The sequence below is a fragment of the Ambystoma mexicanum genome, chromosome 12 (genome assembly GCF_040938575.1).
Source record: "Ambystoma mexicanum isolate Mex_15411 chromosome 12, UKY_AmexF1_1, whole genome shotgun sequence".
NCBI classification, from domain to species: Eukaryota; Metazoa; Chordata; class Amphibia; order Caudata; family Ambystomatidae; genus Ambystoma; species Ambystoma mexicanum.
Window position 1 is genome coordinate 52,592,562 of NC_090936.1, and position 1,153,433 is coordinate 53,745,994.

The 1,153,433-nt window shown below is 46.5% G+C and overlaps 1 protein-coding gene across 1 annotated transcript; it reads right to left on the reverse strand.

The window, feature by feature from the left end:
• Positions 1-144,734: 144,734 nt before the first annotated feature.
• On the reverse strand, positions 144,735-737,576 carry CTTNBP2 (cortactin binding protein 2). Its single transcript, XM_069627945.1, has 23 exons — positions 737,311-737,576; positions 642,498-642,605; positions 496,759-496,983; positions 428,718-430,356; positions 415,043-415,246; positions 387,335-387,434; positions 355,102-355,252; positions 350,694-350,948; positions 337,661-337,778; positions 317,126-317,401; positions 314,573-314,668; positions 313,999-314,078; positions 304,225-304,311; positions 304,028-304,127; positions 282,859-283,014; positions 280,383-280,570; positions 252,719-252,897; positions 245,486-245,691; positions 237,171-237,356; positions 190,412-190,472; positions 186,304-186,436; positions 177,797-177,895; positions 144,735-145,966 (listed from the first exon to the last, which is right to left on the reverse strand). The coding sequence occupies exons 1-23, from the start codon at positions 737,380-737,382 to the stop codon at positions 145,718-145,720; spliced, it is 4,968 nt and encodes a 1,655-aa protein (XP_069484046.1). The 5' UTR covers positions 737,383-737,576; the 3' UTR covers positions 144,735-145,717.
• Positions 737,577-1,153,433: the final 415,857 nt, after the last annotated feature.

The window sequence follows — 1,153,433 nt, forward strand, 5'->3', positions numbered from 1 at the left end:
TCTGGGATTTAATAGAGCTGATGGCACCGCTCGTATCATCCAGCTTGGTATGAATAGCAGAGAACCCCTCACCCATGCATTCCATCATTCGGTTCAGTTCACTGGGTACCTCCAACTCCAATTCGCTACCAGCATGGCTTCCTGCGATTTTTGTACTTTTGGGGTTAGCCTTGGCAAACGTGTTTTTGGAGCTCTGTTTTTTGCACGTGCCCTTCTTCATATTATAGTGCTCCGTCGGGGCCTGCAGTTGTTTTGTAGTATGTGTTCCCATATTGTCTTCACACATGAGTGGCTAGGCGTGTAGGGGGCCTCCACAAGTATCCTCTTACGGGATTGCATCCTGGGTATGCTACCAGTGACAATATTTTCAGGACCTCACACCAGGTTTTCAGACACGCTATGGGCGTTTAAGAAATGTCACAGCGGGATGGGGTGCTGTTGCGCGGCTAAAAGATGGCCGCTGCCTGAGAAGGCTCTGTCCCAGCAACCGAAAACATCAATATTGCAGCCACAGTGAGGTGCACACACCCTCTCCAGTTCGGTGCCATGACGGCGCTTTAGAATTACCCCCTTTGAAACCCTCTCAGGCGACTACCCACTCTCTTGGAGCCCTGTGACACTCTCATCGAGGCCGCCCTGTCTCCCAGTGCTGGGGTGCCGGACCTGGCGGCGATGCCGGAGGGGCAGCCCCAGCAGCAGCTCTCGCCGCAGCATCCTCAGCTTGGGTGCCCATTGGAGCATCACACCCCCAGACTCCTGGGAGCAGGAAGTGCCTCTCCCTGTCTAGCCTTGGAGTCCTGTAGGCGCCCCGTGGCTCTTCCGTTCTCTCAGCGCCCCGCCTGCTGCCAGCCCCCTTGCCATCTTGCTGGCGGGACCCCAGCGGCGCTCTTGCCACTCGGCCGCAGAGGGCCCGGCGGCACTGTACTCCTTTGCGGTCCTGGTTCGTGTCTGAGCCACTTACAAGCCCCTGCCTCTACCATCTGTCTCCCACTGTGGACCTCCCGACCTGGGGGTGTGATGACAGCCTGTGGCGTGGGGCCCTGGGGTGTCGTTTCCTCGCCATCGGGCAGGGGGGTGACCCTGGGCTGACACAGCAGGGGACCATGGGGTTGGCACACCGCTCCCGAGTGTAGTGGCTGCTCTTGAGGGCCCACATTCTTGGCCTGCCGCACTACCGACTGCCTGTGGGTGCCGACTGTGCCTGCACCACATTCCTTCCTCTTTCCTTAGACAGGGGGGCCCGCTCCTCAAGGTTGTAACCCTCCTACACCAGTAGCCGTCCCTCTCCTGGATTGGCTTCTACATGGGGGGGCGGCACAGCACCTGGATAGTGCCGCTCACCCTCTCCTGGCCACTTACAACAAGAGCCCAACAGAGATAACCTCTCATCCGACGACCTTTCGCCTGTGGGGTGATCCTGGCAATACAATGGGGAATAACAAAAGGCAGGCAAAAATTGATCGATTTGCACGTCATGATCGTGCCTCTTCCCCCACTGCCACTGCCTCTGCCTCCTCACCCAATACCATAGACGTCTCCACCCTGAATCAGAGTCTTCTTGCCCTGAAGAGCAGCACAGATAGTTTAGGCTCTAAAATAGACACACTCACATGCAAGGTGGAGACCCGCGCTATCCAAATTTAAAAATGTGGTGGCCCCATGACCGAAGCTGAACAACGCATCGGCAACAAGGACAGACTGTGATCTTTGCAGAGGGAAGTGACTGCTCTGCAGCAGTCAGTGAGATGCATGGAGGCCAAACACGATGACCTAGAGGGGAGGTCACTTGGGAACAACGTCTGCATTGTAGGGATTCCCTGAGTCTACCCAGATCGACAACATGGAGAAATATGTTGAAAGGCTCCTCACAGACATACTTGACCAACCCCCGATGTCCAACATGTTCTTGATTGAGAGGGCCCATCATTCCCTAGCTCCCAGACCGTCCCCTGCGCTCCGGACCAGCCCATCATCGCCAGGATGCTTAATTACAGGGACAGAGATCTCCTCCTTAGGACGGCCAGGGACAAAGGCGAACTACGATTTGGCTCACCAATCATCAGACTATTTCCTGACTCCAGCCCACAAGTGCAAAAACAGCGGAAATCGCTTCAGGCTATCAAAAACAAACTCAGACAGAAGAACTTGCGATGTGCTATGATGTTACCCGCTAAGCTTTGCATTGTTCACAATGGCAAATCCTGGTTCTTACAAACCCCTCAGCAGCGGAAAGATTCTTCTCTGATTTCCCTGACTCACCTGAGGTCCAGGCGTTCCATAACGGCTGAACCAGGTTTCCTCTCGGCCAGTTAACTTATCATTATATTGGTTTACTGCACTCACCTGTTCATCTCCTTGCTGGGTGGCCGATTGTCATTCCTTTAAATTACACACAAATGCTTGATATATAGTAGCTCCTCTCAATCTGAATAGCAATTTGCTTTGCTCCGTAGTAGTATGCAATTGTGCTATGGTTGCTGGTCACTCGAGATACGTGGCCCCGGTCAGTACCCCGTTGACGCAGCCACTGCGTTCATAGTTCTATGAGGTTTGGGTTAGTTGGGGTGGGAAATGTGCCGGTATGTTAGTGTTTCCAGTGTGGGTGGGGGGTGGCGGGGAGTTTTGTGTTCAGTACAAGATGCTCATGGAAACATGGTTTACTGTTGCAATCCTATTCATCGGTTGGAAGCAAAAGATTCATGGGTAGATTCAGGAATTGCGCACTGCGCTGTACATCTCAATGCGCTTCAATGTTGTCAACACAAATACTATATAATAGGCAGTGAATCCTTAAACATAATGTCCTGGAATATTAGGGGCGTCACTAATGCTAAGAGATTTCGGTTGGTGGCTAATCATGCCAAATTGCAAGGGGTCAATGTTCTGTGCCTGCAAGAGACACACCTGTCACCGGACGCCTCACTCACTTGGCTAAGGGTTGGGGGGTCCATCGATATGGGTCTTTCTACTCGTCCCAATCAAGGGGTGTTGCAGTATTCAGTTCAGTTCTGCTTACATGAGAAGATCTGCGATGTGGAGGGGAGATACATTCTGCTTGCTGGTGATTGTTTTGGGCTTAAACTATTGCTTATTAATGTCTATGCTCCCAATATTTTTTTCAGAAATTTGCTGCATTGGTCCATAGATTTCCAACGAACGAAGTGGTGTGGGACTTCATCGTGGCACTATCACTGGATCTAGACCGGTCAACAACGACACAGTCAATACTTTCCAATGCAGCCACTATTTGGGGTGACATAGCTGAAACGCTCGGGCTAGTGGACATATGGAGACATTTGCATCCCAACACAAAAGAGCTTTCATTCTTTTTGGGGGCTCATGGGACATCCTCTAGGATAGACTACGGGCCTCATTACGACCCTGGCGGTAAGTTACCGCCAGGGCCGTGACTTTACCGCCATGGCGCAAACTACGTTTACGCCATGGCGATAAGGGGATTTACCGCCCCATTCCGACCTTGGCGGGGCGGTAAATCCCCAATCCCCATTTACCCTTCCCCATTCCCATTTTTGCCCCATAGGGCATAATGGGAGTGGGGAAGGCGTTAATTACGCCACCGTAAATTACGGTGGCGTAATTAACACCAAGTTCCCTTACCGCCATGGTTTTTTACACCTGCTAAAAGCAGGTGTAAAAACCGCCATGGCGGAAAGGGAACTCGTAATTGGCGGAAAGGGGTTGGCGCAGCTAACGCTGCCGCAAACCCCTTTCCGCCAGGGTCGTAATGAGGCCCTACATCATGCTTTCCGCCCCCCTGGCTGGCGTAACACAGACCACTGAGCTGTTAACGAGAACACTATCTGATAATTCCCCCGTTTTGGCAGTGATCCCTGTCCCCGACACAGTGCCCCGCCCTCCTCGCTGGCCTGGAAGACACTCTGTTCCGAGACAGCATCCGAGACAATATCCTAGAACATTTATGTAATAACGCTGACTCCGTCCCCGTCTATAGAACATTCTTGGAGGCCATCAAGGTGTGTATAAGGGGTTGCTGCATCTCCAGGGAGGGAAGCGTTCTTAAATCCCTGTGGACGACTCTCCGTCGTCTAAAGGGTGAGATCGGAAATCTAGAACAGACAGGTTGAGTGTAGTGACACTGAGCTCGAGAAATTGCTCTCCGAGAAGTGGCTTGTACACTCTGAGACCGTGCTCAGGGATGACAAATACATGAGGGACCCTATTCCTGCAACTAAATATGTAGAAGGAGGTAGGCCTAGCCGCAACCTAACCTGGCCGATCCGTAAAGATAGGGAACACGGTGGGATTATGGAGGTCACAGACCCGGACGGGAACCTGGTCCGTGAACCTGGCGAGATCAATAAGAGGTTTCATGACTATTATACTAGACTATATTCATCCCAATTGAACGCCTCTGCTGAAGACATCAGATCCTATCCAGACCGGGTCGCCATGGGGTGGCTGGACCCCTTGCTGGTGGTTCTGATGAACGCTCCCCCCGCCACAGAGGAGATCAGTAGGGACACACGTGAACTTCCTAGTGGTAAGACCCCAAGACAAGATGGAATCTCAGCAGAATTTTACAAAGAGTATGCAGATATCCTTGCGTCGCCTCTCTCCAGCATGTATGTATTCTCCTTGTCAGCTGGCCTTCTCCCAGAGACCACCAGGATGGCAGTAGTCACACTTCTGCTAAAACTTTGTAAAGACCCCCAAAACTGTGCATCATATAGACCCCTATCCCTCATTAATACCGACAACTAAATCCTGGCTAAACTATTGGTCAGATTGTCTCCTCCCCCAAATGAATGCCCTGGTCCTCCCCGACCAGGCTGGATTTATCCCTGGCAGAGCCACCCAAAATAACCTAAGGCAACTCTTTACCATGATGCATAACGTTAAGGAAGAGGGCCCCATTATAGTCGCTCCCCTCAATGCCAAGAAGGCCTTTGGCTCAGTCAAATGGCCCTTCCTGTTTTAAATATTACGCAGATCCGGACTAGTTCTCCACTACATTCAATGGGTCTGACTGCTGTACACTGCCCCTCAGACCACGGTTCTGTCCAACCAGTTGACTTCCGACATAATATCCACTACTAGGGGAACGAAACTAGGGTGCCCTTTCTCCCCTATCCTTTCCGCCATGGTGGTTGAGCCCCTGGCATGAGCAATAAGGGTATTTCATGCACATAGTGCGGTGACTATTTATTCCCATACTTCTATTATTTCTCTCAACGCAGATGACTTATTGTTGTACGTTAAAAATCCTAAACAAAATCTTTGGCCACTAATACAAAAAAATTCAGTATACAGTGTTTACATCGAATCCTTTATATTGAATGCCCATATACCGAATATTTTATATTGAAAACCTTTATAATAAATGTATTTAGGGTTTGGTAAAGGGTTAAATAGTTTTGGGAAACGGTCAGGATGGGTTTTTAGCGGTGCATTCACTATAAAAGTTTTCAAGATAAAAGATTTGATATATGGCCATCCGTTATAAATTACTTCTATAGAAAGACATGTAACCAAAATTTCCGCTTTCGGTGGATTCTCGGGGCTAAGTATTAACTGGTCCAAATCAGAGATTTTACCAATTACCCCCCGCAGCCCTTCCTACCGAGGGGTATGACGAATTTCGCTGGTGTCCCGGGGGGATGGGATATCTGGGTGTAATGGTCTCCACCCCTCCACCCCCAAGATTTGAGGATAATTACTTAGCAGCCCTAGAACAACTAGAGCGGAAGGTTGGGGTTTGGATCCGTCTCCCTCTATCCAAGGCGGAACGCATCACATTGGCCAAGATGGTGGTGATCTACATCTTTAATAATGTCCCTCTGGTCCCACCCTTGTGGTTCTGGAAACGTGTCCGGTCGCTGATGTCCAGGCTGGTCTGAGAGGGTGGTATGGCGCGGGTTGCTCTTGACACTTTATCACTGCTGTACACCTCTGGTGGCCTGGATTGTTCAGATGTATACATATACTTCCTCGGTGCCCAGATCCAGTATACTATATGGAGGCAGAACTCCTACACATCAAACTCAGAAGGGCCATTTCTCACCCTTATGGCATGGAAGGCTTACTTTGGGGCACACTGAGTTTGCATTATACTCTGTGCATGGGGTTCCTATCACAGCAGAACAGACGTTCAAAATTCAGTTCGAGAAATTGGGGGTATTCTCCCTGGGCGACCTGGTCCGTGAAGGCAAATTTATGCAGTGGGATGCCTTGAAAGGCTGTGGCCCCTGGAATGCTGTCTCCCTGCTACTCTATTATAGATTGCGAGAGGTGCTCTGGGAACTGTGGAATGATTACCCTGCATCACCTACCCCTCCCCCCAGCCCAATTTGTTACCAAACCTCCAAACCACGCTGGGGTAGTTATCACCCTATAAAAGCTCATCAAATCTCTCCACCCGGCCCCCAAAGATCTCGCTGAACTACAGGTTTCGCCTCATACAGTTTAAGTTTCTTCACCAGTCATACCTTACTCCCGCACAGCTGCATAAGTATTACCCCGAGAAGGAAACCACCTGCCCTAGTTGTAATGCTGCTCCTGCTGACTTTATTCACATGTCTGGAATTGTTGTCACATACAGTCCTTTTGCAAGGGTGTCTCCGGTACCATGGACGAAATGGTCCCAGGTTGCCCATGTGATTTTCTGGCTTCTAGCTTGATTTGATCTCACTAAAACCCATAGGAAACTACTGCCCATGGCCTCTGTGGTTTCCATGGCCTTAATCGCTAAACATGGATGAGAACGTCACCTCCTACCGTGAGGGAATGGGTTAATATGTTGAAGATTTGTGTAAAACGTGAATCATCCTACTCCTCCACTCCCCCCTCTGGTATGAGAACCACTGACTATTGGGGCCCCTTTCGATCATACCTCCTTGGGCTGGAGCCCCCCGTACCATGAATGGTAAGAAATTGTAGATAAAATTTTGGTTTGAGAGAAAATGTATCAGAGCCCCCAATGGATGTCATACTAATACCTCATCGTAGAGATCTTAATCATCTCATGTAACAGCTGATGTCCTGCTACTATATTGCTGCAACTGCTCCTGTCTCGCTATTATACAACGCTCTGCTTCTGCCATATTTGTAACTGTACAATGCACCAGCTCATATATGTATCTTGGCACACGGTTTGGGGTGGGTGGGAAAGTGCGATAAGGGTATGGGTTGTAACCAGAAAGTATAAGTGGTAGTTTCTTTGTTGTTGTAAAACTTCAATAAAAAACAGATTTGAGAAGAAGTGTCACAGCAGGTAGACATGTATGTGCCACCAGTCCATCTCCCTATAGCAATATAGTTTGGTATCACACGTTTTCCTCCAGCTCAGTGTTGTGCCTGCCCCATGCGTTTTCTTTATATGGACAGTAACGGCTTCATAAACATGGCCAGGCATGCCGGAGTATGCACAGACAGGGCCATGTGATTTATTACGGTCACTCCGCACCAGAGGTGTCGGTGCAGCAGCTCGAACCGGCGTGCACTTGCGCTGTCACGTGGTGAGTGGCTATCGTTTCAGGCACACATCAGGGGCGCACCATGTTCTACAGGGCGGTTCCACTGTCTGCAAAGGCACAGGTCTCCGCTGTATAACAGCTGCCTCCCCAGTTCGCTGCTGGCGACGGCTCATGCCGGTCTCCCTCTATCCGGCAGTCAAGCAGTCATGGGTGTCACACCCTCCTAGTGCAGCTCGAGCAGCCAAATCTTAAAGGTATCATGGTGCCCCGGGCTGTCTCCATCAATTGCGCTCCTTTCCACCTCTCTGATGCGCCCTGTCACAGTGCCCCAGTGACTTTCCTGCAGCCAGGCTCACTGCTTGCTGTAGTGGCGCTGCACCACCAAGGCCTCCAGGACAGTGTGGCCCACCTTAACTTTGCATCCTTTGTTGGTGACGGAGAGTCCGGTGCCAGGCCCGACCAAAGTTTGCAGTGCTATGTCTCTGGATCTTAGTAAGGAGCTTCAGATAGAGGGGATGTTAACACAGAAGGGGGTAGCCAAACCAAGTGGGTCTTATTTCTCTATAATAGCTAAATCGAATAAACAACAAGATATTATGCAACAACCATCCTCCTCTAAGCCTGCTACTATTGTAATGGTAAACCGTCCCTCAGCAACTTCAAACAAACGTATCGACCAACAAGGCGTCATTAAGGGGAGAAACTATTACTTATGACATTGGTGATGAAGATGAGGATTTTTTCTTGAACCCCCCCTCCAATATTTTCAGAAGCGCCAGAGTCGGGCTCAGACTCTTCAATTTCCTCTTATGCATCCACTCCAGCGCGGGCACAGCAGAGACGGTTGGTCAACTTGTTTAACAGCACTCAACAATTGGCGACTCGACCATCTGATTTAATTTTGAGAGAACTAAATCATGTTTTGAGTATCAGCCCAAAAAAATCAAAGAACGCAAATCAAGACAAAACCAACAATACCACCAATAAGGCTTTTTTCAAATCTTTTGAGTTTACCGTCTCATAAAGATGACTTGTTATCAATACAAGGGCTTAAAAACTCTAGAGTAATTGAAGGGGTAGAAGAACTTACAATTGTAATCCTCTCTCCCCAAAAGCATGATGTGCAGACAGGGAAGCCTAATATAGTTGAGGAGTTTTCGTGTAGAGACTCCTTGACAAAGACTTTTGGGGATATTGGTCATTCTATGCAACATGGAAAGAGTTTTCTATGCAATGTCAAGATACATGGGTAAGAGAATCTAAAAAGGCCATCTTACACTACTTATTGGTGGATGGATTGAGATTTAATTTGTGTTCTAGATTTGTTGTATATCACACTGAAACAAGTGATCATTCTATGGTAATTGCGGATGTTAATATGCCTTTGCCACTTGGGTCGGGAAAAACTATGAGCTTAGTTAGAGTAAATCAGGTGCATTCAAAAATAATTCTAAGAATGACCCCTTCCTCCATGTTAAGAAACATTAGGAGGGCAAGGTTATGCTACCGTAATTGGTGTAGGGGACGCAAATATCTTCTTCTGCAGAATGATGCTGGATTCACTTTGTAACACCGATACTGCTTCCCTTTGACATCTGATTAATAACCTTGTCAGAAGCCAGGTCGATTAACAATTGAATCATGCAAATAAAAATAAATGAATCTCCTTTTTGAGGCTAAATACGGCCATACACATCTCGGGGGCAAACGATAGTACAGGTGACTTTGACTCTGCTGCGTGATAGTACAGGTGACTTTGGTAACTTCCCCATTGACTTGAAGGAAGAATATGAAAATATTAGAAACTGCATTAAATCTAGAGCCCCAGGCGCTAACAGATTGGCAAACATCAAGACAATCCTGACACTTTAGCCTCTATTTTAACCATTTACTTTCAGAGAATAATTAAGAATAATGCGCTACCTATTAGTTGGCAAACAGCTTTTGTAATTCCAATTTTTAAGAGGGCAGATCGTTGTGATACAACCAATTACAGACCGATTTCTTTATTAGGTGCAGACAGCAAGATTTTTGCATCATTGTTGCTACATCACTTGACCGTATTCAAAAATGGCAGACTGAGTTTCGCAAGAATTGTTCCACCAACTTGAATGGTCTACTCTTAAAAAATATCCAACGACTGGTATAATCAGGGATCATCGATGCAGTTTATGTTGCCAGTATCGATCTGACATCTGCATTCAGAACAGTCAACAGGAATTGCTTATGGAGAAAATAGCTGAAGTGGAATATGACGAATGGGCTCATAACTCTTCTGATTGCTGTGCATGAGAAATCAAACATTAGGGTAAAGTTGAATAATAAGGGTGACTTATCCACTGCAATAGAAACTTTTTCCAGAGTTAGACAATTCTGTACATTAGCCCCATTTATTTTTAATGCATATGCTTCAGGTATTAGTGAGATGTTGGACGATAATTCTTTTGCTCTGCCTAAATTGAACAAGCAAAGACTAACTTGGGTTTTGTATGCAGATGATTTCCTTTTATTCGATCAAACTCTGAGAGGTCTTCAAAAACCTTTAGATGCATTTGAGGCATACGCTAAATTGAATAATTTTATTGTTAACGCCACTAAATCCAAGGTACTTATTTTTACCTGGAAAAGAGTGAAAAGCTTACGGAGTTGGAGGTTGGACAAAAAAGAAACCAGAGGTGGTTGATTCCCTGGTCTATCTGGGTTTTCACTTTTCTGCTAAAAATGTCAAAACCGAGATTTAGAGTTATTTAACCCAGAAAGCTAATGGATTAACTAATCAAGTAAAGAAAGTACATGGTACATTTGGAAAGTCCTCGATTTTGTCTGCTTTGAAGTTCTTCCAGGGCAAGATCATACCTAAATTGCTCTATGGTATTGAGATATATGATTTTAAATTGCTGGATGTTCTCCCATGTTTGGAAGCAACTATTTGGAAGAAAATCCTTAATATAGCAAAATCTTTACCAGGATAGTGCCTCGCCAAGGTGGATTTATGAATCGCCCCTGCTATCCAAGACCAATCCATCAGCACTGTTCCGTGGGACTGATTATTCACGGAAAAGTTTGCCCGCTGAAGGTGTCCATTGTTTTCCTCTCTCTCTCTCTCATCTAACTGGTGATAAGAGTGAAGTTTGGCCCCCATGCTTAGTAAATGTATCATATTTTTACAAAGTCAATGATCAAACAAAGGCAGCTTCCGGTTATAAAAAATCTCCAAAATAATGGCAGCACAATGAAATTGCCCAAAAAAACCCAGTCCTTTCCAACAATTTTACGCACATTTCGTTTTTTCTTTTTTTTCTATTTTTCAGGTTTAATAATTCCCCTGTAGGTGCAGTAATGCACAGAACGTGCACCTACCTAATGGAATGGTCAGCAGCCAGGCACAAACTTCACATGTGCAGGAAAACAACAGATGGCCAGGAGCGTGGAAACAGGACCTCACGCTCAGTGAAAAGCAGATGAAAGAAACCAGTTCCAGGCAGTGGACCTTGCTCAGAGGGCCAGCTAAAGCCTGTCAGTCACTAGTTGGATGGAAGAAAACGGTGTCCAGCCAAAGGATCGAAAATAAAGGATCGAATGCCCTTTTGTTCGAATACAAAAAGGACCGAAAAAAAGGGTCAAATGTTTTTTATATATTTTTTAAGTGTAGTATGCATAAAAAGTTTTTTATAAAAAGAAAACGGGGGGTTGAGGTGGAACCCCCCCCATAAAAATAAAAGAAATAAAGAAAAAAATATCGACCCTTTTTTCGGTCCTTTTGGAGTCGAAAAAAAGGCATTCAAGCCTTTTGTTTTCGATCCTTTGACCTACAACCGAAGAAAACACTCATCAACCAATGGGAGTGCTGCACACAGAGAGGTGGTTCAGCACAGCCTGCCTGCACAACAAAGAAAACCATGGTGGCCATCTTGGAAGGGCAATAAGCAGGCAATAGTGGGAAAACTTGTGCTTTCAAAATAGCAAGGTATTAAAAAGCGAAAAGAAATGGCAGCACAATGAAAATGCCCCAAAAAACCCAGTCCTTTCCAACAGTTTTAATCCAAAACCTTCCCTGGTATGTGTGGGAGCCCATCTATTAAGCCTTATTAATTGGGGAAAAGAGTTATACAGTGTATGGAGGAGCATGTTACGTCTGAAGATAGATAAATCAGAGACCTTAACACTCTGTCTTATCATGAGAAGTTTTAAAAAAGAATTCTAGTTTTGAACACATTTAAAAAGATTTTTTCAAAATATACGCTCAAATGTTTTCCTTCCTTTTCAACATATTGAAATGTAATTTTTCTGGATGGTCTGTTAACTCTATCTATACAAATGTCCTAAATGCTTTTATACCTACTATATGATGGTTTATTTAAAAGTTATTCTTCTGCAGAGTAGATTAAATCCTAAAACAGATTTGTTGTCGGCTCTCAAGAAAAATCATGCATCCCAAATCTAGTAGTCCCAAAGAAAAGAGGTTAAACCCCTACTTTTAAACAGAACAGCATGCTTGTGCAGTGGTGGAGAAAATTATAATTGAATTAGATTGATTAATCTCAGTTGAGGCATAGCATCAAGTATTTTATCGCAATGAAAGCGTACTTCACCCACAGCATATTTAACGCTTTTAATTCTCAAAGACATTTTAAAAGTGGCAAGTGAAACAACTAAACATTCAATATTTGTTTCAAATCACTTATTTGTCATTTTAACAAGCTTTCAGATTTCTTCTCCAATAATACAGCTGAAATTCAAGATGTGATTTTTAATCCAGCAGCTAGAGTTAGTTGCTTCATGACACTGCTGTTCAAGGCCACCATCCCCAGCCCTTCAAGGCTTCATTTTGGCCCACTGTCAAAATTCCAGCTCTCCAACAAAGTCTTTAATGCCAATGGCTGCTATTTGATTACATAATAGCCTTCTTGCCTCTCGTCTATCAGGGGTAGTATCCAAGGAGTACAAGGAGATTTTGCACAAGTCTCCAATAGGGAAAAAACCCTTAGCAATTATTACTTATCTGCCAAATAATTGCCAGGAATAAGATATGACATATGTTTATTAAAGAAAATGGGATCAAAGGATATAACAAGTAAAGGTAATTTCATTATAGGGACCTGAAAATTAAAGTTCTCAGGCTTAATATCAAAGGTGAAAAAATGTTCAGGACTGTGGCCAATGGAAAAGATGTGTGTCTGGGTAGATCCAATGTAGATCCAATTCTTTCTTCAGAGGGAGCCAGGTGATGAGTCCAGTGGAGTCATCAAGGATTCCCCGGCAGTGATTTCCCATGTGGCCAGGAGATGGTAGCCGCTACCTGATCCTGACGGTGGTTATATATGAGGATCGACCACACGGGAGGAGACAACTATCGGGGGGAGGTGATGGCTTCATTGGAGAAGACGCGGTATCCCCAGTTTACCCATGAGGAAGACCCCCTGATGCCCAAGACCCTGATGCCCTATTGCCATGTTAGCTCCAACAAAACCCTCTTTGCTACTGGTTCACCTTTATCCAAGACTGTTCTTAAATGTAAAACAATTAAGAAATACTATCCAAATACTGTATGTCCAATGACAGCCATGGACTCCAACTCCCACAATCCCTCAGTATTGAGGCGAGGAGGATGAAGGAATTGGTAGAGTGTAACAAGAGTCTCAAGCTTAACGTGCATGCTAGTTGTTCAAAGGAACTACCTGTGCGCAGGATTTTTTAAATAATTATAATTTAAAGATGGCCACCGCACTAGGATGTTTGGCATTAGAGGAGAAGACATTGGTTCCTCCGCAGAGGCTTGCGAACGCTGTAGACACATAACTGGTGTGGCGGAGCAGTGGAGTTTGCCCAGCAAAGAAAGTGAGCCAAAGTATGTGAGCAGGACGTGCCGTGGAGACATCGGGAGCCTCAGGGGAGTTCCTAGGCGCTCGGCAGCTCAAAAAGGCAGCTTCCTCCTTATCAGGACCTAATGGGAAGCAGATGTGTGATAGCGGAGCTGCGAAGGAAGCCGGAAGGGTGTCTGAACAACCCTGAGTGGAAAGCGAGCAGCAGAGCCATACTGCGGAAGAACTAACAAAAACGGCGACGCTGCAGAGAGCCAGCGAGTCCGCCCAAAGCAAGTGGGGACCCTGTGCCGCTTCGGCAACCGCGCCACCAGCACGTTGAATATTAGGAGATTGCTAATACAGAAACAACAAGAGTGCTTGAAAGCAGAAAAGGCAAAGTGCAGATCCAAGCACCAGTAACATATGAATGTATGAAATAAGGGTGTCAAGAATGGTAACTGCAGTTTTGGTGATAAAGAGGAACTGTGAACACACATAATAAGTCCTGACAAGCAAAGGATACCAAGATATACGTAAGAAGTCCTGGCGGGGAGTATACCGGGCAGTTGGAACATAAGCAAAGTCCTGGCAGTTGAGTACACCAGGAAGTTTGAAGTGCTTAAAGAGTCCTGGCAGGGGAGTATACAAGGAAGTTTGAAGTGCTTAAAGAGTCCTGGCAGGGGAGTATAGCAGGAAATTTGAAGTGCTTAAAGGGTCCTGGCAGCAGAGTATACCAGGCAAGAAGGGCAGTGTTTGTTAAACAAAGAAGACGCATGTTAAAGAAAGACTGCTACAGAACGTGTTCCCTAACAGCAGTAGTGTGAATCAAGAAGAGACACAAAGGAACTGTTAGTAAAGAGGCATTGCCATCCCATTTAAGAAGCCAAGGGAAGGGAACCACCCTCTGGATCCAAGGTCTTTTCACCTTGGAGAACATTTTCATTGGAGCCATTCTACTTTTCAATTATCAACACTGTTTGGAAATATCAGATTGAAAATATTTCCTGTCTCACTTTAACATTTTGTTTGTAGTGTGAGGGTCAGGATAGGGTGTTTTGGACACAAGGACGGCTTTTTAGTGTCTGACATCCTGACACAGACAGATTTTTAGTTTTTGGTTTTTAGGTGGTGAAACTCCTCTTTAGAATAAAGTCAGAGAGGCATTTTCCCAACCCATTTTCCGTTGAATAAAAGTCTTTAACCAAAAACATAACAAATTGCGTCCAGCTTTCATTTCTGACCCCTCGCATATGGTGTCAGAGTGGGATTGGGCTCAGTTGATTAACTGGGGAACCCTTAAATTCGAGGAACTCAGTAACCGAGCTTCCGATCCATCAATTGCCACAGAACACTCTCAGATTTGACTTGTGCAGAATTGATGCAACCTGGGGACTGATAATTTTTTTGGGCCATTTCAAGTTTATTGAATTATAACATATACAATGATGTGCCTGACAGCATCTAATTAATGTCATTACATGTCATAGCGTGGTGTCATAGTTCGCCCTTCTTTTGACGAATCAGCTCTGACCTTCGCCTTCCATTAATGTAGCACAGGTATCTGCCAAACCTTTTTTTTATTTTTTTTTACATTTCAAACTAGGTACATTCAAAGGTTAAGAATATAAAAAAATGAAGCAAAACAAAAGTATAAATCACATCCATAAACATTATACAAGGATAAATTGGGAGGTGGAGTTTATAAATCAAAGTATATACAGGTATCTAAGTTGAGCTGCTTCCCTTCACTGTTCTATTGGTGAAAAGGAGGACATTTCATGGGGCCTATGATGGATGTTGAAGTTATCATAGCCGTCCGATAGCACAGCGAGTAGAGCGGTCGCTTTCACATCCATGCAGAGCCTGCTGACGTTGGTTCGAATCCAGGCACGGCCAAACTCTGCCTTTTATCCTTCTAAGTTTGATAAATGAGCACCACACACCGTGGGTAATAATAAGAAGCGCTCAGATGCCTGAGGGTTCGTAGCGCTATAAAATGCTAAATTATTACTATTATTTACAAACGGAATCAACAGGGCCCAATCTGTTAGGTACTGTGACATTTCCCCTTTCATTGTTCCTCCAATTTTGGCCATGGCGGCTACATACCACATTTTAGACCATCATTCCTTTATACCGGAACAACCTGTGATTTGCAGTGCTGCTTAATTACTAAGTGTGCCGTTACCAGAAAAAAGGTAACTAGTCTGGATCTTCTGGTATTCAACTTGTAATGCCCTTCAGTATCTTGATTCCCTAGTAGTAAAATCAGGGGATCTTCTTCCGGTTCAAACCTGCATATCTATCTAATTTGAGTTATCACTGCCTGCCAAAATGTGTGTACTAGCAGACATTGACACCACATAAGCAAGAAGAAATCAGAGGGTGCCCCGCACCTCCAACAGTTGGAAGAAAGAGTCAGGGAGATTCTATGCAGCCGTTCAGGTGTAAGGTGTAAGGTACCAGTGGAAACAGGAGCTTGAAGCGGTTTTCTCTAAGGTGTACAGCTTGTGAGGTCTTGTTGGCTCTCATCCAGATGTTGTACTATGTGGGATTGTCAATAGGCCTCCCTATATCCTCCTCCCACCTGGTCATGTAGGTGTGTGTGGGTTTAAACCTGAATCCATTTAACCCATTATAGAGTGCTGCTATCTTGGCTTTCAGGGGGGTTACCTGTAAACAGGTCTTCAAACAGAGTAGTTGCACGTTTCCCCTGGGCCGCTATTAGTGGTTGGGTCATCCAGTGATGACGTTGCAAGTACTCAAACCCATCCGTTTCCTCTACCTTATAAGCCTGTCTGCACTCTTCGAATGTGAGGGGATGATCGGCTTTGTATAGTTGGCCTAGTGTGTGTAAACCTCCTTCCTTCCAGCGGGCAAAACGGCCTTTGTCCATCCCTAGGAGGCATTCGATATTGTCCCATAGCCCTGTCTTTGGTGAGGGGAACGTGCAGTTTTGTCCCAATATTTTAATGCGGCTTTAGAGGTTGGGAACACTTGTACACTTCTCTTAAGAGTCTTCTGGGAAATCCAGCACGTTTCGTGTAGGGGGGTTCCCATCATACTTTGTTCATTATTCACCCAATGTTTAACTTCTTGTGCCCGAGATGTTTTTTGATCTCCAGTACCCGGGCTAGGTGTGCCGCATATAAGCAGCTTTCTATATCTGGGAGCGCCAGACCTCCTGTCCCTTAGGATGTCATCAGTGTCCGTCTGGCTACTCTTGGCCTCTTTCGGGACCATATGAACCTGAATAGCTGCGATTGCAGGTCTTTCAGGGCCGTTTTTGGAATCCAGATTGGTAACGCCTGGAATACATATAATAAACGTGGTAATAATGTCATTTTAACGGCTATTATCCCCCACTCCAAGAGATTTCGACCTCCACTCATTGTATTAGATCTTGCTTGGGCTTCGTGAAAAGCAGAATGATATTAGCCTAATAGAGAGCACCATATTTTGCTGTTATAGATACCCATAGTTATTTGAAGGTCCGGTGAACCCAAGAAAAAGGGAAGGCGCCCTTCAATTGCGCAACCAACTCGGGTGGCTCTGAGACGTTAAGTATTGTTGATTTTGTCAAGTTAATTTTAAATCCCGAAACCTTGCGGAATCGTTCCAACAATGAGATACGGCAGCTTGGTTTTTTGAGTCTTGCATATAGAAGAGCAGGTCATCAGCATATAACTCTAATTTATGGTTGTGGCCCACTATATACAACCCTCTAATATTCCCAGATAAGCGTACCATGCAAGCTAAAGGTTCCATGGCTAGGGCGAACAATAATGGGGATAGCTGATATCCCTATCGAGTACCCTTTTGCAGGCTTACCGGATTAGAGAGAATCCCATTCACTTTAATCCTCGTAGATCGCAACACAAAGTTGGCTAGGAACAACCTATGAAAGCGTGGACTCCTCCCAAACCCTTCCAAGACCTTAGACAGATAGGACCAGTCAACGCAATCAAACGCTTTCTCAGCGTCTATTGAGAGCAAAACCATGGCTTGCTTAGATTTCTGTGGCCAAGCCGAGATGTCAATTGTGTCCCGGATGTTATTGTATGTTTGGCGTCCTGGTATAAAGCCTGTTTGGTCCGCTGTTACCAGCTCTGATAGGATGGGCGTGAGTCTCATGGTCAGCACCTTTGCATAAATGTGGGAATCATAATTGAGGATTGCGATTGGCCGAAAAGGATGAGCATAGGGTGGGGCCTTTATCTGGTTTAGCTAGCAGAGTTAATGTTGATTCCCCCATAGAAGGAGAAATCAAACCTGTCTCTGCAAAATAATTAAACCTGTCTTTCATGTAAGGAGAGAGGATTGCTGAGAATTGTTTATAGAAGACAGCCGTGAAGCCATCTGGGCCTGGTCCTTTGTTGCGCGGGAGGGCTTGAATGGCTATTGCTACGTCCTCTGTTGTAATTGGCTTTTCCAGGGATTGGCTCTGCTCTGCTGTAATTTAGGGAAGGAGGGATTCTTGTATGACTGCTTCTTGCAATGGGCTATCAGGACGCTGCGCTGCAAACAGATCAGCATAGTATTGGGCCAGGATGCATGTTTTCTCGGCTTCATTAGTTGGTAATTGCCCCCTGCTATCTTCTAGAGCCCCAATCGTAGTGCTATTCCGCTGTGCCTGAAGTTTATAGGCTAATATCCGGGAGGTTTTATTAGATGTACTAAATTAAAAGTGCTTTGTCCGTAGCAATTTGTGTGAAATATATCCCACCCATAGCGCCTTCAACTCCGTCCTGGTGTAACGCTCACCTGGTCTCTGCGGAGGTGTTGGGGACAGTTGTAGCCCTCCCGGGGATTAGGTCGCCCTCGTCTGGCTTCTCCCTCTGCACTTATGCGGTGAACTGCGGCAATAGGTAGCGCTGCTCAGGACTGCTCCTGTGAGGACATAAGGGGATATGAGTATGCCAGTCTTTGACTCGGGCCCCTTTCCAGACTTTTCCCCCCAAGATGTGATTCCGTAGGTTGTGCTGCTCCTAGAAGGCTCACCTGATTCATTTTATTGATGAGCTCTCCGTCCTGCTACTTCTGGCAGGGGCGCTTGTCTGACTAGGACCGAGTTCCTTCACTGGTCCCTGCATGTGGTAGTCCAGTCCAGCTGTGAATAATCCACTTCTCTCCAGGTGAGTGTTTGTTTGTCTTTGTCTTTCCTCGCCTGTTTGCTTTCAGCATGCTTGTACTGTATTTGTATGGTTCGTTCCTGTATTGTTGTCCGCTCCTTCTTTAATGTCGTTCTTTTACTCTCTCCCCGTGTATGTGCTATTGCAGGCGCAACAGCAGTTGTAGAGCTAGAGGTGGCAGCCAGAGTGAACGAGGAATGAACCCATGATGGTCCGGTAACAGGTAAGTGGTCTTCTAGAGATGCGCGCGTGGTTTGAATGCGGCACGAGCCTAGACTGATGGATGATAGCTGTTTAACCTTGTCTTTCGTCTTCTTCACAAGGATAGACTCCATGGATGAAGAGCGCGGCGTCGGGATCAAGATTGCTGGGTTCCAGAGGATGAGTATGCAGATGAAACGATGAACGCCGGATTCCAGGAGGTGAGTATGCAGGATAAACGCTGGGTTCCAAATGGTAAGTAAACTGGTCCAAGCGGTGGTGAGCGTCACGTTGCATGTGACTGCAAAGTAACGTGAAGCGCTGGCCTTGGGATGGAACAGCTTATATAGCTGAGCTCCTGGGGCCACGCCAACTAGTCCTGACCATCCTGCCACACCCTACAACTCCCAGAGTCTGCACGTGCAGCCTGAACCTGGGGAGCCACACCCCAACAGTATGCACGTGGAACTGTTCCCGAAATAAAAGCACATGGAAAAGTTCTTGTAAATAAAGCACTCTTGCCTAAAATAAAGTGTTCCTGCTTACATCCTTACATGAGTCTGGCACCAAAGGTGCCAGGACTGAGTCCAGCCGGGCCCCCTGTGTGTATGTATCCTGTGACCCATTACCCCATCACTTGATGGTGTGGTTTCTGTGTTCTTGTGCCAGTGATCATGACAGCTGGCTACCTGGAGCTGCCTATATGTTTTCCTAGCCCCATCCCTCTTGTATTGAGATTCCCATTTAGCCACTCTTTAGCTTGATCTCTCTGGGCAGACAACAGTTTTTTCCGGGCCGCAGGTCTGCTAATCAGTTCCCCACTTAATGTGGGTTTGCAACCTCCCATACCCCAGTAATGGACACTTCCCCAGTGAGATTCTCCTGGAAATATTGCGTAATCCTTTACCCAATTTTAGAGCATATAGTCGGGTCCATTAGCAAACCATAACCTTCTAAGTGTATTGTAATGGGGGAGTGGTCCAACACCAATGCTACCTCAATAGTGGCTCCTGTGATGCCCTACAGTAAGGATTGAGATATTAGAAAGTAGTTAATTCTGGAATAAGTGCAATGAACATATGAGAAATGGGTATAGTCCCGGTGTTGGGGGTGAAGGCTCACCACATGTCAGCTAAACTGAGGTCAACTATGGCCCGCTTAAGCGGGGCTGCCTTTGTCAACTCAGTTGTAGTCACTGAAATAGATCTTTCCCAGCCGCTATCTAGCACTAGATTAAAGTCCCCGCCAATTAACAGTACCCCTTGTCGAAATTGTGCGAGCCGTGGAAACCATTGGGCATAAGACTAATCCTGTTGTTGGATGGGGCCATACACTGATACCACTGTGAGAACGCTCGCTGCTATATGTAAAATAACCCTAAGTATCTTCCATTGGCATCTCTCATCACCCTAATTTGCTCAAAGTGTAGAGATTTAACTATCAAGATGGCTAATCCCGCTTTTCTGGTGGACAAGGAAGCAAAATATTGGTGGGAAACCATTGTAACCATTTGTAACTATGTCGAGTCCATGTAACAGCGCCACAATGCCTCTGGGCTGTTTTGTGCACTTTATAAATACAAATAAATGAACAAATTGTGACTTCATCCTCCTCTCGCCTTGCTGCAAGAGGTGGGTTTCCTGCAGCAAGGCTATATTTGCTTTAAGGTCTATTAGTTTGGTGAGGACACTTTTTTTTCTCCTCAGGAAATTTAGACCCTGAACGTTTATGTAGACAAATTTTATAACAGCCATCTTGGTAGTTTAGATAGGCGTATAGTTAAAGTAATGCCCGCCCCCCGCCTTCCTCCCGTTAAGTAGGAATCGTCTAGGCTTGCGGATCTACAGAGTCTCATATCTTCTGGAGAACATTGTGTAATATTTCATTCACTATCGGATCCCACCTCCCATAGTTGCATTGGATGTATGACAAAAAAAGACAAAGAAAAAAGGAAAAACCAATCCAAAACAACCGTGTGTGACTGTTCGAGTTTGTAATGTGGCTTCCGTGAGAGCCTGGATTGATTGAAACTTCCCATCAAGTTTGTCAAATTTGGTTGTGTTTTTTAAAGTAAAATTTGGGTGTGTTTTTGGTAAGTCAAATTTGGGTGTGTTTTTGAATGTCAAATTTGGGTGTGTTTTTGGGAAGTCAATTTTAGGATGTGTTTTCATTTAACTTTGGCCCTAAATTGTAACCTGCTAGCCCAGTGACTGTTCCATACCGCTGTACTTGCATATTTCTCCTACTGCCTCCTCCCTCTTCCTGCCCATGTAGTTATCTGTTTCTCCTATCTACTCCAACTGATTCTCTATCAACTATACTTCTCTTCTCACTAAGTGTGTAAGAAGAAATGTGAAAAGGATATCCTGGCCTCCAGCCCAGGTCTCCCCATTGCTGATACCTATTCCAGCGCCTCTGCCAGACAAACCCTCACTGATATCCTCTTTGTCGTTCCTTCGCCAGATCTGTGGACCCCTCATATGATCTCTGTGCCCTATCCTGTCTCCTCCTCTCCCATTAATGGTGGAACCCGCTGGGTGGTCCTCATGGATTCCTTTGACAGAGTCATCATTAATGTCTATTTAAATGGCACTGTCATGGTGCAAGGCCTTCAGGCCAATCTTCTCCTCTTTGATAGGCGGTTCCCTCACCTCATCAACTTTCGCTCATCTCCAGCTGTACCCTACTCTCCTCCCTTGGCTACCTTGCCCTCTATTCTTTCCTCCTCTGCCCTACCTCAAGCTCCCTTCACACCTCCACAGGGCGTACCCCTGATTTGTACCCCTCCCCGGAACGTCTTTAAGGCTGGCAACGTTCTTCACCTTGCCACTCTCAACTCTTGCTCTGCTGTCAAACACTTGTCTGACATCTGCCACTTCCTAGAAGTATTTGACCTTGATGTCCTTGGTCTTACCGAGACATGGTTCACGGCCAGCTCTGTCACGAGCTTGGACACTTTCCTCCCTGTTGGCTACAAGATCCACTCCGGCCCCAGATCCACCCGGCCCAGAGGGGGTGTAGCCCTGATCTTCCCTGAGTGGATTCCTGCCTATATCATCCCCACTCGACTTACTCCTCTTTCGAATGCCTTGTCTGAAGGCTCTCTCCCTCTCTCCTAGCCACTCTTTTACTGTTGTTACTCTCTACCGGCCTCCTGGTCAAATCACCTCTTTCTCTCTGAGTGGGCTGATCTCTCCTCCTCCCTCCTGGTCTCAACCACTGAACTCCTCCTCCTTGGTGACCTTAACATCCATCTTGATTATCGCTGTTCCTCATCTGCTCTCTTTCGCGACCTCTGCGATTCACTTGCCCTCTCTATCCTCCCCTCTGGCCCGACACACTCTGCTGGTCACACACTTGATGTCTTGATCTCCTCTGATCTTCCTCTATTCCCCTCACCACTCCTCTCTCCTGGAGTGATCATTATCTCCTCTCCTCTCATCTTCCCATCTCCTCCCCTCAAGCCAAGCCCACCCCATGACTGCCACTCACCTTCTCGGACATCCGGCCCATGAAGCATGTGTCAGTCAAAGCTTTCGCCGCCACATTCTCCCCCACCCTCCACACTGGGCTGATTCACACCCTCACACAGCCCTGTCCCTGCTCTACTCCCCTATCTCTGTTACTCTTGATGCTCTTGCCCCTGAGGATCCGCTTGAAGTGCAGAGCCAAGTGCAATTCTTAGTATGACTCTGACCTAGCTACACTACTACAATGTGTAGGGCGGCTGAGAGGAAATGGAGGGCTTCTTGTTCATCCTCTGACAAACTGGCCTGCCGCCTGCTCCAAAGGCAATACTGACTCTCTGTCCGCACCAAGAAGAGAGGTCCACATTCAAGCCCGTGTCCCTGCGGAATCTGATAACCCGGACGAACTCTTTAAAATCTGCAAGGAGCTGGCCATCCCTGCTGCAGTCTCCACCCGTCCTCTCGCCTCCCAGGTGCTTTGCAATGCCTCTAACTTTATCTCTAAAACTCAGGACATCTTGTCCACCCTCTCCTCCACTCCCCCTCCTCTCCCCCTCCTTCTCTCCCTGCTGACCCTCTTTCAGCTATCCCCACCCTCTTTTTCCTCCTTTCCTCTTTTCTCCCCTGATGAGGTTGCTAGACAGGTCCGATCTATGAAATCCTCATCAAAACAGGTCAATCCCTAATCCTCTAAAACCATTAAGGACCACATTGATACCCTCGCTCCGGGCCTTGCCGATTTCTGCAACCTCTCCTTTGCCTCTGGATCTTTCCCCTGCCCTCTGAAGCACTCCCTGGTTAATCCTCTCCTCAAGAAACCCACAGCTGATCCTTCTTGTCCGGCTAACTATCACCCAATCTCCATTACTCCCTTTTTGGGTAAACTCCGGGAAAAGCTGGCTATCTCTCAGTTTAACCTTCATTCCGATTCTGTTGGTTCTCTCCATGATCACCAATCTGGCTTCAGGGCTGCCAGAAGCACGGAAACTGCTCTCCTGAACATCTGTGAAGATCTGCTCTCCAACATTCCCTCTGTCCTCATCCTACTTGACCTCTCCTCTGCTTTTGACACGGTCAACCATACCACCCTGCTCAACCGTCTCTGTGACAACCTGGGTATCACCGATCAGGCTCTGGCCTGGCTGACCTCGTTCCTCTCTGATCGACCCTCCCAGGTACAACTTGGGTCCTTCCTATCTTCTATCTCCCTTTCTACCTGTGGTGTTCCCCGGGGATCTAACCTCTCACCCTGGCTTTTCAACCAATACCTGGCAACTATCGCCTACTGCATTTCCATGTTCTGATCTAATTTCCAGTGCTATGCTGATGACACCCAACTCATTTTCAGGCTTCTTTCAGCCAGCTCATCTCCTTCCCTCATCTCTGATTGCCTAATCGCCATTCAAAATTGGTGTGCTGCCAACAATCTTTGTCTAAATGCCAACAAGACTGAGATCCTCCTCATCGGTACACCTGCACCATCCCTTCCTCTCATTCTCTGGCCGGCCTCCCTTGGCGCTGCTCCTACCCCTAGCTGCGAGGCCTAGAAACGTGGGGTCATCTTCCACACTTTCCTTCTCTGCACACATCTCTGAAGTCTCTAAAAAGTCAAACTTCTTACTGCACCTCCTCAGAGGTACTCTGCCTTTCCTCTCCTTCCCTCAGAAGCTTACTGTCTCCCAAGCTCTGGTTCTCTCTAGGTTGGACTACTGAAACAGCCTCTTTCTAAATCTACCTGCCTCCACTCTCCCCCCCTTTACAACTAATCCAGAACAGGACTGTGAGACTTGTCCTTGGCCTCAAGCCCTGGGATTGTATCTCTCCAGCTCTGAAATCTCTTCATTGGCGCCCAGTGGATGCAAGGATTAAATGTAAAACCCTATGCATTGTCCACAACATTTTCTGGGGCCTGGGTCCACAAATACCTTCAACTATCCCTCCGTAAATACCTCCACTCTCGAGCCCTTAGCTCCTCTACTTCTAACTCCCTCAGGGTCAGTTGTTTTTCAAAGAAACGAGCCACGGGTAGATCTCTGTCTTCGGCTGGGGCCTCCCTTTGGAACAACCTCACTGCCTCCTTGAAACTTGAGAACCATCTCTGGTTCCGGAAGCAGCTCAAGACCTTCCTCTTCGCTTCTGGCTTTGCCCCTCTTCTCCCCTGCTGATCTGTTTTCTCTCTCTGCACCGTGCACCTGGCCACCCTCTGTCCTTCGGGCCCAGGTACCTGCTCACCCTTCCACCCTTCTGCACTGCCTCCGGGCAACCCCTTGCACTGGGATCTGTATCTGTACCCATAGAGTCCCCCACCCACTTCTCTTCTGCACTTATCAGATATACCCTATCAGCTTAACCTAGCACTGGCTGCACTACCACCATTATTTATTTTACTTACATATTTATTCTGTTCTCTCCTCTGTTCCGCACTTTCCACCTCCCCCCTCCCTTTGCCTGGTCGCGCTCTGAAACACTTGTGTACGAGCGCAATATAAATAAAATATCATTTCATTTTATCTCACCGTTCAGTCTGGGGCGCCTGTGTCTTTGCGCCTTTCCCTTTTGTCCATAGAAGGCCTCCTGTGTTCTCAGCACCTGTTCTTCCTTGACTGTGGCTGTGACCATTGGGCTGTCGAGATCCCGGGCCCGTGTCCTCCAGCAAATGTATTTCAACTACTGGGATCTTCAGAGTTCCACCGCCGCTCGTAGATAAGTAAACTGGTGTTGTGTCCCGTCCAGTTGGAACATGATTCAGAACATGTAGCCCCATTTGTAGCGGGTTCCCTTTTCTGTGAGCCAACTGGTCAAGGGTCTCATCAGTATGCACCTTTGGTTTGTTCCCTGGGAGAGGTCCTGGAATAGATGTAGGGTTGATCCCTGGAACTGTACATTCCCTTTTGCTCTAGCCTTCTGGAAAAGGAGGCCCTTTGTCTTAAAGAAAATATCGCGAACCAGGGCATCTGGGCAGAGGTTTTGCCTCATCTTGAAGTTGGAGAACACCCTATGTGTAGGGGCCAGTGTTAGATCTGCTGCTCCATCTCCCAGTATTTCTTGAAACAAAGCCCGGACATACTTCTGCAGGTCCTGATCTTGGACATCACGGGAGACTCCTCTGATTCGTACATTATTCCGGCGGGAAAGGTTTTCGCCATCCTTCTGCTTTTATTCTATCGAGCATCTGTATGATTATAATGCCGTCACTCTCCGTTACAGCTGGTCTTGTGAATGGGTTTGTTCACAGAAAGCAGATTCCAGGTCTTTCAGTTTGGACTCATTCTGCTGCACTGTCCAAGACAGTTCCTGGCAATAATTCTTCAGTTCTTTTGCCTTCGTTGCCATTTCCTTTTGTAGGGATTGAAACAGGCGTAGGATGTCCCTTTAGTGGCAGTTTGGGCTTCATCTTCCATTGCCGGTGGCTGCTCTGGTGGTGGCTTTGGGTGCTGAAGCATGTCTCTGATGTAGGCCCCCGACTTTTCTTTAGCTTTCCCTGACTTTATCCTGCCCATAGATACGTCCCTTCAGCTAGGAACCTAGACAGCACTGCTTGGATGGGGGAAAGTGGACGTTCTATCTCCCTTGCAGATCTTTCACCTCTAGGAAATCTTCCTGGACCTTCGTATGCGTCACAGATACCCCTTGGATGGCATTCACCACAGTTCCTCTGATCTAGGTGGAACGTAGCACAAATAGATCTGCTTGTGCTTCCACATGTGCTTCTCTAAATTGACCATTTTTAGTAGGCAGAAGTCTATGTGTTTTAGCTGCTCCCTCGTGGATATGCGGTCCAGTGTGGGGCCAATACTACTACTATCCGGGGTAGATCAGCCTGTTTATGGGCTGTTGGAGTGTTGTCGGATTTCCAGGTTTACTCAGAGGCTGATTGTAGGGACAGCTTGTTCCCCTGTTGCCTGTGTTTCAGGCTGCTGTGTACCCCCTGTTGCTGGCATCTGCAGTATTTGAATAGCTTTGCTGAAGCTCCCGTTGCTATGACAGCACGTGCATCAGCGTTGAGTGATCAGGAATGTGGGACCGCTAGTAAAGAGGAGGGACAGGTGCAACGGGGCGCTTATGCCTTGCATCGCTTTGTAGCATTAGCTAGGTAGTGCGCATCCCGGGAACCTCTGTGGCTTGTAGAGTTAAGTGGACCTGGAGCTGTCTTGGTTGCAGCGCTCTCCTGCCCACCAAGGTGTCGGAGCCTCCACTATTCTCATGCAAATGCTGCTCGCAGCTCAGTCGTCCCTCATTCTGGCTCCGTCCCTCACTTCAGGCTCCGCTGGGATTTGCTTCTGACTCCGCACTGGATGGCGGCCAGCATCTAGCTTCTTACAGTCGGACTGGGTTGCCGGGCAGATCAGGAACGAAAACAGGGATGTATGTCGTTTCTATGGGACAAATTAAAACATCGGCTCCCGGCTGCCATCTTCCAGTGCTGGAATCTGCTTAGTGCCATCACTGAAGGAGGTGTTAGGCGCTGATGTAGGTCTGTCATGCGTTGCAGGGCTGCGCAGCTACATAGTTAAACCTGCATTAGTCTTCAGCCAGGCCATACCCCGCTGGGGACCGAGTTTTAATACCCACGCTTAGTCCTCCTTCCTCCACCTGGAACATACATTAGAGTTCCCTCTAAGTCAGGTTTAGCCAGGCGGCATGGCCTGGACGTCTCAGCAGGCATCATAGAGCATGGCAATAGAGGGGACATAAAAATCTTGATGCAAAATAACGGCCAAGAGGCGTATCAAGTCTAAGCAGTGGATCTAACAGCCCATGGAATTCTGGAAAAGGCTCAGTTTCCCAATCCCAAGGAAGTTAAAAGCGCTTATGAGACCGAAAGAGGAACCAAGAGGTTTGGGGAGGCAGGCATAGAGTCTCACATTACACCAGAGGCAGTCCCACCTCAAATATCTTGGCAAGAAACTGAAGTTATTCCTGATCTAGCCTTTGCCCAAAGAAATGATCCCGTACTTGCTGAAACATTTCTTCAGGTCTTACCCAAAAATGAGGGTAGAAAAGAAAAGTGGGCCATCTCTTTTTTAAAAGCTGCACGGTTATAAAGGGGAGATAGTGGGCCAGATGTTACCCTTAGATACCAAATTATGGTGCCTATAAGCCACAAGAAAATAGTACTAGAAATTGCCCATTCCCACCTAACAGACGGACATCTAGGGACAACCAAAACTCAAGCACAGACCCTGAACCGATTCTATTGGCCCGGGATCTATGCAGATGTAAAGAACGTTGTACTCACTAGCTCCCTATATCAGAAAACTAGTTTACAAACCCACCTCCAGCTCCATTACAATCTTTGCCTATTATTGATATACCTTTGTCACACATTGGCATGGATATTGTTGGACCACTTGAGCCATCGCACTTGGGAAACCAATACATACTGGTGACATTAGATTATGCAACCCGTTATCCTGAAGCCTTTCCTTTACGGAATAACATGACATAACAAATTCTCAAGCATTTAATTCAATTTATTCTGAGAGTTGGGTTTCTGAAGGAGATCTTAACAGACCAAGGATCTACCTTTATGAGTATGAGCAAAAGAACAAAAGAACTCCTGTGAGAACTGCGCCAGTAGTTTAAAGTTTCAAGATGTATTGGTTATCTCGTAGTAAATAGTGCTCCTCCTGATGACATGTGTTTCGGCTAGAGATATCAGTAATTAATCCACTTTAATTACCTTTATGAGTACACTCATGTCAGAAGTAAAGGAAATTCTCCAGATAACACTTTGCTACTTCTAAATATCACCCTCAAACGGATGGCTTAGTGGAACAGTTCAACAAGACTATAAAACTAATTTTAAAGAAGCTGGTTGAAGCCGATGGCAAAAATTGGGATGTTAGGACACCATGAGCCCTTTTTGCCATTAGAAAGACTCCACAATCCTCAACGGGATTATCCCCATTTGAACTCATATATGGGAGAGAACTGCGGGATGTCCTTGATATGTTGCATAAGACCTAGGAGGAACGGGAGAAAGCTATTCAACACTATCCCAAACAGCCCAGAGTCTATAAGAACATGTGGATGTCGTTAGAACCAAAGTACAAGCCAACATGATTAAGACCCAAAAACACCAGAACGGCTATCATGATAGAAAAGCTTTATTAAGATCCTTTTCTATTGGGCAAGAGGTGCTAGTTCTCCATCCTTCCTCTGAGAACAAAATATTCTCTAAGTGGCATGGAACCTGAAAACTAATAGAACAGACAGGGCCTTATGATTACCAGGTTCAGCAACCAGACAGAAATAGCAAGACTCACATCTAGCATCGAGTAGAGAGAGAATCGCTTCGAAGATACTACAGTGGTTAAAAACAATCTATTGTCAGATGAATCTAGTAAGAATACCCCGATTCCTGCCGACCTAGCACAAAACCAAAAGGTGGATTTGATGGACCTCCTAGAACAGTTACCCGATGTCTTCAGAGCTGAACCTGCACGGGTAAAAGGAATGTACCATTATATCCGTACACCCCCAGGCAAGGTAGTCATTTAAAACCGAAACAGATTCCTGAAGCCAGAAAGGAGATAATTGTAGAAGAAATAGAAAATATGTTGGGGCCGACATCATCGAACCCTCTCAAAGCCACTGATCCAAATCACAAATTATAAGAAATCCCACTTGGCAAGATCAGCAGTGAAGGATCTTGGATTTTTCGTAGTTAACGGGTTGGTCCAGCCCCAAACTGAAAAGGTCAAGGCAGTCAAAGAAACCCCAAGTCCCAAGTAAGGCACTTTATAAATCAATAAAATACAAATACAAATACAAGACAAAGGGCCTCATCACGAGTTGGGCGGTAGCCCTTAAATGTGGCAGTAACAGAATGAGTGCTGCCAATACCGCTCCCCCGGATCCCGAGTCGGCACAAATACCGCTGGCCACAAAATGAACCAGCGCTATTACAGTCGGCGTTAATAACGCTGTCAACACAAAGCGCAATTATACCCATATCACAAGTCCATGTACAGCGGTATAAGCCACGGGTGCACCTAATGCACTCCAGAGAGCTACATAAGGCACACCCCTACCCAAAACACAGTTCCCAACACGATGCTGTCATTATTTGCTGCGAGCTGGGACAGGCAGCTGCTCATGATGCGCACCTGGAAAGTAGAGATGCAGGACAACCATGCCAGGGCACAGGAAGTAGAGGTGGTGGGGAGAAGGAGGAGGAGGGTGAGAAGAGCCCAAACAAAGGCGTGCACCCAGGGTCAGGCCCTCACCCTGGACCCTCACTGACACCCAGTTGGTGACTCTGTACCGCCTCAACAGGCAGAGCATAACTGAGCTCCTCAGTACAATACTGGATGACCTCGGGACAAGGACAAACATCCGGACAGCTGTGCCCACACTGCTGAAGCTAGTGTCCCTACTACAATTATTAGGTGCTGGCCCCTTCCAACACTCTGTGGCCATGATGCATGGTAGAGCACAGACCACATTCTGTGCAGTGTTGGCCCAGGTGCTGGATGCCCTCCTGCAGCATGTGCATTAGCACATTGCACTGCCCACTACCCCAGCCCAGGTAAATAAATGCCATGAAAGCAAAGTTCTATGCCACAGTCCAACTGCAAAAGGTAATAGCAGCACTGGACTGCACCCATGTTTTGTTGGTGCCCCGAGAGCCCGACAAACCAGTCTACAGGAATTGGAAGCACTACCACTCCCTCAATGTGCAGGTGACCTGCAACCCCAACCTCATCATGCACTGCTGTGCCCGCTACACAGGTTCCACCATCGACTCCATGGTCCTACAGAACAGCACACTGCCAGGATACATGGAGAGGCACATTGGACAACGGATGTGGATAGTGGGTGAGTTAATCTGCCTGCATGCATGTACTGTGAAGCACCTGACCAAATTTGGCGTCGGGGGCTTGATGCCACGAATGACACAAAACATGTCCTGACAAGTAAATGCAAATATAGTACCTGGGCAGCCCCTGCACCAACGTCAGATATGGCCCAGGGTGCATTCACATGCTGGACACACCTGGACGGACATGCTGACGAACACATACAGCATCAATGAAAACCACACACATGACTGCAGGTACAAGGCATAAAATAAGCAGTGTCCCATAGCAATTTGATATGCAATTCTATAGGTTTGCTAATTAAATTGGTACTTATATAGCAAAGCTAGCTATTTAAGTTACCCTGTTCAATGAAAGCACATCAAGTCCTGCATTTCTCTTTCCTTCAGGGATCTCTCCACAATCTTTTCACTGTTCACTGCAACTTCAAATGGGCTGATGGAGAGAGAATGCAGCAGTAATCCTCTCCTGTGTGTGAGTGATAGGCAAGAATCTTTTTCCGTTTTCAAATATTGCAAACCAGAAGTAATTGGGATGATATTTTTATTAAGCTAACTATATCCTGTCTGGCAAAGGCAAGTATGTGTAAACTTTATTAATTTTTTTAAGTCAGTCATGCAATTCCATTCCTAAAAATATAAGTTGTTTCATAATGCCAGCATTGCTACTGTAAATACTGCATTGCCTCCATGCTTTACAGTAAAGTTTAAGTTAGTGTCATGCACCTCGCTCCGTGGCGCCTGTGGCATAGGTTCAGACTGGGCAGCCATTGAACGCTCCACCACGTAGCATTCGGCCGGAGGCTGCAGTCTAGCCTTCCACGGCTTCCAACGTTATGGCTCATAAGCTACGCCCCTTCCGGACTCAGATGCATTGCAATCTCCACCGTCAGTTCGCTTGCCGTTGCTTTTGGTTCTAGCGCTAGTTTTCTACTTTTCGGAGTCTCTCTCTCTCTCTCTCTCTCTCTCTCTCTCTCCCGCTCCCTCCCTCTCCCCCTCTCCCCCTCTCATTCTCTCTCCGACTCACCAATGCGCGGCTTCTCTTTATCTTTCTTGGTCTTTCGCTGCCCTTTTCACAGCTCTTGCATATTCGCTCCAATTTTTCTGCCTAGTTTGCGGTTCCCGCTCTGCTACACTGCTGGTCTGTCCTGAAGCCATCCTTCTTCCTTCCGCTTCAGGGTACTCACTTCTGAGTCCTTTTGCTCTGTTCTCCTGCTACTCTTGCTAGATGGTATCCTGTCCAGTTCTCAGCGTATCTCTGTTCTTACCTTTACCTGCCGGTCAGAATCATTGGACATACTCTCCTTCATTACCATCGGAGCCCACCTTCCATCGGTCCTTGTGGCGGAGTCATTCCACAGCACCTTTACCTTTGTTGGGGGTTTTTGCGCCTACATCAGGCTTTTTTCCCACTCTGTCTTTCCCAGGAAAAGGGCCCCAGTGGGTCCTGCTCCATCACATCTAACTGTGGCTTCATCTCGGGTTCGCCAAGTACTTCATAAAAAAAAGAAGGCGGGTTACAGAGCTCGCAGAACTCAGAACCATCCAGCTCCGGATCCAGTCTCTCAGGTGAGGAAAAGGAGGAGGAGAGTCAGGATACAGGGGTTGGGCAGCCCAAGGGGGGTGACAGTTAGTGTATCTAAATCTCAGTGTCAACAATATTTAATTTTGTTGGGGAAGATGCATCATATTGGTATCATACCAAAATACTGAATGCGACTACTGCGAATACGATTTCCCCAGCCTGATTTTTCCATATTTCACCACAAAATAGAGTGGGGTGGGGTTTGGGTATTAAATAATGCAAGGAGATGCGGGGGCAGGCACCCCCACATTAATATGCAGTGAAAAAGCTATAAAAAAGACAGTTGTCGAAATCAGATTTGCAGTAAAGATTCGACATTTTCACACAGGTCCCATCATATGGGCTAGTGAACATTTTTGAAAATGTACATGATCACACAGCCAAATGCTTTGATGGCAAACCTAGTTCTGTAACCTGTTGGTCGCATACATCTGTGAAACTGGTGCTCATCCCATGAGCTGATCCCAAACTCCTTCACCCTTTTGCTTTATACCAACTACCCTGAAAGTGAAATGGCCGCAAACTAAAATATTCCACCTAGTTTGCCCAGTTCTCTGTCTGCTACACCATCCTTTCTGCTTAGGCTCTAACTTTTGTTCCTCTTACATAATGAATGAAAAGCTAACTAGATGTTTTTGCAAAGTACTAACCAATAGTTTACCCAGTCTGTATATCTACAAATCTACTGCACTACCATAACACTGTAGTTAGCCTCCAGAGTTCGCTTTGCTCTTGGATCATGATTGTATTACATATTCGCACGTGGGGAAGGAGTTGGCCAAACTGTCTTCAGAGCCTTTTTATCATATCTATTTATTTGTGTCCATTCATGCAGTGAACCTTTTACATTTTACAGACACCCATCCAGGGCTCGAAAAGTATTTTTTCGCCCGCTTGCATAGTCAAGTAGATTTTACAAAGGGCAAGTACAATTTATAGAGGATTTTTGAAACTTTTATTAAACATTTACTTTGTTTGCAGTAAAAGTCAAATACGTTTCACTGTGCATGGCTGGGCTCTGGATGGCAGTGGTGTGTCAAACAAACTCTGTCTGTGGTGACATGCACCATTTTATAGAAAGTGCATTTGAATTTGTCGTCATCTGTTTCCATGGGTTGAATGCATTTCTCTTAGGTCGAGTAGGTAAACTAAGTTAATTGACCTGCAGGTCTAGTGGAATTTTAAAGAGATGGCAAGGGCTGACTCATCTGAAGAATGTCTTACTTCAGCAGCCCACACAACTTCTGTATTGTTGCTCCTTTTTATGTCTTGGGCACAAATAACTTTTTGCGGCAATATAAATATTAGTATAACATTGCTAATCAAATGGGTTTGTTTGCTAATCAAGAAAATGTTAATTAGAAAACCCTGCTAATCAATTTTTGAAAACTAATGTATGCCTTGAGGTACCACAATGCATCATGCATGATCCAAAGCAATACCAAACAAATGGCAACACTGCATTGCACAACTGCAGGCCTTCTAGTGCCACAGCCATGTACCCCTGTGCACCCACCCTGGAATGTTGCCCAACTGCACCCAGAAGAGAAGAGAAGAGAAGTCTGATGGGAAACCCTGTTTGCCACACGCAAGAGATCAATACACAGCCACAAGGCCGCCTACAGGAACACATGTCACCAACAGACACATAACCAAACATTTTCTGCAATGTACCAGGGTGCATGTGAAGGTCAAAGAACACATACCAGTGACATAGCATGCACAGAAATTGTAGCGGCTCATGCCATTTGATGAAGCCCCATTTGCATGCACACAATGTCCATTTCCACCGATACAAAATGTTAGTCCACCAACACACATTTAACAGTGACTGATGTGTGTGCCTCTCCCCATGCAGGTGACTCCAGATAACCACAGCTGGCCTGGCTGATGACCCCTGAGCGTGATCCACAAACACTGAATGACATGGCATACAACCACGCACACAGCAGGACCCGTGTGTGCAATGAGCAGACTTTTGGACTCCTGAAAGCACGTTTTCGCTGCCTAGATCGCACAGGCGGAGCCCTTATGTACGCACCTGAAAAAGTAGGGAAGATAGTGCTTGTGTGTGCTATGTTGCACAACATTTGGATAAAGTGCGATGTACCTGTTCCCCCTGAAGTGGACATGCCATCCCCAGAGGCTGATGACGCAGTGCCTGAGGCAGGCGCCAGACCAGGCAACTTCAGAGATGACGTGAGGGATGGGATAATGGCACGCCAGGGACTGATAGACCTTTTTTCTTTACACTTTCGCATGGCACAGGTAATGCACCACTGTGTGACACCACCCAATCAATAAACACGACTAAGACACAATCATAAATGTCGTCGCATTGATGAATTGTTATGGTTTTAATGGAGTTTAGTGCCCAAACAATCCCCCCTAATCTCTCCCACCACAACTCCCCAGCACACTATCCTCCTCCCTCCGCCCACCACCATCTCCCCAGCACACTATCCCCCTCCCCACACCAACTCCACGGCATGGCCACTCAGGGCAAGTGATGTCATGTCATTGGCTATGTCTGTGGCACCTTCCCCCTCTCCCAGCACCCAGTGATCTGGAGTACAGATGGCGCAGGAACTGACGCTTCTGTGTGCTCTGCTGGAAGTCCCCTGTTGGTGTGGTGGAACTTGAAGGAATGGAGCCAGGCTCCAGAAGCTGTTGGCGTACCAACTAATTTCTTTGCCGGATGGCCTCTGCAAGTGCTGTGATGCCTTCCGTCATCTCCCTGGCCCTCTTGCCAAATGCCGTCAGTGCAGCCATACTGGCAGTAGTCACTCTCTGTGTCCTTGCGTTATCCCGCGCAATCCCGCGTGTGGCCCCTTGTATACTGTCGTGTATGGCCTGCATGTGTCCTGATGGGTGTGCCCAATGGCCTCTATCTCCCTCTGTCTCTGCTCCATGTCCCCCAGCCTCTGCAGCAGCATGTTGAGTGTGGGTGAAGGCTGCGTTGGAGAGGGTCTGTGCTGTCAGCGTGGGCTGTTGACAGGGGAGCCATATGATGGTGTGTCGGTGTCCGAGTCAGGTGCATACATGCACCAGCGGCGGGGTGGGCTATCAGAGGTCTGTCCACGCTGTTGCTGGTGGGGGTGTGGTGTGGTATCAGAGGTCTGTCCACGCTGTTGCCGGAGAGTGGACTCTCAGGTGTAGTGAAGGGCTGCCGGCAGAGACTGCGACCAGAAGTTTGTCTTCTCCGGATAAGCCAGCTGATGCAGATGTTGTTGATGAAGTCAGCCCTGCAGAAGGCTATATAAAGATGCAGTGGCTACCACAGATGAATGCCGTTGGAGATGAGAAGCCAACAGCACCCACTCGCCTTCCAGTTGCCTGAACCTGGCGCCAAGACGTTTGTTTGTGGATGGAGTAGAGTGGGGACCCGCTAGCCACATTTTGAATAGTGTCAATTAGCTTGGTAGGCAAGGATGGAACCACTTGTGTTGGTGGAACATTCACCTGTAGTGAAGGTGGAGAAGGTGGTGGTATTGTTGGAGGTGGTGGAGGAGAAGGAGGTAGAGGTAGGAGGTAGAGGAGTAGGCTGAGGCATTGGAGCAGATAACTGCAGCTCTGGTGGAGGCCTAAGTGGTTAGCAACATAAAACTGTCGGAAAAGCGTTCTTCACATGCTACTTGAGATGAGGGTTGTCTCTGTGACCCAATAGCAGCCACTGCAGCCGTTGGCGTATAAGTGGCAGAAGGCCCCTGTGAGTTGTGTGAGAAATCAAAGGGTTTCTCATTTGCTAGTCCCCGGGGATCTCTCTCTCAGGTGGCCAGGGCACGGCCATCGCCTTTGGATCCAGACCCTGGGGTGGACCAGTGTGGGAGGATCACATGGGTGGGCGATAGGGGTTGAGGCAACCGATGGTGAGAGGCGGTATCCCCCCTTTCTTGTGCCCATACCCCATCCTATTTTTTAGGATTCTCCAACATCCCAACTCCCCCCTCCTTTCTACACAAACACTAGGATGAGGAGAGGGCGACTGAAAGTAAAGAGGCTAACACATATCTCATTGGATATGTCCTGTTAATCAGGTCTGGCAAAGTCAGGCACTTTACCGACCGTAATCCCATTCATCCGACACCCATTAGCTCCCCCACAGACGGATAAAAGGTGGAACATAGAGACCGACTCTGAGCAAGGTGAGATACGAGAAGGAGCAGATCTTCTGGGGCAAAAGTGAACTCACTGGAGCAGGATGACAGATCGAGGGACCAGTGCGAAGGCTAAAGGAACCTTGAAGTTCCCTGCAGGAGGTTGTTGCCTCCGGGAAACAGTGAAGGAGACGTGGAGAAAACCAAATCGCATTCAAGAAGAAACGTGCATTGTCCATCAAGGATGCGAGCGACCCTACCGGGTGAATGACAAAGTTGGGAAGGCGAGGCCAAGCCTGTGGTATCAACCTTGACTCGTGAATCAAAACCGCAGAAACACAAAAGGAATGCACACAACCGGTGAGTTAGTGAAAGTCATAAAAGGCCGGTTTGTGTGAAGGTAAGATTGAAGCTGCAACAGTGTATCGCACGATTGAAGGTTGCCCACGTAATGATGAGACGCGAAAGAAAGCAAGCGAGTAATAAAATGATAAGTTGCTGATAACTGTGAAGCCAGTGATACAGAGTAGCGGAGTGGTCCGGCGAAAGGAAGTAGCCCACTTGAAAGTCTGCGCAGAATGTTTTTTGTCCTGTTATAAAGCGGAAAAGTGAACGAACTCTGAAATGCGCAATGGTCTAGATTAACCCTGACGAAAGGGGAAGTTAAAAGGTGATTGCTTGAAGAGGAAGATTTCTTTAACTTTTCCGATTGTGGTATAGAACTACCAATAGCAAGAGACATTGCGGCAAATAACATTGAGGAAGAGTTCAAGTGAAAGTTGAAGTGGTCCTGCATAGGTCTATGGTAAAAGCCTTACACATTCACAAAGTCTTTGACATTAGTGAAAGGTCTGAGCCTGACTGAGGGAGACCGGAAGCATGAAATAAGTTAGGGGAAGGGAACCCCTAAACAATATGAATGAAGTTTGAGGAACGGAACCCCTGCAAGTGCTGTGATTACGAGGTGCGAGCCTGGCTAAGGGAGATCTATGTTGAATCAGGTACTTTTTGGTTGAAAGGTCTGAGCCCAACTAAGGAAGGCCTATGTGAACTATTGATGATTTGAGAGGTCTGAGCCCAACAAAGGGAGTGTCTCGGATCGCAGACATGGCTGGCCATAGTGGCACCGTTGGCGGCGTTTGGCTGTGGTACATACTCCCTCATCCAAGATGGACTACCCAGCGTGATGCGCCATTTCAGACGTTCGGCTGAGCCTAATTGTGGCGACTCCTCCCCATGGGCCGGAATCAGTATTTCAGGCAGCTTCTCCAGATCCACTTTGCATTGCTACTCTTACGGTAGCCACGTATTGTAAGTATGCTACCCTTAGGTTGTTTGTGTGTTGTGTATTTACTCATACTGCTTTTCATTTAACCGTGTTCCCTCTGTTCTCAGGAACCGCTCCTTGGCTTTCTGATTTGTATCTCTCCTCCCATTGCAATCTCGTCATACCCGGAAGCAGTCACTTGCCGGGTACGCTACGGCTCCATTCATCGCCAAACACTTTCCAACCCTTTTCCCTTGGCTACCGCTTACCTGTTCTTTCTTCTGCTTCCTCGGTTTAGCTATCAAAGCGTTCCACCTTCTAAACCTCCAGACTCCAGAAATCAACCACTGCAGCGCTCCTCCCGATACGCGGCGGAGAAGCTTACAAGCCCCGCCTTCTACAGAACCCATTAAAAGTGAAAGAAAAAATTTAATTGGGTCATTGGATAGACACGATTGATGATATGCGAAAAACCAAATATCAGCCTCTCTGACAGTACTGGATAAACGCTTATGTGTGCCGGCATATTTAAAGAAGTCCCCTAACCCTCGGTTTGGATCAACTTTTTTGAGATTTCGTTTAAACTTACTCCCTACTCTAGAATTAATAGCCACTAGAGATAAGGAAGGGAGGACTTTATCTATCTGTGATAGGTGCCCTAGTAACGAAGTCCAGACTATTAAGCATTTATTATCTAATTGTTCTGGGACCTGGAGCATCAGGGCCAGACATTTTAGTAGATTTGTCAATGACAAGTCTTATCTCAATGATGCAGCTTTTTGGGCAAGATTATCTTCTGGTAATGAGATGGCTTTATCTATCGAGGTGGGAAGATGTTTAAGGGGATTGAAGTTAGTAATAGATTGAATTGTTAGCAGTGATCTGAATTCTTGTTCTTTTTTTGTATAATTTTCGTTTTAATTTTCATTTTTATGATGTTTGCTGTTTTTTTTTTTATTCAGACCATGTAAAATGCTGATGGATTTTATTTATTTTATCTTGGTGTATTGTATGTTGAAATGTGTTAAAAGTCAAATTTTAGCTACTGCACAATAAATAAATTTAAAAAAAACAAGCCCCGTCTTCTGGAACTTCTCCAGCGGTAGGGACGTTTCATTCCCCTTGCCCTTAACTCAGCGCGCCTTTGCTCATATTGTTCTGTCTTCTCAGATTCTCACAAGCCCCCTGATACGGGCCGTTCCTGCCTACTGCCGAAACCAGGAACATTGTTGAACGAAGACTCCTTACGGCCCTAAAGGGTAATAGTTGTTCTACAAGACTTTTCCCCGGTTACATTTCTCTCTCTAATCGTACCATTCTAATTTCAGGGTAATCATCCACCATCACATCCTAAGACCATAGGGCGCTCGATTAGAAGAAGGACAGCGTGCGGACCATTACGGCATCCGGACTCCTTATCAGGGTTTTATTCCCCAGAGGGTTTCCCTGGAAGCCTTTCTCCTCCAGTCAGGATTCACTGGGAGGTGAAGGTAACTAGGTGGATTCTCAAGTCTTTGTATTGCTGAATCTGCTCCAGGTTGGTGTTTAAGATATATTACTTGTGCATGCAAAGTGGTTCCCCATTACAGGGAGACCTACGAGAACTTCGTTGAACTGTGAAAGAGCTTTTGGAAAGCTGAAATAAGGGACTTTAACGTGGAAGGTCATGAGGACCTCGACCCACGTTTTGGACTGCCTTTTCTTTATAACCTGAGCCAGAGTGTGTCATCCTGTTAGCAAGGACCGCCTTACTCTGTGCTCTCCAACGTGGGAAGGAGAGCTGACTCAGCCAACTTGATCCTTTATGTCATAACACTGACTTTCCTTTTCATACACATTCCCCTTTACACAATTTTTGTATAAGAGATAGGGCAGGCATTAGGTTTTGTTAGTATAGGCCATTTTGATTTGACGTAGACTGACTAGGACTGTGTTTTGTTTATTATTTAATGGTAGAGACTACTCCCATCTGAGCTATAGGGCAAAGTACAAGTTTTTCCAAGCCCCAAGAATTGAATAAAAGTTTTGAAACTTGAAGGCAAGCGTCCCCAACCAGCACGATCCTCCCCGCAATGAGAGACAATGAAGGACTCTCCCAAGTCGGGAATAAAGCCAAGACAGAGTGCGGATGAGCTTAAATGGGAGTTTATCAATCAGAATAGGGCATGCAAAGAACTCTGCAAACTCCGAGAGCGCTCTGTCTGACAATAGCAAAGACAGGCGTATATATTTACAAAAAACGTCATAAGAACCTACATACTATAGGGGGCACAAGTTTGATGGGATTGGGTGGCGATGACTAGCTATAGGTGCTGCTGTGATGTGGTTGGCTTTGGCTGGAGGACGTCACTGGTCAGCCTCGTGGGTTGGGCCGGGCCTGGCAGGTCAGCTGGGTTCATCCGGGCGGTGTGGTTGCGCCATGGTGGCCAGTGTCAGAGATGAATGTCTTTTCCTGACTTGTTTGCCCTGTGCCATGCACACCACAGTCATTCAGTCATTGCAATATTATCTTCGTTAGTAAATCTTCCAATAGGTTATTCTACAGGTTAATGCAACACAGGAGGAATGCACCTTGTGAGGGGTCTGATGGTCATTCGTCAGGGCCTGGTTACCAGTGTCCTGTTGACCAGAGCCATAGGTCGAGGGGCTAAGCTTCAGGGCATGGGACGGACGGTACAGGCCTCCCTGTCTTGTTGGATGTGGTTATAAATATGCCGCTGTGTGTTGCCACAGTATTGAGTGTCCTGATTGCACAGGGCCATAAGTCTAAGATGATCTGGTGGGTTGTGGGGTTTACGAGGGGGCGCCTTTGGAAGTATATACTCAGCAGAGGTTTACTGCTGTGCTGTAAATTACGCAGGTGGCGGGCCGTGGCCTTGGGTGCTGCGGATGGGGCTACACATCTTTGAAGCGGCTCCAGTCTGGTTGGGGGAGGTGGGGCAGCGTGGCGCAGGCCTCTGCTTTCATGTTTGGCAGTCTTCGCAGGGTGGGAGGGGGAATGGCCTTGCACATATTCACAAAGGTATCTTCCTCGTGTGTTGCCGGCTTTTAGAGGTGAAAACATCACGATCATTTGAACACTTTATAATATTTGTTTAAATCACTTTTAGAAACATACATTTCACTTTGCTGGATGTGTCTTGATTATATCCAGTTTGAGCACATTATTTGTACACTATTTTTTAACAACTACAGTATTTGGTTATATGCATATACAGTTTCAGTAAGTGAGGTAGTAACGAGGTTGGTGGAGAACATAGAGAATGACCCGCCACTGTACGTGGCGGCGATAGCACACAAAGGGCTTAGACATACACGCATGACAAGTGGATTCTCGCACATCCTTCACATGAGCCCTCTGTATGGTTACATTCGTCTTCTTGTGTACTCTAGCAGCATTAGTTTGGTTATGGCGCGGAACCATGGAGTGTAAGTCTTCCAGTAATACATATAACAAGAAGACCCCTGGAACGCTCTTTAATTGTTAGTACCCAGCTGCAGTGGTGTGGGCTCTTTATTGCTAATATCATGGAAGCATGCTTTCTATCATGGTTATACATTTTATAAGGTTTTTATAATAAAAGAGATTTTGTGGAGAGATGCACACTTTGCACGTGGTCTTGGCATTAATATGTGGGGACTCTCTGCCATTTGATGACCATTTTCTCGTTCTTTCCATCGCCCAGGCCCGCTGACCGGGTCATGCTGGGAGCGACGGTACGCTGCGGAAGGTGAAATGTTACAATGTTAGTATCTTATGCTAGCTCATGTCCGTCTTGTTCGTGGGAACGGGCTCGCAGCAGATCTGCCAGGGTGCTGCGGCAACAGGGATAACTGAAGCTCTCCGAGGGTGGGGGCCACGCTACAGTGTGTTGAGCTCACACCATCTTTATTAGACAAAATGGTTTCTGAGGCCTAGCTAAATTCAGTGCGTGTGGGCAATGTCTTCAACAGGTGAGCCATCCACCACCTGGGCCCTGGTGGTAGGGAGGGGACACCCGACGAGCCATGGCCCTCACTTGGGGTGGGGATGTAGGCAAGGGGGGTCTCTTGGACCACTCCTCCCCTACAAACTCTTGTGTCAGTGTCATACTTGAGATACCATGCCTCCCTTACAGCTGTGCCTGACATGGTAACCAATGGGCTCAGTTATATTACCCGAGGGTAAGGCATATCAAGTATACAACAGTGATTGCCGTTCACCTCTCGTTCCAGAATCCTAATAGCCTGGCGGTGTAGTCAGTGATGAGCGTCTGCCTGGCTGTGAGGCCCACTCTGAGGGGAAAGAACCCACTGAATGTTGTGAATGTTCTCCTGACGTATGCCCTGGTGTATCAACTTGTTTGGCCACCATATCTGGGCAAGGTCTAATTAGCAAACCCTGAGAATATTTGCTTGTTGCAGAGCCCATACCAATCGGCTCCTTATTGCCCTCGGGATGTGTCCCGGTAATCTGAACGACCTCGGACATGGTTCCTGGAGGCTTATTTCCCTCAGGCCTTGGCTGGGGAATGTCTTATTGCGTACAGGCACCCCGTCAGACATAATCCCGGATAATAGAGCTTTGAAGCACCTCAAACTGGTGTCCAGTAGAAGGAGCTTTAGGCCCCTTGCTGACTGTCAGTCTTGGTAGAGTCAGACGACGACGTGCGTGCACCTGTCGTCCTAGGGGCCTCAGGCGAAACACCAGGGTGAGAGCCTCTAGGACCCCCCTCAGTCGAAGAACATCCTGGGAATGAGTCGCAAAGGCTGAGGTGGTAAAGAGAAAATATAACTTACCTGTTTCTACGATTTCTGTCGAGTGAAGGGCCTTGAGGTGCTCCGGCGGGGACCGCAAGATTTCCCTCCACCTTGTAAGTTCTTGACTGACTTCGGTGTCAGTGCAACACACGCCTCGTTAGAATCCCACATGTGTTCAGACCCTAGACAGTCTAAGCAGAGCAAATGGGGATCCAAAGCTGGAAAGGATCTGTTCCAGGATGCGGACCTGGAAACCCTGCTCAGAGCCGAAATACACCAGGGAGCAATGGGCCAGAGGCCAGAGAAGGATGCAACAAAAAACACCTATTGACTGGCCATGGCAATGCTAATCCTTATAGCCACTCGCACAAACTTCCTGCCCTCACCTAAATCACATACTCCGGAGATCTCTTTGAGCTAGCTTTATCAAGCATTCCCATCAAACATTGTGTTCCAAGTGCCTATCAGTGTTTTCTCTAAGCAGTCTTCTCAGATTTAATGACTTAATTGGATCCGTAAATACACTGGTAGTGTAATAAAATCTCTTAACCAGGTCTGCCTTCAGCCACTCGATTTATAAGCACTATGCGTGTCCTTCACTGAAGTACTGTTAAAAATAAGCATTCACAAAGCCAACAGTTTTGGCTTGTGTATAAGTATTAGGCATTTGCCAGGTACTGCTATTATAGGCCCTGGTAGTCGCAACATTTTGCAGCTGGTACCAGCACAGGAAAGGGGCAGGATCAAGATGGAGTGGCGCTCGGGCAAGACACGTCTTGCCGGAGCAATACCCTGTCCCCAGCCCCAGGGGCTTGCCCACGACAGTCCAGATCTGCTCTAAAGCCACGTTATCGCACAGACATGCAATCCGCACTGCAGGCGGTTTTCAGAAGACTGCAGCACTGCTGAGTATTCTGCGTGTGGTAACACAGTTTCAGAACGTGATATTCCCCATGAGATCTGTCCTGAAGCCGAGTTATCACATGCACAAGCAAACCACATTTCAACAAGCAGATATTTTCAGCAGACAGGGCACAGGAAACTGAATACCGAAATAGCCAAAGTCTCACATATTTGTTGCAGCTGTCCAAACTGGCATATATGTCCTCCAATGTAGACTTTTTTTTTTTAGGATGAATAGTGTGACCAAACAAAACTGCAGAGCCCAACTTCGATTATTCGCTCATAGGGGTGTCTTACTGAATCACTATAAGACAGGTTTTACATTTAAAATTATGGACATTCTTATGATCCCATAATGCTTGGATTGGGTTCTATGAAGTGAACAATGATACTGTATTGAGTGACCTTGCCTTGGGCCCCTCCAAGGATGAGAGGGTTCCACCCGCAATTTTTTTCCAATTTCCAGCACTGGCTGCTACAAACGATGCCCAGTCAATACCACTACGGCAGTACTTGGCAAATGCCTTGCCTGTGCCTACACAAAAGCCAAAACTGTTGGCATTGCCATTGCTTGTGTTAAGAGGTCAGTGGGAATGGCGTGTACATTGCTAGCGTTCACTTTGCTGCAGGCTCTTGTGTGCCCCACTTAAGCCCCTCCTCATTCCCCTGTCATGTACTTGGGCCCCGCCCACCACTCCCTGTCAGGTACTTAGGCCCTGCCCACCCCTCCCTGTCATACCTGGGCCCCGCCCAGCGTCTCATTCCACTTAAAGTACTTCGTAAAAATAATGAATTAAACAATGAACGTCTCACACATTCGGTAAAATTAGGGTTAGCATACCCGTCTGTCAGAAATACAGACATCTTTCTGCATACGTTTTTTTAGGCTGACCTTAGGCCTTGTGAATGTTCTGAGATGAAAAGTGTAAATAAGGTGCCCAAAAAAAAAAACGCACACACAAGCCAAATAAGACAGAGAGTAACAGTACATGCCTCGAATGTCAGCACGCAGTTCCGGGTCACGGAGCTAACGCGGCCATGTTCTTTCGTGGACAATGGCACGAGCGCAGGCTCTGTCCCGCGCGCGAGACTCTGGGCGCCACGTACGCACCTCGGAGACGCCGCCGACGCCGCGCCTCGCGCCGCCGCCTGCACGTCCCCAATGCTTTCTTTCCTGGGCGCGTGAGCCAGTCGTTAACGGTCTCAGGGCCGAGCTGCATTGATTGCGCAGGTGAAGGAAGGCGTTGCTGCCATCTGCAGATCTTTACCAACCAGCCTTACCGCGGCTGCCTGACAGGCATCCTGCGTTCAAATCCGTTATAAGGAGAAGAGCATTTACAGCAGGACTTATAGCCCTCCTTGTAAATGTTAATGCTGCAGGTCAACTGTCTGCATCCTGAAAGAACATCCTCCTTCTGAAGCCGATAACATGACATTCAGTTGGCGGCCGCCCTCAGAGGTTCGGCCTTGCGGCCTATCTCCAAAATGGGAGCAGCAGGTGCCAATGCTCAGGGCCATGAGAGGGGAGCACACTGAACGAAATCAAGGCAGCAGATCCCTGTCAAAACGAAGGTTGTTTACTTCTCCATCACCATAACGTGGATGAATGAATACATAAACATAGCTCTCAACCATTTGTGCTGCAAAGGCGGGTGAAATCACCCGATTTTGTTTTTGGCGGGTGAGACGCCCATTGGAATGAATGGGCGTACAGGAGGCTTGGTGGGTGATACAGCCCTTTGCAAGGCGTGTGACACCCGCCAAAAGTGTGTGAGTTGAGAGCTATGAATAAATCCCTCTCCTTAGGGGAAGGGCAACGAAAATCCAGGCCCTATTTGTGTGTGTAGTTCTGATGACAAAGGCTGATGAAGGAAGATAATGCAGTGCCCTGTGTTTGCTTCAGCTGAACCCCAACGGGAAAAGCAGACCGCAGCGTACTAGCCTGCCTACAATTAACGTGTAGTAGCTGCTAGCCAGTGGCCGTCAAGGTTGCCCAGGAGGTCTGCACCTCAACACTGCAATGCTCGGCAGGAGATCCCTGTTATGGCTAAGGATGTAGGACTTCTACATCACAGTAACTTAGGTGAATGTATAAATAAGTCCCTCTCCTTAGGCCCTATTTGTGTGTGTAGTTCTGATGTCAAAGGCTGATGAAGGAAGATAATGTGGTGCCCTGTGTTTGCTTCAGTCGAAGCCCAACGGGGAAAGCAGACCGCAGCGTTCTAGCCTACAATGGCTAATCCCCCACACAAACGTGAGATGGGGGTTTGGATTCTATTAAAGACAAGGAGGCAATTATTATGCATACAATCTTTACTCTGAAACCACAGCAGCAAAGAAAACATTTTGTACAAACAAAAAAGTTTGAAAACAGAACTAAATAGAGTTCAATGTCAATGCAAGGGGGGGACTCCCCAATCCATCATGGAGGACAGGTCCTGCCCTGCAGGAGACCAATGAGCAGGGATCCTTCCTTATATAAGTCCATTACTCTAAACCCAACTCCTCTTTCTGTAGCTGTCTTGAACCAGACGTCCACTGCACAGATCAGATGATAAACGATGAAGGCAAATCCAGCGAAGCTCTCGTAGCTCTAAGAACAACAAGCAAGAAGGGTAGGTGGATGGGAAGACAACAAACCAAAGAATGTTCTCTCTTGAAATCCATGTGCACATGCATGTCATAACTGTCATATCATATCAAGGGTGGGTGGGTGGGATAATAATCGCCTCCTTGTCTTTAATAGAATCCAAACCCCCATCTCACGTTAGTGTGGGGGATTAGCCATTCTATGACAAGACAGGAGGCTCATATTATGCAAGTTCGAAGCCCTTGCATCTCATTAGTACAACATGATCAATACAATAGAGACAATATAATAAAATAATAGGAGAAGAAAATGTTTTAAATACTTTCATTAGATCAATCAGCTGACCACAAGAGAATTGCCCAAGCCTAGGCTGCCCGAATAACTGTCTTATAAGGCATAGCCAAATCCACTGCAAGAAAAAACAACTGGAAGATGTGCCAATTCCAGCGTTCCTTACAGGCCACTAAAACCAACTGGTTAAAAAGAGGGGGGAAAACACTGAACAAAGTTTTCCTATACTAATAGCTTAGGAAAAAACCCATTGGAATAATAAACTCCTCTGTTGTCCAATCAAACCTTTAAACACTTAAATTCATACCATCTTTGGGAACCTAGATAACAAACCAAAAAATATAAGCCCTTAGCTCTCCTGGAGATAAAGAAAAATACCCCTTAGGGTTGAAAGCTTTGTAGGTTCCATCCCATGCGTTAAAGGAAGATATCGCATTAGAAACAGGGCATGTCACATAACTACACCCGGGAACAAGTGGGAAAGACAAATCTTCATAAAAGGTAAAACGGGAGTAAAAAAGTTGTTTTATTAATCTGTAATAGGACGACGTATCCTGAGCGGATCTGAAAAGCAATAGACTTAACACACAATTGTCTTCAGACATACTTGTATACTAAAGAAGGTATGTCTTCTGGAGGCAGAATCAGAATGGAAGAGAGGGGCCCCACCTGAAAAGCTAAACATGCCAAACCGCCAAAACGGAGAACTGCAGAGCTCTTGAAGAGGACCCTGCTACCATGACAAAGGCAGATATTTACAAAACCTGACCCTTAAGAGACCAAACCTGGCAAGGAGAAAAAATGTATCTTACATCTAAACGCTACCATTATAGTGATATCTGAACCCCCTTGTAGATGTGCCCGGTGCTTGATCCTTGTTCCCTCCTCCATGGTTGAAAAATCCCCTAGAGGATCATAAACTAACCGAAGGAGGACACCTAAATTCCAAAGCCTTAGCAAAACTCTAAACTGCAAAGAACCGATCACTAAATAGTTAACATGAAGTTGCTCACCAGAAGAGGACCAGCCTTTATCTTAGGCAATTTGAAGAACCCTGAGCTGGCACCTTATTGCAAAAAAAACAATCTCCTGTGAAAACCCAAAAGGTCTACCTGCCATGCAGGTGACTAGGAGAATCCAGTAATTAACTAAATATATATATATGTATCCCAGCCCTCTGGGAAACGCACTGACAGACACCTATTGATAGTTAATGTAGAGACGCTGGAACGCATTGCGAGAAGAGGGTCGTAATAACTTGGATGGGAGATTAGTAGCGCTCCCAGACCCCTCTATGCCACAAGGGATATTGAGCCTTCCCAAAGGAGGAGAACCCGCCCCCACTTATCTAAGGAAAACCTTGCAACCCAGAAGAAGGCTACTTATTTTATTTATTTATTCAGATTTATTTAAAGCGCACGTCAGCCCAGGGGCATTGTGGCGCTGTTACATGAAGACATACATAATCTGGTTACAGTGGAAAGAAGATGGTTACAAAGCAATTTTCATTACAAGACACATTTTATATCAGACGTATGCGAGCTAGTGTGGGTGAAGGAAGGATGAAGTTAGTTGAATAGAGTGGTTTTGAGAGATTTGCGAAAGGAATACAGAGATGGTTCTGCTCTGAGTGAGTTGGGGAGGGCATTCCAAAGCTTAGGTGCTATGTGTGGGAAGCCAATGCCGCCGGCTTTGGCTCTTTTTACAGTTGGTACTCGGAGTTGGTTGGCGTGATGGCTTCCTCTGGGACGGATGGAAGAGGTCTTTGTTATAGTTTCAGATAGGTAGGGAAGTGCTGTGTGATTGATGCACTTGTGTGTGAGAGTGAGGATTTTAAAGTTGATTCTTTCCTTGACTGGGAGCCAGTGGACGAGTCTTCTGGCCCATGAAACATGGTCAGTTTTGGGGATGTGTAGTGCAGCGCGGAGGGCATTGTTTTGCACTATTTTGAGCCTGCTTAGGTTTTTTGACGATGTGCCTGCCAGGAGGGCGTTGCAGTAGTCCAATCTGGCTCCTATAGTAGCTCTGGCTATGGAGAGGCAGTTGGGCGTGGTGTGGTAGGGTTTTATGACGTAAATGAGTTTGGTGGTCAGAGCAGAAGCTGAGGCGATGGCGCTGGTGTGTCTGGTCATTGAGAGTGTGGCGTCAATGTAGACCCCTAAGGTCTTGACGGCAGAGGAGACGGGTATGCTAATACTGTCGATGATCATGTGAGAATAATCGGGGCTGAGTTTGGTTAGTGTTTCGTTGGGGGCTAGGATGATGATTTCGGTTTTGTCTCCGTTTAGGCAGAGACCATTGAGGACCACGCTAAAGCCCCGCTTTACACCTTTAAAATAAATAAATAAATACACTCTTGCACTTCTAACCAACCCCCTGGCCGTGGAAGGAGCTCCGATTAACTTATTGAAATACCAGGAATTAGCGCAAAGGAAAGTAAACTGACGGGAGGGAAATGCTCAGTGCGAGTCTGCACTAGTCACGAGTCAGAACTCCTGTAAAAGGAAAAACAAAAACCATCGGGTGTTACTCCAAGAGGTGTAAAATCATGATGCAATCTCCCCCAAGGATGGCGGGAAGGGGAATGAGGGAGGAAAGGACTCTGGGGAATTATCATGTCCCGTGAATGAAAGGTTGTGAAAGAATACTGGGACCACTGTCCCCTCAAATCCTGAGGTCTGAGTCTCTGTATGCGTGTGAGGCTGAACTGACCACTAAGGGAATCAGGGGAAGGAAAATATTAAGCACATTGCCCATAGCAAAACTAGCACTTAGCTAGTGCAATGAACCCTCAGGTATACTAGTGTTGCTCATCACTACTACCAACAGTGTGTGGTGTGAGGTGTTTACTTATCGATTGCAGCAGGATGAAAGACTGATTTGCCAAGTTAGGAACCTGCATCAGTAGGATCAGCACGGCTGTGAAAGCCAGCACTCTATTCGCTGCACTGTAGAAAAAATGATATACATATATAACGAAAAGAGGCTAAACAACTCTCTTGAGGGTACAGAAACCTGCTTGTACTCCTCGAGCAGAGGAGAAATTGCAACACCCTGCTAGATGGTTAGCTGAACAATAGGCCAAGCTTTGGGAGGAAAAACCATGGGCAGGTGCCAGAAAGTTATTATTTGGTAACTCGGCCATCTGATACCAGCAAGTGTTTCCAAACACTCCATCCAAGCAGAACATGGATGCCCAACTTGCATTGCAACAAAACTGAACAGTTACCCTCGAGCTGACTTTATCTCCACCAATAGATCAATAGTAAAATGAATGTCAAAATGGGACAAATAGAAAGGGAAACACCTCCCCACTAAAGAGAGCCTCAAGCCCTGCAGACCTCAATAGGGGCATAAAGTATAATTTTTTCTTCCTCATGTTGAGAGAAAAATTTCTGCAGCTTAATCCGCACGTGTATTGGGTGGAGCAATTGTTATTGGGGAAAGCAAAACCTAAGGAAAGGACTGAGTTGGCCCAAAACTAACTAAGTTAAAGGGCGCCAGAATTTTAACTAAAAGACGAAGGTTAACACCAGAGAGATGGCTAGAGGGGAGTTAACAACCCCCACATGAGTCTGTTTATAACTACCTCCTCACACTCTTTTCTTTAAAGTACTGAATAAATAAATAATATAAAATATATAAAGAATATAAAATATCCAAGGAAGAGGGGGTTACGCCCTCCCAGGGGTCCGAACCCCCGGCCCATATGGAAGCTGATACCTACTGAGCTATCCGGGCTACTGACAATTCTGAAAAACGCAAATGTGTTCCAGTCAACACTTAAACATATTGCTTAGCAAAAGAGTACACTGAGCAAGTACACACGCATCTGCTCACCCAAGCAGGGTGTGGCAACCAGCAGTACATGAGGGAGCACCTCGCAGTAGAATCCAGGCAAAGCCTGAAACCGAGCAGGTTATGGCATGCTTACAGAAAAAATAATGACATCCGTCATTTGCAGCCCTTAAACAAAGCTGCCGAATTTAAGGGAGGAATACACTGAGCAAGTGTGCCTTCATCTGCTCGCCCGAGCAGGGCGTGATAACCAGCAGTACACGAGGGGGTAACCTCGCAGTAGAACTCAGGCAGAACCTGAAACCGAGCAGGTTATGGCACAAAACAGTTAAGGTAATCACCAACGCCGTATGCAGCACACAAAGTTGCCTGCCATTAAGCGAGGAATACACTGAGCAAGTGTACCTCAAACTGCTCACCCGAGCAGGGTGTGGAACCAGCAGTACACAAGGGGTTTACCTCATAGAAGAACACAGGCAAGCCTGCAACCAAGCAGGTTTATGGCTCCCATACAGTGGAAGAAATCACCCATGCCATATGCAGCACCTAAACAAAGCTGCTGACCTTAAGGGAGGAATACATTGAGCAAGTGCACCTCAAACCACTCACCCTAGCAGGGTGTGGCAACCAGCAGTACACGAGGGAGAACCTCTCAGCAGAACCCAGGCAAAACCTAATACCGAGCAGGTTAAGGCACACCTATAGTGAAGGCAAATCACTCATGTTTTGAGCAGCGCTTAACATAAAGTTGCATACTGGCCGCGCCACTTTAGACTCTCAAATAGGCGGGTCCTTGCCAAACAAACATAAAATATCAATTAAAATGGCTAAATAAAATGTAACATTTTAAAATATATATATACCTGCAGCAGAGGCTTTAAATATGTTTCAAACAAGCAGGACCCACAGAGATGAGCTACAGCCCAAACATATATATATAAATGTATATATACATATACATACCAACTACCCATACACACAATATATAAATAAATACAATAGTAAAAACATGGAGAAAATTGAAATGGATTTTAACAACATTCCAAAATTTAGAAGCTGGAGGATTGCTCGAATACCCAATCTCCCAGGTACAGGGCAGAACACTTAAAAACTGTGCCACAGCAACAGTCTTCTTCATTATTAATCATAAAACCCTTTACGCGCCTGGTGTGAAGCCAAAGCTTCCATCAGACCAGCGTGAAACGGGCCATAGAGGGCGCAATGCCCATACTGGAAAACAACAAAGAAAAAGAAAGAAAAAATGAAAGGAAACACAGTGCTCCCGTGCGTCGGGCGCCTAAACGTGAAAGTATAAAGTTTACTGCTCTCACGCGCGGGCCCTAAAGGGTGGCAACGCCCAGCGTGACACTTATTGCATCTATCGCACGCGCCGGGTCTGAACCTAAACCTCTGACAGACCGGCGCGTGTCACAAACCAGTGTGAGCGGGAGAGCGTGCTGGCTCTGGGAAGGCCGCCACTTAACTATAAACAAACAAACCCTCTCTTGAGGGAAAACCATTTCACGCGTCGCCGCCTGGATTAAATGAGGCAGGCGACGCAACCAAATGAAATCAAACTCGGCGCGAACGCCGCTTTAGGCAGAAAAGAAAAAATAAAGAAAAAAGAAACAATTAACGAGCGGAACGCTCCATACGGAGCACCGCTACAATGTAACACCTTGACCTGGAGGTCAGCGTTCGAGCGAACGCAGCTTTCAGTAAAGTAATGCAAACACATGAAATGACAATTTCACTCTTACAGTGTTAGAAATCAGCAAAGCTCTTTAAATATGACCTAAGAAACACTCTAAATCCACATGACCAACAGTACGGCAAGAACTAGGAGGAGTGACTTAGCTGTGGTGTCAGCAGCAATGAAAGAGGAGTTGGGTTTAGAGTAATGGACTTATATAAGGAAGGGTCCCTGCTCATTGGTCTCCTGCAGGGCATGACCTGTCCTCCATGATGGATTGGGTGTCCCCCCCCTTGCATTGACATTGAACTCTATTTAGTTCTGTTTTCAAACTTTTTTGTTTGTAAAAAAAAAATTCTTTGCTGCTGTAGTTTCAGAATAAAGATTGTATGCATAATATGAGCCTCCTGTCTTGTCATAGAATTAATGTGTAGACGCCGATAGCCAGTGGCTGTCAAAAGGTTGCCCAGGCGGCTTGCCACTCAACACTGCAATGCCCGGTCTTCCCCCTCGACTGCTGGTGCAGAAAGAAAAAAGCAAAGATGTAGACATATCCAGCCAAACGACACCCAGCCTCCCGAACAACCAGGTAGCACACAGATCAGGCATTTGGACACATGACAATGCAAGTTTGCCTAGTCCTACAAATACGGCGGCCCAAAAGAGCCATACCTCTCAACTCACGTGCCACTTAGGCAGCTCTCTCACCCGCCAAGCTCACTACATGGCCAAAGCAATCAATGGGCTTTCACCCGCCAAATACGAAATCAGGTGTTTTCACCTGCAGAGGGGCCATGAAAGGTTGAGAGCTAGGAAGATGAGCCTCAGGGCTCGCTCCCAGAATAAAAAGTAAAGTAACACAAACGAAAGATGGAGAGCGATGAACATGATGCCATTGCCTCATCCTCACCCCACTCCTCCTATCAGGAGCACCAATACGGAGGTGCAGTACAGACTGCCCCCTGTTTTTCATAGATGTCCAGGCTCTGAATTTGTTGTCAGCAGTTCACCAGTCACTCTGGGTCCATAGTAGGATCTGTGGACAGAGAGGCTGGAAATGTTCTTCACTGTGTCCAGAAAGACAAACGACACAGCCATGAAGCCGATGCTCCAGTTCTATCAGGTGGGGAAGTGCATAAGATATTTATGAAGTTCTCCATAGGCGATGGCTCATACATGGAAACCAAAGATGTAATGCACATGTATTTCAACTCCATTCTCAACAAAGACTTTTAAGGGATTCAGACGCACCCTGGCTGGCCTGCCTGAGTCCGAACCTTTCACTCATTTGACGCCCGGCTGAAACAGGTGGCCATTCGTGTGGTATAGGTGATGAGGAAGATGAAATCTGCACACAAATCATACAACACTGCTTACCTTCACAATTCTGAAGGCAAATCTGAGGGAGCCAGGCATTTCCTTACAACGCCTATTGGTGCTTAGCAAATCTCACAAGCTTGCTACCAACAGAGCATCCCACATGGAAGAAGCTATCTAGGACCTCCATGTAGAGGAGGTAACTTGCAGTAGGAGTCCGACAGATGATTCGTGTGGATCTATCTTGTATCCAGACCCAGAGAAATGCAGAATAGTCAAAGGGACAATGTACCCACCTGCGTGCACAGGGATGTCCCACAGCAGAGCTACTTGTGGTAGGTGTGCAAGGTGCTACTTTAGGCTTGGACAATAAAGCTGATATTGAAGAAGTGTTCTTCATTTTGGCTGTCTACCAAATAAAAAAAGGAAGTGCTGCAAAGTGATGGCAATGTCTTAGCAAGTACCGTCCTTATGGACACTGGCGCTTCAGTGAATGTCATGCCAACGGCCCAGTTCCAACTCCTAACCGCGACACCACAGTTGGCAAGAATAAAGATGTACATCTTTACGTACGGAGAAATTCACCCGCTCCCACTGGGCCACGGATTTCATACCTGAATAATGCATGACTACCTATAAGTGCCAGCTACCTTGTACGTCATGCCCGGACGCCAAAGACACTGTTCTGGGTTGTGATACTGCTGAAGAACTTGGGCGGATCCACTTTGCCCTCAGTGTGCATCAGGAGGACGTTTAGGCGCTGTTACTTACCTACTGAAATCTATTCAAGCGTATTGGCTGCCTCAAAGATTAAGTATGTCTTTACGTAGATTATATAGCCAGTAACGTTGCAGCACCATAGGATTCCGTTCCATATGAGAAGAAAAGTGGTGGTAGAACTCGAGCAGTTCCAAAAAGCAGACATAATCAAAAGGGTGGATAGCCCCACGCTGTGTGTCATCCCAATAGTCTTGGCCCAAAAGCCAAAACAACCAGACAAGGTAAGAATTTGCATTGACATGAGACTGCCAAACTAGGTCATATGACGAGAGGCACACCACAGACACATTGTATGACATTCTGGCCAACTTACAAGGATCCATGATTTTTTCTACGATAGACCTAAAATCAGGTACCTCTTTATGCAGACCCATGACCTCCTCATGACAAGTCGGCTTCTTCAGGTACAAGAGGTTGAGTTTTAGTGTCTTGTCTGCAGCCAAGATATTCCAACACACCTTAGGGGGTGTGCTGGTGGGACTCCGAGGGTTAATCAAGGTCAGTGACAATGTGCTAATCTACATTTCTTCAGAGCAACGGCTGTCTGCTATGTTCCAAAGTCTCCAACAACATAGACATTGAATACAAGAAAGGCAAGTTCATGCAGAGGAAAGTTAACTTCTTTGGTTTTGTATTTCAGGGACAAGTCCTCTCGACTGATCGCCCAAAACGAGAGTACCTCAAAGCAGCAACACCAACATTATCATCCTGTGAGCTATGCAGCTTCCTCCGAATGGTGAACTTTTGCAGCTGATTTATCCCTAATTGAGCCACGCTAACCGACCCACTGCAAGCCCTCACCAAGAAAGACCAGGTATTGCCATGTGTCCCACTTGAACAAGCTGCCTTCAAGAACACCAAGAGTGCTCTGGTGGCAGAGACGACTATGATGTTCTTTGATCCCAACAGAGAATTGGAAATCATCTTGTACACCAGCGCGCTGGTCATGGGCACAGACCTAGTTCAGTTTTCCTGGGGTAGAGCAAGATGACCAGTAGCCAGCAAAGCCCTCTAATGGATTTTCAGTAATATTAGAGTTTTCAATGTTCTCCCCATTAAATTATATCCTTTTTCTTAGAGCAGTAATATGATTTTTTTACTATGTTATTTTATGTAAGCTGGTGATTCCCTTATTGCAAGACATATCTGGACTATGTATTTTGCTCATCCATTAATCTCATGGGTTACATTGTTTATCTTTGACACACCCTGTAAATATGTGTCACGTTTTTTTCTGCTTGAATAATGTGTGAGAAACCTGAAGGTGTCTCACTCATTAGTCCCTGGGGATCTGTCATCCAGTTGGCCAGGACACACTTATCGGTATTGGATCCAGTTCCTGGGGAGGGACCAGTGTGGGAGGATCACTTGGATGACACGTCCTCGAGGAGTGGAAGTGGGACACCGAAGGGTGATACGCGGTATTCCCTTCCTTATGACACCTTTTCCCCATCCTATCCAGTAGGATATTTAGAAACTCTACCCCCCCCCCCAGCTTCCAACATAAACACTTTCTCACGCAGTGAGCGATAACAGACTAAAACCAGAGCCATTTACCCGACATGTCCCAACACAAGGGTCAGTGTAACGCTTACCTTGACTCTGCGGGAACACATACACAGAAACACTTCACAATGGACTCTTCTTAGCTTGCGATGTTTTTACACTCAGCAACACTAGCTTTTACCTTGTATTCTTTTTTGGAAAGCTCTCCACCCTGCATCTGTGCAGGGGCTCTTGGTTCTGAAGAAATGCGACACTGGAGACTTCCACTGGCGTGGAGAGAAGGGACACTGCACTAGTTTATTTACTGAAATGAATTTGCTAGTCAGGATGTGAACCTGGGGCCACTAGGACAGATTATGTATCAGAACTATGAGGGGGAGAGTGTGCACCAGTTATTATATTAAAAGAACTTGGAATGTTATTCCTAATATCATTACGCAAGGCTGACTAAATAAACATTGATGACTTAATGGAGTTTGATGAGAGACTGCTGTATACCCTATCTGTTACATATGCACGCGTGACAGAAATTAGATGGAGTTGGCACAGTTCTGCTATTATATGAATATATAAGCAAGCTACTACTCTCTAGTTGCCCGCAGGGATCTGCTGTGTAAAATACAGGAAACAAAAACGGAGTGAATTGGGAAAAGGTGCACCCTTGAAATAACAGCAGTGAATATAACAAGAGTAATTAAACAAGTTCACCGCATAGCGATAACGTTAGGAAAACCTTAAACGAAGGCTTGTAACAACAATTTGAATATTTTTAACTTTTATGGCATAAGAACTGAGAAAGCAATACTTGCTGTGTGGCGGCTTAGTGAGGACATCTGCTTTCAGTGGAAGGCGTCAGAAGGCTGTAATACTTGTTGTCATGTGCCGCCTGACAGGAACGAAGCGTTCTTACGGTACGCAAGTAGCCGTTACTGACAGGAGTGAATTCGCATAAAATGCTTCTGACACAGGACTTAAGACCTACAGTGTGCAGGAATTCTAAAGGTTACTACGGTCTAAAAACCTTGAACGATTCAGAAAAATATTTAAAGGTTTAACTAAACTACAGGGCTACGGTAAGCGTTAACTGTAAACAGATAAGACGCGAAGCACGGAGCACACACTGGGAGGGGCTTAAATACTAACTGAGTGCAAACAACTAGACTTGCACTGAAACAATCAGGAGAACTACTAAGGCAGCCATATTGAGTTATCAGGAAGTGGCTATCTATACCTACCCACTACACTGTGTTGTTGTCCCACTCTCCAGTAATGATAAGCAGATGTCCAGGTCTTTTTGGGGGTTACTCTAGGAGTCTTCTCAGTGATCATGACAGTCAGGCAGAGTCAGGCAATTGTCGATAACTACACAAACCTGACTGACCTTTCCCATAGGGATAAAAGGCAGAGCATGAGAGCACACTCTGAGCAAGGCCGAAAATGTGAGGAAGCAGCTATTCCAGGACGGCAGTTCAAACATAAAATAAATGCCCACGGGTTCAGGACAGCCGGTGAGTCGGAAGAACCTGATAGTGGACCAGACTGTGTTAGGCTCAAGGTTGCAGTGGCAACACCATAAAAGATTAATAGACAGAGGTCTTTTTGTGAAGGTACTTGGTACCAGAGATAAAGTGCTCTGGCGCCACGTGGGAGCTCAACCGAAGGTCTCTAGCTGGTACCCCTCTCCGGAACAAAGACAATGGGCAATTACAAAAGTATTGAAACAACAAGTACCAAGAGACCATAGGGAAGGTTGGCATGAGGTGTCAAGGTGATCATACAAGGGTCAAGCCAAACCCCTTGTACAATCGAATGTCCTTGACACTTTGCAGAAGTTTTGACGGTTGTGAAATTGTGAAACCAACGGAGGGAACTGTGAAACAGGGATTTGCGCCCGACTGAGGGGACTGCCGTGCAAACTGTGATTTTGTGAAGCCTGCACTTGCCATAGATGCTAAGAGTGACGCAGCGAGACGTGATCGCCATTCGGAAGTCTCAGTTTAAAATTGGCCAGTGCTTTGGAAGGTCTGAGCCCGGATGAGGGGGATCTAACTAAAACTAACAGGTTGTTTAAAAAGACATTGGGCCTCATCATAAGGTTGGCGCTAGAAATCAGCCCGTACCGGCATGGCGGTAATAACTTGTCTGGCTTGGCACCAACCCGCAAATAGCGGGAGATCAAGAGTGCGCGAGCACGCGCACCCCTGCATGCCGGTAACGGCCGTACTGGCATGGTGTTAATGACCCTCAAACCCCCAGATAGAGGCATCGACCAATACGCACAGAACGCCTCCGGCCTCGGCAACTCCTAAATAGCGCTACCGTTATGAATATAGTGCTAAAAACTGGTCCATTAATACCGGACCCGGAAGTAACATCATCGCGCCAGAACAGGAAATGCCATGGCGGCCATCTTCAAAAACACAATACATTGCCATCCTCCACCTACAGGACCTTCTACACCACAACTCCTAGGCCACCACGGACAACATGTCGGAGGCCACCCGGAAAGGCACGGGCCGCCTGCGCAAACCACATTTCACGGACAATGAGCTCAACATGTTAGCCGACACCCTAGTGTCAAATGCTGAAATGGTGTTCTGCAATGACCTCAGGTGTCCAGTCCAGCTAAAGAAGAAGGCCATCTGGGAAGAAGTTGCCCAGAAAGTAAGTGCAGTCGGCACCACTGCACGCACAGTGCGCGATTGTAAAAAACGGTGGGACGACCTCAGGCTGAGAGTCCGGCACATATTGTCGGCCAATCGGAGCCAGGGGCTGGCAACAGGAGGATGACCACACTCACCACAGAAATTGGCCAGGTGGGAGGAGACCTGCAGCTCCGTCATAGACATGGAGTCAATCGAAGGAGTTGGTGGAGCAGAGTTTGGCGTGCCAACATCGGCAGATGAAGGTAAGTGTCCCTACAAAAACACGATAACTAATCAAAATCATTGTCCCCCAAATGTGGCAGCAACGCCAGCCGATACATGGCCCATCATGCACACCTCCACATATCCATATACACATGCCGGGTCCACCACTATCTCATCCCAATGCATGTTGCGCCCATACACGAATACACACCCGGCACACATATTACGGGCATGTGTCACCCAGGACGACACTCCCAACACACATCAAGGCCCAACAGCAGCCAACATGGTGTACATGTGAACACGGCTACGTTTTCAAAATGCACACTCCAGCATTGCATGTACACAGTCCCCTACAAAGCCAGGAATGCAACTGATCAGATGGCGCCACATGCCCAAAGACCAATGCATGCATAATGCAAGCGCCACAATCACTGATGCCCTGCCACTCTCTGTCCCCCACAGGTATGGATGCAGACAGTGATGAAGCACATGGGAGTGCACAATGCACAACAGCAGACAAAAGGCCTAGGAGGCAAGCTGATGGCACGGGACCATCAACCTCAAGTGGACCAAGGATGGGCCAAGCGGGAAGCGGGTCAACAACCGGTGCCAATACAGCCACACAGACAACCACACAGGACGAGCAGACACCTGCCCCTGCACCCCTGGTCACACCATCCACACTGGCTGAGGACACAGCAGGCATGGAGGAAGGCACACAGTCTGCTGCTGCCAGCACAATTGGGGAGATGGCTGCATCGGCAGATCATAGTGTTGATGAGGGAGCTGAGCCGGACAATGAGGGCGATGCAGGACTTGTCCACTCAGAGCCTGTAGTACACACACCAAGCCCGCAGGCCACCCCACAGGACACACCTCGGCGGGACTCATCCGACCAGGGCAGCCATGGAGAGTAGTCTCCGGCTATGCACAGCCCCATGATTCATGCTGTGCCACCACTTCACCCACCGACCACAACCCACACTGCCATACGAGACATTGAGGGACGTCTCTCCAGGATGGGGGCCCGGCAGGAGTTGATGCAAGGCTATGTGCCGCAGTACCTTGCTGAAGGGGAGACAACACGCCGTATCATCCAGGATAGCACTGCGGCCGTAATCCAGGCCATTAACTCAAGTGCACAGCAAGTGCGTGATGGCTTCAATGCCTTCGGTCAGATCCTGACCAGGATTGCTGACAGCATGGACCAACCGCAAACCCTGACCCTGGGATCACAACCATCTGGGTCATCCACATCATCCACACCAGCGAGCTCGAGGCAGACCAGCCCCGTGCGCATGTCCCTGCGGAGTTCCCGCCGCTCAGAGATCCAACCCCCACCTCTGAAGGGGACTCAACAGTAGCAGGGCCACCCTGCAGAATCTCTTTGGGTATACATCCAGACACATGTCGTGCCATAGTTGACTTTGGGTGTTAGGGGGTGGGTGGAGTGTTGTGGTGGGTGTAGTGTGTAGTACTGGGGTGTTTCGGGGGATGGGAGTAGGGTGGGGGGAGGTGGAGGGGTGGTGGGTGTAGTGTGTAGTACTCGGGTGTTTGGGGGCATGGGAGTAGGGTGGGGGAGGTGGAGGGGTGGTGGGGGCGTGGATTGTTGAATCATGTTGTACTAAATTCCTCACGAATACACCAGTTGTGTAGCAAATATCACATGAGTGGACATTGCTGATTTTTTGTATGTCAATTTATTGCTTCATGGTGATTCGTGCACATGTGCCCACACACCCAGTGCCCACAGTTCACAACACATGGCACCCTCTGCATCAAAGTACATCAGAATGATTGGTCTATGACCATTTGGCGCACTGCGCGACCCTCACGTGTTTCGCATCCTGGCCTATGTCCTACTTCTACTCCTTCCTCTCCTTCTACTTCACCAGGTGGTGGCAGCTCCATGTCAGGTGGCAGGGGTATGTTCCGCCGGATGCACATGTTACGCAGCATTGCACATGCCGTGATGATCTTGCCCACCTTCTCAGGCCCGTATGTGAGTGCCCCTCCCGACCTGCTGATGGAGCGAAACCGTGCCTTCAAAAGGCCAAACGTCTGCTCAATGACCACACGTGTACGTGTATGTGCACGATTGAAGTCCTCCTCGTGCCTGTTCTGCGGGTTCCTGACATGGGTGAGTAGCCACGGCTTCAGAGGATATCCAGCATCACCTACATGGGAGCAGAAGGAGGTATGTGTGAGGATGAGGCTCCGTTGACAGGTGTGCTCAGCCTGTACATCATTCAAGTTCATATGCACAATCTCGTCATTGGCAGCCACATCCACATGACTGTCAGCCCTGTACAGTGCATGCCAATTCATAGAGAGAGCCTTGTGTGACATACACGACCTAGGGTCCTAGGCTTTTAAACCACCAGGCCACCCAATGTATGTCTTGGCTAGGGGCATTTTGCATGCAAATGTGAGTGCTGTGTGTCGGCGGATGACTTAAGAAACTTCCATTCCCCCCAATTCCATCTACCCCCATGGCCCAGAGGGCATTCCCCTTGCATATGCATGTACCCCCCCAATCCATCTGCCCCCATGGCCCAGAGGGCAGACTCACCCAACAGCCAGCCACTTCGTACAACGTCTCCTTCCATGTAGCTGGGTAGTGAGGAGTTCCGCAGCACCATGGCATCATGCGTGGATCCTGCGTATCTGGCACAGCAATGTGTTATTATCTAGTTGGCATCCCACACCATCTGCACATTGATGGAATGGTAGAGCTTCCGATTGCGGTACACCGCCTCCACGGCATGTGTGACTACCAACTCTACATGGGTACAGTCGAGGGCACCAATTACATTGGGCATGCCTGCCAGTACATGGAATGCTATTTTGCTGGCATTTGCCTCCTGCGTTGTCCTTTGTAAGGATATATGGGCACTTGTGTGCTTCAGTAGTGCATCCAGCACCTGGTTTAACACAACAGAGAAGCATGATTGGGACATGCCATGCATTTGGCCCACTGTATGTTGGTAAGTGCCTGTGGCCAGGAAGTGGAGCACAGATGCAACCTTCAGCAAAGGGGGGATGGCTGTGCGGATGTTGATGAGGCTGACCAAGTCATCCTGTATTAATTCCACTATGTTGGTGATGGTGTCTCTGTCCAGGCGGTACAGGGTGTGGATCTGTGCTGGGGTTAAGTCAAATGGATTGGCCCTTATACGTGGGATTGTTGGCTGTCTGCGGGGAGCGACTGCCTGCACTGGTGGAATTTGCTGGGCATGTCTCACCCTCCTTCTCCTCCTACATCTCCTCTGTGTTTCCTGTTGTACCGCCTGCTCAAGGAGTAGCAGTGCAGGCATGTCCTCAAGGCCCAGTATGGCAAGTACAAGTGGTAGCATTTTGGCTTGGAAGGTGGTGTGGTGTGTGGGTGTGCTCCTTTTGTGCTGACCCTGACTTCATTGCCTCCACCTGTGCTGATTGTGTGCACCTGTGGCACTTGGTTACACAACAGTTTGCAGTTTACGGGTGGTCCGCGATGCCGGTATTGCCGGCATCATGGTGGCCCTTCTTACTAGCATCTCGATGCAGGTATGTACTTGTACGTGCGACTCGTGGTGTCCCCTTCTTTGCGGCATGCCGGTATTAAGGCCTCCCCATCTGTGCGCGTGCCCGCATGTCGGTACGGTGGTGCACGGCCACAGCAGGTCCTTGACGGTGCCGTTAGTAACGGCATCTAGGGTCATGATACTCCGGCCCGGTAATGGATGCCGGTATTGCCTTACCGGTGCCGTTCGTACGGGAGCGCCAACCTTGTGATGAGGGCCATTGAGACTTTTGAATATTACAAGTGAGTTGATTGTATTGAAAGGCGGTAGTGAACCCGAATGAGGCACGTTAAGAGAAAGCTAAGGGAAGTGAACCCCACATTGTGAAGAAGCTAAGTGAACTACATTGTAAAGACAAGTATGAAACCGACTGAGGGATGTCCACAGTGAGTGGTTGGCCTGAGCCCGACCAAGGGAGGCTGACGACTGATATAAGGATCAGAGCCCGGCTGAGGGGGATCCAAGGGTGAAGGCTAATCACCCAACATGAAAATTAGCAGAACGAAGTTTTGTTGTTTTTGGCATATCAGGCCCTCTAAAGCAAGAGCCTTTGCATGAAAAGAGACTTGGCCACAGAAGGTCCTAATATAGGAAAAAGGAATGGTAAGCTCGTGCCAGAGAAGCCCAGGAGTATGCTGTGCTCAAGAGTACCGCCTTGACCCATGCTAAAAACATGGGGAAGGGAGACCCCGGTCATAACATCCTGACTTATCATTTTTTGAACACTTCTTTCTTTTCTTGTGAACATTATCCCACACTATTTTGTAGCATAGCGGTAAGGATTGGCAACCGTTTTTTTAGTACAGGCCCTTTTTATTTGACTAGACTCTACTAGGACTGTATTATTATCCTTTGATGGTCGTAGTTTGCTCCCATCTTGGATTAAGGTTTAGATTATGCGTTTTTCTCATTCCTTTTACAGTTTATCAAACACCCCTGAACTGTGATCACTTGTGTCTGTCTTACTTTGATACCATGCCTTCCTTATATATTGTGTCAGTAGTGGGATTTAATCAACTGATAAAGTTGAACTCCTTGACTCTGACCTTGCATATACATTAAAATAGGTGTTGTTCCCCCAACTTTGGGTCCTGACTGATCAACAGGATCTGTTCTTTAAGACTCAAATGTTATTGGACACTCTTCCACTCTCACATTATAATATACAACAGTGGGATCGAATAATACTGAAAGTTCAACCCGTCTTTTCTTTTATTACACCTAGCGCTCTGAACCCCCCCTTTAAGACCCTTTTTTTTGGTACCCAATTGTCCTCCATCGCAGGGCCATCAGGGGTAGAGTGTCACAGATTTCCCTACTTCTCACCTGTTTGTGTTCTTTCTTTGATGGAGTCTTCCTGCGTACGGTACGGGTCTTGTATAAGCCCACGCGAATGTCCTCGGTTTCCAGCGTGCGTTCCGCGATCCGAGTCCTGGATCGTTCAGAATGTCCGTGGATTCCTGGAAACAGCGAATCTTACACTCGGCAGAGTGTACGCAGAGATCCAGGATGAAAATGAGGGCAAGGGAAAGGAGGTAGGTGGAGGGTTCAATGGAGCCAGGAACCAGGAACAAGAAGTTAACGAGAGCGAACTTCGGCAGTACACGTCAACCACAGTAAACAGTAGCATTGAGACGCGCAGAGCCGCGGTGGCGTGGCCGCTTTATAGAACGTGATGTGTGCGACACGGAAACTGGTGCGCAGCGTTCCGTGGTCGGTGGCCATGTTGGATGTACTGCTGAGTGTAAGCCTCTATGGGTCAGGGACCAGGAAGTCCAGAAAGGACGAGTCCGATGGTTCATGACAGAATGCCTCCTCTGAAGGCCTGTTCCTCCGGGTTTGCCAGGGTGTATAAGGTGGTACCTTTTGAGTAATCTGGGGGCATTAAGGTTTGTGAATGGTTCCCAGGTGCGTTCACTGGGAGGGTACCCTTTCCATTCAACCAGATATTGCAGCTGACCACGTCTGTACCTCGAGTCACATATACTGGACACTTCGTATTCCAGTTGGTCATTGACAATCACTGGTGTAGACCTTGGAGCATTCCGGGAGAACTGGACGTATGGTTTCAGTAGAGATGTATGAAACACTGGGTGGACTCTCTTCTAGGAGTCTGGTAGTTTGAGTCGGAAGGCCACTGGGTTAATAATCTCCTTTATGGAGAAGGGACCATAGTACGGGGGGGGCAACTTATTTGGTCATAAATGTCGGGGCAGTAGTTTTGAGGATAGCCAGACCTTATCACCTACTGCATAGGAGGGCCCTGGTCTTCTTTTGGAGTCTGCATAGAGCTTGGTAGTAGCTCAGGCCTTTTCAAGGTGTTCCTTGGCTTGTTTGTGCACGTTTATGAGGTTTTCAATCCAGGAGTCGAGTGTAGGGACTGGTGTAGGATGTGGAAGCAAGGATGGGAGAACCAAAGGATGGAACCCTTGGTTACAGAAAAAAGGGCTGGTTTTGACAGCCGAGTGATCCGAATTGTTATAGGCAATTCGGCCACAGGTATCAAAAGTGACCAATCGTCCTGGACCTTGGTGGTGAAACAACGAAGATTTTGCTCCAGGGTTTGGTTCACACATTCAGTAGCTCCATTGGTCTGGGGATGATAACCTGAGGAGAGGGCCCGTTGGATTCCTAGTATACAGCATAGGTGTTTACAAAATTGAGATATGTATTGGGGTCCCCTGTCTGATATGATTTTGGAAGGGAGTCCGTGAAGTCGGAATATGTCTTCCAGGAAGATTCCAGCAAGTTCTGAGGAAGATGGTAATTTGTATATGGGCGTAAAATGAGCCATGTGAGTGAACAAGTCAATGGTAACCATGATAGTTGTGTATCGCCTGGAAGGTGGCAACTCCACAATAAAATCCATAGCAATGAATTCCCAGGGCCTTGTTGGTAGTGTTGGTTGGAGTAGGAGCCCCGCCGGTCTCTTGTTGTCATGCTTGTTTTGATTGCAGATTGCACAGGTTTGGATATAGCGTTGGACATCGACTCTCATTTTAGGCCACCAAAACTGTCTTTGTATCAAACGGAGAGTATTGAAGATACCACGATGTCCTGAATGGAGGGTATCATGGCAGAGGTTCATGATCCTTTGTCGCAGTCTTTGTGTGGGAATAACCAAGCCATTGCCTTTAAACAGATACCCATCCTTTGTTCTGAGATTCCATCGATTCTTTCCAGTAAATTCCTTGCAGACCTCGGAGGACTGGGTTTGAATTTGGATGTCTTCCAGGAGGCTGATTGCTTGGGCTACAAAAACTGAGTGAGGAAACATCTTGGGAAAGGATCGATCTTCAAGAGTTTCATAGTTGGGACGTCGGGATAAGGCATCAGCAATTATGTTGTGAGTTCCAGCAACATGTTGTATTTGGAACTGATACTGTGTGAAGAAGAAGGCCCAGCAGGCTTGACGACTATTCCTACATTCCATGGATTGTAGCACTTGAAGATTCCGATGGTCCGTACGGACCGGAACAGGATGTTTTGCCCCCAAAAGTAGATGACGCCACTCTGTAAAGGCTTGACGGATGGCTAACAGTTCCTTTTCTAGGACAGAATAATGAGTCTCGCTGGGAGTTAGGTTTCACGAAAGATAAGCGATTGGGTGTTCTAATTTGTCCTCGAGTTCCTGCTTGATAACTGCTCCGATGGCGTAGTTAGAGGCATCCGTCTCCACTATGAAAGGTCGATTGATGTCTGGTTGAGCCAAGATGGGGGCTTGTGTAAACTCCGATTTTAGTCATTGGAAGGCTTTATCTTGGGCCGCTGACCAGAGAAAGGGAGTATCCTTCTTCAACAGTGTAATGATTGGTTGAACTATCTCCGAGAAGGACGGTATGTATTTCCGGTAAAAGTTGGCAAGCCCCAGGAAGGATTGAATCTGTTTCACGGTGGTTGGGACTGGCCAGGATAGTATGGCTTTTACCTTTGAATGGTCCATTCCGATTCCTTCAGGACTGAGGACGAATCCTAGATAATGAACAGTAGAGACATGGAAAAGGCATTTCTCGGGTTTAGCCAGGAGTTTATGTTCACGTAACCGCTGTAGGACTGCCTTAACATGCTCTTCATTTTGAGAGGGCCCTTGGAGTATATTAGAATATCATCCAGGTAAACTATGACGAAGAGAAACAGCATATCGGAGAACACTTGGTCCATGAAACGTTGGAAGACCGCTAGGGCATTGGTGATTCTGAAGGGCATAACCAGATATTCAAAGTGTCCAAACGGTGTTCTAAAGGCTGTTTTCCACTCGTCACCCTCCTTTATCCGGATTAGATGATAGGCACCTCTGTGATCCAATTTCGTGAAGACTACCGCTCCTCTCACTGCTTCCAGGATATCCGAGATTAAGGATAACGGATAATGGTCCTTGAGGGTACATTGGTTTAGACCACGATAATCAAGACATGGCCTAAGCTCCTTGGTATCTTTTTTGGGAACAAAAAACAACGAAGCTCCTGCTGGAGATTTGGAGGGTCAAATGGTGCCATTTTCTAGGTTGGTATCCAAATATTCTCGTAGGGCCTTTTTCTCTGGCTCGGATAGTATGAACATCCTTCCAAAGGGGATTACTGCCGAAGACTCAGTATCTATAGCACAGTCTTCAGGTCTGTGAGGGGGTAGAGACTGAACAATAGCAGTTGAAAATACATCCGTGTAATCCTGATAGGCCTGAGGAACCTGGATAATATTTGAGACTGTGAATGGGCCTTGCTGTTTTGTGGGCGTATCTTCTGGGGAGGATGGCGAGGAATCCATGGCTAGACAATGAGATATACAATGGTCGGAACCAAGAAACAAGGATCCTGCTGCCCAATTGATGTGTGGGTTGTGCTTCTGCAACCAGGGCATACCCAGCACTATTGGATAATGGGCAGACTTTATGATGTCAAATCTGATATTCTCTCGATGATGGTTTATGGAGAGCTGGATCTCTTTGGTTTGTAAGGTGATGGGTCCTGAAGCGATTGGTCTTCCATCGATAGTTTCTACAGGCTGCATGATGCCCCGAGTTTCATATGGAATGCGGTGGGTAGTGACCCAGTCTTGATCTATAAATATCCCCATGGCCCCACAATCCACCAATGCCAGGATAGGGTAGGTTTCTTTCTTGGATGGCGATAGAAAGGCCTGTAAGATCACTAGATTGCTTTGTCCAGGAGAGTTCAAGGATGGAATAGATGTGGAGCAAACATCTCTCTCCTGAAACTGTTCTCCATCTAGGTTCGGGAGCTGGCGTTTCCCGAACGCTGTGGGGGAGCCAAGGGACATTCTCTCACAAGATGCTTGTCTGAGGCACAATACATACACAACCCAGTGTGGATCCGTCGCATTCTTTCTTGCGGGGATATGGGTCCACGGAAGGCCCCCAATTGCATAGTTTCTGGGTCTGTAGAGGGGGCAGAAAATGGCTCAGGTTCTATGGAGCCTTTTTGGCAAGTCATCTTAGTCTTCTTCTTTTCTGCCATCCTTTCCTGGATACAGAAGTCTATTTGTAAGGAGAGATCCATAAGAGCCTGGAAGGATCCTGGGCGAGCTACCCTTGCTAGTTCATCTTTGATTTCCTCATTTAATCCTATTCGAAAAAGGGTAAAGCAGGCCTCCGGGGACCAATCTGCGTCCTTGGCCAGTTGCTTAAAGCGTGTCACATACGTCAGCATATCCTGGGAACCTTGTTGGAAGTCCAGTAGCCGCTCCTGGGCACTGTACCTGTTCTGGGTGGTCAAACATGGCCTTTAAAGCTTCTATAAAACCATCATAGTCATCCAGGAAGGCATCTGCAGAGTTAACCAGGGGTGTAGCGCAAGTTAGTGCATTCCCTGAAAGATGCGAAATCATAAAGCCCACTTTTGCTCTGGGGTAGAGAAGTAATAGACCTTAAAAGAAAAGTGGACTAAACACGAATCAAGGAATCCGCGAAGGTTTCTTGATGATCCATCATATTTATCCACTATTCTGCCCAGCAATACACTTTCTTTGGTCGCGGAATCCCGTGATAGGACTAACTGTTTTAATGCGGCATTCTCGCCCTTGAGATTCTGAACTTCTGTTGTTAACTCCTGCATGGCGCGCATGAGGTCTTGGACAGCCGCCTCCATGTCCGTATCACTGTCAGTTTGTTGGCGTCTCAATCTATCACAGGTTTCCACCCCTTCTCACCTGTTTGTGTTCTTTCTTCGATGGAGTCTTCCTGTGTACGGTACGGGTCTTATATAAGCCCGCGCGATTGTCCTCGGCTTCCAGCGTCTGTCTGCGATCCGAGTCCTGGATCGTTCAGAATGTCCAGGGATTCATGGAAATGGCGAAGCTTACACTCGACAGAGTGTACGCGGAGATCCAGGATGAAAAGGAGGGCAAGAGAAAGGAGGTAGGTGGAGGGTTCAATGGAGCCAGGAACCAGGAACAAGAAGTTAATGAGAGCGAACTTCGGCAGCACACGTCAACCACAGTAAACAGTAGCACTGAGACACGCGGAGCTGCGGGGGCGTGGCTGCTTTATAGAACATGATGCGTGTGACACGGAAACTGGTGCGCAGTGTTCCGCGGTCGTGGCCCATGTTGGATGTACTGCTGAGTGTAAGCCTCTATGGGTCAGGGACCAGGAAGTCCAGAAAGGACGAGTCCGATGGTTCATGATATAAAGATTAACGTAACCACGCCCTTTCTTTGAGGCAAACTCACAACCAGAAGACTTTGAAACCCTATCCGAGGAAGTCGAAAGTTGTTTCTTTTCTGATTCGGAACCATCCACTGAAGGAACCCATACACCCCAGAAGAAATGGGCGACCACCAATGTCATCGCCCAGTTAGCGGCCCATCAGATGCAGGTCGAAGCTAGACTCCAAGAAAATGTAACTAAATTGATTGAATTGCAAGCGAGACTTTTAATACCACAGGGGGTACTTCAACCATATCTTGAAGGTGAAGATTTAGGAAATTCTTTCTTGAACTTTGAACGCCTAGCTGAACAACTAGGATGGGAAGAGAACCTCAAAAGCTGTTATTGGCCCCATTGGGGAAAGGTGAACTGCAAACCTTGAATCAACTACTTAATCTTGCATAGGGTGCCACCTTTCTATTCATCAAAGAGGGGCTGTTAAAAAGAGTGGGACAAGGCTGTCATTTTTATCGGCAGAAGTTGAGGGCCATTAGATTAAACCCAGGAGAAACCCCTGTAGAAATGAGTGAACATGACAAAAACACTGTGGCCCTGTGGATCAATAACAAATCCTTAGAAGAACTGGCAGAGATGTTAACCCTAGAACAGTTCACTCATTCCTTCGCCCCTTTTTTACAGAAAGCCGTTCTACAGTTAAATTGGCCTTTCTTAGCCACAGCCATAGAGACTGCACAAAACCACTGAGATGCAGCTAAACAATACCACTCAGCCCATCGCTGGGAAGAACTGAAGGATCATAAGCCTATCCACCAACCTCAACCTCAGAGAATAGATAAACAAGGGGGGGTCATATAGAATTAAAGAAGGGATGCCACGAGACAAAGTAGAAATCAGAACTGATCCTAAAACCAAAGATGAAAGCAGAAGGGAGGAAATAAAAGGAAGCAGACCACCTCCTCCTGTCTGTTTTTCATGTTTGGTAACAGGACATCTAGCTAGACACTGTCCAAAGAATCTAAGGGACCGGCCTATGGAAATAGGCTGTTTAAAGGTGAAGAATGGAAGAACCTGAAGAGGAGCTAGAGACCTTTAGTATCCGTTTATGCAAGTCTTCTACTGACTTTACATATGAAAAGGCCTGGGTAAATGAGAGGCAAGTAAGGGCCTTAATTGACTCAGGTAGTAAGCAAACTGCTATATTGGCCGATTTAGTTACAACAACGGACCTGGAACATGCAGCCCTAGTTAGGGACAATGAAGTGTACCCCAAAATACCTGTAGACATTAATATCTGGGGAGAATCCAGTGAAATAACATCAGCCATCATTCGTGGACTCCTCGAAGAAGTTATCCTGTGGTGGGATTTCCCTACCTTCTCTACTCTCTTACAGGAATCTCTACCTCCATTTGGAGATTTCCTACCCTAGAGTTGTTGGCAAGCAGACAACTACTCCCCAAACTCTCCAATATGGGACTGGGAAAACTCTGAAACAGCCCTTAAAAACCAATTAATAGGCTACTGTAGAGAGACCAGTAAAATCACTACACCTCTGCCGACACCGTCAACAACAAATCAATGGAATATGCGAGAGTTCTTGAACATCTCTCGTGCCTGTTCTCTCCCAAGTATTAACAACATTGAACCTGGACAAAGAACAGGCATATCCACCTTGCATAGGGGAAGGGTATTTGAGAAACCTGAAGGTGCCTGACTCACTAGTCCCCAGGGATCTGTCATCCAGGTGGCCAGAACACGGCCATCGCTATTGGAGCCAGTTCCTGGGGTTGGACCAGTGTGGGAGGATCACCTGTATGAGGGGTCTTCGGGAGTGGAAGTGGGACACTGAAGGGTGAGACACAGTATCCCCTTCCTTATGACACCTTTTCCCCATCCTGTCCAGTAGGATATGAAAGTAAGCCCTGGAACGCTTACACCAGAGAAAATACAACCCGCTAGGGAAGTCGACCTTGTAAGGATAAAAAGTTTTAATCTCATGCTCAGATGAGAGCAGCAGCAAATAACTCTGCTGCCAAGAACATTTTGCCAAAAAGAGGTACAAGCAGAAATGTTTGAGGTAAAAACATTGTCATAATGACACAATGCATGTGGTGACAACCCACGCAGCTGGTTGGATGGACCCTACACAGGTGCTGCCTTTATCTATATGGGATAGCAATTTATTGGTCCCAGCCCAGTCCGTCCGTCTTCCATCACATGGGCGCTGCAGGACTCAGCTTCTTCTCACGTCGAAGGTCAGACAACAAAATAATTATACTCCTACTATACAGTTTCTTTATCACTCATACCATGCACTTGGCAGGCTTCAAAACAGATGCAGTGGAGATTCGAGGGCACTCTGGTGTTCACCCGCACATTTCACTCCCTCCCTCCACACCATCCGACTCCAAGGTCCCTGCCCTCATTTTCAACTATAATTTATCCCTCGCAGCACCTCGCAATACAAATCACACGATTGTTGATGCACCGATGTATGCTGTCCAATCTTCTTTGAACATTTCAGGACTTGTTACTTTGGGGTTGATGGTCAAAGGGCACCTGTTGTCATGGAATTCGGGGATTTTAGGGTTTAGTCAGTTATATGGGCTATAACTCGTAGTCACTCGGGAATGGGCCAGGTCATGCTTTGGCCAAAGTGAGATAACACGCACACCATGCTCCGGCCTCTGATCGCAGCCTTGTAGGGCACATTCCTCTTGGGTGAAAGACACATCTTCGCAACACTTTTGAGAACAATGAACAAATGTTCATTTTTCCCTAGTGGATGCAATGCCACCTTAACCGTGCTTACCATGCAATCCTTCTCATATACCTAGGAATGTTAGTATCTACGCAAAATAGAGATGCCACCCGCACCTTGGGCCACAGCATATGAATACACTATAAATGATGTTAGCATGGGGTCCCGCTGGGCGGGAAAGCACCCCTTTCACTGACCTCCCTCCCCACTGGTTCATTACAGTGCCTCAAATGCATCTGGCCTCACTTTAAAGCACCTAGGGGGGAAGGGGCTGCCCCTTTCCCATCATTCCCCCCTTTTGTTACTTCTACAGTAATGAATTCTGGAATTGCTCTGCACTCACACTTCCCAGTTTCTACCTCCACATATGGCGTATTCCTTTTTACTGGTACCCACGCCATACACACTGATAACCAACATTCCCCCGTACGCGCATACTCTTCACGTGAACAAGTCATGTAAATACAACCCCTTCCCCTGCCAGACGCACCCAAACCTCTGTAATTTTCTGGATCCAGGGGTTGGGAAAGGACAGTGTGATATAAAGGATCAACTTCATCTCCATACGGGATGGGACACATTTCATACTTCGGGGCACCTAGTGGAACATCGGTTTGTACTTCAATGTTTTTTTTCTTGCGAGGTGCTTTTGGACCCCCAATTGATACCATCATTCTTGCACTATCAGGTACCACAGTGGCACAGCATCGAAGAACCAGCAAACCCGTGTAGGAAATGACCAGGATGAATACAATGATGGGCATTAACATCTTCACAATTGCTCCTAGCCATGATGGGGCCCAGTTGAAAGTCATGCTTAGCCAATCATTGTCCTGAATTCCTCCCTCCTTCATGCAAACACCTAGGCCATGGACAGCTGCAATGATGTGGGATAGTGATGCATTTTCCACGCCTTCTGGAGGTACGAACGTGCAACAGGAATCGTCAAATGTTTTGCAAACCCCAACCTCCATTGCTGTCAACATATTGAGCACATATCTATTTTGCATTGTAATAAGTTTTAGCGCTCGTAACTCAACCTTGATCACGTTAAACCCATTCTCTGTATCATTTGCAAGCTGGACTAGTTCCCACTGCACTGGTTGCTGCCTGTACCCCTGGCAAGAGTAGTGAAGCGAAGAAAGACTCTGCTGAGCTGAACAGCCGATAGTCTTCTGGTATTTCAGCAAGCAAAGTGAAAGAGTATTTGGAAATATAGTTTAACCTTCTCATTCTCTGTGGCTGCTGGAATTGTCCTTTTCCTAGCCGGCTGTGAGGCTTGTGCGTGGGCACCAGACTCTTATCTTCAGGTTGTACTGTAGGGAAACTTGTTGGCCGCTCAGCAGGCATCAGTGCCCCCTTCAGGTGCTCTTCTGGGATTACCAATATCGCTGAATGCAATGTGGCCACCGAACAACATTCCCTCCATGACGCTTAGAGGTGCAAGTAAGCTTGACGATCACAGATCCAGTAGTAATCCATCAATGCCGCTGTTCCTTTCTTCATGTCTGCGATCAATAGTGTCTTATTGCAGTTTTTGTGCCAACAGAGACTGTACCCGTGCTGTGGAAACAGAGCTTGTATTCTTCTTCTTTGTGCACTTCCACCGGCTTCTCCATCATTGCAATCTACATTAGTTTTGTGATATGCTCTGTCCAGATTTGTGCACAGATGTTGACTACTCGTGCTATTCTGTCCTTGCTGTATGTTACCAGTCCTTCTGCCAAGCAAGGCAGTGTGCTGTCCTGCCAGTTATTATTGAAATATGTCCGCCCCTTCACCATCAGATAAGGTAACTCCACACACTTGATGTTTCTTTGGTTGTCGGGACACTTTACGAAGTCTGGGACCACCATTTGCAATTCCACACTGTGTACCTGGAATGTTCCTTTTATTCTGCATAGCGCAAGATGAGCCAGGCATTGTGCCTCTATAATTGGGACTGCTTGTGGTACTAACACCTTGGGAGCATCTGACAAGTGCAGAATGAGTGAACACACATAACAGCTCCCATTTACAGCATTTCTCCCCACACTGCTCATATCAGAATACCAGGAATTAGATCGGGCGTGGCTTGGCAGCCATGGAGAAGGCTGCGTTTCCTGGTAGCTCCCGTACACCTGACATTGATCCGGATGCACACAGTGGGCTGAATCGGTAAGCTAGGACTATAAAGCACTGACGGACGTCTGAACACGTGGAGCATGAGCAGGGAGCTGGAGAGAGTGTAACCGAAAGGAGTCGCGGGAGCTACGAGCGAATGAAGGATGGCCCGATCCGCATAAACTGGATATAAAATGACGGGCGCCCTGATCCAAAAAGAAGATACTGTAACAAGGAGGTGATTGCGACTGGCGCTTGCGGCACGCCTGAGAACTACTGGGACACCGGCAGCACCACAGGGCACGGGTCCCCGTGAACTTTTTTCAACGTGTCACCGACGTCGCAGACATGGGGGACAGACAGCTGGAGGACCCCACTCCTCGGAGGACAATGGTGGGCGTGACGCGTCCCGAGATCCTGAAAGAGCTGGCATCCCTGTAATCGAACACTTGGAGCCCAGCAGCCCGGGGGAGATCCGACTTGACGAAAACACATGCCTGGAGGCATGGACAGCCCCCACGGAAGGAGCCCAGTGGCGAGAGCTGACGGCTATAATAGCCATAAAGAACAAGAGCAGAGGCAGACTGAGCACCGACAGTGCCGCCCGACTGCATGAAGGTAAAGGACCCTACATAACATCAGAGGAACAACACGGCGCGGGTAGCAGACGCCCTGCAGGCAGAAAGCAGACTAGCAGGAGCCAGCAAATGGAAACCGCTGGATAGTGGATGGGAACCCCAGAAATCAGGAAGTTCGGCCATCTGCCACGGTATTGTCCACACGGCACCGAGACACAGGAAGGTGGCTGGGCGGACAGAGAGCTTTGCACGACACAGGGCAGAGCGGCAGCTGGAGAACAATTGCACATGGTGAGGGAAGTGGGAAGAAGGCCCATTGCCATAATCTCATATCAAGAAGGGGTGCCCTCGCCACCCCCACTCCGGTGCCCTCACCAGCACGTTGAGAGCCAAGGCCACGGACAGATACTGGGGCACGGTGAGCCCTCACTGCTAGACTGGTGTGCCCCTCCTAGCGCAATGTATTACACAGGCTGCTTAGGCCCAGCGTCACCTGGGGCAGAACACTGTGGGGAGCCTGGCCGAGATTGCAAGTGATCACACCATATTGGTACAGGTGTGCTGGGTGAGGAGCGGAAGGGGCGTGAGCACATAAATAAAGGCTACTGAGCGTGACACACAGCCTGTAGCCTTTGGGCACTGGTGGATGCAAAAGAGGTGCCCCGCCGGCGGCCCCCTCAGGCCTAGTCTGCTGACATTATTGAACTAGTGCTGACGAGGGGAGGCGCCCTGTTACATAGCTGGCGGACAAGGGGCAACGAGTAATACGCACAACTCTGAGACAGGGGCGGACCCCGGACGGTGGATAGAGTTGAAGAAGGTAGAGCCCGCAGAGACATCGTGCAGTGCAGTGCTGCACCGTGCGGCCAATATTGGAGCGTATAAGTGGCACCACTGGACTCTGGGAAGCAAGCACGCCTGACGGATGAGAGACTGATGAAATGGCGCTCAAGGGGGGCAAAGCAAAAGGGAAACAACCCACAATGGACATTTTTGCCAAGATGTCACCATACACGGTCACGCCAGCACAGGCGAAAGATGATGCACCTGGGTCTGTGGCCTCTCAACGCAGCGACCACCGGATTCTGGATGCCATATCAGAACTGAAGACCACACTGGATACAGCCATGGCAGAGATGCAGGTGGCGCTGGAGACTAAGATTGATACGGTTCGAGTAGACATTGGCCTATTGCGTCAAGATGTGAGCACAATGGCAGACAGAACAAACGGCTTGGAAAGTGCAGTGAAAACTAACACGGAGATTAGCACCACTAATGCCAGGGAGGTCCACATACTGCAAAAACAAGTGCGCCACTTAGAGGACCGAGCAGAGGAGGCGGAAGGAAGGGCGAGACGCAACAACATTCGTATGGTGGGGTTGCCGGAAGGGGAAGAAGGCTCCTACCTGACAAACTACGTGGAGAACATGCTGATCCAGGAAATAGGTATGAGTGAGTTTTCCCAGGGATTTGCATTGGAAAGGGCACATAGAGCGCAGGTCAGGAGACGACGCCTGGGCGCCCCTCCGCGAGCTATCATATTTTTTCGTAAAGGCGGAACTATAGGCAGAGCCTCCGCAACAGTGACTGCATACCCGGACTACACCATGTTGGTACAGTGGCAACACTTTAATTATGTGGCAGTTAAACGATGCCTGAGAGCAGCTGGCTTCAAATACATGCTCTTATACCTGGTGAAACTAAAGGTCCTACATAAGGTCAGAGCTATCTTTTTCGAGACACATGAGGAGGCGGTGCATTGGCTAAATGATCAGGGCAGCCCAGCAGAAGCAGAAGGTCTGGAACGAAGCAGGCAGGATAAGTGAACCAGCGTTATAATGTTGATAAGTTAGTCTATAGTTTAAGGCGGCTGGGATAGTCTAGTAATCAACGTGCAGACTTTTGTGGACTGGAATATAGTCATGAATGCAGCCAGAGTTAAGTTGCTGTGTGCGGCATATTGAAGCGTAATATGGGGAGTTGTAAGGATAACGCGACCCCTCCCCCAATAGATAGATTAGTAGAGTCACCAGTAGGGTCCACAAAGTAGATAGCATATTCCCTCAATTTTCTTTCACCCACTATTCTGAAAAGGAAGTCTCTAAAGTTATACAAGATCTTAAGGCCACCTCTTGTCCTGCCGATGGCTGTCCTACAAGCATCTTCAAGGGGTCCACTGACATCCTGTCCCGTGGATTACCAAGTTGATAAATCTATCCTTTGATGAAGGTCTGGTACCGGACCTGTTAAAATCTGCATGGATAATACCTCTACTAAAAAAAGAAAACTTGGATCCCACCAACAATGATAACTATAGGCCCATAACAAATGTGCCTTTTATCCTCAAGATATTAGACAAACTTGCATACCTGCAATTACAGGCTCATGTCGAGGAATATAAAATCCTCTGCACCCGACAGTCGGGTTATAGAGCTCGTCATAGGACCGAGACGGCCAATTGTTATATGACAGCATCCAGATGGATAGCCTCCTTTTTAGGCCCTAGAATGGTATGGGTATGTGTAGCCAACAATCAATTCTCCCCCATCTCTCAGACTTGTGGAGTTCCACAGGGCTCCTGTCTGTCGCCTCTGCTTTTTAATCTGTATATTCGCCCCCTTCTCGACCTCTTGAGTAAACTTGGAGTTCAATATACAAACTACGCAGACGACACTCAGGTAGTGATACAACTGAGTGGCTCATACACCAATGATGTTGGAACTATCAATAACATAGACAAAGCCATACAGGACTGGATGGCCTGTAATTCACTGGCTTTGAATGATAAAAAGAACGAGCTCTTAATAGTGTCCTCCAAAAGCACCCGGACTAAACTTGATCCTAACTATGCCAGATTCCCTATTGCGGATAATATCATCACTGTCCAAAAGAAAGTTAAGACCCTAGGAGTTGTCCTTGATGAAGAGCTATCCATGAAGTCCCATGTCTCTAGCATTAGGTCTAGCTGCGGACTGATTAACAAGCGAATAGGATATATTTGCCCATTTATCACTGAAAAAAACTGTGCTATCCTGTCTTCAGCACTGATAAATTCTAGATTAGACTACTGTAATAGTCTTCTATCTGGTACCACAGCTACTAACGTTCATTCTTTGCAGGTGGCCCAGAATAATGCTGTACGCACTATTTTTAACCAATCTCGTTGCACCCATATCACCACCTTTAGGAAGAAACTTCACTGGCTCCCGGTAAAACATTGTATAACACACCAGGTGTTAACTACGACGCATAAATGCCTGAGCCTCAGCAATCTCACACATCTTTCTGCATGCATTAGCATTAATTCTAATGAGAGGAACTTTCGCTCATCTACAGCGGTCGTCCTCAAACACCCCAGATTTAGGACAGCTAGATTTGGGGGTACCACCCTTGATGTACAGGGTCCCCTTCTTTGGAATGCACTACCATCTTGGATACGGCAGATCCAAAGCTACACTGTGTTTAAACGGGCCATAAAAACTAATTTCTCTAACCTGGAATAACTTGCTCATGGTTCCTCGTTTTGTTCTGTCTTGTCCGTCTGTTCCTGTTTTTTTGTTCTCTATGTGCGCCCTGAGGCCCATGGGCATGTGGCGCGTTACAAAAATGAAAATAAATAAATAAATAAATCCCCTGCTGTGTCCCTGGTACTGGCAACACCAGGAAAGGGCTAGATGCGGGTTAGCCTGAGATCCAGGGATGGAGCTGGGCACCAGTTGGGGTTGGGAAGGGTTAAGGGTAGAGGGGGAGTTGAGGGATTGGGGCAGTTGGGGCGGGGCTGGTTGGAGGGTGGGAGGGGAGTTGGGAGGTTTGCTGTGGTAGTGATAGTCAAGGTACAAACTTCCACCTATGCGCTACGGTGTGTGATGAGGTGTGAAAGGAGAGCGAAGGACGAGGCGGAATATGAAAGAGACGGGGAATCTGAAGATAGTCATCTGGAATGTCAGAGGACTCAATAGTTATATGAAAAGGAACAAAATTATGCAGTACCTTAAACGGCAGAGGATTGATATCGCTCTGTTACAGGAAACCCACTTAACGAAGGAGAAGCAGAAGGTTGTAGGTAGGAAATGGAAGGGCACCACATGGGGAGCGACCTACTCAGCATATGCCAGGGGGGTTATTACGTGGATCACGCCACATGTCCCGTTCAAACTAATACAATCCACTATAGAAGCAGATGGAAGAGAGGTACTGATAAGGGGTTTTGTGGAGAACAGAGAAGTGAGTATTATAAACATATATGCCCCGAACCAGGACACAGTGGGCTATTTTAGGAACTGCTATAGTAAGCTCAGTCCATACATAGGAGGTGCGGTTATATGGGGAGGAGACTTCAATTGCACGTTGGACCCCACCATAGATAGATCTGATGATAACAGCTTGAAGCCGACCCCGGTGGCTAAGGCCTTACAAACCCTATTGGGGGAATTTCATTTGAAGCATGTATGGAGAAAGCATCACCCACGAGACAGGCAGTACTCCCATTATGCGGCCCCACACTATCTATATACTCGATTGGACTATGTGTTTACCATGTCGGAATTGATGGGGGAGCTAGTGCGCTTAGAATATAAAGCAAGAGTCCTCTTGAACCACTCACCACTAATAGTGGAATGGCAGTACTTGCCACCTAGAGCTCGGATTCCAATGTGGAAACTCAGAAGAGGCATTGAAAGATGCAATGTTCAGAGAAGACCTGAAGAAGGAGATAGTGGAATATTTTGAAACAAATACTGGGAGTGTGAAATCAGCGGGTACATTATAGGTGGCGTTTAAAGTGGTAGTGCGGTGAGCGGCAATAGCTTAATCCAGAGGGCTGCAGGGTGAGATCACTAGAGGGCTGGGTGGGCATAGCAGAAAAGAAGTTGGAAGAACGTATGCGGCAGGTCGAGGACACCCCTGGAGTGTCAGAGTCTGTTAGGCTTCTGCAACGGGAGTGTGAGGATTACTGGGAGAGGTTATGCAAATTGAACTATACAAAATATATTGAAAGACAGCATGCGGGGTGGGATAAGCCAGGTATGTTGTTAGCCTGGTTGTACAAAAATGAGCATCCTAGGCAGCCGATTAGGGCCATATGGGGCGCAGATGGACAGACTCTTGACATGCAGCATGAAGTGAATAAGGGTTTTGTAGAGTTTTATCAAAGATTATATGAGGACAGGGGAGGTGAGACGGTGCCAGACATAGTTGAAACATTGTAATACATAGGCCTTCCCAAACTAGGAGTGTCAGATATAGAGAGGACGGAGGCCCCAATCTCTTTGGAGGAGCTGGAGGAGGTAATAAAACTCTTGCCTACTGGTAAGGCCCCTGGAGCGGACGGACTCCCCAGTGAGTTCTATAAAACATACAAAGCGGAATTGCTCCCCCTGATGCTGGAAATGCTCAATGAAGCTTTAGAGGCGGGAGTACTGACGGAGTCACTTAGGGAAGCTATTATTATCCCACTTCTCAAACCCAACAAGCCAGGCATGGATTGCGGGTCGTATAGACCGCTGTACATACTTAATCAGGATAGCAAAATTCTTACTGTGGTGCTTGCGAATAGGCTGCACCCGGCCATCGGGGGACTCATACATCCCGACCAGACAGGATATGTCCCGCACAGGAATATATCGGATAACCTAAGGAGACTCCATCACATAATGGAACAGACAGTAGAGGACCCACAGGAGGATGCAATAATATCACTTGATGCAGTGAAGGCCTTCGACTCAGTCAAATGGCCCTGGCTGAAGGCAGACTTGAGAGTATATGGGATGGGGCCGGTGTACTTGCGGTGGGTACAGCTGTTGTACAGCGCACCATTGGCACCAGTCAAGACAGGTGCCATTATCTCAGATCGGTGGCAACTCGGCAGAGGTACCAGACAGGGGTGCCCATGGTGCCCAATGTTATTCATTTTAGCGCTGGAGCCGCTGGTGATATATCTGAGGCAACAGCATGGGGAGGTAGGTATCCCCACGAAAGGTGGGCAACACTTGATATCCATGTACGTCGATGATATGCTATTGTACCTGAAATACCCAGAGGAGAATCTACAGTTTATTCTGGAAGTGATGGATAGGTTCGCGGCATTCTCTGTTATTACAGTGAACCCTAAGAAGTCGTGTATATTCCCCCTGGGTAGGTACAAAGGGGTACCATGGGATGAGCTGCCGGTCCTCCGGATACAGTGGGAGACTGTGACCTTTAGATACCTGGGGATTGAAGTATATCACACGACCGAGGCTGAACATATAAATAACCCAGAGAGGGCGGTAACTAACATTGAATGCTGCATGAGGTTTTGGGCCAGGCTCCCCCTGACTATGATGGGGAGAGTGGCTTTGTTGAAAATGGTGTGTTGCCGAGGTTATTGCACTTCTTTGGGAATATACCCTACGTCATACCCAGGCGGTTCTTTGTCAAACTCCAGAGCGTGTGCAGGGGGGTTATATGGCATGATACTAGAAACAGGATAGCATTATGGAAACTGCAAAACACATATGATAGGGGGGGCATTAGGTTGCCGAACTTCGAGCAATACTTTTTAGCTAGTCAACTACAATATGTGGCCAGGTGGTTGTCAGATGACCTGACGCCCGAATCTAGGCTGTTACAGGCGGAATGCTCCCCTTTTTATCAGACAGAATGAATTTGGTTGCCAAAATCTCAGAAGAAAAGGAGCAAGGGGATGCTGGAGGTGGGAGTTCATAGATGGCAAAGAGCGTGCCCGGCCATGGGATGCCCTGCACCATGTTCCCCACAAATAACGCTGGTGGCCCTGAGTGGAGTAGATGCGCAATTACGTGCGGTGATACGTAAGCTCTGGGAACCAAATGGCATAGCAACACTGGGGGATGTCTAGCAAGATGGGGAGGTGCTGGAATTTGACACGTTGGTGGAAGATACAGGGTTGCATAGGGGTCAACACATCACTTACACCAGGCTAGTGCATATAGTGAAAGGTACGTGGCCAGGTGAAGTGTTGGGAGGGCAACCCGACACGACCATAGAAACGATGTGTGATGTGTCAGATGGGGGACACAAGGTTTCCAGGATTTACGAACTACTCATCTCCAAGGTCGGTAGGTAGGTGCTCCAATTGAGGCGAGAATGGGAAGAGGAGGCAGGGGAGCCTATGGAAGACGGGTTGTGGGTAAGAGCCCAGCAATATCACAAAAAAGTGTCGAGGAATGCGTGGTTACAGCAAATCCAGCTGTATATTACCCACAGGCCGTACATGACTCCTCAAAGGATTGCAATATTCAAGAATGCCGGGATACAATCATGTCCTAAATGTGGGGAGGTGAATGCGGGATTGATACACATGTTTTGGGCATGCCCAGAAATAGGGAGGTTTTGGGAGGCGGTAGCCCACCGTTTGAATGAAAGAGGGATCAAACTGGATGTGGGATCTATGTGGGCGTGCATGATTGGAAGGTTTCCCAGACCACGTAAAATGAAACATGTAAGCAAATTGAAGGACTTGGTCTACATACTAGCCAAGCATAGAATTGCCATGGGCTGGAAAGCGACCCACAGACCGAGGATGGAAGTATGGTGGTACGATTTCCAGAAATGGGTGGAGGCGGAGACAGTGGTGTGGAGCAAGGCGGTGGGCAGGGAGGGGGATGATCTGGGAGCGGCGTTGATGGCTTGGAGGCAGTTAGTGGCCACCCTGTTTGAGCGGACCCAGTCTGGATTGGGGCATGAGGACTCCTCTATAGGGGAAGGTGACAATACAACCACAGTGGATGTAATGAGGGAAAGGGTATTGGTATATGCTACGGTGGAGGAGGGATGGGTGGGATTAGGAGTATAGAACAAGAACTGAGAGTACCTTGACGGCTGTTTATTGTGTGGTTTTTTGTATTGGTTTTCTGTTGTTTATGTTGTTTAACATCAATAAAAAGTTTTCAACAAAAAAAGAAGAAATATCAGGAATTAGAGATTTCAGGGTGATGAATATCCTCAATCACATCAAAACCCAGCTCTTGATATGTGTCATACTTTCGTCGTACTTCTCTTTTCATTCTTCCATACACATTCTTGAGGATAGTCGCTTTAGTAATACTGTCAGAAATACAATTGTATCCTTCGATACTGGTAGACAATCCCATGTTTATTGTAACCAACTTGTTCTCTACTTCCTTCACAGACGGAACTTGCATATTGGAGTCATTGACCCTGTTATCATTATTATCATTTGTATTCACATTAGTACTAATATATGTAACTCCACTTGCGTTATTGACATTTATATTAGCTGGTCCGATAGCACAGCCAGTAGAGCGCTCGCTTTGATATCTGTGCAGAGCCTGTTGATGCAGGTTCTAATCCCGGCAGGGCCAAACTCAGCCCTTCATCCTTCTGAGGTCGATAAATGAGCACCACGCACCGTGGGTAATAATAAGCAGCACTCAGATGCCTGAGGGTTTGTAGCGCTATATAAATGCTAAATTATTATTATTATTATGTATCATTCCATTTGGATAATATACAATCCTATTTCCCCCACTACCCCCTTTATAGTACCTCCCCCTATAATACACTCCTAGTATTATTAGCAATATGACACACAATCCTCCAGCAAGTGCTAACCAACAATAATAGATATATTTCCATAGTCTTTCATTTGCATTTATATGTCTCAAATCCCTACTTAATAACCTATGTACATGAGCTGCGTCAATCTTCTTTTCACCTGCAATGGAAGCACAGACGCACAGGATAACAAAAAAGGGAGGGACATGCAAGACGTACACTATACAAGACAGAAAAGACACAAAGAGATAGAGAGAGAGAGAGAGAGAGAGAGAGAGCTGATAGAAAAGAAAAAGTATGGAGCTAGCAGCTCAATTTTGGCCTGCCACTCAAGCGAACCCCCACACCTGTGTCTCCTTCGGGCAGGCCATTAAGGTGCTCAGGGTACAGGTATGGTCACCCCTGTTTTAAGACAACTGATGCACCACTGTACTTTCTGGAAGTGCCCTACGAACATCAGAGAGCTGGACCCAGTAGCGCATCTCCTTCACTTAATCCACGAGGGGAGTGCAAAACACCACCTCATATGGTCCCTGGAACCAGGGATTGTTCCAGCGGCACACAAAGTTGCGGACGTAGACGTAATGCCCTGGCAGCTGTGGTCTAGCCGTTATATGCTCAGGATCTGTTGCTGTTGTCTGTGCAGCATTGGGTGTTTCCATAGTCACAGTTCTGGGATGTGCAATCTGTTGGGAGACATATTTAATGGCCAGAGTTAGTGTTTTGAGAAACCTGAGGCATTTCTCCCAGGTTATTCCCGGAGATCCTTTGTTCAGGTGGCCAGGGGAGGGCCATCGCTCTTGGTTCCCAACCCTGGGGGCGGACGAGCGAGGGAGGATCACCTGGGCAGGGGGTCCTTGTAGACTGCGGGAGGAGCGCCCTTGGGTGAGATGCGGTATCCCATTTTTTCCAATGCACCCTTACCCAATATCCCAACAGACTTTATGGGATGTTGTCACCAAAATCCATCCCCCAATCAGCACTTTCCCTTACGGAAAAGACAGAGAAAACAACATGGGGACTCCAAATTACAGCTAAAACCTAAAACAAATTTTACCTCTCCACAACACTACAACTCTCATAATCCCACTCCCCCTTGTAAATCCACGAGGACTGGGATGGGGAAGAGGCAGACGGGAGTCATGAGGATTACCCATAGGAATCAATGGGCAATGAATTCCTATGGGCAGTCTCCATTCTGTCCCGATAACGAGCTCAGGCAGAGTCAGGCTGGGAGGGACAACTATTCACACCTGACTCCAATTAACTCTAGCTGGGAGTATAAAAGCAGCAGTCAGGAACAGCATTGTGAGCGAGATAGGGATGCTGGAGAGCAGGAGAACGCCCATGTGAGCCGGAGAGACCCTGGGAGGGCTGGATGAGAAGAAAACAGCCCAAACACTGGCCCTGCTATCAGAGAGGAGTTTGCAGTGTGGAGGAGGAAACTCCCTCCAAAAGGCAAGATCAGGGGCAGCTGGGGTTGACTGGCGGTACCGACAGTTAAACTCCTCCCCTGGGCCAGGCTGGTGAACCCAGGTCTCTGAGGGGCAGAGGGAGAGATGCTGACCTCCTACAGATATCCCCGTTTGGCTCATGCAGCTCCCAAAGACAGAAAGTGCCATTTCGGGGAGCAACGAAGTGGGAGCAAAATCGACCCAAATGCATTCTGGGACTAGAAGTCTTAAAACCTAGTTTGTGTTAAAAATGGTGACTTTTTGAAAAGGGTCCGAGCACGCAGAGGGAGAACATTGAAGAACTACAAGAAGGTTCCGAGCCCAACAGAGGGAGGCCCAGTGGTGAAACTACAAGACGCGAGCAGACCTTCAAGATCAGCTGCAGAGTGCTCCGGCGCCATGTGGGGGCTCGTGTGAAAGATTCTGGCTGATCCCTCTTTGTTTTGCGTAGAAACTACAAGGACCAGAAGGTTTTGCGAGAGCTAAAGGAGAGACCAGATGCAGAGGGATCCGGCACCACATGAGTGCTTACTCGAGAGACTGTGGTCAAACTCGTGTTTGTTGAAAACTTCTAAGGCCTTGGGGATGGCAGCGAAGGAACGGTCAAAGGTGTTATAAAGGGGTCTTTCAAAATCCTCTGTACCGTCGAAAGTCTTTGACCGACAGGTGATTGAGAAAGGCATGACTGATAAAGTTGGCAACAGTGAACCCGGTGCAGGTATGCTAACGAGAAGGGGCAGAGTCTAAATCCCCCTAGTGAACTGTTTCATAAAGGTTGAAAGGACAGAACCCAGCATGCTGACGGAAAGGGGCAAAGCCTGAAGGCCGTCTGAACAGTGGGTAGGAGAAGGGAACCCTACTGAGGGGGTCCACAGTGAAGTGTTTTGAAAAGGTGGCTAGAGTGAACCCAGCAGCGGGATGCCGAAATACGGGGCTGAAGCCTGTGATACTGTTTAAAAGGATATTAAGATTTGTGAAACAGGAAGGATTGCAAGACAAGGGGAAGGGAAGTGTCCCCCTTCTCAATGAGGATCCGAGACCGGCCGAGGGAGATCAAGGGCTCAAAAGTCATCACCCGAAGTTCATTGGAAAGGACCTTTGTACTTGTTTTGTTGAATTCGATTTGTAAGGGGTTAACGCCCAGAAGAGGGGGACCCAAGGTGAAGCCATCACCCAACGTATATGTGTTTGTTTGTGGAATACAACAGGTCCTCGAAGGTCCTGATACTGATAGAAACATGTTGTGGGGTTGCGCCCGGAAGAGGGGGACCCAGGGGTGAAGGCATCACCCACCGAACATTTGAGAGGAACTTTTGTTTTGTTATTTCTGAAACCCATCAGGTGCCTGGGTGCAGGAGACTTTTTTAGAAAGAGACCAACCCAAGGAAGAACCTGATGCTTGCCCAGGAACTGTCCGCTCTTGCTGGGAAAGCTACCTTACCCCATGCTCAAAACATGGGGAAGGGAGAACCCTGTCAAAGCCCCTCCTAACAAATTATTTTAGAACACTTCTGAGTTTAGGGCCCTTTAGTAACATCCATGCAATGGATGGGTTCACAGAATAAGTCCAAATAACCGAACCAGCTCAGGAAGATGGCAAAGTACTGTTTTATTAACAACTAGCTCTGCCCGGCCACACGTTGTTGTGGCTCAGTCTGGTTAAATGGAAAAGAAAGAAAAGAGAAAGCGCACATTTCTAATATGTTTAATTTCACAATGCTTGTGGGTAGTTTGTAATGGATCTGGCGGTTCTCCAAGTTGAGGCAGTTTAATGTTCCCGGCGGCGCAACACATTCCTTTAGTTTCGCCATTAAATTTCAGAGCTTTGCAATAAGGACACACTTCAGTAATGTGCCGATGAGATCATGCCGGCTCAAACTATAATCATCAGCTGGGTTGTACCGGAATGCAAGGCGATTGTTATCGCGTGATTGCTGAGTACGGAGTCGTGCTTGACACTGATCTGCTGTTTCTTGTTGACGTCTTTCAGCCACTCTCAGCCTGTCGCGTTCATTCTGTTGAGAACAAAGCAGATCTGAAGCTGCAGAACGCGATCGCCTTGCTCGCAACCGTGCATCGTGAAGTCTGGCTGCACGTCGCTCTGGTGCTTCCTCGGCACGTATTTGAGCCATTCTAAATCGGAAACATTGAAATGGAATCGTAAAATATTTAGTTTAGCTTGTGTTGCTTTTACGTCCAACAGATGGTGCTGTTTTTCAGTAAAATATTTAGTATAGCGTGTGTTGCTTTTACGTCCAACAGATGGCGATGTTTTTCAGAATAAGCATGGTTTTACCTGTCACAGGTGTGACATCTATGTATAGTAGGCATATAAAAACACGCGCCTATTTGAATGCAACATTGTGTCAAAATTTCAAAGCAAATTTCAGAGATTTAAGATTTTGAACAAACGAACATTTACATTGTTATTTATATAGACAATCTAAAACAGGGAGTTGCAACGGACATCAACGGATGTTTGCTCAATTTCTCTCTGTAATCTTTTCACAAAACATAGACTTTATACAAAAAAACGTCAGAGGTGGCGTCATACTACGTGGCAAATTATGAAAAGCCTACCAGGGATTGTGATAGGCTTAAGGGGAACATCTAAGTACACATTATATAGGACCTAGGATTGTGATTGGATGACCACTGTCAGGGGGACAATATATGTCCTCCTCTAAAACATGTCATCTTCAAAACCATTAAGTACACAGTTTTCAATTGGTTTTCAAACTATAAGGTCCTTCATTATACGGACCTCTACAATAGGTTGGCACGCTTGTACCATGTCTGAAACATTCATTTCACTTAGAGTCAGGCCCACCTCCTTGCACTTGGGTCTGGACTTACATGCTGCTATCTCCCCACCCAATTAGCCCAACATCTCTCATCGCCCAAGCCTTCTGCCAAGAAGATCGTTTTTGAACTTGGCCTTGCAAAGTATCCTTGTCTCTGGGAGTGCAGCCACTTACTATGACTGTTCTAGGACTCCAAGTTAGACTCTATTTTCATACTTGGCTCACGTGGCAGGAGACCACAATTTGGTCAATTTTGCAAGGTCTAACTGTCTTAAATAAATAAAACGTGGCACTCTTGCTGTTCTTTCTTGAACCTTAACAAGAGATGATTCATCCTTCGCATTTACACTCATTTAAAGAATAGCTAGCCGACCTTGGCTGCTTCAGTTTTGATACCAGGCCAGACGACCTCGCCATGTAGCGCCACAATTTCAGCTTATCCTTGCTGTGACACAATTCTCCCTCTCTTCTTCATGGGTCTTGCCTTACTAACATTTATGATAACAATGTCCAGCTTTTATACAATGGCGGCTCCCCCTACATTCTATTCACTACATGTAGCCAGCTTCTATGATGACTTAGTCTACTTGTGTTTCAGCATCTGTACAATTATTTAACGGTTGATTCTCTGCAGCGCTTTTTGCACATGTAATATTTTCGTATTTGAAAGTTCAATTGATTCTTTACTTCATCATTAGTTTCTGTAAAATCCATACACCCTCTTCAGCCAATCTTCTGAGACGTCGTTCATATTCTCTTATGACATCACAGACTTCGTTCTTTGCTTTTTTCAAATTCCTTCAGGAAGCTCCCCCCTCAGATTGTAATCTCTTTGGGGATACATTCGATAGGGTTGTCTCAATGGGTATTTTCTTTTGAATACACGCTGCTGTATTGGCACAACTGCTGGTGTCAAACATGTCACAATATCAACATATAGGCGGTAAGGGGGCGGGATTTTCTGCAGATGCATGTAACTGCTGTTCTACACTTTTTTCTTTATTGAAAATCCTATCCCTCACTCTTTCTGTATTTAGTTGTAAGGAATTGGCAATGTGTTTTTCTTGGTATAGGCCTTTTATTTTGACAAGACGCCACAAGTACTGCCTAATTTTTCATTTGATGGCCGTCGCTTGATCCCATCTTAAATTTTGGTTTAGCTTAGGCGATTTTGCAACCTGTATATTGTCTTAATAAACACCCTAGAACTGTGATCATTTGTCTCTGTTGTCCTACTGTTGCCAGCATGAGTTCCTAACAGTGTCGTCAAATAATCCCTGAATTGCTCCCCTAACATTGCTGCAGTCCTAAGCACATCAGAAACCCTTCTCACAGGGGGAACAGCGGTATGCATGCGCTGACCAGTAACCACCTCACGAGGCAAGAGGTGATGGTCTTTGCTTGGCTGCGTGTGTAAGCTAAAAAGGGCCAGGGGCAGACAGTATACCCGGTTTTTCTTCAATCAGGTGCACAATTTAGATAACTTACTCTTGAGGAGGCCATTTATTCTCTCCACAGCGCCATTGGCATGTGGGTGATAAATAAAACACATCCGATGCTTGATACCAAGTAGTGCCGTAACATGCTGGAATAACGCATTAAAGAAATGTGTGCCATTGTCTGATCTCAAGACCTTGCACACACCCCAGCGCAGGAACATTTCACGCACCAGAAACCTTGCAGCACTCTCAGCATCTGGGTGCGCACATGGCCCTGCTTCCAACGACCTCAAGAAGGGACAGACCACCACAATGAGGTACCTCGATCCATTAGCACGTTGCCCCATATCGGCGTAGTCTATGTGTAACTCACAAAATGACCCAATGTCTGTAGTGTCTTCCCGTAGACGCTCGTCTGTTGGTGTGGCAGTCATAACATACTCAGTGGAAGTTTCACGTGACTGATATGCCGCCATTTTGACTTCTGCATTGGCGGATGTGTTCTCCTTTGAGATTTTTGCAAAATCCCGTGAGCATGGGCGGCACACTTGATGACCGCCACAACAGATGGCTGTGATAACTCTTTCATCAGCTTCTCAAACAGCACAGCATGCTGTACTGGAGATCCATCTGCCCTCCTGAACCCCCTCCTCTTCCAATGGGAAAGACCTGCATGTTGTTGTAACGCACGCTCAGTTGGAATATATTGTAACATGACATGCTTGCGACGCTCTCAGTGCTTCGATGAGCGACACACGTTCTGCCACTTGTGCAGAATAGTGTGTAGGCAACCTCTTCATAACCATTGTCTTGTACTCCCCACCCCCTCAAGTCATACCACTGCTGCCCCGTCCATCCTCCTGATCAATTGTGGATGACCCATCAACGAAAAGTACCATACCCTCTGTCAATGCACGATCCCTTGCTTTGGGAGTGTTCTCTTCCCCCTCGTATGTGGCACAGTCATGTACTGTCAAGTCCTGTGCCATCGGCATACCTGTTAAAAAGGTGGCAGGATTCACTGTCTTAAACCTAACCACGTGAATGTGAGGTTTAGAGATGATTTCATATGCCGATGACCTTTGCATAATCAAGGTAGACTTCGACCTCTCCAAAATAGCAAACAAAGAATGTTCCACATACAACGTTACTGAACACCCATTCACAATTGTGGAACTTTTCTCTATAGCAAAGGCAGCAGCTGCTAATGCTTGTTTGCACGCAAAGTGTCCTTGTATCACTGCATCCAGAGTACCACTATAATAGGCCAATGGATTATGGCCCATAGTGCTCTTCTGTGTCAACACTGCTGCCATGAGCTGACTACCTCTTCCTGTGGGTGGTTCAGGTCTTGAATAGGCTCGCCCGAGCCTCGTCAGGTTGCAGAGCGCGTTCAGAGTTCCGGGAAGTTCGTGGTTCCAGGGTGTCCAGGATTAGCGATAAACAAGCAATGTAGGGGGAAGTCCAGGAACAGGAAAAAAGGCAAGGAAGGAAGTAAGAGGATCAAGGAAGCAAATGTAGAGAGCAAACACACGTCGGGTCACTATCAAAGATAGCGTTGAGACGCGCGGACCCGCAGGGGCATGACCAATTTATAGTACGTGCTATGACGTGAAAGCTAGTGCGTAGCACGGAGCTTGGTACGGCCATGTTGGGAGGAACAAGGAGTACAAGCCCTTCGTGACAATGACCATGAGGTCCAGAAGGGGCAATTTCGCCGGGTCATGACAGCATGCCCCCTCTGAAAACTGGTTCCTCCAGGCTTACCTGGGTGAATAAGATGGAATCTTCTGAGCAAACGAGGGGTCTTTAAATTAGAAACTGGTTCCCATGTTCTCTCGCTAGGGGGGTAGCCTTTCCACTCGACCAGATATTGTAATCGACCCCTTCTATACCTGGAATCACATATCCTGGACACCTCATATTCCAACTGGTCGTCCACAACAACAGGTGTGGGTTTGAAGGGTTTTCGAGTAGAACTAACGTAGGGTTTCAACAGGGAAGTATGGAAGACTGGATGTATCTTCTTCCAGGAATCCGGGAGCTTAAGTCGGAAGGAGACAGGATTGATGATCTCCTTTATAGAAAATGGACCATAATAGCGAGGAGCCAATTTGTTTGGTCGTAGATGTTGAGGTAACAGTTTCGAGGCTAGCCAGACTTGATCGCCAACTGAATAGGAAGGTGATGGTCTTCTCTTAGAGTCCGCATATCTTTTGGTTCGAGTCTGGGCCTGTTCTAACTGATCCTTGGCCTCTCTTTGTAAGTCGATCAGCGTCTGAATCCAAGAGTCAAGGGTAGGTACCGGAGTAGATTCTGGAAGAACTGATGGTAAAACAGACGGATGATAACCTTGACTGCAATAGAAAGGGCTGATCTTGAGAGCTGAATGATCTGAGTTATTGTAGGAGAATTCGGCTAAAGGTATAAGTAGAGACCAATCGTCTTGAACCTTGGTGGCAAAACAACGAAGATATTATTCCAGGGTTTGATTTACTCGTTCCGTTGCCCCATTGGTTTGTGGATGATAGCCTGAAGAAAGGGCACGTTGGATTCCTAGACCAAGACAGAGATGTTTCCAGAATTGTGAAATATATTGAGGTCCCCGATCCGAAATAATCTTGGAAGGGAGGCCATGAAGACGAAAAATATGTTCCAGGAAAATTCCAGCAAGTTCTGAGGAAGATGGTAGTTACAATGGTGTAAAATGAGCTAGATGAGTGAACAAGTCAATGGTTACTATGATGGTTGTATATCCTCGGGAAGGTGGTAATTCAACAATGAAGTCAGTGGCAATAACTTCCCAGGGTCTGGTTGGCAACGTAGGTTGTAATAGCAGACCCGCCGGCCTCTGATTATCGTATTTGTTCTGACTACAAATTGCACAGGTCTTGATGTATTGAACTACACTGGACTTCATCCCTGGCCACCAGAACTGTCTTTGTATAAGACGGAAGGTGTTGGTTACCCCTCGATGGCTGGAATGAAGAGTATCATGGCATAGATTCATTACCTTCTGTTGAAGTTCTTTTGTCGGAATGACCACTAAATTGTTCTTGAATAAATATCCTTCCTTGATTGTCAAACGCCAGGGATTTGTCTCGGATATGTCCTTCCAGAGTTCAGATGATTGAGTCTGTACTCTGATTTCTTCCAGGAGATTGATTGCTTGAGCTACAAAGATTGTAGGTGGAAACATTTTAGGATAGATCTTATCCTCCAAGGGAACGTAGTCGGGACGCCGAGAAAGGGCATCGGCAATCATGTTTTGCGGTCCAGGAACATGTGAGATTTGAAATTGATATTGAGCAAAGAAGTAGGCCCATCGAGCTTGTCTACTGTTCCTGCACTCCATGGATTGTAGGACCTGAAGATTTCGATGATCAGTACGAACTTGAACTGGATATTTAGCACCCAGGAGTAGATGTCTCCATTCAGTGAAGGCATGACGAATGGCCAATAACTCCTTCTCCAGAACTGAGTAGTGAGTCTCACTGGTAGTCAGGGTCCGTGAAAGGTAAGCAATGGGATGTTCCAAATTATCATCGGATTCTTGTTTTAAAACTGCTCCTATGGCGTAATTGGAGGCATCTGTTTCCACTAGAAAAGGACGATTTATGTCAGGTTGGGCCAGGATGGGGGCCTGAGTGAATTCTTTTTTCAAGCGTTGGAATGCCTGGTCTTGTGGTATAGACCAGTTGAATGGAACGTCTTTCTTCAGGAGATTAACAATGGGTTGAACAATCTCGGAAAAGGTGGGAATTAATTTCCGGTAGAAGTTGGCAAGCCCCAGGAAGGACTGTATTTGCTTTACAGATGTTGGGGCAGGCCAAGCCAGTATGGCCTTCACCTTTGAAGGATCCATACTAATTTCTTCTGAACTAAGGACAAACCCCAGATAGTGAACTGATGTAGCATGAAACAAACATTTTTCTGGTTTGGCTAAGAGTTGATTTTCACAGAGACGTTGAAGTACTGCCTTTACATGTTCTTCATGTTTCAAGGAATCCTTTGAGAAGATCAATATGTCATCCAGGTAGACGATAACATTGAGAAATAACATGTCAGAGAACACCCTATCCATAAAACGCTGGAAGGCTGCGGGAGCATTAGTCAGACCAAAGGTCATGACTAGGTATTCAAAGTGACCAAAGGGTGTTCTAAAGGCTGTTTTCCATTCGTCTCCTTCCCGGATACGGATCAAATGATAAGCACCTCGGAGATCCAGTTTTGTGAATATCACTGCACCTCTCACAGCTTCAAGGATATCCGAGATCAGGGGTAGTGGGTATCTGTCTTTCAGGGTGTGTTGATTTAGGCCCCAATAGTCCAGGCAAGGTCTGAGCTCTTTGGTATCCTTTTTAGGAACGAAGAACAATGAAGCACCAGCTGGTGATTTTGAAGGTCTTTGTTGAACCGTCGTATTTATCAACCACTCCTCCCAATAATACGCTGTCCTTGTTCGCGGAGTCGCGTGACAAGACGAGCTGTCTTAGGGCTGCATTCTCGGCTTTTATATTCTGCATCTCTGTGGAAAGTTCTTGCATTCCGCGCATCAGGTCCTGAATAGCATTCTCCATGGTAGAATCCGTATTGATCGTTTGGCGTCTCAAACTGTCGTAAATCTCCCCCGTCTGACCTGTGATCGGGATCTCCCTTGTTCGGCCGCAGGACTCTTCCTGTGGGTGGTTCGGGTCTTGAATAGGCTCGCCCGAGCCTCGTCAGGTTGCAGATCGCGTTCAGAGTTCCGGGAAGTTCGTGGTTCCAGGGTGTCCAGGATTAGCGATAAACAAGCAATGTAGGGGGGAAGTCCAGGAACAGGAAAAAAGGCAAGGAAGGAAGTAAGAGGATCAAGGAAGCAAATGTAGAGAGCAAACACACGTCGGGTCACTATCGAAGATAGCGTTGAGATTCGCGGACCCGCAGGGGCGTGACCAATTTCTAGTACATGCTACGACGTGAAAGCTAGTGCGTAGCACAGAGCTTGGTACGGCCATGTTGGGAGGAACAAGGAGTACAAGCCCTTCGTGGCAATGACCATGAGGTCCAGAAGGGGCAATTTCGCCGGGTCATGACAGCAAGTAGGGAAGGCTAATACAGAACTACCCCCCTCCTCAATCCCTACGGGGAAGTATGATGGTTCTCTCCATAAATTAAAGAAGTTCTTAGACTGTTGCACTGTTCAGTTCACCTTTAAAGCTAGATACTTTCCAACTGATAAATACAAGGTGGGATTTCTGATTTCCCACCTCACCGGAGCCGCTTTAGCATGGGCTACGCCACTAGTTACCTCAGGAAATGCTATTCTGGACTCTTATCCTGCATTTGTCAATGCTCTTAAGTCCATGTTTAGTAGGCAAGAGATTTCAATTTCCTCTCAAGAACAATTACTCGATTTACGTCAGGGCTCCCAAGACTTACTACAATATGTGACTAAGTTTAAGCAACTCTCCGCCGAAGCCGACTGGTCAGATACTGCATTGGTGACTTTGTTCCGTAGAGGACTTACAGAGGAATTGAAGGATGAGTTGTCAAACGTACCTAGACCACGTAATTTAGCCGATATGATCACGGTGGCATTACAGATAGACTACCGAATTCAGAAAAGGCAGTCTGAACGTAGGAGGAGTCGGAATACCAGAAATCCTAAATCAAGAACGGAAGGAACCAGTGTTTGTTCTAAAGGGGAATCCTGCGAAGATGAACCCATGCAACTAGGGGTCACTAGAGGACCTCTATCACCTGAGGAACGAGAACAGAGACGTTCTGGAGGTCTGTGCATGTACTGCGGATCGTCCAGTCATGTAGTCAAGGACTGCCCAAAAACTCCACCCCGAAGATGGGTGAACAAGAAGTCGGGAAACTCCCGCACCCAGTCATAAGGGGAACCTCGGCTCGGGTGGTACGGGATGGTTCCCAGAACTTACCTCCACTTCAAAATACCTGTCCTTCTAATACCTCTATGGTCATCGTTCTGGTAAAACTCTATCGGGAAGATCAAGGGGTTTGTGAGGCACCCGCCTTGGTGGGTAGGGGGGCAGCGGGATGTTTCCTTGATGATCAATGGGCCAAATACATGGGGTTTAGACGATTCGCCAAGACCTTAGCTGTTCCCATCCAAGGGGTTGATGGCAATCCTCTCAGCTCCGGACCTATAAGGGAGCAAACATATCCACTACTATGCCAGATCTCCACTCATCAAGAAAGACTGAGCTTTGACTTAATCAAGGTGGCTCATTTCCCTATTATCTTAGGATTGCCGTGGTTATGGACTCATAACCCATACATAAATTGGACGGCTGGAACCCTTTTCATGGGCTCGGAATATTGCGTCTCTCACTGTTTTCCACAGAGTTCAAACCCAGTTCCAGTCAATTCCCAGGAGTCTGAAACCGAGCCGCTCACTACAGTTGGCAGTCTATGCCACATCCCAGAATGCCACATGATGTTTCTTCCCGTTTTTGACCACCCACAGTTCTCATCTCTTCCACCCCATCGTAGAGATGATTGCCATATTGAACTTACACCGGACCATCCGATTCCATTTGGTCGAATGTATATGCTTTCCCAAAAAAAAAGAAGGTTCTGAAAGAATATCTACAAACCAATTTAGAGAACGGTCTTATAACCGAATCCAAATCACCGGCAGGGGCATGATTATTTTTCATCCCCAAAAAAGACTCGGACGAGTTGCGCCCGTGTATTGACTACCGAGCATTGAACAAGATCACTATTCCGGATAAATATCCGATGCCACTTATACCAGATATTTTAGAAGCAGTAAGAGGAGCTAAAATATACACTAAGTTGGATCTTCGAGGGGCCTACCATCTCATTCGAATTGCCCCGGGAGACGAGTGGAAGACTGCATTCCGAACACCCTTCGGACATTACGAGTATCACGTCATGTCCTTCAGCCTTTCAAATGCCCCTGCAGTCTTCCAGCGGTTTATGGACCATCTGTTTGCTGACCTACTATTATATTCCGTAGTTATCTATTTGGACGACATTTTGATTTTTTCATCCGATAAGGATCAACATATAAGTCATGTCAATCTTGTTTTGGAGAGATTACAAGCTAACCAGTTGTTTTGTAAGGCAGACACATGTATTTTCCATCAGCCTCAAGTGACATATTTAGGGTTTGTTCTCTCCGCCAATGGAATCTCTATGGATCCTCAGAAAGTGACCGCAGTGATAAATTGGCCTACTCCGAGTAATGTTAAGGAAATCCAGAGGTTTTTGGGTTTTGCAAACTTTTACAGAAAGTTCATCCCCTGCTTTTCTGAGATCGTTCTTCCCTTTACCAGACTTCTATGAAGGAACATTCCCTTCATCTGGAACTCACAGGCCCAAGAAGCCTTCGAATTATTAAAAAAGATTTTTACCACTGCACCCATACTGCTAATCAATCAAAGAGATTCATTTTGGAAACCGATGCCTCACATCATGCAATGGGATCCGTTCTCCTTCAGGAGGACCCGGAGGGCACCGAAAGACCTGTTGCATTCCTCTCCAAGACCTTTGGGCCCTCAGAACTTAATTACTTAGTACTAGAGAAGGAACTTTTGGCCATCAAGCGCTCCTTTGAAGAGTTGAGACATCTGTTACTGGGTTCCTCCCATCCTATTGAGGTGCGCACAGACCATCACAGCCCAAACAGTTAATAGCCGCCAAGCACGGTGGGCTTACTTCTTTTCTCCTTACCGAATCCTTTTTACATTTGTACCCAGAAACCAAAATCTCCGGGCAGATGCCTTATCTCGAAGAGATTCCCCTAAGGTTCGATTCCAGGCAGACCAGATATTTCCGAAGGCAGTTTTTGTGCAAGTGGTGACCGACTTCCTACAAGAGATCCGTCAATCTACTATTGAAAACTAAGAGTTTTGTCAAAGCTTGAAACATGCACATTATCTAACTCTGGATCAGGGTCTGTACTTCAAGGAGGAAAGAGTCCTGGTTCCTTCAGTAGATCTTCAAAAGAAGGTACTTTTTATGTGTCATGATTCGAAGGCAGCTGGGCATCGAGGAATCAGAAAAACACTGGACCTCGTCCAAAGGCAATTCTGGTGGCCTTCGGTGTCCATAGATGTGCGGGACTACGTAACCGCTTGCACTACTTGTTTGCAATCTAAACCATCTCATCAAGTTCCTATGGGCCTTCTTTCACGTATGACTGTACCTACCAAACCTTGGCAAATCATATCAACCGATTTCATAGTGGAACTACCTGCTTCTGAAAATAATACAGCTATCATGGTAACTATTGATTACTTCACTAAGCTAGCCCATTTTTCAGCTCTTCCTGGGATCCCTTCGGCTTCTCAGATGGCCCGTATTTTCATTTCTGAAATCTTCTCTCGTCACAGACTCCCGGAAAGAATTGTTTTCGGACAGGGGAACACAATATGTTTCACAATTTTGGAAGAAGATGTGCTCCATTCTTCAGATCCAAAGATCCTTAAGCTCCGGATATCATCCCCAAACAAATGGGCAGGCTGAGTGCCTAAACCAAACCCTGGAAGGTTATTTGCGATGTTTCGTGACTGCTGCGCAAGATGACTGGGTGGAGTTATTACCCTTAGCAGAATTTGCGTATAATAATTTCATTCATACGGCCCTGAACTCAAGCCCTTTCTACTGTTCCTATGGGTTTCATTCGTCATTTCTGCCTATTGCTTCCCCTTCATCATCACGATTTCCAGGGGTGGATGCTTTGATTGAAGGCATACATCAAAGTCAGAGACTGGCACGGACAGCCTTATTGGAGGCCCAGGAAAGAGTCAAAGGCTATGCAGACCGTAGACGAAGACCTGCACCTCTACTGACAATAGGTGATCGTGTATGGTTATCATCTAAATTTCTACCCCGGCACCTGGTGCCTTCTAAACTATCCCCAAAGTATTTTGGCCCTTTCCTGGTCACCCATCTGGTGGGTGAGGCTGCTGTGCGCCTTCACTTACCTCCCTCGTGGTCCCGTATCCATCCAGTCTTTCATATTTCCCAGATTAAGCAACATGTCTCAGACCAGTTCTCAAGGTCTGCTATTCCACGTCCTCCACCGGTGGACACGTCTACAGGACCTGAATTTGAAGTTTCTGGGATCTGTGATTCACGTTACTACAGAGGGAAATTGCAATTCTTGGTGGACTGGAAAGGTTACTCCCCGGCTGACAGGTCTTGGGAACCGGCCTCTGGGGTCCATGCCCCCCGATTGATCCACCGCTTTTATCGGCTCCACCCGGGCAAACCGGGTTGTCCGCCGTTGAAGGGGGGGCATACTGTCATGACTCCGCTATCCAGGTGGTCGTGGTGGCGGAGGAATCGGCGGCGATATGTGAGTGTCCGTTGCATCCATTCAGGGGCTTATGTTGCACAAGATCCTCCCAAGATGGCGGAACCTTACGGACCTGCACCGAACCAGCCTCCTACAGTGTCTACTGCAGAGGAGCCTCCGCCCCCGAACGGTCAGGGGACCGTATTTCAGGCAGGAACGCAATCCCAGCATTGCATCGCTACTTCGTATACAGATGCTCCGTAAGTTTCGCAACTAAGAACCTCTTCGTGCAGCCTCCTAGCTCTAGGTGCTTTCTTTTCTGCCTACTACCTATAACTTGTATCGTTTCAGAAATCTTACCTGCAAACCCTTCTACCATCCCCGCTCTTCATGTGAATCCGTTACCGCGTTCAGCGGTCAGCCGCTGTTTCTTCCTCTCGGCGAATCAACGCGATCCAAGACAGTACTATGCCCCGCAACAGTAGGAAACACTCCGGGGGCTTTGCGGCTATAACCTGCTTCCTACTCAACCCTCTTTCATTCTGCCCTTAGACTTCACCTCCTTCCTCCCATGGTTTCCATCCTCCAGTTCCACCCTCAGAGCTACGGAACGAAATTGTGATCTCCTCTGGGTTCCTATTCAGGTACACTACATTCTCTCTAGAAATCTCCAACCTGCTGCTTACTCCATCTTTTCCCATTTCTAACCTGTTTCTTTTACATACATTAGACTCCAGCCTTCGCGCCTGTCGTCCGCATTACCAGACTCAAGCCAGTAAACCTTCAGGACTCCACGTTTCGAGGAAGACGCTCCACCAGTCTCCTGAAGAGCAGCAACAGGGTTTTCTACCCCAGAGGGTTTCCCTGGGATTCCTGTAGTGCCCAGTTCCTCCTCTTTGGTAGGCTGGGAACGGTAGGGACCTTGAGGGGATTCTCACAATCTTCTTGTATGCCTCTGCTGACCAGGTTAGTGATTCTGTGACAAAGTTCCTCATTGTGGTATTGGAAGACTCTCAGAGATTTGACAGAGAGCGAGAGTAAACAAGGACAACGAGAGACAGGAGCGAAGGAACCCAGAAGAACGAGAGCTTCTGTGGTAGTTGCAACGCAGGGACCGCTGGGTAAGGAGGAAAGATATACTCCCAGCGGCCCCGCGATACCAGGGAGGATCACGGCATAGGCACAAAGGAGGGACTCGAACCTCCTACCTCTATATCCCAAACTCCAACGCGGAAAAATCTGCGAGTCGGGACGCCTGCGGATGACAGTATGCCCCCTTCCTGTCCGCACCACCCCAGGCTTCCCCGTGTGCAGGCGGTGGAATCTGGTGAGCAAGCGAGGGGCATGAACGTGGGAGGCCGGTTCCCAAGAGTCCTCCGACTCCGGATAACCCTTCCAGGACAATAGGTATTCCAATCTTCCTCGGTAAAACCTAGAGTCTCGAATGTTGGAGACCTCATACTCCACTTGATCAGGTACCTGTGAGGGAGTGTGTCTGGGCACCGGTCTGTAATGGGGATCGGAATAGAATGGTTTGAGGAGAGAGGAATGAAATACAGGGTGAATGCGATTCAGAGAGGGAGGCAGTCTGAGACAGTATGCCACAGGATTAATTTTGAGAAGAATGGGAAAAGGTCCCAAAAAGTGAGGGGAGAGTTTAGAAGGCTGTGTCCATCTGGGCAAAAACCGGGTGGACAACCACGCCTTGTCGCCTGGCTTCCATTCTGGGCATTCTTTGCGATGTTTGTCTGCTCCAATCCTCGTCCGTCTCCTGCTATTCTCCAGGCTCCGCAATGCAGTGGTATGGGCATCCTTGATACAACCCAAGACCTCTTCAGCCGCTGGGGAGTTGGTGAAACTGGGTACCTCAGGTAGAATGGACTTAGGGTGAACACCATAGGTACAAAAGAACAGTGAAAGACCAATGGCAGAGTGTCTGGTATTGTTATAGGAGAATTCCGTCGTAGGGAGTAGGGAAACCCAATTGTCCTGATGCTGAGTGATGTAACATCTCAGATATAATTCGAGAGTGGGTTTAGGCGTTCAGTCATACCATTGGATTGGGGATGGATCCCGAGGAGAGTGCTCTCACAATTCCCAATTGGTTACATAGGGCTGTCCAGAATCTTGAGGTATACTGGCTCCCTCGATCCGAGATTATTTTGTCTGGTAGACCGTGAAGTCTGAAGATGTCTCGTGCAAAAACTTCAGCCATTTTAGTAGCTGTAGGAACCCCCGAGAATGCATCTACGGTGACCATGATGCAAGAACAGGATTCGGACTCAGGAAGGTCTACGATAAAATCCGTAGAAACAAGCCCCCAGGGGCGGGTAGGCATCTCAACTTCAGTCAGCAGCCCCAAGGGTTTTCCTGTCGAATATTTGGACCGGGCACATATCGGACAGGTTTTCACAAAGTCCAGGGTATCTCTTCTCATGGTGGGCCAGTAGAAAGTTCTCGAAATTAGCTCCAGAGTGTTGATTCCCCTGCGGTGACCCGCAAGGCGAGAAGTGTGGCACCAATCAAGGATCTTCTTCCGCAATGGGCCTTCCGGAATATACAGCCGCTTTTTGTAGAACAGCCAGCCATCTTTCTCCTGATAGGGAGAGTTGGTGTGTAATGACAATTGGGGAAGTTCCTGAACCACTGCCGTTCTTACCTTTTGGAGGAAAGAACCCACTAGCGCCAAAATCCGATTGCGATGAAACATGGGTTCGGCAGATATCGAAGCCTTTTCCTTGCTGGAGTCCTTGCATGATAGCGCATCCGCCAGACGGTTGAGAGACCCAGGAATGTAAGAGATCTGAAAATTGTATTGCGAGAAAAGATAGGCCCATCGGGCTTGCCTGGAATTAGAACACTCCATTTCCTGTAGGGCTTTCAGGTTTTTGTGGTCTGTTCTGATAAGAAAGGGATGACGGGCGCCCATAAGCAAATGACGCCATTCATTGCAAGCCAATTTCATTGCTAACAGTTCCTTTTCTAGGACGGAATAGTTCAATTGACTGGGTGAGAGTGTCTTGGACAAGTAGGCTACCGGATGTTCCACACCATTGACAGCCTGGAGCAGTACCGCTCCATTGGCAATGGCCGAGGCGTCGGTCTCCAGAATGAAAGGTAGAGTCTGGTCAGGGTGTTGGAGAATTGGAGCTGAGCAGAAGAGGTTTTTGAGCAGCTTGAAACTGTTCTCGGTATCGGGCGACCAACAGTACGGGGAGGCCTCCTTCTTAAGTAAGCGAGTAATAGGGTACACTACTTCAGAGAAGTTAGGAATGAACCTTCGGTAATAGTTAGAGAGCCCCAGGAATCTCTGCACCTCTCGGACAGAAGTGGGAGCGGGCCATTCGAGAATGGCCTTAACCTTCCTCTGATCCATGTCTATCCCTTCTTCTGATAACTGGTAGCCAAGGTATTGCACAGAAGGTACCGCAAAACTGCATTTTTCAGCTTTGACTAATAGTTCGTTCTCTTGTAGGCGCTCTAGTACTTGAGTGACGTGAATGATGTGTTCCTTCAGGTTGGAAGAGAAGATGAGAATATCATCCAAATAGATGATAACGGACGTGGAAAGCATGCCAGAGAACATTCTGTCCATAAATCTTTGAAATACTGCAGGGGCGTTTACCAGTCCAAATGGTATTACCTTAAACTCATATAGGCCGAATGGGGTGCGAAATGCCGTTTTCCACTCGTCACCCTTGGTTATTCGGAGCAGATGGTATGCATTCCTGAGGTCGAGTTTAGTAAATATCCTGGCTCCTTGTACAGCCTCAATGATATCGGAGATCAATGGCATGGGATAGCGATCTCGGATAGTCACCTTATTTAGGCCCCTGTAATCTACACAGGGTCTAAGATCAGTAGAGTCCCTTTTCTTGATGAAGAATAAGGGGGCTCCTGCAGGAGATTTCGAATGCTGAATAAGCCCATTCTTCAGGTTTGTGTCCAAATATTTCCGCAACACCCGCTTCTCCATGTGTGTCAGGGAGAACATTCTTTCGAAAGGAACTAGGGCGTTGGGTACCAAATTTATGGTACAGTCTTCTGGCCGATGAGGCGGCAGTTTGGAGTGAAGGCTTTCTTGAAAAACTTCAGAGTACTTCGAACAATAGTTAGGTAGCGCGTAAACCCCCACATAGTCAGAGGTGAGAGTAGTAACTGGTTGAAGGTCCTTCTGACTCTTCTGCAGAAGACAGTGTTCAGTGCAATATGAAGAACAGAAACTCAGCTGGTTTTTTGTCCAATCAATTTGGGGATTGTGTCTGCGAAGCCATGTGATACCTAATATTATGGCAAAATGTGCAGCCCTGATGATGTCAAATCTTAGTTCTTCAGAGTGTTGGAAAATTGCTAAGGATAGGTCCTTGGTGGTATGAGTAATGAGTCCGGACGATAATGGAGAGCCGTCAACTCCTATCTTCTGACCTTCCTTCCGGGGTATCCTGCGTATACCGACCTGGTCGGCCCATGGGGTATCCACAATCCAACAATGCTAGAGTCTCCACTTGCTTGTTGTCTACCTTGAGGATCGCTGAAACAACCATGAGTCTGGAGTCTTCCTTGGAGTTGGAGGACGAAACGGTAAGAGAAACATAGGGACGAGTACACAGAACTGGAAACCCCCGGACACTAGTCCCTATTGATGCCGAGGGTGTTCGTTTCCCTGCGTCTTGCTCGGCAGTTCAGTGCAGTCTTTTAGAAGGTGTAGATCCGACCCACAATAAGCGCAGAGCCCCTTTTCTCTTCTTCACCGTCTTTCGGCGGCAGTCAGAGGTGCTCTAGTGGAGCCGATCTGCATCGGTTCTTCTGAAGCGGCAGCAGGAGAGCGACCAGGGGGAGAATATGATCGAGAATCTGAGAGGAATCCTGAGCCTCGTTGCTTGCGTCTTTCCGTCTTCCTTTCTTGGAGGCGATATTCGATGTGTAGCGTCGCACTGAGTAAATCCGAGAAAGTAGGAGAGCGGGGTGATCTGGCTAACTCATCCTTGATTTCCTATTTCAAACTCCTCCTAAAAATGGCATATTGTGCAGGTTCTGGCCAGCATGCGCCAGAAGCTACTGTTTTGAAAGACGAGATATATGACAGGACGTCCAAAGAACCTTGCCTTACATCCAACAACTCTTCAGATGCAGTAAACGACAACTCTGGACGTTCAAAAGTCTGCCTCAGCGAATTTTGGAACGCTGCGTAATCTTGAAGAATAGCGTTGTTGTTGGTGACCAGCGGAGTGGCCCAGGTCAGCGCATTTCCGGTCATGTTAGAGATTAAGAAGCCGACCTTTGCTTGGTCTGTAAAGAAGGTGCGAGGTCGGAAAGTGAAGTAGACCGTACACGCCTCTAGAAATTCCTTCACCTTCTTGGGGGCACCATCAAACTTTCCCGAGGATAGTGCCGTAGGCGGTAGTTCTGGAGGAGGGGGCTCCCTGGCTGATACCATTTGTCTAAGGAGGGCGTTCTCAGCCTTGACCCCCTGGAGTTCCTGGGACATTGCTTGAATAGCCTTCCAAAGTTCCTGCACTTGCCCTTTGGCCGACATCGTGACTTTCTTTGGCGTTGCAAACTGTGACAGGTTAAGTGCCTGGCTTCCCTTCTCTCCCCCCTCTGTCGAGCTCTCCTCACCTGAACTGCCGGAATTGCTGTCGGGGTCCTGCAGATGCCTTCGAGTCAGGTAATCTCTCTCCTTTTTTCAATGAGCTTGCTTGTCACGGAGGGAGGCCACCGTGACCGCTGAGGCAAACAGCTGTCCGAGGGCCCCTCTTCCGGAATCAAGCCGGAATGAGGGAAAAAAACCCAAATGGGGAAAAACCCTTGTGTCTCCTATGGTCCGCAGGAAGGTGTGTCCCAACTGAGAAATGGGATTCCAGGTGAGACGGAGGAAGATCTTGCACAGGATCTGTCTGGTAGCTCTGTAAACAATACTGCCGGGAAGCAGGAGAGTTCTGCAGCGTAGGAGTGGAGAGCCAAAGGGCCGGAAAACACCCTGGAAAACACCCACCAGCCAAGGCAACCAGAGGATGGAAGGCCAGCGGTAAGATAAGCAGCAGAAAGAGGTTCCCGCAAAGAAACAGGGAGAGAAGAGGGAAACAAAGAAAAAAGGGGTGGCGCCTATCCGCGAGGACGGGGCCGCAACAGCAGAGACCAGGAACCGCCGAAAGGCAGCGAGCATAGAAAACTGGAGGAGAGAGCAAGGTAAGTGACAGGGAATTCCGCTAAGAGCGAGAGCGAGAGTAAACAAGGACAACGAGAGACAGGAGCGAAGGAACCCGGAAGAACGAGAGCTTCCGTGGTAGTTGCAACGCAGGGACCACTGGGTAAGGAGGAACGATTTACTCCCAGCGGCCCCGCGTTACCAGGGAGGATCACGGCATAGACACAAAGGAGGGACTAGAACCTCCTACCTCTATGTCCCAAACTCCAACACGGAAGAATCCGCCAGTCGGGACGCCTGCGGATGACACGATCGTACAAAACCGATCCAGGCCATGCAGTAATTGCAAAGGCACAGGAACCTTGCTATCTCCTTTACCAAAGCGGGTCTGGGGGTGCCACGTATCAATGCTGCCCTATCAGGTAGTATCCTCTTCCCATTCACTGATATAAACTGCCCCAAATAAATTACTTCCTGCTGGCAATATTGGAATTTGGCCTTGCCAACATTGTACCCTTTACAAGCTAGTAATTGAAGCAGTGCAACTGGGTCTCTTCGGCAAAGCTGTTCATTATCAACACACACTAGCAGGCTGTCTACATACTGGATAATCGTGTTGGTACCTGAATATTCCCTAAATCAGCATGCAGCTATCTGTTAAATATACTCAGGCACTCCTAGTACCCTTGAGGTAATCTAGTATGCTTGAACCTCCTCTGTCCCAGCGTAAATGCCCTAAGGTAGCTCGACTCTGGATGAAGTGGAATTGAGAAAAATGCATTTTTCAAATCTACCACAGTTAAATATGTAGCCTCCTTGGGGATGCTGCATAAAATCATTGCAGGATTTGGAACCACTGGAAACTCTTTCTATACCGCATCATTTAACGGGCGCAAGTGTTGGGTCATTCTCCAACTGCCCCGGTTGATTTTTTGACCGGATATATCGCTGTATTACACTGGGACGTAGATGGCCAGATAATCCCCTGGTCCAGGAGAGCCGGTATGGTCTTTCTGCCTTACTCCCCCTCTCTTGACAGTGGATATTGTTTTATACCTTCAACGTCCATTTTGAGCAATATTTCCCCTTATTTCCACTCACCCACCCCTGTTCCTAGAGCACTTACTGCCCTTCCTGTTTCTGTGGATGTATGTAACCTCTGTAGCCTCACCTTCTCTTTCTCCCTTATCGCACTTATCAGTTCTCTGTCTCTGTGCCTCCACTTCATTACCTTGATCCTGAAAAATGTGGACATGTGTTCCAAAACACTCTTATTTTGCGAGCCCTGCCCTGGCCATGGGCAGGGCATCCGTGCTCCTCCTGTCTCCACGATTCCCTGCTTATGATATTTTAGCACCCTGTATACTACAGTGGCAGGACCATATACATGTGCTTATACATGTGTTCTATTGGTGATCCTCCCCCCCATGCTAATGATATCTATCCCTTACCAGCCCTCTAAAGCCCCTTTAATGTGCTGCGCATTCTGCCGCTTACTTATGACAATAAAAACAAAAGAACGAACCCCCACCCTTCCATACGCACACATGCCGGTCCAAGAGATCAGGAAAACACCACACAACATGCCGACTCACAAGATTAACGCCCCTTCAAGGGCCTGCTTCTTCACCCACAAAACACTACTACCACAAACTGAACGAACGCGCTACTATTACAACTGCTTCTTGTTCTAGGCCTACTACTTATATGAGACCACGACTTTGTATTTTCAAGAACCTCCTTTAAATATTATTCTGCCTCGTGGTAGCACCTTCCCTCCCCTTCCAAGGAGGGATCCCTTGCCTTACCTTGTAATGCCTTACCTTTACCTTACCAAACCAATCAACTAATAGTACAAACTTTCACTAGCAATAACCCTATCCTCATCCATGTCACATCAATGACCTTGTTGTCCACGTCCTCACACCATTCACACTTCACCATGCATCTATCTCCTACTTGTTATCTCTTACAAAAGAGTCTACTCACATGTACGTGTTTTCCCAAACTCTTCCGTCACAGGGTTCCAACACCGGCCTGCACTCTTCTCAGAGCCGTGCCCCGCTTCAAAGAGCAGAGAGGACTTTTCTTAAAATGGCGCCTACTATACCACTCGGAAAACACATGTTATTTTGGGGCTGGTCGCTGTAGGTGGGCGGGGCTCCTCTGCAGCAGTGGCTTGGAAGCTTCCACAGGTATTGGGGCACTGGGATCACGTCAGGGTCACCAATTGAAAGTAAGCCCCTGAACGCTGACACCAGAAAAAATACAACCCGCTATGGAAGAAAGGCCCACGTCAATCTTGTAAGGATAACAAGTTTTAATCTCATGCGCAGATGAGAGAGCAACAGCAAAGCACTCTGCTGCCAAGAACGTTCTGCAACAAGATGTCCAAGCAGAAACATTTAAGGTAAAAACATTGTCATAATGACGCAATACATGTGGTGACAACCCGCGTGGCTGATTGGATGGTCCCTATACAGGTGCTGCCTTTATCCATATGGGATGGCAGTTTCTTGGTCCCAGCTCAGGCTGTCCGTCTTCCATCACGTGGGCGGCTCGGCTTCTTCTCACGTCGAAGGTCAGACAACAAATTAATTATACTCCTAATGTATATCACTCATGCACTCATACCTTGCACTTGTCAGGCTTCAAAACAGACGCACAGGAGGTTTTGAACTATAATGTATCCCTCCCAGCACCTCTCAATACAACTCACACGATTGTTGCTGCAATGATACATCCTGTCCAGCTTCTTTGAACATTTCAGGACTTGTTACTTTGGGGTTGATGGTCAAAGGGCACAAGGTGTCATGGAATTCGGGGATCTTAGGGATTAGTGAGGTATATGGGCTATAACTTGTGGTCACTCAGGAATGGGCCAGGTCATGCTTTGGCCAAAGTGAGATAACATTTACACCAGACACCGGCCTCTGATCGCAGACTTGCAGGGCACATTCCTCTTGGGTGAAAGACACAGCTTCGCAACACTTTCGAGAACAATGAACAAACAGTGTAGCGAGTGGGGGTGTGAACTGTCCTCATGGGAGCTCGGGCATGACTCGAGATTTCCATTGCCTCGTGGATTTGGGTCTAGTGCATGCAATGCCACCTTTAACGTGCTTACCCCGCAAGCCTTCTCTTCTACCTAGGAATGTTAATATCTACGCAAAATAGTGATGCCGCCCGCACATTGGGAGTTGCCTTTGCCCTTTTCAACCCAGACCCGCGAAGCCTCCGATAAAGGAAACATAAGACTGGGAATCGCAGCTGGAGAATGGTGTGACGGATGTCAGTGGTACATGGAACCCTCCCGCACTATTAGCCGTGGCGGAGGGACGCAGTTGCCCTTGTGGTACCATCCTTGACTCCAGCGGCAAAAGAAACTCCAATGAGTTCAGCACAGCCGGCGAGTCATAAGAACCTGATACTGGACCGTACTTTGTTAGGCTCAAGGTTGCAGTGGCAACACCATAAGATTAATAGAAAGAGGTATTTTTGTGAACGAACCTGGTACCAGGGACAAAGTGGTCTGGCGCCACATGGGTTCTCATCTGAAGGTCTCTAGCTAGTACCCCTCTCCTGAACAAAGAGAATGGGATATTACAAATGTATTGAAACTACATGTAGCAAGAGGCCAGCGTGAGGTGTCAAGATGGTCATACAAGGGCAAGCCGTACCTTGTATAATCGAAAGTCCTTGATATGTTGCAGAAGTTTTGATGCTTGTGAAATTGTGAATCCGACTGAGGGAATTGTGAAACAGGCTTTTGCACCCGGCTGAGGGGGAACACTGTGCGAACTCTGATTTTGTGAAGCCCGCACATGCCATAGACACTAAGAGTGAGCCGGCGAGAGATGATCGCCCTTCGGAAGTCTCTGTTTAAAATTGGCCAGTGCTTTGGAAGGTCTGAGCCCAGATGAGGGGGACCTAACTAAAACTAGCTGGTTGTTTAAAAAGACATTGAGATTTTTGAATATTACAAGTGAGGTGATTGCATTGAACGGCGGTAGTGAACCCGACTGAGGAACGTCAAGAGAAAAGCTAAGGGAAGTGAATCCCACAATGTGAAGAAGCTAAGTGAACTACATTGTGACAACAAGTATGTACCCGACTGAGGGATGTCCACAGTGAGTGGTTGGTTTGTGCCCGACTGAGGGAGGCTGGCGACTGATAGAAGGATCGGAGCCTGGCTGAGGGGGATCCAAGGGTGAAGGGTAATCACTCGACGTGAAGATTAGCAGAAGGACCTTTTGTTTTGTTGTTTTTGGCATATCAGGCCCTCTGAAGCAAGAGACTTTGCATGAAAAGAGACTTGGCCACAGAAGCCCCTGATATAGGAAAAAGGAATGGGAAGCTCGTACTAGAGAAGCCCAGGAGTGTGCTGTGCTTGAGAGTCCCGTCTTGTCCCGTGCTAAAACATGGGGAAGGAAGACCTTGGCCATAACATCCTGACTTATCATTTTGTGAACACTTTTTTCTTTTCTTGTGAACATTATCTTACACTATTTTGTAGCACAGCGGTATGGATTGGCAATAGCTTTTTTTTAATGTATAGGCCCTTTTTTTTTGACTGGGCTCTGCTAGGACTGTATTATTATTATTTGATGGTCGTAGCTTGCTCCCATCGTAGATTTAGGCTAGGCGTTTATCTCACCCCTTTTACAGTTTAATAAACACCCTTGCACTGTGATCACTTTTGTCGGTCTTACTTTGATACCATGCCTTCCTTACAAATGTTACAATCCAGAGCGTTACATTTACTTCGAGTCATTGGGCCTCATTACAGGTCCGGCGGTAACCGTGACAGTGCTACGGGCAGGTTGCTGCTGGACCTGTAAATTGTTTACCGGTACCTGACTTCCTGGTGCCACCGCAAGATTACAACCCTGGCGGCCTGGAAAGTCTATACGGGAATGGGGACCACAGAAGCACCGGCACCGTTCTTAACATTGCAGGTGCTTCCATGACGGGTCTGACCTACGGGTCCGGAAACAACAGTGCGGGTAAGCTTACCGGCACCGTTGTTTCTGGACCAGCAAACTTAGAATGAGCCCACTGTCATCCATTCCATAGTTGTGCATCGTAATTGCGCAATGACGTCATCATGTCTACTACATGTTAGTGCTAACAGTGTGCCTGGTGGTCTCTCAGGAGCAAGAAGAGGTACACTGCCAACCAGTGAGAATACGATCCACTGGTGGAAATAACCACTCAGTGAAAGGTATACCCCCTGGTGGAAGTGCTACTTGAGACACCTCCTAACAGCTAGCGTGGATCATAGGATGCAGCAACTGTAGGGGATGACAAAGGAGGAACATAAAACGCTTGATAGAATTGAGGATAGTAATATAATAGAGAAGAATTAGCATAGTACCTGGGGTTAAAGGATGATAGCAATGAAGAGCACAGAAACAAGTAATCCTTTCCAGCAGAGATCATCTACGAAATACCCCTGTAGTCCAGAAATCAAACCTAACTAAATACCTAAGTAACTTTCCAAAGAAAAACAAGATATGTTACATATCCGGGATCTGGAGTGTTTCGGTCACAGCAACCATTGTGAGAACGCTGCCAATGCGTCTAGCCGCGGCAGATATGGTGTTCTGGTCATGATGCAGATCACGTGAGCGCAACACCGTAGAGGAAAGGACACTGGTGTGTCCTAGCCAGCTGTATGTCTTCCGTATAAACACAGAGGGAAGAGTCTCCTTGAAGTGACTTGCCGTGTTCCCTGTAATCTCCAGGGGAGTCCATGCGCAGCTGCGTAATATGCTGGGAAGCGGACGGGACGCTTTTCTCTAATAGGTACGCTCCTAACAGTATTCCCCCCTCGAAAAAGGAAGTCCCAACAGGTCTGGGTTTGTCAGTATATTTGGCATGGAATCTTTGGAGGAATGCAGGGGCATTCATATCCCTTAATATAAACCATGATCTATCTTCCTTAGCATAACCTTTCCAGTTTACAAGGTATTGTACATCATTTCTGTGTTTTCGTGAATCCAATATGGACTGGATCTCGTATTCCTCCTGAGGTCCTACAGTAGGGGGGACCCTTTCCTACATCATGAGGATACCACATGGATCTGGAAGTAGGCTTCAATAGGGAAACATGGAAAACTGGATGCAATTTGTACTGTGAAGGTAGATCTAATTCCATAGCCACAGCGTTGATAATGCGTTTAATAGAAAAGGCAACCATGAACCTTGGTTTAAACGTTTTATAACATGCAGGAATTTGGATATGTTCTGTGGAAAGCCATACCTCGTCCCCAATATTAAATTCAGGCGAAGGCCTTTGTCTTTTCTTAGCATATAATTTAGCATTATTCTTGGCCGCAGTCAAGTCGGTCTTGGCAATAGTGAATGCTGAAGAATTCTGGTCCACGTGGTCCCGGGCAGCTGGGACTGGACTATTTCTGGGAATTCACAAAGGGGAAGAAGTGGGATATTGCCCCGAGAATAAATGAAATGGGGTGGTTTGTATAGCAGTATGAAAAGAGTAATTATAGGCAAATTCCGCTAGAGGTAAAAGATCGATTCATCTTGTTTCTATCTCGGTTAAGTAGCATCTCAAGTATTGGCCAATAGGCTAATTGGCTCTCTCGCTTTGGCCATCATTTTGGGGGTGGTAAGCTGAGGAATAGTCCATTTGAATACCTAGTAATTTACTGATTTCCCTCCAAAACGTTGAAATTAATTGGGACTCTTGATCAGTGATGATGTTTCGTGAAAGGCCATGTAGCCGATAAATATTGTGGAGGAAGCATAGCGCCAGGACTGGGGCTGTAGGCACTCCTTACATAGCTATAAAATGTCGCAATTTGGAAAAGCTGTCTATAACTGTGAGCATTAAGGTTTTGCCTTGATCACGGGGAAGGTCACTGGTAAAGTCCATAGAACACGATTGCTAAGGATGATTGGGAACCAGTATAGCATGTAAGAGTCCCATAGGTTTTTGTTGGGGTGTTTTGGGTCTGGCGCAAATGGCACATGTAGAGACATAGGGCCTCATTACGAGGTGGGTGGTAAGGGCTTAACGGCGCCGGTAAAGGTACCGGAGCTTTTAACCCCTTACCGCCCCATTACGAGGTCGGCTCGCGGGACCCGCTAAAGACGCCTGGTTTTACCAGGCGTCCTTAGCGGGTCCTGCGAGCAGCCCAGGATGCTAACAACGGGCCCGTCATTAAAGGGCCCGTTGTTAGCATCATCCCCATTCCCATTGAGCCCTATGGGGCTGAAATGGCAATTGGGATGTACCGGGTCTGGGTTCCCTGAATGGGGAAATACCGGGCCCTGCAAGGTTGGAATAGCCCGGTACTTTCCCATTCAGGGGAACCCGGACCCAGCCCATAGGGTCTCATTACAAGTTTGCTGGTCCGGGAACTACGGTACCGGTAATCTTGCCGGTACCGTAGTTTCTGGACCGCCAAACTACGAATTGTGCTTGCGGGTGCCTTTCTGCCCGCTAGGACGGACCTGGCGGGCAGACCGGCACCCGCGAGCACAGCATGCCGCATGCACCGGCACCATTCACGAATGGTGCCGGTGCATACAGCTTCCCCATTCCCATTGAGCCCTATGGGGCTCAAATGTGAATGGGGGAAAAGAAATTCTGGCGCCCTGGAATGGACAATTACCGGGTCTGCCAGGGTTGTAATACCCTGGTAATTGCCCATTCCAGGGCGCCGGAAAAAAATTGACTCCGGCGCCAACCGTACCTGTATTACAGGCACGGCTGTCCTCCAGGGTCATAATGAGGCTCATAGTCATTGATATCCTTTCGCGTGGTATTCCACCATGCTTATATGAAGACGTTTTGGAGTGTTTTTTGTATTCCAAAATGTCTGGTACATGGTTTGTTGATTTGATAACGAGGGAACCCAACATCTTTTTTCTTGTAAGCCTTGATGTTCCTGTTCTTTTTTTAAAAACAGGTTTTATTGGTTTTATGTTTTTTTTTAACAATTTTTATTATGTTTATTAACAACACTCCAAACACTACAAACATTGAGGACATTGGCATGTGAGCTTCACATCTTTATGTTCACATGTTGTGCATCACAGTCCTCTCCCCTCCCGCCCCCTGAACTCGAGCCCCTGCTTCGATGCCATCAGCTTGCATATCTCCGGGCTTGTCTTCCTCGTTAGTCACCCTCTTATCGTCTTCACTAAGATCGGCCTGGGAGGGTCCCACCATCGTGGCCACCAGTTGTCTCCATGCTATCAGGGGTCCTGCTTCCCCCTCCCCGCCCTTACTGATTGCTTCATACCAGGCTACTGTTTCTGCGTCTGCCCACTTTAGGAGGTCATCCTACCACCTCTCTATTCTGGGTCGTTGGACTGCCTTCCAGCCCATTGCGATTCTCCGTTTGGCCAGGATGTAGGCCAGGTCTTTCATCTTACTGATGTGCTTCAGGTTGCGTGGTCTGGCAAAGCCCCCCAGCATGCATGCCCAAACTGACTCCACCTCCAGTGCAATCCCTTTATCAGCCAGGCATAGCTTAACCTCTGTCCAGAACCTACCCACCTCAGGGCAAGCCCAAAACATGTGTGTCATCCCAGCTTCCACCTCCCCACACCTTGGGCATTTCTGTGTCACTGAACTTCCAAACCTGGCTATTTTGTTAGGGGTCATATATGCCCTATGAGTAACATATAACTGGATCTGCTGTAGCCTCGTGTTTCGGGACACCTTCCTGTGGTACCTCTGAGCCCCCTCCCATTGTCCATCCTGCATAGGTTCTCCCATTTCCTCCTCCCAGTCCCGCCTCAGTTGGAGTGGCTCCTTGCCGACCCTAGACATCAGTAGTTTGTATATGCGGGATATTTCGTTCCCACCCTCCAAGATATCATACATCGCCTCCATGACCTCATCGGGTTGCTCGGCTAGCACTGCTTCAGGCCACCTTTCACGCACCCGTTTGGTAATTCTAGTATAGGTGATATATTGGCCTTTGTGCACCCCAGTATCCTCCATTAATCTCTGGAAGTCTAGTGCCTCCCCCTCCTGCCATACATCTCTGAGGGTCGCAAGGCCCATCGGTTCCCGGTATCTACGGATCGCTCTTATCATTTGCAAGTCCTCCCCACATAGCGCCACAAGCGGCACCTGCAGGAAGCATGGGGTCGGGTTTCCCACTATCTGCCATGCTTTGCTCCACATTTCCCAGCCCAGTGACAATAATCTTGCACTTCCTTGCAGCTTGGATTTAGGCAACCACACCACCTCTCTTAGGAAAAAGGGGGCGGTGTCTTTGTACAGTAACCTGGCTTCGGCCGTCTCTTCTTCGGACAGCCACCTAGCCACATACTGGAGCTTTCCCGCCAGGTAGTATACCTCAAAATTTGGTAAGTTTATGCCCCCCCTGTCACATGAGTTTTGTAACTTCCAAAGGGCCACCCTATTCCTGGAGTTATGCCATAAAAAGCCCCTGCATAAGCTGTGTAGTTTTGCAAAAAAACATTTGGGGGTTATATACGGGATGTTCGTGAAAAAGTGTAGCAATCTCGGCAGGACCACCATCTTGATCAAAGCCGCCCTACCCACCATGGCAAGGGGTAGCCTGGACCAAAACCCCATGCTATTCTTTATGCCTTTCACTGCCCTTTCTGTGTTGTATCTGTGTTCTTCCTCGGCCGTGTGATATATGTCAATTCCCAAGTATCGGAATGTCCTGGTATGCCAGGGTATCGGCAAGACTGGTAGGTTCCTATGCAGGGCCCACCTGTATCTCCCCAAAGGGAACATGCTTGATTTCTTGGGGTCTACTGCTATGCCCAAGAGAGTGGCGTAGCGTTCCATCACCTCCAGGACGTATTGTAGGTTTTCTTCTGGGAAGCGCAAGCATAGCAGTGTCATCAGCATACAATGATATGAGGTGTGATCCCCCCTTTGTGGGGTTCCCTATCTCCCCATATTGTTGTCTGAAGCAGATTGCCAGTGGTTTTAGGGCGAGGATGTACAGCATGGGCGACCAGGGGCAGCCCTGTTTAGTGCCCCTACTAAGTTGCCATTTGTCTGAGATTATTGCGCTAGTTTTAACCCTGGCGATTGGGGAGCTATATACCATTTTGGCCCACCTTAGGTACCCCAGCCCCATCCATATTCTTTCAGGGCCACTAGCAACCACGGCCACCTCACAGAGTCGAAGGCCTTAATATTTATTTATTTACTTATTTATTACCTTTGTTATACGCCCAGACACGGGGGTATCAGGGCGTAGTTACAGACAGTGGAAGAATGCAATCTTAGAAAGTACACAGAGGTACACAGGAATAGCAGTCAATAATATACAATAATATGCAAGGCAGTCAATAATATACAACAAAATGCAAAGCAGTCAGATATGTACAGTTAATTGGAGCGGATTAGTGCTCTAGTTCAGTTAGAACTTATTGAAGAGCCAAGTCTTCAGGAAGCTTTTGAATTTAGGGAAGGAGGTTTCGTTCATAATGTGGGTAGGTAGCGCATTCCAGTGTCTAGGTGCCAGTGTTTTGAAGCTACTACCCCCTGCTTTCTCTCTTTTGTATCTGGGGGTTTCAAGGTATGCATCCAACGAGACTATTACCATTTCGCCGGGGTCCTTCTCTGTCTGTTCAATGATATGATGGAGTCTCCTATGATTGTCGGTTATATTCCTGCCTGGGACGTAGCCTGTTTGATCGGGGTGTATCAGTTTGCCTATAACCTGTTTGAGCCTGTTTGCCAACACGGCTGTGAGGATATTGCTGTCTTGGTTGAGCATTGATAGGGGCCTATATGCCCCACAATCCATGCTTGGCTTGCCCGGTTTTAAGAGCGGAATGACCACCGCCGTTCCTCAGGGACTCTGGTAGACCCCCTCGTTCAAACGCCTCATTTAGCATGGCAAGCAGCAGGGGGAGCACATCCGACCTGTATGTCTTGTAAAATTCGCTTGGGAGCCCATCCGACCCCGGAGCCTTGCACGTGGGTAGGTGCTGGATCACTGTCTCTAATTCGTCTAATGTGATTGGGGCATCCAGGTCCTCCTGTTCCTGATCGTTTAATTTGGGCAATCCTATGTCTTCCAGTGTTTCCTGAATCTCTTGACCCATCTCCTCCCCCGTGTCCTCATACAGGCATTTATAAAATCTGAGGAGCCCCTCATTGACTCCCTCTTGGGTATCCCAGGTCTGGCCTTCTTCCCCCTTTATCTCCCTGACCAATGGACGTGGTGTTTCATTTTTGTATAACCATGCCAGCAGCCTTCCCAGTTTATCACCCTCGCATGTTGCCTTTCGATATATTTTTTGTCTATTTTGTTTGTTGTTTGTTTATTCACTTATTACGCGCTCCAGACCCGGAGGTAATAGGGCTCGGCAGTATGAAGGTGCAAAGTTTACTTGGTTACACAATATACCCAATAAACAGGTATAGTAGGAGTTACTGTAGATACAAAGCACAGTTCAGTGTATGTATAAAGCAGCAGCAATATAGATGCAATGATATATAATATACACATATTACGAATATGTACAACGTAACAACTATTCACCCTATGGAACCCCGGGCTCGAAGGTAGGATAGGTACATATGAGTTTCAACAATATACAAAGTTCAAATATGCAGGTTACCACATGTTTGACCTCGGGTCACAGTTCGACTCACATAGTAGATTCTCATGTGTTTCGGTAGGGAGGGTCAGAAACTATGGGTCAGATAAGGTAATGTGTTTTATGGCATTCTTCCTGAAGGATGAGAAAAGTTGGTCCCTTGATAGTTCTTGTGGGATAGAGTTCCATAATGTCACTGCCTTTACAGGGAAGCTATTACCACCAATAGTGGTGAGCCTATATCTAGGTATAGTCAGGCAATTAGTATTCCCAATTCTAGTTGGTCTGGGAGAGAATCTTCTCTGGAATATATCTGAAAGGTAGCTAGGGGTGGCATTGTTAAGAGCTTTATGGGTCAGCGACAGTGTTTTAAGATGAATTTTGTTGCCTGTAGATAGCCATTTATGTTGACGTCTGAGGGATGAAATGTGAGTCCTTTTAGTAGTACCTAGGGCTGCTCTTAAGGCATTATTTTGTAATATCTGGAGCTTCCGAATGGTTGTTTTGTTGACCCCACTATATAGGGCATTACAATAGTCGATTCTAGAGAGTATTAAGGCTCTGGCTAGGATCAGGCAACTAGCGTAAGAGAGGAAGGGTTTACCTGCTCTTAGCAACTTGCACGTGTAAGCTGTGGATGAATTTAGGGCTTTTATCTGTTTATCAAAAGACAAGGTAGAATCCAGATAGAAACCAAAGGTTTTTACCTCCTTGGAGACTTTGATGGTGTTCCCGTCGATATTGAATGAGGAGAACTCCTGACCTAGTTTTTTGATGTTGGCCTGTGATCCCAAAATTAACAGCTCAGTCTTATCATCGTTCAAGCATAGGCCATGAGTGGCCATCCACGCTTGGATGATAAGATATACCTTGTTCACCAACTCTGTGTCTTTACTGTGATCCCCAGAAAGCGGGAGGAGAATCTGAGTGTCATCTGCATAGTTCGTGTAGGAGACACCCAGAAGGTCCAGATCATCAAACAGGGGTTTGGTGAAGATATTGTAGAGGGTCGGCGAAACTCAAGAGCCCTGAGGAACCCTGCACAAAATAGGGGTCGGGTCAGCAGCTGCCGGGGGAGAGAAAACTCTCATCGTTCTTTCACTCAGGAAGGATTCAATCCAGCTGATAGCCACCGGGGAGAAGTGGGCGGCAGATTCCAGGTGTCTGCAGAGGACCTTGTGATCGACCAGATCAAATGCGGCTGAGAGATCAAGTAAGAGCAGGAGTACTGTCCTCCCTTTGTTTCTCAGCTCATCTATTTGTGATTTTAAATCGATCAGATTAGGGCTGTCTCCGTACCATGTAGTGGACGGAAGCCAGATTGTCTGCTACCTAGGAGTTTTTACAACTCAAGGTGTTTTTGAATTTGGTTATAGGCAGCTTTATCCAATATTTTGAGTAGAAATGGGACCGTGGTGATAGGGCGGTAATTAGTGGGGATAAGGGGATCTAGTGGCTGTTTCTAGAGCACCGAAGATTGTTTGAGATTGGCAGGGATAGTGCCTGTAGCAAATGAGGCATTGATTAGTTTAGTAATGAATGGAGATAATTCTCTAGCAGCATCTTTTATAAGCTGTGCTGGGCACATGTCACCTTTGCAATTAGAAGGTTTCAGTGACAAGATTATTTTTTCTACTTCCAATGTAGACATTTTGGAAAAGTGGAATATATTATTATGTACTGCCGGTGATGCACTGGGCAGAGAGTCTTTTGACAAACCTTGTAGATTCAGAACTTCTTTTTTCTGCTGAATTTTATTTTGGAGTGTGTTAATTTTATTCGTAACGCATGTTGGATGTCTGCACACCAAGATTTGTCTTTAGTGCAGATATCAGGTATAGCTATTGGGGATTCTAATTTTTTTAGAATGGCGAAGAGTTCTTTCATACTAGAGTTTGACTTGGCAATACGCTCATCGTAGGAGTTACGTTTGGCCTGGCAAATTTCTTTCTTATAATACAATGAGAGTGAGGTTAATTTGGCTTTGTTCTCATTAGAGGGGCAAAGTCTCCAATTAGTTTCACTCTTTCTCTTTAATGTGCGAAGGTCTTTAAGTTGTGGCGTGAACCATTTGTTTAAATGTGCTAGCGGTTTGCTAGCTCTTAGTTTAAGAGGGGCAATTTTGTCCAATGCGGGGAGCATAATGTTGTTATATTCATGAAGTAGAGTACTAGGATCAAGATTTTCAGATAATGCATTGAGAGTAGGGATGATGGCAGGGATTACTTTCTCGACTGTTATGCTTTTCTTGTTTCTAGTGATACCCGGTGGCGCTAAGGGGGGAGGTAAAGGAGTAGGTTTTGTAGTGGATAGATGGAAGGACACCAGTGAGTGATCAGTCCATGAGAGAGGCAGGATGGATGAGATATTAACTGCGCAGTTATAATCAGCTATCCAATCCAAAATTCTCCCTTTTACGTGAGTGGGTTTATTTACTTTTTGAGACAGTCCTAATTAACTAATTATATTAGCTATATCTGAGGCATTTTTGTCCGAATGGTCATTGAAACCTATGTTTTATAGTTGAGTTTGCATAATCTGTCCCAGTGCTCCCTGCTGGTTTGTTGTAACAGCATCGCCCGTTCAGCATCCTCCTGTGAGGTGCTCTCCCTCTGCATTATTTCTTCCAGCTCTTTCTCTATCTCCTGTAGCTCCCGCTCTATGCCCCCTTGGAGCCCTCTGGATTTGGATATCGCTGCACCACGCACTACCTCCTTAAACGCCTCCCACAAGGTTCTTTCTGACTGCACACTCCCTGTATTGATGTCAAAGTACTTGATAATTGCCTCCCTTAGGTCCTCACGGAAACCCGAGTCCTGCAGGGCTTCGGCTATAAGCTTCCATGTCGGGATTCTCGCTCTAGGGGGCTGGTGCCTCCACTCCAAGACCAGGGGAGAGTGGTCCGAAAGTACTCTGGCCTTGTATTCCGAACCTATCATTTCTCCTGACAACTCCGAGGCCACAAACATGTAATCCAGTCTTGTGTACAGGTTGTGGGGGGCCGCGTAATGTGAGTACTGCCTATCTTCCGGGTGCAGCTGTCTCCAGATATCTTTTAGCCCAAAGTCCCTCAGCAGGGCCTTTAATGCTCTTGCAGCCGGGGTGGGTCTATCTAGTTCATTGTCTGACCTGTCCAATTTGGGGTGTAATGTACAGTTAAAATCTCCTCCCCAGATGATAGCGCCACCCAGTAGGGGGCTAATTTTGTCATATAGGGCCCTAAAATAGGCTGACGTGTCTTGGTTAGGGGCGTACGAGTTTATAATGCTCACTTCCCTGTTTTCTAACATCCCCCGCACCACTATCATTCTACCATCTGGGTCTACAGTAGACTGAAGCAGCTGGAATGGTACATGAGGTGCCATCCACGTGACCACCCCCCTAGCATACGCTGAGTATGTGGCTCCTGTGGTGGTCCCTCTCCACTTTCTCTTGACCACCTCCAGTTTATCCTTAGTAAGGTGGGTTTCCTGTAGTAATGCTATGTCCACTTTCAGCCTTCTCAAGTACATCATTACTTTATTTCCCTTCAGATAACTGTTGAGGCCTCTCGCGTTCCAGGTTACGATTCTAAGGCTACCCATTGCCATGCGTGGTTTGTCCCTCCTCCTCCCCTACCGGGTTTTCTCTCCAGTCCGGTGTGACATGAAATTGGGCTCGTACCCCTCCCTCTTCCAAATTGAACTCCCCAACTAAGCCCCCTCACCCACTGCCCAACTATAATACACTGCACACAACCCCTTCCCTCCTCCCTCCCTGCCCCACCCCAACTGGTGCCCAGCTCCATCCCTGGATCCCAGGCTCCCCCGCGTTTGGTCCTGCCTCGGAATGCCGAGATCAGAGACTTGGCAGGGTGTCACTGGTCTACTGGTGACCTAACTAGTCTATTCGTGGGGGTGTGAGGGCTGGTTCCGTTAGGCTCCTACACCTTTCACTTAGTTCCCGTGCTCAAGGATCATACGTGTACAGCCCTAGTTGCTCTACTCCGACAGGCTGTATCTTGTCGTATATTCTAGTCCCAATATCTGAGACTGCAACACCCTGGGTGCCAAGGTCTCCATGCTACTTATGTGCGCCATCTTCCTTCTGGATACCCGATTCCTGGGGACAGCTCGGCATATCCAGCCATTCTGTCGCAACCTCCGGGGTATCAAAAAACAGTGTTATATTTTTGTGGAACACTTTCAGTTTTGCAGGGTAGATCAGCATGTATTTGTAGCCCGCTTCCCGCAATCTTCTCTTCTTCCCTTCACTGCACCAAAGTTCATGCGTCAGCATTGTATCTGCAGAGTGTAATCTGGGTATGCCGTTATGTTTGCCAACGCCCTTTGTATCGTTCCTCCCTTCCAGAAGTGCTCTAGGATTTTTTCCCGGTCTCGATAGTTCAGGATCTTGGCAATCACCGACCTAGGGGGGTCCCCGGTGGTGGCTTCCTCATCAGGGCCCTGTGCGCCCGTTCCACTGCGAACCCCTGGGTCAGCACTCCTCCAGTTATCTCCTGCAGCAGCATTGATTCGATGTACTCTGTGGGATTGGGTCCCTCAGCTCCTTCAGGCAATCCTACGATACGTATATTTTTCCTCCGGGCGCGTCCTTCCGCCTCCTCCGCCCTGCTTTCCAGGTTGCCCACGCGTTGCACTAGGGCATGAAGCTCGGATATATGGGTTGCACATGCAGCTGTATTCGGGGCCACTTCCTTCTCTATGTTCCCTGTGCGTTCTGCCAGCGCTCTAACGTCTTGCCGGAGGAGATTCACCTCCTCCTGTACAGCCCCAACTTTGACCTCCAACGCCGCTTTCAGTTCAACCATGGCCAATCCCAATTTGGTTTCCCAAGCCACTTTCAGGTCTGCAATTGCTGCAAGGATCTCCTGGTCTTTGCTCGTGGTGGCTGTACCCTTGGTGGGGGTTCTCTCCTTGCTCCTGGCCTCCTCTGCCGCCGGCGTTGTTTTAGCATATTCATCGATCGTGGGTTGTTTTGCCCTTTGTTTTGAGCAGTTTGTTGGCCATCCTAATGTGTCTGGGCTTACATGTGCGAACCTCACAGTGTGTGGTCTCTGGCTTCCATATAACTGGTCCCCGGTTGGGGGTTCCTTTGTGCTGCTAAGTCTGTGCCTGGAGTGGATTGTATCCTTCCACGTAATTTTGCACGGATGATTCTTTTGTCCAGGTTTACGTGCCCCACCTCCTACTGCTCCAGAACTGTGGCTACTTCCCCAAGTGCTTTTAGGCCTTCCTGGGTGTCCATGTGGGCCCCGCGTGTTTCAACCACGAGCCCCGCTGGGTCGTGGGTGCAGCCCACTCACGTGGGCGGTATTCTGCGGTGCTCTCCGCAAGGTGCTCCGCACTCCTCCTCTCTTCCCGCCTCGTGCGTGGGCCGGGTTGTCTTATTTGTCCTGCTCCTATGTCCTCCACACGCGGCCCGCTGTCACGGGGGGCACATCCCTGCCAGTCTCTCAATGTCATTCAGTTTGCGCCCGTGCCCGGGGCCTGAAAACTGCGCACAGGGCCGTTCCACACGCCACCACCAGCGTTCATATGCTTGGGGGTGCCCAAGGTCGTCGTTTGGGCCTGTTTCTGCATGCACTCCCTGGCCTTGTGTACTGCGCCAGTGCTCCACTGTATGTTGCTGTCAGGGGTCAGTGGGCCCGTGTCTGCCACGGGTGTGTGTGCGCGGCTTGCTTAGTTGCATCCACTTTGTTTCGAGTGCCTCTCTCACCCAGGTGTATGCGGCGCGGCGTGACAGTGTGTCCGCAGCCAGCCTCAGCTGGGCAGGCTGCCTTCGGGTACAGTTGGTGGCCCGGGGGGTGCGCGCAGCGCCCGACCCACGTCGGGTGCCACAGGCATGGATCACAAGGCCGCACTCAGGTGAGGCGTGCACCCGTCCGGGCTGTATGGGTCACGCCACCCTGCTCAGCGCTAGTGTCCCCCAGCCAGGTTTCTACGCTGCGGGTGAGCCTGGCTGGAGCCCCAAACGCATCCGCTTTCTCTTCGGGCCGCTCCACCGCCCACAAGAGTGTCGCTTAGTTGTGGTCCAACGCTGGGGCCGCACAAACCCCGATGGGTCTCCCCCGCCCAGCACGTCCGGTCCTGCACCCTCTTCGGCGTCTGCAGGCTGCCGTGTCCTACTGCAGACAGCCTCGGGAGCGATCCAATATGGGGATCCACGTGATTGCGTTCACTTTTTCGCCCCCAGGTGCTGCTCAACGGTGCTCTGGCAGGCAATGCAGGAGGTCCAGTGCACTGTTTCCAACGTTCCGACTCTGTCTTCACTCTGCCAGCAGGCTCCATTGTTCGTTCCTACCATCCGCCACTTTGGATTACTGCTCCGGGTATGCAGGCTCATCTATGCCCGCAGCGCCATCCCCTCACTTCGCTCAGGCACCAGGATTGCAGCAAACTTGTGCGCCGCACTCAAATTGTCCGGGCAGAAATGCGTGCATATGTGCACTTTTGGTCAGGATCAAATGCTCTCCCAGAGCTCGACTCCTCACATGGCTCTCGTAGCCACGCCCCCCATTGGTTTTATGTTTATGTGTGTACAGTAGCAGTATAATGTACATACGGATTCTTAATGGTAAACAGTTGCGTTATTGACTTAGTAACTTTAACAGTTTGTACTTACTAATCCCCAACAGTATCCCCTCTCCCGTAAATACCCTCCCCCCAGTGTTGCCTGTGTAGTAGCGTCTAGTCTATGTGCTCTATGGTTTCCTTGGAATGTGCTGTTTGTAATGTCAGTGGGTGTGTATGCTCCGAACCTGATTCTGCTGTCGATTTTGCAAACAACCTCTGTGTCAGCGTATTCCATGCCATTATGTCCTCATTAGTGACTGACTGGCTTAGATGTGCTCTGCGCCGCCATGCCACTGTTTCACCCAGAGCCCATTTTTGGAGGTCACGCCACCAGTCCCCTATTTTAGGGCCTTTTGGAGACTTCCACACCATCGCAATTCTGCGTTTGCCTAATATAAACGCTAGGTTTTTCATCTTGGAGACGTAGCGTATCTGTTGAGGGCGCGTAAAGCGCCTGAGTATACAGGCTGAAGGTGTCAGTGGACTTGTGTCTAGGCCTTCTTTGTGCAGTCTATCTGCTAACTCCTCCCAGTACGTCTTTATCACCGGGCAAGACCAGAACATATGCAGCATTCTGGCTTCCGGCACTGCACATCTGAGGCAGCATTGCCGCGCCGCTGCAGGGAATCTAGCTTTTCTGAGATGGGTCAGTTATGCCATATGCGTTATGATATGGATAAGTTGCAATTTCGCATTTCAAGACACTTTCTTATGATAATGCAGTATCTCTGTCCATTGCTTGTCCCGGTGCATAGCCCCCAGGTCTTCCTCCCGTTTGGCCCTTACACTATTGTTTGAGGAGGGACTGCTGGTAAGGAGAAATTCGTATAGCCTAGAAATAGTTTGTGTTCCTTCTGCAATGTCATACAGGGTGTCGATTATAGAGTGTGATTCCACAAACTCTCTAAACATTGGCCATCTACGTACAATCACGTTTTTTTAAGGTGCAGTGCAACAGGTACTGGTCCCGGTGGAGTCCCGTGGTATCCGCCAACCCCTGAAAGGATGTGAAGGAAGTGTCTGTGAGCAAGTCTCCCACTGTGGCGATGCCTTTGGGTTCCCAATATGACCGAATTCCTAGATGTGCCTGTGTTGCCGCTGAGACCATTGATACCAAGGGAACTTGCACTGAGAATGGGACTTTCAGTTTAATTGCTGTTAACGCTCTGCCCCACAATTGAATTCCCAGTGTTACTAAGTATGGGTGTTGATGAAGGTGGGGCCTTTTGTTCCATAACAATTATTTCAGGAAGAAGTGCGCATCCCAGTCTAGAGTAGCCTGGTGTCTGCGCTATGTTTCTCCACTAACCAACCTAACAAATTGTAGCTGCCCTGCGATGTAATGAAGTTCAAAGTGAGGTACCCTAATGCTGCCTTCTTTGTAGGGTCTTTAGAGAAAGGCTAACGCTATCCTGCATCTACCGTAATTCCATAGGAATCCTCTGCATATGGAGTCTATAGTTTTGAAGAAGGCTTTAGGTATGTTATATGGGACATTTACAAAGTAATGTAAGAGCCTCAGGAGGATGACCATTTTAACAGTGAGGCTCTGCCCATCAAAGACAGGGGAAGTTTGGTCCAGAACCTCATTGGGCTCCATAAAGCCTCTAGGGCTTTTTGTGTGTTGTTATTATGTACCTGAACAGGGTCGTGATATATGTTGGCTCCTAGATATCGAAACGTGGGAGTACTCCAGTGCAAGGCAAGCACAGGGAGCTTATTTAGTTGCATTTTGGCTAACCCCGCTAATGGGAACAGGGATGACTTTTCCATACTAATAGTTATGTCAAAGTGTGCAAGGGCTTCAATATGATTACTAAGTTATCTTCTTGATTTTGGATATATGTAAGCGTGTCTTCAGCATAAATAGTTATCAAATGGTGTATTCTTTGGACTGATATGCCTGCATCCCTGTATTCCGACCGTAAGTATGCAGCCACCCGTTCCATCGCTAAAATGTACAGCAGAGGGACAATGGGCAGCCTTGTCTAGTGCCTTTCTCCAGTAGCCAGGGCTCTGAGAAGTGGAAACCTGTCTTGACTCTTGCTACCGGGTCGGTATATATTAGCCTCACCCATTGCAGATAATACGGGCAAAAGCCAAATCTACGTAGAGTGGCAAATAGCCAGTCCCATTTGATGGAATCGAAAGTCTTTTTGGGGTCCAGCGCTGCGTTAGCGCATGGAGTCTCCCGGTAAGCGGTGCTGTACATAACCTGCTATAGACGTCTTAAGTTCCAGGACATATTTCTACCTGGCACATATCCAGTTTGATTGGGATGCACCAGTATGTGTATATCACTTTTTTCAATCTTTTGGCTAGCGTAGCCGTTAGGATTTTTCTGTCCTGGTTGAGCATTGACAAGGGTCTGTTCAAGCTACAATCTTGTGGTGACTTGTTTGGTGTCAGAAGGGGTATAATTATTAATTCCCTTAAGCTGAAAGGGATGAGTCTGAATTTGTGTGCTTCTGTCAAAGCATCTAGTAGGTGTGGGGCCATTTCAACGGCAAATTCCTTATAAAACTCGCTTGGCAGGCCATCAGAGCCCGGCGTTTTCCCTGTAGGGAGTAATCTTATTGTGCTGATCAATTCTTCAACCGTGATTGGTGAATTGAGGTCGCCGATTGCTTCTTCATCTAACCTGGGATGACTTATCTCACTTAGCACCTCCTCTATATTTGTGTGGGTGGCCGCAGGCTTTTCCTGGTAATTGTCAGGAATCAAACTCTCACACAGGGTCTGACTAAAGGTCTTATCCGAACTACATCTCCAACAGTAGACTTGCATACCATTAACGGGAATCCCTCTAAAAGATCTGGGTTGTCATTGTCTTGTTCACTGCAGCGCAGAGCTCTGTTTTTAGCCCGTTACCTGTTACCATAGCTACGTGGGAGGCTATTCTCAACACGCCGCAATACAGGAAGAAAACACACGTCTGTCACAACCGCAGGTTCCTGGCGTTTATGGAAGAGGTGGAAACATGGCGGTCGTCAGACCGTGCCGCCACGTTGTGCTCACTAGCGTGGTTTACGTTCTAGTCCTTTCCAACATGGCCGCCGCTGAGATTACTTCTCTGTTCACGCTCGGCGGTTCGGCGCGTTGCAACTTCTGAATTCTTCTTCGTTGCCAGCGCTCCACTGTACTCTCGCTTAGCGGAGTTCCGCTCCTGTCCTATTTTTCTCCTGTTGTCCACTCTCTCTCTCTTTATTACCGGTGCTCCTTCTTGTACTCGGGCACTTGTTTGTTCTCCTCCCTTCTTTCCTCCTGCCTTACTTGTTTTAGTTTCACTCTCTGGACCCCCCCCGTTCTCATTCAGGGCCATGCTCTGCACTTATTGCTACACCCTACCATCAGTTTTGCCGGTCTCCCGTATTCCAGCTGGTTTTGGATCTTCCTCTCGTTCCGCATCATCACATACCTACACTCCAAAGGGGTTTTTGTGCCGTAAGGCTTTTCCCCTTGCCGCACTTGTCTGTCGCGGGAGGGGAGTCCCCGCAAATTCATTCCCAAAGGGTCCCGGTGGCTTCCTCCCGAGGCAGACCCTATCTACACAAGGAGAGGAGGACTTTTACTCGTCGACCTCGTGGAAGGAAGTTGGACTTCTCGTCTTCATCAGGTGAGGAGGAAGGGGAATTGAAAGACTCTCAGGGTTTGAGTGGGGTGGACCACATCACGGACAACCCTGCTGATACGCCCACAGCGTCAGACATTGTTGATAGCTTGCAACGCCTAGATACAGACATGGCAACTCCCCAGCAACTTCAAGAATTGGTCGCGGCGGTACAAAACTTAAACCTGGAGGTTCAAGCACTTCAAACGGCAAATACTGCTCTCCAACAGAGAGTTACCGCCAGAGAACAGCAAGTCACAGATTTACCGCCTTTGCCTCTGGTGTCGGGTAAATTTGACGGATCTGAGAAAAAAGTCAAAGAATTCTTGGAGGCTTGTAATATCCATTTCACATTCAGACAGAACACCTTTTCCTCTGATCATGCCAAAGTGGGGTTTATGATCACTCACATGACTGGGAATGCCCTAGCCTGGGCTACCCCTCTGGTGTCCCGGTCCGACCCAGTATTACAGGACTATGTAGCATTCAAGGATCTTCTCAAGCAGGCATTTCTTCGCACTGAAGGCGCTCACCAGGCTAGTGAAGACCTGTTGGATGTACGTCAGGGTGGTTCTGACCTACTCACTTACATATCCTCCTTCAAAAGACTAGCTGCTGAAGCCGGCTGGCAAGAAGAGGCTCAATATACCATCTTCAGGAGAGGTTTGCGCGAAGAGCTAAAGGACGAGCTCGCTAGAATCCCTCGCCCTGATTCTTTCTCAGATCTCATAAAAGCAGTGGTACGAATAGATTTTCGGTTGTCTGAAAGGAGAAATGAAAAGAGAAAGACCCGTAACGTCAGTACCTACCCCGAGACTCACCCATCGACCTCCTCACCTGCCGCTTGTCCATCCACCCGGGAAGAACCTATGCAGATAGGAACAACCAGATCGCCCTTGACAGCGGAAGAGAAGAAGAGGAGAAGAGAAGGCAGCCTGTGTCTATACTGTGGCTCCTCCACTCACCTCTTGAGAGACTGCCCAGATGTACCTCCCAGACGTTCGGGAAACGAACGCCCTCGGTAGTTGGTAGGACGGACTACCGAGGGGCTTTTCTCAGTTCCTATGTAACACTTTCAGTTACTTCTGCTCAACCCTCGGAGGACCAACGTCTTATGGTGATATCCGTCCAGCTTCAGTTCAGAGGAAAGGAAATAGAGACTCTGGCCCTGCTGGATTGTGGAGCAGCCGGAAACTTCCTGGACACCCTACGGGCCGACAAGATAGGCCTTCGTAGGATAGCCAAGAAGGAAGACCAGAAGGTAGAGGGTGTAGATGGTACCCCTCTGTGCTCCGGCCTCATTACCCATACCACAGAGGAGGTACGAGTATCCATTCAACAACACACTGAAGAACTGAACTTCGACATCATCCGAGCAGCTCATTTCCCAGTCATTTTGGGGATTGGATGGCTCCGACGACACAAACCTACCATCGATTGGTCGTCAAATCTCCTAAGTTTTCATTCGGCCTTCTGCTAGGAGAAGTGTCTTCCAGGACCCTTGTTCGAAAGCGTCAAGATGGGGTGTGCCCCAGAGAGGAGCACGATCCACTGTATCCCAAACAGTTTCCAGGAGTACACCACAGTGTTCCAAGACCAACAACCTATGGAACTTCCTCCTCACCGACCTGAGGACTGTAGGATAGACTTAGTCCCTCAGGCTCTGGTTCCGTTTTGTAGGATGTATCCCCTTTCATTGTCGGAAAAAGAAGTCCTTAGACGTTACTTAGATGACAACTTAGCCAATGGACTTATCCGACCGTCCAGATCACCAGCAGGAGCATCTTTATTCTTCATTCCAAAGAGGGACTCCAAAGACCTAAGACCTTGTATCGATTACCGAGGGCTCAACCAACTTACCATCAAGGACCAGTACCCTATGCCCATCATCGCTGAGATCCTGGAGGCCATCCAAGGTTCGGTAGTGTTTTCCAAACTCGACCTACGGAATGCTTATCATTTGCTCCGCATCAGAACTGGTGACGAATGGAAGACGGCTTTCCGCACTCCCTATGGATTGTTCGAATATCAAGTAATGCCGTTCGGATTGGTCAACGCTCCCTCAATCTTTCAAAGGTTTATGGACCGTATATTTTCAGATCTCTTGGGTCAAAATACCGTTGTCTATTTAGACGATATTCTGGTTTACTCCCGTCAACCCGAAGAACATACCCGTCATGTGAAGGAAGTATTACGCAGGCTGCAGCATCATCATTTACTGGTCAAGCCGGAAAAGTGTGCTTTCGCTAAGTCCTCTGTCTCATATTTGGGCTTCATCTTATCCAGCGAGGGAATCGCCATGGATCCAAAGAAGGTCGAAGCTATACTAGGCTGGCCCTCCCCTTCATCGGTTAAAGAGATCCAAAGATTTTTGGGACTGGCCAACTTTTACCGGAAGTTCATTCCCGAATTCTCCAGACTCACCTTGCCCATCACCTCCTTACTGAAGAAAGCCTCCAAGCCATTTCAATGGTCCAGGGAAGCCGAAGAGAGTTTCATTTGCCTGAAAAGAAGGTTCTGTTCAGCCCCTATACTGAGACAGCCGGACCAACTGCTCCCCTTTATTCTTGAGACCGACGCCTCTGCGGGTGCGGTTGGCGCCGTTCTCCTACAAACTAATCAGGGTCAAGAACATCCCATCGCCTATTTCTCAAAGACCCTCAACCCTAGCCAACAGAACTACTCCGTTATAGAAAAGGAACTTTTAGCCATGAAACTGGCTTGTCTTGAATGGAGACATCTTCTCCAAGGAAGCTTACACCCGTTCCTGATACGGACCGATCACAAGAACCTACAGATCCTACGTCAACAAGAGTGCTATAACACCAGACAAGCCCGATGGGCACATTTCTTTGCACAGTTCCATTTTCTCATAACATACATACCCGGAACCCAAAACCAGGTTGCTGACGCCTTATCCCGCAGAGATGAGACCTCTCTGGGATACGAGAAAGAACTCATGTTTCCCCATATCAAGATCATTTCCGCCGTATCGTCTTTCCTGGAAAAAGTGAGAGAAAAATCTCTTTCCCCCAAAGAAACACTCATGCAAGTGGGGAGGACTCCGGTGGATCTGAGGGACGGTCTGTACTTCTCTCGAGGAAGGCTCATCCTTCCTTCACAGGACCTCAGAATACAAGCTCTCCAGTGGTGCCACGACTCAAGGGTAGCCGGGCATAGAGGATTACGAGGGACCCTGGAATTACTGCAGAGATCTTTTTACTGGCCCGGTATGCGAGCCGATACTCAGGCATACATCCAGACCTGTCTTATCTGTATGCAAAATAAGCATTCCACTCGAAGTCCCATTGGCCTGCTTCAACAAGACCCGATTCCATCAGGCCCCTGGAAGCACATATCTACAGATTTCATCGTAGACCTACCGAATTCCCAGGGCTGTACCTGTATCATGGTAACTGTGGACTCCTTCTCGAAGTTGGCTCATTTTTCCCCCTTACCCAGAATACCTTCGGCCTCCCTTATGGCGGAAGTCTTCATGAAAGATATCTTCAGATTACATGGTCTCCCCAAAAAGATCGTGTCTGACCGTGGGAGCCAATACACCTCAAAATTCTGGACAGCCTTGTGCAGACTGCTGGGTATCGAAAGGGCTCTATCTTCTGGGTTTCACCCACAGACCAATGGGCAGACAGAAAGGCTAAACGGTACCCTTGAGCAGTATTTGAGGTGTTTCATCAACCAACAACAGGACAACTGGGTGTCTCTCTTACCAACAGCTGAGTTTGCTTATAACAATGCAGTACACATCGCACTGGGAATCAGCCCTTTCTTTTGTACGTATGGGTACCATCCTAAATCCATAGTACCTACCTTCTGGACTGAGACTCCCATACCTTCCTTGGAAAACTCTAGATTAAAGGAAGCCGATAACACCGCCAACCAAAGTCTTCTAAAGGCCAATGCCCGTAACAAACTACAAGCGGATAAACACCAGAGACCTGTACCGGAGTGGAATAGAGGATCTAAGGTCATGCTATCCACTAAGTTTTTACCCCGCTGGGTACGCCCTTCTAAACTATCCCCCCGATTTATTGGTCCCTTCGATGTTCTATCCAGGATCAATCCGGTGGCTTATCGCCTCAAACTGCCTAACAATCTTAGTCGTATACATCCGACCTTTCATGCCTCTCAATTACCTCCCTTCAGATCAGGGAACAGGAAACAGAATACCCCCAGACTCCCTACGTTGTCTGCTCCCATCTCTGAAGAATACGAGGTCTCCCATATCCGGGATTCACGTTATCGCAGAGGTCGCCTCGAATATCTTATTCATTGGAAGGGGTATCCTTCCTCGGAAGATACCTGGGAACCTAGGATCCATGTACATGCTCCCCGCTTGTTACGTCAGTTTCACAGATTACATCCCGGCAAGCCGGGGGGAACCCGACTTCGAGGGGGGCATACTGTCACAACCGCAGGTTCCTGGCGTTTATGGAAGAGGTGGAAACATGGCGGTCGTCAGACCGTGCCGCCACGTTGTGCTCACTAGCGTGGTTTACGTTCTAGTCCTTTCCAACATGGCCGCCGCTGAGATTACTTCTCTGTTCACGCTCGGCGGTTCGGCGCGTTGCAACTTCTGAATTCTTCTTCGTTGCCAGCGCTCCACTGTACTCTCGCTTAGCGGAGTTCCGCTCCTGTCCTATTTTTCTCCTGTTGTCCACTCTCTCTCTCTTTATTACCGGTGCTCCTTCTTGTACTCGGACACTTGTTTGTTCTCCTCCCTTCTTTCCTCCTGCCTTACTTGTTTTAGTTTCACTCTCTGGACCCCCCCGTTCTCATTCAGGGCCGTGCTCTGCACTTATTGCTACACCCTACCATCCGTTTTGCCGGTCTCCCGTATTCCAGCTGGCTTTGGATCTTCCTCTCGTTCCGCATCATCAGATACCTACACTCCAAAGGGGTTTTTGTGCCGTAAGGCTTTTCCCCTTGCCGCACTTGTCTGTCGCGGGAGGGGAGTCCCCGCGAATTCATTCCCAAAGGGTCGCAGTGGCTTCCTCCCGAGGCAGACCCTATCTACACAAGGAGAGGAGGACTTTTACTCGTCGACCTCGTGGAAGGAAGTTGGACTTCTCGTCTTCATCAGGTGAGGAGGAAGGGGAATTGAAAGACTCTCAGGGTTTGAGTGGGGTGGACCACATCACGGACAACCCTGCTGATACGCCCACAGCGTCAGACATTGTTGATAGCCTACTGCACAGGTGATGCCAGTACACGTGACCGTGGGTGAATAAAGCCTGTCCCCTGGGTGTAGCCCGGTGCTTCTGATTGAAGTGCTATGGACTTCCGCGTTCTGTTTACTGTTTTGAATTTAGCATTCTGACCTTCGCTACGTCCCCGGATTTCTTTGCCTTAGCCCATTTTTCTTGGTTCTGGTTACTGCGGCTCCACATATGTTAACAATCCCTTTTCATTCCTACGGACTGCAATTGCCACACGTTATAAATCCCTGCTGTTACTCGCAAGTTACCAAATCCATTTCTGACCTACGGACTGCCTTTTCTTCAAGTTATAAATCCCAGCTGTTGCTCGCAAGTTGCTGTAATATGGGCGTCCTCATGCCATCGGGGTAGGTTGTCTGGATTTTGGAACACTCCAGGAACTTATCAGGCATCCGGGTGCCATCAGGACAGCATGTGGAACTACTCAAACTTTGGACTACCAGGATTTACATCATCATCTTTCTGGTGAGACCCTTTCCCTGTCATGAACTACAGAACACGTCGCTTTTGGATTTCCTGGTCATTGTTACAACAGGGCTTGCACTCCATAATACTCTCAACATGCGGATTAAGGCAAATCACCAAACCACTGGTATTTGTGGCAGACTTTAGACCAAGGAACATTGTGACATTGCAAACTTTAAGTGCAGTCAGGTGCAGTGTTCCACTGGGGAATTTTCTGATGGCCCTATGCTGTGATTACAAGTGGATGGAGACACTGAGTGAACAAAACAGATAGAATAAATGGTTCAGATGTGCGCACTATCTCAAGCACCTACTGAAAATATCAGATCACCACGCTTACTCTCTTCTATACACCACCACTCAACTAGAACTCAGCGATACTATGACACATTCGGTATAGCTGTTCTCATACCAACACCTGCCACATACTCCCCATCATACTAAATAAACCCAGCTGGCCGCACAACCGGCAGCCTAGGCGTTCTCCTCAGGCCTAACGCAGCCAGAATCAGTCTGGTATCACCCTGCCAGAACGAACACATACTCCTGATCTCCCAACCACCACACCTACCGCTAAGAAGCAGCTATCATACGAGTGCCACACCTGCTGCACACATATCCGGTGCTCACACACACCTTATCACTCTCTCTCTACTGACTTGAACTACGGTTCCCGGGCGTCCAACCTACCAGCACCTTCAGATCATACCAATGGTACATAAGGCGCTATATAAATGCAAAGTAACATAACATAAAGTAACATAACTTGCATGAAATAGCCGCCGTGGGAGGGGAGGCTGCATTATAACACATCAAGGTGTGCCACCCACGAGTGGTACTGGTGAATTGAACCATGTGAATTAAACTGGCTGAGCACACCGCAGTCATGCCGCATAGCAATTCCAGGTCTCCACCGGCTTTTCTTGTAACTCCAGGTGAACCGCCAGTTTCATGGGACTTATGGGTGGATGCCTTCAGGGTGTACATGAGAGCAGCAGGCAGAACGAGGCACAGCAATGACGAGAAGGAGGCGGCGCTGTTAAATTGCATCTTGACTGAAGGGCTCAGGATTTTCAGACATCTACCAGGAGAGGAGGTGCATGTGCCAGGTGGTGGAGAGGGAGAGAGAGTGGTGAGTGTCTACGAGACTGCTCTCAAGAAGTTGGAAGGACGGTTTGGGAAAAGAATCAACGTGGTACTTGAGCGATACCATTTCTTCTCTAGGGCGCAAGCAGTTGGGGAAAGCATCGACTCCTATGTCACAGCACTGCGGACGCTACTGGCTACATGCAGCTTTACGAACACAGGACGAGTACATTAGGAATTAAATTATGATGAAAACCAGCCATTCCAAGGTCAGGGAGAGACTGTGGATAGAAAGAGATACCCCGCTGAACAAGGTGATAGGAATTGCCAGAGCAATAGAGGAATCACATGCCAGTGTCCATACAGTTACTGAGAAAGCAGATAAGCACGGTCAAAGAGAGCCAGTTCAAGCGATTTTGCCGTCATATAAAAGGGGCACCAGTGATCTCAGGAAGAAGGTGGAGAAACCCGAGTGGCAACCTGGCAAGATGAGCAAGGGGAACTATAGTAGTGGGGTGAAGGAGGCATGCAAGAAATGTGGTTGCTCCAGTCATCTCACTGGGGCCAAGGAATGTCCTGGCGGGGCTGTAGACTGCAAACGGTGCAAGGTCAGAGGATATTATGCTAGGATGTGCAGAGCGAACATGGATGAGGGCAATGCACAGGGTAGACAGACAATCAGGATGATAGAACCAGAAGGGGGTCCAGGGTGTCATGAAACTCTTGATGGCACCAGGATGAGTGAGGGGATGATTTTACATGTTGTTGGGGAGACCAAAAAGGGGTAATTGGACATGTTAACCGTAAATGGTGTATCCCTTGAAATGTTGGTGGATTCTGTTTCCCTGTGCACCATGATTTCTCCTGAGGTGTACAGGGAAAAATATTGAAAGAGGGTAGCAGATCTAAGTCCTCCTAATATCAACCCAAGTGCGTATGGTCAGGCACCCCTTTAAGGTTATGGGATATGAGTGAGTGCAAATTGAGTTTAAAGGGCGTAGCAGACAAGCTAAACTATATGTAGCACACAAAGGTGCCAGTGTGCTGGGATGGGATCAGCAAACTGCGTTGGACATTGAAATACGTCCTGGGAAGAAGGTGCCTGTTTTGAGTGTGGAGGAAGGATCAGAGGAGGCGGTATCTGCGCAGTACCTGTGCAGCAAGTACCCCACTGTGTTTGCAGAGCGACTGGGGATGTTACGAGGATTCTCTCACCAAATTGTTCTCAAGAGAGGGGCAGTGTCCAAGGTGCATAAGGTCAGGGGGGTCCCGGTGTTGGCCAAGGAAGGTTTGAAATCTGAGTTGGAAAAATTTTAAATGGCAGGCATCATAGAGGAGATGGAGAGCTTGGAGTGGCTATCTCCCGTAGTATTGGCTCGGAAACAGGATGGGGGGTTGAGGATGTGTGTGGATCTAAGAGAACTTAACGCAAGTATTTGGGTAGATCACCATCCTCTTCCCAACATCAATGAGTTGCTTTTGACGAAGGGGCACGTGGAGTGGTTCTCTACTTTTGATTTGGCACTGGCATATCACCAAATCGATTTGCATGTTGACTCAAGGCCGTTGACTTATTTTGTAATACCAGTTGGGGCATATAGGTTTTGTTGCATGCCGTTCAGCTTGGCTTCAGCGCCGGCTGTTTTTCAGTATCTTATGCAAGAGCTGTTTGGGGATGTTCCAGGCGTCAGTTATTTTCAGGATGACATTTTGGTCTGGGGTAGGTGCAAAAAGGAACATGATGACTGGGTGCATCAGGTCATGCGTATTCTGCAGCAGAGTGGTTTGACAGTAAAACTGTCCAAATGTCAGGTGGGGGTGCCAAGTGTGTCATATTTGGGGCATTCTTTGGGCACGGATGGTATGCGGCCAAGGGAGGAGCTGGTGAAGGTTATGAGGGAGGCGCTGTCCCCTATCAATAAGGAACAACTCAGGTCCTTTTTGGGCATGACCGAGTACTATGGAAAGTTCATACCCTTGTATGCGGAAAAGACGGTGTGCATGCGGGTCTTGTTGAAAAGGAATGTCAGATTTGAATGATCCCAGCAGTGCCAAGATGAATTTGAGGCATTGAAAAAGGAGGTGGATGGAGCTCCATCTTTGAGGTCTTTCGACCCGAAAAAATAGAACTGTACTCACGATCGATGCCAGTGAGGTCGGTGTGGGGCCAGTTTTGGAACAGTGGCAAGATGGGGTAAGTAGACCAATCGCCTTTGCATCTAGAGCACCGAGGGAGGCAGAGAGGAGATATGCGGTTATAGAGAGAGAGGCATTTGCCGCAGTGTGGAGCTTCAAAGCATTTTAAGACGTTTCTATGGGGGATCCCATATGTGATAAGGACGGATCATAAACCATTGGTGTATGTGCTCACGACCAAAGGGACAGCATCAGTGTCTCTGAGAATAGCAAGGTGGATGGTAGACCTGCAAGAGTCTAATTTCAGGGTAGAGTATCTCCCCGGAAAAAGGAATGTGGTGGCAGATTGGTTGTCGCGGTTGGCACAGGTGGCATCCATACTTCCTGCGGTGGATAAGAACGAGTGGGAGGTAGAATCAGCAAAAGATGCTGAACTGAATTGGATTAGGGAAGGTCTGCAGAAAGGTTGCAAAGCGCTCAAGTATAGTGCGGAAAGTAAGAGGTACATGCAGGTTTTGAGTGAGTTGGCGGAGAGACCGTGGAGCGTCACAAGGGGAGAGAGAGGAGGTTGCAAGAAGATTATTGTTGGCCGGCCATGGATGAGGAGGTGGAAGTAGTAGTGAAAGAGTGTGTGTGTAATATATGTATTTTCTGAACACAGATTTAAATAACTAAAGGGATAGTTTTCTTCCTCGCCTCTCTCTCTCTCTGACCCAGGAATTCTTTCCAACAGGGGGATGAATACGAAAGCCTCCCTAAATCCTTTCCTTCACCTCCCAGACAAGTTTAGAGGAGAAGAAAGGCCTCAGGGAAACCCTGTGGGGAATAAAACCCTGTGTCGGTTGCTGCTGGATTGATGTCGTCTGGGCAGCGACGGTTCAGGTAATAGCTGGTGGAAAACTTTCTAACGGAAGAAGCAGAAGAGAATGGTAAGTAAAGTGTGGTAAGTAAGAGATAGAGAAATTCAAGGTAAGGATGTAATGAGTTACCCTTAAAAAGGATTAGATGATTTATCATGCTGGAAGGGATGACTTCCGGTAATCACCTATTGTGAGCGGAAGTTTGTTAGCACAGAACAGAATATAGAGAAAACAGAACGTGTATAGTGACAGAATATTTAGCTGGCATGATCTGATAGAGGGGCATAGGAGTACATACAGCAGGAGTATGCACCGAGTGAGCGGGTTTGAAGACTGAACTCGGATTCCCTAAATATTGCAAATGGAAGGAAATGTGTCAATTTAGATTCTCTGTCGGGATCTTGGAGTCCCTGATAATACTATCCTTCGTACCGAACTCCGAGACATGAGAGCCTCTAGCAGTCTGCTCGCCTGTTTCCGGAGCGAAGCCGGTGAACAGGTGTGTGAGAGTGCGGGCTTGAGTCGTAGAAAAGGAGCCGAGTGGGTGAGCAGAGTCTGAATGCAGGAAATAACGAAGGACAGAATTAGAAGGAATGAATATAAGTTTGGAATATAGAAAAGCTTAGTAGCAAGGCGTTCTAGAAGCGACCTTACGTAGCGTTGTCAGTAAAGAATAGCAACGCCTCTGCGCGTTGTTGACAGGAACAGATAAACTGAATCCCGAGTGGGAGGGTGGAGCTTCCTTGGTGCTTGTTTGCGCATCGTCTAGACCCACACCTTCCGTTGCGGCGGCCATCTTGGAAGTAAAAATGGCTGAAATCCGTCTATGTGACCGACGATGCCACAGGGACCGTCGTCTCCGGAGAGGCGTGACAGTGTGGCTTGTGCCGTAAGTGATAAAAGTAGAGTGATGCGCCCGCAACCTGTGTACCCAGTGGATGTGCATAACGAGGTGTGGTCAAAGGTAGCTTTGGATATCATGGGGCCAATGGAGTGTTTGCAGGGTGGGTTGAGGTTTTTGGTGATGTTAGTGGACTACACTTTGCAGTGGGTGGAGGCTGCTGCTTTTGAAAGCGTGACTACTGACAATGTGATTGGTTTTCTCAAGAACATTTTTGATAGAGAAGAGGTGCCTGCGAGTGTGGTTACAGACAATGGGGTGCAATATGTGTGCCAACAAATGTAGGATTTTTTAAGGTATTATGGCATCAGACACCATGGAACCGCTTTGTACAATCCACGCGCGAATGGATTGATGGAAAAAATGAACGGTCTTGTCAAGGGTGCTATTCAGCTGGCTGTAGCAAATGGTTTGCCATGGTGTAAAGAATCCTAGGTTTGCTCGTACTGAGCAAGGGTGCTGCATTGTTGCATCAGCAGGAGAGTGAGTTGGAGGGTGCTTCATGCGATTTCCCTGTGGAACAGCTTGTGTATATTACGAGTGATCGTTGTAACGGGGTATCGATGGGAGATGGTCAGGAGGCCAGAGTGAGCGTGGTGTCAAGGGAAGATGTAACCCATACTGCAGGTGTGAGTTGAGGGAGGCCTGCAAGGGTGTGTAGGCCTCATGTCAGAATGAGGGATTATGTGTGGTAGTGAGTGTTAGCAAGAGCATTCTGTTTACATGTAGATGTTCACGTGCATTATAGTTGTTTTCAGAGTGTTGATGTTTCAGTTTCCTTTTATGCAACCACTCCTGTTTTGAATTGATGAGATGTTTTATCCTTTAATAATACTCATGTTATTTGATCTTTTGTTATGTAACACCAAGGGGGGGAGATGTGTCATAATGTGCATGTGCACTGGAATGCTGACTCGCGTTATGCGTATTCGGCATTCCAGCTGCGTATTAGAAACGACGGTTGCTCTGGGTTTTTGTTGGTGTGGCCACAGGGTCTGTTTAATAAATAAAGAGTGAGCTCTACCTACCCGGAGTCCTCCATTTTATCAATATACATTCATTCATATTCTCATCAATAGATCACAGTGTTTTTTGCTCAGAAACTTATACAGGTATCTTAGGAGGGTATTTCTGAACCTGGGAGAGCTAGGTACCTCTCTCTGCAAAGCTAGAGTCAATTTTGCTTCTAAAGTCTTGATCCAGTCCATTCTCTTTAGTTTTTCTTTAACTTTGTCTGAATTTTCAATCAGCTGCACGAGGGAGGCATCCATCAAATTCAGGTGTATTTCACACAGTGTTTTCCATTCTCCAAGAGTCTTTGAACTTTTGCCTTTCCCGTCTTGCTTTAAGAAGTGATACCCCAGCGCCAGCTGGTTGTCTGACAATTTCTGCAGTAGATTTGGTGATTTCCAAACCGCCATTAAGTGTAAGGACTGTAACCTCAGTTCTGTTTGAATCACAGTTATAGGTAGGCCTTTTGGGAGTCTTAGTATTCTTTTCCAAAATGTTCCTTCCATGACATCCTACACTTTCCACGAAAGATTTAACATGGCCAGAATCAGAGCTCCTTTGCCCACGTAGAATGTCCTTAAAGTTGATAATGAACATTTTCCAAACGGGCATGTAAAACCTGCATGACTTTTAGATTTAAATCGTCCTGCCATAGTTTTTCTGCTATTGAGGTATTAAAGATGATTCCCAAATACTGTGCTATGTTTACTCTCCCCAGTTTATCACTGTTGATTTTCCATTCAAATTTTGATCTTTCCCAGAGACATGATTTTTGTTTTTTTGGCTGTTTATGTTAAGGTCATTCAGCGTCATGTATTCTTTCAATTTCTTTAGTAGACGCTGTAGGCCTATCTGGGTCTGATCTAATATTACCAGATCATCAGCATATTTGATTATTGGAATTTCAGTATCATTTAGTTTTGGTAGAAAGTGTTGTTTAAGTTGTAAAGCTTCTGGGAGATCTGCGATATAAAGTTTAAACAAAGTTGCTGCTAGCGGGCATCCCTGTTTTACTCCTTTGTTGACTTTTATTTTCTTTGTGCAGGTGCCTTTACTATCCAACCTGACACACAGGGTTGTGTCTTGATGTAAGGCCTCAATGGGTCAGAGCAGGTTTTGGGGACATTTCCAGCCACGCAGTTTTGCGATCGTTTTTTTCCGGTTTACACAATCAAACGCCTGTTTCAAGTTTACAAAGGTTATAAATAGGGTGCCTTTTGTTCGTATTGTATCGAGCTTTAGCAGTGAGAAGATAAATAGATTTAGATCTGTCCCAGTTCTTTTTGTAAAATCTGGTTGTCGCAGATCTGTAATTTGATTAATGTCTGCCCATTTTGTTATTCTGAGTTGTAAGCTTGATGCGAAGATCTTTCCTATTACATCAGGCAACGCAATGGGTCTGTAGTTACTTGCATCATCTCTCGCTCCTTTTTAAAATATGGGTACGATTATGCTTGTTGTCCATGAGAGCGGAAGCTTTCTTTGTGTCTTGATGTTAGTGAACACAGATGCAATGAAATGTGCCCATGCCGCTGGATCAGATTTTAATGATTTGTTTGATAGCCTTTCTGGGCCTGCCGCTGATGAGTCTTTTAGTTTTTTGATAATTTCTCCAATTGTCTTGACATCAGTGTCTACAAGCCATTCATCTGTAAACTGCATATCTTTGTTGTTTGTATCTTGGTTTTTGCTTGCAAACACACTTGAATAATGTCCAAGCCATTTTTTTTCGGAGACTCCCCAGTTTAGCCGACCGACTTTGCTGATTCAGCGTTAGTCCATTTATCATTGTTTCTCCTTGGTCCTGATCACATATCAATCTGAAGCTGATAGCCCAGTTTCGATATTTCAGTTTTCTTTTTTGGATCAGGCACCTTACCTCGCAATTTTCAACGAGTTCTTCTTCATAGTTCTGATGTCTTTCCATAAAGGTCTTTGTTGCTGGACTACAAAGCTGGTAAATGCATACCTAGGAGTTATGGACTACCGTTGGTTGCCTCTTCATATTAATCTGTTAATTTTCTAATGTCAGTATTTCTTAGCCTCACTCTGTTACCACCTTGATTAATCGCCAGCTTCTAAAGGACTATTTTCTGTCTCAAAGATGTTGTTAATTCCAATGATACTTTTAAGGGATTATGGTCACTCTGGATCTCCAGTCTGTGGACTCTATCTAGATGATTTCCTGAAATCCATATATAGTCCAGGGTTGTGGATTGAGTTCCATTTGACCAGGTTGTAGAGCCTGGGATGTCGCCTTCAATTTGCCCATTTAGCATGTACATATTTCTCGCTGTCATCATGCTTTCCCATGCTATATATCAACTATTGGTATTTCTTGCATTTCTTTTAAGTGGGCAACCCATGCTATTCAAACATTTCATGTTTAGATCTCCACATATTAATAGAATAGGACTATTGTATTTTGTCTGTGCCTTGTCCGATAATATCTCAAATGTGTCTAGCATGTCGTTTGTCTTGGTCTTCAGCGGATTCCAATAAACGTTAATCAGCATTATTTATGATTGTATTCCTGTACGTTCTTCCACTGTTTGAATAATTGACCATAAAATATATGGATTTGGAGTGCCATATTCTAGAAGCCTTAAATGGCAATCTGTTTTTATTATTGTCAATAAGCCAGCGAACGGTCTTCCATTTTGTCTCTTCTCTGCTATGTTTATCCGAACTTCGAACCCGTCACACACTGGAAGTGATCTTAACCAGGTTTCTTGAAGGCATATTATTTGAGCTTCTTTCAGTTGTTTGTGTTTGGCATTAAACAAATGTTAATGTTAAAGGATATTTGTACCGCGCACTATCACCACCGGAGTGGTCCCCTGGCGCTCTGGTGGCTCTGAATAAGGGAGAAGGGGGTGAGTTTGTGGGAATGAGCTGGAAAAGTGCAAGATAGCAGTGATGTGCTGTTGGCAGCCTCAGCCCGGTGGGTCAGTTGGCTGAGCTTGGAGTGTTTTACGGTCGGTAGTCGTCGTGTGCTGTTGTGCAAGTCTATGTGTGGTTTGTTTTGTTGTTGCAGTGTAATGAAGTTTGTGTGGTTTTCTGCGTTTAAGGCTTGTGGTTGTGTTTGGTTCGAGTTTGAGAGGTGAATGCAGAGGAGTGAAATTGTTAGTGGGTTGGTTGTTGATTCATGCTTGCACGCTTGGTCCAGGCTTGGCAGGAGAGTCGCATATCAATAATTGAATTACTCTTCTATCTAAATGCGATGCAGGCTATGTTGAAGATTCCATCTAAGTGTGGCGCATGCTAGGTTTAAGAGTTCCCTCTATGTGTGCACATGCTAACATTCACAAATTATCGCTAGGTTGAGGAATTCCAACTAAGTGTGGCGCATGCTAACATTTACAGTTCCATCTAGATGTGGCGCCTGCTAGGTTTAAGAGTTCCCTCTATGTGTGCACATGCTAGAATTCACAATTGCTTAAAGCAATTGCCTAAAGCCTCTGCTGTTCCATGAAATCAATATGCCTTCTTCTTGTGTGCAACCTGGTCTTGGCTAGGCTTTCTTTGATTTGTTTAGTGCTGCAGACAGACATCTCCATTGATGCTTTTCATCACCAGATACTTCCTCTGTGTTTGGATTCGAATTTTCCTTTCTTGACTTTGTTTTGTTTTCAAATGTTACCCTAAGAGGTAATATAGTGTCTTCAATTGTATTTTCATTAGGTGACCTGATGGCATTGTCACCAGAATTCTTTCAACTTGTAATTTCCTTTAGTGGTTTTTTCTTTACTTGTTTGTTGTTTGATCATAATCTGTTAAGTCAAAACTGAGCCTTAGCATTTCGTCGCGTTCCAGTAACAAGCTATCTTTTACCAGTCTTGATATTGTGTGTAAAATTACTCTATCAGCCCTTTGCTCATCCGTGTATTCCACAATCTCGATATCATCAAAGGTTAACGTACGAAGTGATGGGACACTGTGTATTAACCTCATTATATTTCTCCGTAGTGACTTTCTGCACTATGACTTCCTGGGGCTCTTGGGTTCCATTCTGAAACTTCTCCCGTTATTTTTATTGTTTTATAGTTTATGGTCTTGGCTGTCCTTGGCATGTTTTTTTTTAGTTTTTCCACCAAAGTTAGAAACTCGTATGAGTCGCTTTCTTGCGGGTCTCTTTGGCTAAACCGGTCATCAGTTTTTGGCATTTGAGTGGCATTTCAGTTAATTAGTCTGGAGACCCTATCTGTGGTCGGCTCTTCTTCCGACTTCACCTGCTCGATTTAGAGGATTTTTTCCCTCTATTTCATTGATGTAAAACGATATGTCGTCAATGAGATCCTGCTTGCAACTTTCTTTGTCTTGGGAGGAATATATTCCTGATGTATCAGTTTGAGTTTCGCCACATGAGTCACTTTCCGTTGTGGAGTCCAGGTTTACAGTGGCACCTTTTGCCTATCCTTTTTATTTTTTTGCGCCGTGATGACTAAATGTTGTGGAGGCATTTTAAGATTCCTCAAGAAGGCACGTGAGCCATTGGATTTTCACTGTGTACCTTTGACCATATTTTTTGTCTTTTTTCCCTTTGATGCTGTTGCAAGGGTATTGTCTTTTTATTCTAGGACATATCTCCAATTTGTCTGTTGTCCTCTTTTTGTTTTCCTTGCTGGAATAGCAGATAGACCTCTTTGTCTTGGGGGTATCTAACCGCCACTCCCAGCTCATCTTTCCTCACTATATGCACTCGCGGCAATTCCTTGTTTTGTCTTTTGAGGTCTTTATTTGTTTCTAACTGACTTTTTGTCCCTTTAGTTTGTTGAACAACATGCTGTCTCTCTGTTCCCAGTTGTAGAATTCTTTCAGTTGACCTATTGTAAGGTTCTTGTCTATGAACAATCTGTTCCTTTGTCAACAGTATTTTTTGTTCCGACTCCTTACTCAATGTTGTTGATTTTATCTCACTTGTAGTTTGATTTTGCGTTGCTCCTTCTATCCCGGGGAGCATGTTTTGTGTTAAAGGTATTTTACTTTGTGTCATGGCTCTGGGAATCACCTTTTCTATGTTTCTGTAAGTGGTACAGGTTTCCGGCCTCTGGATTTTTTACTTACAACTATCTGTTTGTACTCTTGTGTCCAAGTCTGTGCAAAATTGTCAGCAGCAGGACTTTTCAGTAGCATGGACTTACATCCATTTTATTGCATCCAGTAATGCTTCCATTAGATTAATGTTGTCTCTTTCGCCCGTGGTGGCCAGATCACTTAGACATTGCCAGTTTTGTGAAGCTTCAGCTTCAGTGTTTAGTCGATCTTCTACTTTTGAGACAAAGGTCTCTATTTTAGCCAATTTTGACTGAACAGTTGATAGAATTCTGGTATTGTCTTTTATATTTTCGTTCAGTGCTTCATATAATTTTGTGAAGGGAGCCATGGCAATCGCCATCGCCGCATTATGTAACTGGATCCCTGCCGCAGCAGAAAAACTGCTCTTGCAGCCGTCATTTTGTTGGCTTCTTTCACTCATAATATTATGACTGTGATCCAGATCATTCATAGATTGAGCCATGAGTTTGCTTCTTCTCTGCCTCTGTGCCTTTTCATCATTTGTGTAGGTTTGTCCACTACGTAGAGTTTTCTCTGCCATAGCTTCCTCAATATGCTGTTGGCTCACTGGTTCCTCTTCGAGTCTTTCTTCACTCCTTATGTCAGTTCAATATGTTGATATTCTTATATCTTTGCATGTTTTTCTCATAGTTCTCATTAATCATCTCGTTATCCATTTTTCCGCTGGTCTGAAACAATTAATTCAGCTGTTTCTCCTTTTTGAATCTTCTGGGTGATTGGCCTTGTTTATCGTCTCCTTTTTGTATTATTGGTCTTGGGTTTATTTCAAATATATCTTTATCATTGAAAGATATGTCACTCATCTCGTGGTCTTTACTTGACCATTTTCCTGGAAACACGTTCTTTATGGAGACACTGTTTTACGTTTACATGCGCTTTCATTTTTGTGATGAAATCTGCACATAAATCATGTTCTTTAATTTCATTAGCTATCGAGCGCTCGTTAAAATGGAAGCGTTGCACTCTTTGCTTTGTCAGTAAAACTGGCGTTGACATTCTGGTACCCGCTGCTTTCTTAAGTGAATCTAAGTTTTTTGGTCTCACCACGATCTGAGTTTCTGATGGCACTACTATTTCCTTTTCCGTGGCAGCTGCACTTTCAAATTCTCTTTCTACTGACAAGAAAGAGCCTCCTGGGTTTTCATCATCCAGGTTAAAACTGGTCCGTGAGGGATTTATGTGCTGGCATGTTCCTGACAGTGGCTGGAAAATTGGGTGCTCATCGCCTTTTAAGCTAGCTTTCAAGCGGAAGGGCCGTTTGTTTGATGAGCCTTCAAAGAAACTAGGATCAGGCATCAGCTCTATGGACTCGACACCTGGTTTGTTTTTTTTTATTTGAGTTTTCCTTAATGCTGTTTTCATTTGGGCCTATCAACCCACTTTCTGCCTCAGAACACTGCGCAACAGGAACTGCAAGAGTGTTCTCCACGTCTAGGAATTGTGAGTTACGTGGTGTACTTCCACTCACTTCACTAGACAAGTGTATGATTTCCACGCAGCTAGAAGCGACAATAACTTTCACACCGCTTGCGCCACTCACCGTATTGACTTTGCTTTTGTCCTCAATGCTCTCCCTATCTCTTTGTGCGAGGCTGCAGCTGTCGGTTTTCCACATGTAAAGGCAGATGTTGGGTCGAACGGCGGCTTCTCCAACCATGTTAGCCTGCTCCATGTTGACGTCAAGGCGCTCCGGGACTCGTGGGGACTGGAGCGACTGGACTCCTCCGGATTCATGTGCGGCGCTATGCACCTTGAGTAAATATTTAAGGCAGTCTCCAAGTGTTAAAGACATAGTAGCGCACAGGTCGTTACTGCAGCTCCTCTCACCTTGGAAAAATAAAACGCAGAGTGACTGGACTCACTGCTTAAAGCTACACTACTTTATATTACCGAGGATTCCCAGCCTGAAGACAGGAATATTCCTGTGCATTTGAATCCATTTAAGACACCATGCTGGAGAAGGGGAGTTAGGGGAGCAAGGAGAGGACGCGGGAGCGGATGAGAGAGACACTGGAGCGGTTTTCTGTCAGCCCAATGAGACTGAAGTAGTCATTGGGCCCAACCAGTGTCAGTCATCCCTCCAACACCATCCCCCTTCTGTCAGTGGCAGACAGAAACCCACTCACCACCAGGGAAGGGTTGGCACCCTACCACAAACCAGAGAAGGGTCTGGGACCCAAGAGCAGATGTTGAAAGCATCAGAGTAAATCTTCCTCATCACAGTGGGAGAGAGAAAACCACTGACCATCAGAGAAGGGTCTGGGATTCAAGAGCAGATATTGAAAGCATTAGAGGAAATCGTTCTCGTCACAGTGGGAAGGAGAAACCCAATAACCATCAGGGAACGGTCTGGGACTGAAGAGCAGATACTGAAAGGCATCAGAGGAAATGAAAACCACTGACCGCCAGAGCGGACTTGGGACTTTGCTGACAATAGATCAAAGTGGCAAAGTGTGCATCAAACCGAAAGCAGTGAGAAAGAACTGTATCCAATAATACCAGGAGAAGGTAGTCATTCTCCTGCTACCAAATCAGGATGATTGATAAAGACGCAAGAGAAAGGGAGTCATTCTCCTTGGCCTTGTGTTAAACTATCTTAAGCAATACCAGGAGAAGGGAGTCATTCTCCTGCTACCAAATCAGGATTTTTGATAAAGACGCCAGGGGAAAGGAGTCCTTCCTCCTGGCTTTGTTGTGAACTCTGCAAAGTCATACCAAGAGATGGGAGGCATTCTCTTGGTCTGGAACGGAGAGTTGAGCTAGAGACACCAGGGCAAGGGAGTCATTCCCCTCTGGTTTCACTGGAAATTGTACAGAGCCATATTTTCATCTCCTGGACGTGACATTGTCTAAAGACTGACTGAAAACAGCAAGCCAGGGGAAGGGAGTCAATCGGTCTGGCATTTTTGTTTTGAGAGAACATTCTTTTTGAGCATTATCAAGGAAGCAGGAGAAATGGCGCCTTTCCCCTTAACAAAGGAACTTTCTGTTAGTTTACCTTTCAGTTACAGTGTGAGGGATAGAAGTAGGTTGTTACACATGACGGTGGAAATTACTTTGATGGCCATTCTGACAGGACACTTTAGTATTAGTTTTGAGGCATGGAGACCCATCTGGGAAGTTAGGGTTAGTGAGGATCTTTTTTTCTTAAATAAAAATCTATAGCCAAAACTTTGCTACTTTTGTGTCAGCTTCCTTCTTTGACACCTTTACAATACACATGCCAAAGTGTCTGCACCACAACCCAACGAGAATGATTGCAGCACACAGTGAACAGATACTTCTGATCTACACTTGCTAACCCTTCACCTCCCAATAACCTCATTTTATAGCCTTTTGTGTTATATAACATAGCACTAAGAGGATGCCAAGCTGGCAAGCATTGTGCTCTGCAAGAATACTTTACATTACATCACATTACATTGCACCATTTAATTTCTGATGGTGGAAATGAAAACTCTGAAATGTTATTTTGACTGATTAGATTATTTGTACGCACCAATTTAGGCAACAAAGCAGCGAAAGAAAATAACTAATACCATAATCAAAATAGCACTGTTGTATTAATTAAAGTAAATACAGAAAGAACAAATCCATTTCTTTTTTATTAAAAATTGAGTTTAGGACTGCAAGAAACAACACCAAGCACTACAAAACGGAAGAACTTCCTGTGTGAAGATTCACAGCTGTTCAAAAATCACATTCGCGCTTTTATCTTTTTTTGTTTTTGTTACTATGTGACAGATACCAGGGCCTGCCTAATTCTTGCCCGAGCAATAAATTACTGAAATACCCCAAATCATACTCCTTGTCACAATGAAAGCCATACAGGGCCATCTTTACAATACAAAAGGGAAATTTAAAAAGCATACCATGAGAGTTACACTTTTGCATTAAGATTTCAATTTGTTACAGAAGTCACAATGCAAATATCATTTTAAAGCACTCTCTAGTAAGGAGCTGAAAGAGGAATACTGTACGCTGTAGGAAAGAAACACAAACCCATCATCTAGGTGGAGAATCCACCTATCGCTTGCAGTGTAAAGTAACTGTACCATGTCTCTAAATGCATCTTTATTGCCACATTCCATGTATTTTCAGAAAAAAGGGAAGAGTCGGAGGCTGGATCTTGGTCTTACAGAAATATGTACATACGCAGCGAGTCTAAAATTTACATAACTATGCAACGAGTACAATAAATCACAAGACCTTCATTGTATATCCCGCTATACAATATTTGTGGTAATGACCCTGAATATTAATTAGCAACAACTTCAATCTGGAGCAAACATGCTCATAATACAAACATTTTTAAAAATATCATCATCATAGGTATCCAACACTGAATTTTAATTCAACACCATTTCAAATAAAAAGGAAATACATCTGTGGTTTTACATATACATATATAAAACAATTTTATTTACATACAAATGTTTCTGTGGTCCCATATACACATTATATTTCAGGGAAACCTTCATTAATATATACATAAATAATACTTATTCATTTTCTTAAATATCATACAGATTTAGTAAACCATGAATAGAAAGTTTTGTTTAGGCAAGTCTATTTGCTAGGTTTATCTATCTGTGTGCTTTTGTGCAAGTTCCAAATCTCAACTTTTGAGTTGTTATTTAGCTCTGTTTGCCTTGTATTGCTGCTGCTTCTTTTGGTGCTCGGAGAGGTGTGAGAAACTTTATTCTTGGGTACAGGAAGCAGGGACTTGGCTCTGGAAGGACCCGCGCCCGCCTTGGATATGCTGAGGAGCTGTGTGGTTTCACTACTGCTGCTGCTGCTCAGAGGACAGAACCCATCCTGAAATTAGAAATTCATTGGTGAAGTGTATGCACCAGAAGACAACTTGGAATAGGCACACAATCATAAGCAGTAGATCAATCAATGGTATGTTATGTTTGATTATGTTTTGTTGGGCAGCATTCAGAAAGGGCATGGGTTGCCATTTTCATGGAACATTCCCCCGAGTGTTCAGTGTTCTGGGAGACATGACTGGTTTGGTAGGGTTATGAAAACATGGGACCCCATTTGGTGTGCAGTCTAAGAACAATCTTAGGCCTAGTCCGCCCGTGGACTGGTGCTATGCTGAGAGGTGGCCTTCTGCCCATCAGTGAAACATCCGCCAGGCAAGGACCAGTGTTTGTTAGATGGTCAACAGGCAATGAACAGGAGAAATAATCATGCGCCCTAGATATTTGGTGTAGAGAGTCAATCAAGCAGGCAGGTGTCAGCTACAAGTCATTAAGGGATAAAAAAGGTCCTGCGAGTGGAAGCCCAGTAAAGGAACACAGTTTGTAACACATGGACCGATAGAGTGGGGGAGTTCAGCCTAACCACTTCTTCAATGCCCTAAAGAACACACATACACATAGTGTGCACACACACAGACCCACCCACATGTACAGGCAGATAAAGCACCCCTTTCCATGGATCCCTCAGTCCCCTGGTGTTAAGGCAGTTCCTTGATGGTCACACTTTATAAACACATGTTTATTTTCTGAGAGATTGAAGCAAACCTTAGACACAGAGAGAATCAGAGACTGCGAATTTGGAGGGCGTGGGATGGGGCAACTGGCTGTTAAGACAACAAGGCATGCTGCTCCACTGCTAAAAAGGGTGCCCATTGTTATGACAAAATGATCAATGACAGCTTGATAGGGTGTGATGGGATGGCTTTGCACAAAGAGAATAAGGCCAGGTCAACAATAAGTTAAATCGCAAATATGGAAAGGATGCGTGTTTGTCAGTATTGCAGAGGGGGATGGGAGGGCACTAGTGGAGGCCTGCACTAGCAACAGCCAAAGGGGGTAGGGGACGATATAGTGGAGAGGGGTAATAGGTGATTGCTCCCATCTTAGGTATAATGAAGCAAGTATCTGCCCCAGGGTAGAACTGAGAGCGTCCTCACCCATGGAGTAGTGGTAGTATGTTAATAACCCCACGCATTATGTGAGAAATCATCTACCCCACGGTAATGGGAGATACCGCCCTCCTCAGGGATAATAGAAGACAACATCTGCCCCAGTAACAACGAGAGAGAGAGAATGTCCACCCCAAGGATGACTAACCCTTCTGTGGTTACTGTCATCCTTATTTTCATGCATAGGCATATTGCCTATAAACTGACCATACAGATGGTCAAATAACATTATCCCAAAATAAAGGTGGGCGTTTTTCATGTTATCTTGATATTGGGGTAAGAGCCAGACAAAGTATCCAAATTAATAGCAATCTGTCCACATGCAAATAAACACTCTAAACCAAAATCCATACTCTACTACCCCAAAGAACCCTAGCCCATCTAAAAGGTTGTCCTTATGGCCCTGTCTGAACAAACCAAAGCCTGACATGTTTTGGTTCCCTTCTGTTTAGAACCGTCTTCAAGGGGATTACTCAACCGCAAGGGGACGACTGTGGTATGGGATACATTACTCACCGTAATCGTATTTCTGATGCTTGTATCTGCTTAGATTCACATGCTGTGCATAGGCCGACATCTAGTGGAAGCTGCGGAGTATTACAGTTTGTTTTTCGAAACTCGAAAATGGGTGTCGACACAGGGCGTGCCAGTAATACTATCCCTAGTGTGACGTCCACTGTACCCAAGATCCCTCACGCGTCTAGGATCCTCAGATTGTATTTTCTCTGACATGAGGTAGCATGAGGAAAAGCGTGAGTACAGATAATCCAAGCAGATAGACAGAAAGGTAAGACTACAAGCCATCATGCGCCTTCTCTCAGAGGGGAGGAAGGGTGGGTCGCATGTGAATCTAAGCAGATACAAGCATCAGAAATACGATTACGGTGAGTAATGTATCCCTTCTGAGGCTTGTGGAATCTGCTTAGATCACATGCTGTGCATAGATTAGCGAGCAGTACCTGAAGAAGGAGGTGGGATGTGAGAAGGGTCATGAGCAAATAAGTGTCTTAGAACCGCTTGTCCCACTTGTGTATCTGCCTTGGAATGGGTGTCAATGCAATAATGCTGAGTAAAAGTGTGAATAGAGCTCCAAGTAGCTGCTTTGCAAATGGTGTCAAGGGGTACATTTGCAATGAAAGCCAGAGTGGCCCCAATGCCTCTAGTAGAGTGGGCTCTTGGCGTGAAAGGCAGAGTTCTTTCAGAAAGTGAGTAACACAGCTGGATACAGTTAATAATCCACTTCGAGATGGCACCTTTAGAGACGCGATCCCCCTCTCTGCCTGTAGCTACGGAGACAAACAGTTGATCTGTTTTCCTTAGCGGTCTGGTTTTATTTACATAGTAGAGGACCGCCCTACGCACATCTAGGGTGTGTAGTTTCACCTCAGCCGAGCTTTGCGGGTCCTGGAAGAAAGCCGGAAGCTCGATGGACTGGTTTACATGGAATTTAGATATAAATTTAGGTGAGAACCTAGGGTGTGTGCGTAAAACCAGTTTGTCTTTATGGACAGTAAAGAAGGGATCCTGCACTGACAGAGCCTGAATTTCACTGACCCTTCTTATAGAAGTAATAGCTACTAAGAAGGCCGTTTTATAAGTCAGGTGTTTGAGACTGCTTTTATGCATGGGTTCGAAAGGGGGGCCCATGAGCTTGGCTAGCACCACATTAAGGTCCCACCCTGGTGGTGGGTTTGAAATAGGAGGGTGAAGTCTCTTTACTCCTTCCATGAAGGCTTTAACTACTGGTACTTTCCACCACGAAACCTTGCTATGGGAAGTGGTGTAAGCCGACAGGGCTGCCAGGTGTACTTTCAGTGAGTTAAAAACCAAACCTGCATCCAGCAGGTGGAGCATGTATGTAACAATAGTGGAAGGAGTGCAATCAACGGGGTTGATCTGGCACCAGATAACGAACCTCTTCCACTTGTCAAAGTAACAGTGCCTTGTATTTGGTTTCCTAGATTCCTTTAGGATGTCCATACACCTCTGTGGCAAATTGAGATGTCCAAACTCTATGACTTCAGGAGCCATGCAGCCAGGTTGATCGAGTTGGGTTGCTGGTGCACTGTTTGACCTTGGTGCTGGGACAATAGGTTGTACCAGGCTGGAAGTTTGATGGGTTCGCAAACCGCCATCCTGCGTTGGTGTGGGAACCACGGTTGTCTTGCCCACCTGGGAGCAACTAGGACGAGCGTCATTGACTCTCTGTTCATCTTGTTCACCACTTTCCTGATGAGAGGAGTTGGTGGAAAAGCGTACGCAAACATCCCTGACCAGTTCATCTACAGGCCGTTCCCCTGGGAGTCTGGTTGGGGGAACCTGGATGCAAATCCTGGGCATTGTCTGTTTTCGCTTGTGGCGAATAAGTCTATAGTGGGGAAACCCCACTGAGAGAAGATATCTTCTACGACCTCTCTGTGTAGAACCCATTCGTGTTCCTCTGGGAGGGAGTCTCTGCTCAGAGCAACCGCTAGGGAATTGAGCTCCCCTGGAACATGTTGTGATGACAGATAGATGTTCCGTCTGAGTGCCCATATCCAGATTTTCTGGGCAAGCTTGGACAGATTTGGCGAGCGAGTCCCTCCTTGCTTGTTCATGTAGAACATGGCTGTTGTGCTGTCCGTCCGGATTTGCACTGACAGGTTTAGTAGGTGGGGCTCGAACGCCTGAAGCGCTCTGAATACTGCCAGAAGCTCTAGCAGGTTGATGTGGTTCTTGGCCACTGAGTGAGACCAGAGACCCTGAGCTGTGTGGTGGAGATGGTGAGCTCCCCACCCCGTCAGACATGCATCTGTAGTGACTACTGCCTGTACTTCGGGATCGTAAAAGGGTTTCCCCTCTGCGAGATTCTCTCTTGTCCACCAGTGAAGGCTTTGTACCAGTGTTGGCGAAACGACCACTAGATCGTCCCACTGACCACTTGCCTGAGACGACTGTATCGCCAACCATTCCTGCATGGGACGCATGCGCAGGCGCGCGTGGGGGACCAGGTAAATACATGACGCCATCATGCCCAGTAAACGCATTGCTTTGCGTACCGTTATTTGTTGACCGGACTGATAATGCGGAATTTGCAGTAGTATATTCCGAATTCTTTCTTCTGAAGGAAAGGTCAACCTCTCTTGAGTATCTAGGATTGCTCCTAGGAATTGTTTGGAGGTGCTCGGCACCAGGCTTGACTTTTTCTCGTTGATTGAGAAGCCTAACTCGTGGAGGAGGTCGATAGTCCTTTGAATGTTTATCCTGCAAATTCCTGGGGTTTCCCCCGTTATGAGCCAGTCGTCCAGATAAGGGTACACTGGGATTGCCTCCCTGCGTAAGTGTGCAACCGCCACCGCCAGTACCTTGGTGAATACCCTTGGTGCCAAAGCTATCCTGAAGGGCAGTACCTTGAATTGGTAGTGTCGACTGTCCACCTTGGAGCGCAAATACTTTCTGTGCGCTGGGAACATGGAAATATGAAAATAAGCATCTTTCATATCCAAGGTTGCCATGTAATCCCCCTTTTTTAGGAGGGGGATTACCTCTTGTAGCGTGGTCATACGAAATATTTGGGGCTTGACATACTTGTTGGCAGGCCTTAAGTCCAATACTGGGCGCATTGTCAAATCTTTCTTTGGCACAAGGAAGTAAGTTGAATAAATACCCTTGTTTATCTGGTGTCCCGGGACGAGTTCTATCGCGTCCTTTTCTAGCAGAATGGCGATCTCCTCATGGAGAATCTTCTGATGTTCTAAAGAGTGAACTCTTTGTCGTGGAGGATGGTTCCGGGGACGCTGCAGTAGTTCTATACAATATCCTGTGGATACTGTTGACAGCACCCATCTGTCTGATGTGATCCCTTCCCAAGCCTGGGTGAAGTTGGAAATGCGTCCCCCTACTGGGGTTGCGTGAGAAGGGACCCTGAACTGAGCGTCACTGCTTTGGTGGAGGCGTGCCGCCTCCCTTGTTGGGGCTGCCTCTGCCTTTACCACGACCTCTCCTATTACCCCTGCCGTAACCCTGGGTAGATTGTTGGTTGTTCCACTGTGTACCCTGCCCCTGGGAATAGGTAGATCCCCTCTGGGAATTTTGGCCGCGTGGGCGACGAAAATTACTATTCCCTCCCTGGTTAGGGGCTTTGTTAGTTAACTGGCCAAGGGACTTGAGTGTTTCGTATTCGTCCTTGGCATTCTTCAGTGTGTCTTCGACCGCCTTACCAAACAACAGATCGGTCTCCACCGGTTTGTCCAACAATGATGCCTGTGTTTCTGCCTTAAAACCAGACTGCCGTAACCACGCATGTCTTTTGATAACAGTGCCTTCCGCTATCAATCTGCCTGCGTTGTCCGCGGCGTCGAAGGTTGCTTTCAAAATGCAACCAGACACGGCTCTACCCTCTGCGGAAATCCGAGCTAACTGGCCCTTTAAAGGTTCAGGAGCAGAGGCTATGAGTGCCGCGACTTCTTCCCACTGATGGCACTTGTAGCTGGCCAACAGGGTGGTGGAGTTTGCAATCCTTGCTTGATAGGCGGATGCTGAGGCTACTTTCCTGCCGAAACCGTATAGTTTTTTGCTCTCCTTGTCGGGAGGAGCTTCGGACAATGACAAGGGTGTTCCAGCCCTTTTACGAGTGTTGGTGACAACTAGGGAGTCTGGCGTCAGATGTCCTCTTATATAGAGAGGGTCAGACTGGGCCGCCCTGAAAAGTTTTTCAACCCTGGGATTGACTGCTCTGGTGAGGTTCGGGTTCACCAGGGACGGATCTATTCTCCGCTGAATGGACTTAAGGATAGGGATGGTCTGGGCAACAGGCCTCCTTTCTCCCACTAACTCTTCTGCGAAGTCCCTTTCCTCCTGGACACCGTGGGTGTCAATGTGGAAATGTTCTGCTGCGCGTGCGAGAACCTTGTTTAGGAGGGGTTGGTTATCGACCGGGGAGTCGGTAACCGGGGCTTCGTTCTCTACCGGGGAATCTACTCTGTTTGTTTCTGGGTCCTCCTCTTCCTCTTCCTGGTCCTCATCATCCCCATAGTAGCCCGTCCCGGTTTGCTCTTCTATCATACCAAATTCTTGGTCCTCACAAAAGGAAGCCTCTCCTTGATACAGTGAGTATGGTCTTGCGTAAGGTTGCACCTCGAAGGGTTCTGACCTCATCGGAGTTTCAAACCGGGGCTTCTTACTCAGGGGGATAGGATCGGTAGAGCCTGAGGGTGTCGCCCCCTGTGGATCATACGAGAGGAAATGTTCTGGATTTTTATCATAAAAATCTGCCAAAGAAGACATTCTTGACATGACCCTATCTATGTCTTCACTGGAACATTTTTTGGAACTGGGGATGACCCTCTCAGCAAGTCTATGGGATTTTTCTTGAGTAGCTTTGCTGGTTTTAGACATATCAGCAGACCTGGCTTTGTCTGTCTGTTTAGGGGGAGAGGTGTGTTTCACAGGTGTGGAAGAGTGCAAAGGTTGTTTCTTCTGCTGTTTTCCCCCCTCCCCGTGAGTGGAAAAATGCTTTCCCTGTCCTTTAGTGGCTCCAGAGGTTTTCGACGCCTGGCGTCGAGGATCGGGGGCGGTGTCCCTATCCTTCGAGCGTGGGGCCTCGCTGGTTTTAACTGCGGGCTCCGACTCCTGGAGCGCGGCCTGGGGGTGGAAGTCGTCTTTGTCTCCCGACGATGGTCCTTAAGTGTCTTAGGTTTAAATCTACTACACGCTCTGCAGTTTGCTTCGGGGTGGTCCCTCGGCAAGCAGAGATTGCACGTGGCATGCCTGTCGACCCAAGGGTATTTGCGATTGCACTTGGGGCAGAATTGAAAAGGGGGACCCTCCATACGCACCTTGAGGCAGCGGGCTGTTAAGTGTAGGAATTGTATAAGGTGTACCTATATACCACGAGTGTAGAGTATGTACCACCCCCCACTCTCCCTACTTGCAGGGCCGAGGCCAGAGGCCTTCCAAGGCCCGGGCCGAGGCCAGCTGCCTTCCGAGGCCCAAATCCGTCGTGCAGCAGCCGACGGTCGATTTCTTCTCCAGCCGGCGTCAAGTGTCGAAGTTCGACGTTGGGGTGGGGAAGGATGACAATAGATTATAATTTTAAATTTTTAGCAAAAGTATGGCTAAGGCCATGGGACTCCGCAAAATGCTTCCGACCAGTATGGCGGAAAAAAACAATCTGAGGATCCTAGACGCGTGAGGGTTCTTGGGTACAGTGGACGTCACACTAGGGATAGTATTACTGGCACGCCCTGTGTCGACGCCCATTTTCGAGTTTCGAAAAACAAACTGTAATACTCCGCAGCTTCCACTAGATGTCGGCCTATGCACAGCATGTGATCTAAGCAGATTCCACAAGCCTCAGAAATTGTTTTGCTTTAGGTGTAGGTAAAAGGAATTTACATTTTAATGGACATCGCCTTACCCTTTCTTCTCAACTTTACCTTGTTCTATGTATTAGAGGAGGGTGAGTTGCTCTTTTTTGATTATAGAAATTATGTTCAAACATAAATTATTTAGAACATTAAAATATTAAGATTTGTCTCCCAAATATTTCTTATGTGCTAGATCCGTGGTTCTGAGGATGTGGAACACGCATTGAAGAGACACCGTACCGATGGCTAAGTTCCAAAACCAACATGATACTATCACGTGACATGTGTTGACACAATATGTAATTTATCTTGCCATGTTAAATGTGATTGTATTATACACAATTGTTTGTTGAGGAAATGTGCCATTGTCACATTTTGTATATGGGTCTATGTAGAAGTTGAGAGAAGAAAGTGGATAGCCAGGTATACAATATAATAATAGTCATTAGATGAAGGGGATGAAGGATAGCTCAGGGGCATCACGTTTGTCTTGGAAGCATGACAACGCAGCGCAACACAGGTTTGAATTCCGATTCCGAACTTAGAAACCACTCGCTGGTATTAAGCGTGTTATAAAAGAACAATTATAATTATAATTAGGAACATTTTTAGATAGTTACATATGAGTCTAGTAAATAATAAGTATACCTCTTTGCCATAATGTTGTAAATAAGTAAATGTTTGGAAAGAAATAAGATTTGTGGTATGGAAGGTGGTTTCTTTCATGTTTGGTTTTTAGTATTGCCCAATATAATACCTTTCTGGGGTTCAGGCCTCCCTCAAGGGTTTTGAAGAGCAGGAATCCTACCCAGAAGAACCCAGGCAGGGAAAGAATCCCTACCCAAAGGGCATGTGAAGAAGCTATGGATCGTGCCCCAGTAACATGCTGGAGAACCCCTAAGGCAAGAGTGCGGAGTGTGGTGAGCCAGGAGGAGGAGTCGGACACATTGAGGACATTCTGAATGATCTTTAATGAAATTGCTAGAGGGAATACCCTGCCCATCTAAATGACCAAAAGGTGCTCGTCAGTTGTTAGGAAGCCCAAAGTAAAAATGTCCTCCGTCCAAACTGACTCTAAATTGCCCTGCCACTATATATGTTATGGTAAAGGTACTTATATAGCGCACCGTCACCAACTGAATTGGTCCCCAGGCGCTCTGGCGGATCTGTAAACAGGAAGGGCGGGTAGAGTTGGTCGGGAGGAGAGGATAAGGAGAGTGGGAGAAATGGTGTGCTGTTAGCAGCTTCAGCTTGGTATACACTGAGTGCTGGGCTTTGGTGCTAGTAACGGATCGGGCGAGGCCTCGAGTGCTGTGGGTGATGTTTATGTGTTGTTGATGCGGTGTGGTAAAGTGCGTGCGGATTGCTGGGAGAGAGATGGTTGTATGCAGAATTTTGAGGGTTGAGTTAGTAGGGTCTGTATCCTGATTCAGGTACTTCTGGTTCCATTGGAGTTGTATACCTGTGGGTTGGGTTGTTGCTGGTTCCTCGTGGCCGACTCGTTTTGGTGGTGCTGCGCTGATCCAGCTGTGTCCTAGTGAGTATAGTTTGGATTGGTAGGTGCATCTGAACCTTTTCTTCGGGTGTGGGACTAGGTAGGTAATATATATTCTCAGGTTATCTAATGTGACACTGGTAGGTTGAGGCTTGGAATAGTTCAGGGTTGGAGTGGTGTTGATGTGGCGTCCTAGTGCATCCGTCTTGGTGCCTGTGTATTCAGTCGTTCGTTTCCTTCTGTCCTGATTGCGGCTGTGGTAGGTGCTCTAGGGAGTTCCATAAAGGCATGGAAGTCCTTGTCCTCAAAGGGGGAGTCTCTCCTGAGTGATGTCCCACCTGCCTCGACCCCCAAGGAGGGTCTTGCGGTGCAGGCTCACCTTCCTAGCCTCAAAGGATGCGGCTCCCCTTTGGGGAGAAGGGATGAATACGCCACATGAGATACAAAGCTTTTCAAGGTATGTGTTTCAAGGCAACAGAGTTCCTGTAGACAAGATTTTGGGGATCGTCTGAAGGCAAAGGCAAAAGCAAAGACAAAGACCATGAACTGTGCTGGGGCACTTTAAAAGACCCTGAGACTGTGCGTGATCTCACTTTCCTGGGTGTGGAAACCTGGGAACATATCTAACAACCTCAGGCGACTCCAGCGAGTCATTGAACAAGCAAACGGGGAGGCGGGCGAGATGGCAATAGTATCACTGGCCACGATAAAGGCCTTTGACTCGGTCAAATGGCCATGGCTGATTGCAGCCCTGACGAACTATGGAATAGGACTGGGGTATCTCCAATGGGCTAAATTACTATATAACGTGCCATCGGCTAGGGTTAAAACAGGAGGGGTAATCTCAGAAAGGTGGCAACTCGGTAGAGGCACAAGGCAGGGATGTCCGTGGTCCCCCATGTACATTTTGGCCCTAAAACTCCTGGCGATATACCTGAGGCAACAGTATGACATAATAGGCATCACCATAAAAGGGGCACTTCATTTAATTTCCTTGTACGCAGACGATATGTTGTTGTATCTGCGTTACCCGGAAGAAAACCTCCAGTACGGCCTGGAAGTGATGGGGCGATTTGCAAGGCTGTCAGGCATAGCTGTGAACCCAAAAAAATCTTGTATATTTCCACTGGGCAGATATAAAGGGATCCCACTAGAGCAGTTACCAGTCTTACAGATACCATGGGAGGTCAGCACGTTCCGATACCTTGGGATAGACATATATCATACGGTGGAAGCAGAGCATCAACATAACACTGAGAAGGCTATCAAGAATATCGAAAATAGCATGAAGTTCTGGGTGAAGCTCCCCTTGGCGATGATGGGACGAGGGGCAATGCTTAAAATGGTGGTCCTGCCAAGGCTGTTGCACTATTTTGGGAACATCCCATACCTGATATCTAGGTGATTCTTTGCCAGGATAAACAGGGAATTCCTTTGGCATGGGACGAGGAACAGAGTGGCCCTTTGGAAGCTACAAAACTCACACGAGAAAGGGGATATAAAACTGCCGAACTATTAAATTTACTACATAGCGAGTCAGCTGCAATATGTAGCTAAATGGCTCTCTGAAGAACAGACCTCAGAATCCAGGCTGTTCCCATTGGACTGTGCCCCATTCTTTCTAAAAGAAATGATGTGGTTTCCCAGATCGGATATGGAAGGGCGCCCAAAGATGATGGTACTCAGGTGGTAGATATGGCGTAGAGCTTGTCATATAATGGAGAATCCATCCCTGTGTTCTTCGCAGGTGCCATTAGTTGCACTGGCGGGAAAAGAAAAGCAACTAAGACTGATGATTAGGAAGCACTGGGAACTGGTGGGGATAGCAACAATGGCCGACATGTGGCAAGAGGGGAGTATAAAGGACTTTGAGGGGTTGGTGGTGGAAACAGGGTTACATATGGGACAGTATATTACATACCATAGGGTGGTGCGGCGAATCCACGAGACATGGTCAGAAGTAGTACTAGAGGATGAACCGGACGCCACCATAGATACAATATATGACATAGCAGAAGGGGGACATGAGATATCTAGAATATATGAGCTGATGATATCCAAAGTGGGGAAGGAAGTGGTACAACTGAGAAGGACTGGAAAAAAGAAAGTGGGTGCCCCGATGAGTGATGGGATGTGGGAACGAGCCCAAGGGTACCATAAAAAAGTGTCAAGAAATGCAAGACTACAGCAGATACAATTATATATAACCCACAGGGCGTATATGACACCACTGAGGATAGCCAAATTCAAAAACACAGGACGACAATCATGCCCCAAATGTGACGAAGAAAACGCCGGAATGGTACACATGTTCTGGTCATGCCCAGTAATAGAGAGATTCAGGGGAGAAATAGCACATAGGTTGGGAGAAAAAGGGATTAAAATAGTGGTGGATACAGTGTGTGCTTGCCTGATAGGAGGGTTTCCCAGACCACGTAAACTCAAGCACCTGGCGTACGTACTTGCAAAGAGAAGAATCGCTATGAGGTGGAAGGCATGCCATAGACCAAATATGGAAGTATGGTGGAAAGACCTACAGAAATGGGCTGAGGCTGAAACTATAGTGTGGCAGGAAGCAAGCAACGCAGGGGGGGGGAAGATGAGGCTGAAACCTTGTTAGCTTAGAAACAAACTAAATGCCAAATTATTTGGGCCCACGCAAGACTGTTCAAGTGACCAAAATCCAACAGAAACCATCGAAAGGGAATCCCTACTGCAGGACGAAGAAGTAGAACATGAAGGAGAGTAGGCTCGGAAGGGGGGGAGGGAATGGGTGAAGCAGTGGACACGGATAAAGTGATGTATATTCAAAATGTTACTATATGCACCGTAAGTTTGGTTTGTGTTGTTTGTTGAAATAAAATCAATAAAAATTGGAGAAAAAAAAATGGGGGCCATTATAGATGTCAGGATGCCTGCACGAAGAGCACTGATGACACTAGATATGAACCAGGTTTTGAGTGTCAGTTCTGAAACCAGAGGCATAGTGATAGTCTGGGCTTGCATGGCCAAATGTTTTAAAGTAGAACTTACTAGTTGTGCAGAATCTTAAAAAGAACATTCAGAAATGTGTCCTTGGATCACCCATTCCATATTAATTATGTACAGCTTGTGTAATGAGATATCTTGCATGGTGCTGGCGGCTGGCATTCTGGTCTTCCATAGTTTTGGGAACACTGCATCTGGCTGGTGGTTTCGAAGCTGGTATATGGGGGATCCCCTTGGTCATCGCTGGGGGATCCCCTTGGGCATCGCTCTCTGGTCCTGCAACATCGCAAGATCCAGTTAAATGAAAAAACGACATTCCCTGTAATAGGCAGATGGGGAGCAGGTACAAGTGGATCTAGGTCACCTGGCCTAAGCCCCGTCCACCTGGTGCCTTCCTGCCTGCCGCTCTTTTTCACCACTTAGCAAGCCCCGCCCACCTGGTGCCTTCCTGCTTGCCGCTCTTTTTCACCACTTAGCAAGCCCCACCCACCTGGTGCCTTCCTGCTTGCCGCTCTTTTTCCTACTTAAGGAGCTCTTCTGCCTCTTTTGCAGGTGCAAGTGGATCTAGGTCACCTGGCCTAAGCACCACCCACCTTCTTAGCCCTGCCTCTTCCTTCCTGCTCTTGACTACTAGATCAAGGGCGTTTCTCGCCTGGGTGTCCAAAGTGAAGGGCAGTCAAAGAAAAGGGCAATTCCTGTTTGGACCTGTTCAGACCAGGAGGACCCAGGCCCGACGCCCTGCTCAGACAGCATGTAAGCATGCACCAACATGTGTTACCCCCTATGGTCCCCCTGTGATGTTCCCTTGTGCCCCCACCCCTTCTCGCACACAGGTGTTGCCTGTTTTGCTTGATTCTTCTACCCTGCTCCCCCTCAACCTCCTCCAGCCTACTTCTGCAGGAGTCTGTCCTGATAAATTCTGTTTTCACCATCACCGTCTTGTGGCCAATGCTTGATTTGACTTTTATGGACTTCATTCTCATTCATTCACGGTGCGTCACCATTTCTCAACTCTCACGCTGGACTTCCTTTGCATCTTGTACACATGGTGGCCCTGAATCATGCTGTTCCCATCTTCATCTTGTATCCTGCCTTGCAACATTATGTGTTACTACTGACTTCGGCAATTGTATTCACTCTCCACTCTTGCTTCTATACTCTTTTTGACTGCTTACTCTCTGTTCTCTCCTCCTTTCCCTTCTCCCTTGTCCCATCTCCTCCCCTTACTTTCTTCTATGCACTTACTCTATCAGAATTGTCCCTGGACTTAATATGATAGCAACCTCGCCTGTTTCCACCACCCTCCCATTACTGTTTTTTTCCTCCCCACCGCCCTTACAGCACTATCTGAAATCTCGTCAGGCCTAGTATGATAGTCGCTTGTTTTGTTCCTCGCCCTCCTTTCTGCACCCATCTCCCTCACCTTTTCTTTTCTCCGGCTCTACCAGAAATGTCGTCAGGCCTAGTTCGGTAGTTGCCTGTCTGTTTCCATTTCCTTCCCACTCTCCCCCTCCCTTCCTTATCTATGTCATAGCTCTTGCACTATCTGAAATGTCGTCAGGCCGAGAATGATAGTTAATTTCACATCCTTACTGTTCATGGCCTGTAAGAATGTCATTGTATTTTCACTTGTTCCCTCCCTTGCCTTGAAGCGCTTTGAAACACATTGTGTATAGGCGCTATATAAATAAACTATCATATCATATCATTCCCCTGTTGGCCAATCAGGCTAAGAGCTGAAACACATCCAGGCCGCACCCAAGACTTAATCCAGGCCACAATAGGTAGCCTCAAACCCATGGCCGGGAAACCTGGCAACCTCAAGCCAGGAAAAAGGTGTGTGTGGCCTGTTATATATTCATGCTAGCAGTGTGAGCCAGTCCTGCCTACAGTATGGAATGTGTTGGGTAGAACGTGAGTGAAGATTCTTGGAATGTGGAAGGCTGAGGGTAGAGGCAGTTGGAGATGGGCCGGAGGAACGGAAACAGCAGTTATGTTTAGCTGTACTCTTTCAATATAATAAACAGTTCAGATTGAATACAAACTGTCACCTTTATAATATGGCCTCTGTAAGAAAACGAATTGTGGCCAAGCTAAACATACAGGCATGAGGGTGGGGTTCAGAAAACCACCTCCAGCAAACCATTTTGCAGTCCTTGGGTTTCCCACATCTCGATCTGCAAAACCATCAGAAATCCTGCAACAAATATCATACTATCTATGCTTGGCTATCAGGTGAGGTGTAAAGAGGGGAGACGTTTACACAAAAAAGGACCAACTTTACTATTATATTTTCACTTAAAACATTGTTCACACTTTACCAGAATGTGGAGAAGAAGATCACACTGTTGTCCAAGTTTTACAATAGAAGACACAAGGGTAGCATGAAAGTCTATCTAATGCTGCCTATCTGAAGCTTACACTAGTGTTTGCTGGTGTGCCGCTTATCTAATAGCAGACAGAACAAGAAAAAAAGAGACAACCTATTTTCTTTTTTTTTACTTTACAGGGTAGTCAAAAACGACCTCTTCTCCACATTCATCAACCTCACTTATACACATCTAAAATAGGCGAGACTGGGCAGTAATAACAAGTACCTCGGGTACTGTTTGCTGTCCGGACCTGCTGGCTGTTTTACTCCCTGCTGCGTGTTAGAAATTCGGCTCGATTTTCATCAGGAGGACGTCTCTCGAGGCAACACCTTGCCTGCCTGACCTCCCACCCAGGAAAGCAAAAAAAGGACTACAGTCCAGTGATCCCTCCCCATTGGTGGACTCACCCCTCCTGCCTCCTTATTTCCAACGGCTTTAGCGCACCCGCGCTGCGCACCTGAGCGAGTACCTCGAGTACTGTTTGCTGTCCGGACCTGCTGCCTGTTTTGCTCCCTGCTGCGTGTTAGAAATTCGGCTCGATTTTCATCAGAAGGACGTCTCTCGAGGCAATACCTTGCCTGCCTGACCTCCCACCGAGGAAAGCAAAAAAGGTGACTGTTGTGGCACGTTGTGCCTGGCCTGATTCTGGACTGTGTATTGTACATACTCGTTCTGTGCCTCCTGCACATTGTGCTTGAATGGGTGTATAGTAAAAGCACGTTCTGTGCCTCCTGCACGCAGCGCCAAGTGGGCGTATTAGGATAATACATCACTGTGTCCAACTGTTCTCCTTCTTACCCCTTTTTTGTGTCTATTACTTTTTAGGACTACAGTCCAATGATCCCTCCCCAGTGGTGACCTCACCCCCTCCCGCCTCCTTATTTCCAACGGCTTTAGCGCACCCGAGCGAGTACCTCGAGTACTGTTTGCTGTTCGCTGTGCGAGGTGCGCGGGGCGGGGGCCTGATACAAACTCTTTGTCACCATTTTCTGAAATTGGAATTAGCTCACATTATCCACATAACAACAATTTACGCAAGTATTGTGGTTCACGCACTCACTAAAGCGAGCCCCAGCGGCACTTGCCACGCATTCAATTACAGTTTGGTGATCTTTGTCTTGTGACTATTGTTTGTTCAATTATGAATATGGCTTATAGGCTTACGACAAATATGCCACCACATATCCCAAGTTTATATGGCATATCAACAAGTCATTTGACTCAAGCCACCCAAGACGAGGTTGGGGATCAACCACAAAACTTTCATTCCGCCCACTCCTGTATCCCAACAGGTACCTCGTTATCTACAAAACCAAAGTTTACCTTTGAAAATAACAGACGAATCTATTGTCTCTATCTCTTCAATGTCAATTTCCCATCTAGGGAATACTAAGCAACTTGAGCATTCCAATATCCAGGAAATATCCACCTCATTAAAAACTCCATGTGTGAGAGTTAACCCGCGACCTTTATCTGACATCACAATGTTAGCCTCCACACACAATTGCCTGCGCCTCTCTTCTTCTCGCATTGGTATTTCTCCGATTACTTTTCCTTCATTAGTACAGGATCAGACTGGCTTATCTATTCATGCCAGTCAAAGTGAGTCTCCTATCCCATGGAGCACTACTTATTACCCTGCTACTGTCCCTTCGTGCAGCAAAACAACCATGTCTGATCAATCTTCAACAAAGTCTGAACATTCTATGCTGCATTCCTTTGTTTTACCCACACCAAGAACATCTAAAAAAGTTTCTTCTGAAATATTTTTACAACACACAACCATGATTCAACCAGCATTGATAGCCATCAACACAACTATCATGATTCTGTGCAAATTGTTTGAATCGTTGGACACAAAAGTGTCACATCAATCTAAGCAGTTTGATGATTTAATGAAGTGGTTGCTGGCTCATTACAATTCCTCTCTTTCTAAAAATGTTTCTCCAACCTCTATTCTAAGGATGACAAAAGATCCACTAGAGGGGGAGGTGGAATGGAAATCATCGACGTCCAAGGGTCCCTTCTACAGTGTTGCTGAGGCGTCCAGTTTGGAGGTGTCAGGAATCGGCCCGGGAGACGCAGGGGTCATAGGCGAGCTCTGCCCCCGCAGTCTCACAGTAAACGGGATCAGGATACATTGCTTCAGCGGTCGCTATCCATTCGGTTACCTCGCATTAAAGGTTTAATCCACGGCCACAAGAACCGGCTACAATCTCGTCCTTCAGGATTTTTGCGTTGGCGGTTACCATGGAGATTAGGGCAGCGACGTCGACCCGCACCACGGCGGCCGCACGTACAGGTCATGTGATCACGATTTTATAAAACTCTAGCCTGCAGTAAACTCGTTGCTTCTGATTTTGAATCCTGGAGTCTGCTACGTGTTTGCGAAAATTCTTGTCTTCCTGCTCTTGTATCTTTGTTTTCCTGTCTAGCCCTGTTACCTCTTGTCGGGACATTTTCCCCACGCTTTCTGCTTACTCGCTCCTGTCTTCTGTCTAGCCCACCTGCGGAAAACCCCGTTCTGCCTCACTGCTAATTGTTACCGGACCGGACCTCGCCCAGGATTGCCTCTGTCTCATGATTTTGCCTCAGGAACTTTTGTCTACTATCGACCTGGATTGCCTTACGGATTTCCTCTGTCTCGTGATTTTGCCTTCGGAACTTTTGTCTACTATCGACCTGGATTGCCTTACGGATTGCCTCTGCCTCTCGACTTGATCAACCTGGACATTATCTCCTGCTTTGGATCCACCTGACCAGTGCTCCTTATTTCTAGACTGCCGGTACTCTACTCCTCTCCATCCCCCGGTACGGACTAGAGACTGCCGTGGTACCATTAGGGGCGGAGGTAGGAGCGTCCTCGTTTCGTCGGGGATTGTACTGCCGACCCTTAGGCGTACGCGTGCCGGCGGGAATAGTCCCACATCCCTGTACCTTGGCGGTCTTACTGGAGCATTGGATGCCCGTGGAATTCCTATCAACAACCCCATGGTAAGAGTATCTGTCCTACTTTCATGTTCTGTTCTTGGTGTCCCTGGTATAAGTATTAAGGATTGTTTTCTCTTATATTTTGTAACAGCTATTTCTGTTTCTTGTGACATCGGCATAAAAAGGCTGTTCTGTACTCAACTGGTAAACTGTCAGACACGAGGGAATCTGCTGCCACGCGCCATTTGGGTCCATTCTTCCAAACAATAGATCCCTGGTGCTGGTTTATTTTATATCCAGACACATGGTTACAATGTAGGGTAGAATTCTTCGTCTACACTACGAGGGCAACCCAAGAAGGCGATCCTGACAGGAGGCATGTGCATTGTCTCTGATCACTGGTATCATTCGACCAATTGATCAAATACCCCACATCCAAACATCTATGAAAGGGCTCGCACCCACAGTTCAACCATCGCAAAAACTTGAGCCTGAAGCGCCACGGCCACGACCGGAGCCGACTTGTGCACGAAAAAGTGGACAGGGACTAAGCCATCTAGATGCCCTGAAAGTAAGAAATCCAAAAGTGGTATCAAAAAAGCCTCTTGCATTAAAAGAAACAAAGAACATGGCAAATCGTAAGCAAACTAAAAAGACTTTGAACTCTTTCTTTAAGGCCCTGGGTAAATCAACTGCCTTAAAAGACAAAGCAACCATTCCTCCTGAACAAGATAATGTCCCTCTGCCCCTTTATTTGCCATCATCAGTGTCGGCTGGCCTGCCCTCGATTGATCCTACATCAGCGGTGGCTTATCCAGGTTTTCTACCTCCTCCTTCCTCATCACTTTTCGTGCCTTCATTAGTCTTGGCTGACATGACAAGGGCTATCCAGGCATAAGACCCGTCCCAATCAGTCCTTTCAAAATTACTTGTTGGGCCCTCTTTCATGCCCTCGAGAATAACCAAACAGGATACTGATACACAAGCTTGTGCCCCTTTGTCTCCACTGTCGCAGCTAGTCTCATCTATAGATCTTAACATTGAGGCAGATAAACAACTAGCTGATTTAAAAGCACAAAATGCTGCACATATGAAGGTTCTTTCGAACGCTCATACTTCTGTTTCAATGGGCCCTCTACTGTCCAATACTACACCTAACCGAGTAGCAGCAGGTGCCCATCTTGATAAATTTCCATCTCCCGTTGTTGTGGTCTCTGCCAAAATATCCAGTCCCCAGAGTCAGCAGAATTCGCCAGATACTATCGCCATTCCTTCAAGCACAACTCAACTTGAGAATTTCAGACAAAAAAATAGATGAATATCTGGCCATCAGCTTAGCAAAAGCACAAAACACCCTTGCTCCAGCAGCAGCTGCCTCTGGTGCCCAATCTACTCAGAAATTAATCTCTGCACGGCAAGTGGAACAAGAGGCAGGTTTCCACACTCAAGTCAGTACAAATAGCGATACCCCTTTCTTGCAATGGGCTCCAGAGAAAGCTAATACTCAGGCAGTCTCATGTCATTTAAACCCCCGACGTGGGCAGTTTTTCACTCTCATTTTAAAATGTAGAGAGGGAAAGTTCCCATGTTATGATTTGAATCGACAAAGTGTCCTAAACATATTCGGAGCTATTGCTGACTTAAGAAATCTGGCATCTAATGACATAGAGCAAATTGAATTTATATCAGAATTTACATGCTCAGTTGTCAGATTGTGGATCCCTTCTGGTCTAGTCCGAGATTCTATTTGGCAATGCAGAATGCAATTGTTCAGCATGGGCTTTCTCATAGCAGAGGAACCTGAGAAAGTGCCTCCAAAAATTCAACATTTTACTCGGAAATCTAACATCTATCAAGGAGTACAGAGGCAGTCCGGTGAGGCACAAAGTGAAGCCTCCTATCATCAGTAACCATTAACAGTATGTGCTAAAGACTCTATTCTCTTTTTAAGTTGGAACACAAGGGGTCATTCTCATTTGCATGCCAATTTTGCCTACGTTCATCACTTGGCTCATTACGTGTCCGGTCTGGGATGGTTATGAGATCTCCCTTCTCCCTGCAATCCCAAGTAGTGGTCGCCCCTCCTCGGGCCTTTTAGTGGGTGTGCATAGAGCCAGTGGCTTTTCCATTACACCCTGGGCCTCGGTAGGAGCCCAGATTCAGCTAGTTCTTATTCGGGACATTCGCAAGAACTGGCACTGATAAATGTCTATCGCAACACTACCACCAGGGCCGATGACGTTTTTTATGATGGTCTGAATGAGATCTTAGACCTTATAATTTCCAGACACTCCATCACCCATACTATTATTGCAGGAGATCTCAACATGGACTGTCGAGATAAAGCTGATTTCTCTCGGTCCGCACAGAAATGGACAAGCATCATGTTTGATCGCAATCTACACAGGCTAAATGGTTCTGTTATGGGTGATGTTCATTCAAACTACACGTGGCACCGCGGGTCCAGCACAAGCACCCTGGATTATATCTATTTGAGTCCAAATCTGTTCCAAAATGTCCAACATCTTTCCATCAGTGCTCACCCTAATAGTGATCCCTGTCTGTTAGTTGGACAGATCACATGGAATTTCGAGCATGCCCCTAGTAGTGGAGTCTTACACGCTGTGGCAACAGTAAACACCGCAGGAAATTGTCTCAGATGGAATGTTGGCAAGATTCAATCTCTTGCAAACATCCTAGAAGCCAATGAGTGGCATTATAATGGTGCACAATATCCGGACCTTTTAAAACCCTTCACGCAGAATATCACCATCTTGCAGCATAATCGTGTTTGCCATTCACACACTTTTGATCCCGAAGTTAAGTGTATGAAAGCCGAATATAGGAAACTCAGGAAACAATTACTCTCCCTGAATGATCCATCATGCTGGCAACTCCTAAAAACTGCTAAATGCCGTTATAAAAATTGGCTTAGGACCAAGAAATCGGCACAGTTCCAGCCTGATAGTATATCTATGCAAGCTGCCATGTCTAACAAAAATTCGGCACTTATGTAGCAGTTAGTAAACAATCAAAAGTTCAATCTACAGGGTGGCGCACAAATTAATGGCGTCTCTGAAGCTGATTGGATCATGCATTTTTCCTCCTTATATGCTGACCCAGCTTTTGATGATTTTAAGTATATCCCCTCAACTGATTCTCCTTGGCAATTACAGCTGTCCGAAACATCAATTCGTACCATCATTATGCAAATCAGCTCATCAAGAGCGGAAGGTCCCGATGGGCTTTCCAACTATATGTTTAAAGCACATCCGGACGAATGGGCACACATCCTTTACCTTATCTTCAAGGACATCATACTCACCTGCACCATTCCCAGTTCCTGGAAGACATCCATTATAATCCCGATTTTCAAGAAGGGCAATCGCTGCCTCCCAGCCAACTATCGCTTGATCGCCCTTCTCGATGCTCCGGGAAAAGTATTTACCAAAATGATTCTTGCAGAATTTAATGACTGGACTTTGCATTCACACTTGCGTGACCCCCATGAAACGGGCTTCGTTGCAAGCATGGGTACATCAATTTATTCGCATTAAATTCAATCAAGCTCCAATGCCATCTGCAGAAACAACAAGTATTTTATGCATTCATTGACCTAAACTCTGCATTTGATTCAGTGAGCCGTGTTCTCCTATTAGCGAAACTACAGAGAGATCAATGTCCTGCAATATTACTGGATGTGATGTACGCTTTACATTCTAAAACATCAATTAAAGTTTGCCTGACATTAGATGGCATGTTGTCAAAACAGATTCACACATCACGAGGCCTCAAACAAGGTTGTCTCTTGGCTTCAGCGATCTTTAATTACTTCATTCAAGATGTTAGACATGACCCGTCTACTGTGATTTCAGACTCCCCAAAATAGAACGGTCATCCAATTCAAACCCTCTTATATGCCGATGATTTGGTACTTATTTCTAAAACACAAATGGGTTTACAACGTCTGTTGAACGCCTTTTTTATTTACACCCAGACTAATGAATTGGAAATAAATCTGTCCAAAACTCAAATTGTAGTCTATTCTCCCAAAAGGCGAAGCCCACTTTCCTATGTGTGGACCCTAAACCAAACCCCTATAAATAGGGTGCCCTATTACAATTATCTCGACATTGTTTTTGAGAGTCTAATTCATCCAACAGGCCATTTTATGCGTCTTGAAATAAGGTTAACATCATTCATATCACAAGCCAGTATTTTAATGCACAAATATGGCAAATTCTCGATATTGCCAGCTTGGCATTTCTGGACCACGAAAACCATTCCAGCTTTATTATATGGGCTGGAAACTTTTCAAGAAATTCCTTTCCCACAATTGGCAAAATGGGAGGAAAAATGTTGGCGCCGAATATTACATCTGCCGAATTGTATCCCAGTTGCCTGGATAAGGTATGAACTCGGTTTAGTCTCAGTGCAGGCAATTTACAACTGGCGCCTATGCTCCTTTTTTAGAAAATGTTTGCTGTCAACAACATCCCAAGTCTTGCTAAAACATGTTTCATCATATATTTTTTCATCAAAAGAGTTGTTTATTAAATGCTGGTTGACGAGTGTCTATCACGTGCTAATCTTGGCAGATCTCTCACTAGATTTACTACTGCAAAATCCAGACAAGGCCAAATTGAAAATATATCATGCAGACTGGATTCTTACCCGAAATGTATGTCTTGCATATCAAGATGCCGATGAATTTCGATTTCCACATAAATGCACACATTACCAGCTTACTTAATTCGCTGTCCATCACACAAATATCGGAATAACATTTTAAGATTACGGTTTAACTTATGGGTTACCAGACAGGTACAAGTTAAATGGAGACTGCTGAGTAATTCGATTAATTTTTGCTGCTATTGCATCTCGATGGAAACGTGAAACCTTGGTGCACCTTATCACGGAATGTAAAGTCCTTCGACCCCTGCGAGAAATTCATTTTGCGAGACATTGTAACTATTTAAGTCTCACTTCCCAAGACTTGATCTGGTCTCTAATACTAGTCTCTGGATACTTACCATTACAGATTGCTACTGTAAATTTTCTATCGAGTTTAAAATTAGAGACTAATTGATATCATCCATCATCCCTGAACTTCATCGAAAACTGAAGCCTAAGATTCACAATTGTTGGTGTTTTTTCTCTGATTGTTCTTTATTAATGGCTTTAAATTTCATAAAGTTTTTTATATGTATATGTATTTTGTATTTGCATTTGAAAGGTTGAATTCAACTAAATCAAAAAAAAAAAGATCAAGTTTCAGTTGTCTTTAATTCTACAGGGGTTTACACTATAGAGTGGATGCATAGTTGGTCTTCAACAATCTTCAACATAATTGTTTTAGGAAAATAGCTTATGGCTGTATTTTTATCCTTTATGAGTGATGGGAGTTATTTAGTTTGTCTTTAGGTTATTAAAATTGTCGTACACTATAAATAGACAATTGAAGCTTGTTATTACTGCCCAGTCTTGCATATTTTAGATATGTATAACTGAGGTTGATGAATGTGGTGAAGAGGTAGTTTTTGACTACCATATAGAGTAAAAAAAAGAAAATAAGTAGTCTCTTTTTTTCTTGTTCTGTCTGCTATTATATAAGCGGCACACCAGCGAACACTAGTGTAAGCTTCACATAGGCAGTATTAGATAGACTTTCATGCTATCCTTGTGTCTTCTATTGTAAAACGCAGACAACGGAGTGACCTACTTCTCCACATTCTGGTAAAGTGTGAAAGATGTTATAAGTGAAAATATGATAGGAAAGTTGGTCCTTTTTGTGTAAACGCATCAGTGTTGGGACCAACCCATTCCAGTTGGTTGGTAGGCACCCACTGGTGTCTTTTGTAAAGATGGGAGACAACAGAACGGGCAGTGGGAGTCCAGAATTCACCTCTAACACATCACAGAAGGACCCCTAGCCACAAACATTAAATAATGCGAGTTATGCACTGAAATTCAAGATGGCGGCACCACCTGATGTAGCCATTTTCCCAGTAAACCCTGCCCCTTGCCAGGCCCGGGAAGGCTGTAAAATCAGTCACTCATAAGTAAGCCCACCCCAGCTGCAACTGGTTGCATGTGGAGCCCCCACAGAGGAGGACCTAAGGGACTATAAAAGTAGCTCCCAGACACAGCCAGCGGGACGGTGCTTGCAAGGAGGGCAAATGACGTATGAAGAGAGACAGTGAAAAGAAACAGCTGGGAGAAGGAAGGTTAACTGGAGGACCGGACTGTGGTGGAGAGCTTGAAACACCATATAGGGTGAGAAGGAAGTGGTTAAGGAGTTTGAGGAGGAGGTTTGAGGGACTTATGAGGAGAAGGTTGGAGTACAGCTGGGAAGAGGAAGAGTTGAAGAGATGGTCGGAAGGAAACATAAGGTTTGGGTTAGACGTGGCGGAGTTAAAACCAAGTAGAAGATGGGGAGAATGAAAGAAGGTGATAAGGAACAGGAAAGATATTGGTTGGAGATATTGAAGGACGTTCGAACAGTAAGGAAGGGGGGCAGAAAGCAGTGTTTGTCGAGGCTGTTGGTCCCCGAAAGGGGATGGGGGTATTGTTGAGGTGGTTGTCTTAACAGAGACGGAGGACCTAGTAGCAGAAATAGGTGAACTGACAGTAGAGATTGAAGAATATCGCTCAGAGGTGGAAGCATTATTGAAGGAGGTTGGGCGAGACAGAGAGAAAGCCAAGAGGTTGGTGGAGGAAATTGCCAAATTCAGGGAGGCAGTGGTGGTACACTTATAGAAGGAAAAAGGTGGTGAAGTATGTTTTGATGTAAGGTGAAGTTAAGGGAGGGCACATTTCACAGCAGTGGAAAGCTGAAGGTGAGCAGATAGAAGGGGGAGGAACTGCAGAAGGTGGAAGAGAAGGGCGGGCATAAGAAAGTCTCCCATAAGGGAAGAGGAATGAGCACTGGCGGCAGAAGGGAGGTCCGGAGCAGTTCAGGTTCAAGGAACTCAAATTTATAAAAGGACCTAGATCTGGGCCTGCTACCCAGCTTCCCACATTCCAGGGACCTCACACAAACTGGACTGACAGACATAACCTGAATCCTCTGGAGACAAGGACCTACTCTGGACTGTGCCTTGATGTCTGGGCTACCCTGGAACTGGATAAAGCACCACATCTGACCCATAGAAAAGGACTTCATAGAGAATACAGGACCTTCCCAAGCAAAACTTCCCCTGTGAACTCTAAAAGGAAAGACCAAGACTACAACTTGCCCAGGTTCTCATCCCGAGATGGGAGTATTATACAAGATATGGGATTCATAACTCAATGCTAAATTTTGCATCCGTGAGTGCAATGACCATCCTGTGTTTGCTACACTGAGTAAAAGCCTTGAAAAAAAGCATGATGCAGTCCATCTGGTAGACTGCATTCAATGGGCATTTTAATACTCCTATACGTAGATCAAGGTTTCAGTTAATCACACTGGTCATGTAATTAGCTCTCAACAGTTGAGACAGTGGGGGATCGTCAAGGTATAGAGTTGTCCAGACAAGAATAGGTTTTAAATACTTTCTGTAGTTAAAGATTATTTGGAATCCATACATAGAGGAAGAGTAATGTACAATGCTGAAAACATATACTCTATAGCTTATTTATTATTATTATTATTATTATGGAATTTATTGAGAGCAAGCCTAGCTTCAGGAAGCAACACAGCACTTTACAATCATAGGAGGAAGAACACAGTGGAGGGATCAGAGAAAAAGGGAGTGGGTATCTAACAGGGGTTGGCGGGCAATTGGCAGCAAGAGATCTACACGCATCCAGGACAGGAAACAGTGAAGGGGCAGATAACTGGGTCCCAGGTAGGGTGGGGAGTGGAGGACTTGTAGACCTAGGTGTTAGGTAGGTGCCATTCCTTGGCAAGGATGGTCTTGAGCAGTTTCCCCGACTGTAGGACTGATGTGTTGAGCCTGATGTTGACGGGGAGGAGGTTTCCGAGTCTTGGGGGCTTCAGACATTCAATAGTCACTAATCATTAGCAGTAGGGTTAATCACGAGATCACAATGATTTAGTGGCGGCTCACTGGGATTCACAAGTATCTCAAGCCTAATGCAGGATATCTGTCCAGTCATGATGCTTGGCTAGTTCAAGGACTGAGGTTTTGGCCAAGTTCGGAACTATTGTTCTAGCCGTGGACAGTCCTGAAACAGAGCACGGTTGGCATGAGTAATAATCATGAGGTACACTATCAGGGGTTTCAGTTGCTGCGTACCTTCAAGGTGTGGATCTATTGCTGCCCGTTTTCTCCCATTCGCCACACAAGTGTCAGATACCCAATAAGGAGTCCCGAGCAAAGTCACATTTTGATCAAATGTAGACCCAAAGACATGAACCGCACCTCCATGCAGGACCCTGTTGTCAACCTACATTCTGCCGACATATCTGAATAATGAGATTTCTGGAAGAAATGTATTTGAATTCATTGTAATTTGTGTTCACCGCAGGCCCTTCCCATATGGCCTTGCAGCGCCTTACAAGGTTCAAAGGTTGTAAGGTGGGAGGTGACATTGAAGTCACACATTTTCTTTTTAGGAAAGGATAGAAAGATTTATGCAGACAAGTGGGCAGGGGAGGTGGAGGGGCAAAGTTATGTGTGGGGAAACAGGTATGTATTGAGGCTCTTTCTCACTAGTTCAACTATAATATAGTGCTACTTTTTTAGTGCCAATAATGAGCAGAGTCCACAAATTGTGCACACATAATTTGTATTAATGCAGAAATGTGGGAACAGCTTTGCATATTTATGAAATTCAAATTAACTTTCATCGTAAACATCACTGGATCAAACATTAAAGGCATGCACTCTCTCTCTCTCTCTCTCTCTCTCTCTCTCTCTCTCTCTCTCTCTCTCTCTCTCTCGCATTGCACGCTGATGTTAATAATTGTTAAATCAAACCGGCTGTCTGCACTGTTCAACAGAAACAATAAAGGACGAGTATGAAAAATCCCAAGTATTATAAGTGAAAGAAGCGTATCATGTTAGGACCTTTTTGTTAAATCTAATATGTTTTACTTAACTTTATACTGTTCGATGTATATACTCTCTTTGGCGCATTTTGATAGCTATGCCAGTCTCTGCAGTATTTCCTGGTGTCTTCATCCAATCCCCCCACTTAGAATTGTTTCCGCTGTCGCTCTGCATATTTCCTTCCCCAGGCTTACACGGAATAAAAGATGAAATTGCAGGTGACATCCCCAAATCAAATGTTCGAGGTGCAAAGCCCCGTGGCCTGATCATTTCCCCCACTTCGTTTTTGAAAGAGTGCTTTATTTATTTATTTGTACATTTATAAGAAAGCACGCAAAGCCCATGAGCATTCTCTAAGCGCCGGTTACAGTGCTCATTCCTCTATGTATGACATGTGACGAGCAATAGGACTTCTGCATGTTCTACTATATTGAAACTGTGTATTTATTTATTTATTGTGCATTTGTAAGGCGCTCATACATCAAGTAAATTGTATTTCAAAGTGCCCATGGCGCTATCAAATGGTACTCCCCATACTGCTGCATACTACATATTTCAGTACCACTTTATAACATGGTGCAGGAGTTATTCATTGACGCATAACTAAAAGGTAAGAAAGGGTGCAAGAATAGCTTGTTCCTGGGTAACTGGTTAGTCATTATTGTGCACCAGGCCCATCAGTGCTGGAATCATTGTATAGGAAAGGAGTGGTTCACCAGTGCTGAAGAGGGAAGTCCAGCTTTATGTGCCAGCTTCAAACTGCTCCCTCCCCTCCCCCAGAGACCAATTTCTGTTTACCACAGAATTGGTGTTACCGGCCCGCTTCACAGTGGGGGAATTCCAAGATTCAAAACACACAGTGTGAGGGGGATTACTGGTAGCCTCAACAGTGTATGGTTATACTACTTTATTTCAATCACCACACAATCTTAAGACAAGGAGTACATAAAATCACAACAAACATCACACATTCATTAAAATAATACAGTTCAGATGTTGAAAAAAGGATCACATTAGGTACTTAACAAATGTATTACACACATGATCACTCATTTTAGATGAGGGTCTTTCTGGTGGGGATTGCATCTTTAATCAATGATATCGCCCAATTCATAGCAACATGTGGCACCACCAGGAGGTAAAACCGTGCAGGTTTAAAATGATCAAATTCTCTCATTTCTTTTAAAAACTGTCCTGGTGGTTTTCCGTCGAAGCGAAAAGGAGGTTGGTCTGAAAAAAAAGAAGATGCCCCAGGATTTCCAAATCACTGGGGCAAACGGGGCAGACATGGACCCCAATCTCCTTTCTCGAGCAAGCACTGTTCTACAACTGTGTTCCATGGGAGAAAGTTTCATCTTAGACTGACATCCAGTGCATGAATGGATAAACACCATTCCGAGGATGGCTGCAGCCTGGATGGAGATGAAATAACTACACGAGCTCTACTCGCGGGCAGAGTGTGTAGTGGACACAAGCAATTGGAATGTTCTCTCTAACACTGGGGACTCGCACAGGGGGGAGACGCATGTGTACGTTACACAATAAGCCCTTTAATAAAATGCGGTATGCTTTGATACATATGAATGAGTTATACATTTAAATATAACTCATGCATCCAATATTTAAAGTCGTACCAATAATGCTTCCCTCTTGACCTCATTGAACAGCACACTTTCCCCGCCTATCACCTTCAAATGTGAGAACAGCTGGCATTCACGTAGAACTTCGCGTAATGACTTTCTCATTCACACCATCCTTTAAAGAGATAGGACTGAGAATTTCACTGCTTCACAAGAGAACCTTGAAAAGAGGCCAACTCATTGGTCCGTGGAAGGCTTGCATCCGTGCCCGCCAGTCACACAATTAGTGAGCTGGTAAACAATCCATGGATTGCACTCTTTCCTCCCAGCTCTTTCCAATCATAGCATCTTCAGAGTGGGAGTACACATTGACTACTGATAGTTCACTGAACTGAACAAATGCAGACACATCCCCCAACTCCCATCCATGCACCATCTGAGCTGCCAAAATGCCCTTAGAACCTGCTGTCTGTGCCTGATGCGCCTCAACATATCCTCAAAGCCAATTACTGTCACTGAAAGGATGGGAACCCAAATTCCAAATTACTGTGGGAAAATGGAAACTGGGTAACTACAACATAGGAATTGCATGCTTTGATGGCTTGTCACGTGAACCGGGCGTTGCATAACAGTTCCACCGTCAAGTGACTGGAAAAACAATGATCTGAGAAGGTCACATGTAAAAAATCATGGGGCTGGCAAACACATATGACATGAAACAATGTTTGATAGAGTAATGGTAACCAAAAGGAGTCTGCCAACACATGTGCCACTAGAATGGAGGACCAGGGGCCAGAGGAACATGCCCAGCCTTCTCAGTGCTTCACCCTCTAGCATTCCTGGCCTGATAGCCTATTGGCCAATCACGCACGCACGCTTAATGCACACAGTGCACCCCGCAGACAAATGGAGTTTGCATCCTTCTTTCTGCATGGGCCGCAGCTCAGCGGGCAAGACACCAGTGGCTCCCTTCACTCCCTCACGCTGCCTCTAGGGCCATTGGGCAGATTTCTACTGTCCTCCTTGTATCATGGTTTCCTAACCCCAAGATGCCGCTGGGGTTCACATGCTTACTGTGTATGGTAACAGACATCGACAACATACAGAATTAAGCATTTGCGTAGGTCCATGGAGTTGTCCATGGAGTTGTCCATGTTGTCTGCCACTAGACAGCGCAGCACACTGTACTAATCCCCTGCTGCAGCGTGTCGACAGTGTCTTCTATGGCGTCCTTCTCATCACTCTGGCTCATGGACACCACATGTTGTCAACAAAGGTCCATGCTGTCAGGCTGCATGAAATTCTGGAATCGGGCACCACTCACCAGGCCTGGACTCTTTGGCTGCTCTCGCCAGGGCAGTAGAGCAGCCAATGAGGACAGCCAGCAGCGCCCTATGGTAAGTGCCGATAAAGTGCTGCAAATTCTGGAGGCCTGCGCAGTAACCCAAGTGACACCCACTGCAGCGCTTCATATGTACACCCAAGCTAGCGGCAGCTGAGGCAAGCTAGCAGTGCCTGCAACCTATCTAAATGTGATCCTTGAAGGTAGCTGTGATTTCCACCTCATGACACTGAGGAAGGCTATTGCGTATGCATTGTGTGTCGAGCTCAGGGCCGACCTGGCAAATATGCTATTAGTCTGCGTTTGGTGTAACTCGCCTTTTGGTGAATTCATTCCTTGTCTTGTGATCCAGCTGTGCCACAAGAAGGTGCCAGGCGGCGGGTCGGAGTGTAGCAAGTGCTTTTTGACCCTATTTAACCTGTGGCTGAATGCAGACATAGACCACTTTCTCCTGTGCACCCGTGCAGTGTGAGCATAAGTGACTGGACCCCATTCCTTCTGCTGATTAGGGGCCCCAAACTGGGGTTACCAGGTTTCTATCAATGGGCGCACTTGCTAGGCCTCTGCGCATGAAACCCCTGTTTGCTGTCGGCCGGCTCCACCACTCCCAGTTCCTTGCAGTGCAGCGTTTACCCCTCCTTAACAGGGCAGCTAGTGGTACACGCGCTGTGCCCGAAGGGCGGGTACGCTGTGCAGCATATCCAAACATCAATGTCAGGGGAGTTGCTAGGTCTGGAAAAGACCCGGGGCTAAGCTGATGTCGGAACTGTTGGGACTGGGGGCTAGCTAGTCTTTTGGCTGTAGCTCCTGAGATTCTATCCGGGGCTACAACCAAAAGATCAGGGGCTATAGCCCCCTTAGCCCCCCCCCCCTAGCAAACGCCCCTGATCAATGTACTAGGAAACAAAACGGGGAACAGACACTCTCTCCAATCCCTACTGGCTCATATGCAAGTCCAGCTGGGCAGATAAAGCCACTCTGGTGCATTCTGCTTGGTATTGCAGGAGGAATGTGTTTTACCTTGCAGGGAATTGTACATACTATTGTATCACTAGGGCGTGCCTTGCCTCTGCTAGTCATGAAATTCGGGAAGGAGTCTCAATATCTATTGTCTTCTGAGCGGCCATCTTTAAAACCCCAGTGACTGGGTCAGAAACATTGGGAAACGTTTACAAAGCCACAGCACACCCCTTTCTTTTCTTGCACTCTTCCCAGCATGCCCAGCTAAACTACATTAATACAATAGGACACTAATATGTGAAATTCTAATGAGGCAAAATCTGACTTTGGACTTGAGCGGTTCCAAGTACCCATGAACAAAACACTGTTCAGATTACAGTGCCTACCTGTACCCACATGTTCGGATTACAATTTAATAATTCTCCTGGCTAAGCCAATAACCTCTTGCAAAACGATGCTTGCTAATACTGATGTGCTCAACACATGTTTAGAGGGAAAAGGAAAGCAAGCCCTAAATGTGGGCAGTGCCAGTAGCACTGAAGGCAGGTCCATTCTTATATATCCTTCTACAGCGAATCCTATTGGTTTCCAGTGCAGCTAAAGCTCCAATTCATTAGAGTCCATATGCATTTCATGCCAGTTTGGTGCTGCTTAGTTGAGTGCATTTCTGAGACAGGTATGTGTGCAGTTGCAGGAACGGCATGGGGTGGCCATGCCCGGCCTTGCATTCAGTCACTCCACTCAACAGGCAAAGCTTCAGTAGACCAGGCCCAACCAAGGGCACAGATCAGTGGTGGCCTTGAAAGAAGGTGAGGGGGCGGTGTGGGGGGTGGGAGAAGCAGACATCTATCGGTTTGCCTGTGGCATACTGACGAGTGTACCCTAAAATAGAACATTTCAATGTGTGGCCCAGCACGCAGTAGACATACTGAAAATGAAGAGGTAAAAACAGGGCTTTTGATTGGTTAAAACCAAAACAAATCATACAACAGATCGAATAAAAAAGGAAAGACTTCAGTCCAGGAGCAGTAAGGATTATTGCCGGTGCAGCTTGGCAGTGTGAGGGATCGACCCTCACATTTTGAAAACACACCTTCATCCATGGAAATAGGCAAGTGCCAATGATGAGGTGCTGACATGAGAGGTGAAAGGTATTTGGGAGGCTGGGGAAGGGGACAGGGAGGCATCTTCGTAATGCCAAATCAAGAAGAAACTAAAGCCATAATTTAAAAGGAAATACATATGTGGCCATGATTTAATTTTCATGTTAAAAAAATCAAGTCAAATTATATGTTTAGTTATGTTTGCTTTCTTCATGATACATGTTTACATTACTGTCAGTGTACAATTAGCCATTTTTACCAGTTCATTTTCGGTCTGGGTTATTACTCCAAGGACAGTATAACTTAAATACATGTTAAACATATGTTCAGATGACTATCTGCTCTGACATTTCCAACGTGCAGTCGGAAAACCTGTGGTTTGTCGTGCTCCATTTAAAATGATTAGGTCCCCAAAAAAGTCATATGACCCATATCCATGTGTTGAAGGGTTGGCCGGTTGAGCACAGAACAGTTGGGGTGTTGTATGGGAACTTTTCATATATGTTAATGCATGCATATTTATGAAGAAGACTCAAAGTACTCAAGTAACATGGAGTCACCTTGGAAAGGACTGCAAACATCTTGACACTAACCTTTTGTGACATTTGCGTGCGTCGATTAACTGTTGCCGGAGACGCTGGATCATTTTGAGAGTCTTTGAACAAAACAAAACGACCCTCGGAACCTCCAATCTGAAACAGGAGACAGACATGTTACCGCAGTGCAATTTGGTGCTTGCGTGGTTCATACGACTTATTTTTAATGGAAGAAGCATGTCAACCATGACAGTCATTTGGGACTGCGGCTCTTTGCACAAGCTAAACTGACGAGGCAAGTTAGGCGGTGTTTGCTTCAAGAACAAGGGGCACCTTTACTCATCACAAGGTAAACTTCTTCAACTTCTCGGACCTCATTTTTTGGTATTACTTTACCTAGGGTTTCTATCCGGCTATTTGACTCTCTTGGGATGATGCAAAACAATTGACGTGCTGGGTTTGACACATCAGGGAAGGCTAGGGGGGAACACAGTGGATGTTTGGAGGATGGGTGTATTGTTGTTTGGGTTTTAAAAGGGGTCTCTTGTGTGGTTCTCAAGGTCTGTACGTAAATGTCGAGGGAACATTTTTGTGGCGTATGTAAGGAAGGCATAGTATCAAAGTAAGTCAGATACAAGTGACCACAGTTCAAGGGTGTTTATTCAACTTTATCAAGGGTTTGATAAAGGCCTAATCTAAATGTTAATCTAAGATTGGAGCAAGCTATGGCCATCAAATAATAATAATGCAGTCCTAGTGGCGTCTCGTCAAAATAAAAGGGCCTATTCTAAAAAACCTATTGCCAAGCCTTACCTCTAAGTTACAAATAGTGTGGGGTTGATGTTTATGAAAAATAAGAAGTATTTACAAAATGATAAGTCAGGATGTTCAGGCCATTGGCCTCCCTTCTCCACAGTTTCAGCACGGGACAAGGCATTTCACTCAAGCATAGCACACTCTTGGGCTTCTTCGGCATGAGGATACAGTTCCATTACAAGCATCAGGGCCTTCTATGCCCAAGTCTCTTAAGTTATCAAAAAGTCTCTGGCTGCAGAGGGCCTGATGTATCAAACAAACGAAAAGTTCCTTTCCAAGTATTCACGTAGGGTGATTCACTCTTCACCCTGGATCCCCCTCAGCCAGGTTCAGATACCTTTTACATAATTATTCTCCCTTAGCTGGGTTCGGGACAATTACAGTTTGTATGTCTTTTCTCAGGGTGACTCACGGTTGGTTCACCCCTCAGTCGGGATCAGATCCCTTCTCACAATTAGTCTCCCTCAGCCAGGTTAGGACCAATTACATTTCGTATTAGCTATCAGAGACTTTTGAATGTGCACAGGGTTTGGCTTGACCTGTTGCAGGACCACTTTGATGTCACAGTTCACAATTGTACACTCTTAGTTGGATACCTAACAGAGTCCTTCGAATGAGCACCCATGTGGTGCCGGAACAGTCTGTGTATGGTATCTTGGGGTTGTCTCCCAACGTTCAATCACAGTTCAATTACTTCTTTAGTTCCAATTATACTTGCGTCGCTCATCACCAACGCCTCATACATGGTTCTCTTTATACAATGTTGCTCGCAATCTTGGTTCAAACATAGGCCGGTCTGCTATCAGTCTTTCTGACTCACTGGCTGTGCTGACTTTAGTGTAGCTGCTTTGTTGTGGGAGCCAAGGACAGGACCACAGAGGCAATTGCTCCTCTCTGTTTCGGCTATCGATGCGGGAGTGCCCTGGGTAACTTCGACACACAATGCGCCTTATGTTTCCTATTCTCGAGGGCTTGTGAAAGTACGGTTTTCCTCTGAAAAGATCAAGGGCGATTTCCTCCTTACAACTCTTTCTGGTCTTGCCGTTTTTCTCCTCGTATTAAACTGCCATCTCGGAACTGCTGCTTCCTTGTGTGTTTTTTCCTTGCTCAGAGTGTGCTTTCGTGCTGCGCCTTTTATCCATGTGGGGAAGTGTGATGGAAGTCAGGTGTGTGTAATTATCAGTAATTGCCTGACTCTGTCTGACCCTTGTGTTGGGACATGTCAGGTATACGGCTTGGGTGTTAGTCTGTTTTCTCTCACAGCGAGCTGTCGTGAAGCAGTGTTCGTGTTGGGGAAGGGGGAGGGGAGATGAGCTCCTAAGTATGGTAGGATGTAGAAAAGGTGTTCTTGGGAAGGGGATACTGCATCTCATCCTCCAGTGTCCCACTACCACTCCCTGAGGACCCCTCATCCAGGTGATCCTCCTGCACTGGTCCACCCCCAGGAACTGGATCCAAAAGCGATGGATGTGTCCTGGCCACCTGGATGACAGATCCCAGAGACTAGCGGGTGAGACACCTTCAGGTTTCTTTCACGTACCACCAAAATGCTCAACGCTTTGACAATCATTCCTTCACTAAGCCATTTCTATCATGGACTTGAATCGGTCAATTCCATATGATGAGCCATGCTAAAAGTCTTAGCCACACACATCTGTCACTCTACAAATGCACTGTGCTTTTTAGTGTATTCTTCGATTCATGTGTAGAATAACTTGAATCCGTTGGGCCTGGTTCATGCCTCCAAGGGCCTCAGGCCATGGCAATTTCCTGAAGGCATGACTTAGCTCCTTTTGTCGAGTGAAAAAGCAAAGAGTTGCTGTCGGATCCCTGGGCCCAAGTTGTGGGTGTGCACATATTTGTAGAATTCTTTAAAATATGGTGGAATGTGAATGCCCTATATAGGTACGGCCGATGCAAATTCTATTCCATGAGACCTGCGGGTCCGTGAAAAGCATGCACACCATATTGTAACTAAAAGCCTGTGTACTTAAGATTATTTGCTAGCTATTGGAATAATTCGTCCAGTATCATCGAATCTCTGGGGAAGGAAGGGGCTTGAGGTTAAAAAAGAGAACAGACAGAAGTGGCATGATCCCTAACCCTTTAACTCTTGCCATCATATGTCCTGACACTCCCACAATTTTCCAGGCACTGCCGTGAAACATGAAATAACTAACATTAGCTAGGTCGGTAACTTCATCATACACCCCATCCTCACCCCACCCTCACACGCCTTCTGTCTAGGCTTTTCCTTTGTTAGAATGGTTGGTTCTTGGCTGGATGCCGACACTACGGCAGCAATAGATTATTTATTTATGAGCCCATTCCCCTATATTGCACTGAGGAATCTGGATTATATTGCCTGTCCTGAAATGTACACTTTTTTTCCTTTGGTTTAATGTGTGCTAATGTTTGGAAATATATAGTATAGAGCAACCAATATGAACCAATTGTGGCAAGGATCGAGGACACTTAATCCACACCCAGGCTGCCTTACTCCTGTTATCACTTTGCAATAGAAAAGCTCAAGGAGCCTCCCTCCTCTTTTACTGTTATGGTGATTAAGCTGTGTGACTTGTTACCCGTAAGAATCTGATTCTGGCCAAACCAGCTCACCTTCAGACAAATGCCCAAAGCCAGGCTACTAACTTGAACGTACAAACGTCGAACGCTCAAGCAACCTAAAAGAGCAATACTCGTACAAGCAAATCAATCAAACAAACAAACTATTGGGCCAAGCGTAAAAGACTAGCTACAACTTACATAATAGATTATCCAAGACACTCAATCTCTGCTAGTCATTAAAAGCATTGAGATAATCAACAACACACCCACACCAAAACCACACTCTATTGGGCAAACGTAATTCTAAAATGCAATGCAAGAGGAAGTCAGATGTTTGTGTTTAGATCTGATATTCTGTACGGTTTCCTCTTGATCTAGCCTTTGTTGAGATCTGCAAGTATCTCTATGACAAACCTGATTGCGCTACACTTAAGATTGTAAACTATCCCAGGGTATGGGGTCTATACTGGGGGGTCACTATGACACCCCTGTGTTACTGCACTGAGGGTGCTGTGTAACACACATCACAAAAACACATGAAGCCCTATGGGGTAAAAGACCCCATAGCCCATTAAACACATCTAGATTCAAAGAAACACACTCAAATCATGCCCAAGAGTGAGGGTAAAAGAGTCTCACTCTTGGCAGGAGAAAAAAAAAGTAAACCCCAAAAATCCAGCAAAGCTGCTGGGGGACTCACTAGGTTAGGAAATTCAGCCTAAACAGAATTCTCCCTAACACCCCCTTCTGCATATGCCATACTATGCAGCATTTAACTGAGGTACGTTATGGGCGCAAGCACTGAGCCAAGACTGGTGATTGATGACAGGGTTACGGCCATTGCTGAATTATGAAAGATGTGCACTTCTAGTCTGTTGCTTATAGTAATTTGTCAAACCCTACCCTAAGCAACACCAACCAAACTAGAGCTTGTAGACAATAGCACCTGCCACCATATCTCCAGACAACTAGCATCACACAAATCAAACACTCACTACACTGCCCTCACCATACCCTGCATTAACCCATGTTAGTCCAGAGCCAGACCACAGAGTCGAGTCGCTGGGGAGGACATACAGGCCTACTTCATCAGATTTACATTGGACACTGTATTTTTAACTGATTGTCACAGAGGCAACTGGTACTGGTCAATTTTCAAGGGTAAATCAAACACAGCATCGTTGCCCCTAATCCATCTCCCAGCCCTATTATCAATTTGGTGAGTCAGTGCCTATGTAGGAATTTGCCCTTGGTCTCATTAGAAAACTCGATGAAACGGCAATTTATGATGTTATTGTGAACGGCCATGCACTGTCACTCAGAAGTGGCACCTTGCATTGATTTGTTATACAGCATAGCTGCCAAGTGTCACCAAGTGTCCCCATTTCATATGTGGCACTGTCAGCCAGTCCTGGCTTTTCATGCCAACACACTGTGCATTCTCTGGCTTACAGTTGTGTTTCTCCATGATAGTAATTGGCTTACTGCAATCAGGTGGTGTGCTGCTTGATTGCTAAGCAAGACCGGAACAAGGTGCCACGCATGACTTGCAGCCATTTCCAAGCTAAGATGCAGTGGGCACTGCAGTGTTAGGGTCCTGTGCATAGAAATGTCAACTCATTGGGCCAGTCATGTTCATTTTTAACATGAGATCTGAAATGAAAACCTGTCTCTGGATAATGATGCACTGAACACAGGTGTTCAAGTTTGTCTTCCACCACCATTAAGAGAAGTGTGTACACTCCTGAATGGACATCTCGGGGCATGGCATGGCTGGTGAGGGCAGCGAAGGCTTGAGCAGCCCTCACACAGCACCAGAGTAATAAATAGCTGTGATCTGTGCCAACTACAGCTTTCCAGCCCAGCACCTTCAGAGTCCAGAATATCCAACATTGGCAATGGTGTTAAAAATGGACCAATGGCTGAACATTATGGAATGGAGAAGGTGGGTTTTGCTACACTATGTATTATCTAAAAAACGTTGTGCTAGGCCAAAAATAATTTTAAATGAATATTGGTTGGATTTAAACCGGTTTGCTCTATTCCGTATTAACCTAGGCTGCAACATCGCTGCTGATTTAATTTGCTTCTTTTAAGGCACAAGATCAAGATTTTGTTTAAAATAATCTGCCACCTGCAGTAAACTCTATTCACCTGTGTTGCTCTGGGAGGAGAGGAGGGCTCTGCGTGGAGGTCAGTAAGAGAAATGACATTATATCTGCAACAAATACATTAGTACAAGCTTAAGAAGTGTGTAGGATTTAACACTCGAAAAAGAGTAGGAATAGATCGCGCAGAAGGACATGGCAAACATGAACTGTCACACATAAGCAACTAAAAGCACAATGTTTGAGGCAGAAAATAAACTAGATACTTTCAGGGCTCTGTTAACTGCTTGACTTCCAACCATATGCCGTGACCTCTGCATTGGTGTCCAATTTGCTTTGGAGGGGCTAACAGGTGGGATAAGGGAGGGTTACCATTTCCTCGCTCTGCCAAGACACCAGGAAGTGGCAACAGGAATGCAATGCTGCTGCCAAGTCAAGACAGGAAGTGAACAGTCTGGCTCACTCTGCCACATGCCAAGCGTACAAGCTACCTGGGTCACTGTGCAAGGGAGGAGAACTGAATTATTAGTGAGCGCTCCTCTTCCCCCTGATGAAGCAGCATCTATGCCCTCCTGTATCAAGCTCCTGTATCTGGCCGAAAGGAGGTGAGCCTTGGGCATTCCTTCAGTCTGCAACTCAATGTCCATCCGGTCTGGCTCAGATCCGCTCTTTCCCTTTCCCTCCACTGTACAGCTTTGCAGGCGAAGCCATTGGAGTATGAGGTGGTTTCACTGGGCCAGTGAATGCATCACTCTGCATGCAAGTATCTGGTATATAGGGGCTGTATCTGGCATTAGACAGCAGTACTTGGGCAGATGAAGAGGTACTTGGGTAAAGGCCAGGTGATTTCCCTTTCTGTGTTATCGTTAACATATCTGACGTAACTTCTGCTACACCAGGTGCTACTATCTGTACCACCAGTGTACATTCCAACAAGCAGACTATTGCTTGGCGACATTCGCCAGCGGGCACGCTGATCCACAAGCAGAAAAGCGTATTCTTGGGGAACCGTGTAGATCACATCTTGGGCATTCAAGAGGATTGGTTCGAGTTTTATCTGCTGGGTGTGCATTGCAGGGCTGTTTCTGATACTCCAATGCACTTTTGCACGTTCACATTCTGGAGGCTAAGTAGTGATCTCTTGTGTCCCACTGCCTTTCAAGCAGCAGAAAACTATAGTAGAATTACCTCTATATACATTGGTCAGAATATATTCTCAAAGGTTCAGTTGGTCATGGATTAACGCTACTGACTCGCAAAAAACCTTGAGTTGTGGCGATCTAGATTATATGATATGATATGATAGTTTATTTATATAGCGCCTATACACAATGTGTTTCAAAGCGCTTCAAGGCAAGGGAGGGAACAAGGGAAAATACAACCACATTCTTACAGGCCATGAACAGTAAGGATGTGAAATTAACTATCGTACTCGGCCTGACGACATTTCAGATGGTGCAAGAGCTAAGACACAGATAAGGAAGGGAGGGGGAGAGTGGGAAGGAAATGGAAACAGACAGGCGACTACCGTACTAGGCCTGACGACATTTCTGGTAGAGCCGGAGAAAAACAAAAGGTGAGGGAGAGGGGTGCAGAAAGGGAGGGGAGGAACAAAACAAGCGACTACCGTACTAGGCCTGACGACATTTCTGGTAGAGCCGGAGAAAAACAAAAGGTGAGGGAGAGGGGTGCAGAAAGGGAGGGGAGGAACAAAACAAGCGACTATCGTACTAGGCCTGACGACATTTCTGGTAGAGCCGGAGAAAAACAAAAGGTGAGGGAGAGGGGTGCAGAAAGGGAGGGGAGGAACAAAACAAGCGACTATCGTACTACGCTATATAACTATAAGGAGGGGCTAGGGGGTAATATGTGCATCAATCTCTTTAGCTAATCCGCAGCAAGGAGGTATGACATCACGCTTTGCGTGTGTCTCTTTCCTTTCTTTTCTGGTGCCCTTAGTCCTTTGTTGTAGTAACTGTATTAATCAGGCTTTCTCCTGATGGTACCTATTTTCTCACCCTTTTCTTTCGTTTTCTGTTCCCTTTTTGTGGTGTTCATTCCAATGTCAGTACTGTTGTGCTCACTGCTGTTGTAATAACTACTGCTTTAGAGATTGTGTGAAATGAATTCCTAAATTCTCGATTTGATTTCTTTGTCCTACGTTATGTCGCGCGCGTTTATACGTGGCTCAAAATACAGCTAATTCAGAGAGGAGGGAGAGAACCAAGTGCAATCTAATCTTGCTACTATTGACGCCTCAAAGTGCATTCCTAAAAGATAAATCCAACCTAAATGTCACCAGTGTTAAGTTTAGCAATGTACCCTGTTGTTTTAGCAGAAAAGCAACACACCACAAGTATCACTGTGCATATGGAACGGTTATCAATCATTGACAGCGGGTACAATGTCGTCCATTCCTTTGTGAGACCTATGTTTCAAAACATCAACAGTCAATATTGTAGAGATTGCAATAGTTCGCCTTCAGAAACACAGCCATCTCCCTCATAAACTGCAATAAACCTGTAGGAGGGGAGATCTGGGGAGCACACTGATGCTGTTGAGTGTCAACTTGCTCTTCTACTGCAAGGAAGGTTCTAAGTGTTGGGACACCCTTGCCCACTTGTTATTTAATTTATAGACCACAAATAGGAAGGAGGCCTTCAAAGAAATGCAAGACTTTGGCAGCTTCTAAGCTGGGGAAAGTGCATGCATCATTGGTTGGTTGGTCTTTGTGATGAATACATATGGGGCCAAGGCTTTATCCACGACAGCACAAGGGTTCCCTTTGTGGTTCTAAACTGAATCAACAGTGTCAGGGGGAGGGCAATGAGTGCTGGTCATCCACAGCTCTCCTGAACCCTATAAAGTCTCAGGGATAGCTACTTCTTCACTGAAACTCGCAGTCGCATGGATAGATCACCAAGCCGCTTCTTGGCTCAGAGACAGAGTGCTCTCCTGGCTTCTTTGCCACATTGAAATGTTCTTCATTCCATCACTTTTATATTATTACCTAGTTTAAAAAAAATGCCACTGAATAACACGCTAAAAACATGGGAAACATGAATTCCTCACCTTGCTGATGTCGGGCTCCGATTTGCTGAAACACATACTCTGAAGCTCATGCACAAGGTCCACCTCATCGTCGGAGCCATGTGATGACCTTTTTACCAAGTTAAACACCCCGGCCTGGCCGTTCTCGAAGTCGCTACGGAAGAAGGAAAAATACATTTGTATAAATTGACCTATTCTATATGCCTTACATTTAAATGGGCAGTTTAAAAAATATATATATATATATGCATGTTTTTTATTTGTGCTGTCTTCCGCGAATTAGTTTTAGTTCTTTCTTGATATTTCTTCTTTTCTCCAAGCATTCTTTTAATTTTAATTTGTATAGTAAATGTAACTTTGATAGTGTAAAAAGGTTGTTTGCAACTGTATGCACTTAAATAAAGAAAAGAAAATGCTAAGATAGTCCTTTCCAAATACTCAATAACTACAGGTTTAGTAGCTTTTAAAATACTAAATAAAAGCAATGTGCAAATGTGTATGTTAACGGCAATGATTATTGTAGCAGAATCTATTAAATTGCATCAAATTTAAAAAGCAATACTTTTCTAAAAACTGAAAACTCAAAATAAAGGACTTGTGATTTAAGTTTAAAAACCATATGATGAACACAAAAGAAACTATGTCGTGTTAACAAAACAAGCAGAATGTGTGTTACTAAACTAAACAATACACAATAATGCAACAATTGCCCTTGCTTTGCGCAGTCTTTTGTGATATATATTCGTTATACTGACCCACTCTATAGGGTCAATGCAAACTACAAGTAACCTTATAATGCAGCCTACATGCGTCCCATAGTCAGAGCCTGACTCCACCCCAGTTCCTTGCATTTATTTTAAGTTTTCATGCAAAGTCTACTTTGCCATCTCGGACGAGATCAGAGCCTCTTCTGAGCTGCCCATGAAGTATGCTGGTGCAAAAATACTTGCCGATTTCCATGTCCGCCAACACGCATACATTGTAAGAGAGGCACTACAGGGGAATGCATTAACCGTGCCACACTGTAGGCTGCGCATGATTATCAGAAGGTCTTTCAGAGCAGTGTAGTAGACTAAAGCCAATCTGCCCAGGACATTGACACCTACTCTTTCAGAAGGGGCTAAAACTAGCTACAAGTCTGGTGAAAATTGCCTTCAAAGGTTGGTAAAATGGCACTGCACAGATGTACTTTGGTTGGCACTGGACGCTTGCCCAACCATCTCGATTGTGCCTGTGTGTCACAGATATTGTTGCTGAGTTAAAAGTCCAGAGAAGACGAACGTAACAACTCCATTTAGGTTTCTGTTTTTTTAATGCACAAGTTTTAAATAATTGAACCCATAGGATGGATGGGCTTCTCAGCAATGGTTGGTCATGGCTTACGGGCAATATGTATAAACGGGAATAGTCAATTGTCCGAGGAATTCTGAAACCTGACACATTTCCCTCAATCTCCCATTCTAAATGTGCGATCAATTTAAAGAGTTGCTACTGAAACAACGGGTACCCCAAGGACATGGCAGTGGGAGACACATACTTCAAGACACCTCTTAAAGCAGACGACTTGTGGTTGATGGCTATAGTGGGGTTCAGCAGCAGCTATGGCACTCTGAGCAAATACACAGTGAACCAGGTTAAGATAAAAGCAAAGTCTTGAATGCCTGGAATGCATCAAACTTGTTTTCAATGGGCCGACAAGTCATTGCAGTATTTTGGAATCCATCTCTCCAAGAAAACCTCAGCAATTGTACCAGGTGGCATTACTCCTCTGCTACCCTCATATGAACATTCATCAAGGAAGATATTTAAAGATGGGCGCCACTTCATCTGGGTTTGCATACCAAGCTCAGTCTGATAAATAATTCACATTTTCCCTAGACTGCTATGATAAAGTGCTTAGAAGTTGGAGGAGTGCAGCACAAAGCACTTATCCAGGTTGTCGCCATGCATGAACCTTTATAAAAGCTGTCAACATGGCAAAGCCGATCTGCTTTCCAAGGAAATTCTTCAGCAGATATCTAAAGCACAGCAGGCCGAGGATCTAGACTTGAGATCCTCTGGAATAATCCATGTTAACGACAGAACAGAAAGATCGATTTGTGATGCGCGGTGCATAAGTCAGTTACTGGAAAATGATATGCGATTACCATTTAAGAAACGTCAAGGAACATGTGAAATATCCATTGAAAACCTACATGCACACACCTGAATATATTACCAACTAGTGGAGCGTTCAGAAGGAAGAATGCAAAAGGAGACTCACCGGTATCTAGTGAAAATATTGCAGGAAATAACGACTGAATTCATAAAGATGAACAAATATTGCTAGTATTAATAGAGTGGGTAAAAAATACCACAAAGCACAACAAATATTGAAATAAAGGCGAGGACGTGTAATGATGGGATTGCATTGTAGGTGTAAAAAAAACAGATTTAGGTTTAAATTAGGATAAAGGGGAGGGAGACAAGGAGAGTTTAGGAGTAGGAGCAGTAAAGGGGGGTCCCCCCCCAAAAAAGCTATTGTTACAATGGTCAAAGTAAAAGGCATGTCACTATTTTTTCTTGCAATATTTATTGCACTTTGTAATTGTACGTCACTGTTATGTCAGCAATAACATCACAGTGAACCGACTAGCCATGCCTGTCAAGACCATCTTTCTGACAGCATTTGAATCTGGAGATATATTGCAGAAGTGTACAAAGTGCTGCGTCTACGACGTGCAGACTTTTATGGAATTACAGCGTTTGGTATTTGAGGACTGATGGCCTGGCCACTGTCACAGAATGTTAAAATAGCTACGGCTATGACAAATTCGGTCTAGCTGGTCACATAAATTGTCGCACTGAAACCCCAGACTTGCCTCAACACCTCTGCCATTAGCATACACCGATAACCTATGACAAATATGGGCGAGCTGGGTACACATCGAGTCTCCTGCACTAGCGCTCCGTCATGGGCACCCTCAGCAGCCGCGAACGTACCTGACCGCTTGGGTTGCCTACTGGAGCCTAGCCAGCCCTCATAAATCCTAATCTCAGCCAAATGTACACATGTACGTTAAAATCTACTCTTAGAAAGTTTTCCCATACCTAGACTTCGGTCCCCAAGGGCGTTGCTACCACAAATCGCATAGAGGCCAAACAAATGGGAAAATGGCACTATATAAATGACCACAACAATACAATCCAATAGACAGGAATGTGCACAAGCCTTTAGGCAACAAAAAAAGTACTTCCATCTGCTGTTCTGCCAAACCAGATTAGCTAGGCTCTCCCTTTTTCCTCTGATCAGGTCCTGAAGTTCACTTTTAGGAATTTTGTACTCACTTTTCAGTAGCGGACGGTGTTAGACAGAGACTCTTTTGTCACTGTGGCAACCTTCCAGGCCGTTGCCCATTGTGAGGCAGTAGGCACACTGCTCTCCACAGAATAGGCGCTGAAGAGGGACATGGAGGCAAGCAAAGTTCTAAACCTTCGATTCAAGATTTACAACGCGGGCTCCAGCGCCGACTGTGAAATGGATGTCTGAGCTGACCGTCCCCCCATTCAACCTGGAAGAATGTGGCGTGGTATTTTCATGGCTGCATGTGAAATGGGGCAGGGTGGGACCAGTTGGTAGAGTCTTCCACACTGGGATTCAGAGACCCTACAGCTGAATAATTTCACGTTCCGCCTCTGCCGCCATGACAGACACAAGACAGGAAGGCAGACAGTCAGTATTAGAGAACAGCAGTTATCCTGAAGTTTCATCTCTCATTTATTTTAACTGAACTGCTTTTTAGGTCACCACTCTTCCTTCCATCAAAACTATCTTTTGCTGATGTTTGCTAGTATGAGGCAGTGGGACACCCAAAAGACTAAGAATTCATTACCCAAAGCCATCATGAAGCATCCGCACACTCTAGGACAAAAAGACAGATCCAGCAAAACAACCTTCCGCTGTCTTCCTGACATCCCTTGTTCAATGCTTGGGGTCCGCCTAACTTCTACCGAGAGGGAAGAAGGGAGCAATGCCTAATCTGCCACTGAACAACCATAACCACCACCCTATGTCCATTCAATGCATTCGCGAAACAAAGCTGAAATGAACAATTGTTGGTCACAAACATAAAACACAAAGTCAACTTACTTGTGCTTAGGTGGAGATCTTGTTTTATTGGAATTTTGCTGCAACATGTTCATGATTTTATCTATAAAGAAAAATGAAGTTCCTAAAATTGCTCCACACATGGCAAATTTTGTATATATGCATAATTAATGTAAAAAAGACAAATATTACTTACCCACTAATCGTCTGTATCAGGCTTAGAATCACATGCTTTATGTAGTCCGTTATCTAGTGGTTGGCTCGTAGTAGAACACTATGTTTTAAAGTTGAAAATAGGGCATGAACAGGGGCGTTCCTGTTCCACTATCCCTATCCTATGTGTACAAGTACCCATAATCCTTCACTCGTCGCGGTCCTTCGAATTGTTTCTGACATGCCATCTGTAATGGTTCTGCATGCAATGAAAAGATTTTGCATTGTCCCATTGCTCTCCTGCAGGGAGGGAAGTGGGGCCGCATGCAATTCTAAGCAGCTAGAAAGCCCCAGAAACATGCCTAATGGGTAATTCATATGTGTCTTCTATGGCTTGTGAATCTGTTTAGATGCACATGCGTAGCATAGACTAACAAGCAAAACCCGAGGAAAGTGGTGGGTGAGTAGGAACAGTGGGGAAATAATGGTTTAGTATGGCTTGCCCCACCTGTGAATCAGACCTTGCCTGTGTATCAACTTTGTGTCGAAGTAGAGTGCCACAAAGGTGGCATGATTTTGGTTATAGACTTTTTTTTAAATGGAAAAGAGGTGCTTGCTATCCCTACCTTCTAAGAGTGGTTTCCCTGCCTCAAAACTAATACTAAAAGGGTCTGTTAGAATGTCTGTCGAAAAACAAACCACTGTCCTGTGTCAGAACATACTTCTTTCCCTCACACGATAAAACTAAAGAGCAAACTAACACAAAGTTTCTTCTTTAAGGAGAGTTGCTCCTTTGTCCGGTTTCTCGATTGTTGCTTGAGCAAAATGTTCCGTCAAACAAACACCAAGAGGAATGACTCCCATTCCCTGATTTGCAGGTTTCAAAGCAGTCTTTTACACAAAAGGTCTCTCCAGGAAAATGGCTCTCTTCTCCTGGTGTGATTCTGTAAAAGTTACAATAGAATTGGGCGGGTGGAATGACCCCGTCCCATGGCATCACCAAATTGAATTCTATTTCAGGACCAAGAGAATGCCTCCCTTCTCTTGGCATACTCTTGACACACAAAAGCCAGGGGGGACGGACTCCTTTCCCCTGGCGTCTCTTGACCTCTGCTTATTTTACCTGGACAATGACTCCTTGTATCACTTATTCAATGCTTTCAGATTGATACACGCTTTGCCTTTGTAACTTGCTTTTAACAATGTCCTTGTTGGGATCCCAGACCCTTCTTCTATCATCAGTGGTTTCCTCTTTCCCACTGTTTGCGATGGACAGGGTCCCAGGCTCTTCCCTGGTGGCCAGTGGGCTCTTCTTCCCCACTGTGATTGTAGAGACCCCAGACCCTTCACTGGTGGCCAGTGGGCACTTTCTGCCTAATGCCATTGTGGACAGAGTCCCAGACCCTTTCCTGGAGGCCAGTGGGCACTTTCCCCCTAATGCGATTGTGGACAGGGTCCCAGGCTCTTCCCTGGTGGCCAGTGGGCTCTTCTTCCCCACTGTGATTGTAGAGAGACCCCAGACCCTTCACTGGTGGCCAGTGGGCACTTTCTGCCTAATGCCATTGTGGACAGGGTCCCAGACCCTTCCCTGGAGGCCAGTGGGCACTTTCCCCCTAATGCGATTGTGGACAGGGTTCCAGACCCTTCCCTGGTGGCCAGTGGGCTCTTCTCCCCTACTGTGATTGTAGAGAGACCCCAGACCCTTTACTGGTGGCCAGTGGGCACTTTCTGCCTAATGCCATTGTGGACAGGGTTCCAGACCCTTCCCTGGTGGCCTGTGTACTTATCTCTGCCACAGTCTTGAGGGCGACTTCCTCGGGTACTTGCTTGGTTTTGCTTTGGGTCCCAAACCCATCTTGCTTGGGTTCCAAACACTTTCGTTCCTCCCCTTTTCACTAGGCCCACTTGGTTCCCTATCCTGCCAAGTACTGCCATAAAGCTCAGTTAACTTGAACTCAGTATTTTCACTTAAATTGTATTTGCTCTCAAGCTTTATACTCCTACTGGTTCCCGCTTTACACCCGTTACCTTTCCTGTCTTCAGGACGCTCTGCTGGTTCTTCCTGGGGTCTTGTTTCGTTTGGGAGTGCTGCGTGGGCTTTCCTTGTCTTTGCAGGATCTGCTCAAGGTTCCTTATTCACGCTTGCCGGGTCGGCGGTGTAGGCGCTGTTGCAGGACCGTGCAGTCCACCTTCTCAAGGTCGTGCAAGCTCTTCTCAGCCTCCAGCCACATGCCCGACCAGCTCCACACCACCAGGCAAAAGATTCTCACCGCCTGCTTCTCGTCTGCAGCAGATGACTGCTTTCGGCTTCCCGCAGCGTTCGCCGCTCCACCTTTCATTCTACTGGACTGGAGTGTCTCCCGTGCTGCTTTCCTTCTCGGCTCTGCTGCATCCAGGACGGTTCTACCCGTCACTGAGTCCTTTATCTGTTTTTAAGTTGTTTTGGTGACCACACGCCAGGCAGAGCACTAGAACATTTTCTCTCATTCTATGAGTCACTCTTCATGGTTTCTTGGGGCCACCTCTTCTCAGTACTTGCATTGGGGTTGATCTTTGCTTTTCGGATGATCGTCTTCATCTCAGTTGATGAAACTGACATTACTTGTATCAATGATGCCCTGAGAACTTTGCAGCTAAGGGCAACAACTAAAAGCTTGGCCGCTGAAGGTTCAAATATATTCAAAAGGTACTGTCATTTTTCTATTGAGCCATTAGTTCATTTTTATAAAATGAAAATAGTTGCTATTTTGACCTATGGCTCTGAAGTCTTCTTCGTGACTGCATTCTCAGTTTGGATAAAGCTTGAGGCTCTTTTCTGAAGGAAACTCTTGCATTCACACAAAGGACCTCGATGCATGCTATAAGGTATGAGCTGAGTCTCATATCATTGCATGCAAGGGTGACAAGGAATCTCCTTTCATTATACAGAAAATGCATAGAGATATACCTGTTTAGGGCCTTCAAAGTAAAAAAATACTCTACTTTCTCCCATGGATCTGACACTGATTGCATGGAAAATGACATGTTAAAAAATACTAAAAGACCTTGGGCTAACTAAAGAAACTTTATGCAAAAATCTGGACTCGGTTAAACTCAAACTGCAGAGAAGAGACGGGGAGGAAACTATACCAGAGGGAACAAGTGAAGACTAGTCGCGATTCCATGTTGGAAAGTAGAGCATACAATACTCTTCCAAAATACCTTGGAGAATTCCCATGTGGCTTTTATAGAACACGTTTTTAATGTTTTCATCTAAATTTGTAACCGACAAAAGAGGTTTTAATATTTAAGAGACAGTGGGACAGGTTGGACCCATGTTGTAGATACTGTAACAGCGAAGGCTCCAATGAAACGCTGAGTCACATTCTGCTGACCTGCAAGGGTCCGACTACTAAGCGAACATAGTACTTTGGGAAAGTCCTTGAGAAATTCAAAACTAATAGCTTAGACGAGTGGTGGAGGCTGTTTTAGGGAAAACATACCCATCGTAATTGCATTGATTCAATATTTTAGGGATGTTTTCATTCTGGACCTTGAAGCTGAGAAAAACTGGTTTACATGTGAATCGCATCGTGTTTTACCACGGCACGGTGAACAAATGCTACATTATGGGTTAGTTAATGTGCAACAATTGTGATGTAATTTTTAATATGTGAAATTGATGTATTTTAATTTGATTTTTAACATTCTGTATTTATGAATTGTTGCATTCAGCAGTGTATATCTTTTTTATGGGGGAAAGGTTTATTATTAAACAAACCAAACACCTTAAATAAAAATAAAAAATAAATAAAATGACATTATGTTCCATTTTACATACTGGATGATTTTCTTTGTCTCAGTTGGGGAAATTGGCCTGATATTACAACAGAACATGGTTATGTCGGTCAGAGTGGAGGGTTGAAAGGGTGTTACAGGTTTCGGGTAGGGTTTGGGGTCTTGTGCCATCTATCACCCAGTTGGTTGTCCTTAATCCCAGTCGGGAGTCCCTCCCCATGAGGTCCTCCCGCATTAAGCCACCCATAGCAGAGACTATTGGGTAGCAGCCTCACCTCCCTTGCCTCATCAGAAGGGGCTCCTCCTGAGGAGAAGTGACAACACCTAGTGAATCATCACACAACGCATTAGTGCTGTGTGAATATATTTATTGAACTCCAATTTGCAGCCTTAACATCTTTCTCTAGTTGCACATTAGTAATAAAGGCTAGGGTTGCCCCCCATGCTACATGTGAAGTGGGCTTCAGGTTTGAAAGGTAAAGTATTTTTTTGACTGTGAGTAACACATTTGTATACACTTGACGATACACCTAGAAATGATGGATTTGGCAACTGGGTAACCTTGGTCAAATGGGAAAGATACAAAGTATTGACTTATCTTTCGTATTTCCTTTGTTTAATCTTAGTAAACAACGATTGCTTTATGCCCTTCCGGTGTGTCTAAGGCCTTTTCCCCCCTGGTTTGAGGGTTTGAGAAAAAAGAAAGCTGTTCTATGGATTGGTTGACATGAAATTTGGAACAAATTACCTACTCCTGGTTATGTTTTTTTGATGGTTGTTCCGCCCACAGATTCCTCATCTTAGAAATTCTTTCCTGCCATTGCAGATCTAAGAAATGTTTCTCAGCAGGGGGCACTTTGCGGGCAGTGTTGTTGACTTCAGGACCGAATGTGATATGATACAAATATTGCGCACAACACCCTGTTACCTCAGTTATCATTTGTTGCTGTGTTCTGCTGTGTTGGTGGATATGACCAAGAAATAAATGCCATAAGCGCTCAAGAAGAGAGGCATAGGCAAGAGCTCCTTAACTATGGTGTATGCTGGGAGGGTGACGTGGAATTTGTGGGCAGAACATCCCCTGGAAAGAACATTACCACAGGTAAGTAATGAGTTATTCTAATGGATTGTGTCCTCCCACAAATTCCTCATCTTAGTTAGACTCTCAAAGCCATAAGATGTCAATGTAGGAGGGAAGGAGATAACTCTGCAACAGTTATGTCACAACATGTTGGAGGACAGCTCTACCTAAACTTGATTAATTAGTAGAAAGATTACCCAGTCAATAGAGTTTTGCAAATGTGTGGATAGAAGCCACGTTGCAGCCTGGCAGATATCTTTCAAATGCACTCCTCTTTGAAGAGCCGAGGTAGCTGCCACTCCTCTAGTTGAGTGTGCCCTGAACCCTCAGGGATTTCTTTATTCACTTTATCGTAGCACTCAAGCAAACACACACAATCCACCTGGAAATTGTTTGCTTTGTCACTCCATTGCCTGTCTTCGGACCAGTACAGCTAATGAACAGTTTGTCCTCCAGCCTGAATGGACTTGTTCTAGTGATATAGAAGCTCAAAGCCCTTCTGTCAAGCCTATGCAGTCTTTCCTCCTCTTTAGATAGATGAGGAGGTGGGTAAAAAGCTGGTAATCAAATTGTTTGTGATAAATGAAATTTGGACACATCCTTCAGTGAAAACAAAGGGTGTGCCCTGAAGGTCACCTTGTCTTGGCAAAAATTGTGTAGCGTGGTTTGCAGGGAAAAGCCTACAATTCAATACACCTGTGCGCTGAAGATATGCTGACCAAGACGGCTGTCTTCCACATAAGGACCCTCAAAGGGCACAAATGCATTGGTTCAAATGGGGAAGCCATATACCAGATTCAAGTCTTACTCCAGCACCACAAAGAGATTTAGGGGCGGAGGGGTTTGTCAGACCTTTTAAAAATTGGATCACCAATGGGATTCTGAACTACGACCCCTGCTTGGGCGTGTGCGTCAAATAGACAGTGCTACTGCTGCCAGGTAGCTGGTTCAGTGATTTATGAGAACCAACTTGATCCATGCACTTTTTGCAAAGAAATCATTAAGTGCACAATTTTATTCTGGTAATATATCATACTGGTACACATTTGCACATATGAGAATACATTGTGATCTAGAAATGTTCTTTCTCTTCACTTTTTAGATATGGGTAACCTGTACTGATGAAAACATTTCCTAATGCAGGAGAGATGTTGAAACTAGGAAGAAGGGGACATTAATTGCACCCTTCAGAAGAGTTGCATAAGAATTGTGAAGACAGTTGCCAGAAAGCTGTCTCGCCTTGTAGACTGTGGTTTTTATTACTAATTGTGGCACTTATGTATAGGTGTTTGGGTTCAGGTGGTACACTGTTGTCTACCTACCCCTTTTAGTGGCATGTGCATATTTCCCTTCTTTGCTTGCACATCCTTACCTTGAGGATCTTTTTGATGTTTACTAGCACCTTCTTGCACAGTGCACTTTATGAGGTTTTTTTATTTAAGTATATTGTGATGTTTTTAAATTGAAATGTATTGTGTGGATAATGTGTTGCTGTAGAATTATAAGCCGGATGTCCATGAAAAAGTCGAATGCGTAATGTCCAAGTGTGAAAAAAGCGAAAGTTATATGAACGCAAATGACTTTTGTTTTTTTCTCCTCTGGACATTTCTGGCTACCCTCTCCCACCAACATCCTCACTTACCTTTTGGTGGCACACTTCGCTGTGTGCCGCCGACTCCCTGCCTCTCGGCAATGCCTGTTCCCTTCACTTCCATGGATGGGAACCGGTGCTGCAGGGTTCTTTTTTTAAAAACTTCTTTAGGGAGCAGGGGACACCCCTGCAATGGCCAATGCTATTATAGCGAACAAGGGTGCAGGGGACACCCTGCTTCCCTTGTTTGCTATAATGGTAATGAATGGTAGAATTGTTCGAAAGTTTCAGCTGTATGTAATTTTGGTACAGCCGAAATTCGACCAATTCTACCATTTGTTATTTCTTTTTCAACCTTTTTTACGGATCTTATAAGCCAAATATGGCAGCTTTACACAAATAAATAATGTTTGAATAAAATAATTGTTGTATTTAAACTATATCCTCATTCAATCTTTGTTCCCAATTGAGTCTAATCAGCCCCATGAATGAGGTATTAGCAGTGGTCGAAGTGTTTGAAAAGAAGTAGTGGAACTATGTTCCCTTCTGGCCTGCCCCACTCCCCACAAACCCCATTGCCATGCCCCCTCCCACACACAATGTAAACACCGAAACAAATGTGCCTGCTGTTTAAGGGAACGTTCAGTGCAGTGCACTCAAGTGCAAGTTTCAATGGCTTCCTACACTTTTTTTAAAACATTTTTTTATTTTGATATAGCTGTAAAATACAGCCTTTCAAAAATAGACATCACACAATATAAAATAGTTACATTAAAAAAAGGACAATTCCACAATACAATCTCTACTAAATACATTTCATTACATATATAAACACTCAATACTTTAAAAACAGTTATTTGATAGATTGCACCACTTTAAGATCAATGGTGTCAGTTTGATTCAGTAAACTTAACGATCCAACAAACAAAAGAGTAGCAATGTTCATTTTTGGTGACTGGCTGTTATACAAAATGTTCCAAAAGGTTTCCTCACTCAGCCAAGAATAGCTCTCAAACAAATGTTTAAACATTTGGCATCTTTGCCGTAATAACGCAGGACATTCAGAGATTAGATGTTTTAATGTCTCTATAGCTGATGGTACTAGACAGAATCTACAGCTGGCATTTGATGTATTTTTTCACATAAAGCGCACTTCATTCGTAAGGCAAATGTTCAGCCTGATTCTCATATACGAAAATCTGGATTTGGGATCAAGAAACTTAATTAAATCGTTTTCAACTATATGGAGTTTTTTAGTTGCAAAAGCTTGTTGTTTAAACCCTATCAATTTCATGCATGGATCTCTCGTTTTGATCCAGTCATACAACCACTGTTTCATTTTCGACCTCTTGGGATTATTAAAGAGCAGATCATCATCAATGTCAGCCATCTCCATTATTACTTTTATCCATTTCCTCCATTTCAGGAAATTAGGATTTAATGATTCCAACATGTATCTCCCATAGTGTACATTATTCCATTTTCTCTCACAGCTATCAGATATTTCCGATCCAATGTCATGACTTTCCATGTATATATTGCATACAAGGATATTAGCCCCATTTCGTGTCTTAACAGACACATTTATATAGACATTGGAAGGCCACAAACCTTCTTCCAAAAACGACCCTCCAATCTTATCCAGGCACTCTAAGTGATGATCTCTCTTGTTTCCGCCCCATAGGTTATTTTAGGTGTAACTTTTTGCTTGTAGAATATAATGGCCGGTAATAGCAAACATTTTCCAAATTTAGCCTGTATTATCTTTGACTGGGATATACCTGTGTTAACTTTATTTTCAATTTCTCTATGATCTGGATTATCCTGTTGATCATTACTAATGGCTATTCCCAGATACTTGTATTCAGTAACAATTCTAATGCTTACGCTTTGTATTTGCCACTCTTTGAAATTAGAGGCTTTCTTCCTCTTGGAATCAAGTATCATAATTTTACATTTATCTTGATTGATTTTCAACAGTTTCTATCAGCATAGTTGATCAAGGATGATAATAGAGCTTGGAGACCCCCTGGTGTCTTAGCTAGCAACACTAGGTCGTCAGCATAAAATAACCAGGGGACTGCATGACCTCCTAGACGTGGTGCATCAGATCTGATGTTCATTAACTCTTGCTGCACTGCTGACATGAAAAAATTTAACAAAGTATGCACCCTTGTTTTAACCCACAGAAAGTTTCGATTGTGTCTGACAGTGTAATCTAATTTGAACCGTGGCTTGAGAGTGTAATTCATTCACCCAAAATATGAGATAATCAGGACACTTTGCATCCTTTAGCTTGTTCATTAAAAGTTTTCTGCATACTGAATCGAAAGCGGCCTGGAAATCAATGAAGGCCATATAAACTAAATACCTGGCCCTTCTGTTGTTCTTGGTTCTTTATGACTTCCAAGATGTGAAGATTAACTGTTGTCCCCATACTTGGCATAAAGCCAGTTTGATTTGGGTCTCTAATTCCTGCTTCATCCAGCCATCTGTTGATATCTCTTAATAAAAGTCGTGCAAATAGTTTACTCGGTATATCCAACAAAGATATGGGTCTATAATTCTTAGGGTTTTGATTATCCCCCTTTTTATGAATAGGTATAGTGATGGATTTCCTCCAGGATCCAGGGATACACCGAGTTATTACAATTTGATTGAAAATGGTGACTAGAATGTGTGCCCATGCAGTGGGATTTTTTTTATCATAAAATTGGAAAGCCCATCAGGGCCCGGAGCGCGAAATGTAGACAGCTTTGAGATAAATAGTAGAATGTCATCAATGTCGAAGACAAGATCTCCTATTTTATTCCACTCTACAGTGTCCTGTCGCCTACTAGTTATTGTATCGGCATGCAAGGACTTATAAAAAGCAGCCTACACTTCTTGAGGCATCGGATTCATTTGACTCACTACTTGACTTTTACTTTGAGTATATTTTAGGTGCGACCATATTTTTGCCGAACTCTTCTCTTGTAGACTCCTCAGCATGGCCTCTGCGTCATGTTGGTACATCAGGGCCTTTCTTGCTTTTATCCAATTTTTATGTTTACATTTTAGAGCATTCAATTGGCTCAAGCAATCGGGAGGGTTTCCCTTTATGATTTTTCTTCTATCAGCTCTGTATTGAGTTTTACAGAGAGCCACCTCATAATCATATGTAAGCAAAGTCCTGTGATCTGTTTTATTATGGTTGTTTTTCTTAGTCATAAAGATTTGCATTTCTTCGACATAAGTAAGAAGCATATTGGAGCCATAGTGTATATCTCTCATTCAGCGATCAATTCAGATTTCTGCTTAAAGTTTGTAAAGATAAAGGAGTCCCATAGAACCTATTTTGTGCAGAGTTCATAGTTAAATTACGAGCTAGGGTGAATCATATGTTTGGTTTCTGTAAACCACGTCCATTTTGTAGATTGAATATCATGGTCGCTTGTTTCCTGAGATATGATTTGAAATTCAGTTTTATAATTGAACAGATCTCTGTCAACAAAAGTATAATCAATTGTTGCTGTTTGTATGCCTCTATGCCATGTACTCTGAGGTGGCATGTCACCTTTTTTGCTCAATTTAGTTTTAGGAACTGACGTTCATCCATGAAGGCATTCCATCTTTTCGCTATCAGAGTCAGAGGTTTCCCCACTTGGGGTATACATGTTAAGTTCAAGTCACCAGTAATTATTACATGGTCACAGGTTGGGTCCAGTATTGTTAATTTTAGTGCTTCGTCCATGGCATCGAAAAAGTCAGAATCATTTATTGCAGCATGGTTCCAGTAAATGTTTATTAAACCAACATTTGTTGACTTAAATTTTATCTTTACCAATTGCAAAAAGCTATTCGGGGAAAACCATGGCTCAAATGCATATTGGGAGAAGATTTTATAGCTACCATTAAACCTGCCATGGGTCTACCTCTGACTGTCACAATAGCTGGAATCAATAATACAACATGTTTATCCCAAAGAGGGGCAGTGGAAAGCCATATTTCCTGAAACGCCAAAATATCATAACTCATTAGTAAACTATCTTGAGATTTAGCAAGATGCTTAAAGCCTCTTGTGTTCCAGGAGCCTAGAGAGAGAGAGTATTCTGATTTTGGACTAGTTAGTTGTTGTTCACTCTCATTTCTCTGGTATTCAACATTTGTCCATCCATTCTTGCCAAATCTGTCTGTGAGTTACGATTTTGACCCTTCAGATACACATTGGGTTTAGAAATATACTGGTTTCTCAGGTTAGGAAGCTGTTGTTGATCAAAAACAGCTGGATTCAATAGAAGAAAACCCAGCTCATACAAGTCGTCTCTCGCCTCCCAGACAGCATTTTTGACAAAACTTGATTTCATCCATAATTTTATCATAGACAGATCATTTCTATGAGGAAATTCTATCTGGTCTATGTCTCTCGAACATATCCCTTCAAGAGATAAAACCTCTGCAAATATATTCATCACTGATTTTCTATTCAGATAAAAACTGCGATAGGGATGAAGGCGACACTGCATCATTAAACAATTTGTATTTGAATCTCTCAGTGGAGTACGAGACCCCACTTTAGTTATTTTTTTATTTAATTTATTTTACATTTATATAGCGCTCACACAGCCCGCAGGCATCGAGGCACTGTTACAGGAATTAGTTGCGTAATTGTGCTTTTTTTTTTTTTTTGTTTTAGTTACGTATTTATAACGCCCTTAAACACCCAGAGGTTTTTAAGCGTGGACCCGGGGATCGAACGTTGTTGCTTCGTGTCGTCTTGCTTCCAAGACGCGCACGCTGCCGCTGAGCTATCCTCCCGGGATAACATAGCTTGTTTTGGAATGTGACAGAAAATTAGATTGCCTTGTGAGGGTAATCAATGATGTTTGTATTCCACCACTCATAGCATGTACTGCTGAATTCTCTTGTGTGTTCGCCTGGGCAATAATTCTTTTTAAAGATTGCTCGAGTTCAGTTTTCCATTCGCTCATTGAGATTAATTTTACCTGGCTCAATTCTGCTGTGTCGTGACTTCCACCCTCCTCACCGGTTTGTTCTGATTTCTTTCCCAATGGCTTTCTCTCGGCATAATTTAAATCACTACTTTGCTGACACGACAATGTGCTTGCTGTGACATTTGATTCACTGTTAACATCCATTCTATCTTGCTCCCTTTGTGTATTACCAGATACACCTTCCTTTTGCCGTTTTGCCAAAAGGATTAGATTGTCTAAGGGCTCATATGCTACAGGCTGGGTTTGTACCTGCCGACCTTGACTCGCTTTTTGTAGTATCACATTTCGATATTTATTAGCGATGGCCGTAGAAGCAACAGCAGTAGCTGTTTTGGGCAGCGTTAATGTACGAATGAGCTGCCTCGTGCCTGTAATTTTGGAATTTGCAACAGTTGGAACATTTTTTGAATTTTTTTGTTGTTGCTGGTTTTATAATAATATTCGTTTCTTTCTTTTTCGTATCAAAAATGTTATACGTTAGGTTATTATTACTACCTGCTACCTCGGAAGCAGTTTGGGCCACATTGTTTTCATCTGTTTCAGGGGTTGCTTACTGGGCATTTCCAAGTTCTTAGACTGGTCTTTCTTTTTTTGGTGCATGATTGCCCTGGTTTGCACTCCTCATTTTTTTCTTGGATGGTATTTGTTGGTGCGCTTTCCCCACACTTATCGTTATGGAGATCAGTTGGAATAGGTTTATTAACAAGCTCTACAGAACTTCCTCCTTTTATTTTTTGCACCCAGTTGCAAAACCGCCTGTTGATTTTGTGTACAATCAATTAGCAGTATTTCATCATCATGCGATTTTATTTCTTCAAGCCTCGGTTCTGAAACTACAACTGGTCTATGGTAATGATAACGGTCTGTTGATCATTTATTTTGGCGTCTAAAGTGTCATATAGACGTGTAAGTGAGAACATGGCTGCATTCATTGTTTTGTAATGATGTTTCAAGACCTATTACAAAATTTCCCGGTATGGCTTATATTTTTTCATTTGGAGCAGAATGATTCCGACGAGGGGTCGGTTGTGCAAAAGAGCAGGACATTACAGAAGATGCATTTGCCGTAGGGAAGAACATCATAGGTGATTGATATAGGTCTTGTCTATTTTCGCTATCATCTAAGACCTGTTTAGAGCTATTAAGTTTTATTTGCCTTTGGTGAACTAGCCATGGTTCTATTATGAGGGTTTCCCATTCTCACCTCGTCAGCAGTCTCACCTTCATTGGTACTGGGAGGAACATTCGGCCCACATTCCTCATTGCTATGTTCAAGTGTAGTGTGTATGCTAGGCAAGATTTCTATCACTCCCCCCCCTCACACTGTCCCCGCCCCCCGAGTCCTTGTTGATCAATTAAATTAAGGACTCTTGCAGCAATTAACGAATCAGGGATGGCGGATTGTATATTCACATTGTTCCCATCAGTATCTCTACATAATAGACCCCGATTATTTAAAGCAACATTAAGACTTGGGGTTTGAACAATTTCGTGACTCTTTCCGCCTTTACCCCCTAGGGCACAACATTTTCTGATGTCGGCCATTGCTGAACAAGCTCTTATGCTAGAGGCTGATTTACTAACTCGCATTAGATTGATCGTTCTTGAGGATGTTTTAGCCATGGAAATGGCTTTGCGTGCGCACACGGTGATAACCTCTTGACGGCATCCCGGTGCGCAGTCATTGCCATTTTTCTTTCAGTAGACGAAGATACCAACTTAAATGCTACAAGATGCTACAAGCAAAGGGTATCACTATACAGAGAATCAATCTATACTTCTAGCAATTACACAAGGGAAAAACAGGTTCACTCTGTAGCCGCCTCCCTTTTAGGCACAGGCAACACTGTCTTTTTCACTGCCCCTTTAATTACGGTGACAGAAAAAAGCACGGCATAAAGTAAATGATACTCAAATGTTCATGCAAAACTATTCCTCTACTGAGCGTTATGCAAGGATGAAACACCCGCTGTTGAATCAAAAATGCTCAAAAGGTAAACAGCCAAACTTAGAGCTTCAAAGTTAAAAAGGAAAGTTATGTTTACCCACAGCCCTCAGACCCTCAGCCAGCAGACAGCCGACAGCACTTCTTAAAAGCACTTCCTCCAAATGCGCGCACACCAAATGCATGCGGCTCGTTGTTTTTAAGGATTTGTGGGAGAAAGGGATGGAGCTTAAGTTCGTAGCTCTGTAAATGAGTAAAATAAAATAGTATGTTATATAAATAACAGTACTTTTACTGTGGTACTCAAGTTTTGAATGATATTTCAGGATCCAAAGAAAACGGGCATTCGGTCTCCTCCACAGCCGACAGCACTTCTCAAAAGCACTTCCTCCAAATGCGCGCGCGGCTCGTTGTTTTTAAGGATTTGTGGGAGAAAGGGGTGGAGCTTAAATTCGTAGCTCCAAGTTTTGAATGATATTTCAGGATCCAAAGAAAACGGGCATTCGGTCTCCTCCAGAGCCGACAGCACTTCTCAAAAGCACTTCCTCCAAATGCACGTGCCATTCTGGAACGGTTTCTTTGTGAATTAAAAGTATAGGAGCAGTAAAATATGATTTTAAAAAGTACGAGAGCACCGCTCCCATCCACTTCGACCACTGGGTTTTAGAGGCTCTCCTACCCGTCTGTTTTTGTACAGCTGCCAGGTAGTCCTTGACAGTGATGATCTCAGTGTCTTGGCTTGCTAGGTGAAGAAGGAATGACCACGTCTTTGAGATGTGTCATAAAAGTGTATCCACATCCCTTGCTCTGCATCAGCTGCAAGACTTTCTCCAACAGAAGCGATACAAAGCTTTCATTGCCTGCTTCCTGGCCGTGAGCAACACCTCCATCACATCTTGTGGACGGTCTCAATCCCTGTACCTTAGCCTTTCAGAAACCAAGTGTGCAGGTTGAGCATATGGATGCTCGGGTGAAGAACCAGGTCTCTCTCCTGAGAAATAAGGTCTAGTGAAGACGACGCAGAGAGCAAATGGCCATATACAGATGGACCAGGTACCACATCCTACTGGCCCAATCCAGGGCAACCAGGATTATGACAATGCTTGTTGGAGGACAGCTCTGCCGAAAGAGACCCATTTGCGGATAGTCTGTCCAGGCAGTAGTGTTTTATGAACGTGTGTATAGAGGACCATGTTGTGGCCTGACAGATATCCTTTACAGGCACCGCTCCATGGAGAGCAGAGGTAGCTGCCATGCCTCTAGTGGAATGTGCTTTGAAACCTTCAGGGATTTTCTTACGCTCTCTGGTGTAGCATTCAGACACACAAAGCACTATCCCATCTAAAGATGCTTTGCTTTGTTATTCCTTTGCCCGCCTTCAGACCTGTGTACTGTGATGAAGCCACCCCCTTTGAGGCTAGGGAGGTGAACCACATCCGCAAAACCCTCCCTACGGGTCTGGGCAAGTGGGACCTCCCTGGGAGTGACGACCCCTTAGGGGACAAGGACTCTCATTCCTACAGGGAACGTCCTATGCAAGCCACCATATCTGACTATATGGGACTGCCTCCAGTAATGAACAACGTGCCCTCCTTTTGTTTGGCTCCAGGCAATGCTAGATCAACCATGACACCTGAAGGAAAAAGGAATACCCCTTTAAGAGCAAACTTGTATTAAGAAGGACGAGTGGAATAGATGGGAGGCGAGAGAGCCATACGCAGGGGAAGCCCTCTGAAGTAGCTGGAGATGCGAAGCAGAGTGGAGCCCGCAGAGCCCGTTGAAATCTGAGAAGCAGAGAACGCCAAAATGAGACCCAGGAGACTCGGCAACCCGAACAATGGAGGAGGTGCTGTCAGGTGCGGAGCTTGGAGGATCGTCCGACGTGGTGGCATGACCAAATAAAAACAGTGGTGAGACTGGGGCACCCCGTGGAAGTGGGAGACCTGAAACCTTAACGGAGCACGGCAAGCCACAGAGACACAAAGAGCGGGGTGGTTGTTAAGCCTGGAATGCAGAGACGACCAACCGAAACAGCAGACCCATGCAAGCACCAAACTCTGAAACACCACCCATGACGGACAAAGGTACCAAGGTGGAATGGAGAAGGGGAGGCTGCCGGGGTACATACCATAAGTAAAGGAACTTGTGAAAACTTCGATATTGATGTTGGGACATTGAAATGGCATAAATATATATGTCACACGAAGCCAAGGGAAGTGAATGATGATATTAAGCATGAGCCTTTGAAAAAGTTGGAGAGAGTATCATATGAAGGATGGAAGAAGTTGCCTAGGCTCAGTGTTGAAGAGTAGGGGAATTCCTTAATGAAAGACTTCAAAAAACAATATGAGTCAAGATTACATGTTGCGCCCAGTGCTCAGAGAAAGAGCATAGCAGAGAGACCCCAGGAGTGGTGATGCCTCACCCATGATAAGGATATAGCAAGCTCCAGAAAGGTCGAGTGGAAAGAGAGTCACATGCTAAAAGTCAAAGGAAGGATTGTAGGAGACTATCTTTTCGAAAACCATTAAGAAAAGTACTGCGAATACTGATAAGCAATGCCAATTTATGAGTAGTTGGCAGGAGCTGCAGGAGCTCATAAATCAGACACTCAGAACCAGAAGAGATCATCGTTATGAACCTGTTTCTAGAGGAGGATATTTTCACATCTGATATATATGAACTAAATGAACCCTAAAGTACAGCCTGGAGAGAGACTGACGGCTGAAGGGGAAAAGCCTGGAGAGAGACATTGTTTGGGCAAACTTTAGTTATTAGTATTAGTAGTAGGGTCATGTAGATTAGGTTTAGGACAGAGGACTTTTTTGAGTTGGACTTCCTGAAGACATATGAGCACCCTTAGTTAGTGTGGTCAGGTATGGAACAACCTTGTAGCAATAGAGTAAGATAGACCGTTTCTTTATTATTTTGAATAGAGAACACAAAAATGTCAAATCTGTGTTTGAATCCTTCTTCCGACCCACCACAGTATCCAAACAATAGCTTGTCTCCCAGCCTGAATTGTCTTGTCTTGGTAATGTAGAAACTCAGATCCCTCTTGGGGTCGAGCCTATGCAGCCCTTCTTCCTCCTTGGACGGATGAGGAGGCGGATAGAAGGCTGGCAGACAGATTGTCTGTGGCAGGGGAAACTCTAACATGACCTTCAGAAAGAACGAAGGGCACACTCTAAAAGACACCTTGTTGCTGGAAAATACAGTAAAAAGGTGGCTTACTTGACAAGTCCTGAAATTTGCTTACGGGGAAGCCATGAGTAAGGTTCACACTAGGTTTAAATCTCATGCCGAGACCATGAAAGGTGTCGGAGGGAAAGTGTTAAGGCAGGCCTTTTAAAAATTGCATCACAAGGGGGATCCTCGCTCCCACATTCACCCCCACTTCTGACAGGCTGCTCCTCCAGTCTTTCTGCCCACAGGCTGCAAGCATGGGTAGTGTGCTAGGGGGGGAGTCTGATGCAAGCACCAGCAGCCGTCAATGAAGTTTTGCTGGATGTTTCGCGGATTCAATCAACGAACACACAAGGAGAAGCCTTCATCCCTGTGGAAAAAGGGGATGTGGGCACAGGGCCAAAGACGTGTTGCTGCCACAGTCTTGTGCTTCCTGAACTGTTGACAGTCAAGAACCGATGGAATGAAAGCCGAAGTCAGTAACCCTGTGTCGTCTCAGAGGGGCGACAAAAGAGCGATGATCATGTCAAATGATCCAAGGTCAGCTGGATCATTGGTTCTAAATCCCTGCACTGAATTACTTGAGCCAAGTAAGGGAGTGCACAAGCATTGTAAAGCGAATAGAGCTAATTCAAACAGGGCACATGCCCATAGGGGGAAAGGGTCCACCTATAACCTAATTCCACCTGGCCCTGCACCCACAACGTCCTCACACCCAGTAGCACCTGTAACGGTTTATTGAGAAGCCACCCTCAACACAGGGAGTTCCTTCCCTTCCCACTTAAGTGGTTATGCAACAAACTGTTTAACAGATTCTTTTTTTCTTAGCCCTATTTTAGACACATATCATGCCCCTTGAATCCCTCTCCCCTGAGTTAACAATGAGCCAAGAACCAGGCCAGTGTAGGGGAAATATATTGGTATTTATTTAAATTGAAAGTAGTAGAAATTAGCACGGAAATGTTAAAACATCACTTTATCCAGGGCACAACACAATCAACTTCTCTCAGCATAAACAAATCACAAAAGGCAGTTAAAAAGAACACAATCACAATTCTTCACTTTCTGTACATTTCAGCTAACAAAATAATTACACTGATCAATAACGAAGGCACTTATGCAATATTGTGCAATTTTGGTTTCTCTTCAGGGGGGAAAGCATTCCTCGAGGGTGAATCCGGGAACACTCTGATGAATTGGAGCGTTTGTTACGGTGTCAGCTGAGACTTCTTTCAATTGATGGAGAAGCCCAGTTTGTGGAGGAGGTGGCAGGTGTGATTGAGATGATCCAGGGCTTGACGCAGGGATCGTGCCCTGATTGCCAATTGTCCAGGTAGGGAAAGATGTGGATCCCCCCCCCCCCCTTCCCTGAGACTGGCTGTCACTAGTACCAACAGCTTAGTGTAGACCCTGGGGAATGTATGCCTGGAAGGCAGAACTTGAAACTGGTATTGAGTGTTGCCTATGATGAACCTCAGTAACTTCCTGTGCTTTTGATGGATCGGCATATGTTATGTTATGTTATTTTGCATTTATATAGCGCCTTATATACCATTGGTATGGTCTGAAGGCGCTGGTAGGTTGAACGCCCTTGGGAACCGAAGCTCAGGTCAGTAGAGAGAGTAGGGGGGAGTCAAAAAGTGCGTGTGCGCACCATGTATGTGTGCAGCTGGTGCGAGAACAAGTGGTAGCTGCTTCTTAGCTGTAGGTGTGGTGGTTGAGAGATCAGGAGTATGTGTTCGCTCTGGTCGGCTTTATCCGGAACGAGTGTGGCTGCGTTAGGCCTGAGAAGAACGCCTGGCTGGGTGGTGAGAAACCAGCAATGTTTACTTAGAGTGATGTGGAGTAAGCGCGAGATGTAGATATGAGAACAGTTATACCGAATGGTGTCATAGTATCTCTGTGTTCTAGATGAGTGGTGGTGTAAGGGAGAGAGTAAGCGTGGGGTGTGGCGTGATGTATGTTTTCAAGTGTTTCCTTCATTCCAAGGCATGTTAAGTATCGTCCGTTGCACATAATCGTCCGTTCCTCATACTCGACCGCTCCACACATTCGTCCAGTCCGCACCCTACGTTTGGTTCGCACCCTCATCCAGACCGCACCCTCGTCCAGACCGCACACTTCGTCAGGTCTAGACACTTGTCGAGACTATATGCTCGTGTAGTTTATCCACTCGTCCAGTCTACATACTGGGCGAGGTAGGACACTCGTTCAGTCCATAATCAGTCGTGCGCTCCCCACACTCATGCGCTCCCCACACTCATGCATTCCCACACTCATCCGCTCTCAAAATCATCCGCTCTCCACTCTCAAACCGCTCTCCGCACACTCACCCGATCTCCACTCTCACCCGATCTCCGCTCTCACCCGATCTCCGCTCTCACCCGATCTCCATACTTATCCGCTCTCCATAGTCCTCCGCTCTCCACAGTCCTACGCTCTCTAGAGTTCTCCGCTCTCCACAGTCCTCCGCTCTCCACAGTCCTCCGCTCTCCACAGTCCTCCGCTCTCCACAGTCCTCCGCTCTTTTCGGTTCCTCATACTAAGCCGCTCTATACACTCAACCGTTTTCCGCACTCAACCGTACTCCGCGCTCAACCGCGCTCATCCGCTCCCCACAACTCATCCGCTCACACACACTCATGCGCTCTCCACCCTCATGCACTCTCCACACTCCCCATTCTCATCCGCTCCCCACGCTCATCCGCTCCTCACGCTCAACCGCTCCCCACGCTCATCCGCTCTCCACGCTCATCCGCTCTCCACGCTCATCCGCTCTTCACACTCACCCGACTCACCACACTCACCAGACTCGCCCGCTATCTACACTCATCCGTATTACGCTCTCGCTCTCATCTGCACTACGCTCCTGCTCTCATCTGCACTCCGCTCTTACTCTCCTCCGCTCTCATCCACTCTCCTCCGCTCTCCACTCTCATCCGCTCTCCACTCTCATCCGCTCTCCACACTCATCCGCTCTCCACACTCATCCGCTCTCCACACTCATCCGCTCTCCACACTCATCCGCTCTCCACACTCATCCGCTCTCCACACTCATTCGCTCTCCACACTCATCCGCTTTCCACACTCAACCGCTTTCCACACTCAACCGCTTTCCACACTCAACCGCTTTCCACAACTCATCTGCTCTCCAGTCACCTCCACATGCTTCCGTTTAGTGTAATTGTCTGTTCTGTACGCTTCATCCATTCTAACTGTTTCATTTATGTCATTCACTGTATTCCCTTCTCATTCATTATGTCGTTTTGATCAGTTCAGATTTCCTGAGTTTTTCAATGATTTATTCGTATTTTCTGTTTCATTGTTTTGATCTACTTTACTCGTTTAAGCCTGCTTGTCTTTCTAGTTTACATTCGAGTTTATTTAGCTGTCATTCTCGCTTCAGGTAGTTTGATGGGTCGGTATTATTGTGATGATGCTGGATTGGTTTTATGGGAAGAGCCAGGTTTTCAGTAGTTTGCGGAAGGACGTTAAGTCTTCAGTTAAGCGGATGTGGGGTGGGAGTGAGTTCCACAGGGTTGGAGCCAGGGCAGAGAATGATGATCCGCCTAGCCTGACTGAGTTTGTCTTGGGAATTACTAGGAGGCCGGCTGAGCTTGATCTTAGGGTGCGAGTGGGATGATAAGGTATTAGTTTGTCTTGAAGATATTGCGGTCCAGTTTTATGCAGTGCTCGATGCGAGAGGCATAAGGTTTTGAAAGCTACCCTACGGGCTACAGGAAGCCAGTGCAGTGTTTTAAGGGCTGGGGATATGTGGTCTCTTGGACTGAGCGCAAGTAGTAATTTGGCCGCTGCGTTTTGTGCTCTTTGGAGTTTATTCAGTTGGTAGGTATGGATTCCGAGGTAAAGGGGGTTTCCGTAGCCCAGGCTGGATATAACGATTGATTGGACAGCGGAGACTCTGTTGGGAAATGAGAGGTATGGAAAGACGCGCCTTAGGTTTTTAAGGTGATGGTGGCAGGACTTTGAGACATTGTTGACTTGGCGCGAGAGTGTTAGGTCGGAGTCTAGGGTGCATACAAGATTTTTTACTGTTTTGGAGGGTGTAGGTGAGTTGCCCATGGCGGGTGGCCAGGGTAGTGGGTGCGGAAGAAGGTCGGAGTTGCCGCGAACCATGATTTCTGTTTTGGAGGGGTTTAACAAGAGGTGGCTTTGGGTCATCCAGCGCTCTATGTTTACGAGGCAGGATGCCAGGTCGGGTTGGGAGTTGGGTTTCGAGTTCAGGAATTTTAGAATTAGTTGAGTGTCGTCGGCGTAGTTGTAACATAGGATGTTGTGTGAACGAATTATTGGTGGGAGGGTGATCAGGTAGAGATTGAATAGGAGGGCGGATAGACATGCTCCTTGAGGGACTCCCGTGTTGACTGGTCGGGCTTGGGAGGTAAAGCTGGAGAGTGTCGTTATTTGGTGCCTGTCTTTGAGGAATGAGGCTATCCATTTAAGAGCGGTTCCACGAATTCCTAGCGAGTGGAGGCGGTCTAGGAGTATCGAGTGATTGATCGTGTCAAAGGCAGCGGATAGGTCAAGAAGGATTAGAGCGGCACATCCCGCGGAGTCTGCTGTCATTTTATGGTCATCCCAGATCGAGGTTAAGGTGGTTTCAGTTCCGTGACGTGTTCTGAAACCCGATTGGGCGGGGTCAAGGAGATTGTTGGCTTCAACAAAGGCGTTTAGTTGGGAGTAGGCGGTACGGTCAATGAGTTTGGCGAGGAATCTGGTGTTTGAGATTGGGCGGTAGTTTTTGGGCTCGAGAGGGTCGAGCGAGGGTTTTTTAATTAGAGGTTTGACGTGTACCATTTTGAATGCTTCGGGAAAAATACCGGAGGAAAGGGAGGCATTTATGATAGATCTTGCGTGTTCTCCTGCGCAGGTGGAGGCAAAGATTTCTTTAAGGGTTGTGGCTGGGCAGGGGTCCAGAGGGGATCCAGATGGTTTGCGGGCAGATAGAAGTTTGAGAAATTGTTCTGGTGATATTGGACTAAAGGATTCGAATGTTGGTTGAGTTGAGGTTGTAGTTGACGGGCTGGCCGGTACGGGTGGAGGATTGTCAATAGGTTGTAAGAGAGCCAGTTTGGTGTTTAGAGTTTTTGTCCTTTCAATAGCTGTGGTGTAAAAGTGGAGGGAGAGTGAGTCACACAGTGATTGTGACGGGGTCGGGACGGTTGTATTACAAGTTGGATTGGTGAATTCGGAGATGATTTTGTGGAGTTCTTTGCTTGGGTTTTTGCAGTTTAGGATTCGGGTGTTGTAGTGGGCTTTTTTAGCTTTCCGGATTTCAGCCTTGTACCGGTACAAGTGACGGGCCAAGGCGGTCCTGCTTTCGTGGGTTTTCTTATTTTGCCAATTGCGTTCTAGGTATTTGTAGTGTCGTTTACTGGTCTTCAGCTCAGGAGTGAACCATCTGGGGAACGGGCCACGGCGGGTTGATGGTTTGCATGTAGGGGTGAGTCGCATCAGAGATGCGTTGAGCCATGAGTCAAAGGCTTCAGGTGTTAGTTGGTTTTTAGGGTGGCAGGTGGGGACTGGAGGAGTGCCTCGGCTAGGTCAGGGGTGATTATTAGTTTTTTCCAGCATTTGCGTAGGATCGGAGGTTCAGATGCAGATACGGGAAGGGGGCCGGGTGCGGGGATGGCAAAAGAGAGAATGAAGTGATCGGACCAGATGATAGGAGTTGGGGGCTTTAACTGAATCTGGGTGTCGGAGCTAAAAATGGCATCGAGAGTGTGTCCTTTAAAATGAGTCGGTCCATTTATGTGGGGTTGGAGATTAATTGCATCTAGACCGTCGATTAGGGCGTGTGTCATAGGATTGGTGGGGATGTCGAGTGTTAAAGTCTCCGAGAAGGATGAGGTTGGGATGGTTTATTTGGAGGGTGGCAATAGAGTCGCAGAGGTTGTTTGCGAAATGTCTATCGTAGCCAGGGGGCCTGTAGATTATTAGGAAGGTGAGTGAGAGCGACCGGGAGAGGGATAGTTTAACGAGGAGAGATTCGCAGGATGGAATGGAGGGTTGGTTGTCCATGATTGAGGCGCGGAAGAGAGATTTAAAGACAAATGCTACCCCCCCTCCTCTGGACGGACGGTTCAGTGGGATGAGGCAGTAGTCGGGCGGAAAGGCTTCATTTGCGATTGGGCTGAAGTCATCAGAGAACCAGGTTTCAGTGATGAAAACTAGGTCAGGTTTGACAGAGGTGAGGAGGTCAAAGATGCAATGTCTGTTTTTTGCTACAGAGCGGGCGTTAAATAGGATACAGTTCACATCGGCAGGGAAGGTTGGTTTTGGTGCTGGAGCGGGATGGGGCGGAGGGGGAGAGAGTAGCGGGAGAGGGGTAGGGTTGGTGGTGCTAGGGAAGAGTGGGCGAGCCGAGAGTTTTGCAGGCTTCGTACGGGGTTGGGTGGATGTGTGTGATGGGATGATCGGGATTGGGGTGGGGGATTTGAGGATGGAGGGAGGGCGGTTGGGAGTTTCGGTTGTGGTGAAATCGAGGGCGAGGGGTTTCAGGAAGGGCGAGGCCACGGGGGATTGTGGGAGAGAGGTGGTGGGTCGAGACAAGGGGGGCGAGGAGAGCAGAGAGGTAGAGGGGGACCAGGAACGCTTCCTCTTTAGTTTCTTTGCTGCGATTGGCGTGAGAGAGAGGGTAGGAGGGTCAGAGGGGGAGAGAGAGGCGGCTTCGGTTCTCGCTAGGGCTAGGCGCGCAGTTTTTAGGGAGGGGAAAGGGTGCAGTCGGATGGGGAAGGTGGCAGGTGTATGATGGCGAGGCGGGGGGTGGATGGTTGCAGGGTGGGGTGTGGTAGTGGGGAGAGCGGGCATGGGCAGTGCTGGCGGGTCGGCGGTGGGCTTCAGGAGATGAGTGGTCTTGGGGTGGGTGGCACGCCATCGTGCCCCCCTGGCTTGGTGTTTGGAGAGGGTGCTGGCAGGGATTGTGGAGGAGGGTGGGTTGTCTTGGGAGCGGGGGGCGAGGGAGGGCAGATCGGAGAGTGGAGGAGGTTCATGGGAGTCGTTTCTGACGGGCATTGGTGGAGTTGGTGCGCTCATGATTGGTGTGCAATTGGATTCACTTCTAAATGCAGGTGGGAGACGATTCTAAGTTCGACTTTCACAGAGAGGCTCTTGGGCGTGACTTCTAAATGTGATTGGGTGCACTTCTAACTGTAGGTGGGAGCAATTCTAAATTCAACTTTCTAAGGGAGGGTATAGGGTACAGATCTAGATGCGGGAACAGTTCTAAATTCAACTTTCACAGAGAGGCTATTGGGCGCAACTTCTAAATGGAATTGGGTACACTTCTAAATGCCGTTGGGTACGTTTCTAAATGCAAGTTGGACCAATTCTAGATTCAGCTTTCTCAGAGAGGCTGCTGGGTACACTTCAAATGTGAGTGGGAACAATTCTCAATCGATTTTCTCAGAGAGGCTATTAGGCGCAACTACTAAATGCAATGGTGTACACTTCGAAATGCAATTGGGTACACTTCTAAATGCAGGTGGGAGCAATTCTAATGGAGGAGGGAGCAGTTCTAAATTCAACTTTCTCAGAGAGGTTGTCGGGTGCACTTCTTAATGCAGGTGGGAGCAGTTCTAAATTCAACTTTCTCAGAGAGGTTATTGGGTACACTTCAAATGTGAGTGGGAACAATTCTCATTTAACTTTCTCAGAGAGGCTATTTGGTGCAGCTTCTAAATGGAATTGGGTACACTTCTAAAATGCTGTTGGGTATACTTCTAAATGCAGGTAGGAACACTTCTAAATTCAACTTTCACAGAGAGGCTATTGGGCGCAGCTTCTAACTGGAATTGGGTACACTTCTAAATGCCGTTGGGTACATTTCTAAATGCTAGTTGGACCAATTCTAGGTTTAGCTTTCTCAGAGAGGCTGCTGGGTACACTTCAAAGGTGAGTGGGAACCGTTCTCAATAAACTTTCTCAGAGAGGCTATCAGGCGCAACTACTACATGCAATTGTGTACACTTCTAATGCAATTGGGTACACTTCTAAATGCAGGTGGGAGCAATTCTAATGGAGGAGGGAGCAGTTCTAAATTCAACTTTCTCGGAGAGGTTGTTGGGTACACTTCTAGAATGTGAGTGGGAACAATTCTAAATCCACTTTCTCGGAGGGGCTGCTGGGTACACTTCAAATGTGAGTGGGAACAATTCTCAATCAACTTTCACAGAGAGGCTATCCGGCGCAACTACTAAATGCAATTGCGTGCACTTCTAAATGCAATTGGGTGCACTTCTTAATGCAGGTGGGAGCAGTTCTAAATTCAACTTTCTCAGAGCGGTTATTGGGTACACTTCAAATGTGAGTGGGAACAATTCTCATTTAACTTTCTCAGAGAGGTTATTGGGTACACTTCAAATGTGTACAGTTCTAAATTCAACTTTCTCAGAGAGGTTGTTGGGTACACTTCTAGAATGTGAGTGGGAACAATCCTAAATCATCTTTCTCAGAGAGGCTATCAGGTGCTATTACTTCATGCAATTGCGTACACTTCTAAATGCAATTGGGTACACTTCTAAATGCAATTGGGAATACTTCTAAATGCAATTGGGAATATTTCTATATGCAATTGGGAACAATTCCCATTCAACTTTCTCAGAGAGGCTATTTGGCGCAATTTTGAATGCTATTGGGTACACTTCTAAATGCAGGTGGGAACAATTCTAAAATCAACTTTCTAAGAGAGGGTATAGGGTACAGATCTAGATGCGAGTGGGAATAGTTCAGAATTCAACTTTCTCAGAGAGGCTATTTGGCGCACCTGCTAAATGCAATTGGGTACACTTCTAAATGCAGGTGGGAACAATTCTAAATTCAATTTTCTCAGAGAGGTTGTTGGGTACACTTCAAATGTGAGTGGGAACAATTCTCATTCAACTTTCTGAGAGAGGCTATTAGGCGCAACTTTGAATGCAATTGGGTGCACTTCTAAATGCAGGTGGGAACAATTCTAAATTCAACTTTCTCAGAGAGGTTGTTGTGTACACTTCAAATGTGAGTGGGAACAATTCTCGTTCAACTTTCTCAGAGAGGTTATCCGGCGCGACTACTAAATGCAAATGGGAATATTTCTATATGCAATTGGGGACACTTCTCAATTCAACTTTCTCATGGAAGTTATTGGGCGCAACTTTTAAATGCAATTGGGTACACTTTTAAATGCAATTGGGTACACTTATAAATGCAAATGGGAATATTTCTATATGCAATTGGGGACACTTCTCAATTCAACTTTCTCAGGGTGGTTATTGGGCGCAATAATTACGTTGTTGATGCTGCGTTAGAGGAGTGGTAGGGTAGTATGGCCTGAAGTAGTTGCTTCTGGCCCTGCCCTTGCCACGCTTACTTGTTGTTGGCTTCTTGCTTCTCCTGCGGATACCTGCAGATACGATCTGGAGTCGTCCTTTGCCTCGGGCCCTTCGCCGTAGGGCTGCCAGGCAGAGGGCTGCCTTGGGAGCTGCAGTAATGGCCTGGGAAAGGAGGCCGGATGGCCAATCGGAAGGGTTGTGGGCGGGTCGTGGAGGCGAACCAGGACGCAGGAGCGGCAGGGAGGAGAGCACGGGCCGGTAGGCTCTGTTGCTGTGTGCTCGTGAGCCAATCAGGGCCAAGGAGGAAGCGGTCCGGCCAATCAGGGGAGGAGGGAGGCGGGAGGAGGGACAAACACGGAAGGGAGAGGGTCTAGGGAAGGGAGGGCTGAAACGGGGTGGAAGCGGGCTGGGCACAGGGATAGAAAGGGTCTGGGGCACCAGGAATTCGGCCCAAGAGGGTCTTAGCAGGCCAATGCAGCACTCACCGAAGTGCAGGAACAAAGTGGCCTACACGAGTCGAGCACGGGCCGGTAGGCTCTGTTGCTGGGTGCTCGTGAGCCAATCAGGGCCAAGGAGGAAGCGGTCCGGCCAATCAGGGGAGGAGGGAGGAGGGACAAACACGGAAGGGAGAGGGTCTAGGGAAGGGAGGGCTGAAACGGGGTGGAAGCGGGCTGGGCACAGGGATAGAAAGGGTCTGGGGCACCAGGAATTCGGCCCAAGAGGGTCTTAGCAGGCCAATGCAGCACTCACCGAAGTGCAGGAACAAAGTGGCCTACACGAGTCGAGCGCGGGCCGGTAGGCTCTGTTGCTGTGTGCTCGTGAGCCAATCAGGGCCAAGGAGGAAGCGGTCCGGCCAATCAGGGGAGGAGGGAGGCGGGAGGAGGGACAAACACGGCAGGGAGAGGGTCTAGGGAAGGGAGGGCTGAAACGGGGTGGAAGCGGGCTGGGCACAGGGATAGAAAGGGTCTGGGGCACCAGGAATTCGGCCCAAGAGGGTCTTAGCAGGCCAATGCAGCACTCACCGAAGTGAGGAAGTAAGGAAGTAAGCGTCCTATATGTCAAGTGACACCACCAATCCTAAATGTCTAGGGTCTGGAGGATCTGAGATAGTGTTACCATCTTGAATTTGTCAGATTCAAGTGTCCCAGGTCCAAGATGGGTTGCCGATTTCTGCCTTTCTTTAGGACCACAAAATAGTGTCAGTACCATCCCCTGTTACTTTCCTGAATAGGTACGAGCTCTATGATGCCCTTCTCCAGAAGAGAGGAAACCTCTTGCAGGAGCAATGGATCTGGAACAGGGGTTGGGCTGGCCTGTGGGGGGCAATCCCGTTGGAGCTTTAAAAATGGGAGGGAGTACACTTGGGAGACTATCTGAAGCTAGAGAGGACAGACGCAGAGGTGGTCTGTGTCCGGCTTCCTTTACCTTTGGAAGGAAGAGAGAAGTGTCTCTGAGCTTGTGCTTGGTAGGCGGCGGACTGCTTGACTTTCTGTCCATAACTATAGAAACAAACAGGCTTGCCCTTCCATTGAGTGGAAGGTTAAGCAGGTTGTCTAATTGTCGCACCCAAGGACTTTGCCACAGCCTTGGATGCTTGTAGCTTTTCCATGCTGTCACCTGCCTTTTGGCCAAAAAGATGTGAGCCATCAAAAGGCATGTCAAGCAGTTTTGCTTTCACATCCTGCTCAAATCCCGATTTCCACAACCAGCGAATCTTCGCATGACAGAACTTGCCATTGACAAGTTCAATGGCAAGTGTCGAGCCCTGACTACAAGGATTGGCGCATTGCATTCTTGCCATCCTCCACTAGGTTAAGGAAACCATTCCTCATGTCACCTTCTGGGATGGGTACGGCTGCCTCTGCAATCACAGATCAAAGGGTGTGTGTACTTTGACAGTGCACATGAAGCATTGACTGATATAAGTGACAGAAGGTGGTTAATTTATGCACGCCGAAATGGAGCTACTCTGCATCGACCCAAGACTATTCGCAAAATTAACTTTAGGAACACTTCCTTTTGTATTTCCACTGGTAGGAACCCTTCCTTTTGTATTTAAGTTACCCTCCCCAGTTCCTACCAATGTAGGGGACACCCTTCCTGTATTCTTGACTTAAGTGACAGAGGCAAAAACGTCTTTAGCCAAAGCGTTTTAACGCTCGTCATCCCTGTCAGGAGGTAAGGATGGATAGGCACTTGCCTTATTTCCTATCATGTGCCAGATGGCTGATTATGAATTTGGGGTCAGATGGTGCTAGTTTGTACTTTTTGGAAAAATCCTTGTGGACTTCTGGCCTAGAGCAGGGAGTCTTCCATAGCTCCATGAGGGGATTTCTTTTTATGGCATTATGCAAAGGAAGAACAGGCTCAATGGATGTGCCTTTGTCCAGAATGTTAGTCAAGTCACTTCCTGATATTTCAAACAGAATAAGTTCCTAATGGAGGAACTCCCGTCCCCTGCACACTTTCAAAAGCTCTAAATCAAGAGCCAAACAATTAGTGTTCACACTGTCGGTGTGATGTGTTAAGAGGACAATATATTATTTTGACAATAATGAATTAGGTACACAATGCATTTTGTAGTTTCTTAGTGGTAGACATCAAGACAATATTCTTAAACTTCTTCATATGTGGTTTTATTTTTCAAAATTGGCCCAATGCGTTTCGAGAAAAACGTCTCTTCTTCAGGGGCATATTCAATAATTCATTCAGGTATAGAGAAAAATGTCCAAAAAACTGTTTAACAGTCTTTGCCATGTCTGCCAATATGCCCCGGTCTCCCTGCTTCCCTTCCGTGGACTCACAGGTTCTTCCTGGTGTTTTTCATCTCCCCCCCCCCCGTAAGCCGGCAGCAAGCATCCGGCTCACCGCTTCTGTTTCTTGACTTCTTTGGTCTTGACGGTCCCTGCTGGGCTTTCAAGCGTCTTCCCGAGCACCAGCAAGGTGAAAACGACCTCTTGGCTTCTGTCATCCCTGCAGCGTGTACTTCTTCACCGTCAGCTTCCATTCTCCTTGATAAGCCGGTTTGCTCCTTGGAACGCCTTCTAGTCCCTCTCTCTCTCAGTTGCTTCCCGAGAGATGCACCTTCTCCTGCCAGCAGCTCCCCTTGGTCAGCGGCTTCAGTTGTTTCAATTATTTGCTTGCTTATGCGAATGGAAGTCTATTCTTGATGACTTGCATTTGTAGTTGGGCAAGCGTTCTTAGTGGTTTCAAAGTAAAGTCCGTTTTTGATGGTTTGTATACATATCTGGTGAAAAGCTTTTCAACACTCTTCCTAGGTGGCTGAGGGGAGGTGTAACAATATGCCATTAAAGCATCGGTTATGGGAGAGATATACTGGAATCTGTACAAATGTATGAAAATAAAACCCCAAAAGGTAGAAAACAGCGAAACTGGCAAAGGAAAAACCCCACAATTCGAAAATGTCAATCAAGGGGAGCAGAGGTGTCCCCCGCTCCGCTTTATCGGCATTCCAGGCCTTGAGGGCTGCAGGGATGTCCCCCGCATCTATAAAAAAGAAAGCGAGGGACAAACCAAATTTTTAAAAAAAGCAACCGAGCCCTCAGCGCTGTATCCCTTCCATGTGGGTGAAGGGAACCGGCATTGCAGGGGGATTGCAGAGGCAGCGGCACACTTTGCTGTGTGCCACCACAAGGTAAGTAAAGGGGTGGGGGAGAAAGAGGGTGGTCTGAAATGGCTGTAGGAGACAAAACCGAAAGTTATTTTCGAACATATAACTTTCATTTTTTCCGCCCTCTGTCATTTCTGCCTCAAACATATCTCGGTAATCTGGATAGCCTCAGAAGAAGAAAGGGGATACCATCCGATGATGCCATGACTCTCCCCCGGAGGTTGTCTTCCCCATGTGATCCTCCCTCATACAGCCATCCACAGGGTCAGGATCAGGTAGCGGCTGTCGTCCCATGGCCACATTGAGGGATCTGGATCATGAAGGTTCAAAACCTCTGCAGCCTCCTTAGAAATCATGGGATGACAGGTATCGGAGGGAACGAATAATGAAGGTCAGAAACCCACTCTGCCATGAATGCGTCCACCAGTGCACCTTTTGCTGGGAATACCCTCAAACAAAACTGTCTGTACATCTTGTTGGAGCTCGTGGTAAACAGATCCCATGTTTGGGCATCTCGAGAGCTTCCCACTTGTGTGAGACCGTGCTCTGCCTGCTCTGAGCGTCCGCCAGATCATTCTCTGTTCATGCTAGATGGACAGCTGAAGCAGAGATCTGGTTCATGCCTCCTTGCATAGGGGCAGAGACCAAACACCTTCCTGCTTGTTGAGGTCGTGCATGGCCACTGTGTTGTCCATCAAAATAAGGCTGTGCTTCCCCTTGAGGGAGGGTGCAATGACTATCAGGGCTAACCTGATCGCCCGCAACTCAAGCCTGTTGAAATACCACTGCATTCCATTGGTAACCAAAGGTTGCTCACCTGCAGGTCCCCGCAGTGAGCACCCCAACCCTTTAGAGACACACCCGCGACCACCTGGGCTTGGGGCCATGGAAGCCAAAGGGGTTTCCCACCATCATGTTCTCTCTGTTAGCCCACCAAGAAAGTTCTCTGGCCATTGACCTTGACTTCATGGCATCAAAGTACTGGGACTACTGATCCTTCAACAGTCACTGCAGAAATCTCATGCCCAATCTGGCCTCTGGCACCAGGAAAATGCAGGAATCCACGAGTACTAAGAGGTGTAGGAAGGAAGCCACTGGTAGGCTGCAGTGGCTTTGGAAAAGCGTGACAATTTGCCTGACACTGGTGACTCTTTCTTCGGGGTGGGGTGGGTGGGAGTCTTTCCCACCCATGTGTATAGGACTGCTCCGATGAACTGGAGTTTCTGTTTTGGTGTGACATGGAATTTCTGGAAATGTAGGGAGAAGCCAAACCTGTGAAGCAGAATGCAGGTTTACTTGAGCTGCGTCAATACCTGCTCTGGGGACTTTCCTCGGATCAGCTTGTCATCCAGGTATGGGAATACATGAACCCCGGTTCTCCTGAGGTGTACCGCCACCACTGCCATCAGCTTGGTGAAGACCCTGGGCACAGAGGTTAAGCCAAAGGGGAATAATTTGAATTGATAATGAGTGTCCCTGATGACGAATCTCAGGAAACGCCTGTGCTTCCGATGTATCGGCACATGAAAATAAGTGTCCTGAAGATCCAGCGACACCAACCATTCCCGAAGATGCAGAGCCTGGAGAATTTCTTTCAACGTCACCATCATGAACTCGTCTTTCCTCAGGAACTTGTTCAAGGCCCTGAGGTCCAAAATGGAACAGAGTCCTCCTCCTTTCTTGGGTACAAAAAAGTAACAGGAATACCTTATCATCTCTGCTCCAGTAGCACCTTTTCCACAGCACCCTTCAATAACAGGGCTCTCAGTTCTTCCTGGATCACCTGTTACGGTTGTTGCTGGGGGAATTCTGTCTGCTGGTTTGCTTAAAAATGGTAGACCGTACCCCCATTCGATGAACTGAAATGCCCAGGCGTCGGAGGTTATTTCCTTCAACTGAAGCAAGTGCTTGGAAATTCTCCCTCCAATTGGGGAAATATATGGGGATATCTCAAAGCAGCTCAGCGGGTGCCAATGCCGCTGCTATCTACTGACACCGAGAGAACCCTCTGCCCCATCTGGGATGTGACAAATGCCTCTGCCCTTCCCGTGCTTGTGGGAGATGTGTCCTTCTTCCAAACAGAATGTACCGTCAGTAGTCTCTTCCACTAGAGGAGAAGCCAAATGATTGCGTCGCAGGTTTCTGCACAGCTAGGCCCAGTGATTTGGCAGCCAACTTAGAATCCTTGATGTTCTCCAAGGACTCATCTGCCTTTGGGTTCAACAGGTGCTCACCATCGAAAGCTTTGTCCAACAGCTTAGCTTGGATATTTGATGACAAACCCCAACTCTGCAGGTATGTTGACCTCTTTAACACAGTTGACTACCCCATCGCCCAGCCTACGCAATCTGCAGTGCCCAGGCCCAACAGCAGTGCTTGGCATGCCACCTCTTTGCCATCATCCATGATCCACAGGAACCCACTCCTCATCTCACCAGCTGAGATGTGCTCTGCTGCCTCCGCTAGTGGCCTCTCCACAGCTCCTGGAAGTACTTTGAGAATGCATAGGATGCATTTACTGATTTCAGGGCCATGCTGGCGAGGCAAAGATCTTCTTAGCTAGGTCATTGTTTTCATAGATTTCCTGTTCATAGTTAGGTTAGAGGTGGACGTGGCTGATCGGGATATTACTGTAGCAGCCTGTACAATTTGGCCTTCTGGCATGGTTTTGGAAGACCGGAAGGGTAAATCTCCCCTAGCCGACTTGTACTATATGATAAGCTCTGAATCCACAGCTGGAGTGGATCAAGTTCTCACCCATAGTATCCGTACAAAAAGTCAAAAGAAAAATTTTGAATGGAGAAATTACTGCATCTTTTTTGCGATCATTTATCCAAATTTGGGGAGCATTTTAAGAAATATAGGGGTGGGGATAAGGGGAATAGTTAAGGTGGGGGAAGAGAGGGTGGGGGGTCTTCCCCAGCATTTTGACAAAAAAAGATGCAGTCATTTCTGAATTCGAAATGTTCACATATCCCTCAGCCATAATGTGGAAATGGGGTCTGAGATGGCTGCATTAAAGGATGATGACGTTGTTCTCACAAGGCCTATCCGTGGATCTTTGGTGTCATGGCCTATCTCCCGGTCGTCATGGTCGAGCATGAGGGCTGTAAGGAACTCATGGTGGCAACAATGAAGAGGAAGTGCCAAGCATCATCCGCACTCCGGCCACCACCTTCGAAGTGCCAGGAACGTTCACGCCAAAGTATGTGACGTATGATGAGCAAATAAACCAGCAGAGAGCCTCAGTTGGGCTCTGCCCAGTGCCTATTAGAATAACAACACCAATTGAAGTACCGACATCTAAGAAAACCTGGCTAGTAAGGTACCCATTGAGAAAACCATATCTACAAGCAAGACAGAATGACGGTTGTCAAAATGTAATACCCGAAGACGTCAAGAAGATACTAAAAGAAAATGAATGGTGACGTCATGAGAAATCGGACTGAAGCACATATAGAAGATACAATGACCTGAGAATAATGACAAGAAGACGAAATACCATGGATAAGTGACATCTTGAGCTTAAGGTGAAATAGTTGATGTCAAGATGAAGAAGCTTACACCACATGCACAATGAAGATATTCAGCCAGTTTAAACGTGTACATATGCAAAGTAACCGCAAGAAGCAAAGAAATTGTGAAGCTTGCTTACACTTAGTAGTAATTAGATTGCGGCAAGCACCATCTGTACATATATCTACCTCAAAAGGCACTTTGTATAAGTATACTTCCACTACGCACATGAGGAGAATTGAACAGAGGTTACTAAACATCTCAAGAGGAGAGTGCTGCAGAAAACAAATCGAGAATTAAGACGGAGAGAAACTCAGCTGAAGGTAACCATGCCAAGAAGCCAAGGTCGTATCAGCTGGAATAGGCGAACAGTGGATACAATTAAAGAGAAAAAAGAGCAGAGTATTCTGTTCAGAAAGGTCAAGATAAGCCAAAGATGGTAGACGACTGGCAGAATTAAATCAAATACACAAAATTGTATGAGGAGGCCGATTTCAAGGTGTCTGAATCACGTGACCAGGCAGACAGGAAGGGATGAGACTTTCACACCTACTCTCGGACCCTTGCCATACCCACACTCCTTAACGTTCGAGACCAAGAAGCAGAATCAAGGCCAAACTACAAGGAAATAATTGACACATTACCACTGAGGTGATGATTGATTGTAACATAATTGAATGAAAGTTGAGGTGCAGACCAACTACCTGCACTTGGCTGGCTATTCTGCATGCTGCTAAGCACAAGTGGAAAAGTATGAGTGGGGTTGATGCCAACCTAATCATAGTGGACCGCGTAATCTAGGGTCCTATAATTAGTAGAACCAATGAGACGTTGTACTTTTAGTGACGTTTACAGAAGCCATTTTGTAGGAAGGGCTTAGTTGCCTCACCTGACATTGTTTATCCAATCCCCTCTCCCTGTTACCATATACAGATATAGTACCTATATTAAAGTTACCTTCCTATAACCAATCAAGTTGCATGCTAAGTTTTAAGAATTACATGTCAGCGATGACGAATTTTTGGTATAAATATCATGTTTTTTCTGAAATTAATTGGAGTTTAAGCGAGAAGGAAGATCGAGCGGAAGCTGATGTTCATTGAACTCCCCGTTTTTTGTACTTGTCATTAAACGGACTCCCGTTGCCAAACTATTGAGTTGTCATTATTATTTGGTGCAAGAGTATGAATCTGCACCCCCATTTATCTCGAGGGTGCTGCTGCTCCTCTTAAAGGGCTGTTTTGAGACCCCAAGTCCTATGGGCTGGCTGGGGGATCCATCCGGCTCACTAGTAAAGACAGACACAAGTGATCACAGTTCAAGGGTGTTTATTGAACTGTATAATGGGTGAGAAAAATGCCTAATCTAAACCTAAATCTAAGATGGGAGCAAGCTACGACCATCAAATAATAATAAGGCAGTCCTAGTGGGGTCTTGTCAAATAAAAAGAGCCTATACTAAAAAGAAAAACTATTGCCAATCCTTACAACTAAATTACAAGGTAGTGTGGGATAATGTTCACAAGAAAAGAAAGAAGTATTCACCAAATGATAAGTTAGGATGGTAGGGCTGGCGTCTCCCTTCCCCCCATTTTTAGCACAGGACAAGGCAGAACCTTTGAGCCCAGCACACTCCTGACCTCGCCAGCACAAGGTTAAAGTTCCTTTGAACAATGCCAGGACCTTCTAGGGCCAAGTCTCTTTCCTGCAAAGTATCTTGCCTTACAAGACCTGCTGTACCATAAACAATAAACAAACAAAAAAGTTCCTTTCGTAATCTTTCACATTGGACGATTGCTCTTCACCCCTTGAATACCCCTCAACCGGGCTCAGATCCTTCTTGTAAAGTTAGCCTCCATCAATCGTGTTCACCATGGCCTTTCACTCAAAATGATAGCATTCAAACAATCTCAATGTCCTTTTGAACAACTATTCATTGTGGACAATCCCCTGTCGTGTGCACACTTTTCGTCACAATGTTCATGGGTATATCCCTGTTTAACCACAATTCGCAGGCATCCCTCTGTCAGGTTCACATTTGCTAGTTTTACAGTTCGATCAGTTTTCTCCAATATGTCAAAGACTTTTGAGTGTATGAGGGGTTTTGCTCAACTCTCGTAGGGCCACTTTGACACCTCATTTGACCTCTCTTAAGGCCTCTTGACTTCTGTAGTTTCAACAAAAAAAACACAACCCGGAAAAGGCTTCAGTTAGAGTCCCTCGAATGAGCGCCACGCGACACCTGACCACTCTGCTTCAGAACCTTTTACTGGGATTTCTTTAAGTTCATTTACACAAGTTCTTTGTTAAACAAGGTCGCTGCCTGCAACCTTGGGCCCAGCACTGTTCGGTTTTACAATCGGTCTTCTTCGACTCACCGGCTGTGCTGAACTGTCAGAGTTTTCTTGTCTCAGGAGTCAATGATGGCACCACGGCGGCAAGCGCTTCCTCACACTTTGGCTATCAGCATACGCCCGGTCTTACGATTTACCTTTCAGAGGCTTTGTGGGTTTGAAGGGCAGTTCTCCTTTTGTTTTCTCTCAGGGTCTCACCACCTTTCTCCTCCACTTGAACTGACGGTCGGTGTAGCTGTTTCCTCCTGCATTTGGCCTTGCTCAAAGTGTGCTCTTGTGCTCCGTCTTTTATCCCTGTGGGGAAATGAGAGGGCCGTCAGTCAGGTGTGTGTTGTTACTGTCAATTGCCTGACTCTGCTTAATCCTTGTGTTGGGACATGTAAGGTAAACGGCTCTGGTGTTAGTCTGTTGTCTTTCACGGTGTAGAAAAGTATTTGTGTCGGAAAGGGGTGGGGGGGTAGGGCTTCAAATTATCCTACGGAATAGGATGGGGAAAAGGGGTTAGAAGGAAGGGGCTCACCCGTCACTTCCACTCCCCTAAGACCCCCACATCCATGTGATCCTCCCCGAATGGTCCACCCCCAGGAACTGGATCCAATAGCGAGGGCCATGTCCTGGCCACCTGGATAACAGATCTCCGGGGACTAGCAGGTGAGCCGCCTTCAGGTTTCTCACAGGGCATAGGACCAGACTTGGCTACCTTGGCAACATAACCTCCAGACGGAACTGGTGCTGTAGGGTCCTGCAGCGTCGAGACCAGAGTTGTACCTGCTGCTGCTGTCCTAAACATTTGGAGCATTTGCTCCTTGAATGCCTCCCATTCTGCCTTCGACGCGCCTGGATTCGGGGAGATCGTACCGCGATATTCCAAAGAATCAGAGTCGGTTCAGGCGTCAATGGCATTGTTTCTTTGTATGGGAGCATGAATGGCTTTGAGAGTGCAAACGTTTCCTCACTTTTCTCCTTTTCAGACATGTGACCCTTGATCTCTTGCCCCGATGACCTGAACCAGGGACTTTGACAGAGGCCACCCGAGTACTAGTTTAGCCGATCCCTCCATCAACGATTTAGCATTAATTTGTTGGCACCAGCCTTAGTCTTTGAAATCATGATCTTTACCGAGACATTGAACGCAGATGAAATGTGGGTCGGTGTTCGACACCTTAGAGATTTGACCGTATTGTCAAGTTGAAAATCTCTCTCATGAGAAAATTACGAATAGCAGCGCAGAGGGCACGGAAAAGAGGAACTGAGGTACGGGGCGTAGAGACGTAGTATATATGACAGCCACCGTTGTGCCCAGAACCGACGTGGCACGGTCGAGTCAAGAGGAGGCGACGATTGAGTCAAGTCATACTACGCCCCCTGTTGAAAAAGTTTCTGAGCAGCCGACACTGGAATGGATATCTATCTGATGAGGAATCTGAGGGAGAATGCAATACACTGAAGTTCTTTTTAAAGGTTTAGAAAATTGCATCCAGTGAAAAGGATGCCTCATAGTCACTCCTGAGATTATTAAAAAGAGTAACTGGGAAATTCCGGGGCATGAGAAACTGTCCTCTATGTGACAAAACCTCTAAATACCGGAATACGGGGCATTCCCCAGAGCGCACTTGGCTTCCCATACAAGCACACAAGCCAAATACTATAAATATCCTATCAGGATAGAGCACCTGAAGTGATGCAGTTTAAGATGTGTTATGTAGCCAGCTGGGAGGGTTCCTCTTCAGTGAAGCCCATTCAGGGGGAAGAGAAGCCAATGCCAATCAGATATGTCACGGCTGAAGGATAACACAAATTTAACTTCACTTCCATTATTTATTTCTACAGCAAACCAGCCACCAGAAATTAGGATATGATTAGGGTCCTGCGAGGAGCCAGGAACGAGATACAGACACAGAGGAGAAATGTTTGTGGCTACAAACCTTTATTGAAACAAATAGGAGTTGGAAAATGCCTTACTATCCCTAATCTAGGAGGAATTTTCTTACCTCAACCAAAATGAATGGGTCTGTCCTGTGTCAAGATGTCAAAACAAAAGTACGTCCTGTGTCCGTAATCCTTTTCTGGCCCTCACACTCTAAAATAACTCCATGGTGTAAAGGGTATTGTCTCTTATTTCTTAAAGTGCCCAGATGGTCAAGTTCAACACAAAAGTTCAAATCCAACTAAAAGGTTTCCAAATGGACAATGTTCACAGTTCCAGGAAATAGCTTCTCCCCCAGACTCCTTGTACCAAAGCAACAAGTTCAAAAAGAATAACCAGGTTTCCAAGTAGATTACTCTCTCCCCTTGGTGTATTCGGTGCTTTCTGGAAAATCGCTCTCTTCCCAAAGCTTTCTGTTCACTTCAAAATCCTAAGGGTATATTTCTTCCTAGGGACTCTCTTTTTCTTTGTACACTTTTACAACAGTTCACACGCTCAAGTGCATGGCCATACATGAGATCCTTCTTTCAACAGTTTCCACAATAGTTCATACTCTCAAGGGCATGATCCTTCCTTGAAACACAGTACAATATGCACCCATATTTGTCTTCACCTTGTATACTCTCCTGCCAGGACTTTGTACTTCAAACATTTCACTTAACTTCACCTGGTATACTTTCCTGCCAGGACTTTATCACACATACTTTCTCTTTAAGGTGGGGGCTTAACAATCCATTCGTAACTGGTGCTACAAATATTCTCACTTCTTTAATGACTTTATTGTTGGTCTCTCGCTGCATTTTTATAAAGCGGCACACTTGGTTAGACAACTCGGTAACCAACTTGTGTTCTTTGGGTTTACCAGTAGTCTCTGGTGTCCCCTTTCTTAAGTTACTTTCATTTTGTGTTACTCCTACAGAGCAGCATACCCTCATTGGCATGCCGGTAACCCACTTGTGTTCCATGGCCTTACGGGTTGACTCCAACTTTCCTTCGTTCCTGGCTGCTTCAGCGTATTGGCTCCTCAGGAGCCCCGTTAATCGCTGCACCTTCACCATGCCTCCTTTCTCAGGGCATGGTTCCAGCTGCTCTTTTATCTCGACCGGTGAACGGTCTGCACCTTGGCTTCTCCTTCCCGGATTCGGGTTTGCCTTCAGGTCACCTGCCGTTGCTCGTTTCCCTCCAGCATGGTGTTGGGCTTTGTTACGGATGGCAAGGCAGATTGGAGTCTGCAGCTCTCTCCTCTCCTTCTCCTCGTCAACTGTAGTCGGGAAGTATTTAAACTTCCCGGCATGATTATACCTTTTCCAATAACTAGACCGCTGCGTTGGTCGCTTCCGGGACTAGTGATCTTCATTACTCTGTTTTTTCTTGTGTACGTGGTTATGGGACCATTTCTTGAATAAAGTTGAGGAAGTGACACCGACCTTCATTGGGATTGATCCCCACTGCTCCATGCCTCTTCCTCATCCCAGTTGTCAATACATTATCCCTAATGGGAGTCTGGGGAGTAACCAAAGTAGCTCTATCAAAAGGATGGGGAAGAGTGTGCCAATATGCCATTAAGGCATGGGGGAGCGAGGAAACATCCCTGAAAGGGAAGGGGTGCATGTGGTCTCCTCCAACAATGCCCTGTCATCTCTCCAAGGTGTACCTCCCCCCAGGTGGTCTTCCTTTTATAGCTGCCCCCAGGGTCAGGACCAGGTAGCGGGTGCCGTCCCCTGGCCACATAGGGGGAGGCTTCCTTAAGGAAAGTGAGGACATCGCTAGATTCATCACAGTCCCAAGAGATGGGTTTTAGGGTGTCAAACAATACCAGATTTCTGAAGGTCAGTGAACCTTAGTCCCTCACCCACGCTCCTCTGAGTTGAATCCAGCTCTTTGGTGAACAACACCACTCGCAGTCCCTAGGGTTTACAGTGCCCAGCATATTTCTTTAGGCTGTTGTTTGGTCTTTCTTGGCTGATGTTGAATAATTCTTGGTTGTTCTCAATGTTCTCAGCATTGTCGTTGGCCCACCTGGACTCTCTACTAGGCACCTCTGCCTGGTATCCTTAGGTGATTTTCGATGCAGGTCAGGTACTGTGCAATGGTTCAAACATTAAGACCACATGGGTTCTGACTTGCCCTCCTGGTGACAAAGGTGCATACCTGAGATGGGCCCTCTGGCTATTGAAAGCTGTCCCTCTCTTCTGACTTTTTTCTCCTTTAGTTCTCTTTTCTCTCTCCAAGTTCTCCAGTCCCTCTGTATCCTGTGTTCTTTTCCTTCTCCACTTCTTGCTAGGTCCTTCTCTTTTCTGCCATCTCGACTCTTCTCTGGCCCACTCTTTCTCTTGATCTTTCTTGTCCATGTCTACCGTTATTTCCACCTCCTCTGTCCCTCTCTCTTTACCACCTTTTTTGCACACTCACCTTTTCTTCTCATTGCCGTTCACTTTCCTTGTCTCTTCTCCAGGGGTGCGAAGTACGAGTCTGACACAATGGTGGCATGGTGATTGGCAAAGAATTTGATTAAGGAAAAAACAAAGAGGAAGCCTTTCTCTCCCTAACTCTAAGAGAGATTTCCCTGCCTCTATTATAGAACTAAGGAATCAGTCAATCACTCACGCATTTTTTTTCATATCCTCTCCATCACTCAGAAGTGTCTCCGGGAAAAAATGATGCTCTATCTGCGTGAAATCTTAGTAAACAAAACGTATGTCAGGTCTTTGAGATTCAGTCAGCAAAATCTTATCGCTATCCCAAGATGCTGACGGTGAAGGTCGCTAACACTGCCTTCTATGCCATCGCTCCTAAGGCTTGGAATGACCTACCGTCTGATATACGCAGCATTGAATCGTTTGACGTATTTAAAAGAAAGCTTAAGACCTATCTGTTTGCATAACTTTTCACCCTAGTATCTCCTAGACTCAAACTTTAGCATGTTTCTCATGCTTTCTTTGTTATATGTTGTCTTTGTCTTGTTGCGCCCTACAAATTTATTAAAGTAAAGTCAGAATGTCCAGGTAAATGAAAAGAGTCCACAGTCATGTCAAAATGCCAACTTCTATTCCTCACACTTATAACTAATAAGAAGAGGGTAGTGGATCTTCTTAATCCAGGGGAATGACGTCTTCTGGGCGATGAGCCACAGTTCCAATCGTAGGGGGAATTTCGTCTTTGAGAATGACTCCCTTCTTCAGGTCTCACTCCCTTTCTGAGGAAACAAAGTTCCAGCATGTGATGCTGTAAGGGTTCCTGTTAGCTTCACTACTGGGTTCCAGGAGAAAGCCTCCCTTCTTCAGGTATTGGGTTCTCAATGTCCTCTCAGTGCCCAGGGAATTACTCCCTTCCACAGGCCTTCCTCCGATTGGTTTCACGATACACAGTCTTTGGGGAAGACACCAGGAGGTATTTTTTCCTTCTCCAGGGGTCTTTTGTCTTCACAATGGCTGAGCGGAATGACTCCCTTCCCCTAAACCCACCTCAGACGTTCACAATTCACAGTTAAATATTACCAGGGGAATGTCTCCGTTGCTCAGGATTGCTTTGCTCTTCAAAAGTTCACAATTCACATGATCTCCCAAAATATGTATATTCCTCTTGACTTGGTGCAGTAGTCCTGGTTCACTATCCTGCAGGTACTGTGACTATAAAGATGCCTGGGGGTGATCTTCATAAAAGGATGCAAGTCCCAGACCCATGCGATTTTCCCTCCCCTCTTGGTGCTGCAGTTCCTTTTCGCTAGGGGTCTTAGCTTTTCCCCACAGGGGATTCCCTTATGCCCCGGTATCGTGGCTCCAGCGTCTGCCAGGGACCTCTGGTACCCCTTTCAACCACCCCAGTAGCCCTGGTGCCTTTAGCGTCAATACCGTTATAGCCCGGTCAGTGTCAGGATTCACCGGCCTCCATTTCAGACTTCTCTAGGCTTTGCCACTTTTCTAGCATGCTGTGGAGTCTCCGCGGCACTTGCAGGTTCTCTGCATGCGCATCTTTCTGTGACCATGCAGTCCTTTGGCTTGACTTGCCTGAACGTTCGTGGACTGCTTCGCCAGATGGTCCTTCCAGGTCGGAGCAGGTCTGAACCCCTCGCCTGTCCGGTAAGCTTTCCTGTATCTGCTTTGGTTCAGTGCTGATCAGAGTGTTCACCACACTCACAGTTCTTCCAGGGAGGGCCTCCCTCTACTTCCTGGTTTACCTCTGTAGTTTTTAATGCACTCTGCCCAATCAGGTTTCGAGAGGAACTAGACTGTTCATCCACGTTCTCATAGGTGCTCTCTATGCTTATCAGCCTATTGGTGGATCTGGCGAGCCAGGGACTCCATCTACCAGCAGGCCTAGTGACAACATTACACACCTGCTAAGCGTTAACTCGCCAGGGATCCCATTCACTAGTAGGCCTAGCAGCAAAACTTTACACCTGCAAAGTATTAACCCGCCCTCGACCTTGATAGGCGAGTGCGCACACACCCATGCTGCCGATTGGTCAGTATTTATTTAAAAGCACCTTTTCCGGGAAGCTCTTTAGAGGACATCCTGCTTCCTTCAGGATTCGAGTGCCGATACGTACCGAGAGCCACAGCGCAATGAGGGGAGTATAATGATCTCGTCCCGAGGACGTTCGGCCACACGAGATTTCAAACTCTCAATAACAGGTAATTGCTGGACGGGGTTGCGGCTTGAGGAGAGCCGTCGTTCTTTTGATATTGTACAACAGCATTGTAATCTATTTACATATTCCTTATTGATCTTGTGCCTTACTGGGTTGATGAAGTACGAGGTTCTGATTTAGACCTTTTGCCTTTTTGTCTTTGCTCTATATAGGACCCGTTGCTTCGACCGTAATTATGATCTGCTTTTGGGATTGTGTACCGTCATTAAATGCCGGGCGGATGTTTAAGTGACTCGATCTAATCCAGCATAACTTTGGGTGCAACCCCCCCCCCCCCCCCTTTTTGACTGACCTATTTAACATTGCACAGGTATTATTTTAAACGACTTTAAACTACTTTGTGCACACTATACTGCTATGGGTAGGTTACTGACGTCTATGATGTTTTTGTATTTCTGTCTTTTTTAGACCTGATCAACAGTCCTTCTTAATTGTATGGGAACAGTCCTGATAGGCCTGTCTACACCCAACAATGAGATATTCGTTGAAATGAGTTCAATTGAGATCTAACCCAATTTTAAGAAGGTAGGCACTCGCGTAGGAGTCTGGTTTGCTCCTGGTCTGAGGGGGTCTCTGTTGACATCGGGAGACTGTAGTATTCTCCCCTGACCATAGGAGTGGGTGCTGCAAGATTTATTATCAAGATTTTATTACCATGATGCTTTCCAATACCCCGCAAGCATGATGTTGTAGGAACCTTAGATACAGCATTGCCCCTTGTGGGCCGTTGGGTTTTGTTATCATACCTCAAGCTAGAAGGTATAAGTGTATGTGGGGGGCGAGTTAGATTAAGAGAGCGGTGAAGGTTTCGTATATAAAACCAATTCTAATTCGAATAATGTGGATTAGTACCTGTTCCTCCTTTTCTTCGTTTTTCTCCCGCCCCCCCACCCCCCCCCACCCCTTACTTGTCTCTATGGTGGTTCCTCTTTGTCTTGTTGTATTTTTTACAACTATGGGTAGAAGACTTTTATGTATTAGATTCAGCTATGACAATGGCATTAGGCTCACGATGTGTTTAGGGACTGGAGTTCTTTCAATGAAGTTAAGTATACTCCACAGAATCATAGTTGTTAAAGATTCTGGTGGGACTGAAGTCCATACGTTGAGACTTCGATTTACCCACACCCTATTTTTTGATTGTTTTCAGGTGGCAAGCATCCTCTTTTGGCCTGTTCAGTAAGTGAGGAGCTGGTGACAAGAACAATTTTACTGCATCCATCAACCCAGCTCGGCCCTGCACCGTAGCAGCACAATCACAGTGCATATCGGCGACCAGCCTTGGACTATGTCAGAAGGCTTTGCCTAGCCTTTTCTTCATAAATACAACGGCCGTTGAGCCGTCTTGCTTCAACTTTTTACCTATATACATTATTGTTCTCTTGTGAATAGTGTTTGTCCTTGAATATGAGCCCCTGATGAATTTCCCTTGAATTTAGTAGATGAATGTGAATATGTATGAGGAATGAAACATGTCGGGTTGATTGGGTATGATGCAGTGTGAGTACTTTGGTGCAATTTAGCGTGGAGCACAGTGTGGGCGAATTAGCTGACCCTAGACTGTTCAGCTTATTTAATCTAATATTTTCTTATAACTATAGATTCCTTTTTGTATTCTGTAGGGTGGAACCCGAACAATATTGGTTCCTTTTTTATGCCACTGTAACTCATATAGTATCTGTTTGAGGTTGTGTGATGCATTGTTTACATGTTTTTATTGTATTGTGTTTATGAATGATGAATTGTATTTGAGAACAATTCTTTTCTTTTATCTATTGATAAATTATTGAATAAAAACTGTTTTATACTATGACATGATTTTTTTCTCTCTGTAAGTCTACAGAGTAGTACTAACCAGGCTATATGTTTCGATATTCCGTTGTGGAGAATAAAATTCCCTTGATGCGTAGTGCACGATACCTGATTTGGTTTTCGATAGATGCAACACCTGAACAACACACTGCTCACCAAACTTTTTGTATGTTTGTAAAGGGTTGTTTCCCTAGTTTGGAGGAATGTTTGGTGTAGCAGTATAAATATCCTCCTACCTCTCCTTTTTGTGTCAGTTGGTATTTTTTCCTTCTCCAGGGGTCTTTTGTCTTCACAATGGCTGAGCGGAATGACTCCCTTCCCCTAAACCCACCTCAGACGTTCACAATTCACAGTTAAATATTACCAGGGGAATGTCTCCGTTGCTCAGGATTGCTTTGCTCTTCAAAAGTTCACAATTCACATGATCTCCCAAAATATGTATATTCCTCTTGACTTGGTGCAGTAGTCCTGGTTCACTATCCTGCAGGTACTGTGACTATAAAGATGCCTGGGGGTGATCTTCATAAAAGGATGCAAGTCCCAGACCCATGCGATTTTCCCTCCCCTCTTGGTGCTGCAGTTCCTTTTCGCTAGGGGTCTTAGCTTTTCCCCACAGGGGATTCCCTTATGCCCCGGTATCGTGGCTCCAGCGTCTGCCAGGGACCTCTGGTACCCCTTTCAACCACCCCAGTAGCCCTGGTGCCTTTAGCGTCAATACCGTTATAGCCCGGTCAGTGTCAGGATTCACCGGCCTCCATTTCAGACTTCTCTAGGCTTTGCCACTTTTCTAGCATGCTGCGGAGTCTCCGCGGCACTTGCAGGTTCTCTGCATGCGCATCTTTCTGTGACCATGCAGTCCTTTGGCTTGACTTGCCTGAACGTTCGTGGACTGCTTCGCCAGATGGTCCTTCCAGGTCGGAGCAGGTCTGAACCCCTCGCCTGTCCGGTAAGCTTTCCTGTATCTGCTTTGGTTCAGTGCTGATCAGAGTGTTCACCACACTCACAGTTCTTCCAGGGAGGGCCTCCCTCTACTTCCTGGTTTACCTCTGTAGTTTTTAATGCACTCTGCCCAATCAGGTTTCGAGAGGAACTAGACTGTTCATCCACGTTCTCATAGGTGCTCTCTATGCTTCCACACTGCTTTTTCGTCCCAGTACTGATCTTGAGGTGTTCCAGGGAGTCAATTGGTCTTTCCCTCACTAAGTAATTAATGGATAGATGTCCCTTGAGGAGTACACTCTTCCTCACCCCAGTATTTCTTATATTGCTGGTATGGAAAAAACAAATAGGAACACTAGGGAAAATGTTGGTGGGAGGGGGGTAGGAAGGTGTATTTGGGTTAGGTGAGCTATGGGGATACCATGTTCCCCTCAGAACATCACCCATCCCATTGGGGGCTTCCCTCCATATGAAATCCACCCGCTGAGTATGACCCCCAGGAGGACTATCGGGTAGCGGCTCACCTCCGAAGCCCCATGGGAAGGGGCTCGCCCTAGGAGAGAAGTGACGACATCCATGGATTAGTCACACTTCTTTCTTGCCACGCTCTTTACTCTCTTCTGAGTCTCTGTGCCCTCAACTCTTCTCTGCTCGCTCTCCTCCACCTCCTCACCTCACTGCGATGCACTGACCTGCACCTTTTGGCCATACACCTACCCCCCACACACCTCCTCTTTGCCTCATTTTCCTTTTATTCTCCAGCATTCAGTCTTTCACCAAAGGCACCTGCCCACCCCATCACCCATGGCTATGATAACCGAGGCTACAGTACAGGTAGCTGCCATTTCCCATCATTTTGTGAGTGGCTCATGGTCCTGCGGCTATTCTGTGTCTCAACTATTGTATATCCCTGTATGATTCTATTGATACGATATATGCCAGACAGACCCCATCACAGATCATGCGCGGGACACACAGGAAATGCTGTGAACACCTCCTGCGACCCTGTCTCTCAACAAACCGAGCCGCTATAGTTGCACTTTGCGGCTCATGGATGCCTGAGGTGGTAGGGTCACTGGGTGCTTGATACACCACCTACTTTTCATCCCGGAGGGTACACTATGTGAAAACAGAAACGGTCTAGAAACACTAATCCTGTTTTACAAAAATCCATCTTGAGTCTGGTAAGGCTGAGAACACTTTTCAGTGCATCGTATTAGCTTTTTGGGAAAAAGGGAGTTCAAAGCTGCAGAGGAGAGGAACATGAAGAATACCTTTTTCTCTGTTTCCATTAAATTCAGTAGAAAATAAACATTTCTGATAATCACCTCTCATTTCAACCCTTTTCCACTCAAATGCAAGGTACAAGTAAATTGGGGCATGGGGGAGGGTCAGTGTATTTCTGCAACCTTTAGCTCTACCGATGTTCTGGGCTAAAACTCTATGATACGCAAGCAATGAATATTCTGGCTGGGCGGGATGGGAATGGTAGAGGGTGGGTGAAGGCATATATTTCCATGGAGCAGTTTATGGGCTGAGCCTTCATTCCAGTACACTTTATGCAACATCCACCGTTCTCAGATCCATGAGTTGCTGCAGGGAATACAATATGGTGTGACATGCAAAATATTGATGCCGTTATGACCTGCAGCAGAACTCTTTAGACCACTAGTAAACACGGCCCTTGATAATGACACCCATTAAACCTTTTAGACATATTGGAATTATACAATCGAGATCTCTGATGCCATAATGCTCTAGGAAAGATTTGCATTTATTTAGAATCATTGTATGCCAATTTATCTCATGAATATTCATGAGGGATATCCTGAAAATCCGACATGGATCCAGGCCTGGAGTTGGGCATCCCAATAGGCTTTCATATCATATGAAAGTATAGCAACCATATTTACCGTCTTCGTTTCCCTCAAGCGCGTTCCAGGAAGGTGGCGACAAATGGTTCGACTTCTTTCGAGGGCTCGTGCTCACTTTTCTCCAGGCATCACTCGCGGGCATTTTCCTATTTCGGTTATTGTAGTTTGTCACCACAGACAGCGGAAAGGTGCCCCCTCGGAAATCTGCTGTATACTGATCCAGTTCTGCAAATGCATTAAACTGCTGTTACTGATCCAGTTCTGCAAATGCATTAAACTGCTGTTACTGATCCAGTTCTGCAAATGCATTAAACTGCTGTTACTGATCCAGTTCTGCAAATGCATTAAACTGCTGTTACTGATCCAGTTCTGCAAATGCATTAAACTGCTGTTACTGATCCAGTTCTGCAAATGCATTAAACTGCTGTTACTGATCCAGTTCTGCAAATGCATTAAACTGCTGTTACTGAACCTTTGAATTGGGGGTTCATTTTCTGCTTTTACAAGTTGGAGATTCATTGCCATGTACTCAAAGCACTAGATAAACATCGTCTGAGACTGCAGAAACACAATGGGCCTCATTACAAGTGTGGCAGCCACAGAATGAACTGTGCCGGGTCAGACCAGACGTGCATAGCGGGACCCGCTAGCAGAACAGGATGCTAACAACAGGCCCGCTGTTAGCATCCTCCCCATTCCTATTGAGCACTATGGGGGGCGCAATGGGAATCGGGACGTACCGGGTCCGGGTCCCGCCAAAGGGAATTACCGGGCCCTCCAAGGTCGGAATGGCCTGGTAAGTCCGAATGCGGACCCGAGTAAAAAGGTCATGGCTACCTCCAAACTCGTAATGAGGCCCAATGCGTCCCATATCTTTTGCAACAGGATACATTCAGTAGCACTAGATCGAGGAGAGGAGCATTAAGAACCTTTGCACCAAAGCAATGCAATTTTCAATGGTATTAGTAGTCGGGCAATGTTTGAACCAATGCAAAACACATTCTTTCAATAATATTTTGCAACAGGTTAATGTTTGCCCGAATGCTAACAGGGCATGGGTATTAGCAGTCGGTTAAATGTGGCCTTGGCACAAAAACACGTTGGGCATCATTTGGAAGTCACCAGAGTGTAAATGAAGGTGCATTTGACAGGCGTAAACGTGTTACACCTGTCTTAATGCCTTCATTCAAGCTCTGGGGCATTGAAGTTGTTTTTGAAGGCAGGGCCAAACAGGGGTTACGTTTGTGCCTCCCTTTTGCCCTCTGCCAAATGTAAGCTGTCCCCTCCAGGCAATCTGTGCTCATTTTCAAAATGAGCTCTGCTGAAAAAATAAATGTATTCTAAGGAGGGAAATGTGTACCGTAGAGCTTATACTGTGCAAAATTACACTAGCACAGGTGCAAAGATTCTCTGACGAGGTCCTTGCAGTGTATTGCCAAAATAAATGTATTCTAACGAGGGAAATGTGTACCGTAGAGCTTATACTGTGCAAAATTACACTAGCACAGGTGCAAAGATTCTCTGACGAGGTCCTTGCAGTGTATTGCCAAAATAAATGTATTCTAACGAGGGAAATGTGTACCGTAGAGCTTATACTGTGCAAAATTACACTAGCACAGGTGCAAAGATTCTCTGACGAGGTCCTTGCAGTGTATTGCCAAAATAAATGTATTCTAACGAGGGAAATGTGTACCGTAGAGCTTAGACTGTGCAAAATTACACTAGCACAGGTGCAAAGATTCTCTGACGAGGTCCTTGCAGTGTATTGCCAAAATAAATGTATTCTAACGAGGGAAATGTGTACCGTAGAGCTTAGACTGTGCAAAATTACACTAGCACAGGTGCAAAGATTCTCTGACGAGGTCCTTGCAGTGTATTGCCAAACATGTGTGTAGTTTATGGAATGGGGGGAAAAGAGTGAAGAAAAGGAAAACATACTTCCAAAACAGATGTACAAATAAAGTAAAAACTGTACATTATGCATTGCTTCTAAGAATGGGCAATTATCTGATTTACCTCAAGTTTGCCTAGATGCCAAAATGCATTGAAAGAATGTTTTTAGCTCTACGGCAATGTTTGCACTTGTGCTAATACGTGCAAAATGAAAGTTTCTGTAATACGGCTTCTGTTATTGTAAAGATGTATTGTAGAAAAAGTATAGCAGGAAGGCAAGCAAGAGCCGCCGATACAGGTGCAGTTACGTAATCGGACCACAGAGGGGCGCTAGAATACCACGAGTGAGCAGCACCAGTCTCCTCTGCGCAATAACTGGCCGAGATTCTGCTGACCTACTTTTTCACTGTGTCAGTATTAGGAAAGCAAGGAACACATCTGCATATCCATTCACTTTCAATGGAACAGTGCGCAACTATTGCCCGACACCGTCCCTAAGATACTTTCTGCGGAAAGAACACACACGAGCCAAAGCACTGGACTGTAGAAGTCCCACTGCCTGCAAGCCTCGTCGCCACAGCACAGGCTAAGCCTGCCAAATTGAGCAGCTTTCATTGAACTGTGCAAAAGAGGTCTGTACATGTAGATGTGCTTTACGTTATGCCGTTAGCGTTTTGTACTGCACTCATCACCACAGTAGTGCTCTTAAAGCACTGAACCTTCTCCGTGAAAAGATGACGTGTGGTCCTCCCCAGGGTGGGAGCCCGACCGTGGTCTCTGGGGTGAAAAGGAAATGGCGTCAAGGGGAGTTGGAAAGGGGAAGGGGAAGAAAATTCAGGGAGAATAAGCATACAGACTTAGCTTGCAACATGTAGGGAATGAATAAGTTACTTACCTGTTTCTCCTGTTCTGCAGCATTGATATCTTTCATGGATTCCCATTCTCTTGAATATTCCCCGTTGTCAGGCTGGGAATCCGCCGTAAATTACAGCAGTGAACCCATTAATGTTTAAACTGCGTTTCACTTTAGTGCGCTAATAGAGCAATTCTGGGTCATATATTGCCCACAGCCAGGTCTCCCTTAGCTCCACCCACAAAATCCATCTTCAAATAATTTTACCGCACCATCTCTGTTCAGTCAACGGCATACCTGCCTACATTTGAAAGACAAAATTCCTGAGATGTATGCCCCGCCCACAGGCACACAAGACTCCGCCCACACGTCCCGCCCACCTGTCAGCAAGGTAAACTCTGTTGTTGTAGCCTTCAGTTTGCTTACTATAGCATTGAAATAATGATTTTCAGTGCTATGGTAAGTAAAATTAACGTGGCACCACTGCCGCCGCAATAACAGTGCTTTCAATCCAATGACATGGATTAAAAGCACTATTATTATAGTGGCGCCGTGCAGGCAGTGGGCACGAACGTTTCGCGCCGTTTCCGGGTCCCGTCATATTCTGCACCTGCTTGGCTACCGGCGGCAGCCAATCATGTGGAGAATATGACGGGACCCGGAAAGAATCTCAAAATTCCTGAGATTCAAGGGATTTTTGTGGAGACCCGGAGAAATGCTTAAAATTCCAGAGTCTCCGGAAAAATGCCAAAGGTTAGGCAGGTATGGTCAACGGCCAAAACCATTCCATCGACGACCACCTTGTCGACGACCAAATCCATCCAGTCCACGACAAGCATCTTATCTGCCACCAAGACTTTGGTCTCACCATCTACGGCTCCGAGACAGTTTGCAGGGGATCGAGACTCTTTGTCAGCGCGGTTGTTCCTCCCGAGGTCGACTCATGCATAACCACGGTTCTCACTGGCCCCTATGTGCCACTTGCCGTCAGACTATGGCAACCCCTAAAGAACTGTTATTCCAGGAGGCTGAGTCTGACCTGCACATTCCAGAAGGCATTTTTTACTGACGATGCCTACGAACATGCCACCCGTAAATGGTCCATTTGTGTCCGCTGGGTTACCTACAAAGCATGTTCCTGTTCAGCTGGAACCCTCTCCCAGTGCAGTTCCCGAGCAGATACCCGGTGCCCCTACAAGACAAGTCCAAGTCTCTACCACTTCCGGATTAAGGGAGATATCCATGGATATCTTGTCCACACTGCAGACTCTGGTCTTGGAGCTTCAGCAATGTGTTAATGCTCCGTCTTTGCCTCCTCCTTCAGAGCCTCATGATTTTCCTTTGGAACAAGGCCTAGTTCCTGTAGTAAAGCAGGCAGGACTCAGGATGATAGTTTAGGAGCTTTAATGTGAGGCCCGCGGAGGTCGGACCAACAGTAACTGACTCCGGAGAGCGCGTGTTCTAAACGAACTTCAGTGGTGACAGGGTTCTATAAACCACGTCACTGATGTGTATACATAACAGTTCCTCGGCCACCATCTGGACATCAATCCCGGGTCCAAGTCCCTCCGCTGCCAGTCAATCTCACAGATATCGACACAGAGGTCCATGCCTATCTTACTGAAGGCACTCCACACACAAAACCAACTGACTAGTTCGAAGACCTATAGACAGTAGACTGAAAGTCAGCGGATTTGCCTCCAAGAGACCGAACTCCCGATGACATTGGTTCTTTTCACTTGCTCGTGTCTCAGCAGTGAAGCACTTTGATCTCCCCCCAGATGAGCAGATGGGGGGGGGGAGGGGTCCTTTCTCAAAAGTGTGAGTTTACCAGGAAACCTGCGGTGGCCCTCAGAGCGCTAGATGATATTTGGGAAGGCAGCCTGCTGGTGATGAGGAATCCCTTCTTGGCACCATCCAAGAAAGATTGCTGCAAGAAGGAATACAAAGCTCTGGATTCCGCCACTAAATGCTACCTCACACAGCCCAGCCCGGACTCTGCCACAGAGGCTTTGCTAAGGGCGGGACTGAGGGGGTTATAGTCCCAGGCCTTTTGGGTGTAACCCCGGATAGAAGCTCATGGGCTACAACCAAATGGGTAGCTAGCCCCGAGTCCCAACAGTTCCGACATTAGCGTAACCCTGGATCTTTTGCAGACCTAGCAACACCCCTTCTCTGTCGGCCCAATGGCTGCGCTGAAACAATTTGCCGGCCCTTCTTCCCCTTGTATGTTACCTCCAGACAAAGAAGTCAAACCGCTGGATGCCTTTGATAAACATGCAATTTCAATGGCCGCTACCACTATCAAAGCAGCTAACTCTATGGCAATCCTCGCCCACTATAACCAGGAGCTCTCGTTTAAGCTGGGCCCTGTACTGGCACATGCTGGTGACCACCGAAGTTCCCAAGTTAAACGTGGAACAGCGATGCTTCTTGCGAAGTAGCGCATGAGAGAGGTGGTCAGTCCACCGGGCAGTCCACGGACACGTCTGAAGGGTCAGAAGGACAGGATCCTCGAGAAGGCTTTGAGACTACTTGGCCCCGGATCTATGTTATCACTGCGACCCCCATAGTTGTGACGGTCGAAAATGCTGACTTTTCAAATACATCTTTTTATTAAACCCCCTTTACACCACATAGATGTGCCGGGGAGACCCCTGAAACCCACCCATATTACTATATCACATACCCCCCACATTTATGCGTGGTGTAAGGGGGGTTTTAAAAGAAATAAAAAAAAGTCTGACCTTTCGGCTGTCGCAATTATGAGGGTGACTTTTGGCCGATTACCCTTGACCCCACTAGTCCAAGGGCTGAAGGACAGATCATGTACTCACACAGGGCTTCACCGGGCAGGATACAGGAAGGGATGCAGGGCCACTTCAGGAGTAGTCTTCGGATCTTGAGCAGGCTGTTCTTTTTCGAGGGATTCTTGGCTCCAACGATGATCTGAAGAAATGGCTGCTGGAGTCCGCTTCTTATCCAAAATCCAAGCTGGAAACAAGTCCAAGGCCCGCAATGGTAAGGATCAACACCATTCAAATAGCCAGTAGTTGCCCAATCAGGGAAAACTACTGGTTTCACATTTGGCCCACATCTAGACTTTCTGCCACCATGGTTGCTGGAGTCGGACCAGAGAGTCCCACTCTCCACACCCACACACCCACGCACCCACGCACATGCATCACTAGGCTGCGAAAGCAGCAACCCTTCCCAGGCAAGTGCATGACCGTATAAGGAATTGCCTAACCTGGCAAGGCAGGAAGAAGGCCAAGCAACAATAAGGCTAAAGAAGCAAGTGCAAATCTTGTGGCACAGCCATTTTAGGGCACTAGTCACGTTTAGTTGCCAGCCGTGCATTCTAAATGCGAATGTGCTGCAAGGGTGCAGAAAGAAGGACTCTGAAATAAAGGTGGTATGTGTGGGGCTAAAGACGTTTATTAGATAATAAAGCAAGAGAAAACCTATCTTTCCCTATTCACAAGAGGGATTTCCCTGCCTTAACTAAAGACCGAAGGTGACTGTCAGGATGTCTGTTTAAAGTAAATGTGTCCACTGTCCTGTGTCAAGAAAACCTTACTTCTGTCCCTTAACCTATAAACTAAAGAATAAAGCATTTCTGTTCTGATTCTAGTAGAATGCCTCCCTTCCCCTGGCATTCCGTCTCAGTCTCAAATTAGCTGGGAGAATTACTCCCTGCCCCACGGCTGTTGGACCTTCCTTCCAGTCCAAGTTACCAGGAGAATGCTCCCTTCTCTTGGTAGTCCTAAAACAATCTCTTACAACCAAAGGGATGGCTCCCTTTCCTTTATCTACTCCTTATTAGGTGGACACTTACCCAACTATTCCCTCTCCTTCTTTGGTTTGGCCCACTTGGTTCACTTCCCTGCCAAATACTGCCACAAGGAATGACTCGTATCACTCTCTTGGTTTGGGTTCCCGACCCGGGATTCTCTTCTTCTTTGGTTTGGACCACTTGGTTCACTTCCCTGGCAAGTGCTGCCACAAGAAAGATGTCTCGCATCACTCTCTTGGTTTGGGTCCTTGATCCTTGTGTCTCTCCCCTTCTCTTTATGTCCCCTTGGCTGCCACGCTTGCCAAGTACTGACTCAAATAGGCTAGTCCTGCTTGTTATGTCTGTACAGGGTTTTTGCCTCATGTACTTTCCAGCCCCTACCGATCCCCACGCCTCTGCCGTTACCTTGCCTGCTCACAGGATGCACGTCCGGTTCTTCCTGGTGTCTCTCTCCTACTGCTTGTGCTGCGTGTGCTGCGTGGGCATCTCTGTGTCTCAGTGCCTTCACCATGTGGATCTCCTGCATGGCCCTGCTTGGACCGATGGTATGGACACTGCCTCTTGTGCTTGCATCACCGTCTGCCAGCCTCCCGTTACCATCTGGCCGTCGCCGGCAATGGAGTCCCATTATCCTCTTGACTCTGGTAGCAGACTGCTCTCAGCTATGTCCTGGCCTTATCCGTGTCTCCTTCGTGCTTCCCGGGATTCACAGTGTCTCGTCCTGGTTGGCTGTGTCTGCCTGAAAGGCAGCCCTTCTTCGTTTATTTATGGCGTAATAGGAATCACGCCTCTGCGGAAGTCCATACCGCTGCAGGAGAGGCTAGAGTGTGTGGGCGTCTGATGTTTTCATAAAGGCGTGGGTGGGTGAGGCCCTACCCATGAGATCCTACCGCATTATTCCACCCCGAAGGGGACTACCGGGTAGCTGCCTCACCTTCCTGGCCTCATGGGAAAGGACTCTCCCTTGGGGAGAAGTGATGGCATGTAGTGAATCGTCACAGTGCACACTAATAATAATGCAAACTTGTAACAATGTATCTGTTGCCACCAGCTTGTCTTTAGGAACATATAAAAGTAAGCAAAACTTCCAAGTGTAAAACGATAGGGTGATACAAAAGTATCCCCTCTACACTGCATTGTACAGTTGTTTATGCAATGTTAAAAAGTACAAGAATTCAAAGGATTAATCAGTTTCCCCAAAGCTGAAGGTTTGACTTCACTTCAAAATGTAAGAATACGTTTAAAAACAGAGCAAAAAGAATGGAGGGCCATAAAAACTATGGAGGGAAAGTTGCAAAAAGAGAAATCTATCCTAACAGGAAGCATTAATAGAACCACAGAGAATTCTCAAAAATACGTGGGTACCTCTACATAGAGAGCTGCTGTACACCTTCAAGTGTGCAGAACATACTTAACTGGTTCCCCAAGAGGAGATGCTTTCAAACATAATTACCAAAGTAATAGGCAGAGAGCTACTCCTGAAACTTGTCAGCAAGAAACCAGTAGCACCTTTCCAATAAATGTATTATACTGGTTTTTCCATGACACCCATGTATGGGCCAGGCCTGGCTTGAGGCTCAGTAGGGTAAAGATGAAACCTGTTGCTCTACAGCACCCATATGCTTAGGAAAGCAGCCTGGTCCTACAATTACTAGCCATATTAGTCTACCTTCCAAGCACCCAACTAGGGAGTGGGCGACTCTAACCCAGCATCACCTGCAGCACCACTCCCACTCCAAATCTGAGAACACATCTGCACTGGTGGTTTGACTCGGATGACCATAGTTCTGTACATAATCGCTGGCTATGTACCTGCTCTGGGGAGAGGGCATCCGTGTAGAACAGCTTTATTCAGAAGGATACTGAGGGCAGCTTTCACAACTGCCTGTTGTCCTTGACTTGGAGATTTCCTGCCCACTCTGTTCCCCACTGGTGAGAGTCTTTTTACGGATGCCCGGGAGAAGATGGCTTCTTGAACTCTGGGTGCGATGACTGCATTCCATAGCTTTGACATCCACCTGCAAGTACACAATAATGGCGGTGAGGAAAAGGTTCATTGAACCAATGAGTTGCATGCGTACACAATAATTTGAATTACTTGAAATTAGTCTTACTAATATCTTTTACTTTTATCATGCCCGCACAATTGGAAAATATTTGGATAAAAGATAGGTCAAATCCTTTTCTCCGACCCTCGAGAGCAATGTATTTTAGTTGTTTAAGCAGGATCAGGGTGGATTTTGAGATGTTTTGGACAACAAATTCCCAGGATCCTTCACCATTGACTACACTGGCTAGGGTGGGTGGATGCTTTCGTCCAAAACATCCAGAGATACAAAGGTTGCAGGACCGTGAGTTAGAATGTAGAAATGTTGGATGTGCCATCACAATTGTGTGCATTTGGCATTTTATTTTTCACGCTCCAATGTATTTCTGTTTGACTTAAGTTATCACCTGACTGTGTCCTTTCTTATTGTCTTTTTTTAACTTAGTGAAGCAGGTTTTCATACCTTTTTCATGGGACGAACTAAAGATATTATGAAGCTATGGGATAATGCATTAGCTTTCAAAGTCCCCTAGATGACTTGGTCATGGTGAGATGGTGCAGAGTAAAATGAGTGTGTAAATATCCAAGTCTAACCTCCTAAACGTGTGAGCAAGTATCTGTTGAAAAAGCTCAGCAGGGTATTAGCCCCATGGGAGTGACGTGGCTATCACATGCTTTTTGTGGTGGGACATTGTATTTTGGGTAGACATAGTTTTGCCACACTTCTAGGGAGTTGTCACACGTGTAGCAAAGTATTTCTTCTCATTCTATTCACCACACCTATATTATTAGATACAGTTATGCAGCTTGGATTTATTGTGAATCTGTAGATGAAGCTTTATTAAGTATAGTTGTTAGTTGTTGTAATGAGCAAGAGGTCTGCCATGTTAGAATAGGCCAGTGTTAAAGGCTGTAGATTTCGCCATTCTAGTGTGCCAGGCTGCATTTCTGAGCTATGATCATGTAATTGAATTTTATTTCTGCTGTTGGGCAGAAAGCTCCAAGCAGCCAAGGTCAAGATGGGAAGGGGTGTAGAACCGTTTTCAGCTGATTGTGCGAGGGTGGAAGTTCTCAGGGGCCTGAAATAAGACTCGAGACAGCAGGTGCCTTCCCAGACAAAAGACAAATGAATGCACAATGGTTGTGAAGGACACACTAAGATACCGAAAAAGGCCCCACAAAGCAGCATTGCCAAAATGAAGAACTAGGCTGTGACCACAGTGCCGCCCCTGAAAGTAGGTCACTTGGTGCAGTGATAAAGTTCCTTGGTAAAAAGAATACATAAAAAAAAAATCTAGGTGCAGGGCCTTAAACATGTTTTATCATTGTGAGAAGAGAACTACAAGGTTGCTTCCAGCGTTGGCAACATGTATCGAGATGTGATTTGCAGAGTGATCAAGTTCAAGGGGCGGGAAGTGTAAGGAACTCATGGTGGTAACAGTAAAGAGAGACAAAAGTGATCACAGTTCAAGGGTGTTTATTGAACCTTATAATAGGTGAGATGAACGCCTAATTTAAACCTAAATCTAAGATGACAGCAAGCTACGACCATCAAATAAAAATAAGGCAGTCTTAGTGGCGTCTTGTCAAATAAAAAGGGCCTATACTAAAAAAATCTATTGCCAATGCTTACTACTAGTTACAAAAAGAGCGTGGGAGAAAGTTCATCAGAAAAGAATGATAGGTCAGGAGGGTACGGCTGGGTCTCTCTTCCCCACGTTTGAGGCATGGGATATGGCGGGACTCTCGAGCACAGCACATTCTTGGGCCTCGACTGCACGAGGTTCACAGTACAGTTCCACGATATCAAAACCCCTTCCGAGGCTAAGTCTCTTTCTTCTAAAAGTCTCTGGCCTTAGAAGGTTTACTGATTCAAAGTAGCAAACAAACAAAGGTTATCTCGGTTATCTTGCACCATGGGCAATTGTTCTTCACTCGGATTTCACAATGACAAACTAACAAAAGTTCTTTGGGCGATTGCTCTTCGCCCCTGGGATCTCCCTCTGTTGGGCTCAGATCCTCCTTACAAAAACGGGCCTTCCTCCGTCGGGTTCACTACTGCCTTTCTTCATCACAGTTCATGTATTCCTAATACAGTACATGTATTGCTCAGTTTTATCAGAAAGGAGGGATTCTTTCGGTTTCTTTCTGCATCCCTCTGTCGGGTTCACACTTGACAATTATCACAGTTCACAATAGTAGTGAAAAGCGGGGTTCCCTTCCCCTAGCTTTCCTCTGGCAAAGGGTCAGAAATTTTAGATTGTTTAAGGGATTTGACGTGACCCGTATAGGACCACTCTGATGCCTCACACCCCCCTTTCCTAAGGCCTACTGGTTGTTGTAGTTTTCAAACAAAACAGGTCCTGGTCAGAGCTTTTCGAATGAGTGCGCACGTGGTGCTGGACCCCTCTGCACCTGGACCTCAACTGGGCTTTCTTTAAAGTTCAAACGTACACACAAGTAATTTCTTCTTGCATTCAAAATATTGCTGCTCGCAACCTTGGGCTTAACCCAGTTTGGTTTGATATCAGCTTCCGCCGACTCATCGGCTGTGGTGAAACCATTGGCTTCTTTGTTCTCTGGAGTCAAGGATAGTACCACGGTAACCAGCTTGCCTCTCCACCTACGTTATCAAAGCAGGAGGCCCACGTGTACCATTGACCTCTGTTGCTCCGCACACCAGCTGTAACTCCCGGTCTTACAATTTCCCTTTTGGAGGCTTTGCGGGTCTGAGTTGAAAAGTGCAAGGGCAATGCCCCCTTCATCGTCCTTCCAGGTCTCACTGTTTTTCTTCTCCCTTTGTACTGCCGGTTTGGTGTAGATGTCTACTCGTGCATTTGGCCTTGCTCGAAGTGTGCTTTTGTGCTCTGCCTTTTATCCCTGTGGGGAAGGTATAGGGCCGGCAGGTGTGCGTGGTTATTGTCAACTGCCTGACCCGAGTGTTGGGACATGTCAGGTGAATGGCTCTGGTGTTAGTCCCTTGTCTGTTACCATGTAAGAAAGTGTTTGTGTGGAAAAAGGGGTGGGGGTAGGTGTTACAGGAAGGAGACACCCCACGCTCAGGTGATCCTCCCCGCTGGTCCACCCCCAGGAACTGGATCCAATAGCGATAGCTGTGTCCTGGCCACCTGGACGACAGATCTCCGGGGACCAGAGGCTGAGACACCTTCAGGTTTCTCACAGAAGCCAAGAGGGACAATTATGGGGAAGGGATTCACGTGTTTGATGGGATGCAACAAAATGTTGTCCTCGCTGATTTCCACTCACTACATGATTGGTTCGCCTCGTGCGATGGTACAGCCCGGGCTGCTTCAGATGTCATTGTCCAATTAGGTTACAGATGTTTTAATCAATTATAACACGAAGGGCGACAGCCAATTAAAATGATGCATTTTGTGCGGACTATAGGCCTCATCACAGCTGTGGTGGTATCCTGGCAGTAATTGCACTGGGATACCGTCAACGCAAATAGCATTACCGCAACTCGATCCGACGCTATTAGAGCCGGATCCCGAGTTGTGGTAAGGCTGTAATTCCCTATTTTGTTAAGAGTCCAGAGGACTCTATGGGGCTTTTCGGTGCTATTACCGTGGCTGTAATAGAGTTGGTGGTAATAGCACCGAAAATGGGCAGAAAGCTTGAGATTTACCTTCAGCTCTATGCTGGAGGTAAATCTGCCCAAACTCGGGATTGGGCGGAGCGGTAATGCAGCGATAATAGCATTACCACTGCATTTCTACCGCTGCGCCCAACCCGTGATGAGGCCCGATGAAATTATGTCATGTTTGAGGGGTGGTATTTTGATGGTCACGAGAAAGGAAACCACAAATTATGTTGCTTAATGTATAGTTTTCTTTAGGGGCTTTAATGATGAATGGCCAGTGGAAATGTTAAATTTGTGGTTTTTTGGTTTAAATATTATAGCCAACAGTGGGCGTGTTGAGATGGTGCTCAGTTTAGTTCGAAGCAGCTGTCTGATTCTCCCAGCTGTATTTGCAAATGAAAGCTGTTTTTTCTAGCAATTTGTGTACTCTATTTTTGATTACCTTTGGATTACTTTGAGGTACTTAACCTTTACAATTCGATATGGAGCACCCACTAGTGAGTTCATTCCCAAAACAAAAACAAAAAAGGGTGCATTCTTAATTTGAACTCCATTGTGCGAGGGAATAGGATGCATTGAATGCAGGTCTGCATTAGATTTGCAACCTTATCTAAAAGACCATAAAACTGCAGGAAGGAGGGGATAACTCTTTTACTGAAAACTTTCCCCATTTTTAGCTGAGTAGCATTTCACAAACACAAACCTTAGTCACACATAACTTAAATATAATAAGTTCCCAATGGTAGGGATAGTCAGTCTTAATGTGAGCCCCAGGGAGCTTCTTTGAACATGTCTCAACTTCTCATCCCTGCTAAACATTTAAACATTGGCTGTAGGTACTTAACAATTCTATTCAGTGGTGGTATTGTTTGTAGTGGGTCACAGTGTGCTGTGCTCAGCATATCCCTACAACAAACCCCCATGTAAATCAAGTACAAGTACCAGGTAAATTGGGCAGGTGTTGCTCCTATGATTGAGTGGGTGCGCTATGTGAATGTTGACATATATGGTCATGGTTACTGTCTGCCACAGAGTGTGAGGGCTACAGTTGTCAGAAACAGATATTTTTAGTTTGCGAGTGGTGTCCAGAAGCAAGGCCTGAATCTACAACTAGGAGAAATCGAGAGACAGAGTCTGTGAAGGATGAACGTGGCTTGTAATACGGCTTTTCACAGGCATTTATTTAAAAGTGTGCACTTCGTTCATGTAGTTTTGGTCGAAATCGACCAATTATATGTACATATAATGGAATACATGAAATTAAGGGCTTGGATTCCCAGAAACCAGATCATGGGCAGGGGAACTAGGCAGTGCGATTAGTTAAACATATATGTAGATGTGATTACAATGCCATTCAATACCACAGCAGGCCCGTCACTATTAACCACCCAGCAGAGATATTTCTATCATAGATATTGGTATATTGGAACATAGCAGAAACTGGGTAGGGAAGAGAACAGCTGCTGGGTTTCCCATTGCTCATAGCTCACCTGATTCATATCCAATGTAACAGCATTTGGGACCAACAATTCTGGATAGCTCGTGGTGCAATATTAGAGTTAATCTTGAGTTTGAAAGTGTCACTAGATGCTTTACTGACAGTGTTGCATCGGAATGGACAACTATCCACGTTGACACGAGAGTGAGGGGTACCAGGATTTTTAACTAGGGCCATACTGTTTGCTAAGAAGCTCATTGTTAGAATTTTCAAATAGACAATTAGGAATATAATTGAAGACTGGATCTCATAAATTAGCCTACAGGCTTCCAATGAGAAAATCTTGATCATAGATGGGGCACATTATACAAAATTGACAATTTGGGAAACTTTTGTTGATGTGTACGACTGAAAAAGTAATCTTATTGAGAACTTGCTATATGGCTATACTATAGTTGTGTCTTGCAACCGTCAAACACGACATGTGTATAAACAAATGTTGTGTCCTTTACCGCCCCACTCGTCCCTCAGTCATTCCTTCCTTCTATTCTTTTCTTTGTTCCTTTGTGCGCTCCATATGCTTTGGCAATGTTACAGAATTGTTCTAAATTCTTTTTGTATTTGATACATCTGTGACATATATACTGTTCTTTGAAATTCTTAAATAAAACTTTTTTTTAAACAAAAAAGAGCAATTGCCTTCTGCCACAACAGCTTTGGAGGCAATCTTCACACTATGTAATACAATTTAAAAAATATATATCAGATGCAAGACAGCAAATGTATTCCTCACCTCTGGAAAACATGTTAAACAGTACTTGGGCAGGAAGAGAAGGGATTTAGCTTATTAACATCTGTGGCAATACTGGCACGGCGGCTGTTAATGACCAAAATTACCTTTAAACTTTAGCTATGGTTATTCCTAATGCTACGTTGAAGATTGATGCCTTGTCCACTTCTGCAATGGCTGAAACCAGTGGTGTGTTCAGGAATGCCGGGAGCAATGCTAGTACTTAAGATTAGTTCTAAAGCTTCCAACCAGCAAATGTTTTGGTTATGGTTATTCCTAAGCCATCACTTTAGCGGTTACACCATCCTCCTACCCCCCTTATAGTAATTGCCATTAACCCAGATACACTAAATTGATTATCAAATATTAGACCCATTGATACTATGCATCCCACTTTTTGTTTTAAGAACCTCTGGTACCATTTGTCAAGCCCCATGCAAGCAACTAACAGAACACTTCACACACTTAGTCTTAATTAATCAACATATTAAGTGCCAAGCTGATCTTTGGAAACAGTCCTTTTTTGTCAAATCACTTTTCGACATTACTTTTTCTTGGTTTTATAGATGTTGAAGACATCTTTTCTGGTTGCATTGCTAAGACAGTGTGTGAAGATGGGGGCACCGCCCGGCATTGCTTGAAAGCACTTCTGATCAAACCACTGCATGGGCCAATCATTAATTTCCTCTTGTTATTTCCTGGATTTAAAACACCTCTTGACCAACTTTGATGACACAAGCGGTCCTATTTCAAGTGCAAGCTTGTGAGATGGATTGACAGCATGACAAATCAAATGCATTTAAGAGTGTACGCCTTAAAATGGTTGGCAGATGAGCATGCACCTTGTTTTTGCTTCTAATCTTTCTTTGCTGGTCATCCATCATATAGAAATTCATTCAATGATGCGCAGCGGGAGTAAGGGTTTCCAAATCATGGAAAATGTGCCGCCCCACTCCAATTTAAGGATTGTGTATTGGTCATATTAATTTAGAAAGCAATCAAATTTCAATAAATATATGAATTAAATATCACTATCATTGTAATTAATATAAGTTGATCATGAAGATTGTAAGTGCCGCAGAACTATAACAAAAAGAAACTGCTAGGGGTTTCTAGCCTACGTTCGAGCAGAGTTTTTGATTTAGGCAGCAATACCAAACACTCACTTAACTATGCTTTGAGCATTCCCCGGCACTACTGGACAAGAGAAGAAATATTTTGGTCCTATCAGTGCTTCTGGTGTGCCCAAGCGAGACAAGCAGGTATTCAGCTGGTGCCAGACGGTGCAGATCCAATCAATGTTTTTACACACTGGATCACACGGCGGGGGTGTCTTGCCTTTAAACTAAAACAAAAAGTAAAAAGACAGAAACATAAGTTTGCATACAATGGATGCATTGTGCACAGCCTACACAACTAGAGCTTAATTTACAAGAGCTATTCTGAGATTAATGGCAAATACTGCACGCCAGCACAACATATCGATGACAAGTAGAGTTATAGATTAATGTGCATGGATGCCCAGGAAACACAGTCCTACAGTATTAAAGACAATGTAAGCAAAAATTAGAAAATACATTCACCCTCCAAAACCACCCGCACTTGACTGATGACTGATTTCGTAAGCATGTTTTATTCAGGCGAGTACAGGTGTCCTGCTGAGAGCGAGACACTTTTGTATCTTGAGATCAATTGTCAAAGAGGCTAATCTGTGTTGGTGATACCGTGGTAGTATATCGGGGAGATTTTAATAAGGGAAAACATCTTCTTTCCCCCTTATTTTTCCCCTGTAGCAGACTGGCATTTCTGTGCGTCAGAGTTATGCTGACCTGATAATGTACATGTTTCTCTTTGTAATATAACCGAGGTGCAGAGTTATCGATGGGTGAAGTCCAGGCATTTAGACCCATTGGATTAGGAAAATAACAAGATCATTTTTAGTTGTTTGTGAAAGTTCAAGCGACCCCTAACCATATGAGGAGCTGTCAATACCAAAACGGCCACTCTCCAGACCATGCTTTTCTGACTTTAGGGACTAAGTGAACACACAATTCTGAGAACCGTATGACCGGGTTTGGCCAAAATGAGCAAATCCAAATGACCTAAGCCCACCAAAAGTCTGAAAGAAGGTACCTTCTGTCGGACTTTTATTTGCGTAAGTCATTTGGATTCGGTTTAGGGGTACAGGGGTGTCCCTCCAACCCCCGCTTACTATACTGTGAGAGGGTGTTGCTGGGGGTGTCCCCTGCAGCTTTCCCGCAGTCCAAAAAAAATAAAGGCTGCAGGTGTGTCCCCCGCAACTCCCCTCCACTATACTAAAAAGTATAGTGAGTGGGGGTTGCGGGGAACACCCCCGCAGCTGACCCGATGAAGATAAAATAAAAAGGTAAGGACCCTGCGGCGCCGGTTCCCGATCACGGAAGTGAAAAGGAACTGGCATTGCAGGGACCAGAGAGATGGAATTGAAGGTAAGTAGGGGTGTGGGGCGTGGGGGTGTGGCGGGGGTGTATTGGGGGTGTGGGTAGGGGTGGGGGTGTGGGTAGCGGTTTGGCCACATCGGGAATGTTCAGGGGAGAAAAGACCAAAGATTATTTCGAACAAATAATCTTCGGTCATTTCTCCTTCGAACATTTCCTCCTCGGTCTAACAACCCCAAATCGTATGACCCACGTCTAATGTAGGAGCGGAACCTGCGAGTTATCATCGAGTGACCTGTGTCAGAAACCCAACACAAGTCTTTGAACACGACTCTGAGGCTCACTGCAAGGACCTGGGATGATTCAAGTTCTGCATCATAACTGACGCAGAACTTGAATCACCGCAGGTCCTTGCTTAAGTAAAATAGCATGGAGGCATATGCAGACTGGCACAGTGGCAAACACACGTCTATTGCGGGGAAGCCAAGTAAAGATACATGGCATAAAGGTCATAAGGTTACAAGGATCTTGATGAAGGGACTCTCTGGGGAAGGCAAGATGGAGAAGATGCATCTAAAAACCTTTAGCTGGAAAGAAACTGGCCACAGAGACTGCAATTTTCGGAGGCAGGAAATTCACATGTCTTTCACAATCATTGGCAGTTCCTTTACAGTTGGAGGTCAGGGTTGCATACCCATGGATGGAGGCTGTTACTGATGGGAGTTTGGCCTGAAGACAAGCATCTTTCCCAATCTGAAATGTTTGATAGTGAGCAATCTCGTGAAGGCATGCGATAAATGTTGAGTCTTTACAGCGACATGGTCCTTGATATACATCATGAATTAAGTGCCATTTAACATCATCATAGAAGGTCCCCCGCATTTGCTGAAGGTGTCTCAGAAAGAATGAAGAAAAAATAGGACATTAAACTGTAGGACATCACGGGTCTGTAGGCCTAGGGTTAACAGCAGCATAGGACCAGGGCAACAGGTTTATCAAGAAGAGAACGGGTGTTTCACAGTGGTCACAGATGGGAGGCTAAGGTGGCATTGGAAAGAGCTCTGAAATCTGCCAACAGATCTAGAAGGCTCTGGGCGTCAATGCCACATTTAGCCATCTCCAATTTGAGAACATCTACAATGGGGAACAGGACAAATTCGACACTGCATGAATACTTTGAGAAATCTAATTATCAAAGCAAATGACATGCTTTAATATAATATTGCAGTAGAGATCTACATAAAACTGCCTCGATCACGATAGGGTCGAGGAAGGCAATGTTGGGAAGTTGCTCAGTCAGATAAGAGAAAGTCCAGCAGCACCTCTTGCTTATGCAGCTTGCACTTGCTAAATCTGAAGGGCAGCATCCAAAGGCCAACAGCAGATGCTGCCCACATCCTGTTGTGATGAGGGCCAGCAATGACTTAACAGCATGATTTTGGGGACCGGGTGAAGCACTGGCTAACATGCACCATCCACCTCCCTTCCACTTCCACCAGTAGACTATAACTATCGTAACCAGGGTTCCAATCCCTGCTAAATATCAGGCAAAAGGATGAATAATCACGGCAGAATGCACCCAAATCCCGAATGAGTATTAAAACAAGGACTCCGTTTGCAAAGCGATTGCGAGACTATACTTGCCTTTTTGTACTCCCACCTCAGATGCAGCAAGGCAGTCAATGGAATGGCACTGTGCTGATGCATAAAAAAATGATGCCAGATCTTAAGAGTAGGCACATGTATTTCTGCCCCTCTCGTGCTTTGGGCAATTACCAGCCAGGATATCCAAGTCCTGGACTATCTCGCAGCACTGAAATGTCACCTGCACCGCCTGTCATGCCCAGGTTCAACTCTCTCTCTCCCCTATGTTTTAACCCCTTGACAAATTGCAAATCATACCATTGTATGTAAGAGTAAATGTTGTTGAAGAATCTACTCTTGTTGTCATGGATATGCCTACTTTGGGATGCGGTCCGTAGTTAGTCGGATACCAGAAGCACCTGTGGTGCCTGCCATGCACATATCCAGTCATTTGCATGCATACATCTATGTATGTAAGGGATCCATAAAGGGCAAACCTAGCTGGGATGTCACTGAACCCGAGGGAACGCAACCAGGGGGATTCAAGCAAGGCACGGACAAAGCCGAGGAGATGGGGTGGGTAAGGACGTCTACCATATAAATCTAGAAGCCCTGTGGGAACTTTCTCTTCCCAGGTGCCCATTTCACTTCTGAAAACATGTTACTAGACGCCTGTGCGTGAAGATCTGACTGTAATATTGATATATGGGCTTGGTAGGCTTCTTTTCAGTCTATTATTTTACACAACATCTCTTTAATTAGTTATAAACATAGAGAATATACATTTGATTATAATCAAGTCAAGCACAATGCTTTGTGATTCACAATACATTGTAACATGTTCAATCAGAGGTACAAAGCAAATGTTTTTCTCTATTTCCAACTAGGACATATTTTAGATCATAGATGCTTCTTTTTCCAGGTATCAAGAGTATAACAATGTAATGTGAATCACGATGCATTGTGTCAGACTTGACTTAAGAAATCTATGCATTTTACTATAAAGATATTTTAATTAATGTTTTCGATGTGAATAACTAATTATTAATTTCAGGTAAAACAGGAGAGCGTTAAGAGGGTCTGTCTAGTCTAGATATAAACATTTCATTCAGTTAGTCAAATAGGAGGGATTCCATGCTTCCGTAAATAAAGTTAACAAAACTTATTAAACCCAGGGGTTGGGACAGTGAAGCAAGCTTAATTTGATTACAATTACCCCCAGCTGGGCCTTCACGTATTTTCCTTTTCAGCTAATTTAGAGGAGGGCATGTCTATATTATACTTGTGTAAATGTAAGTAAAACGTCAGTGCTAGTGCAAGGTTTTGGAGAACATAGTCCCTGAAAGTTTTGGTTGTGGTAGGGCTCATGAGACCCTCTCCCTTAAGCTCAGGTCCCCTGCTGTTCTTGAGGTCAGGGGCTAGGAGCCTTTATTTTACAAAGGAAAATCTGGGTCTTAGCCCTCAAGTCAATGGTAACCAAGGAGATCTTTCCAAGTGCGCGCAGGAGGCACCAGCTTCCCTACTATGGCGGCAACCTTATGGAACAACCTCCCCGCTCAGATTAGCTCAAACGACTCACACACGGCCTTCCGCAAGGCCTTAAAAACCAACCTCTTCATTTAAGACCTTGTCATTCTAGGTTTTGCACTTCTAATGTTGCACCTTGTATAGGAGAATATCTGTGTTGCCTCCTGTTACCTAGACTAGATTATTAGTAACCAACTGTAACGTCCTATGTGTATCCTCTGTAATCATGCGAATGTAGTTAAATTTACTCTTTGGGGCCGCTTACTGTAACCCTCAAGCAAGCCTTCTTAAAATGTCCTTATAGCGCCTCGTTGCCTGTGGGCTGTAGTGCGCTTTACAAATGCTAAAATAAAATAAAATAAATGTCACCGGGCCAGAGCTCGTCATCCAGGTGCAAAGGCCGAAAATGCAATGATCAATGTCAACCTTCATGACGGGGCATTTTGTCAAATGCGACCCTCAGAGGGATGCACCAATGCCAAGAAAGAAAAACGAATCTTGAGAAATGTAGTTTAACATTCTTCGGCCGGGGGATCTGGTCAGAGGTAAGACTGCCAGAATGTAATGCAGTCCCCATGCCTCTCTGCTGAAACATACCGGCATGCCGAAAGGTTAGGAGCTTGGAAATATCAGGGGTCATAGAGAGGATGTGGGGATGCCAAGAAGCTTGGAGAAAAAGATGCCGGAGTAGAAGGAACCACAGGTGATGGAAATAAGACTGGAAGATCTTGGAGCCCATCAGGGGGAAAAACATAGCAGGGGACTGAGTAACAAATAACAAAATAACAGACATGGGCTGAGCAGGGAGGAGGCATACAACAAGCCAGATAAGGTCAGTAGCTAGGATTCAGTCCACCTATTCACATTGGTCAGTTAGTGGAGAAGACAAGGATGTCGAGGACATGAACTAGTGAACTTCACTGGAGTTCAGAATGAACCTCGGCTAGCTATGTTAACTGGCCTATCTGATAGACCAGATGATTCTAGGAAAATCTTCAATGGCAGAGATATCTGGGCACCATATCCCTGAGAGAGGGTACTATACCCCTAAAGAAAGAGCACAGGCACTCTATCCCTGGAAAAAGTGAACTGTCTACCACATTTCTGAAAGAAGTGAGCAGGGCACTATATCCCTGATACAAGAGAAAGTGTACAATGTCCCGGATAGAAGAGAGTGAGCACTTTATACCTGAAAGAAGAGAGGGAACCATATCCCTGAAAAAAGAAATGTGAGCAACATATATTCGAAAGAAGAGAGCGGATACTAAATAGCGAACTGGGCACTTTATCCCTGAGACTTTGTAAAGAAGCACATTAAGCGCTATATCCCCAAGTCTGTACTTAGAGCAGCTATCCTGAGCAAGACCAGTATTCCTGTTAGCCAGGACACCCTGAGTTCCTATAGTTTACCTCTTCCTTACACTTCTTCTTAGACTGTTTGGAGAGGGGGATATCCTTATTATTTAGTACCTGTAAGCGTTCATCCGAACCCCATTCTTACAAAAGTAAATACCCTTGAAGCCACTTTTCCTTTGGTCCACCATACCAACCTTCTGCATCTAAGTCCTGAATGTGAATCATGGACTTGTGTTCAGGGAAATTGTGATGCATGCCAGAATGGGAGGGGTACTTTGCCCCTCCCATTTTGTCCTCACTTTTTTTTGGTGTGAATCTGGCTCTACATGTTTTAGTAATGAATACACAAAAAGCTATAACTTGTTCACTTTTTTGTACCAAACCTAATGTGCCTGATCAAAATTGGAACATGGTTCTATAGCGCCATGAAGAGCAATATCCTAATCAAGGTATCGAGAGGATTTTTCTATTGTTTTTTCGATGTTCTTTTAGCCTGGAGATCAGGATGCTGTCCCTCTCTGAGGTAGATATTTTCTTGCACACTTAAAAAGAAGAAGCAAGGGGTTTAGAGAACGACACTAATACAACATAATCGCTGAGAGCCGGAAAGGACGGCTGAGCATGTATTGATTCAGAACATTAAATACAGTTGTCCCCCAGATGGTATTGGGCTCGTCACTGGATTCTTTAAATGTATGTGCCAGTCTGTCGGAGATGTTTTGTCTCCGCCTTATAGTGAAAGTGGGCTGGGATAGTTCACTCTTGCCAGTATTTAGGATCGGCCAGAGGTTCTTGATTTCTCTCTTTAAGTTGTTAGATATCGGAGAGTAACCGAACACTGCTGTGATAGTTTCAGATTGGGGTTTCTTTTCATGCTGCTCTAGCATGATTTCACGTGGGATATTCCGGAATATACCGGCAAGAGTGAACTATCCCAGCCCACTTTCGCTATAAGGCGGAGACAAAACATCTGCGACAGACTGGCACATACATTTAAAGAATCCAATGACGAGCCCAATACCATCTGGGGCAGAAATGCACCGAGCGGCCACTCCCCATGTGGAGCATGTGTGATGTGCACGCCAACAGCAAGGAGTAAGTGTGTAGACATTGGATGGAAGATACCTTGGGAACAAAGGAGGTTCTGCAACTGTAACAGCAAGGGGGTCATTTACCTAATAACATGCCCATGTAATTTAAAATACGTAGGCATCACCTGCCGACCAGTGAAAAAAAGACTCATCGAACATAATTCCTGCATCAGGACACAAAAACTTGCAGCGTCCTTGGCAGCACAATTTAAACTGCTGCAACACAGTGCAGAAGACTTCAGGTGGAAGTTCCTAGAGGAAATCGCACCACCTCATGGGGGGTGCTAACTACCATAATTTGTTGCTTAAAAGGGAACAAAATTGGAATTTCCGTTTAAATACGGTAAATAACGGCCTGAATGAGGAGATCCAATGGAACACATTGGCCCTAGTGAAATAATTTATTCCATTACACAAGGAAAATATGGGAATTCACACCATGGGCTGATTAGATACACACCATAAGTACAATCCTTGCTGCACCGCAAGAATTTGGCCTTTAATCAATACATACCAATGAACAAAGGGCAAGCCGTGTGATCCATAATAAGAATACAAGAATGCACCATGTAAAATGATAGAGATATCTCTTTATTTAATTACTGGTATGAACTTGATTACCCTCTGAAAGAAAAAATAAGATAAAACAAAAAAGAATCAGAAAAAAAATAAGGAAACTGATATAGATTATTCTCTGATCATTTACATGTAATCAACTATACATTCTTTCGCTCGCTTTCAATCACAAGTTTTTCTATATCCATAAAAAACCAATCAAAGATGGCCACCGTGAGGTGCAGTGCATGTAACAGTAGCGTGACTGGTGTCGTCAACATGAAAGAAGACAGACGCTGCCATGACAACCCTTGGGAAAAATAAACAAGCAGCACGAGATTCCTTACGGAGTCCCGCTGCACAATTGTTCCCAAACCGCGGAGACGAATAAGGTAAGCCGCAATGCTAAGATCGAATGTGTTCCCCCGCGAACCTCCTACAATGTGTTTCTTAATAGCCTTGACTGGCGCGTGTGTCTACTATTCACTGCGAAGGCTTTTGAACGCCTTTCAACATAAGTACTGCAGCGCGTGTGTCCTTCACAGGAAACAAAGGCATATGCAATGCCCCGCACAGCATGTAATGGGTTCCTGTATGAGTATACAAGGCCATTAGCATTAGCATTATTGCAACAACATACAAAGTGTCTACCTAATAAGAGCCCATATGGTAAATGGTGGACTGCACAGAAATCACAAATAAAAACTTAGCATTCACTCATGGCTGTCGGGCAAGATCATTTTTTTCCAGCAATTGACATGAAGTAGACAAGAATCCGAGGGAGTTACTCTCTCTTCTCACAGCTTCACCCCGCAAATAGGCTGGAATCCAGCAAAAGCAGATGAAAAAAGAGAAAACACACACCTGATCGATCTAAAGAAGCATGTCATACATGCAAAAAGAAGAAGGCGGTAAATATAATGGTCACAAAAAAGCCACATCCATGTCAAACGGGTACTGTAATAAGGCCACACTGCCCTGATAAGCTAAGGCGATGACCAAAAAGAGCACTGTGATTGGGTTGTATATCCAGTGCATGTGGGAGGGGGCCATTAATGAATGTCCTTCAACACCATGACATCAACAGCATCAAATGCATAAAATAAGTAATAAGTTCCACAATGGATTTAATATCCTGGTCGTTAAGAAGTCACATCAGACTCTTTTCGACTTTGTCCTGTAGATCGAGCTGTGTGCCCTGTCAAACCAGATGGGTGGAATGACTGATTGTCAAAAACATCAAAGAAATCGGTTGTTAAGAAGATGACACAAGAATGAAGTCATCAAAACCAGTCGACTAGAGACTTAGCTGATGGTTCGGAACTAAGTGAGACACATGCATACGAAATAATCATTATTACTGACCAGTGCCTATATGACAGCACAGAAGGTCGCACGCATTTGCATTAATAATGCTTAGTGAAACCATAGCTTGAGAAATACAATAAGAAGTATTGAGACTTTTTTTGAGAGTATATAGTATTGCCACATCAAGTGTAAAAAAAGTATTTTACTTAATAGGAGTGGCTACTTTGTTCTTGTTGTCTCCCCTCACAATGTTTTACGGAATGAATGCCACGGAAGAGCCCAGCACACCTCACGGAGGGTGAATAAATCACAAGGTACCGTACGAATTGCAAATAGTCCCACATGAACTGCTGGACCCTTCCATGACAAAAGTCTGGGAATAACCATACCAGACTGCTTTTCATAAAAAATAATTATGACACATTCATTGTAGCATCGAGGATTATTCTTCTTTCTATCCCTCTTAGATAGGGGATGCACCATCGCAACCCAGGGTGAGAACATCACAGAGGTACACAGTGTTCTTCCGACCAGTGTAAGCCATAGGGAACACAATTACAGTTGGTACTTGTGGAGTTGAATCAGGGTTTTGGGAATTTGTATACATTGTCTTGGTTTTGGTATAGGAGGGATGTTTGTTTGAGTGCTCAAAGGGAGGAGACCCGCTAACTCGTTACAGATCACTACTGGTGTACTGAAAATATACCTGCATGGCACCTGAACAGCAACTTCTTCCAGGGGTCTGCACTTCATGTTGGCTGTAGTCTTCCTGAGTCCTTGAGATATGTATCATTCTCCTTCTTGGTTTTTCAAGTGCATCATCTGCTTGTATCCCCGATAAAGTTCCTGGTCAAAAGGCATATTCATTGCATTGGTTTGTGTTTTAGGTCGGAATCCCTCTACATTGAGCCAGGAAAATCTCATTATTACGACGGCTGGAACTGCTTGCATGACCCATGCCTCTGCTTATTAACACGTTGGGCTTCCTGAATCCTACTGGCATTACAGTTTGGATTTAGCCTGGAGCCTCTTCTGGAAACAACTTGATGAATAGTTGCAGTCCGTCCAATTCGCACATGCCATAGTTTGCCAAAAGTGTTGTTGCATTTGCAGTTGTGGCCACTTTCATCCTTCAATATGAATGCATTTTACTCTCTTTATCCATTGGTGCTTCTGAGGTAGAGGCCGGTGACAACACTATCCATTGCATCTCAAATGAATGGACTCTTGGGTGCTCTTTTGCAAACAAAAGGTCTCATCATACTGTGTCTACCATGTCTTTCCTACCCTGAAATTGACATGCCTTGTAAAGGCTGGGTCTTGTATCGCAGATCTGAGTTGCTTTTTGATCTGTGCTTAGAGTTGTGTTGAGTGTGAGACAGGTTTTGGCTCTTTCAATGCCTCTACCAGGACGTCCTCATCTTCCTGGATCTTGATAATTAATCTATTCACTGATCTCTTCACGCAATGCAATATATTTCGTCTGATCTTCATTTGGGGACGATGACGATATTCGAGGCTCCTTGGCTGGTGCACCTATGTCATGTGACTGGAGGATAACACAGGGGCAACATTCTGGTCTTGGAAGCAGGACCATGCAGAGCAAAAGAGGTTGGAATCCCGGATCCGTGTTTAGAAACTGAACTCATGTATTAATCACGTTATAAAAAAAACAATTAAATAAAAATAAATAAATAGTCTTCTCAGAGACTTTCCTCCTCACCCGGAACATTTTCCATCCCTTCAGGGAAGTATTCATCAACTTCTGTTGTGACATTACTAACCTGTACTATATTGTTGCAAATATTATAGGGGGCAGTGAGTCTTTCAAGTGGTGAATACACCTTTCCTCTCTCTAGCCTTTCTTTTCTACAGATTACTACAGTATCAAGGGCATACTTGAAAGACCTTTCTTGTCTATGTGGGCTTTTATGGCATAAGGGTATCAATTAGAAGGAGCACTGTAGGTAGCATGAATAAGTATTATATGCAACAACCTGATCGATCCTACATAGGCTTAATAATCAGGATCAACCATTAGATGGCATTGCATATGAATCTAAACAGATATACAACATACAAAAATATATTTACTCCATAAAAATTCCTGAAAGAAATTTGATTTTCACGAGTTTCCCTTTCTCTTAAGCAAACATGTATTGAGGTCAGAGCCTGCAGTTCATGTCTTGCAGGAAAAGGCTAGTGTGAAGTGTTGATTCTTTGCACTCTAATTAGATGCATGATACTAAAGTAAACCATATTTTCTGATTTGCAAATCCTATGGATTGCATTTTTCTGCAGCATCTACAAATGGAACAGCCCCCCTTTTCATCATGCAATCCAGTGTGCAATCATGTATGCTTGTTGAAAATATGAAGATCTGATCTTCAACATCCTTTAAATGTAATGATCATCTATTGATCCACATTTCACCAAATATTTGTTATTATTCAGAATCAAAAAAGATCTTAGTTAGACATTCTCTTGGCTTCTTCACATAAGTGTCTTGATTCAAGGGAACTAACAAAGCATTGACCTTTATCGCTTCCATGACACAATGACACATTTATAAGGACACTTTAATCTGCTCGGGCTCAGTGCCAGAGACATCTTGACCTTCTAAACGTTGGCTTGTTGATTAACCATAGACATGTCCTTTATCGCAGACCTTGCGTGAACTCACAATGAAGATCCTGGAACACATCAGTGTATTTGGCATATTTACAGAAATCCTTAACTAAATGGTTTGCTTGTGGAAACTATTTCCTTCACCAGTGGAGTGGATTTTTAGGCTGCGTTTTTCATACACTGTGTATTGCCTCATATTACTTTTAAATAATGATGGAGTCATCACCGGTCAGTTTTCATTGTTCATACAATAATATATTCATTAGATTCATGGCTTCACATTAAATCCCAGGCTTACAATTACATATCAATTCACTTGGCAGCAGATAGTGTGTTCAGCCTCATGTTTAGCCCTTGACAGCGTGGTTTATGTTTTGTCTCAGCACAAAATACTCACCAGTTCATGTCACAAGCATAAACAAATACTGCTCTATGTGGCAACTTCAACTCTTATTGAACTTTAAAGTAAGGAGAACTTCAGCAATACAAGTGAGCTAAATATACATTGGACTCCAGAGTGAATGGAACTTTGGAGGTGAACTGTAACAAGGGATTAAACTGCAACTTTCATTCAAGACATTTTTGTATGAAGACCAACCATATCCAGAGAGTGCAAGTGTAGTGCAGACCTTTAAGAAAGCTGGAAAATATCCTAATACATTGAAATATAATAACATATTAATGTGTTACAGTTTAAAAATAAACTTTTCACATAATTCTATACAATATATACAAAATATCGACAGTAAAATAGAAGAATACTTTACATTTTCAAAAGAAATAATACTCATGTTACTGAATAAATGGATGTCATAATTCCTAAAATGAAATACAAAGGTCCTAAGGCATACATAGTACCCTTTTCCCATTCAATTCCATCCGTCCCTTGTTATATTCCAGCTCAAAAATAATTCAGTCATAGCAGATTGAAATATCCAATAGCCTCTGAACCACTAGCCACAATTTGTACATTGCCATTAGACACTTCAAATTGGTAGAGTTCAACTTATGCCACCAGAAAATGTACTCCTTTATGTGGTCCACATTGTGCACATACTTCTCATAATATTTTCTATAGGTAATTATCACCTTTGGACAAGTCAGCAAATGTTTCCCCAACTTAATAAGTTTCCTTATCCTCACATAATCTGCACCAACGCTCAGAAGATGGTAATTTGTTTATAATTCCAGTATTTTCCAAGACCGGTAAATGGTTAATTCTAACCAGCAAAATAAATCACCTGAGTTTAATTCCCAGGCAAAGATTTAAGTATTGTTGGGGTTTTTTGTATGTATACATTATGTATTTCACAAATTGATATTTTTTTAGTTGTTGTCATACACCGCCGCGGCTGGCGATTACTTCTGCATTGGCAGTTGCCTCGCAGAATACAGCTGTCCCGGCACGTTTCCTCTTAAGCGTGAAGTGCCGGTCTAGCTGTTGCGAAAGCCGCTGGGAGGTACTTATTCTTCCTCCTCCCATCAGTCCTTGCGTTGCAACCCGGCTGGTAAGTTGTAGTTATCTTTGGGCTAAAACGCTAGTTTTCTTGTTTCCAGTCTCCTGTTGGAGCTCGCTTTCCTCTCCCTTTCCCGTTTCTTTGTCACGCCCTCTTGCCCCTCCTCTTTCCGCTCTTGCGTTATCCATTTCTCCTTTCCGGTACTCCCGCTTGTTCTGGCGGCCCGGTATTCTCACTCCCAGCTTTCTCTTTACTTACCTGCTTTTATACTGTTTTGCCATACCCCTTTTTTTGTTTGCCGCATCTATTTTGTTTAGTACGGCACTGCGGAGCCCCATACCTTCTTCTTTGGAGTCCCGCGACTCTGCCGGCTCTTAGTCTGATTTTTGTACTGTTCTTCTCCCATACTTCTAACGGATGTGCCTGCTCCGAACCCTTCAAGTCACACCTTGTTCATTTCGTCGGAAACAGCTGAACCTCAGTCTTCGTTTCTTGGACATTTACCTTCACTGCATAAGGGTTTTTTATGCCTTCAGGGTTTTTCCCTTATTTTTGCCTTTTCACGGGAACGGAGCCACAGGACTGCCATTTTCATTAGCATTCACTATGGCTTCCTCTCGCGGTAGGCAACTACCACTAAAAAAGGGGAAAGACTATTTGACCCGGCGCCACCTACAATCCGAAGACTTGGAAACTATCAACTCAGGTGAGGAGAGTGGGGAGGAGAGAAGGGTGGTCAAAGAACAAGAATTGGACAGATTGCAAAGCCAAGAAAACAAGATGTCAACTGAGGAACAAATCCAGGAACTCTGGAAGGCCATCCAAGGGACGTCCCAAGAATTAGACTGTGAAGGCGGAACATTTTGTTCTTAAGCAACTTATCACGGCATGTGAACCACAACCGGTTGAGCTGCCTCCAATGGCACTTTCCTCAGGAAAATTTGATGGGTCCCCCAAGAAGGTGAAAGAGTTCCTGGAGGCTTGCATTGTGTACTTTAACTTCAGACCTTGTGCCTTTTCTACAGATCAATCCCGTGTTGGTTTCTTAATTTCCAACATGACTTTGAAAGACCTGAATTGACATTCACAGCTCGTGAAGACTTATTTGATGCTTGGCAATGGGTCTCCGATGTCCTATCCTATATTTCTACTTTCAAGACGCTGGCAGCCAGGGCTGGATGGCCAGAGCCGGCTCAATATGCCATATTTTGGAGAGGTTTAAAGGAGATCAAAGATGAACTTGCTAGATCTCCTAGACCGCCAACTTTCCCAGATTTACTGTCTTCGGTATTACAAATCGAATACCTACTCCTGGAAAAGCGATCTGAACGTCGGAAGTAACGAGGTACTGTACCACTTTCAGAAGCTCAGCCTCATCTAACACCCTTACCCTCTCGCTCCAACACCCGCAAAGAACCGATGCAGATCGGAGCTACCATAGCGCCTCTGTCATTCGAAGAGAGAAGACGAAGGAAGGAGAAAGGACTTTGTGCCTATTGTGGATCCGACCAACATATTCTCAAGGATTGTTCTGAAGTGCCAAGCAAACGGTCGGGAAACGGTCACCCTCTGGGCCATTAGGTACTGGTCTCCGGGGGTCCTTCAGTACAGCTCTCAGTCCCTATGTCTCGCTCTCTGTCTCCGCCAGAGATGTGAATGAGGATTCCAGACTGATGGTCATCTCAGTGCTTAACGACATCGATCATAAACCAGTGGAATGCCTAGCTCTCCTAGACTGTGGCGCAGCGGGCAATTTTGTTGACACCCTATGGACAGACAGGGTGTGTCTTCGAAGAATAGCCCGTAAAGAAGGACAAAAAGTAGAAGGAGTTGATGGTTCCCCCCCTATCTTCTGGTCCCATAACTCAGACTACAGAAGATCTGTCGGTCACCATTTTCCAACACTCGAAAGTTCTCAAGTTAGATATCATTCGAGCTGCACATTTTCCTATCAATATTATGAATCACGTGGCTGCAAAGGCATAATCCTCAGATCAACTGGACTAATAATCAGTTGAGCTTTTGTTCTACATTTTGCAAACAGCATTGCCTTCCCTTAAACAGCCATTTCAAACTTCAAACTACTACCACCTCTATAACAGACCATATTGGAGTGCATGCCTTACCACAGTATTGTTCTCCATATCATCAAGTCTTTATGGAAAGAAGACCTGACACTCTACCTCGGCATCGGCCCGAGGATTGTAATATTGATTTGGAACCGAATGCTCTAGTTCCGTTTGGCCGGATGTTTTCCCTCTCACAGACAGAGAGACAAGTCTTGAGAGAATAATTGAATACCAATATGCAAAACAGTCTTATCCAATCCTCCAAATCCCCTCCCGGGGCCTCCTTGTTTTTCATCAAAAAGAAAGACTCGGTTGAACTTCGTCCCTGCATCGACTACAGGGGTCTAAATAAGGTCACAGTGTGTGATCGTTACCCAATGCCTTTGATAACAGATATTATCGAGGCTGTACAAGTGGCACCGATTTTCACTAAACTCAACCTTATGAATGCCTACCATTTACTTCGCATTGCGAACGAGGACGAATGGAAGACTGCCTTCCGTACCCCTTTCGGTTTATTTGAGTATAAGGTGATGCCTTTTGGTTTGGTGAACGCCCCAGCAGTTTTTCAGCGGTTCATGGACCGGATGTTCTAGGATTTGCTCTTGGTATCTGTGATAATATACCTTGATGATATCCTAATTTTTTCCATGAACATGGACGATCATATTCTTCATGTCACTCAAGTACTGGACCGACTCCAAAAGAACCAACTCCGGGTCAAACCTGAAAAATGTGTTGTCGCAGTTTCTTCTGTACCCTACCTAGGGTACATCTTATCCGAGGAGGGATCTACATGGACCAAAGCAAGGTCTCTGCCATATTGAATTGGCCTGCTCCTTCCACGGTTAAAGAAGTACAAAGGTTCCTCGGTCTGTCTAACTTCTACAGAAGATTTATACTCAACGTCTCGGAAATTGTTCGTCCGATTACAAGTTTGCTCAAGAAAGAAGCTTGTCCTTTTCTGTGGTCCACAGAGGCTGAACAGAGTTTTTGTCGTCTTAAGAAGCCCTTCTGTTCCGCTCCGATTTTACGTCATCCTGACCAGACCAAACAGTTTATTGTTGAAACGAATGCTTCAGCCATGGCTATAGGGGCAGTTCTTCTGCAAGCAGCAGACTGCCTTGAACACCCTATAGCTTATCTTTCAAAAACTCTTTCCCCAAGTCAAATGAATTATTCAGTCCTCGAAAGAGAATTGCTCGTTATGAAACAGGCTTGTGAGGAGTGGCGTCACCTGATGTTGGGTGCCAAACATGTGTTTATCATCAGAACCTATCATAAGAACCTGAGAGTTTTGCAAACAATGGAATGTGCCAACTCACGACAAGCCCGATGGGCCTATGTCTTCGCTCAGTACAATTTCCACATCACTTATCTTCCAGGAACTAACAATAAATTGGCTGATGCATTGTCTCGCAAAGACTCTGTTGTGAGTGGTGTTCCACAGGAACAGAATTCTGGGACATGTAGGTTCTTTTCTTCAGGAGGTCAAGGCGGCTCTGGTTTCAGAGCTACCTGAATTACTGCATCACGAAAGCACACCTCTAATAGAAAAGGAAGGATTGATATTCTACAAGGATCATCTTTACATTCCCTCAGGTCCTTTGCGTAAAGAGGTAATCAGTTGGTGTCACGACTCTCTCACCGCTGGACATAGAGGTCGGAACAACACCACTGAACTTGTGGGAAGGACTTTTTTTTGGCCTAATCTGAAAAGAGACTTCGAAGAATACCTCAAGGCATGCTCAGTGTGTGCCATGGCCAAATATCCATCAGGCAAACCCCTAGGACTCCTGACCCAAGCCGAGATACCTTCACGCCCTTGGGGGCTGATATCCACAGACTTTGTAGTAGATCTTTCTGTTTCGGACTCTTGCACTTGTATTATGGTTACAGTTGACACTCTTACCAAAATGGCAAATATTTCTCCTTTACCCTGTCTACCTACTGCCATAGGTATGGGGGAAGTATTTTCCAGAGACATCTTCAGGTAACATGGCCTTCTGGACAAGATTCTTTATGATCTAGGTAGTCGATATGAGTCAAAATTCTGGAAGGCACTCTGTACCCAAGTGGGTGTCCAGAGAGCATTGTCATCAGGTTTCCACCCTCAGTTTAATGGGCAGACTGAAAGGCTTAACGCCACTCTGGAACAATATCTCCAGTGTTACAGCAACCTATTTCAGAACAACTGGGTATCCTTGCTCCCTACGGCAGAGTTCACCTACAATAACACGAAACACTCAGCTATTGGACAATACCCTTTCTTCTGTACCTATGGTGTACATCCCAGATCATTTCTACCAATACTCCCTAAATCTACTAATTCCCAACAGCCGAATCAGTTCTGAAGGACATTGCAGAAGCTCACACTAATGCCAAACTCAGCTTGGAAGCCAGTAGGAGGAGAAATAAAGAACAAGCTGACAAACGTCACAAGGACTGTCCCAGGTGGTCTAAGGGGGGCAAGGTGTGGCTATCCACCAAGTTATTACCCAGATGGGTCCATCCTTCTAAACTCTCGCCTCGTTTTTTGGGGCCTTTTCCTATTCTTTCTGAGATCAACCCTGTTTCCTTCAAACTACAATTACCTCCAAGTCTTAGCCGTATACACCCTGTCTTTCTTTCCTCTCTCCTCAAACCTTTCATTCTGGACAACTTCCACAGGTCTGTCCCCCATCGGATGGAGTTTCGCAGAAAGGGTAAAGACGAATATGAGGTCTCTGCCATCTGCGATTCCCAGTATTACAGGGGCCGTTTGGAATATTTGATTTCATGGAAGGGTTACCCTGAGTCTGAGGACTTGTGGGAACCAGCTTCTCATGTTGATGCTCCAAGACTACTTCACCGTTTTTATCTGTTACCCTGGTAAGCCTGGGGTAATACGCACTGGAGGGGGGCATATTGTCATACACTGCCGCGGCTGGCGATTACTTCCGCATTGGCGGTTGATTTGCAGAATACAGCTGTCCCGGCATGTTTCCTCTTAAGCGTGAAGTGCCGGTCTAGCTGTTTGCTGTTGCGAACGCCGCTGGGAGGTACTTATTCTTCCTCCTCCCAGCAGTCCTTGCGTTGCAACCCAGCTGGCTAGTTGTAGTTACCTTTGGGCTAAAACGCTAGTTTTCCTGTTTCCAGTCTCCTGCTGGAGCTCGCCTTCCTCTCCCTTTCCCGTGTCTTAGTCACAGCCTCTTACCCCTCCTCTTTCTGCTCTTGCGGTATCCATTTCACCTTTCCGGTTCTCCCGCTTGTTCTGGCGGGCCGGTATTCTTACTCCCAGCTTTCTCTTTACTTACCTGCTTTTCTACTGTTTTGCCATACCCCCTTTTTTGTCTGGCGCATCTATTTTGTTTGGTACGGCACTGCAGAGCTCCATACCTTCTTCTTTGGAGTCCCGTGAATCTGCTGGCTCTCAGTCTGATTTTTGTACTGTTCTTCTCCCATACTTCTGACAGATCCTCCTGCTCTGAACCCTGCAAGTCACACCTTGTTGATTTCGTCGGAAACAGCTGAACCTCAGTCTTCGTTACTTGGACATTTACCTTCACTGCATAAGGGTTTTTTATGCCTTCAGGCTTTTTCCCTTATTTTTGCCTTTTCACGGGAACGGAGCCACAGGACTGTCATTTTCATTAGCATTCACTGTGGCTTCCTCTCGCGGCAGGCAATTACCACAAAAAAAAGGAGAAGAACTATTTGCCCCGGTGCCACCTGCAATCCTAAGACTTGGAAACTATCAGCTCAGCTGAGGAGAGACGGGTGGTGAAAGAACGAGAATTGGACAGTTGTTCCAGGTGCGCGTAATTTTCTAGCTAATCATCTAGATCTATTTTCCTTTACAAAGCAGATTTAACTGCAGGGGAGAACTCACAATATTGATTCCGCCAACTCAAAGTGTTCAAAAAATGTTCCATATTAATTTTTAAAGACGACTTCTTAGGCTCCATGCAGAGTTCTTGCCACAGAGATACCAAACGTTGGTTAGGAGAAGTGCTGCCTAATTTCAAGTAAAGTTCAGCTCTTCTCCTAAGGACCATTGATTTCAGAGATTGTAACCCCAGCTCAAGTCTGATAATGGCCATTGGAATACAGGAAGGGAGGCCCAAAACGTTTTTCCAAAATGTACCCTCCACTACTTGTAGCCATTTGAGATCAATCTTCTGTAGGGCTTCGAGGCCATATATCATCATAGGGGTGAGAACCTGCTGGAACAATAATCGTGCCGCCCATATACTGAACCCCCCATGGGTCAAAGTAAAACGGTAGACCAAAGCCAGAATTTGGGCAGCTCTGACTTTCCTGGCTTGGATACATAGCAAATAATCATGGATGGTCTCAAAATCAATGCCCAGGTATCTATAGTGGGGAGTATACAATATAACTGATTTTTGCAATTCAAGCCTTACACGTGCAATCTTTTTACAGGTAAAAACCATTACTTGGGTCTTGTCTAAGGTAATTATAAGGTCATTCCCCTTTGTGTAAAACCAAAGAGCTTCCGCCGATCGTTTTAGGCTACTAAATGTGTGGTCAAGGGTGACCAGATCATCAGCATATGCCAGCACCAGGCATCTTTCAGCACCTATTCGAGGAGGAAAGTTATGAACCGCAGAACTCGTATCTGGGAGATCGTAAACAAAAAGATTGTATAGAGTAGGCGCTGTAACACACCCTTGCTTGACCCCTCGATTCTGTTCCACTTGTGCAGTCATATTGCCTTGTGAATCGAGCTTCAGGCAAACCGTATTATTTTCATGTAAAAGTCTTAGATAATAAAGAAGACCTAGCGGGCAACCAAGTATTTCTAATTTAGCCCATAGCAGCTCTCTACGTACACAGTCAAATACCGCTTTAAAATCAACAAATAGGGCATACACAGGAGGGTTCCCCTTTTTCCTTGCATTCATTCGCAAGGTGTCCAGAATCGCCAGGTTGTACGTGGTGGAGTAGCCCTGCCTGAAACTACTCTGGAAACGATTGAGGAGCCCCCTCATGTCTATCCATCTCTGAAGTTCAGTTAATAAGAAGCCGGCAAAAATGTTAACGGTACAGTCCAGCATCGATAATAGCCTATAATTTGCTGGCTCAAGCTTATCTCCCTTCTTATATATAAGGATTAATATGGCCTTCTGCCATGAATTCGGAATTCTTCCTTCACATAAAACTTTATCAAACAGAATCTTTACGAGCTCTGCCCCAAACACCGGATTGTTTTTCAGTGTGACATTAGCCAAACCATTCGGCCCAGGTGCGCGAGATGATTTTAATTCTTTTATTTTGTAACTAAGTTGATCTACAGTACATGATTAAGGGGGTCAATAATCTTAAAACAGCTACCTTTCTCTCCTTCAGAAATGTTACGTTCCTGCAGAAATGTTTCCCATATCTGTGCTCCAATAGGATTGATCATAGGGGTTAACCTGCTTCCCAAAGCTTCCCCCAATATTGCCCATATATTGCAGGTATAATTAGTACATAACACTCACACTGTATCCTTCCATTGCTTAAGTTTACTTAGATATCTTTTATGTTTAATCCAAGCTTTATGTTTATTCTTAAGTGACCTGCTCATATTATGGAAGGAGAGTAAGGTAGGGCATATCTTCTTAGCTTTACGAATTGCACTTCTCAAGGCTCTTTCAGCATCCCTAATTTCCATATCATAGCCATTTGTCTTCCGTTAATCAGGCCAGGCTATCCCCACCTTTGCGGTAGCATGTTTTATAGAAAATGCGGATATCCAATTTTCAATATTATCAATGGTCATCTCCTGAAAGATGTTCGTATCTGGATGGTGCGTCTCTGCTATGGCCCAAGCCTCTTTGGCAATATTTTTCTCTGACCAATTGATTCGAGTGGCCGCATGATTTACCCTCATATTACCAAAAGATTTCGAGGTATGTTTAAGATCATACAAGGAAACCGTCAATGAGAGTGAAGTATGGTCACTCCATTTGTTCGCCATTACCATAAAATCTTTAACATAAGCAGCCAATTCAGAGGTGACAAAGGTATAATCCAGAGTGCTCTTACATTTTCCATTGCCCCAAGTTTCTTTACCAGGATTATCCCCTATTGATCTTCCGTTTATCATTTCCATATCCCAGAATTTAAAGAAACTCATCCATTGTTGCCCACCAGATCTATTTTCTTATGGCACACATTATTCTCAGATCTTAAAAGAGGGTTACTTGATGTCCCATTTCCCTCCCAGAATATGGCAATTAAAATCCCCCATGATAACAATAAGTTTATTTCCCTGCTCAAGAGACCAACTAATCATAACCTCATGTAGGGAATCTTGTATTATTTCATTTTGAGCCGCACCCAGAGGGGAATAAAGAGTAATTAACAGGATGTTTTCTTTATGCTCAGCAGCACATAATTCAAATTCCACAGCAAGAAGAAATTCATCCAACTTAGTCTCAATTTGACACGATTTCACATTATGCACTATTCCCACAGTCAGCCCACCATAAGGTCTCCCCCGCGATCCCTTATTAGCTGTGGTTTGATATAGGGTATATCCATTCAATATAACTTGAGAGGTTAACCATGTTTCCTACAAGCAAAAACATGAGTACTTAGTGACTGTAGACAATGAGCCCACTGGGGAGAAAAGGTGGTTAAAACCCCTACAGTTCCATGATATAATAGAGTAGTTTCATTCCTAATTTAGAACCATGGGGAGGGCATCAGCTAACCACTTTAACATATTCTGAACGTCCTCATCTGAGGAGATTTCTCTTTGGGTAACATGGGTGCCATAGTCTTAGTCTTAGGCTCCACTGTCTTCTTCCTCGGACACGTGAAATCTTCCTTATCAGGATCAGCATCAAGTTGAACATCCACCTCCACTAAATTGTCTTTGTGTGATCTCATCAATTGTATGGTGGATTGAAGTTTGCAGTGAATGGCTGAGACATTGGTATTCACACAGCTGAGTGGTTCTATAAATTCGAAGTCCTCTGAACTTAACACTCGCAGTTGCGGAATAGAATACAGTCTGGTCAAGAATTCAGTCCTTGTAAGCCAATCAGATTCATTTTTTTGGTAGAGGTTTTTTATGAAGCACATGTTCTTATTTCTCCCTGTCTCACCAGGGCACGCATCCGTCATTGTTAAATTGACATTTTCTCTTGTAGGCAAGGTATGGCTTCTACTTCACCGAGTAGAAGAGATCTTATCAGGGTCCTCTTCAATAAAGGAGGCTGAAAGAGCAACTGAATTTCCCTCAGCCATCACAGCCTCCTTGACCTTCCAGTTATCAGCCAGCCAGTCAAGTGGCCCTCCTTGGCTAGCTTTCGCTTCCTGGCTCGTGCCACTTTTTTTTTCTTGGATTTTTTTGTATTCTTGCTAGGCTCCGCAGTCTCAGATATCGGCGATGCCTCAGCAACATGTTGCTTCCCTAAACCCGCCCTTCTTGCCAGTGTCCGCTGTTTGCGGGAAAAGAATATCTGTGAGTTGCTAGGGACATTGATTTGTTGAATAGGATTCTCCTTAGCAACTGCCAATGCCAATTCCACGGCAATGGACAGATTATTCTCCGCCTCATCAGTCCAATTGCTGTTTGCCTCACTAACAGGAGCCATGGTAATGGTGTTCTCAAGGATGCGACCACACATTTCTAGTAGTATCTTGAGTGCAAATTGCAGTGATGCTATTGAGGCTTGAAGCTCCTTTAAAACCACTGGCGTTGTGAAGGAGTCGCTCGTTGGTTCCATCCCCATATGGTTTGCAAGCGTCTCCAAATTAGGTGAAACAGAGAGTCTTGCCGCTTCATTCTGAGGTTGCATCAACTCTGGGGACAGGGCGTTTGATAAGTAGACATCCGGCTCCCTAGGTACTGCTGGAGTCATTTGTCTTTGCATTGAAAGACACATCTCAAGAAGGGAATTATTATCAATATCTCCCTCATTGGTCTTATTTAGGGAGTTGTGAAAATCAATGGTAGGTGCCACAGATTGAAGTGGCATCAAATTTTCCTCTACAAGTGGATTAGGCTGGAAGAAGGAGGTAATAGCACTCGTTACAGGGGCAGGTTTTTTAATTTTACCTTTACTCAGCTTCTTACCAACACACACTGTCTGTACTTTCTCTTTCATTCTACGTAGATTATAACTTGCTCCAGGCGGAATAGTGCTCATTTTATAGCAAATTCCCTTTGGCGAGCACCACTAGAGTCTCAATCAGTTATATCAACGTTACTTTGTCTACTTGTGGTGACCAAGTTGAAAGCCGAATGTTAAATTGAATAGATCTTGCTCCAAAGTATTGAAACGTGTAATGTGCTCGCGGGGATCAAAGGACACTGTCCCAGAGTCTCCCCTCCTACACCATCATCTTATTCACCACTTCTTCACATTCAAAATACTACTACCTTTAACAAGGAAGGAAAACCCGGTAAAACAGAAGCGCGAGCTATAGACAACAGCCACAGGCCCCAGGCAGCATTCGACACAGTACACCACCAAACACTCACCAACATTTTGCATCATTGCATGAGGATCAGCAGGACTGTCCTCGGCAGATTAAAATCCTACCTTGTTAACTGACTCCTATTCATTCAAATGGATTCCTCTGGATCACTAACTCTACTGATCACCTGTGAAGTCCCTGCATGACTCCAACCTCTCCCCTGTGGTCTTGCAACTTTACATGGAACTGCTCGGAACCCTCCACACTCCACACATCATCCACATCCACCAACACGCTGATCCAGTCCTCTATGTCCAGTGCTTATTTGAAGCTCAACTCCTACAACACAGCATTCCTACTGCTGACCAACAACACTAAACACCCTAACATCCATACATGGCTCTCCGCTATGAACCTTGAGGGCTTCACACTTCAGGTGACCACCTGCGCCAAGTCCCTTGGGTTCAACATCGTCAGATCCCACTCCTTCAAGCAGCATATAGCAAGGAAGACACAAACAGCTTGGTACCAACTATCTCTCCTGCAGAAAATCAAGCCCTTCATCCCAAAAACGTCAGATCTGCTGTCTTGGTCCTCTGCTGTTTTAGTTCTCTCCCATCTGGATGGTGGCTATGCCATTCTGGAAGGCCTTTCCGGTGACTACCCTGGAACCCCAAAATGTATCCTAAATGCTGCAGCATGACTCAAGGGACTTAACAAATCCAACCACATCACTCCAACTCTCACTGAACTGCACTGTCTACCACTGCAGGCACATATCTTTAAATTCAGTTGCATCATCTACAAGGCTGTCACCCTAAAGTCCCCAAGCTACTTTGTTGAGAAACTCAACATCCCCGGAGGCCTACGATCCAAGTGCAGTAAGAACATGTGCACATTTTAATTATGTCAGTGCATGGAGGCAAGAACCAGAAGACAGGCCTTCTCTCTCTATTCAACAAGACTTTGGAACGTCCTCCCTGTCCACACCAGGTGTGCCCCCTCGCTTCTACATTTCAAAAAGGAGCTCAAGACCCTCCTCTTCAAGGAATGGCTGCTGTGATGAATTTTATGGGTCCTTCACTAAAACCCTGCCTGAAGTCTCCTCCCAGGTGAGCAGAGGAAGATAGACGCTGCTTGATCCTGGCCTTGGGGGCGGTGTACTGCTGGAGGATCACCTGGCAGGAGACAAGGCCCAGGGTGGTGAGGAGATCACAGTATTTGTCCTTAAAAGGGGAGAGACTTGCACAGTTGCCAAAACACGTAATGGCATACTGTCGCCATGATGTATTTAAACCACTTATTAAAAATTCTGATGATTTATTCTTAAATACTTCTAAGGGAAATTAATCCACCCTTACATTTAAGAACCTTACAAGAAAACCCAATTTCGTTGCTGGGGCCTACAAATTCCATAATCCCAGAAGTAATGGGATAATGAAGAGTTCTGAAGAGTTATGCTGTAGCAGTAGTCAGGCAATTAATCATAATAACTCACATCTGAAGGAGGCTGGGAGGTTTAAAATGCCCCCCCCCCCCCCTAGCTGCAGGCCATTAGAAGGAGAGGCAACTGTGGCTGGAGTGTTTTCAGCAGTAGCAGAAATAGAAGGAAGAAAGCACAGTGTTGGCAATCCAGGCAGAAGCCAGCAGATTTCAACTGCTTACCCCAAACTCTGAAGTGCATAGGTTGCGCAGCGGAAGGAGGAAAGCAAAACTGCTTTTCCCGACGTGAACCTAATTGCAGAGATTGCGCAGCAGGAAGCGTGCTGGAGACCGTGGCAAGAAGTTGCTGGGAAGTCGTGGGTCTAAGCAGCGGGAAGGGCTCCTAAATTATGTGGCAGCAGTGGACACAACATTAACAAGGAATACTGTGGGTCCAAATAGTAGCCAGAAGTCCCAGAGTTTCTGCAACACGCATGGAACAGGAATACAGAAGCCGGCGAGTCTTACTAAGCATTCTGATGCCTTGCGCGAACACTGGCGGCAGCAGAATCCTTAAACAATCACTTGCATGTGAGAAAGGCAATGTGATGTTGACCGTTGATTGCCAAACAATGGGGTACTTGAAATGGAGCACTTGTCTATAAGTGAATGTCCTTTCTTTCACTCGTGTAAGAAAGAAACGCAGTGAATTGTTCTTGAAGTTACATTTTTGGGAAAACACAAAGGAGTGGTCGCATTTGTTTAATAAAGATTCTGAGAGGAAGAGCGACTTCTGAAACTTTACTAAAACAATGAAACAACTATAAGAATAGAAGTCAAGAATTTGAACATTATTTTTTCAAGCTGGAAAGAGCAAGCATTTCCCAAGCCAAGCGTACATAACATGTAGCCCTAATTAGGAGTAAAACCAACCTTTCTCAAAGCCAAGAAATGGTGCAAGTATTGTCACACGCCTAACAGAACATCAGCATTGCCCAAGCCAAGAGTGTGCAAGCATTACCTGAAGCCAAGAGAGAATGGCAACACAGCTTCTGGGTAAATTATCCTGGCTGACCAAATACAGAGAGATAAAGGCAACGTTGGGGAAGGGAAGCTTCATGCTTGTAATCATTCATGAGAAGCTGACACAACCTATATTGCCAAAGCCAATAGGAAGAAGAGAGAAGTGTATCGTAAAGGCAATTGTGGGTTGTCATTATTGCAGACTGACATGAGTGGCAAAGAGGCTGCCCCTCTGAAAAGGGAATGTTCAGAGGAAGAGTGCCTTGCTTACTTGAAGGTGTTGAAGCCCATAAAGTGATGATTCCTGTCATATCTGAAAAAAACAGTTTAAAGACACAAAGTACTGAAGCTGTGGTGGTGGTTTGGTTGTCAGTACATGTATTGCTTCAGTAGCACAATTGAGGTGGGGTGCTATGAGGCAGAGGAGTACACCCTCACGGGGAATCTTGTAGAAGTCACTCGAGAGTTGCTTAGATGAAAGTAAAAGTGCTGTGACGTCATCCTGACAAAGATCCAAACTGTGATTTCTAATATTAGCAAGAAAGACTTACTAAGTGATAACCGGAAAGAGTTTTTCTGGTGTTTAAACTTTGGTTAACAAAACTATTCTTTTGATTCATTGAAGAAACCAAGGAACTGAATTGAGATTCATTGAAGGAACCAAGGAACTGAATTGAGACTTTATAACAAATCCAGATTTATTTGTTTCTTTTTTGTTGAACTTTGGAACTGAAGTTACCTTGAAATCTGGAGAAGGAGAATTCACCCAGGTTACCAAGAAAGACTGTGAATATCATTGTTGATGTCATTGCGAATTGTCACATATTCATTTTTGTATTTGATGTTTAAGTGTGAGGGCCAGATATCCTATTTTAGAATGTTTTCCTTTAGTTTTGATAGGCCAGGAAATCCTCACCAGAGTAGGGATAGTGAGGCGTTTGATGAAACATATCCTTTAATAAAATGGCAAAGTTTGAGAAATCATCTAAAGGTTGTCTGCCTCACATTTCTGGCACCTCACACTGCTCTCGAACAGCTAGGTGCACACATCCTCCACTCCCCACCTAACCTGAGACTTGGCGATCTGCTCACCCCCTGTTTCCCTCTCCCTGGTTTCTTACAGATCCCTTGCTGCCAAATTTTTGACCCTTCCCCCTTTGCTAGCTCGCCTTTCCCTTGTATCTCTGCATTCCTCACAGTGTCCTTCCCCCTATTACTTGTAAAAGGCTCAACTGCTTTGCAGAGCTAGGTCTGCACTCAATAAATATTATTATTATTATAATATTAATAGCACACCGGGCATTAACACAATAGTAATCAGCGCAGAGTCCCGTGAAAAACACATTTCTGGAAGTTCTTTTCTCCATATAAAATGAAGCAAGCCCGAGTGGATTGCATGTTATAATTACTATGGGCCTCATTACGGGTCCGGCGGGTTGCCACCGGACCCGTAATAATTTCCCACCACCTGTCCTCCCGGTGCCACCAGCTCATTACGAGTCCACTGGCAGGGAAGTCAGGGGCCGGGTCTGGACCAGCAAACTTATAATGAGGCCCTATGTCATTATATTGAGAGCCAAGAGCAGTTGATGCTTTGGTTGCTACAATCTAGAATTTCAGCCCGGATACCAATCTATTTATATACATTGAAATGTTATCCTAATCAGTATAAAGATGGTAAACACAATTTAGTACTGTATACAATCAGAAAATATGCATTTGTCAAATCCTGGGATCAAACACTTCACAGCGAAATACAAGTAATCAACACAGATTCACAAAATTCAGTTTAGAGACAGTGGCAGAGTATATAAATGGCTACGCTAACAAGCTCGGTGAGTGAGCTCCTACATTAATGAGCATGCCATGCCAATGCCTTCGACAGTGATAGCTGACTCATCATGGTGTGAAAATGGTCACATGCCCTAGCACAGAGTGTATGCTTATTAATAACTTCAAAGGGTCCTCAACGTACCTTATTTATAGCTTTCCTCCTTAAAAACCTTTTTAATAAGCCATGAATCGGTTCCCCGTCCCACCTCAGCTGAACCCATCGGAAATGCTGCTGCACCAATAGATCAGAGCCCTGGAGACGAGCTTTTGCAATGGTTCCCATCAGGTAGCAGTTCTCGTGGAAGTAATACGCATCCGGTGATCCATTTGCTGAAAAGAAGCGATAGGAAAGTGGGATAAAGTCTTTGTAGAGCCATTTTTCCAATTAACGCACAACTGTAAGAGGGGGTGGGGGGTCTTAATATGTGGTTTGGTGTTTCACAGAGGGTCACGTTCAAATGTGTCCAATGCCCTTTTCACCCTGCCAAAAAATATGAAGCCCTCGGTTTTAATGAGTATGGGTACCCAAGAAATAATGTGTCCTTAAATGATAGAACCTGGATGTGAAAACAAGATGTATTACAATTTACTGGGCTGATCCCTTGGCTAAAAAATTAAAAAATGCATGGAGTTCAAGAGAGGATTATTGGGGGCTTGGTGGTACTTTATCCATCCTGTGGGTTTTGTGGAAGAAATAAAACGAATTGGGGACTTTGAGACCACATCTGACCTGTAACAGTGGTAGAACATGAACCTGTTGAAATACCACTTTATAAAGTGAAATGGCATTTAAAACCTTTGATTTGGAGAGGCCAGCTGTGAAGGCCAGCCCAGGACGGCAGAGGTCTTAGTGATCCTCTGGAGGCACCATCAGAGCACCACACGCTCCTCTCCAACCACACCTCATGTAAGGACAACTCTGGAAGTATTCTTTCCTGAGATTCTAGTCAATGTGGAGGATATGGGACCTGCCAGTAACAGGAGGCCCACAATGTGAGCCCTTGTTGAGGCAGTAGCTCCAGAGCTCATGCGTTTGTGCAGCAGAGACTGTAGTCAGCCAACATCAAAGGGAAGGGTGAATTGGATCAGGAATGCAAGGCATGGAAAGGAGGGCATGGTGAGCTGGTGTGTCACTGTGTTGAGGTGGTGGCTGAGCAGGGAGGCCCATGCAGGAGCACAGTGCTTCTCCCTTGTCTACTCATACTGTTGAAGAAGTGGCACTAACCAATCTGCTGCCTCTTCAGAGGCACAGCAGTCTCTGGACATGGCCTAGCGGTGCATATCCTTTCCCACAAATCACAGATGACCTTGCCCTTGAACACCGGGAGAACAATTATTGGGATTGGGACATTTTCGCGATTACAAGCTGAATGTTTGGGGTGGGTATTGATTTTGTGACACTCAAGTATTCATATATTTCCATGAAAAGAATTTGGCGGAATTGTGTGGCCATGACACCATCTGAAATGTTCTGCCAGGTTGTTTCCTACTGTGACAGGGTTTGGGCTCTTAATAGCTTTACCACAGGGAGACTCATTGGGTGGAAGGTTAGATCTGGAACAGCCTACAAAAGCTTCACGGACTTCGTCCTCCTCTCCTTCTTCCCTGGTATAATACTGCATCTCCCTTAAGGCATTCCTCTGAGCAAAACCCTGGCTTCCCCTACCCAGGTGATCCTCCCTCGCTTGGCTACCCCTAAGGTTGGAATCAGAGAGGGCCAGTTCTTCCCTGGCCATCTAAATAAGGGAGTCCAGGGATCTACTTGGAAGAATACCCTCAGGTTTCTCACACTTGCAGCACAGAACCCCTGTATTCAAATATGTTGCTCAGTAGCAAAATCCATTCCATATTTCCAGAATATCAAGACAAAATACAAATGGGAGCAAGTTCCAAAGAAGATGGTCTTCATGACAATTGTGCATGTTGAGTAGTGGGGAAATAAACCTTCTTGACATTTAAAGCGAGGATGAATGACCTGTTTTTCATGCTGTTCAAAATGTCTGATGGAAATAAATAACCAAACAGTGCATCCATTTAGCATATTCCCCTTGATCAATTAATATTGTTGTGCTTATTGAAGGACTGGGCATCATTTTGAACAGAAATTACTTAAAGTTGGCAATTACAAAATGGAAGCAGTCCTAGGGGAAAGTGCCTTTAGATAATAACGATTGAGTCACAGCTACCGGCTGGTGAAGGGATTAGAGGGAGAAAACATATGAGGGTCGTGGACTGGAAGAAATAACAATATGTATTAACTTTAACAACCTAAGGCAATATTTACAAGTTAGATATAGTGGTCCTGATGGATAATTGCAGACGAGGTTGGTCGGGCATAATAATGTATATGCAGGCAACCTACTCTGTGATTCTGGAAGGGGTCAGAGTCCTAATGTGATGGAAAAGTAGTAAAGAAATTTAAGAAATGTCCTGCTTTTCCCCCCAAAGTCATGGAATGTATCATTTCACAAAGTTTCAAACAGTGTTTCATTAAAAGCAAGACTTGCATGAGCATCCACAACAAATGCAATGCAGTCTTTTACCCTGCGACAATGGGGTATTTGTATTACCCAGACTCACTGACACAGTTCAACAAGGCCAGGGAAAGAAACCCTTACCTCTTTGAAAAGAGCACAGGTTTGCAGGGCCCCGATTTTCAAGCGATTCCAAAAAGTCCCCAAGAAGCTCCGATAAGGATGTCTTTTCCAAGCTCTCCAGAATTACAATGGTTTTCCTGTTGGCCGGAGGCGGTCTCATAATGGGTATCAGACATTCTGCAATAGGAACAGATCATTAACATTTGCGACGCAGGGCATTGCCATGAAGAAAACCCTGCAAGCATCCCAAATGCCATTGTCTGAGCAGAGGAATCTTTTCTGGTTCTAAGTCATTTACTTTATGCCTCGAGGGAAGGTGATTTACAAGTACACCAAATGAACATTTAATGAATATAGTGTGAATGCTCGAAGAAGAAATTACCCTTTAATAATCCTTAACAATGAAGAATAAGTGATATCTTTAACAAGAAGAGCAAGAGAGGGCATTAGGGCCTCCTATCAGGGGAAGTTAATGATGTTCTTTGCAATCATTTAAAAATAACTTGTTCAACATTTCACGATTAGGATTCGGAACAGGGTACACCACGATCCCACCATACAATAATATCAATGACAATCTGTCCAGAAAGATCAAATAAAGAGGGGTACCAATCATGTTCTACTAGCAGTGTGTATACAATGTTGACTCCGCAGCAGCCAATCGGGGCTTGAGGAAATGTAAAGGCTGGGAGAAGAATGTGTTCCTCAAGCCGGCTTGCTGCAACACCAACTGCCACCATCTTTTTCTCTCCATCTGCCCAACTCCTTCCTTCTCTCATCCTATGGCCACCATTCCCCTTAAATCCCTTGCTCATTGTTGATGCTTCTGTACTGCAAAGCCAGTTTGAATGGGGACGAGCATGTCGTGGCATCAGTCGCCTACACAATGCACAATTCGGGCTCCCTACTGCCTTATTTACCATTTCTGTGCACCCATTAGCACCTGTTCTTTTTTGGTAGACGAGGCCAAGAAAAGATAATGCCCTTGTCAGTGTGCTGCCCTGTTGTGCTAACCTCTCGCTCCCCTTCGGTAATGATCACGCTTTGCTCATGCCAATACCAATGGACAGTGGGCCGATACCAGGTGGATCAGCCTGTGGAGAATGTCATAATCCCAATTGACAGAGCAGCTACCAAAACCCTCCAATGCCTTCTACTGAATGTCAAAATGTAAAGCATATTGCCGATTTGGATGATAAGCCGTATGGAAGAGGGTATCCTTTTTACTGTGCCAAAGAGGATCTTTCTTTCACAGAGTCATCTTGGAAGGGTAAGGCACCAAAGTCGTCTTAGCTGCCTACTTCCGGTCTGAATGGGTGAGAGACTGTAAGCAAAAAAGGTAGGCGCGTCATCAGTGTGGTCAAAACACTCATGTTTTATTTGGATATCTCGGTGAGTGAATAAGCAGTCCTTATAAAGCCTTCTTGACCTCAGACATGGAGTGATTTGAGTCAACTGTGAAAGTAGACAAAATGTTTCTGAAAGCACAGAAAGGAGACCATGTTGCATTGTTCTCCTCTACCTACCAAGTGCTGGCTGCTTTGTAAGGAATAAGTCACTTACCTGTAACTCCTGTTCAGCATTGGCATTTTTCATAGATTCACATGCTGTTTGAATATTCCCCATCTTCTGTAATATTAAAGCAGTTTATCTTTAAATGTTTTTAACTGCTCGTCACTTTGATGCTCTATTAAGAGTAATGCCCACAGCCAATTAGACAGGTCCCCTTAGCTCCATCCCTGGTGGCCATCTTCAGATTTTGTACGGCACCTTAAGTGTTGGGAGTCCTTGAGAAATCTCTCTTCAGATATTCAACGATTTGGTCTATTTTCGAATAATTATTTTGTGTAATACCATCTGGTTTGGTGCTGTGTCGATTGGTCCGCATCTTCACGGACAACACCACCACCATGTTCTATATTCGAAAGTAAGGGGACACCCGCTCGCTGATTCTGTCAGCAGAGGCCCAGGCATTGTGGACCTGAGCTCTGGCGCACAACATGTTCTTAATTTCCTTTAATCTGCCAGGGATCCACATTACAATAGCGGACTTGCTCAGCAGGGAACTCGAGTCCTTCCACGAATGGGAACTTCACCAAGGCCAGGTTTTCTGCCTCTTCTCCATGTGGGGACGCCCAGAGATCGATCTGTTCGCAACAGCGACCAACAAGAAATACACTAGATTTGCAAGCAGGTTTCCCTAGAGAGAGAGTTTACGAGCCTCGTAAGTGAATAAATACAGCCTGAAAACGTCCACGCCCACAAGATGAGCCAATGTGCACTACACATGAGTCCACAATTTGCTCTTGAACCCTAATAACTACCACAATATTTTGAATAAACAACACAGGGAATAAGATATTTTTTGTAAAATGGCCACTGTGGAATGCAATGTTTCGGAACTGAGAGCAGACCCTGACCTACTCGATTTCGGTAAGGGCCAATGGTATGACACTCCAGTCAACACAACAGGTAGCATCTGCTGTTTATGGAGGCCATGCCTTCGGCAACCTCCTTCATTGGTGCTAGCACAGTAACCCCCATTTTCTGAAGTCCAGTTTGGGCTCAGCTAAACACTTTCTCTGCCACCAGCACTGCCCACACAGAACAAATCAGGGCATGGAAGCAGTCATTAGCTCGCCACAACTTTGCCTTTAGGTAGTGGCGAATCCCAAGATGTCGTCACTGCTTCCGAAGGGAAAGCCCCTACCCATGAGGCCAGGGAGGTGGGGCTGCTACTCGATAGTCCCCCTGGGGGTGGTACTCAGCGTGTGGATCTCATGGGTGGGGAAACCCCCTTTGGGACCAGTGACAACCATATTGGGAGAACACAGTATCCCTATAACCACCCCACCTCTCATCCAGCCCCGCCCTCTCCATCCACACCCTCCTATGCCATGTATCTATGTGAAAAAGAACTAGAGAGTACTGAGAAGAGGAGGCGCTCTAGTGAGTTACAAGATCAGAACTCGATCAGTACTTGGACGAGGAGGAGGCACGGAGCAATACTGAGTACAGACCAAAACCACGTTGCCCATTTGAATGGTTCCCAACAACCGATAGAAAGAAGCAGCGATAAAAACAAAGAAGGACTTGACCAGGTGACAAGCCCACCCCGGAGGAACTGCGAGATGGAGTTCGCTTTGGGAAGAAGTAAGGCAGACCAGGGAGTCAAGCAAGAAGGAGGTAGCTGTCAAGCTGGCCTGGTGTGCAGGAACAGCATGGTGAAAAGCAGGGCATATGCTCATAGCATCCCGAAGGTCGGCAGCAATGGCGAAGCGGTCCCAGGCCCACAAGGAGGAAGCAGGCATGGCGGGGCTGTTGGCTGACCAAAGGAAGCAGAGGAAGCCCCACCGCAGATCGCAGCCGCACGGGACATCCCGGGAACATCGCAGACCATGAAATAAGGTATCTATGATGTGGGCTAATACCTAATTGAGCTACCTACCATTTTATTCTGCTTAATATTAAATGCATTAGTTTTGCAAATGTGGGTCGTTGGCTGGCATTAGTCATCAAAGTGACATAGGCCCATAGTCACTTAATGAAAACAAAAGAAACTAATGGCTGCAAGCGCTACACAACCCTGGTTACTATATATTAAGTGTCTATCAAAAAATAAGCTATTATTAAACCATAGTATAAAGACACAGTAATCGATTTCTGATACACACAATCTTTACTGGATTGCCAACCCGCTTTTCGACCTAATCCCATAGGTCTTCCTCAGGGTGGTGTTCTAGAATTTGTTGGATGTCAAACAAATCGGATTCCTTTGATTTGCTACTAATCTTCCGACTACCTGTAAGGATACAAATATACTTGAACCCCTTTAACTTGAAGCCAATAAAGATGCAGCAGTGGTATCAATGGTGATTGTTTGCTTGTGAGTTCCAATCTTCAGGGTTTTAATCCCTTTTTACAAATTTCCTTCTAAGATGGTCACAACTTGGTTTGAAAAGTGCTCATTGCGCTCAAAATTCTCTCCAATTCACTCCAATTCATAAAGTCATTCAACAAGGGTTTGAAACCCTTGTTGAATGACTTTGTGAATTGGTGAGAATTTCGAGCGCAATCAGCACCTTACTGACAGATAGAGGCATAATTCAACATTCTGCATCCCATCTAGCAGGATGCACCACAGCAACAGATGAAGCATAATAGACAGAGACTAGCTCTGCATTTTCTCCTCATGATGGTGGTGGCATGAGGATTCAGCCTTGCATCACCACCACCACAAGGCGTTTACTGCATCTGATAATTCTTTATGATGCAGCAAAGGGTGGAAATTACCCATTTATCCCTCCCAAAGCTCTTTACAAGCAAACAGCATGTGGCAGAGGGGGCATTGCCAATCGGTAGGAATATAAAACATAAACATGACTTTGGAAGCACCGAGTTTACCTTCTGCATATGGCAATGACCTGTGGCTGCCGATACAGTGCCATAGGTTGAAAAATGGACATCCAAGCATAGCAGCAGCCATTAAATTAAGTCCAAGTCACGTAGCTTGCATGTGTCAAAGGTTTTCTTTAGTCTTTCGCCTTTTTAGGTAATTTCTTTTACTTTTTGCTTTTCTCTTCTTGAGACTAGAGTTTGAATTTGAGTTTCTTGGGCAGTCAGGGACTCTCTAAAGAATCTAATTATTAGGTGTTGGGATGACTTATTTGTTTGTTTGTTTATTTACAATGCGCTCCAGACCCGGGGGTATCAGGGTGCAGAGGTACATGACCCTTCCTTTACCCTTCCTGTCTTCAGGCACCAGGCAGTGGGCTGCTAGGGACAGGGCTGGACTCATCACTTCACAATGTTCTTCCCCCAGGGGGGCAGAGGTGGGTTCCTGCAGGCCCACTACATTTCCCAAGCAGAACGCAGTACATCCTGACCTGCTCAAACAATGGACAAGTCAGGAAGTACAAACTGCAACATCCATGTTGCACCAGACACTAATGCGGATGTCTGCAATTTCCACTTGAGTTCGAAGTATGGATTTGGGGAATGATCCAAGATAATTATTGCATACCTGGATTCTAACAGGTAGAAGAGAACCCTTATGATAGACACCACAACTTTGCTGTATTCACACAAAACAGGAGAGAGTTGGTTGTGCTACTACCTGAGACTGTGAACCATCACTCTCTGCACAACACTCGCCTGTCAAACCAAATGCCCTGGCGGAGAGGGAAGAGACTGGAAGACATGCTCTTGCAAGAGCAGCTGACAAGGAGGCTGGATCAAAGGGACTCATGGTCTGCTCATGTGGGGTTCAAATACAGCCCCAGACAAAAAGTAAAGTGCTTTTGGCTACGTTGGGCCTAAATATGCAGAGCATTGAAAACACACAGAAATGGCTGCCAAACTGAGCATTTCATTCTCAAATGCCACATCAAAAATGCTGTTACCAGAGAAATAAAATTGAATGGGCCCTGCATGCGATTGACAAAGCCCAAAACTAAAGTTCTACTTTTGAATACAAGTGACTGAACCCCCAAAGTGCACTTTTTTCCCAAAATGAAGATGCCATGGAGAAAGGTGTGCATTGAGCAGATTAGAACAATAAACACATGGGAAAACAAATCTCCATTGCCAGAATTATCCGAAATATATGTAACGGGATGTAAAGGTGAACATTGAAGGCAGGATATAGGAGAAAACTGCATATGAGATGAGGTCAAATATCTATGCAGGCATCATGTCTAAAGAAAGAAATTGTGACACTTAAAGTACAGATTTCTGTTCATTAGAGCTGACTTTAACACTGAGATTCAAAGCCACCTTCCCCCAATGGTTGGCAGGCCTCTGCTCTGCTCTCTATCTGAAAGACAATCTCTTTGAAGTTTCAAGCCCAGAGAGGAGGCTGTATTCATGCATGATCGAAGAGTTATTGGGGTGGTGTAAACAGCTGAGACAACAGAGAGCCAGCCCTTAATGGGTTGAACTCGGAATAATTCTTGAAAATAAAATCCAAATTTGTGGTCAGCTCAGAAATACTGATCAAAGGCCTGTCCCCGAGGGATTTTCTATGAGCATGGAGGTGGGGCAATATTTTCTGCTTTGCAAGATACGCAAACAGATCATCCATTAGCCTGGCCTTTGACTGTGAAAGAATGTTAAAGGACTTTATCGCAGGCTTGAGACAACAAGGCTAGAGGCCAGACATGCATACAGGTCATGGGAAGAGAAATGCGCTGTTTGATTGTAATAATCATGTGCATGTACTTATTTTGCAATAGATTTACATTGAGCATCATATTTTGTTCATTTTCTTGAGAACCATATATCGCAGAAAGATACTCCAATATCATTGTAAAGCTTATGAATAGCTCAATCTGTTTAGACTACTGCCGTAAAGAATTTGACCATAGGAGCTAAAGTTATAATCTGAAATGTGATGGTAGCTTCCCGGAAAATGTCACGAAGCAGATATTTTGGGAGATGATAGCTTATTCAATTAGATATCAGTATAGAAAATGTTGGGTTGAGAACTGTTATAATTTTGGAATAAATCAGGAGAAACACTTGTTTGAACCTGCAACCTCATGCAGTCACGAGAATCATTTCATTAGGTCTGGCATTGGCAGACCGTTTCAGGCACATATATATATATTGTTATACTTAACTGTACATTAAAAATATTTGCCACGTTAGAGTTTTTAAGTGCGAAATTGAAAGGTGTAAAAATGTAAATTCATGCGCGTGGCCCTATCCCTCCCAAAATGTCAGCTTGGCAACTGAATGGTCCAATCAAAGAAAAGAGATATGGGCTTGAATAAGGGGATGGAAAATAGTTTTCCAATCCCTATCAAGAGGCAATAAGCTAGCATCTCATATATTAGACATTTGTGGGGTGTGGTTTAGGTGTTAAAAGGAGACTGCCTGAAATTACCTGGGTTGTAACTGCTGAAAAGATTGCTGGAGGAAACCACGAGACGGGACAGAGGCTTGGATCTATGAGCAAAGAAAGGCAAAATAGAGGGATTGAGCCTGGAAAATAGCCATGACTGATGTTGGATTCTGATGGTCCCTGTCCTGTACCTGAAAAATGACCTGAGCCTTGATGCACTTTTTCCTGAGTACAAACCCAGAAATATGTGTGTAAGTTAACTTGTCCGACCAGACCAAGTCTTGTGGGGATGTGTGTGATGTAATGATCCCTTTATTGATTGGGTGGGCCGGTTAAAACAAATCCTTAGCATTTTATTTTGTCAACCCCAAAGTTCCCTGAAGGTAGGGGGCATTCAAAACGAAATTCTCTACAGCTTCCCATTCCCCTGAAACGTGCCTTAAAGCAGAGGGGTTCCAAATGATCCACTGGATATGGGGTTTTTAACCCGGTCCACAGGCCATACTGGGGGTAACAGCCCGGCAGCATGAGTTAACGACCCGAGCGAAGCAAGGGCGGTTAACTAGGGCACCGGGGCGTTAGCCCCCTGGTTACCAAAGCGGTAGCCCGCGCACATCCTGTTCAATGAATGAAAATGCATTGCCATGATGGCCGCCATGGTAGTAGAAGGCATACGGAGCCCCTCTTCTATTGCCATGGTGGTCAGAAAAGAAAGAGGCACGGGAGATGCTGCAGTGGTAGTGGGTCCCGCTGCCACCACAATCAGGTAAGTGGGGTTGGGATAATTCCAACTTTAAAAAAAAGGGAACAGAGGGTGGGGGAAGGAGTATCAACCCCCGTTTCCAGCCTCCTGATTGGCCGGCTCCCACCCATAGGGTGCTAATACCTGGGTTTGTGTGTGCTGCTACAGAAAAGTGTCTTCTCAAAGTAAAAAAGAGTGGAATCATTGATTTAAAAGCATACATTCTACTATAAGTGACAAAGTGGCTCCTGAGAGAAGGGAGATTGCGCATTGCATAGTGGTGAAAGAAAAAGAGTTTCAAATATAAATAAAAGGTGTTAGTTCTGAAAAGTTTGTTGCGCTATATGACTGCCATCATCGCTAAGAGCGCAGCGCCAGTCAAAAATCTTTTTACATGTGCTTAAGTTAAACAAAACTGCTAGTATTTCCAAGTGTGTAGGGAGATTAACAATACAGAGCGCTGTGTGTGTGAAACTGTTTTTGCAAATAGAAAAGTGTTGCATATTATTATTATTTAAATTAAACTTCATATAAAGTAGAGTGTCAAGCTTATGATCTTGTCATGTTTCAAAGTGCTACATGGTATTAAAAGTGATCCCTAGGGAAAGTGGTTGGAATTCACATGTTGTGGGGCTAAAGAGTTTGTAATCTGTGTTAACCTTTAACGACCAGTTTTTTCAATTTGTGGAAAAAGGAATTATTAGGAAAGAAAAGCATTTGGGCCATGGAGTGAAGTGGCACGATTTGTGATTTTGTACAAATATAAATATAAATGTTCCTATTCTGCAATAAATATACAATATATATATATATACATATTTCTGTACATCGGCCTGGTTCTTGGCTTATTTGCGGCACAGGGGTGAGGGACCTATGTGGTCCTATATGCATCACAGACAGGACTAGATTGAACCGAAAGGGAATATTGGTGTGGCGCTTTTGATTGGGGAGGAAAGAATTTCCTGCATCGCTGGTTGCCGCATAAATATCTCCAGCACACAGACACACAAACCAAGATGGCACTGACCCTCATGCCTACCTTTTAAGTTTCACTCAGACTGCTGTGCGCGAATCAGGGGATTCCATATTCCTAGAGCCAATTAAAACCCAAAGTTTTAAGCAGGCTAGGCAGCAACAACTGGGAAGCAGAGGGGGAGGAATGGAGCCTCTCCATGAACTATAAAGTAGGTGGGAAAAGCCCAGTAAAGGGGAGAACCTTGCAGGAGACATCTTCAGTGCCTGCTGACCTTCAAATAAAGGAAGGCCTTTGAAGACTACACTTGGCAGGAGATTAAATTGGAGAGCCCAGATCTCTTGATACAGGGGGACCGGAGGGAGGCCTAGTGGGAACTGAAGGGAGAGTCTCAATACTTTTCAACAGCGACTCAAGGCAGAGGATGGCCCATGGCAGCAAATCCCAGATAAAGAATTGTGTCTATCTGGTGAGCTCTGTGGGCCGAAGCAGGAGGAATATCACTCATCAGATCCAGTTGGCACTACATCAGAGGAAGCGATTCATAAAACCAACAGCTACGGAGTCAGAACTACACCAGACCCTGATACAAGGCAGTTAGTTGGACTAAGGAGATGAAAGGAAAGTGTAAGAATATACCCCTAGGACAACTGAGAGGTCAGAGGGGAGATATTGTGTCATAGCAGATCAAGGGGCCTAATCCGAAATTAGAAAGAGCTTCCCGGACTGGGATGATTCCACACTGCAAAGCCACAATGGTTGAGAAACGACTGAAGTGCCTGCTGAGTCCCGAGGGGCCAGAGCAGCAGGCGGATGGCAAGTGCAGCTCCAAGAGCCTTTCTCCTGAAACATTATGAAGTGTGTTAGTATAGGGGTGGACTTTTAAAGGATAGGTTTGGGGTTTCTGTTGGGCCATCGTTGGAAATTTCCGATTCCATTAGGTGAGAATCTGCTCAAGACTCCTTAAGAGGCTTCTAAGTTGAAAAAAAAACCTGAAGCCAAAAACACAGAATTATTTTTAATCGAATTCCCAACATTTTTACACTTTATTTGCACTTTTTCCTTTTTTAAATGCAGGGGCAACCCCATTCCCCCACACACCACCAATTAAATGTTTTGCCTAACCCAACCTCCCATCCATTTATTTTAAAACAAATGCAAAAATCCCGAATTTTTTTATTAAAATAATTCGTTGTTTTTGTCCTCAGCTTTTTTGCATTCATTTTTCCCAGGCGATATCACTTAAGAGAAGTATATTATTGCTGTTGTCCGTCTGTGTGGGTTATTTTCTTCAGAACAGGGGTTCTCAGCCCAAGACCAGGGCTACATAAGAATAGGATCCTGATACAAAGGAGAGAGAACCAATAGTCACTTCTTTTGTTTGTCTTGACCTTCACCCTCTTATTTAGGATTTTGAGTTATTTGAATAGGTAAGTGTTCTCCTAAACATACCCCGGTTAGTGTGTTACTAATAAGGATACTGTTGCACTTGAACCCTCAGACTCTTGTGTTTCACTTTTCGGCCCAACAGTGGACAGACATATAGCGTGCATACCAATATTACAAATAGAAATGGCCTCATACACAAGTTATTTACAAGACAATGCACCAAGACACAAGATAATGCACAAATATATTCTCATACCCTTTAGATGGCCACACCATCTAACGCTTGGATTGAGTCCTTCCTCAACAATAGATCCATGAGGGTCTTTGCGCCATCAGCCACTGCTACTCCCACTCAAGTTACCTGCGGCGTCCCTCAGGGATCTTGTGTGTCTCCTACACTCTACAATGTGTTCACCAAGCCACTTTTTGATGATCTGGACTATCTGGGTGTCACCTACACTAACTATGCAGATGACACCCAGATACTCATCCCCATCACCGGTGACTACATTGTAGACAGTAGGACACTCAATGACGTTTACCTCATTATACAAGCTTGGATGGGGAAGCATGGACTCTGTCTTAACAACGATAAGACAGAGCTCCCCCTATTGGGTTCACCTGCCAATCTCAACAAACTAGATGTGCTATTCACCTCATTTAATATTGACGTCAACATAATCAAAGTCTCCAAGGTTGTGAAAACACGGGGAGTTTACATCGATTCTGCACTAACCCTAACGAGACCAACTAATGCCATTGCCACCTCGTCTGCCTACACCTGCAAGCTTATAACCATCTTATCTCTTATTCTGGAATAAGGCCAAAGTGTGGCTCCTTGAGCAAGGCCTCATCTCGGTTGCATAACCATGACCCACCATGTAAATAGGTATGTTAACTCCTGCCTGAGATATATTTATAACTTGTATGTACAAAATTCCTTTGATGTATATTATGATATGTCTTGTACAAAATTCCTGTGATGTATATTATTGTATGCCTTGTTTTGTATATGTTTATCGAGACGTCCTGGTTACCTTGCAAGAAGAGTATTAGGACCCTTTGAGATAAAAGGATCTTTACGCATTTTAAGCTGTGGTTTTTACAAGTGTGTTTTTATTTACATTGGAACATGGTCTAGACACATTGGGTCTCATTACGACTCAGGCGGTAAGGGGTTTACGGCAGCGTAAACAGCGCCGACCCTTACCGCCTGATTCCGAGGTCCCTTAGCGCCATGGTGGATTTAACACCTGCTTTTAGAAGGTGTTAAAATCCATGGCGCTAAGGGACCGTGTTGTTAATTACGCCACCGTAATTTACGGTGGCGTAATTAACGCCTTCCCCACTCCCATTATGCCCTATGGGGCAAAAATGGGAATGGGGAAGGGTAAATGGGGATTGGGGACTTACCGCCCCGCCGACCTCGGAATGGGGCGGTAAGTCCGCCAACCACCATGGTGTAAACATAGTTTACGCCATGGTGGTAAAGGTACGACCCAGGCGGTAACTTACCGCCTGGGTCGTAATGAGGCCCATTGCCTGCAAAGAGAAGGTCAGCCAACACGTGTTTCAACCCCGGAGGGTCTTTATCAAGGCAAAATGGTAAGGTGAAAGGGATCAATTCCGTGAATTTCTCAGGCCAATGGCAGAAGTCATCCAATATGCTACGGGTCATTTAGGCTAATGCCTGTTGGTTCGGCTCGTCTGTCTGGTGGGGTTGTCTCCGGGGTTGAAACACGTGTCGGCTGACCTTCTTTTTGCAGGAAATGTGTCTAGACTATGTTTCAATGTAAATAAAAACACACTTGTAAAAACCACAGCTTAAAACGTGTAAAGATCCTTTTATCTCAAAGGATCCTAATACTCTTCTTGCAAGGTAACCAGGACGTTTCGATAAACTCCTTTCTCAAGAGGTATTGGGTTTACCTCTTCCAACCTGTGATCTTGCAGAACCTGATAAGAGTCCAAGCAAACTACTCACTGAGCTCATCATAGGAGTGTTCATTACCTAGAACCCAACCTTCTTGTTTTGTATATGATTGAACCTGCAAGCATAGCGGCCAGATGCCCAGGGGTTTGGCGCGCTCGATAAATAAATAAACAAATAAACAAACACCAAGAGTTCCATACACTACATTGCTGCACAATCAGCCAAAGCAATGCACCTTATTATGGGCAACAGCGGAAAGAGTACTGATCCAAATCCCTGGCTGATGAGACCAAATTACCATCTGGAGAGTGTACGAAACAGTAAACTCAAGGCGAGGGAGGACACAGAGCTTAGGAGAAAGTGGAAGGGGACTTTGGTCAAGTAGTAGGAGCTACCAAGTGCTTTCCTGCTCAGCTTCCAATGAGAGACACATCGGTTAACTTTACACCTGTCTGTGATGCATATAGTACCACATTGGTCACTCACCTTTAGTAACAGGTAAGCCCTTCCTTCCGAGGCACCGAAAATAGACTGAAACTTAAAAGACAGAAGGAAGGCGCTGTAGTCTAAAGAAGAACACTCCGCTGCATGAAATGAATCAACCCACCCAGGAGGGCAGGATCTACACAGCCTTCCTTTCAGAATCTCTCAACACATCATAATTGCGAGGTTTGAGAGTAAACTAAGGAGTCTCAACTACAAAGGGGCCCCTGGCAATGGACATACTGGGGGATCATTTGCCAGGTATTTCACAGGTTGTGATCATCAGTCTCTGCCTGGCAAATAAAATCCCTTTCCCCAAGAGGTCCACGGTAGGTGGCCCTTAAAGTAACAAAAGTGATTAGCGCTTTTGCTGACTTGTTAAGTATTTAGTTGATTGACTTGTGGCCGACTGCGCAGGCGCACGGATTCTACTGTTGTGGGAAAAAGCCTACCTCCGAGTTTTGATTCATGGGCAAGTTGTTTTGGAATCCACTAGCCAGACAGCCCTCCAGATGGAAGTGCAGTTTCCCATCAGCGGAGAGTATTCATAAATAGGCTGGAGGAGATGGGGCGGTGCAAGAGGGCAATCCGCCTGTCTCTCTCAAACTAGAGCACAGCAAATGGGGATAGTAAGCAGAGAGGTCAAATTGGCCAAAGCTTGCCAGATATTGTTTACTAGAAAGTGAACCCCTTAAACTTTGAGCGTGCTGGGGCTCCACGGTCACACCGTACAGGACCTAGTCTTTCTACATTGTAACAGGCACATATTTGGCTTCTCCTGTTGTTGGGTGAGGGCTTACCATCCAGATAGCTACTCTGCATTGGATCTTTTTCCAAAATATAGAGCCATATCAACAACGAATGCACTCTATTGAAATGGCACGTTTAGTCAGTAATGTTAGGATAATGTAATGTCCTATGTGTGTGGTTAGTGGCCTGGCTGAAGTGGTCCAACACTTACAGGGCTTCAATGGGCAGAGGTCATGCAGTGGACCCTTCTACTACCGCTTAACAAGATGAACCCAAGTGGGAACCTGTATGTCCACTGTACGCTAGTCTAACATTAACTAAACTACAGAGGAAAGCCCTAAGGGCTCTGCTGCTTCCTTTGGAAAGTTTAAGATGCAATGTGTCACTCAAGAGCCTCTGGTGCATTTTTTTCAAATACGTGTTGGCCGCAAATTTCATTTAATAAGTTCAGTGCAAAATTGGGGTTATGATATGATGAGGCATTTATAACACGTGAGAAGGAGTTGGGGCTTGAAGGAACTGTGGGTCTCTGCGCTCGGTTGTGTTTCTGTGTTAGTGATTGTTTTTTTGGGGGTAGACTGGTTGGGTCCTGCAACCTGTATATGAGTTTCAAATGCACCAATCTTCTGCAATCCAAGGTTTAAGTATACGTTTTTTACTGGGATCGGAACACTTACAAAAGTACAACGTACAAAAGAGTTCCAATCCCAGCAAAAGACATTTATAACACACCTGTACACAAGTGTTTCTAGGCGGACAAGACAATGAGGGGGAAACAAAGGAAGGACAACATAATGATCTTACTAGGATTTGTGTCATTCAGATTGTGCAAGTGCAGGGAAGAGGAAAGGGAGAAGAGCCAGGGAGAAGTGCAGTTAACTCACAAGTTCAGCCAGTGGGTGACTCATAAGTGCAGAGAGAAGACTGTAGAGTTGCAGATACAGACCTTTAAGTGCTGGGGAGCCTGGAGGCAGTGCGAGGACAACTGGACATGCAGGATCCTGGGCCCAAGTTCAGGGGGTGACCAGATGACCAGTACCCGAAGCAGTCAGGTGTATGAGCAGGGGAGAGGAAGAGAGAAAGCGGAAACGCAAAGGAAGGCCTTGAGCTGCTTCCGAAACGGCAGGTGGTTCTGCTCAAGCTTGAGAGAGGCAGGGAGGCTGAACCAGAGGGAGGCCCCAGCCGAGGAGATAGATCTGTCCCCAACTCTCTGCTTGGAGAAGCGTCTGACCCTCAGAGAGTTGGAGGTGGATGAGTGGAGAGCTTGAGAAGGAAGACGATTTGGAAGAGAACGTTGGAGGTAGAGCGGTCCCAGGCCCCAGAAAGCCTTGTGGATGATGTAGTTCTACTCTTAACATTTCTTGCTGTAGACTAGGTTTTGCAAGGTCCACATGCGCAACTTGGCCAAGGCCACTTGCCTGTCTATCCTCCAAGCTGCACAGGAAATGTCATCTGACATATCATTGGGGCTGCGCTATGCTGGACGAATTTTAGGTGGGCATTCGTGACATCACTAACAAACCTTACACATGAATAATGCCGGAAAACAATGACCTTTGAACGTTGTAACGTTTCTACAAGAAACCACTTGATGTTAAATAAAACCCTTTTTAAATCTAGCTAGCTATTCTGACACATACATGAAAGTCTTCTCAGGGTTTTAATATTTAATGTTCACCTGGGTCAGTGCTTGGAACTATCATGATGGTGTTGGAAGAACTGGGAAGACATACAGTAAAGATGGGAAAGAGCTTTAGACTTGGCTTGACAAATGGCCTCTCTGGGACTATCAAATGTATGGTCTGATCCTTGCCCATTCGTTTTTCGGCGTTGTCCTTAACTGCCATAACTCACATCTTTTATAGTCAAGTGTTTATTTTTTATTTATTGATTTTACAACATAATCTGAGCTCTTGCAGACATCATCTTCAAGATTTCACATTGTACGTATGACTCGTTCCCTTTCCTCCCTCTGGGTCTCTCCCCAACCCAAACTCAAACAAGAAGTGTAAACACGGTTAACATTTCCTAAAAGTTCTCTGGTAGTTTGCCCCATTGGTAGTCAAATTTGCTGGTGATCTCCTAACTTCTCCACCTCTCTTTAGATTGTCTCTCTTAACTAATTCAGCATCCGTGTCTGGTAAGCCTATCTACTCAGGGGGGTTTGTCATCAGGTGAGGCGAAGAGCGCATGCACTAAGGTATTCCAGGTTGTAGAGGAGCAGCCGATTGCCTCTGCAGGAAGTCCTGCCCCCTACTGCCTGTATGTTGTAAGCATGAAACTGCACCATGCTTGACACCAGTAGTAGTGACCATACCGCGGCGAGTGTTCGAGAAAAGGTATCCATTTATAAGACCATACCAGATGTATGCCCAATTAGATGACAATCTCTTGGAAGAGGTCCCCAAAGGAATATGAAAATGAGACAAAGAGAAGCTGATGATGTCACAAGAAGTGAGAGTGACGCACTAAGAAGATTGGCTGAAGAAGATGTATGGACCTTATAGAAACCGATGACGAAATAAGGAACTGAGTGAACGTTCCTATGCAGAAAGAAGATTGAATGTGTGTGTGACGCACTGCAGAAATTGCCAGCCGTTCAATAAATGTACAGATGCAGCAGCGCAAGTAGACTAAGTGATCATAGAAGCTGGCTATACATGGTGAATAGACTGCAGGCAAAGCCGCCATTATATGGAAGCTGGACATCAGTGTTGCAAACTTTAGTAAGTTCAAACCCACGGATAAAGAAGGATTGAGAGCTGTGTTCACAGCAAAGAATTCGCTGGAGATCGCGGACTCCAGTGATGAAGCTGTTTGGAGTCAAGGCCGGTTATCTATTCTCAAAGGCAGAAAAGGTGAGAAACGGAATCGCTCCTTGTCAAGGTGCAAAGAAAGAACACTATGAGTGCTAGGCTTTATTCATTTAAGACAATTAAATCCTGAAAATCAGGCCGAAGTACGTTCTCCTGTCACGTGAGCCGAGGATAAAATAGTGTTGGGCATTCAGTTCCAGAAATATGACAACAGCATACCCTCACTCCCTTATATCCCCAGAGACAAGAGTACACTGCAAGGCCAAGTTCAAAGACAATTTTCATGGCAGAAGGCATGGACGATGAGAGATGTTGGGCTAATTGGGTGGGGAGGTACAGTCAAGTCGACCTCCTGGCACCTGGGTATGAGCTTATGTGCTGCTAGAGAGCCGAATGTTCCAGACCTGGCAAGAGCGTGCCAACCAATTGTAGACGGCCATATAACTAAAGGCCTTATAGTTTAAGAGCCAATAGTATTCTGAGTACTTAAGTGTTGAGGATGACTTGCACCAAAGGCAGGCTTAAGTTGACTACCTGACAGTAGATGTCCTATCACAACCCGACCCTGTATAGAAAGTATACTTAGATGTTCCCCTCGAGTCAACCACAATACCCCGTAGGTTTTTCTTATTTGCCACTTAGCATGACGTCACTTATGATGAATTTTCAAAATAAAGGACTGTGTTTATGTGAAATGCTTCGAGAGAAATTGCTGTGCGACATCAATTGATGTCTGTTGTAACACCCTGTTTTAGGCAATTGATATTAAAACAGTAAATCGGACTTTGCCAGTTTCCTGAGTCGATCTGATTATTTGGTGTAAGAGTTACTGTGCATCTCATGCGCTGCATGACATGTTACTTATTAAGGATCATGGGTTCACAGTCATTATATCATCCAAGCTTTTCCTTCTTCCTAGTTGGAGTGCCTCATACTACACTACTGCTTCCGCCATGGACACCCTTTTTGTCAAGTGTTTCTTCAGTAACCAGGAAGGTAGAGGTTGTTTTACTGTGCATGTTCACTGCATTAGTCCCATCTTTGCTTCCTCTGTTTATCACTCTCCCCCAAGACTCTCCCGCGCTGTTAGTCTTTATAGCAAAGTTCTGCTATATATCATTTGGACTATGACTCCCATGATTCCTAAGCATTGGGAGTTGTAGGCCAAACCTCTGGGGAGTCAAAGGTTGCAGGCGCCAAGTGGCTTGGTACAATATGGCGACTATCAAAACACCAATAAAGTTAATAATTTATAACAAAAAAACACTAAGCTAATTACACTAAGATCACATGTAAGACCTTTAAATATAAAAAGGAAGGACAATAGACAAGGAGAGGATGGCAATCGGAGTGGCCATCTCTTACAAAACACTAGATCCCCTGGTTAATAATACCCTGGTTAATGATACACCGGGCAGCCCACAGAGTTTCCCTTTGCCAAATAACATGAGTGACACTGCTCGTCTATCTGTCCCCGATTAGGTCACGCCTAGTAATGCCGGAAGATACTCCGACCTTACTAGCTCTTCAGATATTTCGGGAGTATTCAACAAGACACTGAAATGTTGTCCGATTAACATTCACTCCCTAGTAAAACATGCTGGTGAAATTGCAGACTTTCTATTGGAAACCAATGCTGACATTTTGTTGATCACTGAAACATGGCTTCATGAAACAGCTAATCATGCCATACGATTGGCTACTCCAACAGGCTACTTGTGTGTCCATAACGATCAAATTGGTACCAGAGGGGGGGGGGTAGTTGCAATACTCTACAAACAAGAGTTACATTTGCACATATCTACCCACCCCTCCCTTGAATCATGTAAAGCTATGTCCATAAAAATAAATGTAAAGTTTGCAAACTCTCTTAGTGTCCTTCTTTTATACAGAGCTCCTAAACAAACACCACTCTTCGAAGAGCAACTTCTATCTTTTATTGGAGGAATATCCAAAGATACTACACCCTTTATTATTCTTCAAGGCTTCCATTCTTTGGGCTGATAATCCTTTAGATCACAAGGCTTTTTCATTACTGTCATCACTTCAAACTACTGGCTACTCCCTACTCATATTGGGGGTAAGACCTTGGGCTGGATCCTCTCAAAAGAACAAATCCTGAAGGTCACATCAGTCGAACACTGCATCTGGTCTGACCACTTTTTTCTTCACTTTGAAGTCCCACTTATATTATCCCTTACTAAACCATCAAACGTAACCAGACCCTCTACACTGAGTCGTAACTGTGAAATAGTCTCTATTAAAGCTTTTACACCTCGAGTGCTACCTCGTCTTCCAACTATGGATGGGAGCCTTGATGACTTTACATCTACTTTTAGAGCAGCTACTAACGAGGCATTTGATTCGTTAGCTCCTGTGAGACTTACTAAACAGAATAAAGTAATTTGCTTCAACCAATGGTTTACTCCAGAAGTGTTAGAGGACTGAAACGTAAGGCGGAACGTAATTGGCGGAAGCATCCGTCTGATGACACCATGATTAAATATGAAGCTGCAGTCAGGAGCTTTAAGGAGGACATTCTCAAAGCCAAACAGAAAAACCAGAACGAAAGAATAGACAAAGCTAAATCTAAATCAAAAGAACGTTTTTCAGTTCTACAAGAACTTAAGGGGTCTGCAGCTGCGTCTTCCATTATCATGGACAACGACTGGGGCCAACACATACATGACAGTTTTACTAAAAAAAAATATAAAACACCAACACTGTATTCTGGATCAAGTTAAACTGCTGCAGCCAGCTAAAGTCGATCCTATACTGCCATGTGATGTCCCAACCTCAGATACCACCCTTTTTTCCTTCAAACAAATATCAGAGGACGAAGTGCTGGAGGTCATAAAAAAACTCCAACCCACATCCTGTAAGGGAGATGTCTTCCCGACCATGTTCTTTAAGGATTTTGCTACTACGCTCATCCCTTGGGTTACCAGATTTGTTAATCACTCTTTTCAAGAGGCCCACATCCCAGGACACATCAAGAAGGCCTGGATAACCCCGCTAATAAAAAAGGAGAACCTGGACCCTACAGTTGCAGTTAATGATAGACCCATTACTAATGTGCCTTTTATTGTTGAAAATAATTGACAAAATAGCTTGTATACAGTACCAGTATTTTGTGGAACAGAACAACATCCTAGCAAACCAACAATCTGGATTCCGTACAAACTCTGGGACAGAGATCGCTCTGTTAGACTTAAAATCTGATGTAATGGAAACCATTGAGGAAGGCAGTGCTGCTTTGCTTCTTCTATTGGATCTCTCTTCAGCTTTCGATTTGGTCAATCATGCTCTCCTAGAGAACAGACTGATTGCGGTAGGTAACTGTATTACTCAGGCTGCTAACTGGTTCAGATCTTTTCTTAGACCAAGGACAGCGATTGTAGCGAAGGGTAATGCCCGGTCCTCTAGAACCTTCCTAACATGCAGAGTTCCACAGGGATCTTGTTTGTTGCCACTGCTTTTTAATGTCTAATCCCTTGGAGTCTATTTTGCAAACGATGCAGATGATACCCAGATTGTGTTTAAACTATTTGGGGTCTATCTGCAGATGTGATCAGAGTAAATGAGGTTTTCAGGGCCATATAAATATGGATGGCCCCAGATTCCCTGGCCTTGAGTGACTCCAAAACGGAGTTGCTTATCAATGGCACTCAGCACAAATTAAAAAACCTTGGTACTTGGTAGAACTGCTTTGTGGTAAATAGCACTGCAATTGCTGTGTCTGAGACTGTAAAAACTCTAGGAGTCTACTTTGATTCTCATCTTAACTTTCAGAGGCATGTCTCTTATCCTAAATCCTCACGTGCCTATTTTATTGCCTATTATTGCAGATTTGTCCTTACCTGTCTGAGGATCGAACATTGGTTGCTGCGGCCATTGTCAACTCAAAACTGGACGACTGCAACAGCCTTCTGGTAGGCACTTCCAAATCCAATATTAGAAAGCTACAGGTGTCACAAAATGGAGCTGTTCACGCAGTATGGGGGCTCAGCCGTCACTCTAAGATCACGGAGTCTCGCAGAAAACTACATTGGCTTCCTGTCGAGCAGCAGATACAATTCAAGGGCTCTGTCCTGATTTTTAAATGTCTCTTAGGCCAAGCACCTTTATACCTCTCTTCAAGAGTTCATAAAGCCCCTATTAGTTGAATCCTTCCCTCCAATAACAATATGATGCTTTTCCAACCTTGTCTCACTTCAAAAAAGTTTGGCGGCGCTGGCTTTAACGCCTGGGCACCTACCATTTGGAACTCATTGCCTATGGAACTACGAGCCTGTGACTCAATAACTAGGCTTAAGAAACAACTTAAAACATTACTATTTGACAGGGGTTAGATTAATTCTTAAACACACTTCTCCCCTGATCATATGGACTTCACTCTTCCTACATTTCTGTTTTTACGTTTGTGTCTTTTGAGTGCCCTGAGGCCTTTGGCGCAATATAAGAAAATTATAGATAGATACAGCACGAATTTCTGACTTGCGTATCCTCGTAAGAGACGGTAAGTCAGTGACTTACTGTAGTCCTAGTTCATAGTGCCACCAGTGTGGAGGGAAGGGGACACTGTAGAAGTGCCTGAAACAATTTCTATTAACTGTACCTCAGCGTACAAAAATGTATGCATTCATTTTGAAGTTTTGTAGTGTGAACAATTGCCCTGAAAGGACTTTGACACGCAAGACAGGAGGTGAATGCCTACAGCCTCTCTGCAAAGCTGACCACAATTGATTTGAAAATATATTTTTTCTTTTCCAGCGCCATGTGGCTCCAAAAGCATGCAAAACAAAATATTAAGGTGCAAAAGCTGTACCCCGCAATCCTGTCCCATGTTAGAGTCACAATCCGTAGGACAGGAGTCAGCAACTTGTGGCTCTCCAGATGTTTTGGACTTCAACTCCCATCATCCTAAACCAGCAGTCAATAGCCAGATATCAGGGGAATTGTAGTCCGAAACATCTGGAGAGCAAATAGTTGCACACCCCTGACGTACGAGAACACAAGAAATTCAGAGCAAGTCCACATACTGTATTTAGCTGCTGGAGCTGACACCGGGGACCAGCTGCACGGAATGGGAATGGTTTCCAGCTTATTAAAGTTGCATGAACTTCTAGTAGCCAGAACACACGGATGCACAATGCACTTCTAGGTTTTTTTGATGCACTTCTAGGTTTTTCATTCCACTTACAGCGTTAACACATTTGCTGACGAGCAGTTCACATTATATCCAGAAGACTTCCCTTACCAGAACTGATGAATAATTCGGCAAGCTGTTCCTTGGAGAATTCCGCATCCACGTCCAGCGTAACTATTTCGCAGGCGAAACCCATGGCCACGTGCCTTTGCTGTGGTACACATAGAGAGGTTTAGTAAGAGCCGCTCCCCGGCGCCACGCTGGGCCGCACACGTCAGCGCGTCCCTCTGCACGCAGCCTTGCCCTACCTTCATGCACAGAGCGAGCTGCTGTGCGATGTACTCTTGCAAGCTTGCTTCTGGACCGTGGAAGATGACATTGTGGTACTGTTCCACCTAGTGGGAAAGCGGAGCAAAGGCCTGGTTAGTGCGAGAAAAATTACACAAGGATTTCAAAAGTTGCACCGTCAGCGGATGCTGGAATTTCACATACTCGGCTTCTGTATTCAGAACACAGTCACGTGTCCTTTTGCTGAGATATTTTCCATACATGGCAACATTCTGACGCACCTGGGAGGCAGGGCCATCTTAAGCACTTTGGGGGCCCGGGTCACAGACACCTCTGGGGCCCCCTCCAATAGACCAAAGGAATAAATGGACATAGAATATCTAGTGTGCCACGCCCCGTGTCACGATAACAACCATAGCTTGATCTGCCGCCACGCAGAGATCAAAATAAGCATGGTAAACTTCCTTTCAGATACCTTACACTCTTCATTCATGTAATCAGAGTGATAAACAAGTAGCATTTCAAGGGCAACATTAGCAGTCTACGCGTACTTGTGTTCAAGCATAGGTACAGCAAACATTTCATCAATAACAGCCACATGGAAGGTATACTGGGCATAGTATAACTGCAGGGCACAGATTCTGTGACAAAGATACACATAATACATAATAGTCTGATATAAGCTGCCTCAGATACAGCAAAAGTGCTCAAGAATGGATACAGACGACCAATGAGAAGCAAGGATAAAACTACACATACCGCAGCATAGAGAGTGGATGACGATTTGAAGATACCAGGAAGGTGTCTGTATCCAGACAGACTGAGATTAGAAGTGGGACATGGTTTTCAAGCAGTGTTGCCATTCGAGAGCAAAGAAACAGGTGGCTTTGGTGTGTAATATATCAATGCTCACTATCATTATAGAGGAAGCAACACTATATATAGCCAGTGAAACCATGAATGAGTCTTTTTTAAAGATCATACCATGACAACGAAATCACTCTGAAGAGCAATTTTGAAAGGTTTAGGGACTTGCAATTTTGACAAGTGAGATTAAATGAGATACCCAGGATCACACATTGATTAAGAGGTGTAGCTGGGATTTGTACCCACAATTTTTGCTCTTTACCAATGTATTTTCTAGTTTTTACCTTGAACTAAAATAATTCCATTTTACAGAACCGACTTGGAAAATATGAAAATCACATAACCCAATATAAACATTTTAAAAAACTAAACGTTATAGAAACATATTATTCAAAATGGGAATGATTTGAGCTTCACTGTCTGCATCATCAAGGAAAGTATGTAAATACCAGCATACTAATGGATGTGATCTTAAAAGATTTCAGATAGGGTTCTCTTTTCTATTGTAAAGCTTTAAATACACCCTAAACACAGGCTTGGGCAACAGTATTTAAAAACATGCAGAAAAACCTTTGCATTGTACGAAAAACCAAACCCTTTTGTTGTTACATAAGCAGACCTTAAAACATGCTGGTAAGAATCCTGCAATATCTGGTCTGTCTAGAACTCCTTCCACTCAAATGGCCTACATGATAGGAAAGATCAGGTAATTGGCCAAAAAATGCCACCAGTATGTGAGAAGAAAACCTTTTCATAGAAGGCAGTACAGTACTGTCAGTGATATAAGATTCGTCCAGGATCACTGTATCGCCTGCTGGCAAAGCCAGGATCCAAGCATGGATGCTTTGGTTCCACAGTCTGGAATTTGGATACATAAATAACTCTAACACTTTATTGTCATCATTGGAGGTGCCTGCCTATGTTTTACAACTCCCCATCTAAACAAACCAATGTCTAAACCATCACCATACTGATGCTATGTTAATTTCTATAGCAAACGCTATCTAGTGCAGGTACATTGTATCACCAAAGTACATTTACATGCAGGTTTAACATCTTCATACATTGGAAACGCTGAGTCGGCCTTGCTGGAATTTGGTATTGTAATCTTGCATGTGACCGCATATCTCTCCAATGAGTGCTTACAACACTGAGATATCCTCTGAACCATCGGGACACTCAAATGTGTCAATATGTATGTCAACTTTAGCTTTTGCACATGATCAATATAATCCCTACAAAAAGGTGAGAATGATACAGGTGTTGTGCCATGTAAACTATGTATACCACAGTGAACATAGCATTACAGGATGAAAAGATCATAACAAAATGTACGTGTCAACAACAGACCGAAAATAGGTTTAGCCTTAGAAGCACACCATAGAAAATCCTGATCTGTGATACTGTTGACTTAGGTAAAGTGAATTTTTTTTTTATACTTCTCCTTCCTGGGGCCCCCTCCAAGGTGGGGGCCCGGGGCAAGTGCCCCTTTTGCCCTCCCATAAAGACGTCTCTGCTGGGAGGGAGATTTCACCAGGGAAATCGGGAGATGTAAATTTCCCCATAGGAATACATTGGGGATAGAATGATGATAGGTGGGAGAACGCGGAAAATAGCTAAATCGGGAGGGTTTGCATGTATGATATTCAGACGTAAGGATCCAGCAAATCTAACATTTGCACCGGAGCCCATTGATGTAGCACGGTGGTGTGCACCTTTTTTCATTTGAAACATAATAGGAAACGTTCCTCCTTTCTTGGGTAAGTTCCAATTATTAACAATTTAATTAATGTCCTGAAATGAAAATGTTTATTTATAGGGGGGGGCTGCTGGGAATAAGAAATCTCCTGGGTTACCAACCCCCCTTCTCCTGCAAGGACCAACACTCCCTCCCCCCGTCGCTGGTGGGATCCCACAGTTAATCATTCCCATTTCCAGCCCAGGCGACCGCCTAATTTCGATTATGTGTTTTATGCCATGCTTGCTTTTTGTCTCCCTCTGCTCTTCCGTAGAACTGTTCAAATTGCCCCCCCTCTAGTTTTGTGAATAGAGGCCATCTGCAGAAACTGCACTTCCAACAATGTCTGATCCCACATGAAATTGCGCAACACTCAGTAATTTGTGCCCGACCTGGTAATGTGCAGCCATTTTTTGGAATCATTGCTCCCTGTTGAAAAGTCTGTTCCACGGTGGAAATTGCTGCTCAGTTCCTCAACTTGACACCCCTTCCTGTATTGCTGCTGCCCCTCTTCCAACCTCCCGATTCAGTCCAGAAAACACCATGCCCTTTGAAAGTACAGTGCCATTCTAACATAGATGACCCATGAAAATACTGTCCTACATGAAGTGTCTGCCCCCTTCTTAAAATGCTGCTGCAGCTGAAAATGACCATTCCCAAAATTGCTCTTGCCAGGACCTTCTCTTCCTGAAATTAATTACCAATCCTACTGAAACTATAGTTCCATTTTAAAATTGTTGACTATTAATTAATATACAGACCCTTTACGAAATCGCTGGCCCCTTCTAAAAATGATTGCTTTTTCTGAAAATGCTGTTCAAGAATTGAAGGCCAGGAAGGTACAGAAATCTCCGGTTCCGAGACCTGCAAGAGAGCTATATATAAGAGAGTGACCTAAGAGCCATCTACGCACGGTACTTCGTCTCACCCCTCTGGGGTGTGACTTAGTACCGTGCCTGGATCTTTGGTTATAGGTTGGGGTGGACAGGGGGCTGGGGTATTATCACACGCTACTTGATGCTTCACCCAGGGTTAGCACGTGAATCATCTACTGCCCGACCCCACCTCTGTGCCTTTTGTCTGGAAAGGGCTTGTCACAATTGATAGGAATATACCTCAGTCTCTTATTTTTTTTTTTTAAAAGGCTGCAAGCATGGGTAGGTTATGTGCACAAAACCTTTACCCGGTTTAGTGCTACAAAGAATCCCAAAGATCATTCCATATAGAAGTGGTGGGACCTCGATCTCTCGTGAGGTGTTCTTGCATGGCACTCCTAAATCCGGATAGGGCAATACTGGAGGAGGATATTTTACCAAGCCTTGCCTGTGAAGATAAGGCTCTCCAAGAAATGCCAGAAACTAGCCAACCCATGTTCTCTCCAGAAATATTGTTTCCTCTCTTGACACAGTGTGTAAAGGCGTTCAAAGCATTTGACATACTTATATGAGTAGGGCATTGGGTGTAGACAGGTCATGGGGATCCAGGGTAGCAGTCCTGCTCCCTGTAAAAGCAGACTGGAGTTCCAAAATGGTGGCCGGCATTGATCAAGGTTCAGGCCGTGTCTCCATGAAAAGCATGGCGGAGGCATTGGAAGCAGCAGGTGAACTGCAAACAAACATAGCTTAACCAATCTGTTTCCAAGCCAAATAAAGCACCAGATGGAGAAAAGTGTGGAAGTGTGGGCTGTCCGTACTATATAACCCTCATACATTGTGACAATAGAGCGGGAGTTCTGAGGTGGGAAAGGAACTTTGGAGAGAGAGGTGGAGACAGGAAGAAGACATGTGGATTAGGGAGGATGTAGTTCGGAGAGGGGCGGTGAGAAGGATGAAGAGAAGTCTGATGTAAAAGATTGAGAAGGTGGTGAGGAGGAACCACAGGATAAGGGAGGTTGTCATGAGGAAGGAGTGAAGGATTCAGGTGGAGAACAGTGAAGAAACGTTGAGGAGAAACAATAGTAGAAGTGAGGCAGCTGGAGGGAGAGCTGAGGAAGGAGCATAGCAAAGGTTGGTGGTAACATCAAGGAGGATAATAAGTATATATTCGGGAGGAGATGAGAAGTGACATTGGGCCTCATCATAGCCTTGGGGGTATCCTCGCTTTACCGAGATACTGCCAACGCTATTAGTGTTACCGCTACTCGTTCCGGCGCTATTAGTGCCGGATTCCAGGTAGTGGTAAGGCAGTAATTGGCCATTTTTAAATATTGCTGGCAGTAATAGCGCCGAAAAGGGCGGAAATCTCAAAGTTTCCGCCCAAATCCAGAATTCGACGGAGTGGTAATGCAAGAGAAATAGGGTTACCGCCACATTTTTGCCACTCTGCCCAATTGAGGCCCATTGGATGAGAGAAAGAAAAGTGAGTTAAAAAGGAGGTTGTAGGAGAAGAGCATAGAGAAGTAAGAGAGGAGCTGTCACGTCCTAAGTTTGAAGGTAGTGAGTTAAGGAGAGGTGGAGATACGAGGATGTGGTGCAGTGCCATCGAGGCAGGACTGACAGAGAAAGGAGGAGGAGGAGCAGGAAAGGACTGGTTAGATACCAGACGGTTGCAACTCTTCAAGGAGGTAGACAAGGATGACATGTTGAGTGCTAGATCCAGGAAGACAGGGAGGAGGAACTGGCACTTTGACCCAACCTGTAGAGAAATTAAACTGGCCAGCCCCCTGATGAAAGCTTTGAGGCTTATCCTGTTCAAAACCAGGCCTAACTTCTGCCTATTAGCCAGGCATAGCGTGCAAACATGCAGGCCTGGACACTCCAGTGAGAGATCTTCCCAGAAGGCGACAAGTAGAGGACTTGAATCTACAAAAGGAAGAAATAAGAAACAAGTGTGGGGACACTCAAACCCCTAAGACTGTGAGTGACTGAGAAGTGTGGCTATGTTGGGAATGGAAGCCTGGATTAAGGAACTATGAAACCCAGAACAAAATTTGAACCCAGAGACCTGGTTAAATTCAGAGATTTGCTGTTTTAACCCCCAACGTGAAGGCAGCCCGTTGTTGCATTCCATTTTTCCAATTTAGCCCACCCCATATTAGAAAGCTGCACGTTCAAGGACGGCTTCCGTACATGGATCCACTGCTGACCACGCCCCTCACTGCTGATAACACCAGGACGGCCCGCCAGCCAGGGTGAAAGCCTGTGGGTTCAAGTGCGCAGGTGTTTGGCTGCCGCTGGATGTTCGGCACCTGAGGGGGGTGAGTGATTGCAATGAGTAGCATCCCGCAGAGAATACACTGGAATACCCTTCCTATTAATATCAAGATGGAAACGTCCTTCCCATCATTTAAAAAGTCACTAAAAACCTGGGTTTTTAATACATTTTGACATGATTACAGAACCTAACCCATGCCATTGCATATAACCGCTAGAAAATGATTACTGTATTATCTCTGTTATTGCCTTATTATGTTCTAAGATTGTATTTGACACTGTCTGTAACTATGCCGTGATACCTCAGAGTCTGGCCGTATAACAAATGTAATAAATAAAATAAAACAGCACCATGCAGCGACCCAGTGATCCAACACTTCAGCGATTGAAGGGGACCGCCACCTACCCATTTTCCGGGGAAGAAGTTTCAAGCACAGAGGTGCCGAGTGGAGGTGAGGAGTGCGATCAGGGGAGGAGGGCCACCGAAGTTTCCACCTGGTATTGCCCTGCTGGCCTGCTGTTGCTCATCGACCGTCTTTGACTATCTATGCCTGTTGCCTACATTCACTTGGGCTGTTTGACTGTTCTGCTGACTGTTATTTTGCTTACCTGCCCCACCATGGCAACGATAGCTGTGGCCACTGATCTCATTGCCTCATCCCCCCGAGGTGCCCTTTGTTTTTCATCTGCCACTCCCTCTCTGTAACCAGCACACTTTTCCGTCTGTGCCGCAAGACCAATTGGAGCTTAAGCCTAAGCATAGGTCCCTGGCGCTGAAAAGAATTCGATGGGCTTGCCCACTGATTCCTGAGGGCGAATGTGCTGCTGCTAAGAGGGAAAAGCCCAGCAGCATCTTCAACTTTTCTGGGGGTACCTATCCCCTGCCCAAAGAGGTTTACCAGTTCAGACATTAAACACAGCTCCCCCAGCCAATGTCCACTCAGATTAAGACTCCCCTGCCTTCACCTCAGCTTCCCTCTTGACTCCTACGGTGCTTGCATTGGCCCACCCCTGTTTGCTGGATTTGCCCAACCTCGAGATGGAGAATCGGCTTCCTACGCCCCCCTTTGACAGCACCTGCTAGGACCCTCCACTTGGGCCGGTTACCACACCTCTCTGTCCTCCTTTCCAATGCACCCCTGGATCCCTTTGGATTTAGTGAACATGGAGACTGTGACTGAGGTTGCACTTGAAGACAAGTACTCTCCCAGCTTCACCTGCAGTACCCGGAGTGAGACCATTCCATCTACATTCTCATGGACCAATTCTTTTCTCCGCTTAACCCCATTTAGGGCCCCCAAGTGAACCGCACCGGGCACCCAACCCTCGGCAGATCTACTTTTGAAGGAGGAGCATCCCGTTCGGGGATGAAGCTGTGAACAGGTGTCTATAGAACTGCAAGTTATCAAAAAACGGATACTGGAGTTGATAGCCGCCCAGGGAAAGGAGGAGGGGCTTCCCAGGGGGAGTCCCCATCATTCTGCTGGTGCTAAGGGCCCCTGATATCTACCCCCAGAATGCCCTACCAAATTGGTGGAACTGGGCTCCTTGTTTCTTGAAGAGAGGGACGCCTGCCCTGACCCAACATCTGTGAATGCAACCACGACCCATGCCCCGGCAATGGCCCCTGGACCGTCTAATGCCCTTGGGCATGCAACGCAGCCCATAGTTGAGCATCGATTGCGGCATATAACACCTAAGGGTCTTAGCAAGCCCCCCAGTACCGGGGTACCGCCAACCTTGGAGTTCCATGAACACAATATATCGGGAACCCAGGACCAAATTGAGAAAGTGATTAGAGCTCATAGCCAGTGTCATAGGAGGAGAGAGACAGTGGGATACGCGGATGGGAAGCCAAGTAAAGCTACAGTGTTCTTACATGGGGTACCCAAATTGCAACCCAATAGGCTAGAGCCAAGGGACGCTCTTCTGAATAAAGTATTTTGGGATCAGAGAGTGGCCAAGGGCGTCCTGGGATGAACTGTGTAGCATGTTTGAACCGCCAATAGTGGGATCGTAACCAGCCAGCACCCCCTTTTAGGAAGTGTTGACTTTCCTGAAACCACACTAAATGTTCATGTTTTATCCGGTGCAAACCTTACACCTTTGGGGCCAAAGTCAACTGAGAATTGCCTGTGGTATTCTGACTAGTGCTATTTGGGGGCTTAATTTTACCTTATTTTTATTTCTTTTGTCCCATTTTGGGTTGTTGTTTAAGTTCAATTTCATGTACACCAAATGATGTAATGTGGAAAATCAAGCAAATGTTTTGTGGCAGGATGTACCTTGCGGTAAGATGTACTTTGTTGGACTGATGGCCGAATAAAGTTATTTGGATTGATTAGAGGGCAGGGAGGCAAGGGAGGAGGGTGACAGAACCATGAGAGTTGTCTAAGGAGATTCTATCCTGGGTCTTGGTAAAAATATTTAGGCCCAAGAGAAACCACTGTGCAGAATTCCTATGCTGACTTATCAAGGAAAATGGGGATGTGATTGCGGGGCATTTATTTAATTTGGCTAATTTTGTAACATCTTTCAATACATCTTCATTTCCTCCATATCTGTGTCTGTTGTTGACTCCACTCGTCTTCTTGACAGGGCGGCTTGGACCTTAGAAATCCCATATACATTTACTGCATTAGAATGTCGCAGACACGAATGCCAAGCTCTACCCTGCTTAAGATACCACAACTGTCTATGCAAAAGGGGAGGGGCATAAAGTAATCAAGCAAAACGTTCTTACAATTCCCAGTCATGCCTCATTACTATTTTTTGGTAACAAAGCCAATAACGTATCTTCCGAGTGGTAGAACGTTACAAAAATGTCAGCCGATAACAGATAGGCTTGTCTGGTGAATGGCCTCCAACATATCAATTATTTACCGTTGATTAAAGGGATTCCCTGGTGCAAATCTTAGATTTTCATACAAACGTACAATTGCTGCTATGATGTCCTGCTATGATGTCCTCCGTTGTTGATTGTAGCAACACCGTGTTCATATCAAGTGTTGTCTTGCTAGGTCACTTGGTGTAATTTCTTGTGCTAGAGCCTAAACTAGAAAATGTGGCTTTCATGCAAGTTAGTTATGCTATGTGTAGTCCCTTCTTCCTTTCCATGAAGGTCTTGTGTTCATGCCTCTGCTGTGCCTATTTAACCCTTTTAGGTTCCTCCGCACCGGTTCACGGTGTAGATCCTGAACAACGTGATAGTCCTGTTTGTCTTTAACTCTTTGTTGCCACACTCTGGCATCTAGACGTATGCATTTTGTAAGGCCGATAGACCTTGGAGGCCACCAAAGAGATGGCCAGATGAGTCTGAGATCCAATGCAGAACAATCATACAATCAGTCTGGTCTCTTGTCCTACACTCTGGTTGGCATCTGATTACTTTGTATACTTTCCACCACCCATTAACAGCCGCCACACTTCTCTGAACTGTTTTGTAGCGGGTCAGAGTGCTAACTTTTCTCTGCTGAAGTGCTGGTCTTTGTGCCACTGCTCAGCACTCCCCATCCAATCTTGTCCCTTAAGGCCACAAACACGTCAGGTTTCAAGGGTACAAGGTAGTCTTTCCTCTACAAAAAGGCAGACGGGGACCAGTCAAGCCAGTTGAAGACATTCTGGGGGTTCACTGTTATCTAACTAGAAACCCATTTGGGACAAACTAGTGTTTCAGTTTCACCCACAATAGTAGGTGTTCTGTGTTTGTACTGTGCTCCTTATAACTATAAGTAAGTCTGAATATAGAGTTTCTATATGTCTCACACTGCCAAAAGGCATCCCAAGAAAAAGAGACACATTCTGATCTACACACCTTCTCTTCCAATTTTGAATATTTTTGCAAAACAAGAGTAATTGTCAAGAGTTACAAATGTTTATTGACAGGGGAAGTAATGGAAAACTCAAGGCCAGAGGAGCACCATGTGACCTAGTGGTTTTAGAATAAACAGAACAGCCCTTGCATAGTGCATAAGAGGACACGCGGCTCATTCTGCCAGACCGGTCTGCAGCATAATGCACTGTAAGTGGAAACTCACCAACCGAAGACAATTCTGCAGCGTTTGCAGAGGGATCATCGATGCATAGGCCACATTGTGCAGGCAGCCGTCTTCTGGACCTAGAAACATACAATGCATGAGTTAAATGTCAGCCTAAATGTCTAACCAAAAAATAAATGTAGGTTTTTCCATGTCTGCGTCACCCAAACAGTGCATGAAATCTGTAGGACTCTGTGCACTGGCAGCTCAGCTGTAATGACTTTCACATTCTTAGCAGCTAATTTTATTTTCTGCGATTCCCGCCCTCAGCCTAGAACATTGACATTCTCTATGGCACTGCGCGCAGTGGGTGTCTGTGGAGATAATCACCACCGTGGAAGATTAGTGTCGCTCCGCGGCACATCACGCCTGCAATGCCATGATTATCGTCTTTCAAGAAAACCCATTCTAGGTCTTTTTTCCTTCACAGATAAAATCATGAAAAGGATTGCATGACACTGCCAGAAAACAAGGAACCCTGAAGCATTTAACAAATGAGAGAAAATAAATCCCCAACGGCTGGATTCCGACACAACGTTGCTCTACTCGAATCATTCTCAGTGAAGACCCTTACCCAGTAACTCAACAGTTATATGCTCAGCACTGCTGTTCTTTAAAATCTCCCAAGGTGAATTGGTGAAGATCTGACCTGGAGTCCACGAAACGTTGCCTACAAAACAGATACATCGGAGACAGGCAATGTCAGGAGCAGTAGAACATCTGTACCTCATGTCTTATGTTTATACAGAAGTATTTTATCTAGGGCTGCAGCTCTGATATTTGACTCAATTTAAGGGATATCTATGCCTGTTGCGATTTCCATAGGAAAGCATTGATGACGTGGCAGTGAAAGCGTTAAACACAGAAAACGAAAAAAGACTATACATCCAACAACAATAGTCCAGTTCGGCCAAGCCATAAAACAAATTTATACATAAATACATACATATGTATGCATGTATGTTTTATGGTCTGGCCAAAATAAGCAATTGTTGTCGGCTAAATATATCCAAATAGGAACCCCTTCCATGCCCCAACATCATAACGTCAAATACAATGTGAACTCTTTACATGATATCTCATCCACCCGCTCCCAAAGCCATGACCACCACTGGACTCTTAAGATCTGTGTCTCAAGCTGGGCATTCATCAATGGCAAGAGGTGCCCTCAAAGGGTTGATACCAAGGGAAGGACAATTCTGACGGTTTGATGAAGGAGGGGAAGACATAACGAAGCCTATAATCCCCACCTCCTTTCAGAGGTTCTATACAAGATTTATAAAGCCCTCTTGTTCATAGACCTTGATAAGAGGATTTAATAATAGACCAGCATCCTTGGAGTTACATTTCTGCAGACAATATATTGTGGACACAGCTTATTAGGGAGTTTCAAGAACATGACATTACCAAGTTAATGCTAAGGAAATGTCTTTGACCAAATACTCAAAATTGAAATTCCCCTAGTGGAGAGGGAGTTACACAGCAATTAAAAGTTAACTTGTGCCTGCAAAACAGCGTGACTGCTGTCTAAGATTAATCCTTAGATGGACCAGCCTCTTAATATGTGCTATTTCTGTCACTTTGTCGGGCCAATTTCCTGGCATGATGGCAGAAAAAAGTAATTGTACTCTATGGGCTGCCATTTGAACAATTTCAAGCTAAGGTTAGACTGGCACCAGCAATATACTGCATTATTACTTTCATAACATTGCAGCAGCAGAGAGGTCTAACCCTGCTACAGGGACTGCTAGCATGACAGTGTTGAAGGAAGAAATGTGCATTGTGGCATTGTGGTGTGGTGCTTGACCATGCACATTGCTATTTAAGTTGTGATCCCATAGGAGAGTAGGTGTTGTGGTGAGGCATTGTACATGAGTTGTGTGCCATAGTGCGGAGGGCCTTGTCCAATTGATACAACTGTGTGCCAAGGATCCGTGAAAGTGCTTAAGTATTTCCCTCATTTGGCGAAGTGTTTACATCGCAGACTGTTGTGCCTTTTTAACAAATGTGGGCTTTGATTACATAGGCGACAACAAGACATTGCACGATCAAATGGATAAGAGTGGCACACATGTCCATTCTTAAATAGTCTCTGTCAACAAACTAATGCAGCAGTTTGCACGGTGCATGGCTACAGGGCAGCATGAGGTTGGATATGCCAGTTGCCAATTTTGAATGCGTGTGGGCCCATGGGAGGCTAAGCAGCTTTGCAGATGAGGCGCACAGAGAGAGAGCAGAGGGGATACAACTGTGCCCTGGTTCGGGTTAGGTTTTGGATCAGATACACACCGAGCAGGAAGCATTAGCAGATAGGTTTAACATGTGGAGGTAGGGCGTTGGTGTAACCGGCATCACGCCTGCATGCGAAACGAACAATAGGGATACATGTGCATCTTAAGGGGGAAAGCATAGAGACCCATTTTGTCTTGGCTTGAACGAATTCCGTGCTAGAGTTCAGTGCTGTATTAGGTCTGGACAGGGGGGCCTGAATGGAAAATGGTGAGTTTGTAGTGAAGTGCCATGCTTGCTTGAGCGTGTATTAAGAGGAAAAGGGTACAGATGGGTAAGTGTTGTACATTAGGTTAGGGGTGGGGGAGCGGAGGGGTTTATGAGAAAGGAGCTGTGGATTGTGTGGGATGAGGACGTTGGAAGGGGATTGCCTCGGATAAGCCCGGGCGCTGCACAGTGTTCCCTGCATGGCATGAGAGAGTTGGGTGGTGGAGGGAGGGCAGGGCACATAATAAAAGTGGGCACAGCGGACCCACACAAGTGTTTTACCGCAGTGTCAAAGTCAGACCCAAGAAACCATGCTTTGACAAAAATGGCCTGCAGTGAAATCACATGAAACCAGGATTTTCTGCCCCATTAGTGGGTGGGTGAACTATTTGGCCTCTCTTTTCTGGTTCAGGATTCTAATGGCGACGGCCCAGGAGTTGAATGCATCCATGAGTCAGTTGTTTGTGTGTTATGTAAAGGTTCTTATAAGGCGCACTGTTGCTACCTGCATGATCTCTTGGCACTCTGGCGGATCTGCGTATGGGGAGGCCAACTGTCTTTGCCAATAGGCTAACGAGTCTCGCTCTGTGCACTGCTGAAAGGTACGGTTGACATGGAAGTGGTAGGTTACCTAGCTTGACTGACGCTACGCTGTCCATGGTCAGCCCAATGATGGAGTCGGCTTTGTCCTCAGCAATCCAGTCTTCTTCTGTGCCCCACTCATCAGCCGCGACTTCATGGAAATGACGCAGAAGCGCCTGGCTCACCGTTCTGGAAAATTCTCCCCATGTCATTCGCCTGCGGATGCCCAGAGCACAGACTGTATTTTCACTCTCACTGTAATCAGTGCCGCAGTATACACGGCTCTTTTCATCAAGCGAAACGCGCAGATGCACTTTAAGAACATCTGTGAACACAAAAGGGAACATTCATTAAATGCGTTCATACATACATTAAAAACTGCAATTTAGTAGCTAAAGATAGGCTGCGGAATACACTACACATGTGTTGTCGCTGTCCTTAAAAAGAGAGCAACGAAAAGCTACTTGCTGCCGCTCCAGCTAGAAACCAACTATCAAATCATAATATTTTATATGAATGTTATTTGGTATGAACCTCCAAGTATTAATAAGGCGTCAAAAATGGATTTTACTCTTAGTGAGCAAGAAATGGCATGCCGGATGCATGTGGAAAAATGAGCGGGCAAGTGAATTTTATGCCTGGCTAGTAGCCAGTAACTTGAAATGTGTACCTCTCATCCTACAATAGGTCAGGAGGGGGCCTTACCATGAGCCGCAACATTTGAACGTTACTTTCATGTATTGCCTCTCTAGAAACATTATGCTTGTATTTTCTTTTTTTTTTACTTACAAACTTTTCTCAAAAACTTCTTTCCCTTTGTCATGAGTGAGTTTCAAAAAATGAAAATAGCTGGGTTTGAGGGAGCCATGGGAAGAGGCGGTGGGATGGGTTTGTCCCAAACATCAAACAAGAAAAAAATAGAAGGGAAAATATAAAACGGGCCAAAAGTCAATGAAAAAATAAATTTAGAACAAGTTATTATTTCCCAGAAATTATAGTAAAGACAATCCATATAATACAAAAATCTAATTATTCTAAAAGCAAATCCTGAGAAGCAACACTCGAGAAAGATGCTTACAAAAGAAATGATCACAGAGGCCCATTAACCTGCTTTTCAGTGATCACCTCCTGGGTCCATCTTGGGCCCTCTCACTCCACCACCTCTCTCTCCATGTGGTGTTCCCCAGGGGTCTATCCTCTCACCCTGGCTCTTCCATGTCTACCTGGTCCCTTTTGCCCACCTGATCTCTACCTTCTCATCTAACTTTCAGTGTTAAGCGAATGCCACACCGGTCTCTTTCAGGCTCTCCTCAGCCTCCTCTCCTCTCTCGCTCATTCCTGACGGTCTATCCGCTATTCAGGATTTGTGCACCACCAATGATCTCTGCCTTAATGCCAGTAAGACGGAGATCCTTCTCATTGGGACCCTTGCTCCCGCTTTCCCTCTCTCACTCTGGCCGTCCAACCTGGGCCCTCTTCCTACGCCTTCATGTGAGACAAAAACGTTGGTGTAATCTTCGATTCCACACACTCCTTCTCTCCTCACATCATAGATCTTGCCAAGAAAGCCCACTACCAGCTACACCTCCTCAGAGGTATTCTTCCTTTTCTTACTTTCCCCCAGAAGCTCACTGTGTCCAGAGGCCTGGTTCTCTCTAGGCTGGACTACTGCAACAGCCTCTTTCTCAAACTGCCTTCCTCTACTCTCCGCAACTAATCCAGAACAGGACTGCAAGACTTATCCTTTGCCTCAAGCCCAGGGACCATATCTCTCGAGCCCTAAAATCTCTCCACTGCCTCCCGGTGGCTGCAAGGATCAAGTTCCAGACCCTCTGCATCACCCACAGGGCTTTCTGGGGCCAGGGCCCGCACTGCTTCAAACTCTCTCTTCCAAAATACCTTCCTTCTCAAGCACTTCACTCAGCTACCTCCAACTGTCTGACCCTGCCCCTCTTAAACTTGAACCGTACCACCTGAAGTTCCAGAAGCTGCTCAAGTCCTTCCTTTTCTCCTCTGCTTTCTCTAGCTCTCTCCCCTGCTGATCTACCTGCCTGCTGCGCCGAGTGATTGCTTGGCTACCCCCAGGGTCTCACTGGGTACCAGGCTCCTCCATGATCAGTCTCCCCTGCACTGCCTCCGGGCCTACCTATCACTTATGGGTTTTAATTGTAACTTCTTCAGCCGCCTGCCTCCTTGCACTTACCCAGAGCCGCACTGCCCTGGCTGCACTCACTCAGAGCATTGCTGCCCTGATTACACTTTCCCCTTCCTGCTGCCTGGCACCCCCACCTCTCTCTTCCCCCTGCAATTTTGCACTGTCACACTTGTATGATCTGAATGACACAAGGCCTAGTAAGTCGCGACTAGAAACACTTGCGATATCTAGAAACTCAACCGCACCCTTTCTTGACACAAACACTTTTTCACAGACCGATTACCATAAAAGACGATGGACTGATTCAGGAAATTGCTGAGAAGTACAGACACACAACTTCCATTCCCTTTCCCCATAGAGATAAAAGGCAGAGCATGAAAGCAAACTCCGAGCAAGGCCAAATGCATGAGGAAGCAGCTATACCAGGACGGCAGTCCAAACGGAGGAGAAAGGCAGAGAGACCTGAAAGGACGAGGAGGCAATTACCTTTGCCCTTTTCAACCCAGACCCGCAGAGCCTCTGGGAAGGGAGATGTAAGACTGGGAACTGCAGCTGGCGAATGGCGCGAAGGATGTCAACGGTACATGGAACCCTCCCGCTCTGATAACCAGGGCGGGGAGAAGTGGTTGCCATCGTGGTACCGTCCTTGACTCCAAAGGTAGGAGATGGCAGCCGGTGAGTTGGAAAGAGCTGATAATAGATCAGACCGTGTTGGGCTCAAGTTTGTGAAGAGTAACATTGTATGAAGAAAGAAGACAAAGGCACAAAGGCCTTTTGTAAGCAAAATTGGTAGAGTGGTCTGATGGAGGACTCTGCCGAATGCCCCACTCCTGAACAAGGAGAATGTGTTGAACTGTGAAATCGAAGTGGTCATACGAGAGTGAAGCAAACCCCCTTGTACAGTCGTAAGACTTTGGTTGTTGTTGTTGAATGAGGCCCTAGCGGAGGTCGGCGTGAGGTGTCGAGGTGGTCATACAAGGACCAAGCCAAACCATTTGTACAACCGAATGTCCTTGGCATGTTGCACAAGTCTTTGGTATGTTGTGGAGGCAAATGTGAACCCAACGGGGGGACGTCCACAGTGAATGGTTGGTCTGAGCCCGACTGAGGGAGGCTAACGTTGAGAGAAGGATAGGAGCCCGGGTGAGGGGGATTCAAGGGTGAAGAGTAGTCTGATGTGAAGATAGATGGAAGGAACTTTTGTTTTGTTGTTTATGAGAAATCAGGCCCTCAGAAGCAAGAGACATTGTATGAAAGATACTTGGACACAGAAGGTCCCGATATTGAGAAAATCAACTGTAACCTTGTGCTGGAGAGGCCCAGGAGTGTGCTGTGCTTGAGAGTCCCGCCTTGTCCCGTGCTAAAAATGTGGGGAAGGGAGACCTGGCCATAACATCCTGATTTATCATTTTGTGAACACTTCTTTTTTTTCTTGTGAACATTATCCTGCACTATTTTGTAGCATAGCGGCAAGGATTGGCAATTGTTTCTTTTTAGCATAGGCCCTGTTTATTTGACTAGACTCCACTAGGACTGTGTTATTATTATTTGATAGTCGTAGCTTGCTGCCATCTTAGATTTAGGTTTATATTAGGTGCTTATCTCACCCATTTTACAGTTTAATAAACACTGTTGAACTGTGATCATTTGTGTCTGTCTTAATTTGATACCATGCATTCCTTACATGTGCCCATACACCAGTCCCTTTGTATAACAAGGTTTGTAGAATTAAGGTGGCACACTAGCACTGGACATGCATCTGGTCTACAGTGAACACTGGTGTATTTTCTATACAGGAAGGTTGGGAGTGTGTGCCACAGCCAATATGGTTGGATCTAGAAAGTATGCTGCCTTTTTAGTTTGAGCCATTAGGTGGCGCTTGAACACAACCTATAAGCCAAAACTATTGCATTGGATTACAGGTAGGAGTGAGATGACATCTGAGGAGGAACACACATTAGTCCTCATTACGAGTCCAGTGGTAGCCGTGCCGGTAAAACCGGCATGCTGCCGCCGGACTCGTGCATTCTTTCGGCGCCTGGCTCCACGGAAACACTAGGGGATTATGCACCCGGTTTTCCTGGAAGTCAGGCGCTGGACAAATGTTAATCCCCATGGGGATGACTGGAGCACCAACACCGTTAATAACGGTGCCGGTGCTTCCCGGAAAGTCTGCAGGCGGGTGCCGTCCCGCCCGCCACGGCAGACCTGGCTGGCCGGACGGCAAGCGCCTGCAGACTTGGAGTGTGCCGGTCCGGTAACAACGGTGCTGGTAGGCTTACCGGCACCGTTGCTACCGGACCCGCATGCTCATAATGGGGCCCATTGACTGCCCATGGCCATGCATTAAACAAATCCTCAAACTTTAGCCTGCCAGCATTTTCTCTAAGCAGTCCGCTGAGAGTTAATGGCTTCATTGCAGATGTAAAGGGCTACTGGTGTAATAAAACAGTCTAAACCAAGTGTGCCTTCAGCCACTTGATTTATCTCTTTTCCATGCACTGAAGTCCTGTCAAAAACAAGCATGACAAAGCCAACAGTTTTGGCTTGTGTTACTGTATAGGCATTTGCCAGCGACTGACATCAAATGTCAAGGTAAAAAGTCCTTTTTCCAGCAGTTGCCATCTTATTGCTAGTTAGTACCGTTTTTTCAGTGCCTATCAAATGTCTATCCCATACCTCCACAAAAGCCCAAACAGTTAGCTTTGCCAATGCTTGTTTTATATGCAAATGCCATGAGGAAGAAATTATGCTTTTATTTAGAATGTTAGTTCATCTATGCATTTGATTAGCAGCTTGTTAGTGTTAGATAACAGGGCTGCACAACCCCCACATGTTTTCTACAGATTCTGGAAGGACGCCATTGGGAAAAGCAGTATTGTCAAGACCCCTAGCGGCGTAAAGGCTGTTGTTCATACCAAGTGTACTGTATATATATTGGCAATGTCCTGAGACTTTTAAAGGGGTGCTCTTAAGAATCTCATATTTTTTCAAGTAATCACCAGCAGTACCTTGGAGAACAGCAACAGACATGTACAAATATCTTACTTACTGCCAGACATGAGCCCTCCAAATGGATACTATGAGGAACTAATTTACATTTAATCTGTTCACGCTTGATTTTGTGTTCAAAACAACCATCACATCCAGGGATGAGGGCACTGCTTGTGCTACAAACCATCAATAATGGACTTGAATGAGGACTGTGGTAATAACACTCAATTCGTAGTCTTGAGCTACAGTGTAAATCAAGAGGACTACGTAGTAGTTGAAGGGTGCGATTTTGCATGGATATTTTGACCCCCTTTCCATTAGTCTTTCTTTTTCAATCTTTCCTTTTCTTTCTTTCTTATCTTGTGTTCAAGTTCCTCCTTAATATTTACGAATCCATCCCTCTTCGAAGACCCTCTATTGATCCCTTTGGTGCACTCTTTCTTTACCTCTCTTTCCCTCTATACACCGTTCTTGTTTCCTTTCCATCTATCCATTTATTTCTTACCTTCCTGCCATCATTTATTTTTCCTTGTTTAAATCTGTTTTTCAATCTCGTCAATTCTTTCTCATTTCACCAAGCCATCTTCTTCCTTCTCTTTCTTTCGATACAACTTTCTTAGTTTCCATTGTTTTTTTACATCTTTCCTCCTTGCCAAGTTTCTTTCTCTTTGTCTTTCCATCTACTCATTATGCCATCTTCATATATTTCCCTCCATCCTTCATGCCATCAATCTTCCTATCCATCTACCAATTTATCTTTTTCATCTATGCCTCCATCCCCTTTCTACTTCTTTCACCAAGCTATCTTATTTTTATTCATTCATTTTGGTCTTTCTTTCAATCTTTATAAATGTTTCTTTTTATTTAATTCATTCCATCTATCATCATTCCTTCTAGCTTTCTCTTTTAATGAATATTTCTGTCCTTGCATCTATCATCGTTTCCTTCCATCTTTCCATTTATTTTCTTGCCCTGTACACATTTTCTTGTAAAGTCTTGCTTTATAATTTGCAGCTTTACATGTTTTCTCATATCTGCTTTCCATATTTATTTCTTACTTTCTATCTTTATTTTTTCCATTTTTCTTTCCTTAGTTCCATCTTTTTCCTTTAAATAAGTTGTGCCTTCTTTTTTATGTTATTATTATGTACACTGTATTATTCCATACAAAACAATTTTCTTTTCCATCGTTCTTTACATTTTTCCATCTTGCTGTTCTTCAATGTTACCATTATTTTTTTCTTTCAATTTTTTCTCCTTTCTTTTCAACTATTTTCATTTCCATTGTTCTCAGTATTGTTCCATCTTTCCATCATCCCTTCTATTTTTATAGTTGGCCATCTTTCCCTTGCAGCTTTTCTTTTTTACTAGATGTTCCTTCTTTCCGGTTTTACTATTTCTTTTTTCAACTATCCATCCTAATTTCTTTTTGTTTCTTCTCTCGCTCTATGCCCTTTTCCCCTCCTCTTGCTATCTTGCTATTTCTCCATCCTCCTTCCCCTATAGGCCTATCGTACTTTTTCATCCACACTCTTTCTATTTGGAATCTTAGCATCCCCCTCTTACCTTCTTCTCTTTAAACATCAATGATTATATTATTTGGGGCGTATGTTCTGTAAATGGTCAGTTGCACCTCTTCTTGGGAGCATGATTGTGATTTCTTCCTTTTCAATAGTAATTTGTGAGACCTTGGGGGCAAGTGCTGTACCTTATTTGAGATGTAAGATACTAGACAGACCAATGCAGAGGTAGCTATGGGTTTTCCCCTCACTTTCTGCAGTGACATTTCGGACCTCTGTTTTGATGGTGGAGATATATGTTATGTTATGTTGATGGTTTTTTATACTGCGCAAATCACTACTGTAGTGGTTTCAGAATGACTGCACTTGTCTGAGAGTGGACCTATATTGCCCCTACCGTGGATAACCAAACCTTATTTTGTGAAAGGGAAAGAATAGCATTGGTGCAAATCAGTTGTGTTTTGTGGACCATAGAATTTATGATGTAGAGAAAATAAATGTTGCTTTAGCAAAGCAACTACCCAAAAAACCGCAAAACATCCATCCCAAAATCCAAAACACTGACTAGCTTCCCAAAGGGGTTTGAACGACTAATAGGAGCCACCATGCTCATACTTTTCTGGCACGTTCTTGGCATCACCAAGTTAATCCACAACAGAGTAGTTACTCGAAATGTAAACAGCAAAAAAATCAACTTAAATTTGTCATGCCTGGATCAAAAGGAGGTGGAGTTCAACAGAGGTTCATAGTGGAACCTTCCCAATAATATAACCAAACTCAACAATGCTCGGATGAGCAAGACTACTTTTGCCTACTTGGTCCTCCAATTGATAAGCTTGGGTGAAGGCTGCACCATTGGCAAAATGAATCATGGTAATTATCAAGGGTCTGCTAGTTAATCTCATACAAAATGTCACAAATGCGCAAGTCACAATTGCGTTCAAAACGGGCATAATGTTTCCTCTCCACATTACTTTGAAAAATGAAACTTGAAATCCCACCTAAATATACTATATGTCAGAACCAGTAATGTACATACTTGCAGGCCGATTCATGTAATTCCTCTCAAAAGTGACCCGTGCGAATGTCTGCGCCAGCCGCGTGCGATAAAATCAATTCCCGCGCACAGCGTATTCATGGATTCTCGCCTCCAAAAGCAGACGTGGCGCAGAGTGGCGCAGCGACCCTGCAGCAGCGCCAGTTACGCCCCCAAGAACGCCCTCGCGCAAGGAAAAGCCATCAAGATCGCAAAACCATCGCAAAGGGCTGCGCCAACACTGTTCCAGTTTACCGGACTGGCAAAAGCGGGGAACGCGTATTACGGGTGTCGGGAACACACGTGCGCGAGAAGATTCACACGCTATCGGGCCAGGGGGAGCGTGTGTGTGTATTTCAGGGGTGCGCGAGAAGTTCTACACGCGAATGGCCTGGGTGTGTGTATTTCAGGGGTGCGCGGGAAGTTCCACACGTGATTGCCCTGGGCGCGTGTATTTCAGGGGTGCGCGGGAAGTTCACACGCGATTGGCCTGGGCGCGTGTATTTCAGGGGTGCGCGGGAACTCCCACACGCGATTTCCCTGGGCGCGTGTATTTCAGGGGTGCGCGGGAAGTTTCACACGCAATTGCCCTGGGCGCGTGTATTACAGGGGTGCGCGGGAAGTTTAACACGCGATTGCCCTGGGCGCGTGTATTACAGGGGTGCGCGGGAAGTTTCACACACGATTGGGCTGCGTGCGGGTATTTCAGGAGTGCGTGGGAAGTTTCACATGCGATTGGGCTGCGTGCGGGTATTTCAGGGGTGCGCGGGAAGTTTCACACGAGATTGGACTGTGTGCGGGTATTTCAGGGGTGCGCAGGAAGTTTCACACGCGATTCCATCAGGGTACGTGTATTACAGGGGTGCGCATGGAGCACCACACGCGATTTCATCAGGGTACGTGTATTACAGGGGTGCGCAGGGAGCACCACACGTGAATTGCACGTGTGGGTCCTCCCAGGTGTTCCCTCTACACCCTCCATGGCCCCTGCAGGTGGCTCACACCACAGGGGCCTACCCTGCACATGTCCTGCAGGCACCCCATCCACCGTGGCCATGCCCCCCAGCCAACCCACATGTCAACCTGCACTACTGCCCACCAACGCATGTCCCCCTGCACCCCCAGCCACCAGGGGCACCCTCCACCAGGCCCCCACCCATGTCTCCCCCCCCCACCCTCCAGCACTGCGGGGCACCTGCCAGCAGGCCCCCACCCATGTCCAACTCATGTTCCCCACCCCCCACCCCCAGCACTGTGGGGCACCTGCCAGCAGGCCCCCACCCATGTCCAACTCATGTTCCCCACCACCCCCACCCCCCAGCACTGTGGGGCACCTGCCAGCAGGCCCCCACCCATGTCTCCCACCACCCCACCCCCCAGCACTGTGGGGCACCTGCCAGCAGGCCCCCACCGATGTCCAACTCATGCCTCCCACCCCCCACCCCCCAGCACTGTGGGGCACCTGCCAGCAGGCCCCCACCCATGTCCAACTCATGTCTCCCACCCTCCCACCCCCCAGCACTGTGGGGCACCTGCCAGCAGGCCCCGACCCATGTCCAACTCATGTCTCCCCCCTCACCCCCCAGCACTGTGGGGCACCTGCCAGCAGGCCCCCACCCATGTCCAACTCATGTCTCCCACCCCCCCACAGCCCCCAGCACTGTGGGACACCTGCCAGCAGGCCCCCACCCATGTCCAACACATGTCTTCCACCCCCCCACCCCCCAGCACCGTGGGGCACCTGCCAGCTCGCCCCCCCATGTCCAACTCATGTTCCCCACCCCCCACCCCCCAGCAGTGCAGGGGCACCCTCCACCAGGCCCTCGCCCATGTCCCATCCATGCCCCCCTGCACCTGGGTCCCAACAATCCCCGATCATGTCCGTAATGGCCATCCTCCCCTGCCAAAAGGCCCAACCAACTATCACATCCACCCACATATCAAAGCCAATTACATGTTACACACCCAATGTAAATAATGCAAATGAACACATGTCTGTCACACACAATGGCTGCAAGTGAATGTTAAAACACCCAACATGACATGCATGAAAGCAATGAGATGATACGACACATTGAAGGATGAAAATAAAAATGTATTGAAAATCAACTTGAATGGAAATGAAATGAGAAAAACCACAAAGCAAAACAACCAAAAGAAGATGAATGTCCATGAAAAAAATCAAAAACACACAGCACAATCTAAATGAATGGTGTCCAGTCACAGTCAGAAAAGTAATCCAAGTGTAAATGATAAACAAAAACCATTGCTCCATGGCGATGAAAAAAATCCAAAAAATAAAAGAATCCATTGAAGAACTATTTACAAGATAATCCCGGGTCCATGAGCCCAACCAAATGAAACCTAACTATGACAACTAACTAAAAACTGAACTATATACAAAAATGTGGCGCATTGTCCAATCGCAACCAAATAAAAAAAAAAATTTAAAGGAAACCTAACATTAACTATATAACTATATACAAAGGCGGCGGGCAAGTCCAGCGGCTCACTCCGTGGTGTTCCGGGCCAGGGCATCATCGAACTCCTGTTCGATGTCCCGGAGGCGGTCCTGTTCCATGGCCCCGAGGGTCCGCAGGGACGACGCCGTCTCCTCCTCCAACCCCCTGCGGATTGCCTCGAGGCACTCGGCCCGCCTCAGGGCCCTCCGCATGGAGTTCTCCGCCCTGACCATTGTGAGCCGCGCCTCTTCCGCCCGCCGCTCCGCACCTATATGCTGGCCCAACCGCTGCCACACGGAAGACACTTCCCGTCCTGGGTCCTCCTGCCCTCCGGCCGATGCCGGCCCCTCCGATGTTGATGGCCCCGAGCCATGATGCCTCCCACGTTGACTCCGCTGCTGCCTCCGACGCCACTGCCTCTGCCAGCACGACGGCATCCAGGCTGATGGAATCCACCAACGCCGTTGTGCACGTGCCCTGCCTGATGATGCGGGCACATCCTCCATCTGCTGGGGTACAGTTGCTGTGGTGTCCACCCCTGCTGGACCTCTGACTCCCGACTGTGGCAGGGATGGGATCCCCACCGAGCTGGCTGCATTGGTCAGGGCAGGTCCACAGGGGGCCCTGGTGGCATCTGGGCCGGAAGACGGCAAGGCGAACGACTGGCGTATAGTCTCCACAGAGGAGGAGAGGGCCGCCAGATTGGCCGACACATGCAGGAAACCCCCGAACATGGATGATCCCAATTGGGCCACGTCGGCACGGTGCTCTTCGTGATGACGTGCGTGCTCCTCCTGGGAAGCACGCACGGCATCACGAATCACAGCCGTGCGCATCGCGACCCCAATCAGGACCTTCTCCATACGGCCAGGGGTCCCCTCGTCCGCAGGTGGAGGGGAGTCAGATGACATGGACCTGCGGACGGGCCTGGGACGGGGCATCCCTGCTGGTGCATGGTGGTGCACCCACAGGGTCAGGGACAGCGACATGCACAGGCCCCTCCACAGTGACCTGTGCTGCCTCCTGCCCCTGCCCCTGGACTGCACCGCTTGCACCAGCAGGGATGCCCCCACCTAGCCCCATGTGCGCCTCAGTGGCGGCCTCCTCCTCCTCTGTGGAAACCACCAACCTGGATGGCTCCTCACCGTCTTCCGCCGTAGCAGGCCCCTGTGGGGGCTCACCCACCCCTTCCGCTGCAGCCGTGGGGGCATCCCCGCCTCCTTGCTCTACAGCGCTGTCTCCGCCCTCTTCTTCACTAGCCGCTGCGTAGAGGGAGACATAGAATACAAGCATCAGGGTACTGTACAATGGCCCCTAGACAGGAAGCAATAGCAGATGAGTGCCACTGTCAAAGTACACTTCCATCATGTCCCTCCACAACACATGTGACAGTCCAGGCAAAACACACACAGTGACAGTCATGGTGCATGCCATGGACATTTCCATACATGTCCAATGGACTCTCGAAACATACAATGTAATGGAATTCTTATGGGTCATGCCTATCACATGCACACACTTCACCTCAGTCACATCCATCTGGCCCCGTACATCCCAATCACAGTGGATACAAGGATGACTAGGCTGCATCAGTGAATCTGTAAATTGTCACAGACATGTGTCCTACATCCATGGCATTCACAAGTCACAGACACGCAGGTCAGACACACAGACATGGATACCATATATGTACCTGGCATCAGCACCCATCCCTCACCCCCACCCATGTCCAGGAACAGAGACTGCCATGCTCTCATGTGTACAATCTGCATAGGGCTCCCCATATCGCATTTAAACACATGCAACAACCGTGCGGTTCACACATTACTGGTCGCACATGCATTACCATGATGTCCCTGCACACATACATGCGTACATGGCCCATGGCACACATACAGGCAAGTATCAGACAACCAGCACACTGCAACATGCCCTGTCTCACACAGCAACGCTTGGCCACTTACCGCTCAACTCCAGACGGGTCTCCCTCTCAAGGACCTGGGCGTGGAGCGCTGGGTGTACGCGTTCCAGGACCCTCATCTGGATGGAACTCATGCGGCCCCGGCCCCCCTCCACGAGGCGCCGGGACTTTATGAGGGTCCTGGACCTCAAGTCCTCCCAGCGCTTCTTGACCTTCTGGATGGTGCGGGTTGCCACCCCCTCCGCGTTGATGGCAACCACACAGTCGGCCCAGATCCTCTCCCGTCCTTCCTTGTTGGCGCGGGACGATCCGAAGAGGGCATCATACTGCCCCAGGACTTGCTCCACCAGGACACCAACTTCGGTGGCAGTGAAGCTGGTGCCCCTCTGCCCCTCTGGCCGGGGGTTGCCACTGGTGCCAGATGTTGATGTGCCCGACATGGCAACCCCAGGGGCAGGAGTGGGTGGGCAACTGGGTCCTGGGGCTGGGCTGTGGAGCGATGTTATCCGAGTCGGGAGTCTTCTGTTCCAGCAGGGGTGGACACAGCAACTGGACCCCTGCAGATGGCTGATGTGCAGGCACCAAATGGCAGGGCACGGTGGCAGCAGGCAGCAGCAGATGGCACGTGGGAGGCTGCTCGGGGCACTGGTGGGCAGTAATTCGGCCTTCTGGGCAGGAGCGTGGTCTTCCGTGTGTTTTCGGGTGGCCAGCTTGATACGGAGTGATTTGGCACGTGAAAATCCTGCACGTCAGCGTGAAATTCGAGGAAAGGGCATTAGCGCATAAGCGCGTCAGCACGTGTGCACGATTTCATTGGACCAAAGGCCCTTACAGCGTAAGCGCGTCTGTGATGTTTCGCGCACGGGCGTTGCCCTGGCAGGGCTTGGAGATCCCGCGAGCCTTTACACTGCTCTGTACGTGCTTTTCGTGCGGTGCGTGTGTTTTCCATCCGTTGGGGTTCACATGCTATTACTTCACAGCGGGTGTTGGCTACGCGTTCTTCTACACGGAAGGCAGACAGTGAGTGGTACCCCGCTCCCCCCCAGGCCCGATCGCGTGAAAGACTTCACGCGTACCCCTGGAATACACGTAGCACGCTCCCTCAGGCCCGATCGTGTGTGAAAACACCCGCGAGCCCCTGAAATACACGTACCCCGCTCCCCCAGGCCCGATCGCGTGTGAAAACACCCGCGAGCCCCTGAAATACACGTACCCCGCTCCCCCAGGCCCGATCGCGTGTAAAACCACCCGCGAGCCCCTGGAATACACGTACCCCACCCCCCCAGGCCCGTCGCGTGTGAAAACACCCGTGAGCCCCTGAAACACACATACCCCGCTCACCCAGGCCCGATCGCGTGGGAAAATACCCGCGAGCCCCTGAAATACACGTACCCCGCTCCCCCAGGCCCGATCGCGTGTAAAAACACCCGCGAGCCCCTGGAATACACGTACCCCACTCCCCCAGGCCCGATCGCGTGTGAGAAACTTCTCGCGCACCCCTGAAATACACGCGCCCAGGCCAATCGCGTGTGGAACTTCACGCGCACCCCTGAAATACACGCACACGCTCCCCCAGGCCAGATCGTGTGTAAATCTTTGCGCGCACCTCTGAAATACCTGCACGCAGCCCAATCGCGTGTGAAACTTCACGCGCACCCCTGAGATGCCCGCACGCAGCCCAATCACCTGTGGAACTTCTCGCGCACCTCTGTAATACACGCACACGCTCCCCCAGGCCCGATCGCATGTGAAAACACCCGCGAGCCCCTGAAATACACGTACCCCACTCCCCCAGGCCTGATCGCGTGTAGAAACACCCGCGAGCCCCTGGAATACACGTACCCCGCTCCCCCAGGCCCGATCGCGTGTGAAAACAGCCGCAAGCCCCTGAAATACACGCGCCCAGGCCAATCGCGTGTGAGAAACTTCTCACGCACCCCTGAAATACACGCGCCCAGGCCAATCGCGTGTGGAACTTCACGCGCACCCCTGAAATACACGCACACGCTCCCCCAGGCCAGATCGCATGTAAAACTTTGCACGCACCCCTGAAATACCCGCACGCAGCCCAATCGTGTGTGAAACTTCACGCGCACCCCTGAAATGCCCGCACGCAGCCCAATCGCATGTGGAACTTCTTGCGCACCTCTGAAATACATGCACACTCTCCCCCAGGCCCGATCGCGTGTAGAAACACCCGCGAGCCCCTGGAATACACGTACCCCGCTCCCACAGGCCCGATCGCGTGTGAAAACAGCCGCAAGCCCCTGAAATACAAGCGCCCAGGCCAATCGCGTGTGAGAAACTTCTCACGCACCCCTGAAATACACGCGCCCAGCCCAATCTCGTGTGGAACTTCGCGCTCACCTCTGAAATACACGCACACGCTCCCCCAGGCCCGATCGCGTGTGGGCCTTCTCGCGCGTATAGGACTTTGGCGCACATTTATTTCCTGCGCAGGGTTCCTACCGCCTGCTTTCGTGTGGCGGACATGTATGGGCCTGTGCGCTTCTTTGGCCGTGTGCTGTTTTTCCCTATTCGATTCCATGAATACGTGTTGTAGGCGAGCGTGTGGGCGTTCTGCGCACTTGCCTCCTGTACTTCCCCCGTGACGCCCACATTTTCACGAGTTGTTCCCCATTCTGCGTGTGACACCCCGTGTTACGCCTACTTTTGTTATGTGCGCCGCGCTATGTGCAAATTCGCTGTGGCCTTATCGCACGGCGTTCGATGACCTGTGCGCCAGCGTGCGCCAGCATGCGCCGCGCACTTTTTCAGCGCACATCCCACATTTCGCGCGTGCAAGGACTTCCATGAATTGATGTGCGATGTTTTCTGTGCGATAATCGCACTTGCACTGCGATAATCGCACCTGCACTGCGATTTTCGCTATTTCACTGCGAATCGCACGTTTTCGCACGCGTCGCCGTTTTTTCGGCGCACGTTGATTCCATGAATCGGCCTGTTAATTTGTAAATAATAGCGCAACACAGTGTGTAACAATTGTGAACTAGAGGGCCATTGCCAAGGCCGGGTTTTCACAGGGTCCTTACATGCCCTGCTTGTATCTAGCAAAAACACAAAGTCAGGGATAAACCTAGACAAAACCATTCAGCATGGATCTTGGACCACAAGTTTAACCATCCGCCAGGGGGCTTTCTGAAGGTACAATTTCACCATTGATCATTTCAGATACACCACTCACCAGATTAAAAAGAGTGGACCAGCTGACCCTGGTTATGGCGGTCAATCGTTCAATTATTGATATGGATTGGATATTATGCTAGGCACCTACCTCAAGCTGAACAGAAAAACGAGGTCATTTTCCCAATATTGATTAAGATATTTTAGATTACATTGTTTTTCTTGTTTAGTTATGCCTATCAAAATGAATTTGCTGCAAGGTACTCCAATATAAACAAGGGCTTTGACAGAGAACTTTTGTGCTTAGCTCAGCGGTCTGCAGCCTTTGGCTCTCCAGATGTTTCAGACTACAACTCCCATCAGCCCTAGCCAGCAGTCATTGGTGAGGGATCATGGGAGTTGCCGTCCAAAACATCTGGAAAGGGCACAGATTGCAGACCCCTGGCGTAGCAGGATGCATGGAGGCTTTGGGCGATTGGCATTAAGCGAGGATGCCTGCACAGAGGGAAGACTTTCTCAGTTTATAAATCAGGTTTTTAGAAGTTTTCTGAAGTGGAGTAGGGGTGAGGCCTGGGGAAGGTGGGTATAAGCTCCATAGTGCATGGGCTGAGGATCTTGTGTCTCTGCGCTGTGGCGGGTCAGAAAAAGGATGCAGAGTCTAATGAGCCATTTCACTGTAGTTTTTATTAAAAAAGGAAAATGTCCAGCTCTCCCTATTCTATAAGGCATCCCTAACTCACAAAACAAGCTACAGTGCTTGTCAGTCAGTAAATGTCGGATCTGTGCACCATCCAAAACTAACCTTAACTGACCCTACCACTATGATAAAGACAGGAGAATGACTCCCTTCTCTGGACTTTGGCTTTCACCAACTTCTATTCAATAGCTGATCCTAAGATAGTCTCTGGCGACTGTTTTGATCAGCTCACACAATTTGTTTAATATTTGATTGTGCTTTTGTTTCTTTCCTCTTAGGATAGTGTTCTCGGTTACTTTATTACTCTCTTCTTGGCTATCTCTACAGAGAGTTGTTCTCCTCTCTTCCCATGGTAAAGTTATCCAAACTTTATAAACTCTCTTCTTTTTGTATTCTCTTCCTTTTATACAGTTCACAATATTTGATTGCTTTGTGATATCTGTCTTTGGACATACATTCTGAACCAGCCTTATCCATGTGCTTTTCACTTAAATCTTTACTCACTTCTTTGATTATACTTTCTTGGTCTTGACTGATGGGCATATGAGCCTTCCCACGATGAGCCTCATTTACTTGTTGAGGTTTCAATAGTACAATCCCTTTACTTTGACTGGGACAGGTTTGATGGGTCCCATAACGATTCTCATTCACTCCTCTGGCTTTCAATACTAAAGTCTTTTTACCTTGACTAGGACGAGTATGATTGATCCCATAACGATTTTCCGTCCATTTTCCGGGTCTCCCATCTTTTCCCTATTAGCTGTTGCTCTTAGGGATAACGTCACCGGGGCTTGCACTTGCTCAGGGTCAGTTCTCGCTTCCGCCTGACTGGCCTCCTTTGCTGCTTCAATGCTTCTTCCTTCGTGCAGTCGTCTAGGATGGTCGTTCAGTATTTCCGTTACCTTTAGGTTCCACGTCTTTAGTCGTGGAGTGGTCTCAGTGTTGTTTCGGTGACACCCGGCCCACCACAATCTTTCTGTGGTCACACCACCACTTTCCTTCTCTCTTTCTCTCGGATTGTTAGTATGCCCAGTGTCCAGCTTTGCTTTTCTCATTCGCCTCTTGGTAAAGGCTGTGCATCTATTTCTGTTTCTTGTTCTCTTCTGGTCACAGGATGTTGTGTGTCTCGATACCAGCTTCCCTCCTGATTTGTAACTCACAGGTTTTCTCTTTTCTCCAATCTCTTCCCCTTTCACATGTGATGTAGTTGATGGACTTCCCTGGCATATGTCCCGAGTCTCTCTCTATCAGACGGCTTCTCTCCTCCTCCATTCATCATTCTCCTCGTCCCAGTTAAATGGGACGTTTCATTAAAATAAACATTTACAGTTTCCATTTGACAATAACACACACTGGCTTTTTCTTCATAGAAGTCTTCATTGGAGATATTCAAAGAGGTATTGTTGGGATGTTTTGTAGGGAGTTTCTCATAGGAACGGGAGCCCTTGTTCCCAAAGGGGGTGTCCCTCCTTGGCAGGATCCACTCGCCTCTACCCCTAGGGAGGGTGTTTTGCAGAGCATGCTCACCTCTCTAACCTCACAAGGGGGGCTCCCTTTGGGGAAAAAAGGGACACATTCCCAAGATTCATCACAGCACCCTCCATGCGGAGATGTGGGGAGCCCAAGCAGAAGCTAGTGTGGAAATTGCAGGTTCCTTGTGGAGTGGGTACAGCTGCAACTGGGCCTGGTTTGGATGGCTCTTATAATTACAGATACTTATCATGGGAGTTAAATAACTAAGTAGCCTAAGTGGGTGTGGAAAACCAGAGGAGATTCTGAGACTAGAGAGCATGGACGTGGGAAATATCAGAACATCTACAGAAGAATTCTGGTTAAACATGTATGCATCCATTTCTTCTTTAAGGATGCCAACCAGCTCAGAAAATGGATTCCATGGGAAAGTAATCCGTGTATAAGCAATATTTATTTTTGTAGTACCCTGCACTCCCAGTAAAGTACTTACTAGTGCAATATATGAGGGACATGATCTAGAAGCTTATGGGAATCTCAGCGCAATTAAAATGAAAGTTAGGTCCAGAAAAACAAGAGCCTTGCATGGAGTATGAAAAAATTGGGCCTCATTATGACTCCGGTGGTAGCTGTGCTGGTGCCGCTGGAGTCATTTATTTTCTGGCGCCCGGGAATGGGCAATTACCGGGGCATTACAGTCCCGGCAGACCCAGTAATTGCCCATTCCTGGGAGCCGGGAAAAAATGCTCCCCATTCCCATTCGAGCCCCATAGGGCTCATTGGGAATAGGGAGGCCGGATCCACCGTCACCATTCATGAAAGGCACCCGCAAGCAGACCTTGTAGTTTGCCGGTCCGGTAACAACGGTAGCAGCAAGCTTACCGGTACCGTGAGGCCCAATATCTCCTTTGAGGTAGACGGAAAGAAAAAAGAAGAACACTATAGATTGAAGAAAGCATTTGGATACAAGGCCTACACTGTGATCAATTGCAATTCATGGAGCATAAGGGATTGACTGATACTTCCAGTTGCACACTGTCTCTTTAAATACAATCTAAAACCCAAATTCTCACAAACACAAGAATGAGCAGTTCAGTACTTGATGGAAACTGGCCTCAGACACCTTGTTGGTGGGCGGTTCTAGCATGATAGGTTTGTCTGACACACCCCACCCCGACCCCAAGTATGGAGGCGTACATGGTCAACATGCTCATTGTGCTTAAAGAAGCCTCAGAGCACTAAAGCCAGTCATAGAGACTTCACTAGCCAAATCACGAGCATGACACTTCCGTGCAAAAGGACCCAACGCCATTGAAAGGTTAAACGGAACCACAAATAGAAGGCCCCAAACACCACATCAGTGCGGAAAAGTGGGGTTGTGCTGCCAGCCGCCACTCGAATACAAGCAGTGAGAAAGTGTTATATACACCTGACAACAAGTCAGTCAATCAAAAGGTGAACAGCTTGAAATGTTTAAATAAAGTGTATGATGCCAGAAAAGGCCCTTGACATTAGTGAGACTGCCATGTGTGAATGGAGGAAGACAGAAACGGAAACCCACTGGAAAGATTAGGCAGGACCAATGCATTCAGATATGGAGCTGCTACTTGCCCATCACCTAGTTACCACTAGCAACAAAAGAAGCCTTCACCTCTTTGGATAATCCAGAACCCCAGAGGCTTCGATGGAGGCATGGACATCTGTGAAGAGAATATCCAAACAAACCAGAGGCCTGCTAGTTTCAAGGAAAACCCATCAGAACAGGAATCACTAGACACAGTGCACCAGTGATGCCAGGAGCCTAATGAACTGATCAATGGCATAAATGAGACTATAGAACAGCACAAGCCACTCGGAGATAACATTTTACCATCCAGTGAAACTTCCCTGAATGGACCACCACTAGTTATGGGGTGATACTTATACTTGTTGGCACCAAACAAACAAAAATGCTGGTGTTTATTACACACTTTTTACAGCAGCAAAGAAAAGTAAATGGGGTACCAATATCAGGTGTCATTACTCTGGAAAATCAACTGTAAACGAGAAGGAGATGGACCCTGGGCCCCCACTAAAATTATTTTGCACACTTATATCAGAGAGGGTTCAGAATGACATGGGGGAAAGAGTAAACTGGCATGTGCCTACTGCTTCAGAGGATTCAAAGCACTGTGGCTCCTATTACTGGACTTTTCACCAGTGTCATTAGTTTGCCCAGTGTTTGCACCAGAGCAAAACCTATCACTACATATTATCCACACCAAAAATATCGCTGTATATACAGTCGTCTGGAATGGCCATAGGCAATATTTTTGGGTGGATAATTTTTGGGGCTTTTAGGAGCAGGGGTTGCGGGGTTGTCCCCCACTCCTTTAAAAATAATGCAGGGGTTGCGGGGATGTCCCCCGCAGGTTCCATGCCTTAATATCGCTGCAAAAATATGGCGATATTTTTGTATGCGGATATGTTTGCGGGGATATTAATACATGGAACCAGAAAAACATTATCCTGGGGCAAACATGCATTGAAACAGTTGATATTTGCTGTAGTGCAATATTTGCCTAGGTTTAAATGCAATGCAAATTTGCACAGGCCCGGGTGCAAAGCTTCTGCAACACGGCCCCGGATAGAAAGGTTATTGGGTATAGGTAAAAAAAAAAGTGTTTTATTCAATAGCTTTGGAAATGCCCATGGTATATAAATAAAATAACTGACTAGCGGCATCACAGGCAGTCATTTCATGCCTGGCTGCCCCCAGACAGGAGATCCATTTAATTAATCCACTTACTGAGATGTGTTCGGTGATTCACCATATTTCCAAACACAGCCGCTCATTAGATTTATATTGATTTAATCATCAGGCAGGTCCCCGTTAATAGATCAATTAACCTTTCCAAGTGACAGCTTCCCGTCGCCCTCCCTTTTCCTGGATAGCGGGAACCAGACAGGTTACGAATACATCAGTAAAGAATTCCACCAGGCAAATGAATCTGATTAATTTCTTAAAAAATATCTCTTCATATTTTATTGTATGTGTGATCCCGTGCACCACATGAAGGTATTGTTCTAGTTGTATGTAGACATTCTCTGTTGGTCAGGAATTACCACAATGGATACAGTTCTCAACAGCATCTGACTAACATAGCATAAGACGCCAAAAAGCGGCAATTGTATCCAAGGCTCACTCAGGTTCTCCAGGAGCTGTTTGCAGTCGTCGGTGGCCACGTCATGCACGGTCCGGTTGCAGTTGTCTTTCCGTTCTGTCTCCAGTCCGCCGTGGTTGCACAGGATTTCCAGGCAGCCCTGGAAACATTAGAAAGGTTATTGTGTATAGGTCGAACAAAAGTGTTTTAATTAATGGCTGGTTCTCAATAAATACTTCGATGTTTTCTACCTCCAAGTGACCTCATTTGATATTTCATTATTCACTGAGATGACTGCTCTTTCAGGTTTTAGATTGCTGTTATAACTGAACACTTATTTGGTAGAACCGCCATCTTTATGTCACAAGATTATGGCGGCCATTTTAGAAATACATAGCAGGTCTGGTTCTGAATGTTTCCATTCCTACCCATCGGATTTGCGCCCCGAATAAAGCAGATCTAGTGGAAACACAAATATTGCCTTATTCCAGGAACATTATAAAAATGCGTAAACTTCTCTACACATACTTACTTTCTTAATAGCCCAAAACGATGGAATTGGATTACAGTTAGGAGGGAGATGGGAAGTTAGGAGGGAGATGGGAAGTGAGGAGAGCCACACAGCTTGTGTGTGTTTGACTTTCCCGCCCATGGCCAAACTAATGCCTGGGGCCATTCCCGGCCCCTCCTGCCCAAAACACATCTTCCGGGGATCTCTTTGTGCTAGCTCCATTAAGCAGTAAGCTAAAACTGTGTGCAATAACAGTCAAATGTATCGAAGTCACCATTTTACGCAATAGAGCACGGTTCTCAGAACAGGTGTGGATGTGAACAAGGGGAAGGGCCACAGTTTACGGCGGAAGCATGAACTCTGGGGAAGAGTTTTCTTCTTAACTGAAACACATGTAATATCAGTGTATGATAAGTCATAGTTTACACTAAAAATTGGGTCTATAACCATTTACTGTAAAAGGGGATTTAAAGGCTTCACACCCAAAACATGCTAGAGTAGGAAATGGAGAATTGATTACAATTGCTCATATGGGCAGAAGGTGTCATCCAGGCACGTGGGACGCCCCTGCTGTTGCTGGTGACATTTAACATGTACATGGTGCCACTGAGAGCTCGCAAGATCGCGGCATCGGGCTGCACCAATACAGATGACAAAGTTATACGTTAAGCAACACACACAGGGTAGGTGTGCTCATAAACCCTCATTCCAAGGGCTCGTATCTCCAGAATCACAAAACAGGAGTGGAATGAAGGTATAATTGTATAATTCAAACAAGAACAATGCAATTTATTTCAATAATATTTCTAGCCGCATCAGCTGGTTTAAGCTCAGACAATAAATGGCTGTAAACATCATACACATGTCAAGAATACATAATAAATAAGTAAAGTGCACTGTGAGAAAAGGGCAAAAAGTGCGTCCCCAGATTCGAAAAGCCTAAAGTGCAAAAAGTAGCCATCACCTCCTGATCAATACGGATAAGAAGGACTCCAAATCGATTCACAATCTCAAACATTAAATGGGTCAAATCAAACAAACAAGCAGGCTTGATTGAATGGCAGTCATAAAGCATTATTTTCGCTATACCTTAAGGACAGTGGCACTAAAGTTAAGTCATGGCCATTATGCCATCCTTTGCCCATTCACTCTTCGAGGGACGGGCACATATTTAAACAACAATAAAACCACTAAAACTGAGTTTCTGTTCCTCAGCACCCTAGCTGACCAACTCCTGATCTAATCACAGCTATCGGCCTTAACCAAAACTAGACCAACGTGCCAAATCTCTGGCCTCCGCCATCATTTCAAACCTCTTGCTCGAGCAGCAGATCGCCCAAAAAAAAAAGAAAATCGAGTTACAAGATATTTCAAGAGGTGAATAACGCAGTGGCGAATACGGCGTTGACTATATGGAGAAATACAGTTATGTTAGCAAACAACATAGCGCAGGAGATGTTATTGAACCGGCCGCAATGTGCAAAAAATAAGAATACAACTAAGTGACTGGATTGGCACTATAGCAGAGAAATCCCAGTACCAGATGAATATGAACTGTGAATTGGACATCCGTGCCCTTAATGAACTGCCATCATATCTGAAACAATTCCTGGATCGTTCAATTAGAGATCAATTCATCATACTACGTTTGAACCAACTACCAACACGCCAACTCATGGCAAAAAATAGGCAGATCCCGAATGCTGAAGCTTTCTGTCGATTCTGCGAAGAAAAACAAACCCTTGAGACTCTTCTTCATGTGTTGATGATCTGCCCTGGGCAAGCAGACAAAAGAGCTCTGTCCAGAGGAATGATTTCTACGATTGGTCCCGAGCTGTACTGTCATGATAGATGGAACCTCATACTATCAGGACATGATAGAAGTCTAACAACAGTCATTATCCAGTTTTGGAGTTATATTATTTCCATGAGAAACTCCGGGTCTGTAGTGACGATGGAGTCAAATCAGACAAACAGTAAAGCTATATAATGGATTTTGGGACAAATCTGTGTCAGAAATCACTCCTTTGTAACCCTTTGCTTTCTTGATGCCTAGTATATTAATTTTATAATCTTGATTTTGAATATGTATGATAATGAGTGTATAAATGAAAAGTTTTGTAAAAAAAACGATCATTTTAAATTTAAAAAAAAAAGAAAAATTATCCAATGCAGCTTGGGCTGTAGAATAAGAGCTTTCCTACCTCCAGTTGACTTCTGAAGCACTACTCAATCTTTAGAAATGTTACATCTAAACAATGGACCATGCTCGTCTCATTTGCGTCTACCTCAGTCCACACACCACTAAGTCATTTCAAAATGCTAAAGCAAGAATAAACTGGCAACATCAGAAAATGTCAGCAAGTCTGCTGCATGCTCAAGGGAGGGGCATGCTGCCAGGATCATCAGCAAGAAATCCTGCGTCAAATTCATCCATCTACCCAGCTGGAAAACTAGCCGTTTGCCAGGCTGGCGGCAACTGAGAAGCTTCACTAGTGCAAGATTGGAACCAGAAAATGCTGGGAAGAAAGAACATAGGTATCAGACCATCTCATGTTTTGCACATTTATGTGGAACAGAATCCCACCAAAAATTGACATTGCTATCATGCTGCTGCAGTTCAGGAAAGATGTGAAAACTTTACTGTGGAAAAAAGAAGCTACTCAATTAGCACTTTAAATACTACAGCTCCAGCAAGTGGACATCCAATCGTCCCTCAAGGGGTCCACTGCACCAACGCTGCCTTCCTTACAATAAGTGCCGCAATATGTATAGCATTGCACGCCGTCACCATGTTGGGACGCGGCGGTGCATGGACTTGGTCAGGTGACCAGAGGAAATGTGAGCGTGCGCGGCGAACAAATTAATTATAACGTATTAACCCTCCACGGCATCTGGTCGCATCTGTGCTGGCGGTCTGCGCAGCATCGCCAGTGCGTCCCTCCCCACATCTCACACTATACTGGCGACAAGGGACGGATCTGCGCCGCTCGGGAGGCGCAGAGAGCCTGCTGCCTATTAACGAGCACCAGCGGCCCCACTCCCAGCATGAGGGCGCAGCGGAGGAGGACTGGAGGAGGAAAATTCACTGGCAAGGCCTATCAGGCCCACAGGTGAGTGTACAGTGCAACAAAACACCCCAACCAGGTCTAGAGTGCCTGGTAGGCACAGGAGAAGAGGGACACCACAATGGTAACAGGAATGGTGCAAAGGGGCCCACAAACCTCCCAAAATTGACCACAAGTACAAAGGGTGTGGCCCTAACAGATCATGCGACACGTGCAAGCCCAAACATATCAAGTACTGCACCAAGGGATCATGTCAGAACAGGCACAGGACCAGGCTGCGCCAGTACACGCCCAAGGTCAGAAAGGGAGGGATGTGTTCCCAGTACCCTCAATCATGCCTTGACACAATAGACACCACCAACCTGGGTCCAATATGGACCAGCTGGATGAAAGAGTTTGACCCTTATCTTGATCCAGTGGGACTACAAGAGGACAAACGCATCATTCGCCTGCTCACTATCACAGCTGGCCCAGAGGTACGAGACATCATTTTTGAATTGCCAGAGGATGTGGGGTACAAATATGATGAGCTAAAGAAAATATTGAAAGAACACTTCAGCACACACCAAAATGTTGATTATGAAAGATATGTATTTCATACCACCACACAGCCCCCTGGGGAGAGCCTGGACAGGTGTGTTACATGACTGAGAGCAAGGCTGAAACTGTTCAAATTCCAGCCATATAACAAAGAGGAGACTATAAAATCTCAAGTAATCGCAGGCTGTGAATCGTTGATAATAAAAAAGAAACTGCTACAGGTGCCACTCACACTAGCAGAAATACTCGTGTTGGCAAGAACATCCTCAGCCTTGGACCTTCAGATATCCAGATGGAGTAGGACACACATCACCGTTCCAGTTATCAAAGAAGAAGGGATAAACAAAATTATGTCACAACCCCTCACACTACATGACGCCAGGCAAGAAAAATGCCAATGCTTCCGATAAAAGACTGATTCTTCCTGAAAGTAGCAGGCACCTCAATGGGGGCCACAATGGCACCAGTTTATACAAATACATATATGCCCAAGTTTGAGATGGACCATGTTCTCACACACCCTACATGGCAACAACACATGGGGATGTGGATCAGATATATTGATGACATTTATGGTGTATGGACAGGCTCAGAAGATGAACTGCGAGAATTCTTTGTGTATCTCAAGACAATCGATCAAAGACTACAATTCACACGCGAATTTTCAAAGGAGACCATACATTTCTTAGATGTCAACATAACAACAACAGTTACTGGATATAACACCAACAGCTATCGGAAAGACACGGATAGAAATAATCTCCTCCACAGACTAAAATTCCACCAGCCAAGCCTCATAAAAAACTTACCATATAGCCAGATGCTAAGGGTCAAACGAATGGTCAGCGATCCTGAGGACTATGCACCAGAACTTGTGGAAATGGGCAACAAATTCATCAACAGGGGGTACAAGAAAGAGGAAGTCGAGACAGCTGTGATTCAGCTTGAGAGCAAGGGGCATGAGGAGTTATTGGGGGCTAGAGAAAAACAGAAATCGGACCCTCCATTAGTCTATGTGTCAAAGGACTCAACCCAGAGTGGGAGAATTAAGAACATAATAAAGAAAAACTGGAGGACATTGACATGTGACCAACGAGTAGAACATCCCTGCAAAGAACTGCCCACGTTTGCCTATCAGAGAAGCAGACATTTTAGAGACCAGCTGGTGAAGACAAGACCACCTAAACAGTTGAGGAGAACAGGACGCAAGGGGACATTTCCATGCTTACAGTGCACCAACTGTGGATTTGTGCAGAAAGGTGAGACTAGCAATCACCCATATACCGGAGAGAAGGTGACATTAAGAGATTATGTAAATCAACCAAAAGGTGGGAACCTCAAAAATCACTGGCACCTTGAGGTAAAGCCATATAATGAAACAAATGATGGTGCCAGGATAGCAAGAGCAACTGGTAGAAAAAAGGCAGAAGGTAGTAAATCAAATCATAATTTTTATTTTATTTTAGATTTGAGTGTAAACATCATCATTGGACATTTTAATTAATTCATTTTTTATTTTAAAAAATCCTAAATTTCAGGCATTCAAACATTCATTCAGCTAATTCAGATCCTAAAACATTTGGATTAAATTATTTTAAGAATTAAACGAGTGAAACGATGGCAGAAGCAAGGAAAAGAGATGACCGAGCAAAAAGACAAAATGAAAGAATATTCAGACAGAAGAAGGGCACACAAACAGTAGAGCTAGCAGTGGGGGAACAAGTACCGTTTGACCCACGATCCATGACTGTCTCACACATCAAGGTATCCATGGTCACGGCAGAAAGAGAAAGATGGGTCATAACAAGGAACAGTTAATTCTTCAGAAAGGCCGGGGACGGCGCGGTTCGAGTAAATCAGTAATGGAGTGAGGAAGAAGACGAGGGGTCAGGATACTCGGCCGACGAAGATGAACCAGAATGAGAAGAGCACAACAGCACTGGGGAAAGACAGGAAGAAAACAACACCAGTTCAACCGGATAAGGAAGACCCTGCATGCATCGTTCGAAGACCCTGATGGCGGATTGAGGAGATGGGGTAGGATGATGTTTATTTTCGGGGGAGATGTAGCATTGCGCACCCTCACCATGTTGGGACGAGGCGCTGCGTGGACCTGGTCATGTGACCAGGGGTAACATGAGTGTGCGTGGTGCGCAAGTAAAGTAGAACGTATTAACCCTCTATGGCGTCTGGTCGCATCAGTGCTGGCAGTCCACGCAGCTTCCCCAGCGCGCCCCTCCCCACATCTCATTACACTGCAATATGTACCAAATTTACTTCCGTTTCAGTGGCCCTTGGTATACAGAGATATGTGTATTTTCAATTGGGTATACCTCATTTTTAAACTGATAGGCTAATCAATTTCAACCTTTTCAGCCGTGACTGCCAACACCTACCTAGATCATTGAATAGCCCGACCTTTGGTCGCCCTGTCAGCCAATAATTTAGCAGTGCAGTCATCAGGTCCCTGGTGTCGGCTGACTCAGAGAGCAGGTCTTCCAGGAAGATGCATTGGAGCAAATTGTTCTTGGGCAGATTTTTATTGGGCCTGGAACAAGGGCTGCTGTTGACTTTCCAGAGATCAATATATCTCATTTCTTAGCTCCCCGGGGGGCACCATTACGGAATTTGCAAGTAAAATCATCACTCTTTTTAATCAATGTAGTTTCACTTTCCACTGAACAGATAGCAGCATAGTGAGAGAAAAAGCTCAACATGGGAGTGGGGATGGAAGGGGGAGGAGGACGCAAAGGAAACATGATAAGACATTCAGTTAAAACATCAAGGCATGTGTAGTCCAAAGCATGCAGAGAATCAAAGGTTATAGACCCCCTGATGCCCTCTCGGTGTAGACCTATTCTTTAGCCCTACACTTCTGCTCCAACAAGCCACTTTCAAAAATATGATATCTGTATCATTGGACATGCGCCCGCAACACAGCTGACATTTTTTGCAGGCTGGCCTAGAAAGGGTTATAGGTACAAAACTAATTTCCCTTTTACCGAGTATTGTGCTTAGAAGGTCCCACCTGGCCAGCAATGTGGGGCCCTTTGCCTTAACTATGTGGTCGATGCTCAGCCCGGGAACCAATCGAGGTACAGCCTGTATCTTTCTACAATTTGAACCCAGTGCCTGCTGTACCTGTACTGCACAGGTAGTGCAGGCTGGGTTGAAATTGTAGAATGAAATTGGTGTCCCATGTGGGGAACGGTACGCAATGACTGTGCCTTTGTTTAGTTTTTTAGACGAGGTAAAGTAATGATGGCGTGGACTTGTCAGACCCTTGCATATGTGCAGGGAATAGGGTCTTTACCCCTTAGTTTAAAATATTAACTACTTTTAAAGCTCAGCCCATAGTAATATGTTCGCAGGTGTTATTATTAAGGTTTGACAAGCATAAACCTCATGGCTATGAAATAGGACAACAATGTTGTCGTAAATATTTACTCATCTGGACAGTTAGTATTATTTAGATGCAATTATATTTATTGTGGTTTACAGGTAAAAGAGGTCCCCCTAGAGCGGTAGCTGACTTTCTCTCTGGGCCGGTATCCCTGCATATGATTCTGGAATCTCAGGAGATTCCAGAATCATACTACATCACGGGTGGCATACCAAAGGGATTAAAACATATATAACATCTCCCCCTCCACATATTCAAAGAAATGATCATTAATACAAATATAGAAACACATATTCAACTAAAAATGTTCATAACAATAATATGATTCAGATAAAAGGATACATTTTAGCATCTTGTGCAACTGGAGTATGGGGTCATAATATATAAAAAAAAAGAATCGAAATTCCGTATAATCGTTCTGTTTCTTGAAGTCATGCTACAATTTCTTCTACTATATTTAATGCCATATTCCCTTTGATCTTCTTCTACAGAAATTCTTGCTCTAGGATCTTCTTTTACAGGAATTCTTGCTCTAGTCAACACAACATCATCACATGACCATTTTGTTCCATCATCAAGAATTACAGACTTGTTTGAACATTTTTCTACTCTTTGCGGCAGTCTGTATTTAGATTCCCCTTTCAATATCTTCCTTGGTTCTTTCACACGAACCCAATCTCCTTGCTTGATGTAGCTCTCCTTCACATGCTTGTTGTCATCATAATATTTCTTGTATTTATCCTGTTTCCTTTTTACTCTTTCCACAATTTCATACATGCAGATCACTTTGTCTTTTTTTAATTTAAGCCAAGCTGGCCTCAATCTATTAGAAGCTGTTCTGCCTCTCATCAATGTAAATGGCTCTACTTCCGTGACTGAGTGTGGAGTAACTCTATAGGTATTTAGTGCTTCCTTGAGAGTATCTCTCCATGGCAAGTTATTGGCAATTGCTAATTGGATTATGCTTTTTATAAATCCATTCATTCGCTTGACCAATCCATTTGTCATGGGATGATATAAGGCTATTCTTGTGTGCTCAATGGCTCTTTCCCTCATGAATTCTTGTACATCCAACAAAATAAATTGGGCACCATTATCTGATACTATTTCTTGAGGATCTCCTTCTCTAGTGAAGATTTCTTATAGGAATCTCACCACCTTGGTTGCGGTAACCGTTTCTTCTGCCACACCCCACTCTACCCATTTTGATGTATAGTCCATCAGAACAATAATGTATACTTTTTGAGACTCCAACGTTTCAAATGGACCTGTTATGTCTATAGCTAATTTTGTCCATCTCTCACAAGGTATCTCAGCAGGTTGTAGTGGAGTAAACTGTGTCTTCTTCCCTTTATCACTTATGGCATATGCTGTGCATTCCCTTACCAATTGTTCTAATTGGTTCCACATATCTGGCCACCAATATGCTTCTCTTAATCTTCTCTTTTTAAGGCTTCTTCCCACATGCGCTTCATGAGCAATGCTCATTATTTTCTCTCTCAAAGAAACAGGAGGAACTATGCAGTCACCTCTATATATGCATAAATCGTCACAAGATATTTAATCTCTCATCTTAATCCGAGACTCGATACTCTGATCAACACACTTCTAATCATTTCTGAGGGCATCTCTTAAATGTTTTTGTTCAATATCTTCATTTGTTGACTTAATCCACTCCTCTTTTGAAAAACCTCAAGTGATTTGTGCAATTACACAGTCCATATCTCGATCTTCTATACCTTCACTACATTGTGTTTCCTCTTCAACACCATCCCAAGGCAACCGCAACAGGCAGTCTGCCACTACATTTGATTTGCCTGGTGTATATTTCACTGTGACATTATACTGCATAATGTCTAAAATCCATCTTTTGTTGCGTGGTGATGTTAATTGCATTTTTTTTGTACTTAAGGCATGAATTAATGGTTTATGATCTGTTCTCATTTCAATCGGTGCACCCCAAACCAAACTTTTAAAATGCTCTAAAATCCATCTCACTCCCAATGCCTCTCTTTCTGTAGTGGAATAATTCCTTTCAGCCCCTCTTAATGTCCTGCAGGCAAAAGCAATAGGCACAACCATGCCTTTCTGTACTTGTTCAAGAACTCCACCTAATCCTATTTCACTGTGTCCACAGAGATGATACTTCTTGCACCATAATCAAACATTTTTAGGGTGGGCGCATTATTGATCAGTTCCTTCAACAACTCAAATTCTCTTACAGTTTGTCGACCATTCAAATTTCATGCCCTTACTCATTAATTCTCTCATATGACATGACTTGTCTGAAAACCGATGCACACATTTAGAATAATATTCTGCTAGTCCCAAAAAACTGCATAGTTGGACTTTGTTCATGGGTTCTGGAATTCTCATAATCGTGTCCACTAAAGATTTCTTCGGCTTTATGCCTTCAGCACTTATAGAATGACCTAAATAGGTCGCTTCGGTTTTCTTTATCTTGCACTTCTCTATCCTGAGTGTGAGACCTCTTTCTTGAATAACTTGTAAAACGCCAAGTAATTTCGCATTGTGATCCTCTTCAGTCAATGCTGATATTAAAATGTCCTCCTGGAAAAAATGAACCCCTTGCAAACCATCAAACAATTGGTGCATTAACCTTTGAAATATGGCTGCTGCCGATGCCAATCCGCATAGCATTCTTTTGTATCTAAATGCACCTAACGGGGTGACAAATGATATAAGGTGTTTTGATTCAGCATCCAAAACCACCTGATGATAAGCAGATGACAAATCTAATGTCGTAAAATACTTTGCCGTTTTCATTGTTGTTAGCATCTCGTTTATATTTGGTAGAGGGTGTCTATCTACCCAAATATTTGCATTTAAGTCTCGTAGGTCTACACCCATCCTTATTGATCCATCCGGTTTGCATACAATGACAATCGGTGAGAGCCATTCTGAGCTTTCTATCGGTTCTATGACATCTTGTTCACATAATTTCATCAATTCCTTTTGTAGAGCCTCCCTCATACCAATGGAAATATTTCTCACTTTATGGACTACTGGTTTGGCTTTTCTCTTCAATATAATTTTGTGTTTAAATCCCTTCAGCGTGCCAATATTGTCATTAAACACTTTTGGAAAGCTCCTCGCCAAATTTTCATTGGTCTCACACATTTGTTTATTAATGCCTAGGATGGGAATCACTTCGCCGGGATGTATTTTGATTTGCAAAGAAGTCTTCTCCCACCATCCTACAATGGAGAATCCATTCTCAGCCACATAAAGTTTGCAATATGGCTTCCTCTCTTTGAAACACAGATGCACCCATGTATAACCAATTATGTTAATGGGAGTCTTTCCATAACCAGTCGCTCTCACGCTTGTGTCTCTTAAGTCTGTTCTTTTCCCTCTCAATTCATTTTCAAATGTTTGTACATCCACCATGGTGTACGGTGACCCTGTGTCAACCATCACTCGCAATGGTACATCATTTACTAACAGACACCCATGATCCCGCACTCCCTTCAGAAGGTGTCAGTGTCAGGATCTGTATATGTTCTTCTATCTCACTAACCATGGACACTGGATTGCTCGGAGACCAACTTCCTTCTATCGACTTTATGCTGGACATGTTACTTCTTGTGAATTGGCTCCCTTCTCTTTGCATCCTGTTCATAAAAGATGTCCCCACTGTTCTTCCTCTTCCTCGTGTATTTTGACAAACTTTTCCAAAATGACCTATATATCCACATTTGTAGCATTCCGCCGAAAAAGCTGGGCATTCCTTTTCATTGTTGTTATGTCTATACCTGCCACATTAATAGCACCTGTTCTGTCCTCCGGTAACAGACTCTCTGTCTTTCCTCATGTTGCTGCCATTATAATACTCTCTTTTCAATTTCCGAATTGCTGCAACCAAGTTTTCTTCTTCTCCATCTGGAATACTCTCCTGAGTATCTTGTAAACATTTAACTTCATTACTTTGTGCTTTATTCTGCATCTCTCTCATGCACCTATCTCCTAATTCTATTGACATAGCAATGTCCATAGCTTGCTCTAAGCTTGGGTCTTTCGCCTGCCATAGGCATTGTTGTATCTTAGCCACTTGTAATACCAACTGATCCCTCAAATACTCATCTGCCACTCCTGTGAATTTAAAGGTAGATATCAGCCTCCTTAGAGCATCCATATATGTATCGATAGTCTCTCCTTTTTTTTGCTTTCTCGAAAAAAATGATACTTCTCCAATACTATATTAGTTTTATTTCCAAAATGTTTTGTTAGTTTTGCCACTGCCATCTCATATTTCCTGTCGCTACCTGACCCTGTGGCTACCTCTTCAGATCCTTCATCTACATTGTTCTGATCCGGTAAGGTTCTAAAAAGCCTCAGCACCTATACAGTTTAGTAATGTTGCCTCTCTCAGATCATCATTAAATCTGGCTCCACCTACCGCTCTTAGGTACACTTGGAAATTGTTCAACCATTGCTCCCAACTGGACACCGGGTTTCCTGGTTGTGCAAGAAATTTCATCGGTGCAGCGATGTTCTGCATCCTGAATGTTTATGTTGATTAGTACTGTTCCTGTTGACACTGAGCTTCCTATTCCTCGTGTGTTTTATGTACTTCCTTTAAAATTTTCTAAAATGTTTTTTTTTCTTTTTTACTCTGTAGTACACTTTATCTGTACACCCACAGTCATATGTCAATTTCTTTTAGTGCAATATATCCAATGTACTTCAATTGTAATGTCTCTAATATCCTTTTCGCTGTGCTTTTATTTATATTGGTATTACAGTATTATTATGCACACGTAATTCTCGTATTGCACCTTAAATCCGCTCATCCGACTGTTGTTTCAAGTGTCCTTGCAACACTATCAGCGCTCCGTATCAATGTTCAGTTTGTGTATGATCCTTGTCGTAATACGGAATATAGCCTTATACATAGGCTTTGAATGGGTTGTCCTGACAACCTATGTTCATTAAAATGGGCGCCGCATGTTTTCTTACCGTTAGGTTATTTCCTCTAATGTTGTGCATTCATTGCACACGCGCAACATTCAAAGGATGCCTTCCGTTTTTTGCCTTTATAACTGTACGTATATTCATCATGCTTTCTTTCTAATTTAAGCGCAACTCACTGTGGTCAAATCCTTAGCATTTTCTTGCATCTCATGACTTCAGCACCTCATCTGTTCGCATTTAAAATCTTCCGTTCCCCAAGCGCAGACACCCGCTCCTTTATTCCTCCTTCGTGTCGGGGACCTCTAATTCTTCTTAACGCGGCTGATCCTCGTCGCCATTTGTCGTAAATATTCACTCATCTGGACAGTTAGTATTATTAGATGTAATTATATTTATTGTGGTTTACAGATAAAAGGGATTAAAACATATATAACAAATGTCAACATCAAAACAGTTGTTCACGTGATAGCCATTGAAATAGGACAACAATGTCAACATCAAAACAGTAGTTGCACTTGCAGCTACATATTAGCAGTTAGTGGCCATGTTGCACCTGACCATGCTTTATTTGAAAGTTAAGCCATGTCCCATGAGAAAGGTGCACCCACAAGCACAAACCTTGAATCCTTTCGCTGCGGCTATATGGGCAGCAGTCCAGCCATCCCGGTCAGCGTGGTTGAGGAGGTTGGCAGAAATAACTGGCTTATTTCTGGTTCTAGAGCATTCTTCTCTGCACTCTGCGTCACAGAAGCCTAAGTCAAGCTCTGCGCCGAGGGTAACACTATCGACATCAGATGCATCGTAGTACAAGAGGAGGTTGAGGCTCTCAAAATGTCCAGAATCTACAGCAGCATGAATCGGGGACCAGCCATCCTGAAAAAAACAACAAATAAAATATCTTAATGAATAGTCGTATTCATTCGGAAAAAAAACACTGAAAAGGAGCACAGCTCTGTAATTCCAGCTCAGGGCCCAAGTTAACAAATTATGAATGTCGCTCTATGAGCATAGCTTCCAACCTTTTCTGGCACCAAGGTGGGTGAAAACACCAGATTTTCGTTTTGGCGGGTGCGAGACCATAGAAGTGAATGGGCGTATGAGGGACTTGGCGAGTGATTCAGCTGCTTGCAAGGTGGGTGACACCTGCCAAAAGCGGATAAGTTGAGAGGTATGTATAAGCCACATATGGGCGCTGGTGTCAAGGGTTATAAAGGGTGATGGGAGTTTGGGAGTCACTCTCATTGAAGACAAGAGGAGAAACAAAAAAAATACAACGAAAATTGAAAAAAGAGGTTAGGGGGAAAAAGAAAGAAAATTCAATGGTTGACCAGATCTGCTTTGGACCCTTATTGTTCTATAGGGCTGTTTTCTAAATCAAAGCATTCCTTGGATACTGATGAATTGCAACAACGAGAAACTATTATAAGCTTAAGGGTGCATCTATAATTGTTAGAATGAAGAAAGCCAGACTCTCAGTGGCCTACACAACTTCAGAAATTCCACTTTTCAGCACATAAAACCCAGCACTAGGCTTTGGTGAGACCTGCTGACAGTTTGCCAAGTTCCTCCTTTTGGAAAGGTACAGTGAGGCAGCAGGTGGCTATAGACGCTATTGAGAGACATTTTGGGAAGCTCACAGTTGGAGAAATCTTTGCTCTTGGTTTGTAATGTCAGTGGGAGCGTCACAGGGTCAAGCAAACATTTTAGGTTTTAAGAAAATGTTGAACCGTATTTTCTATTCGTAGCACACCTGCAGCCTGGCATCCGTTTTGCATTAACCCAACCAAAAGAAGCCACCTGCTCTTGCATGGACAAAGAAAGCCTCGAGACCTGTTCAATATTCCAGTCAGCAAATTGCTGAGGCGAGTCAGTGCTCCTTTCAGAATCATTGCGCCTAAGCCGCAATGTGCACTTTTCAGCGAGCACGAGCCGCGAAGTGCAGTGAAACCCAGGCCCGATGAACAGAGCGATCTAAAGCAAGCTGCAGTTAGGCAATGCAATACTTGCAAGTGCCACAAATGTGGACAGCTCAGAACCAGTATCTTAAAGTTAACTCTTAGAACCTCCCACACATGGACTTCGGTCCCCGCCCGAGGGAGTTCCAACCGCAAAGCGCATTCAGGCCATACAGATAGGGAAAGGGCGCTATATAAATGACGAAAACAATATAATACAATACAAGTGTAGGCTACAAGAAACAGCTAAGATTACTGCTGTAAAAAGTAATAACACCACATGTTCGTAAAACATTTGCTTCCGTGACTGCAAATCGCGCCATGAACACTTCCCACAGCTCACGCACTTGGAATTGAGTTCTTTCTTCTCGACACTCTTGTCTAACTGATGACGATAGTGGTGGTTGGAGCCCTGCAGAAGGCTGGCACTATTGTGTTCTCTAAGAGTGGGTCACCCCTCATCCAACTGTGGGAGAGACAGACACGAGCAGCCATGTTCCATGTCTCGCCTATGGGTCAAAATGGCGGTGCGCTTTTGCTGCTATTTTTACAGATTCGGTAGGGTTTTCTTTGCAGGTGGTGAGCCGGACACACTTTACATGTCTGCAAGCAGTAGCAGCACTGCCTGACAAATACGCCTGCATTACCTGCTGCGTGCATTTTCACACTGGCAGCCAATGAACGCATTCCCATGAAATGCACCCGCAATTACGACCCAGTGAATGCATCCCGCTTCCAGAGGAACCCATTGTAAATGCCTGCCTTGTTAATTTAGGCATGCATTTACACTTTTCCACCAATTCTTTAGTTTGCCACTGCATGCTGGAAATGAGGTGAACTGCACTGAGGGGACCTTTCTGCACACAAATGCAAACCGAGCTCTCCTTTCCCAGGTCTCCTCCAATCCTCGTGCCTCTTTTGCTCATGCCTTCCTTTGCTGGCTCCACCTTTCTGACCTCTGCATCGTTTTTAATTGTGTTCAAGCACTTACCAGTGCAATGTCTCCTCCAATTATTGCTCTGTGTACCACAGCTCATCCTCATCCTCACAGTTTCTGATCTCTGTACTGTGCCTTCCTTTTACAGCTCATTCTTTCGCGCAGTCTGCCCCGAAGCTACACAATTTCATCATCTACATTGCCCCAGTGGTGTGTCCAGAGAGTGGCCTGGGGTGGCACATGCTACCCCTGAAATCTGATTGGTCGCCCCATTATCCTAAACCATGCTCATTATGTGTGTGTACACTCGTACTTCATGCCACCCCTGTATAAGTCAGTGCCCCACTTGGGCCACCCCAGCCAAAAGAGTCTGGACATGCCACTGCTTTGCCCTTCAGCTTGCATTCTTTTGCACCTTCTGCGGTTCACTCTGCTTCCACCCTTTCCCGCCTCCGACCACTTCTCCTATGTTCTTTCCTTTAACCAAAATTAATACATTAAATGAAATTGGGGTGTGACTGAGTTCTTAATTGAGTTTGCACATGGTACCATGCTTACATGTCAGTGATTCGTCCAGGTGTTTTTGCAATATAAAGACGTGGGAAATTGCTTTAAATTAGTTTGGATCATCCGTTCCAATGACTTTCTCAGTGGACTTCTTTCTACAGTGTGCCTGGATAGTTCTGCTGATTGCATCTTTACCCTTTTGCTAGCCGCTTAATGCTGAGAAAAGTGTCTCTAGCAGCTTGGCACCTTAAATATCAATCCTCACACAGAAATTCCATCTGATATAGGCCCCCCTCTTACATTCAGCACGATGTAGACCACTTGCTCGTAAAATAGCAGGGGAAGCCTCCATTGCTCGCATGCTAACAGTAGCAGAAGCAGGGCTGTTGTGAGGGACGCTTGGCTTCCATTTTGTGTGCCCTCAACTCCATCTTTGGACTAGGCCTCACTGTGATAATACGAAAAGGCTTCTCTCCCCTCTGCAGCGCCGCACACACCACATTCATGGCCCCCACCTTTTTTCACTGTCTGAAAGCTTCACAGCTCCATTTCTCACGGATGCGCCAGGGACAATTGAAACAAATATGCAATGTAACATCTCACTCTTCCTCTGAGATCACTGTCCTGTGTGTGAACCGGCCAGAGCCATGACATGTAGCTCATTTGTCTCCACAAACCTGCCTGTGCCCTCTTACCCCTGCTTTTGGAAATTACTGTCACTGTAACCCTGTGCCCCTTAAGGTATTCCCTTGATGTACCATAAGTGTGACCCTGCTGTGAAGCCCAACCCTGTGTGCCCCCTATTAAAACTAGACATCTGTCACAATATATTGCACTCTAGAAATAACAAATGTCAGCGTGTAGTTGCTTTGATGCGCACAGCCCTACCCTATGATTGATGTTATCACACTGACCAAGACCCCTAAACCCGGTACTCCATATAAGTCCCAATGAGTGATGTTCTGATAATATGTATGCAATTTATAGGTTCAAAAGGATTTACTTAAGAATAAACTAATAATCATTGTATATTACATGTCTAATGGTAGTTATGTATGCTAGCTTAGTTAGTGTCTGCCCTACCTCACCGAGACTTGACCCTCACCCCTCCTGGACACTACCAGCCGTACCACGTGACGTTCACCCTCCCGCCAACGGAGCAACCAATCCGTATAAAGCAGCACCCACAGCTCTATATGTGTCCATGTGATTCATCCAATGCCAAACAATTGTAGTCCCGTATAGAGTGATGTCATTGATGACGCTTTGTCCCTTGATAAGTTCATGATTTTGTAATGTTTGCCAGAGCGCTCTGGAGGCAGCAGAGTTCTCTGGATGCCAATTTTATATAAACAAAACTGAATTCTTGCAAACTGTTTTCTTAGTCTCATTCCCTATTGGGGTGTCACATATTTTGTGGTATTGCATGTGTAAAACGGGGAGTGAGCCTTTACACCACATTACAAGAAGTTGCACTGGTGAGAGTGCACTTCTGCACAGTAATAGCACTAGGGCAAACATTTCTCCAATACAGAAAAAAAACTCTAGGCACTCGTGCAACAGAGTCACAATTTCCCCTTTGCCAACACCCGTCCCTATGAGCGCCAGGGCAAATGTTGTGACTTACACTGGTTGTGATCCCGCGATCTGCTCCAAGTACCAGCAACAGTTTGATACATTCATTGCTTCCAGTTTGACAAGCCAGGTAAAGTGGGGTCTGTCCTCTCTCAGCAGCATGGTTTATGTCAGCATTGTATGCAATCAATAATTCCATACACCTGAAACAGAAAGAGTTCATTAAACCTTTGAAAGCTTGTTTAATTGATCTTAATGCAACTAGGAAAACAGTAACCCTGAAATGTGTAAGAACAGTGTGGTCAAAATCAAAATCTGGATCAAGGCCATCCGGAAAATAAAACATTCTCAGAAGCAGAAATGTGCTGCATTTGTAATTTATATATGAATTTACGGTTTCACTGTCATTTTATTGCAGAAATAACAGTGACGTACAATTACAGTGTATTAAATATTGGAAGAAAAAATATCAAAATGACCATTGTAAAAATACCTTTATTCGTGGCTGGAGGGGACCCCCAAACCCACCTTAGCTCTCCTTCTCTAAACTCTCATTGTCTCCCTCCCATTTATCCCAATTATAACCAAAATCTGTTTTTTTGTGTTTTCACACCTAAAACCCACCCCTATCATTGCATTTTCCTGTCTTTATTTCGATATTTTTCTGCCAGTAGGTATTTTTTACCCACTCTATTATTTCCTGCAATATTTTTTCATCTTTGTAAATTCATTCTTTATTATTTCCTGCAATTTTATCACGGGATACCGAAGTTACTTGGGAAGCTGATAGTCCCTCAAAAACACAGACAGTTCAAAGATTTCTTTGCTTGGATTCACGCAATATCCCATATATGTGAGAGGCATGTGAATTTAAATCCATTTTACATCAATGATTTAATAATAAAAAGGCTGTATTAAGCAAACACTAAGACGTATACCATTGGCACTGCCGGCAGAGCATACTACCAAGCCTCTGCATTGTAAAGTCCTCCCGGCTGATTCAATTCTATTCTACATCACTCCGGGGTCTTACCTTATATTTTTCTCTTTCTGGTATACTTTTTAATGGACGTGCCATTCCATTACACGCTCCGATGACCACATCTACCCTGTCACTCTCAGTTAAGTGTTCACGGCTGACATAGGGCGCTTCGACAGATCACTGGATAATGGGGCCCCCACATATATTTTTCTAAGCAGAAGCTGCTTCGACAGCCTAACTGCAGATTGTGAAAACCCGGCGCTTCAATTTCCTTGAACCCCCGGGGCTGGAGAGGCCCTCTCTGCTGAGCCATTATTTTCATAGAACAATTCTGAGGTTCGCTGGCATGACTTTTTAAATCTAGGAAAGAAGAAATTAGTTTTAAGAATATAAGAACAGCACCTACATGTGATTGACAGCAACAGACCAGCAGCCTGCCAGGTTAAAAGTGGTGTATAAGAGAAAACCTTACTTGATTAAGCAAAAGGTAGTGGCCCGGTAATTCCTGGATGGCAGCCAAGGGGCCTAAGACAAGGTTTCATAGCGAGATAAACAAATAGCTAGACGATAGTCCAGCTATGGGCAACTCTAATGCTTTCATGGGTTAGCGGCCGCAAGTTGTGGTTTCTTGAGGGATTTAATAGTAAAAGAGGGGTAATGTTAAGTGATCCTTGCATTTTCTGTTCCACCTCTCTTTCCATGCCCCCACTATGCCCAGACTCGCTGGGAAGAGAAAAGCAAAGGATTGATTTCAGCGACTAAGCAAGCTAAGGGGATTGGGCAAAGGATAGTGAATTTGACCAGTGTGCTAGGCGGCGAGGGATCAGATCAAACTTCTTCTTGGTTGGAATACGCAGCCAATGGATTGGGTGGGGGGGGTCTTGCTATTTTTACTGGCTAAAACAATTTAAAAATGGGACAGTAGTTTACTAGAGGAATCAACTGAGGGAATGGATGACGTTGGGGAATTATGTTTAATAAGCATGGGCTGAAACTGAAAAGATATGAAAAAAGGACACATATCCATATGTCATAGATGTTTGACAAAAAAGGAAGACTGGGAGGATATGCAATATAGAAGGAGGGTTCAGCTGGAGTAGACCTAGAATGGACCTGACAGAGGAACAGATCTGGGTCCTGCAATTTAGGAGAAAACAGATGAACAAGTTACTTTCTTACCTGGTAACGTTCTTTCGATGGGAGGTTCCGACGACGTATTCCACATCTATGACAGGTAACCACCACATCTGTGCTGCTTTAGAAAATTTTTGGCATCTGCGTCCTGCGTTGATGACGTTTATACGCTGTCCTCGAGGCCCTCCGTCGAGCCGACATCACCGGATGTTATAAGTAGGACGCACGACACCCGTAGCCTCAGTTGTAGTTTTTTCCCAGAGCGTGTGGCACCAATCATCTGCCAGTATGACTACAGAAAGCCTTGCGGAAACAGAAGCTGCAATCGTATAAGAAATTCTGTAGAGGGGCAGGGTGGGAGGGTACGATGTGGAATACGTCATCGGAACATCCCATCGAAAGAACGTTACCAGGTAAGAAAGTAACTTGTTCTTCAAAGAGATTGGTTCCTCTGACGTATTCCACATCTATGAAAGACTCCCAAAGCAGTACCAACGTAAGGAGGTGGGAAAAGAATTAAGAATTTTAGAATGGCCAATTAAATTGCAGAATAGAGGACCGCCTTGCCAAAGGCCAAATCTTGCCCATGGACAGAATCCACGGAGTACGTTTTACAAAAGTATGGGCAGAGGCCATGTGGCTGCTTCACAAATGTTACGAATGGGAACACCCCTCTGCAGGGCAGTAGAGGCAGCCACACCCCTAGTAGAATGGGCCCGTAAGCCGACCGGAGGGTCTTTACCCGCCAAGCGGTAACATTCATAAATTGTCAAGATAATCCATCTAGACAAATGCTGTTTGGTAACAGCTTGTCCCAAACGCCTTCCAGCATATCCTACAAAGAGTTGATCGTCCACTCTGACCCGGGACATGCGTGAGATGTAGAAACTTAAAGCTCTCCTAGGATCCAACCTAAGGAGCCTCTCATCTTCGTGACCAGGATGCGGAGGAGGATAGAACGCCAGAAGAATGACCTTCTGGCTTAAATGAAATTCCGACACAACTTTCAGAAGAAAAGAAGGACGAACCCTAAGGACAACCCTGTCCTTATGGAACACTGTGAAGGGTGGCTTAACGGAGAGTGCCTGCAACTCACTCACTCTGCGAGCGGAAGTGACAGCAACTAAAAATACAGTTTTCAAGGTCAACAGTTTCAAAGGACAAGAATGTAAAGGCTCAAACGGAGCTACCATTAGGAATTTTAGAACCAGGTTCAAATCCCAACCGGGCACCTACAAAGGTGACGGTGGGAACACATTAGTGAGCCCTTTCAGAAACTGAGAAATCAAAGGAATTTTAAAATAAGAACAACACTCCTCAGACGAGCGCTTAATTATGGACAGCGCCACCAGGTAACCTTTAATGGTACCCAGTTGCAGGCCCTTGTGGGCTAACGAAAGCAAAAAAGACAGAACCACAGGAATGGCACATGAAAAAGAATCCACATTCTTAACCCTGCACCAGTCGCACAACTTTCTCCAATGGTAACGGTACAGGGACTTCGTTGCAGGCCTTTCGGCCAAAAGCAACACCTCCATCATGTCTTCAGGGAGGACCCAATCCTTATACCTCAACCTTTCAGAAGCCAAGCATGAAGGTTGAGGGACTTGACCTCTGGATGGAGAACCTGACCCCCCCTCCTGGGAGAGCAGATCATCTCAGTAGGGAAGACGGCGTGGATGGCAGATGGACATGTCGAGAAGGTCCGGGTACCACGTTTTTCTGGCCCATGCCAGAGCAATGAGGATCATTCGGGAACCGAACCTCCGTAACCTCCGCAGCACTTGCGGAATGACGGGGACTGGAGGAAACGCGTACAGCAGTGGGAAGGACCACTCCACTACAAACGCGTCCCCTAAGGCTCCTCTTGGAGGAAATTCACGCGAGCAGAATCTTTCGCACTTCCGGTTGACACTGGTGACGAAGAGATCCATTTGTGGGGTCCCCCAAAGGGCGAAGATCTCCAGCAGAATCTCCTGAGCCAGCTCCCACTCGTGAGAGATCGCGCTCTGCCTGCTCAGAGCGTCTGCCGCCGCATTTTCATCTCCGGCCAGATGAACTGCTGAGATCGAAATTTCCTGCTGGATGGCCCAGAACCAGAGCTGCATCGCCTCTCTGTACAGAGGGAGAGACCCTGCCCCCCCTCTTTTTGTTGAGGTAGTGGATGGCCACTGTATTGTCCATCAGAATCAGGACAGTCTTCCCCGCACAGACGGCAGAAAAGCCTTCAGGGCTAGCCTGACGGCCCTCAGCTCCAACAGACTGATGTGGAGTCTGGACTCCGACGGAGACCAACGACCGTTGACTGTCAGCTCGTTGGCATGAGCTCCCCATCCCGTGAGGGATGCGTCCGTCACGATCGTCACCTCTGGCCAGGGTTGCCAAAATGGAGCCCCCTTCATCAGATTGCCTTCGATGGCCCACCACAGAAGATCCTGGGCGACCGAGGACGGCACCTGAACGAGATCAGACATCCTACGGGAGGATTGTGACCACTGCATTTTGAGAGCCCACTGCAGAGATCTCATCCGCAGCCTGGCCTCTGGCACCAGAAGAATGCAGCATGCCATGAGGCCGAGCAACCTCAAGAACTCAAACGCCGGGAGACTCTGGGCATGTTGAAACTTGTTCACCATCTGCAGAATGTGATGAGCCCTCACCTGGGGAGGAAAACACAGCCCCAGGGATGTGTCGAGCACTGCTCCGATGTACTGGAGCCGCTGGGTAGGTGTCAAGTGGGACTTCTTTAAGTTGAGGGAGAAGCCCAGCCTGTGAAGGGAGTGGCAGGTGACTGACAGATGATCCAGGACTTGCTTGGGAGAGCGCGCCCTTATCAACCAATCGTCCAGGTAGGGGTAGACGTGAATCCCCCCTTTCCTGAGATACGCTGCCACCACCACCATGCGCTTGGTGAAGACACTCAGGCGGAGGTCAATCCGAACGGCAGGACCCAAAACTGAAAGAACGAGTCACCAACCGCGAACCTCAGGTGCTTCTTGTGCTTGGGATGAATCGGCACATGAAAGTAAGCGTCCTTGAGGTCGAGAGACACCAACCATTCCTGAAGTTGAAGGGCCTGGAGGACTTGAGAGAGAGTAACCATCTTGAACTTGTCCTTTCTGAGGAGCTTGTTCAAACCACGCAAGTCAATGATGGGTCTCAATTCCCTGTCTTTTTTCGGGATCAAAAAATATGGGCAATACCATCCCTTGTTCCTCTCCGCTGCAGGCACCAGTTCTATGGCGCCTTTCTCCAGCAGGGATTTGATTTCCTGCAAAAGGAGCGGATCCGGACACTTCAAAGAGAGATTCCATGGTGGATTGTCGTGAGACCTCTGCCGGAAATGAAGACAGTAGCCGTGGGCTATGATCTCCAGAACTCACACATCAGAAGTAATTGCACACCATTCTACAAGAAGCTGCGCCAGCCTTCCCCCAACCGGTGAACCATGGGACATGACCTCATGACTGAGTTGAAGCGACTGCGGCAGCGCCTGAGGGCAAAGAGGCAACTACTCGAGCGGCCGTGGCACCTCGAGTACCCCAATTTCCACCTCTGGTACTCCTACGTTGGCCCCTTTGACTGGCCACTCCCCTCGATCTACCAAAAGACGAGCAGTATCTAAAGGAACCTCCCCTCCATTGCTGTCCCCTAGGACGAAAAGGCGGAGGTTGGCGGACTGCAGCGTTCAGCGACTTCACTGCAACCTCTCAAGGCTCTTGTCAGCCTTGCTGCCAAAAAGATGGACACCATCAAAGGCCATGTTGAGAAGCCGGGTATTGTACGTCAGGAGCAAACCCCGACTTCCGCAACCATGCAAAACTGCGCATCACGGTGCTCGCCGCCATGGACCGGCTGACACAGTCTGCCATGTCCAGACCGGACTGAACGGATTCACACATGGCATCCTTGCCATCCTGAACGAGGGGAAGAAAACCATCCCCTTCCTCCCCTTCGGGAATATGTTCAGCTGCCAAAGACACACAATTCCACAGAGTGTGAGTGAAACGTGCTAAGGCACACACGGAGTTGGCTGCCTGTAAAGCCATACCCCTTGAAGAAAACACTTTCTTCGCCCAGCCATCAAAGCGTTTGTCGTCCCTATCGGGAGGGATGGTAGGGTACGACGCCTGCTTTGCCGGTGCCGTAGCCGCCTGCACCACCAACCTCTCCGGAGTGGGGTGCATCGTCAAGTAGCAGGGGTCGCTACTGGCTGGATGGTATTTTTTCGGCAACTACTTGCTCATTGCCTGGAGACTCTCCGGAGCAGTCCAAGCCGCTGCCACCCTTCTCTGTAAAGCCATATGAAATGACAGCACCGGGTCAGTGGGTGGACCTTGGTCAAGGATATCTGTCAGGTCATCCTGCAGAAAATACACTGGTGGCGCAGACCACCCCAAGTACTCCGTCACCCTCGAGATGAGGCGCCTGTACAAAGGTTCAGCATGCGTACCAGGCTCAGGCCTGCCAAACTCAACCTCCGGGGAGGTGTCAAGACCACAGGCATCGTGCAAAGATTGACACAGATCTCCCAACAGGCTATGACCAGATAACAGTTCGTCAGGAACCTCATTAGGTACCAAACCTTCCTCAGACCCTTCATCCACCTCAGAGATATAATCCAGAGGCTGGAATAAATCCCTGTATAAGGGCACAGAAAAAGGTTCAAATACAGGCCTCACTGACTTCTTCAGGGTCTTCCTCGGAGTTTCCACTGATGCACGGGGTACCTCCGGTAAAGCCTCCACAAAAAGCGTCGAGGGCTTCGACGGAATCGGCGTCGACGTCGAGCGTGGCGCCGATGGCTTCGACACAGGCCTCAAGGACTGGGCCCGAGCGTGTCCTTTGATGGCCTCAGCGCCGATGGCCTCGACGACTTCCTCGGAGGTGGAGCCTCGAGAGAGTCCCTCGACGGACATGGCGCTGATGGCGTCGACGTCTTCTTAGAAGTCCTCACAGATTCCGCCGGTCTCGAGGGCGTCGATGACCGGGACCTGGAGCGGGCATGGCTAGAGCGATCCACCTTGTCCGATCGGGACCTCGAAGGCTCCCGATGATCGCTCCGACCGCCCAAGCCCGAAGGCGTGCGAGCGGTGGCCCTAGCACGTTCCCTGCCGGCTTCTTTTGAAGGCACGGACGGAACGGAGCCCTGCGATTGGAAAATCGCCATCATCTCCGTACGAAATGCATCCCATTCCGCAGGAGAGGAATGCTTGTTGGGACAAGCAACCCGCCGTCTGGCGGAGTCCTCGGACGAGGATGGGGAAGGCGACCAGTGACGGTGCTTTCGTGAGTGCCTCGAGGAGGCAGAGGAATGGCGGGAACCACTCCAGGACCGAGACCCCTTGGACTTACGCCGACGACGCGGAGGGCCGCCACTCGAATCGTCGGTCGAAAGTCCAGCGGATTTTGACTTTCGGGGTTTGGAAACCCTACCTACAGTAAGCTTCTTCTTCCGCTCCAGCAAGGCCTTCGACGTTAACAACTGGCAATCGTCACAGTCATCGGTGGCGTGGTCCTCGCCGAGGCACCAGAGGCAGACGTCGTGCGGGTCCGTAAGTGACATCCTGGAACCGCAGTCCCGACACTTCTTGAATCCCGACCGCGGGGTAGAAGAAGACGAAGACATGATATCTTCACAAACACCAAGTTCGAAGAACCGATAGAAGTAACAGAAGAACCGAGACGCGCCAAGATCTCCGAAGCGAACACGTTCACGGAAAAAACAGAACTGAGGCTACGGGTGTCGTGCGTCCTACTTATAGCATCTGATGACATCGGTTCGACGGAGGGCCTCGAGGACAGCGTATCGACGTCATCGACGCAGGGCGCAGACGCCGAAAATTTTCCAAAGCAGCCCAGCTGTGGTGATTACCTGTCATAGATGTGGAATACGATGGAGGAACCAATCCCTTCGAAATAGCTGGCTAGTTTGTGAGGGGAAAAAGGGCATTGAGGGGTAACACTGTGGCTTGGTGCAAGGTTTGATTAGAAATGAGAAACCATCGGTTTTGTACAAGGGTAAACATTCAGTGTGTGCTTGGTCCCGAGCCACTCTTGTGTAAGACGGGACTGGTTTCAGATAGTAAAGTGTCCCTAGGGAAGTCATCTGTTAGGCAGAAGGAAGACGTCATCTGTAGTGAATGTTGATCGGGTCGCAGCAAGCGATGCAACTGCTTTCATCTCTGACCCTCCATGGGCTTTATTGACATGAGGTTGGGAATGTTAATGGTTACCTGCACTGATCAACTATAGAGGGGCACAGGACAGGCAGGGTTTGTCAGTGTTCTTTCGGGGCAGACTGACCACCTGTTAGTGCAGCTCCCGTTCCCAGTCAGATTTAGACAGGATTTGGGGAGGGGTACCCCGGGAACACGGCCACTTTTACCAGGCCTCTTAAATCTCAAGGTCTGATGTGTCCTCATCTTCTCCTGCACTCAATCACACCTTGAAACACTTGTGTATAGGCATGTTATAAATCCCATATCATATCTCCTCTCAGACAAATCATTGTCCCTCCATGGAAGCCTGATCCTGGCTTGCCAGTGCCACTCCTTTCCCCTTTTACCCAAGGTAGCAGATGCTAGGACAGGCTCGAGGAGTATGGACCGAGGTTGCCACACTGAAAGATGAAGGGGGCGCATGAGGGTACTCAATGAGTAAGTTTGTAATTCCATTTATTGTAATTCCCCCGATGCCTGTGTACAGTTGCGTACGGTACTCATACTAAACTGTGTTTCTGGTGTACCCCTGTGAGCAAATATTTTAGGATCTTCCTGCATGGGCAAAGTGCTCAGTAGTACATATAGTAGTGTATATATATATATATGAAAGAAGCTCTGTTACAGTCAGTGTTGTGGTGTAGTCCACTGAGTAGCTCACTTTGACGCAGAGGACCCAGTTTTGAGACATGTGAACCCCTGTGTGCATACAAAGGATAGGTAAGAGGCATGGTTTTGGAGGAGAGCACCTATGGAGGTTGGCCTTTGTATTTTATTTAACTTTTATAGTGCTTTACGCCGAAGCACTTTACAAGAAAACATTTGGGGTGCAATAAAAGTCAAAAATTAAGCAAACTCAATCAAGTGGATAGGAAATGGAGTTTCAAACGAGCTTTAAAGAGAGACGGAGAAGATATAGAATGTGGAGAAAATGGGAGAATATTCCAGTGCTTAGGAGCCACCAGCGAGAAAGAACGAATTCAAGAATCAGCACAGGGAGGACGAGGTACTGACCAGAGGAATAAAGATTGAGGATGGATGACCCGAGGCCAAGAATAAAAGTAGATTAGAAAAGAAAGATAAGGGGGAACTAAGCCATGGAGACACGTAAATACCAGACAAAGAAAGTTAAGGAGCAAGCGAGATTCAAAGGAAAGCCAAAGCAAAGAACGTAAAGCAGCAGAAATGAAATCAGAGAGTTAGGTTACACAGAGTACGAGCCAAAGAGTGATAAATGGAACAGAGAGGAGTGAGTTGATAAACAGGGAGGCCAAGAAGAAAGAACGAGCAATAAAAGAGACAACAGAACACTAAATTAAAAATAAGAAGTTGGGCATCCTTGAAGGTCAGAAACAGACAAGATTTGAGAATTTTAAAATCATGAAAAAGACAGGAACCAGAAGTAGCCGAGATATGAGAGGATAAAGAGGTAGCCAAATCAAGGATTACGCCCATGTTACAAGCTGAAGAGGAGATGGGGATTACAGAGGGGAGGGGGTAGATTTGGGAGGAAAGGGAGGGGAAATAGTAGAAGCCGGAAAGAAAAGAACATCAGTCTTGGAGGGATTGAGGTGTAAGGGATTCACATCCAAGATTGAAGGAAAGCAAAGAAGCAGAAACAGAAGAGTGAATAGGGTCAGAAAAAGTGGAAAAGGAAAGAAGGATTTGGGAATCATCGGCATATATATAAGAAAAAACAAAGCAAGAAATAATAGCAGCAAGAAGGCTAGTGTTTATAGAGAGAAGAGAAGAGGGCCCAAGACAGAGCCTTGTGGGACACCATAATAAAGAGGCTAGATAGAAGATAAGTGACCAGCCCAGGAGACAGAAATAGTGCAGTTAGAAAGATGGTAGTGAAGCCAGTCAATAACAGTTACAAAAGCTGAACTGATGTAGGCTAGATAGAAGAACGGTATGGTGCACCGTATCAAATGTGTCCGACAAGTCCAGAAGAACAAGAGGAGAGTAACACGCAGAAAGAAAAGAGACAGCCAGAAGAGCAGTTTTGGTGTAGTGATGTGTATGGAAACCAGATTGGAAAGGAAGAAGAAGTGGATTAGCATTAACAACAAGATACACCTGTGAATAGACAATAAATCTGACCCATGTTTATTCTCAGTAGAAGAGCTCCCACACCCTTGCCTAATTTGTGAAACTTGTGGTTTCACTTCAAGTTACAGAGGGTAATCCAGACGTGGACCCCTTGCTCACTGTGCGTCAGAGAGGCTCAGCTTCATCTCACCAAGTAGCCTCAACAAGGCTGAAACACGTATCTGGGTTTGCTGCTGGTACACTTGTTCAGAGGAGAATTGCGTAGCATTTCGGTGCTGGACTGCCCTTGTGGGTGGGACCACAATGATATATAAATGGTTATTTCTTCTCTGAAGGGTGCAGTGAGCTAAATCGTGGTTGTAAACCCTCCTGAGTGGAAGACATTCGATAGAACAGGGTATTTGACCCAGGTTCGTTCACAGTAGAGAGGCACCCACACTCTTGTTGAATATGTTGCAATAGTTTAGAAGGAAAAGGAAGAAGAGAAATAGGTTGATTGTTAAATGGCAAAGAAGGATTGAGTGAAGAAATTTTTTAGAACAGGGATTATAGAGGCATGTTTAAAGAAAGAAGGAAAAGTTGCAGGAAATGAGGAACAAAAAAGAGCAGTAAGCATAGGAAGGAAGGCAGAATAAACAGAAGGGATACAAGAAGAAAGAAGGGGGTCAGAAGAAAAATCAGTAGTATGCACCTTTGTTATAAAGTATAAAACGTCAATCTCTGAAAGAGGGTGAAAGGTAGACATTATAGATGGAGGAGAAATAGAAGCACCAGGGTAAGATTTCATAACAGAGGAAGCTTCTCTTTGGGTTGTGCGACAACCACAATTATTTAATTGTAAGTCAGCATTGGTAGATAAAAGATAACATTTAAAGGGAATGTAACAATACTATATAAAAGACTAACAATACATAATTATGAATAGACAACTGAGAACAAATGGTGGAAAAATAATGGAAGTACGCAAAACTGGGTAGACGCTTTATTACGAGGTAAAAGAAAAGAGAGAGAAAAGTTAATTGGAAAATGGCATGCCATTAAGTTTGGGGAATGATACATTTTAGAAACAAATTGGAAAGAAGTTGGTCTAAAGAGCCTGAACATGCCAGTCAGGGAATGCTAGTACACTATATGTTCGTAAGCTACCAACCAGAAACGTGCAGGTACCTAGATAAATGCAATATAATGACTAAAGGAGATAGACGCAGAAGGTTCCCTGTAGATGGGAAATTTGAAATAATTAAACTATTTCACTTGAGAAGTCTTTTAGAAGCTGAGGCCTCATCAATCAAACTGGCAGAATGGAGCATTTTTCTGTACCGAGTTGCAGAGGGTTCTAAAGGTTTGGGTGACTGGCAATTCAGAAATGGAAAATGGGCATCAATTAAAGAAAGATCTGAAGGGAAGAGGCATATCCAGTCTACTCCCACAACTGAGTCACGTCCACAGCTGAATACCATGGAAGAAATAGATGAGGGTGGCACAGAGGATTTTATTGACACCTTAGGAAATGTGGGGATAAGCTGAAAATGTGCATTTCAAGCACAACCCCAGCTGCATCCTTGCAAATCACTGCAAACGCACAACCCCAGCCCAAAGCTCTGGCCGCTAAGGCAGTAGTCACGGCCACTGCCAAAACCTACTGTAAACATGCAGGTCCAATTTAAAGTGCAGGAACTGCACACTTACCAGCCTCACTGAGACAGTTTCCAGTAGGGGTGCTGACAGAACTGGTGGTCAGATGGTGGTGCATGCCTTGTGGAATCACAGCCAATGGAGGCATTTGGGTAAAGAATTTCCAAATGTTAGAGAGGAACATGAAAAGGTTACTGAGGAGTTGTGGACATTGATCCATTTATAAGATGATATGAATCACCTTTTGAGAGTACGTATTCCTGCCGGAATGTGCCATCGTATTACTCAAGAGAATGGCTGGACCACAGAGAATGTAGGGTATGGTGCTTATTGGTTCATAGGAGAGATGCTTTGACACAAAAGATTGCTGTACGATGCCACTGTAAGGCTGATTGGGGCAGGATCTTGAATTGGAAACCGAAGAAAGATGAATTGCCAGTAGATTTTGTACGGTGTTTGAAGGAACAAGTTACTTACCTGTAACTGTTGTTCTCCGGCATGGGTCTGGCATGGATTCACATGCTCATGAATATTACCCGTTGTCAGGCTGGGAATCCTCGGTAAAGAAACATCAGTATCAGTTTCGTTTCTGATCTGTCTTTCGTAGTAGTAACCAATCACTGATCTCTGCGTCATACTGACCACAGCCAATGACTGCCATCTCCCTAAGCCCCACCTCTGGCAGCCATCTTCAGATTTGGTAGCACGTGAAGTGGCAGTATGACCAAGTGAAGAGCCGCAGAGGGGTAGGCGGGAGGGTTCGCATGTGAATCCATGCCAGACCCATGCCGGAGAACAACAGTTACAGGTAAGTAACTTGTTCCTTCTCCAGCATGGGGTCTGGCATGGATTCACATGCTCATGAATAAGAGAATACATAGCAGTACACACATGCACAACCACGGGAGGTGGCAACAGGCTCAACATTAAGCAATACAACAACTCAACATTAAGCATCTCTTACCTCCTCACCAGGTTCACCTTAGGCGAACAGGTTGCGCAGCACTGCTTGGCCGACCCTGGACTCCTCCCTGGAATCCTGGTCGACGCAGTAGAATTTCATGAAGGTGTGCGTCGACCTCCACATAGCAGCCCTGCAGATGTCCAGCAGGGGCACACCAGATAGGAACGCCGTGGTAGCTGCGATCGCTCTGGTGTAATGGGCTCTCGGACGGCCGAGCAGCGGTCGGTTTGCCAACCGATGACAGTACATGATACAGCCGGTTAGCCACATGGAAATGGAAGCCTTTGAGAGAGCCTTCCCCTGATTGACAGGTCCAAAGTTCACAAAAAGTTGTGACGTCTTCCGAAAACTCTTTGTGCGGTCCACGTAGAACTTCAGCGCTCTAGCCACGTCCAGCGAGTGCAAAGTCCTTTCAGCCGGCGACGAAGGCGACTGGAAGAAAACAGGCAACACCAAGGGTTCGTTGAGGTGGAAGTCCGACGGCACCTTGGGCATGAAGGAGGGGTGCGTCCTGAGCACTACCCTCGTGTCGTGAAAAGTCAAGTACGGGGGCTTGCAGGAAAGGGCCTGGATCTCTCCCACCCGTCGTGCGGAGGTGATGGCAACAAGAAACGCTGTTTTCCACGACAAGAACTTCAACAGAGCTGAGTGCAGAGGCTCCAACGGAGGTCCCATGAACTTGGTCAGCACCACGTTGAGCTCCCACGACGGGGCCGGAACCTTCACCGGCGGGAACGATCTGAACAGTCCCTTCATGAATTCTTTCACCAGACGATGAGACCACAAAGACGTCCGTCCCGTGGTTCTGGTGTATCAGGAGATCGCAGCAAGATGAATCTTGATGCAAGCGTGCGCCAGTCCAGCCTTGGCCAGCGTCAGTAGGTACGGCAGTACTTGAGGAGCCGTAATCCGTAGAGGGTTAATCTTCTGTGCGTGGCACCAGACAGAGAACCTCTTCCATTTGTGTCCGTTGCATTTAAGAGTTGAGGACGCCCTGGCCTTCGCAAGAACCTCTCTGCAGTCGGCCGGTATGTCGTAGCCTCCAAACTCTAACGCTGCGGGAGCCAGGCCTGCAAGTTCAGCGACTTCGGGTCGTGATGGAGGATGGCGCCTCCTTCCCTGGAGAGAAGATCCGCGTCCACTGGCAGCTTGATTGACGGGGACGCTGACAAGTCCAGAAGGTCCGGGAACCATATCTGCCTCGGCCACGCAGGTGCGACGAGGATCATCCTGCACCGTGACCTCTTGAGCTGGTTGATGAGCCGAATCAGCAACGGCAATGGAGGGAACGCGTATAGAAACAGGCCCTCCCAGGGGAACGAGAAAGCATCGCCCATGCTCCTCGGCTGGGGAAACCTGCTGGCGAACCTCCGGCACATGGAGTTCGTCGCCGTCGCGAACAGATCAATCTGGGGTGTGCCCCACCGTCGGAGGAGGCGGTCCACTAGATCCTGTCGTAGTTCCCACTCGTGGCACGAGCGCAGCTCTCTGCTGAGCGAGTCGGCGATGGTGTTTTTTTATTCCTGCCAGATGAAACTGCACCAGAAACATCCCTTGGGCGACGGCCCAATGCCACAGATCCTGCGCCTGCTTGGACAGGGCTGGGGATCTGGTACCGCCCTGCTTCCTGATGTAGAACATGGTGGTGGTGTTGTCGGTGAAGATCCTCACCACCTTGCCCTTGAGGGACGGAAGAAAAGACCTGAGGGCCCAAAACACTGCCCGGAGCTCCAGGACATTGATATGGAGGGACTTCTCCGTCGGAAGCCAAAGGCCTCTCGTGTGCAGATTCTCGGTGTGCGCTCCCCACCCTTCCAGGGAGGCATCCGTGGTCACTGTCTTCTGGTGGCCCGGGGTCTGGAAGTCCATGCCCGCCGTCAGATGCGCGCGGGTGCCCCACCACCGGATCACTATTCGGAAGCTCTCGTCGAGTGTGATCCTGTCCTCGAAGCTGCCCGTCGTCTGAATCCAGCGAGCGTCCAGGAACTCCTGTAACGGGCGCATCCGAAGCCTGCACAGGCGGATGAGATAAATGCAAGAAGACATCATTCCGAGGAGGGATTTGATGGACCTCACCCTGGCCGCGTCCGCAACCAGCATCCGCTGCACCTTGCCCAAGATGGCCCTCGTCCTTTCCTCCGATGGAGAGGCCAGAAGCGCCACTGTGTTAAGTTTCGCTCCCAGAAACAGTGCGTCTTGTGCGGGCACCAGGTGGGACTTGGCGTAGTTTATGGAGAATCCCAGGTCCGTGAGTAGTTGGACGGTCCTCGCCGTGTGCTCCGCGGCGAGTTCCCTTGTCTTTGCTCGGATAAGCCAGTCGTCCAGGTAGGGGTAGACGTGGATCCCCTCCAGGCGCAGCCGCGCCACCACCGGTGCGAGGCACTTGGTGAACACCCTGGGTGCCAACCTCAATCCGAAGGGAAGGGCTCTGAACTGGTAGTGATGCCCTTGGACCACGAATCTGAGAAACTTTCGGTGTCCCTTTAGTATGGGGATATGGAAGTAAGCATCCTCCAAATCCAACGACGACAGGAAATCGCCCTCCTCCAGCTGACCCAGGACGTGCTGGAGGGTGACCATCCGGAACTTCTGTGCCTTGATGAATTTGTTCAGTCGTTGTAGGTCCAGGATGGAACGCCATCCTCCTGTCTTCTTCTTCACGAAGAAGTATCTTGAGTAAACTCCGGAGCCCCGAAGCCTCTTTGGGACGAGCTCGATGGCGCCTTTCTTGAGCATCGCCTTTACCTCCAAGAGAAGTTGAGGGATGTGATGTTCCTTCCTGGCCACGGGGGGGACGCGCGGGCACTTCTTTAAAAACTCGAGCGCGTGACCTTGGGCCAGGGCGTCCAGCACCCAACAGTCAGTGGAGATGGACTCCCACACGATGACGAAGTTCGCCAGCCGGTCTCCCACCGGGATGCTTCGGTGGGGGCCCGACCCCACGGCCGGTTCAGTCCTGCTTCGACGAGGCTTTGCCGCCTTGTCCTCCCTGGCGACGACGGCGGGGTCCGCCCAACTTGCCTCGTCCCCTGTAGGCTTCCTGTGAAGACAAACGGGCCGCTTGACGATAGGTGGAATATCCGCCGCCGGAACCTTTGGAGGCACCCTGCTTGCCTCCGGTGCTCCGAAAGGGCGGCCGTCGTTGCTGGAGGACACCAAGAGCCCGGGCCGTCTCCGTGTCCGTCTTGATGGCTTGTAGGGAATCGTCCACTGTTTTCCAAAACAGGTTGCTCCCGTCGAACGGCATGTCCAAAACTCTGGTCTGCACGTCCTGCCGGAAGTCCGTTGCCTTGAGCCATCCCCGCCGTCTAAGGCACACGCCGTTGCCCAACTGGCGAAACCCAGTGTCAGCGATGTCCGTCACTATCGTAATGGCGTGGTCCGACGCCACTTCTCCTTCCTGCAAGATCTCTAGGGCCTCCGCCCTCTTGTCGTCCGGTAGGAAGTCTAGCAGGGGGGCGATTTTGTACCACAACTCCCTGTCGTAGCGGGCTACGATAGCCAAGGCGTTGGCAGCCTTAATCGTCGTCGCTGCCGATGAAATGACTCTGCGTCCCATCGTGTCCAATTTCTTTCCCTCGCCGTCCGGGGGGGGGGGTTGATGTAGAGGCCGAAGCCGCCCCCGCTTTCTTCCTGGCCGCCGTGGAGACGACCGAGTCCGGGGTCGGCTGTGCCCGAAGGCACAAGGGGGCTGCGTCCGGGACCCGGTACTTCTTCTCGTACCGATCCCTTCTCGCAGGCGTTGTGGATGGGTTCTTGAGGAGGGCGAGACCCTCATCCCAGATATCGTTCAGTAGAGGTACAGCGAGGACCGTCTTCCTCTTGTTCTCGCGCCGTTAATAAAGGAAACCTTCCTTCTTCTTTTCTTCCGGGCAGAGCTGGAAAAGCTTGGATGCCCTGGCGATCATGGCATGAAACGATCCAATCTCGTCGGGCGGGGAAGTCCGGGGAGGAGGTGACGATGGAAGATCCTCGTCGTAAACCTCGTCGTCTGTACCCGTCGTGGCCGTGTCCGTCCCCGTATCATCCCCACGGGTCGTGGACGGGGAGGAGGGCTGAGCAGGGCGCAATGGTTGAAAAGGAGTTGGAGGATGAATCCTTCTTCTCTTAGGAGGAGGGCTCCAAGAAGGGCCTGGCTCCGGGTCCCCCGTCGGGAGCGGTTCCTCCGTTGGTGGTAACGGCAATCTCGTCCTTATCTCCGAGCATAAAGACTGTATAGCCAACAAAATGGCCGCCGAGTTGTCTTGCGGCACGGGTTGAGGGGATTCCGATGGGCGGTCAGGAGCCTCGTCGGCACCCTCGACGTTATCGTCGTCTCCGATGTCGGGGTCCCTCCCGACGGGCTGGTCTTCTTCCACGCCAATGCCGTGGCTTAAGACTTTGATCAGCTCCTCTTCAGAGGTTGAGGCCAAATCCACGACGACCTCCTGCCCCCCCTTTATCTTCTCCGTCGGAGGTTTCACAGGGGTCCTGTCGATGGGCATGAAAGAGGACTCCCTCCGCGGTGGCAGGAAGACTCTGGGCCCCGAGGTCAACTCCACTGGTGTAGCCTCCACAGGCTGAGCCAGGGCCTCCGCAACTGTCTCGATAGAGGCCTTGGCAGGGTGGATCAAGGCTTTCACCACCTTAGGTGCGCTCACCGCCTTCTCCTTGGGGGGAGGGTCACCGCCTCGCTCCCCCTCCGATGGGGCCTTCGAGCTCGACCGGGGTCTCCCCAGGAGCTTCCCCGGGTGCTCGGCCTTCCTCTTACCCGAGCCAGAGCGTTAGCTCGTGGTTGATGGCGCCGGAGAGGATGTGCCCTGCCTGGCAACCGTAGAGCCCGACCGTTCGGCGCTCCCGGTGCCAGTGGACTCACGGTGCTTGGCCTTCTGTTGGGCCCCCTTCGCTGGGGCGCCCTCAAAGGTCTTAGAAGACCGCTCTGACTTCTTCTTCTTTTTCTCGCCTGACGGGCTCTTCCCTTCCAGCCAGTTGGCGAGACGCAGATAGCGGTCCTTCATGGTCCGCTCCGACATATTGCCGCAAAACGCACAGTCCTTCTCCACGTGCGTCTTGTCCTCATGCAGGCAGTAGAGGCAAAGGGAGTGTTTGTCCTCCTTAAAGACATTCTGAAGCTGGCATCCAGGGCAGACCCTGAACAGCTTTCCGGGCGTCGAGCTTCCCTTCTCCTGGGCCATGTCCGAGATGGGCCTGAGAAACTTCTGGAGTCCTCCAAAAGCGTGTCTCGACGAAATCTTCACCCTTGAGGGGCGTAGAAGAATCCGGCACGGGTCCCCATTAATCGGATAAAGAAACGGTGGAGCATGAGGCTCTTTTGACCGAAAAAAGAGAACATTTTCCTATGAAAAGCACGAAAAACGCACTAAAGCTCGAGAGCAATAGCACGAGGATCCCAACACTTGAACGTACGGTAAAAATCTGAAGATGGCTGCCAGAGGCGGGGCTTAGGGAGATGGCAGTCATTGGCTGTGGTCAGTATGACGCAGAGATCAGTGATTGGTTACTAATACTAAAGACAGATCAGAAACGAAACGGATACTGATTTTTCTTTACCGAGGATTCCCAGCCTGACGACGGGGAATATTCATGAGCATGTGAATCCATGCCAGACCCCATGCTGGAGAAGGATATTTTTATGCGTCAGTTCAGGAATATGTAAGCCAGTTCAGATGGCACAAGAATTGAATACAAGTGCATCTGTGCTAGGGCTGTTGCCTAAGGTAAAGCAACTGCTCATGATGTTATGTATTGAGTGGCAAACAAAGCCCCTTTCCGAGTTGATTTCAGTTGCAAATCATACTGTCTCGTGCCAAGAAAAAAATAAAAGAGTCAAGTGAGGACAAATGAAGGGTACTTCAGTACAGAATTTGCAGCAGCAACAAATATCTGGGTGGGGGTGGGCAGTGTTAATAAATTGAGGAGGTGCAGGCCAATACAAAGAAGAGGTGCAGGACCCACCAGGGAGAGGGGTAGAGGCCATGGAAGTGGCACTCTTCATCAACAACAAGGACATTCAAGTGGTTTTATGACATGCGGCACAACCTGTCACTATTGCAAAGAGGAGGGGCATTTGAAGTAGACTCCTCTCTACTTAGTGCTGCTATTCTCGTATGTTCTCATATGTTCTCTCTCTCTTTTTAATTTTCTGTTGATATTGTTCTCTCCCGCAATGTCTATTCCTGCTCTCCTATGGCCCTATCAGGAAAATGGTTCAAAATGTCCTGTTTCAACAATAGTCTTTTTTTTTAACAACTTTATTTATTTCGGTTACAGCGTTATCTATGCATTACATGAGTCCACAGGACCCTCCTCGCATTTAATATGCATGCAGCTTGCTCCGTACCCACTCCCCTTGGCCCCACCCCTCCCCTCCTTTAGTATGTGGTGTCCTGGTGGGTAGGGGACCCATCAGGGCTCTGAGGGCCCAGAAAGTTCGCCACCAGGCGGGATTGAAATGTTAGGGCTGGGAATCAGGAGTGGTAGTCGAGTACTGGGGCCGAGCAGTCGGTGAAGCGGTGGAGGGCCCCTTCCTTCGCTGCTGTAACCTTCTCCGCCACCAGGATCTCCCATACCTTTATCCACCAAAGGGCCAGCAGCGGACCCTCCCGGGCTTTCAACTTCCTTCCCACCGTGATTTTGGCAGCTAGCAGTAGATGTGTGAGCAGTTTGGCTGATCGGCCCGCTCTGGGATAACTGTCCGGGCTCGCCACCCCAAGCAGGATGACTTCCGGGTCCATCGGGAGTCTGCGCTGAGTGATGTCTTCCGCGATCTGCAGGACTTCCCTCCAGAAGGTCTGTACTGTGGGGCACCCCCACCACATGTGGAAAAAGGATCCTCGTTCGCCGCATCGTCTCCAGCAGTTCGGGTCAATGTCAGCGTTACAGTGATGCAGGCGGACTGGCGAGTAGTACCAGCAATGCAGGAGCTTCAGGGCGCATTCTTTATTTGTGACGCATCTGGATGTCGAATTGATCCTGGACCATATCTCCACCCATGTTTGATCTTCTATGGGGTGTCCCAAGTCCATTTCCCATCCGGACATATATGGTGGTCTGACTTTTAGCATGTCCTCCTGGAGGAGTCGGTACAGTTTAGTGATCTGACCTTGGCCTGTGCTTTCTTCCGTTACCAGTTCAAGAGGATGGAGGTCCCGGGTGGCTCCCCGACGGACCGCGGGCTGCGAGATCCAGTGTCGGAGTTGGATGTATGTAAACCTCTCTCCTTCAGTTAGTTGAACGCGGACTTTGCATTCCTCGAAGCTAAGTGGGTTGTTGGCCTTGTAGAGTTGGGAGAGTGTTCGAAGGCCACCTTTGGTCCATCGGTGGAAACGGGCCGCCTCCATTCCTGGTCTGAAGTCAGGGTTCCCGATGACCGAGGATAGCGGGCTCGGGCATCTGGGTATCTTCCTCCTCCGACGGGCCCAAGCCCATGGCTCGAGAGTCGCTTTGGTGGCTGCTAGCATCTGCGGTCCCTGGCTTCGGTGTGGTCCCGGGGTGTGTAGCAGGGAATGTAGTCGTGTCTGACATCTGGACTGCTCCATGCGGGACCATTTTGGGGGTGTCTTCGGGTTCATCCAGGCTGCTGTGCTCGCGAACTGAGCCGCCAGGAAGTAGTTCATCAGGTTGGGGAGACCAAAGCCGCCCCATTTCACGGCCCCTGTCATGACCCTCATAGGTATCCTGGCTCTGCGTCCCTTCCACACAAACTTCGCTAGCTTCCTTTGTAGCTGTTCCAAAGCCTGCTTTGGGGGGGGGGGCCGGGAGAGCAGTGCACAGATACAGAAGCCTAGGGAGAAGGTTCATTTTGCACGCTATGACCCGACCTAATACAGAGGTCTCTTGATTGTCCCATCTTCGGAGGTCTTCTTCCAATTCCTTGAATAGGGGGGGGAAAGTTGACGTATAGTTTTTTCGGATCTGCTGTGAGGTGGACACCCAGGTAAGCTGTTGAGGAGGAGCTCCATGTTAGCGGGCAGAGTGCCTGGAGGTTGGCTATGAGGGGGGTGCTCAGGTTGATACTTAGTGCCTCTGATTTGGCGTAGTTCACCTGGAATCCAGCCACTCCTTCAAACGCCTCTAGCTCAGTTAGGGTTGCGGGCAGGGAGGATTGGCAGTTGGTAATAGAGATCAGCAAATCATCGGCGTATAGGGAGATCTTGAATTGTTCGCCGTTTATATCTAGACCAGTGATGTTCTCGTTAGCTCGTGTGCGTTGGGCAAATGGCTCCATGATCATGGCAAAGATTAGCGGGGAGAGCGGACAGCCTTGTCTCGTCCCGCACGAAAGCTGGATCGGAGGTGAGGTCTTCCGATTTAGGCGGATTGATGTCCTCGGATTTTTTTTCACGAGCACCATTTTCTGGAATATTGGGCCAATCCAAAATGCCTCCATGGTGAGGCGCATGAAGTTCCAGTCCACCCTGTCGATTGCTTTGGTGGCGTCTAAGGTCTGGACCGCCATGCCCTGGTGTGCTTGGGTCGCAATTTCGATGAGATTAAGCGCTTGGTGGATGTTGTCTGAGGTCCTTCTTCCTCTAATGAACCCCACCTGGTCCTGGACTATGATAGATGGGAGGATTTGCGCCAATCTGTTGGCTAGAACCTTTGAGTGTGTGTTAGCGTCCATGTTGAGCAGAGCTATCGGTCTATACAATGAGCACTCCTTTGGATCCTTGCCGGGTTTCAAAAGCAGGATTGTGGTGGATTCTTGCATAGAGGGTGTGATAGAGCCTGAGTCCCGAAAGGAGTTAAATAGCTCTGTCATTGGGTGTAGCAGCATGCAGCGAAAGAGTTTGTAGAACTTTGTTGGGAAGCCGTCTGGGCCGGGGGCCCTGGGTTTCAGATTTTTGATTGCTTCCTCCACATCTTCGGATGTGATCGGGGCTTCCAGGGCTGATCTATTTACTTCGGAGATGTGTGGGAGCCTGGTGTCTGCTATGTATTGCTCCTGGAGAGACACTGTGGGGCGGGGGGCTGCGGTCAGGATGTTAGTTAGACGGGTAGCCGCCATCTGTAGTTTTGCCCCATCTCCATATACTGTGCTGCCTTTCGGGTCCCTCAGTGCAGCGATGTGGTTCCGTCGGCGGGTTTTGGCAAGTTTGTTCACCAGGTATTTGTTAGCTTTATTACCGTTTGCGTAATAGCTTTGTTTTGTCCGGATCAGGGTCTGGGCTGTGTCCTCGGCGTAGTGGGCCTCCAGCTTTGTCCGAGCCAGTCTGACCATCTTGGCGGCCTTTGGGGACCATTTCTTTTCTAGAGCTTTATCTGCCTCCCTCTTGTCCTTCTCCAGTTGGTTTCGGAGTATGGTTCGCCTCCTCGTATAAGCGGCCGCCTGTGCTATTAATTCCCCTCTGATTACGGCCTTCATGGCTTCCCATCTTGTTGCTGTAGCGGTGAGGTCGGGAGGGTTTTCTTTGAAATAGTTGCTGATCACCTTGGCTATGGCGTCTCGCACCGCCATATCATGCAGCATTGGTTCATATAGGGACCATTTACGTTGTTCAGGGGGCTCCAGGTCGAAGACCCTTGCAGTGAGGAGGATTGGGGCGTGGTCTGACAGTGCCTTTGCGCCTATTTCTACGTCGACCGTGAACTGCAGGAGCTGTGGGCTGGCCAGAATGAGGTCAATTCGAGATGAGGAGCGGTGGACGTGGGAGAAGAAAGTAGTCCACGGTGTCCGGATGGAGAACCCTCCAGGTGTCCACCACGTCTAGTGTTTTGAACAAGTGGCAGAGGCCCAAAGCCAATCTGAAGTCCCTGCTGGATGGGGGCCTGACCTGTCCAGTGAGGGGTTGGGAACCCCATTGAAGTCCCCGCCTAGGACCACCAGGCCTTCAAGAAAGGGGAGAAGGGCGGTTTCCAGGGTAGCGTAGAAGGCCTCCTGGCCATCGTTTAGTGCCTAAATAGCAACCAGCGTGTGAAGCTAGCCGTAGAGGTCCCCCTTGATCGCCACAAACCTGCCATCTGGGCTGCATAGAGTCTCCTTCTCTTGAAAGGGGATACCTTTTGCTAACAAAATTGCAGTGCCGCCTATTTTGTTGGGGCAGCGGCCAGGCATTGTATTGGGAATGCTCGGGATCACAGCCTAGCAAAGTCCTCCGTCACGAGGTGGGTCTCTTGGAGGAAGCCCACCGAGGTCTGAAGGTCCTGGTGACAACTAAGGATGGACTTAAGCTTTGTGGGGGAGTTCAGGCCTCTGACGTTTAGTGAGACAAAGCAGAGTTTGGTGTGCGCTGGGGTGGGGCCAGAGGGGCGTCGTTAGGATTCAGATGAGTGGTGGGTGATCCTGCGCTCAGGAGGGTCTCTCAGGGGACCGATGACAGTGTGATTCAGCTGCAACCGAGTTTTAACTGTGTCCAACCGGGCCTTGGTAACCATGGGGGCTGGGGGTGACCCAGCCCAACTAAAGGAAAGGAAGGAACAAAGGGAAACCAAACTGGCCCTGGCGGGCCTCGGGCCGAAGTGACTGTCAATCCACTCGGCAGGGGCATTGTGTGGGACGACCGGGAACCAAGAGTGCAGGTTCCGGTCCGAGAACTGAAGATGCGTTACTGGTCGTGTGCTGCGGGAGTTTTCCCTCCCCGTTTAACTTTCATCCAGCAGCTGTGCTGGGGCTTTGGTGTTGAGCTGCAGGGTTTGTCTTTCGGAGAGGTGGTTGTGTCCTCCTTGGATGTCGAGGGCTCGATCCCCATGATGTTGCCTGCTTCCTCCAAGGCATGGATTACCCTTGTTTGCCCCCCCCCCCACAAGTGAACTGCAGCGAGGCTGGGTAAAGCCAGCGATATTTGATTTTCCGTTCCTGCAGAAAGGCCGTTAGAGGTCGGAGGGCTCACCGCCATTGGATTGTGGGGGCGGATAGGTCCTGGAACAGCTGTATGGGGGATCCCTGGAACATCAGGTCACCTTGCGAGCGGCTTGCTCTCATGATCTCCTGTTTCGTCGAAAAGAAGTGAACTCTGGTGATCACTTCAGGATTGGCCGCTGAGGAGAAGTTTCTGCGGCTTCATAGTCTATGAGTGCAGTCGAGCAGCAGGAGTGACTTATCGCAGTCTGGGAGAAGATTCAAGAAAAGGTTTCCAATGTAGGTAGGAAGAGCTTGGTCCGGGATCGAGGCAGGGACCCCTTTGATACGGATATTGTTTCTGTGGGCCCTGTTTTCCAAGTCCTCCTGTTTGCGTTGTGTGGTTTCTGCGTTGTCCTCTAAGGATTGGATTTTCTGTTTCAGCTCTGCAATCTGGGCCGAGTGTTCCAGGACCTGATCTTCTGTGTCTCCGACCCCATGTTCCACCTCCTCAACGCGAGTGTCCATGCCATCTATCTTGGTTGAGACTTCAGCCATGCCGTTGCGGAATTCTGTTTTGATGTCTGCGAGGAGGCCCTGAATGTCTTCTTTTGTCGCCCATTGTCCCTGGGTCCTCGTGGGTGAGGGAGGCTGGGTTGGAGGGGGGTCAAGCGGTTTAGATTTCTCCCTCAAGTGGAGCAAGTTAGCTATGTCAGCGGACTTTGGGCCCCTCTGCCTGGACATACTGGCGCCTAGATCGTTGTCGCCGCTGTGGGATGTGTTCGCAGGCTATGTCAAGAGGGAGGGGGGTGGTGTCGGCTTCGGACCCTTTTTGCTTCGACTGGAAATGTAGGGCCTTTCTGGTCATCCCTCGGTGAGGGAAGCTCTGCCTGGGCAGGCCCGATCGGGCTGCGAGCTTCTTGTCCCTCTGGCCTTCTTATTGGTGCGGGGGGGGATGGGATACCCAAGTTATTTCTTCACCAGTGCCTGTGGGGTCCAGGGTATGCTGGTTACAGGCGTGCGGATGGGGTAGGTTTGGCGTTATGTCCTTGTGGCTCTCTGATGCTGTGTCTATGTGGGTCGGGGGGGCCTCCAGGGCGGTCCGCCGGATCCACTGCAGGGTGAGGTGGAGAGTGTTAAATGTGAGAGGGGGACAGCTCTGGGCCTCTCAAGGTCGTTGTTCACCTCTGGGGGGCTGCCCCAGACCAGGAGGTGCAATGCTGCGGTGAGCTGGATGGGGCCCGGCTGGGATTGTGCTGGTTGATGTGCGGGCTGATAATCCCTTCACCCCCCCAGGGCCAGCTTCCAGGATCATCAATGGAGAGTGCTTTCAGGGTTGCAGGCGGGTCTTATCTTCCCTTGTCGCATCTGGTGGTGCGCGCTGCCTCGGCCGCCCGGGCTGACTCCCAGCGGGAGGAACGGGATGGAGCGGGCGTCTAGGCCGCCACTCTTCTGCTATCCAACTGCGCCGCCATGCTGTGCGGGCCCACAGAGTAGGGTGAGTGGGCCCGGCGTCTCCCGTGTAGAACCGCCGGCAGGTGGAGGGGCAGGCACCTCTCCCGATTCGCCAAGGCGGCTGCCCCGGGACTCCGCAGCTCTCTGGCAGTGTGTTGGCGGGGTGTCATGGGCCTTCTTCACCTCCCCCGGCTCCAAGGTCACGCAGGGGTGGGGGCGCCAGAACTGGGTCTGCTCCGCTGGGCCTCCTACCTCCTCGTGGCCCACAGTGCCGCCACCTCAGGATCTCGGGGCTATGCTGGGCCCCCCAAGCCGAATGCCTGTCGACGACAGGGTTCCCCAGCAGCTGGAAGGTGGGCGCGGGATTGGAAACTGCGCTCTGTTGGGGTTGGGGGGATAAACTCGGCCCCGGCGGATTCCACCTTGTTTGAATTTTCCTCGGGCAGGGCTCTCCGCTTTTGCCCGGCATTTGGGTGCCTGCCTCAGGGGAGGTTCTGCTTCCCGATGTGATGACTCCGGGTCGGGATCATAACATATAAGCGGGCATTTACAGGTTGTATCCCGGGCGTCCCACGGAGCTCTCAATGAGGCATCCGCATTGCCGGCACCTCAAGCCACGCCCAATAGTCTTTTAAAGGCAATGAAAATGTCTCTTTCACCCAACACCTTCCTCAGAATGGCAAAAACAAATGTCTCTTACACAGCACTGGTTGGAATATAGCTAAAGAAAGTCTAGGATGGTTAAACAAATATCTTTTATCCAATATTGCTTGAAGTATGGCAAAGGGAAAGTCTTTTCTAAGTTTCTGGTTGACCAAAGGTTCAATTCAAACAACAACTTGATATGACAAACTTTCTGTTTAACACACCAGTTCAAAATGGATTTCCTGGTATACTCTCCTGCCAGGAAACCTCTCAACTGAATCCCTAGATATCCTGGTTTACTCCTCTGCCAGAAATATCTCCCTTTTTGCTCATGCAGATCCCCTGATGTACTCTCCTGCCAGGTATCTCTTCCTACAAAAGTTCACTACCTGATGTGTATCTCTTATCAGGTAGTTATGTAACATTCACATTCCTCTCAGAAATAACACAGTTGCAATTCTTCAATAATAAAACTTTGTTGACTTCAGGTATTACTTGTTTTAATTTTCCCCTCTACTGGCATCCCATACACAAGGGTTTGTTCATGCTCTGTTTGTCAACCTTTCTCTCAATATCTTTTGAAACTGCTTGTTCCAGGTTTCCCCAAATTGACATCTCATATTAGAAGAATTGTACAACTTATGGCCTTTTGTTTCTTCTGTAATCTCTTTTGGTTTATAGCAATGCTGGGTCCAGGTTTCCCCTAATTGGCATCTCATATTAGGAGAATTGTACCACTATTAACCTTGCTTTACAATTCTACTTAGTCGGTATTAAAAAATGCTTCCCAAGTGTTCATTAACATTTGATGGCACGGTGCGGGCCACTACTCTTTTAGGTTGATTCACCGGTGTAACTGCAGCAGAGTTTTTGTTGGACAGGCTTCCCTGTTTTGGAAGAGTCTCTTTCGAATCCTGTGTCAGGTTTTCATTCTTTCGCCGATGGAACCATTGCAGCTCCACAGGACCGCGTCTCCCCCGGTCCTGCTGCAAACAGTTCACCTTCAGCAGTCCCTCCAAGGCACCCGCTACGACTCCACCGGAGTTCCTCTCCTCCGGTCCTAAACACCTCCAGACTTTTACTGGCAAATGTTTCCTGCTCTTCCCACGGCTCGTGTCTGTGAGTCTGCCTCTGCCTCTGGGTTTGCTTCTCTCGTGGCACTCTGCAGCTTTTCACCACTCTTCTTCTCCGGTCTGATACTTGCAGGTGATTTTCAAGTTTAACTTTCCCACGCAGCTGACTTTGATCGCGACAACTAGACTGCACGTTGTACTTGGTGTCAACATTCACTCGATATTAACTCCTTGCTCCTCTTCCTTGTCTCAGTATTTGAGGTTTTCTGGAACTTGGACGCCAAGGGCATTTCAGATGCTTTTAAGTTACATTGTTGAATCGTTTGATTTAAATAAGAATCATCAACTACATTAGATGTAAATTGACAACATGCCATCAAAAACTCTGGAATTAGGGTTTCGTCCTCACAGAAAAGGGATGAATACTGCCTCTTCCATCTGAGTCATCACTCCTCCGATATTAATCTCCTCCCCCATTAACCTCCCTCCTGGCACCACCCCCAGGTCGAGATCAGGTAGCGGCTGCCTTTCCCTGACCATGTTGTAGGAGACCATCACCAGGGAATCGTGGATGACTATGCAGGATTCATCATAGCATGAGGTTCAAGTTGGGCAAACAAGTTAAGCAAAGGGGCATAATCAATTTGAGCTGTTTGTGTGCCGCAAGAGGCAGTGACCACATTTTTGGGCATGTACTATGATGATCCCAGCGTACCTTATCAACAACATGCTTATACTGGCAACATTCCCACGGCACCTTTGTCTTCTCAAATATGAGAATGGAATATTTTTCAGGACATAATATGATAGCTTTAATGTAATCAAGGATTAATGTGCTGATGACATTCAAACTTAATGTGCATGTTATTCCCACTGCAAAAAGATCTTGCATCATATTACTAATCATACATTTGTCTTGCCGCAAAACTCTTCATAGTGTTGGTCTGGCACCCCATTTCATGTGCCACATTTATTCTTGCAAAATGTACATGATCGCATATTTATTGTAACACATTCATTCAAAACAAAGACCTCAAACAGGCCAATACACCCATCTTGTGTTCAGTATTTCCGAGATGACTTGGTCAGTGTCATTGGTTCATCATACACCCTAGCCCGCTCTTCTCAAACTTGCTCTGATATACATCAATCATCGTTATAGGTTGAACAAATGTAAATATCTGTTGAAGCATGTTATCCTCATCCATTGTAATGTCTCATCCATTGTCCATTAAATGCCTGGATAAATGCTGGATGGTAACAGGCACTCTCACCTGGTGATCCAACTTCTGGCACCACAGAGCTGGAGAAGTCTAGATCATTCATCCATCACAGGCCAAATGGGCCACTCCACCGAAACTCAATGCCCCAAGATCGGAGATCACCTAGAACTCTAGGTGTGCATCCATAAGAAGAGACTACTCATCAATGTAGGGTATCGCAGACTGCTGCATCATAGTTTATGCCGTTAAAGGTGTCCAACAATGCGAACAGGATGGCTATCAATGGCATGATTTTGCCAGCAGTGTCCAGAACTTCACTCAAGACAGTCGGGAAACAAGACTACATGCAAAAGACAGTCATGGACTCCAGACATCAGGCCCTCCAAAAAATGATGCCATTCACATTAGCCAGGTATGGAGGTTTCACCAACTTCCATTCAAGCTTGACGAAAAATTACTAGAGGTCTTTGGTATGGGATTAAAGGCACAACGTTTGCATCATCCCTTGAAGCAAACATCCCTTTGATCAATTAGCAAAGAATCAGTCGCAGCAGGGCAGAGATCTACACATGCGGTAGTGACACCCACGATCAAATGGATCCAGGCAAAACTCCATTCACCGCTACAATGGAGCAGCGTGGGGAAATGCAGGTTTTGCAGGAAGCCGGCATAGGAGACAAACTAATCAGCGAAATAACATGTACACCTAGATTGGACTTTAGAATGCTCACGGCAGGCCTTCCTTTTCAAATAGATCTAGTTATTTGGGAAATGCATGGTTATAGGAAGGTTGCTTGGCCTTGAAACCCATTTACTTAACTCACTCCTTGCAGCCTTCCCCCATAGTCACCTGGACCTAGCACTCTCGATGTGGCCAAGCCGGGATGACATATGATGGAGGAGCCTCCCTTCTGTCCCGGCCTATTTTGATACACCTTAGTTTTCTGTTTTTCCTGCTGTGCTCACCTTTTTCACCGCCATCCCTTAATGCTGTCCCCTCTGACAGATGGGCCTAGCAGTCCAGGGGTTATGCCCTGGCGTTTGTCTTGGAACAGTAAAATGTAACATTTGCAAACAGGCCTCCATGCGCCCTTGGAACGCTTGAGCACATCTCGAACCCATCACAGAGCTAGAAATCTACTGCAAGTACTATCGACAGGGTATAAACACTTGTGTATGAGCGCGATATAAATAAAATATCATATCATATAAGAAACTGCCCTTACAGCAATTGTTTCACATTTCTTGGCATCATTGAACTGCTCTTCTCGCAGTCTGCATGCAAACACTACAACCCTCCCCTACTTTTCCCGACATCTCTCTCTACCTAATGACATTTCTTTTCACTTACTTTGACTTGTCCCTCCTTCTCCACCCGTCCATTTTGCTTTCCTCTACCGTTGATGGTCTGGTTAAATATGCCACTTTCTGCACAAACCTGGGTGTTGTGAAACAACTTGGTAGTAGGTTGCTGCAGTACAAACTCCTATTTATATTTACATTGCATTCACTTGACTGAAATAGAAGACAGACTGCTTGCTGCACAAGCATAAAGCGAAGGAAACAAAGGATGGAACCTCTGAAATGAAGCTCGGGCTGATACTATTTCAAGTCCTGGTGACTTAGAGTTTACCTCAATAAGATGAAAACAAGTGTGTCTCCTTGCATGATGCAAAAATGCCTCAAACACCAGGCTGGGTTCCCTGTTGTACTTGGACAACGCCTACTTGAACGCATCTGTTGTGGTTCAGTTTCCAGGTCGTGATATGATATGATGTTTATTTATAACGAACCGAGGATCGAACCAGTGTAGCTCCGTGTCGTCTTGATTCCAAGGCGAGCACGATGCCCCTGAGCTACCCTCGCATCATGATTTTGTTGGTATCGCTACAAATTATCCCCCCAAAAATGCTGAATGTGCTTTTACTGCACATTTGGAAGTGATGAAAATGCTGAATCCAATTATACCGACCAAGGGGTGCGGGGGTTGCAGGGGTGTCCCCCGCCCCCTCTTGAACTGTATAATGGGTTCGGGGGTTGCTGGTGTGTCACTGTCCCCTGATTCCATTACATGGATTGCAGGGGATATAAAAGTAACGTTTTCTTTTTTTAAAGACGTAGCAGCGGAACTTCCTAACCACTTTATGGTTTGGGAACTGACGTTGCAAGGAGAAGGAGGAAAGGCGAGGTACGGGAAAGATGAACGGCACAGAGGTATGTATGGGGATCGGTGTAGCTGGTATGGGGCATGCAGGAAATCTATGTGATCATTTATTCTGCATTTTCGTATCTGACAATTCGGGGCGCAAAAAGCTTTAAATAAACTGAAGCAGCCAACACAGAATATGCATACCAACTAAGCCACGAAATCATGGCCTTTGAAGACCCATCCCAACAGACATCAAACTTCAGTACATTGCTGCTCTACAACCAGCTTATTTTGTATTTATTTATTTGCTTTTTATAACGCACTTAATACCAGTTCGGTTTTTAAGCGCGGATCCAGGATTCTAACCTCTCCTGCTCTGCGTGGCCTTGCTTCCAAGACCAGCACGACGCCCTTGTGCTATCCTCCGTTCAGCTTACATACCATACCCTGGGCCAAAGCTTCCTAGCATTGCGGGCACATGAGGCTCCTCTTCAGGACATCAATACCTCTATGATCTCAACACAGAATGCCAGGAAACTGATCAGCATGCAAACCTCAGGGTACATACGGATTGAACCTCAAGGTTTATCTGAGCGGTCCGATAGCACAGCGAGTAGAGCGCTCCCTTTGACATCTGTGCAGAGCCTGCTGACACAGGTTCGAATCCCGGGAGGGTTCGTAGCGCTATATAAATGCTACATTATTTTTTATTAGCGCAACAGCAAAGCTTTCTCGCTTTTCCCACTCTCTCCCCATGAACCTCACCCGCCCTCCTTTTTCAGATCTGCAAGAGCGTCTGGAACCTATGCAAATGGCAGCAGAGCAAGGTATGAATCCAAATAACATAATGATATGATATGGCATTCATAACGCGCGCATACACAAGTGTTTCAAGGCGCGACAAGGCACAGGAAGGGGAACATAGGGAAGACAGAGACAACAATCATACTAGGCCAGGTGGCATTGAGATCATGCAAGTGCAGGGGAGAGGGATCAAACAATAAAGAAGTGCGGCCAGCAGATGGCAAGTGCAAGGGTAATTGCAGGCAGCAGGTGTCAAAAGTGCAGGTAGGTGGACTGTAGGGTTACAGATACAGACCCAAGTGCAAGAGTTGCCACCAGGGGACGTGGGGGGTGCGTGTGCAGGTGTGCAACTGGCGGGGAGGAGGGTTTATAGTCAAAAAGTCAAATGAAAAACATCGAATTACAAAAATGTGGAAAAAAAAAATTTGTTTTTTGTTTTTTTTGTTTTTTTAAATGGGGGGGTTCCCCCCCAACCCCCCCTTTATTTTTACCAGCTAAAGCCCAAAAAACATATAAATAAAAAAAAACACATTTTTTTTTTTGACTTTTTTTTGTTGATATTTTTGCAAGTCGACTTATTTCATTCGACTTTTTGACTGGACACCGAGGAGGAGATCTGGGCCTGAGAGCAGAGGGTAGCCAGGTGACCAGTGCAGTTGCAATTTCAGTTTCAGCCAGGAATTCAGCAGGGGAGAGAAAGAGAGAAGGCAGAAACAAAGAGGAAAGTCTTGAGGTGATTCCAGAACCGGAGGTGGTTCTCCTCAAATTCCAGAGGGAGGCCCCAGTCCAAGAAAGAGATCTACCACCAACTCATTGCTTGGAGAAGCGATTGACCCAGAGGCACAGGAGCGAAGAGCTTGAGTAGGAAGATATTTACGAAGAGCGAGTTGGTGGTATTGAGGCCCCATGCCCCAGAAGGCTTTGTGGACAACGCAGAGGGTCTTGAACTTAATCCTCGCAGCCACTAGGAGCCAGTGCAGAGATTTCAGTGCTGGAGAGATGCCATTCTAGGGCATCATAAAGATATAGTTGAAAGAGGACTGAAGGGCAAGCATTTATGACTTCAAATGTATAGCCCATACAAAAGATATATAAAGGCTCTAGCTTTCAATAGACGCTTATAAAAAGAAGCCGAACACTAAGGCTTTATAAATGCAAGCAAGTTACATACCTGAAATGTCCCTGAGCGGCGGCTGAGCACAAAGCCGTAAAGCCATTGTTACCAGCAAGGTCTACCTGTGCTCCTGCAGTCAGCAGCAACCTCACACAGTCTAGAAATTCAACAAAGATATAGACTAATGTTAGCACAGTACAAAGGTGGGGAAACGCCTTAAAACATGACATGCACCTGCCAATTTATATTTTGCAACTACAATCATCAAATAATTGCCTTCATTAGAGAAATATCTGACTTTAGGGCACAAGCAGATCCCTGCCACATACGGTGCTGAAGACCCCACAGGCACCGACAATAGCTGCCAGCAGCATCTGGTGAATTATTTAATTGGAGGTGTAAATGTTTTTCACTAATATGCAGGAGCAACCAAGCATAATGGGGGAACCAACCAAAGAATATTCAGGGGAGGGGTGAAGGTCCCTCCACTTCCCCGAGAATATTAAAAAAAATAGGTAAAAATGGCACATTTGAGTGCACACCTAATGTGAAAAACTGGGTAAACCTCCACACAGTTTACAATTGGTTTTGATGGGTAACACATGGAAAATCCAATAAATGAAAGTCACAGTGTGCAGAAGTATTATAAAATGCATTTTCATTCAACTTTTTCCACATACATGCCAGTATAAACACATTTTCATGCTGGGGCTGTGCCCATAGATGTCCATGTTGGCTGCACCAATACATGCCAGAATTCCAATCTAAGAACACATTCATGATTACTTTACACATAATGCCTGTAGTAATGCTACACAAACACATGCCCATGTTGGCTGTGCCAATATTTGCCAGTATCCCCACGTGAAAACATACTCCCATTGGCTTTGCCAATAAAACTGCAATGTCAGATTAAGAAAATATGTCCAGGCTGCAGCACCGATCTAGCCCAGGATGGCCAAGTAACAACACTTAAGTTTGCTTTACCCTTGATTTCCAGTAAAGTATGGCATGCAACAGTAAGAAAAACATGTCCTGGCTGCTGTTGTGAAGGTATGTGATGAGTTCAAGGAGATTGCCACCTCTCCCCAAGGGGAAACTACTTCTGGTGGGACTAGGGAGGAGAGCCTACTGTGCTTAACACCCTCTATGGGAAAGGGCAAGTGGGATCCCTTTGAGGTTGACTCCACCTTAGGAGACAGGGCACAATCCCACCCCACAGTGAATAACTCCTTAATGGACTAAGGGTTCTAAGGGTTCTAATAACCATACACAACCTTTCACACACCCTTTCACCATGGCAGACTTGTCTACTGATTTTATCTGTGCTCAATCTCCTGTCAAAACAAATAAAACGCAAAGTAACAAACCCGCTGGAGGCATGTACCACTGCCAACCAATCAGAGAAAAGTTTTGGCAATCCCTGTGTAATTTAAAAACGGCAACCTGGAAGAAAGCTGGGTCCTGCGAGACAGAGCATGCTGGTGTCCACAGTCTGTCCGAGGATGTACACCTGAAAGGGTGCAGACGCCACGGCAGACAAGCCGAAGCTGTAATAAGCAGCTGCTGCGACAAGGCAGGTGAGCCTCGCATGGCCAACACGGAGCCCAGTTGAGTCATCACATAAGATACTCTGCTCTGCCTATGCCTTGGTGAGAAGGAGGAGGGGGAGCCTCTCCCAGCCAGCGCTGAGCCTAGCTAACAGTTTGCATAAGCGATGCCATGCCAACGGTGAAGCCCAATTTCAGAGGAGGAAATACCTGTCATGGCCCCTAGTCGAGGGCCACTACCTTTATCATCCAAAGGGCCCAAATGGACACAGTCCTGGCACCTTTGGCGCCAGGCTCATATGAAAGTGTGCTCTGCACACTTTGTGTCTAGGGCATGTGCATCCAGGCCGGGTGTGGCCATTAAGAAACATTGGAGGGCACGTGTAGAAGTCTGTGGGAGGGGCAAGGTGGAGCCACAAGGCGGGGCTAAAGGGGAGTGGCTGGGGCCAGGCTATTTAAGCCAGCCCCACACGCATGCAAGCGCTTTGTGTTAGTCTGCTTTCTGCTGCGTAACGCTAACCGCCGCCTGAAGCGCTCTTACCTTTTTCCAGCTCATCATCTCAGCACGCATCTCATCAGGTTCCTGAACTTCCTCTTCAGCGCGCACCTACTTGACTCCAGCCACACCATCGCTTGAAGCACAGCTTACCTAATTCCAACACTGCATCTTCACCGCGCATTTTACCTGCCTCCCGCAATACCATCACTCAACGCGCAGCTTACCTGACTTCCGCAACTCCATCACCGGGCGCATCCCATCTTACCTGATTCCCATTGTCATTAGAGTTGGAGCGCATCCTCACCTGTTCCGAGCATCTAGCTAGGCGGGAGCCTTCTTCTTGGCCAGCATCCTCACGGATCCAGCAATCGCCTGCAGGTCTTCGGATAGTCGCTCCTCATCTGGCGCCGCCACCATCCCTGCAAGAGAAAAGGAACACACAAGGTTAGAAACTGCATGAATACCTTACACTTGGTCGCACAACACATAAACCTTGCCTACAACCTTGGAACCCTACTTATCTTCTAAGTGGGGACTGCGCAACCCCCTCTGTCTCCATTTGGACTCACTTCCAACACCGGGACTCCGCGTGGCCATCTTCACACCTATTGGGGAGAGAAAAGACATTACAAGGGATACGGACAACAATCATTGGGAAGAGACATTGCAAAAGGATACGGACAATAATCATTGGAAAAAGACATTGCAAAAAGATAGGACAATAATCATTGTTACGAACACTTACCTTCAATGTGGTTCGGTCACAGCCAGTCTGGGCCGCCACGCACACGGACCAGTGAAGCAACTAGATCCATCAACGGCACCCCTGCTGGTGAGAAGCAGGACGAAGAGCTCATCCTCACAAGAAAACAGGTGAGACTATATGGGTAAACGCATGCTCACCTCATTCTGGAACAAAGGGTTTGAGGGGAATCACAATCCAATCGCAGCATTCTCACTGCCTCTCGTCTTCTCTCAGGGGCAGTGCCAGCAACCAGAGCAGTCCACACTACAGCAGCTGGGGAAAGAGGCTGATCCAGGGGAGCCAAGTCCAGAGAGGGCTCCAACCGTGCCCCAACGCCTCCGCAGAGACCAAGTGAGCATAACAATACCTTGTTAAACTGAAGGAGAGACAGCAGCAAACCTGCACACAATGCTACATTCATTGATGAACCGGTCCGATGCAACGCCTGTCCCGCGGAGCACCACCAGAAGCAAACAGGCACGTGGTGACACCAGAGGAAAGGGAGGCGGGCAAAAGAAAGAGAAAGCATCCGAGAAGGGGCGATACAACAGTGAAGAGCCCCATAGTGGGGAGAAAGAGAAAATACCTTTGAGGATGAAATGAATCCCAGAAAAGCTCCGGAATTGAGAGAAACAGAAAACTTCACAGATTGGGGAGAAACAAAGAGCACTCCCGAGTGGAGAGGGAGATCAAGAAAAGCCCCAGAGTGGGGAAAAGAGAAGAAGATCCGAGCGTGGGGAAAGGACAGCAATCATCCCCAGAAGCGGGGAAAGTAAGGCGAATCCCAAGTAGAAGGAAAGAGAGAACACCAGAAAGTGGGTGAGAAAAGTAAAGACTGAAAGACTCCCAGAGTGGGAGGAGGTGGAACGAGACTTGACTTGGAATTCTTGGGGAGTTCCTAAAACACAGGAAAGATCATATGTGAAGTGGAACTGTGAGCAAAAGGACATCACGGAAGAAGGGACAGGAGTAGCAGTCAGAAGTTAGGCCCTCGTTTTGACATAACTAAGCCCTTTATGATGAATCAAGGGAATTTGTTCCTTCTCCCCAAGGGGGAATCCCCCTGTGAGGCTAGGGAGGTGAGCCTGCTCCGCAACACCCTCCCTTGGGGTCGATGCAAGTGGGACCTCACCGAGAGAGAGTCTTTGGGGACAAGGGCTCCCATTCCGTAAGCAACTCCCTGATGCCCTCCATGTGATGACCTATATGGAACTATCTAATACACCAAATCATTATAGTTTCCATGACTTGGACGAAGATAAAGTAGACGTATATCGTTATCAAAGAGAAAAAGAAGCTGTCCCTTTAAATCACAATCTCTAATAGACTGTGGCGAGTACGTTGAAGATACAGGAGATGCCAACTAGAGGCAGAGAAAGAGAGGAAGGCAGAGACAGACAGTGGAAGCCCCCTGAACGAAGAACACCTGAAGGAGGCAGAGCTGACGCAGACGGCAATCCCCACGAAGTGCAGAACTGCTTCGAGTTGAAGGAGTATGCGCTGGAAGCCTGGCGTGTTAGGGAAACCGAGAGCCAAGACAGCTGGATCAGAGAGCTCTGTGGTGGCATGACCACAAAGTAATTGTGGTGGGCAGGCATTGACACCACCGCAGAGAGAAAGCACATAAAAAACTGATTACCCAAAGTGGTATCGAGAAGCCAAACAGGAAACAGAGAAACGCACACAAAACAGACATCATGGAAAGTGAATCGAAACGCAAACTGAAGAAAGGCCAAGGTCCCAAGTACCAACTGGAGAAATTCCCCTACAAGACTGAATGTAAAAGGGGGAATGGGAATACCAGGAAGCCAAAAGGGACTTGTTAAAGAAGTAACAAACTCATCCCAGGAGTGTAATGAACTCATGGTGGCAACAGTAAAGACAGACAAAAGTGATCACAGTTCAAGGGTGTTTATTAAACTGTATGCAGGTTGTATAAACGCCTAATCTAAAACTAAATCTAAGATGGGAGCAAGCGTCGACCATCAAATGAAAATAAGGTTGTCCTAGTGGCGTTGTGTCAAATAAAAAAGGACCTATACTAAGAAACCTATTGCCAAACCTTACGACTAATACAAAATGGGTGTGGGATGGTTTTCAAGAAAAGAAAGAAGTGTTCACAAATAATATGTCAGGATGCGGTAGCTTGTGTCTCCTTTCCCCATGTTTTGGTCTCAGGGCAAGGTGGGATCTTGAAGCACAGTACAGTCTCGAGCTTCCCCAGCACGAGACGAGAGTTCCACTTGCAGCTATCAGGGTCTCTTGAAAGTCTCTTGCCTTCGAGGGCCTGATGTATTCAAATAACAAAAACAAACGTTCCTTCAACAAAATGAACGTTTGTTTGTTTCCTGGGTTCACTTAGGCTAAGGATTCCTCAACCGTGGGTCCACGTCTTCCGGGCGCTGACCCCCCTTTACTTTCTGCCTCTCTCCTCGGGGTTCACTATGGCGTGTCCTTTGACTTACAAATCTTAATGTCCTTTTAAACAGTTCCAGTGGACATCCTTCCGCCGGTTACACCTTTGTCAACACATTGTTTCTCGGGACATTAGACTTTGCCCCCTTCTCGTCAGCATCCCTCTTCCAGGTTCACTCTTGCCAACTTCACCTTTACATTTACTTTCAATGTTGCTTGCCTTGCTTTCTTTATAGTCCTTAGGTCAAAGGCTTTTGGCTATACAGGAATTTTACATGACCTCCTGTATGACCACTTTGACCCATCTTGGCGGCTCTCCTATGGCCTTCTAGTATCTGTAGTTTTTACTCAAATGCGGATGGATCGGGTTTGTTGGAGCAGCACCCATCTGGTGCCGGTCCCCTTCTGCAGGTGGTCTCCCTCTTTTCAATCTTACAGTTCTTTGAACTTCTTTTGTTCTGCCACTTCGCGACTTTCATTAATCACAGCCCGATTCTGATCGGTTCTCCCCTCGACTCACCGGCTGTGATGAACCGCTTGGCTTTCCTCGTAACTGGAGTAAATGTCGGTACCACGGTAGCAGAAGTCTCCCTTGCTCCAGCTTATCAGCGCTGATACACTGTGTGTACCGTTAACATCTGCTGCAACACACTTAGCTATTGTCCTTGGTTTTACGATTTCCTCTGCAGAGGTTTTGCGGGTCTACGTCGAAAAGGGCATGGTCCTGTCTCTCCTTGTCAGCCTCTCAATATTCGCCACCTTTCTCCTCCTCTTGAACTTCCGTTCTGGCTAGCTGTCGCGTTGTGCGGTCTACCTTGCCTGTACTGATTTTGATCAATTGCCTGACTTTGCCTGACCCTTGTATTGGAACATGTCAGGTAAACGGCTCTGGTGTTAGTCAGTTTTCTTGTGTGTCATGTGAAAATGTTCACGTCGGAAAAGGGGTGGGGGGGCAGTGGGTTTGAATGTCCAATGTGGGAGGATGGGGAAAAGGTGTTGAAAGAAGGGGGATATCGTGTCTCATCGGCCGGTGTCCCACTCCCTGAGGACCCCCCCATCAAGGAGATCCTCCCTCACTGGTCCACCCTCACGAACTAGATCCAATAGGGATGGCTGTTGCCTGGATACCTGGATGGCAGATCCCCGGGGACTAGTTAGGGAGACACCTTCAGGTTTCTCACAGTAGAAATAACAAAAGTATGGAAAACAAGTTGGTAACTTTGAACTATATTAATGTGGCAAGGAGAAATACAGAAAGCATCAAGAGTGAAAGGAATAGAATGGGAGTGCTGGTACCTTGGGAAAAGGGGAGATCACTCAATATCCAAGAGATAGAAAGTGTAGCACAATAAAGAGACACAATTGGGAACGAAAGACCAGAGTGGTCCCGAATATAAACCTTATACAAGAAAGCCAACTTTGGGAAAAGAGGAATCATAAGTATTTGGATAACAAAAACCTCAGAGAAAAGGACCTTATACAAGTACACTCCGAATCCGATAATAAAGAGAGAAAGATTTTGACAAGACCAAGGAAGAACCCCAACAAAGAGGAGAAAAAGATAATCAATATCCTAAGGGAGTTGAATAAACGAATACAGAGAACAACAAGAGACTATTTAAGGATTGTATATTTATTAGATCTCAGAAAAGAAGAGAACATAAGTGTAAAAGCACAACTATCAGGAGTCTGTGTCCGCCTTCAGACTCTTGTGAGACAGGCATGGTATCAAGAGATGACACAATCAACAGAATTCAAGTTTCTAAGAGCTTTATTAAAATGTCGGGATGTTACAAGGCCTAGCCTGCCCTATAACTAAGGTAGGGATTTATCCTGCCTAAAGAAAACTCAGGAAAGTCTGTGTCTATATGTTCAAATCAACGTTCTGTCTGTGTCCCAAATCTATGCTTGCCCTCACTCTAGAAATAAACCAAGTGTGGGATTATTCTTAACCAAAGTAGTGTTCTAAAGTAAAGTCTCAGTTGCTCTCAGCTTAAGTCCTTCTTGGGCCTTTTACCTCAGACTCTATACAATTTCAATAGCTGTCTGTTTCACCAATGTCCAACCAGGACTTGAGGTTCCCTTCCTCAACTTCAATATAATACAGTTCACAGAAAAGGAAGATCTTGAGATTTCCCTTCCCCAAGGTAAAGTTTCACAGTTCCTTTGAGTCTCAGGGTTCTCTTCGCCAAGATTCCAATGTAGTTCCTATTCTAAAGTCATTTGTTGAATGGTCAATGTTAGAAAACAAAAGGTTCACTTTTTTTGCCATCTGTCTTGTCTTATCAAGTAGTTCACAGTTTCAGTGGCGTACTTACACTGTCCTTTCCTGGTCATCAATTAAGGTCCCCTGGTCTAGACGCAGTTATCAGACCACACGGTCCACCCATTAAAGGTCACGCAACCAGGAACCCTATGCTTCTGTTTGACCTGCTTCAGGATGACTGTGATCTTTATAATAGAGAACTCCCTGGTCTAGGCGCAGCTCAGACTGCAGGGTCCACCGATTAGGGGTCGTGCAACACTAAGTCTCTCCTTGGATTTATTTAGCCCCTAGGCTCTTCTGCCTTGGGTTTTCCACACTGGTCTTTTGTTTTGGCTAGTGCACCCCTTTTCTGCACCAGTCCTTGCTTTGCCACGAGTTCACAAATCTTCCTCACATTTGTAGTTCGAATAGTTAAGCATTTATTCAATTTGCCACTTGTTATAATTTTAATACTTAAGTATTTATTCACGCTGCAATTTATCTTCCAAGTGTTAGTTTGATACTCAATATCACTTACACTCCAAAAAGCCATTTTCATTTAGTTCAGTATTCAAAAGAATTCCCATTCACTTGTGCTTATGGACCGTTACTTCCCTGGGATCCTCATGAAAGAGCTTTGGGCTTCTGTGTCCTCTAATGCTCACCGGCTATTTACATCTCCCCAGTGGCAGTCTCACCTCTTCAGTAGTCGGGCAGCAGACCACGTTGATTCTGCTTTCCCGCCGGACAGGTCCTTGCACATGCTGGCTTCTGGACTCCTCGCAATGAACGTGGACCGCGTTCGTTCTGCGTCCAGCTCCTTTCTGCAGCAGATCAGTTATTTGGCAGCTCCGTCTCCCTGCCTTTGCTTCTGAAGGCTCCCGGTCCTTCAACCTCCATGCAACCTGTCTTTCTTGCGTCCTGCAGGTCTTCCGGGATCGTGGCCGGTCTTCAGGATGTCTGGTCACGCGCTGGCCCGTCGGTTCTTCATTTCCTCCTTCTCCCTTCACATAGTTGCCTCTCCTTCCTTTTTACACCCGAGCACGATTAAGGAGTCGCAGGTGTGTGCTGTTAACTTGAATTCCCTGACTATAATGAGTCCAATTAATATGACATGCCTGATCTTCAGTACAGCATGCTCTTACACCTCGCTTCTTCGTCTAAGTACAAGAGTGGTGTTGGTCATAGGAAATGTGCATTGTTCCTAGTTGATCTTTCCTCTTATCAGTACTTAGTGGCCATTTACAAGGAGAGATAGGGAATAAGTGAACAAAGCCCAGAAGGGATGGTGAGTCTATATTAGGAAAGGGGGTTACCATGTCTCGCCACCCGGCACTCTCTCCCCAATGACGCTCCACCCAAGTGATCCCCCCCTCGCTTGTATACGCTAGGGTCGGGATCCAAGAGGGATGGCTTTTCCCTGGCCACATGCGTAGAGTTTCCCTGGGGTGTGGATGCGAGAATACCTTCAGGTTTCTCACACTCTCCACACCTTCTATTTTTGTTATTGTAACTTAGATGTTTTTTCTTTAAGGAATGGGGACAGAGATAGATTAAAACGGGATTCTGGATGGAGAACTGCTAATAGTTTATGGACATTCTGACGAGCAACGTTCTTCTATCTTTTTTTATATAATAGGGTTAAACTAATAGGGACAGGTCGTTTTGAAGCCGATAAAATAAAGTTATACCATGTTGCATTATCAGAGTCCTGATTCTGACCTACAATACAACACACACGCACCACCCTCTCAGACCTTCACACTCTCGCTATACTCCAGGCATCTCCTCCACCTCCTTCGCCACCTGCTATACACTGCTCGCTGGCCTCTTGCTCCACCTCCTTTGCTCCCAACCTCAACCAAACACCTTTCTCACTCTTTTGAACTTGCTGGCATTTCTTAACCCAGAGAACCTGGTTGTAGAGTTCCTCCCGGCTCCCATTGGTTCTCCATATCAAATGTTCCCTTTGCCCAATCTCTGGCTAAGCTATTCCCATGGGGGTGGAGACTTCCCCTAAAAGTTTTTAAGAAGCCTTCTAGCCCCGCCCCCTTTTTAGTCCCCATTTGTGGGGTGGCATAGGTGTGCTCAGGCTGCTCAGTTTCCCTATGGTTCTCCTCATATTTTGGTGGCTTGGCTTTGACTGGGTTTGGGGAGGATTTCTGTGTATCCTCCTGCAGTCTCTTTTTACTCTGTCCGATTGCTGTTGCCCCACCATTCCCATGGGGTCCATTTGGGATAGGTGGGTCAGGTGTTGGGTGTTGCATTGTTTTGGGCAAGCAAAATCCCATTCCATTCAATTGGTGGTCTCAATTCCATTTCCCTGGTTCCAACCGTGTTTTCCTGGTTGCATGCAGGTATATTCTGGGAGTTGCGGTTCTGAAAAGCAAGAAAAGTAGACTTACTAAGGACAGAGGCTGATGGGCATTGCGGCAGGGACATTGGTACCATTGGTACCAATCTCCCTCCACATCTTCAAGCACTCTAGAGGTGTGGGGAATGGATTCTGTCTTAACCTATCTCCTTGTTTTGACAGGGTCACATCACTGACCCTGTGCCAACACACTTTTGTAAATCCATTCATTTCGCACATTCACTCCCATACACGTACACACGTACAGATACAAACAATTGCATGCACACATTAATTCATACATAAAATACATTTCTTTTCTTACCTGCAGCCCAAACGGCCCTCTAGCTCCCGTGCAGTATGCACCAGGAAGCAGAGAGAGTTTCTTGTACCTGAGGGCATGCGCAGGGAAGCGGGAGCGCCTCTTTGATGTCACCCAAGGAGACAAACATGCTGGGAGGTACACAAGTGCCCCTATACACATTTAGGCATGCAGGTCACCAGCCTGCATACCCAATGCGCCGTGTAAGGCTGGGGAAGCAAAACACCCCCAGACCCACATGGCCCATTTAGCATGCATGCTGGGGAACTAAAACTGTCAAAGGGAAACTATGTTTCCCCTTTGACCGTTAAAGCCATACCAGGAGTGCTCTCTCAGCTGCTTGTTGGAGCTGTGGGAGCACTCATTCTTTTCACTGGGCTGGTTTTGGCTCAACCATAATGGACAACAGTGGTTGATTGGTGCTCCATCGCCCATTATGGACGAGCCACCTCTGATAGTTGTGCCACATTAACCTATCCATGTTGCTGTATGATGAATGCTGATGGAGCAGAAATTATGCTGAATATCACCACAGCCCACATTTACTTCTAGTCATTCTACCATCTTTACACCCCTCGGACTCTGACATTTTCCGATAGTGCTTACTTCTACTTCAAGAGGACCTAATCCTCGACTCCCACTGATCCTCCTCCTGCCTTAACATAGTTGACTTCAAGCTACCCTTAATCTGAATATACACAGGGACAGCTGGAGCCAAGGCAAAGTAGTGGGAGACCAGAACCACCACCCACAGAATGCACCTGGGCTCAACCTGGAAAACACACCCCTGAGTCAGGGGAATGGAGGTGTGACTAGAATTGGAATTAACTGGAATGTTCTCTTCTCAAAAGGACAGATTTCCAACACCCAACCCAACAACCTCAGACGGTTCCCAGGACAATGGAGACACAATAGTAAAAGCACAGAGAATGGAAGGAGACAATGGGGGAGACATGGCAAACTTTTCCATCCCAGGTTAGAAGCAAAACTCACCAGACCTTCAAGATAATTGCAGCCAGATTACATGACTGACTGCCTGCACAAGAATGGAGATTGAAAAGGGGCTAGGGTCAGAAGCCTTCTTAATGATATCCAGGTGAAGTCCTGGCCCCTAGGGGAATAGCTCGGCTAGCGATTGGTCAAGTGGAACAGAAGACAAAGATCCAATTGGAGCCAATATTCTGACAGTAATGTTCACCTGGCAATCGTGTACCGATATTTAAGAATCATTGCAGGTTGAAGTAAACTGGACGGACCACCCCAATCTGGGAACCCTTAATGTTTTGTAAATACCTATTCCTTTTCTAATAAAAAGTGAACAATTAATAATTGACATGAGATTCTTGGAGCAAGGTCAATGCATTGTGGAAGTGGCAGGCATCTAGCTCATCCTCTGCCAAACTGGCCTGCCGCCTACACCAAAGGCAAAATCGTCTTTCCATCTGCTCCAAGAAGAGGGCTCATGTTCAAGCCTGCATTTCTAGAGCGACCAATAACACGGCAGAACTTTTTTAAATCTGCAAGGAACTTGCTAATCCTACCGCAGTCTCCTCCTCCCTCCCAGGACCTCTGCTCTGCACTGGCCAGCCACTTTTCCTCCAGAACTCTGGACATCCTGTCCTCTCTGTCATCTGCTCACCCCCCCTTCTCTCTCCTCCCTTTCCCCCATACTCTCCGCCTTCTCTCCCGTTGCACCAGATGGGATCTCTAGAGTTGTCCACTCTATGAATGTCTCCTCTAAACAGGTGATCCCCTGCTCCTCCAGAACCATCAAGGACAACATTACCTCTCTCGCCCCAGAATTGGCTGACCTATGCAACCACTCCTTTGCCACTGGCTCCATCCCTCAACCCCTTAAGCACTCTCTTGTGCACCCTCTCCTAAAAGGCAGCCAGCTTACCTTTCTTGCCCAGCTAACTAACACCCTCCATCATCCCTTTTTTGGGCAAACTCATGGAGAAGTTGGTCATCCCCCAACTGACCCTCCACACCGAAGTGGCTGGCTGCCTCAATGACCACCAGTCCAGTTTCAGGGCAGATAGAGGCAAAGAAACTGCTGTCCTGAACACCCATGAAGAACTACTCTCTAACCTGGACTCTGCACTCCCTTGGTTCTGATCCTCCTTGATCTTTCTTCTGCCTTTGACACAGTCAACCAATCTTTCCTCATAAACCGTCTCCATGATACCCTACGCATCACAGAGAGGGCACTGACGTGGCTTACCTCCTTCCTATCAAACAGATCTATCAAACAGATCTACGCAAGTGCAAATGGGTCCTTTTCTCTATTCCGCCACACTGTCTATCTGTCGCAGCCCCCAAGGCTCTATCATATTGCCATGGCTATTCAACATCTACCTGGCCCCTCTTGCCCACCTGATCTCCACTTTCTCTCCTCATTTCCAGTGTTATACAGATGACGCACACAGCTCTCTTTCAAGCTGCCTTCCTCTACCTCCTCCTCCTCCTCCCTCATACTTGACTGATATTCAGGCATGGTGCTCTCTGCCAATGATCTCTGCCCTACTACCAGTAAAGATAGAGATCCTTCTCATTTGGACACCTGCTCCTTGGTTTCCCCCACTCGCTCGCCAGACTCCTTGGGTCCCCTCCCCTCAACCACCTGTGAGGCAAACACGTTGGGATCATCTTTGACTCATCTCTCTTGTTCTCTCCACACATTACATACCTTGCCAAGAAGTCCAACTTGCAGCTTCACTTCCTCATGGGGCATACTCCCCTTCCTCACCTTCCCCCAGAAGCTCAATGTCTCCAGAGCCCTGGTTCTCTCTAGGCTGGACCACTGCAACAGCCTCTTTCCTCCCTTTGCCCCCTTCAAATAATCCAGAATAGGACTGCAAGACTTATCCTTGGCCTCAAGCCCAGGGATTGCATCTCTCCAGCCCTAAAATCTCTCCACTGGCTCACAGTGACCGCAAGGATCAAATTCAAGACCCTTTGCATCATCCACAAGGCTGTCATCATCCTATGATCCCATCGTCCTCAAGTCCTTCTGTCCTCTGGCTCCAACTCTCTGCAGGTCAACCGCTTCTCCAAGCGGAGGGTGGGAGGTAGATCCCTTTCCTCGACTGGCTCCTCCCTCTGGAACAGTCTCCCTCCCCCTTCAGACCTCAGCCAGATCTTCTTAAGTTCCTGAAACTTCTCAAAACTCTCCCACTCCCTGTCATGACCTACAGAACACGCACCTTTTGGACTTCCTGGTCCTTGTCTCAACGGGGCTTACGCTCCCTGGTACTCCCAACATGGCCGTCCACTGTGAAACACCTTCCTCGCTCTACACATTGGACATAGCGTGCTCTATTAATAGACCACGCCTCCCGCGGTTCCGCGCATCTCAATGCTATTGCGAAGTAGCGACCAGACGTGTGCTCCGTAGCTCGCGGTGTTGTTTTCCTTGGTTCTTTCCCAGCCAACCCCATTCCTAGTCCCTTTCCTTCCTTTCTTGATTCCTGGACTCGTGTGCTGAGTAGCGCACTCTGTAAATATCCCGGATTCCTGGATCTTTGCAACCCGGAACTTTGAACGCACGCTGGAGTCGGAAGAGACTCGTGCAGCCTTATTCAAGACCCGATCCGTCCGCAAGAAGGCATCGATCAAGAAATCCAGCAAAGATCGAACTCCGGTGAGAAGAGGGGAACTCCTTGACAGTTTGAGACGCCACCCGACCGAACTCGATATGGACATGGAAGCGGCCGTCCAGGACCTGATGCGTGGCATACAAGAGCTATCAACCGAGGTGCAGAATCTAAAGGCGGAAAACGCCACTCTCAAACAATTAGTTCTATCCCGTGATTCTGCCACAAAATAAAGTGTGTTGCTGGGCGGCATAGTGGACAAATTCGATGGGTCGGCAAAAACCCTTCGCGGATTCCTGGATTCATGTTTGGTCCACTTTACTTTTAAGCCCTATTACTTTTCGACTCCCAGGGCTAAGGTGGGGTTCATAATTTCCCACCTTTCAGGAAACGCCTTAACAGGGGCTACGCCCCTCGTTAATTCCGGCGATGCTCTCCTAGATGACTATGATGGGTTCATACAAGCCCTTAAGACCATGTTTGACTGTCCAGAGCAGGTCTATAGTGCCCAGGAACGCCTGTTAGACTTTCAGCAAGGATCCCAGGATATGCTCACCTATGTAACCCGATTCAAGCAATTAGTCAAGGAAGCTGATTGGTCCGCTGAGCGAGTTTTACCCTTTTCAGGAGAGGACTGAATGAGGAGATTAAGGACGAGTTGGCCAGAGTGGCTCGCCCAAACTCATTCCAGGCACTAATGGACCTTGCCATGCAAATAGATTTCCGTATCCAGGAAAGGAACGCAGAGAAGAAGAAATCCAGAGGTAATCCTTCGAAGGTGTCCTTTGAGAGTACCACCAAGACGGACACAAACCCAGGCTCAGTCTCTGAACCAGAACCCATGCAGTTAGGAGCCTTCCGTGGACCTATATCCCGCAAGAAAGGATGAGAAGGATTCATACGGGGTTGTGCATGTATTGTGCCTCAGACAAACACTTGGTTAGGGAGTGTCCTCAAGCCCCTCCTCTGCGCTCGGGAAACGCCAGCTACCGATCCTAGATGGAGCAGAGCTTCGGGAGAGAGATGTTTGCTCCACATCATTTCCATCCTTGAACTCCCCTGGACAAAACCATTTGGTGATACTACAGGCCTTCCTATCGCCCTCCAAGAATAAGACCTATCCCATTCTGGCCTTGGTAGACTGTGGAGCTATGGGAATTTTCATTGATCAAGATTGGGTTGTTAGTCATCATATTCCATACGAGACACGAAGCACCATGGAAGCAATCGACGGAAGACCCCTCACTTCAGGACCCATAAGCCTGCAGACAAAAGAGATCCAGCTTTCTATAAACCATCACAAAGAGCGGATTACATTCGACATCATTAAGTCCGCTCATTACCCCATGGTATTGGGTATGCCCTGGTTACAGAAGCACAATCCGTATATCAATTGGACAGCAGGATCACTATTCCTAGGCTCAGAGTTTTGTATGTCCCACTGTCTATTCCTGGATCCCTCCTCGACACCCCCCAAAGAACCACCAAGAGACCAGCAAACACCACTCATGGTTTCCAATATCATACAAGTCCCAGAGGCCTATCAGGGATATGCTGATGTATTTTCAACTGCCATAGTCCAGGCCTTACCCCCTCACAGACCTGAAGACTGCGCCATAGATACAGATCCCTCAGCAGTGATTCCCTTCGGCAGAATGTTCATCCTTTCCGAACCTGAGAAAAAGGCCCTCCGAAAATACCTGGATACCAACCTTGAAAACGGCACCATAAGACCCTCAAAGTCTCCAGCGGGTGCTTCGTTGTTCTTTGTTCCCAAGAAGTACACCAAGGAACTCAGACCTTGCCTCGACTATCGTGGCTTAAATCAATGCACCCTCAAAGATGGGTATCCACTGCCCCTAATCTCGGATATCCTGGAAGCTGTGAGAGGCGCCGTAATATTCACGAAGTTGGATCTCCGGGGTGCCTATCATTTGATCTGTGTGCGGGAAGGAGACAAATGGAAAACAGCCTTTAGAACACCCTTTGGTCACTATGAATATCTAGTCATGCCCTTTGGACTAGCTAATGCCCCTGCAGTTTTTCAATGTTTTATGGATAGGGTGTTTTCTGACATGTTATTCCTCTTCGTCATTGACTATCTGGACGACATATTGATCTTTTCCAAGGATCCTCTAAAGCATGAAGAACATGTAAAGGCAGTATTACAACGACTCCGTGAACACAAACTTTTAGCCAACCCCGAAAAATAATTGTTTCACGTTACTTCTGTTAACTACCTAGGATTCATCCTTAGCCCAGAAGGAATTGGTATGGACCATTCAAAGGTAAAGGCCATACTTGCATGGCCTGCTCACACGTCAGTGAAACAAGTTCAATCCTTCCTGGGGCTTGCCAACTTCTACCGGAAGTTCATATCCACCTTTTCTGAAATCGCTCAGCCGATCGTTGCTCTCTTGAAGAAAGACACCCCCTTTATCTGGTCTACACCGCAAGATAAGGCATTCCAACGTTTAAAGACAGAGTTCACGCAAGCCCCCATCTTGGCCCAACCCGACATAAATCGACCATTCCTAGTGGAAACGGATGCCTCTAACTACGCCATAGGAGCGGTCTTGAAGCAGGAACTTGATGATAAACTCGAACACCCCATTGCTTACCTTTCACGAACCCTGACTCCCAGTGTGACACATTACCACGTCCTGGAAAAGGAACTGTTAGCCATCCGCCAAGCCTTCACTGAATGGCGACATCTACTTCTGGGTGCTAGATATCCATTTCAGGTCCGCACGGACCATCGGAATCTTCAAATTCTACAGTCATTGGAGTCTAGGAACAGTCGTCAGGCGCGTTGGGCCTACTTCTTTGCCCAGTACCAGTTCGACATCACTCATGTTCCCGGATCACAAAACCTGATTGCTGATGCCTTATCTCGACGTCCTGACTATGTAGCTACTGAAGACAGGGCCTATCCTAAGATGTTTCCCCACACGATCTTTGTAGCTCAAGCAGTCAATCTCCTGGAAGAAATTTGAGTGCAAACCCAATCCTCTGATCTCTGGAAGGATATTTCAAGGAGGAATCAATGCAACCTAAGAGTTGAGGAAGGATATTTATTCAAGGACAATGCACTGGTCATTCCTAAACAGAAATTACAACAAAGAATAATAAACCTCTGTCATGATACCCTTCACTCCGGACATCGTGGCATAACCAACACCCTCCGTCTCATACAAAGACAGTTTTGGTGGCCTGGAATGAAAACCAACGTACAGCAGTACATCAAAGCTTGTACTATCTGTAGTCAAAATAAACATGATAACAAGAGACTGGCGGGTCTTCTACTGCAACCTACACTGCCAACAAGGCCATGGGAATTCATTGCTACAGACTTCATTGTGGAATGACCACCTTCCCGAGGATACACGACCATCATGGTTACCATAGACTTGTTCACTCATATGGCTCATTTTACACCCCTGTGTAAGCTACCATCCATGTACAAGCTTGCTGGAATCTTCCTGGAACACATATTCTGCTTGCATGGACTTCCTTCCAAGATTATATCTGATCGAGGACCTCAATACGTCTCTCATTTCTGGAAACATCTCTGTCGCATTTTGGGAATCCAACGCGCCCTTTCATCTGGTTATCATCCCCAAACCAACGGGGCCACAGAATGTGCTAATCAGACCCTGGAGCAGTATCTTCGATGTTTCGCCACCAAGGTTCAGGATGACTGGTCGTTCCTGATACCCGTGGCTGAATTCGCCTACAACAATTCTGATCATTCAGCACTTAAGACCAGTCCCTTTTATTGTAGCCAAGGTTTCCATCCATCGGTTCTACCCTCTGTTCTCCCTCATCCTACACCAGTACCTACTGTCGACTCCTGGATAGAAACCCTCATCAACATACACCAGGAGGCCAAAGAAAACATAGAGAAGGCCAGAACACAGACTAAGAGGTATGCAGATTCCAAAAGAAGACCAGGCTGTTCTTATGCAATTGGTGATCAAGTCTGGTTGTCCTCGAAATTACTACCCCGACATCTACGGCCAAACAAGTTGGCCCCTCGGTACTATGGCCCATTTCCCATCAAGGAAATTATCAATCCAGTTCCATACCGGATCAGACTACCAGACTCCTGGAAGAAAATTCACCCAGTATTTCACACATCCTTATTAAAACCCTACACCCAATCCTCCCGGAAATCCTGCCGACCTCCTCCTCTTCTGGTCGACAACCAATTGGAATATGAAGTGTCCCGAATATGTGACTCCAGGTATAAACAGGGTCAGCTTCAATACCTGGTTGAATGGAAAGGATATCCTCCTAGTGAAAGAACCTGGGAACCACTTTCTAATCTCAAGGCCCCTTGACTGCTCAGAAGATTTCACCTTATACACCCGGGCAAACCCGATGGAACGGGTCTTCGGAGGAGGCATGCTGTCATGACCTACAGAACACGCCCCTTTTGGACTTCCTGGTCCTTGTCTCAACGGGCTTACACTCCCTGGTACTCCCGACATGGCCGTCCACTGTGAAACACCTTCCTCGCTCTACACGTTGGACGTAGCGTGTTCTATTAATAGACCACACCTCCCGCGGCTCCGCGCGTCTTAATGCTATTGTGAAGTAGCGACCAGACATGTGCTCCGTAGTTCGCGGTATTGATTTCCTTGGTTCTTACCCAGCCAACCCCATTCCTAGTCCCTTTCCTTCCTTTCTTGATTCCTGGACTCGTGTGCTGAGTAGCGCACTCTGTAAATATCCTGGATTCCTGAATCTTTGCATCCCGGAACTTTGAAAGCACGCTGGAGTCGGAAGAGACTCGTGCAGCCTTATTCAAGACCCGATCCGTCCGCAAGAAGGCATCGACCAAGAAATCCAGCAAAGATCGAACTCAGGTGAGAAGGGGGGGGGGGACTCCTTGACACTCCCGTGCTAACTCTCCATCTGCCACAGCGACTGGGGCCTGGTCCCTTCAGAGTCTTACAGGGGCCATACCACAGCCACAAGTCCCCCCATCATCATTTGCCAGCACTTGCCCTCGGGATCCCTTTCGTGGACTAGCCCATCTTGGTCCTCCCTGTTCACTGCACTCATCCTCCTTTTCCCCCTTTTCCCATGGCACTTGCCACCTTGGCTGCCCAGCACTTGCCCGCCCTCCCTTCCCTGGTGGCATCCCACTCCTGCACTTCTACCTCTGTACCTTCCCCCTTGCACTTACCACCTTGTCATGCACTTTCACGGTAGGATGTTCACAAATGCAATTAAACTGTTTTGTGGTGTTCTACTTTTGTGATTCCCATGTCCCCCCTATTCATCCCCCCATGTTGTCTTGTGGCGCCTGGAAATACTTGTGTATAGGCGCCATACAAATGTCCAATAAATACATGAAATAAATAAACCCTGTATGCACAATGTGATTATGGGGTGGCCATGGGGCTCTCATGATAGAAATATAGGGAACAAACACTGACCTCTTAAAAGCAAGGATCAGTGCATTTCTATAGGCAGCCAATCACCATGTAGAGGCGGGGTTGTCCTCGATGTGTTGATATGGTTAAAAGCTTGGCAATGGAATAGACACTTCCAAAATGGCTGAAGGAGTGCCAAAATGGCTGAAGGAGTGCATAATTAACTGCCTATTTAGGTCGATCCTTAACCAAAAAGAAAAGAAAGCACGCTTGCTTCCAGTTCTAAAAATGAAAAGTGTATTATTAAACTATACATGGAGGCTCTTGCAAATACCCTGCAATGGGCACGATCTAGCTGGGCGTTCTGATGAAGACATTGAAGGGCTGAAAATAAACATATGCGCGCCTATTCCCAGCTGGCTGCATTGCGAAGGCAGGGCATTGCAAATGTCATACCGAGAAAGGAAGAAAGGGCCTTTTCAAAGCATTCCTTTTCTTTGCTCCAATATTGTTTGATTGCTGTGTCAAACAACAGGATAGAAAATGAACAGTGGAGGGGCGGCACGCATCCAGTAGGCTTCCAAATGCTTTCTTCTCATGCATCTTACATAACAATACAATGATTCCATGATTGCATCAAACTGAGAGTGATCTAGCTTATATGGTGAGCAATACTGGACATGATCCCACCAGTCACTTGTCCATCGCTGACATGGATGTCCATAGTATTTTTGATATTTACTTTCCAAAGGTATTTGATATGGTATGATATGATATTTGTAACGCGCCTATACACAAGTGTTTCAAGGCGCGCAATAGCACCTATGAGTCATCTGTTAAACACTTAGTTCATTCTTATAATATAATGGTCAGTGCTAAACAGCTATTCCTATCATTTCAGGTATTTTGAATTGCACAACTTTCAAGGAAATTATTTCATGGCTCTGGTATTAGTTCACAGGTTATTTTCCCCTTCTACTTGTAATATGTGTAATTTCACAGTCGAATGGAAACTCCTTCCTCCACAAAAATGCATTGTATCTAACAGCAACTTGTTCTCATAATGAGAACACTTTTTCCCCACTTAGCAAGCCCCACCCACCTGGTGCCTTCCCGGTTGCCGCTCTTTTTCCCTGCTTAAGGAGTCCTCCAGACTCTTTTCCTTTGCAGATGGGGAGCAGGTGCAAGTGGATCTAGGTCACCTGGCCTAAGCCCCGCCCACCTGGCACCTTCCAGGTTGCCTCTCTTTTTCCCCACTTAGCAAGCCCCGCCCACCTGGTGCCTTCCTGGTTGCCGCTCTTTTTCCCTACTTAAGGAGCCCTCAAGCCTCTTTTCCGTTGCAGATGTGGAGCAGGTGCAAGTGGATCTAGGTCACCTGGCCTAAGCCCCACCCACATTCTTAGCCCTGCCTCTTCCTTCCAGCTCTTAACTCTTAGATCAAGGGTGTCTCTCGCCCGGGCATCCGAAGTGAAGGGCAGATGAAGAAAAGGGCGATTCCTGTTCGGACCAGGAGGACCCAGGGCCTGACCCACTGCACAGACAGCAGGTAGGCATGCACCAACATGTGTTTACTCCCTCTGTCCCCACAGGCCATCCCCAACCCATCTAGTCCCCCTGTGATGTTCCCTTGTGCCCCGCTCCCTTCTCGCACACATGAGTTGCCTGTTTTGCTGGATTCTTCTACCCTGCTCACTTGTTTTGTCCCCCCCCTCCCTTTCTGCACCCCTCTCCCTCACCTTTTGTTTTTCTCCGGCTCTACCAGAAATGTCGTCAGGCCTACTACGGTAGTCGCCTGTCTGTTTCAATTTCCTTCCCACTCTCCACCTCCCTTCCTTATCTATGTCTTAACTCTTGCACTATCTGAAATGTCGTCAGGCCGAATACGATAGTTAATTTCACATACTTACTGTCATGGCCTGTAAGAATGCCATTGTATTTTCCCTTGTTCCCTCCCTTGCCTTGAAGCGCTTTGAAACACATTGTGTATAGGCGCTACATAAAACTATCATATCATATCATATGAATGCAATATCTATCTTATTCTCCCACTTTCTGAGAGTGTATCACTACACGCGTAATATGCCAATAGTGCCGTCTCAGAGTTCTGTGACAACAACAGGCAACTCAGCTTTGTAGTTTAACATTTCACACAGACCCCTTTATGGCATTATAAGATCAATACAGAATGTGCTCTGAAACGCATTGTATGTAACAGAAACCTGTTCTCATAATGCAATATCTATCTTATTCTCCCACTTTCTGTGTCACTATGATCTGAGGCTATGCCAATTATTCTCTACTTTCAAGAAGGACTTGAAAACTAAGCTGTTTGGATGTATTCCTGTCAACTTCAGCGCTGCTTTCGGGCCAGGCTCGGAATAAGAGCCTACCCTCTTTCCTAGGCACAGTCTCTTCTGTATATCTGTTATGATTGTATGTTGTACGTCCTGTTAGCACTATTATGCCTTTGGGCCTGTGACATGCGCTTTATAAACATAAATAAATAAATAAACTACACACATAATATGCCAATAGTGCCGTCTCAGAGTTCTCCCTTGGATGTGAAGCACGGCAGCATGGAGAGCATAACATGGTGTCTTATTAACATTGCTAAGACCAGCAGCAATGAAAAACTGCAGCTGTACATTAGAAATGTAAAAATGGAACTCGTGGAACCTGGTTTGACACACAAGGAGCATGCTCCATTTGAGTCATGCATGTCAATGTGTGTTTGTGTTTTGAACCTGCCTATACCTATAGGACTTGTAAAGACGGCTTTCCTGTGGGAGGATTGTAGGGGGTCACCCTAATTATGGTAAACAGGGAAGACACTGAGAGGTTAGCCAAAACCCAATCAAGGTAGAGTGGAAGCGCAGTCAAAGCTTAGTCTCGGGAAAAGTGTGAGAGTGGTTTGGGGCTACAAAGAGTCCACACAGAGCAACACCAACAATTCAAGTTAACCAGTACGTCTATGCAATTACAATTATTTATTAGGCCTTTCAAAACACACCAAGCATAAAAATAAAAAATCATCATAGACAAATATTGTACTAAAAACATATCACACATTTGCCTTTTAGAGATAACACCACATACCACTAGGCAACCAGTAAGTAATTAAATGCAAGAAAAACAGTGGATCACAACCCATGTTAACTGCATCTTGTGAAGTCCAGCCCTAAGATGTATGAGGCCTTGTACCCAAAAGTCACAAGTCCTACTATGGTTTCTCCAGATAAGTTATTCAGAACTGATGCAGGGGGCTGTGGTGGTGCATGAAAAGGTCTTTAAAGTAAGGCAAGTGTTTACTTCCAAACAGTTAAGTGCTGTGACAAATCCCTTGATGTTGTCACTTCCTCCTTAGGGGGGGGACCCTTCCCATGTGGCCAGGGAGGTGAGGCCGCTACCCGTTAGTCCCCCTGGGGGTGGTACTCAGCGGGAGGATCCCACGAGAGGGGACCCCCTCTGTGGAGGAAGGGACGACTATCAAGGGAGAATGCGGTATAACAACTACCACTCTACCACCAAAAACACATCCCCACACACTGTTGGGACCAAAACACTCCCATCCTCTTTACATCCTTTATGTATAAGTATAAGAAAAACTATACTGTGACGAAGAAGAGTAAGGCATACTTAGAAAGCTATAGCTCTGTAGATACTGGCATGAGGAAGAAGAGAAGAGAAATTAAAAGCCCTTCACGGAACCAAAGCAAACATACTAGCTCTCATCCACACATGAACCGGCCAAATATAAAAAGAGAGGAAGGACTTCCCTCGTTGTCTGATCCTCCCTGGAGGACCCGCAGGCTGGAGGGAGCTGCTGTGCGGAGAACAGGGACCGAAGGGGACTGCAACGCTGGCAAGACAGCAGGCGCGTCCCAGCGGTGCATGCTGCTGAGACACCAGGACCACAGCGGGAGAAAGAGATATTCAGCGGTGAGCTGGAGAGCGGAAGGAGGAGCCAGTGTGCCTGCGAGGGACCCAGGGCTGTGGAACCGCGGCACAACTGCCAATGGCGAGAGAAGCTGGGAGCTGGAGAGAGAAGCAACTCACAGAGCAGGGATAAGGAGCAAGCGCCTGTGGTTGAGAGAATCCAGAGGGAGACTGTTAGTGAATTGGGATTTGCTCTACGGAGCAGGGGGCATAGAAAAGACCCCTTAGGGGCGAAGTTGAACGAAGTCAGGGCAAAGGAGAAATCCCCAGGGTGAAACCAGTTGCTGAGAACAATCAGTCAGAGTGCAAGATTCGTCATCTTCCTCATACCAGCACTTGGAAGAATCCCGGAGGGCTTTATGTGCCAAATAGTGCATGGCAGGTTAGTGAACCAGGCCTGATCAAGAGAGATTATAAACTTCAAAAAGAGGTCTGGGACCCGAATGCTGAAATGATTGAAGAGTTGTATATGAGAAACAGTGCTTGGCAGGATCATGAACCCGGCCTGAGTGAGAGACATTATAAGGCTGACAAAGGGGTCTGGGAACCACAAAACTGGAAGAGAAAGCCAGAGGAAGAGTGAGAGTTATCCTTTGGCAGAAGTCAAGAGAAGACCAGCCGAAGAAGGATATATCCTCTGGCAAAATCACAGACATCATTGGGAATATTGAAAGAGCCTAAGAAAGGCTTGGGGAAGGGAGATATTTTTCCCCATCTTTGTGGAGCTGTGAAGAGTTGCCTCGGAAGGCCTGGGGAAGGGCAACCCCCTGCCACCACCTTTCTGGAACCACATTGAAAGGCCTAGTGATAGCCAGGGGAGAGCGATACTCCCCAAACAGTCATAAACTGCCTAAAACCACCCAGAACGAAAAAAAACCACCTTCCTGGATTCAGGGTGAAACTAGTTATATAGTTTTCTTTTTAGAGTTTAAGGGATGGAAACGGGATTGGGCCATAGGACAGTGGACTATAATGTTCTTTTGATGGACATTCTGACACCATCCTTAGCTATGTTTGAGGCAGGGAAGTCCCACTTAGTTATAGGGACATACAAGGGTTCTTTCTTATTTTCTGTTAGATCCAAGTGTATGCCCACAAGCATGCCACCTTTGTGTCCTGTGTCAACTTCTGCACCCTTACAATACCCCACTCTATCCTGCTACAAAGGTAAGTCTTAGGATGGGATCCCTGACCCAGGCTCGATGATTATAGGCCAGGCAAGAGGGAGTTTAGGAACAAGGATTCACCACCCGAAGGAAGACAGGGGGTTGGGGGCGTGACAGAAACAGGCATGTTCACTTACCCCCCCTGACTCTGATTCTTCTTCGATGCCCACGGGCTGTTGTGCACTTTAAAAATACTAATAAATAAATAAAATATATAAATAAGGTGACACAGTAGGTCTTCCGTAATTCACCGACACTCCAATCTCCTGTCCTTGGTTCGGGTGAGGGGAGCAGATGTCACTTTTTGTGTTGTGAGCTGGTTGCGAGCCTCACCAGATGGTTACAGGTAACTTCTTGAAGAAGATCCCCAAATAAATAAAAGATGCCCACCTCAGCAGTAGAGACTTCAGGACACCTCACAGAACTGCACAAGGATGGTTCCAGCAGAGGAAACCACAGTAAGGCAGTGACAGGCGATCTTCCAGCTGTGAACACAGAAGCAGTTCCAGCTCAGCTTCCCTTGTCATGAGAAGGCTGATATTGTTAGGACAAATGACTTATGGCATTAGCTGAAGATCCTGTGAGTCCCAAGACTCTGCTCTGAACCACGATGGCTGCAGCACGGTAGCCCATTGGGGAGCTGGTCAGTCAACTGGTTCATCCAAAGACACTTCTGAAGGCTTCCAAGGTATGGACCCGTGAGTAGAGGGTTGACACTGGTTGTTCCCACCGGTCCAAGAGTCGAAGCCCCAACAATCTTCTGAGATCAGGCAGAGGAGCAGGTCTTCACAGGCCAATCACTGGAGTTGATACTGGTCGACTGCAGGCATCATGATAGGGTCGTTGGTCGGCTGCGTTTCTTCGTAGAAATCTTGGTTCCATCTATGATCTGTCGAATAGCTGCAGGAGCCCTCCTTTTATCCAGGATTAAGGCTTGGAGCTAGCCCAAGCCCACCAATGGTAAGGATCTGCAGCATTCAAACAGGTGGACAACCACTGGTCATCACAGCCATCCAGGAACAGACTTTCGGGCACCAGAGAATGTGGTCTGTGACCAGACAGTCCCATCCCCCTCCTCTGGCTCACACACACAAAGCCCACTTGCCTGCAAAAGAAGCAGCTTTCAACGGGAAAGGGGCTCCCATATCTGGCTATCCGCTAGATCTGACCCACCGCCTTCTCATGCCATCTGATCCTCGCCACCACCTCGTCGGCTACCACCTAGCCTGCCAACCTGCACTGCCTTGTATTGTACTGCCTTGTGATCTTAATGTGATTGATTGTAACTGTATCCATGCCATTCATTTATCTATCTGCCATAAGGTAAGCGCCCGGTTGCCCTCGGGCCTGGTGTGCTATACAAATAAATGAAATGGAAATACAAATATATGGCATTTCCGGACCTAAAAAGGCCAATAGAAAAGATGGCCAAAGAACAAGCAGAAATGTCAGGGTGCTAGCCACCTTTAGTAGCCATTGGTGGTAAATGCAAAAGCGCAGAAGAGAATTATCACAAAAACAGTATAAATCCCACGGCTACCAACAGCTTGTCTTATGTACATCATCAAAGAAACCAAAAAGTCATCAGCCAAAATGTTATAATGACACAAAGCATCTCAACTGCACTTCACTGTAATGTGATGTGTGCAATTGTACAAATATGAGAATTTCAAAAGAGAGACAAAATCTCTCCGTAATTACAGTGTCAGGGACTCGCCAGTTTTCCCCATAAGAATGAGTAGAATAGGCAAGGGAAGAAAAGCAGAAGGCTTTACTGACCACCCAAAGGCAGGACCGGCTTCAAAAATAAGTAAGAGACTTTATTGGAATCTATGGAGGACAAGGTGCAAAAAGAAAACCTTAACTAACAGGACTCCATAAATGGGGAATAATACCACCCCAAAATCTCAAGGATCTATTTCCATTTCCCAAACGGTAGTGTGGAGGTAACAATAACAGATTATAGCGAAATTACCACAGGCAATTGTATTTCAAACTATTCAATTTATTTGTCTAATTTGTCAACATACCTTCAGTTATCCCTGCGCGTATACCTCCCCTCTCGAGCTCTCCGCTCCTCTACCTCTAGCTCCCTCAGGGTCAGTCGTTTTTCAAAGAAACAAGCTGGGGGTAGATCTCTGTCTTTGTCTGGGGCCTCCCTCAGGAACAGCCTCCCTGCCACTCTAAAAATTGCGGGGAACCATCTCCGGTTCCGGAAACACCTCAAGACCTTCCTCTTTTCTTCTGCCTTCACCCCTGATTCTGTTCTCCCTCGGCACCGTGCACCTAGCTGCCTTCTGTTCTCCAGGCCCAGGGACTTGCTCACCCTGACACCCCCCCCCCCCGCACTTCCTATGGGCCACCCCTTGCACAGGGCTCTGTATCTGTACCCATACAGTCCCCCCTTCTTTCTTCCCGCACTTATCAGACCTACCCAGTCTGCTACCTTATACCCAGTACTTGCCATTTGCTGACTGGCTGACTGCACTACCACTGTTTGTTGCCTTTATTACTTATTAATTTATTATTATATATCTGTTTTCTCCTTGCTCTGCACTCTCCTTTTCTCCCCCTTCCATGCACTTTTCCCCTCCCCCTTTCCCATGCACTTGCACGTTCTCAATGGCACTGGGCCTAGTAAGATCGTTGTTTTGTTCTCCCCTATTCCCCTTGCCTTGCCTTGTCGCGCTCTGAAACAATTGTGTATGAGCGCGATAGAAATAAAATATCAATATCATATGTCCATACCACAGATTCCTGAGCCGTTCTAGAAGAATGGTATTTCTCAATTTTTTCGACCAACCATTTGGCTGCATTTCTATCTTTTTTTTTTAAAACTAAAAAAAGATACATGGTGGGTTTGGGTTAGGTATACAGAAAGGGGGGGGGGCTTGAAAAGTGTCTCCCTCTGCTTTCTGCCAAAAAAAAAAACCTATCTAAAACGCTAAAAATAATTCAGTGTATTGTAATTTGGCCCCAAAAAAATAATAATCAAGGAATCTTCATAGATTATGAGGAATGGCTGATATGATATGATAGGTTATTTATAACACGCTTAATACCGAGAGGTTTCTAAGCATGGACTGGGGGATCAAACCTGTGTTGCTCCATGCCGTCTTGCACGTTGCCCCTGAGCTATCCTCCTGAGGCACCTCGATTCGAACTTCATGCTAGCAGAAAAAAATTCATCATAACCAGTAGACCAGTGGCACCTCTCCAGATCCATTACAACATATCTACAGTCGTTAAATAATGTAGCACAACCAGGATTATTGAATATACCATAAAATGGAAAATATGTGTATGAAATGTACAAATCCCGTTAAACTTGTCCTATGTAAATTCATGTGCGCCTAGCGATCAGTATTTAAAACTCAGAAGAGGCTTCTCGCCACTTATCAGACTTTACCTTACTATACAAGCCTGCGGATTAATGCGATTTCATGAACAATAATTTGAGAGTTAATGCAAGTTTACATTTGGGTTTGCCAAGTGCTGTGATTGTGTTTGAAAGATCACTCTAATGACAGAGAATTGAAAATGAATGCCATTACCTGTTTGTCCATTCGCAGCAGCAGCACACAAGGCAGAGCATCCATCTTCACAGAAGTCATTAAGATTCGTTCCTTCTTCATTAAGCAGCATTGACAATAAAGTGACATTTCCCTGGGCAGCAGCTTGGTGAAGAAGGGTGGGCCTGCCACCCAGGGGGACAGGACCACCACTCGTTAGCAAGGGGGTTAGGGAGGGAGACCAGCCTGTGAGTTAAAGCGACACACATGAGACAGGGGGTTACACTGAGGCATGAGGGCGGCTTGTTACTAGTCAATGGGGGAGGGTGGGGTGGATACCGGGTTCCGCAATGCAATTGAGATTTCAACAAACATCTCTGTAGCGGCAAAACTTCCCCACATATAAAGCGGACCTTCAGTTACAGGTGCAGATTATAAAGACAACAGGGCGGCAAAGGGTGCCCTGTGCATACATACTAAATAGAAGGCCCCATCCTGTTGATTTCAGGAATTTTTACAAACAGTAACGCCAGGTTACGATTGAATACTCATGACCTTGAGACATGCATAACCGAGTCATACTTGTAAGATTTGGATAGCGGATATGACGCATATATCCAAGCGCCAATTGCATTTCACAACTGAATTGGAAGTATCCTGGTGCTACATTAATGCACATTTCTTTTTGCACTTAACTGAAAATCCACTTTTGAAGAATAGCATTTCATTAAACATGTCAATCTATGTAACAATTCAGACAGGTAAATGGAGAATGTTATCCTTCAATGCAAGTTTAATGAATGCGGTTAACAGCTTCAGTCCCATGTGCTCTTTACTGTTATGTCAAGGGGTACAGTTCTATCGATTTTATTTTATTATTTTTAGGACACACATTGTCACCTTTGCTATCAAAGGAAATCTACACAAAGATATTAGAAAACTGGTTAATTTGGTTAAACCTTCCTGGGGCCTTATGTTTAAGCAGCAGCTTTATAAGGGGTTTTGTTAAGCACGTGACGTTTCTTGGGTGCAGTGTGCAAAACTTTGTGAGCTCTGCATGGTGCACAAGGCTGCAGAAGAAAAAAAAAGAAAAACAGATCTTTAATTTTGTTGACTTGCTACCAGGAAAACTGAATAACAGAACCACACATTGTTTAGTTTGGCACACTGAAATAATGGTATGACACACCAAGAAGGTTTTTAGGGTTCACAAATGTACACATGTTCTATGGAAGATTTGTATGGCAATCTTTCCAATGGAAGAGAGCAGAGCCAAAACTAAATCCACGGACTCATTACCAAAAAGGTGTTCTATGTATACTGCAGCCAACAAAATAGCGCCCAATAATTGTTTATTTTAAAAGAGTAAACCAGAGTTACTGATGGCTCAAATGAACCATAAACGCATTACCAGTTGCCGTGATCTATTTTCAAAAGTCACCCCAGTTGCAGACCTAAATACTGCCCAAAAATGCTAGAAACAGCAGCTATACAATGATCAGCACTGAGGTGGTCTTTACAATGGTGAAACCCTTGACCAGCTGCCACCATGTGAAGCAAGGATGCGCTGTCACTTAATTCACGGGCCACAATGAGGAAGTGCTTAAGTGGAGGGTGGATTTTGTTTCAGTGGCAAAAGTTGGGACACATCTTTAATAGCACCTCTCTTGTCTCATCATAAACCCACAATCCATTAGCTAAGCCAGTCTCGCAGCACTGTCATGTAATAGATCCTGGATTCTCCCCTCTGGATAAAACCTATATCGAAGCGTCACCACCACAAATCACATAGCACCACATCGGCACACAACTCAGGTAATTCCAGCCAGCACTCATCAACAATATGCTTTCGGCATCTGCCTCCCACTCTATCCCACTAACACCCCAACACCTCCGTCTCTTCTCGCAAAACCATCCACGATGAGGTGGCCAAAATGGCAGCAGTACCTTATACAAGACCACTTTACATTTACATTACATTGAAATTACATTCACGGAGCAGCTAGGGAAACAAGATGGAGAGGAAGATTGCATTTCTTTGCCGTGGAAAGTAGGAGGTAGTTAGACATCATCCAATTCTTGCCGGTGGTTAGGCAGGAAAAATGTTCATCGTCACATCCACAAGATACGCGTAGGTAGAGTTGAGTATCCTCTTTACTTTGGGGTACAGAACGAGCAAATCCTTGTGTTGAGGTTGTCTGATTGTGAGGAGAGACTAGCACAGCTGGTAAAGCAGATCCAAGGGCAAGCTTGCCATTTTTGATCCATTTTCAGTTTTTTTACACTGTCCATGTAAATTTGCTTTGATTTTCAGTTATGATTTGATGCCAGAATGTACTGTCCAATGTTTGATTGTTTGGTCATTTTATTATAAGGAACAGTCTAAGCCTTCAGCTGGCATAAATCCAGCAGAAGCTTGATCATTTACTGGTACTGAATGGAAGTTAAATAGCTCAAAGTTAAATCTTACAATAAAACGCATGACCCCTAAAGTAGTCTCACCTACCAAGTGTTACCTAAAGAAAAATGTGTGTTGGGATAGTTTCTTTAAAAAACATAACCAAAGGCGGCGCTCTTTTTCAGATGGACTTAACAAAGCCATGTAGTCTTCTTTTTTTGTTTATCGAATAGCTTATAAAAAGAGTTCCAAAGATCTCGCTCTAAAGGAGAAGGACGCCATAACCATGTGCTGATCACGGCACTGTGCAGTTGGAAAGAAATACAGGTAGCAATTGGGAATTTGTTGATAAGTATTTGGCGAATATTATAGAAAAGGAAAGGTAATAGGATTCAAAAAGGTGGATTTATTGAACATTGAAAGAACATGTACTTAGGTTTGAGAAGAAGAGTGACGAATAAGGACACAGATACACTCGGAAGGTAACCTCCCAAATTTGGGTTGTAAAAATAAATTTGGTATTGGTTAAGAAGGTAGCTAAGATATAATTTGTATTGCAGATAAATACTCAGGAAAAATCAGCGACAGAAGAAAGAATAAACATCAATGATGGGCAGAAATATTTCTTTTGAAAATGGTGAGCCGGTTGGGTGGACAATGAGATGGGACGAGACAAATGAATAGGCCAAACAAATATAGTTAATGGGCGATTAATAACACAGCCTTGGTATATTCAGGGTTCACTGTAAAACTATTAACTAACGTTATAAGGATGATATGCTATATTGTTTTCAATGCTTAAGAGATCGCAAACAAATTGTTACAACATATTTTTTGACAAAGAAGTGAATTTAAGACATAATGGGTGATTGTTGTTTATTATTATGACTTTACATAGATGGCACATATATAAACATGGACACTAAGAAATTGTGATTGTAATGTGAATGTATGTGGACTAAGCCATGAAGAAGCTCACAAGACAACATTACGAAGTGCTGGTGGTGTCTAAGCGAAACATGTGTTGCCTTGATTGAAGCACAAATGGTTATTTTGGCTAGATTGAAGCACGAATGGCTACGGTGGCTGAAGTGAAGCACAAAGGGTTAGGTTGGCTAGAATAAAGCACAAAGGGTTAGGTTGGCTGAAGTAAAGCACAAAGGGTTAGGTTGGCTGAAGTAAAGCACAAAGGGTTAGGTTGGCTAGAATAAAGCACAAAGGGTTAGGTTGGCTGAAGTAAAGCACGAAGGGTTAGGTTGGCTGAAGTAAAGCACGAAGGGTTAGGTTGGCTGAAGTAAAGTAGGAAAGGTTAGATTGGCTAGAATGAAGCACAAACGGTTAGGTTGGCTGAAGTGAAGCACAAAGGGTTAGGTTGGCTAGAATAAAGCACAAAGGGTTAGGTTGGCTGAAGTAAAGCAGGAAGGGTTAGGTTGGCTGAAGTAAAGTAGGAAAGGTTAGATTGGCTAGAATGAAGCACAAACGGTTAGGTTGGCTGAAGTGAAGCACAAAGGGTTAGGTTGGCTGAAGTAAAGTAGGAAAGGTTAGATTGGCTAGAATGAAGCACAAACGGTTAGGTTGGCTGAAGTGAAGCACAAAGGGTTAGGTTGGCTGAAGTAAAGTAGGAAAGGTTAGATTGGCTAGAATGAAGCACAAACGGTTAGGTTGGCTGAAGTGAAGCACAAAGGGTTGGGTTGGCTAGATTGAAGGACGAGCAGTTAGGTTGGCTAGATTGAAGTACAAACTGTTAGGTTGGCTAGAATGAAGTACGAATGGCTAGGTTGGCTGAAGTGAAGCACGAAGGGTTAGGTTGGCTAGATTGAAGCACAAACGGTTAGGATGGCTAGAGTGAAGAACGAAGGGTTGGGTTGGCTAGATTGAAGGACGAGCAGTTAGGTTGGCTAGATTGAAGCACAAATGGTTAGGTTGGCTAGAGTGAAGCACGAATGGCTGGGTTGGCTGAAGTGAAGCACAAAGGATTAGGTTGGCTAGATTGAAGGACACAGGGTTAGGATGGCTAGAGTGAAGCACGAAGGGTTGGGTTGGCTAGATTGAAGGACGAGCAGTTAGGTTGGCTAGATTGAAGCACAAATGGTTAGGTTGGCTAGAGTGAAGCACGAATGGCTGGGTTGGCTGAAGTGAAGCACGAAGAGTTAGGTTGGCTGAAGTGAAGCATGAAGGGTTAGGTTGGCTAGAGTAAAGCACAAACGGTTAGGTTGGCTGAAGTGAAGCACAAAGGATTAGATTGGCTAGATTGAACGACAAAGGGTTAGGTTGGCTAGATTGAAGCACAGACGGTTAGATTGGCTGAAGTAAAGCACAAAGGGTTAGGTTGGCTTAAGTGAAGCAGGAAAGGTTAGATTGGCTAGAGTGAAGCACGAACAGTTAGGTTGGCTAGATTGAAGCACAAACGGTTAGGTTGGCTGAAGTGAAGCACGAATGGTTAGGTTGACAAGAGTGAAGGACAAAGGGTTAGGTTGGCTGAAGTGAAACACAAAGGTTTAGGTTGGCTAGATTGAAGGACGAACGGCTAGGTTGGCTAGATTGAGGCATAAACGGTTAGGTTGGCTAAAGTGAAGCACCAAAAGTTAGGTTGGCTGAAGAGAAGCACAAAGGGTTAGGTTGGCTACATTGAAGCACAAAGGGTTAGGTTGGCTAGATTGAAGCACAAAGGGTTAGGTTGGCTAGATTGAAGCACATACGGTTAGGTTGGCTAGATTGAAGCACAAACGGTTAGGTTGGCTGAAGTGAAGTACGAAGGGTTAGGTTGACTAGATTGAAGGACGAACGGCTAGGTTGGCTAGATTGAGGCAGAAACGGTTAGGTTGGCTAAAGTGAAGCACGAAAAGTTAGGTTGGCTGAAGTGAAGCACAAAGGGTTAGGTTGGCTAGATTGAAGCACAAAGGGTTAGGTTGGCTAGATTGAAGCACAAAGGGTTAGGTTGGCTAGATTGAAGCACAAAGGGTTGGGATGGCTAGATTGAAGCACAAACGGTTAGGTTGGCTGAAGTGAAGCACGAAAAGTTAGGTTGGCAAGAGTGAAGGACGAACGTTTAGGTTAAATGTGAAAGCTGTGACAATTTGTAATTGGCTAAAATGACATGCTTCCAAATGTGAAAGTTGTGGGAATTTGGGTATTGGCAAAGTGGATTTGTGATTAGGTTGTGAAGGATATAATGTGTCTAACTGCGGACATTTTGAAAAGTGCCTTATTTGTAAAAAAATAAATGATCTAAAAACGGGGATTAGGGTTTATTGTGTTTTGTATAAACATGATGAGTAGTTGCCACCATTTTCACTGTCAATGCATGTTTGATTGGAGAGCTTCTGGTATAAAAATGTTTGGTGATCAGGCGGTCCTACAGAATGTCGTACATCTCCCCCCGTCTCACCTGGGATCGCTTCTTGCTCTGTTCCGCGGGAGGATTCCCCTTGTGAATGGACTGGGTCTTGTATAGGCTCGCTCGAGTCTCGTCCGGCTGCAGAGCGCATTCAGAGTTCCGGGAAGGTCGCTGTTCCAGGATGTCCAGGAAAATAGGTAGCGGTCGCTAAGAATGGGGATTCCAGGAGCAGATTAGAGGGAAGGGGTGAAGGAAGTAAGAAGGAACCAGGATCTAGGAATAGTGGATTCGCCGAACAACACACTCACGTCAAGTCATTACCTAACGATAGCGTTGAGACGCGCGGGGAGTGGCCAATTTATAGAACGTGCAGTGTGTGACGTGGAAGCTGGTGCGAGGCAAGTCGCTTGTTGCGGACATGTTGGGAGTAACAAAGAATACAAGCCCCGGCGCGATAAAGACCAGGAAGTCCAAAAGGGGCAAGTTCTATGGATCATGACACAGAAGAGGAGTCAGACCTATCCCGAGCATGTGTGGTGTTACTCAAAATTAAAGCTAAACCCATTTATGTAAACCTTAACTTTACATATTTGCTTGCTCCGACCCGGTAAGGAAGGCGTTGGTTAACTCATGCGATGAGTTCCATGCCAGCATTGGGTCTAACATGGATACTGCTGAAGATATCACAGTGGCAAAGGAAACGCTGTATACGGTCTAACATCTTTAGCCTCTCCTCTAGGTTGCTCAAGCACACTTTATACGGTCTAACATCTTTCGCCTCTCCTCTAGGTTGCTCAAGCACGCTGTATACGGTCTAACGTCTTTCGCCTCTCCTCTAGGTTGCTCAAGCACGCTGTATATGGTCTAACGTCTTTCGCCTCGCCTCTAGGTTGCTCAAGCCTCCTTTATACGGTCTAACGTCTTTTGCCTCTCCTCTAGGTTGCTCAAGCACACTTTATACGGTTTAACGTCTTTCGCCTCTCCTCTAGGTTGCTCAAGCACGCTGTATACGGTCTAACGTCTTTTGCCTTTCCTCTAGGTTGCTCAAGCATGCTGTATACGGTCTACCGTCTTTCGCCTCTCCTCTAGGTTGTTCAAGTACGCTTTATACAGTCTAACGTCTTTCGCCTCGCCTCTAGGTTGCTCAAGCATGCTTTATACTGTCTAAGGTCTTTCGCCTCTCTTCTAGGTTGCTCAAGCACGCTGTATACGGTCTAACATCTTTAGCCTCTCCTCTAGGTTTCTCAAGCACACTTTATATGGTCTAACATCTTTCGCCTCTCCTCTAGGTTTCTCAAGCACGCTGTATACGGTCTAACATTTTTCACCTCTCCTCTAGGTTGCTCAAGCATGCTGTATACGGTCTAACGTCTTTCGCCTCTCCTCTAGGTTGCTCAAGCATGCTGTATACGGTGTAACGTCTTTCGCCTCTCCTCTAGGTTGCTCAAGCACTCTGTATACGGTCTAACGTCTTTCGCCTCTCCTCTAGGTTGCTCAAGCACGCTGTATACGGTCTAACGTCTTTCGCCTCTCCTCTAGGTTGCTCAAGCACGCTGTATACGGTCTAACGTCTTTTGCCTTTCCTCTAGGTTGCTCAACCATGCTGTATACGATCTAACGTCTTTGGTCTCTCCGCTAGGTTGCTCAAGCACACTGTATACGGTCTACCGTCTTTCGCCTCTCCTCTAGGTTGTTCAAGTACGCTTTATACAGTCTAACGTCTTTCGCCTCGCCTCGAGGTTGCTCAAGCATGCTTTATACGGTCTAAGGTCTTTCGCCTCTCCTCTAGGTTGCTCAAGCACGCTGTATACGGTCTAACATCTTTAGCCTCTCCTCTAGGTTGCTCAAGCACACTTTATATGGTCTAACATCTTTCGCCTCTCCTCTAGGTTTCTCAAGCACGCTGTATACGGTCTAACATTTTTCGCCTCTCCTCTAGGTTGCTCAAGCATGCTGTATACGGTCTAACGTCTTTCGCCTCTCCTCTAGGTTGCTCAAGCATGCTGTATACGGTCTAACGTCTTTCGCCTCTCCTCTAGGCTGCTCAAGCACTCTGTACATGGTCTAACGTCTTTCGCCTCTCCTCTAGGTTGCTCAAGCATGCTGTATACAGTCTAATGTCTTTAGCCTCGCCTCTAGGTTGCTCAAGCACGCTGTATACGGTCTAACGTCTTTCGCCTCTCCTCTAGGTTGCTCAAGCACGCTGTATACGGTCTAACGTCTTTCGCCTCTCCTCTAGGTTGCTCAAGCGCTGTACATAATGTTTGGAAATATGTGGAACGTTTGTTGTCAAACATGAATTCAAGGAATTCTACTGTTTTATGTTTGAACAGTTTTTGAGTAGTTGTATATTTAAATGTTATTTTATTGTGCACTCATTTTTGTAAAGCATTGCAGCATTGGTGTGAATTAATTTCATATTGTATTATCTAATGTTAGAATGTTAAAAGTGAAAACGTATGTATGTAAACCATAACATGTTTTTTTTTAAAGAAATGGTGCTTGCTCAGCATTCTCACTTATCTTGGCTGTCCCACCAGAGCCCATTACACACAGTGTTATTTTTACTGCAGGCTGTTAGCCAACTATGCAGGCATGTGGCCATATAGTGCTTTATGCATATGGGATTTGGATTCGATGGTTGCTGAACAGACACATGCAGCAGCACTGGTGCATGAGTGACTTGATCCGCCTTCCTTAGTTATAGGGTAAGACGAGCTGCATAGTTTCGACTGCCTTTCAGCCTACCCATGACTTTGGCTAGTAGACCTTGGTTGACGACGTTGCAGCAGATTATGCATGAGATGCCCAGAGTGAGGACAAGTCTCATTGGATGAGTATTCCGAAGAGGTGGAACGTAGAAACAGAAGGTGGACAAAAAACTGCTTTAACCACGTTTTAAGACTGTGGTACTACTGGCACTTTGGAATCGAAGTGGATGCTGATGCTGTAAACCGTACTCTGTATAGTGATGAAGGCGTAGCTTCGGAGGCAAACGCAAAAGCATAATCTCACATCTGGATCCACAGAGGCACAACCTGTTCTGTTGGATTCATGACCAGGTGTGGGTGAGGCATTCCATACGTTGCTTCTGGTGATCCGCCTCCGCGGGTATTCCGATATAGGTCGGTGAACATAAAACAGCCAATGTTTTGGTTGACGATGACAAAAGTAATGGTGACATGTAGATATTGAAGACGATTGGCAATTTTGCGGACCACTAGGGCCTGTAGACTTGGAGAAGGATCTTAGTTTGATTTGATGAGTGCGAGTTCAAAGAAAGGACAAATGGCGCAAAACCGGGCCACCGATCAGCTTTGCAATGAGTCATGTGATTGCAGGCTGGCATAGTGAAGTTACTTTCTCACTACATGCATTGCACACCTCCAAACATCTGGATTTGAGGATTAATGCTGGAAAGATAAGTCAATACATTGCATCATTTAAAAAACAAATGCAATTCTAATGACTGTAAAAGGGCTATACACATGATTTGGCACAAGGTGCCAAGCACTGAAATCAGATATACTGTAAAGAAATCTGAGATTATTCCAAGGTTATTTCCAGTGTTGTCAAGAGGCTGCACCCAATAAAGTTGTACAATCATGTATTGTGGAGCTCAGGCAGAAGAGAACAGAACCCTGCAACAGAGGGAAGCTGAACTCCTCTTTGGATGGAAGATGGGGAAGCAGTGTGTTTCACAGGTGTTAATCGATAACCGCAGACAGGTCCCAAGAGCAATATGATAATAACATGAACTGAGGGTTACCCTTACCAGGCTTGAGTAGTTCGTCCAGTCCTGGTTTTAGTTTGCACACATTGTCCTTGCATCGTTTTAAATTCAGGACTGCAAGTTCTAGAACACAGAGATAAAAACAGGACTGGACGACCTGTTCACTGCAAAAACCTGAGAGCTCTGCAAATAACCCATCTGGCAAGTTCTTCCGGGCCATCGGTGAGGCCAGACCCTCCCTCGAGTGCCTCTGCAGGATGCCGGTAACTACGTGCACACGCATCCTTAAATCAGCGGTTACAGAAATGCCTGCAGCCTGAAACAGTCAGGAAGGAAACAGGTTAAAGACAGCAATTTAAATAGCAATTCGTCTGTACTGAAATCGATGAAAAGGTTCAGACACAAAAATGCAAAACGTTTTCTCTCAAAGCAATGCATTCAACAACAACTGCCCTACAAACGACATGTTGCCTTGAATCTCACATGAAAAAGGCAAGAAATTAACAACATGCCCCTCTGAAATTTGTAGAAGAAGAAACCTTTCCAAATAATACCCCAATATTTCAGGAAAAGCTGTTGCCTAGGAAACCAATAATGAGATTAGGAAAGACATGCTAACACTAATTACAGGGATTATGAAAACTCACATTTGAGGGCAAGGCCAGTTTCCAGATTGCGGTTTTAAACTCTGAACAATACTACATCACACCACACCACACCACACCACACCACATATGACCATTCTTTTTTGAAGGAGTCGAAAGTACTAAATAAATAAATATATACAATGCATTCAAAGTAAAAACACAAATGAGCGCTTTCGACCCTGACCGCAGCAGTATTTTTTGCACCACACATTTCAGGCCCTTGCAAGGACTGAATCAAAACTATTAACAACAGTGTACCTACCTGTGTTTCGAAGAACATACGAGACATTACAATGCGTTCATGTAAAGAAGCGTCCAGAAAGATGCACAGGGTTAGAGAGCACAGCGGTGAGCAGCGATGAAAGTCCATGCAGTGAAAAGAGGGCACAGCGAGAGAAGAACAGCTTCTGGCATCAGCTTCAGACACGGAGAGGGTTAATTTAAGAGCCCGGATCAATCTTTTAGCCCCCGAGCCAATCACATTCCAATATTAAACAATCAGTGTCAAGAGTGGTCCCTGTGATTGGAGTGCAATCAAAAAAGCTGAGATTGGTTGGATGCAGAAAACATATCAAACGTGCCCTGGGGTATGGAATTCCATCTGCTGCTAACAGGGGGCTTACTCCGGAGAGCTTTTTCACTTTGGGCGTTTGCTATGCAGGAGGTCAGATCTAGCACTGAGAAGAAGCACAGTACTTTAGAGGCCGGTGATGTAGCTCATGCATAACAAGCGCACTTGTCGTGGGAATAAATTGAAGCTATGCAATATGGGTTTAATTGCATGGTTCGGTGCCCGGAAGCTGGAGGAGACTGGCATTAATAAAATAAAATACATTTGTATAGACCATTTGTTTTGTCAGGAACAACTGCAACATGTGGTGGTGTGTACAGAACAGAACCGTATGTTGGCTTTCATTGAGAACAGATCGGAGAAATCGGTGTTGGTGGGAGATACTGCACTACAAAATTTGAACTTTTTCTTGAAGCTAGGTGTGTTTATTTGAGAAAGAAGAGTTCTCTCATGAAGCTAGGCAGCTTGTCTGAGAATAGGTATTTCTGTCATTGGCCTAGGTGGCTAATTGTTAAAAAAAGAACTCTCAACGAGCTACATGGTTAACTGTGAAAGAAGGGTTCCTCATACACCTAGGTGGAAATCTGTAAGAGAGTTCTTTCCTTGAGATAGACATTGAATCTGTTGAACAAGAATGTTCTCGTCGAACTATGTGAGTCTACTTATTTGAATTGGGGTGTCTCCAATTGATCTAGCTTGGTGATCTACAAAAGAAGAGTTCTCCAAATTGAGCTAGGTTGGTGATCTACGAAAGAAGAGTTTTGCAAATAAGCTAGGTTGGCAATCTACGAAAGAAGAGTTCTCCAATTGAGCTAGGTTGGTGATCTACGAAAGAAGAGTTCTCCAATTGAGCTAGGTTGGTGATCTACGAAAGAAGAGTTCTCCAATTGATCTAGGTTGGTGATCTACGAAAGAAGAGTTTTGCAAATAAGCTAGGTTGGCAATCTACGAAAGAAGAGTTTTCCAATTGAGCTAGGTAGGTGATCTGCGAAGGAAAAATTCTCCAATTGAGCTAGGATGGTGATCTACGAAAGTAGAGTTTTCTAATTGAACTAGGTTGCTGATCTACGAAAGAAGAGTTTTCCGAATGAGACAGGTGAGAAATCTATGAAAGGACAGTTTACCCATTGATCTATGCAGCTAAAGTACACGTTTGCTCTAATTGAGCTAGGTGCCTAATCTATGAAACAAGAGTTCTCCAATTAATCTATGTGGCTAATCTTTGAAAGAACAGGTTTCCAATTGAGCTAGGTGTGTAATCTATGAAAGAAGAGTTCTCTCATTGTGCCAGGTGTCCTATTCTGGAGTGGCGATAATGATGCCTGCTCCCGTCTGGTGTCTTCTACCGCAATACCTTGGTGCACAAAGGAAGTGCATGTATTTGATGTCAGGGAGGCTATGTGGCAAATTATTTTTGAGATGGCCTTGCCTTATTTTTGGCCTTTCTAAACCTTCCATTTCTTTAGGCCTGCCAAGGAAGCATAAGAGGATGCTAGCATTTAGCTCGTATTTTCACAGCAGAGGCAGAATTCTCAATGATGACCCAATCGCTACAAATTTCAAGAAGTCACATTCTACGTGCAGCTTGCCGTGTACAGCAAAAAATGGTCACTATACATTTCTCCACGTACTGCTGATCTACCCCCCCAATGTAAGCGAGACGTTGAGCAGAAGGTTTCAAATATGGGCAGAGATGTGATATCCCAGGACACAAACCTAGAACTGAATTTCGGGAAGGTGTCTGGTCATACAGACATCAGTGCTGGGAAATCTAAGCACTGGAGCTAGGACACTCAGTGTAAACCCTCACCGACACATCACCCTCAAAGGTTCGGTCTCCGACCTGGATGAGGATGCTCCATTACAGAGTCCAGTGCTGCGTGCCGAGCCTCCCCGCTCAGGTTGCACGACCCCAGGGAAGTCAAAAACAAAGCAGGCTATCAGTTTCAGCAACTCAATTGTGAACCACCCGTGCCACCTTCAAGGGTGTGTAGAGTCACATACGACCATGTTGAATTTTTCAATATTTCCAAGAGATATAGAGCAAACGACAGAAGGCTGAAAGCCTGATTGAACAAGTGGTGGAATGAAAGTAAACGAGAGACAATAAATTCATTGAAAAGACCATTGAAAAGGCCATATGCAGAAGCTGAAGAAGTCTTTGTGTAGATTAATCAATAAGGAGCCATTTGTTGATCAGACTTGACTGAATTCACGCGGAAGCAAGACAACAACTTTCCCTTAAGGGCAGAAGTTTTGGATCACCACTTCCATTATCCCCCTACACCGCTGTCCATTCCTGGTTAGGGCATATGGGATTTGTAGTCCGAAACATCTGATGAGCCAAAGGCTGTAGAACACTGCTGTAGGGGCTGTCATTTCAATTCTGCAGAAAATGGGCTTTTCAGGGAATTTAGTATTTGCTCGAAAATGGTTTCCTGTGCTTCAAACAGCAATTTTACAAAATACTACCACGATGAAGATGCACCCTTCTCACTTATAGCAGCAAGCCAGGGGCTATGCATCCACTTGATCCTTAGCAACATTGACTTGAAGTTCCAAATGGGCGCCCTGGAGTCAATGCATTTTCAGGGACTTCTTTGGTCCCATGCTTGCATTTAGCGGTTGATTGTGCACAGTTTCCCAGGTTTTCCAGGCCACTTTGTCAGTTTCCTGTTAGGGTACCCAGGGAATGCTACAGGAGGTCATTGTTGATGAATATGCACGTAAGGCGATCTTGGCTACAAACCCGGAAGTCGCTTGTATTGGGTCTGGTTGACATTTTGCTATGGCCATTTAATAAATCAGCAACATTGTGCCTCATATAATTGAATGACAGCTATGATCAAATCCACTGCGCTGTGTGACAGTAACGAGGGATTACCATACCCCATTTGAAAATGCATTCAGGAAAACCCAAGGAAGGCACGTCAACTAGAGGTGAAAGTATACACTGGAATATGTGCAAAGGATGAAGGACAGGAGACAGAACATTCTTAGGAGAGCGTTGGTAATAGTGGAACCCGTTTACCTGATGCTGTTACCAGGAGGCTGTCGGAATCACACGGTTTACAGGATGAAGCACTTACAGGGTTTATGGAGGAGCTACAGGCAATGGTGGTGGAAATGACAGGGGAGTTTTCGGAACATGCAGGTTGATTCAGTCCGGGGGATTCGGGAGGCCGGGCACCCACCTGTGACGTGGCTATGGCTGGTATGACACAGCCAGCAGGTGCCACAGAGAGTTCAATGGTTGGTTTTGGTGGAAGCTGCGGTGAGGAAGACTTGGCCAAAATCTCCTCATTGCACCTGATCCCTTGCAGTGAAGCAGATGGAGGTGAAGTCTTGCCCACAACATTAGGGGAACGGCCACCGTCCATAATGACCTTGAGTTGTGGGTGTGGTGGGGACGGAGTTTGTGAAAGCCCTGGCTTTTTGGGTGGGATTGGAGGAGGATTTCCCCTGTCGATTCTCGATACGGTAGGAGATTTCAAACCAAAAGATTGATGACCCATCCTTCCGGCAACTGGGGGATATGTGCCAACCTCCATTGAATGGGGCAGTCCCGGCCTCAAACTGGCACCTCCGTGTGGACTCGTAAATCTTGAAAGAACTTGTGTGACCGTGTTCCTGGCTAGCTGCTTTGCAACCAAATTGTCGCGAGGAGGTGTTTCTCTTGTCGAGCCACTTGGAGTTGCGTTTCCATTTTGGTCGTGATCATTCGCATTGGCTTGGAACCTGAACCTAGCTGCCTGTACTCGTGGATTTAGACCTGATTGCAAAGTTGTGTTGGCACAATGTGAATGTAAACTATGCATAGAAGAGGATAAGTAGCTCGGTGAGGCCGGGGATGTAGAAAACGCAGGGTTGTTTTCATAAAGGGATGTGCTGCTAGCCAAATCTGGTGATGAGCCAGAGCCGTTCTCCTCAGTCCTGCTATGAGGCGGGCCGGCAACATGGGATGTGGCGGAAGCAATAACTGAGTTGGTGACGGGCGCTTGCCTGTCACTACCTGGTTTCCCGATTGAAGAATTTGTGCAAACATTCACTTTCGCATGACCGGCAGCCATGGTTACGGGTTTAGCCGGTACAGTCAATGGGGACTTCTTAACACTTTCCATTTGGTTATGGACCTTAAACGGATCAGTTTGGCATGAAACAGATTGCAAAGCTGGTCTCGCAGTCCCAACGCCTAGCGAAACAAAATGGAGGTCTTTGCTTTTTGCAGCGAGAGCAGAGTTCAGTTTGCAGTCATTTTCCCTTTGTATGTGCTCAACTATCCTTTTCATCTTCTCGATCTCGTCTTTAAGGTCCTTGGTGTGTGCTTCCTCTCTGAAAAGCTTGGCGCGGAGCTGCTCCCGCTCCGTGTCAAATTCGGAGAGCTGTTTCTCCATCTGTGCTTCCATCTGCGTTTCCATTTGTGTGCTTTTGAGTTTCTCGGTGGTGAGGGCGTCCTCCAGTTCAGAACTTTTTTGTTTTTCGGCCTCCAGCTTTGCCATGAGTTCTTCAAGTTTTTGGGACTCCTCTATAATTTTGCTGGAGAGTTGCTTGCACTCTTTCACCAGCATCAACACCACCTGTTTGTTCTTGGTGCGTTCTTCTTCGAGGCGAGTTGACACCGTCTTGTGTTCTTGCTCCAGGTTTTGTATCTGAAGCTTTTCGAACTCCAACTGAAAAACACAAGTGCAAAAAAAAGGATTAAAAAACAGCAGTAGCGCCACACGTGAGGCGTGAAGTTCTGATATATTTTCCCACCTCATTGTCTGTTTAATTAGGTTGCTCTTAACAGTGAAATCAACTTTTAGTGGAAACAAAGGATAACGTCGCGAGAGGTCAAGTATGGTACCTCAGATGGCATTTGCAAATTTTGAAACTATTTCATGAAAAAATAATTGCATTGTAAAAGTATTTATTTGAAACTTTGGAATTACATGTGCTGAAGGAGTCTTGCAATTCTATTCTGGTGCTAATGTAATGGTTGACTACCTGATATTATATAGTGAAAGTTGAAAAATTTGACACAATGTTTGAATAATTTACTTGTCTTCCAATACTCTTCTTATACTCTTTCTTTGATGGCCGTGCCAGCCATACATTATCAGAAAACCTTGGTGAGGAGACAAAGTGGTTTAAAGCCCAAGGGGGGCGTTACTGAATGCTCACTTCAGACAAAAAGTACAAATATAAACAAAACAGATTTAAACATTTACCCCTAAACACACTATTGTTAAACCACAATCCACTGTCCACAAACTGGAGGTTTTCGTGACCACCTGTCACTCAGGCACACCGTGGAAAACTGCTGCCTTTTTAGTAAATCTTGCCTACAGGGCCGTGTGTCTTAAACCTACAGTTGGACAGAGAATGTTTTTTTTACATTTTGATTTTTTTTGTCAAAACTGTGAATAACTCAGAGTGTTTCACTACCTAAACCCTGGGGATACGTTGTTCAGGTGGCCAGCGGAGGGCGTCGCTTTTGGATCCCGACACTGGGGGTGGACAAGCGAGGGAGGATCACCTGGGTAAGGGGTCCTCGGAGAGTGGGGGTGGAATCGAGACATAGAATCCCCCTTTCCCTGACACTTTCCCATCTCCTATTCCAACCCACTGTGTAGGACACTACAACTCCCATGATCCTCACCCTTGCTACTCTATCAGTACTACTGGGCCGAGGAAGATCAAGAACAGAGTCATGAAAATTACCTCTGACTCTTTTCAATGGCTCAGTCCTGGTAATGAGGCCAGGTAATGTCAGGCCTCCCTTTCCAATCATCCAACCTAAAATGTGTTAACTTCCACACCTGTGATAAAACGCAGGGCACATAGGTACACTCTGAGCGAGGCTGGGAGCGAGAAGGGATCTGACTTCAGGAGCTGCTGCAAATGCAAGATTGGAGGGCAGAAAGCCAGAGTACTTTATGAGCTGTGGAGAAGTCTCAAGAAAGCCAGGCAAAAGAAGCGCACTTGCAACAAGCAGCTGATAACCCGAGCTGGAAGTGTTCCTTCTGGGGAACCTTGATGAGAAGCCTACTTCCCTCCATTTGAATATTTGAATTAGGGAGGCTCAATAAAGCTATGAGCAGTGCTTTAAGCGGGCCTGGGCCAGCCGGGGCCGGGCCCGGCAGTCTCCAAAAAGTGGGGCTGAGCCGGGGCCCTGCTGGACCCCCCCCGGTCCCACACAACATTGGCGGGACGCATTATCCCGCAGTAGCCGCAGCCGCGACGGGAGATGTGCCTGCCAGTTTAACGTCAGGGGAGCTCACAGAAGTGCCAGCCAGGCACAGCATCGCTGAGGCTGGTTGGCACTTCCGTCAGTCACTGTAACTTCCTCTGATGACCCCTCATGTGAGGGGTCATCAGAGGAAGTTACTGTCCCTTTGTTTGCCTGACCCAGGTCACTGACCCTCGCAGGCTCCGTGATCTAATATGCAGATTAGATCACAGAGCCCGCGGATTCGCAGAGGGTGAAAGACGCCTCGGGCTCTGTGATCTATCTGCTCTGAGCAGAGATCACTGAGCCCGAGGTGCCTTTCTCCGTTGGCACAGCTTTATAAAAGGTGCCTTGAATTGTGTACGTTTCAAGCAATCTTTTATAAACGTAGAAATATTTCTATGTTTATAAAAGACAGCTTGAAACGTACACAATTCAAGGCATCTTCTATAAAGCTTTGTCGACGGACAAAGCCACCTTGGGTTTTGTCCGTCCTCAACGCTTTATAAAAGATGCCTTGAATTGTTTACGTTTCAAGCCGTCTTTTATCAACATAGAAATATGTTACAAATGTCTATATTTATAAAAGGTGGCTTGAAAAGTACACAAACCATAGTAAGGTAAGCACACAAGTGTGCGTAACTTATTATGGTTTGTGCACTTTTCAAGCCACCTTTTATAAACATAGAAATATGTAATATTGCTATGTTTATAAACGATGGCTTGAAAAGTACACAAACCATACTGGTACGCATACAAACATAAATGCTCACATACATTTATATATTTGTTTGCATACCTTACTATGATTTGTGCATGTTTAAGCCACGCCCACAATGGAAGTCACGCCCCCAAACAAGGGACCCCTCTCAATTTCTTACCCCACTTAAAGCACTGGCTATGTGTAAAGGAACCTTGAACTCGGACACGCAAACAATATTAAAACACAGCCGGTGAGTTAAGAAAAGAGAACAAAAGGCCGGTTGTTTTTGCTTGAAAGTAACTGTATCAAAACAAGGTTGCGTGTAATACGGCAACCGTGAGTAAAGAAAGACAATTCTTTAAAGAGACATGCGATACAATGAACACAGAGTGGTCCTGCTGTCGGATACAGCCCATTCGAAAGTCTCTGTAGTAACACTAGGGACTATTCAAAGTCCCGTGGCAAAAGGGATTGTGGGAAATAGAAAATAGCGTGGATTGAAGCTTGCGCCCGATCGAGGGAAGCTTGTGTGAGCTGGAGAAACACCATCAAGCCTGAGCCTGACTGAGGGAGGCTTTGTGTGAACAGTGGGAAAGGTATTGAAGGCCTCATCCCGACCTTGGGAGGCTAATGTGAAAGATAAGAGGCCTGAGCCCGACTGAGGGAATCCAATAATATGATGCGTGACTCGAGCCCGACGGACAGAAGCCCATAATCTTGCAACTAAAAGTACCAGAAAGCATTAGGAGAAAGTGAAGGTTACGGTTGTCGAAGTGGTCAGGCATAGTCAGAAGCAAAACCGATGACATCTTGAAAGTCTTTGACCAAGAAAGCTTGTAGCAGGGTATCCCTTAGACCTTTATGAAAGATTGCGACTATTAATGTTTTTCTTTCAAGATGACGCAGTCTATGGGCCTCATTACAAGAAGCGCGGTAAATCGGGGTCATTACCGGCGTGCTCGTATGACGCTGCTAATAGTAGGTGATTACGAGTGCGCGAGCACATGCAAACCCCCATGCCGGTAATGGCCATACCGCCATGGCGCTAAAGACCCTCCAACCCACCCGATAGCGCCATCACGGGACCCGCCGATACAACCTCTGTCTAGGAGGCACCCCTTAATACCGACCCGGTAATAACATCATGCTAATACCGGGCTCGTAATACCGGACCCGGAAGTAACATCGCGTCGGAACGGGAAATGCGCTGGCGGCCATCTTTAGAAACACAATCCATTGCAATTCTCCCAAACCACCAGTTGTGTTCAGGAGAGACCAGTGCCAATCCCTTCAACATGTCAAAGGCTACCAGAAAATCAACCCCCCGCCTGCGCAAAAAGCGTTTTTCAGACGAAGCACTGACCATGCTGGCGGACACCCTAACTGCCTATGCTGAGGAGATCAACCAGCAAAACGTGAGAAGGGAGGTGCAGCAACGTAAAAAGGAGATCTGGGAGGAGGTAGCCTGCAAGGTCTCGGCAGTCGGCACCACCCCACGGACAGTCAAGGATTGTAAAAAAAGGTGGGATGACCTCCGCCTCAGGGTACGGAACATCCTGGCCAGCAATAGGAGGGAGGCCATGGCCACAGGCGGGGTCCCCACTCACCCACAAAACTCACACACTGGGAGAAGACTTGCAGTAGCTTCATACAGATGGAGTCCATCGAGGGATTTGGGGAGATGGAGACGGGTGCCGCAACATCTGCAGATGGAGGTGAGTGACCATGACGTAGCACAAGTGATGTGGAAGAGAGTCTAGGCAAGGCAATGCATGTCCTAACACACACATCAACATATCCTTGTCCAGATGGAGGCCCAAACCCTGCCACACTGAAATGCATGCTGAGTGCCAATCCCATTACCAACACACAGCCAACACACACTGACCGTGCTCATGTAATACATCACACAAAGCCCAATACAACGGCATGCCACCTGCCATGCAGCATCCGTACACTGAGACGTCACGTCACATGCCAAAATGGCTCCTTCATACTACTCTGTGTGATACACCTGTAAGATATGAATGCATGATCAATGAAATTCTCCACAGCACCATATAATGCATCTTGCATGTAACACCATCACTGATGCCCTGCATCTCTTCTACCCCCCCCCAGGCACCAATGGAGAGGATGCCAGTGAGGAAACAGCCACAAGGGCATCCACGTCCCGGCACAAGACCTCCTCCGGGGCAGCCTCGCAGGCCACACCAAAGCCCAGGGCGAGTGCCCAGACCATGGCCGCACATGAGGGCCCCACATCAACGCCTCACACCGGGACCCCGAAGCTGGCAATAGCAGTGGAAGGCGAGGCCGGTGGCATAATGTCAGCAGCAACAAGTTCGGTGGGCGAGGCAGCAGCCTCTGCCCCACTGAGTGACATAGAAACTGCAGTGGAGGAGTATGTGGATGAGGATGGACTGACCCATGTGGCATGTCCACACTCCCCAAGCACCGTGTCCACCCCCCAACCCCACACTCAGCCCTCACCCACCAGCAGCAGTGCGGATCCTTTGCTACATGATTCAGACCTCAGCACCCTCCCCCGAGGACAGCACTGCCAATGCAGGCCTGGTGGCAGCACCCTCAACCACTGCTGCTCCCACCACCAACCTTGAGGCATGGCTAGCAAGGGTGGAGGCTAGACAGGACTCAATGTTGGACCTTCTCCGACAATAGGTTGCGGATGGGGAGGACACGAGGCGTGAAATTGCGCAGGCCATAGCGGCGAACACAGCTGCCGTCAATGCCTCAGCATTGAGGATGCGAGACAGTCTGGGGGCCATCATGCAGGTCCTCACCTCTATCCTGCTGCACATGTAGCAGCCACAACCCGCACCAGCCGTGCAAATCACCACAGCTTCAACCCCATCCGCCACTCCCCCATCCTCCACACCCGCTTCCTCTGCACCCGCTTCCTCTGCACCCTCCAGCCCAGTGTGAGGCACTCAGAAATGCTGCCCCCGGAGAAGAAATCAAGGAATTAGTGTGGGACAATAACGGGAGTGGGTCAGATGGTGTCGGTGGTGTATGGGTGTATTAGGGGGATTTCATTGGGGGTTTTTGGGAGTTGATTGGGGGGTTTTGGGAGTCCATTGGGGGTTTTGGGAGTTCATTGGGGGTTTTGGGAGTTCATTGGGGGTATGGGGAGTCCATTGGGGGTTTTGGGAGTTGATTGGGGGGTATGGGGAGTCCATTGGGGGTTTTGGGAGTTGACTGGGGTATGGGAGTTGATTGGGGGGTATGAGGAGTTGATTGGGGGTATGGGGAGTTCATTGGGGGTATGGGGAGTTAATTGTTTTTTTTTGGGAGTTTTGGTGTTGTGGGGGGAGGGAGTGTAGCACATTTCTGTAGTTTATATTAATACACCCGTTGTGTGAAAAATCATTCAGTGCCTGGACATTGTTCATTTTGTGTGTATCCTTTTAATTCATGACAGTGCCCAACTCCCCACATTCCCTGTGTGCATGTCCACATGGACCCAGTGTACAATGTGTCACTGACACATGTCTATCGACGTCCCTGTGGGTCAGAAGTATTCGCCAATCAGTGACTGGCATACTGCACTGTCATCTTGTGCATCATGTACTGGCAGGGGTGCTGCTTCTCCTCCATCTTCATCCTCATCATCCTCCCCCAGTGCATGCATGTCAATGTCAGGTGACAGTGGTACATTTCTCCGGATGCACATGTTGTGCAGCATGACACAGGCCATGGTGATCTTGCCACCTTCTCAGGCCTATAAAGGAGTGCTCCACCAGACCTGCTTAGGCAGCGGAACCGCGCCTTCAACAGCCCAAAGGTCTGCTCAATCACAACACAGGTACGGGTATGAACCCAAATATACTCCTCTTCATGGCTGTTCTGCGGGTTCCGCACAGGGGTAAATAGCCACAGCTTCAAGGGATATCCTCCATCACCTGCAAGCGAATACAAATAGGTGTATTTGAGTCACTCTGAGCTGCCACCTTCAGGATTCACAGCCATGGCCGCAGCTATTTGCTGTCGACATGCACATGTCCCTGTACGTATGCACAAATATTATTTAGATGCATTCTATACTGCAATATGGTGTGGTAGTCTGGATGGCGTTGCACAGATGATGCAGTGTGAATTCTTGCATGCTGATGTGGATGTACTGTGGTTGCACGACGATTTTTTGCCTCACATTTTTGCTGTGTATACTACACTGTGCATGGTCACACTAGCCACATTGGCACAGTTGCAATCATGTTTAGTCATGCATTGCTTGACATACCCATGGTGGCCAGGCTGTGCGTCTTACATGTTGTCATTGATATCCGGCATTGATCCAATGTGTGCCAGTGATGTGTAATGTTCGGGTTGGGAGGTTCAGGTCAGGAGCATTTAGCTCTGCGTGCATTCTCGACTCACCGGCCATTCCCACCCTGGTGTGGTATGCATCCCAACACATCACCACCCCGATGCACTGCCATGGCCCAGTCAGCCAACTCGCCAAGCAGCAAGGCACGTCGTCCAGCATGTCGCTCCATGTGACAGGGTAGCGTGGAGTTACGCAGCACCATGGCATCATGTGTCGATCCGGGATATCGTGCGCAGCAATGTGTGATGATCTTGCTGGAGTCACATACCATCTGCAAATTGATGGAGTGGTATTGCTTGCGATTGCGGTACACCGCCTCTACGGCATGGGGGACTACCAATTCTACCTGGGTGCAGTCGAGGGCACAAACACAATTGGGCATGTCTGCCAGTCCATGGAAGCCTACTTTGGTGTCGGCTATCTCCTGGGAAGTCTGTGGTAGGGATATGTGGGTGCTAGCGTGCTTCAGGAGGACATCCAGCATTTGGGTCAGCATGTGTGAAAATAGTGGTTGTGAAATGCCATGCAGCTGGCCCACTGTGTGCTGGTAGGTGCCTGTGGCCAGGAAGTGGAGCACAGACAGCACCTTTAGTAGCGGGGGATAGCAGTGCATATTTCTATGAGGTTGACAATGTTGTTGTGCATCATGTCCACTATGGTGGTGATGGTGTCCCGGTCCAACCGGTACAGGGTGTGGATCTGCTCAGGGGTTAGATTGAATGGACTGGGTCTGATGCGAGGGGCTGGTGGCTGCCTACGAGGTACTACTGGCTGCACTGGTGGTAATAGCTGGCCCTGTCTCAAACTCCTTCTCCTTCTGCGTCTCCTCTGTGCTGCCTGTTGCTGTGGCTGTAGTTGTTGTAGTTGCTGTTGTTGCTGTAGTTGTAGCAGTATAGGCATGTCCTCCATCCCCATGATTGCAACAGCTAGTGGTATCATTTTGGTGTAGGAAGGGGTGTGGTGTGTGGGTGTACTCCTTTTATACTGGGACCGGCTCCATTGACTCCACCTGTGGTGATTGGGCGCACCTGTGGCAGTTGCCTTGATTGCAGATTGCTGTTTATGGGTGGTCCGCAATGCCTGTTTAGCCGCCATCGTGCAGGCCCTAATTACTGCCTTCGGGATGCCGGAAATTGCATGCCCGCGTGAGTTGTGATGTCCTCCTATTACCGGCATCCTGGTATTTACTCTGCGAAGGGGCGCGTGTACGCGCACAAGCCGGTATGAAGGGGCATGGTACGGGCGGTGGCGGTATTGGTGAGTTGTCGGGTCGTAATGCCCCGGACCCGTTAACGATGCTGGTATTACCATTCCGCCTTCCTTTTTTCATTACCTCCATTCTCGTAATGAGGCCCTATTTGTGGAAAACATTTGGAACCTTTGTTTTTGAAGAGTCCAAACTAACATTTGGTTATGAAAGAAGCCTGAAGATTCTGTTGACTTGCACCCAGTAAGCCAGAGTGTGCCTCACTGGGAAAAACTGGGCTGCATAAGTCCCTATACCCTCGAATCCCACTGTCCTAAGGTGTAATCATGGGAAAGGGACTCATCATTTCTTCAAGCCCCTTGCCATCCTCATCCTTTTGTTGATAACACTATCCTTTTTCATTTTGTGTACATTTCTCTTGCACCCGTTTGTATTAGAATTAGGGCAGGCATTAGGTTTAGAACCTTTTGTTTTGACTGTACCGACTACGGCTGTTTGGGCCTCATTACACAGTAGGCGGTAAACCATGGTACTATTGGCACCATGGTTGCTGCCGGTACCATACCGGTATCACCATGGAGGAAAGGGGAATTACCACCCCATTCCAAGGTTGGCGGGGCGGTAATTCCCCCTTCCTCCATGGCCCTTCCCCATTCCCATTTTTACCCCATAGGGCTCAATGGGGAAGGAGCTAATTACAGTACCGCAAATTGCGGTACCGTAATTAGCACCAAGATCTCTTTGCGGGTCCCAACTTTAACGGCTGGCCTACACCAGCCGTTAAGGTCGGGTCCCGCAAAGGGACCTCGTAGTAAGGTGGTAAGGGTTTACCGGTACCGGTGTCTTTACCGGTACCGGTAAACCCTTACCACCTACCGTGTAATGAGGCCCTTTTACTTTTAGGCCGAGTTTACTCCCACTTTAGATTTAGGACCAGTTAGGAAGTCTCCAACCCATTGAAGAGTTATAAATAAAGCTGTTGAACGTGTATCTCTTGTTTGTGACTCTCCTTTTGATACCATGAGTTCCTCACAACAGAATTACAAACAATAGCCAACCAGCAATGCCGAAATGTGCCATTTTTATTTTAGTGCTCCAGTGCACTGCATAGACACTGGCGCATTGGCCAACAATACAACAGCACCGTATTTGTGCTTTTTACATTTAATTGTATTTAATCCTGCTTATTGGATTGTGGCCTCCTTCAACTAAGATATGATCTTCACATATAGTGTGACGCGGAGCAGGAACCTGGAGGTACGCAGCAATGACTACCCCTCTACCTTGCCCAAGCCAGCTAGTAGCCAATAGCTGGCAGCCTAAATAATCAGAGGGCTAGTGCATGATCTTCCAGGATGCACGAGTGCTGGAGCTGCAGTCCCGTGCCAGAAGCTGTCACTTAGCTGCACAGCAGCACTCCCCAAACAGTATTGCAGTGTATTCTCCAGCCCTCATGAGCAGACTCGAGTCCCAGAAATATCTTCACAAGTCAATGCCAATGCCAGTTATTCTGAAAGAGGTGATCAATAACGAACACCACACAGGAGTGCATGTATTAAAATATCCCCTCCAATAGAACCACAAATTTGAAAAATGTTCAGAAGATGCTCCAGGCCATACCAAGTACTATAAAGTAAATTTTAGTGCCGGCAAAAAAAAACACTCACATTTAAGGTCACAGAGTTAGACTTGGAGCCGAAATTAGAACTGTTGTCATTCAGACATTAGCACACATTTCCTGACATGTATTGTGTCATCTGTGAGAAACCAAAAGGTGTCTCACTCACTAGTCCCCAGAGATCTCTCTCTCAGGTGACCAGGGCCACGGCCATCACCTTTGGATCCAGACCCTGGGGGTGGACCAGTGTGGGAGGACCACCCGGGTGAGGGGTGTTCGGAGAGTGGGGGTGAGGCAGCCGATGGTGGGACGCAGTATTCCCCCTTTTTTGTTCACCTAAACTATCCTACTTTTTAGGATTCTCTCAAGTCCCAACTCCCCCCTCCTTTCTACACAAACACTGCGCCGAGCAAGAGGGCGACAGAGTAACAAGACTAACTCTTATACATTGTACTGGACATGTCCTGTTAATTGGGTCAGGCTAAGTCAGGCACTTGACTGTAAGTGCATACACCTGATACCAATTAGCTCTCCTCACACGGATAAAGTGCGGAACATAGAGACACACTCTGAGCAAGGTGGAACACAAGTACGAGCAGAACTTCCAGGGTGAAGGCAAAACTACTGGAGCCGAGCGATGGACCAAGGGATGAGAACAGCGGGTCGAAAACACCAGGAGTTCCCTACAGGAGGTTGTTGCCTTCAAAAGGCCAACTAAAGACACGTGGAGAAGGCCAGATCCCAAAGCAGAAGGCTGCATTGAGTTTCAAGGATGCCAGCGACCCTCCAGGGTGAACGGCAGAGTTGGAGAGGCGAGGCCAAGCCTGTGGTACTAAGCTTGACTTGTGAATTGGAAATCGTAAAATCAAGAAAGAAACGCACATTGCTGGTGAGTTGGCCAGCGACTTGAGAGACTGGTGTGTGTTAAAGAAAGATTAAAGTGGCAACTTATATGACAAGTGAAGGCTGCATGTGTGCGGGTGAGATGCAAAGAAAGGCAGACCTGTGAATGAACTTTGAAGTAAGGACAGCTGTGAAATCAGCGATACTGAGTAACAGAGTGGTCCGGCAAAAGGAAGTAGCCCACTCAAAAGTCTCTGTGAAAGGTGCATTGTTTGTAGCGATGAAGTGAATGAATTGTAAGAGCAAAGTGATCAAAATTAACCCTGAGAGAAGAGGAGAGTAAAAGCTGAACATTGAACTTTGAGTTAAAGTGGTCCTGCAGAGGTCTGTAAAGGAAGCTATGCACATTCAAAAGTCTTAGCCCGACATCTCTAACTGCTGGGTCCCGTTCTAATTGGGGGCCCTCCCAAGGTAGGGGTCCACTCGGTACATCCATTATTGTAAACAAATGTGGGAAAAGGGTATGCGGGGGTAAGGCCGTGGGGGTTGTTTTTGCACGGTGTAGATTAGGATATACACTTGCACGCAAGTCTGAGGCTTTCGTACATTTAGGGTAACGTGACATTCTAACACATTTTGAACTTACCCCCTCTGAAACGGCATATTTCTATGTGTTTCTCTGTAGGCACCCACGGTATAGGGCTGACCCGTCTCCCCTCTCCAGTCCATAGTTGGTGCAGTAGGGACGCGGCATTGACCCCCCCTTTGAGCGGTACTACCGGCCCTCGAAACCTTGTGTGGGCCATGAGAAGTACCTTTGTCTTTCACCTGCTCCAACCTACAGCTGCAGGTGAGTTGCTGACTCCTGAGCCTCTTTCTCGGTTTTGGTAGTAGGGCTTCGACATGTATATTTACCTGTATTCTAATTTATATCTGCGGTTTCAGATGATCCGACTAGGAGACACTTCCCTGTGCTTCCGTGCTATTATGAGGCTTCTGAAATATCCTATGGGACCACCACATTATTATTCCTAGTAAGTACAGGGCCATTGTTAGCCCTGTCTGTATGCCAGACGGAGAGTACGGCATACCTCCTATTTTTGGGTCAGGTGGTTTGGGCACTCACGGCATGTACGCACCCTGATACAGTAGCACCCCTTTTTCGCTTCTCAGGGGGTTTATACTATTGGGTTGTATAATTTTTCCCTCTTTTCCACGCTCTTTGGTGAGTGTTCTTTTCTTCTCTGCCCTTTCCCTGCTTGTTAACAGAGAAGGGCATGGTGAATAATTCGGTTTGGTGGAGGTTGTCTCTATATTCATGTTACCACTCTGTTGCAGGGTGGATTCCCTCCTATACACAGGGGCTCGGTGTTTTTATAGGTGAAGAATTCTTTTTCTCTTCAAATATGTTATTAGTCAACTTTATCAGCAGCTGGTAGCCGTTTTCCTTGGGCAGCTGTTGATGTTTTTTTATTTGGTTGTACAGGCCAGTAATATCATTATTTATCACATCCACAGAACTCCATTCCCCTTGGGGTCCTGATGAAGGCAGCAGTACTAATGCCCTGCCGAAACGTCTGGTACATCGCTCCGTGCAATCGAGCTTTGTGATATGGCTCATCAACGCCACAACGGACGTAGACCTGGGATGTGTGTGTTTTGGTCAGACGCAATTTTTATGTGCCATGTCTAATCAGTTTTAGCATTGCTATTGGGTGACACTGCCATACAGAGCATATCTGTGACTTGTTAGCCAGAGAGGGACAGAAAGTTAGAATATGTGCCCATCTAGCTCTGTGATACAAAACCCTGGCGGCGTCATCTGTGTTTTTATGACTATACATGAAATTGCTAATAGATGCATTGTATATATTTTCTACATTGATACATGTCTTTGTGTGGTGTTTTTTATGATTGGTGTACGTAGGACCTATGGCCTACGTAATAAAACTTTGAAAACATTTTCTATTAAATGAAAAAAATGTGGTACTCTGTGTAATTTTCATTTTGTGAGGTGATGTACACAACTCACGGAATGTGACCCAGTCTAAATTGGAACTTGGTCTTTAAATTTGGTTCAAAATGGTCCATCTGGGGGACTCCCCTCTGTGTGCTTATGTTGTCACTCATTTGTCCCCTGTATGCCTTTGAGCGCGTATCCCCTGTGTGGCGATATCTAGACAGTTCGTTGCTGTCTATAGGGGTTTCTAATTAGCTCGGTTCTTTTTCTTCCCTTTGTTGAATTTGGTGAATGAGGCGATTTTGACTACATGGGCGGTCATTCTTTCTCTTTTTTGGACCTTGTGGTGAGACTGTGCCTGTGGTGTGTGTTTGTGGTTGGGAGCCCTCCTCCTTTCGACCCAGTACTTATTTGGTTGTGTGGTGTCCCCTTACGTATCCTGCTTTCCCCTTCCGTTTTAGCGCCACCTGTCCTTTATATTGAAGACAAGATGGCGGAGGCGGCCACGCTTAGTTTTACGGAGGAACAGATTACAAATATACTAAAAGGTCCTTCGTTTTTCGATCTAGGTAGTTCTGATGCCAATGTTCCCCAAACATCATCGGGGGAGGATCTGCTCAAGCTTAAGAAAAAATCTTTTCGTACTGAATTACATGGGCATTTCCTTCGGGAATATTTGAAGGCCAATATTATACCGGCAGGCCTGGTCGTCAGAAACGAACCGTGTCTATTTTTAGAAGATGAAATGTACAAGACAAATTTTAGTTTTATTGCGACGAAATGCAGTCGTGATCTTATGTATCTTACTATATCTACGGCGCAACGCCTCACAAGCCAGATACAAATAGAACTGGATGAGGCAGAGACCAAATTCCGTACAAGTACGGTGATTGCCAATGCACAGGAAAAACTCAAGGAGGTCCAAAAACTATTTGAAGAATTTAAGAACGTTACTTTAACCAAAAAAACCAAAAAATTGTCTAAGGACATTCAAGAGTTTAAGTTGGAGACCATTTACCCATATTTGTCAGCTGATTTCCTCCAGAGCAGAAACAGTAAGAACCAAACAGGAGGTCGGGCTCGCAGACAGGGGTCACGTGTTAGCTTCTCGAGCTCGGGTAGTGACTCGTCCCAGGGCTCCAATCAGCATCCCCTTGGGCCCCCGCAACCAGGCTATAGACCTTTTTTAGGCAGAGGTTCTCCACAAGGCCAGTTTTGGGGCCCTCAATATCCGCCGCCCCCCATGTGGTTTCCCCCCCGACATACAGGCCTCGGCAACGCCGGAGGAGATAAATCAGATTGACGACCAGCTCGCTTTGCCCATATTCAATCTGTCAGGCAAAACCCTTACACAAGCACAGAAAAATGTTTTAACTAAGGGACTTTCATTTGTCCCCACTACCTGTACCGATTGGTTTGTAGTTGAAACAGACATCAGAAAATTCCTGAGGAAAGTTAGACTAAAATCTTTTTTTAAGAACTCAGAACCATTGGAAAAAAGTTCGGATACGGGATTAAAAGGACCCTCTTCGTTTACACCTACGACAACCAGGTGACGAAGGAGATCCTTACTTTTGAGAAATGTGTCCTTAAGGGAGTTCGAGACTTAGAGCACAAGAAACAATCAATCAGATATAACCTGACCAACTTGGAGAGACAAGCCATCAAAACCCTTTCTGAGGATTCTGAATTGGTTATCAAACCCGCGGATAAGGCGGTGGTATTGTTGTTTTCAATCAACAACAATACCATGCGATGGTTATGAATCTATTAGATGACACGGTTAGTTACAAGAAAATCAAGAAAGATCCATACATGGACCTTAGGCAGACTATACAGTCAGCTACCACTCTAGCACTTGAGCGGGGTTGGCTGTCTAAAGATGAGTTTGACTTCTTGAATCTCTCTGAAGGGCGCACCCCCACATTCTATGCGATCCCAAAGATTCATAAAAATGCTGACAATCCCCCGGGGCGCCCAATAGTTGCGGGCTGTGGTTCGGTTCTCGAACCGGTATGTAAATATATTGATAAATTCTTGCAGCCTCTTAGTCAGGCCACTAACACCTATCTACGTGACAGCTCCTGAGTTATAAGACTGGTCGAAGGCAGACCATTCAATACAGAGGAAGAAATTCTTGTTACACTGGACATTTGTGCTTTATATACGAGCATCCCCCAGCAAGAGGCGATTCAATGCATACGGGAAATTCTCTCGATTGAAGAATCACCACGTAACACCCCTACAGAATTCATTTTAGAGCTACTCACCATGGCCCTTGAAAAGAATTATTTCCAAAACAAGGAACAGTTCTTTGAGCAAACGCATGGAACAGCGATGGGCGCGGCGTTCGCGCCCAGTTTAGCCATATTATTTATGGCCATGTGGGAACATCATTTTGTACTAACTGAAACTAACCCGTTTGTAAACCATATAAAACTTTGGCGGCGGTATATTGACGACATTTTTCTCATCTGGCAGGGCCCAGCATCGGCTCTCCAGGAATTCTTCTCGTGGATTAATAGACAACACACAGAGATTAAATTCACGTTTAGTTCCAGTACCAAAGAGATCCAATTTCTGGATCTCAGAATTTATGCAAGAAATGGTAACTTGGAATGCTCGCTATTCAGAAAGCCCACGGATAGAAATACATTACTCCATTTCTCGAGTTTCCACCCGAGGGGAGTAAAGGAGAATCTCCCATATGGTCAATTTCTGCGACTACGCAGAAATTGTACATCTGTCAATGAGTACACTATCCATGTGGATAGCCTTACCACACGTTTGGTTGCTAGGGGCTACCCGAGGAAATTGGTCTCAAAGGCGGCTAAAAGGGCGAGATTTACCCCGAGGGAATGTCTGCTCACTCCCAAAGTCCGCACAACAGAAGAAAAACTTTTCTGTGTTTTGCCCTACACTACGCATATTTATGCGGTTAAGAAATTGATCAAAAAATTTTGGCCCTTGGTTAAATTGGAACTGTGTGATGAGCCAACACCACTTTTTGCCATGACTAGACAGAAGAACCTGAGAGATCTTTTTGTGCACTCGAAACCTCGGGTTTCGAGAAACACAACTACGGGCTGGGATCTCCGGCCTCTGGTAGGACATTTCCCGTGTGGAGGTTGTTCTGTCTGTAAGTACACCAAAAAAATCAAGGACTTCCAGGTGAGAGACAGGAAATGGGACATTCGATCCATGACAAACTGTAAAACATCTAATGCAATTTATTGCATCCAGTGCCCTTGTGGCCTCAAGTATGTGGGCCAGACCATGAGACCTACCCACACACGCATCGTGGAACATAGGTCCCGTATCAGATGTAAAAATATTACTGCTCCCTTAGTCTCTCACTATATGCAACTTGGCCATTCCACTGAGGATCTCTTTTGGTGGATTTTGGAGGCCCTACCGAGACACAATATCTCGGCATGTAGCCTTAACCAAGCGGAAGCCAGGTGGATACACAGATTGGACACCATAGTACGGGGTTTAAATGAAAATAACCCCCTTCGGTGGTGATTTCCCTTCTTTTTCCACCACTTATGTGGTGATGTGGAGATAGTCTTCCTCGCCTCCGTAGCCTTTGGTCCGTACCGGCTGTGAATTTCCACGGAATCTCACGCGGACCGGCCATAGTCTGTGGGGGCCTCGCACGGGGACGCCCCGTTTTTATGGATTTTACAACATTGAGGAGGAGAATTGCCTAGCATTTCGGTGCTGGACTGCCCCAGGGCAGGACAAAGACTGATATGTTTGGGATATTTCTTCTCTGTGAAAGATAGTGAGCTAAAGACTCTGGGTAAGTCTCTCGTAACCAGGACTAATGTCTGGCAGAGGGACTCCCAGGACCCCCCTTGTTAATTTGCATATTTAAGTAACTTTGGGTCTCACCCTAAGTTACTAGGGGAATCCAGACGTGGACCCCTTGCTCACTATTCTTAGAGAGGCACAGATCCACCCTACTGATGAGGTCCAACCAGACCGAAACACGTGTCTGGGGTTTCTGTTGGTACTCTTGTTCGGAGGAGAATTGCCTAGCATTTCAGTGCTGGACTGCCCCAGGGCAGGACAAAGACTGATATGTTTGGGATATTTCTTCTCTGTGAAAGATAGTGAGCTAAAGACTCTGGGTAAGTCTCTCGTAACCAGGACTAATGTCTGGCAGAGGGACTCCCAGGACCCCCCTTGTTAATTTGCATATTTAAGTAACTTTGGGTCTCACCCTAAGTTACTAGGGGAATCCAGATGTGGACCCCTTGCTCACTATTCTTAGAGAGGCACAGATCCACCCTACTGATGAGGTCCAACCAGACCGAAACACGTGGCTGGGGTTTCTGTTGGTACTCTTGTTCGGAGGAGAATTGCCTAGCATTTCGGTGCTGGACTGCCCCAGGGCAGGACAAAGACTGATATGTTTGGGATATTTCTTCTCTGTGAAAGATAGTGAGCTAAAGACTCTGGGTAAGTCTCTCGTAACCAGGACTAATGTCTGGCAGAGGGACTCCCAGGACCCCCCTTGTTAATTTGCATATTTAAGTAACTTTGGGTCTCACCCTAAGTTACTAGGGGAATCCAGACGTGGACCCCTTGCTCACTATTCTTAGAGAGGCACAGATCCACCCTAATGATGAGGTCCAACCAGACCGAAACACGTGGCTGGGGTTTATGTTGGTACTCTTGTTCGGAGGAGAATTGCCTAGCATTTCGGTGCTGGACTGCCCCAGGGCAGGACAAAGACTGATATGTTTGGGATATTTCTTCTCTGTGAAAGATAGTGAGCTAAAGACTCTGGGTAAGTCTCTCGTAACCAGGACTAATGTCTGGCAGAGGGACTCCCAGGACCCCCCTTGTTAATTTGCATATTTAAGTAACTTTGGGTCTCACCCTAAATTACTAGGGGAATCCAGACGTGGACCCCTTGCTCACTATTCTTAGAGAGGCACAGATCCACCCTACTGATGAGGTCCAACCAGACCGAAACACGTGTCTGGGGTTTCTGTTGGTACTCTTGTTCGGAGGAGAATTGCCTAGCATTTCAGTGCTGGACTGCCCCAGGGCAGGACAAAGACTGATATGTTTGGGATATTTCTTCTCTGTGAAAGATAGTGAGCTAAAGACTCTGGGTAAGTCTCTCGTAACCAGGACTAATGTCTGGCAGAGGGACTCCCAGGACCCCCCTTGTTAATTTGCATATTTAAGTAACTTTGGGTCTCACCCTAAGTTACTAGGGGAATCCAGACGTGGACCCCTTGCTCACTATTCTTAGAGAGGCACAGATCCACCCTACTGATGAGGTCCAACCAGACCGAAACACGTGTCTGCAGGAGAATTGCCTAGCATTTCAGTGCTGGACTGCCCCAGGGCAGGACAAAGACTGATATGTTTGGGATCTTTCTTCTCTGTGAAAGATAGTGAGCTAAAGACTCTGGGTAAGTCTCTCATAACCAGGACTAATGTCTGGCAGAGGGACTCCCAGGACGCCCCTTGTTAATTTGTATAGTTAAGTAACTTTGGGTCTCACCCTACGTTACTAAGGGAATCCAGACGTGGACCCCATGCTCACTATTCTTAGAGAGGCACAGATCCATCCTACTGATGAGGTCCGACCAGACCAAAACACGTGTCTGGGGTTTCAGTTGGTACTCTTGTTCGGAGGAGAATTGCCTAGCATTTTGGTGCTGGACTGCCCCAGGGCAGGACAAAAACTGATATATTTGGGATATTTCTTCTCTGTGAAAGATAGTGAGCTAAAGACTCTGGGTAAGTCTCTCCTAACCAGGACTAATGTCTGGCACAGGGACTCCCAGGACTCCCCTCGTTAATTTGCAGAAATGTAAACACCAGCACCGTTATTTACGGTGCCAGTGTTTCCATTGTCCCCATCCCCATGGAGTCCTATAGGACTCCATGGGAATGGGGATTAACGGAATTACGCCTCCGGAATTACTGGGTCACTGGGCTTGCAATGCCCTGGTGATTCTGGCAATCACGGAGGCGGTAATTCATTCCAGGTCCAGTGGCAGCCTGCCGGTTTTTCCGGCAGGACTACCGTCGGACTTGTAATGAGGCCCAATGTCTTTGGCCTTAAAAATGCACAAATGTTAAAAAAGGAGGGGCATAACTCCAACACAAACGTTCTCAATAATAATAATAGTAATAATAATAATAATAATAATAATAATAATAATAATAATAATAATGGATACATTTCACAGTTCCAGGGGATTGTTCCCTTGCCAAGGTTTTCTCTCCATGATACTTTAAACTCCTAAGGGTATGAGTCTTCTTTGGAATTCTCTGATCAACAAAAAAAAAACAACTGGTATAATGAACAACTTTGCTGTTAGTCCCAATTTCATAGGAAATGGAAGTCACTTTACAATCTTGCCAACTTGACTTTGCCTGGTATACGCTCCTGCCAGGGCTTTCTCATGTGACTTGCTTTAATACAAGGTCAAACTTAACTTGACTTGCTTTACACACTTGTAACCTCACCTGTGCCTGGTATACTCTCCTGCCAGGGCTTTACACATTTGCAAACTGGTATATTGCTTACATTAATTCTATTAGTCTTTTTCTGATAATATCAGGTCTCATATTCGTCTCTCATTTCTTCTAGTTTTTTTTATCCTTCTTTGGCAGCGTTGCCGAAGTGCCCTAGTGTCTAAGTTACCCACTGCAGTACTCACTGGCTTCTCGTGGCGTTCTTCGGTTCCTCTCCAGTAAACAGGAAGTGGTCACCGGCTTTGTCTGGCGGCCGTTTGTCTCCTGAGCCTCTCTCTGTCTCTTGGGTGGCTTTGAGGCTGCTCCGAGGTTCCCGTGTTCACAAGGAAGTTTCTTCCCTCGTTCCTCCCATGATCTCCACATGGCAAACTGGCTTTCACAGTCTTCTGTCTTCTGCCTTGTCCCTGAGCCAGCTGGCTCCACATACTTCTTTGCTCTGCGGTCTCTCGATCAACACTGAGAGGTCAAAACTTCCTCAAGCAGCGTCTCTCCCTTGTCAGCTGATTAATGTTTGAAAATGTCCCGGCACCTATTATGCGCTTGCAACCATTAAAGCGCATCTTGTGCTTCTCGCCTTTGCTGATCCTCATTACTCCATTCACCTTTCTCGTCGCAGTACATTCACATGCATGGGAATGGTAGGCAGTTCTTGGTAACTTATGTATAGAATGCAGAATGGTATTTTCAGTAGATTCCATGGGTGGTTCAAGGGAGCCATGACAATATGCCATTACGACATGGGGAATGGAAGGGGTATCCCTACAAGAAACAGAGGGATATCATGTCTGTTGATGTACACCCCCCTTTACCTCCGAGGGTCGTCTCCCCCATGAGATCCTCCCTCATACAGTCGCCCCTGGGTTCAGGATGGCCACATGGGGAGAGGCTACCGCTGGGAAAGGAGTGATGACGCCAACAGATTCATCACACTTGTTAGAATGTCCGTGCAGCATGCATGTGACAAACCAACTAGAATGTTTGGAGTTGAGTCTCAGAACAGAGGGAGAGATCTGGATTGAGAGGGCAGTTGAAGCCAGTATAGCGAAACTGGACAGGCATTTCGAATTGAAAGAAAAGGGTTTTAGCTCATTACCGATTTGCTGCGAGGGAGCAGAAGAAGGGAGAGAGCACTGAGGAATTTGTAATGGCCCTGAGGGACTGGCAGTTAAGTGCCAAGTTGGTCTTTGTTGCCAGGGGAGCAGCTGAGAGACCAATTGATGATCCAGTGGGCTGATAAGGTGCGAGAAGAACTTTGGCGGGAAAAAGATCCCAATGTAGAACGGGCCATAGAAATGGCAAAACAGCTGGACCATATCACTTCTTGTATTAAAGAATTATGCAAGGAGCCTTCCAAGGGTGGTGATGACTCTCCAGAAGTGAATTTGCTGCTCAAGGACAAGGTGGTCACTAGAAATACCAGCAGGAAAGATGTGGTCAGGGACAAGGATGTTGAGTGGAAAGGGAGAGAGAAAGTGAGGAACAAGTTACTTACCTGTAACTGTTGTTCTCCAGCATGGGTCTGGCATGGATTCACATGCTCATGAATATTCCCCGTCATCAGGCCGGGAATCCTCGGTATAGAAAAAATCAGTATCAGTTTCGTTTCTGATCTGTCTTTCTCAGTAGTAACCAATCACTGGTCTCTGGGTCATACTGCCCCCAACCAATGACTGCCCTCTCCCTAAGCCCCGCCCCTGGCAGCCATCCTCAGATTTGGTAGCAGGTGAAGTGGCAGTAAGACCAAGTGAAGAGCCGCAGAGGGGTAGGTGGGTGGGTTCGCATGTGAATCCATGCCAGACCCATGCTGGAGAACAACAGTTACAGGTAAGTAACTTGTTCCTTCTCCAGCATGGGGTCTGGCATGGATTCACATGCTCATGAATATAAGAATACATAGCAGTATACACATGCACAACCACGGGAGGTGGCACAAGGCTCAATATCAAGCAATACAACAACTCAACATTAAGCAACTCTTACCTCCTCACCAGGCTCACCTTAGGCGAACAGGTTGCGCAGCACTGCCTGGCCGACTCTGGACTCCTCCCTGGAATCCCAGTCGACGCAGTAGAATCTCGTGAAGGTGTGCGTCGACCTCCACGTAGCAGCCCTGCAGATGTCGAGCAGGGGCACACCAGACAGGAACGCCGTAGTAGCAGCGATCGCTCTGGTCGAATGGGCTTTCGGACGGCCGGTCAGCGGTCGGTTTGCCAACCGGTGACAGTGCATGATGCAGCCGGAGAGCCATCTGGAAATGGAAGACTTCGAGAGAGCCTTCCCTTGATTCACAGGTCCAAAGTTCACAAACAGCTGTGATGTCTTCCGGAAACTCTTCGTGCGGTCCACGTAGAACTTCAGCGCTCTAGCTACATCTAGCGAGTGCAGAGTCCTCTCAGCCGGCGACGAAGGCGACGGGAAGAAAACTGGCAACACCAAGGGCTCATTGAGGTGGAAGTCCGACGGCACCTTGGGCATGAAGGCACCTCAGCACCACCCTTGTGTTGTGAAAAGTCAAGTATGGAGGCTTGCAAGACAGGGCCTGGATCTCTCCCACTCGTCGTGCAGAGGTGATGGCCACGAGGAATGCTGTCTTCCACGACAGAAACTTCAACGGCACTGAATGCATAGGTTCGAATGGGCCCCCATGAGCCTAGTTAGTACCACATTGATCTCCCACGCCGGGGCAGGGGCCTCCACCGGCGGGAATGAACGGAACAGTCCTTTCATAAATTCCTTCACCAGACGATGAGACCACAAGGACGCCCGTCCTGTAGTTCTGGTGTAATGTGAGACGGCAGCCAGATGTACCTTGGTGGAAGCGTGAGATAGGCCCGCCTTGGCCAAGGACAGTAGGTACGGCAATACTTGAGGGGACGTAATCCGCAGAGGGTTAATCTTCTGTGCCCGGCACCAGATAGAGAACCTCTTCCATTTGTGTCCGTAGCACTTGAGAGTTGAGGAAGCCCTGGCCTTTGCAAGAACCTCTCTGCAATCGGCCGGGATGTCGTATCCTCCAAACTCTAGTGCTGCAGGAGCCAGGCCTGCAAGTTCAGCGACTCTGGTTCGTGGTGAAGAATGGCACCTCCTTCTCTGGAGAGAAGATCCGCGTCCGTCGGTAGCTTGACTGGTGTGGACGCTGACAAGTCCAGAAGGTCCGGGATCCAGATATGCCTCGGCCACGCCGGTGCGACGAGGATCATCATGCACCGGGACCTCTTGAGCTGGTTGACGAGCCGGAGTAGCAACGGCGGGAACGCATAAAGGAACAGGCCGTCCCAGGGGAACTAGAAAGCATCGCCCATGCTCCTCGGTTGGGGAAATCTGCTGACGAACCTCCGGCACTTGGAGTTCACCGCCGTCGCGAAGAGATCAATCTGGGGTTCGCCCCATCGTCGGAAGAGTCGGTCCACTTGATCCTGGCGCAGTTCCCACTCGTGGCACGAGCGCAGCTCCCTGCTGAGTGAGTCAGCGATGGTGTTTTTTATCCCTGGCAGATGAAAGGGTACCAGAAACATCCCTTGTGCAATGGCACAGATCCTGGGCTTCCTTGGACAGGGCAGGGGATTTGGTTCCGCCCTGCTTCCGAATGTAAAACATCGTGGTGGTGTTGTCGGTGAAGATCCTCACCACCTTGCCCTTGAGGGATGGAAGGAAGGACCTGAGGGCCCAGAACACTGCACGGAGCTCCAAGATGTTGATGTGGAGAGTCTTCTCCTCCGAGCACCAAAGGCCTCTCGCGTGGAGGCTCCCGGTGTGCGCTCCCCAACCTTCCAGGGAGGCATCCGTCGTCACCGTCACCTGGTGAGCCGGGGCTAAGAAGCCTGTTCCCGCTGTCAGATGAGCACGGACACCCCACCATCATATCGCCTGGCGGAACGTTTCGTCGAGCGAGATCCTGTCCTCGAAGCTGCCCATCGTCTGGATCCAGTGGGTGTCGAGGAATTCTTGTAAGGGCCGCATCCGAAGTCTGCAATGGGGCACCAGATAAATGCAGGTGGACATCATTCCGAGGAGGGACTTGATAGACCTCACTCTGGCCACGTCCGTGGCCAGTAGACGTTGCACCTTTCCTAGGATGGTCCTTATCCTTTCCTCCGACGGTGAGGCCCGCCGTGCCACTGTGCCGAGCTGTGCTCCCAGAAACAGGGCGACTTGCGACAGGACCAGGTGGGATTTTGGAAAGTTGATGGAGAACCCCAGGTCCGTGAATAGCTGGACAGTCTTCGCAGTGTGTTCCACGGCGAGCTCCCTTGTCCTTGCCCGTATGAGCCAGTCATCCAGGTAGGGGTAGACGTGGATCCCCTGCAGGCGCAGCCGCGCCGCCACCGGTGCTAGGCACTTGGTGAACACCCTGGGCGCCGATTTTAATCCGAACGGGAGGGCCTTGAACTGGTAGTGCCGCTCTTGGACCACGAACCTGAGGAACTTTCGGTGTCTATTTAGAATGGGGATGAGGAAGTACGCATCCTCCAAGTCCAACGACGACAGGAAATCGCCCTCCTCCAGCTGTCCCAGCACGTGCTGGAGGGTGACCATCCGGAACTTCTGTGCCTTGATGTATTTGTTTAGTCGTCGCAGGTTCAGGATGGGAAGCCATCCTCCTGTCTTTTTCCTCACGAGAAAGTATCTTGAGTAAACTCCAGAGCCCCGAAGCCTCTTCGGGACGAGCTCGATGGCACCTTTCCTGAGCATCGCCCGTACTTCCAACAGCAGTTGAGGCACGTGATTTTCCTTCCGGGCCACGGGAGGAATGCGGGGGCACCTCTTCTGGAACTCGAGGGCGTGCCCCAGGGCCAGGGCGTCCAGCACCCAACGGTCGGTGGAGATGGACTCCCACACGCCGATGAACTTCGTCAGCCGGCCTCCCACCGGGGGCCCGACCAGACCCGACGGATGGTTCAATCCTGCTTGGAGGCCGCTTTGCCTCCTTGACCACCTTGGCAACGACGGCGGGATCCGCCTGACTTGCTGCGTCCCCTATAGGCCTCCTGCGACGAAGACCTTGCCGCTTGATGGTAAGTAGAGGCGCTGCTGCCGGCTCCCTTGGAGGCACCCTGTCTGCCTCCGGAACTCTGAAAGGACGGCCGTCGTTGTTGGAGCACACCCAGTGCACGGGCCGTCTCCGTGTCTGTCTTGATCGCCTGAAGGGATTCATCAACAGCCTTGCCAAAAAGGTTGTTCCCATCGAAGGGCATGTCCAAAACTTTGGTCTGAACGTCTTGGCGGAAATCCGTCGCCCTGAGCCATCCTCGTCGTCTCAGGCAAATGCTGTTGCCCAACTGACGGAAACTGGTGTAGGCGATGTCCGTGGCCACCGTAATGGCATGGTCTGAGGCAATCTCACCTTCCTGCAAGATTTCCAGGGCCTCGGCCCTCTTGGCATCCGGAAGGAAGTCCAACAGAGGGGCGATCTTGAACCACAACTCCATGTCGTAGCGGGCTACGATGGCCAGGGCGTTGTCCGCCTTGATGGTCGTCGCTGCAGATGAGATGACCCGTCGTCCCATCGCATCCAGTTACCTACCCTCACCGTCCGGAGGGGAGGTTGAAGTCGAGGCCGATGCCCCCCCGCTTTCTTCTTGGCGGCCGCCGAAACGACCGAGTCCGGGGTTGGTTGCGCCCTAAGGCACAAGGGGGCAGCGTCAGGGACCCGGTACTTCTTCTCGTACCGGTCCCTCTTCGCAGGAGCCGTGGCAGGGTTCTTGAGGAGGGCGAGCCCCTCATCCCAGATGTCATCTAGAAGTGGTACGGCGAGGACCATCTTCCTTTTAGCCTCGCGCTGCTGGTAGAGGAACCCCTCCTTCTTCTTTTCCTCGGGGCAGAGCTGGAAGAGCTCGGATGCCCTGGAGATCATTGCATGGAAGGATCCAATCTCGTCGGGCGGGGACACCCGGGCAGTGGGCGACGGGGGGCACGTCCAATCGTCGCCTCCGTCGTCATCTGTACCCGTCGTAGTCGTGTCCATGCCTGTATCATCCCTGTGGGTAGTGGACCGGGGGGGAAGGCAGAGAAGGCCGCAGAGGAGGGAGAGGAGGCCTAGGATGCGTCCTCCTCCTCTTAGGCGGTGGGCTCCCCGAAGGTCCTGGCTCCGGTCCTCCGTCGAGTCTGGCTCAGGCTCCTCCGTCGGGGGAAGAGGCAACCTAGTCCTTATCTCCGAGCATAAGGACTGGATGGCTGACAAAATGGCTGTTGAGGTGTCCTGCGGTGCCGGAAACGACGGGCGTGAGGGCTCTTGAGGAGCCTCGTCTGCGTCACCGTTGCCCTCGTCGTCGCCCTCGTCAGGATCCCTCCCGATGGGCTGGGTCTCCTCCACGACTTGGATGAGCTCCTCTTCAGAGGTTGTGTCCGTATCCATGACGGCCACTACCCCCTGCCCCCCTTTTTCCAACGAGGACTTCATGGGGGTCTTCTCGATGGGCCTGAAAGACGACTCCCTCCGTGGTGGCAGGGAGACTCTGGTACCTGAGGGTGCCTCCACTGGCGTAACCTCCACAGGCTGAGCCAGGGCCGCGGCGACATCCTCTATCGAGGTCCTAGCAGGGTGAATCACGGCCAACGTCACCTTCTGTACGCCTGGGGACTTCACCTTCGGTGGAGGATCCGAGCCTCGCTCCCCCTCTGCTGGAGTCTTCGAGATCGACTGGGGCCTCTCCAGAAGCTTCGCCGGGTTCTCAAACGTCCTCTTACCCGAGCCAGAGCGTTGGCTCGTGGTCGATGGCGCCGGGGAAGGTGCGCCCTGCCTGGCAGCCAAGGAGCCCGACCGTCAGCGCTCCCGGTGCCCGCGGACTCGCGGTACTTAGCCTTTTGTTGGGCCCTCGTCGCCGGAGCACCATCACAGGACTTAGAAGACCGCTCGGACTTCTTCTTCTTCTTCTCGCCTGGTGGGCTCTTACCTTCCAGCCAGTTGGCGAGACGGAGGTGGCGATCCTTCATGGTCCGCTCTGACATGTTTCCACAAAACGCGCAGTCCTTTTCCTTGTGCGTCTTGTCCTCATGGAGACAGTAGAGGCATAACGAATGCTCGTCCTCCTTGAAAACGTTCTGAAGGTGGCATCCAGGGCAGTTCCTGAAAAGTTTCCCGGCCGTCGAGCTCCCTTTCTCCTGGGCCATATCCGGTGTAGGCCTCGGAACTTCTGGAATCCTCCAAAAGCGTAACTCGATGAAATCTTCACCCTTGAGGGGCGTAGAAAACTCCGAAACGGATCCCCATTGATCGGAAGTATAAACGGTGGAGCTTGAGGCTCTTTTAACCGAAAAAATGAGAAAATCTCCTGAAAAAAGCACGAAAACGCAGGAAAAGCTCGAGAGCTAAGCACGAGGACTCCCAACACTTGAACGTGCGGTAAAAATCTGAGGATGGCTGCCAGGGGCGGGGCTTAGGGAGAGGGCAGTCATTGGCTGGGGGCAGTATGACCCAGAGACCAGTGATTGGTTACTACTGAGAAAGACAGAAACGAAACTGATACTGATTTTTTCTATACCGAGGATTCCCGGCCTGACGACGGGGAATATTCATGAGCATGTGAATCCATGCCAGACCCCAGGCTGGAGAAAGGGGGTTGCCCTCTCTTGCAGGGAAGGAAATGTCAATCGTCAACCCAACCGCCAAGTCAGACGTTGCTACAGGTGTGGCAGCACTCAGAGAAGGGGTGCACTGCCGGGGTGCACTGCCACCTATGTTGAATGTAGACTGTGTGGCAGAAGCGGGCACTTAGCAAAATGCTGCAGACTAGCAGGATCTTGCTCAGGTAGTGCGAGTGAGAATGTTGCTGATGATGATGTTGACCTCTATTATGGTTTGGAGGTGGTGCAGGCAGTGAATGCCATATGGGCGGTGGAGATGAAGTAGCCCAAATCGGTAATGGAAGTTAATAGTGTGTATGTAAATGAAATGCAATTCTGATTGACAGTGGGGCCGACTATATGTTGATTAGTAAGAAGTCATGGGAGAATGAGAATACCATTGTGATAATAGGCGAGCTGCAAGCCATAAATTGATGTTCAAAGGGAATAGCAGTCAGTCGTGTCTTTGTGACCAATTTTGGAGGTAGCCCACGATATGACTACTGCAACAGCCTACCCCCGAATCTTTCTTCTTCCACTTTGCGACCCCTCCAGGTTATCCAGAATATGGCCGCAAGACTTATCCTTGGACTTAAGCCCAGGGACCGCATCCCTCCTACACTAAAAAGTCTTCACTGGCTCCCGGTTGTTGCACGGATTAAATTCAAATCCCTCTGCATCATCCACAAGACTGTCTGGGCCTGGGGACCACACTATCTTCAACTTTATCTCACTAAATATGCTCCCTCTAGACCACTTCGCTCCTCTGGCACCAACTCTTTGTGTGTAAAGTGTTTTGCTAAACAGAGGGCAGGGGGTCGCTCACTTTCCTCTGCGGGCTTCTTCCTTTGGAACCCCCCTCCCCTGCGCCTTGAGCAGGATCTTCTCAAATTGCTGAAGCTCCTTACAACTTTTCTCTTTTCCTCCTAATTCCCTCCTTCTCTCCTTGGCTAATCTCATAGTTGCAGAATCAGTGTCCTTGGCCCTTATGCAGCTTCGGGGCTTTGACCTCCCACACCAATTCTTCCCAGCTCATGTCTTTCCACATCACTTTGCATCTGCACACATTCTGCTCTGGAGACTTGTACTTAAACCCCCTGAAACACAGGCTGTGTAGCATTCAACATTCTAGCACTCATCCATGGCTCACCCACAGTCTCGGACTCCGCAGCACTTCAACTTTTTTTCCTCTTCCTTTCTGCACTTGCACGTTCTTAATACTAACAAGGCATAGTAGGTTTGTCACCCTTCCTCTTAGCCCTCTGCTCTAAAATACTGTGTTGTAATGTTGTAATTTCCCGCTCTCCCTCCCTGCTCTGTGGGTTCTTTCAAACAGTATATTCTTATTGTATAAGCGCCTAACAAGCAAACAATAAATAAATAAATATCATGGCGTTGCCAGGCAGCATTGGGCATTAAGCTTCATCACAATGCCCCTTAGCAAGTATATACAGGAGGCAACAATTAAGTCTCACGGGTCAAGAACTTGGATGAGAATGAGGTTGCAATTTGGGTCCACGGTGCATTTAAAGTAAGTGTTGGCTCTCTCAAAGGTTTTGTTCAGAGGATCAAGCTTAAGAAGGGTGCCTTTCCCTATGTAGTGAAATGTAGGTCTGTTCTGATGTTCAGGAGAGAAGTGGAACTTGAACTGGACAGGATGATGAGAGATGGGGTGATTGAGCCAACCTATGCCCCGGAAAGTGTCAGCCCCATTGTGGTGGTCAGGAAGAGCAACGGGGCGATTAGACTTTGTATTGACCTGAGGGATGTCAACAGGAATTTGGTCAAAGGGAGGTTTCCCCAACCCAAAATGGATGAGTTAGTCACCGACTTGGCAGTCTCAAAGCAGTATTTACTGTTAGACTTGAGGTCTGCTTATAATCAGATTCAAATGCATCCAGATTCAAACGACATTCACACATGCGCGAATGTTTAGGTGTGTTAGGATGGCGTTTGGGTTGGTCTCGGCTGCCAGTGTTTTCTGGAAAGTGATTCACAACATTTTCTGGTCTGTGCATGGAGTAAAATTCTATCAGGATGACATTCTTGTGTGGGGATGCGATAGAGAAGAGTATGATGCCAGACTGAGGATAGTGTTGAAGAAGTTGAGTGATGCCGGCCTCATCTTGACCCTAGAGAAGTGCAGATTTGGCAGTTCCATGGTGGATTACTTGGGCTACAATTTACCTGGTCAAGGTGTATGGCCCAAACACAGTACAGTTAAGGCCACTATGGAAATGGCTTTGCCCAAGAATAAGATGGAAGTGGCCTAATTCTTGGAACTGATTGAGTATTATTCCACGTTTGTGAGAGGGTTGTTGAATAAGACTTTGGCTTTGAGGAAATTGACCAGAAAAAGGGTACAATAAGGCTTGTAAGGATGTGTTTGCACGTGTGAAACAGGATATCATTGACACCCCTGTATTAAAAGGATTCAGGGAGGGTGCGAGGAGTATTGTTTACACTGATGCATCAGGGTTTGGTTTGGGTGCAATCCTCACACAGGAAACTGGTGCTGGTGAACACACCATAGGGTTTGCATCCTGCATGCTTAAGGAGGTGGAACGTTGGTACTTCGTTATTGAACAAGAGGCCTTGGCAGTTGTCTGGGCAATTATGAAGTTTCAAGTGAATTTGTATGGAAGGTTGTTTGTAATTCATACTGACAATAAGCCTTTAGTGTCGATTTTCAACAAGAAAGGCTTGGATGGCGTCTCTAGAGGGATTTCAAAGTATATCACAAGCTCCAAGGTTCAGATTGTATTGTGGAACATGTTCAGGGCAGAGAGAATGTTGTGGCTGACACCCTGTTAAGGAATCCTGTAGTAGATGAGGAAGAGGTGGATATGCTGATGGAATATGATGTTAGGGACATATTCTCCATGGAGGTTAGCCTTCAGGAGGATGAATGGTTGGCTACGTGTCTGGAAGATGAGGTCTATCAGGAGGTTAGACGATCGATGAAAGAAAAGTGGACAGTAGGTGGTCATACACTCAGTGAGAGTGATGCTGAATACAGATGAGTGATTGATGAGCTGAACATTGAGGGAGAGTTTGTGTGCAGTGGACAAAGGTTGCTGGTCCTGCGTGGTATGTGATGAACTATTGTTGATTTGAGTCATAAATGCCATGTGGATGTTTGTAGGACCAAATCGATCATTCGCTTGGACTTTTGGTGGCCGCATATGTTTGATTTTATCAAGATGCAGGTCAAGGAGTGTGAGGAGTGTTGCAATAGCGACAACATTTTGGATACTAGCATTCCTCCCATGATTGCTCTGCAAGTGCCAGAAGTTCCCTGGGGACCGTGGCTATAGATTTTCTTGATCTGTTGAATGTCACCGACTCGAAAGTTAGTTATGTTGTGGTTATGATGAACCTCCTCTCCAAGTGGCCCAAGGTGGGGGTTATCAAGGATATTACTTCTTGGACCTTGATTACATTCCTGGAGAATATGCTCTGATGTCACGCTTACCCTTCCCCGTTCCACAGCACCCATACGTCTCCCATCAGGTTCCTTCCCCGCTCCTGCGCACGCCCCGCCAAGTTACTCGTTACCTCCCAACACCTGTCTCCCCTCCCAACAGCAGCGGGATGTCACGGGGGGAAGAGGATGGCGGCGCCCTAGTTCTTGGCGACTATGGTCCCGCTGGCGCTGGGGTATGCCGGCTTCCAATATTCGCGGCCGAATCAGACCGCCGTGCTCACTGGTTGGGACTTCCCGGTCACGTGGTTGCACGCAACGACGCTCGCCTGGACCCACGACGTTGCAGATGCGATCACGAGACTGATCATGTGATCAATCAAGGAAGTAGCCAGTATGAAGAGCTGCCGGTACCGCAGGGTGATGCTCCTCAGCTGTTGCTTTCGGCATCGAGTGGCGTTACGAACGTTGGTGTGTTTTTCTGGATATTTGGACCTTGCTAACAGACTTTTAGATTGCTTTGGATTTCCCTCCTGGATTTGACGCACTGGAACTCTTGATTACCTGGTTTATGGACCACTGCTTTGCCTCAAGGACTTCTTTGGAGTAACCATCGGATTTTGGAATACTGCATTCTCCACGTGGGAAGTTAACATCTCTTCCCTTTTCCTGAAGGTGCAATCAACATCACTGGCTACCACAGGTACTGGGTAATACCTCTTCATCTTGCTGCTGTTGGACTCCCTGTTTCCTGACACCCACCATAGGGAGGGACAGCACAAGGGTTGCTTTCCTTACTACAGCTTTACAGGCTACTCTGGTAGGTGTCATTTCATTCCTTGTATTAGAAAGTGGTTACAGTCATAGTTGTGCAGTATTCATACTTGATTGCCTGTTCCTTTACAGCTGCCTGGTTACCTGAGCTACCTGAGTTCCTGCTTTCTGCACCTGTGGCCTCAATAACTGGCAAGGGAGTGTTAGTGACTTTTCTCTCTGGCCGGTGCTTGGGGACGGAGGTATACATAGTCATCGCAGTACCTCATCTGAAGATCTTGACAGCTGGAGAGAGGGATTGCCCAAACAATTAGTGAGTGATAATGGTCCCCAATTTTTTTCGAAGGAGTTTCAGTCGTGCTTGAAGGAGAAGGGTGTGGTGAACAAGAGGACTGCTTTGTATTACCATCATAGTAATGGCTGTGCGGAAAGTTTCAACCATACAGTCATGGATGCCATCTGGTTGTCGGTGTAGAGCAATAGAGATTGGTAGAGGGATTTGCTCTCGAGGATGTTAAAGGTCAGGGTGACCCCAACCCTACAACTGGTGTCACCCCACTTGAATCATTACATCAACGATTATGTTCATGTGACTACTAACAGGTTTTAAAGATCTGTTTCCTTCTTAATTTATCCACCCTATTCACTTTACTGAAAAGAACATTTATTAGCCTCATGGTTTTCCTTTAGTGACGGAACATCTCATTAGCATAAATTACAAGAGATGCCATATGTTCCTAGTCAATGCAGGTATGCGCCAGGTCTGCATGTACTCCCACCAGGTATCTGCTAGAATGTTGCCACATAAGGAGCTGTCATGTGACATCATACAAACAAACTTGTATCTCTTTAGTTCCAGATTGTTGTCCGCCCCTTATCGAGGCCCGTTAATAGCATCTTTATGCTATTTTTCATTGGCTCACGGTTGTTGCGGCCCCTTTTTCCTGGAATCGCCCATTCATCTGTTTGCCAACCCTTACCGATGGCCCTGCTTATTCACCTATAGGCTATTTGGTAAATCAGAATCAGAAGACTGACAAGGTGGCATTTTGGTTCATGAAACTTTTATGTGAACACTAAAAAATATATTATCCCAATACTTCTAAGCCCCACTGTTAAAGAAAGGAGTAGTCAAAAGGGTGCTTGCCAGGATGTTGTACCTTCCAGGTTCACTGTGCATGAAAAACCCTATCCTAACAATTCCTGCCCCAACCACTTTTCAATGAACAGAATCTGACTTAACCAAAATTATCATAAGGGTCTTCTACCCAAATGATGGTTTGGGGTGGATTTCTGACCCCAAGGTACTGTCTCTGAATCATAAGTAAAAGGGCTTCTCGGCCAATGTACAGTTCAATTTCAAGGCACCAGCAAATGTCTCTTGCAGCTTCCCCTCCTGGGGTTACTGCTCAGTCCTCGATTAGTCTTGCTTTCTCCAATGCAGACCAGAGACTCTGGAATTTTCTCAGCCTTATCTCTCTTTGGACAATGGTTAGCTCGCAGGCACAGATCACTCTTTCTTCTTGGGTCCCCCTCCAGTGAACTTCATGTTTCCACACCGCTCTGCTTTCTGTCTTCTTCCCCTTCTTGTGGTCTCAGGATTCACACTCCTCATGTGGTGCAGTTTCCTTCAACCCATCTTGGCGTCATCTCTCTTATCCCTCGCTTGAGAAGCCAATTACGATAGAGGAGATTATATCGGCTATTCACAAATTGAATATTGGTAAAGCACCGGGACCGGATGGGCTTCCGGTAGAACTGTATAAGATTTTACCTGACTCTGTGATAGAATTATTGAAGGATATGTACATTACCTCACAGGCTGTTGGGCTTCTGCCTCCCTCGACTGTAGATGCTACAGTTTCTGTTTTTTTGAAAAAGGGTAAAGACTGTAATTTACCAAAAAGTTATCGTCCCATAAGTTTAAACAACACTGACAATAAAATTCTAGCTAAGGTCTTAGCATTAAGAATAGATCATTTGATGGTAATTATGGTGCATGACAATCAATCAGGCTTTCTCAGGAATCATAGTACCTCTAGCAATATACGGAAATTGTTATTAACTATGTCCACAGCTCAATCCTCGAATGAGGATGTTGCCGCCTTTTCGGTTGATGCGGAAAAGGCGTTTGACAGGATAAATTGGAACTACCTTTTCTCAGTCTTAAGGAAAATGAACTTTGGGGAGAGCTTTATCTCATGGATAAACCTCTTATACAGCCAAACTATGGCAGATGTTAAGACTAATGGTTTGCGATCCAAATTGTTTTATTTACAGAGAGGTACTAGGCAGAGTTGCCCCCTTTCACCTTTGCTTTTCATATTGGCCATTGAACCTCTGGCAATTGCTTTAAGGTGCAATCCAAACTTATGCGGAGTTAGTTTTCAAGGGGTCTCGCAGAAAATGTGGTTTTGTGCGGATGATCTTCTGCTAATCATTAAGAATTTGGTTAACTCTATACCAATATTGATGGAAACATTAGAACACATTTTACAAAGTTGCGGGCTACAAAATGAACTGGTCTAAGTCTGAAGTTTTGCCATTGACTTTTTGGTGTGATAAATCACTCATTCCCTCGTGGGGTTTCCAGTGTTGTGAGAAGAGGATGAAATATCTAGGTGTGTGGCTTACCCCACAGATTGAGAACATGGTGGATGAGAACATGTCTGAAGTATGTAAAGATTTTAAACTGTGTCTGGGGAGATGGGCCCAATTAAAGTTATCGTTATGGGGTAAAGCGAATGCATTGAAAATGTCTGCTGCACCGAAAACCAATTATACTCTTATCCTGCTTCCGCTAGATATCAGAAATTCCTACTGGAAAGAATTAGAATGTTTGGTTAAGTCGTTCATTTGGGACAAAAAACCTCCAAGACTACAACTGTGGAACTTCAGCTCCCAACGGAAAAGCGGGGCCTTGGCATCCCGAATTCCCCTGCCTATCATTTAGCATTTTCATGTCAGTTTATTATTTAATTTTTTAGAGATCAGCCAGACGAGTGGGCTATTGCCGAGTCAGGCCTGACCGGTCCTCTTTTACCAAAGGCTATCTTGACCACAACAAATGCTGCAAAGAATAGAAATCCCATTACTGAAAGGATTTGTTGGAAAAATGTGTATGTATATTTAGGTTCAGATGCCTTGAGATCTCCCAGAGCGTCTTTATGGATGAATACTGCCATTAAGGAAAAAGGAAGGACATTATTTTGGGTGAATTGGTTTATTGGTGGAGTGTGTTGGATTGAGGATTTGTGGCAAAATGGAAACTGGATTTCTGGGATGGAAGTGTGCAGAAGATGGGACTTTGTTGGTTATAATGAACTTGAATATAAACGTCTGAAGAAATGTATTGGGGAGGTTATATCTGAGGGTGATGTTGATCTGAACCTACTAACAGATGCACAAGTGCCTAGAATTGGGGGGAATGCGAGTAGAGTGTACAGGCAAATTGTATCTAAATACAAGGAAAATGTAAAGCTTCGAGGAGAATGGAGCTCAAGGTTAAGTATTGATATCTCGGAGGAGCAATGGATGGATATGTGTGGGAATGTTAAACTCTGTTTGTTGAATTTATGTGAAAGATCTAGACAGATAAACATTTTGAATAGGGTTTATTGGAGCCCAGAGAGATTGTTGAAACGTGGGCTGTCTGATTGGGCTCAATGGAACATATGCTCTTGCTCGTGTGTTTGTGGGTTTTGAACTGATGTCTGCGAAATGTGTCTACATGTTCTAAATAGTTTGATTGATGTGGATTTTAAAACTATGATCTTGGGCAGTAATGATTTGTTGGATAACCTCTGTTTCCCAGAAAATATTCTTGTTCAGTGGTGCGTTATTTGGGGAAAAAATGATTCTCCGTAACTGGAAATAACAGGTACTGCCGCTTTCTTCCGACTGGATTTCTGAGATACATTCTCTTGCAAATATGGAGGAGGTAATATTCAGAAGGGCAAAGAGATTAGACAATTTAGAAAAAATGTGGAGAAGATTTCTTGATGTATATTAATTTTTATTCTTTTATTGGTTAATTTTTCTGTTTTTTGTTTTAATGTGGTGTTAGGTTTGGGGTACATGTAATTCTTATGGTTTTCCATTTTGTATGTACTTTATTCATGACCATATGCTTCTTTGATTTGGCTTTCACTGTTTTATTTTTGTATAAACAAGTTAAAAAAAAAAAAGAACTATAAACCATTATTCTGGGGTCGTTGAAGTTGTTGCTAGCCCAGAATCCTCTAAACTAAAAGTGGCAAGGTTATCCAGAGCTGAAAGAGTGGCACAGCAGCGTTGAGGTAACTATTGAAGGCAGGGGCATTGCTCGGTTTTTAATAGGTCTGGGGCTACATTAATGTCGGGACTGTTGGAAACTTGGGGCTAGCTAGCCTTTTAGCTGTAGCTCCTGGGCTTCTATACGGGGCTACAACCAAACAATCCGGGGCTATAGCCCCCTCAACCCCTCCCTACTAACGCCTCTGATTGGAGGTAAAGGTGTATATGAAGCTGGGGAAGGGAGTTGGGTACTTGTTAAAAGAAAATGATTTAAAATCTGCATGGCTGAGACTGTTTGAGTGGAGAAGAAGTGGTCTAAAGCTAGAGGCAGATGTTGTGGTAGCTGCAAGACAGGAGGAAAAGCAAAGAGGCTGCCCTTTCTTGCCATACAAGAGAGAAGAGTGCCTTGCTAACCTGTAGAGGTCGAAGAAGTCTTGTTCAAATTGCAGTAGTAGCAGCAAAGTTGCCTAACATGAGAGTTGTAGCAGCAGTAGAATTGTGGTCGTCAATATTCTTGTCAGAACTGTAGCAGCTGGAAGAAGTAGAAGCAGAAGTCCACTGTGGGGAAAGGGGGTCTGCTCGCACAGTTTCACTAGTAGAAGGGAGTTGTGAAGAGAGAGCAAACCTTAAAGCAGAAACATCCTGACAAACTGTGTATGAAAGACACTGCAGAAGTTGAAAGCAGAGGATTTGATGTAAACAGAAGTGGTTCTTTTGTCTTCCACTTTACCTATTCTTTCCTGAAAGAAAGTCATCCAGGAACCATCACTGGTGCTGTTATTTTCATTGTGCCACTGGAAGAGGGAATATTTTCATCATGCAAAGAAGAGACTTTTACCAGTGGATTTTTATTTGTGTGAACCTTTGTTTCTTTGGAACTTTTCAAGACGATTTAAGACTTTCTTTTCCTTTGAGGAAATTGACTTTGGGGCATTCCTGGGGAGCAGGATCTGCTCTAGAAGTCATCCAAGACACTGGTTGTTTGGTAGCCTTTTATTTATGTTGTTTTCATGTTGCCTTGAATTTTTATGTTGTTTAGTGTGAGGGTTAGTCCTAGAATGCTATGAGGTTTTTCCTTAGACCCTAGAATAGGTATGGAATGTCCTCGTAGAGTAAGATTAGGCAGCGTTTAATTCCAAATTTTGTGTAAAATAAAATATTCAATCTTGAGACAACTAAACACAGTCGTGAGTCTCACATTACTGACCTCTCACAGTCTCCCAAGAATCTTTGTTACCACCATCCTGAACCAAATGCCATGAAATAGTCTTATGTCCAACCTTTGTTTAATGCAACCCTTTAAGCTTACTCTGATGTCACTGGGTGGGTGTATCATCGACAGTGTGATACCAGGCAAAGTCTGCATCAGTCACATACCCCAAATTACGCCCAGAGCTTTTGGCAGTTTATCACATTTAGTATATGCATGTTGTACCCACCCTACATTCTCCCTTCCTTAATGCTATCGTGATTGCAATGTTATGTTTCCCATAAAAATCATGTTTCTCACCACCTCCTTTATGATGCAGTGACATACCGCCGCTTGAGGCTGAAATTCTGTAATCGATTATCTGATATCAAACACCATTGGAATCTTTGCACTGGGATGTCCCAAAGAGCACATTCCTCTTCCTATTCTATTTGTCTTCTCCCAAGAAAGAGCTCGATCCAGGATCAAACACGTGGCCGTCCAGATCTTTTGGACTATGACGCTCATGATCACACAACATGGACTGTGGTTGGCAGAGCTTATGGGAGCTGTAGTCCAAAACTTCACCTTCTTCCAAAACGCTCAGGCTAACTACAGAGACACCACCGGCCACGTCAGCATAAGTTGAGGTTAAGCACAGCTAAAATGTCAAATTAAAAACCATATAAAGGTGAATTCAATCTAGAGAAATCGAAAATATGGTGGATTTAGAGTGCCGTACAAAGGAGAGGGGTGTGTGTGGGTGCGTCTCCATGCAGAAGTATGAGTGTTCACGCAATGCCAAGCGTTTGCCATTTCGCAATCCACACTGTGCAGGGGTGCCAATGCGGGTGAAAACGTTTGTGTACAACATGCCAAGGACATCTAATGTTCTGCAATCAGTGTTCCCATTGCTGTGCCCGACACTTGGCGGTAATAGGTTTCCTCGAATTGAAAACAATGTTATGATAATAAACTATATGGAACAATTTGATTAGAAATATTTTTTGGGTTCCCAAATGGCTGTGCTCTTTCTTGCAGTAAAAAAACAATCTATCCCGTCAATACCCTCACTGCGTGGAATGGGGCATAGAGATTTTCCACAGCCAATAATGTAGCTGTATTTTGTAAATGTGTGATATTCTCAACGACACGCATAAACCACCAGTATCTTTCACACATGTCAAAGTTTTCTACATTAAAGCCCGAGCGAACTATCGCCCCGCGGGCATTACCTGACCAGTAATGCCCCTCCCTCATCGGGCTCTATTGCTTTAATAATGGTTGTAAAAAGGTATAAATATATTGACCCTGGAGTTCCAGCAAACTTATTGGGCTTGCAACAACGTGACGACCTGCAGGGTTATCGAAATCCTTGTGGATTTGTGAGAATATTTGAGCTCCAACATCGGATGGGGAAAATAAGCTTTTAGATGGGGGGAGGCAAGTACATGCTGAAGAGTACATGGCTGCAAAGAGAGGGGTCCTCAGTACCCAGGTGGAGATCACACATGCTCAGGGGACCGCATTTGAGTCAAGAGAGCCTAATTTGGACTGTCAACAGGGTGAGCTGAGAAGGGTGCACCGAAGACAGTGGTGCATTGTGCTCTGTACAGGTGTCATCACCCCGGGAAAACAGGTTTGCCTGGAATTGACATCTTGACAGGCGACACCTAGAAGCGGCTTCAGCTGCCAAAGGAATCAAGCCAGCGTCCACAGGCTGAAAGCCAACTTCCCCTAACCTACAGCCTGGAGATGGCAACACATCTGCAAAACATCTGTGCTATTTTCTTCTCAGTGTCTCAATAATGGACTCGGAGAACCTGATATCGACAACTTCTTATGGATAATAGCCTCTCCTACTGTAACAAAATAAAACTCTCCGGCGCACTAAGAGGTCACTGTGCTTACATGTTCTGCATAAATCTTAAGTGCTAGCTAGTCTGTTATTTATCTCTATGTAAATTGGAAAAAATACATGCCATTAGCAATCCTGTGGTTTTACAATACAGATGTGCTGTGAATCTTCGAAGGAACTAGTCTAGAGATCACAGACTCCTAGCCAATCATTATAAATAAAAGTATGTTTTATGTGACAGCGTCGTCACCCTTTCAAGGGGGGGGGGGGAGAAGGGGATGGGGGAGCACGATCCCAACCTCTGAGGCCCCTTCCTGTGCCACGTATGTGGATATTGGTGCTCCCCTTTGTCACAAAATGACGCTTAGCACTTTTTCTGATCAGCACTCTCTCTTTCAGTTTAGAACTCCAATCCCCAGAGTGTACCGGGGAGCAACTGAGAAAGACTGGAGCCAAGACAACAGAATAAGGAACAGCCAGAGAATGGACTTGTAATTTCCCTACTGTACAGCATTAAGACTTCCGACACTTGACCCGAGGACAGCAGACCGATCCCTGGCAAATGCAGGGGAAGCAGAAAATGAACTGGGAATGAGGAGAGACTGTGGAGGCGTTTAGGAGAGACACAAGATCACCCTATTCCAAGTGGCAACAACAAAACTCACCAGCACCTGAGGAGAACACACAGGGAGAAGGAACAGCCCGAGGCCCTGCTTGCTCCCACACCAGAGACCGTTTCCAAAACTGTGCAAGAAATGGGCGAGGGGCTTTAGGGTTTTGAAAGCCTCTCACCTGTGTAATCTTTGCCCTGGGGAGAAGACAGGCACCCATTGGTGCATCGAGTAAGAGGAGCGCCTTAGTCAATTGAAGGGGGAGAAAGAGCCAGCAGGACCACACTACAAGAGGAGACAGGAGGAAAGGCAGAGTGGATTGTTCGGGTTAGGTCAGAGGACGAGGTGGACCAACAGGCTAGGCAGGGGAAGGATGGCGCACAGGAGCACAGAGGCGGATTGCTCTGGCAGTGTGCAAGGTGCAATATTTGTGAGCGAGAGTGCTGCCAGTTTGTGAGAGTGAAGCAGTGAACGAGAGACGGTTTGTGAGGGTAATAGTGAGGGAATCGAGAGAGGCAGTATATTGAAGACTGATTTTACCCTCGGCAAGTACATTTTAAGATTATTTTAAGGAAATCGCCAACTCAGCAAATGAGGGCATCTTTAAAACCACATGGTTTAGCTACAAACTGGGCTTTCCTCGAATGTAATAATGTACGAGTGGGTGTTGGGAGAGAGTGTGGACAGTAGAGCACAGTGTGCGAGTGGGGTGAGAGGAGAAGCGTGCATAAGAGACGTGAGGGTGAGACTACTGGTAGTGATGGCATTGGGAGAGTGAGCAGGGCACTATCTGCCAGGAAAGTGAAGTAGGGCACTGGAGCCCCGAGAAGGGGGTGAGAAAAGGGGCGTAGAGAAGTGGGGTGTGCAGGTGTAGTGGTAGGTCAGGAATGGAGAGCACAGTAGTAGTCCAGAGTAGTAACAGTGCAGAGAGTCAAGAGTAAGGGGTCTCAGAGGCTGGGGTGCCCCCCATCTACCACATTCCCCCTGCCAGGTTGATGACCCTGTCACATACCTGCACCCTTTTTCGAAAGCCCTTTCCACTTTCCACCACCCATCTACCTTTTTCCATGTGATGTTTGAGATGTTCCCTCCTCCCCGACAGACTACCCAGTGGAACTTGACCTGGAGATCTTTTTGGACAATGAGAGGGGGATAAATACTACCCTCAGCCCCCCCCCTGCCCCCCACAGGCATAGCACCTGATTGCTGGGTGTTTCATAGCCTTGATCCTGGTGGTCTAAGGATTCCCTCCATTCCCTGGATCTGGGGAACCTACTTCCCAGCACCGATCTTCTGTAAGGTTGCCGATCATAAGGACCTTGGTATTCCGAGTCGTATCCTCCACTGGGATTGGAACCGTTGTGATTTTGTATGTCACTCAATCCTTGTGGATGCAACAGGTGGCCCTGGGGTTTCCGGCCTTGGGCTGTATGGAGAATAAAACTCTGGGTGCGTAGTGTTGTGAGAGCTGCCGAGTCTAACAGGCCCAGATTGTCTCCCCGTGGATCTGGTCTGGACCAGTAGATCAGCTCAGCTCAGTCCTATAGTTGTCAGGTTGGTGCACCCCTTGGCAGTTCTCTTGCTCCTCCCCTGGGGAGTATGGACACCTGGGTTAGGGAGGGGCTAGTGAATGCTAGATGAGAGCCGGACAGCCCTTAGTGAGCCCCTACACCGACACATCTGCCTACCGAATATTGGCTGATCTGCACATAAAACACATCTTTAATTGTTTGAAAATGAAAAAAAAAAAAGAACTGCAAACTTGTGGAACTCTGTGAGTAATTATGGCCCTCTGTGAGATTTATGAATGTGCATTAGAATTTTGGCCAGTTGAAATACTGCATGTACTGTAAACCTCGATTCAGGATTATGCATTTAAGTATTTATTTATAGCATTCGTTATACGCCCAACCCGGGTATCACGACAAAGCCAAAGGCATGTCATGCACTTAAATATATTCAAGTATTTCCAGATGTTAAATAAAACGCACCCTTTTCACCATGACGTCCATACCAGTTTGTTTGAAGTGTCTTGCTTTAGAGCCAAATGGAAAGTGAATGAATTGATATTTAAGATTATGTGTTTGTTAGATGTATTGCAGAACTAGACAAATGCAGGCTCCAGACATCTTTCAATCAATCGCGCTCCAGAAAAACTAAAGGAAAAGTATTGCTGACAAGTACACACATCTTAAGGCTATGCTGCCAATGGGCCCAGTGCAGCAATTTCGTTCACATATTTCTCATGTGTAGGATTTGTTTTAGGTGTTCATGGTGTTATCTGGCATTTCATTAAGCGGGACCTGATATAAACTTGCCCCTCCATTGATGGATCGTGCAATGGTTCCGGTTAAGAAAATGCTAGATAACAAAGTTTCAGACCCAGATAACATCAAAATTATCCGGAATCTTGGTTATACAGCAGGACACCTGGTTATATAGCCAGACGCTTGGTTATCGAGCAGGACATTTGGTTATCGAACAGGAAGCTTGGTTTTCGATCAGGAAGCTTGGCGATCGAGCCCGAAGCTTGGTTATAGAGCCAGAAACATGGTTATCGACCAGGAAGCTTAGCTATCGAGCAGGAAGCTTGGTTATCGAGCCAGAAGCTTAGCTATCGAGCAGGAAGCTTTGTTATCGAGCCGGAAGCTTGGTTATCGAGCCGGAAGCTTAGCTATCGAACAGGAAGCTTGGTTATCGAGCAGGAAGCTTGGTTATCGAGCCAGAAGCTTAGCTATCGATCAGGAAGCTTGGTTATCGACCAGGAAGCTTGGTTATCAAGCCAGAAGCTTAGCTATTGAACAGGAAGCTTGGTTATCGAGCAGGAAGCTTGGTTATCGAGCCAGAAGCTTAGCTATCGATCAGAAAGCTTGGTTATCAAGCCAGATGCTTAGCTATCGAGCAGGAAGCTTGGTTATCGAGCCAGAAGCTTAGCTATCGATCAGGAAGCTTGGTTATCAAGCCAGAAGCTTAGGTATCGAGCAGGAAGCTTGGTTATCGAGCAGGAAGCTTGGTTATCGAGCAGGAAGCTTGGTGTTAAGAGTCTTTTTACTTTGTTACCTGGCTCGCAAAACCAACGTTCGATTAATCCCAATGGTTCCTTGTAAGTGAGCTTTAACTGTACAATGGTATTATGGTCTGTAAATGTGATGTACACCAGTGTTTTACTAAATGTGATAAATGATACAATGTACTGCTTTCTTGCCTAACTGTCTTGAAAATGTCCGCTATTAACCGTAACGAGTCTCTGTTTTCAAGTCTCTGCTGGGGCCGAATTCTTGTAACCCTGAATCAAGCCTCCCTAAGCCTTCTCATAGCGCCTCAATGCCTAAGGGCTGCAGTGCGCTTTACAAATGCAAAAATAAACAATACAAAAATCCCTTTGAATGTATGTACATTTTATAAAAAACTGCATGCCGTATATGTATTATATGCACTTTTATGGAGTTCGCCACAAAAATAAAGTTTATATTATTATCGACAGCAAAGCAATGCCAATCAAACTACTCGAAAACTCTCAAGAGGTTCAGAAAACTGGGGCTGGCAATTAGGTCTCTAAATGTGAACACTGTTAATGACACATTCCAGTGGTTTTCAGACTTGAAAGAGATGAACTCGCTATACGTACAAACAGACAGCACCATGGACCGGCTTTTCCTGAACATCCCAGCCTCAGAACTGGAAAATCCTTCCTACCACCACAAATTACCACCTGCGAACACTAGTGAGCGATAACAATGTGGTGATTTACAGAGCGCGCCCTGTCAGATTCCTCTCGTTTCTAAGCGCTGTAATAATGGGTGTGACCATTATTCCCCATCTGTGCCATGCGGCAAGGCACCGCCCTGTTCCCGCACTGGCTTGATAATCAGTAAGCTAACTAATGACTCATATTAGCACTAAAAGAAAACTCATTATTTCTTTAGAATAGAAGCCAACTCCCTAAAGGTAGACGACCAGTGAGTAGAAAATTGAATTGCAGGCATGTGACATCCTGGAGTAATTGACCTGTAATTCTAATTGAATTAGGAAAAATGCAAGTGTATTGCATGGCGCCCATCAGTCTCCCGCTGGGTGACCAGTGGCATTGGGAATTGGAGACCCCACGGTGGGCAGTCCCAGCCGCCGCATGCTGTGTGGGCGTGCCTCGGAGCAGGCTTATTGTAAAGGCCTGAAGAAACACGAGGAGACAGCAGGAGGAGAAACGTGGGTGTCTTCTGTCCAGGGACGATCCAATTACTCCGAGTTATCAAGACGCGGAAACGGGACCCAACACACTGGGCTATTGTTAGCTCTCCACTTTCAGCACACGACACGATTTCTCTACAGTTCACAGGTGACCGCCTGAGCTGTATTGGACTGGCCGAAGCAAGGGATGAGCCAAGGAAAAAGTCAATGTGTTTGGGACGGCGACTGGCCTCTCACAGAGTGCGGGCAACTAAGAGAGTAAGACGCAACCAAGCCATCTCCTTGAACTCCCAAGCCCCACACTCCGACGACACCACTGCTAGGGCTCATCCAGATTCGACCCAGCCATGCCAACCTCTCAGACAGAGGTTTAGCCGAGCGCTGCACGGTGACACGGCTGCCTGCAGGTGTCAGCATTTCAGATTAGAAAAAGAAAAGGCCTCTCCTTTTCTTTCTTCAAATTCGAAATGAATGCAGACACCCGAAGTCAGCCCTGTAAGCGAGCAGCGCTTCGGCTAAACCTGCTGCGTGATGTCTCTTAATTCATAAGCAGGAGTAGGGCTGGGTAGGCCATCCTCTCCTTTTGTTTCTGGGTAAAGAACTAACATGCAGCAGGAAGCCCATTAACCGTGCTTGGTCAAAGGGCTTCCACTGCGTGTTAGCTCTTCACTCAGAAATAAAAGGAGAGGCTGGCCAACCTAGCCCTCCTCCTGTTTTGGAATAAAGAGGCATCACACAGCAGGCAGCCCATTGCATTCAAGGACGATTCTAACACTCAACATAGCGGGTCAAACCACTACTCGCTTATTACCCAGCATCCCGAATTCATCCAGTCTCATTTCTTAAAAATAATATGCCGAGATAGAACTTTAAAATCCTGCTCGGCAAGCCCTTGCGTTCTCAGCACATGCTATTTGCATTCACTTATGCATTATAAGCGCAGACCTACATCTGCTGAGGTCATAAACGCCTGGAATAGGTGATTATTTGCCCCTGGCACGTTGAGATCTCGGTTACCTGTATTCTAGGTCTTATTTCTGTCGTTGCAAGAATGAGACCACTTGTTGGCAAAGGCATGCATCTTCGCGTCATGCACATTCACACATGTGCAGATCAATCCACAATTACACTGAGCAGTAGATGAGGCCTTTTAGGGATCAGGGCCACTCCTGTATTATTTGCAGTGTCTTCTGCAGACATTAATACACCTATGGCCGGTTAGAGGTGCATTGCTGGAAACAAGGACAGGGTGCACAAAAGATACTCCAGCACAAGGGGCATTCTGGAGGAATGTTCAGGACACACATGATGGCCCTCCCAGAGAAGAACACGTGCAATCAAATGGCCCAGACTGCTTAAAGGGGTATCGGTTTCCTTCACTAGGCAGCTCGTGGGTGTGCACGCGCCCCCAGAGCTCCCCCCTAGCCAAGGATCACTAGAAGGGTGGGACAGGTGGGCATACTTCCCTGGGCATGCAGGCTCCCTATCGAATCCGAGCAAGGGCCCATCCAGAACAAAATACGTTTCCTGCCAGGTCATTTGGGCAGGTCGGGGATCTGCCAATGGCTGTGCTGTTTGCGCCAAGGCCCATGCTGGCTTCCAACACCTCTCCTCACCCCCCCTATTCAGCAGCCCTCTGTCCTAAGCCATGCTGCTGGCAAATTCACAGTCCAAGAGTGAACCAGGAGTGGACCTGAGGGTGGGTTCCTAGAGGCTCGCCAGGCCTGCTGGGGCTCTGCCTGCATTCACAATCCGTTCCCAGCCGAGTTTGGTTGTCAAATGCAACACCGCTTCAGAACCAACACATTCGCTCTTTGCAGCTAAACATCGGAATGGGTTCTTTAGCAGCATTGCCAAACAGGCGGCTTCATGTTCCTTCAAGCCACCGTTATAGGCCAGCACTCAATGTATCTAATGGTTATGATTGTCAGACAAAGCACCGCGGGGTAATTAAGCATCGCTTTCCTAACGAATGGGCACTGATGGCCCAGGAATCGGGTCTTGCTCTAGCAATGAAGAGAAGGGTCGTTCCAGGTAGAGAGCAACCTCATCCCTCTGATTAAAGGGAATGTCCAGAAAAGATGGGGGTCGAAATTCTTCATATAAGTTAGCCAAAAAGGCGAATCCCCCCTCCCCGAATGCGAACAGACCAGGATAAATAACCTGCTCTAAGAGATAGTGGCGACTCGGGAGGGTGTATAGCTACATTGTAGCACTCTGTGCCACCCTAGGTTGGTAGGTGTAAGCCGGGCATTGACCTCTTGCTCTCTAGGCCTAGGGAGATGGCACCTCAGCGGCACCTCACACATGCCTGGAATTGCTGATGGTGCTCTGGTTCAGAGAGGGGCGCCTGCGATTGCACCGCTGTCTGCCATTTTGTGCAGGAACCGACTGGTGGGAAATGGGTATTTCTCCTCTGGTATGGCACAGGGAACTAAAAGCAGATTGGAGACGCTTGCGAGTGGACACCACCACTTAAAGGTCAAGGGACCTTGTTTCTTCTCAACAGACGTGCTCTCACCCTTCGCCTTGGAATCGCTCCTCTTGGTTAGTGGTAGGTTGGATGATTATCTGCATGGAAAGGTAAGGCCAGGCGTGCCTCCCTAGTCATTCTGCACTGAGCTCTTCAATGCCCAGATGCTGAGATTGGCGACGCTACTGTGGCCACCCGCCACTGGGGCTTCAGTATCAGGTTTCAGAGCAGTAGGGGTCCTCTCGAGGCCACACCAGTGTGGATAAGACCAGGGGGTGCTGGGGGAAAAACCACTGAGTGCGGTCCTTGTGGCTGGGGAACGGTGCAGGCACACTCTGGTCCAGCAGAGAGAACGCCAGTGAAAGTGGTATTGGCAGGCAGGTACAGGCAGCGTCAAGGTAAGAAGGTGACTTGGTTTTCTCGTAGAGTCGAGGTCACCAGTCAGTGGTGTCCTTACTGGATTCACCCCGGGTAGTGTCACGCTCCGGGAGGAATTTCCATATCCCTTTGGTGAGGGGTGTGAAGACACCCATCCCTAAATTTAAGTACAGAGGGCCCCCCCTCCCCCCTCCCCTCAAGAAAGTCCCACTTCACTCTTTGGCAACATAGCAGAGATGCGTTGGCTTCGCTCAGAGGAGGAGAGAAGGCTGGGAAGCTAGGCCCAGCTCGTCCCATTTCAATGACACAACAGAAGGCACTACAGAGATGTAACGCAAAATATATCCACCCCTTCTTGTCATTATTGAATGCATAGTAACCACAGTTCAAAAAAGTCCTGAGAAAAACATAAGAGCTACTTAGTACATTATAGAAATAGTGAAGGGTCTCGGAAAAGACCCATGACCACCCCAACAGCTAGTGACACAAGTAGTGACCCAATAGAAACACTGTTGTACACTTTGTAATACTTAAAGGGAGGCGGAAGGGATTCCTACATTAAAGGCTGGTAATCACACACTACAGGCCCCTAGGATGGACCGTTACCTACTCCTCGTAATTCTCAACGTTCGAACAGGCGCTCTTATAATGGACTTAGGGTGAGTGCAGGCAATCGCGAAGCTACAGACAAATGAGACAGAAGAAAGCCATGCAAGGTTCAACAATAGAATATTGGGTCTGGTCAGGACCCAGTTTACCCCTTGTGACGAATCCCGAGATGTTGTCACTTCTCCCCGAGGGGTAGCCCCTTCCCATGAGGTCAGGGAGGTGAGACCACTACCCGACAGTCCCCCTGGGGGTGGTACTCAACGGGAGGATCTCATGGGAAGAGACTCCCCCTGTGGGGATCAGGGAGGACATCTCAAGAGAATGTGGTACAACAACTGCCACCCTCCAACCACTTCCTTTACCTCGCCACCTCCATGAAGCCCACCTTATCTTCCCTCAATTCCATGCCACACACTTCCATGTATATATGCGAGAGTGAATACCCTGAAGTTATTGAGACGGGGAAGAGTATGGATGACTTAATTAAGATCACCCTGACAAGTACTGAGGCGAGGAGGAGGTGCAGAACAATGGAGAGTCCTCCTAAGAACTTGAATGAGCATTCTAAGTGTCGTCGCTCATTTAGCATAAAGAGAGACGAAGGACTTGCCTTTGTGTCAGACCGCCAGGAGGATACCCAAGTCTGGAGGACGTCCAGCATGGAAGAGAGTGGCCTATCTGGTCTGCCATGCCTGGGCAGACCAAGGAACTGAAAGAGTGAAGGTCCCCATGGAAGGAGTAACCAGACCACACGGTTCTGGCAAGAGGTGCAAACTGCCCAGCGATAAACTTTACAGAGCTCCTGTAGATGCTGCAGAAGCAGCACAAGAAAGCTAGAAGCCGAAAAAGACGTTAGAGAAGCACGCAACCAATGGAGAAGAACCGGCGGGGTCCCAGAAGGTACATGGGCTCGAGAAATGGGGCAAACAAAACCTCAAACTCTGAGTCTGGGACCCAGATATACCCAAGGAGAATATCTTAAGCAATTGGCCATATTATAGTACCTGGCAGGAGAGTGAACTAGGTATATCAGGAATATAATACAGAGGAGAAAACAGGGTAGGGGACCTGCAACATGGAGAGAGCCTCATTAGGCATTTTCTTCGTGGCAGTACCTGACAGGTGAGTGAACCAAGTCTGCACAGATGAAGCCTGAAAGAAACCTGGGTCTGGCACCCGCGCCAAGACGTTTACATATGTGAAAGGCCAGAGAAAGGGAGATATCCATCCTGGTTTTGTGAACTGTAAAACTAAAGCCAAGAAAGGTCAGGGAAAGGGAGTCATTCCCCCTGATGTTGTGAAATGCGAAAGTAAAAGCCGAGAGTGTGAGAGAACATAGCTAAGGAAGGCCTGGCTTTGTGAGAGGAAAGACACAGAGACAGACACGGGGAGAAGGGAGTGATTCTCCTGGTAATTGAGTTTACAAGGAGGATTAAACCAATGATCCATGGGAAGGAAGTCATTCCCCATGGAGAGAAGAAAGAATGAACGTTTGATGCAAAGCCAGCAATCCTAAGTTTTGAAGTACTGAAGTCAGGGCAAGGGAGTCATTACCCCTGGTGAGAGACTTGCAAACAGAATTGTGGAATGTAGTTCAGGAGGAGGGAGCCATTCTCCTGCACTAAGAACATTGGTACAACTTTAGTTATAAATGTAAGGGACAGAGATAGGGAAATTTGGCACAAGACAGTGGACTCTTTAGTTGCAATGATATTGTGACAGACCCATTAGCACTTGAAGTTGAGGCAGGGAACCCCATGAAAGATAGAGTGAAAGGTAGGTTTTCTCATTATTTTGATCTTAAATAGAAGTCTATAGCAATCACTATGCCAGCTGTTTTTCAGTCTCCTCCTTCTGCACATGTACACCCTAAACACCCATGGGTTACAAAGTTACAATGAAACACAAACCTATTAACAATGTACCCTTCAAACAGACTGAAATGCACTGAACTATACATACAATCACTGTAAATCTTTACAATTAAAAGAACTGATTTAAGAATCCCAAGGTCCCAAAGGGTACAGATGAAATGGAAGGTTCAATAACCAGCAGGGCGTGAAGAGCTGGATATAGAGTGAGCACAGGTTTAGGATTATGGTATTGTGGCCGACAAACACCTCTGCATCCAGAGCCAGGTGACCCGTGGGTCCACCAAGTACACTATCCGGGTCTAGGCACCAGGGGAAGAGCACTCACTGTATTGGTTTAGGAAGGCTCAGGAATGGTGAGTGCACAGGTAGGTAGGTTTCTGCGTTGGGGTTCATTCTGCCTAGTAATCGTGCTTGGGCTCTCTGGTCAGTGGAACCTAAACCCAGGTTGTAGCCAGCACCCAGACGAGGCAATCCAGACGATAAAAAGAACCTAGGATGGCAAGCACGAGGCCACAAAACTGCAGAAGCAATGACAGCCGGAAGGATGGCCCTGCTGTGGGATTTGACTTGCAAAGTGAAGTCTCGCCCCATGTGAAAAGTGCACACCTAACTCATGGCCCAGCTACCCCGCCAACTACTGATAAAACTGAAGAAAACAGGTTCATAAGACTTCTCCAGTTTTCAGACCCGAATTTTATGGTGTCCAGTTAAAATGTCGAATGAATAATTTCGAAATGCATTAATTTCTGGAAAAAAAATTGCGAATATTTATTTTTTATTTTATATTTTTTTCGGGGGTTTGGCTAGTAAAAAAAAGGTTATAAAAAAGGGGGGCGTTGGGGGAACCCCCCCATTAAAAAAAAATTTAAAAAAGAAATTCAACATTTGTTTTTGACATTTTTGATTCCAAATGAATGCATTCGAAATTATTAAATTCGAAAATGTCACTATAAACCGAATTATATATCAAGGTCTCATTGAAACAATATAAATTATTGCCCCCCGCCTCTGCCCGATTATCTAGCCTGCTTTCCAGTTGCCTGCTATTCCATTGATGTAATGCTGTGAAACCTTTGTTTAGATGTCACGCTGCCCCGAGATTCTGTCCATCTATCTTGGTTTTGAATGTGCAGTGGTTTATGAATGTGCAAAAGTGAAAAAGGCCCTTGACTAAGTGGAATAAATCATGCGCCACACAAGGGAATTACTGGCAGGACTCAGAAGGTTCCCATCTCTCGGGGGCATTGGGGAGAGCAACCAGAGCTTTAACCTTTCATCTTGAAAGTTAGGCTACCTTAAGCAGGAAAAATGCCTCTAAAATGAGGTCACCAAAATGCCTCAAAGGCTTACTTGGAAATAAAAAGTTAATCAGTTAATAAACCGGGCTACTTAAATTGCATTAAGACTATGGATGAGCCGAACGGTTGAAAATATTGTGAAGCAGCTGGATTCTACTTACTGATAACTTCCCGCTAAGAGGGGAATAAAGATACACCCTGATCGTTGAAAAAGAAAAAAAGCTTTAGTTATTTGCCAATTTCTTTCATTACTACATGAAACAGTGCAGTAAAGTTAAACTTCTTGCAATTATCATCCAAAGACATCATTGTTTTTAAGAAAACCCTTCATAGGGAGATAGATAATGAATGGTAAAAGACTGCAGTAATATTTGACACTTTACCTCATATTGACATGTGAGAGTAGTGCCAGCCAATGAGGAGGTGAGAAATACAGACTATAACCGTTGGTATAAGCCTGTGTTTCTCGTCTACCTCCTGTACCGCTTGCCTGAGCGTCCATGTTTTTTGCATCGGCCGGCGTCCCAGGCCTCATTGCCCCAGAATCCTGTGTTTCACTTCCTGCCACCTTCTATCCCCTCACCCCAAATCCTTTGTTCGGCGACTCACAGCCATGTCATGGTAATAGAAAAGGGGCAATGTCAATTTTCTATGTCCCTGGTGGCGATTGTGGTTTATAGTTTAAAAAGAAAGAAATACTATATCAGCACACAGGGGACAACGGCTAGCTTCAAGAACCAACAGAAGAAGTCAAATACCTCAGCGGGTCACCCTAACAACAAAGCGCCTCCAATTGGAGATAATGTTATGTATAACACAGCATGCCACTGGCCGCAGGCACGGCTAACCACACACATCAGTATACAGCAAGGACTACGGCAAAAAATGCAGTTGTGCTGTTCACATAAATTCTCTGCCTACCTACACACGACTACGCCTCAACACCTCTTGACAGCAGAATGTGGCGCAGTCCTACGATTATTTTGGGCACGCTAAACACTTAGCGAGTCACTAGCACTGATGCCACCCCCATTCTTCTCGGCACCCATCCACATTCCTGATTAAATTGGGTTGCTTTTCTACTTGTAGCCTGGCCATCCCTGCTAAGCCTTTTCAGGCAAATGCACACACGCATCAGAATCGTGCCCGAAGACCTTCAACACTCAGCGCATTGAAACTATAACAATGGTAAAATTGGCGCTACACAAATGACAAGTACAATACAATACAGGTGTGACACACAAAGCCTGTTTCCCCTTTAAACAAGCCAATCATCTATTTGCACAGTGGGTGATGGCCTGGGTGGCTGATAGAATTAAATAGCTAGGGCTTGGTCTGGCAGTAACAGGCCAGAGCCCTGACCGAGGCCCTTGCTTGGGCCTACAAAGGATGGGGCTGGCGCAGACAAGGCGAGTTTACGCTACAATACACATTGGCAACTCCAGCGTTACGTGGCAGTGAACATTGAGGAAGGTCCTTTCAAGATTTATAGTAGAGGCAACACAGTGGAGAAGCAGCTGTCACACATGGTGGGCAATGATTGTTAGATTACTGAGTGTACGTAGAATGACAGCTCCATCACCAATGCAGCCTGCGTGCTGTTCTGTCTCGGAAGACCAGGGCTCCATAGCAACTCTAAGGATGGTATTTCTAGATTTCAAGATATAAAGTTGTTTTTCTATCTGCTAAAAAACGGAAAGTATGATGTGAACTGGCCACAAGAATACTTATGCACAAGGGAACTGATAACTTTTTTGGTTGTATGTGAATGTGCTGGCACAAGAAGGCCGGTTGCACATAATGCGTGCCTCGTGCCGCTGGACTGACTCCTGCTGCTGTCTATTTTCAACCTATTTACTTTGGTTCCTAGACAGGTGGGTTTGTGTGCTTCACCGATGTTCTTTGGGGTTTCTCTTTTCAAGGGTATCCCCCAGAAAGGCCTATTCTCTCTCCCTCGCTGCCGTCTTCTTCACTCCCTTTCCCCCAGCCAAGCGCCAACTGTACCTACTGCTGAGACGCCCGTGCGTCTAGAAAGTATTTTCTCCTCCGGCTTCAATATACCAACTTATCGGGAGGTGGGTATTTTGTGTTTGCCAAAAAAGTAGGAGTTCCATTCCAAAGGATCTGCCGTTGAAAATGAACCCTGGGTTCGTACTGCCCTCCAGGAGATGCTGGAATATGATGGATGCGCGCTAGAATACGCTCTGATCACGGAACTGTGCAGAAAAAAAGGTGCCCAGTGATAAAGTCGCCTGGGAAATGGCTGCCAGGGGGCGACATTTCCCAAAAATGCACGCTCAGTAAAATCAAAGACTTTCCCCAAATATTCTAGGATTGGAGTAAATAATATAAAATTAAACCCCTCCCAGAATATTTAGGGTAAGTATTTTAGGGGTCAGGCAAAAAAAAAGTCGCCTACCTGGCAACTTTTTCCAGTTGACAATCACATGGAACCGGAAAATAGGGATCTTGCCTCTATGAAAGTAAATGCATGCAAAAAACAGTGGGTGTCATTAATTTAACGAGGCCAGGATCAATGAGCTTGTAAAACGTACGCTCATTGGCCCTGGCCGGGCCTTACCTGCCCGAAAAGGCTCTGTGCTCCTCGGCGTCCGGAGTTGTTCCTGCGACTTACCGGCATGGAAAAGGCGAAGGGACTCGCCCTTTCCATGGCGGCCATATTTTTTGATAACTTTTTTTCACATAGCTTTTTAATGGCCACCATGGAAAGAGAAAAGGGACTATGTGTAGTCCCTTCTCCCCGACCCCAGGTGGGCATTTTTTTGCTTTTTTTCTTGAGTTAAGAAATGGCTGCAGCACTGTTTCTCGACTCGAGATAAATTGCAATAAGTACCCCGGTACGACGTGCCGGGGTACTAATGACAATATAACCCTTGAAGGGGGGCCATTACTGGTCAGGTACTGCCTACGTGGCTCTGTTAAAGGCCTCACTTCGCTTGGCTTCTAACTATGGCCCCAGGGGCATTACCCGACCGGTAATAGCCCAGCCAGCACCGTCCATCCCGACAAGGAATAAGAAAAACAACACCCCAGATAACCTACTCCCGCTCATCCTCCCTACACTCAATTCACTACCAGATAACTTGGACCCTGAAATTCTAGTAAATGAGTACAACAAAATGATGTCCTCTGCTCTGGACTTAATTGCACCACTTAAATTGAGACAAAGCAAACCCAAAGCCCACCTCAATTCCTGGTACACCCACCACCTAAAAACTCTTTGCACTGAAAAAAAGACAATGTGAGGTCGCATGGAAACTACAACCCTCCAAAGAAAATAAAAGCACTCTGAGAGACATATCTACCCTCTACAAAAAGGAAATACTGTCGACTAAACAGGAAACCTTCAACGCTAGAATAGCCCAAGCCAACTCTTGCATGAAGGAACTCTTCATCATCGTAAAGGAAATAGAATCTCCCATTCCAGTGCCAAACAAATGTGTCAAAGATATAATAGGGTGCACCAATATTCAGCAAGCCCTAGCCAACAAAGTGACAACTCTCCAATCCAAAATTGCCAAGAAAAAAAATCCTCGCTTAGTCTGGATACTAAGCCCAAAACAACTATTACCCCTCCCAAAAATAACATCAACAATCCTTGCTTCAAGTTTTCAAAAGTAACTATTATTGAGACTGAAAAAATCATACTGTCACTCAAACCATCAAACTGCCAGGGGGATCAATGTCCGGCCCAACTGATAAAGGACGCAGCTAGAGACCTGGCTCCCTTTATCTCAAAACTCATTAACGCCTCATTCGCAACAGGGTCTATACCTAGTAACCTAAAAGATTCCTGTGTACTCCTACTGCTTAAAAAACAGACGCTAGACCCAGCCATACCAACGAATTACCGCCCAATCACCACCGTGCCATTCCTCCTAAAAATCATAGCTAAAGTGGCGTATTCACAAATTCAGAAACACCTTGAAACTAACAACTTGCTAGGAGTACGGCAGTCTGGCTTCCGTCCTCAGCACGCGACCGAAACAGCCCTCTTAGACCTAAAGGCGCAAATTGACGAGCTAAGGGATCAAGGCAAACCAGCCTTACTCCTCCTTCTGTACTTATCAGCTGCATTCGACCTTGTTGACCACAAGGTCCTTTGTAGGCATCTGGATATGGCCGCGCACTTCTCTGAAGAAGCCACAGATTGGATCCAATCTTTCCTCAACAATAGGACCATGAGAGTCTTCTCCACCACTGCGGCAGCGGACTCCATCCCCATCACATGCGACGTACGCCAGGGATCCTGCGTTTCTCCTACACTCTATGACATCTTCCGAAGCCCCTTTTCGATGATCTGGACCTTCTTGGTATCACCTACACTAATTATGCAGCTGATACTCGAGATTCTCCTACCACTTACTGGTGATTACGATAAGGATTTGGCCTTGGTGAACAGGGTGTATCTCATCATCCAGGCATGGATGGCCACTCACGGACTATGCTTGAATGATGACAAAACTGAAATCATTATCCTTGGCACACCCTCTACCCTCAAAAAGCTGGGCACCAATTACTCCTCTTTTAACATTGATAATAACCAAATCACAACCGCCCATGTGGTAAAAACTCTGGGTTTCTACCTGGACTCCACCCTCTCTTTCAACAAACAGGTTAATGCAATGGCTTCTGCCACAGCCTACACCTGTAAATTGATAAGAGCAGGCAAACCCTATCGAACAACAGCTGCATCACACTTGTGTTATCAAAGTTAGACTATTGCAATTCGCTCTACATTGGGGTCAATAAGGAAGTTATCAAAAGAATTCAAATCTTGCAGAACAACGCGCTTAGAGCAGCACTAGGTATTCCCAGGAAAGCCCACATCACCGAACTCAGTAGAGCCAATAACTGGCTTTCTACTCAGGAGAAAATCCAGCTAAAAGTCGCCTCACTTGTCTACAAATGCCTAAACAATGCCGCACCACGTTACCTTTCAGCGAGATTCATGAGAACAAAACCAACAAGACTCACCAGATCTGCTAACTCCAACAACATTTCTACACCTAGATTTAAACTGCCCAGAGTCGGTGGCTGTAGCTTTCAGGTGAAAGCAGCTCAACTTTGGAACTCCCTACCATCCACCCTGAGGACAGATCAACCATACCTCACTCTCCGACATAACCTCACAAGGTGGATCATAGACGCAGACAAACAATAGACCACCCATTGACTGGACCTACCCCGCACGTCCCTCCACCTTTTGTAATTTGCACACACCTACTTCCTAGCAGTTTCTGTCTGTCTGATCAGAACTGTAAATACGTTTATCAACATTTTTGCCTGTTGTATATTTTTGTATATTTCTTGTTTCTCTATTTGCCATGTGCTCTTGTAACTAAGCTGTAAGTTGTCATATAAAATGCGCCCGGTTACCCCTGGTCTGGTGCGCAATACAAGTAATAAAACAAACAAACAAACAAACAAACAAACGTCCCATTGGTGGAGACCAAAAGTACCCAAAAGGAGGGCAATGGGATACAAAATAAACACCTTAAGTTTTCTTTATTTACTATTGTATAGCATGTGAATCTATGGAAGATCCAATACTGGAGACGTATGTTGTTATCTGACGAGTCCCCAAAGCCAAAATGATACATAATACAAAAACAAGACAAAACAAAAATACACATGTACTTTTAAGATGCTAAAAGCTTTGAGGGACATTTTTAAACCAAAGTTTCAAATAACTGTTGAGCGACATTTGCTCCTGTTCCAAAAATAAAGCATTTCAAAGTCCTACTGACAGCAGGCTTAGGAAGTTGCTTTTCCGAGGCCTGGGAAAACAAAGAGCAGCATTGACTTCAACGTCAAACCATCATTTCTAACACAACATGCGTTACAGAAGGAAAATGTGCACAATAGGTAACCTTATTATTGTGAAAACCAGCGTGAAGCTCGCTGCCACCGAGCAAAGTCTCTCCTCTAGAGTCCTTTGCTGAATGACTGCACAAGATCAGACTGGTAGCATAGCAGCTGAACGTGCGGGCTCAAAATCCCTATGTTAAGAAAGGACAGAAACAGGATAAGGTGCTTGCTGGCAGCAAACCCAACAATTCCAACACTTTGCTTTTCAAGTATCTGGTCATTTCAATGTATATTTAAAAAAAATATTGACTTGTTTGTGTCAAGTATGGAATAAACATACATTTACTTAAAAGTCTGGCATCTTTTTGCAGGAGTAACGTATTCTGCCCCAGTCCCCAAAGAACACTAAAGAGACTTAGACCACCACCATGACACCAAGTGATCACTCCCAAACGTATTGTGTGCACACTTTCTCCTGCTCTCACATACTCTCCAGACTACCTCTCAGCACCCATCTACATGCCAGTCTGACATGGGTGGTTAGCAGGGACTTGCCACCCTGACTCACCTTTGTATTGGCTAAAACGCACACACGTGTTCTAAACTCCTCTAACGAATTTCCCATACCTGGACTTCGTCCCCCGAAGGAGTTCAACCTACAGCCATATCAGGCTGCATGAGGCCATACCAGTGCGGAAAGGCGCTATACAAATGACAATTACATTACATGGCCACCATATCGCAAGTGGAGTAAATGTATGTGTGGGCGTATTGGGTTTCATAGAGTACACACCTTGTTGGGAAGCAACAGAGCACTGTAAGAAGAGCATATAGAAATAGAATACAAAAATATATGGATACAATTGGAAGAGCAGAATGTTAGGGGAACAGTTGTGGGATATGGAGAAAGAGGTTCGGAAGATTGCAGGAAGGGGATAGACGTGAGGGAGAGAAGCTGGGTCTGGAGGTTCCACCTGTCACAGGGCGTCAGATGTTCTATTTCAAGAGGAAGGTAGCTCAGGGGCAACACGTTTGTCTTGGAAGCAAGACAATGCATCGCAACACAGGTTCCAATTCGGATCCTGCGCTTAGAAACAACTCGCTGGTATTAAGCATGCTATAAAAGAACAATTATAATGTTCATTATAATCCCATTTCTGCAGGAGCTTTGACGTGAAGCAGAGCCATGAAAAGGATGGATGGAGTATTATGATCTCCACCAGGAGCAAGAGGTTCAACGATCATGGAGTCCCGGAGGCAGATGAGGTAGATCGCAGAGCCGCATATTCGAGCATGCACAAGGTCCGATGGACAGGTCCACTGGTGGGCACAGGGGTCTGAAAGACTTCACAGATTACGCACACGTTCTTGCACTGTCTTTTGCAGCAGAGCAGTAGTCAGGGTCGGACGGGGGCATACAATTCTCCTGGGCAACAATGAAAAAGTGGCCCACAGCTGCAAATGGCAATTCACTGCTTTTGTGACAGACTGAACAGTGCCCAAGGGGGGGGGGGGGTTATGATAAAATGTGATGCAAATGTTGCAATCTAAAGAATATTTATTCAGCAACAATGGTCAAGCACCCATGGTGAAGTAACTTGTCAAACTGGCCCACATGGGTCAAGAAAGTGGGCCACTTTGACCAAAAAATCTGGCCCACGCTACCATTTGGAGTTTTTGGTTCAAGCATTGCCCTAGAGGCCAGTTCGAGTCTTGCAGTATTCCAATCGCCCCTTTCCCCGTGAAGACTGTTTGTTTTTATTGGATGCAACTAAAGACAGTCCTACTCTGGCTGGAAAGGACTCTGTGACTCGCCTCTGTCCCAGACCTACTCCAAACATGTCAAATCCAATCTCAACACCTTTCATGAAACCACATTAATCAGTATATTTTAATCGGTTTCCATTTTTGGTATACATTCCCCACAGGGATGAATTATTTTACCAAGCAGGAGCCCTGGCTGTTTTTCATTTGGGTCATGTTCTTCATCATACATGTACTTACCAGGTGTGTGATGAAAGCATGGTCTGCCGCCATATGGATGACGTGCCTTGCTCTGGGATGAGGCTATTATTCGCACACATGGCCACGGTGTATTATTTTCCTGATAGCTGCTTCTTAGGATCGTGATCCTGTTTCCATGATACATGGCTCCACTCTGCTTCTTAGGATCGTGATCCTTTTTTCGTGGTACATGGCTCCACTCTGCTTCTTAGGATCGTGGTCCTGTTTCCATGGTACATGGCTCCACTCTGCTTCTTAGGATAGTGATCCTGTTTCCGTAGTACATGGCTCCACTCTCCTTCTTAGGATTGTGGTCCTGTTTCCGTGATACATGGCTTCACTCTGCTTCTTATGATCGTGATCCTGTTTCCGTGGTACATGGCTCCACTCCGCTTCTTAGGATCGTGGGCCTGTTTCCGTGGTACATGGCTCCACTCTGCTTCTTAGGATCGTGGTCCTGTTTCCGTGGTACATGGCTGCACTCGGCTTCTTACGATTGTGGTCCTGTTTCCATGGTACATGGCTCCACTCTGCTTCTTACGATCGTTGTCCTGTTTCCGTGGTACATGGCTCCACTCTGCTTCTTAGGATCGTGGTCCTGTTTCTGTGATACATGGCTCCACTCTGCTTCTTAGGATCGTGGTCCTGTTTCCGTGGTACATGGCTCCACTCAGCTTCCCTTTCTTCTGCTCCTCTTTCTTATCTGTTTGCAACCATCACCCTGCTCCAGTTCTCCTACTTCTGGTTACCTCGTCCCTTTCTCCATGCCAGGTCCAGACCCCCCTCTTTCTCTTGCATTCCTGCTTGGGACACATCCATTCTGCCCTCTTCGATGGTGGACTTCTGTGTCACTCGTCTTTGCTGCTTTTTCTGTGTTTCGGCATATGGCCCTTCGGGGAGGAGATACCAGATGTATTTTAAGGTGCTTCTCCTGGGAGACACTCCCCGAAAGTCCTTTTTTCCAGATATATCCATTATCCGCCCTCTATAACCTACTCCCTGGTCCCATTCTGACGCTATGCTTCCTTTAGGAGGAGCAACAATATGGTCTGCAAAATGCACCCATGATAACAGGGACCCACTCCGCTTGTCATCTGTGGAAGTTTGCCATTGGACAGGCTCATGGAAGGTGCTTGAAAGAAGGAGCATGATTGGATATTGGACAAAACCAGCACATTTCTGATCAAACAATGTCCAATAATTCCGGTGTTGTATGCACTGCCAAAAATTCACAAAAATACGCGTGATCCACCATTCAGACCAATTGTAGCTGGCACCGAGAGCATTTCCTTTGGCTATATACCTTGACTGAGCTTTGCAGCCTCTAGTACAACAAACCAGAACCTACCTTTAGGACACTTCTCACTTTTTGCAATTGCTGAAAGAAATCAACACCGACGAACCTTCACTCATACTGTTTACATTAGATGTTAACAGCTTATACACTTCTATCCCACATGCAGAGGGAATTGCAGCATTAGAATGGTTTTTACTCCGACATGACAACATCAACATACATAAAAATTAGCTATCGAATTGATCAACATCATCTTATATAACAACTATTTCCGCTTTAACAAAAATATTACTTACAAATTTCTGGAACATCGATGGGCTCATCGGTTGCACCTGCCTACGCCAACATCTTTATGTACTTTTTTGAAACAACCCATATACTTGACAAAGAACCATGGAAAAAAATGTAGATTTTCTGGAAGAGATCTATCAATGATATTTTTGGGATCTGGAAAGGTTCTCAGGATGAATTACAACATTTTTTCAACTACCTTAATAGTTGTCATGACAAAATACAGTTCACTCTCGAAATTGGCAACCCAAACATCCATTTCTTGGACGTCAGTATCTCAAAAATTGATAATGCATTTATTACAGAGATTTATCGAAAACCTACGGATGCCAATAGTACGTTACATTTCTCGAGATTTCATCCTAATCACTTGAAACAAAACTTACCATACAGCCAGTGCCTTAGAGCCAAGAGGATAACATCCAGTACAACACAACTTGAAGCAGAATTGGAAAATATGAAAAGCCGATTCAAGAAAAGAGGATTTCCAGAACAAATATTAAACACCGCTATTGAGCGTACAAGAGGACTAGACAGAGAAGATTTACTCAAAGAAAAACCAAAAAAGGAAAACACGAGACTGATTCATACACTGAAGTGCTCGAGCCAAAGTTTCCAAATTAAGAAGATAATACATAAAAATTGGGAATTGATCAAAGCAGATGCAAAATTAAATAAATTATTCCCTGAACCACCAATGTTAATAAGAGAGGAAGAAACTTTAAGGATGGACTCATCAAAGCTGAAAAACCTCAAAAACCAAATCAGAGATTTCTCACCAAACCTAAACAAGGGACTTTTGCCTGTTTAAATTGTCAGCATTGTTCAAACATTCTGAAAGGGAACATGTACGCCACCCAAACAGTGGCAGGAAAATAAATCTGAAGGACTACGCAACATGTGAAAGTAAGCATTTGATCTATGCCTTAAAAAGCCCATGTGGCAAGTACTATGTGGGCAAGACCACAAGAAAAATTAAAGAAAGACTAACAGAACACAAATCCAACATCAGAACATGCAATACTAAATTCCCGGTTTACAGACATTTTTCAGAGAACAGACACAACATCTCACTGTTGAGATGGGTGGTCCTAGAAATTGTAAAGCAGTTACCCAGAGGTGGTGATCTAGCTAAGTGCCTGGCCCAAAAATAACTTTTGTGGATTCATAGATTGGATTCACTGGCACCATTAGGGCTCAATGAGGAATTCTATTTGGGACCATTCCTTTAAAATGGGTAATTAAGAGTGAAATTACGTTTCCATTACACATATAACGTAACATCAAAGTGGTATTGGGTTGTGAATAGTATTTAAGTGTGTTATATTCAAGTGTCCAGGATTAGACTTTTTACTAGATTGTGAGCTCAAAGCAAGACAGTGATATACCATCTCCAGTCTCTATCATGAGTGTTTTTAAATCATTAAGTAGCCTGTGGCTACATACATAATATGTTGCTTCACTGAAGCATTCTTGTTCGAATTTATCAGTTGTCTCATCATCAATGGATAAGATATACAGAATAATTTTTAGGAACAAGGGTTTATCTCCCCCTTAGAGTGCTCTACACTAATTCATTAGTCATTTGGTATGCCCATGAGATTACTCTATATTTTGTACTGGTATATCTCTTATTTTCTGATTGCCAGAGCTTATTTTTTGTTCCTCGCGAACATTCCATAAATATTACTTTTAACCAGTTCATGACTTCATTCTTTAATTGATTGCCAGAGCTTATTTTGTTCCTTGTGAACATTCCATTAATATTACTTGCAGGCAGTTCATAACTTTATTCTTTAATATGTTCTTCTAAAGTTATTTTCTTGCCCAACACGCCACACGGCGCCCTTCGAAGCACCCAATCACTATTGTGATTAATAATAATATTATTGGCATGTTTCTATATCCTATATCTTTCTTGAGGTAGTTCCTGGCTTAACCAAGAGATCGCATTATGTGTATGCGTAATGAAATGCAACATTTCAACTTTCCTGCGACATGGAGGTAAACATTTTTGACCACGGATGAGATCTTGATTACTTGCAAACACCTTAGGGTGTTCAGTACATTGCTTGAGGTTCGGTGCTTTCTTCCGGCATCACGTACTTCTTTTTCTAAACATTTTGCATGCGCGCTGAAACGTCACAATGTTTACATTGTGACGTGCAACGTACGCCTCCATGAACGAACGCCATTCTATGGCATTACGTTAATTTCCCAGTATATAAAGCCTAGCTAACCTGTACATTTCATCCGGGAAGCTACTTGGTGATCCAGCTGAGACCTTGCGCATACGTTTTCTAGTAAGTTCGAGGGGCTGAGCTTATTCCCGACCTTGTACTGCTACCTTGCACCCTTTACTTAACTGCTCTTTGTTAATCACGGGCATTTCGATTATTTCCAGGAGATCCTTGGCGGCCCCTGTGACTTCGCTCATAGTGGCTGTCCAACTTACTGTATTCGCTCAAAATTTCGGAAGACCCTTAGGTTCTGGGGTTACTTGCTCATAGTGATTTGTGGTAAGCAGCTTTGCACTTACCTCTGATGGCTACGCACTGTTATCTTGTCTTTTTTCAATAAAAAAAATCCTTTGTTTTTTTACTTATGTTTTAGGGATTCTTTATCCTTCTTACTTACCTGAGCTTCATGGGTTACTATTAATTACTTCTGTTCAACACAAAACTCCTTTCTGATCCAAAAGAGGATTATTTGGTAAGCAGCCACCATAGTACTGGTTTAAGACATTTCTACCCATGTAGGGTGGAATTAGCACAGAACTAGGGACCATACCCCATTAGTATTATTTGCAAATAGAGATTTTGACTAGCAAATCTCAACAAACTGAAAGTGTTGATGGATTTTGTTCTAAACAATGCAATATGCAGGACAAGTTATTGTTCACTTGATGATAAAAATCATGAATGACATGCGGATATATCAATACACGTGACAAGAGTTATTTTTTATGGTTATTATCATTTATCATACATTTTGGCTTGTTCAAAAAAGACTATGAAGATCAATTAGTCTTGAATTTCATTAACATGAAGATATGAATATGAATAATGTATGTTTGCTTTTTGTAAAGATTGTATGTTAAGTGTCAATGCATACTAATGAGTACTATTGAAATATTAATTTTTCAGAGATTTTCATGAAAAATAATTGTGATTTGCCCCTGAAGTGACTGATCACGAAACGCATTGGGCCTACAATAAAAGCATTAAGTTTTATGACATTTCTTGTGTATCTTAAATCATTGTGATGTGCATTACAATTGATATATGTATATGTATGTTCACACCTAATTTTGATTATATCCAAAGACATGTTAAAATCTTCTTTCTTTTATAAAAAGAGAGCTTTAATTAGCAATTGTATATTTCTTTACAAACTAGGACTCTTTTACTGAGCCACTTTGCTAGAGTGCAGAGGACGGGAGTTCCCATGTACGGGAACTTGTCTGCTTGTCTAATATGTCACAACCCATATGCCAGGGTTGTTTATTATCTCCTCCGCACCTAAAAGCACATCAAAAAATCCCTTACTGATATTTCATACAACATTATCAAAAACTAGATTACATGGAGTGCATTTCGATATTTTCACTTTTTCATCTGTGGAAATTTGCCATTGGACAGGCTCACGGAAGGTGCTTGAAAGAAGGAGCATGCATCTGTCACTTTTTATGGTCAAACAAGCTCACCTGAAGTTGGATGCAAGCCAGCGGTACCTAGAGTCCTATGCGACGCCCGGCTGATCACGCCCAATGAGGCCTAAGCATGTGTATGCTTGTTACGTCATGCAGAAGACATAGGACAGAGAAGTTCGAGCAGTCATGCCCCTTTTTGGGGGGGGGGTGTAAGGCAAACACACCTGAGGGCATTTTGTTTTCCTCTTATGTAAAGGCACACAGATCTGAAACACTATCGTCCTGAGATGTACCCAGATCAATGACCGTGTTGGTGATGGATGCAAAGCTTGCCATCGGTCTGCAGCGTTGAGGAGCCGTTCACACAGGTGACTACCACAACAAAGGTGGTAGTGTCTGAATGGAGGGGTATCATATTGTCAGGACCACCGAGACGCACTCGGCGGGGCAGCTATTATGAAGGGAGCATTTAAGGGGCAACAACCTCATGCAATTTAATCCACATAATGGGTGAGTTTACTTTTCTAGATATGGCACATAGACCTATGGTGCTGCCACTTGCAGATTCTGCAACCAGATAATCAAACAAAGCACTGCTGCATCAGATATTGGGCACTACACAGGATGTCACTGCTGTGCACCTTGAGGGATAATCCTACGCCGCTTTGCGGATCCCTCGGCACCTGCACCACGGCTTCCTGGGGAACGGCAACATTACCCAGCTGCCCCAGTGGAGTCTATCCTCATGGATCAGGCCGGCTCGGTACTGTGCACACGCTGCCATTCGTGGATTGCAGCAAACCCAGAAATCGGAAGGCACTACACTGCAACCGTGGTGCTGCTCACCCTTTGATAGCTTTGTGGTTGAGGGCAGTCGGATAGCAGTCACGTCCAAAGTGAAAACCCTCGGCACCCACGTGGAGGCCAGCCTGAACGCTGGTGCTCATGCCGAAGCGACTGAAAAGAGCACCAATTATCATCTCAAAGTGTTAAAACAGGTCACTCCCATGGTCTCCAAAGGTAACCGGGCTACGTTAGCCAGGGCAGTGATACTTTCGCGCTTGGAGTACTGCAATGCCCTCCTGGGTGGGGCCAATAAAGAAGATATTACGAAATTAAACGCTGCAGTACATATTGTGCACCAGATGAGTCGAAATGAACCGACATCCGCAGCCCGGAAGGAGCTGCATTGGCTGCTTGTGTCTGAGAGGATTCTGTTTATACTGTTGACAGTATGTCACAAATGTATCTTTGGACTTGCACCAGAGTACCTTAAAGAAAGGGTTACAATTTATCCCCGTAACAGGGACCTGGGTTCCGCCAAGGCCCCCTGCCTTAAAGTAGACCGTGTACAAAGAGCCCGGGGAAACGGCTGTGCGTTCCCAGTCCTGGTGGCACGGGCCTGGAATGAGCTGCCAGAGGCTTTCTGTAAGGAGTGGGACCATCTGCTCTTTAGGAAATTGTTGAAGACCACACTGTGCAAGTAAATCATTGCATGACATAGGTTGGCCCGCTATTGCATCCCATTGTATGTGACAGAACCTGGATGCCCTAGTGCTTTGGCGCTATAGAAATATATTAACATAACATAACACCCGTTTCTTTCCAGAGAGGTGTTTGTCTTGCTCTTAAGTTCTTGGCCCAGTGGATTTGTTAGTAATCTTGACCACCACCTCCTTCGGATCAGATTCCGTGGTCTACAGGCTACTAGGTTTCTGACCATCCCTGAATTGTGGGCGGAGTAATTGACCACCCCTGGGACTGGCTTTATGGCATTTCTATCAGTGTGCTTGAGCCTGACACCATTGTGTTGTGGACTACCTTGAAATATAGTATTCTACTGTGGCCTTACATTGGTCCATGGAGATATGAGACTTGGCAAGACTGTCTATCTTCATCTGATTTCGCTAGGTATGCATACTTGTGGATTCAAGGTACACTCCTAACCCTCTTAGACTCCGTGCTCGCGCTGTGCGGGTCAAGTGTCCTCAAACCTTTGCTGCCCATTTGTCCTTGGCAATTCCGCTGGGCTCTGTTCTGGCCTATGCCCACTGGCAAGTACTGTGTAGCTTCACCTGCAACCATATCTCTCTCTAAGAAACCTGAGGTTATGTGGGAGGTGGCAGGCTATGTAAGGAGCCGGGTTTGCAATAGAAGCTGCTAACTAACCTGTGCATTTCATTTTCAGCCAGGGAGCGTGCCTGGTCGTTGCCTGAACCCAGTATCAATCTACTGAGGGGTGCAGCTTGAAAACTCTTGTTTTCTTCTAGGTTACCCATCTCAGAACCAGACACTTGGATGGGGGAAAGACAAGCCTCATCAGGAGTTGGGCAGAGCAGTAAAAATGTGGCGATAATACTATTACTGCCGCATTACCGCTGCGCCCAATCACGAGTTTGGGGCAAACTCAGAGCATAAATCTCCAGCTCTGAGCTGGAGGTGAATGTGCCAACGTTCTGCCCATTTTCGGCGCAATTACCGTGGCACAATTACTGCTGCGGTAATTATGCCGAAAATGCCCCATGGAGTCCTATGGACTAAATCGCTAATAGCGCCGGACCAAGTTGTGGTAACGCTAATTGCATTGGGCAGTATCCTGGCAGATTTACCGCAGGGTCACCACCCAACTCGTGATGAGGCCCAAGATATTGTGCATTTCACCTGCAGAATGGCCCATTAGGTATCAAAGGGAAAAAAAAGAATCGGCAGAGGGTGCCCTAAATTGCCATAAAAAGGTGAGAGGTGTTGTCGTTTTTGCACTTTGCAATGAGCCAAAAGGAGAACATACGACTCGCCATTGGGAAAATGTGGGTGTGAAGCACTGTGGTAGGGCAATCGCTTAGAAGCTTTCATTGGAAAATGGGAGGCAAACATGTGGTCCGCACTTCAAAACGAACTATGCTGCTGGTGAGGGCAGCCTGTCGATAGACAAGAAAGGGTGTGGAGACCAAATTCGGAAGCATTGCAGATACATTTCCAAAGCAACAAAGCAAGACTTAGGGATGACACCATCCGCAGGTTAACAGCAGTAAGGATACGTTAAGGAACTGAACATGGACTGCAGAGCGAGAGAAGATAGGATGACGGGTAAGTCCAAGTTGAGTGAGGTTTGACCACATTGACTAAACAACGAAATTCAGGGACTTTTACATGAAAGAACATTGAAACGAACTACACATTTTAAAGACCAAGTGATCCATAGCTGCAAATCATTTAAGAAAATAGCGATTGAAAGAAAGAACAGAGAGAGTGATGGTGGGCGGGTAGCTGACAGGAGAAACAGCCTGATAACCAGGACGGAGATTCGAAAACTAGGAATGAACATTGAACTATCAACAATTGGCAATTTAGCAGGATTGTTCAATAGGTTCAGCAAGTAGCTTCGGGAAACTCCAGCAAGGTGTGCAGGGTGGTTACAAAAACAGTCATGAAGAGGACACAAAGGGTACTGAGCAGATTAAAGAACAGCAATAGAGTAGATGCATAGAGTTGTACTTGGGTGTCTATCAACAACGGGGAAATGTTCCACAAAGGGGCGCAGAGTCACATCTGATAGAGGACGGGAGCGCACCTCCAGTTAACCATGACGTGGGAGATTTCCAGATTTCCCCTTGGTTGGTACACTTTTATTGTGTAAATGGGTATAGATCAGCCTATTTAGAGTTTTGTGAGAAAGGCAGGAGGATCCTATTGTTGGCACACTGGGAGGATAGCTCGCTCGCCTTGGAAGCAAGACGATGCAGAGCAACACGGGTTCAATCCCCGGGTCCACGCTTAGAAAACCTCTGGGTATTAAGCGTGTTATAAATAACTAATTATAATTTCAGAATGATAAGCAAGGGTAGGCTTTAGGTGGGCTCTGAGATGCTGTGTGAAGTTGAAAGGAGCGGTGTGAGTAGGGACTGCCGAGTATTTTCTCTGGGAACTGGGGACAGTGTGCGGGCGTGGGATGCGAGTGCAGGGAAATAGGTCTTTCACATTTCACCTAGTGATGTCCTAGCAGGGAGGTATGCATTCTATGTGCCAATAGGAAGCATTGGAGCCCACATTATGAACCAATGAAAGTCCAGCAGGTGCTCTACCTTGCGTTGCCTCCTCTCAGCGGCGGCCAGCTGCAAGGACATTCTCTCCTGCATCTTCCTACAGTGCGCCATGACGACCTCCAGGATGGAGACGGGGTTCGTACAGATGGGCCTTCTCTGTTTCTCCACGCCGCCTGCTTCATAGTCTCTCTGTAGAGCCATAAATGGATCTGTAAGGTTGAACTTCCCATATCGCTCCTGGATGAATACTTCTTTCCTTCGGGCCTAGAATACAAAAAAGTCACAAGTATGGAAGTCAGACAAGATTAAAAAAAAAAAAAAACAAGCTATCGTGTTTCCAATGACACATCCCTGCAAATCTAGGCTGTTATACCTTACTCCTGTTGGGTTTATTTGTGCTACTAATGCAACTCAGTTTCTTTAGTTTTTTTAATTGTATTTTTATTATGGGTTTTCGTACAACAGTAACATCAATCCGTGCGAACAAGGCAACAAGTCAACCATCTTGTCTCCTCCCCCCCCACTCCCCCTGATAACGCTATCTATTGAAACAGATAAACGTAAGCCTTCAGTTGTCTTAGATACAAGGGATTACAAAGTCATATGCTACATATATGTCCAGGCTGCCTCCTGAGCCATTCATTCGTACCTGGGATGTAGTCTGGCTGGTTGCAGCCTCCCCATGGGGGGGCTCAGCCCCTTGACCTCAGGGTGCAACTCAGTTTTAACAAATCAAATAGGACGCAAGGTCGTGGTTACGCAGGAATGCTATTCGTGGGTAGCCCAACTCTACTTCCATGGACTAGAATGCTAAGGAGACGTAATATGAACACATCCCAGAAGGAGAAAGAAAGAGAGAAGGGTGCAAGGTGCCCAACACTTGAATGTGTTGGTGCCCGCTGAATGTAGATCTCACTGGGTGGCGTGGGGGATTGGCCCATTATCTGCTCAAGATTAGCAGGCCTGAGCAGGAGAATAGTGACTGCAGAGTCTGTGTGAGTCGCAGCGGGTGGCCAGAGTGACCAAGAGATGGTGTGCCAAAGAGACGGCGAAAGAGTCAGAGAGAGAGAGATAGAAAGGGACAGAGTTATAGAGACAGAAGGAGAGAGGGAGACAGAGTGACCAAGTGAGAGAGAACAAGAGAGTGGTGGCAAAGAGTGCGAGGTAGAGAAAGAGAGAGGCAGAGAAAGTGAGAGGCCGAGAAAGAGAGAGACAGGTGGAGAAAGAGAGAGGCAGGGAGAGAGGCAGAGAAAGAGAGAGAGGGTGAGGAAGAGAAAGTGAGAGGCAGAAAGAGAGAGAGGCAGAGAAAGAAAGAGGCAGAGAAAGAGAGAGTCAGAGAAAGAGAGACAGAGAGAAAGCGAGAGAGAGTTAAGCTTTTGAAAAGCCAGACACAAGTGGTAAATAATAAAGAAATCTACACACAGGTACACACACACACACCGAAATTGAAGGGGGTCTTAATGTAATGACGCAACATTTACAAAATCCCACATTCTAGTTAAAATGGTATAATTACCCCAAAGCACCAATCGAAATCCCACTCATGACGTCATCCATGACATGATGGTTTTACTAATGTGGCATGACAACCCTGCTATGAAAGTAACACACATTCTAACGTTTTTCAGTGTTTTCTTATGACATAGGATGAGAAATTATAATACACTACATTCTGCAATTGTTACGCTGGTGTGGGATATGCAGTAACCTACCGGAACCCGCACAGGAACCAAAGCACACAGCGCGCGCATCCCATGTGCCAGTATATACACCACACAGTTGACTAGAAGCAGTGAATCCGATGCATACCAGTAAGATATGTGATCAGAACACTGCGTGCTACACAATTCTGCACAGAAGAAATTGCCTAGCCCCAACCAGGGCCCAGAAGTAAAGCACTTACTAGAGCCGATTAGATGCATAGCAATTGGCCGTGGGTGCACCCTGTGTTTTGCCCATCGAATTATAGCACACAATGCTAACACAAACTTCACACAGTGCACTGGGAAAGGATGGTGGAGCTTGTTAGCAAGTGCTACAATCCTAGGTGGACCTTGTTTAGTGCATGTGTGTGCTCCACATACTGCATGACTGCACACCATGCACTGTTTTACTACGAAGGTGTACTAAAAAACTTTTGCAGAATTTGGCTGGGGAGACTTGTATTGTGTAGGCCTATGGTATACAGCGCTGAATCATTAAGTCCCATCTAATTCAGCCTTCGATTTTAGACCATGTTAACACCCTGTGCAGTGCACACACTACCTAAAGTCATGCACAACGAACATGCAGCAATGATCCCTGTGTCCAAACATGCAGCAATGATCCCAGTATCCGAACATGCAGCATTATTCATTACGCCCCGCTAGCATACATTAGACATTTCCATTATTCCCCGATTATCATCGATTCATTTTCCTAATGTTCTAGTTCCTAGAGGGGAAGGGAGGCAAGGCTACAGGAAAGGCACATCACAAGATTCTGCAATGCGCAGGGCAGCATACTGTAGCGAGTTCTATATTGGTCCGGTTCAATTTCTCTCCAGTGAACACACATTAATAGATGACTAAATTGGCACAAATGATCAATTTGTGTACCGTTCTAATTAGCAAAGAGTACACAATATTCCTAACATGGCACACTAACAATGCTGGTTTCCATAACTCAGCCGCTTCCACCAATGAGCAATTTAAGCAAAGCCGCAAGCAACAGACATCACCAATCTTATTGATACCCCAAGCACAACAGATACACAATTCTCATACATTCCCAGCAAGGCCGGATAAACAATTTCCATGCATTCCCAGCAAGGCCGGATAAACAATTTCCATACATCCCAGTAAGGCCAGATAAACAATTTCCATGCATTCCCAGTAAGGCCAGATAAACAATTTCCATACATCCCAGTAAGGCCAGATAAACAATTTCCATACATTCCCAGTAAGGCCAGATAAACAATTTCCATACACCCCAGTAAGGCCGGATAAACAATTTACATACACCCCAGTAAGGCCGGATAAACAATTTCCATACATCCCAGTAAGGCCAGATAAACAATTTCCATGCATTCCCAGTAAGGCCAGATACACAATTTCCATACATCCCAGTAAGGCCAGATAAACAATTTCCATACACCCCAGTAAGGCCGGATGAACAATTTCCATACATCCCAGTAAGTCCAGATAAACAATTTCCATACACCCCAGTAAGGCCGGATAAACAATTTCCATACATCCCAGTAAGGCCAGATAAACAATTCCCATGCATTCCTAGTAAGGCCAGATAAACCATTCCCATGCATTCCCAGAAAGGCCAGATAAACAATTTCCATAAATTCCCAGTAAGGCCAGATAAATAATTTCCATAAATTCCCAGCAAGGCCAGATAAACAATTTTTGAAATGCTCCAGAATAGACAAGTTACCAGTCTCTACAATGCGCCATCAAGTACAAAACACCAGTTTCTGTAATCCTTAAATTACCATTTTCCTCCTGGGATCAACTAGCACAGATTATTGGCTTGCATATTGCCCTGGCTAGTGCAATTATGGGCCCAGTAGTAATCATTACCCAATGCTAAAAGGCAACACCACCAGGGCCAATCATTGCTACCTAATTCTTGCCTAGTGATGCCTGAGGCAAGCGTGTTAGGCAAGGCAATATTTTTCACAAGAATAGTGACCCTCCTGCAAAGTGCACTTGCTTACCCCCATCTTGTCCAACATTACAGAACATTAATGTAGCAAACGCCCGAAAGGATATTCACTTTAAAATGAAATAACTGCAGTCAGATTTCAGACCCTTCAGGCTGGAACACGTTAAAACATACTGACATGCTAGAAAAAGCTGTCCAAACATATGACCACTAGGAGCCTGTACAGAATCTTTACATCGGCACAAGAGCAAATTTGCATGGTATTATCACTAGGCTAAAAACTGCCCCAGTGCAAAAGAGATATGCTTTCAATGGGTTTTTTCACCAGGGAAAAGTTTTCCCTAGTGGTACTATCATTCCGTGGTGACAAAATGTGTAGTTTCGTTTGTGTGGTAATACATCCACGCTATATTGAACATAATCGGCAGCGTTTTCTACAGTAACAACCTCACATTAGCGGAATCTAGAATCAACTTAATTACTAGAAGATCCAAACTAGTAATCTAAATCCCCATGTATAAAACAAGTACAAAATAACAAAGGTAAACCAATTAACGTGGAGAACAAAATCCATCATAATTACTATATGAAACTAGGATCTTCAAATCGACAAATTGAATAGCCATGAAAAAAGACCACACTGGTCGAAACACGTGTTGGCTACACTAGGCTACACTAGAACTAACTTGGAAAAGGAAATTTCATATCAAATTTTACCAAAATACAATTGTATAGTTTTATAACACTGGTCATACAGTACAAACATCAGATCTACAGACCTTATTTGTTTAATACACAGCAACAAAAAACAGATAAATCTGTGACTGAAACTAACACATTACTTACCCCTGGTAATGGTCTTTCAGTATCCAGTCATTTTTATTGCGAACAAAACAGATTGGTACATAACAGAGCGGACAATAACAGCGAAAAACACTGAAAAGATTAAATAAATATATAATGGGTAGTTGGGATGGGGAAGGGGTGGCTTTAAAAGGATGGAAAAAGGGGTTTTGGGGGACCCCCCCAATAAAAATAACAAAATCTGTGTTTTTTAATGTTTTGTCCCCTCTGTTATGTACCACTGTTTTTTGTGGTCGGTAAGATCGCATATAAGCGTTCTTTCTATTGTATGTTCCTCCAACGGATTCCTCATCTTAGATATATCCATATGCTGCTTTGCAGTCTTCGAAAATTTGTGACAGCAGAGGGCGCTGTATGGCATTGAGTCGATGCCCCTCAACAGTTAGCATTCTCATGTGCGGATGGGATGTTGATGATAGTATAAATAGCATGAACTGCTTTGCCTAAAGTTCCTAGTTTTTCCTCTTTCTGCACAGTCGACTTGAGGATTAAATAACATGCATGGACATTGAAAGAGAGAAGTATATTAAAAAAATGCACCCACACTCTGACGGGTTTGCTGGGAGGGCAATGAGGAATCTGCGGGAGGAACATCCAGTAGAAAGAACATCACCAGGGGTAATTTGTACTTTTAGTGGATTGTGTCCTCCCGCGGATTCCTTATCTTAAGATAGCCTCCTTTAGCAGTTTTGTAAATGGAGGTGGAGAAGTTGGTTTTGTATCATTTTTCAGATTGATCGATTGATATTGTGCAGAACCCTGCTTCCAAATCGAGTGTCCTGGCCCGACAGAGCGTCCAATCAGTAACGCTTCGAGAAAGTGTTGAGTGAAGACCAAGTTGCAGCATTGCAAATGTCCTGCACTGGAAGACCTCTTTTTAGAGCCAAAGTAGTTGCCACTAATTTGGTAGAATGGGCTCCTCGGTTTTCTGGGACATCTGTTTCCACAATGGAGTAGTACTCCGAAATGCATAGGATGGTCCAATGCAATCAACTTTGTTTGGTTAAGGTTTGGCCTAGTCTATGGCAGTATAACCAATAAATAGTTGGTCATTTTGCCTGACGTTTGCCATCCTAGGAATGTAGGAGCCGAGAGCCCTTTTCGGTTCAAGCCTTTTTGAATCCTTTTTTCATCCTTAGAAATGTGAGGAGGTGAATACAACGCTGGCAACATAATTTTCTGTGTTAGATGAGATTCAGACAAAACCTTGGGACGGAAGGAGGGACAAACCCTCAAAACGATTTTCTTCTTGGGGAATATAGTAAATGGTAGTTTGCATGACAAAGCATGTAACTCACTCACTCATTGAGCAGAAGTGATGGCTAATAAACATATTTTTTCAGGGTTAATAACCCGAGAGGACAAGAATGGAGACGTTCGAAAGGAGATCCCATTAAAAAAGTTAGTACCAGGTCTCAAATCCCAGGATGGAACCAGAAAAGGGACTGGTGGGAAAGTATTTGTCAGTCCTTTAAGGAACTGAAAGCCAATCAGCATCTTAAAGTAAGAGCCTTGTTCTGGCATGTGTTTAAAAATGGATAACAACGACAGGTTTCCCTTGATGGTAGCCACCTGCAGCCTCTGGTGCACTAGGTGTAGCAACAAAGAAAGCACTACAGGTGTACGGCAAGAGAAAGGATCTATATCTTTAGCTCTGGACCAGCTGAAAAATGTGTTCCAACGGCAGCAGTATATATAGTGCTTTTGTTGGTGGTCTTCTGGCCGAAAGCAACACCTCCATCACATCTTCTTAGAGGTCCCAATATTTATATCTTAATCTCGCAGAAACCAGGCCTGAAGGTTCAGAGTTCTGATTCCTGGGTGAAGAAGACAGCCTCCCTCTTGTGAGAGTAGATCCACTCTCGGGGGAAGATGGAATGGAGAGAAGATGTACATGTCTAGAATGTCCAGCTACCATGTCCTCCTGGCCCAATCTGGAGCAATCAGGATCATGGACTTCCTGAACTTCCTCAACCTCCTGATGACATGAGTAATGCCAGAGATGCATGGGAACGCGTATAGGAGTGGAAATTCCCAGTCCACTACAACCACGTCCCCCAGAGCTCCTTTCTGAGTAAATTCCCTGGAGCAGAACAGGTCGCACCTCCTGTTGATACTGGAAATTAACAGATCTACTTGAGGGGTTCTACAAAGGGTAAAGATCTCTAGAAGGACTTTGTGTGCCAAATCCCATTCATGGGAGAGTGTGCTCTTCCTGCTCGAGCATCCACCATCGTATTCTCTTCTCCGGCTAGGTGACGAGCCGACAGAGAGATCCTGTTTTGTAGCATCCAAAACCAGAGCTGTATTGCCTCCCTGCACAGTGGTTGTGAATCTAACACCCCCTCTTTTGTTGAGGAAATGCATGGCCAATGTGTTGTCATTATTAGGATGCATTTCCCCTGGATAGAAGGCAAAAAGGCCATCAGCGCCAGTTCGATCGCCTTCAGCTCTAACAGGTTTATGTGTAGTCTTGATTCAGATGGGGATTAAAGACTGCTCATCATCAAATCGCTCATGTGAGGGAATCATCTGTGACAACAGCTATCTCTGGCCAGGATTGGCAAAAAGGTTCACCTATCATCCGATTCTCCTCGCAGGCCCCCCACAGGAGATCCTGTGCGAAGTTTCTCGGGACCTGACGGAGGTCTTTCATCTTGCCTGAGAATTGTGATCATTATGATCCGAGGGCCCACTTGAGGGCTTCTGGCACCATGAAAATGCAGGATGCCATGAGGCCAAGCAACAGTAGATGTTGGGTGCTCTGAAATCTCGTTACAAGATATGCAAAATATGCAAGATATGATGAGCCCTCAACTCGACTGGCAAAACCTTCCCCCAGGAAGAGTCCGGGACCACTACAATGGATTTCAACTTTTCAGAGGTGTCACCTGGGACTTCTTGAAATTGAGGGAGAAGCCCAGTTTGTGGAGATAGTGGCAAATGCTGTTGAGGTGTTCCAGGGCCTTTGCGGGAGAACTAGCTCTTATCAGCCAATTTGTTTAGGTGGAGAAAGATGTGAATCCCTCCCCTTCTTATATCCACCACCACCATCAACTTGGTGAAGACCTTTGGGGCGGAGGAGGGCCTGAAAGGCAGAACTCAAAACTGATAGTGAGAACTTCCAGTGGTGAACCCCAGGTACTTTGTGTGCTTGGGGTGTATAGCACATGAAAGTAAGCATCCTGAGGATCGAGTGACACCATGCAATCCGGGAGCTGAAGCACCAGAAGGATCTGAGAAAGAGTGACCATCTAAATCTGTACTTCCTGAGGAAGTTGTTCAAGCATCTCAGGTCTAAGATGGGTCACAGTCATGTGTCTTTCTTGGGAACCAGAAAATCGTGGATTACCAATCCTGGTATTGTTCCACTACAGGTACCCTTTCCAGAATACCTTTCTCCAACAGGGAAAGAATCTCCTGCAGAAGGAGTGGATCCAGTTCCTGAAGAAACTGCTTGTTCGGGGGACAATCTGGGGGCCTTAGTAGAAATGGGAGACCGAACCCTGGGTCCCTGGCTGTACAGTCCATGCATCTGAAGTAACAAAATGCCATTCTTACAGATGCTGGGTCAACCTGACTCCCACCGGGGTCCTGTGAACAAAGTGCTCAGAGAGGGCTTGGGGCTGGGATTGTGGCAGAAGGCAGTGAGGTGTGGCTGCCTGAGAAGTCTTTTTTCATGGCTTTTGGGGGCACATGAAAACCTCCTTTGTCCTCTCTGAGTAGCTTGAACTCATCCCCTTTGGCTAAAAGAGGAGCAGTAGTGAAAAGTACGACCACTCAAAGCCTGCGTAGGCGAGTGTTGTTGGTGCGGCTGACGAATGGTTGCCCCTAAAGATTTAGCAGCAGCCTTAGAAGCTTGCAGCTTTTCTAGGCTGTCGTCAACCTTTGGTCCAAAAAGGTTCGACCCTTCGAAAGGCATTTCCTGTACCCTTGATTGAACGCTGGGGGCTAACTCAGACTTGCGTAACCACTTAAAATCTACTGACCCACCGCACTCGAGCCCATACACCGGACAAAGCAGTCTGATGCATCAAGGCCTGACTGAAGGGACTGGCAAGAAGCTTCCTTACCATCATTAATGAGGTTGTTGAAGCCATCTCTCATTCTTCTTCGGGAATGTTTTCTGCCACCTGGGAAATGACATTCCATAATGCATAAGTGTATTTCGCCAGCTCACAAGATGCATTGATGGCTTTCAGTCCAATGCTTCCAGCAGAAAATACCCTCTTAGCCAGTGTGTCTTATCTCTTATCGTCCCTATCCAGGGGGATGGTTGGATAAGCTGAGGTGGAAGTAGCCGCCCGCAACAACAAACTCTCTGGTGCAGGGTACCTGGAGAGGAAATCAACAGAGGGTGGTCTGTACTTCTTCACCAGTCCCTTGTTTACTGCAGGAGCGGTGTCTGGGTTTTGCCAGTTTCCCATGAGGTTTTTTAGTGCCGTATGAAAGGGCAGCAAGGCTCCTTACGAGGGCCCTATCCAAAATATCTGTTAGGTCATCCTGGGTAATGTCCTTAGCAGGACGTCCCCACCGCAAATACTCAATCACCCTATTCATGAACATTCTATAAGCCGCATTTTGGTGAGAGTGTTTGTATGGTGTGTCAAAATCAACCTGAGGAGAGGTATCCAGACCACTGGCTTCCTTCAGACAAGTGGCTAGGTCTTCAAGCTGGCATTGGTCTGAGACCAACTCTCCTGGAACACTGGGAGTTCCAAAACTTTCATACCCAAAGGGTATGGCATCATCTTCCTCATTGTCTTCTTCAAAGATGGAACCAAAGGGTCTTAAGAAATCCGTTTTCGATTTGGGTTTAAGACTTGAAGTTGGATGCAAGTGCCTGCGACTTCGAATCCTTCTAGCAGGAAGTAACAGAAGCTTTTTGCTTCTACTAAGTCTCTGTGGTTGATGCTGTCATCCTTGAGGTCCTTAGACTCAGGGTTTTGGGCACGCGGGTCAAAGCCTTGCTGGATTCCATGCCACAATGGAAGACCTTTTGCCTCTTTCGAAGGACCAGGATCATCTTTTCTCTGAACTTTTCCTATTTGGCCTCGAGTCAAACCATTCCGAGATTGTGCTGTCCATGGGAAAAAAGGGAACTGAGGCAACGGGCGCAGTGCTATTTATACTATCACCAACATCACGTCCGGACATGGGAACGGTAACCATTGAGGGACATTGACTTCATGCCGCCCAGCACCCGCTGCTGTCGAACCATTTCCAAGACAGGATATGGATATATCCAAGATAAGGAATCCGTGGAAGGACTCCATCCTTTCAAAATATGCTTTTTTACAAATGTATTGGATTCTCTTTGACTATCAACATTTGTATTGAACTAAGCCAAATTAGCTCTACATAATCATTCGGAAACACCACGAATTGCGTGTTATATATGCCAGAATTGCCCTTTAACAAATTGTGTTGCAGTAGTGAACAAAATATGGTAAGATTGCCATCGAAAAATATTTTTCCTGCACCCCTCCCCTGCGCACCAACCCCTCCCAGCACACATACAATACTCAAGCACACCATTCCCCACACTTAGCTTTCTTTCCCACACAGTCCCAGTTCTTCAGTCAACTACCGGAAATGTTCCTGAAGTCCTGAATCCTGCGCAGCAAGGGAAGCAGGGATCGAAGATAATAGACCGTGATTCCTGAGGCCCACCTCTGCACGGACGACAGACACCCTTCATGCCATACTATGGGCTGTGCTCCACTGCTCTTCCTAGGAGGGCTTACAGTTGCTCTGTCCCATAGACAGTATGGGATTACTCCATAACGCAGAGAGCTCCTGAAATGGAGCACTGTGCATGACAGAATAACTGGCAGCCTGTGGAGAATCCAACATGCAGCGATCCACATTGCCTACACTGCTCAAGGGCATTCCAACTGCAGATGGGTGCTGTATAAATACAAAAGAAACAGCACTGTCATAGTGTTTCCACACCTGCCTCAGAACCTCCACCTGACCGGCCTTTTCTCTCCCTCACAACTGTATTTGATGTGAAGAATTTTTAGAGAAGACAGTTTAACATTATTTTATGCTTTAAGGGTAATTTATTTGATAGAACTTGTAAGACCTTTTATCAAAACTGACATTTAAAATTGCTTAATTGTATTCCTCTATAAATTAAACTGCTGCAGTCTCGTGTTTACACATTTATTTTGGACAGCTCCTGCAGCAATGGAAAGAGGTCTACAAGCATGTCTTTCACAAAAAGACGCCATAAAAGTCTGAGGAACATTTATCCTGGCTACTGTAAGGATGCAGACGAAGAACTCTAACACAAAGGTAGCATGTTTGTAGCTAAACACTTTTATTAAACAATAAAGCAAGATAAAACCTAGCTTTTCCCTGCCTCAACTAAAGATCTAAGCTGACTGTCAGGATGTCAGAGTAAAAGTGTCCACCGTAATGTGTCAAGAAAACCCTACTTATGTCCATTACATTATAAAACAAAGAATAATGCAGTACTATTCTGGTGCCTGGAGAATGACTCCCTCCTCCAGGGTTATTGTCAAATTTCCAGACAATATTTCCTTTGTGGGCAAAGAGAATGCCTCCCTTCACCTGACGTATAGTCTCAAATAGTCCGGGGGACTGACTCCCTTCCCCATGCCACAAAGTTCTAAACAATACTTTCCCGGTGGGCGAAGAGAATGCCTCCCTTCTCCTGGCATTCAGTCTCAGTCTCAATTAGCCCAGAGGAATGACTCCCTTCCACACGGCTGTTGGACCTTCCTCCCGGGCATAGTTACAAGGAGAACAACTCCCTTCTCCTGGTAATCATAAAACAGTCTCTTAAAACCAGAGGGAATGACTCCCTTCCCCCGGTCTTCTCTTCACTAGGTTTCACACATACAAAACCTGGTTCTGAGTGTTCTGAGGGTCCACGACCCCGGCTTCTCTTCTTCTTTGATTGGGCCCACTTGGTTCACTTTCCAGCCAAGTACTGCCAGGAGGAAGATGACTCGTATCACTCTCTTGGTTTGGGTTCTCGACCCTGGTTTCTCTCTTAGAGGGTTTATCTATGCCACTGTTGTGAGGGACTCTCCATCTGAAATTCTCTTTTATGGTACTTGGTGTCCCCGACCCTTCCCAAGTGGCCAACAGGCTTTGTTTCACTCTTGAACTTAGGAGTAGGTTGTTTGTAAGCTTTCTGCACCTGCTGTGCCACCCAGGCATTATGGATGCAAAAGGGCCAAGGGACAAATACGTGCGTCCTCTGGGAAAGCCACTGTGCGTCCTCTTTGGGTCTCTTGTGCCACCCTTTACCTTGTTGAGGGCTTTCGACACGTTGCTGAGCCTTCTGGGATGGCAAACATTCCTTTCGGCTTCTCGGACGTCTTGCCTTCCCCCCAGATGTGCGACGGAGGTCCCGGCTGCCTTCTGCTTGCTTTCCTTCCTCCTCTTCTCGATGCTGCTGGGCACCCATCATCAAACGCGGCGGACTAGAAGCATCCTTGGAGTTCTTGCTCTCTGGATCAGCAACGCAGGTTTGTATCTCCCACATTCGGTGTGCAGCACACCTGCTGTGCTCTGCGGCTGCCCGAGACAGTGCTTAGTCCATTGTCAATTTGTATACAATGTGGCCAGAATTGTCCGAGCCCATTGTATAAGTCCTTAGTCTCTTTCACATGATTCATCTTCATTGCTCCGTGGATCAAACTCATCTCAGTACTTGGATTACCTATGTTCTTCTTCATATCAGTACTTTCCAGAGCCTTGAAGTAGTCTAGCTTAGCCTTATAACAGTACATAGGTCAACTGTCTACAAAGAGGTTAGCAGAAGAAGGAGAGCCTATAGTACGTGCGGGTGTGGCGTTCTCATAAGGACTGCATCCTAGATGGTTGTCGTCCTCCTGAGGGGGGTGGGAGGGGAGTCCCTCCCAATGAGATCCGCCCGCATTATATCCCCCCCATGGGGACTATTGCATAGTGTCCTGATCACCCTGGCCTCATGGGAAAAGGGCTCCCCCTCATGGAGAAGTGGCGCCAATCAGTGATCAGTATCAACTTTATTTTCTTAGTGGCACTACTAGAGGAAATGAAGGATTGCTGGTCTGAACTGAGGTCAATAACAATATAGTGTTACTTGGAGACACCATGCCACTTATTATTTCACTGTGTGTTCATAGAAAAGTCACCTACTGACAACTTGACACGAAGCACGAATGCAGATGCAACAATTACTGCTTGTTAATGGTGAGGGAGGAGAGGGGCATCAAGACTTCCATGTGGGTGTGCGCCTCTTGAGCCACGATAGCTACCCAACCTCAACAATTACATTAAATGGCAATTGCAAACACCCTATAGATTTTCTAATTTAGAAATAACCCTGGAATTGAATTTAAGATTGCAGTCGCACTCTGAAGATTCACAAAACAGTATAAAGAACGTAAGTAGTGACTGGGGGACGGGGGCGTGAATAGTGTTGACGGGGCCGGGGTTGATTATAACGACTTCACGCCTCTGCAACTATATCTTTGACCGTAGCAATCTATCTTATGTCAGACATTTCTTTCCAGTATCAATATGTCTTGGATTACAGCGGCTACAATAACTTACATTTTGCAATTGGATCCTTGGTGGAAAAACCGAAGCGCCATTGTCTTTTAATAGGCGAAAATAGTAGTTTACCTGAGGCTTAATGGGAAAGGATTTTGGGAGTCAAAAACATGCTGATGGTAGCAATCTGGATGTACCCCACTATTGAGTGAAGCTATGCAGTCTCCTAGTACTGAAACTGCTCCAGGCTTAGAGCCGGTCGCGGCTGCTGAGAAACATCATTTGTGAGTATGCTCAGTAGCACTTGATGTCCTCTTTCTATTTTTATCAAGGGGTATCGTCTCTAAAGGCCGGCGGAGGAGGATACTGCGATGCATTCGTTTGCTGGCTGCGTGCAGTTCCTCATTCCCCGGCGAGGTCACTGCTTTTGGAGCCGCTCCTACAATGTTTGGAATTGTGTGCCTATGGCTGCTTCTATTTAGAGCCAACGGCAGGGACTATCAGTAGTGGAGGGTGTTGTGGTTCAGTTTTAAGTAGAGCATACAATCAGCCTGTTGAGTCTGTTCTCTAAAATTGTCAGTAGTAAAGGACGTTTATGATTAAATGGTTAGGCTTATTTGTCAGCCTGCAGACCTTTAGATGACATGCAACTAAAACTGATTAAAAAAACTAATAATGTGCACTTTTGTCTTTTCTTCATTTTTTGTCAATTGTAAATCGAGTGTAACATTTTTAACTACTCATTTACAATAATGACTTTTGATGATTAGCGATTACCTATTCCTGCCTGTAGCTAAATGGAGCAACACGATGAAAGGGGGGCGGGGGGGGGAGGGAAAGCACACAGAGTCACATGGACTTCAGTAATAAAATGGAGTGAGGTCTTCAGATTTGCCCTTCATACTGTTTTACCAAGTTCATGGTGCCTTAATGCTTCAATGACTATAGGGCTTTCACAATCTACTAACCCCCTCCCATTGGCGGGGAGAGTTTTTGAAGGGCCAGTGCCATTTGCCTGCCACTCAAAGTTGCTGGCGAGTGTAAGAATGTTTGAAACTTTTATTTGACATTTACTAAAAACAAAATTTTGTAGTAAAACCTATGGTGACATGTACCATTTCACAAAAAGCTCTGGTAAATATTTTATTACCCATCACCATTCAGCGAGTGCATTTTGCTTAAATCGAGATTATAAACTAAGGAACTCAAATTGCAGGTCTAGTTGGATTTTTAAGAATTTGCAAGACCTGAAGTAGTCAAATTACTAACACAAACTGATCATGTGATAATGTGTTATCTACTAAAAATATGTATTTTCAATAGATACTTTGGTTTTTAGTCCATTTTATGTGAATGTAATATGAAAAATAATGTATTCAATTCCGGTAGAAGTTCTGTCCTTAACAATTTGAAAAGTGCTTTAAAGGATAAATCCCCTCTTAAATTCACAGATTAAATGTATCTCTCACCTGTAGCAGCACTCCAAAGCATATTCTAACAAATAACAAGCAATGGCAGAGTCAATATGCCCAAATTCATAAAGTACATTTTGTGTGTTCTACATGGTAGGCTTTAGAAACAATAAAATGGTGGCAACGGTCAAATGCACCACAACAGTGAAATATACATCAATGTACCAAGCATCTTGGCTATGTACCGCCGGGGCAGGAGAAATCACTTGTTTGTGGTTTTTGTGTTGGATGCGTGAAAATGTCAGTCAATTCAGAGGTCCAACATCTATTATGCCCAGATTGGCTGTAATGACAAACCATTTCAACCAATCAGACCAGGTGAGGATTATGGGCTTACAAATTCCCTAAAGCTAAATTATCCTATGCCTAACAAGAATTCCCCATTGCTTGTGGGCGGTCGTCAAGCTTTTTCTCCTCCTATGTGCGGTTCTTCCTATGGTAAGAAATTATAAAAAGTGGCCCAACCCTAGCAAGGGTTCTCCATTTCATGACTGCAGGGAATCTACATCCCCTTTAATGTTATGTGGTTCAGAAGGAAATTGTGAAAAACAGCAACAGATGCAATGAACTTAACACAGCTAACAAGGTCTGCCTTTCTGATAGTTGCCATCAGTGGAGATAAATTGGGCAAGATTCTATAATCATATTGAAATTCATCAAATGTTTCCGAATCAGCTCCTAAAAACAGAGCCCTAATCCGAACCAACACGTTTATCGCCAAGACTACACCTGACGTTAGCTTATTGGAGACCATTTAAGTGAATGGATGTAGAAAACATGAACCTGGTGAGTCTTGAGATTGGTTTGGTCTTACCTCTGCAAGAGGAGCAAGTGCCGCAGAACCCCTCTTTGCTAACGATCACTACACACACTGGGCCTCATTCCGAGTCGGGCGGTAAGGGTTAACGGTCACCGGTAACGAGACCGGTGCCGTTAAACCCTTACCGCCCTATTCCGAGTTCCCTTTGCGGGTTGGAACTTAACACCTGCTTTTTGCAGGCATTAAAAAAACAACCCGCAAAGGGACCTTGGAGCTAATTACGGCACCGTAATTTACGGTGCCGTAATTAGCACCTTCCCCATTCCCATTGAGCCCTATGGGGCAAAAATGGGAATGGGGAAGGGCCCATGGTGAATGGGGAATTACCGACCCCGCCAACCTTGGAATGGGGCGGTAATTCCGCCATTCACCATGGCGGAGTCGGAATGATAACAGCGTCAACCAAGGCGCTTATAGCGCCTTGGTTAACGCCAGGGTAGGAATGAGGCCCACTATCTTTGTGACGACACCGGCTTCTTATATCCTCTGCACCCTGCTAAAGACTGTCGGTTAAGTCAAGTCTTGTTTCGTTGGGAAAGCTGCCTGTCTTCTCAATACCTCATAAAACCCCTTTGGAAAAGGGATATGTATTGATGCACGTTGGTAGAGCATTATAGCAGAGTTGGACGCCCGAGTACAGCTTCCAAGTGTTTATCACATACCATGTTGAAGAGACATGACATAAAGGCTTTTTCAGTCCCACCATAGTTTTGATTGTGATAATCTTGTAGGTTAGGGAACAGCCGGAAGTATGAGGGTTTGTTCTATTTGGGACGTTTAGTTGAGACATTGTATACTATATACACCGTCAATAGAAATTGTCTTGATATTAACTCTCTAGGACTGGAGCGAAGTCAACTGTGCTAGTATATAGTACTAACGTGTGTTCTTCTACAGCACTCGAGGACGGATGCCTCCTCCTTTTAATTCTTATTGCCTAATTTGAACACACTCTGTCTATCTTGGAAGTATGATGGTCTGTGTCATAGGAGCCAAGGCTGCAAAATGTAATCTTTCCAGAGGCGAGAACTGAACTTGTGAGTTTATCCGCCCAGAACGTGCAACCACACAGACAAGAACATTTTCTACTGCCCCCATGTGCTCCTATACACGATGATTTGAGCCAAGATCGTTTTCATCCACCCTCTTTCGCTGAATATGTTGCGTAAATTAAACTGGTACTAATTTCCCACAGAGTGAACAGCCCACAGAAGGATACAACTCCATGAACAGCGTAGGGCACTCTGTTATATATGACCGACTGGGCATTTGAAGTAAGGGAGAATTCTACGCCACACACAATACTGCATGCAACAGTACCCTGCAGTGATGTGCACTGGAAAAGGAGATTGCGCTCATGACGTCCAACTCTGGAGTGCTGCATCACTCCCCACTCTGAAAACAAATCTTATTCTGCTAAGAGTCTGTTCTGGCCAAATTGTATTTTCATACTCCAGAGACAAGCCAAAAGCAGCTCCCACCACCAGCTGCCAATACTGCCAACAGTCCTCTTTCCATCTCTCACAACAACAAATTATTCTGTAGAGGTGCAACCACCCAGTTCTGGACCAGCCCCTCCACCTCCCCTCCCCCCGTGTGGTTCCAGACAATACCGGACAATGTCACCTTCCGCGGAGCATTAAAGACCCCTCTCTTTCATCACCAAACACTCAATCTCCTATTCTTCATGTCTCACTCGGTGGCAAGCGATGTAGTTAACTGTGCGCTATCAAAGTGTTGTAATGATAATATTAAAGATAACAATGAGATGCTTCTATTGCTGAAGACATAAGAAGCCTGGAAGGTCACCATAGTAACTAAGGATGTAGCGCAAATATCCCAAATGAATATGACGCGCAGAGATCTAGCAGGCGTTTAATAGAAAAAATAATTGTCTAGTTCCACATTCTTTAATAACTGAGAAACAGGGTCCAAAAATCATGTTCAATCTAGATGCTTTGCATTGAGTCTCCTCAGATGAGCGTCAACACATCAACCCCCGCATACCTGCTCATTCCACTTACACATTTCACATCCGTCGTTAGTAAAATCTGTCATCAATCTCCTTAGGGTCAGCTTGGTTGAGGGCACTATGCATAGTGCTGCCACAGTGTATTTTGCTCATTAGCAGCATATGGATCGTTTGCTTGGATATATACGTTTTGGCCTTGGCACAATTTTGGTTGCGTGCCGAATTGAACATAGCCAATTATGCCACGACCAAAACCGCCCTATTTAAAACCCCCAGCCACTCCCACAGACGCCCCATCCAACCTCCTACTTACCTTTTTGCCGTCTTGACATGTTCTGACCCTGCAGCGTCGGATCCATCCCTCCTACGCAGGTCGGATCCCACGCCACAGGGTCCGTTTTTCTTTTTTTGTCCTCCTTTTGTTGTCCACCGCCTCCAGACCCCCACTGCCCCCAAAGGCAATCAATACCAAACATGGGGAGCAGAGGACACCCCGGCAACCCCCGCTCCCCATTTTTGGTGGTGATTAGCCAAATTGGTCATTTCCAAACGACCAAATGGTACTGGCCGAATTTGGCCAATTGTGCCATTCTGTCAATTAGATCCGACCAATTTGGGTAATACCGTTTGCTCTAGTTGAATTGTTTGACCTACTGTATTTTTCTTCTTGGAATCCTAGATAGCTTGCCCATTGTATGAACTGTTTGCCCCCAAACTAACACTATTCGTCAAGGCTAAACACACTTAAGGGCAGACCGACTATGCTAATTGCATTCATCAATTTTAAATCCTTCCCTTTAGACATCAAAGAACAGAACTTTACACCTCTACAACCAACTTACACACCACCTTGCTGGCCAATGCACCGAGGCTCCCACCTGGGCACAGATGTGTCTATGCTCCAGATGTGTCACAGGGCACCTGGATACAGAGCCAGGCAAAGTTACTGGATATTTTCCAACTGCATGCATGAACACAGCGGGAAAGCCATCTTGCATTTGCCCATCTCTCCCACAGTTAAACCATGCACATGGCAGTGATGTGCGGTATAAATCCCAGTGACAGACACGTAATCATTATTCAGAAAACTCTGTTCTCTGGGCGCTTGGCGGCAGTGGTCACTGTTCTTCATGTCTGGTCGCATGCGCGGCAGTGGGCACTGTTCTTCCACTCTCCTTTGTAGACCCTCTTTCTCGCATATGTTTTGGACCTGCTCCGGGCACATCCACCTATGCCATCAGTTGGGAGCGCTGCAGAATTGGGATTTGGTCCCATGAGACTGTTGCCGACTCCTAAGAAATTACACGAGATACCACAACATTATACCTAAGAAGACAATGCAGCCATTGGCCGGAGCCTGTGCATAACACATGAGGAGACCTACCTGAGGTTCTTCACAATTTGGAAGCGACTCTTCTGAAGGAGAAAAGGTACGTGGATTACCAATTGTAACACTTTGCGAAGCGAAAGAAATTAGCTTGGAAATTGAATGAAATTTGTCATTTCACATCAATCAGAACTTTGTTTTTAGAAATTGTGTTTGTTTGTAATGTATACGTCCTGATGAGGTGCACCAGACGGAAGCCGTATAGACCGTTCTGGCGGCCCGAAACTCGAGTCGACAACACCATAGAGCCTAATCTTCCCAGAGCTCGCTCTAACTTGGGTTCACACAGATAAAATTTGGGGATCAATATGTGTCCATAAATAATCACTTTGGCACATCCACCCAGTGTTTTATATATTTTTATAACAAAATAATGTCAAAAAGACGTACTTTGAATCATTAAAATGTTAAACCCAATGGATGGGATGTTCTGAGTCACAGAACAAAACTACCAGGATTGCGTTCTTTGCACAAGTATGAGTGGTTGTTTGTATGTATGGGGATGAAAGAGTATGTAAGGAATGATATGTGAGATGTGAGTTTCTTTTCAGTTGATGTGATAAAATACGTATTGTCTAACAATTGGTTTATTTATAGATGTGTTATTAATATATTTTTTGATATGCTCTTTTTGTAAAAAAAAATTCCACAATTAAAATAGGATGAAATACATTTTAAACAAATGAGTTCTGACATGCTGTCTTGTACCTTAAATATATACTCTTCAAATAGGGTTTTCGTTTTTGGAGGGGATTAGGCAACGTTCTCTACATATCAACTTATAGGAATCAATAATAGGAGGATGTGCAGTTTATCTACGGGTAACTGCAACCTTTTTTGTTCGATCAGTTGGGGGCTCGTCATCCTCCAGCGGGGGGTGACCTGCTATGAAGTAGAAATCTTCATTTGAAGCAACAGATTGTAGGTTCTGCTTTGGAGACTGAACCCACATAGCGGGAAGGTCACTGTGAGGAAGGTGAGAACCACACCTGAAGCTGTCCCGATACATTGCATCCCTGGTCAATGTGTTTTATGCCGCTCAGTACCTTGGTTTTCTGAGATTGGTTCAAGGTTTACGGGAGATTGTTTTGCGGTGACAAAGACCTGCCATCTGCGATTGGTTCCATAGACTGGCACCAACGTGGATGAACATAGTGTCCCTGCCATAAGGGCTATTTTTCTCATACCTGGTAGGGTGCTATAATTGGGGTAGATAATGGTGCCCACCCTTTGGTCAAGGGGGCAGCACCCACTACTGTAAAGAAAATAGTGTTTTTTCTTTCTGCTGCATTTACGGTTCAACCACACGTAGTTTGAATACAAAACCTCACTATGTTTAATTTAGCTTAGTGTTAAAACAAGAGCCATATTGAGCTGTATTGATGTGATGTGTTACTGTTTTTTTTATAAAGCACAATATGCACCCTCTTCAACCTTGGGCTCAGCAGATGCTCTGGACTACAACTCCCATGCTCGCGCTACATTGACTGTGCTGACCAGGACTGATGTGATTTGTAGTCCAAAACATCTGCCCACCCCTGCTCTAGCTTGCTTCTGTGCGGTTTTATCATGGCCGAGACGGCAGATAACCAGACCACCCCCCTGCCCCCTCAATCGCTGAGCTGGTGGAGTTTGAGGGTAGTTGATGCGGCCCCAGCCCTCTTAACTAAAAGGGTATCATGTGTCTTACTAAGGCCCTCACCACCGATAACATGCGAGTGAAACAAACCAAGCAGTGCATCAGAGTTAATATATGCTAAATGTCTTGTGCGAGATGCACCGGGATTAAAATAATGGTTGCTTAGGCATGGAAGCCCGAGCAAAGTTCTGCGAGGACGCATAATAGTCTCAATCGCTGCGGGCTGAGGAAGCAGTGCTTGGGTTCACGCTTCTGGAATCTGCCACAGTGCGCGAAAGCGACAATGCAGAAAATTAACATTTGCAAAAGCCAAAGTTACAAAAACAACAAGCACCCTTATGTTCCATTAATTTCTCAAAGTTTACTAGTAGTTCCTCGCCCTCCTTGTGCTCAATCGCGTTGATGTTGCTTTTCCTTGTCTGCTCCACTTCAGTGGAACGCTCTTACCTTTTCTCTTCGATCTACTGTCTGTTATTGTTCATTTCCCGCTTCCTTAAATGTTATCTCCTTGAATCTTAATTTTGCTTGGTACTTCTTTTGTTATCTTATTGTAATATTAATGTTTACCTTCACACTGATGGAATGCTTCACTTTGTATTCATAACTATTGTACTGTAATATCGCATATGTACAGTGCTTTGGCCTAATACAACTATGTACAACATGTTTGCGCCTTGACCGTGTCCTTATGCCCCCATCATTGTGTGACTTTACGAGCAGCACGAGTTCGTGGCCCCCGAACACATGCAGGAGTGTTACTATATCCTACACGCCAGCTCACCCACAGAGCATGCTGACTTTACCGACCACATACCTGAAAATGTATGTTAAGCAGCCTGCAATGCATCTGAAAGGTCAGCGCATGCCTTCAGGACTCGCATGGTGGTCCAGGAATAAGTACTCTCTCCGCTGCCATGAAAGTTAGGTTCCGGTCAAAGGTCTTCCTTAGGTCACTCAAGTACCTGCTTTTGCCAAGCATCTGAAATCCAACACATAAGAGCAAGCACCAGGCAAAATCCTGCTCATGTGCTGCGTAGAGCCGAGCACACACACTGGAGAGTCGAAGTGAGCAAATATACAGGGGAGAGTCGCCACCAGAGGCGTTGCTAGGGAAAGCCTGAGGGGGCTATAGCCCCGGGTCTTTTGGTTGTAGCCTGGGATAGACGCTCAGGGGCTACAACCCAAAGGCTAGCTAGCCCAGACTCCCGACAGTCCCAACATTAGCGTAGCCCCAGATCTTTTCCAGACCTAGCAACATCCTTGGTCGCCACATAATCAAGCGAACAGGTTTCATTTCCGGAGGCCATTATTTTCAGAATCAAGAAAAGCCAATGAGTCTATGGTCAATAGCCTTGTCATAAATATGCACACAGTGGCAGCTGGTGAATCTTTTAATTGAAGGCGCATACATATTACCCACCAATATGCCGAGTAGCGAGGGATTTAAGGTTCTCCGATTCAACGAAACAAAACCCTTGGAATTCAGCAGATGTGGGAAGTGGGTTCTATGTTCTTTCATAGTCATACATTATTACGAATGCCGTTTAATCGTATGTAAAACCGCGAAAAGGTCCCCACCAAATCTCCTCTATGCCACCTATTTTTTACTATTACCGACCCCCACATCCCATTATCTGCCCTTTTTCCACACCACCCCCGAAACATTTCGATGAGCTTTTTCATAATTCTATACACGTTAGAAAGGCAGTGGTAAAAATGACTGGCGATGAAAGGACGGCATACCAGGAAGTATTGACTATCTCAACTCGGCGCTGCCTGTCAATATCCCCCATGATGGAAATGTATGTCATTTTGACTCTTTCTGTTCCAATAAGTATGTGCTCATGGGCTTTACAATGGGGGTGCAGACGGTCATCAATTCCCACATCCACTGAATTTAAAAGGTTTTCTTGCATTAAATCTGATCACCTTAACTCTTTCTTAACTGAAGTTTTTTTCACTGAATGTCAAGGGTTTTGTTATATTATAGTTTCTTCAGGGCCCACTAGCCATGGCCTTCAGCTGTGGCGGCTGTACATCTTGCAACAATAGTTTTCTTTGGGATCATCACCCAAAGAAATGGCAACTTTTCATTTCTGAAAAGCCTCTCTGCTGCAAAGCAGCATGGCAGATACGTAAACGTTTTTGGGAGCAGGGGCACCCCCCCTCTCCATCAAATATTTTAATAACCATGGGATGAATTTACCCCAAACCAGTCATGCCAATTAAGCGAACACTATGAGCCTAGTTATTTCTTATTTGGTTGAAATCCGTCCAACTGTTTTGGCGCTGTAGCTGTTCACAAATTGCACTTTTTCTCTACGGGGAAAATGAATGGGAGTAGGCCGCAAATAGCTTTTTTTGTCTTCTTAATAGCTTTTTCATTTTTTTAACAAGTCGTTCCCAAAATGTCCACTTCTGGTGGGGGGGGTTATAGGGGAGGGTTGCTGTGACTATTTATTTGGGAAAAAGTCACCCAAACCCATCCAGTGAGTCCGCAGTTATTAGCAATAGAATTTGGGGAAAAGAAAGGTTCACCTTAACTATCGGGCGGTGATCGCTCTCCCTATGCCTGATGAAGTCATTTGAGATTGCAGGAGGGGCACGGGAAGGGCATCCAGTGGTTGGTGTTTTACCGGAAGGTATCAAGGACCGGGCACAAGGATCTGGTAATAAAACCTTTACTGTTCTTTTTTCCGGGTGCAGATCTACAGGCAAGATGTTCCAGGCACGAGCCGCCTGAACTGGGATCTGCTATACCATCTGCTATTTTCCGTCCGGGTTCTCCTTTTAATCATTTTTAAATCCAAGGGAATACAAATTCACACACATGTGCATTTACTCCACGCACATTAGGGCTCAGGGCGCTGCTGGGCACTCAGCATGCCCACTAGGGCAGCGATTTGGAATATAGTGCAGATTATGGACTACTGGTCAAGGTGAGCACAGGGGCTCCACACCGTGGTAGATTAGGCAGATTAACATCTGCTTCCATCAAGGGGTGGGATATAGGAGCATGAGATCAAGGAAACCAAATATTTATTATTTATTATATGGAATCCCTCATTAACAGTCCCTCTCCTGTAGGGCACCTGTCGAAGGAATACCCTGTATCCTGTAGTTCTAAAGAACACGTTTTAAGTCAAAACACCTTGTTTCCCCTTGGTGTTGGGGTCTTCTCAGGGCTGTAAGTGGGCTGGTGCTAGCCAGAGCCAAGCTCTGGCAGTCTCTCAGATGGGCTCCCGAGTCGGGGCTCACCCAGACTAGCCCTAGCCACGTCGACCACTCAAGCAGCCGTTTAGCAGAGCGCTGCAGGGTTACACGGCTGCCTGCAGGTGTCAGCATTTCAGATTAGAAAAAAGAAAAGGCATTGAAGAAACCAAAGAAAAGGTGATATGCTGACACCTGCAGGCAGCCGTGTATCCGAGCAGCGCCTCGGTTAAATCTGCTGCATGTTCTCTCTTTATTCCGAAACCGGAGGAGGGCTGGGTTGCCAGCCTCTCTTTTTGTTTCTGAGTAAAGAGCTAGCATGCATGGGCTTACTACTGCATGTTAGCTCTTCACTCAGAAACAAAAGGAGCAGCTGGCCAACTCACCCCATCTCCTGTTTCGGAATAAAGAGACATCAGGCAGCAGGCAGCCCATTGCATTCAAGAAGCTGTGTGGTTAAAGGCTCGGCTGGGAGGGTCAACAACCCATGCAGGCCTTTCTTTAACCACAGCTCCTTCAATGCAATGACTGGGAGGGTGCTGTGGTTGGGGGCTCTTGTTGGGGTGTGTGACCTAAGCACTCATACTTTGACCACACCCCCTAACGAGAGGCCCCCTCAATGTATCACCCCACTTAAAGCATTAGGTATTATAGAAATCTTCTTTCGAGAATGTGCACTGATTGCGACAGCAGCAATAATTCTCCTTCCTTCCCTCTCCCCCTCCCCCTCCCCTTCGAATACCCCCCTCTGCCTCATCTTGACTGGCTGCCTGGTTCCCTCTGATTACAGGGCACCAGGCCCTCCTCGACCAGTCTACCCCTGCACTTGGTCTCCCCTGCACCCCCCAACCTGCACTTGCCCTACCGGGCTCCGTCCCCCTGCATTAGCCTGGCTGGGCCTGCACCCCTTTCGAGCTCAGCCAGCTCCACCCTTCGCACTTAGCACGTGGACCTTCTGCCCTGCACTCTGCTTTCCCCTGACACTAGTCCACCTGGCTTCCCCTTAGCACTCGCCTAACCCATAGGCCTTTCCCCCCCGTTTCTCCCCCCAGCAATTGCACGCTTGCCACGCCGACCTGCACTTTCTTTCCCTCCTTAGCATTAGTGCATTCCGCTCTGACCAGCACTGCCCCCCTCTCCTCTCCTCTGCATTTCTTGTTACTGCACTTGCACTATCCGAATGACACAAGGCCTAGTAGAACTGTTTCTGTTTTTCTTCATTCATGTCCCACCTCCCGCCCCCTTTGGCCTTGTTGTGCCTTGAAATACCATCAGCTGTATAGGCGCATTATAAATACCCAATAAATAAATAAATAACGGCACAACACAGACCTCATGACACGCGCCTACTACGAAGCGCCTTCTCAAATGACCTTGTAGAGCGCAACAAAACATTTCTCGAGTGGTTTCATACGATCGATTAATTCGAGATCACGCAATGCCTTTTAAGTGGCAGCGAGCAACCTGACGCGCTGTGCATATTAACACAACCTTAAACAGGCAAGTGCATGGGAGTGCACAGCTTTCCCGCGGGAGGCCCCAGCACGTCTATACTGCGCCGTGAGCTTAAGGAGTCCTGGCAGGAGCGAGTAATTGCTCTGCGCATCTTCTCAGAGTCCACTTGACAACTGCGCACAGTGATCCAGGAGTATCAACAGAACGCCCGCAAGCACGACGCCGCAAACAAGAGGCTGCTCAATTAGCATCTGAATATTCAATGCCTTGCAAAGAAGAATTAATTTCCAAGAGACGAAGCGCGTCACTGTGCGGGTCACCAACGCACGCCTGCCTGGTGGTGGGCTATAAGATAGCCATAGAATTTGGCAGGAGCACTCAGAAATACTAATGCGGGCATTAGCATATGTCTTTACTTTTCCAAAGTGATCGACTTCTAAAAACCTAGGTGGCCAATTGGCAAAGACAACAAATGTTTTATAGGTTTTCCAGTGTAAGTGCTTCCTTTCATATAAACATTATAACTGGGACTGGCCTACTGAAAGTGATCCCGTGCTAAAGAGGCATTGATTATCTAGGGTTCCCCACCCCCTCATCCCTCTCTCTCTGCACTTGCACGCTCTGAATCCTCACAAGGCTTAGTAGGACCATTCATTGTTATATTTGCCTTTCACTCCCATGTTCCCTCCCTGTTGCCCTGTGGGCGCTTTGAAACACAATTTACTTGATGTATAAGCGCCTTACAAATGCACAATACATAAATAAATAAATAGAGTTGTATTCTGAGGGAATAGCATACCAAACTCTAGGAATTTCATGGAAAAAGCATTTATTGGCAAAGGTAATTCAAGTCAGATATGATATGATATGTTATTTATAACGTGCTTAATACCCAGAGGTTTCTAAGTGCGGACTCGGGGATCGAACTTGTGTTGCTCTGTGTCGTCTTGCTTCGAAGGCGAGCACTTTTCCCCTGAGCTATCCTCCCGCAAATGGGAATGTGCCACAAATACACATTATGTTTTTGGGCAATTCTACGGTCTCTTTCTCTCCAGGCTGTATGTGCCTTAATGAACACACTGGTAACCGTACATCAATTCTCAGGCGCACATTTTGTGTTCTTAGTAATGCATTTGTTGCGTCTGGACATTCTGCTCAAACACATCCATCGTGATCATCAATATCAGAATGCCTTCATTAAGCTCCCTGGGCTTTGCATCGCCTTCCTAGGTTGTCCTCAAAATCTTGCATTGTTCACTTTACTTGTGTTCCACAGTTTAGCTGCAGTGACCGGGAAGCTAGAGCCTCTTTCTTTGGTCAGCCTGAATTCAGGTAGAGTCAGACGGTTGGAGAACTTCTGGACGAGATAGGGCGGTGGGGGATTACGCCACCATCCGCACTATCCAGCATAGTCAATGGTTGAGGGACCACTGAAGTCATAGTTGAAAACATCTGGAGAGCTGCAGGTTGCAGGGACTCGCCATTGTGCATTGGTAAATGGTGCTAGCCCAGGTGTTTGCAAGCTGTAGCTCTCTAGATGCTTTGGACTACACCTCCCGTGATCCCTCAGCATTCACTACGCTGGACAGGGCAAACTGCAGTTGTCGTCCAAAAAAACCCCGAGAGCCAAATCTTGCAGACCCCTGTGCTAGACCTTCTGATGGAAAGCAGCCTGTATTTTGCAGTGCTAATATAGTACAAACATTGCAGCACTGCACATTGATTTTTACAGAGGTCATTGCAAAATGAAAGATGCTGCTTTGTGCGATATTCAAACTGATTGGAATAAATGAGTACGAGAACATTTTCTAAATGTGTTACTGGGGGAAGATATTAGAATCCATTTTTATAGATATTTTTGGGTGACAATGTCAATTAGGTGATTATATCTTACATATATTTAACTAACATTGCAGATGATTAATGGTGTGACTTTTCATATTGTAAAGGCTGTCAAAAAAGTAAATTATATATATATATATATATATATACACAGACACACATTTGAACATCCTAACAAGAGGAAGAAAATGTGAATTTGTCTAAATCTTAAAGAACAGAGGGTACTTTCTAATCTCAATGAACATTTTGGTTGGCACAAATATTGGAGAAACAATTTGAGTGAGAACCTTCTTTGACAAACAAAAAGAACGCAATGGTAGTAAGCGTAATAAATGAAGATTGTGCAGCGAATGGTTACTGCAAAACTGATAAGCGATGGATATGGCAATATGAATGAAGGTGCATGTGCAAAACCCAAACAGAGGTACCTTTATACGTGACCTTGCACGTGAAATAATGCAGGCTTGATTCTCCATATTTTCATGTGTGGTGGCTTGAGTATTCGGACAGGCCTCCCGCATCAACCAAGCTGTAGAAATAGTTTAGCACTAGGTGGACACCCCAAGGGCAAGGTAGCTTCCAGACGTTAAATAAAGAATTACACTTCACTGGCATTTGGTGTCTCTTAAAAGTAACCGGTAAAGTTTTACATTATACACAAATGATCAATACAACTATGTGCATTGACCTCCAAACTATAGAGTGAATTCTAGACACGTTTAAACTGAAGGACAATAGACTAGAAGAAACTTGAAGGTGTCAATTGAATGTATTTTTTTTACTAGAGATCACTGCCTGAATTAAGACACTGCTGACTTGGACGGCTCTACCAGGTCTCTTTAGCCTTACAAATTATTTGGGCACCTTGACTGGTTAAATATGCATTCATTGAATTAAAATCTCTCACACATATCAAGCGGGACATTCCACAACCAATTTCTGAAATAGGACCTCAGGTAAGAAGGACACTATTCAACCAAACACACAAACAATACCGAAGGACCATTGTAAAATCGTCAACATGAACCTGGAAATTGTCTCACAAATGAGTCTAGAATATTATTTATTATTGTTAGGCTATTTGTTAAGCGTTGACCTCGCTGCGCGAAGCAACAATGCGCTTTACAAGTCATAGGGGCAAGTGTTGGGGCAGCATACCACAAGGGATCAATACAAGAGAGCAGTGAGCTAAGGGGGGAGTGGGAGGGTGGGCAATCTGGCAGAAAGGGAGCTACAAGCAACCAGGGAAGGAAACAAGGAGAGCGGATCTGTCACGACTCGCTCCCTTCGCTCCCGTTCCCGCCACTTGGGGGCATGTTTTGGGGCTTATTCCGTGCTGGACATTTCCTCCGAACCTAATGCCACAGTGCTGTAATGAATTGGGAGCGCTAAATCCCTATTTTCCAAACTACTTCCCTTCCGGATCCATTCCAGGTTTTTGGCAGCCAGCATGCTTCTTTAACCAAATGACTGTGCTTCCCAGAATGCCTGGCCCACTGCTCCACCTCCACCCTTGCAGGACAAGGTTGGGTGGAGGATAGGCAACACCTGTGGCTGCAGGTGCAGCAGTCAGCACACCAGGGCGTGTGCTCGTTAAACAGCTTTAAAAGCCTCAGTCTCACTTCAGTCCAGCGCTGGTCATCGATTGCAGTGTTCCTGTTTTTGACTAGTCCCTGGTTCCTGGTTCCTTGCCTTTGCACCTACTTCCTTGTTCCTGTTTTCTTGTTTCCTCCGCCCTGAATTTCTGATTCATGCGCTAATTGATTTCTGCTCCCTTGATTTCCCTTTTTGTCTTTCCCTGTTTGCAGGCAGCCATTCTCAGTGCTTTCCCCTTTTAGCTGCAGCCCAGTGTGTCTGTGTTCTATATTTCTTTGACTCTGTCCTTTGCTGCTGTTACCCATTTGCCTTAGCCTTCCTCTTAGTTTAGTTTCCTGTCTTTTCCTTGGAGGGGTAGGGAAAAGTTTGCATAGGTTATTTCGTTTTTTCCAGCTCCTGATCCTTACTTTCTAGAGGATCCATTCCATGTTTTCCTTTGCACTTCTGCATCCATTTCCCATTTGATCATTAGGTGTGGTGTGTGGTGGTAGCTAGCTCCTGTGTGAATGCTTATGTTTTCCCCACTAAGTTGTAATCCCTATTCCAACTTAGGTATTTAGTTTTCTGCAGCGGATCACGCTCCGCTGCCTTCCAGTCTCCGCCCTTGCCCAGCGGGCTCTCCACATTGTAGCGGATCTCGCTCTGCTGCCTTCCAGTCTACGCCCTTGCCCTGCCCGGCAGCCTGCCTCACTCCGGCTGCCTTCAGCCCTTGTCCTCTAGACCTCCCTACTTCTCCCATTGCTGTTATAGCCTTTCTGGGTCCCAGATTCACCAACAGGATTCGTGGGCTAGCTGACATTCAAGAGGTGAATCTCGTCCTCGTGAGTACAGTTCTTAAGTTCCCTTATGTAATACCATCAAGAGTGTTAGTACACAGATCCTGTCATTGCTTGCCCTCCACGTGGGTTTAGCGCTGTCAGTACCTGTAACAGCAATTGGGGGTAAGGCGCTTGCCGACTTTCCTCGCGGTCAGGTGCTTACCCCACATCCCTTTTCATATATTGGTTTTGATGTCACACTCTATTTGCACTCCTGGGTTCTAACATACCTGAGTCGTTGTTCCTGGGTGCACATTTCCCTTGCCATATTCGCTGCCTTTGTACTAGCCTGACTAATCCTGACAGAATGACCAGCCCAAAATTCCCATTGAATATGGCAAGTTTAAGAAAGAAAGGCAGCAAGGCCTCTAACAAGTTTGTACAGAAGGCCTCCCCTACATTTACCTGTGACAATCAAATCACTAGGCCTGACTCCAATGAACTCCTTGTCACGAATGGGCATTTACGTGCAAAGTATTTTTCCCATAGGATGGCACACCCTACATGGCCTGATCCTAGTTCTATCTTTGGTTTTGATCCCGATTCTATGTCAGCACAAGCCTTAGCCGCAGAAAACAACACACTGTTAGACTTATTATACGAGAGTACCTCGGTTGTTGAACCCCATGATTCCAGTTGTGCTTCACCTCAGATGGAACAGTTTCCTGATACCAACATAAAGAATAGAGGGGTTTCTTGCATAACTTCTGTTTTCTACCCTCAGTCTAACGCATACTCCGTTGCACAGGTACATACTGTAGTCCCTAATGCCAAGAGGTCTAATGTCAATAGTTTGTTTAAGGGAAACACAGACCAAGTTGGTAAGAGGAACTATAAATCACAGAACCTGCAAGCAGTAGAGGACAATGTACAATCGATGCACATCCAGATTGCTAGTGCAGGATCCAGCCCTGATGCCACTATGCTTCCCCCTGTGCCTACTGATAGTGATGTACAGTTAATGCAGGGCATGCTAAGAGCTAAACTTGAGGAGTTAAGACAAGAACTCATTTCTGCACAAGAGGAAAACAAAACCTTACACTCTTTACTGAATACACCTCAGACTTTATCTGTTGATGTGGAGGAAGTGAACACTGTTCAGCCCCTGAGGGTAGAGACTTTGGTAAACCATGATATTTGTCGATATGTTAGATCTATTGGGAGTGAAGGTCTTTCGTCTAGCACAGCGCTCAATCCGGGCACAGTTTCTAACAATTGTTCTGCTGATTGTCAGGGATTGCAGTTAGCTGAAGATGTACAAGCCACTCCTTTACCTAAAGTTTCCTGTGTAGCAGTCTGTCATAATTCTGAGCTAGCACACATACAAGCTTCTGATCTCCAAACACAATACACAAAGGTGACATACACAGATTCAGTCACTACAGTAGGCTTAGGTCCTGCTCTTGATACAGCTGCTGAGACTGAAGTAGATGTTAAAGCTGATGTGGAAGACGATCTTACCTCTGGGTTCACTCTTCCTTCTGCCAATTCTGATCAATACGAACAGTCAGAGACAGTACAGATTTCATGTTCTGATGAACTCATTCCACAGTATACAGAACCAAAAGACCAGCAGGCGATTCCTGAACTGTTGATTGTTAATCTGCCTCTTTCAGAAGCTAAGACAGAGGAATGGACAATTGACGAAATCCTGATTAACAGAGACTTTACTATGGTGATTCCACTGGTTGATTTTGACTTTCACAAAGAAAGAGACTCTGTGTCACCCACTAAAGAAAAGGACTGCAAGGGTACAGTTCAGTCCTTGGTTACTGGAGCCAAGGAGTCCAATGCCCTAAAGGTGCCCTCCATTCCTGAGCCACTAATGTGTCTATCAACTTCTGAGACTTCTGTGTGTCCTCCTACAACCATTGACTCTTCTATGATCCAATCCACAGCCCTGCAGTCATCTTTGGTACACGTGTCTTCAATCAATGAACCGCTGCCATGTCTGCCATTTAATCAAGAGCCTCCACCATGCACGGGGTTAGTCCCAAAGACCCTGACATGTTTGGATTCAGCTACCGAGATGGCTCCAACTCGCATGCCTTCAGCTTCAAAGCTTCCTCTGGCCTACCTGTCTTCAGCTACAGTGACTCATCCAGAAGATCATCCTTCAGCCAGAGAGCCTCCGATAGTCCATCATATATGCATGTCTTCAGTTCCAGAGTTTATTGCTTGTTTGCCTTCAGTTCATGATACACCGGTATCCTGCTTAACTTCGCTTCCAACATCAGAGGTATACTTGTCTGCACCATCAGATCCTGCTATATTTTCTACTGCTCCAGACAGTCCTCCTGAATCCCAAACATTTACTGTCGATGAACGTTTAGATTGCCTTTCTTTTGCTTCAGGAGGAGCACCAGAATGCCTGCCTTTTCCACAAGACGATTCTCCCAACTGCTTCACTTTAGCATCAGAGCCTCCTAAAGAAGCAGCATCAGAGTTTGAGACTTTTGCCAGCTCCCGCTTCAGAGTCATCAAGCTGGACCAAGTGGTGAGTCAGAACCACTCACCTGGGTGTGCACAGGGGGTGGTGCAGACCGGCGTATTACCTACAGAACTTGTGCAACAGAATTCCGCCAAGAAGCACCAGTTGGGTGCTAGTAGCCAAAGGAAGGGAATGACTGCTGCAGTTCAAGATGTGTCTGTTATTGCTCCTTCTGCGAGTGTGCCTGAAATACCAAGTACTGTGTCTATCACTCCTATCAGTATGCCAAACGTCCCTGCTGTTGTATCCAACGTGCAACAAAGTGACTACACGACTGTCACCAGGAGTACCAGCCTCGTACAACCCATGGGACTTCCAGGCATCCAAGGCGTAGAATATGTGCAGTCAAACCTTAACCAATTTCAACCACAAGCCTTTTCCCAGATGGCTGAACATGAACATTTCCTGAAGCCAGCAGCTTCCTCACCTCCCGCATGTCCGCTCTCGGCAGAAAGGCTAACAGAACTACTACCATCGTCTAAGGCAAGTTGCACCAGCCTGCCTCCCTCCTCAAAGACTTACAAGGGTCCACTCCCAGTGACTGAGCTTCCTGGACCTTCCAACTCTGCTCCAGGTCCTGCAAGTTCTTCATGCTTTTCTTCAAACCATGAGTCTCTTCCTCACCAGAAGTCACCGTTTCCATCAGTATCACCTCCAAAGACAACACACTCCTATCATGGAAGCCCATCTGCCTTTGCCCACAAGCCACCATTTCCATCAGTGCCTCCTCCAAAGAAAAAGCACTCCCATCATGGAAAGAAGAAGTCTCGTACGGGTGGCGGGCACCCGAAGAGGGCCGTAGGAGGGGGTATACTGTCACGACTCGCTCCCTTCGCTCCCGTTCCCGCCACTTGGGGGCATGTTTTGGGGCTTATTCCGTGCTGGACATTTCCTCCGAACCTAATGCCACAGTGCTGTAATGAATTGGGAGCGCTAAATCCCTATTTTCCAAACTACTTCCCTTCCGGATCCATTCCAGGTTTTTGGCAGCCAGCATGCTTCTTTAACCAAATGACTGTGCTTCCCAGAATGCCTGGCCCACTGCTCCACCTCCACCCTTGCAGGACAAGGTTGGGTGGAGGATAGGCAACACCTGTGGCTGCAGGTGCAGCAGTCAGCACACCAGGGCGTGTGCTCGTTAAACAGCTTTAAAAGCCTCAGTCTCACTTCAGTCCAGCGCTGGTCATCGATTGCAGTGTTCCTGTTTTTGACTAGTCCCTGGTTCCTGGTTCCTTGCCTTTGCACCTACTTCCTTGTTCCTGTTTTCTTGTTTCCTCCGCCCTGAATTTCTGATTCATGCGCTAATTGATTTCTGCTCCCTTGATTTCCCTTTTTGTCTTTCCCTGTTTGCAGGCAGCCATTCTCAGTGCTTTCCCCTTTTAGCTGCAGCCCAGTGTGTCTGTGTTCTATATTTCTTTAACTCTGTCTGTCCTTTGCTGCTGTTACTCATTTGCCTTAGCCTTCCTCTTAGTTTAGTTTCCTGTCTTTTCCTTGGAGGGGTAGGGAAAAGTTTGCATAGGTTATTTCGTTTTTTCCAGCTCCTGATCCTTACTTTCTAGAGGATCCATTCCATGTTTTCCTTTGCACTTCTGCATCCATTTCCCATTTGATCATTAGGTGTGGTGTGTGGTGGTAGCTAGCTCCTGTGTGAATGCTTATGTTTTCCCCACTAAGTTGTAATCCCTATTCCAACTTAGGTATTTAGTTTTCTGCAGCGGATCACGCTCCGCTGCCTTCCAGTCTCCGCCCTTGCCCAGCGGGCTCTCCACATTGTAGCGGATCTCGCTCTGCTGCCTTCCAGTCTACGCCCTTGCCCTGCCCGGCAGCCTGCCTCACTCCGGCTGCCTTCAGCCCTTGTCCTCTGGACCTCCCTACTTCTCCCATTGCTGTTATAGCCTTTCTGGGTCCCAGATTCACCAACAGGATTCGTGGGCTAGCTGACATTCAAGAGGTGAATCTCGTCCTCGTGAGTACAGTTCTTAAGTTCCCTTATGTAATACCATCAAGAGTGTTAGTACACAGATCCTGTCATTGCTTGCCCTCCACGTGGGTTTAGCGCTGTCAGTACCTGTAACAGCAATTGGGGGTAAGGCGCTTGCCGACTTTCCTCGCGGTCAGGTGCTTACCCCACATCCCTTTTCATATATTGGTTTTGATGTCACACTCTATTTGCACTCCTGGGTTCTAACATACCTGAGTCGTTGTTCCTGGGTGCACATTTCCCTTGCCATATTCGCTGCCTTTGTACTAGCCTGACTAATCCTGACAGGATCTACTATTCTCGGGCAAGCTGGGCAGTGGAGGGGGTGGGGTCCTCGGTGCTAAGGTGGAGCCATTCCTTTAAGAAGAGAATCAGGATCTCAAGAAATATGCAACGCAGGATTACCTGGAAAAATGAATTACTAGAAGATAATGCCCGGTAGTATTGCACATCTGCAGGAATGTAATGTTTGAATGAGCTACATCTGGGGTAGCCATCTGTCACCTTCCAGATGTTTCCGCCTACAACTCCCATCAGCACCAGCCAGCATAGGCTGCGGTGAGGGATTATAGGAGTGGTATGTTAAAATATCTGGAGGGTGACTCAGACTAGAAGCCCACTTAGGTAGGTCCTTATTTACCAAATCAGTTCTCTCACCCTGACAATTTGAGCACAGCTAATCCCGCTTTTGTTTTAGAGGGGGACCCCTAGACTTTATGGGTGTTTATCACCTCCCCTGCCTTGTCTTGTAGGTAATCGAGGGTAGTAGGACACAGTCAAAGACTCCTTTTCTGTCCACTATAGGAAGTAGACACGCCAGATAGGCCTTCCTCTTTTTGTGTAGTGGAACCTGAAGGGTGTTCGTCCAATCCCAGCAATCTGGTGTGAGCATCCAAATACAAAGGTGCTCAACTACATTATGATAATATTGCGTGCTCGGTTCGCAACTCTCTCTCTCTCTGCCTCACACACTGTTATGCTTGAACTAAAATGGCGCTGGTGCGCAGTGTATCCTGGGAGCGATCGGAGCCATGATGGATATTTACTTCATACCGCAGTGAAAAGCTGCACACATTTTGCTGAGCGTTAGATTGACGGTGCTGAGGAAAACAAGCTTTCCAAACCTGGTATGCGGTCAAGCACATTTCTGCTGGGAAAGCTCACTTTGTTATGGTTTGTTACTGTTTTCAGTGGAGCGTGTTTTTAGAGGAGGTAGGAACTCTGCTCCTTGAGGGTGGCTGTCGATTGACCCAGCTGGCAACCGACGGCTGCTCATCAACTGCGCAAGTGCCATTTCCAGAAGGTTCGAGAACTGCCACCCCTTTACGGAGTGTGTATATATGCGGAAACCTGGAGGTGGTCAGGTGAGACTTCAGCCGGAGGAGGACGCTTACGTCCGGCATTCCTGTGAGCTGTAGTGCTCTCGGCCTGGCTGTTCCCGGGGTCTACCAGCCGCTTCTGGGCGAGATGATGAATCCAGTTACGCTCACGGTGATGTATTTTCTTTTGAATTCTTTGCTTCTTCTGTGATTTATGTCTATATTACTTCTGTGAGTTATTTCTATGTTATTATTGGTTGCTTCTAAACTTTGAGTAAATAGCCGTATAAGTGCTGATTATCTTTTAAGAGTGTGTGGTTGCGAGTTATTGCGTCTTTCTGCGTTCAAAGTATTGGCTCTATAATTGCATTAGTGATTTATGTTTTTCCGTGCACTCTGGGGAGAGCAATACACACACACACACACACACACATACACACATGCACGCATACACACACACGCGCATACACACACACGCGCTCACACAAACACACACATGCCCCCATGAACACACACACGCATAAAAACATGCACACACACACACACATTCGCTTAAACGATCTAAATTGTGGTTATGTTGTATGCTTTTGTCATGTCATCATGTTAGGTTTAGTTTAATTTTCATTTCTATTAATCATACTCTGCAAATGAACTATATTGGTAAAGCAACGTCAACTACAATATGGGTTTAAAAAGAAAACCCTGAGCAACATGGCGGTGACATGTATGCTTGATTAGAGTGAACTACTGCAATTGGTTGAATGCTCGCATCCCCCAACAACAAAATCATCCCCGGCCTGATAATATCTCGAAAACCAAATAACATTTGGATGATTAAAGAAGAATGAACATGGCAGGAATGGGTTCACAATGGTGCACTTTGCGATGATATGTATTAATCGCTGTGCTGGATGAGACGACTATGCCCCTCCCCTGCCCATTCTCGCTCACATTTCCCCCTTTGCATCTCTATCCCTTGCTTTCTACCTTGCTTTCCTATTTCTCCTCTCTACCTGTCTGCAAGGTCGCCTTCCTCACAGCAAACTTTGGCTCCAAAATGAACATGGAAGCCTTATTCATGGAAGTTACTCACACCACATACCAACCCTCGCACCCTTCTTCCCGCACTGCACATATAGTGGCAAGCACTTTATTTGAACATAAGCCAAGCACTACTGATCCCCTAAAATATGATTTCAGGGTACTAATACCATGCAGCTATGTAATGCACATTAGGACCAGAGCTTGCCACCCACAAAAGACTGTAGCATCTGCAGTCCTGGGAAGCCACGAATGCACTCAAGAATTCTCTTCCAGTGAATATCTTTGCAGGCTGCAAGTTCAGACTTCAATATTGTGGTCCACTCCATCCTAACCTTCAACACCAACACCATAAATACTAGTATCATCTTCTCAAATCCGGAGCCTCGCTCTGGCCTTTAACTCGGGCCCGGGCTGATGAGACCCAATCCGGCCCCCCGGATCGGGTTTTGATGCTAAATTGTAGATGCTCACTCAAGCTTTAGACAACACAGCTAGTCCACAGAGCATGTGTAGAGCACCATACACAGTCAGGCTGTAGGCAGGCCATCTATCTCCTAAATTGCATGTCCTGCAACAAGCATATTATACTCCTTTATTCTTTATTTATTCATTATAATACAAACAGTAAAACAGTGTTGATCAAAGCAAACATTTCAAAACCAGTAACGAGAATAGATAAGTCCAAGAGAACAGCATACAACAAAAAATCCCCCAAATCCCAGCCACCCACTACCCCTCCACCTCCCCAAAAGATAAACAAAAACAATTTGGTACTAGTACATATCTAAAAGTCTTCCCCAAATTGTATCAAAGATTGTCAGCTTCCTCTGCCTTCTATCGATAACCTTTTCCATACCTGCGAGACAATACATCTCCCCAATCCAATCTGCTGATTGCAGTGCAATTGAGACTTCCAACCACGCATGATCAGTTTCTTACAGATTAAAGCCCCTCTGAAGAGTAATTCTTTTGTGATAAAGGCAATTCATTAATAAATCATCGCTTCCAAGTACCATAGTCTTGAAATCCAGATTAATGTCCAACCCAAGTAAACTCACACACATATTACAAACATCAGTCCAACATATTACTCTCCATTGTGCTTCACATCAACGTGACCCTAAGACACCCATGAAGAACCTCACATGTCAACCACACACACTGGCCACATGCTGACTCAACACATCAGACAAAAACACTCTCCCCGATCTAAACAAGTCAAAACTCTACAGCTCTCCAATCAACCCGCACAGCTCATCAACTAGTCAAACACCCTGAGTAGTAAGAATGTTGGAGGCAACCCATCTGGTAACAAAATGAATCCAGTGCAGAAACCAAGACCTGCCTAGAAAACACCCCCGCACAGACGCCACTTCCTCTTGGTTCTGTGAGCACCAAGACTTAAGCACAACTTCTTGGCTTTTCCCTCCACTCCCCTGAACAGGCCCCCCCTTTCCCGTTCACATCCACTGAGAGCACCCAGAGACAATGCAAATGGCCGCTGTGCATCCGATTCTAAACATGGCCTACTGGGAATGGGCATTATTTGCATTCCTGGGTCAGGATGCCCACCCCCCACCCCAGCTCAAGGGGCACTCAAGGGTTGGGCCCTGGGTCTGACGCAAAAAGGCCTGCGGGGAGGCAGCACCAGTCCAAGGCTCCCAGGTCTAACCATAAGGAACCAGGGAGGTTTAGAGGCAAGCTGACAGGGGCCACCAAACAGGTGAGCACCTTTGTTGCCAAAGTGCATGACCTCAAAGCGCTCAACCCTTCTGGCTAATCAAGGTAACACGAGCGCACAGGGAGACACATAACCAGTACACAAATGCACACTGCCCGTGTGCGCTAGACCGGTCTACGGAAGGGAAGGAGGGACAGTGCAGACACATCCAGACTCATAAAGTGACCAACACCAATATCAGCCAAAGACCACTCTTGCTGTAGAACGAAGAACCCCAAAATGAGACTGTGGGGCTGCAGTCTAACACACGCTGGGAAATTCTTTTTCAAGTAATAGGAAGGACACAAAGTGGGCCTGATGCCATCTATTCAGCACAGAGCGCAGAGAGTTGGGTAGAACACAAAGATAAGGCTGGAGACTGTGCATCGTAGAGCAGACTGGGCCCAGAACCTGCAGGAAACGAGCAGACTGGGTGGGCCCAGCAGCCCTGCTGGCCAGCCTCCTGTCGAGCTACGTGGCCCGGAAAGCGTAATAGATGCGCGGCGTTGCAACAACACTCCATCACTGGAATCACAAACCCACAAAGAACGTGGCCGTCTCCTGTGCAGAAAAGGCGAGCAGCGCACAGATGGGGAGGCCGGCGGCGCCATGCAGCAGAGCGGTACAGACACGCGCATCGAGGAAGTGCAGACCTATTCCCGGGGATGCATAAAACAAGGACACGTCAATAATATTCCATACGATGCAAATGCAGGGCCTACAGGAGAAGGGAGAAGGGCACGGGCAAACGGCACTTGCCCAACTCACCAGGGCCGTTTCGCCGCATTTGGTGTACTTTTAGTGTGCTTTTCCCCCCGAATTCTTTGGGGGTGGGGGAAGAGCGGGGCTAAGGGCATATTTTTCATTGGAGGTGTGAGACAATTAAAAGGGAGTGTAGGGGGATTGTCCCTCATGAAACAGCCACCAACAAATGCAGTAAAAGGCACACCGTGGTGTTATGCTGGAGATCAAGTATAACATTGGCCATTAATGAGACGAGAGGCCATTAATGACACGTAGTCTAATGAGTAGGCTTCGGATCCTTTACTAATCCAAACGCGAACTGGCGCCAGGTCGGAGACCCCGCCCACATCCAAACACGTGGGTCGCAGCCCACGAACATAGTAATAGAAATAGGACATTACACTCCCCCTGCCTTAGCACGAAACCTGGGGGACTATTAGTTCATTTTCTCTATCCACCTGGAGGCTTTCGTGAGGGGCTGCAAGGGGGTGGAGCGCCACTTACAGTGCAGTTACTGGCGCGGTCATCAGCGTCTCCGTCTTCTTCTCTGTACCCAGAGTCCAGCTCAGAGGAGCCCTCTTCTTTGGTGATGTTGCTGTTCTCCTGTTCTCTTTCACCTTCAAAACTTTGGAAGAATGATGAGTTCCATGTGATGGTCCCTTGTGGCCTTGCGGCAGTTATCATGGACCCTTGAATGAGGGTCACAGCCATTGGTTGAGGTTTAAATGAAGGGACGTGTTTGACATTTTGTGACGGTTTTACCAGCATTTGGTCTCCTATCTGGATGTTGCACGGTTTCACTTTTCTTCTTAGATCGGCATATTCTTTCATCTTCGCTTTGCTCTCCTTTTCCTTAGTTCTTGCCATGTCGACATAAGTGTCGGGAAGGGTGAAATTTAGATTTTGTGGCAGTGTGGTTCTTACCACTCGTCCAAACATTAGGGCCGAGGGACATGTTCCTATCGAGCTGTGTGGCGAGTTGGCTTTCCCAGTGCTTCTTTTTAACAGGGCTTCGGTGCAATGAACAGAAGCAGAGGGACACATACTGTTTATAAATCAAGTGGCTGAAACCACACTTGGTAAAGTCATTTTTATTCCATTGTGAGATCATTTGCAGTGAGTTGAGCCATTAACTTTCAGAAGACTGCTTTTAACCAACAATGGCAGGCCCTATATAGCACACAGTTTGATGACACTGCAGGACAGTGCTAGTGTGTGCGCTTTAGGTGGGCGCAGCCGGCTGTGGGTGGGAATGACCATGCAGATTTGCATTACAATGGGCAGTCGGTGTGCGGGTGAATAACCAAACTATGTGTAACCACCCCCCCCCCCACACAGAACATCTCTCTTCTATCTGTACCACAATGCAATAGGTGCTTGCAAATGCCTGTAGGTGGCGCCTAGCTAAAACTAACCAGGACTGGAATAGTATTTCCCCAATGGAATGGGACGTGTTGGTATGTATGCAAAACGTGATCCATGACACTCTCTAATGCATCGCCTGCTGTCCCCAATGTGCACTTCCACGTTGCGAAGCAGGATATAAGGCTCCCAAGTGACGTCACTATTTACCTACTTTCACCTTGCTTGGCACATAAGGAACCCCGGCAGAGGCTTACGAGTCTGCTTGCCAACGTTAGGCTGCCTATGCCTGCTTCCGCGAACACTCAACCAAGATGTCACTGGGGTAACAATTCCATATTCCCCCATCTGCACGAGGATCACTCTTAGTGGTAACACTGCAGCACAATATCTGAGCAGAGATTTTAAATGAGTTAAGTGCTAATTAATTCTTTGAGCATGAAATCCCTCGGGGAAAGCTTCAAAGAGTTATGAATTTAACAGTAATCCTCAAAGGGGCAAGTTTGATTAACATAAAACACCCCAGCAATCCATAGCAGGTCTCGGGTCTCAGCCTTGTCAAGGAATTATTTGTTGCTAAAGTCAGACTCAGCAGTGAGTATTGCTATTTATAACCATTTGATACATTTTTTTATTTGGGGACAAAAGTACCGGGTTAACAACTCACGAAGCATGTTAAGAAACATAAATGAACTTTTAGTAGAACAGGGGCCATTTCTTAGGTTTCTCAAGTGTGTTCTTCAAAAATTGTGTCTGCTTTGCTCCATGAGCGCGAGGGTATACCTCACTTTCACTAATATTTAGGTTCACCCAATTCTATTCTAAATGATGGTGCTGCTACCTTGTTATCACTCAATTTAAGGGAAGTAACATATCCCTCTCCAAGCTGTTTACATCATCCATATACCCACTAAAAACCAGCCCACTTCACCTTACATATAGTACACCATGGAATTAATACTGTAGGGTGAAAAGGGAAAAATCCAAGCCAGTTAATTAGCACCCTTGTAACTAGCCCATACGTACTGTCAAAACACCTTAGTTAAGGATACTTGCTTGATTAAAAAGTGTGGACATTGCATTTGATAACACTGTTCATGCTCTCAACCAAACCATCATTGTGAGGATGATACCATATAGTTTGGCGTTGCTTAAAAGGCACAACTTTACAAAAGCCAACAAAAGGACATTGCTGCCTAAGTGACAATCCCTCTAAGGGGATGGGAAACAACCCATATGGACTTTTAATCTACCAAGAGAACAGTTAAGCCAACTTCTCAAAGCCCGGAAAAGGACCATAAGATCTAAAACTATTTTTGCCCACAGAGCACTGTGGACCCTACCGGCAACCAATGTGGGTGCTGCTAGATTTAGCCTTATGGCATCGAGCCCATTGCTGCACGATCCCTCTGTTTATTCATGCATGATCTTCCAAAGGTATGTTGTAGCCTTCTTTTGGTCAAACATCTTCACAAACATCCAGAAGTGTAAAACAAATCAAATGTTCCCTTATTAAGCTGATGGAAACAACTTTGGTATTGCACACAAGTTTGATGGAAACAATGCCATGTTCACGTCTCAGCTCAATCCAACACAGAAATCTTTTGTGCCGAACCCCTTTAGCTGGTCAACCGTAAGCAAACCTTTTTTTGTTGAGTTTCCAAATGGCTTCACTCTCAAGGTCTGCTTCCAATCGCTCTACCTCAGTTACAGCAGATCCCAAGATAGAATCAACTCTCATCTTCCATGCTGCCATAAACTTCCAAAACACCTCCTCCCAAGAGCATTTAAGGAAAGACAGTCGGCACCAAACATTGCAATGTTTCCATTGTATGGCATGTACCTTGGCCTTGGCATGGGGCGGGGTCAAAAAGTACATGATGTATGCGTTTGGAGTCATGGTATTTGAAGCTTTGCAGGCACGAAAGCAAAGGTTTTCAAAACTAAACCAAAGAAATAAATAAAAATAAAAACAGCAAAGAAGCCAGTGACACCATTCCCACAGCATAGAACACTAATACACTTTTCAAGGGAAATCACACGCAAAACGGGCAGCAGGAAAGATGGCTGAATCGAAGACCTCTGAAACTCCTCAGCAGGCCAGAATTTGGTTTCGAGGGCTGTGGGCTGGCGCCCACTTGATTTTCTGCCATTAATCATAGGGGGTTCGATAGCAACCATTTCAGGACGGGCCTTGAAAAGCTGATGTGAGGATATCATTCAGAAATCAATTAAGCAAAAAGAGCTGCACAAGGGTAAAGCCAGCAACAGGCTCTATCTGCACCCAAAAAGTAATCAAAAATACTAATCAATTCTTAAGATCACCTTCTTAAGGAATACGATTGCGTGCACTGAGCCCTACTGAGCCACGAGATTGCACAGAAGGCAAACAATGTTATCAGCTCCCGTCATCGTGCTTTGCACATTGTATCATTACTGTACACTGTGCTTTGCAGAGCAATCTGGCGCTTCCTTCCTTCTCGCATAACTTATCAGACTTCATTTAAAACAAGTCCCAGATATGCTTTACAGCTTGAGATGAGACGCCCGTGTTTCGCAAGCATCTGCTGCTGGCGTGTCGAGCACACGGCGCTCTCCGGGGCAAGGCGTGCATGAGCTGTGCAGAACAGTTGGGTGGCAGGGCTGTCACGTGCACACGGAAGGTCCAGAGGGAAGGGGAACCTCTGGTATCTCAGTTCTTTTTTTTCTTATCAAAAGCTGGACGGTTTCGAGAGAAAAAATGTAGCTCCGAGAGATAAGAACATTTATTTATTTTGCAATGTATATAGCGCACCCAACCCTGAGGCATCTAGGCACTAAGGCAATTGAACAAGAAAACGCAGAGCAAAAAAAATGATCTGATCATTCCTTTGGTTGTCGAGGTTTCTTTTTGGGGGTCAGGCTAGCTGGACAGAACATGTGTGGTTGGGTAGATTCAGGGAGTCGGGGAGGGGGGGAGTGGGAACAATATACCCGTGGGTGTTTTTTCGTCATTGGCAGTTTTGCCACTTATTACGCAACACACATGCACACTTTTATATTAACTTTAGGATTTGTTCTGCTTTGATGCAAGAATTTTGGTGTGAATCTCACATGCATAAAATGCAATTGCATAGTCGGTGGTCTGTTGGTACTTGTGTGTAATTTGGAGGCCAGAGTGCTAGTGATAAATCGTCCTTGTCCTTCCGTCCTGGTCTAGCTGTGTATTCAATCTTTAATTTCGTCCTGTCGTAACTATCTCTCAGTTGGAGAGTTTGGTATGTCGTAGAATGTCTTCCTTAGATTCTGTTTGTAGTAGGTATCTTAGTGGGATCCGGGATCGGTTTCTTGACTCATCGTTTCAGCTATGTATATGCCCCTGTGGGCGTTCTTCTAGTTATGCAGAGAAGAGCCAGGATTTGAGTAGTTTTCTGACCAGCAGGAGATTTCTTGTGTTACGTATTTTCTTTGGTAAGTCATTCCAAGTTTTTGGTGCAAGGTGCGAGAAAGAAGATCCTCTGAGTTTTCTTTTGTTGTATGGTTTCATTTCCAAGCGGGTGTTGTTGCTTGTCCTCGTTAGGTGATGTAGGCTTAATTTGTCTCTTAGGAACTCTGCGCCTTGGTTGTGGATTGTTCTGTGCATGATGGGACATGTGGAAGAAGGGACATACTGAATTCAATGCCTCAAAAACGTACATCAACTGAATCACAGTGACCCCGATCTGTTTCCATGCCAGGCTAGACCTGTGCACAGTGACCCGGATCTGTTTCCATGTTAGGCTGGACCTGTGCACAGTGACACATCTGTTTCCATGCTAGGCTGGAACTGTGCACACTGATCCAGATCGGTTTCCATGCCAGGCTGGACCTGTGCACAGTGACACATCTGTTTCCATGCCAGGCTGGACCTGTGCACAGTGACACATCTGTTTCCATGCCAGGCTGGATTTGTGCACAGTCACCCAGATCCTGATTAGTTTTCTACTTTGCTTCCATTTTTCCATCCATTCCTCATGCAGGTTCCACAATCCTACTTCCTCCATGGTGCCCAACAAAAGCGGAATTTCTGGAACCAGGCTGTCTGGCAGTCTCTCTAATCCTGTCCTTGTAAACCACTTGAGTTGCAGGAACGAGGCCAGGCAACTCATGTATTGCTGGTTCTAATTCGCTCAAGAAGTATCGCTTCACTGCCGATTTTGAAACTACTTTGGCAACACAAAACGTTTTTGTATGCATATCTTAATAATCGGCATATTACAGTAAATCGCCTGTTCTAGCCTAGAGGAGAAAATGTAAAGTTACATCTTGAGCCAGGGAGTTGCTAGGTCTGGGAAAGATCCGGGGCTAAGCCGATGTCGAAACTGTTGGGACTGGGGGCTAGCTAGTCTTTTGGCTGTAGCTCCTGAGATTCTATCCGGGGCTACAACCAAAAGATCAGGGGCTATAACCCCCTTAGCCCCCCCCTAGCAACGCCCCTGGCATCACCAATTGGTCATTTCCTCGGTTACCTTCTCTCTGCTTCTTCTCTTCTGTTTAAACAGTGGCACATGTCTTCACCTCATTGGTTTTGATACACAACCACTTCTTCAGAGGCATTGTCAATGTGGACTTTGGTTCATATTACACACTTCTTCACAACCTCTCCTTTAGATGTAGTGGGGATGAGGATTTTCATGGCCACAATGCAGCAATTCTTCCGTTCCCATGATTTGGTGAACAAAACCACAACTTCAGAGGTGCTGGGGTTGAGAACTTGGCACCCGGCAATGCAAGAGTTCTCACTTTCTTGGTTGGGCCATCGAATGTTTGTCTCGGAAGGATAGCTCAGCAGCAACGTGCTCGTCTTGGAAGCAAGACGACACGCAGCAACACAGGTTCGATCCCCGGGTCCGTGCTTAGAAACCTCTGGGTATGAAGCGCGTTAGAAATAACCTATCAATCCCCTTTTCAGTCTCTTTGGGTCGTGGTCCTGCAGCATCTGTATTCAACCTCCCAGGCTCCGGTAAAGGCTCCACGCCTCTACTCACGTGTGTTCTGCTTCGCCATTAGGACTAACTCCACACAAGCCATCATCACTGCCACAGGCCCTTGACCAAGTTCTCCTTTTTGTCATCTCTTCATTCATTGTCTTGTTTCTGGGTTTGGCAGTTTCTTGGTCATATCTGTGACAAACCTTCGGTTGGTGTCACTTCTCCCCACAGGTTAGCCCCTTACCATGTGGCCTGGGAGGTGCGGTAGCTGACCTATAGTCCCCCTGGGGAAGGTAACATGTGGGAGGACCTAATGGGGAGGAATTCCCCTCCTGGGGATAAGGACGCAAGGTTGCGATTCGGCCCCCATTCCTCAAGCGGACAACCACCTCTCATCCACTTGGAGATGAGAAAGTATCTCTGAGGCTTGGCCTCATTAAACCCCAACCCCACAGTTAGGTAATAACATCAGGTCGTGACAGGGGTAAGAGTTCTCATTCTACAACTGAGCGTTGCCCCTCTTTCACTATCGAGACGCAGAAGGGTATAACTGATTCCTTTGACAATGTTAATCAGAACTGTTTAATTTCAAAGTCTGTGTATCATGAAAGGGGTGAGACACCTAGGCAGACCGATTGGGTAATTCTACCCTTTCTTTTAACATCATCAGGGAGAAGATGATGACTGTGACGAATAAGTGTCGGAGCAAGCCACAGTCAAGCGGGAAGATCAGAGCCTCAGCTGTAACCTATTGGAATGATGTAACACACGGGCCATTCCTGCTGGCAAAAACCAGACAGTAAAGAAGGACAATACCAGATGTCAGCCCGGTACAGAGCCTCAGCGAGCGAGGAAGCTGTCCTGTACAGGAGATTCAAATCCGGAGAGATGGGAGAATGCCAACAGAGAGCAGAGAGGGGCCCCGTCAGGTGTCGCAGAAGCAAAACTACCAGCAGCGGAAACCCAAGCAAACTCGAGGAGACGGACCCCAAAAAGTCCTGTGGAAGTGCAGAGACGGTGGGTAATGGGAAGCTGCGAGGGTGTTGGCGAAGCTGGAAAAAGAAGCTGAACAAAACAAAGCAGACCAGATGCCTGCCCATTCCCAGAGAAGACCAGAGATGAGCCAAGACTCCAAACCAGGTAACGGGAGGCACGGGAAGACCGTTGGGGACATATGGTTACCTACAACCACTGACCACCAGAGAAGGGTTGATGGCCTCACTTACGGAAAGCAAGAAAGTGATACGAGTCATCTTCCTCGTGGCAGTACTTGCCATGGAAGTGAAGCAAGTGAGCCAGTACAAAAAAGAGGGGAAACCAGGGTCTGAGACCCAAAGCAAGGAAGTGATACAAGTCACCTTCCTCGTGGCAGTACTTGGAAAGGAAGTAAACCAAGTGGGGCAGTACAAAGAAGAGGGGAAACCAGGGTCTGGGACCCAAAGCAAGGAAGTGATACAAGTCACCTTCCTCGTGGCAGTACTTGGAAAGGAAGTAAACCAAGTGGGGCAGTACAAAGAAGAGGGGAAACCAGGGTCTGGGACCCAAAGCAAGGAAGTGATACAAGTCACCTTCCTCGTGGCAGTACTTGGAAAGGAAGTAAACCAAGTGGGGCAGTACAAAGAAGAGGGGAAACCAGGGTCTGGGACCCAAAGCAAGGAAGTGATACAAGTCACCTTCCTCGTGGCAGTACTTGGAAAGGAAGTAAACCAAGTGGGGCAGTACAAAGAAGAGGGGAAACCAGGGTCTGGGACCCAAAGCAAGGAAGTGATACAAGTCACCTTCCTCGTGGCAGTACTTGGAAAGGAAGTGGGCCAGATTAAAGAAGAGAAGCCAGGGTCGTGGACCCTCGGGAGTTGTAGGTGTGAAGCCTAATGAAAAGAAGACCAGGGAAAGGGAGTCATTCCCCCTGGTTGTATGGAACTGACAACAAGATACTAGGAGAAGGAAGTCATTGCCCTGGTAATCTGGGCCTGCAGTAAGGTAGAAAAAGACCTGGGGAAGGGAGTCATTCCCCCAGGCTATCCAAGACTGGACGTCAGGAGAAGGGTGACATTCTCCTGCCCCAACAAGAAAGTATTGTTTGGAACTTTACTGTCAGGGGAAGGGAGCCATTCCATTCCCCCTGACGTGTGAGGCACAAGACTGTTCTAAGGTTTTCTTAACACAGGACAGTGGACACTTTTGAGTTTGTTTGTTTGTTTATTCATTTGTTATGCGCACCAGACTCGTAAGTATAAGGGCGCAGCAGTATGGAAATGCAAATCTTACAAGGTTGCGGCATGATCACGAGATACAATAGTTACATGCTTACAGATATACACAATGTACAAAATAATGGCAAAGAATAAAACTGGCCTATATCCTGACAGTCACCTTATCTCTTTAGTTGAGGCAGGGAAACACCTCGTAGGAACAGGGATAGATAGGTTTTCTTTTTCTTTCCCGTTCAAACAAGTCTTTGGCCCCTAGCATGCCACCTTCATGCCAGTCCCCTCCTTCTGCACCCTTACACCCATCATCTCCCTCACTTGGCACTGCATTGCAATACTCCTTTGGCAGAGATGGCCTCACCGCTTACTCGTGACAGCGGACTCCTTCAGTCTCAAACATGGCTGAGTATTGCAACTCACTTGCTCAGCACCACAAATTACTTCTTCTAATGTGTGCGCCATACTGACACAGCTCCAGGCTTCTTCTACTGGACTCATCCCCTCCTATCAAAAAGCGTCTTCTTTCTGGCCATCTGCTCTTTTCATACTCCTGCAGTACTGAAGGTCTGTTCTTGTGGCGACAGTGGTGGAAAAAAAGGAATACTCACAGTGTTGCATCATGAGGTCGCAGTCCACCTCGTCTCACACCCATATGAAGTCAATGAGTTCCACTTAGTTTGGAAAGGGCTCCTAATATTGCGCCAAGAAACAGTCCAGTTCTTGATGTGTGCTCTTATGAATGTAGTCTCTACAACCCAAGAAAGAAGCCCAGATTACTCTACCTGCAACCATTCTGCAATCTGTTTCCTGGTTTTATTCGGAAGGTTTCCATAGCAACGTACTTTTTGTTATGGTCCTGCCAGGATATTAACTTCTGCTCTGGAAAAGAAACTGTGTCAGTTTCAATGCTGTTTTTAAACAAATCTTCTGTTACGCAGCACACCAAGCCCCCCACCCCCTGTTAACACCCAACGTTCCAATCACTTATAAACTCATTTCCCCTTTCCGAAACTAAAAATCGGTTGGTTTCAATCACTTTTATATGTTCTGTGTGTTTCATTGAAATACATATTCTTCAGTGAAAAATATGGCAGATGAATACTCTGCAATTAAATCGCTGGATACCCTGTGTAAGGGCATCAAAGAAAAAAATCGGACACAAGGGTGGCATGTTTTTTGCTATAGATGTTTATTGATAATAATAGAACCCTCAATATTCCCATCTTTAAGAGGGCTTCCCCTGCCTTAAAGTAATACTAAAGGATCTGTCACAATGTCCTAAAAATGAACATCCACCATCCTGTGTCACAAACAACTTCTATCCCTTACACTACAGCTAAGTGTTAGGAAAGATTTCTTAATTGTGGGTAATTTTCCTTCCATGTGGCAACCCCTAAAATTTTTGCTGTTGTTTTCACCATGATCTAGACTTTGCCAGAGAAGTGCAGCCTTCTGCCGCACTCCTCTGGGCTTTCGCTCCATTCTTACGGGGAAACTGACATGCCCTTAAGACAGACAGTACCGGGAAACGCCGTTTTCCGTAGTTTCTTTATCATGTTGCAGCTTTCGTGCAACATGACACAAGAGGGCACTGTAAGCTAAGTTACTGCTCTCTTGGGTCTCTAGCCTTCTACAGGCCCTAGATACTCTTTTTGGATTGTAACTGATCGGTGCAAGTGAATCACGGACGGGAATGGTGGCAGCGATCGTTTCTTGTGTTTTGAGCTCCTTTTGGCGTTTTAAGCGCGTTTCTCGCACTTAGCCCAAAATGGTGGCCTGGCTCCCAAAATGGCCAGACCACGAGGCTCCTTTGTCCTGTCCGCTGACCGTCTTGCCCCCTTCACCTTCCCCAGGTCGAGCCGACCCAGGGCCTTCCTTATTTGGGCATGTACTTTCCCACGAAAGACAGATGCTTTTGCAGGCTTCTACAGGCCTTGTGTGTGCCTCTAGGATGTGGGCTGGGATGTCTGGTCCCAATACACATCCTGGGTGCCAGAGAGTCTAGGGTGGTGTGAATGCCTGGGACCACCGAGGTCCGTGATAGGTCCACGTATGGTGTGAGTGTTTGATGAGCGGATCTCCCATTGGGTCCCCTCCGTTTTGGCGCGAAGGGAACCGTGGATAAGAGGGGGCTGGAAACGCCACTACCATGTCGATCTCCTGAGTTCTCACGAACAAAGGAATACAGGAGCCAAGTATCCTGCAACCACGAGGCTGAACCGAGGAATCGCTGGTGACCCACTGAAGGACTGCTCCTCTGCACTGCTGTCGCTTTGTGAAACCCTTTCTACCTCTGATCGAACCAGAAGGCCTGTACTGGTACTTCGACACTTGGAATAGCGGGGACAGCTATTCTCGGCATCTTCACCATCTCCAGCACGTAAGCCTTTGGAAGTGTCTCTGGGCCATCCAGCAGACTGACCAGCCTACTCAGGAGTCTTGCTCTGTAACCGCCGCCAGGTTGTGTTGTATTTCGAGTCCTTGTCACTCTCACACGATTCGTACACTTGGCATTCCCAGGTCTGAAGTGAGTAGTGTACATTTGGCTGAGATACACACGGCCGCTCCGTTGCACTGCTGTGGTAACAAACTGTGCGGGTTCACTTTGTTTGGGACATCTTTAACTCAACTCTGCCGCTGCAGAATCTACACGACGACGAGACGTCCCCTGCTCCCCTGAACCTGCCAGCACTGAAACTGACGCGGAGAAGCCTCGGTCTGCTTGCATCGGGGACCGGTGAGTAGCATAGCTAGGAACTGGTCGCCCTCCTGCAGGAGCCCATAGCTTTTCCCCGCTGTGTCAAACAGCACGCCTTTCCGTACTCGCGCTCTGCTTCTGCCCACAGTGGAGGATGCGCTTGAGTCACGGAACTCTGTTCTTCTTCATTTGTGCACCAAACTGAACTGCCCGAGTCCCTCGAAGAGACTCCCCTTTTTGCCCGTTGGCACCAGCATGTGCAGGTACTTTTGAGCACAAGGCTCCACTCTTCGTAGGGCTTGGACTTCCTTTTAGTTAGGTGCCTCTGAAGGCGGACTGGGTCTAATCATTATTTCGCACTGCCTGTTTTCCTCCCCTTCTAGGTGGACTACACATTTCGTGCATCTAATGCTTTAGACTCGTTTGTATTTGTATATATATTGTATTGGTTTGGTATGTGTTGGTTTACCAGAGTTGTATTGTGATTTCTCGCTACGGTCATTGTTGCAAAGGCCTTGGAATAAATGTGTATATATTTTTAATATAACACCTGCTTGGAGTAGTTTGTAAGTGTCCTTGCTTTGTGTGCTCATTGCGGGCTTTCAGTCACCCTCACCCCTCTTGAGACCTAGTCTTGACCGCCGCGATCGGTACCCTGATTGGTCTGGCTCGTCCAGAGGTTACCCTGTTCCAAGTAATTAGGTTGGCCTTCTGAACTTCTGCGCTGCCAGGACAGAGTTCAGAAATCCGTCTTAACACTAAGGAATAATATAATCCAACAGAAAGTACCTTCTTCAGGAGAATGACTCCCTTCTCCTGGTACACGGGTGGTGTTCCCAAAATGACCTCTTGTAAACGGATACCACGGGGAATGACTCCCTAGCCCAGGCTTGTAGTTTGAGCACTTTGTACATTCAACTTTCTGGGCCAGGTGAATGGCTCCCTTCTCCTCGTACTGGTCTGCATACAGGCTTTGGCGCTTAATAAACAAATAGAAATAGAAAATAGAGATAAATCATGGCACTATTTCACTATATCAGCAAAGTCCCAGGGCCTTCTCTGAATTCCAGTGGAGATATCTCTGCCTCTGCAATAAGGAATATTTCCTTGGATGCCTGTTCCAGTGATGGTAGGGGCCCTGCCCCTTCTCTGATCATCAGTGGACTTATCTTTGCCACTGCTACCAGGAAGATGTCCTTGTATGCTTGGCTCTCTTCTATTGGGGTCCCTGACCGTTCTCTGATCATCAGTGGGCTTATCTTTGCCACTGCTACGAGGAAGATGTCCTTGTGTGCTTGGCTCTCTTCTATTGGGGTCCCTGACCGTTCTCTGATCATCAGTGGGCTTATCTTTGCCACTGCTATGACGAAGATGTCCTTGTGTGCTTGGCTCTCTTCTGTTTGGGTCCCAGACCCTTCTCTGATCATCAGTGGGCTTATCTTTGCCACTGCCACGAAGAAGATGTCCTTGTGTGCTTGGCTCTCTTCTATTGAGGTCCTTGACCATTCTCTGATCATTAGTCTGCTTACCTTTGCCACTGGTACGAGGTAAGATTTCCTTGTATGCTTGGCTCTCTTCTATTGGGGTCCCTGACCCTTCTCTGATCATCAGTGGGTTTATCTTTGCCACTGCTGTGAGGAAGATGTCCTTGTGTGCTTGGCTCTCTTCTATTGGGGTCCCTGACCCTTCTCTGATCATCAGTGGGCTTATCTTTGCCACTGCCACGAAGAAGATGTCCTTGTGTGCTTGGCTCTCTTCTATTGGGGTCCCTGACCCTTCTCTGATCATCAGTGGGTTTATCTTTGCCACTGCTACGAGGAAGATGTCCTTGTGTGCTTGGCTCTCTTCTGTTTGGGTCCCAGACCCTTCTCTGATCATCAGTGGGCTTATATTTGCCACTGCTATGAGGAAGATGTCCTTGTGTGCTTGGCTCTCTTCTATTGAGGTCCTTGACCATTCTCTGATCATTAGTCTGCTTACCTTTGCCACTGGTACGAGGTAAGATTTCCTTGTATGCTTGGCTCTCTTCTATTGGGGTCCCTGACCCTTCTCTGATCATCAGTGGGTTTATCTTTGCCACTGCTGTGAGGAAGATGTCCTTGTGTGCTTGGCTCTCTTCTATTGGGGTCCCAGACCCTTCTCTGATCATCAGTGGGCTTATCTTTGCCACTGCTATGACGAAGATGTCCTTGTGTGCTTGGCTCTCTTCTGTTTGGGTCCCAGACCCTTCTCTGATCATCAGTGGGCTTATATTTGCCACTGCTACGAGGAAGATGTCCTTGTGTGCTTGGCTCTCTTCTATTGGGGTCCTTGACCATTCTCTGATCCTTAGTCTGCTTATCTTTGCCACTGGTACGAGGTAAGAGTTCCTTGTATGCTTGGCTCTCTTCTATTCGGGTCCCTGACCCTTCTCTGATCATCAGTGAGCTTATCTTTGCCACTGCTATGAGGAAGATGTCCTTGTATACTTGGCTCTCTTCTATTGGGGTCCCTGACCCTTCTCTGATGGTCAGTAATATTGTTCTTCCGGGCTCATCAATTGTGCAGATTTTAGGTGGTTTTGGAAGCTAGGATGCCCAATACTTCCAAGATTTTGATTTAATATCAACTTTCGGTCACAGAAGGCTGGACTGTAAATCTCAAACCTTGTCTTTTTTTATGTATGGGTTGGCGTCACTTCCTGGCCATTTCCTTTTCTCTGGAAAAGGTTGTTCACCTTGATTCTCCCCTCTTAAAATCCACAAAACCAACCCGTCTCCCAACACAGAACTAAGAGTGCCGTGTTAGCAAAAACCATACCACTTTGTTCATTCGAAGAGTGGCTGGCAGGTGTTGGTTGCCGTTGTTTTGGCAAAGGTTGTCAGTTGGTGCACACTGAGGCCAGGCATAGTCTACATGTAGTGATTGGTTCAGCATCACCCTGGTTCAGACCTGGGCTTGCTGGATGTGGGCTGCATTGATGCAGAGGTGGGCCGTGTGTTGCAGGACACACCATTAAGGTAGCCGGGACAATAACCTCCGGAGTACGGTCAGAGAAGCGAATGCTGGTGCTGCATGGGTGCATAGAGAGGCTGATGCCTACTGCGCGTTAGGGTTCTGTCCACCGGCAAGTATTTAATTGGACATGTTGACCATGAAGCTAGATAGTCATACATCATGGTGAGGAGGCCATTGGTGGGAACATTTACACAATGTTTGTATCTACAAGCGAATTTGCTTGTTTTATGCAATAATAATTGGGCAAAACAGCAGTTTTCAAGTAGTGGAAGGTGTAGGTGAATATCAATGGCATTCAGGGTGCAAAATGTGCACTCAACACTAGCCACTGGCATTTGCTAATTAACTCTTGCAAGTAAGAAGTGGTGTGCGGTGTGTATGTGTACAATGGAGATAGCAGGTGACCTTTTATGGCAGCCTAGTAGCTTGCAACTTGAATTTTGTACCCCTGATAACATCATATACCACTGAATGCATCCGCATTCTTGTGGACTAAATAGCAAGCCTGCAGCCTTACAATGGCATCCATAACACGTAGGGGCTCATTACCAGTCTGGCGGTCTGGAAATAAGGGTGGGTGTAGCAACGTACCGGCACTCTTTCCGGACTGCCAGACTATGAGAATGCCTGCAGGAGCCTCTGCTCCAGGCCTGACCTGCCAAGAGCCCAGGCCCGTGCAGGAATGGGGACACAGAAGCACTGGCACCATTAGCAACGGTGCCAGTGCTTCCGTGTCCCCATTCCTGAGGAGTCCTAGGACTCCGCGGGAATGGGGACCTACACTTTCCGCTGCCTGACATCCTGGGCCGCCGCGTCTTGTAATGTCCCGGTGGCATCGGGATCTCAGGCGGCAGAACAGTGTTACGCGTTCCGATGGTAGCACCAGCGGCTTACTGCCGACCTTGTAATGAGGCCCATATTGTTGTTCCAGATTTGATGCATCTTGTATTTGAAAATTCATAATACCTTTGCCTTTCTTGGATTTCTGACTGCCTTTGCAAACAGTACTTGCCAATCTGTTGGGTTAGAGTAGCTGTTGAATTCCGCGATACGTTTGGCACCGGATTTAGCGGTGGTAAACACTACCTCTGATGTTGGAAAGGTAGTGTGCCTTTGTAATCAAGTCTTCTATTTCTGTTGATCGCTGAGCTCATTTTAACTGTCAACTGTTTGTTAGTTCTCGTGGGTTCCCCTTGGAATGTGAACACGAGGGGGGGGGGGGCGTGTGTTAACAGTGTAGCGGTTTGTGAATTATAAAGTAATATCTTTTTGTAATGTGTTTATTTTGGAGCACAGAATGCAGCTGTGATTAAGCCTATAATGGGTTTCCTAAGGTGGAATACCCGCTAAGAGTCGAATAGCTGTGACGTTGGTTGGAATCTTGTTAAAGGTCAGATGAGCACTCAAGTTATTTTTGAATAGTGCGTGCTGATGGATGTGTAGGCAGTGTGTGTGAGAGTGTGTCTGTGTGTGGGTGGTTTGTATTTTTGCATCAGTTTTGTGTTGCCCATTTGGGATCCACTTTTTTCGGTGGCCAGATGAGTTTTGGCAACCCCAAGATGCAACCAACAGAGGACCTGCTTATGTTGGTGACCCATGAGAAAATACATTGGTCGCTGCCCCATATACAAACGAGCATTAGCAATGCCAACAGTTTGGGTTTTGTGTAGGTATGGGAAAGCCAGTTGCAAGGCATAGCTGTAGTGGTATTAACTACCCATTGTTGGTAGCAGGTGCACAATGGTGTGAGTACATCAACTAGCAGTGCCTGGCAAAAGCTTAAAGGATACGCACAAGCCTAACATTTTGGCTTTGCCAATGCTTGTTTTAACCAGGACTTCAATGTCTTTGCCAATGCTTGTTTTTAACAGGATGTCAATGGCTTTGCCAGTGCTTGTTTTTAATAGGACTTCAATGTCTTTGCCAATGCTTGTTTTTACCAGGACTTCAGTGAGGGGCACGCAGAGTGCTTATAAATTGAGTGGCTGAAGGCAGACCTGGTAAGACATTTTTATTACACCAGTAGCAGGTTTACAACTCCAATTAAGTCACTAACTGTCAGAAGACTGCTTTGAACAAACATGGGCAGGCACTGTGAATGCAAAGCCTAATGGTAAGGCTTGATTAAAGCATTCTGAAAGCGTTCTGTGATGAGCAGGTGTTTTGGGTGGGCAGAGCGAGGAATGCCCAAAGGGAATATCATGGCCATGCATAAGCAATGGGTGGGCACATAACCAAGCAACACCTACAGACTCTATGTCCCATTCCGCCCTATCTGTACTCCAATGCAATAATTTTGGCGTATAGGTGTCGCAAGCGACACGTAATAGCCCAAACTAAAAATGCACTGCAAGCATCTTTTAAATATTAAGGAATCGGCTTCATGGCCTTTGGTGTAATCAATCTTCTGTCAAGTGTGAAAGACAGAAGCATTAAATGTGATAACAGTACAGTAATAGATTTTCATATAATGCCAAGAACAGTCCATTTCCACTGCATAGTGCCACGAGTCCTTACGCTAGAATGATCACAGTGAACACTATACATCAGCATGCCAGAAGGGATTTCTCCTCTATAGCAGCAGAGACAGAGGGGTGAGGTTGTGTTGACTTGGATTGAACACCTCTTGTGAAGGGGTATGTGGGCATTCAATGTTAAGTCGGCTCCTCTCTTTTCATAGCCACTGGTTGGGGAGAAACGAATATTTGCACGGGTTGCATCCATCTGTTCTGCTACACTGGCACATCTGCAGCCCCCAGGGGAAGACATGTGCCAGTGTTACTGGACCCCGGCAGATGCACAACCCTTTGCAGGTGCTCACTTTGTTGACTACACTCAACATACACGCTCACAACCATGGAGGCATGCACACTACCAGGAGATGAGCCTTCCCCCTTCCCCAAGGATTTCCACCCATAAACTAAAGGCCGTCTTCATTTCTGGAAACTGCACCGAAAACTTATCACAACAAATCCTTGGGTCTAGAAGTCCTGGAATAGCAGTGTTCCCGCAGGATCCCACGCTGCCCTCGCGTGTTTAGGCATCTCATGGTGTGGGATAGCAACGCGCATGAGCAGTACGGACATATCTGGTTTTATTTCTTGACCAATGGGTGCGATTACACCGGGATTCAGAACTCGAATCGGCTGAAATGTATCAAGTTTAACCATGTCATAATTCCCGAAATGTTGAGGCAGTTTGAGCTTAAAAATTTCAAGCTGGTTCAACAGCTGGCAGAAAAGCTGAAAAGTGTAAGAAGTGCTCAGACAAAATAAACCCGTTAATGGTTTCATGACTAACAAGCAGGTGTTCTGTTGTCTGGTGTGACGATTCACTAGGTATCGTTACTTCTCCTCAAGGGGGAGCCCGTTCCCATGAGGCTAGGGAGGAGCGGCTGCTACCCAATAAATAGGGGTGGTTTAATGCGGTAGGACCTCATCGGGAGGGACTACCCCTCTAGGGATAAGGACAACCACCTTGGATACAACCTAAACGCCCCACCCCCACATTCCTTAGCCTCCCCCTTCTCCATTTCAAGTCACTGTATTGAGAATAAACCAATTTAGTGTCTGGGGTACAGCCAAGACAAAATATAGTACGACGAACAACAGCACAGAAAACTTGAGGAATACTGACTGGGCTAGTACTGAGACGAGGTGGCTAACAGGAGGCATGAGGAATACCAAGAAGCCATTGACAACAGGTGTAGACGTTATGCTGCGGCAGAGTAAACCATACAAAGTGGAAAGAGATGAAGTGCTCTGAGTCTTCCCTCCTCTTTGGAGAACCCGGAGTTTCAAAGTCAACCCCAAGAGAGAGCTCTGCAGAGGATGCCAGCGAGTGGCCAAGGGAGTCCGTGATGGGACCTGCGTTGGCAGGACCGAGCACAGCGGGAAGCCGGCGAGGCAGTGGGATGACCACCAGGAGGAGGTGGACCATGTTCTCCCATAACGGTGCAGAGACTGCAAGGTGCTACAACACACAGAGTTGCAGCAGAAGCGGTAATGAAGCAGACAGTTGCAGGAAGTGGGAAGGAGACCAATCCCAGTCTTTGGAGAGACCAGCGCTGTGCAAACAAGTCCCAGAAGGTAACGGGAAGCATGGGCGGACCGATAGGGACGTGGCGGGAGTAGAGAGATCTCTGCTTCATGCCGGGGCAAGCGTAGGTACTATCAGAGGGCCCATCAAGGGTCAGGACCCAAAACAAGGTGAAGAGTGCATCCAAGGAAATCTTCCTCGTACCAGTGGCAGATATGGTCAGATATTCCAAAAAACGTCTAAAATCTGCACAATTGGTGAGACTGGAAGAACTGTAGACCATATCAACCCAATGCTTAATGTGTCTTAGGGACATTGTCAATGTAACGCAAAAGCATGCACACCTCGGGCTGTAGATGGCCAACTGTGCAATCTGGTTTAGAACCGGACAGATTCTGCTTTCAACTGGTCGGCGTTGTTTTGAGTAGGCAGCACATAAGAATCAATGGCTTGTAAATTGTTGTGGTCCACCCCTCTGTAGTGGATTTTGTTCATGGTTTATTCATACCACTGCACAGCCCCGTTGCAGTAGTTTTCCTAGTCACAGTCAAATATGGAGAAATCTGCACACGCCACAAAAAAATCCCTCTTTGCCTTTGCAAATAACGAGGAGTTGCTTGGATAAAAAGTAATTGTCTTAATAGGAAGAGAATACGCCACATCTGTCAAACTTGCCATGGCTGTGGTTAAAGCTGCCCGCGGCGTGCTGTGAAAGGAATCTCACTCATGCTCCTGCCAGCAGGAAGGAATCAGAGCTGATGCTCCAGAGACCTAAGCCCAGTGTCAAGGTACGCATCAGCATGAAGATACATGAAGCCAAGCATGGCATCTCAAGTAGGATTAACCAAATCGTTTCCATGATATCCGACTACAGAGGAGCACAGCAGGTAACCGCCGGGCAAACAATCTCTCTGCCACGGTTCGCTTCACCGTTCTTCCAGCTCCGATGCTTGCCGTGTTAACACTTTAGCTGTTTAAAGACGGCCCTCTGGAGCTGAAGCAGGGCATAGTGATATGACAAGAATTTAGCCACAGTGAATTCTGTGAATCCTAAAATGGCACTAGGTTCGTAAGGCTCACCAATGACAAAGAGAGGTCACTTCCTGCAGGACTCTGCAAATCCCACTCTAGAAACTGTGGTGGGTCGGATGGAGTCGGACACGTTGAGGACATTCTGTACTCGCCTTAATAAAACTTAAATAAATAATCTCTATCTCTTCCTGTTGCTAAAGGGGATACCCTACCCATTTAAAGGAACTAAAGGTGCTCGTCAGATGTCAGGAAGTCCACAGAAAATATGTACTCAGTCCTAACTAACTCTATTTGGCCCTACCACTAAATATAGCTAAAGTAAATAGGCCAAGAGAATGTCTCTTCTTGCCCTAGTCTTTTCTTCGTCTTGGATAGCCTTTTTATTGTCAGGTTTGTTATTGGCTCGTATCAATCGTAGCGTAATCTCCCTTGAGAGTCTCTTTTGTCAACACTTGTAGTTTTAAAAAAGACTCTTGGTTCTCGTGCTTTCTGTGGCCCTATCTTTGGAGTACCTTTTCCTTCCAGTAGGTCCTGACACTCTTATCATCACATACATGTTCTTCCCAGTCTCTTTGCTCAGGCCTTCCAAAACTATGTTTGCCTTGATTCCCTTTCAGGCTTTCTTTGCCCAGGATTCTCTCTCTGAGGCTGTCTGCTCTTTTAGCCTGTTCACTGGCGAGCTTTATCTCGTCTTTCTCGTTATGTGTTTCTGGGTTCTCCTTTCTCCAGCCATCAGCTCTGCAGATATGGTCTGGGTACCCTTCCTACCAGGGTTTTATTTCCCAGTCTCTGTTGGCTCTGCACCTGAGTTGGTTAAATCTCTCTTTTACATATTGATCACTAGCCTTGCTAATTGCTTTCTTCAATGCTATCTCGTCCTCAGGACTGGGACGAGTTTCTCTCTTCAAGTGACGCCGGTCTTCCCCATCCGGGTTGTTTGTTATTTTCTTTTGCTGGTTTTTGCAGGTCCAATTTTCCAATTTTATATTTTTGCTCACGTCCTCAGGACTGCAACGTGTTTTTTCATGCTGATGATTCCCCGGGTGGCGTCCCACTATTCCAGTTTCCTCTGGTACCTCTTGTCATGCGGGGAAAGTTTGCAGGGTTCGTCTCTTTCTCGGGTACTGTTTCTCACTCTTCTTGCTGCCCGGATTCCCGTTCTCCGTTCCTCGCCAGGTGCCTGCTGTCTCCAGACACTCTTGATCTGAAGAGGATCAGGTTTCCGGTCTCGGTAGTCTCGCCACTGTTCCTTGGGCGTGCAGCCCACCACCCTGCAAACGTGGTCACGCCACTACCAGGTATTTCTTCCCTCCGTTCCTTCTTGTACCATTTCCTTTGCGGTTGCACACATTGGGACTCCCAATGTGTTTCTCTGGCTCTTTGAAAGTTGCGGACTCCGCATCCTGCCTTGACTCCACCTTCACACGGCATGATGGTGTTGGGGGCTTCCCCTGCTCATAGCACTCTCCTTCTCTCCTTTTGCTCTGACTCACCCCAATTAAATACACGTCTCTGGTTAAAGAGACATCTTCCTTTCTTTTTCCACATATGTGTCTTTCCACATTGTCTTCAGCCAAACAAAGTTGCGACACTATTCTTCATAGAAGGTAATCCCATATATGCGGCTATGAGAGTTGATTTAGGGAGTGCCTCACAGGAACGTGAGTACTTGTCCCCAAAGGGAAGTCTCTCCTGCTGAGGTGCGACTTGCCTCGACCCCTAGGGAGGGTCTTGCGCGGTGGGCTCGCTTCCCTAGTCTCACACGGTGAGTCTCCCTCTGGGAGAAAAGGGAAGGGACACACAGGTGCCTGAACATTCAATCACGCTCCTGCTCCCGAGCTGTAACCTGTAATGCCAAGGCTCAGGGTTTGGAAGGATGGCGAAGGAGACAGAGTTGAAGCATGCCATACAGCCCAGAAACCATCCACTGTTCCCGCAAACCATGCCACTGCTCACTGCGAACCATGCCACTGTTCCCGCAAGCCATGCCACTGTTCCCCACAAACCATCCCACTGTTCTCTGCAAACCATCCCACTGTTACCCGCAATCCATGCCACTGTTTTCTGCAAACCATCCCACTGTTCTCCGCAAACCATCCCACTGTTACCCGCAATCCATGCCACTGTTACCCGCAAACAGATAAAAGTGTCAAGTAAGAAATGCAGGCGCATCTGTGATTATTTTGCCCATCTAGAGCAGTAATTGAGATTACAGGGTAGTTTAGCTATAAAATTGTGCTTTATTGTGGAAAACACCAATACGGTTAAGTTGCAGGAGATATGCTGATGGGGGAGAAAAGGTGACAGGAAATAACCTATGGGTTTGAGACGAGAGAAAGTAGGAATAGACCTGTATGGGGTGGGGGGGGGCGAATGCGGCCTTCCATTTCGCCAAGCTCATTTCGCGAATAAACATTGATTCTGCATGTCAATATCATGGCATTTGAAACCGGACATATTTGCATTTCTCCCCTATTTGAAATTCAGCAGTTATTGTGTCCATTAAATTGACATGAAACTACTGCTAAAAGGTAAACATTTAACAACAGGAGTTTGTTTTTGTTGTTATATGATTACATTTGCAGAATTCTCCTCAAATTTCCACAACACGTTCACAGAGCCACTTCACAGGAATTCCCCCAACCCTAATTATGAACCTAGGCCTTCTGGACTTCTGGCATAAGAAGGGGCGATTCTTTACATGAGAGACTGAGACTAGATGAGGGGAGGGGAGGTTGAAGGGCTACAGGTGCAACCCCAGCCACGCATCTTTGGGTGCAGGAAACCAGGGGCCCGCCTAGCAGCAGTCGAGAAGGAATCCAAAGTCTGCCTCAAAATTATGAGCAAATAAATCACTGTGGGAGTTATTCCTTCCGAAACACTGGGACGCATGCGCTCAGGTTAGGACTGCCCGGCTGGAGGGCTAGGAAGGGGGTGGGGTTGGTCCTTGACGTTAAGCAATGCATTAGGAAACAAAACAGTACAGGTAACTACCAAAATAATTCGTGCCTCTTGAAAACGTTCCTTGACCAGCAAACCATCCAATATAAAAGTTCAAAACAGTTGGGACTACCCAGAAAATGTCTTTAATAACTTAGAAAAAGTTAATTTTATGATATAAGAAGTTCAAGCCCAAACTATGGCTTTAGTACATAGTGTAAAGAAAATTCGGCCATACCAAAATAAGCATTGGCCAAGTGAACAGTTTTGCTTTTATGTAGGCATTTGCCAGGCACTGCCATAATGGCACTATCTGGATGGCAACAGCTCCAAAATTGTGTGATTATATGGGCATTTCATAGTAGGGTCTGGCAAACACTATTGGCGTTGTCAATATGTGTTGTTAACAGGACTAAAGTGCAAGGAACAGATATAAATCAAGTGACTGAAGGCACATCTGGTTAAGACATTTTTATTGCACCAGTAGCACATTTACAACTGCAATCAAGCAATTAACTCACTGCAGACTACTGAGAAATAACACTGGCAAGCCAAGGTTTGATGTTACTGCTTGGCTTGATATAGGTAGCTCAAAGACATCCCAGGGGAAAGTGTTTTTGAGCAAGGGGCTGGTGGGATTGCCCATAAAGATTAGCATGGCTAGGTGCAGCCAGTGGTATGTAAATAACCAGAGCTGCGAGTCCCTTCTCACCTGCCATCTCCCTCCTAGCTGCACTCCAGTGCAATAGTTTCAGCTCATAGATACAAAAAGACACTGCACACTTTGCCAATCATTAACTTCCTGCAAATGTTTTTATTGGCCAAAAATAACTCTGCCCAATGCCCCAAAATCTACTTCCATCGAATTCGACTGCGCGGTTATTTCAGTTACACACTCCGTTGGTTATAATTATAATTGTTAATTTATAACACGCTTAATACCAGAAGCGCAATCAGGATTTGAACCTGTGTTGCGCTGCGTTGTCTTGGTTCCAAACACATTGCCCTTGAGCTATCCTTATGGCCGGTTAATAGTTTTCTACCTTAATTGTTCCTAAATCACATTTGCCTTTTTCCCCCAGCCTTTTTTTTTATTTTATTTGTTTTTAAGAAAATTGAAGGGAGCCAGCCCCGCCCAGGTAGTTGCTCCTTAGCCCTTTCACTCCGTCTCCCTATCCTCTCGTGTTCACAGAGCCCACATTTTATATCTTCTTTACACTCATTTTGGGCTCCTTTTATTTCTCCTTAGCGCTTGTTTGTTATTCATTTTTTAGCCACCCATGTGACTTTTAAATATTAATGATTATTTTTGTTATGGTCTGCACCCTTTTTGTGGTCTATGTCTTGAAAGTTCAGTACATCAATGATAATGACCATGCAAAAGGAGTTCTTCATATGCAATTGCCAGTTTCGGACAGAACCGTATAAACTCTTGGTAATTTGGGGAGGAATTGTAAACTTGGGGAGGCGGCACGGGGAGAGGTTATCCTGAAGGACAATGAAAGAGCCATTAGTCACCTGTGTAACATGGTAAATGGGCTCCTTAATGAGCGTGGTACAGAATTGGGCAATACTTGTGACCCGCTACTACTTGCAGAGTATCGAGCACTAGCTATTGAGATTATCCCTAATCATCATAGGGATAAAAGTTTTGGGATTCTTCCCAGTGGCGTTCATTTCACCGACGGGTGAATTTGCATACGGGACGGAGAGGTCTCTCTAAGAGTTGAGCCTAGTTATTGCTTGTTCATGACAATAACATCATACACTATACTAAAAGGCCAGATGTATGTTTGTCCGATACAGTCATGTGCAGTACAGACTGCCCGCTTCGCCTGTTGTCACCACTAGAGGGAGCTGCTGCCTTATATAAAGCCAGATGTATGTTTGTCCGATGCAGTCATGCGCAGTAGAGACTGCCCGCTTCGCTTGTTGTCACCGCTAGAGGGAGCTGCTGCCTTATATAAAGCCAGATGTATGTTTGTCCGATGCAGTCATGCGCAGTAGAGACGGCCCGCTTCGCTTGTTGTCACCGCTAGAGGGAGCTGCTGCCTTATATAAAGCCAGATGCATGTTTGTCCGATGCAGTCATGCGCAGTAGAGACTGCCCGCTTCGCTTGTTGTCACCGCTAGAGGGAGCTGCTGCCTTGTATAAAGCCAGATGTATGTTTGTCCGATGCAGTCATGCGTAGTAGAGACTGCCCGCTTCGCTTGTTGTCACCGCTAGAGGTAGCTGCTGCCTTATATAAAGCCAGATGTATGTTTGTCCGATGCAGTCATGCACAGTAGAGACTGCCCGCTTCGCTTGTTGTCACCGCTAGAGGGAGCTGCTGCCTTATATAAAGCTAGATTTGTGTTTTTAACACTCTGAAAATGTCTCTCCTCACGCACTTTGGCCGTGTGCACGGGCTTTCATACTAATTCTTAATAAAAGAGTGGGCAGAATTATAAGAACTGGATTACAGAAAAAGAGCTTTAATTGCAGAAAAGGTTGGAATCCACTCATCTGGTTGAAAAGTAAGGTTGGTGAGCATTCGGGGAATCTGAGGCTGAAGGGCCAGGAATTAAAGTGTCATTAATGCTGCTCATTATAGCGAGGCATTATCATCATCAACTCCTAAGAGGTTTATCCCTCGCTGGGCGTCCCACAGATCGTCCAGGAAGCAACAATGATGCTGGGACATTATACTGGGACAGAAGGTATGTCAGCAAGCCGGCAGTGCTAATGGCCGCTGAGGGATGTGCCTTCTTGCCTTGAAAAGACATTTCCAGGGGCGAGGCCACTGCTCGACCACCTAGGCAGCCTGTTGCGCGAGGAAGGCTGCCTTTCCAAGAACCTATAGAAGAATAGCCCCATAGATTCAGAGTCTAAGATACCGTCAGAAATTCTGCTGACTTACATCCGGGCTGTGGCCGGAAAAGAAAAATTCCACGGCCGGGGTTCGGAAACAAATCTTCACCTCCCGCAGGCACGCTGTGACTCGAAACACCTCAGGGATTAATAGGTCAAACTTCAAAAGAGAAACTGTCTTGATGTTTCAGAAATGACAGTAGTGCCTTTGACATCGTAAATCAGTCTTGTTTATGAAAAGAACCTGGGGGTGGGGGCCTGCGAGAAAAATTGTTCTCGCAGAGAGGAGGAAGGGTCCTAAAGGGGAAGATTCGTGCAGGTTTTGCCAAACAGAGGCCTGTAGCAAGGCTGCATGTTGGCGCCTATCTTGTTCCATCTCTATGCCACACATGTCTCAGCCTTTACACACTGTGATAAAACCTTGGATGTCGTTGCTTCTCCTTGAGCGGGAGCCCCTTCCCGTCAAGGCCAGGGATGTGAGGCCACTAACCGATAGTCCCGCTGGGGGCATTACTCAGCATTAGGAACTTGTGAGGAAGGGATACCCCCCACCATGGAACGAGGGACGACTATCCAGGGAGAACACGGGATACTTCCCCTCAATCCCCCTCACCAATCACTCCTCTACCTTGCTACGCCATGTACATAGTAGTAACAGTACTGGGATGATGAAGAACATAGTCAACCCAATGAAGATCTATGGTAAAAGTACTGGGACTAAGAAGAGCCAGGTCTACCTTAGAGAGAGCGCTCAGGGAAATACTGGGACGAGGAGGCGGTACGGAGGCATGAAGAGCAATCCTCAAAAGACTATGGAGCAGTGTAGTTTTTCAGGAGTTCCGATTGCCCAAAGCCAAGACCAAATAGAACAGGGAAAATCAAGCAGGGAGAGAGACCTGCCCTGGAGGAACTGTGAATGCAGAGGCCGACCGGATCGAAGGGGCAACACGGTTGCTAGTTGGAACCCAGCAGATATTTTGGAGGGGTTCCAAATCAGTCCAGCGAGGAAGGACCGACCAGCGAGTGGGGAAGGACCGCGTTGAGATGGAAGCAACGATGAAGGGTTCTGCTGAGGGAAGGTGCGCAGCCCCAGAGGGGTGGAATGCTGCAGAGTCACACTGAAAACCACAGGAAGCTGAGGAGAGCACAGAGATGGCCAACCAATACCCTAAAGGTACCTGGGGGACCAGGACAGTTGGCGTGGCTGCAAAAGAGAGGGAAACACTGGTCTGGGGCCCACACCCAATTGAGAAGAGCATCACGAATACTCTTCTTCAGCACAGTAACTGGCAGAGGTTTGAGCCAGGACTGCCAGAGCAGTCATAAAGAGAAACACGGGTCTGAGACCTGCCCCCAATTGAGAAGAGCATCATGAATCCTCTTCTTCGGCACAGTACCTGGCAGAGGTGTGAGCCAGGCTAGCTAGACCAATCAGAGAGAGAGGTACGGGTCTTGGGCCTGCACCCAGTTGAGAAGAGCATCATGAATCCTCTTCTTCAGCGCAGTACCTGGCAGGAAAGTGTACCAGGTCTGCAAAGGGAAAGCAGCAGAATTCTACGGGCCTAGGACCCACACCTACAGCCCAGTAGAACAAGGTGTAAGGACGAACAGGGGAAGAGAAGCCTTCCCCCTGGTGGAGTAGAACAGTGAGAATATAGTACTAAGAGAAGGGAGACATTTTCTTGGTATACCAAAACCAGGGGAAGGGAGTAATTCCCCCTGCCATTGTGCACTTTGATAAAGAGCCTCAGAAGGGGTGCAGGGAAAGGAGTCACTGCACAGCCGGCGTGAGCTGTGTTAAAGAGCCTGAGAAGGGACAGGGAAAGAGAGACATCTGACCATCTACGGTGAAACTGCAGGCCAAGAGAGATCAGGGGAAGGAGGCCATACCCCCTGGTGTTTTGTAGCGTGAAGGAAAGCCGAGGAAGGCCCGGGGAAGGGAGTCTTTCCCCTGGCACTGTGGAAGTACTGAGAAGAAGATACCTGGAGAAGGGAGGCATTCTCCAGGAACCCAATAGTGAAGACAACTATGGGCAATAAGGAGTGATTTTTTAGTTGCAACTTTACCTTTCGGTTTGAATTGAGAACTTTAAAGCACCACAAGCTGAAACTTTGTTTTCTATCTTGGAAAAGATCTGAGTCCTGGGGGAAGGGATTCATTTTCTCAGGCGAAGTTCCCACCTGCAAACTGGAACTAAATTCCAATGTCCAGAAGTAGGGATGCAGAGGAAGGGAGCCATTCCTCTGGAGAAAGAAGATCCTTTACCTCTTTAGTATTAGTTACAAGTGTTAGGGTCAGAAGTCAGCATTTTGACACAGGACAGTGGGCTCATTTACTTGGACATTTGGACCGAATCCTTATTTCCTTAGTTGAGGCAGTGAAAGCCCTCTTAGAGTTTGGGAGAGATAGATTTCCTTTTTATTTTGATTAAATACAAGTTTATGCAAACAATCATGCCCCCTGTGCGCCAGTCTCCTCCTTCTACACCCTTACCACATATAAAGACTGACTTTTCTCTTGATCTGAGATTGAGCCCCAGTGATTGACGGATGACCCAGTTCGAGATGGTAAGGTAAATGAATGAGCAATTTATAAAAAGGTGACATCAGAAATCATGGTACTGCGACAGACCCGGATATGCTCATCTAAGTCATTCATGGTAAGAAAAAAGGCTAAACATAGTAATCCCGGAATACAAATCTGACATGATTTAACTGGGGGGCTGCAGCACATCTTAAACCCATCGCACAGCCAAACACCATGGTTTATTAAGTGCTTCACATAGACAATTAGTGTTAATGCCAAACCTGCTGTGAACATACCTTCACCTCAGGCACGATACCCAACAACTTGAAACAATCCTGGGTCCTCCCACTCCTCAAAAAACAAAACCTAGACCCTTCCATCCCCACAAACTACTGTCCTATTACCACAGTGCCATTCCTTCTCAGAATCCTCGACAAAATGGCATACTTACAAATCTAACAATACTTAGAACATAGCCACCTCCTAGGACTCCGGCAGTCAGGTTTCAGACCTCAACATGGAACCGAGACCGCTCTGGTCGACCTTAAGACACAAATAGGTGAGTTGAGAGATGAGGGCAAAACGGCACTACTGCTGCTCCTTGATCTCTCAGCAGCATTTGACTTGGTCGACCATGAGATCCTGTGCAACCACCTTGAGTCGGCCGCCCACTTCTCCCAAGAGGCAATAGATTGGATTCAGTCCTTCCTCAATAACAGAACAATGCGAGTCTTCTCCCCGCTAGCAGCTGCTGACCCTGTGCCCATTACCTGTGGCGTGCCACAGGGCTCTTGTGTCTCCCCCACCCTGTATAACATCTTCACAAAGCCCCTTTTCGATTATCTCGATGGTCTGGGTATCACCTACACGAACTACGCCAGTGATACCCAGATCCTCATCCCGCTGACGGATTTGGCCTTTGTAAACAGAGTGTACCTCATCATCCAGGCATGGATGGCCTTACACGGACTATGCCTGAATGATGACAAAACAGAACCCCTCATCCTTGGCACAACAGCTAATCTCAACAAACTTGGTCAAAACTACTCATCATTCGAAATTGACAACAATATTATTGCTGTGGCTAAGGAGGTAAAAACTCTTGGCTTCCATCTAGACTCCACATTATCATTCAAAAAACAGGTAAACGCAATGGCCTCCGCCACCTCCTATACCTGCAAACTTATTAGACCAGCCAAACCCTTCCTATCCTCTAACAACTGTATCACCCTGGCTAGAGCTCTGGTCCTGTCCAAGCTGGATTATTGCAATGCCCTTTATGTAGGTAGCAACAAATACATTACAAATAAGATTCAAATCTTGCAAAATAATGCTCTAAGAGCAGCCCTAAGTCTCCCAAAGAAAGCCCACACTTCAGACACTAGAAGACCTGTCAACTGGCTCTCCACGAAAGACAAGATTTTCCTCAAATGTGTCTCTCTAACTCACAAATGCCTCCATGACTCGGCCCCTCAATACCTTATAACGAGATTCACTAGACAGCTATCTCACCGCCCTTCCAGAAAGGCCAATGCCAACCTACTACTGGTGCCAAGATTCAAACGCACTTTGACCGGAGGGAGCAGCTTCCCTGTCAAAGCAGCATTACACTGGAACTCACTACCGCCTTCCCTAAGAGAAGACCTTCCTTACTTACAACTTAGGTCTAATCTTATCCAATGGATTAAGGATCACAATAACTAATGTACTGGCATTTCCTCCGCCCTGCTGATTCGATACAACATAAACTTGTAAATTGTGAATATTTTTTGTTATCATATGTACAGTGAACTATTGTGATTATTCTATCTATATGTAAATTGTCCTAGGATAATCTCATGTATGGCACCTGTTGCCAATGTTTTCAGTGTGTCCACTATTGTAACCCTAGTTGGACTCTATTTAATATGCTCTATGTAACCTAAGCTATATAGTCCTCTTGTTGCTCCAGCGCCTTGTTACCCCTTGGTTAGGTGCACATTACAAATAATAAAAACAAACAAGATAAAACCATCCTTGTTGATGTGCTGATATATAATGGCTGCACATGCAAAGAATCTATCACCCAGTATTCCTTTCCCCCTTCTGCATCACCCCATCCCTATGTGTCTTGCATTTCATCCACTTTCCCATTCTCCAAGAGTCTCCCTTCTCCTTCTCCTACACAGACTAAAGTCTGGATAGCCCGGGCAGTGGGCCAATATGCCAACCTCCACACAAGCCTAGCATTCCGAGACTACTACTGTGGCAAACTGGTGCCGTATTCAAACCCTGTGATATTAGCTCACATACAACTGTCTCAGGAGGATAGCTCAGGGGCAACGTGCTCACCTTGGAAGCAAGACGACATGGAGCACCACAGGTTCGATCCCCGGGTCCGCGTTATAAATAACCTATCATATCAACCAAAACATAGAAATGGGGAGTACGACGTTTTCATACGATCTCGAACAAGTAACCCACTCATTCAGCAAAACACAAGATTTGTTGAAGCACAAAAGTCCTTGTGTCAAAAGATGCCCCCCTGGTATGGCCTGGCACAGGCAGGGAATCCAGCTGCCTTTTGGCTGGTCAGACCTTCTACCCTGACGAAGTCCTACAAACCTATTAACTCTCTCACTCAGTAAGGCCCCCATCAATCTCTAGCCGTAGTAACTCAATAAGCAACAAACAAATGTGTGCAAAAGGGCAGCACTGCAAAGCAGTAATAAATGGAGAAAGTTCAGAAATATGCTACACCCCCCACACCTTGCTTCCATCCCCGTCCCTTTAAATCTCTTTAAACGGCAAGAAACATCTGACTAAGATCCTTCTCCACTGCTGCATCCCAGATGCAGGAGGACCGAAACCCAACCACCAGCCGACAGCCCGCCAGCCTTCCATGACCCACTGTCGGCAGCTAAAGAACAGTAGAGATAGAGGAGCACAGCAGTACCATCCACGCTCAGTGGACAGAGAAGCCGTATGATGCTGAAGAGCAATAGAGGTGAGGTCTCGGGAGGATAGCTCAGGGGCAACGTGCTCACCTTGGAAGCAACACGACACGGAGCACCACAGGTTCAATCCCCAGGTCCGTGCTTAGAATCCTCTGGGTATTAAGCGCGATATCAGATCATATCATATCACATCATAAACAGCCGCCACCCAATACCTTAAGACCATCAGGCACTTAATTGAGGGAACCAAACTCTGCAACCATTGGACTTAAGTTAGGGTCACCTGGAACAAGGCCCCCCCATCATGAGCAGGAACATTCAATTTCCTGGGATACCATTGGTGTTCCATGGTAGGCCTGCACAGAGAAAGTTGGTGAGGCTTTGGTGGGGAAGTTAGGGCCAGAATGGCCAGGGGCAGAGAACCAACCAGAGAGGGGGAAGTAAATAAAAGGGGACCATAGGAAGCAGGAAGTGGTGGTTATTTGGGTGAGGATAAGGGAGAGGGAGGTGGGAGGTGGGAGACCAATAGACCAGCACGAGAGAGGAAGTAGCAGCAGAGTTTGGTGACAGTGTCTGGGGAAGGTAAGGTATGTGGTTAATGAGTGAAAGCGGTACTGCTGCGTGAGTGCATGTAAAAGTGTGGTTAGGAGAAGGAGAGTAGGAGGTGAGTGTCGGAATTAGATCTGGGTTGAGCGGTAGTAGTAGCGTGGAGGAGGGAGTTGCATTAATTGGAGTGGCAATAGTAGTTTGAAGGGAGGAGCAGTAGTTTGGAGGGAGGGGTAGTATTTTGGCGGGAAGAGTAGAAGTTTAAAGGGAGGAGGAGTAGTTTTGCGGAAGGAGTAGTAGTGTGGAGGAGAGAGTAGTAGTAAAGAGAAGGAAGGACTAACACAAGGTGGAGACGAGGCACACAGCCCGAGCTGAGGGCTTCACTTCGTTCGGGAACTCAGGCTGATGGTCCGTTAAAGCCCATGTCCGCCTTGCTGCCAGGGCATGAAAGCTATATTCACAACTGGCCAAGAAGAGATCCCATCAAACCTGCTCTAATGTGACTACACTGGTTACCCACTGGTTAAGTGCTCTGCTGCAAAAGCCCGGACAACCTGAAAAGCAACTATCCACCTACCACCTCATCTTCAGCCTTCGCTCCGCAACACGGGACTTTAAACTCCGGACAGTCTTTCCGCTTATCCCTCCTCAGAACTGGGCTCCTCTCTTTGGGACCATCTTCGCCCCGCCTCTGACCTCCTGACCCCCCGAAAGCTAATGAAATTACACCATTTCTTCACAGCCTGCTAATATCTCCTCCCTCCTTGCCACCTCTTGCCAAGTTCCCTGAAGCTGCACCTTCAGCATGTTTGATGCTATACAAAAGCAATACATAAGTCCCATATGAATTATTATACAAATTGTTATTTTCAAACTTACAGTACTTCTAGCCAAAACACAATCTCCAGCATTTTGCTGTGGGTTTGCTGTATTCATCACAGTCTTTATGTGCGGTTATACAGTTCCACATTTACATTCGAATATGTGCATTTATTTTAACATAATTGCAATCAATACATGCCAAAAGCTCTCCAGCAGAGATCAAGCCAAGTGCATTTATTTGAGGCAAGCAGGTTTAAAGAAGTGCATGTTTCGCAAGCACACGCTTCTTCAGGACTCACAATATGTACGTTTTTACAACATATTTCAGTGCATCAGAGCAGCTGGGTTTTCACATGGATTTCTGCAGTAGCAATCTCATTCCATCATCCATCGTGTTAAAATAGAATTACAGGCCAGATCATGGTACAAATAGCAAACTCTTATCCCTATTTACTCGCGACTAAATCCGACAGCTTTAAATGATCTTGTCTGATTGATGTTGCTGCTAGTTAGATCTAAACTCCAGGTTTAGCGAGGGAACCATATGGAAGTGTACAGTCTATTTTGCCCAAAATCATAGTTTTTACCAACCAGCGCAGAATCTGCACGGATCGTAGTGAAAGCAGTCTTCACGTATAGGAAGAAACCAGTGAGCTCTCCAGCAACTTCACAAGCAGGGTCATGTGTTCGGTCAGCATATGTGCTATTCGTATTCCAGGCAAATAACTGGAGTGTTCTGCCCAATAGAAGCTACAAATAGAAGTATGCAGACGGGTGCTGCCGCAGGCGGCGGACAGCGCCACAATTATGCCTCCATCTTATTTAGTCAACAACAAAACATACTTCTGAAGTCAATGTTTCACTCGTAGCCTCATTACAAAATTGATGACAAGCCTCTTGGCAGAAAACGTAAGACAACCTGTAATTCCAATTTCAGGCCCTGAGCATTGCTGCAGCTGTGAAATGTCAACTGGTTGTAATTGTACATTTCATGACAAGCTTCTGTCAACTGGTACCTTTCATGGCTGTATTTTACACGCAAATTAGAGTAACGATCTGTCTAATGATAGAGTGCAGCACTCTTTTATGGGGTTCATTGCTCTCAGCAGCACTCTTTCAGTTCAGAAAAACCAAGCAGCTAGTTCTTGGGTCTCCTTCAAGTGCAAGGAAGAGCACCCATATCTTCAAAAGAGGCACCTACACCCCATTTTCAAAAGCAAACACTTGTGGGCAATGCTGCATGGGCATCCCACAAGCGAGGCAGGGTAACTGCTGTTACCATCGGCAGCTGGGAGAGGGGCAGACCCAACCTCCCAGCGCCTGCTCCTCTCCTCCCCCTCCAGCTACGGAGACACGCAGTCTCGGCAGCACAAAAGCCACGGAAAGGTAAGGTGCGAACAGTCATCTCACCCTTCCTCCAAACAGCAAAGTGCTAAGCGCCATAAGGAAAACAACCATCAGGCAGGGCCCAGGTTCAAAGATCTGCCCCCACTAGGGGGCCAGACAGTCGGCTATTCGGCCGGGGGCTGCGACAACAGCAGCCCCCACCACATACACAACAAAGACCCAGGGCCTCCCTGGGTCCTATAAATGAGAGCAGCATGCTCAGAGTAAACACAATCTGTTTGTGGACCCTGAACGGGGACCCAAGCAAACAGGAGGTTCACTGTTTACTCAGTGTCTTCCAAATCTTCTTGCTTCTTTACCACAGAACCCGCCCACCCTACAAAAGGGGAGAAGAACAAAAAGAAGTACAAGGCACTGTACGGTGCCCACAACAAGTCGTGGGTCACAAGAAGGTGGCACGGGTCAGAGGGGGTAACCTCAGGACCCGGAGCCCAAAACTATGATACCATCATGATATGTGATATTGTTATTGTCATAACCCATATCTGTACAATAAAATCCTACGGCCTTTTTATTGCCAACACTTGAAACAAGTTGTGAGCCTATCATTATGGGTGCGGGTTTGGGGTTCAGCCATTACTAATGCATGCATATGGGTTCAGCAGTTACGCATGCCAACTGCAACATGGGCAACTTATTGCCAGGACTGGCCCCGCTTCGCCCATGTTTGCTCACAAAAGTAACGGAAGATTTGGCCACCGAAGAATTGACCGAATCCGATTTTCTTTTAATGAATTTTTCCGCACATATATGTGGGGGTGTATTTTGGTAAATAACTCATTTTGGGGGATTATGGGAGAGGGGCCTGCATATATTTGTGGCAAAGTAAAATAAATGAATAAATCGACCAGATCACATGGAACCCGCCACAAACATTTCTGGGATATGCGTGTGTGACATATGTATGCTGCACGTGGGCATATGGTAGCCATATACATTGATGGTCCATTTTCCGGACCCCGCACGCGCACATGCTTACACTATGCATGGGATGGTTGAACATTTGTGGAGTTTTATACTCCTTCGTGACATACCTTTTTTCTTCACCCGCACACTCAGAAACGCACATGCTAAGACATGCAAAGACATGGGGGGCTGTGATTGGAGAGGTAGGGGTGCATGCGTATTCATTGACAGTGGATAAGACGGAATGCCTGAAACAAGCATTTTCCAGTGATGCCAGTTTCTAGTGCCTGGAGGAAGGCGCGGCAATTACAGCCTGGTTTTGTCATGGTCTTGAGATGTGCTCAAGCCTGTCCTTGAAGTGTGGAGGCCTGATTACCAGGTTACTATTGTGCCGATGTGCAAATAGGTGTGGTTGTCTCTAACAATCAATGATTTCAAGCAACAAATGCTGCTTATTTTGATTACTACTGCTTTTCTCTAACCCTGCACTAGCACTACATTTTGCAAAAGTACGCGTATGAGGCACTACGTTTTGCAAAAGTTCACGTATGACTGAAGATATGGAAAGGGAAAATGCACAGTAGACTGGGTTACTATCCAACAAAGACATATGGGGCCCTATTAACTGTAAAGGTAACAGGAATAATTTTCCAAAATGCTCCCCAATGATTTCTTTGGTATTTGCATCATGATAATTTCAAACGCCACCGGCGCCCTGTGCCAAGGCTCGCGCCGCAGCACACAAATGGCTCAGGGAGTCAATCTCTTGTCCAAGACATCTGTATTCAGGTTTCATGATACCAGCAGGCATACTATGAACCACTACTAATAATATTGTTCTGTTATAATTAATTCAATTTTTATAATTGGTCCCACTGGGATTTGATCCTGTGTCCTGTACGCTGGCTACCGAGATCACAGTGAGGAGATTAAACTTCCTGAGCAATCAAACCCCCTGCTCACAGCACCCCATTGCAAGCATGGCACTGGGAGTGTCTCCAACCGGGCAATGGGTCAAATCCACCACTGTGCTCCTGCGCAGCACTACAAGAGGATTGTGTAAATGTTGTCCACATATTCCCCAAACATCTAGCAGCAAATTATGAAACGGGAAGGCAAACTGTGCGATCCTGACACAAGGCCAAGTCGCGAAGCAGCAGGCATCCACGAATACATGATAGATTGCAAAGGCGGGAACGCTGATGCAGATCCAGGGACTCAACAGTGCTGTTAGGAAGGCCAGACGGTGTACAACTCAAAGGAATATAGCTTTCTCTCCCTTACTGAGGGTTCTTCACCGTTGGACTCTCCAGATGTTTTGGACTGCAATTCCCATCATCCCCTGGCAGCATAGTCAATGGTAAGGGATCATGGGAGCCGTGGTCCAAACAATCTGGGAGGACTCGGGGCCTAACCCTTATCACCTGCCTTTATGTCTTGCCACCAAGCCATTGTATCCTTCTAAATGGTATTTTTTTTTATTGTATATGGTTTATTTAAACCTTTACAAAATACACTTTATATATAAGAACAGAATAAAAAAAGTACATTTCCAAGATAAAACAATATTAGATATGAACTAAGCATAATTCCAATCAACATACAACTATTCAAAGAAAGTATTTCATTATCAAAATCAGCAGATCAAATTAACCTACATTTAACAGATTCTAAAAGACATTTAAGATAAGTCACAAACAACTTTTAAAAAAGCAGTCACTCTAATCCTGAGTACAGTGTTTTGACCATGTCTCATTTGATACCACAATAGTTCTCTATTGACACGGTGTAGATGTAGTACAAATTGAGGAAAATATAAGATTCGGTATTGGAGCAGAGCTGGGCAAATAAGTAGAATATGATGCAGGGTTTCCTCAATGCCCTCTTTCCTACAGAATCTGCACCAGATCCAAGGGTCAGTCAACAACTTCCAACCCTTCAGAGTGCTACTGGGTCTCATCACATTTAATCTAAATCGCATGAAGCCATTTCGTAAACTTCTGCAAGGGTATTTTTCTAAATAGGCTTCCATACCAGGAAAAAACTTCCAGAAAGAATATGCTTGATTGAAATTCCTTGACTGCGATACTGTACATACAGTCTGTAACCAGTCATCACTTTTTAAGATACTTTTTACGGGTTAGATTGTAAGATTTCAATTGAAACGCCCAAATTGGTGATACAAACCTCAACCTTAGATTTTAACTGGTTGATAAACAAGTTATGGGAATCCGTACCCTCTATAGTATAAAGGTTATCAGATGGATTTACTAAACACTTTCTCCATAGCAAGATCTTTTTCCACATGATAAACGATTGCACAGAATGTAGGCCCAACTCATATCTTATAATTTCCATCGGAACACTTTGTGGTATAAAGTATAAGATTCCTTTCCATATAAGACTTTCCAGAGACTTCAACAAGTCCGTTTTTTCAAAATCAAAAAATTCGGTACCATACATAAACCTTGGAATTGCTTTCATATTGTAAAAGGATCTTAACGGTACCATGGTGAATTTGCAGTATTTGGTCTCTAGTTTACACATTTGCCTTAGGACCATCTCTACCTTAGTCCTCAATTGAGTTTTTATTATGGTTGTGGAACCTGAACCAATTACATTATAACCCAAATACATGAAGGCAGTCTGACACTTAATACGTTTGCCCTCACAGTACCATGAGTGACCGAGTAAATTGTTCCTAAATTTGCCAAGACATACAATGGTCGTCTTGGTTGCATTTATTTTTAAGTGTAATTTATACACGAATATTACAAAAGCGTTTATCAATCGTTGTAAACCCACTTTGGTGCAATCCAAAAGCAAAAAATCATCAGCGTAAGCTAACCATTCAATCCCTTTGTTTCCCAGTTTTGGTGCCACCAGCCCTTTGTTCTTTAACGCTTTGTTAGCTCCACAGATATATAGATTAAACAGCGTTGGAGCGAGCATGCAACCTTGTCGGAGACCATTAGGAGTGCAAATTTCTGAGGTAAGCTGACCTTCTGAGTTTAATCTCACTTTAATTTTAGTCTCTGAATACAATTCTATTATTATCTCCAGGAGATGTTTAGGGATATTCAAGTCTCTGAGAATGGACCATAGGGATGGGCGATCAACCATGTCGAACGCTCGACTGAGATCCATAGAGGCAACAAAAATTGAGACTCATTTTTTCATTAGGGCTTTGGATTGTAGACTTTTAAGTATGAGCCCCCCACAGTCCGTGCCTATGTTTTTTTTAAAGCCAATTTGTTTGACATCCAATATGTTGTTGCTCTTAATCCAGTCTTGCATTTCTTCCAGTACAATGGAGGCAAATATTTTAGACTCCGGGTCAGAGATAGCTATGGGTCTATAGCTTTCCGGAGCAAATCTGGATCCCTTTTTATAGATCGGAAGTACAAGAGCTAATCTCCAGGATTCAGGTATAGTTTTAGTGCTCAGAATATCCTTATATAGGATATGCAGAACCTTGGCCCAACATCAGTATCCGTTTTTAGGATCTTATTTGATAAATTGTTTGGCCCTGGAGCCGCCGAGTTTATTGATTTAATAATAAGGCGAGAGATATTGGAGACAGAGATGTTCAGTTCCCATATCGCAGTCTTATTAACACAACCTCCAAAATTGGCTAAGTCGCCGCCATACATTTTCGAGAAGTAGTCAACCCACCTTCTCTCACTGATTTGAGTAAATAGCATTTCCTCTTGGGATACTTCAACCTTATTAATGATTTGCCAAAAGTTAGAAATGCTGTTACCTTTTAGTGCATTAAGCATATATTCCCCATCTGATTGGGCTTGCATGCCCTTAAAGCTTATTAGCCAATTTTTGTATTGTTGCTTAATTTTTTTAATCAGCGTAAATGCATGGTCTGCGGTTGGCCAATTTTGTTAACTGAACGAATTTCACTTCTCATTAATTTTCTATGGTTATGAACCTCCATATTGAAGCAGTGTGAGTGATTCCTTCTAGCATTACCACCAGGTATCTTATTTACTGCTGAATTCAAAATAAGATCGTTCACATGTGTTGTAAACCTGGTCACAGACAAATTACATATCCGGTCTTCAAAATGCATCTGTTCGAAATTCTTAACCAAAACAGAGGAACATTTCTTAGTTTTAGCAAATGACCACCTCACTCTGTTACCTTTTTGATTTACTAACAGGCCCCGAGTATAGCATGATAATGGTTCAGTTGGTACAGGATAAGGAAAGTTAATATGTAATAAATTGGGATCACTAGAAGGCATCTTAACTACAGTAAGTTAGGAAATAACTTTATCAAACCCAATAGACACAAAAATATAATCCAAAATAGAGCTACGGCCTCTAGCATTCCAAGTATGGCATTTGTTGTCCATCATCGATAATCCCATAATTTTCACAAAATTATACCATAGAGCTCCCCGAAACTTGGGGTTCCCTGCCATAAACTTGGCATTACAGTTAAACAGCTTGTTTTCAGACAATAAGGCATCCGCCACCGTAGAGTCAATATTACAATCTGAATTCAAGTCCCCTGCTAAGATTATGAAACCGTTCACATTGGCCGCTCTCCATGCATCGATTTTTGCGGTCAAGTTGTTAATTTCTTTTACCAATTGAGAATCAGAATATTTTAGCGGGTTCCAATATACATTGGTGATGCAAAATTGGATATTGATCATGCCAATTTTGATTTCGTAGGTCACGGTTAGAAAGGAATTGGAGCTAGACCATTCGCTCATTTTTGTTGCCCCTAGAGTTTGTTTGCAGGCAATTAGGAGTCCACCCATAGGGCAACCTTTAACCCCCTTTACAGCCTTAGTTTGAGCTATATCAAAACCTTCCCATAAGAGATCACTGGTAGCCCAAGTTTCTTGCAGAAGTAGCAAATCATAAGATTGTAAAACATTGGTAACCTCACTATTATGGATTAAGTGTAAATGTCCTCTTCCATTCCAACTTGCCAAAGTTATTTTTCTAGGCTTGCTAGAGTGGTTTTCCCATTTCCCTCAGAGAGTTAATGGATTCTCTGAGGGAAAGAGCCAACCATCTCCACTCTTGCTTGTCATCATTGCCCATTGAAAGATTGTTACTCCCCGCCTGAGGTTCCACCCCTACTCCACCTTCCGCACCATTTTTGAATTGAAAATTGCCATTCGTTGGGGGGAAGGCGTGCTCATATTGGAAGAGGTCAAAACCCCTACGTTGTAAGGATTCAGCCTCCTTTAGCAAGAGGTTTCTTACTAGAGGGGATGGTATTACAAGACGCACATAGTCAAATCTCTGTCTATGAATAAAGTCCACCAGAACTATATCAGCTGATGAAATTAGTGCTAGTTCCGGAATTGCCGCAAACAATGAGAATATGCAGGAACGGTTTAAAGAAGTTCGGTTACCCTCCCAAAACAGAGTTGTCAATATGAGACTAGGAAGGTCGCTCAAAGCAGGTTTTCTTAGATCAAGATCGTTGATTGATTTTTCAAAGTTTTGTTTGTTTGTGCCACACATATTGACACTTGTGGGTTCTCTCATATTATTGCGTGGTAAATACCACCCATTATTATTCGATACAAATGCGTCCTCTAAGATTTTCTTCACCACAGATGTAATTTCATCCTCTTTACTGACTGGACGAGTAACAGACTTAGACAATGACACATCCGAATTATTCAAATCAGTGATCAAATCAGAAATAGGCTCTGTAGCTTCAGGCGTTTGCAGCACGTCAGACATAGTTACAGGGATAGGTACAGAGACAGTAGGTGTTGGCTTGTTTAGAATGGCAGGTGCTAAACCCACGGGTGCCAGAGCAACACATCCGGTCTGGACCGATGTATCACCGATCATCTTCTCCTTATAATGCCGTTCACTGGAGCCCAGCCCCGTGTTAACTGAACACGACAGCTGACCCTTGTCTTCAATTGGGGCACCAACATTCGGGAGTAAGTCCTTACCCTCATTATTATCACGTGAGTGCAACGCAGCAAACAGCCCACTTGCAGGATTAACCACTTTGGTCCCTATGTTAATTGGAGCGAGAGAGCTATTAGCGTTCAAAGAGTTAGTTTTAAAAATTTCAAAAATGTCCTCTAATCCTGTTTTTAGAGATGATAACTGTGAGGCAATCTCACTCGCCTCTCTTTTTTTGTTCTTCATTGCATCAGATATCGAGTTGCTAGCCTCAAAGTACGCTCCCAAGAAGGATTGGCAGGCCTCCTTCGAAAACCCCAGGCAGAGACTGGACCTCGACCCCCTCTTCCGCAGGGGGTTGGTTCTCATAGCCACCCTCCAAGACCTCCCTGGCCTCTAGGATCGAATTTTTGAAGGTCAAGTCTCTCAGAAATTGACTAGATGTTTTAGCCATGTTGTTTGCACGCATCAGTTTGGTCTGTCGTGCTTTTTCTTTTTTTCCTTTTTGTTGTTTAAAACGGCTGTGTTTTTGGAATTATCAGCCAAAACACTTTCCATAACAGGAAAATTTGGAGTATCTGCCTTCTCCAAGGCAGCTTCCAAGACAGTTTTAACTGAGTATGTCACACTCTTATTGCCCTGTGTATCAGGTACAACGATTACTTCAATAATATCTTGAAATATGACTCAGGATTGAACAACCCCCGGATCCTGGACAGGCGAGTCCGTTATTGAACAGGCCAATGCAGACGTTATATCACTCGGTGAATTAGATAGTAGGTCATTCAATCTCGAGGGGATCAGTTCTATTGCAGAATTGATTTGTCCCAATACTTCGGTCTGTCTCCTAAGTTCATACAAAATTAGTCTATTGAAGATTCCTAACATCGTACCAATATCCTTGTTATTGGACACCTCAACTCCCTCAATCAGGGGAGTGTCATGGGTCGTTTGATTGTCTAAAAGTTCTAAGTCAGCAGTCAGAAAGTCGCTAGGAGTATCACAAAAGGAATCATTATTGGAGTTACTATTGAGCAATTTCTCAGAAGCCACCTCCCACTGATGTTTTAAAACCTCCTTCCCCATAGGGACTGAATATTCTTCCACAAACAGTGATTGGGAAGAGTCTGTAAATTCAGTCAAGTTAGTAAGTGACTCAGCACTTGATTTAAGTTCGTTAGAGCAAGCTTGAGCGCATTCAAGTAATTCATCTTCCTCAATACAAGGAGGCGGCAGAAGTACCGCCGCCGCACGCGCCAAACTAGCCCTGCGCGTTGTTACTGCTGAGAAAAAATCTGCGCGCTGGTCTTTCATCGTGGTTATTGATTTAACAATTTTGCCCATGTTGCCTTCGTAGACTAGAGCAACCCTGAACTTCGTTGAATTGCCCAATCTAAGCCAAAACACCACTCCCCAGCAGTCTAACCCAATCTCCTTATCAGCCCATAAAGGTATACAAATAAAACAATATTAGTCACCCGCACCCAACACCCGACACCCAAACAGCCAATTAGCCAGCCACTTTGTCCCCTTGGGTGCGATATGAACAATTGCAAAAATGAGGATTCAAAACGCACCACGCACTGCACACAGCGAACAGCAAACAGTGCTTTCTCGTGCTTCCCGGTGCGCGCGCGAGTGCGCTGCACCATGGGAATTAATAGAAAGAAAAAAAGTGCCCCAGGCACCTAATGGGCGGAGCCACAGGCGCACACTGAAAAAGAATAAAAAGAAAGGCTGTAAGATACACTGTTACTTCTAAAACTAAAAACAAAGTCCATATATGTAACAAAGTCCATATAAACAAAGTCCAGTAATGAAAGAACAGGTCCAAAGGAGGTTAGAAGACAGCCACAACACACACGCTGATTCACCTCCAGGCAGTGTGGTGTAGCTGCTAATGACGTCCTGCAGGCCGTTTAGTAACACGATCCTCACGAGCTCTGCACCAGATGAAACGGCCAGCAAACAGTGCTTTCTCGTGCTTCCCGGTGCGCGCGCGAGTGCGCTGCACCATGGGAATTAATAGAAAGAAAAAAAGTGCCCCAGGCACCTAATGGGCGGAGCCACAGGCGCACACTCCAGGCAGCGTGGTGTAGCTGCTAAAGACGTCCTCCAGGCCGTTTAGAAACACGATCCTCACGAGCTCTGCACCAGATGAAACGGCCAGCAAACAGTGCTTTCTCGTGCTTCACGGTGCGCGCTTCTAAATGGTATTAGCATAGATGACCTAAAAACATTTGACCTAAAAAATGTTTTTTTAACCTTTTTTCCAAGTCAAATTTAATTTATAGATTGAGGGGAATTGGGGGGTGTTGTGGCGGGTCTCGCCCCGCATTTTACATTGAAAAAAGGTAAAATAAACTCAATCAAATGTGATTAGGTCAAATGTTTTAGGTCACATAGACCCAAACCTTCTAATTGCATCTCTAGTGCTGTACCCTAGAACTGCATCGCCTCAATGTACTGTGTGCCCCATTGCTTCGCAGCTATGTTTATGCTAAATAAAACACAACAGAAGCATACATGCTCAGAATGATGCTGCTGCTTGATAATGCAGTATTTCTTTCATGGGCCCATTCATTTAGACATCACAATATCGCTGTGGGCACATAGGACATCCAGAAGGAACACACAGCAATAAGAAAATATACATTCACATTTGAATGAAATATCAGATGCTTCTATGCATTTACCTGCAACAGAGAGAGAAAAGATTCAATGGAAGCGTTTTTACCAAGGATATTTTATTATCACAGAACTTTAAAAAAGAAGGTCACACGAGGATAAAAATGTAAATTATTCAACTTTATTGCCTTCTAGTCACAACATCGCTCAATATAAGATATGCAAGGATCGGTGGAGAGAAAATACGGCTATTGCGGAAAGAAATCTCTTAAAGAGAACAAGTTCACTGAGTTTCTATGCGCAGGTTTGAACAAAAAATGTCACAAATATTTTCTGCATACATTAAACTTGTTTACCATTAAATATAGCGCTATCTCCATTCATTGAGAAGCTTGTCCTTCTCTGTGCCTCCATAAAGAGCCTGCAATTCTCGCCTTTAAGTCGCCTGTCTAATAAAGTAAAGGAAGAGCGAGGAACTCTTGAGTTCGCGAATGAATGAGGCGGTGATGAAGAGGAGAGCAGTGGCTAATGGTGACCAGGGCGGGTACAAAGATTATTTTCCGTCATAGGTGATGTGATCTTTTTGATGCTCTAGCAAAGAGGCTGCACGAGGTTCCTAGGGGTGCAAGTCTGATGCCCCCCGGCTGGTGGTACGCTAGGCAGCCCCGAAGCCATGCTCTAATGGGAGACAGCCCTATGATTCGCTGTCTGCCTCCCAAGATGGACTGTTTATAGGCAATTCACCCCACAACAGTGCAATGAAATGCTGCCAGCCAGGCTTTTGCTTCACAGCACAGTATTAGCCATACGTATCGGGGTTTGGAGGGCAGCCCGCATGCCGAGGAAAAGAACCAAATGGTCCCACCAACTTTCTCTAGCTCTTTTAAGCTTGGCCTATTATTGAATTCAAAGATGTAATTCAAGTCTTTCTCCTCTACATTATTATAATCTTCGCTGCCTTAGACCTTAGGTCCTGCGGCCCAGGACCTAAGGTCTAAGAAGCAGATGTACCTACAAGGCCTATCATCGAAAGGACTAAATAAGTGGCAGAACAAATACAGCAATCTCGTTTCTGGTCTTCCTTTCCTGAAAGTTTAACCTTGATTAGAAACCGCAGTTAGACTTTCCGGCACTAACTCTACCAATGTGAGTCGTACATGAAGGTCCGACCCGGGAAGTGGAACTAGGGCCCCGCATTCTCAGCGCGGCTTCGGTTACCCTCCACCGATCGTATAGATTTCAAACGTACTCGTCTGTTGCTCCTGGAAACTCAAATCTGTAGGACTCGAAGGCAAAGCGCGGAGTGTGAGAAGCAGTTATGCTTCTGTCGGGGGAGGACCTTCAAGGCTGAGTAAACATCTTAAAGGAGCACTGCGTCTCTGGTACAGAGAACTCCTGGTCGGAGATAGCCTTGAAGCTTGTGGGGAGCTCCTGCAGGAGTCAAACCTATGCTCTCCATCTCAAGAGCAGATTGGCCACCGGAGACCAGTTTATCAACACATTGCTAACTCAGGATTCGAAGGCTCCTCCTGACGAAAGCAGGCCTTGGGCATGGTCGGGCTGGTGGAAGCCGAAGGCATTGACGCGCGCCGTTTCTTTGTCAGATTGGTTAAAGCCTTCATCAACTTGGTCACCTTTCGAGAAGAAGAGGATGCATACAGCAACTCGGAGATGGGGGTTATCCCACTCCCTGGGGAGGCAGACCCCAGACACACATTGCAAGCCTGTATTTTGGGACTTTTCAGCTAGAGACCTTTTGCCTGCAGAGCCAGATGGCACACAGCGATGACCCTGAATACGAAGACTTCAGATCTTCCAGGCGCTGATTAGAAACATGCTTATGAAGCTTTACTGTACCACCCAGTATAGAGGCCACGGAGGGATAGGCCTGCACATTCTACTTTATATGAGGTGGGTCCGGAAGTGATCCCATCAACACAATGCCGGCAGCAGAGACTCAACAACCCAGGAATAGGGTATAGTTCCCGCTTCCTCTGACCTCTGCATGACAAGGTCATAAAAAGAAAATAGGTCTCATGCACCCGATGAACATTTAGTTGTACGCAGAGAACAGCAAACAGAAGAGCAACGCTGGATGCAGCAGTTCCAGACCTCAAGCGGTGGAGAAACCAGCTTCACCATGGTCCCTATGGCATGGACCGCCTATAGATGCGTCACTTGGAAGAGAACAGATGACAAGGCAAGGAAATTGTGTGGGCTGAAAACACTGACGAAGGCACGCATAGTCAGCAAGAGAAGGGTGATGCACAAATTGGAGGCGTAGAAAGCGTAATGTGTGAATTCACCGCGCATGCGTCTTTGGCCTCACTGCTGCTTTGAGTTTGCCCAGTCTGGGTCAGCCCCGAGGTGGCAGTAAGGCTAAATGTTGGATATCCTGGCCATGGATGGAAATGTACCGATTGCTTAAAAAAAAAAATCCACTTAGCAAAACACTTACATATTTTTTTGTTTACAAATTAGCAAACCTATTTCATTACAAAAGATGGACAATACGAATGGTCTCTCCCTCCACCTTTCCTGAGCTCATCTGCCAGACACTCCTACATACAAAAAGTATCCTATCTCAAAAGCCAACAACAATAAAATCAACATTGCACAACTTCAATTATGATCTCTACAAAGATCCTGGACTGAGCCAGAACACTGGAAACAGCTGCCTGAGCCCCAGGGGTTCTCCCATTCTGCTAGGAGCCTGTGGGCTAAATGTAGGTGTTCACACTACTGCATGATGCTTGATGCCGCTCGAATGAGGGCAGGGCGGCAATTCCACCGAACAAAAGGGGATCTGCGTGAGTATACCACGGAAGGGGGTGGCCATCACCATCCGGTTTATTGCATACAGTCCACAATACATGTCTAAAGACAAACACAACAAAAAAAGGAGAATGCGGTTAGGCTACAGAAAAGGGCAATGATGACTATTCAGGCAAAGGGACATGGGCTTTGTTTAATATTGATTAAATAAGAAGGATGAGCACAGCTCTTAATACAGCTGCTCCCCACTCGAACCCAAAGTACATCAGAATATCATCTGACGCACTGTTTCTCCTTAGTTTTAATTAGGCGTTTAGCCGTACAGACTGAAGTAGGGGTCATTACTGCGGGATAATGACCTCGCGCCAGGCCATTATTCGGGGAAGGATCATTATCCCCAGCAATAATAACCCCTTTCCAGGTCTATAAGTCTATTAGCACACAGCAGTAAGAGATTGTAGGCCTGGTTGAACTAGTACCGTTTCAGCATAGGGCATGCATAGGAGTAATGTAAAAGTGCACAGTTTCTCAATACAATAGTAACAGCATTGTTTTATATTTTAGAACATACATTAAAATGGATGTTGCCTGTCCCTTTGAAGGGAGAGTGAAAAAGGGGAAATAAATCTTGTGGGGAATAGCGTGTGTGTTTCTTGCAGAGAAATGCTTCAGGTTGTTTCCCTGTCTGCTTCCGAAGTCAGAATGTTTGGAATGCAGTCAACACCAGTAGTTATTGACTGCACTCTGATTGTGATTGGTGGAGAGGATGTCAATAATGAACTAGATGTGCTACTTACATTCATTAGCGTCAAAGAGCAAAGAGTGCTTGCATAAGCCACTAGCTAGAGAGATCCATGTGAAAGGTTATATATATCATGGCAGAAGTCTCATCTCACAATGACAGCAGCACAGGATATGCTACTCATAGGAGTTCAGGTTGAGTGTCGTGCTCTAACCAAATTGTCAATTTTCACGGTTGTGTAAATATCACATTATTATCTGACGTTTTCGGGAGGATAGCTCAGGAGCAATGTACTCGCATTGGAAGCAAGACGACACAGAGCACCACAGGTTCGATCCCCAGGTCCGCGCTTAGAAACCTCTGGGTATTAAGTGTGTTATAAATTACTTATCATACCATGTCATTATATAACACCAAGTGTATGTTTTGCCTAGAGGCAGCTCACGATAGCAACGAGCATACTGGAGAAACTGTTCTCAAGGGGTGAATGGTGCTACTTCAATTTGAGATCGATATCAAATATGGAATAGTACTCCCATTTGGAATTGGACTTACATTTTTACTCCCTACAAAATAATTTTTCTCCCAACTTTCAAAAATGTGGAGTAAAATACTCCCACTTCCCAATCTGATCTGGAGCACTGGGCCTAGCGGTTTATGATCTCTCCCAGCTCGCCTTTAGAAACCTGGTACTTCATTTTCTTTGGTGTCCCTTTGTCTTGAATGCATTGGGCACATTAGCAACTCAAAGTAACAAAAAAACCTAACTAGCTACTACTTGGTTGCTCCATGTGACTTACTCCCAAATTACCAAAAAATAAACAAATACTCCCAAAGTAAAACCTTCGAGCACAGCCAATTCAACGACAATGCATTTATTTGTTGTGGGACTGCACTTTGTATTTCTCTCGCACACACAAAACAACAAGCTGTATGTCTATTTAAAATAATGATGACAAGTAGGTGACTCTTAGACATGTGGCACCCAGAGCACATCTTAGAGAGACTTCCAGGTGAACGGTCCTGTGACAAGTGGGAGATGCTTCAGCAGACCTGGCTTCCAGCCTCTACTCATTCTGCATTCTGCCACTTCTCATCATGTGGTTATAGTGGGGAAACAAAGCTACAGCTGCAGTCCAATGAATACAGAATGAAAAAAAAAGTCAGTACTTGCAAACCTGACAGGCTCCAACTCAAGAGCAGCACTCAGGAAGTCATTGGTCTTAGTGGATGGGAATGAGAGGCTGCACAAGGGAGAGAGACGCTGTGGGACAGGTGGCGGCACGGCCGACTGCAGGATTGCAACTCTTAAGGGGGGGGGGGCGTGTAGACGAAATGTCAACACTGCAGGGAAGGGGAATTTGTGCCGCAGGGAAAAGACAATGCCACACGAGACTGCTCTGAAAATGTGGACAACAGGGCTATATTAACGCTGGGGAAGTGACTGCATCGGCAATGCATTGCTAAGTGCACAGAGAAGGCTGGGAAGCAGAAGTTCCAAAGGAAGACAGAGACTGTAGAGGAAGCAATGCAGGAAACAGTGGTTCTGAAGAGGTATATACACAGCACAGAGGAAAGGGGGTCACTGAAATATCCCAAGTGATTTAAACTGACATATCTCTGAGAAAAAGTAGAAGTCTGCATTGTGTGAGGAACTCATGGTGACAACAGTAAAGACAGACACAAATGATCACAGTTCAAGGGTGTTTATTGAACTGTATGCAGGGTGGAAAACGCCTAATCTAAACCTAAACCTAAATGGGAGCGGGAGTGTCGACCATCAAATGAAAAATAAGGCAATAGTAGTGACGTTGTGTAAAATAAAAAGGGCCTATACTAAGAAACCTATTGCCAAACCTTACGACTAATACAAAAAGGGTGTTGGATGATTTTCAAGGAAAGAGAGAAGTGGTCTTAAATAATATGTCAGGATGCGGTAGTTTGGATCTCCCTCCCCCATGTTTTATGCATGGGGTAAGATGGGATCTTGGAGCACAGTACACACGCGAGCCTCTACCAGTACGAGTTGACAGTTCTGTTCCAGCTTATCAGGAGCCTCGTTGGCCAAGTCTCATTTCTCTTGAAACTCGCTTTCCTTCGAGGGCCTGACATAAATAACAAATAAAATTTCCTTCAACAAAAATGAACGTTTGTTTCTTGGTGTCAAGTTGGGTGAGGATTTCTCACCCTTGAGTCCCCCTAGTCTGGGCGCTGACCCTTCTTTACTTTCCGCCTCCCTTCTCTGGCTTCACTATGACTTTTCCTTCGCTCACAAATCTTAATGTCTTTTTAAACAGTTCCAGTGGACATCCCTCTGCTGGGTACACTCTTGTAAACAAACTGTTTTTTGGAATTTTAGACTTGCCCCCTTCTCGTCAGCATCCCTCGGTCGGATTCACACTTGCCAACTTCACCTTTACATTCACTTTCATTGTTTATGGGATTCACTTCCCTTGCTTTCTTTATAGTTCGTAGATCAAAGGCTTTCGACTGTATGGGGATTTTGCTTGACCTTCTGTATGACCACTTTGACCTATTTTGGCGGCTCTTCTACGGCCTTCTGGTTTCTGTAGTTTCATTCACACAGGGATCGTCCAGAGTCTCTCGAGTTAGCACCCACATAGTGCCGGTTCCTTCTCCAGATGGTCTCCCCTCAACCCTTTTACAGTTCTTTTGAACTTAGTTCATTTTGCCACTTTGCATCTTTCATCCACCACATCCCGGCTCTTATTGGCTCTCCACTCGACTCACTGGCTGTGATGAACCGCTTGGCTTTCTTCGTAACTGGAGTCAAGGCCGGTACCACGGTAGCAGGACGTTCTCTCGCTCCAGTTTATCAGCGTTAACACGCTCTATGTACCGTTGAAATGTGTTGCAGCACACTTGGGCTATTATCCTCTGTCTTATGATGCCCTCTGAAAAGGTTTCACAGTTCTGCATCGGAAAGGGCAAGGTCGTGTCTCTCCTTGTAAGCCTCTCAATATTCGCCGCCTTTCTTCTCCTCTTGAACTGCTGTACCTGGATAGCTGTCTCTTTGTGCGGTCTGCCTTGCTCATACTGTGCTCTGTTGCTCCACCTTTTATCCCTGTGGGGAAGGGAAAGGGCTGTCAGCTGTGTGTGATTTTGATCAATTGCCTGGCTTTGCCTAACCCTTGTATTGGGACATGTCAGGTAAATGTCTCTGGTGTTACTCCATTCTCTGGTGTGTCATGCGAAAGTGTTCATGTTGGAAAAGGGGGCAGGGGCAGTGGTTATGAGCGTCCTACATGTTAGGATGGGGAAAAGGTGTTGAGAGAAGGGGGATACCGCGTCTCACACGTTGGTGTCCCACTCCCACAGCCTCCCCGCTCCAGGTGATCCTCCCTCACTGTTTCACTACCCAGGAACTGGATCAAATAGCGATGGCCGTGTTCTGGCCACCTGGATGACAGATCCCTGGGGACTATCTAGGGAGACACCTCCAGGTTTCTCGCAATTGTCAAGAATAAGGTTGGTGTAATGGGCTTTAACACATTTTTAGTTGTACATTTATGTGGTGTTAAGACTGATTTTAGAAACAAGGACAGGGTACTTTCAAAACAATCATTGGCAGAGCGAACAGTTTCGGGATTTGTATGGGCATGAGATAGACATTTACCAAGCACCGCCTTCACCATGGGCATAAGGTGTCAACCGCTGGAAAAAGGTGCGATTACCTAGCCTTTAGATAGGCCTTTGCCAGGCACTGCTATTGAATACCTACACATAAGCCCAAACTGTTGGCTTTGCCAATGCTTGTTTTTTTTAATAGGACTTCAATGCAAGGAACAGATATAAAGGAAGTGGCTGAAGCACAATCGGTTAAGGCATTTTTAGTACACCAGTAGTGATTTTACAGCTGCAATTAAGCAATTAACTCTCGGCACACTACTTAGGGAAAACACTGGCAGGACGAAGTTTGAGGTTATTGCTTGATAGAACTGCCTCAAAGAGATCCCAGGAGGCTGTGTTTTGGAAAGGAAGTGGGTGAAAATGTCTCTAGGTTTAGCATGGGAAGCCGATGGTTGGGTAAATAGTCATCATCCACGTACAAGCTGCGGGTCCCTCTTCACATCCCATCAGTCGTCCGATGCAATGCCTTCAGCTCCTAGGTGGTGCAAAACACCACTTAAGTTCCAAAACTAAAACTGGGATGACCAAGTGCCGCCAGCAGGGATTAGAGAATGTCTCCCCCTTGGTCTCCAAGTGACTCCAGGCAGTTCATGCGTCCGCTTATTTTATTGGCGCCCCCTTCTGGAGTGCTTATAAGGATCCCATTCCTTAGAGCACATAGATTTTTAGAAGGAATATTATTTTAAAAACTAAAGAGTGTATGGAAGCAGTGACTACTGCTCTATAGTTGTGCCGCCTCCAGAACCTGGGCCAGCCGCCAGAAACATTGTTTTTATTTTTCCAAACTATGTCCTTGAGTGCATTTATAAATTATCGCAAGGTAGAAAAACATTTCCCAGCTAGGCCTAGCTCCCAACCTCTTGAAGAAGGGATGTACGCAGGAGTGCTCTTCGCCAACAGGTCTGTGATTTGGCAGCGAAGCGCTGGCCATCTGCCACCTTCAGAGATGCCAGCGGCGGGCTAATGCAATCTCCAAGAGCTTGTTAATCCCCCACTGAACATAGTCTATTTGGAGCAGCTTAACGTGGCACTCTGGGAGTGGACTCTGAATTAAAAGGGAATCATTGCTTTTGGTGATAGTTTGTGTTTCGTACCCTACAGCGAGCGTAGCAAGGGTCGATCTCACTTTGTGACCGGACACAACAGAACAGCGATGAGGCTTCACCAGGTCAAACTTGAAGAGTGGTTGCAGCTTATGAAAAGAAGCTCTTGACGAAGGGGGCTTTATAAATGAGAGAGAGAATAGCGACAAGATGGCAACGGCAACTCTTCTAATAAAAAGCAATTTTATTGAATGGCCCGGACAATGGCCGGCAACCTTTCCCTATCCCGATGTTTGGTACTTCAGCTACTGTAGCTAGCACGGACGATTGTGAGGGATCAAAAAACATCTGGAGCAGCAAACGCCCTGATCGTGAATTCCCTGTGCCAGAGGTGGAAGCTATGCATTACATCCGATGGCGAGGGCAGGGGGTGAAGTGGCGAGCCTTGGTGGACCCCACAATTCACCAGAAGCAAAGGGGAAGAACCAATCCCTCATCAGATGAGTGATCCGGAACACCATGGAGGGTCGGGAGGTGGTATCCCAGAATATTTGCAGACACTCATGCCAAACTGCTCTGCTTCACGCACTCGTTTAGTGTTTTAACACTTGATAGAGCAGTTTTTTGGCCGACCACATCTTTCGTCTAAAGGGTGGGTCGGTGCTGGGTGGGATCATGGTGACCAACACAACTCAAGTCTATTGATCAGGGGGATAGCCGGTTTAAGAGAACAGCGGCAGCTTCAAAAGTTCAACACGGCCAATACTGATTCCTAGAGGGAGGGGTCATCAATGGTCAAAGGGGACTTGCGAGTTCTCGTTTTTGCACAGGGTTTATGCAGAAACAAGTTGAAAGATGAATCAAGGGCCACTCTGAATAGAAGGTGAAGAGCAACACAATGGAGGCTGCTAACTCCAACCACTGGATGTATTTGGGGAGGGTGCCTACTTAGAAAATGTTGTGAAATGATGGGTCGAAACAGTATATTTTCCAATACAGTTTTCTAAAGAAATTGGCTAAAAACCCAAAGTATTTACAGGCAGTTGTATAGGGTAAACAGAGAGGTATTGCAATACCTCAAATGGCAGGATTGCCACAGAAAACAGGTGCGTTTCCACCACAGCAATCCTGCATGTGCCCATCAGGAAAGGGTGTGCACAGTAAAAGCTTCAAAACCAAATCAAGGACACAGGGCATGATACAATGTGCTACTATCACACTGAGAAATGGCAAACATGTCAAAATAAACAACGCCAACATGTAAAGATTGCACCGGGAGATGTGGCGCACCATCGATGATCACGTGCACAGGATTATCAGCAAAGGTAATGGAAGGGTTCCAAGTGCATCAGGGTGTTAATAATGTGTGCTGGATGTAAAAACAGGGTGGTGATCAAGTATTCCAGGGAGATGCTCATAATGAGATACTCCATGCGTCACCCAACCAGAAGAACTGATACATTACATTGTGTTGCTTCTCTGGTATGTCAGCATCCGGCACAATATGGCACAACGACAAGATACACATTGCCAAGCCAATTACAACAGTAGCAAGGTGGAGCGAGGGCTGGCATGGCATTCCAAGGAGGCCAAGGCCCGGCAGTAGGAGTGGAGAATCCAAGGAGCATGTGTCATGCGCCTGTAACATGTCCGTTGGAGAGCAGAGGCATCTGATCCATCCAGTGGTCATACATTCAAGCGTTCTAATGTCTTAGGGATGGGAACATTGGATTTGAGGACAATCAGACAGATTCTTGTATCTGCTATTCTGCAAAGAGTTGAATGGAACCCCCTGTTAAATTGCCTATAATGTAATATCTGTGTGATCATATGGGTACATTGTAAGGAAAATAGTAGGAAAGCACAGCAAGTATGCTTTTAATGGTATCACAATCATTGGTCGACAGGCTTTTTTTCGAAGTAATTTCTGACCGCGAAATTACTTTTTTTTTTAAAACTAATTATATGGGGGGAGTTTTAAAATGGTTGAGGATGGGGTAGGGTAAAATAATAGGGGGAGGAGGGCTTAGGGGGCACCTCCCCAAAATAAAAATACAAATTAGATGTTTTTTTTCTAAGTTATTTTGGCGCCAGAACATGAAACCGCTATTTATCTTTCATGGTAAATTTATATTATAGTTTTATGAACTGGTTTTATGGTTTATTTTAAGCCTGTAACCAGACTTTAATAAAGCCTGAATTACTTAAAGTGGCACTCCTGTGTCAAATTGCACCAGTTAATCGGATATTTATAAGACGGTTTCAACTGCACCGTTTTAGTTTAGTCCCAGCTAAGCACAGTGCCATGCTAGTTTCCACATTGCTCTCAGAAAGTTGCTGTTGCAGTTTCAAATTTCCACCAGAAATGACCATGCCAGTTTCACATTGCCTCGAGGCTTCATATAGACCATGCCAGTTTCAACAGTGCTATGTCAGTATTATCCTAGTTAAGTACAATGGCAAGCAAGTTTTTAGAGTGCCTCCAAACAATTGCCATAAGAGTTGCCTATTTCTCCCAAACAATTGCCATAACATTTGCTAATTTCTCCAGAGAGAGAGAGAGAGAGAGAGAGAGGTGTGTGTGTGTGTATATATATATATATATATATATATATATATATATATATATACATACATGTTGAGGTTTCACATATGGCACCCTAAGAAGCCGATTGACATGACAGCCATCTTAGCCTGCTGTTTGGAATACAGTCATTCACAGAACATATTGCTATATATGATATGATCTGGCATTTATAACGCGCCTATACACAAGTGGCGTATAAATATAACTGCACAGTGCATTCAAAAACAAATAATTAACTCCAGAGTCAAGAATGGACACCATGTAAACATTACAAATGTCACAACTATGCAAAAATAAGCATGTTCATACATAAATTAAAACTTTTCTGTAGAGTGCAAAAAAGGCTGCTACAGTGCTTTAAATGCATATCAATTGCAACCATTCATCAACGCTTTTGAAGTGCAATAGGTCAGTGCATACTATAAACAACACCTCATTAAAGTGACTAATGTATATTAATTTAAAATTATAGCCGTTCAAGAGAAACCATTACTAAAATGCATGGTTTGCTAGGCAATGCCCCGAATATTAAATGCAGTGAATTACTAATGCTTATACAGTGCTTAAAACAGTGTATACTGTAAACACTACCTCCAAAGTTGAAAGTGACGAGTGCATAATAATTTAAACATACTGACAGTGCATTGGAAATCACTGAAAAGTGCAAAACATCAAAGAACAATATCACTAATACATTAATAAAAAGCATGATCAAACCTAAACACGATCCATAATAGTATACCACTCAATCTAAAGCTTTTAAACTAACCTACAAGGTATTTTAAACAATCCCAACCACATCTAATATAATTTAAAAACATTATGCATGGATGAATGACTAAACACAAAGCCTCAACACCTATAAAGGGGATAAAAACCAAATACTAAAAATAATCAAGGCAAAATCCATGTTACAAGTAACATTGGTAAATAACCTAATGTCTCTTACTCTGCACAGTTATTACAATACTTTTAAAATCACAAAGTTTCTGGTGCTTAATAATCATTAGTTTCCATGAACACAATATCTTTTAAACAGATAATACTGTAAGAACATACTCAATGGACCAAAAGTATATATGATCTAACATCAACTATGTAAAAAAGCAGAGAAAGGAAATAGACCCTCCCAAATCCTTCAGCATTAAAAACTATTGAAAAATACAACAAAGCAAAAGGAATATTTTACCTGAAAAAGAAATTCAGAGGACAAATAATTGACCCACAAATGTATATATTTCATCATTAATATTCAGACCACAAGGGGTTTTTGTTTCAAAGTCTATAATCCTTCAGTCTCGGATTGATGTAGTTTTACGGTCCTGTCCCCTCCTCTTGGATTTTTAGGTACATGATTGGCTCCAAAGAAAGAGAAACCTTTTAGATATTCTTTTAAATATGTTGTAAAAGTTTGTAATCAAACTAAATGCAACTAATAAACACAAAAAAACAAAAAAAGAAAGAGAAACCTTCCAATGTACCCCCATGATACTTGTGAATGTGTTTGGATACCGAGTACGAAAAGTCACCAAGCTTGCTGGCTTTGATATGTTGTGGAATATATGCAACAAATTCTGTTTCACAAGTTATTCTTTGCCGAACGTTATAGTTAGAATTCACCCCAGGCTGTTTAAAATTGGTTTGGGGAAGTGCAAACTGACACACCTAGCATCTATGCTATTTATAAAAGCCCAAGCAGTGCCCTAACAGCCAACCGGTATTTGAAACTTTCATGGGGGGTCAAAAAACTGGAAACCAATTTATTTTTAATGGACAAAGATTTACGAAATGTTATGCTAGGTCGCTGAGATAATGCCTGACATAAATCATTGTCAGTTTTCAGGATGCGCCACTGCTTATTAATGAGGTTACACATTTTTGAGGATTCTGAACCACATGTAAAAATAAGTCTGAGTTCTGAATCTTTCTTAGATGTAATGTCAGTGGTTTTATTAAGACGCACATCCCTATTAAGAGTTCTAGCTTTTAGAAATGCTTTTTCAATATCTTTCTTTGAATAACCCAAGGAAAGAAATGTGTGAGCTGTATTTGAACATTCTACATCACAGTCCATAAAAGTAGAACAAATGCATCTCAAACGTATGAACTCACTATACAGAATATTTTTAATACACACAACCGGATGACTGCTGCTTGCTTGAAGTGGAGTATTAGAACCTGTGGGTTTACGATAAACAGAGGTGTTAACTCCATCTGTGGTGATACCTCCACATCCAAAACCCTACTTTTGAGACACTGTGTCTTCAGTGAGGTGCAAGTTCAAATCATTAGTATTGAGAATGTTTACAAATTGTGGCCACTCTTTTTCATCTGCTTTTCAAATGATGAAAAGGTCATGAATAAAACGTAGCCAGAAAACTAATTTCTCAGGAAATCTCACGCGTTCAGAAGAACAGACTATATTCCGTTCCCACCAAACCATGGTGAGGATGGTATATGGGGCAAATGTAGCCCCCATTGCAGTTCCCTTCACTTGCTGGTAGAAAGAACCATTGAACAAAAATACATTGTGGGTTAAACAAAATGAAAGCATATCCAAAATATTTTCAGAGTGACTCAAATAATTCAAATATCCAGTGACCCCAAAAAGAATTGCAGGCTGATAACCCCAAATCATGATTAATTGATGTGTATAATGAGAAGAACATCTAAAGCTGCCAAACTCATTCCAGAGTCCCAGGAAAAGTCATTGATGTGTTTGAGAAAATCTGTTTTGTCTCTTAAATAGGGCAGATAATGTTGAAACAATGGGCTTCACAGTTTCATCAACAAACTGAGCCAGATTCTCCAATAATGAACCGCAAAGCATTACAATAGGTCTGCCTGGAAGTCACAAAAAGGACCTCTTCACCTTTGGGAAAAAATATATAGTACAGGTGCAGAAGGAGGAGACTGCCACATAGTGATTGCTATAGAGTTTTATTAACACATAAAATAATGAGAAAACCTAACTTTCCCTATCTCTATGAAGGGTTTTCCCTGCCTCAACTAAAATACTAGAGGGGTCTCTCAGAAGGTCCATGTAAACTAAAAAGTTCATTGTCCTGTGTCAAAATCTCTAATTCTGTCCCTTGCACTTATAATTAAAATAGAAAGTTGTGTCAATGTCCTTTGTCCAGCAGAATGACCAGGGGGAATTACCTCCTCGCCCTGGTCCCAATACTTCACAAACAAAGAACTTCCCATCCTGTAACACTCTGTATCAGAACATTCACTCTATCTTCCCTCGAGGGAGAATGACTCCCTTCCCCTGGATCAATTATTCCTAACACAGTACTTGTTTTCCCAAGGGGAATGACCCCCTTCCCCTGGCCTCAAGGCTCTGTATTCAGTTCTCACAATTGTCAAGAGACTGTCTCTCACCTCTTGACTGTATCGTTTCTTCAACCTGGGGGAATGATTCCCTAACCAGGTTTCTTGGCTTTTCCCCATGGATGTAGCATTGCCAGGAGAATAACTCCCTTCTCCTGTTATCTTGGTTTCACGGTCATATTATCCTCAGCGATACTCAGGGGGAATGACTCCCTTTCCACTATTGATCCTTGTTTCACTGCTTTCCTTCTTTCTCAAGAGTTCATTTAAAAGTATGATCCTTGTCCCAGGTTTCCCCAGTACAGCCCACTTGGTCTTCCTGTGTGCCAAGTACAGCCAGGAGGAAGACGACTTGTATTTTTCTCCTTGTTTGGGTGTGTTTCCCAGACCTGTATTTTTCTCTGCTTTGATGATTTGGCAGACTTGGTTCAATCTCCTGCCAAGTACTGACACGAGGAAGATGACCTGCCTCTGTGTACCTCTTAGGGTCCCAGACCCTTCTTCTATGATTGTTGAAGTTCCCATTACCCCTCTTATAGTTCTTGCTTGTCACATTAGCACCTCTCTGCCCATCCATTGATCCTGTAGCCACTTGCTCTCTACTAGGCCGTGAGGGAGTTTCCTACGACTGCCTGAACAAGCCTGCGTCACCTTCATCTTTCCTGTAGCACCTGTTCCCTTGCTTCAGGGAAGCTTTCCAGGAACTCTGGCGGCTCCGTGCCTGCATCCTCCATTCTGCGTAGGTTTGCAGACAGGATCCCAATCTCCCCTGCTGGAGATTTCTTGCACCTGATGCCTCCTTCAGCTGGATTTGACTAAAGGTCTGGTTCTTCATTGACTTTTATACTGTGTGCAAGCATACTCTTGGTGACAAGGTTAAGTCCTTCTTCTGTTTCCCTGGTGTGATCTTCATCGTTCTGCAGGGCCAACTCGTCTCAGTCCTAGATCTAATTGGGTATAGAGTGTTCTTTTACATCACACTACCTCCCAAATAGACAAGGTCTTGGGTCTCACAACAGTCCATGTTTCTACAAGGTACTGAGCTCTCAGAAGAGGAAAAGGAGAGTGAGGATCTGTGGTTGTGGTCTGGTGTCCCGGGGCATACCCTAGATGGTCATCTCTGTTCCTAGACGGGTAGTCTCTCCCCATGAGATCCTCCCACTGTGTAGCACCCGCAGGGGGACTGTTCGGTAGCGGCCTCACCACCCTGTCCTCATGGGAAGGGGCTTCCCCCTGGGATAAAGTGACAATATCTAGGGATATATATATATATATATATATATATATATATATATATATATATATATATATATATATATATATATATGATACATTACTCACCGTAATCGTATTTCTGATGCTTGTATCTGCTTAGATTCACATGCTGTGCATCGGCCGACATCTATTGGAAGCTGCGAAGTATTACAGTTTGTTTTTCGAAACTCGAAAATGGGCGTCGACACAGGGCGTGCCAGTAATACTATCCCTAGTGTGACGTCCACTGTACCCAAGATCCCTCACGCATCTAGGATCCTCAGATTGTATTTTTTCTGACATGAGGTAGCATGAGGAGTAGCGTGAGTACAGATAATCCAAGCAGATAGACAGAAAGGTAAGACTACAAGCATCCATGCGCCTTCTCTCAGAGGGGAGGAAGGGTGGGTCGCATGTGAATCTAAGTAGATACAAGCATCAGAAATATGATTACGGTGAGTAATGTATCCCTTCTGAGGCTTGTGGAATCTGTCCAACTTGTGTATCTGCCTTGGAATGGGTGACAATGCAGTAATGCTGGGTAAAAGTGTGAATAGAGCTCCAAGTAGCTGCTTTGCAAATGGTGTCAAGGGGTACATTTGCAATGAAAGCCAGAGTGGCCCCAATGCCTCTAGTAGAGTGGGCTCTTGGCATGAAAGGCAGAGTTCTTACAGAGAGTGAGTAACACAGCTGGATACAGTTAATAATCCACTTCGAGATGGCACCTTTAGAGACGCGATCCCCCTCTCTGCCTGTAGCTACGGAGACAAACAGTTGATCTGTTTTTCTTAGCGGTCTGGTTTTATTTACATAGTAGAGGACCGCCCTACGCACATCTAGGGTGTGTAGTTTCACCTCAGCCGAGCTTTGCGGGTCCTGGAAGAAAGCCGGAAGCTCGATGGACTGGTTTACATGGAATTTTGCGTAAAACCAGTTTGTCTTTATGGAAAGTAAAGAAGGGATCCTACACTGACAGAGCCTGAATTTAATAGCTACTAAGAAGGCCGTTTTATAAGTCAGGTGTTTGAGACTGCTTTTATGCATGGGTTCGAAAGGGGGGCCCACAAGCTTGGCTAGAACCACATTAAGGTCCCACCCTGGTGGTGGGTTTGAAATAGGAGGGTGAAGTCTCTTTACTCCTTCCATGAAGGCTTTAACTACTGGTACTTTCCACCACGAAACCTTGCTATGGGAAGTGGTGTAAGCCGACAGGGCTGCCAGGTGTACTTTCAGTGAGTTAAAAACCAATCCTGCATCTAGCAGGTGGAGCATGTATGTAACAATAGTGGAAGGAGTGCAATCAACCGGGTTGATTTGTCTACTCTGGCACCAGATAACAAACCTCTTCCACTTGTCAAAGTAACAGTGCCTTGTGTTTGGTTTCCTAGATTCCTTTAGGATGTCCATACACCTCTGTGGCAAATTGAGATGTCCAAACTCTATGACCTCAGGAGCCATGCTGCCAGGTTCATTGAGTTGGGTTGCTGGTGCACTGTTTGACCTTGGTGCTGGGACAGTAGGTTGTACCAGGCTGGAAGTTTGATGGGCTTGCACACCACCATCCTGCGTAGGTGTGGGAACCACGGTTGTCTTGCCCACATGGGAGCAACTAGGACGAGCGTCATCGACTCTCTGTTCATCTTGTTCACCACTTTCCTGATGAGAGGAGTTGGTGGAAAAGCGTACGCAAACATTCCTGACCAGTTCATCCACAGGGCGTTCCCCTGGGAGTCTGGTTGGGGGAACCTGGATGCAAATCCTGGGCATTGTCTGTTTTCGCTTGTGGCGAATGAGTCTATAGTGGGGAACCCCACTGAGAGAAGATATCTTCTACGACCTCTCTGTGTAGAACCCATTCATCTTCCTCTGGGAGGGAGTCTCTGCTTAGAGCATCCGTCATGGAATTGAGCTCCCCTGGGACATGTTGTGATGACAGGAAGATGTTCCGTCTGAGTGCCCATACCCAGATTTTCTGGGCAAGCTTGGACAGATTTGGCAAGCAAGTCCCTCCTTGCTTGTTCAGGTAGAACATGGCTGTTGTGCTGTCCGTCCGGATTTGCACTGACAGGTTTAGTAGGTGGGGCTCGAACGCCTGAGGCGCTCTGAATACTGCCAGAAGCTCTAGCAGGTTGATGTGGTTCTTGGCCACTGAGTGAGACCAGAGACCCTGAGCTGTGTGGTGGAGATGGTGAGCTCCCCACCCCGTCAGACATGCATCTGTAGTGACTACTGCCTGTACTTCGGGATCGTAAAAGGGTTTCCCCTGTGCGAGATTCTCTCTTGTCCACCAGTGAAGGCTTTGTACCAGTGTTGGCGAAACGACCACTAGATTGTCCCACTGACCACTTGCCTGAGACCACTTTTTCGCCAACCATTCCTGCTTGGGACGCATGTGAAGGCGCGCGTGGGGGACGAGGTAAATACATGACGCCATCATGCCGAGTAAACGCATTGCTTTGCGTACCGTTATTTGTTGACCGGACTGATAATGCGGAATTTGCAGTAGTATATTCCGAATTCCTTCTTCTGAAGGAAAGGTCAACCCCTCTTGATTATCTAGGATTGCTCCTAGGAATTGTTTGGAGGTGCTTGGCACCAGGCTTGACTTTTTCTCGTTGATTGAGAAGCCTAACTCGTGGAGGAGGTCGATAGTCCTTTGAATGTTTATCCTGCAAATTCCTGGGGTTTCCCCCGTTATGAGCCAGTCGTCCAGATAAGGGTACACTGGGATTGCCTCCCTGCGTAGGTGTGCAGCCGCCACCGCCAGTACCTTGGTGAATAACCTTGGTGCCGAAGCTATCCCGAAGGGCAGTACCTTGAATTGGTAGTGTCGACTGTCAACCTTGAAGCGCAAATACTTTCTGTGCGCTGGGAACATGGAAATATGAAAATAAGAATCTTTCATATCCAAGGTTGCCATGTAATCTCCCTTTTTTAGGAGGGTGATTACCTCTTGGAGCATAGTCATGAGAAATTTTTGGGGCTTGACATACTTGTTTGCAGGGCGTAAGTCTAATACTGGGCGCATTGTCAAATCTTTTTTTGGCACAAGGAAGTAAGTTGAATAAATACCCTTGTTTACTTGGTTGCCCGGGACGAGTTCTATTGCGTCCTTTGCAAGAAGATTGATGATTTCTTCGAGGAGGATCTTTTGGTGGTCCAGGGAGTGTATTTCTTGTCGTGGAGGGTGGTTGCGGGGGCACTCCAGCAGTTTGATGCAGTATCCCGCGGACACTGTGGACCGCACCCATCTGTCCTAGGTGATCCCTTCCCATGCTTGGGTTGTAACGCTCACCTGATTCCCACAGAGGCGCTGATCCCGGCTGGGCTGCTATCGTTTCTTCAATTGAGAAGCGTAGAGCTCGGACGACTCTCAGGACTGGGCTTCCTCTTATCGAATATCTGACTTGCAGGGTAAGTTTTCTGCAGGTGGAAGAAAAAGGGTTAATCACAGTTTGATGGGATTCCTTCTCCCACCAATCGCCAGTTTCTCCCACAGCCTAGCTTTCTACTTGTCTCGGCGAACTCTCACCTTAGGCGTATAAATGCTGAGCTCTCCATCCTGCGTCTGGTGCAGGGGTGCGTGGATTCCAGTTACGTCACTGGATGAGTTCAGTGTTGAGGCTCAAGTCTTTTGCGGCCTTAGTTGTGGCACTGGTGCTGGGATGCCGAAGAGCGATGCCGCCGTTACTGCACGAGCGGATGCCTGTAAGTATACTGTAGTCTTTAGGCTTTAAAAGATGGGCACCTCAATAATGTCCCTTTTCCTTTGTTTCAGGCCTCGGGATGCTGTGGGCGTAGTTTTCCGTTGCCGCTGCACGTGCCGATGCACATAAGTATAATGTTCGTTGGCCGCTTTTAATGGCACCTCTAATAATGTCCTTTTTCTAGTTTTCAGGTGCAGGGATGCTGCGGGCTTTATATCCGTTGCCACTGCACGTGCCGATGCACGTAAGTATAATGATCGTTGGCCGCTTTTAATGGCACCTCAAATAATGTCTTTTTCCTGTTTTTCAGGTGCCGGGATGCTGAGGTTGATGCGGCCGCTACTGCGCGTGCAAAAACTGGTAAGTTAAGGTTAATGCGACTGCCTTCACCCGAACCCCTTTTTAATTATGTCCTTTGCCTTTCAGGTGCAGAGAAGCTGCCGAAGAGAAGGCCGCGGTTAGCTCCGTTGCAATCACGGATGGATCAGGTAAGCAGGCGTGGCTGCGAGCGAGTTGCACTTTTCTAACCTTATGTTTATTCTTTGCAGGTTTTGCCGGTGACTGGATTCCGGGATCTGGTAAGTATTGTTCTGTGTCTTTCTTCATCCACAGGTTGCTGCGCGGAAGCTGAAGATGACTCTGGACCTGGAATGCAGGAGCCGACTCGTTGAGCGTGCTGCTGCTGCTGCAGAATAACGCGAAGCACGTGTTTTCCATCGGGCGTGGTTTAAATAGCAGAGAAGTGCTTCCAGTGTGTGTTCTTCCACCGGTTCCACCCAGGTAAGAAAGGAGTTCCTGAATGGAGGGAATAGTTCCTCCCAGCCCTGATGGCTGGGGACTTCAACCAGACTGGTTTGTTCTGGGTAAATATGCAGCATGGTCTGCCTCAGGTAAGCCCACCCAAGCATTATTACACTGTTTATCAATATGAGCCCGGCACCTATGGCGCCGGGACTGAAACCCTTCATGAGTCTGGCGCCAAAGGCGCCAGGACACGGTCCAAAGGGCCCCTTGTAGGGGTCTGCTGGGTCCGGAGTAGTGGAAGACGGGTCTGCTTCCGAGGGCGCTGGGCCAGTCCTGGCCCCTCGGGAGTAGCGCCCATGACATGGGTGAAGTTTGAAATGTGCCCCTCTACTGGGGATGCATGAGAAGGGACCCTGAGAGAGAGTGTCACTGTTTGCTGGGAGGCGTACCGCCTCTGCCCGGGCTGCCTCTCCCTCTACCGCGGGCCCTCTTGTTACCTCTACCGTAACTTTGGGTACCTTGTTGGTTGTTACCCCACGATGTACCCTGGGCCTCTGTGAGTAATTAGAACCCCTCTGGGAATTTTGTCCGCGTGAGCGACGAAAATTATTATTATTCCCTCTTTGGTTTGTGCATTTGTTAGTCAATTGTCCCAGGGACTTTAGGGTATCGTATTCATCCTTGGCAGTTTTGAGTGCCTCCTCTACTGCTTTGCCAAACAAGACATTCGGTTCCACCGGCATGTTGATAAAAGTAGCCTGAGTCTCGGGTTTAAACCCTGACTGTCTGAGCAAAGCGTGTCTCTTAATGACAGTGCTCTCTGCGATGAGCCGGCCTGCATTATCTGCGGCGTCAAAGGTCGCCTTTAGAATGCAGCCGGACACCGATTTACCCTTCGACGCAATCTGGGCTAACTGGCCCTTTAGTGGTTCAGGTGTGGAGGCGGTGAGGGCAGCTACCTGCTCCCACTGGTGGCAATTATAGCTTGCCAGCAGAGTGGTGGTATTGGCGATTCTTGCCTGGTAAGCGGAAGTGGAGGCCACTTTTCTACCTAGCCCATATATCCTCTTGCTCCCCTTGTCTGGGGGAGCTTCAGATGATAATAGAGGTGTACCCGCTCTTTTCCTGGTGGTAGTTACTACCAACGAGTCAGGCTTAAGTTGGCCCCTTATATAAAGTGGGTCTGACTGGGCGGCCCGGAACAATTTTTCAATTCTGGGGTTGACAGCCCTAGTGAGATTAGGGGTGAGGACGGAAGGGTCAATTCTGCGTTGGATGGACTTCAGAATTGGTATGGCTTGGGCAATGGGTTTCTTATCCCCATGATCTCTTCTGCAAAGTCCCTCTCTTCTTGAGCCCCTTGAGTGTCTATGTGAAAGTGCTCTGCAGCTCTAGCTAAGACCTCATTCAGTAGAGGCTGATTATCCACAGGTGAGTCAGTGACCGGTGGTTCTTTGTTAACAGGTGAGTCTAAATTATAGACCTCTGCCTCGTCTTCCTCCCCCTCATCCTGGTCCTCGTCGTCTCTGTAATAATCGACCCCCGCTTGGTCGTCCAGCGTTTGTATGTCTGGGTCTTCAGCATACTGGTGGTAAGGTTGAATAGAGAATGGGTCTGAAATGAGGCCCTGAGCGGGAGTATCATTATGAGGTCTCTTACTAGAAGGCTGAGGGTCTTTGGATCCAGAAGGAGTAGAGTTGTCAGGGGTACTCTGATAGCTCAGAAAATAATCTGGATTTTTTTTCATAGAAATTGGCTAAAGAAGACATTCTTCTCATCACCCTGTCGATGTCGTCAGAGTTTCATTCCCTGGAACTAGGGTTGACCACCTCCTGCTGAGGTTTCTCTCCCTGCAGAGTGGGAGGGATACCTTTAGGCTTAGAGACAGGGTCAGGGATCTTAGATTTATCCTTATCTGAGGACCTATGCTTGTCTTTCTGGACCTGGGGTGCAGATGTCGTCTCTGAAGACTTTTTCTGCTGTTTGTCCCCTTTACCATGGGTAGAGGAGTGTTTCCCTGATTGTTTCACTCTTTCAGAATCTTTCGACGCCTGGCGCTGAGATTCGGGGGTGTGTTGGCTAGGTGCCGTGTTTTTAGAGTGTGTGCGTCGAGACTCGGAGGCAGACGTGGAAAGTGCTGCCAGAGCCGAATCTAAGCGTGCTGCTTGGGGTGGAGGTCAAATTTGTCTTCTGCCGACCATACCTCTGTGACTTTGGGGAGCGAGGCACCCTTGGCAATCGTGGACAGTTGCCGTGTGTCGTGAGGCGATCTCGAGTTGGAACGCCCAGAGGACACTGATTCTGTGGACCGCTCTCTATGTGCCTCCTTCTTCCGAGTGCTCGAACATGTGTCGAGTCTCGGCTGGGGTTAGTGTGCTTCGGTGCAGTAGTGTGGGTAGCGCTCGTGTCGCCGGGTGTGGTCCCCATAACTGCCCCGCTGGACAATCCTCCGAGGCCGGGGACTCGCGCTTGGGTGTCTATCGATGCCCCTGTGCCCTCGCCGCCCGAAACGGCAGCGTTGCTGTCATCACTGAAGGAACCCACCGCCTCCATGGCCTCGAGCTGCCTGGCGTAATGGGCCCAACGTTTAGTGGAGCGGTCCTTTAGTGTTTTAGCCTTAAAGAGCTTACACGCTCTGCATTTAGCTTCGGGGTGATCCCTAGGCAAACAGAGATTACAGGTGTTATACTTGTCAACCCAAGGAAACTTGCGGTTGCACTTGGGGCAGAATTTAAATGGAGTACTCTCTATACGTCACCTTATGGCAGCGGGTGAGTGTATGTAGGAAATAAAAGGAGTGTGATTATGTCCACCCCCACTCTCCCTACTTGCAGGGCCGAGGCCAGAGGCCTTCCGAGGCCCAAAGTCCGTTGTGCAGTGTCGACGGTTGTTGGTTCTACGGACTGGCATCGATATTCGATCTCTCAATGTGGGATTGGAAGAACAGGGATTTTTTGATGAATTATGACAAAATGGCTGAAAGCCAGGGGACTCCGCAACAATGCTTCCGACAAGTATGGCGGAAAAAAACAATCTGAGGGTCCTACACGCGTGAGGGATCATGGGTACAGTGGACGTCACACTAGGGATAGTATTACTGGCACGCCCTATGTCGACGCCCATTTTCAAGTTTCAAAAAACAAACTGTAATACTCCGCAGCTTCCACTAGATGTCAGCCTATGCACAGCATGTGATCTAAGCAGATTCTACAAGCCTCAGAAATATATATATATATATATATATAACATTTTAGTTATGTCTTTGCAAAACCACCATTTAGAGAGCCACTGTGTCGATGCAGACATCCGAGATATAAACTCCTCCCTGTACGTGCTCATGAAGAAAGTGGTTGAACTGTGATAGGCCCGACTCGGACCCTGAGTTTTCATCATCCTACAGAACGTCAACAAATAAGTGAAACTTGGTAATAGAGGACATCCCATCGTAATGCACAGCACATCACTCCTCTGCCTTATTTATCTCGACCCCTTTATTATTTATCTATCCCCCTTTAAATGTGATCATGTGACCTGACAGAAAAAGTGAACGATGCTGCGTTTTACTGGTTTGCCCACCCATGGAAAACTTTACGTTTAAGAGTCTATTCCACATTTTTCAAACTCGGTTAATCAGGGGCCCTCCTCTGGTTATTATTGTTAGATGGGCCACTGTGGACACTACTGCCAGTTAGGAACCATTTTCTTAAACATTCCATTCCGCTCTGGGTGTTGCCATGAAGCCTTCCTCAAAAGGTACTCTTTCCTTTGTCACTTTCCCCCAGAAGCTCACTGTCTCCAGCGCCCTGGTTTTCCCTCGGCTGGACTACTGCAACAGCCTCTTTCTCAAACTGCCTTCCTTTACTCTCCGCCCTCTGCAACTTATCCAGAACTGGACTGCTAGACTTGTGCTTGGCCTCAAGCCCAGGGTCATATCTCTCCAGGACTGAAATCTCTGCAATGGCTCCCAGTGACTGCAAGGATCAAGTTCAAGACCCCCTGCATCATCTACAAGGCTTTCTGGGGCTGGCCTGCACTGCACCCAAGTCTCTCTTCCAAAATACCTTCCTTTTCAAGCCCTCTACTCAGATACCTCCAACTCTCTAAGGGTTAGAAGCTTCCCCAGGCAGAGAGTGGGGATTAGATCCCTCTCCTCTGCAGGTGCCTCCCTCTGGAATGACCTCCCTGTCCCTCCCAAACGTAAGATGGACCAACTAAAAATGTCCCGGAAGCAGCTCAAAACGTTCCTCTTTGCCTCTGCTTACTCTCTCTCCTTCCCCTGCTGACCTAACTGACCTACATGTCTGCTGTACGGACTGGTTGCTTGGCTACCCTCAGAGTCTCACTGGGTAACAGGCTCTTCCTTGATCAGTCCCCCCTGCACCGCATCCGGGCCTACCATGCACTTAGGGGCTGTAACAGTAACCCTACTGTCCCTTGGCATGCTTGCTGACCTGGCTGCACTTACTCGGAGCATTGCTGCCCGGTTTTCCCCCTCCCCTCTCCCTTGCACTTCCCCCCTCCCTTTCTTTCTTTTTCTCCTTCTCACACTTGCACGATCCGAATGACAAGGCCTAGTAAGATCGTTTGCCTTGTCCTCCCTATGTCTTCCCTCCCTTGTCTTGCCTAAAAACACTTGTGTACAAGCGCGTTATAAATGACATATCAAAGCATTCCATTTTGCTAAACTGCGTTCCTTTGATCGGTGACATTAGATTAGGTGACCACCAATAGGTTTGACCTTGAGTGTAATTGCATTTTTTTTTTAAACTTCAGAGCACATCAAACACACTCTTACATAGCGGTGACATGTTAATGCCAGGAAGACGTTCTTTTAGGTTAGATTTCAGTGACTAGCAGCAAGAGTCAAACCGAATTTGAATATGCGAAGGCCCTCCATAGCATGATGCACTTCACTTTCATTCTCCCACCTCTGATGGGTAATTAATTACCCATATGGCAAAAGCGTGCTTTTAACCGAATATTCAAAAGAACAACATCTCTTGGTGTGAGTGTGTTCCTCTGGGTATGAATTATGCTGGTCACAATCCTGGCAATAAGGCTTGCCTAATTATGCAATTATGCCATATTAGAGCGAAATTGGTCAATTACTAAACGACAAATTGCTGTCATGCAATTTTCCTGTTTAGAACACTTGTCTAAACACGTTTGCAAACTACAATGTTGAACTAGATCAATTATGAGTTGCACGCATTAAAGATGTTTACACCGAACGACTATGAAAAAAGTGATTTAATAAGTTAACACGTATGTGTGAATCTCAAAGTCACCTAATAAGCCCAATTTTCATGTTTAACAATACGATATTTTGACTAACTAGAACGGTTCCAATGTTGGCATCACACCGTTGCCAACGTTCTGATAGAACAGGAGTAGAGCACTCACTTTGACATCTGTGCAGAGCCTGCTGACGCAGGTTCGAATCCTGGCAGGGCCAAACTCAGCCTTTCATCCTCCCGAGGTCGATATATGAGCACCACACACCGTGGGTAATAATAAGCAGCGCTCAGATACCTGAGGGAGGGTTCATAGCGCTATATAAATGAACAATTATTATTAATGTCGGGCGTCCTACAGCACACTGATATTCTAACTAGAACACTGGTGAAAGTTATCCGTTCTACTGTGGGGGCACAATTGCTAACAGTGAAAGCAGAAGGCCACAACACACTTCTCCTCTTCAATGATGCACCAAATTGTGTTCTCCTGGGCAGACCACCATCCGCTTCCTCGTTTTCCCTACCTGTCAAAATTGGTATCATTCACAAAAGAAGGCAACATCTGGTCTTATGTGCTCTTTCATTACATTAATACTATATTTAATATTTTGCATTTGAAGAAAAAATGTCCTCAAGAAATGGACCGGTCCCTTCAGTAGCTACAATGCCACCGTCATAACATGACTCAAAATCACCAAAGCATTGCCACACTTCTAGTGGGTTACGCCTGGGAACTTGCAGTGGCCGCTCCCAGAATAATTAGTTATGTAACCGGACCACAGCCCTGCCCGCCCCTGAGGAACAGGTCATTAAAAAGCTCCTCCACTAAATTTAGGGCAAAGGGGAGGGGGAGGCCCTTTTAGCAGCTGCATCTATGACAGCAATAAGCAGAGGAAGCGCTGCTCTGCTCCCGGCGTCCACGGCCTGCCGTAAAGTAGGGCACCCGGCAGCAACTGCAAGGACAACACAGTGCTCATTACCAGGATACGCTGTCAAAGTGGAGTCCTTTCTTTTCCTGCAAAGAGGCTCACAGGTTGATATTTTTTTTGCAATACTGAATGGTAAACCAGCCTAGAGCAAACAGCCTATAACAGGGTCTGCAAACTGCGGCACTGCAGATATTGTGTCCCATCAGCCCTAGCCAACATGGCCAATGGTGGGAGATCATGGGAGTCGTAGTCCAAAGCCTGGCGAGAACCCCTGGCATGTAAGGACCACAGACATTCACTGCAGATTTCAGACCCCCATTCCCTGCCAATCACATGATCCAGAGTTTAAGCCGCCTCTTATTTGCGGGCATTTCATTTTCCTTTCATTTTCACTGTTCCTATAAGGAAGAGAAGGCAAATAAAGTCCTAGAGGAGGGGTGGCACAGCCTCCAAAGGATTGGAGTGTCAGTGTATAGCCCACCTCGGAGTGTCCCATGAGAGGCCTTTAGCTAAGGAGCGGCAATATGTGATTAGCTGTTGGGTTCAACGTCACTAGGATGATGACGTGGTGGTTGGGTCAATGGTGCCGCAAGACCTCCAACTCCTGCCCTGGCTGCGGCGGATGCAGTCCTTCCCATCTTGGTTCAGCCGTCTGTGTGCATATGTAGGGTATAGCAAGCCCTGCGCTCTGTGGGGGTTTGGGGTATTCCAAATAGAACCAATAGTCCCAGGAGGATAGCTCAGAGGTAACGTGCTCGCCTTGGAAACAAGATGACACAAAGCAACACAGGTTCGATCCCCGGGTCCGCGTTTAGAAACCTCTAGGTATTGGTCTGCGTTTGAACCAAAGAATACAGCACAAGCAAAACAATGTCTGAAAGAGCTGGACATATCCTGGCGAGGGTGCAGATAGGGTGCTGAAGAGCACCACACACTTTAGTCTAGAGAGGAGGGAGACTTTCTTGCATACCGAATGAACAAGAATAGCACAGGGGCAACGCGCAGGTTCGAATCCCGGATCCGCACTTAGAAACCGAACTCGTATACGGTATTGGGCGCGTTATAAAAACATGTTTACAAAATTAAATAAATAAAATAAATAAATCCCTATTGAATTTTAAAGCTACTCCTATTGACACAGTCCGCTGTCTTACACAAAAGAGCTGAGGCGGTCAGTTTCCCAAATGGGCAAGTGGGCCCTTCAGCAAATTCCCTCACGAACACCGAAGACACTCCAGGGACAGTTTCTAAAACATAGGCTGCCAAAAAAAGGATGTGCACGTTTCATTGCAACAACTAATGACCTTGGCTTGGCTTAGTTCTGTGGAGTAATCGTTTGGTTGGGTTCCACGCTTGGCAACAGATGGGCATTTGGTTGAAGAGTATGCCATTGACAGCACAGTATGCGTTCTGATAATAAGATGGCAGGGTCACTCATGGTGCTCACGATCCCCTGGAGGTGGTCAGCATCTGTGTCGCACTGCATTCAGCCCCAAGCCGGGTTACACCGGGTTCCTCTAACACAAGCCAATGGGGATGGTGCTTGGAATTTTCCTGCATCACTGACCGTGTGGAGCACATTTATCTCTTAACCCACAGGTTCACAGCTTCCTCAGAACTCTTTGCATAGGAAACTTGCAGCACATTCAAATTAGGTGTTTGAATTGTGTCATTTTCGTAATAATTATGCTTTTTGTCACGTCGATAACCTTTTCTTTTCCTCAAATTTTGTTTGTTACTGCCCCATCTTAACTTTGAGTCTCATTGTTCTTGGGCATGTCTTGCAATGACAATTTTGCCGTGGGGATCTAATTCTGTTTCTTACAATATGTTTTTGTATACTTTGGTATTATCCAATGATTTCACTGAACGGCCCTGAGGAAGACCTTTGTTGGTTGAAACACGTGTTGGCCACACTTGATTGAACACTGCGTTCAATTAACTTCTGTGTTTGTTTAATCCGATCAGTAGGCAACTGCCGCTTTGTTTATGGGATCTCTTTATTTTGTCTGATTAGAGCTCATTAATGTCTAAATAAATTCTTGTGCAGAACTCAGCTTTGTGTGGCGCTGGTGCCACACTGTGTTTTAGACCTCTGCGGCTCATCGCATGAGTGATTGACAGGCAGAGTAGCTCGAACCCTGGTATAGTCCTCCGCGTCCTGTCCCCACTTAGCTTTTATTAGACACTCACAACTGTAGACCCTTTTAAGCACATCAATTAATGCAAAGAAAAGTTCAGTATGAAACATATGGACTTGTGGGGTATGTGCTACAGAGATAGATTCAAATAGAATAAGAGGAAACAGGCCATTGGTGGTGTTATATAATATTATATTTTATTTATATTGCGCTCATACACACGTGTTTCAGAGCGCGACGAGGCAAGGGAGGGGGAACAAGGGAGGACAAAACAACCATCGTACTAGGCCCAGTGATATTGAGAATGCGCAAGTGCAGGGGAGAAGAAAGGAGGAAAGTGCAAAGGAGAGGGGAGAGGTGGAAAGAACTGAGCAAGGGATAAAACAACAACTGAAAGTGCAACCAGCAGGGTGGCAAGTGCAAGGTTTAAAGCGCAGACAAGGGGTGTTTGATAAGTGCAGGCATGGGGACTGTAAGGTTGCAGATTCATACCCAAGTGCAGGAGTTGGCAGGAGGCAGTGCGGGTGTGTGGCTGGGTGGGCAGGTACTGGGCCCGAAATCAGAGGGTAGCCAGGCGCACGGAGCTGAAGCAGACAGGTCAGCAGGGGAGAGGAAGAGTGAAGGCATAAGCAAAGAGGAAGGTCTTGGGGTGCTTCCGGAGGTGGTTCTCCTCATGTTTCAGAGTGGCAGGGAGGCTGTTCCAGAAGGAGGTTATAAGAATAAGTGTGAAAAGTCTTATATTTGAGAAATATAAAGGAGAGCATTTACAAGCTAAAGGGGGGGATAATGGAGGTAACAAAGAGGCTCTGGGTCTAAATCCGAGGGTGAAGGATTAAATCGAGAAATTCAGATGCAGACAATAGAAGTTGGAGTCCTAGAAGGCTGGCAAATGAAAACATCAACCCAATGCCCAAGGTACACTTAGGAATGGTTTAACGTTCTTCTTTCCCCACAGGACAATCAGTCATTGCAAACCATTCTTTTTTATTTTATTTTAAGCAAGTACACGGTTTGAACAAACCTCAATTGCATAGTTTTATTCATACATGTTAGATACAGAAAAAATCCAAAATACAGTTGCAATAGGCAAATAAGCAATACACAAAATAAACTACTGATGTATAACATACGTATGTTAACTACCTCCAGTTAGCAAAGAGGTAGTATGATCCAAGTCTACACAATTTACATGAGAAAATGTATTTAAAATGTGCTCTTCATCTAATCGGAAGGATTTGACAAATGTATAATTAAGTTTAGAAATGACACCAGCACATATCATCTAAAACACAGGCAGGTCAATCCCAACCATATTGCTCCAAGACCATGCTATGCTGGTCTTCCAATGATAACACTACTCGCCAGTTGCAGTTAATCGCACGCACACTTCACTTGACTCGCCTCTCACACAAATCTTTCATGAATCTGACAATCTGTCCGACATAGATCTATGCGGTCTTTGTACCAATATTTCTCGATCTAGATCTAACAAACACCACCTTATAAATAAATGGCACAATATTACAGGTTTCACACCCCGGATGGGGGCGGACATGGGCTTTGACGGCCCGCCAACTCGAGCTTTGGTAGGCCCGAGCGAAGCAAGGGTCTCAGTTCGGAGCAAAGCAAGGCCCTCAGTTCGGGCTGCGGCGCGTTAAAGCCCATGTCTGCCACCCAGCCTGGCCATGAAAGCTATTCGCACCCCGGGATTTCCCGGGGTGCAGATCGTTTTCTTTTTTTTCTTCATCTGATGAGAGATGAGCTCAGCGCGAGCCCACCTACCATCTGAGAACGAATAATGTCAAAAAATGCCCACCGCCATTAAAACAGAAAAGGGACCAAGTGCCTTTTTGGATGACGCCGGCAGCCATGGAAAACATGTTCCAAAATGTCTGCCTTCATCCGAAAAGGGACTTGTGCATTTTCTATTTTAATGGCAGGCAGACGAGGTGAGCATCAGGGACCGGAGAGCAAAGCTCTAGTCCCGCAAGTAAGTTAGGGTGGGGAGGAAGGGGAAATGGGGTTTTATTACATGGGGAGGCAACAGGATGTTGCCTTCCCATTGTCACCCCACAATAGAAGAAAGAAAAAAAAGGGAGATAAAGCACCACCAAGGGAAGAAGGGAAGGGCCTTGGGTGGCTGGATCAGTGGGCGAGGATTGTGTATTCTGGCCCGTTGTTCCAGCCACCTGATTGGTTGAGGGTCCTTCCCTGGGTGCGAATATCACTTCCACACTTTTTTCACATCGTCTGCAGATGCAGCAAACATTGTGAAATTCCCTTCATTGAAAATGTTACCTCATATGTAGGGAGGAGATGGAAACGAAATGTCATGTACATGCATGTCTTCTTACGACATGGAATTAAAAACCGATATGGCTGTAAACCCTCTACACATATCCAAATTGGCCGATTTGCTTAAGCAGGGCTCTTCCTTGACATTCCTTTCCCATTTCCCGCCCCATCACACCTGAACAATGCATCTCAATATGTTGTAAGAATACAATAGCAAAATATTTCTCTGGGTCCCACTTAAAATTTCCCATCTCCTGAAAAAAATAACCTTTGTCCCATCACCCCTAGAAGACCTAACAGGGGGAATTCCAACTGGCAGGTTAACACCCGTTAGGCTGTCCAAGCAAGCCTTGGGTTTGAATACTTTTTTGATGAATAATGCTTTACAAATTATTAAGTTTCATGCAAGATCTGATTCCCTGGGTAAAGAGAGGTTTATTGGCCACCCCGAGTCGTCCTTAATTGACTACTTTGTCATCACTGCAAAGAACTAGAACTTCATAGTGGACTTCAAGGTGGTCAAGCGATGTAAATATGACCACGTACCACTTGTGTTGGGTCTAAAGGCCCGGGTCAAGGATGGATAATGTAGTTGTAAATGAAGGCGACCTGTCAAACTCGAGGAGAACGCTACAGTGCGGGATGCCACGTCATGAGGAAGTTCTCCACGCGACAGTGAGAATTGGCGTTAATGAAATCCTGACTGGTCTGGATTCCGACCTTCCTCCTGATGCTCAATTACAGGCTTTTGCTAGATTATTGCAGAAGGCTCCATCAGTAGTTGAAGAACACAGCCCAGAGAAATGGTGGTATGAATTATGGCTAATAATGTAACACGGAAAGATAACGTTTACTTGGTAAGGATGAAAAGGAAAGTTTATATTCAAGCATGTAAGTGGGAAGAGATTGCCAGATCAGCAAGCGCACCAAACCCCTGTACATTTTGGCAACTAATAGCACAAGGGAAGAAGATGCATGTAACTAATAAGTTAATGAGTCATTTGCCAGCCCAAGTGATCTGATTTCTCCAATCAATTTGGCTGAGAAAGGAATATCCTCTTTCACACTTAGTGAACTCTGTTCGGCCGTAGCCAATCATCCAATAGACACCCAATACTCAATAGAATTCCTATCCATGTATTAAAATACAATGCATCCATGTGGGCTACACCACTTACTGTTGTTTGTAACACAACAGAAAAGCACACGTCTCGACCCGAGAAAATTGGAATTAAGCGATAATCATCCCGCTTGGGGAACACACCTTCACCTAGTTCTTATTGCACAATATTGTTACTCGATGGGCTATCAAAGACATTTGGATGCGTAGTGCTTACCTTCGCTCAATCCTGTAATCTCGGGGTTTTATTTGATCCTTCTTTTTCTTTTCAGATTAAAATTTGTTCTGTTGTTCGCTCTTATCGTTTTCATCTATTTAACATTAAGAAAATGTGTCGCCTGCTTACTTTTTCTTCTGCAAAAATGTTGCTTCAAACCTTGGTCTTATCCTGTTTGTATTGTTATTCACTTTATATGGTCTTCTAAAATTTGCTTTTCTTGCATTACGTTTGCTTCTCGGGAGGATAGCTCAGGTGCAACGTGCTCGCCTTGGAATCAAGACGACACGGAGCACCACGGGTTTGCTCTCCGGATCCGCGCTTAGAAACCTCTGAGTATTAAGCATGTTATAAATAACCTATCGTATCATATATCTTCACTCTGTAGTTCGGATTCTTTTTCTTCTCCCCCATCTTCCCACATTTCTCTGTTTTCTAGCAGTTTAGCAGCGCTGAAAATTCTATTGTCTTTGTTTGTTTTCTAGAATCTATTCATGGGCTTTGATTTCACGTCATCATCTATCGCACAATGTTCGTTCTGCCTCTCAGTTCCGTCTTTCTGTTCCTCCGCCCTTTGTGGCACTTCCGGCTTTCGTTCTTCTCAACTGCTTGCTCCCAAACTGTAGAACTCTTCACCTTTGGACATCCGCTCTTATTCCAAACTGTTACAATTTAAAAAATGCTTTAAATGAATCTCCATCTTTCTTTTTATCAATAATGTTTTGAACTACTTTGGTGATTCGTTTTTTTTGTGACTTCTTTTATTGTTGTACTGGTTTATAAAAATTTGTGAAGCGCTTCGGATAAAAGTGCTATATCAATGCAGTAAATAAATAAATAGTGTACTTTTGAATAATGCAATAGCTTAAAAAAGAATACATATTGGTGATGCACAGCTGGTCTTTAGGGAGGGGTTGGGTGCAAATAACCAAACTATGAATCTCTGTTTTGTTATTGAAAATTAACTTACTTTGCTAGGTTCATCAATGTATCTTGCCTTATTTTTTATGTATTAATGTATTTACATCTGTAAAGCGCACTAACAGCCCATGGGCATGGAGGCCGCATAGTCCTTCATGGATTTGTCCCACAGTATTCCACTTGATTGGCCGATAGTGCGGTCCCTATCCAGATAAAAACGAGTCAGGCAGGGCGGGGTCTTTGCCTCTCCTCTTGATCTTCTACACTAACGTCCAACAAGGGTCGTGAGAAATTGTCAACGGACGAGCCCATGTATGGTCCACGTGAATCGCCAGTGCTTGCATATGGTAACGATTTTGTCCTGATGGCCCGAACCCTAAACCATTAAAGCTCTAATGATTATAACCCTTTCCTGAAGGATAGGTCGGTTAGAATCAGTTGCTCTCTAAATTGGAAAAAAGGGCAAATTCTCAGACTGTTTATAGTTAGAACACGTCATAGAACTTGAGTATCTGGGTGTTGAGCTTAATGGGAAAGGGTACATTGGGAGGTAGCGGGGCAAAATGGCACAAGTAGCGGTGGTTTATGCCGACTAATGAAGCACTTGGCATGCCAAACCAGTAGACTAAATACTGAAGGTCTACTGGGCAAAAGTGCCGTCCCTTGCCCGCCAGGGAGCAGAGATTTGGGGCTATGAGAATGTAACCACTTACTCTAATATTTGTTATAATATTTGCAGGGAAACTATTGGCCACGCTGCTGCCTTGCAAGGAGGGCGTCTATAAGTGCCACTTTACATTAATAATCTTTTCCCTAATGCTACCCAGTCTCTTAGCCCAACCCTGCATTGCAGCGCGAGTCCAGCAGCCCTGGCCATGGCTGCCCCACAAGGCATATTATACAAAAAATACCAACATTAAAAACAGTATACCGAAAAATTCAACGTGAAATGTTCAGTTTTTATATGTTCACCTCGCCCACAAGCATTAAAAACATGACCATGTACCCACTGCTTGATACCTTCGCTATCGTACCAAAACATCGAAGGCCATTTTTTTCGACTCCTTTAACAAGTTTTTTAAAAGGCATTTCGACAAAATGTAAATGGCGGGGTTTGTGTAAGGGGAATTATGTTGGGGGGACAGAAAGGAAGGCGTGGGTGGTCTCCCCGACATTAAATTGCGTCAAAATGCATTCAAAAGAAGAAAAAAAAACGATGCTCTGGGATTCGAAAGAAATGAATCGATGTTATAACGTTGGTCCACTGCTTCAACAGACGCTCTTTTGTCAAGATAGCCAGACCGTCCATTCCTCAATACCAGGCGCTAGGATTCACAAGATCACATCTGTATGGGATTGCAAGGGCCCTTATTGTGCCCCCTGCCCTTGCCCTTCTCCCTCCTCCCTTCCCCCTTTCCTGCTGCACGTTTCCACTTATAAATCTGAATTGTATCCAAAACGTGTGAAAGATTCTTGGCTGTGTTTTCTTAGGAATTGATTGCCCTCTTCTTGAAGGAACAGTGAAGGAGATGCGACTTCAGTTGGCGCTATGCAAATCAGAAGTAAATAAATAAATAAAGGGGCAAGCTTGGCCGGGACTTTCGTTCAATAGGGCACTGCCCAGGGGGCTGTTCAGACAAGCACCTTTCCTGGGCAATGTTGGCTCCCTTAATGCACTGGGCGGCGGTGCTTTTTGTGCAATGTTGCAGCCCCAGTGATTTCAAATGCAAATGTTCCCAATTAAAAGAGCCCTCAAGTGTTACTGAGAGTGAAGTCAAAATTCACGAACTCGGTCTCTCTTTATTTCTGTGTCTGGGGCTATGTTTCGTTCCAGTCCAACCCCAGGAATAAATACTAGCGACGACCAAAGAAGGCACTTTGCTTCCTGACGCCGAATTACGTTTCTTTCATCTCCCCCAAAAAATCGATGCAATTTAGAGACATTTCCCATTCTGCTCTCTCCCTGTCAAGCATGGGAGCGCTTAAAGCAGGAGACCTACCGCTTAATGAGGAATACTTTGGATTTCCATAGAAATATGTCGGGATAATAAAGTACCCCTAACAAGAAGACTTTAAAACTCCCGCAGCCTTAAATGGTTGTGATGTGAAAAGAACACCTGCCACATCTTAAAATTTGACTCAAAGCCTGCAAAAAAATAAAATTATAATCCCACTGCAATGACCCAATGCGAACATTCCAATGGAGAGGTAGGAAGGCCTTCTCCTGAATATGTAAAGATGATACTTGATGGCCAATCTATAGTGTTTAGCAGCATGATGCCGGGAAGGACCGAAGATGCCCTGCCGCCGGTTATTAGCCAGGAATCCATTACAGAGCAGAGCGGTCACGCCCCGGAAGCAGATCACGTGATCGGCTGGGAAGGCAGGCGGTTGGGGGCCACAACGGTTCATAACAGCCCACCGGTGGTCTACAATGATTACCTACGGGCAGGGCTGGCCTTAAAAGCTGCAGCGCCCCGGGCAGGCAAACAAAAATATGGCACCGGTCCACTCGGCCCCTCCAGCCCCCTGCGTGCCCCTAGTCATGCAGCAGGCGGTAGGGGGAGCGCCAAATGTTTAAATAAGCATGGCAGGTGCCCTATTGTTATTAAATGCGCTCTGGACCCGAGAGCGGAGCCCATTTATCGTCAATAGGGTGCCTGCCATGCCTTCTCCCACCACGCCAGATTGGGGGAGACCTTGAAAGACCCCACGCCAAACTGGCGTGATGTGGGCTAATGGCAGGGTGTCCTGGGTAGCCGCCCGTCCCGCCCTGCCCTAAGGCCCGCTCTGCCTACGGGGATTCAGGCTGAACATAGACACCCTTCGCCCACTTTAGACCAATCAGAACCGACTATCTTGGGGACGTGTTTTCATAGCTGCACAGCGACTCAAATCTCACCTCATGGAGGGCCTCTGCTAATGTCAGTTCATTCACCACTTCGGCCTCCGCTAGCATGGCCATCGCCAGGTAGGCTACATGGAAAACTCGCCTGCAGGACCAAGAGCTCTCCTCATGCCAACACTTTGGGTTCAAGTGAGGCATCCCCTGAATCGTGCTCCCCTCGTGCCCCTGATGCACTGGCAAGCAAATAATTAGCACTGACAAAGCCAATAGTTTTGTCTGATTTGGCCTCCAGACTCACTATATGAGCCTGGATGCCACATTTTAATACGATTTGCCAGCTGTTGCCATTTTACACCCAGGCGCCGGCATGATGTGCCCTAGCGGTCACTTCATCTGTCAGATTTTGCCTTCTTAGACCGGGGAATAATATCCAGTGCCTTGGTGCTCATACCATTACCCAGTACTGACACAGGTGAAATTTTGAAACATGCAATAACAACTTACACAGATTTAATTTCAATTTAATTGACAGAAAACATTCACAGTCTAATACAGGGTCCACAGCAATGACTTACTTTAAAACTCAAATGAGAAAATTCAATGAGAAAAATCGTTTTTCAGCACACTTGAAAATAAAAGGCAGGACTTGATGGTTTGGGGTCAGAGAAAAAAGAAAAAAAAAAAAAAAAAAAGTTGTTTTGAACCACGCATGCAGATAGGATACAATGCTTTGTAATTCTGGTTTAAAAGGAATGGGGAATTTCGTTTTACACACTCCACACTGACTTGAAAGGTGGCGTTTTATGGATTACTTCTTTTTGGGATGATGGACACTCACCCCTTTCTGTGTGGAAGTCAAGGATTTCAGAGACAGTCCACCAGGTCTTTATGGGCTATACCAGCTCTATCACACTGGGCATGACCTATTTTGTTCGTTTTGAATTCTAACAAACCTCATCCCATGATTTTCTAAGTGGGAATTATTTGATTTACTTTAATCAAATGTGCTATGCATGGACACAGTTTACCCCTCCCCATACTTTAATGGAAAGGTTTAAGGATGGCTGCCCCCAACACATTGCAATTTCAACAGAGGGGTGGTGTTCTAATGGGGAAATAAGTTTGAGTAAGATTTAATAAATTGTGCGAAGGGCTAGCCAGTTTCACCCCCCTCTACGCACTTATGGAAGGGGTAAAGGCAGGTGGCTTCCCACACAATTAATATCTTTGGGATAACTACTTACATGGGAGGCTTTGGTCAGGGAACACAGCAAGGCTCCTCTGAGGACAGCAGAGGTCTGGTCAAGGGCTTTCTCCTGCACCCAGACTCCTCCTGCTCCTCTGGTTTGGGCCCCAGCTAGCTTCTTTATGTCCCAGCCACTGTCTCCAAAGCAAGGATTGAGCTCTCTCTACTAGTTGTTCCTCGCAAGAGTCCAGCAGCAGCTCTCTCCCGGAATAATCACAAAAAGCCCAGTTCTGATGCAAACTGGTCCTTTTATATGGTTAGTGACACATCAACCTTGTCATGATTTCCGCGGTCAGGATTGGATACCTTATTCCCTTCTCCTTCCCCACCACACCCCCTGCCTGCTGATAGGACCAGGAGTTCAGAGATATGTATGATGTAGTCTGAGGGAGGGGAATAGATAAATCATTTCAAATTTACAATTTATATCAGCTCCCTCCTTCAATAACCCCAGCAATCGCCAATGCACATGTAATGATCCAATGCACCCTTGATACTTATATTTCAAGGATATTCAGAGCTAATGGAAAAGGAGGAAGTTAATCATTGTCTTTTTGCTAGAATAGGATAGTCTGATGAACCATTACATAGCGTCAATTCTGCCTCCATGGTGTCCATTTCCATGAGGCTAGGGAGGTGGGGCTGCTAACCTATAGTCCCCCTAGGAGTAGAAATATGTGGGAGGACTTCATGGAGAGGAACTCTCTTCATGGGACAATGACGCAAGTCGAAGAACCGGCCACTTTAAAACTCAAACCCATAAGGTACTAACATTCCTAGATCTTCTTTACCTGGGTTCATTTCACAGACACGTGTTTTTGTACAAAATCAGATAATCTTAATGTGATAAGTACCGGGACCAGAACGAGCCTGTGAACACTACAGTTAGGTGGGAAAAATGCTTAACTAGATGTAGTCAATGAAACTGACGTAATGGTAGGGCAGATCCCACTATATCACGGCATCAGAAACAAAAGACGGAGAGCGAGAGCAAAGGCGAGAGGAAACTGCAGAGGAAGACATCAAGGCCGAGACAAGGGCTGAGATCGAGAGCGAGACCGAGAGCTCAGCGCCAGGAAGAAGCAAGCGACTCGGGAAAGAGACGTGGAGGGTGTTTCCAGGGAACGCACAAGGACGGTGTGTGGACCGACTAAGTGTTGCTAGCAGTAAAAGCAGGAGTAGAGACAGGAGAAGGCATCCCGCTCAGAGGCAGAACGCAAACCATTACAAAAGCAGAATCTGTGGGCCGGGAAATGAAAGTAAGACTGAGACAGAGAAGAGTCGATACAATGCTCTGGCGAAAGAAACAGATATCATTGGTGAGACGCCTGGAAAGCATCTCACCATTTGGCCGGAAGCCGGCCCAATGTAATCGCAGTAGCGTGACATGTAGCTGGTGGACCGTGCGGTCCAACAGCTATGCTGAGACCGCTACTGCAGGCCTGTCACAAGGGAGATGAAACAAGAATGGGGAAAGTCCTGAGTGGTGGTGTATGCCTGACCGGTACAGCAGGGACTGTCAAGTTTGTTATCATCATCAGAGTAAGCACTACAGGGCCTCTGAGACAAGCGCTGAGTTATCGCAAGATCACAAGATACCCGCCAGAACCGGTGAGCAATCCCGATGCCGAGAGCAGGTAACGTGAATCATTACAATCCCGGGGGAGGCCGAAGGGGAAATTGAGAAAGTTATTACAAAACAGATAAAGATAATCAAGTATAACAAACTGTGAAGACAATAAGGAGATGACACTCACCTCATCGACTGTGTAGTAATTCTGTCCTCAAAAGAGAAACCCTACTCCCCGAAATGTTATTTGAGGGGTTATCTTCTCGAATGTGGACAGAAGACCTGACACACTTCGAGGGGTTTTTCGGGAGTATCATTGATGAAAACAGAGTTTATGTGAGGAGTTTTGAGAAGAATCTTAGGCAAAGAAATAACCCACCAAAACACAAGCAACCCAAAAATCCTCCAACACACACCCCAGAATTGTCTTGGGGCTCGTCTTGAAAGCAAAAGCCAATCATCACCTTTCAAAGGGACATTTCGAACTTGCTAATGGTCGACACCAAACCCTGTCAAGAGTCCAGCACTTTAGAAACCCAGGGGTTAATGTTTCTTTTCAAAATAAGGAGGACATATAACCCTCGTCTTTGTCTTCACTTTGTGAAAGGAGGAAGAAGCATGTGAAGTAGTGAATCATTCTGTGTCACAGTTCCCTGAGCAGTCCCACAAGAGAGGGTCCTGGAGAGTCATGAGGGACTCGGGGAGCATCTTCGTCGCCCCAGTAGGACAGGATAAAGTGTATAAAGAAAGCAAAATGCGTTGAGACTTCCTTGAAGGAACTACACGTTTTGTTGAAAACTATAAGGAACATTGGGGAGCCAGCTAGAAGAAGGGATTCATTTTTCTAGCCCCACAAGGATCCTGTAGAACTGTTTGTTACGAAAAGCTTTGAACTTTAATGGAACTTTTAATTTGAGAAGACTTGGCGTCTTTGAGACACTTTACATCCAGGAGAAGGGAGTCATTCTCGAGTCATTCTCGTGGGTCACAATCGGTACCCAAACACTACTAATATTTATTGTAGAGAGAGGGATAGCATAGGAGCTTTTTGACTGGTGCCTTTTGATTTGGACTTTCATTGACTCTCTCACGAGCACCCTAGTTTCTTTAATTTAGGTAGGGAAACCCTGTTAGAGATAAGGACAGATAGGTTTATCTTTTTTTGTTCAATAAAAGTCTATAAAAATAACCATGGCACCACTTGGTCAGTCTCTTCATTCATTGTTGTCACAACATCTGGGTTTGAGGCTGTTACAAAACCTAACTGTCAACATAATTTAATCGGTGTTAAATCATCACCAGGGAACATATTTAAATGTAGAGTAGTGGTTGATGATAAGTAAACAGTGGCTGAAAAGTGTTTTTTAGGCGTCTAAGCAAAAACCTTCCGTGGAGGAGGCAGCAGGGCATCACTCATCCAAGGCCTAACGCAACTCTGAGACTGTTTTGGTTTGAATAACATTTCCTAAGCGTAGAAGAACATAAGCTGGGAGCAGGCCTTTGTAAAAGCGGGACGTAGGAGTTAACGTACCCAAATTGCATCTAGAATAGCATCGGAATTCAATATCATCCGAAGGCTTAGGCTAAGCACAGTTTATTGGTTTGCTTACAACCCATGATGTGCGTGATGGATCCTAAATATTATATGCACAGGACAGCAACGTGAGCCATCATTCAGAAGTGGCCCATGAGAAAGGCATCAGTATTGCAAATGTGACCAATGTCCTGCTGAAGACTGTCTCCGCAGTGCACCATGGAAACAGTGGAATACTCAAGGGAGCACTGAAGGCTAAACGCCACATGCCCTGGATACAGGGGGGCACAGGAGCACGGGGTAGCATCAGTGTGGATGGGGACCCTGATGATATGCGAGTAAAGTAAACGCGGCCAGTCATAATAAAAACGAATATCTATTAAGAACCTGTATTTAGGATATAAGGCCGATTATTAAACTACCGTGACTAATGGTGAGGGACTTTTTGGCTGACACCTTCCGCGGTAATACCGCGCGACCTTCTTGTGTGTGTGCTGCTAAGAACTTGAGAGAGCTTGATTATAGGAGCCACATGAGACTACTCAGCAAGCTGAGGACACATCGGCATGAGGTGGGATTGAGCCCATGACTAACCACTAACCTGCATTATGCTTCTATTCACGCAGGTGAGCAAAGGCCTGCATTTGAGAAAGGCAAGGCAATTTTTGCCGAAACACATGTCATCCACTAAAGGCTACAGTAATTTGTAATTAAAGCAATTCCAAATATTCCTCCAGACTTCTCTCTTCTGTTGAGAATCTTCGGTTCTGTGCATGACTGATATGATACGATTTATGGGGCGCACTAAATGTGTAAGCTCACCCTACCATTGCGATTATTAAACTAGTTAATATCCTTTTACAAACATTAACCATTAATATGCCTGCACTAGATTTGCTTTTAGCCTCCTCTATTAAATATACTCATTGCAACTGCACCGCATATATCATGAGGAGGTGGCGGGGTAGAGGTAAAACTATATTCTAAATGAATCCCAAGGCAAGTGTACTGTTCTTAATTTGGATGTTGTGACTGGGCGTTCTTTTGCAGATTTGAGAGCACTAAAATCCTAAGAGTCAAAGGGCATAGCTCAGGAAGCAAAGTAGGGGAGTATTGAATAGATTTAAATGGTCAGAAGCAACTCGCCTTGTTTGGAGTCCTTAACTGCTGTGCTTGGCCCTTTCTGAGTCTCTCTCGGCCGAGGAGGAAGTGTCCTGTATGCATTTGACAGATATTTAAGCACCAAGTAATAGTAAAACAGAAACTACATTGCTCTAGATATGGCCTCCCAATGCAAAGGCATATGGTTGGAAGGCTGAAGGGTCCGCGTCCTGATCATTTCAATTGTTCAGTGTACACAGATGTATAAGCAATCCACGATTAAGTGGTGACGAGGAAAAATCCACCTTCCATCATTAAGAATACTGCCTACAAGAGACAATAGAAGGGCAAACCCAGGAAATGAATACTGTGTCTTAGGCAGAAGCTGGCAAAACAGTTAGAATTGCAAGACTCGAGGGTTGCAGTCTATACCACCTAGAAAGCCAACGGCTGTAGGCCCCTGAACTATCTCCCTTTAAATACGGCACATTATTTATAAACCTTTACATTCAAACCAATGTTGCTTGAGACATCACACAGACACACATCCTTTGTTCAAGATATTTCCGACTTGAAGAAATGTATGGCTGTATGGAAATGATTTCCTATTTTGGCAGTAGATCAAGTTGTAATCGTCATACCAATTTGTCATTTTGTACCTTTTAGTCAGATAATTTGAATGTTTCTGTTCCTCTACTCTTTGCCCTCCTTTTGCTTGAATGAACTGAATACATACTAAATACAGAGCATCACCGGCTAGTAAATAGCAAACGTACTGCCTTAACTGTACCCTGTTTCAGAATAGGCCTTGACATGTTTGTAATAAGCAAACCCTTACCCCCTGCAAAACCTTGTATCAACCCTCATTTATCATTACTTAAAGAGACTGTACTATTAAAATATAAATACACTGACAGGCAATTAAATGACAAGGCAATGCCCTTTAGAGGAAACAGAATCCCAGGCAACCGATACTTAATTGGACTTATTCTGCATCTCATCTTTTCTTTTTCTGTCTCCCTGGTAACCATAGTCCACCCTGCACATTTCACACCCATAAGCGCAATGTGGAGGTCCTCGCTCATTATTAGCAGCTACAATCACTTAAGTATGGGGCTCAGGACCTTCTCAGTGGACAAGTAACCTTAAGCAGTTTACTTTATATAAGACAACAGAGCCCACACTCTACTTCTTCTCATCAAGCACTGCACTATCTGCTCTCCACACTAACACGTTCCAATTCAATGATCCGACACACAGTGGGCCTACCAACTAGGACACCAAGGCAATTGAACACACCTCCTAATAGATATGAAACATCAGAACGCTACACACCTCTCCAACCAGCGTATATATTACAGTTCTGACAAATGCATCCTTGGACCATGCGCACAAGAGGCTCCTCTCCAGGAACATATCACTAGTGCTTTAGACACAAACTCCATAGCAACTGACGCGCACGCAGTCTAAGGGTACTTCCAAACTGCGCGCATCGACACATCTGCAAAGCTAACTCACAATTTCATTTTCCACCACTAACCAACCTCGCCCTGTCTTTCTGATCCGCCAGAGTGACAAGAGAACATGCAAGTGGCAACGGGGTGCGGGGCAGAACCAGAAAACCTAACAGAAAGCCAGGTAATCAAGTTCCACCATGCAGTAATGGGATTCAAGGAAAAATGCCCCAACAGGGTTTAAAACGATGAAGATCACAGAACCCTTAGCTTGGTTTACTTTGGGGTGCTTTTTTCATCACTGGCAAATGCCAATTAGCGGCCACAAGATATGAAAGATGTTCTTTTGTAATGGCAAATATTTCTCATCATTGGAAGATGTGCGAGCCACTATCCACTCGCCAGGTTAAGCCTGCTTTTGTAGGCTTTCCTTATAAAAGTACAGATTCTTCACAATCAGTTTGTCCTGTTAGGATTGCTGCCTGAAATCATCTGAGCGTAGCCTGGAGTCCCCAAACCATTGCGTTAGGAAGTGATGCGTATCCATCAATGGCAAATGAAGCAACCATTTTATTTTCTAATCAATGAAAATCCAACTTCTTGATTGCAAATGAAAACAATTAAGGCTCAGTTTCAATAAATCATACAGTGGACAAAGTAGGCGCAACTGTTGCCGCGGTAAACCCAGGCAAAGTGGCCTTTTTTTTCACGCCCATCTGCCCACACTTTTACATAATTATAATTGTTTTTTTATAACGCCTTACTACTGAAGAGGTTTCTATGTGCAGACCCGGGATTCAAACCTGTGTCACTCTGCATCGTCTTGCTTCCAAGATGAGCACGTTGCCACTGAGCTGCTCTACTCTCCTCCCCCTGATAACTAGCAATGTGGCATCCTATAGAGTCCCTCTGTTTTACGACACCCTGGGACGCAGCATGAACTTGCCTTATTAGACCTGGCCATGGGATGATGTGCTACGATTTCCACTGCTACTGCGTCTTTCAGCAGTCTCAAATTCTGTTAGGTTATAACCAATTACTCTAAGATTATCCATGCATTTTCTTCTGTCTTTTTGAAATAGTCCATGCTCGGGACTATTTTTTAAATGATATTATTGTGTCATTTTTTGAACAATTTTCTACTACTAAGGCTCATGTTACCTTTCAAAGAGTACATGAATTGTGTCCTTCAATAAACTACAATATTGTTGGATTGGAGCGGGGAATACTACAGATTAGCTGGAAATAACAATAGGCCTTTTCAGAGGTGAGGCAGAAACACTATACCTTAGCGTTCGCACAAAAGTCCCCCCTCTCTTGTAGCTCAATCTCAGGCCTTCAATATGAAAAGCGTTACATTCCCAGGGCACCGAGTCCTCCCGCCAACACATGGGTTCTACGGTGAGAAAGGAGACCAATGGGTCAGAATGTCAAGGGGCAAGGATGGGACTTGGAGCAGACTACCCCTGTGCATTACACATGGTCTGCAAATTGTTTTCAGCAAAGAAAAAACACTTGCAATATAATATTTACCACAATATAGAAGAATCAGATGATTGGCTCTTGCAAAAAAGTTAAATGAAAAAGTATTGGTGAAATGACATGGAAACTGTCCCACTATGAATAACATGCTACTGTTATTCCAACTCTGGTATTCATTGTATTCAGCTCAGAGACCTCATGGACCCCATGTGGCCATGTCAGTGCATTGTGAGGGTACACCACCAAATGTCTTAATCATATTCGTCCCTACATCTGCTTCAGAAATATCTCCTTTCTGGTCACCGCCCTTGTGAATTCCCGCTTAAACTATTGCAACAGTCTATTATTGGGCACATCACAGGCCAATGTCATAGCATTGAAGATGGTCCAAAACGGAGTCGTAAGGGCCATTCATGGTCTGTCCCGGAGAGCTCATGTTTCTGAGGCAAGGAGAGGGCTCCACTGGCTTCCTGTTCATCATAGCGTGGCACACAAACGTCTTACCTTGACCCACAAATGCCAGAACCGTGAAGCACCTCAATACCTCATTGACCGCCTCAAGGTCTCCTGCCCCAGTCGTATCCTTCGGTCTCAAGATCAGGCACCGCTGATGCAACCTAGGTTCAAGCTGGCCAGATTCAACGGAACCACCTTCGATGTTCAGGGGCCCGCTGCCTGGAATAAGCTTCCACCTACCCTAAAGTCAAAAAACTCTCCCAAAGTTTACCTGCCCTCCCGGCTTGATTCCCCCCCACCCCACCTCTGGCATGTTGTCTGTCTTGTCTCTGTTCTTTGTGCACCATATATGCGAGCTATAGAAATTACAATAAATAAAATAAATAAATAGAGCTATGGATGGCCAAGTGGCTCACGTATGGCCTGGATGATGGGGCTTGCATGGTGTACACCAATTTGACAGGTGAGTTGAGTTTATCGCTCGGTGGGTGAGCCGAACAAAGAATTCCCTCTTTCGGATAAGTAGAAACATGCAGATATGAATCGATTGTACAGAGGTGGCAGCGGCTGCAGTGGCGGCCATTGTGGCTTGAGGTCTAATCATAATGTAGAGGAATGAGGGATTGATAATTCTACATCAACTGGGGGGGTCACTAAATGTTACCACTTTGTACCAACTCTTTGAAGTTCAGTGATTATTCTATGTTCGTTGTAAGAGAAAACAGCTGCTGTTGATTCTTTCACAAGGATCAACATTTTGAAAGCGGGCAAAACGCTCAACCAAAGACAAGGAGTTTGACACTTATCTAATGGGTGCTGTCATCAATCTTGAATTTCCTAGAACCCATGCATCTTTACTGCACCTGGCAACTTGGAAGAAGCTGAATTCAATATGCTATTCTGGGTGTCAACAAGCTACGGTCTCTTTTTGAGACATTTGGGGAATGAGCTGGAGAAATAATTCCCTTCTTTCCTGGGAGACAGGAATGGGGTCATTGGTAGGAGGGGCTAGTAAAGTGAGATCACTGGAGAACCTGCCAAATGCAGGATTGGCTTGAGGAGTCCTTCCATTCTCTTTGGGTTCCCTAGAGGTTGGCACTAGAGCTCTGTCATCACTCGTACTGTTTGAGATGCTACAGCAGAAACCCATTTATGGTCAAAGAAACCCCATTTGTTCCTTTAAGTTCTTTAGGGTTTCTGTGCTGCTCCCACCTCCCCCAAACATTCCCTCTGAAGCTATCTTATGGTACTGTCTACATGAGGTCTTTCCTCGTTACTTTGGTCTGCCAACCTGGAAGTTGAGAAGACGACTGTCCGTACCCCAACGGTCATTGTAATGAAGCTGAATTCACCAAAGCAGAGAACGAAAGATATTGACCACAAAAGGTCACTGCACTTTCTCACTTCTGTGGCCAGCAGACCTGGCTTTGTTTGCTGTGGAGTAGGCCTGGTGTGGTGTCTGTTCCATGCTGTGTGCGGTGTGATGAGCTGTTCTGCTGAGCTTGTCGGCTATTTTGTCCTGGACCCCCGGAAGATGGTAGGCCTATAGAGACATGTTGTGTCAGATGGCCCAGTGCCATAGTTGTTGTGATTCCATAGGCAGTACTCTCAAACAAGTTCCCCTTTGCTTTCTTATATAATACATTGTGGTTGTGTTGTGTGTGAGGACTCTTACTACCTTCCCTATAAGGAGAGGGAGGGAGGAGCGGAGGCCCTCCTTTCCGCTCTTAGTTTGAGAACATTGATGCATAGCCGGATCTGGTCCCCTGACTAATGCTTCGTGGTCTGGTGCCGTGTCCTCCCCAACTGGTCATAGATGAGTCCATAATGAGCGTTTGTTGGTGGTGTGCTTCCTACACTGGTGTTCCATGCGTTAGATTTTACATGTGGCTTCATCAATGCATAAATGATAGTTGAGCAGGCTTAAAAGCAATTTTGTCCTCCCAGCATCCCCAAGTTTTTAACCACTGGTGGCCTAAGAACTGTTGTATGGGCCTTATCCAAAGTCTGCATTGAGGAAAGACAGGAATGCAACATGACAGTGTCCGAATAGGGACATGAAAGTTCTGATCGAAACTGATGGGGTTGTTATGAATCGGAACCATGGAGAAGATGTTTGCACTCTCTCCTGTGATGGCCTGACCAAGGAGTGTGCCGGGAAAAAGAGGGTCCCAAGGAAGACCATCTTCTGTGAGTGTCATATGTGAGATTTTTCATAAACGATTGAACAGCCTAACAAGGCCCATGTGTATGCTGTGTATGTCATGGACTGAACTGTTCGTTTTCTGTTTGATGCTCCAACAAGTCAGTCGTCCAAATATAGGTCGACGTGATGACGGTTCTGCTTGAAGTGCGCTGCTACTGGAACCAGACATTTTGTGAAGATTCTGGGTGCCGATCTGAGACCAAACAGTAGTAACTTTGAACTGATAATGGCCCTCATTACGAGTCGGGCGGTACAGGGTTAACGGCACCGGTACAGGTTCTGGTGCCGTCAACCCCGTACCGCCCGATTCCGAGTTCCCCTCGCGGGACCCGCTCTGCACATCTGGTCTCACCAGACGTGCAGAGCGGGTCCCGCGAGGGGAAGAGGGAGCAAACAACGGGCCAACTCGTAATGGCCCGTTGTTTGCTCCCTCTCCCATTCCCATTCAGCCCTATGGGGCCTGAAATGGGAATGGGGAAGAACCGGGTCCGGGTCCTTGGAGGGAGAAATTACCGGGCCTTCCAACCTTGGAATGGCCCGGTAAGTCCTCATTCCGAGGACCCGGACCTCGACGTGATTTCGGCAGCAGCCATGTCGCCAATAGCGGCATGGTTACTGCCGAACTCGTAATGAGGGCCAATGTGTTGTCCCGTCTGCCATTCTGAGGTATTTTCTGTGGACCTGTGAATCAGTGTTTGAAAGTATGAGTTCTTGAGTTCTAGTGACGCGAGCTAGTCTTGGTTTGACATGATGGTGGGTTATCATCTTGAAAATGTATTTAATTTTCTTAGGTCTAAGATGGGCCTCCACATCTCATTTGATTTTTTGACAAGGAAATATCTGGAGTAAACTCCTTTCCCCTGATGATTTTTGAGGATCTTTTATGTGGCCCCTCTGCAGAGCATGTTGGCCACCTCCTCTTGAAGCCAATGTTGATGTATCACGTGTTGCTTTCTTGGTGGTATGTCCATGGGTTTTCTTTTGAATTCTGGCCCCCACTGTTCTGATGTCATTTTTGTCCCGTTAGCCTTAAAGGCTGTTATTGGTCCCCCTCTGAGAGGAGGGTCTCCTGCTCCTCGAATCCGGCATGCTGCTTATTGAAGCGTGTTCTTGCCAGAGTGGAGCCTCTGTGTTTAGTGGTTGCTTGGAAGTCCTTGTTTTTGCAGTATCCTTGGTATTCCCCTGGATAACCCTGGGAATACATATGCTTGATGATGGTGCAGGCGGCCATATAGGTCATTTTAGCTTGTAATGACCCAAGGCATCTTGCGGTTTCCATGTCCGTCACCCTTGAACGGTATGTCTAACACTCAGGGGTGTTGCTAGGTTAGGCAAAGTTCCAGGCTATGCTAATGTCCGGGCTTGGGGCCAGCTAGCCTTTTGTTGTAGCCTCTGAGCTTCTATCTGGGGCTACAACCAAAAGATCAGGGGCTATAGCGCCTGCACCCCCCTCCTAGACACCAATGCTAACACATTTTCCTGCACGCCTGGCTGGAAATCTGCACAGCAGTGCCACCCCTGGTGCAGTAATGCTGCACCGCTTGACATTTACTGCAAGCCTGTTTCAGCTATTTCCATTCTCATATATGTCTAGAAGCTTCTTACCTCTCCCTGAGGATTACCAATGCCTCCTTCCTTTTTTCTTTGGGCAGGTGTTCGAGTATTGGGGCTATTCGCTGCCACGTCTTCCTATCGTGGTGTGCCGTGATGGCCAGGGCATTAGCTGCTTTCACTAAGGTGGCTTCCGTAGCCAAGATCTTTTGCCAGAATTCATCTGCTTTGCTACCTTCTGTGTCTAATGGAGCCTAAGGGGTGCAAGATCTCCTTCTGGCTGCTGCCGATACCACTGATTCCAGCATAGGTGGATTAGCAAGGCCTGGCTGACGCTGCCAGCTGGAGCCACATGCGTCTCTCACCGCAGCGGTCGGTGTTGTACCAGCCTCTGCATCCTGGGACATAGGGTTCCCCCATGCCGTGGCACTCCAGCGACCAGTGTGATTGTGTTGAGCGCACCTCGTGGCAGCACATTGAAAACTTCTCTGCGGCCCGGCTTGGCCGCTCTCTGCTCTGACATCCTTTAGGTGGCACCCATGTGTAGTAGCCTTGAAACTGCTGCCCTCCTCTCTAACCCCATTCTCCGTGGCGACGCCGGCTTAACTCGAGGTAAAGAGAAGGAGGGATGATGTCTACCCGCACTCAGGTACTAAGTGGGGTGTCCGGGCTAGGGCTCCCGCCCTCCCTTGACATGTCAACATGCATTAAAAGCCGCTAAATGTTGGGCCATTGAGAAGCTTCAATTGGGTGTGAGTGGTAGAAGCTTAGGAAAGAAACTGGCAGAAAGCAAACATTTATGGATGTGCGGTCTTAATCCACATGAAGATGAGCAGAGTGATCAATCGCTGCGACACTTAGTTGGATGTATGTGGCGATCTTTGGCCAATTGGAGGTGTGGTTTCCAGAGCATTTGAATTTATATACAGGGATTCAAACACATTACTGCAATTTAAAGAAACAGATCTAATTTTATTTAGAAAGTTACATTAAGAGTATGGTGATGGCTCATGCTTTATGGAACGATGGAAATTAAATGGAATGCACCGGTGAGTTAATGCACCTAAATATTTCTTGCATCTAAAGTTATAGTTCTGTGTGAGCATGACTACACTGATATCTTAGATGTAGCGATGGAACAATTTATGACCATCCTACAAGCGGGGTCATGTCCAAGCCGGGGAACTAATTGAATGTACAATCAACATGGCCGATTTCAGCAATGCCATGCAAAGAATATGGAGGCATGAGGTTTCGGCTTCAGCAAACATGAACGGGTTCACGAATAGAAACAGGAAATTGGATTTCTACAGGAAGCCATGGAGGTTAGAGGGCTTAAGCAGATGAATACGGAATAGTAGTGCGCCATTCCCTCTAGGGTGAGTCAAGTAAAAGGAGAGGTTACTCTGGGAGTAATCAGGCGTGGATCACTTCTGAGTTAAGTGCAGATCCTCAGAGATGTCATTTCAAAGGTTTGTCAACCGACAGTATAAGAGCCAACACTTGAATACTGTTTTCAATTTAGGGGGGTGAGCATTATAAGAGGATAGATGGTTTTGAAGATTTAAAATTTGCCATCCTAGGCAAGCTTGTATGTAAGTGTGTGTTCGCGTGGCGACTCTGGGCCGGTGTATTCATGGCATGATGGTTTACAGTCGACATCTTCAATTTAGGTCATTTTTTCAGGAGGTAATGTTACTTCCTGAAGAATTAGTTTTTTTTTCCATACGTTGTATGAGAGCGAAATACAAGTAACATCGGAGGACAGAGGCGTCGTTAGGGGTGGGGGAGTTTAGGTGCTATAGCCCCACGTCTTTTGGCTGTAGGCAAGGATAGAAGCTCAGGGGCTACAAGCAAAAGGCTAGCTAGCCCAGAGTCCAGACATACCCGACATTAGCGCAGCCCCAGATCTTTTCCAGACCTAGCAACCCCCCTGCCTGAGGAGAATAAAAGGCATTGCATTATGGTGGCATCAAGGCGTAGGCCCCCATCCTGAGGCTACATTTTGAAAGTGGGTCGTTGAAACTAGCCTTGTGCTAAGGATGACGAGCCCATTATGAGAAGGCGAATCATCGAAGCTAGTTGACCAGTCTGTGTATATTGTGGAATGTATTCTGCTGATAATAAGACAGGGGTCACTGATCAATGGATTTTCAATACTGTTATGATAAATGTTTTAGGTATTGAGCTGAATTGCTGACATTTCTTTGTAATGTGATGTTTTTGATATAATGATGTTGAATTACGTTTGTCTTGTGTGACTCATGTGGACGTTTCTGACTGAGCATTTTTATTGAATAAAGTGCACTTGCGTTGCGCTATACGGGGGCGTTGTGCGCATTGGGCTCCATTGAGCATGGACAGTAGCAGATGTTGAGCAGAGGCAGGGGTGTTGCTAGGTCTGGAAAAGATCCGGGGCTACGCTACTGTCGGGATTGTCGAGACTCGGGGCTAGCTAGCCTTTTGGGTGGAGACCATGAGATTCTGTCTGGGGCTATAACCAAAAGATGCGGGGCTACAGCCCCCGAAGCCCCCCTAGAAATGCCTCTCAGCACATGGTTATGCAAGCAGAAGACATTGGTGACTGCTCCTGCATCAAAGTTTTCTTTTGATAACTTTATGTCGCCGGTTTTGTGCGATTCAATGGGACAGCAATTTTTCTGGTGCCCTGCAGAGCAGCGGCGTAGGATAAAGCTCTGATGGTATTACCACCTGTTCTGAAAAGGAACATTAAGGTAAAAATGAATCTTGTAATTTGTAAAAATTCATAGCTGAAAAAAGGTATGAATTGATATTGATATTTTATTTCTATCACGCTCTTACATAAGTGTTTCAGAGCGCGACAAGGCAAGGGAGGGGAACAGGGGAGAACAAAACAAAAATCTTACTAGGCCCAGTGACATTGAGAACACGCAAGTGCATAGGAGAGGGGGAGGGGAAAAGTGCATGGAAGGGGGGAGAAGTGGAAAGTGCGGAGCAAAGGAGAAAGAGATAAATAATAATAAATAAATAAATAATAAAGGTAAAAAACAGTGGTAGTGCAGCCAGCAAGTGGCAAGTGATGGGTTTAAGGCAGCAGACAGGATAGGTCTGGTAAGTGCAGGAAGAAAAAGGAGGGGGGGTCTATATGGGTACAGATACAGACCCCAGTGCAAGGGGTGGCCCGGAGGCAGTGCGGGGGTGGCAGGGTGAGCAGGTACCTGGGCCCAGAGGACAGAGTGTGGTCAGGTGCACGGTGCCAAGAGAGAACAGATCAGCAGGGGAGAGGGGGAGCGAAGGCAGAAGCAAAGAGAAAGGTCTTGAGGTGCTTCTGGAACCGGAGATGGTTCTCCTCAAGTTTTAGAGTGGCAGAGAGGCTGTTCCAGAGGGAGGGCCCAGCCGAAGACAGAGATCTCCCCCAAATGGTTTCTTTGAAAAGCGACTGACCCTGAGGGAGTTAGAGGTAGAGGAGCAAAGAGCTCAGGAGGGGAGGTATTTGCGGAGGGATAGCTGAAGGTATTTTGGACCCTGGCAGCGGAAAGCCTTGTGGACAATGCAGAGGGTTTTGAATTTAATCCTTGCATCCACTGGGAGCCAATGGAGAGATTTCAGAGCTGGAGAGATAAGATCTGGGGGCTTGAGGCAAAGGACAAGTCTCCCAGTCCTGTTCTGGATTAGTTGCAGAGGGCGGAGAGTAGAGGCAGGTAGATTTAGAAAGAGGCTGTTACAATAGTCCAACCTGGAGAGAACCAGAGCTTGGGAGACCATGAGCTTCTGGGGGAAGGAGAGGAAAGGCAGAGTACCTCTAAGGAGGTACAGTAGGAAATTTGACTTTTTAGAGACATTAGAGATGTGGGCAGAGAAGGAAAGGTTGGAGTCAAAGATGACCCCAAGGTTCTTAGCCTCACAGGTGGGGGTAGGAAGAGGGCCAAGGGAGGCCGGCCAGGGAGTGAGGGGAAAGGATGGTGAAGGAATTACACAAAGATATCAGTTTCAGATGTCAAATATATTTTTACTCGCCTAACGGACGTACTTTTTTCTCTCAACTTCAAAAATCGGAATAAAATACTCCAGCTTCTAAATGGAAGCATGCTAACAACCTTATCTAAAACTATATATACAGAAGATAAAACGTTTGGTTGAAATTTTAGTTGACTGGTAACATATTTATTATGTCGAGTGCGTCACATAAATAAGACTTTGCCAGCTTACATGGGCGCTCTAAGCCTACATGGCGCTGCAGCTCCCCTGGAGCTCTGAAGTGGCTCACTATACCCGTGGTATGCACAACAGGGGGCATATTCATTTGTTGTAAACATGGCTGGTGCCCTTCCACCCCCCACCACCAGACCCTTTGAGTCACAAGCCTTTCCCGGATTTTGATTTTCCAGCTCTCTTTTATTCTCATTTCTCCCTAGCTTTTTTTCCTGTCAACTGTCAGTGACTTTTTTCCCCCCTCCCCTTGCCAAAACTCAGCGGTTTTCAATCTACATTGTTGTTCAGTCCCTTCTCTCTTTCCATTGTTCTCTCGTTTTCCTCGCTCTCTAATCTGGCCTCGCCATTTGCAGTTTCTGCCATTTCACGCCGATTCGCTTCTTTATAAGGCCATGGAACCACCGGGGCACTTGCAAGGTCCGTTTTATTTACGTTGAGTATTATTGTATTCATTAAAATACACCCTCTGCCTCCCCAGCTCTGCCTATTCCCTCTAATATCTAGACTAAATGGCGAATCAGCAGCGAGGAAATGAACACATTAGATGGCTTATAATGTGCTGCAAATAATGACGTTAAGCAGTTTTATGAGAGTCACTTAGCCGCCTTGTATGCAATAATTTTCCTGCACTGACATTTAGCAGTGTGCGAAATGAGCCTTCGACTATAAGCGTATCCTTATCCTTGAATGGCTGTGAATATCGAGAAAAAAAACATCTAGAGGAGACTTAATTGTAATTGGTTATTTATAACGTGCCTAATACCCTGAGGTTTTTAAGTGCAGACCCAGTGATCGAACGTGACCGGGGATCGAACCTGAGTTGCTCTACATCGTCTTGCTTCCAAGGCGAGTGCGTTGCCCCTGAGCTATCCTCCCAGTGCTAAAAAGCTAATCATCCACTAGTCATCCCGTGAATTAAGTGTGTACACTGAAGTTGGGATCTGCACACTGCACAGTCTCTGGCAATAATCACTGTGAGGCCGACAATGGGCGTAATAAGCTAGTACAGCAGGAGAGTAAGGTCATGTCCTTGGTACAGGCGAGTACTGATAATAATAATTTTATTTAATAATTTAGCATTTATATAGCGCTAGGAACCCTCATGCATCTGAGCGCTGTTCATTATTACCCACGGTGTGTAGAGCTCATTTACCGACCTCGGGAGGATGAAAGGCTGAGTTTGGCCCTGCCGGGATTCGAACCTGCGTCAGCAGGCTCTGCACAGAGTTCAAAGTGAGTGCTCTACTCGCTGTGCTATCAGACTTAGTCTAGTCCAGTTCATTTCACAACTGGACTAGACTAAGAACATTATGTACAGGTTTTGGTGTAAAGGCGGACACATTATTGACTATCATGAGGCGACTGCACATCAACGTCACAGGAACACACATTGAGTGCCTCTCACTACAATGGGGGTTATTTTATGTATTACGGAGAAATGGACGACCCCCCGCCCCCTCATCAAAACAAGTACTATTGTCTTCCCTTTTATATACAGCCACTGCCCCTCTTCTCTAATGCGTTCCCCCTTCTATTGATAGCATGGCTTCCTTCTTGCTCTTCTGTTTCCATTACTTTTCTTTAATGTGATCAGTCATTTGACTGTTCTTTTTTCCCCTTTGCTTTTCACTCATTTTCGGTTTCTTTTTGGAGTAGGTACTAGCAGTTTACAGCATGTTGCAGGCACATGTTTCAGGCTGTTTAACAGAAACCAGCATTGTGGTTTGAAAGGATTGGCTATCTGAAGATAACGAGTCCTGCTTGACTGCACTAAGCTACAGCAGTGGCCTCAAAAATAGAACTATAAACATGTCATTATCACCCAACGAGCTAAAAAAAATTAAGAATTCATCATCAATCCGTATGAACTAGTGACTGCAAAAGGTTTGGCTTAAAGGAATCTAAAAAGCTAGTCACACCTTTATATGTGTGTTTTGGTGTCGGTTGGAATCCTGCTCAGTGAACTGCATTTTACACGCTCTGTTGGCTCCGGCAGCAGGCATCCCGACATCGGAATTCATTTGTTTATTATGGCAACTATAGCTGCCGCCCCAGGCCTTACTGGCTGGTAACGGCCTTCTGGACAGAGAAACGGCCTGTGCAAAGTGAAAACGTTCACTGAGAACGGCGGTCCATTACCAGGTAAGGACTGCGCGGTGCAGTGGATATTACTTACATCAGCAGCCATGGTGGTGGCAAGAAGGCACAGTTAGGTAAGATTTTCATCATTATGATAAATCTTCCTGACCTGTGTCGAAACTAGAACCTTTTGCTTGGAGTTGGTAACTATTTGACCTTGTCCCTGTGTGAAGGGGAATGTTCCCCCGCCCCCACCTCCCCACCTAGGCTTTTACTCTTTTTATGGGTGACCTTTAAATGTCTCTTCTAGTGTGTGGTTGAAGTTATAGTTTCCTATAACTTTTGGGCTTAGGCTGGGTTCCCCCTTTGTGCGCCCCTGTTAATTTCGCTTTCATGTACTTGGGTGAACTACTGTTCCCAAGTAGTGAAGATGGATTTCCATCCCCTTTACATTTTGTATAAGTGAGCCAGCACAACCCACCTTACGTAGCGTGCTGGGGAGATAGAATGTATCCCCTTCCTTACTTACCTGGTAACATTTTGTTACAATTGCAAGTTTACATGAATGGCTGGTGCTATTGGGTTTACCTCTATGGCTTTTAGTCTGTATTACGCACAGGCTGTTCATTCAGCCTCTGTGATGCACAAAAGCGCCACTGAAATGGTGGGCTCCTTCTGTTTTTGCCATTTCTTGTCTACTTGCTGTTTCTGGAGTCTTCCACTGCCATTCTAGGTGAGAACGGCCTCAGTGGAAATTATGTCTTGGGCGGGAATCCTTTGGATTCCCCACCCAGGCCCCAGAGTGTCTGAGAAGGCAGGAAGCAAGGGAGGAGTCCAAGACTACACAGCGCTTTGTCATTCACCTTGTCTGAAAGGAATAGTAAACTCATAAAATGGAAAAAGGGACAAAACACTAAAGATTATTATTTTTTAAATAATAACAAGGGGTGGCCTTTCCTGACCTCTTTGTCTACCTCAACAACAAGCTCATAAGTCTTCCTTACCTTTAATCCTCCTTTAACCACTTATAAAGCAGCCTTTTATGAGGCTATCCCAGGGATCCATGCAGGAGACTCGCCCATTCTCACGCTTCAGCCCCATGACTGTCGTTTCCCTTGATTTCCTTAAATCCATTCCCCTCTTTACACCATTCTACTTACCTTTCTCTCCAACCTTCCGTTTATTGCCTTATTGCCAACATGTGGCCGGAAAATTCGATTTGGTCATATTTTTGGGGAGCAGTGACAGCATCCCAGCAAATATATCCTCCTTTTTTCTCATCACGCTGCACAATCTTTCTCCCCTTACAATTTTTGTTCTATCCTTGGCACTTCTCGGTGAAGAGTCTGGCCCGCCCGACCTTTATGGTCTTTCCCACACACCCCCTGAAGTCATCCCCGCCCCCCCCCCGTCTCCATTTCCACCAATGCCCACGTGTAAGGTGATATACAGAAGTACTGCAAGGTAACCTAGTACTGGAAACATCTCCCTTTGCAGATTAGAATTAATTCAACTTTGGGCCTCTCATTTTAAGGAATTCTTGCAAATGTTGGTGGTTCTGACTTGCATTATTTTAAGCTTCTTCCAAGATTCTGTGGTTTTATTTTTGTTTATCAACAAAATTGACTATTGTTTTATTCTTTTCATTATAAAATTGTGTTAATGGAAACCCAGTTAAATTATATTATAAAATAATCATTAAAACCCAATGCAACTTTAATTAAGCAACGTTGTCATACAACTCAATTGGCTTCACCAGCATACCCCGGCAGCACGACCCACTAACAGTGCAGTGCATGGAAATGCTCCCTACGCAACTGACTTGTTAAATCATCAAAAGAGCACCCACCTAACATCATCCGAGTGCTGACCATCTTGACCCCACCAAATCCAAAACGACCAGAAGCTGCAAACCTTTTTATTTACTGAGCTCTGATTTTCGATATCACAACTTCCCTTTATTTTGTTAAATTAAGAAAATCAGATAAAGATGAACTACGATTTGTATTAAACCCCGACATCGAAAAACTGCTGCTCTGAAAAATCTCGGTAGCAAGGGTTTAAACGGGCCGCCCCATGGAAACAGTATTTTGCTGAAATGGGGCGGGGCTCAGATCTGCAGAAAGTCATTCAAGTTGGGTTTGGGTCATTTTTGGCCTAGTGACATAGATGGTTAAAGGCTTGGCAATAGGGAACAACTTCATGTAACATTCGTGAACAGAATTGCAAAAATGTAAAAGAAAAACGTGATTGCACTTTGAATAAATACACAAAAGTGATCGATTCTAGCTCCCTTTCGCCAGCGGATCCATCTGTTGCCATATTAAGCATTATCTGTATGCTCTGCTCCTTGCATTTGTATACCTGTGGCTTCAAACACGTTATAAAGAGCTAGCTGAACACTAGCCACACGGAAGTTGGAACCTTTTACAAGCAGTTTTATCATTTTCCACCATTGTAAGCAATGGGTCCGGCTCACCCGTGTAGGTGGTCGTGCCTGCTCTAGAACCCGCTTCCACAGCCGCTGCGCGCTATCAGGGACCACCTCTCTTTCCGGCGTCTTTTGACGACCTTTCTATTCAGATAATCTTCCCCCAGCTTAACTATCTTACGTATCTACAGTGCCGTGATGCCCCTGGACGTAGGATGCGCTTTACAAATTCCATTAAGATAAGGTAAGAATGATGTAGGATTTTGTTACGCATTTTGCTTGAGTTTCTAACTTAATTAGAAGGAAACTAACTTCCCATGACTTCGAGCACTAACATTGACCCCAAAAGATGGTAAGGGGGGCATTTATAGAGTTGCTGTGTGGATCATGAAAGATAACAATTCTCAAATGAGACAATTGTTGCTTCATTTATTTTTGTTAATGGGATGCCATAGGAATCCACACTGGTGACTGGTGTTAGCCTTTGGCCTAATACAGAGGTCTGCCACATGAGGCCCTTCAGATGTTTTAGACTTCGACTCCCAACTTCTTTTACCATTGACCAGAGGCGTTGCTCTGGGGACCATAGGGGAGGCAATAGCCCTGGGTCTTTTGGTTGTAGCCCCGGAAAGAAGCTCAGGAGCTACAACCAAGGCTAGCTCGCCCGAGTCTCGACAGTCCCGACATAAGTGTAGCCCAGCATCTTTTCCAGACCCAGCAACACCCCTGCTGTCGACTCTGCTGGATATGGCTGATCGGCATAGTAGAAGGAAACATCCGGAAAGCAAAAAGGCTGCAGATCATTGGGTCTGATAGATATTTCGTTTAGTTACGCAAGAGAAAACGCCATGGACTATCCAGCAGGTAGCAATCCAGCTTGATTCGGACGAGTGGAAAAAAGGGCCCTGCAATTATAAAAAATCACCCAAAAATATCAAACCGTATGCAGAAAATAAAAGACGTAAATAACTAGAAGTTGCATAAAGAGTTAAAGATCATACATTTTCAGTGCTCACAAAATTCTCTATTTTTTAGAACAAATCAGGAATCACATTTTTCATTCACAAATGTCGATTCCAATTGTTTTGTTTCTGTGAGGTTTTTGGGATTTTTTGCATAGTGCAAAGGAGTTGGAAGCCGCACTCTCCCTTTTTTTGCTCTCCACCAACTCCCTCCTTCTCTATGTCCTTGTGCCCAGCGCCAACCATTCCACTTCCACAATTACTTATGCTATTTTCTTAAAAGACCCTTTAAAAAATTGTCTTTGATTTTAAAATCATTTAAATTGTTAGACAAGTCATTCTTTTATTATTTTTCCAGTTGCATTTTCCTTGTGCCAGCATCACGTTCAAGCCGTTGTAAAATAAAAAATATGAAAGGTCATAGTTTTGCAGCAACATTTATTAGTTTAGTTTAGGTTTTCTGAATGCACACCGCCTCAAATTCATTTTTATAGAGCATTTCAATGGTTTTTAATAGAAACCCGTTTTAATAAAGTGCTTTCCAACCCAGTTTTGCTATTTAACATTACTGTAAAGAAGTGTTGTGATCCACCAATTCATTGCTTGTTCATTTGATAAACTTTAAAGGATTCATGTATGGATCCACCATGCAGGAATTTGTATCTTTGAACGGCACGTTGGGCACAGAACTACGGAGTGAGTGCTTAAAAAAGTAGGGGTGTTCTCGGATTATTAACCAAGCACAGAAGTCATTATTGCAAACTGGTACCATTTCGCCATCAAAGGTGGATGATTTGATGTGCACATTTCAATGCCCTTTCATAATCCCATTCAATTTGCTGATTGATCGGTCTGTCTTGTAGGAGACCGGTATGACACGGAGTTGCATTAGCATCCAGTAGATCGGGTTAGCGAACACATTACAGCACATAAGGACATTAATTGAAAAAGAAAAACAAAGGAGAACATGCTCTGCTTCTGCAACGAGTGTCAATTGACTGGAAAGATCTTGCAACATGGTTTTATGTTTCAACTGCATGCCATATGCAGAAATCACACTAAAGATTATGCGGATAGCCACAGTGTGCATGATGATAATGAGCTGTCAAAAACATCTTTCTACCAGCAGCTCCATTCCGCGTGGTTGCGCCGCATGCAGCGTTGCTAACGCGCCCTGGCAGGGTAATTGTCAACGTATTGGCAGCGAGCTGCAATTGAGAAAGAGCACCCGGTAATAGAATAATGAATTTACTTGCCAACAATTAAACAGCAAATACCCTCTAATCCATTAATGCCGTACAAGCAGCCCAGGTTATGAAGTCTGTTTCTTTTATTAACCACCTCCCACTTCCCCCAACCACCTCCTCCCATACACCCCGTTAAAGTTCATGTGCATTGCTGGGATGCACTTAATTCAATCAAGAAGACCCCAGAGCACACTTCTAATCATGTTTCCCATCCAAGCGCAGAAATCATTACTCTGTAAGGCTGTTTTTATTGCAAAAACAATTCCATGTGTTTTTGTCCCACTGTTATTCAGAGAAAAGAAAATCATCAAACTCAATAACTGTAATTGTCTCAGTACTTTAATTTCACTGCACACCTTTGTAATTTTATTTCAACTTCAATTATCTAAAACCCCACAAGCTCTGCTTGCTGCAAACTGAGTGGTACAAATATTAAATATATCCCCACATTTGTGCAACGACCAAACATGCATATTTCTAAAACTCTACATAATATAATCAATAACACGAACCCAAAACAGAAACGAGGTTCTATTACTACAACTTTCATCCTCAACCTTTACATGAGTACACGTCGGAGCACACCATTGCTGCCCAATTTCTAACTTTTCCTTATATGCATGTAGACCTAAATCAATTCCTCCGGCAGGGCAAGAGGGACTGTAGCTTAATTGATCCGGAAAACACATTATTTTGAATGGTTCTTGGGGGGCTCCAAGACACACCCACCAATGCCGTCAAACTATGCCTGCCAAAACCCAACAATTCTCAACTGGGTCCCATTGAATTACTTATTCCAATGGGACTCCTTACTTTCAGGTGCATCATCAACCCGGCACAGTTTCTGAAATACTATTTTACGAAGAAAACTCATGTGAAAAAGCACTCAAGCAAATGGTATCCGGTGATGTTACTGAAAAAAAAAAGAACAAATCAACTTTTACTAAAAAGAATACCGAAAAAAAAAAAATATATATATATGGGGTAGGGGGAAGGGGTTTAAAGGGGTGAGGGGGTTCATGATGGCCTTAGAAATTGAGGAAAACAGGGGAATTAGGGGGGGGCCCAATTTCTTTTTAAAAAATGATTTTTTATTTTCCCGTTAAGTTCTATAATCGCCATGCAGACAGCAAGGTAATAGGCGTCGATGCAGACTGTTCGTGATACACAATATGGCACAGGCATCTGAGAAACTACAACAAAAGAGGCAGCAGGGAAAGTGAGAGCCAGGGTAACACTAGGAATTCAGAAGATTGGGGGAAGGAGACCAGGTTACATCAACCCTCAATGCTTTCTTATGGAAATTAGGACACATCCACAGCCTAGGACGGCCAGCAGAAGCATGTGGCTCTCGGTGCCAGGGAGATCTGCTAGGCAAACCTTCCCCTTGCACTGGGATGGTACAGCTTCCCGGTGAATCTGGAAATGGTTTTATGATTCAGGCTGGCAGACCTAAAAGGTCTGCACATGCTGTTTTCCAAGACCATACTTTGTCACTATTTTACTATTTTGATTCCAGAATTACCTATGCACGTTATGTTGTCTAACGTCAGTCCTTGAGGGCTGGAGACTTAGCAGATTTTCAGGATACCCCTCTGTGACGCACTACCATTTGGCAAGGTGTAGAAGCCCTGCTTTTTTGATTTTTTATTAAATTAATAAAATGATGCAGGTAATTCCATCTGTGGAAGGGAAATCTGCTAATCAGACTCCCCTTTCATAAGCTCCCTGCTAAAAGCACAGTGTGTACCTGTGTCCTGCTGCATCGGCACCCTGATTTGCAGCACCTGCTCTACTAGTGGCACGCAGCAGGTTCTGCGGTCACACGTGGCCATTTGGCAGCTGCAGTGTCTCTACAGCGCAGAGTCTGCCTTTGAGAGATGCATCCCTTTTAAAAGTCCTATAATTATGTGTCTACCTCCTGGTGGCAAAATAGTCTTTAAATATAAGCCATACCTGAGTTAAGGTATGGTGGGTGGTATTCTCATAATTATCACAGCCACATCCAATATGATATCACAAATGTGTCAGGTCCTGTGAACCAAGCTCAACTGTGGAAGGTGATGTTAATTCAGGCCAGACAGGATGAGCCTGCCAGGACAAGAAACTGAGTGGCCATGCCTCTTTGATCTCCTTTGTGCGGGCAGGTAACACCCTCCTCCAGGATCAGCACGCAATTGCCCTGGGCCCAGGCATCAAAGAAGCACACCCATTCATAGGGCGTAGCCTCACATCAGGGTGGTGCATGTCTAAAAGCCTTTGGATTCTAATAAGAAGGAAAGGGGGTGGAGTTAAGAGTAATCAGGAGCGATCTTTTCAGTGGAAGGAAAGTTCCACCATTTTGTTTCTCTCTGCCACTCTCTCTCCTTCCTGTCCCCTCCACTTCCTCTAGAGCAAAGCACTTTTTGTGTGATGTCAGAAGGGCAAAGTCCACTTCTTTCAAGAACAGTGATTGGAGCACTAAGGCAGGCTAGCTTTAGTCTAATCACCTGCAGGATTTTGCCTTTAAAAGAAGGGGGTCTCCCACCACTTCTTAGATACTTTAAGACACTGAAGAGTCGCTCCTAAGCAACCAAGAGGAAATAAGCACTGGACTTACATTAGGAAAGTTCCACTTTCCAAAACCCTGAGCCTGAGGTGAAGAAGAAGCCAAACAAGGAGTCCAAAGTTACTGCTCGATGCCACATGCCAACTCTAACCAGAGATTACAACCACGGCTTGGCCCAGCTAGCCCTCAAACGGCTGCCTCATTGGCCTGTTCATCGACATACCCAAGATCATCACCTTTGACAATCGTCGCCCGACGACTTGAACCGCTGAAGCACCATACATCGGCCACTCCTAGCAGCTAGAAGCCCAACTTGACCCGGCCCAACGGCAAAGAGATCCTGGGACCGCCCCAACCTGCATCGCTGAGAGCCACCTTTTAACTGCACAGAGAAACCACATTCACCCCTATTTGATGCCCGCATGTTGCGTGGGCCGACACAGTCGAACGTGCCTGAACTGAGCCTACTCTGCTCGTTTCTGCACTTGACACCAGGTTTGACATGTAAAAACCTACCAAGAACCAAAACTAGGTACTGTTGACTCCAACTGCCCCCTCTGTCCACTGGGACCATAGAGACTGCTTAGATCACGTCATCTCCTTCTTTCACCCAAAGAAATATCCTGTTTTGTGGTTGGTAATTTGCCCATCATCTCTGTATCCACGCTCAGAGTGCTACTTTCTCCAATCTGTTACATTCTCTCTGTCTTTCTACAGGGGTGGGTTTTGCACAGTGTTTTCTATTTAGTTCTCTTGCAGATGGTGTGTATTATTAATATATATATATTTTGATAGAACCTTGATTGGACATTCCCTTTATTTTGGACGGTTATGCTTTGCTGGTTGAGTTGCTACTGAATCACAGTCACACCCCTCTTAAGATCGTAGCATTCCCTTTGCCCACATTACCACAAGAGGCAAAGGAAGTATATCGCTTAACTGTGCCTGTTTTACTTTTGCAATTTTATTTATTTTTTATTTATTTGTATGCATATAAAGCGCCAAAACCCTCAGGAATCAAGGCGCTAACATAGAACATACATACACAATACAAAATACAAAGATGAGATAAACACAAGACATAAACAATACAATAACTTAACAATTGTAACACCAGTTACATTGAGAAAAACATCTGGGCTAACGTAAGAACCGGTGAGCAACATCAGCACCTAAAAGTAGTTACATTGAGAAAAACATCTGGGCTAACTTAAGAACCGGTGAGCAACATCAGCGCCTAAAGAGCGCAAGAGACTATAATGGGAGATTTCAACATTTGCATATCAGTTTAATACAATTCTCAATTTGGTGGAGGAGGACATATGCTGTGAGAATGAGATTCTATTCAAGTACTGAGGAAGGCTACTAGACCCACAACCCACAATAATGCAATCTGTATTGTCACTATGGCACCATTTGTCAATATGGGTTCTCTGCAGAACCTTTAGATCCTGAGTTCGCACACAGTTAACGCCTAATTTGGCATTAAGCTAGGCCAAGAGTTTATTTTTCAAAGCCTCCCTGGATTCAAAGTGGTTTGGCCTATCAGCGTTGATGATAATAAAGTTTCTCGAATCAAGAACAAATCTCCTTAGACTGGGGTCCACAATATTGGTCTTTTCAACTTTTCTTTATCGAACGTTCTTGCGATGAGGCATAGCCGCCGGGGGCGATACCATTGGAGGCAGCCTATGAGCCTCTCTCAGAGCCTTATCACTCCTACCAGGCACAGGGACGGGAGTAACAGCTGTGACCTGAGAAGACCGACCTACTTGCAAGGCCTCTCTCAGGTCTGTTTGACTACAATGGTGAAGCCCATTCTTTAAGGGGGAGGTTTGTGAGAAGTTTTCCGTTCTATTTGGCTCTGCAACATTTTACTTTATCGGATTAACCGAAGGTATGGTCACCATATTGGAATTTACAGACACCATCCATTTCTGAAAGACACCTGCATTAGTGCAGGCCTCCAAGTCCCGCAACAACTGCTCTTGGAGGGGTCTCCACAACTCAGTAGACCAAGGGTCAGCTGTTTCCCTCTGCGTGCTTACTACTGGATTATATCCTGACTGATCCCCCCTTAAGTTTGGCTGCGTTGGCATGAGCTGTATCCCCTTCAATTTGTGACCTTCTACGTTATCTGCTTCCTTGTTCTCATTAACGCACTCATTTAACCCCCCCTTATTAGCTTGGGAGTTAACTGCCATTGGCTGAGAGGGCGTAAAAGTTTGAGGCAGAGGTTCTTGGTTTCTAAAAGTGTGAGGGTTGAGTGGGCATTTTTATCGCTACTCATCCTTGTACTTCTGCAGAGCAGAATCCAATTCGTCATATCCTCATTAATATTCAGGAGATAAATTTGCATCCAACGTTTCTAAATGTATGAACATTTTATCTCATGAATATTAATGAGGGATATCTTGAAACCCCATTAGGATTCCGGCCCTGAGGCCTGTAGTTGGACAACCCTCTTGTAAGCATCTTAAATCTAATTTACCACTTCACAGTCAAACATTGCAAGGCTCCCATGGGTGGTTGTACAAGTCTGTGTGGCTTGCACAATTTGGAGTGTGCCTACCAATTTGAAGGGTGTTCATGTACGCAAATAATTCAGAATTCCTGGCCTCGTCATGATTGACAATCTGCGCTTTTTCTTTTGCTAGCTTATGGCTAAAGCTCAATTCAGGTTACGTACACTGATCTTTGACTCAGAGGCCTCCTAATACAGAAGGCTAAGGAATGATATTTCTTGCCAAGTCATTGGACAAATTATCAGTGTTTCGGCCTTTGACTCCTTCAGGGCCAAGCTGCTTTGGCAAAGCCATTCCTGGACTATCACAAAGACTAAATATAGTATACAACTAAAGATAACCAAAGCTTACCCTCAGAGCTTCGATCACGAGATCCCTTGCTTCCAATTCTCCTTCCAGTATGCTTAAAAGAAAGCGTAATTCTGACTGGCTGAGGGTATCCACGTCAAACTCCCTTTTCTGAAAGCAGAAGACAACCAATTAATTCCATTCCTACAACATGAAAACGCAGTATGATCACATCTGATGAAAATGGCAAAGCAATCAAATCTACACAGGAAATGTCATTTAGGTTACCAACCCTATGGTTGCCATATACGATAAGCTTGAAGGGCACAGCGCCCTCTGCCGAAAAAAAAATTCTGAAGCAGCTGAGAATACGTGGGACGACACAATCCATTTGAAATACCTTTTCAATGCAGCTCTGCCTTAGAGCAACAGATGCCCTCGGCAAAATAGGGCACGATATTAACACTGGGTCAAACAATGCCTTTGTGCTAAAATGCATTGCGAGAATGCATATTTGCATTGGGTAAATGTTTGGCTCTGTGTTAATACCATGCACAATTTCTCTTGCACCTCTGCAAAAGTCCTGAAATGAGGCCCCAATAGACAGATTATTCAAAGTTTTCACCAGTGCTAAAAAATGAGCAAATTCACTTATCACTAGTTTTCCTGCTTCTTTACCACGGAATGGAGCAACATGTTTTGCTCCAATCAATTTTCTGCACTAGGGAAAAAGAGGCGCAGTGTGGCTTTCGTAGTATGTTGGTTACATGGCATAAAAAGAAACAGGTTTTGCCTCAAACTAATTCACATCTTTCACACTGGAAAAGCAGAACTTTTTGTATTCTTATTCCATAAACAGAATAAAATGAGAAATTGGTTTGTGCACTTACTTTCCATGTCTTGGCTCAATATTTATTATGTATTAGGACCTTAGCTATAGTTGGGAGCAGGCTCTAAAAAGTGTGAAAGTCATGTAAAACCAACCAGTGGTAAAAGTGAATAAAGCTCAGAGAGCTTGAGAGGATTCTCAGGTTCAGGAAGCACCGTGCACTGTCTTAGCATATGCAGACGACCTGGTCGTCTTTGATAACACCATAGCTGGTATTAGGCGCTCTGCGGTGACTTTATGGGAATATGCCAAGATCAATGGTTTGTCGATTAACCTAGACAAGACAAAGGTGCTCAGATTTACGAAGAAAAGAGTATCCCGAGTCGAGCTCTGGGTGTATAATAACAATATACTATATTCTCCATCCTATCGGTATCTAGGTGTTGAAATTGAACCGTTGGGCGATTATTCCCTGTGCAGACAAGGGCGAATAACTAGGGCGCAGCAAGTAACAGCTTTAATTGCGTCATTTACCTGCAAGCAGGCCGGTTTTACCCTATGGGGGACGAGACACTTATACATTCAAGTGTTTGCGCCCATGATTACGTATGGGCTGGAGGCCCTTACTTCATTCGACCTGGCCTGGTTGCAAGTGATGGAGGGAAAATTCTGGCGACGTATACTGGGATTACCTCCGAGTGTCCCAATGGCCCTGATTAGGCTTGAGTTGGGCCTTCCATCACTTAAAGCACTGGTACTTAAAAAGAGGGTGGGCTTCTATCTCAAGATGAAGAGCAGTTCTCCTAATCCTTTATTGGCTGTTATACATCAAGAAGTGAGTAAAAAGGATACCACTTCCCCCCTCCAGAAAGATATGACCAAATTTCTTAGAGACATAGGTTGGACTCATAGAGGGGCAATTGTCTCCCAGGACGTTTTAACAGCGCTTGGTAAAAAGGTAGACCTCTGGGACTGGTTAGAGAACTTCTCACACTTGAGTAGATTAAAGTCTTGTGCTTTTGTTAAATATAGACTCTATAATTTTATGAAACCCCAAGCCTATTTGTACCTCTGCCCCTCCATAAGGCTCAGACGTTTTATTACTCTGTTCCGTCTGGAGCAATTACCCACTCTGTATAATTTAGGAGCCAGGAAAAAGATCTCTGCTACTGAGCGAGTATGTCGTTTATGCAATCTTCCTGAAAGCCTGGAGACCGCTAAGCATCTATTGACCGAGTGCTCTATATTGGGTTCCTCAATTTCTAAATATCTTGGGGAATTTGTGCACGACCCGCAAACTATATGTGAAAGACCATTCTGGCTTTATTGTACGAATACTTCCAATATGCATCTGTTTATTGCGCTGTATAATGTATGGCTACAGATCGAAAAAGTTATGGGCACCTTGATTTGAAATGTCCTAATAGGGAGGGTTCACTAATAACCGAGTTACTCTGATTAGGAAGAGGTTATCCTTCTCCTACACAGTTAATGGGTATAGAGGCATGGCGTCTCTGGTAGGGGTGTATAACTCCTGCATAACCACCACTATGTGTGTGCTAATCTGTAGCCAAGGATAATTGACTATATAGCATTTTGTATTTTACTTTGCTTTCTCTCTGGAGTATTTTTGACGTATGTAAAGGAACTATGTATTGATGTATATATTTATGCCTTATTTTAAAGAGCTTATTTTTCTATGTAATTTGTAATATGTGTAAAGTTTGAATTACTTTCAATCTGTATCACATTAAAGTATTATTATTATTATTAGTAAGACCACAGTGAAAAATCTGAAGATGGCTGACTGTGGTGGAGCTTAAGCCCTGTCACCGCATTGGTTAGGTTCTAAAAGGACCAAAGGAGGTGGAGGGACTGCACAAGTGAGATGCTACACAGGTCCTATAGGGCTGGTTGTGTAGCATTTCCTTAAGGAAAAGTTTTGATATAGTTTTTAATTATTTAAATTACACAGAATTCCCAGTCTAACAAGAGGAATATTCAAGCATGTCAATCTATGTAATATCCAATGCTGGAGAATTGCTCGAGAAAAGGTTAATTATTTTTCTTGAATATAATCTCAACTTAAGCAATATCATCTTCAAGTCGCAGGTCCAAATTGTGATATTAACCAGGTCCGTGAACCATCCCCGTTGGTAGCAGCATGCAATGCTGGTTAATATTGCCTCATCAATTCAATTAGTTGGACTGGATGAAGCATGCACTTATAACCTTTATAAGAGTCTTAGACTGTGAGGAGCATGAATATGTATCCTAAGGGAGATTCTTGGACTGCGAGAAGCATGCACTTATAACCTTTATAAGAGTCTTAGACTGTGAGGAGCATGAATATGTATCCTAAGGGAGATTCTTGGACTGCGAGAAGCATGCATTTATAACCTTTATAAGAGTCTTAGACTGTGAGGAGCATGAATATGTATCCTAAGGGAGATTCTTGGACTGCGAGAAGCATGCACTTATAACCTTTATAAGAGTCTTAGACTGTGAGGAGCATGAATATGCATCCTAAGGGAGATTCTTGGACTGCGAGAAGCATGCACTTATAACCTTTATAAGAGTCTTAGACTGTGAGGAGCATGAATATGCATCCTAAGGGAGATTCTTGGACTGCGAGAAGCATGCACTTATAACCTTTATAAGAGTCTTAGACTGTGAGGAGCATGAATATGCATCCTAAGGGAGATTCTTGGACTACGAGAAGCATGCACTTATAACCTTTATAAGAGTCTTAGACTGTGAGGAGCATGAATATGTATCCTAAGGGAGATTCATGGACTGCGAGAAGCATGCACTTATAACCTTTATAAGAGTCTTAGACTGTGAGGACATGAATATGTATCCTAAGGGAGATTCTTGGACTGCGAGAAGCATGTACTTATAACCTTTATAAGAGTCTTAGACTGTGAGGAGCATGAATATGTATCCTAAGGGAGATTCTTGGACTGCGAGAAGCATGCACTTATAACCTTTATAAGAGTCTTAGACTGTGAGGAGCATGAATATGCATCCTAAGGGAGATTCTTGGACTGCGAGAAGCATGCATTTATAACCTTTATAAGAGTCTTAGACTGTGAGGAGCATGAATATGTATCCTAAGGGAGATTATTGGACTGCGAGAAGCATGCACTTATAACCTTTATCAGAGTCTTAGACTGTGAGGAGCATGAATATGTATCCTAAGGGAGATTCTTGGACTGCGAGAAGCATGCACTTATAACCTTTATAAGAGTCTTAGACTGTGAGGAGCATGAATATGCATCCTAAGGGAGATTCTTGGACTGCGAGAAGCATGCACTTATAACCTTTATAAGAGTCTTAGACTGTGAGGAGCATGAATATGCATCCTAAGGGAGATTCTTGGACTGCGAGAAGCATGCACTTATAACCTTTATCAGAGTCTTAGACTGTGAGGAGCATGAATATGCATCCTAAGGGAGATTCTTGGACTGCGAGAAGCATGCACTTATAACCTTTATAAGAGTCTTAGACTGTGAGGAGCATGAATATGCATCCTAAGGGAGATTCTTGGACTGCGAGAAGCATGCACTTATAACCTTTATAAGAGTCTTAGACTGTGAGGAGCATGAATATGCATCCTAAGGGAGATTCTTGGACTGCGAGAAGCATGCACTTCTAACCTTTATAAGAGTCTTAGACTGTGAGGAGCATGAATATGTATCCTAAGGGAGATTCTTGGACTGCGAGAAGCATGCACTTATAACCTTTATCAGAGTCTTAGACTGTGAGGAGCATGAATATGTATCCTAAGGGAGATTCTTGGACTGCGAGAAGCATGCACTTATAATAGTCAGTGACTCTGGATGAGTTTTAGTCCATACAGTCCCACCCTTCAATTCTGGGATAGAAAATAGCCAGTTTTTCGAAAACTCAAATTTATTGATAGAAAATTAAAGTCAAATCCAAACAAAGGTGGTCTCCATCTTTATACCACACAAGTCACCACAATTTTACACAAACAGCTGGTCTTCAAAATAGAAATGTACCTGCCTTCATGAATCTCACTACTTTTCATACACAAATATATATATATGAAACTAAATAATACTGGACATTCTGATTAAACTTCAATCATTTGTCGATCTCTATCTCTCTTGATGCACAAAAGCATTTAAACATGAGGTATAAAGTCACATTTTTAAATGCATCAAAATACAGCTTTTTTAAATTTTCGCCAATACCGCCCACCATTTACAGAATCAAAAAACTGTTATAAAACTCACAGTTTCTCAAATAAAATAAACGTAGTGCATGGGCTTCCCGCCAGGGGAGTGCAGTTTGCACTACGCTCATAATAAGTTGTATCTGTAGGTTTTGTATTCAGGAAGTGATTCTCTCAATTCTACAATCTACACAATTTCATTTGCCCCTATCCAACCTGGAAGAAAGTTCAGATTGGTTTCAATCGATCTGAGACCCCCTTCCCTTTCACTTCACAAAGGAATCCACCTGTGTATTTCAGAAACCAGGGAATACATGGGATTCACATGTTGCACCATTTTCTGTGAATAGAGTAAATCCTCTCGGGTACTTTCCATTTGCGTCCGTTTAATGACTACGGCACACACTGGAGGCAATTATTAAGAATATTCTGTCAAGTGATGGTGTTTCATGACTGCACCATGGCCCAAATCAACAATTATGCCGGTAGAAATACAGTGATTCTATTTTAGTTTTGCTTACCTTTACAAAAACAAAACTGTGCTGAAATGTGCACCAAATGCTGTCAGTTTTACATTGCACTCAATTAACACTTACCTACAACATTAAAAAACAGTGGGGCTCATTCTAAGTTTGGCGGTGTGGTAAAATAAATGTAAGTAATTTAATTATCAACACTTTTTGGGATAATGACGGAATTACCTACATTTTGCTGCACCGCCAAATCACAGGTTTTGGGGGAATTATCACTGGTGGAATTATAGAGTGGTAATTCGACTGTTTTTCTTTTCCTCAAAATATCGGCGGAATTACCACTCTGTAATGGAGGACTAACACCGCCCACAACTTGTAATCCAATGGTAACCCCACGGGACCATGTGGCAGTAATGGCATACGATTTTGGTGGTAATTTGGTGGAATTAGCACGAAATTGCTGCCAAACACAGAATGAGCCCCAATGTATTATTTGCTTGCACTGCGCCTACGTTTCTTTAAAACTAGCATCCCCTTTTTGTTCCTAGATCATCCTCACTCCTGGGAAGATACCATAGATAGGACTATAGGACAATCTGAATTTACATTGGAGTGTAGTACTTTCAAATGTTGCTTTCTATTTTTGGGAATCAATCTGGACCCTTCTCAATTTGGAATTCCTGAATCTGTAAGGTCCCTTAAACTGCTGTGGCCACGTTCCAATATGGACTGCTTATCTCATTTAAAATAGGTGTTATCCTTTCTACAGTCTTTTGGCAGACCATGAGCAGGGAGGTGTTCACCAGGCCAACTGAGAACCAGCTGCAGGCAGTGTGCACACAGAAACAAGTGCAGGAAACACATGGTTCTAGAGCGGATGACTTACTGCACATAGACGTTCCCAGATCTTGAAAAGAAAAGCAGTGATTGCTCCAACTGCCCTAAATGGCACACACACATAAATATGAAGACTTCAGGGGCCTCCCGGGTGGCACGAGGATGCAGCTGTACTAGAGGGACACAGTAAGGATCTCCTTGGAGCGAAGAAAGCGTTCCATCACCAGAACAGGTGAGTAATGCAGGGAAACCTGCCATAGTCTTGTCAAGCAAACAACGCAGGAGTTTGCACAGGTGTCTTAGCAGAGGGCAAACCAAGCAGGTGACAAAGAGCAGAAAGGGAAAACAAAACCAGTAAGGTAGTAGGCACAAGCGTCTGAGCAGAGGGTATTCCAAGGCAAGTGCAGAAGGGTAGGCAGGATCAATAACCAGTTAAGCAGTGCATACAAGCGTCTGAGGTAGGGGCACCACAAGGCTGGAGTCAAGGAGCAGGTAGGGACAAGAAGCGGGGAAAAACAAGGAACAGGCCAGAAGGAATTGCTTGAACCAACAAAAAGGTGCTAGCGGAAATCACTTGTGACTCACCAAGCAGTTTGGTAAGCACGGGCCGTCTCCATTGTGTTACACACCCACACAGCCTCTGCTCAGCTCGATAAACAGCTAAAGCCTGGTGGCTCTACCTGTGGTGGTGCTTACTTCAACAGGGTGTGCAGGACTCCCACATTACCCACTCCTTACCTGTGGGATGGAGCACTGCCTGCACCTGCATCTGCTTTGTACCAATGGTAGCGGTAGGCCAGGCCCCCATGAGTTTGGCATTCTGTGCGGATCGGTGCCCCCATAATGCTACTTAGTCTGGTGTATGCACCCATGGCAACAGTTCAATGTTGCTAGGCAATGGAGAGTAAACAGCCTCGTGCTCATTCCGCACCCATAAAACCCCAGAAGAGGCAACTCTCAGCACATCTCAACTTCCTTATTATTTCACGCTCCTGAATTCTTCTTTTGCATCTCTGTCCCCGTTCTGAGTGGTTCAAGCCTGCTCCCTGCTTCTCTCTCCATCTCGTTGTATTCTCTTGACTCTTGCCTGCTGCCCTTGCTGCCCTCTGCCACGCCTTTCTGCTACCACCTCTTGCTCTTCCTTGGCCTGCTGAATTTGCCCATCCCGCCGTCTACCATCTGTGGTGCCCCATTCCAGTGCTTTACACTGTCCCTGTGCCACAATAACCTGTGGTGCAGGATGAACTGCCCTGTCATCTTCCCCAGAGGGATTACGTCCTTGGAGGGCTGGATAAGGACAGTGGCCCTCATTACGACCCTGGCGGAATACGAAAAACGATGGCGGAAATGTAATACCGCCATCGAACACCGCCCGTTGCGATCATGACCCGTCACCGTAAAGTACGATGCGATTAGCGACACCGTAGTGAACGCCAACGCTAACTGCACCAAGTACGTGCACGCGCGCCGTGCAAAACCGCAATATCCGCCATGGCGCAACGGTACGCGAATGCTGACCCCAGCGGACATTCACCTAACGCCATCAAGCATGGCGGAAAGTACCATTCCGCCATGGCGAGAACTACGGCATCGCGAACCAACCGTAATGGCCCTACTGAGTGCCTGTACTCCACTCCCTGGCCACATTGCACAACTCCTCGTAGGCGCAATGCAGTCACACCATGCAACCAGTGAAATGTACAAGTCGCCCATGCATGCCAACGAACAAATGCATGCAGGGGCCCCAAGTGCCCTGTGAGTGGCCATCCACAATTGGCAACACACCATTGCCGTACTGATGCAGCACAGGCATCTGAAGGTGCAAGTACACCAAAATGAACTGAAAATTCCATGACACAAAACAACAACAGTCCCCCATCGCTTGCCACCAGTGTAAACCAACAGTCAAAGCAGTAACCTGAGGGAGACTGCACCAGCCCTGTACACATGCCAGTAGTCAAACCAACCATCAGCATAAGCACGTACCACACAACTGTACCCAGAAGCCGGGACCCAATGCAGAACACCTCACAATACATCGCGCCACAAATCGGAATATGCCACATTACTAGCAAAGAATAACGCTACACAGTTAATATCTGAATATAAATTTAATGCACATCAAAATCACCAAGCCCATACAGCCATTTGAGCATAAACTCACAAATGATCAGCATTACTGTGGGCTGCATCCGCAATAAATGACCAGCTTCCCCATGTGTGACGCCCTGTACCTTCATGGCACACAGGGGCTACATCCACGTCCAAAAACGCAACATGGAAGCGCCTAGGACCGCAGGGTCGTCCCATGAAGTAGACACTAGTCCAGCTGGAAGCTAGGTATGCTGCACCTAGCCACTAGTACTGCGTAAGGGCATGTGGGCCATTGGCGATCGTCCCATAAGATCGTAATGGTGCTCCACTGATTAACTCGAAGCTGCAAGTGTCGACTGTAGAAGCCATCTGCAGGAGTGGCGTACAGATGGCAGCGGCAGAAGGGGAGGAGATACCTGTCACCCAAATGAAAAAAAAGATAGTATGGGCATCCGAACTTCATATGTATTACTCACTTCATTCAACACACCAAACCTACAACCATATGCATGCTAGCCCACTCATAAGGATCAATTGCACCCAAAAATCACTTGCGAATCATTACGACACAAATCGAGGTGAATACACTATTTCAAACGAGTGTCTGTGTGCATGCGCCTGTCAGAACAGGATCCATCAGATGGGATCATCAACGTGCATAGACACAAGTGATTGAAGGCGCGTTGAGACAGGGAGGGTTCAACAAGGGCAGACAGACGATGGTCCCACTATGGCAGCCTTGCATCACATAGCGCAGGGGAAGGGGACAGATTCCAAATAGGCATGTACATGGCAGACTCCCAATTAAATCATCTTTCCATGCATCCATTCATCATTCCCTCATCCCGTAATGAAAACGCCTGAATATTCACTCACATAACATTCGAAATTTCCATTGAGTATGTGCGTAATGCAGCCTTCAAAATCCACTGTGCTCCTGCCCGGATTCCTTGTGTAGTGAAGTCACATGTATTTGGGAACGTCCTGCCTTATCGTCCACTACGCTATAGCGCATCCCATTCAAATCATATCAATCATTGCATTCCCGTCATGGGCCCTGTCCCAAGGACATTCAACAATAGAACGTTACATTTCCAGTCAGACCTGTGGGCGTCTCCACGCCGCTAGTTGAAAACCGAAAGCGCTGTCCTTCGAATTCCTCATTTGCAACATCACGTTGAAAAGGCATCTGTGAACGCTTGTATTCACAAATACATCTATGCAGTGCGGCTGTGTGTGAAAATGGTAACTGGCCTCAATCACTGATGGGACTCCCCGCCGTCGGTGAACGTCGTTACAGTGCTGCATGAGGGTCCACCGTTGATCGAGCACTACATTCCACTGACCCTTCACAAGTCTGCTCGCGAATGCAAATATCATATGTGCAACAATGGGACCATAGCAGAATTAACATATAAACCAATATTCCACAGCCTTCGGGATTAAGAACATGAATGCAAATGCAAGATGCCATGCGTCGAATTGCAGCGTCGTGTGCGGGACTTGCTCGCACGAAAGGCATTGCAGCTGACACAGGTGGAATGAATCACCACAGGTGAAGGCTATACAGCCTGAAAACACATAAATTGCATACCCAAACCCCTCCCACAACCACACCCACTCCAGAATGCTACCGGCAGGACTAGCGATGTTGGGCCTGGGGGACCCGATTGCACTGCAAGTACTCCAACTTCAAGAAGAAGACGAACGCCAACTACTACAACAACCGGCCGCACAGAGGAGACGCAGGAGGAGGAGGAGGAGGGCAAGGCATGGCCAGCAAGCCCCACCAGCACAGCCACTACCACCACGCAGGCAGCCCGCAATCCCACGCCTCCGAGCTAATCCGTTCAACCTCACAGCTGAGCAGATCCACACCCTCTACCGTTTGGACCGGGACACCATAACCGCCATTGTCGACATGACACACGCTGACCTTGTCAGCATGATAGATAGCCCAACCGCCATCCCACCCCTACTGAAGGTGGTGTCTGTACTCCACTTCCTGGCCACAGGCACCTACCAGCACACAGTCGGACAGTTGCATGGCATTTCACAGCCACTATTCTCACGGACACTATTCCAAGTGCTTGATGCCCTCCTGAAGCACTCAGACGACTACATCACTTTACCACGCTCGGAGCAGGAGCTTACAAACACAAAAGTGGGATTCCATGCACTTGGCGGCATACCGGGTTGCATTGGTGCCATCGACTGCACCCATGTGGAATTGGTTGTCCCACATGCCATGGAGGCCCAGTACCGCAACCGGAAACAATATCATTCTATCAATGTACAAATGGTGTGTGACTCCAACAGGATCTTTACACATTGTTCTGCCCGATTTCCAGGATCAACACATGATTCTATGGTCTTGCGGAACTCTAGAATACCACGCTACATGGAGCGACACGCAGGGCGCCGATCCTGGCTACTCGGTGAGTCTCATTTAATGCATGAGTATGTGGGGTAGGTGATGCGTGAATGACCTGGCAGGAAGGGGGGGAGGGGTGCGTACGTAGCAATGACATTCCACAAACATCCTTTCTTGTCCACATACAGGTGATTGCGGGTATCCACTGAAGAGATGGCTCCTTACACCAATCCGGAACCCACAGGACCAGCATGAGGAGGACTACAACCATGCCCACTCACGTACCCGTGTGGTCATAGAACAGGCATTCGGCCTACTGAAGGCGCGTTTCCGCTGCCTCAGCAGGTCTGGCGGGGCACTCCTGTACCGCCATGAGAAGGTGGCAAAGATGGTCATGGCATGTGTCATGCTACACAACATGTGCGTACGTAGGAATGTGGCCATGCCCCCCGACGCAGAACTGCTAGCACCTGAAGATGGTCATGATGAGGGTGGGGATGTGGCAGCACCTCAAGGGGTCCGCGAGGCACTGGAGGCCCGTGAATTACGTCAGAATCTCATAGATGCATGCTTCTAGCACTCACGCCTGGTGGCTGTTACATGGACACGGGACTTGTGGCACTGTGTGTGTCTGGAACATGCACAATGTGGACTGTACGCCAAGATAGGCCTCGTACACAGAGATCAATGTCCACACATCTCATTGGATGAATATGAAGAATTGTATTGCAGATGTGAAATGACATTACACACCCAATCGAACCGCCACCCAAAAGAAGCACAACACACCCCCTCCACCCTCCTACCCCCCCCGAACACCAGTGTCCAATGACGCTCATTGTCAGTGGGCAGACGCTATTGCAAGCCCCCTCTCCGGGTATCAGGGGCACCCCTGCCTGTGGAACGCCGGTTCCTCCCAGATCTACATTGGGGGCTGCCCTGGACGGAACTTGCAACGGATGATGTCTCTGCCTGCTCACGTCCATGCATGTCCCTAAGGGTTTGTGAGAGCTCAGTGAGCACACGGCGCACAGCGGCAAGTTCACCACATACGTCTTTGGACGTCGCATGCAGTTCCCCCCTCAGGCTCTCGGTGCTTCTCTCCATTTGTCCCCTCAGGCTCTCGGTACTTCTCTCCATTTGTCCCCTCAGGCTCTCGGTACTTCTCTCCATTTCTGCCCTAAGTGTCTCTGTAGATGTTTCAATGGCTGCCTTAGAACCCCCACATTCATCAGCATGCTCCTTGAGGAGCGTGGCCATTTGCTGCTGTTGCACTATCATCTGCTCGAGGGACTGTTGCCTCTGCTGGGCCATGCCCATTTGCGGTGGTGTCACAGAGGGGCTGGACGCCTCATGTTGCCATGCAACAGGCCTTGTGGGGGTTGGCCAGTCGTCGTCTTGTGGGTGCCCCTGCGTGGTTTCCTCATGGTGTACGGGATGATACAAACAGGGGGATTGAGACAGGTCATGGATGTGTCCTACTTCGGCAGCACCGTTTTCTGTGTCGGAGCATGCTGGCATGTATGCAGTGTCACCTGTGGTGCTGCTGCCACCAGAAGCAGTGCCTTCTGTGGCATCCATTGGGGGGACCTGTGGTGCTGCTGTTGTGGACATGCTGGCTGCTGGGGTGCCTGTTGATGTCCCCTCCAGTGTGCTGCCACTCGATTTGTGCTGATGCCGTGTCTTGATCCGTGCAGCTGAGTTGGAGGGTCTTTGGCCGTTGGTCTTGGCCCTCTTTGCAGGTGTGCTGGTAGGGGTGTCCTGAAGCTCGTCGTTGGAATCGGACCCTGTGGTGGAGTAAAGGAGGGCGAGCGTTATTCATGGGTCTGTGGTAATTGTAATGGCAATTGTATCACATGCATTGGGGTGGTACCTGGGGGTGATTTGGGTCAGGGCCTTGGAGGTGGTCTCATTTTTGTGTGCATTGGGGATGCAGTTATTTTGCAGTCTGCAGTTAGGGTGTGAATGCTGCACATGTAGAGTGTGTTTTTGGGATTTTCAAATATTTATTTATTTAATCTGACTTTTAAGGGGCGCTGTCATGGCAATGTATGTGGTCGTTCTCCTGGACATGTGTTTCTAGTGCACTATGGGGACACATGGTACTTCACATGGTTGGTAATTGTGGATTTGGCATAGTTTCATTTGGGCCACCTACCTGATTCTTCTGATGTCTGCACTCCTTTCTCCATCCCTCCGACTCCCTCTATGCTCTCCATTCCAATGGTGGAGGCACAGATTTCTTCCCAGGGGGTCAACTTGATGGGTGATTCCGATCCTCCCCCGGTAGCTGTGGCAATGTTCCGGTTGGCAGAGAGTATGCTCCGGACGCGTATCCGTAGGTCGTCCCATCGCTTTCTGCATTGCTGTGGGTTGCGGGGTGCGGTCCCCACCGCACTTACCCGCTGTGCCACCAGCGCCCATATGGCCTTCTTGTTCGCAAGTGCCGTCCTGGTCATTTGCGTCGAGAAGACGACGGCAGCGTTCTCCTGGAGGGTCTCTGTGAGCACGGTGAGTTCCTCGTGGGAGAAGTGGACCTGCCGCTTGCGGTCGCACGCTTTTTTAGCAACTTTTCCCATATTTATTTTTTTAACTGGGGTGGCTAACGGGTTGGGATGTGTCTCAGGGTCGGATTTTTAATGGTTGTGTTGGGATTCTGATTTTATAGGTGTACGGCGTGCTGTTTCCCGTTCCGGCCCCATGTTTTTACTTCCGTTTCCGTATATTTACGGTGACCGTATTTTGCGCTGACCGCTCATTACGGTGACCGCTAAGATGGGTGGCGGAATTGCACCTAGGGCGACGTACGACGGCGGTAAGGGGCGTTTTGGGGTAATTTCCGCCATCGCGGACTTTGCACTTCCGCCATGGCGTAATGCTCGTGCCCGATGGGTCAGAATTAGCCGCACTTTCCTCCATCGTGCAGTGGCGGAAACGCTATTTACGCTATGGCGGTCATGTCAGTTGATTTCCGCCAGGGTCGTAATGAGGGCCAGTGTTCCTGTGTCACGAACATCGATCCTGGACCATAGACAGAACCGTGGCTTTTCCTTCTCATCAGACCCAGAAATCGGGTACGAGACGCCAGCGTTCGGAATTACTTGATACATTGCCAGTCAAATATTCTCTGGCTTCCAGCTCCAGAACAATTTACACAAGTTAGGTGCGACACACTAAGGATGCTAGGGGATGTAGCCCCTGGTGCCATGCAAACCTCTAGTCTTGCATGTAACTCTTGCTGTATCTAAGTGCAATGTATTTTACTATCAAAATTAACCTCCCATTCAGAAAGCAACCTACATTTTCATTAGAGGCTGAAACATTTTAGTGTTAAGATTTGAAAAGTGTGGGGGGAAAAATGAATCCTCACGCAAAATTCGAGTTTCGTTTGGTCTCTGTAACGTTTGATGGAAAAAGTGCAAATTAAATTAAAAAAACATTGAAGCTATTTGCTGTGATGCATGCACAGACATATTACACAACTCTGTGGCATATTTCCTTCAGGAGTTATAGATTAATTGCAAACCATGTTAATTGTATATTTACTGAGCACATCTTTTTATCTCCAAAACACAATTTGTTTCAGGTTCCTAACATTTTCCACCATAAAGTTAGGCTTTTTCAATTGATTATATAGTTTGGTTATTTGGCAAGACATGAAGAATTTTGGTCATTTTTACCTGACTGCATCTAAATAAAATACTGTTTCCAGCCACAATATGTCCTTGGTGTTACATTACAAAAAATTGATATAAACTCAAACATGTTATTTGTACTATGAAAACATCTCATGATCATAGCCTTGATAACTGGTTGAAGCAGGCTCAGGCAGGTGATTATCACTTGAAGAAAACAACTCATAATGAGTTTTATGAAACACAACTTAAGACTTTGGGGTCATTCCGAGTTTGGAGGTAGCCATGGTGCTATTAGCACCATGCTGCCTCCAAAATCAGTCTGGGTTCCTTGAATGGGGACTTACGGGTCATTCCAACCTAGGAGGACCCGGTAAGTCCCCATTCAAAAAACCAATCCCTATTCCCATTTGAGCCCCCATAGGGCTCAATGGGAATGGGGAGGGAGCTAATAATGGGCCCGCTAATAGCAGGCCCGTTATTTGCTCCCTGGTCCCTTAGCGGCTCCCTTAGCTCCCCAGCCGCCCTTAGAGGGACCCGCTAAGGGACCTCGTAATAGGGCGGTAGGGGGTTAACGGCACCTGCATCCTTACTGGTGCCATTAACCCCCTATCGCCAGGGTCGGAATGACCCCCTTTGAGTATTTGTGGGGTGAGGGGTAAACTGCTCCAAGTTGAACAAAAGTTCAGATATATTCAGAACCATTTCAAGCTAAACACAATAGAATATTGTTCAAAGTAACAGAACTAATGGCTCTTTCCCTTCTTCATTTGTACTTGCATCACTTTTTTTACCATTATTGTGCATGAAGAAATCACAAGTGTATTTTTCCTCTGTAATCGAAATAGATATCCTGGGTTTGCTCATTTATGTTTCAGAGCTGCAAAAGAAATTATCTGGGGCCCCTGCCAAGATCTTTTGCTGGTATTGGAATTCCAAATGGTTGGGCCATACCATGTTTGGATTGGACAATGTTTCTATTTCAACTGGGATAGTCCTCATGCTCCCAGTAGTGCCTCTCGATGAAGCAAATGATGGATAGTAATGTCTTTTTATTTAACACAACATGTTCCTACAGCACCTCTAGCATTACATTGAGGCAGTTTCCATATCTCCATGTATATAGCGGAGTCCTCTGGAGCACATTAGAAAAAAGCAGCATAGCTTTTCAGGATCAGTTTGCTTTAAGGAGAGGTTCCTTTCATCTCCACAGTTCTACTTGCGGTCAAGTTCCTGAATAATACTTCTGGGACTGCCACTATGACTCCCGAAGGCGGCATAGTCGAGCATCGGGACATGTAAGAAGGGGGAGCATGGTTGGTAACAAAAGGGAGAGGATTGAGATAGACAGTTTTAATCCGCCACAATGCCTCAGGGCTGATGTGCGCTTTAAAAATGTGAATAAATAAATAAATAAAGTCAACTGTGATTATCCATTGCCCCGAGATGTAAAGGTAAATTATGTTTGTGTGCTCCTTGTTCTTCTAGGGTGATTTATGAGGTGCTGTCTTAATGCAGAGGGCCAAATGTCGGTGGAAATGGAAAAAGCAGTGCGGGATCTGGCATGCATTCATACTGCATATTATGCAGAAATATGGATGCAGAATGCTGAAACTGAATGGAACCAATGGTGAGGGTATCTAATAACTGTGTTCCCCATTTACATTGTATTCAAGTAGTGCTATGTAATTGTAATTGGTTACTTATAACGCGCTTAATACCAAGAGGTTTCTAAGCGCGGACCCGGGGATCGAGCCTGTGTTGCTCTGCTTCGTCTTGCTTCCAAGGCGAGCGCTTTGCCCCTGAGCTATCCCCCCGAGACTTTGGCAGTTGCCGTTTGGCAGTGTAAATCACAATTCTCAGGAAACCTCTGCACACTCCTTATTCTGATAAAACAAAGCTAGGGCTTCAGTGCTAAACTAAATCATGTATTTTCCCCACATGGACAAATGATGGAATAAATGTTCCCTCTCTCTGAAGAGTCACTTGTATTTTGCATGTAGGCATTAACAAATAACCAACAAATAAAGCAAATACAACAATGTGTAAAGCAAGATGCCCTCTTTACATGCTACGTCACATGCCGGTTGGCATACTTACTGAGAGAGGACTAAATGGATTCGTCCTGCAATGTAGGGGTAAGGGCAGCATTGGATATTTGTCCATTATTAGACCAGGACTGTTCAATTTTCTAACTAATCAAACTATGATTTTGTCTGAAAAACAATTACCTACAACAGAATAAACACCAGGGCTTCAACAATGGGCAAATTAAAGTGTGACCCAGTGGGCAAGACTGCCCTAGGTCTTTACAGACAGGAAGCAAAACCAGAAGGTTACCAGTCATTTGGTCGAAAATAAATGGTCGAATGACCATTTGATCGATGTAAAATGGTCGGAAAAAAAAAGATCGATTTTTTTTTTTTAATTTATGGGGGGGGTTACCCCCTAACCCCCCTTTTTCTTTATTAAAAAATATTTTTTAAGCAACCAAACCAAAAAAATATATATAAATAAATAAATAAATTCGACCATTTATTTTCGCCCAAATGACCGGACACCAAACCAGAATAGTGCATTTATGAGGCTGTAAAGAAAGACCACTTGCAGGCCCACGGGGAAGCACTTGGCTGAGGGCAACCTTTTGTTCAGAACATGTGTATTTGGGTAAAATGGAAATATTCCCTCATCAAGTTACAAGAGACAGAGGCGCGCCCGACTCTACAACCTCACCTTTCATAAAAACCGACAAACTTCAGACCATGGAGTGATTCGAATCACGGCTTTGCACTTGACTTTTGATCTTCATTGCAACATAAACATGACTCATTGTTGTTAGTTACAAAATGTTGGAGGCTGACAAAGCTTGATGTGCATGGCATGAGGTATGCTCAGATTGAGAACAGGCAAAAGGCCAATTTAATTCAATCACGCAATACATACTACTTGTTCCTCTTCAGAAGATGGCAAACTTAGTTTGCAAGTTTTTTTTTGGCTAAATCTCCAATCAGCCCCAGATAGCATAGTGAAGGATTAGGGAATCATTGGAGTCTGGTTAACAAGATCTGGAGAGCTATATGTTGCAGACCCTGGTTCCAGGTCCTCCAAGGCTTCATTTAAACAGTATATGGTGTCTTTTATCACACTGATGACGTCCTTCTGCTGGACGTGCGCTTCTTTTCCCTGTGCAGTGCAAACCCGTATTTCATGTAGATATTTTAAACAAAGGCTTACACGTAGTAGGCCCTGATGTGAAACCGCATGGTATTCAGAGGACAGCCTGTCTTCTTCCCACAGCTCCTTCAAAAGAAAGGGGTGCTGCGGTGTGTGTACTTGGGCAGACGCACAAGCCACAGGGCAGTGCTTTATGCACCTGTGGTTTCTTTGCCAGCAGCAGAACTGCATTTTTTTAAACAGGAATTGCTGCTGGTGCTCCTCGTGCCGTGGATGTGTACCAGTGTCACGTGGAACTCAAATTCATCCAAACAAAGATGCGATTAAATGATCTTTGTTGCATACACCTCGCATCGGGGGAGCGACGATACAGCAGTCGGCGAGGGGAAAGGGAGGTGACTGCTTGAATGTGGCTTAATAATGATACATTTGTAATGATGCTTAATTCGGCGATGTTGTGTACGTGGTACACGAAGCGCGCATGCGCGGCCCAGCGGGCCGGCGCATGCACGCCAGTTAATAAAGGCGGTGTCCGGGGCAGTTCGCGCCGGAGCGCCGGAACAGGCAGACGTCTCCGGTGTGTGTTCTTGCGCGCCGCATACGCGCGCTGGTGCCCCGACCCAGGGGGGCCCACACTCCACCACAGGGCCTCCCCCAGGGTACAACACTGGCGACGAGGAGGTACGGTCTGCTTCCGTGCCCCGACTACCTCGGAGAGACGGAAGTCTGCCGTATTGCGGACCCGCGGAGCGCCGGTGGCCATCTTCTTTTCACTCGCTCCCCCTTCACACGTGGCGGCAGTGGTTGCGGCCCGACAGGGTGCTCGTGCGCCACTCGCCAGCGGTGTTGGAGAACACTGAAAATTTTTGGAAAGCCCACAGTCCTGCAGGCGCAGGGCTGTGGCAATTAAGAAGAAAGAAGTGGGTTTTTACACCCCAACCCTACCACGAGACCAGGACAAGCCGCCCTTCTCTCAAGACAGACAACTGTGAGTACGTGGCGCAGAGATGGGTGAAGAAGCTGACGATGAGGGTGCCGCCGCCCCAATCCCCCGCAGAGCTCGTAACTCCCTAGCCCCCATGCCGGAATTCGATACTACTGGCCCCCCTTCCAAGCTGGGCCCGAAGTGGCTATTGTGGGTCAAAAGACTAGATATGTTCTTCAGGGCATCTGGGGTGGACGATGATGACACCAAAATCGCGACCATGATCTACTCGGCAGGCGCAGAAGTCCACAAGATCTACGACTCCCTCGTCATCCCCGTGGTCACGTATGACGCAGTCAAGCAGGCACTCAAAGACCATTTTCTCCCCATGGCTAACGTGGATTTTGATAGGTTTGTCATGGGCGCTGAGAGACAATTGGACGACGAGCCCCTAGACAAATTTTGCGCCCGCCTGAGACACCTGGCGACCTCCTGCAGATGGGTCAATGAGGAAGAAATGGTCCGCAACCAATTACTGCAGGGGTGCAGCTCCGGAAAACTTCGGAGGCAGGTATTGAGAGAGCCTGGCCTGACCCTCCAGCAAATTTTGGACCTGGGTAGAGCACATGAGCTAGCGGAAGCCAGAGGTGCGAAAATGGACGCTGCCAGGCGACTAAGGAATAACGAGGATGCATTTGCAGTGGGACGGTCAGCAGCGGGAAGGTCAAGATGGGCGCCGAGAAGGCCCGATACAACGCCCACACCAGGCAACGCCCCATCGTGCTCATACTGTAGGTATGACCTCCCCCACAGTGGTGACTGCCCGGCAAAGTCGAGAACATGCGCCCGGTGTGGCACACCGGGGCACTATGCCAGGATGTGCCGAGCTGCTTCCCCCGTTGCAGCAGGAAGGGGACCGGAGAGAGTTGGACGAGGAGGCGCTCGCAGAGTGAGAGGCATCTCCTCGATCGATCAGGGCCTGCAGGACCTGGATATCGCGGAAGAAGAAGAGGAGGAGGAAGAGGTTTTCTTCATCTCCGGCATCGCGAAAGGTCCTGGCACGAGGCGCCAACCCACATGCACTGTCAACATCGATGACGTTCCCACCCCCATTCTCATCGACACTGGGGCTTCGGTCTGCGTGCTAGCCACCAAACATTATGAGGCCCTGCCAGGCCCACCGGAACTGTCAGCGTCCACGGCACGAATATATGCATTCGGGGGGGAAACACCCTTACCCATCCAAGGCGTGTTCGTTGCCCCAGTCTCTCATGGACAAAACACCATCAAAGCAAGGTTCTTCGTCACCAACGTCAGCCCACATTCCTTGTTGAGCTGTGCGGCGTCAGAAGCGCTCGACATTGTCCATTTCACGTTTGGGGTATACCACGCCGATCTGAAAAGCATGCTACACAGGTTTGAGACTCTCTTTAAGGGCATTGGCAAACTGAACGCAGAGCCCATTCGCCTGCACATCGACAAGTCCGTGAGGCCGACAGCCCTCAAACACCGCCGGATTCCTTTTCACTAAAGGGCCCAAGTGGAGGAGGAGCTGCAACAGTTAGTCGACCGGGACATCATCGAAAGAGTGGAAGGCCCCACCCCTTGGGTTTCGCCCATCGTAGTAGCCCCAAAGCCGAAACAGCCGGGGGCAGTACGCATCTGCGTGGACATGAGGCTCCCAAATGCCGCCATCAAAAGGGAGCGTCACCTCACACCCACTCTAGATGACATCGTTGGAGAACTTCAAGGCGCCAAAGTCTTCTCCAAACTGGACCTCAGGTCTGGGTACCACCAGTTGGAACTGCACCCCGAGTCGAGGTACATTACGACGTTCACTACTCATGAGGGGTTATACCAGTACAAGAGACTTAACTTTGGAATCTCGTCCGCGGCTGAGGTCTTCCAGAATGCCATCAGAGGAGCCTTGTCCGGTCTGAAGGGTGTCATTAACATGTCCAACGACATCTTGGTCTTCGCCAGGTCGGAAAGTGAACACCTTAAACGGCTAGAGTGCACGTTTGAGAGACTACAGGCGGTAGGCCTAACCCTGCACCAAGAAAAGTGCAAATTCCTCAAAGACCGGCTGGAATTCTTCGGGTTCACCTTCCATGCGGGAGGCATATCCCCGGACCCGGCAAAAGTGAAGGACATAAGAGATGCGCCTCCACCCACATCACCGGCGGAGGTTCGGAGCTTCTTGGGGATGGTCAACTACTGCGGCCGCTTCATCAAAGACCTGGCCTCTCTGTCAGAACCACTGAGGGCACTTACGAGAAATGACGTGGCTTGGCAGTGGACTGAGATTGAACAACGATCCTTCAATGCCATCAAGGAAGCCCTGTCAGAGCAGGAGACAATGGCCTACTTCAACCCCAGCCGGGAATCAGAGATTGTGGTCGATGCCAGCCCAGTGGGACTGGGGGCAGTCCTCATGCAGGCAGACGAACTAGGGGCCATGAGACCCATAGCATATGCCAGCAAAGCCCTCACCGACACTGAAAGGCGGTATTCCCAGATAGAAAGGGAGGCCCTTGCCATCCTGTGGGGGTGCAAACACTTTAGAATCTACATCCTCGGCAAACCCGTCCTCGTGGTTACGGATCATAAACCCCTGATTCCTACCCTGTCTGGAACGTCTTCCAAGCCGCCTCCCCGCATCGAGAGATGGATGCTGTCCCTCATCGAATACGGCGTCGAGCTAGTATACCGCCCAGGCACTCATAACCCCGCCGCCTACCTTTCTCGCCACCCAGGCACGGGGAACGCCCAGAGTCCCGTAGAGATGTCAGACGCTGGGGACGCTGTGCATCTCGTCATTGAATCAGCCCTGCCAGTAGCCTTGTCGAGAGTGGACATTGCGGACGACTCGAACTCTGAAGAGGCGTTCCTAAGAGTGAAACAGGCGGTGGCCACAGGGGAGTGGCGGGATGTCCTCCTAAACAATGCCAGAAGGAACCCAGAGGTACAAAGGGACCTACAACTGCTGTGGAAAGTTCGACACGAGCTCTCGGTGTCCAGGGACGGCCTGCTGCTGCGAGTAGACCAGATCGTGATCCCCAGGTCGCTGGTCACGAGAGTCCTCCAGTTGGCCCACACAGGGCACCAAGGCATGGCGAGGATGAAGGCGCGCCTCAGGCTGAAGGTCTGGTTCCCCGATCTGGCACACAGGGTGGCCGAATTCGTGAGGACCTGCATCCCCTGCCAGGCCACGAGTCCTGCGGAAAGGGGTCCACCCATTCAGGCCATGGAACGGAGCGACGTGCCATGGGGAACGGTGCACGCAGATTTCGGCTCGACCGGAAGAGGTCTATATTTCTTGGTAGTCACAGACCAGTGGTCGAGGTACCCGGAAGTGGAACTCGTGGAATCCACCGCCAGCGATCACACCATCCTGGCCATGGACAAAATCTTCGCCACCCATGGTTTCCCACTTGAGATCTGCTCAGACAATGGAGCGCCGTTCCAAGGGCAGCGGTTTGCCAGATACTGCGCGGAAAGAGGCATCAAGCACCGGAAGGTGACCCCACTGTGGCCAAGGGCCAATGGAGAGGTTGAGCGTTTCATGCGGACGCTTAACAAAATTTTTCGTATTTCTGTCAATGGAGGGGAGGACCTGCGACACAACTTAATCGACTTTCTCCGTGAGTACCGGTCCACCCCACATCGGTCCACCGGAATCGCACCCGCCGAGGCGCTGTTCAGGCGAATACCCAGAGGGCTGATACCTGAAGCGGGAGGCCGACGCCCAGCAATGATCGATAGCGCACAGGTGACAGCAGACAGAGCCGCGAGAAACGAGAGCGAGACAACAAGGCGGAGGCTGCCGGAGAAAGAGATAGCAGTAGCAGACACCGTCCTTGTCCGGAACAGGAAACCGGAAGGAAAACTCTCGATGACTTACGAAACCCAACCAATGGGAGTAACTCATGTCAAAAGCTCCATGGTCATAGCTGCGAACGCGCGAGGGACGGTGACCAGAAACGTGTCCTTCTTCAAGCGCATAGGACCTGTGGCAGCGGGGGAAGAAACCGGTCCTGACCAAGGACAAGCGGCAGAGGCGCCGCAGGAAGGCGTTGAACCGCCCGAAGATCCTGGGGGGCCAGAGAACCTCGAGAGAGGCTCGCCCAGGTACCCGCGCAGGAAATGGCGCCGCCCCCCGCAAAGGTTCCAAGATTTCATCATGGACTCGGCAGCCTGAATAACTAAGTCTGTTAAGTATAATTTGTTTTGAGCCATGTTGGCTCCCCATGTTTAATGTGTTTGTTGTTTGAGGGGGAAAAAGGAGGGATGTTGTGTACGTGGTACACGAAGCGCGCATGCGCGGCCCAGCGGGCCGGCGCATGCGCGCCAGTTAATAAAGGCGGTGCCCGGGGCAGTTCGCGCCGGGGCGCCGGAACAGGCAGACGTCTCCGGTGTGTGTTCTTGGGCGCCGCATACGCGCGCTGGTGCCCCGACCCAGGGGGGCCCACACTCCACCACAGGGCCTCCCCCAGGGTACAACAGGCGGCACACGTTGTGGGTAAGAGCGCCCACACCTTGGAGCCACACCTCTTAAAAAGGAGTGCTTTGCAGGCTGCCTTTCAGCGATGGACCATAAACAAAGCTCTGGAAGGCCACTTACCATAGGTCTCCTTGGAAGCAGCGTGCCCCTGCCCTGTCCCAGGAGATCCCCCACATTCCATGGCAATAGCAAGCCATGCTCCATAGGATTGCTACATTCAATGGCAACAGCGCGCCAGGCTCCATAGGATAGCTACACTCCATGGCAACAGCACGCCTTGCTCCATAGGATAGCTACACTCCATGGGAACAGCACACCCTGCTCCATAGGATTGGTATACTCCATGGCAACAGTACTCCCTGCTTGATAGGATTGGTATACTCCATGGCAACAGTACGCCCTGCTTGATAGGATTGCTACATTTAATGGTATCAGCACACCCTGCTCCATAGGATTGCTACACTCCATGGCAACAGCAAGCCATGCTCCATAGGATTGCTACACCCAATGGCTACAGCACACCTTGCTCCATAGGATTACTACACTCCATGGCAACAGCAAGCCCTGCTCCATGGGATTGCTGCACTCCATGGCAACAGCACGCCCTGCTCCATAGGATTAGTACACTCAATGGCAACAGCACGCCATGCTCGATAGGATTGCTACACTTCATGGTATCAGCACACCCTACACCATAGGATTGCTACACTCCATGGCAACAGCACGCCCTGCTCCATAGGATTGCTACACTTCATGGTATCAGCACACCCTACACCATAGGATTGCTACACTCCATGGCAACAGCACGCCCTACACCATAGGATTGCTACCCTCCATGGCAACAGCACGCCCTGCTCCATAGGATTGCTACACTTCATGGTATCAGCACACCCTACACCATAGGATTGCTACTTTCCATGGCAACAGCACGCCCTGCTCCATAGGATTGCTACACTTCATGGGAACAGCACACCCTGCTCCATAGGATTGGTATACTCCATGGCAACAGTACGCCCTGCTTGATAGGATTGGTATACTCCATGGCAACAGTACGCCCTGCTTGATAGGATTGCTACATTTAATGGTATCAGCTCACCCTGCTCCATACGATTGCTACACTCCATGGCAACAGCAAGCCATGCTCCCAAAGGATTGCTACACTTCATGGGAACAGCACACCCTGCTCCATAGGATTGGTATACTCCATGGCAACAGTACGCCCTGCTTGATAGGATTGGTATACTCCATGGCAACAGTACGGCCTGCTTGATAGGATTGGTATACTCCATGGCAACAGTACGCCCTGCTTGATAGGATTGCTACATTTAATGGTATCAGCACACCCTGCTCCATAGGATTGCTACACTCCATGGCAACAGCAAGCCATGCTCCATAGGATTGCTACACCCAATGGCTACAGCACACCTTGCTCCATAGGATTACTACACTCCATGGCAACAGCACGCCCTGCTCCATGGGATTGCTGCACTCCATGGCAACAGCACGCCCTGCTCCATGGGATTGCTGCACTCCATGGCAACAGCAAGCCCTGCTCCATGGGATTGCTGCACTCCATGGCAACAGCACGCCCTGCTCCATAGGATTAGTACACTCAATGGCAACAGCACGCCCTGCTCCATAGGATTGCTACACCCAATGGCTACAGCACACCTTGCTCCATAGGATTACTACACTCCATGGCAACAGCAAGCCCTGCTCCATGGGATTGCTGCACTCCATGGCAACAGCACGCCCTGCTCCATAGGATTAGTACACTCAATGGCAACAGCACGCCCTGCTCCATAGGATTGCTACACCTCATGGTATCAGCACACCCTACACCATAGGATTGCTACACTCCATGGCAACAGCACGCCCTGCTCCATAGGATTGCTACACTTCATGGTATCAGCACACCCTACACCATAGGATTGCTACACTCCATGGCAACAGCACGCCCTACACCATAGGATTGCTACACTCCATGGCAACAGCACGCCCTGCTCCATAGGATTGCTACACTTCATGGTATCAGCACACCCTACACCATAGGATTGCTACACTCCATGGCAACAGCACGCCCTGCTCCATAGGATTGCTACACTTCATGGGAACAGCACACCCTGCTCCATAGGATTGGTATACTCCATGGCAACAGTACGCCCTGCTTGATAGGATTGGTATACTCCATGGCAACAGTACGCCCTGCTTGATAGGATTGCTACATTTAATGGTATCAGCACACCCTGCTCCATAGGATTGCTACACTCCATGGCTACAGCACACCTTGCTCCATAGGATTACTACACTCCATGGCAACAGCAAGCCCTGCTCCATGGGATTGCTGCACTCCATGGCAACAGCACGGCCTGCTCCATAGGATTGCTACACTCCATGGCAACAGCAAGCCATGCTCCATAGGATTGCTACACTTCATGGGAACAGCACACCCTGCTCCATAGGATTGGTATACTCCATGGCAACAGTACGCCCTGCTTGATAGGATTGGTATACTCCATGGCAACAGTACGGCCTGCTTGATAGGATTGGTATACTCCATGGCAACAGTACGCCCTGCTTGATAGGATTGCTACATTTAATGGTATCAGCACACCCTGCTCCATAGGATTGCTACACTCCATGGCAACAGCAAGCCATGCTCCATAGGATTGCTACACCCAATGGCTACAGCACACCTTGCTCCATAGGATTACTACACTCCATGGCAACAGCAAGCCCTGCTCCATGGGATTGCTGCACTCCATGGCAACAGCACGCCCTGCTCCATAGGATTAGTACACTCAATGGCAACAGCACGCCATGCTCGATAGGATTGCTACACTTCATGGTATCAGCACACCCTACACCATAGGATTGCTACACTCCATGGCAACAGCACGCCCTGCTCCATAGGATTGCTACACTTCATGGTATCAGCACAAAGTGTTCCTGGGGATACGAAACTCCATGGCAATAGCATGCTCTACTCCATGGGATTCTAAAATTCCATGGCAACAGCACATAGTCTTCCAGGGGATGCCTTGACTCCATGGCAAAAGTGCACGCTTTTCGAGGGTATTCCTACACTCTACAGCGACAGCTTGCTGTGTTCTTGGGAATATAAAACTGCACAGCAACAGCACACCCTGCTCCATGGGATCGCGACACTGCATGCCATCAGCACCCTGTGTTCCTTGGAATATCACACTCTATGGCAACAGCATACTCTGCTCCTTGGGATCCCTACACTACATGACAGCAAATGCTTTTTCAGGTAATCACTACATCTCAACGCGACAGCCTACAGTGTTTCCGGGAGCATGCAATTCCATGTAAACAGCACACCTTGCTACATGAGATCCCAACACTTCATGGCAATATACCTTGCATGCCCTTTTCCAGTGGATCCCCACTCTCCATAGCAACCAGACTGCCTGTTGCTATGGAGTACAGCTGTATCCAAGGGATCCCTACTCCTGGCAATAGCAATCCCTGATCCCTGGGGTGGAGAAGCAATGGAGGATCACCTGGGTGGAGGGTCCATGGGGATTGGGGAAGAGATGTCCTTAGGTGAGATGCAGTATCCTGCATTTCCATTTCAGGTGGAGCCCTCTATGCATGACGCAGTTGTGGGGTGTTGCTACCCCAGTCCTACTGACCAAGAAAACATCAAGAAATATTGCCCATCTAGAAGCACCAGGAAGAGGGTGGAGAAGAAAAGTTTTAAGGATGACACATGGTATCCCCCTTGTTCGTGTGAAGACCAACCTATCCCTCCCCGGCCTTTATGGGCTACTATAAAGCAGCTCCCCTCAAATTTCCTCATTTGGCCTACTACAGTACAGGGACGAAGAAGAAAAGAAGAGGCAACTAGGAGTAGTGAACACCAATGAGTCATTTCACCACTCTAGTACATACAGATGAGGAAGGTGCCTGTAGAGTACTGCAAAGGTCAGGAATATCCATCTAATTGTAGTCAGGCAATGCTAATTGGAAACCCACGCCTGCAACCTGCCAAGGGGTTACAGGTGTATAAGAAGGGAAGAAACCAGCAACAGAGTGACCAACAGGGAGGCCTGTGTTGAGGAGACCAGCAGGGAACCCGTTTTATGAGGAGGCAGCTGTGGTGGGGCCTGAGAGGAAGCCAGGACGCCGGCAGATGACCCAGAAGACCTGTGGAGCTCAAGGCGAGTTGAGGCTGATAGAAGTCCACAGGTGGGAGCCTCCATGGTGGGAAAAGAGCAGCTGGGGCTGTGAGCAAAGGAGATGGAAACAAAGGTGCTGCCCACATCTGCAGTAGGGATGCTCGCGAGCGCGGATAAGCATCTGACGAGCGAGCAGAGCTCACAGTGACCAGCAAGCCAGCCAGTGTATGAGAAGTGGGTCAATGCATCTGCCCGAAGAGAACGTGAAGTACCAGTGAGTGGAGGGGACTGTCACTCGGAGCAGGGGAGCTCCTAGGGGCTGCGTATCAGTGAGAAATGCTGAATGAACTAAATGACATATGCAAATCGAAATAAACGCGAAAGACGCGTCGAATGAGAATTAAGCAGCAAAATAACTAATCATGAATATAGAATACCGAACTGAATTAAAGTGTTATGGCCAAAGCTACCATCTGATGAAAAAGATACATTTGAAAGCACCCTTTTGAAAGTACCATACAAAATAAGATAGCAAGTACGGAGGTTTGTGAAAGAGCATGACAGAAAGGTGGGAAAGAAATAAAACCACCTCGCAATGAACTTGGTGCATAACTGCAGGGCGGCAGTGCCAAATACTGGCAGAAGATATGTGTCACATGATGGCAAAGCCAAGAGGCTGACCAGGAGATGCCAAAAGGGTGTGGCCCTTCATATAAAGCCAAGAGGCCGACAAGGAGAAGCTAAGTGAGTGTGAATCTGTACACAGGGGCAGGTGCAGAAGAACCTGTGTGGGCTGAAGAGCCTAGGGTTCCTGGTTGCGCGACCTGTAGTGGGTGGACCGTGTGGTCTGACAACTGCGCCTAGACCAGGGAACCCCCCAATTGTGAAAACTAAAGTGAACTCGTAATTCAATCCAGAAGGAGTGTCCAGTTGATCTGGAGTTGTGTTAAACACTGAAAAACTGAAACTAAGTTGAAGTCTTGGGGAAGGAAACCCTGAGACTTAAAGGCATGGTCTAGTAAAAATGTTTATTGTCCCTACGGGTCGGCCATGTTTTTTTAAGCCTAAGTGGCTCGATTTTAGAAAACTTTCCTATGGACCTTACCCGAGTTTTCGTCCATTAAACGCACGCGAAAACAAGCACCAGGGAGCCGCCATTTTCTGATAATCCTATCTTTTCCCCCATCGCCCTGGCTGACCTGCTTTTGCGGCACTAAATCAATTCCCCCGCCCCTGAGCCTGACATTATCAAAACATTCATATTCCCCGCCTCTCTCCATGACGTTACTGTGCTGCGTAGGCAAACGCGCCCAGTCGTCTTCTGCGCGACTCCACACAGAACCCGGAAACCAAAACAGATCAACTCACAACACAGCGTGCCACAATTCGAAATATGAAACTGTACTTTAAAATGAAACAGCAACACAGTACGTTTGGTAAAGTACATTTATTTGACATTCAATGTTTAGAGAATATTCAGCAATTGCCATATGAACTCCGGAAGCCATTTATTTTCTTTTATCTGTATCCGCAATAACTGTTCCGTTTCATCTTGAGTCACGCGCTGTTCCTTTATGGTACACAGGGTGTTCATTTTCGTAAAAAGAATCACTTTGGAAGCACGGTGAACTGCAAGGCTGTTCCATCGACTAGGCACTAGTCCAGCCTAAAGGTTGATATGTTGCTTCTAGCCACTAGTACAGCGTAAAGGCATGTTGGCCCTTGGCGATCGTCCCATAATATGGTGATCATGCTCCAGTTGTTGACACAAAGCTGCAGGTGTCTGCTGAAGAATCCATCCGCCGGTGTCTCAAACAGATGGCAGTGGCAGAATGGGATCAAATACCTGTTATGAAAACAAAAAAATTATAATTAGTCTCGCTAGCCGAACTTCATTAATATTACTCATTTTATTTATTACGGCCGATCAGAAACTATTTGCTTGCAAGGATAGTTCAATGGAGTATGTTTGTCTCTAAAATCAATGCGAAAAGTAACGAGATAAATCGAGGCAAACACACAATGATAAACGACAGTTAGTCTACATGCGTGAGGAATGATATGATATATGATATGCTATTTGTAACGCACCTATACTCAAGTGTTTCTAGGCGTGGCGAGGCAGGTGGGGAACAAGGGCAGACAGACAACGATCCTACTAGGCCAGGTGTCTTTCTGATCGCGCATGGGGAAGGGCTGTACATGGTTAGTTGAATACAAATTAAATAATAGGGCCAGCTGGTGGCAAGTGCAAGGTAAATGCCGGGAGAAGGAGCTGAAGGATACAGAGACAGTCCCGTAGTGCAGGTAGGCAGTGCAGGGAAAAGTGGCTGGGCCAAGGACCAAGATCAGTGAGACCAGTGGACCTGCATGCCCATGTGCCCACTACGAACACGTTTTACTTGCTTTTCCTAGCTCTTCATTCATTCATTTATTCATGCATCCATTCATTAAATCTTCATTCCGGTATAAAAGCGTGTAAAGATTTACTTACATTATATTTGAAATTTCCATTGTGTCTCTTCATAATGCAGTCTGTAAAACGGACCGTGCTCTTGACAACGATTTTTCGTATACTGAACTAAAATGAAACTCGGTCTAGTTTCTGAATTTTCTGCCTCATCGTCTCTTACGTTATTGCGCACTCCCTTCAAATGTAGTTCTTTCGGCATGGTCCCTGTCTCGAGGTCAAAAAACAATAGACCCTTATACTTACAGTGCGACTTGTGGGTCTCATCTGGCCGCTGTCCTTCGCATTCTTTATTTGCAACTTCACGTAGTAAAGGCATCTGTGAGAACTTGAAGTTTAGAATCCGTCTATGTAGTGCGCCTCAATGTGCAAATGCGAACTGGCTTCTCTCCCAAATGCCACGGCCCGCTTGGCTGGCGCGTTCTAAGTGCCCCAATTTTGTCCCCGTTGTCTGCGAGCTTTGCAGCCCAAATTGAGACATTTAATTTTTTGCGGAAGGTCAGGGAAAGTATAAAGTACAACAGGAGTTGAGTTACAAGTGAGATTTATTGTTTGTTTGTTTGTTTTATTATTTGCAATATGCAAGCCTCCCCCCCGTTAACAGTGCGCAGCATTTACATTTACATGAGATGAGACATGAGAAAAATATATACATACACATATGTGAGGTGAATAGAGAGAATTCAAAGATGACACCCAGCTTGTTCGCCACCCATGATGGTGAAGGTAGGGGTTAGGTTTATAGGTACACTGTACAATAACATTTATTTACAAAAAGACAATCGGATTGCAATTATTTAAACCAGGATTTGTACTTCACAATCAGCTGTGCTTCGGGTGGGCATGGCACAGTCGCAATGTTCGGTGGCAATGGATCACTGCTCTGCACAGAAACGTCCAAAATTCCATATCTGTGCTTCTCTAACACAGCAACAATAAGGCCTTTCACAAAGTCGAACTGCATTTCATCATAGACTGGTTTGATCACCCATTGCTTACTTCGTTTTGAAAACACCTTAGTGTAGCGAGGCATCCTTACTTTACCCCTAGTCCTAGATTGTTCACGTCCAACATTGCTGTTATGGGCCAAGACCGCTAGTAGAGTGCGATGTTTCATGCCCCGAAAGCTAAAATGCAAGCGCTTTGGCCTGTACTTTAGGCACATATTGTGGAACACCTCCAAATCTCCTGTGTGACAGAATTCTGTCAGTCCTCTCGAATCTCTTGATAGAGTTTTGTCAAAAACAATCTTCTCAATGGCTTTGTGTGTCGGTGAAGATGGAATCAACCACTTCTTCTTCCGTGCCTCCTCTGGGGACAAAGGGCCATGTTCACATTGGTGGAAATGTTCATTTGCTGTCCAGCGGTGAACATTGGTACAGTGGTGCATCAGTGACCGCCATTTTTCAAGTAGTATTTCCACTGACCCCTCACAAGTTTTTGAGCTCCACCAAAGATGGTTGGTGATAGAATGTGACCACTGCAAAATACTTTCAAAACCTTTTTTTTTCCATGCAGCCGAGATTTTCTTATTGATTGATTTAGCAAGATGCCATACGTCAAATTGATGTTTAATATGTGGGAACTGCTCTCTCATTGTCTTGGCAATTGAAACGTGTCTATCCGTGGCTATGAGGTCGATGTGCATTCCCCTTGATTGTAGATATTCCACTGATTTTATAAATCCTAGTTTCTCCATGGCCACTGACGATGTACATTGTGTTACCTGCACGACCACCGAACTCACAATTTTCTTACTATCCATGTCCTGGAAGTGGTAGGTGCAGTACTTGGCAGAAAATCCAGGGTTGTCGCACTGTCCATCGCCGGCTAGCCTGAATCGTTTGCCTTCGAATGTACTTGCTAGAGACAATTGTTCAATTTTCCAAGCAACACTAATGGCCGGAAACAGATAATCACGTTGGTATATGTAGTACAGCGCTTTAGAAATGAAATGGAGTCACACAAACTGAAAGAAAGCACGCTTTAGCTCTGATTCGTTTCCGCATGTCCTCCCTTCCTCTTGCGCTGCAACGACTATATTTTCTGTATCCGCATAGACAGCACGGAATGAGGCTCCATCGTCTCCCTGAAACATAGTACTTTCATTACTATGTATCAAAATATTGTTAGCATAAAACACACGTGAGGACGACCACACAGGTACATCTCAATAGCCAAACACGATTTAAACATTGTGTGCAACAATCAAACGACAAGTATTCGACCAGTGATGATCTATTTCGATGGAACTGTCAGTATCCATACCTCTGGCTCTGCATGGACTGCCATGAATGGTTGTATTGGAGAGGAGGCATCCGCATCTCCCTGAAACACAGTACTTGCATTAGTATGCTTTTCAATATTGGAAACACAACACACACTTGGGGTCGACGGCACAGGTACATATAAAGAGATAACCACAAATGATGCATTGTCCAAAAGAATCAAGGAAAATCCAAATATGATCACATTTCATCGACTTATTTCAACGATTCCTTTACATCTGCATCATCTAAATGAGATGTTGTGATTGTGGTGGAAGCTCCGTCGTCTCCCTGAAACACAGCACTTGCGTTAATAGGGAAGAAAGTATAGCAAATGGAATCACGTTATATGATCACGCATGATGGAGCTGTCATTATCCATACCTCGTGCTGCTGAAGAATATCTATGGATGTTGCAAATGTAGTGCGCACTTCCGAAAGCTGTTACGCCGATTCGTATACGCATGGTCCCGCTTCCACTTCCCCTGGAATTACTTGAATGTCAGGCTCTGCATCAAGTGCAGGGGTTGACGCTCCATCAACTGCCTGAAACATAGTACTTGCATTAGTGAGGATTACAATAGTGAAAACATAACACACACCTGGGGTTGACAGCACAGGTACATATCAACGGCTAACCACGAATGAAACATTGTGTAGAACAATCAAACAACAAGAATTCCAGCTCTGATGATGACGCTCGATGGAGCTGTCAGTATCCATACCTCCTGCTGTTGAAGAACATCTAGAAATGTTGTAGATGTGGCGGACGCATCAGCATCTCCCTGAAAGACAGTACTTGCATTAGTATGGATAACACTAATTATAACCGAAAACAAACACCAGTGGACGATAACTAAGGTGTATATCAATTGGAAAGCACTAACCAAACATTCGGTAAAATGATTACACGATAAAATAAAAATATTACTTGACATGCATAAAACAGGTCTGTAGCGGATTAGCCTAGTAAGATTACCTGATACGCGCTAGAAGTGGTTGATAACTGCGACCACGTCAAGGATGTAGAATGTTCTTGCTTCAGATTCAAGGGATAGTCAAGAAGTTGTAAAGGTAAATTAATGATTGATAATGAAATGCCAATATTAAAAATAGCCATGTAAGGCGACAGAATACTTGTAAAATGCTCAATACAGCACAGTTCCCTGTTCCCATATATATACATTGCGTTTGTGGGTTATGAAATCGAAAAAGAATATATTGGTAAATGTCATTATTCAAAAAACTATACAATCATGTCAATATCGAAATTATTACAAGGGATAGAACATCTACAATATCAATTAATCCGTTCGGATACCTACACACTACCGCAAGGCCTAAAGCTAAATCCGGACACTTGACTCACCGGTGGCGGAATGTGGACGAATAGAGTGGGAATAGCGTTTTCGAGCAATTTCCGTGTCGTTAGCCGTTTATTCTTCTTTGTTACCCAAGATGTTGTGTACATGTCCAAGGAAAAGTGCCGGCTGCAGATGCGGTATCGATCACCCCTCTTGTCCTGTAAGACTTGTTGGACTCTACTTTCCAGCTCATCCAGTGGATATCCGCAATGTGTGACCCATTCTCTTATTCGATCAACAGTTTTCGGGAAAACATGCATTGTAGTGCCTTCAGATTTCGCATGGGTCTTCGAAGGGCAACCGCTAATCGAACAGGCAGGCATTGTTGATAAATCTGAAAAGTAAATATCGACATTATTATACAATCTTCAAGAATAAAGATTTGATACAAAAGTAAATGAATCATACAATGATCAATGAAAGGTTTGTTTTGGTCGCAGGAACTATACCAGTTCATTATGTGCGGCTTAGTATTTGCATAAGTTGAAGAAATGTATAAATGATGTGACTAAAAACTGAACATGTGACTCATCCCTTGGATGTTCTGTATTGCACGAGAAGGAAACATGCTTACATCATAGACTGGACCCCCGAAGGATGCAATTCGATGACAATTGACACAGATGAAAATAAATAGATCTATTGTTAGCATACCAATGGAAATTCAAGTCAATAGCAATGAGACCAATGAACATAGCACTATTGGGTACTCTACTCGCAAATAGATAGAAATTTAAAAATCTGCGAAATATGACCAGGATACATGGCCTTACCTTGACCAACAAACAGTTGGATTCAGCAAGCAGAGCAGTATGTTGCGGGAGAAAAGGTGGATGGCCACAGGTAGCGCACTGATGGGTATGCTCGAAGCGGTCACAGAAGTTCACGGATAGCACGACGACGAGCAGATTAGCATAGATCTCAGTGGTTCCCAGGTAGCACGTTCAGGAGTTGACTTGCAAAGCACAAAGATGTTCTCATGAGACATATCGAGTGGTTTTTAAAGTATTAGAAACTGGGGTGTGTTTGTGAATGAATGACGTATGTATGTCGTGGTATTAGGGGGGCGGCCTGCTTCAAGGGGAGGCCTGGCTGGAGACACGGGGTCTGAGGAGGCCATGGACCGATGGCCCCTTGGCGTGGGACACCTTTTGAAGTGTACATGCTGTTTGGCACCTTGGCCTTTCGCGCCCCTGACAGCCCCCCATGCCAGCGCGCATCCACCGGCGCGAACCGCCTTTGATACAGGGGGTGGGATGGATGGGCCTGGGGCGTGCAGATAAGGCACAGGAAGACTGCTGAATGGAGACACACTTATGTGGATTGCAGGGGGGCGGCCTGCTTCAAGGGGAGGCCTGGCTGGAGACACGGGGTCTGAGGAGGCCATGTGACCGATGGCCCTTGGCGTGGGACACCTTTTGAAGTGTACATGTAGTTTGGCACCTTGGCCTTTCGCGCCCCTGACAGACCCCATGCCAGCGCGCATCCACCGGCGCGAACCACCTTTGATACAGGGGGGTGGGATGGATTGGCCTGGGGCGTGCAGATAAGGCACAGGAAGACTGCTGAATGGAGACACACTTATGTGGATTGCAGGAGGGCGGCCTGCCTCAGGGGAGGCCTGCCTGGAGACACGGGGTCTGAGGAGGCCATGTGACCTATGGCCCCTTGGCGTGCGATACCTTTTGAAGTGTACATGTGGTTTGGCACCTTGGCCTTTCGCGCCCCTGACAGGCCCCCATGCCAGCGCGCATCCACCGGCGCGAACTGCCTTTGATACAGGGGGGTGGGATGGATGGGCCTGGTGCGTGCAGATAAGGCACAGGAAGACTGCTGAATGGAGACACACTTATGTGGATTGCAGGGGGGGCGGCCTGCTTCAAGGGGAGGCCTTGCTGGAGACACGGGGTCTGAGGAGGCCATGTGACCGATGGCCCCTTGGCGTTGGACACCTTTTGAAGTGTACATGTAGTTTGGCACCTTGGCCTTTCGCGCCCCTGACAGCCCCCATACCAGCGCGCATCCACCGGCGCGAACTGCCTTTATATCAATATATAGTATATCGCCTTTATATCAATGATAGTATATCGTTGCTTATCAATAACAAATGCCACATACCGGAGATCCTTGTGAGCACAGACCCACACTTCAACCAGTGTATTATAGTGGTCAAGACCCTAAGGCCTGTATAATCCAATGGTAATTGTTAGTATAGATATATGTGTGACTTTTATAGAGACATAACCTACTGAAAGACTTTGAACAAGTGTTATTTAGTGCATACATTATCGAGAATATGTTATGTTAGCTTAGATAGATAGTGACCACCCTGCTTCACAGCGACCAGACCTTCACCCATTCGGAGCACAGATGTCTGACGTCCATCCTTGAATGGAGACACACTTGATTCATTTAAAAAATCGAAACAAACGTTGTTAAAATATATGTGGTGTTTTATTTTGTATCTTATTTTCATAACACAAAAATACAAGACTTTAAAGATTATACAGGCATGTTGCAGCACAGCGAGAGAATATCCCCTGTACTGACTGCTGTCACTCGGGAACATTTCTCTAATGGCACGAACGGCAAAGGCGGTATCACTCTTCGAACGCGGTGTCCAAGCCTCCCGTGGAGCCACCATGTAAAGGAACGATAAGCCACCAGCCTGTACCACCTGTGAAAAGGAATGAAACAAACTGTTTTTAAATGACCAAGATAAGTTTAATAAACGTTTGTTGTCAATGACAATTCTTGTAACTAATGGCATTCTGCACGGACAAATGCTATCTAGACAATGCACACTATTGAACGACTTACATGCGTTACAATGATATGTAGATGTAATTTTGGATACAGTAGAAGATCATGAAATAGGAGTGGCATGACAAGCAGAGTATACTTACTCGTTACTCGGATTACGAGGACGAACAGTTGCGCGAAGTTCGTGCATAAGCACCATCATTATTCTCAACACGGCCCGTGTGAGGCAGGCTGCCCTGAAGTCTGGCAGCTCGGTGATGCATTGCGGTCGTGGCTCGCCTTCCGAAATGTAGGCCAGGCATCCCGAGTTTTCTCGGCAGCAGCAGTTCTCGTCCTCAGTTGGCATTAGCTTGCACCGATTGCATGTGCACCAGGTGGAGACGCCGTCCATTCGACTAGGCCCAGGCTCTTCATCTGTTGACTCGTCTTGCCAACTGCCGTCCGAATCCCCATCGTTTTCGCGTGCTTCCCTTTCCAGTAGTTCCTCCTCGTTATACTCGGGCTCGTACATGTAGGGCATTATTGTAGCCATTGTGTGGTAAACAGAGTAAAATAATTTACCGAGATGGTACAGGTGTTCACACGGGCTACAAGCGGCGAAGGTAGCTGACCAGAGCACTGAAACAAGTCATAGAATACTCAAAGTAACACAGAGAGAGGAATGGAATCGAAAATCTGCTGCTGTGTCTTGTGAAACGGTCTGTTTATACTTATTGAGCAAAGAGGCGTCCTGCCATTTCCATGGCGACACTTCATTAGCTGAAGCGCAGCGAATGTTGACACGAGACGTGCTTTGGCGTTGGGAAATGGGCGGTACGTGTCTGCTGATGACAGGCTCAGGGGCGGGGGAATTGATTTAGTGCCGCAAAAGCAGGTCAGCCAGGGCGATGGGGGAAAAGATAGGATTATCAGAAAATGGCAGCTCCCTGGTGCTTGTTTTCGCGTGCGTTTAATGGATGAAAACTCGGGTAAGGTCCATAGGAAAGTTTTCTAATATTGAGCCACTTAGGCTTAAAAAAACATGGCCGACCCGTAGGGACAATACATTTTTTTACTAGACCATGCCTTTAATGAACTTTGATGCTGTCTCGAGGACGTAACCTTCAAGACCCTTTTCTTCGGAATGGTATTTCCTTGAACTTGGGGAAGGAACCCCAAGCATTTGTGGAACTGTTTGAACTTGGGAAAGGTAACCAAGACTTTTCTGGAACATTCTTGAACTTGTGGAAGGGGAGCTGAAAAAGAAGCTAGGAGCTGGAAGGAGCTCACAACTTTGTGTTGATCACCATTTCTTTAATTATTGACATCCCTACACACACATTGTTTAGCTTTAGTTGTGAGGGCAAGCATAGGTTTTTGACACAGACAGACTTTTAAGTTGAACTTTCGGACTCAAGACTTTCCTTAGTGTTGTTCAGGTAGGGAAATCCCACCTTAGCATACTGCACGTTAGGCCTTCCACCATCCTGACATTTTAGTTAATAAACCATTCTGTTTTGAACTTTGAATCTGTTGTCTGTGTCTTGCTTCATGATACCTTTACAATAAATGAATATAACTGAGCAGAAACTGAAACAAAAATCTGAGCACAGTCTCCCTGAAACCCGTACATGATCAGTGGGAACGGAGATCTGTGAATACTGGACACTGTGGCTGGTTAACAAGGGAGTAACTTTGAGTCTTTCTGGATCTTGCACCAGTTGGATCAAGATGAGGCTCCAGCCTTGGAGTAAATCATCAGAGTACAATACAATGCCCCAGGGACCGCACTAGGGCGCACAGGGTACTTAGGCCCGGGTGCCGGAGGGGTAGTGCAGAAGTTAACAAGGGAAGTTGCAAGCATTCACTGGCCCTACAGCTGCCAGGAAACCCGTTATAGTAAAAGTGTGCTGCTAGATACCCGGTTTTGATGAAATGTTGGGTTTGGGGGAAATGGCTAGGATATAAGAGATTTTTGGCATGCAAGGTGGCCCTCAAAGCTCCAGAACTGAATGAAAAAGTCCCAGTGCTTTGCAGTGTGAACTAAGATGGAATTCTGAGAATCCTGGTCTTTCGTCCAGAGGCACCACTTGGAGCTTTATTCCACAGTTTGGGTGGTATACTTTGGTACCGATGACATGAGCATGGGACACGGTGGATATGGCCTAGATTGAAGATGATGTGGTGGGAGACCAGTAGCCAATAATGCACATTTAGGTGTGGTCCCAGTGTGTCAAGATAGAGAAGGAATTCCAGCAACCTAGTTGTGGACTCGGAGTGGGGTTTGCGGAGCAGGCATTTAGGGGTTCCTAGAAAAAGGTATAGTCAAGGCATGAAATGAGAGGTGCCAATGCCTCCCAAGTCTGCAGCAACATTACAGGGCCACACTTGCTGTGGACTCTGTGAGGCTGAGGCTTGCTTACTTAATCTCCTATTTTTCTCCACTGCTCAGGGGCCCTTGGAGACAGAGGTTGTCCCCGGAGGTTCATATGAGCACGACGGAGCACCGTGAGCTCCGTTGGAGCTGCCGGAAAGGGCAGTCCAACTCCAAATGGAGAGTGCCGGCGAGAGTTTGGGGGCCCAGGCCAGAGATCGCCATTAAGGGACCTGCTGAAGGTGTCCTTCTCAGCCGAGCGTCTGCAGCGGGTCCGGTTCGCCTCCGGGGCAGGAGGAGGCTGCCACCGGCTGGGGCCCTTTTCATGCAGCGGCAGCTCAGCTCCATGTTTCTGCTCGGACTCAATAAGTTCTCGCTACGGATGTTTGGGAGTGAGAAGACGGAGGATCGGATGCGGAGGGCGGGGTCCTGGATTTTCCACCCCTACTGCAATGTTTTCCGATAAGGGGCAGGGCGAGGTGGGCATGCATTGACAGCAATGATCATTTACCCCTACAGCAAAGCTGTGTTGTGCAATGCTGGAAGTGGAAGTCTGCGGGCCCTGGTGGGGAGGGGCACCAGCAGGGGAGCAGAACGTCTTTGAAAGGAGGAACATGTCTCAAAGTAGTACGTTTGCGATTGGGGCGAGTGGCTGAAAGAGATGGGCAATGGAATGCAGGTGCCTGAACAGGGAGCAGGCTTGGGGTGCCTGGACGAGATGGAGAATGATGAGAAGGTGCCTGAAAACCATACGTGGATGCCTGCTGTCTAAAGGAGATGGGGAATGGAGAGGCAATGTCTGAAGAAATAGGTGTGCACAGAGTGTTTGGTGAATTAGGTGGGCAATGGGAATCAGTTGCATGAAAGTGATTTGTGGGCATGGGGTGTCTGATGGGGATGGGATGGGGAATGGTCAAGACATTTCTTGAAGACATAGGCACGGGGGACATTCCATCTCGGTGTCCTCGGTCACTTGACAAAATCCTTGTGCCTAAAAGCTTCTGTACAGTGTAGAAATATTTGACCATAGCACATCAAGTGGCCATTGACTTCATTGTGCCACAATGAATGCTTTGTTGTAATGTGTCTATCTTTTCCTTCTCCCTGGCATGCTGTTCCGGATGTTTGTTTGCATGTATGCGGTAACGAGTGCTCAGAGTATGGGATGTCTTGTGAGTGTGCTGCTTTGCCTATTTTGACAACCTCTGAAGCCAGAAAGGAGATGCATGCAGCCTTGGCAAGCGCCAACTTTGCACCAGACCTGCAGATTAACTTAACTGGTCTGCTGTTAAATCTCAGCTTGTAGTTTAATGGTATCCACTACAGAATAATTACTAATTTTACTATAGCCGATATGATAGCTCAGTGGATTGAGCGCTCGCTGCTGCGATGTGTGTGTGATCTGCAGGTTGCAGCTTCGAATCCCCAGCAAGGCCATCTCAGCCTTTCATCCTTCTTCGGTCGATAAATGAGTACCAACATAGGTTGGGTGATATTGTATGCATATTTGTTCTATAAAAAAGAGTTTAAGCGTAAGTGCTATACAATAACATTATCATTTGGCCTTCGACGTCTGCTTGCATTCACAGTAATTTGACAATATGGATCTATACACACAGATATTAATGATACATATGGTGATCCATTCTTGTATGAAATGTGTATCACATTAGTGAAATCATAACCACATTTTTCATAGTGTACTTAGTACCAATGGTATTTTGATTCACGAATGATGGCTTGAGGGCCACTTTTTGTGAGGCGCGGGGTGGGCCCCTTTTTTTTGGGGTGTCCGGGCCTATTTCTTGAACCGGTCCGACCCGGACTATTGAGTGATGTTGAGAGACATGATGAGCGTTTAGATGGCTGGACTGCAGAGAGAAAAGTCGTTATATTTGCACTGATTTAAGTATAACTAAAAGCGGAGATTGAATTCAGTGAACAGAAAAAGGAACCTTCAAAACAGTCAGGATTGACGACCTCTTAACTTTTGACTTGTATCCGCAGCCATGGCAACAGGGATGAATGCACTTTATGTGTGTGTGTGTGTGTGTGTGTACTTTCACATTCCAGCAAAGGACTGAACTATGCCCAGAAATGTCCTGGATGACGAGAAAGTTGGCGGCGCGCCCGAATCTAGTACGCCACCGCGCTGCACTCAAACGAGTTTAAAAAAGGGATATATTTGGAGAAGTCACAAAGAAAACCAAACAGTCTGGGCTTTACGCAGTTTGTAGTTCTATCATAAGCTAATCATGACGTGCATAACCCACTTCGTCTGTGGCCACACAACTGCTTGCCCAGTGATGTCATAAGAAAAGCACCTTTCATGCCAAGCGACTAGGGCAGGGTCTCTTCAGAATAATACCAAAGGGGCCTTGTTGGCATGGCTTAATCGTCCATTCCAAGCAAGCCTTGCCACCGAGATTTAAAACACAGAGCTGGAAGGTACACAGTGCACCCAGCAAAAAATATAAACTTTCCAGGCTTGCATCCAAGGGAGCCGACCGTTAAAATCTATAAATACATTGAAAATAAACAAGCACTGGCCAAGCCAAAAGTTCTCTTTTGCGTGGGCATTTTCCAGGCACTTCCAAAATGGTACTTCCCGGCTATAAGTTGGCAACAGCTGGCAAATGGTGATAGTATCTGGGTACATTACAGCAGTGCCTATCACATGTAATGCCCACTGAAGAGCCCAAACTGTTGGCGTAGCCAGTGCTTGTTTTTAACAGGAATTTAAATTGAGGACATAATCATTGCTTATAAATCAAGAGGATGAATGGACATTTGGTTAAGACGTTTTTATTCCAACAGGAACTGGTTCAGAGCTGCAATTAAGCCATTCTCTTTCAAAAGACTGATCAGAAAGCAGATAGGTAGCACAAGGAGCTCCCAGGGTGTGTGAGTTTTGGGCACAGAGGGGCAGGTAGAGGGTGGGAATGGCCATAAGAACGGGCATGGCCATCAGCAATCACTGGGTGGGTAAAAGGCCAAACACCCAGAGGCTGCGTGACCCTCTTCCCATCCCATCCCCTTCCTAGGTTCACTTCATATGAGAACAGTTGTAGCTCATAGGCAGATCGTACAGAATCACCTAAATGCCTCAATGGTGTGGGCTTTGCGTAGTGTAGTGTAACGTGTGTGTATTTATGCGCGTAATAGTGCTACCAGTGAATTGTTTGTTACAGACAAATATACTGTAGTCATCACAAAGTGTTGATGTGTAGCAAATAGTGTGTATATTTTGTCCTTAAATTCCTGAAGCTTATTTGGTGTGTGCAAGCACTAGAACATGCTTTGCATTCATAAAATCTTGACTGTTTAGTTTATACCTGTGGATTTTCTGTCGCGCCACCACTACATGAGTTTTGTCATTGAGGCTCGACACTCGTCCCTCTTTTTATCCTGGAATTTTGTGGTAGTCATGTTCATATATTTTAGTTTACAGCCAAAAAACAAAACGAGGTTTCTTGATCTGGCAGTCTCTCCTTGCAAGAGTGTCCCTGTGAGCAATTTCTTTGAATTCTCAATATTTCACAATGGGGATGTTATTCATTGTTGAATGCTGGTGACCACCTTTGGCATGAAAGATTCAATTCTGAGTTGTTGTTTTGAGCCAATATCCAAGAAGGTGATACTTTCTTCATTGTATTTAGTTCTATATGCAAGTGGTTAAGGGTTTAGATAGAGGCGCACACCTATAGTAAGTAAGATTAGTAAAGAGATTCGAGGATTATGTTGTATAAACTTTTAGGTGCGGGGGGGAAAACTGAGGTCATGGCACAAGACCCCGACAATAAACAGTAAACAGAAAGAGGATTCAACTTGGGAACCCTCCCGTCCCCTGCACACTTTCAAATGTTTGGATTAATCCAATACAGTTGTTTAAACTGCGTTATATGCATTGTACATACATTTGTTTCTAACACATATGGTCAGACACAGGAGTGTGAGATAAAAAAATATATATCTTTATAGTCAGGCTGTATTATTTTGAGCAAAAATTATAGTTCAGACAAAGATTATTTACAGTGCATAGAAACAGTATCAATAGATAAAGCTCAAATTGAAGAAAAATGGAGTCCAAATTGATTAGCGACGCGTTTCGAGGAAGTTCTCCTCTTCTTCATAAGGCCACACTTGGACTCTTAATGTAAAAGGAAAGCATAAATTCAGTAAAGAAAATTTTGTAAGCACAATGCATAGACTGTTCATGTCATATTAAATGTATACAGTTAAAAAATGAACGGCATTAATTTTATTTAGAACATTAATCTGTCCCTAAAAAAAACGGAATCGAAACAATGTAACATGTTCTAATATGCATTGTAATTCATGCAACATTATAAGATTAACTAGGTTGCCCCTGCTCGAGAGAGGGGCTGAAGGTCTACTGAAGCATCTTTTACTGCAAAATTAACTGTATAACGTCCATCATGCTGTAATTTAGTAGAGTACTACCTCTAATGGGATCTATCACGTGGATAGTGAAACATAAGCTAAAGAAAATTAAATATGTAGATAAAACAACACACAGATAATTCTTAGGTTATATCAATCTAATATGGAAGAAATACAAAAATCGTTACCTCTGTGAGTAGAAAATGCCGGAAACAGAGAACCGGACGGAGCGGTGAAAATAGATAGACAGTCTTCGTACATCAGTTAGTTCCTTAAAACATGGCTAATTCCCAAAAAGATACCAGAAATCTAAAGAAAACAAAGCCTGATCAATGCCAAGCTCAATGTTCAAACGTAACAGTCATAGGTGTGAGATAAAAAAAATTTGAGTAACATACCTAACCAAAATATGGAGGGCGGAAAATAATCAATACAGCGGCCCACATAAGGATGTAGAACTTAAGTTTCCCGCCGTCACTACAGAAGTGCCTCAGTATGTGGGAATTCTGTCATACGAATAGCCAAACTGAACAGGAATGAAGTCCTGATTAGTATAATATACCTAGCAATCTGATATGAAGTAATGGAAACATAATATGATGTTTAATCAAGGCAAAAAATGTAAAGAATTACCGTGGTAAGAATGTGCAAATGGCACAATTCTCAAAGCTGATGTGCAACTGATGTCAAGATTGTGTGGCCGGTCAACAGCTGAAGAATCCGGCAGTAATAGGTCAGTTAGAGTATCAACTAAAGAAAGTGTAAGGAAAACAGAAAAAAAAGAATCATGAGACTAAGGAACTATTTCCCTGGTCCCTAGATAGATAAATGCACATGCATTCACGCTTACCTGGAGCATAGGGGGGCAATCCTGAACAGAGTCTGTTCAGCCGAGTGGCTTGTTGTTCACAAACCATGGAGACTACATGTGACCATGGAGATAAATAGAGGACTGAAGTAGTAGGTAAAGAAAAAGGACTAAGAAGTAAATGGGCCTCAAGGTCGGCCATCTTGGAACGAGGTTATATTGTAATGAAGGTGTAGATCTCTAGGCATTCAATGACAAGAAGTAACTTAAATCGGGAAGCGTAAAGGTGCGTAACTAAATAAATTAAAAGGAAAAAATTCATACAGTACAGAAACCTATTGTGCGATGTAAATCGGACATTACAAATACTAGTTCGCACATCGTAGAACGGGGAGAGGAAAGTTGAGAAAAATAGTATACCATGTGAAATAGAGTCGAAATTAGCAATGACAAAGGGTCTTGAATCCAACGAAACGCTCGGATCTTAAAAGGGAAAAAAATAGCACGGAAAAAATGAATATAATGTTCAGATTATCTGGCTAAGGTCATTTAATGACCATGTGTAACCTATCAGTTCAAAATAGGTGGATCACATGGATTCACATTATGCAGGAAGAGGGAAAAAAACCTTAAATCTCTCTCTCATTGCATGGACAACCTAGTGCAATATAGCAATCTCAATGGGGTAAATGCATTTATTTTACAAAAGATCAAAATTAAATGTGATAAGTATAACAGAATGACAAAAAATGAAAATTAAGAATAAGAACAATTTTTACACTGTGTTTACAGGCAATTATTTTTATGGCAACCATCTACTAGTCTCAACAAAGTAGTGCCTTAGATCACAGTCAGACACAGGAATAGCGATGTGACTCTCAATTTTATATTGAAGACCAATCATTCCTTATTGTCAAATTCAAATCACAGAAAACAGTTCAATGTGAAATCTTCATTTAGACCCCAGGGCTGTAAAGAGCTTAACTTATCAATCCAATAAGCTTCTCTTTGTAGTAAGAGTGACTGATAGTCACCTCCTCTTGTAGGTCGTTTAACAACTTCTAGCACCTGGTATTTTAGTTGGGCAATTGTATATTTTTGCATGTTGAAGTGGCGAGCTACCGGTGAGTATTGATTATTACATCTTATGTTCGACTTGTGTTCAGACAGTCTTGATTTAACAGGTCTTTTGGTCTGTCCTACATACACTTTGCCACAAGGGCACTTCAACATATATATGACACCTGATGTCAGACACGTAGAATAGTCTCTTAATTTGATTTTTTGACCATTCCTGGGGTGAGTCACTACATTACCTTTGATTGTGTTATTACAGTGTATACATCCTAAGCAGGGGAAGGTGCCTAGTTTTTTGGTAGCTAGGAGAAGTTGTTTCTCCTTTGGTACTCTTTCAGCTTTCACCAGCTTGTCTCTTATATTTTTACCCCTTTTAAAACACATCATTGGTGGTGTGGGGAACAATTCCAATAGAGTTTGATCATTATGAAGAATATTCCAATGTTTCTTTATACTTTTTGTGATCTGAAAACTCTGTCTTGAGAATTTTGATATGTATAAAACTGTTTTCTGTGATTTGAATTTGACAATAAGGAATGATTGGTCTTCAATATAAAATTGAGAGTCACATCGCTATTCCTGTGTCTGACTGTGATCTAAGGCACTACTTTGTTGAGACTAGTAGATGGTTGCCATAAAAATAATTGCCTGTAAACACAGTGTAAAAATTGTTCTTATTCTTAATTTTCATTTTTTGTCATTCTGTTATACTTATCACATTTAATTTTGATCTTTTGTAAAATAAATGCATTTACCCCATTGAGATTGCTATATTGCACTAGGTTGTCCATGCAATGAGAGAGAGATTTAAGGTTTTTTTCCCTCTTCCTGCATAATGTGAATCCATGTGATCCACCTATTTTGAACTGATAGGTTACACATGGTCATTAAATGACCTTAGCCAGATAATCTGAACATTATATTCATTTTTTCCGTGCTATTTTTTTCCCTTTTAAGATCCGAGCGTTTCGTTGGATTCAAGACCCTTTGTCATTGCTAATTTCGACTCTATTTCACATGGTATACTATTTTTCTCAACTTTCCTCTCCCCGTTCTACGATGTGCGAACTAGTATTTGTAATGTCCGATTTACATCGCACAATAGGTTTCTGTACTGTATGAATTTTTTCCTTTTAATTTATTTAGTTACGCACCTTTACGCTTCCCGATTTAAGTTACTTCTTGTCATTGAATGCCTAGAGATCTACACCTTCATTACAATATAACCTCGTTCCAAGATGGCCGACCTTGAGGCCCATTTACTTCTTAGTCCTTTTTCTTTACCTACTACTTCAGTCCTCTATTTATCTCCATGGTCACATGTAGTCTCCATGGTTTGTGAACAACAAGCCACTCGGCTGAACAGACTCTGTTCAGGATTGCCCCCCTATGCTCCAGGTAAGCGTGAATGCATGTGCATTTATCTATCTAGGGACCAGGGAAATAGTTCCTTAGTCTCATGATTCTTTTTTTTCTGTTTTCCTTACACTTTCTTTAGTTGATACTCTAACTGACCTATTACTGCCGGATTCTTCAGCTGTTGACCGGCCACACAATCTTGACATCAGTTGCACATCAGCTTTGAGAATTGTGCCATTTGCACATTCTTACCACGGTAATTCTTTACATTTTTTGCCTTGATTAAACATCATATTATGTTTCCATTACTTCATATCAGATTGCTAGGTATATTATACTAATCAGGACTTCATTCCTGTTCAGTTTGGCTATTCGTATGACAGAATTCCCACATACTGAGGCACTTCTGTAGTGACGGCGGGAAACTTAAGTTCTACATCCTTATGTGGGCCGCTGTATTGATTATTTTCCGCCCTCCATATTTTGGTTAGGTATGTTACTCAAATTTTTTTTATCTCACACCTATGACTGTTACGTTTGAACATTGAGCTTGGCATTGATCAGGCTTTGTTTTCTTTAGATTTCTGGTATCTTTTTGGGAATTAGCCATGTTTTAAGGAACTAACTGATGTACGAAGACTGTCTATCTATTTTCACCGCTCCGTCCGGTTCTCTGTTTCCGGCATTTTCTACTCACAGAGGTAACGATTTTTGTATTTCTTCCATATTAGATTGATATAACCTAAGAATTATCTGTGTGTTGTTTTATCTACATATTTAATTTTCTTTAGCTTATGTTTCACTATCCACGTGATAGATCCCATTAGAGGTAGTACTCTACTAAATTACAGCATGATGGACGTTATACAGTTAATTTTGCAGTAAAAGATGCTTCAGTAGACCTTCAGCCCCTCTCTCGAGCAGGGGCAACCTAGTTAATCTTATAATGTTGCATGAATTACAATGCATATTAGAACATGTTACATTGTTTCGATTCCGTTTTTTTTAGGGACAGATTAATGTTCTAAATAAAATTAATGCCGTTCATTTTTTAACTGTATACATTTAATATGACATGAACAGTCTATGCATTGTGCTTACAAAATTTTCTTTACTGAATTTATGCTTTCCTTTTACATTAAGAGTCCAAGTGTGGCCTTATGAAGAAGAGGAGAACTTCCTCGAAACGCGTCGCTAATCAATTTGGACTCCATTTTTCTTCAATTTGAGCTTTATCTATTGATACTGTTTCTATGCACTGTAAATAATCTTTGTCTGAACTATAATTTTTGCTCAAAATAATACAGCCTGACTATAAAGATATATATTTTTTTATCTCACACTCCTGTGTCTGACCATATGTGTTAGAAACAAATGTATGTACAATGCATATAACGCAGTTTAAACAACTGTATTGGATTAATCCAAACATTTGAAAGTGTGCAGGGGACGGGAGGGTTCCCAAGTTGAATCCTCTTTCTGTTTACTATATGCAAGTGGTTATCATTTAGCCTAGGAGTGGCCTCAAGCAATTCTTCAATTTTTCTTTCAATACAATAAGGATGGTGTCAAAAACACATGGCAATGCCAACATTTTGGTGGTGACTTCCATTTCTTGACAAGCATGTGAAAAGGTTTGCTCTAGTTATGTTAGTTACATGATGATGAACATGTTCTAACTCGGCGGTCTTTGCAAAAGAACACCCGCTTCCGGAAAGGTTATCGTGCGGACTAGTATCGGTCCCAATGACGTATGTGGCCATAATCAGTTCGTAAACTACAAATAGTGTGACAAATACTAGTCATCAGTAATGCCAAAACCTTGTAATCAGGTGCATCATATTATTATTTTTTTATGATCATCATAGTGAAAGGGTCAAAATGATGGTATTTTGTAATTCTAATTCTACACAACAGTCAAACGTTCAACTCCATGATTTTGTGCACACAGATTGAAATATAGGCCTTCAGGAAGCAATGCAATAAAAGAAAAGTGTGAACCACGTGTTGGCCTATTTATGCAATAGTTGGCAAAGTACTCTGGGCACGATTCTGCAATAAATGAAAAAAGGAAAACGCATATTGAGTAAATTGACATATTGAGGGTATATTTTTATACATAAGGACAGGCACTATTTTGCTGAATAGGTAACGGCGCAAGGATACTAATGCACAGGGCATCTTTTAATCTAAAAGCCAATAAACAAGGCAGATGAGGAGCACAGTAAGTGGAGATCGCAGGGCTGAAAACGCGAGGACCGCAGCATACACCTTGGGTTCAGTAAAACACAGACAGACAAACAACCTGGACTCATTTAGAATTGAAAGAGGATTTTCAATCGGATAAACAATTACAGTGTGCTTAATTGGCTACAGCAAATAACTTGAGACCTGAATTCATGGATTAGTGACTACCAGGGGCCCCCACTCTCTTAATGAGGTCCTGTCGCTAATGCCTTTATCAAACGCAGTTCATTCAGAGAGGGCGCTGCACTTCACGTTACCATTGAAGCTATATTGTTCCATACAGGAGAGATCAGGGTCATTACTCAATACATTTGTTTGTTTGTTTATTTGGATAGCGCTCCAGACCTGGGGGTAAAAGGGCGCTTAGGGCAGGTTACAAGGCACAAAATATATAGCATTTGCAGTAATACATTTGTAGAGTTATGTACAGTAAATACAGACAGAGGTAATTATAGCTTACAGATGCAGCATAGGTGAGGTATATACAGTATAGGCAATTTGTCATAGGCTTGGTCTAATTTAAGGTTAGTTTTTAGTCAGTAGCCAACCAATGGCAAGTTTCCTGAATAAATCGAAGGATTTGGTCGATTTAATGTTCAAAGGCAGGGTGTTCCATAGTTGAGAGGCGAGGACCGTGAAGCTTGAGCCACCGGCTCTTTTAGAGGTGAATCTAGGCACAGTGAGGCATATCGTGTTGGAGGATCTAGTGATTCTAGTGGCTGGTTTCAAGGTGAATGTGTTAGTGAGGTAGGGAGGGGCTAGGTGGTTGAGTGCTTTGTAGGTGAGGCAGAAAGTTTTTAAGTCCATTTTTTGTTGAATGGACAGCCATTTGCATGATATTCTGGTGGCAGATATGTGCTCACGCCTAGGAATGTTTAGTGCTGCTCGTAGCGCATTATTTTGGAGGACCTGAAGTTTGTTGATTATGGATTGCTTGGCACCAAGGTAGAGGCTGTTGCAATAGTCAAGCTTCGATTGTATGAGAGCCCTAGCAAGCGTGAGGCAGCTGTTAGTGGATAAAAAAGGTCTGCAGGCTCTAATTAGTTGCTTTGTTTCCAAGTATGGATCTGGGCTGCAGACATGCCTTTGAGAAATTGCCTGGGAGGATATGCACATTCTGCACCCACTCAGTTGATAGAGGGCCATTCACTGTAGCGCCAAATGACTATAGGAATGACCTTTAACCCATTAACTGCCAGGCTGTTATGCAATTCTATGCAAAAAGGACGAGCATGCGTGTCCTAAATCCTAACGAGGGTCACATAAAGGTTGCCATTATTTCACCAGGATGGAAAGCCCTCTTGGCACTGCTGCAAAATGGTGTCCTTCTGCATTACGCAATGTACGCAAGTCAACTGGCATGATCTCAACAGAAAACATTTTTAGTTGAACCAAAAACAATCTTGAGCAAACATGATTTGGGTGGACACAAGAGGGGAAGTTCTCTCTTCTGGACTCCCTTAGAAAAGAATTACATTCTTTGCAAGCAACCTACCCTGGAATTAGAGTGTGTAATGACCTCATCCGGGGCGTTAAAGACTATATATAGGATAAGTTGGCTATATGTGGGTCACCCCTCGCACCACTCTGAACTACCTTTAAAACTACCATTCATGATGATGAGCAGGTCAACAACTCACTAAGTTGACGAGAAGGCTGCAAACGGAATTTACCTCCAGGAGTCAAATCACTTGCTTGAAAACATGGTCCCATGTGGCTCTCTATAGAAGCGCAGCACTGGGAAGATGGAAAACTGAGCTCCCTCCTCGATCTACAGGACAACGGCTCAATGAGATATTGCTGAAATTTCACCTCCACATCAGCAAGCACTGTGGGTATGCAAATTAGCCCAAACGTGAGCATTTTTCTCCAGAAAATGAGCTTTGTCTTCAAGGACAAGGTTACATTATACATAGCATAACCAACCCAATACAGACATTTTGCAAGGCTGTCTGGACAACTACATACATGGTTTCACCCTTATTAGGAATCATCAGTGCAGTATAGTCCGGACAGCCTTTTGGTTGGAGCATTGGGGCATGTATACAATACACCCAAAAAACTATGGTTGGTTAAAAAAGGCCTGACAAAAAAACCTTTCACCTAAAATGTGAAGAGTAGGTTAGTCCATTTGAGGCACGTCATACATTTCACAACGCCACCTAGTAGCCATCACTGGAAGTTCACCTCCATTTCTAAGCCACATGAACAAAGCATTTTGGGTATGCAAATTCCCACCCTATATATCTATATTACTAGGAACCAAACATATCAATTAAGGGCCATTCAACATCAGAGAGACTGGTATTTCCATGTTCTCAAAGACATGTCGTCAACTGTGGAATTTCTAGTTTCCCATAAAGATAGAAAGACATTGCGTAAATCTCAACGACTAATGACTGGTCCTATAAATGATTGAGAGGAGTCTGATGTAGGCTTCTCTTGGCTGATGAAAATAGTTTTGTGCAAGAGATCCCCAGTTGGAGCAATAAAACTTCATGGAGTCTCAGTATTGGGTCTGCCAATTGAAGACCATCACTTGCCTGCCATTGAATGCGGCTCGTGCGGCACAGCCTTGTCACGCACCATTTTATGCATCATCATTTAAATTGCATCGCTGACCTTAGCCCGTCCTTGTGGCATTGAGGGCTGTTTTAGTGACCGCTGATGTACTGCAAGGTCACGGTAAAGGTCTGTAGGGTCTGTGCTGTGAAAGGTCATAGCAGGGGTGGAGCTCTGGTAGACTTCGGTCTTCCACATATTCTACCTCTTTAGTTGGATGAGGCAAAATAGGAGTTTTTTGTTCAATTCTTATTCTATGCTCTCAGGCAGGGGGCCCTACCTGTGGAAATCTAATAGTGCCCGGCTGTGTGGTTGGCGAGTGCACTGCTGCTAGTGTATGGTATTTGTTAACTAACTGTAGGCCCCCACAATCTCCCACTTACCTTAGTTTAATTGGTAATGCTTCTGAAAAAGCATAAAAAAACAATACTTCTCTACATAGCAAGAGTGCCCTAGTACTTAGCCATTTAATTAAAAATAGATTTTTTCCAGAAGAAACAGATTGGCATCTAGTGCATGGCACTGGGATTTACACTGTACAGTGGTGTGGAGTCTTGGGTATCTAATAGTACTCACAATAAATCAGAATATACATCTAATCACCTTAATATTGATTTTCAAGCCTTTTAAAAACACACCATTAAGTTACTGGCGTTCTGTGACATGCCCCAAAGCACCACCCACAATACTTCACTGATGGTGTGATCGTTGACTCCACTGTATCCTTCTCTCCTCACATCACAGACCTGTCCAAGAAGGCCCACTATCAGCTTCACCTCCTCCGAGGCATTCTCCCTTTCCACTCCTTCCCCCAGAAGCTCAATGTCTCTAGAGCGCTGGTCTTCTCTAGGCTGGACTACTGCAAGAGCCTCTTCCTCAATCTGCCTCTTTCCTCCTTTCGCACTCTTCAACTAATCCGGAATAGGACTGTGTGACTTATCCTTAGCCTCAAGCCCAGGGACCGCATCTCTCCAGCTCTATCTTCTCTTCACTGGCTCCCGGTTGCTACTAGGATCCAATTCAAGACCCTTTGCATCATCCACAAGGCGGTCTGGGGCCTGGGACCTCGCTACATCCAACTCGCTCTCCCTAAATATCGATCCCCTAGAGCTCTTCGCTCTGCTACTGCAAACTCTCTGCAACCCAGACACTTCTCTAAGCAAAGAGTGGGAGGTGGATCTCTCTCCTCTGCAGGATCATCCCCCTGGAATGGTCTCCCTGCCCCCCTCAGGCTTGACTGGATCACTTTAAGTTCCGGAAGCTCATCAAGACCTTCCTTTTTTCCTCTTCCTTCACTCTCCCCCCACCCATGCCATTACCTTCTGACAGCATCTGTGACTGTCTGCCTGGTTCCCTCAGAGTACTGCAGTGCTCCAGGCCCCCACCCTCCAGTCCTCGCACTTAATGCACTCCTTGGCACCTGCCTTCTCACCCCTTGGAAGCACTTCTCCTTACGCTTCTCCCTTTCCCTCCCACCTTACCACTTCCTTTCTGCTTGGCACTCCCCCTCCCCTTTCCCTAGCATTTTCTGTGCTGCACTTGCACGTATGAAAGTCACAAGGCCTAGTAGAACTGCCTACTGTTATTGTTCCCTGTTCCCTGTTCCCTTCCCTTCGGTGTTCTGGCGCTTTGAAACACCATTTGTTGTATGGGCACTTCACAAATAACTAATAAAGTAAAATAAATAAAATAGTCCCTAATAAGGGTGAAACGTGAATGCAGGTGCCTGCAGCCTTGTGAACTGTCTCTCTTGGGTAGAAGAGGCAATGTACTAAAGACAATCTTCTGGAGAGAAAGGCTTGCATTTGGGCTTTGCTTATGTGGCACTTAACTGAAGGTGATCGTCCAGTGGTGGCTACTGGATGCTGCTGTGGCATGTGTGACGTAGCTCAAATGGCTTATTATTCTTCATACTGTAGGAAATGTACACCGTACAAGTCAAACAGGATGCATACTGGCCCAGTGCCTTGGAAGATGAAAACTGTGTATCACAGTGGCACACTGAGCAAACACTGAAATGCAAACTTCTATAAAGGTTCTGTCATATGAATTGACAAGTATTGACCCACTTCCTAGTCACATGTTGCAATAAATAATTAAATAAATAAATAAATAAATTGTTCTAATTGGCATGCACGCCCTGTAACCTTATGGAAGGCCAGGATCGGCAAGGAAAGGAAGCTCATTCTACCCATCACTGTATAGACCTCATGAAGACAGTTCTTGGATCCAACCTTCCGAAGGATCGAAAACTCTTGGAGTTGAGCAACGCCCTCAATTTCCCCTCCCTCACGTTGGCCAATTGTTTATTCAAACACTTCAAATGGCATCATCCGCCAGTTCCACATCCCAACTCATCCTCAGGATAAATGGAAGAATCCACTCCTTCCACAGGAAGGCGCGTGCTTCACTTGCGCCACAGGACTGCTGTGTCGGTCAATGTCTCCACTAGATCAGTCTCTCGGAACGGTTGCAATGGACACAAGCAATGGGCTCTTGCTAGGCCGTGCCCCAACATCATTGGGAATGGAAAAGGCTCCTGTAACACTGGCCATGTGAGCAGCTCATCTATCCTGTCTGGGGGGATCGCTCGCTTGTTAAGTACTTGCCTCAGACATAGGGCCAGCCTACGCCCTCCAAGTTCAACTCCGGCAAAACAGAGGCCTCTGCCCTTCATCCTTCCAAGGTCAATAAACTGGGCGCCGTTATATTTGGGTAGGACTAATAATGCCCATTATCATAGCACTTAGAAGCAGGAGGAATCTGGCATGTAGCGTCGTATAAGAATACATTACTCTTATATTTCCAACACAAAGGAGCACTTCGATTCCACAGCTGCAAGACATATTTACAAGGTGCCAAATGCAACAAACAGAACAAAATACAAAACCTACCTATCTGAAATCTTCACCAAATCCAGAGTCAACCCTTTTCAGAATATCGAGGAAACTATCTAAGCGGCCTGTATTTGAATCCTAACTTATGTAAAACTACGGAGAGTAAACCAGATGTCTACGTGTCCTTCCAAAGTAATCATCAAACCTAATCTATTTTAATTGAAACTTCTGTCTTTGCCAGAACACCCATGTGGCGTGACCTTATTGTAATTGGTTATTTATAAAGCGCTTAATACCTAGAGGTTTCTAAGCACGGACCCGGGATTCGAACCTGTGTTGCTCTGCGTCTTCTTGCTTCCGAGGCGAGCATGTTGCACCAGAGCTATCCTCCCAAGACAATCTACATAAGTGGCGGGCAATCAGTGTCCTGCTCGAGAACTCTCATCAGCGCTGACCATTGGAGTCATCATCATGAAAGTTTATTTCAGAAACACAACATTATTTCCATAAAAACAACATTATAAAAAACAATAACAATGAAGATGGTTCATAGGAGCAATAGGCCAAAACATATGCTGGGAAACTGGCCGCTAAATGAGACCATGCATAGGTAAGCGCTAACATCAGCAATGTACAGCCAGTAGATAAAAAAAGTGCTCTCTAATCGTCTAATCACGAAACCTTCTCAAAGCAATTAGCAAAGCGCCAATGACAGCAGTTCAACAACATCTCGTCCTTAAGTCGCTCACGCGCGGCCAGGGGTGTTGCTAGGTCTGGAAAAGACCCGGGGCTACGCTAATGTTGGAAATGTTGGGACTGGGGGCTAGCTATAGCCTTTTGGTTGTAGCTCCTGAGATTCCATCCGGGGCTACAACCAGAAGACCAGGGGCTATATCCCCCTTTAGCCCCCCCTAGCAACGCCTCTGCGCGCGGCTGCTTTATTACACGCCGTCATGAGAACTTCATCTCATCCACGGAGGGCCGTGCAGCTGTGGCATGTATGCACATCTGGAAGACCGCCCTCACCAGACTCACAATCCGGCACTGGCGCAGCACAGAGATAACCAAGTGTCGCGTTATGTTACTATGGTTTTGTACAGCGCCGAATCACCCCTGTAGTAGTTTCAAAGCACGGAATCCTTGTCCGAGGTGTATTGTGCGTGCGTCAGCGGTCACCAGACCTGACATGCACAACGCAATATGGACAGGTGCATTTAACAAACATTTGACCCACCTTTCGCCCAAAGCATGCACTCAAATGTTTGAACATGAACTAATTATGCTCTTAATTTAGGAAACCCCCAAAGACATATAAGCCAAAACGTGTCTTCTGTACAATTCTTAATCAGAACAGTGGCCTTCTTCTGAAATCATATTCACAAATAAAAACAAAACAACGTTACATACATATGGAAATGTTGGAAAACAAACTCTCTTTGGCGCCTAAACCATTCCTTAATACGCCTGTACAGCGTGCAACCACACGGTGATGATTCTTTTAGTGCTCACTCTGTGTGTAGCACAACCTCAAGTGTGTACAACCCCAAGTGACCTGGAAGCAGGATCAGACTGGGACAAGAAATAGGCCCAGGCACTTAAAGAAAAGTGGCCTATCTCTCGCCTCCAAAAAAGTGACCCTCAAACCATCAGCCGCGAATCGCACCAATTCACAGCAAATGCTACTTATGGAGGGTTGCATGAAGCATCCCTTCAGCATTTGGTCCTGCCCTCCATTCCTCATTGCCATCTGTTCACATTGCCCCCGCTCCTCCGGTCACTTGGGCCACACGTTCAGTTCTTGCCCTTTTCCTCCGTTCCACTTCCATGGCTACACCTCCCCTTCAGTACCCCAGTCGGTCACTTTTTCGTGCGCCTCTCGGCCCACTTTGCCCCACTTCTAGTTGACAAAACACCCTGCCTTTGCATTCATTTCCACGTCCCACCCTTCACTTTGTTGTACTCTCCCTTTATATTTCCCCGGACCATCCATTTATATACCATTTGGCCGGTATCAGGTAATGATGTCCCTATAGATATATATGGTCGTCGTATATAATGTCACCGGGAAGAGTTTGTGGCAACATTATATAGGCACATTTAAAGTGATAACTGTCCCTCTCAAAATGTTACCTGTGTGTTGTAGCATCTGTAAGTTCATTAGAAATATGTCAGTCAATTGGTGCAAGACCTTTGACTTTCTGCTATAGTGTGGTGCCACAGCATTGCTGGCTGATGTTTTGGTTCGGTCAAACCTTAAATAAAGATATATATTCTTAATGTACTCCTGCCTGGTTCCTAGCTCATTGGTGGTACAGAGGATATTTGTTGGGGTTGGGCGAGACAGGTTGGAGGCCTCACTAAAGTTGAATCTGTAGAAGCATGTTGGATGTGCGCCACCTTACTTGGGGCGGGGGGGGGGGAATTTCCTGAGTTGAGAGCGACCACCGAATATAACGTGACAGACATGACCCACACCAAGTCCGAATGCCAAGGTGATGCCAACCAGTGCACCCACCCAGGCCTACTAAGTACCAGCATCCAGATCCACCATGTGGGTGCCATAACATTGACCTCCTTACCAGATAGTGCTGGCTACTGTCTCTCTATGGTGCTGCTCACAATCACAGGCTTCGTGTTGGCGAAGGTGTGTGCTGAACCAACCTGCCTCCCTCTCTCTTGGCTGCTTCAGTTCTGTGCACTATCTGCAGGTCACTGGGCAGGGTGCACACCATCCCAATCCGGTGGTAACCCTGATGCCTCCTCGTGCCTGCATGCAGACAGTGCCTGGCTATCAGTGCCACACCCGTGTCATCCAGGCACTGAGAGAGCAGTTTGCCCGGCAGTCGCCACTCGCTAACTTTTGAATGCAAATTCAAAAGGAAGCAACACTGAATGCCAAATGGGCCTGCTCTCCCCTGGTGGTCCAGGGGCACCAAGGTGGCAGGTAGGGCAAGGGAGAGGACTACTGGGGAGTTAATTGATACTGTTACTGTCTGATGTAAGGAACTCATGGTGGCAACAGTAAAGACAGACACAAGGGATCACATTTCAAGGGTGTTTATTAAACTGTATGTGCAGGTTGGAAACACGCCTAATCTAAACCTAAATCTAAGATGGGAGCAAGCTACGACCATCAAATAATAATAAGGCAGTACTAGTGGCGTCTTGTCAAATAAAAGGTCCTATAGTAAAGAACCTATTGCCAATCCTTACAACTAAATACAAAAAGGAGTGTGGGATATGGTTCACAAGAAAGAAAGAAGTGTTCACAAATGATAAGTCAGGATGTGGTAGCCGGGGTCTCCCTTTCTGGAGCACGGAACAAGGCGGGACTCTTGAGCACAGCACACTCGCAAGCTTTCCCAGCACGAGACAACAGTTCCGTTTTCAGCTATCAGGACCTTTGGTGGTTAAGTATCTTTTCTACAAAAAAGTCTCTTGCCTCCAAGGACCTGATGTGGTCAAAGTAACAAACAATAAGTTCCTTTCCATATGTATGCTGGGTGATGACTTTTCACCCCTGCATCCCCCTCTTCCAGGCTCAGATCCACTAAAAGTTCCTAGCGATCTCAGGACCTTTGGTGGTTATATCTCTTGCTTCCGAGGGTCTGGTATGTTCAACATTTATAAACAAAAAGTTCCTTTCTGATTGTACTTGGGTGATGATTCTTCACTCCTGGGTCGGCCTCTTCCGGGCTCAGACCCCTCTTGAATATCAGCCTACCTCTGTCGGGTTCACTCTGGCTTGTATTCAAAAGATTTCTCTGTTGCATTCACTTGTCGATGAGGTGCTGGATTTTTACCCCTGGATCCCCCTCTTCTGGGCTCAGACCCTTCTCGAATAGCAGCCTCCCTCTGTCGGGTTTACTCCGGCTCTCATTCATACACTTTTTCCTTTTGCATTCACAAATCTTTGGATGACGGCTTTTCACCCTTGGATCCCCCTCTTTCGGGTTCAGACCCTTCTTGAATGTTAGCCTTCCTCTGTCGCGTTCACCATGGCTTGGTGTCCAAAACAATTTCACCTTTCATGTTCACAAATCTAAATGTCTTTTTAAACAGTTCACTGTGGACATCCCTCTGTCGGTTTCACTCTTGTCAACACACTGTTCATTGGGACTTCAGACTTTGCCCCTTTCCATCGGCATCCCTCCGTCGGCTTCACTCTTGCCAACTTTTGCCAATAACACAGTTCCTTCTCTTTTCTCACTATGCAGGATGCATATAGCTTAGTTTTCGTGCAGGTCAAAGACTTTCGACTGTACAGGGGTTTTGCTAGACCCCTGTATGACCACTTTGACCTTTTCATTGGGGCTCTCGTCGAGCCTTCTGGTATCGGTAGTTTAAACAAACGTGGGATCAACCAGGGTCTCTCGAATGAGCACCCACATGGTGCCAGATCCCTCCACAGCTGGTTTTCCCTTAATGTTTACAGTTCTTTGAACTTTCCTTAATTTGCCATTTGTAACTTTCGTTCAACACAGTTCAGTTTCTTATCGGCTCTCCCCTCGATTCACCGGCTGTGATGAACCGCTTGGCTTTTCTTGTCTCTGGAGTCAAGGCTGGTACCACGGTAGCAAGCGTCTCTCCCTGTTCTGATCATCAGTGTAGGCGTGCTCGTGTACTGCAGCACACGCTGGCTATTGTTTGCGGTCTAGCGATTCCTTCCGCGGAGGCTTAGCGGGCCTGGGTGGGAAAGTGCAAGGTTGCTTCTCTCCTTGTCGCCCCTTCGGTTCTCGCTGCCTTTCTCCTCCTCTTGAACTGCCATGCTTGGATAGCTTTCTCGTCGTGTGGTCTGCCTTGCTCATCATGTGCTCTGGTGCTCTGCCTTTTATCCCTGCGGGGAAGGGAAAGGGCCATCAGGGGTGTGGATTCCTGTCAATTGACTGACTTTGCCTGACCCTTGTGTTGGGACATATCAGGTAAACGGCTCTGGTGTTAGTCTGTTGTTTTTCGTGGTGTGCGAAAGTGTTCGTGTCAGAAAAGGGGTGAGGGGTTAGAGTGTCTGAGGTGTTATAAGAAGGGGAATACCACATCTCACCCGTCGGCGTCCCTCTTCTACTTCTCAAGGACATCTCGTCCAGGTGACCCTCCCTCACTGGCCCTCCCCCAGGAACTGGATCCAATAGCGGTCCTGGCCACCTGGATGACAGATCCCCAGGGACTAGTATGTGGGACACCTTCAGGTTTCTCACACTGAGCAGCGTGAATCACTTGCTGGGCACAGTGGGGATCGGCGGTTGGTTAGTATGGTCGACGGCTGTGGGGCTGGCCTGTTGTTGTTACTTAGTAACAAACAAAGCAAAATAACAGCCCCAGGCAGCCCCGCGGACGCCATTACGTCAGGTAGGCTGAAGCAGCTGAGAGAGCCTGGCTGCCTGGATGCACGTTGGAAATGGAAAATAACATATATAAAACACAGTGTGAATATTGTTCGGCCACCAGACCATGTAAATAAAAACTGGCCCACTTTTTGAGCCGTCTCAATCAGCCCTGGGCCGAATGCCCGATTGCTCAGTCCGACGCTGCCTAGAAGTCAACCATTAATTAGGTTAAAGGCAATTGTACAGGAATTTACAAAGCCAGTTTGACTCTGCATGTAACCTCACCTTTTACCCATCTGCACAAACTAGCAATAAACAAGAAGCTACCAGAACTTCTCAGCAGAGCTTTGATCCTTAATGGGACAGAACGGTTACTTGTGTCAGTTTCAGCATACAGACCAAGGCCTGGATTCTGAACTCCATCCTTTAGATTTCTCTGTGGGTGTTATACACACACTGCCAAGGAGTGTGCACTGCACCATTTACAACCCCTGCATGACTTGGCATAAAATTGATGTGGTCGCAGTGATCTGAGCATTTCAAAACCATCCTCCATGGATGATTTGATCCAGAAAAACATCACAAAATCCTTGCTCCTCCATTACCCCCTAATTCCTGCCCCCTGGAAGTTAATTAAACTAGTCATCCACAAGATATTTACACTGACCCAGAAGCTAATAGGTTCAAGGAAACATATAATTGACAGCTAAAAAGCATCAAATGTGAGTGATTACGGAAAGACTCACTTAACAGAAAGACACCAACCAAGGCACTGTAAGGATTCCTCAAAATGCAGCAGAGCTGCAGTACAGTAAGCAACAGTGCAGCCTTAACAGACACAGCAAGTCAAACCGGAGCAGCAGCAACAAGGTTAGAGGCCACACAGAATAGGTACTGTGATGATTCCATAGATGTCATCAGTTCTCGAGGGGGGAGCCCCTTCCCATGCGGCCCCGTCGCTGCTACCCAATAGTGCCCTGTTGGTGGTACACAGAGGGAGGATCTCATGGGGGAAGGACTCCGCCTCTGGGGGCAAGGACAAACATCTAGGGTACAACCCTTATAAGAAAGTCACACACCCCCACCCCCTGGCCCGTCTTTCTTCTACTAACTTTTTTCTAGACAGCAGACAAATGAATAGTTGTGAGGTAGAAGACCCGAGTGTCCTTGAAAGCACTGAGACAAAGAAGAGCTATGAGAACCCAGGTAATGCAGGTACTGGAACAAGTTGGCCCCACAGAGTTATGAAAGCAATATTCTGCATTTAGCATTTGTAAGGACAAACCACGATTCACGCTTAGATAGAATTTTGAAGATTAGCCACGTGTCACATTTATATTATGAAATTAAGCATGTATATCACTATATAGGGTTGAGAAGATTAATTATGTGTCCCATTAGATAGAATTGTTTAAATTAATCACTTAGAAGAACTTGGAGTAGCCACTGTACTAACCACCTGCTCCTGCTCCCCCCCCCCAACACACTACCCAAATACTATGCACGCCCACTGGGTTAGCCCTTTCATACACAAACACACAACCAACATAAGCAAGACTGGCATACGACAAACAATCCCAGACACTGGACCATGCCCATGTGGATACAATAGGCCAGTGCACAGAACCACAACCTTAAATACCAGTCAATCTACACATAAAACACACAGACACACCCCAACATAACAAGCATCCACATAGAAAACAACCCAGGCAAGGGGTATTACAGGTAAGGAAACATCAAGCGTGTGCATGCTATCATACACATATGCCAGTTTCTCCTGGTTCTGGACATATCCCTTCACTCTACCCTCAATAACCGACCCTGCCCTCTTTCCTGCAGAGCCACGCGAGTGCCTGCATACTGCTCCTGAGTGGTAGTGGTACAGGGTATAAATGAACATATCATGGATCCTGTGAAAGAGAGGAAGGATTTATACAATTGACTCAGACAAGGCTGGCAACATTGTATAAACATCAACAATGGATTTATATTGTTGTCAAGCCAACCCCGGTGTAGCAACAGGCATTGAAGCTGTCAGGCGTGGGAGCAGTTGCGTGGCGAAGACCGGAGAGCAGAGAACACCGGTGCGAAGCGGAAGGCGGCTCACCAGGATCTGAAGTCAACGGGTCTGGCAAAATGCAGGCGAGGCAGCAGTATGAACACTGTGAGAAGGGGGACCGTGCAGTTCCACCCTAGTACCAATACTGCAGGGAGCCTAACCACACAGAGCCGAAAGGCACCGAAGCAGATACACGGAGGAAACAGGCAGAAGACCAGCTCCAGTCACGGGAAGTGCTGCAGCCGAACGTAAAGGCCCCTGAAGGTAACAGGAGGTACGAGTGGGCCAGAAGGGACACAGGGAGTGCAGAGGATCTCCTGAGCAAGAGTCGCTCAGCTGAGAAGAAGACAAAAAAGGTCCTGGAACCCTGAGAAACCGACAACAGAATTAAAAGGAGTGCCTCCTCATTGGGTTGGCCAGGTAAATCCCACTGACTACCAGCTAAGGGTTGGATAGACCCAGAGAAGTTGCATTACGAATCATCTTCCTCCTATTAGTCCTTAGCAGGAGAGTGAACTAAGGGGACCGGGTAAAAGAAGAGAACAAGGGACGGGGAACCCAAAGAGAAGCAGCATTTATAGTCATCTTCCTCATGGCAGTCCTTGACAGGAGAGTGAAGTCGTCTTCACTCTCAGAGGAGAGAGCCAGTGAGCTCAAGTGCAAAGAAGAGAAGAAGGAAAGGAATACTCGGGGGACCGGAGGCATTCCTGCTGGACTTGGCGGTAGTGGCAAATCATACCAGGAAAAGGGAGTCATTCTCCTGGTACTCACCAGCCAGGTACAATTCTTAAGAAGCCAGAGGATGGGAGTCATTCCGCCTGGTTACAGCGGTTTCAGCCAAAGGAAGGGAGACGGAGATAGGATTTGACACACGACAGTGGACTCTTAAGTTACAGACATTCTGACAGACTCATTAGTATTTTAGCTGAGGCAGGGAAACCCCTCCTAAAGTTAGGAAATGGTAGGTTTTCTCTTGCTTTTCATTTGGCTAATAACATTTTATAGCCCCAAACATGTCACCTGTGTGTCAGTCTCCCCCTTATGCACCCTTACAGTATAGTACAGGCATCCATAATGCACACTTCAATTACACACAGTGAATAAAATAACACCGTCACAGACACCGGGGATTCCTCAAAGAACAGCTACAGTACAATAAGCAAAACACCAAGTGCAACCTGTACAGCTGCAATAATTTTACACCCCATACTGGATATAGACTGCACCGGCAATGCACGCGTGCATTACACACACAAAATAGAAATAGCACTGACACACGTACTGTAAGGGTTCCTCAACCACAGCACGGCTACAGTACAGTAAGCAAGAGTTCAGTCTTCGGAAACACCACAGGTATAACCTGAGAGGCAGCAATAAAGGTGGCACTCTACAGAGAATAGGAACAGTGTGGGCATCAGTAATGCACACTTCCATTGCACACAAATACACACAGTGAACAGGAATAGATCTGACAAAGGCATTGCAGGATTCCTCAAAGAACACCCACTGTACACTAAACAGTACAATAGATGCATGCATAGAAGGTACCAAATGGGCAGCAGCGTAAGCGGGCATCACAAGCCAATAGGTATAGCACATTGGCAGCAGCAATAAAGGTCAACCCCCACACCTCCTGTGCCATCAGCAATATACACTTTCCATGCATCCACACAAGACTGGTATGGACCAAGATCGTAGACCCTCAAAATAATTCAAGGGCATATGCACGGCGCAAGAAGTGTTTCAAGCTTTTGGTGCTTTTCGCATGGTGGAAAGAGGTGGGGCCGTGCCCTTCTGTCCAAAGACGCAATATAATGCCTCTGCAGTAATTTAAGCATGGACGAGCCTCTGGAACAGGGTTGTCCAACTCCAGGACTGGAGGGCTGGAAACCTGACAGATTTTCATGATATCCATCCATCAATATTCATGAGGACATATTTGCATGCATTTAGAATCCTTGTATGCAAATTTATTTCATGAATATTAATGAGAGGAATGATGAAAATCCAACATGGATCCGGCCCTCGAGACCTGGAGTTGGACAACCCTGTTCCAGAGGAGAGCCTACGCCTACCACCAAAACAAATTCTCACTCTGGAGGGGGAAAACCACAGACACACCCCCCCCCGCCACCCCACACTCGTGCAATTAGCAACAATTACAAAATGGTACAGCATTTAATGGGCAAACGCATTAATCAACAGCAAAGACTAATAAAGACAAACAAGGTGACTGCATTCCACAGAAGCCCTTTGCATATTTCTCTAGCCACACTCAGAAAGGGAGGGTAGCAGTATAAATATTATACCTGGACTAATAATGGATTAGGTTTCCCAAATGAACAATCACACAAAGTAATTAAATAGTTTGAGGTGTGTAGAAATAAGAACAATTATATCCATTTAAAAATAAAAAAATAAAAATGTTTCAAAAAGTCTAACCTGAAACTTAAAGGTGAATCAAGTCTTTTAAATCAGAATCCACATTTGCACTAGTTCATCTCGATTCTCCATCTTGGTGAACGCCTCAAAGGAAACAAACAAATGGGGTACATGACCTGCATCAGTCCATTCCTTTAATACTGCCTATGCTTAAACAACAGAGTTTGAATTTACGATTCGAGAGTCCAATTTTTATAGTGATCTTCTCCACCCATCTCGTCTTCCCTTTTACAAACACTGCAAAGAAGACAGTATACAGAAATCCTCACTGAGCTCGCATCATGTAAACACAAGAGAGGCTGGGCTGGTGAATTGTTTCACTGGCGGGTGTGTGAAACCGGACGGTATTCTCCCACCTGCTCCCACGAAATATTCCACTGAGGTGGCCAGGGAAGGGGCATCGCTTTTGCATCCCGACCCTGGGTGTGGACAAGCAAGGGAAGATCACCTGAGTGGACGGTCACAAGGGATTGGAAGGAGAATACCCAAAGGTGAGACAAGGGGCTCCCCCTCTCCCCATTTACCATCAGAAACCCATTCCTCTGCCTTCATAGGATATTTCCAATCCATTCTATCTCCCTCTCCCATATTCAACTAATACTCGAAAAAAGAAGAGGCATCCGAGAGTAGTTAGGACTGCCCATAGAAAGAACATGGGGAAAGTAAGGCAAACCTACTGTAGAAGCTCCTCAATTTTTGTCTCACTAATAGAGTCAGGAATTCTATAATGAGCACTTACACCCAACTCCACTTGACTCTCTTTCTATGACTGAAAGACAGGCATATCCTGTTAATTGGGGTATTGACGGCCAGGCAAAACCAGCCCCGACCACACACCTGCAGCCCATTGATACAACACAGTTGTATAAAAGGGGACTGCTGAGAAGGCAGCCAGAGAAGCAGTTGGGAGAGCAGAAGGGAGACTGTGTGGCTGAGTCCAGCAGGGGATCCCTTCTCAGTCCCAAGCCAGATTTTGGAACTAAAGCAAAGCGAGCTGTGAATCCTGAAGGAAGCCGAGAAGCCAAAGAGCAGGGAGCTGAAGGGAGAGGAGCCTGGAGGATCCAGAATAGAGAGGCGTGCCACAATGCTTGACCGGTGCCTGTGAGGGGCTGCAGCGCGGCTATGTAGCCATGTCTCCAGGGAGCCGTGTCCTGCTGGCGGTGTGTGGGGAATGCCCGTACCCTTGGGACGTGTGCCGGTCTCAAGGGGATCTGAGGGGGAGGCAGTGAGGCAGGCAGTGAGGCCCTGACCACCTTCCCATATGCCCTGAGAGGACCACTCGCTACCTGGTGAGTTTCAAAGGGGAAAATTATGAGAAACTTGGGATCGTGTGACTAGCTGGAGCAGGAGGGGAGAAAGACAGATTTATGAAAAGCAGCATGGAGCGGAAAGCAAAAAAAGACAAGATACGTATGAATCCTTTTGTGAACTTGAAGTCCACTATTGTCTATAGGGAGAGGGGCATTGTGGATCTTGTAGCGAGGAGCCAAGTTATATGAAAAAGCCAAAGGGGTCTGGGACATGTATATATGAGAAAGCTAAAGGGGGGTGGGACCCATGTAATAAAGAAGAAACACAAGCATTGCCTCAGCCAAATGGAAGTCAGTATTGTTTCAAGGAAAAGCATAAAGGTGAACAGAAATGTGCGAGGGACCCGAAAGTGAAGGAAATGTGCAAGTGAGCACCGGAAGGCGAAAAAAAGTAAACAGGAAGTGTGCGAGTGACGTGAAGTGAAGGTGCAAGTGAGCACAACAAAGTGGAAGCTAACCAGGGGGTGCAGGAAGCACCTGGAAGAAGAAAGGATCAAAGAGAAGCAAGTATAGGAAATACAGAGAGGGGCGAATGATCAGAGTGGTCGCGCTTAGCACGAGCCAAGAACCTAGTGTTTTCAAACGTTTCCGATATTTCCCCCTGAGACGGTTGTGTGCAAAAGGAACTGTAAGTAAGAGAAAAGCACATCTTAACAAGTTGACATTTTGTGTTTGAAACTAGACTGGTGTTTTGGAATTGAAAGGGCCTGAGCTTGGGAAGGCATAAGAGAAACTGTGTTGTTAATGTGAACTTGTGTTTGAAACTGAAGGGACCTGAGCTTGGGGAAGGGAAACCTAAGAGGCCTAACAGAAGGCTTTTTTAGATAGGTTAAGATGTTGTGTTTTACAGCATACTTTTGGTGGCAAAGGGGTCCAAAAAGGAATCAAATGTACAATTGGCTTTGTAGTTTACCATATGAAACAAATTCAATAGATGCAGGGTCACCAACAATACACATGAGCATTTTTACGATGGCTTTGCCTACAATATATACCAGCATTGTCACTGTAAAATGCACTACATGCCTACCCTCATAAATTATGTCAGTATTTAACCCCTCAGGGAAACATTTTAGTGCTGATGTGCCAATATATTCCAGTATTCACAATGCAAAACCACACTATGTTGATTGTGTCAATAATGCCAGCACTGCTGCTGTAGGAAAGGCATTCCATACATGCAGTGCAACATATTCTAGAACTGCCCTTGTAAGAACACTTGTTGGGTGTGCTCAGCAATACCGTTATTATACATGCTGTGCCAACATATTCTAGTACTGCCCTTGTAAGAACACTCTTGTTGGGTGTGCTCAGCAATGCCGTTATTATACATGCTGTGCCCACATATTCTAGTACTGCCCTTGTAAGAACACTCTTGTTGGGTGTGCTCAGCAATGCCGTTATTATACATGCTGTGCCCACATATTCTAGTATTGCACTTGTAAGAACACTCTTGTTGGGTGTGATCAGCAATGCCGTTATTAATCATGCTGTGCCAACATATTCTAGTACACTCCCTAGCTAATTATCGACCCCATAGTGCAAATGGGGGTATTCTGGCAACAGGACTAGGAGACATTTACTATAGTAATACAACCCTTGAATTTAGAATTGAAAATAGATTTAGCTGTGCCCACTCAACCAGAATTATCCACTTTATCCCAAATCTGAGGCTATTATCACTCCTATTCCCGATGGATTCTCTGCATAGGTGGCCAGGGAAAGGCCATGGCTTTTGGATCCCGACTCTGGTGGTGGACAAGCCAGGGAGGATCACCAAGGTGGAGGGTCTTTAGAGACTGGGAGCGGGGGTCCTTTGGTGAGACATGGTATCCCCTTTTTCCTAATAACGCACTCACTCCTTCTCCAACCTTTATGGGTTATTTAAACCAGCTTCCCTTATTTTGTCTCAGTCATGCTATTCCTGTACTGAGACAAGGAAGAGACGACTGCGAGGCACACACACCAACATACAACCACACCACTCTGATACTGAGAGAATTGAGAGACGACTAGGAGGCATACACACCAACATACAACCACACCACTCTGGTACTGAGACGAGTAAGAGTGCCTCAGAGGAATACCACTACAAAGATCGGGCATGTCACATTAATAGGATTAATTATAGTCATGCAATTGAAAGAGAGGACTCACACCTGCAGCTCATTCACCCACCACAGGTGTATAAATGGTGGGAAGCCAAACAAGCACAGAGAGGAGGGAGAGAAATGTGAGACACCGCGGTGAGCTGTTGTCGTGTGACGAGGGCCTGAATACCAGGGACTGCAGAGGCTGGTGGCCTGAACTGGGGGGGTGTGAGAACAGGAGTTCTCTGGTATAACTGCAAGGCAAGACAAGGTGGCATGCTGAGGGGCCGTCCTTCTAATGAAGAGACAGAGTGCTTGTTCTCCTGATGCGCTGTGAGAGCGCGGGAGTGTCTCAGGGGCAGAAAAGGGAACCCAGGAGGCAACCGAGTTGAAGCAAGTCCAGCACGATATGCAAAATGTCTGCAGAGGAAGCAGGTGAGTTTCAGAGACCAGGAAACCTGGTGTGAAACTGACCTGAGCGATGTGAAGGAACCAGCGATTGTGCAAGTATACTACGTAGCCGAGTGGTCGCAGGGTCTCAAAGAAGCGTAACACGTTCTCGAAAGTCTCCGTCTGAACTGTTCAGTGAATTAACAATCACGTGAAGTGTTAAAGAGACTGCGCACCTTGAGACCAGGAAAGGGGCAGTGCCGAAAGGGACCATCTTGAGAAACAGACATTTCAATGGTATAAATGAAAAGAAATCTTTATTGCTCAACCTTATAATACCTACAAACCTATTTTGAACATTGAAAGTAGATCGCTCTTTTTTCTAAATACTGGATTGAATGCAGGACAACCAGCAGAAGGTGAAGACCAGAAATTGGGAATCATTTGAGCCTATTAACACTGTGAATTATTTTGAACTTGAGAAAGGGAACCCGAGCATTTCTACTGTGAATTATTCTGAATTTAGGAAGGGAGCCTCAGTATCATTACTGTGAGCTATTCTGAACTTGGGGAAGGGAACCCCGGTGTTTCTGTTGTGTACTGCCTTTAACCTGGGAAAGGAACCCTGGGTCCTGATTCAAACCATTTTCCTTTTTGTCTACGAAGGATAATTTTGAGAGTGTGTTACAAAACTACACTACGCTTGGGGAAGGGGCAGAAGTTTGGGTTAAACACTGTTTGATTTTGGTTGCTGACATCCCTACACATTGTATAGATTAGTTGTGAGGGCAAGGATAGGTTTTGGACACGGTCAGATTCTTAAGTGTAACTGTTTGACTCTGACTTTCCATAGTTTCATGTAGGCAGGGAAATCCCACCTTAGCATTGGGCAAGTTAGGCATTTTTCCATCCTGACATTTAAGTTAATAAAAGTGTTTATTTTGAGATTTGAATCTGCTGTCTGTGTCCTTCTTCATGATGCCTTCACAGACTTTGCAACAAGCCCCAACAAAGCGAACAGGCAATTTCACATGGACCCATTTGGTGCTAAACAGGGATAATAAAAGTGTCAGAGCTGAAGGCCAATACATCTCATGGAAGCAATGGTTTGAGGCAAGACTCTTAGACATGTGTGAGGTCTGCAGAGAATGTAAGATGATTGCAATTCAGGACCTACACAAAGTCAAAAATCCGGAGCTGCCATTACTTTGGGGGAGCATACGGAGGTCAACAAGTCTTTCAAATGTAACAAACCCCACAAAGTCTTGACCTTGATCTAACATCCAGAAGCAGGGCCTGCTGCCTCATCCTTGTAGTTGGACCTGCTCAGTGACAGGACTCAGGAAAAAAAAAGTACCAGTGAAGACTGAGCTTGAGCTGCAAATGGACTTTCAGTGCAATTGGTTGCCAGAGGATCCTAGCAGTGACCCGCTCTAGCAGAGTGAGTGTACAGTCAGTTTACCACCAGCAAAGACGATTGCTTTGTACTTACTGGACACTTTATTAGACCACAAGACCACTCCGGGGGGAGAGGAGCGAGTGATGCTAGTGCCATCTACAGAATAAAGTCTATCGACGCTGGTTTATCGACTGTCTCAAAGTAAAGCATCTATTGGAAGAAACTAACAATGAGTAAGCCATAGTCTAAACATTGCCAAGTGGCTTATTCTGTGCCACTGGAAGTGGTAGGTCAACTCCAAAGACAGAATGTTGGACTGCAAGTATGCCCATGTTGGCACAATTGGATAGCCTGAACCACAATGAAGATGGACAGAAAGGAACCTTGTAAAGGCTCTGGGGCCTGTAGGAGTTACTCCGAGGTGACAGTGCTTGGTTTAGCTTCATGGACTCAACGTTTGTCTCTCTGTCAACACTTTTTTCTCTCTGTTATGTATGCTCGCCATTTTCTTTTCCTCAACTTGCCATTGAACTACTGGGCATGTTCCACATTTTCTTAATTTGTTTGCTTTGATGTTATGCTATAATTACATTTGAAATATGTTGGGGAGTCACAGTGGAGTGCTGTGTTTTTTTATGGGCGTCTTAGGATGTGAGTCATGGATAGTATTAGTTTCAGGGTGTATGCATTGTTACACAAGTATGGCCTATCATATCGTATCTTACAACTATAAGTGCTAGGCAAAGTTCATTTTTTGCTATGTGAATTGGTTGTGTACGCTTCTTTTGTCTGTACCACACAGCTGATCAACAAATCATATTTTTAATTTAGAAAATGGTTAATTCCCAGGGCTGCAATAAAGCAGCGTACCTGCCTATTGTATACCCCGAAACCCAATACTCCAAACAAAAGAAAATAAAAACTAACAGGTATGCATGCATCTGACCCTGTATGCCAACTGTGCTGCTCACACAATGTGCCCAGACCCGTGGAGTGGGCAGTACCTTCCGTCAAAAATGGGATTAGCCATAACGTAATTACAAGGGAAATCCATATTTTGGAATATTACATATATTCTTGCCTAAAAATATGCCAGTCAAATATGCAAGATAAGTTTTATTCACGACTTTCAAAAAATGGGTGAAAATTCTCTCCGCTTAAATTCTTATTGGGATCGAACGCTGCGCGTTCACTTGATTTCATGCAGTGGCTATTTGGGAAGTTCACACTAGTTTCTCTTGATACAAAGTCCATTGATAGGTCTATTTCTGTAACTCTAAACATAGCACAGATGTTGCCACAAATGTTTCAAAAGTTTGGACAGCAAGGGTTGTTGCAGCACTTTGGCTGCACTCACACTCACTTGTATGGTTTGCTTAGTTAAGAAGTACCAATGTTGCAAATTTGTGACAACTGTGTTCTGAGAAGGACGCAGTTCGAGAAAGCCGTTCTTGCCGATAAAAATAACATGTGGTGGTGTAAAGAGGCATTGGGCCTCATTTCGAGTAGGGCGTGGATAACTTTACCGGACCGCTCGACTGTGGGACTGCCGGTGGGGCAGCGAATGCTGGAGGTAAGCCAGGTGCCATACCGGCCAAAAAAGCCCTTGTTACCGCCACAAGCATTGCCAGTGGTGGTAACAATGGAGAATCCCTGCATGGAGTCCTATACAACTCCATGAATGCGGATTTGCACCGTACCACTGGCATCGTAATCCAGAATGGGTGCCGGGAAAATGCTAAGTACCAGATGCAGGTATCCTAGTCGGAATGAGGCCCATTTGCCATCTACAGCGCTGGGCAGGGCGAAGGTGTTAAGGGCTGACAGAAAACTCTAGCACATTCGGAACAGGCAGGCCAGGAAATCCTGCACCCTAATAACAGGAACAGTCAATGGCAAAGCCCGCTTTATTAACAATCCACATAAAGCAGGGAAGTGAACGTCGTTTTCATTATAATAATATCGTTTTGCTGAATGCAGACCAGGCATTAGAACACTGTGGCAAGGTCCTGAGCATGGTAACTTCCCTCAGACCTAAACCTAGGGATGGGCAAATGTAACCTAGTCTCCCACCAAAGTAATTCAACCAAGCCATGTTATTTCTGAGCCAAGGTAACCCATCCGCCTTTCTATGCATTGTAACTAAGCCATTATCTTGTAACAGCGCCTCGATGCCCTCGGGCAGCATGCGTGCTTTATAAACGCAAATAAATAAAATAAACTTTAACACTTAAATATAAGAATATTATAGAACAATAGTAAAATGGGCAACAGATGTAGTTTATAATAAATACAATTACCATTCTCCATCTAGAAGAAGGAACATGAAACACATGTGCATATGATTGCTCTAGGCAGGGCTGGGAGTTGTTTATGCAAACCCTGCCAAGGTACCAACCCCTAACCTCTTAGCAGTGGCACCAGCGTCTACGTGTTTACAGCCAGAAAGGTGTACCCCGGTGCCCCTCTGAAAGCAGAAACCCAAGGCTGCTGCCTTCCACTGCCTGGTGTTGACAGCAGCCCGAGGTTTAGAGGTCGCCTCGGATGTGCCACCATGACACATGTCTCTGCAGATCTCTGTGCAAGATCTGTGCCATCCAACTGCAAAACTCAAAACATGTTTTCCACTACTACTCCCATGACCCCACACTGGGGCGGATGGGATTTGTAGTTGCAGGTCCCCGGAAGAGGTGCCTGTGCCTGCCTTTACTCCTGAGTCTGAGCGCCGCCCTATGTGGTAAAAGTCTGCAGAGCTGAGGGGCGGTCATTTGAGGGGGATGCACTCTACAGTCTGGTGCATTGGGTGGATTTGTGCTCACTGTGGTCTTTGGTGGGTGTGATCCAGGTACAGTTTTGTGTCAAGCACTGGGGTTTGCACTGATGCAGGGACATTCCAAAACGTTTAATATGAAAAGCGCCAAATGTGTCAAAATGTCCAGTGAATTTAAAGTGACAGGGCCACACTTGAAAACCAATTTTCAATTTCCCTCAAGCGAATTATTTAAAACTGGGCCGGCGATGCCATTATGAGCCATCAGCTTATTAATAACCTATGATGCCAACCTGTGCACCGGCGCCTGCTGGCACCTTGAACTATTCGGACTGAAGGACAGTACACTTAGACAGATATTCAAGGCGCAGTCATATGCCTGCCCAATTTCATGAAAATATTTGGGGTGGCATTACAGAAGCTTTGCACTGGTGCAAGCGCAGTTAGAGCCCTGGTCCAAAAAGCATTCTTCCAATTCATTTTTGCACCAGGGCAAAGCCTGTCCTAGCACTAGTGGGAAACGTGCCATAGTGCAATGATATGTATTGAAAGAATGCGTATGTTGCACTCGGGTCATTTGCACTGTCACCGCTGCAAGTTTCTGTAATATGACCCCTGGTGTTTGCAGACCTGAGGAAGAACAATGCATCATTGCCTTGTAAGGACAGAGCGCACATCCCCAGTTATAATCCATGATCACACGTCAAGCGCGCATTTAATTAAATTAATAAAGGAGACAGCCAGCATAGAAGGGCCGTATTGCAGGGAGAGGGCCTGGCCGTGGTTTACAGGAAGTAGAGGATGTAATGGGAAACTAATGGGAAACTGGAGCCACTGTTTACATGGCTGGAAGGCCTCCTTCTGCGGGAGTGCAGAGCGGCCATGTTTAGGTAAGTGAGACATCTGGTCCTGAGGAAGTACTTCCTGTTCTGCTGGCGGAGGCCGCCTCATCACGTTACACAGACCATAGGACGCGCATAAGGCGCGGGCTGATGCTGTGCAGACCTGATAGAAGAGGCGGACCTGCGCCGCGGTTCCACCCCAGAAGCCCCAAGAAGGCCCCAGTAAGGTTGTGCAAGAGCCAGAAACCGAATATGAACAATAATATTGGGGCCGAACTATTTAAGCGAGTTAGGAATCCGGATATACATATAGACACACACACACACACACATACATACACACATATAATAGTTTTGCTCCCAAAAAGACAAGATGATACCTTAGTTAAACTAACAAAGTCCTTTATTTGCAAGCTTTTGTCATTTTCAAATTACTTCATCAGGCACAGGAAGAGAAAGACGCATAGGAAGCGAATGAGGTATAGGAAGTGAATGAGGCATGGGAAGAGAAGGAGGCATGGGAAGAGAAGGAGGCATGGGAAGAGAAGGAGACATAGGAAGAGAAGGAGGCACAGGAAGAGAAGGAGACATAGGAAGAGAAGGAGGCATACGAAGTGAATGTGACACAGGAAGAGACTGAGGCATAGGAAGAGAAGGAGACATGGGAAGAGACAGGCATAGGAAGAGAATGAGGCAAGAGAATGAGGCATAAGAAGAGAATGAGGCATATGAATAGAATGAAGCATAGGAAGAGAAGGAGACATAGGAAGAGAAGGAGGCATACGAAGTGAATGTGACACAGGAAGAGACTGAGGCATAGGAAGAGAAGGAGACATGGGAAGAGAAGGAAACATGGGAAGAGACAGGCATAGGAAGAAAATGAGGCATAAGAAGAGAATGAGGCATATGAATAGAATGAAGCATTGAAAGAGAAAGAGGCATAGGAAAAGAATGAGGGATAGGAAGAGAAGGAGACATGGGAAGAGATGGAGGCATAGGATGTGAATGAGGTATAGGACGTGAATGAGGCATAGGAAGAGAAGGAGGCATAGGAAGAGAAGGAGACATGGGAAGAGAAGGAAACATGGGAAGAGAAGGAAACATGGGAAGAGAATGAGGCAAGAGAATGAGGCATAAGAAGAGAATGAGGCATATGAATAGAATGAAGCATAGGAAGAGAAAGAGGCATAGGAAAAGAATGAGGGATAGGAAGAGAAGGAGACATGGGAAGAGACGGAGGCATAGGACGTGAATGAGGTATAGGACGTGAATGAGGCATAGGAAGAGAAGGAGGTATAGGACGTGAATGAGGCATAGGAAGAGAAGGAGGCATAGGAAGAGAAGGAGGCGTGGGAAGAGAAGGAGGCGTGGGAAGAGAAGGAGACATAGGAAGAGAATGGGCCATAGGAAAGGAATGGAGCACAGGAAGAGAATGGGGCATAGGAAGTGACTGAGGCATAGGAAGAGAATGAGACATAGGAAGAGAATGGGCCATAGGAAGGGAATGGAGCACAGGAAGAGAATGGGGCACAGGAAGAGAATGGGGCACAGGAAGAGAATGGGGCACAGGAAGAGAATGGGGCATAGGAAGAGAATGAGGCACAGGGAAAGAATGAGGCATAGGAAGAGAATGAGGCATTCGAAAATTACAAAAGTTTGCAAATAAATTACTATTTATGTATTTAGGCATTTATAAAGCACGCCAGGCTCAGGGGCATCAAGGCGCATAGGTATAGACAGCATATCAGATATAACCTGTAAAAGAAAACAAGGACAGACTTTAGTGGTATAAAGTACGGCTTGAAGATTAAGGCGACGGAATGATGGCCATCACTTTGTGTTTTCAGAGAAGAGCAGGGTTTTAAGATGCTTGTGGAATGACCAATACGAGTGTTCAAGTCTCAGTGATGACAGGGGATTGTTCCAGTACTTGTTGGCGATGAACGGGAAGCTCGTTCCTCCAGCTCTTTGGAGGCAGAATCTGGGGGTGCTGAGACAATTTGTGTGGGTTAAGCGAGTAAGCCTGATGTTTGAGGCTTTTGAGGACTTAGAGGTGAGGTATCTTGGAACGGAATTTGACATACATTTGTGGGCTATGGCTAGAGTTTTGAAACAGAGGTGCTCTTTGATGGGGAGCCAGTGAGCATTTCTCAGAGCCAGCGACATATGATTTTTTTTGCAATGTTTGCTAGCCTAAGGTATCATCATTTTAGAGCAACACTTTTTATATTACCATTGGCTAAGACGGGCCAAGAAAACTGAACTCTATACATAAGTATCTCCATACAAACAGGGAATGGATTTTATAAGTCACTGGCCAAACCTCTATGCATTGTAAATCAAGCACATCGGAATGAGGGCCTCATTTTCCATTATGCACCATAGTGCCAGTACACAGGGTACTGTCACTTAGGGCCAGTGCTTTAAGATCGGATTTTGAGGTGAGGGTGCTTAGGGGTCCCCAATATAATATTTGAGGGATGTACCTGAGAAGAGTCTTGCATTAATAAGAGCAAATAAAAAAAATCCACTTTAAAAGAGGCGTAGACTATGCAAGTGGCCAGCAGCATATCAAACAGTCAAAATGGTTGGTCTATTAACTTCCAGGCTATTATGCAAGTCTATGCAAAAAGGACGAGCATACTCGTCCTTGGCACTTAATGTACCTGGCATAAAAGAGAAAAATCCATTAAAAAGTTGTAATGGATAGGATACAATGAAGCAAAAGTTGAGGCAATATTCAAATAATAAAAACGCACAGCAAACCTGTGCAGGTTACAATCGCGTTATTATAGATCAAGGAGTTAAAGCGCATGCTGCTAAGAGGGGTGTACCTCGCCTTTCCACCCCACTTAAAAAGCTTGAGGGGTTAATGTGCCTTTTGCAGAGATCTGCAGGTAACATCCTAAGAGAGTATCTATCCCTCTACCCAACACTGGAGCTATGGACTCACTTTCACTATTCCAACCCATCTCCAAAAACTAACTCCAACAATTCCCCCAATTTACAGACCGTGTAAACCACTATCCACAGTGCCTTGTTTTTGCACAGAAAGCTGGAATAACACGTTTTCCTTCTCACAGCGCTCTACAGTAATCGCAGAGGTCCAAAAGTCTCAAACTGGCTTTGTGTTTCTAAGCCTTCCGGCACTGAATGTTAAGCGCGGCAGAGGCATCATGTTGCGAGAGGAGGAAAAATCTGTTTATCAGGGGTTTGCAACCTTTGTTGTTGTACACTAAAACTCCCACAATCATTCCCCATTGACTATGCTGGAGAAGGCCGAAAGGAGTTGTAGTCCAAAACATCTACAGAGCCAAAGCTTGCATACACATGCTCCCAATGGGCCAGGAGGGCCCCATCTCCAGGCCTAGCTTAAATCTTTCCCCAAAGGCCCCGTCCAATGGAAAACCCTCCTTATGTCCACCACCACTACTTAAATCTGCTGGAAATGTGTTGTGTCCTGGCACGTAAGTGACCTTGTTGTACAGCAACGGCAGAGTGATAGCTCCGGGTGAGTGAGCGTGGGCAGTGCCCGTCTGGATTAGGGCAGAGGGGAAAGGAAGAAAGGCACACGAGTCCTGTGGTTTTTGCAGGGACAGCGCGGTGGGCCCAAGGATACTTGTGCATGAAATGCAACCCTAATCGCCATAAATCGAGAGGATAGCTCAGGTGCAACGTGCTCGGCTTGGAAGCAAGACGACACAGAGCCCTACTGGTTCGGTACGCGCGTAGAAACCTCTGGGTATTAAGCGCGTTATAAATAACCTATCATATATCATAATGTACATCCTGTTGAATGCAGTGCCTTTCCACAGCGCCAGTGCTTAATTCGTGGGGGTGTTTGCCAGGGCCCAGCACCAGCACTTATTTCTGAGCCCCGGCACTTATTGTCTCAAACTCCTTTCAATAATTAATGATGTGGCGTTTTGACAGCTTTATTATTTTAACTTTCAGTCACATAAGAAGCACCTATGAAATCAGAGCAAAATGTTCACAATGATTGTGTTTAAAGACTCACTTAAACATTTGACTCACATCAAGACACAACACGTACATTATTGGAATTTGTAAATCATACATGGGCCATAGTTAGTACGTCCAACAACCCCAAGGAACCAGTGAGAGTTGCAGCTTTATCCCCATAAATATTGACACTGAAGGGAGTAGGCGTGGATGCTTGCAACAGTGAGCAGGAACCCCCCCCCCCGTCCCAATGTGTCATGGGTGTGCTAGAAAATATCTGAGCCCTGGCACTTATTTTTCCACAAATTAAGCGCCGCACAGCGCTCACTAAAAAGCACTCTAAAAAGTTTAAAACGCCAACCTCAAGCATGCACATGATCCAAATGAGGCTATTTCAAATGCATGAGTGTGCATGAGTGGTCTGCAACCTGTGCGTATGCCTTCATGATCCCCCACCACTGACTGCAGGCTCGGGTTGATGGGAGGTGTAGTCCAGAGCGTCTGGAGAGCCAACGTTTGCAGACCAACTGTGTCCAAAATGCAAGCTTCTAAGCACACAATGCAGCTGCTGAGCCCGCAAACGTGTTCTGAATTGGTCACGTAATGCTGGCTCCTCAATGTTTGACTTGATTTCAAACTGGGTTTAATCCTGCTTATTTATTTATTGTTATCGTATTTTACAGTTAACAAAAGTCAATTTTTAATACTTCACTGTTACAGTGTTCCATGAAAATTCATATAAAACAGTAAAGAAATAGTAAAATCAATAACCACATAAGGCTGTAGAAAAAAAAAATCATGCCAAAATGTCAAAAATGGTCACAAACTTCCTCCAAAAGACGGCAAAGTATATAATGCATGCTTCTTGACTTCCGTTCATAAACATAGACCAAAGTTCTTCCCTCAAAGTAGTACCATGAATTCCAGCTGACCTTAAGGCGAACAGCCGGACATTCAGAAACTGTGCGGGGAGGGAGTCGCGTGAGTTTTTTTAGTATATGAGGCTCTAATTTAGTCATCTCTGACAAGTTTTCAAAGGCCAAGATCTCAGCACCATACAATACTGAGGGTAAGAATTTCGCTTGGTCGAGTTGAATCAAAACTGTGACGGAGTAGTCCCCATCCTTGTTTGCAAAGGAGCTAATGCCACCAGTATTCTGGGCAATTGGGATATTCCGTTTCTCAAGGTGCTGCGCACCCCTTAATTTGGAGTGTAGATAAATACCTAATATTTATACTCGGAGACCACTTCGAGTACCTCCCCGTCCATGTGTCAGCTCACTCTTTTCACCTTTTTTAATGTTGAGTCAAAACCATGACTTTAGTTTTGGATATATTCACTACCAGAGAGTGTAACTCTGTGTAGGCTTTCAAACAATTCATAGGACTGCAGGCCTCCAGGGGTTAAGTCAAGCAAAACAAGGTTGTCCGCCCTTCCTTTGCAAAGGGGGTTGTCCCTTTTTGGTGCTATGGAATGTGGGCTGGTAATGGCCTCACCTAAATCTGACAAATAAAGAATAAATGCTTACTGAGCACAGGGAGGTCATTTTACCAAAACGCCAGGGGTAGCGGAAGTGACATCACACAGCCTTTGACCTCGGATGACATCACAGGAAGTCCTCTGATGACATCACAGGAAGTGATGTCATTTGACCCCACACCGAAGTCACATCACGGGAAGCGATGGAACACAAACTTTCACTCCTTGACAAAATACGAATTGGCATCACATAGCATTGTTTCTAAGTATACTACGAAAAATATGGTTACGATATCACTGTAAAGTGATATACGTTTCATACAAGAATGGATCAGCATATGTATCACTAATATCAGCGTGTATAGACCCATTTACCAAATAACTGTGAATGCAAGCCGACGTCCAAGACCAAACGATAATAATGTGTTAGCACTTACTCCCCTCTCTCAACCCCAAAATATCAGCACCCCCCACCCCGGTTTGGTGCGCTTTATAAATGGAAAAATAAATAATGAATGCAATATGTTGCATGCCTGCCAGATTTGCGCGGGAGACTAATAGAAAAGGTGGCAGTTGAGCAAGGGCGGCTCCACTCCTGGACAGCACCAAAACTAAACTAGAGACGTGGCAGCGGCAACAGGGGGTGCAGGAGGGGCTGCTGCAATGGTTGTCCTCGGCTTTTTTCGCCAGAAATCAGAATATTTCCCCTCAACAAATGTTTGTCGCACGGTTGCTATGTTTTCCAAAAGGCACTTCCAACTGTGGTGATTAATATTCCTCTCAAAAAAGCCTCCCCTCTCTGCCGCCGTCGCCCCTCCCCCCACAGATTACACAGTCAAAGGGTGGCATTTATTTGTTTTCAGGTTTGTACAACGCGAACCCGTCCCTAAAAAGGCAGGATTCCGGATATGCTACCGGAAGGAAAGATCTGTGACCGGCCGTCTTTAGGGTAAGAGGCCTATACATCAAATGGTTTATCATCCGTATTTACAATGATAAACAAACGGTCAAAATGACGCACTTAACAAAAAGGTCGACTGGAGGCATGCTGCGATACATGACGAAAGGAAACACATAAGATAAAAGCCCATATGTAGTAAAAAAAAAAACACTAATATGAAACGCTGTATTTCAGCTGTGCGGATCACACACCCTCATTCGTTTTTGCGTTGCTTAGCAACCTCAGAGATGGTGTACTCTTGAATCAGCGACGTGTACAAGGAGGTGCACAATGTCAATACGCATGACTGCACCCCACCCCACCCACTCAACGTAGTAAGCGTACGGGTATTCTCTGGGGCCATTTTTTCCCAAAGTGGGAATGGCTAGGGTTAATCTCTCGATGAATTATAATTGGTTATTTATAACGCGATATGAATACCGGTTTCTAAGCATGGACCCAGGGATCGAACCTGTGTTGCTCTGCGTCGTCTTAATTCCAAGGCGAGCCCGTTGCCCCTGACACTCTCCCTCACGATTGACTTTGCTGGCTAGGACTGATGGGATATGTAGTCCAAGCCATCTGGAGAGCCAAAGGTTGCAGACCCCTGATATAGGGTTTAATGGCGGGAGTGGAAAACATGCACGTGTAGATTACAACACACTGTGCAGTGCGACCGCAGGCGACTCTGCATCCAAGCGCTTTGGTATGAAGTAAATTCAGGTAGAACCGCCAGAGCGCCAAGAGACCACGCAAGTAGCAGCAGTGCGCGGTACAAGACCACATAACATAGTTCCAAAAGCGCACACAGTTGGACACAAGAGCACCTCATTCTCTTCAAATTCCGGTTAACCCCTTAACTGCTAAGGGCTTTAGATAAGAAATCATTGCACGCCCCACCCACTCCCACACGTCAGAATGCGCCAAAAGGTGTGGAAACACGTGCAAGTCTTCCTAGGGTTAGGATGACCTTGGGGTGCTAAAATCGAGCACAGGTGGGCAGCACCCCAGGGTTTGGATTACGACTTCTCTGACCGCTCACAATTGAATATGCTGGCTAGAGCTGATGGGAGCTGTAGACAAAAATACCTGGCGTGCCAAAGGTTGGAGACATTTCCTGTGCATCACTATAACCAATGTACCTACTAGCTGTAGGAAACACATAGTAGACGGGTAAGAATCATCAGCACTGCACCCAGTCACCTTCCATTTAGTACATAGGCAGAATTTGCAGTTGACTTGTAAAGAAAAGGCAGGGATGGAAAAGCACATTGCGCAGTGCAGAGGACTTCTTTGGCTCCCCCTTCTGTGGAAGGCCATTTCTTTTGAGGAGTGGGAATCTTTGAGAAACGTAGAGCACAAGTCTGTAACCTTTGGCTCGCCAGATGTTTTGTACTAGAACTCCTGACCATCACAGCGAGCATACCCAATGGGCAGGCATCCTGGGACTCGTAGTCTGGACCGTCAGGAGAGCCACAGGTTGCAAACGTCCATCCTAGATCGATTTTCCATTGAGTAGGCTTAATCATCCCAAGTGGTGTTTTGTGGAGGGAGTGCCCCCTTCCACCCCCACTAACCACCAGAATCGGGCTTTAAAGTAGTGGCAAACAGGCAGTTTTTGTAGAACATGTTACACACGAGTTGGAGTAAAAAGCCATAGGCCTTACAGACAGTAGAGTCATTTAGGCACATATTTAGACATATATTTTCTTTCATTTTAACATTTTATTTTTCCAGATTCTGAGTAGACGGGGGCACGGAGGGAATGAATGAAGCTTTAGACAGCAGAGCTAGCCCTCAGGTTAGCCAGATCGCACAGAGTGGGGCAGAAGAGCAACTGTACAGCCTTCGTAGAGCGTGCAGGGGGTAGGCATTATAGGCACCCCTTAAGAACAGCCCCCCAGCAGATAGCAGTCTTATATACTGACAATAATCACCCTCTCTCTCACTCCCCTTAACCCTCTCTAACTCTCTCTCACTCCCCTGCACCCGCTCTCTCACTCCCCTTCACCCTCTCTTTCTCACTCCCCTTCACCCGCTCTGTCTCTCACTCCCCTTCACCCTCTCTCTCACTCCCCTTCACCCTCTCTTTCTCACTCCCCTTCACCCGCTCTGTCTCTCACTCCCCGTAACCCTCTCTAGCTCCCTCTCACTCCCCTGCACCCGCTCTCTCTCACTCTCCCTTCACCCTCTCTCACTCACTCCTCCTTAACCCTCTCTAGCTCTCTCTCACGCCCCTTCACCCCCTCTCTCTCACTCCCCTTCACCCTCTCTCTCACTCCCCTTCACCCTCTCTCTCACTCCCCTTCTCTCTCACTCACTCCCCTTAACCCTCTCTAGCTCTCTCTCACGCCCCTTCACCCTCTCTCTCTCTCACTCCCCTTCACCCGCTCTGTCTCTCACTCCCCTTCACCCTCTCTCTCACTCCCCTTCACCCTCTCTCTCACTCCCCTTCACCCTCTCTCTCACTCACTCCCCTTCACCCTCTCTAGCTCTCTCTCACGCCCCTTCACCCTCTCTCTCTCACTCCCCTTCACCCGCTCTCTCTCTCACTCCCCTTCACCCTCTCTCACTCACTCCCCTTAACCCTCTCTAGCTCTCTCTCACGCCCCTTCACCCTCTCTCTCTCACTCCCCTTCACCCGCTCTGTCTCTCACTCCCCTTCACCCTCTCTCTCACTCACTCCCCTTAACCCTCTCTAGCTCTCTCTCACTCCCCTGCACCCGCTCTCTCTCACTCCCCTTCACCCTCTCTTTCTCACTCCCCTTCACCCTCTCTCTCACTCCCCTTAACCCTCTCTAGCTCTCTCTCACTCCCCTGCACGCGCTCTCTCTCACTCCCCTTCACCCTCTCTTTCTCACTCCCCTTCACCCTCTCTCTCTCACCCCCCTTCACCCTCTATCACTCCCCTTCACCTGCTCTGTCTCTCACTCCCCTTCACCCTCTCTCACTCACTCCCCTTAACCCTCTCTAGCTCCCTCTCACTCCCCTGCACCCGCTCTCACTCACTCCCCTTAACCCTCTCTAGCTCTCTCTCACGCCCCTTCACCCTCTCTCTCTCACGCCCCTTCACCCGCTCTGTCTCTCACTCCCCTTCACCCTCTCTCTCACTCCCCTTCACCCTCTCCCTCACTCCCCTTCACCCTCTCCCTCACTCACTCCCCTTAACCCTCTCTAGCTCTCTCTCACCCCCCTTCACCCTCTCTCTCTCACCCCCCTTCACCCTCTCTCTCTCACCCCCCTTCACCCTCTCTCTCTCTCACCCCCTTCACCCTCTCTCTCACTCCCCTTCACCCTCTCTAGCTCTCTCTCACCCCCCTTCACCCTCTCTAGCTCTCTCTCACCCCCTTTCACCCTCTATCACTCCCCCCTTCACCCTCTATCACTCCCCCCTTCACCCTCTCTCTCTCACCCCCCTTCACCCTCTATCACTCCCCCTTCACCCTCTCTCACCCCCCTTCACCCTCTCTCTCTCACCCCCCTTCACCCTCTCTCTCTCACCCCCCTTCACCCTCTCTCTCTCACCCCCCTTCACCCTCTCTCTCTCACCCCCCTTCACCCTCTCTCGCTCCCCTTCACCCTCTCTCTCTCTCACCCCCTTCACCCTCTCTCTCTCACCCCCTTCACCCTCTCTCTCTCACCCCCCTTCACCCTCTCTCTCTCACCCCCCTTCACCCTCTCTCACCCCCCTTCACCCTCTCTCTCTCACCCCCCTTCACCCTCTACCACTCCCCTGCACCCGCTCTCTCTCACCCCCCTTCACCCTCTCTCTCTCACCCCCCTTCACCCTCTCTCTTACCCCCCTTCACCCTCTCTCACTCCCCTTCACCCTCTCTCTCACCCCCCTTCACCCTCTCTCTCACCCCCCTTCACCCTCTCTCTCTCACACCCTTCACCCTCTCTCACTCCCCTTCACCCTCTCTCTCACTCCCCTTCACCCTCTCTAGCTCTCTCTCACCCCCTTCACCCTCTCTCACCCCCCTTCACCCTCTATCACTCCCCCCTTCACCCTCTCTCTCTCACCCCCCTTCACCCTCTCTCTCTCACCCCCCTTCACGCTCTCTCACTCCCCTTCACCCTCTCTCTCACCCCCCTTCACCCCCTCTCTCACCCCCTTCACCCTCTCTCTCACCCCCCTTCACCCTCTCTCACCCCCCTTCACCCTCTCTCTCTCACCCCCCTTCACCCTCTACCACTCCCCTGCACCCGCTCTCTCTCTCACCCCCCTTCACCCTCTCTCTCACCCCCTTCACCCTCTCTCTCTCACCCCCCTTCACCCTCTCTCACCCCCCTTCACCCTCTCTCTCACCCCCCTTCACCCTCTCTCACTCCCCTTCACCCTCTCTCACTCACTCCCCTTAACCCTCTCTAGCTCTTTCTCACGCCCCTTCACCCGCTCTGTCTCTCACCCCCCTTCACCCTCTCTCTCTCACCCCCCCTTCACCCTCTCTCTCTCACTCCCCTTCACCCTCTCTCTCACCCACCTTCACCCTCTCTCACTACCCTTCTCCCTCTCTCACTCACTCCCCTTAACCATCTCTAGCTCTTTCTCACGCCCCTTCACCCGCTCTGTCTCTCACCCCCCTTCACCCTCTCTCTCTCACCCCCCTTCACCCACTCTCACTCCCCCTTCACCCTCTCTCTCTCACTCCCCTTCACCCTCTCTCTCACCCACCTTCACCCTCTCTCACTACCCTTCTCCCTCTCTCACTCACTCCCCTTAACCCTCTCTAGCTCTTTCTCACGCCCCTTCACCCGCTCTGTCTCTCACCCCCCTTCACCCTCTCTCTCTCACCCCCCTTCACCCACTCTCACTCCCCCTTCACCCTCTCTCTCTCACTCCCCTTCACCCTCTCTCACTCTCCCTTCACCCTCTCTCACTCACCCTTCACCCTCTCTCACTCCCCTTCACCCTCTCTCACTCTCCCTTCACCCTCTCTCACTCTCCCTTCACCCTCTCTCACTCTCCCTTCACCCTCTCTTACTCTCCCTTCACCCTCTCTCACTCCCCTTCACCCTCTCTCACTCTCCCTTCACCCTCTCTCACTCACCCTTCACCCTCTCTCACTCCCCTTCACCCTCTCTCACTCTCCCTTCACCCTCTCTCACTCTCCCTTCACCCTCTCTCACTCTCCCTTCACCCTCTCTCACTCTCCCTTCACCCTCTCTCACTCTCCCTTCACCCTCTCTCACTCCCCTTCACCCTCTCTCACTCTCCCTTCACGCTCTCTCACATGCTTGAACCATGGATCTCTTCCCCTCTACCGGGGCCTGGCCAGCCCTGCTAAGCCTTTCTTGGCCAAATGCACATGCACACCCTAATCATACCCCATGACCTGCAACACTCTGGGCTTCAGTCCTCCGAGGGCGTTCCCACTAACAGCGCATTGAAACTATAATAATGGTAAAAGGCGCTATATGAATACACAGACCAGTGTCCTCCGTCACCTGCCGCCACACACTCTTGCTCCCTCACAAGTGTCCTGGCTCTCTTGCGCCCCCGACGATCATACCCTGCTGCACCCGGCATCCCTCTCTAGCACCGCAGCTCGCTCTCAAACCCTCGACTTACAAAGTGTGCCCAGAAATCTCGGCAAATGCCACCGTCGTGTGGCACAACATTTACTTTTTATTTGTTCCACAACAGTTTCGATTCCATGCCACAATATCCAAGTGGGGAGGCAGCTGAATGAGGGCATACAAACCTGTCCAAATACATCACAAAATGCTTCCACACATGCCATGAAATAGCTGCCAGAGGGTGAAGGTGAGGGGCATTACCACGAACATCAGCAATAGGTGGCCCAAGTCAACACGAATTACCTTTGAAACATCTTTATACATTTTGGAATTGTTCTCGCAGTTTGTCATTTTCTGAAAATACATCGTGTTCTAAAATGTCAGGTTATGGTTTTCATTGAATAGTTTCCCCGCCCATGGCTTACACGCAGCGGGCACCGATAAGAAAAGGGGCATTGCCACTGATGCCGTAGGCCACTGGGCTGTAGCAGGGCCGACTCACATGTCAAGGGAACGTTGCCAGTGGGCAAGACACTGCTTCATTTACCAATGAGCACCACTTTATGCCCAGGTACAGCCGCAAATTTGCAGGGGACATAATCCTGTTCCCATGTCGCGCCTCAGAAGCCGAGGGCCACCCATCACATACCAGGAACAGTCTCAAAGAACCCTATGCCCATGGCCATTCTATGCCCAGGTACAGCCGCAAATTTGCAGGGGACATAATCCTGTTCCCATGTAGCACCTCAGAAGCCGAGGGCCACCCATCACATACCAGGAACAGCTTCAAAAAACCCTATGCCCAGCTGCGGACATTCTATGCCCAGGTGCAGCTGCATTTATGCAGGGGACATAATCCTGTTCCCAGGTCGCGCCTCAGAAGCTGAGGGGTCCCCCCATCACATATCAGAAACTGCCTCAAAGAATCATATGCCCAGGTATGGCCGTTGTTATGCCCAGGTACAGCTGCCTGATATGCCTGGGTTCAGACAGAGATGTAAAGGACAGCATCCTAGTCCCATGTAGACTCTCACATGCTGAAGGCTAACCATCATAGCCTGTGAGATAGCTCTGCGGGTTGACTGCTCACTGCTGTGATCTGCAAGTGGCAGGCCCGAATCCCAGCAAGGCCAACTCAGCCTTTCATTATTGCGATGTCCATAAATGTGAACTGACTTAGGTTGGGTCATAATTGTATGTAACTTTTCTATGTACATTGCATTGGAAAAAGCTCTATATCAATAACAAATCACTGCCATATACCCAGGATCAGCCGCAAAGCTCCACTTGGCCAGCTACAGCCACAATATATGCCCATGTGCTGCTGCCACATATGCCCTGTTTAAAACTATCATATTATCAGTCACAGACATCAAGGTGCAATTACATATACCCAGGGAATGCCAACAAATGCCCAGAAAAAGTCGCATGGGCCTAGTGCTGCCTTCATATGTCTTGGTGTCGCCATCCTAGGCCAGACAGGGATTTCATCATGTAATGCAGTTGCACGGAAGAATCAATCGCACATGGTTTAGTCTACCCAAACTCATACTGACCAATCAGATGTGAGACCAATGCATGACTGACTCTGCACCAGCCAACCATGCTTGCCCTTTCAGATGTGATACAGTGTTCCACCCCGGCTAAGTGTTACTCTACAATGGCAAGTTGCGGAGTACAATATGCCAGCCTTGCCCATGTAACACCATCTTATGTCCAGTTTCGGATGTATGCGGCCAGGCATCCTAGGGCCCACTCCCCTTTTAATTTTCCATCCTCTCCAGGTCCAAAAAAAGCCTGTATGCACAGAGAAAACCCTACCACGCCGCGTACCCGGTGCCCAGAGAGGATGCCAACAGGTGGTCATCTGGGGGAGCATGGGCTGTGGCAAGCAGCAGCGTGGTAGTACATGTCTCCCCTGAAGAAGGTGTTGTGGCCTCCTCAGGGTTCATATGTGTCTTAGGGAATGCATACAAGCATGGCGACTGACTCCATCCCTTCTTACAGGCTGAGGTGACACCAGCAAGTCTTGCAGCCACCACCTGAGCCTGTGAGAAAGGCAGCTGCCGGGTTCAAGGATCCTCTCTTCTTGCCTCAGGAACTGAATTCCGCACCCGAGGTAGCAGAGTTGGGACTCTTTGCCTATTGCGCATGTGTATCGTGGGCAGATTAGAAGTGCACTCCAGAAGCAGGTGCAGGGATGGCTCACTCCTCTTCCACCAGATCCACGCGGGGCCGTGGCTCCTGGACAGGGCAGGTGTGCTGGACCCACTGTGGCAGGCTATAGCAGGAAATTAAGCAGAACTGCACTCATGAGGCCCATCTGGGCTGGACCAGGTCTTGATTTGCTCGCTATTTCTAAGCGAGGGCCCCCCTAGCAGTTTTTGCTGCACTCCTTCCCTCGGGTGCATGGAAAAGACTGATGTGCCTATTGTTTATTCCCTTCTATAATGGCACAAATAAGGTAGAAAAAACAGGTTCAATGTCATTTCATCAACAGTAATTACTTTGTGGCAATTGATTACGAAGTAATTAATTCGACATTTTTTATCAGATTTTTTTTTAAATGTCCTTATCCCTTCTTTCCCATTCATTACTACCCCTCCCCAAAACCCTCTCCAACCCCTTTTTACCCTTTACCCCTTAAATACTCATATTTAATTTAATGTATTAGTAATATACTCTTAGCTTAGCCAACGACTTTGTATATACAACAGAAAATTATATATAAAACACATACACATTATACATTTTAAATTCGGACAAAATGATCGACATATTTCAATACAGTTGGGTAGCTCGTTGCTCTTAAATGTCTTTAAAAATCATCATTATTTTCAGATAAAATTTCACCATAAAATTCACCTCATCTCCTTTCATAAAACATGACCATAATCTTGGTTAAACTTTCACAATGCACAAGCAAGTGTTCTAATGTCTCCTCCACATTGCAACCCCACAGCCGACACATTTCAACAATACGATATCTCTGCAGCCTTACTCCTGCTACTTCAAGGGTATCACAAAAGTTACATTTCATTAACAGAGATAATTTCTTATACTATGAGGGTTCGGTTATGCAGTTATGTAGAGGGGCTTGGAGGTTTGTGTCTGCCAATACTCACAATGATGGCCGCTGAACCTCTTAGACGCAAGTTCCACCCAATGCGACTCTTGGCTATACACTTGCATTTTCTATTTTAGCCAGAGTTTGAACTTTTTTGGGGGCATACTATTAGAAAATCTCACATAGCCTACTGACCATTTCTTATGCTGTTTGATGATTTTTCCTATTGTCCGACCAATAATGTACGTATCCGTTTTTGAATAGGCTTGCATGTATGTAACAATGATTGTATAGGCTTGCATGTATGTAACAATGATTGTATCATTGTCCAGTAACATCACATTTTCATAACACACAACCCCTTTTCAAAGGCATTCTATGACAACTCTTTCCAATTCAAATTCCAAGTAGATGCATTCAACTGTGAGGTTCTTTGGCATTCTGAATATTTTCCTAATTTGGCAAGCTTCATATTTTTTGAGGACTTTCAAATAATTATGCCCCCAAATCTCACAGCCATATAACAATAATGGCAGAATTTTAGCAGAGTAATACGTCAGGATTGCTTGCGTGGAGAAACCAACGTGCTTCCATATGAATGAGCTTATTGCATTAGCTGACTTCATACATTTTGCTTTGCTGGCGACCCAATGCGAATCCCACTTCAACTTTTCGTCTAATACTACACCTAAGTAAGTGTACACTCTCCCTTGTTCCAGTTTAGTGTTCTCAATTTGCCAGCTATAAAGTTTTGAGACTTTATTTACACTGTACACCATGATTTGTCGAAGTCATTTCAAAGTAATTACTTTTTTGTAAATTACCACAAAATAATGATTGTTCATTAATGAACAGGATACAAAAAACCTATGGAATCGATACTTTGTAAATGAATTTCCAGAATTAAGAAGCCGTGGTTGAAGTTCTTCATTGCCCCATTATTTGTTTTTCGTTATGTAATAAACACCATACTTTGTTTTATACTGAATGTATCTAATTCTTATATATGCAATTCTTGTACCATGGAGGGTACATACCAATGTCACTGTGAAACAGGAACGTTGAAGTTCGGCCTTTAGTATTTCTAGTACAGTATCTATTAATTGTTTCAGGAATACTTTCTTGAATGCCATATTTTAACTTATTGTGGCAGGTAACTTAGATGGTTTTAGGAAATTGTAATGTGTGCTATACCTTTTATTAGACTGAATCTCCTTCATTACTAGATTGCATGCATTTCCCAAAGTCAAGTGCATATGTTCTTACACAAAATGTTGCTAGACTTAAAGATACATAATGTGCTTTGAATTAGTTAACAAGTATTACTTTTAAGTACTTCTCTCCGATGACGGGGCCTGAAATGTTACTCCATTCTCAGCATGGGGCCTCAAATGCTACTACATTTTCAGCACAGGGCCTCAAATGCTACTCCAATTCTCAGCACGCTGTCTCAAATCCAACTCACAGTACGCTGCCTCAGATGCAACTCCAATTCTCAGCACGCTGTCTCAAATCCAACTCTCAGTACGCTGCCTCAGATGCAACTCCAAAATCCAACTCTCAGTACGCTGCCTCAGATGCAACTCCAAAATCCAACTCACAGTACGCTGCTTCAAATGCAACTCCAATTCTCAGTACGCTGCCTTAAATGCAGCTCCAATTCTCAGTACGCTGCCTCAAATGCAACTCCATCTTTCAGTACGCTGCCTCAAATCCAACTCCAATTCTCAGCACTCTGCCTCAAATCCAACTTTCAATATGCTGCCTCAAATGCTACTCCAATTCTCAGTACACTTCCTCAAATGCTACTCCAATTCTCAGTACACTTCCTCAAATGCTACTCCAATTCTCAGTACACTTCCTCAAATGCAACTCCAATTCTCAGTACATTTCCTCAAATGAAACTCCAATTCTCAGTACGCTGCCTCAAATCCAACTCTCAGTACGCTGCCTCAAATGCAATCCCAATTCTCAGTATGCAGCCTCCAATTCTACTCCAATTCTCAGTACGCTGCCTCAAATCCAACTCTTAGTACGCAGCCTCAAATGCAACTCCAATTCTCAGTACGCTGCCTCAAATCCAACTCTCAGTACGCTGCCTCAAATGCAACCCCAATTCTCAGCACTCTGCCTCAAATCCAACTTTCAATATGCTGCCTCAAATGCTACTCCAATTCTCAGTACACTTCCTCAAATGCTACTCCAATTCTCAGTACACTTCCTCAAATGCTACACCAATTCTCAGTACAATTCCTCAAATACAACTCCAATGCTCAGTACACTTCCTCAAATGAAACTCCAATTCTCAGTACGCTGCCTCAAATCCAACTCTTAGTACGCAGCCTCAAATGCAACTCCAATTCTCAGTACGCTGCCTCAAATCCAACTCCAGTACGCTGCATCAGATGCAACTCCAATTCTCAGTACCCTGTCCCAAATGCAACTCCAATTTTCAGTATGCTACCTCAAATTCAATTCTGAGTATGCTGCCCCAAATGCAACTCCAATTCTCAGTACGCTGCCTCAAATCCAACTCTTAGTACGCAGCCTCAAATGCAACTCCAATTCTCAGTACGCTGCCTCAAATCCAACTCTTAGTACGCAGCCTCAAATGCAACTTCAGTTCTCAGTACGCTGCTTCAAATGCTATTCCAATTCTCAGTACGCTGCCTCAAATCCAACTCCAGTACGCTGCATCAGATGCAACTCCAATTCTCAGTACACTTCCTTAAATGCAACTCCAGTTCTCAGTACGCAGCCTCAAATGCTACTCCAATTCTCAGTACCAAAGCGCTGAGATGGTGGGGTTCATTATCAAGTTTGTAATGGCTTGTCTAGCTAAGAAAATCAGGGCATCTAGGCAGAGTGAGGGTCATGGCTTTAATAAGTCGAGGAAATGCACTTTCCCGCACAAGAGGCAGATGTGTGCTAGAAAGCTTAGCTAAAAGTCCAAAATATGAGTTAGCCGCAACTCATTATGCGACCCTGGAGATGTTTTGAACTTCCATTCTCAACAGACCTAACCGGCATAGACGATTGAGCAGGATCAAGAACCTGTAGTCCAAAACATCTGGAGGGCCACACAATGAGTAACCGAATTTAGTTAATTATTTTTCCTAATGCCATAGCTGAGTTCGGTTTCTAAGGGGGGATCCGGGATTCGAACCTGTGTGGCTCTGCGTGGACAAGACCAGCGCGTTGCCCCTGTGCTATCCTCCATTCAATAAGAAGGTTTTGTGCAGATGAGTGTTTCTGACGTGAACTGCTCGCTGCGCAGGCTCTGAAGCGTTAGCAGGTGCTTTCTGCTGCGAGCCGTGAGCTATTTTGCATGCACGGGTGGGTCTGGGCGGTCTTTCCTTGCCCCAGCATGGGTCCAGCTGCTGCCTAAATTTCCGGCCATAGGATTGCGTTCGCACAGTCAGTTCTAGGGGTCCAATTCAGCAAGGCCTCGAATCCAGACAAGGCCACTGCCTGGCCCTGCGATCAAGGCTGATGCCTAAACTCCTAGGGTCACCTTGGCCCCACATCTGCATCTGTCCAGGGAAGTCTCTGGAACTAGTACAGATGTGTGGCTGGGATAACACGCATTTAGTAAAGTGCCAATCCCCGAAATAAATCAGGATTAAACCACCTCTACCATATTATCAGGATGGGACATTGCCACTTAGAAGGCCAACCAAAGCAGAACAGAAATCGTGATAATGATGTGTCTCGGATGAGCAAACTGGATGTTGACATGATGTTGCCTTTATTCTGGTAAAATGAGAAATCGGTGTGTGTGTTTAGGTGAAAGGAGTCAGTTACACACGACACAAGGCCCAGGCCTTGCACTGTACAGATCCGAAGGGCAAAAGGCGGGATGAGAGAAAGCGCTTCAGGGTATTTTAAGCGCCTAGAAGGGCCCTTTAGGTGGATGCTACGGCACTACCAGCAGAGCGGGTTACACCAATAAACATAGCATGTCATAGTCCATGCAAACTCTCCGAACCGAACACCTCAGTGGTCTTCAAACTGTGGGGGCTGGCCCCCTTAAGGGGGTCAGAGAAGGATTTGCATGGGGGGCGGGGTGGGGCGAGGCTCTTCAAAAAAGGGAAAACATTGGCTGCTTTTAATAGGAAATATCAGAAGTAATGGCATCTAGGGGCCGCAACAATATGTTTACTGAAGAGGGGCCTCCGCATGGAATGTTGGAAAACCACTGCTCTACACACCAGCCAGAGTAAAAGAACCCTGATCTTGAGCACCATTGCATGCCCGAGCCCCACCGCCCCCTGCTATCATTACCAGCGCATCGTCCTGGGGGTGGTGGTGTGGGGTGCAGCAGGCAGACGTGCACCCTAATCCTGTCTTCCGCGAAATCCCTTCCCTTCCTGGTGCCTTCACTGCGCACGGCGAGTATAGGAAAGCAGGCCACATGCTGGCAGTCAGTGCTATGACAAGAAGGTTGATATTTGCTCTTCAGACCTTAGCAGCTGTGTAAAGGTGAAGTCACGCGAGTTTCAAAGCAAATGAGTGGAAACTGATCTCTACTTTAGTCTGGCCCGCATGGGTAAGGCCACTTCCTTGATATAATGGGTTATTTATAACGCGCTTAATACCCAGAGCGCGACCCGGGTTCGATAGGAAATATCAGAAGTAATGGCATCTAGCCATTCGAACCTGTGTTTCTCTGTGTCATCTTGCTTCGAAGGCGAACACTTTCCCGCTGAGCTATCCTCCCGAGAAATCTAGTAAACACAAATAGAAATACCCGAATCTGGGCGCAGAGGTCAATTGAAGAACTAATTAACAGGCCAACCGACCGAGAACATATCATCGGAGTTATTAAACTCGAAGCTTCAGACTTATCCGCGCGTCACTGGCGAGGGGCTTTTTGAAAGTCTCAAAACCAAGCACATGTTTTCTATCGATATCTGTAGAGGTCCCAAGTCCGGCCATTCAGGGCTCACTCTACACAGGGGTTGCAAATAGCACCAATGCTGCACTTCGGCTCTCGGATCCAGAAATATCCATTTGCAGCCTACAATTGGTCATGTGCAGTTCAGTGTGTTGGGAATTTACCAAGTCGTGAGGCCCAGTTTAGAACGCTTAGAACCCCTTGAGCGCCCGATGGGGTTCCCCGCTGTTATCACTGGCTGGGATTGATTTCTCTGCAGGACATACTGACATGCAGCTTTGTAGGTTGTGCTTCGCCAGGAGCATTCCAGGAAAGGGTCACGTCGGCTTATGCATGCTCTAGCTATTCCTCATTTGAGAGGCAAATGTTTAAAGGGAGGGTGGGGTGGTGGTGTGATCCCACAGTAAATCATTTCCATTTCCAGCACTGGATAACACCCCTATGTAAATAACTCACGCTTAGGTCCACTGCATTCAAATGTATTTTGTGTGGATATCCTGAAAACACGTCGTAGATTTGGCTCATATGGACCGGACTGGGAGACTGGCAAGAGCATATGTGAAACGTATGCTATTTGTAAGAGCAAAGTAGACGACAAACCTACCCCACCCCAGAGGCGTTGCTCTGCGAGAGTCGGGCGGGGTGAGGGGGTCGATTGTAGCCCCGGATAGACGCTCAGGGGCCTCAACCAAAAGGCTAGCTAGTCCTGCCAGTGCAGACACTAGCGTACCCCTGGTCTTTTCTAGACCTAGCAACGCCCCTGCCCCCTTTAGTAAACAAATGACACCTACACTGACTTCTCTACTTTTGGGAACGGGAGTCCTATACAGTCACATACATTCAATATCTTATATACGAGCCAAATACGATGGAATGGAAACCTTCTGTTCAATTCTTATTCATCGCCTTTTGGTTCTTTATGGGTCCTGGCAATAAACATGTAGAGAAGTGACGGCCAGGCAAGTAAAAAATAAATAAATAAATAAAAAAAACCAAAAACTCTACTTGTACGTTGTATTGTACTTGTCATTTATATAGCGCCGGCAAAGCGCACCGAAGCCCAGAGCGTTGGAGATCAAGGAGCTAGGATGCATGTGTGCATTTGGCCACGATAAAGGCTTAGCAGTGCTGCCCGACCTGCGGTATAACATGCAGAAACAATATGACACACATGTCATTTTTTTCGTGGTAGGAGGGGCCCGTGACTCACCGATGCCCTCCCGCTCCTCCCCCCTCGCTGAAACATACAGCACACTGCTGACAGGCGCATATAGCTGGCCGCATATGCATTTAGCGACCCACTTGCTGGCACGGAGCACTTGAATAATTCATGCGCGCTCCATTTACAGGACACACGGCCAGGACTCGCATCTCGAAAATCGGGCCAATGAAAAAAGAGCTGCAGGGGGCGGGGCTAGGGGGCAGGCCATGTGAACCCCATTAAGCACAGGTAGGGCCAATATATCAATGTCCGGCGTGGATCCGCTTTCCGAAAATACAGTAGAACCTTGAAGCGGGGGTGGGTGTAGGGGGAGCCGGGCCCTGCAAGTCAGCTGGGCCCACTCTCAACAGGTACACGGAAAAAAGGAAAAAAACACTCAAAACAAAAGGTTCGAGGGACATGAAGAGACCAACACAACCTGATTACAATGTCTAATGCTACTGAAATAAAAAAAATATATATATATATATATAATTATATATTTATGGAACACGCTTCTGGCCAGAAGCAGCAGAGTTTGGAGCAATTTCCTTTTTTACAAACGCAAGTCAAAGAATGCATGTGTATTTTACTTTTATTTAAATAACGCTCTATTTTCGTTATGATGTATATTCCTTTCAAGGTCAACTCAGTAATTAAGGACCGGGCCTCTATTTCCTGTGCGGAGATTTATTTCCAAGACATTGCAGTTTAGGGGAGACAATCTTTATGGCAGGCGCCAGAGCGCGTAATGTTACCGGGCGCTCACTCAGTGAGGGTGCAAGTTTAGAGCACCCCCCCCCCCGAAAGGCAATGGTTAATGGGTCTTGTCAACAGTCCGGCGTTGACAGCCATCAGTCAATACAGCCGCCGCCACAGCAAGCCCGGGTCCCAGGCCGCGGATGGCTGCCATGCAAAGGGGCCGTTTGATGCAAAAAATAGAATTGGGGGGGTCACGTTACACCTTCACACGGCGATGCGTCGCCTCGGGTTACCTCAGTAAAGCGCTGCAGGTTCCAAAAAGGAGGCGAAAAATAGGGGTAACGGGAGAGTACCTGTAGGCCGGGGAGAATGGATGCTGTTTATTCTAGAAATACGGGGAGACGTGATTTTATTACAGAAAAGAGGGACAGGGGGTCAAAGGCAGGGCTGTTTGCATCCTTTCCTCCCTGCAGTGGCAGGGGTCTGGAAAAAAAGGGGGAGGGGGGGTGGAGGCAGCAGACTCAGGGCCGCTGCACCCCCGCACAGTGAAGAGCACGGGAAGGCAGCACGAGCCGAACAAAGGCTGCGGGTGAGAGAGTGGGGGTATCGCCCCCAGCACCTGCCTGCAGCAGCCTCCATCCCCCGGCCACCCCGGCTCTGCTTGCTCCTGGAGAGAGCCCCTGGGGACCAGCGAGGGAGGAACAGGAGGGTGGGGGCGACATCATGGGGGGCGCGGGGGTGCCGGGTCCACCTCAGAGCCCCCCCCCCCCTTTACCTTTTCAGGCGCTTCCCCCGGCCCCGGGGAGAGGGCAGCGTCCCCGGCGGCGCTCGCCCCGTCCGTCGCCATCTTCCTGCTGTAGCGGGTTTGGGAGCCGGAGCAGGCAGGGTAGGGAGGCTGGAGAAGCTCAGCCCCCGCCGCAGAGAGAGGAGGAGGAGGAGGGGGAGGAACCCCTTCGCTGCCAGACGCTCATGTTACCGTGCCTGCCAGAGACCCGGGGAACACGGCTCAAGGCTCGCGCACGCAACAGAGAACACCAGCAGAGCCTGCACCCAGCCAGAGACTGGAGCACTGCTCACAGCCCAGAATAAACCCTAGCAGAGAATAAACACAGCCCGAAACTGGAGCACTGCTCACACACCACAACAGATAGCCCAGCATTAACCATAGCAGAGAATAAACACAGCCTGAAACTGGAGCACTGCACACACCCCACAACAGATAGCCCAGCATTAACCCTAGCAGAGAATAAACCCAGCCAGAGACTGGAGCACTGCTCACAGCCCAGAATAAACCCTAGCAGAGAATAAACACAGCCCGAAACTGGAGCACTGCTCACACACCACAACAGATAGCCCAGCATTAACCATAGCAGAGAATAAACACAGCCTGAAACTGGAGCACTGCACACACCCCACAACAGATAGCCCAGCATTAACCCTAGCACAGAATAAACCCAGCCAGAGACTGGAGCACTGCTCACAGCCCAGAATAAACCCTAGCAGAGAATAAACCCAGCCTGAAACTGGAGCACTGCTCACACACCACAGCCCAGAATAAACCCTAGCAGAGAATAAACACAGCCCGAAACTGGAGCACTGCACACACCCCACAACAGATAGCCCAGCATTGGCCCTAGCAGAGAATAAACACAGCCTGAAACTGGAGCACTGCACACAGCCCACAACAGATAGCCCAGCATTGACCCTAGCAGAGAATAAACCCTGCCAGAGACTGGAGCACTGCTCACAGCCCAGAATAAACCCTAGCAGAGAATAAACCCAGCCTGAAACTGGCACGCTGCTCACACCCCACAACAGCTAGCCCAGCATTAACCCTAGCAGAGAAAAAACCCAGCCTGAAACTGGAGCACTGCACACACACCTCACAACAGATAGCCCAGCATTAACCCTAGCAGAGAATAAACACAGCCTGACACTGGAGCACTGAACACACCCCACAAAACACAGCCCAGTATCAACCCTAGCAGAGAATAAACCCAGCCTGAAACTGGCTCACTGCTCACACCCCACAACAAATAGCCCAGCATTAGCCCAAGCGGCGAATAAACACAGCCAGACACTGGAGCACCACTCACACCCCACAACACACGACCCCGAATTAACCCTAACAGAGAATAAACCCAGCCAGAGACTGGAGCACTGCTCGCAGCCCAGAATAAACCCTAGCAGAGAATAAACCCAGCCTGAAACTGGCGAACTGCTCACACCCCACAACAGATAGCCCAGCATTAACCCTAGCAGAGAATAAACACAGCCTGAAACTGGCGCACTGCTCACACCCCACAACAGATAGCCCAGCATTAACCCTAGCAGAGAATAAACACAGCCTGAAACTGGAGCACTGCTCACACCCCACAACAGATAGCCCAGCATTAACCCTAGCAGAGAATAAACACAGCCTGAAACTGGAGCACTGCTCACACCCCACAACAGATAACCCAGCATTAACCCAAGTAGAGAATAAACCCAGCCAGACACTGGAGCACTGCTCACACCCCACAACAGATAGCCCAGCATTAACCCTAGCAGAGAAAAAAACCCAGCCTGAAGCTGGAGCACTGCTCACACCCCACAACAGATAGCCCAGCATTAACCCAAGTGGAGAATAAACCCAGCCAGACACGGGAGCACTGCACACACCTCACAACACACAGCCTAGAATTAACCCTAGCAGAGCATATACCCAGCCAGAGACTGGAGCGCTACCCACACCACACAACACACAGCCCAGAATTATCCGTGTCAGAGAATAAACCCAGCCAGACACGGGAGCACTGCACACACCCCACAACACACAGCCTAGAATTAACCCTAGCAGAGCATATATCCAGCCAGAGACTGGAGCACTGCCCACACCTCACAACAGATAGCTCAGCATTAACCCTAGCAGAGAATAAACAGCCTGAAACTGGAGCATTGCTCACACCCTGAAAAACACATCCCAGAAGTAACCATAGCAGAGAATAAACCCAGCCTGAAACTGGTGCACCGCTCACACCCCACAACACACAGGCCAGAATTAACCCTAGCAGAGAATAAACACAGCCGGAAACTGGAGCACTGCACACACCCCACAACACAGAGCCCAGAATTAACCCTAGCAGAGAATGAACACAGCCTGAAACTGGAGCACTGCACACACATCCCACAACACAGAGCCTAGAATTAACCCCAGCAGAGCATAATCCCAGCCTGGAACTGGAGCACTGCTCATAACCCACAACATATAGTCCAGAAGCAACCAGAGCAGAGCACAAACCCAGCCTGAAACTTGAGCACAGCTCACACCCCAGAACACACAGGCCAGAATTAACCTTAGTATAGCATAACACTAGTCTGAGGCTGGAGCACTGCACACACCCCACAACAGGCAGCCCAGCATTAACCCTAGCAGAGAATAAACACAGCCTGAAACTGGAGCACTGCTCACACCCCACAAAACACAGCCCAGAAGTAACCCTAGCAGAGAATAGACCCATCCTGAAACTGGAGCACTGCTCACACCCCACAAAACACAGCCCAGAAGTAACCCTAGCAGAGGATAAACACAGCCTCAAACTGGAGCACTGCTCACACCCCACAACACAGGGCCCATAATTAACCCTAGCAGAGAATAAACACAGTCCAGAATAAACCCTATTAGAGAATAAACCCAGCCTGAAACTGAGGCACTGCACACACCCCACAACACACAGCCCAGAATTAACCCTAGCAGTGAATAAACCCAGACAGACACTGGAGCACTGCTCACACCCCACAACAGATAGCCCAGCATTAACCCTAGCAGAGAATAAACACAGCCTGAAACTGGAGCACTGCACACACACCCCACAACAGATAGCCCAGAATTTACCCTAGCAGAGCATAAAGCCAGCCTGAAACTGGAGCACTGCTCACACCCCACAATAGATAGCCCAGCATTAACCCTAGCAGAGAATAAACCCACCCTGAAACTGGAGCACTGCACACAACCCACAAAACACAGCCCAGTATCAACACAAGCAGAGAATAAACCCAGTCTGAAACTGGAGCACTGCACACAAACCACAACACATAACCCAGATATAACCTTAGTAGAGCATACACCAAGCCTGAAACTGAAGCTCTGCTCACACCCCACAATATACAACCTAAAATTAACCATAGCAGAGCACAAACCCAGCCAGAAACTGGAGCACTGCACACACCCCACAAAACACAACTCAGAAATAACATTAGCAGAGCGTACACCCAGCATCACCCATCCTGAAACTGGAGCACTGCTCACACCCCACAACACACAGCCCAGAATTAACTTTAGCAGAGCATAAAACCACCCTGAGACTGGAGCACTGCACACATCCACCAACACACAGCCCAGAATTAACCCTAGCAGAGAATAAACCCAGCCAGAGACTGGAGTACTGCACACACACCACAACACACATCCCAGAATTAACTCTAGCAGAACATAAAACCAGCCCGAGACTGGTGCATTGCACACACCCCACAACACATAGCCCAGAATTAACAGTAGCAGAGCATAACCCCAGACCGAGACTGGAGCACTGCACACACCCACAACACACAGCCCAGAATTAACTCTAGCAGAGCATAAACCCAGCCAGAGACTGGAGTACTGCACACACCCCACAACACACATCCCAGAATTAACTCTAGCAGAGCATAAAACCAGCCTGAGACTGGAGCACTGCACACACCCACCACACACAGCCCAGAAATAACCTTAGCAGAGCATACATCCAGCATACACCCAGCCTGAAACAGAAGCACTGCTCACACCACACAACATACAACCGAAAATTAACCATTGCAGAGCACAAACCCAGACAGAAAATGGAGCACTGCACACACCCCACAATACACAACCCAGAAAAAACCTTAGTAGAGCGCACACCCAGCATACACCCAGCCTGAAACTGGAGCACTGCTCACACCCCACAACATACAGCCCATAATTAACCCTAGCAGAGCATAATCCCAGCCTGGAACTGAAGCACTGGTCATAACCCACAACATATAGTCCAGAAGCAACCATAGCAGAGCACAAACCCCGTCTGAGACTGGAGCCCTGCTCACACCCAATAACACACAGCCCAGGATTAACAGTAGCAGAGCATAAACACAGCCCGAGACTGGAGCACTGCACACACCCACAACCCAGAATTAACCCTAGCAGAGCATAAACACAGCCCGAGACTGGAGCACTGCACACACCCACAACCCAGAATTAACCCTAGCAGAGCATAAACCCAGCCAGAGACTGGAGTACTGCACACACCACACAGCACACAGCCCAGAATTAACCCTAGCAGAGCATAAAACCAGCCCAAGACTGGAGCACTGCACACACCACACAGCACACAGCCCAGAATTAACCCTAGCAGAGCATAAAACCAGCCCAAGACTGGAGCACTGCACACGCCCACCACACACAGCCCAGAATTAACCTTAACAGAGCATACATCCAGCCTGAAACGAGCACTGTTCACACTCCACAACCCAGAGCCCAGAATCATCCCTAGCAGAGCATAGACCCAGCCTGAAACTGGAGCACTGCTCACACCCCACAACACACAGTCTAGAATGAACCCCAGCAGAGCATAGACCCAGCCTGCTCCTGCCCGCATTGTGAAGTGACGAGGGGGACCACCTACCAGGCTCCCACGGACTGCCGTAGATGAGTCGCCAAGGCCAGGGGGTATGATGAGTCGGTTCCATGTCATTTCATCGCAGGATGTTTTTCGTGGTTTTTTTTACCGTGATTGTTTTTCTAGAAAAAAACCATCAAATTGTTTTTTGGGGTGTCGGGGGGTTCCTCCCTAACCCCCCCCATTATCAAAAAAATTCGATGGGTTTTAAAAAAAAAATATTCACCGTAAAAAAATCCCCGAAAAAACATCCCGCGACTAAAGGACGTCATACTGATGAGTCACCCTACGGATCCCATGCTCAAAGGGATGAGCTGGGGGGCTTTGCCAATCCATAACTTCATTGGGGACACGGGGAGCTTCGCCAGAGTGATAGGTGGCTTTGGTTCGTCTATTTCGAGCTGGATTGGCTCAGAAGATCCTGCATTCCTTGGTAAACCTACATCAGCAAGGGACAGGATGGGGAAAGCTGATAAAACTCAAACTAAGCTGCCACGTGGTAGCCCCTCCCAGCCCAAGCACATGGCGGGAGGGGGGGGGGTCACAGGACATGGATGCTGCAGTGAAGTTACGGATGGAGAGCTCCTCTGATGCTCTGCAGGACATAAATGGCATATTAACCCAGCTTCAGGTGATCATATGCAGGTTAGGTTTTACAAGCATGGCGATAGACTGGACGAGGCAGAACAATGCCTGTCCTCTGTAGAAGATGAGGCTGTGGCAACCTCGTGAGAAATGGCCCAGCTGAAAAAAGCAGTCAAAGAGATATCAGAGAAGCAGGATGACTTGGAATCAATATCCCGCCATAATGGCCACAGGATTGTAGGGGTCCTGGAGGCGGTAGACAGAGAACCCATGGAATTGCTTGTCAAGGCGAAACTGCAGAAAGCTCTGGAAGATACTGGCTTCTCATTGGTGTTCATGGTGGAGAAGGCCCATTGCATACCGGGGTGGGACCCTCGGGCTTAGCGCGCCGCCCAGGCCCATCATCGCCAGGCTTCTTCATTATGGAGACAGAGACGTTGACCGGCGGCGATCACGGGAGCTGGGCGCTCTCACATATAAAAGGGATCAAATCCGTCTTTTCCCTGATTTTTCCAACAGAGTGCAGACATTAAGGAAAAACTTTATTGCAGTAAGAAGAGACTGAAAGCAAAAGGGTTCAAATACACCATGCTTTTCCCTCAGCCGCTGCACGCTTAACATAACGGGAACGTCCTAATCTTTCAGTCTTCAGAAGAGGCGAGTGAGTTTCTGGATTCCGTGGACAGTGGTGCAGGGCTAACAAAGAACAGAAACGGCCAGGACAAGCCTCAGTCCAGAGACCTTGGTTAACTTTCTTGCAGCGCACTGGTGCTCCTTTAAATGCCGATTTATGTTAGAGACTGGGGTAGCTTTTTGTCAAGGCACGCATTGACCTACGTGGCGGTTGGTGATGGCTAAGCTTTGAGAGGTTCCAATGCCTTGGTGGCACTGTTTTTAATTTGGGTGGGGTGTGGGGGACTAACTGGCAGGTTTGGGTTGCTGGTTGGGGTGGGGGGCAGGCACTTGCAGTTGGTTGTCTTGTTGTTAGGTTGCTCTTGTTGGCAGAGATACCACATATCTTGATATTCTAGATAGGATATCTCTATCTGGGAGGACTGGCAGCCTATGGAGGGCAGTGGGTGTTTTTTTGCCCCGTTGCGGGAGGGGTACATATATACTATGTCACAGAGGGAGGGTGGGGGGGGTGGCAATGATGGGTCTCTGGTGAAATACTGGGCGCACGATGTGGGTGCCGGGCGGGGGGTTGGCTTTTGGGGAAGGGTTACTGGTGTTCCTTTTGGGCAGCCCCGGCTTACCAGGATGGTTGGGTCCCCACACAACTCTTGTCTCTAGGATGCTTCTCCTGAACTCACAAGCCTAATAAGGGGGTCACATGTATGACAAGGAATGTGTGGGGTCTGAACTGGCCCTCCAAGTCCAGAAAGGTTTTTCTACATATGCAGAGACACCATGTGGATGTGGCTTTACTGCAGGAGATGCACCGTTCACCGTCTGCGGAGGACAACTTTGCCTAGTCATGGGGCTGCCATAGATACTTTCCCTCTTATTCCTGGTACATGCAGGGTGTATGTCTAGTCATAAGGGGTACATTGGGATTCCGATGCCAGGAGGTGGTTAGGGATGCTGACAGGAGGGCGTTGGTCCTCACAGGGCTGGTATAAGGACAAGGGTCCACGTTTGTTAATTATTATGGCCCCAACACTGACTCGCTAGAGACATTGGAGTTTATCGAGGAACAGTTTAGGAAGCACCCAGCGAATACTGTAGTGTGGGCAGGGGATTCCAATGCTGTTATGTGCACTGTTTTGGATAGGTCGGGGGAAGCCAGCAGGGGGACCTCCGGGTCCATGCATAAGTTAAGGCAGATCTGTGCCAATGAGGAACTTGTACATGTATGGAGAAACCGCCACAGGCAGGATGGATCCATGTGATTTAATCGCCTGCTGTTTCATCGCAGGGTTTTTTACCGTGGATTTTTTTGGGAAAAAACCCCCATCAGCTTTAATTATTTTTATATCCCCGTACACCCACACCCAATTTATATAATATTTTTAATCTCCCCAAAAAATGTGATGATTTTTCCCAAAAAAAAAAATCAACAGCAAAAAACCATGCGAAAAAACATCCGGCGTTGAAATGACGTCGTACCGGCAGGATAGGGGTTATACATTTAAATCCTGGGTGCACTACTCAGCGACAAGGCTGGATTACATTTTGGTTTCTGTGAAGGGTAACAGACTGCAGTATTCTGACACATACGCTCTCTGATCATGCCCCAGTGGTTGCTTCGCTCATCATCCCAGGGAAGTAGCTGGGAGGTAGGAGTTGGTTTTTCAAGAACAAGAGTCTTCGGGATTTGATCTTTCAGAGGAGGTTCGGGAGGGGATCATTCACTTCTTCCAGGAGAGCAAAGTCTCGGTAGCTTCTTATTCTACTCTCTGGGAGGCCTTCAAGTGTTTGATTTGGGGGATATGCATTGAGAAAGAGGCAGAGGGCCTCAAAGTTATTCGGGCTGAGCTAGCTGCTAGTGAGAATGGCCTGAGGTGCTTGGAAGTGGAGACAGAGCTCCTTACAGACTCTGGGCTCCAGGCACATTTTCATCAAGAGTAGTTTTTTTAGGGAGGCGGACAAGAGGGAGCTGAGAAGGCTTAATCAACAAGTGACCGTGCGGCAGTATGGCACGGGGCAGAGACCGGGGAGACTGTTGGCACGTACAATAAGGTCAGATCTTTTACAGACGGATGGGAGATTGCAGGGGCATTAATACATTATTATAGGTTTCTATACTCTTCCAAAGCCAGGGCGAGCCAGGCGATGCTGGATAATTATTTAGACTAGGTAGAGCTGTACTGGTTGGCTCAATAGGAGAAAGACCTGTTGGGCAGACCGCTGACAGAGCAAGAGACAGATGCAGCCATTAAAGCACTCCAGCTGATTGTTATAAAGTATATGCACCAATCCTTGTCCCCTACATGCTAAACATGTCTCGACAGGCGCTGCACGAGGGCTGCCTCCCCGAATCGATGCGGGAAGCGGTGGTCACTTTGCTATTAAAGCCAGATAAGAGCGCTGAGAGCTGCTCGTCCTATCAGCCGATTTCTTTGATAAACCTCGACAACACAATATTCGTCAGAGCACTTGCCAACAGACTTGCTCTGCTAATGCCCAGGTGTGTCCTGGCTGACCAGGCAGATTTTATACCCAGCAGTGCGGGGGTCCACATTGTATGAGTTACGCAGGGTATTCAGTCTCCTCTTATCCTCTCGGTACTTGAACAGAGATCCCCAGTGGTGGTGGCCCTTCTGGATGCCGAGAAGGCATTTGATTCAATAGAATTGCCTTTCCGATTTTCAGTTCTTAGGCGTATGGGCGTGGGCGAGAAGTTCATATCATTGGTTTCCCTATTGTATAAGGACCCTGTGACATGGCTACGGGTGAATGGCAGAGTATGTGATCCCATCATGCTGGGAAGAGGCACAAGACAGGGGTACCCTCTGACTATTCTTCTGTTCGCCCTTGTAGTGGAACCCCTGACGGAGCTGGTCAGATATAGGCACATTCATCGGGGAATACGTTTGTCCACTCATAAATTGGTGATTTCACTATACGCCGATGATTTGATATTGTTTATAAATGACCTCAAAACGAATCTAGTGCTAGTCCCGGATGTATTGGAATTTGGCCGTTACGCAGGGCTTAAAATTAACCCCTGTAAGGAGGTGCTGTTCCCCGTAACCAACGGCACCAATGAGTTCCGGGATGGGATGTACTTCCAGTGGCACACTGAATGTACCCGTTATCTCGGAGTGATGTTTGTGCGAACCTCAGAGATGTTATACTGGGAAAACTATGGAGCAAAATTTACTTAGACCGAAGAGTCTCTTGGGAGATGGAAGCATTTGTCTCTATGCCTATATGGGCGGATATCGTTAATAACAAGCATTGGCAATGCCAACAGTTTGAGCTTTTGTGGGCATCTAATAGCAGTGACTAAGAAATGCCTAACATAAGGTCAATCAATGGGTGGGCGAATAGCCAACACCTATAATCTTTGTGTCGTCTCCAACATACGGTACTCACACAATCAGAATTCATGCAACAAAATGCACCAAAATGGAAGCATCTTCAAGTAATCAGTTCTGGGCTCTGCTTGGCTGCAAGATAAACTAGCAACCAAAAGAGCATTTGCTGCTACACCTGCAAGAACATCATAGGATTCAGCACTGCGCTACTAAAAAGAAAAGAAATATCCCGAAATGTGGTTGTCCTAATTCTGGTAAATCACAGATGGATGAAATCCTGATTCCACCTCAATGGGATTCAAACATGTGACCTATAGATTGCATTCTGTGCTTAGTCAGCAGCATTCGCCCAACCCAGCCATCTATCATAGCTAGCAAAGCTAACATTTCCCCCGCCACTAACCAGCCTCTGCCACTCACGTCCTCTGCCTCCAGTCTAGCACTCCACCCATCATTTTTACATCATACGCGCTGCTGGCCGTACTGCCTACCTGCACTTAAAAATGTCCAATGTTGAATGTCCTAAATCTATGTTTATCCACTTATCGGCGTGCGGCCTTGGAGCAGCAGCGAAGGTGCAGAGATAGTGTGGGGCATTTCTGTCCTGGTGTTAAGTAGGTTGGACATGAGCCTAAAACACAGGCAAGCCTTCAGATTGGCCAGTGAAGCCTGCTGACTGGAACAAAAGAAAACCTGAGATGCTGAGTGTTCTCCTGCCAAGGCGAAAACAAGATTCAGGACCACTGTTCAGGACCACTGTTCAGAGACCACTGTTACACAAGTAAGCCAATAAGATTGGGGGTGAAGGGCATTGGGAGACGTGCAGGTCTCACCGCAGTGCAGGTTACTGGCATAAAGCCTAGCTTCATCACAGAATGGCCAAGTAACTGCCTTTGGTTGACATGCAAATACTTTCCGGGAACTGAGCCCGCACACTTACTGGCATTCTGTTCTACTGTCCCACGGAGGTTATTGGAGGAGAGTTCAAGTCTCCTGTTTCTTCAGGTGAAGACACAACAAGAGTCCAACCTCATGTCTTCGTTGGGTTCTCAGAGTCACCTGGGGGGTGGGGAAAGTATTGACATTGATTTTCCCATTGAAAACAATTTTTCAAATCAGGCCCATAACAGATAGCATTGCCACACAGTTTTGTTTTTGTGTGTCTTAATGGCTTGACTGAAAAGCTGCAGAACGCATAGAAGATTTCTTTAGGCTCACATCATTTTGCATTTGCATGCTTGTATTCTTCTGTTCCAAATAGGGAAAACAAGGTTACTGTCACACAATTTTTGTTTCACATAAGTATTTATATATTTGTCATTTCAGTTTACAATGTGATTTGTGTACAAAATCCTGCTAACACACAGAGGAAAGTGCTCAAAATCTGTGAGCACTGTCCTCTATGTGTTCGCTGGATTTTTCTTGCACTTTGGATTTCTAGTTCCCCACTGCTGCCATGAGCCACGTTGCGGGCAGCGGGGAGCTAGAAATCCAAAGTGCGAGTGAAATCCTGTGAACACATTTAGGGTATTGCTCATGTGAGTACTAATCTCTGTGTGTTCGCGTGATTTTGCTTGCACTTCAGATTTCTGGCTCCCCGCTGTCAGCAACGCAGCGCTTGCCAGCAGCAGGGATCTAGAAATCCTGAATGCGAGCAAAAACCTGCAAACACATAGAGGACATTGCTCATGTCGGAGAGGATCGCCGGGCTAACAACCCTCAGATCAACGTGAGCCCTGTGGGGTTTCATGTATTTCTTTTTTTAACACTTTACAGTTGGTTTAAAAGCAGCAGGAAGGAAAACAACGGAAAGGGAATGAATAGAAGTACAAAAATAAAGGTGGGGTGAACCAATTTATTTGTGAAGCCGAGCACAACCAGTCGGATTGCGGGACCCTGCGGGGCAAGCGTCTGCATGACCCTTCTCAGCTAACAGAGGCAATCATTGAGCCAGCAAGGGTTCGAGAACTACATGACATGTATCACAACATTGCCGATTTTGTGTTGTAAGACTTTCATACATATTAAAACTGATTTAAAAAGGACGAGCAACAGCCCTAGCTATATTAAAAAAAACAAGGAAATGAACGCAGAAAGGACAGAAACAATGACTGCTGGCGAAAGTATTGTAAATTACTTTAGCTATTTTTAAAAACAATATACTCACATGATTAAATGTATCATTTTGTTTGGAAGATGCATGGCATCTTTCCTATTCAAAGATGGCCGCTAGTTTCGGCTTCTTTTCAGAGAGTTTCCTTAGAGAAAGTCATCCTAGATGGTTGCCACCAAGGAAGAGCTAAAAAAACTCAGGGTTCAGAGATGGGCAGGGGTGGGTGGGATTAGCAATAGGGATTATCATGGCTAGGGGCAGGGAATGGGAGGGATTCAATAATATAACTGTTTATCCCTCCTCAAATGTCATCTCCACTGGAAAAGCATTACACACCCTCATCCAAAGCCCATATTTGAAGCTATCTTAAAGCTCTTATCTTAATGACAATAGTTTTGGCTTAGAGGTAGCACTTTCAGTGCCACCTAACACCCTAAACTATAAATGGTTATCCTCACTAGGTTGCTGTACACCTTCCTTAATGTGCCCATAGTGTTTCCCTCTACATTCTTTACATTATTGAGGGCTTTAATTACAGGGTTTGTATAGCAGGGGAAGTAGGCACGAGTGCACTGGAGCAAGTTGGTGGCTCCATTGGAACGGAGGGGCCTGGCGCTTCCCGACCGTGAGGCTTATTGGGTTGCAGCGCAGGCTTCATTCCTTGCTAACTGGTATGATCCAGTCCCAGACAGGTTGCATGTCCAGATGATGGTTGCACCGTCACTTCAGAGAGAAGTTATTCTCACATCGCTGCAGTGTATCACCAGAGCCGCAAGATGTAGAGATCACGTGTGGAGCCTGGTGGTGGATTGAGGGAGGGACACAGCAGGAGGTTCTTTATTCCCTACTCCTCCCTGTCACGTATGTTCTGGAGATCCCACTGATGAAGGAGAAAGTCTACATGCAGAGCATGGCCAGGCTGGGTATATCATGTTGGCGGGATCTATTCCCTAGGGGGCAAATTATAACGCTTGAAGAATTCAAAGCGATGGCCGATGTGTCAGCGCTCGACATTTTCTAGTATTTCAGGTTATGTATTGGACTGAAGGATCGGTTCCCCTTCTTTCCCAGGGAGCCCCCTGCCGCCCCGGTCCCACATGGGATGATTAGCAAGGGGAATGGGGCTAAGCTAGTGTCTAGGCTGTACGCCAGCATTATTGACAAATCAACAGCGTGGACAGATGATTCCTGCAGCAAATGGGAGAGTGCTCTGGGTACTCCCATCTCAGATGACACTTGGCGGTTCTGTTGTGCACAGACGAGGAGGGCTTCTGTCAATAGACTTAAGCTGATCCACTTTACATTTGTTCACCAGTTTTATCTAACCCCCCTAGACCTCCATAGGTTTTTTTTTCCTGAGACACCGGACTCATGCCAGAGATGTGAAGCTTCACCTACAACATTCATGCATTTAGCATGGCTATGTCCACGTATACAAGCTTTTTGGCCACAGGTATTTGACACTGTCAGTAGGATTGTTGGGGAGGTGTTGCCTACCCCCATTGTTGCTTTGTTGGGGTACACAAAGGATTTGTCAAAGCATGTTAGGTGTCTTCTAGATCCATTATTGTTGCTTGCAAAGAGACAGTTTGCCATGGTGTGGGAAAGAGGGTGACAACCCTTGTATATGACCAGTGGAGAGCAGGCATCTTGTACTGTTAAGACATAGAGACTGAATACGGTGCCGCTGTGCATCCGGCAGCCAGGCCGAGGAACATTTGGGCTTCCAATAGCTAGGGACTCTTGTCTGATGCATAATCCACAATGCTACTCTTTCCCTTACTATGTCTGTCACTGTTGTATTGTGTGGGTTGGGGAATGTACTGCAGTCTGTACATTGATTTACATTTTGTGATGGTTTTGGCTTCATGGAAAGAGGCTCCCTCCAGGGGAGAATGGATGATATATGATGTGATATTTCATTTGTATCGCGTTCGTACACAAGTGTTTCAGAGCGTGACAAGCGGGACAAGGCAAGGGTGGTGAACAGGGGGGAACAAAACAACGATCTTAATAGGCCCAGTGACATTGAGACAGTGGAAAGTGCAGAGCAGAGGATAAACAGATACATAGTAATAGATACAAATAGAATAGATAATGGAGCAATAAACAGGGGTAGTGCAGCCAGCAAGTGGCAAGTGCTGTGTTTACGGCAGCAGAACTGGGTAAGACTGAAAAGTGCATAAAAAGAAGAAAATGGGGGTGTGGGGGACTGCATGGGTACAGATACAGTCCCCAGTGCAAGGGGTGGCCGGGAGGCAGTGCAGAAAGGGTGGCAGGGTGAACAGGTACATGGGCCAGGGGGACAGAGGGTGGCCAGGTGCACAGTGCCAAGAGAGAGCAGATCAGTAAGGGGGGGGGCGAAGGCAGAGGCAAAGATGAAGGTCTTGAGGTGCTTCCGGAACGGAGATGATTCTTCTCAAGTTTTAGATTGGCAGGGAGGCTGTTCCAGAGGGAAGCCCCGGCCAAAGACAGACATCTTCCCCTGGCTCGTTTCTTTAAGAAACAAGTGACCCTAAGGGAGTTAGAGGCAGAGGAGCGAAGAGCTCGAGAAGGGAGGTATTTACGGAGGGATAGCTGAAGGTATTTTGGACCCACGCCCCAGGAAGCCTTTCGGACAATGCAGAGGGTTTTAAATTTAATCCTTGCATCTACTGAGAGCCAATGGAGAGATTTCAGAGCTGGAGAGATACGATCCCACGGCTTGAGGCCAAGGGCAAGTCTCGCAGTCCGGTTCTGGATAAGTTGCAGAGGGCGAAGAGTAGCGGCAGGTAGATTTAGGAAGAGGCTGTTACAATAGTCCAACCTAGAGAGAACCAGAGCTTGGGAGACAGTGAGCTCCTGGGGGAAGGAGAGGAAAGGATGAGTTTCTCTGAGGAGGTGCCGTAGGAAGTTTGACTTTTTTGAGACCTCAGAGATGTGGGCGGAGAAGGAAAGGGTGGAGTCAAAGATGACCCCGAGGTTCTTAGCCTCACAGGTGGGGATAGGAGGAGGGCCAAGCGAGGCCGGGCAGAGAGAGAGGGGAAAGGGTGGAGGGGGGTTGCCGATGAGGAGGATCTCTGTCTTGCTGACATTCAGACAAAGATCATTGGCGGCACACCAATCTTGATTGGCATTTAGGCAATCAGCGATGAGGGAGGGAGAGGAGGTGGCTGAGGTCAGCCTGAAAATGAGTTGAGTGTTGTCAGCGTAGCACTGGAAATTTGAGCATAGAATGGCAATGCAATGGGTGAGAGTTGCCAAGTATTGGTTGAAAAGCCAGGACGAGAGGTTAGACCCCTGGGGAACACCACAGATAGAGAGGAAGATAGAGGATAGGAAGGACCCCAGTTGGACGACATCTGAAGATTCGTCACACACTTAAATCGCTTTATATTCAGTATCTTGTCAATTTCACTGGTCTCCCGCCCCATACTGATGTCACAGCAGCCGCCTGGTTCTCCTGCTCTCCCTGTTACCCCTGTGAGAAACCTGAAGGTGTCTCTCTAGCTGGTCCCCGGGGATCTGTCATCTAGGTGGCCAGGACATGACCATCACTATTGGATCCACATCCTGGGATTGGACAAGTGATGGAGGATACCTGGAGGGTGGTCCTCAGGGAGTAGGCGTGGGTCACAAATGGGTGAGACTCTGTATCCCCCTTCCTTTGACACCTTTTCCCCATACTCTCACATAGGACATTCCAAACCACACCCCCCCCTTTCCAACACAAACACTTGCGCACAACACAAAGGACAACGGACTAACAATGAGCCGTTTACCTGACATGTCTCAATAGAAGAGTCAAGTAAAGTCAGGCAATTGATCACAATCACACACACCTGACACCCCTTTCCCTTCTCCACAGAGATAAAAGGTGGAGCCATAGAGAGCACAGTATGAGCACAGCAGACAGCACAACGGGACAGCTAATCAGGCGCAGCAGTTCAAGAGTAGGAGAAAGGAGACAGGAATCGAGAAGGTGGCGAGGCGAGAAGTGACCTTGCCCTTTTCGTCCCAGACTCGCGGAACCTTCGAGGAAGAAAGTCTAAGACCGCGAACAATAGCACAAGTGTCTTGCAGCAGATGTCAACGGTACAATGGGCAAGCTTATGCCAATAAGCAGCAGTGAGGGAAGCTCCAGTGACGGTGGTACTGTCCTTGACTCCATTGAAGAAGAAAGGCCAAGCGGTTCATCACAGCAGGTGAATCAAAGGGGAAACAATAAGAACCGGGTTGTGTTGAGTGAGAATCGCAAAGTGACAAGTTTGAACCAAGATCAATGAAATATGAAAGAACTGTAAACGTGTTAAGAGGAGACCTGTCACACTCACCTGTGTCTCTGCGGGAGTGATGTAGCCTTCTAGACCCTTCCCTGCTTCCTCGGGACCTCAAGCGTTGGACCGCAGATCACCTGCCAATAGAGAGGCAAGATGCTTAGACTGCCAAGATTTGGACCCTGAGACCTCATCCTCCCTCCCCTTGTAGTGTGCTGTGGTGGTGTGGTGGTAAGGAGTTTGGCTCACCTTAGGGATTAATTAGACAAACTCTCCATCCTGAACAAGGCAGGGGCGCTATGTCTCTGGAACCCACGGACAGTTATTCCACTTGACCCTGGGTCTGGTATCACTGTACTGCCCACACTAAGTTTCTTCACCCAGCGGATTTCCAGCGTGTTGTTGCAGGTAAGTTCGGATTTCCAGTTGCTTCACTGGATCCGGTGCTGTTGTCGGTTCGTAGATAGGTGAGTATCTGAAGGTAAGTGTTTCATGCAACTCTGAGCAGTTGCAGCATATTCTTAGGTTATGGGGAGTTCTGCATGCCAGCGCGCGTGAGAAAAAGAGTTGCTGATGCAAGTCTAACCCTTGTTCTTTCTCTCCACAGGTTTCCCAGAACAGTTTGCTGAGAGAGGAAGTTTGCGAGAACTCACCATGCTGTTCGGGATCCACACAGGAGTTCAGGTAAGTTGTGCTGCAGACTGCGTGCGCACTTGCAAGGACGAGCCAGGAGTCGGATCAATGCGCGAGCACTTACAGGTATTGTCTTTCCATTTCTCTTAGGCGCAGAATCCAGGAACGTGCGTGCGTTGGTTCCAGAGCTGAAAGCAGATCGAGGTAGCTGAAGTTCAAGGAGTCTCACTCGAGAGCCGGAGTGAGCTGGATCGCAGTACAGCGTGTTGCTTGAAGCTACAGATGCAACACGAAGCACAGGTCTGCCTTTGGGCGTGGCTTATATAGCCAACCACGGCCAGAGACTAGAGCGTGCTGCAAGATATGATATGGCATTTAGCCTTATACACTGAAAGGCTGCCAGGGGCCATTTTGGAAGTACAGGAAGTGTGGCTGAACCAATCAGACTCCTCTAAGGGGGCCGGGCCAGTTGTAAAGTGTACCTTAATGGGAGTGGATAGAATAGGAGTGGTGGATGCCTGCAAGGCGTGTCTAGTTTGCCAGGCCCTAACCCATCTTGCCCCTGCCTACTCCCCAGTAGATATGCCCCTAACGCATCTTGCCCCTGTCTGCTCCCCAGTAGATATGACAAGACCAGCTGCACACGCAAACCGGCACCACATGTGTGCTAACTCCAAAGACTCTGGTCAATCCCCATCTGGGAGAGACTACAGATACCAGAAGGCCATAGGAGAGTCACTGAAATTGGTCAAAGTGGTCATACTGAGGGTCAACCAAAATCCCTGCACAATCGAAAGACTTTGATCTACACACTGTGTGAAAAGAAAGGGAAGTGAATTCCAAGAGTGGCAAATGTCATGTCCTCTGTCATGTCCAATCGCTCACCTGCTACTGTTCCCAGTTCCCACATGCACTCCGAACGGCAGTGACAGCAGCAGTGGCACAGCCGCAGAGGTTTCCCGGCTGGTGGACCAGTGTCTTTACGCCCCTTTCCACGCTGGCGGTTGCCATGGCGACTCCTTCACGCTCCGCAGCGAAACAAGGGCATAGGGAAACCCACGAGTCACATGCCCGGAAGAAGCCCGCAACACCAATTCCTGTCTGCGTTGCGTTCCACGTGACACACAGCTGCGGTCACATGACCACGTCACATGACCATGCTCGTATTGAAAAAGGGTGAGCAAACGCGGAAACATTGCTTCACAGTTTCTTCACAGAGAACTGATTGGCGTTTGGATCACTCTTGTTATTTACGTACTACCTTGATCACGGAACGTTTGCTTGGACTGTCTTTGGATTTCCCTACCTGGATTTGGCGTGCTCTCTGATCATCCAGACTTTTTGACCACTGGCTTGGATACTGGACTTGGTACTTGGATTTCCCTGCCTACACTTCTGTCTTTTGGCTCCTGACCTCGGATTGTTTTTTGGATTGATCACAGATTACGTTCTTGTTCCATACCTAACTCAGGTGTCTCCCAGAGTGCCATCAGAACACCTCAGCCTGCTGCTGCTGTCAGCATACTACCTGCCTACGCCTACAACTTCCCACCTGCCCACTATAGGTAAGCTGCTGTTACATTGTCACTACTGTCCTTACCATTGTTGTCAATTATCACTGCTTAAACATAACCCTTCATTGCCATTGCAGTGGTCAAGGGGTTCTTCCGGCGTTCCAGGTTCCAGGCTGACGACACTCTACACCTGTGGCCTCAAAGATTGCTCGAGTAGTGTTTTTACTCTTACTCGTGCGGTACTTGGGGACGGAGGTATTATTTAGCTACACGACCATCAAGTCAGAACAGACTGTGAAGCCTTTTGGTCGTCCAGATAAAGGATACCTCAGCCAGGGACCCTGTGACTGCTCTAATGCAAGCAGTTACAACACTCAGGACTGATATAGCCGCCGCCACCACTGCACTCAGGACTAACATGGCCGCCGCCACTACTGCTATACATCACCGCCTTGACACCCTACAAAGCTCCCATCACCCTCTGCTTGCAGATTCCGAATTTGGGGATCCTTCCCCGTCACAGAACCCGACTCCTGCCACGCCACCCCCTACATCAGCTGTCCCTGTGGTTATTCCAACACCATTTCCTCTTGCAGCCCCCGAAAGATATCAGGGAGACCCCAGAAAGTATCGCACTTTTCTAAACCAATGTAAACTCCACTTTTTGTGCCGACCTCAGGCATTCCCTGACTCAGTAACTAAGGCTGCATTTTTGCTTTCCCACTTATCAGGTGTGGCAGCCACTTGGGCTAACCCTCTGCTAGAGAGTGGTCACCCTGCCCTTTACGATTTTGATCTATTAGTCAGTGAAACGGCCAAGGTTAAGGATACTAGGTACAAGGCGCAGTCTCGGGATATGGAATTGTTGGACCTCACCCAGGACAGACAGTCGCTCATAGAATACATTACTCGATTTAACCAGCTCTCCACTGAAACCTCCTGGCCCGAAAACAAAAAGGCAGTAGTGTTTTATCGGGGTGTGTGTAACGCCATGAAAGATGCATTGTCGGTTGTACCGTCCCTCCCATCCGTCTATGCTGACCTGGGTGACATGGTATTACAGTTTGACACCAGACGGATGGAACGCAGGGTGGAAATTGGTCTGTCACACCTTCCACCAACACCCATATCTGATCCTACTTGTGAACCCATGCAGATAGGTGGGATACGCAGTCCCATTACCCAGGCTGAACGAGAACGTAGGAGAACAGACAATGCCTGTTTCTACTGCGGTCTCAACGGTCATTATTTAAGGAGTGTCCCCGTCGCCCAAAAAATAAGACTCCAAGGTTTTCAGAAGACTCGCCCTTGAGATCAGGGGTTGGGGCGAGTCCTTCACAAAACCCCTCTGAACTTGCCTTTGGTCCTGTCCGACCCGTGTTGGTCCAGGCTTCATTGAATCCTACCACAGGCAACACGCATCCAGTGCACATAGTGATCGATTCAGGGGCTACAGGATGCTTCATAGACATCGCACCAGCCAACTCGCTAAATCTACCATTGATATCCAAAAGACATCCAGAGCCGGTTCAGGCGGTTGATGGGACGTCGCTCGCTTCAGGTCCGATTATGCAACAAACAGCCCCGCTGGAGGTTGTAATCCAATAAATCCACAAGGAAACTCTGTCTTTTGATCTCATTGCTACTCCTCAGTTTGGGATCATCCTAGGCATCCCATGGTTAAAGAAGCACAACCCTTTAATCAACTGGGGCACAGGCCAGGTTTTCATTGAGTCTGAGATATGCTAACACTATTGTCTAATAGAGTCCCCTCGATCTCCAACCCGGCAAATGCTCTCGGGGCAGTAGCTTCTTTGGTCCTCGAGGATGATTCCGTGTCTTTGGGCCCGCATGTGGTAGGAACGGTCATGGCAGGAATCCCCTCTATGTACCATGACTTTCAAGCTGTGTTCGACAAGGGTTCCGCAGAAGATCTTCCTCCACATAGGCCATGCGACTGCCCCATTTATCTGGTCCCCGAGGCTCTGATTCCAAAAGGCAGGATTTACTCTTTAACACAGGCAGAAGAACGAGCCCTACAGGAATATATTTAGCAGGCTTTACGCTTGGGCCACATCCACCCTTCGACTTCGCCAGCAGCAAGTCCGATCTTCTTTATCCCGAAGAAGGAGGGGGATCTCCGTCTCTGTGTGGACTAGAGGCGGTTGAACTCCATCACTGTAAAAAAACGTTATCCCATCCCTCTCATCTCTGCGCTGCTAGATAAACTCACTCATGCTTCTGTTTACACTAAACTGGACCTTCGGGGGGGCGTATAAACTGATTCGCATGCGTAGTGGGGATGAGTGGAAAACGGCCTTTTGCTCCCGACAGGGATTGTTTGAATATACAGTGATGTCATTTGGCCTCTGCAATGCCCCAGCCACGTTTCAACGTTTCATGGATGACATTTTCAGTGACATCTTGAACGTATACCTAGTGGTCTACTTAGACGACATATTAATTTTTCTTCTTCTCTGGAGGAACATATTATACATGTCAGAGAAATGCTGTCCCGACTCCAAAAAAACGCATTGTTTGCCAAACCTGAAAATGTCTTTTCCACACCAGTCAGGTCGAGTTCTTGGGGTTTCACATATCACCTGGGGGTCTGTCCATGAATAAATCCAAAGTCCGAGCGATCAGCAATTGGCCGGTTCCAGCGAACTTGAAACAATTGCAAACATTTTTTGGGTTCGCCAATTTTTACCGGCAATTCATTGCTGGTTTCTCTTCTATTGTTGCCCCTCTCACTGCCCTGACTAGTCCTCTAGTCCCTTATTCCTGCTCTGCAGAACAACAAACTGCTTTCGATTCCCTTAAGGCAATGTTCACTACAGCACCAGTGCTTCAACATCCTGATCCAGAGCTCCCGTTTGTCTTGGAAGCGGATGCTTCTTCGTACGCATTGGGGCTGTACTCTCACAACCTTGTCCTACTACAGGCCGACTACACCCCGTGGCATACCATTCACGGAAGTTCACGTCAACCGAACTGCACTATTCAGTCACAGAGAAGGAGCTTTTAGCCATCAAAGATGCTTTACAGATCTGCAGGCACCACCTTCTGGGCGCGAAACATCAAACTGTGGTGTTCTCGTATCACAAAAACCTACAAGGTCTTGCCTCCCTCAAATGCACAAACAGTCGTCAAGTGCGTTGGCATCTTTTCTTTGCTGCATTTGATTTCGTGATTAAGCATAGACCTGGCGTGGTTCACGTCTTTTCCTGATACCCTACTAGGAAAGGGGCATGTTGTTTGCGCCTGTACACTATCGCGTTCCATGTTGTCCACTATACGTCAATGGGCCTCTCAATATCCGCACTCGGTAACAGACTGGGATCTGGTTATGCAAGACGTGCTACCTTTCGAACAAGGGAAGCTCTACTTACCCACGACTGAGACAAGAAATCAGGCACTAGACTGGTCCCATGATGCTGCCATTAATGGTCATCCTGGACAACAACGTACCCTAGATCTCCTCAAACGTTGATGCTGGTGGCCAACCATGAAACGCGATGTTGAGAACTATGTTAACACCTGTTCTGTTTGTGCCCAGGGTAAATCATGTAGGGGTCGCCCTCTAGGTCTTCTTCAACCTCTTCCCATTCCCCCAAGACCCTGGCATACTGTCTCAATGGATCTGATCACCGACCTACCCCGTACTCAGGGTTATGACACCATCTGGGTGGTGGTTGACTCCTATACGAAGGTGGCACGATTTATTCCATGTAAAGGGATACCCTCGGCTCCAATGTTGGCCAAGCTATTCTTCAAGTTCGTGTTTTGCCTTTTTGGGTTACCCCATGTCTTAGTATCCGATCGTGGTATGCAATTCACGTCCCGATTCTGGCGGGCCCTCACCAAACTACTCGGCATCGATGCTCGATTTTCCTCTGCCTACCACCCAGAGAGAGATGGACAGACAGAAAGAGATAACCAGGCATTAGAACAGTATCTACGCTTTCTGTCCCTCCAATTCCAAGACACATGGCTCAATCTGTTGCATCTTGCTGAATTCGCATACAATAACACACTACACTCCTCCACTGGTTTTTCTCCCTTCTTCGCCCTCTATGGTCAACATCCCCGTACCCTTCCTTTTCCAGATTTGTCTTCCTCCGACACCCCTGCGGCCACGGCTTGTGCCCGTGATCTGGTTTCAGTCCATGCCCAGACACTAGTCCATCTGTGCGTGGCACAGGCATCCATGAAAACAGCGGCCGACATAAAAAGGGTGGATGCCCCTAGCTATCGGGTGGGGGATCGGGTTTGGCTTTCCTCTCGCCACTTGCATATCCCTGGTTGTCGCAAGTTGCTCCCTCGTTTTGTGGGTCCTTATCGGGTTTCCAAGATCCTGAACCCGGTGGCCCTACGCCTGAGGTTCCCTCCTCCTGGCTGATCCACCCTGTCTTCAATACTTCACTGGTCAAGCCTTGTTTGGGTCCTACCCGACTGGTTGCTCCTCCCGCTCCTGTGTCTGTCTCCTCTCCTGATGTGTACGCGCCATACTGGGTTCCCGTGTTTTCAGGGGTGGCCTGCAATACCTGGTGGACTGGGTGGGCTACGGTCCTGAGGACCGCTCATGGGTTCCCTCCCGGGATGTCCACGCCCCTCGATTGCTGGCCCGCTTTCACCGTGACCATCCTTCATGCCCACGGGGTCGTGGGCCTTTGGGGAGGGGCTCTGTCATGTCACATGCACTCACAACGGCAGCGACAGCAGCGGCGGCACAGCCGCAGAGGTTTCCCGGCTGGTGGACCAGTGTCTTTACGCCCCTTTCCACGCTGGCGGTTGCCATGGCGACTCCTTCATGCTCCGAGGCAAAACAAGGGCGTAGGGAAACCCACGCGTCACATGCCCGGAAGAAGCCCGCAACACCAATCCCTGTCTGCGTTGCGTTCCACGTGACATGCAGCTGCGGTCACGTGACCGTGTTACATGACCATGCTCGTATTGAAAAAGGGCGAGCAAACGCAGAAACATTGCTTCACAGCTTCTTCACGAAGAGCTGATTGGCGTTTGGATTACTCTTGTTATTTACGTACTACCTTGATCACGCAAGGTTTGCTTGGACTGTCTTTGGATTTCCCTACCTGGATTTGGCGTGCTCTCTGATCATCTGGACTTTTTGACCACTGGTTTGGATACTGGACTTGGTACTTGGATTTCCCTGTCTACACTTCTCTCTTTTGGCTCCTGACCTTGGATTGTGTTTTGGATTGATCACGGATTACGTTCTTGTTCCATACCTCACTCAGGTGTCTCCCAGAGTGCCATCAGAACACCTCAGCCTGCTGCTGCTGTCAGCATACTACCTGCCTATGCCTACAACTTCCCACCTGCCCACTATAGGTAAGCTGCTGTTACATTGTCACTACTGTCCTTACCATTGTTGTCAATTATCACTGCTTAAACATAACCCTTCATTGCCTTACCGTGGTCAGGGGGTTCTTCCAGTGTTCCCGGTTCCAGGCTTACGACACTCTACATCTGTGGCCTCAAAGATTGCTCGAGTAGTGTTTTTACTCTTACTCGTGCGGTACTTGGGGACAGAGGTATTATTTATCTACACGACCATCAAGTCAGAACAGCAAAGTCTAAAGTCCCAAGAAACAGTGTGTTGACAAAAGTGTACCCGGCCGAGGGATGTCCGCTGGAACTGTTTAAAAAGACATTCAAATTTGTGAAGAAGGAAACGCCATAGTGAACCCGACCGAGGGAGGCTAAGATTCGAGAGGGTTCAGCGCCCGGAAGAGGGGGACACAAGGGTGGATGATCCTCACCGTAAGTGAAACCAAGAAATCCACTTTCATTTGTTGAAGGAACTTTTGTGTTATTGTGAAGACATCAGGTCCTCGAAGGTAAGAGACTTTCAAGTGATACGAGACTTAGCCATTGACGGTTCTGAAAGCTGCCATAATAACTGTGGTCTTTTGCTGGAGAAGCCTCACACTGTACTGTGCTCCAAGATCCCACATTACCCTGTGCACAAAACGTGGGGAAGGGAGATCCAGGCTACCACATCCTGACATATTATTTAAGAACACATTTCTTTTCTTGAAAACTATTGCACACCCTTTTTGTATTAGTTGTAAAGTTTGGCAATAGGTTTCTTAGTATAGGCCTTTTTATTTGACACAAAGCCACTAGGACTGCCTTATTCTTCATTTGAAGGTCAACGCTTGCTCCCATCTTAGATTTACATTTAGATTAGGCATTTTTCCATCCTGCATTCAGCATTTATTGTTCAATAAACACCCTTGAACTGTGATCAGTTGTGTTTATCTTACTTGTTGCCACCATGACTTCCTCATATATGGTGTCAGCAGTGGGATGTGACTCAATTGAAACAAATTGGGAAACCCTACAATTTCAAAAGCTTAGCCAGAGAGCCTCCAACCCTTCCATCGCCACCAAGGATTCAATAGGGTTTGATATCTGTAGCAGTAGGAAAGCTATTATTCCCCCTGGGTAGAGAGGAATTATTCCTACAGATTTCGTTTGAATTAGCCCCAAAATCTGGTTTAGCATGGAAGTTTGGGAAATACATTTTAGCGGGTGTTATTGATCCTGACTTCCAAGGAGACGTGAAAGTTCTCTTACAGAATCATGGCGAAGTCCCTTTTGAGGTACGTCGGAGAGACCAAATTGCATAGGGAATTTTGGAAAGTGCACTGTTCCCTCAATTCCAACAAAGTGAACCAGATAAAACAGAGAGAGGTAATTTAGGCTTTGAGAAGCTGATAAACCCCCCTATCATTGAAGAAAAGAAAGTAGAGGAACCCACAATCTTTCATGACCTAGCCTTTGCCCTCACCAAAATTATCCAGCCCTTGCTGAAGCCTTTTTACAAGCAATTCCTGAAGAAGAAGGCCTAGAGAAGGGAAGTCCCTTTTTCTTCTTAAAACTAGAGTTACTTTACAAAAAAGAAAACTCCCCTGAAGGGTTAATAAAAACTCAATTGGTAATATCTAAAAGTCACCGAAAGATCATGCTAGAGATCGCACATTCCCATCTCACAGGAGGACATTTGGGTCAAGCTAAAACGCAGTCGCATATTAGTGGAAAGTTTTACTGGCTAGGTATCCACGCCGATATAAAAACCTTCATACAAAGATGTGAGATATGTCAAAAGACCAGCATGCACGTTCCATTACCTGCCCCTCTGAACCAGTTGGCACTTATAGAAGTCCCCTTTTCACAAATTGGCATGGATATGATAGGACCTCTGGAAACATCTAAATTGGGCAACAAATATGTCCTGCTGACCGTGGATTATGGGGCCGGATACCCAGCGGCATTCCCAATGTGAAATAGTACCACTCAGCAGATCCTGAAACATCTTCTACCGTATATCTCTAGTGTTGGCGTTCGCAAAGAAATACAGAAAAACAGATCAGGATTCGAATTTTATGAGTACGTTTATGGCCGAAGTCAAGAGCTACTCCATATTACCACCTTGCAAACTTCTATGTACCATCCCCAAACCGATGGCTTGATAGAAAGATTCAATACAACTCTGAAGCTAATATTATAAAAAGTGGTAGATGAGGACGGGAAAGATTGGGACTGACTGATCCAGTGGGCACTATTTTGAGTAAGGAAAACCCCTCAGGCCTCCACAGGTTTCTCTCCTTTTGAACTGCTTTATGGTAGAGAGCATAGAGATGTCCTGGACATGCCCCGGGAAATCTGGGAAGAACAAGAAGAGGCACCCATTCCCATCATGCAAACCGCCACCAGAATGCGAGAACATATGAAATTGGTTTGCGATCTAGTTTTTTCTCATATGGAAAAGGCCCAGAGCCAACAAAAATCCACTTAAGACAAAAAGGTGAGCTTAATATCATTCTCTATAGGACAGAAAAGTACTGGTCCTCTTACCTACCTCAGAAAACAAACTTGTCTCCAAGTGGCACGGGCCCTATGAGATAGTAGAACAAACGGGAACCTGTACTTATAAAATAACCCAACTGGACAGAAAACAGAAGGTCCATTGTATCACATAAATCTCTTGAAAGAGTGGAAAGATAACCTGTTAGCCACCCATGCCAAAGTACAAGCCTGTCTGTTTCCTGAAGAGATAGATAACTTGATTTAATACCTCCCGAGCTATCTATCCAACAACAACAAGATCAAAAAGGTGTAGTTATCTCATTTCCCGATGTATTCTCAGAAAAATGAAGAGTAAAAGGCACATACTCCTATATTAGAATACCTAAGGGTAAAACCTTATAGACTCCCAGAAGTCCGTAACAGATAGTGATTGAAGAAGTCAACAAAATGTGGAAAGCCAATATTATCGAGCCTTCTTCAAGTCCATGGTTCCCTCCTATCATGTTGGTTCCTAAACATGCAGATTCTGCACAGATTTCCATCACGTTATTGCCATTTTGGACTTTGATGCCTATCCCATGCCACGGATCGATACCTAATTGATCAATTGAGAGCAGTCACCTTTCTGTCTATTCTAGATGTAACCAAAGGGTACTGGCAAGTTCCTGTGTATGGGCCAGAAAAGAAAAGACTGAGGGCCTCATCACGACTTTGGCAGTAACCCTTAAATCCAGCTATCGCGCTATTACCTCCGGATTTAAGGGTCCGCCAAATCAGGGCTTTGGCGGATTTCGCCCCAGCTCTGAGCTGGGGGGAAATCTGCCGAAAATTTGCGCTAATACCGCCGGCGGGAAATCCGCCGGCGGTAAGAGCACGAAAATTCCCCATTGAGCCCAATGGGGAATGGGGCATTCCCGAATGGGCTCAATGGGGAATGGGGATTAACATTACCGCCAAACTCGTGATCCGGCACTATTAGCGCCGGGGAGTTCGGCGGTAGGGCTAATACCGCCGGCGCTAATACCGCCGGCGGTAACACCCAAGTCGTGATGAGGCCCTGTGTGTTCAATGCCACTAGGACTGTTCCAATTCAAAGTCCTTACTTTTGGCTTACACGTCCCGGCAGCCACTTTTCAACGCCTCATGGATCAAATCCTACAACCCTATTCTGATTTCTGTGGAGTTTATATTGAGGATATCATCATTTATAGTAAGACTTGGGAGGACCATCTCTTCCATTTTTCTACCATCATGAAAGTCCTCAGAGGGGCTGGCCTAACTGCTAACCCAACTAAGGGCAGATTAGCCCAGTCAGCCATAAAGTACCTCAGCTTCTTTGTAGGGAATGGGAATGTACAGCCTCAACATGAGAAGGTAAAAGCCGTCTTAGATACACCAACCCCCAAGACCAAAAGAGATCTTAGAGCTTTTCTCACATTAATAGGATATTACCATAGATTTATCCCCAACTTTTCAGACAAAACAGTGCAGCTGACAGATAAACTCAAGAATGCCGAACCCCAGAAACTTCATTGGAATGACGGATATTATATATGTTATAACACGTTGAAACAGACTCTGTGTTAGTACCCAATCCTGAAGGCAGTCGACTTCTCTAAAGAGTTTTTATTATGGATGGATGCCTCCCTTACAGGGTTAGGAGCAGTCCTGTCCCAGGTCTGCGACAGATTGGAACACCGCATATTATTTGCTAGTCGCAAACTGTTCCGTTCGTGAAAGAAATTACTCTGTGTTGGAACTAGAGGCCCTGGCCATCAAGTGGGCCATTATACATCTTAGTTACTACCAATTAGGGCGAAAGTTCACACTTGTTACAGATCACTCACCCCTAGTTTGGATTAGCCAACGCAAAGACTCCAACCCTCGGTTCATGCGATGGTTTGTAGACCTACAACCCTATTGTTTCACTGTGGAACACTGAAAAGGAAAAGACCAGGGAAATGTAGATTTTCTTTCCCGGTTCCCCTTTGAAACAAATGTGGCTACATCTCATGGAGGAAGGTTATGTGAGAAAACTGCAGGTGTCCCCCTGACTAGTCCCCAGGGATCTGTCATCCAGGTGGCCAGGACACGGCTATCGCTGTTGGATCCAGTTCCTGGGGTAGACCAGTGCGAAAGGATCACCTGGATGGGGGGTCCTCGGGGAGTGGAAGTGGGACACCGATGGTTGAGACACGGTATACCCTTTCTTATAACACCTTTTCCCCATCCTACCTCATAGGATACTCAGAGGTTCTACCCCTCTTTCCAACACAAACAATTTCCTACACGAGACAGACAATGGACCAACACCAGGGCCGTTTACTTGACATGTCCCCATACAAGAGTCAGGCAATAAACAATAATTACACACACCTGATGGCCCTTTCCCTTCCCTACAGGGATAAAATATGGAGCACAAAAGCATATTTCAAGCAAGGCCGAACACAAGAGGAAGCAGCTATTCCGGACCGACAGTTAAAGTGGAGGAGAAAGGCAGAGAGACCTGGAGGGACCTGGATGGACGACGAAGAGGGAATTGCCCTTGCCTTTTACAACTCAGGTCTGCAAAGCCTCCAAAAGGGAAAGCATAAGACTGGGAAGTCCAGCTGGTGTGTGGTGTGACAGGTGTCAACGGCACACGGGCCCTCCTGTGCTGATAGTCAAAGCGCAGAGAAGCGATTGCTGCTGTGGTGCTGTCCTTGACTCCCTAGACAAGAAACTCCAACTGTTCAGCACAGCCGGTGTTTCGAAGAAGACAGATAGTAAAGCTGAACTGTGCTGGGCCCAAGGTTGCAGGCGGCAACCTTATTGAACAAAGCACTTGTGTAATTGAACTTTAAAGAAACCCTAGTAAAAGGTTCAGAAGCAGAGTAGTCAAGCATTGCAGGGACGCTCATTCGAACGACTCTGACTGACGCCATTTTTGGGATGTGTTGTTTGGTTGAAACTACGAATACCAAGAGGCCTTAGGAGAGGCTACTGTGAAGTGTCAAAGTGGCCCTATGAGGGTCAAACAAAACCCCTCGTACACTCGAACGACTTTGACACATTGGAGAAAACCGAGTGAACTGGGAAACTGGCAAATGTGAACCCGACAGAGGGATGCCTGCTACTTGAGGGTAAAACAGTGATATACCTGTGAACTTTGTGACAAGGGTGAACCCGACAGAGGGATGTCCACAATGGATAGTTGGTGAAAAAGACATTGAGACTGTTGAGTGATACGTTTTTTTTAGTGAAAGACCGTAGTGAACCCGACTGAGGGAGGCCAATGTTGCAAGAAGGATCGGAGCCCGGTTGAGTGGGATCCCAGGGGCGAAGAGCAATCGCCCAATGTGAAAGATTAGGATCAGAGCCCGGCTGAGGGGGATCCAAGGGGCGAAAGAGCAATCACCCAACGTGAAAGATTACCAAAGGAACTTTTTTTTGTTTATTGTTTATGGTTCAGAAGGCCTTCCAAGGCAAGAGACTTTGCAGGAAAGAGACTTGGCCCCAGAAGTACCTGGCATCATTGAAAGGAACTGCAACCATGTGCTGGCGAGGCCCAGGAGTGTGCTGTGCTCAAAGGTCCTGCCTTGTCACATGCTAAAAACGTGGGGAAGGAAGTCCCCCGGTTATAACATTAGGACTTATCATTTGTGAACACTTCTTGTGAACACTATCCCACACTCTTTTTGAAATTAGCTGTAAGGATTGGCAATAGGTTTTTTAGTATAGGCCCTTTTATTTGACAAGATGCCAATAGGACTGCCTTATTATTGTTTGATGGTCGTAGCTTGCTCCCATCTTAGATTTAGGTTTAGATTGGGTGTTTTTCCAACCCATTTATATAGTTTAATAAACACCCTTGAACTCTGATTACTTGTGTCTGTCTTTACTGTTGCCACCATGAGTTCCTTACACCTCTGTATCTACAGGGGAATGCTATCGGGCTCAGCTCTCGCTTGCTTTTTCTTCCTCTGATTCGGATTTCGTACTTCTCAATGTTGTCTGTGTCCTGCCTTTAGTCCTCTGTTTCGTTTTGACTATCAGTGTTTACGCATACTTGTAAGGGTGCGTATGGGAAAGACCACTCTGGAAACAGATTGTGTTAAATCCACTGAAATGTATTAACTTATGCGGCTAACAAACTGTGTCTTTCTGTAGGGAGGACAGTCAACCCTCTTTTCTCATAGTCAGTCTTTTGTTAATGAAAGGTTCGTACTTAGATATAGGAAGTCTTATTTGGCCATTGCTTTAGAATGCAAAGTTCAGGGACCCATTCATTGGAAGGACCCCACTCTCGGAAACAATTCTCCCTTCCATTTAAAAGAGTCAGATGTGGGAATACCGAAGGTTCTCTCTCTCTTTTTTTGTTTAAAAACCAGTGCTTTCCTGTTCAACAATCAGTTCTTTTAATGTCCCCAGCAGGCCTTTCTAGTCAGTTCATATTATTCCCTTGGTAAGCGCAGCACTTTACAACTTCTCCTCCCCTCCTCACGTGAGGGAAGCCTTCCCCTCCTCACCTCCTTGCTTTGTGCTTTGATTCGCTGGAAGCGGCAACATGGATACCACACTCCTCCTTGCTGTTTAGCTTCACTTCCTAATCTCCGTGAAACCGACTGTCTCTGGCAACTCTGCCCCTTCGTTAACTGCGGTCCGATGACAGTTGACAGGTGCCGGCCGGCTTGCCGTCTTCTTTACAAGGACTCCGGATCAGCCGTCAGACGGGCCGACTCTGCCTTTACACTGGTGGGGCCGGAGTGAGGGAGTGATCAGTGCTCAGCTGTTTGTACGTGCGACTTGCAGCGTACACGGCTGACCTCGGCGTTTGAAGATGGGCTCCGACACAGCCGCTCCATTCAGCGAACTTCCCATAACATATAAACGGGCTCAACAGGAGCGCTCTAACTTCTTTGTTTCAGGCTAACTGCTCATAAAATTATAAACACGCTCAACAGGAGCGCTTTAGCCTCTGGTATTAGTCTTTTCTCTCTAATAGACCCACTCATAGGTGCCAGCTTCTTCCAGGGAATCTCCTTCTCCCTCGTTTCGCTCTGTCACCTGCCGGCCAAGAACAAAACGAATAATCACAATCTCAAAAGAAAACCAGTATTATTCAAGAAAAGCACCTCCTAGGCAATCCTTCCTCTCTCATAAGACCACAGACATGTCTTTCCCCAGGGAGACCCTCCCATAGTGACATCATGCCCTGCGTGACATCACAATCCTCTCAGTCCTTTCCGCCTTTCTGGCTGACTGCACCATTACTTAATTGGCTCAGATCTGTAGCTTCTCTCCCTGATTTGTCACATTTCCTCTCCCTTAAGCCCTTACGCTCGGGAAGGGCATGTATCCTCAACAAGAAGTCAGCTTGCGACATTTTACTTCCCGATAGGTGGACAGTCTGGAACGAGTACGGCTGTAACGGCAGGAACCATCTCAGCACTCTGGGGTTGGTTTCCTTGTTCCGGGATAACCATACTAGAGGAGCATGATCCGTAACAAGGGTGAACTTCCTGCCCAACAAATAGTATCTTAAGGACTCTATCGCCCACTTTACTGCAAGACATTCTTTTTCTATTGTTGCATACTTCATTTCATGCGGCATTAACTTTCTACTAATAAATAAAACTGGTCGTTCGTCCTTCCCTCTGTTCTGGAAGAGTACAGCTTCTATGCCCGTTCCGGAAGCGTCGCTGTGTAGATAAAAAGGCGCCTTAAAATCGGGGCAATGAAGAACAGCTTTGACTGATAGGGCGGTCTTGAGTGCCTTAAATGCTCCTTCAGTTTCATCATTTCTCCATTCGTTTTTTGGTGGAGCGTTGGATCTTAGCAAGTTCGTTAAGGGAGTTGCAAGAGTCGAAAAGTGTGGTATGAACCGTCGATAATATCCCACAAATCCCAGAAATGCCCTAACCTGCCTTGTATTCGCCGGGAACTGTAACTGCTGGATAGCCTCCAACTTCTCCTGTTGTGGCCTAATGGTTCCTTGCCCCACAAAATATCGCAAATACATGGTATGGGAGTTTGCAACATTTGTTTTCTTAGGATTTATGTGTAACCCTGCTCCTTTCAAGCTTTGAAAAACCGCACCTAGATGTCTCAGGTGGTCCTCCCAACTTTGGCTATAAACCACAATGTCGTCCAAATATGCCCCCACATAACCCTGATGGCCTTTAATCAGATGGTTCATCAGCCTTTGAAAGGTGGCTGGGGCTCCGTGTAGACCAAACAGGAGAACGGTAAATTGGAACAAGCCGCTAGGCGTAGCAAAGGCAGTCTTTTCCTTGTCCTCCGGGAACAACGGGATCTGCCAGTGGCCTTTGGTTAGATCAATTGTTGACAGGTACCTTGTCTCATCAAGTCTCTCCAGTAGATCATCGTTTCTTGGCATGGGGTATGCATCAAATTTGGATACCTTATTCAATTTCTGAAAATCCATGCAAAAACGAATGCTCCCGTCTGGCTTTGTTACCATCACCAGAGGAGAACACCACTCACTATGTGAGGGTTATACCACTCCCAACCTAAGCATCTCTTGTACCTCCTTCTCTACAGCTCGCAACTTGGCTTCTGGTATTCTATAGGGTTGTATTCGTATTTTTACCCCTGGATCCGTTCGATTGTGATGGCAAGTCAATTTCGTTCTCCCCGGCACCGAGGAGAACAAATCTGTATACAGATCCACCAACTGGGACAACTCCTTTTTTTTAACCGGATCCAGCTGCGGGTTAACATTTAAAGCCTCTTTTCCTACTGCTGCCTCAGAAGTTGGGAGGTACTCCGTCGAACCTTCTTCCAGATTAATCACAGCGACCATCACATCGGGCTCCACCCACTTCTTTAGCAAATTAACATGATATGTTTGGAGTGGGATTTTACTATTAGGTTGGCGTACTTTATAAGTCACTGGCCCCAACACCTTCTCAACTTTGTATGGACCCTTCCAAGAGGCCAACATTTTGTTTTCAGAGGTGGGTAGAAGCACAAGGACTTGATCCCCAACTTGAAAACTACACAATCGTGACTTTTGGTTGTAGTAATGTTCTTGCTTGCCCACAGCTTGTTGCAGGGTCTCACGTGCCACTGATTGAAGCTTCTCCACTCTTGCTTTTAGCTCTGACGCGTATTCCGTTAAAGAGATGTCAGGGTGGGCCTGCTCGTCCCAACCCTCCTTCAGGATATCTAATAGGATCCTCACTGGTATTCCGAACAACAATTCGAAGGGAGCATACCTCGTCGAGGACTGAGGTGTACTCCTTAATGTCATTAAAATCCAGGGCAGCACTCTATCCCAATTCCGTTCTGCTGGGTGTACAGTCTTTGTAAACATCTGTTTTATTGTCTGGTTGTATCTCTCGACCAGGCCATCCGTTTGAGGATGGTAAACGGCCGTTCTGAGCTGCTGGATGTGTAAGGCTTCGCATACTTGTTTTAATACCGCTGGCATGAAGTTACTGCCTCTATCTGTAACTATCTTCTTCGGAATGCTCACTCTTGATATAAACGGGACAAGGACATCACATATCTGTTGCGCAGATGTTGAGCGTAAGGGAAAAGCTTCGGGATACCTGGTCGCGTAGTTGACCACTACCAGCAGATATCTGTGTCCTCTACTCGTGAGATCCAACGGACCAACGATATCCATTCCTATCCATTGGAAGGGTTCTAGAATTAGAGGCATAGACTGGAGTGGAGCCTTGGTTATATTTGGTCGATTCTTTTTTAGGCACTCAGAACACTGCTGACAGAAGCATGCTATTTGTCCATATACCCCAGGCCAGTAAAACCTGGCCAGGATCTTCTGCGTGGTCTTCTCCACTCCTAGATGTCCCTCCCCTACTTGCAGAGGTGCGACTTCAAGAACAGTTTGATAGTACTTGCTGGGTACCAACAATTGACGGAGGGTTACCTGGCTAGGGCCAACAGTCACCCTATAAAATAAACCATTCTCCTTACGAAAATTTGGAGTTTTTCCACTTGCATCCTGTCCTGCTGAGTCTCTAGCATGCTTCAGGAGAGGGTTGAGTTCTTGGGCCATACGGAAACTATCTCCTTGTTCATCTAATCTCCAGTCTATAGCCACGGGACAGATGTTCTTCGCGACCCATTCCTGTTTTTCCCTCCGTCTCTGGTTTGTGCTCTTTCCTGTCTTATTAGTTGGTGCTACAATTTCTTGGTCGTGAAAAGGAGCTTCCTTTAACCATTGATTCTCGACTTTTCGAATAAGTCGTGGAAGGTCAGGCACATCAGAGCCATTAACAAGGGTTCTGGAAGCGCCGGCATTATCGCTGCTCTCACAGTCATTTTTTCCCCTGCAAGCTTAACCTGTACAGTCTTGACTGGATACTCTTTAACATCCCCATGCACACATCTTATGGAGATACTTTCTTTCAACCCCTCAACTTCACCTACCAGCTCGGGGTCCACCGCCGTCTGTAGGCTCCCTGAATCCAGCATTGCCCTGGTAGGACGCCATCCACTTTCCCCCCAGCTCTTTTATCTGATAAAAAAGCTGGCGGGGGGTCTCTTCTGCCATGAGTTTAGCCTCTCGAAATTTTAACCTGTACGCTTCTTCGTCATGACCCAGTCTCTCAAGGACCACCCATTTCATGTCGACGCAGGCTGTATCTCCTGCTGGGTTTGCCACCTGGTATATGCTCTGCATCTCTCCGGTCATCAGTGGTGCGATGTAGTGGCACCACCTCTCGGCAGGCCACTGGGCGTTCCGGGCTACCCTTTCAAAATTGACTAAGAAGTGTGCAGGGTGCTCACCACTGGAAAAATGTTGTAGGACCGATGTTGGCACAGGAGTGTGGTTCCTCATGTTGGTGGCTTCCAACAACTGAGCCTGATGGACCTGCAACGCCTGTTGGAATGCTTGTCTGTCCGCTTGGGCCTGCTGACTTTGGAGTTGTAGGGCCTGCTGCAACAATTGTTGGCCCTCACTCAGGGTCTTTATCAGTTCTTCCATCGTGTTCCGGTCTATCCCACTGCTGCCACCAAACTTGTAAGGGTGCGTATGGGAAAGACCACTCTGGAAACAGATTGTGTTAAACCCACTGAAATGTATTAACTTATGCGGCTAACAAACTGTGTCTTTCTGTAGGGAGGACAGTCAACCCTCTTTTCTCATAGGCAGTCTTTTGTTAATGAAAGGTTCGTACTTAAATATAGGAAGTCTTATTTGGCCGTTGCTTTAGAATGCAAAGTTCAGGGATCCATTCATTGGAAGGACCCCACTCTCGGAAACAATCCTCCCTTCCATTTAAAAGAGTCAGATGTGGGAAAACCGAAGGTTCTCTCTCTCTTTTTTTGTTTAAAACCCAGTGCTTTCCTGTTCAACGATCAGTTCTTTTAATGTCCCCAGCAGGCCTTTCTAGTCAGTTCATATTATTCCCTTGGTAAGCGCAGCACTTTACAACTTCTCCTCCCCTCCTCACGTGAGGGAAGCCTTCCCCTCCTCACCTCCTTGCTTCGTGCTTTGATTCGCTGGAAGCGGCGACAGGGATACCACACTCCTCCTTGCTGTTTAGCTTCACTTCCTAATCTCTGTGAAACCGACTGTCTCTGGCGACTCCGCCCCTTCGTTAACTGCGGTCCGATGACAGTTGACAGGTGCCGGCCGGCTTGCCGTCTTCTTTACAAGGACTGTCAGATGGCCCGACTACGCCTTTACACGGGTGGGGCCGGAGTGAGGGAGCGATCAGCGCTCAGCTGTTTGTACGCGCGGCTCGCAGCGTACAAGGCTGACCTCGGCGTTTGAAGATGGGCTCCGACGCAGCCGCTCCGTTCAGCGAACTTCCCATAACATATAAACGGGCTCAACAGGAGCGCTCTAACTTCTTCGTTTCAGGCTAACTGCTCATAAAATTATAAACGCGCTCAACAGGAGCAATTTAGCTTCTGGTATTAGTCTTTTCTCTCTAATACGCCCACTCATAGGTGTCAGCTTCTTCCAGGGAATCTCCTTCTCCCTCGTTTCGCTCTGTCACCTGCCGGCCAAGAACAAAACAAATAATCACAACCTCAAAAGAAAACCAGTATTATTCAAGAAAAGCACCTCCTAGGCAATCCTTCCTCTCTCATAGGACCCAGACATGTCTTTCCCCAGGGAGACCCTCCCATAGTGACATCATGCCCTGCGTGACATCACAATCCTCTCAGTCCTCTCCGCCTTCCTGGCTGACTGCACCATTACTTAATTGGCTCTGATCTGTAGCTTCTCTCCCTGATTTGTCACATGTGGGTAGAAGGGCGTCTCATTAACTCCTTGACTGGGTGGTTTTGGCCCTGTTCTATGAGCACACGGCCCACCACAAAGTCGTCGTGGTCACGCCACCACCGGGATTAGGGTTCCCTTCTTCTCTGCTTCTCTCTGCCCAGAAACACTGGGCCTCCAGCGTTTCCGCATTCAGGACCTCTCTAAAAGTCACAGGCTCTGCGCTCTCCAAAGCTCTGCCTCCTCCAGTAATCACATTGTCAGGGGGGCTTCCCCTGCTTATTCTCTTCTCTTTCTCTCTGTGCTTCGCTTCTCCTCAATGTGCTCTCTGTCTTCAGTCTACTCGTCTCAGTTATATGTACGTCTCTCCCTAAAGAAACAGATCCTTGTCTTTGTACATAAGTAGGTATTTTAGTTTTGTCTTCAGCCACATCTTTGGATCTTATAATGCTCTTCATATTGGATAGTCCCATATATGCCACGATGGTGGATGGTCTAGGGAGTTCCTCACAGGAACGGGAGTCTGTGTCCCCTAACGGGGAGACTCTCCCCAGTGAGAGTCCACTTGTCCAGACCCCTAAGGAAGGTCTTACAGAGCAGGCTCACCTCCTAAGCCTCAAAGGGGGATGATCACCTCTGGGGAGAAGAGACAAAAACCCTTGATTTGTCACACCACCCTCAAGCCTAGGCATGGGATGTACTCACTCTCCCAATAGTGAACAGTGCTCATCTTAAACCAGTGCAGGAACCTGCAGTGCGACATTTATTAGAGATTAACGGATAGTCTGCATTTTCATTTCTACAAGTGGCATGTAGCCTTGGTGATGGGAGTCAATCTGCATGGAAGAGAAGGCCTTTTCAGACCTAAAACAGATGACCAGAAGAAGTGTATGGGGCCAAGAACAGATTCCATGGAGCTTGAAACATTGCCAGGATCAACAGTGATCTACCCGGATATGATGGGGAGACCAGGAGTGTAAAAGGGACTAAGAGGGCAAATCAAGTGCATAATGATATGCACTGCATGATTTCTTTGTGACTCACACATTTGTGCATAGCCACAGTGAGGCGATTTGAAAGCATAGCCTAAACTACTAGCTTTCATGCAACAGGGTATTAATTACTGCCAAGGCATTCATTATTAAATAGGAGGTGCCATTTGTAATTAAATGCATTCTAAGTTTAGACATCTTCGTTCCACACAGTCACAGCTGCAATAAGCTGTATTTTCTCTAGCTGCACTTTGTACTTAGGTCAAGGTTGTGTTCAGAGGTTTATGCGGGTGTGGGCTTTATTATGAGGTCAATCGATATGGAATAGCCTCAATGGGGATTAACTGCAGTGTGCTTGATACCAGTGAAACTTTGAATGTAAATGCTATAAGATTCAAGTTTTTAAAGTTCAACCTCTAACTCTCAGAACATTTATTTAAAGTTGCAGCTTCTGTAAAAATAAACAATGGGCCTCATTACAACCCTGCCGGTCCGGTGACAATGGTGCCACTAGGCTTACCAGCACCGTTGTTACTGGCCCGGCAGAGTACAAGTATGTGGGCCGGGTGCCTTTCCCACAGACTTTGACGGTAGCAACGGCACCATTATGAATGGTGCCGGTGCTACCGTCTTCCCCATTCCCATTGAGTCCCATGGGACTCAATGGGAATGGGGAGTAACTTTTTCCAACGCCTGGCTTCAGGGACTGCCGGGGCTGTAATGCCCCAGTGATTCCCCATTGCCATGCGCCAGAAGAAAATACAGAACTCCACCGGCAGCCTGTCGTTTTTACCGGCACATTTACCGCCAGAGTTGTACTGAGGCCCAAAGCCAAAATTGCTTGGTGAGATAGGATTATGCACTTGTGAAACCCAAAAAGCATAATGAGCCAATGCACGGGTCTCTAAGTCTGTTTCTCAAGAGGTAATGTTAATGTTAATCTTAAGGGTTATTATACCGCACAAAGGTGCCACTTGGTGGTCTCTCGGCGCTCTGGCGGTTTTGTGAAAAAAAGAATTGGGGAGGGGGAGGGTAAGGTGAGTGGGAGGAGCGGGAAAAGAGCAAGGGTGATGTGATGTTGTCAGGATTCCATTAGATGTCTCTTTGTCTGATCATAGATCGGTCTCGCACAGGAACAAACATTCCAGAATCCCCAGTAGAGTGAACAGTTTTCGTTCCAAATCGACACTCTGTTTAGCACCTCGGAACCATGGCTCGTCTTTGTCTATGCGCTCCTTCAGAGAACGCTATGGGTTGCCTTGGAAACGCTGGAGCCCTGTGTATTCACATAGGTGGTCAGACCTATGGCGCCGTGATGTGTGTGCGGTCAGCTGACCTGTACTTAAGCCCCGCCCCCGCGCACGGCGGTGCTTCTGAATTTGTAATTTTCAAAGCTACGCATCCTGTTACCTTGTCTTCTGGCTCCTTGAATCCCTGTTCTGCCTTGTGACTTTCCTCGCCTCGTTCTTGTCATTGCCTTTGTCTTACCTGCTCATTGCTAAACCCAGAACGGCCAGACTGCATTCGCCTTATCCCTCAAGTCTTACCTGCTCATTGCCAAACCGGGAACGGCCACGGACTGCATTCGCCTCATCCCTCAAGTCTTACCTGCTCATTGCCAAACCCGGAACGGCCACGGACTGCATTCACCTCATCCCTCAATACTTGCCTGCTCATTGCCAAACCCGGAACGGCCACGGACTGCATTCGCCTCATCCCTCACGTCTTACCTGATTATTGCCAAACTCGGAACGTCCACGGACTGCATTTGTCTCATTCCTCATGTCTTACCTGTTTTTGCAAAGACAGAAGTCTCCTGGATTACTCCAACTACAACCAGTGTCACGTCTTCACTCTCTTACCGTTCAAAGACTCTAAGGAACTGAAAGGACATTCGCGCATCGGCGCTAGGATCAAAGGACATTAGCGCAACGGCGCAAGGTTCAATAGACTCCTTAGGCGTCCTCGTGCCGGCGGGAATAGGAAACAAGACATTGGGCCTCATTACGAGTAGCCCGGTAAAAGTGGGTTCATTACCGGCATGCTGGAATGAGCGGGTCCGTGCTCGTATGAACCCGCTAATAGTGGGTGATTACGAGTGCGCGAGCACGCGCGTTCCCCCATGCCGGTAATGACAATACCACCATGCCGCTAAAGGCCCTCCAACCCCCCTATACCGGCATCGCGAGACCCGCCCATAGCGGTACCGCCTCATACCAACCCCTAAATACCGGCACGGTAATACCACCATGGTAATACCGTGTTCGCAAAAAACAGACCCTGAAATTACGTCATCGCGCAGGAACGGGAAATGGGCCGGCGGCCATTTTTAAAAACACAATCCATTGCCATCCTCCTCAACCACCAGTCAATTTGTGTTGTGCTGTGCCAGAAAATACTCAGGATGTCCAAGGCAACCAGGAAGATGACCCCCCGGAAGCGGAAACAGCGTTTCTCTGACGCTGAGCTTAATGTGCTGGCAGACACCCTGGCCCAGCATGCAGATATCATCAGGTCTAACGACATGAAGCATGCTGCCCATATGAAAAAGAAGCAAATCTGGCAGGAGGTTGCCCAGAGGGTGTCGGCTGTGGGAACCACCCCACGGACTGTGCACAACTGTCGCAAGCGGTGGGACGACCTCCGCCTCAGGGTGAGGAACATCCTGGCAGTCAACAGGAGGGCCGCCATGGCGACCGGAGGGGCCACACTCACCAGCAAAGCTGATGCCATGGGAGGAGACAGCCAGTCCATTCATAGATTCTGAGTCTATAGAGGGATTCGGAGAGATGGAGATGGGCGCCGCATCATCCCCAGAAGAAGGTGAGTGACCCAGCACATCCCTGTAGGGTAAACCATGATGTGGCACAAGTGATGTAGATTTGAGACTACGCAAGGCAATGCATGTCCCAGGCCCACATCAACATATCCAGTCAAGAATGCGTGCCACACCCTGCCACACACAAATGCATGCTGAGTGCCAATCCCAATCCCAACACACAGGCAACATGACTCGACCATGCCCATGTAACTCACCACACAGACACCATATCAATGCCATGCCACCAGCCATGCATTGATTGCCCACATGCCCCCTCAGAACACCAAATGCCACACCCCTGTAATAATTGGATGCATGAATGTATGAACATATCACTCGCTATAGAATATCGCTGCCATGTGACACCATCACTGAGGACCTGCATCTCTTCTATCCCCCAGGCACCGATGAGGAAGATGGCAGGCAGGACAGGGGAGCAAGGGCATCTACATCATGGCAAGGGACAAGGGCCGCCGCCACCCCCACCCCCAGCCCGAGAAACTGCCCAGACCAACAGGCAGTGTGCCAGACCGGGCAGAAACCCAGCAGGAAACACTTGCAGCCAGTGTGGGCCACACACATGGAGTCCAGCAGCAGCCACCCACAACAGTGGGAGGTGTTTCCGTTCCCACACCGCCAACCACCGCGGACATTGCAGGTGCTGATGTGGACAACGAGGGTGACACGGTCGTGTCCACCACACCCACCCTAAGCCCCATTACCACCCTCCCCCCCATACAGAGGCCGACATCAGCGACGATCCCTGCCTCCACGACTCCGACCTCGGAGAGTCTGACATATGCCCCTTCGTGGAGGACAGTTCCCTGGATGTGAGCCCCACGCAAGCGCCATCCACCACCCTGCCCACCACCACCCTGGCTACCACCACCCCGGGTACCACCACCCCGGCCACCAGCACTCCCACCACCAACGACTCCTTTGAGGCTCGCCTGTCGAGGGTAGAGGCACGACAGGAGTCGATGCTAGACCTACTGCGGCAACATATTGCCGATGGGAAGGACTCCATGAGGCCCATCGCTACAGCCATCGCTGCTAACACTGCTGCCGTTGAGGCGTCCACAACTGCCATGAGGGAGTGTCTGGGGGCAGTTACGCAAGCCCTGATGTCCAACCTGACTCAAATGCAGCGCCCATACCTCGGAGCAGGCATGGGACCGGCCACTAACACGTCCACTGCTATGACCCCTTCGACCTCAGCCCCCTCAAGCCCCGTGCGGATGACCCGGAGGAGTGCACGGCGCTTGGACATGCCACCCCCGGATCCCAAAAAGGCAAAGAAGTAGAGTGGCCAGACAATGCCGTTGGACAAATGGACGTTGGTCAAGGAAACAATCTTTGGTGTACATTTGGGGACATTTGGGGTTTGTAGGGTGGGTGAGGGAGTTCACTGGGGTATTTTTGGGGTTTGTAGGGTGGGTGAGGGAGTTCACTGGGGATTTTGAGGGGAATGTTTACATTATTACGTGTCTGAAAAATACACCCGTTGTGTGCAAGAAAATCAATGGCTGGACATACTTAATTTTGTGCATGTACATTTTAATGTGTGATGGTGTATAGTGGCGAACTTCAAACAAAACAAGTGTGCATGTCCACATGCAGCCAGTGTGTAACTGGCACAGGACTTTCATGGTCCCTGCGTTTCAGAAGTATTTGTGGATTAGTGCTTGGCATACAGCATGGCCATCCCGTGCATCACGTACTGGCAGGGGGGCTCCTTCGACTCCGTCTCCATCACCTTCATCCTCACCCGGCCCATGCATGTCAATGTCAGGTGGCAGTGGTACATTCCTCTGGACGCACATGTTGTGCAGCATGACACAGCCCATGGTGATCTAGTGCCCCACCAGACCTGCTGAGGCAGCGGAACCGCGCCTTCAACAGGCCAAAGGTCTGCTCAATCACAACACAGGTACGAGTGTGCACACGATTGTACTCCTCCTCATGGCTGTTCTGCGGGTTCAGCACAGGGGTGAGTAACCACGGTCTCAAGGGATATCCTCCATCACCTTCAAGCAGACACGAATAGGTGTGTGTCACTCTGAACTGCCACCTTCAGGGAGCACAGTCATGGCGGCAGCTATTTGGTGTGGGCATGCACATGTCCCTGTACGCATGCAAAGATGTTACCTAGATGCAATCTATACTGTCATGAGGTGTGGTAGTCTGGAAGGCGTTCAATAGATGATGCAGGGTGTAATCATGCATGCTGAGGCAGATGTGCAGTGCTATTGCAACAATGTTTAGCCCCCAATGCATGCTGTTCATTCTCCACTATGCATGGTCACACTGACCACATTGCCACAGTTGCCATCCTGTTCATTCATGCATTGCTTGCCATCACCATGGTGGCCTGGTTGTGCCTCTTACTTGTTGACATCGATATGCATTATTTGTGATATGTGGCCCAGTGATGTGTCATGTTCTGTTTGAATAGTTCAGGTCAGGAGAGTTTAGCTTTGCATGCATTCTTCAATCACCGGCTATTGCCACCCAGGTGAGTATTCCCCCCCTTTCCCACCCAGGTGCAGTATTCCCCCCCCTTATGCATCCCCACACATCAGTGCCCCGAAGCACTGCCATGGGACGGTTGTGCAACTCACCAAGCAGCCAGGCACGTGGTCCAGCATGTTGCTCCATGTGATGGGGTAGCGTGGAGTTACTCAGTACCATGGCATCATGGGTTGATCCAGGAAATCGGGCACCGCAATGTGTGATGATCTTGCTGGAGTCACATACCATTTGCACATTGATGGAGTGGTATTGCTTGCGATTGCGGTACGCCGCCTCTATGGCATGGGGGGACTACCAATTCCACATGGGTGCAGTCGAGTGCACCGACACAATTGGTCATGCCTGCCAGTGCATGAAAGCCTACTTTGGTGTCTGCTATCTCCTGGGCAGTCCGTGGTAGGGATATGTGGCTGCTTGCGTGCTTCAGGAGGGCATCCAGCACTTGGTTCAACATGCGTGAAAATAGTGGTTGTGAAATGCCATGCAGCTGGCCCACTGTGTGTTGGTAGGTGCCTGTGGCCAGGAAGTGTAGCAAAGACACCACCTTTAGTAGCGGGGGGATGGCAGTGCGTATTTCAATGAGGCTGGCAATGTCATTTTGTATCATGTCCACTATGGTGGTGATGGTGTCACGGTCCAACCGGTACAGGGTGTGGATCTGCTCAGGGGTTAGGTTGAAAGGGCTGGGTCTGGTGCGAGGGATTGGTGGTTGCCTACGAGGTACTGCTGCCTGCGCTGGTGGTAATTGCTGGGCCTGTCTCACCCTCCTTCTCCTCCTGCGTCTCCTCTGTGCTGCCTGTTGTTCCTGCTGTAGTTGTTGTTGTTGCTGTTGTTGCTGTAGTTGTAGCAGTATGGGCATGTCCTCCAGCGCCATGATTGCAACAGCTAGTGGTAGCATTTTGGTGTTGGAAGGGGTGTGGTGTGTGGGTGTGCTCATTTTATACTGGCCCAGCCTCCATTGACTCCACCTGTGGGGATTGTGTGCACCTGTAGCAGTTGCCTTGTATCCTGATTGCTGTTTGCGGGTGGTCCGCGATGCCTGTATTGCCGGCATCGTGCAGCCCGTGATTACCGGCTTCGCGATGCCGGTATTTGCATGTCTGCATGGGTTGGGTTTTCCCCCTATTACCGGCATGCCGGTATTTGTTCCCTGAAGGGGCGCGTGTACGCGCCTATGCCGCTATTAGCGGCACCGTTATTTAGGGTGCCGCTAATACCGGTTTTGCAAGTCAGAATTCAAAGGAGCGGTAAATGATGCCGGTATTACCATACCGGCATTGTTTTTGCCTTACCGTCAACCTCGTAATGAGGCCCATTGTGTTTTCAGGACTACCACTCCATTTCCAAAATCTCATCTGCAGCAACTATCCAGATCACTCATTTGGTAAGCACAAACAGTTTGGTTCTTCCTTTCTCTTACTATTCTGTACTCCTGGGGTAATAGTTACCGTTCTTGTTTCAGGATACTCACCAATCTAGCTTGGAACTATTCAGTCCCAGTCTGATTTTCTTGCTTGTGAGTTTCGGTTCATCACCTTGTTTTGAGATTACATTGCCTTAAGTCATATGTTAATACTTGGTTAATTTCTCTTGCAGCCAGCTGTCTGAGTACCAGGGTGTACCATTATTTTTGGGCAATACTCACCTCAATCTGCCTTTTGTACTATTGAGGGATATATTCTCAGAAAGACTCAATTGCATCACAACGTGTCAAGCCACCACTACCGGATTTAGCCCTTGGCAGCTTCAGTTTGGATGCATCGTTCACTGAGCCTGGGTGCGAGATTCAGAGGTAGCCGTCATGTTGTTTTGTGCAATGCTGTGTGTGCTATGTCTTGTGGTTGTGGTGTTGTGAAGTATGTGCTGTTTGCTCTGCAGAGGAGTTCTGGTTATCTTTAGTGCAGTATATGAGAGGTGAATGATGAGGGTTGAGTGTTAGTTCACGCAGATGTGACAAATTGTTAAGCAACACAGTTCGCCCAGATGTGCGAAAAAAGGCTAAGCAGTACAAATCGCCTAGATGCAAAAAATGGCTAAAATGGGGGCACAACAGTAAATGCAGTAATACCTAGATTTGAGATAGCTCGATAAAGGGAGAAATGCCTACAATGAGGAACAACAGTAAATGCAGTAACACCTAATTTTGAGATAGCTTGATAGAGAGAGCAATGCCTACAATGGGGAACAACAGTAAGTGCAGTAACACCTAGAATGGAGAAACCTGGATAGGGACAGAAATTCCTGAAATGGGAGCACAACAGTAAATATAGCTCGGTAGAGGGAGAAATGCCTACAATGGGGGCACAAGGACTAAAAGCAGAAACAACTAGATTTGCAAAGAGCCCCTAAGATAGGGGCCCAGGAGTTAATGAAATGGTACTTAATGGTTGGAAGGCAAAAGTGATAGGACTATGGGCCTCATTACAAGCCGGTCTGGAAACAACAGTAGTAAGCCTAAGGTTAGTAAGCCTACCAGTACCGTTGTTTCCGGACGGCACACTACAACTCTGCGGGCGAGTGCCGTCCTGCCCGCCAGGGTCAGTCCTGCCGGGCAGGATGTAACCTGTTCACAGAGTCCTCAAGGAAGCACCAGCACCGTTGTTAACAGTGCCAGTGCTCCTGTGTCCCCATTCCCATGAGGACTCCATGGGAATGGGGACTAACAAAATTACTGATTCTTGACTTTATGGCCACCGGACTCGGAATAGCCCGGTGGCACCGGGAAGTCAGGCACCAGTAATTTTTTTTTGGGTCCGGCAGTATAACCGACAGGGTTACCTACCGGACCGTAATGAGGCAACATGACTTACTATATAGCAGACCTTGGTACGCTATGTTAAGAGGCTGAGAGGGGCAGTAGGGCTTTCCGGAATACTGATTGCTGTATTCCTCACCCAGACCGCTCTTACCTTGTCTGTTGTTGCTGGTTGACAGCTGCAGGCTTCGCAGGCGAAAATGGGAAAACACACAGTGGAGCTGCTTCTACCAGAGCAGAGCCCTAAGCCGATGGCTGCCCTGGGCGCACTGGTGAAGAAGGTTGTTTCCTGGTCATGTGACCAAGGACACAGGCCAATCGGAGGGGGTGAAAAAAAGGCTGGGGCCTATGGATTACTAACTGCAATCTAACAGCCTCATGTTTTAAAAAAAAATGCAAATTGCGTGTAGGGGATCACCAAGGTCTGAGGTTATGTGCTGTTGGGTCACCTGCATGCAATTTCCAACATTTACAAGGAGGAGGGAAGAAAGAAAGATTAAATGCGAGGCAAACTCACGTTTAGTCTTTCATTGCCCCCTCCCTTCCCCCGTTTCCTGTAAAAGTAAACGCTGTCTGCAAATATGCTGTGCAGGCAGCGTTTACTATTGGATTCCTATGGAATCCACTTGGTTTTGAATACATTCATTTAACATCCGCATGAAAAGGTCAGGCAGGCGTGAAGTGAAACTCACTGGCAGCGGAGGAAGAATGCATGGCTGAAATCTGGTCTGTGCCCATCCTCCTGTAACTCAAGAAGTAAAAGCATTACACCCTGATTTACCACTGCACCACATTTAAAATTAGGCTGTCAATGGGTGCTATTAAGCTAGTCACAGGTTATCCTGAGACCCTGGTCTGGTTGGGTCTTTCAAGGACTGAACTGGGGGATTTCTGGAAAAGAGCAAAATGGGAAGGAAAAGGGAAGCAAACAGCATGTTTGCTTTTCCTGGATTCTCAGTCTGCCAGGGTTTATTTGTGCAACATGGGCATTACAATAAGAACAAATGCTTCACAATACAGATGCATATTTTGCATAAGCACAATGTTAACATTCTAGTACATCGGTAATAACAGTTAGATTTCTAGTAGCACAGATCTAGTAGCTTGCAGCTACAATACGATTCCCTCTTTTCCCCCTTAAAAAGGTTACAATTTAAGCATCAAGCTCTCACAATAATACCATCGCTTTACCGTAGAGGCCTTATGCCTTCCTCTGTCAAGGATCTGCAACTTCTGGCTTTCCGGATGTCCTGGACTACAACTCTCAACAGCCCTAGCCAGCATAGTCAAGGGTGAGGCATCATGGCAACTCCTGTAAAAATGTCTCGAGAGAAGCAGGTTGCTGACCCACGCTGCCTATTTAGAGGCCATTGCACAACTCAGCACAGCTCCATGGGCCTCATTACAACACCGGCGCTAAACCATGGCGCTATTAGCACCATGGTTGGTGCCGGTGTTGTAACGGGTCCGCCATGGTTCAATGGGGAATTACCACCCCATTACAAGGTTGGCGGAGCGGTAATTCCCCATTGGACCATGGCCCTTCCCCATTCCCATTTTCGCCCCATAGGGCTCTATGGGACTGGAGAAGGCATTAAGTACGGTACCGCAAATTGCGGTACCGTACTTAGCACCAAGGTCCCTTTGCGGGTCCCTACTTTAACGGCTGGTGTAGACAAGCCGTTATGGTCGGGTCCCAAAGGGACCTCGTAGTAAGGCGCTAAGTGTTTAACGGCACCGCAGCCTTTTACAGCGCTGTTACACACTTAGCGCCAGGGTCCTAATGAGGCCCCATGACGGGTTTGCACCTTATCCAAATTTTTGTTGTTGACTTCATTCCGCAACAATATCTCTGACGGGACTGCAAGAGTCATACAACTGTATCCACGTCATTCTTCTTCTTCCTCGTATCTCTCTCTTTCTCTCCTTCTCGCAGTCTGCAGACTACGGCCCCGGAACCCGCAAAATGTCACACACAAAAGCATGCTGTGCTGTGCCCGGGGCTTCCGGTGTTGTATGGTATCCTGCATCCCCATGGCAGCATGAGGGAGGCAGTGTTGGGTAGTCTTCGGGGCCACGCTCACTTGGATGCCCCGCCCACCCACAGATGGCTACAGCCATACAAACAGCGTAACAATGAAAAACGTGAAAATAGACTGCAGATGGAGCTGGGAAGCCGGCAGCCTGGGGCCGGAGCCCGCAGTAGGTAAGTGTGGGAGGAGCGGGTGGAGGGGGGCGAGGGTGCTGCCAAGGGTTCTGGGGGTACTCCCTGACAAGGAACGGGGCACGGGCGAGGGCGGTGCACAAAAGGTCGCACCAGCAGGATGCAGCCTTTTGTGCTGGCTTTCGCAGTGCAACCTTTTGGCATGGCACACAGACATAGAACCTTTTTCAAACATTGAAATCCCCATATCTCCTATTAGCCCATTTTTCAGCATATCTTATCACCTTTATGCTGAATATTATCAAATTATCACGATTTCCATCATATTTTGCATGCCAGAGTCCAACCTGCGCCCCATAAATTGCCTAAATGCCCCTCTGGGGCTGTGGCAAGTTTTGCAGCATAGGATAGTAATGTACTGGAAACAAAGCTCTCCAGAAAGTTGGGTCCCTGTGCTTATGTGCAAAAGAAACTAATACCGCTGAGCACTTGACAGGCTTGGCATTGGACAGCAACATTGTAATGGGACATGTGATTAACCCTACAGACAACTCAATAAACCCTTACCCCAAGTCTCCTCCCAGGTGGCCAGGGAAAGGCAGACGCTTTCTGATCCTGATCTTGGGGGCGGTGTTCTGCGGCAGGATCACCTGGGAGGAGAAAGGGCCCAGGATAATAAGATGACTCCGTGGGGTGAGACGCTGTATGTGTCTTCCTCTAGAGAGGGCATTGCCTCAATACCAAAGTATGGAATGGCTTTTTGTCATAATCTTTGTGTCCCACAAGTTGAACATCTTAATATGGGTAAAAATAATCATAAACCTGCATTTGCAGCGCAGAGCATTGCACGGAAAGTGTTGGAAAAAGTGGTCTGCTGTGAGTAAGGAGCAAGGAGACAGTGGGCCTCATTACAAGTTTGCCAGTCCGGGAACTATGGTAGCGGTAAGCTTGCCAGTACCGTAGTTCCCGGACTGGCAAACTACGAGTTGTGCTTGCGGGTGCGTTTCTGCCCGCCAGCGGGCCGGTGCATCCGACCTCCCTATTCCCCTGAGCCCTATCGGGCTCAATGGGAATGGTGAGCATTCCGTTCCGGCGCCGGCGAATGGGCAATTACCGGGTCCGGCACGTCCATAATGACCCCGTAATTGCCCATTCGCGGGCACAGGACATTTTCGGAAGTTTGGTGACAGCCTGCCGGTTTTACCGGCAAGGCTACCGGCAAACTTATAATGATGTCCAGTATCTTTACCATTGCTACTGTGGAGGCGGAGCTCCAGCAGTGGACTTTTGGTTGTGAGGCTACAAAACCCCACCTGCAGCATGGAGCTGTCACGTTACCCACATACCATAGGTCAGCTAGGCTAGACACACATCATAGGTCATCCACATCCACATACCACAGGTCGGGCAGTTCACGTAGGTCAACCAGGTTTCAGCCCCCGCAGGTTATATCCACAACTGCACCCACCTCTTTTTCCATCCAGAACTGCTGTGTATCCTCGGCCACATTCTCATTGGCGATTGCCTTGCCAACGGCATCGCCTTGTGCAGATACGACTCAATCTGCATCCAAGGCGGGTACGTGATCTGCTTCACGGTTGCACGAACACGCCACTCGATCATGTGAGCGGGCCACCTTGGCAGCCGTGTATAAGAGTGCACCCGACGCACAGTCCGATGCTTCTCAGCTGTTTTCGGGCTTTGTTCACGGCGTCTCTGAAGCACTACGAACCTCGCATCTTGTTTGGATTACCTGACCTCGGATTGTTTCACAGACACTCCTGGCTTTTTCCTTTGGCATATCTACTCACGGTAAAGAACATTCGAACTACGGACTACTCCTGCTCTAACGTTCTGGAATTGTTATCTCGGATACTACCTACAACGTAGCACCTGCTGTGCTTTTGAATGCTACGGTCTTTTCCACATACAGCCTGCACTTGAGATACTTTGTATTATGAACTCTTACCACGTGCTACCTCACCCTGGTTTGGATTCCTGTTTCCCTGCCTTACAAATAACTTTGTACTCAGGTGTTTTATCAACGCTGGTTCTACCTATCCTCCTGCACCACCTAACAGGAAACCCGTTTTCGTTTTCATGACATTGGCCTTCCACCTTTGAGTCTTCCCCAGTTTACCAACCGGTAGGTGTGCGTTTTTGGTCATTTATTGTCAGTGAGTGTTTGCACATAAACTGTTAGCACTAATCACTGTTTCCTTTACAGCTACCTGGGGACCCGGTGCATGTTCTAGCCACCTGTGGCCTCAATAACCGGTCAGTGAGTATTGGTTACCTCTCTGACTGGTGCTTGGGGATGCAGGTATTCATCGACTACGCAAGGACTCGTGACAGGAGCGCAGCGCGGAAAGTGGTGGAAAAAGTGGTCGGCTGTGAATAATGTAAGGAATTTATGGTGGCACCAGTAAAGACAGACAAGTGATCACAGTTCAAGGGTGTTTATTAAACTGTATCGGTATGTTGGAAAAACGCCTAATCTCAACCTACATCTAAGATGGGAGCAAGCTACAACCATCAAATAATAATAAGCCAGTCCTAGTGGCGTCTTGTCAAATAAAAGGGCCTATACTAAAGCAAACCTATTGCCAATTCTTACAACTAAATATAAAAAGAATGTGAGATACAATTCACAAGAAAGAAAGCAGTGTTCACAAATTATAAGTCACGATGTGGTAGCCCGGGGTCTCCCTTCCCCACGTTTTGAGCACAGTGTGAGAAACCTGAAGGTGTCTCCTTGGCTAAACTCCAGGGATCTGACATCCAGGTGGCTAGGACACGCCATCACTATTGGATCCAGTTCATGCGGGTGGAGTAGTGAGGGAGGATCACCTGGATGGGGGGTCCTCGGGTAGTGAGAGTGGGACACCGACGAGTGAGATGCAGGATCCCCCTTCTTTCAACACCTTTTCCCCATGCTACCATGTAGGACATTCAAAACCACTGCCCTCCCTTTTCCGACATGAACACTTTTGCACGACACACAAGAGAACGGACTAACACCAGAGCCGTTTACCTGACATTTCCCAATACAAGGATCAGCAAAGTCAGGCAATTGATCAGAATTACACACAACTGACGGCCCTTTCCCTTCGCCACAGGGATAAAAGGTGGAGCAAGAGAGCACAATATGAGCAAGGCAGACCGCACATCGACCGACACAGCTACCCAGACCCAGCCGTTCAAAAGGAGGAGAAATGCAGCAAATATTGAGAGGCTGACAAGGAGAGGCATGACCTTGCCCTTTTTCGATGCAGACCCGCAAAACCTCCACAGAGGGAATCGTAAGACTGAGGACAATAACCCAGGTCTGCTGCAACATATGTCAGCGGTACAAGGAGCATGTCACCGCTGATAAGCGGAAGCGAGGGAGACACCTGCTTCCGTGGTACCGGCCTTGACTCCAGTTACGAGGGAAGCCAAGCCGTTCATCACAGCCGGTGAGTCGAGGGGAGAACCGATAAGAGCCGGGCTGTGGTGAATGACTGTCGCAAAGTGGCAACTTGAACAAAGTTGAAAGAACTATAAAAGTGTTAAAGGGAAGACCACCTGCAGAGGGAACCGGCACTACGTAGGTGCTAACTCGAGAGACTCTGGTCGATCCCCGTCTGAGTGAGACTACAGATACCAGAAGGCTGTAGGAGAACTATCAAGTTAGGTCTAAGTGGTCATACAGGAGGTCAAGCAAAATCCTTGTACAGTCAAAAGCCTTTGCCCTAAGACCTGTAGAGAAAGCAAAAGTAAATGTGAAGTTGGCAAGAATGAACCTAGATGAGGGATGCAGACGAAGAAGGGGCAAAGTCTAAAGTCCCAAGAAACAGTGTGTTGACAAATGTGAACCCGGCTGAGGGATGTCTCCACTGGAACTGTTTAAAAAGGCATTGAGATTAGTGACAGGAAAAGCCATAGCGAACCCGGTGGAGGGAGGCTGAAAGCAAAGAGGGGTCTGCACCCGGAAGAGGGGGATGAAGGGGTGAAGCCATCACTCGAGAGAAATACGTAGAACAGAACTTAGTGTTTGTTAGCTATTTGAGAACCTATTAGGCCGTCCAAACCAGAAGGCACAACCACCGAAAGCCTTGATACGGATAAGAACTGTTTTGGGGTCAAAAGCCCAGAAGAGGGAGATCCAAGGGGGTGAAAAGTTATCACCCAGCACCACGAGGAACAAGGGTCAGCGCACGGAAGAGGGAGACCCAGGGGTGAAGAATCCTCACCCTAAGTAAAACCAGGAAGCAAACTTTCATTTTGTTGAACGAAATTAAGGAAATTTTGTTTTGGTATTTGAATACATCAGACCCTCAAAGGCAAGAGAATTTCCAGAGAAACAAAACTTGGCCGTCAAGGCTTCTGATAGACTGGAACAGAACTGTCGACTTGTGCTGAGAAGGTTCGAGTGTGTGCTGTGCTCCGAGATCACACCTTATCCCGTGCTTAAAACGTGGGAAGGAAGGGCCAAATTACCACATCCTGACATATTATTTGTGAACACTTCTTTCTTTTGTTGAAAACTATCCCACACCCTTTTTGTATTAGTAGTAAGGTTTGGCAATAGGTTTCTTAATATACGCCTTTTTTTATTTGACACAACGCCACTAGAACTGCCTTATTTTCATTTGATGACCAACGCTTGCTCCGATCTTAGATTTAGGTTTAGATAAGGCATTTTACCAACCTGCATACAATTTAAAAAACACCCTTGAGCTGTGATCACTTGTGTCTGTCTTTACTGTTGCTGCCATAAGTTTCTTACAACGGGACAAGGCGGGACTCCTGAGCACAGCAGACTCTCAAGCTTTCCCAGCCTTAGACGACAGTTCCGTTGTCAGCTATCAGGATCTTCGGTGGCTAAGTTTCTTTTCTAAAAAAAGTCTCTTGCCTCCGAGGACCTGATGTATTCAAAACAACAAACAAAAGGTTATTCTCCGTATGTATGTTTGGTGATGACTTTTCACCCTGGATCCCCCTTTTCCGGGCTCAGACCCTTCTCGAATGTTAGCCTCCCTTCTTGGGGCTCACTACTGCTTTTCCCAAACAACTTCACCTGTTGTATTCACAAGTCTTAATGTCCTTTCAGACAATCCACTGTGGACAACCCTCTGTCGGGTTCAGTCTTGTCAGCAGTGTTCATTGGGGCCTTATGCTTTGCCCCTTTCTGTCGGCATCCTGTTACGCTCACCTGGTATCCACAGGGACGCCACCCAGCCGGGTTACTCGCTGGTATGCTTCCGAGTTTGCCCAGATGTAGTCTGCAGGGAAGGTTCTGCCTGAAAATACAGGAGGACTGTGTTCAAGACTGGCCGACCGGGGTAAGTATCCTTCCTCTACCCCCGTATGATTTCAGCCCCTCAGGGGCGTTCCCCTCACCTTGTGGTAGAGTTAGGCGTGCTATCCGTCCTGCCTTCTTTGCAGGGGCGCGTTGTCTTTCGTGGGCGTGTGCGGTCCAGTTACTTCACTGACGCCGGCCCGTTTGCTATCGTTCAGGTAGGTCTTATTGCTGTTCTTTAGTATTGTTGCTATCCTGCATGCCTCTCTTTGTTTAATAATGTCTCTTTTTCTCCCTGTGGTATGCGGAGCTTCAGCGCGGCGAACTGGCTTGGTTGAGCCCTGCTGGTAAATGGTGGCGCTTTAAGAGGTGGCGCTCTATGATGCGGTAAGTAAGCGCTATGCGCAGCGCTGCGATGGCTTGCCTTTGCTAACCTGTTTTGTCTTCTTTCCTTGCAGGTCCCGGTGTTCTTCAGCGCATGTGGAATTTTCGGAGTAGTCCCAGCCAAGAGGCGACCAGCCAGGTAAGCCTTTTAAGCAGTTCGTAATTTGCAATGTCGCTTCTGCTTTCTTAATGTTACCTCTATCTTCCTCTTTCAGGTCGTGAAGTCCAGGAGGCGTGCAGATCCAAGGAAAGCTGTTCTCAGGAGCTGCAAGTAACTAAAGATGAAGTCTGCAGGTAAGATGCTGCTGCTAAGGATGTTCCTTTTGTCTCCATGCAGGTTCTGCTTCTCCGAGGTTCGGGGGTATAGCTGGACACGGTGAGCGTCACGGTGCAAGCTGCAAAGTAACGGGAAGCGTGTTGTCTTGCTCGGGTGTGGTTTAAAGAGCCCAACAAAATAGTCCAGGTAAAGTAGTAGCCCCTCCCATGGTGTTCCTTCTGTCTGGCCCAGGTTTGGTTGGGAAGTTCCGATGGAATTTCCTGATTAGACGTGGTGCGTGGATATTCTCACTGGGCTCCCAGGATCTATCTTGTGGTCCAAATCCTTTCCAATCGACGAGATAATATAGCTTGGTCCTAGAGTATTTAGAGTCCAAGATATCTTTGGCTTCGAATTCTGGTTCTCCGTCAACAAGTATGGGCTTAGGTGGTGTCCCAATCCGTGTGCTGGGTTGCATTGGTTTCAGGAGGGACACATGAAATACCGGGTGGATTTGTAGATTAGGTGGTAAATCCAGTTTCACGGCTACTGGGTTGATAATTGCCTTAATGGTATAGGGTCCTAAGAATCTAGGATGAAAGGTCCGGGTTCCCTTGATGGGTACGAATTTAGCGGCTAACCAAACTTTGTCTCCGACTTGATAATCGGGGGCCTTTTTCCGGTGTTGGTCGGCAAATCTCTTTTGTTTTTCTTTGGCATGAATAAGATGTTCCTTTGCCCCTTTGAAAGCCTGAGTAATGGTTGTGTGTAGAGTCTTTACCGCTGGCATTTCCAAGCTGGCTGGAAGGTCTAGTTCAGAGGTATGTGGATGTCTGCCATAAAGGGTATAGAAGGGCGTTTGTCCCGTGCTTGAATGCAAAGAATTGTTATATGCATATTTGGCTATCCATAGTAGGTCTTTCCAATTCCTTTGTTCGTGGTGCAGCATGCACCGTAACTATTGCTCGAGTGTCTGATTGGTTCTCTCGGTTTGGCCGTCCATTTGGGGATGGTGCTGGTAGATAGCCGCACGTCGATCTGCGCCATTGCACAACATTTTTTCCAGAAGTTAGAAATAAACTGGCTGCCTCGATCAGAGACCAGAACCGAAGGGAAGCCGTGTAGCTTAACCACGCCCTCCAGGAACACTTTTGCCAAAGTGGCGTCGTCTGGAAGGCCTTTGAGAGCAATAAAATGGGCCATCTTCGAGAATAAGTCCACAACTACAAGGATGGTGTTGAACCCTTGGCTTGGAGGTAGATCATTGATGAAGTCAAGGGAAAGAGTGTGCCATGGAACTGGAGGAATGTCCAATGGTTGTAGGAGACCAGATGGTTTTTGATTCTGTGATTTATTTTGTGCGCAGACACCACAGGACTGAACATACTGAATGATGTCCTTATGCCAGGTAGGCCACCAAAGTTTCTCTTTCACCTTAGCTAGGGTTTTGGCGATCTCAGGATGCCCTTTGATCAGTGAATCGTGATAGTTTGAAATAATATGCTGTTGTAATTCCTTCTTGGGTACATATAGGCGATCCCTAAAAAAGGGTAGATGGTCCTTGATGGTATATTGTTCTCCTTGAGTTTGCCATGTGAGGAAGGCATCAGGATTCATTGTCCATTGGATTTTTTTCGTAGTTCTGCTTGTGTTAAGGCTGTTGTGATACCCAAGAGTTTGTCTTCAGGTATAATAGGTACTGGGTCTGGAGTTGTATATACCATTTCATCTATGCCCATGCGAGATAAGGCATCCGCCTTTCCGTTCCTGACTCCTGGTCGAAATGTGATTACATAATCATATTCGGCGAAGAAAAGGGCACACTGTAATTGGCGCGAGGACTGGGCCTTGGCTGTTTTGAGATATTGCAGGTTTCGGTGGTCTGTGATGACTGTAATGGTGTGTCTGGCCCCCAGAAGGTAGTGCCTCTAGGCTTTAAAGGCAGATTTGATAGCCAGGAGTTCCTTGTCCATGATGGCATAATTAATCTCTGGCGGTGAGAACTTTTTCGACCAGAAGGCCACAGGATGTAGCTGGCCGGTTTCCGGGTCTCTCTGTGAAAGGACAGCCACCATTGCGAGACTGGACGCATCAGTTCCAACGACATAAGGGAGGTCTGGACGAGGATGTTGCAGGATTGGAGCGGAGGTAAACCTTTGTTTAAGTTCCTGAAAGGCTTCTTCTGCTTCTTCGGTCCAAGCAAACTTTTTATTGTTTTTTGGTAATAGTACTGTGATTGGGTGCACAACCTGAGAGAAGTCTGGGATGAACCGGCGGTAGAAGTTTGCAAAGCCCAGCATGCTTTGTACCCCTTTCAGAGACGTCGGTGTAGGCCATTTCGGAATGGCATCTACCTTGTGCACGTCCATTCTGATGCTTACTGGAGTAAGGATAAAACCAAGAAACTCTACTTCGGTGATGTGAAAAAAGCATTTTTCAAGCTTTGCAAGCAAGCGATGTTGACAGAGCTTGGTGAGGACTGAACGAACGTACCTGACGTGATCTTGTTTCAAGGCTGAGTATACTAAGATGTCGTCTATGTACACTAAGGCGCACACATCAATTAACTCCCTTAAGACGTCATTCATGAAATATTGGAATGCCGCAGGAGCGTTGCATAACCCGAAGGGCATGACTTGATATTCAAACAAGCCGTACTTAGTACGGAAGGCGGTTTTCCATTCATCTCCTTTTCTGACTTGGACCAGGTGGTATGCTCCTCGAAGGTCCAATTTGGTATAAATCTGGGCATCTTTAACTTGGTCTAGCATCTCAGGGATAAGTGGCAAGGGGTAGCGGTTCTTCACAGTGATCTGGTTCAATGCGCGGTAGTCAATACAGGTTCTCAAGTCCCCTTCCTTTTTTGGTACGAAGAACAAAGGACTGGCTGCGGGGAACTTTGAAGGACGGATAAATCCGTTTGCAAGGTAGTGGTCTAAATAGGATTGCAAATGAAGAGGTTTTCAGGTTCTGTGAGAGCGTAGATCCTGCCGCAAGGGATTTGTGCACCAGGAACAAGGTCGATCTGACAGTCATATGGCCTATGCAGCGGCAAAGTATTGGCTTGGTCCTTTCGGAATACATCCTGGAAATCATGGTATTCACTTGGCAAGGTATTAGTTGCTCCCAGCGTTGATACTGTTGCTCCGGGAGTCATGGGGATAGAGACGTCGGGTTTCTCCTCTTGGTAATAGCAGGCAGGGGAGCAGTCACCGGGGAAGGTTCATTTTCGTGCCCGCCAGTCTATCAAAGGGTTGTGAGCAACCAACCATGGCATCCCTAGTATTAGCCTGAACTTAGGTGCCCTGATGAGATCAAATGAAATAGACTCCCGATGTCCGTCCTGGCACAGCAAGGTTACCCTGGCTGTGCTCTGGGTTACTGGTCCGGAAGCAATTTCTGTCCCATCGACGGTGGTTACCTTATCCATAGTTGGCTTAGAACACAAAGGAAGCCCCATCTCTGCAGCCCGTTCTTGATCAATATAATTTCCAACTGCTCCGCTATCGATGTATGCTTCAACGGCATGCATTCTTGACGACTGTTGGTGGTTAATAAAGATCACTGGTATTGCAAAGTGCGAGGTCACCAACTCTTTCTTCTCACTCGACAAACTGACCTCTATGTTTGTCGAGCTTGGAAGATTTCCAATTCCTTAGCTTCATCCTTCTCTGTGGCCCCGACTGTTCTTCTTGGGGGTTTTACTGGACAGTCCTTCAGGAAATGTCCTGGTTTCCCACAATACAAACAAAGTTGTTGTTGTCTTCTTTTGTCCCGCTCTTGTTTTGTTAATGGAGGCCGTATGCCTCCAATCTGCATGGGTGCTACAGCATTTTCAGGTACACGGGGTGTGTTCTCTCTTGGTCGAACATACACGGTCCGAGGGTCCGTCTTAGACCGGTCTGCTTTTCGGTCCTGCAACCGGTGGTCTAGCTGCACGACCAGATTTATGAATTCGGCACAGTCTCTGGGTGTATCAACCATCTGGGCTAAGACGTCCTTTAATTCGCCTCGTAAGCCTCAATGGAATAACATGGTTCTTTTGTTTTCTGGCCACCTAGCTTCGGCAACCAGTCTGTTGAAGGTAGCAATGTACGTTAACAAGTCCTGATTCCCCTGTTGGAGGGACAAGATTTCATTGTATACTGCTTGTTCCTGGGTATGGCGAGCAAAAGGGTTTTCCATTTCTCTCTGGAACCCCCTCAAAGTCATGTAATAGAGGATCGTCATGGGTCACCAACGGCACCGACCAATCTGCTGCACTACCACTCAGGTATGATAAGACAAAAGCTACCCGAGCTTGGTCGTTTGGAAATGCTCCAGGCCTACAAAGAAAATGAAAGCAACACTGATTGATGAATGCCGCATACTTCCATGGGTCGCCTGAGAACCTTTCCAGTGGTGCCAGGGGAACTGTTCCAGGTAACGTGATCTGTACTGGAGTGGGGGTAGTAGATGGTAAGGTGGGGTTTTGCATCAGTGGGTTGCTCCCAGGCAGAGGAGTTTGCCCTGCCTGTGATTGCAGGATCTGCCTACTGATCTCCTCCGTACGATCTTTGGTCCCTAGCAAGTCCCTCCGGAGAGCATTAGTCTTTTGTCGGGCAGAATGAACCTCAGCACGAAGCTCTCCTAGTAATTGGGCCAACTGTCCATTTCTGATGTCTCCTTGGCGCCCAGGTGGATTTGTTACGGTAGGCTTTGCGTTCTGTTACGCTCACCTGGTGTCCACAGGGACGCCGCCCAGCCGGGTTACTCGCTGGTATGCTTCTCAGTTTGCCCAGATGTGGTCTGCGGGGAAGGTTCTGCCTGAAAATACAGGAGGACTGTGTTCAAGACTGGCCGACCGGGGTAAGTATCCTCCCTCTTTTTCTCCCTGTGGTATGCAGAGCTTCAGCGCGGCGAACTGGCTTGGTTGAGCCCCGCTGGTAAATGATGGCACTTTAAGAGCGCTATGATGCGGTAAGTAAGCGCTATGCGCAGCGCTGCGATGGCTTGCCTTTGCTAACCTGTTTTGTCTTCTTTCCTTGCAGGTCCCGGTGTTCTTCAGTGCGTGTGGAATTTCCAGAGTGGTGCCAGCCGAGAGGCGACCAGCCAGGTAAGCCTTTTAAGCAGTTCGTAATTTGCAATGTCTCTTCTGCTTTCTTAATGTTGCCTCTATCTTCCTCTTTCAGGTCGTGCACTCTGGGAGGCATGCAGATCCAAGGAAAGCTGTTCTCAGGAGCTGCGAGTAACTAAAGATGAAGACTGCAGGTAAGATGCTGCTGCTAATGATGTTCCTTTTGTCTCCATGCAGGTTCTGCTTCTCCGAGGTTCGGGGGTATAGCTGGACACAGTGAGCGTCACGTTGCAAGCTGCAAAGTAACGCGAAGCGTGTTGTCTTGCTCGGGTGTGGTTTAAATAGCCCCAACAAAATAGTCCAGGTAAAGTAGTCCCTAGGCTACCACACCCAAAACACTAGACCGCATAGCTTGGTTCCGAGGAACCAAGCTATGTGGATGCCTCCATGTTGGCTGACAACACAATAAAGTAGTTCCCAAGCACATTGTTTTTCATGGTGTCGGAGCCTGACGCCGTAAGCGCCAGGACTGGGCCCAAGAGGGTTTTGGAAGAGGATGCCAGGCTCTAGAGGCCCGAGTCCTGACTCCACCTGGCCAATGGGTTTACCAGAGGGGGTTCTGGGCGAGGGTCGTGACACATCCCTCGGTCGGGTTCACTCTTGCCAACCTCTCAGTTTCTTCTACTTTCTTACCATGCAGGATTCACTTCCCTTGGCTTTTCCATCACATGCCGGTCAAAGACTTTCAACTGTACAGAGGATATTTCTAGACCCCTGTGTGACCACTTTGACCTTTTCTTGAAGGCTCTCCTAGGACCTTTTCTTTGAACTTCCCTTAAGGTGCCATTTTCTCCCTTTGTTCATCACAGTTCGGTTTCTTATCGGTTCTCCCCTCGACTCACCGACTGTGATGAACCATTTGGCTTTTCCTGTCTCTGAAGTCAAGGCCAGTACCAGGGCAGCGGGCGTCTCGCGCTGTCCTGATTATCAGTGTAGGAGAGCTCAGTGTACCGTTGACATCTGCTGCAACACACTCTGGCTATTGTTTGCGGTCTTACGATTTCTTTCTGGGAGGCTTTGCGGGTCTGGGTTGGAAAGGGCAAGGTTGTTTCTCTCCTTGTTGCCCCTTCGGTTCTCGCTGTCTTTCTTCTCCTCTTGAATTGCCGTACTGGGATAGCTGTCTTGTCGTGCGGTTTGCCTTGCTCGTAGTGTGCTCTCATGCTCCACCTTTTATCCATGTGTGGAAGGGAAAGGTCCATCAGGTGTGTGTGATTCTGGTAAATTGCCTGACTTTGCCTGACCCTTGTATTGGGACATGTCAAGTAAACGGCTCTGGTGTTAGTCTGTTGTCAATTGGGTTGTGCGAAAGTGTTCATGTCGAAAAGGATGGCAGGGGGGTAGAGTGTCTGAGTATCCTAGGTGGTAGGAGGGAGAAAAGGTGTTGGAAGAAGGGGGATACCACGTCTCACCCATCGGTGTCCCACTTCCACTCCCCGAGGACCCCCATCCAGCTGATCCTCCCTCACTGGTCCACCCCAGTAACTGGATCCAATAGCGATGGCCGTGCCCTCGCCAACAAGATGACAGATCCCTGGGGGCTAATCAGGGAGACACCTTCAGGTTTCTCACAGTAATGAGTAAGGAGCCAGTATCTTTACCATTGCTATTGTGGAGGCAGCGTTGCAGCAGAGAACTTTTGGTTGTGAGGCTACAAAACTCCATTTGCAGCACAGGGCGCAGCGCTGAAAAATAGTGGTGGAAAAAGTGGTCTGCTTTGAGTAAGGAGCCAGTTTATTTACCATTGATATTGTAGAGGCAGAGCTGCAGCAGTGGACCTTTGGTTGTGAGTCTCAAAACCGGATTTGCAGTGCGGAGCATGGCGCAGAAAGTGGTGGAAATAATGGTCTGCGGTGGTCCGTTGGGGATCGTTGAGGGTACGTGAGGAGCCACCCGCCAAGTCAGTGCTGCACAGCACAGAATAAGAGACCACAATGGTAAGTGACCAACGGCTCTTTAACCATAGCGACTAACTCTGACTATCTTGGACAGCTGGCCCAAGGTGAACATCAATGACCCTTATTACACAGAGGAAACAGGGTTTAATCAGTAACTCTTCTGTGTCCTAAGACTCAGTGCACGTATAGTTATTGTTGGAGTATTAACGTGACACCAGAGTTGGTGAGAGTGGGCTGGCTGTGGTACTTCGAGTAAGGTATAGGATATGGCATTGCGGGAAGGTCTGCAAAGCCAAACCCGTCTTGCTGGACAGAGTAATAACTTGCTAGTAGGGGCAGTCACAAGTGTGAACACTTTAAGCGAGTGGTATTGGAAGGAGGTTGCAGCTGTGGAGTTTGACTGTGAAGAGGCCATAGCAGCTGAAATCCTGCATAATTTGGCCTCCTGGTCGCCTGCTAGGAGAAAACAAAGCAGTAAATTCACTGGATGTGGGGGGTCAATGGGAGAGTCTAAAGCAGCCCATGGCCTCCCGCAGGCAAGATGATTTGTCCATATCCCCGATTGTGGTATTAAAAATCACGGATTTCTACCCAAAAACTCTGGCAAGCACGGAGATTAGAAATACTTCGTCCATGCGTGCGACGGCAGCTGTGGACCTTTCTCACATCAATGATATTAGCTTAACTGAATTTCTGAACAATTAATTGGATTCTGTTTCGAATTTGGTGGGGGAAGGAGATGAGCAAGGGGGTAGGGGGGAGAAAGCCTAGTGCAACAGATTTATGATGCCTCAGCCTTGGGGTCCCCAAGGAATTGACTGATTTTGAATGTAACAGATCATTTCCGACAGGTAAGAATCCAAAGGAAGGAGGACAGGAAGAAGAGTGGTAGGTGGATGTTGGAGTAAGGGGAGGCAGTAACCCTGAGACATGACCTACAAGGATCTGTGTTACTGCATGTATGAGATTATTCAAAGATGGATGAATGCCAACTCACTTGCATTAAACAACAGGAAAATCAAGCTGATGTTGGCTCCAGTGAGCTTTTGTCCAGGTTGGATTCTAGGTACTCTCAATTTCAAATAGCAGACTGTGTCATTCAAACCTGTTCTTGGGTAAAGACACTCAGAGTTTATTTAGACTCTAACTTAAATATGAAAAAACATGTTACGCAGACTAAAACCACATATGCACAAAACTAAACTTATCGGGCATATAAAACTGTACATCTCTGAAAAAAAAATTCTCCTCATTGGCTACTGTCCTTATTAATTCCAGGATAGATTACTTCAATGGCCTTTTTGCTGGCACATCAGAAACCAACCTAAAGATATTGCAGACCTCCCAGAATAATACAGTAAGAGTTGTTTGTGGCCTTAGGCTCTCTAACGATGTAACGGAAGTCCAACAGTCTTTACACTGGTTACCATGACACACAAATGTGTGGCTAAAATAGCTCCTACTTACTTAGTTAATAGACTGTCTAAACCCCTGAACCTTCACTCATTGCGATCCCCCAAGCTTAATAAACTTTTCCAGCCTAAATGCAAATTGAAGAATTCTGGAGGTACTACGTTTGACTTCTATGCGCCTTCTCTTTGGAATTTTTGCCCTGTTATCTTCGTAATGTTCCAGTTCTACCACAGTTTAAGAAAGCACTAAGAACCTTTCTATTTAATTCCAACTACTATACTTTTTGAGTTCTCTCTATCGGCTCTATGACTGACTGACTCCTTCTTCCTTTTGGACTACCTGCACATTGAGGCCTTTGCGCGAGTTGCGCTATATAAGCAATCCTAATAATAATAATAATAATAATAATAATAATATGGAAAAAGAACAGGAGGGCGCTTCCTTCCTTCGAGGTAGAGATGTGCCACTCCAACATACACTTTGTGAAGCGGATGACCACATAAGACTGACTTCGCCATCAGTGTCCGCTTTAAATGTGGTTTTAAGTTCATTTGTGGAGCTAGATGGTAACACTGGGAGTGACGTGAGGACCTACACTATTTGTCTGAGTGAAATTAAGCTTCAAGTGGAATCAATGGGATGCAACCTCTTAGCAGTGATAGAGGGGGAGGAGGGTGGTATGTAACTGTAAGAAGCTGGGCCAAACCCAAGGTGAGAACAATCTGCGCCTGATTTTAATTGTGGATGAGGAGAATTCCAGTATTAACGATCAAACTCCAAACACTATTCCAATTACAATCCAACAAGAGTGTGTGAGTACAGAGGAGGGGTCAAGGCAGGGGGTACAAGGGAGTAGGGGGTACTGTGAGAAACCTGAGGGTATTCTCACAAGTAGACTTCGATAATCCCGTATTCAGGTGGCCAGGGAAGGGCTGGTGCTCTCATATACCAACCCTGGGGGTGGACGAGCGAGGGAGGATCACCTGGGTAGGGGAGCCCAGGGTTATGTTCGGAGTGTACCGGGGAAGAAGGAGAGGAGGACGATATACCTGAGGCCTTTGTAGGATGTACTACATTTACCCCCCTTCATCCCGTTGAATCTAACTTACCCAGATCCCACGACCCCTCTGTATATAACAAATCCCCTAGGATCCCAAACCCCATTCCACCCAGAAACCATCCCTCCCAGAATCCCTGTTATCCTGTTCCCTGCCCGAATACTCCCAATCGTTCATCTCCACGTCCCTCTGATTATTCTTAACCAAACACTCCTGAACATTCTTTTACTCATCCCTCTGGTTATTCTTTTCCAAACACCCAGTCTACTCAGATGAAACACTACAGTTCCCAAAATCCCCCTTGTTTATTTCATTATATTAATCCTGGTCATTCCTGTTTGCTTTACAAACCCTACCAATCTCACCCTTCTCACTCTACCAACACCCCTAAGGCGAAGAATAGCATTTCTCATGACAAACCCTTTCTTTTTAACACAAACACTTTCTTACCCCATACAAGACGGCAGAGTAGCCCAAGAGGTGTTTACCTGACATGTCTGACACATGGGACAGGCAGAGTCAGGCAATTAACCTGAATCACACACACCGGACGGCCCTTTACTTTCCCCACAGGGATAAAAGGTGGAGCACAAGAGCACAGGACGAGAAAGATAGACCGCACAACGCGAGAGCTAACTCAACACAGCAATCATAAGGAGGCGAAAGACGGCGCATACCAAGGGGGTGACAAGGATTTAGGTTAGGTTTTTTTCCACTCTGACTTTATAGTTCAATAAAGACCCTTGAAATGTGATCATTTGTGTCTGTCTTTACTTTTGCCACCAAGAGTTCCTTCGTTATGGTGTCCGAGTGGGATATGATTCAATTGGTAATAGTTGGAGAACCCACTTAGATGACGAGAGACCAAATGGAGTTTTCCATGCTTTACCCACGGTGTTAGAGAAAGAGTGAATGAACAACCCTCCCCAGTATGACTCAGAAACCTTGGAGTCAAGAGACACACTTTATCAAGCTCCTTTTTCCATCAGTGGGGAGAACTTTATGGAAGGTATGACACCATCCTTCCAATCCTTGGAACAGAGAATGGGAGTCCAATTTTTTCCCCTGACCTCTCGAGCCATTTCACCTAACCGAAAGGATGTTAAGGGCTTCACCTACTATCTTTTTGCCCACAGGAGTATTTGCTACAGGGAAGGGATAAGACCATCATCTCCATACAACTAAGAGTGAAATACCCCTTGTGTTGGACCTTTTTTATTTTGCCTTGTAAGGAAGATAAAGTAACATTATCACCTCTTATCTCCTGTGTAGACAAATTAACCTTCGTTTTTCTGAACTTTTCCAGAAGCCCAGTGAAAATCTATAGGGGAGACTGACTAGGGATCCTAGAATATGAAACCCCTTGGAAAACACATAGGGCCTCATTACGACCCAGGCGGTAAGTTACCGCCTGGGCCGTGACTTTACCACCATGGCGTAAACTACGTTTACGCCATGGTGGTTGGCGGACTTACCGCCCCATTCCGACCTTGGCGGGGCGGTAAGTCCCCAATCCCCATTTACCCTTCCCCATTCCCATTTTTGCCCCATAGGGCATAATGGGAGTGGGGAAGGCGTTAATTACGCCACCGTAAATTACGGTGGCGTAATTAACTCCATGGTCCCTTAGCGCCATGGATTTTAACACCTGCTAAAAGCAGGTGTTAAATCCGCCATGGCGCTAAGGGACCTCGTACTCAGGCGGTAAGGGTCGGCGCTGTTTACGCTGCCGTAAACCCCTTACCGCCTGGGTCGTAATGAGGCCCATAGAGAGGGCCCCACATATGAGATCTTAAGGGAAATATCACCTGCGAAAGCATCCGGAGCAGACTTAGAGATCCCTTGCACAGGAAATAAAGCCCCAGAACCCCATCCTTACTATTCAAGGGGGACTATAGGGGGCGAGCAAGAGAGAGAGAAGGTGAAAAACCCAAGCGAGAAGCAGGGGTGTTGCTGGCTCTGGAAAATATCTGGGGCTATGCTAATATTGGGATTGTCGGGACTGGGGGCTAGCAAGCCTTTTTGGTTTTAACCCCTGAGCTTCTATCCTGGGCTACAACCAAAAGACCCGGGGCTATAGCCGCCTGAGCTCCCCCCCACACCCCAGCAACACCTCTGGCGAGAATAACCCTATATTAACCAGGAAGAACAAAAACTAGAGAACCATAATACCCTGGAATTTCATTTTAGTCCCCTGAATAAGAGTAAGGGAGGATCAACATCCATTACATCCCTAGATATATCAGAAACCTCGCAGTTAGAATCATGTCTATTTTGTGGACGCAGGGGCCATGCTATAGAGAGCTGCCCTGAAGCTATAGAGAAAAAGCTGATGACAGCTCAAGAAAATTTAAGAAAAAAAGAGAGAGAGAAAGAGGGGAGGGAATTCTTAAAACTATCTCCTCCTCAAACCCTGAACAACCAGACAAAGGCGGAAAGCCCCAGCAATAATAATCATTATAGACTCAAGGGGAAGACCAACCTGAGTTATATGCTGGAAGGCCTGGAACAGCAACACGGTTTCTCAGTGAAACAACCCTGTCCAACCAGCATAGGGGAAGGGTATGTGAGAAACCTGAGGGTATTATCCCGAGTAGACTTCGAGAATCCCATATTCAGGCGGCCAGGGAAGGGCTGACGCTCTCAGATCCCAACCCTGGGGGTGGACGAGCGAGGGAGGATAACCTGGGCAGGCGAGCCCAGGGTTATGCTCGGAGGAATACCCGAGGTGAGAGGCAGTATTGTACCAGAGAAAAAGGAGAGGACAATATACATGAGGCCTTTGTAGACTGTAATACATTCACCCCCTTCTTCCCATTGAATCTATTTTACCCAGAACTAACTACCCCTCTGTATATAACAAATCCCGTAGGATCCCAAACCCCATTGCACCCAGAAACCATCTCTCCCAGAATTTCTGTTAGCCTGTTCACTGCCTGAATACTCCCAATCGTTCTTCTCCACGTTCCTCTGAATATTCTTACCCGAACACTCCCGAACATTCTTTTCCTCATTGTTAAGATGGATTTCTAAACTCTGGCCGGATGGGCAGACGTTTAGGAGGCCACCCTCGGTTTAGTGAAACAGGGAATGTTCTGGACAAGCCAGACCAACCTAGGTAGCTTGGCAGGCGGTCAAGACTAAGGGGGTCATTCAGAGGTTGGAGGTAAGTAACCGTCCTTACCGGCATGGCGCAAATAGCATGTCAGTGTAGTCAATAGCCCGCTAATAGAGGGCTATTATGACTTCGCAGGCACGAGCATTGCGCCATGCCGTTAAGGGCATTACCGCCATGCTGTGAAAGGCACGAAAAATGCCCTTAGTGGCATCATGCATAGCGCAGATAGCACTACCGGCATGAACCAATGTGGCATTAGCGGTCACCGCTATTAGCTGTCACCGCTAATAACGGTCGCCGTAAATAAGCGGATCCGGAAGTAGCGTCATCACACAGGAACCGGAAGGAGCATGGCGGCCATCTTTAAAAACACAATCCATTGCTATCCTCAGCACACAGGACCTGTGGCACTCTGCTGTTAGAGAGGACAAGTTGGAGATGCTAGCAGGGACACTGCAGGAACATGCTGGGATTGTGTTTGCCAACAGCATGAAGAGGGAGGCCATTTTAAAGAAAAAAGAGATGTGGGCACTTGTGGCACAGAAAGTTAGTGCAGTTGGAAAAACCCCACGCACCACAAAAGACTGCCGTAAGCGCTGGGACGACTTGCGGCTCAGAATAAGGAACATACTCTCCGTCAACAGGAGCCAGGCAATGGCAACAGGAGGAGGTGCCAGCTCACCCATCAAGCTGACCCCATGGGAGGACATCTGCGCCAGCATGATTGGAATGGAGGGAATAGAAGGTGTCAGCGACATGGAGTGTGGCGCCACAACATCGGCCGATGGAGGTGAGTGTCCTAAGAAAACACTGTAATGCAGAGTTTGATGAAAGTCAACCAATATGTCAGTCCAAAGAGGCAAGCCATGGCCCAACACACACACACTCCCATCAAAGTAGCCGGACGCATCACAGACACTTGCAGATGCCAGCAGCAAGGCAATGCCGTACCTCACACATACCACAAAAAGATGTAAATCCCATAAGTCACACAGCATGCAGGCCCCAACAAATATGCATGTCACATAGCATAGGTCTTGGCCAACATGAGTGACCCTAACGTATGCCTGCATAACGCACCCATGTATCAAACAACGTGATCATCCAAACTCAAATGCCTATTACCCTCGATTGTGTGGATGATCAATTGTCAAAATGTATGTATGATGCCTATCAAAACATCACTCATGCCGTCCCTCTCTTCGACCCCCACAGGCTCTGACCATGACAGTGATGGCCAGGACTCAACCCCCACGAAGACCACATCCCGGAAGAGGTCCCGGGATGACGCCAACCGCCCTTCCACCTCAAAGGGCCAACCCAGGGACCGCCGTGCACCACCAGTCAAGACACCCCAGGTTGCCAGTGCACCGGTGCTGCCAAGGGCCGTAGAGGCGGAAGGGCCAACACCCATTGCCCAGCCTGAGGAATCAGCTGAGGCACCACACTCGGAGGAGTCAAGTTTGGCTGGGGAGGTGGCAGCCACAGCAGCCCAGGCTGTGGAGGAGCCACAGGATGAGGTATGGGTGCCCGTTAAGGACGATTCCTCAGAACTGCCCGGGACGCCCAGTCCACAGGCATCCCCCCAAATCTCATCCCTTGAGACAGACCACGCCACCACTCCGGAGCAGTCTGGGCGGGAGCAAATTGAAGGGCACTTTTGTCCAATAGTGGCGAGTACTGAGGCTGAGCAAGACACCCAGGAACCATCCACCTCCATAGGTGCACCCGCAGGGCCACAGCGTGCAGAGCAGCTGACTGCCCTTGTGCGGCAGTTTGTTGAGGACAACACACAGGCTATAGGCAGGAGTGGCGGGAGAACATCGCCTCTCAAGGCAGGACCATCTCAGAGAACACCGCCTCCATGGGCAAAATATTTGCTGAGAACACTAGCCGCCTCTGCAAGGAGGTATCTGCCCTGCGCCAGGTACTAAGCCGCATAGCCGATACCATGGAGTCAGGGCATCCGGCAACCCAATTCGAGCAGGCGGCCACACTGTCATCGTCTAGCTCGACCCAGATGAGCCCGCTCCGCAGGTCATCACGCACCCTGCGCCGGCCAGACATGCCACCACCTGGTCCTGGGAGTGCGAATGACTAGTCTGGGCAGCCTGATGTAGGCATTAGAGACTTGATGGGACAAGTGTGGGGGGAGGAGGGGTGAGGGTGGTGGAGGCTTATTGCATCGTTTTCATTGTTAAATTTAATACACCCGTTGTGTCAAAAGCAAGACCTGAGTGGACATTCATCATTGCGCATGTGTCATTTATTCATATACAGTGCATAGTGTGCATGTACCCACACACCCAGTGGCCTCTGTCAGAATATCATGTCACCCTCTGCAGCCGTGTGTGTCAGTAATATTGTGCAATCACTGACTGACGCACAGCACGTCCCTTCTGTGCATCGGCACCGCAATGATGTGCAGCCACTTCTTCTTCATCCCCTTCATCATCACCAGGTGGTAGCAATTCAATGTCAGGGGTCAGGGGCACAGTGCGTCGGATACACATGTTGTGCAGCATAACACATGCCATGATGGTCTTGGCCACCTTCTCATGCCTGTAGAGGAGTGCCCCACCTGACGGGCTAAGGCAGCGAAACCATGCCTTCAACAGGCCAAAGGTCTGGTCAATGACCACATGGGTAAGGGTGTGGGATCGATTGTAGTCCTCCTCATGCCTGTTCTGTGTGTTTCGGACAGGGGTAATGAGCCACGGCATCAAGGGATAGACACTGTCAACTGCATGGGAGGCATAAAAAGCTATATGTCAGTCGATTGATGATGGACAGCTGTACTAGTCATACATGTCGGCAGATTATCGTTGGTCACATGCACATGCCCCTGGTTGTGTGCATGCCATTTTTAGGCCCTCAATATGTCCTGTGCCATGGAATAATGGTGTGGGTTGCATCTTCAAGATGATACACGGTGTGCTCTGCCGTCTTGTAGCTCATGCATTGTGTACACATACAGATGTGTTTGTGTACATTTAGTGATGTGTTGTGTTCTGTAGGATTTTCTGATGGGGAGCGGTGGCAGTAGGCTCTGCAATGTTAGGCATTCTGCGCTGATTTTTACCATGGTGACATGCAGCATTCCTGTGGTTGATCCGGGATATCGGGCACAACAATGTGTGATGATCTTGCTTGCGTCGCCTTCCATCTGCACCTGTTTGTAGTGGTGTTGCTTGTGATTGCAGTAAACCACCTCCATGGCATGGAGGCCACCTTTTGTTTCAGGAATCTCCTGGGGAGTCGGTGGTAGGGATATGTATTCAGTTGTGTGCTTGAGGAGGGCTTCCAGCACTTGCTTCAGGATGCGAGTGAATAAGGGTGGTGATATGCCATGCATGTACCCCACTGTGTGCTGGTAGGTGCCTGTGGAAAGTGGAGCACCAACACTACCTTCAGTAGAGGGGGGATGGCGGTGCGTATTTCAATGAGGCTGACAATCGCGTATCATGTCCACGATGGTGTTGATGGTGTCCCGGTCCAGACGGTACAGGGTGTAGTTGTGCTCCGGGGTTGGGTTGGAGGGACTGGCTCTGATGTTTGGGATTGGGGGCTGCATGTGTGGTTAAGCTGGCTGCACTGGTGGGGCATGCTGGGCCTGTCTCACCCTCCTTCTCCTGTTGCATCTCCTCTGTGGTGCCTGCTGTTGGTGTTGGTGTTTTTGCTGGTGTTGCAATGCATGCATGTCCTCCAGCTGAAGTGTTGATGCTACTATTGGATTGATCTTGGCGTGGAAAGGGGTGTGGTGTGTGGGTGTGCTCCTTTTGGTCAGGCCCAGACTCCATTGTCTCTACCTGTGCTGATGGTGTGCACCTGTGGAAGTTGGGAACACTGCAAATGGAATTTTATGGTTGGTCAGAGATCCCGGTATTTACGGCATGCCGGAATCCACTTTTTTCGCGTTCATGATGCCAGTATTTGCATGTCCGCTTCACTTGTCATCTCCTCCAGTTTACGGCATGCTGCTATTGCCGGTATGATGGCCCGCGTGCCCATGCTGCTATTAGAGGCACTGCTATTTACGGTTTGGCTGGTCGGAAAAGCCCGGAGAGGTAAGCGATGCCGGTAATCGTTTACCGGCATCGTTTATCCCTTACCTCCAACCTCGGAATGACCCCCTAAGTCTCAGGAGGGGTGAGAGTGATCGCAAGCCCACAGTGAGCCCCCACAGCATTGAACCACAAATTACTCGTAGACAAGTCTATTTGAAAAATATCTATTCATTTATTGTCGGCCGGACCAAATAGACACAAGTAACATGAGAAGAACAGATATCACACAAATCCTTAACTATACAGTATATATACACTACATTTCCTAGTGCGATTTAGTTATACGCTTAAACCACAACCTGCAAAGAAAGGGTTAAGTTCAGTACACAAATAGCAATAGGTAATCCTTCAGTGTGTGTTCCCTAACTTTCGAGTCCGACCCTAAGAAGAAGCGAGCCTTGCGCTCAACAGTACAGTTGTGCGTAAACATGTATAATCACGCAGATTAACAAAAGAGCCGGTCTTCTTTGCAGGGCTGTAGCACATCAGGAAGGGGCTTTAGGCAATGAAGAATAAGTTCCGAACTCTGAGTACCAAACTCTTTAAAATCTGCAAAGAGCTGGCCAATTCTGTTGCAGTCTCTACCTCTTCTGTCCACTCCCAGGCCCTATGCACGGTCCTGGCTTCTCATTTCATTTCTAAAACTCAGGGAATCCTGTCAAAACCCAACAATCCCTCCAGTTCTTCCTCCTCACCTCTGTCTTCAGTGGGTCCCTCTTGGGTCTCTGATTCCTTCTTTCTGTGGGTCTTCTTGATTTCTTTGGTCTTTTTATCCTTCTTTAGATGTAAATAGGGGCGAGCCCCCTCGAAGGCCACCTTGACCCGGAAGAGCACTTAGGCAAGGGGAACTCCGAGGAGCAAGCCCCCTAAAAGTCCAGGGAAAAAGCCTTAAAGGCACAAAAAACCCTGTGGAAGTCTTGATGTGGTTTGTGGAATTCAAGATGGATATACGATTAAACCTTTCTCCTGCCTTAAACAGTTCCAACAGTCTTTCGTCAGAAGGCACAATAGTTTGTCTCTTATACACAAGAGTTCCGGGATTATGACAAGCAAGCCTGGAATGAAGAGTGGGGAAGTCCTCTGCAACCCTGATGGTCGAAGAATGCTGTGCTACTGGAGTACCCCGGTAAGTATATTGCAGTGCTGACAGAGCTTCCCGATAGAAAGATTTGGACGATTGACAGTGCTGGAGGAAAGGAGGATACCCTGAGCCACTGGGAGAAAAGGTTCAGGCAGATAATGAGAAATACAAGGAAGATCCAAGGGCAGAGTAAAAAAGGAAGAGAAGAGTGTATAGTTGCAACAAGAAGAAGATAGCAAGCCCTAGCGAACGTAGCAGAGCTGAGAAGAGTTAAGAATCCCAAGAAGATCTCCGCCTACCGAAGAAAAGGGGGCATGGATCAAGATCAGTCTAAAGCCCTGTAACGCGGTTACGGGTGTAAGTTTAGTTCCCAAAAAGCTCTAACAGAAAGAAGAATAAAGAAAGTGACCGCAAAGATGCAGTGACAGTTTTAATAAGGAGGAAATAAATAAATAGACAAACACAGTCGAGAACCCGGAAATACCTGAAAACCTCGAGTTAGCAACACAACAGAAGAGCGAGAAACTCGGTTGAGAACCGGAACGGAAAGAGAGCACTAGGTGAAAAAAGGCAGAACAGGGACAGCAAGCCAAAGACCGGCGAGAAACGCAATTAGGCGCAGGAATGGCTGGTACAGCAGAAACGGTGTACAAGCACAGCGTCTGAGTCCAAAGGACGGATAGAACACACAGGAAGCAGGAACGTCTCCAAGGACATACAGACGGTGGCCATGTTGGAAGAAGGCTAGAGCGTGCAGCACCGATAGAGGAATAAGACACACTACTGTAGCTTCCATAGGCTCCAGCACTTCCATTGCCAGCGCATGACTCATCCTGTCCTCTCTCTCTTCCTCTCCTCCTCCTCCCTCTTCTCCCCTCTATTCCTCTGGCTCTTCTGTGGCCACCTCTCCTCCCCCCTTCTCTGCCTTTCCCCCTGTTCTCCCCAGACAAGGTTTCTAGACAAGTCCGATCTATGAAAGTCTTGTCAACACAGGTTCCCCCTGTTCCTCTAAAACCATCAAGGACCACATTGACACCCTGGCTCCTGCTTTGGCTGACTTCTGCAACCACTCCTTCGCCACTGGAGTCTTCCCTTCCCCCCTGAAGCACTCCCTTTTGCACCCTCTTCTTAAGAAACCTTCAGCCAACCCCTCCTGCCCTGATAACTAAAGCCCAATCTCCATCACTCCTTTCCTGGGGAAACTCCTGGAAAAGCTGGCCATCTCCCAGCTTAATTTTCACACTAAATTGGTTGGTTGTCTCGGTGGCCATCAGTCTGGCTTCAGAGCTGCCAGAAGCATGAAAACTGCTCTCCTGAAAATCTGTGAAGACCTGCTCTCCAACCTTGACTCCAATACCCCCTGCATCCTCATCTTACTTGATCGCTCTTCAGCCTTTGACACAGTCAACCATGCCATCCTGCTCAACCTGTGAAAACATAAAAATTGATATGAGGCTGGGAAGCCCAAAGGAAACACACCAACACAGGTTACAAAGGACATACAAGTGCTTTATTTAAAAGTTACAACAGTTACCAAAGTCAATTGACAAACGAATAGCTATTCGGCTCTCAGAGTAACGTAACGAACTTCAACGAGGGTTCGATGCATTAGTAGAGAGAGCGTACATTTGGAATATTTGGGTCTTTTATATGGTTTGTCCAGCCCTTGGCCAACCCTCTCGCGGGTTAACCATTCTTGGGATCAGGCCTAGGGTTCCTTGCCAGGTCAATCCTATAATGTATGCCTTTTGATCAGTTTCACTGGTATAGTTGTTCATTTACACATAGGTCAACAATAGGACAAGGTCTCAGTTCGCGACCCCGACAAGTGGCCTGCAGGCATATTAATTATTTGTGTGTGCGGAGGTCACAACGGCCAGAATCTCACTCAGAATGTCATTCAGCCTCCATTTTGATGTTCAGGGTGACTTCCACATTTACAAGAGGACCTAAAATGGCGGCTAAATCCAAGATGGCGACTTACATTACTTTTCGTTAAGGTCAAGACCTTGCCGCAGAGTCTATTTACATGATATTTTAGACAACTTGGCGTAGGCCAATACACATTCAATTACTGCGACAGGAGACATAATATTATTTCAATTCCAACAGACCCTCCTTTTGGCCTATGCCAAGTGCTAATATCATTTCTAATACTTTTGCAAATAACTCCATGCATTGTCATCCATACATCCCGAATCATTGTCTGTAATGTCTATAGCCATTAGGTCGTTCGTCAGAACCTCTTGTAACACGAACTCTTTAGATGCTGTATCTGGGGCATGTATTCTATGCCCTATTGTGCTCACTGCTTAGGCACAACATCCCCCTAGCATTCCACATATACTCGGAAGACATTGAAAACAGCAACAAAGGAATAGCAGGATCCCCAAAATAACCAGAATGACAGAAAGCACCTTCCAGCCCCAAGATCGTAAAGAATCCCAAAACCAGGTGCTAAGATTCCAATCTCCTACAGGGATATGCACTTCAGAACTAAGGATATGCAAGTTTTGTATTGCTTTAAAAATTGTCGGTGAGGAATCTGGTACAAAAACACAGCAAGCGGACCCCACCAATTTGCATACTCCACCTCCTTCTGCCAGAACGACATCTAATGCCATCCGATTTTGGAGTGCTACCAATCTTATTGCTTTTTGTTCTAGTGTCATATTGTAGAGTATGTCCGTGGTCCGGTTGATCGTTCTCTCCAGTACCCTTGCTAATCCCCTAATGTTCTTTTTTTTAAAACTTTTGTTTATTGGCAGGAAGTCAAGACAGGAATAGCATAGTTTACACAGAAATTCACATATTCGCATTAGTACAGTCAGGTATTACATCATACATTTCTGAACGGCTCAGGGAGGGGGGGGGGTGTTGACAACTTAGGAGGAGGGGGGGGGCGGCCGCCCCCGTCTTCATGGTAGCGTGTCCAGAGGAACGGTCAAGGGCACCGAGTCCTCGATCTCATCTTTATTGTTCAAATAGGTGCAAAATTCCGTCCATACATTTTTGGGGCGAGATGGTGCTGGCAGAGACCCAATGTATTCCTCCTCACAGGTCTGAACCCAAGTAAGGGCTCTGAGCCACATTTCGAAGGTGGGGGGAGAGCGGCGTTTCCAACATTGTAAGATGCACCGTTTAGCAACCATGGCGCCCACATTCAGGAATCTGGACATTTTTTTAGCGTTCTCCCCTGTCCATATTCCAAACAACAGGGCCTGTGGGACGGGGTCTACGGGGGATCCAATTATCTCTGTGAGCGCTCCCGTTACCCCCTGCCAGAATGCGCTCAGCGCAGCACAGGACCAGAACATGTGAACATGATCTGCCTCTTCGGAGTCGCATTTCGGGCATCTGTGGGCAGAAGAGCGTGTGAAATTCGCTACTCTAAGCGGTGTGTAATATAGTCTATTGAGTAGCTTATACTGTATGCAACGGAATCGAGCGCTCAGGGAGACTTTGCGTGTGTGCGCGCACATGTTGTTCCACAGCTCGTCAGTGATCTCTATTTCCAGCTCCCTGGCCCAGGCCTCCCTAATCCCCTAATGTTCTCAGAGTTTGTTATCTGTCCCCAAAAGGGCACAACTGATTTTGCTATATCTCCCAATACTTGCCCAGGGGTATCTCCGTTCTCGTCCCGCCGTGGGTGAGCCTTAGAAACCTCCAATGTACTAGCTACAAATACCCCAGGTAGCAGGATTCCTAAATAACAGGTTCCCTGCCAATCCTTGGGCAACCAGGGAAATGCTAAACTACCACAAACAAAATAAACAGGCCCCCCTACATACAGAGGCCTGTTTTCTCCAGTCAAATTTACAATGTTCACACAACCTTCAAAATCTCCCATTGGCCGAGTGCCATTTCTTTTGTACACAGAAGGGGACCAAATCAGGGCTATGATTTATAGAGTAGGAAGGAGGCACGGCTTCCTTATTGCCTATCGGAGCCATTTTAAAGGAAATTAGAGTTTGAAAGGGAAGAGATAGTTTATCAGATGGCCTAATAGAAGCGACGTTAGGTTTACTTCTATTTGCAAAAAGCGAGCATCCCAGGGGAGTCAATTCACGTTTCTCGAAATCATTCAAATTAGTTCCATCAAAGTTCCCTGAGATGCTATCATTCCAACGGCCAAAGAATAGTGCTCTAAGAGAGGCATAAGAAGCAGTCGTTAAAGGTAAAGGGTGAATATACCATCCTAGCCCCTTGTTCCCATGCTGCAGTAAATGAGTGCAAATTCAACAATTACTCTTATTAAAAATGGCATGCGTTGCATTCATTACTATCATTAAAGTGTTATTATGATACTTTCGTCTATGTTGGGAGTCTCTAGGGGACAGAGTGTGAAGGTGTACAGAGGGAGTCAAAGCAGTTGGTACAATCCCGATCAGTAGTAGAGGTTTTAGAGGATAGATTTCTTCAAAGTACCAAAGTCCTACAGCAGTAATTGCAAAAATGCCAATTATCATTATCAAAACACAGCAATACGTTTTCGGGGCCCAGGCACATTGTTCATTTTCCAAGTTGGTCACCCCCCTATTCACAAGTCCAGTGCGGGGAGCAGCAGTGGAGGTGGCAGGCATTGTAGTTCCTCAATCGACGACCCCAATGTTCGCTGCTGGCGACGCTACGGTCGCGCGATTTCTTAGTCCTTCCCAACCCTAGCCAGCAGAATCCCTTTTTTTTCCCTTTTGTTCAACAGAAACATTCTTATACAAAAGAAAAACTTTCAACCACTTCTCTTTTCCAAATGCACGGAAAGACCCGTGCCGTAGTTCTATTTTCTTCGTCGAAGGTTGTACCTGGTGGTACCCAAGACTGTTTGGTCCGAAAAGAAGGTGTCGTCACTTCCTGAGGGAAGCGACGTATCAGAGGCGATGGAAGTTGCAGAACTTGAAACAGTGTTTTCCGGAAGTGATTTTTCAAACGAGTGCGGAGACGAAATGGACTGTTCCCCAAGCTCCACGGGCTCAGAGAAATTCTCCGACGCACTCACAGTGCTGTTTGCTACTCCAAGATCAGAGACTGTAGCATCAGCGAGGGGTTCTGCTTCTTCTGTAACGTGTGGCGTCGGGTGAGGAAGTTTCTTGACATGCGTCGTGTGGATCCAGTGTTTCTTCCCAGCCACCCGCACTGCTGTCCGGGTGACCAACAGCACCTGGTAGGGACCCTTCCAACGAGGAGCGAGACAGGAAGACCTTTCGTAGGCCTTCACTAGGACCCAACTTCCAGGCTGTATATCGTGTCCTGGGCCCGTGAACCGTACAGGTAAAGCTGAATAAACCTGGTGATAAATGAAATACAAGTTTTTAGTTAACTGGTTACAGTAGTCTACAAGCAATACATTTTCCACCTCTCTCAGGGCTTTAGGCTTTGGGAGACCCCAAATGTTAGCAGGCCTCCCCATCACTACCTCAAATGGAGAAAGCCCAGTCTTAGTTTGAGGTGTGGTACGCATAGCTAATAATACAATAGGTAAGGCATCTGGCCATTTCAGTTTGGTATCGGCACATGTTTTTGCAAGCTTATTCTTTAAGATACCATTATGTCTTTCCACCAACCCAGCACCTTGAGGATGTCTGGCTGAGTGAAATCGTTTCTCAATATGTAACGCTGTGCATATCTGCAAAATTACTGCTGCAACAAAATGAGGACCATTGTCCGACCAAATTACCCTTGGGAGCCCAAATCGAGGAAAGAATTCTTTTACCATAGTCTTTGCAGTGGTCATGGCAGTAGCATCTTTAACGGGGAAAGCCTCGACCCATTTACTAAAAGCACAAATAATTACAAGAACATATTTTAGATTGTTACACCTTTCCATCTCAATAAAATCAAAGTGAATGACCTTGAAGGGAACAGAAGGGGGCCCAAAGCTTCCCCTTGGAGTTACTGTCCCCTTGCCCACATTGTACTGTAAGCAGATCATACAGTTCCGGACATGATGTCGTGCAGTCTCCAGAATCTTGTTATTCACCCAAATTGTTCTAACATTTTCGTGATCTGCTGAGCACACACATGTGTAGGACCGTGTGCCATCGTAACCATTGCTAGTACATATGAATCAGGGAGCAACCATTTTCATTCAGATGTATCCACCCAACACCCATCATCATCTAGTTTCCCCATTCCTTCGGCCCACCTTTTAGATTCTTCTACTGTGGCATCAGTTTGAATATCTCGCACAGACCCGATACCTTCATCCATTACATAGGCATCTTTTGTTTCCCTTAGCGCATACATGTCTGTGCTAAGGTCTGTGGCCGTTTGCCTGGCTATCAGGTCTGCAAAAGCGTTCCCTTTTCCCACATCATCTATGACCTTACGATGTACTGCACAATTCATGATCGCTAACTGCCTAGGGAGCGAGAGTGCCGAGAGCAATTGCACTATCAAGGGGCCATGCTGAATCTTGGTCCCATGTGAGGTCAGGAACCCTCTTTCCGACCAGAGCCTCCCAAAGTTGTGAGCCACCCCAAAGGCGTACTGGCTATCAGTATATATATATTTACTATACGCCCTTCGGAGAGTTCACAAGCTCGGGTCAATGCTATAATCTCTGCGGCCTGCGCGGAGTTATACGAAATTCTCTTAGTTTCAACAACTTTACTCAACGTAGTAACTGCTTAAGCAGCTGTAGATGTACCATCTGAAAGTTTGAAGCAGGAGCCATCACAAAACAGCTCCCCTTCTGCATTGTCCAAAGGAGTATCTATAAGATCTATCCTGCCCTTCGTTTCTTGTTCAGTGGCATACAGGCAATCATGTAATTCTTCGTCAACGCAAACAGTGTTTTGTGGGAAAGGTAAGAGTTCAGCCGGATTAAGAACACAACACCTCTTAATTTGAATGTGAGGGGCAAACAGAATTAATTCATACCTTGTTAGCCGTGCAGAGGTGAGGTGTTGCGTTTGGGTTTTGTTCAATAGGATATCTACAGAGTGAGGTACCATCAAAATCAAATCATGGCCTAGGACCATTCCCTCACTCTGTTTTACAGACGCGGCAGCAGCAGCGACAGCTCGCAAACATCTTGGCAAAGCGCACGCGACAGGATCAAGGGCGGAGGAGTAGTAGCCGCACGGCCTATTCTTCCCTCCGTGTTCCTGTGTTAACACAGCCAAAGCACATCCATCACATTCATGCACAAACAACACAAAGGCCTTGTCATAATTTGGAGTACCCAGAACCGGTGCAGAGCATAATGCGGTTTTGAGAAGCTCAAATGATCGTTGATGTTCCGATTTCCATGGCAGTGGCAGAGAAATGCCCTTCTTCGTCAAAGCCAACATCGGTTTTATCACTAGTGAAAAGTTCGGGATCCACAACCTACAGTAAGAAGCCATACCTATTAAGGCTCTGACTTCCTTCTGTGTATTTGGAACAGACATGCCAGAAATGTGTTTTATTCTTTCAGGTGTCAATCTTCTCCCCTCCTTTGACAGGAGGTAGCCTAAATAGGCGACCTCCTGACAACAATATTGACATTTTTTGAGCGAAGCTTTATGACCATTTTTAGCTAGATGAACAAGCAACAGTATAGTGCCTTCTTTACAAGTGCTTTCAGAATCTGCAACCAAAAGCGAATCATTGACATACTGAAGCAGTGTACAAGTAGGCGGCAATTCAAGGGTGTCGAGCTGCTCTTTCAAAGCTCTACTATAAATGCTTGGACTTTCAGTATACCCTTGAGGTGCCCGAGTAAATGTAAATGAACGTCCCCCCAAGGTGAACGCAAACAAATATCTACTCTCCTCATGTATAGGAATGCTAAAGAAAGCATTTTTTAAATCCACAACGCTGAAGTGCGTAGCCGTAGCAGGGATCATTGTCAATATCGTTGTTACATCAGGCACGATTGGAAATTGTGGGGCGACGACTCTGTTAATAGCACGAATATCAATTATGAACCGGTATGGGATTGCATTGTCGCCTTTCTTATATACAGGCAAAATCGGACTGTTACACAAATTACCTGTAATCTCCTAGATCACCCCACGATGCACAAAATCGGAGACAATGCATTTCAAAGCACGCTCGCCCTCAACTGATATTTTATACTGCGGAATGCGTGGTAGTTTAACTCCATGTTTCAAAACTATTTTAACGGGCTCAATCTGTAGTACCCCGACATCATTGTCGTCAACCGCCCATAAACATTCCGGGACAATGCTAAACTCAGGAGGCAAAGGTCGAATCAGAAACTGAGAACTAGGAAGTTGCTGTGGTGAAACCGTCAGCCGTACTCCATCAGAGGAACAATGAATTACTGCATTCAATTTCTTTAACAAATTTAACCCCAGCAAATTCTCTCCACAGTTCGAAGTCAAAAGAAAAGGGCAATGGTCCGTAAAGGGACCCAAAGAAACAGACACCGGTGAAGAAACCGGACAGACAATTGGTATGCCAGAAAACCCTATGGAAACATTTGTTTGCCCTGACAATGGAATGTTTGGAACCTGAGAATGATCAATGGAGCACTTCTGTGCTCCAGTGTCTATCAAAAACTGGTGTTTCCTATTCCCCACTAATAATTCAACGTATGGGCCTCTCTGATTAACGGGAATAGGTGAAGGTTCCAAACCCTGCTTCGGGCAGTCCTAATGAAATAGAGTATCGTCGGAAGGAAGCTCTTCAGAAAGGTAGGCAGCAGAAGGGTGATCAAATATGTTCCTCGAGTCCACACTCGAGGTCTGATTTTCCCGTGAAAAAGGTTGCTGAGGATCTTGCAAAAACTGTCCTCTATCAGGGCCCCCTGCTCCAGGGCGGCCCCTAGGTCGTCTACCCATACTCCCAAACGCACTGTTTGACCTTTGACGAAGGACGGGGCACTGTGCTCGCCAATTACCTTCCTGGCGGCAATAAGCACATTGATTAATATTCACAGAACCCAAAGGAGCATTTCCTTTAGGGAGATACTGACCTCTGGTCTGTGTCGTGCCTCCTCTGGGGTTTCTAACAATTTGTTGTAATAATACTTTGGTTTTCAAATCTCCTTTCCTCTTTTCTATTTTCACCTTCTCATTATTAACACGGTTCTCATAATACTGAGCCATGTGCAAAACTTCAGATTGAGATTTTGCCTGCCAAAAGAGGACATAATCTGTGATTGGATGTCGGGCAACAATCCACGTACAAATTTGTCCACAAACAACCTTTTCCCAGACTCTGTACCCAAGTCCTGCCCACTGAAGTCAGAAAATACCTGCTTGAATCTGTTAAAGAATTCGGCGGCGCCTTCAGTTTTCCCTTGAACACAGGCCGTAAGCTTGTCCCAAATAATTCTTTTCTCTGGAATTATAGTTTTTAATTTTGCAACAATTCTATCAGGCAAAGTAAGTATTACCTGAGGTGTTTTCTCACCTGCTGGTCTTTCCCCATCAACCCTAATCATATTAGCCCACGTATCTCCCAACCCTGGCACATCGTCTATTGTCCGAACCTGCTTCCATACATCTACGGGTAGGAGTACAGGGAATAGCAAGTCAATATCACTTAAGGTGAACACAGAGGACTGCAAGACGGACTCTATCTCTTTGTAAAACCCTGTTGGGTTTTTCCTAATATCAGGAACTGATTGTCTAATAGTGTTCACTTCCTGTCGTGAGAACGGGACGTGAACAAATTGTGATACATAATGCGCAGGGATATCCATAGCGGGTGCACCAGTCCCCGCGTTAGCGGGAATCTCAACCTTTGGGACAAAGGTTGGAGGAACCTCTCTCATAGGCAACTGAGATATAGGTACCTCCGGCCGCTTACTAAGCAACAGAGCCAGGTCGAGCGCTAAGGCAGCCGAAGAAGTGTCGGGCGAAAAAGCCCTTTTACAAATCCCCAACAACTCTATGGGGCAACTAACCTTCTTTCTTACACATTCTTCTTGCAGGTACTGTACCATTACCTGAATTACCTTTCTTTGCATTTCTACTGTATACTGACTATAAGTGTCATATACTTCATCTGGCGGAATCGATGAATCCGAGATCCATCGAATCGCATCTTTGATACAAATTCGTACTTCCTCAGGTGCCGATCTACGACACGGAAGGAACCGTTTCTGTACATACATACTATCGTCTTCATCATCCTCATCTCGTGACTTTTCAAAGTCCTTCCTATACTCAAACAATCTTTCAGCATGACCATGTACTTTCTGCTCTGTGTCCCTCGAAAGTGCCAAAGCATTTAGATCTCTTACCCCTTGTGGAAGATCCGAATTTTGTAATCTACCCCACATCACACATAAATGAGTCCCCAAACCTTCGATAAAAACATTTTTCTCGGGAAAACTGTTCAAATTAGATAATATGGAAAAAACATTAACCTGATCACCTTTCTCCATACAGTGCTTAGCCCATGCAAACAATTCCCGTTTCTTGTCTACAGAAACAGTATTACAAGTGACAATCTTTGACCCTGCACCTTGATCAACTTCAGTCAATACGGGACCACTCGGGAGCGGAGGTGCAGGTAAATTTAATAAGGGTGCAACTATCGGCGCAGGAGGAAGGGGCGGTGCGATAGGTGGAGGAACAACAACTAGAGGAATAGGAACAATAGGCTGTGCAGGGGGAACAGGAATAACAGCAGGGACAACAGCAGGAATAGGCAGAGCGCCCAAAAAAGGATCATACGCAGGTGGCGCAGAGGCACCAGGCCTGCGTTCGTTTAACAATTTTTCAATAAATTCTTCAGAAACATGGAAATCTTTAGAGGGATAAATTTTCTGGATTCCGAGTGAAAAAGCCCTATCCATATTTTTAACTGATTCTGAATGTTTTTCTTTATCATATAACAACGCTTTTTCGGCATTTGTTTTATGACGGCGTGCATGTTTATCCCTACTTTTAAGCTGCTGCAATGCTTCTTTTTTCTAATTCTGTAAAACATCAAAGGCTGTAGGTCTAGCCTTCTTTTTTAGCAAGACCGATTCTAGGTATTCAATACGGGGATCTCAAAACTGCCATTGATTGGCCACTGAAATTCGGAGGCATGTCTGGTCTGTCTGTGCCAAATATCATTAAATACTATACTACCAATGCCATACTTACAGTACATAGTACATGCCGGCAACCCCTCCTGTGGTGCCGGACGGCTAAATTCCAAAGATTGTCGATCGCTGCGGAACAGAGCCCTAAAGCAGCTACACAATTTGCCAGGCATTTCACAAAAAATTGGTGTTACCTGGTCAATAATTGTGTCTGCAGATACAATACGCCAAATTCAAATTGTCAGGGTTAAATTAAGAGCCGGGTCACGACTGCACCTGACCAAACCTAAGGAGGACCGTACGGTTTACCAAAGAACTTACCTAACGAATTTTACCTTGTGTTTGGTGGTTTCGACAAATCTGCCCGCCTCAAAAAAATGGACCCTCGTCAAGATGCCGTGTCAGACCACACGACTATCGTCCAAGGATCGGATCGTGCAGCGCTGCCGAGGTATTGCGTCTCGTTTGGTCGGGCCCGCAGTATCACACCGTCCGATCCCGGTTCGATAGTCTGCGTCAACCTTCAATGATCCGGCATCAATCTTGAGGGTCCCTGTTCGGGCGCCAACTGTGAAAACATAAAAATTGATATGAGGCTGGGAAGCCCAAAGGAAACACACCAACACAGGTTACAAAGGACATACAAGTGCTTTATTTAAAAGTTACAACAGTTACCAAAGTCAATTGACAAACGAATAGCTATTCGGCTCTCAGAGTAACGTAACAAACTTCAACGAGGGTTCGATGCATTAGTAGAGAGAGCGTACATTTGGAATATTTGGGTCTTTTATATGGTTTGACCAGCCCTTGGCCAACCCTCTCGCGATTTAACCATTCTTGGGATCAGGCCTAGGGTTCCTTGCCAGGTCAATCCTATAATTTATGCCTTTTGATCAGTTTCGCTGATATAGTTGTTCATTTACACATAGGTCAACAATAGGACAAGGTCTCAGTTCGCGACCCTGACAAGTGGCCTGCAGGCATATTAATTATTTGTGTGTGCAGAGGTCCCAACGGCCAGGATTTCACTCAGAATGTAATTCAGCCTCCATTTTGATGTTCAGGGTGACTTCTACATTTACAGGAGGACCTAAAATGGCAGCTAAATCCAAGATGGAGACTTACATTACTTTTCGTTAAGGTCAAGACCTTTCCCGCGGAGTCTATTTACATGATATTTTAGACAACTTGGCGTAGGCCAATACACATTCAATTACTGCGACAGGAGACATAATATTATTTAAATTCCAACAAACCGTCTCCAAGATAAACTGGGTATCACCAATCAGGCCCTGGCTTGGCTGACCTCTTTCCTCTCTGATTGACCCTACAAAGGTCCAACTTAAATCCTTTCTCTCCTCTATCTCTATCTCTACCTGTGGTGTTCCCCATGGGTCTAACCTCTCTCCCTGTTCAACCAATACCTGACACTTCCTGCCCACCGCATTGCCGCTCTCTGCCCCAAATTTCAGTGCTATGCGGGCGACACTCAGCTCATTTTCAGGCTTCATCATCCACCTCATCTCCATCTCTCATGTCTGACTGTCTTTCTGCTATCCAGGAGTGGTGTGCCGCCAATGATATCTGCCTTAATGCCAGTAAGACTGAGATTCTCCTCATCGGCACACCCGCTCCCTCCTTGCCTGTCACTCTGTGGCTGGCCTTTCTTGGCCCTCGTCCTGCTCCCACCTGCAAGGCTAAAAACCTTGGGATCATCTTCGACTCCACACTGTCCTTCTCTCCTCACATCTCTGACATCTCTAAGAAGTCACATTACCAGCTGCACCTCCCAAACTCTTGGTTTCTGGCTATATCTCCTTCACGTTTTCATCTAGTGTTAGAAGTTCCCAGTTTTGTCTTCACAATGTTCTTTTTGGAGCTATAAATTGTATAGTGTGAGATTTTAGTGTACCCATGTGTTCCTCATTTCTTTTCTTTAAGTTTTGTTCTATGAGGTCTGTATGTGGTCTTGTATCTACACTTGTCATCACATGCGGCACATTTTTTAGCTTGGAAACTCCTGATTTAAACAGTATTTTATTTTTGGACTTTCATATTGATTCATGTTATTATCACAACAGTGGTGCTTTGCGTTGCATGTAGAATTTTTACCAAAAATAAGCTGTTAATGGTACTGTGACAATCACAGCTTGTACAAGCAGAATGAAGTTGACTGTTGAAGGGTAGAAACATTCTATTGTATGCAGTTTGTTATTCTGAATATGTATTTCTATGTCTGCAAATGAAATATTCGATCGTAAGAAAGTGTGTGTTGGATTTGACGTGATTGTCATTAAATGTTTCAGAATATGGTCAAAGATCACTTATAGAGCAATTCCAAATGACTAGTGTATCATCTATAAACCTAGAAAACAAAATTAGCTCTTGGAAATTCTGTGTGACATTTTTAACACATGTTCTATTTCAAAACGTTCCATAAATAGGTTAGCCAGTGTTGCAGCAAATTTAGCACCCGTGGGTACTCAGTTGGGTTATTTGAAATTGCTCTCCATTGAACTAAAAGCTCTTGCAGTTCAAGGTTTATTGAAACATTTGTGTAGCATTTCATAAAGTGAGCAACGGGTTTCTGGCTTATTGGTATAAAATATTCTGTTGCTTCCTTTGCTAAAATGTGTTCTTTGAATATACATAAAGACGCCACATGATATGCTGCTTACATATATGCTGTTTGCATCAATAATGCTCAGGTTCTTTGATGTATCCTTGGAGAATTGTGAGTAAGAATCCAACGTACGCACTACTTTGCTGAAGTGTATGCCAGTGTACTCAGAAAGGTGCTGCGTGAATGATCTAATACCACTTACTATATGCTTCAATCGTGGAAAGTTTTGCCCACTTTGCTATTCGAATATATATTTATAGAACTTCAAATTAAATGCTTGTTATGTCATAATGTATAATTGGCTGCTGTGTATCCATCTTATGAATTCAGTATGTACTTTGAAATACGCAGAAACACCCTCCAACTCTGCCACTAATGTATTGTTAAGATAGGAACCACAGACCCCGTATGGGTCTCTTAAAAAGGTTTATTTGTTGATCAGTAGTAACAGACCCCCAGCACAGCCTGCCCCTTAGACACTCTTCACCAACTGCTATGCCTAGAACCATAAACAAAGATACATTCTATAGCTGGCCTACTATACATTATGTAGCTGACGTTCCACAAGGGATGATGTCAACAGCTCACTCCTTCCAGCAGGAACCAGCATAACACACCTCCCTTCATTTACCCAACTCAACATCTACACACCACTGCAATCCTACTCTTGTTCCAGTCTTGACCGCCACTCACTCGCACCGCATCCCTTGAGGCAGCTACCACACGTACTGGATCAGAATACAGTAAGTCTCCCTTTCTCCTAACGACTCCTTTATTTATTCTTACCCAATCACCACATTCCACTCCCAATTCCTTCTTTCCCCATCTCAGATTCTCTCGCATCACCAACTTCTCTTTCTTTTCCTTAAGACTTCTTCTCACTTCATCCACCACCCAATCCGATTCTCTCTCTCTCTCTCTTTTCCCAACTAAGGCGGGCTCACCATCGTGTTGCCCTTGCGACCTCTCATAAATTCAAAAGGGCACACACCTGTTGTAGAGTGAGGCGACATAAGCAACGCATATAATCTCTCTTGAACAGCCACCTTTTTATCCATCCTGCATGCTCCCGCCATGCAAATGGCATCCATCACACATCTATTCATCCTTTCTACCATCCCATTCCCTTCAGGATGATACAATGCAGACCTCTTATGCTTTTCTCCACACTCCTTCAAATATTTCACAAAACACCCACCCATGAATTGTGTACCATTATCCGTGAGCATACTCCTTGGCATACCTTCTCTTGCAAACATTTCCTGAATGAACTCCACTATGCTCTCACCTTAGATGTCTCGTATAATCTTAAATTCAGACCAACGAGAAAACAGATCTACAAGAACAACAACATATTTGCCACGACAGTAACCCATTTCCACAGGCCCTAAAATATCAATGGCAACCTCGTCCCACACCTTTCCAGAAACATTGAACTCTACAATGGGCTGACTCTTAGCCTCCACACCCTTGCCTACGTTGACACATTGTACGCAATTGGCCAATCTTCGCTCAACATCCCTATCGAAGCCCGGCCACCAATAATGACTCCTCAAAATCCCTTTGGTTTTCGTTACACCTACATGTCCACTATGTGCTAAGTCAATGGGCCCCATTATGAGTTTGCCGTTACAGTAACAACGGTACCGGTGAGCTTGCTGGTACCATTGTTACCGGACCGGCAAACTATGAGGTCAATGGGACTCAAATGGGAAGGGGGAGTAATTTTTTCCAGCGCCTAGGAATGGGCAATTACCTTTGCTCTCAAATATAACTTTCAGTGGATTGTGATCTGTCCTAATGATGAAATCTGTACTCCACAGAAAATGTCTAAATTTCTCAGCAGCCCAATGGCACGCCAATGCCTCTTTCTCCTGTTCTGAATAATGGTTTTCAGCTCCTCTCAGGCCTCTTCATGCATGTGCAATAATCTCCTCCTTCTTGTCATCACCTTCCTGGGACAAAACAGCACCAATATCATTGTCACTGGCATCTACAGTAACAACGCACTTTCTATGGTTATCAAAACACCCCAAAGGTCTGGCCAAGTCAATTTCCTCTTTTATGCTATTAAACTCCTCCTCACAGCTCTCATTCCAAATGAACTCCTCCCCTTTCTTTAATAGTTTTCTCATTTCCACAAACTTGTCTGCATAATTTCTCACAAACTTTTGATAGAATGTTATCATTCCTAAGAAAGGCTGCAGTTCCCCTTTCGACCTTGGCCTTTCTACCTACTTTGTGGCACACACTATGCTATTTTTAGGTTTCATACCTTTCACTGACACTTCATGCACCAGATACTCTACACAGTACACCTTAAACCTACATTTTTCCTCCCTCAGCGTTATCCCCTTTTTTGCACCCACCCTCAAGAACTCGATCCTGGAGTCGGCTCGGAATCCCCCCACAATTCTCCAATTTCGCAAATCACTCAAAACATAGCTCTTTCAACATCACCTGACCAAGGACTAATTCCAATGGACGCCCATACCGACATACAGACCTGACAGTACTGCGGCTTCTGTTAAAAGATGCCAGCTCAAATGCCAGCTATCTACACTTTGTACAGTGCTCCGCTGCTCTCGAGCAAGGTCAGCGCTTTAAAAAATAAAATAAAAACTGGCAAACATTAGATCTGTGTAGGTGGCCTAATTTAAAATGATGGATAAGGGATAATTCTTTTTTTTTTAATATAATTGTATTGGTTTACTTACAAACCTTTAAAATGAAGCAATTCCTTATTACTCATTACATCTGTTTACAACGTGTTCATTTCTCAACTCACAGATTTATCTTCTGTTATTAAGGTCTCAACGGACACTACTCTGAGGCGCAGATTAGCGTGCCTACAGCAGTCAAGAATATCTTAGTTCAGTAGCCGTTTTTCAATTATCGCCAAAAAGTATGTCAGAGGCAATATCAGTTTCATATCTGTCCCACTGAACATTTGTTGCCACCAATCTTCCGCGTTAAGAGACGGGTGAGATTCACTCCAAGAGCCCAGGTATCGAGTTCTTTCTGTTTGCAAATTAGTGCAAAACAAATGTTTTAAAGTTTCAGTTTCTTGTGTGCACCAGCGACACATCGGACCCAAATCCGCGTTAACCGACCATGCTCAAAAGCTTTCCTTTGTTTTGAACGTGTTAAGTCGGAAATACATGAATAACCGTCTAGCATTTGGATCTGGAAAAAGATCAATGTATTTTTGCAAGCTGTTGAAGGCACGGGCCTCAGGTGGGACCTCGCTCAGTGAATTAGATGTGCCCCTTTTAGTGCAGGTCAGCTCCCAATCCATCCGCCAGATTTTCATTTTTGCTGCGTCTGGATTGCCATGAAGCAACTCTGGAGAAATATCATGTTCTGCCATCACATTTTCACATCGTTTCAGCCACATTGCCATTACACCTAGAGCTAATGGAGTGGCGCTGTGAAAGATTTCAAATTGCAGAGTTTGTTCGCATGCTTTTGTTTTCCGATATAACGATGGCAAGTTCCAACAAACTCGTGCATGGATGGATATTAACGGTAATTCATATAGAATGGAGGCTGTCGATATTCCCTTCGGTAAACCTAATACTTTGGTCCAGTAAATGTTCTCAAGCGTGGACCAGACCTCCCACGAGCAACCTAGGGCATTTTCAGCCCCGTACGTTAGTACTGGTATTACCTTTTGTTGATAAAATCGTAGCACAGCTTTTAGGGAGAACTTGCCAAATCTCTTTTTTAGCACTAGGGCCTGGATCGCCAGTTGTTTACATTTGTGTTTTGTCGCCATTATCCATGGTTCATCATTAATACAAGAACTAATGGTCATGCCAAGGTATTTTACACTGGATGCTATCTGCAGCTTTTCATATCCCACAGACCAATATAGGCGCATTGACAGTTGTGACCTCCCCCCTTTGAGGTTTTTAAGGACAAGGATTTCACATTTCTTTGTATTGATGAGCAGACGATATTTAACCACATATTGATGAACTGTGTCAATTTTTCTTTGCAAACCAATTGGTGTTAAGTCCAGCAATATGAGGTCGTCAGCGTATAGTAGCCAACTCAGGTGGGATATATGCATTTTTGGGGGAAAAGATTTTACCTCCTCAATGGTGATTCCAATGTCCGATATGAACAGACTAAATATCGCAGCTGCCAAGGGAGAGCCCTGCTTAACTCCCTTGAATGTTTTGACCGGTGCTGACAGGGTGCCAGATTGATCCAAGCGTATCCCGATAGAAGTGTCTGTGTGCAGTTCTTTTATTGCCGCCATTAGATCTTCCGGGCAGCCCCACATACGCATTTTATTCCATAGTAATCCCCGATCAATCGTATGAAAAGCATAGGAGAAATCAATGAAGGCGAGATATATTGATTTTTCAGCTCTTTTCAATAGATTCAGCAGCAGCAGGTTCAGCGAACAACCAACCTGCTTAACAAATCCAGTCTGTCTGACATCTACATGTTTTGAAATTGGGGCCCATTTTACTAGTTTAGATTGTAACATGGTTGCATAGATCTTCCCTAAAATGTCAAGTAACGCAACTGGACCGTAGTTTTTCTGGCAAGTTCTGTCCTCTTTTTTAAACACTGGCACAATCACGGCAGATTTCCAAGACTTTGGTGTCTGACACTGGTCATTTACTCTTTGAAAAAGGGCCACACAGACATCTGCCCATAGTTCTGGCTGTTGCTTGATCGTGTAATTTGTTAAGCCGTCTGGACCAGGGGCACGTGAATTATTTACTTTCATGATTATTCTTATGATCTCGTCGTTGGGAAAAGTTAAAGCCCATTTTTTGATAGTTGGATCATATGAGTTTGTGGGCCTTGCGTTTTCTTTATATAGCTCATTAAAGTGAGCTATCCATGCTGTTTCCGATACCATGGATACTTGTAGAGCCGCTTGGGGGGCTTGTGTAACGTTAATAATATTCCAGAAGGCTCTAGTGTTCTTGTTTAGGAGACATTCTAACATTCGCTCTGAGTCTCTTTGTAACATTAAACTTTTGTGTGATCTGATCCAATTTTTGTATCTTTGTTTGGCTGCCTTTATCGTTAGTCCACATGTGTCTTTATCAGCAGTCCGAGCATGGCGAATTGTCCGTCTCAACAGTCGTTTTTGAACTAATATGTCCAAATCAAAACAGTGAAGGCGTTTCATGTTCGCATGTTTGGATCCACCATTATTTGCTTTAAAGTCGGCCAATAAGTGTGCATATTCGAGCGCGATTCCACCTCTACAATATTGGTTCGATATCTGAATTACCTCGTCTTCAGCTAGCCTGAGCCTCACTCTACTTGATTCTACTTTGATCTTCTGTGGTTACTATTTTTCTTTTGGCACACTTTTAGTGTTTTCACACGTTGATGGAGATCCGCCGATACAAAAATATAATCAATTGTGGATCCATGATTCTCACGATTCCATGTCAGAGCCGGTGGTATGTCTCCTAATGTACATCCATCTAGCATTTGTAAATTTCTTGCACTCATTTCCTTCATCCATTTTGACGATAGATTTTTAGTATGAGGTGTCTTCAAGTTAAAGTGATCGATATTCAAGTCACCGCAGAGTATTATATTGGAACCCTTTTGTTCTACAAGTAGGCGATCGATGACGGTTGAGATTGCATCGACAAACTCTTGTTGCCCCGCTCTTCCGTGGTTCCAATACACATTTATTATAGACATTTGTTCTGTTATTTGGGACTTGTCGTTCAGTTTTACAATCGTTGACTCTTGGATGAATGAAGAGTGATTTACTGAATTGAGGATGTCAAAACATGTCGATCTTCTTACCAAAGTTATCAAGCCCGCCATGGGGCGCCCCATTTCTGGGAGTATGGCTGAATTTACAGCAATTTGGAAGTCTAATACCATTGGAATTGCACTTATCCAGGTCTCTTGTAGGCAAGCAATGGATAAGTCACCCAGCCACTCTCTGTTAAACAGATGACCAAAACCTCACATGTTCCAAGAACCTAAGGCAAGATACAGCAGGGCCTGTTTCTTCTGGCATTATTGTGGTTGATTGTTGTTTAACGTTACCGCCAGCCATTGCCAGTTTTGAGGTGTTTCTTGGGTGTTGTTGTTTAGCAGGGGCTTGACCATGGATCCATCTGTTTGTATTTGGCCATGTATAGTTATACTTATTTTTTCAAACTCGTCTACTATTTCTGGACTTCGAGCTTTCCCAAACGAAACTTGTTTCTTTCTAGTGGTCACCATGTTTTGCTTCAGCACGTCATCTCTGACGTTGTTATGGGATGACATTGTTGGTTTTACAGACCAGTTTGAGGCAGCATTGCCCAATCCCAGTGATGGTAAATGCGAGCTGAGTGTACGCTCTGGGGTATGGGATGCCGTCTCATGCTCATTTATTTGTATTGTTGACTGGGTGTCTTGTAACTTATGCACGTCAAAACCCAAGGAAAAAAGAGAGACATTAGCGTCGAGAATCGATGTAGCTATTAAAAGCGAGCCTATATGGAGCACCACTTTATTATTTCGCCGCTTGTCTGGAAATTCAATGATCTGCAGATCTTCAGTGTTGATTGAACGTAATCCTGGAATGAGGTGTAATCATTTGATGATATTGCTGCGATTTAAGATCAGGTTGTCAAGCAATTGTAGCCTCTCAACCATTAGTCTGACCCGATGTCGATGCCCTCTGCCTCTGGTTTGATTCCTCCTAGGTAATGTGGGGTCAGCTTTATGATCTCTCAATAGTTGACTCCAATCTTGTTTGTCAGATGACTTTGGGTGGTGGGGTATGACCCTTTCTTCGCAGCCTTGGGGGTGACTCACCCACGGGCCGCTCGCACACTGATCGTTATTCACCTTCTTTGTAGTTCGCTCATGAACACCTCTGTGTATCTATTGTCATTTATCCTGCATTGTCTGGAAGATAGGATTCTTCATTCGCGGTCACGCAGGTGAGGAATCGATTCTTATGTCATTGCTGACGCCGGGCGTTTCCACTGAGGGTTGTGATGCAGCTAGACAAGAGGCTACTATGTCTCGTGTGGATGCTTTATTTCCAATCACTACAAGTCTGCCCCCAGACAACTCGCACGCCACTTCCTTGTCCGTGGGTGTATCAATACTCGATTGTTGTTTTTCGCCAGTAGTTCTGGAGGACTCATCAACATCCTCATATTCATTGTCGTCATAGGTTGTCATGTTGAGCAATTCAGATGGAATTTCGTGTTCCGCATCACCGTTAACATTTGAGACGTTTCTCATTTCAGTGAGCGGCGTGTTTGTGGCAGGTTGTTTTTTTGTTATGTTAAACAAATGATTATTGTTTTCATTTGCTAACACATGCACAACTTTAATGTTTCGAAGAAATTTCCGCGCTCCATTTAGTTTATTCCCTTTCTTGGCTGGTAAGTTTTTTGTTTTCCTGCTTTGTGGTGCTTTAGGTAGTTTTCCCGTATTTACACTTGGAGGTATTCCTTCCTCCTTGTTGAAAATAGGGAATAATATTGGAGCTGTACTTGCGACGGATATTGCTGGAATGTTGCTTTTAGCAGCCTCCTGAGGAAGTGTCTTTGAAGTGGATTCCACTTGAGTAATTCCATAATTCCATGAGCCGGGTTTGCAGAACTTCTCGCTTGTTCAAAAGCAGTATTAAAAGACACGTCCACAATTTCGATGGTTGGTACTGTAGATTGACTTGGTGTATCAGTACACTGTGGCGTGTTTGATTCCCTGGTTGGTTGGATGTTAGACCCATTGTTATTGGAATTCGAGGTCATAGGCACTGTGTTCAGTGTTTGTGTGTGTGGTATCACGATGGCGGATTGCAAGGTATTCTGCCACTGATTATCTGTTGTCAAGAGCTTGCAACCCGGAGACTTTGCGCAATTGCTGTTATTTGCCGTGGCAAGGGCTTTTCCCCCCTTAGTTGCGCATTTGGGATCCTTAAATCTGCTGTTGTGCTCCGCAGGTAGTGTTCTTAGTCTATCTTGTTTGAATAACGCGAGTGCTTCCATTGGGACTTCAGCAAACAGCTTTTTGTCAATCGCATCATTAATCCTTTGTTCAGATAAAAGCTTATGTAGTCCCTCTAGATTTTTTGAACTCTCAAGTTGTTTGTTGTTAGTTTGGCCACATATTTGTTCCACATTTGCAACTTTGGAGTTTAGTAAGGCCACAACTGTTGTTAAGTCTCTAGTTGCCTCGTGTAAACTTTCATACAATTTTGTAAATGGAGACAAAGAGATGGATAGTGTGGATAATTATGGTTCTTGTAATTCTCTTAACGGTAGTGCCGTAATTGAGCCTGATCCATGTTTCAAGGCTTTGGCGCAGTGGGGCACTCTGTCATCACTACCTCTGTTATTCCTAATTTTAGGAAAGGGACGTTCCATGAGGGAGGAATCGGCCGTCTCATCAGAATTGGTCTCAGACTCGTCGGAAATCGGCAATTGTGGCATTTTTGTTTTTGTGGCACTGCAAATAGTCGTCCCTTTGTTAGTAGAGCAAAGCCTTTTCTGGGACAGAGTCGGTAAATCAGATAGGTCAAGGGGAGTCCCAATGAATTGGCCTTTTTCAGATGTTTTTGCGCGTTTGTAAGGATTACTCGATAATGATTCTTCACAAAGGTCAGTAATCTTCGTGTTATTGCATTTCAATGAAACCTTCAACCCTCCATTCTTATTTGTCGGTGTTGTGTCGCAAGCATTAGCCTTACAAACTTTGTTCATTGCAAGTAAGTTTTGAAGCACATTGTTTGCTATTTCCATTGAATCACGTCGCACTTCATGATTATTGGTTATGGCCAACGTTACAGGGTCTACCAGCATGCCTGTTATTGGACCAACGTTATGTTCTTTAAACCATCACCCAAGTATCGCTTCAACTGGCTTTAGCTCAGTCAAGCATTCTGTACCGCACGCTTTGTCCCTTGATGCGTCCAGTGGAATAACGGACGTACCGGCACTGTTCACCCCAGGCGAGCTGGCTCTCAATGGATGCAAGATGCAGGCTCGCACATCGATCATGCTGCGCTCAACTGCCCCGGTCTGGCACGTTATGCACGCAGGTACCTCCCGTCCCTCAGGACGTCCATTGGAGCACACAGCCGAGACCTCCAGCAGTTCAGTCGGCGTATCCGCGCCCCTCGCTGCCACGGCTGCTTCGTCGGAGTTGCTCGCCAAAGGTAAAGACCTTTGAGTTTCAATACCGATAGTTTTATGAATGGTGTTTTGTGTTTCGTATATTTTGGATGTGTCTGTGACTTCAGTTACAAACTGACGATGCACCACGACGTCTCGCGGGTGGCTTTTCGGCCTTAAGTCGTGTTGAGTAGAGGTATTAGCAGCAAAGACCTCCGGCAATACATCTTCCATAACAATGACAGCATTAGCGTGTGATGTAGATACAGTCGTGTTAGCTACTGTTTGATTTCGATTTTGTGTGAGTCCCTCAATGACTTCACTTGTGGATGTGCATGACTAGTAATGGCTTACTTCATTTTGCCGATCACAGTGAGGCATTGTGTTCCCCTTAGCTTCCGCAATGCACTCACGTTTTGTCTGTGCTCGTGTTTTCAACGTAGCTGTAGATGTAGATGTGGTCGTAGACAGATGACTTGATTTCGTCCCGTTCGTCATAGTTGCCTGGGCATATAATATCAACACTTGTCAAATGCTGTCCACCCCTGAACACATGAGCCAACTAGTGGACAACAGAGAGGACAGTTTCACTAAATTCAAACACTATAGCCTTTTAAAATGCTTGCCATCTACGTGATGGAATGATTTTAAATTACATTGGATCTTTTATCAGGATCATTAAAGTGTCTGTTGATTTACTGTCAAAAGTAGCACATTTTTCGAATATCACAAGATGTTTGCTGGCAATAATAGTTTATTTACTGAAAACGAAAAGCTCGTATTTGCGGGCATAATTGGTGTGTTTTTTTTAGAAAATGTGTAGCTGACGTTATAGGACACATTCGTCATTTCACTCTATATGAACAGTTGGGTTGTGTGGGCAAAATAATGCATGTTTAGGGAAATAAGCCCGTTTTGGGAACACAATTAGGTAATTTGTTAAACATGAAAAGCTAGTCTTTGCGACCAAAGGGGTTTGGGGACAAGTGTGCCCATTTTGTATATGTGGAAACTGTTTTTTTGGAAATGTTTAATTGTAAGACCGTGTTTGAGTGCAGGGTGTGTGTGTGTGTGCTGAAGGTCAAACGCTGGCGACTGTGCAACGCACTGTTAGAAAACGAGAAGCCACACGTGGGGGCACAACTGGGTTTATTTATTAAAAATCAGCTGCCGATCTTTGGGTAGAAAATTAGTGCAGTTGTTAAAAAAAATGGCCAGCTGGCATTTTGGGTTTTGGTATAGGGACCTTCGGGGGTGAAAAAAATGTGAGCTCTCGGGAAGATAGCTCAGGGGCAACGCGCTCGCCTTGGAAACAAGCGATATGGAACAACACAGGTTCGATCCCCGTGTCCGCGCTTAGAAACCTCATTAAAATAAAAAAAAGTCGTGGCCGCTTGCCAAGGCAGTTGCAGACACGCCAGCTTGCATTTCTGTGCATCGAGAAACAGACGTTCTCGCGTCTACTCGCAGTCACCATGGATTCCTGCGCTTATGTTGCCTCTTGTCAATGTGTGAGTGTTTTAGGGTAACATTTATGGTTTTTTTTCTCCACTTCGCTACTTGAATTATGCTTAACAGTCTCCTGGCATCCCGAGGCTGCCTGTGGGTGGCATGTTCTTCTGCTATAGAAAAAAACAGTCAAACAAATACATGTCAAAATATGATTGCCAGTGCTTCCAGGCCTCTGGAATGGGAGAACCGCGCCGAATACGTGTGGATTCACTGGTGTAAACCGAACGAGACAAAATCCGTTTACTCGCTTGGCGCAGATATTCTTTTTCGAAATAACCACATTTGCGCCTTAAATTTACATACAAAATAATCACGCGCCAAAAGGAAAACCTAGTCCTTGTAGGTGTGGAATTTGAAATCCAAACCTTTAGTGGCAACACGCATATTTTCTTAGAACAGCGTAAGCTTAAAAAAAAAAATGGATCAACAGACGGCAGCGCGTTCATCCAAACGTCTTCTTTTATCAATGAGTGCTTTATGTTAAGGCATGAATACATTTGCTGATTGAGTTATAATTTAGGAAAGGTCACACAAAATATTAACCATTTTTACTTACAGGCATCGAGTGTGGGTCCCCTAAAGAGCAGAAGCTCATTGCACCGCAACCACTTGGGTCTGTGGGTGGGGGTTGGGTGGTGATACTACTCTGATGGTATGTACTAAGTGACTGCTAACAATTGCCCCTAGGAAGTCTTTCTCTGCTGTTGTGCTACAAGAGCTGTGAACAAAGTTGACGTTGGTGTGGGAGAGAGACGTGTCCCTTAGTATGTGCAAAGGGGGGTAGACCTCGGCTCGCAGCGAATGCTGTGCCCCCTAGCCCTTTGATCCTCCTCCTCCTCCAAGTTGGCACCTGCACCCCTATCCCACCTCACCGCCAAGTCTACCCCTCTTCCTGGCACACTAAAGTGGGTGGTTTCTAAATGGGAGGCCATTAAAATCTCATAATATTCTAAGATTAGCCATGGTGCTGGCCAAACATCTAGCGAAGCTGAGCAAGAACTTCTGCCAAGGACTGGATCAGAATGCGAACCCTCTGATTAGGAGACTCGCTGCCACCACTGCAAACCCCTTTGACTGCGGCCCATCACGGCAAAGACCCTGTGAAACCAGCCTTACTTTGACAAGTCCACACAGACCATGAAGAAATCCAACCCACACCTACACACTCACCCCAAGAGGATGGAGTCATGAGGCTCAAGACTCAGTATCCAGTAATCACATCTGATGGATAACATCTGTCGGCAAGAAGAAGAAAGAAGTGGTGGCATGGCATGAGGAGGAGGCCGCAGCCGGTTAGCAAAGAATGACAGCAGAGGATGCGACAGGTAGAGGAGGAAGTGGCAATGGTGCCCATGTGGACTCTGGCTGCATTTGGCTTGGGAATGGAGGTGTGCTCTTAGTTGAGGAGGCAGGGTGGGTTGGTATCTGGGGTTCTCTAAGGTATCCAATTATGAGTGAGTGCAACAGCTAGTGCTAAGGGCCTACCTGCACTTAAAGATGTCCAATGTTGGTTGTCCTTAATCTATGTATGTCGACTTATGTATTGTCACCGGTGACTGTTCCATTTACTCCCCTCCACAACCTGGTCAGAATGTCCCTCAATCTCACCCCATTGTAAGAAGATCACTGCTTCCCATCAAAACTGATTTCTTTGCTTCCTGTAAAAACTGATTTCTTATCTATTGTGCGTTCTTTTGTGATCAAAAGAGCATTGTTCCTCCTGTATATATATAAATAAATAAATACGAAACGTCAAGGCACAGGGCAGCTAGGAGATGCTCGCTAGAGATTGCACGCGAAGCAGTCTCACAACATTTGGAGAGGCACCCTCAGGGAATGTACCTTGATCAATATAGACATTTCAGAGCATGAAAGCAGGTTGCAAATGGACAACGCCACTTGTTACCGTGCAATTCCCCATCATTAGTGCATGATTTGATCGTGTGCTTTATTTCTCTCGATTTCCTCAGATCTTTCGTCTGCGCTGTTTCTGCAACCTGCCAGACTTGCATGCTACCAGGTAACCAATTATCTTTAAAACACTTTGAACAAGCCACCACGCCTTCTGGGGAAAAGGACACAAATATATGTACCAAACCATCAAAAAAGGTTACTCTTCCAGAAATCTCATATCCAGAAGAGGATGTGTATCAGCAAATACCGGCGTACACATGACATGGTGGAAAAACCATAACCGTTGTTGGGCCTAACCAATTGAACAACCTACTCAGACACTTAAGACCAGAGGAGAACGATGGGAAGTTCCAGAAACTACTCAAAACACAGGTTTTAAGGTCAGCATTGAAAGACCAAGGGAAATACAATTCCCAGACTTCCCTTCAACTCTACTATGACCTAAAGGTGCAACAAAACCCTAACCTAGGCATTGGATGATAACCTACTCTAAAAGCAGACTCCTGAGAATGCCCAAGTCTCACTTCCCCCACTGTAAGTGACTTCAATCCAACTAAGTCAATGCTTAGGATGGGATGCCCAATGGAAGCCCTTATTGATATATTTTGATGTCAAAGTTCTTAAATCTGGGTGATGAACCCTTATATAACGCCACTCTCTTTGAATCCCCCTGACCTCACTGAGCCAAGAAGTAGGTTTGTTTTGCAAATTAAAAGGTTTATTGGAAAAATGAAACAATATATCTATATCACACTTTTATGAATAAATTAATATTTAATAGCACACTTATGAATACAATAGTGATCAACAATGGGTAATATTACAATAGCACACTCTCTTCAATCAGTGAGGAGTTGGTAGAGAAAGGATAAGGTAGCAGAGAATACTTTATGGTTTCAAGGAAATGCAAGGTGGGAAAGAATGCAACACAGAAATAAACTTGATATGATTTCAACAAGAGATAATATGATCACTTTTTCCCTTGTGACAACTCACTCCCCCCTTATGCAATAGGAAGAAATGGAAATGAGGACACACAGGTTTCAAGAATACAATTAATAATGCAGTTCAATTCCAGTTCCCCCCAGCACGCTTAGAGAAACAGGTTTGATTTCAAACAGGCAAAAATACTTTGAATGTGGTTGCACTGAATGTGAAAAATATGCTAAAATGTTTTTAATTCACTAAAGGAGATTCAGGATAAGTGATAGCTACTTTGGATTAGTTCAGCTACTTTGGATTAGTTCAGGTCAACACTAGTAATGATACATGGATGATTATCAGATTGAAAACGAATATCAGTAGTGGAAAGCAACAAACAGTGATTTTTAACATGTGGTGAAATGGAGCTAATTTTCAATTTGCTGCACTTTTTCTGAGTGCGTAAATCGCGAGTACGGAAAAACTATAAGGAGTTGGAATGTCGTTTTAGGTTTGTTGGAAAGCTGAGGATCTTAGCTTTCGAATGACAGTTACATTTCGCTTCTAGGACACACGGTTCAAAAGATACAGACGTTTTTGTGAAGGTAGATTTTCAGAAATGAAGTCAAGATTTCAGAATGACAGATGACGCTTTTACAGATTTTAAATCACAGGGTGGACACAAAATTCTAAATGCAGTTCTGAATAGGTTGAAATGGATGGGATAGGATTACTTTAGACTAAGAGATTGGTTCTGTACAGTTCTTAGACTGGATACTCACTCCTAGTTTTGGAATAGAATGGACCTCGTCACAGATCTGGTCAGGTTTGGACTTCACTCTCGCCACCGGACGGTCAGGCACTGGTTCTGCTCACAGCACGGCCTCTGGTCTGGGTCTGGCGGGTCTGGATACAGCACTGCTTTCTGGGTCTAGATCTGATTCTGGCACAGGGTTCTATCCAGAAGCAAAACAGCTCGCCCGGCTGTTCAAAGATTGGGTTAGGTTGCTAGATGCTGCAGGCCTCTGAAAAGGATTCAGCTTGTGGATTAGGCCTCTGCTTCAGGTTCTAGAGCTTGGTTCTAGAGTCTGGTCTCTGGATCTATCTGGAGTCTCTGTCTGAATATTATCTGGATCTGAAGTCTTCCGGCAAAGTGCTTCGCAAGAAATCAGTTGAAGTGGAAAGTGGGTGTCCCTATCTGGGTCTCAGTGGTTCTTTTTATGTGTTTCCAAAGGGGGTGTGGAGGCTGACGTCCTATGCCCAACCCACTAAGGATTTGATAGGCTAGAGGATTCCCTGTGACCTGACTGGAGAACGGAGTAGCGAGTCATCCTACGTCATCAGGTGTCATGTTTATGGCTTGCGGAAAGAACACTCCCCTTTGCATTTACTTAGAAAAACAATTTTTCATAATCAAACATGTTTCCAAGGTACACAAGTTGTTGAGAATACATGTACATATCACAGATTAATTAAGACAGGTCTCTGTTCAACCCTGCTCTTTCTAAGAGCTTGGGTTCAGAAATGTCAACTTATTCGCGATTTTGGTACGTTTCGCAATATTGGAGGTACACACCCTCTCTGCGCATATTACTGTAAGTTTTCAATTTTCTAGTAGAAACACAGTGTCAACAATATTAATAAATCCCGGGGTTTGGTGTCAGAACATCGTACGGATTTAAGCTTAGTCTCAAACTGTGAGGGAATTTTTCATTTTAAGAATCTCAAGGTTTGACATTTTTGTCCGCTTGGCATAATTTGTTATAAGCAATTTAATAAAACATACATTTGCCTCCAATTCAGTACACTCATTGGTTTGTCCCCGCCCCCAGAAGCTTGGCTCTGACTCAGAGGTCACATGTCTTGCGCTTCCCAGAGCAGTTGTTGTTGTCACACCCCAAATCAGCATATTCTATTCAATTGAAAAAGTCTATTGTCTTGTTTTTCCTGCCAGCAAAGCATCAGTCCAGGGTGCCACTCTCCATCTGATTAACAGGACCATGTGATTTCCTGCCTTCTGGTGTAGAGGCCTGAGAAGAGTAGGTGTGAAGGGTTCTCATAGAAAAGCAAGCCTTTTGAAGTCTTAGCTAAATCAGATGGCCTTCTAGTCAATTTCAACAGAGTTCCTTGTAAAAAAAATATAACATTATAACTTTAAAATAAGCAATATCTATTTAAACCAAGTCTTTTTCCACATTAAGTCAATGTGTGGCACTCTATATGGCATTTTAATAGACTTCTCTGTTTTGGATTATTTAGCTTCTGCAAGACAGCTCTCCTGTCAGGATTAGGAATCGCCAGCACCTGTCCGTGGCGAGCACCGGTATTGCACCCATTTTTGACAGCTGTCTTTAAATCAAATGTCTTTAACATGGGATTTTGTCCTAATAACATATGATTCTTGCTGACATTGTACTGATGTGGATTCTTGCAGTAGAGTAATGTAAAACATCCAACAAGAAGTTGTATCCTTTTGGTGGTTTTGTGAGCCATGATTTTAGCAATTTTGACGATCAAGAAAATGAATTCCCAAACAGCTCTGGGTTGCTTTTGCCAATCAGTATTGCTATTTCCAAGTGGTTTCAGGCTACTGTGTGGGTATCCCAATGGTGGTTTTAGGCAGTGATCTCCTGTGCTCACTGACATGGCAAAAGTGGGTGGCAGCCTATTTTTCAGATTTTTACTGCGCATTTTTGGATGATCTCTGGCGAGCAGCATGCTTTACGGCGGCCATTATGATGTTTCTGCTGCCAATAATGCACAGTTCTGTTGTAGGGCTTGGATGAGTGGGTTAAAACATCCCACACCACCCCCTTTTTAATGCACTTAATATGCAATGTTACTAAAGTAATGTATCCAAAGGAATGTATCTGAAAAGAAAAATGCACTAAAACTGCTTGGAATATACATTTTAACTGCACATACCTGGCTCATAACCTTGTCCTCCCTCGTCCCTCCTGCCCCTAACTCGGGTTGACCGTTATCCCCTCCCTAGCTTACCGCTCATTCCACCAACCACAGCACCATGAAGCAGGGCACAATATAAATTATTTATACATGAATATGTAAAATAAAGTCCAAAGTTTTGACTCAAGATATTATACCAGTGAGAAAGCTTATAAAGAAATGATAATTGAGGCAAAGAAGAACTACTATGATGAACAGATTTCAGCGGCAGCTAATTCCACCAGCACACTCTTCAATATATTGAAATCTATTGATAAACCTAAAGGCATCACCCCCATCTTCTCGCCCACCCAGGAAGAATGTGACGCAACCCAGATAGCTTTTTTTAACAAAATAAATAAGGCCAGGGATATTATAGCCAAATCCCAAGCAGCCACCAAGTCACCCACTCAAGACTCACCAGAGGAACTTACCCACCAGACGGCCCAATTTATGTTGAAGCCCATCACTGCCAAAGACATGATAAAAGGCCTGGCATCCATGAAACCCACCACTTGCGCTGAAAACATACTCCCGGCCAACATCATCCTAGACCATCCTGACATCTTTGCACCAGCCTTAACCAAAGTGATAAACACATCTTTCAGCGATCAAATCTTGCCTAAAAGCCTAAAAAGGGTAACAGCCACTCCCCTTGTCAAAAAAACCTCATGTAGACCAAAGGGACCCAAACAATCTAAGGCCTATAACCAACTGTAACTTTATACTTAAAATCATGGACAAGATTGCCACCACACAGCTCCAAGAACATGTAGAAAGCTCGGAACTCCTCCACCTCCAACAGTCTGGTTTTCGACCAGCGCATAGCACAGAAACAGCTATGCTGGATCTTCAGACTAAGATGCTCAACATCATTGACCAGAGGAAAGCCGGTTTGCTCATACTCTTGGACCTGAGAGCTGCCTTCGACATTAGATCACAACCTACTCAAGACAGCTTTAAAAAAAAACAGCAAACTGCTCAGCTGAAGCAATAAGCTGGATGATGTCTTTCCTACAAAACAGAACATCTGGAGTTCATTGGGGAAACCTATTCTCAATAGAAAAAGAAATCCCCTGTGGAGTCCCACAGGGCGCCAGCATGTCCCCACTCCTGTTTAACCTATACCTCAGGTTCCTCTGTATAGTCTTCGATAACATAAACACGTTCTTTACCAATTACGCTGACGACACTCAGCTGGTAATTGAACTAAAGTGGAAACGATCAAAAGGACAACGAAAAACTAAGTGTAGTTTACAAAGCAGTAGAGCAATGGATGGACCAAAATTGGATGTGCCTAAACGGCAACAAAACAGAGCTCATGGTCTTTGGTTCCAATCTAATCAGATCTAAGCTCCATCCCGCATACAACACCATCACCATCTAAAATACCGAAATTAAGGTCTTAAACAAGGACAAAACCCTTGGGATGATGCTGGAAGCATCTCTGGGATCAGAGGCCCAAACCCTTTACGTTAAAAAAACGTGCTCATACCACCTTCGCTTAATAAAAGCCATAAGACCCTTCCTATCTGAGGAGAACACTGCCACAGTCACAAGAGCTACCATTTTATCCCGCTTAGACTATGGCAATGCCCTAATACTAGGATCTAACAAAAATTGCTACCACAGCTACCAAGTTCTGCAAAACAATGCAGTGAGAATTAATAAGCAAAAAACCAGGAATCAGCACATCAGCGAAGCCAGGAAAGAACTTCACTGGCTAAAAATTGAAGAGAAAGTCCAATTTGAGTCCTTCACGCTTACACATAGATGCATTTTTGGTAAAGCCCCTGCTTACCTGAAAACTAAAATAATTCCATACAAGCCTGCCAGAGAGCTAAGATCAGCCGAACAAGGATTGATCGTGGTGGCTCCTTTCCGACGTAAAAACGGGGCACGTAAATCCTTCCCTATAACTGTTGCAGGCCTATGGAATAACCTCCCTGGCCAGATAAGAATGGAAGCTAATTATCAACGCTTCCGCAAACAACTGAAAACCCACATCTTCAAGTAATATACACAATACATCCCGCCCACCAATTCATGCAGATCTAATGTCTCGTGCTACGTGTACCTTGTTTGTCACTTGTCCTTCATGTTCTTGTCTCTGCGCCCCGAAGCTCGAGAGCTACCGGCGCAATACAAATAAATAAATAAATAAATATAAATTCGATATTAAGATAAGGTTAATTTTGCTCCACAAAAGGAGCTTCCTTCTCCAGCCCTCAGGCATCACTCTTTCGGTGTTTCTAAGCATGTTCTTCCTGAGACACCGACACTCTAGAGGCGGTCCTGAATCGCAGATCAAACCTATATTAGTCCTATGGACTAGTACCTTAGTATAGCAGCTGCATGGACTGTGAAGAGTCCAACTTTGTTACATCACCAGTCTTTTTTTTGTGTGCAGTTTTTTGCAGAAAGACCCATTGAAAAATATGGGTGCTAAGGGGATGTAAAAGGTAGGGGGTGTGGGGATTAGGGACTGGAGAATATGGAAGGGGGTTTCAGTGGGGGACCCCCCGAATATACAAAAAAATGTGGTGATTTTTTCCGGCCGAATTGGCAATTATATCTCTGCCTTGATCGCAAGCTCATGACAAGAGGAATCAGGTAATAATGTCCCCATACATTATAAAACCATTGGCGACATTATATATGGGAGCGGGTTGCAGGGATATCCACTGATCCCCTTGTAAAAAAAAAAGTGTGGGGTTGCAGGGGTGTCCCCTGTATGTTCAATGTAATAATGTCTCCGCAAAAATCAGCGACTTTTTTTGTCAGGAGACATTATTACATTGTACCATGCAAGACATATTGAGAGGTGTAGCCCGGCAATCTCCCCAGTAACAGTGGCAGCTAATTAAATAAATCGTTTTGACACAAGATTCATTTTGAGGTCAAAATCCGGTATTATCGGATGATTTTAATTGGAAGGGTTGACATGACTCCCACGGCCTTTGAATAACCTCAGTCTGTGAAAGCTCAAGGATGTGACGGTGCAGGATTTTTCTAACTGTGCAAATTATACCTCCCCTCATTCAACACACTATTCAGAATGTACCCATATATTAGGACATCTTACTTTGAAAAGATGGAGGCTGCAAAAACGGTGGCATTTAATTGATTTATTTCTGACTCGAGACGCCATTCATCTGAACCCCCACGAAGGACAAGATTGTATAAAATACTTTGCGCTATAGTTTCGGGCGATGCACTGCTATTAGAAAATTGAAATTCTGAAATATTGTGAGGTTCCGGACCACAATATAATGGCTGCGAATGTCAGCCTGGAGTCTAGAAATATCCCCCTGACAGAGGGGTACCAAATGACAGCATTTTACCGGGAACCTGATGCCCCACTTCTGCGTTGTCTTTTCCCAAAATTATTGCAATCTATGTCGTTAGTTTGAGTAGAGGCAGACCGACCTATAGGGAAAATATAGTTGGGGATGTGACTACAGGCGTCTGTGGTTACGCTAAAACAGGTGTTATTTCTTAGTACGAACCTCAGTGGGAAGCTGGAATTCAGGACCCCTAAAGGCCACGTTTTTGCCAGCCATGCATTCCTTCAGACCCGTAAAGTTTCAAGTATTAGCAACTAAGGAGATAGGGAAAGGGGATAATAAAAGCCTACCCTATCCCAGTAGCCAGAATAGAGAGTACCCGACTCCACAGTGGTCGCTACGGCCGCCTATAGTATTCATACAGCATCCCCAGAAAGTTAAGGCAAAAGTATGACTCATCAGTACCACAAAGAGAAGGTGACCCCAAACTTCTGAAATGTAAAAATACTGTTAGGTACAGTAACCCCCTAGCATTTCCTGAAGCTCATTTGTAAAGAGATGTTTATGCCAACTGTGCGTGTCCACCAAGATTCTAATTGGACCTGCTAATTGCATGTTGCAACACAAGTCATCGCACATTGTCAAAAGGAAAAAAGCTTTGAGGCAAGGTAATGATTTACCCTATGCCTTGGCTCGTGGGACCCCAGAGACAGGTCCCCGCAAACAACATAGTTTCACTCTAGAACTCTGGTTCCCCTGGTGATAACTTTAATGCGCTGTGCTTCCCCGCGCAGGTCCTTGGGAGCTTACCTTGTGGAGTTCTATGGAGAGCAGTTCGGCACAAAAAATCAGGCATTTGCCAAGGAATGAGGAGATGGACAGCAAGCTTCAGCTGATTGAAGGATTATAAAATGGCAGCCACCAACCTGTTAACACCTTGGTTTCTAGGCACACATCACCACAAAATGCTAAATGAATCAGAAGCAGATGGGAATTTCATAGTCCTACAACAGATCAGCCAACCAGAAGTCCTGTATGAAGGAAAACCCCAAGGTGAACACATTCTCAGCATTACAGTGCCAATGGGTGTTCCCCATGCCTAATAAAAGGGACATAGTATTTGGAGGAGCGTGGGAGGTATAAGTTTGATGTGTAGAGACCAGGAGAGTGTGTGGTTGTGCGGCAGTCAGGTTAGAGATATAGAGGAAATAACTAATAGAAGCGGGAAGGAGGAGTTGAACCCTCAATGGAGGAGGCTTGGAGGTGAGTAAGAAGAGCAGAAAGGAGGTAAAGGAGAGTGAGAGCATCTATCAAAGGGAGGAGAAAGGCAGAATAACTACAGTGGTGACTATTAAGAATGCACCACCCCAGCCCTCATGCTCCTGGTCGCTTCCTTTTGTTCTCCAGCACTACTGCAGCGACCCCCAACATGACGCCTTCGTCAGGACATGCCGGCAGCAGGAGCTTTGAAGGCCTGTCTTCTGGTTCTTTGCGTTCTGCATCAGCGAAGTTTAAGTCTGCACATGTCCTACTTCAATTGGATCGCAGGCCTCTGGAGATGCTGAGTTTCTCAGTGAGGTAGCTTTGGGACTTCAGGGGGACAGCCTTATAGATGATGCAAAAGGAGTTGAAGATGATGTGGGCTTGCAGCTGGCGGCAGTGCAGTTGAATGAAGGCTGCGGTGACGGGTTGAATTTGCAGAGTTTTCTGATGAGTCATACTTCTGCACGCAGGACACATCTCAGGGGTGCCAGGGTAGTCACGGGAAGGCCTTCTAACAAGGCATTACCACCATCCAAGTGGGAGAGGACCAAGGCTTGAATAGTGGATCTGATGTTGTTCATTGGGATGAAGTGCTTGATTTTCCGCAGGAGAGAAAGTTTGTGGCATGTGCTATTTGAAGGTGAGGTGTCAATGTCAAACGCAAGGGACTTGGTGCTGGTGGCCAACTGGAGTGTGAAGCCCTTGAGGTTCATAGCATAGTGCCAGGTCTGGATGTCAAGGTGTTCAGTATTGTTGATCAGCAAAAGGAGTTGAACTTCAGGAAAACACTGGACATCCACGACTGGACCTTGAGCCTGTGGATGTCTTTGATGGAGGCTATCTTGAGCTGCGTGTCATCTGCGTATTGGTGGCTGTGGATTTTCTGTGATGCGAGTAGGGTTCTGATCAGTTACATGTACAGGTTGAAGATCACGGAGGAGAGGATGGATCCTTGCGGGTCTCCATAGGTGATTGGTAGAGTTGGGGATCTGGAGGAATCCATTTGTAAAAAATGTTGGCGATTAGCACAGTATGATTTGAACCAGCTGAGGACGATCTCGCTGATCTCCAAGCGATGATGTAGATAGTCCTTCAAAATGTGAATGAACCAAAACATTTAATTAGGTGGAGAACTGTTAGCAATTGTTGAATTACTATTCAGTTTGATTGTATTAGCACAGCTAATGCAGCCAGACCTATAATGAGCCCCGTTATGTGCTAATGAGGCAAACTGGTCTTTTGTTAATTAAATGGGTGATTAAGCTACATCTTTCTTGTAGCACTTATCACTCTCCTCCCGGCCCTCAAGTCTCCACAATGAACATGGTATGAGTGCTGTGAATCGTTGAAAGAATGTTATGCAAAGTGTTATTTGTAATAAGTGGGAAACAATGGTTTGGTGGATTGTTAAGGATAAAACCATGCATTGCCTCATAAATATATTGCTTTCATTTCATAAGAATAGTTAGGCCTTGCATTAATGCACAAAGGGTTATTCCATTTACCCATAAATTGATGGTTTGGCCCTTTTATGACAGCAGACCTGCTAATACTATTCAAACAAGAAAGCTGGGTCTGTACCTAAATGGGATCTTCGGGAAGAAAGGAGCGCAGACATTGAACTATCCTACCCAAAATTTAGATGGAGCTCTGTAGTGGAATGGACCCAGAGCCTAGCAATGACTATTTCATGGTCATCTGGGAGGGAAAATACTCAGAGCACATCAAGCCAAGAGACGAGTCTAATGAAGCATGAATGAGAGGGAAGGGTGGCTAAAAGGAGAGAGGGTTGAAGCGAAGATGTGAAAGGGTTTCAGTACATGCTGTTCTACGAAACAGGATGTGCGTATTGAGAATGTTGCATTATCTCTTCGCTTTGGAAGACAAGGATTGTAGGAAAAGCAAAAGTTTGTAGTTTAACTGTGTGCTTAATAAACAAACAAAAAAAAACAAAAAAAATAATAATATGAAAACAGGGCTATAGAAAGCAAAGTGCATCGGTGTAGGTTTTTGTTGTTTGCCGGGATAAGCTTATCTACCCAATATATATGGCATCAATTTAGGTAGCGCAATAGTATATTTATGCTATGCACCTATGAGCTGAGTGAGAACGTATATTACAATGAAACACATTGTATCCATCGAGGACGAATAATGTGTGAAAGGTAGTCTTTTTATAATGCATATTTCGTATATAAATTGAAGAAGAGGTGGGAGCCTGGCCTGTCACCTGACTCTGCACCATTGGTCGAAGTGCACGAAAAGAAGCAGTGAAACTATGATCCCTGCTGGCCTGTCCCGCTCCCCACAAACCTCATTGCCACTCTCCCTCAAACGTGCAATCCACACCCCCACACAAACACACCTGCTGTTCAAGGCAATGTTGTGTGCAGTGCATTGAGGTGCAAGTTTCAACTTCTTCCTACACTTTTTTAAAAAAACGAAACCACTCCAAAACGGTAAACGAACAGTAAAAAAAACAGTTTTTTTTAAAGTAGAGGAGCACAGCACACAACCGCTCACGCCCACTTCAACCACTGCTCTGCACCAACTTTTCCAGTTTACCAAAGGTCTGGTTTCCAAATTGCAAAGAAGGCCAGTCTGTCTCTGAGCCCCACCTGGCGACCTTATGGGAACCAATGCCAAGACTTCCAGAACTCACTAGGGTTTTCAATGAATGAGAAGGGCTGTGCCATGTTTCCGTATTGACGCGGAGTACCCTCTAAAGGCCTACACTCACCGCTAGTAGGATCAGGAAAGCTCAGCTTTTCTGGTTGGCAAGATCGTGGCACCAAGGGGAGAAATAGCTAAAAGTATGCTAAATACTCCCCATTAAAGTAGTCAGGTTTCTTAATTGGAGTGCTTTTGCCATAATTTGTAATTTGAGTAAAGAGATTGCAGGCGATTATCTCAAATTGTGGAGCACTTCAAAGACACTAGATGGATGCCAGGTGCTTTGCTAAACTGCCAAGATCTCCTTGTTCCTTCCGCTGAGCCGCTGATTCTGTCCCCATGTGCCTGAGCTAGCAGGAAAAGAAACCTGCAGGCCCACTGAGCACTTCTGCTTTGACAGTAGAAAAGTAAGGAAAGCACAACGCATCCTAAATATTGGGTCTCTCCTATATTGTGTTCATCTGTTTCATGATTCCATAGACTGAGCAAAAGGATAAGAGGTGGGAGCTGTTGCTTTCTTGCTGGTATTGACAGTCTTATATAATAATCACAAAACCTGATGGCATCTTAATGATAACAATGGAATTAATTGGTTTTGTAATAGTGTGAAAAGGTTGCAATGTAACCAAATGCACTTTAAATAAAAAAAGAAAAAAAAAACAATGGAAAAGGAAATAAAACCGGACTAATGGTCTTTAATGACAAAGTGGGGGCAATTGAACAAAGCTGCTCTGACATGCAGGCAGTGGTCGAAGTGTACAAAAAGAAGTAGTGGAACTATGTTCCCTGCTGTTCCTGCCCCCGCTCTCCACAAACCCCATCGCCATGCCCTTTCCCACGCACAATACCAACCCCCTAACACATGCACCTGCTGTTTAAGGGAACATTCAGCACAATTCAAGTTTACACTGCTTCCTACACAATCATTTTAAAACAAAATAATTCTGGAGGGGTTTATTTTTAAATTGCAAGTATAGGAACAGTCAAACTTAATTTTTTTAAAAAAGTAGCAGAGCCCTGTGCCAAACCGCCCCCCGACCTCACACTTCGACCACTGCATGCAGGTCTAACTTATACTTGGTAAAAAGGTGGCCTTACACTGGCAGAAGTTACACCGATGAATGAAGAGTGTGGCGAGTTCTCGGACCACCGCCCACAAAGGTATGTGGGTGGGTGCAGGCTCCTATGGACGGGTTGGTCCAGCTGCTACCGAATAAGCCTCCCGAGGGTGGACTTTGCTGGTTCCTGTTGGCCCAACACCACCTAGGGTGGCCAACTGTCCCGCTTTTCGCAGAATTGTCCCGCAATTAGGGGCTCTGTCCCGCCGTTTGCAGAGTGGCTGTGCGGGACGCAGGTTGTCCCGACTTTCGTCCGGACAACCTGCATCCATCCCAGCCACTCTGCAAACTGAAGTGGCCATTTACACAGCACGGCGCTGCAGCCTGCTGCTTTCTTTCCCCGGCGGCTCTGCAGCCCCGGCTCCTTTAGAGCCTGCAGGTCGAGCTTTAACGCTCGACACCCGGCTTTATTCAAATGCAAATGATTTGTTCCTGGGTCGTGATGGTCATGTTTGCAGTTAAAAAACGTGAACACCACCTCCCAAGGACAAATCATTTGCATTTTAATTAAGCCTGGTGTCAGAGCGTTACAGCTCGACCTGCACGCTCTAAAGGAGCCATTAAAAAAATGCAAATTAAAAAAGGGGCGGGCCAAACGTGGATGACGTTGTGACGTCATCGCCGCCTTGTGGGCAAGTGTCGCAAAATACTATCAAAGAGTTGGCCACCCTACCACCACCCCTAAAACAAGGGGCTTAGGAGGGAGTACTGTGACCCTCACAATGGAACAGAGAGAAAACACCGCATCATGATGGGTGGGCGAATGTACACCCTGAACGAGCCCTGCTGTGTGTTCCCCGACACAGAGAAACGAGTAGGAGGCAGAGAGTTAGGCAGAGGTCCCGAACCTGAATAGATTTCCAAGATGGCGTCGAACATCCCTTGGACCCAAAACGCCTCTCTGTCACAACTCGCAGGCCTTTGAGACTTGGAGCAATAGCTTGATGCAAATAGGTAGGGCCTGTCCTGATAACAGGCCAGTTTGCCACTTGCTTATTACCAAATAACTGCAAGACACCGCCTGGGTCGAGGTGCGACTTGAAATGGAAACCCTGTGAGAAAGAAAACTCCTGACTACTTCCTGGTAGCTAGAGTACAATGGCCAAGCCTGGTGTGTCTTTCTCAATAGGGTTCCTGAGCCCCAGTACACAGTCTAAACAAGTAGGATGAATGTATATTGAATCGCTCTCTCTCTTCTGTACATCTCAATCAAGTCCCATAGATGTCTCTTATATTTTCCCAGTGGGGAATATCTGGTTCATGCTCCCCCTTTTTAAGGATGTTCTTGGTATTTTCTTTTTACCAAGACAGTTTTCTTTTGCACACCCTGCTTGGGGTATGGTTTCCCTCATCTCGCCTTGGTGTTTCACTTCTCTCAACCCGGCTTGTGGTCCTGTCTCTCTCAACCCGCCTCAGAGTTTTGCTTCTCTCACCCTGTCTTGGGGGTCCTGTCTCTCTCACCTCCTCTTGGGTGTTCACTTTTCTCACCCGCCTCAGGGTTTCCCTCCTCCTACCCGCCTTGGAGTTTTGCTTCTTTCACCCCACTTTGGGGTTCTGTCTCTCTCACCCCACCATGGGGTTTCACTTCTCTGACCCTGCCTTGGGGTCTGGTTCTTCTCACTGACCCTTCAGGGTGCGGATTCTCTCACCCTGCTTTTTTCATGACCTACAGAACACGCCCCTTTTGGACTTCCTGATCCTTGTCTCAACGGGGCTTACACTCCCTGGTACTCCCAACATGGCCGTCCACTGTGAAACACCTTCCTCACTCTACATGTTGGACGTAGCGTGTTCTATTTATAGACCACGCCTCCCGCAGCTCCGCGCGTCTCAATGCTATTGCAAAGTAGTGACCAGACATGTGCTCAGTAGCTTGCGGTATTGTTTTCCTTGGTTCTTTCCCAGCCAACCCCATTCCTAGTCCCTTTCCTTCCTTTCTTGATTCCTGGACTCGTGTGCTGAGTAGCGCACTCTGTAAATATCCCGGATTCCTGGATCTTTGCCTCCCGGAACTTTGAACGCACGCTGGAGTCAGAAGAGACTCGTGCAGCCTTATTCAAGACCCGATCCGTCCGCAAGAAGGCATCGACCAAGAAATCCAGCAAGGATCGAACTCAGGTGAGAAGGGGGGAACTCCTTGACAGTTTGAGACGCCACCCGACCAAACTCGATATGAACATGGAAGCGGCCGTCGAGGACCTGATGCGTGGCATGCAAAAGCTATCAACCGAGGTGCAGAATCTAAAGCCGGAAAACACCGCTCTCAAACAATTCGTTCTATCCCGTGATTCTGCCACAAAAGAAAGTGTGTTGCTGGGCGGCATAGTGGACAAATACGATGGGTCGGCAAAAACCCTTTGCGGATTCCTGGATTCATGTTTGGTCCACTTTACTTTTAAGCCCTACTACTTTTTGACTCCAGGGCTAAGGTGGGGTTCATAATTTCTCACCTTTCAGGAAACGCCTTAACCTGGGCTACGCCCCTCGTTAATTCCGGCGATGCTCTCCTAGATGACTATGATGGGTTCATACAAGCCCTTAAGACCATGTTTGACCGTCCAGAGCAGGTCTATAGTGCCCAGGAACGCCTGTTAGACTTTCAGCAAGGATCCCAGGATATGCTCACCTATGTAACCCGATTCAAGCAATTAGTCAAGGAAGCTGATTGGTCCCCTGAGGTGAGTTTTACCCTTTTCAGGAGAGGACTGAATGAGGAGATTAAGGACGAGTTGGCCAGAGTGGCTCGGCCAAACTCATTCCAGGCACTAATGGACCTTACCATGCAAACAGATTTCCGTATCCAGGAAAGGAACGCAGAGAAGAAGAAATCCAGAGGCAATCCTCTGAAAGTGTCCTTTGAGAGCACCACCAAGATGGACACAAACCCAGGCTCAGTCTCTGAACCAGAACCCATGCAGATAGGAGCCTTCCGTGGATCTATATCCCAGCAGGAAAGGATGAGAAGGATTCATACGGGGTTGTGCATATATTGTGCCTCAGACAAACACTTGGTTAGGGAGTGTCCTCTAGCCCCTTCTCGGCGTTCGGGAAACGCCAGCTCCCGATCCTAGATGGAGCAGATCTTCGGGAGAGAGATGTTTGCTCCACATCAATTCCATCCTTAAACTCTCCTGGACAAAACAATTTGGTGATACTACAGACCTTCCTATCGCCCTCCAAGAATAAGACCTATCCCATTCTGGCCTTGGTAGACTGCGGAGCTATGGGAATTTTCATTGATCAAGATTGGGTTGTTAGTCATCATATTCCATACGAGACACGAAGCACCATGCAGCCGGTGAAAGCAATCGACGGAAGACCCCTCACTTCAGGACCCATAAGCCTGCAGACAAAAGAGATCCAGCTTTCTATAAACAATCACCAAGAGCGGATTACATTCGACATCATTAAGTCAGCTCATTACCCCATGGTATTGGGTATGCCCTGGTTACAGAAGCACAATCCGTATATTAATTGGACAGCAGGATCACTATTCCTAGGCTCAGAGTTTTGTATGTCCCACTGTCTATTCCTGGATCCCTCCTCAACACCCCCTAAAGAACCACCAAGAGACCAGCAAACACCACTCATGGTTTCCAATATCATACAAGTCCCAGTGGCCTATCAGGGATATGCTGATATATTTTCAACTGCCATAGTCCAGGCCTTACCCCCTCACAGACCTGAAGACTGCGCCATAGATACAGATCCCTCAGCAGTGATTACCTTCGGCAGAATGTTCATCCTTTCCGAACCTGAGAAAAAGGCCCTCCGAGAATACCTGGATACCAACCTTGAAAACAGCACCATAAGACCCTCAAAATCTCCAGCGAGTGCTTCGTTGTTCTTTGTTCCCAAGAAGGACACCAAGGAACTCCGACCTTGCCTCGACTATCATGGCTTAAATGAATGCCCCCGCAGTTTTTCAACGTTTTATGGATAGGGTGTTTTCTGACATGTTATTCCTCTTCGTCATTGTCTAGCTGGACGACGTATTGATCTTTTCCAAGGATCCTCTAAAGCATGAAGAACATGTAAAGGCAGTATTACAAATACTCTGTGAACACAAACTTTTAGCCAAACCCGAAAAATGCTTGTTTCACGTGACTTCTGTTCACTACCTATGATTCATCCTTAGCCCAGAAGGAATTGGTATGGACCCTTCAAAGGTAAAGGCCATACTGGCATGGCCCGCTCCAACGTCCGTGAAACAAGTTCAATCCTTCCTGGGGCTTGCCAACTTCTACCGGAAGTTCATATCTACCTTTTCCGAGATTGTTCAGCCGATCTTTGCTCTCTTGAAGAAAGACACCCCCTTTATCTGGTCTACACCGCAAGATAAGGCATTCCAATGTTTAAAGACAGAGTTCACGCAAGCCCCCATCTTGGCCCAACCCGACATAAATCAACCATTGCTAGTGGAAACGGATGCCTCTAACTACGCCATAGGAGCGGTCTTGAAGCAGGAACTTGAGGATAAACTGGAACACCCCATTGCTTACCTTTCACGAACCCTGACTCCCAGTGAGTCACATTACTCCGTCCTGGAAAAGGAACTGTTAGCCATCCGCCAAGCCTTCACTAAATGGCAACATCTACTTCTGGGTGCTAGATATCCAGTTCAGGTCCGCACGGACCATCGGAATCTTCAAATTCTACAGTCATTGGAGTGTAGGAACAGTCGTCAGGCGCGTTGGGCCTACTTCTTTGCCCAGTACCAGTTCCACATCACTCATATGTTCCCGGATCACAAAACCTGATTGCTGATGCCTTATCTCGACGTCCTGACTATGTAGCTACTGAAGATAGGGCCTATCCTACGATGTTTCCCCACACGATCTTTGTAGCTCAAGCAGTCAATCTCCTGGAAGAAATTTGAGTGTAAACCCAATCCTTTGATCTCTGGAAGGATATTTCAAGGAGGAATCAATGGAACCTAAGAGTTAAGGAAGGATAGGATATTTCAAGGAGGAATCAATGGAACCTAAGAGTTAAGGAAGGATATTTATTCAAGGACAATGCACTGGTCATTCCTACACAGAAATTACAACAAAGAATAATAAACCTCTGTCATGATACCCTTCACTCCGGACATCGTGGCATAACCAACACCCTCCGTCTCACACAAAGACAGTTTTGGTGTCCTGGAATGAAAACCAACGTACAGCAGTACATCAAAGCTTGTACTATCTGTAGTCAAAATAAACATGATAACAAGAGACCGGCGGGTCTTCTACTGCAACCTACACTGACAACAAGGCCATGGGAATTCATTGCTACAGACTTCATTGTGGAATTACCACCTTCCCGAGGATACACGACCAGCATGGTTACCATAGACTTGTTCACTGATATGGCTCATTTTACACCCCTGTGTAAGCTACCATCCTCGTCCGAGCTTGCTGGAATCTTCCTGGAACACATATTCCGTTTGCATGGACTTCCTTCCAAGATTAATCTGATCGAGGACCTCAATAGGTCTCTCAATTCTGGAAACATCTCTGTCGCATTTTGGGAATCCAACGCGCCCTCTCATCTGGTTATCATCCCCAAACCAACGGGGCCACAGAACGTGCAAATCAGACCCTGGAGCAGTATCTTCGATGTTTCGCCACCAAGGTTCAGGATGACTGGTGGCTCCTGATACCCGTGGCTGAATTTGCCTACAACAATTCCGATCATTAAGCACTTAAGACCAGTCCCTTTTATTGTAGCCAAGGTTTCCATCCATCGGTTCTTCCCTCTGTTCTCACTCATCCTACACCAGTACCTACTGTCGACTCCTGGATAGAAACCCTCATCAACATACACCAGGAGGCCAAAGAAAACTTAGAGAAGGCCAGAACACAGACTAAGAGGTATGCGGATTCCAAAAGAAGACCAGACCCTTCTTATGCAATTGGTGATCAAGTCTGGTTGTCCTCGAAATTACTACCCCGACATCTACGGCCAAACAAGTTGGCCCCTCGGTACTATGGTCCATTTCCCATCAAGGAAATTATCAATCTAGTTTCATACGGGATCAGACTACCAGACTCCTGGAAGAAAATTCACCCAGTATTTCACACATCCTTATTAAAACCCTACACCCAATCCTCCCGGAAATCCTGCCGACCTCCTCCTCTGCTGGTCGACAACCAATTGGAATATGAAGTATCCCGAATATGTGACTCCAGGTATAAACGGGGTCAGCTTCAATACCTGGTTGAATGGAAAGGATATCCTCCTAGTGAAAGAACCTGGGAACCACTTTCTAATCTCAAGGCCCCTCGACTGCTCAGAAGATTTCACCTTATACACCCGGGCAAACCCGGAGGAACGGGTCTTCGGAGGAGGCATGCTGTCATGACCTACAGAACACGCCCCTTTTGGACTTCCTGGTCCTTGTCTCAACGGGGCTTACACTTCCTGGTACTCCCAACATGGCCGTCCACTGTGAAAAACCTTCCTCGCTCTACACTTTGGACGTAGCGTGTTCTATTTATAGACCACGCCTCCCGCGGCTCTGCGCGTCTCAATGCTATTGCGAAGTAGCGACCAGACGTGTGCTCCGTAGCTCGTGGTATTGTTTTCCTTGGTTCTTTCCCAGCCAACCCCATTCCTAGTCCCTTTCCTTCCTTTCTTGATTCCTGGACTCGTGTGCTGAGTAGCGCACTCTGTAAATATCCCGGATTCCTGGATCTTTGCATCCCGGAACTTTGAACGCGCGCTGGAGTCGGAAGAGACTCGTGCAGCCTTATTCAAGACCCGATCCGTCCGCAGGAAGGCATCAACCAAGAAATCCAGCAAAGATCGAACTCAGGTGAGAAGGGGGGAACTCCTTGACAGCTTTGGGATATTATTGGGCCTCGCCTTAGCTCTCCCGGTTCCTAAGAGCAACTGAGTAGCTGGTGCTCAGGGGAATCAAGTAGTTCGACCCTCGCATCTCCACTTCTTAGGCTTCTTCTCATTACTCTGCTTTGGTTGGTGCTTGCCTCCTTTTCCTGCACGCTTCCTACGGGACTCCAGTGCCTGTCTCTCAGCATGCCGGTTGTCAGGCGGCTTGTGTTCTACTTGGCTGCTCTCTGCCGGGCACTCCCGGCTCCCAATTTGGCAGGGCTGTGAGCGTTCCATGGACATGGCCGAAATCGGGTCTGCCACACTGGGCATACGCTCTCCCTTTCCTGTCACACCAACGAGGAGGAGGGTTTCATGCTTCTCCAGCTCTGCAGATGTCTCCTTCTTCCTGTTCTCATCTTGATTACCCATTTATACTCCCCTCTGTCAGGGGGTGGGACTTCCCACTGTTCTTTTGTTCCCAGCAAGGACTGTGCATACCTTTCTGCCAAAAGACTAAGTTGAAAAGACCTACCCAACCAAAAGTCAGAAATAAGGTACTACCAAATGTTCTACATTCTAAAAGTTTGCCTTTTGGTTGGCTAGGTCTTTTCAATTCGGTCTAGGGCTGCGGGGGTGTCCCCCCAACCCCTCCTTACTATACTGTGAGCAGGGTTGTGGGGATGACACCCACATCTGTCCCACAGTCCCAAAAACAAAGGGCTGCAGGGGTGTCCGCCGTGACCACTGCTGACTATACTAAGAGCGGGGGTTGCTGTCCCGCAGTCCCCCCCAAAAAAAAGGCTGTGGGGGCTGTGGGGTGGCCCCCGGAACCCTCTGCTCCCTATACTATACACTGTACTATACGCAGCTGACCCGACAAAAAAGAAAAGAAAAGGACCCTGCAGCGCCGGTGCCCGATCATGGAAGTGAAAGGGAACAGGCGTTGCAGGGACAGAGCAAGACGGAATGCAAGGTAAGTAGGGGGTGGGGGTGTGGGTAGGGGTATGTTGGTGGTGCGGGTGGTGGGTGTGGGTAGGGGTTTGGCTAAAACAGTAATGTTCAGGGGAGAAAAGACCAAAGATTAATTCGAAAAAATAATCTTCGGTCTTTTCTCCCTCGAACATTTCTGCTTATAGAAACACCCCTTAACCAGCCTTGATGTTACCACTTTAGGAAAGCTTTTTGCGGCATTATTGGCGGTCATACCTGATCTTCCTATATGTCTGGTTTTGGGTAGTGAAATTCCCTGGTATGATGAATGGATTTTCCGTGTGGCACAAATTAAAAAGGGGAATCTTATTACTCAAGAAAAGGGGAAAGATTTTTCATACTCTCCCTGTGATTCACGGACTCGTGAAGAATTCCTTTCCAATGATCCAGTCTGGAACTGGAAAACTGGTGGACCTACTAAGAATGCAGGGGAGGCAAGTGAAGGAGAGGAACAGAAACCTGGAGCGGTAGGTAAGGTCTTTAGGGGAAGGGTATGTGAAGAATCTTACAGAGCCCTCACTAAAACTCTGGCTAAAGCCTCCTCCCAGGTGGCCAAGGAAAGGCAGATGCTTGCTGATTCCAACCCTGAGGTTGGTGTACTGCAGAAGGATCCCCTGGGAGGAGACAGGGCCAAGGGTGGGTTGCCAAAACAGGTAATGGCATATTGCCATTATAATGTCCCTGACCCACATATAAGATCTGTGACCCAGGGTACAAATGCTGATAAATCTGAGCAAACCTTGTCAATAGAAAGTCTTAGCTAGAATAAATACCCTGCTTACTCTCTAAGGAATAATATACAAGGATTTAGAGAACATGGCTTGAATCCAACGTACTCCTTTGTAACAACTAATCCTAATAGTCCCTCTTTTACTGAGTTTAGGGGAATTCAATCTACCCTTAAAAATAGCACAATTGTTGAAAAAACTAACTCTGTTGAAAGGGACTACAAATTCCATAATCCTAGACGTACTGGCACGAGGAAGCGGGCTGAAGAGGCAGGCAGGTGCAGGAGTCAGGCAATTAAACCTAACAGCCCACAACTGAAGGAACCCAGAGACATAAAAGGCCCCATCAGTTGCAGGCAATTAGGAGCAGAGGGAACTGTGACTGTGGCTGGAAGGCAAGCTGTAGCAGTAGTAGCAGAAGGAAGAAGGCAGAAGTCTGGCACAACAAGCAGAGGTGAGAGAACCAGACGGACACCGGAATGTGGAGACAGCAGATGTAACCTGCTTGTTCTGAGAGAGTCCTGTTCCCCCAAATTCTGAAGTACAGAGGCTACACAATGAAAGACCTGCAGGAGAGAAGTCTTTACACATGTGAGCCTGATTGCCATTATTGCTCAGCTGCAGAAGTGCAAGAGACAGACGCAAGAAGTAATTATCGAGCCGCGGGGCTCATGAGTAAAAGGAGCTCCCAAACAGTGTGGCTGGACCAGAGACACCTTTTCAGAAGAAGGGTGTGGGTCCCCAGCGAGCTAGAAGCAGTAGAAGTTGTGGCAGAAGTCAGGAAAGCAGTGCAACCGTGCAACAAGTGTCTAAGAAGCCGGTGAGTGAAGCACAGCATTGTAACACATTGCAAAAGCCTTGCCAGTAAAAATATCCAGCTCCCTGTGAACTTGCGTAAAACGTTAAGCAAGTAGAAGTTGTTTGTTGCTTCTAAAATATATTGAACGATTGGAATGTAGCACGCACGCATAATGGTAAACTCTTTACTTGCATGAGAAGCTAAAGTGACGGAAATCCATTGTTCTGCTATTCTAAGACTATTATTGATTGAAGGAGTGGTTGTGTGTCCCTAAATAAGGAGAGGAGACGCTGCTGGGAGCATTACCGAAGCCCTAATGTTAACAATACAAAAGTTACAATATTTAACTTGCAAAAACTACATCAGAGAATGGTCGCATGTGCCCAATTCTGATTCCCAGAAGACACCTGAACTCTGTCCTTTGCTTTCACATGGGAATACAATTAAATACCAATATTTAAACACTGAAACCTATATCAAGAAGTGGTCATGTGTGCCTAATTCTGAACTTCAAAGTAAGACTGAATGCTATTCTTTATCCTAACACCGCATACCTTTCATTTTATGAAGTTTAACCTGTATAGAAATTGAAGAAAAAGACAAGCATTGCCCAAGCCAAGAGTCTCCCCCTATTCACACTGAAACCAACCTTTCCCAGAGTTGAGAAGCAATCTAACTGTACTGTGAACTTGATACCAGTGTATTGGCCTAAGATACAAGTATTACCTGAAGCTACGAGAGTGGCACCTAGGCTTCTGGGTACTTCCTTGAGCTAATCACTGGCAGAAAGGTGCAGATAAAGTTGGGGAAGGGCTGCTTATAAAGTCTACTTTGAAGTTGACACAACCTGTAGTGCCAGAGACTATGGAAGACAGAGAGAAGTGAGTCTCCAAGGCAAACACAGGTAATTATTATTGTGGCAGACAGACAAGAGAGGCAAAGAGGCTGCCCCTTTTGTGAAGATAGTTATTCAGAGGAAGAGTGCCTTGCCTATTTGAAGTTGTTGAAGTACTTTGAAGTACATCTTGTAGGAGCCTGTCTAAAAGTACAAATCCCTGAAGTTGCGGTAGTAGACCAAAATACTGAAGCAGAAGTGGTATATCTGATTATCAGTGAATGAAGTATTGTAGTGGTCCAAATCAAGAGGAGTACTGTGAGACAAAGGAGACTGTTCACATAGCAAGTTAAGTAGAAGTGAAGTGGTTGAAAGTTGAAGCAGCCGCACTACTAAGTCATCCTGACAGACACACCATTGTGCAGTGCAAAACTGTAACCAAGAGAATACAAACTGTTAACCAAGAACTGCATATCACTGGTGCAAGTGGACATTGCATTTCCTTTTGAACCATTTCTGTTATTTGGAGGAAGTGGAAAGCGGATAGTTCACCAAGAAGAAGAGATTTGTTAGTGAAACTTTGGTGAATAAACATTTCCATTGACTTTGAATTATCAAGAACTGATTTGAGACATTTCTTTGTATTGTTTATGTTAAAATTGAAGATACTGAGTTCTCTGTTTTAAGGCAGTTTTGCCTTAATTGTATTCTGGGTTAAGGTGACATTTGCCATGATATCGAGGAGACCATTAAACACCTAGGCTCTTTCAAGCGAGGCAGCACTCTATCAGATGGATGGGGATGCAGAAGTTACTCAAACATCAATGATAAGACCGACTCAGGAAGTTGGCAAATAGCTGTTTTATTAACAATGATCTAAAACAGGGAGAACAACAGACATCAACGGAAGGCTCACAGCATATCCCTCAGCGATTTACATAAAAAATTCACTTTTATACTAAAAACTCATCATCACTGACATCATACTATGTGGCAAAATAAGATAACCTAAGCGGGATTGTGGTAGGACAACGGTGAACATCTAGGGATACTTTCTATGGGGGATGGAATTGTGATTAGGTCTCTACAGTCAGGTTGACAAATATGCCCACCCCTAGGCAAGTCATCGTCAGTGCCATAAATTACACGACGTTTCATTAGGTCTCAAATTATAGAGCTCTTTGATACGTGGCCCTCTACAATTGGTTGGCACGCTTGTACCTTTCTGGAATATTCGACTTGCTAGCAACCCGCAAGCTGTTACCCCAGGTGCTGGAGGGTTGGACTTGACCATCATTCATCATCACTCAGGCTGTCTGACATTAGAATAGGCTTTGAACTTGGCATTGCAAGTATCACTACTCCTAGGTATGGAACGGAGTGTGAGTATACCCTTATCTTCAAATCTCGGCATAGTATGCCCAGATCTATTTCCATCTAGACCATGTGACAGGAGACTGTCTTTTGAGCTCCTTCTTCACATTTAATAATATTAAAGTGAATAAAACTTGCCATTCATTGTCTTTTTGTTGCACCTTAACAGGAGCTTGTCTCAGCTCTCACGTTCATTGTATCTTTCCATGATAGATAACCAGATGCTTGGCTACCTCAACCCTTTGACACTGGGCAAGACAAGCCTTCTCAATTCTTCCTCCATCGCCCAGCCGTTCTTATTCCCAATTTGCTTAAATACGATGTGGGACATCTAGATTCTATACATATATATATATATATATATATACATATATATATATATATATATATCAAGTCAAGTCAAACAACTTTATTCGGCCCGAAAGGACCATCAAAGTACATCCTGCAAGACAATTCTAAAACAAAATACAATTCTGGTACAAAATTACAAAAGGTCCACAGAAAGTATAAGAAAGACATCAGGGCAATTCAAACAAGCCATCCCCTTCCTGGGAGACCCTAAACAGTTCTTTGGGCCGGTAGTCAGGTCCCACCAACCCCTTGCTTCCGCCTATTCCCAAGGCATCTTGGGCCCAAGGATGTCAAATTTGCCCCTGTGAGGGGACAGTTACTAGAGAGGACCCCCGAATTTACTACCGCAGATTTGGGTGGGACAACAGAGCTGGAAAAAGGGAGCATGCTGATTGTGATCCCACTCTTGGATGATTGGCCCGCCCGCCCACAGCTTCCCAGAACCCTGTTCGCTGTGCTGCGATCCCAAAATGTCAATTTGATGCAGTCCAGGTTATTCTTGCCCAGGCTGGGAATTCTACGGCACCCCGCCAGAGCTTCTCTATGGACAAACGGGCAGCCTCCAGAGGTTTTCATCCAAAATAGACATTTATTGAGTAGGGCATCCTTGGGCTCTGTTTTATTTACTGCCAGTTTGGGCACCCCCTGAAGGAAGACTGTAGGGTGTTGGAACTTTCCTTGTTTCAGTAGCTTGTGCTGGTACCCAGACTTCTGCAGACCCAGGGCTTTCGACTCAGTGCAATCGGGGCCCATGGAGAAAGAGGCCGGCACCACCGATGACAAAGACATTGGGCTCGGATCAGGGACCCTGCTATTCTCTCTGATAGTGGCAGGGGGGTCGCGGAGGCAGTTATTAACGGGCGAATCCCCTTGTGCCAGGTTTCGGTGAACAACAGACCCTTTGGCAGCAGGCAATATCAGGGGGACCAGTACCGGTGTACATTCCAGAGAATTTTCCAGGGATAAGAACTTGTGCCCTGCAGCAGCTGAAGTGGTGGACTTGGGCTCCTCTACCTGGACAGTTCCACCTCCCTTCCATTGGCCCGCGAGCAAAGATTGTAACAGAGCCTTAATGCTGGCCAGCTCCGCCAGAACTAAGTTACACCCACACCCGCACCCCCTATCACGGGGCGCCTCCTCTGGAGATCGTTTGGAGGTCGAATAGCGCTCAGGGTTGCAGACATCAGAGAGTTGGTTGATGGCCTCGATCTTCCGAGGCGGGGTCAAACAGAGGGGGGAGGGGCTAGACCCATAACTGGTAGACGAGGGTACATCACTCCACGAGCTGTCATGGGAGCTTAAGGGGGTGCTTTGAACACTTTGGGCACTTAGTGACAAACTGTCCCCCACAACCAGTGCAGAAGTCACAATAGCTGAAGGGGTGCCATCAAGAAAATTGTCGAGGGTTGTGGCCAGGGCCGGAACCATGCTTTGAAAGGAAGGACTTGATTCCGATTTACCGCCAGCAACTATGCTGGCGACCCGAGAGAGGTTGGACCGACCATCCTGAAGGTTATGCTGAGTGCCTTGGCTCCCCAGGTGCTGCTGGGCCGGTATTGGGGGCAGGTAATGTGTCCCTGCTGATGTGGCGGGACAAAACGGAGACTGAATGACAGTGGACTTAGTGGCAGACAGACCGGTGTGTGGCCCCATAGTAGTGCCTGTAGTAATAGTAGTGGCTATAGTGGTGGTGGTGGTGGTGGCTATAGTGGTGGTAGGTAGAGGAGGCACCCCCTGAGGGCGCTGTCTCCTTAGCACCAGAGTCTTGCGCTGGGATTTCTGCAGGAGGGGGGCAGGGCAAGGGACTGGTGGCCAGAAGAGTGGCGAGGGGAACAGGGATAAGGGGGTCAAAAGACGGCTGCTCCATGATTAGGTCCTGTGAGGCTTCTGATTCCAGATGTCTTTAGGGGGCCCACCACACACCTCACGCCTCTGCCTCCGTCTACCTCTACCTCCCGTTGCTCACCTCCAAATTCAGTGCCCAATACCAGTCCACGAGTCTTCCTGCTTCAACACCAGCTGCGCCGAACACCACGCGGCGCCAAACACCGCGCCCTTGCCCCGCCGCGGGCTTCACCGCTGCGGGGTGAGGAAGGCGCTGAAATGCCAAAGGGGGCGTGGCCAAACCAGGAAGCGAGAGGAGTCCCTCCGGGGACGGCGCCAAACACCGCGCCCTTGCCCCGCCGCGGGCTTCACCGCTGCGGGGTGAGGAAGGCGCTGAAATGCCAAAGGGGGCGTGGCCAAACCAGGAAGCGAGAGGAGTCCCTCCGGGGACGGCGCCAAACACCGCGCCCTTGCCCCGCCGCGGGCTTCACCGCTGCGGGGTGAGGAAGGCGCTGAAATGCCAAAGGGGGCGTGGCCAAACCAGGAAGCGAGAGGAGTCCCTCCGGGGACGGCGCCAAACACCGCGCCCTTGCCCCGCCGCGGGCTTCACCGCTGCGGGGTGAGGAAGGCGCTGAAATGCCAAAGGGGGCGTGGCCAAACCAGGAAGCGAGAGGAGTCCCTCCGGGGACGGCGCCAAACACCGCGCCCTTGCCCCGCCGCGGCAAATTATGTTTCTCCAAGATTTAGCAGCCTCGCTAGTCAGTGAGGAGCACTCGCCTTTCCGTGCGTATAAAAACTCCGCCCAGTATTCCAAATTCATTGGACATTTCTTCTTTATTTAACTCAAAAATAAGTTCCACATCATAGCACCATATGTGTAGCCGTCATCAATACCGGCTCTCCCAAAGACAGTCGACGCGTTTCGCCGCACCACTTGCGGCTTATTCACAACACTGTGTCTCTGACACTTCCTTGTTTTTAACTTACACCGGCAGCATGGTAATGGACATAGAAAGAAATCTGTATAATGGCAATCAAAATAAAGGAGGGACTAATGTTACATAGAAACAGTGGTGGCCATTTTGTAATAGGTGGTATATCTATCAGTCATTAGCGTGCAATCATATCCTTCCCGTGATATGATTATCCCTTGGACCATCAAAATAATGATTGTGCCAAAGCAATAATTATTGTTATTCTAATTTCTTCACTGTTTTAATTACAATCCTCACCATTGTAATTCGTTTATTTTAGCATTGCATATCCCCCGCAATTGCATCATTTCTCTGATCAAGAATATGACATTCTCCAAATATCCAGTACTTAGTGCAAAAGAGTCAGAACATGCAATATTCTTCTTAAGGTGCATAGTGCCAGCAGCCTGGTTTCATCAACCACCCATTTGGTCGATTAATCGCAGCCTTCAGTTATAAAGTGCATAGTGCTTGCTGCCATTATTATAAAGTGCATGGTGCTAAAGTGCTGACTTCATATGCATATTCATTCTCACTATTATACATTCAACCACAGTTTGATGCATTTTTGGGAATGCCAATACAACATATTTACAACCTTATCTGCCATGTCCAAATTCTTAAGTCGGTAAAGTCTCAAGGAGATGTTAATATCAGAGACAACCACCCCACATCTGTGACATAACAATATACCGTGATCCCCTAAAAACGTTAAAAAATCGCTATTAAAAACATTGCACAACAAAACATTACGTTCCCAATTAATACTAAGTACTTGGTATCCAGCAATATGATTCTAATGTCCTATACAGGTGTAAAGCTCCTCGTCAATATTATGTCCATTTGGCTGTTTAGTTTCAAAATCAAGGATACAGCGGGTCTCTTGTTGCCTCAGCTTGCTTTCTCTATCTCCCCCTCTGGGACTAGTCTCAATCGTGTGGACTCCAAAAAAGCAAAAACTCTTCATGTCGCTTTCATGGTAATCTGTGAAATGTTTCGCCATTGGATAGTTGGCATCTTTATGTCGGATGGCTCTCACATGTTGTTGTACTCTCAATTTTAATTTACATTTTGTACTCCCAACATACCATTTTTTACAGGAGCATGCCAGGATGTAGACCACATATTCTGTCTCACACGTAATTTTCTCATTGATGGTCACCGTAGTTCCTGTTATGGGGTGCTTGAAAGTGTCACAATTCTTGGCAAATTTACATATATTGCACCTTGTGCACTTATGGAATCCGCTCTTTTTCCTTGTCAGCCATATATTGGCGCCTACAGCTTCTTCTTTTTGCATAAAACTATGTACCAATGTATCCTTGATAGAGGAATTTCTTCTCAAACTGATTTCCGGATACCCTTTCAAAGATCTCCCAATGTCCTTATCTATGGTTAATACCTTCCAGTGCTTTTGTAACACCCGTTTGATGTCTGGTATTTGACTATTGAAGGTCAGGATGAGGCGAGTCGGTTCATTTTCTATATTGGTCGTTGTGTGTTTATCCACCAACAGAGCTTGTCTGTCTTGACTTCTTGCTTTCAGGTACGCTCTCTCAATAATCTTTTTTGGATAACATTGTCCTCTGAAACCTCTAGCAGTTATTCTACTCTCTTGATCATAGGTTTCCAATGTGGAGCTATTCCGTCTTATCCTTATGAACTCGCCATAAGGTACGCTCCAAATGAGACTCTTCGGATGTCCACTTTCAGCGTGTAATGGCGTATTAGAGCCGGTGGGTTTTCTGTGTAGTTCACACATCAGAGTCTGATCAACTATGCGAAGGTTCACATCCAAGAAGGTTATGAAAGAGCGACTGTGTGTTTCGGTGAAACGTAAGTTGTTCTCATTCTGATTCAATAACCTAACTAATTCCATCCAACCTTGATCTGTTCCTTTCCAGATTATAAAAAGGTCATCTATGTACCTGAGCCAAATGACGACATCTTCCATAAGGGTCTGATTTTGTTCGGACCCAAACTCCGTTGCTTCCCAAGCTCCCATGGTCAAATTGGCATAAGATGGGGCGAAGGTGGTGCCCATAGCTGTGCCTTGTATTTGTCTGAAAAATTCATCGTTGAAAATGAACACATTATTCGTCAGGCACATATCGATCATTTGGAGAATCATTTGAGTATGTTCATAGTAGTTCAGCGATCTAGTGTTGAGGTATTTTTCACATGCTTTCTTTCCATAGTCATGATCAATGGATAGGAAGTCCTTGGTGTCTTTGAGGTAGGAGGGTAATGAAGAGACGAATGGAAACAGTGTCTCATCAATAAATTTGGACATATTCTCCAAAACAGAGCCTACCGATGATACAATTGGTCTCCCCGGTGGTTCTTTCATGCTCTTATGTACTTTGGGGAGAAAATATATCGTTGGGGTGATGGAGTTTGTTGTTTGTAAAAATTTACAGTTATCTTCATCTAGAATGCCCTTGTGTTCCCAAATAGCTACGAAATCTTTCACCTTTTTTTCCAATTCTTTGGTGGGATTCTTTTGTACTCTTTCGTAGCATTTTTTATCATTTAGCTGTTTGTATGCCTCCTTAATGTAATATTCTCGGGTCATGAGAACTATGTTTCTTCCCTTATCTGAAGGCTTGATTATACAATTGGGGAGGTCATGTAATTCTTTCAGGGCCAGCCTGTCCTTTATAGTGAGATTGTCTTTTATTGTCTGTCTTTTCCGTCTTCTCAGTTTTTTTAGATCTTCTATGACCAAGGTTTGAAATGCATCTATGTTGGTTCCCGTAGTGATCATCGGATTAAATTTGGACTTTTGTTTTAAATTGCTTTTGACTGTCCAATCCGTTCTGATCTCCAATTCTGTAAAGTCAATGGCTTCTTGCTCTTGTTCGGCATTTACTTCCGTGCCTTTCTGTAATTCTACCCAGTCAGACAGCACCCCAATTTCAGCGATGGATATTTCTGTTCTTCCTTCACATGCTGTGACTGTCCGTGTTTTGAACTCGGTGGTTGCAAAAAACTTTTTTAGACGTATTTTTCTGACAAACTGGTCAAAGTCAATGCGGGTTTGTACATAATCAAACCCAGATGTGGGGCAAAAATTCAGGCCCATGCCTAGTAGTTTCTCCTGATTATCTGTGAGAATATGGTCTGACAAGTTAATAATCTGTAAACTTGCCTCTGTATCTTGCACCATATTTCCTACTTGCCAGAGCGCAGAGATCTGCCCGGGGTGCTGTTCGCTGCTCCTATTACCCCTCTGCCCCCTCCTCGTTTTTTTCGGCCTCCTCTGCCTTTTCCCCTCGTTAGACTTCCACCCCTTGCTTTTTTTTGTTTTTTGCCATCTTGGCACAACAGTCTCATTTCGTCTAAAAAATTAAGACGCGTAGTGGACTCCTCACTCTCACTACCAGTGACGTCTGACTCGGAGGTTGATGGATTGGTACCTCCCTCTCCTTCGATCACTTCTGGGATTGAAGATTCGCCTAGGGCTGATGTTTGCCTTAATTGATCGAATCTTCTTGCAAATGTGTAAACTCTGCCTTTTTCATAATCCTCCTTGTCTCTCAGAAACTTCCTTTGTTTTCTCTGTTTTATCTCTTCCTCGTAGTTGGTCATGTTTTTTTCCATGTTACTTTTCAATTTTTTCGCCTCTTCGCTTTCTGGTATTTTCTTTAATTTTTCCTCTATTTCTAGGATTTTGACCAATAGTTTAGCCCTGTCTCCGCCAGCATACTTCACTAATATTTGTAACAAGGTTTTCGAACACCCATTTGTTGCTTCGCTCCATTCCTGGAGCATTTCAGGGTCTTGTTCTTCAAAAGAAGGAATTGTCAAAATGCGTAAACCTCGTGGGATTCTTCCTATTTCTATGTAGTTTTGTAATGAATGTTCCTCCCACCACTTGCTTACTTCTTTTTTTTGCAATTTTTCAAGTTCCTTCAACAAAGCGATTTCATTGTTGTCTATGCCTGCTGGCGGCACGCTTGCTTGTTTGGGGCTAATTCTTAATGTTTCGTTGAACAGATTCAAGGCTTGTGCCTTTCTTGTTGCTTCCTTGTGGGCTTGGGAGTTGGCCATTCTGTGTTGATAATTTCACAATGTTTTAGAGTGCTGGTTAGGCAGTCAATATCACTCTGCCTATCGGCACAATTGCCTCCTGAGTGCACTGAAAGGAACGACTATTGCACTTCTCTCTATGAAACGTGCTCGCCGTGAATTTGTAAGGTTGAACGAGTATTCATCTGTTTAACAGAATACTTCTGCTGCAATTGCAATGGCATGGGTGGGGGCGCAGGGCTGACTTACCAGGATTCGCATTCCCACTCGTCCTCCGACGTGCAGGGCAGTTCTTCCATGTTGGGTCTCGCCGCCGCTGCCTGCCACTCCGCCTCTGCGTTGTTTGCGCTTGCTTCTTAGGTCAACCCGAGCCGCTGCGGGACATTCGTCTTCCTTTCTCGTGATGATTACCGCGCGCTTCAATGATTTCTTCTTTTCTCACTGGTGCTTCCTCCGCGTTGTCACGCTCCAACGTGAATAAATGTTTCTCCAAGACTTAGCAGCCTCGCTAGTCAGTGAGGAGCACTCGCCTTTCCGTGCGTATAAAAACTCCGCCCAGTATTCCAAATTCATTGGACATTTCTTCTTTATTTAACTCAAAAATAAGTTCCACATCATAGCACCATATGTGTAGCCGTCATCAATACCGGCTCTCCCAAAGACAGTCGACGCGTTTCGCCGCACCACTTGCGGCTTATTCACAACACTGTGTCTCTGACACTTCCTTGTTTTTAACTTACACCGGCAGCATGGTAATGGACATAGAAAGAAATCTGTATAATGGCAATCAAAATAAAGGAGGGACTAATGTTACATAGAAACAGTGGTGGCCATTTTGTAATAGGTGGTATATCTATCAGTCATTAGCGTGCAATCATATCCTTCCCGTGATATGATTATCCCTTGGACCATCAAAATAATGATTGTGCCAAAGCAATAATTATTGTTATTCTAATTTCTTCGCTGTTTTAATTACAATCCTCACCATTGTAATTCGTTTATTTTAGCATTGCATATCCCCCGCAATTGCATCATTTCTCTGATCAAGAATATGACATTCTCCAAATATCCAGTACTTAGTGCAAAAGAGTCAGAACATGCAATATTCTTCTTAAGGTGCATAGTGCCAGCAGCCTGGTTTCATCAACCACCCATTTGGTCGATTAATCGCAGCCTTCAGTTATAAAGTGCATAGTGCTTGCTGCCATTATTATAAAGTGCATGGTGCTAAAGTGCTGACTTCATATGCATATTCATTCTCACTATTATACATTCAACCACAGTTTGATGCATTTTTGGGAATGCCAATACAACATATTTACAACCTTATCTGCCATGTCCAAATTCTTAAGTCGGTAAAGTCTCAAGGAGATGTTAATATCAGAGACAACCACCCCACATCTGTGACATAACAATATACCGTGATCCCCTAAAAACGTTAAAAAATCGCTATTAAAAACATTGCACAACAAAACATTACGTTCCCAATTAATACTAAGTACTTGGTATCCAGCAATATGATTCTAATGTCCTATACAGGTGTAAAGCTCCTCGTCAATATTATGTCCATTTGGCTGTTTAGTTTCAAAATCAAGGATACAGCGGGTCTCTTGTTGCCTCAGCTTGCTTTCTCTATCTCCCCCTCTGGGACTAGTCTCAATCGTGTGGACTCCAAAAAAGCAAAAACTCTTCATGTCGCTTTCATGGTAATCTGTGAAATGTTTCGCCATTGGATAGTTGGCATCTTTATGTCGGATGGCTCTCACATGTTGTTGTACTCTCAATTTTAATTTACATTTTGTACTCCCAACATACCATTTTTTACAGGAGCATGCCAGGATGTAAACCACATATTCTGTCTCACACGTAATTTTCTCATTGATGGTCACCGTAGTTCCTGTTATGGGGTGCTTGAAAGTGTCACAATTCTTGGCAAATTTACATATATTGCACCTTGTGCACTTATGGAATCCGCTCTTTTTCCTTGTCAGCCATATATTGGCGCCTACAGCTTCTTCTTTTTGCATAAAACTATGTACCAATGTATCCTTGATAGAGGAATTTCTTCTCAAACTGATTTCCGGATACCCTTTCAAAGATCTCCCAATGTCCTTATCTATGGTTAATACCTTCCAGTGCTTTTGTAACACCCGTTTGATGTCTGGTATTTGACTATTGAAGGTCAGGATGAGGCGAGTCGGTTCATTTTCTATATTGGTCGTTGTGTGTTTATCCACCAACAGAGCTTGTCTGTCTTGACTTCTTGCTTTCAGGTACGCTCTCTCAATAATCTTTTTTGGATAACATTGTCCTCTGAAACCTCTAGCAGTTATTCTACTCTCTTGATCATAGGTTTCCAATGTGGAGCTATTCCGTCTTATCCTTATGAACTCGCCATAAGGTACGCTCCAAATGAGACTCTTCGAATGTCCACTTTCATCGTGTAATGGCGTATTAGAGCCGGTGGGTTTTCTGTGTAGTTCACACGTCAGAGTCTGATCAACTATGCGAAGGTTCACATCCAAGAAGGTTATGAAAGAGCGACTGTGTGTTTCGGTGAAACGTAAGTTGTTCTCATTCTGATTCAATAACCTAACTAATTCCATCCAACCTTGATCTGTTCCTTTCCAGATTATAAAAAGGTCATCTATGTACCTGAGCCAAATGACGACATCTTCCATAAGGGTCTGATTTTGTTCGGACCCAAACTCCGTTGTTTCCCAAGCTCCCATGGTCAAATTGGCATAAGATGGGGCGAAGGTGGTGCCCATAGCTGTGCCTTGTATTTGTCTGAAAAATTCATCGTTGAAAATGAACACATTATTCGTCAGGCACATATCGATCATTTGGAGAATCATTTGAGTATGTTCATAGTAGTTCAGCGATCTAGTGTTGAGGTATTTTTCACATGCTTTCTTTCCATAGTCATGATCAATGGACGTATATAATGCCACCACATCCATGGTGGCCATCATATAGTTCGATTCCCAGGGAATGTGATTTATTCGGGATAGGAAGTCCTTGGTGTCTTTGAGGTAGGAGGGTAATGAAGAGACGAATGGAAACAGTGTCTCATCAATAAATTTGGACATATTCTCCAAAACAGAGCCTACCGATGATACAATTGGTCTCCCCGGTGGTTCTTTCATGCTCTTATGTACTTTGGGGAGAAAATATATCGTTGGGGTGATGGAGTTTGTTGTTTGTAAAAATTTACAGTTATCTTCATCTAGAATGCCCTTGTGTTCCCAAATAGCTACGAAATCTTTCACCTTTTTTTCCAATTCTTTGGTGGCACCGCCTGCAGCCTATTCACTACCTATAGCCAGCCTTCATGAATACTTTGTCTACTTGCGTTACTGCATCTGTACAATTAAAAAATGGCTTGCATTTTCTTCCGTGCTCTTTACACGTGCAACCTTCATTCCGCACGTAAAGGGTCACTCAATTCTGTACTTTGTCATCAGACTCTATACGGTCTATTCACCTTCTCTCTTGGCATTTCTTCTTGGCGTGTCACCTTGCTTCATGTGACATCACCAGTCTTCTCTTCCATCCATCGTTACACGTTTTTCAGGAATCTCTCCCAAGAGGTGGTCAGCTCTTTCGTGGATACATAAAGAATGGTTTTCTCAATGGATACCTTTCCCCAAAGGCTTTTCGTGTTATGGGCATCATTACAGGTGTCGTGTTTGCCACTATTCCTGGTTCCCAACATATAGGCAATATAGGGGCAGGACTTCCGGTAGAGGCTTTTGGCTCCTCCTCTACACTCCCCCCTCTGGTTGATTCATCAACCACTCTCTCATCTATCTTCACATCTAGACATCCTTTCTTGAAGAAATGCTTCTTCTGAGTCCATATCTTCGCCACACTGTTCAATGATCCTGCTGATTGTACATTGTCATCAACACTCCAGGTCATGTGGATACATTGTCCATTCGGGATGCAGTAGATCCATCTTCCCACATACTTCTTGTGGGGTCTTGGATACAGGAACTTCGTTTCCTCAGGTACATGAATGCTGGCTTCTATATACTTTCTGATTTCTTCATTAGTCAGTTCTTTGGGTCCAAACCCTGTCTCGACATTGATCATGATCTTCATTCCTCATGCTTTCTTTGCTGTCTTCTTACACTGTGTGATTATTATCCTGATCACATAGAATCCAAACATGATCATCACCAATAATACTCCAAGGAATTTGAAGATATTCGCCATCCATTGTGGAACCCATGAAAAGAGCAATGCACACCAGCTGTCATCTGCAATATCTTGTACTTCATCTTCCAGCTTGTTGTGCAAGTTCCTCAGCAACGCTATGGCCTCTGTCAAGGTCCCATTCTTGTCATCGTGAGAAAGTATGAATGTACAACAGGTTTCCCCGATTTTGGAACAAACACCTCCATCCATGGCTGTAATCATGTCCAGGACGTATCTATTCTGGAGAGCCATCAGTCTTACGGCTCTCAGCTTTTCCTTGGTAGCATTGAATCCCTTTATGGTAGTTTTGATCGTCCGCAGGAGTTCCCATCTGGTTATTTGAAACCATTTTGCAATCACCATTGTCTGGATCCCTGGCATGAAAATAATTGTGAATATTGCCGAAGTCTGACTGAACACCCTGTGTTCATATGAAATAGAATCAAAGGCTTCAGCAGAAACATAATTCTCCTTCTTTGTTCGATTGAGAAATCCAAGTGATCTCCTCTTCCTCATATGAGCATCTGCCTTTGGAAACTCTCCAATGTTCAAGTCACTCTTTGGAATCACCAATGCTGGAACATGAACGATCACTATAGAACACAGCCCTCCCCAGTCCTTGGGCAACTTCATATAAGCTGTGGATCCACAATCCCAGTAGTGGTCCATTATCATCCTTCATGCCTATTACATCGAAAATTTGGTCACACTGTTGATTCATTCCGACTTTCCTCGTGCCATTGTTTCAGAAACACAGCTCTGCACTGGCTAGAGGCACTATCTGCAAAGGTCCTCCTTTACCATCGACCCATGTCAGCAACTTTGCAATCTTCCGCCAATGCTGCTTGCATTCATTCTCTGCAGCATTTAGGACTTTCTCATAATATCCTCTAAGTGCTAATGCCCTACATATGACCACGCCTTCCTCCCATCCATCTGGAGAAAGTACTGTTCCCTTGATTTGCAGCTGACCTCTCTCCTTGCATCTTCATATTTCTTTATCATTTATTCCTTGACAATTGAGCTTTTTGTTTATTTTCCATCTGATTCCTGCACCGCTCATTCCCGGCTTTTCATATCTTGTCACGTGATCTCTGGTGTGTGCTCTTGATCTTGTCTTAGAATCTTGCACTTAATCATCTTCTTCTGGAGCTGTCCACTCGGTTACCCATACCAAGGATGTTGTTCGACCCTGGAATGGACCTCTCATATGGCAGAGTGCAAGGTGTGTCAGGCAGTGAGATTTCTGGACTGCTACTTCTTTAGCTATGAATTTTTGAGAATTCCCCAAAGCATAAGGTAGGAGAGCACAAACATAGCAACCCTCCTTGGATGTCCTTTCACCCACCTCTTTCATGTGCTGATACCACATGTTATTCCCACATGTGCTGTACTATCTAAATAATTATTTAACTCATAATCATCTTCCCTCGTGCTTCTCCTGTGTCTCCCTTTCATGTAGTGAGTGGTTGCAAAATTCTCAAGAAGTATATCAGTAATGGATCTTCCTACAGGGGGGAATCATAGTAACACTTGTCAGATGAATGGGTGATCTTACACGTGTCACTGGTGTAAGGATAATCACAAATGACCTTGGTCTCTCTGTAACAGACACTTCTGCGGGAGTCACTGGAGTGGGGATAATCAAAGGGGACTTCTGCCTTCTTTGGACCAATAAAGTACACACTGTGTACCAAAGGAATCAGGAAAACAATGATGAATGCTTTGCATTCATATACAATACACCAATACATTAATCCCCACCATTTGCAATTCTCCACACATCGTTGAGTTTGTTCGCTTCCCAACACTGTGTCATTCTCAGTATTCCTCATTATGCCTGCGTGCTACTTTAAGGAAGGAAAAAACCTTTTTAATCAAGCAAATCTGTTAGATGGTCGGTAATTGCAGGATCTGTTCAGCTATTGCCATAAGCAGCCTCCTGATTGCAGGGCCATTTTTAGGATTGTGCAGAAACACAGGAATATTAGTACTGTACCCAAAAAGAGCAGGATAAGCTTGCAAAATAAAATGAAAACAGTGAGAAGGAGCATATAGGCATCTGCATCAGATAGGACCATTAGTGTAACCTAACATAAACTCAGTGAGGAACGAGCCTGGAAACTGCTCTTGCCTCCAGTCGTAGAAATAGAAGTCCGGATTTGGCATATTAATCACATCAACACTTTCTAAAGTCAATTTCAAAGATTCCTTTGACTCAAGAATAGAGGTCTGCACTCCTGCTATAATATCTATAAAGAGTGTTTGTTGTGAGCCACAGTCCAAATGTACACTTGCATTTATTTAATCAGCAATCTTAGCGTCCTCAATGATCAAGTCTGCACGTGCTGAACTTCTTCTTGTCTTGCATCCGAATCGACGGTTGGGGATGCGAAGGCCTCACCAGCATACGGTTTGACGGCGCCCAAGTGTATCCATGCGCGTCTTTCTTGAACATTTACTGCTGAGGGAGTAACGTTCTAAAAAATATAGGGACCACTAAAAAGGGGCTTGTGCCACTTCCTTGTGAAGTTGTGAACTAGGATTTAATCTCCCACAAACAATCTAGGTACAGGAAGTAATTGTTGAAGTCTGGTTGCTGAATGGTCTTCATATGTGTCCTGAGACCGACCCCCCTTGTGCTTGTGTTGATCTGCAATGACAGAAATACTAGCGGTCATACATGTCAAATAAGCAAGTAACTCATTTCCGAACATTTCTGCAGTCTTCTGGGGATCAATTCTGCTCCTTGATGGAGGAGACAAGGCTGTTCTCATTCACCGCCCTGTTACTAGCTAATGGGGTGTGAGGTGATGGTCTGACCCAGGCTGATTCCTTAATGCATACAATGCTAAGGGTAGGCAATAAAGGCACCCCTTCTTCAGTGACAATTTAAGTTTTAAATTTCTCTCTTTGAGAAGACCGTTGAGCCATATCCTGTTTGCTTGCGGGTGATAAGCAGAAGAAAACTTGTGCTTTATGTTCAATAAGCGACTACTCTGCTCAAATAATTAATTAACAAGATGGGGGCCATTGTCGGATGTCAGCACCTCACATACTCCCCACCTTGGAAAGACTTCTCATACTAAAAACTTTGCAGTGCAAGTGGTAGCCCCTCCTTTTCCAACGTGCTAGCCCTACATGCACGGTAGACCTCATATAGGTGGAGTCACTATACAACATCACTTCCTGCCCTTCAAATTTCTCAAGTGCGACAATAAGCGGAACCAGTCTGCCTTTCCCCATTAATTTGATCAATTTCAGACAGCCTGTCAATAAAGAGAATCTCCACTCCTGACAACGCGTTTTCCTTTACACGCGGGATGTCGTCATAAAACTCCTCATAGGTAGAGCAGTCATGCACATACCTACCCTCTACCACGGGCTTGACTACAAATGTGACAGGGTTCACTATTTTACATCTATCTTAATCTTTGGGTTTGATATAACTACTTCATATATAGATGCTCTCTGAGATGTCAACGTACCCTTAGGTTTTTCCAAAATAGCAAAGAAAGCATGTTCAACAAACAACGTCATAGAAGAACAAGTTACTTTCTTACCTGGTAACGTTCTTTCAACGGGATGTTCCTCCGACGTATTCCTTATCTTTGATATACGTTTCCAGCTTGCTGGCCTCGGAAATGTTTTCTCTGTAGAGGGCGCTGCGCGTCGACGTCCGCCGAGTCGATGTCCCTCGACGGCCACCGTATTGGCGCCGACGTCACCATACCCATAAATAGACACGCGCTGTGTCCGTTGCTCAGTTCCGTTTTGTAGTATAAGAAAGACATGCCTGAATTGGTTAATAACCTTGAAGGAGCGAAAGCTGCAACCACAAGGGAAGTTATCACTGCGCAGATGGATGGGAGGGGCGATAAGGAATACGTCGGAGGAACATCCCGTCGAAAGAACGTTACCAGGTAAGAAAGTAACCTGTTCTTCGAAGGGATTGTGTCCTCCGACGTATTCCTTATCTTTGATAGACTCCCATAGCAGTGGTATGTAATTGGAGGAGGGAGTGATAGTGTTATATATCCCTTTAGGGATGGACCGAGTGTAATGCGGCTTTGCCAAATCTGGTCTCTTGAGCAGTGGAGGAATCCAGGTTGTAAAATTTTGTGAATGTATGTGCGGACGACCATGTGGCAGCCGCAAATATGTCCCGGACTGGTACCCCTCTCTGGAGAGCCAAAGAAGCTGCGATACCCCTGGTTGAATGAGCCCTGAGGTTTTGGGGTGGATCTTTCCCTGCTAGTCTATAACATTCCAGGATGGCCAAGATAATCCACCTGGAGATGGTTTGTTTTGTTATGGGTAGTCCCAACTTGTGACCTGAGTATCCTACAAACAGCTGGTCTGCTTGCCTGATTCTAGCCATTCTGCTGATGTAAAAGCTGAGAGCTCGCCTAGGGTCCAGCCTGTGTAGCCTTTCCTCCTCTTTTCCCGGATGGGGAGGAGGGTAGAATGAAGGCAAGGTAATTTTCTGAGTAATATGGAATTCAGAAACTACCTTTGCGAGAAAATTACGCTTCACCTGGAGGACAACCTTGTCCTTGTGGAAGATTGTATGTGGGGTTTACAGGAGAGAGCTTGAAGCTCACTCACCCTTCTAGCCGATGTTAGTGCTACAAGTAGGACAGTTTTAAGTGTGAGAAATCTTAATGCGCAAGAGTGAAGTGGCTCGAATGGAGTGCCCATTAAGAAGTTTAAGACTAAATTTAAGTCCCATAATGGAACCTGGAATGGTTTTGGAGGGTAAACATTAGTCAGACCCTTGAGAAATTGTACCACTAGAGGAATTTTGAAATACGATGGTTCCTCTGCAGTGCGCTTGAAGATAGAAAGCGCTGCGAGATAGCCTTTTACAGTGCCAACTTGAAGGCCTGAGTTTGCCAAGTAGAGTAGAAACGATAGCACCGTTGGTGTACCGCATGAAAAAGGGTCGATATTCTCTTCCCTACACCAGCTGCAAAACTTGTTCCAACGGCAGCGGTATAAAGACTTTGTTGCTGGTCTTCTGGCCGAAAGCAACACCTCCATGACGTCATCAGGGAGATCCCAATCCTTGTACCTTAACCTTTCAGAAGCCAAGTGTGAAGGTTGAGGGTTCTGATGTCTGGATGGAGAACCTGACCTCCCTTCTGCGAGAGAAGATTCTCTTTGAGTGGAAGACGGATTGGAGGACAGATGGACATATCTAGAAGGTCTGGGTACCACGTTCTCCTGGCCCAGTCCGGGGCAATTAGGATCATGGCTTTCCGGAATCTTCTCAACCTCCTGATCATTTGAGGAATAACAGGGACTGGTGGAAATGCATAGAGGAGTGGAAACTCCCAGTCCACTACGAACGTGTCTCCCAGAGCTCCTCTCGGGGGAAATTCCCTTGAATAGAACAGATCGCACTTTCTGTTGGTGCTTGTGGCGAACAGATCCACCTGAGGGGTTCCCCAAAGGGCAAAGATCTCTTGAAGGACTTCCTGAGCTAGCTCCCATTTGTGGGAGACTGTGCTCTGCCTGCTCAGAGCGTCCGCTGTCAAATTCTTCTCTCCGGCTAGATGGACTGCCGATAGAGAGATTCCTTCCCGAATTGCCCAAAACCAGAGCTTCATTGCCTCTCTGCACAGTGGTAGTGAACCTACGCCTCCTCTTTTGTTGAGGTAGTGCATGGCCACCGTGTTGTCCGTCATTATCAGGACATTTCTCCCCTATACTGATGGCAGGAAAGCTTTCAGCGCTAGTCTGATCGCTCTCAGCTCTAATAGGTTGATATGCAGTCTGGACTCCGATGGAGACCAACGACCGCTGATGGTCAAGTCGTTGGCATGGGCTCCCCACCCTGTGAGCGAGGCGTCTGTGACTACTGTTATCTCAGGCCATGGTTGCCAAAACAGTTCTCCTTTCAAAATGTTCTCTGAATAGGCCCACCACTGAAGGTGGTGGGCTACCTTGTCCGGAATCCGGAGGAGGTCTGACATTCTCCCTGAGAATTGTGACCACTGACTTCTCAGTGCCCACTGAAGAGATCTCATTCTCAGGCGAGCCTCTGGCACAAGGAAGATGCAGGATGCCATTAGGCCTAGCAACCTCAAAAAGTCGAAGGCTGGGAGACGTTGGGCATTTTGAAACTTGGTGACCATCTGTAGAATATCTTGAGCCCTCACCTCTGGTGGCGAGGCTTTTCCCAGGGAAGTGTCCAGGACCGCTCCAATGAACTGGAGTCTCTGAGATGGTATCATCTATGACTTCTTTAAATTGAGGGAGAAGCCCAGTCTGTGAAGGAAGAGGCAGACATAATCTAGCTGGGTCCGTGCCTGTTCCGAAGATACGGCCCTGATCAGGCAATTGTCCAGGTAGGGATAGACGTGGATCCCTTCCTTACTTAGACTCGCCGCCACTACCAACATCAGCTTGGTGAAGACCCTCGGGGCGGAGGTCAGCCCAAATGGCAGAACTCGAAATTGATAATGAGAGTTGCCAATTGCGAACCTCAGGTATTTCCTGTGCTTGAGATGGATTGGCACATGGAAATAAGCATCCTGAAGGTCCAGAGATACCAGCCAGTCCTGGAGCTGGAAGGCCTGAAGGATCTGAGAGAGTTACCATCTTGAACTTGTCCTTCCTGAGGAACTTGTTCAATTCTCTTAAGTCCAGGATGGGTCTCAGTCGTCTGTCCTTCTTTGGTATGAGAAAGTAGGGGGAGTACCAGCCCTTGTTCCTGTCTGCTACAGGTACCGGTTCTATGGCACCTTTCTCTAGCAGGTCCACAATTTCCTGCAAGAGGAGCGGATCTGGAACTTTTCGGGAGCTGTTCCCCGGTGGATGACTCTGAGGGATGTGTAGAAAGGGTAGGCAGTAACCTTGGGCAACTGTCTCCAACGCCCAAGCATCTGACGTTATAGCCTGCCATTCCGTCAAATGGTGAGTTAACCTGCCCCCTACAGGTGTCTTGTGTGCAAAGGCCTCAGAGTGGTTTGGGGGCGGCTGATGCAGATGCCGAGGGTAAAGAGGCACCTGCTGCTGCTGCTTTCTTAGTACCTTTGACCCGTCCACCTCGGGTGGATCTTCTTTGGCCCCTTTGAGCCGGCTGTCTTCTGCCTTTTCCGAATGCGGAATAATAGCGAAAGGACTTTCCTCTCCCTGAGGTTCCTGAGGGGCGAAAAGGAGTTTGGCGGATAGCAGCTCCTGAGGATTTTGCTGCTGCTTTAGAAGTCTGTAACTTTTCCAGACTGTCATCAGCCTTTTTTCCGAAAAACGAAGAGCCGTCAAAGGGCATATTCAAAAGTCTGGCCTGTACATCTGGAGCAAAGCCAGACTTTCGCAACCACGCATGCCTGCGGATTGTTGTACTAGCCGCCATGGCCCTGCTGATACTGTCAGCGGAATCGATGCCAGTTTGAAGAGACTCGCACATGGCATCTTTGCCATCTTGAATGATGTTAAGGAAGGCTTCCTTCTCCTCTCCATCGGGTATGCAGTCAGCCGCTGATGAAGCACACTCCCATAATGTGTGACTGAACCTGGCGAGCGTACAGGTGGCGTTGATGGACTTCAACGCCATACTACAGGCAGAGAAGACTTTCTTTGCCATAGAATAGTACCTCTTGTCATCCCTGTCCTGTAGGACAGTAGGGTAAGCAGTCCTACTGCTGGATGAAGTTGCCGCTTGAACCACCAGGCTCTCTGGGGTCGGGTGTTTTGACAGCTATTCAGGGTCAGCAGCCGCTACCCTATACTTTGTCGACAGTCTTTTATTGACTGCTGGGATGACTTCGGGAGTCTGCCAATTGGAAGCAATTTTTCTTTGTAGGGCTGCATGGAAGGGGACCACCGGGTCCTCCTGTGGGCCTTTGTCCAATATATCCGTTAGATCATCCTGTTGGAAAACAGGTGAAGGCGCAGACCAACCCATAAACTCAATTATTCTTGCCATCAGGGTTCTATATGGTGTTTCTGCATGTTCCCCTGGGTCTGGCTTTACAAATTCCACTTCTGGGGAAGTGTCAAGTCCACTGGCCTCATGAAGTGAGTCCTGTAGTTCCTTCAGCCTCCTTTCTTCAGAGGTGAAATCCTCTGCAGCAGGCAGTGAGGATCTCTGTAAACCAAAAGTTTCTTGGTCAGAGTCTTCTCTTTCTTCATAAGTTGAAGAAAGAGCAGGGTATTCTCTCCGAAATGGAGTAAAGCCCATCTCTAGGCCTGAGGAGCCAAACTCGTCATTATCGGACGAGAAAATGTCGACGTCGTCGACGCCGATGTAACCGGCCTCGAAAATGGCGTCGAAAAAACTGGAAGGGGCCTCGAAGATTTCGAGAGGATCGGGATCCTACTCGAGGGCATCGACGACGGTCTCGGCATCGTGCCGGAGGCCCTTGAAAACACCATTGGCTGTGGAGCCTTGGTCCTCTCTTTCATCAGCGTCGACGTCGGCGTCGACGATGACGTCGAATCAATCGACCGATGCGTCGAGGAACCCTTCGACAACGGCGTCGATGGCGCCGACCCGTGCGTCGAGGGAATCTTCGACGACGGCGTCGAAGGAACCCTCGACAACGGCGTCGAAGACGGTGCCTTCTTACCCGATGGCTCATGGCACTCTCGGGTGGAATGTTTCGCCAGGTGCTGCGACTCGCGGCGTTTTGATTTTTGGGGTTTTTCACCTGGGGTATCACCCTCAGCTGTCTTCGAGGGGGTCGAGGCCATGTTCTCGAAGACGCTTAACATTTTCTTTCTGAATTCCTCCCACTCGGTTTGAGAACTGTGTTTGGTGGGACAGGAAACTCTTTCTGGGGACACCGAAGACGACGAGGAATGGGACCTTCGACGTCTCTTTTTTGAGTGTCTAGATCTCGAAGAATGGTGGGAGCTGCTTCGAGATCTAGAGTGGGAGTGTTTTCGACGGCGAGGAGACGAATGCCTCGACTCAGCCGACGAAACCTTCGAGGAGGTTTTGGCTGACTTACCTCTCTCGAGCTTCCCCTTTCGCTCCTTCAGGGCTTTTGCCGTCATGGACATACAGTCCTCACACTCCGAACAATGGTGCTTGGACCCCAAGCACCATAAACAGACCCTGTGTGGATCCGTTATTGACATTTTTTTACCGCAGTCTCGACATTTCTTGAAGTCGGATCGCGGCGTCGTTGGTTCTGATGAAGAAGTCATCGAGAATGATAAGGAATATTCGTCGAATTGGATATAGATATACTGACTGAACTGAGCAACAACGTTCCGAGGCCCCACGAAGCGCGGAAAAACGGAACTGAGCAACGGACGCAGCGCGTGTCTATTTATGGGCATGGTGACGTCGGCGCCGATACGATGGCCGTCGAGGGACATCGACTCGGCGGACGTGGACGCGCAGCACCCTCTACAGAGAAAACATTTCCAAGGCCAGCAAGCTGGAAACGTATATCAAAGATAAGGAATACGTCGGAGGACACAATCCTGTCGAACAACCCATCACAATGCTGGTAGACTTCTTAATAGCGAACCTGGCTGCTGCCAGCGATTGTTCGCAAGGAAAGTGTCCTCTCATAACTGGATCTAAAATTCCACTATAATATGGCAGAGGGTTGTTCCCTAGTGTAGTCCTCTGTGTAAGCACTGCTGTCATAACTGTCCCATTTGTGTGCGAAAATAAAAAGAACTCCTCAGAATAGTTTGGAATTCATAAAACTGGAGCTGTACAAATTGCTTTATTCAATTCTTCAAACCCTTCCTCCATTCCTCTCAGTCCATTCTATTTTTTCCTTATAAACGTGTGCCTTCCTTAGAGCCTGCTGAAGGGGTCTTGTATATGAACTATAATCAAACAACCACGCTATAACGTAGTTGCTTAATCCCAAAAACTGCTGCATTGCTTTATTGTGTGCGGTTTTGCTGTTTTCATAATTGCCTGAGCTCTTTCAGGTGTGACCTTTTTTCCCTCATGTGAGATCAACTGGCCTATGTACAACACCTTTTCTTGACAATACTGCAACTTCTCCTTATCTACGTTATATCCCTTGTCTCCTAGGATAATCTTCAACTGAATCGAGTCTTGTCTGCACTCATCTCCTGTCGTGCTACAAACCAAAATATCATCTACGTAATGCAGCACAACACTTTTCATATCAATATTGCCTAAGTTAATCTGCAGGACCCTATTAAAGATCGATGGAGACACACAGTACTACTTGGGGCAAACAAATACTCTTCAGCTTAGTTTGCCGAAACGTAAATGACTTCAAGTCTTGGAAGTCCTTATGCAACGGGATTGAGAAAAACGCATTTTTCAAGTCAATAACTGTGAAATATCGTGCCTCTATGGGGATGCTACATAATATCGTTGCTGGATTCGGAACTAAAGGAAACTCTGCCTCTACAATCTGGTTAATTGGTCTCATGTCCTGAATTAGTCTCCACGACCGCGCTTTTGATTTATTTCATAGGGTACACTGCGGTATTGCACAGTGACTCTGACATCACTAAGATACCCTGTTCCATTAATGCTGAAATAGTCTTAAAAATACCCTCATCTGCCTCTCGAGACATGGGGTACTGCTTTGCTCGAGGTAAAATTGCTCCTGGCTTCAGTTTAATCCTAACCTCCCCTACCCGCTTCAATAGGCCTACGTAATAGTCAAAAAATGCTGGACGCTGTCTCATTTTCATCATTCGCTGTGGGACCTCTCTTTTCTCTATTCTGATCCAATATGTAATGCTCATCTCAAATATTACTTCATCATCCGCTGGATCATCTCTAAACATATCCTCATTAGTGAGGTCAGTCAATCTATACTCTTCCCCAATGGCAATCACTGTTCGCCATGGCCTGCCCTCGTCATCGGTTCCTTCGAGCTTGGCCATTTCCCCTCGTACTATGGCTGCATCCAACCCTAAGGGAATAGTCTGTCCCCCCTCTTCGTCCATGGGTATCTGAGGTCTGAAAAATAACTCATCATAGTCTTTCACACTAAGCCGGGTAGCCATGTTAACAGAATGCATATCACATAAAGAAGACTTTGATCTCCATCGGTACCCCTCGTAGCACCATGTGCCCTGTAAATGCCAACATACATTTGCCCACGTTCATATAATGTATCTCTGGAGTAGAACACACTATGCTCTCAAAAGTGAAAGAAATTGTCATGTTAAGCTTTGTCATTAAATCTCGCCCCAAAATATTAACTGGTGTCTGTTGTGAATAAAATAATGGAACAGACATGTCACACTCTCCCATAGAGACTGGTAATTCATCAGTAAAGGGAACTCTACTTATAGCTCCAAAGAAACCTTGCGCATTCATGGCATTTCCTGACATTGGATATTTTCCCTTTTGTATACATGAGCAAGTTGCACGAGTGTCTACTAAAAAAGAAAAAGATTTGCCTCCTATCATCACATCAACCCTTGGTTCCTCTTGGGGGCCTGGTGTTACAATAGTACTGAACACATCAAGTTGCCCTCTGAGCTGTCCTATTGCGGATATATGCTCATCCCCGTAACTGTGAAAGGACTTCCTCCCACCACAGTGACACTCCCTATTCTAGGTGTCAATAACTGTCCTGTGTTTTGCGTTCTTCTGTATTGGCATGGGTGCATGCTCTGACTGTCCTTGCAGTGGATACAATGGTGCTTGCTGTGGTTGCTGTGCCTACTGCATTTGCGGAGCTTGTGCTTGATACAACATCTGATCCTGGGCAAACCCATTCGTAGCCTGTGGGCTATAATTGGAGGATAAGATGTCCCGCCCTTGGAAATTGCCCATTCTGTACATACCCTTGGCTCCCACACATGAGTGCGATGTGCCCTGTCATTCCACATGTCCAACATATAGGAGGAGCTCTTCTAACTTGTCCTCCTTGATTAAATCCTACTTGCATATTCTGATTATCATTCTGCATATTCTGAAAGCCACCTTGATTGTTTTGAAAACCACCCCATCCTCGATAGCCCATTCTTCTGCCTTGTGCAATGAACCAATTCCCTCCTTGGTTCATCTGGCGTTGATTATTCACCTGCGGTGTACCCACTGCTTGCTGCATTCCCAGCCCTTCTCCACTTGTCAATACCGTCCCTTCTATGGTGTATTTTGACAATTTCTTCTGAACTAACTTGGCTTCCTCAAGTTTTCTAGCTTCTTCCTACTTTCTATTTTTCTCTTGCAATAGCCGAGAGTGATGCACTATGGTCTGCAATATTTCCGCCCAGGGGCTTGCTTCCATTCCCACTAATTTATTGAGCTGTCTCTGTACTTGATCTGGCAATCCCTGGCATGAAATGTGGTAAAATACTGCCACTGTCTTTCCCCATGGTTCCTGCGTTTCAAGGGTCCACTGTTCCTGAATACTTTGAATGTAAGCAAGCAGATCCTCGTCCACTTGCATCTTACGTGCCATAATTGCACCCATATCTGACGTGTCAGGATATTGTACACTGAGAGCTCTCCAAATGTCTGCTCTACAATTATGAAATGGCCCTGTGTTGTGCGCTGTTTTGCGCCGTGACACTTGCGTAGCCTGCTCGTGTCCAAATGTCATCAGCCCTTTCTCCAACAATGGCTGATAGGAAACCCTTAATGTCCCCTATTGCTAGAGTATTTCCCCCTGTCATTTTGTCTAATTCATAAATCCATTTCCTGCCCCCACCATTAAACTGGGGAGTTTACATCTTAAATGATCCTTGGCCATCTGTGGCCATGGGATATAATGCGTTCTAGCCCCTCCTTTCTCCAATAAAGGGACTGCAGGAACACAAATCCGCAATCAGCTCCCATTGTCTGCCTATCCATTGTGGGGACAATGGTTCCTGATTGTCTTCTACCTGGAAACGATCTTTGCTTGCTCGCATATGGTGTCGACTCTCCTTTCTCACTATGTGATTGCCCTTTAGGACGCTCTGCATATGCTATAGGGTCTGGCATCCTATCCTTAGGTTGCTCTAGATCAGACCATCTTACTTCCTTGTCTGTCAGCAGACATCTGTCTGGAATGCATGACCTTCCCCCCTCCTCTCCGCTGAAGGATTCCCTCTCTTTGTCTGACATATCTAGCCCCAGCTAGTGTGACTCTCGTCCCCTTCACCCTTATTTAAAGTCAGCCTGTCTCCAGACGTGCTCTATGCTCAAGACTAAACAGTTCTTACCCCGGCTCCATGGGTGGAGAATCAAAGATTGACCTCCCTTCCCTCGACTTTCCAATCAACTACTTTCCCTTAAGTCTTGATAGGCTTTATCTATCCTATCTCTGATGCTCCATATGTTCAAATTTTCGTCCAGGGATGCCCTAGCTCACCATCGTGCTGCCTCTTCTAATGGAGCAAACTCCTCTATATTGCCCCATTGTGATACTGGATTTGGTTCCATGAACTCCTTCTGAATGTGATCAATATCGCACTCCCTTTGTCTCCTTTTTCTCTCCAAGTCTTCGCCTAATTCCCTTTCCTTTCTTGCGTCCCATCTAACTCTTTGCTCTTCTTGTCTTTTTGCCTCCCTTCTTTCATTCGCCCTTTGCTCTTCTTCTTCTTCCCTTCATCTCTGCATCCTTTTATCTCTTAATTTCTGTGCTTCCTCCTCTTCTCTCTTCCTTTATTGCCTATCCCGTTCTTCGATTGCCCTCTGCCTGTTGTCATATTTTTTCTGCCCTTTCTTCCTTCCTTTGCTGTTCCTCCTGATACATCTGTTCTCGCCGCTGTCTGCTCTTTCTTTTGCTTTCATCTTCCTTCAATCTCTTTTCTCGTTCCCTATCTTTTCTATCCTGTTCATCTTGATCTTCCCTTTGCCTGACTGCCTCGATACTTTTCCCATCAAGCTTAAGCAATATCTGTCTACCCATCCATTCGTTCTGTGCGAGCGTTACCTCATCAGTTTTGTCCTTTTCCCCTTTCCATCTTTTAATCTCTCGTTCTATGTCTGTGGTTACATTTGATTGTTCACATTTCTCCTCCTTGTCCTGTAAGACCTTAAAGATATTGTCCTTCCTTCTAGTCTCTTCTTGACTATCATCTCCGCCATAAGCGGTCAAGTCATATATCGAGTTACTATACCCTGTCGCCGTTTTTTGTTCCTGTAACAGATACAATCCTATATCTTCTGTACTATCGCTATTTACTTCCGGTAAGGTAAGGGGAGCAGAAGTCTTGACACCTTCCTCCCTGCACTGGCTAAGCATCCATTCTTCAAGAGGCAGTTCCTCCCGCTCCTCCTGGTACATTTTCCAAAGCTCTAAAATAGCTAAACTTTTTTCCAATTTCTTTCCTGTGTACATAGCGTACAAGTATGTGGTCATGTGTTGCAATACTGCGTTTGACAGCGATCCCCCTTGTGGCCAGGGCATAAACATTTTATCTGCTGTGCCCTTTACCCACTCTGTACTGTACTGTTTGATATTGGGCATATGTTTTGGTAGTGCCTTGCACATGTACATCAGTGGAGTAACCTCTCCCGTTGTGACGAGTCTCAATTGACTGTCAATAGTTACCAGTGATTACACAAAATACGTTTCAGAAAAATAACAAATATGGGTGCGCTCCAACACTCGCTGCTCAAAGTCTCTATTCTTAGTTATCTCAATCTACCCTGCGGTCGGAGCCGACAATGACTCAAGAAAAATAATAACATGTTGTCTCTACTCAACACAGCCTATCTTTGTCGCTCTTATACACTTTTCTTTTTCAATACACAAAACACACAAACTGTCAAACTAGTTCACTTTTCACATGTACCCCATTGTACTCCTTTTCTCTAAGCCTCTAAAATACCCCAATTGGAGTTTGAGTCATTCCCTATCATAAACCTGTTTATATTCAACCTAATTTACCCACTTGGGTTATGAAATGACTCCTTCTAAAGCTCCTCTAGCTAGGAAACTGGGCTCTCTAACACTACTCGTTATATATCTCTAACGCTCCTCGTTATATAATAAAAAAGCCCCCGTTACTTTTCTATGTTACCACAATCCCATTCCCACATTTTGCCATTCCCCTTAATCTGTTCACCATTCGTTTTTCACCTCTCGGCCTTCGGTATTGTCTCCCCTCCTCCAATCGACCACCGTCGCCTTCAGTCTGCTCAGTGCCTGTGGAAACCAGGAGGGATTTCATCAAAAAGAGGGGCCTGTCCCACCTGTATCGATTTTCTTGCAGGAGTTCTATATCAGCCGCTCTCCACACGAACCTACGCGATCTTCTGGCTAGATGCAGAGGGTGTTGATTATCCAGAAATCTTGAGGTTTACTAATCGATGGGTCTTATTGAACCATCTTCCCATGCTAGCACAAAAACCTGTAGGCCCTTTTAAACGAGGTAGCACACTAGGGGATGGATGGGGATGCAGCAGTTATTCAAACATCAATGATAAGACTGACTCAGGAAGTTAGCTGTTTTATTAACAATTATCTAAAACAGGGAGTACAACTGACATCTACGGAGGTCTCACAGCATATCTCTCAGCGATTTACATAAAAAATCCACTTTCATATTAAAAACTCATCATCACTGACGTCAAACTACGTGGCAAAATAAGGAAACCTAAGCAGGATTGTGGTAGGACAAAAGGGAACATCTAGGTATGCTTTGTATGGGGGATGGAATTGTGATGGGGTCTCTACAGTCAGGTGGACAACAATGCCCACCCCTAGTGCAAGTCATCCTCAGTGTCATAAATTACACAACATTTCATTGGGTCTCAAACTATAGGGCTCTTTGATATGTGACCCTTGACAATTGGTTGGCACACTTGTAACTTTCTGGAATATTCCACTCGCTAGCAGCCCGCAAGCTGGTACCCCAGGTGTTGGAGGGTTGGACTTGACCATGCCTCCCCACCCAATAAGCCCATCATGCATCATCACTCAAGCTGTCTGTCATTAGAATAGGCTTTGAACTTGGCCTTGCAAGTATCACTGCTCCTGGGAATGGAAGTGAGTGTGAGCATACCCTTATCTCTGCGTAGTATGCCCAAGGCACTCATTGTCTTTCGTTGCACCCTAACATGAGCTTGCCTCGGCTCTCACGTTCATTGTATCTTGCCATGATAGATAACCACATTCTTGGCTGCCTCAACCCTTTGACACTGGGCCAGACAAGCCTTCTCGATTCTTCCTCTATCGCCAGTCGTTCTTATTCTACTGCGCCACACTTTCAGTCCTTTTGCTCGTGAGATTCCAATTTTCTTAAATTATATGCATGCATGCATATATATATACATATATATATATATATCTCTTGCTTCAGCTGTCGTTTCCACAGTTGGTGGAGGAGCACTCCTTAGTCCCAAAAGAATTTACAGAATCAGGAAACCAAAATGCAAAATTGTTCCACTATATTTAAGTATCAAAAAAGAATTCATAAAATCATTGCACATCCTCGTGGCAAGAAAACGTTTTCACAAGCCACTCACATTGTGGCCCTCCCAAGGTAGCTGGCGCATAGTGGATGGAGTCTACGCATTTCACGGTCCTCTGACCGCTTGTTCACAACTAATGACCCAAACATTGTAGAGGGTTAAACTACCCCATGTGACATGTGGACAGACATAGAGAGAGGACTACCCAATCTATCTGTCGAAAAACTGTGTCGGCCATTTTAGAACGGGTCTGTTCGATCATATGGGTTTGCCAAACCCAGGCTACTAGCCCGTATTATATATATATCTCTCGGCCCTCCTTTTGGGTAGCATGTCGTAAAACCCATTTGGTGAAGGCACCAGTAATTTACATAAGGTCTGTGTGTCCCAGCATAGTGCTTGTCGTTGCCTCTCCATTATGTGATGGAGATCACATGACCTGCTGCATAACCCTGCACAGATGAAGATCTTTGGTAATTCCAATGGTAGTAGGAATACAATGCTATTATAAATAATGAAATACATTTCATATTACTCACAGCATAGCTTTAAAGTGCATAATGTCAGCAACATGGCCATATAGTGCATAGTGCATATATTTGCTAAGTCCAAATGGTCCTTCACAAGGCCTGCCATGCGTAATATTAAACATTGGCGGTTATTTAGCTAAACAGTCACTGAATGGCCTTCGGTTTATAAATACACATGGTACTCGTTCCTTGGTCCAAAGTGCAATGTGCTAGCAGCAATTGTGAATAAAGTGCTATTCATCTCTCCCTCCAGAAAATGCAAGTGCCTATAGTTCGACCAAGGACAGGTACCAATCTCTATATACAGATTAAAACTATAAGAAGGTTTAAAATCTCAATATGAACTGCGACATGTCACATCCAATCAAAACCCTACAAATATCATTGTGAGTTGGATCACCCAAACCCATCAAATCCCAAAAGTGAATTAAAATTACACAGTCTCTACTGTTAACCCGATATTGGAGAAGAGAGAAGGTGGGAAACAAAAGACCAACACGACAGACAAAATCTCCAAAAGGGCAAAAGGACTTATTACAACACAGGAAATCCTTTCTTCTCATACTGGATACAATCTACTCGGGAGAGCAAATTTGCTTTCATATCATGGTCCACATCGGTACTCCGGTTAAAATGATATCGGTCTCATTGCATCATAACAATTCAAATATTAACCGAGGAATGTATTTAGTTCTTCGTCTGTGTTGTGCCCACTGGGTGTTTTGCTTTCAAAATCTAGGATGCAACAAGTTTCTTTTTGCCGAAGTTTCTTCTCTCTATTACCTCCTCTGGGATCAATCTCTATCTTGTGTATCCCAAAGAAGTAAAAACTGTCCATCTTAGCCTCATGATAATCACTAAAATGTTTGGCAATGGGGTAATTCGGATCTTGGTGTTGAATGGCCCTCACATGCTGTTGAATCCCAATTTTTAATTTACACTTAGTACTCCCGATGTACCATTTCTTGCATGCACATGCCACACAAACTACAAAATCTGTTTCACATGTGATCTTCTCCTGAATGGTGATGGAATTGCCTAGCACCGGATGTTCATAGGACACACAATTTCTTGCAAATTTACAAATGTTGCCTCGAGTGCACTTTCGGAAGCCTGGCTTCTGTGTTTTCAGCCATGTTTCTTTTGTGGATGGACCGTCCCATGCCATGAAACTTTGTACCAAACTGTCTTTCAGAGATCGATTCCGTCTGCAGCTTATTTCGGGATTCATTTTCAGATTTGCAGCCAAATCCTTATCTGCCAGTAAGATCCTCCAATGTCTACAGAATATTAGTTTTAATTCTGTTACCTCGTTATCAAAGGTTAGAATAATTCTTGTAGTTTCGTTTTCATTTATTGGTTCAACTGGCTTGTGTGATCCTGTGAGGAGTTCCGATCTTTCTTGTTTTCTTGCTTTCATGTATGCCTATATATATATATATTGGCGGCTCCGCCTGCAGTCTATTCAGCACGTATAGCCAGCCTTCATGAATACTTACTCTACATGCATTACTGCATCTGTACAATTATCAAACAGCTTGTGTTTTCTTCCGTGCTCTTTACACGTGCAATCTCCATTCTGTACGTAAAGGGTCACTCGATTCTTTACTTTGTCATCAGATTCTATGTGGCCTGTTCCCCTTCTCAATTGGCATTTCTTCTTGGCGTGTCACCTTGTTTCATGTGACGTCACCAGTCTCCTCTTCCATCCGTCTTTACACGTTCTTCAGGGATCTCTTCCAAGAGGTGGTCAGTTCTTCGTGGATACATAAAGAATGGTTTTCTCAATGGACACCTTTCCTCAAAGGCGTTTCGTGTTATGGGTGTCGTGTTTGCCACTATTTCCGGTTCCCAACATATAGGCAAGATTGGGGTGGGACTTCCGGTAGAGGCTTTTGGCTCCTCCTCTACACCACCTCTATGCGTGTCTCAATACAGTAATTGAAGCGCTAAGAGCAATTTCACATATAAGTAAATGTGGAAAACTACTAGCTGCTCCGAATTCTGGTGCTTGTCCACTTACATTCATACAACTAAACAGGAATATAAAATGGCATGTGCTTACAATGCCAGGACTTAAAAAACATGATTTGAGAGTTCCATTTCAGCTTATGTTTTACAAAACAAGAGTACAAATTAAGTAATTAGTTAAGCAAAGTGATCAGTGTTTTGCATGTATATATTTTGATATGTATAGGATTAATAAAGCTTAAACCTGCTTCCCAACTAGCAGAGTACAAAACAGGGTGACGAATACAGGGAGAGAACATTGAGGAGAGCCATGGGGTGGGAGAATAATTAATAGGGTTGATTCCCTTTGGCTATGTACACAAACTGGGAGATCTACTTAGATTTCTGGGGAACCTGTATGCATATGTTCACATTCTGGCAGGGGATTTTCGGACTTTCAATTCAGGGTTAAATTGTGCAATTTATGAGCACTGTTTCGGCTCCAAATTGGGCAAAACACCCTACAATTTACAAGAAAATTCTCTAACACATGGAAAATTCCAATAGATGCCTGGTCCCCAACAGTACTCATGTTATGCCTGCACTGCCACTGTAAAACACATGTTGATGTCATTGCAAACAATATGTCATAACTGTCATTTGTAACCATTTTTGTGATGCTTGAGCCCTCAATATGTCTGAGAGATGTACTTGCAAGCCAGGCATTGCCCGTTGGTCATGCACCAGAGTGTCCTTCAGGATTCCGTTAGAGGCACCAATCCTCTGAGCTTTTCTGTGATACTGCCTTCTTCATGAAGGGAAGATGGTTTTGCAGGTCGCCACCCATTATGAATATGTCTCCCCTCACTACAACCATAATCTCTTTGCTCAAAATTTTAATATAACCATTCATATATTGACTGGTCTGGCTTTTATATGATTTGTGCACGGTGCACGTTTCAATTCATCACTATACAACTGAATGTTATTTTAGCCCTGTCACGTACAGTTTTTTTTTTTTTTACATATAACTTGATCACATGGTTTCCACATGTTCATATTTTCAAGCGTGCCAATTATTTTGACATAAAAGCTTTTAAGGGTAGTCAACATACTAGGATTTGGCTTACTTTTATATTCATATCCATCTAAAAGTTCCTACTCTGTCACCTGGCCCCTCTACTCCTACGTTATGGTTGCCACAGGGGTTTGTCCTGGGCCTTTTTCCACTTTACACTCTTCCCCTTTCTGCTCCCATTACTTCTTACAAACTTTCTTTTCATCTTTATGTGGACGATACCCAAATCTTGATCTTCCGGCTTTTACGATTCCTACAATCCACTGTCTCTAGCTCTCTCTGTGCTGTCCAATCTTGTATGTCTTCCCACTTTCTCCACCTTAATTCATCTAAGACTGAAGTCCTCATTTTCCTTGCTAGCTTGATTCCTCTCCCTTTTGCCTCCCCCTCTTTCCACCCTCCCTCCTCCCCTTCTCCTCATCGGCTTGTAACCTGGGTGTCACCTTCGACCCCTCTCTTTCCTTCTCCTTCATATTTCCAACATGGCTCATTCTTCCCACCATGCCCTCCGGTGTGCACGCCCCACCTTTTCTTTCAGGCCAATAAACCTATCACTTCTCTGATTTTCTCCTGTGTCAATTATGGCTCTGTCCTAATACTTCGTGTTCCTGCCTCACACTGACCTAATACTTGTTCTTTCTGCCCCTCACTGGCCCCCCTCCACTCTGTCTTTAACTCATCTACTTGTCTCCTCTTTTCTCTTCCTCATTGTTCCTCTATTTACAGCTCTCTCCTCTCCATGTATCTCATTCCCTTTGAAACTAGCCGTCTCTATCACTTCCATTCTGTCATTTTCAAGTGTATCCACGGTCTCTACCTTTCCTCACTTATATCACTTTATTCTCCCAGTTGTACATTGCACTCTCAGAACCACTTTCTGCTTTCTTATCCCAACCCCCCTTCTGCCTCGTCTAGTTTCTGTTGCTTCGTCATACTCACCCCCAAGCACTGGAACTCTCTTCCTCTCTCTATCCGTTCCACTTCCTCTCTGCATATTTCTCAATCTAACTTCAGATCTCATCTCTCATTTGCTCTTTCCAATAACTGAGTTTAATGTTTTCACTATTCCTGTTTATTACTTAGAATGTACTGAGTCACTTGATTGTGCTGTTTTATTTTTAAAGTGTTCAGCGCTTTGGCAAAAGTGTTTTACAAATCAAATAGAATACAAATAATTTTCCTATGCTGAAATCTGTGACCTGACGTGTGAGCAATTTGCATGAATTGGGGATATACTAAACTGGCAGTGTTTTTTTGTTTGTTGGCAAAGCAGAACGTGGTACATGCTGAATCTTTTTAGAACCATATATCACATTGATTGAAATACGACTCAGATTGTTTTTGCAGATGCAGCCCCAAACGAAACAATTAATCTACCCCTGTTGAAATCCTTGATGCAGACGCACCATCCAACCAACGGTGAATGATGCACCATTTCCATCCAGGGTGGGAAACAAGTTTTTTTTCTTCCAACATAAAAACATAAAAAAAATGTGAACCTTTAGTCTATGGGGCCCACGTTGCTGTTTCAAGTTGAAGTTATTATATCATGGTAAATGCATGTGTTATTCCTTTTCTATACAAAGAGCAAATAAACCACTCAAAAAAATCTTGGTAAAAATTCTCATACTCATGGATATCACCACCCCAGTAGCTCTCACCAATAGATCTTGCCTATTGGCCATTAACTACAAGTAGCTATTGCTAACATAAAGGCTGGAGACCCCTGCTCTAGAACAACCATGATACACAAGGCAGGTGCGCTAGACAATCAGGATGCAAAGTCGCGCTGAACATAACAATCTGTAGAGGTGGAGTCAAATATCCCCACTCAAAGCTCTGCCCCCATGATGCCTATATGTTGGGAGCCAGAGTGTGAGACACGTGCAGTACCAGTGAGAGCATCTATACCGAAAAGAATCCTGGAAGTAAGATACCCATTGAGAAAGCCATATATGCACTCGCGACAATATGATGACCATTTGATGGAAATCCCAGAAGAAGTGTGAAAAATGAACAAAAGAGAAGATTGATTTCATGCAAAGCAGAGCTGAAGTATCCAGAGAAGAGACAAGGGGCTGAAGAATGTAGGCATTCTGTAAAGATCTAAGGAGGAGGTGTTAAAGATGAGCAACATTTCGGGCTCGAGATGAAGATGCTCATGCTACAGAAACGATGAAGAAAACGTCAAGTCATTTTACAATTGTACAGATTCAGTAACTAAAGTAGACAGAGTATTCTTAAAGGCTGGCTACGTAGTGAATCAATTGCGGCAATGCACCAACGTAAATGCATAGGAATGTATAGAGTATGGACGTTCCACAACACACTTTAGCAGAGTTTTGCCCTAGTAAATAGACAGGCTGTTTCAGTGTGGCGCAGTTGAAAAACAACTTAATACCAGAGGTAGATTCAAGAAAAGCTTGGCTGACCGAGTACCAGGAAGTCAAGGCCACCGTGAGCTTGGATGTTCATTCAGTAGCTACAAAACGTGTGAAAAGAACAAACTCCTGTTTGAGGTGAGGAGCAAGAACATTGAAGACGATAGAGGTTCATCATTTAATAGTATTTCAAATACAGAAAAGCTCTGAAACATGGTCTCTAGTCACATGGATGGATGAAAATAGATACTGATTTGAGCTGTATCGAAACCAAGAGACAGAGTATGCCTCTACTCCCTTTTATTCTCAGGCACAGAGGACATTTCCAAGGCCAATGATCAAAGGGCTAATTGACTAGCAGACTGCAAGGGTGATGATAGATGACAGGCTAATGAGGTGGGAAGCTATGGTTATGACCAGCCCACCAGCACCTGGGTGCCAGCCTGCGCGCTGCTAGCGTGTGTGGAATAGTACAGAGGGGTGCCAGGGTGCCAACCAATTGTAGAGGGACACGTAATAGAGAGCCCTATAGTTTGTATAACCAATGGGACGAAATGTATTTGATGACGTTTGTAGTGACTTGAACTAGAGGAGGGCTTAGTTGCCCCACCTGATGTTAGAAACCCAATAACGTTCCCTGAGAAGTATGGAACGTATGCCTAGATGTTCCCGTTAAGCCAATTGCTTTCCCAAGTAGGTTTTTATAGTTTTCCACGTAGATTGACGTCAATGATGATGAGTTTTTACTATAAATGCTGTATTTTTTTACGAAATTCGTTGAGTGAGAAGATCGAGCGGATGTTCGTTGATGTTTGTGTAACTCCCTGTTTTAGATAATTGATATTAAAACAGACGTACTTTGTCAACTTCCTGAGTCAGTCTATTTATTGATGTTTGAGTATATTCTGCATCTCCATCCATCTCAAAGTGTTACTACCTTGTCTTAAAGGGCCTAGCATTGGGTACATGGTTTCAAATCAAAGTCCGCATTTGGAGCAAGCCATGAGCTACATGCCCCACCTATGTAAGGAAGGCATGGTATCAACAGTAAGACAGACACACGTGACCACAGTTTAAGGGTGTTTATTGAACTTCAATTGGGTTTGAAAAATGCCTATCTAATCCTAAATCTAAAGATGGGAGCAAGCTACGACCATCAAATAATAATAACGCAGTCCTAGCAGTGTCTTGTCAAAATAAAAGGGCCTATACTAATAAACCTATAGCCAATCCTTACCTTTAAATACAAATAGTGCGGGAAACAATGTTATTTATGTAAAAGAAGTGTTCAAAAATCATATGTCAGAATATTCAAGCTATAGGCTTTCCTTCCCCATGTTTTCAGCACGGGACATGGCAGCACACTCGAGCTCAGCGTTGTCTCTGGCTTCTCTAGCACGAGGGTGCAGTTCAAAACTTCAACATCATGGCCTTCTATGCCAAAGTCTCTTTGTCATTCAAAGTCTCTTCTTTCAGAGGGCCTGATGCAACAAACAAACAATAAAGTTCCTTTCCTTTTAGTATTTTGCATGTACACAATTGTCTTGGGATTTTCACCATTCACCTCGGATCCCACTCTGCTGGGCTCAAATCCTCTTTAACACAATGGTCTCAGGATTTTCACATATCCAATTTCTCTGGTGTTTTTCTGTTCACCCCGGATCCCCCTCTGCCGGGCTCAGATCCACTTTTACACATAATCTTCAATTAGTCTCTCTCCGCCGGGCTCGGACCAATTTATCTACTTTCAACCCAAATTTGCTTTAGCATAAAGCTTTCAATTCATCTCCCTCTGCCGGGCTCTTACCAACTTTATCTACGTTGCCATAAACTTTCTTTACTGTGTCAACATCAAAGTCTTTCGATTGAGCACAGGATTTAGCTTGAACCGTTGCAGGACCACTTCAAGTCATAATTATTTGCCTTTCTTTCACTTTTGCCACCTCTCAGCTGTATGCCTTAGGGAGACCTTCGAATGAGCACCCATGCAGTGTCAGACCATTCTGTCAAAGGTGTTGTATCTTGGTTTCAAAGTTCAATCACTCATCTACAGTTCAACCTTACTCGGGTTGGTTATCACACATATTTCAAACAATGTTCGTTCCAGTGCTCGCCATACAATGATGCCACTTGAAACCTTGGCTTCAACACAGACCGGCCTTGTATCAGTCTCCCCAACTCACAGACTGTGTTGATTTCACTATGGCGTCGCTTTGCTCTTGGAGCCAAGAACAATACCACTGCAGCTGGCGATTCTCCACACCTTAATTATCGATGTGCTAGGTGCCCAGGTACCTCTGGCACACAATGTTATGTTATGGATATTTATACCGTGCACTATCACCAATGGAGTGATCCCCTGGCACCCTGGTGGATCTGAAAGGAAAATAAGGTGGTGTTGGTTAGTAGGATTGAGCGGCATAAGAGCAAGAGAGCTGTGATGTGCTGTTGGCAGCAGCAGTTCAGTTAACACTGTTCGCTGAGCTTAAGTGTGCTTTTCGGATGGTTGCCGTCATATGCTGTTGTGCGAGACGATGTCTGGTTTGTTTTGTTGTTGCGGTGTAGTGAAGTGCATGCGGTTTGTTGTGCTTGGAGGAATGGTTGTGTTTGGTTTGAGTATGAGAGGTGTCTGTAGAGGGGTGAGAGTTTTAGTAGGGTTGGTTAATGGCATCACTATCTAGATGTGGCGCATGCTAAAATTCCCAATTCTATCTAGATGCGACTCATGCAAATCTTCACAGTTATATACAGATCTGACACATGCCAATTTCCAAAAGTGTATCTAGATGTGAAATATCCTAATCTCTAAAATTCTATCTAGATACCAGTCATGCTAATGTCCAGAATTCTACCCAGATGTGGCACATGCTAGTTAATGCAGGATTCTTCATCCTGGTTTCCTGGTCTTACGTTTTCTGAACTTGAGGTTTCACAAAAGTGACGTTTCCTTGTCAAAAAGGTCAAGGGAACTTTCTGTCATGCCGTCTTTCTTCTCTCGTTAAACTGCCATCTTGGAACTGCTGTTTCCTCGTGTGCTTTGCCTCTCTCAGAGTGTGCTCTCGTGCCCCACCTTTTATCCATGTGTGGAAATGTAAAGGTGTGTGTGATGGTCATTAATTTCCTAACCACTGTATTGGGACACATTATGTATACTGCTGGGGTGTTAGTCTGTTTTCTCTCATAGCGAGCTGTCTGTGAGAAAGTGTTTGTGTTCTAAAGGGCAAAGGGCGGGGGGGCTGAGATCCTAAATATCCTACCTCGTAGGATGGGATAAAGGTGTTACAAGGAAGGGGATACCGCGTCTCACCATCCTGTGTCCTACTCCCACTCCCTGAAGACCCCTCACCCAGGTGATCCTTCCACACTGGTCCACCCCCAGGAACTGGATCCAAAAGCGATGGCTGTGTCCTGGCCACGTAGATGACAGATCTCCGGGGACTAGTGGGTGAGACACCTTCTGATTTCTCACACTTCCTGCCTCCTCAAATGCTGTCACTCTCCCGCTGACCTCGCCACTCCCCCAGCTCTGTCAGCCGCCACAGCCTCACTCACCTCTTGAGCCACCTTCTCACCTCTCAGTTTGCCTGTGCAGCCACCAGGGTAGCCCATCATGGAAATGAAAGAGTGGCTCAACCCAAACTCCGCCTTCCATTTCCCTGGTGGCCATCTTGAGTGTGTTTTTTTGTCTGAAACAAAGGTTTGCACACTCCCCAAAGCTAATTTTTCTAGACAAAATCATTACTCTCAGCACCCCAATTTGTGGGTAGCTAATATTAATCCTTGCCAGTTCCCTGGGCTGTATCAGTGGTAATGACCCAGGGACTATAATTAAAGGCCCTCAGCACCCCAAGCTATTATCGCCTTTACAGCCGGAGAACCAGCGATTAATGATTAATTATGTTTATTCAATCGGGCTGCACCAGGTATGTGATGGTACAGATTTTTCCTCAGCTCATCACCGACATCTCGGTCTCGGGAGGATAGCTCAGCAGCAACATGCTTGCCTTGGAAGTAAGACAACACAGAGCAACACAGATTTGATTTCTGGGTCTGCGCTTAGAAACCTCTGGGTATTAAGCGCATTATAAATAACCCATCATAACATATCATATCTGGCAATGGTCCTCACTGCAGATAAGGCTGGTACATCCCTAATGCAAATATGCACAAGTGCTTCTGCACAGTCTGTATTGCTGTGGGAACACCGCATGAAGACACTCACCCCCACCAGCAGTACTTTGATGAGGAAACAAAGTAAGAAAGCATTTTTAATTCCCCCTGCCCCATCCACCAGCAGGAAAATTAGTCTAAGGGGGTTATTATGAGAATACCGTCTGGTAACAATGCTTGTAAAACGGCTGGTAATATTGGGTCCGGCATTGTTACCGGACCGCCATACTCCGAGTCTGTCAGTAGGGGCAGTGAACTACAAGCAGGCCTGACCTGCCGGGAGTTCAAGCCTCTACCGGCAGAGTAATCACAGAGCTAGCAATGGTGCCTGGTGCTTCAGTAGTTCCCATCCCAGGGAGTACTATGGGAACACCGAGATATTGTGTGCTGGTAACAATAAGGCGAGTCTGCCGGTAACCCGCTGGCAGGACCATAATGAGGCCGTAGGTGTTAGTGTGACAACATTGGACTTTTAGTCTTATCAATTTTTGTAGTTTTCCATTTCCGTGCTTTCCCACGTACTTTTAAATACCCTACACGCTCTCCTAGATAACCAAGTGCAGCCACCTTAAAAAAAACATCAACCACAAAACCATTCTCCAAACATTTCGTACAGATCATTTCTGCTGATATTTTTTCCGCAGTAGTACGTGATGAAAGTCGCCCTGGGACCAATTATCCGCTTTGTAGGCAACACCACACACAATCAAATGGACATGCTGTGTATCCATTCTCTTAAATGCCACACAGTGCTTCAGCCCCTGCGCCGACCTCTCCCACTGGTACAGCCACAATCGATCCAAAGCATTCATCACACCATTCCTATGTTAACTATAGCACGCGAGGCCCTCATTATGGGCGATGAAATCCCCATCAGTTGCAAGGCCAAGAAAAGCTGGGAGACCAGCAGAGTGGGCCCAAGGCAGCCAGGAGGATGAGCCATGGCTAATGCATGTATTCACACGGCATATGAATAATGGACCCCAAGTACAGCCGGAGAACAGCAATCAGTGGGAAACTAAATACACTGCTGCTTAAACACTGTCGCTGTGATGTATACGCGCATGCGCAATTAATGATAACACACAATGCAGTGTTCGCTACATGGCAAATATAGCAAAATAATTCCCTAAGGTATTAATCCTACGACATGGGAACTTTAAAGGGATATTTCTTTTACCACAGAGAGGCATTCTGGGAGACACGTTTGCTGCGCATACACACTTGGGGTTATTTTGTGCTCTTTGATCCACTGACAAATAATTTCTCACAGGCAGCTCATGCCAGGCAGGTGCCAAATGGGAGGTTAGAGAGAAAAACTGAAGGTAAGGCAACAAGGGTAAATAAAACGCTGATTTCCCAAGTGCATGCATCTGGAAATACCCCTGCAGGGAGAATGCCAAGAGGAGCGCTTTATTAGTGGCGCGTCGGATGCTACGTACATGTGGCTGTGCGGAAACCAACTCACGCCTATTTCTTCCGGGGTCACAAATGGTGTACCATATTTGGGGGCAATAATTAGTCATTAGAAAACCGGTGTACTCTGAAACCCCTGCCCTGAATGAGGGGGATACTTCCATTTCTACACAAAAGGCCAAACTGTTGGCATTGCCAATGCTTGTTTGCAAAAACTTTTAATATGGGCCGGCGCCGTTCAGGGTCACATAAAGGTTTTGCATATATAAGATTTTAAGCAGTGCTAATTTTGCTCTACCATGCTCCTACTTAGCCTGTATTTTCACAGCGGTTAGAATAAATTAGTTAAAATACTGCGTCATTATCATCAAAACAGTATCATTTCTTTCTGATTTGTACTAAGTGCCAGTAATACAGAAATAGCCGCGGCTAGTCTTTCTTTTCTTTTAATCTCCATGTATCTCTGTCCTTCTTCGCATCCTCGTTCCTTCTGTTCTCCATTTCTTCCCATCTATTTCTTTCCTTATTTTCTTCTCTCCTTATTTCGTTTTTTGGTTCTTTCTTTGAGAGTGAAAGTAGGGGAGAAGACGCGATTGGAAGGAAGGAAAAGGGTCTTGGACAAGATCTGCAGCGCTACAGACATAGCTCCTGAGCCACCAATCGTGGGGTGGTTTAAGGCGTGTGATCGAACATGCGTGCGTATAAAATGGTATAAGCTCCACAAAATGCAAATCTGTGCAAAATTAAAGGTGATGTGCTCTACTGGAAAATGTACACCACCAGCAATATAGTGCCAACCACCGAAATAGCACCAAACAAAAACAGTTCACGGGATCCTGCCCTGGTAGGGTACGAAAGTGTAACGAAAATGCCAGAAACAAATTGTCAAATATCTATTCACTTCATTTTCTAGCCTACATCGAGGGAAAGAGAAAGTGGGAAAAAACAGCATTGAACAAAACCTAGAAAGAAGACGAGGTTAACAAAGACAGGTGAACTTAAGAGTAATAATCTGCTTTAAAAACAGAAATCATTAAAACTCTTCCACATGCTATCATATCTATCATGCACATCTCTGCTGTTAAGAGACTTCTTATCTGGTCGATAATACAACCATATCCGCACAATGAGTATTTGATTTTTTGTTTTGGTAAGACAAATATATTAAGTATTGTTTGTTTCTTTGGCATATTGCAGTCTCTACAGGACTTTTTATACACTATTAAAACAACACTAAATGTCATGACGATATTAATGATGAATACCTTTGCTCACAGGCAGGATAAAACAATGCTTTATACCTGAGTATAGCACATCATTTCTGGCCTGAAAACATCCTCATTTTATATCTACACAGCAACCTAATTACATTGAGTTTTTTCTTAAAGACTTTGGGCCACATTACAAGTGTGCCAGTCCGGTAACAACGGTGCCGGAAAGGCTAGCGGCACCGTTGATACCGAACCTGCACACTCCAAGTCTGCGGGCGGCTGCCGTCCCTCCCGCCCGGCCTGACCACCCGCCCGCAGACTTTCCGGGAAGCAGGAGGTGCTGGCGCTTCCCTCATTCCCATTCCCATTGGGCCTCATTACGACCCAGGCGTTAAGGGTTAACGCCGTCGTTAACCCTTAACGCCTGATTCTGATTTTAACGGCTGCTTTTAGCAGCCGTTAAAATCCATGGCGCTAACCTGCCATGATGCTAATTACGCCACCGTAATTTACGGTGGTGTAATTAGCGCCTTCCCCACTCCCATTATGCCCTATGGGGCAAAAATGGGAATGGGGAAGGGAAAATGGGAAATGGGGATTTACCGCCCCACTCACCTTGGAATGGGGCGGTAAATCCGGCATCCACCATGGTGTAAACGTAGTTTACACCATGGTGGTAATGATGGCGCAATTAGCGCCTGGGTCGTAATGACCCCCATTGAGTTTTATAAGTAGGACCTTAGTCCCATTTACATGTTCATATTACCCATATTGCAATATGAACTTTCTTCGTAATGGTATCATATCCGACTTACGAACACGGCAAGTTCTGTCCTGTACACCAGTCTTACTCCATGCCCTCATGATCTCCTTCCTTAACATGATTTTGAATTTGAATTTCATGTAATCACGTCTGATGTATTATGTTACCTGAAATCTGACAGACTATTGGTGCCACTGCAATGCACCCGTAGCTCTGTGCCTTTGATGCTAATTCAATTACATTGTGTTCGTAATCAATGCTCCTTATTCATTTATCAATGTGTGTCTTGATAAGTATCTCTGTCCTCGAGTCTTTATTCAAATGATGGATTTGGGAGCAGTAAAGTCCATCGGTCATTCATTGATCAATAGCCAGATCTTTGTAACACATGTTTTGGGTCCGGTAGCCCCCTGTATTATTGTGTAGTAAAGTGTATATGGCATCATTGAAATATTTCCTGTATAAGTTTAAACGTCTCTTAATCAGGGTACTCTTTATAGCGACTATATCTAGTTCCGCCAGGAGGTACTCAACTGGGAGTCTTTCTGGCATGTCAAAAACGTCTTTTCAGGCAATAGCTTTCCATTTCTTTCAGTATTGTTACCTTGCCCACTGCCCAGATCTCAGAGGCATCCATCAGTGTGGGTACAATTTTCATGTTATACACCTGTCTTAGAAATTTCAAAGTATAGCATGAGTGACGAATTGCACATTATTTCAATCTTGCAAGTGTTTAATTTAGCTCTGCCCAGGTATTTTCAATCTGTGAGATCCAATTTAGTTTTTGATGAATGTCACTCCTAAATTCGCATGTCTCCACCTCCTGCAAACCTAGTACCTTTTTTTTGTAACGTTTTTCATTGCATGCCATAACCTTTGTTTTGGTTGTGTTTATCCTAAGAGTATTTTGGTCCGCATAGTCACGTAATGGATCCAATTGTTTTCGGCAAGCCCTTGGGTGGCTTGTTCATGATCTACAGATCATCGGCATATCCCAACCATCCGATTCTCTCAGCACCCAATTTAGGAGGATTTGCGTGGTCAAGTCTGAGTTTAGTGAATAGGTCGGCCATGTATAAGTGGAACATGCAGTATGGAGACCAATATACCTCCCTCTTTGACACCCATATTTGTGGGTATATATTCAGTCAGGCGGCCTTCTTGATTACATCGCATTGCTACAGCGGTGCCCTCGTGTAGTGTCATTGTCATTTTTAGAAGCCCTGGTGGTATTCCCACCTATTTCAATTTGGAACATGGCAAATTGCGATTGATCATATCAAACGCTGCACTGTGGTCGACATATGCTACAAAAACTGACTGATTATATCTAGCTCTCGCTTGTTCAACGATGGTCCCCATAATATTGTTGAGGATGGAAAAGCCTTTCTGAAACCCTATTTGGTTAAATGGTATGGTGTTGTGGGCATTAGACCACACAGTCAATTCTTTTAGCAGGACTCACCCAAATATTTTGGCCCGGGAGTACAACATGGCTAGTATCCTATAGCTTTGAGGTGTGTTCCTGGGGCTACAATGCCGGGACGATTATGGTTTCGCTCCAACCCATAGGCAACTTGCCTGCTTCACTTATATGCTTTAACAATGTATGTATTACATTGCCCCTTAAGGGGTATTTTTCTTCTTTAATTGAGTGAAAATGCCATCTTCTGTAGAATTACAATAAGGATGTTCTTGATGATTCAGTATTCCATTGGCAAAGACTACTTTGTTTCCTGGGGAAGATAACCCGCAACCAAGGAACATGATCCCTAGGTAGTTAGTAGCTTAAACTAACATCATGCACTGCAGCACATCATTATACAACTTCTGCAGACCTTAAAAATCCCAAAACCTGTGCAAGGAGGTGCGCACACACCAAACTACATGATCAGCAGCTGTCACTCATTGATAAATTACAATGTAGACGCTCTCGCCTCCTGACAGCTAGGATTTTGTCCAGAACCTTGGGAAGTCACATTTACGTTGGACACAGGTTGACCAGATTTTTCCCCTGAGATCCCAGAGGTGTGCGTCATTGAGGAGTCCCTGGCGCTTTGATAGTTCTGCAGCTTGCAGTGTTTCAGCAGCTCCTGGATGTTTGGGGCTTGTAGCAGCTCAGCAACTTCCCAACAGCTTATTTCTCCAGTCCTTCAAAGCAGCTAGAGGCTTTTAGCGTCTCCTTCATTTATCACCATCTCTGGTCTCAACACAGTGGGACGTTGTCAATATTTCTCTCAACCCCAGAAAGGAATGAAACTTGGCATGTTTCATGAGATCACTGCCAGACCATAGCACAGTCTGCTGATTCCCTGCTTCATGGAGACTTCATCAAGCCTGTTCCCATTCCATAGGCATACATCATTCTCATTATGAGCCTCAGATCAAGGTAATAATGGGCATAGAAGTTAATTTTGCTTGCATTCATTTTTATGCAAGAACATGCAACAGCAATGTCTTGAAAGGCTGATTTGTCAAACTACAAAGACCAGAATCCCTCAGGGAAGGCATGGAGCTAACATGATAGCCTGGTAACTTTGGATCATCAACTTGGGCACCCAATTTGGGCTCCGCACATGAGTCATCAACACACGAGTCGGTAAGTGATTTTTGTACTGGTGGATAATACATTTAATCTTGTTCTATTTTATAAATGGACTTAACTCATTTCTCTTGGAACTGTATGGTTACAGACTATTTGTTATTGGTATTTATATATTGCCTATGGCTGAGGCATCCAAGCACTGAAGATCTGATGATGGGTTTATCTCGAAATTGCTTGGAAGCAAGTGTGACGAATCTGGACAATTTGTTCCTTCTCCTGAACCTCGCCTGAGTGCCATAATCATGGAAGACGGACAGTCTTTCATTCATTCTATTGACGTGTGTAAGACGCAAGCATTTTGTGAATGGAGAGGGAACAGAGCTACGTCGAGCCGCAGAGCTAGCGGTGACGAGCAGAACGAGAAACCCGCAAGCTGGAGACTGGATAGCTGGTGCCATAACCAAGCAAGAGGCTCTCATAAAGGCGAGACAGAGGACGGATAGACCACCATCTTCCCGGGTGGCGTGACCACTGAACAGCAGTGGTGGGCCTGGCACATCTAACCAATGCCAAGACCGAGAGGAAAGATGGGCATGAGTCCTGAGCTCCCTTTGACAAGTGTCTTTCCGCCACACGAAGAGCAGAAGACAAAATGGTCACTACAGACCTGTGAATGTGAGCGAGATACAAGGTGTCGGTTTCCAGGAGCACAGAAATTGATGCAGGTACGAAAGCCATAGCGAATGTAATGGGCACAGGGCCCCATTGAACCAGAGAGCAAACAATATGAACATTGGACTGAAAGGCTGGAATAGCCACCATTACTATGAACAGTCAAGGGAGCGTAACGGGCACCCGGCCACTCTAAGGCATAGAGAAAAGGGATACGAACAATGTAATGCAAGGCAAGAATAGCCGACAAAGCACACCAAGTTAAGAGAGTGAGACGGGCACATAGTCCTCACTGAATAAGAGTGGGAAAAGATACAGAAACTGTATATCAAAGTTAAATCAACTGCCAAGAGTTTCAAGAAAACACAGAAAGAGGTCTCATGTTGAGACAGCGTAAAGGGAAGCAGAATACTCTATAACATAGACAGCATAGTGCAAAAATCACAGGGAGCAGTGTTATTCAACTGGGCAAGAACCCTAAGCTAAAGTGTATACTGAGAGATAAGACTGATTAACCAGCGAGCTAACCGACTGTTGCGGCGTCCCAACGCTACAACGGTGGGAAAGAAAGAAGTGTATTTTCAAGTCATCCTGGAGGCATTAGGAAATTAAAAAATAAGAAACTGTTTCCTTATTAGAGGGAGAGGGAAAACCTTACAAAAGATAATCATAGATTTTTCCAAAAAGGATTTGATACAAGAACTTCAAAGAATGAGAACAAGTCAACTACAATTGGGTCAGGCAGAAGTGCACAACGATGCTTTTTGAACAAGCCTCCCCTTTCTTTTGAGTTAGGTATTTTTCTTAAGTGGCAGGGTCAGTTAGCTATGTAGGATTGGGACAGAAGATTTTATTTGGATGTGACGAGCACCCTTAGTTTTACTTTTGATAGGTTGGGAATTTACCTCTTAGCATTAGGGTTTAGACGTTTTGCTTTTTATTTAAATAAAACTCGTGAATCAGGACCACATGTAGTCTGCGTCCTTCTTCTGGTTCACCCCACAAGCTAGTCTGTAACAATGTATAATGAAAATAAAGCACTTACTCCAACAAATATCGGAGTATTGTAATAGGTAAGCAAAATATGAATTCCTGAAATAAACGCAATCAGAAAGTGGTTTTATACACTTAAGTCATTAAGTACAGGGTCCAATGAGAGGTTGTGTCCCATTACCTGATTCAGTGATGCCACCACCAGACACAGCTAGGGCCGTAGGTGGATATGTTGCTCTCCTAATGTAATGTTAATTTCTAGAATCAAAAATATACAAACGCCTACAAATATTAACATCACAATTTTACATTAATGAACTCGTTTGCAATGTATCGCCTTCTGAATAATGATGCGCGCAGATGGCCAGGCTGGGGTTAGAACCTGTCTTCTAAGAGGAACACTTGACTTGTTGAAATATTTTCCCGGGTAACAAAAACATACTATGCTCATAAGACTGCTCTTTATTTCTGTAAAATGCTTTTATTGATGAAGAAATAAGAATGAGGATGGTTCTTTCGCATTTCAAAGTAGGGAGAGACTATCTATAAACAAGGTGGACTAGTTTAGCAGGAAGTAAGATGGCGAACATTTGTTTTGTGGTCTCTGACTGCAATTACAGTCTGCTTATTTGTGGCAGGACAGTACACTGTGTTTCCAGCCCACTGGTCTACGCTTGGACTTAAGAAAATAGTTCAGAGTCTCGGAACAGTCGCACCTCTGAAGCCACAGGCTGACTTGGTTTCCAGCTCTTGAAATTATACAGAAATCTGTTATGGATGAATGTGAAGTACAAACCTATATATTAATAATGTAAAACATACTAAATTATCCTGTTTGCTATGCTATTGCTGTATCTTATATTCAGAATAAGTTACGTACCTGTAACTCCTGGTCTCCAGCATTTGTATCTTACAAGGATTCACACGCTCTTGAATATTCCCTGTCGTCAGGCTGGGAAGCCTCTGTAGCATTAAAGCAGTTTACCTTTAAAAGCTAAAACCGCTGGTCACTTTAGTGCTCTATCAGAGTCATTTTGGGTTATACTGACCTCAGGAAATTAGACAGGACCCCCTTGGTTCCACCCCTGGCGGCCATCTTCAGATATGGCAATGCATGTGGTATGGCAGTATGAGCCAAGAAAAGCCAGAGAGGGGTAGGCGGGAGGGTCGCATGTGAATCCATGTAAGATGCCAATGCTGGAGAACAGGAGTAACAGGTAAGTAACATATTCCTTTTCCTGCATTGGATCTTTCATGGATTAACATGCTCTTGAAAAAGATAATGCAGCGGTACGTACACACACAACCATGTGTGTGTGTGTGTGTCTGTGTGTGTGTGTATCGCCATTTAATTACTCCCTACCTATGTGTATAAGTTCAAATACCTGCCGCCCTATTTGTGTCAAACCATCTATTCTACTCTTAATGGCAACTACATTTCTCTTAAGATTTTGTTAACGGCCTACTGCACCTTCCTCAGCTTATGCTTGTAATTGTGATCATGATGGGGAACAGGTGAGGCTGTTGGTGCGTGACCAATACGGCTGCAACTCTGATCTCCATTACCACCCAAAGTTAAGTTCCCATTTTGGGGCTGAGGCTCGAACTGGGGGAAAGTATGAACCAGGTCTTTAAGGAGACCATAGAGACGGATGGCCTCTAGTGCGTATATTGCGTGAGATAGCTGCCAAGTGCACCCTAATGGATGAGTGCGAAAGGCCAGGATTGTGCTACATACAGGAGGTTGCCATAGCAAGACCTGAGCCACTTGAATGTGCAATGGATGTAGGTGCTGAGTTGCACACCAGATGGTAAAGCGTTTCCACTTGCTCTTGTACCAGGACAGTGTAGGTGCCACTTTTGCCCTGGCTGGAATCCTCTTGGATTCTGTGGGTAGCAGAATGTTGCTGTATTCTAGGGCTGTAGGAGCCAAGCCATCAAGATGAGTGATGCAGGGTTGTGATGCAGCACCGATCCGCCCTCCCTGGAGAGCAAGTCGGGTAGAGGAGGCTACCTGATATAGGGTGTCGCCGAGAGGTGCAATCGGTCTGAGTACCAAATTTGCCATGGCCAGGCTGGGGCCATTGGAATCATCTGGCAGCTGGTCCATTTGAGTGTACTGACAACTCTGGAAAGCAGTGGGATTGGGGAAGGCACAAAGGAAGAGGCCATCCCACTGGAAAGATAATGCAACCCCCAGGCTCCTCTGTTATTGAGACCGGCTTGCAAACTTGCTGCATTTCATGTTGGTTGCTGTAGCAAACAGATCGATCTCTGGATGTCCCTACTCAGAGAAGAGATAGAGAACCTGGCTCAGAGGAAGCTCCCATTCATAGCCGGACCTGAGTTCTCGGCTGAGTGAATCCGCTATTGTATTGTGGATGTTTGGCAGGTGGAAATAAATTAGAAACATGCCCTGCGTTATCGTCCATTTACACAGCGCTTGTGCTTCCACTGACAGAACTTGCGAGCGGGTCCCTCTATGCTTGCGGATATAGAACATGATGGTGGTGTTGTATGTGAAGATGCAAAACACCTTGTTCTGTAGTTGGGGACTGAAAGGCTTCAAGGCCCAGAACACGACTCACGACTTCAGAACATTGATGTAGAGATGTTTTTCCTTGGGTTATCATAGGCCCCATGCGTGGAATTCTGCCATATGGGCTCCCAAGCCCACCGGAGATGTATCTGTGGTCACAGTGACTTGATGTGCAGGAAGACTAAATGGTGCTCCCTGAGTGAGGTTGAGATGGCAGTTCCTACATTGTAGAGCATGACGGAAAGATGGTGTGAGGTGAAGTTTGTCTTCCCATGACCAAGAGACCTGGTGACAACGAGCATCTAGGAACTCTTGCAGAGGTCTCATCTGAAGCCTGCAGTGTGGGATTAATGGTATGTAAGATGACATAATTCCAGGAAGGGATTTGAGGGTGTGGACTGTTGAAATCTGGAGACTGGACAGTTGCCTGACTTTGTTCAGCATTGTTTTCACACTCTCTTCTGGAGGCGTGATGACACAGACAAGAGTGTTGAGGCGTGATCCTAGGGACAGAGAGTTCTGGGTAGGATGCAAGCATGACTTTGCAAAGTTCACTGAGAACCCTAGAGTAGTGAGACACTGGATGGTATCTGCGTTGTGTTGCAAGGCTGGTGGCACAGATGGGGAGCGCACCAACCAGTCATCCAGATATGGGTAAACGTGGATGCCTGAATGATGGAGGAGGCCCACAAATGGAGCTAAGCATTTTGTGAATACTCTTGGTGCAGACTTTAGGCCAAATGGAAAAGCTTTTAGCTGGTAGTGTCTTCCTTGAACTTGAAACGAAAAGAAGAATGTGTGGCCCTGGTGAATGCATCCTCTAGATCTACAGAGGAGAGGAAAGCTACTTCTTCCAGTTGGAACTTGAGGAACTTGTTGAGTTTCCTGAGGACTAGTATATAGACCCCTTCTTCCTTCACCAGAATGCAAAGAAGAATCTATCTTCTACCAAGAGCAACTTTCCCACTCTTAGTAGAGAGTTTGATTTTCAATCAGAGAATGAGCTTTATTTCGCTTTGGCAAGAAACTTTTCTTCTCCAGCACAAATCCCAGATTTTCAGTTTACATTCAGCACCCCTCTGCTTTAAGACAGGGTCTGAGGAATGGTGACAGTTGGGAATTTATTTTTTTGATGCATCCCTCCCTTTTAGGGAATGTTGGGGTTGGAAATGAGAAACAGTCCCCAATGACTTTAACAGACTATGGGCCTCATTACGACCCTGGCGGTACGGGGTTAACGGCGCCGTAAAAGGTGACGGCGCCGTTAACACCGTACTGCCTCATTACGAGGTCCCCTCGCGGGACACAGTAAGCACGCCTTGGAAAACCAGGCGTGTTTACCGGGTCCCGCGAGGGGAAGAGGGAGCAAACAACGGTCAACTCGTAATGGCCCGTTGTTTGCTCCTTCTCCCATTCCCATTCAGTCCTATGGGGGCTGAAATGGGAATGGGGAAGGACCGGGTCCGGGTCCTTGGAGGGAGGAATTACCGGGCCTTCCAAACTCTGAATGGCCCGGTAATTCCTCATTCTTTGGACCCGGACGTGATTTTGGCGGCAGCCATGCCGCCAATAGCAGCATGGCTACCGCCGAGGTCGTAATGAGGGCCTATGTTTTTTTATTATTGTGGATTTCAAATTTCAACAAAAACAAAAACACCCTGTGTTAGTTGGCTATAGGGAAGTTAATTACATTATTATTATTATTATTACATTATTATTAGGTAAGAAAATGCTGGGGGTTTACTTTGTCTGGCCACGCAATCAATAATGGGAAGATTATTGAATCAAACATATCCCCAGAACACTTGGTTTGTTTAGACAAGTTTACTTACATAAAATATCTCTGGGTTTTATCTTTTAATGACAAGTCCTCAAGGCATCTGGACACTCAGGACTTGGTTAGAGGCCTCTCCAAGTTCAGCCAAGAATGGACTCCAGCATTAATCCCTTTATTTGCTTCTCCTTGTCTAAATCCAAGCTTCTGTCTCTCTTCCTGGTTAACTCTAATTCCTGTCTTCCAGGCAATGTTATTTTTCCAGCAATTTTGTAGTAGTCCCACTCAGATGAAAACAGGCAGTTCTCCCCGATTCCCATTGTGTGACACCTAATAAACCTATAATCACTACCCAGTTATTAAAATTAGGATGGGCCCGCATTTAAACTCTTGATTTGGATTTGATATCTATTTTACATCCCCTTAACCCAGCTCTTGCCCCTTTTCTTTCATTGGTCCCTTAAGTAACCAGATATCATCCCAGTGAATTTATGACTCCACCCATTTGGGATAGCATTCTCATGCTTTCAAACATGCAGTGAAAAACTTCAACATGGCGAAACACTTTCATTTACAAATAAGCATCCTCTAGCATAGTTTGTTGTCTTTTGCTTTTCATGCTGGATTTAATTAAATGAGTCCCCTGACGGCACACGGTTGCAGGTTCGAACAACAGTGCTTTTTGATTTACTCAAAAACTTATCAACCAAAAATGTTCTACACAGATATCTAATAGGCTATCATCTTCCTGAATATCTGCTTCGTGACATTTTCTGGTAAGCTATCATCACATTTCAGCTCATAACTTTACTTCTCAAGCTTGAATTTTTATGAGCATTAAATCATTGGTGTCATGTCTCGGTCCTGGCATCCCACGTTTCTGAATCATTGGAGATGATATTGTTCTCGAGTGTCTGGTCCCTCCAACATGGCTTCCAATGTGCTGAATGCGTGATACATGATTACAGGTGAAGGTGATACAATTATGAAGAGCAGATAACAGACAGAAAACTGTTAACTTAAATTTAAAGAAATATACAGAGCAGCAAATAATTACAATGTTGTCGGTCTAGTGCCCAAGAGGCAGAATAATATCTATGGATCTTGAGCAAGAAGCCACATTTTGGCATTCCTATTGAATAGATGGAAGGCATGTTCAGCTCTTAGTGACTGTGGTAGAGAGTTCCATAACTTGGCTACAAGTACTGGGAAACTGCTCCCTCCAACCTTTTGAAGCTTTAAGCTAGGTACTTTGAGACAGTGTACCTGCACCAATCTCGTGGGACGCCTGAGGTATTGCGTGTGATGTTTTTAGTCAGATAGCTAGGTGCAAGGTTGGCCAGACATTTGTGGGGGAGTGAGAGGAGTGAGAGAGTTTTGTAGGCAATCCTTTGCTTGACTGAGAGCGAATTTAAGTTCCGCCTGGTCTCTGATATAAGATGGGATCTAGGAATATTCAGCACAGCCCTGAAGGAGAACTTGCATTTTTCTCTAATTCTGTTGGCTGGCTCCAAGATAGAGTGTGTTGCAGTAATCTAACTTGGATTGTGCTAATGCACTAGCTAAGGTGATGCAGTTAGGTTTCGAGAGAAAAGGTCTGCAAGCAGTAATTAACTTACAGGTGTAAGCTAGGGACAAGGCTGATGCATTAACCTGTCTTGATAGGTTTAATGATGAGTCGATGTATATGCCAAGAGTTTTCACATCTTTGGAGACCTTGAAGGAGTTGCCATCAATGCTGAAAGCGTCAAATTGTTTACTTAGTTTGAGCTTAGATCCTAGGAGGAGGAGTTCAGTCTCCTTGTCGTTTATTTATTTTAATTTCTAAAGCGCTCACACAGCCCACGGGCATCGAGGTGCTGTTACAGGAATTGTTTGTTTTTTAGTTGCGTAATTGTTTTTTTTTCTCAGTTGTGTATTTATAACGCACTTAAATACCCAGAGGTTTCTTAGCGCAGACCCGGGAATCGAACCTGTGCTGTTTCGTGTCGTCGTGCTTCCAAGGCGAACACATTGCCGCTGAGCTATCCTCCCGGGACAAAGACAAAGTCCATGTTTGGCCGTCCAGGCTTGAATGATACTGTAGATATTGTTAAACATTTTGGCGTCTGTTGCATAGTCGCCAGTGATATGTAGGAGTATCTGGTCTGCATAGTTAGTGTAGGTGACACCCAGATGGTTAAGGTCGTCAAACAATGGCTTTGTAAATACATTATATAGGGTGGGAGATACGCAGGAGCCTTGAGGGACACTGCATGTGACTGGCACAGAGTCGGCTGATGGCGTGGGAGAGAAGACTCTCATTGATATATTGTCTAAGAAGGATTGTATCCATGTTGTGGCTTTGTGGGAGAAGGGTGCAGCTGATGTGAGGTGTGAGCAGAGGACTTTATGGTCTACTAAGTCGAACGCTTCCCACAGGTCTAAGAGTAGGAGGAGGGCTATTTGACTTTGTCTTTTAGCTCCTCAATTTGAGTCTTCAAATCAATTAAGGCTGTTTCTGTGCCGTGCCTAGGTCTAAAAGCCTGATTGCCTGAGGCAGACTAGGTTGTTTGTTTCCAGATGCTCCAGGATCTGCAAATAGGCTGCTCTATCAATGATTTTGAGAAGGAATGCGACTGTGGTGATCAGTCTGTAGTTCGTAGGGGTGGAGGGGTCTAGAGTTGGCTTTTTGAGTAACGGGGGGCTAGGCGTCTTTAAGGTTACTATGCCTGTTTTGAAGGATGTGTTGATTAAGGAGGTGATGAAGGGCGCAAGTTCTTTGGCAGCCTCCTTGATGATGGGAGCCGGGCAGATGTGGCCGTGGCATCTTGAGGGTTTTATCTTGGAGATTATGTCCTCTACCTTTTTAATAGTTAGAGGGGAGATGTTGAAGAGAAGGCAGGTTTCAGTGACTAGCATTGAGACGATGAACTTAGAGGTAATGTCTAGGATTAAAGGTTTTTCAGACTCTATTTTGTTTTGCAACAAGGTAATTTTATTTAATATGGCTGCCTGTATGTTGGAGCACCAAGAAGCGTCTTTAATGCAAGTGACTGGAGGTGGTGCAGGTGATTCCAATTCTCTAAGAACTTTGAAAAGTTCCTTACTGTTAGATATGGCTTGCACAATGCAGGTTTTGTAGGTTTCTTTTTTAGATTAAAAGATGGCTTCTTTGTAGGTGAGGGAATCCGATAGGAAGTTCTCTTTGTTGGAAGCAGTGGAGTGACTTTTCCACAATGCTTCTGCATTTCTTTTTTCTTTTCGCATAGATCTGAGGTGCGGGGTGAACTACGAGTTCAGATGAGCGAGTGGTTTGGCTTTGACAGTTTGAGTGAGGCAATGGTGTTTATGGCTTTTAGTACTGTATGGTTGAAAAGGTCTACCAAGACAGTGGGGTCTGAGTGTTTCTCATTAGTAGCATTAAGGATGGGTTACAGTAGTGGGAGCAGTTTTTCCACTGTTATGTTGCGGGTGTTCCTGGTTTGGGTGGGAGTTGCGAGGTTGAGGGAGTTGTTTTGGTTACCTTCGTCCTTTATAGTGAACGCAAACAAGTGGTGGTCAGTCCAGGCACAAGTGCATTGGATAGGATGTCGATGTTGCAATTGAAATCAACAAGCCAATCTAGAATCCTACCTTTGATATGGGTTGGTTCTGAGATTCGGTGTGTGAAGCTTAGTTCAGAGATAGATCTGGCGAGAGAGGCGGCTTTAAGGTCTTTTGAGTCTTGGAACCCCAGGTTGAGTTCTCCAAGTAGAATAATTTGAGAACTTGGCTTAGTATTGTTGAAGAGGAGAAGAGTGAGGTCTTCTTCAAATGTGGATACCGGCCCTGGTGGTCTGTATACAAGGTGGATAGTAGTGGTGCGAGAGGCCGATATAGGTAATTTAACGGACAGGGGCTCGGCTGAGGTGAATGACTGGTTAGAGAATGGTCTAAGTTCTAATGCGGTTTTAGAGATAAAGGCGGTGACGCCGCCTTTGGCTTGGTTAGAGTCTCTATCAAGTCTGATGATAATGTCATTGTCTGGAATGCCGAGTGAAAGGGATGGCCCAGCAGTCGCGTGTAGCCACATTTCGGTGACTGATAGGAAGTCAAGGTCAAGTGAGGTTATGGTGTCAGAGATTTCAAGGGCATGGGCAGGCAAGGATCTAGCATTGATCAGTGCGCCCTTAATTAAGGTTGTGGTATTATTGGTGATGCTGATGGTTGTTGAGATGTGGTGAGGTCTGGTCACAATGGTAGGGTTTTTTGGTGAGTGCCAGGAGGGTGGGTATCTTTAGCCTAACCTTTTATGTCTTGTTATAAGTGAGCATGGTTGGTTAGGTGTAGGTTTTTTAGTAAAGTGCTGAATCCAAAGGTCTGGTGCATTGAGGTAAGGATTGTTACAACACTCTGGTATGCTTGAGGAAGGCTTAGAGGCTTCTAGTAGCCATTGTGGCAGAAAAATGGTTGGTGGTATGTCCGCTTGAGTGGGTAACCTCTTCTGTGTAATAATCGGCAACAGGAAGCATTGTGGAGCTACCAGACGGGCCCAGAGCCTCAAAATTAATAATTTCTTCAAACTCTATTTTCAGAGCGAATTGCCAGTTGTACCAAGCAATATCTTGACAAGAGTTAAAATGAAAGCAAGTTGATTTTGTGTTCCACCGCTTGCATAACTTGAAACGAAGCAAAATTTTATTTAAGGACTAACCCATTTTAGGGAACCAAACTTATTTCATTTTCTGTAAACCTCTCCTGATGATCGATTTAAGAATTATTGAATTGTGAAACATGTGTTGAGAGTAGTATAATTTGATAGCTGAGACTTTGAAAAATAAAAAAAATGTAAATCTTTTTTTCTCAACAAACGCTATCTACGAGCATAAGTTATTCCTATTTCTGAACTGGCATACAACAAATAAGTAATAACTATTTCTCTAGTTGGTGCAAATACCGTTTATCCCCAAATGTTCCTATACTCTAAGCTACGGAGCAGTCTCACAACAGGGATAACACATTTTGCATGACAACTAACTTTTTGAAACAAAAAAATGGAATCGCCATGAGCCAGATACTAAAGACTGCAAAGTGCAGGATAAACCCGGTATGCCACTTTTGTTGATAGATGGCAGGGACTGGTACTGTCCAGAATCTCTGTAGGTCAAAGGTGGGTAGGTGATTAGGCACAATAGAAAGTGGAGGCAGTTGATAATACCCTGGGGGTATGGCTGCTGCTCTAGGAGCTAGTGTCAATAGCTCCTAGAACAGATGAGGTACAGCATTCAGTAGCAGGAGCTATGGCTTAGAAAGATGATCTTAGTTGGGGGGTTCCTTTTCAGAGTGAGGTTGCTAAACAATGATCAATATTCGTGACACATTAAAGGCACTTAGATGCAGATTAGTTGTGCAGAGAGGCAGTCAGCAGTGGCACGTATGACGCAGTAAGGTGCTTCAACGTAGTATGGCAATGGAGCAGAGGGGGCACAAAAGGGCACTTCAACACAGTGCGGCAGTGAAGCCAACAACAATGATGAACAATAACGTCATAGTAGGGCGCTTCAGCACAATATGGCAATTGCACAGAAGGGCATTCTGCAGTGACGCAGTGGGGCACTACAGCACAGTAAAGCACTGTGGTGTTTGACCAAGGTGCAATTTGGCATGCTGGTAGACAGGGGCAATCAGCATGGGTAAAGGGAGGGCTGGATGCCGCTTGAAATCAGATGGGTACAAGGTACATGTGGTGCAATGGGAGGCTAACAACTCAATACATTCATGGGAACATCGGTGTAGGTTACATTGAGTTCTAAGCGGGAGGACGCATATAAAGCGGGCGAGCGGTCTATGGGAGCACGCTGAATAAGAATGCTGGCTAGAGTAGGGAACAGACTTTGTAAGGTGCGGAAGTGCTGGCCGTAATGGCGCGAGCAGTGTAAGTACGTTTTTCGTGTGGGAGCAACCGTGCTCAGAGATAGGCACCGGACAGAGAAGTAAGTCCTGTGGTACACATAACACGGTGATGAGCGGGAGGGCAGTTCGGGATAGTTAGTTATGGGAGTGAGGAAGTCAGGAGCGGGCCTGCCAGTCAATGTTTGCAGGTAGCGTCTCACCGTGCAAGTTGTAAAATTGTGGGGCTGGTGTGCAGTTTGCTGGTGCGTTGAAGTAGGTGAGCACACTTGAAGCTCTTTGGGCAGCGGAGAGAGACCGGCAGCGTCAGTGCTCATTCCAGCTCGGTCAGGATCAGTCAGGAGCCTTTCTTGGTTGCCTTCGTTGGGGGCTGGCTAACGCCTGCTGGTGGCCCGCAATTGTCTATCAGATGGTGACTAGCCAATCAGAAAGCAAAGACTCTTCGTAGCTCTGAGGATGGTGAGTTTTAAACGGCGGCGGCCATTTTGGATTCTTGCATCTGGAAAGACAAAGGTTGCAGACCACTATAGGGTAAGAGGGAGAGAACTGCATGTCTGGGTCCTCTGTCCTAGTCCTCAATGTGCCCGCCAACTCCCTGTCAGACCCTGTTTCTGTATGCAGTCATTCCCAGTTTTGTCTTCCAATTATAATTGGACATTTATAACGTGCTTAATACCCAGAGCTTTCTGAGCGTGGACCCAGGGATCAAACCTATGTTGCTCGTGTCGTCTTGCTTTCAAGACGAGCGCATTGCCCCTGAGCTATCCTCCCCAACCACACACTTTCTCTTTTCGATTCACCTTCCACCCTCTTTCTCCTTTTCCCACAGCTCTTTTAAATTGTCGTAGGGTGTATTGAGCAGTGAAGACGAAATCTACATGTATATACCAAGCTCTGAGTGAGGCCACAAATTACAGATACTGTGCACTATGAAATTAGATATTCCTTTCAAAAGACGGCTGCGTGGGAAGCTGGGTGTAATGACTCAGAAGACACTATTAGTTCTCCAAAGATCAGTCTCTTGGAATTAACAACCCCTGCACAATTTCCAAAGTTGCTGGGATCAAACATTGGAGTGCAAAGGCTGAGAAGTTCAATTTGCAGAATCAGTTTACCCTGAGAGTATTGTTGCTAATCAATGAAAGGCCATTCATTGGCAGGTTTGCAAATAACACTGTACGGACTAATTAAGACGAAGGGAGAAACGGTTCTTTGTTATGCGCAATGCGAAAAGATCATTTATGCAATTCCCATTACGCTTACAAGATCTCAATTCTCGCAACGTGCCTCTCCTGACAGTTGACTTGGCAGAGATCACCCCCTCCCCGATTGCTGTCCAACTCCCCTCCTTTCCTTGTTCCCACTGGTTTATGAGGTGTCCCTGGTTTCCACTGTCATTATCCAGGGGTCACCTCATAACCCCATCACTCATGCCTCCACTCCCCAGTGTGTAAGTCCCACTCTCCTTCCCTCCACACTTATTGCCAGAGGGGCTACACTAATGTCAGGACTGTCAGGGGACTCGGGGCTAGCTAGCTTTTTGGTTGAGGCCCCTGAGCTTCTATCCAGGGCTACAAACAAAAGACCCAGGGATATATAGCTCCCGCAGGGCGACCCCTAGCGACGCCTGCGATGGTGCCCCGGCCCATTCAGTCCTCTTTCGCTTCCTTGTATTGTGCAATGGACGTTTCACACTCGTTACTTATGTAATGTCTATTGGGCAATACAGGGGGTACACTGGCGGAACATGTGGTTTTTCAGTAGCTCATTTCATAAATAGTAGTTAGGGTCGCCTGGAATATTTACAGCATGGGGTAAATGCAAATTAATACATTTGCTACATGTTTTGTTATTTACCCCATGCAGTGCTTGTAATTAGGTGGCATTTAAAAAAACAGGACTTGTTTAAAATAACAACAGTCTTTACCATTACCACTGAACTTATAATTAGATCCTAGATGTAAAGGCACTTTCGCAGAAAATGGTTAACATGTAAAAATTCGCTAATGTTATTTCTGTCTTGCCTTCTTTTCTAGTGCAAGGGGCAGGGGGTAATGTGTGCAGAACCCCCCCGTTACCGAATCAGTCGATCCGTCCGCCGCACCCCTCGTCATCACACATCCCTGATGCACCGAGAATGGTTTCTAGCTACGGCATCAAAAGAGAAACCCCAGGAGGGGGGACGCTTTGGAAAACTGGATGTGATCAGAATACCAAAAGCGTTCCTTTGCGGGCTTAGAGTGTGTGTGCCACAGCGTGATGCAATTACGCCCGAGGAGAGTCGCCTTCCCGCTAATGGTGATTAGGGAATGCGCATGCACGTGGCATTGGAGTAATCAGAGGGTGCTTGCGCAAGCACGTGGCATTGGAGTAATCAGATGGTGCTTGCGCATGCACGTGGCATTGGAGTAATCAGAGGGTGCTTGCGCATGCACGTGGCATTGGAGTAATCATAATCAGTGGGTGCTTGCGCATGCACGTGGCATTGGAGTAATCAGTGGGTGCTTGCGCATGCACTTGGCATTGGAGTAATCAGTGGGTGCACGTGCTTGCGCATGCACGTGGCATTGGAGTAATCAGTGGGTGCTTGCGCATGCACTTGGCATTGGAGTAATCAGTGGGTGCTTGCGCATGCACGTGGCATTGAAGTAATCAGTGGGTGCTTGCCATGCACGTGGCATTGGAGTAATCAGTGGGTGCTTGCGCATGCACGTGGCATTGGAGTAATCAGTGGGTGCTTGCGCATGCACGTGGCATTGGAGTAATCAGAGGGTGCTTGCGCATGCACGTGGCATTGGAGTAATCAGTGGGTGCTTGCGCATGCACGTGGCATTGGTGTAATCAGAGGGTGCTTGCGCATGCACATGGCATAGCATTGGAGTAATCAGTGGGCGCTTCTCGCTGTGACACGCACTGGCTTCACTGCAAAGGACTGGACTGGCATGCGGAGGCGGGCAGCATGCGGACTCATGAATTCTGTGTATTACCCGTCGCTTCCCGGGAAGGGGCGTGCTGTGTGATGGAATGCAGAAGGTGCACGCGTTCTCAAATACAGATCTGTACCCACTGTGAGCACAGAGTGGGGCGGCGCAGTGCATTAAGCTGCCCCTGGCCCCCAGTACCCCGGCTCTGTATAAACTGCTCTGCAGGAATAGCAAGTAGGCGATTTATTTTGTTAGAGCTTTGGAACACGAGGAGATCGGAAGACACAGAAATAAGAGTTTCTGTATTTCTGCTTCACAGATAATGCCCCCCCACACACACACCTCTCATCTTTCGCCCACAGTTTCTAACAAAGCGTGCAAGAGGTGCTGGTGATGAAGAAAGATGAGGCGCTATCGAGATGAGAAAGAATGTTTCCTTTTAGTTACGAAAAATAATACAAGTGAGTCATTCTAAACAATTTATAAAACTCCTTTAACCGAAGAATGCACGCATCTTCTCCTAAGGTCATCAAGACCAGAGCGGACAGTAAAAACCAGCACAACTCTTCATAAAGCGCGACCGTTTCTTCTACAAATTCCTTGCAGACTTCCGTATTTCAATAAAACTTTTCCAAAAGTTAGCAACAGATCTGGATACATTTTTTATCACACTCTTATCATTTTACAAGAAAATCGTTCTAAAGTAGACAACTTTAATCATGTGCCTAATTAGACTGTAGTCTTAAGGGCCTCATCATAAATTGGACGCTATAGCGGATACCGCCTGGGCAAATAGCTCTTCCGACAACCGGTCCTGCAGTATTACTGCCGGCTAGAGCTTTAAGTGGGGTAAGAAATCAAGGGGGGGCCTCATTTGGGGCGTGGCCTAAAAGAGTACACAAACCATAGTAAGGTACGCAAACAAATATATACATTAAATGCATTTATATATTTGAATGCTTACCTTACTATGGTATGTGTACTATGCAAGCCATCTTTTATAAACATAGAAATATGTTATATATTTCTATGTTTATAAAAGATGGCTTGAAAAGTACACAAACCGTAGTGTTGTACGCACGTAAATATATAAATGGTTACATTTATATATTTGCGTGCCTTACTATGGTTTGTGTACTTCAAGATGGCTTGAAAAGTGCACAAAGCATAGTAAGGCACTCACACAAATATATAACATTTATGTATTTGTACGCATACCTTATGGTTTGCATGCTTTTCAAGCCATCTTTTTAAAACATTTCTATGTTTATAAAAGATGGCTTGAAAAGTCTACAATTCAAGCCATCTTTTATAAAGCTTTGCCGACGGACAAAGTCTGAGGCATCTTTGTCCGTTGGCACAGCTTTATAAAAGATGGCTTGAATTGTGTACTTTTTAAGCAATCTTTTATAAACACAGAAATATGGGACTGAATCCCCAGGTCCGCCGAGGGTCAAAGAAGCCTCAGTGACCTGGGGAAGGGGAAACAAAAGGATACTAACTTCATCCTGTGACCCCTCGCGCGATTGGTCACAAGTGGAAGTTACATTGACTGACAGAAGTGCCAGCCAGCCACAGCTGTGGCTGGCACTTCTGTCAGCTTGCCTAACTCGAAAATGGCGGGTGCATCTCCCGTCGCGGATGCAGTGAATGAGTGGACCGGGATAAACTAGTTTGCAACCCTGAGGGTCCCGCCACTGATGAAAACTGACTACCCTGAAAACGAGAGGGTTCAGAGGGAGGTGGGTTCAAGGCACTAGGTCTAATGAATGAGAAAACGGGTCGAACCCTGAGAATGATCTGGTCCCAAGGTTCTGGGTTATAATGAGAGATAGGAAAATTATCCAGTCAGACTTGAGTCTTGAAGACTAGGTCCTGTTGGCCAGATTGAATATTTAACTGAGAGGATAACACCTCTTTCAACGTGGACACGCGGTCTGATTCCAGGAGATTGACTTTCCTATTTTCCCCTTGTGGTGGCACCACAATTATTAGCATGAGTTTGCAATTTTTGTCAGTTGAATCACATCCCACTCATGACACAATATGTGAGAAACTCATGGTGACAACAAGTAAGACAGACACAAGTGATCACAGCCGTATGCACGGTGGAAAAACGCCTAATGTACACCTATAGCTTAGATGGGAGCAATCGTCAACCATCAAATGAAAATTAAGGCAGTCCGAGTGGCGTCCTGTCAAAAGAAAAAAGGCCTATACTAAGAAACCTATTGCTAAGCCTCACAACTTGTACAAAAAGTAATAGGTGGGATAGTTCTCAAGGAAAGAAAGAAGTGTTCTCAAACAATATGTCAGGATGCGGTAGCCTGGGTCTTCCTTCCCCACGTTTCGAGCATGGGGTAAGATGGATGCTTGAGCACAGTAGAGTCTCAGGCTTCTCCAGCACGAGACGACAGTTCTAATGGCAGCTCTCAGGACACACTCTCTGGCTTTCAGTTACCAGGGCTGTCGATGGCCAAGTCTCGTTTCACTTGAAAGTCTCTTACCTTCGAGGACCTGACGTGTTCAAACAACAAAACATACAGTTCCATTAACAAATGAAAGTTCTTTTCCAATGTTCACTGGGTGATGGGTTCACCCCTGGCTCCCCCTCTTCTGGGCGCTGACCCATCTCAATTGTTTATTACAGTTTCACGTAGGTTGATGGTTTCACCACTGGGTACCCCTCTTCTGGGCGCTGACCCTCCACGTATCATATTCCAAAATATATCACAGTTACTTCATCAATCAACATTGGGTGACAGCTTCACCCCTGGATCGCCCTTGGTCAGGCTCGAACCTCTCTTGCCTTTTGCAGAATTACTCCTCCCTCAATTTCTCAATGCTTTTTGATTGGGTGATGGCTTCACCCCTGGTTCTCCCTCAGTCGGGCTCGGACCCCTCTTTACTTCACATTCACAATTATCCAATATCATTGGGATTCACTCCCCTTTCTTTCACAGTGCTTGTAGATCAAAGTCTTTCGATTGTACTGGGATTTTGCTTGACCCTCTGTATGACCACTTTGACCTATTTCGCCGGCCCTCCTACGGCATTCTGTTATCTGTAATTTCTCTCAAATGGGGCTATCGGCCAGAGTCTCTTGAGTTTAGCGCCCACGTGGTGCCGGTCTCCCTCTTTAACACTTTTACAGTTCAATCAAAGTTCCTTGAACTTGCTTCAAACTTACCACTTTGCGGTTCTCTCAGTCACCACAGCCTGGTTCTTATCGATTCTCCCTTGGACTCACCGACTGTGATGAACTGCTTGGCTTTTGGCTTTTCTGGACTCACGGCCGCTACCACGGGTGCAGGAGCTTCCCTTGCTCCTGCTTATCGGCATAAGCATGCCCCATGTACCAATGACATCTGCTGCAAGACACTTCTGCTATTGTTCGCAGTCTTAGGCTCTTTTCCAAGAAGGTTCCGTGGGTCTGGGATGAAAAGGGCAAGGTCACTTCTCTCCTCACCACCTTCTCGATTCCTACCGCCTTTCTCCTTAGGTTGAACTGCTGCACCTGCATAGCTGTGCCATTGTCCTGTCTGCCATGCTTGCCTCCCTCGTACTGTGATCTCTGGCTCCACCTTTTATCCCTGTGGGGAAAGGAAAGGGCTGTCAGGTGTATGTGATTCTGATTAATTGCCTGACTTTGCCTGCCCCTTTTATTGGAACATGTCAGGTAAATGGCTTGGTGTTAGTCCGTTGTCCTTTGTGTTGCACGAAAGCATTAGAGTTAGAAAAGGGGGTGGCAGTGGTTTGGAATATCCTAGATGAGAGGACGGGGAAAAGTTTTTAAAGGAAGGGGAATACCATGTCTCACCCGTCGGTGTCGCACTCCCTGAGGATCCCCCACCCAGGTGATCCTCCCTCACTGGTCCACCCACAGGAACTGGATCCAATAGCGAAGTCCGTGTCCTGGGCACCTGGATGACAGATCCTCGAGGTTTCGACAGGGAGACACTTTCAGGTTTCTCACAACCTACAATGTCAACTTAGTTATTGCTACCTTTGCTCAACCCAGGAGCATGACCCTAGTCTTTTTGCAATTCCAGCACTCATGTGACCTGCAGCAGAGTCAATCCACGCTCCTTGACAAGATGACCGGCTCATCTTTATCCACAACTATTATTGCAAAAGCTCCCTCCTAGATAGATTAATAGTCTCTTGGACCTGTCGCCGAGAATGTCCCCCCTTTCCAATGTTTTCATATTCACCTTTTACTGCCAATTCTGTAAAGGGTCATACAACCCCTTCACATTCTCAGGAGGACGACTCTTGCATGCACTTCAAGTCTTCAATTTAGATTGATCTCTGATGATCTACATAAGCAGACCAGATCCACTGCATCAGGCCCAGAAATAATCAACCCAAGCAGACCGGATCCATTGCAGCCAACACCACTCCGGGTTTCAAGCCTGGGCTTCAACCTCCCTTTGAGCTGAAAATACCTCCATGATCAGAGACAGTAACTGCGCACCTGTCTCCACTGCCCCCGTGTGTGCATCTGCACCGTGTCATCATGTAAGAAATGCTTTTTAATACACTCAGACCCCTTTTTGGAAATGCAATTGATTTTGTGCATAATTTTTCATGTAGCACTTTCACAATGTCTGTCCATTGTGACCTTCACCATGCACCGACATGCCATCCTGCAAGCTCTCGTGAGGCACCTACATCTTGATTTTCAAAGTGCACTATTATCGTGTTACTAAGACACTCACCAGCCTCATTGTAAAATGTGGGGAGCGGGGAATGGAAACTTAAAAGCGAGGCATCATCTTTTTACACCTCCATTTCCCACTGTGTGCCATTTTGCTGCAGTGACAACGTAGAGGAGGGCACAGAACAGAGATAGGATCTCTGCCGTGCTGTGTCAGTGTATTTAAGGCATACATGAGATTTTCATGCAAGCGTAACATTAATTGTTTACTATGGAATCCACCTTGGTTTTGCACTTGCTAAGGATCAAGCTATTTCTTTGGCCTCACTTCCTACAACCTCACCTCCCCCCATGCCTCTGTCCCTGGGGCAACTGTCTTCTTTCCAAATACTCTCTGAAACCGACGTCCCTTCTCGTCTTGCCCTTGCTCATCCGACTGCTGCCCCTGGTGATTCTCGGCCCTCGTCCCTGATTCCCATTGTCTACCTTTCTCTTGCTAATTATCTCACTTTTCTCTTCATTCTCTCACTTTCCTCATCCTCTTTTCCCTCATTCTTCAAGTATGTCACTATTCTCCCGATCATTAAAAACAAATTCACTTGACCCCTCTCTTTATTCTAACTTCTGCCCTATTTCTCTCCTTCCTTTCCTTTCTAAGCTACTGGAGTGAATTGTTTACACTGAAGTCTCTCTTTTGTTGACCTTCATTCACCCCTCCCTTCAATCTGGGTTCATGCCCTCTTATTCAACCGAGACTGCATATCTAGCAATAACTGAATCTTTTCTTTCCGCTCACTATCAGAAGCTATCCTCTCTGCTTTTGCTCCTGGATCTGTCGACCGCTTTCGATATGGTTGACCACTCTATTCTTCTTTCCTCTCTTTTCCATCTTGGTTTTTGCGACTCTGTTTTGGACTGGTTCTGGTCTTAATTCAGCAACCGTACCTTCTCAATTTTTTGGTCTGGTTAGTCCTCTTCCATTTTCCCTCTTCTACACAGTGTGCCCTAGAGTCCTCTGCTTGGTCCTCTACACTTCTCTCTTCATACTGCTCATCTTGGGGCTGTTAGCTCTGCAAATGGTTTCTCATTTGTATTCCGATGACTCCAACATTTTCCTCTCTTTCTTCTCTTTCTCTGATTCCATCCACTCATCTCTTTTGGCCTGTCTTCTCTCCATCCAAACCAGGATGTCCTCACACTTCATACATCTGAATCCTTCTAAAAATGAGGTCCTTTTCTTTCCTGCTTGTACTGTTCCTCCTCCCCTTGCTCCTGATTCCCTCTCTCGTGCCACCTCTGCTTGAAATCTACGTGTCCCTCACTGTCTTTCTGCTCTCACATTTCCTCTATCTCTCACTCCTGTTGCTTCCAACTTTTTAACATTTGCAGGACTCGCCAGTTTCTTACTTTTCATGCTTCTAAACTCCTGATCACTTCTTTAGTCTTTTCTCCCTTTTCTATTGCTCCTGTCTACTCCTGGGCCTCCCAGCATATTGTCTTGCCCCTCTTCGCTCTATCTATTCTTTCTCCATTCATACTCTTTGTTCTCTCTCTCCTACGGAATCTATCTCGTCTGCTCGCACCAACTTCAGTGGATTTCTTTTGACGCTCATCTTCTGTTTGATTTCCTATACCTTGTCCTTAAATGCCTTTGTGGACTAGTTCCCCACTATCTCTCCTCACTTTTTTTCTTTGCATTCTCCCCGGCTGCCTCTTCGGTCACAATCCCTCTTTCTCCTAAGTGTTACTCTTCCCCCCTGCACCCTCTCTTGTTTCCGGTTTTCTCCCTCCTAGCTCCTAAACATCTCCCAGGGAACCGAGGGAGATACCAAATCCAGAGGACCCTACCGCAGCTCCAGAACCGGTACCTAGCCAGCACACAGTGTGCCCTCCTAGGCTCTGCAACAAGCTTCCTAGGTGGGAAGTGCCAGAGAGTCTCTGAACCAAACCAAGGACAAGGCAGCTGCCTACAACACTCTTCTCAGCTTTGGGCCGTCTGCCTTAAAGGACGACACCAGCCCAGTAAATAAGCTTAGAAAAGTGCAGTGCATTGACAAGCATCTACCAATGTCTGCCTTAAAGGACATGTTTGAGCCAGTCAAGCCCCTCGAACTGCAACTGACTACACCGCTGACTGTTGTTACACCGTAGTCGCTAAAGCCATCCGAGATGCCTCGAGCAGTGCTTCCGAATCGCCGACCAGTACTGAGACAACAACTCCTGAACCCAATCTGCTGTGTAGGCCAGCCTGCAGTCGTCCATCCAGCTTCGCTCACCGAACTGCCTGCCGCCTGACACCAGCAGCTGTCTCCCATATTGTCAGAACCACAAAGAGATCTTTATGGATGCATTGGAAAAAGCATCACCCCACTTACACTCAGAAGAAATCAAGATGGCGCCTTTTTTGTTCCGTTCTTCCAACTCCAGCGCCGCGGTCTAGTTCTTTTCAAAATGGCTACCGCCACCTACCTGAATCTACTAAGTTCCTTCTGAACTTCGGGTAGGTGCGTTGCTACTTGCTACTTTGTTTGCTATTACGCTACGCTCCTGAAATGACCTTCTCTTCCTACCTAGCCTTCTCAGTTATATCATCCTTTCATGCTTTCTTTCCTTAGCGCTCCTCACAGCGCTCCTTGCTTCTTACCTCCTCGGTACTCCGGTGCTGTTCCGTTCCTGTCTTGCTCTTACTACCTTCCGCTTACTTCTTGCGGATTATCATTACCGAAGGAGTCCTTCTCCTTCACCTTTGTTGCTGTTCTGCTGCTGCGGAATTCTCACGGAAGGATTTCAGCTCCTCTTCCTTGTTGCCGTTGCAGCCGCTGTGGATTACCTACTAAAGGAATTCATCTTACCTTCATCTCCGCCAGAAAACATTGGACACCGTGAAGGCATCTCTACGACGGGTTTTCTTCCCATGAGGGTTTACCGTGGATGCCGCCCTCTGATCTCTGTGAGTCCAATCATGGCCTCTTTAGAGACTTGAGGGAGACATACCTTTTTCTTCAAACAAAGTCAAACTTTATATCGTCAGAAGCTATGTGAGTAACTTCAAACTATCTAGTATTGTTACAGATAGCGACGCCAGTAAGGAAGATGGATCAGCAAATACAACAGCTGATATCCGCGGTTCAAACATTGAATACAAAGATGCAAACTCTAAAAGATGAAAACCAATTGTTGCGACAATTGGTTACTTCTCGTTCCGAAATACCGCCTGGACCATTAGCCATGGGAAAATTTGATGGTAACCCCAAGAAACTCAAGGAATATCTGAACTCCTGTACAGTGAAGTTTTCTCTCAAACCTACATTCTTTCCTACAGGCAGAGCTAAGGTTAGTTATATGATAACAAACATGTCTGGGAATGCTCTGGCATGGGCTACGCCCCTGGTCACAACCAACAATCAGCTGATGGATTCATGGATTCACTCACTGGATTCACAAATGGTGTACAAGCAATGTTTGGTAAACGGGAGTTAGTGGTCACGGCCCAAGAACAGTTACTAGACCTACGCCAAGGCAACACCGAGATTCTCTCCTTCATTACTCAATTCAAACAATTAGCAGCAGAAACTGCATGGTCTGACGATGCCCTAATCACTATATTTCGGAGAAACCTTTGTGATGATCGTAAGGATGACATTTCTCGTGTTCCACGACCCCCTAACCTCGCAGAAATGATCTTGCTTGTACTCTAGATTGATAACCGTGTTCAGGAGAGAAATAACGAGAAACGCAAGTCTCGGAACCGTCCGAGTACACAGCCAAGTCGTCCTGATTGACCTTCACAAGCTCTAGAAGATGGAGAACCTATGCAATTGGGAGCAACCAGAGGTCCACTGACGCCGGAAGAAAGACTTCGACGCAAGACGCTGGGTCTTTGTCTTTGCATGTACTGTGGTTCAGATAAACATAACATAACCGAGTGCAATCTGATTCCTCCAAGACGCTCGGGAAACACCAATACTCGCCCATGAAAGGGACCTTGAGTGGGTATCGCGCAAGTAGTTCCCTAGGCTGTCTTCCTACTTCTCAAAATATGATACTACTCCCGGGTACTTTAGTACTTCATGACAAAAGTCTTCCCGGGATACCGGCCCTTATTGATTGCGGGGCTGCAGGAGTATTTATGGATGATGAATGGGCTACTCATCATTCCATTCCCAGGAGAACCAAGGAGGTGGCCGTTCCTGTCAAAGGAGTAGGTGGAACACCACTACTATCTGGTCCTATAAAAGAGAACTCAGAGGAAGTCATTCTAAAAATCAACTCCCATCAAGAAAAGATTGTCTTTGACCTGATTAAGGCTGCTCATTATCCTCTCAACATTGACTTCCCTGGTTAGTCCAACATAACCCCTTCATAAATTGGACTGCAGTTCCCCCTTTTTGGGGTTCTGAACATTGTTTGACAAACTGCCTTCACCAAGGGGCTATAGGATTATTCACTTCCTCTTCTAAAGACAGTACTCCTTCTGATACGTCGGTGGTATCCAATCTCAATCTATTACCAGAATGTTATCTTGAATTCCAAGACATATTTTCTGACAAAGAATACAAAGAACTTCCACCTCATCGTCAAGATGATTGTTCTATTGACCTAATCCCTGAGGCACAAGTGCCGTTTGGGCGAATGTATACACTCTCTGGACCAGAAAAGCAGGCGCTGAAAGACTACCTTCAAGCCAATCTTCGGCATGGACTTATTATTGAATCTAAGAGTCCTGCAGAGGCTTTGTTGTTCTTTATTCCAAAGAAGGACAGCAAGGAATTAAGACCATGACTATAGGGGGCTGAACAAGATCACTTGCAAAGATTGCTACCCTCTTCTATTAATCCAGGACACTTTGGAAGCTGTCAGAGGCGCTACCATATTCACCAAATTGTACCTAAGAGGGGCGTATCATCTGATCAGAATTAAACATGGTGATGAATGGAAAACCGCCTTTCGTACACCATTTGGACACTACGAGTATCGCGTAATGCCCTTTGGGCTAGCAAATGCTCCTTCCGCCTTTCAACGCTTTGTCGACCACATATTCTCTGATCTTTTGTTACATTGTCTCATAGTCTATCTTGATGATATACTCATCTTTTTAAAAGATCCCCACGAACATGTTAAACATGTGACAGAGGTTTTGCGGGGATTACAAAAGAATTATCGCTTTGCCAAAATCAAAAAGTGTTCCTTCCATCAATCCAGCATCCCTTACTTGGGTTTCATCCTTTCCTAAGATGGAGCTGCAAAGGATCCCAGAAAAGTTAAGGCTATCATTGACTGGAAACCCCCACATAATACCAAAGAAGTACAAAGATTTTTGGGATTTTCGAATTTTTACTGGAAATTAATTCCAAGATTCTCTGCAGTAATCAAACCCTTCACGACTTTATTGCAAAAAGGGAAGACATTTTGTTGGAACCCTGAAGCACAACATGCCTTTGAGGCCCTCAAAATCGCCTTTTCAACAGCCCCTATCCTAAGGTTGCCAGACCAAGGCAAACCGTTCATACTGGAGACAGATGCTTCATTTTCAGAAAAAGGAGGAGTGCTTAAACAAACCTCACCCGATGGTACGGAACACCCTGTTGCCTACATGTCAAAAACACTCACTCCAGCCGAATGTAATTATACAGTACTGGAAAAGGAATTACTGGCCATGAAGAAAGCATGTTTAGAATGGGGATATTTGTTAGTAGGTGCTCAACACCCCATTCTAGTCAGAACAGACCATCGAAACTTAGAGTCTCTCCAAAACTTTGAATGTCAAAATTCACGCCAAGCCAGGTGGGCTCATTTTTTTCTTCCTATGACATGGTCATTACTTAAAACCCAGGAAGTAGCAATCAGATCGCAGATGCGTTGTCACATAGCTTATATGAAAACAGATCACTTTTAAAGAGTGAAAAGATGTTACCTCAAATTCCTTTCATATACTACATCTCCTCCTTCTTACAAGAAGTTAAGAAGGTTAGCAAAGACATCACTCCTGAAGAGATACAGCAGTATCAACTGATACAAGAAAAGGAGCTTTGTTACCATTCAGGCAGATTATATACACCATCCAAGGGCATACGGAAACAAATCCTCCAGCTTTGTCACGACCACAAAACAGCCGGACATCGCGGACAGGCCACCACCTATGAGTTAATTCATTGATATTTTTGGTGGCCTCTTATGCACAATGATGTAAAGGATTAAATAGCATCCTGTGCCGTTTGTATCCAGTCAAAAAGCCCTCATACACGACCTATGGGGAAGCTACTGCAGCCCTCATTGCCATCTCAGCCATGGGAGAAGATATCAACAGATTTCATCACTGACCTACCTCCTTCTTCTCAATACACCACCATAATGGTGACAATAGATCCTATGATGAAGATGGCACACTTCATTCTCTTAACAAAACTACCATCTTCTGCTCAAATTGGTTCCTATTTTTTGCAAACTATTTTTCGTTTGCACAGGTTACCCAACAGCATTTTGTCAGATCGAGGACCACAATACATCTCAGCTTTTTGGAAACTTTTGTGCCGCTCCTTGGGTATACAGCGAAATCTAACATCCGGCTGCCATCCCCAATCTAACGGGCAGACAGTGAGACTCAATCAATCCCTGGAACAATACCTCCGCTGTTTTGTGTCCGCATCCCAAGACAATTGGAGTACCCTGCTACCATATGCTGAATTCACATACAATAATGCGCCACATTCAGCCATCCAAATGTCACCATTCTACTGTTCCTATGGATTCCATCCTTCTGTCTTTCTAACTACCATCCCTTCCTCTACAAAGATCCCTTTGGTGGACTCTCTGGTTAAAGAAATTCAAGAAACCATGTGAAGGCCATTACCACCCTCAAAGATACCAGGGCCAAAGTCAAGCTACAAGCAGACAGAAGACGCTCCCAAGAAATCATTTTTAACCCTGGAGACCAAGTCTGGCTTTCTTCCAAATACTTGCCTAAACATCTGGCCCCCACTAAATTCTCAGCCCGGTATTTTGGTCCTTTACTAGTGCTCAAGGTGGTAGGACCTGTTGCCTATAAAATACAACTACCCAAGACCTGGCATCGGATACATAACATATTCGATGTGTCTCAACTTAAGGAAGACGTTGAAGACACTTTTCACAGGCGGCAGAAAACTCATCCTCCCCCGCTATTAACATCTGACGGACCTGAATATGAAGATGCTGCGATTTGTGATTCTAGGTACTATAGAGGTTTGATCTGATCGTTCTTGGGAACCAGCTTCATCTGTACACGCTTCAAAACTCTTATGCAAATTTCACCGTATGCACCCCTGGAAGCCGGGACCTGATGCCTCGTGTGGAGGGCATACTGTCAGAACCACAAGGAGACCTTTATGGATGCATTGGAAAAATCATCACCCCACTTACACTCAGAAGAAATCAAGATGGCGCCTTTTTTGTTCCGTTCTTCCAACTCCAGCGCCGCGGTCTAGTTCTTTCAAAATGGCGACCGCCACATACCCGAATCTACTTAGTTCCTTCTGAACTTCGGGTAGGTGCGTCGCTACTTGCTACTTTGCTTGCTACTATGCTATGCTCCTGAAATTACCTTCTCTTCCTACCTAGCCTTCTCAGTTACATCATCCTTTCATCCTTTCTTTCCTTAGCGCTCTTCGCAGCGCTCCCTGCTTCTTACCTCCTCAGTACTCCGGTGCCGTTCCGTTCCTGTCTTGCTCTTACTACCTTCCGCTTACTTCTTGCGGATTATCATTACGGAATGAGTCCTTCTCCTTCACCTTTGTTGCTGTTCTGCTGCTGCGGATATCTCACGGAAGGATTTAAGCTCCTCTTCCTTGTTGCTGTTGCAGCCGCTGTGGATTTCTCTCGGAAGAATTCCGGCTCCTCTTCTTTGTTGCCGTTGAAGCCGCTGCGGATTACCTACTAAAGGAATTCATCTTACCTTCATCCCTGCTGGAAAACATTGGACACCGTGAAGGCATCTCTACGATGGGTTTTCTTCCCCTGTGGGTTTCCCGTGGATGCCGCCCTCCGGTCTCTGTGAGTCCAATCAGAGATTTGAGGAAGACATACCTTTTTCTTCAAACAAAGGCAAACTTCATATCGTCAGAAGCTACGTGAGTAACTTCAAACTATCTAGTATTGTTACACATATTGAACAAAGCGCCCTGAAACTGACTCAACCCTGTTGAGCACCAAGAACTCCTACTGCACAAGGTACATTGTCGGTCTGTCCTCCTGGTCCTTCTCCGAAGGCCCCTAGAACATTTTACGACCCATTGCTCCCTTTGTACTATCATGCGACTATATATCACAACAGTTGCCAACCAACCGGTTCACACGGACATGGACCGAGTCGTACGGCAACAGACACAGGAAGCTTGTGGGTGTATTAATAATCTAGAAAAACGGGTAAGTGTAAACAAGAAGAGTTTAGATTTAGGTACCATTTTCACATAATTTTCATAGACTGCTTGCTGTGGCTGAGACCAGGATTTCGAGCGCGGCCAGTCTTTCTACGTTTGTCAGAATGGCGAGTACCCCCGCCATTAATTCTATTTTAGTACCCTGGACACAGAAATGAAGGGCTAGAGTATTCATGGTGCACATACATTGTTGTCACAACAGGTGCAGTGTGAGACCGGAAGAAAGGACTCATCCAATATATAATTACATTTCACGCATATGAAAACCGTCAGCATGTGTCATAAATCTCTCCCCCCGTCTCACCTGTGATCGGGATCTCTCTTGTTCGGCCGCAGGACTCTTCCTGTGGGTGGTTCGGGTCTTGAATAGGCTTGCCCGAGCCTCGTCAGGTTGCAGAGCGCGTTCAGAGTTCCGGGAAGTTCGTGGTTCCAGGGTGTCCAGGATTAGCGATAAACGAGCAATGTAGGGGGGAAGTCCAGGAACAGGAAAAAAGGCAAGGAAGGAAGTATGAGGATCAAGGAAGCAAATGTAGAGAGCAAACACACGTTGGGTCACTATCGAAGATAGCGTTGAGACACGCAGACCCGCCGGGGCGTGACCAATTTATAGTACGTGCTACGACGTGAAAGCTAGTGCGTAGCACGGGGCTTGGTACGGCCATGTTGGGAGGAACAAGGAGTACAAGCCCTTCGTGACAATGACCATGAGGTCCAGAAAGGGCAATTTTGCCGGGTCATGACAGCATGGCTACCAACAGGAATCTGAATTTGACTGGGAAGAAAGATTATCCCGTTTCATACAACAAAGAGAGGGCCATAGAGTCTATTGGCGGGTAACTAAAGCACTCATCAGCCTCATAGTAATTCTCATAACACAATTGATATTACTCATCACTAATTCATACTATATAATTCAAAGGTGATCAACACCATTAGAAACATTAAACATTGACGCAAATAGATGACATTTGCATTATCGCACAACGAAATTGAGCAACTTGAAAAGAAGAATTTTTGTTATGTACCACAAGTGGTTGAAATAATTTGTGCAACATTGTCATAAAAAATATTTTGAATTAATTTTGCTCCTGAAGAAAAGAGATAAACTCTGTAAACGCATAGAGCTCTGTATTTAATTGTTTGATTTTTGATTTCTTATTTGGATCTACTGTGGAACTCCATGAGATTGACTGATTTTTGAACTCCATGAGACTTAAATGCATAAAATAAATTATCCATGTGAATCACTAGAATGATGTCGTATTGAATTAAGCGAAAAATATATATGTATAAATCTATTCCACACAATCGTTGATCTATAGACCATTAAGTTACTCATTAGAACTTCGTTATTAAACTTGATTGGAAATATTTTCCAGTATTTATAGGTGTGCAGGGGACAGGAGTTCCCATTGCCTATGAGTACTCTATTGTGTTAATTATTGTACTGACTTGTGATACCAGAGTCATTTGTTTTCTCCCCTGCACCCTTGACATTTATTAAGATTCAGTGAGCCTTAGGAGCTCAACTTTATTGAAAATTATAACTAATACCAAATTACAAAGGGTGTGCTCTCTCTGAATTTTGCATGTAGTTCCCTTTGTACTAAAACCAAGTATCATTGAACTGTTTTGGTTATTTACTATACCGACTACCCTCCTGTCAGTATATTTAGAGTGTATACCTTTTTCCTTTTTTGAAACTGTTTTTCCTTTGCATTCCTTTACAGGGTGGGTTGTATTTTGTAGTGTGCTAGAACTGTCTGTTGGGATAATAATTAAGTATCTTTATACAACCTTGACTGGACCATCCCTTTTATCATTGGGTAATTGTATTTTCACTGTGCTGCGAATAACAAATGATCCACGACCTTTCGGAGATAAGCCTGCCATTCCATCCACGTTGCCAAAACTGGACAAGGAAGTTTATCATTTTCTTATGTTTCCAGTCTGTTCAGATCCCTTCTGGTCTAATAGAGGTGTGGGCTGATTGATGGTTTAGAAACCGATATTCACCCCTGGACCACTGGTGCCCCCAAAGTTGATTCATCAAACTCCTATTCTAGGGGTGAGGAAGCTCTTGTCACCCTCACTGGAGGACACCCCTCTATTGAGACTGGAGGGGCTCTTCACCGCACTGGAGCACACCAATCTTCTGGAGTTAAAGGGGCTCTTCTCCCTCTCACTGGTGTACACGCTTCTTCTGGGGTTCAGGCGGCTTTTCTCCCCCTCACTGGAGCACATCCCTCTACTGGGCTCAAAGGTTCACCTTTCTCTGGTGCTCTCCAGCTTTCGTAACAAAAGCCTGTCCTCAGCTCCCAGCTCAGAGACAGGGTCTAGGGAATTTAACCCCAGTTATAAAACCCTCTTCGGCCTCCCATTGGCTGAGGCAAACCTTTGCATTTATTTGTTAATTGGCTTTCTATTGTAAGCTATGGTTGGGAACTTTAAAAAAAGCTTTTTCTGGATTAACTTTCACGGTGTACTACCCTGTTACTGCATTACACTGTCTTGGACGGGCCCAAGGTCTCCTCTTTCACCATCGTGTGAACTGGCTCCTCGTAAAGCGCCTGCAGAGTCTTTTTTAGCTCTACTGAATGTTAATAGAATGCTGGTTTGTGTGTTGCAACTTTGGATATTTGGTAAGCAAACACTCTGCCAGAAGAGACAATACACCAGTAGGATTGATCATTTGTGGTAATACATGCAATCTGACAGCTTCAAACTAGCAACATTGTATCTAATGCAGGCTTCAGGAGCTCCTGGACTATCTCCCTAGGGTAGAGGTCTTCAAGCTGTGGGGCGCGCCCCCCCAGGGGGGCGCGGCCGCATCCCAGGGGGGGCGCCAGAGCCCAGCATGAAATGTAAACAAAAAAATGTTTTAGATTGGAGGAAATGGGAAGGGGCAGCTCACATGGTCAGACTGGACCATAAAACGGTCTTAGGCACCAATGAAAAAATGGCCAGCAGTTGCAAATGGATATTCAGTCCTTTAGTCACAAACTGTTTGAATAGTACCCAAGGGGTTGTTTTTTGTTCAAATGTAAACAAATTGTGATATTTAAAGAATATTTATTCAGCAACAATGGTCAAAACTACTAGCTGCATAGTGAAGTAACTCCTCAAACTGACCCACATTGGCCAAAAAAGTGGCCCATTTTGACTGGCCTACACTTGCATTTTGCATTTTTGGTACGGTCATCGCCCTATTGCCCTATAGGCCAGTCCAAGCCTGCCGGCTCATCCATAATGGGTGAGGGGGCGTCCACCCACTGGCCACCTCACCCATTATGGAGGAGCCGAGGAGCCGGCCCAGTGAAACACTGAGCACTACCTCAGCTGCTTTTTCCAGCTGAGGGAGTGCTCCTGGGCTGGCTGAACTGTCAAAGGGAAACACTGTTTGCATTTGAGAGTTCATTTCCCCAGCCGCACATGATCACTGAGCCATGCAACGCTGGGGGTGTTTTGCTTCGCCGGCCTTGCATAGCTCATTGGAAATGCTGGCTGGGGCACTGCATGTATGTATGTGTGAGAGGGTGCTCCTGCGCCTCCTCGCACATACGGGCAGAGCAACCTGGAGCGGGGCATTTTAGCAACCATGCGCAGGCCCCTGTAGAAAGTACGTTTATGGTGATTTATTTTTTATTTAAATGCGTATGGATGTGTTATGGGACTGTGGTGGGGGCAGGATGGGCGGCAGCACTGGGATAATGATGGGAATAGGGTGGGGAGAGCCCAGGGTCTGTACTGGGAGTAGGGTGCAGTGACGGCACGCAAAGGTTCATAGTGATTTCTACATACTGTCCATCTGGCACTTTTGGGGGGGCCCGGCCTGCCTAAACTTTGCTCAGGGGGGGCCCAGGCCAAAAAAGCTTGAAGACCACTGCCCTAGGGCTTTGAACTGACTTCCCTGCTACTGCAGATTCACTGATAACAGTAGCAGCATAAACACTTCAAGTATTATGTGGGTGCACCTGACCACTTCTGTAGAAAAGCATTGTTTTTCTCGTTCTAGGAATTTGGTTCTGTCTAGAGAGGACTTTAGGGCTGTCAGTTGGCAAGGTGGTCCACACAAGGATGTTCTGTGACTGTCCCCTGGCAGGCGTCAGGGACCAAGTACACTGACCAGGAGAGCCTCCCCATAAGCCCCCTGCGCCCATCCTGGCATAGGCAGGTACTTTAAAATTCAGCACCCTCCAAAACAGTACATTTTGGTATCTGCGAAAAGAGCACCTTGTTTATCATGTGCTATTGTAGTATTTTTTCTTCGTGAAATCTATCTGTATTTCTTTCCTCCTAGGAGTCTGAATTGCATATCCGGTGCCTGGGTGTGTGGGGGGGCGGGGGGGCAGATAAATGATGTTAAAGCACTGTCCAGTTCCACAGTGCTAACAACTGTTTCACTAGTGCAATGATTCTAGATGCTAGACTATCCAGACCCACAGAGTATATATATAGCTCGGGGGAAGGGAGGAAAACAGGAGAAGTGACTCCAGGGTGGAACCTTAGAAAACACAGACAAATAACGTCATCAGTAAATCATCAAGGTACATTTGCAAAAAAAACATTAACAATCATTGCTGTTTTCCGACATCTCAACTTTTGAAGAAAGAAAAGAAGCACATGTTGTCGTGGGACTCGTCAAATTACATTCTTGTCAAAACCGGTCTCTTTTTAAGTGATACTCAAGAACACATTAAGAATACGAAGATGTATAATCAATACTAAGTAAGGCGTAAGAGCAAAGCATAAGGCATTTACGCCACAGCCATTTGGAGCTGGAGAAGAAGCACACGACGGAATTAACATTCCTGCTGTGCGTTCTGACCCTGACTTCAAAGGCGTACGTTTTTACGCCTTCATGAGATTCCCATGCAGGCGTGAAAGGGAGGCATTTCCATGGAATCCGTCTTTTTTTTAGCACCTGCTAAAAGCAGGCGTAATTCCATAGGAACCCATTGGAAATTCCGTCTGCAGAGCGTAATTCGCAGGCGCCATTTACATTTTTTTTTACAACAGAGAGTGTAAAAGCAAAGAGCATAGGTGATTATATCTGCTTTTGCAATTTACTTTTGAAGACAATTGCATGCAGGAGAGTATACCATTTTAGTGTTCATCTATTTTAAAAATGACAGAGGGGAAAAGTCAGCAGTAACTATTTAATAAAACTGCTAAGGGTTTATACAGCCACACAGATATCTGAGAGCATGCCAACTTTAAAAGTTAAACCAAGCAGCAATCATTGTCCACTAGAACTTGTAGCTCTTGTGTTCCTTCAGGAAAATTGGCATGCATAATGTACCGAATGCCTTACTGATGGCTTGCAAACTAATTTAAAATCTGCACCTGCGATTGCAGAACAAAAGATCCGGTCTTGTGTGGTGATTGAACTGTAACGCCTGTGCAGCAAATTGCTTGAAGCACCTGAATGTGCTAAATAATGTGTTAGGGTCACAGGTTGCCTGTCTTCCACCACCTGCGACATAGCAATGATGTGCTGCATGGGTTTGTAGAGGTCTCTGCAGCACCTGCAGAGGGAATACAGACTTGTTCAACAGGGAAATGCCTGCTCTGATGCAATCAGTGCTCTGGAATAATGTCACCAGGAATTGAAAAGAGACATGCACCCTGACATGGTGCGGGATAGCATGGAGGTAGGCAATTTGTGATGCGAGATCAGATGATTACTCCTTGGCAATGCCAAGAACCACATGTGGTGGTGTGATGAACCAGGATTGAGACACGGACACAGAGGACTCATGTTTTTTTGTTATAAACTTTTATTAAATAATAAGGGGGTTGGAAAATACTATCCCTAAACTAAGAGGTACTTCCCCACCTCAACCAAAAAGTAAGGGCCTGTCCTTCATCAAGATGTCCAAAGCAAAAATGTACTGTGTCCAAAGTCCTATCCTAGCCCTCAAACTCTAAAAGTAACTCTATGGTGCTAAGGGAAAATGTCTTTGGCCTTGAAAGTGCACAAATGTTCAAGTCCAAAAGGTGTAAATCCAACACAAAAGTTCCCAATGGATAGTGTTCACGGTTCTAGGGAATGTCTCCCTTCCCCAGGTTTTCTCTTCACCAACACAACAGATCAAAAAAACAGTCAAAGTTCTTTATAACCCGGGAGAATAACTCCTTTCCTCTTGGTGTTGCAGTCCACTCCTAGGGGAATATCTCCCTTCCCCAGGTCTGTTCAACCAATTCAAAATCCTAAGAGCATGAGTCTTCCTTTGGATTCTTTGGTAAACAAAACAACTTGGATGCAAAACAACTTAGATGTGGGTCCCAACCTGGCAGGGCACCTGGTATACTCCCCTGCCAAGTTTGTTTCCACATTCAACACAATTTGACTCACAAACTTGTCTTAGCCTGGTGTACTTTCCTGCCAGGCCTTTCTCATGTGGTTATTACACACTTGCAAACTTGATTTTGCCTGGTATACTCTTCTGCCAGGACTTTCTTTAACAGTTCACTTTATAAACTTGCAAACTTGACTTTGCCTGGTATACTCTCCTGCCAGGGATTTCTTATGTGGTTCACTTTACACACTTGTAAACTTGACTTTGCATGGTATACTCTCCTGCCAGGCCTTTCTCATACATTTCATTTTATAAACTTGCAAACTTGACTTCTTTTATTAATCCTTTTGACATGTCAGGTTTCAAATCCTCTTCATTCACTTCACTGGCTCTTATCTGTCCTTGATAGTGTTGCCGAAGCGCCCCAGTGTCCAAGCTACCCTGCTCAGGGCTCACCAGCATTTTGTGGCATTCTCCAATTCTCTCGTAACAGCGAAGCAGTGCTCCAGACTCCAGTCTCCACTTCACGGGTTCACCAGTTTTGCTTAGCAGCTTCCATGTCCTTTGCGACCACTGCTGTACTGCTGACCCCTTCTCCGTATTCGGAGGTGCTGATACTGCTTCTCGGTTCCTGTGGCCACCATGAAGACTTCTTTTCTCTTCCTGCTATGGTCCCAGCACAGCGAACCATCTCCAGCAGTGCTTCTCCTTCCACAGTATCTCATGCCTCCAGGCTCCATGGTCTTCTCTGCGGCTCGGCAATCCCTCAGTCAGCACTGAAAGGGCAAAGATTCTCCAGCCACAACCTTCATTCTTCATGTTGGTCTGAATTTTTAGAAGGCTAAAACCTATCATACACTCACAACCACTGGAGTGTTTCCTGGACTTATCAGCTTCACCAATCCTCATTTCTCCATTCAGTCTCCTCGTCTCAGTTGGTATTACTTTACATTGTGAGAAACCTGAATGTGTCTCACTGGCTAGTCCCCGGGGATCTGTCATCCAGGTGGGCAGGACACGGCCATCGCTATTGGATCCCGTTCCTGGGGTGGACCAGTGAGGGAGGATCACCTGGATGGTGGGTCATCAGAGAGTGGGTGTGGGACACTGACGGGTGAGATGTGGTATCCCCCTTCTTTCAACACCTTTTCCCCATCCTACTACGTAGGAGATTCAAAAACACTGCCCCCACCCCTTTTCCAACACAAACACTTTCACACAACACGAAAGAGAACGGACTAACACCCAAGCCATTTACCTGACATGTCCCAATACAAGGGTCAGGCAAAGTCAGGCAATTGACCAGAATCACACACAGATGACGGCCCTTTCCTTTCCCTACATGGATAAAAGGTGGAGCAAGAGAACACAGTACGAGCAAGGCAGACCGCACGACATGAGAGCTAACTCAGCACGGAAGTTCAAGAGGAGGAGAAAGACGGTGCATATCGAGGGGGTGACAAGGAGAGAAGCGACCTTGCCCTTTCCGACCAAGGCCCGTGAACCTTCAGCAGAAGGAATCATAAGACCGAGAACAATAGCCAGCGTGTGTTGCAGCAGATGTCAACGGTACATGTGACCCCCCTCTGCTGAGCCGGGGAGAGACGCTTGTCTCCTTGGTACCAACCTTGACTCCAAAGAGAAAGCCAAGTGCTTCATCACAGCCAGTGAGTTGAGGGAAGAATCGATAAGAAACCGAGCTGTGTTGAATGAAAGCCGCAAAGTAGCAACTTAGGGAAATTCAAAGAACTGTTAAGAATAAAGGGGAGACCAGCTGCCGAGGGATTAGACCCACGTGGGTGCGCACTCGATAGACTCTGGTCTATCCTGTGTTTGTTGAAACTGCTGATACCAGAAGGCCATAGGAGAGTCGCCAAAGCAGGTCAAAGGGGTCATTCAGGAGGTCTAACAAAATCCCTGGACAATCGAAAGTCTTTGACTGACAAACTGTTACGAGAAAGCAAGGGAAGTGAATCCTGCAGCATAAGAAAGCAAAGGAAGTTAATCCCGCAACCGTTGACAGCAAAAGGAATTGTAAAGTGGCAAGAGTAAACCTGGCGGAGGGATGCCAGTAAAGAGGGGTGAAATCTAAAGTCTCAAGAAACAGTGTGTTGACAAAAGTGAACCCGGCCGAGGGATGTCCACTGAGAACTATTTAAAAAGACATTAAGGTTCACGCATCCAAAAAAAAAGCCATAGTGAACCCGGCAGAGGGAGGCTAAGAATCGAGAAGGGTCTGCGGCAGGAAGAGGAGGAGCCAGGGGTGAAGAATAATCATCCCAAATACAAGTTGAAAAGAACTTTAATTTGTTTGTTATTTTACTGACCCTAGCAGGCAAGAGACTTTTGTTGAAGAGAGACTTGGCCGTTCAGGCTTCTGAGAAGTTGACACCAGAACTGTCGTCTCATGCTGGGGACAGCTCGAGAAGGGTGTTGTGCTCAGAAATCCCACCTTATCCCGTGCTAAAACATGGGCAAGGGAGACCCCTGGCAACTTGCACCCTGACCCATTATTTAAGAACACTTCTATCTTTCTTGAAAACCCTATCCCACTCTCTTTCTATATTTAGTTGTAAGGATTTGGCACTCATTTTCTTTTAGTATAGGCCATTTATTTTGACAAGACGCCACAAGGACGGCTTACTTTTATTTGATGGTCGAAGATTTAGGCTGGGAATAGGCATTTTTCCAACCTGTATACAGTTTAATAAACACCCTTGAACTGTGATCACTTATGTCTGTCTTTACTGTTTACTGTTGCCACCATGAGTTCCTTACAACATGTTATCTGACATTGACGAGTAATGTCAGTAGAGTTGTCAAGATGTTGAGGCGAGACATGGCAGTATGCCATTTGGGGATGGAAGGAACATCCCTAAAAGGGAAAGGGAGATTTAGGTTGTAGGAGTTTGACGAGGAAAGTGTATAATAATAAATTGGGCTATGGGGGTATTGTGTTCTCTGTAGAATATTGTCCCCATGTCCATAGGAGAACTCTCTTTCCATGTGCTCCAACCTCATATTGTCACCCCCAGCGGGTCTTCTGGATGGTGGCCGTATCACCCCAACCATGTGAGAAGGGTTTTTCCCCGAGGGAAACAGGGACGACATCTTGAGATTCGTCACAATGGAGACTGACACCTCTCTGACACCTCTTTATCAAACATGCTAAAGACTGACCTTTGCTCTGAAAACCCTCTAGGTCCAAAACCAAAGCGACACAAGTGGAGCTGCTAGCTTAGCAACCTTTCCCTATGAGCCCATTTTGCTTTTGTGCTGTATGTGCCTTCCATAATATCATCTGTGGAAACACAGGGAATAACCCTGGCTTGCCAAACAGATACCAAGCAAAAAAGAATGGTCAAACCAGAGTTAAATTTGTTCAGACAAGGGTCTAAGGCTTCTCAAGTAGACGCACAAAAAATAATGCCCCTGTCTGTAACTTACAGAATTTATTTTAGGAAATCTGGGCCCAACAGGGTGGACGCAGAAAGAAAACCATTTCAAAAAGTCAATTTAATATCAAGAATTAATTCTTTTTTGGGAAAACAAAAATTGAGAATATCAATGAAAACCATCACAAAACAGCAATACATTACCTAAGAAAACTTAAACTACATTTTCTCATAGTGAGGACACACAAATGACTTCACATAAGAACCAATCTAACAGAAAAAGAACCACACTGCACAACCTAACACATATAAAGCAAGCATATTGCATTCACTCCAAAGATAATCAACAAACTAAGCAGAAAAATAAAAAATTAAGAAACGGACAACAGCAATCCAATGCAGACAGTTGCAACCCAGTATGGGTAAAAAAATACAAAGATGAACTACTTTAAACAGCAAGCCTGAGCCTGTATACAATTTCCAAAGCGAATGAAAGTGTCTTCCTTGTGGATTATGAAAATTACATTGTCTTAGAAGAAAGTGGCATAGTACATAATGCAACCTAATGACTGTGAAAATAGGGAAATGTCAACTGGAGTTTTGGGCTGTAAATGTTCTCCGGCGCGAGCTGGAACCAGCCCTCTTCAGGACAACATATGTGGAAGGAAGGAGGTGTTTTGAATTGTTCTCCTATGTTTGAACTCCACCTGTGGGGAAATCCAGAGAACATGGATCTTAGTTGCTGCCCATGTCTTGTTCACAACCACAGTGGTATTTCAAAATGGCCGCAGTCGTGGTATACCAATCAATGTGTCTACCAGTGATATTTAAGAAGAGAAAAAAACTGTGCACACTGTGGGTGCCACCCGTGGACCATGCCGGGATAGTGAGTGTCTCAATGGAAAACCTGTTGTGTTGTGGAAGCGGAGGGGCGGGGGGAAGGGGGCGAAAGGGAGGAAGAACAATTTCATTGCTAGGAAAAGGAAGGGGGATTCACTCACAGGAGGCAAAAACCAGCTGAAAATGCCTGAATTCAAGTAGCAGGTTGAGTCAGTCCATGCGGGGAAAGCTAACCGCAACAACCAAATTGCCCCACATCAGATGTCATGAAAGGGAGCCAAAGCACCAGCATAGCACCGGGACGATGCTGGTGCTTTGGCTCCCTTTCAAGACATCTGATGAAGGTATTTTTCATTGCATTACATATGCATTGCCAATGTGTCTGGATATCGATAGCTAGATTTGGTTGTTGCCATAGCTTTTCTTGCATGGACTGACTCAACCTGTTAGATGAATTCAGGCATATCTAGGACATCCAAGGGTTCTTGTCCATAAAGGAGTTAAAATAGGGAAAATCCTGTTGAGGCCAGAGGGGTTTTCCAGACTGCAAACAAGGCCACCCCAGTTCTAACATCTTGCTCAACTAACCTTCGGAGTATGGTTTTGAGGGTTTTATTAAATCTTTCCACAAGCCATCTGACTGGGGATGTGTCATGATGCCCGCTCCCGGGGAGCCGGTTCAAGCCCTGCGTCCCCGAAAGCGGATATCCAGTCCCCAAGGAAGGACCCAGCAACCCCATATAGGGGCCCTTTGGACAGTGTCCTGGCGCCTATGGCGCCAGGCTCATAAAAGACATCAGTCCTGGCGCCATAGGCGCCAGGCGCATTATGGAAGTGCTTGGGTGCACTTACCTGATGCAGACCATGCTGCAGGATCCCGGCCTCCTTGAGGCCTGAAAGGAACTACTTTACCTGTGGGACTAATTTACCATCCCGGCGTGGTCGGGGAAGGATACATACCTGATTGGAGGAAGGATACATACCTGGAAATTCTTCCAAGGCTATTTAAACCCCACCTGAACAGCCACACGTGCTTCGCGTTGTTCTGCATCTAGGAGCTGGACGCTCACCGTGTCTGCTCCTGCATCCTGACTTCTGCCACGCCTGCCAGCATCCTGCATCACCTGCAAAGGAAGAGAAGACGAGAACAGAAGAAGGAAAAGTCCTTACCTGCTAAATCCGCATCCCGGTGACATCTCGCCGACAATCCTGAAAAGGAAGACTTTTATTTAAAAGCTCATCGCGTCGATCGCTGCAGCGCCGCATTCCACTTACCTTTACAGGGCGCCTCCATGTTCAGCAGCGATCATCCGGATTCGCAGTCACGCCCCAGCGCCTAGGGAGAAAAAGTCCAGAACAAAAGGTGAGAGAGAGAAGGGAATAAGGAAAGCTAAATCTCCATGTTAAGACTTACCTGTTGACTCATTCCCTCTTCATTTCGGGTCCGCGCCGCATCCTGGCATTTCAAGACCACGGCCCCTAAGGGGAAAAAAAGACATCAGCGTTAATGAGCGAATGAAAGGACATTACCAAAAAACGCTCATTAAAGACTTATCTGATTTTTACAAGGATTTCACCTCTCATCTCGGGTCGGTGCCTGTTCCCCGGCATTCCGTACCCAGGCCCCTATGGGGAAAAAGACACTAGCATTAGTACATTAATGCATGGACACAAGGGGAACCTCTTATCAAAAAACTTACCTGGAAGCCAAGCAAGTTTGGTTCTCACCAATCCGAAAATCCAGTGAAGTAACTGGATACCAACGCGCCCCTGCATCAGAAGCAGGATGGAGAGCTCGTCCTTCCAGACCCTAAGGTGAGACGCTACGAGGAATCACAGAAAGGTTTCGAGGAGGGTGAGAGAGGAAAGTGGGAGGCTGATTGCATTACCCCGCAGACAGTTAATCCCCTATTTTCGCCTACAGAAGGATACTTCTGCGAGCCAGACAAGCCAGATTTGGGGGGCCCGGTCCAGTCCGTCTTCCGAACCCTGCGCATCACCTTAGAAGAGGTCACAGCAGCGCGAACCAGGCCAGCGCCTCCGTGGGAGTCAGGTGAGCGTTACAGAACGCAAAGCCTTCCTACAAATTCCCACCCAGGCGCTATGGAAAGTTCTGAGACTGATCAGTTGGCCCAATTACTGGGGGAATTACGGGCCGAAGTACATGCCGCTCGTCAAGAGACTAATGCCCTCAGGAGGGAATTAATAATATCAAAGGAAAGAACTGATGACCTGGCCAGACAGCTTTTGCAAGGTCAAGCTGGGCAAACTCCTTTACCCGGTTCCGGAGGGAACCCCGCTCCTGTGGTTTCCAGTAACCCTGTGCAGATTAATCTACCTGGAAACATGCCGCTGGCCCCACCCGAACGCTTTGCTGCGGACCCCAAACGATTCGCCGTATTCATGAATCAGTGTCGTTTGCACTTCCTATGCAGACCTGGGGCCTTCCCTAATGATCAGACTAAGGTAGCCTTTGTATTGTCATATCTCAGCGGCTGCGCTGCCGATTGGTCAGTTCCACTGGTTACTCAAGATGACCAGATTCTCCGTGATTTTCAAAGGTTTCAAGCAAGCATGGAAAGGTTATTTGCTCGACACTCTCAGGGGCAGGCTCTGGATGACGAACTTCTATCCCTGCGACAGGGCAATCAGGACCTCCTATCCTATATTGCAACCTTAAATAGACTAATTGTGGAAACGGGATGGCCAGAGGATAAAAGAGTCACGTTGTTTTATCGAGGCCTACGCGGAGAACTTAAAGATGTCTTGGCCCAAGTTGTAAATCCGCCCCAAGAATGCACAGAGTATATAGACTTAGTGGTCCAATTGGATCACAGACTTCAAAACAGAAAAGCAGATCGGTCCAGGTTTGAGACCCGGGTGTTGGTCAAGGCCCATGCTAATCCCAAGGGAGTTGATGTCTCTGAGCCTATGCAAATTGGAGGGGTTAAAGGACCCTTAACTCAAAAGGAACGTGAAAGGAGGCGGCAGTTAAAATTATGTCTTTATTGTGGGAATTCTGGACACTTTCTACGAGATTGCCCGGCAAAACCGCCCCGAAAGGCGGTAGGAGCCGCTGATAAAAACCATGAAAACTCTGTTTCGGGAAACGACTCCGCCCGACAAGTGTAGGTGTCCGCTTGCCGAGCTTGAAAACTAACTCTCAGACCTCGCATTTCATTGTGCCAATGGTTCTCGTAGATCCAGAACAGCCTAAGCGGGTGCATGCAATAAAGGCATACATCGATAGTGGGGCTATTGGAAACTATGTGGATCGTGAATTGGTCTCTAGGATAAACCTCCCTCTCCGTCCTAAAACCAGCAAAGATGTCATCATCACAGTCGATGGAACTGAAATTGCCTCTGGACCGGTAACACATTCCACTACTGAGGTGACTCTTATTGGTCCCGACAGCCATCGGGAGGGTGTTGTGTTTGATGTAATCAAGGCTCCACAGTTTCAGGTTATTCTTGGAATCCCTTCGTTAGAGACACATAATCCTCGAATTGATTGGCGAGCTAAGAGAATAACCTTCCCGGATTGTACACAAACCTGCTACCCAGAAAACCTGAAGATTAATCTAGCATCTGTAACCTCTGCCTCCATGCAACTACCTCCGGAATACCAAGACTTTCAGGACGTCTTCCAAAAGGAACAGGCCAACACGTTACCTACTCACAGATCGTACGATTGCCAAATCGATCTGGTGCCCGGTGCACAACCCCCTTGTAGCAGGATTTATGCCCTTACCGAACATGAGAATCTGCATTTGAGACAATATTTGGATCAATACCTAGCTAATGGTTTTATTCGCCCGTCAAAGTCCCCGGCATCCTCGGCTTTGTTCTTCGTGCCCAAAAAAGAAGGCGACCTTAGAACTTGTATCGATTACCGCGCATTGAACCAGATAACGGTTAAAAACCGTTATCCTCTACCACTGATCCCTAAACTCCTTGACCAGGTGAAGGACGCTTGCATATACACCAAGTTAGATCTCCGGGGGGCTTATCATCTGGTACGAGTTAAAGAAGGCGACAAATGCAAAACTGCCTTCCGTACTAAATACAGATTATTCGAGTACCAGGTGATGCCTTTCGGATTGTGTAACGCGCCGGCTGCCTTCCAATACTTCATGAATGATGTCCTTCGGGAACTCATCGATGTTTGTGTTGTCGTATATATCAATGACATTCTGGTGTACTCCTCTTCGGAATCTGATCACAGAAAACATGTCCGGGCAGTACTTGAAAAACTGCGCCAACCCAAACTATTTGCTAAATTGGAGAAATGTGTTTTCCATACCACAGAAGTCGAGTTTCTAGGTTTCATCCTGACACCCAAAGGAGTCCGAATGGACTCAAGAAAAGTGGATGCCATCCTCAAATGGCCATCACCTAGGTCTGTAAAAGGGGTTCAAAGCATGCTCGGCTTTGCCAATTTCTATCGCAGGTTTATCCCGGAATTTTCACGCGTGGTACAACCCATTACTGCACTCTTGAGGAAAAATAAACGTTTTGAATGGTCTGAAGAAGCCGAGCAGGCCTTTCAGGATTTAAAAGCTAAGTTTACCTCCGCACCTATATTGAAACACCCGCGTCCAGATCTCCCTTATGTCGTCGAGACTGACGCATCCAGCCTAGCCATGGGAGCTGTCCTGTCCCAAAGAGAACCTGAAACCAACCAACTGCATCCCGTAGCATCTTGGTCCAGAAAATTCTCGGCACCCGAGGTTAATTATGCAATCACGGACAAAGAACTGTTAGCCATTAAGTCCGCTTTTAAAGCCTGGCGGCATTATCTGCTTGGCGCTCGACATACCATCACAGTGATCACTGATCACCGGAATTTACAGTATTTGAAAACCGCCATGGCTCAGTCATCACGGCAGCTCCGATAGGCTTTGTTTTTCGCTGAATTTGATTTCGTGATTACCTATAGACCTGGCTGCAAGAATGGCAAAGCAGACGCCTTATCCCGAATTGGAATGGGCGAATCTGATACAAACTCAGAACCAGTACCAATAATTCCCGAACAGAGGATTCTAGGCATGACTTCGTTACAGACACTTAAAGACATTCTTTGGATAGCCGAATACGCATATAATAATTCGGTACACTCTGGAACTGGCCACAGTCCTTTTTATACTTTGTTTGGGCATCACCCTCGAACCTCAAACCTTGACTCACTTCAGAACCTCGGAATGCCTGCAGTAGAACATCTGCATTCTACAATTACCCAAGCCTTCAAAGAGGCAACTACGCATTTACAACAAGCCAAGAGAAAATACAAGGAGAATGCTGATCTACATCGGAGTGAAGCACCTCCGTATCAGATTGGGGATCAAGTGTGGTTAGCTACCAGACATTTACCACTCAAAGGGCCTCGAACTTTTAACCCAAAATATCTGGGACCTTATTCTATTACGGCAATAATTAACCCAGTGGCTGTTAAACTTGATTTACCAGCTAGTATGCGAATTCACCCTGTTTTTCATGTGTCACTTCTGAAACCAGTGGTACCCGGAACCCAACTACTCAAACCTCCAGAACCTATTCTAATAGATGGAGAGCCCGAATCCGAAGTGAAGAACATTTTAGACTCAAAAATGTTTAGGTCAAAACTGTTCTACCTAATTGATTGGAAGGGGTACGGACCTCAGGAGAGGTCGTGGGAACCCAGCGACCATGTGCATGCACCTCGATTAGTCAGGAAATTCCACCGACTCTTCCCAGACAAACCAAAACCTCCAGAGGGAACAACCTTGGGAGGGGCCTTGGGGGGGAGTGCTGTCATGCTGCCCGCTCCCGGGGAGCCGGTTCAAGCCCTGCGTCCCCGAAAGCGGACATCCAGTCCCCAAGGAAGGACCCAGCAACCCCATATAGGGGCCCTTTGGACAGTGTCCTGGCGCCTATGGCGCCAGGCTCATAAAAGACATCAGTCCTGGCGCCATAGGCGCCAGGCTCATTATGGAAGTGCTTGGGTGCACTTACCTGATGCAGACCATGCTGCAGGATCCCGACCTCCTTGAGGCCTGAAAGGAACTACTTTACCTGTGGGACTAATTTACCATCCGGGCGTGGTCGGGGAAGGATACATACCTGATTGGAGGAAGGATACATACCTGGAACTTCTTCCAAGGCTATTTAAACCCCACCCGAACAGCCACACGTGCTTCGCGTTGTTCTGCATCTAGCAGCTGGACGCTCACCGTGTCTGCTCCTGCATCATGACTTCTGCCACACCTGCCAGCATCCTGGATCACCTGCAAAGGAAGAGAAGAAGAGAACAGAAGAAGGAAAAGTCCTTTCCTGCTAAATCCGCATCCCGGAGACATCTCGCCGACAATCCTGAAAAGGAAGACTTTTATTTAAAAGCTCATCGCGTCGATCGCTGCAGCGCCGCATTCCACTCACCTTTACAGGGCACCTCCATGTTCAGCAGCGATCATCCGGATTCGCAGTCATGCCCCAGCGCCTAGGGAGAAAAAGACCAGAACAAAAGATGAGAGAGAGAAGGGAATAAGGAAAGCTAAATCTCCATGTTAAGACTTACCTGTTGACTCATTCCCTCTTCATTTCGGGTCCGCGCCGCATCCTGGCATTTCCGGACCCCGGCCCCTAAGGGGAAAAAAAGACATCAGCGTTAATGAGCGAATGAAAAGACATTACCAAAAAATGCTAATTAAAGACTTACCTGATTTCTACAAGGATTTCACCTCTCATCTCGGGTCGGTGCCTGTTCCCCGGCATTCCGTACCCAGGCCCCTATGGGGAAAAAGACACTAGCATTAGTACATTAATGCATGGACAAAGGGGAACCTCTTATCAAAAAACTTACCTGGAAGCCAAGCAAGTTTGGTTCTCACCAATCCGAAAATCCAGTGAAGTAACTGGATACCAACTTGCCCCTGCATCAGAAGCAGGATGGAGAGCTCGTCCTTCCAGACCCTAAGGTGAGACGCTACGAGGAATCACAGAAGGGTTTCGAGGAGGGTGAGAAGGGAAAGTGGGAGGCTGATTGCATTACCCTGCAGACAGTTAATCCCCTATTTTCGCCTACAGAAGGATACTTCTGCGAGCCAGACAAGCCAGATTTGGGGGGCCCGGTCCAGTCCGTCTTCCGAACCCTGAGCATCACCTTAGAAGAGGTCACAGCAGCGCGAACCAGGCCAGCGCCTCCGTGGGAGTCAGGTGAGCGTTACAGGATGACACAGGTGTTCTGAGGGTGGCGATATGCAACAGTTGTTTAACTTCCCCCATAAGCTTGCTCATGAAAGTAGGGCACTGGTCAGTCAATATCTCCTTCAGAAACCATACTCAAGAGAAGGAAGGGAGTAGATGTTACAGGATTTGTTGTGTTGGCTCGCAGTGGGAAGGTCTCAGGATATCAGGTAGCATAACCTACAATTACCAGAAAGTTTTCATTTCCCAATTTGGAGGTTTCTAGGTGTCCCACAATGTCCATACCAATCTGGGAAAATGGGACCTCAATTATTGGTAACAGGTTTAAGGGAACTGGTGGTGGTATGTGCGTGCTGGTTTTCTGGCAAATTAAGCACACTTGAATTAAGTTTTTAGAGTCAGCGTGGATTCCAGCCCAGTAAAACTTGTTTGCTCTATGTGTCTGAGTTTTAGGCTGTCCCAGATGGCCCACGGTCAGATGTGAATGGGCTATCTCTAGGACCACCTGCTTGTGACTTTTAGGGACCACCAATTATTTTTTCACCAGGCTCCCCAAAGTGGCGTCTCCTCTATAAAGAAGTACATGTTTCAAAATGAAAAAAGGTTCCACTTTCTCACGACCCTCTGGCTCTAATATTACTTGCAAAAATGCTTCAGCTAACAAGGGATCGTTTTTTGGGCAAAGGCTAAGGCTGGAAGTGTCTCGGGCTCTTCCTCTTTAGCTATTTGGGCTTCAGGGTTGGGAGGGCCATCAGATGTTTCATCGGCCTCTGCAAAGGCTTCAGTTCCTTTATCTGTACTTTCCTTCTCAAATTCTTCCTTAAGCCCAGGGAACACTGCTTTCTCAAGCAGCCCTGGAGCAACTTTATCCCCTTGATGAATTTGAAAGGGTCCTTCCTGTGATTTTGTAACAATAGTTTGGGTCTATTACTCCCGCTAATACATCAATTGCAAACCTCCATGCCAGCCCTGATTTGGGTGCTAGTCTAATGTATGTATCAGGGGTTGGAATTAGTATCAAATCAATGGGTATAAGTCTTCTTTGACCTGGAGGAATAGTCTCATCCCCACTGCTACAGATATCAAACCCAATCCAACCCTTGGTAGCTACTGATGGGACTGATGCTCTGGCTTAGCTTGTAAAGTCTTAGGGTCCTGCAACTTGTATCGGTTGAGCCGCATCCCACCACTGACACCATTTGTGAAGGCATCATGAGTCAAGTCAGAGACAACAGATAAAATGATGTATTAACTTAAATGTCAGAATGGTTGAACGCCTAACGAGCCCTGTGCTAAGGTGGGATTTCCCTACCTGAACGAAACTAAGCAAAGTCTGGTTAGCCTCTTGGCTTTGCCACAATGTGTCACACACCCTATGCCAGTCTTTAGCCTTGTCGCATTCATAATGTTCACTTTGTGCTGGTCTTTTTGGTTCCCCAACTTTCTAACATGCTCTTTTACACTTGTGCTCTTATTTCATCTATTGTTTTCAAATGGGCGTTTTCACTTTTAACTTTCATCAGCCCGTAGCTTTGCCCCAAAGTTCTCATTCAGTTCGGCATTCAATATGCATGATTTAACTTTTCCACCTAATTCTTATTCAACCCATGGCTTCAGACTTATTTCAGTGTGTACTTGTCATTTAATTCGGCATTCTACTCTGCTTCATACAGCACTTCTTTATTCATACATAGCACTTGCAAGTGACGTTCCCCTGCACTCGCCAGTCCTCGGCCTTCCTCTCTGGCTGCTACCCCGCTCTGCTTCAGCTTCGCCAGCTGGCTTGCCAGTCACTGCAAGCCCCGCTTACCCTTCCGGTGCTTCTCTGCACACACCTGCAGCTCTGCTTCCCTTCCGTGGACACCGATTGGGTCCTTTCTTCTTTCTCCACAGCTCCAACTGCTCTCATGTGACCACAGAGGCTCCCACACCTGTGGAAGTCCAGTGACCCAGCTCAACCCTAGGGTCAACAGGTCTTCTGGGTCATCTGCTGGCATCCTGGCTTCCTCTCAGGTCCCACCACGGCAGCCTCTTCACATGCAGGGTCCCCTGCTGGTCTCTCCCACACAGGCCTCCCTGTTGGTCGTCCCCTTGCTGCTCTTCACCTCTCCTCCTATACACCTGCCACCCAATGACACGTTGCAGGTGTGAACTCTCAATTGGACTTGCCTTAAATGTAGTTAGAGGGACATGCCTGATCTTCACAGTACTTTTCAGGCATCTTCCTCGTCACAGTACTAGCGTGGTGAAATGAGTTACTAGTGTTCATTACTCCTAGTTGCCTCTTCCTTGTCCCAGTACTGTCATAGGTAAAGTGTGGGAAAATGAGGGGAGATGTTTTACAATAGCCCATAAAGAGCTTAAAGGGGGGTTAGGTTGGTTTTCAATAGGGAAAGGGGGATACCATGTCTCGCCGGTGTGTACTCCACTTCCAATCCCCAATGACCCTCCACCCAGGGGATCCTCCATCGTTTCTCCATCCCCAGGGTCAGGATCCAAAAGCGATGGTCTTTCCCTGGCCACCTGAGAGGAGGGTCCAGGGGGAGTAGGAGTGAGGATACCCTAAGCTTTCTCACACCACTTAGAGAACAGGGGCAGATACTCGAAGGGAAAAAGGAACATATCCCAATCCTCCCCACTACCCCAGCCCCATCAGCAGTGCTTGTGAAGGAGAACTATTTTTCTCTCCCTGGCAGCTGCAGCATTTAAGGAGAAAAATACTTCCCAAAACCTCCCCATAGGAAAATCAATTTTGCATACGCAGGAACTTACTATAAGGTTTTCTTGTCCGCACAAAAACAAACTTCTGTGCAGGAGGACAGCTCCTGCATGGGACACAAACTAAAAGAAATTCAACATGGCAGCACTCCTTTGAAAGACTTCCCTCCCCTGGTCTGGAATAGGAAGCCAATTCAACAATCAATTCGAAAAATCTTGCCTCGGCCAATGGGAGGACATTGAGGGGTTTAAAACTGAAGCTAAGGTTCACAGACAGTGTCTCTGGGCTGGGCTCTGAGGAGTTTGTTGAGAGATTGAGAGCACCAGCAATGGGGAATCTCTTCTGTCCAGAAGAGGGGAGTGCACCAGTGAGGGGTTATGGAGCCCTTATTACCCCCCCAGAAAAGAGGTGTGCTCCAGTGAGAAAGAGGTGAGCCCCTGGAATCCCAGAAGAGGGGTGTGCTCCAGTGAGGGGGAGGAGGGCCAGGTGAGCCCAGGAGTAGGGGGTGGTGCCCTGGTGGGAGTCCCTTGAGAGAAGAAGAAAGAGACCCCAGATCAAACGGCAGGTGAAAAGTACCAGAGAGAGAGTGGCTTTGATCCCTGGAAGAGGTGATGCATAACAGAAGAGGAGGGTTCCTTAAACCTCAAACGAGAGGTGTGCTTCAGTGGGGCGGAGCAGAGACATGTGAGCCCAAATGAGGGTTATTGTATAGTGAAGTGAGAGAAAGAGAGAGTAACGTTGGACCCCAGGAGAGGGGGAGTCTAATAAAGGGTGAGTGCCCCTTGGCTTGGAAGAGGGGAGTAGGTAACAGACAGAAGGAGGGTTCAAAGAAGGGGAGTCCTTTTGGGCAACTTGGGAAAGAGAAGAAGCCCTAAAATTCTGAGAGAGGCAGCGAGGCTGCGTGGTACCCCGGAAGAAAAGATAAGAAGTGAGCTCTAGAAATCACCAGGATAAATATGAGAGCTTAGTCATAGCTCAATTAATAACCATGTGCTAACAAATAGGCCTGCAGTCGCCGTGAGCTGGGGATGTGTATGAGTACAGTAGGGTAGAGAGTCAGTCAGGGACAAGAGTGAAATGGACAAATGAGTGGCAATAGTAAGGGGGAAAGAAAACACTAGGGGCCTCATTACAGGTATGGGGGAGCAAGAAAAATTTGGTGGTAGCAGAATTACCGCCAATATTCCCACCCGCCATACTGCGGGTATGTCCCTGGAGTGGAGGAATTTACCTCAAGCATCATGCTGGAGGTAAGTCCCCCAACTCTCTGCCGAAAAATCAGAAAAATCATCAGAATTACTGCAGCAGAATTACCGCCGCGGTTATTCTTTCACAAAAGGCCCAAAGAGTCCTATGGACTCATATAAAATGGGGATTTACACCACGACCACCACTCGTAATCCAGCAGTAATTCTGCAGGACCAAGTGGCGATAACAGTAATTCAGTTGGGTGGTATACCAGCAGATTTACCGATTTACATAATGAGGCCCTAGGAGTCATTCAGTAGTTAGGTAGTACATGTCATTCATGATTAGGACAAGTTAGAAGTTTGTTTGATTCAATGTCGATTGTGCGTGGTCTGACCCAAGTCCGCTTTACAACAGTCTTTGTTTGGTTGTGAGTCCGTTCCTGGTATTTTCCTATGACTTAAGAGGGTGCCTTCTGGCACAAGAAAGACCATTTTCCAATAGTCTTTGTCAGCGGGTTGCCCTAATGTCTCCCTATAATTTAAGAGGGGGTCCCTTCTGCTGGATCAAAGTTTATGCGAGTAGGTGCAATGTCGGGACCGCTAAGATTTTCTGCAAGTTTCATAGAGTGAAAAGGGGCACAGGGACACTCCACTTCAAGACCGACATCACCAAGTAAACCCAGACAGACTGATAGCAGCTACTGCCCCTCTGCAAAAATAAAACCCTTTCCTTCCTGCCCATGTCTTTCCAATTGCCATCCAAGCTCCTCTGCTCTACCACCGTGTTGGCTGGAATGCACGACTCACTGGTGTCCCTGCCTCTAGCCTGACACCCCTGGAGGTTGCCCATCAGTGTAAACTCTATACACACAATTCAATCGACCGTCCTATACATAGTACTTTAAGGGTTTATAGTCATAATGTCGACAACAAAAATGTCGACAGTCAAAAAGTCGAAAAAAAAATGTCGAAAAAAAAAATGTCGACTTTTTTTTTCAATGCATTTTTTTTTTCGAAATGGGGGGGTTCCCCCCCCCCCAGCCCCCCCTTTTTTTTTTTTTATTTTTCCCTTTTTTTTTACTCCCGAACCCCTAAAATAAATATATAATTAAAAAAAACGAAAGTCGACATTTTTTTTTTCGACATTATTTTGTCGACATTTTTGTCTGTCGACATTTATTTTTCGACATTATGACTCCCCACCACTTTAAGAACAATATGGTAGAAATAGTATGTCTCAAACCACTGTGGGCAATCAGTTGTGTGTAATCCTCATGAACAATGCAACTCATGCTTTTTCTGTACATGGTTACAGTTTTCTGTGCATCTCACAGGATGTGTTGACAAACCCTTTTCTCATTTCTGTTTTTGTAATATTGAAATTTGGATGACAATATATGTGTTTTTACGTCACATGCCAAAGGTACTACTTCTCTACTCTTTTATGTGTGCAACAATTTTGGATATGTTTGTTTGATAGTTTTGAAATTGTATTGAATGTGAAGTTTATACACACACTCTTGATGGTGTAGCGCAGTGTGTCTCTGCTCTAATTAAATGCAGAACAAATACAAGGCGTTGCAATATGTGTAAAATGAAATAACAAAGCTTAGTTTCCTTTACATTCACAGTGATTTAATTCATTCTTAGCCGTCTCATGATCTTCCTGTCGGGACTCTCTTCTGCTATATTCATCACTGGCACCAAGACATGACCCCATTTCCGGAGACTTAAACAGGTTGTCACTTCAAGCTCACATCGTGTGCTGCTTACAAAGTTATGAAAATAAATTACCTTCCTATCTTGTGGAGAACCTGAAGGTCTTTGGGGGTCAGCTCAGCACATTGTTATGGATATACCAGAAACAATGAAATGCAGCAATACATGCCACAGTAGAATAACTACAGACATCCCTGGGTAACTTTCTTACTGCAAACAAGTTGTGTCATCACAATCCTTCTGTTAATGTATACTACGCGTTGCTTCCTCACACACTGTAAAATGTATTTGAGACTACTGGGTAAAAAAATAAATCAAATAGTGTTATGTTGTTTACAACAAATACACTTCCCCTTCTACACTTAATAAAATGTAAATATGTTCCCTCTGTTCATGTGCTAACTCGTACTCACACTGCTCTTCCCTATAAGTGAAGGTTATGTTTCATGTGTATTATCACTGCCCGATGCCATGTGCTCTTGAAACCTAGGAAGCATAAATATGGAATTAGCCTAAGAAAGGTCTGTTTGACTAACGCGGCGGAGCTCATTTCGAGTATGGCTGCGAAGCAGCGGTAATTCCTCCACTGCGGGATTATCGTTACCGCCGTGGTGTGTTGTGGAATCTCCGCCATTGGCAGAAACGGTAATTCCATCTAGCGGAATCATCGCGGAAAACACAGTAAGTGGCGGTAAATCTGCCAGTAATCAGTGGAATTACCAATACCACCGGGTTACTCAGCACTAAAAACGCTGGTGGAAATTCGACATGCGGGGATAGGAAGTAATGAGGCGGCCTTCTTTAAAAACTCAATCTGGATCTTCAGGACACTTATTTTCATGTGCCGATACATCGGAAGCACAGGCGTTTCCTGAGATTCAGCCTGTAGGAATGCCATCAATTTCCAGAGACCGCCAATCATGTCTGCAGGGAAGGGCAAGTCTAGGGTCCCTGATATGCGCACGCGTAAACCAGAAATCAGTGAGCAAGAGCTCACAGTACTGGTGGAGCAGGTGGTGGCACACTCAGATGAACTCTATGGGGTCCAACATCGTAAGGCCACCCAGCAGCGCAAAAATGCCAACTGGGCAGACAGCTGGGATAAGGTGGTGGCTGCAGGCTTTATCTCACGTGATGCATTGGACATGAAAAAGAGGGCGAAAGACCTCAAGTCCAGTTTACAGAGTCTCATCTCAAACAACCACAGGGAGAGAGCTCCCACTGGTGGAGGAACCGTTGATCCCCTACAGCTGACCCCATGGGAAGAAATGGTCAACGGCATCCTCCACATGGCGGGCCTGGAGGGGGTGGGTTCGGCAGAGGTCAGAGACAGTAGCCAGGGAGAACCTGGTGGGTTCCTGAGTGACTGAAGGGCTCATTGCAGAACAACCATGATTGCATGCACACGTACACACACTGCCATGCATCCATGCGACGTCAACTCCGACAATACATGGCGCATCCATGGGACACTGCAGGCCATAACAACATGAATCAGTGAAGCCATGATCCCCCTTACATTCCAACCAAGCAGGATGACGAGGGCATGACGTTGCCAAACACCTCAGTTGAACTGCAAGTAACAAGGATTAATGCACATCTGCATTGCTCATCACAACCACCCCTTGGCCGCACACTGGCAACCCATGCACAGACAACACAGCAAGCATGGTACCAAACACGTAGGGCATGTCAAGCAAACAACATCACTGGATGTGTGTCTCAGACGAACAACCACTGCAACTGACCAGTAGCTGCAAGGCCCACATTGAGACATTGAGGTCCAACCTCATTTCAACATGACTCCACCACAACTAGCAGGGCACCCCTCATCCGACAGGACTACAGGATATGACATCCTTCCTGCCCTACATGTGCACACGTGACTCTTTAGGTAATTGATGCACATGACTGCACGTTCCAAGCAAGGCACGGCCCCCACACCAACCACATGCACACACATCAATCAATGCAGTAAAATGCTATACTGTCAGTCACATGAAGCATGCCTCCCTGGAGGCCTCGCATCATGTGACCCCCATAGTACATGTGGTAGTACATGACAACTCACCGTGCACATTTCCACCAAGGTATTCAGGCACATTTTCATGTCTCCCAACAGGCGCAGAAGACACCTAGGAACCCTCTGAAGGTGCCGGTACCTCGGCAGCACCAGCACGAACAGGTGCAGCAAAGACCACAGGCCATGCCTCAGCCAGGAGCGGGTGTGTACCTCCCAAGAAAAGATCACAAGCAACAGTGCTGTCCATGGCCACTAGCACACTGGGCACAATTGAAAGGCCTACTCAGTTCTTTAGTGAGTCTGCAGCTCCACCTGCAACCGGGGCACCCACCACTACAGCTGAGGACACAGGAGAACCACACACTGCCCGGATGCTGACAAAAGGGAGCCATTTGCCCATCCCACTGCACCCGCTGCTAACGTGCCATCAGAGTCATCCTCTTCCACCTCCAGTCCACCACATTCACCCATAAGACAATTCTCACCCGAATCCTCCCCCCTGCGCAGCCCTTCGCCCATGCAGTCTTCCCCCTCCTGCTTGTCATCTCGATGTGCCCTCTACTGCCTGCAAGACGACTCAGGTGACAAGGTAGAGCAGCCAGGCCATGCATCCCACAATGTGGGTATGGGCCCATGACAATCTCCTCAGCCATTTCCTGGCCCCACATTGCAGGCCATTTGGGAGCATCAGGAGAGAATGGAGGAACGACAGGCAGAAATGTGTTCCATTGCACAACAGCAATTGGGCCATTCACAGCCCATGTGTGATGTCATCCAGAGGGCCACAAGACGAGTGTCCAGATCCATTGATCGTCTGTGCCAGAGTACAGTGCATAGCAATGCAAGCAAAAGCCTCATCAGCAAGAGGCTGAAGGAGCTGGCAGAACAGATCTCGGCATCACATGAGACCATGGCCAGGGGAATCAATGTGACAATGGAACACCTCTGGGGCAGTCAGCCAGTCAGTTCAGTGTCTGCTACCCATACTGAGGAGTCGTTGGCACAGAACACCACCCAAGTGCTCCCAGAGCTGCACATTCCATGCTCCCCTGGAAGTGCTAGTGTGCAGCACATGGGACAGACTGATGGTGTGGGGTGGGTGATGAAGTTGGGGATCAGGGTGTGGGGTGGGTGATGAAGTTGGGGATCAGGGTGTGGGGTGGGTGATGGAGTAGGGGATCAGGGTGTGGGTGGGTGATGGAGTTGGGGATCAGGGTGTGGGATGGAGTTGGGGATCAGGGTTAGTTATTCTGAAAATAAATCACTGTTAAGTCATGATTATGTTTACTGTGTTTATTACATGGTTTTGATACATGTGCATTCAGTGAATCGTCAGGGACGTCAGACGTGCATATGTGCTAAGTAAAAAAAAGGTCCACTAGGTCATGGCGGACCAAAAGTCCTCTTCCCGTGCGTTCCCACATATGTTCTGAGGTGCCCTATGTTCACCTACAACGTCTTCCTCATCAGAGCCATGGGGGTGCGGGGTCCTCATCTGGAGGCATTTGTATAGTCTCTCGTATGCACATGGTGTGCAACATAGCGAATATGATGATGATTTTATCAACTTTCTCAAGGCGGTACATGAGGGCACCACCTGTGTGGTGGAGGCACCTTAATCTGGCTTTCAGCAATCCGAAGGTGTGCTCAATGCATGCCCTGGTCCTCCTCTGGGCCTTATTATAAGCAGCCTCATGTGGTGTACCAGGGTTCCTCAAAGGTGTCATCAGCCAGAGTAACTGTGGATAGCCTGCGTCACCTACAAAACATCGAATGTACAGTGTTAGACAAGGCGGTTTGTCAGTCGAGGTATATGTATATGGGCCTGATATGACGTTGGCCCATGTGCGCTCATCTGTTCACAAGCCAGGTAAGCTGTCCTCTGTGTGTGTCCAAGGATGCTGGTAGGGTACTGTTCCTCAGTATCATGGCATCATGTGTGGCACCACGGTATCAGGCACAGCAGTGGCAGATTGTGAGGTCTGCATCACATGTCATTTGGACATTCATGGAATGGTACTGTTTCCTGTTCCGGTGTGCCGGCTCCATTGCCTGGGGTTTGGGGGGGCACCAATGCCACATGCGTGCAATCCAATGCCGCTATGGTGTTGGTGAAATGGACAATGGCAAAGAAACGTTTCTTTGCTGCATGCACCTGCGCATGGTTGGTGGGCATGGAGATGTGATGATGGGCATGCCTCGTCAGCGCATCCAGGACTTGTTTCAGCACCTTTGAGAAAGTTGGTTGGGGCATCCCATGAAGTGTCCCAACAGTGTACTGGAATACACCCATGGCACATAAGTGTAGGACAGACACAAGCTTCAGTAGGGGGGCGGGGCGGTGTCAGTTATGATTGTGATGGCACTCTGGAGATCAGCCTGGATAGGGTGAGCAGGTCTGTGGTGGTGGGACGGTCCAAACGATAGAGTGTCACTAATGGGTTGTTCATCAGTGTCAAAGCGGATGTGCGGTCAGTGGTATGGGTGCCCTCCGCAGCACATGCCTCCTGCGCCTTTGTGGTGCCTGTCTGCTTCCATGTTGTGGTCCAGCATGCTGCTGTAGCTGGATGTAGAGCAGCAGGTTTTGGAGCCCATAATCATCATCTGCTTATGACTGCATGATGCTTGGATGTGTGTTTGGGGAAGGTGTGGGCCTTATATACTCCTCCTGAGTGGATCTGGTGCACCTGTGCCTTCCTTTCCATCACCTGTATGCATTTACCTGCACCGTTTGGTGGCGGTAACTGCACTGTGCTTTTGGCTGAATTAACTCTGATTTTTGGTGGTAAGTCTGCTGAATTTCCACTTATAATACAGCAGAAATATCCTGATTTGTTTCTGATAGTGATTCCGCTGATGGAAATTAGTCTTGGCGCCAATTCCTCTAGATCCCAGAGGAGTTACCGATGGAGGTAATTCCTTATTTGTTTCTGATGGTGATTCCGCTGATGGAAATTAGCCTTGGCGCTAATTCCTCCAGATCTGATAGGAGTTACTGATGTAGGTAATTCCTTATTTGTTTCTGATGGTGATTCCGCTGATGGAAATTAGCCTTGGTGCTAATTCCTCCAGATCTGATAGGAGTTACCGATGGAGGTAATTCCTTATTTGTTTCTGATGGTGATTCCGCTGATGGAAATGAGCCTTGGCGCTAATTCCTCCAGATCCGAGAGGAGTTACCGATGGAGGTAATTCCTTATTTGTTTCTGATAGTGATTCCGCTGATGGAAATTAGCCTTGGCGCTAATTCCTCCAGATCTCAGAGGAGTTACAGATGGAGGTAATTCCTTATTTGTTTCTGATGGTGATTCCGCTGATGGAAATGAGCCTTGGCGCTAATTCCTCCAGATCTGATAGGAGTTACTGATGAAGGTAATTCCTTATTTGTTTCTGATGGTGATTCCGCTGATGGGAATTAGCCTTGGCGCTAATTCCTCCAGATCTCAGACGAGTTACCGATGGAGGAAATTCCGCCAGTGGAATTAGTGCCAATTTTCTAGTAGGCATAATTCGGTGTAGTGGTAAAGGTGGTGATAATGAATTCACTGCCAAGTTTACTGCTTACCGCCATACTCATAAGAGCCCCAGTATTGCTACCTCTAATTGCTTGTAAGAAAATCACTACACTTGTAAGTTTAAACAAAGTATTTAAAGCTGCAAGTGTGGCTAAAGCTAATGCAGGTGACTAGTCGTGTCACAAAGACTCCTGCACTGCTCCAGCACAGAGCCTGCATCTGTTTTACACCGCTAGTGGATTGCGCGAGATGTTGATTGATGATCACCACAGCGTGCTTGGACAGGATCAGGACCGGGGAGTTGCAAAGCCCTTCTCCTTTCTGCCTTATTTTACAAAGGATTATGGAATATCTTGCCACCTGTGCCCTCGGAGAATCTTTTGAACCCTCACACTTCCTCAACTCACAGCACAAAGGCTTTTGTCCCGCCAGAAATGCCAAACCTGTGCTGCTCTTGGCACTGGATGGTCTATAGATTGCCGTGGATGGGGAAGGTATCACGCATTGATCCTATTAGATCTGTCTGCTGCCCAGACACGCCTGACCATGGAACATTACTACAATGGGTGGAGAAGGTAGGAGTGACATGCACCGCTCTTCACTATTTCTCGCCATTTCTTTCCGACCACTCCCAATACGTACCCTTCCCTCCTTTATCCTCTGAACCATGTCCCCTCATGTGTGGTGTACCCAAGTGATCCTCACACTTGCTCTTTTCATTTTAGCAATAAACATGCATTCTGAGGGCTGTACTAGGTAGTAATGGTCCAGAGCACAAGTTCATTGGCACGAGCAAACGCCTGATTATGGCTATCTATTTGTATTTTATTTATTGTGTCACATAGCTTTATACAGTAAAACTTGACACACATCCATCCATAAAAAATGTTTTAAAAACATTTACAAGCAATTATATTGTTAAACAAACTCTTAAAATACCAGTTGCAACAATTCATTGAAAAATGTCATAATTGCAATTTCTAAATACTCAGTTGCTTAAAACAGATCTTTTACAAAATTCATCACAGCAATCACAAGTTGCTCACTAGGTTCTGAGAGCAGAGACCACCACAAGTGATCCAAAGTAAAAATAGGCATTTTTCTAAAATATAATTCAAACATTATTTCACGATGGGCAGAAAGTGCAGTTCAGTCTATAATCACATGTTTTAAAGTGTCCTTTGACATCATACAATAGCGACAAGAGCGGTCCACCTTACATAACTTGTTACGCGCTCCCAACACATCTTTTGTAGTAAAGAGAGTCAAGCTTCAGGCGTAGCCAAAAGTCCCTATATTTCTTGTCAAGCATTCCTGTACTAAACGATTAAGATTTTATATCGTACATGAAATGATCAAAGATTTTGTATGCTTCCAAACAAGATCTATTAAGAATCCAATCTCTTTGATAGATTTTATTTTTATCCTTCATCAGAATATATTCGAAATCAACCAATCATACATCATTAAATTCAAGAATTTTAACAGAGCCGTTAATTCACAGAATTCAACTAGCACAGTCGCCTCATATTACAGAGCTGCTTAGGCTTTCAAATAAAGGGCCCACCGGCGGTGGAAATAAATTGCATCTCAGCAGCTGCACTCGACGCCAAGTATTTATCACAGTTAAACCAAACCCAGAATGTGCAGCAACGCGGCTAGGGCAATACTCTGAGGGAGAGAGAGAGAGAGAGAGCACGCTTCCAGATAGTTGCCTCTACTTCTGACCACAGCATGTTCTTCTCCCCTACCTCAGCCCCATAAATCAACCTGGGGACCAATATTTGTTTATACATTTTGATCACTGGGGCTAGTGAAAACTGACCATACCTTTTGTTATCAAACACTCTGAGTTGGAATGCGGCTGCAATAGCTTTTAATTCCAGAGCCTGGCTAACCGAGGCCACTGAGGCCTTGTCTTTGAACAGTATCCCCAAGTATTTAAATTCAGATACCACCTCCATTCTTTGGCCATCCATCTGCCAACAAAAATGAGTTCTCCCAGACAAAGGCTCACACCTATTCATAATCAAGATCTTAGATTTAGGGACATTCATGTATAAAGCAAGGTCCTTGAGGTAATCACGCAGCATAGTCGGGGATCTTTGGAGGCCCACTGCGGTGTAATCTAAGAGGACCACACCATCTGCATATAAAAGATACTGTAATTTCAGGGACCCCAGTTTAGGTGGGTTAGCAATAAAAGAACCCAAAGCAGCACCTTGTCCAAAAATATGCAAATTGAATAGGAAGGGTGCACGTGCACAGCCCTGCCGAAGGTCACATGCCACATAGATCCATTCAGTAAAATTCCCCCTGCAATCCAGTCCGACCTATAGCCTCAACCCATGCAGGTAAGTGGGGGTTTCAGGGCAGTAGGGGAGAAAAGCAGGGATACCCGAGAAGAAGGATTGAAGATGGGAGGGTGGGGCTGTCCGATCGCCTGAGGTTCAGCCGGCTTTCGGTGCAACCTGATTGGCCGTGCTAATAAATATTTATGCTCGCCCACTGGGTGGTTTTATCCATTTGTTTGTTCTTTACTTGTATTGCTACGGAGATGATATCCAGATGTTGTGCCTTTTAGGTGGGACTAGGGTTCCTATGGCAGGCACAGTCCATGCCTGCCTTTAACAAATGGATATAAAATCACTTAGTAAAGCTCAACTCCGATGAAACTTATGTTTTATTATTCGGCAGTATCAAGAATCTTTGGGATCCTGGGGCCTGGCATCTGGCCATAGGCCTGTGTCCCACTCCAGCGTCAGAAGTAAAAAAATCTGAATGTCATGCCCATCTATCGCTGGCTCCTCTGGCCATTGCCTTATTTGTTCCACCCATGTTTCTTATGAATGGTTTTGCCTGGCCCCTCTGCAACTCATCAAGCCATTCTAGTCTCTTGAAAGGATTGTGGCAATTCTCTGTATTTGGGAAGTCAAATGTATTTGATCAAATTAATTCAGAATGCTGTGGACAGTCTAATTCCTGGGGCCCACACAGAAAATCATGTCACTCACCTGCTAGGCCATCTTCATTGGTTGCCAGTACGGATGCATTTTTTTTACCGCTCACTGTGTTCCACAGGGTGCTTTCTATTACCAAGAACAACTTTTCTCCTGAAAACTCGGTGCCCTTAGTATCCATAACAGATGTTTCACCCAAGCCCAGTACTTGTATCACAAGCTGTCAAGGATGGAGCAACCAACCTGCCCCGTGTGAAACCCATAAGTGGTTGGAGCAACGAACTTGCCCCCCACTGAAGAGCCCCAGTTAGTGTGAAACCCATAATTGGTTGGAGCAACCAACCTGCCCCGCACTGAAGTTCCCTAGTTAGGGTGAAACCCATACGTAGTTGGAGCAACGAACTTGCCCCACACTGAAGAGCCCCAGTTAGTGTGAAACCCATAATTGGTTGGAGCAACCAACCTGCCCCGCACTGAAGTTCCCCAGTTAGAGTGAAACCAATAAGTGGTTGGAGCAACCAACCTGCACCGCACTGAAGCTCCCCATTTAGGCTGAAACCCATAAATAGTTGGAGCAACCAACCTGCACAGCACTGAAGATCCTCAGTTAGGGTGAAACCCATAAGTGGTTGGAGCAACCAACCTGCACAGCACTGAAGATCCCCAGTTAGGGTGGAACCCATAAATAGTTTGAGCAACCAACCTGCAGCGCACGGAAGATCCCCAGTTAGGGTGAAACCCCTAAATAGTTGAGCAACCAACCTGCCCTGCACTGAAGTTCCCCAGTTAGAGTGAACCCCATAAGTGGTTGGAGCAACCAACCTGCCCGCACTGAAGATCCCCAGTTAGGGTGAAACCCATAAGTGGTTGGAGCAACCAACCTGCACGGCACTGAAGATCCGCGGGTAAGCTGAAACCCATAAGTGGTTGGAGCAACCAACATGCACAGCACTGAAGATCCGCGGTTAAGCTGAAACCCATAAGTGGTTGGAGCAACCAACATGCACGGCACTGAAGATCCGCGGTTAGGCTGAAACCCATAAGTGGTTGGAGCAACCAACATGCACAGCACTGAAGATCCGCGGTTAAGCTGAAACCCATAAGTGGTTGGAGCAACCAACATGCACGGCACTGAAGATCCGCGGTTAAGCTGAAACCCATAAGTGGTTGGAGCAACCAACATGCACGCCACTGAAGATCCGCGGTTGGTTGCTGCATCCTTGTTAGCTATCGCTCTTAGGTTAGTAAAGTGATGCATAAAATGGCACTACTCAATAAGATAATAATGTTTCACATGGACCAAAAATGAAAGCTTTTCAGCTAATTTGAATACCCATAACGCACTCAAATGGCGTAATCCATTCTAACATTAAAGGCAGAAGGGTAATCTGTTTCGTTTTATTTAATCCCACCATAACATTGATAGTATTTTTAAACAGTAAGAGGCCGAGTGCTAGAGGATAAAGTAACACAAGAAAAAAAATAGATCAAGCCCTTATGAAATATGTCTGGAATACAAAGAAGACTATCCTTAAAGATTTCTCTGCAAGGGGATGTACATCTCCATGTCTGAGGGAACAGGTTGCAAGATACATTAAGAGAAGAAAAGGAAGATATGTGCAATGATACAGTGAGCAGGGTGTCGAACTTCTGTCCCTTTGACCTAGGTTTTCAGGATATTCAGAAAAGATTCATGTGCAGACAATAAACCTTGATGAGAATGGCCTCTATAGCTCGTGGTTATCAAGACCAGCTGCTGTGATTGGATCCTCAAGGAAAGGCATTCGATATCCCAGAACAAAAGACAGAGGAGGCGGCGAGAGAAAACAGTGTGTCCCCACAACCAGGGTCCCAGGCATACCTTTACAAAACATATACAGAATCCAACTACTTGGTAATTTTTCTACTAAAAAAAGCAATTTGTGAATTCATTCCTCTGAGGTGCCAAAGAGATGTAATCATAAAACTAATGACACAGCACCCCAGGCGGCGCCCGCTATGCACATCTCCGAGTACCAGACAGCATGCATGATTCATGTTCCACACATACATTGGCACGTGCCCGCTTGCGATATTATTTTCACGCATTAGCGGGGGAAGTACAAGGCTAATGCCCTGTAAGGAATGCTCCAATCATAAATCTTTTCAAAGCAATTTCTAAATGAACCAATGCAGATATATGACACCTGGCTTTTTCCAATTTGCACTTTAAGTAGAAAAGGCTATATTGTCTGTTAGGTGACACTGAGCTGTCTTTGGAAATAGCACATTGTAATGCATCTTAAACAGGAAATACATCATTTGGATGCAGGTTCTGACCTGGTAATCCAATACAAAACATTCTAAAAGATTTTGCATGCAACATGCATTCTTTAAAAAAAAGAGCAGAAAAGTGTAGAGATTTAACTTCCTGGCCACAAGAATAAGTGTCATCTTTTTTTAAGCAACAACCCAAAAAGATTCAGTACTACCAGGGAGCTGTGATTCTCACTGGAAGCCTCACTATCGTTGCTCCCACCAGAAAATGGTGTTCCAAAGAAGACCTAATTATGTAGAGCACTTGCTCACCCCATAGGGGGCCTCTTCGTGCTGTAGACATAACAGAGGTGCTCACCCCATAGGGGCCTCTTCGTGCTGTAGACATAACAGAGGTTTACTGTTACCCAACTCAATGGTACTCATTCTGTCGCACTTGAAATGACAAAGCACTAAGTGGACCTGCCAGGATTTGAACCTGGGACCATGAGGCCAAACACCGTTCCCTGTCCTCCTGGATTGGTCCAACCAGCTACAGAACAGGATGTGCATTATTGAAAGCTACTGGTCCCTGAGTTGCAAATATATCGGCTAGCAAACCCAGCAGGACTAAGTGGCCTGAAAACTGAGGTGCACGCTAGAAGGAAAAACCTTCCAACCTTTGTACGACCCAAAATATTTTGGAAGCAAAGCCTAACACATAGTGGGCTCAGAAGCACGGAACATGCTAAGCTCAGTTTGTATATTCCATCAAGGGAACTTCAATTTTAGGAAGTATCCAAAAACATTCCTCTTCCTTTTAGCCTTCTGGGCATAAAATAAAAGCAGGACTGCAATGCTACTTTGCATTACATGGAGTGGAGGGGGCTCTCTGGGGGCCACCACGTGCCATGGATCTCTTTAAGATTTGCAGCTCCCTCTCTCAAGAAAAGACTAAGATTTAAGGGCAACAAAAGAATGGGATTTGCATGGGGCATGGACCTATGCATCTATGCAAATGTGCCAGACCCAGCTGCCATCCTCTGCCGCTGGAGGGTGCATGCACCTTTGGAGAGGGTCCTCCCACAGGAAGGGACCTCCTCCAACCACTGCTGGCTTCTGTGTAATCAACGATCCTGATGTCAGACAGAACAAAATGACAATGTTGTGAACGGAGGATAGAACAGGGGCAACGTGCTGGTCTTCAAGACCACGCAGAGCAACAGAGATTCGAATCCCAGATCTGCTCTTAGAAACCGAACTCGTATTGGTATTAAGCGTTTTATAAGAAACCAATAAGTACAATACATAAATAGAACTTGTCGAAGATGGCACAGAAAAGCCGCCTTTGTCTTAGAGACTGTTTGTTTCTTTGTGGGGCCTAGAGACCTCCCTCTCTGATGTGATATCAAAATGTGTAAAGCACTACATCCCCCTACATCCCCTTTTAGAAAGGCACCACAGCACCGAATAACAAAATTGGGACAAGAAAAACCTCAAAATAAAAGTCTCTCATTCCCCCCACAGCAGACAGAAACCTACACCGATAAGGTGGAAACAGAAAAATCTTTAGTTTTTGTCTAAAATGTTAATGATCTTTGTTGAGACGCAAAGTTATAGTCGGAGAATTGCATTTTAAATACAAAACGATAGAAAAAATGCATTGTTAACTCAATTACTAACTAATAAGTAATGAGCCGTGCTTGGGTGGGGGGGGAACTAAAATCTTAAGGGGATGCATTTCCTCGAAATGAGTGTGTTAAGATTCTGCAACCAGCGCATAGACATCTTAGCTTTGGTAAGGGTTAAGTGTTACAGGCAGATAAGGACATGGTTTTACAACCTGCAGCTTTGAGTGGCGGTTCATGTAAGGGTACAAAACATAGAATTCATCCGTGCAGAAGGAGGAGGGAGAAGATGAAACATTTGAATAAAAGAATGGAAGTTCATATTTTGAGTTGCTAAGGCCTGTTGTCTTGAAGGGAGTGATTGAACTGACAGGATGACATCAGAAGGAGATGCCTAAAAGCATCGAAATGTTTGGTAAATCTAAACAAAGCAAGTGCCAATTCAATATAATATGTGCAGGGACATGGGTAAAAAAAAAAAGGTGGAAGAGGGATGGAAGGGGGAAGGTCAGGGCTACTGTAAAGCAAAATAAAAGGAGTTTGACTGAAGGAGCCCCGAGCAGAGAGAAGAGGCATCCATTCTGGACCTGGAATGGGCGGTAGTCAGGCCGACCAGGGGTTGCATTCGAAAGAGCATGTTTTCTAAGAGACGAGGGTCCCGATTCATGGAATATGGTGCAGAAATGGTGCAAAGGCTGCGCGTTGAGAAGGACCCTGCGCGAGTCGTGGTGCAGAATAAAATGTGCGCTCCCTGCGTACTCTTAGATTCAAAGGCGCATTACCATCCGTTGTGCAAGTAAAAATAAGCTGGGCGAGGAGCGCCCACAACATGCCCCCACACACACCAAAAAGTAAGCTAAAGGCCAAACCTGGCACAGGCCTTCACGTCCACCCTAGAAACACCATCCAGTACCCCTGTGAGAAGGCGCGCAATGCCACGCAAGGCTCGGCTGCACTCCAGCAAAATCGTGCGCCTCCCTCGCAAGTCGAGGCTGCAGGCCTACGAAAATGCAGGACCTCCCTCGCAAAGCCAGACTGCACCCCAGTGAAATCACACGCCTCACCTCGCAAGCCCAGGCTGCACCCCAGCGAAAACGCAGGCCCTCCCTCGCAAGCCCAGGCTGCACCCTCCAGACTGGACTCCACCTCCTCAGCCCCCTCACCTGTGACACCCCAACCCAGGCAGCCCCTTCCAGTCTGGACACTGCCCCCCCCGGCTCCCTCACATGTGACACTCCCCAGACAGCCCCTTCAGTCTGGGCACTACCCCTCATCTCCCCTCACCTGTGACACATCCCACCACCCTCGAGCCCCCTCCAGCCTGGACACCACCCACCAAATCCCCTCACCTGTGACGCCTGAATGAGCCCTGAGCAGAGAGAAGTGGCATAGATTCTGGACCTGGAATGGGTGGTAGTCAGGCTGACCAGAGGTTGCATTCGAAAGATTGCGTTTTCTAAGAGACAAGGAGAAATGGCGCAAAGGCCGTGCACCGAGAAGGACCCTGCGCGAGCCATGATGCAGAAAACAATTTGCGTACCCTGCATATTCATGGATTCAAAGGCGCATTACTATTTGTTGTGCAAGTAAAATAAGATGCCCGAGGGATGCCCACAACACACCCCCACGCACACCAAAAAGCAAGCTAAAGGCCAAATCAGGCGCACGCCTCCACGTCTACCCCAGAAACACCATCCAGTACTCCTGTGAGAAGGCATGCCCTCCCACGCAAGGCCCGGCTGCACCCCAGCAAAATTGCGCACCTCACCTCGCAAGCCCAGGTTGCACCCCAGTGAAATTGCACACCTCCCTCGCAAGCCTAGGCTGCACCCCTGTGAAAACACGTGCCCTCCCTCGCAAGCCCAGGATGCGCCCTCCAGACCGCACACCACCACCTCAGTACCCCAGCGAAAATGCAGGCTCTACCTCCCAAAGCCAGACTGCACCCCAGCAAAATCACGTGCCTCACCTCGCAAGCCCAGGCTGCACCCCAGCGAAAACGCAGGTCCTCCCTCGCAAGTCCAGGCTGCACCCCTTTGAAAACGTGTAACCTCCCTCGCAAACCCAGGCTGCACCCTCCAGACCGGACACCACCCCCTCAGATGCCCTCACCTGTAACACCCCCCAGCCAGCCCCTCCAGTCTGGACACCACCTCCCAGCCCTCTCACCTGTGAACCCTCCAGGCAGTCCCCTCCAGTCTGGACACCACCCCCCAAGGCCCCACACCTGTGACACCCCCCCAGGCAGCCTCCTCCATTCTGGACACTACCCCCTAGCTCCCCTCACCTGTGACACCCCCCCAGGTAGCCCCCGCCAGTCTGGACACCACTCTCCAACCCCCCTCACCTGTGACACCCCCCCAGGCAGCCCCCTCCAGACTGGACACCACTCCCAGCCCCCTCCAGCCTGGACACCACCCTCCCAACCCCCTCACCTGTTGCACCTGAATGAGCCCTGAGCAGAGAGAGGAGGCATACATTCTGGACCTGGAATGGGCGGCAGTCAGGCTTACCAGTGGTTGCATTCAAGAGATCATGTTTTCAAGGACAAGGAGAAATGGCGCAAAGGATGCGTGCCGAGAAGGAACCTGCACAAGCCGTGGTGCAGAAAAAGAATTGCACTCCCACCGTATTCATGTATTCAAAGGTGCATTACTAGCCATTGTGCAAGTAAAAACAAGCTGCGCAAGGAACACCCACAACGTCGCACCCCTATGCACACCATAAAACAACATAAAGGCCAAACCAGGCGCCAGCCTCCGCGTCCACCCCTGAAACACCATCCAGTACCCCTGTGAGAAGGTGCACACTCCCACATAAGGCCAGGCTGAATCCTAGCAAAATCGTGCGCCTCATCTCGCAAGCCCAGACTGCATCCCAGCGAAAACGCAGGCCCTCCCTCACAAGCACAGGCTGCACCCTTGCGAGAACATGGGCCCTCCCTCGCAAGCCAGGTTGCACCCCAGTGAAATTGCGCACCTCCCTCGCAAGCCCAGGCAGCACCCCTGTGAAAACGCATGCCCTCCCTCGCAAGCCCAGGCTGCACACTTCAAACCGCACACCACCCCCTCAGTACCCCTGTGAAATGCAGGTCCTACCTCCCAAAGCCAGACTGCACCCCAGCAAAATCATGCGCCTCCCCTTGCAAGCCCAGGCTGCACCCCACCGAAAACGCAGATCATCCCTCGCAAGCCCAGGCTGCACCCCTGTGAAAACGCATGCCCTCCCTCGCAAGCCCTGGCTGCACCCTCCAGACCGGACACCACCCCCTCAAACCCCCTCAGCTGTGACACCCCCGCAGCCAGCCCCCTCCAGTCTGGACACCACGCTCCAGACCCCCACACCTGTGACACCCCCCCAGGCAGCCCCGTCCAGTCTGGACACTACCCCCAGCTCCCCTCACCCGTGACACCCCCCCAGGTAGCCCCTGCCATTCTGGACACCACTCCCCAGCCCAATTCACCTGTGCCACCCCCCCAGGCAACCCCCTCCAGACTGGACACCACTCCAGCCTGCACACCACCCTCCCAACCCCCTCACCTGTGACAGCTGAACGAGCCCTGAGCAGAGTGAGGAGGCATACATTCTGGACCTGGAATGGGCGGCAGTCAGCCTTACCAGAGGTTGCATTCGAGAGATTGTGTTTTCAAGGACATGGAGAAATGGCGCAAAGGCTGCGCGCCGAGAAGGAACCTGCGCAAGCCGTGTTGCAGAAAAAGAATTGCACTCCCACCGTATTCATGTATTCAAAGGAGCATTACGTTGTGCAAGTAAAAACAAGCTGCGCAAGGAACGCCCACAATGCACCCCCATTCACATCAAAAAGCAAGCTATAGGCCAAACCAGACGCCAGCCTCTGCGTCCACCCCTGAAACACCATCCAGTACCCGTGCGAGAAGGCGCACCCTCCCACGCAAGGCCAGGTTGAATCCTAGCGAAATCACGCACCTCACCTCGCAAGCCCAGGCTGCACCCCAGCGAAAACGTAGGCCCTCCCTCGAAAGCACAGGCTGCACCCCTGCGAGAACGTGGGCCCTCCCTCACAAGCCCAGGTAGCCCCCTGCAGTCTGGACACCATCCCACAGCCCCCCCTCACCTGTGAAACCCCCCAGGAAGCCCTCTACAACTGGACACCACCCCCCAGCTCCTCATCTGTGACACCCCCCCAGGCAGCCCCTTCCAATCTGGACACCACCCCCGTGCCCCCTCACCTGTGACATCCCCTAGGCAGCCCCCTCCAGTCTGGACACCAACATCCAGCCCCGTCACCTGTGAGGACCGCCCCAGGACGCCTCCTCCAGTCTGGACACTACCCCCTGCCCCCTCAACTGTGACATCCGCCCAGGCAGTCTCCTCCAGTCTGGACACCACCCTTCACCCACTCACCTATGACACTCCCCCAGGCAGCCCCCTCCAGTCTGGAGACCACACCCCAGCCCCCTCACCCGTGACACCCCCCACCACCCTCCAGCCTCCACCCACACCAAAAAGCAAGCTAAAGCCCAAACCAGGCGCTAGCCTCCGCGTCCACCCCAGAAACATCATCCAATATACCTGTGAGAAGGTGCACCATCCCACGCAAGGCCAGGCTGCACCCCAGCAAAATCGTGCTGCCCAAAAGAATCATGAGTGTAGAGGGCTCGCTTTACCTCAATTGTGGATTCAGTGTTTTCTTTCACAAAAAGTGTATTTACTTTCTTAGCATTCCCTTGATGCCATGTAATCATTGATGAAGCCCGATTCACTGTTAAGTTAGAAGCCCAGCAGAGTCTAGGGTTTTGTTTTGAGCACAGGTCCCAAGTTGCTGCCAACATGCAGTGGTCACTCAGATCGGTGTACGGTATTCTAAAGTTAGAAATTACGTTAAGTAAACCTTGGGTCATAAAAGTATAATCAGTCACCAAAGAGTTTTTACCCTCCGTCCAAGTCGAAGTCGGCATTGGGAGTGGTCACTCTCTCTGGCAGAGAACAGACAGCCCTCCAATGGTTTATCTGATGCCACATGGTTCTGAACATGTTCAATATGAGAATTAAAACCAGCAGCCACAATAATATGCAACCCGACACAGTTAGACATAGAATCGGATAAAAACGTATTCAGTGAATCAAGGTGTATGGTCAAGGTGCTTTTAGGTGACTGGTAAACACTAACAAGAAGTGTAAAATACATACTGAGATCGCTCGATCCATTCTAATTGCCATAAACCCCCGAGCAATTTAACATTCAACAACGTCAATGTTGCTATCCACTTTCACAGCAATTAACAGGCCACCTACCGGGCGACCTAAAGGGCCTCTAAAGGCGAGTTCAGAGAAACATCCAAAGCCGTCAAGCACGTGGGGACTAGTTCCCTGTAAGCATAGACTCGTGTAAGAAGCTAGTCTCGCACATATTTCTGGAGAGTTAACTAGATGACCACGGCCCCTCGTATTCTAAGACAGGAGCGAAAATTACCCACTATTAGAGGCTGGACTGTAAGTCTTTCAGCTGGTGAATGGAATCCCAGAGGGTCGTTGCTAGCCAACGCCACCTTGTGTCATCTCCCCCATTGTCATAAGCTCTAACAGCGTTTTGAGGAGGGTGGCCTCCGGAGTTGGCTTCTCTTGATACGTTGGCGGTATTCGGGGCAACAAATTCTGAACAACCCGGGGAGAAAGACAACACATCATAGCCCATTCTATTAAAGAGCTGAACTTGCTGTAAGATCACATCACACACCAGTCTTGTATTCAGTACTAGCCGAACATGATTATACCGCACAGGATGAATAAAGTCAACCAGCCTTATGTCTGCAGGTGATAAGGTTCTCAAGGCAGGAATATCATTCAATAGTGCAAGCACTCTCCCTCTATGCAGTGAGACAGGGCACCCATGTTCAAACATGTAATATAGTAAAACACTCGGATGGTCAAGATGACAAGGCTGCCTCCATTTTACACCCCCCAAATCGTGATTCTGAACCTACTTGCGCTGATCAGGCAACGGAACCACTGCAGGGCTGCAGCTCTTAAGATGTGCTTGATTGGTAAACTGATTCCAAAGATGCCTCTGATTGGTGCCAGTAGGAGTTCCAACCTGTAAGTGGTCTACACAGCAACTCATTTGTTTGCCCCCAATCACTGGCTCCTTACCGATTATTTGCTTTGGCGGCAAATTTTCCACCTGACATCCCACTTCCGTCGTTTTAGAGTCTGATGAACCTGAGGCATTAACACTCTCCACGGTGTTCACAAACTTAACTGATTCCTCATGTTACGTTACCTAAATTTGTAGAGCGTGCGGTCGCCCAGAGGCGTCATGGTGCTGATGATGCGGGTCACCTTCTGCTAATGTAAGATCTTGGGTGCCCAGTTTAAGGGCTTTCTCCTGACTCAAAGCATTTCTATCTTTCTCTGAACACTCAATCATGATTTCATTCATAACTCTGCTAAGGATTTTTTTCCGTTAGGGAAAATTACCTGAAAGGTTGATCTTGACAGACCTCAGACCCCATTGAATCCTTGCCTACAAATGGTAGGGAATTAGTTATTTTCTAGGCCATAGAGGCAACAGTGCCATGGTCTATTTTAGCCCAGAATTATGTATTAGCAGCACCTGGGACCCCTGATCTATTTTAGCCTCACTAGGAATATTAGATGCAGTCGAATTTTTAGGAGTAGTTACATCTTTCTCGGTAATCATTTTCTTAGTAAAGAACTTTAACATAATACCCTTCTGTTTCCCGTTATTTATGGCAAATGTAGGGCCTTTTGTGATTACTTTTTGGTTACTGTTTTTAGGAGGTTTTTTTCTTCATGTTGTCGGTGATCGTATCTGCCGCTAGAATGCCTCCCTCCGCATCACATATGACTTCCCCCTCCCCTGAGGTGTTTAAATAAGAAGTGTTATCCAAGCATACCATATCTACTTTTATCATATTGCGCCATAAATTTCGAGAATACTTATTTTGGCTTTCATTGTGCGTGCGTGTATTCCTTTTTGTCACTGGGAACTTTTTCTTTAAAGTAGAGCAACCATCAGGTATATTCTTTTTTAATTGTGGTCTGATAACTAAAGGAGCCTCGTTGCTCTTTAACTTACATGCCAAAGCCGCCTGTATGTCATCCTTAGGGTGCTTGCTTAGGCTGTGCAAGGAGATAACCCCCTGATCTGTTTGAGTCCCAATATTAGAGTACTTCTCTGTTGAGCACACCCTCTCAGGGCAATTGTTAGTATCTAATGCCAAAAGAAGGTTGTTCAACAGAGATGTATGCATGTTTAGTTCCAGTAAAATTTTCCTGTGTTTTAGCTCTTCCTTTTCCCTCCCCAGGCCCCCGACAACCTCGTGAACCTCTCTTTGGCTTGAGATATCTCCCAAACACTCTCCTGATTCAGAGGGTATTGGGAGAAGGCTAATAGAGAACTGTCCAGATTTTCAATCCCAAAAGAGGAAGGAGCAATTGCTGGATTTGTCTCTGTACCTTTACCTGTGTCGGAATCTTTAGATGGAAGGTTGGAAGGTTCCCTGTCCAAATCCCTCAAACCTGCTTACAACACTCCTGACTCAATGAGCAGGAGAGAGGAATCGTCTTCCGTAGTGGCTAATAACGCCTCGTCTGTGGGAGTTGGTGGGGATAGAGGAAGTGGCATTGCCAAAGCCATTCTCAGGGTTCCTTTAACCGGTGTAAGAATCAGGGGTGCCAACAGTATATCCTCAAACTGCCTGGCCCCAGCCATGCTCTCTTTCCTAGTCACTGGCCCTGTGCGGGTATACGTATATTTTTCCGTCTTCCCCTAGGGATGCACCCCCAGATTTGGATGGGGACATAACAGGGAAAACAAAACCAAAGTGAGGACTACCTCAGAGAAAAGAGAAAAAAAACGAAATAGCCAAAGCCGAGGCCTGCAAGCCTGCGAAGGCGGCAAACAGGCTTCTAGCAGGCACTTACTGAGGCACGCACATGGGGGCGCGTGCCCAGTGCCTTAATAGTAACACCAACCTCCAAAGGGGCGGAGTTGCACTTGGATCTGGCGAAAATACAAATACCGAATTAGAAACTAAATAATTGTGGATAACGGCAGCATTTCATAGAAGTCCACACAGGGCCACTCAAGACCCAAAATCCCAAGAAACCAGGAAACCAAATCAATAAGTTCAAAGAGTCCTCGAGCGTTCACAAGAGTCTTATGTCAGAACGCATCATTTCCAAAGATGTGGATGGCGCGAAGCAGTCGTTTGTGGAAATCTGCAAGATGTAACAACTGCAACCCAAAGAAAAATGGCAGAGCTTCTGGCAGGGCTTCTGGCAGGCTTCTAGCAGGCACTTGTTTATGTTTATCTTGAGGGCTGGGATGGTTCTACGCCATTACTTTTGGAGGCCATGTCTGGCGTGCAGCTCAGGCATGATGTTTGAAATGTTTCTGGATGTATCGCTGCTTACACATTTGACAGGTATGTTAGTTAGTCATATGGGAGGGTTCTGGTGCCAAAGGATGATTTCATTAAATAGTTGGCATGGTGGTAGTGGTGTCCTCCGTCTTCTATGTGTTTCTTTTGAAAACACAAAATGAAATGTCTTTTTAGTTCTAAGGGATGCACACAAATTTGCACTTCCAAGGGCAATTTATCTGGTTGGTTTTGTGGGCACAGTGGATTGGCCCATTGTCATCATTGAATGGGAAGGATTTTAGGTGAAAAAAATTGCACAAGCTGGGTATGTGCTTCCTCTCCACATGCCCTTTGTCCAGCCATATGCAAGCAGTGTGCCTGTGGGTGTGGATGGTGTGCCAGCACCATATCCACCGGTAGGCTACACCATGTCTCAACATTGTGAAGGACACATGCTGCCACAATGATCCTGCAGACTATTGGTGGTACACATAGCAACATAACACCAGAGTGGTCAAGGGAGTGGAAACTTGACTTGCGCACTCCCAATGTGAGCTCCACTATGCCCCGAGTCGCAATATGGGCAGTGTTGTACCTTACCTTGGCAGGTGTGTTGGGGTTGTGTGTGGGCATCATCATGTATGTGCTCAGGGGTTAGGCACTGTCCCCTGTAGATGTGAGAATGGCTGTCATTGTCATTTGTTGACAGTGTCTATTGCTCTGTGAGCAACATGCATGCCTGTGCATGGCCATTCATACTCACTAATGAGCCATGTGTTGCCATGCTTCGCAGCTTCCAGGGCCTGGTGTAGCAAGGACATCTTGAAGATGTAACTATCATGTGCGCGACCAGGATAGTTGGCATAAACTTCAGTAATAATGCCCTTGGAATCACACAAAACCGGAACATTGATGGAGTACCAATGTTTCCGGTTGCGGTAGATGTGCTCTATTGCTCTAGGTGGACATAGAGCAACATGGGTGCAATCAATAGCACCTAGCACTTTTGGAATGTATGCCACCCCAAATAAATCCTGAACCACTGCTTACGTTTCTGCCGATGTCTGGTCATATAGATATGCCGGCGGACAGAAGAACGTGCAGTTATGATTGCGAACACCTGGTGTAAGCAGCGAGACAGCGTGGCCAGGGAGATGCCACCTACTATGGCAGTGATCCGCTGGAATGACCCAGTGGCCAAGAAATGCAGAGCACAGAGCACCTTTTGCACGGGGATCAGTGCTTAGGAGCACATGGTGGGTGATGTGAGGTCATCTTCCCACTCCCTGACCAGGTCTAGGATGATATGGGGGGGCCTACACCTGTCATAGACCTGGTCATCAGGCATCCCAAAAAAACTGTCCAGGTGTGTAAGACCCAGGACCTGATCATCATCCTCCTCCTCTGCGGTGTCCCTGGATGATTGCTGCAACAAATGGTACATTCATTGTGGCTATATCCGTGCGTTTGCTGTGCGTGCATGCTTCTTATGCATTTGTTGACGTTTACACATGCTATTGCGTGGTGTAGGTGTTTCGGGATTTGTGCTTGCTTTTTCCATGAATACGTTGGTTTTGAGCGCGTATGGGCGGTGAGATTGTTTGATGATGGAACGTCCCTTGTAACGCCCACATTTTGGCTTGTTCTTCCTTATTCAACGTGTTCCACCCTCTTTTTAGGTGGCTGCGCAGGCCCGGCTCACCCTCCTCTTGGAGTCTTGCGCAAGGCATTCGTCGAGTCGCAGTGAAGTGGTAGACTGGCGCGGATTCCTTGTAAGCCCCAAGCATTGTTTTCCATGGTTGGACGAAAGGGGACTTGCGCGCAATTTTGTGCGCAAGTACCCTATTTTCAGCACAGGTTATTCCATGAATCGGGCCCATGGTTTACACTGCTATGAAGAACTCATGACTGCTGGCAAGCATTCTGGACAAGAAGTATTCAAGGGCTCCAAAAAGACAGAGGCCGGCAGACAAGAGCGACTATTTCACACGTGTAGCCAGTTACTTTGAACTACGAACCAAAATTGCAAAATGAAAGACCTTGAAAATATAACTCCTTGCTGTGAGGAAACTGCAGCCCTGGGACAGACAAGAGAACCATTCGGCTCCATCAGATGTAAAACTGCATTGAAAAGAGACATTTCATAGGCATAACACTGCACGCCATCTGAAACAGCCAGCGCAGACTGCACATCATCTGAATGTTGGCACGTTTAATGCTGTGAGTACCGAATAGAAAGGCAGAAAGGCAGAATTGTGACAACTGGTACACAGGAAATTACAGCTGATATAGGACTAATATTCGGTCCAATAATACAGCGAAAGATGCTATCTCTGACCCACAAAGCTCTAAACAACGCTGCCCCTAGTTACCTTACAGACAAACTCCACAGGAAAATCTCGCCCAGACCATCCAGAGCTGGCAATGCTAACTGCCTGGCAATACCTAGATACAGGCTTACCACGATCGGTGGAAATAGCTTCCCAGTGAAGGCAGCCAAAATCTGGAACCTACTGCCACAAGACCTGAGAGTGGATCAACCCTACCTACACTTCAGAAGAAGTGTAACCAAACATATCATCTCCACTGACCCCTAGTCGCTCACCGCCTGTCGCGCCCCACCCCCACTTGCCCTTGGTGTCATTGCTTAGATGACTGTGCGTTACCTAATTTAGGGTAATACTAACGTACTGTATATATCTATCGTATTATCTGGTAAATTGTACTCTTGTATATTGTATATTTTGTATCTATGTGAGATTTATATATGTGTATTGGATATTGTATAACTGTTTTATTCTGTAACTTGTAAGCTTTGCATGTTCTTATCGCTGTGCCCTGTTACCCACGGATCTGGTGCGCATAAAAAGTGAATAAACAAACAAACAAACAGCGAGTAGAGCCATCGCTTTGACATCCGTGCAGAGCCTGCGATGCAGGTTCGAATCCCGGCAGGGCCAAACTCAGCCTTTCATCCTTCCGAGCTCGATAAATGAGCACCACACACCATGGGTAAGCAGCGCTCAGATGCCTGAGGGTTTGTAGCGCTATATAAATGCAAAACAATGGGGTAGGCTATTCACTGCCAATGGACATAAGGTATGGTTTTTAATCAGTTGCAGCTTGCATGTTTAATTTCAATGATGCCCGACGTTGTTAACTAGTAAATGAAATTAAAGCAGTCAAAGATTGCATTTCATTAAAGGTGACTGGCGACCGTTTCAACCTATAGAATTACTTAAGCTTTGATTCATGAGGGAAGGCAAAGCATTCTGGGAACGTGTCAGATCTCTGTATTTTTGGCTAAAATAACCTTGAATAAAAATGAAATATGAATTGAATTCAAATAAACAAAGGGGGGGGTTTAAAAATGGCATTAGGCAATTATACCATAAAAATCCCTCCACCACAGAACGGTTAAGCCTACTGTCCCACTTACTGGCTTATGATAATAATGGTTCCCTAACAGCACACAATCTAAACTCCCTGATGGGGGTTCCTAACTTGCCCTACTCTAGCCAAAGGTTAGTGTACAAGTGGGAGTTTGGCTTGTGCCTTGAACTTGCGCTATGCTATTCACACCACTTCAGTCATGCCCACTCACCTCTTATCCTCCACACTCACTGCCACTCCTCCAGCTTATTTCCTCTAAACCTCCGTCCCTCAGATATTTTCACTCCACCTACCCTCGCCTCGACCATTTGATGTTACAACTCCTCCCATTCCACTCTACTGCTCCCCTCTCTTCCAATATTACTCTCCTCTCCCTACTAATCTCATCCTCCCCAACTACAACTCTCCTCCTCCCACTACGACTTCTCTCCTTCTCCAACTCTTCTCTTGCCATTACTACCCTACTCATCCTCATAATACTACACATACACCTTCCTTTCACCCATTACCATTCAATTCACATCCACTCCTTACGCTAACTTCTATTCACCTGCCACCCAAACACACACTCACACTGCAGAACAACGTTCACTCCCAAGCAAATACCTCACATCTTCTCTAAGAATGTCCTCCACATGCTGCCACTCCTTCCTTCCTCTTGCTGGTCTTGCGGTCCTACTCCACGTCCACTGCTGACCTCTCCCGAATAACCAACCCTTCCTGCCCCTTGTTTAAATTCCCCCCTCCATCCTCTGTATTGATTGTACCTCTCTCCATGGCCAATCCGTTCCTGCCTCTCGCTCACCCAGGCTGTGTATTTGCATGTGGACATTTTCGAAAGGGGGCTAAACCCCACCCAGTTTCTCCATGTGGGCTTGCCGCGTAATGGAGATAGTGGTGTTTCACTGTCCCTGTTTGTGGTTTGCAGTCCGTACCCGGGGGTCGTTATGGTAAGTCTGGGTAAGAATTCTCTTTTACCCCCCCCCCTCTCTCTTTCTTGCTGGTCTATAGGATCTTTATTTGACAGTGCAAGTTAGTTGGTGTACTCTACCACTCTTGCGTCGTGGGTTTCTGTGGTCTTCTGATGTGCGTCTCCAGACCTCCAAGTCCCGTCCAGACCACCCCACCCTTCCCCAAGCCCAATCCACCCACACTTACCTGGCTGCTCTCCTCACCATGCTGCCTCCCTCACCTATATGCTGCCTCCATTCGAGCATATGCCCACCACAGAGAGCCGCAAGGGACTCACTCCCAAGCCGCTGTCATGAGGCCATACATTTTTATTTTTGTAGGAGGAAACCACACTATTAGCACCCCTTGCAACATGGGTGCTAATAGCATTTATAACCATGTTGGTGGGAAGCCTTGCCGGTAACTACCCTAAGCCTTCCCTGAGGCCATAGCTTCACTCGGGCCTCCTTTGGCTCAGGTTGGCAGGCCATTAATGGCCAACCCCACCATCCAGTGCTGGTAATAGTGTTACCTTTGTAAAGGAGGAGCTAAGTACCCCCCGCACCTCAATGACTTCACCCATATTGCCTGTATGTTGGGGGCCAGAGTGTGAAACACGTGCAGTACCAGTGAGAGTTCCAATACCTAAACGAATCCTGGAAGCAAGGTTCCCATTAAGAAAGCCATACCTGCCCACGAGACAGCATGATGGTCATTTGAATGAAATCACAGAAGAAACAGGTCACATGAACAAAAGAGCAGATTGGTGATGTCACACCAAACCAGACTGACGTGCATAGAAGAGATGCCGAGAGAAGAAAACGCAGATATTCTATAAGGCATCAAGAAAGTATTAAAGATAAGCAACGTCTCGGGCTCGAGATGAAGAGGCTTCTTCTACAGAACCGATGAAAATATCAAGTCATTTTACACGTGTACAGATGCAAAGAACCGCAAGCAGACAAAATATTCTTGAGGCTAGCTATGTAGTGAATAGATTGCGGCATGCGCCAATTTATACATATATAGGAGGAAGTAAAGAATGGATGATTCCACTACGTATTATACCAGAGCTGCACCACAAAAGGAAGGCCTTTATCCAGTGTGTTGCAGTTGAAAAGCAACTGAATTACAAGAGTAAATCTCAGAAGGGTGAGGCCGGACCAGCCCCAAAAAGCCAAGGTTGCTCTAGACGTGAAGATCAGACAATAGTTACAATGGTGCAAAAGAATGAAACTCCTGTTCATAAGATGTGCACCAAAACAAGGAAGATGTCAGAAGCACATTACATAATAGTATTTTAAATACACAAGAGCTCAAAATTGTGATCTTCAGTCACGTGGAGGGATGAAACTGGACCAACATGTGAACCGCACCTACACAGGGAAACAGAGCGTGCCTCCATTCCCTCATATTCTCCAGAGCAAAGAACATTTCCGAGGCCAAGTTCAAAGCCTTAATTGACATGCAGACCACTGAGGTGATGATGGATGATATGCTAATCGATGAGGAGCTATGGTTACTTATGACCAGCTCACAAGCACCTGGAAGTCTAGCCCGTGTGCTGCTAACGTAGGTGGAAAAGTACTGACGGGTGTAAGAGTGCCAATCAATTGTAGGTGGCTGCGTAATTAAGACCCCTATAGTTTGTATAACCAATGGGACGTTGTATATTTACTGACGCTCATATTGACCTGTTTGAAGGGTGGGCTTAGTAGTCCCACCTGACGTTGAAGAGCATATCATTTTCTTAGACAAGTATGGAACGTATACCTAGATGTTGTCTCTAAGCCTATCACATTTGCCACTAGGTTTTTGTAGATTGACACATAGGATGATGTTAGTAATACGTAGGTTTACGTCAGCAATGACGAGTTTTTGCTATAAAAGAGATGTTTTTTTATAAACTGTGTTGAGATTATGCTGTGCGACGTTCATTTATGTCCTTAAACCAGCCGTCAAGGTCGGGTCCTGCAAAAGGGACCTCGTAATTAGGCGCTAAGTGTTTAACGGCGCCACAGCCTTTTACGGCGCCGTTAAACACTTAGCGCCTGGGTCATAATGAACTGCATTGCCTGACATTTCCCCATCGTTCACACTCAGAAAGACACCTTCCACATCACCCACCGACCTCCCCAACCCAACAAACTACCATATATGTCACACTCACAGACCTCATCTTGACAGCAAGCGCCAAACTTCCAAACACCACCTTTTAAGTGACTTCAACCTACCAGCAACAACCCTAATCAACAACATCAGAAAGTATCCGTGCTTGAAAACTTCAATTCACTAAACAACTCGTCATAGAACACGCATTCTAAACTTCTCAGCACCCTTGCACAACATCTAGCACTTTTACACTTGGACTGAACAGGCCAGGCTGCAATTGGACATCACCAGGCTATACCTCACTACAGAGGCCAACCAAAACTCTTCAAGCCAGCTTTCCTCTCGTTCTTCAATAACCCCATCGGCCTACGGCAAGTGAACCTAACCTGCTTAGCTTCTACCTCTGACCACCAACCATCGCGTGCACACTTACAAACCTAGCTGCAAATCTCTCTAGCCCAGGTGGTCACACTCTTCCAGGAGCCCGACCATTGTTAGGCTCAAAACAATACTGTTCCGCAATGAAAAAAAGAGGAAACACACATGCTCTGGCTATGCTCCTCCCTACTGAAATAGCACCCTATTGGCAACCGCAACTGCGCCAATGCTTTTGCAGGTCAGGAAGGAACTCAATAACTTACTCTTCAATCAATACCTAGGTGCGACTATAGCACTTTTTGTTTCTGCATCACATCCCATTAGTGGAACATCTTATGCCACTTATTGTAAGCCCCACCTCATATGTTACCCTTATATTGACATGTACAGTTCTCTGTTGCTCCCTAGCTAGGTTTGCACATTATAAAACCCAAATACAAAGTCAAAAACCATCTAAACACATTGAAGAAAACCTGGTCAGAAGCATTAACTTTCACAATCTTCTGAAAAGATTAACCTGAAACCCCAAAGCCCTCATTTCCAGACTCGGAACACCCCACAAAGAGCAAACAGCCATCCACCGCCAAAAAAAATCACTGTGGCAAATAGAAACGACTCAAAGAAATATCCTTGCTAAAGTTACCCAGCAGAAACTGAAGGAGCCATATCACTAAACCCCAAACCACTTAGTACACATCATCTCCCACTTACTGATCCCACTTGACCTCTCCACTCCATACCATGCCATACAATTAACCACAAAATCCTCCCACCAACTCAATGGCCCCCTCCCTACCATTGCCACAAGAATGTTTTTTTTAAATGTATTTAGTACTGTGTTAGTTCACCTTCTACCTTACTGACACTAGCCCATCCAGAAAGGCACCAGCAGATCCCAAATGTAAAAAAAGAGGAAGGCGAGGTGAGCACTCCAGGTCCCAGTCAAATATATCAAATGCAAGTGGTAACTGGGTTAAATCCCAAAAATCAAAAAGTATTAACAGGGTTGAATCCCTTCTGCTGCAGTTCAGTTGCTCTGTTGTTCTTCTCCTCCTAGCGCTTTCTTGTCAAAGACAATCATCAGGGAGGCTGTATTTCTATTACAGGTGTTACTAATGAGTTGCTCTTTCAATCTCAAAGGATTCTGGTAGCTGTAGTGATCACATTTTTACAATTCAGGTGACCAGGAACCAACACCCCTCCAAGAGCACAAATCTTCCCCAAAATTGGAGGAGGGGAGAAAACCATCAATATGGCTCTCTAAAGTGGGGCACAGTAACCCTGGTGCTGCTGCCTCAGGAGCCCGGGACTCCCATAACATTATGTGAAAAAAGAGGAAGGAGAGGTGCGCACTCCAGTTCCCTGTCAAATATATCAAATGCAAGTAGTAACTGGGTTAAATCCCAAAATTCAAAAAGTATTAACAGGGTTGAATCCTTTCTGCTGCAGTTCATTTGCTCTCTTGTTCTTCTCCTCCTAGCGCGTTCTTGTCACAAACAATCATCAGGGATTCTGTATTTCTTTTACAGGTGTTACTAATTAGTTGCTCTTTCAGTCTGAAAGGATTCTGGTAGCTGTAGTGATCACATTTTTACAATTCAGGTGACCAGGAACCAACACCCCTCCAAGAGCACAAATGTATCTCATCACCTTCAACATGCCCCAAGGCTCGAGACACTTACCGATCATCTTCAACCTTCACACAGAACCTCAAGGTGAATTTGTCACGAATCTTAATATCAGAATCTAGCTATATGTAGCCGACGCCCACATAATCCTTAGAATGTACACAGTCAGTGGGATCCACCGGCTGGAACATTGCCTCTACCTTCATCAAACATGAATGAAAACAGAATCCATCCTACCAGGAAGCTCCTCGAAGTGCACCTAACTCCAGAACTGGCTGGCAGAAAAGCAATGTGATCTACTCTTGCCTGGTCTCACCCCAACAGTAAGTTCATTTGATTTACTATGGGCAGCAAGAACTCACACTAAGAAAATTCAGATTCCAGGAAACCAGTTCTTTCTCACAGATCATGACTTCGGAACTGCCGGCCAAGCTCTAGGTTTCCATTTGCAACGCCCTCCTTGCAGGCATACCAGCTTGCACCCTGGCTCCTCTGGAAAACTTCCACCCTGCCACACCATGGCTCAACAAACCTGCTAGGAAATTCATCCACATGACCCAGTCTGCAGAGAACTGGACTGGATCACCCTACACGGCAGCGTCGCTTTCATGGCGGTAACCAATGTCCTCAACCCAACTTGCCGGGAAACTCAAGATATCAGGAGGCCAAATGCAAACCACAAAGCCAAGATATTGACAGGGTGGAAACCGAGCACTGCAGGGGGGAAAAACGGGAATCAGCCCTTCTCTTGCCAAACACTTGAAATATGGAGTAACTTACCAACTTTTATCAGGGAGACCTCTTGTTTCTGGAAGGATCTGAAAACTCTACACTTTTCAAACACCTCAGTGTCCACAATCTGCACCACCTCTCGCCCTCCTCCCCTTTACAGAAGTTGTTCCCCTCTCTTGTACAGCACTTTGTTGCTTTACATCTAGGCGTGCGCTTTAATAAATCACTGTTCATTCATATACATACATACATACATGCATACATACATACATACATACATACATACATACACTGAAAGAGAAATCAGGCAGGATATGAGTCTCTGGTTCGTCACTGAGCGCGAAGGGGGAGGATAATATGTAGGCTACAAAGCCTTTGGTGGAGGGTTGTACAGGTCGGTAAGGCCCGCCACACTGAGGGAACAACCTGAGTAAAGCGAGGGCCATTATCAAGCGCTAAGGTCCGCCACACTGAGGGAACAGCCTGAGTAAACTGAGGGCCATTACCAAGTGCTAAGGCCTCTACTGCGAGGACCAGCTGCCACTGAGGGTTTTATTGTATTTAGCGCCCAGAGGGAACATCCAGGGCGCGAGGGGGATTTCTTATGGAAAAATGGGATGCAGGGAGTGTGCGACTCTTTTGTGCATTAAAAGAACAACGATCAGGATGCTGACAATGGAAAGGTAAGCTGGGACTCCAGGAGGAGATCCTCTTTCATGTCCATGGCCGTGTAAGGTGGACAAAGAGTAGCTGCAGTGGAGGGCAAGATGGCAGAGGAGAAGAGGGCGCAGAGGGAGCCGGGGCAGCAGCAACCAGTGGCCTAGATTTTCTTTCATTTATTGCCACTTGAGTAAGGGAAGGGTGGGCAGGGTGAGGGCACATGCTGCCAGAGGGAGTCCAAAGTGGTCCAAAGCTTGCGCAGAACGCAGCTTATGCCGGTAGTTACGGGTAGCCTGGTGGGCTACTCGCATCTCGCAGGTCGAATCATCATGGTGGCAATAGAGCCAGGACCAGGCTTAAAGCGCAATTTCCAGTCCAGCCCCAGCTCCTCTTGCGCACGGAAGCCGCATGCCTTCTCGGAATTCCGTCCTGCCCGTATGTGCTCTTCAACTACTGGACTTCAGATGCTGCACTGTAGCCGCAGCAGAATGTCTGTGGAAGAGGCGTTGCGGCTGAAAGAACCGTGAGCAGTCACGAACGTTGTCTGCAATTTCTTTTAAAAAATGTTTATTGTTATAACTGAACTGAATCAGCTTTACAATAATTTCATTCTCTTCATTAATCTTCATGTTTACATCTATATACACATACAGTTCATACAGGTCATACAGATCAGAGCAGGTGAGATCAGTGAAGGAAAATAGTTGTAACTAAGTTACAACAGATTTTTAGAATTTGGGGAAAAAATCAGATTTAAAATTTAAAATTACAAAAAATAAAATTATTCAAATTATTAAAATTATTAAACTTGGGCAGGGATGGGGGAGCGGATCAGAAAACAATAATACATTTCATAGCAACATATAATTACAACAATCCAATTCGAAGAAAAAAAAAAGAAAAAAAAATGTCTTATCCCTTCCCAAGCATCAATTCATTTCTTGTGTCATTAAAACAGCTTCTAAATGTTCATGTAATTGAGGTCATCCCAAATTCCTTCTATTTCCTGCGCAGAATTCCGCTCAACTCCAATCAGATTCTTTCTAGCTCTGACATCTGTACATATATATATATACATCACAACTATATAGTTACAAGCTAGGCATTATTCATTAACCACCTAACTGCACCTCTTTTCATAGGTAGTTTGAAACAATATCCAGCCGTACATTACAAAAAAAATCCACTCCATCATGATATTTCATCATTTATCACTCACTGATTACTTCCATCATACATATATCATTGTTTTGTCTCTGTCATCATTTGTTCATTTTCTAAATCCAAAGTATTCACAAAGGCAATTGTAGCAAGTCTTAGAGCAGTAGTGCGACTACAATAAATCAACCACCATAGAGACTCTGATGTTATTAAGGTATATTCATGTAGCAAGGGTTTGAGATATTGTTCTTGTTTATGTTTGAGTGCTAGGCATTCTGTAAGTAGATGGCGTAGGGTTTCAGGTTGATTTATGATCTTACAAAAGCGACATAAATTGTCTTCCTTCATTATCAATTTACGTTTTGCTTTTAGATCCCTCGTCTCACATAGATTAAATCGTATTCTCAGAAATAGTCTTCTATGATCATGTGATAGGGACTTAAGCAAATATGGTTCTACAACACTGCACCTTTTATGCAAGTACGGGTTTTTGGGGAAATCATGATAGTTCAAACACTTCTCTCTTGTACATGACCAGTCATGCAGAAATATCTTGGTTTTTGCTCTACCTGGATTCGTAAGTAGATCATCAAGGGAGATGTCTGCTTCCGTCAATACCTCAATTACAGTGTATCGCCATTTCACCATGAACTTGTGAAGGCAAGCGTCCCCAACCAGCACGATCCTCCCCGCAATGAGAGACAATAATGGACTCTCCCTGAATGGGAATAAGGCCAAGACAAGTGCGGGTGAGCGTAAATGGGAGTTTATCAATCAGAATAGGGCATGCAAAGAACTCTGCAAACTCCGAGAGCGCTCTGTCTGACAATAGCAAAGACAGGCGTATATATTTACAAAAAACGTCATCAGAACCTACATACTATAGGGGGCACAAGTTCAAGGGGTTTGGGTGGCGACGACTAGCTATAGGTGCTGCTGCGATGTGGTTGGCCTTGGCTGGAGGACGTCACTGGTCAGCCTCGTGGGTTGGGCTGGGCCTGGCAGGTCTGCTGGGTTCATCCGGGCGGTGTCGTTGTGCCACTGTGGCCAGTGTCAGAGATTAATGTCTTTTCCTGACTTATTTGCCCTAGGCCATGCACACCGCAGTCATTCAGTCGTTTGCAATATTATCTTCTTTAGTAAATCTTTCAATAGGTTATTCTACAGGTTAATGCAACACAGGAGGAATGCACCTTGAGAGGGGTTTGATGGCGATTCATCAGTACATGGTTACCAGTGTCCTGTTGACCGGGTACCACAGGTCGTGGGGCTAGGTCTCAGGGCATGGGACAGGCGGTGCATGTCTTTTTGTCTTGTTAGAAGTCGTTATGAATGTGCTGCTGTATGTTGCCATAGTATTGGGTGTCCTAATTTTACAGGGGCCATAAACCTAAGGTGATCCGGTGGGTTGTGGGGTTTAAGAGAGGGCGCCTTTGGATTTGTGTATTCAGGCAGAGGTTTACTACTGGGCTGTAAATAATGCAGGTGGCTGGCCGTGGCCTTGGGTGCTGCAGAGGGGACTACAAATCTTTGAAGCGGCTCCAGCCTAGTTGGGGGAGGTGGAGCAGCGCGGCGCGGGCCTCTGCCCTCTCGTCTGGCAGGCTCCACTGGGTGGGAGGGGGAATGGCCTTGCATAAACTCACAAAGGCATCTTCCTCGTGTGTTGCCGATTTGCGGTGAAAGCATCATAAACATTCAAATAACATACAAAACTAATTGAGTAATTTCAAAGCTCACATCTTAACATTGCTAATGCCTCTCGAATTTAGCCAGTCCGAGCACATTATTTGTACACTATGTTTTAACAACTACAACATTGTGTTATATGCATATACATTTGAAGTTAGTGAGGTAGTATTGAGGTTGGTGGAGCACATAGAAAATGACTTGCCACCGTACATGACGGTAGTGGCACATAAGGGGCTTGGACTTACACACATGGAGGGTGCATTCTCGCGTGTCCTTCACATGAGCCCTCAGTATGGTTGCATTTGTCTTTCTTTGCACTCTAGCAGCATTAGTTCGGTTGTGGCGCGGGACCGTGGGGTGTAAGCTTTTCAATGAGGCACATAACAAATAGCCCCCCGGGACACTTTTATTATTTGCACACAACTGCAGTGGTGTGGGTGCTTCATTACTTATGCCATGTGAACATGTATTCTGCCATATCTGTACGTTTTACAAATTTTCTAATCAAAGGGGTTTGTGGAGAAAATGCACGTATTGCAAGTAGTTTTGGCATTAGTATTTGGGAACTTTTGCTTTTATTAAAGGACCATTTTTCAGTTCTCTTTCCACCCAGGCTCTGCTGGCCGGGTCATGCTGTCATGCTGGGAGCAGCGATACACTGCGGAAGGTGAAATGTTACAGTGTTGGTATCTTACACTAGCTCATGTCCGTCTCGTTCGTGGGAACGGGCTCACAGCGGATCTGCCAGGGAGCTGCGGCCACAGGGATAATTGAAACTCTCCAAAGGTGGGGGCCGCGCTACAGTGCGCAGAGCTCACACCATCTTTATTAGACAAAATGGTTTCTGGGCCTAGCTAAATTCAATACGTTTGGGCAATGTCTTCAGCAGGTGAGCCATCCACCACCTGGGCCCTGGTGGTAAGGAGGGGACGCCCGATGAGTCATGGCCCTCACCTGGGGAGGGGATGTAGGAAAGGGGGGTCTTTTGGACCAATCCTCCCCTACATTTCCCCCATTTCGTTACTTAAGTAACAAATTCTTTAAATCTTCCAATCTCCTGCACTCCTCTTCATCAATGATTGCGTCATCCCATGCTGGTGTGCCTTTTATGGGCATCCACGCTCTGCACACCCCCCTTAAGCTCTCACCTCTCCTAGCATACTCATCTGGGGTACAAGTCAGGTATATACATCCGCTCTCTCCTTCCAAGTCTACCCATACCTCCTCGTACCATTCTAGTATACAAGGCTCTCTAATGGTAGTATGCCATAAGTTGTCTACTATATCCTTGTCGTGATATCTAGGCACTAGCTGATATCTTGGTGTGTCATCTGTTCCTGTTTGTACCTGCACTTCCTGCATAGTTTGTATTGTACCACGGGTGTTGCCCATTGTCACCATCATCATTGCACCATTCGGTACTGCGTTAGCACAACATCGAAGACCCACCTGGCACAGGCAAAAAATAAAGAGGAGGAACACCACAGCCGGCATCAAAAATTTCACAGTCATTCCCAGCCATGATGGAACCCAGGAGAAGATATTGTCGAACCACGTGCTTTCTTCTGCTCCACCTTCCATTTTCATTCTTTCTCCTAGGTTGTGTACTGCTTCGATCACATGGGACAGGGAGCCGTTGTCTGCATCTTCAGAAGGTACGAAAGTGCAGCAGGCACTTCCGATTTTTCGCCAAACACCTCCATCCATCGCTGTCAACAGGTCCAAGACATACCTGTTTTGCATGGTCATCTGCCGTAATGCTTTTAGTTCCACTTTTATTACGTTGAACCCTTCTTCAGTGTCATTTGCCAGCTGGATCAGCTCCCAACGTGTTATCTGGAGCCATTTTGCGTTTGCTCTTGCCTGGATACTTGAGATGAGTGAGGCAAAGAATGTTTCTGCTGAGCTGAATAATCAGTATCTGTCTGAGATCTGTGCCAGTAACTCTGATGATGCTTTTGATATGTAGTTTGATGCTCGTCTGTTTCGGGACAGCACCTCTTCCTTATTCTCGGAAGACAGGACATAGATTTGTGACTCTGCAGTGGGCTGGGCTGCGCTCTGTTGGGTGTTTTCTCGCGTCCTTTTGCTCCCATCAATGTGGCTTTCTGGTATTACCATTAGTGCTGAGTGTAGGGTGGCCATTGAGCAGCTGCCACTCCATGATTGTGGGAGGTGCAGGTATACCTGGTTGCCACATACCCAATACGTGTCCATCAGGGCCGCTGTCCCTTTTCGTAAGTCTGGAATGGTGAGGGTCTTGTTACAGTTCTGGTTTGTCCCCATGGAGGCTTTCCCCTCTCCTTTAAAACACAGCTCATAGTCTATTTCCTTCTGCAGCTTGAAGGGTTTTTCAATGGCTGTTACCCAAGTTAGTTTTGAAATGTGCTCCTTCCATATTGGTGTGCACGTTTCTTCTATCCACTGCAATTTCTCTGGTGCCACACCTCTCAGCGCTTCAGCTTTACACATTACTTCTTCGTCCTTCCACTTGTTGTCTGAAAAAAGTGTCCCTTGTATTACAAAAAATGGTTCTTCCAGACATACCACTCCTACCGTCTTTGGGTAGCAAGTTTTCTCGTTCTGCAGCATTCTACAAGTAACTTCATGTGCCTGGAAGGTGTTCTTAATCCTGCACAACGTGAGATGAAGGAGACATTGGGCATCCACAATAGGCAACTCTTTGGGTAACAATACTTTGGGCGTGCCTGAAGCATGGGGAATGAGGGAGCAGACATAGCAGCTCTCATTTGTTGTTTGTTTAGCTGTTGCCCTCATATCCGCGTACCATTTATTTGTCTGGTGGGGGTGTCGTGGATCTTCCATTTTATCTAGTCCTAACCCATAGTACTCATGGGACAGAACTAAACTTGTATGGGGTTATTATACCACACCATCCAATGCTGTCATCTCAAAAAATGAAGGGCTACAGGGTGAAATGCAAAATAACACAGTAGGCCTCATCACGACCCAGGCGGTAAGTTACCGCCTGGGCCGTGACTTTACCACCATGGCGTAAACTATGTTTACTATGTAAACTATGTTTACGCCATGGTGGTTGGCGGACTTACCGCCCCATTCCGACCTTGGCGGGGCGGTAAGTCCCCAATCCCCATTTACCCTTCCCCATTCCCATTTTTGCCCCATAGGGCATAATGGGAGTGGGGAAGGCGTTAATTACGCCACCGTAAATTACGTTGGCGTAATTAACTCCATGGTCCCTTAGCGCCATGGATTTTAACACCTGCTAAAAGCAGGTGTTAAAGTCGCCATGGCGCTAAGGGACCTCGTACTCAGGCGGTAAGGGTCGGCGCTGTTTACGGCGCCGTAAACCCCTTACCGCCTGGGTCGTAATGAGGCCCAGTGTCTCCGCCGAAATGATCTAATTACAATGCCCGCAGTTTAAATGACCGAAACCCCTCCGCCATATCCTGGTTGTATAACACCCCCACCAGCCAGCCTGCCCCCATAGCAAAAAACACACTGACAGACAACGTAAAGGAAGAAAAGGAAAGGATGATAGCAACACACAAAATATTATATGATTATTGGGCAAAGGGGGACGGGAAGGAGAAAGGGGGGCCCATTTTGTCCATCGCCCATGAGGCTGGGAAATACATGAGGAACAAAAATAACAGACGAAAAAGGGAAGTGGGGAGGAGGAAGTATGAGGAGTACTATGGGTTAGGACTAGATAGTCACTATTTCATGCGGGGACAAATGGTGGTCCTTGCTTGGCTGATTTCTCAGCTCAAACAGCGCAAGGGGTAAACAGTAAATCCAGTTCTTTTTTAATGAAAAGCATAGTTTCGATAACCTTCCTTTACTTTGAGGGTGATAAATCGAGCACAATTTATGCTTTATTCCCAAAGTGTTATTACTTCCTTGAAGAGCTCATTTACAAAGTGAGTGCCGTTGTCTGAGCGAATCACGTCACAAATTCCCCAGCGCGGAAAGACTTCCCTCACTAGGAACTTCGCAGCGCTTTTAGCATCAGGTCGTGCACACGGGCCTGCTTCTACCCACCTTGAAAATGGGCATACAACCACAATCATGTAACGTGCCCCATTACACCTTTCTCCCATGTCCGCGTAATCGATATGTAACTCTCTGAATGGCCCAATCGGTTTTTGAATTGTTCCCCTGAGCGTACGTAATGTCATTCCTGAATTGTATACCTGACATGTTGTGCACTCCAGTGTCAATCGAGATAAGTGCTCCTGAAGACAGGGCACGAACCACTCCTCCTGTATCTCTGCTGCAATGTGCTGTTTCGTATTGTGTGCTGGGAAGTGTAGTTGTTGGAACGCTATTTCCAATAACTTTACTGGCATTACCACTTTTCCTGAGTTATTTTGTCGCCACAGTAAGTCTGTTGCTGATTGGCTGCACCCTCGTTTCACCCACATCACCTTTTCATCTGCACTTGCTCCTTCCTGTAACTCTAATATTTGTGATATTGGCATTGCATTGTACCCTTCTGGAAGCTCCTCGTTTGTCTTGTGCTGTAGCATGTACTCACCTGCTTCATATTTTTGAAAGTAAGAGGCTTCTTTGGCCGCCGCGTCCGCTGCCGCGTTTCCTAAAGACACAACGTCTGTGTTTGACGTATGGGCTTGGCATTTCACTATTGCTACCACTGTGGGGCCTCAGGGCTTCAATTAACTCTTTCAGTAAGTCTGCATGTTGCACGGGAGTCCCATCTGCTCGTCGAAACCCCCTCCGCCCCCATCTGGCCAGACCTCCATGTACTGTTGTCGTCATGTAAGCTGAATCTGTGTAAATTGTCACTGCGCACCCTTTAGCTGCATGTAGTGCTTCTATTAGGGCAATTAGTTCTGCTGCTTGTGCTGAGTAATGTGATGGAAGGCGGTACTGCACTAGTGTCTCATACTCACCGTCTTCTAATCTCACCACTGCCATACCCACATGTTTCTCTCCCGTGTCCACGTCAATTGATGCTGACCCGTCAACAAAGTACACTTCCCCCTCGCTCAGAGCATTCTCGCACACCACTGTGTCCTCCCCTCTTTCTCCTGTATAGGTTGCACAATCGTGTTCCTGCATGTCCTCTAGTGTGCACGGTTCCATAATGAATGTTGCTGGATTCACTGTCCTGCATCGCACCACATGGATGTTGGCGCTGGACAATAATATTTCATAGGCTGTTGCCCGCTGTGTAGTCAGTGTGCTTTTTGACCTTTCCAGTATTGCAAATAATGAATGCTCCACAAACAACATCACAGGGCATCCCATTACTATTGTGGCACTTTTCTCAATTGCGAACGCGGCTGCTGCGAGTGATTGCTCGCATGCGAAATGTCCTTGCATCACAGCATCCAAAGTGCCACTATAGTAAGCCAAAGGTTTGTGTCCTAGCGACGTCTTTTGTGTCAGTACAGCTGTCATGAGTGTCCCCTTGCAGTGTGAGAACAGGTAAAACTTGCGCACATAATCAGGATTTGCGAGCACTGGAGCGCTTGAAATCAACTCTTTTAATGTTTTGAAGGAGACGCTCATTTCTTCTGACCATTCTATTTTCTTGTTCTCCTGTTGGGCCTCCTTGAGCGCTTGCAGCAAGGGTCTGGTATATGCTGCATAATCTAATATCCATGCTCGGCAATAGTTGCATATTCCCAAGAATTTCTGCATCTTCTTCACTGTTGTGGGTTCTCCTACTGATCTTATTGCTTCTACCCTGTCGGGGATTATTCTTTTTCCATCTTTTGATATAAGCTGTCCCAAGTATAGAACTTCTGTCAGACAATATTGTAGCTTTTCCTTGTCTACTTTGTACCCCTTATTGGCCAACAAGGTCAGGAGTGTTATTGAATCTTTTCGGCATGCTTCTTCATCCTGTGCACAGACGAGTAAATCATCTACGTACTGAATAATTGTGCTCTCAACTGATAAGTTCCCTAAGTCTTCATGTAGTATTCGGTTGAATATGCTTAGGCTCTCACAGTATCCCTGTGGTAATCTGCAATGTTCATATCTTTTCCCCCCTAGGGTAAATGCTGTCAGCTATCTGCTCTCTTCAGCCAGGGGGATGGAGAAAAATGCATTTTTCAAATCCACCACCGTGAAATGTGATGCCGTTTTTGGGATGCTGCATAATATTGATGCAGGGTTCGGGACCAAGGGGAACTCTTTCTGAATTACATCATTTAGGGGGCGTAAATCCTGGATCATCCTCCAAGACCCTCCTTTTGCTTTTTTAATTGGGTAAATGCATGTGTTACATGGGGAGTTTGAAGGCACTATTATCCCTTGTGCAAGTAGTGCATTTATTGTCTCTTTTATCCCTTCTTCAGCTTCACGGGACAATGGATATTGTTTTACTCGGGGTAGAATTGCTCCTTGTTTGAGCTTTATTATCACTGGCTGTACTCCATGCAACAACCCTACGTCATGGGGGCCTGTTGTCCACAAATTATTTGGTACTAGCCTCATGTCATCATCGAAGAATGACGGTGGTGCTCCCACCACTGCCATCAGCTGGTCAGGGATTTCTCTAGCTTGAATCAAAATGTCACAGGGCATTGCTATTTCCATTACTATTTCACCATCCCCTTCCGAATCTGAAAAGAGATCCTCATCAGTTAAGTCTCTTAGGGCAATATTGGCATTGGTACACAGTACTGTACGCCACTCACATCCTTCTATATCTATTCCAATCACAGAGATCCTTTTCGCAGATACCTGTACAGCGTGCAAGTCTAATGATACCACTGATCCTGGTGCTGTGTCAGGGTACACTATTGGGCGGAAGAGGAACTCCGTCGGAATTCTCCAATCCATTCTTCTTAACTCAGGAATTATGAGGGCCAGTGTCTTTAGTCCTTCAATAAACATTCTCTCGTCCACTGGCAAACCACGTATTTCTGGTGTGGTTGTGTGAGCCTGTACTACCAGCATTACAGGTAATGGGCATATTCCACGTGTTGAACACACTATACCTCTCTCAGTAAATGATATTGGCCCTCATTACGACCCTGGCGGAAAGTGACTGACCGGACCGCCACAGCGTAAATAGCGTTTCCGCCATTGCAAGAAGGAGCAAAGTGCGGCCCATTCCGACCCATCGGGCACGAGCACCACGGCATGGCGGAAGTGCAAAGTCCGCGATGGCGGAAATGACCCCAAAACGGCCCACACCGCCGCCGTACGGCGCCCTAGGTGCAATACCGCCACCCATCACAGCGGACACCGCAGTGTGCGCCTACCGTAAAGTACGGTGACCGGAAATATACGGAAACGGAAGTTAAAACACGGGCCCGGAACGGGAAACAACCCGCCGTACACCTATAAAACCACTAAAACCACACAACCACTAAAATCACCACCCTGAGACACAACCCAACCCGTCATCCACCCTAGCGAAACCAAGAAAAATGGGAAAAGTAGCGAAGAAAGCGTGCGACCGCAAGCGGCAGGTCCACTTCTCCCGTGAGGAACTCACCGTGCTAACAGAGACCCTCCAGGAGAATGCTGCCGTCGTCTTCTCCACGCAAATGACCAGGACGGCACTCGCAAACAAGAAGGCCATATGGGCTCTGGTGGCACAGCGGGTAAGTGCGGTGGGGACCGCACCCCGCACCCCACAGCAATGCCGCAAGCGATGGGACGACCTGCGGATACGCGTCCGCAGCATACTCTCTGCCAACCGCAACATTGCCACAGCCACCGGGGGAGGGTCGGAATCACCAATCAAGCTGACCCCCTGGGAAGAAATCTGTGCCTCCACCATCGGAATGGAGAGCATAGAGGGAGTCGGAGGGATGGAGAAAGGAGTGCAGACATCCGAAGATTCAGGTAGGTGGGCCTAATGAAACAATGCTAAATCCACAAAGTCCATCCATTCGAAGCACCATGTGTCCCCATAGTGCAACAGAAACACATGTCCAGGAGAACGTCCACACACATTGGCCTGATAGCGCACGTTAAAACCCACAATAAATACATAAATAATTAAAAACCCCTAAAACACGCACTAACTGCAGGCTGCCAAACAACTGCACCCTCACTCCACACACAAATGGAAGCACCTCCAAGGCCCCGACCCAAATCACCCTCAGGTACCACCCCAATGCATGTGATACAATGCCATTCCAATTCCCACAGACCCACCAATAACCCTCGCCCTCCTTTACTCCACCACAGGGTCCGATCCAAACGACGAGCTGCAGGACACCCCTACCAGCACACCTGCAAAGAGGGCCAAGACCGACGGCCAAAGACCCTCCACCTCAGCTGCACGCATCAAGACACGGCAGCAGCACAAATCAGGTGGCAGCACACAGGAGGGAACATCAACAGGCACCCCAGCAGCCAGCATGGCCACAACACCACCACCACAGGTCCCCCCAACGGATGCCACAGAAGGCACTGCCTCCGGTGGCAGCAGCACCATAGGTGACACCCCATTGATGGCAGCATGCTCCGACACAGAAGACGGGGATGTCGAAGTCAGATCCATCCATGACCTGTCCCAATCCCCCTGTCTGTTCCATCCCGTACTACATGAGGATACCACGCAGGGGCACCCATAAGACGACGACTGGCCATCCCCCACAAGCCCTGTGGCAGGGCAACATGAGGACAACAGCCCCTCTGTGACACCCCCGCAAATGGCCATGGCCCAGCAGAGGCAACAGTCCCTCGACCAGTTAATCGTGCAACAGCAGCAACTGGCCACGCTCCTCAAGGACCATGCCGATGAATGTGGGGGCACTAAGGCAGACATAGAAACATCAACTGAGACACTTAGGGCACAAATGGAGAGAGGCACAGAGACACTAAGGGCACAAATGGAGAGTAGCACCGAGAGCCTGAGAGTCCAAATGGAGAGAAGCACCGAGAGCCTGAGAGTCCAAATGGAGAGAAGCACCGAGAGCCTGAGGGGGGAACTGCATGCGACGTCCAAAGACGTATGTGGTGAACTTGCCGCAGTGCGCCGTGTGCTCACTGAGCTCTCGCAAACCCTTAGGGACATGCATGGACGTGAGCAGGCAGAGACATCATCCGTTGCAAGTTCCGTCCAGGGCAGCCCCCAACGTAGATCTGGGAGGAACCTGCGCTCCACAGGCAGGGGTGCCCCTGATACACGCAGAGGGGGCTTGCAATAGCGACTGCCCACGGACGATGAGCATCTTTGGACACTGGTGTTCGGGGGGGAGGTGGGAGGGTGGAGGGGGTGTGTTGGGCTCACTTGGGTGGCGGGTCGATAGGGTGTACAACATGATATCACATATGCCATAAAAAGTGCACGATCAACCAATGAGATGTGTGGACATTGATCTTTGTGTACTAGGCCATTATAGGCGTACAGTCCATATTGTGCATGTACCAGACACACACAGTGCCACGCATCCCGTGTCCATGTATCAGCCACCAGGCGTGAGTGCTAGAAGCATGCATCAATGAGATGCTGACGAATGTCACGGGCCTCCGGTGCCTCGCAGACTCCTTGAGGTGCTGCCACATCCCCACCCTCATCATGACCATCATCAGGTGCTTGCAGTTCTGCGTCAGGGGGCATGGGCACATTTCTACGTACGCACATGTTGTGGAGCATGACACATGCCATCACCATCTTTGCAACCTTCTCATGGCGGTACAGGAGTGCCCCGCCAGACCTGCTGAGGCACCGGAAACGGGTCTTCAGTAGGCCGAATGCCTGTTCAATGACTACACGGGTACGTGAGTGGGCATGGTTGTAGTCCTCCTCATGCTGGTCCCGTGGGTTCCGGACTGGTGTGAGGAGCCATCTCTTCAGTGGATATCCAGCATCACCTGTATGTGGACGAGAAACGTATGATGTGGAATGCCATTGCTACGTACGCACACCCCCCCCCCCTTCCTGCCAGGTCATTGCCGAATCACATACCCCACATTATCATGCATGTAATGAGACTCACCGAGTAGCCAGGATCTGTTCCCTGCGTGTCGCTCCATGTAGCGTGGTATTGTAGAGTTCCTCAAGACCATAGAATCATGGGTTGATCCAGGGAATCGGGCACAACAATGTGTAATGATCCTGTTGGAGTCACACACCATTTGTACATTCAGGGAATGAAATTGTTTTCGGTTGCGGTACTGGGCCTCCATGGCATGTGGGACGACCAATTCCACATGGGTGCAGTCGATGGCACCAATGCAACCCGGTATGCCGCCAAGTGCATGGAATACCACTTTTGTGTTGGTAATTTCCTGCTCCGAGCGTGGTAGAGAGATGTAGTCGTCTGCGTGCTGCAGGAGGGCATCGAGCACTTGCAATAGTGTCCGTGAGAACAGTGGCTGAGAAATGCCATGCAACTGTCCGACTGTGTGCTGGTAGGTGCCTGTGGCCAGGAAGTGGAGTACAGACACCACCTTCAGTAGGGGTGGGATGGCGGTTGGGCTATCTATCATGCTGACAAGGTCAGCCTGTGTCATGTCCACAATGGCGGTTATGGTGTCCCGGTCCAGACGGTAGAGGGTGTGGATCTGCTCATCAGTGAGGTTGAACGGATGTGCTCGGAGGCGTGGGATTGCGGGCTGCCTGCGTGGTGGTAGTGGCTGTGCTGGCGGCCCTTGCTGGCCCTGCCTTGGCCTCCTCCTCCTCCTGCGTCTCCTCCGTGCGGCCGGTTGTAGTTGGTGTTCGTCTTCTTCTTGGAGTTGGAGTACTTGCAGTGCTATCAGGTCCCCCAGGGCCAACATCGCGAGTCCTGCCGGTAGCATTTCGGAGTGGGTGTGGGAGGAGACTGGCTGTGCAATTTATGTGTTTCCAGGCTGAATGGCCTCCACCTGTGGTGATTCATTCCACCTGTGCAAACTGCTCTCCCCTTTGGCCGAGCACGTCCCGCGCACAACGCTGCAATTCGTGGAATGGCATCTTGCTATTGCAATCTTGTATTTGTACCCGATGGCCGTGTAACATTGGTTGATATGTTCATTCTGTTGTGGTCCCATTGTTTCACATACTATCTGTGCAGTCGCGAACAGAGTTGTGAAGGGTCAGTGGAACGTAGTACTCGAGTAACGGTGGGCCCTCATTCATCACTGTACCGAGTTGCAACGACGGGCGGGGCGTCCCATTCGTGGGTGAAGGCAGTTGCCATTTTCACACACAGCCGCACTCGATGGATTAATTAGTGTTTTCAAACGGCCACAGATGCCTCTTCGACGTGATGTTGCAAATGAGGAATTCGAAGGGCGGCGCTTTCGGTTTTCAGCTAGCGGCGAGGAGATGCCCACAGGTCTGACTGCAAATATAACGTTCTATTGTTCAATGTCCTTGGGACAGGGGCCATGGCGAGAATGCTATGATTGATATGAATAGTATGGGATGCGCAATTGCGTAGTGGACGATAAGGCAGGACGTTCCCAAATACATGTTACTTCACTAGACTGGAATTACGTGCTGGGGCACTGTGGATTTTGCAGGCTGCATAACGCACAGACTCAATGGATATTTCTAATGTTATGTGAGTAAATATTCAGGCGTTTTCATTACGGGATGAGGGAATGATGAATGGATGCATGGGCAGGTGATTTGATACAGTGTTTGCCATGTACAGGGCTTCTTGGGATCTGTCCGCCCCCCCTGCGCTATGTGATGCAGGGCTGCCATAGTGGGACCATCGTCTATCTGGCCTTGTTGAGCCCTCCCTGTCTCGACGCGCCTTCAGACACTTGTGTCCATGCACGTTACCAATCCCATCTGAAGGATTCTGTTTTCACAGGCGCATGCACAGGTACACTCGTTTGTGATGGTGTTTTCACCTCGATATAGGTAGTTATGATTCGCAAGTGGTTTTGGGGTGGTGATGATCCTTTGGAGTGGGCTTGCATGCATATGGCTGTGGATCTAGTGTGATCATTGAAGTGAGTTGTTCGAATGTAGTTCTGATGGCCATTCTATTCTGTTTCTTTTCTTTTGGTTGACAGGTATCTCCTCCCCTTTTGCCACTGCCATCTGTATGCCACTCCTGCAGATGGGTTTTACTCCCGACACCTGCTGCTTCGTGTTAATCAGTGGAGCAGCATTACGATCTTATGGGACGATCGCCAATGGGCCACATGCCCTTACGCAGTACTGGTGGCTCGGAGCAACATTTCGGCCTTTCAGCTGGACTAGTGCCTCCCCATTGGGACGGCCCTGCGGTTCTGTGCGCTTCCATGTTGCCTTTTCGTACGTGTATGTGGCTCTGTGTACCATGAGGGAACAGGGCGTCACACGAGTAGTGGCTGGTCATTTCTTGCGGATGCAGCCCACAATGGTGAAATGTGTTTTGGAGTTCATGGCCTGATGGCTGTATGGGCTTGGTGATATTGATGTGCATTAAAATTCTATTCTGATATGGGCCGTGTAGCGTTCTTCTTTGCAAGTGATGTGGCATATTCCTATTTGGGGAGCGATGTATTGTGAGGGGATCTGCATTGGGTTCCAGCTTCGGAGTTTTGTTGCGTGGTCCTGTACTGGGCGCGTTTGCCTACGAAGCCCGTGAGGTCAGGGATGGGGGCTGCCAATATGACAGTTTGAATGTTGTCATGCTCAGGGGCGGGGGATTGGGTTTTGTGTGACAGATGCCGGTCAGCCAGGTGGACTGGTGGAATGTTGTGATTTTCGGAATATTGCTGGTCACAGGTGCCTGTGTTTGCGTGCGTTTCTTGGTGGGGGACTGTGGTCATGTCCATTGGGATGGCTTCTGTATTCGTGCCATCTGTGCCCTGCAGCTCCCATTGGCCCCTCTTGAGGTCCACTTGTTCGTTGGCATGCATGGGTGACTTGTGCATTTCACTGGTTGCATTGTGGCTTCGTTGCACCTACGGGGAGTTGTACTTTGTGGGCAGGGAGCGGTGTACGGGCAGTCAGTGGGGCCGTTTACGGTTGATTCGCGATGCCGTACTTCTCACCATGGCGGAATGGTGCATTCCGCCATGCTTGATGGCGTTAGGTACATGTCCGCTGGGGTCGGAATTGGCGTACCGTTGCGCCATGGTGGTGTTTACGGTTTGGCATGGCGCGCGCGCGCGTGCTTGGTGCAGTTAGCGTTGGCGTTCACTACGGTGTCGCTAATGGCATCGTACTTTGCGGTGACGGGTCATAGTCGCACCGAGCGCTATTCGATGGCGGTATTGCATTTCCGCCATCGTTTTCCGAATTCCGCCAGGGTCGTAATGAGGGCCATTGTCATGTTGAGTTTGCTAAGAAGATCCCTCCCTAGTAAATTTATTGGCGCATGTTCATAATACAGTAAGGGTGTTTTTACAGTTTTACCCCCTACCGTCACGTCCAATGCTTTTGTGTAAGGAACTTCAATTACAGCCCCAGAGAACCCCTGCGTCTCTACCTTCCGGTTAGATAACGGGAACGGCCCTCCCTAATGCATGATTTCTCCGCTCCCAAATCCACCATGAATATGAACTGCTTGTCTCCTATCTGCGCCCCTATCAATGGTTCCTCTGCTGCATCGTAGGTGGTAGATAGAACTGGACACGCAAGTGTTCTCTGTGGGCTGTCCTATGCGGGGTGTCTCATTGCCCCCCCTTCGTTGAACACACTCCCTGAAACCACTGACACGCCACTATAGGGGGCTGGTGCTGGTGCTCTGTTTGCTGTCGTCGCGAAAGGGTTGCCTGGCGTGTAGTGCATATTGTCATTGTTTTGTGGGTGATTCTGTGTTCTGTATTGGTGTCCCTGTTGTTGCTCATTGTACCCCTGGCCTGCGTTTCTTTGTTGTTGTCCCATTGGGAGACCATATGGGCTCCCCGGATGGGGATGGCCATAATGTTCTGCCTCTGGAAATCTGTTGCTTGGTCTACTTCTGCACTCCCTAGAGTAATGTCCCCACCTCCCGCAGTTCCAACAACTCCCTTGCGCACCTCTGGGACCCTGCCATCCATTTCCTCCCATTCCCCCGTACCCCGGTCCACCTCCTCTTCGGCCCCTGTACCCACCTCGTCCCCCTCGAGGGGCCCACTCTTACCACTGCGGACCTCCACCCTGCTCCTGCTGGTTCCACTGCCGCTGTCCTGCTCCTGCCCAATTAGTTGCCATCCTTCCCTGTATTGCTACCAGCCCCTCCTCTTCCTCATCTCCCTCCATGCTGTGTGGGAGCGCGGCTACTGCTGCTGCGACCTTCACCAGCTTTGTTTGCACTAGTTTCGCTTTGTCTGCCAATCTTTTCTGCGCCACCTCCTTTTCTCTTTCTTTTATTCTCTTACAGTGGTGAACTATTATGCTCTGAATTTCAGGCCATCCTTTCGCTTCAATACCTGCTATCTGGTCGAGTGCCTTTTGAACCTCTTTTGGGAGCCCCCTTTTTATAATGAAGTAAAATAACGATGTCGATTGATACCAGGGCGTGCCCGTTTCTGCTCTCCGCATCTCTTGGACCCGAAAAATATAATCCATAGCATCTTCCCCGTCATTCATTGCACACTGCATTACTGACTGTAAGTCTGGGGTATCTGGAAACATTTCCCTCAAAGCATCCCACACCCTTGCACGCACTGTGTTAAAGGAGGCACCATCATGGCGATCGCAGTCTAACATTACTCCCGGGAAACCAGCTTTCACCCATACCCTGTCAGTCTGATCCCCTACTGCTGATACTAGCAAGCTCTTCACGTCCCCTACTGCTAGGGGTACCCCGGCTGTGTGTTTCTCAAAGGCGTATATCCACTTACTCGCCCTTTCTGACAAAGGGGGCAATAACTTTAGTAAGTTAGCCTTATCCATCTGAGCCCAGGGTATGTAATTCGGCCTCCCTCCTCCCCTATGTATTAGCGGGAGCTGCAACTTTCCCTTCATTGTTGTATCTGTATCCGTCTTCGCTCCTGATTTTCCCAATGATGCCATTTTCCCCAACCTGTTTCTTAATCGCCCCGTCCACTCATCATCCAGTGTTCTCATTGAACATGCACCATCCAACCCTTCGCTTCCCCCTCCCATTGCCATACTCAACCTGTCGCTTTCCTCCAAATCGTCCCTTATATCACATAGTAGCTCCTCCCTGTCCCCTATAGGCCTTTCTTCATTGTCAGTACATCCCTCTCTTGTCTCTAGTTCAATTATTCGGGTTGGTTCTTCCTGGATTCGGAACAGTATCTCGCCTTTTTTCCACCCTTCTTCAAATGTTCTACCCTCGCTCTGTGCTCTAGGCGCGTGCTCTGATCTGGCTGCATTAAGTGCGGTTCGGTCACATATGCTTTTTATTCTCGAGAGCTCATCTTTGGCTATAGAGAGCCTTGATTCTAGATCGTCTGTTAGTTTTTCTATGTCCACCCTTGGTGTGCTCACCTGTGCTCGCTCCCTAGTACTCTCGTATGGCGGGGGTGCCGTTGGCCTTTGGGTTGTAGTAGTTGTCGGGAGAGGCACATAAGTGGGGTCACTGTACCCCTCTGCGGGCACTGGCTTGTTTAGTATTGGGTACAAACTTATTACCTCTATTGGTGGCTCTTCGTCTGGCAATGCTTTACCATCTTTTTGTATCATTAGTGGATTGTCAGTGGTAGATGGTAGATCAGGATTTAATTCTCTTGCCTTAGGCGGCGGTATCTCTTCAAACAGCCTCCAGAGATCTAATATTTCTCTCTTATTATGCAACTGCTTCCCCTTGTATTTCAAACAAATACATGTGGCTACCATATCTAGGACACTCTTGTCAAATGAACCCCCTTCGGGCCATATCTGGGGCAACCCCTCTCCCTTCAACTCTGTGATCCATTGGTCATGATATTTCTTAATCCGCTCTGCGTACCCGGCTAAGTTCTTGCAAATATGTGATAAGGGTGTTTCTGCCCCCATACTTTGTGCCCTCCTGGTACTTGTGTATCTCTATGTATCTCGATATTTCACTATAAACGTATCACCATGTGAGTCCTCGTATTTTATGTCTTACTGAATCATGGGGTCCTTCGTGTTCCTCCTCCCCCCCGCCCCCGCACACCATAAGAATGGCTGCACACAGCCTCTATTCTATTTTCTTTGGGGGGCACATACAAGAGCAAACCATCAATAATCTCAACAATGTTAACCCAGAAATCAGAAAGGTACACACTCACTTCACCTTATTACTCTTGTCTTTATAAAACTTTGTCTGGCCACACTTACCATGACCACTCAATGGCTATACATTTATGACCATTTTAACACACCCATCACACCAAATTATCTCCCAACGCATACGATGTGCACACACCCCTCTGTAACACTCTATTCACAGTTCAATTTGCCCTCCCTTTCCTCCCTGGCCGGCAGTCCCTGTCCGTCTTATTCAGATATATGTATATATATACGTTTGACCTTCAATTTTAGACTAAAAACTCTGTCTCCTACTTTATCTCTTTTGTTTTATACTAACCCACTTTTATTTTTCCTGTAACCCTAAAGAAAAGAATAGAAAGAATAGCAGTCACTAATATATTCTCCGTGTCTCCCTTTGCCAGACACCTTTATCTTATTTTCCACTTCTTCATATATTCCCAGTACTAGTCAAGATAGCACTATGCGGCGCCGCCTTCCACCCCCTTTCGGAGCTAGGTTCCCATCACTTTTATCTCTTATTCACCTCTTAATCCTAATGGCCATATGCAAAGAAAAAGCAAAGAAAGTTTAAGATGTTCCTTAGTAGACCCACGTGCCCCTTTTTACCCCGCCTCGTTCCCTGTCCTAAATTTCCCCCTCTACTCCCTTTATGATCGCTCGCACTCAATACTCACGTGCCCGTCTTGAACCGAGAGTCTCCGAAACTGGGTCCGTCCAGGCAGTGCTGCCGTATGCTCAACAGTCAGCCTTGGCTCCGGCGAGCGGTACTCAAAGTGGATTTTTCAACCGGGATCCCGTAACCTCTCTCTGTTGAGTGCGCACTTCTGAGCGTACCGGTCGCCGTTGGCGGGTAGCCTCCCGGAGCCGGCGCACCGTGCGTATCCCTTTTCGATCGGAGATTTTCGTGCCAAAGGGGACGGTAGGGATATGTTGGGAGAAAATAGTAATCACGCTTTCGGGGTCACCACTGAAGGCAAGCGTCCCCAACCAGCACGATCCTCCCCGCAATGAGAGACAATGATGGACTCTCCCTGAATGGGAATAAGGCCAAGACAAGTGCGGGTGAGCGTAAATGGGAGTTTATCAATCAGAATAGGGCATGCAAAGAACTCTGCAAACTCCGAGAGCGCTCTGTCTGACAATAGCAAAGACAGGCGTATATATTTACAAAAAACGTCATCAGAACCTACATACTATAGGGGGCACAAGTTCAATGGGATTGGGTGGCGACGACTAGCTATAGGTGCTGCTGCGATGTGGTTGGCCTTGGCTGGAGGACGTCACTGGTCAGCCTCGTGGGTTGGGCTGGGCCTGGCAGGTCTGCTGGGTTCATCCGGGCGGTGTCGTTGTGCCACTGTGGCCAGCGTCAGAGATGAATGTCTTTTCCTGACTTATTTGCCCTAGGCCATGCACACCGCAGTCATTCAGTTATTGCAATATTATCTTCTTTAGTAAATCTTCCAATAGGTTATTCTACAGGTTAATGCAACACAGGAGGAATGCACCTTGAGAGGGGTTTGATGGCGATTCATCAGTACATGGTTACCAGTGTCCTGTTGACCGGGTACCACAGGTCGTGGGGCTAGGTCTCAGGGCATGGGACAGGCGGTACATGTCTTTTTGTCTTGTTAGAAGTCGTTATGAATGTGCTGCTGTATATTGCCATAGTATTGGGTGTCCTAATTTTACAGGGGCCATAAACCTAAGGTGATCCGGTGGTTTGTGGGGTTTAAGAGAGGGCGCCTTTGGATTTGTGTATTCAGGCGGAGCTTTACTACTGGGCTGTAAATAATGCAGGTGGCGGGCCGTGGCCTTGGGTGCTGCAGAGGGGACTACAAATCTTTGAAGCGGCTCCAGCCTAGTTGGGGGAGGTGGAGCAGCGCGGCGCGGGCCTCTGCCCTCTCGTCTGGCAGGCTCCACTGGGTGGGAGGGGGAATGGCCTTGCATAAACTCACAAAGGCATCTTCCTCGTGTGTTGCCGATTTGCGGTGAAAGCATCATAAACATTCAAATAACATACAATACTAATTGAGTCATTTCAAAGCTCACATCTTAACATTGCTAATGCCTCTCGAATTTAGCCAGTCCGAGCACATTATTTGTACACTATGTTTTAACAACTACAACATTGTGTTATATGCATATACATTTGCAGTTAGTGAGGTAGTAGTGAGGTTGGTGGAGCACATAGAAAATGACTTGCCACCGTACATGACGGTAGTGGCACATAAGGGGCTTGGACTTACACACATGGAGGGTGCATTCTCGCGTGTCCTTTACATGAGCCCTCAGTATGGTTGCATTTGTCTTTCTTTGCACTCTAGCAGCATTAGTTCGGTTGTGGCGCGGGACCGTGGGGTGTAAGCTTTTCAATGAGGCACATAACAAATAGCCCCCCGGGACACTTTTATTATTTGCACAGAACTGCAGTGGTGTGGGTGCTTCATTACTTATGCCATGTGAACATGTATTCTGCCATATCTGTACGTTTTACAAATTTTCTAATCAAAGGGGTTTGTGGAGAAAATGCACGTATTGCAAGTAGTTTTGGCATTAGTATTTGGGAACTTTTGCTTTTATTAAAGGACCATTTTTCAGTTCTCTTTCCACCCAGGCTCTGCTGGCCGGGTCATGCTGTCATGCTGGGAGCAGCGATACACTGCGGAAGGTGAAATGTTACAGTGTTGGTATCTTACACTAGCTCATGTCCGTCTCGTTCGTGGGAACGGGCTCACAGCGGATCTGCCAGGGAGCTGCGGCCACAGGGATAATTGAAACTCTCCAAAGGTGGGGGCCGCGCTACAGTGCGCAGAGCTCACACCATCTTTATTAGACAAAATGGTTTCTGGGCCTAGCTAAATTCAATACGTTTGGGCAATGTCTTCAGCAGGTGAGCCATCCACCACCTGGGCCCTGGTGGTAGGAGGGGACGCCCGATGAGTCATGGCCCTCACCTGGGGAGGGGATGTAGGCAAGGGGGGTCTTTTGGACCAATCCTCCCCTACACTTGTCATTAGTTGTAAACACATAATCAGCCAGCGTATTTATCAATTTGTTCTTACCAGAGGCTAAAATACACTTTCTAAACAGTGATGTCATTTGCCAGGTGTAACGAGCATATAGTGATATAAACCCTAATTCAGTCCTAATCCAGGCCATAGGTATGCATTTAGGTAATCCTAAAATGTGTTTCCCAAATTTACTTTCGAAACGCAACCAAATGTTTCCCACTATATATGGTTTTGTTTCAGAACCGTACGGTAATACCGGTACCACTTTCTGCTTGAAATATGATAGGGCAGGTATGATGGTAAATTTCCCATACTTGGCCTGGATAATCAAAGCCTGTGAAATCAACATATTCAATTTCCTGCTGAGGCTCTGCAAATATATCTTGTTATCCGGGCCATCAATAACAACTCCCAAATATGTATATAGTGGAACTATTTCCAAGGTATGTTCTTGTAAGCACCACCTTAATGTTTTTTGTTTTTTGCTTAGGACACCCCTTGGATTTGGATTACAGATCATTACCTTTGTTTTCTTCATGTTCAAAATTAGCATGTTCTTAGTTACATATCTAGCAAGCGCATCAAGCAGGTTTTGGAGGCCACGGGGGGTCTTTGATATTAACACCAAGTCATCTGCATATAGCAGGGCCGCAAGGGCTTTGCCTGCTAATTTCGGCGCATCACTTATAACTTCTTTAAAGGCTCTGCATATGTCTGAAATGAAAAAATTAAACAAGGTTGCCGCTAATATGCATCCCTGTCTTAGGCCTCTATGAGTCATAATGTCAGTAGTTAGCAGGCCTTGTAGGTTTAGTCTCACTCTTATTTTGGTCTCAGAGTGTAACATTCTTATCAAATTAATTAGATATGTAGGGCACTTTTCGCGTACTAATTTATCCAATAGTATAGATCTAACTACTGAATCAAACACCGCTCTAAAGTCAACAAACACAAAGTAAAGGGGTTGCTTTAGGTGGCTGTGATGCTGTATTATAGCTGTTAATGATAGCAGGTTTATAGACGTCCCCATGCCAGGTATAAACCCTGTTTGATGTGGATCTTGTTTATCATATGTTCTTGCCCAGAATTTAAAGTCTCGTAAGATAAACCTACAAAAGATATTCCCAGGTATATCTAGCAGCGCTATCGGTCTATAGTTGGCGGGGTTCGACCTATCGCCTTTTTTAAAGATGGGCACCACCACAGATGATTTCCAAGACTTAGGGATACTATTTGTTTGTAGAACATGAGCAAAGATATTGTAAAGGATCAGGGCCCACAGTTCCGGGAACTGTTTCATCATACAGTTAGTCAGTCCATCGGGACCTGGGGCTCTGGAATTGGATGATCTATATATATATCCTAGTATGTCTTCTCTAGTTATTTGCAGTAATTCAGTGTTGTTATTTCTCTGTACAGGTTCCTTTTGATCTATCCCAGGATCGGCATATAATTCCATATAGTAGGATACCCACAAGGACTCAGTTACACCATTAATTTGGACAGGACCTTGTTTTGAGTGATTAGCAGCGTTAAGAAGTCCCCATATTTGGGCTATATTTTTTGTCATTATCACTCTAAGCATTTCTTCTCCATCTGTCTGATATAAAATGCATCTGCGTGTTCGCACCCACATCGTGTAGGCACGCTGGAGAGTACGAATCACCTCAAACCTAATATTCGCAGGCAATAATTGCGCTAATCTCTTTTCGCGTCTCAGCATAGTTTTACGTTTTTGTACCTGCTCATCAGCACTATATCTCGGTGTAAAGTACGCATGAGTTCTTGTTGCAGAATGCATTTTAAACATTTGGAGGGTAACATTGTAAGGTTCTTCAGCCCATAATATTTCTGCCTGTTTTCCTAGCAACTCTTTATTCAATTCATTAAGCTTAGATTCAGTCCACCTAAACCGTATCCTTGAATTATTAGTTGTCAAGAGGCCAGTGTACAGGCCATTCCCTGATTTTACGGGCTCTCTGTTATAATTCCATTGCATGGTTAGCATATGGTGATCACTTGCACTCTGAGGCATCACCTTAAATGAGACGGTGTTTTGGAAGGTAACTTTATCAGTATATATATATAGTCTATCGTAGAGCTACAATTTCCTCTACGCCAAGTCTCATTGGATGGTATGTCACCCAGTATAGCACCATTAAGCATCATCATGCTACGATTGGCCATCACATTCGCCCACGTTACATCTATAGAACTCTTTTCCATTTTGTGGGGTTTCAGACAATGAAGGTTTAGATCTCCCATCAGAATAATATTCGTTATTTCAGGAGTCATTAAGATCATATTGAAGAAATTCTCCAATTCTTTGATAAATATCTTATCTGGGATAGACACTGGATTGCGGTATAGATTAATAATAGCTAAACAACCACCGGCATAGAAGATTTTGGCCAATTGCATGGATATATTTGGGGCCGCCCAAGGTGTAATTGACAGTCCTCTACCCATTTTAATAGCAATCATCAACCCAGATGAAGGGCGACCTTTCTTATTCGCTTTGGCTGAGTGGAAGGCGATTTCATGATTGCTCCATACCGGGCAATCAACCAGCCACGTCTCCTGAAGGGCAACAACGTCATAATCATTTAGGACATTGCTGCCCTCAACGGAAAGGTGTACATAACCGCAAGTATTCCAACTCGCTAGAGTCAGTGTATCACACTGTAACTCCTTCTGTTATGATCTTAAACCATCGGGTCTGTATTCATTATTCCCTGGGCCTCTCATCATCCTATTTTGCTCACCTGTATTTTGTGTATGGTAAATATTTGAAGCTCTGATACTCACACCATCATTTGGGTCTTGTGTTTGTTCAATATTCTTAGTGGTAGATAGAATAGTGGGATCTACCGCTAATAGGAAACCCATGTCAAATAGTTCCATCCTAGCTTGCCATATGGTATTTCTTACTAAATTGGAAGAAATCCACAACCGAACAACGTCCAACTTCCCCTCATTCAAAAATTCTACTTGTTGGATATCTGTTGATGAAATATCTCTTAACTTTTCTATATCTTCAAATATCATCAACACACTTGTCCTATTTAGGTCATAGGCTATGTGTGGCGAGGAGCGGCATTTCAGAATGAATCTATGGAAAGGTTTCGGATCTAAAGCGTGTTTTAATTTCTTTGCTACGCCACCAGTCGACCATTTTTTATCTAACCAAGAGTTTGGTTCTAGTCTCGTGTCAGACCTTGCTATTAATTCAACTTGATGTGTGGAAGCATTACAATTGAACGTCACTTTTCTCTTCTCTCCTGTTGTGTTTAAAGGGAGATCGAGCTCCTGTTTCCATCTTAGGTATTCATCAACGGATTTTTGTATTGTCACTTTGATGTCTTTAAGTATATCCAAAGGAGAATCGCTGGCTAAAAGGGTACTTGAGTTTACAATATTTGTAATAGAACCGCTCTTTGGGCAGTTTGGGAGGGCAGTGCCTGACAGCAAGGTTGTGGGTATTATTTGAGTTGTAACATTCTCAATAGTTCATTGGGCCAGTGTTTGTTCCTCAATCCCTTTTTTAGCAAGTAAAGAAACCAAATCATCTAACGGAGCATGATCTCTAGGAGATACAGCATTCACGGTCTCACTAGTTACCGGTTGTCTAGATTGCCGTAAATTGGTGGTGTTAGCATTCAGGCCTCCTCCCACTGAGGTTCTACTTTTAGTAGCGATTTGCAGGCGCTTTACAAATTGGGAGGTCGCGGACTTCGTTATCCGAGGGGCCTGCTTTTGGTTCTTTGTTTTCTTTTTATTATTCGTTGTAGCTGGCTTCTGTTTCGTACTAGTTCTTAAATCAAACATATTATACACCACAATCTCGCTGTCTTGGTTACTACCATCAGTTTTATCTTCATTCGTTTTTGGGGGCGTATGGTCTTCTACTAGCACTGTCTCGGTGTTAGTGGCAATGCTAGGCACAACTTCATCTATACATACAACAGGGCGAATGATCGCATCAAAGACAGGTAAAACAGGTATTACACTTCCCACCTCCCCTTTCTCTTTTGAATCTAACGCTACTTGTAGGCAGTCTCTGTTTTTAGCGTCTCTTATTGTTTTGGTTATCTCATTTTCACCCAACTCTATATATCTAGTAATTTTGTTTAGATTCAGGGTAATCAACTAAAACTGCTCTGCTTGGCGGGTTATCTTTGTATCTAGGGTCTCAAACAATTTAAAAAGGGACATGATAGAAATGTTTATGGCATTCAACGTAATTTCTACTAAGGCGCCCTTCATGTTTTGAGCACAATTGTTACCATCCACATTTCCCAAGCTCATGACTGACTTTTTATATGGAGCCCGCAGGGTAGGATAGGCAAATGAGGATGTTAAATCTTTTGGAACCTGTGTTTGATGGTTAAAGAGGCTCGGAGAGCCATACAAACTACCCTCATTACCCTTAGTTCTATCGTTTGTAATGGGGGATTCAGTCAGCACTAAACTAGAATCAATGGCGTTAATGCTGGTGTCGACTAAATTGGTTGTGTTTAGATCAATCACCTTCAATCGAGACATTCCCTTATCATTAATTCCTACTCCATCGCCCTCTTTAATTATAAGGCGCTTAATATCTGGGGGCTTATTTGGTTAGGGATTTGCATTGTTAAGTCAATGAGAGGGTCCACCACAGTCCCATCAATCGGCCGTTGTGAGATACATAACTCATTAGCGATGATGGTGTCCGAAATTGAGACATTAGAATTCGCACATGTAACTTGTGGCGCCGGTTCACTCCCTTCCATATTGTTAACGCTCACAGCGTAATTTCCAGCACACGTGGACGTAAGTACCTCCGATTCACACCTTGTTATATAAAACCCTCGTATGTCACTGGTAGAGCTCTTTCTCTCCGGAGTCACGCTAGGCAGCCCTCCTAATTTTTTTTTCAGAGCAATAATTGGGGAAGATTTAGGGGTCGCAGGCTTGAGATTAACTGAAGCTCTAGTAACCACTATATTCGCTGGCATCCCCGATGTCACCGTATAAGTAATCCCCTTCATGCAACACGCAATTTAGCAGGAAGTTATAAGCTGAATAACACTCACCCAAACCTCCCTCTCAATCCGCTCTAACAGCAGTAACAACAATCTTCAGAAGTAAACTTAGCACAAGCTTACTGAATCCGAGCTTCAATTACCAAAAAAAGGGGGGAACCCTCCACCCTCGGCACCCGTGGACAGCCGTAGACAGCCCTTTCTCAACAGCACTTCCTCAAAAACGCGCGCGCAAAAGCGCAAGTTTGTGAGGCTATATGGATTGTGGGGGAAAGGGGCGGAAACCACAGAACTTGGAGAAAAAAAAAGCAGGCAGTTCAAATGTTCGTTTTCTTTCCTACGGAAAGAAACACAGTGAAACACTGTAAGCGTTAGCACAGACAAGGAAACCAAACAGTCTTCACAGAATCCTTTGTAGAAGGCTGGGAACGTACCAGTAATGTTCAGTTCAGTTCGCATCCACAGTAAATCAAGGCAGCAGGTCACAGCGTCTCCAGCCGTAGACAGCCCATTCTCAACAGCACTTCCTCAAAAGCGCGTTGGCTGCAATCTCTAATGCAAAATGCCAAGGCCCAAAACATAGGTCAGGATTAAACTGGAGAGTACCTGCAGTTGGAGCCTTAGATACAGAAGATGTGAAACATAGTTAATGTGCTTTCTTGAATCACTTTAACTTAAAACTATTAAGCGATGCACAGAGGTCTGCATTGATGGGATGAGCAGATCCATTAAGAATCAGCTAGCGAGCAGAAGGACACTACTTCGAGGTTAGGCAGAGGGAGGCATAAAACCCCAGGTTTCTGCAGCCGCTGCATTGATCCAACCCGCCTTATAATCATCTCTGTGTGATTTAAGGCCATTTGGGGTTTGACCTCACTGATGTTGTTTTCTTCCAGACACATTTGGGCACTTAACTATAATTCTTCATGGAGAAGTGTTAAACCATGTGGCTTTTGCAAGCATTGATATCACGCTCATCTAAAAAACGTACCTTCCTAATGATCGAGCCGCTCCCGGTGCCCAGCCATTCTCTTACCCCTCTATGCTACCTCTAACCACAGCCCTTTACCCAGCCAATCCTCTTTACGGACGTTCTGATCCACCGCACCAATCCATGCTAGATCCACAGCCAATCCTCTTTACAGATGCCCCGATCCACAGCACCAATTCATGCTAGCTCCACACCAATCCATGCTAGCTCCACAGCCAATCCTCTTTACAGACGTCCCGATCCACAGCACCAATTCATGCTAGCTCCACACCAATCCATGCTAGCTCCACAGCCAATCCTCTTTACAGACGTCCCGATCCACCGCCCCAATCCATGATAACTCCAGAGCCAATCTTCTTTACGGATCCCCCGATCCACTGCTCCATTCTACGCTGGGCCTTTGCTAAATGTCTTCTCTTCCATGGAATACGCTGTACCCTCATTCTACAGCCCACGCCCAGCCTGATTTCCCCACCATGTTTCCTTCCCTCATCCCAGGATTGTGCCCAGCCATCCTACCTCTGTGTTCGCTGATGCATGCGCGCATGTTTCCTTTGTCAAACCTTCCATTTAGCAAAGGAGGTTTGACCCCCAATGTTTGCATTCCTTTGTTATCTGCCCAAAGGTCACTGAACTGTGGTAGGTCAGAATCAGGAGACAAGCAGGCAGGATTTTCAAAAGGTTTATTTTCTTTTGTGATTCAAAAAAGGCCTAATCTTTCACTAACCCTGTGCTACTAAGCCCACTTTGCACAAATTAAGGTAAAGAGGGGTGCTTGGCCGTGTGTCAAGACGTTGAACCATAAATGAAGCCATTCTATTTGGTATCCACTGATGTTACCGAAAAAAAAGAATTAAATATTCCCGGAATAAATACGTGCAGGTAAAAGTTTTTTTAGGTGGGAAATCCGAATAAAAAAAAAAAATCGATATTTTTGTTTTTCTGGTAACATTTAGTTCACTAGCATTTGGTTCAGGAAAATCAAATGGAACGTCCTAGTTTAACCTACCAACCCTCCCTCCTGCTCAAAAGAAAATGTTAAAAAAACAAGACATACTTTGGGCCTTGCACATGGGGAAAGGGGTGGGTACTCGCTTCTGACCCCCACCCTTGTGTCTCTTTACCATAGGCCCTTGCCTATGTTCACGCCCAAAACATATACAGGGTAATTCATAGAAATTTGCACAAAAGTGGCGCAGGCGGCTGGCGCACAGTGTTCCCGTGCGATAGACTGCGCCAGCCGCGTGCGATAAAATCCATTTCAGCGCACAGCGTATTCATGGATTTTAGCCTCCCAAACCAGCCGTGGTGCAGAGTGGCGCAGCGACCCTGCAGCAGCGCCAGTTACGCCCCCAAGAACGCCCTTGCGCAAGGAAAAGGCATCAAAATCCCCAATCCAGCGCAAAGGTCTGCGACAACCCAAAACCAGTTTACCGGACTGCCAAACAGCAAACGCCAAGCGGGGAACGTGTATTACGGGTTTCGCGGTAACTTCCACACGCGAAAGGGCCTGTGCGAGCGGGTACGTATAGAACTGGGGTTCGCGTGAAGTTACACACACGATTGGCCTGGGTACAAACGTGTATTCCAGGGGTGCGCGGGAAGTTCTACACGCGAATGGCCTGGGTGCGTGTATTTCAGGGGTGCGCGAGAAGTTTTACACGCGAATGGCCTGGGTGCGTGTATTTCAGGGGTGCGCGAGAAGTTTCACACGCGATTGGGCTGGGTACGTGTATTTCAGGGGTGCGCAAGAAGTTTCACACGCGATTGGGCCTGGGGGAGCGTGTGCGTGTATTTCAGGGGTGCGCAAGAAGTTTCACACGCGATGGGGCCTGGGGGAGCGTGTGCGTGTATTTCAGGGGTGCGAGAGAAGTTTTACTCGCGAATGGCCTGGGTACGTGTATTTCAGGGGTGCGCGGGTGTTTTCACACGCGTTTGGCCTGGGTATGTGTATTTCAGGGGTGCGCGATAAGTTTTACATGCGATTGGCCTTTGTACGTGTATTTCAGGGGTGCGCGAGAAGTTTCACACGCGATCGGGCCTGGGAGAGCGTGTGCGTGTATTTCAGGGGTGCGCAAGAAGTTTCACCCGCGATTGGGCCTGGGGGAGCGTGTGCGTGTATTTCAGGGGTGCGCGAGAAGTTTTACTCGCGAATGGCCTGGGTACGTGTATTTCAGGGGTGCGCGGGTGTTTTCACACGCGTTTGGCCTGGGTATGTGTACTTCAGGGGTACGCGAGACGTTTTACACGCGATTGGCCTGGGTATGTGTATTTCAGGGGTGCGCGAGAAGTTCTACACGCGAATGGCCTGGGTGCGTGTATTTCAGGGGTGCGCGAGAAGTTTTACACGCGAATGGCCTGGGTGCGTGTATTTCAGGGGTGCGCGAGAAGTTTCACACGCGATTGGGCTGGGTACGTGTATTTCAGGGGTGCGCAAGAAGTTTCACACGCGATTGGGCCTGGGGGAGCGTGTGCGTGTATTTCAGGGGTGCGCAAGAAGTTTCACACGCGATGGGGCCTGGGGGAGCGTGTGCGTGTATTTCAGGGGTGCGAGAGAAGTTTTACTCGCGAATGGCCTGGGTACGTGTATTTCAGGGGTGCGCGGGTGTTTTCACACGCGTTTGGCCTGGGTATGTGTATTTCAGGGGTGCGCGATAAGTTTTACACGCGATTGGCCTTTGTACGTGTATTTCAGGGGTGCGCGAGAAGTTTCACACGCGATCGGGCCTGGGAGAGCGTGTGCGTGTATTTCAGGGGTGCGCAAGAAGTTTCACCCGCGATTGGGCCTGGGGGAGCGTGTGCGTGTATTTCAGGGGTGCGCGAGAAGTTTTACTCGCGAATGGCCTGGGTACGTGTATTTCAGGGGTGCGCGGGTGTTTTCACACGCGTTTGGCCTGGGTATGTGTACTTCAGGGGTACGCGAGACGTTTTACACGCGATTGGCCTGGGTATGTGTATTTCAGGGGTGCGCGAGAAGTTTCTCACGCGATCGGGCCTGGGGGAGCGTGTGCGTGTATTTCAGGGGTGCGCGAGAAGTTTTACACGCGATTGGCCTGTGTACGTGTATTTCAGGGGTGCGTGAGAAGTTTCACACGCGATCGGGCCTGGGGGAGCGTGTGTGTGTATTTCAGGGGTGCGCGAGAAGTTTTACCCGCGATTGGGCCTGGGGGAGCGTGTGCGTGTATTTCAGGGGTGCGCGAGAAGTTTTACTCGCGAATGGCCTGGGTACGTGTATTTCAGGGGTGCGCGGGTGTTTTCACACGCGTTTGGCCTGGGTATGTGTAGTTCAGGGGTACGCGAGACGTTTTACACGCGATTGGCCTGGGTATGTGTATTTCAGGGGTGCGCGAGAAGTTTCACACGCGATCCGGCCTGGGGGAGCGTGTGCATGTATTTCAGGGGTGCGCGAGAAGTTTCACATGCGAATGGCCTGGGTGCGTGTATTTCAGGGGTGCGCGAGAAGTTTTACACGCGATTGGCCTGTGTACGTGTATTTCAGGGGTGCGCGAGAAGTTTCACACGCGATCGGGCCTGGGGGAGCGTGTGCGTGTATTTCAGGGGTGCGCGAGAAGTTTTACCCGCGAATGGCCTGGGTACGTGTATTTCAGGGGTGCGCGGGTGTTTTCACATGCGTTTGGCCTGGGTATGTGTATTTCAGGGGTACGCGAGACGTTTTACACGCGATTGGCCTGGGTATGTGTATTTCAGGGGTGCGCGAGAAGTTTCACACGCGATCGGGCCTGGGGGAGCGTGTGCATGTATTTCAGGGGTGCGCGAGAAGTTTCACATGCGAATGGCCTGGGTGCGTGTATTTCAGGGGTGCGCGAGAAGTTTTACACGAGATTGGCCTGTGTACGTGTATTTCAGGGGTGCGCGAGAAGTTTCACACGCGATCGGGCCTGGGGGAGCGTGTGCGTGTATTTCAGGGGTGCGCGAGAAGTTTTACACGCGAATGGCCTGGGTGCGTGTATTTCAGGGGTGCGCGAGAAGTTTTACACGCAAATGGCCTGGGTGCTTGTATTTCAGGGGTGCGCCAGAAGTTTCACACGCGATTGGGCTGGGTACGTGTATTTCAGGGGTGCGCAAGAAGTTTCACACGCGATTGGGCCTGGGGGAGCGTGTGCGTGTATTTCAGGGGTGCGCGAGAAGTTTTACTCGCGAATGGCCTGGGTACGTGTATTTCAGGGGTGCGTGGGTGTTTTCACACGCGTTTGGCCTGGGTATGTGTATTTCAGGGGTACGCGAGACGTTTTACACGCGATTGGCCTGGGTATGTGTATTTCAGGGGTGCGCGAGAAGTTTCACACGCGATCGGGCCTGGGGGAGCGTGTGCATGTATTTCAGGGGTGCGCGAGAAGTTTCACATGCGAATGGCCTGGGTGCGTGTATTTCAGGGGTGCGCGAGAAGTTTTACACGCGATTGGCCTGTGTACGTGTATTTCAGGGGTGCGCGAGAAGTTTCACACGCGATCGGGCCTGGGGGAGCGTGTGCGTGTATTTCAGGGGTGCGCGAGAAGTTTTACCCGCGAATGGCCTGGGTACGTGTATTTCAGGGGTGCGCGGGTGTTTTCACACGCGTTTGGCCTGGGTATGTGTATTTCAGGGGTACGCGAGACGTTTTACACGCGATTGGCCTGGGTATGTGTATTTCAGGGGTGCGCGAGAAGTTTCACACGCGATCGGGCCTGGGGGAGCGTGTGCATGTATTTCAGGGGTGCGCGAGAAGTTTCACATGCGAATGGCCTGAGTGCGTGTATTTCAGGGGTGCGCGAGAAGTTTTACACGCGATTGGCCTGTGTACGTGTATTTCAGGGGTGCGCGAGAAGTTTCACACGCGATCGGGCCTGGGGGAGCGTGTGCGTGTATTTCAGGGGTGCGCAAGAAGTTTCACACGCGATGGGGCCTGGGGGAGCGTGTGCGTGTATTTCAGGGGTGCGAGAGAAGTTTTACTCGCGAATGGCCTGGGTACGTGTATTTCAGGGGTGCGAGAGAAGTTTTACTCGCGAATGGCCTGGGTACGTGTATTTCAGGGGTGCGCGGGTGTTTTCACACGCGTTTGGCCTGGGTATGTGTATTTCAGGGGTACGTGAGACGTTTTACACACGATTGGCCTGGGTATGTGTATTTCAGGGGTGCGCGAGAAGTTTCACACGCGATCGGGCCTGGGGGAGCGTGTGCATGTATTTCAGGGGTGCGCGAGAAGTTTCACATGCGAATGGCCTGGGTGCATGTATTTCAGGGGTGCGCGAGAAGTTTTACACGCGATTGGCCTTTGTACGTGTATTTCAGGGGTGCGCGAGAAGTTTCACACGCGATCGGGCCTGGGAGAGCGTGTGCGTGTATTTCAGGGGTGCGCAAGAAGTTTCACACGCGATTGGGCCTGGGGGAGCGTGTGCGTGTATTTCAGGGGTGCGCGAGAAGTTTTACTCGCGAATGGCCTGGGTACGTGTATTTCAGGGGTGCGCGGGTGTTTTCACACGCGTTTGGCCTGGGTATGTGTAGTTCAGGGGTACGCGAGACGTTTTACACGCGATTGGCCTGGGTATGTGTATTTCAGGGGTGCGCGAGAAGTTTCTCACGCGATCGGGCCTGGGGGAGCGTGTGCATGTATTTCAGGGGTGCGCGAGAAGTTTCACATGCGAATGGCCTGGGTGCGTGTATTTCAGGGGTGCGCGAGAAGTTTTACACGCGATTGGCCTGTGTACGTGTATTTCAGGGGTGCGCGAGAAGTTTCACACGCGATCGGGCCTGGGGGAGCGTGTGTGTGTATTTCAGGGGTGCGCGAGAAGTTTTACCCGCGATTGGGCCTGGGGGAGCGTGTGCGTGTATTTCAGGGGTGCGCGAGAAGTTTTACTCGCGAATGGCCTGGGTACGTGTATTTCAGGGGTGCGCGGGTGTTTTCACACGCGTTTGGCCTGGGTATGTGTAGTTCAGGGGTACGCGAGACGTTTTACACGCGATTGGCCTGGGTATGTGTATTTCAGGGGTGCGCGAGAAGTTTCACACGCGATCCGGCCTGGGGGAGCGTGTGCATGTATTTCAGGGGTGCGCGAGAAGTTTCACATGCGAATGGCCTGGGTGCGTGTATTTCAGGGGTGCGCGAGAAGTTTTACACGCGATTGGCCTGTGTACGTGTATTTCAGGGGTGCGCGAGAAGTTTCACACGCGATCGGGCCTGGGGGAGCGTGTGCGTGTATTTCAGGGGTGCGCGAGAAGTTTTACCCGCGAATGGCCTGGGTACGTGTATTTCAGGGGTGCGCGGGTGTTTTCACACGCGTTTGGCCTGGGTATGTGTATTTCAGGGGTACGCGAGACGTTTTACACGCGATTGGCCTGGGTATGTGTATTTCAGGGGTGCGCGAGAAGTTTCACACGCGATCGGGCCTGGGGGAGCGTGTGCGTGTATTTCAGGGGTGCGCGAGAAGTTTTACACGCGAATGGCCTGGGTGCGTGTATTTCAGGGGTGCGCGAGAAATTTTACACGCAAATGGCCTGGGTGCTTGTATTTCAGGGGTGCGCCAGAAGTTTCACACGCGATTGGGCTGGGTACGTGTATTTCAGGGGTGCGCAAGAAGTTTCACACGCGATTGGGCCTGGGGGAGCGTGTGCGTGTATTTCAGGGGTGCGCGAGAAGTTTTACTCGCGAATGGCCTGGGTACGTGTATTTCAGGGGTGCGCGGGTGTTTTCACACGCGTTTGGCCTGGGTATGTGTATTTCAGGGGTACGCGAGACGTTTTACACGCGATTGGCCTGGGTATGTGTATTTCAGGGGTGCGCGAGAAGTTTCACACGCGATCGGGCCTGGGGGAGCGTGTGCATGTATTTCAGGGGTGCGCGAGAAGTTTCACATGCGAATGGCCTGGGTGCGTGTATTTCAGGGGTGCGCGAGAAGTTTTACACGCGATTGGCCTGTGTACGTGTATTTCAGGGGTGCGCGAGAAGTTTCACACGCGATCGGGCCTGGGGGAGCGTGTGCGTGTATTTCAGGGGTGCGCGAGAAGTTTTACCCGCGAATGGCCTGGGTACGTGTATTTCAGGGGTGCGCGGGTGTTTTCACACGCGTTTGGCCTGGGTATGTGTATTTCAGGGGTACGCGAGACGTTTTACACGCGATTGGCCTGGGTATGTGTATTTCAGGGGTGCGCGAGAAGTTTCACACGTGATCGGGCCTGGGGGAGCGTGTGCATGTATTTCAGGGGTGCGCGAGAAGTTTCACATGCGAATGGCCTGGGTGCGTGTATTTCAGGGGTGCGCAAGAAGTTTTATACGCGATTGGCCTGTGTACGTGTATTTCAGGGGTGCGTGAGAAGTTTCACACGTGATCGGGCCTGGGGGAGCGTGTGCGTGTATTTCAGGGGTGCGCGAGAAGTTTTACACGCGAATGGCCTGGGTGCGTGTATTTCAGGGGTGCGCGAGAAGTTTCACACGCGATTGGGGCTGGGGGAGCGGTGTACGTGTATTTCAGGGGTGCGCAGGAAGTTCTACACGCGATTGGCCTGGGTATGTGTATTTCAGGGGTGCGCGTGTGTCTTCACACGCGACTGGCCTGGGTATGTGTATTTCAGGGGTGCGCGGGTGTTTTCACACGCGATTGGCCTGGGTACGTGTATTTCAGGGGTGCGCGAGAAGTTTTACACGCGATTGGCCTGGGTACGTGTATTTCAGGGGTGCGCGAGAAGTTTCACATGCGATCGGGCCTGGGGTAGCGTGTGCGTGTATTTCAGGGGTGCGCGAGAAGTTTCACACGCGAATGGCCTGGGTGCGTGTATTTCAGGGGTGCGCGAGAAGTTTCACACGCGATTGGGGCTGGGGGAGCGGTGTACGTGTATTTCAGGGGTGCGCAGGAAGTTCTACACGCGATTGGCCTGGGTATGTGTATTTCAAGGGTGCGCGTGTGTCTTCACACGCGACTGGCCTGGGTATGTGTATTTCAGGGGTGCGCGGGTGTTTTCACACGCGATTGGCCTGGGTACGTGTATTTCAGGGGTGCGCGAGAAGTTTTACACTTGATTGGCCTGGGTACGTGTATTTCAGGGGTGCGCGAGAAGTTTCACATGCGATCGGGCCTGGGGTAGTGTGTGCGTGTATTTCAGGGGTGCGCGAGAAGTTTTACACGCGATTGGCCTTGGTACGTGTTTTTCAGGGGTGCGCGAGAAGTTTCACATGCGATCGGGCCTGGGGGAGCGTGTGCGTGTGTTTCAGGGGTGCGCAAGAAGTTTTACACGCAAATGGCCTGGGTGCGTGTATTTCAGGGGTGCGCGAGAAGTTTCACACGCGATTGGGCTGGGTACGTGTATTTCAGGGGTGCGCGGGAAGTTCTAGACGCGATTGGCCTGGGTACGTGTATTTCAGGGGTGCGCGTGTGTCTTCACACGCGACTGGCCTGGGTACGTGTATTTCAGGGGTGTGCGGGTGTTTTCACACGCGATTGGCCTGGGTACGTGTATTTCAGGGGTACGCGAGAAGTTTTACACGCGATTGGCCTGGGTATGTGTATTTCAGGGGTGCGCGAGAAGTTTCACACGCGATCGGGCCTGGGGGAGCGTGTGCATGTATTTCACGGGTGCGCGAGAAGTTTCACATGCGAATGGCCTGGGTGCGTGTATTTCAGGGGTGCGCAAGAAGTTTTACACGCGATTGGCCTGTGTACGTGTATTTCAGGGGTGCGCGAGAAGTTTCACACGCGATCTGGCCTGGGGGAGCGTGTGCGTGTATTTCAGGGGTGCGCGAGAAGTTTTACACGCGAATGGCCTGGGTGCGTGTATTTCAGGGGTGCGCGAGAAGTTTCACACGCGATTGGGCTGGGTACGTGTATTTCAGGGGTGCGCGGGAAGTTTCACACGCGATCGGGCCTGGGGGAGCGTGTGCGTGTATTTCAGGGGTGCGCGGGAAGTATTACACGCTCGCCTACAACACGTATTCATGGAATCGAACGTGGCCAATCCAGAAACACGTACGCCAGCAGGAAGCAGGCGTACGTCGACCCGCACAGCATAAAAGTGCGCGCAAACAACAAACAAGCTCAGACGCCAGGATGAATATACCGTTCCTAGCAGCAGTGGCCGTGGGATACCGCAGGAGGAGGAGGAGGATAGTCAGGGCCAGAATTTTTACACCCAGAACAAGCCTTTTTGGGATGCCTGATGACCATGTGTATGGGAGGTACAGGTTTCCACCTCACATAATACTCGACCTGGTCAGTGAGTGGGAAGATGACCTCACATCAACCACCCTGTGCTCCCAAGCACTCAGCCCCCTGGGGAAGGTCCTTAATGTACTGCATTTCTTGGCCACTGGATCATTTCAGCGGACAAGTGCCATAGTGGGGGGCGGGGGGGCGTCACAGGCCACGCAGTCACGCTGCCTACACCAGGTCTTGGCCATCATCACTGCACGCCCATCAGTCCGCAGGCACATATACCTTCCCAGAACACCTGCAGAAAGGCAGGCTGTCGCCCAGGATTTCTACGGGGTGGCACAATTCCCCAAAGTGCTAGGTGCCATTGATTGCTCCCATGTGGCTCTACGTCCCCCCAGGGCAACTGAGCACATCTATAGAAACCGCAAGCACTGGCATTCCATCAACGTCCAGGTAGTATGTGATGCCAAGGGAATCATCACCTCAGTATACGCCAACTATCCTGGCTCCACCCACGACAGTTTCATTTACAGAATGTCTACACTAAACGGGGACATAGAAGCTGGGCGGCATGGCGATACATGGCTGCTCGGTGAGTATAAATGCCACTGCGCATGCATGCATGTCAGATACTGAGTAATGTCACAACCCCACTAATGATACCCATCACCACCTCCCCAGAGGACAGTGCCTACCCTCTCAGCACCCACATGATGACGCAAATTCGGAACCCCACCAAGCCACCCCAGGTAAGATACAACACAGCCCACATTGCAACCCGGGGCATCGTGGAGTGCACATTCGGAGTGCTCAAGTCACGCTTTCGCTCCCTTGACCGTTCTGGCGGGCAGCTGTTATACGCTCCCCCAGTAGTGTGCAGGATCATAGTGGCAGCATGTGTCCTGCACAAAGCTGCAACACGCCGGGGCCTGGCCGTGGACATGCTCGTGCCCCCACACCCCCAACCACATGCATGCCCGCTGCGTATGGGAGGGGAAAGGGCATGGGGTGAGGCAGCACGTACGCAGCTGGTGGCTAATTACTTCACATAAAATCACACCCCTGTGGAGTGCACACAGCCCTGGCACATACCAGCTGACTATCAATGATGATGGGTCAAGTGACAGTCAACTGTCACAACCATAGCAGCCTGAGATTGTACATCTGGAAGTGTTCCATTGTGTGCTTCCCTACCTACACAAACACCACCAATGCTGTGTCATCAAAAGACACACTTGCATGCTGCTAAAATCAATACCCCCTTGCAAGATAGAACATGACAACAGTGCCATGTCACCCAACCCCTCCCCAGCACCGCCACCCAACACACCATTGCATGACATGCCATGTGAAAGCAAACAAAGTCATCCCCCAAACATGACACAAGTGTCACAAAGTATAGTGTCCCTAATGGAAACTGGCCACACACTATATGCACACATAAATGTAGAAATAACAACACACATGACCAAATACTTACCACAATACAATCCACATAGCATAAACATGACAGTACTAAGGTAAAGGATACGTAGTCTTACAACATGAGAATGCCAGCACATCCACCACCTCCAACTGTACAGTGTTGTTGCCACGCACATCTGGAAGTCCACTGCTCACTACATGAACTCCATCTCAAAAGTGGACGGCCTTGTGAAGACATGAGGAATGAACCTGCAAATTAGGAGGGAGACATGGATGCACAAGCACACATCAATACACCATGCAGTGCACAATACAACAACAATATGCACTAGGAATGTATACACAGCATTGACTACAGACTTCCCACACATGTCGTGGGAGTCCAACGTCACTGTGTAAGTCACTGTCACTTGGGCACACCCTTTGCAAGCCCATGGAAACGGGAAGCAGGAGGGGTGTGTGTCCCATGAACCCAAGCATTTAACCCAAACTCAGGACAAGCCTGCATGTGCCCAGCTGGAATACAGTGGATGCCCACGGGAGCCACACAAGGCAACACACTGCAACAAAAAATCAAAAATCAAAAATCAAAAATGGCCATGTGTGGGCCAGGGGGTGTGGGGGAGGCCACCCAGGAGGTCCGAGGACAGGGTGCTCACCAACAGCCACCATTGTGGATGTTGCGAAAAAAAAACCACCTCCATGGGCTCATGGCCTGCACGGCTACGACATCGTGGGAGATTCATTGCTGGATTCGCTCTCCTCAACCTCTGCTGCTGCTGCCACAGGAGGTGGTGGTGCTATGGGAGGCAGCCCACGTAAAGCCCTAGTTTGGTCCTCCATGGCAGCAAGCATGTGGGTGTGGAAGGTCTCGTTCTGAAGGTATATGGTGCGGAGATCCCCATGCACCACCCGACGTGATGCCCGGACCTCCGCCCGAGTTGCCTGCATCTCTGCTGTTCCGTCCTCGTGACAGTGGACGCCTCAAGGTCCACAAGAGTCTGCCTGAGGTGCCGGACTTCTCCCCTCAGGGCTTCCCTCTGGCCCTGGGCCCCTAAAGAAATGGTTTCCCTCAGTTTGTCCAGGGCCGCCCATCTGTCCCTGTTGGATGCCAACATGTCCTCCCTGAGTGATTGGCAAATGGAGTCTGTTGCCTGCTGTAGTTGCTCCATCTGCCTTTCTGGGAGGACAATGGAAGTGGCCACCCTCTCCATGGCTTGAGTCATCATCTCAGATGATGCTGCCTGTTGGTTTGCCATACCGTATATGGATTGCTCCCATGCGGTATTGCCTGGTGGCTGACGGCCTCCGTGTTGGCGGGCACCACACCTGTCTGGGGCAAGGCAAACTGCACCTTGCTGTGTCGGCACTGCCTGAGGCTGCAGGTACTGCATTCCCCCTCTGATCTGCTGGCCCAGGAACAGGATCAGATGTTGCAGAGTGTGGCCCTGCATCCGTAACCACCAAAGACGCACCTACCAACACTGACATCCCCATAGTGGGCTCTACCCCTGATGCAGGTGGGTCGGACAGAACAGTATCCCTTCCATGAACACATACCTGCGAATCCACATAGGTCTCATCCGAATCAACACCTGAAAAGAGGTCTGGGGAGGTGCAGCCAGAGACACCTCTGGACACTATGGCCTGCAGCAAGAGAGGGTTCTCCCCCACCACCAAACCACGTCCTCCACTGGTGCCCGGTCGTGCTTGAGATCCCTCCTGGGTCTGCACCATCTCCTCACCCTCAACAGCATCAAGTGCGTCATCCTCTGGAAAAACATGAAAGACAAAAAATGGAAACAGGCATTAGCACCATGGCACTTAATTAGGCCAGACAAGCTACAGAACCAGTACTTGATTGACACATGTCCCACATGACTATAACCCTCCCATGCATGCACTGTCACTGAGTTGGAAGGGGAGGAAAATGTCAGACACTGATGACACCAAGATGGAAGAGCAACACATTAGCTGCATGCTGGCTAGCAGTGCCATCACACATTGGCCTGTGAGTGGCATGTCCAATCCACATACATGACACATGCCATCACACAGATGGCATGTACCATAGGCATGTCATATATGTGACAATAGGGCAGAGAAATGCGTAGTAAAAGTGGGGGAATCCAAACAATCAGCCTGAATGAACACAGCAAAATACGGAACAAGGTTGTTACAGGATGCCACTTCAAGGGCAACTGGCGTGATGTAGTGCAAAATGTCTACTGTGGGCAGAAGGGATACTGTAATACCCAAATCCAGGGCTGCAGAATGTATTGGATGAAGCACATGGGTGACCTGAACCACACAGGCACACACACCCTCACCTGGCACTCAACCAGAACCCCTCCCACAAACAACATACACATGGATCACACACACATGCATGTGCACTCACCGGACAATGCCTCGTAATCTGGCAGTTCTCCCACACCTTGGATCTGCTCCTCTGTGACGTAGGTCCCAGCAACATGCTCATGTAGAGTGAGTTCAATGTCCTCTTGTGGAGACCCACCTCCAGTCACCAGAGTTGCGGCATGACTTGAGGCCAGCTTTTTCTTTGCCCTGCGCTTAAGGTCGTTCCAGCGCTTGTAGCACTCACCAGCTGTGCGCCTCACAAACCCAAGGGCACTTATGCTGTCCGCGATGGACTGCCAGTGTGCCTGACGTCGAGCAGGTGTGATCTTACACCCTGAAGTGATCAACATTTCGCCGTCATGTGCGGACACATACTGCACAAGTGCATCCAGTTCGGCATCATTGAAGCTAGGCTTCCTTGGCGTGCCGGACTGTGTAGCCGTGTCTGGGGCATCAGCCTGTACTGGACAAGCACTCTTCCTCTTTCTTTTTGAAGGTGGTGGGGATCCTGAGTGGCCTACGCCGCTCTGGCCACTAGGGGCAGGAACACTGGTGGACTGTGTAGTAGTAGTGTGCGATGGCACACTGACCATATGACTTTCGGCAGGCATTAGCTGAAGTGTGATGTTGGCAGGGGGAACCTCAGTCTGATGGACGGGGAACAACACTGTCCTGGCTGGGAGAGTCAGAGCTGGGGTGGACGGAGCTGCAGCTGCCCCTGCAGCCTCCCCACCCCGCCTACTCGGGGCAGCAGATGACATGGCTGCCCCTGATCCACGTGACCTGGTGACACTGACTTGCATCGCCACCCGTGGCCTAGACTTGGCGACCTGGATGTCAGCCTGGGAGTCACCCTGTGCCAGGTCAGGTGCCACAATGGGCCGGTCCGACAAGGGCTGAGCAGAGATGGTGTCAGCCACGCTTCCCTCAACAATGGGGGGGGGCATGGGTGTCCCTGACTTGTCCTCCACACGTGGGGGGCTAGGGGTAGCCTGCAAATCCCGGCCACGTCCCCTACCGCGCCCACCTCTTGAGGCTCGGCCATCTTTGCCACCCTTACCGCTTGCTCGCCTCCCAGCCATGGCACTGATGTTGTTGTGCATATGGAAGTTGCAGTAAACTATTGTCTTGGGCAATTGGGGGTCAAAGGTGTAGGGTACTAGATGGAATTCGTACACTAGTGCTCTAGCAAGGCTGTATGGAACCCCTGGGGAAAGATGACGGGTCACGCAACGCACAGGCACCCCAAAAACAGAAAATGACGTGCATGCGACCCCTCGTAGACCACGTGTGTGGAAAAATGAACCCGCACTACGCTGTGGCACCCAGAAACACAATAATGAACGTACGTGTGTCACACACAGCCTACAATGACCTCTGAAGGGGAACGTGACACACGGGGCAAGCACAGTTGGTAAATACGTGCGCGACTCACCGTCTGCCTGGGAAAAGAGCGTGAAAAATACGTGCGTGTGTGCGTTGGCAACACCCCCGCCAAAAGAAGAATTGTACGCTGTCTGAGGAGACAGGACCAAAGAAGAAGTGAACGCTGTTTGAGGAAACAGGTCCAAGAGAAAATCAGAAAAAACTGACAGAGGTAACAGGGAGTACGAACTAGAAACGCTGTGAAGTAAATCGCGTGTGAACCGACAAGAAGTACAGTATTCACCCACTCGCTCTCCACAAAAAGCGCGTACAAGGAAATGACATCCTCCACATACCTTTTAAACCGGACCAAACATCCAACGTCACTTCCCGTATACGCACTGAGGCCCTATCCTCCAATTACATGAGATAACACTGGGACGTGCAGTTCTCGGACGTGTAACATGCACCCGGGTTCAGGGAAACGCCCGTGCGTGTCACGTCAGATGCGCCTCCAATGAAATCGCGTACCCAGACCAATCGCGTGTGTAAAACTTCGTGTGCACCCCTCGTATACACGTACCCAGGCCAATCGCATGTAAAACTTCTTGCACACCCCTGAAATACGTACCCGCTCCCCCAGGCCCGATCGCGTGTGGAAACACCTGCGCACCCCTGAAATACACGTACCCAGGCCAATCACGTGTAAAACTTCTCGCGCACCCCTGAAATACACGTACCCGCTCCCCCAGGCCCGATCACGTGTGAAAACACCCGCGCCCCCTGAAATACACGTACCCAGGCCAATCGCGTGTAAAACTTCTCGTGCACCCCTGAAATACACGTACCCGCTCCCCCAGGCCCGATCGCATGTGGAAACACCCGCGCACCCCTGAAATACACCTACCCAGGCCAATCGCGTGTAAAACTTCTCGCGCACACCTGAAATACATGTACCCGCTCCCCCAGGCCCGATCGCGTGTGGAAACACCCGCGCACCCCTGAAATACACGTACCCAGGCCAATCGCATGTAAAACTTCTCGCGCACCCCTGACATATATGTACCCGCTCCCCCAGGCCCGATCGCGTGTGGAAACACCCGTGCACCCCTGAAATACACTTACCCAGGCCAATCGCGTGTAAAACTTCTCGCGCACCCCTGAAATACACATACCCGCTCCCCCAGGTCCGATCGCGTGTGAAAACACCCACGCACCCCTGAAATACACATACCCAGGCCCGTCGCGTGTAGAACTTCTCGCGCACCCCTGAAATACACGTACCCGCTCCCCCAGGCCCGATCGCGTGTAATACTTCCTGTGCACGCCAGGAATACACGCACATGCTATTTTTGACACAGCGGGTGTCCGTGTTTGTCGCGTACCCCTTTGCAGTCATTTGTCCTAGAGGGCCACAGTATGGGACATTCATCATAGCTGTATATACGTGCTTTTTGTTAGCGCACGTTTTGGCGCACATTTTTTTCCTGCGCAGGGACGCTACCGCCTGCTTTCGTGTGGCGGACGTGTATGGCCCTGTGCGCGTCTTTGCCTGTGCGCTGGTTTGCCCTATTCGATTCCATGAATACGTGTTGTAGGCGAGCGTGTGGGCGTTCCGCGCACTTGCCTCCTGCACTTCCCCCGTGACGCCCACATTTTCACAAGTTGTTCCCCATTCTGCGTGTAACGCCCCGTGTTCCGCCTACTTTTGTTATGTGCGCTGCGCTATGTGCAATTTCGCTGTGGCCTTTGCGCACGCCGTTAGATGACCTGTGCGCCGGCGCGTGCCATGCACTTTTTCAGCGCACATCCCACATTTTACTCGCGCACGGACTTCCATGAATCGATGTGCGCTGGTTTCCCTTTGAATTTCGCACTTGCACTGCGATTTTTGCTCTTTCGCTGCGAATCGCACGTTTTCGCACTTTTGCGCCGAAAGTTTTCGGCGCACATTAATTCCATGAATCGGCCTGTTAGTTTGTGTACACTGGAGTGCCGTCCCGGGGTTCCAGTCGGGTTGCTCTGGCTCTCTTCGATACTTCTGCATTTTACAGTTCTCCTCCACTCGGGGGGACTCCTCTATTTGGTTCCCTGCCCAATCACGGTCCTTTCAGTCTCTGTCTCCCCACTCCGGGGATCCTCTCTTTCTCACGCTGGAATCCCTTCCTCCTTTCCCCGTTCTGGGGCTCTGTTCTTTCTCACTCCTTGCCCTGGGGTTTCTTGGTTCTCTCCCTGCACCAGTGCTTGTCTCAGTCTCTCTCCCCACTCTGGGTCTTCTCTATGCTCTCCACACGTTGGGGCTTGTCTTAGTCTCTCTCCTCAATTCTCCCCACTCTGGGGTTTCCTAGCTCTTTCCCCACTCTGGGGCTTGTTTTGGTTTCTCAGTTATTTCCCTGCTCTGGGGCTTGTTTTGGTTTCTCAGTTATTTCCCTGCTCTGGGGCTTGTTGTGGTTTCCCTCCCCACTCTTCTTTCTCTTGCCTCTCCTGTTCCTGGGAAACCACAGTGTACATGTATATGACAAACTCTGCTCCCTGGGAGGGCTCTGTAAGCAGACTGTCTCTAGACTCTCTGCAGAGCAGCTTACGCAACTCCTCAACTGGACCCCACAGCAGTGGGCATCTCCTCTTCATTTCTGGCTGACTTGGCATGGGGGATTGTGGACGGTTCCTCCTCTGGGCTCTGCTTCGGCCCGCTGAGGTACATCGTTCTTGCTTGGGCTGCCACACCCCACGGCTCCAATTACTCACCTGCGAGCTGCATTGAACTCTCATATTGTGGACCTCCAAGCGAGACACCACATCTGGCATCCTGTGCCTCTCCAAGCATCTCTCGCCTCAATGTGCGCCGTGGCATACTAAAACCGTGGGCACCTTGGATACTGCTTCCTGATTGGTTTCTCACCTGAGGTGACTTCAGGAGGCATTTTTCTTTGTGGTTCTGCTGTTTTCCCTGAAGAGGAGTGTTAGGAGACAGATGATATGTCATGCATAACTACAGCCCCTCACACAGCCCAATTTCACCCAGGTGTGAAATGTTACTAAGGCAACCATATCGCCCATATCCTGAACGAGTGCAAAGAGAGATGAAGTAAAGATGGTGAGAATAAACACGCTGACAATGAAATCACACATATGCATCCATTAGATGTGAAGCACATGTTCTCTCAACACAAAGAAAATGCACTAGGTCAAATATGCATTTATACAAGAAGAATATAACATAAGCAATGTACAAGTAGACTGTAACAAGAATAGCACGCAAGTATAGCTCACTAATTTAGAAATGCGATAGTAATGGGCAGCCATCTTCTCTAAAATGAAAGCTGCAGGAAGCCTTTTAAATACATAGAAGCCTTAAGACTTAAGAGAGCACAGAATGCTCAAATTACAGAAATAACAGATCCGTGCAGAGCTCAGACAGTAACTCGAAGCCTAATCCAAGGTCATGAAGTACTTAGGGTGGAGCTGCACGTTGCAGAGAAGGCACCAGATAAGGATTCCCAGTACGCAAGAAGTATACTCCCAAATTAATTAAAGTCTGGAAGAGCACAACCAGCCATTGTAGTTCAAGGGCAGGATAATTGTAAATCCGAAAACCCAATAAAGAACAAGCTGAAGAGCAGCCTGAGGGGTGAAAGAAACCGTAACATTTATAGCAATATTAGCTAAAATAGTCATAAATGCAGGGGGAAATCATTTCAAACACGGTCCTCTCACACGTGACCCATAATTTAAGAACACTGCCTATTCATTAGTGCAGACACAAACACAACACCTATTTTACTGCTCACATATTTTTCTATAGACAAGGCACATTCCAAGGTTAACTACAAAGCTGATCACTTTGGCTCACGGACCGGGAGATGAGGGATGGTATTTTTCATTTAATTTCATATAATTTGATTTCGATCCAGCAGATTATAAAAGTCACATACAAAATTCAAAAAAAGTATACGATCATTAATAACAAGACTAATGACACAGATAAAAACAATACCACATAAAATGCGCTAATAAAATTCATGAGACAGTAAAATACAATCGGTTATCTATCCAAGGCTAGCACAACCTTCATCAACAGGTAGCATACCTAGATCTCTTCCTCCAAGCCTTTTAAATATAATTCCCCATACAATGTGCCCCTACTTTGTTCCCCCCCACCAGACATAAATGGAAAGGTATGTTTCTTGAATTGAAGCAGGCAGGCTGTGGACCTCTCTTCTCCTACTCCCAATTTGGCTCATGTTTTTATGACCTGTCAGTTGCTCAAGGCTGGTCAGCAGGATCCCAATCAATAAAAAAACCCAATACCAGGTCGCCCCTTATGTATTATGCCAACCAATTAATAGTTGTAAGAGTGATGTAGATTTGTTATCAATTTGGAGGTGTTTTAGGAAGAGCCATCAGTTAAGAATTATCCATTTGAAGTCTAACACCCATAGAAGTATATGCATAGTTACTAACATTATCCAACCCCCTTACCCTGTAGGTTTTGTATTATGACATTGTACTTATAACATGTTTTCGTTTAAAATACAATGTTTTGTATGAAGAGCTTCGAAAGCGACAATTTTTCTGTTTGTATACTTTCCCTGCTTTATGTTGGATTGTTAATGCTAAAGGTCATGTTTATTTATAAAGCACCTATACACAGGCAGTTGTTCAAAGCGCTCAAGGAGGGAGGAAACACAGGGAAAAACAACAGTCGCTCAGAGCACTTGAAGTTCTGAGACGATAGCGGTCTGCACAGGCAGAGTAAGTGAGTATGATATAATTAACAGTTTAGATACAGCAAATAGGCCTGGTGGCGATTCTGCATTTTGTTCAAGTGCACATTAAGGGGTGAACACAAGGGAGAACAGACAGACGATCTTCAGGCAGGGCTGCATTCAAAACGTGCAAGTGCAGGACATGCAAGGGAGGGGCGGGGCCCAAGTGCATCCAGTCGGTAAAGACTGGGCTAAGTGCAGAGAGAGAAGCTCTCTAGGATTTATTACAAGTGCTGTGAGGGTAGTGGGGTGCAGGGCCCTGAGGCAGCTGCAGAGAGGACTGGCCGGGGGTGCCAGGGACCTGTGAGACTCTAAGGTACACCTGGCGGTCAGTTAGAAAGCTGCATGGAAGAGGAGGGAGAGATGGAAGAGCAGAGGGCTAGGTTAGCAGGGTAGGTGGAGAGAGAAGGAGGAGGAGAAGATGAAGATCTTGAGGAGTTTCCGGAACTTAAGAAGATCAGGCTCAAGACGGAGGGTGGCAGTGAGGCTTTTCCAGAGGGAGACACCTGCTGAGGATAAGGATCTCCCTCCAAATCTCTGCTTGGAGAACCGGCTCACTTGCAGAAGGTTGGAGGTAGATGAGCATGTCACGCCACTTGCCTGGGGGCCGAGGCAATCATGCCACTTTCAGCGTGCCCCGTCCTGGTGGATTTATCCGCGCTTTCGCTTGGGGGGTCCTTGGCTCTCTAAGTCCCCGGGAGCTTACGGGTTACCCGTTCGCGCTGGGCTGCGCATGCACGGGCAGCCGTGTCTCGCCCTCCGCGCATGCACGGTGCACAGGGTACGCGGACTGATGCGGACTTTCTGTCCAAGCTTCGCTCTGGGTATGCCAGCACCTGGGGACAGCACGGCTTGCGTTCCAAGCCTTCCGGGTGTTGGATGCCCTTTATTAAGGGTTGGGCCACTTGAACAAACCGCGTCTCGACGCGGTTTGTTATCCGCTTGTGTCCTCACCGGAACTCCTTGAGCTCCTGGTTCCTTCCTTGGCCCCCCTGATTTAGGCTCCCTGTCTTCCCGTCCTTCTGCTCCTGGGGGTGGTTTCCTCCTTAATCTCCTGGTTCCATCTCTGCCTTAGGGTGGTTCCCTCTCTCTCTCTGGTTCCCTTACTGTGGTTGGGTCTTGCTCTCTGATCCTTGGGTTCCCCTTGCCTTTGGTTTCTTTAGTCTAGTCTCCTGCCCTGCCTAGGTACATTGCCTTGTGGACTTGTCGGCTCTCCAATCTGCATCATTTGCTTGGGATTCTGCAGTCATCTGGATCCAGCTGCTTCCGGAGAGATTGAACTACTCGAATCTAGAAACGCCTCCCCTGTCAGTGCTAGCACTGTCCTGATGCCACGTACACGAGGGGAGAGCGCACCCGTGGCGTTGGGAGCTGGTTCACCTCCAACCTGGTGCTCACTTTGTGTGGGAGTCGGACCAGTGGATCTCCAGACAGTCTGGCAGCTTCTCTGAGACCATTGACTGGACGAACAGGTACTCAGCGCCCTCAAGACGCATTTCTTAATAGAGCGGAGGGCTCAAGAGGGACAATATTTAGGTATGCACTGTTGCAGGTAAGTAGGTCCCAGGTCGCAGAAATCCTTGTGGACAATGAAGAGGGTCTTAAATTTGATCTTTGCAGCCACAGGGAGCCAGTGCAGGCATTTCAGCACCAGAGAGATGAGGTCCCAGCAGGCTTTGCCGTTCACGTTGACTATTTCCCTTATTGAGTGTGGGACTACCCGGCCTCTCATTTCTGCTTAAACTGTGGTTTTCCAGACCATCTCAACAGGAAGAAAATGCATTTAGGTCAGAAGCCGAGCCATTGTTAAAGGGTTCTTACTTATCTTAGTTCTGTGATGGGGCGTCATCTAAATAGGCCACTCTGACTCCTGAAGTTGTTTTAAGTGGTGTTTATTTGGGATTTTTACCACTATTGAAGATTTAGATAGAATGGCCAAACTACAGGACAAAAGGGATTTGGGGGCATTTTGGCTCTAGGGTCATCTCTCATTCTCTCATCTTCCTTGGTTTACTGCCACCCTAGCCTAGGTGTCCATAACCCCGTTAGTACTAGGGTTCTGTAACTCCTACTGTCTGTATTTCTTCTGGGACTCAAGCTGACTTCCCTGAGATGCTGGCTGACTCCCTAAGGGCCTTCTAGCTGTCCCTTTCCTAGCCCCACTTAATGTTCTAAGGCAGCCCAGGGATGGCGCCTTAATTCACGCGGTTTGAGTCGGCCAGCACTCACGTACACTGTCAGCTTGACCTACTACTCTGATGTTCGCACATTGTTCTCTGCCTCACCACGCAACTGTTCATCCAATGTTACACTCTGCCTTCAGACCTCCACCCTTAGATGTTACCTTCTTTTTTGCTCCTACTCCTCTTCTCTCCCACTCACTATTGCCACTATGTCCTACTGTGGCTATCTTACTCTACCTACTACCGTCTCTCTTCTTCTACTACCACCTAGCCTCTTCTGTCACTACACTTCTTTACAACTACTATTGTCGCTACTGTCACTACCTCTACCACACCACTACTGCTTCTCCTACTACCACCTCTCTTTCTACTACCGCCACCACTTCCACTACATCTACACTTCAACTACCACTTCGCTGATTGTACTACTACTTCTTCCTCTGTCTCTCTTCTAACTGCCATGTACTACTACTGTCACTGCAACTACCACTCACTACTACCACTTCTCATTACCACTACTTGTCCACTACCACTACTCCCACCTCCACTTGCACCCACTACTACCACTCCTCCACTCCTTCTCTACTACCTGCTCTACCACTACTTCACTCACTCCTCTCACTCATGCCACAACCACTCCACATACTCCTCTCTTCAACCACCTCCATGCTCCTTTCACTCTACCCTCCTCATCTCTCGGTTGTCCTCCTTCCACCTCCTGACCTCAACCTACTAAACCCACACTACACTATTCTCAGGCTACTGTGATGAATCACTGGATGTCGTCACATCTCCCCAGGGGGGGAACCCCTTCCCGTGAGGCCATGGAGGTGAGGCCACTACCATATAGTCCACCTGGGGGGTTGTATAATGCGGGAGGATCTCATGGGGAGAGTCCCCCCCCGGGGAGAAGGACTACCATCTAAGGTATAGCCCTGATAAGAACATCACACCCCCCGCCACACACTCTAACCTCTCCTTCCTCGACAACCTCTTAATAGACAGTCGACCAATATACTTTTTTTTTTTTACTAGTCTTCATGCTCTCGTCTGAGCACTCACCTATGATCCCACCTCATTTCTTTTACCAACTGGTGCCTTAGCTTTTGGCTTGTATTTCAATATCTGGGTGTGTCTTGGGAAAGTCGAATTTGGGTGTGTTTTGGGAAAGTCAAATTTGGGTGTGTCTTGGGAAAGTCAAATTTGGGTGTGTCTTGGGAAAGTCGAATTTGGGTGTCTTTGGGGAAAGTCAATTTTGGGTGTGTTTGGGAAAGTGAATTTTGGGAGTGTTTGGGAAAGTCAATTTTGGGTGTGTTTGGGAAAGTCAATTTTGGGTGTGTCTTGGGAAAATCGAATTTGGGTGTGTCTTGGGAAAGTCGAATTTGGGTGTGTCTTGGGAAAGTCGAATTTGGGTGTGTTTGGGAAAGTCGAATTTGGGTGTGTTTTGTTCACCTACATTGCTACCTGCTAGCCCAGTGACCCCTCCATACCTCTGATCTTGTATATTTCTCATACTGCCTCCTCTCTCTACCTGCCCATGGCATTATCTGTTTCTCCTATCTATTCCAACTGTTTGTCTATCAACTTTCCTTCCCTTCTCACTAAGTCTGGTAAGAAGAAACTCAAAAAGGATATCTTGGTTTCTAACCCTGGTCTCCCCATCGCTGATACCTATTCCAGCGCCTCTGAAAGAAAAACCCTCACTGACATCCTCTTTTTCGTTCCTTCACAAGATCTCTGGACCCCTCATATGATCTCTGTGCTCTGTCCTGTCTCCTCCTCTCCCATTAATGGTGGCACCCGCTGGGAAGTACCTATGGATCTCTTTGACTCCTCCAGAGTCTTTATTAACGTTCTATCTAAATGGTACTGTCATGGTACAAGGCCCTCAGGCCAATCTCCTCCTCTTTGATAGGCAGTTCCCTCGCCTCATCAACTTTCTCTCATCTCCAGCTGTCACCTACTCTCTTCCTCTGGCTACCCTGCCCTCCTCTGCCTCCTCCTTTGCCCCATCTCAAGCTCCTTCCACTCCTCCGCAGGGCGTACCTACAATCTGTACCCCTCCCCGGAAGGTCTTTAAGTCTGGCAACCTTCTCCATTTCACCACTCTAAATTCTCGCTAGGTCGTTAAACACTCGTATAACATATGTCACCTCCTAGAAGAACTCGACCTTGATGTACTCGGTCTCATCGAGACATGGTTCACAGCCAGCTCTATCACGAGTTTTGACACTCTCCTCCCCGACGGCTACAAGATCCTCTCAGCTCCCAGATCCAATCGGCCTGGAGGGGGTGTAGCCCTTATCTTCCCTGAGTGGATCCCTGCCTCTCTTATTCCCACTCAAGCTTACTCCTCGTTTGAATGCCTAGTCTGCAGGCTCTCTCTCTCTCCTAGCCACTCTCTTACTGTTGCTACTCTCTACCGGCCCCCTGGTCAAATCACCTCTTTTCTCTCTGAGTGGGCTGACCTCTCCTCTTCCCTCTTGGCCTCCACCACTACTTCTCCTCCTTGGTGAGCTCAACATTCATCTTGATTCTACCTGCCTTCACTCTTTCGCGACCTCTGCGATTCACTCTCCCTCTCCATCCTTCCTTCCGGCCCGACTCACTTCGCTGGCCACACACTTGATGTCTTGATCTCATCGGGCCTCTCCCTCTCTAACCCCCTTACCACTCCTCTCTCCTGGAGTGATCACTGCCTCCTCTCCTCTCATCTCTCCATCCCCTCCCCCCAAGCCAAGTCCACTCCTAGATTGCCACCCACCTTCTCAGATATCCGGCCCATGAAGCCTGTGTTAGTCGAGGCCTTTGCTGCAACCTTCTCCCCCCCTCTTTCACTACAGGCTGACTCACACCCTGACACAGCCCTCTCTCTTCTCTACTCCTCTATTTCTGCTACTCTTGATACTCTTGCCCCCGTCATGAGGATCCGTTTGAAGTCCAAAGCCAAGTGCAATTCTTGGTATGACTCTGATCTAGCTACACTTAAACGGAAGTGTAGTGCGGCGGAAAGGAGATGGAGGGTTTCTTGCTCATCCTCTGACAAACTGGCCTGCCGCCTGCTCCAAAGGCAATACCGACTTGCTGTCCACACTAAGAAGAGAGTCCACATACAAGCCCGCGTCTCTGCGGCATCTAACAACTCGGCCGAACTTTTCAAAATCTGCAAGGAGCTGGCCAACCCTGCTGCAGTCTCCACCCCTCCTCTCTCCTCACAGGATCTTTGCAATGCCCTTGCCTCCCACTTTATCTCTAAAACCCAGGATATCCTGTCCACCCTCTCCTCCACTCCCCCTCCTCCTCCCTCTCCTTCTCAGCCGGCTGACCCTCCCTCAGCTACCCCTCCTCCCCCTTTCTCCTCATTTCCTCTTTTCTCCCCTGATGAGATATCTAGACAAGTCCGATCTATGAAAACCTCATCAAATCAGGTCCATCCCTGTTCCTCTAAAACCATTAAGGACCACATTGACACCCTTGCGCCGGCCCTTGCTGATTTCTGCAACCTCTCCTTTGCCTCTGGCTCTTTCCCCACCCCCCTTAAACACTCCGTTGTGCATCCTCTCCTCAAGAAATCCACTGCTGATCCGTCATGTCCGGCAAACTACCGCCCAATTTCCATTACTCCCTTTTTGGGCAAGCTCCTGGAAAAGCTGGCCATCTCTCAGCTTAATCTCCATTCTGACTCTGTTGGCTCCCTCCATGACCACCAATCTGGCTTCAGAGCTGCCAGAAGTATGGAAACTGCTCTCCTGAACATCCGTGAAAACCTGCTCTCCAACCTCGATTCTAACAGTCCCTCTGTCCTCATCCTACTTGACCTCTCCTCTGCGTTTCACACGGTCAACCATACCATCCTACTCAATCGTCTTCGTGACAACCTCAGCATCACTGATCAGGCTCTGGCCTGGTTGACCTCTTTTCTCTCTGATAGACCCTCCCAGGTACAACTTGGGTCCTTCCTATCTTCTATCTCCCTCTCCACATGTGGTGTTACCCAGGGGTCTATCCTCTCGCCCTGGCTTTTCACCAAATACCTGACAACTCTCGCTTACTGAATCTCAATGTTCTGCTCAACTTTCCAGTGCTATGCTGACGACACCCAAATCATTTTCAGGCTTCCTTCAGCCTCCTCCTCTCCTTCCCTCATCTCTGATTGTCTAATCGGCATTCAAAATTGGTGTGCCGCCAATGATCTATGTCTAAATGCCAACAAGACTGAGATCCTCCTTATTGGTACACCATCTCCATCCTTTCCTCTCACTCTCTGGCCGGCCTCCCTTGGCCCTCCTCCCACCCCCACTTGCGCGGCTAAGAACCTTGGGGTTATCTTTGACTCTACACTTTCCTTCTCCGCACACATCTCTGATGTCTCCAAAAAATCTAACTTTTTACTCCTCCTCCTTAGAGGTACTCTACCTTTCCTCTCCTTCCCTCAAAAGCTCACTTTCTCCCAAGCTCTGGTTCTTTCCAGATTGGATTACTGTAACAGCCTCTTCCTAAATCTACCTGCCTCCACTCTCCGCCCTCTACAACTAATCCAGAACAGGACTGCAAGACTTATCCTTGGCCTCAAGCCCTGGGATCGTATCTCTCCAGCCTTGAAATCCATTCATTGGCTCCCAGTAGATGCAAGGATTAAATTTAAAACCCTCTGCATTGTCCACAAGGCTTTCTGGGGCCTGGGTCCAAAATATCTTCAACTATCCCTCCGCAAATACCTCCCCTCTCGAGCCCTTCACTCCTCTACTTCAAACTCCCTCAGGGTTAGTCGTTTTGCTAAAAAACGAGCTGGGGATAGAGCTCTGTCTTCGGCTGGTGCTTCTCTTTGGAACAGCCTCCCGGCCACCTTGAAACTTGAGGAAAAACATCTTCGGTTCCGGAAACTTCTCAAGACCTTCCTCTTTGCCTCTGCCTTTGCCCCCCTTCTCCCCTGTTGATCTGTTTCTTCTCATGGCATTGTGCACCTGGCCACCCTCTGTTCTTTCGGGCCCAGGTATCTGCTCACCCTGCCACCCTCCTGCATTGCCTCCAGGCCACCATCTGCACTAGAGTTCTGTATATGTACCCATACAGTCCCCCTCCAACGTTTCTTCTGCACTTATCAGATATACCTTTCTGACTAACTTTCACCTGCCACTTGCTGGCTGCACTACCATGCTTTAAAGCCCTTATTTATTATTTATTCTATTTAATATTTATTTATGTTTCCTCTCCTCTGCTTCGCACTTTCCACCCCCCCACCCCCTGCACTTCTCCCCCATTTTCCTTTCCCTTGCACTTGCGCTTTCTTAAATGTCACTGGGCCTAGTAAGATCGCCGTTTTCTGTTTTTTCTTTGTTCCCCTCCCTTTCTGCCTGGTCGCGCTCTGAAACACTTGTGTACGAGCGCGATATAAATAAAATATCATTTTATTTCATTACTGTTTTAAAGTAGACTTCCTCGAGGTCCTGGAATGTACTGAGACGAAGAAGAACATCAGGAACATAGGTAATCCAAGTACCAGGACGAGGGGGACTATAGGAACAATGAAGAGCAATACCAAGAAGGAACTGCAGCGGTATAGAATTCTGCTGTGACGTGGTCCTTTTGCGTGATAAAAACCAACGAAGGACTGCCTGTCGGAGAGACACAGCCAATCAGGATGCAAGACGGTGAACCCTGTGAAGCACAAAGGAGACAGGGAGAAGGCAAGGACAGAGCCAAGAGCAGTCCACTTCCATAGTCAAGAGGACAACGGGACTCCTTTGTCTGATGAATTCCAGGCAGTAACGTGAGGCTGACCGACAGTGACGCTAATGTGAGAGGCAGAGTCCAGGCCGTCAATCCAAGGACTGGGCAGGAGATCCGTGAGATGAAGGCACCGAAGCATGGAGAGTAGAAGACTGATCTCAGGAAGAACTGGCAGCGCATCCAGGGAACACAGAAGGTAACAGGGGAGGCACGGGGACCGTAGGGGCTGGAAGGTACAGGAGACTAAAACGTTTTACTGAATAACAAGCAGAGCTATCTTCCTTGTCGCAGTAATTGGCAAGCGAGGCAGCCAAGGAGACTGTTGTGCTGTGCTTTGAGGTGAATGTTGAAGCATGTGATGTAGGATGAAATGTTATGGTGTGAGTGACGGAATGCTTGTGATGAGGGTTCTAAGCCTAGGCAGTTGGTGAGCCCCTGCCTGAATGATGGGAGCCAGTGTCTTTTCCTAGTATCTATTTATACTAAGCTAACCTAATGTAACCTGAGTATATATAATAAAGTAACTGGAACTTACCTGCAAGCCTAAGAAAGTCCCTTTATTACACTGGCGACGAGGATGGTCTTCATAAAGACAAGAAACAAACCTGCGTGACAAAGGAGAAGGCGATTAAGGTTACCAACCTGCTGCAGGTTGTGCAGTAGAGAAGAGAGAGGAACAACTGCCCCCAGAAGTAAGTCTCATCAACCAGGGCAGTGTAGAAGAGAGACTGCCGAAGTACCAGGGGAGAGAAGCACTGTTCCCAGCACAAGTCCCAGGGAACAGCTTAAGGTCCAGGGCAGAAGAAAAACAGGGAACAGTTTAAGGTCCAAGGCAGAAGAAAGCCCAGGGAAAAATAGAAATGGGAGATGCATGTGGCAAGAACCAGAACTTTGCCACTGTGCTTAAGAAGGACTAACTATGTTACCCTGGGCAAGCAAAGCGGTATCCACCCATTGTGTGCAGAGAAGTGCTCAGTTTGCAATGGCAAGAAGTTAGTCCCCAGACCATGATTTTGCTGGTGGCAGCAGGACTGGACATGGGCTTCAGGCAAGAATTGCTGGTAATGGGCAGAAGAGGGGCTATGTAAATTAGCCTGCTAAGGGGTACCCAGAGGGACGGTACCTCGGGGATGCTGCCATTGTCATGAAAGATTTTGCTAACAGTTCTGTGGTGCCAACCAGAACAGAGATTGGTGAAGAGGCTTTGTGAGCTCCAAGAGGTTAATGCGGCTCCCATCGGGTGCGGAGCGACCACTGGAAGCCAAGAGATCCGTAGACCATGGTGTGCAGCATCCTAGTAATGACGCGAAAGTGCCAGTGGAGGAGGTAACGAAGGGCAAGAACGCTGGTCTCTATATTGCGTAGCAGACGCCGTATCCAGTAGGTATGAGGAAAGGACCTTACGACGTGCCTTTTGCACCAGGGAGAAGGTCTGTGTAAAGGACCTTGCGGCGTGTTTTCAACATATGCAGTCCTGGCATCACATAAAGAAGAGGAGTTTGTTTTGATCTGTTTGTTTTATCATCCCAGGAGAGCGCTTCCACAGAAAAGGGAGGCGACATAGGCGGTGTATAAAGGCAGCCACTGCAACCTTGGCAAGTGGTTGCAGTCTGCCGGGACGTTTCGTTAGCCCTTGAGTAAATCTGTATGAAATTAATCAGAAGCAAAGTTCCATTTAAAAAGGAATGGCTGCAAGATGTCCCTGTCACGCTGATGGAGGGGAAGGCCGGGGTGAAGTATGTAAGGTACTTTCTGTGCAATGGCCCGTCACAGGAAGATCTTGAAGAATCTGTTAGATGTAAGAGTAGTTTTGGCCACGACATGTGCTGGTGTACTGGATAACTTGTGCCGGAAATGCAGTTGCAAAGGTCCAAGGTTGGGAGAGAATACCAACCAATCACGGCGGTCTATGTAGCAGTGTGTTATACATTGTTGCAGAAGACTATCTGCTGATGTTATTCTGCTATAATCTATATTATATGTATTTAGAGGTAGTTCAAAACAGGTCTACCAGATAAGGGGCATCCATAATGTTACTAGCACCTAAATGATATATAAGTACATATGTTCCCTTAACCAATCCCTCCCGGCAATAGGTTTTTAAAGTATGCCACATAGGATGAGGTCATAGCCGACGTACATTGAGATATAAATCCTTTGCATAAGCAAATTATTAGTACGAGTGTGTGAACTACGAATCGTCGTTCGCCAGACTGCCCTACTTTATTGAGCTGATAATAAAGTAGTATTTTGCCATATTCTTTGAGTCTGTCAGTTTTTTTGGGTTCAGATAGTTATTGGTAATTCCATTTATCACTTGGAACTGTTTTAGTATAATCATGAGGAAATACGGGAAGCACTGAGTATCCTTTATCATTTTTTTATGCACGTGTTATGCACATGGTAGTGTGATATCTATATGGTCACATTATTACAAAAGAACAAGTACCATAGTGTTAAATGGATTTCCATGACCAAGTGTAAATGTTTATTAAGAGTTGTTGTGGATATTTTAATAACGTGTTGTCAGGGCGAACGGAGAAAGTGAGCGAGTGTGCTAATTTAACCTCTTTGAGGAATTGCAGGTTAGAGCTATTTCCAGCTATGGACTTTTAGGTCTTAAGAAGTGTCTATATCAAAGGTATGAAAGTTGATGTGTGAGATTTGATGCTATGTATGCTATTAGATATAACGATTTTTGAGGAATTGCAGCTATATAAACTGTTATAAACTATGGACTCTTAGCAGTAATAATTAAAATTTAAGTGCCATGATGGGTAGAGATTAACAGTTCACATGTATAGAAAATTATTACATGTTGAATATTTCCTTGTCTATTGTATAGATAGGGGGAATGTGTGCCTTCCGCTAAGTGAGAGTGGTTGTGAGTTGTTATCCCAACCATAGTAGATAGGGGGGATGTGTGCCTTCCATTAAGTGAGAGTGGTTGTGGATTGCATTCCCAGCCAAAGTAGATAAAAGGGGGTGTATGCCTTCCGCTTTGCTAGAGTGGTTGCGTCATAAGTGAAGTGATGCCAAGCACAGTAGATAAGGAGGATTGTTGTCTTCCGTCCTGTGAGTGTGGTCATGATAATTGTATGTGTCAGCCAGAGTAGATAAGGGGAGTCTGTACAAATTGAGTAGTTGTACATGGCTGCACCAACCTGGGTAGATAGTGGTGTGTTTGCATTCCTCGAAAGACGAAGTGGTCGGATTGAAGGAGGAGTCGATACCGACAGTGATGTACTATTGTCAACCGTATCAAAGCCCATGGCTTCGCGTCCATCCCCACTCGTTTTTTTATTTGTCTTTGTACTGGCTCTGGTAACCCCTGACATAAAATATGATAAATAGTGCCACTGTCTTTTCCCACGGCTCACGAGTTTCAAGCTGCCATTTCTCCTGAATATCCTGAACGTAAGCAATGGGGTCTTCATCCTCCTTAATTTTTTCGTGTAATAAATGCACCCATATCTGATGTGTCAGCATACTGTACCCTGAGCGCCCTTCAAACATCTGCCATACAGTTATTAAATGGTGCTCCGTCATGCGCAGTGTTTTGTTCAGTCACACTTGAATACCCTGCTCTTCTCCATATGCCATCAGCCCTCTCCGCAAGAATGGCTGCCAAGAGGCCTTTTATGTCTCCTATGGCCAGCGTATTTCCTCCTGTCATTTTCTCTAAATCACATATCCATTTCCCAGCCCCCGAAGTCAAACTAGGGAGCTTACATTTCAAATTTCCTTATCCATCTGCAGCCATGGAATGTACTGTGGTCTTGCTACCCTCTTCTCTAGCAAGGGGAACTGTGTGAACCCCATCCCATAGTTGGATCCCACTATCAGTCTATGTCATGAGCACTACTCCCGAGGAGCCAGGACTGGCCCAGCGCCCCAGGAAGCAGACCCTTCTTCCACATCTCCGGACCCAGCAGACCCCTACAGGGGCCCTTTGGACCATGTCCTGGCACCTTTGGCGCCAGGCTCATAAAGGACTTCAGTCCCGGCGCCATAGGCGCCGGGCTCATATTGATAAACTGTGTAATAATGCTTGGGTGGACTTACCTGAGGCAGACCATGCTGCATACTTACCCAGAACAATCCAGTCTGGCTGAAGTGCCCAGCCATCAGGGCTGGGAGGAACTATTTCCTCTATTCAGGAACTCTTTTCTTACCTGGGTGGGGCCGGTGGAAGAACACACACCTGAAGCACTTCTCTGCTATTTAAACCACGCCCGATGGAATACACGTGCTTCGCGTAATTCTGCATCAGCAGCAGGACGCTCACCGAGTCGGCTCCTGCATCCTGGCTCCTGACATGCCCGCCAGCACCCGGAACACCTGCAAACAGACAAGAAAAGAGAAGGCGAGCATTAGAAATTATACTTACCGGAATCCGGCCTCAGCAATCCTACCTCCGACGATCCTGCAAAGGAAAGGTACAAGATTAGCAGCGCTCTCAAACGCTCGCAGCCGCGCCGCCTTGCCTTACCCATCCGTGGCCTCGCCGAACTCCACCGCGGCCATGACGCCAGCAGCATCTCGGCACCTGAAAGACAGAAAAAAGACAGTCATTAGAGGTGCCCGCTCTAAAGCGGCCACATTTCTTCCACTTACTTACGTGCCTCATCACGCGCGACAGCTCTGTGTCGCCGGCAGCATCTCGGCACCTGTAAGCAGAAAAAGACAATCATTAGAAGTAAGCAGTCGCTTTTCTTTCACTTACCTTCCTCCACCGCGGCCACGACGCCAGCTACATCCCAGCACCTGCATAAGAGGAATACATGGTGAGCACTAACTAAGCACGGAGAACAAATGCTCACCAAGAGACTTACATGCTTTAGGTTTCTGGGCCCCGGCTCCTGTGGAGAAAAGACACTCATACTTACGGCTACCGCAGGAGAGACGAAAGGACACAGTGGGCCTCATTACAACTCAGGCGGTAAGGGTTTTACGGCGGCGTAAACAGCGCCGACCCTTACCGCCTGATTACGAGGTCCCTTAGCGCCATGGAGGTTTTAACACCTGCTTTTAGCAGGTGTTAAAATCCATGGCGCTAAGGGACCATGGAGTTAATTACGCCACCGTAATTTACGGTGGCGTAATTAACGCCTTCCCCACTCCCATTATGCCCTATGGGGCAAAAATGGGAATGGGGAAGGGTAAATGGGGAATGGGGACTTACCGCCCCGCCAAGGTCGGAATGGGGCGGTAAGTCCGCCAACCACCATGGCGTAAACGTAGTTTACGCCATGGTGGTAAAGTCACGGCCCAGGCGGTAACTTACCGCCTGGGTCGTAATGAGGCCCAGTGTCCGCAACTATTTCCCATCCAGTGACGTAACTGGATTCTACGCACCCCTGCACCTGAAGCAGGATGGAGAGCTTACCTTTACAATACCTAAGGTGAGAGCTCGCAGGAACCAAGTTGGGGGTCAAGAAGAGTGAGAAACGGGAGATTGGTGGGAACACATATCCACCCCAGCTGGTAATCAATCCCTTTTCTTCCACCGCAGAAAACTTACTCTACAAGCCAGGCAATCCAAATTCGGAGGCCCCGTCCAGAGCATCTTCCGGGCCCTGCGCCTCACGATAGAAGAAACGGTAGCAGTCCAGTTCGGGTCAGCGTCTCTGTGGGAATCAGGTGAGCGTTACAGTCTATTGATGGCGGGGGTAATCGTCCCTATTCGCCGTCTTGCTGGTAGCAACCTTAACCTGCTTACATATGGTGAAGACTCTCCCATCTCGCTATATGATCGTCCTCGGGGACGCCCAGGATATGCTATGGAATCTGGTGTTCTTTCTTTAGGATGTTCTAGCTCTGACAATCTTACTTCCTTATCCATCAGTTGGCTTCCCAGGGGGGCACAAGCACCCTTTCTTTGTGCTTTGCAACCTAACTCTCTGTCCTCGTCTGACATTTCTAGACTCCAACTAGTGTGACTATCATCCTCTTCTCGATCTAAATCTAGTCTACTTAAGGACAATGCTCAGTGTTCACTAATGAGCATATTTTCTTTTTCAATTTGTGGTTGCGGCATCAGGGATCGATTACCGCTCCCTTGAGTTCCATACTCGCTATCTCGTCTTAATTGTTGATAGGCCTAATCGATCCTTTCTCCAATACCTTCTGCATCATATCTTTCTTCTTCTAGCACTATTCTAGGTGCTACTGGCGTTACTTACTTCATTGGGAGAATCTCTCCCACTCTATCCCATCGTATTTCTGTGCTTGGCCTCATTTGTTCCTTAGGATGAAACTGGCATCCAAACCTTGCTGTTGTCATGGCGCATGCGCCATGGAAGCTATGGAGACAATGGAAGAAGGGCTAATTCCACCGGCGGTCTAGTCTCCCACGCACCTTGTACGTCATGACGCATTTAAATAGGCGTCACACGCGGAAGTCGTCGCATTGCAACATTGCTTTCCCGGCTAGGTCCGTACGCTTTGTACTCCGCTCCTGTCCCGCCTGTGTTTCTCCACTGGCTTTTCCTCCTTGTCCGCCCTCTGTGGCTGCCTCCTCTCCTTTCATTCCGCCCGCTGTGGCTGCTCGTTCTGCTCCGCCTCCTCTCCTTTCTTTCCGCTCGAGCAGCCCGCTTCATCCCCGGCTTGTCTCGTGTGTTTCCCTTGGTATCCCCCTGCTGTGTGTACAGCTGTCACTGTACGCTCCTTCCACCTCAGCGACCTTCAGTCCGCTTCCTCTTTTCTCGCCTGTAGTATCCATCCAAGCTGCGGCTCCGGATACCCACGCTGGAATCTCTTCCACCGGCCAACCATAGTGTCTTCTGGGAATTGGAGTCCATTCATCTTACTCCAATGGAAAGCCTTCCTGTCTTCGCATCCGTAGTGCTATCACATCTCAGCACACCAGGGTTTTTCAGCCAAGCTTTTCCCTGGTTTTGGGGGCAGGCTCCCTGAGGGCCCCCTTTGCCTTCCTGTCTTCTGGCAGGCAAGGTGGCCTCCGGTGGAGCTCGTCCTAAACTCACTAAGAAAGGACTGGACCTCTGGAGAGAAAGAAGAGCCATTTCCACGGACAGTTCTTCGGAAGAACCCAGTACAGGTGAGGAGGAGGAGGAGGGAACTAAAGAGGGTATTAGTCAAGCACACAATACTCCATCGCATGACAGCTGTCTCCTATTTTGTTCTATTTCTTCATCTACTTCCCTTCACTTTCTCGCATCTCTTCTAACTTATTCTTCCTGCTTTTGTTCTTCCCTCCTTACTCCCTTCTCTTCATCCCTCTTCTTCTCTTCTTCTTTGTAACCTTTTGTCCCTTAATCTGTGTGCTTCCTCCTCCTCACTTTTTCTTTTCTTGCTGTCCCTTTCTTCCATCGCCCTTCGTTTATTGTCATACTTCCATTGTGCCTCTGCCCATTTTTCATCTTTCTCTTGTTCCTCCCTGTATATCTGTTGCAGTCGCACCCTGCTCCTCCTTCCTTGTTCACCCTCTCTCAATCTCTTTTCTCATTCTCTGTTCTTCCTTTCTTGCTTGTCCTTTTCTTCTCTTTGCCTAACTTCCTCAATGCATTTCCCATCTAACTTGAGTAATATCTGTCCTCCCATCCATTTGTTCTGTACAAGCATTACCTCATCAGCCCTGTCTTTTTCTCCCCTCCATTGGTTGATTTCCCAATCTATGTCTGTCGATAAGTTTGACCTGTCACCTCTTTCTCCCTTATCTCGTATAAACTTACAAGCGTCTTCCTTCCTTTAACTCTCTTCTGGACTGTTGTCATTACTTTAAGCGGGGGGTTCATATGTCGGAATACTTCAATTCCTTTAAAGGATAAACTCCTATCTCTTCTAGATTTACACTTTTCCTTTCGGGCAAAGTAAGAGGAGCTGAGGACTCGATGCCCTCTCCCTTATGCTGATTAAGCATCCACCCCTCCATTGGCGGGTCCTCTTTATCCTCTTGATACATCTTCCAAAGTTTTAAAACTGCCAGTCCTTTCTGTAATTTCTTTCCTGTTTAAGCAGCATGCGCATATGTGGTCTTGTATTTCAATAACGCTTTTGACAATGATCCCCCTTGCGGCCATGTCATGAACATTTTATCGGCTGTGCCCTTTACCCATTCTGCACTGTACTGTTTGAGCTTTGGCGCATGTTTTGGCAGTGTTTTGCATAGATGCATGAGAGGAGTGTCCTCCATAATAGCAAGTCTCAATTGACTGTCGATACTTACCAGATCGTTAAATAAACCATTTATTTCAACTCAAATCGTCACCTTTTAAGGTTTTAAAACAACAAATGAGAACGCACCGTCAATCGCCACTCAATCCTCCTTTGTTTCACTAACCTATCTATCTTTTGATTGGCGCCAATCGCTTACTTCACCTTAACTTCAAACACTGTTATTTTTCAATCTTTCACAGTTCTATTACTCCTTAACACTTCACACAATAAACAATATTTAGACTAATCACACACTACACATTTATAGCCCCCATGATCACCTTCCCTTATTATTAATCATCTGTAATAAGGGGTGTACTCCTCCCGCCTTTACTTGTTTTACCCTGCACAGGGTTTAATACATCACCTTTCACGGTCCTGACTGTGCGTTTTCTCTTATTCTCATCTACTCCCGTTGGAGTTTGAAATGCCTTCTTCCAATTCCCTTGAACTAGGATCTTTAGGTGCTATCTTTATCTACACCATTTTTCCCTTTACTCAAAATACCACAATCCTGCTCCTTTATATTGCCGTTTCCCTTAGTCTACTAACATTCGTTAATCGACTTGAGGCCATTGGTATCGACTCCTCCTTCAATCCAGACACTTTGCCTTATGTCCGCAGAGCGCACATGGAAAAAGAGCAAGGATTTCTTCAAGGGGGAGCCTGCCCACCCACTTCATTTTTCTTGCAAGTTTATTTCTATCAGCCGCTCTCGACTTCAAACTCTGCAATTTTCCAGCTAATGGCAGAGGATGCCTGATTGTCCGGAATACGGGTGCAAAACTAGTTTAGATCTTTAAACCAACTGCACCGCTACCACGTGAGCATACGGCCCTTAAGGAATGTGCATATGTAATGGATAGGATCACACCAGAATAAATCTGAGTCCAAATAACGGAATCAACTCAGGAAGATGGCAAAGTAATGTTTTATTAACAATTATCTAAAACAGGGAGTTTACAACGAACACCAACGGGCGTACACTCAGTCTCTCAATGATCTCTACACAAAATATGTGAAATCATACTATGTGGCAATAGTGAAAAAACCTATCGGGTGTCAGGATTGGTTAAGGGAGACATCTAAGTATACTTTTCTCTAGGAGCTAGGATTGTTATTGGTTGTCTGTTATCAGGTGGACAACTTATGCCTACCTCGAAGAAACATGTAATTTCAGAAACATTAGATACATAGTTTTTCATTGGTCTTCAAACTATAAGGTCTTTCATTATATGGACTAATATAATTGGTTGGCATGCTTGTGCCACGTCTGGAACATTCGGTTCCTTTAGCAGCACGTAAGCCAAGACCCAGGTGCATGGAGGTAGGACATGAAGCCACCTCACCACCCAATTAGCCCAACATCTCTCATCGTCCATGCCTTCTGCCATGAAATTGTCTTTGTACTTGGCCTTGCAGAATATCCGTGTCTTTGAGAATGCATGGGAGTGAGGGCACTCACTATCGTGTCTGGGACTTCAAGTTCAAGCTCTATTTCCATCCTTGGCTCACGTGACGGGAGATCATGATTTGGTCCATTTTGCAGCTTTTATATGCTCTAAATGAATTGAAGTTTGGCATCCTTTGTGTTCTATCTTGCATCTTAATGCGAGAAGGTTCATTGTCTGCATCGTGATTCTTCTTCAGCACAGATAGCTAATCTTGCTTCTTGAATCTTGACTCCAGGCCAGGCAGCCTTGCCCTTGAGCTCCATGAGCCTATTATTCTTGCTGCGACACAGTTTTCTATTCCAGCTTCATGGGTTCTGGCCTACTAAATTCATGATACCTATGTCAAGTTTCTATACAATGGTGGCTTTGCCTGCATTCTATTCATTACTCATAGCCAGCTTCTATGATGACTTAATCTATCTTGGGTTTCATCAACTGTACATTTATTGAATGGTTGTTTTTCTGCAGCACTTTGTGCATGCGTAATCTTCCTTTTCTATATTGAGAAACTTACCTGATTCATTACTTCGCCATTAGTTTCTTCAAGATCCTTACATCATCTTTAGCCAGTTTCTCGAGACGTTGTGCACACTTCTTATGACATTGTTAATTCATTGGTCAGCTTCTTTTCAAACTCCGTCAGGTTTTGCATCATGCAAGTTGGACATAAGGGAGCCATGTGCTGGGGTGGCTTTATGGCCTTTCTCTTGGCCATGAAGCAACCTCTCCCGGACATAAGGGAGGCATGTTCTGGGGTTGCTTCATGGTCTTTCCCTTGGTGCATCACAACACAACGATGGGCAAATGCTTGAAGAAGTGCAAGCATAGGGATACAGAGACTGACTCCTCTGCTAAACATGTCAACAAGAAGAGGAAAAAGTCTCATGAGGATAAACGTTTGTACATCTCTATTACTTAAAGGAACAGAAAATCCTTTTTAAAGAAGCACTAGCTGAACATAAGACCCCTCATCTTCCTCATCATCTATGCAGTCCTCTTCATCCTCTTCCTCGAGCATTCAGACCTCCTTAAATGATGAAGAAGCTACCGAGAAGTACCTTGATAGAGAAGAAGTGGAAAATGCGCTGAAGCACATCTATTTGCTCATGGGGTTCAAGGAACAGATGGCAGTGGTTCAGTCCCTGGACCGAAAGATAGATCAACATAAGATCAACATAAGCGCATCCCTAAGGTGGGTCTCCCCATTATATCAGAGACAAGAATTTAAGGGAATGGAAAGACCTGGAACACATCTCCATGCCATGGTTCATGTCCAAATTATCCCCACTAGAGGCTGAAGAGAGGAGACTATCATTCGTCTTTAACCAACAGAGATCAACGGCAGGAGGAAGCCGGCCCCCAAACAAAGGCATACATCTAAGGCCCTGTCTGTTCCTTTCCGGTACTGGCTGGGCATGGTGAGCCCCACAACTTGTTCTCAGCCCATTAATATGCACCTGGTGGCTTGGTACCTCATCCAGGCGCTCTTGGGCTATGTGATCGCCCCCTCAGCAATCACATAAGTGTGGACTATTGCTATACTGCCTGCATCATCATCCTCCGAACTTTGTGCCTCTCATGACAATCTCTATAAACTATCTTCAGAAGGCACCTTTTCTTTTCTTTTCTGTTTTTGTTTCATACACCAAGCCTACTTCCTTCCTGAAATGTCGCCTACTGTTGACCAAAAAAAATAACATTTAATTTAGCTGTGTGCACATCCTGATTGTTTTGCTGCTGTTTAAAATTCACTTTTAGCTGTGATCACATCCTGATTGTTTTGCTGCTGTTCAAAATATTTGTTTTGGCTGTGTGCACATCCTGATTGTTTTGCTGCTGTTTAAAATCGTTTTTAGCCGTGTGCACATCCTGATTGTTTTGCTGCTGTTTAAAATTCGTTTTTATCTGTGTTCACATCCTGCTTTTCAACGGTAATGTGCTGACTGGTACCCCCCTCTGTCCCCTGCCTGGTCTGTTATCTGTCCCCATCAATGCACTACAAGTCCAATCCCCAATGTTATCCTATGGGAGTGAGTGAGCCTGGTGCCACAAGCGCCAATTCTGAATCCAAGTGGATCTTTGGAGGGATGGAGAGGCCCTTGAGGGCCATGTAGGTGATCGTGGCCTGGCTCCAGCCTGACATCTTGGAGTGCTGGGGACATGAGGGGCAGGAATCATGACAACTGTCAACTATGCCCACCTTGGCTTCCTTGCCACCTATCATCCTCACCACATCCCTCACAACTCCCCCCTTGTCACTTTCAATTGTACAGGCTCCCTTGCCCACTCTCATTACACTGACAACCTCGTCAGCCTCTCCCACCCTGCTGCCCTGGCCACCCACTTCTGCCAAATCGGGAGTCCTCTTGCCTCCTGCAGCCGCTCCCATAATGGCTCCCTTGCCGTCTTCCACTATCCTGGCTTCCTTGCCTGCACCCTCCTTACTGACACCCTTGTCATCCTTGCCTCCTCTGCCTCCTCTACTGCTATCTCTCAGGCACTCTTAGCGCTTACAGGGGGAATTCTGTCCCCTGCACCCCCCTGTAAGTCCTTCAAAAGTGGCAACCTGCTCCATGTGGCCAAACTAAAGAAGCACTCCTCTGACACCTGCCACCTCCTTGAACACCTAGACCTTGATGTTCTTGCTCTTACTGAGACATGGTTTAAGGACAGCTCTGTCACGCGTTTTGACACACTTCTCCCTGAAGGTTGCAAGATCCTCTCCGTGCCCAGTCTCAACAGTCCAGGAGGTGGAGTAGTCTTGATCTTTCTTGAGTGGACCTCTTTGTCCATTATTTCCACTCAGGTCTACTCCTCCTTTGCAAGCCTAGTCTGCAGGCTCTCTCTCTCCCCTGTCTCCTCTCTTACTCTGACCACCTTCTATTGGCTGCCAGTGCAGTCCACCCTCTTCCTCTCGGAATGGGCTGACCTGGCCTCTTCTCTCCTCTCCTCCCAACTCCTCCTGCTGGGGCATCTTAACATCCATCTTGACTCTCCGAAACTCCTCAGGACCTTTCCACAACCTGTGTCACTCCCTTGCTCTTTACATTCTACCCTCTGGTCCAATGTACACTGCTGGCCACACATTGGATGCTCTCATCTCCATGGACATCCCACTCTCTATTCCTTTCACTACCCCACTCTCATGGACTGATCATTCTCTTCTCTCTTCTAACGTGAAGCTCTCTTCTCCTTTTGCAATGGCACACCCTACACCACCTCCTGCCTTCAAGGTCATCTGACCCATGAAAAGAGTGTCAGTGGCTGCCTTTCTCAGATTCAGTCTGATCCTTGTTATCTCCACCAACCCCCTCCTCACCTGAAGTCTTTAAGGTTGAGGTACCGTCTGAATCAGAGTCCCAGGATTCATCCGTTGATATCTCCTTTCTTCTCTGTCTCCAAAAGTCACTGGGCTTCTTGTGCGTCCTTACCCCTGGTTTGGTGCGATGGGTATGGGTTCCACTAGAGGCCACTTTGCCTATGATGCAATTTGCCTGGCAGTGGGGACCCCAGGGAGCCCACCCCAGACCAGGGAAAAAGCCTTGCCGAAAAAACCCTGGTAGGTTGTGATATCTTGCTGGGACTACTGATCCCAGAATGCACTGAGAAACTGAAGGAGTAGGCAATGTTCACAATAGCTCCAAATAAATACTCCAGAGAGCAGCAGCTGGATGCAGGGAGTCCGGAGGGGCTAGGTTGCAGAAGAGTAGCAGGTACCTCGCAAGAACTGCGAGCAAGGAAAGAGGGAGTTTCCAAGAAGGTAAGCAGTAGAGAGCATACAGAGGAATAGCCGCCCGAGAACGGCAGAAACGGAAAGGGGAAGCCGTTCGAAAAGCGGCCAAGAGGAAAAAAGGAAAATTACACGCAAGCGCTGGGAAACACTTTCCAAAGTACTGGAAGTTGCAACGCGAGTGCGTTAGCAACTTCCGGGAATATAAAGTCAAAAGACTAGAATGCGCACAGCGAGTCCAGGGAAGGAGTCCTTCTTCTACCTCCATTTCAGTCTCCATCTTAGATATAGTCTCCACGGCAGGCGAGTTGTGACAGTATGACCCCTTCTCAGGCCTCCACCCCCTGGTTTTCCGGGATGAAGGCGATGGAATCTCCATAGTAGACGAGGAGTAGAAATGTTCTTAACAGGTTCCCATGTGCATTCTGACTTTGGGTATCCCTTCCAAAAAACCAGGTATTGCAGTACACCTCTTTTGTATCTGGAATCCATAATGTCGGAAACTTCATATTCCTCAGTGGTCTTTGTGGTCTTTTGAGGGGATCTTCTTGTCTTTCGGGAATGAGGGTCCTCAATATATGGTTTAAGGAGTGAAGTATGAAAGACAGGATGAATTCTTTTGAGAATCGGGGGAAGGTCCAGTCTATAAACCACAGGATTGATCTTGGCTGAGATACGAAAGGGCCCAAGATACCTGGGTGCAAACTTTCCTGGATGAACCCATCTGGGTAAATACTTGGTGGATAACCACACCTGCCTTCCTACTTCCCACTGAGGATTTGGGCTTCTTTTTTGATCTGCCCATCTTTTACAGTCTTGTCGAGCTTTTGCGAGATTGGATTCTGATACTCGGTGCATCCTCTGTATGGTATCCAGTAGATGATCCACTGAAGGTGTGTTTGTAGGAGGGATACCAGAGAGAGGTATATGCTTTGGGTCATAACCATAGGTGCACTTGAAAGAACTCATACCTAGGGAGGTATGTCTTGTGTTGTTATAAGAGAACTCGGCCATGGGCAGAAGATGGAACCAGTCGTCTTGTTCTTGGTTACAAAAACACTGTATGTACTGTTCGAGAGTGGCGTTCAAATGTTCACTTTGCCCATTGCTTTCCGGGTGGAACCCTGAGGAAAGAGATCTCCTGATTCCTAATGTTCTGCACAGAACGGTCCAGAATTTGGACGTGAATTGAGCGCCTCTATCTGAGACTATATTGGTGGGAATCCCATGAAGGCTGACTATGTCCTTCAGAAAGACTTCTGCAGTCGTGCTGGCAGTAGGGAGTCCTTTAAGAGGAGAAAAGTGAGCCAGTTTACTAAAGGAATCGATTGTGACCATTATGGCGGTGTGTCCACAGGATTCCGGCAGCTCCACTATGAAATCTGTGGATATCTGCTGCCAAGGTCCTTCGGGCTGTTTTTCTTGTTGTAGGAGTCCTAGGGGTTTGTGGTAATCGTACTTGTTTTGAGCACACACAGGGCAGGCCTTTACATACTCCTTCACATCCTTAGCCAGGGAAGGCCACCAAAATTGACGGGATGTTAACTCTAGTGTGGCTCTTTGGCCCTTGTGTCCAGCAGAAGGAATATCATGACACCAGGACATTGCTTGTACTTGGAATTCTCGGGTTGGTACATACAAAGCTTCCTTTCTAAAGAGAAAGTTGCCCTTCCCTTTCAAATCCATTTCTGAGCTCCTATTGTTCTGTTGTTCCGCCTTTACCCGTCGCAAAAATGTGTTTATGGTGGCGATGAATGTCTTTCCTGCTAACATGAGTTCATGTTCTGGTAGATCTCCCGAATCTTCACCCATACTCCGAGAAAGGGCATCTGCCAGAGTGTTGTCCTTTCCTGGGAGATAGGTGATCACAAAGTCAAATTGTGAGAAGGAATACGCCCACCTGGCATGTCGTGAGTTGCGGCATTCCATCTTTTGAAGGACTTTAAGGTTTTTATGATCCGTACGGACCAAAAACGGGACTACAGAGCCTTCTAGAAGATGTCTCCATTCCTCGCACGCTTGTCGGATGGCCAGGAGTTCCTTTTCTAACACGGAATAGTTGCGTTCACTAGTGGTCAACGTGCGTGAAAAATAAGAGACAGGATGTTCTAAGCCGTCTTCCTCCTTCTGTAGTAATGCTGCCCCGATAGCACCGAGGAAAGCATCAGTTTCCACTATGAACGGGTGTGTTTGATCTGGTTGTCTGAGGATCGGAGCTGTTACAAAGGATCTTTTCAAAAGTTGGAAGGCTTGTTCAGTGTCGGAATCCCAGAGGAATTTCACCCCCTTTTTCAGAAGATTGGTGATAGGAAGAATAATCTCAGAGAAATTGGGGATAAACTTTCTATAGAAGTTCGCTAGTCCTAAGAATCGTTGGATTCCTTTGACATTAGAGGGTACAGGCCAATTTGTAATGGCATCCGTCTTGGCTGGATATATCTGTATGTTATCTGCAGATAATATAAAACCCAAATATGGTACTGTGGATGCCTCAAATATGCATTTTTCGGGTTTAGCTAGTAGACTGTTTCTCCTTAAACGTTGTAAGACTTCTGTTACCAAGACATGATGTTCAGCCAGAGTGGCAGAAAAGACAAGAATGTCGTCTAGGTTAACGACCACTGAGGAGTAGAGCATATCTGAAAACACATTGTCCATGAATCGTTGGAATTGTGCCGGTGCATTGACCAGTCCAAAAGGCATTACTCTATATTCGTAATGTCCTAGAGGTGTCCGGAAAGCCGTCTTCCACTCATCCCCTTCGCGGAGTCTTAAAAGGTGATAAGCTCCTCTCAAATCCAGCTTGGTGAAGACCCGGGCACCCTGGACGGCTTCAATGATGTCCTTCATCAATGGCATAGGGTATCTATCTCGCACCGTAAGACTATTCAGACCTCTGTAATCTATACAGGGACGTAGTTCTGTTGTTCCTTTTCTGGGAATGAAAAAGAGAGAAGCCCCTGCTGAGGAAGATGACTCTCTAATAAGGCCGTTCTCTAGGTTGGTGGCAAGGTACTCTTTCAGAGCTTCCTTTTCAGGTAGTGACAACGGGAACATTCTCCCGAAAAGCACAACTGCTTCCGGTGTCAGATCGATCTTGCAATCTTCTCTGCGATGTGGTGGCAGAAGACGGGGCTGTGTGTCTGTGAACACATCTATGAATTCCTGATATGGAGCTGGTATCATGTTGACACTGAAGGAAGGATGCAGTGTTGCTTGAATGACCGGGGTGATTTCTGTTGTTAAGCAATGTTGATCGCAGTACTGTGATTTGAAGTCTACTGTGTTCAAACTCCAATCAATGTGGGGATTGTGCTTTCTGAACCAGGGAATTCCCAGTATTACCGGAAAATGTGCCGCCCTGATCAGATCGAATGAGAGGTATTCCTGATGATTAGCCATCTTTATCTTCAACTCCTGTGTTTCGTGACTAATGGGGCCTGATGTTAGTGGGGTACCATCGACTCCTTCCACCGGTATAGATCTGATCTTCGGTCGTCTGGGTAAGAGATGTTCCTTGGCCCACTTGTCGTCCACAAAGTTGCCAGCCGCTCCACAGTCTAACATGGCTATGCACTCCACGGACCCTGTCAGTTCCCATTCTATTAGTACCTTGATCACCATTAGACTGCAACAGTCCAAAGCCGAAGGCTGTGCTAAGTGACAGGGATTTATGGTGTTCACCCCTTCCCTTTCCCTGTTTAAGGTTGGGGTCCTTCGTTTCCCTGTCTTCTGGGGGGTACTTCAGGGCAATCTCTTAATAGATGGTTGTTTGACCCACAATACATACACAAGCCGAGGTCCCTTCTTCTCTTGCGTTCGCCGGTAGATAGAGGTCTCCGTGTGGTTCCAATTTGCATAGGTTCTTCCGTGGATCTCTTTTCAGGTATCGAAGAGGGGTTTGGTCCTGATACAAAATTGCGTGGTCTTCTTCTTTCTGCCTTCCTTTCTGCTATACGGAACTCTACTTGTAAGACTAAGGAGACCAGGTCTTGGAAAGAATTAGGTCTGGCAACTCTCGCCAGTTCGTCTTTAATGTCTTCGTGGAGTCCTCTTCGGAATATAGTCTGTTGGGCAGTTTTGGGCCATCCTGCTTCTGCAGCTATCTTTTGAAATCTCACAAGGTACGTTTGGACATCAGATGACCCTTGTCGTATGTCGAGTAGATTTTCAAAGGCGGAATACAAGACCTCCGGTTTCTTGAACCTTTCTTTTAGTCGTTGTGTGAAAAGGCCGTAATCGATGAGAACCGGATCTGAAGTAGTAACAAAAGGCGTAGCCCATGCCAGAGCGTTGCCTGTCAGATTGGATATTAAGAACCCAACCTTGGTTCTGTCTAACTCGTAGGTTCTGGGACGAAAGGTGAATTGGATTGTGCAGGCATCCAAGAATTCTTTTAATTTCTTTGGGTCCCCATTATATTTCCCACACCACAAGGGAAGAGGAGGTAGTTCTCCTCTGTTATCATCCCGTTGAGGTGCCTGTTGTCCCACCTGTTGAACCTGTTGCTGTAATGCCGTATTGTCAGCTCTTAGGGACTGTACTTCAGCCGTCAGGGCCTGGATGGCATTTACCATTTCTTGGTATTGTTCTAGGGAGGCCATTATCTCTGGGCGTTGCAATCTCTTAGATTCAGTCTGATCCTTGTTATCTCCACCAACCCCCTCCTCACCTGAAGTCTTTAAGGCTGAGGTACCGTCTGAATCAGAGTCCCAGGATTCATCCGTTGATATCTCCTTTGTTCTCTGTCTCCAAAAGTCGCTGGGCTTCTTGTGCATCCTTACCCCTGGTTTGGTGCGATGGGTATGGGCTCCATTAGAGGCCACTTTGCCTGAGATGCAATTTGCCTGGCAGTGGGGACCCCAGGGAGCCCACCCCAGACCAGGGAAAAAGCCTTGCCGAAAAAACCCTGGTAGGTTGTGATATCTTGCTGGGACTACTGATCCCAGAATGCACTGAGAAACTGAAGGAGTAGGCAATGTTCACAATAGCTCCAAATAAATACTCCAGAGAGCAGCAGCTGGATGCAGGGAGTCCGGAGGGGCTAGGTTGCAGAAGAGTAGCAGGTACCTCGCAAGAACTGCGAGCAAGGAAAGAGGGAGTTTCCAAGAAGGTAAGCAGTAGAGAGCATACAGAGGAACAGCCGTCCGAGAACGGCAGAAATGGAAAGGGGAAGCCGTTCGAAAAGCAGCCAAGAGGAAAAAAGGAAAATTACACGCGAGCGCTGGGAAACACTTTTCAAAGTACTGGAAGTTGCAACGCAAGTGCGTTAGCAACTTCCGGGAATATAAAGTCAAAAGACTAGAATGCGCACAGCGAGTCCAGGGAAGGAGTCCTTCTTCTACCTCCTTCTCAGTCTCCATCTTAGGTATAGTCTCCACGGCAGGCGAGTTGTAACAGCGTTTGCCTCCACCTACCATCCTTCTTCTACTCCTGCGGCTGACTCCCACCCCGTTACAGTCCTCTCTAAATTTCAGCATTCCTTCTCTCCAACACTCATGACATTCTTGCCCATGTCAAGAGGGTCCGACTGAAGCCTGCCTAAAAGTGCAACTCTTGGTATGACTCTGATCTGGCTGCCCTTAAAAGCAAGTGCAGAGCAGCGGAACGAAAATGGAGATCTTCACGGGCACCCTCTGACAAACTGGCCTGCCGCCTTCTTCATAGGTAATATAGACACTGCACGCGCTCCAAGAAAAGAGTCTACATTGAAGCCCACGTCTCTGTGGCATCTAACAACATGGCCGAACTTATTAAAGTCTGCAGGGAGGTGGCCAACCCTACTGCAGCCGCATACTCTACTGCACCTACCCAGGCCCTTTGCACAGCCCTGGCCACACATTTCACCACCTAAACACAGGACATCATATCCTCACTCTTTTCTGCTCCCCCCCTGCACCAACATCTCTTGGACCACCTTCGGCCGCCCCCACCCTTCCCCCTCTTCTCTCCTCCCTCTCCCCAGTGACACCTGATGAGGCCTCTAGACTAGTCCGGTCTATGAAAGCCTCTTCCAAACAGATGGAACCCTGCCCCTCCAAAATCATCAAGGACAATATTGACACTCTGTCTCCAGCCTTAGCCGACCTCTGCAACCTCTCTTTTGCCACTGGAGTTTTCCCCTCTCTTCTAAAGCACTGTCTTGTGCACCTTCTTCTCAAAAAACCCTCTGCCGACCCGTCTATTCTGGAAAAGTATCGCCCGATCTCCATGACCCCTTTCCTGGGGAAACTCCTGGAGAAGTAGGCTATCATCCAAATTACCCTACACACTGAATCTGTTGGTTGTCTCCATGACCATCAGTCTGGCTTTAGAGCACCCAGAGGCACGGAAACTGCTCTTCTGAACACCTGTGAAGACCTGCTCTAAAATGTTGACTCTAACTCTCCCTCTGTCCTCATTATTCTTGATGTGTCTTCTGCATTTGATATGGTAAACCACAACATCCTGATCACCCACCTCCGTTATACCCTGGGCATCACAGATCAGGCCCTGGCGTGGCTCGCCTCCTTTCTCTATGACTGGCCCTCCCAGGTGGAACTGGGATCCTTTCTCTCCTCTGTCACTCTGTCTACTTGTGGTGTGCCCCAGGGATCTTACTTGTCCCCCTGGTTCTTCAATATCTACATGGCCTCCTTGGCCCACAGGCTCTATAACTTCACCTCTAACTTTCAGTGTTATGCGGAAGACACAAAGCTCTCTTTCAGGCTACCCTCAGCCTCCTCCTCCTTGCTCATCCCTGACTGTCTATCCTCTATTACGTCTTGGTGTGTTGCTAAAGATCTCTGCCTGAACACCAGCAAGACAGAGATTGTCCTCATTGGGAGCTCTGCTCCCGCTTTCCAACTTTCACCGTGACCAGACTCCCTTGGTCCTGCGTCCTCACCTATCAATGAGGCAATAAATCTTGGGAGTCATCTTTGACTCCACTCTCTCCTTCTCTTCGCACATCTCAGATGTCTCAAAGAAGTCCCACTACCAGCTGCACCTCCTCAGAGGCATTCTACCTTTTCTCACTTTCCCCCAGAGGCTCACCACCTCGAGAGCCCTGGTTCTCTCCAAACTGGACTATTGCAATAGCCTCTTTCTCAACCTTCCTTCCTACTACTACTCTCAGTCCTATACAATTCATCCAGAACAGAACCGCAAGACTTATCCTTGGCCTCAAGACCAGGGACCGCATCTCTCTGGCTCCCAGTGGCTACAAGGATCAAGTTCAAACCCTCGGCATAATCCACAAGGCTTTCTGGGGCCGGGGCCTGCACTACCTACAACGCTCTCTTGCTAAATACTCTCCCTCTATCGTCCTCCGCTTGTCCTCCTCCAACTCTCTGCGGGTGAGCCACTTTCATAAATAGAGATTTGGGGATAGATCTTTATCCTCTGCTGGTGCCTCCCTCTGGAACAGCCTCCCTGCCTCTCTCTGTCTTGAGCCGGAGCACCTTAGGTTCTGGAAACTCCTCAAGACCTTCCTCCTCCTCTTCCTCCTTCTCTCTCCCTTTACCGTGCTAACCTTTGTTCTTTTCCCACCCTCCTTCCTCCTTCTCCTACCTTACTCCATTCAATTTTTGCTGAATTTTTGCTGAGTCGTTGCCTGGTTCACCAGCAAGGCCTTACAGGTCCCAGCCTGCTGACCCCCCTAGTCTTTACACTTGTCTCCGGGCCACTGCACTATGTTCAGCATTACTGCACTTTCTACTTACACTCTATGAATGAGGCAACTCTCTGCACTTAACCCAGGGCCCTGCTGTGACTGACGCTTTTATTCCACCCCCACCACCTCTTCCTCGCACCTCTGCCTGTAGGCATGCGTTAACTAAATGTACTAGGACTAGTAAGCATGTCTGTCCTATCCTCCGTCCCCATCTTTTTTTCTGTTCAGTCCCCTCCCCCCCACCCTAGCTAGGTCGAAACTGTAACACTTCATGCACTTGCACTAGGAGAAACGCTGTCAGGCCTAGTATGCTAGTTTTCTGTTTAGGTCATTCGGAAACTTCAAGGCCTAAGAATGATTACTGTATTCCCTCATTCCCTTCCCGCCTTGAAGCACTTTGAAGCACTCCACCTGTGTGTAAGAAGAAGTGGTTGAAATTCTAGCCAGTCTGGTAGGGTGATCCTCCACGTCAATTGAAGACATAAGGGACCTTGTTTACAGGAAGGTGGACACAGTCCTAAAAAGATCCTATGTGGGGTCCCACCTGGCATTGAAATTGAAGACGTACGACTCATACGCTGCAGAAAGTGTATGGACAAGCAGCATAGACAGTTGATGGAGTCTCAGTCTCTCTCCTGCTCTCCCCTCTCGCTCTGTCTCTCTCCTCAGTTTAATGTTGGGTGCGCTTGCTCTGAGTGATGGTGTACAAGACATCTCTCTTTTGACGGGCACCGAAGTGCCAGAATCTGTATTAGTGTTGCCTCCTTTCACCAGGTACTGCAGGGCATGGGTATCTGTGAAATAAAACAAGGAGAATGTGTGCCAGAATTGAGGGTGCAAGGTATTGGGTGATCGACAACAGTACCAGAATCGACAATCAAGACATATATCAGCTCTGGCATACACCCTGGGAGGCCATCTAACCCAGGTCAGGAGGGATCCCTGTATCCATGGGGTCAAGCCCATGACCATGTCACAGCGGGTCAAGGTTGACATGAACATTGATATTTTTGTTCTGTGAATATACACGTGCATATACTCAGATGCAACCTGAAAATTACACAAGAGGCACTATAAACTGGAATGAAAGTCTCATGCGTTACTTCATGGCTGGGTGGGGCTGGTGTAAGTAATTCCACTCGACTATTTGGTTTCTCTACTGAATCCAGTTGCTGATACATCCTGTCCATCCTCTCTTCCTCTACCTCTTCTTCCTCCTCCTCTTTCACTCCTGGCCCGTCTGAGGCAGTCTCTCCTCCTCCTTTCTCCTCCTTTCCCCTGATCACCCCTGACCATGTCTCTAGACAAGTCTGATCTATGAAAGTCTCGTCAAAGCAGGTTCTCCACTGTTCATCCAGAACCATCAAGGAACACATTGACACCCAGCCTTGGCCGATTTTTGCGATCACTCCTTTGCCACTGAAACTTTTCCCTCCCCCTTAAGCAGTCCCTTGTGCACCCCCTTCTAAAGAAGCACTCGGCCGATCCTTCCTCTCTGGCTAAATATCACCCGATCCCCATCACTCCTTTCCTGGGTAAACTCTTGGAAAAGCTGGCTATCTCCCAGCTTAATCTACATACTGAATCTGTTGCCTGCCTCCATGACCACCAGTCTGGCTTCAGAGCAGCCAGAAGTATGGAAACTGCTCTCCTGAACACCCGTGAAGACTTGCTCTCCAATCTTGACTCTAATCTCCCTTCTGTCCTCACTCTCCTCAGTCTATCTATACTCTGCTTCTGACCTGGTCAACCATGCCTTCAATCGCCTTCCCAACAACCTTGGTATTACTGATGAGGCCTTGGCCTGGTTCACCTCCTTTCTCACTGACCGACCCTCCATGGGTGTAACCTCTCTCCCTGGCTCTTCAACCACTACCTGGCACTTCTTGCCCACCGCATCGCTACTTCTGCTCCAATTTTCAATGTTATGCGCATGACACTGGGCTCTCTTTCAGGCTCCTCTCGGCCACCTCTGCCTCTTCTCTCATACCAGACTGTCTGGCTGCAATTCAGGAATAGTGTACCGCCAATGATCTCTGCCTTAATGCGATTAAGACTGAGATCCTTCTCACTGGGACACCCGGTCTCTCCTTTACTCTCTCTTTCTGGACGCCCACTCTGGGCTCTCCTCCTGCTCCTTCCTGTGAGACTAAGAACCTTGGTGTCATCTTCGACTCCACCCTATGCTTCTCTCCTCACATCTCTGACATCTCTAAGAAGTCAAACTATCAGCTGCACCTCCTCAGAGGTATTCTTCCTCCTTTCCTCACTTTCCCCCAGAAGCTCACTGTCTCCAGAGCTCTGGTCCTCTCTAGGCTGGACTATTGCAACAGCCTCTTTCTAATTCTTCCTGCCTCTACTCTTGGACCTTTACAACTTATCCAGAACAGGACTGCAAGACTTGTCCTTGTTCTCAAGCCCAGGGATTGTATCTCTGCAGCTCAGAAGTCTCTTCACTGGCTCCAGTGGCTGCAAGGATCAAGTGCAAGAACTTTTCCATTGGGCACAGGGCTTTCTGGGGCCGGGGACTGTTCCACCTCCAATTTTCCCTTCCAAAACCTCTCCCTTCTAGAGTTCTCCACTCACCCACCTCCAATTCTCTGAGGGTCAGATGCTTCTCCAAGCAGAGAGTTGGGGGCAGATCTATGTCCTCGGCTGGGGCCTCCCTCTGGAACAGCCTCCCTGCCTCTCTCAAAATTGAGCAGAACCACCTCCGGTTCCCGAAGCAATGCAAGACCTTTCTTTTCGCTTCTGCTTTCTCTCTTCCTCTCCCCTGTGAAGCACCTGACTGCTCCGCGCACTAGTCACCTGGTTACCCTCTGAACTCGGGCCCAGGCTCCTGCATGTCCAGTTGCCCTCGCACTGCCTCCGGGCTACCCAGCACTTAAGGGTCTGTATCTGCAACCCTACAGTCCCTTCTCTCTGCAATTTTGAGCCACACGCTAGCTGCACTTGTGAGTTCACTGCACTTCCCCCTTCCCCTCCCCCCTGGCACTTCTCCCCTTCCCTCTTCCCTGCATGTGCGCGATCTCAATGACACAAGGCCCAGTAAGATCATCATTTTATCCTCCCTTTCTTTCCCCCTCCTTGTCTTGTCGCGCCTAGAAACCCTTGTGTACAGGCGCGTTATAAATGCCACATGATATCATACATAGGTTTTTGTACATCTCCTGAAGTGCTCTGAAGAATGTCTCTGCTGTTATTTTTCTCCCTCCCTATGCACTGCACCACTTTTGTCTCTCTGTCGCAACCTTTGCAAACAGCGCCTTGAGACCATCACTCTTTCCCTCCCCATGCTCATCTGTTCCTTGTTTCTCACCACCCTCTCTTTCCGTGCTCCTCATTTTGTGCAGTGATAATTGGCTGCTGCCTTGAGGCATTTCTGAAACGCTTTGTGACATTGTAAACATACAGATATATAATACGATAATAGCGATTTCATGAAACATACACACAAATGCAATTTGACTGGCAGGTCCATTTGGGACAAGGCGTTTTGTTTCTTATTCTGCATAATGTGAGAAGATATATAATTAATTAGCACAGAAGATATAAGAGCAGGTTTCAAAAGCAAGATTTTTTCCTAGGTTGTAGTCAAGATGCTGACAGGAAAAGAATAAAACATTAGCCTTCCTGCCAAATGTTTACTAGTGTGCTTGTTCCTTTACAGCATTCTCAGGGATTGCCAGCATGTCTATACAGGCATTTATTTATTTATGTGGAAGTTGTCCATAGCAAATCATTTGGTAATTTGGGACAGCACCTGGCACGTAATGGCAGCCAAAATCTACGGGATGTACAAATGTGTGTTTACATTTTCTACTAGTTTACATAGAACTTTCTCAGTGGTCTGCAGCCTCGAGACTTGTTTGAGCTTTGCCTCACAACCCTGCACCCAGAGGCATAGGGAGGCTAGGGCCTAAACAGGCAAGGCCCACCCAAAATCAATAAATGCCCTCTCAGCAGCACTGTTTGGGCAGTTACAGATGTTAATGTCACTGCGGTGGGCCCAAATACATTATCTTCTGGCCCCACTTGCTAGACAATGCTGGCTACCAATCTGCCTGCACCATTGACTACACTGACTAGTGCTGGTGGGAGTTGTAGTCCAAAACATCTGGAAAACCAAATATTGCAGACCCCGGAACTAGGGAATCATGCTCTGCAGTTTAGGGTCCTACCCTCCGGACTCCATTGCACGGTTCTATGTGATATTCCCGCATTTTAAAGACCGAACACAAAAAAAGACTGATTTATTTTGGCCTTTTTTGTGTCTGCTTTAAAATGCAGCAATATGACAGGCTCCCCCCGACACCCCCCCCCCCCACACCCCTAAGGTGATCTCTTCCCCATCTCTCCTGCCGGTTATGTAAAATGGTGGGGATGGCACCCCGAAAACAACCCACCGTTCCCCCATCCACCACCCCCTTCCTAACACAACACACACCAAGTCCACACACATCCCTGCAGACAAACACTCAAGCAGACACACACACACACACACACCTGTCAGCCCCTGTGCGCACTCGTGTACAACAGGGGCTGACAGCTCGATTTAGAGTAACCGCTCTGTGCGGTCACAGAGCGGTCATTCTAAATCGATCTTTTTAGTTTTCGGTCAAGTAAAAATGATGTTTTCACTTAGTACCCCAGTGCACATTGGAGCATGTACACACATATTTGTGCACGGTGCACATCTACAAAGAGATCAAAGCCTTCAACTCTAAAACGCTTGCGAACTTAAACTGATACATTTATTTGATATAGAATAGGGAATGTATTCCCTTTTTGCAAATCAAGGAATAAAGTGAAAAAGAAGTGATTTTTGCTTCGAGCCTGTTATTCATTTGTTTTCAGCTCTAGGTAACCAGCATGCTGCAGTGTATGCATTTATTTCCATAGTTCCGTGTGGAGCAGATGGCATTTTTCTGCAGAGTTGGTGAGCAACATATTGGGCCTCTAACATGTTTGGTTTCACATTAATGTCATACGAACCAGGAACATATCTCCTTCTGCTGAGAACTTTGTGTGTGTGTGGATGATGCGCCAACAAGTATGCAACTAGGGGCTAGTGTTAGTATACAAGGTTGCTGTCTTGTCGTAGATATAGCTGCATATTACCCTGTACATTTCAAATATTCCCTAAATAATTGGTGACTCGGGAGGATAGCTCAGGGGCAACGTGCTCGCCTTGGAAACAAGACGGAGCAACACAGGTTCGATCCCCGGGTCTGCTCTTAGAAACCTCTGGGTATTAAAAGTGTGTTATAAATAAGCAATTACAATTACTTTTGTACCAGACTGTAAATGCAGGCAATCTGCTTTAAAATCTAATTGTTCAAGGCATGCATATTTGAGAATAAAATACTTTATTGCTTTTGGTTTACTACATGGTGAAATGAGTTATCCGTTCCGCCAGTTTAGCAATTTTCTACCTTTTACGCCTTATCTTTTTGCAGTTTTTTAGAGGCTGAAATTTCATTTCTCCCCGAAATTTAGCTTTTATTGGGTGTGAAACAAACACCAAAAAATAGAGAAAAACCTAATTTATTTATTTATTTAAGTTCTTAAAGAACTTTACAAAATACACTTGATGAACAATCAATATTCTTAAAAACATATAATATAAATAAAAACTAATTTTGATTGGGCAAAAAACTCTAACTAACCTTTGTTTTCCCAAAAAACTAAATTTTGAAAAACGAAATTTTAGACGGGGAAAAGGTCACAAACTATTAACACCACTCTGCAGGTGAAATTGGCAGAGCGGGCACATTTTGCCTGGAATTGGCCAATTTTCCTGCAAAATGAAATTGAGCAATTCTGCCCACCCCTCGTACTGACATCAAATGCCCAGGAAATCAATCACTTTTCCAGTTGTTGCAATCTTATGGTCAGGTAGTACCTTTTTATCAGTCCCTAGCAAATGCCTATCCCATACCTGTACAAAAGCCCAACCTGCCAGTGGATGTATTCTTTTGCAGCTCATCAGCTTTTTGAAAGTGGATCAATGTTGCCTAATCTCTTCTCAACCCATCAGCCAATCACAGGCTGACTTGTCCTACCCTTTGCCTGGCATGGGCCCTACTTTCCCCGCTTAACTCTCAGAATGTTTAGCTTTAGCTATAAGTGTTCTCTATAATCCAAAATGATTGCCAGAGAAGCACAGATAGGAGGGACATGGCATGTGAGTGGGCACGCATTGCCTGTGAGTGACAACCCATTACCTTCTTAGTCTACTGGTCCATTCCCACCGACTAGCCGACCAAAACACAGAGCTCCAGATCTCTTTGTCGCTATCCAGAAGTGCTTTTTGCATCACTAAGCCCCTCCTCTCCCGTTACACACTTCTGCTGGATGCAGTGCAACAAGGCCTTGAAGAAAGCCCACTGTGCACCTTTGTGAATGGTAGAATTTTTATAATGTCTATTATTAATGTTAAGGGTCTGCAACCACTAATTTGTAGACATTTTTGTACATTTTCTAATAATTACTGGCAGTGTTCAAATAAGTAATGATGGCGACTTCACAGTGCATTTTGAAATGGTCATTTGAGTATCTGAAAATGTGCATAACATCCCCATCAAGACTCAACTATTCGTTATATGACCAGTAATTGCTTTACAACAAAACACAAGAAAATGCCTACAAGTTACTGCTTGCAGACCGATAGCATTACTAACGGACATAGTAAAAAGACATCCATGCATGGCGGTCAATTGAAGTCTTTTTACTATGTCCATCAATGCCCATTGCCTCTGCTAGCGACCTCTGGTCTCTGCTGGTTAGCCCGACTCGGCTGATGCAGGAGTTTGTTAACTATTTACACAATAGAAAAGGAATGCAACAAACAAATTGGCATAACCTTGCTGAAAAAGTGGCATTCTGTTACGTTGTTTTTCTGATGATCGGCTAGTTCTGGTAAATAATGTTTGAGCATTTTGGTGCTGTTGAGAAAGGGGGTCCCCAGTTCAGGCAAAAAAATACTAACTGTAGAGAAATTAAAGCTGGGAAAGTACTCCTGAATTTTGGATATTTCAAACCATCACATGGATGAAGAAGTGAAGGGTTTAATTGCTGGAACACGACTTGGCGGGGTGAGGCAGGGAGAATTTTGACATAGGAATCCATTTAGATTTTTGTATTGAATTAGATCAATATCAAGTATGCGTACCTGCCGTTGCACAGGCTGATTATCTATATTACAACAGTGAGAGCTACATTAAGAAGCGTTCTCAAAAATGTGATCAAACATTACATTGAAAAACAAATATTTTCTTAGTTATTATTGTTTTTTTGATATTAACTCTTCATGGTGTTGGTTACCTGCTTGTTAGTGCTTACAAACGTGGCAAACACAAAACACTGGGAGATAAAAGGATTTGTCCAGGATCTCAATTTTGGTTACGCAGCCAACTCAGGACTAGCAGATAGGTCACCGGCTGGTTGGACAATGGACAGTTGTGACGAATCGCAGGATATCGTCCTTGGGGGGGGGGCCTTCCCACCTTCCCATGTGGCCAGGGAGGTGGAAATGCAACCCAATAGTTCTCCTGAGGGCAGGGGGTACTCAGCGGGAGGATCTCATGGGATGGATCCCCCCTGTTAGACTGAGGACGATCATAAGGGAAGAACTCAGTATACCCCATATACCCCATACCCTGCCTCATCTCCCTACCTTATACACGGTAAAATGATTCCACACTCTTTCATGTACCGATATAAGGTAGAGCATCCAAACAGCTTCCAAATTACTGAGACAAAGAAGAATAGGGACTCCCTGTATGAATCCTGCAAAAGTACTCAGACAAAGAAGTTTCGAAGCAACCCAGTTGAGATGAATAACATCAGTACTGGGAGGAAGAAGAGATGTAGAGTAATGGAGAGCACTCAGAGGAACCAACTCTAGTAGTCTAATCAATATAGAAAATCAGTAAGATGGCGATACATAAAAAGGGAAGAAAGACTGAAGAGTTTGTTCAGCACTCTCTCGAGGAGCATCAAGCAGGGAAGCAGTGCCAGACGAGAAGGGGCTGTAGACCTGTACGCATACCAGCAGGCGTTCAGCCCTCCCTCGAGGAGCTGCACGCAGTTTGGGGAAGCGGAGAAGGGAGGCCAGGGGATCTGAGACGTGAGGCAAGAAGCTGAAGCCTCCAAAAAGGCACAAAGGATCCTTCGGCCTGCTGGATGCAGACCACAGAGGTCTGTCTGAGAGAAGGGACCATGCCGTACATGCCGGCAAAGCAGAGTAGCAGCAAGCAACTTTATGGACAATCTATGGCTGGGGAAGAGGACGCAGAGAGCCTGGCCGGAGGAGATCGACTCCTGGAGTCGGCCGTAGCCCAAACGGAAGCTCCCTGAAGGTACGGTCTTGCTGGGCTAGCTGGTGGGAATGGAGGACAGATCTGCGAACCCCTTAAGAAGGGTAAAAGTACCCTGCAGTTCAAGGCTGGGAGGAAAGCCTGTGAGAGAGACTTTAAAGGAACAACTGCATATGAAGTAGGGTTCTGGGACCCTAAGTACAAGAAAGAGTTTGAAGAAATAATTACAGATGGAACAAGAGTCTGGAAAGCCCACATACAGAGATGTTATTGCAACCACTACATAAACAACAGCAGTGCCTGGCAGGATAGTGAACCGGGTCTCTAATACTAACTAAAGAAGCCATAATATGAACAATCATAGTCCCTGGCAGGATAATGAACTAGGCCTATAGGAGAGAAGCTGGAAAACAACCAAGAGTAATTCCCCTGGAGGTTACAAAAAGTTGGAAAAGAGCCAGAGTGAAGGGAGTCATTTCCTCTGGCATCGGGAGAATCTGGAAACCAACCAGGGCAAGGGAGTCATTCCCCCTGGGCATACGAGAAGCTGCAAAGGAGCCAAAGGTAAAGGAATCCTTTCCTCTGGCATCCGAAAAAGTTCTGAGAAAGTCCAGAGGAAGGGAGAGATTCCCACACCATTCAGTGAAATGCCTGAAAGGTCACAGAAAGACCAGGGGAAGAGATATATTCCCCCACTGCTTGTTGAACTGTCTACAAAGTCTAAGAAAAGGCCTGGGGAAGGTAGATATTTCCCCATTGCTTGTTGAGTTGTCACAGTGAGTACAAGAAGGGGAGGGAGTCATCCCCCTGGTATTGTGAATAGAATAAGTAATTTAAAGAGACTTTTTTTCTGTGCCTCCCATCGATGGAGAAACCCTCCAAGAGAACTATTAATTAGAACGTTTTGTTTATGCATTCTGGAGAACAGGTCTCGTCCCCAGGCAGAGGCCTATCGAGGATTGTCCAACAAGTGGGGCCTGAAGCTAATGTAGTTGGGCCCATTAACATCTGGAAATGCCCACACAGCGCTGCAGAGTCTGCATTTACAGATTTTGTATGGGCGTTGCGGCTCAAGCCCTACCCTGTCTACGCCTCTGTCACCAGGAGGTAAACAAAAAGCCTCAGTCCAGAAGAAGGGAGTCACTCTTCTGGACTAAGCAGATCCTCGTTTTTCCTTAGTTAGTTAAGAGGATAAGTGACGGAAATAGGTTTTGACACAGGACGATGGACTATTTGCTTTAGGCGGACATCCTGACCAAGACCTTGGTATTTAGTTGAGGCAGGGAACCCCCTCTTAGTCTTATGGACAGTTAGGGTTTTCCTATTTTATTTTGACATAAATACAAGTCTATAACCCTAACAATGCCACCTGTGTGTCGGTCTCTTCCTTCCACACCCTTACACATTTCAGGCACAACAGCAGGTGTCTCAGCTCTCCTGTTTTCTGTTCTCATGTTTTTAGTAGACCGCTAACGCCATAAGTCATCTAATTTGGTTACATGTCTTTCCATTGGAAAATTTTCATCGAGGTGATGTTCCATTGAATTTTTTCATTGAAAGATGTTTCATCGAATTTCCATACATAAAGTGGAAGATTTATACATCGAACCCCTTGAATCGAATAGAGTTTTGTTAGATAAACACTTTTCATTTTATGTATGGAAATTCAGTGAAATATGCATAACTTTACAGGTAGCTGTCCAGTACTGAAGTACATTTTAACTGAACGGGATCTATTTCCGCACTGGACAGCTCCCTCTAACTGGTGTAGTGTCAGCAAGTCAACTGGAGACTTTTATTTCATTTTTTAATAGGGGGTCTCCCCTCCAAATCCCCAATAAAATAAAAGTCTCCAGTTCTAAAATGACTTGCTAATACTACACAATGCAAAGGGAGCCCATCTAATTTCTGCCCAGTCAGAGCAGCATTGGAGCCATTCAACCATTGTAGGGATACCTGGAAGAAAGACAGCCATGTTGGAATAGGCTCTAGTAAGCCAGCGACAGTGTTGTTAAAATATGACAAAATGCACAATTTTGATTTTGATTTGAAAATCCCAGCCCACACTCCCCATCTATGGTTTCTCCAGCCACCCCTCCACAGCCTTCCCAGCTTCAAATCTATAATTTGACAGGACTTTGAAATCCTGGATCAATCACTGCATTGATACTGGTCACACCTGGCAGATCCTGGGGTGACGCGGGTAGGCAGGCATGCCGTGCTCTTAAGTCTCACCACTCTGAACATCTTGGGCCAATGGTCAAACTCTGTATCAGGATTTCTGGATCCCATTCCTGACACCACATGTCACAGGTGGCACACAAAACACTGAGTTTCAAGGACAGTTCAAAGGTCATCATTGTTGAGATCTGTGTAGCAATACCTTTATCTTCTTCCTAGCGCCGACATTAGTGTTATTGATTGTTGACCACAACCGTCTAAGTCCTGACTTAGACTAGCAAGAGCTCCCTAAATGCAGGTGCACTGGTGCCATCAGGGACTTCCTAATTTGCACTACTTTCACCAAGTTTAGTTTCTAATAGGGATTGGGGTTGGCCTTGCAATTCTTCTGTACGACTGAACTGGTTTCTCTCACGCCCACTGTCACCTTACCTTTCTACTCTACCTACTTCCTGTCCATTAACTCTGCCCCACCAACCTTCTGTCCCACCTTTGTTGATAACTCTTCTCCTCCTTTGCTACAACTAATACTCCTGCCACTTTACTACTACTCCCCCACTCTACTACTACTACTCCCACACTACTTCTCCTCATCCTTGCACACCACTATTACTCCTTCTACACTACTACCTTTCCTCCTCCCACACTGCTACTTTTCCGCCAACTCTACTACTCCTCCCACTATACTACTCCTCCCCCCACATCACTACTACTCAGTCACTCTCTTTTCACTCTGTACCAGCTTTCTGTCACTCACGCTTTACTCATCTCTACACCTTTGTCTAACACACACGCACACTGCAGAACCACTATTCTATTATTTCTATTCTATTTTACTTATAAAGCGCCAAAGCCCTCAGGCATCCAGGCGCTAAAACAGAAAAACAGACAAAGACAAACTGAAAAACAGATACCCCAAGATCCATATTAGGCAAACAACCTCGTCTTCAAAAGTTTCCCAAAACCTGAATGGGTTTCTTCCTTCCTAAGCCAATGCCTCACCTGCTCCAACACTCTTCTCGAAAAGCCCCCACTCTCTCCTTCCTCCTGTTGGTCTCGACTGCTGTCAACCTCAACCTCAATTCCTATCCCCTGCTTACAAAGCCCCCCCCCCTGTGCTGGTTGGCCATGCATTCCAACTCAACCTGAATTTCTCTTTTCCCACAGGTCATGTATGTGCAAGTCTTTAAAATGGGGGTTTAGCCACACCCACTTTCTCCACATTGGCTTGCCACCCTGTTGATTTAGGGATGTTGCAAAATCCTTTGTAAAGTTCATAGATTGTTCGTGGCTGGCAGAGGATTTCTTGCTAAATTCAGGGAACTTGCCCCATTTTAGTCCATAATGGTCTAGTGGATTGTCGCTTTCAAATGTGGGACCACTGGCATGCTTTGTAGGTCCCACTTTGTGTTTGTGCTTGGCCCCAGTCGGCGTGTCCCTGTCATTGGCGCAGAAGCGGAGTGTTGTGTTTCATTCATTCGGGTAACTGTTCTTGGGTTCACCAGCTTCTCTGCTCGCATTTGGGGAAGTATCTGTATTTGAGAGAAAACGCTGGCGGGTGTTATGTACTCAGAGGCAAGGCTGGAGACATGGTTCTGCAAAGATACAGGCTGGCATAAAAGGGGGAGGGCAGGAATTGGGTCCCTCTCTGCTGTCACCTGCCACCTCAGGTGTATGACTGGCTCGGATTTTCTATCTGATAGGCCTCCCGCCTCCTTCTGAAAGGCCCCTACTCACCCCTTTGACAAGGCCATGTTATGTGTCTTGTCACAGGTTCCTGTTTCCCCTTGACATGGTCATTCTCATACCCTGTAACAGTGAGTGAGTCTGACATTTACAAAGCAGGATAATTTAGATTCTGGCTAGCTTGGTCTTTATTCGAAGTGTGTCATAGACCAATGGAAACATTTTTGGGTCAATCATGAACCAACAGGTTCCATTCGTAGATATTTGACCAGCTAGAAGCAACAGCATAGGGGAAGATAACCCAAGAAATGTTGAGGGACAGGTGTTTTCCCCGTAGATGGGGCAAATGTACAGCCTCATTTGAAGCTAGTCTTTAACCCAGGAGAGTTGCTAGGTCTGGAAAAGACCCGGGGCTAAGCTGATGTCGGAACTGTTGGGACTGGGGGCTAGCTAGTCTTTTGGCTGTAGCTCCTGAGATTCTATCCGGGGCTACAGCCAAAAGATCAGGGGCTATAGCCCCCTTAGCCACCCCCTAGCAACGCCCCTGCTTTAACCTTTTCTTCGTTCTCTCCCCCTTAAAATTCTTCCTTCATAATTGCGCAATATTTGGTGTTGCACAGTTATGAAGTTCATCTTATGCGCACACCCGAAGACGCTCCAGAACCAGTACCACACATCCAGTCATTCTTAAGGCCTATTGTTGCTTCTTGTCATGTATGTATTCTCACAAAGCGCCAAGATGCCTGGGGCTTAGCTGCGCTTTACAAATACTAAATAAATAAATAAAAATGACTGCATAAAATAAATAAAGCAAGAATATCATTTTGAGCGCACATCTTGTAAGAGTATTGTGGTTCATACATTCCTCATTGTTACGAGTTTCCAGTACTGCACCTTACACATGTTCCAAATCAAACTCTGCAGACTAAGAAATTGCTTAAGGAACCCCGCGTTTTTTTGATAGTATCCGTGAGGGTGCATGACCCATGTTCTGTTTTATTTGTAATGGACGTTGCTGATGTGTCTGGCCATTGGCATGATGTAATTAGTGGAACGTGCGGATTATTTAAGTTGTGCGGTTTCGTGCATACACGGTGCCTTTAAAGTTCACCTTTGGACGGCTCTGTTCTGGGTGTTTTTCTTCCATGCCTGCCAGCTCAGCGTAGGCGTGTGCACGCATTTTGAATTCTCTAATAAATACTCAGCGGTGTAATTAAGGCATGCGGCACGAGTAAGGGCCATAATTCTAAATGTCTGCTCCGTTTGATCCCTGGAATATGAAATCCATTGTGTGCGCGCTGCCGCTCAGCACGGAGGCGACGCGCGGCTTTGCAAAGGTTGCAATAGACTATTTTCCACTGTCGCCCTCAAGATATTTGCTGCAGAGGCTGGATACCCTGAAAGAGGGCGATAATCAGAATGCAATGCTCTGCAATGGCCGGACTGACATGGATGACACCCCTGCACCCTGTCAAGTGCATCTCGCCAGCAGGCAGCTGCGGCCCGTAGGCAGACTGATCCCGGAAGCACCGGCACCGTTAGTAACGGTGCCGGTGCTTCTGTGAACCCTTTCCCATTGGGTCCTATGAGACTCCACAGGAATGGGGACTAACATTTTCCCAGGCCGCAGGGACTTGTAATGTCCCGGTGGCACCGGGAAGCTAGGTGCCGTTAAATGTTACGTGTCTGGCGGGGTTAGGACCGGACTCGTAATGAGGCCGTAAGTCTCCCCTACCGAGCCTTGACCCTGTCCTCCCCCCCCCACTCATTTGCTTCCACCAGACGCTACTTGTCATACCCTGGGGGCGTCCCCTATGCACATTCTTCTGTTGGTTCCCAGCTAGGTTGGTGTTTTATAAAGTCGACTGGGGATGTAACATGTTCACATTAAAGAATTCTGCAGGGGCTGAATGACCAATGCAGTCAGGTCGTTCACAAGCTGTGTACATTCTATGTTGTTTTCCCCCCAGTTCTTTTTCAAATCGTTTTTCCCCGAATTCGGTTTGTGTTCTATTTGGAGGCCCACTTTCCCTATTACATACTCCCTATTCCCCATTCCCTCTACACCTTATATCCCCTTACCCAACACACCCCTAATATTTTTCGATGAACCATGTTTGGCAAAAAGCTCATCGAAAAAAACATACTAAGTATGAAAAAACTGTATACAATGTGGATTGCCTGTTGATTTCGATCAATCAGATGTTGGAACTATTAATCAAGCTGAAAAGGTTCCAGGTCATATTTGTGTTTAAAAAAATCAAAAATACAAAAAGAAAAGGTTGATCATACACTGTCCCCTGTGCCCCCCAAGGAAGACCTATAAAGATAGCAAGCTGCGCCACATTGCCACTCTCAACACGCGCTCTGCCGTCAAACACTCGTCTGACATCTTCAACCTCCTCGAACTCATGGCTCTTGATGTGCTCGCCATCACTGAGACATGGTTCAAAGATAGCTCTGTCACAAGCTTTGACACTCTCCTCCCTGAAGGCTACAAAATCTTTTCAGGCCTAAGAGGACAGGTGGTGAAGTGGCGCTTATGTTCCCAGAATGGATATCTGTGTCCATCATCCAGACTCAGGCCCACTCCTCTGAGTGCCTAGCTTGCAGACTCTCACTCTCCCCTAAATCTTCTCTCACCATGGCCACCTTCTATCGGTCACCAGGTACTGACCTAGACTTAGGGGGGGGCTGCCACTCTCTTCCTTTCGGAATGGGCTGACCTGGCCTCCTCCCTACTCTCCTGCTCCTCTCAAATCCTCCTGATGGGTGATCTGAACATCCATCTGGACTCCCCTTACTCCTAAGGCCCTTTCCGAAACCTTTGCAACTCTGTATCCCTCTCTGTCCTACCCTGTGGCTCCACACACACCCCAGGCCACAACTTGGATGCTCTCCTCTCTACTGACATTCACCTCTCTATCCGTCTCACTACCTCCTTCTCTTGGACTGATCACTCTGTTCTCTCAACACACCTGACACTCTGCTCACCTCTTGCAGCAATACACCCGGCACAGCCACTGGGCTTCAAAGTCCCCAGACCCATGAAAAAATTGACAGTGGCTGCTTTTGCCTCCACCTACTCTCCTCCACCCATTCCTTCGGCTGACTCTCACCCTGACACAGCCCTCGCTAACCTCAATCTCTCTATCTCCAACACTCTTGACGCTCTTGCCCCTGTCATGAGGGACGGACTGAAGCCTTCCAAAAAGTGCAACTCTTGGTACGACTCTGAACTAGCTGCCCTTAAACGCAAGTGTAGGGCAGCTGAGCGTAAATGGAAGGCGTTGGGCGAACCTTCTGACAAAATGGCCTGTCGCCTCCTTCAAAGGCAATATCGACTTTTCATCCGCTCCAAGAAAAGAGTCTTTATTCAAGCCTGCATCTCTGCGGCATCAAACAACACGGCCGAACATTTCAAAGTCTGCAAGGAACTGGCCAATCCTGCAGCAGCCTCTTCTGTCAGACCCACCCACAACCTTTGCTTGGCCCTGGCAGCACACTTCACCACTAACACCCAAGGCATTATTTCCACCCTCTCCACCACACCACAGCATACACCAACACCGGAGCCTCCTTTGGCCCCCCTTCACTTAACATCTCTTCACTTGCACACATCACACCTGATGAGGTCTCCAGACAAGTCTGATCTATGAAGGCTTCACCCAAACAGGTGGAGCCTTCCCCACTAAAACCATTAAAGACAATATTGACTCCCTCGCCCCAGCCTTGGCTGACCTCTGGTATCTCTCCTTTTCCACTGGAGTTTTTCCAACTGCCCTTAAGCATTCCTTTGTGCACCCTCTGCTCAAAAAACCCTCTGCCGACCCATCCATTGAGGCAGACTACGACCCTATCTCCATCACTCCTTTCCTGGGCAAACTCCTTGAGAAGTTGGCTATCTCACAGCTGACCCTCCACACTGAATCCATTGGTTGCTTCCATGACCATCAGTCTGGCTTTAGAGCATCCAGAGGCACGGAAACCGTTCTTCTGAACACCCATGAAGACTTGCTCTCAAACCTTGACACCAACACTCCTTCTGTCCTCATTCTCCTCATACAACATCCTGATTGCACGTCTCCGTGATACCCTGGGAATCACTGGTCAGGCTCTGGCGTGGTTAACCTCCTTTCTCTCCGACCGCCCATCCCAGGTGAAACTTGGAGCCTTTCTTTCAACTATAGCTCTCTCTACCGGTGGTGTTCTCCAGGAATCTAACCTATCCCCCTGGCTCTTCAACGTCTACATGGCTGCACTGGACGTGTGATTGCCACTTTCACCTCTAACATCCAGTGTTACACGGATGGCACACAACTATCTTTCAGGCTACCCTCAGCTGCCCCCTCCTCCTCGCTCATATCTGACTGTCTGTCTGCTAATCAGTCACGGTGTGCTGAAAATTACCTCTGCCAACGCCAGTAAGACTGAGATCGTTCGCATTGGTACCCCTGCTCCTGTTTACCCAATTTCACTTTGGCTGGACTCTGTTGGCCCTGCACCCGCACACCCCTGCGAGGCAAGAAACCTCAAGGTCATTTTTTGCTCCACTCTCTCCTTCTCCTCTCACATTTCAGCTATTTTTTTTTTTTTTTTTTAATTTATTTGATTTAATTGTATAATACAATTTTTACAAAATAAGAGTATAATCCTCCCATTCACTTGTTCGAAGAGCACTAACAGAATGGCGTGAGGTCTTCTTTTAACCTGTGTTGCAGTCACACATAGTTCCCACTCCAATTCTACACCGTGATCATGCATAGGGACCGCGACCCCCACAAAAGTGGGGGTTAAGAACACCCAATTGGCTATCCTGCCCATCCATGACTGCGGTCAGGTAAGTAGGCCAATCTCTTGAAAGAACCCTACCACTGCAATCACCCATGTACTCTTTTCCCCATTTATGAGCCGGCGCCACCATTCCTCTTCCTCGTAGGTGTATAGGTTTTTGAACAAATGTCCGAGGTGTCTCTGGCGGGGGCCTGTGACGCCTAAGCAGTTGAGCAGGAGGTGTCTTGTGGTTTCCGCCATCTCTACCTTCATGCAGAATCTGCATGCTTCGTCCGGGGCCAGTTTTCTACGGAATAGGACTTCCCTTGTGTGAACAATGTTAAGGCGGATTCTTAAAAAATTCATCCTAAGTTTAGAGTTCGGTCCTCTTAATAAGTAAGGTTTAAGTTCATTTACTTTGGACAGCTGTGGAATAGGATCTGTAAACAGCTTTGAGGCGGCAGCTTTTTCCAAGGTGTTAATCCAGTCTTGATTTAATAATCGAAATTTCGCCTTGGACGGGTTATTAATTAGTTCATCTTTAGAACTTCCAGCATTCTCTAAGATTGATTCGATCTTTACCGTCCAACTTGTGAGCATTTTACATGATCCAGACAGTATTTCATACTGGATTTCTTTCATGATCCCTACGGGGTTTGGAAGTAGGCACTTTCGAAATAACATTGCTTCATTACGGGAGACAATAGAGGTCAAGGATTGTAGGGAAAGTTCCCTTCTTATTATCACCATTGGTAGCGAGTCAGGAAGGTTAAGAACCTTTCTCCAGTAGCAACCTTCCACTTTTAGCCAGAAAGATGTTGGCAGATTCGGTAGGGCTTCTGCTCCATATGTAAGTGTTGGAATCACTTTGGCCTTGTAGAAGGTTATCACGGGGTCATGGTGAATTTTCCATATTTTTTCAATATTGCCTGAGATTGGGAGGCGAGAAGTCTCGCCTTAGTCATGATGTTCTCCTGCATTAGTTTTTCCTTGCGGTTCTTGCTGATAATCACTCCCAGGTATTTAAAGCTGTCTACCAATTCAATTTTGGTGTTATTTACCGCCCATGTGAATTTCTCTGACTTCCTTTCATTTCCTCCCAAAGACATGATTTTGGTCTTTTCCAGATTCATCAGAAGGTTATTCTCTTTGAGGTAAGAGTCAAGGTTATTTATCTGTCTTTGGAGGCCGATAGGAGTTACATCAAAGAGAATTATGTCATCCGCGTAAAGCAGTCGTGAAATTTTGCTAGCTCCCAATGTCGGTGGAAATGTCCGAACTCTAGCTTCATACTCTTTGAAGTCGTCCGTATATGCGTTATACAGGGCGGGAGCTAAGGGGCATCCCTGCTTTACCCCTCTTACTGTCTTCATCCAGGTGGACAGAAGACCTTGGTTGTTGAGTCGGACACATGTTGTGGTATCTGTGTATAAGGCCTTTATGGGTTCCAGTATCCTTGGGGGGCAGACGTGGTGCTGTAGTTTATCCCATAATCGTTGCCTATCTACCCGGTCAAACGCCTGGACCAGGTCGATAAATGCCATGTAGATCTTGGGGCTGCCTTCGAATACCTTGGCTTTTAGTGTGCTCACTGCCAAAACGTTAGCCAGGGTGCCGACGTTTTTCACAAACCCCGCTTGGAAGGGATCTGACAGACCAGTCGCCGAGATCCAGTTCCTAAAGTTGTCCAGGACTAAGGCCCCAAAGAGCTTTCCTATGGAGTCTAGGAGAGCGATCGGCCAGTAGTGTGCAGGGTTGTCTTTACACCCTTTTTTAAAAATAGGGACCAGAATCGCTTTCTTCCAGGATGATGGAATGGTCGAGAGACTAATACAGTTTGAAAAAACTTCCTGGATGAAAGGGGCCCAAAATTCCGCTTTGTTCTTTATATCGAAATTGGTTATACCATCGGGTCCTGCCGCTCTGGATCCATTCAGCTGAGTAATTTTCCCTTTAATTATGTTCAGATCCGTTGGAATATCCCACCGTTCTCCAGAACTAGGTATCCGGTTCTCTATAACCTTATCCCGGAGTCCATATAGGTTTTCAAAGTGAGATAACCAGGCTTTTTCGCCAATTGTGTTTTGTAGTGCCTGGTTTGCTAATTGCGAGTTGCCTTTAATCAGTGACCAGAAGTCGCGTACCTTTTGGCCACTAATAGCCTTCAGCATGTTTTCCGCGTCTGCCTGGTACCTATTTGCCTTGGTTGATTTCAGCCAAACTTTGTAGGCTTTTCCTGCAATCGCGGCTTCGACCTTCTTACTAGGTGACATAGATTTTGCTGCCTCCCGTTGAAGCTTTCTGACCTCCTTTCTTCGGGTAACTAGTTGTTCATTATATGTGTGAAGTGGGGTTTTAGATCCGTATTGTAGCACTTTTTTTTTTTTCCTGTGATAGACTGTGAGTAGGGGGAGATATTCGATCCTGCTTGATGGACTTAGCTGCTTAATCAGCTTGTGTTCCTTATATTGGTTGGTTATTTTGGAAATAGCTACTTCTGACAGTCTCAGTCTTATCCCGCTTTGGTTTACTAACAGATCCTGTGCGCCGTGCTCCTGCTTTCTTCTCCTTGACTCCCACGAGAAAGTTAGTAGATTATGGTCGCTGTGCTGTGTTCTTATAGTTGTAAGGGATGAGCACAGCGGCAGGAAGCTCTTGGACACCTGGATGTAATCAATTGTTGCTGTTTGGTTTCCTCTTTCCCAAGTTGGGATGTCTTCAGTTTGCTTATCGGCTCTTTGCCCCAGGATATGCATCTCTCTTGTGTCAAGGAGGTTATGCCACATGCTGTTTCTGTCTTGGGGTTCTTTGGAGTCGAGAGTTAGGTCCGTATTCAAATCTCCGGCAATGATCACATCGCTCGAGGTAGATGTTATTAGGAAGTCATCTATTAGGCTCTCAATTTGTGCGAGAAAAGTGTGTTCACTCGCTTTGGGTTCCAGTATGCGTTGATCAGCAAGATTTCTGATTTATAATTGCGGTCTGCTGGGCCTTTCGGCCTTTCCCACTCCAGAAGCGTTGCCAAAAAGAATTCTGATGCCACGAGTGTTTTGGACAATGATAGCCCAGAACCCGCTCGTAGGGCCGTAATGAGGCCAGATCTAGGCCTGCCTCTCTCCTCTCTAAGGGCGGGTGAGTGTGCTATTTGAAAGCCGTCCAACGTCGGTGGCTCCATTAACCACGTTTCCTGCAAACATAAAACATCGAAGCTCCCCAAGTTGACATCTGAGGAGACCGTTAGATGACTGAAGCCTCTGGTGTTCCATGATCCCAGTTTCAATGATGTCTCCCGGACTTCTGTAGAGATCGATACTTTCTCAGAGGAGCCGCCGAAGAGGGCGTCTAGTGGCTACTTGTTATTGTTTCTCCTTCCTTCCCCAACAGAGTGAATTTTCCCCGAAAGACTACTGTCTAGTTGCGGTGTATCCTCGGATTGCTCCACACGTTGAAAAATTCTTGGGGTGGGGTTTCGCGTCGAGAATGGAACCCGGGCAGGGCTTCTCTGCCCACTCCTTCTCCTTTCTGTGTCGCGTCGATTGGTCAGATTGTTAAGCGCTCTCTGAGATCGTTTTTCATCATGTTTGCTGAACGTTTCGGGCCTTGTAGGGGTTTTATAAGGCACCGAGTCTTGGTCATGATCTTGATGTCTGGGTCGATGGAAGGACCGCTCCCAGAGAGGCGAGGTTGATCTATTGCCCTCCTTAGCATTTACCAAGTCAAAGCCCAAGTTATATAGTCTACCTCTTGCTTTCCAGATTTGATCTTGAATGTAGTTCGATCCAATATGTAGGTACGAACTGTCAGATCTTCCATTAGGGTTCGGTTCCAAAATATTTATGTCTTTTGTGACATCGATATGAGATAATCGACTCTTCTGGAATAATTCGAGTAGTGCCTTTCGATTTAATATCCATCTATCCTGTCTTTCTTGCGTTCTTTGGAGTTTAAATGTTCTTGTCATCATTTTTCTTTGCCCGAGCAGAGGTGGGCTGTAAAGGCGAGTAGATCTGCCCTCCCGCCGACCTGTACCCGACAAGGTATGGACTCTGGATCTATAATGACGTTTGGGTTTATCTGGGGAAGGGCTTCTGTGCTTTCTACTCTCTATTTGGGTCCAGGGATTTTTCGCCCCGGGGGAGCTGCGGCTTTGATGTAGGTTTCGGGGGTGGGCTTCCAGTTGGTTTCTCCCATGGGGTCTCTTGCCCAGCGCTGGGCCCGGATTCTTGCTTACTCTTCTCAGGGGCAGAGTGGTTTTTGCCGCAGCCCACGGAGAAGTCGAAGGAGAGTCAAGAAGCAAGGCCTTTGATTTTGGTTCGTCCTTATCTCCGTTATCACGAGTTTCCGGTTTTTTTCTTTTTTGGGCCAAAGCTTGGGGAATTTCAGATTCTGATTCCTCAACCGTGTAAATGCTCATATTCAGTAGATCAATTGAGCTGCTGGAGCCCTCTCGCGATCTTTCTAGACTCCGAGAGGTCGACCGCGTCTTGTCCGCGGGTTTTAATTTGAAGACTTGACGATTCTGAGTTGGTGGGGTCGTTTTTCCTTCGTCCCTCAAGACCTTATTCTCAGGTTTAGCCTTTTGTGTGGGGTCTAGCTGAGACTTGTTTTTTCGAGCTTTCTTCCCCTTGGCGATAGGGTTGCTTTGACCTTTGTGCTGGAAGATTTCGAAGGTAGATGGAATTTTCATCGTGGAGAAGTCTATTGGTTTCACACATGATTGAATTATTGCGTTTTTTGGAAGGGAGAATGCCACTGATCCATTTTTCTTTCCTGATTTACTGGCTGCACGACTCAGGGACTGGCCGTCCTTTGTGATATTTTCCGGCTGGTCAGCAGATTTTGCCGGAGAACGGGGTCTCTCTGTCAGCCGGTTCCCCTTCTCAATGTCCCCTACCTCCTCACGTCCTTGGGTCGTCGCCATAGGTTCGTTCATCCCAGGTCGCTCTATGGTTTGTGTCCCTTGGGTGTTTGTTTGCCAGATTGCCAAGCTTAAGTTGGGAGTGGCTGGCTTTTCAACGGGTCTTGATCGAATCTCAGCAATCGAGATTTCCTTGTCATCTCCTTTATGATGTATGTGTGCAGTGATAAATCCCTCTAGAAAGGTCAGTTTGGTGTGCATGTGTGCAATCAGAGTAGTTTGATCTTTTAAAGTGTCACTGATTGCTTCATATAGTTTCCCAAACGGGGCCAATGCAATGGTGACCGAGGACAGCATAGGCATGAGATCCTCTTTTTTCAGGGGTATTTCTTGCACTTCACTGGGGGGATTTTCTCCTTGCCATCTGGGAGCCAACTGAGGGCCCAGATCTTTGGGGTGTCTCGAGCTTGTATCGTTTGGGGGAGCGTCCCCTTCTGTGAGTGCTTCAGGACTAATCGCTATGAGATGAGGAAATAGTGAAGCGGGTGCATTGGGCGAAATAGGAGCGCCCATTTCCGGGGCTGGGGGCAGATGTGGCTCTTCTGTTGGGGTTTCCAACGTGCCCAAGCCCACTACTTTCATCCTAGCATCGAATACGTTGTCAGTAGGTAGGGTCACCCTTCTAGGGGTGTCACTTCCCACTGGTATTATCTTGATGTTTAACTGAGTTATGACCTGCTCTTTGTTCAACCCGTCACTAGGAGCAGGAGCGGAGCCAGGTACTGGGCTGCCTTTCCCGGTTACTGCATCTGCGCCCGTACTAATTGGATTCAAGGTCTGGTTCCATAGAGTCGGCAGGTGTGATGAGTTATTAGCCACTTTCTCTGACAAAAGAGTCATCTCAGAGGGAGGGTTCAAGTGTAGAAAGTGCATTGCTCTGTCTTCCACTATGGCCAGCAGTTCTGCATCTGAGATATCATGCCGTATTGTATCTTCCGTTCGTACTTTTTTCCCAAAAAACTCTTTCAGAGTTGGTTTTGATTTTAAACCTTGAAAAGTGGAGAGTTTTTTCCCCCCCACCTGCCCTCTTTTATATGGGGGTTCAGCCCTTACCGCTCTGCGAGAGGATATTTTGTGACTGCCTCCCGCCATTTTCGGCGAGATGCCGATTCTCTGGTCGGCATTTGTTGCTGTGCCCGTCGCGTCTGATCCGATTGGTGGAGCGAAGTTCAATGAGGGTGTGGGGGGGTCGTTTCCACCAGTGTTCAGCGCTAGAGTGGTCAGCCTCGAGGGGGAAGCGCAGGTTTGGGCGTCCTCATCTTCTACGACAGATCCCATTATCTCCCGCACCTCTTTTTCTGCCTCTCCCCCCTTACCCGCGAATTTGCCCGATACTTGGGTAGCTGATAGCAGGACACCTGGGTCTGGGGGTGTTCTCAGCTCCTCCTCACCCTCTGTGTTGTGTATCATGACCACTATCCGCTTCTCCTGGGGTGCGGGGGGAAGTGACTCCGTGGTGCCCCCTGGACTTAGTACTTTCACCACAGGGGAGTCTATAAGTTGAGGCAGGTGCCAGGATCCCGTCACCCTCGTCTCCTGTGCGGGCGAGTTAGGATGGTCAGGGCGTACTCCTTCCGCTCCTTCAGCGCACAGAGGGGCTATCACCTGGTTTGTTATTCTTCCACACACGATTTCTTGGCCCTGAGCTGTGAGGGTGGGTAATGTAACTGGAGGTGTAGGGGGGGGCACAGGACACATCGATGTTACTGTAACATCTTGAAGATTTTCTAAGACTCGTCCCGCCATTGGCGCTGTTGTGGCCAGGCAACCCTCCACACTATGAGATTCAATCGGAGGAAACCTAAAGTCACTTACTTCGTTCGTCTCAGTATGCCGAGTGGAGTTTACCTGTGCTTCTTTTCCCGCATGTTTTATTCGGGAAATCCGCTGCAATCTCAGGGTTGCCAGTTGCTCTACACTTTCTGGCGAGGTTACGCTGTCCTTGTTGTTACACGGTGGCGGGCGAGGTTTGCCGTTTCTTAACACGCGCTTGTCCTGGTCCTCCACCCCAGATTTCCGCTTTGCGGGCTCCTCTATGGCTGCCATCCGCCGGGCCTGAGGGGCGATGGGTCGATCTGCACACAAGGTGCGTTCGTTGCAGGCTCGTCAGGCGGTCACGCGGGCCCGCGGACTGCTGACTGCCCTTGTCAGTCCCTTCGCGGTCCGCTTCGCGGAGGGCTGGATGTTTGTAGAATGGAGGGCTCGGGACACGCCTCTGAGCACACGCCTCCAACAGTAGAAACAGTAGATACAGAAAAGGTACTCGAACACCAGCACAGCGTGCTGGTACTGCTGACTGCCCTTGTCAGTCCCTTCCATTTCAGCTATCTCTAAAAAGTCTATCAGCTACACCTCCTCAGAGGTACTCTACCTTTTCTCACCTTTCCCTATCAGCTCACTGTATCCAGAGCCCTGGTTCTCTCTAGGCTGGACTATTGCAACAGCCACTTCCTCACCCCTCCCTTCGTCAGCCCTGTGCCCTCTGCAACTCATCCAGAATAGAACCGCAAGACTTATCCTTGGCCTCAAGCCCAGTGACCGCATCTCTCGGGCGCTGAAATCCCTTCATTGGCTCCCTGTGGCTGCAAGGATCAAGTTCAAGACCCTCTGCCTTGTTCACAAGGCTTTCTGGGGCCTGGGACCTACCTACCTGCAATGCTGCCTGCCTAAATACTATCCCTCACGAGCCCTCCACTCATCTACCTCCAACCTTCCGTGATTGAGCCAGTTCTCCAAGCAGAGATTTGGAGGGAGATCCTTATCCTCAGCAGGTGCCTCCCTCTGGAATAGCCTTCCTGCAACCCTCTGTCTTGAGCCTGATCTTCTTAAGTTCCGGAAACTCCTCAAGACCTTCCTCTTTTCCTCTTCCTTCTCTCTCCCTCTGCCCTGCTAACCCAGCTCTCTTCTCTTTCCCTCGCTCCCTCCTCGTCCTTCACAGCTTGCTGACTGGCCGCCTGTTGTACCTCAAAGTCTCACAGGTCCCTGGCACCCTGCCAGTCCTCTTACGCACTTGCCTCAGGGCCCTACACCCTACGCACACTCACTGCACTGAGTATTAACCCTAGAGAGTGCCTCTCTCAGCACTTACCCCAGTCTCAACCGACTGAGTGCACTTGGACCTCCCACTCCCTGTTATCGTCTGTGCACTTGCACGATCTGTACGCTCCGTGCCAAAGATTGTCTATCTGTCCTCCCTTGTCTCCACCCCTTAATTGCACTGGTATAATCTGCAGAATCGCTGTCAGGCCTATTTGCAGTATCTCAAACTGTTAAATGTATTCTACGCACTTACTCTGCATGTGCAGACTATTATCGCCTCAGAATTTCAAGGGTTCTGAGCGACTGTTGTTTTTCTCCCCATGTTCACACCCACCTTGAGCGCTTTAAAATACTTTTCTGTGTCTAGGCACTTTATAAATAAACAGTAACATACCAATACCAATTAAGTCCGCATTTGTGAAATCTGTGTAAAGCGTTGTGGTTGCAGTTTTTGTTAGTCACTGTTTAGAGGCATATGACTCGTGCACTATAATATTTTATGCCTGTGTGACATTTTATAGATCGTTGTTAAGTGCACAACAGGGAAGGCATCACTTTTACATATTAAAAAGAGACTTATCTGTTGCATGCAAACCCAGGTGAAAGCGCAAACACAGCCAGTCACCCTTGATAAACCAGGAAAGAGAACGCTGTCCTCTGGCCAAATGGATTAAGAAAGAAATGGGACTGTAATCCAAGATGGCGACCTGATGTTTCATAACCTTCTCTCTTGACCATGTAACTAGAGGTCAGAAGCCGAGAATATTAGGGAATGAGGAGGAGCCAGCGACCAGTGGAACAATGAAACCAGCGAGAACAGGTAATGGGATTAGGTTAAGAGCAAGATGAGAAGAGGAAAAGACAAAGCGTAGTGAGAAGCTATGAAGACCAGGAAAAGGGGACATAGAGACGTAGCTGCTGACGCGTGGACAGGACATTGTCCTGCTAGTACAATAAGCAGGAAGTGCTGTGACTTTGGTTGAGATGCACTGAGGCGGAAAACTGTACAAGAAAACCTAGGTTCTTGGATGGCTCCTGTGGCCTTGAGGCACTGGCAAGAAACTGGCAGAGAATGCAGGAACCATTATCACCAGAGGGGTAAGTGATGCTGTAGATGTCACCACAAGATCTGTGATAAGCACTGCAAGAGCTTGGGACATCTATCTGGCATGTGGCGAGGGGCACAATGGGCAATGAGAAGTCACTGATGCTGAAAGCAAATGAACAAACCCAAGAGGGAAAAATAAGGCGTACAGGCATATGGTCAAGTGAACGGTAGACCCTAAAGGTACAAGTTCATTGGTTGGGTCTACAGATACATTTTGTAGTCAAAGTTCCAAAGCACACATTAAAGACTATCTGAGAAGGAAAGTATAGAGGCTAAGTTGTGAGTCGTGTAGTCATTGTACCAAGTTCTCTAGGAAATACTGTGAGAGAACGATAGCTCTGACGCTGCCTTTTGGGATACGTTGTCATTGTATCAATGGGGCACCAAGCTCTCTAATGCCAACATGTCAATCTCCAGAGCAATATTTAGATCTAGCGGTCAATCTTGTAAACAAAGCTAGTTGGGGTGGATGAAATTGTAAAGAAGGTTGAGGAGGACCATACAGCACTACATTTGTATTTGTATTTTGTTTATTTGTATAGCGCACAAGGCCCGAGGGCACCCAGGCGCATTATTTAGTTACAGACAGATTACAGTCACAATATTGACAATAAAAATATACAAAATATACATGATACATAATCGAGGGTGTACAGGTTTAGACAATATTTACAGTAAAAAACATACTACATCCTTTCCATTTCAGAAGTCTGCAATGAAGTCTGTGACCCTTTAAAAAGAGACTGCTCAGCAAAGAGCTGCTCATGGAAAAAGCTAAAATAGAAAATGTTGGAAGACAAAATAGCTTAGGAATTTAAAATATTTACATTCTTGTGAGTTCCTGCTACAATTATATGCTAAAAGATAAACAAAGCTATAAAACAGAATTTGCTGATATATCCTGAGGATATAGTTCTGCTCATATCCACGCAGAATAAAAAAGGATGATGTAGAAGAGCAGGTGGACACGTCATCCCTAGCTCCCGCCTCTCACCTCCATCATATTGAAACAGCAGGAGAAGAACAAGTTACTTACCAACTGTAACATTCTTTCGATTGGATGTTCCTCCCACGTATTCCTCATCTTAGATATATCCTTACCTTCAGCTTGCTGCTTCGGAAAAATGTTTTCTCCTTTCCACCAGAGGGCGCTCCCATCGAGGCCGCGGCGCCGATGTCCCTCGGTGGCACCCGTCAAACACTGACGTCATCGTCTGTATAAGAGCCTCGAGCGCGCCCGCTGGCTTCAGTTCTGTTTTTTCGTATATTGTAGTCAATTGTTTTTGATTCATGGCATGCCTCTTTTGACCCAAGCCTTAAAAGAACTTAGAGTGTAATACACGTAACCTGTACTGTGGGGTTGTTTGGGAGGGTCGATGAGGAATATGTGGGAGGAACATCCAATCGAAAGAACGTTATAGTTGGTAAGTAACTTGTTCTTCGAATGTCCTCCCACGTATTCCTCATCTTAGATAGACTCCCAAAGCAGTTTTGTCTCGGAGGTGGGAGTTCAGACTTTTTCTAATTGTGTACAGAATGGAGTACAGATTTAGCAAAGAGACTTCCTTGAGAAGAAGTCGAGTCCAGAGCATAATGTTTTATAAGGAACAAGTTACTTACCTGTAACTGTTGTTCTCCAGCATGGGTCTGGCATGGATTCACATGCTCATGAATATTCCCCGTCGTCAGGCTGGGAATCCTCGGTAAAGAAAAAATCAGTATCAGTTTTGTTTCTGATCTGTCTTTCGTAGTAGTAACCAATCACTGATCTCTGCTTCATACTGACCACAGCCAATGACTGCCCACTACCTAATCCCCGCCTCTGGCAGCCATCTTCACATTTGGTAGCACGTGAAGAGGCAGTATGACCAAGTGAAGAGCCGCAGAGGGGTAGGCGAGAGGGTTCGCATGTGAATCCATGCCAGACCCATGCTGGAGAACAACAGTTACAGGTAAGTAAACTTGTTCCTTCTCCAGCATGGGGTCTGGCATGTATTCACATGCTCATGAATATAAGAATAAATAGCAGTACACACATGCACAACCACGGGGGGTGGCAAAAGGCTCAACATTAAGCAATACAAAAAACTCAACATTAAGCATCTCTTACCTCCTCACCAGGCTCACCTTAAGCGAACAGGTTGCGCAGCACTGCTTGGCCGACCCTGGACTCCTCCCTGGAATCCCGATCGACGCAGTAGAATCTCGTGAAGGTGTGCGTCGACCTCCACATAGCAGCCCTGCAGATGTCCAGCAGGGGCACACCAGATAAGAACGCCGTAGTAGCAGCTATCGCTCTGGTCGAATGGGCTCTCGGACGGCCTGGCAGCTGTCGGTTAGCCAACCGGTGGCCGTGCATGATGCAGCCAGATAGCCATCTGGAAATAGAAGACTTCAAGAGAGCCTTCCCTTGATTCACAGGTCCAAAGTTCACGAACAGCTGTGATGTCCTCCTGAAACCCTTCGTGCGGTCCACGTAGAACTTCAGCGCTCTAGCCACATCCAGCGAGTGCAAAGTCCTCTCGGCCGGCGACGAAGGAGACGGGAAGAAAACAGGTAACACCAAGGGCTTGTTAAGATGGAAGTCCGACGGCACCTTGGGCATAAAGGAGGGGTGCGTCCTAAGCACCACCCTCGAGGCATGGAAAGTCAAGTACGGTGCTTTGCAGGATAGGGCCTGGATCTCTCCCACTCGTCGTGCGGAGGTAATGGCCACCAGGAATGCAGTCTTCCACGACACAAACTTCATCGGTGCAGAGTGCATCGGCTCGAATGGAGGCCCTATGAGCCTGGTCAGCACCACGTTAAGTTCCCACGCCGGGACCGGGGCCTTCACCAGCGGGAACGACCGGAACAGTCCTTTCATAAACTCTTTAACTAGTCGATGGGGCCACAGGGACGCCCGTCCTGTGGTGCTGGTATATCTGGAGATCGCCGCCAGATGAATCTTAATGGAGGCATGGGCTAGCCCAGCCTTTGCCAGCGATAGCAGGTACGGCAGTACTTGAGGGGCCGTAATCCATAGGGGGTTGATCTTCTGTGCTCGGCACCAGATAGAGAACCTCTTCCACTTATGACCGTAGCATTTGAGAGTCGAGGACGCCCTGGCCTTTGCAAGAACCTCTCTGCAATCGGCCGGTATATCGTAGCCTCCAAACTCTAGCGCTGCAGGAGCCAAGCCTGCAGGTTCAGCGACGCCGGGTCGTGGTGGAAGATGGCGCCTCCTTCTCTGGAGAGAAGGTCCGCGTCCGCCGACAGCTTGATGGGAGGGGACGTGGACAAGTCCAGAAGGTCCGGGAACCAGATCTGCCTCGGCCACACCGGTGCGACGAGGATCATCCTGCACCGGGACCTCTTGAGTTGGCTGATGAGTCGAAGCAGCAACGGCAGCGGAGGGAACGCATACAGGTATAGGCCGTCCCAGTGGAACGAGAACGCATCGCCCATGCTTCTCGGCTGGGGAAACCTGCTGGCAAACCTCTTGCACTTCGAGTTCGTCGCTGTTGCGAACAGGTCGATTTGGGGTTTGCCCCATCGTCAGAAGAGTTGATCCGCCTGATCCTGGCGCAGTTCCCACTTGTGACACGCGTGCAGCTCCCTGCTGAGCGAGTCGGCGATGGTGTTGCTTTCTCCTGCCAGATGGAAGGGAACCAGGAACATCCCCTGGGCGACCGCCCAGTGCCACAGATCCTGTGCCTCCTTGGATAAGGCTGGGGATCTGGTGCCTCCCTGCTTCCGTATGTAAAACATTATCGTGGTGTTGTCCGTGAAGATCCGCACCACCTTTCCCTTGAGCGACGGGAGGAACGATTTGAGAGCCCAGAACACGGCTCGGAGTTCCAGGACGTTGATGTGCAGAAGCCTCTCCTCTGGGAGCCAGAGGCCTCTATCGTGGAGATCTCCGGTGTGGGCGCCCCAACCTTCCAGGGAGGCGTCCGTCGTCACCGTCTCCTGGTATGCCGGCGTTTGAAAGCCTTGCCCGCCGTGAGGTGCACTCGAACGCCCCACCACTGAATCGCCTGCCGGAACACCTCGTTGAGGGGGACCCTGTCTTCGAAGGTTCCCGTCGCCTGCATCCAATGGGCGTCGAGACATTCTTGAGGAGGAACATCCAATCGAAAGAACGTTGCATCTGTAGTCTGCAGAGCCGCACCAGGTAGATGCAAGAGGACATCATCCCCAGGAGGGACTTGATGAACCTCACCCTGGTCATGTCCGTGGCTAGCAGGTGCTGCACTTTGCCTAGAATGGTCTTCGTCCGTTCTTCCGACGGGGCCGCCATGGGCCTCACTGTATCGAGCTTCACTCCCAGGAACAGGGCCACCTGCGACGGCACCAGGTGGGACTTTGGGTAGTTTATGGCGAATCCCAGGTCTGTGAGTAGCTGGACGGTCTTCGCAGTGTATTCGACGGCGAGTTCCCTCGTCCGTGAGCGGATGAGCCAGTCCTCCAGGTAGGGGTAGACGTGAATCCCCTGCAGGCGCAGCCGTGCCGCCAGTGGTGCTAGGCACTTGGTAAAGACCCTGGGGTCCGACTTCAATCCGAACGGCAGTGCTCTGAATTGGTAGTGGCGTCCCTGGACAACGAACCTGAGGAACTTTCAGTGACTTTTGAGGATGGGAACGTGGAAGTATGCATCCTCCAGGTCCAACGACGATAGAAAGTCGCCTTCCTCCAGCTGACCCTGTACGTGCTGGAGGGTGACCATCCTGAACTTTTGTGATCTGATGTATTTGTTCAAACGATGAAGGTCCAGGATGGGGCGCCAGCTACCCGTCTTCTTCCTGACGAGGAAGTACCTTGAGTACACCCCGGAGCCTCTTCGGGACAAGCTCGATGGCGCCTTTCCTGAGCATCGCCCGTACTTCCAACAGCAGTTGCGGGACGTGATTTTCCTTCCTGGCCACAGGTGGAACGTGAGGGCACTTCTTCAGGAAATCGATACAGTGTCCTCTTGCCAGGGTATCCAGTACCCAACGGTCGGTGGAGATGGACTTCCACACGCCGACGAAATTCGTCAGCCGGCCTCCCACCGGGGTGCTTCGGTGGGGGCCCGAGACCATGGCTGGTTCAATCCTGCTTGGAGGTGGTGGCCTTGCCGCCCTGGCCACCTTGCCGACGGTGGCGAGGCGCTCCCTGCTTGCCACGACCCCTGTAGGCCTCCTGAGACGAGGAGCGTGCCGCCTGGCGGTAGGACGACGAGCCACCGCTGGATCCCTTGGAGGCACCCTGTCTGCCTCCGGAGCTCCGAAAGGGCCGTCGTTGCTGAAGGGCTCCTAGGGCGCGGGCCGTCTCCGTGTCCATTTTTATGGCTTGGAGGGATTCGTCCACCGCCTTCCCGAACAAGTTGCTGCCGTCGCACGGCATGTCCAACACCCTGGTCTGGACGTCCTGATGGAAGTCGGTCGCCCGGAGCCAACCCCGTCGTCGTAGGCAAACACTGTTGCCCAGCTGGCGGAACCCGGTTTCGGCAATATCGGTTGCCACCGTTATGGCGTGATCTGACGCCACCTCGCCCTCTTGCAGTATTTCCAGGGCCTCGGACCTCTTGTCGTCGGCAGGAAGTCCAATATGGGGGCCAGCTTAAACCAGAGCTCCCTGTCATAACGGGCCACGATCGCCAGGGCGTTGGCCGCTTTGATCGTCGTCGCCGCCGACGATATGACCCGCCGCCCCATGGCGTCCAACTTCTTTCCCTCGCCGTCCGGCGGGAAATTCGACGTCGAGGCTCCTGACCCCGCCGCTTTCTTCTTCGCCGCCGCCGAGACGACCGAGTCTGGCGTTGGCTGGGCCCTGAGGCACAGGGGAGCGGTTTCGGGGACCCGGTACTTCTTCTGGTACCGGTCCCGTTTGGCTGGTGCCGTGGAGGGGTTTTTGAGAACCGATAGGCCCTCCTCCCAGATGTCATCGATTAGAGGCACCGCGATGACAGTCTTCCTCTTGGCCTCCCGGCGCTGATAGAGGAACCCTTCCTTCTTCTGCTCCTCCGGGCAGAGCTGGAACAATTCGGACGCCCTGGCGATCATGGTGTGGAATGAGCCAATCTCGTCGGGCGGCGAGGCCCGTGCGACAGGAGACGGGAGACCCGTTCCGTCGTCGTCGCCCTCAGAACCCGTCGTCGAGCCCAACGCACCGTCATCTCCTGACTCGTGGGAGGATGAGGAGGGAACTGTAGGCCTTACGGGGGCGAGCGGAGGAGAGGGTTGGGTCCTCCGTCGTTTGTTCTGAGGACTTCCCGACGGGCCAGGTTGCGGGTCCTCCGGCCTGGGCTCTGGGAATCTCGTCCTTATCTCAGAGCATAAGGACTGGATCGCAGACAAAATGGCCGCCGAGCCATCCTGAGGGCTAGGTTCCGGCCACGCCAGAAGGGAAGGCTGCTCTTCCTCGCCATCGTCGTCTTCCTCGGTTATCTCCCGCGGATCTTCCTTACGGGATCGAACCTTCTCGAATTGAACTTCGAGGTTCCTCACGGCCTCGGTCAGTTCCTCCTCCGAGGCTGACTCCGAGCTCGAGGAGGCTACCTTACCCCCCCTCGCTTCTTCCACCATGGCGGCCACGACGATGGGCTGAAAAGAGGATTCCCTCCTTGGCGGCAGGGAAACTCTAGTCCCGGAGGCAGTCTCCGCTGGCGGGGTCTCTGCCGGCTTGGCCAGAGTCGCCGCGATCGCCTCGATAGAGGCCTTTGCCTGCTGGGTAGGGGCCTTCACCACCTTAGGTGCGTCCCGGGCCTTCTCCTTCGGGGGAGGGGCGACGCCTCGCTCCCCCTCTTCCGAGATCGGACAGGGCTTCTCCCGAAGCTTACCCGGGGTCTCGGACTTCCTCTTCCCCGAACCGGAGCGCTGGCTCGTGGTTGACGGGGAAGGTGTGCCCTGCCTAGTGACCGAAGAGCCCGACCTTTCGGCGCTCCCGGAGCCAGCGGACTCGCAGCGCTTGGCCTGGTGTTGGGCCCCCGTCGCCGGGGCGCCGCGCAGGACTTAGAAGCCCGCTCGGACCCTTTCTTCTTCTTCTCACCCGTTGAGCCCTTCTCCAACCAGCTGGCGAGACGGGATCGACGGTCCCTCATGGTCCGCTCCGACAAGTTCTTGCAGAACTGGCAGTCCTTCTCTACATGAGTCTTGTCCCCATGAAGACAGTAGAGGCATCGCGAATGTTCGTCTTCCTTAAACACATTCTGCAGCCCGCATCCAGTGCAGCTGCGAAACAGTTTGGGTCCGGGCGACGAACTCGCATCCTGGGCTATCTCGAAGTAGGCCGCAAATCTTCTGGAATCCTCCAAGAAGTTGATTCGACGAAATCTTCACCCTTGAGGGGCGTAGGAAAATCCCGCAACAGGTAGCCGTTAACGGGAGTAGAAACGGTGGAGCTTGAGGCTCGATTAACCGAAAAAATGTGAAAATTCACCTGAAAAAGCGCGAAACACGCAGTAAAAGCTCGAGAGCTAAGCACAAGGACTCCCAACACTTGAACGTGCGGTAAAAATCTGAAGATGGCTGCCAGAGGCGGGGCTTAGGTAGAGGGCAGTCATTGGCTGTGGTCAGTATGACGCAGAGATCAGTGATTGGTTACTACTACGAAAGACAGATCAGAAAGGAAACTGATACTGATTTTTTCTTTACCAAGGATTCCCATCCTGACGACGGGGAATATTCATAAGCATGTGAATCCATGCCAGACCCCATGCTGGAGAAAGGTATGCATGGATGACCATGTGGCTGCTGCACAAATGTCTTGTACAGGAATACCTCTTTTTAGTGCTGTCGAAGTTTCCATGCCCCTGGTTGAATGAGCTCTCAATCCATCAGGTGGTTCTTTCGCAGCCAATCTATAACATTCTGTTATAGCCAAAATTATACATCTAGATAATGTTTGTTTAGTTACCGCCAGTCCCAATTTGCGTCCAGTGTACCCCACAAAAAGTTGATCACACTAATGTATTTTTGCCAATCTTGAAATGTAGAAACTAAGAGCTCTTCTGGGATCTAGTCTATGTAGCCGCTCCTCTTCTTTGCTTGCATGAGGAGGAGGGTAAAAAGTAGGTAAAGTTATTGTTTGTGACAGATGAAAGTCTGAAAATTTTTGGCAAAAAAGATGGTTTAACTCTTAGAACTACTTTGTCCTTTGTTCTTATAAAAGAGAGTGTGAGGAGGACCGCTAGAGAGCGCCTGCAACTCACTTACCTTGCGGGCTGATGTCAATGCTACAAGGAGTATTGTTTTCAAAGTAAGGAGCGTTAGCAGACAAGAGTGTAAAGGCTCAAATGGAATACATGTGAGAAATTTTAGAACTAAGTTCAAATCCCACACTGGAACCTGGAAAGGTATTGGTGGAAATACACTGTTTAACCCTTTCAAGAATCGAATTATTAAAGGTATCTCGAAGTAAGATTCTTCTTCTGAAGAGCGCTTAAAAATGGATAGCGCTGCTAAGTATCCTTTTATCGTACCAACCTGGAGCCCCAGATTAGCTAAATGCAACAGAAAAGATAAAATTGTGGAGATATTACAATGAAATGGGTCCATATTCTTTTCTCTGCACCAGTTATTGAACTTATTCCAATGACACCGATACATAGATTTGGTTGCTGGCCTTCTGGCCGAAAGCAAAATCTCCACCACGTCATCCAGAAGATCCCAATCCTTGTATCTCAACCTCTCAGAAGCCATTCACGAAGGTTGAGTGTGTTGACCTCCGGATGGAGAACATGACCTTCCTCTCGCGAGAGAAGATCCTCTCTTCTTGGAAGACGTATTGGAGGACAGATGGACATGTCCAGAAGGTCTGGGTACCACATTCTCCTGTCCCAATCCGGGGCAATTAGGGTCATGGTTTTCCTGAACTTTCTCAACCTCCTTATTACCTGAGGGATCACAGGGACTGGGGGAAACGCATACAGAAGAGGAAACTCCCATTCCACTACGAATGTGTCTCCTAGAGCTCCTCTCAGGGGAAATTCCCTTGAGCAGTACAGTTCGCACTTCCTGTTGACACTGGTCGCGAACAGATCCACCTGCGGGGTTCCCCAAAGGGCGAAGATCTCTTGAAGGACTTCCTGAGATAGTTCCCACTCGTCGGAGACTGTACTGTGCCTGCTCAGAACATCCGCTGCTGTGTTTTGCTCTCCAGCTAGATGAATTGCTGAAAGAGAGATCCCTTCTTGTATTGCCCAGAAACAGAGTTGCATCGCCTCTCTGCACAGCGGCAGTGACCCCACTCCTCCTCTCTTGATGAGGTAGTACATGGCCACTGTGTTGTCCGTCATTATCAGGACATTCATTCCCCATACTCAGCGCTAGTCTGATTGCCCTCAACTCCAAAAGGTTGATGTGAAGTTTGGACTCCGATGGAGACCAACGACCGCTGATTGTCAGATTGTTGGTATGGGCTCCCCACCCCGTGAGTGAGGCGTCCGTCACTATTGTTATCTCCGGCCATGGTTGCCAAAAAGATTCTCCTCTGAGTATATTATGTCTGCAAGCCCACCATTGTAGATCCTGTGCTACTTTGGCTGGAACCTGCAACAGATCTGACATTTCCCCTGAGAATTGAGACCATTGAGTTATGAAAGCCCATTGAAGGGATCTCATTCTCAATCTGGCTTCTGGCACCAGATAAATGGAGGATGCCATCAGACCGAGCAACCTGAGAAAATCGAAGGCCGGAAGATACTGGGAATTCAGGAATCTTGTTACCATCTGCAGAATGTGGTGAGCTCTCTTTTCGGGAGGCGTGGCTTTTCCCGAGCAAGTATGCAGGACTGCTCGCATAAACTGGAGTTTCTGTGATGGTATCATGTTTGACTTTTTTAAATTCAGAGAAAACCCTAGTTTGTGAAGGAAGTGACAATTCTTGGACAGATGATCCTGGGCTTGCTCCGGGGAGCGTGCTCTGTTCATCCAATCGTCTAGATAGGGGTAGACATGAATCCCCCCTCTCCTGAGACTCGCTGCCACCACCGCCATCATCTTGGTGAAAACTCTTGGGGCGGAGGTTAACCCGAATGGCAGAACTCGAAACTGATAGTGAGAGTTGCCAATCGCAAACCTTAGCTACTTTCTGTGCTCGAGATGGATTGGCACATGAAAGTAAGCATCCTGAAGGTCCAATGATACCAACCAATCCTGGAGTTGGAGAGCCTGAAGGATCTGAGAAAGTGTGACCATCTTGAACTTGTCATTCCTTAGGAACTTGTTCAAGTTTCTGAAGTCCAAGATGGGTCTCTCTTCTTTGGGATGAGGAAATATGTTGAATACCAACCCTTGTTCCTCTCCGCTACAGGTATATGTTCTATTGCACCTTTCTGTAGCAGGGTTAAGACTTCCTGCAGCAGGGGTGGATCCGGATGTTTGACAGAGTTGTATCCCGGGGGGTGATTCTGAGGTTTCTTTACAAAGGGAAGGCAGTAACCTTGGGATACTGTTTCCAGTGCCCAAGCATCTGAAGTAACTCCCCGCCATTCTTTCAGATGCTGTGAGATCCTGCCTCCCACTGGGGTCTTGTGGGTCAAAACCTCAGAGTGGTTTTGCGGCAGCTGCAGCAGCGACTGAAGGGACAGATGCCGCTGCTGGGGCAGATCTAGCACCTCTTCCTCGCCCCTGAGGAAATTTCCTTTGTCCTCTTTGACTGGCCTGTCCTCTTCTTTTCCAATTGAGGAATAATAACGAAAAGGACGACCCCTCCAGGAAGATGAGCCTGTATAGGGTCGTTGCTGAGGTTGTCTTATAGCGGCACTGAGAGATTTAGCCGCCGCTTTGGAGGTCTGCAGCTTCTCCAAACTTTTATCCGCCTTGCTGCCGAACAACCTCGAGCCGTCAAAAGGCATTTTAAGAAGTCTGGATTGCACATCCGGTGCAAAACCAGACTTTCTTAGCCAAGCAAATCTACGTAGCACTGTGCTAGTTGCCATGGACCTACTGATACTGTCAGCTGTGTCCAAACCTGATTGAAGGCATTCTCCCGAAGCCTCCTTTCCATCCCTTATTATGGCTAGAAAACCATCACGCTCTTCACCTTCTGGGATGTGTTCAGCTGGCGCTGACATGCAGTCCCACAGGGTATAAGTGAACCTTGCCAAGGTACAGGTTACATTAGTAGACTTCAAAGCCATACTCCCTGATGTACAAATCTTCCCAGACCATGCATCCACCTTTTTATCGTCCCTATCTGGAGGGATTGTAGGGTATGCAGCATTTCTTGTGGAAGTGGCTGCTTGTACTACCAGACTTTCTGGAGATGGATGTTTACTTAGGTATTCTGGATCAGAATTGCAGGGTCTATATTTAGAGACACATTTCTTATTAACTGCCGAGATAGCTTCAGGGTGTTCCCATGCAGAACTAACCCTTCTCTGCAAGGCAATGTGAAAAGGGAGAATGGGGTCTTGTTGAGGAGTTCCTGATAGTATATCAGTCATGTCATCATCTTGACAGACTGGTGAGCTTCTACCCCACCCCATAAATTCTGTAACTCTATTCATGAGTTTTCTGTAGCCCGCATCAGCCTTCTCTGATGGGCCTGGCTTGTCAAATTCGTACTCTGGAGAAGTGTCCAGACCACTTGCAGCCTGTAAACATTCCTGTAGATCTTCAATTTTTGATTGAGGATTAATTAATTCCTCTGGAACAGATCTTGTGGAAAATTTAACCCCAGCAGAGGTGACTTCTTCCTATTCTGATGATTCTCCCTCATAGATAGATGACATGGTCCTGAAAAAATCATGTCTATTGTCAGGTTGAAAAACCTTTCCTGGTAATGTAGGTTTTCCCTTATAAAAGGCTTGGGCGTCGACGTAAACGTCGATGGCGACGATGTCATAAACACATCCTTCGACGTCGTCGAGGGAACCTTCAATGACCTCGATGTAATCGTCGAGGAGGTTGTGGAAACTGTCGAAGGAGCTTTCAAAGTTATCGAACCTGAACTCGACATAGTTTCCTTGGAAGGAATTTTCGACTCGAGGGCCTTCGAAGTCTTCGATGGCGTCGACTTCGATGGCATATGATGTTTCAACGCCATTTTGTTTTCCTCTACCTTCGATTTATGCACCAAAGGGTCTTTTTCATGAGGTGATCGAGAAGATTCCCTCGATGACACCCTCAACGACTTTTTATCAGCTTTCCTTGTTTTGGACCTCCCTCTGTCATGTTTTTCGTGAGTGGGGCATGGTCTTCTTTAGCCTTTTTTGAGGGGGTCTGGGCTGCATTCTCAAAAATGTTTAGCATGGAAACTCGAAAGGCTTCACATTTACTCGGGAGTCATGCTTTGATGGGCATGCTATCACCTCCTCCGAAGACGTCGAGGAGGATGAGGGAGATTGATGCCGTCTTTTCTTTGTCTTTTTGGATGACGAAGAAGAAGACTTTCTCAATCTACTCCTCGACCTATGCTTTTTACGATACTTTTTCGAAGATTCGGCCGAGTCTTTCCCTTTTGAAGTAGACTTCGATGAACCCTCCCCCATCGCCAGTTTATCTCTGCGTTCTTTCCAGGCATTATGGGTCATCGACTGGCACGAACCACAGTTTTCAATTCAGTGGTCGGAACCGAGGCATTTTTTAAATCCCGTTTTCGGCGTGGAAGGGTTCAAAGAAGACGACATAGCTTTTTCTTCACAAGAGATTGAAGTGCCGTTTGAAACGATCCGAAGCAAAGCTAACGGAAAAATGGAACTGAAGCCAGTGGGCGTGCTCGAGGCTCTTATACAGACGATGACCCTCGGTGGCACTCGTCGAACACCGACGCCGCGGCCTCGAGAGGGGCGCCCTCTGGTGGAAAGGAGAAAAAAAAATTCCGAACCAGCAAGCTGAAGGTAAGGAAATATCTGTTATGACTTGATTGTAGCGTGGAGTAAATGGACTTCTGTCCCTAAGCAACAAACAGCGAAGAATAGAATCCACTCGCTGTTTGAGGATTAGAGCCACAGGTGATGGATGGAACAGGAACACCGAGTCCTCCGAGTGGCTGCTGCAAAAGAATGTGCAGGTTAAGGGAACGTGTCAATAACACATCCTACAGTACTTAGTGACAAAGAAATCACAATCACCTACCAGTTGGAATAGCAGAGGATGGAACTGAAGGAGGGTCGGGTATCAGAGTGTAATTCTGTTCCTTATGGGGACTGGTATGAAAGAAAGATGAAACAGTATAGGAACAACCAGTTAGCCCACCAGCAGCACCTGTAAGCAGGGATGACAGAGTCTATGAACCAAAGCTACTAGAATCAAGTGGCTCTGGAAGCAAAAGAGGTCCAGTTCAGAAAATGTCCTAAGGTATCCAAAGTGCCAAGGGAAAATCCAAAAAACAGTCCATGCAACAATCCGAGGTCAAGCCAGGTAAACACTTGGTCAGAAATTAGCAGAAGTAGTAGGCGAGGCAGTCCAAAGATACGGTCCAAGATTCAAAATACCAAGATTCGTTATCCGAAATGCAGGAAACGCCACTCGCCAGTAAAACAGCCGAGAAGCAATGTTTGCCGGGAGAGCTGCTGTTTTATTTCCGGTTTGAGCACTCACGTGATCTTGTTACATGGATCACGTGACGAGAATGCATAACGGGTTGCAGTCCATGGAATCTTGTCACGTGATCGGGTCCCGTGCCTGCCGTTCTCTCTGTGCACCGGGACGGCGAGTCTCCGCCTACCTGCCAAGGGAACCCACCGCCGCCACAGAAGCCGCCAGGCATGAAGGAATGGTGCCTGTGAGCCTGGCAATGCTGCTTTGTATCTCTGATGCTGCAGGTGGGCCACGTGGTCAAATGGGTGTGTTTTCTGATGTGTTGTGGGGTGCAAAGCCTGAGGCACAGCCGGTTAGGGGAGTTTGCACAAATGTGGGATATGAACTGAAGGATGCATGACAATATCTAAGATGAGGAATACATGGGAGGACACAATCCATTCGAAAGGGCCTATCTGGGCGACCAAGTATTATCCCAATCCCGTATCGAGCGTATGAGAGATGATATGCACTCAGACAACCATATCAAATGTGCCCCTGCATTGAAAGGGTGAAAGGATGGCTGCACACACCATTGGACATCAAAGAGCTATAAGTGGGGGGCACTGTTGCACACTGCAGTGATGGCCGCCTGATTTGTGAGCTCCCGCTCCAGCCAGAAATCCTGTAACAATTCATCCTTCTTGGAGCCGCCGAACGTGCTATAAACTGCAGTGCAGACGGACTAAACATTCGTCCTTATTGTCTGAAAATCCTGGTGAGCTACAATTGGAAACGCGGGAGCTGTGGCGACTTGTGCTCCGACCGGCTCTCGCTGCAGGCACGATCCGCCAGGGAGCACCGTGAGGAGACAACGAGAGGCCGCGGATCCGATCGAGCAGAGGGCCGCGTGGGGGCGGAGCCTGTGAGTGCAACCTGCACCCGACTCGCACCCGTGATGTGAGGCCGAGACCCGAGATCCGAATCGGCTGAGGAGAGGTGACAGCGTTGGCACTCTCACCACACACCAGTTTATGAAACCCTGGGATGCCCCATATCCTGTAGTGCCCCTGCGAGGAACAACACGACAAAGCGGCGGCATCGATACACGCAGGGCCCGGGCGGAGCGGCAACATACTCTGCACAACACCAAGTAAGGAGATCTCGGAAGCGGCGGCATGGGGGAAGAATCCAGCGAGCTGCCCCCACCCACTGCTCAACGGCCGCCTCCACGCGAATCAGCGTTCCTGTGGGTCCCGGTGGGGGGTGCAGGCCTAACCCGTCGCGGACAGCGCCCGCCATGGCCTCCAGCCTAATACACCAGCAAGGGGGCTGTATGCGACTCCAAACAGCTGGCGGCCCGAAACACTCTGCAATCTACACGGGTCTGAGCTGGCATTTGGCCCATACATAAGGTCTGGCCTGTAACCCACGCCCTCCTCGCCCCACGGTACACACGTGGCCCCTGGCTTGGCTAGACTGTCCTGGCTTGGCTGAACATTGGGGGATACCTGAACAGGCTGGCGCATAACACCAGGGGACACGCCGATCCCGAGGTTGAACTGGCAAAGAAATACCATTGGTTGAACTGCTAGCCCTAGGTGCAGGAAAGTCTTGAGGGGCCCTCGCAGGACTATACTACCACAAGCCAACATAGTCACACGACCTGCCGACATAATACGTGGGAGAATTCAGTCCATTGTCGGTGTGAGACCCGTATGCCCTAAAGCCTTGTTCCATATACCGCACTGAAATATTACAAATAATCCAAAGGCATGGGAAAGCAAGCTCCCAGCGGCCAGCCAACGAGGGCCACAATAACAGCGAATTACAAGTCAGCACTATGGGTGAACCCCAAAAAACAGGGAAAGGAGGCAAGACCCCCAGCAATAAAAAAAAAGGCAATATGGATGCATATACTGGTACCCAAACACAAACCACTACTGCAGAGGTACACAGCAATGCCAATGAAACCCTGAATGCAGAGATTGGCGATCAAGAGGACAGGCTGACAATTGTGCAAAATGGATTCCGTGCAGTGAACGTGAAGCTAGACGATATAGTGTCCACCATAGGCTCGTTAAAGGCTAAGGCCGAAAAAGAAAGTGCACGCGTCACGGAAACGGAAAGCAGAATAAACACTAACGAAGATGCCATTGCGCATCATAGCCGCGACATCTCCCAGCTCAAAGAGGCTATGTCCAAAATGCAGGATAAATGTGAAGACCTTGAATCGAGATCAAGACGAAATAACATTCGTGTGGTGGGCGTGGCGGAAACATTGGGAAAAGGCCAAATGGAAAAACAACTTGAACTACTTCTTAAAACATTATTCAGTCAGGAGGCATTCTCCAAGCATTTCTTGGTGGAGAGAGGGAACCGTACATTAGCCCCAGCCCCTAAACCAGGTGCACCGCCTCGTATAATAATTGCGAGACTCCTCAATTACAGAGATAGAGACGCAATCCTACGAATGGCTAGAGAGGCTGGTACACTCCAATATGAAGGAAACCGGATACACATATACCCAGATTTTTCAGCCAGGGTTCAAGCGAGCAGAGGATCCTACGAACCGGTCAAAAGACTCCTTAGAGAACGCCAAATTCCATACGCCCTGATGTTCCCGGCCAAGATGAGGATTCAACATGCGGGAAGGGCGCATTTTTTCGAGTCTCCGGCTGAAGCCACACAATATATTGAGACCTCCATACCACTCCCTCCTAGAGGGGGGCAGACCGGCACAAAACAATAGACCCAGACTGGAGGATTAAGGTATACCTGTAGCCAGAACACGTCCTACCTTACTGCACCATCAGGGCCGCCATCCTAATAATTTGATGGCCAAGGCGGCTCCATACAATACGACTATCGGAGAAATGGAGACAATCTGGCGGTCATGTGGAGCAACATGGCCACCCCTGGAATGTTCCATGAGTTAATTTGAGTGTGATGATGAGGGCGAGAGGGTGGGAGGAGGGCTTGGGATTTGGGGGGGTTGTTGTGGAAATGACCAAACAAAGTACAATGGAACGGATTGTTGTCACGAGAGGGCAATAAACGCAATGGAACAACTCACTATAATGGGAAGTTCTGACCACCGGAAGAAGTTCGACCCAGGTGGTAGTTTGAATACGGTCAACTGTTTGTTTAATGTTAAAACTGTGGTTGCATTGAGACTGGCGCTGATCTGCTTGCACCAAAGACACAACTTTAATGGTCATGTATATGGAAAGTTTCTCTACTGTGAAGCACTGGTGACGGGATGAGAATAAAACTGCTTACATGGAATGTAAGGGCACTAAATAATCAGATGAAAGTCAAAAAAATTGGTAATTATATTGTCAGACACGGCCCTCAGGTCCTGATGTTGCAAGAAACACATACAATGGGCAGTAGCAACATGCACATACTGCCCAAATGGGGGAGTCTGTGGTTTTACACTGACTATTCTACTCAGGCCAGAGGGGTAATCACCCTTATACATCCAAGCTTGGGATTTGGATTAGAGGGCCACAAGGTGAACCAACAAGGTAGATACGTGGTTGTGTGGGGCAGAGTCGCTGGTCAACAATTACTGTTGGTCAATACATACGGACCCAATATTGATGAGCCTGCCTTTACGTAAATGTATACCAGATGATTGCTGCCTATGGTATGTCTAATGTGATCTGGGGGTGGCTTCAATGTGGCACTGAACCCTGCATTGGACAGATCTTCAAAAATCACTAGAGCCCCCAGCAGGACAGCCCTTACCTTGAGTAACGTCCTCACACAACTGTCATTGATAGATGCCTGGCGGGAAATGCACCCTGTAAACAGGAGATATACATATTACTCCTCGGTTCATGATTCCGAATCCAGGATTGATTATTGGTTTGTTGCATCGAGCATGTCCACTACACTACAGAAATGTGAAATCCTGCCACGCACGTTCTCAGATCACTCCCCAGTGATACTAGAGTTAAAGATTCTAGATGCCCCCTGTCCCGCGAAAAAATGGAGAATGCCGAGTGGGATGTTGGGAGACCCAGGGGTGGTGGAAACACTACATACTGAAATAGCAGAATGTTTCACCAATAATGTGGGAACGGTGGACAAATACTCCACTGTGTGGGAATCTTTTAAGGTATGGATCAGGGGAGTGCTGCTATCTAAGTCCGTAGGTATGCTAAAGAGCATACACGCTGAATTAACAGACATTGAAAATAAATTGGATGAATTAGAGGGAAACTATACCCGTACACAGAATAGGGAATTATTAGCAGACATACACACGCACTTACAGGAATTTGATAAATTAGCAACCAGAGAAGTACGCTATGTTACAGCTCCCATGCGTGTACGCAGATACGGGGAGGGTAATAAGGCTGGCAGAACGCTATCTAATCTACTCAAACATGATAAACAACCCAACCAAATCACCAGTATACAAACACCACAAGGGGAAGTACGTTTGAGGGAGGAGGAGATAAATAAGGAATTTGTCAAATTTTATAAAAAACGATATTCTAATCAAGATAAAAAATCACTCGTAGACATTAAAACCTGTCTTGCGGCTCTCGCCCTTCCCAAGCTCCCAGAAGTAGATCGCTTAGCGATGGATTTGCCAGTATTAGCTGAGGAAATTACAGAAGCAATCAAATCATTATCATCGGGTAAGGCACCTGGGTCAGACGGGATAGGGGCAGAATTCTATACAGAATTCCGAGAAGAGCTGGTATGGGAGGAATCCCTCAAATGCAACAAACTACCCCCAACCATGAGAGAGGCAGTGATCACAGTCCTCCCCAAGCCACAGCGACCACCACAAGATGTATCTCACTACAGGCCCCTGTCATTAATAAATACTGATGCTAAAATATTCGCAAAGGTAATGGCCAATAGACTCCTACCGGCGGTTCCAGGACTAGTTCACCCTGATCAAAGTGGGTTCATCCTTGCGAGGTCCACAGCCCTAAACCTCCGTAGGCTTTTTGGCATAATGGCACAAATAGACCCGAAGAGGAGTGCAGCGGCCATATCCCTGGACGCCGAGAAAGCCTTCAATTCGGTTTCCTGGGTCTACCTCCTGGCGGTGCTGGAGGCATTCGGGATGGGACCCAATTTCATCTGATATGTAAACCTGTTGTACACTGAACCGGGAGCTTGAGTGTTAACTAATAGATCCGTCTCTGAACTATTCTTACTGGGCAGGGGCACTAGACAGGGGTGTCCGTTCTTGCCCCTGCTATTTGCACTGACTCTAGAGCCGATGGCAGCTGCGGTGAGACTGAGACATGCTGATAAAAGCATAAAAATGAAAGGGTCCACTCAATTGATTTCACTATACGCTGATGACACGTTGTTATAAATATAGCACCCATAATGGCGGAAATACAAGAGTTCGCAACTTACTCAGGGTATACATTGAACAGAGCCAAGTCCGAAATATTCCCGCCGCTCACACCGGCCACCAAATGCCCCGACAGGCTAAACGGACTCAAATGGTCAGAAAACCATATTAGATATCTGGGGATCCTTGTATCCAGGGATAGGCACACATTATACTCAGACAATTATGAGGCCACACTGCAGACCATTACTACAAAACTTCAGATGTGGGGGTGTCTCCCGATATCGCTATACGGCAGGGTCGCTGTCCTTAAAATGATAATTCTGCCCAAGCTGCTCTACTTCTTTGTAAACATTCCTATATGGAGGACTTTCTTCACCAAACTCCGATCCATAGTGGTGACATTCCTATGGAATGGGAAGACAGTTAGGATAAGCTGGGAAAAGATGACAGAATCATACTCTACTGGTGGTATAGCGGCCCCCGATTTTGAGCTGTATTATTATGTTGCGCAAGCACAATTTGCAAAATATTGGTACAATACCACACACGAGATACCCCATGCATGGATAGAAGAATACACCACACAACCCACGGATATACAATCAGTCATTTTCGATACGCAATACAAAGACACATGTGAATACAATCCGGTCAGCTGTACGGTAAAAGCATGGGAAGCTATATACAAGAGATTGAAGTTGACAACACCCTACAACCCAGAGATACTTTTATGGAATTACCCGGGTATACCCCCCACACACGACAGTACAATACAGGAATCATGGGACCCTAATTACGAAATGAAAATAGGAGACATGTTTATTAATGGTAAATTTGTGACCCTAGGGGAACTGCTGAGAGCTTTGGCAGGCGGGCCACTTAGAACTCTTCAATACTACCGTATGAGGTCGGCATTTCAGAAAAAATGGCCGCTATTCCCAGATGAACCCCAGCCACACCTGTGCATACAGCTAGTAACTGCCACAGAGGGCCTGGGAATTTCCAGACTATACTCTGCAGTGCAGGCTCACGCCCCCACAGTTAACCAAATTAAAGAGAAATGGGAGAGGGATTTACAGATACCTGTTGGGGAAGAGAAATGGACCAGATATTGCTCACTCACTAAGAAGGTCTCCCTGAATTCTGGTCTGCGGCTAATTCAATTAAAAATGCTGAATAGACTGCATTACACGCCGACTAAAATAGCAAAATTTACCCCGGAGGTTTCAGATGCGTGCCCCAAGTGCAATATGCCACAGGCAGAACACTTACATATTACTCGGAATATCGGGTGGTGGCGGGCTTCTGGAAAGAGGTGGCTGCGATATTGGAGGAAATTACACAGATCCCCCTGACCTGACGCCCCAAAAATATCTATTTGGGGACATAGGCAAATGCTCCGAAAAAACTAGAAGACTATTTAACATCACTTGTGCAGTGGCCAAAAAATTCATCCTACAAAAAATGGAAAAGTGCAGGCCCACCCAGCATTAACCAATTTCTTCGTGAACTTACGCATGTAAATGAAACTGAAGAGCAGTATGTCTTGACCCAACCTCGGACCTGCAGACCCAAAGACATATGGGGCCCATTTCGAGTTTATCTATGTGATATGACCTCTGATGATGATGAATCCATGTAACCGTATATGACAATAATGACTGTAAAATGTATATATCTTGACTGTATATGGTGCAGTGTGAAATGGTGCTGTGTATCTCTATGTGACCACTAATAAACAGAGTTTTAAAAAAAAGAAAAGAGCTATAAGTGAAATCTGACAAGAACAGAGTGACGTAATGAAAGAAAGACACAAAGACATACTGAAACGATATGCAAATACTTAAAAGAATAAAGATGTAACTGAAGCAACAAGAGAAACATGTAATCGAAAACAAAGAAATCATATGCATCAAAGAAAGTAGTGAGGAGAGATTAAGTGAATGTATATACGCAGAAACGCAAGGTAGCTGAGGCATATAGAGGCTTACTGCAGAACACAACATAACGTGGCTAAGGCAGCAATAAGAAAAAGTTGGACGTCGGACTTGTGTTCAAACCAATCAAGCTACCTCAGAGACAGACCAGGGCTGCAGAGACAGGAGACGTTGGAAAAACAGCTTTGTATCAGCTAGCAAAGCTAGCCAAATAAGCATACACCTCACTCCCCTCGAGCTCCGAACCCGGAACCACAATGTCGACGGAAGCCTCAGAGACAGGAGCGCCAGCCACCAAGGGCAACATCGCTGCACTCCTGAGCAAAATTAAAAACATGGGGGCCAGCCTAGGTGGCAAAATTGACAGGATGACACAGAGAGTGGACAACATCGAAGAGAGACTAGAAGGTGCTGAGAATAACCAAGACTCAATAGATACCCTTGACACCCAAATGGACCTCAGGATACGTAACATAGAGAAGAGGGAAGAAGAAATTCGCCTCAAGATGGACGATCTAGAAAATAGAGAAAGAAGGAACAACCTATGGTTTTTGGGATACCGATGCACGAAGGGGAAACAGAAGAAGACCTCAAAAAAACAATACACGACATCATCAAAATCGTGACAGCAGACGAGGACATCGACGAGCCTAAAACCGAGAGAATACATAGAGCTGGAGGCCCACCAGGCGGCCCAAGGTCAGTCCTCACTAGATTCCACCGATACCAGGACAGAGCGAGGATACTCACGTAAGTCAGGTCCGGGGGCCCCCTCCCACTGGGGGGGGCGCAGATCACCATATTCCAGGACCTATCCTCACTCACCCTGGCCCTGAGACGTCTCTGCAGTCCCCTAACGAAATGGCTCAAAGAGCAAGGCACGAGATACAGGTGGGGATACCCCTTCTCCCTCACTTTTGAGCACAGAAGCAGAACGATACAGCTGCGATCTGAAGAAGTGATTCGAGACTGTATTGCGGACCTCCTCGGAACAGGCCCAAAAGAAGGAGCGAGAGGAACCTGAACAGAATAGAACGCAATGGGAGCTTCAGGGTCCGAGGAGGAAAAGAGTGAAGGGGTCAAGGAAGTTTAGGCGGCCCAACGACACACCAGACAGCAACAAATGATAACACACCCCAGTGTTCCAAATCTCGGAAATGGTCATCCGGACAATACTGCATAGATATTTGTCAACATCCCTGGATACTCGTCGGCAAAATACAGGGCACCACCATTACACTTGCATCTATATATGCCCCCAATTCTGGACAGTCCAGGTTCCTACAACATACAGTCCCCAAAGTCATGATAGAAGCAGAAGGCGAAGTGATCTTGGGAGGAGACCTTAACACGTGGATAGACCCAGAATGGGACAAACAAGCAGGCAACCCACTAGCGGCCACTCCACCGGAATCTGGTCGCTCACAGGTTGCAGACATGCTGGACGCCTACAAACTCAAAGACGCATGGCGACACATAAACCCACGGCAAACAGGCTTCACGTTCTACTGCGCACCGCACGCCACATAAACCAGAATTGATTATATATATCTCACCCCAGAACTCACCGAGGCAATGTCTAAATTCAGTATATCCCCAGGAACATGGTCGGACCACGACATGGTAACGGCCACCATCAGTCGGATGGCGCTCCCCCACAGAAGCTCGAAATGGCGTTGCAACGAGACACTCTTGAAGGACCCGATATTCCGAGACCAACTTAGACAGGACATTGATCAGTATTTCGAACAAAACAACACAGGTGAAATTTCTGTAAACACAGTATGGGAAGCAGGCAAAGCCACATGGAGAGGGATACTCATCAAAGAAGGAGCAGCAAAGAAAAGAGAACGCCAACTCACAGAAAAAAAGCTCCAAAACAAAATAACCTACTGGATCATAGCGCCCAATCAGCCGGCCCTGATAGAACCCAAAAAATAGAGGAAGCCAACGACAAGAGGGAGGAACTGCGGCGATTCGAAACCGATTGCATTGTGCGCAAACTTCAATATCTAAAACAAAAACAATACGAAAAAGGGGATAAGGCAGACACCCTACTTGCCGCAAGACTCCGAGGGCAACACAGGCAAAGATGGGTGTCAACAATACAAAGTGAGGAAGTGCCCCACGGAAACCACCCTCCCAATATCCCAGAAACCTTTGCCAGCTTCTATGAGAAATTATACAGCTCAGATGCCGCCCCACACCGAGCGGCGATTACAGAATACATGACCAAGTTATCCCCTCCAATCCTACCCCGGGACATAGCACAAGCCATTGATGCCCCCATCACAGGTGAGGAGATAGAAGAAGCGATCAAAAGGCTCCCAACAGGGAAAGCCCCTGGAAATGACGGCTACACAGCAGGGTTCTACAAGACCTTCATGGACACCCTCCTCCCATTCATGGTCGAGCTCTTCAATAACATCCTCCAATCGGGCTCTGCCCCAGAATCCTTCTCAGAGGCGCTCATAACGGTTATCCCTAAGGAAGGCAAGGACCCCAAACTGTGCGCATCCTACCGCCCGATTTCCCTCTTAAATACGGACACCAAAATCTACACGAGGGTCCTCAACGTGCGACTGGAGACACACATGCCCGCCATAATTCACAACGACCAGGTGGGATTCATCCTCGGCAGACAAGGAGCGGAATCTACCCGGAAGACCCTTCGCCTCATACACGAAGCCAAGAAAATGCCGAACACACCCGCACTATTCTCAATCGACGCGGAGAAGACGTTCGATAGAGTTGAATGGCACTTCCTGGAAGCCACATTACAGAAAATCGAATTGGGCCCTGCTCTCCGACGAGGAATTAAGGCTGGTAACACGGCGCCTCGAGTGTCCATGGTAGTGAACTCTCAGTATTCACGCTGGTTCCACCTGAGTAGAGGGACAAGACAGGGTTGCCCTCTCTTGGCAATACTTTTCGCGCTGTCGCTGGAACCGCTGGCGCAAACGCTCAGAACAAACGACGGCGTAGCGGGGATGCAGGTGAATGGTAGAGAATATAAGCTGGCCTTCTACGCGGATGACATCCTGCTCCACGTGCAGAATTCGATGACATCGATTCCCCAAGCGGTCCGTTTTATAGAAGAATACGGCGCACTGTCAGGCTTCAAAATGAACAAAACCAAATCCATCCTCTTCCCGCTCCACGAACCCACCCCGGACCAATGAATAGACCTTGAGCGCCTAGGACTAATCATCGGAGGCCCAAGACTAAGATACCTTGGGGTTAACCTAACGAGAGATATCGCAGACCTGTATGAGGCAAACTTTCCTCAACTCCTCGCCGCCCTCAACGCGGACCTCACAAAATGGAAACCCCTCACGATTTCCTGGATGGGACTTCTGACGCTATCAAGATGGTGAGCCTCCCACGCTTCTTATACCCCTTTCAGGTCCTTCCTGTGACAGTCCCAGACCAATTCTTTAAACAAGTGGAAAGGGCAATAACCGAATTTCTATGGGAGGGAAAGAAACCGAAAATCCTGTATGAAACCCTGAGACAAAGAGCAAGGAGGGTAGGCCTTCCCGATATTACCAGGCTGCGCAACTAAGAGTCCTCATCCCACATAAACGAGACAGAAAGGACCTCCAATGGGTCCAATTGGACAATGACAATCTAACCCCCGCAACTCTTGCAGAATGGCTATGTGTCCCCAGACCAAAGCTCATGAGAGGACTACGCAATCACCCAATATTGGGGACAATATGGAACATATGGAAGGAAGGGAAAGGAATGACCGGCGTCACCACATGGCCTTCCCCCCTGAGCCATCTCTGGTCCCCTGGGATCAGAGAGGAAATCCCCGAACACTCCAGATACCAAACTTGGTTCGATGCCAGACTTGAAAGGGTCGGCCAGCTGTGGAGAGATGATAAATTCATACCAATCACAGAACTAGAAGAAGCCCTTCAATTGCATCCGATTCCGATCTTCCTGTACTTACGTTTGAAAGGCGTCCTATCCAAAAGGGAATGGAAAGCCAAGACACGAAGAGAACTCACGCCCTTTGAAAAAATCTTAGATACGACCGCCACAAACAAAGGCTTGATAGCACGCATGTACATCGCCTTGATCTGCAGAGAACGAGTCCCAAGCCTCCGCCTCAAAGAAAAATGGGAAAACGACTTCGACAGAGAATTCGATCAGCAGGCGTGGGTCATAATTTGCGAAACACCATCCCGAATATCAATCTCAGCACAATATGAGCTGCATGCAATAAAGCTACTTCACAGATGGCAGTACGACCCATACAGGCTTTCGAAAATTTACCAGACCAACAGCCCAAGATGATGGTGACAATGCGGTATGGATGCCAATTACTGGCACATGTGGTGGGGCTGCCCCAAAGTCCGCACATACTGGCACGAAGTCCTAGGATGGATCAAACAGATAGACGGCATCGAACGGAAGCCATCCCCCCTCCTGACTCTCTTTGGCTTGGAAGAGGAAGATGAGCAGCTAATCAGGGTAAAGGGTCTGGCATCCCCACTGCTATTGGCTGCGAGAGCTAGCCTGGTCATTAAATGGAAATCCCCATGCCTTCCAGTTAAAAAGGAATGGATTAAGATTGCAACGAACATTTATACAATGGAGAAAATTATGGCAGCCCTCCATGAGAAGGCCGCACGTCACGAGGAAACTTGGTGCGACTTCGCTAATCAGCATATCACACGCACAGAAGAGAACAACCCAACACATCAAGGACCCTAGAAAGCAACACGTCCCAATACGAACCAAACATCACCCGACACGTTACAAGCCAACCAAGCCTGTCACAAACTTTGTCACAAACCCTGACCTAAACAGAACATCATTGATAAACGCCCCGTCTCGCGCTAACCAAGAGCTGAACTTTCGCCAACGAACTGGAAGAATCAGGAACGTCGCCCTGGGGAGGGAGGGAGGAGGGAGAGGGATTGAGATGACATCATTCAATTGGGGGGGAAAGATAATCTATATGAAAGTGTTATTTTTGGATAATAATTATGCAACATTGATGCAACAATGTGACCATAACACACATTTATTTGTATGTATTGCCCTCATGTTTAAAAACCAATAAAACTCAAATTTAAAAAAAGTACAAATGTGTATAGGGTTATATATATATGTCAGTGTAAAACTTATATTGTGTTTAGATTAGGATATATAAAATAGTAAAAAATTAAAGTGATCATCAGATTTTTAAATCAAGAGATTGACGTCAATCAGAAGGATAAAAATCAAACAAAATTAATAAGAGATTCTTAAAGTATCAATAAAAAAACAAAATAGCAAAAAATTGATAGAAATCGCAAACAAAGGGATAAAAAGAACACTGTTGCATAGATTTTTAAACATTTGTTAAAAACTTGGTTTACTGGTAATGTGCAGCGATTAATGGTGCTTGCTAAAATCAATAAGTATTGGCAGTCAAAATCGACTTGTCACCATGGGGGACACTCTGCTTTTACACCTATGCAGGACACTGCCAAGATATACACCCAAGATAAGGCAGTATCACGCAGAGTGGGTGAAGATCACGACTAATAAAACACTTATGCCATGGCCCAAAGAAGGTTCATTATCAAAAACAGTATTGCGACATATGACAACATATTTGCATGCTACATATAAGGGGAAGAGGTTACAGAAAAGGATGGCCATTTTAGAGTTGTGGAAAATGTACAGAAGATCTTCCTGAGAAGGAGTGGATGCTTAATTAGCATAAAGCGCAGGATGAAACGCCTTTAGCTCCTCTTTCCCCTTCTGAAAACAAGAGCGCAGACACTGTGAATCAGGGATTTTATCTTTTAAAGGAATTGAAAGCAGCGGCTGGGTATGTTAATCCGACATACGAGCCCCCTCCCCCCCGCTTAGAATAGTGAGGACAATATGGAAGAGAGCAAAAGCAGAGAACGCAAATATATGTTAATTTTCCTGCTCACATTTATGGGGATTTTTAGCTTTACCGCATGCAGGTGTCCCATCTCTTCTGCAACTGTGAAACTCTCCCTCCCTTGGTGTCCTTGGCTGGAACATGCTCACTGGCTACACGGACAGTCTTGTCTGTGCTTTCCTGCAGGATCAGCGAGTCTGGCCTCTCCCTGTATCCTTGAGCCTTCCCAGTGCCTTCCAATCACTTCAGTGTGGCTGCAGCTGCCATTTTGATTCACATAGCCTCTCATGTCAGTTGCATTCAGTGTCAGCAAGCGGTTTATATGTGTTCTTTTGCAACTTGTGCTACCGCATAACTAAAGTGTATACGTCCTCTATTTTAAATGGGTCATAAGCATGTTCTTCGTGTCTAGGAATAGTTTAATCTAAGTGTCTGTGTAACTTCACACAGGAATGCATATGTGCTTCTTCGCCATGGTATTGGTCGTGATGTCATCAGCTCTTGCACAGTCATAGTCAGTCGAATTGCTCCATCGGCTGCAAACTTAACGCCTCTAAAAAGTCATCAGGATTGGGTTTAAAACGGTTGTCTGAGTGAGTAGCGTTTCTCACATCCTCAGTACAACTGTGATGGGGAGGAGGGGGCCAGGAACGATGTGCACCTTTCATTTCTTGGCGTTGTACAACTGTGATGGGGAGGAGAGGGCCAGGAACGATGTGCACCTTTCATTTCTATGGCGTTGAGACGAGGGAGGGACTGGTGCAACGAAGGCCACGTTCATATGTTTCTCTTCACCCCTTAATTTCTTTAAGGTGTTAGGAAATGTTTGACACCAAAAATATTGGATTAAACTTGGAAAAGCAAAAAGCAAGCTATGTCAGACTTATCTTCCATAGCTAGCTTGCTTTTTGCACACCAAATAGACATTCCACACCAAATGAGCCAGTGTGGCGTAGGGATTATTAGCCTGACCTATGTAGGATATTCTGTTATCCTTTGGTCATGGTTAGTATTGTAAACATCTAAAATAGACACCTTCAGAAATCTAATGTGCAGAGGCTTGTCCAGTAATTCCATTCTGATTGATTTAGTCTTTTTAGGAATTGGTCAAGAGAACAGTGGGGAAGTCCCCCCTAGAGTAGCTATTTGCTATGAGATTTAAAACTGGCTTAATAAACTCTTAAAGGCACATCTAACAGCGATGATTTCAGAGCCGATTGAAATTATTGCATACTGATTTGAAAGGCATAATTCAAACTACAAGATTAGCTATACCTAAATGATATTTAGTAGAACTGTAAGTGCAAGAATTGGGGAGATTTTATTTGGCTTTTAAGCTTGACACTCACACCTAAAATCATACAGGTGTGCTTGAGAAAAGATTCCTTGTGAAATTAGATAATTCACGTGTGCATTGATTTGGTGCCAAATCTGATCCATGTTTTGTTAGTTCTAAACCTACATTTCTCATGTATGGAGTTTGGACTTCATGAAAAGCTCCAGCTCTGTTTATGATTAACCAGATAATATATGTTGCACACGAAAAAGATTGTTTATATATTCGATAAAGTAACTAAACCTGTAGCTAAATTGTAAACAGATGGTTTAATGAATGACATGTTTTTCGTTTTCTTTTAATATTTATAATTTTTCATGGTTACGTATGGAAACCTAATAACAAAAGAAACATCTACTTGTTAAAAGATCCGTCCGGAAAATATAGGGAATTGATATTGAGAGTGAAGCTTAATGTGTTGCCCACGATGGATGTACTGGGTGCAAGAGCCAAAGGATTGTGCCGATTCTGTAACCATGGAATGGAGTCGCTAGAGCATTTATTTGTTGGATGGGGGGGCCCCTCTCTCATGTGCCGCTACACCTTTTTGCGAATTTTATGGAAAAAAATGGCACCCTCTCCTGGGAATGGCTGTGGTATTGCCTTTTATCTGGACTGGTGGATGCGCTTTGTATAGCTGTGATGGGATTTGTCAGCATGATTTATTACTGAGGATCATTGATTGATTTGATACCCAGAGGATTCTAAGCGCGGACCCGGGGATCGAACGTATGTTGCTCCGTGTCGTCTTGCTTCCAAGGCGGGCCCGTTGCCCCTGAGCTTTCCTCACGGGATATACTATGTATTATTATTGTTTACGTGTTTTAGACCTTTTACGATGTTCAATGGTTCTTTTAACTAACATGTTTTCTGTCCGTATTAATGACATTTTCTGAAACCTGCTGCCATGTGTTTTATAGTGTGTTACAGTGTTATCGTGTCTAACTGTTGTAAATGGTGAAAAGTTTCTTTGTTTTGTCCTATGAAACTGTACCACACAATAAATAAATAAATAAATAAATAAATAAATATAACTTGAAATGGTAAAGGGTCGAGTGTGTGTCCCTCACTTTCTGGGAAGTACCCTCAAGAGATAATAAGGCAATTGAACCTTGACAAAGCTCAAATGGAAGCGAAACATGTCCGTTTTGAGTCTGGGAAAGCAGCACTGCGCCAGTAACAATGCATCATGGACCTTCGTTTCTTAGCATTGTTGATTAAAACTATGAGCCCCATGTGTGCTGTAAATCTCTTCTTCTTTTTTTATAATGAATAAGTTCATCCTATTTGACAGGCACATACATGATTTGGTAAGTCCAGTGTACTGCCCCTCAATACCCAGTTAAATCCTTTTCCTGTGAATCCAGGCGTAGTGGTGTGGAAAGAAAAAAAAACGTGTAAATGTCTCCGAACGGTGGCGGCTGAACCTACCTCGCCAGCTTCCAGGAATGAAGCGGCCACATTGTTAACGCAGACTGGTTTTCCCATTTCACCTAATTAGCTTCCCTACTGCAACAAGCCCACATTTCTGCTTCTAATTGCAGCAGTTACAGATAATATCAGACGTGTGCGTTTCTTTATTCGTAAACAACATGGCTGCAGGCAGCAGCCTTCACTTCATTGAGGACTCATCGGGTTGGAATGGCTGCCCTGGTGCCATTCATTTGATTCTCATCGGGACGCCTTATCTTGTCATTATTCTGGTAGATTGGTCATGTTGTTCAAGTGGCCGTGCAGTGATCCAAATCCATTTGCATGTACGCGCTCTTCCAGGCACAAAGGAAGGTTTCACATTTGCCATCAACATGATATGTGATGCTACGACAAACTGCCTGAACCATCATTTCATAATGTACTCATTTGAAAGATGTTTACAGTGTCCGACGCCTATGGCGATCATAAACATTTGCACTGCAGGGGCTAAGCAATTGGGCGTAAATGGCATCTTGCAGACCGCCCGCATTATATCACTTGCCGCCCACCGTGTCACAATCGCGATAACATTTGAGGGCGTGTAATGCATTGCCACTTTCTTTACCAATCCTGCAATATCCATGATCATTCAATTCGCTTCACTCTTGCATGATATGAAAATGCGCAAAAGGTGGTCCGCCTGACCAGGAGCCATCGTATAGATGGGCTGCTGCCAACTACAGAGAAATCCTCCATCAAGGTAGACAAAAAGAGTGAAAGTCTATAATGTCACTCAGAATACAAAGGTGAATTATACCCCATACTCTAAGGCCACCCATCTATATATGTATATTGATTACGGATCCGGGTCGCCCCTTTCCACCAACTAGGTTGCCTTCATGGACCATCATTGCGAGGTTTGTAGAGGGGAATGAGTACCAGGTTTCCACTTCCCTCGTGCCATAGAAACCCAAAAAGAAAGACAAATAATATCTGGTAGAGCAACTGCTTTATCTCCCCGCTGTGATGTCACAGCAGCTCATCATACATCCCATAATGGTCTACCATTTTTGCAACCCATAGCTCTCCAGACGTTTTAGACAACACTTTCCATGGTCCCTCACTAGTGATTATGCTTGCTAGGGCTGATGGGAGCTTTAGTCCAAAGCACCTGACTAGCCAAATGTTGTAGACCGCCATATTAGGAGGACACAGCAATCAGAAAGGGAAATAGTTGCTAATGGCGATCTAACAAAAACAGTGGCTTTGCATATGAAACTATTTGGATGTGACAACTGGGAGATGTGGAATGTACCTTTATTCATGTGTTTTTTTCCAACTATCTGGGTATTGAGATACATGTCCTTTTAAATCATGCATAAAATACACGTATTGGGCAATTTCTGCAAATGTGCATTATATGTTCGTTCATTAGTGACTTAAGTATTTCACAGAATGTATGCATTCATATAGTTCATATAGCACAGACATGTGTTGTCTGCTACACAAATGGAGGCGTACTCACTTGCATGTGGATCTGCAGCTCTACCTATCTGCCCTGCACTTTCAAGTCCACTCTTCACAGAGTTAAAAGGGAATTCTACCCTCATTGACTCTCACTCCAACCATCCAAGCTGGCTACAGGGCAGCCTAAACTCACTCCTCCTTTGCCTCTATCAACTCCACTCTCACAGCTAATGATCTAGCTGAATACTTTGCTGCAAACATTTCCAAAATTAGAGACTCTCTCCTAACTTTCCTCACACTCCCTCCTCCATTGTACACTTTACCTGCTCTTCCATCATCCTCTGCCTTTATCACCCACTTTAGTCACACTAATACTGACACAGTGCTATCTTTACTGATGAAGGCTAACCCCACTTGTGCCCCCATCAGACCCTCTTGCTTCTGAGCTAGTCAAGCCTATTGCCCCTTTAGTGACCTAGTTGAACTCTTCAACCTGTCCTTCAACCCCACTTGCTTTCCCTCTGTTTTCAAAACAGCCACAGTCATCCCTCACCTAAAAAAGCAAGGAGCTGATCCGAACCTAGCGGTTAATTTTCACCCTGTATCTATCATTCCACACTACTCTAAAGTGCTCGAAAGGGTTGTGTTCAACCGTCTTACCAATTTCTTAGATATCCACAGCTTTCAAGATCCCCTACAAGCAGGTTTCCGCTCCTGTCACTCCACGGAAACTGCTCTCCTGAATGTGTCCAACTTCATTCAAGCGCTCCAACCTATCCCCTATCCTAATTATCCTTGACCTGCCTGCTGCCTTTGACACTGTTGATCACTCGGATCTCCTAAAAACTCTCTTTCTTCTTGGGATTCACGATTGTGCTCTTTCCTGGATTGAATCCTACCTTGCACCTTTCCAATTCTCTGTCTCCTGGAGCAACAATACCCCTCAACTCACTCCTCTAACTGTTGGTTCTGCCTTGGGTCCACTCCTCTTTACACTCTGCAACCATGCTCATGGACGCTAATCTCCTCCTTTGGGTCCTTGTACAGACTCTTCGCGGATGACACCCAAATCTTCTATTTTCATGAACTCTCCTCTGGTCTCTCTATCAAAATTTCAAACTGTCTCTCTGCCATTAAATACTGGATGGCATTGCACTCTCCTGATGTTAAACTCTACCAAAACTGAGGTATTCTTCTTCCCTGCCAAAAGCTCTCTCTCATCTGTTCCTCTGTCTATCAAGTTCCCACCTGACACTCCCCCCTACTCTTTTCCAGCTAGAAACCTCAAGACCTCCAAGACCAAAATTATGCAATGTACTCGATCCAGGTCTCTCTTAAAGTACACATGGTGAATTGATCTGGCTCCAATCTAATTAGTAGATAACTTTGTTTATCTGGGTTTCCCCATTGTGGGGAAACTTTATAAAGAACCCATTAAAATGTGGTCAAAAACCCTGGAGAACAAATTACTAAATCAACTGTGCAGAAGTGATAGTATATGGAACATTTTCTCTGATACCTGCTAAGAAACTTTATGGGGGAAAATGATACCAAAAATACTACACGGAATTGGAGTTCTGCCACTTTGGGTACTGGATTTTGTCCTTACATTAGAATCTTTAATCTGGAGAAAAAAAAATACAGATTACTAACAGTCTGTCACTTTCCCTGATTATGTATGAACTGGGCTAATTTTCTCTCAAAGTTGGGACCAGTTGCAAGTAGCTGAATTCTTATTGTAAGATACTGGACCTGCCTAAGGGTACCCTATTTGTTGATTTAGGATTCATCCAGGCTAAGAAAAGGGACAGTTTCATGGTAGCTTTCTTTAATTTCTGTAGCAGTTTATTGGAGCTTATTGGGTCATCAGAGTCTGAATTGGTAGCCAATCCGGTTAAGGTCAAAATGTTGCTATTTCGCTATGATTGGACCCTCACAATAGAGGAAATGCATTCGTATAAATCATTAAGTCATCTAAGTAGAGTTAATTCTCGCTCCATTTTTAACTCTTTACCCTTTATTAGAATCAGAAGCAAATGTATACAGTTCCGTTGAAATCTTTTATTGACTAGGGATATTTTACTGAGTTATGGTAAACTTGCTCCCAAACTTAGCTTTTGTACATTTTGCCAAGATATGAATGAAGTTGAAACTCGGTGGCGTATTATCAGAGCTTGCCCTGTAAGCACTAAAAGATGTCTTTTTTTTTTTTAGAAAATATGCTGAACTGCCCTATCTGATTGCCAGTCGATATGGCAGGTTTGCATTGCAGGTAGAACCAATGCCACTAACATTCCAGTGACAAACTATTTCGACTCTCTGTCAATGGACTCTTTGCTCCATTGAAATCCAATATTGACATCTCTAAATATGTTCTATTTTGCTAAATTGCACTATGACACTTTATGAATTGATAATTGTTTTTAACCTGTCATAATTGGAAGCACAAGGCACTAAGGATATATTACTGGCTATAAGTGTAGTATCTTTTTTTCTCTTAGGTTAATTGTCAATTCACTTATTGATTGTGTATGAATGTAATCTGTTTATGAAATGATTCTTGAGAGTTTTAAATTGTGATTTTAATGTGGTTATACTTAAGCAATATGCCCCGAGCGGCAGGGGCATTACTGACTTAGGTAATGCCCCGGGGCCCATAATTATAGGCCCATAATTATAGGCCTGATCCGGTAATGCCCCCGCCGTGAGGGGCATATTGCTATTAGTACCCCGGCCTGCAATATCTGCGTGACCGGGGCACTAAAAGCAAAAAAAGAAACGGCCAAGAAAATGGCCGCCGGGAAAGGGAAAACGGAGTCCGTTTTCCCTTTCCATGGCGGCCATCGGGATTGGACGCGCTGGGAACAGAATTGTTCCCAGCGCGTCCGCTCCTGGAAAAAAAGAAAGGAGCAGAAGGTAAGTGGGGTTGGGAGGGAGGGGAAGAAAAAAAATAATAATAATACGTACCTGCGTCCCCAGCGGGGGACGATGGCAGCCTCCAGCCGGGTGGAGGCAGGAGCAAGAAGGTAAATTGGGTAGGGAGGTGGGAGGAGAGGGGACATTTTTTTTTTTAAAAGCCTTACCTGAGTACCCAGTGGGGGACGAAGGCAGCCTCTCAGCCGTGGGGCGGCTTGGAGCGGTGATAGCTCCGATTCGAGCCTCCTCATTGGCTGAGGGGCTGCCACACCCCCCGCCGAGGACAAGGTGGCTGGAATCCAGGCCGAGAATCGAAGGATTCTCGGCCGGGGAACGACCCAGCGAGAGCCAATCAGAATGCATGTTGCATTCTGCTTCACTCTCGCCGGGTAGTAATGTGAATTATGTTATTGTATTTGATGATATTGTGATCTGTTATTTATAACCATAAAACAATAACAAATAAAAAATAAAAGAAACCTCAGCGTCATCTATAACCCTTCTCAACTCTTCTCTACTTTCATCACCAAAACAGGAACAGCAGCTCGCCTCAACCTCCTAAATATTAGGAAAATCAGGTACCTCCATCCTTTCATCACCGCCAACCATCTTTTAACAACTCTTGTCCTCTCTAAACTGGGCTACTGTGCCAGCATTCTCTTTGGTCTCCCAACTATGCTTCCTGTCCTCTCGACAAGATCATTCGTTTTGCTACCACGACTCTCTTTGAACTTCCTCACACACACCTACTTCCTTGTGCCATCAACCGGCTGGACGGCTGACGATGCAAAACAGGGCCAGATTTAAATGTCTTCTCCTGGTTCACAAATCTATCCACGGTAAGGCACCTCTATATCAAACCTCCTCTATACAGCTGTACAAGCCTTCTCGTAATGTATGCATTTAATTGTTCATTCACAACACGCTTAATACCAGCAAGTGGTTTCTAAGTGCAGGATTGGGATTCGAACCTGTGTTGCAGCATGTTGTCTTGCTTCCAAGACAAACGCGTTGCCCCTGAGCTATCCTTCCTCTCCCATCTCCGCTCTGCCTCCTCGACTACCCTTGTGGCTCCTTGTCCTCTTAGTGCTTCCTCTTGCTTCCACAGCTTCTCTCTTCTTGCTCCACTTGCATGGAATTCTCCACCCCTGGAGATCCGGGAAACAGTCCACACAGATTTGTTAAAAAAGAAAAACTGAAAGCCTACCTCCTGGCCTCGGAGTTACACTATTGACCTACTTCTCATCTGCGTGCCAGATAACATTTTTACCATGCCTCTAACCTACCTGTGTCTCTCACTTCCTCTGACTTCATTCTAGCACTTCACCCATCACATCATGGTCACATCCAGGGCACAGCTAGCCGTACCGCCTACCTGCACTTAAATATATCCAACGTTCAATGTCCTTCATCTCTGTATATCTACTTATGTATTGTATCTGATGTTAAACTCTACCAAAACAGAGGTACTCTTCTTCCCTGCCAAAAGCTCTCTCTCATCTGTTCCTCTGTCTATCCAGTGCCCACCTGGCACTCTCCCCTACTCTTCTTCAGCTAGAAACCTCAAGACCTTGAAGACCAAAATTATGCAATGTACTCGATCTAGGTCTCTCTTAAAGTACACATGGTGAATTGATCTGGCTCCAATCTAATTAGTACATAACTTTGTTTATCTGGGTTTTCCCATTGTGGAGAAACTTTATAAAGAATCCATTAAAGTGTGGTCAAAAACCCCAGAGAACAAATTGCTAAATCAACTGTGCAGAAGGGATAGTATATGGAACATTTTCTCTGATAAGACATTTTATGTGGGAAAAATTGTACCAAAAATTCTACACGGAATTGGAGTTCCGTCACTATGAGTTCTGAATTTTGTCCCTGCATTAGAATCTTTAATCTGGAAAAAGCAATTACAGATTCCTAATAGTCTGCCACTTTCCCTGATAAGGTATGCATTGGGCTAATTTTCTCTCAAATGTATGCAGTTATACAGAGATTGTGTCCTCCGACGTATTCCTTATCTTTGATACACTCCCAAAGCAGTTTACTTAATTTGGAGGAGGGAGTAGAATTCACATGGTCACGTATGCACAGAGTGCAATACTGCTTTGCCAAAAGCAGAATCATGACTCGTGGAAGGATCCAGGCTGTAGTATTTTGTAAAGGTGTGTACAGACGACCATGTGGCAGCTGCACATACGTCTTTTTATCGAAACACCTCTCTGCAAGGTACAGGAAGTGGCAACACCCCTGGTCGAATGAGTCATCAGATGTTCTGGAGGGTCTTTGCCTGCCAGACTGTTGCATTCCGATATAGTTCAAATTATCCACCTGGAGATAGTCTGCTTGGTGATGGCTAAACCCAATTTATGGCCAGTATAGCCCACAAATAACTGGTCATCCTGTTGAAGTTTAGCCAATCTGGAAATGTAGCAGCTCAGTGCACGTCTAGGGTCGAGTCAGTGAAGTCTCACTTCCTCTTTCCCCGGATGAGGAGGAGGGTAAAAAGAAGGTAATGTTATCTTCCGAGTAATGTGAAATTCAGAAACGACCTTGGAGAGAAAGGTAGGCTTCACATTTAGTACCGTACCACTCTGTCTTTATGAAAGACAGTGTGAGGAGGCTTGCAGGATAAAGCCTGTAGCTCACACACCCTTTGGGTTGATGTAATTGCCACTAAAAATACGGTTTTCAAGGTAAGAAGTCTTAATGGACAAGAATGTGGAGGCTCGAAAGGAGCACCCATCAAAAAGTTCACAACCAAATTAGGATCCCACAGTGGGACTTGAAACGGTGTCGGAGGGTAAACATTAGTTAAACTCTTTAAGAATTGGATTACAAGAGGAATCTTAAAATAGGAGACTTCGTCTGAAGTGCGCTTAAAAATAGAGAACGCTGCTAGGTATCCCTTGATGGTACCAATCTTGAGACCCAGATTTGCTAGATGTAACAGAAAAGAGAACACCATTGATGTATTGCATGAAAAGGGTCAACATTCTTATCTCTACACCAGCTGCAGAATTTATTCCAGCAGCAGCGGTATAAAGATTTGGGTGCTGGCCTTCTGCCGAAAGCAACACCTCCATTAAGTCGTCCGGGAGGACCCAATCTTTGTATCTCAGCCTCTCAGACACCATGCTACTTCAAGGAATATTTGTAAGGCAAAAGGGGAGTCAAAATGATGAGCCACGAACGTAAGCCATATTTCTCTTAGATTAAGCAAAGAAGAAAACATCTGCAAGAGCCAAGTATTGGACAATGCGGGGAACCTATGCAAGATGGAGTGAGCAAGTCTTCAGAGGCTAATAAGGGCAACGACATCCAACTCAATTGAATCAAATAGCAGTGCGTAGAAGGTCAAGATGGAAAAATGTGTGATTTCCTCAGACCTGATTCAGCATCGAAAACAAGGGCTATTCATTATGCCCAAACAAAGATAAATGTGTGTCTACACTCCCTTCATTGTCCCAGAACAGATAACAGGCTTTGAGGTCTGCTACAAAGGAGAAGCCTTGGCTTGGGGCCTGACCGATGAGAGATGATGGACTAATTGGGAAAGTGGGGAGTAGTCTGATGTTACTCTCGGCACTTGAGTTTCGTTTTGCTTATGCGCTGCTAACGAGCCGAAGTTCCAAGGTTGGCAAAGCATGCCAACCAATCAGAGGGTCAATGTAGCAACATGCTATATAATGTTGCCACGACCAACCCGCTGCCATATTTCCCCACTATAATCAGTATTATACGTATTTAGAGGTGGTTCAAGGCGTGCCCACCAAATAAGGGGCAGCCAATGAAGTTATTAACACTTATACATACTATAGGTACGCACGTTCCCTTAACCAATCCCTCCCCTCAATAGGTTTTAGAATTTGCCATGTAGGATGGCATCATAGATGATGCATATCGATGTATACAATCTTTGTATAACCACAGTTAGGTGTGAGTGTGTGAATTACTGCCTGTTATTCTCCAGATTGCCGTACTTTATTTTTATGCTAATAATAAAATAGTACTTTGCCATATTCTTTGAATCTGTCTAGACGTTTTGGTCCAAGATCAGTATTGATAATTCCATCTAGCACATGAGTATTCACCTCCACAAACAATGGCCGGAATATGGCACGCATAAAACCTCATGCAATATTATCGCTACTACTCAGTGAAGTCCTATGGAACGTCAGAATGGGTAGTAATAAAAACCCTGAACTGTCAAAAATTGCTGGTACTGCATGTGTTAACAGTAATTTTGTTTTGTTGGTATTGCGACAGGAAATACAGCCAAACTCTTAATGAGGCCATTATTTTGAAATAGGCACGTATGCTAAATGCTTACTTTACATGTCTATCTGTTTTTATTAATCATGCCAGCTCTATGCATGCATGCATACATTCTAGGGCTGGGTCAGAAAGGACCAGGCTTCTATAATCACAAAATGCACCTTTTTTCAGATGCCTGATTAGTGAAAATGCATAAGTCAATTCCTAAAGACGACGCGCATTTCCTCTGGGGCTCTGTCTCCAGAATGAATGCGCTGAGCATTGTTGTATTACAGAAACCCGCATACACAGTCAACACGCCTGACACACCAAACGGCATGGTGAAATCTAAAAACTAAGATGCATGCTTTGTATCACTGTTAAAGGGATAGAAATGCATGCCGAACGTCAGCACTTTATACCAGGGCTGCCCAGGAGGAAAACAAAACACACAGAAGACTCAGAAATGACCCTTCTAGCCATTTCATACTGCCTTGCGCCTGCCATGAACCTGGGCAGGAAAAAGTGTTGTTTTTTCGCGCATCATAAAGCTGATCCCAAATTCACAAACCCCCACAGCGTCAACTTGCTTTGTGATATTGCGCTCATGTATTCACAAAAGTGATGTACATGAGCGGCTTAACGGTGCAGGAACAGGACTAAATTTCCCTGGGTCCAGAATCCGTAAAAAAAGACTCACCGGATGTTGGAGCCAGAAAAACCAACAGCCCATACCCGAACCACTATAAAAAACTGAACCCAGAGTGATCAGCTGTTGCCATCACTTGGAGACTAACTTCTAAGTTGAGAAGAGCTCTGCTCTGGAGGATAGTTGACTGGAGACACAGCAATGAGTGGGAAATGGGGAGTGACATGGTATGCCACATGTCCTTCCATTTAGGATTGGGAAATTAAAGCTATAGTCATACTCTTTTCCGGCAACATGTTCTATAATGATTTATACATTCTCAGGTTGATGCATTATGTGCTTCGTGCGTGTTTACGTAAAAACAGAGTGTTATTTTTTATCCTTGCATTGCGTACACTTTGCACAAGCCTATCCCTTGCCTGGCATCGCTCTGGCCACTCCCCACAAGGAGGGGTGGGTCCCTAGAGGACATTATTCCCAGCACTGGTCTTAGATATGCGCTAATTCACATCACCTCTGTGACTAGCCTGCATCTTTTTTGACTGAAGTAAGCACATCCCTTCACTTGCATTGAAAGGATTTTGAGGCTATGACATGTCCCAGGATTATATCTGACTTGTGACAGGCAAACTATGTGTTGACCCACCCATAAATGTGCCCAAATAGTTGCCATTCATAATTCTAGCACTATAATTGTGCCATAAAGTTATTACCCCTAATTTCATTAAGACATCGCAGACCAGGCTGCATTAATGCAGCGTTTCTTCGGGCACAATTGAATTTGGGTTGCCAGCTCTGTTCAGCATTATGTCAATTATCTCCTTGGCATACAATTTGGAAGCTAATTATGTCATGCCTGTATTTTTAACTATTATATAACTTCAGTAAACAAAACAGCCGCTTAGCAGCTCCTTTGGCAGGGTGTTTGTTCAGGGTGTTTGTTGGCATATAGGGTTTAACATTTAAACGTAATTTTAGTTTTCTTTTCACCAAATCTACCATGGTTATCACTTCACTCATATTCTGTGTACAAAGCGTAACTCAATTGCCCTGTATAATTGTATGACCTGAATTATTTTATATATTGTATTGTATTTTACTGTTATGTATATACAAAGCCATTTGGCTATGCGTATATAAATAAATAGATAACTAAATAAATAAATAACGCAATTGCAAGACTTTACCAGTAATACGTGCGTCTAAATTTGCTGCATTATTTGATTGTGTCTGTGACAACGAAGTAAAACTACCGAGCATGTTTCCTTCTGCTTGTCATGTAAACCAGAAATCAGAACTGTGTGTTTCAGTTGTAATTTATTCAAGGATATAAAAACATTGTATTTACATAAAGGCATTACAACTACAGTCAAACAAATGTTAAGAGCAAGAGATCATGTTTCTTGATACTGTCTGATGGCTACATGATGTGATGAGTCATTTATAACACGCCTGTGCACAAGTGTTTCTTGTGCACAGTTGTCACCACAACTGTGACAAGGCCAGCAGACTGGCGTTGTCATGAGGGGATGGAAACCACTCTCAGCCGAGGGTTAAGGCCCTCCGAGGCAGAAATCCGGAGTCAGTCCAATCCCTGCGGTGGACGGAGGTAGTTGAAAGGGGCCCAATTCTTGTCCTCTGCCCCTTGTGCCAGTATTTTATTTTGTGCAGTACACTGTCTTCTGCACCCTTAGCTTAACCAGATCCTTGAAAGTGCCACTCCTCTTTCTCAGAGACCAGACGTTGTGTCCAGGAAACAAGCAGCAAGTGAGGAAACCTAAAGCAGTGGGCCACACCTCCTGCGGAAGAAAGGAGACCCAGAAAACCAGCAGAGAAGAAACCCTGTGGAGAGAGACTTGCCCCCCACAGAGATGCAGACTCGGCTGCAGCGGCACACCACTAGTGTAGAGAGGCACACCAAGTGCCGCAGCTCGCATGCGAAGCCTGGGTATTGGCATCACGCGACTGCCAGAACATATGGTAAAGCCGTGCAACGAGACCAAACCCTACTAGACTATCAGAGACAAAAAGCATCCATCCTGCCCCAAATGGACTACCACTGGATACCTAGTATCGCACGCCGAAGTAGGAACCGGGACACTTACCATCCAGAGATGCCATGTCTGCACCGCAGGGAAAACACGTACCAGGAAAGTGGGCAGGGCTTAGTCCCAGAATTATTCCTTTCCAGCAAATATACATGCTCTGAGAGGGGAAAACAGGGCCAGAGTGGCCACAGTAAAGACAATACAAGTGCCAATAAATGCATTACCCATGGGCACCCTCTGCTTTTATGTCATGTTAGACAAGGGAATAGTTTCTTACCTGTAACTCCATTTCTCCAGCATTGGTATCTTTCATGGATTCACATGCTTAGAATATTCCCCGTTGTCAGACTGGGACCCCTCGGTACACATATATAGCCTTTTCCTATAGGAAAATTCCGACACTTTTGTGTCCTATCTACGTCCTTTTAGGACCCGCCTACGCATGCTCCGTAGGCCGTCACGGTATAAGAGGCCCGCCGCCGCGGCTCCCCTTCAGATTTCGGCCCCTCCAAAGTAGGAAGGGTCAAACCTATCAAACATATACATTGCATTAGGGGGAGGTTGGCGGGCGCATGTGAATCCATGAAAGATACCAATGCTGGAGAAATGGAGTTACAGGTAAGAAACTATTCCCTTCTCCAGCATTGGATCTTTCATGGATTCACATGCTTAGAATAGATTGTATAGCAGTAAACCTCAAGACGGCGGTGGGAATGTAATGTAATATACCCTCACCACAATACACAATGCATAGGTACACCAGAAATAAGTTTACCCATATAACTGTACCTCCATAAAGCATACGGTCACCAACAGGTAGAAAAAACTCCCCACATTGTGGAGCTTACCTTATTGAAACAGATGGCGCAGGACTGCTCTTCCCATCTGCACCTCATCCGCATGCTGCCTGGCAAGGCAGAAGTGGCGGGTAAACGTGTGGGGCACTGACCATGCCGCAGCCTGGCATATGTCCGTTAGAGGAATTCCTGCCCATAATGCTGCTCAGGAGGACGTTGATCTTGTAGAATGGGCTCTAGGATGCCCTTGCAGCGGCCTTCCGGCCTTGGAGTGGCAAAACGCAATGGTCGACGAGACCCATCGAGCCAATCCTTGCTTAGAAATTGCCTTTCCTCTTGTCGACGGACCATACGCGATGAACAGTTGTCGAGTAGACCTGAGTTCTTGTGTACGATGTAGGTAAACTTTTAGGGCCCTCTTAACATCCAAGGTATGAAGCGCTTTTTCTGCTGCCGATGATGGGGTCGCGAAGAAAGTAGGGAGAACGATGGACGAGTGTTTGTGATACACTCTAGGAACTTTCGGGACGAACGTAGGATTAGTTGCCAGGACAACCTTGTCTTTAAAGAATCTCAGGTATGGAGGGTCTACGACCAACGCTTGCAGTTCCGAGATTCTCCTAGCTGACGTGATAGCAATTAAGAATGCCAACTTCCACGATATGAATTTCATGTCTGACGTGGCCATAGGCTCAAAGGGTGGTTTCATTAATCCTGCCACTATGTTGAGACTCCATGTTGGTGGGAAACGTTTTACTGGGGGAAAAGTTCGAATAAGCCCCTCATGAAGTGTTTCACAAGTCTGTCGCTGAATAGAGGAGACGACTGTCTCTTCCTCGTGAACCTAGTGATGGCCGCCAGGTGCACCTTTATCGATGTGAAAGATAAACCCCCCTCTGCCAAGTAAAGCAGGTAAGGTAGAACTTGCTCCGGAGTCACCTTCAACGGATGTAGACCTTGTTGTCCTCGACACCATTCACAGAACCTTCGCCACTTATAGGTGTAAGATTTGTTGGTAGAAGGGGCCCGAGCCGCTTGTAGAATTTTCTGACAATCCTCCGAAACGTCTAAGGTGCCGAATTCCGAAAAGTTAGGAGCCAGGCTGTGAGGTTGAGACTGTCCGGGTCGTGATGCCACACCGTACCTTTGTCCCGGGACAGTAGGCTCGGGACTCTCAGAAACGCTGTTGGATGTTCCAGCGACAGGTGAAGCAGGTCGGAAAACCACGGTTGCCGCGGCCAGTACGGTGCCACTAGAATTACCCGGCAACTGTACCTGCGTATCCACTGCACTGTCCTCCGTATGAGGGGAAACGGAGGAAAAGCATAAAGGAACTTGTCCGTCAATGGGAAGGAGAACGCCTCCCCCATGGAACCCTCCTGAGGCCACCTGCTTGTGAATTGTTCGCATTTCTTGTTTTCCTTCCGTTGCGAAAACGTCCAGTGGGGGAGACCCCATTTCTCCAAAACTTTCATCAGCTGAACTGTGTCCATTTCCCATTCGTGTATCTGGGCCATCCTTCTGCTGAGGGAATCTGCTTGCGAATTCCTCACTCCCGGGAGATGGTGAGCCACGATGGAAATCTCATGCTTTAATGCCCAATGCCATACTTTCTGGGCCTCCATGGAAAGAGTTCTGGATCGCGTGCCTCCTTGTTTTCTCAAATAAAACATGGCCGTCGTATTGTCCGTCAGCACTCGTACTCTCGATCCCTTGATGTGTGGTAGGAACGCCTTCAAGGCCCATCGCACTGCTCTGAGCTCTAACACGTTGATGTGTAGGAGTGACTCCGTTTGAGACCAATGACCTTGCGTTTGAAGAGTGCCCATGTGAGCTCCCCATCCAGTTAGGGACGCATCCGTGACTATGGTTCACTGGAACTCCGGTTCCTGTAGGGGTACACCGTTGTTCAGATTGTGGAAACTCTGCCACCACTGAAGGGTCCGAAGCAGTTTGTCGTCGTCGATGATTATCTTGTCTGACCACGATCCTTGGGCCTGTGTCCACCGGTCCGCGAGGAACTCTTGAACTTGTCTCATGAATAGGCGACAGTTTGCCACCAGATGGATGCAGGATGCCATGGCCCCTAGGACCGAAACGTATTTCCTCACTGAGAGCTTGGTGTTTCGCCGTAGTCGGCTCGCCAGTTGATTGAGTTTTGAGGTTCTGTCGAGGGAAGGCTTCACTAGCCCCGACTGGGTCTCGAACTTTGCCCCCAGGAACACCAACGTTCTCGATGGCCGCAGAGAGGATTTTTCGAAGTTTATGGCAAATCCCAGCTGTTGGAGAAGTTGCATGGTGGCTTGCAAACTTGTGTTGGTCGACGCTGGGGAGGATCCCCTTACCAGCCAGTCGTAGAGGTATGGGTATAGATGGTGGCCTTGCTTCCTTAGCCGGGCCGCTACTGGGGCCAGGCATTTCGTGAACGTTCTGGGGGAGGTTTTGAGCCCAAAGGGAAGAACGTGAACTGGTAGTGAGTCCGCCCTATCACAAACCTCAGGAACTTCCTGTGCTTCTGACACATTGGAATATGGAAGTACGCGTCCAGCAAATCCAGGGACGCTAGAAAATCCCCTTCTGGAATGGCTCGGATCACTTCTTGCAGCGTGAGCATTTTGAATTTTAGGCTCTTTAAGGACTTGTTGAGATTGCGTAAGTCTAGAATGGGACGCCATTTTCTGTTCGGCTTTTTTACGACGAAGTATCTTGAGTAGACTCCTTGACCTTTCTGTGATGTTGGAACTAATTCTATCACGCCCTTTGCTAACATGAGTGTTACCTCTTGTTGCAGTACCCTCAGATGGGAATGAGCGGTGAACGCAGGTGGAATGTGCGGAGGGCTGTGCTTGAATTGTAGAGAATGCCTGTTCCTTATTGGGTCCAGCACCCATTGATCTGTCGTTATTCGTTCCCATTCGTCGACATAGGCTGATACTCTTCCCCCCCAGAACGGTGTGTTGCTCGTCATTGCTGATCTTTATTTTGTTTGTCTCTCGACGACGACGGATAGGGTGGTCTCTTCCTGGAAGTCTGGAAGTTCCGACGTCGGTTTGCAATTTGGGAAGCACGCCTGTATCCCTGGGAGGGGTAAGCTGACCTACCAAAGGATCTGTCTCCTGATGCAGAGAATCTGGAATTACCTGAAGCCCCTCTAAAGGGACGAAAAGACTTGTAGCTTCGGCCACTCTGGAGGGCACCCAATGAACGTGCCGTGTCCGAGTCCTCTTTCATTCCCTTTAGGGCCTCATCTACTTTCTCTCCAAATAGAATGTCTCCCTCAAAGGGCATATCTAATACTTTGTATTGTACCTCTGGCCTGAAGTAGGTACACTTAAGCCATGACTGTCGTCGTAACACAACCCCATTTTTGACTTGCTTGAAGCCCGATTCAGCGAGGCCAACCTCGATGTTTATTGCGTGATTGGAGGCTTCCTCACCCTCTCGGACCAGTAACATCGCTGCCTTCCTATGCTCTTCCGGAAGATGATCCAGCAACGGAGCCAGCCTGTGCCACATTTCTCTGTCGTATCTGGCTACGATAGCCAGAGAGTTTGCGGCCTTTACTGTAGTTGCTCCCACGGATAGCACTTTTTTGCCGAAGGCATCCTGACGTCTTGCCTCGTTTTCAGGTGGAGTCGTGCACTTGTGCTGGGCCTTCGCTTTCCTCGCCGCTGCCGCCGACACCACCGATTCAGGCGTTGGTTGGGAGGATAAGCACTTGGGGGTAGACTCTGGAGCCTTAAACTTTTTCTCAAGGCGTCCTTTTACCGCCGGCTCCGAAAAGGGGTGACGCATTGTCTGCAAACCCTCCTTCCACACGTGATCTAGTATGGGTATTGAGAACACTGACCTCCTTCTCTTACCCATGTGGTCGAACAAAAAACAGTCCTTTTTCTGTTCTTCCTGGGACAAACCAAATTCCTTACACGCCTTCTCCATCATAGAATGGAATGATGCAATATCGTCCGGGGGGGACGGGTGAGCCGGGCTTCTTGGGGTTAATAACTCCACCTCCGACTCCCAGGTTGGGTCCCTGGAGGGGGATGATGAGATATCCGACATGGCTCCTCTGTCAGACTCCGAATCTGGCAGCTCACCTTCTTCTTGGAGTGCCTGCGGTGCTGAGACTGGCGTGCGTAAGTGAGTCGGTGGACGGGACGGGCCCGGCTCGTCGACGCGTGACTGTGGCAGGTTTACCTGAGGTAGTCTCTGGTCCAACGACTGTACTAAAGACTGAAGCGTGGACAGAATCTCCAACAACAAAACAGATTGAGGATTGAGAAGAGGGGCAGATACCGGAATTCCGGATCCCCTCGTCGACGACTTGTCAACCACTCATAGCCCGAGGTCTGCCTGGCCAGCTATTCTCCCGCTCTCGTCCTCCCCCGAGGACAGCGACACTGCCTGTTCCTGCAGTAAAGTATCCGGAGGGATCGGATCAAAAACTTCAGGCCTCTAGGCTTCCTGTAGAACCTCCGTTGACGAGGCCACCGTCGCAGTCGTTGTCGGTGGGACGGTGGATAGATACCACATGCGTTAGTGGTAGGGTGGAGGCCGATGACTGGACCGCCGTCGACGACGGTGGCTTAGCAGTTGGTTTAGGCGGTCCCGCCTTTTCCACACTTGGCCTGCTTTTACTCGACTCTCGACTCGTGGTCGATCTATGGTGATCGCCCGAGGAGGATTTCGGCCTTTCCTTGTCATGCTTTTTTGACGAAGATGACGATTTTCTCGACAAAGATTCTCTAGCTGAACGACTCCGAGATGACTCTTTTTCCGTCGGTCGAGATTTCTTCGCCAGTGGTTCCGACGACACAGCGCGGTGTGATGTTTTCGCCGATTGTGTGGAGCCTACCTCCGAAGGGGGGTATGCCCCCGCTCCATCATTCAACCATGCCACCAGCCGTCGATTTCGGTCTTTGAGGGTCTTTTGAGAAAACCTTTTGCATATGTCACAGTTATCAGCCGAATGATGAGGGTGGAGACAGTATATACAATCCATATGTCCGTCCCCCTCGTAAACTTTTGTCAAGCCGCACGTCACGCACCGACGGAACAGCGCTTTACCTGACATGGAGGAAAAATTCACCTAACTCCAACTCCAAGTACACAACCTTGTACAAAATAGTAAGACGACGCGAGGAGATCCCACTACTTTGGAGACGGTTGAAATCTGAAGGGGAGCCGCGGGGGCGGGCCTCGTATACCGTGACGGCCTACGGAGCATGCGTATGCGGGTCCTAAAAGGACATAGATAGGACACAAAAGTGTCGGAAGTTTTCCTATAGGAAAAGGCTATATATGTGTACCGAGGGTCCCAGTCTGACGACGGGGAATATTCTAAGCATGTGAATCCATGAAAGATCCAATGCTGGAGAATGCCATTATTTATTTTCCTTTGTTCTTGACTGGTTCATCACTTCTACATTGACATACGTGTTAAAAGGAATGGCTATCATTTACCAAGGCATTTTAGTCTAGGAATACTCTTGCAGTTATAGTTTGCATTACGCAATTAGTTTAATTTTTTTTTTTAAAAAGGGTGATCAGCAATTGTGGATGGAGACTACCTTTGCAAATGTTGAAAGACAGATGAATAAGTCATCCATAACTATGGCCCCTCCCCCGGCCAATTATTGTAAAGGTGAGAAACGTTATTCTTTAAGGCAACTCTACCACCCTTATCCCAGGCAGATACAGCAAGGGATGAATAGGATGTAAGCTGAAGATGGCGAGAATAACTAAAAACTGATCATAGAATCACGCATATGCATCCACTAGACATGAAGCACACATGCACTCACCATGAAGAAATTGCACTAGGTCAAACATGCATTTATACATGAAGAATATTCACATTGCAACCATAAAGACGTGAAGAATATGACTAAAGCAATGTATAAGCTGAATGCAACACAAACGACACGTTAGTATAGCTCACTAACATAGAAATGCAACAGTAGTGGGCAGCCATCTTTCTAAAAATAGAAGTTGCACCCCACTTCTAAGTAAATGAAAGGCCTCAAGGCTTCACAAGAATTCAAAATGCTGAAATAATAAAATAATGACCTTTGCGGAGAGCAGACAGATCGTAGCCTTAAGCCAAGGTTACTAAGGATTTAGAGAGGGCCCGAGCGTCACAGAGAAGGCAGGAGATAAGTGTTCCCAGGACGCAAATGGAATACTCCCAAATTAATTAAAGTCTGGAAAAGTACAACCGACCATTGTGAGCCAGGTGCAGGATAATTATAAGTCAGAAGACCCTATGAAAAATAAGCTCAAGAAAGCCCCCAGAGGTATCAATATTGCCCAAAAAACTAATTAATTGGGTGAATTCACTCTAAATGCGGTCCTCTCACACGTGACCCATAATTGAAGAACACTGTCTTTTCATTAGTAAGAAACACAGATAGGACACCTGCCTCACTCCTTACGCATATTCCCAGACACAAGGCATTGCACAAAGTTAACTACAAAGGCCATCACTCTGGGTCATGGTCTAGAGATGAGGGATCATGTTTTCTTGAAATGAATAAAAGCAGCCTATGGACCTCTCTCTCCTATTTCTCATTTGGCTCTTTTTTTGATGACCTGTCAGTTGTCCAAGGTTGGTCAGTAAAAAGCCTACCAATCAAAACCCAGGATGACAAGCTGTCCATTATGTATTATGCAACCAATACAATATCGTAATAGTGATGTATTTTTGTTGTTATCAATTTAGAGGTGGTCTTGGGAGGAGCCATCAGTTAAACATTATGCAATTAGAAGTTTAACCCACATAGAAAATGTACACAGTCAATCCCCCTAACCAATCCCGTGATCCTGTAGGTTTTGTATTATGATGATATCACTCTGATGTTTTTTGGGTATACAAAGTATTGTTTTGTATGAGAGCTCTGAGAACTGTGTTGCGGAGTGAAATTAAAGTGCTATATAAACAATAAAATACAAATACAAAGAAAGGGAAATTAAGTTCTGTACTAAGTTTCAGTGACAAGGTAAATACATCAGGTAACTCCAAGAGTAAGTAAGTAGGAAGGTACACCGGAGACATCCACCGGCCTCCTCGCTCACAGGCTGCTTCACTCCAACTGACCTTCATGGAGCTTACAGGAACACTCACGCCACAACATTCCACAGGCATAACATTCCATCAGGTATTCTCTCAGGCAAGCATTCATGCAGGACCAAAGCAGGTAACGCAAGACACACCAAGCTGCAAGCCTGTTGCTTGTACGCTGTCCCTGCTTTATTTTGTGTATTAATAAAGCTAGGCTTTGCCTTTCACTTTGACTATTTCCGTTATCGAGTCTTGCGTTTTCTGGCTCCTCCTATGTGAAATTATTGGAGTCTTCCCCAGGCCGTCCTATCACAAGCATAACACATAACTTCTTTTGCAAGCTTTCAGGACAGCATTGCTCCATTCGTCAAGTAGCTGTCAAAGGAAGGGCCCAATGTTAAACAGACAAATTGCAAAAAAAAGAAAAAATGGAGTTGCTTAATAAAAGGTATCATGTTTTAAAAATAGCTTACAGAATGTTTGTTTTTTTCTAAAAATAAAGTGCAATTTTACATTATTTAATTCTATAGAAAAGATCTTTTATAGCACATTAACACATTAACATTTTCGGTTGAGCGCCACTAGGTTACATGGTCTTTCTACCATGTATAGGGTAGGGAGGATAGCTCAGGGGCAATGTGTTTGTCATGAAAGCAAGACAACGCAGAGCAGCACAGGTTTCAATATCGGTCCTGCGTTTAGAGACTGGTCTCTGGTATTAGGGGCTGTAAGGCTGCAGAAGGAGGAGACAGGTGGCATGGTGATTGCTAGAGACTTTTATTAGTCACAAAAATAAAGAGAAATCCTAACTTTCCCTATCTCTAAAAGGAGTTTCTCTGGCTGAACTAAAACTCAAAGGGTTCTGTCAATCAATGGTCCACCGTCCTGTGTCAAAAACCCTACTTCTGTCCCTTACACTTCTAAGACTAAACTAGAGATAAAGCAGACTTTCTTGGTCCAGAAGAATGATTGTCATTTGCTGGTCTGGGGATAAAAGTTCATCTCTAGCTTTTGGCTTCTTAGCGGAATGGCTCCCTTCGCCCGGTCAAAACTGTCCTCCAACACAAAAGACAAAGTTCCAGCACAACTCTCTGTCAGGAACACTGCTTATCTTTTAACACTTTGCATCAGAAAGTCTTGTCAGCTTTGGTTACCAGGAGAATGACTACCTTCTCCTGGTATAATGACTTCAGAGTTTGCTACATCCAGCGGGAGTGACTCCCTTCCCCTGGCCTCTCTTTCACTTTAGTTTCACAATTCAACATCACCCAGGGGAATGGGTTCATAGTGACTGTTTCGACAGTCAAATTTTCGAATGACAAAAGTTCTGACACAAAAGTGTCTAAAAAAAAAAGTTTCAAATGTATTTTCTTTATTTTATTTATTTATGGGGGGTCCCCCCCAATCCTCTGTTTCTTTGTAAAAACACTTATTTAACTACACGAAATTAATATAAACACTTTAATATTAAAAAATATACATTCAACACTTTTTTTTCTCGAAACTTGTGTTTCGGAACTTTTGTCATTCGAAAGTATTGCTTCGAAACTTTGACTGGACAGCGGGGAATGACTCCCTTCCCCTGGCCTTTCTTTCACTTTAGTTTTGCAATTCACAATTCAACATCACCTAGGGGAATGGGTTCATAGTGACTGTTTCGACAGTCAAATTTTGGAATGACAAAAGTTCTGACACAAAAGTGTCTAAAAAAAAAGTTTAAAATGTATTTTCTTTATTTTATTTATTTATGGGGGGTCCCACCCAAACCCCTGTTTCTTTGTAAAAACACTTATTTAACTATACGAAATTAAAATAAACCCTTTAATATTAAAAAATATACATTCAACACTTTTTTTTCTCGAAACTTGTGTTTCGGAACTTTTGTCATTCGAAAGTATTGTTTCGAAACTTTGACTGGACAGCGGGGAATGACTCCCTTCCCCTGGCCTTTCTTTCACTTTAGTTTCGCAATTCACAATTCAACATCACCCAGGGGAATTACTCTCTTCCCCTGGTCTCTCTCTCACATTAGTTTTACAATTCAACATCAGCAGGGGGAATGGCTCCCTTCCCCTGGCCTCTCTCTCACTTTAGGTTCAGAGTTCAACACTTTCAGTCTTTCACTTTGAGGGTCCCAGACCCAGGCTTCTCTGTCTCCAGACTTGATTCACTCCCTGCCAGGTTCTGCCACTTGGAATATGATTGGCGCTCCTCTTCTCTTGTGGGTGCGGGTCCCAGACCTGTATTTCTTTACTGCTTTGATTTGGCAGACCTGACTTGTAGGGATCGTCTTTTGTGAGTGCAGGTCGCAGACCCGTATTTCTCTTCTTCTTTGTGTTTGGGCTTGGACTCCTTTCCTCCCAAGTACTGCCACGAGAAAGATGACTGGTATTGTTCTCTTGTTCCTGGGTCCTTGACCCTTCCCTGGTGGTCAATGACTTTACTCGACCACCAGCCAGAGGGAGAATCCCTCCAATCTTCACAATTCTCTTTTCAGAGTCCCAGACCATGTTTGCCCCCTCTCCGGGTTTGCGTGTGCAACTTTCACAACTTCTCACCTAGTCCCAGTCCCTCCTTGTCCTCTTCCTAGGCCTCATGACCCTTGCAGCCTATTGATTAGGTCCTGCTATCCTCCCTACATCCCAGCCAATCCGACTGTCGCCCCTGTTACCGTTAGGGACTCCTACACACATCAGTGGCTCTTCTGGGGACTGGAGTTGACCGTACGTCCTCCTCCATGGTAGTCAGGTTCTCGCATCTGCTTCTGTCACCCGTGACTATGGGCAATGTAAGTATGGCTCTTGGATCGTGCGGTCCACCATTTTACAGAGCCTTTACATTCGCCTGGCCTCATGGTCAAAGGACGGACAGACGTCAGGTCCTGGAGAGCTGCCTCCGGCTTCTTCTGCTCTCCGGTCTCTGCCATCTCTCTACATCACAGCTCACAGCTTCCACGCCTGCTGTTGCTCAACTGCTAGCTTGACAACACAGTAAGTCCTTCTTTTGCTTTTATCGTAAGCAGACATAGCAGACTAGACTGTTCATTCAATTTCTCAGCATTGCTCTTTCTTGTTCCGCCCTGCCTCCCCGTCCCAGTATTTGTTAGGTAGGTCTCCCTTAGGTAGTCCCTGCTCTTCCTCGTCTCAATAGTTATTAGGTTTTCGGACTTAGACATAGATAGAAGTATGGGATAGGGGGTTGGGTAAAATGGTATACAAAGGTGTACAAGGTGTGGGTGGAGGGTTGTCATACTGCGCTCTCCCGAGATGTTCTCCTTTGTCCCCAGAGGGGAAGTCTCTCCCCGTAAGATCCTCCCGCTAATTACCACCCCAGGGGGGACTATCGGGTATTGCCCTCACCACCCTGGCCTCATGGGAATGGGCTCCCCCTATTGGGAGAAGTGACGACATCTCGGGATTTGTCACAGCGCATTATAAAAGATTACTTAATTATAGGGTTAATTCAAAGTACACCTAATTAGGAATTACGGAACGCAAGCAAATATCAAAGGAGGTTTCTAGAGGAACTTTTTATTTTTGTAATACATAAATCAGTTTAATAACCATATTTAATACTGAAAAAATCATCATTGCGGCCAAAACATTATGTACATACCACAAATTATTTTGGGGAAATATATAAAAATGCATTCTCAGACATAATTCATCAAACATATAGCTCTTTACACAGGTTGTTTGGAATTCCTTCCACTAACTTAGACACTATTTACAAAATTCCGGTTAAATACACAAATCAACATACTTTGAAAAAAACGAGAAAATCATATTCAACCAAATGACAAATGCACATGAAAATTAAAAAAATAAACCAACAAATATATCTAAAATAAATGAATTAGGTCTCTGGTTATAGCATCATCAGATATGGGCTATCTATCTCAATGGCCCTACCTTCTTTGGGACGAAATGTAATTGGCAAGAGTTAGTCAATTTAAAATCCCTTTTCTACATACAATTAAAGGGGGATAGTTAATGATATATTAGTGGCAACATATTATGTAAGTAAACAACAGTAGTTAAAAGTCTAACGAAAAACAAAAGAGTCGATGGCTGGAAAGTTTAGATTTAATCTTAACATCTGGCATTGCTCTGGGCAAGCCTCCAGATCACCGTTCTTCGCCTGCCAAGCCATTATGAAAGGGAAAGATCATATGCAAATCAGGCTTGGTCCCACCCAAAAAAGGGGCAGTCCAGCCTGAACTGCTAGGTCACAACCTTCCAGCCATCACCTCAGGGGTGTTGCTAGCTCTGGAAGAGACCCGGGGCTACACTAATGTCAGAACTGTCAGGACTGAGGACTAGCTAACCTTTTGGTTGTAGCTCCTGAGATTCTATATGGGGCTACAACGAAAAGACCAGGGGCTATAGCCCCCTTTGCCCCCCCCCTAGCAACGACTCTGCATCACCTATTTTGTTTTGCTGTAGTTAAAATTCTGGCATATCAAATAATCAATCTTTTATTAGTGTTAAGCTTAAATAAAAATTTCACAGGATGTGACTAACTTCTTGACTAAGACATCCGGAGCAAACACTTTAAGACTCTCTCCAGTGTATTATTTGATCTTTGGCTATGGGTATGAAAAGCAACATTAACCTGCAAAAAAGATGGCTGGTGTCAGCTTTGAGTGTACTCCACCAACTCACCATGGCCATTTCACTGTATTTTCCTGTGGCTGTTTTATGGCTGAAAAGGGTCAGTGGGTAGTAAACTGGGCAGTATGGGGTGGATGAGTATGGGGTGGTAGCATAGGGGTATAGGGCAGGCCCCTGTAAACATGTCATGGTAAAATGCTGTGATTTGTCACAGATCCGTTTTAATCCTTAAATGCTAAGGACGAGTATGCTCGTCTTTTTTGTATAGACTTGATTAAAGCTCAGAAGTTATTAGAGAGATAGATTGAGTGAGACAGAGAGAAAGACGGGGAGGGGGGTCTCTTTTGCTGGTTCGATGTAATAATGTCACTGTGAAAAAGTCGTCAGGTTCTGGCGACTTTTCCCTGGCTACCAAAATTCTTTCCCCAAATATTCTAGGAGGGGTATAATTATATATTATTACCTCCAGTCCTAGAATATTTGGGGAAAGTGTTTGATAGCCTGAAGGGTGCATCATTAATGCATTTTTTAACAAAGTCAACAACCTGACGACTTTTTTCATGGCAACATTATTACCTGATAACCAATTTGCTCTAGTGCAGAAGTCTGCAACCTTTGGCTCTCAAGATATTTTGGACTACAACACCCATGAGCCCTCGCCAACTTATTCAAGGATAAGGGGTGATTGGAGATGTGGTCCAAAACATCTCGCGGGCCGCAGGTTGCAGGCCCCTGCTCTAGTGGTTAACCATCAAAACTATCTAAGAGTGCAAGGAGGTAGATACGATAAGCCTCTAATTGTTGAAAGAAGAGACCCGGCCCTTAAAGACTTAATTGAAAAATGTGTTCAGAGCGCCTTACACCCAATACAAATCTAGCTAATACATTTTGGTTAAGCTGTAACTGCAAAATGAGGTGTTTGGGCAGGCCTAGATAGAGTGAATTCCATGTGGTCCAAATGCTAAGGAATTCCATTTGAAGCAGCTATGGCATGTCGAATATGATGGGGTACCAATAGAACATGGGGAAATAAACATGACGAACATACAGCCTTCATCTGAGCAGTCAGGGCCAGATTGGGTCAAATGTAAATCTGAGATTTCCAACTAGGGTAAGGGGCCATCTCTCTCGACCAACACACCTTGGCCACAAACAGTACCTATTTTTTGTCCAAGCTGAATTTCAGACAATGGCGTCCTACCTACTTATTAATGGCCGTTCTGTAGTCGGTAAAGCGGGTGTTGTTGCCCCTTAGAATAAAAGCGGGACTCAGCTGAGAATCTATGCCAGTAGCTAGAAATAAAAGCTTTATGTAAATTATCGAACTTGCGCACCAGGGGTAGAGTGGCTAACCAATCAGCGTGGCCACGAGTGTTGGCAGAATCCACCAATAACCAGTCAAGATCTTCTGTTGGCCACCAAGATCTTCTGTTGGCCACCTACATGCCCCCCTGGGTGTCCATTATTTTCATTTCTGCCTCTGGCTCTCCGCTTCCCCTGCCCCACAAGGAATCGTGCTGTACCCCGGGTTGCAAAACAAACATTTGGCGCTCCCCTGCACAACCCTGGTCATGCAGTTGCAGGGGCACCACATTTACCAATAGGTGCTGATGCAAAAGCATCAGCGCCCTATTGTTATTAAATGCCCCCTGCTCACATTTAATTTCAATAGGGCACCTGCCGCGCCTTCTCCCAGCATGCCAGCTCGGAGGGAGCCCTTGAGAGACTCCCCCAAGCTGGCGTGGTGGGGGGGCTAATGGCTCCCTGGAGCAGTCGCCTGGGCGGTCCTGCCCTAAGGCAGGCCCGACTGCACACCTCCCACTAACCTGTTTTTGCTGCTCTAGACATGCTCCTTCCTCGAGAACTATGAAGGAACTAGAAAAGCAACTTCCTTGCGTTACGATTTTCCATCCCTATAATCATGGCTTGTAGATTGTTTAAAGGGAAATTGGGCACGCGTGAAAGTCACAGTCGCACTTTCCCTTATTAAATGCCAGGCTATTATGTAAGTCTATGCAAAAAGGACGAGCATACTCGTCCTTGGCACTTAAGGGGTTAAAGAAAACCTTGGAGCACTCCAAAGGGAGCCCTAGGGTGCTGATAGCAATAACAACTGTGACCGGTGATTCAAAAGAAAACAAGTCGATACCTTAATTAGGCTCATAGTCTTTTATTGGCAAGGGCTTCGTGGTTTTGACTACTCTCTTGGGCAGAGATTAAATGAAGTCTTTGAAAAACATTACCTTACAGCTTGAATGCCCTCTTCTGGGATTATTTTATTCCTTATCTGTGACTGTCTGTGTAGCTGATTTGTAGTTTGTTCAGAGAGGCGTGCATTACAGATGTTGAACACTCCCACATACTGCAGTCTTCAAGGTTTGAATCCAACTCTGTGTTGAGTGGGGCGAGGGTCTGTGTTATTAAAGAGAAGGGGGCGGGAGAGAAGAAAATACCAAAGATACAAAGCCTCCCCTGTTAGGGGGCTCTATAAAAGACTGGAGGGGATAGGATAGTGTCAGTCATGGTAGGGGCAGCCCAGCTGAAGCTCAGCATATGTCAAGCTGGTCCCTTTGCAAGATCAGTGCGCTGCATGTGGTGCCTCCAGAAGCCGGTAAGGATGAGGCACAACCGGTCATGTGTTAGGCCTTTGACTCCTGGAGCTCTGCGTGGTAAGTTTGCCTCAATTCTGGAATGATCTTTAGGGGATCTTAAGTTGTAACATAATGCATCAGGATATAAGGGCATTCGATTTCCCATGAAGTGTGACAGCTATGTTTTAAATGTTCCTATGGATGTTACCATAAAGTGTGATAGGGCATTCTGGTGTGATAAATATTGCTAATAAGTTTCCCCGGTTTTGAACTGCATTTTACACGAAGGGACAAAGATTTTATGACATACCATGTTAACCTGATGATGGAATTGCACAACTTTTTGTAACATTTGTGTTTTTTTAATAACTTGGACTAGCCAAATGGATAGTTCACGGCTTAAATGCTGGCCACTGGCTTGGGACAAGTCTGAACTTTGCTGCAAGTTTGAATCCTGCATCGGTAGGCCGATACATTACGAACCAACATTCTGGTAATAGTAACAGCTGTTATAACACTGCTTAGAAGCAAGAAAAATCTGACATTAAGCGCTATGTAAGAATTTCTCATTTGAATGAAGCTATTGCGGTCCCTGTTTTGACAAGTCAATGTTTTATGACTCGCCTTTCTGATTAGAATTTTAAAAAATTGAATAATGGCTTGTAAAAAACGTGGCTTTTCAGCAACCAGCAGGTGATGACACTTCAGTTAGCAGAGTATTTTCTATAAATCGGCTACCGGGTAACACACGCGAAAACTTTTCCTGCTGCCAATGCACGCGTGTGTCCTTCGTTAATTCACAGTGTATCATATTGTGTGCCTGCTACAATCGTTCCTAATTTGTGCTAAAAATACACTGGCTCGTGAAAAAAAACGGCGCTTTTACGATGAGTCACCATCCATCTCTTTCTCAACCAGTTATTTTCCTTCGAGAAAATGAGTCAATTTCCAGTGTCAGCTGAGGGGTGCACAGGGCGAGCTTCTCATTTTATCAGGGACGGGGAAGGATGCTGGCCTGTCGTTCTCCAGCACGACTCTAATGGGCTTCCCTGTGGGGATGTTGTGCAGCTGGTGCTGGGTGGCAATTTTTGAACGCAGTGGGTGGCAGCGGTGGGACAAAGACATTTTCAAGGGCAGGGACTTCGAGAAATTCTGATTTTAAGACAAATGTAAGCGGATGCATGCAGCGTTGTTTTCAAAGACTGTAGGCTTCGATGCCAAAGGCTCGTACCTCAGTGTGTATTTTTTGCTATCCAGAAACTCATTTTTAGTTTTGTCTTTTCGGTGGCGCTTTTGTGCCACCTATAATACGAAATTATTGCAAACTAGGAGGGAGATGGGTGTGAGGAAGTACATACACCAGTGACTGCCCAAAGTTATGCTGATATCTATAACAATTCCCACCTGCTACATGCCATTCGCAGCCCACAATACCACCCCTGTCCCCCGGATCTCTTTTAGCTAGCTCTATCACGCAGTGACATTAAGCTTTGTGCTGTGTAGGGTCTGCGAGTTGTATTTCGAAAGTGTTTTCTCGTGGTTAAGAGCTTAACTGGAGCTGTAAATGTGCCACTGTTGTAATAAAAACACGACTTAACCAGGTGTGCCTCCAGACACTTGATTTATAAGTAGCAGGTGTGTCCTTGCATGTATTCCTTGCACCGAAATCATATTAAAAAGAAGCAGCAGCAAAGCAAACAGATCTTGCTTGTGCACAGGTATTAGATAGGCATTTGCCAGGCACTGTCAACATAAGGCCCGGCACTCCAACGATTTTCCAGCTGTTGCCGGGAAGGACCATCATGGCAGTGCCGGGCAAACACCTATGCCTTGACTGCAGAAAAGCCAAAACGGATGACTTTGCCAACGCTTTTCATTCATCAATTAGCAAAGCAACAAAGCCTGCCACTGAAGACTCAATGTCACTACTAACATGATGATGCAATGTGCTCTGTAAATCTGTAGAATGTGCAACAATAGCCCGGGGGGGGGGGGTGGGATGCAGGAACTGATAGTCTGACTAGGAAGCGAGCACATCTTTGATATTCAGGAGGTTGCTTTGAAGCTTACCGAAAGACATACAAATATCAAGTAATGGCAGTGCCAACAGTTTTGGCTTTTGTGTGGGCCTGGGAAAGGCATTTGACAGGCACTATAGAATGTTACAAACTGGCCATTAATGGCAGCAGCTGCAAAATGATGTGAGTACTTGCGCACACAATAGCTGTGCCTGGCAAATGCCTATTTGATACATATACACACGCTAAAACTGTTGCACTCACCAAGTTTTTTTTTACAGGACTTCAGTGAAGGACATGCACACAGCCTATATAATTCAAGTGACCAAAGGCTGACCTGCTTAAGACATTTTTATTATACCAGTACCGTTTACAGCTCCATTTAAGCCATTGCCTCACAGAAGACTGCTTTGAATTAACACGGTCAGGCACTTTGAGTGGAAAGGTTGATGCTAAGGCTTGATAAGCAAGGTCAAAGAGATCCTAGTAGGATTTGTTTTGGGCAGCGAGGGTCCAGAAGTGGCCGGAAATGACCAGAGCGATTAGCATGGCCATGGGCAGTCAACAGGTGGGTCATACAAGCTTTGTGTTCCTCCTCATATGCCATCTCCCCTAGCTGTACTCTCATGGAACAGTTTAGGCTTATTGGTGGCGCTTAAGCGCCACCTAATAGCAAAAATAAACAATTAACTACACTCCATTTATTCAACGGTTAAAATTGTTTACCCATTGCGGGAAGCCTTTTGGTATCGTATGATTGCATGGCGTGTGATTCAGCTGGCTGTGTGAACACTCAAGCCCTTGTACTGCTGCCACGTCTAATTGCACTGAAGACTCTGGATGTATTGATATCATTGTATTTATTCAAAAAAGGTAGCAGGCGCCTCTCGCCAGAAAGAACATGGCATGATAACCTGTTCTGTGGGTTTTTCCCACTTTCAGAGTTCGCAGCCATCGCTTTTTGCTCACTGTACCTTTCACAGATGGGAAATATCCATTTGCAGATCAGTCTTTGTCCCAGACAGATGGATTGAAAGATGGATTGGGCCTTGCGACTTGAGCTGCAGGAGGTCAGAAAACCATGCCCTTGAGGGCCAGTGAAGGGCTATCAAGATCGGTCTTCAGTCCACTGAACTCCTAAATTTGCGATGGGTACGCTGGAGCAACGGATGGGGAGGAAATGCACAGCAACTGCGGCTGTCCTAACAATCCCGGAACGCATCCCTGACCCTGGCCCGCCCATGATGCAAAAAGGCAGCATCTGGAATTCTGTGGAGACGCAAACAGTTAGAGCTCCGGGATGCCACACCTTTGGAAGAGAGGAGACAAGGAGTTGTTGTGCAATTCCCACTCATATGTGTTGTTGCCCAACCTGCTCAACCTGTCCGCTTCCGTATTGCTGTCTCCCGGGAGATGTACTGCCTTGATCCATATCCCTTGTGACAAGGCCCATTCCCAGATTGAGACCGCCTCCATGCAGAGGTGTCGTCGAGCTGGTCACGCCCTGCTTGTTCAAGTAGAACATTGTAGTTGAATTGTCAGTCCTGACCAAGATCGCTTTGCCCATAATCAACGACAGAGAATCTGTGAGCGCTAGGCCCATGGCCTTGAGCTCCAGGAGATGAATGTGGGCACAGACCTCCTCACTGGACCATGAACCATGAATGCAGTAGCCATTCAGGGTCACCCCCCAACCATGGAGGAGCAAATCTGTTGTCACCACCAGTGGGGGCTTCGGCTGCAAGAACGGAGCTCCAGCTGACACATTGCTGTCGAGGAGCCACCAATGCAGGTCTGGGTGAAGCGTAAGCAGGATGAGCAGCTTGTCTGACTGAGACCCCATTTCATGGTCCCAAGATGACGCTAGACAAAGCTGAATGCACCTCATTTTGAGTCTGGTGTGTTGGACTGCCAGGACACAAGAGGCTATGAGATGAGCCCCAGCAGGTGCTGAAACCACCACGCTGAGGTTGCTGCATTTGACAGGAAATGGCAGACCACCTTCCGGAGAGACTTCAACCTGTCGGCCATGGGGAAGACCTGCTGCACCACCGTGTCCCACCTGACCCCCAGAACCAAGAGATCCTGCGAGGGGTGTAGCTGTGACTTCTTTTGGTTGATGGAAAAACCCAGCTGGTGGAGTGCATCCCCCAACCTCTGGCAGAAGTGGACAGCTCTTTCGGGTGAGCTGGCTCTCACCAGCCAGTCATCAAGATATGGGGATAGGGGGTGGCCCTCCAACCGATGAAGACCGGCAAATGCGTTCATCAGTTTGGTGAACACACAAGGGGCCGCATTGAGGCCAAATGGGAGCACCTTGTTTGGAAATGGTGCAACATAATCGTGAACCACAGACATTTCCGGTGCGGCTGGAAGAACGGGGCATTGCAGATACACATCCTTTTGGTCTAAGGAGCACATTCATTCCCCTGCTATGTGAGCTGGCGTTATCATCTTGAAGTGTTCGAGAGGGAGCGAAAGATTGAGGAAAGAAAGATCCAGAACTACCCTCAGCCCCCCCAGGTTGTTCTTGAGCACTCCAAACATTCTGGCATAATATCAGGAGTGCCTGTCTGGAGGAGGCAATGGCCCCACTGCCTGCATGCTCCACAGTTGTAGAATCTCCCTCAACAGTAACTGTGGGGAGAAAGGAGAAGGGGAAGGAATGGGAAGACTGAACCCAGTCTATACCGTTGACAGAATACAGGGATTCACGAAAAAACGCTTCCAATTGCTCTCGAAGTGACCCAGCCGGCCCCCACCGGAGAACTGTGGCCCGACCTGTACCTCATTGCTTTTTATTGTCAGAGAGAGGCATGGAGGAGGGGGAGCGGAAGAAACCCTGTGTGGTGCTCCTGTGTGCGCTCGGTGACCTGTCCGGTTGACGAACTCTCCAGTCCCAAAACCCTTGGAATCTGCCAAATGACCTTGGTTTGGAGTCAGACTGACCCTGACCTTGGAGGAAAGGTTTGGGCCCCGGCTTGGTAAGGATTGCCAGAGACTCAGCCGTCTGTGTGGACGTTTTCTTTTAAGTTAGTTCTTCGCCAGTGGACGAGTGGAATGATTCAGAGCCCTCAAAAGGGAGGTCGAGGAATCTGTCTGCACATCAGCCGAAAGCCTGGTCGCATGCAGCCAAGCAGTTCTCTGCATTTCTATGCCAAGACACATACTTGCTAGCCGTGTTGATGTGTGAGATTGTGGACTCCAGGAGATCCTGTGCAACTGTCTGCACTTCCGCCAAACCTGCCTTAAAGGTCGGCCTTGCGGTTAAGCGGCAAGCCAGGGTGGAAATGTTCAATTTCCTGCCACAACCTTTGATCCACCGGAGCGAGAAGGGCATCAGCGTTGGACTGCCTGTGGTGCAGACCTGCATTGAGGTAGGTCCTCTTCCCAAAGGATTCGAGAAGCTTGTCCCCCTTGGACAAGCAGCTGGTAGTGTTCGCATTAGCAGACGGCCCAGGTTTAGAATACACGGACGGTGCTGCCACAACCGAGGTGTGAGGCTGGGAGTGAGCTGCAAGCAGCACCTCTTTACTCTCTAGCTGTCTAAAGCGGCCATCAAGTCTTTTATTCAGCTGAGAATTGGCACTCGGTTTTTCCGGGACCTTCCTTGCAAGAGTAAGGACGTCCTTTTGAAAAGGGATGCACGAACGGCTCGTTGCTCGAAGAACCAGGACCTCCGCTTGTACCCCTGGTTCCTGCTGAGCCTGTTCTGATTGCGGATCCCCAACAATTCAGGCAGGTCCTGCAGCCGTCATGGAAGGCCTTGACTGAAGTAGACCCCTCATCATCCTCTACGTTGTTGCCCCCCTCATCCTGCGCAAGATGAGGGGTGTCCAGGGCATCTGGGAGCGCAACAGGAGGACCCCCACTCATTGGTCGGAGCACAGTGGGGCTGTAGCCAGCATTGGAGGCACCTGTGGTGGCAGAGGCAGCAGAGGTGGTGGCGGTGGGGAGGAGGAAGCGGAGCCGCAACCAGAAGCGTAACCGCTAGCAAGTAAGAGACCGGGACCCCTGTAGGTTGAAGCAGAGGCCCCAGAGAGGGTGGCCTGGGAGGCAACATCTGAGGGACATGTCTATGATGGGATCCTTCAGGAATCTCCCCATCTGCTACGACCTCATAAGCATCAGAAAGCACTAAAAAAACATGTCCTCGCAAGCTGATTGGTTGGGTCGTGGAGACGGCGCTGGGCTTTCTGTCGGGTTTGGTATGCCTGCAAGGGGTACCCGAAAGGCTGGCTGGTGTACACATATCCTTGGGGTGACCAGTCACCTGAAGCCTGTAGGCCAGAACTAATCCCTGGTGAATGAGGACTGCTCCCTCTTGCGCGGCGCATTCTGAGGGAGAAGGAGCCACAAGTGGCCTTACGTCTGGGCCTAAAATGGCAGCTGAGCATGTAAGCTCCTCTGCGTGCTTGGCCGCTATTTTGTGGGACTGCACCACTTCCTGGGGCGGAATGCACAAAGGCCTGGGGTCCCCTGTGGGGTCTGACATTTGAGCAGGAGTCAAAGAATGTTTATGACTCGACCCCAAAGATTTTGCACTGACCTTGGAGGGGACTCTGGTAGGCGGTACGCCCTCAGTCGTGTGAATAGTAGCCAACATGTCGCGGCCAGAACCAACCTCGGAGGAAGATCCGGAAGGCCCTTTTCCCTCAGTAAAATAACTAGCAGTGGGACTGCGCCTCAGGCTTGTGCCTGGTATCAGAGCCCAAAGGCCCCTCACACCTTAGTGCGGTAATACAACTAGGAAGCCCCTCAAAGACAGGCCCGGGAGCGCCCCATGGCCCCTCAGCATGGGGGCCGGTAACCTTGATGGCTTCGGGCCTACCTCCGGTATCTGGGCCTGAGTGATGCCTCCCAGCCGGCAACCCCGGGAAGGCGTCTCTGTGCTGGTGTGCCTTGGAAAACAGGTGGCTTACCTTTTTATGCGTTATGATTTAAACACAAAGTCCTTGAGATGACCTGGAGGCGAAGAATTGAAGATCTCGAGCGAGACAGGTGATTCTTTCAAGACCGCAGAGTGAGGGAGCCACAAACTGTGCACACGTGCCAACGGTAATCGAGCCCCAGGCACTCCAGACAGAGTGCGTGGCCGATGCCAGGAAGGAAAGGTCACCCGATGCGATGCACACCTGGTGAAGCCTCCCATGACCAACATGCGCCGGGGGAGTCGAGGCACTGAAGGGTGGTGAATTAAATTGAAAGGAAAAACAGGGAAGTACGCATGGCAACAAAAGAAAATGCCTGTGCAAGCTGCAAGGTTTGTTCCCGTCCGAGTGGAAAAGGGTACTGAGGTGAGTCGCTGGAGGGTGGGGGTAGTGGGCGGGCCTATGCCCAGGGCTGTGCAACCTGCAAAATTCTAAATATAAAGGGGAAGGTCACTATTTTCGCTGCCAAAGGTTCCAGTACCATCCCCATTCTTGGATGGAGGAAAGGGGACGGGGCGTATGACTAGAAGTGATTATCACATTTTCATAACAATCATGATCATGCAGTCAAGACAGCCATGAAGAACATACTTTTATAAAATAATGTATATACCTGATACAAAACACCACCCTCCCTCCACTGTAACCTCAACAAGATCATCCAGCACACACACATCCAGAAATTCCTCGAGGATCACCACCTTCTGGGCCTTCGGCAGTCTGGCTTCAGGCCACGACACGGCACCGAAACGGCCCTTCTCGATTTAGAAAATCAAATGGACGACATCAGAGACGCTGGTAAACCAGCGCTCCTTCTGCTCCTTGATTTATTGGCCGCCTTTGACCTCGTGGACCACAATAATCTATGCCATCACCTCTCCATCGCAGCAAACTTCTCCCCTAATGCATGTGCATGGATCACCTCGTTTCTACAGGAAAGGGCCATGAAAGTCTTCTCCGACTCAGCATGCTCTTCCCCTAGTCAGATCAAATGCGGGGTGCCTCAGGGCTCCTGCATTGCGCCCACCCTCTACAACCTATTCACTAGGCCCCTTTTCAACCTTCTTGACACCCTGGGTATCTCATGTACCAACTACGCTGATGACACCCAGGTGCTCATCCCCCTCACAGGTGACTATGAGGCAGATAGGATCACCCTCAACTCCATCTACTGTACCATCCAAGCCTGGATGGCTGAAAATTGGCTATGCCTAAACAGTGACAAAACCGAGCTTCTGCTCATTGGGTCACCTACCATCCTGGGCAAACTCAACAAGAACTATCGCTCCTTCACCATCGATAATATGCCCATCGCTGTGTCCCATACAGTAAAAACTCTGGGTGTCTACCTAGACTCTAATCTCACCATGAATAGACAGGTTAACGCCATTGCTTCCTCTTCAGCATACTACTCAAAACTGCTTAACGCAGTAAGACCCTTCCTAACGACACAGAACTGCCTTACTATCGCTAGAGCCACTATCGGCTCAAGACTGGACTACTGTAATGCTCTCCTCGGAGGCACCTCCAGCAAAAACATTGCCAAACTCCAACTTGTACAGAACAATGCCCTTAGGGCTGCCACTGGATTCCCAAAAAAGGACCACATATCGGACCTAAGGAGACAGGTTCACTGGCTTCCTGTCAAACAGAGAATCATCTTTAAAATCCTCTCCATCACTCATAAATGCCTCCATGATCTGGCACCCCCCTACCTCGCCCAGCGCATCGCCTTCCCCACTTCCACAAAGCCATCTAGGCTAGCCTACACCAACATGATCACCTAGCCCAAAACCTGCAGAGTGCGTGCAGGGGGGCTCCAGCTTCCCAGCCATCGCTGCCACCCACTGGAACGCACTACCTTCACACATTAGGGTAATCGACTCTCACCTGGCCTTCCGCAAGGCCATCAAAACCAGCCTGTTTGTCTGAAATGTCAGGCGCAGTATGCCCATCTGTACTCTGTAACCTAGCACATATGATGTAACCAAGTAACCGCATGTCCTAATGTACTAATGCCTACGTACACTTTCATGTAAACAGCGCCTCAATGCTTTGGGGCTGTAGTGCGCTTTACAAATGTAAAAAAATAAAAAAAAATTAAAAAAATGCATAAATAAAATAAAATACACAACCGTCCTCCCCCCTAACTTTATCACCCATCACACTCCGTAAGTTAATTTTCTCCACTGTCGTTTGTCATGGCTAGTGAGTGGGGAGTCCAGATGCCCTTGCAGAATGCAATGTGGGGTGCCTGTCTACAGATGGAGTCAATGAGAGAGATGGCGGGGGACCTGTCAACTGATGGTGCTCCGGGGTCAGTTGCCAGCTCAAAGAGCAAACTGTGAGATGGTATTCTAGAGGCTTCCCGAGGTCTAGAAAACAATTTCAAACCCAAGTGCTGTCTCCTCTGGGGTCTCCCTCCGCCTCTGTTTGGCAATGTTTGCCATAGGTTGGGCCAGTACCCTGCAAAGGCCCTCAGTTGGGCTCCAAGCCTTTCCCTGCATGTAAATCATAATAATAGGTTATTTATAACGTGCTTAATACCCAGAGGCTTCTAAGCACAGACCCAGGCATCGAACCTGTATTGCTCCGTGTTGTCTTGCTTCCAAGGCAAGCGCGTTGGCCCGGGCCTGTGGCTAGTGATGACCCTTTACGTATTGCGGAAGCAACATCCTTCAATACTACAACCTGTTGTCTTGCCAGAACATGCTGCTTACGGACGTGCCACTAAATCCTGCAGCCAGTGTGCACTGTCCTAGGTAATCAACAGACAGCTTGGAGCAAGAGAAAGGTCCACCTGTTGGTTTATGTTAAAGGAACAAGGGAATAGGTTTAACTGAATCCACTGGGTGGGGATCTAAATAAGTGCAGTTGGTTCTGCGCCCCTCTGGACTATGGTCCTCAGTTCTTCACTCTGCTCTCCTAAACAGGTCTGTCGTGGAAAGAGTCACTCACAGGCTGTGGGGTTTAAATGGCACCACACTTCTTGCTTGGCTTCTGGTAGAGTCTTATTTGTCTCATGTTGGTCTCATCCAGATGTCTCAATGGTCCACCAGGACTTGGCACCACCAACCCTAGTGCTTTCTTAGGTCATCTAGAGTGTGCCGGGCATCAGACTGGTATGCAGGTGTTAGACCCCATGGATATCAGGTTTCTTCCACCCACCCCCCCTTGCAGTAGTGGCAACTAGGCTCAGCTGGTTGTTCTTCCAGGCCTTCAGCCATAGGCTGGTGACCCACTGCCTCCACTGGATGATTCGGCTCAGTGATAAGTTTTTGGGTATTTGCTGTTGCTCCGCAATGCTCTTGGCTTTGCTCCTTTCTTCATCGTCTTTCACTGCACTACTGTCTCTTTGTTCTCACTTTTTCTCCTTTATCCTTTCCATCCCTCCCCTTCTCCCTCTGCCACCACCATTATGCCCCTCTCTTCCAGTGTGTTCTTTCACTCCCCTACCTCCTCTGATATTTCTTACCCCCACCTCCTCTGCCCCTTCCGTCTTTCTCTTTCTCTCCTTTACGTCATAATATCCCCTTGTCCTCTTGCCCTCCTCTCTTCTATCTCTCCAATACCTCCGTCTCCATCTCACTCTCCCTCTTCTCTGCCTCCTCCACTTTGCTTTCTCTTCACTCTTCCTCCTCCACTTCTCTTTTTCCACACCTTCCTCCTCACTGCACCACCACACTCTACACTGCATTCCCCACTCCATACGCCCGACTCCTAAACGTCCCTCTAGTCTTGCACAGGGGTGGTGCCAGGCTTGGGCTTGGGAGGGCTAAAGCCCCCCACCCCTCTTTGATCCAGCAGGCTTCAATCTGCTGTTACGCCAAGCCGGGGGCCCATACAGCTAGAAGCTGTCTCATTGAGCATATACACCACTCTCCGAGGTGAGAAAACAGGCATTGAATCAAAGGTAGAGGCAGAGGACAAAAGCCTGCCATGTAGATATCAGTAGCCCCCCCACACCTCTGCCCCCATGTTGCATCGAAAGGCTTAACTGCTGGTTCAGCTTTTGCATGGCCCATGCTTTCAATAATTACTGTTAACAAAAAAAAAGTTTATTTGTGTGCATGCAGGGATTGTATGTATGCATGTATGTATGAATGTATGCGTGCATGCGATGGAGTGTGTAAGTGGGTGTATGTTTGTATTCTAGGAGGTGTCTACAAGTGCATACCTATGAATGAATGCAGTGTGAATGGTGTACACTGTGCGTGTTAATGAGCGCACAGTCTAAATGTTATGGGTGCTCCTGTGAATGACAGATCCGCTGTGTGGGTGCGTGACTGGTGGGTGAATGTGTCTGAATGTGCCTCTATCTCTGTGTGTATCTGTGTCCATTTATGCTGTGACCTGGGGAGGGGCGTTGGTGCATGAATATTTTTTGACAAGAGCATGGCATGTTTTACTGCCGTTTTGGGGCAAAGGAAAGCCAACTTGAGTGTTTTAATGTGATGATGGGGTTGGAGGGCGGTTGGGAAAATACTGCAGTGGGGCTGGCCTGGCTGAGTCTTACTGTGGCATGGAATATTGTACTCCATTAAGGGCAAAGACAACATGAGTGTTCTTACATGGGGAGGGCATGTTTCGTTATTTTGACTTGGCTTTTTATTATACTGGTGTTAAGGTCAAAGGCAACATAAATATTCTTACATGGGGGAATATAACATAAGTGCAACATAAGTGTTCTTATATGAGGAGATTTCTGTAATGATAATGCCATTTATATATGGCGCTTTCGCCAAAGCGCTGTTCAGAGAACATATTCATAACATGTATCAACCAACTGGTTTGCACTCATTTCATTAGCTTTATTTATTTATTTATTGCATTTATTGACAGCGCCGAAACCCGTAAGTATCACTGCGCCGGTACAACTTGGTGAGCAGGGAAAACAGTACAGTACAGAGTAAGAGAGAGGTAACAAGGTGCAAAAGCAACATAATAGTACAAAGTCTGTAGAGGATGGTAGAGATCAGGGAGGTCACTTTGAAGTATGAAAGGCTGAGGTGGCCTTGCCAGGGTTTGAACCTGCAAATCACACTCAGATTACAACAGCATGCGCTTAGCCCGCTGAGCTATCATACCGGCTAGCTAGCAAGAGCAT

Coding starts and splice junctions, on each gene's coding strand:
- CTTNBP2 (XM_069627945.1), bottom strand. CDS start 737,382: ATGGCGACGGACGGGGCGAGCGCCGCCGGGGACGCTGCCCTCTCCCCG. Junction 317,402..337,660: donor ACAGCTCCTGGAGAACCTGA/GTGAGCCTTGGA, acceptor TTGTGTTCACAG/ATGTTCTTAAAGTGCATCTG. Junction 304,128..304,224: donor AGCTCGCTCTGTGCATGAAG/GTAGGGCAAGGC, acceptor TGTGTACCACAG/CAAAGGCACGTGGCCATGGG.